At 46.0% G+C, this 1,153,433-nt stretch overlaps 2 protein-coding genes, 1 long non-coding RNA gene, 1 other non-coding gene and 1 pseudogene across 8 annotated transcripts; 3 read left to right on the top strand and 2 right to left on the bottom strand.

Annotated features, from left to right (window-relative positions):
* Positions 1 to 60,289: 60,289 nt before the first annotated feature.
* Positions 60,290 to 60,392, bottom strand: LOC119619549 (U6 spliceosomal RNA). The gene has a single exon (XR_005236013.2). It is a non-coding gene; the product is annotated as a U6 spliceosomal RNA (small nuclear RNA).
* Positions 60,393 to 540,140: 479,748 nt separating this feature from the next.
* Positions 540,141 to 1,055,721, top strand: KAZN (kazrin, periplakin interacting protein). 2 transcript variants are annotated; one of them, XM_007980471.3, is made up of 15 exons: positions 540,141 to 540,571; positions 899,317 to 899,508; positions 971,630 to 971,766; positions 980,297 to 980,467; positions 993,052 to 993,241; positions 996,242 to 996,372; positions 999,664 to 999,714; positions 1,001,513 to 1,001,636; positions 1,030,764 to 1,030,969; positions 1,031,414 to 1,031,532; positions 1,038,733 to 1,038,964; positions 1,040,639 to 1,040,740; positions 1,041,304 to 1,041,470; positions 1,049,699 to 1,049,813; positions 1,052,024 to 1,055,721. In XM_007980471.3, exons 1-15 carry the CDS (start codon positions 540,346 to 540,348, stop codon positions 1,052,186 to 1,052,188), a joined length of 2,328 nt encoding a protein of 775 aa, XP_007978662.3. In that variant the 5' UTR covers positions 540,141 to 540,345; the 3' UTR covers positions 1,052,189 to 1,055,721. The 2 variants fall into 2 exon arrangements, with proteins under 2 accessions (XP_007978662.3, XP_037841305.1); XM_037985377.2 differs by lacking the exons at positions 540,141 to 540,571; positions 1,030,764 to 1,030,969; positions 1,031,414 to 1,031,532; ... (3 more) ...; positions 1,049,699 to 1,049,813; positions 1,052,024 to 1,055,721 and adding an exon at positions 862,394 to 862,812 and having other exon boundaries at positions 1,001,513 to 1,004,028.
* A 25,901-nt stretch (positions 1,055,722 to 1,081,622) lies between these two features.
* Positions 1,081,623 to 1,153,075, top strand: TMEM51 (transmembrane protein 51). 3 transcript variants are annotated; one of them, XM_007980465.3, is made up of 4 exons: positions 1,081,623 to 1,081,841; positions 1,142,514 to 1,142,588; positions 1,146,907 to 1,147,444; positions 1,152,017 to 1,153,075. In XM_007980465.3, the coding sequence occupies exons 3-4, from the start codon at positions 1,147,101 to 1,147,103 to the stop codon at positions 1,152,429 to 1,152,431; spliced, it is 759 nt and encodes a 252-aa protein (XP_007978656.1). In that variant the 5' UTR covers positions 1,081,623 to 1,081,841; positions 1,142,514 to 1,142,588; positions 1,146,907 to 1,147,100; the 3' UTR covers positions 1,152,432 to 1,153,075. The 3 variants fall into 3 exon arrangements, with proteins under 3 accessions (XP_007978656.1, XP_007978655.1, XP_072863924.1); XM_007980464.3 differs by lacking the exon at positions 1,081,623 to 1,081,841 and adding an exon at positions 1,082,696 to 1,082,997; XM_073007823.1 differs by lacking the exon at positions 1,081,623 to 1,081,841 and adding an exon at positions 1,102,694 to 1,102,912.
* On the top strand, positions 1,083,937 to 1,086,381 carry LOC140709295 (uncharacterized). 2 transcript variants are annotated; one of them, XR_012089781.1, is made up of 3 exons: positions 1,083,937 to 1,084,965; positions 1,085,382 to 1,085,475; positions 1,085,619 to 1,086,381. It is a non-coding gene; the product is annotated as an uncharacterized lncRNA (long non-coding RNA). The 2 variants fall into 2 exon arrangements; XR_012089782.1 differs by lacking the exon at positions 1,085,382 to 1,085,475.
* On the bottom strand, positions 1,122,552 to 1,123,767 carry LOC103225557 (mitochondrial fission factor pseudogene; annotated as a pseudogene).
* Positions 1,153,076 to 1,153,433: the final 358 nt, after the last annotated feature.

Genomic DNA, 1,153,433 nt, shown 5'->3' with positions numbered 1-1,153,433 from the left:
GTGATATAGTTTGGCTGTGTCCCCACTCAAATCTCACCTTGAATTATAATAATCCCCAGGTGTCAAGGGCAGGGCCAGGTGGGGATAATTGAATCATGGGATAAGTTTTCCCCATACTGTTCTTGTGGTAGTGAATAAGTCTCACGAGATCTGATGATTTTATAAATGGGAGTTCCGCGGCACAGGCTCTCTTGCCTGCCGTCATGTAAGACGTCACTTTGCTCTTCCTTCGTCTTCTGTCATGATTTTGACACCTCCCCAGTCACGTGGAATTGTGAATCGACTAAACCTCTCTTCATTATGAATTACCCAGTCTCAGGTATGTCTTTATTCGCAGCATGAGAACAGACTAATACAACCAGTGATTGTAAAGGTGGAGTTTATGGAAGAGGGAAGTGATAGGCAAGGATGGACAATCAGATTAAGGCGTATTCAGATTTGGGCTGTATTGACGGAGAATGGGCCATGGTGGTAGCTGGGGTAGAGGGATTGGGGAGGATGGTGAGGGAAGTTCATTGGTGGTTTTTAGCAGGCAAGTGACATTGTCAAAAGGAAAACTAATATTCTTTCACACGTGATTCCATGCTTCTGTGTTAGAGTAAATAAAGTCTAGCTCCCGTTCCTCCAAATCACGAAGGCTGCGTGAGTAATATGTCTGTTAGAGTTTTTTGGATGCCAGCAGGAGAAACCAACTCCGGCTAACTTAACATAATTGAATTTTCTTTTTTTTAAAGACAGAATCTCGCTCTGTTGCCCAGGCTCGAGTGCAATGGTGTGATCTCAGCTCACTGCAACCTCCACCTCCTGGGTTCAAGCAACTCTCAGCCTCAGCCTCCCAAGTAGCTGGGATTACAAGCACCTGTCACTCTGCCTGGCTAATTTTTTGTATTTTTAGTAGAAACGGGGTTTCACCTTCTTAGCCAGGCTGGTCTTGAACTCCCAACCTCATGATCCCTTGGAAAAATATGCAGTAGCTCACAGAGCAGCAGAGTATCTTCAACTACATGCTGCCCTTGTGTTCACACTGCCAGAAGAGAGCTCTGAGGGGCTCCCCTCCAGACGAGGGGAGGCTGGGGGCTCTAGATTGACAGTGACGTCAAGGCTTTTTGCCCCGGGGGAAGACAGTACATTTTGATTGGAAAACTGAAGTACTGTTACCAGAATAGGCACTGTCAACCGGTGTCTACCTTAATTAACCAGCAAACTTTGACCAGTCTGACAGCCAATCCAGGTCACTCTGCTGCAGCCTCTCAGACCTGGATAAGATGGACCCCTGCTTGGAGCCCATGCTGTAGAGGGGCCCATTAAGCTGAACCACCAAAACACAGACTTGGCTTGTTTGTTTGCTTTGTTATTGTAAGGAGGCATTTTGGATGTTTAGCACCCATTTGAGCTGATGGGCATTGTGGACAGGAGGCAAGAAAGCTGAATGGGACTTCCTGGGCCAGAGGGTGTGCGCCTGAGAGCACAAGCAGGGGGCATGGGTGAGGAAACAGTCAGAGGTCCTGCCTGGCAAACATGGACAATGCTGGTGCTTTTGTGTAAGGCTGACTGTGCTTCTCCCTCCCTGCTGCTTGGTGGTGTAGTCTGGGAAGTGGAAATCCTGAGTCAGTGGAGGGGAACCTGCATATCCTGGGGCTTGTCCAGGCCAGTCCCCACCGAAGGTCCAGTTGCCCCCAGGAGTCTTGTCCCGGCAAATCCTTACTACTACTCAGACCACGAGTGGCCAGTAAGCAGAAAACATGGGTCCTTTAGCCTCCTGGTCAAGAGGCTGGGTTCTGGGGAACAGGCTTTGGGGCCCTGGATATGTCTAGATGGTAACTTTTAAATATTTAGATGTGGGTATTTGGGGCTCTGTTTGTACTCTTGTTCTAGGTTGTGCAAATGTTGTGGGGAGACCTCTGACAACACAACACCTTGGGTAGAATTTCATCCAATGTTGCAAAGCTCTCACCAGGGGAATCCATTGGGGCTTGCCCTCAGCATTGATAACATGATAAAGCTCATTCAAGACACCTGAATGGCAAAGGAACAGGAGTTTTAGAGGAAATGGGTTGGGGTGAATTTTGCCGGTATAGTTCCAAAACCTTAGAACAGAAGGCATAAAGCTTTCATGGTAACATACACGTGAAAACAAGACAAGAACAGGAAGCACAAACACTGTGTTAGGGTAAAAGAGGCTAATGCATTTTGAAACAGGCCCTGCCAAAAAGATGGCTCACCTTTGAAAGCTAAAAGCATAATTTGAATGTTTTGTTTTGTTTTCCTATATTTCTAAGCACGCATAAGCTACCCACTCTTACTCTAAAATCTTGGGCCAAATCAGAAATGCATTAAAAAAAGCCCCCAAAGGAAAACTTCAAACAGCACATAAGAGTGGATATCTGATCTTCCAATTACTTCAGCAGGTTCCAATCCCGGCATCTAATCCACACGCTTCTGAACTTGTTCCAATCGATATATAAGGGGCGGGCCTGGCATTTTCCTCTCCGTGTGCATCTTTGTTGTAAATAAGCTAGTGACTGATCTCAAAGCAGAAAGGGAAGGGAGCTTTGGTTTCTTTCTTTTAAGAATTATATTGAATATATATATATTATGTTTATGTATAATATATATTATATAGGATGTATATAATATATATTATATTGTATTAATATAATACAATATATATATTCAATAACTTTTAGGGTACAGGTAGTTTTGGCTACATGGATGAATTGTATGGTGATAAAGTCTGCAATTTTAGTGTATCTGTCACCGGAGTAGTATACATTATATCCAATATGTAGTGTTTTTTTTGGTTTTGTTTTATTTTTAATCCCTTATCTTCCTTCTGGCTTCTGAATCGCCGCCGTCCATTATACCACTCCGTATGCCTTTGCTACCCAGCTAAGGTCCCACCTATAAGTGAGAACATACAGTTTTTGGTTTTCCATTCCTGAGTTACTTCACTTAGAATAACGGCTTCCAGCTACATCCAAGTTGCTGCAAAAGACATTATTTCATTCTCTTTATGGCTGAATAGTATTCTGTGATGTATATTTTCTTTATCTCTTCATCAGTTGATGGGCCCTTAAGTTGGTTCCATATCTTTGCAATTGCGAATTGTGCTGTGGTAGACATACCTGTGCAGGTGTCTTTGGGATATAATAACTTCTTTTCCTTTGGGTGAATGCTAAGCGGTGGGATTGCTGGATCGAATGGTAGATCTACTTTTGGTTCTTTGAGAAATCTCCACACCGTTGGGAAAGGAGAATTCAATCTCCTTGAATCTGAATTCCTGTTGAATCTCGTTCTCACTTCTTGGGGTAGAGGGTTGGTTAGTGCCTTTCACTCCGTGATGACAGGACATCACTTCCCTTTTCTAGGCAGGAGAACAGTCTGTTCATTTTATGGTTAGAACGTGCTTTTAGTCCCTTAACCACCAGAGAAAACCCTCAGTTGTATAAAGGATCAAAGCTGTGGTTCATTTGCCCTGAAGTTGCTGCCCTCTGTTAGTTTCCAGAGCTGGAAGGTGATAGAACTGCCAGGCTCTTTGGTATGGTATCAGTAATCACTAGGTAGGAACTTTATGGCTCTTCCCTGTAACCTCCTTTCTGGTTGATAAGTTACAGGATAGAAGGTTGCATACCAAATTCTGCCATCTATACACAAATGCCTTAGCGCTCAGGCACAGAAACAGTGGAGAACCTGTATCCATTAGCTCAGCAAAATCCCCGCCCTCCGTCCTTATGTGTTCCTGACAAGAACCTTGCCTCAGTTTCCCTCTTGGGCTGGAGAAGCCATAATTTGGCTCAGCTTAAATGTCACTTTCTCTGAAACATCTTCCTTGGCTACCCTATCTCAAGTAGCTCCCTTTCCCCCAAACTCAGTTGCTGTGTGATTGTCATACTGCCCAGTTCTGTTTCCTCTGTATCACAAATCCCTATCTAGTATTACTTATTTACCCACTTTTTTCCCCGACTCCTCTCTCTTCCTCCTGCTACCGCCCCCGCCCCCCGCAAATAATGTAAGATCTATGACCACAGGGACCTTGTCTGTCTTGCCCACGGCTGTCTCCCCATAGCCTAGCACAGTGCCTGGCCCGTGATAGCCTCTGAGTCTATGTTTGTTGAATAAATGAAGGAACCTTTTCATGTTCTTCCCCTTTGCTGGTTTTACTGCTTAGGTATGACGTAGATTGGGAAACTTTCCCCCTCCTTTGGGAAGAGAGATGAGCGATGTTTCAGCTGTACTGCTGGAGAGACTAAAGCTTTGAAGTTATTTCATGATGTTGCCTACAACTGGAGAAATAGAACCATAGATTTCCAACCAGCCCCTACCCCAGATGGTGAAATCCACAAAGCTGGTATTATCTGTGTTTGTGACCCCTCCTAGACTGTGGGGAGGATGGGCATGGGCTTATGTATGTTTGTATTTTCAGTGCCTGGTGCCTCGTGCTACTCTGTAAACATTTGTTAAATGGTATTTGCTGCTTCCACCTTTCTGTCTGTCCCCCTGCCCATACTGTTCCCTGGGTTAGTCCCACTGTGTTTCCAGGACGCTTTTGATTGACAGAATCCAATTTCAGCTTGCTAAGGAATAAAGAAAAGGGGGAAGGGTGAATTAGTTAAAAACTTTGAAAGTTCTGGGGCAACCACAGCTGATCCAGGGCTCCCACGATGTCATTGGGACTTGGTTTGGCCTCATTTCAGTCTCTCTGTGCCAGTTCCTCATTCAGGCAGACTCACCCCATGTGGTGGCTCCCAGCATCGTCCTCACAGTCAACAACCCAAGCAGAAAGAGAGGTTTTTATTCCTTAGTGTTCCAGGAAAATTGTCGGGGATTGGCCTAAATGGTGACACACTCATCAGTTAGCCCTTTTCAGAGCCGGAATGCTCTGACTGGCCAAGCCTGGATGGCATGCCGACTCCTGGATCTAGGGGTGGGTGGACCCCACCTTAACTGCCGGCAAGAGAGTGAGGGAGGGGTGTTGATGTTCCCCCCCTACAATTGAGGTGTAATTTCTAAACCTATTGATGCAGAAACAAACAAAATTACTGCAAAGTTGACTTCTGGTCTACCAACCACCACATTAAACTTAGAGACAAGGGTGTCCCTATCTTGTCCAATCAGTTAATATGTGTGATGATCTTTTGAAAGAAACAACCTCTTCCTGTACAAGAAAGTTTAAATGTTACTGATGTTTGCTAGAGATAGTTTTTTATTTGTTTCTTACCTTGTGGGCTCCAAGCCCCAGTTAGAAAAATACCTGGTAAGCTGTCTTTGAATCACCTGGGGGCACTTTTTAAAATATAGATTCTCAAACTATGCCCCCAAAGAGTTTCTAAAAAGTCTTCAGTGGGGCCAGGGATATGCATTAAAAAAATCTCGTCAGGGGATTCTACTATGAAGCCAGGCCAGAAAACCACTGGCCTAATCCATTGGTGATGCTTACATTGAATTTTGGGGGCTTAGTAGGGTGCAAAGGCAGTATCATGGCTGCCTAGTGGGAGAGAAATTTGCGCCCTTCAAGGACTTTCATTGCCCTTCCAATCCTGTTACAAATGCAGCTGTCTTTTCCACACTACAGAGAACAATACTTGCTCTGAACTTACTCTTCAAGTTTTTGTATGTGACCAGAAATCAGGAAGTGAGAAGTTGTTGAGTGCTGTTTTTTTGTTGTTGTTGTTTTGTTTGAGATGGAGTCTTGCCTGTCACCCAGGCCTGGAGTGCAGTGGCACCATCTCAGCTTACTGCAACCTCTGCCTCCCGAGTTCAAGCAATTCTCCTGCCTCAGCCTCCCGAGTAGCTGAGACTACAGGTGCTGTGCCACCACGCCTGGGTAATTTTTGTATTTTTAGTAGAGATGGGGTATCACCATATTGGCCAGGCTGGTCTTGAACTCCTGACCTCATGATGTACCCGCCTGGGCCTCCCAAAGTGCTGGGATTACAGGCGTGAGCTACCGCGCCCGGCCAGTTGTTGAGTTCTCAAGCAAGGTCTTCATCTCATTGTTCACTAATGGTTTTCATTATTGACTCAGGAGCTAATTTGGGGAAAGAGAGCAGGATGGAACCTGGTAAGTGGGTCTGTAGCTGCATTACACTGTGCATTTTCATCAGTCGAGTGTGAGGAGGGGCTGCTTGTCCCTTGGGCGTGCCACGTAGAGCAGTTACACAATGTGGGTAGCAGGGTTCCACGTGAAAAGTGCTCATTCTGGAATGATACCATTATCAAGTTGGGGAGGAGAGTGAGAGGCCTTGCAAGCTGGATTTCACACACCATGCACTGGGACTCTGAAAGCTTTCACTCAAGCTATGAAAGACCTGTTTACTTCCAAACCCCCGTGTAATTACAAATATCAACTCATCTTTTCTGTACAAATAAACTCAAATGATAGTGATCTGTTATTTGGGGCCATGTCTGTGTTACCGGGAAGATTTAGCTGGCTTTCTGAAATGCCGCAGACCTAATTGCAACCAAGGGAAATGTTGAAAGCCTCATATTTTCAGCTTAGCATACTCATCTTTTTTTAATCTCTTATTTTTATTTCTGAACAATGTTTCTTGGATTTCATGAAGGACAGGGGCTATTTTGGAGGAAGGGAGGGAAACCCTTTCAGGTTTTGCTATCCCTGGATGTTTATTCCTTGTCAACCACAAGACAAGGCCATCCTAGGAGAAAGCTGGGAGCTACGTGGGTGTTGCTGTTTCCTGTTGATCCTTGCAGGTGATTAAGAAGAGAGGGAGGAGGCCAGGCGTGGTGGCTGATGCCTGTAATCCCAGCACTTTGGGAGGCTGAGGCTGACGGATCATGAGGTTGGGAGATTGAGACCATCTTGACCAACACGGTGAAACCCTGTCTCCTCCTAAAATATAAAAAATTAGCCCAGCGTGGTGGCGTGTGCCTGTAGTCACAGGTACTCTGGAGGCTAAGGCGGGAGAATCGCTTGAACCTGAGAGGCGGAGGTTGCGGTGAGCCGAGATCGTACCACTGCTCTCCAGCCTGGCGACAGTGCAAGACTGTCTCGAAAAGAAAAAGAAGTAAATAAATAAATTAATTAAAAATAAGAGGGAGGAGACAAGGTAGGAAAATTAAAGGGAGGTGGAGGGATTAAGGTTTTTAAAATTATTTGCTTATTTTGAAATGTGAGCAAAAACTACGCCTTCTTATTTATTGCAAAAACAGCCTTATATTTGTAAGGAATTTCACAAATCCACTGATACATACAGAAAAGAAAATCATTCCAGTTCACCCTAATCAGAAAGATATCAGAAATTCAGTAGTGGTGAAATAACAGTCTTGACTTGCAAGAATAATTTGAAGGCAGACAAGCAGCGCAGATTTAAATAGGAAAGACGTTTGGGTTTAACGATGAGGATTTACATGATGCTTCTTTCCTGTCCCACTGTAAACAAGTCATTTCTACAGTGCTATGGCCACCATTATTGATGAGAGAAATAATGTCTGACATTAAACATCTTAAAGAATCGGGAACTCACCATATATGCCTGCTTATTCAAAAGGTGACACTTTTGTACACATGTAGCTTTCAAGGTTGTGAGCTACACATATTCTTTTAAAGCATTTGGCTAATAGTACCCAAGTGTTACTGAACTGTGTTTGATTCACCTAAATCATAAAAACAGCCACAGACCGTGCCTTATCTGAATGTTACGGATACTCACATTGAGGTATCGTCATTCCATTGCACAGCAGAGAGTGGAAGGACAGAGAGGTTAAGAAAGCTGCCCAGGGTGTTACATCAAGTAGGTGGTTGAGTTAGGATCCAACACTGAGAACCCCCAACTGCAGCCCTTCGGTAATTCTGTTACGCTGGGCTGATTGTCACAGGCATAAACCCCACCCATGGGTGAAACCTAGGATTCTTTTTACTCCCAGAGCTGGATTGAAGCCCATATGTACAATCATATAGTAAAGGAAGGGGGTCAAGCACAAGACAGCTGTGGGAAAGGGACTCAGGACAGAGTTTAGCTGCAGATGTCACTCTTGCCTGCATTTAAATGGACCCAAACTGGGATTCAGGGTATGTTTGGGGAACTGGTAGCTCTCATCTATGTTTCTGACCCTGTGGACCCCCTGATATCTTTGCTTTAATCACCTTGGACTGGAGTCTGGTGTGGGACTGTTTGGCTGGATGAAGGAACAGAGAGTTCTGGGGACAGGCACAAGAGCATGCCCTCTTGAGCTTTGCCCAATCTCGTAGGTTCCAAGAGTACAAAGGGGTGCTACAGTCAGAAACAAACAGAGCTCTTTCCATGACAGATTTTGTATGGTTCTGCAAACATGCTTTGGGGGCCCAGATGACCAGGTATTGTCCAATGTGTATATGTGTAGAGAGGATACCCTCCCACTTCTGCATGGAACTCAGCATCCTGTCGGCACTGTGAGGGCTGACAGCTCTGGGAAGATGGGGGCAGCATCCTCACTTGGACATGGTGTGTCCTCAGCAGGTTCGGGTGTGTCCCTAGCGGGCATTTCCTGCAGTAGACTCTCCCAAGCGGGCACCTCCCAGCAGACTCTCTGGTGGAAGGGCATAAAGGATGTGGTGCTTAGCACATGTCAGGCAGCCTTTGTCAATTCCCAGAAATACTTGTGGTGAGGGAAGGGTGCTTGGCAAGAACTGGTGGTTCTGCCTGAGTAGGTGGGAACAGCCCACTAAGGAAACCTGAGCTGCAAGAATTCTGCTCCTCCCAACTGCAAGGCGTGGAGACCCTCAGGATCTACCTGAGTTTCTATTTTATCTTATCAGTCATGTTTGTAGTATCAGGTGGCTCTCTGTTTAGGGTAAGTATCAAGAATGCAGAATTTCACGTGGAACCATCTGGACTGAAATACTATCCCAGCAAGTTCTAACTTTGCTAACTTAAGTAATTTGATCTCTTCATGCCTCTGTATCCTCACCTGTGAAATGGGGATGATGGTGACAGATGGTGATGATGGATAAGGATGATGATGATGGTGATGATGATGATATTTACATTATAAAGTTGACTTTTTGCACAGGGCCTAGTGTGGTGAGTGTTCAGTTGATGTGATCTTATTGTACATTAAATGCCATTTAGTGTTTTTAGTTTTGTGTTGTGTTTTTGCTTCTCCAATTTGCTAGGGCTTTTTCATCTACGACTAGGAGGACTTGGTTCTGAGTCAAGAGAGAGCAAGCCCCAGCTGTGGTGCACCTCCATCTATTTCTTCCGGGACCTCGGAAAGATGGTAATGACTCCATGTTGGCTGGGGATTTCACCACTTACCAATGGGGATGGCATGGGTAAGACCTCTCCAACACTCTGTGCCTCCACCTACCTATAAAGAGGGCTAATAATACTGATCTCCTAGGGTTGTAATGAATATCAACTGCGGGAAAAATGTGTGTGAAACATTTTGCAATAATAATTATGAATGCCTTGGTATCCTTTCACTGGTGAGAGATGGCCCAGGAAAACAGAACGAGTGTGCACACCTAAGTCAGACTGACCCAGGTTTGAGTCCTAGCTTTAGTTCTAGCTGCGTGACCCATGACAGGTTGCTTAATCACTCTGGACTTCTGCTTTCCTCTCCTGTAAACTGGAACAATGACACCTCCCTCCTGCGATGTATAAGGGCAAAATGAGATCATGTGCGTTTTGTGTCTGGCACTAGGGACGCCCAGACATACTTTCTCCTCACCTCCTAATTCAGAGGCCTGCTAGCCTTTCTGAATTTACTACCACTGAGAAAAAAATTGTAGATTCTAGAGGCCATTTACCTACTCTGCCGATCCCACTGATGGGAGTCTTTTAAAATCAGGGCTGGTTCTGGGTCTATAAAAGTTACTCTTCTTCAGGTCGTGGTAGAAGGAGCTAAAACATAGTGAATGATGGCGGCGTAAGGCAGTGGAGAGGAATGCACATCCCACCCAAGGCACCTGTGATCAGCTTTGCAATTGAATGCAGCAAGAACTGCATTTGAGAAAGAAAGAGAAGAAAGAGGCTACCAATATTTATATTGCTTTCTGAAATCTGAGAACCCAAGACAGTGAGTACGCAGAGATAGAAACAAGAAAGATTAACCTTGTGTATGTCAGGAGAGCTGAAGAATTCAACAGTGGCCACAGACTCTAGTGTACCAGGAATAAATGCATGCAGGGAGCTACATGGAATTGGGAACAGAAGACATTCAAGTTCTTTCCTATTTTATTTCATTTTATTATTTTATCTATCTTTACAACAATTTTTATTATACTTTAAGTTCTGGGGTACATGTGCAGAATGTGCAGGTGTGTTACACAGGTATACACGTGCCATGGTGGTGGTTTGTTGCACCTATCAACCCGTCGTCTACATTAGGTATTTCTCCTAATGCTATCCCTTCTCTAGCCCCCCACCCCCTGACAGGCCCCCGTGTGTGATGTTCCCCTCCCTGTGTGCATGTGTTCTCATTGTTCAGCTCCCACTTATGAGTGAGAACGTACGGTGTTTGATTAGAAAATCAGAAGCTCTTGTGTTAGTTTGCTGAGAATGATGGTTTCCAGCTCCATCCATGTCCCTGCAAAGGACAGGAACTCATCTGTTTTTATTGGCTGCATAGTATTCCATGGTGTATATGTGCCATGTTTTCTTTTTCTTTCTTTTTTTTTTTTTTTTTGAGACAGAGTCTCGCTTTGTCGCCCAGGCTGGAGTGCAGTGGCGCGATCTCGGCTCACTGCAAGCTCCGCCTCCCGGGTTCACGCCATTCTCCTGCCTCAGCCTCCAAGTAGCTGGGACTATAGGCGCCCGCCACCTCGCCCGGCTAATTTTTTGTATTTTTAGTAGAGACGGGGTTTCACCGTGTTAGCCAGGATGGTCTCAATCTCCCGACCTCGTGATCCACCCGCCTCGGCCTCCCAAAGTGCTGGGATTACAGGCGTGAGCCACCGCGCCCGGCCGCCATGTTTTCTTTATCCAGTCTGTCACTGATGGACATGTGGGTTGGTTCCAAGTCTTTGTTGTTGTGAACAGTGCCATAATAAACATATGTGTGCATGTGTCTTTACAGTGGAATGGTTTAAAATCCTTTGGATATATATACCCAGTAATGGGATTGCTGGGTCAAATGGTATTTCTGGTTTTATCTTTTATCTGTCTGTCTTGGTGAATGTTCTGGAAATAGAACAAAATATTTCTTCTGGTCCAGGCCAGGCCTCAGGCTGCTGCTCTGTCTCAAACTACACACCCCTGACATTTGCAAGGCCCTGGACAATAGTACAAAGGAAGGTTCACACACTATATGTCTAAATATGTGAGAATTGTCAACTCAGCTAACAGACTGCTAAGTGAAATATGTTCCATCCCCCTACCTCACAAATGCACCTGGAAAGCCAGGTTTGAACACAGGAGTCTGAACTCCACAATAGTCTGTGCTCATGGCTACTGGGGAAAGCCGTCTTTGGCCTCCAGTTCCCAGCCCCTTTCTTCAACCTTGACTCTGTGCCACCTCACAAGGAGCCCCTCCCCACCAACATACCTGTGGATATCCTAACCTCCATGCCCAAGATCTGTCTACATCCTCTGCAAACCAGAACCCCTTGACCATCCCGGGCTGAGAGGTGGACACACATCAGCAATGGGACCCTCTCCTGGGGATGGACCTGGGGAAAAGCCTGTCCCAGTCTTAGAAGAAGGTTTGGGGTCGTTTGACAGAAATTCTGGGGCCCTGGGTACTTAGAGGTCTGGACAGCTGTGGGAGGGTGCAGGGATAGTTGGCAGGGGGGCACATCTGGGAGGGAACTAGAGCAGGGCCCTCTACAGAGGGCAACCTAGGACAAGGGACCTTCTAGCCCAGGTCTAAGGGCAGAACTGGCCTCAAGTGTATCTGAGGGCTTTTACGCATTAATGAAGTGTCAAAAAGAATCCTAATTGCATACGTTTTTATTAGCAATGGACTGAGATGGAGGGACTTGGGTTCCAAGCCTGCCTCTGCCCATTACCTACTCTGGGTCTTAGGGACAAATTGCTTCTCTCTGGGCCTCGATTTTATCGTCAGTGAAATAAAGGTGTTGGACCAGGTCATCTGTAATTTGCTTTTCCACCCTCTAAGTGAAATGTGTTTGCTTTCATTCGTGTCGAATCATGTTGAACTTTGATTTTGTGCAGAAGTTGGGAGAGGAAGTAATTTTAGATCTGTGATTTATTTCTCATTTGAGAACAATTTCCCTGTGTTTTTGGTCACTGAAGGGAAAAAGGATGGGGTGAGGGGGCTGTCAGGAATGAAATAGTTGGCTCATATTGCTAATTATTTGTATTAAGTGGTTGTGTAATGGGAAATTTGAATATAAATATTTGGTCTTTTTAGTGTAACGTTTACCCATGAGAATTACAAAAATCCTCAGTGCAATCAGAGTTCATTTAAATGTTAATTTTAATTTTTATTTACCCCTCGGTCTTGGTGCTGAAATATACATAAGTTAAAGCAACTGCAGTGGAGGTTCTTTTTGCCGCCTCTGGCAGAACTCACTCTTGTGCTAATGGTTGTTTCCCGTGATTTATTTCTCCTGTGGATCACCTTTGTTGCAAGAGAGGAGAAAATGAATTTCTTTAGAAGGTGTATTAATCTACCTCAGCACACATCAAGGTGCAAAAAATAAAACAGCAGAAGCACACTCCTTGGGAACAAAGGAGCAGTACAGATAAGGGGTTGGCATGGAACAGAAAGGGGGCAGAAGACATTTTGTTACTTTAAAATAAGCTGATGTAGGCAGACTTTTAAAAAAGTCACCCAAATTTATTTGTTTGTTTGTTTGTTTGTTTTTGAGACGGAGTCTCGCTCTGTCACCCAGGCTGGAGTGCAGCGGCCGGATCTCAGCTCACTGCAAGCTCCGCCTCCCGGGTTCACGCCATTCTCCTGCCTCAGCCTCCAGAGTAGCTGGGGCTACAGGCGCCCGCCACCATGCCCGGCTAGTTTTTTGCATTTTTTTAGTAGAGACGGGGTTTCACCGTGTTAGCCAGGATGGTCTCGATCTCCTGACCTCATGATCTGCCCGTCTCGGCCTCCCAAAGTGCTGGGATTACAGGCGTGAGCCACCGCGCCTGGCCGTAAGACCAAATTTTTGTACTTGTGCATGCTCAGAACAAAAATGCAGTTCCTTGAAAAACGATTGTTTTGCTCCTTCCCGGGGAAAGCCATCCTGTTCTGAAGCCACCTACCCAAGACAGTCTGCACCAGGGAGAGCAGCGACACTTGGGCTGATTAGTTCTTTGCTGTGGGACTGCCCTGTGCACTGTAGGATGTTTAGTAGCATCCTTGGCCTCTGCCCACCAGACGTCAGTGGCACCCTGTTATGAGTTGAACTGTGTCCCTGTGCCCCGAAACTCATATGGGAAAGTTCTAACCCCTAGGACCTCAGAATGTGACTTTATTTAGAACGAGGTCTCTTGCAGATGTAAACAGTTAAGATCAGGTCATTAGGGTGGGATTTATACGAAAGGGAAATGTAGGCTGGACGCGGTGGCTCATGCCTGTGCAGGTGGATCCACCGAGACGTGCGGATCACGAGGTCCAGGAGATTGAGACCATCCTGGCTAACACGGTGAAGCCCCATCTCTACTGAAAATACAAAAAATTAGCCGGGTGTGGTGGCACACACCTGTAGTCCCAGCTACTTGGGAGGCTGAGACAGGAGAATGGCGTGAACCCGGGAGGCGGAGCTTGTAGTGAGCCGAGATCGTGCCACTGCATTCCAGCCTGGGCAACAGAGTGAGACTCCATCTTAAAAAAAAAAAACAAAAAAAAAAAAAAAAAAAGGGAAATGGAGACAGGTCAGCACACTGGAAGAACACCACGTAAAGAGAGATGGAAGTAGATCAGGGTGATATATCTACAAGCCAAGGAGCGCTGAAGGTTGCCAGCAAACGCCAGAAGATTGCCAGAAGCTGGGGGAGAGCAAGGAGCAGATTCTCCATCACAGTTCAGGAGGAACCACCTGTGCCAACACCCTGATCTCAGACTTCCAGCCTCCAGAACTGTGAGACAATAAATTCTGATTGTTTAAGCCACCTAGTTTGTGGTACTTGGTTAGGAGAGCCCTAGCAAACTAGTTCACATTTCTGGTTGTGACTACCCAAAATGCCTCCAGATATGGCCAAATGTCCTCTGCAGGGCAAAGCCACCCCTGCTTGAGAACCACTGTTGTGCATATTACCTACGGCTGCTTTCACCTGACCCCAGTGGAATTCAGTAATTGGGACAGAGTTTGGCCTGCAAAGCCTAAAATATTTATCATCTGACCCTTTCTATAAAAAGTGTGCAGACCCTTGCTCTCAACTCTCCCATGGTGCACTGTGAGCTGGCTGTGGGGCCCTGAGGCACACTAGGTTCTGCAGAATCAACCCATGAATGACTGAGAATGGAACTAAAGATGCGAGGTGAGGATGCCGTTGTGCAGAGGAGGACTGTTGCTTGCCCTGGGTTGCACGGCTGACCAGTGGTGTGATTGATTCATACATATCTAGGACTCTTGACTTTAGGGTCCCTGTTCTCAGCCCTCATTTTACTTCCTGATTGCTCTTCATCTGTCTTGCCTGGACTGGGTCTCTCTTGACCAGTTGCTTCCTTGGGCCACCTTGTGATTGCCAGGAAGGTTCTCAGTTTCCCAGATCTCATCCTCTGTGTTACATGGGGCTTTAGGCTGTCCCCATGTGGACTTTGTTCTTGGCAGTTCTTTGATCCCAGGTGTTCGTTCTGCCATTGGCTTGCCACTGTCACCGTCCATAGAGTGCCAAGGTGCTGTTGGTGGGAATCTTCTCTTCTAAAAATGTCTTCTGCAAAAAATGCCTGTAAAGGGCTGTCCCCACGGTTAAGTTGTGAAAGGGTTTTTTCTAGACGCCTTTGACTTTGGGAAGGCAAAGAAGACACCCTTAAAATGGGTGCTGCTGCAAAAAACTTGTATGTTACTCAAAAGATCTTTCTTCAGCAGCATTTCCTGGCCCTCTCTGGCCCTCAGCCCCCTGATCACGGCAGCAGCAGCAGTCATTTAAAACTGTCCATCATTCAATTGGAGTTGGATTGCTTTTTCAGACCTAGAAGACGGACTTTGTATTGATTCCTTCAGGCTCTGCGGTGATAATGGAAACTTTGAAGAGGAAAAGGAAACCAAAAGATGGTGTAGATCATGGTTTTGGGTTAATTTGTGTTTCCCAAAGGCTATGTTGAAATCCTAAGCCCTGGTACCTGTGAATGTGATCTTATTTAGGAACATAATCTTTGCAGATGAAATCTAAGTTAAAAAGAGGTCACTGGGGCAGGGATATGGCTGGTGTTCTTATAGAGAGAGAAGACACACCAAGACCGACACAGAGGGAGAAGGCCACGTGACAACGGAGGCAGGGACTGGAGTGACGCATCTCCAAGCCAGGGAATGCCAAGAGTTGCCGGCAGCCACTTGCCATGGGGAGAAAGACGTGGAATTGCTATTATCTGGGAGGCCCCGAGAAAGAAGCAACTCTGCTGACATTTTGATTTTGGACTTCTCTTCTCCAAGACTGAGAGACAATAGATTTATGTTGTTTTAAGCCAGTTGGTTGTGGTGATCTGTTATGGCGGCCCTAGAAAAGACACATGATCATTAAAGGGTTCATGTATTTTTATATCTTCTGTATTTTTACTTCTCCACGTGGTTAAGCAATCAAATGGTTTTGGGGTCAGGACACATTGCTGGCACTGGTAAGCTGATGTACACTCTTGCCACTTCCCAACCTCTTTCTTTCCTAGCAGTTATCATTGTTCATAATTATACATGTGCCTGTGTAATTATTTGAGTATCTGCTTGTCCCACCAGATCCAAACTCCATCCATGGCATTCAGCATAGTGATTGGCAGCAACAGGCATTTAATAAGTATTTTGTTGAGAGACCTTGAGCAAATCATCTATCATTTCTGAACTTCAGTTTCCCTATCTTAAAAATAGAAATATTAATGGTGCTGTAAGAGAGGGACCAAATCTGTCTTAGTCCATTTGGGCTGCTATAACTAAATAACATAAACTGGGGGAACTTATAAACAGCATAAGCATATTTCTCACTGCTCTGGAGGCTGGGAAGTCCAGAGTTGGAACACTAGCAGATTGAGTGTCTGGTGAGGGCCAGCTTCCTAGTTCATAGATGGCGCCTTCTCACCATGTCTTCACAGGAAGGAAGGGGCAAGAGTGCAGTGGTGCGATCTTAGCTCACTGCAACCTGTGCCTCCTGGGTTCAAACAATTCTCCTGCTTCAACCTTTCTGGTAGCTGGGATTACAGGCATGTGCCACCACACCTGGCTAATTTTTGTATTTTTAGTAGAGATGGGATTTCTCCATGTTAGACAGGCTGGTCTTGAACTCCTGACCTCAAGGTGATCTGCCTGCCTCGGCCTCCCAAAGTGCTGGGATTACAGGCGTGAGCCACCGCGCCCAACCTCTAGGGTCTCTCTTATAAGGGCACTGGGTTAGTCCATTTTGCCTTGCTGTAAAGGAATACCTCAGACTGGGTAATTTATAAAGAAAAGAGGTTCATTTGGCTCACGATTCTGCGGGCCGTACAGGCATGGCACCAGCATCTGCTTGGTTTCTGGTGAGGGCCTCAGGAAGCGTCAACTCATGGCAGAAGGCAGAGGGGGAACAGGCATGTCACGTGGCAAGAGAGGGAGCAAGAGAGAGCAGGGAGGTGCCAGGTTCTTTAACTGTTTTCACGTTTAGAAAACAGTGCAGCTTGCTGCTGGCACTCATTTAATTTTACGTAAACAACCTCTTTGAGGCTGAGGCAAATCTGACTTTCAATGTGAAAATAAAAGATAAAAACCGTTCTTGCAGTTATTTCTTAACAGAACTCACGTCAGAATCATCTGAATCATCAGAATCATCTATTTTGGAAAAAATCAGACTCATCAAATGAATCTTCGGCCAGCAACTGTTCCAGAGCGATGTTAACATCACATGTAGGAATGCTACGTGTTCTAGGATTTGACATTTTCAGTGGTTGAGAATTACTATATTTTGTAAATGGAAATACCGGTACTGAAACCAGAATGCTAGAAACAGAATGATGTCTTTTGCTTCCAAAGTCGATATACTCACAGCAAAGCAAAAATAATAATAAAAGCGAGCAATTTCGTGGGAAAGTTATCTCTGGGTACATGCTGGGTCCAGCTGCAGGTGCTGCGGGTGAGTGTTCTTGGAGCAAATGGGGAAAGAGTTAAACAATCAGCTTTCCCGTGAAAGAATAGAGCACGTAGAGAGCTCATTCAATACTTGGGCTGGCACCAAGCCATTCATGAGGGATCCGCCCCCATGACCCAAACCCCCAGGACCTCCCATCAGGCCCCACCTCCAACACTTGGGATCACATTTCAACATGAGATTTGCAGGGGAGATATATCCGAAGTGTATTAGACACCCCTCCCGTTGACGGGGACTCCGTCTTCATGATCTCATCACTTCTCAAAGGCCCCACTTTCTGATATCATCACATGGGTGATTAGGTTTCAACATATGACTTTTGGGGGAATGTAAACCTTCAAACCATAGCAAAATCCTTTTCCTTTTACCCTTCTAAGTTCTCAGCAGGGGTCCCTATAATGAAAGACTGATTGACAAGAGGAAAACAAACAAGTTTATTAATATGTGTATCTCATATGTACGTTGGAAATACCCAAGGAATGAGTAACTCAAAGAGGTGGCTTAGAGCTCCTGCTCCTATAACTAATCTTTCACAAAGGACAATACATTAGCAGATAAATGACAGGGCAAAGGAAGGTGGTTTTAGGCTTCTAAGGCTGGGAAAGTGTGGGAAGGGAAATACATGGGGGAAACTAATGGAGTAAGGTTTGTGTGTGGATTCCTCTGGTGCTGTAAGAATCTGGGGTCGTCTCTAGTAAAGGAGAATTTATATCCTGCCCTTAGGCAGAAAAGGGGGTAGGTAGAGAGAGATTTTGCTCCATTTGTTGCTTCTTAGTTGCCTTCAGCTCAAACACAATTCTTATGTCCAAGTGGTATATTTGAGGGTGACATACTGGGCTCCTTCAGTAACTACTTCATTGCTCATTTTGAAGATTAAATGAGATACTGTATGTGCAGCACGATGCATAGCATGTAGTCGATGCTGGCGTGAGCGTTTTCTGCATGACTCTTTTCTGTAAAAGCTTCAGTAGCACCTAGAGCTTTGGGTATTGTGTATCTGCTCGGAATTTAGGCCCAGCACATAGCCAGCTTGTGTAACTTGTTTTGACAACCCCAGGTAACGATTTGTCATTAAGAGCTACAGTTGAAGTTTGACCCCCCCAGGGAAGTTTCCATGGTTTCTAAGACCTCATCACTAAACAGCCCTGAAGATACAGAAAAAACCTTCTTTCAAATTGCTGTTAAGGCCATGCTTGTCACCCTGGGAAAAGCTAATGGACAGAGACATATTGATGTGTTAACAGTTTGAGACCTTTCCCCTAAGAAAACCTTTTAGCTCGCAAGGGTTCATTCACCTTAATTAAAAATTATCCAATGGATACATCTCTTTCCATCACTCTGTGGACGCACATGGTGTTGGTTTTTTCTTTTTTTTTTTTAAGGAATTAAATAAAACCTCATCCTTCTTCAAATAAATCCTTTGTTTGCTTTATTAAGCAGAAAATCCTGCTGGCTATTAGTTGTCAATTAAATTTAGGTGTTAATTAAAATGGCCATGTCCAAGCACTCCTGGAGATTAATCTACCACTTGGGACCCTGTTGTTGAAGATGGCCCTGAACTGCAGTACGTTATCTGTGATGTGACCACTCGGTACCACCATGGGACGCAGGAGAGTTCACTTAAGGATGAGCTTGTTGCATACATTTTAAACAGCTCTTCTTCCCAACTGATGAACCACATACCTAGGATGATTTAAATCACGAGTATGGCCAATGGGTCAGATCTCATTCTCTGCTTGTTTTTGTGTGGCTCGTGAGCTAAGAATGGTTTCACATTTTCAAATGGTTTGCAATAGCCGAAAGAATAATAATTATTTCATGGCACATGAAAATTATGTGAAATCGAAATTTCAGTGCCCATGAATAAAATTTTATTGGTACATACCACAACCACATGTTTACTTATTGTCTGAAGGTCTATGGCCAACCCCTGATTTAAATGATTGCTGTGACGTCAGCGCTCAACTTGAAGACACACAGACACTTGCGTGCACTCTGTCCCTTTTTTTTTGTTTTGTTTTGTTTTTGGAGACATAGTCTCATTCTTTTGTCCAGTCTGGAGTGCAGTGGTCCAATCAAGGCCTACCGCAGCCTTAACCTTCCAGGCTTGATCAATCTTCTGGACTTGATTGATCCTCCTGCCTCAGCCTCCTGAGAAGCTAGGATTACAGGTGTGTGCCATCACCCTCGGCTAATTTTTCTATTTTTTTTTTTTTTGTAGAGACTGGGTTTCACTATGTTGCCCAGGCTGGCCTCAAACTCCTGGCTCAAGTGATCCTCCCGTCTCTGCCTCTCAAAGTGCTGGGATTACAGGCATGAGCCACTATGCCCAGCCCACTCTGTCCCTTCTAGCATCTCTCTGATGGGGCCGCCTGGCCACCAAACATTCCATGGTGTGTTCATCCCTGTGTGGTAAAGCAGCATCATTCAATAATGTGAATGTATTCATCCTCTTCTAGGTGATCACGCTGTGGTTTTGTGAGGACTGCCTTTTATATACTGAGGCTGATTCTTGAGGTGTGCTGGAAATCAGATCCTACCTTTCAAGGATATCTTAAATCCAATCTTTTACTGAATGTCCTCTTCTTAAAGGAGGAGAAAACCACCATTGCCTCCATACTTTGACAAGATAGTCCAGGCAAGGGGGAGCGAGATTGTAAGATGTGGAGAGTTGACACCCTTCCTTGTTATTTTACAAGAAGGGCCAGGCCTGCAGTAGATTTCTGAGCCTGCGTTCTTAAATGACTGCCCCGAGACCCAAGTCAATCCTTGATTGCATCCTGTGGGGAGAGTTAATAATGTGTTCTAGGCATGTGCTCAAGGAAGCCCTGTCCAGGAAGGATAACAAAATTAGAATGAGTGCTGCAGCTCCTGAATCTTTGGACCAACTGCGAGCACCGGGAAGAAGCAGTTAATGTGTGTTTTTGCCAAACCTCAATATGACTGGACCTCACTTTTCCTGAGCATCCTGTTTCTTTTTCTTGTGCTTTCCTAGTTGATCTGAGGTTTCCCTGCCACCTCTCCAGGCATCGAAAGTCCAGGCTGTTCCCAGGGAGCAAAACCTAATCATCCTCACCCATCCATGGCCTCTTGTTGATCTTTAGCCATGTAGCATCTTTGCATCATGGTCTTGATTCTTCTGTACATAGAGCACTTTCTCATAGGCTATCAATTTGGCAAAGCTATGTGCCTATAAATAACGTTGATGAGCATGATATTGATTTGATACATGTTAGTAGAAAATAAATGTGGAAATCAATATGTGTGTTCTGAAATCAGCTACCTAGAGTCAAATTCTACCTCTGTTACTTGCCAGCTGTGTGCCTTTGGGTAAGTTTAGTAACCTCTCTGAAACCTTAGTTGTCTCATCTGAAAAGTGAGATGATGAGCAACATGAATGGTATTGAAGAGAAGTGATTTGTGCAAGTGCCTAGCATGGTGCCTGGCTCAGAATAAGTGGTCTCTACATAAGAGCTGATGCTAATGCATCTTTATTGTGCTTTTAGGTAGCAAAGAGTTTATCAATATGGCTTGGAGTGTGCAGCGGTAGAAAGAGTTAGATCTGGGAATGTTATGGAAGCCGGTATGTGTAAACATGCACATATTGGTCATTAATTTCAAAGACCTTCTCCTGAGCCCAGTGTGATTGGAAATGGCAACTTTATATTAGACTCATATCTCATTACAGCATCACTGGAGGCTGATGTGGGCCCAGATGTTGTTTTCAGCGTTGTTCCTCTGATTACTTTATCCTCATAAAATCGATTGATCCTCCCACACTTTCTTCTATTTAACAAATATTTATGAATCACTTACTGTGTGTTCGTCATTGTCCTAGGACCCGTGAGCAAAACAAACATGGTGTGTTCTGTAGTACAGTTGGAAGCAGACAGACGTTAATCAAATAATCACACACACATTTACATTTTTAAAGACCCATCTGGCTGCAGTGAGGAGGCTGGATAAAAGGCAGTAATGGAAACACAGAGACCCATGAGAAGGCTAACACCGCCCCTCTGGAGGGAGACGGCGATGGCTTGGACAGGGATCGTGTGGTCAGATGGAGAGAAGTGGGCATGTCTAGGGGTGATCAGAAGGTAAAATCAAGAAGACCAGATATTCTAAAAGATGGAATGTGGAAGTTGAGATGGTCAGGAGGGATCCCCTGGTTTCTGGATTGTGGCCTTGGAGGGAGGGAACTCTGACCGAAGTCCAGGTGGTAGGCAGAAGAGCATGAGTGCAGTTTGGACATCCAGGTGGGGTGTCAGTCAGATGTCGGATATACGGGTCTTAGAGAAATTCTCCCTGCTATTTGGCACATGCAACCTGATCCTATACAGTGAAAAAATATATTGCCAGATCCCCTGCCTATGTATGTGCACACACAGGGTTAAATACATCCTTTACATACTGTACACATCATTAAAAATCAATCATTTCCTGCTCTGTTGCAGCCCACGTTAAGGGGATTGGTTATCATTAAGCAAGTTCAAGGGGATGCAGTTGCTCCAATATAGTAGTGTTGGAATCATTAACTTCCAACTCTAACTTTTTTAAAAAAGTAAAACCTAATTGACCATCTTATATCTATACAATAGTCATTAATGTACGTGTGTGTATGTGTGTGTGTGTGTACTTTCATGTATGTATACATGCATGTATGAGTATATGTGTGTAAGTGTGTAAATTGGATCCCTACAAAATTAAAGGGATTTCTTGGACGCTCTGAGGTGGCTTTCATGTCTCTGAGGTGGTTCCTGGGTTCTTTCATTCAAAGATTCCCAGTACTTTCAGTGTGCTGTTCTTCCCCCAGTTACGCTGAATGCCCTGCAGTTTGCTGTCATCTTAGAATAAATCCATTTATCTCTGAAAACCACAGTGGTTTGTATAAGCTATTTTGAACTCACTGTAATTAGCTAACTTAGCTAATTGGATTGTTACTTTTTGGATGTAATTTCTTCGTCAGTTTTATTGGGGCATAATTTACATAAGATAAATTAATCAATTTTCAGTGTACATTTCAATGAGTTTGGACAAATGTATGTAGTCTTGTAACCACTGCCACCAATGTGAAATAGAACATCTCATTACCCTAGGAGCTTGCTTGTCCCCCTTTACAGTGGATCCCTTCTCACCACCCCCTGACCACTAGCAACCCTGCACCTGCTTTCTATCACTATAGTTTTGCTTGCTCTAGAGTTTTATAAAATTGAAATCACTCCACATGGAAACTTTTGTGTCTAGCTCCTTATACTTAGCATATTGCTTTTGACAGTCGTTCATGTTGTTGCCTGTATCTGGAGCTCATTCTTTTTCATGGCTATGTAATATTTCACTTTATGGGTATGCCACAATTCACAGGTGATGGACATTTGGGCTCTTCCTAGTTTTAGGCAATTAATAAAGTTACTATAAACATTCATATACAAGTCTTTATAGGTGGATATGAGCCTTTATTTCTCTTTAATAAATACCTTGGAGTGAAATTATTGGCTTGCTTATATGGTAAATGTAACTTTATAAGGAATCATCAAACTGTTTTCCAGAGTGACTAACATTTTGCATTCTCTCTCAGCAATATATGAGAATTTCAGTTTTTCCACCTCCCCCCCAATACTTTTTAAATATGGCCATGTCAAAAAATGTGAAGTGATATCCCATAGTAGTTTTAATTTGCTATTTTTCTAACGATTATTGTTGTTGAGCATCTTACTGGCCCTCATATTCTTATTTGCCATCCTCTTAAATATGCTTTGGTGAGATGCCTGTTCAAATCCCTTGCTCATATTTGTTGGATATTTTGATTTCATATAATTGAGTTTTAGGAGTTCTTCATATATTTTGGATGCAAATCTCTTATCAAATATATGTCTTGCAGATATTTTATTTTGGTTTGGTTTGGTTTATTTTAAGTTCTGGGGTACATGTGCAGGATGTGCAGGTTTGTTACATAGGTAAATGTGTGCCGTGGTGGTTTGCGGCACCTATGAACCCATCACCCAGGTATTAACCCCGGCATACATTAGCTATTTTTCTTGATGCTCCTCCCCTCCCCCATGTCTCCCCCAACAGGCCCCAGTGTATGTTGTTCCCCTCCCTGTTTCCATGTGGTCTCATTATTCAGCTGCCACTTGTAAGTTAGACCATGTGGTAGGTATTTGGTTCTCCCAGTCTATGGCTTGCCTTTTCATTTTCTTATCAGGATGTCAAATATTAAAAGGTTTTAATTTTGATGAAGTTCAATTTATCAATTGTTTCTTTTATCTTTCATATTTACTCTAAAGAACTTTAAGTTTTTAAGTTCTAAAGACATAAATAATCTTTGCCTATTTAAGAAGACTTTGCTGTACTCAAAGCATTGATATTTTCTCCTCTTTTTTCTAGAAGTTTTATAATTCAGCTTTTACATTTAGGTCTATGATCCATTTTGAGTTAATTTTTGTACATAGTGTGAGGGAAGGGTCTAGATATGGATATCCACTGTTCTAGGATAATTTATTTCAAAGATTACCTTTTCTCCATTGAATTGTGTTGACATCTTTGTTGAAATTTAATTGACCGTGTATGCGTGGGTCAATTTGTAGACACTGCCTTCTGTGTTGTTATGCAAGTACTACACCATCTTGATAACTTCAGCTTTATTATATCTTGAAATCAAATAATTGTAAAGCCTCCGACTTTGTTTTGCTTTTTAAAAATTGTTTTTGCTATTCTAAGTCCTTTGTGTTTCTATTATTCGGTTGTGAATTTCTCAAAAACAGCTTGCTGGGAATTTGACTAGGAAGAATGGATGTCACCATCATCATCATAGGGAATCTTCTAGTCAATGAGCATGTGATACATCTCTCCATTTATTTAGGATGTTTTATGTTTTCTCAGAAATGTTCTTCATGTACAGATCTTACACTTAAAGAATTATAATTTTGATGCTATCATAGATGGCTTTTTCATATTTAATTTCCAATTTTTTTGGGCAATATATAGAAATATAAATTATTGTTGTATAGTGACCTTTTATCTTCTGCCCTTGCTAAACTCACTTATTCGTTATAACTGTTTTGTAGATTCTTTAGAATTTTCTACAAAAATAATCATTTAGTCTACAATAAAAGCCAGTTTTAATTATTTCTTTTTAACTTCTTTGCATATTCATTTCCTTTTCTTGCCTCATTTTACTGGCTAGATCTCTAGTGCAATAGCAAATAAAATGAGGCAGTGAACATCTTCGCCTTGTTCCAGTTCTTATAGGGGAAGTACTCAGCCTTTTCCACTAGGTATAGGGTTAGCTGTAGGGTTTTAGGTGTGTTTGATCAGATTGAGGAAATTCGTTTCTATTCCTATTTTGCTGAGAGTTTTTATCAAGTAGCTGTTAAAATTTTAAAATTATTTTTACATCTATTAAGACAGATGGTTTTTCTGTTTTAATCTGTTAATGTGGTGAATTACACGGATTAATTTTCAAACGTTAAGCCAGTATTACATTTCTATCAATTATTGAGAGAAGGATATTGAGGGCTCTGTAATTAGATATGTCTAGTTCTTCTTTTAGTTATATTGTTTATTGTTTCATGTATTTTGATGTTCTTTTATTAAGTCCATGCACATTTAGCCTTTTTTTTTTTTTTTTTTTTTTTTTTTTGCTCTCTTCATGAGTGGACCCTTTTATCATTATGAAATGTCCCTCTTTATCCCAGGTAATATTCTCTGTTCTAAAATTTACTTTTTCTAAGATTCATACCATCATTCTAATTTTTTTTTGATTAGTGGTTGCATGCCTTGCCATTTGCTAAAAAAAACCCAGACTTTATTTTTTAGAGCAGTTTTAGGTCTACAGGAAAACTGAGAAGAAGGTGCAAAGATTTTCCATATTCTCTCTGCACTCACACATGCATAACCTCCCTTAGTATCAACATCTGCCACTAAAATGGATGCTGTGTCTTTTTATATTCTTTAAAAATTTTTCTATTTAATATTTAGAATGTTTTTTAAAATAGTCAGAATATAGATGGGTCTTGACGTTTTATCCAATCTGACAATCTGTGTCTTTTAGTTAAGGGTTTTTAGACCACTTCTATTTAGTGTAAGTACTGATATGGTTGTATTTAAGTATACTGTTTTCCTATTCATTTCTATACATATCTGATCTTCATTTATTTTATCTTGTTTTCTTAACTTCTTGTGGATTAATTCAGTATTTTTTATGATTCTGTTTTATCTTTACTTTAGCTTATTAGCCATTCATTATCCGTTTAAACAAATAGTTATTCTGGGGTTTACAATATACATCTTTAACTTATCACAGTGTCCCTCAAATAATATGATATTGTCAGAACCTTGCAGCACTATAGTTTCATTTCCTCCCTTCTATGCCTTATGCTACTGTTATTCATTTTACACTATATGTGGTCTAAACTCCACAGTACGTTATAGTTATTTATGCTTTACATAGCCAATTATCTCTTAAAAATATTTACAAAAGTGAGAAAACTGCCTTTCATATTTACTATTTCTGGTGCTCTTTTATTCCTCCTCAGGAATAAGACTAGATCAAACTAGTCTTATTTTCTTTCTGGCTGAAGAGCTTCAGCCCGTATATCAGCATAATGAGAAATAAATTCTGGTAATAAATTATCTCAGCATTTGCTTGGCTGAAAGAGACCCTTTCTCACCATTATTTTAAACATATTTTTATCTCACTATAGAATTTCTTTTGTATTTTAAAGAAATCACTGCATTGTCTTCTAGCTTACATAGTTTGTGATGAGAAGATTGTTGATAATATTATCTTTGGTTCTCTGTAAATAATGCATCTTTTTTTTTTTTTTTTTTTTTTTTTGCCTGTGGCTGTTTTTAAGGTTTTGTCTTTATTTTCATTGGCCTTCTGTAATGTGATTATTTTGTGACAAGTTTTTCTTCATGTGTCTTTTGCATGGGGTTTGTTGAGCTACTTGGATCACAGGTTTGTAATTTGCATTAAAATTAGAAAACTTTTAGCCATTATTTATTTAAATATTATTTGCCTCATTCCCCTCTGGCTTTTCTGGGACTCCAATTGCTTGTATGTTGGGCCACTTGATATTGTCCCTCATCTCACTGATACTCCATCCATTTTTTTCAGTCTCTTTTTTTCTGTATGCTTCATTTTGGAAAGTTTTTATTGCTATATCTTCAAGTTCACTAATTTTTCTCTCCCTCTCTCTTTTTATCTTCAGTGTGTAATCTGTTGTCAATTCCGTCTGGTATTTTTTGCAGCTTGGATATTATACTTTTCATCTCTAGAAGTCTGATTCAGTCTTTTTTATAGCTTCCATTTATCTCCAATGTTTCCCTCTGCCTTTTTGACATAGCGAGTATATTTATAATGACTGTTAAAATGCTCTCGTTTGTTAACTCTAATTTCTGAGTTTGTTTATACTGGAGCAAGTAGGTCTGATATGCCTCTATTGCTGTGACAATACCTGCCTCAGAATTTCTTTCAATACCATGTGTTTCTACACTGACTAGTGGGAAAATGAATTATTCCCAGTGCTGGGTAGGCACAATGAGTGGTTCTGTCTGCTGCTCTCTGGCCATTCTTTCTGGTCTCTGGGATTTCCTCCCACATGAGCACAGATCAATGCTCAGCCAAAGACTAGAGGAACAGCCAGGTGTGGTGGGTCAGGCCTGTAATCCCAGCACTTTGGGAGGCTGAGGTGGACAGATCAAGAGGTCAGGAGTTTGAGACCAGCCTGGGCAACATGGTGAAACCCCGTCTCTACTAAAATATATAAAAATTTGCCAGGCGTGGTGACACATGCCCGTAATCCCAGCTACTCAGGAGGCTGAGGCGGGACAATTGCTTGAACCCGGAAGGCAGAGGTTGCAGTGAGCTGAGATTGAGTCACTGCACTCCAGCCTGGGCGACAGAGCAAGACTGTCAAAAAAACAAACAAAAAAACAAAAAAAAACACAAACAAAAAAAACACTAGAGGAACTCCCTTTGAAAATTTTTAAAACTCTCTACCTTTTCCTTCCTCTTAGTATATTGCCATGCACACCTCAGCCACTCTGGCCTTCTCAAACTCCAATCTCTTTTCTCCACTCAGTGAGACCACCAGGCTCTGTGTGGTTCCCTCTTACTGCATCCTGGTCTGAAAACTCTCCAGGTAGTGAGCTGAAGAAATAGCGGAGCTCCTTTTGTTGCTTCTCTTCTGCTCTTAAGGGTAGCTCTCCTTTGGTGCTTGTTGTCTGATGTCTGGAAACTGTTGGGGGGTGTGTGTGTGTGTGTATGTCTGTGTGTGCATTCAGTTTTTCTAGCCTTAGGTTGGAAGGTAAATTTTGTCTTGATTACTCCATCATGGTCAGAAGTAGAAGTCGTGTCTATTAATCTTATTTGCATATATCTATATAGCTACAGGTAAAAGACATCAATTAATGTATCTTACTATAACATTTAAAAAATGTCAAAACATTTTGTGAATGTCAACATTTTGATAATGTCAAATTCATAGCTATTTCTTTCTCTGTTTTGATGATTCATAACTTTTGGGGGCTTATGGGTTTGTTAAATCTATGGACCCCCCCTCGGAAAAAATGCACCTGGTCATGTATACAAATTAAGAGGTATGAAATAATTCCAAAGTCTCTCCCAGAAACCTTAGAAGGCTAGAATCCAGGTGAAAAATTCCTTCTCTAATTCATGCTAACCTTGCTTGGTACTTTGGTGATCAGAAAATTTAGACTTTTGCTTACCCTATAGGGAGATTGTGAAAGAGCTCACTAACTATGTGAAAATGCTTTAAAAGGGTTATGGACACACACTGTATTTTTTGTGATGATGATTGTTTCTATTGTTATCTTCATTATCCTTTACAATAATGGCTTTTAAGTGGTGCTTTAAATGTAGTGGTTAATTCTTGTAATACTTTATTATTTTCTTTTTTTCTTTTTTTTTTTTTTGAGATGGAGTCTCACTCTGTCTCCCAGGCTGGAGTGCAGTGGTGCCACGTCCGCTCACTGCAAGCTCCGCCTCCCGGGTTCATGCCATTCTCCTGCCTCAGCCTCCTGAGTAACTGGGACTACAGGCGCCCGCCGCCTCGCGTGGCTAATTTTTTGTATTTGTAGTAGAGACGTGGTTTCACCATGTTAACCAGGATGGTCTCGATCTCCTGACCTAGTGAACCGCCTGCCTCGGCCTCCCAAAGTGCTGGGATTATAGGCACAAGTCACTGTGCCCAGCCTATTATTTTCTTAACAATCAGAAATATATAATTGTTATATAACAGTAAGAAATACATATATCTATATACACACATTTTCACATGTGTACCAGTGCATGTATGTGTGTATATACACACATATATATATACATATATATACATACACACCCCTACACACACACACACACAAGCACACACTGGTACACATGCGGCTTATATTGAAAAAGGAATTTCAGACACTATAACCCGGTGTCTGACACTATAACCATCTGTTTGTGCTGAAAATATACTTTTATTTGTCCTTTATTTTCTCCCCTTCTGTTTTTATCTCCTGGTTGAGTAGTTGTCCAACACTACAGTTTTTTGCATTGATTTACAAGTAAGTGTTGTGTAATGTACTTTGTGAAATTCATTTTTCTGTGCTATTAAAATCAATAAAGATACAATTTATGAAATAATTGTATTTAGGAGGTATCTGTCTGAACTAGTTACATTCTGTGGTTCAGTATTGTCTATGCATGTTCTTAGATAGTGGAAGAACTTGCTTGGGTTTCAGCCTTCCCCTGTGGTGCCTTTTCTTTTATTCTCATACTCTGTTATCAAGCCATGAGTCCTGGTTGCATCTGCCCCACCCTGTGCCAGATACATGTCCACCGTGCTCCCACGGTGTGTGCCATCTGCCTCTGACACACCTCTGCATCGTCTCCCTCACCACGTGTCTCTGTGCCCCCACACCAGCCACTGCCCATCAAGAAATTAGTACCTCATCCTCTTCAAGTAACTAAATCTCTCCATCCTTTGCAGTTTGGGGCACATCTGCTTTAGAAAAGCTTCATAGCTCCTTAGACCCATGGCTGGCTCTCTTTCCTTTGGGAGTCTTGGACCACCAACCTCTGTGCTATCTTACTCCATTTCAAATGTCATCATTTACATTTTGTTTGTGGGAGAGTTTGCGAACTCTTTAAGGATAGAGGCTAGGCTGTCTCATCTTGGAGACCTCTCAATAAGGTGCTTTTTAATAGGAGATGCTGAATAGTTACTAAATTAAATTCATTTGAACTAATTCCTTCCCTCTCTGCCTGATAGGACAGATAAGGAGATTTCTCTTATTTCACTTCCTAAGACTTTAGAGTCATGGTCCAAGAAAAGCCCAGAGACAATTGGGATATTCTTGTAGGGGAGTTCAAACTTTCCTTCTGAGTATTTGAGTCCAAGTCTGCTGGAAACAAAACAAACAAACAAACAAACAAACAAAATGACAATAGACAGTTTAACAGAAGAAAAGCCATAACAAACTAATTTGATCATAGTTTTACATGACACAAGAGTCTTCAGATTGAAGACCCAAAAGTAAAGGGAAGGCCACCTGGCTTATGCTTAGGTTCAATGAAGAAGGTTCTGTAGTAAACCAGGTAGAAATGTGGTTGGACAAAAAAAAAAGGTCTGAGCTGATGGTAATAGACTCAGTGGGAAATCTTAGCAAGGCTGTCTGTTCAGATTCATCCTGGCCTCTCTGTGATAGCATTTCTTCTTCCCAGGTATGGAATGAGAATCTAAATTTCTTTATGGCCAGCTGTAACATGGAAAGGTTGGGGGAGGCTGGAGTCATATTTTTAGGTGTTATGGGTGGCTTTGGGGAAAGGGGGTTTTGGTTTCTCTGACTTGCCTTGGGGAAGAGGGATTCTAGCTTTTATGGCTTGCCTTGGAGGAGAATGAGGAGTGAGAGATGGGAGGGCAGGAGAAGGTCAAAGGGATACTTCTGATGCTGCTTCTGAGGCCTTGACTATCATTTTTTTGAGTCCCAATGTCCTCAAACACTGTTGGTGAGAATGGAAAATAGTTCAGCGATTCTGGAGGGCAATTTGGAAAGCTCTATTAGGATTACAAATACTCACCCCAGCAATTCCTCCCTTGGATACCTATCCTAAGGAAATGCCTTCAGGTAAGTCAAAAATTCAAGGACAAGGTTTTCCACTAGCGTATTATTATTTGTTATTATAAAAGCCTAGGAAAAAATGCCTAATTATTGATTAATATGTAAATGTTTAAATTAACTACACAGTATCCATGCAGTAGACAACTGTTCAGCACCTTAAAAGAACTGAGTAGGCCGGGCGTGGTGGCTCACACCTGTAATCCCAGCACTTTGGGAGGCCGAGGTGGGCGGATCACGAGGTCAGGAGATGGAGACCATCCTGGCTAACACAGTGAAACCCTGTCTCTACTAAAAATACAAAAAAAAAAAAAAAAAAAAAAACTTAACCGGACGTGGTGGCAGGCGCCTGTAGTCCCAGCTACTCTGGAGGCTGAGGCAGGAGAATGGCATGAACCCGGGAGGCGGAGCTTGCAGTGAGCAGAGATCGCGCCACTGCACTCCAGCCTGGGCGACGAGGGAGACTCCGTCTCAAAAAAAAAAAAAAAAAAAAAAAAAAAAAAAAGGAGAAGAACTGAGTAGATCTTTGCGTACTAATAGACAAAAATTTCCAAAAAATATATTGCAAATTTAAAAATTTTAGAAGTAATATGACAAGTTAATATCACTTATTTTAAAACCAACCCCACAAAATCTATATATTTCTATGTATCTGTGTTTATGGAATCTTTCTATTTCCTAGTAGTGGAAGTGAATATCACATGGAAGAGAGGTTCTTTCTACACAAGTCAGTGAGCACAGTGACAGTCGGACACAGTCAAAATTTATTTCTAAAATCCCTTAGAAAAGAGGCACTTCAGGGTTGGACATTCCATCTTTACTAGGTCGAATGCAGCTCTGGTTCCTGCTGTGTTGGAGCAGATCAATGTTTCTGCAAGCACCAGATGAAGATGGCAGCTTGCATTTGCGGGCCACAATGTTCAAATAAAAAGAAATGGGTATCTTTAGGATGCTCACCCTATGCAAGGCCCTCTGAAGCTGAGACCAAACAGTGTTTCCCAACAGGGTATTTAAGAATTTAGGGCAGGACAATTTCATGCTGGGCAACACTGTGCAGGATGGATGTTTAGCATCCCTGCCTCTCTGGCCCTGGGTGTGTACCATCACCATTCCCTTCCGTGAACAATGAAGTAGTCTTCCAAATATTTCTAAATGTCCCTAGGGGGCAGCATTTCCCTTGGCTGAGAACCACTGGGAGAGCCACATGTCCCATTTCATTCTCACCCTCATCTAGGCATATGCCATCAAGAGGAATTGCCTGCTCTAGTTATTTAAATAGGTTTTCTCCTTCCTTTATTCTTTCTTTCTGGGCCCATATAGGTGGAATTCGTATAAGTTACATAATCACAGGGTGTTATCCTACTATATCAGTTATCTGTTGCTATATAACAAACCATCTACCACGTAGTGGCATGAAAAAACACCCATTTTATTGTGCTCACAGATTCTGTAGATCAAGAGCTCAGACAGGATGCAGTGGATTTCTCTACTCCACAATGTCTGGGGATCCAGGTTGGAAGACATGAAAGGCTAAGGTTGACTCAAATGGCAGGGGGCTAGAATCATCTGGTGGCTTCTTCACGCACATGTCTGTTCCCTGAACTAGGAAAACTCAAAGGCTGTATTCAGGTAGGACTGTCAACTGAGGCCACATGGCCTCTTCATGTGGCTTGGGATTCCTCACAAGATGGCTGCCTCAGACTTGTTACACTGTTTCTCAGGGTTCCCATGGTGAATGTTCCAGCAAACAAACAGAAGCTTCATGGTCTCTTATGATCTAGCCTTGAAAACCATGTACTTATGCTACTGTACTGTTAAAGCAAGCATAAGACCACCTAGATTCAGAAGCACAAGACATAGACTCCATCTTGTAATGACAGGATAATCAAATAATTTATAGTCATGCTTTAAAACCACCAAACCTCCTATGCACAGGAGAGAGTTCTGAAAGGATGCATAACAATCTATTGAGTCAATGAAATTGCTTCTTATAGGCTAAAAATGGTAGAATAGTGACAATTTCATATGGCTCAGTCTACTAATAATAGTAGTGTTTATATCTGGTAGAGAAGATTGGAATAGGAAGGCAATAATCAAGGGGTAATTTCACTTTATCTGTGTTAAGTATTTTTATAATAATTATATATTCATGTATTATGTAATTTTTTTAAAAGATGAAGTTGGCTTCATCATAGAAACAGTCCCATAAAAGTGGATTAGGAGAGAGGCAGGACATTTCGACCTGCAGTCAGGGGTATAAAGGTAATAATTATTCTGGATTCACAACGAATGTGTCAGAAAATACCACCTCCTTCAGTTGATGCTACAGCTACTCACTGAACACCTCCCGGGGGCTTAAGAGTGAGCCAGATGCCCTGGAGGATACACTGATGTTTAGGAAAAGGTGCCTGCCTTCCAGGGCTCACCACCTACTGACAAAACCCAAACATGTTTAAGTTTCTTGGAGGCGTGATCGACAATGATAGGTTCTATAGTCAGAGCATGAAGGAGAATGGTGACAGCATCACAAGTAATCACAAGAATTGACATTTATTGAGCACTTACTACATGCCAGGCACTGTTGGAATTCTTTGTTTCTCAGAACAACCCCCACAGTATAGGAGAAGGCACTTGAGCTCCAATTTATTGGGGAAGGCTTCAAGAAGGAGGCAGGATTTAAGCAGATACCTATGAGCTGAGATTCTCAGACTCTGGAGACCATTGCCTGGGGAGTTTGTTCAAAACCTGAATGAATCCCCAGGCCTGCTTCAACCCCCCTTAAAACAGTAACAGGGAGCATCTGTATTTTAATGGGGATTCTGTTGTGTATCAGAGTTGAACTACCTCTACCTTAAAGAAATGTTTCTCAGAAGCTCACCCAGGGCTTTCAGAAACATGGAGCCCAGGCCCATCTCATGCAGATTCTGATTCAGTGGTTAAGCTGGAGCCTAGGAATCTGTGTCTTTACTGAGAGTCCAGGTAACACTTTTGATCAGGCAAAATGCTATTGTAGAGGATAGTGAGAGTTTGACCTTTAGAGATGTAGGGGAAGAGAGATCCTGTTGGGGGGGGCAACTTTTGTAAAGGTGGAAGTTGGAAAGTATAGGTTGACTTGAGTCTGTGCTGAGTGCTATAGAGGATAGGTTGGAGAAAGACATAGGAGGAAAGGCAACTAGTTCGGAACTCATTGCCATAGTCCAGGGAACTTAGATAGGAAGCTATTGCCGTCGTCCAGAGAACCTAGATAGAAAACTGTTGCCATAGTCCAGGTGAGAAGTCACACTGGCTTCATGCTCCCTGTAGCCTAAAGTATATGTCACAAAGTGAAAAGGTCATTGGAAAGGCCTGCCTTTTCCCCACTCCCTGCTTGCCTCGAATGTTAGCGTGATGGCTGGAGCTACAGTAGCCACACTGGACCACAGAGTGACCTTTAAAATGGATGGCGAAAATGAGAGACACAGGGAAATTTGATTGCTCTGGTTCAAAGGATTTCTATCTACCTGAAAGGCATTGTATTGGTAGTCAGTAATGAAAGTAGACAACAACCTGCAATTACAGAATAATGTATGTGAGGTGTGTGTGTGTGCGTACCTGTGTGGTGTTGGGAAGGGAACATTCCCCAGTGAATGTCTGGTTTGTTCTTTTATCTTGTGAATCGAACTTGTTATAGAATACTTCACTGCCTCTCATATTCATTTAGTTAGCTAAATGTGGCTCTCAGATATGCTTAACTTGACTAGCTTTTATCTTAATATTCAGATAAATTCAGTTAAACTACTTGAAACCATCAGTAAATTCAGGGAAAGAAGTTGAATCAGTTTTCCAGATGAGCCCAGAGCTCACCTTCCTTGTATCTTCTTGGACATAAAAGTGCTGTCTTTGGGAATATTAGCATGGTCTGGTAGTGTCAGTAGCAACAGCAAAAATAAAAATAAATATGCCAAGCCATTTGGAGAGTTATCTCATTGAATCTTCACCACAACCTTGGAAGGTAGGATTTTTTTTTTTATTATTATCTCCATTTTACAAAAGAGGAAACAGGTTCAAAGGTGTGGAGTCACTCGCCCAAGTCCTCCCAGCCAGCAAAGGGCTGGAGCTCTTCCCCTTGCCTTGTGCTGCCTCAATCATCTGTGAAGCTCTTTCATCACCTTCCTCACCTTCTGACTCAAGTATCTTCTATACTTTAGCATCTTATATTCAGAGAACCAGTGTCCATGGATGTAGACCAATCCTGTAACTAAGAAGGTGGGGATGTGGTTAGCTCGAGGGCATCTGCCACTGAAAACCTCTTCCAAACAAAGCAGGGTTTTTTACCCTATGGTCAAGTAGATGATTCAATGGATTTTATTTTGCCAGTGGTGGATAAGAGTTGAATTAACCTATGCAGCTATATAGTATGTTCTTTTATGCTGGAGCTCTGTTTGCAACAGAAGGCAAACAGCAAGTGACAATTGCAACGTTACGTAAATGACTGCAAGAAAAGGGGTTGCTGTGGGCAACCAGGGTGTTTGAGGAATTGTCTCCATTCTTCTTGTATTTCTGCCTCTGGCTCCCCTTCAAAATGCCCTCCAGCATCCCCCTGCCTAGACTGCATTACCCTTGATCTCTCCTTTTACCAGATTTGCTCCTTCTTTATTGCTGTAGGGTTGGGGCCATTTGGACTTCCCTGAGTAGCTCCACTGGAGACCATGCCTTTAAATTATTACAAACATCTCATGCATTCCAACCCTGTGTGGCTGCCCTGGGACTCCTCAGCTGCTTCATTACCCAAGGCATTCCTTTGATTTACTTCAATTTATAGTTTCTCGTATATGCCTTCTGCTTCCACCCTCCCTGGGGAGCAGATGGGGCCCATGTTGGCACCCACATACATGGAATTCAGAGACCAGGGAGGGGAGAATTTCACATCTGCCCATTAGCCCTTCCTGTTAGGGCTTTTACTATCTTCTCTTAGATCAGGGTTTATGGCTTGGAGCCTGGGCTGAGGCTTGGTGGGGAGAAAGGGGACAGCCTCCTATCTTTGTTCAGCAGCCCTACTTAGTTTGATTGGGGAGCCTCCCCTGGACAACTCTGCCAGGAAAGGTGACATGAACTATATCCCATGTGAAGTTTGACAAGTAGAAGGGAATAAGGAATCGGGGCCCCTTGCTAGATAACTAGAACTTTAATCTCAGGATGGCACTCAATTGTTAGCTTCTGGAAACACCTGTGCAAGGACAGGGTCAGGGAAGAATCAAAGGAAGTCAGAGATCAGTCTTCCCTCCTGTAACCACGTACCCCCATTTTTCTAAGAGATGGCTTAATTATTATTATTTTGCTTTCTCTCTTTTTTTTATCATTCCCCTGGTTCCCTACTTCCTACTTAGCCCTTTAGAAATGCAAATATAGCCTGTACCCTGTTCCTTCACCAGATACTCCCTATAGGGCAAGTTCATCGAACTCTTCGAGAGTTAACAGTCAATTTATAGACCAAAGCATGCCCGCTACAGAACTCTCACCCATCAGGAGGTTGCCTCGAGAGATAACAGCTGATTTCTACAAGATTCCCATCAGGAAGCTGCCTTGAGAGATAAGAAACTCCCTCTCACCTGAGGAGTTTTTGGCCTAGTCCTGCCCACAAAGGTGCCAGCAATCACCAGCTCAACTGCCAAATAGATAAGGCACCAAAGCTAACATGTGGACACCCCACCCTTGCTTGCTTCCTCCCTTGCCTTTTAAAAGTGCCCACTTTCTGCTCTAAAAGTAAAATGGTACCTTTAAAGGTGGATTGCCTATGCTTCTTCCCCTAAGCTAGCTTCGAAATAAATCCCCTTCTTTATGCCTGATCTGGCTCATGTTAATTGGACAGTGCAAGCGATGAGCGACTAACCTGCATTGTGGTTATACTCCCTTCTTACCTTTCTCCTTCCCTCCCTTCCTCTTTCCCTCCTTCGTCCTCCCTTCTCTTTCTCTCTCTCTACTGAATGAATATTATTTGGAGATGGACCTGAAAGGCAATAAAGTACTGGAGAAATGGCCGTGAAAGTTGCATCTACAGCCAACACAGTAAAAGTCATGATTACTATCACTGTTCCAAACCCCTGCCCTCCCACCAGTTGCTAACAACCAGCCCCTCACTAGTCCAGGATATGGCACTGTTCTTTATCGGTTTCCTTAGACCCTGCCTACTCTTAATAAACAGCCCTTTATGGAAAGCTCTTTGAATCCCCCACTTGAGGTGGCTATTTGAGTCCTGCCAGGAACTTGAGGCATACACGGAGTCAATGAATGTGGAACTGGGATTGAAACCCAGCAGCTCGACCTCAGAGACATGCCCCTATGTTAGGAGGTCCCCAGGACCGCCCCCAAGTGCAGTGGTTTCCGGGTGGACTTACAGGACCCAGCACACAGTTGTACTCAGGGCTGTGGTTTATTACAGCAAAAGGATCCAAAGCAAAATCAGCAAAGGGGAAAGGCACATAGCATGAAGTCTGGGGGAAACCAGGCTTGAGCTTTCAAGAGTCCCCTCACTGTGATGTCCTAGAGGGCACACTTAATTCTGTCAGCAGTGAGCTGTGACAACATGTGGGAAGTGCTGTCTACCAGGGAATCTCTTCAGAGACCCGGTGCCCAGGGCTTTGTTGGGGACTGGTCACATAGGCAACCTCTTGCCTGGCAAATACACAAATTCTAGACTTCCAGAAAGAAACAGGTGTTCAGCCTAAATCACATTGTTTGCACAGTAGTTTAGGCACAGTGAGCCAGTCTTATCAGTGTGATATGGTTTAGCTGTGTCCCCACCCAAATCTCATCTTGAATTCCCATGTGTTTGTGGGAGGGTCCTGGTGGGAGGTAATTGAATCATGGGATGGGTCTTGTCCATGCTGTTTTCATGATAGTGAATACGTCTCACAAAATCTAATGGGTTTAAAAATGGGAGTTTCCCTACACAAGCTCTCCCTTTGCCTGCTGTCATCCATGTAAGATATGACTTGCTCCTCCTTGCCTTCCGCCATGATCGTGAGGCTTCCCCAGCCATGTGGAACTGTGAGTTCTCCACTAAACCTCTTTCCTTTGTAAATTACCCAGTCACGGGTGTTTATCAGCAGTGTGAAAATGGACTAATACACAGTGCATGGTGGGAACCCTCCCCATATCTGAGTTCCCAGATGCCCACTAAAAGCCAGCCTTGTAAACAGGCCTTTCAAAGGATTGCAGTCAGGCCTGCCATGTTAACTCTTTTCTGCGCAGCTCATAACCACTGCACCACCATTTATTATGTGTTTATTATGTGCACGGCACCATAATAAGCCAAATTCACCATTTGGAGAATAACACCATTCATCTCTTTGAATGATGGTTTGTAAGATAAGTACTGTTTTTATCTCCTTTTTCAGATAAACAATTTTAGTTAGAATATCTTGTTCGAGGTGATAAAACAGCAAGAAAGTAGTGAAGGAGAGTTTGAATCCAGGTTTATCTCACTCCAAAGTGTTTGGAAGGCTGCTTCGGGACGGGAGTAGGGATTGAAGGGAAAGGGCTCGAGAGAATGTGAATAGTGGTTATTCCTGAGTGAAGACGTCGTGGATCATTTCTAGTTTCTACCTTTGGACATCTGTGTTTTCCCCAGTGGGTATATATTGTTTAATTGGAAAATGTGAAAATTATTTGAAGTATAATTTTTAGTGAGTTTCCTTTAATATTTACATAAACCCAATTATAAGGGCAGATTAATTGTCAGCGTGGAAATCAGCACTGCTAGAGTACTTGAGGTCAGTTTGTTCTCTTAAATGGGTTAAACATCTTCCTTGTGATGTTGTTTACATATTGTGTTTGCTTAGCAAAGCCTTTTTTCCCCCAAATAGTGCAAATGTAAATGATAGCTTGGCCCCAGCTGAATTAGCCCAGACAGTAACACGCTTTGATAACTAATAATCATCTCAAGTCAGAGATCTCTCTTCCAGCAAACCTCAAACCTCTTAGAGAGAATGAACTTCAGGATATTTTTTAAAACAACTTTAAAGAGGATGAAGCTTAATTTTTACCAACCTCGGTGAGTGAGGTCTTGGTATTAGCAAGTGGGATATTATTTCTTGGAACTTAAAAAAAAAAATAAGTTTCTTGACTTATTTAAAAACCCAGCTGAACTCAAAGCAAACTTTCAACTACACAAAATCCAGAGTTCCAGGTAAGACACACTCAGCACACTGGCCTGGGTTTACTTGCCCACGGGGTCTCCAGTGCTGACAGCAATAAGGGAAATTGCGGATCACGGTTAACTTCTCTGTCTGGAGCTTCTGATAGAGAGAGCCTGGGGAAAAATGGGTGATCCTAGTTCCTGCTCTCCAAGCAACTGCCATCGTGTGTTTTGGTTTGTAAACTGCTGCTGGCTTCCTCCATCTAATGGCCATGGTGTTCACTCATGCAGCCTCTCCTGGTAGCATTTCACAGTCCCTTTTTGCAACTCCATTTCCATGTTTGGGGGATTATCGTCTCTCCTTCTGGTGCCTTCAGGGACCCTCTACGGTGAGCTCTGTGCACCCCCGTGTATTAGCTCCTATGGCTGTGGTGCTGCGGCTGCCATAACCATAACCACACACCACGGACTGGGTGGATTAAATAACAGAAGTTTATTTTCTCACAGTTCTGGAGGCCAGACGTCTGAGATCAAGGTGTCAGCAGGGCTGGTTTCTCCTGAGGCCTCTGTCTTCCCTGTAGCATCCCATGGTCTTCCCTTTGTACACGTCTGAGTACTAATCTCCTTTTTTTCTTTCTTTTTCTTTTTTTTTTTTTTTTTGATGGAGTCTTGCTCTGTCACCCAGGCTGGAGTGCAGTGGCATGATCTCAGCTCACTGCAACTTCTGCCTCTTGGGTTCAAACGATTCTCATGCCTCAGCCCCAAGTATATGGGGTTACAGGTGTGCACCACCACACCTGGCTTGTTGTCTTTGCATTTTTAGTAGAGGTGAGGGTCTCACCATGTTGGCCAGGCTGTTCTCGAACTCCTGGCCTCAAATGGTCTGCCTGTCTCGACCTCTCAAAGTGCTGGGATTACAGGTGTGAGCCACTGTGCCTGGCCTGCCCTTCTTGTGAGGACACCAGTCTTGTTGTATTGGAGCCCACCCTAGTGACATCTTATATATCCATCTCTTCTTTAAACACCTGTCTCCAAATACAGTCGCATGTTGAGGCACTGAGGGTTAGGACTTCAGTATATAAATTGGGGTGAATGGGAGAAAGGAGACACAATTCAGCCATAACAGCTGTGGTAATGAATTACAAGTTTAGCAGTTTAAATAACAAAAATGTATTATCTTACGTTTCTGTAGGTCAGAAATCTGATGCCAAGCCTCACCGGGCTGAATCAAAGTGTTGACAGCTCCTTTCCATGGGCGCTGGGTAGAGTCAGTTTTCTTGCCTTTTCCACCCTCTAGTGATACCCATCTTTATCTTCAAAGCCAGCCTGGCCAGTGAGTCCTTCTCACATTGCACCTCTCCAGCCTCCTCCGCAGACACATCTTCCTCGGATTCTCCTGTCTCCCTCTTGCATTTTAAAGGACTCTTGTGGTTTTATTGTGCTCACTTGGATAATCCAGGATAATCTCCCTATTTTAAGGTCAAATGATTAGCAGCCTTAATTCCATCTGCAGCCTGAATTCCCCTTTGCCATGTAAGGTATCGTACGCACAGGTTCCGGGGATTAGTGCGGAGACATCGTTGGGGGCCATTAGTCTGCCTACCACACTCCCCAAACCAAGAGATCAACACAGATAATTTCTCTGTGTTAAACTCTCCAAATGGAGGCAACATCTCTTTACCTGGCACGCAGACAAATAGATAAAAATAGATATTATTAATGTAGATTTTGCGGGGATGCCTGTAGAGGGTGTTGGGGGTTACTGGAGAGAGCGAGGACTCTGCAACATTATGGCACCATGGCAAAGGAAGGTGGGTTTTCCTTGTCTACACCCACACAGGGTATAACCTACCAGAGCTGGGAACGAGGGAGGAAGGCGCTGGAATATAACACAGCTCTTAGCCCCATTACAGAGCTGATGCCAGATGCATCTCTCCTTCCTGTGCCATGTGACCCTGCTCCTTCCCCCCAGGGAGCACCTGGTCTCCTGGTGCTGGAGGGAGTCTGTCCTCAACTCTTGACTCAACATCCCCCATGCAAGCAGTGCAAATAGCTTCTTTCCTTCTAAGAAGAGTGACTCGCCTTAGCTAAGCAGTTATCCACTCTGCCTGTGAAAACCTTGCTAAGGAGTATTTGTCACACAAGTGGATGTGGTGATTTTTTTTTTTTTTTTAAGATTTCCTGCCATCTTGTTTAGATAAGGTGTTGAGAGAGCGCCCTCTTGCTCCTGTGGTAGAGCAGAGCCAGGGAGCTGAAAAACAAAGAAGAGGGTGCATCACATCTTCCAAGGTAGAAAACCTCAGGCTCGCAAATGACACGCCCAAGACTTTGGCTACTTTGTGGCCTGCCTAGAAGTTGAATCCTAGGTGTCCCAGCTGCACATCTAGTGTTCTTTCCATCATGAACTACCTCTGCAACAGGTTAAAAAAGTTTAATATCAACCTCATGGCTATTCTATTTAGCAGTTCCCATGAATTTGTACCCTTACCATTTTTCAGAGCAGGTAACTGATTTCTTTTTCTGTCTTGCAAGCAAGAGCCACATGGTTTGTGTTTGCTGAATGCTTTTGTTTTATTCCTAATGCATTTCTACTATTTATCGACATCAGTTTTTCTTTTGCCTTCATTCCTGAAGCTATTTATTTTGTATTTTTTTCCCAGAAATTGTATGCAATTTTTTTGTCAAATCCGCTTTGGTCCTTTGTGATCTGAGAATCACTAAATACATGAATTAAATATCTCCCTTATCTGTAGAGGGTTGTCTTGTTGGAACTCTTGTAAGCACTGGAACTCTGTGTCTCAAGGGATACACTGTGCTCTGTTTTTTGTTTTTAGCATTGACTGTACGTCAGGTTCTATGCTAAGCAGAAGACACAGATTCACAGATTCTGCTATCTGGGAGGGTCAGCCCAGTAAGGGAGAAGGACATAATTCAAGTAGTCACATGAATAAATGCATAGTTATAGACCAAGAGAAGCACTTCAAAAGAATGATCAGGATCTGTTGAGTGTGTATAACAAAAAGAACCAATCCAACCTGGGAGATGAAGACTGAGGAGGAGCTGGGAAGGCTTCCACTTGGCCAAGGGTTGGAGTATGACTCATGCCAGGCAGAAAGAGCCCATTCAATACAGAAAGAACAGCACGTGCAAAGGCCCTGGGGTGGAAGGGGGTTTGTGGGTCTGCTTTATTCCTTCTGGCTGCTCAGCTCCTGACCCGGACATTACTGAGCCTTGCCTTGTCCTGGGAACCATGTGCCTCTGGGTTCTGCCCACATCTTAGTTGGATCTCATCCCCTAACCTATTAGTTTTAGAAGAATAGCTTCACCATTCTTGGAACCCCTGTCCAAAGTGACCAAATGAAACACACCCAAGAAGACAAACATCTACTTGGTTTTCCCACTCTGGTCTATGATCATCAGCAATTTTCTACATCTTCCAATTAAGACAATTTCATGGAGTTCCATGACCTAGTGCCTCAAAGAATCACCATGAAGATCAAGCAAGTTAAGACCCTTGAGCTGCGTGGAAGAGTCTCAGGTGCCACAGAGCCTTGCCAGCATTTGCTTTTGGTGAAAAGTCTTCTTTGGAAGGTCAGAGATAGCTGCATTTCCCAAAGGGAACTTGTGAGTAATTGACGTCAGGGTTGGGTTTGAGGTGATGGGAAGGATACTTTTAACCTAATAAATGACCTCTTTTCTGCACTCTCTACCCCCTCCTTGCATCTATCTGGTGGCATAAAATCTTTGAAATTGTTTTAGCCACTATGACACAGCAACATAACACTTGCAGAAATAAACAATAACAACAACAACAACAACAACAAATGATTGGAAAACTAGGGGGAGGATATTCTACATTGAATTCTCCATCCTGCCATGAACAAACCCAGAAGGGGTAGCCTCAGGCAGAAAATACCTAAACTCTCAACGTTGAGAAATCCAAGGCGTATCTGAGAGTTCTCCAAAGCCCCCAACAGAACCCAACACAGCTCTGACTTAAGCTTCTTTCTCCTTGCAGAGCAAACAAAGGGATGTTGTCTCCACAATCCCCAGGTGGTCATAGAAAATGAATGTCACAGCTGTGGTGGGAGGCAGGACTCTGCCAAAACTTGTTATATATTTAGAACAAATATCTCCAGGAAAGCTAACCTATGTGGCTGCTTAACGTATTCCCTGTGGAACAACCCACATCCCTCGTCTCAAACCCCCTCCAGCCAGCCATGCCCCTTCCTGCCTTTGAGGGCTGTATCCTTTAGTGGCTCAAAGTCTCTCTCCCTCTCTCCCTGGGCTCTTCCCAAAGGGCTCAGCTCCCAAGTGGCCTCTTCCTCTTCCGCCTCCTCCCCATCCAAACTCCTGTTTTTCAGTGGGGTCAATCCTGAGAGTGAAACGCTGACTTGAAATTGATCTTCCCTGAGATTGGATGAGTGATGATCCCTGTTATTCTTGGAGAGGCATTTTCTTTTGGTTAAGTAGCAGATTAACCCAAACGTGTCTCTATTCAGTGGCATCCCAGAAGATGTGAATGATGTATTTTGAGATAGTGAGTTTCCCCTGAAAGCCCCAAAATAGGAACCCTGGTAACCTCTGCTTTTATGTATGTGCTTGACTGGTCCTGTTAACACTAGCTGGATCAATACATGCAGATTAAATACTTTTTCACCAGGTTTCCAATGATACACTCACCCAACCACTCTTTCCCTCCCTCCCTCCCTCCCCTCCCTCTCTGCCTCCCCTCTTCCCTCCCTCCCTTCCCTCCCTCTCTGCCTCCCCTCTTCCCTCCCCTCTTCCCTCCCCTCTTCCCTCCCTCAGTCACATTCTCAACACCTGTTCAGGGAAGTGTAGATTGCTGGGTTGTCTTGTCATCATTCGGGATTTTCCTCCCCAGGTTCATTCAGGAGCCCAGGTGAGAGGGCTGATGTTTCCTGGATGCAAGAGCCTGTCTCCGGGCAGTGACCCACCACCCCTGTCCTCTTAATTCAGCCCCTAGATCCAGTATGTCATGAGAGCAGTTAGGAGACAGCTCAAGCCAGCAATTGGTGTCACCATTTTTTAGTCTTTCCCATTAGCCCAAGATAGTTTTTGTTTTTGTTTTTGTTTTTGCCTGCTTTGTTTTCTTACATCAAGATCCCTCTTTATTGCAGGAAATCCTAATTAAAGTAATTCCTCTCCCTGTCATCTGCAACTCACATTTATGGGTAGGAAAGTGGCTGAGATGAACACATTTAAGGGACTGGGGGGGGGCCTCAAGGAAGAACTCCATATGTTGTGTGGCTCCATGTCTCAGTGTTGCAGTTCTCAGGCGGGTTTCCAGACAAGGCCACCTCGGTTGAGCTCTTTGGTCTTCAGGAGTGTGAGATGTAGGGATGAGTCTAGTTACGATGCTGCAGTGGGGATCCTATGAGACAGTGTGTGTGGAAGCTCCATTTTAACTGGATCATGGCACATAAACTCATGAGCTTTGTATGCTGGGCTGTGTGCCCCAGGGAAAGCGTGCTTATTGGTGACTTTACCAAGTGGGAAAGGAGATTGTGATGACGGCTCAATTCTGTAGATGCAGCCTTGTCACCTGACTCCAAGAAACCTACCTGGCCTGCCTTGTCACACTCCAGCTTTATGTACTTGAACAGGTAATTCCTCTGTGATGGTGCCTCAGTTTCCTCTTCTACCAAGTGAGGGGATTGTGCAAGATTTCTAAGATCCTCTGCTGAATTTCAGGATCTATCTATCATTGACCAACTTCCAATTTACCCTCCACCTTGCCCCTGTTACCCTGCATTCTAGCCGTACTGCACCACGAGATGCTCCAGAAGCTTGCCGTGGCCTGCAGGTCACTGAGGATGCTTTTATCGTACCCCAAACTCTTCCAGTCTCACCACTCTTTCTACTGGTGACATCTTATTCACCCTCAGGTCTTTGCTTGAAAGCCGTATTTTTCTAGGAAGCCGCCTCCCCACCTCCACCAAGCCAGGGGGTGGTTCATCTCCAGCATGTCTGTGGCTCTCTCACAGCCCTTACTATAGAAGAGTGTAGCTCCCTGTTTAGGGAGGAGTGTGTCTCTGCTGAATCAGAAGCTCCTTGAAGGATGGGGCTGTGTCCTGCTCTAATTGCATCTGAGTTCCTAACACAATGCCTGGCACACAGCAGACAAGCAATCAATATTTTTTTACCTGAACCGTTTTTAAGAGGCTGTGCTGCTGCTCAAAACATGGCATCATGCCAGCACAGATCTCCCTCCCAGGAGGCAGGTGGTGGGCAAACTTGTAGTGCTCGCTGACAAATTGACTCTGTTTCTAAATGATGGTCATTCCACTTTCCAGAATACCCAACTATCTCCCAGGGGGTGGAATTGGCCTCTCTCTGTGCCTTGTCCTCTTACGTATCCCCAAAGCCATCCTTTATCTTTAGAACGAGCTGGGAACCGTGTGGACTTGCCCATTTGTTCCTTTTTTGAAGCATAACGTTAACACTCCCCCAAGCATGCACATCCCATTTTAGATGCATTCTGGCAAGCCGATTTCCTGTTCCCATTCAGTCAATCATCTTCCATCCTTGGCAGGAAGGAGAACACACAGCTATGCCTGTGCCAACCCCAACATATTTCTAATTCCATCATGGCTGGGTCTGTGCTGCCTATGCCATAGGATTTTAAGATGCTTTTAAAAAATCGTGTGTATGAGTGTTTCACAGCCAGGACTCAGAATGCACAGGCTGAGCTAGGACTGCAGTGTGGCTGAGCTCGCATTTGTGAATCAGTCATAGCCCATGACCTTTCCTTAAGGACCAAAGTCCTGTGTCATAGTAGGAAAGACACCGCATGACAGAGAGGTACTGCCTGGGTACCAAACATTGTGGCATGATGACTTAAGAGTGACATGGAGCCAAGGACAGCATCTAGCCCAGAGTGAGGTCATGAGAGTCAGCCACGTGTTTCTAGTCCATTCTTTATATGTTGCAATAGGGAACAAAGAGTATTTGCACAGGGGTGGGCCAGTAGCCCTTAGTATTGGCAATGATCCATTTATCCATTTCAAACTCTTATGATGCTATGAAAACTAACTCTCCTTCTGATGTTCCTTTGACCACAGGCAAGTATAGATCCACTTCTTGAGGACTTTGATGTATGTCTGAGGGCTGTGTGTGTGTGTGCATATGTGTTGAAACCTCCTTTGTCTACTCTGAGTTCCTTAGCTTAGTTTGAAGTTTCAGTAGGTGCCTCCCTAGACTTACAACCTAACTCCTTTCTTGTCATTTATTATCTGCTGAAATCTATAATGTCCTTTCTGCTATGTCAAGAGTGATTTTGACCCTTACCCTTCTTTCTCCACGCTCTGATATTTTTCTTTCATTTCTTTTTGGAACATAAATTTGATTTCCCATTTGCACAGTCCAGCATGAACCTGAGGGTAATTACTCTAATTTGCAGCTGCATCGAGAAGGCAAAGGCTGGAGCAACCATTCCACTCGGCTTAAACTCTCCTCCATCAGGTCCCTCTCCTCAAAATGCCATTCCTTATCAAAATGACTTCAATGTCAAGTAGGAGCTGCACTAAAAATTTATTTAAGTTTCCGTTTACTTTTCTGATAGCTGTAAAAATCTGTTCTAAAAGGATAGCGGCATTTTTTTCCCTACCGTTTTTCTGTAGCCTACGTTAATTTTGCTCTTTTCTTGCCACCCAATTTTGTTCTCTTCAGTCCTGTTCTCAGCTGGATCCTGGTGTTTCACTCCACATATTGAACAAGCAAAGCAATAATACGTTATGATTAATAAGTGGCTTGACAGGCAGGAAAAAAGAAAATCTTATTCACTGCATCAGTGGTGCTATGCAAATGTACTGTATTTGAAAAATGCATTTAGTCAGCAGGGTGGTTTTTGTCCAGATCCTTGGCCCTTTGCTCTCCACTTCAGCTGGATGTTCCGTTTCCTTCATCTGCAAATTTCAGGCTTGCAGGGCATGGGGGCATGGGTTCCGTGGATGCTTACAACCTTGCCAAACCTTGGGAACTCATTTTTGGAGGACAAATCCCTCATTACATAAGATATATTAATACACATCCACATCCCACTTGCAATGCAATTTTGTTTAACTCGCTAAGAATTTAGACTTGAGTTGCATTTGACCCATTGATATAACTAAGTCCTCCTGTGCCACTGACCTTCTCCTGCATCTGTACGGGTGTGACTCATACAACTTACAACAGCGCTGTGATCTAGGCACTCTTATTATCCAGATCATTTTGTAGTGTTTTGACTTCTATTGCATATCTATCTCTTAGGAGGTTTTATTTGCATGACTTGGAATGATAAATTTTTTTTTCAGATCTCAAGAAGTTTTTCTCCTTCGAAAAGCTCACAGGCTCTGGATCTGCGTTCTCTAATGTGGTAGCCACAAACCATCTGTGGCCATAAAACACTTAAAATGTGGCTAGCCCAAGCTGTGCTTTGAGTGTAAAATACACCCTAGATTTCAGGCTTAGTACAGGGAAAAAAAGGAATGTAAAATATCTCATTATTATCTTTTTATATTGACTACATGTTAATACAATAATCACGATATTTTGGCTGGGCTAAATAAAATATATTATTACAATTAATTTTAACTTTTGTTTGTGTGTGTTTTTTACTTGTTATTGAGATTACTAGAAACTTTTAAATTGCATACACAATTCGTATTATATTTCTGCTGGACAGCATTGCTCTAGATAGCACAGGAAAGGATGTGGGGTTAAAATGGCCCTGGATGACTCCTGCCTTCACTGGAAGTACGTCAGTGTCCCAAGGGAGGTTTCATCAATATTCATCCACACAGCAGACATTTATTGAGGGTCTGTGCTATGCCAGACATTAGGCAAAATGCTAGAGATAGGGGCAGAGCAGGATAAATAGAGTTTCCACCCAGGGCCTCTGCATCAGGGCGCCTAGCCACAGCACACACATGGGCTGCAGTCCAGGATATGCCTAGCCACTAAGCTTGAGATTGCATGGGGATCCCTGATGCTGAGGAAGGGGTGGGCAGGAAGGAAAGAGCGCCTCCTAGAGACAGATCTACACTGTAGAAATAAACAGTAAGACTTTGGGGGTTGCACATTGAAAAAGTGAAGAAACTACTCATCTCTATATGCCCTCTGCTTGGCACATGGAAAGCTGGTGATAATTGTACACTGAGTATTAACGTCAGGCCCAGCAGAGTCTAAAGGGACCGGGGCAGCGTTGCTGCCCTTGAAGGAAATGGTTCCTTTTTCTCATTCACACAGAAGGGCTGTCTCTCTCCCAGCTGTGCTTTTTGAGGGTTGCATGTGTACTTTGAAAAAGAGCCTCTTATTGCTCACCAGCCCTGTCTGTACCTTTACAGAGCAGGGGCATCGAAAGTCCTGGATACCTGCATTGTCTCTGGACTCCACACCTAATGCCCTGATGCTTTGCCTAGATTCTTTTTTTTTTTTTTTTTTTTGAAATGGAGTCTCACTCTGTCGCCCAGGCTGGAGTGCAGTGGTGTGATCTTGGCTCACTACAACCTCCACCTACTGGGTTCAAGTGATTTTCCTGCCTCGGCCTCCTGAGTAGCTGGGACTATAGCTGCATACTACCACGCCCAGCTAATTTTTGTATTTTCAGTAGAGACGGGCTTTCACCATATTGGTCAGGCTAGTCTTGAACTCCTGACCTAGAGATCTGCCCGCCTCGGTCTCCCAAAGTGCTGGGATTACAGATGAAAGCCACCATGCTCAGGCCCTTTGCCTAGATTCTAACCTCTGGACTGAATTCCTGAGACCACCAGCCTCCAGGCTCAGAGGGTCTGCTGCAGCTTTGCCATATCTGACCACTGACTTCTGACCCAAGGCTGGGTCTGACCTTACCGACTGGCTGTCCACATCAGGCAAGCCAGCGGAGTTTCTCCTCTGTCCTCTTCCCACTTATTTGCTATCTTCCTGACTCCCTCTGCTAGCAGGTGAGCTCCTGATCTGGTGTGTCCATTCGTGTATCTGCAGTGGTGAGGAGGCTGCTAGCTCAGGCTGGATGCTGTGTGACCATATGGTAGTGAGGACAAGCCCCTCGCCATTACATGGGTGAGGAGCTGCCTGCATACCTCCCATTCCCCTTCGGCCACTGTGTGTTGTCAACAGTCTTGATTCCAAGATGTGATGTCCTGGCTTTAAGGAGAAAGAACTTTGTTGGGAGGGTGGCAGACACTCTCACCCACAGGGACCCTCACTCTCGTACGATCACTTCTCCTTTCAGTGTAGGGGGAACCTGCGACTCTGATAAGATGTCACTCCTGTGATTATGTTACCTTACATGGAAAAAGGGAGATGGATGGAGTGGGCCTGGTGTAATCACATGAGTCCTTTCAAAGCAGGGAGTTGTCTTGGCGGGTAGCAGAAGACGTCAGAGACATTGGAGACACGAGAGAGTGCAGTCTTGGCACTGACGACTAGGCTGGCTGTGCTGCTTGTTCCTGCCATGCCCTTTGCCTTGGTTTTGTCTCCTGACCTTTTCCAAGCTGCCACACTCTTTACTGGATCTCAGCCCCCAGCCCTGTGCCTGGCACATAGAAAGCTCTAGATAACGGTTCACTGAGCGCTGATGTCAAAGTGAGAGTTCAGCAGAGTTCAAAGTGCTGTGTGGGAGAAAGGCAGTCTTGCCTGTCACTAACTGCATCCCTGGCTTTGATGGGCAAAGACTTTGGCCAAGCGTCTAAAGTGACACATCGTTCCCCTGCTCATTAGAGATGAGGAGTTTCTTCACTTTTTCAGTTGCACCCTCCAGTCTTCCTGTTTATTTCTACAGTGTAGATTTGTCTGTAGGAGGTGCTCCTTCCTTCCTGCTCACCCCTTCCTCAGCACTGGGGATCCCCATGCAGTTTCAAGGCTGGGCAAGTCAGGGGACAGCAGTAAAGTCACTCGTTCCTTGGTTCTTTCTCTGGCATAAAAGCCATGCAATCCCTGTCTTTTAGGGACTTGGGGCTGACAGAGAACAGAGCTGTTCAGTGGCAAATACCCTGCCAACCCTGTGATGTGCAGTGACAGGATGACTGGGCGGCAAGAGCCAGTGTCACACCACATTCTCAGCTGAGTTTTCCAAATTCTGCCTTTACACAGGTAATGACATATAAAGCAATTTCCCTGAAAAATGCAGGCACACAATTAGCCCGGGCCCTGAGGTCTGACAGAGAAGAAAGGTGACTGGAGACGTCATTTATTACATCCTTCCCGTGCTTGGTATTTTTCCAAGAACTTCCATGTTTGAGTTGATTATCCTGTTTTACAGAAAAGGAAACTGACACTTAGAGAGGTTGCGTCACTTTCCCTGAATTGCACAGCTGAAAAAATGAAAGAGCTGGACAAGCACCCAAGTGTTCTGGCTGCAGAGTATAAGCTCCTTCCTGACCACAGTGCTGGGGTGTCTGAGCTCTGTCCAAGCTCCATGACCTTGGAAAACCATTGAGCCTTCCTGAACTCAGTTTCTTGTCCTGTTCTATGAGGATTTGCATGCAGACTCAATGACATTATTAATGCCAGGGGCTTTGCATGGTGGAAACTCTTGAACAGCAGGAGAGCAAAGACGCCAGTAGGGCATATAGTGACCAGTGCCTGTGTGTGGCCGTCTGAAATTAAGGGGCGTTTGCCCAGAAACTGCCCCCTTGTTCGGATAGGAAGGGGAAACCTCAGTCGTGGTTTTGGTGGAGGCCACAAACCGGCAGCAGATGTCCAGGGGAGGGCACTCTTCTCTCGCAGCTCAATGAATCCTCCAAGGCCTTGCAGTGCAGCTTTTAAGAGGTGCAGTCAGCCTTTGAGAAACGCTGAGCCCCAGGCAAGCCAAGGTGGTGGCAAAGCTGCATGGGAAGCATCCCTGGACCGATTCGGTGCCTGGTTCTTCAGGGCCACAGCAGCAGACAGCCCCATTATTTTCAGGCTACACAGACAGTGCATGTGGGTGACTGAATGTATCATGTTTCAGCTGCTGTGTGGGGGGCCGGCGTTGGGGATCAGCGCACTTTTGAGGCAAGACTTCGATTTTCCTCAGGGCTCTCTTTTAACCCTGGGGATCCCTGGGGAGGCAGGATGTGGCTCTGGCAATTTCCACAATCAGGAAGGAAGCCACACTCTGCTCTCCAGCCTGGAACTTTCTCAAGCCCCCTATTTCAGGCATCCAGATTGTGTCCTCTCTTTGCCCACCCGACCCTCGATGCCCCCCATATCCTCCATATCTGGGTCGACTGCCCACATATCACTCTGTATTTGAAAAGCCTTTCCTTCTTCCTCCCTTCCTTCTGCATCCCCCCATTCACCATTAACAATGATAACAGTTTGATAGATTACTCTTTTCACATATCAGGTTGGAAAACTGATTAGATGGAAACTTTCAATACCTTGATCTCTAAAAGTGATGACACAGTGTCATTCTAGACACAGTGTCAGTATATTTTCTAATCTAATATTCATTGCAAGCTTGCTGTGTACTAGAAATGCTGAGCCCTGTAACTCCATCCCCACAATGATTCCATAAGGCAAGTGCTGTTACCATTCCCATTTATAAATGACACAACTACAACCACGGAGGGTACATTTTCCCAGAGAGGGTAAATTGGTTCACTTACTTAGTATTTGGAGGTGCTAAGTCTCTGACCCAGGTCTATTGTGTACAAACCCCACGTTCTTAGCCACTGCTCCTGTGCTGGCTCTGTTGATATCTGCCTTAGTCAGCCCAGGCTGCCATAACTCCAAAGTCCCACAGACTGAGTGGGTTAAAGAGCAGACATTGATCTTCCACAGTTCTGGAGGCTGGAAGTCCAAGAGCAAGGTACCTGCAGATTCACTTCCTGGTGAGGGCTCTCTTCCTGACTTGCAGACAGCCACCTTCTCACTGTGTCCTCACATGGTGGAGATACAACAGTGTCTCTCACTTCTTATAAAGCCACCAATCCCATCATGAGAACCCTACCCTCGTGACCTCATCTAACCCTAATTACCTCCTGATATGGTTTGGCTGTGTCCCCACCCAGATCTCATCTTGAATTCCCATGTGTTGTGGGAGGGACCCAGTGGGAGATAATTGAATCATGGGGGTAGGTCTTTCCTATGCTCTTCTCATGATAGTGAATAAGTCTTATGAGATCTAATGGTTTCAAAAAGGGGACTTTCCCTGCACAAGCTTCTTCTCTTTGCTGCTATGTGAGATGTGCCTTTTACCTTCCACCATGATTGTGAGGCCTCCTCAGCCACATGGAAATGTAAGTCCATTAAAACCTCCTTTACTTCCCAGTCATGTCTTTATCAGCAGCATGAAAATGGATTAATATAGTAAATTGGTACCAATGGAGTGGGGTGCCACTGAAAAGATGCCCAAAAATGTGGACATAGCTTTGGAATTGAGTAACAGGCAGAGGTTGGAACAATTTGGAGGGCTCAGAAGAAGACAGGAAAATGTGGAAAATTTGGGACTTCCTAGAGACTTGTTGAATGGCTTTGCCCAAAATGCTGATAGCAATATAGACAATAAAGTCCAGACTGAGGTGGTCTCCGATGGAAATAAGGACCTTGTTGGGAACTGGAGCAAGGGGAACTCTTGTTGTGTTTTAGCAAAGATTCTGGCAGCATTTTGCCCCTGCCCTAGAGATTTGTGGAACTTTGAACTTGAGAGAAATGATTTAGGGTATCTGGCAGAATAAATTTCTAAGCAGCAAAGTATTCAAGATGTGACTTGGGTGTTATTAAAGGCATTCAGTTTTATAAGGGAAGCAGAGCATAAAAGTTTGAAAAACCTGCATCCTGACAATGCAATAGAAAAGGAAGTCCCATTTTCTGAGGAGAAATCCAAGCCGACTGAAGAAATTTGCGTAACAAGGAACCAATTCTTAGTCCCCGAGACAATGGGGAAAATGTCTCCAGGGCATGTCAGAGGTCTTCACAGCAGTCTCTTCCATCACAGGCCCAGAGGCCTAGGAGAAAAAAGTGGTTTTGTGGGACAGGCCCAGGGTCCCCATGCTGTGTACAGCCTAGGGATCTGGCACTTTCCATCCCAGCTGCTCCAGCCATGGCTGAAAGGGGCCAATGTAGAGCTTGGGTCATGGCTTCAGAGGGTGCAAGCCTCAAGCCATGGCAGCTTCCACATGGTGTTGAGCCTGCCAATGCACAGAAGTCAAGAGTTGAGGTTTGGTAACCTCTGCCTAGATGTCAGAGGATGTATGGAAACACCTGGATGTCTAGGCAGAAGTTTGCTGCAGGGGCAGGGTTTTCATGGAGAGCCTCTGCTAGGGCAGTGCAGAAGGGAAATATGGGGCCAGAGTCCCCACATGGAGTCCCTACTGGGACGCTGCCTAGTGGAGCTGTGAGAAGAGGGCCACTGTCCTCCAGACCCCAGAATGATAGATCCACCGCCACCTCTCACCGTGCTCCTGGAAAAGCTGCAGACACTCAGTGCCAGCCTGTGAAAGCAGTCAGCAGGGAGGCTGTACCCTGCAAAACAACACAGGTGAGGTGCCCAAGACCATGAGAATCTACCTCTTTCATCATTGTAACTTGGATATGAGACATGGAGTCAAATGAGATCATTTTGGAATTTTCAGATTTGACTGCCCTGCTGGATTTTGGACTTGCATGGGGCCTGTAGCCCCTTTGTTTTGGCCATTTTCTCCCATTTGTAATGGCTGTATTTACCCAATGCCTGGATTGTATCTAGGAAGTAACTAACTTGCTTTTGATTTTACAGACTCATAGGTGCAAGGGACTTGCTTTGTCTGGGATGAGACTTCGGACTGTGGATTTTTGAGTTAATGCTTGAAATGAGTTAAGACTTTGGGGAACTATTGGGAAGGCATGATTGGTTTTGATATGTGAGGACATGAGATTTGGGAGGGACCAGGGGTGGAATGATACGGTTCGACTGTGTCCCCATCCAAATCTCATCTTGAATTCTCATGTATTGTGGGAAGGATCCGGTGGGAGATAATTGAGTCATGGGGGCAGGTCTTTCCCGTGCTTTTCTTGTGGTAGTGAATCAGTCTCGTGGGAACTGATGGTTTTACAAAGGGGAATTTCCCTGCGCAAGCTTCTTCTCTTATCTGCTGCTATGTGAGACCTGCCTTTCACCTTCCGCCACGATTGTGAGGCCTATCCATCGACATCGCACTGTAAGTTCATTAAAACCTTTTTTTCTTCCTGGTCTCAAGTGTGTCTTTATCAGCAGCGTGAAAATGTACTAATACACCTCCCAAAGGCCCCACCTCCGAATACCATCACACTGGGGGTTGGGTCAGCAGATCTGAAATCAGGGGGTGGGGAGATAAGAGGAAAGATGGGACCCTTCTAAAGACAGGCATGACCCAGGTCTGAATCCCAGATCTACCAGTTAGTGATGGGGTGAGGCTGGCCATGTCACTTAGCCTCTCTAATCTTCTCTGTCCTCCCCGAGCAAGTAAGACTGGTGATGATGGTGTGTGCCTCACACTGTAAGGGGTTCTTGTTGCAGGTAAATCACTGATCATTGCCTGGCTCATGCCGAGGACTGAAATGTTAGCTCATGAACTACCCACATGAGAAGGCCCAGTCTGGTTTCATTGGTCAGGTGGATGGTGCTAATGATTCATCATTGATGAGCACCCTTTGCTATTTACAGAAAGGTTTCCCACATGTGAGCTCAGCTGCAGTTGCATTGCTCACTCTTCTGCTGCTGCTAACCCCAGGGTCCAGGGGACTTGAGACCAGGGCATTGCATGGGGCAGCTGTGTGGTGGGGTCACCATTGGAAAACCCAGCTTTGGAGGACAGCTCACAGGTGACCACATTCTCCTTTGTGGTTTGTCAAAGAATAGTGAAAAGGGAAGATTTAGATTCAATTCCAACTAGTTTCCAGTATTCCTACCTACCAGGTTCTGGATTCTGTGCTAAATGCTTTATTCACTCATAACGTGTTATTTAATCCTTTTAGAGAGAAACAAATCTATCAGTAGGGCCAAGGCTCCAGAGGGTTTTCAAAACAAAATAGATCAAACCCTACCATCAGGCAGGAACATGTTATCCCTTCTTCCCCCATCCCCTTTTCATCATCAGGGATTTGATAGTTATTTTCAAGATAAGATCGTTTGAAGGCCTAGATGCCGGCCTGCATCCATCTCTTTTACTCCTTTCTTTGTCTTGCTCAGTGAGTCTCAAATTTTGGAGTGTATAAAATTTAACATACAGTCCTGAAAAAAACAAAACCTAAGGCCAGGGCACTGTATAGGCAATGGAAACCATGTAATGGGATAATTTTTGCCTTACATGCTGACCACGGATACAAACCCTTTCTTTGAAACAGAACATCATGAGGACGTTCACCTAGGAGATCTCAGAATTGATCTGGTTGAATCTTCCCATTTTACAGATGGGAAGACTGGGTGTCAGAAGAACCAATTGGACCATGGTGGATTCTAACACTCATTAGGGATAGAGCCAGGAATGTTTTAGTGGAACTGGGTTGTCTGCTGACCAAACATCTGAGCTGTAATTTGACTAAAAACTGCCAAGGGTTTTAAAAGAATGCGACAGATTAGTTTCCTGGCTTCTCTCACCAAGTTGTCAGGAAAACAGTTGGTTCCAGATTTGCCAGGATATCCAGAGAGGTTGCCCTGGCTGGGTAGCCTTAGAAAGCCTGTCATTGTCCAAAAAAAAAAAAAAAAAAAAAAACCAAAACAAAACACCCTTTGCTAAAGCCAGTATTCTGAATCTTTTTCAGAGACAAACACTAGGTAAGATGAGTCACCAATGAAAAACAGTCAGCTCTAACCGTTTTTTTTTTTTTTAAATCTTCTTTCCTGCATGCTATCTATGGGTTTTCATGATGAGAAGGCCAGGCAGTCCATGGGTCTGTAGGGGAGCAGGCAGATTTTTTCCTTACTGCAGAGGCAGAGAGCCTTTCCTTCCCATCCTTAGACTTTTATCAGGACTCATAAGCTCAGCCCAGAAGCTCTGGGCAGATAAGAGACTTAAGTCAATTGTGTTAGGGCAATTATTTTTCCTGCTTAGATAGTTCACTGTTGGATGCTAAGGGGCAGCAAGGATTTGCAGCTGCTCAGGTGTGTCTGTGCCATCTTTTTGTCTTCAGGGTTACCACAATTGGAGCAAATGTTAGAACTCCTCTAGTGTCTCCAGTCCATTGCCCTCCGGGATGAATCTTTTTCCATCTTCCACTTGGCTCATCTTAGACCACCATCAACTCAGCCTTCTTTTTATTAGCTAGTAACAGACAAGGGCTAGAGCAATTTACTGATTAGATGGATTAACTCTTTAGCTAGGGAGAGTCCAACCCAGGGTGGGACATGCTGAAAAGTCTGTCTATAAATGTCTCAATAGCTGACACTCAAGGAAAACCTTCCTCTTGGGAAGATATAAAGGACTCTCAGGCCAAATAATACTGCGTACATCTGTCTTATGTCACAAGACTTAGTACTGTACTAAGTTGGTTACTGGTCCCTTGCTAATAACAACAAGGACAATAATAATTGTTAACATTTAGCAGGTCTTTGCCAGGTGCCAGGCACTGTTTTAAGGGCTTTATGTGTATGATCCAATTTAATCTTCACAGCAGCCCTATTTAGCATGAAAAAGTAGGATGCCCATTTCAGATATGAGGAAACTGAGGCACAGATGGGATAAGTACCTTGTTCACACTCCGCTAGACTAGGACATACAGGAGACAGACCATAAGGACATGCTATTTTCCTGTGTATATTGTGTTCATCTGTTCTTGCATTGCTATAAAAAAATACCTGACACTGGGTAATTTACATAGAAAAGAGGTTTAATTGGCTCATGGTTCTGCAGGCTGTACAGGAAGCATGATGCTGGCATCTGCTTGGCTTCTGGGGAGGCCTCAGGAAACTTATAATCATGGCAGAAGGCAAAGAGGAACGGCGTCTCACATGGGCAGAGAAGGAGCAAGAGAGAGGGGGAGGTACTGTGCACTTTTTTAAACAACCAGGTCACGTGAGAACTCATTCACTATCATGAGAACAGCACCAAAGGGATGGTGCTAAACCGTTCATGAGAAACCACCCCCATGATCAAATCACCTCCCACCAGGCCCCACCTCCAACACTGGGGACTACAGTTGAACATAAGATTTGGGTGGGGACACAGATCGAAACCATATCACATATCTAGTTTTATTACAAGGGTTTGGGTTTCATCTTACCTCAAGGTTAGGTTTAGCATCAGTAGATTGTAGATGCCCATCTTCCTTCACTGGGCCCAGATGTACCTGGTCCAAATATAACCGACTTTGAATTCTTAGGGAAGGATACTTCAGTGGATTGTGAAACCTAAAGGAAGTAGGGAGGGAAGATTCTTTGGAGGAGATTGGCAGCGTTCTCAGGACAGTGGACATGTGCTGTCTCTGGCTTCTGGTACCCATGCATCCTTCTGCTGCTAACTGTGTCTGACCTTGCTTTCTCCCGCTCCCTGTCTGTGTGCCCTGGGAGGGACTTCACCTCTGACTTAGGGAGCATTTGATGTAGGTTTTAGCTAATCAGAGAATCATATATTTTTACTAGAGTGATTGAGTCAAGGATAGGCATAGGAGCCAAAGAGAGCAGAGCAAGAGCCCCAGATGGGCAGTCTGGCAAAGGAGCTCTGTGCTCTTCTACTAGTCCACAGCCTATGATGGTGTCTAGTCTGGAGCTGTGGCAGCCATCTTGGCACCATGAGGCAAGAGCTGACTGAGGATATTGCCCAACTCAGAGGAAGCAGAGGCGAGAGAAGGAGAGGGAGAACCCCACAAGTCAAGCTGTGACTACCGTGGATATTTGAGTCTGCTCACCCATGTTGCTTCATCAAGGAATTTTAATTGATATAGCCTGTCATATATGAGTATAGTTTTATTAGCAGGCATCTAGAAGATGGTTAACCAGGGAAAGGTGTGGTATGCAAACCTTCCCTTAGAAACCTCTTCTGTTGGTCAGCTAACTCATCACTATGGGGAATGAAACCCCATATTCTGGTTTACCATATACCAACCTGAATTGCAAGGAGCAATAATTCCACAAGAATTACTTCAGTAGAAGCGGGGGTTCATTTACAGGAGGAAAATCAGGCACAGAGAAATTATGTAAAGGATCCACAGTTATACAGTTAGGAATTGGAAGAAGCCAGATTCAAATGCAGGCAATCTGGATCATGAATCCAAGCTTTTAATCACTATGCCTAATAAACACTTTTAAAAATTAAAAATATTTATTGAGGACCTCCTATGGGTCCATTGTGGAATACATCCACGAATAAGATGCCCAAAGATCCCTCCTTCATGATGTGAGCACTCAAGTGCTTATATATATGTGTGAAAATGTAGAAAATAAAGAATAAAAATAGCAAGTAATGTTAGAAGGTGGTAAGTTCTGTGAAAAAGAACTAACACACAAGCTAAGGGAGATCAGGGTAGAGGGTTCCAGTTTTCAATAGGGAGGTGAGAATCAGCCTCTTTGAGAAGATGACTTGGAAGAGGCAAGGGAGTTCCAGGAATATCTGAGCAAAGAACATTCCAGATGTAGGAAATAGCCGGTGCAAGGCCCAGAGGCAGAAGGTGCCTGGTGTACTCAAGCAGCAGCAGGGAAGTTAGCATGGTTGGAACCGAGTGTGTAGAACACAGTAGAAGATGAGGCTAGAGAAGTAATTCCAGATCTCAGAAAAGACTGGCCCCTGCAGGATTCTGAGCAAAGGAGAGACATGATCTGGCCGTGGCTGTGAAAGAGCCAGCTGTCAGTGGGTGTAGATGGGAAGTGTTGGCACCGGGAGACCCGGGTGAGAGATGAGGAAAGCTGGGTTCCAGCAGTGGAGGGGGTAAGAGGTGGTCAGATTCTGAATATGTTTCAAAGAAGAAATAAAAGAATTTGTAATAATTTTAGATGTGCAGCAGAAAGTGAGGCATCAGAGATAACTGTAAAGTGTTTGAGCAAAACTTGAGTAATTCAATAAAACCCAATTCTTCTTTGAACTTCACTCCTGTGGCCAAGGAATCAATAACCTCTTCTGCCTGGGGCCACTTTTGGTTCTGTTTTATCCAGAAGTGCCTCCTTGAATGAGCACATTGCTTTTTGACAGAGAGTTCCTGTGTGAACCATCCCATTTCATTCCCATCACAATCCTGTGGGATTCTACTCCCGTGTGATAACTAGGGAAACTGAGATTCAATGAGATAGTTGTTCACCTGACCCAGCTCACACAGTGGATGAGCTGATGTTCTCTATTCTGTTACAGTAGAAGAATATTCTGTTGTTATTAAGCCACAGTAGAAGCAATTGCTTCCTGGTTATAAAGTAGCTAATTGCACCTACCAGATCATTTTCATCATCCATGTAGTCTATTGGTTTTAAGCTGTGAGCATTGAAGCAGATTGTTCTTCTGAAGGCTTATCTGTAAATACATTCTTTCCATTTGCTGTAGATTTCTACAACATCACGCTTAAGATCTAACATTTTTGTCCTTGTTTTTGGACAAAAAGGTACCTGTATTATGCTCTACTAGATTAAAACACCTACCTTGGTTTCTGTTATTGTTTGTTTTTTGTTTTGGCTACTGCTCTGTGACATACTTCTGTTACCCTACTTTGTAGGGAGTAACTTGATAAGCAAGACGGTATTTGATAGCAAAGCTGAGGAATGGGTAGTTGGCAGGGATGATTTTAAAATCCAGAAAAGATGTAAAAATTACGTGGGAATGTAAATAATAGATCAAACCAGCTGTTGTCTGGAATTTCCACCAATATCTTGATGTCACTACTTGGGCAGCCAGAGTCTCTTCCTGCTGGGACAAGTCCATGGTTGTGTTTTCATTGCCATTTTCCTGCAGAGGCTGAAGCTCCACTTTTCTGCATTCTACCTGCTTTTCGAGTGCATAAAATGAAACACACAGAGGCATGACCTTTTTTTTTTTTTTTTTTTAAGCTGCATTCATGCTCTGTTGAGGTCAAAGATTTTAACCAAGTCAAGCAGTGTGGATGTTGAGACTTCAGGGAGATGGTTGTCTCTAACAGATGTCAGCCTTGTTGATGAGTATGTACCTTCTGCTGCGTCTTCTGCAGGACCATTCCCTCCCAGCATCTCTGTGACTCCAGTTTTCCTCATTGGAAATGAGTGCTGTGTTGCAGAGAAAAGAATCACTCCGAGCAGGTGTGTAGTCAGATGAATTTTTAAGCAAGAATTCCAAACACAGAGAAGAGGAGAGGCAACAGGAGAGGCAAGGATGGAAAGGTGAAGGAGCTTTCTGCTTCTCCTTATGAAATAAATAGGCATTTCTAATAGAGTAAACCATTTCATGCTTGGATGGGCGCCATCACCCGCAAATGGGACTGTAGCCTCCCTTCAAGTTCTCCTTCTTCCTGGCTATTCTCTTTCTCTCAGATCAATCTTCCCAAATGACTTCTGAGGTGTCCTCCCTTACTAAAAGCTCCCAGTTGGGCCTGTATTATCTATGGGTCAAACACACACACCCCTGGTCTCAGTGGTCAAGGACGGAAAGTGATGGAATCCAACCTAAACCCATCCATGCTGCCACCCTCTCCTGGGGCCTTTTCTTCACCAGCTCCCAAGTGGCCCAGGCTTCTCCCTTCATCTCTCAGTGATGACCAATGTGTGGCTGGCCCCTCAGAGGCTCCTTCCCAATAGGAGCCCTCCCCATTCATTCTGACCCAGGCAAGGTGCTACCTTTCTATGATGACTTTTCCCCCCATTTGCAAGATGCATTTCACATGTAACTCTGTTCCTTTCTTATATCATAAATATCGTACGTAAATATTTTTGTAGTGCACAACCACAATTTCAACATTTGGTGTCACCTGTTTTGCTTTGCCTCACAATTGTTTCCTTGGAGCACGTTCACTAAGGTGAAATGACCTTCCGAAGACTGAGCAAAACATGGGACGCTTCACAAATTGGGGTATCATTCTTACACAGGGGCTGTGCTAATGTTCTGTGTACCATTCTCATTTGAATATGTGCTGCTGAAGCGAGCCCCTATGATGACACCTTTACCATGCCACCCGTCCCTGCCTAGCCGCTGGCTCTCTCTAGCCTCACACAACCTGGCACCTAATCAGACACTGTTTTATCTGGGTTCAGTCTCATCGTCTTAACCACAATCCAGGCTTGTTAAAGTCAGGGATCTTGCATTCAGCTTCATTGTTAATATCACATCGGTTATCACCATCCTCGGCACATAATAGACACTGGTGAAACCCACATTTTGACTTAAACTCACAGAGAAAAAGAAGGGAAGATCTTTTCTTATTTATTGCTTAAGCTCTGTGGAAAACGACATCTTGGTATATTCACCGATGGTCTCTCTGAGTTCCCGAAGTCCCATCAGTCCCCTCAAGGGTGCTGGCAATGTTTGGTGTGGACAGTGCCTCTGAGGCCCGCCCTCTTGCAGGATATTTACTTGTTCATTCATTCATTCTTCCATTCATAAAGTGTGCACAGAGCACCTGCTCTGTTCTTGGCATGGAGATGTGGTTCGGAAAGAGACAAAATCCAGCTTTCACACGGAGCTCGTGGTCAGTCTCCTGTTGGGGGTTAACACTGGGGAGGGGAGAGAGGGAGACACAGCAAACAAGTAAATGAATCAATAAGGGCTTCCCATTGAGATGCAGCTCTGAGGGAAATGAAACACATATTGCAGTAGCGAGTGGATGGGGTAATGGGGTGGCCGTGGTGAGGCCTCAATAACAAGATCAGATTCCACAGGCGTGTGAGACTAGTCTCCCAGGAAGAGGGAACAGCAGGTGCCAAAACTGGAAGGCAGGTCTTCTCCGTCTCAGCGCTATTGACATTTGGGGCTGGAGAATCCTCTCTTGTGGAGGGGCATCCCGTGCTTTGTGGGATGTTTGGCAGCTTCTCTGGCCTCTACCCACTGGTTGTCGGGAGCACCATCCTCCCCCTGCCCCGTCCCGATTGTGACTATCAAAAATGTATTTTCTGACCCATCAAAAATGTGTGGCAGTGGGGTTTGTGGGTCAGTGGTGGCCCCCAGAAAGATGTGTCCATGTCCTAGCCGAACATTCCCAGGGACCTGTGATGGTGACCTTGATTGGAAAAAGGATCTTTGCAGAGGTACTTTAAAAGGGTCTCAAGGTGAAATCACCCTGGATCATCCAGATGGGCTTAAATCCAGTGACACGTGGAGACAGAGAGGGGAAGACAGAGATACAGAAGACAAGGCAATGTGAAGACAGAGGCAGACAGCTGGGGACTCTGCCACAGGGAAAGCCAAAGCCACCAGAAGCTGGGAGGGTCTGTGGTTCCCTGGAACCTTTTGGGGGAGTGGGGCCCGGCTGACACCTTAGTTTTCAACTCCAGCCTTAAGAACTGGAAGATAGTAAATTTCAGTTAAGTCACCCAGTTTGGGGTGACTTCTTACAGCAGCCACAGGAAAGGAATGAAGGGGAAAAAAGCATCCATGGAAGAAACATTACCCTCAGGTGACAAAGATCAGGGCAGGTTCCAGGAACCATTACCCTCAGGCAACAAAGATCAGGGCAGGATTGAGGAACCATGGGAAGGCAGGTATAACTGCAGCCCCGGTCAGTAAGGCCAGTGGAGTGGGTGGTGTGGGGTGCGGGGTGGAGGTTGCAGGCAGGTCTTACCTGGCCTTAGAAGCCCTAATAAGGAATTTAGGGTTTGTTGTAAGTGGGAGGTATATTAAGCACTGAGGGTTTCGGACTAGCCAGTGACATGATCTGGTTTATATCTGTAGCAGATTTTTCTCACTACTTAAGTGGATTGTGTGTGTGGTGGAGCAAAATGAAGCGGGATTCCTTAGGACACAGTTGCAACTGAAACGGGCAGGACTTTCAGCCACATGAGGTACGAAGACCTTTCTCTCATTATGGGGTTCCCTAGGGGAAGCAGCCAAAGATAGACGCTTCCTGCTCTAGAATTCCAACAGGAAAAGGCCTCGCATCTGGTATTCCGTGTATCATAAAGGCAGAAGCCCTCGTCTGCACCCCCTGCCAAGATGCTTAATTTATTTATTACATTTTAAGATGAAGAAATGGAAGTATAAAAGGAAAAAGTGATACCTGAGGCCCACAGACACAGAAGTATTCACTGGCAGAGCGGGAATCTGAACCCAAGCTTCAGATGTTCTTTCCTGATATGCTTCCTTTATTTGTACAGAGTGGTGCATTTTATCAAAGGTCTTATTTGAATTTTACAATGGCCTAATGAGAGACATGGCATAAATAACACTTTTATTTTACAAATGCAAAAGTATAATAAAAAAAATAAAATAAGGACGATCAGAGAGGTGAAGTGATTTCCCCAACGTCACACAGCTTTGAAGGGGTGGGATTGTCAATCAACCTTGGGTCTTCTAATCCCTGATCTGATGTTCCTCCTTGGACTGCTCATGCTGAGTCTTGGAGAATGATGAGGTAACTACCTAAATATTACACGTCTCCCACCATTGGCCAGGTGTGGTGGCTCACGCCTGTAATCCCAGCACTTTGGGAGGCCGAGGTGGGTGGATCATTTGAGGTCAGGAGTTCAAGACAAGCCTGGCCAACATGGTAAAACCCCGTCTCTACTAAAAATACAAAAATTAGCCGGGTATGGTGGTGGGCTCCTGTGATCCCAGCTACTCAGGAGGCTGAGGCAGGAGAATCACTTGAACCCGGGAGATGGAGGTTACAGTGAGCCAAGATCACACCACTGCACCCCAGCCTGGGTGAAAGAGTGAGACTCTGTCTCAAACAAAACAAAACAAAAGTTTCCCACCACCTCTTTGCCTCCAGTGACTTCTTTCCAACTGAAAAGATTTCAATTTATGATTATACGTTGTTCCTTGCCCTTTAGGCAAGTTCAATTTCATTGTCCAGATGCAAAAACTGTTTCACAGTGAAGGCTGCACATAAAAAGAAAAACGAGGAAGCAGTTTAACATAGGGCATGCCAGATCTGAAAACAATTTTAGAGGTAATGTAGGATCTGTGAAACCTATATATGTTTTCCAATAGCTGAGAAAAAGCATACCCCTTTACTGTGTGTGTGTGTGTGTGTTTTTTTTTTGGTCTGAGTGTGTGTTCTGTGCAACATAAAAATAAACGTTCGCAGGGCGCGGTGGCTCACGCCTGTAATCCCAGCACTTTGGGAGGCCGAGGCGGGCGGATCACGAGGTCAGGAGATCGAGACCATCCTGGCTAACATGGTGAAACCCGTCTCTACTAAAAATGCAAAAAATTAGCCAGGCGTGGTGGCGGGTGCCTGTAGTCCCAGCTACTCTGAGGCTGAGGGAGGAGAATGGCGTGAACCCGGGAGGCGGAGCTTGCAGTGAGCCGAGATTGCGTCACCGCACTCCAGCCTCGGCGGCAGAGTGAGACTCTGTCTCAAAAAAATAAATAAATGAATAATAAAAAAATAAAAATAAATAAATAAACAAAGGTTTGTATAACACTGGAGCCATGGTAAAGCCAGGAGGCCAGGAAATCTGACACTAATGGGGACAGGGTATTTCCTACTCAGGAAATTAACAGTGTGCCTTTCTCTATATATGTATGCGCTCAGAAGTGCTCCGGGGTCCTCTGACCTTTCCCCGTCATCCTTGGTAAGAGAGAACATGCTAAATAAATCTAAAATGCTTTCACCTGACTCAGGAGTCTTACTTTGAAAGAATGCATGGGGTTATGAGAGAAAGGCTGTTCTTTGTGTATGTATCCAGTCTGCGAATTTGGTCACTAGAGGTATATGAAGCCCACACTGTGTGCCAGGCTTCAAGTCAGTGCTAGGGACACCTTGGCAGAGAGGAGACTTGGGCTCTTGGCTCGTGGGATTGTTCTGTCCGGAGTGGAGAGAGATTTGAGGAAGTGTGGGAATGTTGTGAGGTCCCCGGGTCCACTCACGATGCTGGGAGGACCCAGTGGTCCTGGCAACACTGAATGCGATTCGAGGGCAAGGGGGAGCCAGAGTCCGAGTTTGCAAGATGGTGCCGAATATCAAATCTGAAGGTCCCAGGAGGCTGAGTGGGATTGGAGTAGAAAAGTCTAAGGTTAGGCAGAGCTCAGTGAAGTGAGCTAGTGGGACAGTGAGCTCAGTGCTCAGTCTGTGAACATCAGGAGGCCAGGAGCTTCCTTTTTGTGTGCTGGGGGGCAAACAGTTTCTCAGGGGATAAGGTGGTACTGCACCATCTTTGTGCTTTGGTACACAGTTGCCACCAAGGGGTGCTGGTACCTGAGGCTGGCATGAAGTCCTCTCGGTGAGCAGCCAAGTGGGGAGATCTGGTCAATGAGTCATGCTGTGTTAGTTTGCTAAGAGGGAGTCATGCTGTGTTAGTTTGCTAGGACCGCCATAGTCATCCTACGGACTAGGTGGCTTAAACCATCAACATTTATTTTCTCCCAGTTCTAGAGGCTGGAAGTCCAAGATCAAGGCACTTGCAGGGGGTGATTGCTACTGTGGTCTCTCCTTGACTTGCAGACAGCAGCCTTCTTGCTGCCTCTTCACATGGCTCTTCCTCTGTGTACCCCTGCGGTCTCTTTGTGTGCCCAAATTTCCTCTTCTCATAAGTACACCAATCATATTGGATTAGGGATCACCCAAACAGCCTCATTTTACCTTAATTTTCTCTTGAAAGCCTCTATCTCCAAGTCTAGTCACATTCTGAGGTACTGGGGGTTAGGACTTGAACATATGAATTTGGGGGGTGAGGAGGGACATATTCCAGCCCATAACAGGTGTCCTCGCTTTTTATTGTCTTTTCGTCTTTGGAGAGCTGAGACTGGAAGCCACCCCAGAATAGATGTAGCACATTAACCATAGCGTCAGGAAATCTCCATTTTCATCTTCAACCCTTCAGCCCATCTGATCATTAACTTGGTTCATAAAGTCCTGGTGCTAGAAGTACAGTTTTTGGAGACATGAATTGCCTAAACAGAAGCCATTCCATCTTTAAGGGAATTTTAACATAAGTCTCGCAGGTAATAAAGCAGATGCATTCGTTCTCTATTTATTCATGGACCCACTTCCCTTGCTCAGCCAAGGCCTCCTAAAAGGCACTGAGTTTTCTCTGTAGCCCACTGCTCGGAACAGAGTCCAGCACATAGAGACACACATGGTACCCTGTCTGTGGAGTTGAATTTGTTGAAGTTGCTTCATGGTTGAATGGGTCTTTGTGCCTAGAGAGGAAGGCATGAAAGGGAATGTTTAGTTGGATGCCAGATAATAGAGAAGCCGGACACACTTTTGGTCTTTGGGCTCCAGCTTTGTGCTCTTCTTTCCCTTTGACACTCGGTCCCTGTGCCCCTATGGAGTGAACACTCTGCCAAGCCTAAAAGTCCAGCCCAAATATGTCAGCTTTTTCTTATCCATCAGCCAAGTTCAGGGATATTCCTTCAAGCATCAGGCCTAATTAAATGGGATGTGAAAGGCCAAACTGCCCTGTGCCTCCCACCCGATTCCTCCCCTGAATCCTCCACTTTCCAGTGGGAGAATTGGCAAGAGGGATGGGCTCCTGGTTGGCTGCCCATCTGTGGGGCCATGCTGCATCTTTGCGGAGCTCAGATGAGTCTAGGGGGAAGGCATCTTATTGGGGCTTACTCAGTGCCACTCGTCCATCTTCTCCATGTTTTTCTCCTGATGGGTGTTACACTTGTCCATTGTCCTTTTTCCCAGCAGCCCACAGGAGAAGAGAGCCATCACATGGAAAAACAGGGCAGGAGATGTAGGGGAGAGAGAAGAGGAAGTGAGCAAGTGAGTGAGAGAGAGAGAGGTTATATGCACGTTCCTATCCATTTATGAGTTTGCTGAAACACTGGCCTTTATGTAAAGGAAAACATTTCACGATTCTGCCGCCTGATGGATGAAACTCGTTTGATCACAAAAGTAAATTAAAAGAAAAGCAGCCCTTGTCACATTTTATGTATGCAGATAATTGAGAGAAGTGAACAAATATAGCCAGCAAACTGCATACGTAATATAATACAAGACAGAACATTTTAAAAAATGAATAAGATTCAGAAACCCTAATCAATTACATTTTACAACAGTCAGTAAGTCTGTCTCTTCTTATCTTTCTGCTGACCATAAGTGAATTAGCGCTTTCTGATTAAAAGCTGCTTTCCTTGGGTCAAAAATGTTAAGAGCTATCACCTCTCTCCTCTTTCTTTTTTTCATGTATGTAGCTCTGAGCATGGTATTGTGGCCTCTCCTTCCAAATGTGTGGGGCAGGCAAGTGGCTGGGGGTGCCTCTATCCAGCCATCAGTGGGGACTTCACTCCCATCTGTAATGTGTTCCCGGTAACCGTGCCAGGCAGCTCCTTCTGTATGCAAGGTGGAACGTCTCTCTTCAAAACGAGTGCCTCTTGGTGTATTTTCACCATTAATAAGCTGATTCTTTATTATTAAAAAAAATTCTGAGACCACTTATTTCCTGCTGCTTTATTCATTTGGTTAATGCATGCTGTTTCTGAAAAAATAAATATTAATGTAGCATATCTTGTGGGAGCAGGTCTTTGGGGGTGGAGGGAGGAGATCTGTGAACCTGTGGATAACATACCTGAACCCTCTGCCATCAAGATAATAATTAGGCTTGCCCTGAGTAAAAGTAGTCATTATTTTAGTAACTAGAAAGCTGTGAATCCTTCTTGCTGCCTCTGGAGTTGACTGATTCGTCCTCAGTGAGAACATCTCTTTTTGGGACCTGATACTAATGCTGTCTGTGCTGATTGTCTCGTCAACCCTCTGATACAGGTAGAGAATGTAGCATTTAGGCAATTCTGAAAAGAAAAGCTTTAAATAAGTATCAGCAATCCAAATTGTCAGAGGGTAGGGAGATGGCAGCAGAAACAATGATTCATCAATGAAATGTGATTGGTTAATACTATGCAAGCAGTGTGTATTAGTCCGTTTTTGCATTGCTATGAAGACATACCTGAGACTAATAAAAAAGGTTTCATTGGCTCCTGGTTTTGCAGGCTGTACAGGTTTCTGTTTCTAGGGAGGCCTCAGGAAGCTTACAATCATGGCAGAAGGTGAAGGGGAAGCAAAGTACATTTTCATGGCTAGCAGGAGAGAGGGAGAGGGAGAGAGAGAGAGAGAGAGAGAGAGAGAGAAGAGGGAAGAGCTATACATCTTCGAACAGCCAGATCTTGTGAGAACTCACTCGCTATCACAGGAAGAGCAAGGAGGAAATCCACTCCCATGATTTAATCACCTCCCACCAGGTCCCTCACTCAACACTGGGGGTTACAATTTAACATGTGATTTGGGTGGGGACACAGAGCCAAACCTATCACAGTGTGATGAGTAAGGCCAAAGTAGGAAACACTGTCACTGGTCACCTCTTTGCCAGAGAGATGTTGAATCCATTTATTCATTTTTATTAGTCAATGAGATACGTTAGAGTTGAAATGGATCTTGAAATTTGTGTAGTTTGCCTCCTAAGCCCCAAAAACAAACTTAGTGTAGAAGGAGAAACCTACTCCAGCACAATAGATAGATGTTTTATTGTGTTCTGCTTGGATCTCTTCAATTATGGGGAGCTCAGTACTTTTCAAGGCAACCTTATTGACTGTGAGGCAGTGCTAATGGTTGGAAACTTGTTTCTTTGTGGTTTTAGTTCAGAATCTTTTGGTTGGAAGTGGTGGGGAAAACATTCCCTCCACTTTCAGTTCATTGAGCTAAAAGAGGAATTTACTGGGTTACATAACTTTCAAGATTCCAGGTAAGGTGGGGTTCAGGTGAGACTTGATTCAGGGCTCAAAGGATATCACCAAACTTCATCTCAGCTCTGTTTCCTTCTAGTTGGCTTCGTCCTCAGGATCTGCTTGGTGGTCTCTGGCAAATTCAGACTCATTTTTTAATGACACCACACCAATAGCTTCTTTCAAATTATTGGGAGTTTTTGTTCTCTCATTGGCCCAAACTGAGAACATATCAATTCCTGATGACTTTGTTTGTGTACCACCTGCCACTTACCCACAGAGCCTGAGATTGAGATTTGAGCACAAGTAGTTAATGTGGAAGGTGAGCGCAGGGGAAGAGGGAAAGTCAATAAAATATATTTAATGAAACTGGCTACTGCTATGAACAAATGAGGCTCAGCCCTACCGGGGTCCCTCAGAAATTGTGTAGAATGCCCCCAGAAGGACAGGATGTGATGGCTCATTGACACCCCATCTCCTGTCTCCACTAGTTGAAGATTATTTTTGGAGGTGTTTGCTCCGTTCCACCTCCCGACTCTGGGCTGAATTCAGATGGGATGTGCTAGGGTCAGGGGCGGGGGGCAGGGGCGGGCTTCTGATAAAGGCCTGAGGCAGAGAAGCAGGGGGTCACAGCAGGTGCTTGAGCAGTGATGCTACCGGGGTCCTAGGAACTGGGTGCCCTGGCTCAGCAGAAACCACAGGTAGGCTGAGGGATACAAAGTGACTGCCACCACCAGCCAGGGCCTGTGGCCTGAGCATGCATTGAGCTGGTTGGCTAACCTCCATCCCAGGCTACTTGCTTGAAGGTGGGTATGGAAGCTGCTCAGACTACATGCAATGAGAGTGGAGAAAATTTCTCCCAAGAACAAAATCAGGGTGCCATTACCAGAAGGAAGAAGAATGCATGCTGGAGAGTAAACTCAACAAGCAGTCACTATACCACTGTTGAGCCAAAACCTGCCTTCTGATAACTTCCACCCATTCGTTGGAATGTTACCTCTAAATGGAATATTGAATTAACAATATGTTTCCCCCATACATGACAGCCCCTCAAATATTAGGAGATAATTAGCCTGTCTCCCTTTGGACTTTTCTCTAATGCAGTATGGGTTAGAGAACCCATGCTTAGATTCTTTAACTATTGGAGGACTTTTCGTGGTGGTCCTAGTCACTGCTGTCTCCAGCATCTCCATTGTTATGGTCCTCTATGGACCACTCTCTCAGCTCATTACAACAGGAAAGATGGGATTAGGTCCATCACACTAAGGATAGATGTGCACAAGGATAACCCTCGGGTTGAGAAATTGGGAGCATCTTGTGATGTGACCCTTGAAGTCTATTTTATTATATTCTGGTGATTTGAAAATGAATGATCTGGCCAGGTGCAGTGGCTCACACCTGTAATCCCAGCACTTTGGGAGGCCGAGGCGGGCGGATCACGAGGTCAAGAGATCGAAACCATCCTGGCTAACATGGTGAGATCCCATCTCTACTAAAAATACAAAAATTAGCTGGGCATGGTGGTGAGCACCTGTAATCCCAGCTACTTGGGAGGCTGAAGCAGGAGAATGGCTTAAACCCGGGAGGCGGAGGTTGCAGTGAGCCAAGATCGTGCCATTGCACTCCAGCCTGGTGACAGGGCGAGATGCCCTCTAAAAAAAAAAAAAAAAGTAAAAGAAGAAAAAAAAAAAAAAGAAAGAAAATGGGGGAATCTATGTGTAACTCTCAGCCAGAAAATACTTTTCTCCTCCATTATCCAGTAATAGCCAATTCCTCTGTGGACAAATGCTGACTTGACTTGCCCAGTGTCTCTTCTTCTGGTAACAGAATCCCGAATGACCTCTCTGGAAGCATTTCTATGCTCAGTGTGGTTGGGATGGACGTGTGGTGAAATGAGTGATCTGTTCTTGACCAAGCAGAGTCCTCACACTCTTCTCCAAGGGTTTTGTTGATGGTGACTTGTGACCTTGTCTTGGCTAATTGTCATAATCCCATCAAGGATGGGTTCATGACCCCAAGGCAGGACCGAGCACAGGATGCCTCCTGAAGCATAGGTTTAGGGATGCTGGAGGCCTTTCCAGCCATGTGGAGCCTGAGGATGAAGCCGCAAGAGAAGCATGAGATGACTAGAAACCAGGAGTGTTGCATCCTTTGGACCTCTAAGTCCTGCCTCGATGGAGCAGTCTAGAGTGGATATTTCATCATAGGGGATGACACAGTTCTGATTTCTGCTTCTGCCACAAAAGGAATCCTCGTTAACACATTCATGACAATAAGACGTTTAATAGATTGTATCAAATAGTGGGAAAATAAGTGGATTCAAGTCAGAAGTTCTAGGATTTAGCTGGATGCTACGTCTCTCCACTGGGAGACAGAGTCTGAGCCAATTTTCTCATTTGTATGCTTAGTTTCTGCTTTGAAGAAGATTAAGTGTGGGCAATAGAAAGTGGTAAGATAAAGTGATGCGATGGACATATGGGTACTGTGGTCCATCTTTATTAAACTACATGGTTAAAAAAAAAATCATCCACTAGGTCAAAATGGTCAGATCAGTAGCTCCAAGAAGACATGGGCTAAAAGGATCCTCCCTAGATGTTGAAACAACTGTGGACTTTCACAGAACATTTAGTATGGGAATGGACAAGGTAGTTTTGAGAGAGATGATCTTGTTTCATCTTGATGACTCTATGAGCCAGGTACTACTACTATTCTCAAATCAAATATGAGAAATTGAAGCTCAAAAAATTAAATGACCTGCCCAAACTCATGCGGTCAGTACAGGCTGACTCCAGGGCAGGTGCTCTTGGCTATTGTCCTAGGCCTTAGTAAAAGATCATTTTGTTGGTAACAGTAGAAACCTGTGTGGGCAAATGCCATACAGCTACTACATAAAGGGGAACAGTCATGAATTTGTTTTCAAAACAAAAGAGATATTAGCAGCATATTCTTTTCTAAATGGTCCACCTCGGGATTTCCAGCTTCCAGGCCTCTGCTTTCATGGTACTCTCGGAACACACTGGCCTTCATCTCCTCCCCATTTTTCTCTGCTTGATTATTATTAATCGCATAAACAACTTGACAGCAATAAAAAGAAAATGGAAAGAGAGAAAAATTACCTATAGTTCTATCCATTCTTTAAAATCTTAGATTAAATGACATATTTTCCAACAAATTGTCCTGGGAGTCTACTGCCTCTCACAAGCATGCATGCATATGCACCTGCACACACACACATGCACGCATGCACACATACACTCACACAGTCACACATTATTACATTGGTGCAAAAGTAATTGCAGTTTTTGTCATTAAAAGTAATGGCAAAAACCGCAATTACTTTTGCAGCAGCCTGAAACCTGCTTAGTAGGATTGCATGTTTCTTTCTTTCACTGGACTGCAGTGGCAGCACCCAGGCCTGCTCATCTCTGCTTCCTTCACAGCACCCTGTGAGGAGGCCTTGCCCACATCACCTGCTCAGTAATTATTTGTTGAATTACAAGCAGACTATAGTAAAATTTTATGTTCCTCTCCAAGGGACAGTTGAGTAACGACATATTAAAAGTCAGCCGAATAGCTGGTATCTGGCTCTCAGTCTTGGCAAGGCTTCGGATAGTTCTTAAAAGTTGACATTCTTCCTGGACTTGCAGTCTGATTGCATGAGGCTCTCCAGGGAATAAAAATTAGCCTGCTGTCTGAAATGTTTATGAAAACAGCTAAATTTAGATGATCAAAGATTTTGGGAATCTGGAGGCCCTTGAGATTGAAGACTGATCTCTTTTACAAGCATCTCAAACAGCAAAGGTTTTTTCTTCAGAAATTCCCCTGCAGAGGCGTTTAAAGTTCTGGTTGGAAGCTGTTTTAATTTCTCTTTAATTGGTGGGATGGAACGAGGTCTCGTTTAAGTAGACCACTTGAGCATTTTCTTTTCCTCTGTTCATTGGCTCCAAGCTGACTTTTGAAGAGAGTGTTGCTTTTGACCACACTGGAATTAATTCTAAAAGAGAAGGCAGGTCTGTCGATCAAGTTTAACATGTGGATGAATTTGCCGTCTTGAATTAAAATGGAAGCTGCTCAAAAGATTCCGAAAGGAACTATCCTCTATAATTTTGCTAAAAATGTGGGAAATATGTTAAAGTCACAGAGATGAGAAACTTGCTCTAAGTCTTGCTTTTCCCATCAGAAAGTCCCCACTTTAAACTTGGTTCATGTAGCAATAATTGGCATTCTTGTTACTGGCTCCCAAGCAGTGATTGGTTATCGTCTTTGCAGGATGGGGGAGAGACAGGAGATTGGGCAAGAGGAGGGTCTTTGTGGAAAACCCATTAAGGCCTGAGAAAGCAAAGCTAAAGGATCACGTTGTGGTGGGGAAGTCAAATGGGTAGCACATCGTCACTTCTGGGTGGCTATTTGGTTTGTACTGAATCTCCCTCGGAGGGAGGCAGGACTGTGGAGTTTTGGGGAGCCCCAGCCTCAATAGGGCACAAAGGGATGTCCTCTGGCTCACTCCATCTCCCCGGGACCTTGGGCAAACTATTTAGCCTCACTGAGCCTCAGATGCCCACCTGTGAGGTAGGAAGGGTGATAGCCCTCACCTCACAGAGTGTCAGGGAACTAACCCAGGTACTGTGTGGAAAGCTTTATAAAGTGCTTAACCCAGAGCCTGGCACTTGAGTATTATTAAATGGTTGCAAAGCAGGTGAAAGAAAATGCAAGTGGGATCCTTTGTTGAAATACAGGAGATCAGTGGCACAATCCTCCTTAGTCACGCAAATAAGACAGAATGCTGCAGAAAGGGATTCCATAAATTCCAAAGAGCTTCCCAACAGTGGTGACATAGGGCCCAGGTGCACAGTACCCTGGAAGGAAGAGTGGGAGATAACTAACCCATGAGGGACGGGAAGGCCAGGGGATGGGAACATGGCCTCTCCCCAGCTGCTTGCTGGCTCCTGGCTTGACTTTAGGAGGTTAGTTTGTTTGTAAACAGAATGCTCCAAATTGCAACTCTTTGCCAATCCTGGGCGCAAGTGGAAGAGCCTCTAATGAGCCAAAGCCTTAATAATGACTGCAGTAAGCCCTGCTGGAGTGCATGGGGACTAGGACCGAGTGAGGAGGAGAGCTCATCAAGCTCTCAGTGGGGCTGGGGGCTTGGGGTTGAAACCAGGAGTCACTAAAGGCCACCCAAAGCCGAGGGAGAGAAAGACTTTGCCAGCCAGGCCCCTGTTTCCTTTAGGGTTGTGAAGTTTCCTTTGAAGCTCAGGAAGGATTTCTCCTCTTTGTCTTCTGAGACAGGAACTAACATGCCCTAGGTTTTCCCAACAAGTGAGGAAGGAAGGGACACTGCTGGGAAGTGAAAGGGAAATGCTTTCATTAAGGAACCATCCCAGCCAAAGCTCCGAGAATGGAGTCCAGCCCAGTCCTTAGGAATAGGCTTGTGTGGGATCATTCACACCAGAGGTGATGGTCAGGCAGGTGCACACCCAAGGCTTCTCTTCTGGTCTTCAAAGCAACACCACTGAAATCTAGAAGTAAGTTTCTGTAAGAGGTAAGGTGCCCCCAGGTGCGTGGGTCAGATGGCCCTATAGCCCTGGGCAGCTGCACTATACTGGCTCTTCCCAATATGGATCATCCATCTACTGACCAGAACCAGAGATTTCAGACTGGCTGGGACTCACAGGGTTGACTCTGTGCCTAGAGGGCTCAACATATGGGCTTTGGAGCCACACTGCTTAGGCTCAAGTTCTGTTGGTACCACCTTTCAGCTGGGTGTCCTTCAGCAAGTTGCTTAACCTCTGTGACTTGGTTTCCTCATCTGCAAAATAAGAATAATAATATTCATTTCAGGGGGATGACTGTGGAGATTGAATCTGTTCAAATGTGTAAACTGCTGACAACAGTATCTTGCAGTGAGTAAGCCTACAGCAAATATGAGGCTTTTATTTATTTATTTATTTTTGAGACAGAGTTTCGCTCTTGTTGCCCAGGCTGGAGTGCAATGGCACAATCTTGGCTCACCACAACCTCCACTTCCCGGGTTCAGGTTATTCTCCTGCCTCACCTTCCCGAGTAACTGGGATTACAGGCATGCGCCACCACACCCAGGCAGCCCGTTCTATCTTTTTTTTTTTTTTTTTGAGACGGAGTCTCGCTCTGTCGCCCAGGCTGGAGTGCAGTGGCACGATCTCTACTCACTGCAAGCTCCGCCTCCTGGGTTCACGCCATTCTCCTGCCTCAGCCTCCCATGTAACTGGGACTACAGGCACCCACCACCGTGCCCAGCTAATTTTTGTATTTTTAGTAGAGACAAGGTTTCACCATGTTAGCCAGGATGGTCTCAATCTCCTCACCTCGTGATCCGCCCTTCTCGGCCTCCCAAAGTGTTGGAATTACAGGCGTGAGCCACCGCGTCTGGCCTCTATCCTTAATTAGGCCTGTCAGTTAAGGAATTCTTCTAGGGGCTTGGGTGTGTATCTGAGCCAGACCACGTAATAGATGAGTAATCCTGTGTAAGGCAGTTACTTTTTAAAGCTTTGATTTCTCATCTGTGAAATGGGGATAATAGTATGGGCTTTGCAAAAATTTTGGAAAGATTAAATGTAGTGTACAATGCTAGCATTAAATAAATGTTACTTTGTGTGTGTGTGTGTATACATATCCTATATGTTAAAATGCCTTCAGTTGCAACTACTAGAAAATCTGCCCACATCTGACAAACTATATAGAAATGTATTCTAGCACTTAACAGGAAGTCCTGAGACAGGGCGAGCTTCAGGGCTGGTTGACTCAAGCTCAGCGATGTCATCAAGGACAGAGGTTCTTTCTATTTCTCTGCCCTGCCATCATCAAGCTGGTAGCCACAGGGCTTAAGCAGATCTAGGAGTCACATCCAGTTGACATCCACTTGATCACATTCAGAAGGAAGGAAGACCCGTTCCTTCTATGGTTCATTCTTAGGAAAGTTCCCTAGAAGTATCCCAGCGGAACTTCTCTAATGTCTCATTGGCCACATGTATCTCCCACGCCTGTACCAGAACCAGTCACCGGAAGAGGAAATGAGATTCCCTCAGACCAATTCCCTCAGCCTCCCCTAGAACTCCCATGAGGTCATCCTGGAAAGGGAAGGTGGACATCTCCGTGTTGTTGGGATTCTGCTAGGAATGCAGAAGTGGGAGAAGATACCAGGCAGACAACGGCGTACATCGCAGAGCCCAGGCTCATTTCTCAATAGCTCCCCTCATCACACCATCTCCATCCATGCCAGGTTTCATCCCCTGTCCAATTTTGGAAGCGTGTGTTCATGCTTTCTTTTCCAGGCATCTTGACTCCCACTCGTGGAATGAATGGGCAAGGCTGTGTGTTTCTAATGCTAACAGATGCTTCTGTGTTCCAAGACAGGCCTGGTGCTTCCAACATTAAGAATGGATCTAGTTTTACACATCACCTGCCTCCAGGGAGATTTAGAATTATACAAATTGTGCCAGGGCTGATGGACTCAAAGAGGCATGGCCAGCACATGTGGATGAAGTTAATGTCTGGGCTGGCCTTCCCAGAAAAGTGGCAGCCTTCTCTCCTTTCATTCTTTCATTCTTCACAGTAGTTGCCCATAGAAAGCACATTCGAGAAAGCTCTAGAAAACATTTTAATCCCTTAATGCATTAATTTCTACCACTTCCCAAATACAACCCACTGAGTTGTCCCATGCTAGTTTGTTCTCTGTCCTGGACAGTGACCACTCCTTTGCTCGTATCCAAATTTACTCTGCCCGTAGTCCATTGCTGCAGGATACTACAGGGAGAAGGCAAGCTGATGCAATACACCAATCTCCTCATTATGGTAATGGCTACTGTGTTATCATTCCGGCAAAACCTATTTAGAATTCAGGTGCTTGTATTTGTTTGGTTTGGTTTACCTGAAATCCATGTCTTAAGCCTCCACTGCCGATGTCCTTCCCATCACATCACATGTACAGCTTACTAATCCTTCCAAGTCTAGTTCAGACACTGCCTCTTCCCTGAACACTTTGCTGGTTGCAAAGCTAGAGGATTTTTTTTTTTTTTCCTCCTGGAGCTCCCAGCCCCATTACTCTATTTCACTTTTGCTCCCTGCAATATGGTTGACCTGATATTTCAGTTATTTATAAACTTGTATTTTCCCTCCTCTGGACAATTAGCTTCTGCAGAGGTGGCTAGTGGCCAGGGCTGATTGATATTAGCCTCCTACCCAGTGCCCAGGAGGGCATCGGCTGCAGGGCCGTAGAGGAGAGAATACTGTTCCAGAAAAAGGAATTCCAGATCCCTATTTGGCATCAGCCATGCTCTGGGCCTCAATTTTCTTTATCCATGAGATGAAAGGATTGGGTCAGATTTTCTCTAAAATTCTTTATGGTCAAATAGGCTTTTGATATAGCATGGAGTAATTGATTTACTCAAGTGTGGGAGGAGGGAAAGGGGATTTGAGGCAAGTGTGTGTGTGTGTGTGTGGGGGGGTGGGGTATGTGTGTGTGTGTGTGTGAAGTAGGAAGGAGGAAAGTGATCAGCTTTCTTATTGACACACCATATAGGCATCCATGAAAGTCTTCAAAAATGAGTCTGGCTCTAGGAACTGTAGAGAGGCAGGTGTCAAACTCAACTCTCTTTCTCCTGAAAGAGGTGACTTACAGTGCAGTGCTTAGAGGGAAGCGCTTTATAATTAAACAGAGCCAGGTTTAAATCCTGGCCCCATCAGTTAGAAAGTGTGATTTTGGACAGGCTGTCTAATCTTTCTAAGCCTCAATTTCCTTATCTGCAAAATTGGGATACTATGAGGATTTGATTCAATAAAACACATGGCTATGAGGATTAAATGAGATAATATATCTAAGGCACCCAGCACAAGGCCTGGCATACAGAAAGTGCTTCGCAGGTGTAATAATAATAATTATTAATGAATATCTCAATAATTATAAGATGAAAACGGTTAAACGTTAAGTCCCCAGAAAACGTGTGCATGATCTCCATTCTCTTCTGATAATACAAAATACATTTAGAGTTCCGGTATAAGAGGGAGGGAGACCTTCCCACCCTGCTTTTTGCTATCCCATATTTTCTTTCCTCTTTTTGACTTTTAAAAGAAAAAGAGCCCAATTCTTTTTAGCTTTTGAACACATTTTAGTTGTTTCCATAGCGAGTTTTAGACCTGCTTTGCCTGTGGTTCTTACACACGTGTAAACCGCCCCACCACACCCACCCGCCACCCCGCTCCCCACACCCGGCCCAGAAGTTTCGGGCTTCTCTGGAAGGTTTATGTATCACTCTTCATTCTAATGACTTTTAAGGACAAGCAGCCTGAGTCTGTACCTGTCCAGGTGATGGGAGATCAGCTGGGAAGATGTCCTCATTCTCTGGGAAGAGAGACGTCCTGTCCAATCCTTGGCAGGTGGCAGAGGAGAGAGGATGCTTACAGACGGATGCCTTCCGCATCTCGCTTGCCAAGAATGAGTGGCATGTGAATAACGCTCCGCTCAGCAGTTCTGGGCAGGTGCCCAGCCCCAGCTAGGATGGTCCCTGTAGCCCTGGAGGAACCATGCCAAGAATCTGCACGCTGCCAAAAACTTTCCTCCCTGGGCGCCATTCTGGCCGCTTAATTCTCCTGGCAAGCTGTTTCTAGATCATTCTTCTAAACTTCCCCCAGAAAACCCCCAGAAAAGGAATGGGAAAACCTGGAAATGGTGGGAAACATTTGGATTTTCTCCATGATGCTGTTGAAGTGATTACCATTTTAAAAAAACTAAAAATAGCTGCTTGGAGAAAATGCCATGCTTGCCCCAGGTGGTCACAGGGGACCTGCCACAGAAGCCACGCCTCTGCTTCCTCCTTCCGGGCCCTGAGAGCACAGAGGTTCCCGACACCCACCTGTTGGCACAGACCCTTTCCAAGGGTCAGCCCCATAGCTTTCTTCAGGAGGTAAAACTCGTCTCTCGCTGATGGAACCAGATGTAATGAAGCACTCATTTACAATAATAAAAAAATTCCTTGGGTCTCTGCAGTGATGCCAGGACTCCAAGGAGAAATGGTGGTTGTAGGACCTATTTGCCATGTAAATCACCCCCTTGGGCCTCAAAGAATTGAGATGAGAGGGGAAACAGCCTGAAAGCCAATTTGGTTTCAATGATTTGAGACCCTGTGGGGTACCTGCCTGGACAATGAGTAGTTTTAGCCTAAGGCAAACTCAGTGAAAATAGGCAGAAAAATCAGCGAGTTTTGGCAGCGTATGCAGCTGAAAGCAATTTTTTTAAGGTCCTGGAGAAAAATTTCTGTGTTTGGAGGTTACATCTGTGCATGGATAATGGTGCGTTTTTGTTTGTTATTACCGCATGTTTCAATGTCTCGGCCATTACTGAAATTATGGGAAATGGCTGGATGCTGTTCAGTTTGAGGTTGTAAGTGAAAATGTTAAGGCTTTGTGCTTGTGGGAATTGATATTTTTTCCCCCTCATTATTTGTTCTCATGTTGCTATAAAGAGTACATTTTTGATGGGAAATCCGTATAAGTTTATTTATCTACTGTAGAAGCAAGGTCGTTTTCTTTGTTCCTGCCTTGCTATCTTCCTCTTTTCCTCCCTCCTTTTCCTTTTTTCTTTTTGGCTTGCCTTAAAACCAGATGGAGGTAGGTTTACAGGCTGAACCTAAGACCCCAGTGTGTCCTTGTCATAAAGCATAATTCGGGAAAATTCTGTCTTCTACTGAGCTATCTAGCTGTGCCCGCTTGAAGTCTTTAAAACCTCCATTTTCAAAACCTCCTGGTGCACGCACAGTTAGAAGCGTTTAAAATTCCAATAAAATACACAGTCCAAAAATGTCTTAGCTTTTAGCTAACCAGGTTGTTCCTAACAGCAAATGTAAATGAATGGAGGGCTGCTTCTTAGCTTTTGGAAATATGTCAATGTTATTGCGCCTACCTGGGCGAGCATTTTCTCTTTAAGAGCCACAGTGCGTTTCACAAGATGTACAACATACACACTTTACGTGCTATGTGGGATGGCCGCTACTCACAGGCAGAGAAGAATGTGCCAGATTTGTACATTTCTCGTATCCCTGCCAAGACTCCTGAGTGAAGGAAGTACTGGAGCCTGAAAGCACGGTAGCCTCCAGCATTGGCTGTTAGCTCTTTAGAAAGCAGAGGAGCTCTCTCAATGACATTTTTCTCCCTTCTTTTTCATGGACATGGTCATGTGAGGCAGGTGGGCCCGCTGCAGCTGGAGGGCCTCTCCTCCTCATTTAAGATGGTACACTCCCTTCTCCACCCCTTGCCCCCTCCACTCCATTTGCTCAGGGAGCTGAATCACAGGAGTTGCCTCGACGATTAAGATTTGAAAAGACGCAGCGCTGGCTGTGTTTTCATGCCCTTGGTGAGATGGACCCCACTGTCTTCCCATGTGTTTACTGGCTTTCTGCTGGACGGCCACCGTGCCCTTATGCCCCTGAAAGGAAGAACCTATCTAATTGAGGCCAGCATGAGCCGAAGTGTGCGGTAATTATCTCGGGGATGGAGCAGCTGGAGGAACATCACCTAATGAGGCCAGCATGGGTTCCAAGACAGCTCTCAGCGTGGCCCTACAGTGGCAGGCAGGACTGCTCCCAGGGCCAGGAAACACTGCTTGGAACGATGATTCCTAACTGTGATGCATTCCGGAGGAAAGCATTGTTGCACAGGGCATAACACCCCATGATTTTGAAATTTTTAACCTAGTTTTTGGTTTTATTTCAGTATACCTAGGCATACTTTTTAAAAGCCAAATCATTCCCTGAGGTTTGACATGGAAAACACCAGCCTGTTACGAAGTCCTCCTCCCCACTATTCCACAGCTTCCCTAGAAAACCCCGTACACTCTGAACTATCATTTCAGGTATGTACCGCCCTATTTCTAATACTCTGGTTTTGTTATTTTCTGGTTTTATATATTAACTTTAGATTTCCTACTGGGAAAGGTAAGGGTTTAGATCTTGTATCCTTCCTGCGCCCCCATACACAGGCACACACTTCTCCCCCACTTACTTCCTCCAGTGTAATTGTGTCAGAATTTTTGAGAAATAACTGTGTTGAATTTCTGTCGATAAGACAGTATACATTTTACTAACAATTGAGTCACAATTATACCTCTTGTCTTGCACAAATTTTGCTCTCCCTGGACTTTGTAATTGCCAATCCTCCTTCCCCCACCACCAAAGTTTGCTTTGCTTTGTTTTTGTTTGTTTTGTTTTGTTTTTCTTTTTTTGAGACAGGTCTTGCTCTGTTGCCCAGGCTGGAGTACAGTGATGTGATCTCGGCTCACTACAGCCTCAACCTCCTAGGCTCAAGCAAGTCTCCCACCTCAGACTCTCAAGTAGCTGGGAGCACAAACCTGTGCCACCATGCCTGGCTATTGTTTAAGTTTTGTGCAGAGATGGAGTCTTACCGTGTTGGCCAGGCTGGTATCAAACTCCTGGGCTCAAGTGATCCTCCTGTCTCAGCCTCCCAAAGTGCTAGGATTATGGGTGTGAGTCACCACGCCTGGCCAACTAGTTTTCTATTAATCTATCAGCAATTCATTCCCAAACTCTCATCTGTAATTATAAATCTGCTCCAGATTTGTTTGAGCACATCAGGGAATCTCTTGTTTTTACTTTCCCTTCTTAAATGCAGAAATCCTTCCTCCTCCTCCTCAACTTGGATAAGCAGTTCTCTATCTCTGCTTCTTAACCACTGTCCTGGGATTTTTCTCCAGTGTCATTCCAGGAATTCCTTCATCTTTTTGTGCTGCATTAGATCCCTTGTTTCCAGGATAGCATGTGTTCGTCTTGTCTTGTTTATTCCCTGACTTTGGCGGACCACATCTTCTAGAACTTTCCTAGGGAATGGTACCTGGGATGTAACTTTTATTTTGAGACTCTGGATATAGGGATATAACAGTTACGTCATTTTTAGTTTCCCTCTTAGTTACTGTCTTAGTTTATTTTATTTTTTAAATTTTTTTGTAGAGTTGGCATCTTGCTATGTTGCCCAGGCTGGTCTTGAACTCCTGGGCTCAGGTGATCCTCCCAAAGTGCTGGGATTACAGGCGTGAGCTACTGCACCCAGACTTGTCTTAGTCCATTTTGTGTTGTTATAACAGAATACCTGAGACCAGGTAGTTTATAAAGCAAAGAGGTTACTTGGCTCATGATTCTGGTTGCTGAAAATTTCAAGATGGAGCGTCTGCATCTGGTGAGGGCCTCACTCTGCTTTAACTCACATCAGAAAGTGGAAGGAGATCCCAGTGCAGAGATCACGTGGCACAAAAGGAAGCAAGTGGGGGAAGTTCCACACTCAGTTTAACAACCAGCGCTCTTGCAGGAGCTAATACAGTGAGCACACACTCACCCCTCAGGAAAGGATCCACTGGCGTGACCCAATAGCTTTCCATCAGACTCCACCTCCAACATTTCCATACTGGGAATCAAATTTCAACATCAGGATTGGAGGGAACAAATACCCAAACAATAGAAATTACCTTCATGCAATATCTTTATTTCATTGTTTAATCAATTTTCAGACCGTAGCTCTTCTAGGATAAGGTTCTTAGTACCTCTACCCTCCTTCCCTTCATCACTTACTAGTCTCCCAACTTCAGTGTTCCCTTCCCTTACAATAGTCTTGACTGGGTACAGTGGCTGGCATCTGTAATCCCATTACTTTGGGAGCCCAAGGTGGGAGAGTCACTTGAGCCCAGGAGCTTGAGACCAGCCTGGGCAACATAATAAGACCCCATCTTTACAAAATAAATTTAAAAATTAGCCAGGCATGGTGGCATGTTCCTGTAGTCCCAGCTCTCCGGAGGCTGAGATGGGAGGATCACTTGAGTCAAGGAGTTCAAAGCTGCAGTGAGCTATGATCATGCTCCTGCACTCCAGCCTGGGTGACAGAAAAAGACCATGTCTCTAAAAAAAAAAGACACACACACACACACACAAACAAGCACCCTATTCTTTGACTTTATTTTTAGTTTTCCCATAAAAAATATTTGCCTATAAACATAATTAACTTTGCTTAGTATGTAGGTTAGCTTTATAAGACAGTATACTTTTTTTTTTTTCTTCTTTTTTTGAGACAGAGTTTTGCTCTGTCGTCCAGGCTGGAGGGCAGTGGTACGATCTTGGCTTATTGCAACCTCTGTCTCCTGGATTCAAGTGACTCTCTTGCCTCATCCCCCCAAGTAGCTGGGATTACAGGCGTGTACTACCACACCTGGCTAATTTTTGTATTTTTAGTAGAGACAGTGTTTCGCCATGTTGGCTAGGCTGGTCTCAATCTCCTGACCTCAGGTGATCTGCCTGCCTCAGCCTCCCAAAGTGCCGGTGAGCCACTGTGCCTGGCCAAGACAGTATATACTTGATTAACAATGGAGCCATGATTATACTTCCTGTCTTGCACATTATGACATGATTTACATGAAAAATGATTTACATTTCCTTTTTTTCATTATCTGAATTTATGTTATTCTAATATTTTTTGTCAAACTGTCATATCACTTGATTCTCCTTTATGTTTGGAGACCTTGTTCTGAGGATCTCTGTCCTCTTGTTCCCTGTGCTCTACCCTGAGTTGAGTGATGTCCCTGGGTTACCTGAACAGTCATGACTTCTATTTAATACTGTCCTTGGTGTAGTCACTGTTTCCTGAATCTCATGCATGGTTTTTTTTTTTTTTTTTTTCTTTTTCCTTTTTTTTTCTAATTTTCCTCCTTATTTACTGGATGATTCCATAAATAACTTTTAAAGAAAGAAGATGTGGGGCTGGGCGCGGTGGCTCATGACTGTAATCCTAGCACTTTGGGAGGCTGAGGCAGGTGGATCGCCCGAGGTCAGAAGTTCGAGACCAGCTTGGCCAACATGGTGAAACCCTGTCTTTACTAAAAATACAAAAAAGTAGCTGGGCATGATGGTGGGCACCTATAATCCCAGCTACTCAGGAGGCTGAGGCAGGAAAATCGCTTGAACCTGGGAGGCGGAAGTTGCAGTGGGGCAAGATCATGCCATTACACTCCAGTCTGGGCAACAAGAATGAAACTCTGTCGAAAGAAAGAAAGGAATAAAGGAAGAAAAGAAGAAAGGAAGGGAGGAAGGGAGGAAGGGAGGGGAAGGAAGGAAGGGGAAGGAAGGAAGGAAGGAAGGTAGATAGATATGGAGGTAAACTTTCTTAATCCTTGAAGGTACAAAAACACCTTTATTTTATCCTCAGACTTGATTGACAATTTGGCTGGGAATGAAATTCTAGGTCAAAACTCATTTGACTGTCTCAAAAAAAAAAAAAAGAAAAAAAAAAAAAGAAAAAGAAAAAGAATACTGGGAGTGACTTGATGACAGTTAAATTTGCTTCTTTTTTGGTAACATTTCATTTTTTTCTTTGGAACATTTTCTGGTATTTTTCTTATCCTCAGTCATCTTCAATTTTAGAAGAGTTTGCCAAAGTGAGGATGTTATAGGAGGTACGGTTGATCCTTGAACAGCACAGGTTGGAACTGCCTGGGTCCATTTCTTCCACTTTTGTCACCCCCAAGGCAGTGAGACCAACCTCTCCCCTTTTTTCTCATTCTCAGCCTACTCAGTGTGAAGACAGCAAGTATAAAGACCTTTATGATGACCCATTTCCACTTAATAGATAGTAAATATATTTTCTTTTCCTTATGACTTTCTTTTCTTCCGCTTACTTTATTGTAAAGGATACAATACACAATATATATAACAAAAAATATGTGTTAATAGGTATGTATGTTACCGTTAAGGCTTCTGGTCAACAGTAAGTTATTAGTAGTTAAGTTTCCATGTATTTGAAACTATTCAGATTTTCGACTGCAAAGGGGTTTTGTGCTGCTAACCCTCGTGTTGTTCAAGGGTCAACTGTATAATGCTGAAGAATGCAGGCCATGGACCCTGCCTGGCTGAGTTTAAACCCTAGCTGTCTCATTTACTAGCTTGGGTTAAGTGTTTTAACCAGTAACAGTGTCTCCATTTTCTCAGCTGTATTAATAAAATTAATAAAACAGTGTTGATAATAGCAGCTACCTCTTAGATTTATTGGGGGGATTACAAAGTCACTATGGTGGTGGGCGCCTGTAGTCCCAGCTACTCGGGAGGCTGAGGCAGGAGAATGGCATGAACCAGGGAGGCAGAGCTTGCAGTGAGCCGAGATCGCACCACTGCACTCCAGCCTGGGCGACAGAGCGAGACTCTGTCTCAAAAAAAAAAAAAAAAGAAAAAGAAAAAGAAAGTCACTACAGGGCTGGGCGCGGTGGCTCACGCCTGTAATCCCAGCACTTTGGGAGGCCGAGGCCGGCGGATCATGAGGTCAAGAGATCAAGACCATCCTGGCCAACCTGATGAAACCGTCTCTGCAAAAAAAAAAAAAAAAAAAATACAAAAATTAGCTGGGCACGGTGGCACACACCTGTAGTCCCAGCTACTCGGGAGGCTGAGGCAGGAGAATCACTTGAACCTGGGAGGCGAAGGTTGCAGTGAGCCAAGATTGCGTCACTGCACTCCAGCCTGGTGACAGGGAAAGACTCCATCTCAAAAAAAACCAAAAGGTCACTACATACAAATCTTTCTAAAGTGGTGCCTGGCACATAAGAGGTTTTCAGTGACCTTTAGCTGTGAGTACTGTTACTGCTATTTATTGTAATAGTCTCTTTAAACTTAAGTGCCAGGTGTGGTAGCTTAGTCCTGTAATCCCAGCACTTTAGGAGGCCGAGGCAGGAGGATCACTTGAGCCCAGGAGTTTGAGATCAGCCTGGCCAATGTGGTGAGACCCTGTTTCTTTCTTTCTTTTTTTTTTTTTGAGACAGAGTCCCGCTCTGTCGCCCAGGCTGGAGTGCAGTGGCACGATCTCGGCTCACTACAAGCTCCGCCTCCCGGGTTTACGCCATTCTCCTGCCTCAGCCTCCCGGGTAGCCGGGACTATAGGCGCCCACCACCGCACCCGGCTGGTTTTTTGTATTTTTTAGTAGAAACGGGGTTTCAGTATGTTAGCCAGGATGGTCTCGATCTCCTGACCTTGTGATCTGCTCGTCTCGGCCTCCCAAAGTGCTGGGATTACAGGCTTGAGCCACCGCGCCCGGCCGAGACCCTGTTTCTACAAAAAAATTTAAAAATTAGCCCGGTGTGGTGGTGGGTACCTGTGGTCCCAGTGGATCACTTGAGCCCAGGAAGTTGAGACCATGGTGAGCCATCATCATGCCACTGCACTCCATCTCAAAACAAAACAAAACAAAACACAAAAACTTGAGGTGCTATGATTTTCATTTCTAATAGAAACTTTTAATTATTCTTTATTTTCATCCCCTGCTTTTCCTCTCCTCCCTGTTCTCTTTCTCTGTGACTTTTGGCATATTTTCTCTTTTGCTTGTTTTTCCTTTCATCGTTTTCTAAACTTTTTGTTTTACTTGATGGATGATACTCTCAAATTTAACATCTAGCCTCAATATTACATTTTTTATTTTGGTAATAGTAGATTCAATTTCTAAGAGTTTTCTCTTATTCTCTGACTGTTCCATTGCTACAGTACCCCTTTCTTGTTTTATGGATAAAATGTAGTCTGGAATCTTTATTTTGTTTATATGTTATTTCCTGTTCCTAAACTCATGGTTTTCCCAAAGCCATATTTTTAAATTTTGTTTTGTTTATGTTTCTTTTGTGTTTGAGACTTTCCCTCAATGTCAGGAAGTCCTTGGTGGTCTGTTTATACTTAAGAATGAGTTGATGCTAAAGCAGATGGGCAATTATGTACATGTGGATGGCAGGCTTTGCTTGATGGTGAACAGGTGGCACCAACCATTATGCTTGACTCCCCCAAAATGCCAAGATTTCTACATTTTTGCTCTAGGATGTCAACATCCACATCAGCTGTCCTTATTTTCTTCAGAGAGTTCATTGTATGTATTTGACAAAGAACACTCCGCTCTTTGTTTGATTGGATTTTGGTTTGGCTTTTATATTTTGGTCTTGTCAGGTAAAGACTAGCTGTAGGGTATTTTGTAGTTGAATTCTGTAGTTAAAGGTGGAGATGGGAGCCAGTGCTTCCACACAATCTTTTTTTCTTTTTTTTTTTTTGAGATGGAGTCTTGCTCTGTCACCCAGGCTAGAGTGCAGTGGTGCGATCTCGGCTCACTGAAACGTCTGCCTCCCAGATTCAAGTGATTCTCCTGCCTCAGCCTCCCGAGTAGGTGGGACTGCAGGTGCCCACCACTACACCCAGCTAATTTTTTGTGTGTGTTTTTTTTTTTTTTTTAGTAGAGATGGGGTTTCACTATATTAGCCAGGATGGTCTCAATCTCCTGACCTCGTGATCCACCTGCCTCGGCCTCCCAAAGTGCTGGGATTACAGGCGTGAGCCACTGCACCCAGCCACAACCTTTCAATTAATCTCCTTCTTTCAGGTGCACACTTCACTCTCTTTCTGGACATAATCTTGCCCAGTCCCAAGTCTTTCCAGAGTTCTGTGAACACGGAGCTCTTGCTTGTGCTCAGTTCCTCCCATCTCTTTTGGGCACCATTGCCTGGGCTTCTTCCCTGCCACACTTCCCTGGGCGTCTTCATTGGTCATCACTACATCATCTGATTTATATCTCATGGAAATTCGCTGGAATCTCTGAGCTGCTGACAGCCTCTTTGTCATGACTGTGGGTTTATGCTCATTTTGTTTCCCTACCATCGTTTTAAAGAGGAGAGCAACAATATGAATAATGATGAGTCCATCCTCTTAATCAAATACCAGGATTTTTTAAAGCCTAATTTAAAGGCTAGATTATAACAGGGAATGGAACTGTATTGTTTTACAAGATGCATATTTTTGTGTGATTTGCATATGAAACAACTCACAGACTCAACAGAGGAAAACCTATCTGTCTAATGATGAAAATATTATATATTCTGAAAACTGCTGGCCTAAAAATTTCTCTGCAGATTCAGAAAACGATGATACCAACAGTCATACTAGTCATAACAGCAACAGCAGGGAATTTTGTATTTTCCCAGACTTTATAGTTTCTCAGAGCACTTTCAGAAGCATCATCTCACTCTGCAGATGCCGTTTCCCAGAAGCATTATCATCCCCATTTTTCAGCTAAAGAAATAGAGGTTCCCGGAGACTAAGGACTTGCCAAAGGTTACACAACAAGCCTGTTGACTTTTTCTTTAGAGCGATGTCCATGTTTGCTGTTGGTTAATGATTTGCATAGAATTCACTACCATGAATGGCTTAGCTTAAATGGGTGCCAAATATCTGGTAACTTTATACAGCCTGAAATCTTTGCTTCTCAGCTTCGTATCTCAGGAGCAATTTAACACCCCTTTATGGTAGAAGGGTTTCCAGAAACAGTAAGAGTTGCCTCTGTGTGAACCAAGTCTACACCCTTTCACTTGGCCTGCAACAAAGAACCACCTGCCCCTAGAACTTCCAGCTTCATTGTGCCATCGAAATCTGTACTTTCAAAGCTGTGTGTTTATGGTTTCCTTTGTGTGATCACCTGACAAACAGTTCTTACATCTTGCACGTGATACGAGAGGTGTATCCATTTGTATCGCATATGTTAATTGAACTGGGCCTGGGAAAAGATGGTATCAACTAGGAGGCATGCATGAGCCCATTATTGTAATCCATGCCTGGAAAGAGACAATTTCACATTCCCATTGCTGATCCTCAAACCACCCAAATGCAACAACAGGCTTTTGACCTCACTTGGCGATAACCAAAATGATATCAAATGTAGACATGCTTACACTCTTTCAAATAATTACTGGTATCAGCCTTATTTTTATTTTTAAATAATTGTAATCTAATTGAATACCTAATGTATGTTTCAATGTGGGAAATTTGGAAAATACACAGAAGAAAAGAAAATAAGTCATCGGTAATAACATCAAGTAGAGATAAACCCTGCTAACATTGTGATACATACACACACATGTGGGTGTGTATTCTCAATTACATATGTGAATGTACCTACATTATAAAACTATGTGAACAGTGTAGTCTCCATTCAGTTTGACTAGTTATTGAGGTCACACTTTTAACACATTCTTAAAATAGTTTCACATGCTATACAGTCTTCATCTACAACATCATTTATAAAGCATCAAAGAGTTTCATAGGGTGTTTACTAGTTCTGTTTCCAGATTGTAGGAAAAAAAAGACAAAGATGGGAATATGAATGATCAATGTATCATAATTTTGATGGTCTCAACTGTACTCTTAAAAAGACACTAAACTGGTAGTTTTGAACCATGCATTTTTTTCAGGACATAATCTATATACTTTAGTGCCCCAGAAAGGCCATTTGTTAGCTGTTTTCCTGTTAAAATTCATTTTCTGAAAGCAAACAATGTATTTCACTGCTTAGAAACAATGAAAATGATCACTTTGATATTTTCATGACTGCCTGTCAGGAATTGGCTATAATTCCTATATTGATGTTGTCATTAAGTTAAGGAATTAGTTGAACTACTATTTATTGAGTCTCTAGTTCTCATGCTAGGCACTCTGGAAACTGATAAACAAGCAGACAACACATGATTCCTCTCATCATGGGATTTCTAGTCTAGTGAACAAATTAACAGTGATATCTATGGACCAGTGTTCCCAAACTCTTAGCACCCAGAGAAAGTGGGCATATTTTTATAGCAGTTTGTGATAAAGAGACAAGGTTATTGGAAGAATGAGGTAAACTTCTGGGCCTTTGGTCATCCCTCATCACACCTGTAACCATTCCTATCACACCAGCTGCTCCAGTAGAGCAGCGGAAGAGCTCCCCAGTACTAAATTTTATTTTGGAGGGCAAGAAGGAATTATGGATGTGGTATGACATTACATGATTACTTGTGGAAAGAAATGAAAGGATGATAAAATAAGAAAGAGAATTTAATTCATTTATTTCCTGTTTTTGTGTAAGTTCTTTAATAAAGTTTTTGCCTTACAGTACTTTTTAAAAATCTTTCAGTTTTAATTTTTGTGGGTACATAGTAGGTGGATATATTTATGGGGTATGTGAGACATTTTGATACAGGCATGCAATGCACAATAACCACATATGGCTAAATGGGGTGTCCATCACCTCAAGCATTTATTCTTTGTGTTACAAATAATTCAGTTATACTCTTTGAGTTATTGTTAAATATACAATTAAATTATATTTGACTATAGTCATCCTGTTGTGTTAGCAAATACTAGGTCTTACTCATTCTTTCTGCCATTTTTTTTTGTACCCATTAAGCATCTGTACCTCCCCCTGACCCTCCAACTACCCTTCTCAGCCTCTGGGAACCATCCTTCTACTCTTTACCCCTATGAGTTCAATTCTTTTGATTTTTAGATATTACAAATAAGTGAGAACATGCAATGTTTGTTTTCTGTGCCTGGCTTACTTCATTTAGCATAATGATTTCCATCCAGTTCCATCCAAGTTCTTGAAAATGACAGGATCTCATTTGTTTTATGGCTAACTAGTACTCCGTTGTGTATAAGTACCGAATTTTCTTTATCCACTCATCTACTGATGGACACTTAAGTTGCTTCCAAATTTTGGCTGTTGTGAAGAGGGCTCCAACAAACACAGGAGTGCAGGTATCTCTTCAGTATAGTGATTTCCTTCCTTTTGGGTATGTGCCTAGGAGTGGGATTGCTGGATTGTATAGTAGCTCTAATTTTAGTTTTTTGAGAAACTTCCAAACCATTCCCCATAGTGGTTGTACTAATTTATATTCCCATCAATAATGTACAAGGGTTCCCTTTTCTTCATATCCTTGTCAGCATTTGTTATTGCCTGACTTTTGGATATAAGCCATTTTAACTGGAGTGAGATGCTATCTCGTTGTAGTTTTGATTTGCATTTGTCTAATGATCAAGAATGTTGAGCATCTTTTCATATACTTGTTTGCCATTGGTATGTTCTTTTTTATTGAGAAATGTCTATTCAGATCTTTTGCCCATTTAAAAATCAGATTATTAGATTTTTTTTTTCCTATAGAGTTGTTTGAACTTCTTATAAAATCTAGTTATTAATCCCTTGTCAGATGGGTAGTTTGCAAATATCATCTCCCATTCTGTGGGTTGTCTTGTCACTTTGTTAATTGTTTCCTTTGCCGTGCAGAAGCTTTTTAATTTGATGTGTTCCCATATGGCCATATTTGCTTTGGCTGCCTATGCTTGTGGGGTATCACTCAAGAAATTTTTGCCCAGATCAATGCTTTGGAGAGTTTCCCCCAATGTTTTATTTTAGCAGTTTCATAGTGTGAGGTTTAGATTTAAGTCTTTAATCCATTTGGATTCCATTTTTGTGTATGTTGAGAGAGAGGGATCTAGTTTCATTCTTTTGCATTTGGATATCCAACTTGCCCAGCACCATTTATGTGTTCTCCTCAGTCTATGTCATTGGACCTTTGTCACAAATGAGTTTGCAGCCGGGCGCAGTGGCTCATGCCTGTAATCCCAGCTACTCGGGAAGGGTGAGGCAGGAGAAGAGCTTGAACCCAGGAGGTGGACGTTGCTATGAGCCAAGATTGCACCATTGCACTCCAGCCTGAGCAACACGAGTGAAACTCTGTCTCAAAAAACAAACAAACAAACAAAAAAAGAGTTTGCTGTACATCTTTGGATTTGTTTCTGGGTTTTCTATTCTGTTCCACTGGTCTGCATGTCTATTTTTATGCTAGGAACATAACCTTTTGGTTACTAATAGGTCTGTAGTATAATTTAAAGTCAGGTAATGTTATTCCTCCAGTTTTGTTCTTTTTGCTTATAATAGTTTTGGCCATTCTGGGTCTTTTGTGGTTACATGTAAATTTTAGGATTGTTTTTTCTACTTATGTGAAGAATGCCATTAGTATATTGATAGGGATTACACTGACCTGTAGATTGCTGTGGGTAGCGTGACATTTTAATATTATTGATTCTTCCAATCTATGAACATGAAATATCTTTCCATTTTTTTTTGTCCTCTTCAACTTCTTTCATCAGTGTTCTATAGTTTTCATTCTAGAGATGTTTCACTTTTTAAGTTAAGTCCTAGGTATTTAATGTTATTTGTTGCTATTATAAATGGGATTTTAAAAAATTTCTTTTTCAGATTGTTCACTCTTGGTATACAGAAATGCTACTGATTTTGTATGTTATTTTGTATCCTGCAACTTTACTGAATTTGTTTATCAGTTCTAATAGTTTTTTTGGTGGAGTCTTTAGTTTTTTCCAAGTATAAGATCACATAATTGACAAACAAAGATAATTTGGCTTCTTCCTTTCCCATTTGAATGCCCTTTATTTCTTTCTTGTCTGATTGTTCTAACTAGAATTTCCAGTACTATGTTGAGTAACAGTGATGAAAGTGGGCATCCTTGTCATGCTTCAGATCTCAGAGGAAAGGCTTTCTGTTTTTCCCCATTAAGTATGATACTAGCCATGAGTCTGTTGTACATGGCTTTAATTATGTTGAGGTACGTTCCTTCTACCCCAGTTTTTTGAGGGTTTTTGTCATGAAGGGATGTTAATTTTATCAAATGCTTTTTCAGCATCCATTGAAATAATCATATGGTTTTTATCCTTCATTCTGTTGATATTACACATCACATTGATTAATTTGCATTTGTTGAACCATCCTGGCATCCCAAAGATATATTCCACTTGGTCATGATGACTGATCTTTTTAATATATTGTTGTACTTGGCTTGCTAGTATTTTGTTGAGGATTTTTGCATCAATATTCATCAGAGATTGGCTTGTAGTCCTTCCTTCCTTTTCCTTCCTTCCTTCCTTCTTTCCTTCCTTCCTTCCTTCCTTCCTTCCTTCCTTCCCTCCTTCCTTCCTTCCCTCCTTCCCTCCTTCCCTCCTTCCCTCCCTCCCTCCCTCCCTCCCTCCCTCCCTCCCTCCCTCCCTCCCTCCCTCCTTCCTTCCTTCCTTCCTTCCTTCCTTCCTTCCTTCCTTCCTTCCTTCCTTCCTTCCTTCCTTCCTTCCTTCCTTCCTCTGATGTGTCTTTGCCTGGTTTTGGAATATCAAGGTAATACTGGCCTCAAATAATGAGTTTGGAAGTATTCCCTCTTCCTCTATTTTTTTTTTGGAATAGTTGGAGTAGGATTGCTATTAATTCTTGAATGTTTGGTAAAATTCAGCAGTGAAGTAATCAGGTCTGGGATTTTCTTTACTGGGAGACTTTTTATTACAGCTTTGATCTCGTTACTTGTTATTGGTCTGCTCAGGTTTTGGATTTCTTCATGGTTCAATCTTGGTAGGTTGTATGTGTTTAGGAATTTGTCCATTTCTTCTAGATTTTCCAATGTATTGGCATATAGTTGCTGAAAGTAGTCATTAATGATCCTTTAGTTTTGTGGTATCAGTTGTAACATCTCCTTTTTTAATCTCTGCATTTGTTTATTTAGGTCTTCTCTCTCTTTTTTCTTAGTCTTGCTAATGATTTGTCAATTTTGCTTATCTTTTCAAAAAACAAACTTTTTGGTTCATTGATCTTTCACATTGTTCTCTTTATTTCAATATTATTGATTTCTGTTCTGATCTTTGTTATTTATTTTCTTTGACTAATTTGGGTTTTGGTTTGCTCTTCCTTTTCCAATTCTTTAAGATGCATGTTAAGTTTATTTATTTGGTGTTTTCCTTTTTTTTTTTTTTTTTTTTTGATACAGGGTCTTGCTCTGTTACCCAGGCTGGTGTGCAGTGGCACCATCTTGGCTCACTACAACCTCTGCCTCCCAGATTCAAGTGATTCTCATGCCTCAGCCTCCCAAGTAGCTGGGATTGCAGATGTATACCACCATGCCCAGTTAATTTTTGTATTTTTAGTAGAGATGGGATTTCACCATGTTGGCCAAGCTGATCTCGAACTCCTGGCCTCATGTGATCTACCCACCGTGGCCTCCTAAAGTGCTGAGATTACAGGCAGGACCCTGAACATTTTTCTTCTTTTTTGCTGTAGGCACTTACAGCTATAAACTTCCCTCTCAGTGCTACTTTCACTGTGTCCCATAGGTTCTGGTATGTTGTGTTTCTATTATCATTTGTTGCAAGAAATTTTTAAATTTTCTTCTTAATTTCTTCATTGACCCATTGGTCATTCAGGACCATATTATTTAATTTCCATGTATTCGTATAGTTTCGAAAACGACTCTTGTTATTGATTTCTAGTTTTATTCCATTGTGGTCAGAGAAGATGCTTGATATTATTTCAATTTTTTGAATGTTTTCAGATTTGATTTGTGACTTAACATATGGTCTGTTCTTGAGAGTGATTCATGTGCCGAGGAAAAGAATGAATATTCTGCAGCCGTTGCATACAATGCTCTGTAAATATCCATTAGGTCCATTTGGCCTATAGGGGAGATTAAGTCTGATGTTTCTTTGTCGATTTTCTGCCTGGAAGATGTTTCTAATGCTGAAAGTGGGGTGCAGAAGTCTCCAACTATTACTGTATTGGAGGCTTTCTCTCTCTTTAGCTCTCATAATATTTGCTTTATATATCTGGGTCCTCCAGTGTTAGGTGCATATATTTAAAATTGTTATACCCTCTTGTTGAATTAACCCCTTTATCATTACATAGTGACCTTCTTTGTCTCTTCTTATAGTTTTTGTCTTGAAATCTATTTTGGATGATATAAATATAGTAACTCCGACTCTTTTTTGGTGTCTATTGCCATGAAATATCTTTTTCCATTCCTTTATTTTCAGCCTATGTGCGTCTTTATAGGTGAAGCATGTGTCTTGAAGGCAACAAATCATTGGGTCTTGTTTTTTATCCATTCAACTACTCTATTTCTTTTGATTGGAGAGTTGGTCCATTTATATTCAATGCTATTATTGACAAGTAAGGATTTACTCCTGCCATTTTAAAATTTGTTTTCTGGTGGTTTTGTGGTCTTTTTTTTCTTGTCTTTTTTAATGAAGGTGATTTTTCTTTGGTGATATGATTTAATTTCTTGCTTTTTATTTTTCATTGTATGTTTATTTTCTTGTATGTTTTTTGCTTTAAGGTTACCATGAGGCTTGCAGGTATTATCTTATAACTCATTATTTTAAGCTGATAACAGCACCATTTGCATAAATAAACAAGCAAAAATAAAACTAATAAGGACTCTATGCCTTAACTTCATCCCCCTGCTTTTTAACTTTTTGTTGTTTTTATTTATATCTTATTGTGCTGTTTATGTCTTGAAAAGTTGTTGTAGTTATTTTTTATTGTTTCAGTATTTAGTCTCTCTAATTAAGATAACAGTAATTTACATATCACAGTTACAGTGTTATAATACTCTGTGTTTTTCTGGGTACTTACTATTAGCAGTGAGTTTGGGACCTTAAGATGAAGCTGACCTACTTTCTGATTGAAGTACTCTCTTTAAATATTTCTTGTAGGACAGGTCTGGTGTTGATTAAATCCTTCAGCTTTTGTTTGTCTGAGAAAGCCTTTATTTCTCCTTCATGTTTGAAGGATATTTTTGCTGGATATACTATTCTAGGATAAAAGTTTTTTTCCTTCAGCACTTTAAATATGTCATGCCACTCTCTCATGGCTTGTAAGGTTTCCGCTGAAAAGTCTGCTGCCAGATGTATTGAAGCCCCATTATATGTTGTTTATTTCTTTTCTCTGGCTAATTTTAGGTGACTTTCTTTATTCTTAACCTACTGGAGATTGATTATTAAATTCCTTGAGGTAGTGTATTAGTCTATTTTCATACTGCTACAAAGATACTACTCGGACTAGGTCATTTATAAACAAAAGAGGTTTAATTGACTCACAATTCTGCATGGCTCGGGAGGCCTCAGGAAGCTTACAATCATGGAGGAAGGTGAAAGGGAAGCAAGGCACATCTTACATGGCAGGAGACAAGAGGGAAGAGAAAGCAAAGGGGAAAGAGCCCTCATAAAACCATCAGATCTCATGAGAACTCACTCACTATCATGAGAACAGCATGGGGAAAACCACCCTCATGATCCAATCACCTCCCACCAGGTCACTCCCTTGACACATGGGGATTACAGTTTGAGATGAAATTTGGATGGGGACACAGAGCCAAACCATATCAGATAGTTTTCTTCAGGTTAAGTCTTGGTATTCTATAACTTTCTTGTACTTGATTGATATCTTTTTCTAGGTTTTGGAAGTTCTCTGTTATCCCTTTAAATAAACTTCCCATGAGGTAGAGAAAGAGATAGGAGTAGTCCTTCCCACACTCTTCCCTCCCCTTTCCAAAGGCAGAAGAGCCTTACTATATGGCTACCACCACCACAGGCCCATGCATAGTACTGCTAGTCTACTGCTAATGTTCCCTTAAGGCTTAAGGACTCTTTAATAAGCTTGTAGTGAATGCTGCCTAGCCTGGGACTCACCTTTCAGGGCAGTGGGCTCCCCTCTGGTCCAGGGCAGGCCCAGAAATGCTGTCCAAAAGCCAAGTTCTGGAACTGGGTCACCAAGAGACTACTTGGTACTCTACCCCTCCTTGGCCAAGCAGGTACCTAAGGTGAAAGACCAAGTCCCCTTAGCTTTTTCCTCTGCTTTTCTCAAGTGGAAGGAGTCTTGCCTTATTGCCATCACAGCTGGGAATGTGTTGTGTCTTACCTGAAACCAGCAAGTCTCAGGGTCTGACCCAAGGCCCTGATGTAGTACTTGGGTATCACTGCTGGCTCTTTAGGGACCAAGGGCTCTTCAGTTAGCAGGTGATGAATCCTTCCGGGACTTCTTCCAGATGAGTCTTTCTTTTCAGAGCGGCAGGTTCCCTTCTGGCCCAGGGTGTGTCTGGAAATGTCATCCAGGAACTAGAGCATGGAAAGGAGGCCTTATGACTCTGACTGGTACCTTATTTGCTGTAGCTGAGCTGGTATCCAAGATGCAATACAAAGTCCTCTTCGCTCTTCCCTTTCCTCTCCTCAAGGAGAGGGAAAGGGTCTGTTTTGGAGCCATGAGCTGTGCAGCCTGGGGTTAAGAAATGGATGATGCCCACACTCTTTTAGCTGCCATGTGACCTTCAGTCTACTGTCTCTGGGCCCAGTTCAGCACTAGGACTTGACTAGGAGTTGCAGTCCTTTTAGCCTAGACTGCCTTTCAGGTTTATTTAAGGCCCCATAGCACTTAAGCCTGTGATAGCGAGGCTTGCAGGAACTCAAGTTCAGACCACTGAGATAGGCAATTCCCTTCTGGCGAGGCTGGTTTTAATGTTCCGTCAGTGGGCAGGCATCAGCTGAGAGTGGCTTTGTTTTATTTTCTGTTATAAAAGGGCAGCACTGACTTCAGTGCCTCATAAATGCTGCAATCTCCCTCTCCCCAGCACACCCAGATGCTTTCCATACCTTGCTGCCATTGCTGCAGGGAGGAGGGTGGGGGCCAGAAGGAGGGGGCTTGGGAGAGGAGTGATGTCAACAATTTAAGACTGTTTTTCCTACCTCTTCAGCACCTCTTTCAGTGATATGAAGTTAAAACCAGTTACTGTGAGGACTCACCTGATTTTTGGCTCTTATGAAGGTGCTTTTTTTGTGTGTGGATAGTTGTTAACTTGGCATCCTCATGATGGGGCGACAATCGGTGGAGTCTTCTATTGCACCATCTTGTTCTGCCCCCTGCCGTGCAGTTCTTGCTGAGCTAGAAGTAAGTGAATTTGGGGGGTTTACTAAAGGCCTCCAGTGTATTTTATCTCTCTGTTCTCATGTAGGATGTATGCCTATATTATCCTTGGTAGGTGGGTGACTGTTCAACTGCTACTATTTTTTGAAGCTATGTTTTATTCTACATGAGGTTTTTAGAAGATTGCATCTGATGACAAGGAAAAGGTTACCTCTTTCCCCAGTCCTATCAGTGGAAATAATTCATTGCTGATAAGAGGACTTATCTTTGTGGTTTGATGGAATCTTAATGGTTGTGTTGTGACTTGTCCTTCAAGCACACAAGTGCCGAAACTATTTCCCTGATGGGTGGAACCATCTCTCTTTACTCTGGAAGAAGACCAAGAAAGCACAGACAGAATGAAATGTATCTTAAACACAAGTTTTTAAGAATACAGTTGCATAGAAGATGAAGTCTTGTCAGGTTACTGGAGCAAAATCAAAACTATAGACTATAACAGAATTCAAATCTTCACCATATTAGCTATCTATTGCTATATAAGAAATTACATCCAAACAGAGCAGCTTAAAACAATAACAGATCCTTATCTCACAACGTCTGTGGGGCAGGAATTGTGGAGTGGCCTACCTAGTTGGTTCTGGCTCCCTGTCTCTCACGAAGATGTAGTCACAGTGTTGCCTGGCTTAACTGGAATCACTGGGAAGGTTGACTGCAACCGAAGGTTCTCCTTCCAAGATGGCACACCCACGTGGCTGGTGAGTCTGTGCTACCATTTAGTAAGATACTTCAATGCCTTAGCATGTGGACCTTTTTACAAAGTTGCTGAAGTCTTCACAACTTCAGTTGACTTCCTTCAGAGTGAGTGAGTGGAGAGAGAGCAAGACGAGAGCCACAGGGTCTTCTATGGCCTATCCTAGATGTCAAATGGACATTTCCACAGTATCCTGTTGGTTACACAGGTCGGCCCTATCTGGTGTAGGAGAGGACCATCCAAAGGTGTGAATACCAGGAGGTGAGAATCACTGGGTTCTATTTTGGAATCTAGCTATAGTTGTCCGTTTCCTTCCCTTTACGATTCAAATATAAAACGTATTCCTTCCATCCCCAAATCCCCCAAAATCTCATTCCATTATCACCAACTCAAAGTCTGGAATCTCATCATGTAAATCAGATCCAGGTGTAATTCCTTAAATACTGTTTTGTGGGTACTATTTCTCTCAATCTAAAGGCCTGTGATCTAAAGAGAGAAGTTACCTCCTTCTCACATGAACAGTGGTGAAACAAGCGTAACTGCTATAGTTACACTTGTTCAAAAATGGAAAAATGCAAGCCACACAGAAATTGCTGGACCATACAAGTTCTAAAACACCTCCGGCATGGGTCAACAGTTCCTTAATTAGGACTCAAGGGTCAAGAATAATTCCTTATGTTTTTTGGATCCACCCTTTGAGCTCTTGGTTACACCCTCTGAGTCGCTGTTCTTTTTATATAAAAGATAGCTCATGTTTGTAGCTGCAACGTTTTCTTAATGTACTTTTTGCTGGTAGAACTCTGGGGATCCGTAGACCACTTTTCTTTCTATCCCTTTGAGTCCAATTGATAGCATATCTGCCAATATAGTTCTCTTAAAAACATAGTGAGTATACTATAAATATTGGAGTGTACTCCATTAGACAAAACCACTTCCCAAATCTCTTTGAGATAATCCTCTTTCTACCCTGAATTTTTGCTGAAACTACTAAGGGACGACCTTAACCTTCTTAGAAACGCCAATTTTACTGTAGTGTTCTTTGAGGCATCACCTTAACTATTTCTAAGGCCACAACAAAAGATTTTATAGCTACACTCTTGGCTTTACCTTTTTTTTTTTTTTTTTTTTTTTTTTTAATTTAAAACAGAGTATCACTCTGTTGCCCAGGCTGGAGTGCAGTGGCGTGATCTTGGCTCACTGCAAGCTCCACCTCCAGGGTTCATGCCATTCTCCTGCCTCAGCCTCCTGAGTAGCTGGGACTACAGGCACCCACCACCATGCCCGGCTAATTTTTTGTATTTTTAGTAGAGACCGAATTTCACCATGTTAGCCAGGATGGTCTCCATCTCCTGACCTTGGGATCTGCCTGCCTCAGCCTCCTGAAGTGCTGGGATTACAGGCGTTAGCCACTGCGCTTGGCCAGCTTTATCTTTATACAGTGTTTTTCCAAGAAAGCTCTGAATCTGCTTTTTGCCTAAGAACCATTTCCTAATTTTAGCCCTGTTTGCCATCTGCAGGGAATAAAATTTCTAAAACCAGTAAGTCTTGGCTTTTTTTTTTTAGTGGTCCTTCCTTTAGCTTATCTCTCTTCCATTTTATTATTAGTAGCAAGAAGAAACTAGGTGGCATCTTCAACATTCTGGCCGCAAATCTTCTTATCTAGATCTGTTAGCAGCAGCAAATCTGTATGGGTCTGCAGCAACTTGATTCTTCCCTCCTCAGAGGAAAGAATTTAGCAGAGGGGCATAAGGCAGAGTGAGAGATCAAGGCAAATTTTAGAGCAGGAATGAAAGTTTATTAAAAAGTTTTCGAGTGGGAGTGAAAGGAACTAAAGTACACTTGGAAGAGGGCCAAGCAGGTGACTTGAAAGACCCAAGGGCCCCATCTGACCTTTGACTTGAGATTTTTATACATCGGCATGGTTCTGAAGTTTGTGTTTCTTCTCTCTCGATTTTTTTCCTGGGGTGAGCTGTCCGCATGCCAGCATTTGGGAGGGGCTGTATACGCAGTGTGTTTACTGACATTGTGCACGTCTCTCCCTTACCAGTCAAGTGTTCCTAGAGGAAGGTCATGTACCAGTTAAACGCCACCATTTTTCCTCTTAGTGCGCATGCTTCAGCCTACTTGCCCAGCTCCTGAGATCTTGTTTGAAAGCTGCTGATCACCAGCTTCAGGTGTCTTCTGTGTATTGGGAGACTGCCTTTCCCTAGTGCCAGCTGTGACCAATTATTATTTTAGTGAGAGGGTTTAACAATCACATCACCATCACCTGATGGTTGCCTGACATTCCTGGTTGGAGGCCCTCTCCTGCCCTGCACCTGTCTGCCTAGCTACCTACTTTAACAGATCATCTAGCTTATTCGATATATTTTCTACTTTCTGCATCACCACAGGCAATAGTATTGTTAAATTCTGCCGTTATATAGCAATAACCTTCTGTCCTCCACTTTACAGTCACATTTTCCTTGGTTTTCCTTATGCCCTCACCAGCAGCCTCCATGAGGGCCAACAGGATTCTGCTGGACATCTTCTGAGGTACTTTAGGATTTTGCTGATACTCTTCTCCAACGTCCTCCAGTTTCTGCTTGGTTGAAAAGCCACCCAAATTTTTAGTGTTTTTGTTGTTGTTGTTGTTGTTGTTATGGCAGAACTCTACTTCCAGGTATGAAAATCTGTATTAGTTATCTATTACTGACTCATAAATTACCCCCAAATGCCTGTGGGTTAAAACAGCAATAACCTTTATTATCTTCTAGTCTCTGTGAGTTGCAAGTTAAGAGTGACCTGGCCAAATCATGCAAGCTTAGGGTTTCTCAGGTGATTACCATCAACTTGTCACGCTGGGCACATCCATCTGAAGGCTAGTCCATGGCTAGAAGATATGCCTTTAGATGGCACATTCACATGGCTGGTGGGTTCATGCTGACTGTTGGCCAAGGTCTCAGTTCTTCATATGGCCTGCTTGAATATCCTGATGACATAGTGGCCAACATACCTCAGAGTGAGTATTTCAAGAGAGAAAACACTATGGCTTTGTGTGTGTGCGTGTGTGTGTGTTTAAATCTAGCCTCAAAAGTGATACTCTATTTCTGCAATGTTAGTTTCCTTTTTTTTTTTTTTTTTTTTTTTTTTTTTTTGAGATGGAGTTTCGCTCTTATTGCCCAGACTGGAGTGCAGTGGCATGATCTCAGCTCACCTCAACCTCCGCCCCCTGGGTTCAAGCGATTCTTCTGCCTCAGCCTCCCAAGTAGCTGGGATTACAGGCATGCACCACCACACCCCGCTCATTTTGTATTTTTTAAGTAGAGACGGGGTTTCTCCATGTTGGTCAGGCTAGTCCTGAACCCCCAACCTCAGGTGATCCACCCACCTTGGCTTTCCAAAGTGCTGGGATCACAGGCATGAGCCACCATGCCCAGCCAAGTTTCCTCTTAAAGGAGGTGGATTCATTGTTGGGAATGATTTCACCTCTAAGCATATTCATTTTCATTCGGGGGAGAAGTATCTCTGGCTAAAATAAAATACTGACATGGAAAGTTGTGGATCCTTTTTTTCAGGGTGTCAGTCTTTCTATGAGACAATTCAATTGAAGCATTATTATATGTCAAATTATGGCAAAAGGATCATTTTTCCTCTTTTAAATTTTCTGTCTTGATGACATCCGTGCAATTTTTAATTTGTCACAGAACAAATAGGACCAGAATTGTTTGTCATGTGTACATAGCTAGTTTTATGTATTTCTGACAGTCCTAAATGTGTGCTGTGGTTTTCAACTTTCCTGCCTCTTTGGGACATTGGGAGGCTTGTATTTCTCAGTGGGCCCTCATCCTTTTGTCATGCTCTCATAGGTCAGATATGGGGCAGCAGGCCAGTCCTTCCCACTGGAAAGCCGGGTTTCCCATTCCCTCCGCTTCTACTCCACCCCCTGCCCTAGCCTGTATCTTCCTGTTAAAAGCAGGAATGGCAAGGATCTTTGTAAAATGCAGTTTCCTTTTCCAGGTTTGGGCTCTTCACCTCGGCATGAACAGCTGTCAGTGAGCCTCGTATCCATGGCTCACCCAGGTCTCTGAGAGTTTCTAATTGTCATTTGCATGCAGATTGTGTCCCTGAGCTCCACAAGGCTGCATCTGGTCTTGCATAATAAAATGTCAAAGCCCATTGACACCAGGTGTTGAAGTTTTGCTGCCTGCAAAGCAAAGGAAGCTGTTCAGAGTGGTTTCTCCTTAGATGCTTTCTGAGAAGAAAAGAACAGTCTGTTGTCATCAGCACCCTCAGACTTGGAGCGGTTCTTCTTGTCCTCCTTCTCACCCCTGAGCAAGAACTGTTCCTTTGGCAGCTACTTGAAATCTTTGGCTCTGACTGCAGTGTTCAATAGCTTCATGTCTTAGGGGCAAACTCTTTGACAGAGGTTCTGCATGTAGATCAGGCAAACAGTTGCTGCTACATAGGGTCCATTCCTATGACTGCCACACAAGGGCTTTGTGGATGGTAACCATTGTCTTGTTTCAGGCTATTGAGTACTTTCCAGTAGATTCTCTCACGGTTATACAAAGAGCTGGCAGCAGTATGGAATATGCATAAGGCCAGAAAGGGGCCACTTAGTATCTCAAAACTAAATTTAAAAAATTAACATTCATGCCCATAATCCGAGCACTTTGGGAGGCCGAGGTGGGCAGATCACCTGAGGTCACAAGTTCGAGACCAGCCTGGCCAACATGGCAAAACCCCGTTTCTACTGAAAATACAAAAATTAGCTGGGTGTGGTGGCGTGTGCCTGTAGTCCCAGCTACCCAGGAGACTGAGGACAGGATAATCGCTGGAACCTGGGGGGACAGAGGCTGCAGTGAGCTGAGATTGTGCCACTGCACTCCAGCCTGAGCAACAGAGCAAGACTCTGTCTCAAAATAAATAAATAAATAAATAAATAACATGAAGTCATGGTGATTTCATGTGGGTAAGGGCCTTAGTTGGGCAATGGGTTTGAATGCCAGTTCTGCCACTGATTGCCTGTGTGACCTTGGACGCCTCATGTGTCCTCAAGTTCCTCATCGGTGAAATGTGGGTGATCAGATCACCATCATCTGACCATTTTTATAAGGACCATTACATTACATAAAATAAGCATAGATCCTGGAACACAGCAGATGTTCTCGAAATAAGAGATGTTATTGCTGCTTTAGTTATAAATTTGGGACGATTGTTAAGTGTTGCTATGAGTAAAAGTTATTGGTATAAGGGTTTTGGCAAATAAATTTGTACTATATATTGTAACAGATTTTGACTTTTTATACATTCTTGGGCATTTTAGTTATACTTAAGTACAATGACATACTAATTGTAAATAGTATCTATTAAAAGCAGGTCCTCTGGTTTTATTCACTTATATTTGATTATTTCTGCTTTTACATACTTGGAAACATAATCACTTTTCAAATTTCATTAATTGAGATTTTTAAAAATTCAGACTATTCATTCTTCTCCAGGTACAATGAGTGAGGTTTTAGCTTCTACAGACTCAGTAAGGAAGTCAAGAATAAGTTGCAAATATCCCCTAACTCTGTGTGAAGAGCTGAAGGGCCACAGTCTGTTCCGAGGTGCGTAAGATAACCAAGATGTGCTAGGGATCAAGGATCAAATGTCAAGCTTTGCCATCAAAAGACTTTCCTTAATGAACAGGAAGGGGAACTGGACCCATCTAACTGGGTTAGATCCCATCTAGGCAGGGATGCAGAGTAGTGCAGAGTTATTTATGGAGTTCTGGGATTATGCCTGTGTATTATCGTCAAGGTCGGGGACAGAGCAGGAATCTTATTTGGAAATGCGCATTTTATCTTAAAATTTAATGTGCATTTTGCGTTCCATTCCATATTTCATTGTGTTTTGCTTTATCCTAGAGAGAATGGCCTCTCCTCAACGTCCTGAGCCTCTGAAGGGTCACTGGAGGAGAGCACAAGCATTTCTATCTGGCTTGGGTTACCAGTGGTCTAATTTAAAAATCAAGGCTAAGCCCTGTGGACTAAATACAAGGATGGAGGCTGGGCGCGGTGGCTCATGTCGGTAATCCCAGCACTCTGGGAGGCCGAGGCAGGTGGATCACCTGAGGTCAGGTGTTCAAGACCAACCTGGCCCACATGGGGAAACCTCGTCTCTACTAAAACTATAAAAATTAGCCAGGCTTAGTGGCAGACACCTATAATCCCAGCTACTAGAGAGGCTGAGGCAGGAGAATTGCTTGAACCCTGGGGGTGGAGGTTGTAGTGAGCCGAGATCTTGCCACTTCACTCCAGCCTGGGTAAAAGAGAGAAACTCTGTCTCAAAAAAAAAAAAAAAAAAAACAAAAAAAAACAAAAAAAAAACCAAAAGACTAGGATGGATTCTGAGAACACCTGGAAAATGGAATTTAGAAAAGTTAGGAAGGGCAGGGAGCAAGGAAGTGAAAGGCTTGGGGTGGAGATAAAGACTGAAATGGTGACATAGGAGGAAAAGTCCAGACAAAACTGGGAGCCAGACGACCCAGCCACCGGGTGCCTCTCAGGTCTGAACTACACTCAGCCGCCAAACGCCATGGCCTCTCAGCTTTTCTGGAAATTAATTGGTTCCAGGAGTCAAGTTAGTCTCTTTCCAATGGCAAGCACGTCCCATCAGGGCCTCAGTTACACGATATAATCTTCTGTCACTGTAAGGTTGACACGTCCTTGGCACCGTTTCCTCTTCCTCGAGCCAAAGCCCATTTCCTTGTTGCAGTCTTTACCGGACGAGACATTCAAATGAAAATTCATGTGTTATGCCCAGGCAAGTCGCTGGCTGCATGATTTTGTCAGAATCTACTACTCACAGGGCGACTTGATTGTAACGCGTTTTCTTGCAGCTTCTTTTGGGTCAAAGTGGAGTTGGCCTTGGTGATGCTGGGAACCTACCAGGAAAGAAAAGTGAAGCTGTTTGGACAGCCCGTGGAATAAGGCATGGTTAGATCCCATCGAGGCAGCAAGGCAGAGTAGTGCAGAGTTCTTTATGGAGTTCTGGGATGCACAGAGGGAGACGCTGGACGTGAAAGTGTTTATTATCTCTGCAAATGGACACTTGTCTGCTCTTCAGTTGCACGATAGTGCTCAGGGCTGTGTTCCATTAGAGGTGGTCCTTTTTGCTGATTTTGAAGGATGTGGCGGGATTGACAAGCAGCCAGCTTCCTCATGGCAGCAGTGGATGGAGATGATGCTGCACGTTACAGGCTATAGGACTGTGTGACTTGAGTATAAAACTGTTAGAATCATAGATTCGTAGATTTAGTGTAGCAATGGATTGTCATATTCTTCAGCCCAGCTAGAAGCTTCCATTCAGTCCAGCAGGGAGAACCAGAGGGCCATAGAGCCCTTCACAGGTATGAGGCTGTGTGGCTGTGCCCAAATTCCTGAAACCATCACGACTCTATTTCCTCAACAGAAGGACAGAGCCTGTAATATCTAAAGCTGGGTGGTGTGACAAGGAAATGCAGTGACGCATGCAAGCCACTCAGCATGGTGCTTGATATTCAGTAAATGCTTAATAAATAGTAGCCGCCATTAGTAGCGGGGGTGTTGATGTTGTTACCGTCACCCCCCTCTGAGCAGGGCATGGAAAATATTAACCTAAGTAAATAGCAGAGTTCATCTGTAGTCTGAAAGTCTCGAGAAATCAAAGGCATTTGTCCTAAGTAGTAAAAAGACATCAGCTGTGGGACTCTTATTAAGTAGCGTTTACTCAATACAGGTAACAGAAACCAAAGGAAGCTGGCTTAAGGAGAAGAAGGGAATTTATCACAAGGGGTCAGGGCAGGAGACAACTGGGTCTCACGGTGGATGGAAACCAAGGACAAGAAAGAAACAGGCTCTGTCTCTGCTACGTATTGCTCTCTGGGTCCTTACCACGTCATTCTCTCTCTTCTCTCTCCTCTTCTCTCCCCTCCCCTCCCCTTCCTTCTCTTCTCTTCTCTTCTCTTGTCGTCTCTCCAGCTGTCTTTCCCACATCCAGACTGCCCACTAAAATGTGGCTGTCCATTCCCGTGGAGTTTCCATGTTATATGTCCAGCTGAGTAGCCTCACTGGGTGCCTCAGCTCCAATTTCCTACCTCTGGACAATTTGGTGGTGCCCAGTCAACTGGAGTGGAGTGAAGAGGGTGCTGTTCTGGGTTGAACACACACAGGGCTGTGAGAACAGCTAGGGGCTGATTCCCAGTGAGCCACCAATGCTACCTAGAGTGTCTATCCCTAAGAACTGTCCCCTGCAGCAGGGTCACCCTAGCAGTCATGTCACAACTAGACCTGCTGGAGGCCCATGGGAATAAGGCAATGGCCATAAGTAATGGTTGGGATAATGATAGCTGGGTATCATCACTGAGTAACTCCGGGCCAGGCTTTACATACTAAGTGCTTCAGTTACATTACTTAGGTTAATACTCATTACTATCAAGTAAATATGGCTTTGTCTCCATGTGACAGAGAGAAAAGTGATACCCAAGAAGATGAAGTCACTTCCCAACAGCTATTAGACACAGCTAATAGCAGATGGAGGCAGGATTCGAACTCAGGAAATCTGACCCCAAAAGCTCATGCATGCCCTTAGCCACATCTCTCAAAGAGGTGCACTCTCTTCCACAGGCTGTGGCAGGCTGGACCTCCCCCAAGCTTCTTTCTGAACACGGGCTTGGCTTTCTAAAATTGGAGCCACGTTAATCCTCCAAGGTGTAGATCTGAACCACATGCCTGCCTCACAACTCACTCTGGCCCTTCCTGGCTTTGCAGTTCATCAGCTCTCAAACCCCACAGGCTCAACCAGAGCCCAATTCAGGCACCACCTGGCTGGGACTTACAGCCATACATGGTGGTTTTCTTCACAATGTAACTCTGGTTCTCTTGCAAATCTATCCGTTTAAAAGGGTGGTACATTGATTTTGAATCTGTGATTCTAAGGGTTTGTTTCATTACCTACTTTTAAACCTGAGTGGTCTTGTAAGTTACGACTTTTTCACTGGGTCAAATTTAAAAAAAAAAAAAGGTGTGGCTCTGCCCTGATCCCACCAGAAGATAAATCCCACTTGTGATCCCACCAGAAGATAAATCCCACTTGTGGGGTCAGCAGTGGTATCCTTACATGCCAGAGACCACTCCAATGTCTGATTCTTGCAAGATGTTTTAGTATCAACTTTTAAAAAATTGTGGTAAAATGCACGTAGCATGAAATTTACCATTTTAACTACTTTAAAGTATATAATCCAGTGGCATTTAGTACCTTCACAGTGTTGTATGACCATCACCACTATCTAGTTCCAGAACCTTTTTACACCACAAAAGGAAACCCTGTACTCATTATGCAGTTAATCCTATGTTCTGCTTCTGTGGATTTGCCTATTCTGTACATTATTATTATTTTTTTTGCGACAGAGTCTCACTCTGTCACCCAGGCTGGAGTACAGTGGCATAGTCTCAGCTCACTGCAACCTCCACCTCCTGGGTTCAAGCGACTCTTCTGCCTCCTGAGTAGCTGGGATTACAGGTGCCTGCCACCATGCCCAGCTGATTTTTCTGTTTTCAGTAAAGATGGGGTTTCACCATGTTGGTGAGGCTAGTCTCAAACTCCTGACCTCGCGATCCACCCATCTCAGCCTCCCAAAGTGCTGGGATTACTGGTGTGAGCCACTGCTCCTGGCCCTCTGTACAGTTCTTAAAAATGGAATTACAATGTGAGGTCTTTTGTGTCTGGTTTTCATTTAGCATAAAGTTCTCTAGGTTCATCCACTTGCTAGCGTGCAGCAGCACTTCGTTCCTATTGTATAGCTGAATAGTATTCCATCGTATGGATATACCACATTTTGTTTGTCCATGTGTCAGTTGATGAGAATTTGGGTTGTTTCTACCTTGGGCTGCTATGAAGAGTGCTTTTGTGAATACTCATGTGCGAGTGTTTGCTAGAACACTTGTTTTCAATTCTTTTGCTTATGTGCCTAAGAGTAAATTCCTGGCTCATAAGGAAATTCTGTGTTCAACTTACTGAGGAATTGCCAAGCTGTTTTCCACAGTGGCTGGACCATTTTACATTCCCACCAGCAACCTATGTGGGTTCCCATTTCTCCACATCCTTGCCTCCAGCATCAACTTTTGATTTATAGGATGAATTTTATTATAATAACGGGGGGAAAAAAATCTGAATTATTTAGGCTTCATTTATTTAATGAGACCATATTAAAGCAAGAACTGGAAACCTGTGAGCGTTTTAATGCAAAATACATAATAGAATTTGAGATACACGAAAGCAAAGATTGTTTAACATGCGGAGATAAATTTGGTCATTAGTTCATATCTATGGGCCATATAAATGACAAGATCATAAAATCCATGGAGCTTCTTGTGGCAAGGCTGTACCCCATGATATGACTCATCTGGTATATTTTTCTATAAAAACGTATAATAGCCCATCTCAGTGACATCTGGACTCGTCTGCATAAAATGAGAGTTTAGGGTCATATTATTATTATTTCATGTGCTATACTTCATCTCATCCATAAGACAGAAGCAAAGTATGGTAAGCTGTTATTTCTATTCTGAAAACATTAAGAAATTGTATGTGTACCTTCTGTTTGTGCTAATGACACAAAATGTCTAAGCGTGTCAGTTTTTTCTCTGCCAACTCATGAATGTGCCATTCTTATCTGTAACCTAAATAAATATTCATTAATGTACAGTGAAATTGGAATGAGCACTTCATATAAATAAGCCTACTACAGAAATGTTTCTTTAAATTTGTAGACCAAAATAACATGAAATAAATGGAACATCATTTCACATTCAAAACAACCAACCAAATAGACTGGTTTTTATGACTCAATTTCCTAAACTCAAGTAGGTAAGAAAGCATATATATGGTTCTTCATTTTTGTCATCCATCATACATTTTAAGAACAGCACTATTTAGTTGCAATGACGATAGGCCAAATGACGAAGAATGCGCATCCCACATGATTCTAGGATGATGGGGCAGAGGGAGGGGACAAAGTGGAGTGGAGTTGGCTTTTTCCTTCATTTCTTCATTGATTTTTTTTTTGTTCTTTTTTTTCCCTTTTGGGCAAATATTTATTTGTTCGAGCACTATTATGTACCAGGTCCTATGCTTACATCTGGGGATACAATGATTCACTGAAAAAATACTATTGGTGACCTCATGGAACTTACAATTTAAAGTGTGTTCCATGAGGGTGATACAGTTATCTGTTCTGCTGTCTATTGCTGTGTAAAAAAACACTCCAAAACTAAACGATGCAAATCAATACCTTATTATGCTCTCAGCTTTGTGGGCCAGGAATTTGGGTATTGCACAGCGAGGAGCTCATCTAGGCTCCATAGTGGCTGTGGCCTCATCTGGGATGACTTGAATCATTGAGATGGCTGGTGCCATGGCAAGGGCCTCGGTGATGGCGGATGGCTGGATTTCTTGGCCCTTCTCTTTATCGCACCTTCTGGGATTGGAATATTCAAGATGACTTTTTCATTCGTGTGTCTGGCACCTGGACTGGACAGTTAGAAAGCTGAGGATGGCTGGGCATCTCCTTCTCCATGCTGCCTGAGAGTGAGGCCTTCCTCCAAGTATGGCAGTCTCAGGTTCCTCAGACTTCTTATATGGCAGCTTCTCCCAGAAGGAGCACTCCAGGAGTCATGGGCAGAAGCTGCAAGGCCTCTCATGACCTAGCCTTAGAAATCCCAGGGCACCACTTCTGCCACTTACTGTGGGACAACTTTGTCACTAAGGCCAGCCAGACTCACGAGGAGGGGATTTTGACCCTATTTCTCAAGAGGAGGAGTAGCAAAATATTTAAGATTATCTTTAATGTACAACAGAGGGAGGCAGACATTCAAGAAATAACCACACCAATAACTATTGCAGTGAAGAAAGAGTACAAGCATCTTTATAGTAATCAGGACTTCCTGATTGCAAATGATAGAAACCTAACTCAGATGGGCTAAAGAAAAGAAGGGCATTTACTGACCTACTTAACTGAGAAGTCCGTGGCTGAATCCTGCGCTACAATGATGTCTTCAAGGACCACTTTCCCTGTCTCTCAGCTCCACTTACCTCCATTTACTCAATTGGTTTTATTCTCAGGCAAGAGTTCCTCGAGTGATGACTACAAAGCCCGCCAGCTGCTCCACGGTTCTACCAGTTTACCAATCCCAATTGAAAAAGAGGCCACACAGCCAAGCGGATTGAATCCCAGGACTATTTGCCAGAACTATTGAGAAAGAGATAGCTAGCCTCTCTTTTACCGTTGGGGTTGGTAAATTGTTATAAATGTGGACCAGCTGGTGGGCTTTGCCGTCCCCCGCCCAACTTGAGGAGCCTATCTCTTTCTCAATAGTTCTCTCAAATAGTCCTGAGAGTAAATCTGTTTGGCTGCATTTGGTTCACATGTCCTGTGCTGAACCAACCACTGTTGCCAAAGAGATGAAATGCTTGGATTGGCCAGGCCTGGACCACCTCTGGGACTTGGGAGTGGAATCAGCCCTAAATAAACCACCCATGGGAAGAATGTTGCTCCAAAATGAGAAGAGAGCTGCTTTTATTAGAAGAAGAGGGAAATAGATGCTAACCAGACAGAAACATAAAATGTCCATTACACAACCTAACACAGGGCGATCAGCCTTGAAGATTTAGTCTGTATATAGAAACAAGCGGGAAAAGGCATTCCTCTTCGATATCATTACTTCCACATATTCGACTTGCATTAATTATGTTTTCAATGAGTTCGAGCCTTGAACAAGTTGTAACTGAGGGTACACATTGATTAGACAAATGGGTGGTATAGGGAGGTCACAGGATTTGGGGGCTGGCGAAAAGGTGGTGTAGCACACACAAGCTTTTTTGGGAAATGTTTTGACAGGCTTGCAAGAAGGAAAGTTCCCCACAGCGGGAGACTGTCCAGAGGTGCAGGAGGTCCACACTCAGAAGGAAAGGAGGACGGAGGGCAAGGCAACCCCAGGGAGATGGGGAGTAGAGAGGGAACTTACGTGTCAACACGATGTTGCTCAGTAGCACCTTGAGAGCCTCCAGGACAGGAAGCATTGAAGGGCAGGTGTTTGGGGTCTTTATGGCTCAGGGCTTAGCCTATCTATGGCTAACAGGTGTTGGGAGCAGCTTTGCAGATTATACAAGGCAGACAGGCTCTAAATGGCTAAACATCTGCTTATTTGAGCTATGTTTAAAGCAATTAGATGTGGAAAAATTTGAGTTTGTTTCTGGTGGGCTTGTGAGCTAGCAGGGGTGAGCCTGCAAAGAAGAAATAAATAACTAAGGGGCTGATATATAGAGGCCATCTTTGGCACATTTATATAATAAGGAGTTAAAAAAAATCTCAATTATAAACAGCACAATTAGTTAATATCAGCACGTTAAAGATTTGAGGTACAAACTGGAATGATAATCTAATAGTTAACATTTTTTTACATGCTTATCATGTGGCAGGTACTGTGACATGTGCTTTATACAGTCTGTCTCTAATTCTCAGAGCAACTCTGTACAGGTGGGAAAACTGAGGGGTAAGTAGGGGTCACATGATGTTTCTTAAAGATTCAGCTTGGGCATGGTCTGGCTCGTGTCTGCTCATGTTTAATTAGCCAAAGCAAGTCATATGGCAAAACCTAACATCAGTGAAGGTAGGAAGAATGTTTCTCCCACGGGAGGGTCACTAGGGAGGACTCTGTAAGCACTGGTTTAGAGAGGGGCAGTGTTTGAACCAGTAATTCAATCTACCACGGATGGATTCTTTTTTTTTCTTTTGAGACGGAGTCTCACTCTGTCACCCAGGCTGGAGTGCAGTGGCGTGATCTCAGCTCACTGCAAGCTTTGCCTGCCGGGTTCACCCCATTCTCCTGCCTCACCCTCCCAAGTAGCTGGGACTACAGGCACCCACCACCACGCCCGGCTAAATTTTTGTATTTTTAGTAGAGATGGGGTTTCACCGTGTTAGCCAGGATGGTCTTGATCTCCTGACCTCGTGATCCACCCGCCTCGGCCTCCCAAAGTGCTGGGATTACAGGCGTGAGCCCATGGATGGATTCTTAAGCAATTACACTACAATGTGATAAGTTTTCTCATGAAATTTCTCTGTTCTTTGAGCAGAGAAGGAGGTGCTTAACTCTTTCAATTTGTCTTTTATGTTTAGAACAAAGCGAAACTTAGGGCACGTTTTGGTGATTAAGCCTCAATTTTCCGGAACAAGGATAGAACGAGTTGTACTGTATGTGAGCAATGTATGTATGCAAAAGAAAAAAACAAGTTGTAATAAATGCGTTTTAAGAACCCCAAATCCACTAGCCTACTTAGAGTGAAAAGCAAGGACAGTAACCCCTCTCTTCCAAGAACTGGCATAAGGAGTTTTGTTACTAGTAATGTCTGTGTATGTATAAGCAAAGGACTTGGGAACCGGGGTACTCTCAAAAAGACTGGGGAAGAAGGCTTGCTAAGAACATCGAGTCTGTGTATTGGGAGTTTGGGGAAGGGAAGGCAGGATGGTGGAGGAAAATAAGGCATAAATTGAGGAAAGATGGGTCGTATACCATGGGTAGGTTATTTCGATGCCCTTGCCAGCTCTTCTCCTCATGGCTCAGCGTGTCCTAACCTTCGTGTTTACAGATAACATACAGGGGATATACACAGAAGTTTAAAATGTATAGTCACAATGCCTAAAAGTCAGGTGGTATTGTTTTTAACTTTGTATAATGGAACTCAATTTAGATCTGGAGCACATATTTCCACTTAGGATAACTCAGTCGCTTCTGGTTTAAAAGTGAGTATCTTCTGAGTAAATATCAAATAAATTCCCCCTACCCTTTCTCTTTCCCTTCTCTTTGGGTTCTCAGAGGGCTTATGTATTATCTTGTCCTAGGATGTATATCTTGTCCATGAATCTCTCTCTGGTCGTTTCTGGACTAGGTTGAGATATCATCAACCCCAGTTGCTCAACAGTAAGCAAGACTGGCAGTGAAGCAATGAGAGTGTAGGGTGGTAGAGCTATCTCAGATTCTCTCTAACTTAAAATGCCACAGGGTCACCATTTCCACTCCAATATCAACTACCACAGCTGCCCAGGGCAGGGTATGAGACGTTAGGGAACTTCTGTTTTCAGATCCCCAAATCTGTCTGCGTGTTTCTAACCATCTCCAGTGGAGAATGAGAATTCAGGCTAAGCAAGAATCAGGCCACATTCTTTCTAGTCCATCCTTCTCTGTTTTAGCCAAGCTCTCCTCTAGCCAAGGAAAGGATTGCGGAGTCTTCCCATGCAACAAGGCATAGCTCTGATGTCATATCTGGTATTCTCCCTACCCTATGACCTATGGTTGCCATTCTATGCTCAGTCCTCCAAGTTTGATTCTCCATGATTCAAAACCCATCTTCTATTTATTTATTATTTGTTTAATATTTTTAGGGATTAATCGAGGATTTACAATATCCATCTTTAACACAGTCTACCTTCGAATAATATTATGCCACTTTATGTATAAGATCTGAACCTTAGGCCAGGCGCAGTGGCTCATGCCTGTAATCCCAGCACTTTGGGAGGCTGAGGCGGGCAGGTCTTGAAGTCAGGAGTTCGAGACCAGCCTGGCCTCGATATGGTGAAACACTGTCTCTACTAAAAATACAAAAATTAGCCAGACGTGGTGGTGCGTGCCTGTAGTCCCAGCTACTGAGGAAGCTGAGGCAGAAGAATCGCTTGGACCCGGGAAGCGGAGGTTACAGTGAGCCGAGATCAAGCCACAGTACCCAGCCTGGGTGACAGAATGAGACTCCATCTCAAAAATAAGTAAATAATAAATAAATAAATAAAGGATAATATGCTTCCGTTGGCACCTGCTTATTCTTTGTGCTATTATTGTCATATATTTTACTCTATGTATGTTATCAACCTCACAGGATATTATTGTTGTTGCGTTAAACCATCAGTTATCATTTAAATGAATTAAAAGATGAGAAAGAAAACATGTTTATGCTACTCACACATTTCTCTTTGCAAGCATTCTTTTTTGATTTTTGTAAATAGAAGTTTCTACCTAATGTCCTTTTCCTTCTGCCTCAAGACATTTCTTTAACATTTCTTTTAGTGCAAATCTGCCAGTGATGAGTTCTCTCAGCTTTTGTTTATCTAAAAAAGTCACCTTCGTTTTTGAAAGATATTGTTGGCTATAGAACTGTACATTGGCAATTTCAGTTGGCAAGTTTTTTTGCTTTCAGTACTTTCGAAATGTCACTTTTTTATCTCCTGGTTTGCATAGATTCCGATTAGAAGCCTGACATTGTTTTTTGGTCTCTAAATGTAACATGGCTTTTTTCTCTGGTTGATTTTAAGATTTTCTCATTTTCATTGTGTGTGTGTGTGTTTAGTAATTTGATTATAATATGCCTTGTTGCAACCTTCTCTGTGTTCATCCTGCTTAGAATTTATTGAGGTTCTTGTAGGTTTATAGTTTTTATCAAATATGGAAAAAATTGTTCATTTTTGATAGTGTTTGACTGTGTCCCCACACAAATATCATCTTGAATTGTAGTTCCCATTATCTCCATGTGTCATAGGAGGGACCCTGTGGGAGGTAATTTAGTTATGAGGGCGGTTACCTCCATGCTGTTCTTATGATAATGAGTGAGTCTCAGGAGATCTGATGGTTTTCTAAGCATCTGGTATTTCCCCTGGTAGCACTCATTCTCTCTCCTGCCACCCTGTGAAGAGGTGCCTTCTGCCATGATTGTAAGTTTCCTGAGGCCTCCCCAGCCATGCGGAACTATGAGTCAATTAAACCTCTTTCCTTTATAAATTACCCAGTCTCTGGTATTTCTTCATGGCAGTGTGAGAACAGACTAATACAGTTTTAGTTCTTCAACTACTGTTTCTGTTTCCCTGTTCTCCCCATCTCTGCCAGCGAGACTCCAATTAGATATACATTAGCTTTATAGCTTTACATTGTCACTAATTTATTTTGGGTAATTTTATTGCTATGATTTCAGGTTCACTGATCTTTTCTTCTGTGTCGTCTAATCTGCTATTAATCTCATCCAATGAGAATTCCATTTCAGATATTGCATTTTTCATCCCTAGAGGTTCCATTTGGTTCTGATTTAAATATTCTACTTTTCTCTTTATTATAGTCATGTTTTATTTTATAACCTTGAACGAGCAAAGTATATTTTTAGTAGCTGTCTGAATAGCCATGTTTGCTAATACTATTACTTCTGTTATTTCTGGGTTTGTTTCTGTATACTGATTTTTCTCCAAGCTATTAGTCACATTTTCTTGCTTTTTTGTATGTCTGGTAATTTTTTATGGAATCATAAGCATTATGAATTTTACATTTTGGGGTACTATATTTTGTTACACTTCTGTAGAAATGCTAATTTTTTGGCAGGTATTTTAGTTACTTGCAGATCAGTTCAACTCTTTCAAGGCTTACTTATAAGCTCTTTTTGGATGGGCCTGGAATAGCCTTTATTCTAGGAATCATTTTGCTTAATTTCTAAACCCTGGCCCTTCTGGAGTCTCTAATGAATGTGTCCTGTATTCCACCCAAATTCTTCCTCTTTGGCTGGTGAGCATGTCAACAATTTATGGACACGTGATCTCTGGAATTATTTGGCCTGCAGCTCCCCTGTAACTGTTCTCTCCTGCAAGTTTTTCTTGCCTGGTCATGTAGAGTTTTATCCTGCCCAGACACAGGATTGATATTCAGCCAACAACTCAAAGGCAACCCCTTTGCAGATCTTTGGAGATCTAGGTGTAGCCCTCCTGCTCTTTTAGAACTTTGTCCTGGAAATCCTAGCTCACTTAGTCTTCCTGATCTCCAGTTCCTTAATTCAGTGACATTGCGGGGCTCTCTTTGATTTTCTCTTTTCTATGCTGGAGTCTGGAAATTCTCTCCTTGCAGAATGCATGGAGATGTTAGGACTCAACTTGCTTTTTCCTATTTTCTCAAAGATCAAAATCCTGTGTTGTTCAATGTCTAAAAGTAGTTGATTCTAACGTAGTGTTTAGTTTTATAGTTATTTACAGCAAGAGGATAATCTGGACCCTCATGGCCAAGCCAGAAGTCTTCAAAGTCCCTCTATTGTATATTGGCTCCTTGATAATTACATTTTTCTCTTCATAATTGTGGCAAATGCAATGACTTTATGGAGAATGCCTAGAATTTACTTATTTGGTATTTGAAAGGATAGATTTACCTGAAAATGATAGAAATTCCATAGGAAGGAAATATTAATTCACAGAGATGTAAGGAATTAATTCAACAATATTTATTAAGCACCTTCTATTTGCTAGGTGCTGTTCTAGTTTTTGGGGATACGACAGTAAGCGAAGAGATTAAAAGAAGCCTCTCTGCTGTGATCAAGTCCATTGTAGAGAAAATAGAGAAAGAGGCAACAAGCATAATAAGTAAAATCTTAAAATCTATAACACGTCAGATGGTAAGTGCTATGGGAATTATAGAGAAATAATGATCCTTTCAGCCCACATGTGGTACTGATTGGAAAACATGGCCACCGTCCCTTCATAAACTTTAATGACAGAGGCCATCTGCTTAGAGGTACAACAGCCAACTATATTACCATAAATGTAAATCTAGTCTAGGGCTGTCCCCTCATGCCCTGTTAATCTTTGCAGTTTATAAACACTTACCACAAAGTCAAATTCATGTATCTATTTGCCACCTTGATTTTTTTTAAAGTTTCCCCAACAGGACTGGACACTCCATGAGGGTAGGTACCATGTCAGCCTTTGCTCACAAGTGTATCCCCAAGCACTCTATATAGGCTTGGCATTTGAATGGTGTTCAATAAGTGTTTGTTAGTTACTGAACACATTTGTTAATGGAATTTATAGACATGTCAGGTTCTAGATCCCTGCCTGGCTTAGACTTTGTATGTACACCCTTACTTTTCCCTTCAAAATTGCTAGTCAGTTTCTCTTTGAAAGTTACCAGTTGTGACTCTACTTTTCCTTCTCTTTCTTTCCACAGCTGTGCAATCATTGCACACCCTCAATGACCAGATTTCCCATTTTATTGTCACCAAGTCGAAGGCACTGGAGGAGGACAAAGACCCTTTTCTACCCACTGAGAAGGAGACTCTGAAGAGTTCCATGATATTGATGAGGCACCTCTTAATGGATGCTCAGGTACAAAGATCAATACAGAAATTCCCTATGGAGCAGGTGGAATCTTTTTTTCTTTTTGGCATAAGCTGTCCAGAAATGTTCAACTACCGTACCTATTGAAACCCGTTTTTCCGATATAACAGATTGGATATGTTGAGTATTGGATTTCTGATTATATCTTATTTGGGATTTAGTATTAAAATAGCTTTTTAAAAAGTCAAAGTAATACAGCTTAAGAAGAGTATATTTGTTGTCTCTGAGAATTTAACAGATCTCCCATTAGCCTTGGAAAAGTGAAAATCCATTTACATATAAACTTGGCAGGCATCAAAGCTGGCAAAGGCTTTGGAGTAGAGCAAATACTTGTCCCAAACAACATTACTGAGTAAGTAATGAATATTTTGGTGCATTTGCCATACCGCGCCCCCCCACCCCCCCAAGTAAGTGCATCAGCACTGGTTTTGCTAGCACTGAATTTATTACAGAAGGTATTTAGCTCATTGTAGGCTATTGTTGAGATGTTATTCAAGGTTTGTTGAGATGTTATTCAAGGTTTCTCCTTGTGTACTATTTTATCGAAATATTTAAAAGTAATCTCTCTACTCCTGGCTTTGTTGGTGGGTCTCTTCAGACATGTTGATAGACAAACAGCAGGTGTTTTAAGAGAATTGATAGTTTTCTATGTTAGGAAAGCCAGACTGAACTAGATCTAATTGTCATTCCTACCTCTTCAGTGTCGGGAAATGTTTCAGGAAACGTTCTGTGGGTTTGATGATTTTCGCGTTCATTTGCCCTGGGGCTTTCTTCCTGAGCTTGTTTTCTGTTCAGCATTGGTGAGGTCAGAATGGTTGGTGGTTTCTTGCATTCTGTTCTGTAGCAGAGATTTTGAACTGTGGTTTCTTTGCTTTTGTTTCTACCCTGGTGGTGGTTTATGTTTTATTTCTAAAATCAATCCTGAAGCCTGGGTCTTGTACCAATAAGGCTTTAACTGGCTGTGCCTTTGTGCGTCTCTCACCTGTCAATGCCTGAAGCCGCCCCATGGGATTTTTTGAGGCCCTCTGTTGAGATGGCCCGAATTATGCAAAGCCTTTCATTCCTATTCACGGTTCTCCTGCTTTCCTTCATTATCAACAGCCCATTCAGCTTCTCCTCTCCCCCAGCCTGTCTGGTGGAAAAAGGACGGATTCTGAAGCTACAACAGCCAATTTTGAAACTCAGAAAAAAGGGAAATTTAGAACAATTTACTGAATAAAAGAGAGCAAATTGTTCTTGAAAGGATTAGCTTTCCTCCAAATGCCTGGTCCCAGTCCTGGAGCCAGCACCTCAGTCAAGGGAACTGCCTAACTGAATCCCAAAAGGCATTGTGTGTAAACTCCAGTTTGCAGAATCTAAGGTATTAAAAAAAGTGCATATTTTTCCTCTCCTTCACATCTGAGCTTACTAGTGCCTAGAACTGGATTTCGAAAATGTTAAATATTCCGGAAATGTTTGCTCCCACCAAATGCCTAATTCATTAGACTTCATCCTTCGTGGTGTTGACAGTGAATTTTCCCTTTTTTATTTAATGAGATTAAAATACCCGCTATCATGTGGTCATCGTGTGGGAATATTTTCCTATCATATTCTCTCCTGATTCCCAAATCAATGACTGCTAGAATGCTGTCCCTTAAATGGCCAGATAAAATGGAGCAGGATATGGTGGATATTCTTCTAAGTCATAAGCTAAAAAGGAAGGTGGGTTACATCTTCTTCCTCTTTCCTGAAGGTGGGTGTCTACCTGGGTCAGGTAGACACATCATGTGGAAACCCCATTGTTTCTTTTGCCTCCTAACATTCCAAGATTCCTTGCTTCTGTCTTTTAAACTAACAAAGAATGAAGTGGGTTGTGATTAGTTTAGTATACCACTCTGATTGGTTTTCTTCCAAAACTGCTAACGTTTTGAAACAGTGTTTTGGGTATGATCCTCCGTTCCTTGCTGAAGTCAATTGGAATCATGTCACCTGATACTCCCAGTCCTCCATTCTAGTCCTATCTCAGATGAGTGTTGCCAACTTATAAAATGCCAAGGGATCCCAACGTTTTGGGGATGGCCAGGGATGATATGTGATTTTGAGTTTTGAAGTAGGCACCTAAAAATTTGTCATTTTTTAAAAAAAGAATTTTTATTGGGCATTTTGGGGGCAAATTCACTTATTTTCCATCCATGCTTTAACTTTTCACTTACTTTCCAGCTGTGCTTCTTCCCTCAATTCCAAAGACAAATGAATGTACTCATTTTCATACACCAAGGTCATCAACAGTGGGAGGCTGGTAGAATGTAGATATAACTTATCTGAACATCCTTTCGTTCAGTCTGCATTTTGTGATATTAATAGACATCTCTTAGGTTTGTGTGTTGCAGGATGTAAGTCTTTCAAGAGTAGTAACCACATCCTTGAACTTGGTTGGTATAATAGCCTTCTCAGTTCCATACCCACAGGGCCCTTAATAGTATTAGATTATGATGAAACACTCTGACATCAGCTTACAAGTTGAATGAAGTCAGGCAAAAAGTGTTCCACAGAACCCAGAGGCTGCTTGAGAGTGACTGCTTAAAAGGCATAATTGATTCAAGTCACATCTGTCTTGGAAGCAATAAATCCTGCTTAGGAGAATGTCAAAGGCAAAAGCATTGCTGGACTATGAAATTCCACCTCTGAGGATTATAAAACAATGTGCACAGAGCAAACACATCTCCCAAGTATAATGGGGAAGCCAGAGATGATTGGCAGGCCTGACAATCCATCCTGGAAAATGGAGTCGCGAAGGGAGCACCTCACATGGGCAGCCCAGAAAGCCCGCAATTATGTATTCGTCCCCTAAATGTTTCGAGCATGGAGGTGTCTGAAGAGGCATAGCACCTCTATTTGCATTCCATTTCCTTTTTAGTTTGCAGGCCCCCAAATTCAATGGAGTTTGCCATTCAGATCGCATTTGAAACCTGATCTTGTGGCTTTTATTCCTGAGAGCGCTGTCTAAACCCAAAATGCCGACTCAGCCTCCTAAGTGATTAGATTCATAACACCGAAGAGGCAATTCTTTCTGGTAAAGATTAATTCTTTTACTCGTACTGTGTGACTCCGCATGCTAAGAGGGGTTGATTATAGCAAATTAAATCTCTCATTGACAGTTCTCTCCCTTTTCCCCCCAAAGACCTAATATCATTATTTATTAAGGGGAGACAAATGCTTGGAAAAATAATAAGATCGGTTTGTTGGCAGGAAGGTCCCCCTCTTGGAGGCTGAGTGCTAAAGGGCAGAGAACTTTCTGTGTACCTAGGGGCTTCCTTCTGCCTGCGAGGAACAAAGGGTGCCTGCGGGACAGTCTGTGCTCTGCTGACCCAGAGCTGCTGCCTGGGTCTGGACAGGAAGTGGGTAGCTTCTTTGCTTAAAACTTGGCCTGTGCTGGGACTAAAAGGAAGAACTGACTTTAAGGGAGGCTGAATCATTGGTATACCCTTCTCAGAGGTCCGTCTCTAGGAATGAAAGTAAACCCTTCAAAATAAAAATAAACCACGCAACTGTCATCTCTAAACAAATCTCGAACAAAGTCAATCGTTCGTTGGAAAAGACAGGAAATTTGCTTTACTCTTCAAACTCCTTTTTTCCTCCTGCCCTTTTTTCCTCTTCCCTTTTCTTTTTGCTTTTCTTTGTCTTCTCCCTTTGCCCTTTTTCTCCCCACCCCACCCAACATCTCTCCTCCTCCCCTCCTATTTTCTCCCTCTCTCAACTCTATTCCCCTCCTCCCTCCCTCGCCTTCCCTTCTTTTGGTTGGCAAAATAGATCTTAGCTGAGATGTAGAATTACGTTCTGCGTTTTTCACTTCCTTCTCTTCCTTCCCTTTCTTGTTCTTTCCTTGTCTGTCTTTCTGTTATTTGTGTTCGGGGAACTGGAAAGCATATTTGCCAAAAGCCTGTATTTCCCCTTGCCAAGCAAGAGCGGAAGCAGCAGCAGGAGGGAAACCTGGCATCCAGGAGGCAGATCGGGAGCCCTGCCAGGATCAGACACTGCATAGGATTTGGGTGGCTTCGTTTTTCTTTTCTCTTTTTAAAAGAACGGTCTAGCAAACTCTTCCAGATGATTATGCTTTCCAATTGGTTTCTGGCAAAACTGGGCCGATTGAACATGATCAGCTATTTTAGCTGATCTGGACACTCCCTGGCCTCAGATGGGGAAGTGCAGTGTGGACCAGAGGAACCCTTGGCTCAGGTTCCTGGCAGATAGGGAGGGTTAGCGCCCCAAAGTCAACATCACCTTGCATTGGGAAGGACGCTTTGGGAACCAAGCAGTTCACACCTATTACAGAAGTACATTTTAATTTGATTCTCCTGTTACTAACACTTTCCATCCCTCCAGATTCTTTCTGAAGTTGATACCGTGATCAGGGTAGGCCTCTGTGGTTCTCACTGGTGCAGTTATCTGGAGCTTTCTAGCTGCAGCTGGCTTCAGGGTTATGCCCACGAATGTGACCTTGTTAGCCCTAGAGAATGGCTTGCCCTCACTTTGTACAAACTGAGACGTCAGAAGAATCCTGGGCTTAAGAAGGTCACAGATGCTGGCTGCGGCTATGAATGGTACCGCACATGTGGGCTTTCCTTATCCTCTGGGATGTAACACCATGATGGAGAAAGAATGAGATCTCTCTCCCTAGGTTCTCTTCCTTAGCAAGCAGGGAAGAAACTGACAGAACCAGGGAAAACAGGCAAAGCTTTCTTCCTAAGAAAATTACCCCGGGATGTCTTGAAGTCTACTCATCCCATCAGCTTCCACCTTGTAGAAGTCATTGGAGAAAGAACCACTTAAATGGATGCTGAAGAATTTAGTTCCCTTCACTAAAAAGCTACAATGATAAACTGATTATTCAAAGGAGTCTTAGCACATCCCCTCAAATAATCCACGTGCTCCATTACGCATCCTTTCCCTGTGAGTTTGCAAAAGCAATGCTTAGTTTCCATTCTTAGTTGCAGAACCATCAAATCAGCAAGTCCAAAGCTTGTAGTTTTTTACATAACTCTCATAAGCCCTCTTTCCATTCTGCTACAATAGTTTTGATCATTAAAAGGTGTGTGTGTGTGTGTGTGTGTGTGTGTGTGTGTGTGTGTGTGTTTTAGATAAATCAACTTTAAGCCACAGGCATTGCCAGGCTTAGATGCAGTCCCATCAGTTACAGAGCTTCCGTACTCACCGTTCCTGTTTAGAAGAAATGAAGGATAAGACATAAAATTGTAATACTGTTTTTCTGTTAAGCTTGTGTCTAGGGTTTTTTTAAGTTGACAGACAAAGTTAGACCCTCCTGAGACCTCTGTCACCTTTGTAAAATCCGTAAAGCAAAGTGTTCAGAGAGTGCAAAGTTGCTTTCAGTGTTTGGTGCACCAAGACACAGGTAGAGTTGGAAATGAGACTCCGAAAAAAGATGGGTTTCCATTCATTGTATTCTGAAGGAAAGGGGCACCTCTTACTTGGGTGAGTGATGCTTGAATAGAATAGTGTCCATCAAATTGGTACAACTTCCATGGATCTGTATAGTGCCAGAGGACAATTCGGGAATTTATTGGCGCAAAACTTCAATTACTTTTGTACCAACTGAATACTTTGTACATCATAGAGCTTTTATGTTACATTTTTTGATACTGAGTCATTAATTTAATAACATTTAAAATGATAATAAAATCACATTTATGTTGGTCTAATAAGTGATGGTTCCTATTACAGCGAGCAGGATATGAAATAGTAACAAAATCATGGAAGGAAGGTTGGGGTGAGGATTCAGTTAGGATTCTTTGATTGTCAGCAACAGAGACCAGCTCTGATAAACATTAACAGGGAAACACTTAATAGAAACACATGGGGTAGCTCATAGGAAAAGATAAAGAATTACATCTCAGAAAAGATAGGAGAGAGGGTAGCTATAGATATTTAGGTGTCAAAAACTTAAAAGCAGTTGTTTCAGGGTGCTGTGGTTGGGACAACTTGGCTCTAACCATTTTCTTTCTCTGTGTCACTTTGATCAAGATTCAAATTCTTGGAAGAGTCTGAATGATCTGTCGTAAGTCACTGGGCCCTTCTCTCTTTGACTGTGGGCAGGTAGGCTTGTTGATGGATGGTCTCGCCATGACTGTGAGCAGTGCAGACTGGTATTATTACCACAAGAAGGAGGAGTAGATGCTGGCAGACACGGCTGCAGATGGAGGCAATAATTAATTTACTCTGCCTGCTGCGTGCGTGGACTTCATGCTTGGGTCTCAGTACACAGCTTGGCACTGCTCTAAGTTCTAGGGACAGAGAGGGACAGAACTTTACCCCTACCTCCACTCCCCCACCAGAGGGGTTCAGGATTAGATGGATAAATGGACGTTGAAGTGCTCCATGATAAATACTGACGACAGCGTACGTGGGGGCTGCGGAATCTCGGAGAAGGACCTAGCTGATATTTGCAGATCACTTTACTGTTTACTAAGTACTTTTGCCAGCATTTTCTCATCTTCTCAGCCACGAGAGGGACAGGAGATTGGGTATGATTATCTCTATTTTGAAAACTAGGTATTAAGCTTTAATAAAACAGCCTTTTTTACATGGTTCCATCCAGCCCATCGCAAAGAAAGAGTAATTGATTTCCTACTTGTAGATGGTGACTTGGAGTATTTGCTTCCTGAGGGTTATTAAATAGATAGAAAGGGGGTATATAATTTTGAGAAAGAAGAACATTAAAACCTGGCTTCAGATACAGAATACCTCATATAACTAAAAACATTTTGACAATTTTAATATGTCAATACATTCTTAAAGCTACACACTACCCTCTCAGACTCCTAGAAAGGTTCAGGTTCCAAGAATGTGGTTTACAAAAGTATTTAAACAGAATATGAAAGATATTACAGCCCCCCTACCTCAAATATCTCATTTTCTTCATGATGTCTATTGTGATGCTGGCAAATACTTGGCTTCCAAAATAATGCCCAATCCCACCATCACCCTTTAGATGAGTGGCTCCCAGATGAGAAGGAAGCAGAGGAATTTTGCTTCCCTCCCACACCAGGTGACATTTGGCAATGTCTGGAGATATTTTCAGTTGTCGTGACTGGCAGGGGGTGAGTGTGCTCCTAGCATCCAGTGGGTAGAGGCCAAGAATGTTGCTAAACTTTCTACGGTGCACAGGAGAGCTGCTCACAGCAAAGAATTATACAACTTCAAATGTTAGTAGTGTCGAGATTGAGAAACCCTACTTTAGGTCCAAGGCTAACTTTTCAATTATTTATAGAACTCTTTTGATTTTGGAGTTCTTTTATTTGAAGCCCTACAATTGATCATAATTGATTTTCCAGACACACATTCATTATCCATTCACTTACTTTCTCTTTTTTCCAGTGAGCATCTGTTATATGCCAGGGATGTTGCCAGCCTGTGGGGGAAACACCAGTGAAAATGAAAGGAGTAATCCTTACCCTCAAGGATCTTGGATTTCATTGGGGGCAACTGACTATAAACATGGGAGTAAACAGATAATATTGAATTTTAATATTTGTCTTAAAGAAACACTGTACCAGGACTCCATTTAGATAACAGTTCAAAGACATTCTCTTTGAACGTGACATAAACTTAGATCAGGGGATGGAGAGAGAGGAGTGTGAGAGAGAGAGTGTGTGTGTGTGTGTGTGTGTGTAAGGGAGAGGGAGAAAGAGAAGTCTTGTCTCATGCTTTATTGCATATATTTATATTGTGTGTGTTAAGCATTACCCCATGAAGTAATTGGAAATAGCTCCCCTGAGATGTTGCAAAAGATCTATGCAAATTATTTTTTCAGAAATTTACATTTAATTTAGGGAATATAAAAATTCCAGCTGGTCCCTTGGGAACAGAGGATCCTTTAATCCTTTGCCTATTGGTGTCCACAGAGGAACCAGGATCTCAGGCTTTTCTAGCTTGATGCTGGGGACATAGAGACACACACAAAAGAAGGCTAGGATAAGAGTTGTTTGAACCTCATGAGACATAGGAGTGGGATAGATGAAGGGAAAACGAGGAAAGTGTAGAGTTGTTCTGAACAAGAAAATGAGGAAGTGATGGCTGCAGTAACTTACCAGAAGAGCAGCCTCATAGAACCTAGCCAAGAGTCAATTTTCAATTATGTACCCATAGATTATCCATGGGCAAAGCATTTCTTCCCTGGTGGCGTGCACTCAGGAAATGTAAACCAATGTTAGTCTGAATGAGACAAAATTAGAAAAGTAATTTCATTGCCAATATTTTTTTTCCACCACAGTGGAATTCAATATCAGACTTTTTCCTTATCCGTTATTTGGTATCTTTTTAAGGTTGTAGCTCCCATCCATTAGTCAGATAATAGAGAGCCAAATGTATGCCTTATAATTATAATCTTTAACAAACTTACACTTAGAACAGGAATCCTTATATACATTCGTATTAAACTCAAACAGTCTCACAAGAGTAGCCAGGTAAATTGAGGCACAGTGTTGCTAAGTGTCATCATTTAAATCTGACGTTGAACCTGGGAGTACAGCCAGTAAGACTCCTTGGTGCCAACTCAAGCCAATAACCCATGTTCCTGCATTCCTTGTCTCTGAATAAATCACACTTAAAAGTAGTTTAATAATGAGATGGTGACCTGGCTATTTTAAGTACTCACTTGTTCCTATGGGAGTTGAACCAAAGTCATTTGCTTTGGCCAGCTTAGTAGCCCAGACACTTGCTTTCAGAATGGATGTTCTTGTATTGGATTACTGAGTCTAATTCCTGTTTTATTTTTCTCCTCCAAAAGTACAAAACAAAGAGGAGCTCATGATATAATTGATACTGAGAATAATGGCTTAGATTTGTATCCATGACTGCTGCCTTAAAAAACCATCCCAAAACAGTGGCTTTAAGCAACAGCTACTTATATACTTCCTGTGAGTCTATGGATTGCCTGGGTAATTCTGCTAATATGGACAGGCTTGGCTCATCTTGACTGGTGGCCCTCGTACATTGTGCACTGGTGCCTGGCTGATCTTAGATGTCCTCAACTGCAATCACTCACCTCTCTCACCCTCCTTAGCAGGCTAACTCCAGAATAGTGGTGATAGGGGTTCATAAAAAAGAAAAAGTAGACAAAGAAATCACTTTTCCAGCCTCTGTTTGTATCAAGTTTGCTGCTGTCCCATTGACCAAAGCAAGTCACATCACCGAGCCCAGAGTGAGTGTGAGAAGATATCAAAAAGAGCTATAGAATATGGGCCATTAATACAATCAGTCTATCACACAAACCAATCAGCACAAGATTTCTTAGGATAACTCTTGGCAATTTTTTATCCATTGGAAATGGGAGTTTAAACTGCCCTAAAGCAAGTTTTATGGACCTTCTGTTTTGGAAAGACGGCTCTAGTTGGTTTATTTAGAGGGCATGAACTGTGTTCTTATGCCCTTATATGTGCACAGAGGACAGACTGAATAGCTGGAGGACATAATTTAGGAGGCTTCTACATCAAGCTTGGGCAGGATGACTTCAAATGGGCTGGTGATGAACTGTGAGAAGTGTAGTCTTGTGACACAGCTAGAAACATGATGAACCATTAAAAGTACATCAGTTCAACCGGTCATTACAACAGGTGCATGGTTAATTTGTTCAACAAATACTTCCTGAGCTTATACCAACACCCTGGAAGTCACAGTGGTACACATTGCTGAGTGATGTAAAAAATAAAGGTAGGGAAAGATTATTGAGTACTTACTAGATGCCAGACACTCTGCTAAGGATTTTACCTCCATTATCTCGTTTAATACCCCCAGTGACTTTGTGAGGCACATGGGATTTTCCCTGTTTTACAGGTGAGGAAACTGAGGCCCAAAGAGGAAACTTATTTAAAGTCACCTGGCTAGTGAATACCTGTGCTAGTTTGATTGCAAAAATGACTGTCATTCTTTCTTTCTTTGCAATGTGACTTTGCAGTCTTTCTCAATAAAAGGCATTTACTTGCCCTTTGAATCTGAACTGTCCTATATTTCAAATTCTTTGGCTAAAACAATGCAGTAAAAAGGGTGGGTCAGTTTAGAGGCTAGACACCAAGATACCTTGCGTATTTCTGCTCTTTCTTGAAACTCTGTCTACCATGAGAACAACCCTGAGCTAGCTGCCTGGAGGGTGAGAGGTCACGTGGAGCCCAGGTGAGTCATCCTGCTGAGTCCCTCCTAGACCAGCCAGCTCCCAGCAAACCTACTGAAGTGACAATGTATGAGAAAGCCCAGCAGATTTCAGCTGGGCTCATCCCAGAACAGCATAACCACTAATCTGCACACTTATAAGAAATAATAAAGTTCCAAGGTGTTTTGTTACGTAGCAAGAACTAGCTGACACAATTGCATATCCAATATTTAAATCAGATCTGACTTAACAAGCCCTATAACTGAAAGGGGAGCTGGAAAGTGGTCTAGTCATGTTTTCAGGAGAAAGAGGAAAATAGATTTGATGAGGTTTTAGCCAGTCTCTGCAACATGTGCCCCCTGGTTTTACACCATTCATCCAGCTTGAGAACCACAGTAATGGTGATGGATTTAATACATTTAAGCAAAAGGGTGTGTTTAATGCATTTAAGCAAAGTTATGTTATGGTTGTATTTGGCTATTTGAAAGATTATTCTGGAGGAAGAGTGAAAAATGGATTGGCTGAGGTGAGACTGAGAACAGGAGGCAGTTTGTTTTGGCCATGGACTATAATGTGAGGCAGTAAGATTAAAGAGGAAAAAATATAGTCAGGGAATGTTTAGCAAGTAGCAATTTCATTAATTGAAATTTGGACGTGAAAGTGAGAGATGGGTCTAGGATGAACCTCAGATTATGGTTTAGGTAACACTTCATAAAGGAAACAGAAGGATCAGCAGGCTTGAATGGGGAAGTCATAAGCTTGATTTGGAGATTGAAAATCTAGGGACCCATGGTACATCTAGGTGTGGTTGTCTAAGAGACAGCCCTTTATCTGTCTTCAGCCTCAGAGAGAGTTCTGGGCTCAAGGAATACGTCTGGGAGTCATCAGTGTCTCTCCTGATCACTGGAGTTATGCTTTATCCGTCATAGTTTTTAACAGCAGACGTCAGCATACCCTCTAACTAATTTAACTAGAAAGGACTTTTTAAGAGAGATTTGGGTAGCCTACAGAATCTCTAAGAGGTCTTGAAACTGGATTTAGAGACTACATAACCAGAAATAACAGTAGCCAGGAGAAACCATCCATAAGACTGTTGGTGAAACTGCACCACAGCCGCCTCACACAGCCAGGCAATGGGTGGCATCTGTGACACCAAGGACAGAATGCTAGGACTCCCTCCAGAGCTCTCCTAGAGAACCAAGTACTTCTGCCTCCAGTTTGCTAAAGGAGCCAATCTCCTCTCCCGCCATGGCTGTCTCATTGGCCACCTGCACCTTACTCCTAGGTGCAGAACCTAGGCCACCTTGGGAAAGGTAACTGAAGGGAATTTTTAGCTTTCCATTTTCTGTAGTTCAGGGAGGCGGGCTAGAGAGTGTTGGAATGTGCATGGCCTGAGTCAATTCATGGTACCCCAAACACAGACATAGAGGAAACTACACAGGGAAATTAATACAGTGGGGAACAAAGGGAAAAAGAAACACTCTGTGGGGTAGGCAAGAAAATCCCCTTTTCACTTAAACTAGATTGAGTTGGGCTTCTGTCACTTGCAACCTGAGGAAGTTTGAATGATAGGGTACCCAAACCTTATAGGAAATGTCATCCTTTGTTTACAATACTGTCACATTGATATTCCATACTTGGTTAGCCACAGGACAGGGTGGGAGCTGTCCCCGAGCAGAGGTGTCTGGTCACTTGAAATTAAGCTCCAGGGACCCACTCATTTCTACACTTGTGCAGTCAAGCACAGAGCTTGAATTCAAAGACCTGTATAAAGCCACAATCATTTAAAACCATAACCTACTAAGAAGAAACTTGAATATATACGTGGAGGTGGCATAAAGAGTTTTATTCCTGGTCTAGAAGAACAAACTTGTTCTGGAAGCACAAGCTGTACGCTGGTATTCATAAGTGACATGTACCACAGTTGAGTGTATGTAATGACTTTTAAATATATTTTCAAATCAAATTGAATCGGTGTTTTCAGAACCTTTGAAATACCCCTACAAAACACAGTTATGCAGAACACAATTTGGAAATGGATGCCCTACACTGCATTTCCCAGCTGCATCAAAAAGAAATAATTCCTTTGTTATGAGTTGAATGGCATCTTCAAGAGTAGCTATGTTGAAGTCCTAACTCCTAGAACCTAAGAATGTGTCATTAGTTGGACATTGGGTCTTTACAGAGGTAATCATGTTAAGGCCATTAGAGTAGGTGCTAATCCATTATGACTGATGTGATATGGTTAGGCTTTGTGTCCCCACCCAAATCCCCATAATCTCCATGTGTCAAAAGAGAGACTAGATGAAGGTGATTGCATCATGGGGGCAGTCCCTCCATGCTGTTTTCATGATAGTGAGTGAGTTCTCAGAAGATCTGATGGTTTTATAAGGAGTTTGTCCCCCTGTACTTCTCCTTCCTGCTGCCTTGTGAAGAAGGTGCCTTGCTTCCCCTTTGCCTTCCACCATGATTGTAAGTTTCCTGAGGCTCCCCAGTCATGCCGAACTGTAAGTCAATTAACCTCTTTCTTTTATAAATTACCCAAGCTTGGGCAGTTCTTTATAGCAGTATGAAAACAGACTAATACACTGGTGTCTTTATAAAAAGGGGAAATTTGGAGACAGAGACAATTATGGACAGAGATGAGACAATGTGAAGACACGTCTTGGAAATATGAAGATGAGGGATTGGAGTGATGCATCTGTAAGCCAAGACATGCATGGGGCTACCAGAAGCTGGGAGAATGGCCTGGAACAGAGGCTCCCTTACAGCCTTTAAAAGGAACCTACCCTGCTACCTTCTTGATTTTGAACATCCAGCCTCCAGAACTGTAAGACTGTAAACTGCTGTTGTATCAGCCACCCAGTCTGTGGTACTTCCTTGTGTCAGCCACAGGAATCTAATACACCTCTCCTGATAAGATGATCACAAACTAGGAAAGACTAAGGTGTTCTTATACCAGGTATAATGCCATTCAATAGTAGTATATTTCTTTTTTTCTTTGTTTAATGGAATAAAAATGGTTGCACTTTGAGGCCAACCTGTGTGTTTCCTTAATCTCCACAGAGTAACAGCCTTGAATGCTGTACCTAGAGGTTTGTGTTTTATCAAAGATAAGCCAAGGGTCCTCTAAGAGCCCAGGCTTGGCATAGCAGGTGGCTGTGTTTTAACAGCATTTGTTGTAGGTGGTATCACTGTTGTTTATGCTGCCTATGCCAACATCACACATAATTTGTTGATTCCCTATTACTGGCTTCCCTGGGTGATGGGAAGTTGTCACCTGGCTTATGGCTTTCTTTTCATTATCATTACTGCCTCCACTCTGTCATCCTTCCAACTCTGAATCAAAGGGAAACATGTCTTCTCTCATCTGGGAAGTATTCCAGATGCATATTATTAGAATGGAGGAGCCCTTGACATTTCAGATGATCATTAGGGCTTCTTAATCAGTTTCAACCAAACCTTAATACTTCAGGGGACACATGGGGGCAAACAAGCAAGTGGAATGGAGATTGAGCAAGGCTTACCAGCAGCTGTAGCTTGTGGACAGAGTCACGCTGCTACCCCAGGGGACAAGTTCAGTCTCTCCCGGAATCCAGAATTTGGCTCAATGTGGCAAACCTGGTTGTCATCTTCTGTACACCATCTTCTGCCTTTGGAAGGATTGTGGAGTGTATTAAATTCATCTCCCAGGACTTTTCCAGTTCCCCGGACTGTTACCTCCTCTTTTGCATGAGGCTTCTGTCTCCCTGGTCCATTTTCCTTGATGTTCTCCCATCAGTCAGACTTGCCCTTTCCACATCATTGTCTGTGTCCCCAGACCCATCCTCTCCCACCAGTCCTTGCGGGAGGCAGTCTGTAAAGTATCTATTTGCATTTGGAAGGAGGAAAGGCTCTAGGAAAGTGCAGTGTTTTTCTTGAAGGCCTCACTGAGTGCCAGACAGGGCAGCTGCCCTTTCTTTTTAGTTCTGTGGAGCAGCATGAGAGTATTTTGGGATAGGAGGGCATGGGCCCTTGAGGGAATGTAGCCAATTGAAATCAGAGCAGCTGAAGGGAGGGGAGGGGGACACGGGCCACCACTTTCTAGAGGAGTGAATCTGGAGTAGTTTGTGTAATTTGGCAGTCTGGCAAGGATAGAGATTTGAGATTGAGGAGCCTCAACCTGTTACGTGACTGCCTACTTAGTCTACCTGTGGGACAGCCCTGTTTATCTTGTGCCAACGCCTCTCCAGATTTGGTTGGAATATTCAAGTGTAGTTCTTATTTTCAAGAGGGCACAATTGGCCGGGCGCAGTGGCTCACGCCTGTAATCCCAGCACTTTGGGAGGCCGAGGCGGGCGGATCACGAGGTCAGGAGATCGAGACCATCCTGGCGAACACGGTGAAACCCCGTCTCTACTAAAAATACAAAAAAATTAGCCAGGCGCGGTGGCGGGCGCCTGTAGTCCCAGCTTCTAGGGAGGCTGAGGCAGGAGAATGGTGTGAACCCGGGAGGCGGCGGAGCTTACAGTGAGCGGAGATTGCGCCACTGCACTCCAGCCTGGGTGACAGAGCGAGACTCCATTTCCCAAAAAAAAAAAAAAAAAAAAAAAAAAAAAAAAAAGGGCACAATTAAGCTGCTTGCATACTTGGCTGAAAAATGCTTTTTCAGCCAACAGTCAACCCTTCGAGGAAAGACCAATACATTCTCATAGAAATTTTCTAGAGATACAACAGCTTATTATGGAAGAAAATAGATATTTTTTTATTTTATAAGCACATCTGAAATTTTCCCTTCATTAATGGAATGTTTCTGATTCACTGATAAGGCTGTTCCTTCTTCAGCAATGTGGACAGGTTTACTCTTCCAGAACCCAGGAATTGGCAGTATTTTGTCACTTGTCCCTCCACTCTCCCTTCTTTGTCTTCTGGGACCTCCCATACCTCCTCTTCGTTCTGCATTGCTGATAGCTTTTTCTCTATGTCCAGGTATTTATTAGGATTCAGTCCCAGAAGCCCAGAGAAAAGATGGTAGAGGGGCATGTGAGCTTGTCCAGAGTGGGCCACCTAACAAACACAGAAAATCATCCATCAGGGATTCCAATTACAAAAACGACTCTCTCTCACACACACGCAAAATCACTAAACATTTGGAAACTACTGACAAAATGAGGCAGAAATGACAAAATTACAGACTCAATAAACTGGAAAACTTACATCTGAGAAAATAGTTAGCAGATAAATTGGAACAGGATTTTTAAATAAGTATAATTAATATCCTCAGAGAAATAAGAAAATGTTGCATCTGAAAAATCAGAACACAGGCCCTTCACTCATTCATGTGTTAATTCCGCCCCTACTGATTGAGTTCCTGCTGTATGCTAGGCACAGTTAAAGCACTAGGAAATCGAAAGTAAGTGAGGCAAAGTCCCAGTCTTCCCAGAGCTTAAAGCCTAGGTGGGAGAGATAAAAATATAACTAGTGAAACAAATAAATTTACATGTCAGGTGATGTATTGTAGAAGGAAATAAGGTAGGGTCAGAGGTTTAAGAGGTGTAGGAATTGGGGTAGGGACGTCCAGTATATGTAAGGTGGTCCAAAAAGGCCTTAAAAAACTAAGAGAGTGGATAAACCAAGTGGATGTCAAGGGAGAGACCATTTCAGAGACAAGGAACAGCAGGTGTCAAGGCCCTGAGTCAGGAGGATGTCTCAACTCTTCGAGGAACAACCAGGAGACAACAGTGGTTGGAGGAGGGTGGGCAAGGGTGAGAGTTCCAGAGAATAAATCAGAATAGAGGACAGGGCAAGGTAAGCCATTTATGGCCTTGAAGGGGTCTGACTTTTATGCTGAACAAGAGGGGAAGCCTATGGGGGATTTCAAACAAAGGAATGATATAACTTGATTAAGCATTCCAAAAGAGTAACCTGGACTATAGGGCTGAAGGAATGGAAACTAGGTGACCTATTAGGAGACAGTAACCCGGATATGAAATAACGTTACTTGGACCATTACCTCTCCAAGGTAGTGAGAAGTGGACAACTTCTGGAATTCCTTTTAGGTGATGCCAAGAGATTTTGTTGATATATAGGATGGAAGGTGAGAGAGAAAGAGAGGAGTCAAGGGCAACTCTGAGCATTTTGGCTTGAGCATCTGGAAGACTCGAGAAGGCTGGAGGGAAAGGAAGGAGAGTGAGAAGATCAAGGGGAGGTGATTGAAGGCAGAATCCAGAGTTTGGGTTGGGACATATGTTTAAGATGCTGGGGGACCTCCAAAAGAGATATTTAGTGAGAAGCCTGGGGTTCAGGGAAAGAATCAGACTGGAAATACAAAGTTATTTGATGGGGCAAGTTCATTTAGGGAGTTCATGTAAATGAGGAGAGGAGAAATCCCAGGACTGAGGCCTGGGAAAGAGTAGTTTCCAAAGGCTGGAAAGGCGAGAAGGAACCAGCACAAAGACTGAGGCGGAGCAGCCGGTGAAGGTGAAGGAGGCTTCAAAGAGAGTGCTGCCACCATAGCAAGCTGAAGAAAGCATATTAAAAAGCTGAAAATGATGCTGTGTGAGCAATTCTCCTGATAGATGGGCCAGAATGAGGATGTCCACTGATCACTGGAGGCAGCAAGGTGGAGGACATTGGTGCCTGTGATAAGGGAAAACTAGGTGGATTCTGGGGGCATGAGCCCAGCTGGAATGAGTTCAGGAAAGAATGGGGAGGGGTGTAGAGATGACTTCTTAGTGGAGTTTCACCAAGGGGCAGATCATGGGTCCATCCGGTAGTTAGAGAAGAATATAGAGTTAAGAGAAATAGGGATTTTTTGGTTTTTAAACAGAGCATATCCTGTGTTGTTGAGAACGAGGGAAAGATTGTCGATGCAGGGCAGTGGGACAGTACCTGCCATAATGCTCTTGCACAGGTTATCAAGGTGGAAGGAATTTGAGAAAGAACCAATTAGAGATCTTGTAAATAAAAAAAGCTAAATGTTAAAAAAAAACCCAAAAAACCAGGCCGGGCATGTGGTGCATGCCCGTAATCTCAGCACTTTGGGAGGCCTAGGCACGTGGACCACCTGAGGTCAGGAGTTCTAGACCAGCCTGGCCAACGTGGCAAAACCCTGTCTCTACCAAAAATACAAAAACTAGCCAGGTGTGGTGGCGCGTGCCTGTAATCCCAGCTACTTGGGAGGCTGAGAGAGGAGAATTGTTTAAACCCAGGAGGCAGAGGTTGCAGTGAGCCAAGATCACACCACTGTACTTCAGCCTGTGTGACAGAGCAAGACTCCATCTCAAAAATAAAAAAAAAAGAAAAGAAAGAAAGAAAGGAAGAAAAACCACCATTTTAAGTAGACTAGAAGAATAAACAAATAAGAAGAGTGAGCAGGAAGGTCAGGCTGAGAGATTCCCCCAGAAAAAGCATACAGGAATAAACATGAGCATTTTGAAAAACAAGTTGATATGTGGAGTTGAGGAGCCAGGAGAACCAGGAGAAAAATAGGGAGAATGAAGGGGTAACATTTGCGGTCGTAATGGCTGGAGTCTTTGTAGAGCTGAACACAGACACATGTCCTCAGATTGAACAGGACCACCAGGTTGCACCCGGGGTTGAAAAATCATAGCAACAGCCACAGTAGTAGTAGTTGTTGTTGTAGTCATAGTAAAAACTTACACATTGAAATATCATAGTGGCATTTTGAGTTATCAAGTATAAAGACAAAAATGGAAAAGCTGCCAGAGACAGGCTGGTTTGAGTTAGCTTACAAAGGGTCTCTGAGACCAAGGAAAGAATTTTATTCCAAGAGCAATAGAAGCCATTGGAGGATCCTCAGAAGGGAGAAGGATGGTGATAAAAATCTGACTTTTTACAGATGTTTTTGGGTACTGAGGGAGAGTAAACAATGGCAAAAAGACTTGAAGGGGCCGGGCACAGTGGCTCACACCTATGATCCCAGCACTTTGGGAGGCTGAGGCAGGAGAAGCACTTGAAGCCAGGAGTTCAAGACCAGCCTGGCCAACATGGCAAAACCGCATCTCTACTACACATACAAAAATTAGCCAGGCATCGTGGCGCATGCCTGTAATCTCAGCCACTCAGGAGGCCAAAGCACAAGAATCACTTGAACTGGGGAGGCAGAGATTGTAGTGAGCCGAGATTGTGCCACTGCACTCCAGCCTGGGTGACAGACTAAGACTCTATCTCCAAAAATAATAATAATAATAATAAATTGATGGTTGAGGCAATTGCAAAAGCAGGGACAGCAGGTAAGAAGCTATCAGATTAGTACCATCAAGAGGTGAATGTTTATAACTATTAATATGAAAGTATTTATTGAGAGCTTAAGTGTCCAGCACTAGTAGAAACACTGTACATATGTTTATTCCATATTCATTACGACCCTCGAAGGTAGGGTTGTCTATAATCTCCATCTGACAGATGAGAAAAGGGATGCCCAGAGAAGCTAAGTAAGTTACTGGAGGTCACCCAGTAAGTAGGTGACAGAGCTAAGCTTTGAACCTGGGTCTTCTGGCTTCAGAGCCCAGGCTTTAATCAATACACGTTAGGGCTCTGCACTAGAGTATTAATGATAAAGAATGGAGGAGTGGATGGGTTTGAGAGACAGTTTGGAGGTAGATTTGACAGGTCGATGATATGGGAATAAGAATAAGAAATACATCAAAAATGATTCGTGTATTTTGACTTGGGCAATTTGTGGTACTCCTTACTGACATTTCAAGTTGTGGTACTCCTTACTGACATTTCAAGTCCCTGCTTAAATACAGTGTTCCCTGTTGCATTTAAAATAAATCCACACTCTCCTCCACGACTTCTAAGCCCCTATGCTAATAGCCTGCTAAAAGAGTGACCAACCACCCAGTTTGCTCAGGACTGCTACTCTCCCACCCTCACCGCTCTTTTCTGGCCAGCCACATGGACCTTCGTTCAGGCAGGTGGGACTCTGATCTCCCTCCTGCCTTTGAACAAGTTTCCGTGAGTAGACGGCTCTCTGTCCTCACTGTGCACAGATGGCTTCCATCATTCCTCAGGTCTCAGTTTAAATGTCACCTCTCCCAGGGCCCTTCCTAACCACACTGTTTCATGTAGCCTCCACCACCAATTTTCTATCTTACTCACTCTCCATCCCCGAAACTGATCACAGGCTCAAGGACTATGTGGAATTAGTGGATGACTCCTCTGCTGGGTTGCACCATCCTTGAGTGCAGGGCCCAGGTCTGTCTTGTTCACTTGCCTGAAGCAGGCACTTGCCATGCAGTTGTTGAAAGAAGGGCTCTGGGGATGAAGTAAGAAAAATTGACAATAATTGCAGCAAGAGACATTTTACCAGCATATCAGGAAAAGACTTCCTCACTGGAAGTTGCTAGAAAAGGTTACCAAGAGACCTTGCAGCAAAGACATATTCAGAAATTAAGGCTTCTGATGATATCCTTAGCATTTTTTCCCTCTGCTTCTGCACCTCTGGCTTGCTCTGATCACAGTTAAGGAGTTAGCTGAGACCCACAGGGATCTTGGGCTTGGTGATAGGACAGATTATAAATTCTGCAAACTGTTTTCTACCTGACATCTTCCTTCTGCTTGGCCTTGCTATTAGAAAGAGAGCTACTGAAATTTAAGGAAACCACAGTTTTGACGCTATCAAATGACTGCTTCATTTCATTTGTATCACAGATAAAAGTGGTTAATGTTTGTCTGCTGTTTAACTTTTCTTTGATGCATGCATATCCTATGTAGTCTTGTTTTTGTTCTGTTTTAAACATTATCTCTTGCGCACAACAGTGAAAAATTGGAAACCAAATAAAAATCCAATAATACTTGACTGGGTAAATGAATTTGAGCTCATCCCTAGGGTAAAATACACTAGAACCATTAAACACAATTAGGTAGATCTATGATTATTGACATGAAAACATGTCCATAATAAATTGGTAAATTTTAAAAAAACTTAGAAGAAAGTACATAGAAATATTAACAGAAATGATCTCTGAACAGTGAGATAATAGTTTTTATTTTGTCCTTTCTTTTTTTTGTTTTTGAATTTCTATAGTGAGTATGTGTTATTTTCACAACTAGTAGGGGAATACACTTCCCCGTATGGAAAAAAAATTTTAAAAACAAGTTTAGAAGAAATACATATCTTACTTGCTAACACTTATTATTCTATGGAACTACCCCTAGTCTCCTAAAAGGGCAGCAAATTTGGATTGAGTCTGGTTTGTCTCTGCATATGCATATGTTATTTGTAATATGTTGGTAACATATAAGCAAACGCAGAAAACCTGCTGTTAAAATGTGTAATACGGCACATGCTTTGTGATGCAAGTGTGTCTATATACATTTTGTATGCATATATCTTCTCCTGTATTCAGTATATTGTTTTTACTGAATTTATTTTTCTAAGTGAAATACTTAATGCACAGCCTATTGAGATAACTGATTCGTATTCTAATCCTCTCCGCCACACCTGTGCTGGAAGTGAACACCCACCAAGGGTCTTGGTTGCTTTTTTTTTTTTTTTAAACTTAATGAGACTTTTAAGAAAGCTAAAGCACCCAGCTGGCTGGCTCCACAGAGACTATAGAGCTCCTGACAGCCTCATTAGTATTTGTTACTCAAACACAAACTTTCCTCGAGAGTTCCCAACGCACCTGTGCTGCTTTCCTTTGATTGGCGCATGGCCTCTCTTGGCCCAATTTATCTTAGGGAGTGGCGTGCCTGTTGGCTTAGATAATGAATGATGAGCAAGGATGGCCTTCAGAGATCTGGTTTTGCATCTCCACTGATAATGGTTCTTAGCTCTCACTGCCTGTGACAGACATTTCTTTTGAACCATTTTTCATGTTTATTCTTTTTTTCTTTAGCTAAACCTCTGGTCTTTCCCTCTTTCCCTTTCTTCTTTTCCTTTACCTCTCTCCAACTCCATCTCAAAGTTTCTCTCTCTCACAAGAAAGCAGATGAGGTATTTATCAGTTGATAGTAGTTGCAAATCTGCAGTGAGTTGTTAATGCACCCAGCACTCTAATTCCAGGGCGTTGGACAGTCCCTGTGTCTCCAGTGACATACCTGATTGGCACTGGGTCCTGGCTGCCCCAGAGCAGCTGGTAGAGCCTGGCAGCTGCTCCCCAGGTCAAACTCCCTACCCCTACTTTCATTCCCACCTCAGCCAACCTGTCCTGCTCCTGAAATTGTGTATGGACTCTGTAGACAAAGCCCCAGCATCAGTGCATCTCATCATTAATTCCTTTGGACTCCAACTCACTCAATCTAAGAAAGCCAAGTGAGATCCCCTGCCTTGGTACATTGTTCGTTTCTATTTTCTTTTTCTTTTCTTGAGGCGAAGTTTCGCTCTTGTTTCCCAGGCTGGAGTGCAATGGCACGATCTCGGCTCACTGCAACCTCTGCCTCCCAGATTCAAGTGATTCTCCTGCCTCCGCCTCCCGAGTAGCTGGGATTACGGGCATGCGCCACCACGCCTGGCTAATTTTGTATTTTTAGTAGAGACGGGGTTTCTCCATGTTGGTCAGGTCGGTCTCAAACTCCCGACCTCAGGTGATCCACCTGCCTTGGCCTCCCAGAGTGCTGGGATTACAGGTGTGAGCCACCGTGCCCAGCCTCATTTCTTATTTTCTTTACTTATTTTATTTTCACAAACATGGAGTGCTTCTTAAATGCCAGATTCTGTGTAATCACTTTAATTTATCAAATCCTCTTAACCCAGTGAGGTAAGTATCAACATCATTCCCATGTTTCAGTTGGAAACTAGAGCAAGAGGGGGGTCAGGATTCAACCCAAGACAGTCACACCTGGTGAGTCCTGGAGGCAGGATTAGAGCCAAGACTGATTCAGGAGCTCCTGCATTCAAGCTGCACTCTATGTCCCTGGCTCCTCCTTGGCTGGGGCAGAACTGCAGGAGACACGCACGCTTTCTGCGACAGTTCAGGATGCTTAGGAACAGCCATTAGTTTTCGTCAGTTCCTCTTCTGAAGTTTTTAGGGAAGGCATTCTAAATGTGTGAGTAGCTGAGACAGCATTACCAACCTGGTCTTGCCTGGTGTGGGAATCACAGGTAAACAGGCTTGTTCAGACGGGAGCTTCTCCTGTATTGCGGGAGGGCTCTGGGATACCCCAGGTGCTGGGGACCAGTGCAGGGACGAGAGCAGGCGTGGTGTGGGGAGAACAAGTTCTGGATCCAGTGGAACTACTCACTTGCTAGGTGTGTTTCTGAAATGTCCCTTAACTTCTGTGGAGAGTGTTTGGGTCTACACAATGGGAACATTATTATTTTAGCTAGTGGCCTCAGGAGTGTCAGAAAAGAGGCAGCTAGTATTCCAAAGGGCATATGTTACAGGTAAGTCACTATGCTAGGTATTTTCACATTTCCCCTGTTGAAGCAATAACTTTGGGAAGATATAAATCATGATCAGGGAGGCCGAGGCAGGCAGATCACCTGAGATCAGGAGTTCCAGACCAGCCCGGCCAACATGCCAAAATCCTGTCTGTACTAAACATATAAAAAATTAGTTGGGGCCGGGCGCGGTGGCTCACGCCTGTAATCCCAGCACTTTGGGAGGCCGAGGCGGGCGGATCACAAGGTCAGGAGATCGAGACCATGGTGAAACCCCGTCTCTACTAAAAAATATAAAAAAATTAGCCGGGCGCAGTGGCGGGCGCCTGTAGTCCCAGCTACTGGGGAGGCTGAGGCAGGAGAATGGCGTGAACCCGGGAGGCGGAGCTTGCAGTGAGCCGAGATTGCGCCACTGCACTCCAGCCTGGGCGACAGAGCGAGACTCCGTCTCAAAAAAAAAAAAAACAAAAACAAAAATTAGTTGGGCATGGTGGTGGGCACCTGTAATCCCAGTTACTCAAGAGGCTGAGGCATGAGAATTGCTTGAACCCAGGAGGTGGAGCTTACAGTGAGCTGAGATCGTGCCACTGCACTTCAGGCTGGGCGACAAGAGCAAAACTCCATCTCAAAAAAAAAAAAATCATGATCATAGATAGGAACGTGTTTTATAAAATTAGGTTCTTTGCAAATATAAGGAATTATGATAAAAACGTTGCATTATACTAAATAATAAAATAAATAGTAAGAAGCCTATCATGACGTATTTTAAGTGGTTATGCACCATATCCCCAAAATGAGATAGACAGTGAAAAATGGATTCTATATAATGCATCAAATAGATTTTGGAAGAGTGGAGTGCAAGAGGGAATATTCAGTGTCTGCATACAGTAGGGGATCAATAAATTCTTCATTAGAAGTGGATAATAGAGAATGGCTTCAGGGCACAGTCATGAAACTAAGGTAGGCTATAGGCTCTTTTCCTCTCCCGTGAGTGTGTACTTAGGACTGAAGCCTACACTACATTACCCAACAGTTGCTGGTCTTCACTGCTTAATCCTTTTTTTAAAAATATGTGTATTAATTACTCACTTCTGGAATGTGTAATATGCTTCAGTCTTGGTTCTAGATATCAGAATATGTTTGAAAGTTTAAGAAATGATGGTATTTCAGTCCGAGGAAAGAGATAGGGATTTCAGGCTGAAACAGAGATGCACATCCCTCAATTTGACAAAGTAATCATTGACTTGAGAGTCCAGGGTCTTCTGAAAAGGTGGCATTCACTAAAAACAAAATGTTATCCCATAACCCAATAAACGTAGGTACAACTCAATATGCACTAAAGTAATTTTAGAAACCATCATTTCATTTCAGCAGTAAAGGCAGCTCGAAGTGGTATGAATTCCCCATTAAGATGATGTGGTGGGGAGAGTGAAAGAATCTTACGGTACAATCCATTTATTTTAGTGTCCCAAATGTTCATAGCAACAGGAGCAAACGTGGTTGCAGCTGCCATTGTGGTCGGCCTCTTGTCACTGTGGGAAATGAATGGGCTCTCCTTAGCCACCAACCTGCGCTGCCTCCACAACAGAGGATTCATCAGTTTTCTCCAGAGAGTGGAATAGAAATCACATTTGGGTGTGTTGCAAATTAAACTTTTAATAGAAAACCAAACAAAGAAGCTTTGCCCATTTGTTTTATGGGTTATTGCTTTTGAAGAAGGAAGAGAGATTGGAAGTAGGATAGTGCAGTAAGACTGGTTGAACCATTCTTTGAAAATCTTCCTTTTGGAATATTTGCATGCTTTCTGAAACTTGAGGTTTCGTTTCCATTTCACTCCGGTTTTCTCATTATTTTCCAAATAATCACCAGAAATGACTTCTTCATGATTATTCTTTCTCCTCACAAACACACAGAATGTTTCTGAGCCATACCTTGTATAGGACATGCCGGGATTCATTTGTGAATTCTAACCTCTGAAAAAGAAATCATGGAGCAGAGAAAAGGTAGTGCAGACAACCTTTTCTTCAAAGGAGAATGGTCCAGTTATATGGGGCTTAAACTGCTAATGTCTTTACTTTAAAAGAGTAAATAAAACTGACATTAAGTTACGACAGATTAAAAATCAGGCAAAATAATTTGATCTTTATTTCTTGTTCCACAAGGAGAAACAGAAATTTGTTTTACATTTTATTTAATCTTGCCTTTTCTCTGGCTATCCTATTTCTGAAAATGAAAAAAAATATTTAGTCACATGGCCTTAGAATTATTAAAAGGTGACAAATGTAAAGAATGGTACAACTTCTGGGATGAAAAAAAAACCTCTTATTTATATCTATGGAATTCCATAATTACGGAATTAACAAGGCATGGACTAATTTCTGCCCAGGCATGTAGAGTCGCAAAGTTATGGCATATTTCAGCTGGCATAATTCATGTGATAGTTGACACCTAATTAGAAAAGATAATATTGGAACTCAGTTCTGTTAACCTCTTAAGACTTGCAAAGAATGGAGAAGAGGGAAGTGTATACTAGGGAATGCTAACCACTGTCACAGATAACTGAAATCTCAGCAACTTAACTAATACAATCTGATTTCTTGCCAGTATGAAGTTCTAAGAAGGTGTTCCCGATTTCCTGGAAGTCCAAGACATCGCATGGCCTTCCATGCAGTTGGTCACTCAGGGACTCAGGCTTCTTCTATCTCCGATTCTTCATTCAGCAGGCAGATGGGGAAGAGGCTGAAAGTTGTAGGTGGTAGGTTAATAAGGGCCATGACTGAGCAGCCATCACTTACACCTACATGTAATTGGCTGGTACTTTAAGTCTCATGACTGTAATAAGTGCAAAGAAGTCTAGAGAATGTAATTCATTTGTGTTCTCAGGAGAGTGAGGAAATGGGTTTGGTAGTCAGGTCACCTAGTCTCTGGCACAGGGAATAAAGTCCCTGAGTATCAGGAATGAGAAAGTAGAGTTTGAAGGAAGATTCAGGAGTTGGGTCAACCTCCAGGGGAAGAGGAACTTGTCAAGAGGAGATAAAAATGTTCCTTATTGTCAGGAACAGCAGTTCCCATTGTTCCATGCCCTAGCCAGCATCGTAAGTGTTAGAAATTTCCTATTTAATTTATTGTAAAGATTTTTTAATAGAATTGATACACTGTGACAGTGAAAACAGGATTTTCTCTTTAGCCAGCATTGTGAAAACACATTATCCTATCAGTGAACACATACATCTGATTAAAATGTCACCAATGGCTCATGCCTGTAATCCCAGCACTTTGGGAGGCCGACGTGGGTGGATCACAAGGTCAGGAGATCGAGACCATCCTAGCCAATATGGTGAAACCCCGTCTCTACTAAAAATACAAAAAAAAAAAAAATTAGCTGGGCATGGTGGCACATACCTGTAATCCTAGCTACTTGGGAGGGTGAGGCAGGAGAATGGATTGAACCCAGGAGGGTGGAGGTTGCAGTGAGCCAAGATTGCACCACTGCACTCCAGCCAGGTGACAGAGCAAGACTACGTCTCAAAAAAAAAAAAAAAAAAAAAAGACACCCAGAGATAGGTAAACATTACTGCATGGGCAAGATATATTCCTACCTGAAAGTAATGAGTTATCAAGGGAGTGGTTACAGAATCAAATTTCCCATTTTCATTTTTAATTTTTCAGTAATGTAACTATGTAAGAGAAAATTTAGAAAATACAGTGGATTAATATTTTTTTCAATCTGTGTTCCAGTCCACAAAGTCAGCTGACTTTTTGTTTTTTTCTTTCCTGATTTTTAAAAAAAGAAATATAGAGGCATGCAGAAAAGAAACAGAATAGTTGTACTTATATTTCACCCGCAGTTGTGAATTTTGGTCAATAATAATTGGAAAAGTTATCATGCTTCCTGCTCAGTATTCATTGCAATGGCCTTGTCACACCAGTAGAAGAAAGAAAATCTTAGGTAAAATTGTCCTGTTCTCAAAGTGGACTGTTTGGTGATTTGTTGTAGCCTTCTTCCCTCTGAATGTAATGGTAACAGTTTTAGAGTTTATAGTAATTAGACATCATCATCCTCTTAATCTTAGCAAGAGGAAGTATAGTTAAAACAAGTTTTTTTAAAAAATAAAATAAAATATTTTAGTTTTTATAACATTTTAAACAAAATTAAAATTGTCCTTTTATGTATACCCAGCACCATCCCTTTTTAACCTAGCATAACTTCATGAGCATTTTCTTTTTTTTTTTTTTTTCTGAATTCCCTATTCTGAGAGGCACTCATGAGCGTTTTCCCATGTCGTTGAGCATTCTTCAAATTGAGTCGTTGATAGCTGATATGTCATCATGTGGCCATGCCTGCATTGAGTCAGCCATTCCCCTGTAACCGAGTACTCAGGTTGCTTCCAGGTTTTTCTTTGCTCTAAATAACTCTGTGATAAATGTCAGAGTAAATGATTCTTTGCATTTCTACATCCTTTCTTTCTTTCTTTTCTTTTCTTCTTCTTCTTCTTCTTCTTCTTCTTCTTCTTTTTTTTTTTTTTTTTTTAAGGTGGAGTTTCGCTCTTGTTGCCCAGGCTGGAGTGCAATGGCACAGTCTTGGCTCACTGCAACTTCTGCCTCCCGGGTTCAAGTGATTCTCCTGCCTCAGCCTCCCAAGTAGCTGGGATTACAGGCACAGGCCACCATCCCCAGCTAATTTTTGTATTTTTGGTTGAGATGGGGTTTCGCCATGTTGGCCAGGCTGGTTTCGAACTCCTGACCTCAGGTGATCCGCCCTCTTCGGCTTCCCAAAGTGCTGGGATTACAGGTGTGAGCCACTGCACCCTGCCCATTTCTACATCCTTTTTTACTGTAAATCGCTCGTGGCGATGTTAGGAGGTTAAAGGAAATGAGTATTTCTCAAGGGTTTTGTTTCTTATTGTCAGCTTCCTGACCTTTAGTATGTTGAACCCTTTTGCTGTAGTGATTCTGATTGTCCCCTCCCAACCCGAGCATCATGTTTTCAAAGCTTTGCTGTGATGATCGAAATATCAAAAATTGAAATGAAGGCAAAATTTAACCCTACACTTGCACAATATGATCTCACTCACTCATCTATTTTGTCTTTATTTCACGTTTTGATGTTTTGTACCTTGTGAACTATTTTTGTATTAATCAAACAATATATTGTTTTAAAATGTTATCTTGATTACTGAGTTTTTTGGCACCCCTTTAAATTTGGGGGCTGGGTGAGTGCCTCTTTCGCTTCATCCGTATCCTGGCCATTTTAGAATCCTGGTGAGTTGGAACATTCTGGAATTCCCAGTGACATTCTAATATCTGAGGAAAAAAAAATCTTAGGACTTAGATTACTAAGCTTATGAAAGATCAAAGACGATCAAGAGCTAGAGGGCCACACGAGACCTGCTGTGGGGTGGTTCACAAATGACTGAAAATGGACAGGCCAAGGAGGGCCCATGCTGGCTGATGGCAGATAATGGAGGTATCAGAACTTGCTTTGAAGCTTTTGCAACAGGACCTTCTATTCTCCTGATGCACATGCTTCACAAAGATTCCCCCTGAAACTGCCATTCCCCTCTCATTTGTTAAAAATATCGTTTACTGGAGCTGTGCACCCTATTACTTTTGGCTTTGATCTTTTTGAGTCTAATCACAGACTAAGAGTGTCCATGCTGTTTGGGCTGATTTAACACCAAAGCAAAGCAGGATTATCTCCTGTATTCATAATGATACTTCTCCATCCCCTAAGGTGGAAGAGACAAAGGCTAATGGTTCACAGAAGGATGGTAACCAGACATAATGTACAGTTATCTGTGTTTAGAAATCAAGTTCTCATTTTAATTCTAGAAGTATTTCTCGTGTAAACATATACACAGTTGTCAATAGTAAAAGTTATATAAAAATAGCTCTTTAAAATTATCAAGGTAGTTTGCATAATCCTAAATATTAACTCCCATTAGTTGACTCATTCATTCACTCATTGACTCATTCATTTATTTACTGAGCATTTATTATGTGACAGTTATGGTGGGTAGCCTCTGAGTAGACAGAGTGAAAAAAAACAGCCGGTAGTCTCTACTCTCATAGAGTTCACAGTCGGGTAGGAGAGATAGATAATAAAATAAAATCTTGTAATTACAAACAGTAATGAGTATAAGAAAAGAGCAAAGTGCCCTGAATGTCTTCTTAATGTCCTGCACTTTGCCAAGTTGAGCTTTCATTGTCTTTTCATCCTGAGAATAATGCTGCAACATGGATATAATTTCCTGCATTTAACAGATGGTAAAATAAAGGGTAGTCTCAACCGGCAACATGCTGAGGGTCTCCTAGAGATAGGTGGAAGTAGAGGTGGGTTTATAACTTGAGGGGTTGAGTCACGGCCTATGGTCTTACCTCTCCACGAGCTGCTTCTTCAATCATTTGCTAACCAGACTCCACTCTCATGCCCCACAACCCCCTTGAGATTCTAAGAGGTTCATAGACGTTCCTGCATTCTTACTTTAAGGTAAGAACCATGATGAGGATTGAACATAGGAGCCTCGCAGGACATCACAGTGTCTGTTTTGGAGAACATGTTGCTATGTAACTGAATGCTCGTACATTCTCTCTGCTTCCCTATGCTCCCACCACTACCCCACTCTAGAACTTGGGGCAGGTCAAGCGAAGGAAGATTAGGATCTCAGCTGCTGTACCAAGTAGCCATGGTTACCCAGATCCCTACTTCGTGCTGACCCATCACAGCAGAGGAAAAAAGAGAACCTGTCAGGAATACCTCAAGATTTTTCTGTTAGTACATCAGCTCCATTCCATTGAGAAACCAGAACCAGAAACCACACTGATGTCGTCCACAAGTTAGGTGACTTACCCGCTACTCCTCAGTGTGGCGTGGGACGTACTGGCCCAAGAGGCCTGGAGGTCCCTCCATGTGGAAATATAAGAACCAGGGGAGGAGGTGTGTTTTCTAGCATACCCCATCTCCATTTCAGTCAGTAAAACCCTATGCCTTCTGGGCAGTTGTAACCTTTGGAAAAATCTGCCTGTCCTTCACAAATACTTTTTCAATTTATGTGCATTTTTTTTTATAGAGATAAGGATTATAATATTAATAAATTAAGGCATAAAAATCAGTTTAAATAATTAAGTGAGTACTGTAGATAACTGTAGTGCAAATGTGACCCTAATAAATTTACTACTAACAATTTATTATCTACAAACCTGGACCCAACTTCCAGTTTTGTAGACAGGCAACTATCAGATAACCGTTCATGTATTTATAACTGGTAATTGTAATTGTTTGTATAGCAGTTCAATACTGGTTATTAATATGCACCTGGCTACATATACCCATGCAAAGGTGGCCTACATCACTGTGTCCCCAATGATGACAATCTGGACATCAGCATACAGCCAGGCCTCTTATTGGTACCCACTGAGAGTTGCCCTTCCAGATGAGCTGCTACTGTTTGTGGGGCCTGGAATTGTGAATGACTGATCCTTAGGTTTTATGTTTTCCTCTGATGTGGCTTCATCCTGTCCCTGCCCAGATTCATTCCTTCAGCAGGCATTCACATGCCTGTTTGGGGCCAGTGGTGGTGCTGGTTTCTATAGCATGACGAGAGAGGAAGACACTTGATATGGTTTGGCTGTGTCCCCACCCAAATCTCATCTTGAATTGTACTCCTATAATCCCCACATATCATGGGAGGGACATGGTGGGAGGTATTTGAATCATAGGGGTGGGTTTTTCCCATGCTGTTCTCGTGATGGTGAAGAAGTCTCATGAGATCTGATGGTTTTATAAAGGCCAGTTCCCCTGCACATGCTCTCTTGCCTGCCTCCATGTAAGATGTGCCTTTGCTCCTCCTTCGCCTTCCACCATGATTGTGAGGCCCTCCCCAGCCATGTGGAACTGTGAGTCCATTAAACCACTTTTTCTTTATAAATTACCCAGTCTCTGCTATGTCTTTATTAGCAGTGTGAGAATGGACTAGTACAACACTTATATAGTCATCCTGCCGTTGGATGCCGGCTACAGTGGAGGTGAAGCAAATTGTGGACAATGGGGTCTAAACCTTCTCCCTAATCAATATATTAATTAGACATGCATATGGGCAGGCAAATTCTCAGACTTTTTGGTTAGAACTAACCTCATTGCACTCTTAAAAATTACTAAGGACCACTAAGAGTCTTGGTCTATGTGGGTTAAATCTATCAATATTTACCAAAGGGCAATTAAAACTGAAGCATTTTTGAAATGTTTATTTATTTTAAAACAATAATAATAAACCCATTGTATGTTAACATAAATAGCATACTTATAAAAATTATTATATCATACTAAACAAAATATTGAGAAGAATATCATTATGTTGTATTTCTGCAAATTTCTTTAATGTGAGGCTTCATAGGAGATAGGTAGAATCTTAAATCTGCTCCTACAATTAATCTGTGGCAATATCACACTGTTCATATGTCATGTAGCCTCTGGAAAACTCCACTGTACATTCATTGGAGAATAAGAGCAAAAAGACAAATAATCGCTTAGAATTATAGATTATTATAATTATTATAAAAATAGTCTTTATCGCCTAGGTGGAAGATTTGGGAGACACACAGGAGTTCCCATGTAACACTTTGAGAACCCCTGTTTTATGGTGTTCTGTTCTAAGTGTGCACTCACTGAAGGCACTCATACACCCAAATTGCAGAGAAGTCTTTGGATTTGAATCACAGTGTTCAACTATTTGTCTGCAATTCAAACCTATCTTTATTTATTTATTATTATTATTTTGAGATGTAGTCTTGCTCTGTTGCCCAGGCTGTAGTGCAGTGGCGCCATCTCGGCTCACTGCAAGTTCCACCTCCTGGGTTCACGCCATTCTCCTGCCTCAGCCTCCTGAGTAGCTGGGACTACAGGTGTCCACCACCATGCCTGGTTAATTTTGTTTCTCTATTTTTAGTAGAGACGGGGTTTCACCGTGTTAGCCAGGATGCTCTTGATCTCCTGACCTTGTGATCCACCCACCTCGGCCTCCCAAAGTCCTGGGATTACAGGCGTGAGCCACTGCGCCCAGCCTATCTTTTTTTAATTTGTAATTTTTATTTCAAGAATAGGGAAGATAAGACTGGGAAATACATTGATGGCAGAGAACTAGGGTTGGTGATCCTCAGGAGATGTCTTGTATTGGCTTGAGAGAGCTGATTATTGAATGTTCCAGGATTTGGCCAACTGTTAAACTATTAATAGCTTAAAATTGGCCATGATGGGAGTATTTACACCATGGAAATAAGCAAATGCTTCAAATCAGGACTTCTCCCTTACCAGATTTTCCAAATTTATCTGCTTACTGCTTGTTACAGTTCTTAACCCCAAGCTTTTTTTTCCCTTGGTTTTGTTTTGTTTTTATTGTTTTAAACTGAGTGCATTTACATAGGCAGGCAAGCTCCTTGGTGCCATAGCCCCTTCACCCAGTTAATTTTGTCCTTACCCTCAGCCTGGTTCCCACATGTATACAGACACCTCTGCCACAAGCCCAGCCCTCTTAGGAATTTGTGTTTATCTCTGTGGTTCTGGTTTTCTCTTGTGTGTGAGGGCTGGAACACCTCTTATAAATGGTCCATGACTTTCACTCCTTCCATTGATAAGGTTTGCTGTGAATGTTTTGGTGAAATCTTTCAAGAACCATGGCCATCCCCCTTCTTTTAAAGCCAAAGCAGCACCAGTGCCTGGCATGGGTTATGCAGATGGTTGGCATCATCCCCTGCTAGGATTTACTATTATTTGGAAATTAATGATGGCATCATCTTTTCAGGAGTGGGGAGGGGAGCTGTGATTGACGAACCTCTCTTTGACCATCTGTTCCTTTGCTTCAAGGCACTGCTTTTCATAGCCTTAGAATTTGAGAGAAATGATGTTAAGTGATCACAAATGTTCTTTAAAGTTTTACTTTAAAGGAAAACAAAAGAAAGCTTTTCAAAAAGACGACTAGCTCTTTTTCTGGGGGTCAGTTTACCACAGATTATAAGCCAGAAAAAAAGAAAGGTAAAATGAGATTTTTGCTTGGATTTGTTTTTAATTAAGACCTAAATCATGATTCTCTTAGAATGGAATAGAAAGTGACACTAGCTCTGAGACCTACTTGATCAATTTTGCAATATCCCAGCTGCCAGCAGGGAAATGAGAGGAGGTAGGTATAGCCAGAAGAATTCCTTTATATCCAGTTGACAGTCACCAGCACCAGTGCAAGTCAGGACATCTTACTATTTCTAACCTCCCACCTCCAGAAACAAAGCTGATTATATTTGTCTGTTCCTTCCAGTAGGAAATTTTATGAATTTTGTCCTCAAAAGCTTTCTGAAAATCCACCTCTCCTCCTAACCAATTCGAAGGCCTAAATGCCTTGATTTTGAGCAATGCAAATACATGAAAATACAGTTTTATCCATGAAGTTAAAGAGGATACCAATGATTCACTTTACACTAGGATTCTTACAGGATTTCTTCAAGTAATAAATCCCTATAATGAATTCAAAATGACATCTGTTGTTCAGTAATTAAATGTACACTCCACTTTTCAGGATCATGTTTATTTTACCAAGCAGGATACATACCTGTATTTAGCATCCTCTACTTGGGAAATTTTCTTATGTGTAAATTTTCTGTATTTATTTAAAGGCTATTTTAGCAGATTATTTCTTAAGTAGATATGGAAAATCATTTATGTTTTTCAGCACTTGTATCCTTTTTCTTTTGAGAACATCAGGTACGTGGAGTTGATTTCATCACGTCCCTTGGTTGCTGGCTCACTGTTCTCACTGGGTCATGCAGGCTCCCTCTCGTGCTACTAAGACCCCCTTCTCCTCCCATCCCCTCCTGCCTAAATAGGAAACTAGAACCAAGAAATATGATGGGGTATGCCATGGGGTTAAGAATTGCAGTTTTACGTAGGATGGCCTACTTCCAACACAGGCCTGAAGGAGATGAAGTAGGAATTCATGGAGATGTATAAGATGTATGGGAGAGGAGTATCCAGGACAGAGGAGAGCGAGTGCAAAGGTCTTAAGGCTAGAATGCACCTGCCACACTTGCAGAGTGGCACAGAGGCCAATGTGGTTGAAACAGAGCCAGTGAGGGAGAGAAGTAGAGGTGAGTTGGTTAGAAAGGTCAGAAAGGTCACTTATAGGCTCTGATAAGGACTTTGGCTTTTACTCTCAAGAAACCAATAGAGGGTTTGAAGCCAAAGAATTACATGATTTGACTTATTTTTAAAAGGAACATTCTGACTATGTTGTGGGGAGACTAGTGTATGTGAGAACAAGGAAGATTAGAAGCAGGGGGTCTAGTGACGAGGCTACCTGTGGTGGCCCAGAGGACAGCTGGTGGTGGCTCAGATTAGCACAGTAGCAGTAGAAGCGTCAGGAGCCTGGGCGTATTTTTAAGAACCAACAGGATTTACTGATGCATCATATGTGGGACACAAAAGTGTGAAGAGCAAATGGGACGATGGAGGTGGCCACTTACCGAGAGTGAAGACGGTGGTCTGACCAGATTTGGCGTGGGCTTAAGGAATTGGGATTTAGAAATGCCAAGTTTGAGATGCCTATTAGACATGCAAGAAGAGACATCGGAATAGGAAAATGGATATGCAAGTCTGGATTTCAATTTGGGGAATCATCTATGTATAATTGATTTTTTAAATCATGAGATTGGATGAGATCATCAAAGATGTGAATATAAGTAGAAGAAGAAATGATCCAAGGACCTGGTCTTACCTCACCTCACTCTGGCTTTCTTTATTTAGAGCGTATATCATTATCTGACATGATCACATACATGAATTTGCTTATCAGTTTGATGTCTTTCTTTCCAAACTCAAGGCAAGATCATGCCAGTGGGGGCTGTGTTTGTTTTATACACTGCTTTACCTAGCACCACAACTATGTCTGAAATATGGTGTAGTCAATAAATATTTTTTTAAATTAATGAATTTAAAAATCTTCAGATAACCCCCAAACTCAGCTTAATTGACAATCTCAACCTTCTTACTCTACAGCTTCCAATAAATGCTTATGGGACTTGAAAAATAAGTAGCAAAATACATGATTTTTAATTTAGTTTCCTAATCATTTCCCAGAAGGACATGAAAATAGTAGAATTGTCTAAACACAGTAAAAAGGGAGAAAGCGGAAGAGTTGCTAAAGACATATTTTCAAGAACCAACAAGATTTACTGATGGATTGTATATGAGATATAAATGAGCATATAAAACAAAGAATAGAGGTGGCCATTTATCAACAGAAGGAAGACTGTGGTACAAGATGATTTGGATAGTGGAGCTGGGGAGTTGACTTAATTTAGTCCAAGGGCACAATTGCAAGTACATTGTGCCCAAGGCCGTGTGCTGAGCATAAGGAATGGAGAGTAGAAGAAGACATAGCCCCTATCCTCAAGAACTTATGATTGGGAAGGAATGATAGAAAACACAGGTAAGGTGATAAATTGTGCTGAAGTTGGAAAAGCTCAGTAAATCAAATGAAAATTTAAAAATAGCTTTAGACTAGGCAACATTTAGGTATGCAGAAAGATGTGCCTGCATTTCTTTCATAAAGCTTTTTGGCAATCTCATGTTTCTAACTTAAGTGTTCTTGGAGTAATGTGTACATTAAGCATTTATCAAAAAAGTCATTTCTCATGTGAGGAGCTATGAAATTGACAAAGTTTGGATTTGAAGTGACAAAGCCCTTCAGGAAATTATTCTAATAATTTTCTGTGTTTGACACCAATTCATTAGATAAGTGTGATGTAGAAGGAATGAGAGCTGTGTGATTGTCATTGCAGGTTATTCATTTTTTAGGCTGTGTCAGGAGAGTCCCCAGAGTAGAGTTTATAGGATTTATTTAACCAAAATGATTCTATCATTGATCACCAAATTCCTTCCTGATGAACAGACTTAGAAGGAATGTGGGAAGGGCCTTCTCCTCTAGGCCTTAGTCCTACCAGTGCTTACATACTCCCATTTATCCTAACAACTGGGTATTCTAATGTCTACTGATATTCTGAGGCCAAAGCTTGGTAGTATTAGAGGAAATTTTGATATTTAAGTTGCAGTTGAATAGCCTTAACTTTCTGCACAAGGATTGCTTCTTTTCGGTGAAAGTTTCCTTCTTGAAATGAAGAAAACTGCTATAGGTCTGGCTCTTTGGCTCTCTAAAGGTACTATTGTCTTTGTTTTACAGCTGAAGAAACTGAAGCCTACAGAAAAGCTTATTGAAGGCCATGCAAATAATAATTGGTGAGGGTGGATTTGAACCCAGATCTGATAGGCTCTAATCTGTGTATACCACGTTGTTCTGGCTCTTTAAGGCTTGTGCTATAGAATCCCAGAACTAGGGATGAACTGAGAGGTCAGGCAGGCTAAGCTTCTCATTAAAGAAATGTTCATCCAACTTCTACAGGAATAATGTCTTTAATTATATTTCTTTTTTCCCAACTAAAACATACTATATTTCAATTTTTGTTACTATATCAATAACATACAAAAATATAAATATCTTGGAATATTGTGGCAGTGGCGGGAGAACTTTTAAATATCCTCAGTTTTTTAAAAAAATAGAGCAAAGAGATAGCAAAACCAAAACACATGAATGTCATTAACAAGTTAAATTGACAAAAATATGATTTTTGGGAGACAAACCATTAATAGCAACAAGGGCCCACATGATATCAGCCATAATGTAGCAGGAGGACGCTAAGGGGAGAAACAAAGCAGTTGACATGCCTGAGGATCACCAAATGTCCAACGCGTACTCTATGGAAAGTAGCCGAAACTGGGAGAGGCTTTGTGTACTCCACTAGTAGGTGAATCAAAAGAGTTAACAGTAAGATCTAAAGGAGTGGAATGGTCTGGGTTTCTTAAACACTTGAAACTTCCTTCCAGGGTAGTCACTCACTGAGATCAAACTGTTGAGAGCAGGACCCAAACTGAGCAGTATAAAGACAAGGGAAAGAGAAGGTAAAGATAAAAGTGGAAGAAGTGCCTAGAGGTAAGAGACCCCAGAGAACAAGCTGCTGTATGTTTTGAAAACTACATGAAAACAAAAGGAGAAGGTGCTCTAAAGCCTGAAGTTAGAAAAGTTAGTAAAACTATACTGAACTATATCCCGATTAAAAGTTTAAAAGAGGCTGGGCGTGTTGGCTCAAGCCTGTAATCCCAGCGCTTTGAGGGGCTAAGGTGGCTGGATCACCTGTCAGGTTCGAGAACAGCCTGGCCAACATGGCAAAACCCCATCTCTACTAAAAATACAAAAAGTTAGCTGGGAGTGGTGGTGGGAGCCTGTAATCCCAACTACTCAGGAGGCTGAGGCTGGAGAATTGCTTGAACCCAGGAGGCAGAGGCTTCGGTGAGCTGAGATCGCACCATTGCACTACAGCCTAGGTGACAAGAGTGGAACTCTGTCTCAAAACATAAAAAAAGTTTAAAAGAGCGAATTTTACATAGAAATGAGCAACAGGAAAAGATCACAGTTGATACGGTTTGAGTATTTGTCACTTCCAAAACTTGTGTTGAAACTTAATTGCCATTATAACAGTATTAAGTAGTAGGACCTTTAAGAAATGATTTAATGGGGACTATGCTGTTATAAAAAGGAAAGTTCAGCCTCCTTTCCCTCTCTGTTTACTCTTCTGCCATGTCAAGATGCAGCAAGAAGGCTCTTGCCAGATGCTGACACCTTGATATTGGACTTCCCAGCCTTCAGAACTATGAGCCAATAAATTTTTCTTCATTATAAATTATCCAGTCTGTGGTATTCTGTAACAGCAACACAAAATTTACTAAGACATAGGTATAAACTTATTATTTTAAAAAGAATAAAGAGTAATATAACTTCACAAAAAATTTTGAAGTGCTACTAATACAGGCCCATCCTCCTTCAAATAAAAACTACAACCCACTATCTCTAACAAGCTAAAAAAAAAAAAACAAACAAAAAAAAAAACCTAAGAAAATGTCACATGGGCCGGGCACGGTGACTCACGCTTGTAATCCCAGCACTTTGGGAGGCCAAGACGGGCGGATCACGAGGTCAGGAGATCAAGACCATCCTGGCTAACACGGTGAAACCCCATCTCTACTAAAATACAAAAAAAAAATTAGCCGGGTGTGGTGGTGGGTGCCTGTAGTCCCAGCTACTCAGGAGGCTGATGCAGGAGAATGGCGTGAACCTGGGAGGTGGAGCTTGCAGTGAGCTGAGATCACGCCACTGCACTCCAGCCTGGGTGACAGAGTGAGACTCCGTCTCAAGAAAAATAAAAAATAAAAAATAGAAAATGTCACGTGATGTGAAAAAATACATTAAGTCCATTTTAGGAAGATTTATAAATGAAGTTGTATCACTCAGAAAGGATAAAAATGGAAATTTTTTTAAGGATTTGAGAGAAAATGACAAATGTAGAAGGTGGTCAAAGAAGAGCCAACATACATATAATAAGGGCTCCAAAGAAACTCAAAATGAGGGAACAAAAAAATACCCAAAACTATAATTTCAAGTGTTTTCCAAAACAATTTTTTAAATTACATATTGAAAGTGCACACCACATAACTAAGGAAACTGACCCAAAATAACCAACACTGAGAGAAAGTTAATAAAACTATTAGACTTTGAAGACAAACAAAAATTTAGGCATCCAGACAAAAAGATCAAATCACTTATAATAGACAATATCAGACTTTCAGTAGACTTTCCTACAACATTGCTTTATCCTGTAAGGAAGTGGAATAATATATTTAAGATAATTAAGGAAAGATGTGTGAGCTAAAAATTTTATAACCAACTAAATTGACATTCACATGAAAGGCTCAGGCAAACTCAATGACTTGGAGAATATTTTTCCCATGAGCTTTTTCTGAGGAATTTACTGAGAGTAAATTCCGATAAGTCAAAATAACTAGAGAGTTATTAACGTAGAGCCTGATACTAAGTGCTATATATATATTTACAGTAGAAGAATAGCTAATGCTAACTGAGTCTGTTTCATATATAATGAAATAAATCACATGGGCAATTATGTGATTTTTCTAATTCTTGAATCCCCTGTGTTCTCTAGAATCAATATTCTGGCATGGAAGAAAGTAAATATATATGCCAGGTAGAAAAGGTTAAGTAAAAGTCCTGTGGTACTGAGTTTAAATTGGAAGTATCGTATACATTGTGAGTTCATACTCATGTGTACTGAAAAGGCTTAGAAAGAGAATGCAACCCAATAGCAATGACATCTCTAGGACCCAGATTATGATCTTGAAATACTATTTCCCACTAAAAGAAAACATTTATTCTTGGGAATTTAGAGGATTCTAGGTCTGGGCAGAATTTGTATAAAATGAGCCTAGGAGATTGAGTCATACACATACATTATTAGCAAGGAAGCTAGAAAAGTATTAGGATTATGTCAAAAGGACAAAGGAACTAATGATGTTCCCACTGGACAGAGATCAGTTTATGTTCAGTAAAGATAATATTTTTGGTGAACTGAAGCTCAGTAAGTATGTTTAAATTTATGTATAAGGATAGAAAATAATTTGTCATTTTTGAAAATAATAAAGAATCACTTGTTTTTAAAACTGGTAAATAATGAGGGCAAAAAATCATCTATTATGTCTTTTCTATATGAGTTTCATCCCTGATAACCAAGTAGTAGATGAGTAAATTTTCTCTTTATAGAAATATTTCAACTAATAACTAAGGGAAAAATGATTAAATTAAAATATTACTATTTTACAACTCAGATAAATTAATAGATCTAGGCAGTGTACATCATTTGCTGCTATCATAAGTAAAGACACAACCGTACATCACATGGCTGTGATAGAAGAATACAGTACTATTAATATCTCTATAGTTGTCTTGCCAAAAATGAAACCCCATGATCAATCCAGTAGATCCACAGAGATGTAATCAGCAAAATCCAGATAGTAAGAAACTCTATAGGACAAACTTGTTTTCTTCAACAAATAAATTACATGAAAAACACATGTGGAGAGACAGAAGGGGAACCTGTAGACTAATAGAGACATATAAAAGTAACAGGGAAAATGAAATATAGGGATGTATAATCAGGTGATAAAGCTGTAAAGGAAAGCTCAGAAGCAATTACCATAAAAGTGAGGACAGAGATTACTTTTGAGGGTGTAGGGAAGAGAATTGTGGTTAGAATGATTGTGTAGAGGGCTTATGAGGTGTCTGGCAGATTTCTTTGTCTTGATTTGGGTCATGGTTACAAAGTGTTGACCTTATAATAGTTTATTAAACTAAGCATTTATTTAATGCAGTTTTCTGTATCTGTAATATTTTACAACTAATAAGCTTTTAAAATATATATATAATGGGCCTTTTTATTCATTTCTCCAGTAGGTTTCATACAATATAAGAGCCACACCACATTAGACAGGCAGACCTGTAAACAAGTAGGTGTTCGTTCATTCGTTCTACAAATATTTCATGAACAACCAACTCTTTTGGGTAGGCATTGGAGAAGCGCTGCACCTAAAATAAGGCAATTATATTATGAAGCAAAATATGATAGGTGCGATATGGACAAAGTATTATGATAGTATAGAGAAATAGAAATTTATTTATGATTGGGAGATTAGCAAAAACTTACCAGGGCAATAACATTTCAGTTGAATCTTCTAAGATGTGTAATATGTGCTCTTACTTTAAAAATCATCAATTCACATTAAAGGAATATTTAGAACCCACTGCCTCAATAACTACTCACCCTTAATCCATATGTTGTAGTTTGCATCACCCAACACGACTGAAACCCACTGTCTGAAGGCCATTGATCATCTCTTAGCGACATTTCTTCAGTCCTCTTCCCCATAAACTCTGCCCAAGTCATCAATGTTGAGTATTGCCTTCTAGAAATTATTTTCTTCCTTTTCTTCTGAACCACCAGGGTGTCCTGACCTCTCTCCTGCCTTCCAACTGTCCCTTTGGTGTCTTTTGGCTGCTTTGATCACCTCTTTGGCCGTGCCTTCTGTGCTCTCTCTCTATGTTCTCCTGTCTTGGCATTACCTGAAGTCATATGCAATTAACATGGAAATATCTATGACACTCTTGCCCGGTAGGAGCTCCAGACATGTATTTCTGACTCTCTGCTCATCATTTCTTTCTGTATGTCCATCTGTCACCACAAAATTGATACGCCCAAAATTGGACCCATTTTCTTCTTCCAACCAAATCCTTCTGGTGACTTTGCCAACCCAATTAATAGCTTCTCTGCTTCCTGGTCCTGACTTAGAATCTTTGAGTCATCCCCAAGTACCCTGTGGATATGTTTGTTGTCTTAAACTAGGACAGCTTTTATTTCTCTGTGTCAAGAGGACTTACAGGCTCTTTGGAACTTTTCCTGTGTGCAAGGCTTTGAATGGACTTCATCCAAACCCAGTGATAAGGTTCCCTGTGGTAGCTTAATTGGCAGGGTCTTCCCTCATTCCCTGGTGGATCACACCATATCTGCATCTGATTTGGTGATAGCACACTCAGAGCTCCAGACCAGTACCAGGCACTTTATACCGTTAGCTTAGGTTATAAATATTAGAATTAATGCAGCCATCAACACTATCTTACTAGCTTAACATAAACAAAGTGCAAATGCTTCTTCTATGGAGGGGGGAGCTCTCAAACATAGATAGTCCCACATTTATCCTCCAGGGCTTTTATTCCCAACCATACTTATACTTGTCAGGTTATTTTTTTCTGCTGAAGAAATGACCTTAATTTACATTGATTTTTAAGAAAAAAGATTTATTACAGACACAGCATCTGCTGTTTGTGCCTAGAGGTAAAGGTTTAGGTTGAAGCAGCTTCCTCCATTTATCCATCTGCTCGTTCATCCCACAAGCATTACTGAAAGCTGACTTTGGTGTGGGATGCTGGCTAATCAGATAGTTTGTGTGGTTCCTGCACCCAAGGGATTCACTGTCTAGGTCATAGTTATACCAACCCTGTCGTCTTGCTTAGTGTTTATTTGCCCTGAGGATGTAATCACTCATTCATTCACTAATTCACTTCCTTTTAATCTCTTCCTCTTTCATATCTTTAGTTACCATCCCTTTGTGGATGATTTTCAATATGTTTTAGACTCAATGCTTGACCTTCACAACTATATTTGAAAGGTAAGTATTGAATTCTAAATATAAGTATTGTGCTAGAGGTTTAGAATACACTAAGAAACCAACAGCATGGTCCCTGCCCCTGGAGTCTTCTGTTAACACTATACAGGTTTCCATACTATCTTCACCCTCTAGGAATTTATGTCTTAAAATCACGATGTTTGCAATCATGATCCATGTAGATTGTTTTGTCTTTTTCTTTCTGCATAGATAAATTGCCTCCGAGAAGGGAAATAGTAAGTTGTATTAAAACTCCTTAAAAAGAGGAGCTTGAGGTATGATTTCCATAGGAAAATCACTGCAGAGCTTGCCAGCTAGAATTATTTTCTGGCTTATTATAATCCTGTTACGAGTCAGCATCATTGCACCAATTTTGTAAACAATACAGCTACACCAACAAGGCTATAATCAACCACCACTGAATGTCATATCATTTCTCTACCTTTAAAGATCTGCAGGAAAAGGGGATGGGGTGGAAAGAAGACAAGAATTTTTTAAATGATATGGATAATCAAGAATGCCTTTTAAAAAAATACCTCTTAAATATATGCCCATGTCCCCTTAAATCTGTGACGGTGAAACATCTCATTTTAGTTGATGTATGACAAGGAAGCAATCACCGTTAATCAGAATGACACATTTCCATTTACTTGATGAAAGGGAAGGTAGATGAAGGTCATGAATAAGGAAACAAAGCAGCTTGTGATTCTTGATGTTTGGGGTTTCTTTTGAAATTTGTTTCCTTAGGAAGTTTATAAGCCGGTTGCTTTCTTCTCTTGGCATCATTCATCCAAATTGCCAGAAGTCCTTGTCAGTGAAGATGGAAATATTTCATCTTCTCTTCTGAGTAGAGAAATAGGTTAATTTGCTCTGGGTTCTTTGACAAATTTGGGTTTTAAAGGTGTAAAATCTCAGAAGTTCTGGCTCCAGATAGCTCTTTAAAGGTTACCAATTCCATTCTCTGGGTGATAAGATTATTTGTGGGAGATTAACCATCCAGCTGGTCACGGCCATGCCCATGGGGAACTCGGGGGGAAATGGGCCAGAGGCTTAGTGATTTTATTAGAAGCAGAAATCGAGAGACTCTTTCCAGTCTCCCCTCTCTGTAGTATAAGACACTTAACCATTTAAATGCTGGCAATAACTAAGTGCTGGTTAAAGCTTCACTTTTCTTGGATATCACCTTTTATAAAGGAGTCTATGTTCCTGCTTTTGTTCTGTGGTTGGAGCAGAGGAGTGGCTGTAATTTACGGTGCAAGCCTAGCTTTGGGACCATTAGATCTGGATTTATGCCTAAACATTTTTAGAAACTTCCAGAAGTCACTATGAGGACCCATTGGGCTGTGGAATACTATCAGTGAGCTGTTATAGTCTCCATACCAAAAATTAAAATATAATTTGTGAAATACAGAGGAAAATTTGACATTTGGGGATTCAGCACAGATCTCTCAAGAAGGATGAATGTAAGGCTATTTATTCAAAAATCTAAGGATGACATTCTTTCACTGCCAGAGTTGGTCTTTGAATCTACAATGGTCATGATGTGCCAGTATTTTGAATCTGCAAATATCATGATGAATAGGTATCTCAGGATAATTTTAAAACTTAGTATTTACCATGCTGAAAGCCTTCTGTAACTATCCTTGTTGTTATTATTGTCATCATCCTCAAGATCTTCATCATCATTGTTTTAACTAGAGAAGTTAAAATAAATAATTATTAAGCTGTAGTAGGAGACTATAAAGCTATAAAGAGAACTCTAAAGAGTACTCTAGGGCTGAGGGAGCTTACCCAAGGAGAGGCACACATGGAAGGTGGGTTCCTCTTCAAGAGTTGGGTTCAGACTTTTTTGGAGCCAGTGTGGTTGCAGCTGCTGGATGGTGCAGGACCTCTCTGGATTGCCCAGGGAAGAGGTGGTCCACAGGCACAGGACAAAGCAAGAAACACCCTTTGGGGCACAGAACACCTGTTATCTTGCAGAAACAAAGATGGCAGCCTGAAATGGTTACTAGCATCAAGTTCTTTCGAAAATGCTTATTTTCCTAAACTTTGCAAAAACCCAACTATAGCAGGCTTCTTCCTGGCACAGGCTGTGATCCCAGTGCCAATGCCTAAGGAACTTATGTGCTGTCTATTTTGGGTCTGTGTAAAGCCAAGCTTTACAAACCCTGTCATCAGCAAGCCACTTAAGAGAGACCCCACTTGGTACCATTTTATACTGACTCACCCATAATGTGCATTTCCTGCCCATGCTCCTTTTGGTGTGATAGAATTCCATAATCTATCATTATAATTTTCTTTGTGTGTCTTCTTCTTCCTTATATTCTTTGGTCAGTCTTTTTAAAGTTCTCCCAGATTTCTAGTCTTTTTGCAAATATTAGGCTAAATTTGACAAGAAATCCTGCATAAATTACTGTTAAACTTCTCTAAACTAAATTTTCAGATAATACAAGACTCTCAACGATGAAACTGATCCAAAAGGAAAAACTCTGGATTAATTAAGAGTGTTTACACATGAGGGAAACCTCATCTATCTGGCTGATTTGTCCACCCTGGGTCCAGTCTGCTATGGTCAGAGGGGGCTGTGTCATGTTTGTTACAGACAAAGCAGTTGGGAATCCACATTGATGGGCAAAGGAGGTGATCATCAAGGGCTAGGAAGATACCCCCTAAAGTATCTTCAACAAACACGAAGGAAGAGCCATGCACCATTTAGAGTTCACGATGGTCAGGGCACAGGGCACTAACTTCCTAAAATAAGATCTACAGTCTTTTTAATTTTTAGCAAGGTGGACCTTGCAACACTTGCAACAACATACTTTCATGGAGAGAAACTTTAAATGCTCCAGGGGTGAACAACTGCCAAAAAGGAATGTCTCATACCCAACTGTCATTGATTTTTATGTGAAAGTCAAAAGTTATCTTGGTGTAATGCCCAGGATGCGTATGACAAGCTCAGATTTCATAAAGGCCAAAGGAGCACGGTCTAGTCAAGGGCAAATGAAAGCCTAGAACCAGTGGGGAGAAGGACCAGCCAACACAAAGCATAAGGAGTACAACATGTCATGTGCAACCAAAAAGAAATATTATTTGGGTTTTAAAGGTTGTACCAAAGCTGACAATGAAGAGTAGAACATACTAAGGTAAACTAAAAGAAATGTTACTTGGTTTTTAATGATTATACCAAGAAGAAGAAGACAAAAAAGGAACAGGACACCACCTCTTGGATCTGGGTGATGCCAGCAGATGCCAGAGAAAACACAGTTTTGCTTAATCTCTTTGGGCTTCCATTTTCTCTTTTAAGGAAAAAGAAGAGCTCATACAAGTTAATACTAAACTGGATGACCTAGTCAAGCCTCCTTAGTTTGAAAGAAGCTACCAGCTAAGAAATGACATAGTGGGGGATGGCTGTAGGGATGCCTCAAGAATCTCAGACAGCCAAGATGATCAGAAAGATGTTAATAAAATAATTGTCCTCTCCAGGTCTCAGGGAAAAAATGCCTAGCTCGGTGGTTTTGGCATGTTGGACTCAGCTCTTCCTTTTCATAATAAATATTTTACAACATCCCTTTGCTCCCTTAAAATAAACTTTATAGATAATATAAGCTACTTAAACACTTAATTTCAAAGTAAAATGAATATATTACCCAAACTGAAATATAAAGGAGGCTTACAGAGAAAGTAATTTATCTAAAACAGAAAGTAAGCTGTAGTTTAATAAATGTTCAAAGACAAGGATGCCCACTCTCACTACTCTATTCAACATAGTACTGGAAGTCCTAGCCAGAGCACTCAGGCAAAAGAAAAAAATAAAATACATCCAAATAGAAAGAGGAAAAGTCAAACTATCTCTGTTTGCAGACAATATAATTTTATACCTAGAAAATCCCAGTCTTTGCCAAAAAGCTCCTAGATCTGATAAATGACCTCAGCAAAGTTTCAGGATACAAAATCAATGTACAAAAATGAGCCACATTTCTGTATACCACCAACATCCAAGCTGAGAGTCAAATCAGGACCATAATCCCATTCATAAAATAGCTAGGAATTCAGCTAACCAGGGAGGCGAAAGATCCCTACAGTGAGAATTACAAAACACAGCTAAAGGAAATCAGAGATGACACAAACAAATGGAAAAACATTCCATGCTCATGAATAGATAGAATCAATATCATTAAAATGGCCATACTGCTCAAAGCAATTTACAGATTCAATGCTATCCTTTTCAAACTACCAATGACATTCTTCACAAAATTAGAAAAAAAAATTCTAAAATTCATTTGAAACAAAAAATGAGCCTGAATAGCCAAAGCAAGCCTAAGCAAAAAGAACAAAGCTGAAGGCATCATACTACCTTACTTCAAACTATATTACAAGGGTATAGTAACTAAAACAGTATGTCCTGGTGCAAAAAAACAGACACATAGGCCAATGGAACAGAAGTAAAGCTACATTCCTACAAGCATCTAATCTTTGATAAAGCCAACAATAACAAGCAATAGGGAAAGGAATGCCTATTCAATAAGTGGTGCTGGAATAATTGGCTAGCCATATGCAGAGAAGATTGAAACTGGACCCTGCATTTCACCATATACAAAATTTAACTCAAGATGGATTAAGGATTTAAGCGTGAAACCTAAAACTATAAAAACCCTAGAAGACAACCTAGGAAATACCATTCTAGACATAGGCCTTGGTGAAGACTTCATGATGAAGACTCTAAAGAGCTTCTGCACAGCAAAAACAAAACAAAACAAAAAAAACAAAAACCACCCTATCAACAGAGTAAACAAACAACCTATAGAATGGGAGAAAATATTTGCAAACTATGCATCTGACAAAGGTCTAATATCCAGAATCTGTAAGGAACTTAAGCAAATTAACAAGCAAAACCAAACAATCTCATTAAAAAATGGGCAAAGGACATGAACAGACACTTCTCAAAGGAAGACATACCTGTGGCCAACAAGCATATGAAAAAATTCTCAATATCACTAATCATTAGAGAAATGCAAATCAAAACCACAATGAGATACCACCTCACACCAGTCAAAATGGCTATTACTAAAAAGTGAAAAACAAAACAAAATCCAAAAAACAGATTCTGGTAAGGCTGCAGAGAAATGGGAAATAGTTCAGCCACTGTGGAAAGCAGTTTGGAAGTTTCTCGGAGCACTTAAAATAGAACTACCATTCAACCCAACAACCCTATTACTGGGTATATAGCCAAAGGAATGTAAGTCATTCTACCGTAAAGGCACATGCATGTGAATGTTCATCGCAGCACTATTCACAATAGCAAAGATATGGAATCAACCTGGATGCCCATGAACAGTGGATTGGATAAAGAGAACATGGTACATACACACCATGCGATACTACATAGCCATAAAAATGAGATTATGTCTTTTGCAATTACATGGATGGAACTGGAGCCATTATCATAAGTAAATTAATGCAGGAACAGAAAACCAAATACCACATGTTCTCACTTATAAGTGAGTGCTAAACATCGTGTACACATGGACACAAAAAAGGGAATAATAGATACTGGGGCCTACTTGAGGGTGGACAGTGGGAGGAGTGTGAGGATTGAAAACCTACTTGTTGGGTACTATGCTGATAACCTGGGTGACAGAATTATCTGTAAACCAAACCCCCACAACACACAATTTGCCCATGTAACAAAACTGCACATTTACCCCTTGAACCTAAAAGTTGGAAAGAAAAATAAATAAATAAATGTTCAGACAGAAGAAGAAACAATGAAGTAGCCACAAATTTATTTGCACCTATATGGAGAATCTTTGTGAATATGACAACTTCAAATATAGATTGATAAAGTCAGATTGTACAGGCAATCTGATTTTTCAAAGTGGTGGGTCTTTGAGTTATCTCTTTCTGTGTCACAAACTAGACCTCAGCGGCCTCAAACTATCATTTTATGATGCTTTTGGATCCTATGGGTCAGGAATTCAGAAAGAGCACAGTGAGAATAGTTCTTCTCTTCCCTGTGATGTCTGGGCCCTCTTTGGGGATGGGTCCAATGCCAGGACCTGGAAGAATTAAAGCTGAAGGAATCACTTCCGGGATGGCTCTGCTTCACTCACTCACCTGGCTCCTTGGCTGGAGGGTTGCAGACAGGACTCCCTGTAGGTGGTTCTTCAGCCTGGTGATCTCAGGGTGCCTAGATTTCTTACAAGACAGGCAGAGTTCTAAGGACAAGTATCCCAGCAGAAGCTGCAACATCTTTCATGACTTAGTCTCAAAAGTCACCAGCATCATTCTGACATACCCCTAGTCAAGGCAGTCACATCGGGCTGGAGGCAGAAAAGATGTGAGTATATAGAGCCCACTTCTTGATGAGAGGAGTGTCAGAGAATTTATAGTCATGTTTGAAATCCCCATAGTGACTGGCTTTCAGCAAATTTCAAACAAAACAGTGGACTTTCTATGAATTACACAGTAGCTACCTTCCTGGAAAATTCAGTATGTATTAAAACCTTGTAAACAGTATATTATGTATGTATGTAGAATGGAAGCTTAGGCTTTATACACATTGTTCAGCAGCATCTTTGGAAGCTGTGTGAGACTCAGGATGCTGCTTTGTTGTATACCTACACTCCTGAACACTGCAGGATGCTTAGAAACCTTGGTCCATGCCCACTAAATGCCAGTGCTGCCCATCCTGGTTATTTATCTCTTGTCTGTAGACTGACTTCCTCTGATTACTTGGTGCATTGCTTATAGATCAAAATGGCACCCTCAGTCCTCACTCAACACACTCTTCAGCTCACCTCTCCCTCTCAACTGAGTTCTGACAATGATGGTGATGACAATGGTGATGCTGATATTGGTAATAATGACTATAATGATGATGGCAGCGACAGTAGCAGTGACCATTACCATTTTGCCAGGGACTCCATTATGTTATGCACCATCTTTCTCCATGCTGACAACAACCCTATGGCAAATATTATTGTCCTTGCTTTTCAGATGAGGAAACTGAGGCTTAGAAAGCTTAAATAATCTATATAGGATGACAAAATTAGAAACTGGGGAACCAAGAAGTTTGATTTTTCTCCTAGACCTCTGGATAGCTTCGAATGACATTGTGACCTCACTTAATTATCTTTGGCTGAGGGGATAGAAACAGTGTTCTGTAGATCACTGGGAGCCGTTCGCTCAGAGAACGGCCATGGGCAGGTAGGCACAATGAAAAGCATCTCTGGCACAGTGGAGAGGAGGAAATTGACATTCAAAATAGATGTGAAAATGGTAAAAGGGCATGAACCTGCTCTCCCAGACCTCCCAGACTCGGAGAAGATGACTGAATCTTCTGCATCTCATCTTCTTTGGGAAGCGTGGAGAATAAAGGCAAAGACAGTTCTAATGTTGAACAAAAGGAAGAAGGTGGAGCCTATAAACACGAGCTGAATGTAAAATTCTAGATCATGTATTAAGAAGGATGTCAGTGCTGGCCTACTCATTGTTGGCCAGCCAAGGAGGTATCTGCATTGTCATCTCCACGCCATTAGGTGGCCCGGGTATCCCAGCCTTGACCTCCCTCTTGGCTTGTCTTCTCTGGTCTGCATTCCCAGAACCATACTCAGTATGTTATCCGCATGGCTCACAGAACCACACGGTGGCATGCTAATAGGAGAGCTTTGAAGATCTGTGATTCAAAACTGAAGAAAGTCCAAAGCCTTAGAAGTGTTTTATGCTCCTGTGTATCTACTAATGAGGTGCCTTCATTTAGCAAGAAAATAGATTATAGGCTCTATTTTAATGATCTTTAAAAATGGGGAAAATAAAATTGCGCCATGAGCTGCAAAAAAGACAAGGAAGAAAAATAGCTTGTGGTTCCTTAATTCGATTGCAGCCAACTGGGTTTCTCTCTCCTTAGCTTCCTTAAAAAAACAAAACAAATTTATAATATAAATGCTGTTTTGGCACATAATATATTCTGCTTTAACATTGCCTATCTGTATTACAAAAGTGTGTTTATAAAAGCCTTTGAGTGCTTCTTGAAATAAAATAACATTTTTAGAATAAAAAGTGTTATTGAGGTGTTATTCTTTAAATTTTAAAAAAGTCTGAATATGAATATTTTATGTCTATGTAACATATTTTATATAAAGATATGATCATATTGGTGAGGAGAAATGCAAAAGATGAACAGATGTAAAGAAAATTCATATTCCTGTTTCCTTTCAGACCATTAATTCTATGGCAAACAACGTTTCTAATGTTTTATCTTTTCCTTGAATAGTGTTTTCACAGCAAATATGAAAATCTTATTCATATAAGGGCCCTCTAAGGGTGTCCTTAATCTAACATCAGTCGTCATTTGGACCCTTTCAGGGCTCAAGCCCCGGAGAGGAATCCGCACTTGAGGGACACCAGCTTTAGTTTCTTAGACTTCTTGCCATGAGAAACCTGCTGTCATTATTCAAGAAATATCTACAGGAAGATGTTCTCAAAAATTGAGTCTCTCTCCCAGTAGCATTAGATTCTCCTGGATGCAGAAAGAGCCCTGTGGCTCATTTGGTCCAGCAACCTGCCTCCAGCAGAGCCTTATGCAAACCACCCTCTGCAGTGAATATGTTCCCTACGTTATTTCAGGCTCTATTCTTCCTCCAGACCCACGTTCTCTGACAGAACCTTCCACAGTGATGCAAATAGTCTACAGCTGTGCTGTCCCATATAGCAGCCACTAACGTCATGTGGGTATTGAGCACTAGAAATGTGGCTTATGTGACCAAGGAGCTGACTTTTTAATTTTAATCAATTTAAATGTAAATAGCGTCATGTGACTAGTGGCTACCTTATTGCCTGAGCAGTTCTAGAGCCTCCAGGGATTTTGTGCAAAACAAACACAACAAGACAAAGGTGAGCATAATCCGAGTTTGGTCTGAGTTACATAAAATTTCCAAGGTGACTTGGGAAGTTGTTTCTTAAAAAAAACTAATAACACTTGAAATAAACCCTTGCCACGTATTGGGCACCATCTGAGAGCCAGGTAAATTGTACAATAAGTGCTTGAACAGTATTATTTTATTATTTCGTTGAACTCGTAAGATCCTTATGAGGTAAGCATTGTCTCCCTCACTCCTTTTTTATTTGGAGATGGGAAAAACTGTGATTTAGAAAGATTAAGGGTCACAGCTTGTTCTTGGCAGAGGGAGGCCTTGAACTTGGGTCTGAGTCCAATCCCTATGTGTAGTGCTTTACATTTTTCCTCTATAGCTTGTTGGAATTTATCCTACCTTCTAACTAGAGATTTAGAAGACCTTAATAATGGGATAGAACAGGTTTCTTAGTGTAAAGTTCTATTTCCGCATGTGACTCCCCTGTAAGTTTATAAGCTGCCATGGAAGGTGACTGTGTGACATAGAACTTGTGTCTGAATTGTCTATTCTCCCCCTTGGTGGCCATATTTTTTTCAGTAAGAAGGTTATAAACGATGATTTATGACCTCTTGAGGTGCTAGAAAACATTGCATTTGCATTTATATGTAGTCATGAGACAGTTCAGTTTAGTGTTAAGATCATAAATGATGGTCTCAAAGAAGCCTAAGGTCTCCCGTGGGCGCCGTGCATCTTCAGACAGGTTACTTCATCCTGGAAACCTCTGCTTTGTCATCCTTAAAATGGGGTAATAATAGGTCCCACTTTGTAAGTTCCTCACTGCGAATCAATGAATGAGTGTATTTGAAGTATTAGCTTGGTGCCTACTATACAGTAAGTGCTCAATAAAAACTAGATGCTATTGGTTCTATTATTATTCTATAGCCACTTCAGTTCATACCTGTAAGGTTTATTATTAGTTTCTTATTTGATTCTTATTAGTAGGGAAAAGAGATGTTGATCCTAGGAAACACATGGATCAAAGCCAATGAGATGACTGTTGTCAAATGACTTTCTCTCACTCCTGAGGTATAAATGCAATCAAATGAGCCCCTGAATTGCTGGTTCGTACATAACAGAAAAAAAAAAAAACCCAAGAATATGCTATCTTCCCCTCCCTTTGTAATTGATAAAGTGTGGCCAGAAGGAGGAAGCTCTATCTCATTTTTTTCTAGCATGTCCCAGATTCTTGGCTATTCAATACTCACTTTGGGGTCACAACAGCCCATGCTGCCATCATAGATAATATAGAAAAGGAGGTCAAATGAGGTGTTAGAGCCAATGATAGAATAAAAAATCCTGGATCTGAGTCCTAGCTTTGTGGTGACTTACTCTGTGGCCTCATACAAATCACTGAAGCCCTCAGCTGATGCATCTGTGAGATGAAGAATTTAAACTCCAGGAATTCTCCAACACTACCTGGCAATAACTGGTTATCAGTATGCAGCGTACCAATTAGTACTCAGAAACTACTTTATCAACAGCCACTTATTACACCTGAATGAGTTAGGGTCATGCTAGCTACTATAATAGATAATTCTTCAAATCTCAGTGGCTTAGTACAGCAAACATTTATTTCTCGCTCATGTAAAGTCTAAACAGGTGCTCCTGATCAGCAGATAGCTTTCCTCCATGCAGTGACTCAGGGATTCAGGCTCTTTTCCCCTTGAGATCATACAGTCTTCAGTACTGGTTCCAAGGTTGTCAGCTTAAGGGAAGGGTCTGGGGAATGGCTTGGGAGGGGTTTATACGGGCCAGATCTGGGAGTGGCACACATCACTTCCATTCTCATTCCACTGGTGGAACTCAGACTCACAAGCACACCCAACTGCAAAGGGGCTGGGTAATGTAGTCTGGTTGGGTGTTCAGAGGGAAGAGGAAATGGGTGTAGTGACATCTAGTCCCTTTGCCCAGCCTCTCAGCAGTATTACATGATTGCTGCTATCACACCAGGTGACTTCTATTATAGTCAAAAGCAAAGAAACAAAGTTTTAGGTAGTTTGGTGACTCTGTGTGTGTGCATGTATGTGTCTATTGCAGAGGTGGGGGACGGTGCAGGCAGTGGGGATATAACACTTCTGTTAACATTTTTGAAATATTGAAAAAAGTTGGTAAATTATCCTCTCATTCCTTAGGTTTTAGCCTCTTGCCAAAGCATGTAGTAGTTCCAGTTTCCTATTGCCTAGTACCTGATACCAAGGACAGGAAGACCCTACTCCATTTTCTACTTGATCTTGGGGACCTGGAGAGGAAGTCTTGAGCTCCCTCTAGGGGAGCCAACAAGGGGCCAACAAGGTCCCCTTTGTCTTTATATTCTGACTTTGCCTTCTCTTTGAGTTTGCTTCTTCATAGCCCCTTATCCCAGCTGGCACAGGGCTGAGATACAATGGTTGCCTCTCCAGTGCATGAACTAAAGCATTTCTCTCTGGCTTAGTAGAATGTTACGTGTTGTTCCAATTCTCTTGTGTATGTCTGCTAGATTATCTTCATTGTCACTTGACTTTTTCCCTCTTATAATTAGTTTTTATTAATCTTCCTTCACAGTACATCTAATTTTCATAAAACAACAGACATTTTAAAATAAAGCAAAAATGAGTATACAAACTTCTCAAGATACCTCTCAAGATGTCAATTGCAAAGAAAAACATCAGCTAATCAGATGATATCACATGCAAATGTGACCACCTTTTCTAGGGTAGAGAACTTTTAGAAAGGTAATTTAAAAGGATAAAAGAATGAAACTCCTATCATATTTAAAATATTTTATTTTTCTATAATTTTAACAACATTGTAAGCATCACCAAATAGTGAAATGAGATCCAGATTTGGGGTCACACTTGAGTTCTGCAAGGCTACGCCTCTGCCTCTGAGTATCCTTATGTGTAAAATAACAGTAGAAGCACTTAGTTGCTAAATTATTTTCTTTCTTTCTTCATTTTTTTTTTTTTTTTTTGAGACAAGGTCCCACTCTGTCACTCAGGCTGGAGTGCAGTGGCATGATCACAGCTCACTGCAGCCTCAACCTCCTGGGTTCAAGTGATCCTCCCACCTCAGCCTCCCAAGTAGCTGGGGCTATAGGCATGTGCCACCACACCCAGCTAATTGTTTTTGTTTTTGTAGAAACAGAGTCTTGCTATGTTCCCCAGGCTGGTCTTAAACTCCAAGGTTCAAGCAATCCTACTGCTGTGGCCTCCCAAAGTGCTGGGATTGCAGGTATGAGCCACTGCACCCAGCTTAGTTGCTAAATTCTATATTGATTGCATGGAAGACTGAATGAAGTAAATTATAAAGCATATAGCAAAAGTGGCAAGCACCTGGTAGGTGCCTGATACAGATTAGCTCCCTCAGGTAAGAATTATCCCCTGGAATATGAAAGCCAAAATCAGCTGACTCTCTGCCTTCAAAGGTTCTGCAATCTCCATAGAGCACCTAGGAAGCAGGAACCTCAGTTCTGTCAAACAGCTTTCTTAATAATGCAAATGCAGGGACACTGATGCAACATACATACTTTTTAAAGTACTGGTCAGAAAGCCTCCACAGCATGTCTTTTGTATGCAGAGCCCTTCCCTACTGCTTCTGCCAAAAGAGGACATAAATTAAAGACATAGTATCTGACCCTAAGGATCTTGAAAATCAAAGCCACCATGAGATACCATCTCACGCCAGTTAGAATGGCAATTATTAAAAAGTCAGGGAACAACAGATGCTGGAGAGGATGTGGAGAAATAGAAATGCTTTTATATTGTTGGTTTGAGTGTAAGTTAAAAAGTCAAGAAACAACAGATGCTGGAGAGGATGTGGAGAAATAGGATCACTTTTACGCTGTTGGTAGGAGTGTAAATTAGTTCAACCATTGGGGAAGACAGTGTGGCGATTCCTTAAGGATCTAGAACCAGAAATACCATTTGATCCAGCAATCTCATTATTGGGATTTCAGTATATACCCATAGTAGAATAGCTTTCTACTGTAAAGACACATGCACACATATGTTTATTGTGCAACTGTTCACAATAGCAAAGACATGGAACCAACCCAAATGCCCATCAATGATAGACTGGATAAAGAAAATGTGGCACATATACACCATGGAATACTATGCAGCCATAAAAAAGAATGAGTTCGTGTCCTTTGCAGGGACATGGATGAAGCTGGAAACCATCATTCTGAGCAAACTATCGCAAGAACAGAAAACCAAACACCGTATGTTCTCACTTATAAGTGGGAGTTGAACAATGAGAATACGTGGACACAGGGAGGGGAATATCACACACCGGGGCCTGTCAGGGGATGAGGGGCTAGGGGAGGGATAGCATTAGGAGAAATACCTAATGTGGATGACAGGTTTATGGGTGCAGCAAACCACCATGGCACATGTTTACCTATGTAACAAACCTGCACGCTCTGCACATGTATCCTAGAACTTAAAGTATAATAATAATAAAAGCACACATAGGTGAAGAGTGAGAACATTCCAAACTAATTTTCCAATTGAACATGAAGATCTGTGCAAGGTGTGGGGATGGTAGAGATGATGGTAGATGTGGGTGGAGCATGGGTAGCAGAGTCAATGACAAGTTGGGATAGACCTTCCTGGACGAAATTTGTGCCAAATCTGGAAGGTGGTGAATGTGAGTGAGTTAAAACCAAAGGACAGCTTTTCGAAAAATTGCCTGTGCAACCTTTTGGCAAAGCAGGTTGGATATGTAGCAAGAACCTTTAAGATATGCATACTCAGGTTCTAGAATTCCACTGCTGCAGTTCCATCTGGTGGAAGGAATCTTCAAAATGGAAAAAGCTTCACTGCTGGTGGGATTATAAAATGATGCAGCCACTTTGGAAAAATAGTTCGGTAGCTCCTGCAAGTGTTAAATAGCTAGTGACTGTATGACCCAGGAATTCCACACACAAATACATGCCCCCAAAGAATTGCAGTGTATATCCATGTGAAAACTTACGCACAGATGCTCAGAGCAGCATTATGCATGATAGTCCAAAACCGGAAACACAAATGACATCAGCTGATGAATACACACGCAAAATATAACCACACAATGAAATATTATTCATCCATAAACAAAATGTGATATAACCACAGAATGAAATATCCAAAAACAAAATGTAATGTAACCACATAATAAAATATTATTCATCCATAAACAAAATGTGATATAACCACACAATGAAATATTATTCATCCATGAAAAAGGATAAACTACTATAACATGGATGAAGCTTGACAACATTACACAAAGTAAAAGAAGCAAGTCATAGAAAGGCACGTATTGTATGATTTCATTTATGTGAATGGCCCAGGATAGATAAATTCATAGTCAGAAAGCAGATTAGTGGTTGTCAGCGGAGGGGAATGTAGGGAGTGACCACTATTATGTAAAGGGTTTCTTTTGGAGAAAACAAACAAACAAAAAACTTCTAAAATGGGATAGTGCTGATGGCTGCACAATTCTGTGAATATACTAAAAATGTCTGATTTGTCACTTTAAAACGGTGAATTTTATGGTACATGAATTATATCTCAATAAAGCAGTTGTAAAAAATAGAAAAAAGTTTTATGCATAAAGACATTTAGTGACATTTTTTCTAAGGCTGAAAAATGGGAAACAATCTAGATGTCAGTCACAGTAAAGTCAGAAAATGCTATGGCCACTGGATGGCCTCTTAGGCGTCCATTTAAATAACTGTTGATACGAGTAACAAGAGTCCCTTCTGGCTTTATTGCTGGAAACAGCACCCTTCTTAGCAATCCAGTCGCTTTTTGAGCAACTCTCCATGGTCTTGTACAGACACAGGAGCAGCTTTTGGGTTGTGTTTGTTTTGTTTTGTTTTGTTTTGTTTCGTTTCATCCAGGTTTCTTACCCCTGCCCCACATTGCCCTGAGTGCTCTTCAATGAGCAAAGCTCTGACATCATCACTCCTCCATTCTTGGGAGATAAGATCCCTTACACATCATCCTAAAAACACACACAGAACCTTCCCTTTAATTTCTAGAATGCAAGAAAGATAAAAATCCTACTTTTAATGATACTTTCTTAAGATTTAGGGAAAATGGGAAGAAAGTCCTTTACAAATGATAATTTGCCTCTCCCACCTTGGGCCAGTCCACCTTAAGCGGTTTTAGGCTCCAGTTCCTGCCTGACTTCCCTTTTGCCTTCATCTGGTTTTATCTGGCAGAGGAAGGTGTGAAGGTCCATTCAGGGTTGGGATTAAAGGCTCAGCTGACGCGCAGATCCTGAGATAGAAAGGAGGGTTTCTCCCCTCTTGCTAGTCCATTATCTACTGCCCAGGTCTTCCTCTTGTGCAGTAGTGTGTCCAGAATTGGTGGGTTCTTGGTCTCACTGACTTCAAGAATGAAGCCGCGGACCCTCACGGTGAATGTTGCAGTTCTTAAAGGTGGTGTATCTGGAGTTTGTTCCTTCAGACATTCAGATGTGTCTGGAGCTTCTTCCTTCTGGTGGGTTCATGGTCTTGCTGTCAGGGGTGAAGCTGCAGACCTTCATGGTGAGTGTTTCAGCTCTTAAAGACAGCACGTCTGTAGTTGTTCATTCTTTCTGGTGGGTTCGTGGTCTTGCTGACTTCAGGATTGAAGCTGCAGACCTTCACGGTGAGTGTTACCGCCCATAAAAACCACAGACCCAAAGAGTGAGCAACAGCAAAATTTACAGTAAAGAGTTAAAAGAATAAACCTCCCATGTTGTGGAAGGGGACCTGAATGGTTTGACACTGGCTGCCTCAGGCAGCCTGCTTTTATTCTCTTATCTGGCCCCACCCACATCCTGCGGATTGGTCCATTTTACAGAGAGCTGATTGGTCCATTTTACAGAGAGCTGATTGGTACATGTTGACAGAGTGCTGATTGGTGTATTTACAAACCCTGAGCTAGACACAGAGTGCTGATTGGTGCGTTTACAATCCCTTAGCTAGACATAAAAGTTCCAAGTCTCCACCAAACTCAGGAGCTCAGCTGGGGTCACCCGGTGTATCCCGCACAGCAGCTGCAGGCCAAGCTGCCCGCCAGTCCTGAGCCACGCCTGTACTCCTCAGCCCTTTGGTGGTCCATGGGACCGGGTGCCATGGAGCAAGGGGCGGAGCCGTTGGGGAGGCTCCGGCCGCGCCAGAGCCCACCATGGGGTGGGGGGGCTCGAACGTGGCGGGCTGCAGGTCCCGAGCCCTGCCCCACAGGGAGGCAGCTGAGGCTGGGTGAGAACTGGAGCCCAGTGCCTGTCTGACGGCACTTTCTGCAGCTGCTGGCCTGGGTGCTGAGCCCCTCACTGCCCTGGGCCGGGCTGCTCTGTGTGCCTCACCTGCCAAGCGGGAGCCCGCACCCGCGCCCCCCGGAACTTGCCCTGACCCCCCAGCGCATATGCGCAGCCACAGTTCCTACCTGAGCCTCTCCCTCCACAACTACCGGCAAGCAGAGGGAGGCAGCTCTGGCCTCAGCCAGCCCAGAGAGGGGCTCCCACAGTGCCGTGGCGGTCTGAAGGGCTCCTCAAGCGCTGCCAGAGTGGACGCCGAGGCCGGGGAGGCACTAAGAGTGAGGGCTGCTGGCACGTAGTCACCTTTTAGTAGGATTGACTTCTTCAAGATAACTCAGGATAGGAAAATCCATTCTTTTCCTTTCATGGGACCACAGAGGCCTGGCCAAGGCTGCCCTCAGGATGCTCCTCAAATGCAGGCTACTTCATTGCACTGAACAGGAACAGACCAGAACAAAGCTGTGTTCTGCTTCATCCAGCCCGTTTCAGGTACTTTCCCTCAAGGATGACTTGAAGCTAATTTCATCCAAGATCATATTGCATAAAACGTATTGGCCAGCTTGAGCCCGGGAGTTTGAGACCGGCCTGGGCAACATGGCAAAACCTGGTCTTAATTTAAAAAAAAAAAAAAAAAAAAAAAAAAAAAGAAAGCTGGCTGTAGTCCCAGCTGCACAGGAAGCTGAGGTGGCCAGATTGATTGAGCCCAGGAAGTCAAGGCTTCCATGAGCCATGATCACACCACTGTACTCCAGCCTGGGTGACGGAGTGAGACCCTGTTCCCCAAAATAAAGTTTTAATACAAAGAAGTGTTATTGAAATAACATGAAAGAAACAAAGTCCACAATCACATATAAACAATGAAAATAAACTAACCTACAGGGGTATATGCTTGCATTCTATATACCACGAGATTATCAGAAATTGCCTCTTTTTGTTTTGCAACATTGTCCTCACTAGTTAGGTACTAAGTGTGACCTTTTTAACGTTCATTTTTAAGGGAAGAAGAGTGGTGAGTGTGAACACCTTTCAGCATCTCACTCTCTGATCTTCAGGGGTTGCTCTTATTGTTAATGTGAAAACTGCACTCAGTAGATAAGAAACAGACAAAGAGGATATTCCTGAATCTCAGGAGTGTTCTGAACTGAAGGGCCAGCGTGTTTCCCCATTAACATGATTGTTAATAGCTGAGGAGTGAGCAGGGCCCAGGGAGCCCCTGAGTACCAATTGCTTAGGAAACTAATTGCAAAGAGGTCTGACCTTGGCTTTCAATCATCGCCTCGTCCGATGAAATCATTTCATGCATTCACTGGTCTCTGGCCTATTTCATTTCCAAACTCATTTGGAGAGTTTCAGTGTGCAGATACTTTTCTCTGAGTGTCTTTAACTTAGTCACACCCTCTCCCTGGCAATGAGAGAGAATACTCTGTTATAATGCAGTATAAATCACCTGTGAATGCACTAGAGAAAATCATTACAGAATAGGTTGGTGTAATCAATGTAATGAAATAATTCGAGCTGATTATTGATGCAGCAAACGTTTATTAAAGACCTACTGAGTGCAAGGCCGTAGGGGTATAAAGATGAATGTTACATCCTGGGCTTCCCGGTAGCTCCTAATGGGTTGAACCAGAGCCCTGACAGGTCACTGACTGTATCACAACAGTAAAAACAGGAACGACGAGGTCAAAGGAGCCCACATGGAAATTCAGCTGTGCCACATGCAGGCTGTGTGTCCCTGGCTATGCGAATAGATTCTTCCCCAGAGAGTTCTTCTTCCAATGTATAAAATCAGATACTAAGCTCATTAACTTTCAGTCTTTCTTCTTTTCTAATATGCAAAGTTAAGGCTATACCTTTATCTCTAGCAGCCTCCAATTTTTTTCAATGACATTTTTAACAGCTTTATTGAGATAAAATTCACATACCATACAATTCAGCCATTTGAAGTATACAATTCATGGTGGTGAGTATATTCACAGAGTTACGCAACCATCACCACAGTCAATGTAGTACCTGCCTTGTAAGGCCATTCTTGAGGATTAAATGAGATAATCTAGGTAAGCAGTAGACCTAGTGCCAGACACTTAGTGCATGTTTCTCTGCTGGTTTTTGTTCTTGCTGCTGTGGTTGGTGCTGGGGCTGGCATCATGGAAGGCTGGAAGGAGTAGGTGATGGGGCCAAACGAGAGAAGGAAAAGAAGCACGCGAGACCCACTGCCTGGGTATCCTTTCCAGATGGGAGTGACAGACTGTCATTATTAGCTGATAGTGGATTCTTTTCCAGCCCTCATGTCAAGCCAAGTGAATTCCATTAACAGGAGTCATTTGGGACTGGCTTGAGTGGGTTAAATTCAGAACTGATTATCATCAGGCCTGGTGGTCACACACCAACACGTTAACAAACAAACAAGCAACAACACGCTTCTCCGATGACAATAGCTATGCTAAATTTAGCTCCTCTTGGCCATCAGGACTGGAGCCCATGAGAGGCCAGACATCTCTCTGGATGCTTCTTATTTGCTAAAGCACTACAGCTGGCCCTCAGAGGGTACTGGGCCAAGCCCAGTGAGCTGCTCCAGAGGGGTGTTGCAATCCTGATGGGGAAAGGATGGAGGATCTGGACTTTTCCAATTTCAGCAGAGCCACGGCATCACACAGAGCATTGATGTGTGTTTGTGTCACCAGCACAAACACCACCATTTCATTTGTTACCCTGGGTGAAGGAACGATGCATTCTCAGGTCTGACTGTTTTAAATGGCAAACACGTTCCTGAAGCTGTCAATTCTATATACACCCAGAGAACTGTGGCTTCATTTGTACTGGGATTGTGATGACTTTCATGTTGCATGAAAACTTTGGCTATAATGTCACAGATTCTCTGGGAATTTCAAATTAAAAATTTCCTGTTTCTTTCTGGCACAAAATGGCTGAACTGCGTGTTCTCCAGGCGAAAAGAAAGATTATGTAAGTCAAAAACCTCCCTTCATTTTCAGTAAGTCATGCTTTTGTTTTAATATAGCATTGATCATATGCTTTAACGGACAAGGGCACACAGAGGAGATACTTTGCCTCCAGTCTTCTGCAAAATCAAGTATTTTAAATCATTCTTGTTTTTCTGTTATCACCCCAAAAGTTATTTTCAGAGGCTTTTTTATGTGGCATCATTTTCTCTGCATTGTTGCTGTCAGCTCTCTGAGTTTGGGGGCCTGAAATCTAGAGAGGAAACTAAAGAGTTTGAGCTGACTTTTGTTTTGCTTGGCAGTAAATTATACACATAAGTTGGGTTTTCGGGTTTTTTTGTTTTTGTTTTTTGTTTTTTGTTTTTGAGATGGAGTTTCATTCTTGTTGCCCAGGCTGGAGTACAATGGCAGAATCTCGGCTCACTGCAACCTCCACCTCCCAGGTTCAAGCAATTCTCCTGCCTCAGCCTCCCAAGTAGCTGGGATTACAGGCATGCGCCACCACGCCTGGCTAACTTTGTATTTTTAGTAGAGACGTGGTTTCTGCATGTTGGTCACTCTGGTCTTGAACTCCCGACCTCAGGTGATCCATGTGTCTCAGCCTCCCAAAGTGCTGGGATTACAGGCGTGAGTCACCGCGCCTGGCAAGTTGGGGTTCTTTAGATCATTCATTTTTAGATCAACTGAGTGTGATTTTGCCTCCTTGGAGACATTTTTGGTTGTCACAACCAACTAACAATGGGTGGGAAGAGATGGTGCTGCTGGCATTTAATGGGTAGAGGCCAGGGATGTTGCTAAGTGTGATACAATGCCCAGGACAGCAGCTCTCCTCTGCCTCAACAAAGATGTACCCAACCCCAAATATTTGTAGTGCTGAACTTTAGATTGAGTTGTGTATCAGACTACAGGATACTTATGGAGATTTGGGGCAAAGCCCTTGACTGTCTATTTGCTATCCTTTGTCTCAGAGCCTTAGCTTGATGAAATTTAGTCTTGTAGACAGGCTGTATGGTTCAATGATCAGAGCATAGACTTTGAGTCCAAGAGGCCTGGACCTGGGCTCAAAGATACTAGTGACAAAACTCACAGAACTCAGTCATTTGCTTGTACACAAACTGTATCAGCAGCTAAAAGGAAACAAGGCCTGAGAAGATAGAAGGAACATGTGGTGAGGTCAGCTCCCTGGTACTTGGGACCTCCTGTGCCCATGCGACACCTCTGTGTGTTTAGACAGGGAGCCCATGCTGTCCATAAGCTCCAGGCAGGTGCAGCCCCCATGGGGAACACACCCCCATGTGGATTTTGGTGCCACTTTCTGCTTCCACCAGGAGATCACACCAGGGTGCCTTGCTCAGTTCCTCTTTCTGCTCCTCATGGGTTGTGCCCAGGAAGGGGGATGATGACAACTGCCAGGCCCAAATGTCCCCAAATTAAGGGGTAACTGGGCTTCAGCAGCATCTACCCCATCCCCCAAGATCCCCGCTGCTCCTTCTAGGACCTGCTTAGCAGCATCCGCAAGCTCAGTCACCAAGTAAGGCTGTCACTCTGCTACTTGAAAAACCACTGTCTCTTGGGCCTTTTGTCCAAATCTGGGATCTCAGAATTCTTTCTCGGCCATAGCTGTGCCGGGTCTCTAACCTATACCTATGTCACAGGCTGTGAAATCTTCTATATTGGAGCCAGCTTTGTAGGATTTCAGAATGTTCCACTTCTGTTGGCTCAGGGGCTTTGCAGGGGCATGGGAGGCAGTTAGAGACGTATCACCAATTCCACTTCCTGAGTTGAAATCCCCACCCCACCAAACTGGGGTTGTGAGCTTCAGCAAGATTGTGTTCTATTTTAGTTTGTTTTTAAACTTCTTCAAGCCTTCATTGTCTCATCTGTAAAGTGAGGATCACAATGGGATCCCACTTCTAAGGTGGGTATGAAGTTAAATGCAGTCCTGACTGCCATGTGCTTAGCTCAAGTCCCAGCTAAATGGAGGCTACAAAGGACATTGGATCAAACCACACTTTTTTTGCTGATGGTCCCAACAACTTTGGGGGGGGCAGCCTCATTGTCTCCCTCATTGAGCAGTTACAGAACACTACACCTGAGAACACTATACCTACTACACACATCAAGGAAGTGGAAGAACCTGAACTAGAACCCAGGACTCTGGATCTTCCCAGGCTCTGGCCTCCACTGAAGGTGTGAAAGCCAATAGCGATTAGGTGGCCGCCCCATTCTTTGACATCAAGGGCACTGGAAGGTCTGACTGTCCTCCTCTTCCTTCACCAGGCAAACAAGTCTCCTCTCTGTCTCTCCTATTGGCCCTGAAAAGCTCTTATTGTCTCTTTTGGATTAAGGCACTGGAGACAAATCTTAAATGCACATTTCATTTGGAAGCCAGAAACAGATATATAATAACAATAGTTGTTAATGAAAGGACTTCGCATTCATTTCTTCACTGTTTCTGGCACACCTACTGTGAACCATCCACGGTGCTGTTCCCTACCCATGTTTTGGGTTACTGACTCCTTCCTGTCCTTGGTGGGTGATGGGCGTTGCCGCTCTTCCCATTTCACAGATGAGGAAAGAGAGGCTCAAAGAGGTACTTGATCAAGACCATAGTCAGGAGGAGATACGCTGTATTGAAGAGAACTCAACTGGCCTCTGAAAGAAATTTTGAACTCCTGGCATGTGTCAGAAAATAAAAGAAGTTGATTTTTATAATATCTGTCTCTAAAAAAAAAGAAATCCAACGTTTTGAGGGCAGAGTATGATGTTTGCTTTCTATTATCCTTTTCCTCATACCCCACCCCTGAAGTGTGCCAAACCTCCTTACTTGCAGAAGACAATTTTGGATTCTTACAAAAAGCAGCTGCACAGAAGCCATGGGGAGTTTTGCACAAAGCATTTGCCTAGTTGTACCCTGTTCTGTTTTCTGACCGGTTGCTCTGTGAAGTATCATCTTAAAGATGCTCTCCAGAAAGTGTGGCCTGAGCCTACGTCTTCCCTTGGCTGAAAGACTCAGATTCTCTCTGAAGATATGTTATACTCCTATACTTAACATTTATTTTAAATAGTGGAGAAAGAAAGAAATCTGAAGACTGTAAACTGTCTAAATATGAGGAGAATTACACAGATAAGCAGATAATACATCGGTTCCTAAATGCCGGTTGTGAAAGATTATAATGAACAGAAAGCATTTAATCCACCACGTGAAGCAAGAAGGTGACCCCAGAGAGGTTGTCTGAGGCTTCCTTGGGGGGAAGCCCCGCCAGTGTTAAAAATGATATCTATGAGAATGACAGACCTTCCAGCAAATGTGCTCACCACTTCTTAAGGTGAAAGAGAAAGAAAAAAACTCTGAAAAAAAAATTACATATGTATTTGAACAACAAATATATATGGAATATCCACTCTGTACCAGCTAGGACTCAGGCAGTACACAAAATAGACAAAGTCCCTGCCCTTGTGGTACTTATATTTGGGTGGGGGGATAAGGGAAAGAAAGACTAGAGAATAGAGCATACTATTGCAGGAGATGACTTTGCTAAGAAGGAAGATGAGCCATCAGCCCACAGGCTTGTGTCTAATGCAACCATGTGACAAAGGAGGCACAAAACTAGCTTGAACTTTGACCTGTTGCTAGTCCACATTTTTCCCAGCCTCCACTATCTTAGAAGCTCTGTTTCCTGGAATCAGTGTCCTTTGACAATTCACCATGATTACAAACTCTTCTGTATCAGAGCTGCCCAGTATAGAATCCAGGCCCTTGTCCTTGATCTCTCAAAACAAATACAACAAGAACCAACCACGGAAATAAATAAGTGAAACAAAACGTTTAAGAGCAGGTCATACAAGGATACATTTGTATGTATCAGTCTTCTCTGATGATCTCAAATGACAATGAAGATTAAGTGACAGCAGCACATGACCAAGAACCCCAAATGGGACATCAGACAGTTAAAAGCCCTTCAATCACATCTCCCATGGGCCACCCGCCACATCACTCAAGAAAGGTCCCTCCTTGCCCCTCCACCTTGCTACCATACGCACACATACTGTCTTTCTCTGTTTTCAGTTTTGTTCGCCATTATTCCTTTTCTTGGGCTCTCTCCAGAAACCCAGCATCTTTCTCTTTTCTTTGACAGCAAATTCGACCTCTCTCCTGTCAGAGCCACCTGCACATACCTGAAGAATCAGGCTCTCTGATGACTAGCAGGTTTCTAATCAGGCCCTACCCTTTTCTGCAGGTAGAAAGTAAATTTTCCTTTATCTTTTCTCCACCAGTCTCGGAGGTGGAGGAGGAGGGGAGAAGAGCAGAGTGATCTATTGTAACATCGACATATAAATAATGCCACTTCATCTAGAACATAAATGTGGCGATGGTCAGTTTTGGTTTAACGTAGCTCTTCAAAATAGCTCCTCTCTTCATTCACATGAGTGTCTGGGTGAAGGTGGGTGAGCAGGAAGCAGTCAAGGCTACGTTAAGAATTTGCATTTGGCTAACAATACTGCACTGTGTATTTGTTAAGATGACCGATCTTGTGTTAAATGCTCTTACCACAATAAAAACATCCAAACAAATAAATAATAAAAGAATTTGCCTGCTCTATGAAACAGTTTGCAAGCTGTTGCTAGGGGCAACCTTATTTACCTCTGAGTAAATTTAAGATGGGGTCTACACTTGAACCAGAGGGGAAAGGAGTTCCTTATCTCACTCTGGGAAGAATGGGGAAAATATGTAATTAGGCATGTTTCAGACTAGATGGGATGCAGAGCCCTAATGTCCGCCCGCGTCTTACAGAGGGCCAACATAGTTTACCCGTCATCACAAACCACAGAGCTACCCTGGGGGAGGCCGAGGAAAACCAGGATTTCCTGTTCCTGGACTCAGTCCAAGAGAGACGTGCAGAGTTGAGCGTCCCAATTTTGCACACTCAATCCATCTTCAGAGATAAAGTAATAGAAACAACAATTAAACAGAGAAAAATTATCATTAAACATCACCAGCCATGTGGCTTCTGTTAAAATAAATAAATAAATAAAAAAGGCAACCTCTTGAGATATATCCTGCTTTCAGTTCCTTGAAAACTTTTGGATACACTCTGCCTCGGGACACCCGTGTTTCCTGTTCCCTCCACCTGGATCATTTTTGCTCCGAGTCCTTGAGTGCAAGGCTGCTCCTTCTCATTAAGATATTACTCAAACTCCACCTTTCAGAGAAGCCACCTCTGGCTACTCTCTCTACAGAAGCAGCAACCTGGCTGCCTGGCCTCATAGGAACTCTCGAACCCATTATTATGTTCACTTAATTTATTACACATTTCCCTGTTTGGAATCATCTTCTTCATTGGTTCATTTGTTCAGTAATTGATTCATTTGATTGATGTTTTCCAAGCTTTACAGTAGGTTCTAGGGAAGCAGCAGGGAGCAAAACCCACAAAACCCTCTGGCCTCACGGAGCTGAGGTTCTAATGGGACGTGATAGACGATGAACAGAGTAAGTGCATCCTACGGACTACATAGAGGGTGAGGGTGGTAAGTGCTTGGGGGAAATGAAAGCTGGGGGAGGTAGGGAGTGCTGGTGTGGAGTGGTTAAGGAAGGTGGTTTTGGGGATCTTGGGGGAGGAAGAGCATTCCAGGCAAAGAGAACAGCAGGTGCAAAGGCCCTGAGGCAGGGGCATGTGGGGTGGGCAGGTGAGAATTGATGGTGAACGGGAAAGGTAGAGTAGTTGGTTAGGGTGAGCAGGTGGGTAGGGGGTGTTGACAGAGAAAGCGTGTGCAGATTGTGTAGGGTCTTGTTAATTAGTGCAGACTGATGATTTTATTCTGAGCAAGTTGAGGCAATTGTAGTATTTTGAGCAGAAGAGAGGCATGATCCAGCCTGCATTTTAGTTTTTCTGGGATTTTGTCTTGTTTTTTGTTTTTTGGAGACAGAGTCTCACGCTGTCACCCAGGCTGGAGTGCAGTGGCGAGATCTCGGCTCGCTGCTGCCTCCACCTCCCAGCTTTAAGTAATTCTCCTGCCTCAGCCTCCCGAGTAGCTGGGAGTACCAGTGCCCACCACCACGCTTGGCTGATTTTTGTATTTTTTTTTTTTTTTTTAGTAGAGTTGGGGTTTCACCGTGTGGCCAGGCTGGTCTCGAACTCCAGACCTCAAGTCATCCTCCTGCCTCAGCCTCAGAAGAATGTGTAGGAGGCTCTGACTTTTCCCCAGGCAGGAGAGGGCGCAGGCAGGCATCAGGCTGGTAGTGTGTGCAACCACACACATGCATACTTATGCAAAAGAGTGAATTTATGTCCATGTATCCTGCTTGATTACTGCTCTCCTGACTTGACAGTATGTCAGCTGCATCTTTCCATATCAATAAATGGGGAACTATATCATAATTTTAGTGTGCTCATATTATTCGCTTGCATGGATGTACCGTAATTTAGCTGGTCCTGAATTAAACACTTTGGCAGTTTCACATTTTTCACCATGATAAAAGATCCTGCAGTGAACATTTTTGAACATATATCCCTGAGCACTTGCTTGTCCGAGTACATCTTTGAGACAGATTTCTAGAAATAGAATCGTTAGGTCACAGTCTATAAGGGGCTGAAGGATTTTGATGCATAATGCCAAATTGCCTGGAAGAAAATGTGTACCAAGCACATCCCCACCAGCTGTGTTCCTGTTTCCTTATCTCATTTTAAGTATCATCACTGTTTTTATTCATTGCTAAGTTGATAGATTAAAAAATATGGTATTTCTTCCATTTGACCCATCAATCTCATTGCTGGGTAGATACCCAAAGGAATGTAGATCATTTGATTATAAAGATACATTCATGCGTATGTTCATGGCAACACTATTCACAATAGCAAAGACATGGAATCAACCCAGATGGCCATCAATGATAGACTGAATTTAAAAAATGTCGTACATATGCACCATGGAGTATTATACAGCCGTAAAAAAGGAACAGGATCATATTCTTTGCAGGGATATGGATGAAGATGGAAGCCATTATCCTAAGCAAAGTAATGCAAGAACCAAACACCACATGTTCTTTCTTATAAGTGAGAGCTGAACAGTGAGAACATATGGACACAAGGAGGGGAACAACATACACTGGGGCCTGTTGGGGGAGACATGGGGGAGGGGAGGAGCATCAGGAAAAATAGCTAATGCATGCTGGGCTTAATACCTGGGTGATGGTTTGATGGGTGCAGCTGACCACCATGGCACACGTTTACCTATGTGGCAAACCTGCACATCCTGTACCCCAGAGCTTAATAAAATATATATTATATTATAAAATATGTATAATATATAATAACATAAAATATATATTATATATAAAATATATATTTTTATATATTATATATAATATATATTTTTTGTTATTTATTGCCATTTCATAGCTTTACCCATATTTTATTTGGGCTATTAGCCTTTTATTAGTATTTAAGAGCACTTAATATATTAAAAACATATTACCATAAATGTCGCAAAATTTCAAGGATTTTTTTTCATATAATCTTTTTATTTTTTGGGAAGCTATGAAATATTATATGCATATAAAATATGTAACGCTTATGAAAGGTACAAAAAATAAAAATAAACACCGTGTACTCCTGACCCAGCTCAAAACATGGAACATTTCCAACACCCCAATTGCATTCTCTTTCCCCCCCAGCCAAACCAATCACTTGATGGTAATGATTCCCTTACTGTTCTTTATAGTTTTGCCTAACCTGTAAATCTTCATAAACAGCCTAGTTTTAGTTGTGCAATGTTTCGAGCTTTATGAAAATGAAGTCACACTTTATGTATTTGTCCGTGATCTGCTTTTTCTTTTTTCTTTCAAACAATGTTATGTGTGTGAGCTTCCTCCAGATTGAAGCCTAGCTGTGGGTCACCATCTCTCCCAGTGCAGCTTTGTAAAAATGTCTCTAGAAGTGTGATTTCTGAGTCCTCAGAAATGCATATCTTAAAATAACCCAGCTCATGCCAAATTATTTTCCAAAGTGGTTTTTACCAGTTTATAGTTTGTTCGGTACTATATGAAGCTTCCAATTTTGTTCACATCCTTGCCAAGGCATGTTACTGTCTGACTTTTAATTACTTTCCTAATCTAGTGTGTATGAACACTGGATTATATGGGAGTAGATAAGGAACATTTCTTATTATAAAAAAAGGCAAGGTCTTAGAAGAACTGATTCGATTTTTAAAAATATGGATTTTTAAAATATTTGTTTTACTCTTCCTAGAATACTAGGAAGGCAAACTAACACTTTTCTTTCATTAGGCTGGAAGTGAATAGAACTTCAGTTAAAAATCAAGGTAATTTTAAGGTCAGAAAAACAAGCTATCTGGGGGACAATTTGCTGGAAGAGATGGTTACATTATTAAAAAACGGAATTGTCTCCTCTTTGGGCTTGTGGATAAGATCAGTGTTAGAATGCACTATCAAAAAAGTAAAAAGGATCCCTGAACTAATTTCTTCTGAATCAACATTTAAAAACAACGTTCAGCTCCCACTTATGGGTAAGAACTTGCGGTGTTTGGTTTTCTGTTCCTGCATTAGTTTGCTGAGGATGATGCCTTCCAGCTTCATCCTTTGGTGCAGAAAGGAAATGGGTAGATCAATAGGTAGAGAAATGTGTTTTCTCACATTTTAGGGAGTGCTTGGTGATCGATACGCATCAAGTGAGACCATTCGAAGCGTGTACATAGTCTAGATTGAGTTTAGATTCCTTATATGTAGATGTCTTTGATAATGTCATTTTACTTCACATTTATGACAGGTGCATGAAAGTGAGAGACGTTCTAAGCACTGCAGAATAACTGCTCATCCTTTCCTTTTGGCTTTTTGTGTGTGTGTGGCGATAATCTTCATGCACACTGGCAGGCCAAACATCTGGCTCATGTGTGTGGGAAGCCAGTTGTGCTTGTACTACACATTTCAGCTGAGAAGTACTGAGCCTGCTGACAAAATGCGTAACCTAATTAGGCGTGAACTCTAACGCAATTGGTGCTTGTTTCTGCAGATGTAAAATGCCACCCTCAATCTATTGTGTTTTCTCCCCAGGTCTAAAAGCATCACAAATTGGTAGGTTTGGAAAGCCAGGGATTTCACAGGCAAGAGTTGATTGCACAGATGCTCCCGGGTTCATTAACACCGAACACAAGCCTTTCTGAGAGCCACTGTGAGCTTTGTGTTTGAAACAATATGGTGGTGTATTCAGAATAACATGGGAATTCCAGACAGGAGACGTGGATTCTAAACCCCTGTGAATGAGTTCTGTGACTTTAAAGACTGCCCTTACTGTCTAGGCTGGCGTTTTCTCACTTGCAGAGTTGAGGGAGTTGGACATTTTCACTGAACATATATTTGTTAGCATTTCCTGTGTACCAGGAGCCAAAGTAAAAATTATAAAGCATGGTCTCTGTTCCTTAGGATGTCCACAGTTTGGAGAGAGGGGTGACAAAGAAGAATCGGGCAGCTCCAATATGGCGAGACAAGCAGAGGGTGTGAATGCCACAGAGCAAAGCTGCTCCTAGCCCAGTTCAGAAGCCAGGGAATGCTTCTCAGGGAGGTAGAACTGCTACAGGGCCATGGAGGATGAAGAGGGACTAGTTAGGAAGACTGGGAAGGGGAGAAAGTCGTGTGACCTAAGTATGTGCAGAGGCACAGCAGTGTGAGAACACAGTGCTAAATGCGTCATATCTGAGTTCCTGTGGTACTTTTAAAACATGGCCCCAAATTCTTCGACACTCTTCCATGGACAGGTGGGAGTCCACGTTCCCTCCCTCGAATCAAGGCACTCTTGTAAAGAGGGTAAAAGTGATGCTATGTGAGACTAGGTCATGAAAGGTCTGGCAGCTTCTGTGTTGTTCATGGGGACATTCACACTTAGAGGCCAAGCAGCCATGTAAGAAATCCAGCTATCCCTAGTCCGCCATACTGGGAGGAGGCCCAAGCCAGCCACATGGAGAGGCCATGGGTAGGTGCTCTGTTTGGAAATCTCAGCTGAGCCCTCAGCCTTTGTATTGATCTTGCTCAGGCACCAGATATATGAGTAAAGAGACTCTCCATTATTTCAATGGCAAATGATTTACATCCTGCCTACTAAAGCCTCTGACATAATGAAGTAGAGACAAACCATCCCCACTCTGCTGTTTCTAAATTCACAACCCACAAGATCCATGAGCACCATGCAGCGGTGGTTGTTTTACACCATTAAACTTTGAGGCGGTTTGCTACGCAGCAATGAAGGATGGGAATGGGTCTGTTTCAGCTCTAAAAGTTGATTATTCTGTAAAACTCCAAATCCAATTCCTGTTCTTCAAAAAGAAAGCTCCGATTATGTGAACTTTTGAATTAAAGAAAAACAGTTGCAGAAAGATCAAGACAGAGACTGAGTTATTCAGAGAAATTATAGTCAACAAACCCAAACTGGTTGAAACTGCAAAATGAACTTATTGACCCACAAAATCAGGAAGTTCCAGGTGTGAATCTAGTACTGCAGGATCCAGGCATTCAAGAGATGATTAGAATCCAGTTCTCTCCAATTCTGCATTCTGCTTTGCCCCGTGCTGTCTTCATTGTCAGGCAGGCACTCCCCAAGGGGAAGCGAGATGACCAAACCAGCACCCACTGAGCCCCAGAAGAAAGGGAATCTCTTTATGATCATTTCAGCACATGTCCCAGGCCTGTCTGCTGTTCCCTCACTTCCATAGGTATGAATTCCATACCTATGGCTGTGGCCATGGGAAAAGAGGTCCCTGATTGGCAGGTGGGGCCACATTTCTACCTGTTGAGCCAGAAGATGGTGTCTATGAATCCTGAATATTGAAAGAAATGAGGTTCTCACTCTTGTATTATCAGAAACAGAAATGAATACTCAGTGGAAAAAAACAGATACCCCGTAGGCAAAAACTACTTCTTCTGCCCACAGCTGTCCGTTTGCCATAACCTGATACTACTCGGGCTTCATAGAGCTATCCCTTTTACAGGTTTAATTAACCCCAAAGCAGCAAAAAAGCAGTTATGCCTCCATTACAGGTTCATGAAAGATATTTTCTAGACTTACAGAGTTTGGAGATTCCTAATATTTAGCCATCCCTTGTAGTATTCTTTTTTGCTGTTAATAAATATTTCTGAATTTTACTTATCAGTTCCTTTATACACACATTTATTTGGTAATAAAAATTGAAATAGCAAGCCCAAATTACCTTCAAAATAAGTCAATTGTTAAAAAGCAGGAAGTATTTAGTTTGCATGGATCTTATGCTAATCATTATGTTTTACTCAAACAATACAACGTAAAGCCCCCAAGCCCTATAAATACACTCATTTTCCACATGTTCTTTTGCTTCAGAGTCTTAAAATTGAATCTTGCCATCAGCTTTGGGATTCTAAGACACGTATATATGAGATCCGGGATTTTTTTCTTGGGGTCAGTCAATAAAATGGAGCAAAAAGAGTGCCAGAATCAGCAAGACATTCAAAACATACTTTTTACGTGATGGATAAAAGATGGAAAAGAAACAGAGATCTAAGGAAGGAAAAAGACAACTAACATCACAGAAACAATATTATGAGAGTTAAAAAAAAAAAGAAGTTGATGGTGAGATTCAACATTAAGACTTTGAAGCAAAAGAACATGTGGAAAATGAATATATTTATAGAGCGTGGGGGCTTTACGTTGTATCATTTGAGTAAAACATAATGATTAGTACAAGATCCAGGAAACTAAATATTTCCTGCTTTTTAACAATTAACTTATTTTGAAGGTAATTTGGGCATGCTATTTCAACTTTTATTACTGAATAAACATGTGTATAAGGAACTAATCAGTAAAATTCAGAAATATTTATTAACAGCAAAAAAGAAGAAAGTAATGGATGGTTAAATATTAGGAACCTCCAAACTCTGTAAGTCTAGGAAATACTTTTCATGAACCTGTTCTAAAAGCATAACCAAAACAACAACAACATAAAACGTGTTTCCCCTTCCAGAATGCCCCCTAGTGAACCCAAAATTACTAGCAGGAAAGAAAGGGCCTCACCCTGGAATTAAATCTATGTAATCTATGCTTGTGTGATTCCTCAACCTAATTCTGGGGTCTCCCTCATTCCAGGGTTCTCAGGATTCCATCCACGGAATGGGGAACATTGACATTGCCAGTGACATTGAAGAATCATCTGTTAACCCATTGTGAGCACCATCCCTTCTCTTACATGAGGAAGAGGCTCTTGTTCTCTTTAAAGACGATAAGGTTGATTGAGATAAAAGTCACTCGGTCTTAGAAAGCTCTCAACCATTCCCCTCCCCGTCATGGCCTTGTCCTTACACCACCTCCAGGAAGGCAGTGTCTCTCCCTTTCTTGTTGGGTTGTCTCTTTGTTGTGTTGTTGGAGCCACCATCATTTGGGGAGAGAAGAGGAATAGGGTCAAAAGTTGCTGTCATCTTGCCCAGACTCCTTATTAAGACATTCTGGGAGGGAGGAAAGAGAGACTTCTGTGCCTTTCTGGAAGTTTCCTTCAGCTGCCATCTGGGATGACTCAGAAGATCAAGTTGTCTCTGGGGTAGGTCCAGAAAAATCCAGCCACAGCGAAAAGTTCTCCCCAGACTTTTTTTTTTTTTTGACACAGGGTCTCACTATGTCACCAGACTAAGTGCACTGGCGTGATCATGGCTCACTGCAGCCTTGATATCTTGGGCTCAAGCAATCCTCCTCCCTCAGCTTCCTGAGCAGCTGGGACTACAGATGCATGAAACCATGCCCAGCTAAGTTTTGTATTTTTTGTAGAGATGGAGTCTCACTATGTTGCCCAGGCTGGTCTTGAACTCCTGAGCTCAAGTGATCCACCCGTCTTGACTTCCCAAAGTGCTGGGATTACAGGTGTGAGCCACCGTGCCCGACCTTCCTTGGATCTTGTGGGGAGCTTGTGAAGGTGAATTTCTAGATTCTCTAAATGTTAGACAGTGGCCAGGAAAGGGAGACACTGCAGTGTTGCCAGAGGAGCCCAGATTCAACAGATGCTCAGCAGTGAGAGGAAATAAATTAGCCCTTTCTTGTTTATGTCATGTCTTTGTCCCTGTGCCTCCATTGTAGAATGCTTTCATCTATAAATGTGTTTTTCAAACTAGAAATTACAGAGGTCCAGATGTTCCTAAGGAGTCTTCTCCATTTGGTTTCTTTTTTGGTCATAAAGATGGACGTTTTATATTCAGGTCTGTTTCCTTGCTAGTCATACGCTGATGGATAAACCTGGAGTTCACACTATCCAGAATGACTTGTCTTTGAGAGCATCTTATTATCGTGGCTTTAATTAAGGACCAGCATTTGTGTGGTGGTGAATTTTCTCCAGATCTTATTCCTGGAGATACCTTTAACGGTACCACTGCCCTGTGAATTGCACTGGCTTCCTGTCTGCCTCTCAATCTTGCCAGGGCCTTTCCTACCCCAGGGCCTTTCCTCGTGTTGTTCCCTCTGCCTGGAACATTCCTGTCCAGCAACTCAGGCGACTCATGCTCTTCCTTCAAATATCAGTTCAGGGGCTGCCGACTGGGGTTGCTCTGTTGGCACAAATTCCCTACTCCATCCTATTCCATATAGCTCTTAGGAGGATTCAAATGCTTAAACAAATCTTTAGACATACACTTGATGGATATTAGCTGTAGTAATGTTTGTTATATTATTAGTTAGGATAAGTGATATTAGTTCCATCAACAAATAAATCCCCACATCTCAAGGGCCTAACACAGTAAGTTTATTCTGCACTTGTCTAAAAATCCATTGTTGGTCAACGCAGGGGCTGTGCTCCATGCAGACATCAGGGCTCCAGGCCCCTTCCACTGTGTGGTTCCATCATCTTCTAGGGCCTCAGGGTGTACCATCGAATTGTTTGCATCAACTGGCAGTTGAGAGAAAAGAGGGTAGAAAATTCTGCAAGAGGCCAGCCTGGAAGTAGTGGGGGTCCTGTCTTTCCTTTGGAAAAAGTTTAGCAGTTTGTTGTAAAAATAAATATACACTTACTATGTTATCAGTCAGTCCCACTCTTGGCTACCTACTCCAGTAAAAAAAAGAAAAAAAAATGGCCCCAGCCGATTACCAGGGGTAGGATTGTGTAGTCCAGCTGTATGTCCAGGAAGAAGAAGAGGACCATGGTTATTGGTGAAGCACTAAGCTTTTCTGCCATATTATTACAATTATAACGGTTATTCCCAAGTCCCTTACTGCATGGTAACAACCCACCTAAAAAGAACCCTGCCCTTGCAGATTCCCTTCTTGCTCATCACGCTTATCGGCCTGAGGTCATATTTCTTCAGAATTTTGAATCATAAGCACAGTTAAGTGTTCATCACATAAGGTAATAGCTCTTTCTTCTTAAGTCATTTTATCTGAGGTAATGGCTAGTAATGGGTTAATATATAATTGACCATAGGACTATTTGCATTTTTAAGACTCATGGAGGAAAGAGAAACTGAGTTAGAGGGAGGAGATAGTCAGGCTTTTGGCAGGTGGCAGCCTTGACCTTTCAGGTAAAATCCAACAAGAGACGTTGGTGGCAATGCATTCGTTCTTCTTTCCAGGTGTAGTGGTAACTTCTGGGTAGGGAAGGCTGCCTCTTTGCCTCTATGAACTGGGACTTTCTACTGCCCACACTGTAGCCTCTTTTATTCTCCCCTCTGCAGACTGCTAAGAGAGAGCTCTTTGGCATACAAATAGGCCTCGGACTTCCTTATCAGGGTGCTTTCTTTCATTTCACGGAGCCCTCCCCAGCCAGATATTCATGTCGCAGATGTATGAGCTCCTGCAGTCATTATCAGTCACTGAATGCTTAACAGATATTTAATGAATGGCTTTTATGAGCAAGGGAGACATCACATTCTGTAATGGTGGTTGTGTGTGGGGGGGTGCATGGATTTTTGGTTTCGTTTATTTCATTTTTGGAGTTTATGAAATGTCTTAACTGTTAAGTCACAGAAAAGGTTTCCCACATAAAAAACATAAAAATCTGTTCTATCTGATCTGCTTTTATGCATTTTTCTAAGCCCCTGGTTTTCTAATTAGGGGGAAAGAAGAGGAAGTTTTATTCCCATACCCATTATAGCATGTGACCATGTTTCAATTATATTTTTCTTTTGGCTGGATAAGGGTAATGAATAGATCTTTATCAAATAATTTGATAGACATTGTTATATCCAGCAACTTTTGCTAATACGATGCACTTGCAATCTCATCTGTGTTTGAAGTTTGCACTGACATCTGCAGAAACTCAGAGAGAAGCTCTCCAGGGATCATCTCTGGTATTTATGACCTGCATCTCTACGTTGTTTTGCAGAAGTGAAAGCTGCGTGTGACCATTCCTTTTGTTGGCAACTCAAGCCAACAGCCCCTAATGGCTGATTGGATGAAGGAGTAATAACAGCCTCAATACAGTGGGGTGAGGTCCTGAAATCAAAGACTGATGTAAAAGTGGCAAATGGTCAAAATACGGCCCCTTAAATTGTCCATGCAGTAAATTATGATTTCCCCCAGAATTGGAGCAGCTCATTCTTTACGGCTGAGCACCAGATAAAATAGTAGGGGACTTGTGTGCTGGGTCTTTCTTGCATAAATACCCAAGACTGGGTAATTTATTTAAAAAAAAAAAAAAAAAAAAAAGGTTTAATTGGCTTACGTTTCTTCAGGCTGCACAAGTATGACACCAACATCCACTCAGCATCTGAGGAAGCCTCAGGAAGCTTATAAGCATGGGCAGAAGTTGAAAGGAGAAGCCAGACTGGGCGCAGTGGCTCACGCCTATAATCCCAGCACTTTGGGAGGCTGAGGCGGGCAGATCGGGAGCTCAGGAGTTCGAGACCAGCCTGAACAACATGGTGAAACCCTGTCTCTACTAAAAATACAAAAATTAGCCAGGTGTGGTGACGTGTGCCTGTAGTCCCACCTACTCGGGAGGCTGAGGCAGGAGAATTGCTTGAACCGGGAGTCGGAGGTTGCAGTGAGCTGAGATTGCGTCACCGCACTCCAGCCTAGGCAATAGAGCAAGACTCTGTCTCAAAAGAAGAAGGAGAAAGGAGAGGAGGAGAAGCCAGTGTCTCACATGGTGAGAGAGGGCGGGGGGGTGGCGGGGTGCCACACTTTTAAACAACCAGATCTCATGAAAACTCACGATGGCGAGGACAGCACCAAGCCACAAGGGATCTACCCCTATCACCCAAACACCTCCACTAGGCCCTACCTCCTACACTAGGGATTATAATTCAACATGAGATTTGGCAGGGACATATACTCAAACTAATCAAATGTGTTTCATGATCCTTTTTAAAATATATATTTAATCAAATGTAATCATTTGTGTAATCAAATGTAGTCAGCCCAGCAAGATGGAGGCTCACAGAAACGGAGTTTCATAAAGGAATGGCATCTTCAGTTCTGTCATCCAGTACTGGGTCTGTGCACATTGAGTGGAATTATAGGAAGAATTACTTGCACCAAGCAGAATGTTCTATCCATCTACTGGTCTATGTCATGGTTTTATACAGCTGAAATCAGCCAAAATAAAAGTTGCATGGTGTGACTTCCACAGTGGTCATGGGTGGAGCACTTACAACGTGTCTGACACTGGGCTAACCCCTTTACAAGTGTGACATCGTTTTATCTTCTAAAGAACCCAGTGAGTGAGGTAGTATCATTGTGTCCATTTTATAGATGAGTATTTTAAATCACTGTGAGATTAAATAATGTGCTCAGGTAAGTGGTGAGCAAAATAACAATTTGAACCAAGGGCTGGCTGCCTCCAAAGTGTGCACTGCTGTGTTATGCTGCCTGGTGAGTCATCCCTGGTAACCCACTCTAGGCAAGAAAATTGTTAGAACTGAGCTAAACCCAGAAAGGAAGTTTGATTTCCCTTTTCTTTTGTAAATTGGAGTCTCCTGGTCGCAGATTCTCTCCCTCCTAAGTGTCTGCTTTCAACAGGTCCTAAATAAAATGAGTGTTACTCTTCAGATTTAGTTCCCAGAGCTTCTTTTTTCCTAATATCAAAACCTATTACTTAGTTCTCTTCCTCATCCTTTTATGCTGTTAACTCAGGAGAGATGAGCTCTCCAAAGCTATATTTCCCGGTGTGTTGGAGTTGCTGAGATTCTTGCAAATGGTATTGCAGCTCACCCCGGTGCTTTCTTCTGTCCTCAAAGATAAGCCAAGTGGCTTTGGCCACACAATATTTAATATGCACACTGTTATCAGAAATTAGACACCCCGTCTTACCCACCCCCACAACTTCTACATTTTGAAGTAATGGTCTTACTGAAATTCAAAGGAGAGAAGGAGAGAGGGAAAGGAAGGAAAGAAGGAAGGGAGAAAGTGAGGCAGAGAAGAAAGGAGTGGGAAGGAGAAAGGGAAGGAAGAGAGGGAGGGGGACAGAAAGAGAGAGAGAGAGGAAAGGAGGGAGGGAGGCAGGAGAGTACCCTGTTGCCCACCTGTCCCCTGGTGTCTTTATTTAGAACATCCTAGAACAAAATGGCAGAGGAAATTGCATTGGCTTTCCAGTTGGAGCCCATCCCTTCTTGGCTGTGTGATTGAGGCAACTCATTTAGGTTCCCCGAGTCTCAGCGCTGTCCTATGTAAGTGGCAAAAATAACAGCATTTCACCCTAAAGAATTGTCAGCAGGATTAAATGGGATAACATATTTAATCGATATGGCATAGGATAGGTACCCCCTAAATTTACTTTACCCGTGAAAGGCTTTAGGTCTTTTCTACTCCTACCTATTGTGAATTTCTCATTCAGCTGCAAGATCTCTAAAGGCATGGATGATGACTTCTATTTCTTTAGGAAGCGTTCTTCTCCCACTCCTGCCCCAAATGGCACACTCGCAGTCCTTGCTTCATTCCCATGATACGACAAAATCAGCATGTTTGACTGACTGATCCTCTGTTCGGAGGCTGTAACAATGTTTAATTACCCTTTTGATCAGAAAGTTCATCCTTATCTCTTAGGTCTCTTCTGCTATAATTTATCCTTATTTTTGCCTGTTCAGTTCTGGATGTAGTATATGTCCTTATTTTTAAAGGCATCATTGAAAAGAAGGGGGAAGGATAAGAAAGGGGGAAAACAACAATTTGATAGAAGCTTGGGCATTTATATGAAGTGCGAGAGACTGAAAGGACGAAGAGAGAGAGGAGAGCCTGAGACCTTTCATCACAGTAGGTCATGATGAACCCTCCACCATCCCAAAACTGTATTTTGAGAAACATTTCAAGATTCTTACCTTTTTTTTTTTTTTGAGACAAGAGTCTCACTCTGTTGCCCAGGCTGGAGTGCAGTGGCGCAATCTCAGCTCACTGCAAGCTCCACCTCCCGGGTTCACGCCGTTCTCCTGCCTCAGCCTCCTGAGTAGCTGGGAGTACAAGCGCCCGCCACCACCCTCGGCTAATTTTTTGTATTTTTTTGTATTTTCAGTAGAGATGGGGTTTCACCATGTTAGCCAGGATGGTCTCGATCTCCTGACCTTGTGATCCACCCGTCTCGGTCTCCCAAAGTGTTGGGATTACAGGCGTGAGCCACTGCACCTAAAAAAACACAGAGTTCAACTATAATTCTGGAAGAAAAGCTTCTTTTGCTATTTGTTTAATCTAGAGTCTATACCCAGGAGAGCCAAATGCATTGGCAAGTTAAGCTGCTTTGCTTCAGAATATTAAATTCATTTCTCAAATGTTTGACTTCGTGTCAGTGGTGAGTTTGTCATCAGACCAGGCTGTGTTTAAGTCCCAGCTCTGCCTGCTACTTGTCTGTCAAGCCTCTGTGCAAGTTGCTTTTGTTCTTAGAATCTCACCTGGAATGCAGGTGACAACAACCTCACAGGAATATGTAGAGATTACATGATTTAATAGAAGTAAGAGAAGCTCACTTTGCTGTCTCCATGGTAAATGGTCAACACACGTTGACTGCATTGGCATCTCAATTTCGCAAAGTCCAAGCAAAAGCAAAATGCAGAGTAGCTCCAAATCTGGAGGGATGGAAAGAGGAGAGGTAATCATGGGGGTGGGTGTCAGGTAGAGAGACCCAAAGGTCTCTCGGGTTATTGACATGTCCAATGAGCTGCAGGACAGATAAACAAAGGCACACTTTCCACTCAGAGTTGAAGTCACAAAGGCCAATGGTGTCTGCTTGGAGAGGAGTGAAAGGTGGCTCACGTGGCTAGGCAGCATGCATGCCGGGCCCTCCAGGCTCCACACGTGGTGTCGGATCCAGAGAGTATCCTGGGAGCACGTGTGCAGCTCTGCCGGGACAGTTTGTCCCAGATGTGCACAGCTGTGAGCCTCTGAGGGCTGAGAGCCAGGGCTTTCTGTGGGAGGTATATTGTGCTCCTCTCCCTTCCCCACTGGAGCTGACAGAGGCTTGCACAGGCTCCTGCTGTGCCGAGCTGGGACAGCGGCCACGGCACAGAGACAGGCACATGATGTCCCCAGGCGCTCCAAACAGCACCAAGACCTCCTTTTTAACAGTCCAACCCTCTGAGGCACGCCTTTGCCTTTCAGTCTTAGGAACGTTTCAGCCCCACTCCCCAAGTGGCCTGGCAAGACCTCCGTCCATCACATTGGCCTGGCTGTGGTTCAGGAATCATCTGGAAGAGGCACATTCATTGTGTTAGCCTGAGGTTCATCTCCATTTCCAGAGGAGATGCTAATAACCCCAGACACGAGACAAATTGCTTCCTTTGATGCCTCCTCCTGTCTGGTTAGGAAATGGCCGAGGTGGGAATCTTTGATGCAGGGTTAGACGCACAGCAGCTGCAGGGCCTTCAGAAGGTTTTGGAAAAACTAGAAGGTCCTCTCAATGACTTCATCCCACTTTACTTTGCGACAGTGACTTTGGGTGACCTTGAGCCTTTTGACTGGGTCCGGGAAATACCACAGCTGCAGAGATGTTGATCACTCTCGCCTTGAACACATAAATGGGCTGTTACCAAAGTGCAAGGTTTTATTCAAGCACAACACAAGCGGATTTTTCTTTTGAAAATGGAATGGGATTGTGGACTCTTTTGTTTCCATTTATTTTCTGAGTTGGCTGTTATCACCATTTTGGATTTCTGCACTCCTGAGGTCGATCTTCCTTGTGTCTTAACAAAAATTTCATGACATCTTCCCCTTTCATTGTTTCCTCTATTTATTTATTCACTCAACGAATGTTTACTGAGGTCCTGTGATATGCCAGGCACTTTTCTAGATACCAGGGAGACAGCAGTGAGCAAAACAGACAGTTATCCCTGCCCTCGTGGAGCTGATACTCTAGTGTAGGAGGCACACGATAAACAAAAGAAACAAGTGAAACCTGCGGAATGTCCGATGGCGTAAGTGCTTGGAGAACAGGAAGACTTACAAAGGAGGGAGGATGGTCTGGATATTTGAGCAGAGGTTGGAAGGGGTGAAGTAACCACCCAGAGAGCACTGCAGATGGAGAGAACAGCAGGTACAAAGGCCCTGGGACAGAGCGTTTAGATGACCCGCATGGCTGGAGCAGGGTGAGCTCATGGGGACAATAGGAGAGAAGTCAGAGAGGGGGATGTAGAATTAGGTCCAAGGTCACAGCTGGATAGAGACATCATTAACTATGATCCATTCGAAAGACGGCCTGAGCCTGGAGATAGCTCCATTCTTTTTGAGCAATGCCACTAAGTTGTGAGTAAAGGACACGGGCCCGGCTGGCAGGCACCAGATTGCTCGGCTGTGCACATTCCCACATCAACTTCTGTAGCAGTTCCTATTTGCCAGGCACTGTTTCTGCACTATGTATATAGTCACTAATTTGACCCTCACCACACACTTGTCAGATGGGTGCTGTTACTGACCCGTTTTCCAGATGAGGCTCAAAGCAGTTAAGTCACTGTCACAGGTTTCATAGCAGGTAAAGTGAGGAGTTAGAATTGAAATGAGGCAGATGGCCTCCAGGGTGCATGCTGTCACTCGTGGAGCCACATCTACCTCTCTTGCTAACACAACAATGATACCTGTAGTAATACACACTCTTTCCATGTGAACACACATAGCATTCTCTTACATGTAGTATGGGCTCTGATTTTAATATATGTTTTAGGAAGACAGAAGTTAAGACAGTAACTATTTGCAAGAAGTTGTGGAACCATTCAAAGGATCAGTTCTAAAGCTGTTTTAAAAAGTAGGGTGGGGAATTGGACTTCTTGGGTTCAAATCCTGGCTCAGCCCCTTACTATTGTGAGACCTTGGACAAGGAATCTTGCCAGTCTGAGACTCAGTCCCTGCAGCTGTAAAACAGAGATAGACAAGTAGGTATTTCATGAAGATGTGTTAAGGATAAATGAAATCATGTATCTCAAAGTCCTGGCACAGAGGAATAAATCAGGAAATTTCAGCTCTGATCATCACCGTCAACTTACCGTTATTGTTGTTGTAATCTAAAGTTTCCAGGACTCGGGTTAAGATGCACTGGGTCCTTAGGATGGAGCTGGGTGGTCCCCGGGGGCCAGATCAGATTTCTGATCATGAGTCTGTTTGCCTAGCCATTGATTTTCTGTGTGACCTTTCATCACGTTGCTACTTTACCTGCCTTTGTGCTCATTCTCCACCGACAAGGCACTTAACCCTTCCAGAAGGATGTGAGGAGGCGGAATAATCGTTTGTAAAATCATGCTGACATTTTGGGGTGGAAGGTGCTGAGGAACTGTGAGGCAGAGTGTTACCCTTCCAATCACCCTCCCAGTTCGATTGGTACTCGTCTCGGAAAGGTCACTGTTTTGGCTTAAGAGTTTCCCGTGACACTCCAGCTGCAGCTTAAATGAATTGTTCCTGAAATCTGTCTTGTGATACTCGTCACCTCGGTCTTCCTCCTTGCTTCTGGAATTCAGTGGGGAAATTGCAAGGGCTCCATCTCAACTCCTGCCGTTAAACTGAAGGAGGTCATCCGAGACCCACTTTACCTAAATGCCGTGGTCCCCAAATGGTGGTGGACAGATGACCACTGGCATACGCCATGCTCTTAGGGGACACAGAGAAGAGCCTGGAGATTTTAATAGTCATGTATATATTTAATCTATATTGGAGAAATATAACTAGCATATCAAACCAATGATGCAAATTTTTAGAATTAAATTTGTATGTGAAAAATAAAAGTGAGTTGCTTTTAAAAAATATTAAGAAGTCTGGGTGTGGTGACACCCCTGCAATCCCAGCACCTTGGGAAGCTGAGACAGGAGGATCGCTTGAGCCCAGGAGTTTGAGACCAGCCCTAGCAATATGACAAGACTCTGTATCTATTAAAAATAAAAATGTAAAAATTTAAAAAGAATATTAAGCAAACCATGTAAATGGTACATAGCTAGAACAGAAACCCCTCCTTGTGGCTCTTAGATGACTAAAATTGGCAAAAAGCACATGCTGTAGATAACCCATGTGGGCACTTTTAAAAGCCGTAATTGCCAAAGCTGTAATTGCCAATAGCTTTGGCAATTACCACTTTTAAAAGTTTATACCTTTCTACATGTTGTTGGACATGTTAGCCACTTCACTTCTACTCACTTTGCTGACTAAATTCTATGCTAGAGCCTTGTTTTAGCACTCACATTCCACACTGTGGAATTCAGTAGCTTAAGATGGGTCACCTGCCTTGAACACTGTCTGATGTCTTTTAATACTGGAAGGACCCCCATGATAAAACCACTTTAAATCTCTGTTCAAAAACCTTGTTAAGCCCTCTGTTCAAATTTATTGTTTCCAACAGTTCTGTAGTAAGAAATACAGGCTTTTCTGAGAGCCATTTCTCCAGCTATCTCCTGTAAGGCAGTCTGTACAAGTTGTAAATCATTCGGTCGTTGTTACAAGAAGCCATAATGAAATCGTCGGCAACACCAGGCTTGTAGCTAGAACTGAGAATAGCTGTTGAGAGAGGAGTGTTTCATTCCCCTTTAAAATCAGAGTGGAAATTTACTGCCTTCTCCACAACCTCTGTATAACACTCTGTAACTAATAAAATTTCTACTGCGTGATCCATGAGTTTTATTTCTAAGTCAAATCATGTGGCGTGCATGCGTGTATATCCATTTTCCACTCTGAGCTGATTCAAACACTGTTGATGACTATTTATGACTTTTATTATTTTACTCTGAGATTTTAGGGGGATCCCAAACCGAGTGTCTCTATGCAGTTTACCACGTTTTTTGAAGATGCCTAGAGCTCATCTTTACTTCCCAGGGTTTCTTTAAGCCATGTTGAAAGCCATAGACCATAAACCATAGACCCCTAGGTCTATTGTATGTTGAGCAGAGAAGATAAACTGATGTAATACAAATGTCAGCTAATTACAAAAATCAGTTCTTGCAACAACTCGAAAGAGGATCTGGGTTTAAATGAGATAAACAAGCAGGGTTGTGTGTTCCTCATTTTTAGATGGCAAGCTGAAATGTCACAGGGTGTGCTCTCAGCTGTCAGCCTCTAATCTAATTAGACAGGATAATTGGGGAGGCTGAGCTTGCTGACGGTTGACAAACATATTAGTCTAATTTCATTCACTCTAATATGACTCTGGCAACCCTGAGCTTCTCTTGTCACCACGTCAGCCAGGAAGGATTCTGAATGCAAAGACAAAACTCTGGTTTGGTTTCAGCGATGGTTTCTGGGTATAGAGATTGTTTCTAAAGGGAAAGTGTGGGCGGTGGGGCAGGGTGGGGCTGGCATGCAATCCAAACTGTAAAAGCAAACTAACAGAAAGGATGGTTTGGGATTTGTATGAAGTAGAAATGTAAACTAACTGCTAAATAGTTATCAAAGAATATCCCTTTTGTCACGTTTAAGGACACGCAGTGAACAGAGCTCAAGTTGACAGCATGTTGCCTCTTAGAGACCTATTGGCACAAATTGCTAAGAATGATTTATCACAATCTTTGAAGTTATTCATCTGCTAGGCTGATTGTCAGCAAAGATGCCCTACATTGGCTTTCTGGCCATCTGACTGGTGGGTCGTCAGCTCCTGGGCTATCTTGGCTACTACATATTTTTAATAGCTCCCCTGTTGCATTAATTTTTATTTTTAGTTTGCTGCCATAAACTACCACAAATTTAGTAGCTTAAAACAGCACCCACGTATTATCTTACAGTTCTGTAGGTCTGAAATCAGGGTACAGTGTGATTCAGCTGGGTCCTCTCATGGAGTCTCATGTAAACACAACCAAAGTGGCAGCAGGACTGTGTTTCTTTTCTGCAGGTTCTAGACTTGAGTCTGCTTCCGAGCTCATTCAGATTGTTGGTCAAATTCAGTTCCTTGCAGTTGTAGGACTGATGTCTCCATTTCTTTGGTGACTGTCAGCCAGGAGTGGGTGTTTGCTAGAGGCCACTCACATTCCTTCTCATGCTTGCCACATACTTCTCTTCCAGTCGCATCAGCTGCTATGATTTTAATGTGTTCCCTGAAACTTAATCCTCAATGCAACAGTGTTGGAAAGTGGGAACTTTAAGAGGTAATGAGTTCATGAAGGTTCTGCTCTCACAAATAGATTAATGCTGTTGTTCCAGGAGTGGGTTAGTTATCAACAGAATGTGTTCTTGATAAAACGATGAGTTCTACCCGCTTCCTCACCCTCTCTTGCTCTTCTATCATCTGCCATAGTATGATACAGCAAGAAGGTCCTTACCAGATGCTGGTACCTTGTTACTGGACTTCTCAGCCTCTAGTACTGTGAGAAGTAATTTTGTTTTCTTTATAAATTACCCATCTGTAGTATTCTGTTACAATAACACAAAACAGACTAAGACAGTGGATCAAGTACCTTTTGTGCTTCAAATCAATTTTCTCTTTTACCACATCTCTCTGACTCTAGACAAAGTTATCTGCTTATAATGGTTCATGTAATTAGATTGGGACAGTATAGGTAATCCAGGAAAATCTCTATATTTTGAGGTCTGTAACCTTAGCTACATCTGCAAAGTCTCTTATTCATGAGGGGTTAGGGTGTGGACATCTCTGGGGAAGGAAGGGATAAATTCAGTGACTTCCAGGTGATTTATAGATACGTGAAAGTATTTTATCTTCATATAGTTTAAACATTCTCCCCTAAGTCTTATTTATATCAATAATTTTAGTTTAACAAGTGTTTTATTTTCCATAAATAGCACAAAGTTGAATTTTGGCCCAGACACAGTATCCCAACTACCATTCATTACTCCAAATTAGTAGGTTTCTAAATAATGACATTCCACAAAGTAAAGGAGAGGGTCTAACAGTATTGTGCCTGAAGAGATCTCTCAGTCCTCCTTGTAACCTCTCAGTCCTGTGGGCTCAGAGATGCTTATACTTCAGAGCTCTGGGCATTAGTTTAACTACTCAAATATGATAGTTTAGTTCTATGGAAAAGGCACCAAGATTGTTATACCACCTATACATTATCACAACTGCAATAAGTATGGAGAGGGACCCCACAAACCTAAGGGTAAGGAAGCACTTCAAGGATGCTGGCTGCATGGTGAAATACGCAGCAATGATAAAAATGGGAAAAGCACTGGCCTTGAGCAGGGACTTCAGGGAACAGTCAAGTGACCGTAAGTGTTATCCGGCATGGTTAGCAGAATGCTTCCTTACAGCGATGTTTAACCCCAGCAGATTGGAGAGGCAACTGTTTCACCCTAGTCCCTGCCAAGGAATCAGAAATCAAACCCTCAATGTGGAAATTTTATTTCACATGTCCCCATAGCATCCTGGGGACTCAGGAAAGAACAGATGCAAAAAATGATTAAGTAATTCATCAAAGATGACATCATGGCCAAAACAGTTCAGAACTCAGGACTCCTATTTGCAGATAGTGGAGGGTGCTCTCTAGGGAGAGTTACCAGCAGGTGGTGATTTGCCCTTTTCCTTAATTTCCATTTCTGTCTCTCAGTGAACTAATTGGAGAGTAACCTTACAAGATTCTGCAAAAAGAACAACTGCCAAGTGTTTCAGATTGGAATTTACCTAGATTGTCTTCTCCCTGGGGTGTTGTTTCTTTTAAACTGGAGATAAATTTGAATCATGCCCCCTATCTGATGTGAACAGCTTCGTTTCTCTCATTGCCTGATGACTGGCGCTATGGATGGGTGGGTGAATGAATGGATGAATGGATGGATGGATAGGTGGGTGGGTAGAGAAACAGATGGCTGGAAAGATGGATATAATAAATAGTTGTAACTCGATGTGTCTTTACCTATGTCTGGATGACATGTTCAACTTAACCGTGGAGCCAGAACGTAATTACATCAGCATTACTGTCATTGCTATTGCACTGTAAAGACACAGGTTAAAAAACAGCACTTTTGCTTTAAGAAGAAATATAACCAAATTCAGTTGGCTCTCTGTATCTCTCTATATCTCACATCCTCCGATTAGCCACCTGCAGATCAACAATATGCTGAAGTCCTCATTAAACATTGATGATGTATATGGAAACTAATTTTACCATAGGCGAATTGATAAAAACCAGGGTTAAATTACTATGGCATATCTGTACTCACAAGAACATCACCAAACTTCTAAATGAAGACCCTGAAATGCTTTTAATATCAAATTGAAATAAATGTGAGTTCTATACACATTTAAGAAAGATTAAGAAAAACATGCAAGATAATAATTTACCCACTTATTCCAATTCAGGGTCAGTGGTAGTCATAGCCAACTCAGCAGGCATGAGGTGGGGACCAGTGCTGAATGGGACACCATTCCATCGCAAGGGACACTTGCATCTATCCACACACACACTGGGATGTAACATGCCAATTCACCTAACATGCACATCTTTGGGATGTGGGAGGAAACCGGAGGATGTGAAGAAAACCCAGGTGGACTTTGGGAGAATATGCAGATTTCACACAGACAGTGGTCCTGGTGGGAATCAAATTTTTTTTTTTCTCATCAACATCATAACTAAACAACATTGAATGAAACAACATTGAGGATCTGCTATATTTGAAAATAAAAATAAAAATACAACAATAAAAATAATACAAATTTTAAAAATACAGTATAACAACTGTTTACATAGAATTTACATTATATTTGGTGTTGTAAATAATCTAAAGATGATTGATTGAAAGGAGGGGTGTCCAATCTTTTGGCTTCCTTGGGCCACCCTGGAAGAAGAATTGTCTTGGGCTACACATAAAATACACTAACAATAGCTGATAAACTAAAAAGAATCACAAAATGTCTATGTTTTAAGAAGGTTTACAAATTTGTGTTGGGCCACATTCAAAGTCATCCTGGGCCACATGCAGCCCATGGGCCGAGAATTGGACAAGCTTGACTTAAAGTATACGGGAGGATGTTCCTTGGTTATATAGAAATTCTACACCATTTGTTTTATAAAAGAATTGAGCATCCTTGGATTTTAGTATCCAAGGGAGGGCCAGGAACCAATCCCCCATGGATACAAAGGGAAAACTATAATATAACATATATGTAACCACGACTAAAAGAACAGAGAAATCTATACCCAGAAAAGCTGTAATGTATCTAGGCACTCACGCCTGTAATCCCAGCACTTTGAGAGGCTGAGGTGGGCGGATCACTTGATGTCAGGACCAGCCTGGCCAACATGGAGAAACCCTGTCTCCACTAAAAATACAAAAATTAACCAGGCATAGTGGTGCACACCTGTAATCCCAACTACTTGGGAGGCTGAGGCAGGAGAATCACTTGAACCCAGGAGACAGAGGTTGCAGTGAGCTGAGGTCATGCCACTGCGCTCCGGCCTGGGTGACAGAGCAAGATTCTGTCTCAAAAAGAAAAAGAAGAGAAAAGAAAAGCCGTTATGTACATATTGCCTTAATTGTTCCAGGCAGATAAACCATTTTTGTGTTCCTTGAACAGCTTATTTCTTCCCTTGGAGCCAGAATCCAAAAAGGGCTACACTGTTAGATGTTGTTCATCAGAATACTGCCAGGGGATAATTAATAGTCATTATTTCGCTCCACCTTCTTTGCCACCACACGCAAACATGCATGCATACCCTCAGCATGATGAATAATGTGCCGTCTCGTATTCATGACATTTTGCTTTGTGTCTATTTTGGATGTCAAGTAGCCACTGACTGGGCTCTGGTGAAAGAGTAAAAAGAGGATGACTTTTAATATGGAAAGGTGATTTTTTTTCTTTTTTTCTTTTCTTTCTTTCTTTCTTTTTTTTTTTTTAATGTGAGATGGAGTCCTGCTCTGTCACCCAGGCTGGAGTGCAGTGGTGCGATCTCAGCTCCGCCTCCCGGGTTCAAGCAATTCACTTGCCTCAGTCTCCCCAGCAGCTAAGACTACAGGGGCACGCCACCATGCCCAGCTAATTTTTGTATTTTAACAGAGACAGGGTTTCACCATATTGGCCAGGCTCATCTTGAACTCCTGACCTCATGATCTGCCCACCTCGGCCTCCCAAAGTGCTGGGATTACAGGCGTTGAGCCACTGTGCCCAGCCTGGAAAGGAGATTTTTAACATTCCTGGTTAGGAACTCGAATGCATTTTCCTGCCCTGGGTATTTCTCCTCACCATTTTCTTTCCAGTGGTGGATTATTCTTTCAAAACTGCTCCTTCAAAGGACCTCTGCCCATCTGACTCATGCCCTGCTGATTCAGAGATGCTAGTGGGCCCATGAGAAGCTGGGCAAGAGTGAGGGATGCACTTCAGGGTCCTTGCTCAGAAGCAGTGATGGCATGTGGGCCAGTGCCACACTGTAGTCACTATTCATGCCAATGACGCGTCTGGCCCTTTGCAAAAGTATTGCAATTATTACTTCTTATCATTCCAACAACCTTTTCAAGTAGAAGTTACCATCCCCACTTTTCAGATTAGAAACCCAAGTCCAAGATTACTAGTAAGTGGGGAACCAACTCCAATGCCATGTGTTTGCTGAAACCTTCTGATACCCCAGGTGGAGTTGCTTGCTCGTGTCTTGGTGGTATCTCCATACTTTGTGCACCTTTCCATGAGAGCACTGCAGTGGTTGATTGACATCTGAAAACCATGCTTAAGTTGTCCTTTTTGTCTGTGTACAAGGGATGCAGTGCTTTGCACGTATTAGTCATGCAGTAAATTTTTACTGAACAAATATGGTTCAAAAAGACCATAAGCCTATATTTGAAGGGTTTCTCCACCATTGAAGACATAAGAAGAAAAATTCCTGCCAAGCAAAAACACATCTAAGTCACTACCCTTTTGCTCCCAGACATCCAACATGTATTTTTCTCATCAGCTTTCTTAGAGATAATATTTCTGTTTTCTTTTATGTTTATATATGTATTTTCTTACCCATAAATACCCCTCAAAGATGGTGAGAAGTTAAAAAATATTCTGGATTAATTTTGTGCCATGATCAAAATAATTTTTTTTTTTTTTTTGAGTTGGAGTTTCGCTCTTGTTGCCCAAGCTGGAGTGCAATGGTGCGATCTTGGCTCACTGCAACCTCCGCCTCCTGGATTCAAGCAATTCTTCTGCCGCAACCTCCCAAGCAACTGGGATTACAGGCGCCTGCCACCATGCCCAGCTAATTTTTGTATTTTAAATAGAAACAGAGTTTCACCATTTTGGTCAGGCTGGTCTCGAACTCCTGATCTCAGGTGATCCACCTGCCTCGGTCTCCCAAAGTGTTGGGATTACAGGCGTGAGCCACCATGCCCAGCCGATCAAAATAAAATTTAAAATGGCACTTTGGCATGTCTAGTGGCCTGCCATTTACTCCCATCTGGAACATTCAGCTCAAATTCCTCTGTCCTGAGCCAAGGGACAGAGAATGATGTGCCCTAATTCTCAGTGTGTCTGCATTGCAAGCCATCCTCCTTCCTTCCTCCACTCAATAACTACTTATCGTGCATCTGTGTTGCTAGGTTTCAGGGTATGATGGTAGGCAAAAAAGATTTAGAGGCTGGGCGTGGTGGCTCACGCCTGTAATCCCAGCACTTTGGGCGGCCGAGGTGGGTGGATCACTTGAGGTCAGAAGTTCGAGACCAGCCTGGCCAACGTGGCGAAACCCCATCTCTATTAAAATACAAAAATTAGCCAGGCATGATGACAGGCACCTGTAATTCCAGCTATTTGGGAGGCTGAGGCAGGAGACTCGCTTGAAGCCAGGAGGCGGAGGTTGCAGTGAGTCAAGATTGCGCCCATGCACTCTAGCCTGGGCAATAAGAGTGAGACTCCATCTCAAAAATAAAACATAAATGGGTTCAGAATCTGCCCTCACAGAGTTTACCATCTAGTAGAAGTGTGACTGCATATATAATTTATGGATCTCTGGGCAGAATGAAAATATAGGGCCTGTTGTTATTAAGACTCTCAAGAGGGTGGCCATAGAGTATTACACCAAGCAGGGGGCCCTGTGCAACTGCACAGGCCACAGTCCATGAAGCCAGCCCTGGGTGGGGGAGACAGACATTGACATGGACACAAATCTATAATCATAGTCACGATTAGGATGGGTGCTAGAAGGGATTACATATAAGCTCTTGGATCCCATACTATGCCAACATTGAGTCTTGTCCAGAGTAGATGCTTAAAAAATGTTTAATTAATTGACAGCTTCAAATGTCCCAACATTACAGAAAGGATTTCCATGGAAAAAGCATGGTGAATTATTAAACTAATAATAACTAAACTATATTGACTGCACAATCAGTGCCAGACGCTGCATTAGGCCCTTCTTATGCTTACGTCATTGAATCACCACATGGTCCCGTGTGTTATTATGATATTATTCCTACTTTTCAGGTGAAGGAACAGGTTTTAAGAGATTGGGGAACTTGCCCAAGGCTCACTTACCTAATAAAGGGTGAAAGCTGGAAGCCAACCATTATCTAAGCCTGACACCTAAGCCTATGCTTTTAAGTACAATGCTGCATGTCTCCTCAAGGCCAGAAGCCAATATTTAACCTCTCTCCATCATGCCAGCCATGCCCCACTTCTTGAGAAGTTCTCAAGTTTATTTTGATTCTGGTTAAATTGAATTGGCCAACATTTATTGAGCCCAGCCTCTGGCTCAATACCTCTGTGTGAGGTACTGCAAGCCTTTCATGTACCTGCAATCGAGCTAAGCCAATGCAGCTAGTTCCACTGCATAGTAAACACCTTGAGCTTAGTGGCTAGGTCTGATTCATTACAGAAGGTTGCGAGGCTTAAGGAAGTTAATATATGTGAAGATATTTGCATAGTGCCTGGTACATAGTGCTCTGGAAGAGCTAACTGTGGTACTGACATGGTTTTCATGATATTCCAAGGCCCACTGCAGTGCCTAGCACATCGGGACTACTCATATTCTCAGATGAATAGATTGAAGTTAACAAGATAAGAGAAAGCCTCAGAATATATAGCATCCAGTTTGAAAACAAGAAGATTTTTGTATAGAATGAGAAGGAAACAGCACAGGTTGAGAGGAAGGGGTTAACCAAGCAAGGCAGGATAGAGGAGAAGGAGAAAATATTCCATTTTGCTCTCACCTCTGTTTTCAATGATGACGCATTACCTGTAGGTGATTATTTCCCCCTCCAGTTGGCTTTCAACTTGACGTTTAATAGGATGATGATATATATGTATATATGCGACCATGAAACCAGAATTTGACCTGCTAGGTTAATAAACACTAGCAGTTATTGTAACTCACAAATTACAGGTCCCAATTTTCACAGCCGGGTTGCAGGCATTAATTAAAACTGGTGTTGCAAATCACAGCATTTTGGAATGCCTGCAATGTTTAAATTATCAATGGTGTTGCCACCTTAATTTAAAAAAGCAACTTCCATCATTTTTCAAAGAAGAGTACAGTAAGCCAGGATAAGCCTGTCTCTCACGCTTGCGGTCATTAATGTGCTAGGAGCAAATGAAAGTTTTTAATGTCTTTCAATATGTTTGAGTACAAATTACCAGATTTGCTACCAGAGCTAACTCTGCCCATTATAAAATACAGAATAATTAAGGAGATGTTAATGTGAGTAAGGCTTTTATTTGGCTGGGTTCTTTCTCTCTCTGTCTCTTAAGGGGAATTTTCAACAGGGATGATATTACCCCCAAGAGGGTTAAAATTGCTTCTTGGGAGAGGGGATTTAGATATTACAATTTCATGGTTCTCCAAAGGGCCACGTATATAAACAGATACACAGTGTATCTGTGGTATTAAAATTTCATGGGATGGATGGTGAATAGGAAATAAATGCTGAAAGGACTCCTTTGGGGGTGATAATGATAAAAAAAAGTTTGAGAAACTGTCCTAATAGGATGGACACTTGACTTTGAACCATTTACCCATTTTGTAATCAAGAATATATCTTAATATTTTTCAAAGAAAATAGGAAACTGGACTTGATAAGGCAAAGAACAGAAATAAAAGGCGTTCACCAACTGGTGAACTAGTAACATCCTCCCAGGGAACTGGGAGAAGATTAGGCTGGGAAAAAAGAATAAACAGCAACAAAAGCCTAGAATTGGAAGACTGTGGTGAAAACATGTGGGCTGGGTGGGAGAAAGAAAGTTACAAATTCAGGGAAAATACAGAGGAAAACTCAGGGCAGTGTTGTGGAAATTGTGGAAAATTCTGTGTGGTTACAATATGGAAACTGAAGGAAATGTAACTTCAAGGTGGGCAATAGAGAGTAGATGTTAATGAAACAAAGGGAAGATTGTGGGGCAGGATCACCTGAGGTGAGGCTGCTGTGGGGCATTTCTACATGTATACTTTAGGAAGAGTAAAACAGGTGATGAAAAAACAGTCAGCTCTGAAATCTCTTTAGTTTATCCAGTGTTCTTAATATCTCTGTCTGAGTCTATTTTGTGTTGGCATAACAATACCTGAGACCAGGTAGTTCCTAAAGAAAAAAAAGTTTACTTAGTTCACAGTTCTACAGGCTGGGATGTTCAGGATGCATGACGCCTGCACCTGCTCGGCTTCTGACAAGGGCCACTTGAAACATGGTAGAGAAGATCAGAGAGGAAGGAAACACTCATGGAGAGGCAAAACTGAGGGGCTTCCTGGCTTTATAACAACCCACTCTCCTGGAAACAAATTCAGTCTCCCCAGAGTGAGAACTCACTTACTCCTGCCAGAAGACACCAAGCCTTTCATGAGAGACCCAGCCCCATGACCCAAACACCTCCCCTAGACTCCACCTCCTAATACTACCACATCGGGGGTCAAATTTCAACATGAGTTTTGGTGGAGACAAACCATATCCAAACCATAGCAACCTCTGTTTGGACCAGCGTGAAGCATGTGCTCATCCCTGATCAATGACTTTGGTCAGACGTGTGGAATCTCCAGCCTTGGATCCACAGCAGTGGGGCCAGCGCCACTAAAACCCTCGGTGAGGAAATGGAGGAAAGGGCATCTCTAAGGAAAAGTAGGATGTGTTATCATCAAAGGAGCAGATAGTGGATATGGGGAGGTAGAACAACTGATGTTGACTCTGATGTCCCACAGAGCTGCATGCCCATCTTAGACACCTTGGGCAAAATATTTCACATCTCTGAGCTTTAGTTTCACCCATTACATGCATTAAATATGAATGATAACAGAATCTACTGCACTGGACTATTGTGAGGATTGAATGGCATAAAGAAAGTGGCACCCTGGCACATAGTCAGGACTCAGTAAAGGTGGCTCCTCTTCCTTACTGAGAAGGTCTATCCTACCCTAGAAACATAGCTTATGTTAATTAATATGAGTCCACAGTAAGCGATTGAATGATGAGAATCAGTGATGAAATTCATAATTCATTAATCATGTGCTTTCAATAAGCTTATTAACTCACTCATTCTCTACAGGGTTATTTTTCCTCCCTCCTCTGAATAATCCTCTTTTTTTTGGACCTCATAAGGCACTAATATACTTCCATCTTCCCTTCAATGCTTTTTTTATTTTCTCTGAGTGATTTCTTTTACCCCTCCCATCCTCACTTGAATCATGCCTGGTAATGACACAGTTTGCCCAGAAATGGGGGGCAGCCTTTGAGAAGCAAAGCACCCTCATAGTGCACGGAGAAAGGGTTTGCTTCTGTGTTCGTTTGCTCAGGCTGCCATAGCAAAGTACCACCAGATGGGAAGTTTCAACAACAGAAATTTATTTTCTCACAGCCTGGAGGCTGGAAGTCCGGCAGGGCTGGCTACTCCTGAGGCTCTCTCCTTACTTTGCAAATGGCATCTCCTCCCTGTGTCCTCATAGGGTCTTCCCTCTCTGTATGTCTGTGTCCTATCTTCCTCTTATAAGGACACCAGTCATATTGGATTAGGGTCCACCCTCATGACTCATTTTACCTTAATTACCTCTTTCAAGACTATCTCCAAATATAGTTGTATCTGAGGTTCCTGGAGGGTAGAGCTTCAGCATATACATTTTGGTGGCAGATAAAGGGAGGAACCTTCAGCTCATATCAGTCGCTTATAAGCTGTGAGCCTGTGAAGAAGGCTCTTAGCTACTCAGTTGTGAGTAACTGAAATCTATTCAAGCTAGCACAAGTAAGAAGAGTTTACTAAAGAGTTGCAAGGTATAATCTGAGGCAGAAACAGAAACCTAGCCGTCCAACCAGAAATCAAAATCTCTATTTCTATTTCTCAGGACTGGAAATATAGCTGTCATCTCTGCCTTATTGTATATTCTATTTCCTCTCTCTCTCTCTCACACTGTGTCTCTCATCTTTTTATCTACTTACACATGGTCCAACAAATCCCTTGTCAATATGATCTTTCATCTCTAAATAGTTTTTGTCTCTAAATCTTAATTCTAATTCTCAAGACAGAAAATTTGATTGGTTGTTGGCCATCCCTGATTGGTTGATCTTGAATCAAGTGCCTATTGCTGGTCTAATTAGCTATGTCCAAGCCATAGGAGAGTAGGGCTGTGTATTACAGAAGAGGTTTCCCAGGCAAGTCCATTCAGCCCATACTAAGGCAGAGGAATTCCCGTGCAAGGGGCTATAGCATGAAGACACATCCCAAAATATGTCTACAACATAGAATAAGCCTCGGCGTGCTCATTTGTAAAGTAGAAATAATGATTCACACTTCACCGAGTCATTGTAAAGAATCAATGAGATAATGTGTTGCAGAATTATTTGGTGACACGAAGCACCTAAAGTGTTTATAGAGTGGAACAAGAGCTTACTAATTACATTGCTCTGTCCCTGCATCAGTTAGCTTTTGACACAAAGTGCTGTGTAACAAATTACCCCCAAATTCGCACTCATTTGTTCTCATGAATCAAGATTGTCTGATGCTGGCTGATCTAGGCTGGGTTCAGGCAAGGACCTGTGGACTAGCCAGGATATATCCTCCTCCTGGTGGTGGCAGAAGTTCAAGAAATGCAAACAGAAGCAGCCAGGCCTCTCACTGTCTAGGAAACTGTGTTTAGTGTTTTCTCTTTAAATGTTATATCCTTTGAGGACTGGGCTACATGAGTCACAATTTTATAAATGTTATTGTGTAGCAAATCAATCAAACTTTCATGGGCAAATCTAAAATATATTCAGGATTCATGTTTTGCATTGATGTTAGTGCATGACTTTCACATGGGCTCCTTGATCCAAAAAGCAAGGCACATAAAACTCAACATTCTAGGTTGGGCACGGTGGCTCATGCCTGTATTCCCAGCACTTTGGGAGGCCGAGGTGGGCGAATCACGAGGTCAGGAGTTCAAGACCAACCTGGCCAACATAGTGAAACCCGTCTCTACTAAAAATACAAAAAATTAGCTGGGTGTGGTGGCGGGCCCCTGTAATCCCAGCTACTTGGGAGGCTGAGGCAGGAGAATCACTTGAACCCGGGAGGCAGAGGTTGCAGTGAGCTGAGACCGCACCACTGCACTCCAGCCTGGGTGACAGTGCAAGACTCTGTCTCAAAAAATCAGGCAATCAATCAATCAATCAATCTCAACATTGTTGTGAATTCAATCAAATTCAGAGAGATTCCAAAAGAAGTTAGAGCTGTGAGATGTGGAAGAGATCACTAATAGTTCTCTTTCATTTCACAAGTAGAGAAGATGGAAGCTTAGAGAGAAGAAATGACTTGCCTAAGGCCTCAGAACAGGTTCCGAATACATTTATTGTTGGGTTGTATGAAATGCAGATCAGACTAAATCTGGAAATGCTGACACTGCTAGGGAATTGCAGATTAACTTTAATATATGTAAGAGACACCGGTGTGTTGGCTTATTTGTCGTGGTGGTGGTGTTGGATCAGGCCTAACTTGATTTAGCCTAAAGATGTCGTTTATTGCTATTGCTTCCTGGACCCTATCTGGAAATCTAGAAATGAAATGGAAAGGTATGAGTTGTCAAGCAGAAGAGAAATACAGAGAAGATGCAGTTGAAATTGCCGAGTTGAGAAGATGGTTCACTACCTAATTTTCAGCTTTTTCTCTGGTCTTCTGGCCCTAAAATTCCTTATGAAATAAGTCTTAATGATATATGCATATGAACCTCTAATTTTTAAATTGCTTATTTGTGCTTCTCTATTATTGGAATTTGATTCTTAACCATAACAAAATTACTGGCAGAGGAATCAGAGGTTGATAAAATGTTAGAAAATATACAGTTAAAAAGATTATACAGTTTATATTCAAAGCTTAGCCCAGAATTAATGCCAAGAAAAATGCTAATAAATATACAGAAAGGCAAAAGCAATTTCCAGTGTTCCCCGCCTCAAAAAGTAGCCACAAAAGAGCCTTCTTAAACCACACAGAAGATGCCAGACCATCTTTCCTATTCTGAGTCATCTCAATAGCTACGCCCTTTCCTTCATCTCCTCTTGGTCAAGACCTTTCTAATGGCCAAGACTGTCTTTCTCAAAACGAGATCTTTCTCAAATTCTGAAAGCTGGGGGCAGTATTTTTTTTTTTTTTTTTTTTTTTTTTTTTGAGACGGAGTCTCGCTCTGTCGCCCAGGCTGGAGTGCAGTGGCGCAATCTCAGCTCACTGCAAGCTCCGCCTCCCGGGTTCACGCCATTCTCCTGCCTCAGCCTCCCGAGTAGCTGGGACTACAGGCGCCCGCCACTGCGCCCGGCTAATTTTTTGTATTTTTAGTAGAGACGGGGTTTCACCATGGTCTCGATCTCCTGACCTTGTGATCCGCCCGCCTCGGCCGGGCAGTATTTTTTTAAATTATTCTCTCGGGCCTTGATGAAAAGGATTTTCTAAGAAAAAGCGCTTGGGTGAAAGTAACAGATTCAAAATATGCAAATTAACAAAAACTCATTCTGTAGTCATAGAAGAAGCCAAATTCCTACTGCTATCAAATGAAGTTCTCCCATCTGGGAGGGCTGGAGGTTTGTTTCTCCTATTTATGTGTTTCTTTCCAGGGTACCCGTGCTAGGACACACAAAGGCTGCAGCACCCACTACGGTTCCTGTGTCTTTGTTGTCTGCCTTTGAACACTGAGAAAGGACATGGATTGTGAGCTACAAATGTTGCCTTGGGGTTAATATTTTTGTACATGAAAAATGTGATGAAATGGATGTTTGCACATCTCTCCTTATTACAAGACTTTTAAGTAGAAGCACTTTGTTGTACGAAATGGGATAAGTAGCTCCCTTGCTGACATCACCACTGCCTTAATGTTTAGTATCTTTAGTCTACTGGCTTCTCTTGCTGAGTATAATTCACCAAACACACTACCCTCCCTCCTGATTCCACCCCACCCACCCCATGGGTACACATTTTTGAAAAGGAATTGCACACTTGGCATGCAAAGTCAAGCTGGCCCGTGATCTCATGAGTTCTGTTGTTCCCCATGATACGGCAAAACGGTGGTCCTGATTCTGACTTTATACCTAAGCATCATCCAGGGAGCTTAATAAACTGCAGATGCCAAGGCCCACCTGTACAAAGTCTAATAGAACAGGCTGGCTTGAGGCTTGGGAATTTGACTTATGAAACACCGTGCACAGTTTTGGCACAGGTGATCTGTGGATGAGGCTCTGAAACACTGGTTTGGTGACTGAAAGTTGACCCTTAGCCATCCACCCTGGGTTTGACTTCTAACACCATCATATGTTAACTGTGACGTGGAGAGCAAGTTACTCCTCACTTTGTTCTTCAATTTCCTCAAATCTACAAAACGGGGTGGCAACATACACATCACAGCATGGGATGAGTGTGTGGATGGTATCTAGAGGGAGTTCAATAAATACTACTACTTTTTTTTTTCTTTTTTGGGGTCTGTCTTTAATATTTCTTCAGCCTGACCCAGTTGTCCATAAGTCATTTCTTATTCAGGGACATGATTCAGCAGAGAAAAGTTAGCATGAAATGCAAGGGTTGTATGGCACCATTTTTGGTTTGGTTGTGTTAAATTTTAAAATTATGAAACAGATTATATTTATGAAAACGTGACTCTATGCCTACATACATTTTGGAGAATGATTTTTAAAAGACCACCTGAGCCAAACAGCCATGTTCCCACCACCCAGTTTAATAAATAGGACATTACCAATATCTTGAAGTCTTTTCTGTGATCTCTTCTAACCACATCTCCCTTTCCCCACCAGGGAAGCAACTATCCAGTATTCAGTATTTATTATTCCTATGCAGTGCTTCATAGCAACGGTCCTCTCAATATGGTCTCTGGATCACCAACATCAGTATCACCTGGAAATTTATTAGAAATAGATTCTTTGGCCCCATTCCCAGACCTATTGAGTTAGAAACTCTGAGGGAGAAGAGACCCAGGAATCTGGGTTATAAAAAACCCTCCAGGTAATTTTGATGCACGGTGAAAACTGCAGCCCTGTGGTAAATACCGTGTGTGTGTGTGTGTGTGTGTGTCTGTCTGTCTGTCTAAACAATACATTATTTAGTTTTAACTGATTTCAACCTTGATATCAATGAAATAATTCTTTGTGTATTCTTTTGTTACTTGATATTTTTCTCTCTACATTATGTTTGTGCGATTCATCCATATTCATATGTGTATTCATAAGGCCATTCATTTTACAGCTATTTACTATCTGTTGCTGAATATACCACAATTTATTTATACATTTTAGAGCCAATAGACATTTGGGTTTTTTCTAATGTTTTGCTATTTTGAGCAATGCTACCATGAACATTCTTGAATATTTAACTGATGCACCTGTGCAAGAGAGTGTCTCTAGAAAAGTGCTTTCCAGCCTTTTTTACGACACAGTAAACATGGAAAATGATATTTGTAAACAGGGGTAAGTAAGCAAGCTTCTCAGAGCATAGAGTGGATTCACAGGCTTAGTTCTCTGAACTCCTATTCAACCATGGTCCTATGTAAAAGGGTTGGGAATCTTTTTAAACATTTCCAGACTGCTTTATGGCTGAGTTTCTCAAGGCAAATGAGATTTTGCCAATTAGATGCACAAACACAAGATGGGGACCCATGAGGGCAAGGCTGCCCTCCCAGCTGCTCCTGTCATTGCTGCTAACAAGCTCTCGGCAGCAGCCTTTTGGGACCCACGTTCATGGAGCATAGTGTTCGCTATAAGGGTGTGCGTGTGTGTGTGTGTGTGTATCAAGTTAAGGAAATTCCCTTCTCTTCCCAGTTTGCTAAAGTTTACTTCATCATCATCATCATCATCATCATCATCATCATCATCAGTAGCTGAATTTTATAGGTTGTTTTTTCAACTCCTGTTGAGAAGATCTGATGTTTTTCTCTCCTTTATTAAGATGGTGAATTATACTGTGTTCGTTTTCTGGGACTGCCTTAATGAAGTCCCAAAAACTAGGGAGCAGAGGGGGTTTATATGACAAAAACGTGTTGCCTCACAGTTCTAGAGGCTGGAAGTCTGAAATCAAGGTGTCGGCAGGGTTGGTTTCTCCGAGGGGTATGAAGAAGACTCTGTTCCAGGCCTCTCTCCTGCTTCCTGGCAGCTTCAGGCTTTCCTCGACTTGTAGATGGTCATCTTCTCCCTGCATCTTCACATCATCTTTCCTCTGTGTGTGTCTGTCTCTGTGTTTAAATCCCCTCTTTCTATAAAAACACCAGTCATACTGGTTCACAGCCCACCTTAATGACCTCATCTTCATCTGATCACCTGCAAAGACCTTATTTCTAAATAAGCTCACAGTCACAGGTACTAGGGGTCACAACTTCAACATCTTTTGAAGAGACACAAGCCACCCCATAACATACATTAATAATTTTCTAATGTTGAACCAATCTTGTATTCCTTTGTCATGTTGAATTTTTTAAATACGTTGTTGAATGTAGTTTTCTAATACTTTATTTAAATTTGACTTAGGACTTCTGCCTATGCATTAATCAATAAGATTGGCCTGTAATTTTCCTTATACAAGTGTCCTTTGTCTGACTTGGATATCAAATTTGTCATAGCTTCATAAAATAAGTTTTAGAAAATAAAACTTCCTCTTTTTATTTTTTACAATCTTTTTCTTGGGAAAATTTCAAACACGCAAAGGTATAGAAAATAATATAAATAACTCCCCTGTGCCCATTATGTACCTCAAAAATTAACAATGTATGGCCAATTGTATTTTGTCTATTACAGACCCCACCCTGAATTATTTAAAGCAACCCCATACATCGTATCATTTCATCCACAAATATATCTGTATGTATCTCTAAAAGCTACGATCTCTTTTTAAAACACAGCCACAATGCCATTTGCAACACCTAAATTATTTTTAAACCTATGCGAAGTTAGAAACAACAGTAACAGCCGGGCGTGGTGGCTCATGCCTGTAATCCCAGCACCTTGGGAGGCCGAGGTGGGTGGATCATGAGGTCAAGAGATTGAGACCATCCTGGTCAACATGGTGAAACTGCGTCTCTACTAAAAATACAAATATTAGCTGGGCGTGGTGGCAGGCGCCTGTAATCCCAGCTACTTGGGAGGCTGAGGCGGAGAATTGCTTGAACCCGGCAGGCGGAGGTTGCAGTGAGCCAAGATCGTTGCACTCCGGCGTGGTGACAGAGCGAGACTCCCTCTCAAAAAGAAAAAAAGAAAAAGAAAAGAAAGAACAGTAACATGGACTTCTATGTGCCCATTTCTCAGTTTTGATATTTATTCACTCGTGGTCAATCTTCTTCCATGTCCCCTCACAACCACGGCTCCCTCCAAATTATTTTGGAGCAATTCCCGGGTATTATATCATTCTAATTTAAAATGTTTCAATATATAGACATTCACCCACTGCATTAGGGGTAGAGATTTGATGGCATATTTTTAAGCTAATGTTCTTTCACAGGAAAACAGAAACTCACCAGAAAAGATGTTCCCTTCCCTCTCCACCCTCATGTTTATTTACATTCTTAGGCAGTTGCCCCCAAACCTGACTGGTCTCATCAGGGTCATGTAGAGAAGTGGCAGGTGCCTATAATCCCAGCTACTTGGGAGGCTGAGGCAGGAGAATCACCTGAACCTGGGAGGCGGAGGTTGCAGTGAGTCGAGATCGCACCACTGCACTCCAGTCTGGGCAACAAGAGTGAAACTCCATCTAAAAAACAAAACAAAACAAAACAGAGGTGCCAGGAAATTCTCAGAGATTCATGTCTAAATGATAAGGTTTCTTTAACAGCATATAGTATCTTTATCACACCTAAAAATTAACACTGATTCCTTGTTTTTTCTTTTTCTTTCTTTTTTTTTTTTTTTTTTTTTTTTGAGATGGGGTCTCGCTCTGTCACCCAGGCTGGAGTGCAGTGGTGCGATCTCTGCTCATTGCAACCTCTGCCTCCCAGACTCAAACAATTCTCCAGCCTCAGCCTCTTGAGTAGCTGGATTACAGGCACCCACCACCATGCCCAGCTAATTTTTGTATTTTTAATAGAGACGGGGTTTCACCACCTTGGCCAGGCTGGTCTTGAACACCTGACCTCAGGTAATCCACCTGCCTCGGACTCCCAAAGTGCTGGGATTACAGGTGTGAGCCACCACACCCGGTCTCGGTTCCTTCATCTGATTAAATATCTAGTCACTGCTTAAGTTTCCCATATTGTATCATCATTTTTTAATCTGTTGATTGATTTGAATCAGGATGCAAACCAAGTTCACACATTGCATTCAGTTGATCTCTTTCCTAAGACTTTTTACCTCTATGGCTTTTGAATTTATTGTGTATTTGCCGTTTATTTATTGGAGAAACTGAATCATTTATGGTATAAATGTCCCACATTCTGGATTTTTTTTTAGTCTGTGCATATTGTCAGTTGACATTTTCTTCCCTCCCCTGTATTTTCTGTAAATTGGTGATAGTTAGACCCAGAAGCTTCATCAAATTCAGCTTCAATTTTTTTTTTTGGCAAGACAATTTCCAACATGCTACTGCTACTGCATACTGCGTCAATCAGGAGGTAGATAACGTCTGTTTTGCAAAACTATGAACCATCTCACAGACTTTTTTAAGTGACCATCTAATCTGTATTTATCATAGACATAAGGCGTTTCAAATGATGTAATTTTTGGCATATTATAAAGGTCACATAAAATTGTCATATTACTTATTTAAATGTATCTAAATACTAAAGACTTTTTATTGCCTGGCAGAGGAGCAGACAGACTGGGAAAGGAAGAGGGAGCAACTAAGTTAAGCATGCCCAATCCTTTATCTCAAATTCACCAATCAGATAAGACACTGAATTAAGGGTGGAGGGAGGCTGGGGCATTAAACTAATATTTCCTTCATAGGAAAATGTGAAATCACAGGCAAAGAGCTTTTTGCCTCTCCACCCTCATGTGCACATCCTAGGTAGTTGCTCCCAATTTAATTGGTCTCATCAGAGTCACACAAAGGCATTTTTAAACAATAGACATGCCTGGAGATTCTCACTTGGAGATAGATGAAAGGGACTTGAAATCTGTTAAGCAGACATCTCTTGTTAGTGCAGTACTATCAGGGATCTGGAGTGTTCTAGAAAACTCACAGTCATACAAGTGGTACCTTGGTCCAAAGCCATAGCCCTGAGTATGAACAAATCATTTTCTTTATCAGAAAACAAAGATAAGGATACCCATCTCCTAGACTTGTTTGAGGAGTAAATGAGATGGCACATTCATTCACTCATTAAATATTTATGAAATGTTTGCTGTGTGCAAGGCAAGGTCCTGGACATTGGGACAGGCAGAAAAAGCAACAGAGATGGTTGATTTCACTGAGAAAGATGAGCCTCAAAGCAGCAGTGACAAGAACATAAGGTGAGGGTCACAGAAGAACGGCCCAGGGGCTGCTCTGGAAAGTACAGGGGCCCCCTAGTCATCCTTACACCCCCTCACTGCAGGCCAAAAAAACCCACCAGTTTAGAAGGTGAGTCACTGTTACGGGTTGGGAATTGTGTCCCCCCAAATATCCAGATGTCAAAGTCCTAACCTCCAGTGTCTCAGAATGTGGCCCTATTTGGACCTAGAGTCATCGGCATATGGACTTAGTTAAGATGAGGTTGCAGCCGGGCGCAGTGGCTCACATCTGTAATCTCAGCACTTTGGGAGGCTGAGGTGGGTGGATAACGAGGTCAGGAGATTGAGACCATCCAGGCTAACATGGTGAAACCCCAGCTCTACTAAAAATACAAAAAATTAGCCAGATGTGATGGCACACCCCTGTAGTCCCAGCTACTCGGAGGCTGTGGTAGGAGAATCAGGAGAATCCTTGAACCCGGGAGGCGGAGGTTGCAGTGAGCCGAGATCGCGCCACTGCACTCCAGCCTGGATGACAAGCGATGGAGCGAGACTCCATCTAAAAATAATAATAATAATTAAAAAAATAAAAAAAAAAGATGAGGTTGCACTGGAGTTGGGTGGGCCCAATCCGATATGACTGGTGTCCTTAAGGGGAACTGTGGACTCAGACAGGCACACAAGGATGACACCATGTGAAGGTGAAGGCACAGATCAGGGTGATGCATCTCCAAGCCAAGCCAACAAGCACCAAAGATTGCCAGGCAACCACCAGAAGCAAGGGGACAGGCACAGGACATGTTCTCTTATAGCCTCAGGAAGGAAACAACTTGTGTGATACTTTGATCTTGGACTTGTAGCCTCCAGAACTGTGGGACAATACATTTCTCTTGTTTCAGCCACCCAGCCTGCGATACCTTATTACAGCAGCCCAGACACAGACATTGCCATACACAGACATTCATTTGGTGAAATGACAATCCACATTTATAAGCACCTACATATATGCCGGGCATTTTTGTAGGTACAGTACAGCTTCATCCCGCTTCTGCCTCATAATGACTCTAGAGGGCAGGAACTGTTATGATTCCTATTTTACAGAGGGTGAAACTGAGGCACAGAGGTTAAGCAGCCTGTCCAAGTTAACACAGGCAGTACATAGCCAGGATTCAAACCCAGCAAGTCTATAGTCTGTTGAGCCCAAACTCTGAACCTGCAGGATCCCACTTTAGCTTGGAACACTGAATGTTTGTTTAAGGGGACTTGGAACCAATTTCACTGGATATTTCTGAAAGGATTTCTAAATGTTCTTAAGTGGCACTATGCCGTGTCAAGAGGCCTCCCGTCTTGCTTGGTTTCCTCTGATCTAGTTGGTCAAAACAAAAACCCAACAGCCATTCCAGTGGGGTTTCCCTGGAAGAGCTGTGTTTGCCGTCACATTGGTAAATCCCCCAGCCCTGTTCATTCTTCACCACATTGGAGGGGCAAAGGCCGTTGAGGTGCACGTATATATTTGTTATCAGCAGCAATTTCAGTAATTACTTCTGCACACATAAAGCAAGTCAGCTGGAAGGCAAACTGCAGCCATCTGACTTTAAAGAAACTCAGTTTTGCTGAGCAAAACAAGAATCCCAGGACTGCTCCTGCAAGGTCAAGGGTGCTAGAGATAGATACACCTGCATTATCACTCCAGCTCCCACTCCAAGCTCACTGTTTTTATCTCTGAATCCTGCCTCATGGTGTCCTGAAGTAATGCCCATGAAGCAACTTGCCTAGAAACAGAACATTCTAGAAGGCTGATATGCACCCTCCTTTCTCCCACCTTATCTTCCTGGCATTTCCTCTATGCTGGTGATATTAGTGTATTCTAGAGTCCTATGTTTTTTCAATTCAAGCAACATTTCGTCAAGTACCTTCTGGAAGAAAAGTACAGAACGTGGCACAGGGAATAAAATGAACAACAGAGAACCTGCTTCCTACTGTCACGTTGCTTCCCGGAGCCCCAAAAGGTTCCCATGGGAGCCACAGGAGACTGGTCCAGTGAGCAGAGTTTCCACGAGGGTGACTTACTGTTCTAATTTGCCTGGGACTGAGGGGGGTCCTGGGACTTGTGGGTAAAGACCTGGGAAAACCAGGAAGAGCTGATGACCCTAGTTCCAATATCCCAGCCCCCCAGCTCCCCATACCTACAATTTAAGGAATCAGTGGATCAGCTTAATTCTGTTTTTATCTCTTACATATAGTATAGTGAATTTCCAAGGGAGATTTTGTCTGAAAAAAAATTTTTGTTACCTGAAAAATAAAAAATAAAAACATTTGACACCTTTACCTTCTTACTGTATACTACAGGCTGTTTCTTTTACAGATGTTTTCCCCATACCATGCACCAGATATGACTCAATCACTGGACAGGACAGGCACAGAATTTCTGTAGTCCACGAAATGGAGTCATCCATGCTTGCTTGGAACAGCTTACAATAATCCACAGTTGAAAATTACCACTGTCATTACAACTCCAACCTGAAAAACCTGTCTTAGGCCAGGAAGTCCCCCTCCTCTTACTTAGGTACAAGGACAAATCATTAATCCTTATTCCTGAGAACACAGAAGCCATTGTCTATCTTCTAGACCCTTTGTGCCCAAGTGTATTCAAGCATCTTGCTCTGCAAGGGTGTTAACACGTATCTCTCTCATTCTGGAGATTCGGGGCCAATGATTCTCATTACAGAATGCTCTAATTCCTTCCAAGACATTGATGCCCCCCTTAGCCAACACAAAGAAGCCCTTGGGCTCTGAATAGTCTTGCCTGCTTGGAGACCGACCCTCTTACCAACGAAACAGGAGCTCAGCATGGTGTACCTCCAGCTCCTGGGACGTGTTTCACTGCCGAAGTCAGACCAGCTTGCAACCACCCCCCAATCTCCCTGCCAGGTTTCTTTTCTGCCTGTTCCAGGAGCTCAGTATGCCTTCACAGTTGGTGAGGTTGCCTTGACACTGGCAACCACCTAGGGATGCCGAGTGCCCTTTAGGGAAGAATTCAGCCAGGAAGATAATAGATGCTAATGTCAGAAGGGGAGCCCTGGAGGGAAAGAAACGAGAGAGGATCACCTTGCAAAGAGTGGAGTGCTGTTGCTGTAATTTCCCCGTGGAATTTCGATCTGCCCTTGTCGAGAATGAGGTCAGACAAATGAGTTTATTTATTCTCCAGGGTGACTAACAGAATGGAAGCATTCGCAGAGCAAAGAAGGAGTCGGGAGTAAACCACAATTAGCAATATTACTAGAACCTGGCACTTCCAAGTCAGATTGTTTCCTTCCTTCCTTTTTTTTTTTTTTTTCCCACTTTTGCAGACTATTAATTGGGCTGCAGCTTTTTCAGACAAAACAGTTCCCTAAAGTCTGACTCTTTCCTTCTGGATTTGCAGACTCTATCAAGGCATTTTGTCAAGTCCCCAGATTTTAAATTATTTTTTGAGGCTGAACTCTCACTTGTCACAGCAGAAACAAACGTGTTCTTAATTCTAAGAGGAAAACTCCCGTTTTTTAGAGTTACTCCAAAAGAGGACATTGATAGAAGAGGCTACTGACACGAAGAGGAAATAACTCTACCCAATTAAAAAATGGGGGAAGACAGACGTCTCTTACAAAAAATATTAAAAGAGCCAATAAATGTATGAAAAGATGCTCAACATCATTAACTATCAGGGAAATGAAAATCAAAACCACAGTGAGGTATCGCTTCACACTCACTAGGATGGTTATGATTTAAAAATTAGGTAATAGCAAGTGTTGACGATGTGGAAAAATGGGAACATTTATGTGTTGCTGGTGGGAATGCAAAATGGTGCGACCCCTTTGGGAACACTCTGCCAGTCCCTCGAAAGGTTAAACATAAAGTTACCATATAGCCCAGAAATTCTACTCCTAGGTGTGTACCCAAGAGTATTGAAGACGTATATCCACATGAAAACCTGCATTTAAATGTTTATAGCAGCATTTTTCATAATAGCCAGCAAGTGGAAACAATCCAAAGTCCATCAACTGACAAGCAGATAAATAAAATGTCAACTTTCAATATAATGAAATAGTGTTTGACCATAAAAAGGAATGAGTACTGATACACCCCTACAGCATGGATGAGCCTCGAAAACATCATGCTAAGTGAAATAAGCCAGACACAAAAGACCACACATTATATGATTCCACTTATACAAAATGTCCGGAATCAGAAACCCATAGATAGAGAAAATAGATCAGTAACTGCCTAGGGTGGGGATGGGAGATTGGGGTGGGGGGGAGCAAGGAAAATGAAGGGGGAATGGGGAGTGATTTTTAATGCACAAGGGGTTTCTTTTGGAGTGATAAGAATGTTCTAACATAATGGATTGTGGCTGCGCAATCTGTAAATATACTAAGAATATTGAATTGTATACTTTAAGCAGGTGAATTGTATGAGATTTGAATTATATCTCAATAAAGTTGTTATTACAGAGGAAAATGAAACACAAGGAAGTGATGCATGAGCTGGTTGCTGAGGACTAAGTGGCAGTCAGCAAGGGAGAGGAAAAGAACTTCCCAGGCAGCCGTAACAGCCTGTGCAAAGTCCCTGTGGCAGGAGAGAGTGTGGTGAGCCCAGGGTTCCAAAAGGCAACTTGTGGGGCTGAAACCTAGAAAGGAATGGAGATCTAGGAGTGAGAGGATGATGGACAGCAAGTAGGGGAAAGATTCTGTTGGACTTTACAGGCTGGAAAAGGAGGGTTGTCTTTATTATCAGAGTAAGGGAAACTGTTTGCAGGAAACAACTGTCAGATTTACTTTATGAAAAATTGGGCTTCGCTGCAGCATGGAGAATGGATCAGACAGAAGGTAGAGTGGGAAGGAAAGGACCACTGGGAAATCATAGAGCAGCCCAGGTGACAGTAACAAATGCCATTAGGAGTTTAGGATCATCACAGGTACCTTGAGAAGTAAGTACGTCAGCAATTGTCATCTTCATTTGCTGCATTGAGAAACTAAGTGGCTTCATGTGAGGCTATTGGGCAAGTTAGTACCAGAGATGGGTCTCTCTGTTTTACTCTTACAAATCTTCCCTACACCCCAAAACGATGGGTCTTTTCTCTGGGCTCTTGGCAAGTGCCAAATTAGCATTTGTTTTGCCCCCTACTCTCCAGAGAACATGGATGTACTTGTCTTCCCCTGGGTTGCTGAAAGTAAAAAATGCAACCACACTAAATACTCAAGCATGTGGTCTGGAGACACAGGTCTCCATCTGAATCCACCACTGATTCCCTGTGACCTGAGGTCTAATCTCTGTCTGTCTCAAGTGCCCAGTCGGTAAAGTGTTGCATAGAGTAGTCCCAAGTTTAGAGGATTGTTGGGAGAATTTACTAAAACAATCTCACAAAGAGCTTAGAACAGAGCCTGGTGTATATTAACTGCTCAATAAGTATTGGCATTATCCTTTTCAGAATTATTATTACTTTGAACAAAGAGTAAACAGAGAACAGTAGACATTCTCCTCACATCCCAGTCTCTTGGAGGCTTTGGCATTCTATTGGTTCCTTTCTGAGCAAAACTCTCTTCCTAACATCTCCTTGCACAGTGGCCCAAGATCTGGCCCTGTGAACTGGCCAAGACTGAGGCTCAGGAGCCTGGTGCTCTAGGGTGAGATAGCATGTGGATCCAATGTCCCTGACCCAGCACATGCAGTGTTTATCTTCTTTGCAACAGTTGTGTATTTCCTGTGGAATTCAAAGGCTGTCTCTCAATGCCTACTCGCCACTTTATCCACACCCAAACATGGGATGAGCCTGGCTCCTTGGATGTGACCTGTTCAGTTGCACAGGGCCCTGTGCTTGGAAAGCCCTTGCACTTCGTTCACTGCTCTGTTCTCACCATTTGGAATTCTTAATAGTTCTTGAGCCAAATTGCCTGCATTTTCCTTTTGCACTGGGCACTGCAGATTATATAGCAAATCCTGCAATGTGGCCCCTTCTACTACAGCAAGTAAAGGGCATGGTGGTGTGGGAGATCATCCAAGAGCTGACTTAGAGTCAGCAATGAGAGCCTGGCACTGACTGTGGCCGTGGGCATGTCTGTAGGCTTCTAAGCAATCATGGGTGATGGATGGTTAAGATTAAAGAAGCCATATCAAGAATGCACAGGGGCTCAGGAACTACACGCTTGTTCCCTCTCTTATGCTGTTCAATGCTCTAGTTTCTCTTCAGCTAAGAACAAGGACCATGTCTGTATTTGTTTGCTAGGACTGCCATTAAAAGTACCACACACTGTGTGGCTTGAACAACAGAAGTGTGTCATCTCACAGTTCTGGAGGCTGGAAGTCCAAGATCGAGGCATTGGTAGGGTTGGTTTCTTCTGAAGGCTCTCTTTTTAGCTTGTAGATAGCTACCTTCTCCCCGTGTCTACACACTTATTCTGTGTGTTTTTGCATTCTTATCTTCTCGTCTTCCAAGGGCACCAATCCTATCAGATCAGGACCCACCCTAGTGACCTCATGTGAAATTAATTATCTTTTTAAAGACCTTATCTCCAAATACAGTTACATTCTGAGTTCCCCAGGGTCAGGACTTCAAGTGGCACTAAGGACAAGCCAGGCAAGAGGTCAGGCTCTGCAATCCCAGTTCTGAATTTTCACATCTGTAAACTGGAGATACTTTCTAGGACTACTGTAAGGATTAGACAATCCGTGTACAGCATTTAGCACAGTCACACTCAATAAATATTAGCCCTTATTACACACTCTCTACAACTCTCACCTCATACTGTTAATCCTATTAATTCAGTCTTAGAATTATGTGTAAATAATTCCTTTGCAGCTATGCATCTTCCAGAAAAAAGCTCTAAGCCCACTTTGTAGACATACTCAGGTGCCCTAGATTAACATCCCCAGATAGCCCAAATTCTTGATGTAACACAAGATTCACCTGACTTTCTTGGAGGGGCGCTTAGAACTGTAACACTCATCACTTGAATTTTCTGTATGCTAGTCTTAATTTTTAGTCTTCAAATTTGTAGGCCTGTGGCTATTTTCATAATCTTGGCTGCACACATTTATGTAAACTGTGCTAATGAAATTTAACTACTTTATAGTGTGTGTGGGGAGAGGAACTTACTCCTCCTAAGAAGCCATATATGAATTGAGGGAAAATTTGATTTGATGAGAGCAATTGGAATTACAATTGAGTTTTGTATACACTCATGTTTTCATTAGTGCTTGTAAAACCAGCTAATGACTTAGAAAGTGAGTGAGATTTCATGCTCTCCAGGTGAGCCTATGATAATAGGAGCCACGGGTTAGGGAAATCCACTGACCTCCAGAAATTTTAGAGACATTTAGTTCTATTACCTTGACACCATTTTACATTTTATGACAGATACTGTAGCCTGGTTCACACAACCTCCATTGCCTTTTCTGATTCCCTTCCCACTTGTCTTTCTCTACACTCATCTATTTTCTCATTCTCCCTTGTACCTAGAGGTAGTCACGTGACACTGTTCTGACCAATGAGGCCACAGCAGAAACCTGGGCATGATACACCTAGGAACATTTTCATTTCCAGATAAAAAGAAACCGAAGATTCTGGCACCACAAGTCCCCGTCACTTCACCCTTACCTGTTACCCTTGATATTGTGTCTGGGACTGCAGCAGTATTGGGGACATAAGCCAACAGGATAATGTGCTAAAGATGACAGAGTGGGAAGACTGAAGAGATTGGGTCCTTGAGCAGCTGAGCCAACAGCAGCAAATGTTTAGCTCTGAACTCCTTGTCATTTGAGAAATACAGACTCCAATCTATTTCAGCCACCACTGGTGAGTTTTCTGAAACTTGCAGTTACAGGCATTCCTGGGGGACATACAGTTCTGTGGACATCCTCAAGGCGTAAGGAGTACTTTTGAGGAAAGTTTTTAAAATGGAGCCCAGGGAAACCCCTGAACTAACGTTTGGTGGCTTCAAGGGGAATGGCTGGGGCAGCCTCACAGAAATAGGCAAACTTTCATGGTGAGAAAGCAACAGAAAAAAGCTGGGGCTGGGGTTGGAGATGGGGCCAAGTTGGAGTCCAGGAGGATGCTAAAAATGACACCTTTTCTCTATGGGGGTCTCAGCTGTGCTAAAGCAAAGAATGGAATTAATCATCTCTGACTCTGTACAGTATGTGCTCACTTAACATTGCTTGGAAACAATGACTTTAAGTGAAATGATTTATAATAAAACCAATTTTGTTTCTCTTATCAAGATTATATCAAAACCACATTGAATGAAACTATGTTGCTCTAGGATCCTGATATGGTTTGGCTATGTCCCCACCCAAATCTAATCTTGAATGGGAGTTCTCATAATCTTCATGTGTTCGTGAGAAGGACCTGGTGGGAGGTAATTAAATCATGGGGGCGGATAACCACATGCCACTCTTCTCGTGACAGTGAGTGAGTTCTCATAAGATCTAATGGGTTTTGTTTTGTTTTGTTTTATTATTTTTTAATTATATTTAAGTTCTAGGATACATGTGTACAACGTGCAGGCTTGTTACATAGGTATACATATGCTATACTGGTCCACTGCACCCATCAACCCATCATTTACATTAGGTATTTCTCCCTATGGTATCCCTCCACCTGCCCCCTACGCCATGACAGGCCCTGGTGTGTGATATTCCCCACCCCGTGTCCAAGTGTTCTCATTGTTCAATTCTCACCTGTGAGTGAGAACGTGCGGTGTTTGATTTTCTGTCCTTGTGATAGTTTGCTCAGAATGACGGTTTCCAGCTTCATCCATGTCCCTGCAAAGGACATGAACTCATAATGTTTTATGGCTGCATAGTATTCCATGGTGTATATGTGCCACATTTTCTTAATCCAGTCTGTCATTGATGGACATTTGGGTTGGTTCCAAGTCTTTGCTATTGTGATTAGTGCCGCAGTAAACATACATCTGCGTGTGTCTTTATACTCTCATGATTTATAATCCTTTGAGTGTATACCCAGTAATGGGATTCCTGGGTCAAATGGTATTTCTAGCTCTAGATCCTTGAGGAATGGCCACACTGTCTTCCACAATGGTTGAACTAGTTTACACTCCCACCAACAGTGTAAAAGCGTTCCTATTTCTCCACATCTTCTCCAGCACCTGTTGTTTCCTGACTTTTTAATGATCGCCATTCTAACTGGTGTGAGATGATATCTCATTGTGGTTTTGATTTGCATTTCTCTGATGACCAGTGATGATGAGCATTTTTTCATGTTTCTGTTGGCTGCATAAATGTCTTCTTTTGAGAAGTGTCTGTTCATATCCTTTGCCCACTTTTTGATGTTGTTTTTTTCTTGTAAATTTGTTTAAGTTCTTTGTAGATTCTGGATATTAGCCCTGTGTCAGATGGGTAGAATACAAAAATTTTCTCCCATTCTGTATGTTGCCTGTTCACTCTGATGGTAGTTTCTTTTACTGTGCAGAAGCTCTTTCGCTTAATTAGATTCCATTTGTCTATTTTGGCTCTTGTTGCCGTTGCTTTTGGTGTTTGAGTCATGAAGTCCTTGCCCATGCCTATGTCCTGAATGGTATTGCCTAGGTTTTCTTCTAAGGATTTTATGGTTTTAGGTCTATCATTTAAGTCTTTAATCCATCTTGAATTAATTTTTGTATAAGGTACAAGGAAGGGATCCAGTTTCAGCTTTCTATGTATGACTAGCCAGTTTTCCCAGCACCATTTATTAAACAGGGAATCATTTCCCCATTTCTTGTTTCTGTCAGGTTTGTCAAAGATCAGATAGTTGTAGATGTGTGGTATTATTTCTGAGGCCTCTGTTCTGTTCCATTGGTCTATATATCTGTTTTGGTACCAGTATCATGCTGTTTTGGTTACTGTAGCCTTGTAGTATATTTTGAAGTCAGGTAGCGTGATGCCTCCAGCTTTGTTTTTTCTTTTTGCTTAGGATTGACTTGGCAATGTGGGCTCTTTTTTGGTTCCATATGAACTTTAAAGTAGTTTTTTCCAATTCTGTGAAGAAAGTCATTGGTAACTTGATGAGGATGGCGTTGAATCTATAAATTACCTTGGGCAGTAGGGCCATTTTCACAATATTGATTCTTCCTATCCATGAGGATGGAATGCTCTTCCATTTGTTCATGTCCTCTTTTATTTCATTGAGCAGTGGTTTGTAGTTCTCCTTGAAGAGGTCCTTCATATCCCTTGTAAGTTGGATTCCTAGATATTTTATTATCTCTGTACCAATTGTGAATGGGAATTCACTCATGATTTGGCTCTCTGTTTGTCTATTATTGGTGTATAGGAATGCTTGTGATTTTTGCACATTGATTTTATATCCTGAGACTTTGCTGCAGTTGCTTATCAGCTTAAGGAGATTTTGGGCTGAGACGATGGGGTTTTCTAAATATACAATCATGTCATCTGCAAACAGGGACAATTTGACTTCCTTTTTTCCTAATTGAATACCCCTTATTTCTCTCTCTTGCCTCATTGCCCTGGCCAGAACTTCCAACACTATGTTGAATAGGAGTGGTGAGAGAGGGCATCCCTGTCTTGTGCCAGTTTTCAAAGGGAATGCTTCCAGTTTTTGCCCATTTAGAATGATATTGACTGTGGGTTTGTCATAAACAGCTTTTCTTATTTTGAGATACGTTCCATCAATACCTAGTTTATTGAGAGTTTTTAGCATGAAGGGCTGTTGAATTTCGTCGAAGGCCTTTTCTGCATCTATTGAGATAATCCTGTGGTTTTTGTCAATGGTTCTGTTTATGTGATGAATTATGTTTATTGATTTGCATATGTTTTACCAGCCTTGCAGCCCAAGGATGAAGCTGACTTGATCATGGTGGATAAGGTTTTTGATGTGCTGCTGGATTCGGTTTGCCAGTATTTTATTGAGGATTTTCGCATAGATGTTCATCAGGGATATTGGTCTAAAATTCTCTTTTTTTCATTGTGTCTCTGCCAGGCTTTGGTATCAGGATGATGCTGGCTTCATAAAATGAGTTAGGGAGGATACCCTCTTTTTCCGTTGTTTGGAATAGTTTCAGAAGGAATGGTACCAGCTCCTCTTTGTACCTCTGGAAGAATTGGGCTGTCAATCTGTCTGGTACTGGACTTGGTTGATAGGCTATTATTGCCTCAATTTCAGAGCCTGTTTTCAGTCTATCCAGAGATTAAATTTCTTCCTGGTTTAGTCTTCGGAGGCTGTATGTGTCCAGGAATTTATCTATTTCTTCTAGATGTTCTAGTTTATTTGCATAGAGGTGTTTATAGTATTCTCTGATGGTAGTTTATATTTCTGTGGGATCCGTGGTGATATCCCCTTTATCATTTTTTATTGCATCTATTTGATTCTTCTCTGTTTTCTTCTTTATTAGTCTTGCTAGCGGTCTATCAATTTTGTTGATCTTTTCAAAAAACAAGACTGGATTCATTGATATTTGAAGGTTTTTTCGTGTCTCTATCTCCTTCAGTTCTGCTCTGATCTTAGTTATTTATTGCCTTCTGCTAGCTTTTGAATTTGTTTGCTCTTGCATCTCTAGTTCTTTTTATTGTGGTGTTGGGGTGTTGATTTTAGATCTTTCCTGCTTTCTCTTGTGCGCATTTAGTGCCATAAATTTTCCTCTACACACTGCTTTAAATGTGTCCCAGAGATTCTGGTATGTTGTGTCTTTGTTCTCACTGGTTTCAAAAAACATCTTTATTTCTGCCTTAATTTTATTATTTACCCAGTAGTCATTCAGGAACAGGTTGTTCAGTTTCCATGTAGTTGTGCAGTTTCGAGTGAGTTTCTTAATCCTGAGTTCTAATTTGATTGCACTAGGGTCTGAGAGACAGTTCGTTGTGATTTTTGTTCTTTTACATTTGCTGAGGAATGCTTTACTTCCAACTATGTGGTCAATTTTCGAATAAGTGTGACCTGGTGCTGAGAAGAATGTGTATTCTGTTGATTTGGGGTGGAAGGTTCTGTAGATGTCTATTAGGTCTGCTTAGTGCAGAGCTGCATTCAAGTCCTGAATATCCTTGTTAATCTTCTGTCTCATTGATCTGTCTAATATTGACAATGGGGTGTTAAAGTCTCCCATTATTATTGTGTGGGAGTCTAAGTCTCTTTGTAGGTCTCTAAGGACTTGCTTTATGAATCTGGGTGCTCCTGGATTGGGTGCATATATATTTAGGATAGTTAACTCTTCTTGTTGAATCGATCCCTTTACCATTATGTAATGGCCTTCTTTGTCTGTCTTCATCTTTATTGGTTTAAAGTCTGTTTTATCACAGACTAGGATTGCAACCCCTGCTTTTTTTTCGCTTTCCATTTGTTTGGTAGATCTTCCTCCATCCCTTTATTTTGAGCCTATCTGTATCTCTGCACGTGAGATGTGTCTCCTGAATACAGCACACTGATGGGTCTTAACTCTTTATCGAATTTGCCAGTCTGTGTCTTTTAACAGGGGCATTTATCCCATTTACATCTAAGGTTAATATTGTTATGCGTGGATTTGATCCTGTCACTATGATGTTAGCTGGTTATTTTGCCCATTAGTTGATGCAGTTTCTTCCTAGTATCGATGGTCTTTACAGTTTGGCATGTTTTTGCAGTGGCTGGTACTGGTTGTTCCTTTCCATGTTTAGTGCTTCCTTCAGGAGCTCTTGTAAGGCAGGCCTGGTGGCAACAAAATCTCTCAGCATTTGCTTGTCTGTAAAGGATTTTATTTCTTCTTCAATTATGAAGCTTAGTTTGGCTGGATATGAAATTCTGGGTTGAAAATTCTTTTCTTTAAGAATGTTGAATATTGGCCCCCACTGTCTTCTGACTTGTAGAGTTTCTGCTGAGAGATCTGCTGTTAGTCTGATGGGCTTCCCTTTGTGGGTAACCTGACCTTTCTCTCTGGCTGCCCTTAACATTTTGTCCTTCATTTCAACCTTGGTGAATCTGACAATTATGTGTCTTGGCGTTGTTCTTCTTGAGGAGTATCTTCGTGGTGTTCTCTGTATTTCCTGAATTTGAATGTTGGCCTGCCTTGCTAGGTTGGGGAAGTTCTCCTGGATAACACCCTGCAGAGTGTTTTCCAACTTGGTTCCATTCTTCCCATCACTTTCAGGTACACCAATCAAACGTAGCTTTGGTCTTTTCACATAGTCCCATATTTCTTGGAGGCTTGTTGGTTTCTTTTTACTCTTTTTTCTCTAAACTTCTCTTCTCACTTTATTTCATTAATTTGGTCCTCAATCACTGATATCCTTTCTTCCACTTGATCGAATCAGCTATTAAAGCTTGTTCATGTGTCACGTAGTTCTTGTGCCATGGTTTTCAGCTCAATCAGGTCATTTAAGGTCTTCTCTATGCTGTTTATTCTAGTTAGCCATTCATCTAATCTTTTATCAAGGTTTTTAGCTTCCTTGTGATGTGTTTGAACAACCTCCTTTAGCTCAGAGAAGTTTGTTATTATCGATCTTCTGAAGCCTACTTCTGTCAGCTCGTCAAATTCATTCTCCGTCCAGCTTTGTTCCGATGCTGGCAAGGAACTGCGATTCTTTGGAGGAGAAGAGGTGCTCTGGTTTTTAGAATTTTCAGCTTTTCTGCTCTGGTTTCTCCCCATCTTTGTAGTTTTATCTATCTTTGGTCTTTGATGTTGATGACCTACAGATGGGGTTTTGGTGTGGATGTCCTTTTTGTTGATGTTGATGCTATTCCTTTCTGTTTGTTAGTTTTCCTTCTAACAGTCAGGTCCCTCAGCTGCAGGTCTGTTGGAGTTTGTTGGAAGTCCACTCCAGACCTTGTTTGCCTGGGTATCACCAGCAGAGGCTGCAGAGCAGCAAATATTCCAGAACAGCAAATATTCCAGAACAACAAATACTGCTGTCTGATCCTTTCTCTGGAAGCTACTTCCCAGAGGGGCACCCGCCTGTATGAGGTGTCAGTCGGCCCCTACTGGGAAGTATCTCCCTGTTAGGCTACATGGAGGTCAGGGACCCACTTGAGGAGGCAGACTGTCCGTTTTCAAAGCTCAAACACCATGCTGGGAGAACCACTGCTCTCTTCAGAGCTGTCAGACAGGCACGTTTAAGTCTGCAGAAGTTTCTGCTGCCTTTTGTTTATCTATGCCGTGCCCCCAGAGGTGGAATCTACAGAGGCAATAGGCCTTGCTGAGCTGCAGTGGGCTTCTCCCAGTTTGAGCTTCCCTGGTCTCTTTGTTTACCTACTCACACCTCAGCAATGGCAGATGCCCCTTCCCCAGCCAGGCTGCCGCCTCACAGTTCTATCTCAGACTGCTGCGCTAGCAGTGAGCATGGCTCTGTGGGCATGGGACCTGCAGAGCCAGGCGCGGGATATAATCTCCTACTGTGCTGTTTGCTAAGACTGTTGGAAAAGTGCAGTATTTGGGTGGGAGTGTCCCAGTTTTCCAGGTACAGTCTGTCATGGCTTCCCTTGGCTAGGAAAGGGAAATCCCCTGACCCCTTGCACTTCCCAGATGAGGCAATGCCCCACCCTGTTTCAGCTCACCCTCCATAGGCTGCACCCACTGCCCAACCAGTCCCAATGAGATGAACCAGGTACCTCAGTTGGAAATGCAGAAATCACCCATCTTCTGCTTCGATCATGCTGGGAGCTGCAGACCCAAGCTGTTCCTATTCGGCCATCTTGGAACAAATTGATCGATCTAATGGTTTTATAAGGGGCTTTTCTCCCTTTGCTTGGCAGTTCTCTCTCCTGCTGCCATTTGGAGAAGGATGTGTTGCTTTCCCTTCCACCATGATTGTAAGTTTCCTGTGGCCTCCTCGGCCATGCAAAACTGTGAGTCAATTAAACCTCTTTTCTTTATAAATTACCCAGTCTCGGCTATTTCTTCATAGCAGCTTGAGAACAGACTAATACAGAGCCCCTGTACTTTTTTTGCTTGAAGTCACAGTTTCCGAGAACCTAGGGGCAACATTAAGTGATGACTTACAGTATATTGTGTGTATGTATGTTGTATGTGTATATAGTTTTGTCTGCTGACTTTGCTCTGTGCTGTCATGTCACAGAAGCAATAAAAATAAGCAATACATGTGATTCACCCTGCAGTTCACACATCTTTTGTCTTCTGATCAGCTCAGTTGTTTTGTGTTCTAGCAGTATTCAGGGCAGAGAACACAGAGAGGGAACAATGAGATTCTGTGTGGTCCCCTGGAAAGGGGCTTCTGGAATGACTGCCCAAATAGCAGAGGCCTCCTCTGCTTGGGGACCCTTCCAAGGCTTTGGTTCAGTAATCATGTAGCTGAGAGGAGGGAGGAGGAGCTGTGAGATAAAGGGGAAGGAGGAGTCCTTGGGTTGGTAGATGGAGCTGGCAGGAATTGATACATGTCCAGGGAGTGAAGGCAGGTGCAGTGCTGATGTGCCACCTCACTGCAGGCATCTGACTTGCCTGAAGCTGCCCCCATGGCCGGCTCTACCTCACCTCCATTGCAGAGGTGCAGCGACAAGGCCCAGCTGGCAGGCTCTGGGTGATAAATGGGCTCTTGCCTCCCCACCTTTCCTTTTTCCTCTGCGTGTCTGTGCATGGGAGGGGGGGCACATCATTTCTCATGTCAGCCCCAGGCTCACACATCTGATGGATGAGCTGGAGAGTGGCCTCCTTCTCAGTGTACCTGTTTCCTCCAACCCCCTGAAGCTGACACTGCAGCCTTAGCTTTTGCTCTTGTAAATGTGAAGATTCTTGGTAGAACTGCAGGCAGCTTAGCAAGGCCAGAGGAATACCACAGGTGTGTGCAGTTCGATACCGTTAGGCAGACTTCACAGATCCTGGTCACCACTGAGCATGCTCGTGAAGTGGGTGTGGAGAGGTGAAGGCTGAACTAATACGCATGAGGACCAAGTGTGAGCCAGGCCCTGTGCAAACTGGTTGTCTTCCTTAAGCCTCATGAAAATGTGGCAGCCTCATTTCCATTTTGCAAACAAGGAAAGAGTCCCAGACGATGTCATTTATCGGAGATCATACAGCTACTGAGTGGAATAGCTAAAATTTGATCCCAAATTTCTCCAGCCCCAAAGGGAACCAATACTTAGATTTTAAATAGTCATGAAATTCCCCTTCAAATCTGAGATTCTATGTTCTAAAGCCACCATGAATGATGCGAATTACTAAACCTGTTAATGACATGTCCACATCTGGCATTTTCCCTCAGCACCAACATCTACATCTTTAGTTTCTGCGCTTTCTTCTTCTTCTTCTTCCTCTGCTTCTTATTCATCATCTCTCCCTCCTTCTTCTTTAAGAAAATTCGAATTCTAATCAATCAAGTTTGAATCCCTTTCTGGCATTGCTGGTTGGGGTGTTGCCATGTCTGAACAGGACCACGACCCATTTGGAAGATACGGACGTTGTTCGTTTCCTTCTTTGTGAGGTCACGCTGAACCCCTGGTCTTGGTCCATTCTTTATACCAGTCTCTCCTGTCCCTCTTTAAATTTTCACGAGCATGTTAGATGTGTCCAGAAAATACCATATGTGCACAGAAAAAAAAAAAAGGTCCGAAATTAAACCATTGACTAGCCTTGTTGGGGTCTCCAAGCTCAAGGTTAATATCTTCTCTCAACCCCTGCAGTGGCTGGTGTCAGCATACTCTCTTTCTGAATACAGCATACAGCATCTAACTCCTGCATGTACAGCCTCAGTTTCCCCAAGGTGATTAGCCTTCGGGAAGGCTCTGAGGGGTTGAAGATAGCAAGTCCATTGTCCACCTCTGCTTTCCCAAGCAGAGACTCTCTTCCAACAGACCCATAAAATCACAATAGAAGTTAACCCCATGCATACTCACTCTGCCTGATAGGGTTCTCAGTGCATTACATGAATTAACTTTTCTCCTCTTCACCATAAACTGATAAGGGAGTTTCTTATCAGTTTTATCCCCATTTACAGATGAGATAACCAAAGCTCAGAGAGAAGAACGAACTTGGCCACGGTCACACAGGTAGTAGGTGGCAGAGCCTGAAGAACCTGTGCATTCTGAGCCCAGAGCCAACTTTCCTAACCATCAAGCAAATTTGCCTCATGCCTTGTGTGTTACTGGTGCATCTCCAAAACAGAAGCAACCACTCCAGCAATTCCCTATGCACTGCAAGGCTATGCAGTTGACCTGCTTTTCCCTGCTCACCACACAGAGGTCCTTGGGTTTAGGGTTCTCTGTCCAAGGAGTGGAGACCCACTTACAGACCTACTGCAGTCGCAAAAACACTAATCGCTTCTGCCACAGTTGGTATGTGCCATGTGCCAGGCATAGTGCTAGGCCCTGCAGATAAAGCTCATGGCATCCTTGCAAACTACTATTCTCCCATTTTACAGGTGAGGCCACTGAGGATCAGAGAGGTTTTGTAACAACCCACATCAAACAGCTGGTAAGGAAAGACCTGAAATTCATACCAGTCTGCTAAGACATGGAGGGTTCTTCTTTCCAGAAGTATAAAACCCGGGTCTGGGCAGTTTCCCTGGCAGGGTTTTTGCCAGGGAAACTGCCCAGGCCCGGGTTTTATACTTCTGGAAAATCAGGCCAAGTAGATATTAATACCACCAATATAAAATGCCTAAAACCCCATGAATTCTATGTATTTCACTCATGAGTGCTTTATGAAGCAACTATCTATGAGCATAACTTTTCTTGACCAGCTCTAGAGTACCTAGGTCATAGAGAGCCCTCAGGAATCATAACTCCTTGGCCAAGCTCATTCAGATCTATTTTTTTTTTTAAGCAACTATGGACACAGAGGTCCCCAGTGAGTATGGCCGTGTTTGATGTGATGGAATGAGAGGAAGCTCTGGAGCCAGACCCGTGCTTATCTATAGGCTCAATTACCTTCTTGCTCTGTGTCCTTAGGCAAATAGTTTAACCTCTCTCAGTCCGTTGCTTCATCTATCAAATAAGGATAATGATATTTAACTCACAGCGTGGTTGAGAAGGTAGAGAACCATTTATCAGATGGCTTTCCTTTGCTCTTAAGCCAGTTCCCCCAACCCTTACTGTAACCACAAAGTCATGGCTGTCAGGTTCTTCTGACATTTCTGTCTCATCTCCAGCCATATTTGCCTCTGGGCTCAAGCCACATGGCCTTCAGTAACTCTTATTCAATGACTTAAATGTCCAGTTGTCTTTCCTTCTCAAAGATCTGTGCATCTTCTGCCTCTCCTTCCCGTGAGCTGCCAGAAACATGGACCCTCCCAGCTTCTCCCTGTCATGCACACGTATACATGAGACACAGACACAAAGAAAGACAAGGACACACACACCCAAAGAGACCCAGGACAAAAAAGCCACTCATGCAGAAAGTGGGAGACTCAGAGATACACACCAAAGAGTCCCACCGAGACATATACACACATAGACATGCAGAGAGACCCAGGGAAAGACACACACATATAGACACACAAACCCATGCACAAGCACACGTGGGCAGATACACCAATACCTAGTTAATTCCCCAACAGTTTTGAGATCTCAGCTCACTTTCTCAGGGACTCCTTCCTGACGTCAGATTTCTTGGCTATACGATTGCAGAGAACCCTATTTCTTTTCTTCATGATGCTTATTTTGGTTTGCAGTTATACACTCCTTAACTAGATCACGGGGTACTATCTGCCTCTTCTGGAGTTTGACAGATACTCCGTGGATAGGGAACACGTTGGCATCACCTAGCACTGTGGATTGCCCAGTTTGGAATCCTGACCTCACTACTTTCTGTCTGTGTGACCCTGGGGCAAGTTTACCCCTCTGTGCCTCAGTTTTCCATATGTAAAATGTAAAATCATAGTACCTACCTCATAGGGTTGCTGTAAGGATTAAATGACTTTATATAGGGACAGCACTGAAAGTAGTGCCAAGCTTAGAGGAAGTATCATGTGAGTGTAAGCTATCATTATTGAATGAATAAATGAATGAATGAATGAATGTCTAGCATAAAAAAGACACAATAAATGGTAGCTGCTCCTACTGTTGTTATTACCATCACTGCATGTGGGTCAACTTTTCAGGCAAATGCTGCAGTGGTAGGTTAGGGCCTTTGCTTACTGTTACAGATGTGACAATGTAGTTATTTCAGCTCCTTGGTAGAAAGGCATCCTCCCCAGTGGGTAAGAGATTAGGCTTCCGCATCAGCCTGTCTGGGCCTAAACCCCACGTCTACACTTTCTAGCCTTGTGGCAAGTGATTTAATCTCTGCTAGCCTCAGTGCATTTCTCATGGGCTTGTTACTAACCACACTGTGACCAGCTCAGTTCCTGCCTGGTGCCTAGCTCAAGGTCCACGTTCAGGAAGCGTGAGCCCCTGTTATTGTTCATGACCATGGGTTGTGGCCCTTATTCTGACCACACATTTGAAAACTACACTACTTTTGACATAATGTAGGGCTGAGTTTTTGTCTTTCCCTTCCCTCCCCTCCCCTCCCCTCCCCTCCCCTCCCCTCCCTTCCCTTCCCTTCCCTTTCCTTCCTTCTTTCTTTTTTTTTTTTTTTTTGACAAAGTCTTGCTCTGTCACCCAGGCTAGAGTGCAGTAGCACAATCTCAGCTCACTGCAACCTCTGCCTCCTGGGTTTAAGCAATTATCCTGCCTCAGCCTCCCAAGTAGCTGGAACTGCTGGCACATGCCATCATGCCCAGCTAATTGTTTTGTATTTTTAGTAGAGACGGGATTTCACCATGTTGGCCAGGATGGTCTCAAACTCCTGATCCACCCGCCTTGGCTCCCAAAGTCCTGGGATTACATACAGGTGTGTTGCATTTCATTCTTAAAAAATGAATCATGTTATCGTTATGCACAAAGAACAGCACAGTTCTCTGTATATATTTGTGTGCGTGTGTGTGTGCGTGACATGTCATGATGCTTTGGGATTATCCAGAGGCCAAGGCCCTCTGGCTGAGTCATGTATCAATTAGCAATGCATTCAGCTGCAAGGAACAGAAAACCTGGGCTTACACAGAGGAGCTTATCTTCTCCCCCACAAGAAGCCAGAGGTGGGCAGTTGCCAGCTGTGGTCAGTGGCACATCCATGTCAGGGCCAGTGTCCCTGAAGTTCTCTGAATCTTCCCCTGGATCATTGCTTTGCTTAAAAGATAAGGGCTGTGTTTTGATGCCAGATACCATGTTTATGGCAAGCCAGAAAAACAGCAAAAGGGAGGCATGAATGGGTCCATCCTCTCTTATCAGAAAAGCAAAAACCGATTTTCGTTAGTCTCACTGGCCAGAACTGTATCACTTGGTCACTCTCTGGCTCTAAGCAAGACTTGGGACACTCACCTTTTTATTTTGCAGCCTCTGCGGTAGAGACAGGCAAAGGAGAAGAAGGTTGAGAGTGATTTGGGAGAGCCAGATGCAGGGCTTCTAGGCTCAGATCAGCTCCCTCTCCCACACCTGCCCCGTGCAAGATCCTTTACATTTTCCCTTTTGAGATCTCTGCTGACGGGTGCTGTTCTCTCCACCATGCACCCTAGGGGATGCGGTTGTCAGTATGTCACTGCCCCATCCCCAACGTTAGCTACAACCCCATCTCCTCTTTCTCACTCTTACTCAGTAGAAAGCAAGCATTAGAGGAATAGCCTTGAATTTGCTCAAAGTTACATTAAATTTGGGCAAATTATAATGTAAACCTTGAACAAACTTAAGACCTTATGATGAGTAAAAAATTATTTGTGATGCCTCCCTGGGTTGGGATATCAAGAGTAGGAGTTGCTGCCCTGTATGGCAGATTCAAATGGCCAACACATGGTGGGAACCAATAGAAAATTGGTTAAATGGAAGCCGGGCACAGTATCACGCCTGTAATCCCAGCAGTTTGGGAGGCCGAGGCGGGCAGATTGTTGAGCTCAGGAGTTAGAGACCAGCCTGGGTAACATGGCAAAACCCTATCTCTGCAAAAAATACAAAAATTAGCCTGGTGTGATGGCACATGCCTGTAGTCCCAACTACTTGGGGGGGTCTGAGGCCAGAGGATTGCTTGAACCCAGGAGGTCGAGGCTGCAGTGAGCCGCGTTCACACTACTGCACTCCAGACTAGGTGGCAGAGTCAGACGCAGTCTCTTAAAAAAGTAAATTGGTTAAACTGGCTCTGTCCTAAAGGGGGCCATTTTAAATGGGCTTCCCTCTAAATCGTCCAAAAATCAGCCCAAATATTTACAGCCCATGTCACTCATGAAATCACCCCTGTGTTCCTCCTCGTCTTCTTTCATGATGAAACTCAAGCTGGCTTGTGTATAAAAACTCATTAGACTGTTGGAGAAAGATGATATTCGTTTGACTTATGTTTAACACAATGCAGTTCTTTTCCTTTATGAATTTAGATTTGTAAACCATTTCTCCTACCTCCCCCCATGCATGCATATGATTTTAATGTTCTTTTGATATATATCTCTGCATGTTCTCCATTTCTCTTAGTTTTCATTTAATTACTTCATGTATTATTTTTAGTTTGCAGACTAAAAGTTTGGAAAGAAATGAAAGTACACCTGGCACACGAAGCCAGTGTTATTAGTTTGCTGTTGTTTTTCTGTATGTAACTCGAAATCTTTGGAAATGGGGAGAGAGTCAATTTCCCCCTTACTTTATTAAACTTGAATGGCAGTTCTCAGCCACAGCAGGAAGTGCCATGCATAGAATTGGTTACTAATAGAGTATACAAATGATTTATTCTTTTCCTTTTAATAAACTGGAGTGAATTCAACATTTTCCCTGGCACCTACATTTTCCCTCCACTCTCACTGGCACTCCAGCTTGCTTTACCTAGAGGAAATGCAGGGACGGTGGTCTGGCCTGTGATCAGACATTGAGCATACGTAAACATGTCTTGCCTGTGCCATTAGGAGGTAGCATGGCTATTGTTAATGCAACCAGAATAGTTCAGTGGTTACAGAGTATCTACCCATTCAACAGCTGTTCAATGAGCTACTACTGTGTGCCAAGCCCTATCCTCAGTTCTGGGATACAGCAGGGAAAATGCAAACATGATTCCTACTGTCATGGAATTTACAACCTGGTGGGGGAAACAGATAAGAAATGAAACAAATAAAGAAAATCATTAGGCCAGTGCGGTGGCTCATGCCTGTAATCCTAGCACTTTGGAAGGCCAAGGTATGTGGATCACCAGAGTTCAGGAGTTCAAGACCAATCCGGCCAACATGGTGAAACCTTGTCTCTCCTAAACATACAAAAATTAGCCAGGCGTGTTGGCACACACCTGTAATTGCAGCTACTTGGGAGGCTGAGGCAGGAGAATCCTTTGAACCCAGAAGGCAGAGGTTGCAGTGGGTTGAGATCATGCCACTGCACTCCAGACTGGGCGACAGAGCAAGCAAGACTCTGTCTCAAAAAAAAAAAAAAAAGAAAAAGAAAGAAAAGAAAAGAAAAAAGAATTAGGCTATGATAAAGCACTGCATTTAATCAGTCATTGCTGGAATAATGCTGTATACGAACCACTCTAAAAGCCCAGGCACTTTTGTAACAGCAGGTGTTTATTTCTCACCCATGGTTCTGCTGGGCTCCACTGGGCTATGGATCACACTCACTCTGTACCTCCCATCCTCCTTAGCCGGCGGCACCTGGGTAATGTTCTTCTCAAGGCGAATAGCAGGAGTTCAAAAAGGCAAACCCAGTCGTCTGAACGCATTTAAAGCTTCTGCGCACGTCACATTTACTAAAGTTCATTAGCCAAAGCAAGTCGCATGGCCAAGCCCAAAGTCAGCAGAACAGGGAGTGTACAGGGAGAGGAGAGAAAATCCTCACCCAACAGAAATCACATCTATCACGAGCATTAAGTCAATTACAGTGGTGGGTGGGGAGGCTTTGTTATGTAACATGGTTAGTTAGGAAAGGCCTTTTGTCAGGGTGGGAGGGGGGCATATTGGAGCTGACAAGAAACCAGTCCTGAGAAGAGGGAATGGCGTACTTGGAAGAGAGTCTCGAAAATGCAAAGGTGCTGTGGCAGGAAAGTGTTTGGGGTCATCCTGGAAATGTAGCAGGTATGTTTGGACTGTGGTGAGGAAGGAGGAGAGCAGGATATGGGAGAGGTCGGGAAGCACCCTAGGACAGCATCCTGCAGGGACTCAGAGCCTCCTTAGCAGTTGGGGCTTTATTCCAAGTTTAATGGGCAGCCATGGAAGAATTTATTTAAGACGGAGTCTCACATAATTACGACTCACTGCAGCCTTGACCTCCTGGGCTCAAGTGAGCCTCCCACCTCAGCCTCCCAAGGAACTGGGACCACAGGTGCTCACTACCATGCCCTGCTAATATTTGAATTTTCTGTAGAGATGGGGTCTCCCTATGTTGCCCAGCCAGGTTGGTCTCAAACTCTTGGGTTCAAGGGATCCTCATGCCTCAGCCTCCCAAAGTACTGAGATTACAGGCGTGAGCCACTGTGCCCTGCCAGATTTTAGGCAGTAGAGCAACACGATCTGAAACATAGTTTCAAAAGGCCCCTCTAGCTACACAGAGGAAAATCAATTAGACGTGTGCAAAAATGGAAACAGACAGGTTAGGAAGCACACTGCACATGGGAGACAATGGCCTGACTGAGATGATGACCGTGTTAACCGAGAAAGGCAGACGGGTTAGGTTTATATGCAGGTGGTTCAGTCAGCAGATCCGGCAACACTTTTTCCGAGGAACCAAAAAGAATTTCTCCCCTACAAATTTGTTTGGCGTATCATCAAACTCTGAGTGCATCCCTAGGGCATATCCCACCTGTGAACACCACCTGTCCTGTGAACCAAGGGGAGGGGTAGGGTAGAGTTGTTGTGGAACTTGGGTGTGGAGGTGTGTATCCTGCTAGAGACCTAGCCTGAATTCTGCAAGCTTGTGGCTCTCAGAGCCTTGGGAAAGAAACTACATTTATACCTATGTCAGACTCAGCCTTGGCAAGGGTTGGTGAAATCCACATGTTGGGACAATGAAGCCTGAACCAAGAAATTCCACAGAAATGTCTTATATGGAAAACTCAGCCTCATGGCCCAGTGAGCCCAGGGAGTTACACATCCAGACCATAGGGAATTCAGAAAGCTGAGCTTAGCATTCCACCTAGGAGGTTGACAGCAGCCAAAAAAGACACGTCTTGGAATTCACATACCCAGTTGCGTTTGCTCTATCTGCTGACAACGGCATCTGCGAGTCAGACACGGTAGAGGAGCGTTTGATCCTGACTGTTCTCTGGCCCAAAGGCCCTGTACAAGTGTGACTCTCCCTTCTTCAAACCTGTGGATTCCCTCCTCTAACTCCCCAGTCCCATGAGCTTGGGAAAAGCATCTACAGGTTTTCATGATGGGATTGACTTTGGATGCTCTCAAAGGCAAGCCATCGGGGTAGCGTAGACACACCCCTTCCGAGTGTACCCCAGCCTGCCCCTGCAGGGATCTGTCTCATCCTGTGATTCATGTCAGGCACTGGCACCCGCCTTCCTCTTTGACAAGGCGGCTCTGCCTGTCGGGAAATTTGGCTTCGTGCTTCACAGGCCTGTCAGCAGATGAGGGAAGACATATGCCAGCAGCAGGAAGCATGCATTAAACACAGAAAACTCTTCTGATCACGACTGCCCCGGCCTGTTCTATATAGGAGACATTTGGCAGGCATTCATGGGAGGCAGGTCCTAGATGTGGAGGATTTGCAAGTGCAAGATACTCCTTTTTTTCCCTACTCGCCCATTCTCATCTTCCGGGTCTTGGGCTCAAAAGTCACCTCCTCCAAGAGGTCTTCCTTGACTACTCTGCCAAAGTCAGGACCCTAGGATTGCTTCCTTCCTATCACATCATCTCATTTTCCCTTTGTAGCATCTGTAATCATTTCAGTTATTTTTATACTTCTTTAATATCTACCTCTCCCAACTGGACTCTAAGCTCTGTGAGGACTGAGGTTTTCCTCTTCACTATTTCCACCTACCTAGTGCAAGATCTGGCACTTAGACACGTGGTGGGTGCCTGGATAAATGAATGGAAAATATGGAAGATGCATAGGGAAAAACAAGGACCACTTTTTATTGATAATATCTTTCTCTATTTCAGAACTGACAGCTTCCTCTGAAACCTTTCCAACTAAATGCTATGGTTGTAATGAATGACAAGTTTGGGAGCTGCAGTCCCTTGAGTCATAGCAAAGAGTTGGAGAGAACAGACAGGTCTATAATGAAGTTGTCACTTTTTCTCAAATCAACGTAGAACAGAATGTGGAAGCAGGTATAGCCTCCCCCATCATGCACCAAAGGACTTGAAGAAGTGAACCTAGGTGAACAGGCAAGTAGGTGTCTCAAGTGGGGGTTTCTGAACATTGCCTCAGAAGACAATAAACATGGAATCTCAAAGAGGAGTCAAGATGTACATCAATAACACTGAAACAGACATATATCCCGCCCAGAGGTTGAGTGGACAAAATTGTTAGCATTCAGGAAACTCTGAGAATGAAGGTTAGATTCCAGGTCTAACAAGAATGTCTTAGCTGATCATTTTTGTGGGATACCATGAAATTACATGCCACATGGTGTGTACAAGTGTCCATGTACAATTATCTAGAAAGAGGGATTGGAGGTTTTATCATATTTTCAAAAGAGTCTGTGATCTCCAAAAAAGGTGAAAGACAGCTACTCATAGGTGCTTTTATGGGGAAGGTCATATAGGTCATAAATCTCTAGAAACCAAAGGTGAAATTGTATCTTACTTCTTGGTCACCACGAGCCACCTCTCCGGAGCCTTGCCTTGTTTTGTTTAAGGTTGAGCAACATAAGTTGTAAGGAGGATGGTTTGATGGTTCAGTGTTAGCCTGGAACTGGTTGGGGTTACCTGGATGGAGGCTGTAGCGAGGGGAGAACAAGATTGAATGTAACATTAGCTCACTGCATTTTTGTTATGTCTTTGCCTGTGTGTCCTGGCTTTTCACATCCCATCTTGCTTTAGCTCTTGAAGGTACATTTTACTCCAAGTTATAGACTCAACCTTCTTAGGACCCTATCCCTGCTTGGTGTTTTTAATGATTAAACAAAGAAGCCAAGAGGAAGTAGACGTCAGTGTTTCATAAAGTGTGGTCCATGGACTAGCTGTGTCACAGTCATCTGGCTCGCTTGTTAGAAATGCAGATCTCTGATCCATGAAATCAGAGTCTACAAAGGTGTATCATGGGAATCCACACATTTTTTTTTTGAGACAGAGTCTCACTCTGTCACCCAGGATGGAGTGCAGTGGCGCGATCTCGGCTCACTGCAACCTTCACCTCCCAGGTTCAAGTGATTCTCCTGCCTCACACTCCTGAGTAGCTGGGACTACAGGCACCTGCTACCACACCTGGCTAATTTTTTTTTTTTTTTTTTTTTTTTTTTTTTGTATTTTTAGAAGAGACGGGGTTTCACTATGTTAGCCAGGACAGTCTCAATATCCTGACCTTCAATATCCTGACCTTGTGATCTGCCCGCCTTGGCCTCCCAAAGTGCTGGGATTACAGACATGAGCCACCGCACCCAGCCAGGAATCTATATTTTTAAGAGGCTGTCTAGGTCATCATTCTGATACATGACAAAGTGTGAACCTTGACCCTCATTCAAGCTCTTAAATGTCCTACAAGTTGGTCCCAGAATGAACAAGGCCCATCTTTGCTTATGTCCTTCTCCCTTCCCATTTATGCCTATCCAAACTCTATCCATCCTTCAAGATTACCTTATCTTTCATGGCATTTAAGAAGTCTTTTTTAGGTGTCTCCAGCTTTCATTTGCTTTCTTTTTTATGAATCCAGCATCCATAAGGCTTGCATTATTCTCTTTTCCATTTATGTGACTCTGGTCTCTTCAATTCAAACATAAGCAATAAACTCGAAGCCTCATTCTCTCCAGTGCATCATTTATCTCAAGAGACAAGGAGAATGTTCAATAAACAGCCTTCCTCCAGAGTATACCTGACTCTGAAAATGTTAGCGAGCTTGTGTTAGACTCTGCTAAAGAGCTCTTACCTTACCAACTTCAAGTATTGATGGTGGTGCTGTCTTGCCATTTGGAAATCACAGCTTCCTCCTGATATTTCTGTTTTCTCAAGGCTTCCTTTCCTCTGGGCATTTGCTTTTGGAGTGGTAGAAAATGGGACCAGAAGAATTTAAATGACATTCTTCAGTTCAGAATTCATGCAAAGAGCTGTCTGGCTGCAGTAGTTTGCAAGTGCTCAAAGAGTTTCACCTACCGATGTTCAACTTTCATCCAACATCTCCAAAGGACACTTCTTTTTGAGGTTCAGAAACTTAAAGGGAAGGGTTTTAAACTCAGCATATTTCTGAGGACCTGGTCAGGACCTTGAGAAAAGGACTTTCCCCAGCTTAGACTAAAATATGCACAGGATGGCTGTGCATCTCTGTGCTGTTCAGCCTCTATTTCCATCCCACGAGGTCTGGCTGTCTTCAATAAGCTTCAGTGAGCATCTGGAATTTTGGAAGCTTGCTGAAATCACATTCCATTCTGAGAAAGTTTGGTCCATTTCTTGGCCTTATGTCAAACATTGCTATTTTTCTTTCAGAAGTCATCCATAAAGACATGGACAATTAATTTATTTCAATGAATTTCCAGTGATCCAGCAGGCTTCTGAAACTGGTGAGCTTTAAATGCATTCCCAGGGGTACATCTGAGTTTCATATAACTACTCGAAATCTCTTTTCTAATACATGTGGCATTACCACACCACAGTCATAAGGCATGACATAATTTACTTTTGCATTTTCCCTTCATGAACAGTTCACCGAGCCCCTGGAACTCATAACAGAGATGTCAACTGTGGAAGTTGATGAAGCCCTAGGACCGTGTCGTCTTTCATCAGAGCATTCTTTTAGAAGCCTTAAGAAGCATGATTGCTCTGCAGCCAAAGTTGCTGCTGCTGCTGCTTTTTTTTTTTTTTTTTTTTTAATAAGAAGATAGATCTATGGGCCTTTGAGGAAAGGATTCTCATTTTAAAAAATTAATAATACTCACAACTTGTCTCCTCTGCTTTTCTACATACTCACACATCCCTAAATTTTAGAAAGGATGTGTCTGTTGCATTTTCATTCCTCTGCATCAGCTATGGTTTTGTAACCTGGGTTGAATTGAGTATTCCCAGCTAGAAAATAGTCAGCTGAGGAAAAGACTGCACTAATCTCTCCCACCTTGTCCAACTCAGTTAAACCCATGTCGAAAGCAGAATCTGCTTTCACCGTTTGAGGAATAAAATACAAGTCATGATATCAACATTACAGAAGCAGATTATATCTTGGAATTTAAGGACATTTTAGAGGGCCTGACAACTTCCTAAAATTGAATCCAAACATTTGAACGTCCACACACTTGCATTTTTAGGGAGTGAAGATCCGTGGTTCTCACCAGATTTGCAAAGAGGTCTGTGACCCCAGAAAAGATTGGAAAAAAACAAGCAAATACGATCCTGCAGTCAAGATCAACATGCCCATTTGCTGAACCAAAATACAGGACGCATCAGCTGTTGAGACAATATTAATTCTGAAGACAGGGAAAGGAAAGATCTGAACTCAAGATTACCCCAGTTAATCTAGGGCATATGGCTATCTGAATTCCGGGGAATGACGTAAAGGAAGAAGTCTGCTTTCCTTTTTTTTTTTTCAAGTTCATGAAACTTTCACTGATCATTTGAATGGGAGGGTATCTGCTAAGAACCAGGATTATAAAGATGAACAGACCTCAGCTCTGTTTTTAACAGGCTCAAAATCTATGGTAAGAGGCAAGGCATTTAATCTCCTTTGCTACAATCGTGGCTCACATATCTTTGCTCTGCTCTAAGAAAAATGCAACAAAAGCATCTTGGGTTTGGCAGGTAGGGGCTCTGATGTTAACAGGATGGGGTAGAGAAGCTCTTGATGCTTCTGGAAACCCCATGAGAGTTTAGAAAATAGGAACCTTGTCCTTCTCTCTGGAAAGCACACTCATCTTGCCTGTCTGATCACTGAGCCTCCTCCCCAATCCAGAGAGGAAACAATTTTTGTTTCAAGACATTAAATTGCTTGGCTGGCTGTTGTGGCCTGGGTGAGATGAAGGCAGACATCATTAATGGAATGTGTTGCCGCATTTTTTGGTGGATTGTTTTGAAAAGTATTTCACTGGAGAACATTAGCACAGCTTGGGCAAAAGTGCTTTGTGAAAAAATTGAATCCCCGTATTTCTCTATCTCTTTCTGCAATTGCTCCCCAAATGTGCTCTTTGAAAGGGTATTTGGTGAAGGCCAATGTATTGGGGCTGACTCTGAAGGTCCATGAACCACACATGAGCTCAAATGCAATTGACCGTTGCTTTGTGATCCTCACCACTCAGGGCCAATTTGACAGACTCACGGCCTCTCCAACAGGCCACTTAGAAACGATGGAGAGGGATGATTCAGTAGAAAGGACATGAACTCAGGGTGGAGTGGGCTTTCTCTCCCTTTGCTCCTTCCTGATTCTAACCTATTTGGGCCTGGACAGTCATAAGACTTTGCTATGAAAAACTACCCAGTCCTTGCTGTGAAAGTCAGCAGTCCTGGGCTACTTCTTGAAAGGAAATACCTTCTGCTCTGCCATGATGTGAACCAGGCCCCAACCCCTGACCACAGGTGACGGGACATAGCCCAGGGTGTTCAGAATAATGAGCAGCCAATTGCAGACCATGAGGTGATAGGTGAGCTGGTGGGATTAGCTCTGCCCAGACAGGGCCTACACGTTGCCAAATTTAGCTCCAAACCAGCAGCATCTCAAAGTTCCTAGGCTCTACCCATGGAGACGCCTTCACAATCAAAGTTCATTCTTTAAAAGACAAGATAAGATTTGTTCTTCAGGCATTTGGCCCCTATCAGAGGCTTAGGTGTGAAAAATAACAAAATTTGATCTTTGTGTCCCCAATCTTTCCATTTTATTTGATGTCATGAGTGACATCCAATTCTACCAGTGGTTCCCATTCATTTGTTCTCTGGGATCTGCTAATCTCATTTACATTCAGTCAACCCCTAAAGCACCCAGCAGAAAGCAGAGTACACAGAGGGGGATTTGATAAAGTGATGTTGACCCTACGTGGTCCCACAAGTTCATATGCCACCGCCTCCTCGTGAAGTCCTGCCCGATCACCTGTTGAAATGAATCACTTCTTTCCCACACCTGACACCCTCTGCCCCGTCTAAGATAACAGTCCACACTGCCTTGGGCATGACTTACTCACCCATGTGCTTCTCCACCATTTTTCACACCCTCCCAGTGGCATCCTAGACACTCAATGAGTGACATGAACTTTTTGGCTAATTAGAAAGTCTTTTCAGCCCTGATATTTTGGGTTGCTTCTCCCTTTCATGATAATCACGCAGCTATGGTGGACACTTCTATGATCCAGACACTGTCTACGTTAGGTCATGTCTACACCTATGCTACAACTCTGTGGAGGGAGATACTATCATTATCCTCCTTTACAGATGTGAAAACTGAAATTCAAAGAGGTTAAGGGACTTCCTCCAAGACCATTACCTATGCTAGTAGCAGAACTTGAACTCTAGCCTATGTAACCCTAAAGACAGTGCTGTTGATTAGTGTGGGACACTTCTGTTTATGGATGCCCAAGATGGAGCCTCCATCTGAGCAGTCCTTCTCACCCTTGAGTTGGAAAACAAGCCCTCATATACAAAGAGGCAGTAACGTGTAGTGGCTCACAACCAGAGGATACTGAAAGTAGGGAGTGAATGTTTGATGAGAAACAGAGTGGATACAGAGTTCCACTCCCTACAACTTATTTATTAACTACAAATGAAGAAATAGTTACTTTGCATCGAAGAAAACTGCCAAATACAATCTTAACCAAATGATCAAAGCCAACATCATCAATATTGGGACAACAGAACATCTCATGTCGCCTACTGTGATGAGCTGAGGACACAACATCATTCTGGTCTTCCTGCCAAAAATGTGTAACTTGAACATAATCATGAGAAAACATTAAGAACATGCCACAGAAAACTGGCCTGTGTTCTTTAAAAATTATCAAGTTCAGGAAATACAAAGAAAGACAAAGGAATTGCTCCAGATTAAAAGAGACTAAAGGCTCCGGATTAAATACAATTAAGTGCAATGCGTGCTTTCAGGTTGCATCCTGAACCGGGGGGAAAGATAGCTATATAGAACATTATTAGGACAATTGATGAAATTTGAATATGGACTGTGAGTTAGATAGTATTGTTATGAAAATGTTAAATTTTCTGATTTTTGATAACTTCTATTGAGATTATATAGGATAATATATTAGGAAATGCATACTGCAATATTTAGGGTTATGTGGGCACAATGTCTCCAACTTAATTGGGTCAGGAAAACAAAATATGCATATCTATGTAAAATAAAATATAGAAAGAATAATAGAGCAAAGTAAAAATAGGTGGATTTGGGCAAAAGTTATATACAAGTTTCAGGAACAATTCTTGTATTTTTTTCTGGAATTTCAAAGTGATATCCAAATTAAAAATGGCAAAATGTTACAGAGTAGCAGTTGCAAGTGTAGGTACTGAAATTGTACTGCCTGGTATAAATCGTGGATCTGCCAAGTTCTGGCTGTGTGACCTTGGGCAACTTACCTAACCTGCCTGCGCCTCTGTTTCCTTGCCTGCAAAATGGAGATAATAGAGTACGTACCTCTTAGGATTTTCTGAGACTTCAATGAACTAATATACGTAGACTGGAACCTGGTGCCTCATAAGCATTCGCTAAGTGTTAGTTAAGATTGTCAGTATGTGTGAAGGTCAGTGGTTACCAGTTTCTTTGATATTTTCCTGTTCGCCTGTTGTGTATCGTTTCCTGGTCTGTCAGATTATCTCCAAGGTGCAGCTCTAAAGACAAGCAAATTCTTATTAGATTTGGAAGCCAGTTCATCAAATACACGCAGTCCTTGAAGGGCACAAATGTGTTTAACAAGAATTAATGAAAAATTGGCAGCCTGATATTTTTGGCCCAGTCAAAATGTGTGGAGTCTCACTGCTAATTAAGCCTCCTCATTTTTCCTAGAGCGATGCCACCTGTAGGTTTGCCTGATTTGGGCATTTATTTTTCCAAATGGCAGCTGCCTGAAAGTTTCAGGAATCTCAGAACAATAACTGGAATTTAGGCTAAAAGAAGAAATGGGATATTCCAAAATTGCAACAGGATAAGCAGCCCTTTGGGGAAAAAAAAAAAATAGATGGTTAGATTTTTGTGAGATGCCGCCCATTGATCTAAAACTTCAATTTTAAGTCAGAGAATTATCAATTAATAAAAATTGATTTATATTTACTAGGTATAAGGCACCACACAGGACGCTGTTGGGGACTTGTAGGTAAATGAGATATGGATATTTTTTGAGTTACTACAGCAGAGGACCTCAGTGTCCAGCGTGAAGTGACCAGAGACAGAGTGGGATGGGAGGAGGTCACAGCAGTGGCCAGGACCAAATTACAGGGGCCTTGGAGGCCACAGGGAGGAATTTGGATTTGGTTCTAATGCTACAGGAATCCACTGAAGGTTGTGAACCATCGGGATGGCATTAACTGATGATTTTTTTAAAAATTGAGACCAGGTCTCACTCTGTGGCCTGGGTAGAGTACAATGGTACAATCACAGCTCACTGTGGCCCCCACTTCCCAGGCTCAGGTAATCCTCCCACCTCAGTCTCCTAAGTAGCAGAGACCACAGGCATGTACCACCAGGCAGGTAACTTAAAAAAAAAAAAAAATTGTGTAGAGACGAAGTTTTTCTATGTTCCCCAGGCAGGTCTTAAACTCCTGGGCTCAAGGGATCCTCCCACCGTGGCCTCCCAAAGTGCTGGATTACAGGCACGAGTCACTGCACCTGGCCTGATTTATATTAAAAACAAAACAAAACAAAACAAAAAAACACGAAACAAAACAAAAAAAAACTGCAGGGACATGAGTCAAGTTCAAAACAGGGAGACCAGAGAGAAAGCAGCTGTTGCTCTTCAGGCAAGAGCTGGTGTTACTAGACAAGGGAGGAAGCAGCAGAAAGAGATAATATTTTGGAGGTATAGCCATCAGGACTTGCCAGTGCAATTGGATGGGGTTGGAGCAAGGGGCAGCAAGGGAAAGGCAGGAACCAGGGATGACTCCTAGTTTTGAAAGAAAGGTTGGCTTTGAACACGTGGCAGTGGGAAGAAGGATATTACAGGCAATGTGTGAGCAGAAACATGAGGTGAGAAAATGGAGCCCATGTCCAGGGAAGTAGGAGTCACTGGAATCTTTCTGGAGAATGAGGTGCAAAAAAGGAAGGTGTGGAAGATATGGTTGGAGCCAGAATGGAAAGTGCCAGACCAAAGAAAATGGATTTCTTTCCGCAGGCAGTATGGAGCCACCACAGGATTCTAAACAGATTAGAAAACTCCCAGCAGGCCCCGGATGGTTAAAACGAGTCCACCACCTTCCTAATGACCCATTCTTGTACTCAACGACTTAAAGAGTATTTTGCATCTAGCATAAATCTCTCTATTGGTTCCGTGGAAAACACACACGCCCACACATTGCCTACCTCACTGATTTTTAAAACGGTCTCAATTCCCTTTGAAGGCTGCTGGTGGGCCGACGTATTTACCAGACTATTGGCAATTTCACACATTCAAATTGCAATCTCCAACTTCTGCAAATAAAAGATCTTTATGTTCCCCAGTTGTGAAGTTTACTCGCAATTTCTATGCAGAGCGTTTCGTCTGTGCTTGCATTCTGAGGCTCTGCGAACACATCTGCTCACTGCCACATTTGGGAATTCCCAGGAAAAAAAAGGTTTTGTTGTGAAAGGCCTGGCAGCCCCATCTCTTTTCAAAGGATGCATCACAAATGCTGTGTTGGAGTGAAATTGTCACAACAGAGACACCCAACCTTGGCAGTGAAGCCAACTATTTTGAGAAGTCCAGCACCAAAGGAAGCCCACAGTAATGCGCTATGCTGGTTTGGACATGAGGGACAGTGTTTTAGACGTTTGATTGGAGATCCATCACAGTTGTTGTCCTATCGATGAGATGACCTGTTTGGAGCTTCTGTGAATCATTCTGTCACTTAGTAAATATTTGAGGTGAATATGAAAACCTTTGATAATCGTGGAGAGTAATTCAAGATGAGATGCTGCTGTTATCCTTGATTGAGTTGCCAGTCCAGCCTTCTCTGCTGGACCACAAGAAGAAGAGAAAAGGAATATAATGGGGGTTTAAGAGCAAGCAAGTTTTTGCATTCAGATAGATGTGGATCTGAGTCTAGCCTCTACCACTTATTAGCTATGAGATATTGAACCTGACCTCTTTATGTCTTAGTTTCCTTACCTGCACAATGGCATAATAAAAATTACTTTGTGGAGTCATTGGGATCCTTCAATAAGAGGATGATATAAAGCTTTATCTTACAATGAGTTCCCAATAAGATGCTTAGAAATCCCCTTATTTTATAACCATGATGAAGGGAATTTCCTCCATTAAGACAATGGACCTTATGGGGCTGTAGAGATTTAGAGAAGATGGATGTATTGGTGGGGTGGAATAATCAGGAAGGCATCGTGGAGACCAGAATCAAGCTACAGGAAGTGCTTCAACAGGGCTTTGCAGTTCTCTCCTGTAGAGTTTGACACAATGTATTCTAACTGAGATATAACTGACTCTGAAAGACAGAGGCCTTCCTGATTCTTTCTGGTAGTGGTTCTGTTAATAGTACTTAGCATAGTGGATTAATAAATATTGGATGGATGGGTGGGTGGGTGGGTGGATTGTTGGATGGATAGATGGATGGAAGGATGAATGGATAAATGGATGAGTGGATGGATGAATAGAAAGTTACAGGGAATAACATCCTAGTGAAGAGAAAAAGTAGTACAAATGTATGGAGGTGGGGACCAGATGAGACATGACCATGGGGCTAATAAACTTATGATGCTTGCAGCAGGGGATGTATGCTAGGGAACTTCAGGAAAGTAAATGCCAAATTATGAAAATTAAGTCAAGGCCCTCCGTAGGCTGGGAAGATAATTCTTACCGGGTATGGAAGTCAATTGGATGTCTTCAGCTGGAGAATGTCAGGTGAAAAAAGACATGTTTGAAAAGTTGGTCTGACAACAGTGTGAAAAAAGAACTTGGGAATAGAAATAAGAGGGAAAGCCATTTAGAGTATGCTATAAGGAAGCAGAGAATACAGGAAAAGTAAATGACTTTGAAGCCAGCAGACAGGTTTAAATCCTCACTCAGCTGTGAGACATTAGACAAGTTACTAAATATCTCAGAGTCTTCATTTTCTCAAAACACCTGATGTATAGTCCTGTTTCCTTCTCTTTGCAGATTACTTTGGGAATATCTTTTAAATAACAATAATAACAGTTAAAGCTGTGCATTTACCTTCCAGCAGGCCCTGCATTAGGGCTTTGCACACATTGCTTGCTTTCCCAACTTAATAGACACAACCATTCTAGGAAATAGCTAATATTATTAGCCGTTTTTAATAAAAATGAAGAAAGTGACATTTTAGGCAGTTTGATGACTTCAGCAATCTCTCTCACCTGGTAGGAGAAGCAGAATTTAAACCCAAGTCAGCCTGATGCCTGAGCCTGCATTCATTATTTTTCTAATAAATGTTTTTATTGAAGTATAATATATATAAACACCCTTGTATAATCCCCTTCTCTTTGAGTTTGGACTGGGCATAGTAACTTGCTTCTAATGAGCAGAATATGACAAGTGATGAGATATCACTTGAATGATTGGGTTACAGAAGATGGTGACTTCCATCTTGGTGGCACTCTGTTGCCTTCTTGACTTACATGCTTTGGTGAAGCAAGCTGCCACACTGCAGAGGCCCACATGACAAGGAAATGAGAGTGACCTCTGGTCTACAGTCAGCAAGCAACTAAGATCCTCAGTCCTTAAAGTAGGTCCTTCCCCAGTTGAGCCTTGAGATGAGACCACTGTCCTGGTCAACTCCTTACTTGAGGGACTCTGGAACAGAGGACCCAGGTAAGCTATGCCTGGATTCCTGACCAACAGAAACTGTGAGATTATAAATGTTGTTTCAAGCTACTACATTTTGGGGCAGTTTGTTATGCAGCATTAGATAACCAATACCAACATGCATAGAGAAACATAGACAAATCAAAATTATACAAATTGATAAATTTTCAATAATCAAGCACACCACTGTAACCACTGATTGATCAAAGTAATTAAGAGGTAAAACATTACCAGCACCCCAGAAGCTTTGCTCTATACTTCATAGTCCCCACACCTCTCCACCAGCCCCCGACCAAAAGGTTATCTCTTGACATCTAACATCATAGGTTAGTTTTGCCTGATCTTGAACTCTGTAAGTGGAATCAAGTGTACTCTTTTGTCTCTGACTTCTCATTGGAGTCTGCCTTCTTTATCACTCCTTAAACATCTTCATCAATGGAATGAGTCAACTTCATTGTTAAGCTTGTCTTGCTATTATGTTCATCTATGCCATAAAACTAATTCTGTGTACTTACATGTTTAACTTTTCCTGTCTACGAAGGGGTGGTGTTTATGCCTTTTATAAGCCACTTAAAGTAATTAAACTACTTTAAAGTGATCCTTTAATAATGTCCTTTGCTGCCCTAAATTCGCTAGAATATCTTGGATAAGTCACTTCACTTTTCTGGGTCAAAGTTTCTTGTGAATAAAATTAGGTGGTTTGACCTACTTTTGAGTTCCATCTGTGGGATCTTAAACTTGTGAAAGAAAGTTATCATCTAGATCATCACCACCCCATATTATCTTCCCTTTACTCTGTCATGTTGACAAATCTAAGTAATTTTTCAAAATCTAATTTAATTTTAACACTTCCCAAAGACATATAAAATCGGCCACATGGGATAGTGGGATATTATTAAATGAAATAAATAATAAATAGGATGTGAATTCCAAAAGGGTTGGGAATCATAGGTCTGGAAAAAAAAATGATGGCTTAGCTTTTTCAAGTGGAAAATGAGGCTAATAAAGATAAATTACAATGATAATTGCCTAGTTCTAATCAGTGGCAAATTACGGGTAAGTGGGTAGCTGGGACGTTAGTCCCAGAAAAAGTCATTTGCTCTGTGATATTAGATACAGATATGAAAATGTAACCTTGAATAAAAACACTTTAGCTCCCATGGGGTATTTCTTTCCACATTCTTTACCTGTAAATACCTTCTGTCGGTTATGTGGAGTTTGCACAACTCTGTATGCCTGTACCTATGCCAAAAAGAGATTGCACTACTTGTAGAAGAAGGGAATGAGCTCTCGGGTGTCCACTTTGACCTGACCTTGCAACACATACTGTGGTCATCTTGCAGTTAGGTTTGTCAGAAATTTTTATGATAACTTTCTACTTGAAGCTGTTCAAATTGAAAAGCATAAAATGTCCACTCCTTCCACATTACCCAGAGTCATCACTCTGATAGACTTGATCTGGCCCTGTTTATCTTCATTGACTTCATTGTCTACCATCTTTGCCTCCATCCCCTATGTCCTGGTTACATGAGATTCCTGTTGGCTTTTAAGTTTGAACAAAACCGTTTCATGCCTCTAGGCCTCTTGGCACAGGATGGGCCTTTTCTCAAACCTCCATTCGAGAGGCTTCTTTCCACCTTATCCAGTTCTCCTCAATCACCGCATCCTCATTCTTGTAATGACATGACATCGTTCTTTCATTCTTTCGTTTTGTTTAAAAGTAAATTTTTATTAAGATATAATTTAGCTACTGTGAAATTCACTCTTTTAAAGTATACGGGGGTCAGTGGTTTCTAGTATATTCACATGGTTGTGCAATCACCATCATTGTTTAATTCCAGAATATTTTCATTATCCCCCCAAAAATGTCAGAACCCATTAGCAGCCACTCCCCATTCTTCCTTCTCCCATGTCCCTGGAAACCACTTGCCTACTTTGTGTATCGATAAATTTGTCAGTTATAGGTGTTTTATATAAGTGGAATCATGTGGCATGTGGCCTTTTCATCTGGCTTTTTCACACAGCATAGTATTTTCAAGGTTCGTCAATGCTGTATCAGAAGTCCATTCCTTTATATAGCTGAATAAGTGCCATTCTATGGATATACCACATTTTGTTTATCCATTCATCAGTTGATGGACAACTGTTTTTTTTCCCCCTTTTTTGGCTATTATGAATAATGCCACTATACACATTCATATTCAAGTTTTGTATGACATTCACTTCTTTCATTTTATTCACTTGTTTTTTATCTGTCTCTGAAACCACAGAAGAAATGTTCCTTAAGGCAAGTTCCTTGTTTGTCTCATCCACCCCTGTTTTTCCCAAAGCCCTAGCACGGTGTCTGGCAAACAAACATTTGATAAATGAATACATACAGAACTAAACAGTGAAGCAGATAGTGTTATGAAATATATTTCTAAAATCAACTTTACTCCTTCAATAAATAATAATCACATATAATACATCTAATACTTAACACAACAAAACATATGTATTTTAATTATACAACTTGATGACTTTTGGCTAATATATATGCCTGTATAACCATCACTAGAATCAAGACATAAAACATTAATATCACCTTAAAATATTTCCTCATGCCCTTCCCAGTTTATAGCCAGCCTAGCCCAGGCAAACGTTGACCTGCTTTCTAACACTATAGACTAAATTTGTCTTTGTTAGAATTTCACATAAATGGGATGATGTAGTATGTCCTCTTTTGTGTTTGGAGTCTTTCTCTTAGCATATTTTTAAAGATGTATCCCTAGTGTTGCCTATATCAACAGTGTGTTCCTTTTATACTATTGAATAGTATTCCCTTCAAAGTGTATACCATAAGTTGTTTAGTGTTCACCTGGTCATGAATATTAGGGTTGTTTCCAATTTATGACTTCTATGAATAAGGTTGCTGTAAACATTCATGTACAAGTCTTTGTGTGGACATTTTTTTAATATATATTTTGGGCGTATATAGTGCAAGTGGAATTGCTATGTCTAATGGCAAATGTCATTTAACTTTATGCAAGCTGGCCAACTTCTGCCCGGGTAGTTTTACCATTTCATATTCCCACCAGCAACGTATTAACTTTCCAGTAGCTCTGCATCTGCACCAAACTTTACCAGTCTTTAAACTTTAGTCATCTGTGTGGATATGTATTGGCATCCCTTTGTGGTTTTCATTTGAAATTTCTGATGGCTTAATGATATTGTACATCTTTTCATGTACTTCCTGCACAGGTGAAATGTCTGTTTCTTCTCTGGTGAAGTATCTGTCCAAGTCTTTTGCCCATTCTGTTTTAAGTTGTAATAGTTCTTTATGTTACTTTTCTTGTGTTCACTTTGTTTATTTGTGTTTTTCAAGGAATTTGTCTATTTCAATTATATTGTTAAATTTATTGGTAAGAAGTGGTACGTAATATGTCCCTAATATCCTTTTAACGTCTGCAGGGTCTCTAGTGATGTCCCAAATTTCGTTTCTAATATTGGTAATTTGTGTCTTCTCCCTTTGTTACTTGACCAATCTAGCTAATGGTTTATTAACTTTATTGATTTTTTAAAGTTTGATTTAATTGATTTTTCTCTGTTGCTTGTTCATTCTCTGTTTTACTGATGTCTGCTGTTATCTTTACTTTCCTTCTATGCATTTTAGGTTTAATTTGCTGTTATTTATTTAGATTCTTAAGGAAATATTTAGATCATTGATTTTAATCTGTCCATTTTTCTTTTTATAGCATTTTTTATAGCATTCAAAGCCATAAATCCCTAAATTTTATATGTTGTTATGTTTTTCATTTTTATTTAGTTCAAAATATTTCTGTAATTTCACACATGATTTGGTTTTTTGCCCATGGATTATTTAGAAGTATATTGCTTAATTTCTAGTTATCTGAGAATTTTCCAGATATTTTTCTATCATTGGTTTCTAATATAATTCCATGGTGATAAGAAAATATAGTCTGTATGATTTTAAATTTTTTCCATGTATTGAAAGCCTTGTTTGGGGGGCCCAGAATATGATTATCTTGGTGAATATTACACACGGACTTGAGATGAAAGTTTGCTCCATTACTGGGTTTGTTGAAGTAGTCTATAAACGTCACTTAGGTCAGACTGGTGAAGAGTATTGTTCATATATCCTATATATTTACTGATTTTCTGTCCACTTCTATTGATTATTGAGAGAAGAGTACTGCAGTTTCTCACTACTTGTGGATACGTGGCATTCTGCTTTCAGTTCTGTCATTTTTTGTTTCATGAAGATTGATTTTGAAGCTCTGTTATTTAGGGTTGTTATGGCTTCTTGATGAATTGACCCTTATATCATTGTACAACATTCATCTTTATCCCTGTTAATATTCCTTTTTCAAAAGCCTATTTTGTTGATGTCAATATAGCTACTACAGCTTTCTTATGATTTATTGCTTACGTGGTATAATTTACCTGCCTTTGACTTTCAATCTATTTGTGTTTTCATGTCTAAAGTAGGTTTCTTGTACATAATACATAATTGGATCTTGCTTTCTAAAAAAAAATTAGCTTAACAGTCTCTGCCATTTAAATGTAATGTTTGGATCACTTACATTTGATGTATTTATTATATGTGTGTGCTTAAGTCTATCATTTTGCTATGTATTTTCTGTTTGCTCCATCTGTTTTTCTTTTTCCTTTTTTTCTCCCTTCTTTAGACTATTTGAGTATTTCTGAGGGTTCTGTCTTTTTCTCCATCTTCATTATTGATCTATTAGCTATACAGTGAGTCCTCTTTTAATGTCATCAATGAATTCTTGGAAACTGCAATTTTAAGTGAAACAATACACAGCAGGTCCTTGAATAACATTGTTTTATTATAACATTGGTGAGAAAAAACAATTGGTTTTGCTATACATCATTTCACTTAAAGTCACAGTTTCTAAGAACCTATCCATGACATAAAGTGAGGATTTATTGCACTTTATTTTTTAGGGGGCTGTGGTTTGCATTATTTATCTCTAGATTATCACAGCCTAACTTTAAATTATGCCTTATCATTCCATGTACCAATATTAGAACCTTATAACAAAATTCTTTTTTCCCCTTTTCCATCTTTTGTGCTACTGTTATCATAGATTTTATTTCTGCATATGTTATCGACCTCCTGATACCTTTTTATTGTTTTCATTTTAAACAGATATTTATCTTTTAAAGAAACTTAAAATGAGAAACAATTTATTTTATACCCACTTATTTCCAGTGTTCTTTATTCATGGATACAGATTCTTACAATGAAGAATTTCCTTTCACATCTCTCGTAAAGCAAGCCTTTGGGTGACAAATTCTCTCAAGTTTTGTATGTCTAGAAAAGTATTTTGCCTTCATTTTTGAAATACATTTTTGCTGGCTCTAGAATGCTATGTTAACTGTTTTTCTTTCTGCTCTTTAAGAATATTACTTCATTTTCTTCTGTGTTGCATAGCTTTGGATGAGGAGATGCTTGTCATTTTTATCTTTGTTCCTTTGAATTTAATGTGTGAGGTTTTTCTCTTCTGCTTTTAAGATTTTTCCCTTTGATACTGGTTTTCCGTAATTTGATTAGTGTGCCTTGGTATGGCTTTTTTTGTGTTTTTGCAGCTTGGGATTCTTTGAGTTTCTTAGACTGTGATGTATAATATCACCAAATTTGGATACTTTTTGGCTCTATTTCTTTAAATATTTTTTTCTCTTCCCTTTTTCCAAACTTCCACAACATGTACATGAGGTCACTTGATATTGTTGTGCAATTCAATGAGATTCTGCCCATGTTTTCTTCTGTGCAGCATTTGGATAGTTTCTGTGGGCATGTCTTCAAGTTCTCTTTTTACTTTTCAGTATTTAATTTGATGGATTTAGTCCCATCCAGTTAAGTTTTAGTTTCAGGTATTATACTTGGCATGTCTAGAGACTTCATTGGTTCTTTTTATATCTCTAATAATCTTTTATCATTATGTTCAGATTTTTCCTTTAAATATTTGGAAAGAGTTAAAAACACCTTTTAAAATCTTTGCTAATTGCTTTATCTCTGTGTTGTCTGGGCCTGTTTCTATTGATCTTTTTTTTTTTTTTTTTTTTTTTTTTTTTTTTCCTGGTTATGGGCTCTGTTTTCCTACTTCTTGGCCTGTCCGGTAATTTTTATTGAATGTTGGAAACTGTTAATTTTACATTTGGGGTTTAGATTTTGTTTTCCTTTAGAGAGTGTTTGGCTCTGTTCTGGGGGGTGGCAGTTAATTACTTGCAAGCCACGTTCTATTAAGGTGGTTCCAGAGGAGCCTTTACCCCACTAAAATTTTGCTAGGTGTGGCCTTTCTAGGGTTTCTATTGAATGAGTTGAGTGATTACTGAATCACCAGGGATAACTCTGGCTGAATTCAAACAATTCCCAAGCCTATGTGAGCTCTGCGAACCTTTCAGCTCACTGCCCACAGGTAGATCTTTGCCTGCCTCATGGAGATTCACCCTACACGTAGATGTCTTTGTGTTCAGAAAAGACCCAAGTGTGGGGGGGATCTATGCTGATTCTGGGGCTCTTTTTCTGCAGAGGCCTGTCCTCTCCCGAACTCAGCCCGCAGATTCTGTGAACTCATATACTGTCCTTTCAACTCAGCAAATTCCCCAAACTCCACTTGGGATCTTCCTCCCTTCTCAACAGCCTGCAGTAAGCTCCGGGCAGAACGTCAGGACAGTCATAAGGTTTGCCTTGTTTGTTTCCCTTCTCTCAGGGATCACAGAGCTGATCTGTCTGTTGCTCAATGTCTGAAGACTGTTGTTTTATATATTTGGTCCAATTTTCTGGTTATTGAAGGCAGGAGGATAAACCCACTCCCTGTTTTTCTATTATGATTTGAAGCAGAAAGTCTTTATAGATAAACACATGTTTCAACAGAGTCAAATCTGATTATTTTATCCCTAACGCTGACTCATTTGTAATTTATTTCAACTGTAACTTATGTGTAGATTGGGTCAGAATAGTTTTTGTTATTATTGTTGTTGTTATTATTAAGGTCATAAAAGAATAGCCATGCTCAATGATCGGATGTTTAATATTTATCAGTTGTGGTGGTAAGCTTTTTACAACTATTCTTGTATTATCTCTATTGTAAAGTTGAGAAAACTGAGGCTATAGGATAGTAAGGACCAAGTCAGGATTTAAATTTAAGTACTATTCTTTTGTAACCCACACCCGTGTGTCTTAAACATCCCAAATCTTTGGTAAAATGAGGAGGCAGGGAGGCATAATATGTGATTACTGCAGACAGAAGTTCTTCACCAGTGTTTTCCAAATTGGGACAGGATGAAAGAGATATAGGTTCCTCAAAATGTCTGAGTTCTCATTCCTGAGGGATTATATTTATAATCTATGTATGTATAATCTATATTTTATTTCTCAAAGGATTCTTATACACAAACAGATTTGAGACTCACAACTCTTACTGAACTGGGGATTTAATATCTTTTCTCCTGTTAGGCTTATCTCTAACTGCTTCCAAATGATCACAGGAATTGTATTTCTCTACCCTACACACCTGCAACCCCCCACTGCTCCATAATTCCAGTCTCCACCCTGTGAATCCTGAGACCTCCGGCATCCTCCATCCTACCAAATCAAAAAATAAAGGGGGACTTCAGCCATAAAATCTGTATCACAATAAACCACAAAAGCAGCCATGACTCAATATTTCCTGGCAGTTGCTTATAGCTGTCCTCTGTATTTGCATTTAAATACAGTGACTTTTTCTTAGAAAAACTGCAACAGTTGGCAGACTTTCCTTTAGCCCCTGGTACAACCTGCCTGGAATCCTGAAGATTTCAGCTACAGTCATTCTGATATCAAAACATCATGTTTTAAACTTTGGGTTGTGTCACTCAGCTCCATTGGCCTCCATGTCCATGGGATTCAAATTCATGAGTTAGACATCTACAGTCTCTTCCAACTCTAACATTTTATTATTCAAGATATTAGTTTTTTAGTTAATAAGAAAGTTGTCTGTTTTTGTTTTTATTATTTTTGCTTTAAGGTATTTTTGAGAGAGTTCATTTTAAAAATCATATTCTCTGGAATTAACACTAAAAGTCAAAAATGTATGGTAGCATTTCCTGGCAGCCCCAAGTTGCCAAAAATGTACTATGAAGCACCCTTTCCACTTCTTAAATGCTCACCCAGGCTCTTTGAAGTGTATATCATGGCTTACAAAATTTGGTTTGTCAAGGTGAAGAAGATTTATTGATCGAGGTGTAGGCAAACAGTCAAAGGAAATGCTGAGTATTTGTCTTTTTAAAAACTCTATCTCAAAGTCAAAACCAACCAGAACATTTCGTATTGAGAATGGCCGAGCAAGAGGAAAAGAGATTGTTATCTGTGCTAAGAGGTCGCTTTGCCCAGTCTCCTCTATATCCAAATGGGAGTCTTTGGGTTATAAAATATTGATAATTGTTGAATAGCTCTTACTTACAGTATAGCATTGAGGGTATTTAATTGCAGAGGGGCATGTAGCATTTTTAAGCCTAAGTCTGAATTTAATTACCAAGGAAGTGAAAGACAGTAATAGAATTTGCTGTTTATAATTGTATCCCTGGCTCACTAAGGCAGCCCTAGCCAGCTGTGCAGTCAGTTATTTGCATTTGTTTGATCAGAAAATGATCATTGTGTACTATAAAAGCATCATTCATTTCCTATTACCATTGATCCCCAGAGAGTTTCACTCAGAACCTGCCAGGAATTTCAAATGGCAGGTGGTGGGGCTATATTTTTCTATGATTAATCATATAGTCCGAATTCAGTGATTACAACTTATCAAAGAGAACACATTTCCTACTCGTAAATGCGTAGTGCCAGAATTCAAAACTCAGAAGTTACAGAAGACTTAGAAAGAGAGTGGATACCAAATTCCAAAAGAAGGGATCTTACCTGTGGGCTTCCCTAGGGAAATGAACTCTCACTGGGCTCTCTTTTGCCTGTATTAGAACACAACCCATCAAGAGCCGGTTTGCTTCAAGAGTATACATTTCACATTCTATTCACTCCAAGGGCTTTATAGCTAAATATGATTTGAAGACTCAGGACTTAATTTTTGAAACTCAACTTATCTACTGCTTGCTTAATCCTAACAAACTTGGTAGAGGCTGTCTGAAAAACTTGGTCTAAAAACCAAGTATAGGACATGGTGACATGTGCCTGTACTCCCAACTACTCAGGAGACTGAGGCAGGAGGATAGCTTGAGCCTAGGAGTTTGTGTCCAGCCTGAGCAATGTGGCAAGACCCTATCTGTAATAAATAAATAAATAAATACAATAAATACAATAAAACCAAGTATGGAACAATGACATGGCATTCTGTAATCAGTTTCATTTGCCCACAGAAAATGGTATGGTGTCCTGAGAAAAGTCCTATTCATACTTGAATACTAAAGTCATACTTGAATACTAAGTTTCCATTCCTATAACTTTAGCCTCTTTGCCTCTCTTTGCTCCTTTGACAGCCTCTAAACTATCTCTTGGAGTCAGTTTCATCCTCTCCTAATCCATTCTACAGGAAATCTCTTGATTGCAAGTTTTATAGAAATGTGACATGTTCCCAGTCTCCTACCTAATGAAAAGGCTTCCAGTAACAGAATGGACTAGGTTATGCTGTGGACATAAATGGTCCCCAAATCTAGTGACTTATTAAAACAAATATTTATTTCTTATTCCCCCACTCCATCAGTTTTCAGCCATGGCAGGGAGAGAGGAGTTGATGCCTTTTTAACTTCTTACTCAGGAACCAAGACAAGCCATCACTATCTTGTGTGGCAGCCGATGAGTGTGGTGGGGGAGGAAACATAGCAAATAGCAAAATCCCACATGTATTAGTTTGTTTTCACATACTTTAAAGAACTGCCTGAGACTGCGTAATTTATAAGGGAAAGAGGCTTAATTGACTCACAGTTCAGCATGGCTAGGGAGGCCGCAGGGAACTTACAATCATGGCGGAAGGCAAAGAGGAAGAAAGGCACCTTCTTCACAAGGCAGCAGGAAGGAGAAGTGCTGAGTGAAGGGGGAAGAGCCCCTTCTATCCCCTTATATAATAAAACCATTAGATCTCATGAGAACTTACTGTTACAAGAACAGCATGAGGAAAATGGCCTCCATAATTCAGGTAGCTCCACCTGGTCTCTCCCTTGATACACAGGGATTATGGGGATTACAATTCAAGATGAGATTTGGGTGGGAATGCAAAACCTAACCGTATTGCCACACTAGCTCTTAGTGGCTTTGGCTAAGAAGTACTTCTGCTTGCATTTTGCATGACCAAATCAAGCCACGTGGCCATGCCTGGTAGATGAGCAGGGTGGTGCAATCTGATCATGGGGCCAGGAGGAGAGACCTGAAAACATTGGTGAACAGTATGAATAACTACATAGGCTAACGTTCTGGTCACCAAATCATTTACCTTCTTTCTTATATAAAATACCCTCTCCCCTTAGGAAAGTTTCATTTAAGGCATGACACTAAGCTCAAAGTCCAAGATCTCTGGGTGACATGGGGTAGCCTCTATGTCAGATCTGGATCTGGAACTAGAACATTCCATCCCATTCTTTGTGCCAAGAGCCACGTCCACTGTTCATTTCAAGATAAAACCTTCCTATTTGCTCTGTTTCTCTGCTTTCTCACTGCCTCCCTTTATTCTCAACTTAATCTGCTGCATCTTGAACCAATCAAGTGTCAGTGGGAGAATCACATTCTTATTTTCTTTTCCCTGAGATACTTGGCCCAATTGATAGGATTTGCTGGACCACATCTTGGCAGCATCTTTATTAGAGATTCCTTAATCCATTCAGAGGTTTTTTAGCAAAGGAGGTAATGGCTGTACCTTTCATTTGATCTTTGCCCCAGATTGAGTTTTAATTGACTGTTATTGCTCTACGACTTTATGGACTCTTACTTAGTGTTTGGAGTTGAGAAGCAGTTGCTTCTTCTAACCTTTCAAGTACTTGGATTCATGAGGCCCTCTATTTCTTTCCTTTTCTATTTGCAAACTGGCCAACTCTTTTCTGAGTTTATCTCACACTTATAATGCCCTGCCAAATACAGCCCACAGCAACCTGTGCACCCTAATTGCATTCTGTTTTCCAACCTGTTCGTCTAAATATATATGTTCATTAGGAATGTGATGTGCCTCCCACTGTAACCACAGGTGACAATTTGCCAAATGTTTACTAGTCTGTAACATGGATCACTATCTCCCTAGTCCCTGACTACAGTTTCCTCTCTGGTCACTGCTGTTTGTTGAATTAGTGCCACATACTGTGGGCTTGGGTTATGGCAGCACCTAAATGTGGTCTCAGTTTCGGTATTAGTGATTAGCTACGTGTGCTGCAGTAATAAGTGTCCCTAAAATCTCAGTGTCATAAAACTGCAAATACTTATTTCCTGCTTGCACCACATGTTCGTTTCTGGTCAGCAGAAATCTCTGCCCCACAAAGCCCTTACTCAGGGAACCTTGCTCATGAAGCCCCCATCATCTGAAATGGCTCCAGTATTCATGCAAGGGAAGACAAGGTGGTAAATGTTACCTTGGCGCTCAGAGCCTTCTTTCTAGAGAGGGCCATGTGTCACTTCCAATCACATTTATTCCATCAAAATAAGACATAATGGCCTTATCTGGCTTCAAGGGTGTAGGGAGTGCTATTCTACCAAGTTTCTGCAAAGGGGGATGGTACTTGAAACATTTACCTCAACCCACACTACTGTTATTACTCCCTAATCTTCTCTTATGGGCTTCATGTTTTAAAATATTTTTACTAGCAAAAGCACATTTATTATGTAATAATTTGTCCACTGAAAATATTCTAAGACTTACAGCTACAAATATAGATGTTCTTTAAATAATAACTTGGTATCAAATATCAAAACTATCTAGGTAACCTTATGGAAAAATTAACGTACAATGTCCATTAGGCTGTAGAAAGTTATGAAAATAGCACAAGAACCCCCATAATTACTTTTGTGACCCTAAAAATACAGATGCCGTAGGAAAGCAGTCATTATTCGGTCTTTATCAAGTAACTTCTATGCACAGAATTTTCTCAGAAGAGGGAGATTACCTGAAAGGGGAGGAACGAGGACTTGCAAAGTCATCTTAATGTGCTTTATAATTTTGGTGGCCCAATTTATGACCCCCACTACCTCCACTACCTCACATGGACATACTCTTCTGTGTGTTGGCTCTCTCTCTCTCTCTCTCTCTCTCTCTCTCTCTCTCTCCCCCCCCCCCCAGATATTCTTGCATGGAGATTAAAAACAACAGCCACCATCACTCTGAGCATTAAAGCCAGATGGACTCCACTGAAGCAGAATAGAGTTACAGTCATCTAAATTATTTTGTTTGATGCTAACTTGAAAATGCTGCCACCTGACTATAGTGTGTCTGCTTCCCTACATTTCCAAATTAGCTTTATTCCATGTTTAGACTATTTCTGAGAAAATACCAAAGATCAGTCACTCAAATAGTGTTCATCTGACATGACCTCTGAGCATCATTGGACACAGCTGATCCGTAAGACACCATAAAGCATAACAACATGTGCATGATAGAAATTACAGAAAAATAGGAGATAGAGAAGAAAGAGGTAAAAGGATATTCCAAAAAATGGTCAAAACTTTCCATATTTGGTAAAATATACAAGTCTACATATTTAAGAAACTCAAGGAACTTCTTAATATCAATACCACAAGAGGATTTCAATATAAGATCTAAGTAGGTAGAAGAAAGAAATCAGCAAACTTGAAGTGGGTCTACCATTTGAGAATCCAAGAGAAATGAGAATAAGGAAAAATGAGCAAAGCCTAAAAAATATCATAAGACACCATCAAGCATACCAACTTTTGAAACACTTTCACCACGTGGCTTGAGACAACTCTCTGTCTTAAGTCTCCTCCAACCACCCCATCTACTACTTCTCCATCTCCTTTGCCGATTTCTCTGAATCCCCCTCTCCTTTTAGTGGTGGGATCCCTGGGATTCCAGTCCAGGGGACTCTTGTCAATCTACACCCACTCCACAGGTGAATGCCCCTGTCTATCCTGGCTTGAGAAATCATCTCCACCTTAAGAACTCCTGCAGAAGTCTCAAACCCAGACTTCTGCTGTGAACTCCAGATTCCATCAAACTGCTGAATTGACATCTCCCCTTGAGTGTCTCATGGTCATCTCAAACTTAACAAAGTCAAAACCGAAATTCTTGTTTCATCTCTCCTATCTGTCCCCTGCCCCTGTCCCACTGCCGAGTTCCCACCACCAACACATCTAAGGAAAAGAGAACTCTACCCTTCTCGTAACTCAGGTTATACACTAAAAAGCCATCCTTGTTGCGTCTGTTCCTTTCCTATGCCACATGTAACCCATCTGGAAATTGTATTAGCTCTTTCCTCTTCAAAATATTAATATATCCAGAATCCAAACTCCTCACCACCTTTGCCTCCACAACCTGATCAAGCCACTATCTCTCACTTGGGTGATTGCACTGGGTTCCTAACACATCTTCTGTCCCCATCCTTGCCCCTGACACTCCATTCTAACAATATGGTAGCCAGGATGACCCTTTGAAAGTGAACTTGGATCAAGTCATGCCTCTGCCCAAAACCTCCAATGGTTCCCCATCCCACTCAGAATAAAATTCCAAATCCCTCCCCTGGCTCACGCAACTCTCAATGCTCATGCTCCCCTGGTACCTCTCTCACCTCTCTCTCCTCTTTCCGCTGCCTGCCTCCTTCCCTGTGCTTGGGCCACACTGGACCCCTGAATATCCCTCAATCACTCTACCACCTCAGGACTTTGCACTGACCATTCCAATTTCTTCGCAGCTCCTTTTTTCGCTTCTTTTAGGCTTCTGTTCAGCTGTAAGCTTGTGACCTTCTCCACGTGATTTTTTCTGATGATCCCACGTACAATAGTAATCACCTCTTCCCCCCGTTCCCTGCCCACCCCCAGCCCTGTCCTGCTTTATTGCCTCTGGTGCACTCATAGTACATAGTTATTGTTGATTTGTTTGTCATGGATCTCCTCCTATCCAACATCAGTTCTATGAGCACAAGCTCTTTGCCTGTTTGGTTCAATATCCCCAGTTCTTAGAATGGTGCTTGGAACAGTTAGCACTTGGTAAACACTTATGCAATTACTGGAGAAATGTGTTGGCTCAAGTTAACAGGTGTGCCTCAAGGAATTACTTGTTTAAAAAGATAAAATATTAATGTTTCCAAAGGATGATTTTCTTTTTATAAGTTAGAGTAACCTTAAGGTTATGTATAATACAATGTCACTCACTGACTTTTATTTCAATATGTTCTCTCTAATAGTAGAGAAAGGTAGAATTATAGTCAGCAGTTGGAAACCCCTGACCACACACCTCCTGAGCCCCAGTCACCCCAGACCCTGCTTATTAGTTCCCCCACACGCTGTCCCTTCCCATCTTTTCTGAAGCCCTTACCTGGAATGCCCAACCCACCTTATTTGCTATGGTGAATTCCCTCTCATCCGCCTAGCTGGCCTCAGTCTCTCCCTTGTCTGTTCTCCCTTGAAGCTAAGCTCTGTCTCTACCCTACTATTAGACTAATAATGTGTGAGCTTGCCTTTCTCAATGCCTAGAGTCTAATTCGTTAAGAGCTGCATTTTATTCATGCTTTATTCTCCAAAGCCCCTTGAACACAAGTGCCCATCAATAAAGATTTGGTGAATTAAAAACCTGGAAAGTTGCAGTAGACTGGCTCATCTTTGCTACTGCTGACCCTTTGCTGAGACCACTGTTTACTTAAAGAGAATGGGCTATCGTCATCTCCACGGTGTTCTTTGTACAAACACTAATCACACATTCTCCACACTAAATTCACAGGTGGCTGAGGGACAGGATCCCTTTCACAGACCATGGAAAAATAATTGTGCCTACATGAGACTGCTTAAAGAAGGGGGACATTAAATAAGATAGTCTTGCTAAGCTATTTGGAAGTGAATCTTTCAGAATAAAATTACGTTAGCATCAGAGATTCTAACACCTAAGCCTATGGATCACTTGTTTTTTTCTTATGAATACTGTTGTATGTTTAATGAACAAAAATGTCTGTGGCTCATGTAATGGAAATAACATTTGATACTTTTTACCCACTACAGACCAGGCGGAAAAATATTAACCTATTTACTCCCCAATGGAGTAAATTTAAGCCTCCAGCAAAGTCCATACTGCCCCTAGTCTCTTCCAATTCTTTTCTGTCCTTATCAGAATGTTCCTTCTCATACCAATCTCAGTTTCTTTAGCTACAATAGATAAAAGTGATATGTATGTGTGAATTTAAGAAGAGATATATTGCCATATTTACTATGCTTGTCCGTTTTCCTCTGCATATCTTCGCTGTTCTCAATTCCCCTCCCCTTCCAAAACCTCCCTGACTTTGTGAAGTCTCTTGCATATGTATGTTGTACCCATGCATTCTTGACTTGAGAAACTCTATTAAGAGGCCGGGTGCGGTGGCTGATGCCTGTAATCCCAGCACTTTGGGAGCCCGAGGCAGGCAGATCACGAGGTCGGGAAATCGAGACCATCCTGGCTAACATGGTGAAACCCCGTCTCTACTAAAAATACAAAAAATTAGCCGGATGTGGTGGTAGGCACCTGTAGTCCCAGCTACTCGGGAGACTGAGACAGGAGAATGGTGTGAACCTGGGAGGTGGAGCTTGCAGTGAGCCGAGATTGCGTCACTGCACTCCAGCCTGGGCAACAGAGCAAGACTCTGTCTCAAAAAAAAAAAGAAAAGAAAAGAAAAAGGAAAGAAGAAAAAGAAACTCTAAGAATACTTGAGACATCCCTAACTGGAAAAAAAAAAAAAAAAAAAAACCTCCAGATTCTATGTACACATGGGTGGATCAAAGGATTGTGCCTTTATCAAGATATTCCTATATGACTGTACCTCCTTAGACAGTACATTGTGCAAAATCTGTTGGGAGGGTGACATGTCTAAGAGAAACATTAGCAAAATAATGACTCAGAGGAAAATAAGTGTTCAGGATGTAAAAGGATGTAGAACTCATATTCAGTACTTTTATGGATGCAAGTAAAAGATACAACTCAAATTACCTTAACCAAAAGAAAAATTTTAATGATTCAGGTGAACAAACCATTTAAGTGTATCACCAGTTTCAGGTGGAGTTAGATCCAGGTGCTGGAACAGTGTTGTCAGAAATCTCTCTCTCCCATTCTCTCTGCTCTGCTGTCTCCTTTGTTGGCATCGATTTTAGGGATGTTCTTCCCACAAGACAATGAAACGGCTCCAGCAGAAGGAGATCATCCAGGAAAATGTTCTGTTGGCTTGGGGGATGTTTGCCTCACTGTGACCAGAGAAAGGGGCTGAGGTCGGCACCACCTACACCACATAAACAGAGAGTGTGGGAGGAGGTAGTCCCCAAAAGGAAATTCAGAGTGCTTTAAGCAGAAGAGGGAATGAATGTTATCAGACAACAATGAGAAATATCCACTATACAGCTTCGTAGGAAGAAACATTGAATACATTGGAGAAGACTTGGCAGGGACATGATGGGCAGATCTAAAATGTGGGTGTGCAATTGGATGATCTGGGAAGAGCACAGCAGAACTGGGATCAGTGGGTGGTCTGCCACCAGGTCTGCCCACTCCAAAGAACCTGTTGGTTCCTCTACACCTTGTCAAGCTACACAACTAGACAGCAAAAGCAATAACCAGACAGACCTCAGGTTGAAGCCCAACCCTGCCTCTCAGTCACTCAGCCCACTTATTTAACTTTCTTGGATGTCAGCTTCTCCACAAGTCAAAGGATCATTGGAAGGAAAAAGATAAGCCTGTGCCAGGGTTACAGCCAGCTCAGTACAAGGCACTGGGATTCATTGCTCAATAAGTGTTGGTCCCCCCACCTCTTCCCTTCCCTTCTCACATGTTTTACAATTTTGTTTTGGGATCATCTTCTAGGGTGGAAAGATCTAATTTCATAAAACGTGCAATAAAGAATTCCTAACACTTTCTAAAGCTTTCGAATCATATGCATTAATGAGGATAGGGTATTGCCAATTCAGAACACCTGGAAGCTGCTCAGAGCACACTCAGCTCCTGACAGCTGTGTGGGTTCTTCCTGAATCTGTTAGAACAGTGCTTCTGCAGTATGGAAGCAAAGGAAACTCCACAGTAAGTAGAAAGAATCATGTTGGGTGGTCACTGGGAGGCAAAGGGAACACAACTGCAGAACTGGACATTTCATTGGGGTTTTTTGCCTGTTCTTATTAAACACATACAAAATTAATCCATCTTACTGTGGAAGAGGAGTATCTGCAGTCAAATATAACCGTCAAATAAGCTACTGCCCATTTCTTCCAATGCTCTTATCTCTTTCCTTTCTTCACATTAGGATTCCCCAACCTACTATTGGCTGATCAGAAAAGTGAGGCTCCCACAATCCTAGCTGTGCCAGTGAGGAGAAGAAGCATTTTACTGAAATTGCTCCTCCCAGCCAGACCACACTCTCTCCCATTGGAAATTTCACTGCAGGTTTCAGAAAAAAAAAATGAAGATCATTTATTTGACCTGTACTGATATGCAATAACACCAGTTCACTTAAAAAACCAGATTTGCCATCAGGGACTGTGTCTCTGTGCTTTGCAACAACATAAATACATGTATGTGGTCATCACGGTCTTTCAGAAGATCCCAGGCAACTGGAAAAAAAATTCTATGTATGAATGCATGGGGGGTTGGTTATATAGATTATGCTACACACACACATAGGAACACTATGGAACCATTACAAAGAATAAAACAAAACTATATGTGCAAATCTGGAAAGACTCCCGGGATATATCACTACCTGACAAGTTCAACCTACAAAATAGTAATAGTTTATTTAGGGTATATATAGTTTCATAAAGTGCATGCACATATACGGATACACTGGTGTGTGTACACAAAGGAATAGTAGAATCCCCCAATGTTAGCTGGGTCCATGGCTTCCTTGAATAAAGACTACAATTCCCAGACTCCCTTGCAGCTAAGATTTGCCCAATGGTGTGGAGCATAAGAGATATGTGCAACTTCTGGGCCTTGTTTTTAAATGGAATAGGAATGTTCTGGTCACCCCTTTTACCTCTGCTGTGGAAGTGGTGGTGGGCTCTGGCCTAGCATGCAAAGAAAAGAGACTGTACTAGGAAACAGTGAGACAGAAGGGGCTTGAATCTCCAAGTGAGAGGCATCCATTACTGCATGGATAGCCCACCCTTAGGCTGTGATATGGGAGATAAATCAGTTCCTGCCTTATATATGCACCTGTATTGTGGAAATCTCTTGGTTAGAGCAGTGGGCTCTATCCTCATATATGAGCAGGATAGTCCCCAAACAATTGACAGTAGTTTCTGAGATATTGACAGTGGTTTCTGAGGTACAGCATTAGAAGTGAGAAGACAGGGATTCTTACTAATTTTACTTTTATACCTTAATGCTGCTATTTGTAAATGTTGCAATAATATGTTTTACTTGTTAATTTTCTTGGACCTCAGGTGTCAAAATTGGGTTACTTAGAAGCTGTGGCTTGTAATACACATGTATCATTGGTCTATAAAGGGGCCTCTTTTATTTAGTTAATTCATTTTTGTTCTCTTCTTAAAAAGATACTAAGCACCATCTATCTGCCCCAACAACAAAAACTAGAACCTTCATCTAACCATATGCTGCTACCCACCCCACCCCATCTCCTGCTTCCCCCTACTTGGAATAAATAACCATTCTCCCAAATTCCATCATTTCCTTGCTTTTCTTCTTGTATATATTTTATTGCATCTGTATGCATGCTTTAAATGCCTATTTTTAATGTTAGCTGGCTTTATATTTATAAAAAGAATATCATGCTATATATAAAAGTTTGACAATTTTTACACTTAATATTGTATTTCTAAGATACATCCATGTGTTTTGCAAGTTGCTCTAGTTCTGGAGTTGACAGAGTTTCTGTAAAGGGCCAGAAAGGAGAAATTTTAGGCTCTGCAGGCCACGTATAGTCTCTGTCACATGTTCTTCTTTTTTTATTTTATAACCTTTAAAAGAATGTAAAAGCCATTGTTAGCCTGCAGACCCCACAGAAATAGGGCCAGGCAGTTTGCCGACCTTGGCTCTGGTTCATCAGTTTTGATTGTTGTATAATGTTAGCTAGACCATGCTTTATTAATCCATTCTTCCATTAGCGATGCTTGGTCCATTTTCAGACTTTTGCTGTTGGGCAGAGTGTACTCTCAGTATCTTCTGGTATACGTGAGCCAAAGTATTTTTGGGAAGTTTTCGAGGAGGTGTGGAATTGATGAGTCATGGGAGATGGAATGTCCATCTTTGGGGATGATGCTGAAGGCTGAGGGCAGTATTTCAGAGACAGCAGTGCCAAGCGCACGATGGCCTCAGAGGCGCTGATGTTTGACATTTGCTGCGTCTGAAGACTTCTCATCAAGGTCTGTGATGGAGTTGTTTTATTTTTTGTGCCCTCGTGCCCCAGCCTGGACATAATTCCTTCCCAGTTATGTTCAGTACTAGCACCTTAATTGCACCTCCTATGGAACAGTCAGTGTGAATATGAGCTCCTGCACTAGACTTGGACTCCAGTGTCTGGGCTCTGCCAGTTTCTGGCTGTTTGGCCTTGGGCAAGTCACTTAACAGCTTTGACTTTGAATTTTTACACCTGACGGAGCTGTGAGAATTCCTGTGCCTTTGTTCATTATACGGCTGCAAAAAAAACAAAACCAGGAAGTCACTATTAAGTGCTCAGAAAAGCTGAAATTAAAAGGAAGGGTTTCTTTTCTTTTTTTTGTTTTTTTCAAGTTCTGGGGTACATATGCAGAATGTGCAGGTTTGTTACATAGGTAAATGTGTGCCATGGTGGTTTGCTGCAGCTATCAACCCATCACCTAGGTATTAAGCCCAGCATGCATTAGCTATTTTTCCTTATGCTCTCCCTACCCCCACCCAACTCCCTGACAGGCTGCAGTGTGTGATGTTCCCCTCCCTGTGTCCACGTGTTCTCATTGTTCAGCTCCCACTTATAAGTGAGAACATACGGTGTTTGGTTTTCTGTTCCTGCATTAGTTTGCTGAGGATGATGGTTTCCAGCTTCATCCATGTCCCTGCAAGGGACTTGATCTCATCCCTTTTTATAGCTGCAGAGTATTCCGTGGTGTATATGTACCACATTTTCTCTATCCAGACTATCATTGATGGGCATTTGGGTTGATTCCACGTCTTTGCTATTGTGAATAGTGCCGCAATGAACATACATATACATGTATCTTTGTAATAGTATGATTTATATTCAAAAGGAAGTTTAAATAAGAACTGGAGAAATGACAGCTGCTCCAGCATGATGGACAGGGCCCTGGTGCCAGACTCTGTGCCACTCTACTTCTCTTTCATCATCAAGCAACTATTGAGCACCTACTATTTGCCACACTATTCTAGGTGCTTGGAATGTGGCAGGGAATTAAACAGAGATCCCTGCCCTGAAGGGGCTGACATTCTAGTGTGGAGACAGAAACCAAAATCAATGAACATAATAAATGAGGAAAATAAAAGATTCGTGGTAATGAGTGCTTGGACAGAGAAGGAGCGAGGACATGGATTAGGGATACTGAGAGGGGCTGCAGTAGGGGTGGAGTGTGTTGCTCGTTAAGTAAGATGGGTGGAGAGGGCTTCGGTAAGGTGGTGGGATTTGAACAGAGATTCGATGAGGTGAGAGAATGAGGTGTGGGTGTCTGGGGGAGGTGTTCCAGCAAAGAGAAAAGTGGTCAAAGGCCATAGAAATGTGGCTGCCCCTGGACACCTCCTGGAGCCCCGTGCGTAAAGGAGACGGAAGGACTGAGGCCATCACGCAGGTCACAAAGGAGACGTGGTCATCATAAGGACTTTGGCTTTCCCCCTGCAGGAAATGGGAAGTCAGCAGCCAGGTCATAAAGGAGGCCTGGCCATCACAAACACTTTCACTTTCACCCTGCAGGAAATGGGAAGTTGGCCAGTCCAGGCAAGGTGGCTCATGCCTGGAATCGTAGCACTTTGGGAGGCCAAGATGGGCAAATCACCTGAGGTCAGGAGTTCTAGACCAGCCTGACCAACATGGTGAAACCCTGTCTCTACTAAAAATACAAAATTAGCCAGGCGTGGTGGCGGATGCCTGTAATCCCAGCTACTTGGGAGGCTGAGGCAGGAGAATCACTTGAACCCACGAAGCAGAGGTTGCAGCAAGCCGAGATTGCACCATTGCACTCCAGCTTGAGCAACAGAGCGAGACTTTGTCTCAAAAAAGAAAAAAGGAAATGGGAAGGCAGTGGTTGTCAGGCCATAAAGGAGGCATGGCCATCACAGGGACTTTGGCTCTCACCCTGCAGGAAATGGGAGGTCAGTGGCCAAGTCATAAAAGAGGCATGGCCATCCTAAGGACTTTCACTTTCATGCTGCAGGAAGTGGGAAATCAGTGGCCAGTTCATGGAAGAGGTGTGGCCATCATAAGGACTTTGGCTTTCACCTTGCAGGAAAAGGGAAGTCAGGCAGGATTAGGAGCAGAGGAGCCATGTGATGAGGTTGCAACCAGCTGAAGGCTGAGCTGGGGCTGGGGAATCTGCTTTCAAGTTCACTCAGGTGACCGTTGGCAGAAAGTGCAGGTTCTTTGTCACATGGACCCTTTTGTGGGTTTACACATGACATGGCAGCTGACTTCCCCCAGAGAGAGACAGAGGCAGAGAGACAGAGCCAGAAAGACAGACAGACACAGGACAAACTCAGAGGGAGACAGAGACACAGACAGAGAGAGAGAGAGAGAGACAAAAATCCACAAATTCAGAGAAAGAGAGAGAGAGAAATAGAGAGGAAGACACAGAAAGAGACAAACATAGACACAGAGACAGAGAGTGAGAGAGTAACACGGATAGATATAGGCAGACACTGATATGGTTTAGATGTTTGTCCATCGGAGTCTCATGTTGAAATGTGATCCCCAGTGTTGGAGGGGGGGGGGCCTGCTAAGAAGTGTTTGGGCCATGGGAGTGGATCCCTCATGAATGACTCAGTGCGCCCCCAACCCACCCCCATGGTGATGAGTGAGTTCTTGCTCTGTGAGTTCACAGAATAACTGGTTGTTTAAAGGAGGCTGGCACATCCTCCTCTCTCTCTCTCTCTCTCTCTTTTTTTTTTGGAGATGGAGTCTCGCTCTGTCATCCAGGCTGGAGTGTAGTGGTGCAATCTCGGCCCACTGCAATCTCCACCTCCTGAGTTGAAGCAATTCTCCTGCCTCAGCCTCCTGAGTAGCTGGGACTACAGGCACATGCCACCACTCCCAGCTAATTTTTGTATTTTTAGTAGAGACGAGGTTTCACCATGTTGGTCAAGCTGGTCTCAAACTCCTGACCTCAGGTGATCTGTCCACCTCAGCCTCCCAAAGTGCTAGGATTATAGGCATGAGCCACTGCACCTGGTCCCTCCTCTCTCTTGACCTTTCTCTGGCTATGTGATGCACCTGCTCCTCCTTCACCTCCTGCCTTGATTTTAAGTTTCCTGAGGTCCTCACAGAAGCCAAGCAGAAGCTGGTGCCTTGCTTGTGTGGCCTGCAAAACTGTGAGCCAAATAAACCTCTTTTCTTTATAAATTACCCAGCCTCAGGTATTTCTTATAGTAAAGCAAAACAGACTAATACAGGCGTGCGCGAGCACACACACACACACACACACAGAGAGAGAGAGAGAGAGAGAGAGAGAGAGAGAGACAAAGAAGCAGAAATGCAGAGACAGAGCTGGAAGGACAGAAAGTCAGAGAAACAGACGGCCAGGGAAGCTCTCACTTCTGCTTTATTCTATTGGTCGATGGCACAATGGAAAGAATACCAGAGCTGGGGACCACTGGAAACAATCTAGGACAAAGAAGACAAACCAGAGAAATCGGTCAGAAGGCTCTTGCAGTAGTTCAGGTGAGAGACGCCAGGTTGTCTCTCACCATGGAAGTAGCAGCAGAGGAGAGAGAAGTTCTGGGTGTATTTTGGGTGGGTGCTTACCAACAGGATGTCTTGACTCATTAGATCTGAAGTATGTGAATAGGTAATGGGGTAACAATTGCTCCAAGGCTTTTGACCTGAACGACCAAAGAATGGAGACTACTAATCTGTCTCTCTGGATTTTCCTATTCTAGATAGTTCATATAAATGAAATTATAGAATATGTGGCTTTTATGTCTGACTTCTCCCACTTGGTGTATTTTCAAGGTCCTTTCATGTTGCAGCATGTATTAGTACTTCATTCCTGTTTATGGCTGAATAATATTCCATAGTATAAATATATCACTTAGTGTTTCTCCATTCTTTAGTTGATTAACTTTGGGGATGTTTCCAGTTTGGGGCTACGATGAAGGATGATGCTATGAACATGCGTACAAATGTGTACACGCATATACAAATTTGACAGTTTTCAATTCTTTTGAGTATATACCTGGGAGTCGAATGGCTGTGTCATATGCTAATTCTATCGTCAACTTTTTGAGGAATCACCAAACTTCTTTTCACAGCAGCTGCACCATTTTACATTCCTACCAGCAATATACAAAGGTTCCAGTTTCTCTCCCTCCTCATCAACACTTGTTATTGTCTTTTTTATTTTGGCCATTCTCATGATTGTAAACTAGTGTCTCATTATGGTTTTAATTTGCATATCTCTCATGACTAATGATGTTGAATATCTTTTATGTGCTTTTTGCCCATTTGTGTATCTTTTTTGGAGAAATGTCTCTCCAAGTCCTTTGCCCTTACATAAATTCTCTTCTTTGTCTCTTTGTTGAATTGTAAGTTTTTTATATAACTCAGTACTACATTCTTACCAGATATATGAAATTCAAATATTTTCTTTCATTCTGTAAGTTACTTTTTCTCTATCTTGATAGTGTCCTTTGGTGTACAAAGTTTTTAATTTTTATGAAGTCCAATTTATTTAATTTTTGTTGCTTATCTGGACAGACTACAAATACTTATCCATGTAGAAATGCAATAGCTTTGGCTGGGCGCGGTGGCTCAAGCCTGTAATCCCAGCACTTTGGGAGGCCGAGGTGGGCGGATCACGAGCTCAGGAGATCAAGACCATTCTGGCTAACATGGTGAAACCCCATCTCTACTAAAAAGACAAAAAAATTAACTGGGTGTGGTGGCAGTCACCTGTAGTCCCAGCTACTCGGGAGGCTGAGGCAGGAGAATGGCATGAACCTGAGAGGCGGAGCTTGCAGTGAGCTGAGATCGCGCCACTGCACTCCAGCCTGGGCAACAGAGCAAGACTCTATCTCAAAAAAAAAAAAAAAAAAGAAATGCAATAGCTTTATCAGAAGGAGGTGAGAATAGATTCCAAGTGGGAAAAATAACAAACATCCACTGCAATTAGCAACTTCACTGGTTGTTGGACAATTTAAATGAGATGACACATGCCAAGCACTTAGCACAGAGTAAATGCCCGATAATTGTTAGCTCTTATTATTTGAAGCTAGCACAAGTGTTTGAGATGTAATTTTGAAAAGAATAAATATGGTGCAGGCAGGTGCCACAGTTCTTTCTCTTGATCTCTGTCCAGAGTAACCCTAGATCATCTGTGGAGGGAAGGATGAAATAAAAATGGTATTGAAAGCATCCGTACTGGAAAAGAATGTGAATGATTTTAAATGTTCCTCCTTTCCTTGATGTGGCAATAGTTTACAAGTTTAGTCTTTAGGGAGGGAAATATGTTAAGGACCCTGAATTTACAAATACTATTTTCCCTCAATAGGTCTTGTACATTGTGAAGACTTGAAGCAGAGTTTTAGATGCATGTAAACAGAATCTGAAATCCATAAAATTGTTCTCCCTTTCCTCCATTGTTCCTGTTTTAATCCTGGAGCAAGTAGCTATTGGTTCATTTTTAAGAGAAGCCTCCTTGGCCAGGTGCGGTGGCTCACGCCTGTAATCTCAGCACTGGGAGGCCGATGAGGCCGACCTGGGTGGATCACCTGAGGTCAGAAGTTAGAGAACAGCCTGGCCAACATGGTGAAACACCGTCTCTACTAAAAATACAAAAAGTAGCTGGGTCTGGGGGCACATCTGTAATTCCAGCTACTTGGGAGCCTGAGTCAGGATAATCGCTTGAACCCAGGAGGCGGAGGTTACTGTGAGCCAAGATTGTGTCACTGCACTCCAGCCTGGGTCACAGAGCAACACTCTGTCTCAAAAAAAATAAAAAAAATGGAGGCGCCTCTATTTGAGAATTTGATCCTAATACCATCTGCTGCTGTCACTCTTGATTTTCTCCCCAGTGTTCATTGGCTTACCTTCTTTCCTCGTAGAAGGTGATTTTTATCCACATTTCCTTGAGTAACCAAATCTTTCTGGTGAGCATAGACCCCTTCCTGCCCTCCAGAGAGAGAATCTCAATTTGCCTAAGCCAGTCAAAGAGGCCTGTCTCTCTTCTGACCCAGTGATGGTTTTAGGAATGACATTGACCCTCTTCTAGTTAAGAACATGTGAACAGGCTGGGTGCAGTTGCTCATGCCTGTAATCCCAACACTTTGGGAAGCCAAGGTGGGTGGATCACTTGAGGTCAGGAGTTCAAGACTAGCCTGGCCAACATGGCGAAAACCCATCTCTGCTTTAAAAAAAAAAAAAAATCAGCCAAGCATGGCAGTGTGCACCGGTAGTCCCAGCTACTCGGGACACTGAGGCGGGAGAATCGCTGGAACGTGGGAGGCAGAGGTTGCAGTTAGCTGAGATCACACCACTACACTCCAGCCTGGGCAATAGAACGAGACTCCATCTTAAAAAAAAAAAAAAGAGAGAAGGAGCGAAACAGAGAAAACAACGTGAACAAAAGCCTGCTATGCATCTTCTGGGAAAAGTGTCCTCAGAAGTAAAAAAGAGGCGATGGAAGGAAATGCTCCTTTTCTTGCTGTATATCATCATGTCTCTGGGCAAAGCCTGAAACCGCTGGAGCCAGCTTGGTGATCCCAAGAGGAGTCCATTGTGTTCAATCTGGCAGTGTAGGAAGCACCTGGGTCTTCTCTTGGTGTTGTTGAGCAAATTAGCCAATCAGGGATTTATCCCGTGTTCAGACTTCTTAGTCCATGAGCGAGATGAAAAATGTCCTTTCTGTCTAGCACACTTTTAATTGAGTTTTGTGTTGCTTGTAGCTGAAAGCACCCTGAAGGATGCATTATTTCAGAAGGGACCCACATAGGAGAGCCGTGGTAGAAGGGGGCACCCACCTAATTAGGCACATTGCTGAACCAATCCTTGGGACTAATGTGATGAATATGTCACAGTTTGACTGCCCAGAGACTCTGAAGAAAAAAAAATCAAAACTCTCATGATTTTCTTGGGGGTTCATAGACAAACAAGATCAGATGTATAAAAGAGAGGGGCTGGATTCTTTATAAAATAAGAAAAGGAAATAACACAGAAAGAAAAATCATAAAAACAGACATTCAAAGCTCCCAAATGCTATCACCCCTCAGGACACACTCCTGTTCTCATTCTTTGAATGGGGAAGAGAAAAAAGCAGCCAAAAAATAAATTAATCTCTAATAAATACGAATTAAATCTCTCCTATGTATTAGGCATAGGAGAGGAGAGAAAATCAAATGGGTGGAACAGAGCATTAGTCAGAGTTCTCCAGAGAAACAGAACCAGTAGGATGTGTATATGCACCAAAAGAGATTTATTACTGTAAGGAATTGGCTCATTTGATGACAGGGGCTGACAGGTCCCAAGATCCGCAGTCAGCAAGCTAGACATGCAGGAGAGCCGATGTTTCTGTTTGAACCCAAAGACAGGAAAAAAACTGCTGTTCGAGCTCAAAGGCAGGAGGAATTTCCTCTTTTACGGGTGGGGGGAAGTCAGCCTTTTGTTTTATTGAGGCCTTCAACTGACTGAATGAGTCCCATCCACCTTAAGGAGGGCAATCTGCTTTATCCAGTTTAGCAATTTTTTTTTTTTTTTTTTTTTTTTGAGACAAGTGTCTCGCTCTCTCCCCCCAGGCTGGAGTGCGGCTGCGAGATCTCGGCTCACTGCAAGCTCCGCCTCCCGAGTTCACACCATTCTCCTGCCTCAGCCTCCCGAGTAGCTGGGACTACAGGCGCCCACCACCACGCCTGGCTAATTTTTAATTTTTTGTATTTTTAGTAGAGACGGGGTTTCACCGTGTTAGCCAGGATGGTCTCGATCTCCTGACCTCGTGATCCGCCCATCTCAGCCTCCCAAAGTGCTGGGATTACAGGCGTGAGCCACTGTGCCTGGCCTACTTTAGCAATTTTAATGTTAATTTTATCCAGTACACCCTTGCAGCAGTACCTAGAATAATGTTTGACCAGATATCTGGGCACCCCGTGAGCTAGTCCAGTTGACACATAAAATTAACTATCACAAGTAGCAACAGCTTTTCTCTGAAAATACAGCCTTTCCCCCTTCCCATGAGTTATCCTTGAGCCCTTAACTTCTTATATAAAAAAACACCACCCAATTTGCTACCTATCTTCTCATCCTGCTACTTCAAGCAGCTCTCCCACCATGCTTCACCTTAAAGTTCCCCAGCTGTGGTTTTCTGTGGAATTTAGCATTATAGTGAACGTATTTACATATCTGGGTGTTTCATATTCTTTGTTATGGAATATGTAGCTTATAAAATCACAGACTCAGGAAACAGAGTGAAGGGTCTTCCGTCAGCACGCTGGGTTAAGATACTGAGTTCTGAGCATCCGCACTGTGCGAGGGTTGTTTCTTGCATCATTACATTGCTGGCTTATTGGAAGCTATTTATTATTTATCTTTGGGTCTCCTGTGCCCTATTTCTGTGCTTTGCACGGAGCAGACATTCAGGAAATATTTGTTGATTTGGATATTAAGCGATGTGTTTCTTTGGAGAAGATCACTTTATATAACCAAGTTTTACTGCTCTCCAGATCTCTGAAAATATTTCAGAAGGTTATCTGTTTTTCTTAAGTCACTGGATGTCAGCCTGGTAAAGGCAAGAGTTTGAGGGCACAGACTTGGAAATCACAACAATTTGGGTGTAACCCCTGGTTTTGACAGTGACTGAGGCAACTCAGCCATGTTTCTTAACCTCTTTAAGCCTGAGATTATTTTTCTTCTGTAAGGAAAAATGTGTGTTTCAGTGCCAAGCTATGCATGGCCACAGAGACACCTCTGCAGGTTATCTGACTCTAATCTTATGTAAGTTGTAGATAACTGATAACAAGGCACAATGCTTGCTGTCTGTAGGCATACAAATTCTGTTCTGTTCTATGGAAGTCCCGTGGAAGGAGCCAGTTTGGCCTTCATTTGCCATTTATTCCAGCATCCCTAAGCTGTAAGTGTGTCTGTTTTTTGACTTCTCCTTTGACCCAGTTATAGCAATTACTTGGTTCCTTCATTATGAGTAAAATGAAAATGTTTATCAGATGTTCATCTTATATCTCCATAAGGGTCAGATTTTCTCTTTTTTTTTTTTTCCTTTTTTTTGAGATGGAGTCTCGCTCTGTCACCCAGACTGGAGTGCAGTGGCATGATCTTGGCTCACTGCAACCTGCGCCTCCCGGGTTCAAGCAGTTCTCCTCTCTCAGCCTCCCGAGTACCTAGGATGGTGCCCACCACCATGCCCAGCTAATTTCTGTATTTTTAGTAGAGACGGGGTTTCACCATGTTGGCCAGGCTGGTCTCGAACTCCTGACCTCAGGTGATCCACCCGCCTCGGCCTCCCAAAGTGTTTGGATTACAGGCGTGAGCCACCTTGCCCAGCTGATTTTCCTCATTTTTAAAAAAGATTACCCTTTACAGCACTCATCTGTAAAATGGGGAAGCAGTGATGATGATCTCAAGTGTGAAAGATCAGATGTGATAGGCACCTGCAGTTGACCCGCCTTGCTCCATTCTCTAAAATGCAGGCAGTGTGATCCTGTCGAATCCTAAGTCAGATCCTGCAGCTCCTGGGCTCAGGGTGCTGCAGTGGCTCCCAGCGCACGCAGTCCTGACGCACCCCCGGGAATCTCACAGCACCACTGTCCTTGTGTCCCACTTGCCCTTCCTTCACTTGTCTCTGGCCGCACAGGCCTCTTGGCTGCTCTGCAAACACACAGGGTTGCTCCTGCCTCAGAACTTGGAACAGACTGCTCTCTCCACCTGGGTTCCTATTCCCTCAGTCATCCACATGGCTGACCGCTCACTTCCTTCAGCTCTTTACTCAGATGCCACCTCTGCAGGGGGCCCTCCTGGCACCCATATAGGGTTCCAATCCACCCACTTCTCAACCAGCACCTCCTCTCCCCGTGTCCTGCCTCAGTCTCCTTAATACTCACTACTTCCTGAAAATCTGCTTTTGTTGTTTTCTTTAAGCCTATTCTGAAAATTATTTTTAATTTAACTTTTATTTTGTGTTCAGGGGTACATGTGCGTATTTGTTACATAGGTAAACTTGTAATATGGGGGTTTGTTTTACAGATTATTTTGTCACTTAGTACCCATTAGTTATTTCTCCTGATCCTCCTCCTCCTCCCACCCTCTCCCACCCTTCAATTGGCCCCAGTGTATGTTGTTCCCAACGCATGTGTCTGTGCGTTCTCATCATTTAGCTCCCACTTATAAATGAGAACATGTGGTATTTGGTTTTCTATTCCTGTGTTAGTTTGCTAAGGATAATGGCTTCTAGCTCCATCCATGTCCCTGAAAAGGACATGATCTCGTTCTTTTTTGTGGCCACAAAGTAGTCATTCCATAGTGTATATATACCACATTTTTTTAATCTAGTCTACCATTGACGGGCATTTAGGTTGATTCCGTGTCTGTGCTATTGTGACTAGCGCTGCGATTAACATACATGTACATGTGCCTTTATTATAGAACAATTTCTGTTCCTTTGGGTATATACCCAGCAATGGGATTGCTGGGTTGAATGGTGTATCTATTTTTAGGTCTTTGAGGAATTGCCACACTGTCTTGACAATATGTATTGTACTAATTTATGGCAGATATTCTTGCTTTCTCACTAGCATATAAGCTCTTTGAGGGCAGGGATTTTACTCTTGTGTTCTCTGCCGTATCCTCAGTGCCTAGAACAATGTCTTGCACAGAGTAGGACTTCAATAAATGAATGCTATGAGACTATTTGCATTGAGTGCTGAACCCAATGCTTGGCACATAGAGAGGGCCCAAAAAATGCCACCTGCAATAGAAAGAATAGAAAAGAAAGGGAAGAAGGTGAGGAGAAAGAGGTTGGGAGAGGATATGGATCCCTTAACAGATCATGAGACAAGAGGCAAGTCAGCACATTCAGAAATACCTTGTGGGGGCCATCAAAGGGAACATTCTGAGGGAGCTGCACTTGTCCTTATCAGATGAGGTTTTTTTATTAGCTTGTGTCCATTAAATTCTTGTATGTAGTGCCAGGAGCGGTGACTCATACCTGTAATTCCAGCATTTTGGGAGGCCAAGGTGGGTGAATCACCTGAGGTCAGGAGTTCGAGACCAACCTGGCCAACATGGTGAAACCCCATCTCTACTAAAAATTCAAAAATTAGCCTGGCATGGTGGCAGGTGCCTGTAATCCCAGCTACTCAGGAGGCTGAGGCAGGAGAATTGCTTGAACCTGGGAGGCGGAGGTTGCAGTGCAGTGAGCCAAGATTGTGCCACTGCACTCCAGCCTGGGAGATAAGAGCAAAACTCCGTCTCAAAACAAACAAACAACAACAAAAACTTTTGTATGTAGCTGTCACATTTCACATCTCACCTAGTGCTGTTTTCTGATGGAAGTCAAAACCGTCAGTTTGGGAGAGCATTGATAGTTGAGGGTGGGATGGGGAGAACATGAAGGAGAAAAAGATCAGAAAGATGATTTGAGTCCACTTCACATGTTTTCCTGCCACACTTGAGCAATTTAGGAAAATTGGCACAAATAAATGGGGATTACTTTCCACTGAAATGCTTGATTGCAGAAGTGAAAGATAATTTTTCCTTGGTCGAGAGCTATGCAGGGGAAGGTCAGCCAACACAGATGTAGGTGATGGAGCTCCATGACGATCATCCAGTTGTGCAAACTCCAGGGTTTCCTGCCTCCCTGTGGTACCATGTGTGATGCTTTTAAAACCTCAGGCCATTAACCAACTGCCCTCGAAGAGGATCATCATCTCAGCCCTGACAACTCTACTTTTGAAAACCATGTTTGATTTTTATTGATTCAGATTGGAACCTGAAATCAATACGAAACTGAATTTTGTGCCTAAAATGGTTTGCAAACAAATCAAATTTTTTAAATCTCCTTTTCAATTAATTCCTCTGCTAATTAGTTTTAGATTTAATTGATTTTGAGGCCCATTTTGAGGCACTTAACATGAGCAGGCAGCCTCTCTCCTTTCATCTCCTTCAGCAAACTCATCCAATTAAAAACACATTACAATGTTTTCATGTAAAGAATTGGGTCCCCATTTTGTTTTTTAAAAGTCCCAAACCTTAACCACTGTAGCGACATTGTACTAGAACTAGTTTCTAAGTTTGTATCAACTTGGCAGTTCTTTCTCTTGCTAGGTGATAGATCCAGAACTGGAGACGCATCTTTCCGGCTTCATCTATCAAAACCTTCATTCTCCCCTTGATGCCAATGTGCCGTGCTCCAAGATCTTGTCCTGCCTATTATGGGCATTCCAACCTCCAGAGGAGTATTGATTCACTTATTCACTCATGTATTCTATTTTTTTTTTTTTGAGACAGAGTCTCGCTCTGTCTCCCAGGCTGGAGTGCAGTGGCGCGATCTCCGCTCACTGCAAGCTCCGTTGCCTCCCAGGTTCACGCCATTCTCCTGCCTCAGCCTCCCGAGAAGCTGGGACTACAGGCACCCGCCAACACGCCCGGCTAATTTTTTTGTATTTTTAGTAGAGACGGGGTTTCACTGTATTCACCAGGATGGTCTCAATCTCCTGACCTCATGATCTGCCCGCCTCGGCCTCCCAAAGTGCTGGGATTACAGGCGTGAGACACCACGCCCAGCCTCTATTTTTTTTTTTAACAAATATTTACTGAAGGACACTAGGCTGGCACGTTCTAAAACAGTCACCATCAGCCACAGATGGCTGCTGAACCCTAGAAATGAGACTGGTTCACACGGAGATGCACTGGAATTATAAAATACACATCTGATTTTAAAGACATAGTGTGAAAAAAAAAAGAAATGTATCTCAATGATTCTAAGTTGACATAATTTTATTTTTATTATATTGTGCTTAATAAAATATGCTAATTCCATCTGTTTCTTTTTTCCTTTTTGATGTGGCTACTGGAAATTTTTAAATGATATTTTGATCAAACAGTGCTGGTTTAGGTGTTGGGGACACAGCAGAAGGCAAAACAAATAAAAACAACTATTTTTATGCAACTTCTGTTCTAATGGAGAGAATATAGACCTCGAAAAAAGGATTAAAGTATATAGCATGTCAGATTGTGATAAATGCTGTGGAAAAACAATAAACCAGGAAGGGAGGCCAGAGACTAGGAGGGGAGAGACATCCCATTAAATAGGGAGGTCAGGAAGAACTTATCAAAATTAGACACTTTTGGGAGAAGAGAGGACAATTCAGGGAAGGACAAATTGCTAACAGGGTCTGTACCAGTCAGGACTCTTAAGCCGACAAAACTCCTGCTAGGTTAAGGCAAAAAGATTTTCTTTTTCACTCACGTAAACGAGAGTTCATGGGTGGACATAGCTTCGGGGACTCCACACAAACACACCATTGCCGTCCCCCTCTTCTTTCTTTTTTTTCCTTGAGATGGAGACTTGTTCTGTCACCCATGCTAGAGTGCAGTGGCGTGATCTCAGCTCACTGCAACCTCCGCCTCCAGGGTTCAAGGGATTCTCCTGCCTCAGCCTCCCGAGTAGCTGGGATTACAGGTACCCGCTATCACACCCGGCTAATTTTCATATTTTTAGTAGAGATGGGGTTTCACCTTGTTGGCCAGGCTAGTTTCAAACTTCTGACCCCAGGTGATCTGCCTGCCTCAGCCTCCCAAAGTGCTGGGATTACTGGCATGAGCCACCATGCTAGGCCCATCCCTTCTTTTCTAAATCCTTGTTATCTTCAGAGGAGTAAACCAGTGGTTATCAAACTTTAGCAGCGTCAGCATCACCTGGATGCTGGCTTATTCACACCTGGATGGGCGGAGCCTGCCCCCAGAGTTTCAGATTCAGAAGGTCAGAGAGACCTAAACATCTGCATTTCTGTTTGCTGGAAATGTCATTTAAAAATTTCCAGTAGCCACATCAAAAAGGATAAAAGAAACAGGTGGAATTAATTTCAATAGCATATTTTATTTAGCATAGTATGACAAAAATAGAATCATATCAACGCATAATGATTGAGATATATTACATTCCTTTTCTTTTACACTGTGTCTTTAAAATCGGATGTGTATTTTATAATCCAGCTCATCTCAGTGTGGACCAGCCCCATTTCAAGGGCTCAGAAGTCATCTGTGGCTGACGATGACCGTCTTGGAACGTGCCAGCCTGGACAATGCTTAGATTATGGTGCCCTTCAGTAAATATTGGTTTTTTGAAAAATAAAGAATACACGAGTGAATAAGTGGATCAATACTCACCAGGTGATGCCGAGGTTGCCTGTCCAGGGACCACCCTTTGAACACGGCGTGCCGGATAACACCTACATTTTTAAAATGAACACATGGAGGGATAAGCATACTATTTGAAAACACGGGGGATAACACGAGTGAAAAGAGCAAAAAGAAGTTGTCTCAGGGAAGTTAGGGTCAGGCGTGAGAGGAGGGGGCAGGAGACCATGCTGTTTGTTATAAGCCTTATCGTACTAATATTTGTGTATCATTTCGATAAAAAGTAAAAGGTGGATTTGCAGAAAGTACATGAATGAAAAATGTAGCACCGCTCATTGGCCACTAGAAGGTTCCTGCTGTGCATTTCTGAGGAGTGGCCACACATCAGCCATTCATCCTCCAAGCCAACTCTGGGCCCACAGTGACCCTAACTCGGCTGAATTCCTGGTACTTCCTGTGTGGTTTGTTACTGTAGATGAAAATGCACAAGACTCCTCCCACCACTGACCTCAGTCTCTGCCCCAGGAAGAAGAAAAGTTTTGGCTCGAAATGCTCTTCAAGGAAACAAGGGGGTCACCAGGTTACAGCGTGCAGCTTTCAGGGGATGACTGAAAGGATGATGCCTCATAGCCGGGGACGGAAGTGAATCCCTCTTCCTGACCTGTGCCCTCCTTTGCACCGGTGTTATTTCTCAGCCCTCCTGGGGTGACAGTGTGACTGTCCCCTGGGAAGGCTTGGCAGGATAAGAGTAGGAGCACCAAGAAGGAGGTAGATAGAGGGTGGTTTGCAGTCGATACTCAGTGGTTTGGGCCAGCTTCTCTCTTCCTTGGGTTGAATTTTCTATACTTCCCCTCTCTAACAGCAAGATATGGCTTCCAGGGCTCAGATCAGAGCAGGGTACTTGGCTATTAGGATGATTCCCTTTGCCCAGGATTGAGGTGGTGCCCAGGACACAGGAAGTTCAGAAAGCCCCAGGCAAACAGAATAAGTTGCTCACCCTATTAGATATAATCGTCCATATGCACTAAGATTTACCTGTGAGGTGTCTATGGTGGCTTTATATAATACCAAACAATTAGAAAACAGTTAAATTAACAAATACTTATTGGGCATTAACAAATACTTATATGGCATAGACATACTCTGTGCCAGGGACCATCCTACGTGCTTAGGATAGAGCTGCGAACAACACAGACAACAATATGTCTAATTATACTAAATAAAGCATGGTATAGCCATATCACAGAATATGATGCAACCTACAAAAAACTGCTATGGGGAAGGAAATATTACATTACATCAAGGATGACCATGAGATAAAGTTCAGGGAAATAGATGTAGAAGACATCTTTTGTTTTTGCCTGCCTAGCTTTTATTCACCCTTCCACGGGTGACACCTTTGCTTTGGGGAATTTCCCCGCTCCTGTCCCAGCAATTTGGGAAGCGCTATTACTCAGGGTGGGCGTGTATGTGTAAGGGCCACCACACAGATTGCTCTGGCTGGGGACTGCACAATCTTAGACTACTATGAGCGTGCTCCCAAGGCTTATGCAGCACATAACACGGACAACTGTACGAGCGGTCCAGGCACATGACCCAGCTACTCCAGTCAGACCTCTCTCCGCATTTCAGATCTTGAGTGAAATGCTGCCTTACCAGAAAATGGTGGGAACTGAGTCTTCCCAAGGGAGACACCCTAAAGAGTCTGACCCACTGCCTAGATTCCAAGATGCACCCTGGTCCCCAGCCTCCCCAAGGCTGGATTGTTTAAATTGATATTTGAATCTTGACACCATCTTGGTATTCTGCCAATAGCTTGCTTCTGTTAGATTAGGCAGAATGGCTTTCTATTACTCACAACCACAGAACCCTGGCTGCTTCTGCAGTTGTCAAAAGAGTGTGTATACAATGATTCCACTTGTATAAGTTATGTGTGTGAATATATATTATACATTATATGTATTATATGTTGTATATTATAATGATACCTATACTATGTAAGGGGTGTGTGTGTGAGTGTATGACTCCTACAAAATGAGTAGTCCTCTGGATAGTCGAACTACAGATTATTTTTCTGTTCTCTTTGATTATCTGTGTCTCCTAAAGTTTCTACAGTGGGCATACACTACTACTATTTTTTTTCTTTTTTCTTTTTTTTTTCTTTTTTTGAGTCAGCGTCTCACTGTGTCACCCCAGGTTGGAGTGCAGTGGCATGATCTTGGCTCATTGCAACCTCTGTCTTCCAGGCTCAAGTGATCCTCCCACCTCAGCCTCCTGAGAGCTGGGACTACAGGTGTGTGCCACCACACTGGCTAATTTTCTTTTTTTTTTTGAGACAGAGTCTCGCTCTGTCGCCCAGGCTGGAATGCAGTGGCATGATCTTGGCTCACTGCAACCTCCGCCTCCCAAATTCAAGTGATGCTCCTGCCTTAGCCTCCCACGTAGCTGGGATTACAGGCACACAGCACCTTGCCCAGCTAATTTTTGTATTTTTAGTAGAGATGGGGTTTCACCTTGTTGGCCAGGCTGGTCTCAAACTCCTGAGTTCAAACAATCCACTCGCCCCAGCCTTCCCAAATGCTGGAATTACAGGTGTGAGCCACTGCAGCTAGCCCATATACTACTTGTTAACAAGAAAAGGAAAATTAGAAACTAAAACATGCACATAGCTCACACCTAGTTAAGACCATAGAGATTTCGAGCCAAAGCCCTATTTATAGATAACATTTGCATTTACCTGGAGGATTTTCCGTGTGGCGGATTATCCAAATGGCTGTTCACAGTTGCCTGGGGATTTGCACGTTGGAATGCTGACCACCTCCCTGAATCTGAGGTAAGATAGACGATAATCTTAGCTTTATACAACTCTGAAATCTATCACTTCAGTTAGAAAAGAAAGCGAAGAGGGGAATAATTCATATTTTTTCTTTTTCCAAATTGGGAAACTGAAAAGGAGGCAGTGAAATGGTGTGTGTACAAAGATTTCATTTCTGAACAACACCCAAAGCCATGAGAATCAGGATGGATGGTCTTGTACAATTTTCTCAAAATACTTAGAGCTTTTGGCCTAGAGAAAACAGTGGCTACAGAGTGATTCAGTGAAGGGCTTTAAGTTTATCAAAGGTTCTACCTGATGTGTTCAAATGCACCACATAATCTGTGAAGGACTAACAAGAGGAGGTAGGCTTACAGTCCAGCACAAGAGATCAGGGTTGGTTATGGGGAATGGCTTTTATTCTGTTGAACAGATATTTACTGAGTGTGTTTTGTGTGTTGAGCTTTTTGCTATGCTGTAATGAATTCAAAACAAAACAAAAAGCATGGTTCTACCCCTTGAGGCAACTCTTATTGTTCTTGGGGAGACAAGATAAAAGAACCTGTGAAGTAAAGACAAATCCAACCATATACAGGATCAAAGGCCAAGGTATGTGGTACAAGTGATAAGGATACTGGAAAGGAGTCAGGAGTGGTCCAGGAAGGATGCATGGCTGGGAGCCTGAGCCCTAGCCTGAGCCCTGCCTTGGAGGATGAGGACTCAGATAAATGCAGAAAAGTCTTCAAAGAGAAATTAGGGCAGGGGATTTCAAGCCAAAACCCAGCTTCAGCCCAGAGCCAGGCCACGGGTGGGTTTTTTTTGAACTTGTAGAACCACCAAAATTTAAAAATTGATAAGTCATACATATTATTCCACATGCCACATTTTATTTCTTGAAAAATAAAATATCCAGCAAGACTAGTACAGGGCAAGATGGAGAAGCAGCTGCCCTGTCTCAATAGAGCAGGTGCTCCACTGAGGCCACAGTCCCCACCATTCCCAAGGTCTCTCCAAATGAGGCTGAAAGATCCGTTGCCATTTACATCTTGCACTGAGCCCACTTTGTTTGTTAAGTTACCCCCTAGGCCTCTATAGACATTTGAGTATGAGACCCCTGAATGAAAGAAACAGCCCTACAGTGAAAATGAGCAAGGTACGTTTGGGGTTAGAGAGGAGATAGGCCTAAGATTATAATGTAGCTGATCAGGGGATGTGAGGTAGGGACAGCCTGGCCTGGCAGGCTAAAGAGTATGGATCCAGGAGAGTAGACAGAGAGGAGCCGTTATGCTTTGTTAAATAGTGACAAGAGGCTGGGTGTGGTGGCTCACGTCTGTAATCCCAGCACTTTGGGAGGCAGAGGCGGGCAGATCACGAGGTCAGGAGATCTAGATCATCCTGGCTAACACGGTGAAACCCTGTCTCTACTAAAAATACAAAAAATTGGCCGGACGTGGTGGTGGGTGCCTGTAGTCCCTGCTGCTTGGGAGGCTGAGGCAGGAGAATGGCGTGAACCCAGAAGGCAGACCTTGCAGTGAGCTGAGATCGCGCCACTGCACTCCAGCCTGGGCAACAGAGCGAGACTCTTGTCTCAAAAAAAAAAAAAAAAAAAAAAATTTCAACCCATCGGGAAGCTGGCCCAGCAATCCACACATATTCTAGCAAATTTCCCCAGAGTTCCAATCCTCAGCCAGTTTTGACAGTCACCTGTTTCAAGGTTCGCGAGTTCTCATGCACGTTTGATGTCCCCTGAGTGGCAGGCATCTGTTGCACGTTGAAACGTGCCTCTCAGGCAGGGGTGTGTGTGGTCAGTTGGCAGGGGCAGCTTTGGATGGTCTGGTGTGATTTTGTAGATACATGAGACTCGCTTGTAAAAGAGAAGAGCACAAGCCAACCAGGACCTGGCCCCAGTCCCTCCCCGCAGAGCGGGCTCCAGGTTCTGAATCCTCCCTCTGAGCAGCCTTTTCTCTTCCCGGCAGGTATGTTTCTGTTCTCATCGAATCTCTGGCTTGTAAAGCTCAACATGTTCATCATTTCACCAGCAGCCCGAAGGCACTAGAAAGAAGGGAAACTGCTTTTCTCACTTCAGAAACTTAGGATATTTTAATTCTAAAATAATAATCAGGCCAGGCACGGTGGCTCACACCTGTAATCCCAGCACTTTGGGAGGCCGAGGTGGGTGGATCATGAGGTCAGGAGATTGAGGCCATCCTGGCCAACATGGTGAAACCCCATCTCTACTAAAACAAAATATAAAAATTAGCTGGGCATGACAGCACCTGCCTGCTCCTCTGGAGGCTTAGGCAGGAGAATTGCTTGAACCCGGGAGGAAGAGGTTGCGGTGAGCTGAGATCGCGCCACTGCACTCTAGCCTGGCGACAGAGCTAGACTTCATCTCAAAAATAAACAAACAAACAAAAAATCAGAACCAAAGACTTGGTCATTATAAACAAAGGCAGGGCCATGATCTGTGCCAGGAAATAAGCCGAGGGATGCTGCAGGCTAATCCCTCCAAACAAAGAACAGCCCTTTGAAGACCTTTCTTTGTAGGCTCAAGGGAAGTACTCTCACTTCTGAGCTCTACCCCACAGCAGATGTTCAGACCAGCAGCTAGACCCCATATCCAGTATACTTGTTGATCTGTGTACATCTTGTAAGGATTTTTATGCCTTTTAAAGTTTTTGTAATTAGTTGGTTAGTGGCTCATTTAGTTTAAGGTTGCTTCTGATCTCTTAGAGAATCATATATACCCAGGAATTCTTCCAAGGTGAAAAAAGAAAATCAAACAAAAGTAAACATGTAAATTATTTTTAAATGGAACAAAAATTTTGAATGCTAAATTTAACAATTAGTGAAATTGGGGTAATGTAGCATTTTACAGACACTTATGTGTTTATTTCTCTGTTGCAGTTATCTCTTATATGTTGAAGCTGCATCATATTTTCAGGTATCAAATCTCTATGTAATGTTATATATTATACACGTATAAACATTGTGTTATTCTTGTAACAGCCTTGATCGTGAAAAAGATTTTTTCACGTCTATCTATATACATGGTTATGTACAATTAGGCACAGAATCAGATCAGCAGCATTTTTTTTTTTTCACTGTGGGAAGAGAGAGTCATCAACATTTCTAAGAGTAAATATTAAAGTCCTGAACTTCTCTTGGCTCCAGAGAACTGACAGAGCATTAAAAGGGCCCTTAGGTAGAGGAAATAATACAATATGGTCTTCCCTGAGTCCAGCCGAGGAAAGCCGCCTGGTTCTGAATTCATTTTCTACAGTAAAATTGATTACTTTGCCTCATACTCTGAACCCTATAAAAAGCACCAAGGTAGTCCTGATTCTTCTACTACTAATAAACCCATAGTTGGGTATGCTTTATGCTTTAATGCTTATAAGGCACTTTTCACATATTATGACCAGAAATAATTTGCTCATATATTCTTTCATCCAGTAATTCCTTCAACAACCTATTATTACATTCTTAGTCATGTGAGAGGAAAAAAGGCGAGCACAAGAGATGTAATTGCAGGCCTCGTGAAGCTTGCAAATACCTTTTAATCAAATAGACAAATAAATGAAAAATTGCATCCAAACAAGGACATTACAAGATAAGAAAATTACATACCAACATATTAAAAAGGATAATACATCATGACTGGCTGGAGTTTATCCCAGGAATGCAAGGTTTATTTAACAAATGAAAATCATTTAATGAAATTTATGATATTAACAGATTAAAAGAAAAATAGAATATGATCACTATACTAGATGAAGAAAAGGTATTTGCCAAAAAATTAGACCCATTCATGATTTTTAAAATCCACGTAACTAGGGATAGGAGGAGATTTCCTCAATCTGTTAAAGAGCATCTACAATAATCATGACTCCTTATTGTTGAAATATTGAGCACTCCTCTTCTTAAGTTGGGACAAGTCAAGGGATATTTGCTTACATCATTAGCCAAAGTCCTAGCCAGTGCAAAAAGGCAGGAAAGTAAAACAGAATCATAAAGACTAGGAAGGAAGAAATAAAGCTGTCACTACAGATGACATAATTTTCTATGTAGAAAACTCTAAGGGATCTACCAAAAACTCTACTAGATCTAGTAAGCGAATATACCAATGTCACATGCTATAAAGTTAACATATGAAACATAATTTAATACTATTAGCAAGAAACAATTGGAAAGCAAACTAACAAATATCATTTAAAATAGCATTCAAAACTACAAAATATTTGGGGATAAGTTTTTTAAAGATGTCAATATCTTTCAACTGAAAATTATAAATATTGATGATAGAAATGAAAAAACTAAGTATAGAGATATGCCATGTTTTGCATTGGAAGACTCAGTATTATTATGATACTAATTCTCCCTAAGTTGATCTCTAAATTCCACCTATCCTAATCAAAATCCTAGCTGGCTCTTTTCCAGGGAATAAATAAGCTGATTCTAAAATGTACTTGGAAATGCAAATGGCATAGAATTTCTAAAATGATAGTTAATAAAACAAAGTTAGAGGACTTTCTCTGACTTAAAAACTAACTATAAAGTTATGGTAATCACAACAATGTGGCATTGTAGAAAGACTAAAAAGTCCAGAAATAGATGGACACATATATGGTTGACAAGACTGCCATGGCAATTCAATGGGGAATTGAAAGTCTTTTTAATAAATAATGCTAGAACAACTGGATATCCACACTGGGTGGAAAAACAAACCTTCATCCCTACCTCATATCATATACAAAAATGCATTTGAAATGGATTTATAGACCAAACATAAAAGCTAAAAACTTTCAGCTTTTATGTTTGTCTTTTAGAAGAAACTACAGGGAAATATATTCACAACCTAAGGTTAGGCAAAGGTTCCTTAGAGGGGACACAGAAGGATGAAAAAAAGAAAGAAATGGACAAATTGAACTTAAAACATTTTGCTCATCAAAAGACACCATTAAGAAAATGAAAAGACAAGCCAGGAGCTGAGAGAAAATTTTTACAATGCCTACATCCCACAAAGAATTTGTATTCAGAATATGTAAAAAATGCTTATAATTCAGTAATATAAAGAAAACAACCCAATATAAATGAGCAAAATACTTGAATAGTTAGTAGACAGTTCATTAAAGATGTGTAAATGATCAAGAAGAACATAATAAAGTGCTCAACATCATTAGTCATCAGGAAAATTCCAAATTAAAACCAAAATTAGTTACCACTGCACATCTACTAGAATAGCTAAATTAGACAGAAAAAGAAAAAAAAAAAAAAGAAAAAAACCTGACAGTGCCAAATGTTGGCAAGGACCTGGATCAACTGTAACACCCATATGTTGTTGGTGGGAGTATAAAATGGTCCCATCAGTTTTGAAAACTAGCATTTTCTTAAAATGTTATATATACAGCTATTCTATGACCCAGCAATTCCTACGTATTTGCCAAAAGAAATGAAAATGTATGTCTGAAAAAATTCTACAAGAATATTCATACTAACTTTATTCATAATAGTCCGAAATTTTTAACAACATAGATCTTCAATAATAGAATGGATAAACAAACTGGCATGTTGATACAATGGGATATTACTGAGCAATCAAAAAAAAAGAAATAAACTGTTGATACCTGTAACAAGGATGAGTCTCAAAAACATGCTGATGAAAGAAGCCAGACACCAAAGAGCACAAACTATATTATTCCACACTATATGAAATTCCAGAACCAACACAATTAATTACAGTATTAAAAATCAAGAAAATGGTTGCTTTGGGTCAAGGAGGTCTTGACTAGGTGGGAACAAGAAGGAACTTTCTGGGGTGATATGTATATAACATTTATCAAAATTGATCTTTTGTCAAAATAGCTCAAACTATGTGCTTAAGATCTGTGCATTTTACTATATGCAATTATACCTGAATAACATAGTAATCACACAAATAAATACAAAATTGTAACAGTGATTACTGCTTTTTGTTGTTGTTGTTGAACAATCTACATTTTTATTTTATTTATTTTTATTATACTTTAAGTTCTGGGATACATGTGCAGAACATGCAGGTTTGTTACATAAGTATACATGTGCCATGGTGGTTTGCTGCAACCATCAACCCGTCATTGATCTACATTAGGTATTTCTCCTAATGCTGTCCATCCGCTAATCCCCCAACCCCCAACAGGCCCTGGTAGGTGATGTTTCCCTCCTAGAGTCCATGTGCTCTCATTGTTCACCTCCCACTTATGAGTGAGAATGTGCGGTGTTTGGTTTTCTGTTCTTGTGTTAGTTTGCTGAGAATGATGGTTTCCAACCTCATCCATATCCCTGCAAATGACATGAACTTATCCTTTTTTAGAGTTGCATAGTATTCTGTGGTGCATATGTGCCACATTTTCTTTATCCAGTCTATCATTGATGGGCATTTGGGTTGGCCACAAGTCTTTGCTATTGTGAATAGTGCAGTAATAAACATTTGTATACATGTGTCTTTATAGTAGAATAATTTATAATCCTTTGGGTATATCCAGTAATGGGATGGCTGGGTCAAATGGTACTTCTGGTTCTAGATCCTTAAGAAATCCTACACTGTCTTGAACTAATTTACATTCCCACCAATAGTGTAAAAGTGTTCCTATTTCTCCACATCTTCTCCGGCATCTGTTGTTTCTTGACTTTTTAATGATTGCCATTCTAGCTGGCGTGAGATGGTATCTCATTGTGGTTTTGGTTTGCATTTCTCTAATGACCAGTGATGAGCTTTTTTTCATGTGTTTGTTGGCCTCATAAATGTCTTCTTTTAAGAACTGTCTGTTCATATCCTTTGCCATTTTTTGATGGGGTTGTTTTTCTCTTGTAAATTTGTTTAAGTTCCTTGTAGATTCTGGATATTAGCCCTTTGTCAGATTGATAGGTTGTAAAAATTTTCTTCCATTCTGTAGGCTGCCTGTTAACTCTGATGATAGTTTCTTTTGCTGTGCAGAAGCCGTTTAGTTTAATTAGATCCCATTTGTCAATTTTAGCTTTTCTTGCCATTGCTTTTGGTGTTTTAGTCATGAAGTTTTTGCCCATACCTAGGTCCTGAATGGGATTGCCTAGGTTTTCTTCTAGGGTTTTTATGGTTTTAGGTCTTACATTTAAGTCTTTAATCCACCTTGAGTTACTTTTTGTATAAGGTGTAAGGAAGGAGTCCAGTTCAGTTTTCTGCATATGGCTAGCCAGTTTTCCCAACAACATTTATTAAATAGGGAATCCTTTCCCTATTGCTTGTTTTTGTCAGGTTTGTCAAAGATCAGATGGTTGTAGATGTGTGGCATTATTTCTGAGGCCTCTGTTCTGTTCCACTGGTCTGTAGAACTGTTTTGGTACCAGTACCATGCTGTTTTGGTTACTGTAGCCTTGTATTATAGTTTGAAGTCAGGTAGCGTGATACCTCCAGCTTTGTTCTTTTGACTTAGGATTGTCTTGGCTCTATGGGCTCTTTTTTGGTTCCATATGAAATTTAGAGTCGTTTTTGTCTAATTCTGTGGAGAAAGTCAGTGGTAGCTTGATGGGGACAGCATTGAATCTATAAATTAATGGGAGTATGACCGTTTTCACGATATTGATTCTTCCTATGCATGAGCATGGAATGTTTTTGCATTTGTTTGTGTACTCTCTTATTTCCTTGAGCAGTGGTTTGTAGTTCTCCTTGAAGAGCTCCTTCACATCCCTTGCAAGTTGGATTCCTAGGTATTTTATTCTCTTTGTAGCAACTGTGAATAGGAGTTCACTCACAATTTGGCTCTCTGTTTGTCTATTATTGGTGTATAAAAATGTTTGTGATTTTTGCATATTGATTTTGTATCCTGAGACTTTGCTGAAGTTGCTTATTAGCTTAAGGAGGTTTTAGGCTGAGAGGATGGGGTTTTCTAAATATACAATCATGTCATCTGCAAACAGAGACAAGTTGACTTCCTCTCTTCCTATTGGAATACCCTTTATTTCTTTCTCTTGCCTGATTGCCCTGGCCAGAACTTCCAATACTATGTTGAATAAAAGTGGTGAGAGAGGGCATCTTTGTCTTATGCCAGTTTTCAAAGAGAATGCTTCCAGCTTTTGCCCATTCAGTATGATATTGACTGTGGGTTTGTCATAAATAGCTCTTATTATTTTGAGATATGTTCCATCAGTACCTAGTTTATTGAGAGTTTTTAGCATGAAGGGGTGTTGAATTTTACTGAAGGCATTTTCTGCATCTATTGAGATAATAATGTAGTTTTTGTCTTTGGTTCTGTTTATGTGATGGATTATGTTTATTTATTTGTGTATGTTGAACCAGGCTTGCATCCCAGGGATAAAGCCAGCTTGATTGTGGTGGATAAGTTTTTGATGTGCTGCTGGGTTCGGTTTGCCAGTATTTTATTGAGGATTTTCACATCGATGTTCACCAGGGATATTAGCCTGAAACTTTCTTTTTTTGTTGTGTCTCTGCCAGGTTTCAATATTGGGATGATGCTGGCCTCATTAAGTGAGTTAGGGAGAAGTCCCTCTTTTTCTATTGTTTGGAATAGTTTTAGAAGGAATGGTACCAACTCCTCTTTGTACCTCTGATAGAATTCAGCTGTGAATCCATCTGGTCCCGGGCTTTTTTTGGTTGGTAGGCTATTACTGCTTCAATTTCAGAACTTGTTATTGGTCTATTCAGGGATTCAGCTTCTTCCTGGTTTAGTCTTGGGAGGGTATATGTGTCCAGGAATTTATCCATTTCTTCTAGATTTTCTAGTTTATTTCCACAGAGGTGTTTATAGCATTCTCTGACAGTAGTTTGTATTTCTGTGGGATCAGTGATGAAATCCCCTTTTTCATTTCTAATTGTGTCTATTTGATTCTTGTCTCTTTTCTTCTTTATTAGTCTGGATAGAGGTCTATCTATTTTGTTAATGTTTTCAAAAAGCCAGCTCTGGGATTCATTGAGTTTTTAAATGGCTTTTTGTGTCTGTATCTCCTTCAATTCTGCTCTGATTTTAGTTATTTCTTCTATTTTGCTAGCTTTTGAATTTGTTTGCTCTTGCTTCTCTAGTCCTCTTAATTGTGATGTTAGGGTGTCGATTTTAGATCTTTCCTGCTTTCTCCTGTGGGCATTTAGTGCTATAAATTTCCCTCTAAACACTGCTTTAGCTGTGTTCCAGAGATTCTCGTACCTTGTGTGTTTGTTCTCATTGGTTTCAAAGAACTTATTTATTTCTGCCTTAATTTCATTATTTACCCAGTACTCATTCCGGAGCAGCTTGTTCAGTTTCCAAGCAGTTGTGAAGTTTTGAGTGAATTTCTTAATCCTGAGTTCTAATTTGATTGCATTGTGGTCTGAGACTGTTTGTTATGATTTCTGTTCTTTTGCATTTACTGAGGAGTGTTTTACTTCCAATTATGTGGTCAATTTTAGAATAAGTGCTATGCGGTGCTGAGAAGAATGTAGATTCTGTTGATTTGGGGTGGAGGGTTCTGTAGATGTGTATTAGGTCTGCTTGGTCCAGAGCTGAGTTCAAGTCCTGGATATCTTTGTTAATTTTCTGTCTCATTGATCTAATATTGACAGTGGGGTGTATTATTGTGTGGGAGTCTAAGTCTCTTTGTAGGTCTCTAAGGACTTGCTTTATGAATCTGGGTACTCCTGTATTGGGTGCATATATATTTAGGATAGTTAGCTCTTGTTGAATTGATCTCTTTACCATTATCTAATGTCCTTCTTTGTCTTTTTTGATCTTCGTTGGCTTAAAGTCTGTTTTATCAGAGACTAGGATTGCAACCCTGCTTTTTTCCTTTTTCTTTTTTTTTCTTCTTTCCATTTGCTTGGTAAATATTCCTCCATCCCTTTATTTTGAGCTTATGTGTGTCTTTGCAAGTGAGATGGGTCTCCTGAAAACAGCACACTGATGAGTCTTGACTCTTTATCTAGTTTGCCAGTCTGTGTCTTTTAATTGAGGCATTTAACCCATTTACATTTAAAGTTAATATTGTTATGTGTGAATTTGATTCTGTCATTATGACGCTAGTTGGTTATTTTACCCATTAGTTGATGCAGTTTCTTCCTAGCATCTATGGTCTTTACAATTTGGCATGTGTTTGCACTGGCTGGTACTGGTTTTTCCTTTCCATATTTAGTGCTTCCTTCAGGAGCTCTTGTAAGGCAGGCCCCTGGTGGTGACAAAATCTCTCAGCATTTGCTTGTCTGTAAAGGATTTTACTTCTCCTTCACTTATGAAGCTCAGTTTGGCTGGATATGAAACTCTGGGTTGAAATTTCTTTTCTTTAAGAATGTTGAATATTGGCCCTCACTGTCTTCTGGCTTATAGGGTCTCTGTGGAGAGATCCACTGTTAGTCTGATGGGCTTCCCTTTGTGGGTAATCAACCTTTCTCTCTGGCTGTGCTTAACATTTTGTCCTTCATTTCAGCCTTGGTGAATCTGATGATTATATGTCTTGTGGTTGCTCTTCTTGAGGAGTATCTTTGTGGTGTTCTTTGTATTTCCTGAATTTGAGTGTTGGCCTGTCTTGCTAGGTTGGGGAAGTTCTCCTGGATAATGTCCTGAAGAATGGAGTTTTCCAACTTGGTTCCATTCTCCCCGTCACTTTCAGGTACACCAATCAAACATAGGTTTGGTCTTTTCACAGAGTCCCGTATTTCTTGGGGGCTTTGTTCATTCCTTTTCATTCTTTTTTCTCTAATCTTGTCTTCAAACTTTATTTCATTAAGTTGATTTTCAATCTCTGATATCCTTTCTTCCACTTGATCAATTCAGCTACTGATACTTATGTATGATTCACGAGGTACTTGTGCTGTGTTTTTCAGCTTCATCAGGTCATTTATGTTCTTCTCTAAACTAGTTATTGTAGTTAGCAATTCCTGTAACCTTTTTTCAAGGTTTTTGGCTTCCTTGCATTGGGTTAAAACATACTTCTTTAGCTTGGAGGAGTTTGTTATTATACACATTCTAAAGCCTACTTCTGTCAATTCATCAAACTCATTCTCCATCCAGTTTTGTTCCCTTGCTGGCAAGGAGTTGTGATCCTTTAGAGGAGAAGAGGTGTTCTGGTTTTTGGAATTTTCAGCCTTTTTGCGCTAGTTTTTTTTCATCTTCGTGGATTTATCTACCTTTGGTCTTTGATGCTGCTGACCTTCAGATGGGGTTTTTGTGTGGATGTCCTTTTTCTTTGATGTTGATGCTATCCCTTTCTGTTTGTTAGTTTTCCTTCTAACAGGCCCCTCTGCTTCAGGTCTGCTGGAGTTTGCTGGAGATTCACTCCAGACCCTGTTTTCCTGGGTATCACCAGTCAGGCTGTAGAACAGCAAAGATTGCTGCCTGTTCCTTCCTCTGGAAGCTTCATCCCAGAGGGGCACCTGCAAGATGCCAGCTGGAACTCTCCTGTATGAGGTATCTGTCAATCCCTGCTGGGAGGTATTTCCCAGTCAGGAGGCAGGGTCAGGGACCAACTTGAGGAGGCAGTCTGTCCCTTAGCAGGGCTCAAGCACTGTGCTAGGAGATCTGCTGCTCTCTTCAGAGCCAGCAGGTGGGAATGTTTAAGTCTGCTGAAGCTGCACCCACAGCTGCCCATTCCCCCAGGTGCTCTGTCCCAGGGAGATGGGAGTTTTATCTGTAAGCCCCTGACTTGGGCTGCTGCCTTCCTTTCAGAGATGCCATGCCCAGAGAGGAGGAATCTGGAGAAGCAGTCTGGCTACAGCAGCTGGGGTCTCATCTGAAGGCCTGATTGGGAAAGGACTCACTTCTAAGTTCACATAGTTGTTAGCAACATTCAGTTTCTTGCATGTTCTTGGACAAAGGGCCTCAATTGCTGGCTGTTGACTAGAGGCTGTCCTCAGTTTTTGTAATATGGCCTTCTTCATAAGCAACTCACAGTGTGGCAACTTGCTTTTTTAAAGCCAAAAGAGAGAGAGACTCTTAGCCTGACAAACATTGCAATCTTATGTGACACAATCATGGAAGTAACATTTCTACACCTTCACTATATTTTCTTAGAAGCAAGCCACAGGTCCTGCCTATGCTCAAGGGGAGGGGATCACACATGAGGGTGAATGCCAGGAGGTAGGAATCACAGGGCTGCTTAAGAGACTGTCTCACTGCCAGTGCAGCTAGAAGGCTAAGATACTGTGGCCCTACTACACACAGGCATTGCTCCAGGCTCTTTATAAAGACTGTGTAGCTTAATTCCCCCATCAACACTTTAAGATCAGAATTATTATCCCCATTTCTTAGGTGAGGAAACCGAGCTTCTAAGAGGCTAAATCATATTCGCCAAAGTTTCCACAGCAAGAAAATAGCAAATCTAAGATTCAAACTGAGACCTGTTTGACTCCCAGAAGTATATTCTTTCTCTTTTACCACCCTGCCAGTATATGTATTTGTCTCTATTTCATCCTTTGGAGTGATTTTACATATAGAAAAACTGAGGCAGGAAGGGGGCTCAGCCTCTATGAGGTCCCCCAATGGCATGATGGCAGAGGCAGCACAGAACTTTGGGTCCTCTCTTCTAGCCCATGCTGTATCTCACCTCGCTTCTCCTCCTATGAAGAAGCAACTGCCTTAAATATAGACCTTCAAGAACTGGCTCTCTGGCTCTAGAAGCCTCCAGAGCTTCACTCCTGGGAGCCGTGGTTGCATTTTTTAAAGGAAATCCAATTCAGTGCCCATAAAAGTCCTCATTATCTTGCTAAGGTTGGCAGTTGGGGACTCTGAAATAGCTGAAATCTCTATAAACTACTCCTGGCAGGCATCCACCTTAGCCTGGTAGACAGAGAGAAAAATCATCTGCAAAATGTCAAGATGATGTTTAAACATCTCCGTCTCCCACCTCACAGTCGGAAGGATGTTCTAAGGGCCTAGTATGTGCAGCCGGGCCAGACAGAGTGTAGCTAGGCTCACACCCACCCACCCTCTGGCCGTGACTCATTTTCCCTCTAATCAAGGAAACACAACCCCAAACAATGTGCTGCTCAGACTTCATAGTTTGTCATTTGTTACGTGGCAGGAACACAGAAGTAATGAACAGAATTTTGGTTTTCTGTTCCTGGATTTCTGAAACAGGTTTTCTCCGCACTGTCTTAGTGAACAATAATACATCAAAAGTTACCTTCCATTCATGTTTCCAACTCTGTCTCTCTGGAGGGGTCAGGAAACTTTAACCTATGGGCCAAATCCAGCCAGCAGCTGGGTTTTTTATGATCTTAAAGCAAAAGATGGCTTTAACATTTTTAAAGGGTTGTAAAAAGAAAAACAAAGAGCAAGCGGCAGTGACCATATGTGTCCTGCAACGCTAAAAATAGTTCCTGGTCCTTTACAGAAGAAGTTTGCTACCCCCTGCTCTAGATATTAGTAGTGTCCTACAAAAAAGGGTTTCTACTGTCAGATAATTTGGGGAACCACTGGATTAAACACAATAAACAGGGTTGTGTATTTTGTGCGCGTGTGCGTATGTATTTTTTGGTAAGTGCATGCCTTATCAGAGCCTTTACTCACAACATTTTTTTTTTTTTTTTTTTTAATTTGGAAGAGAGAGATGTAGTAGGCAATGTTTCTTGCTCTTTTTTTTTTTTTTTTTTTTTTGCCTCAGTACTGTTTTTGTGTGGGATGTGGTTTAGGAACTGCATTGTGTTAAGGCCCTTTTCATTAGAGATGTGTTGTTGAGAGGATTGTGGAGGTCATGCCCCCAGCACTAACTGGTTGCACGTGTACCCTTTGGGTCCTTCGGCTGCTGATGCATCAGAGCTGGAAAACGTGCAGTTAAGAGTAAGTGCTCAGGAGCCAGAGTCACTGGGTTAAAACTCCCTCTTAATGTCGATGGTGGAACAAAGGGGAACACACTTTACTAATCCATGCCTCCGTTTCTTCCACTGCAAAATGAGGGTAATTTTAGCAGTTGCCTCCTAGAGCCACTGCAACAATCGAATGAGATAATGTTTGTGAAGCACGCAGCACGAGCACTGGCACACGCACTACATTTCTGAACAAATGTTCACTATTGTTATTATTCGTCTCTAAAATGGGAATGATACTGGCCTAATAGAGTTATTTAGCATAACAGTATATGGGAAAGGGATCCATAAAAAGGAATAGCAAATCCATGTATGGGAAAGGGGTCCATAAAAAGGAAACAGCAAATTTTCCTAGAAAAAACATGATTATCATCATTCTAAGAAAAAGAAAGTTTTATCTGCCTAAGGGATATATATTTATTTCCTGGGGCTGCTGTAACAACGTACCACAAACTAGTTGGCTTAAAACAACAGAAATTCATTATCTCTCAGTTCTGGAGGCCAGAAGTTGAAAGTCAAGTTGTTATCAGGGACCTGCTTCATCTGAAGCTTCTAGGGAAGAATTATTCCTTCCCTGTTTCAGGTCCTGGTGTTCCTTAGCTTCTAGGGAAGAATTATTCCTTCCCTGTTTCAGCTCCTGGTGTTCCTTGGCTTGTGGCCACATCACGTCAATCTCTGCCTCCGTCTTGCATGGCATTCTCCCTGTGTGTCTGTCTTCACTTCATCCTTCCTCTGTTTCTTTGTTTTGTTTTGTTTTGTTTGTTTTAGAGACAGGTTCTCACTATGTTGCCCAGGATGGCCTTGAACTCCTGGCCTTAAGTGATCCTCCCACCTTGGCTTCCCAAAATGCTGGAATTGCAGGTATGAGCCACCATGCCTGGCTCCCTCCCCTCTCTCTTCTTCTTCTTCTTCTTCTTCTTCTTCTTTTTTTTTCAGACGGAGTCTCGCTTTGTTGCCCAGGCTGGAGTGCAGTGACGCGATCTTGGCTCACTGCAAGCTCTGCCTGCTAGGTTCATGCCATTCTCCCACCTCAGCCTCCCAAGTAGCTGGGACTACAGGCGCCCGCCACTATGCCCGGCTAATTTTTTGTATTTTTAGTAGAGATGGGGTTTCACCATGTTAGCCAGGATGGTCTCGATCTCTTGACCTCTTAATCTGCCCACCTCAGCCTCCCAAAGTGCTGGGATTACAGGCGTCAGCCACCGTACCCGGCCCCCCACCTGCTTATAAGGTCACCAGCTGTGTTGGATTAATGACCCACCCTACTCCAGCATGACCTCATCTTAACTAATTACATCTGCAATGATTCTATTTCCAAATAATGTCATACACTGAGACCTTGGGGGTTAAAACATCAACATTATCTTTTTGGGTAATACAATTCAACTCATAACCACAAGGTTTTGCAACCTTGGCACTACTGAAATTTGCGGTAGGGTAATTCCTTGTGGTTGGGGCTGTCCTGTGCATAGCAGAATGTTTGGCAGCATCCCTGGCCTCTACTCACTGGATGCCAGGAGCACCCTTCCCCAGTCATAACAATCACAAACGTCTTCAGACATTACCAAATACCCCTTGAGGAGCCAAACTGCCTCAGTTAAGAACCACTGGGTTAAAAACTAATACTTTCTAGACTAACTCAAAACAAAAAGACTTCCTCCAGTGGGACTGCAGAAGTGGCTAATATAGCAGTTAGGTCATAAAGGGTAGATAGATATTCCTCTTGTGGCATACTGCTAATAATAACGACTAAAAATTTTGCCTTGCCTAGCATCTTTTTGCTGAGAAACATTTCCCTACCTGGAGGCCACAGTTATTGTTAGTTCATACGCGCATCATAGCCTAAAATGTAAATTGCTTGGGAATATAGCAAATTTGGTGACATAATAATAAAAAGGAAAATCGATTTCTCCAGAAATACACATCTGTTCATTAAAGCTGTCTGCTAGTCCATTGCAGCTGTTCCCATTTAAAAACTAAAGATCTAAACATAATCCTTTACAGTGGAAAGTTAGTAGAGAAGATATTCATAAAAGTCTGTGGAAATGGTTTGGCAGTTAAGTGTGGTTTATTTTTGTCTATGGCTCTTATGGAACCCTCTGAACGTACAAATGAAAACTAAAGTTGTAGCTACATCTTCATTGAAGCTGTTGGCTATCCAGGGTGACCAGTTCAAATCTTGCTGGGACAGGGCAAGGGGTGACAAGTTTCCCGGGCAATTAAATGGTCAGTCTTTCTTTGAATGTAGGAAACTTGGAAGATTTTCAAGAAAAGTATCCTAGCTGTGAAGCAGGATATCTTTCCTAAGCCCTTCATAGGCGGGAACTGGAGTAAGGGCACTGGAGCTAGCCAGCTGCTTCGGCGCCAGCAGGGGCAAACTCCATTCACTCAAACCTGCTGCACTTAACCCCTCGTGGGAGGGAGCACACAAGTGTGAGTGAGTGCAGGAGCCAGGGGCAAGCACTTTTATTTGCCAGCAAGAACAAATTCCACACCAGTCCCACAGCAGCATTTAGTGAGGTGCCTACGGCCCCTGAAGCCCCAGAGGGCATGTGTTACAGTGCTCTTTAAGGTCTGCCATCCACAGACAGCTTAAGTGTTAACAGCTCAGTGGACCCTCTGCCTTTTCACATGAGGTGGCTGCTTTCCGCAGATGGTCAGTGTGACAGCCTTTTGCATCTGCACCCCTGGTACCCAAGCTCTTGTTTGGCATCCAGGAAAAATCAGGTCTCACAAACGAAGGGCGGTGAATGCAGAGGATCTTACTGCCAACGAAAATGACTCGCTGGGTGTAATGGTGGCTCACGCCTGTAATCCCAGCACTTTGGGAGGCTGAGGCAGGCAGATCATGAGGTCAGGAGTTCAAGACCAGCCTTGCCAACATGGTGAAACCCTGTCTCTACTAAAATACAAAAATTAGCCAGGCATGATGGCACACGCCTGCAATCCCAGCTACTTGGGAGGCTGAGGCAGGAGAATTGCTTGAACCCAGGAGGCAGAGGTTGCAGTGAACCAAGATTGTGCCACCGCACTGCAGCCTAGGTGACAGAGCAAGACTCTGTCTCCAAAAAAGTAAAAAAAAATAAGATAAATAAAAATTTAAAAAGGCTCTCAGCGGGAAGGGGAGCTGGAAAGGAGATGGAACGAGAAGGTATTCTTCTCCTGAAGTCCGGCTGTCTGCAGCCAGACTCTTCTCTGAGGTCGCACTGTCAAGCTGTCCCTCTGAAGGCAAGCTGCTTCTCTCCAATGTCCAACTGTAGCCTCCAATGTCCAGCTGTAGCCTCCAATGTCCAGCTGTAGCCTCCAATGTCCAGCTGCTTCTCCTCCTCTCTCTGATGGAGACCAGGGTTTTTATGGGTACAGAAGCGGGGGTGGGCTGGGCCATGGATGGTTTTGGAAAAGGCAACATTTGAGCAGGAAAACAGGGATGTAAGGTCTCACTTTGGACCATGGTCCCAGGCTTGAGGATGGAGCCCTCACTTCCAGCCTACTCGTCACCCTTGTTATCTCTCTCTCTCTGGGCAACAGAACTGCACAGCCTGGGCTGAATCAGTAACCATGTCAACATCACCCCACCCCTGCTTTTCTTGGCTGCCATGCACCCCAATCAAAAGCTGAGCCCTAGACCAGCTTAGTGCAAACACACTGTTGTCCAGCGGTGTTGTGTGATTTGATGGCAGGTGGCAAGCAGGGGAGTCCCAGGGAGACTCCTGCCCCCTAAACATGCACACTCACCTGTGCTTCCATTTTCAATGTAGCCCCTAAGTGCTGCCTTCTCTCAGATCCTTGGAGACTTTTCAGTTTGATTGTATCTGAACCTTGACCCCTTTATATCTTTCAGAATGAACCAGGCTATGTAAAAGTATAAGAAGCCTGAAAAGAGAAAGTAGGATAGCGAGAGCTTGAAATCTAAGTTCCGGTCTTGGTTTCACCCCCAAGCTAGGGTCTCCTCACTTGTGAACATGGGGTTTGCCATCCAGGTCTACTGTGAAGATCTGCCTGATGGATTTTCTCTCTGTCTGTACATGCAGATACAACCCATAACATTATCTAGGGGCATTCTATGTGTAAACCGTTTGTTGACTGCTATGAGGGTATACACTGCAAGGAAAGAAAACAGGAGCAAGGATAAACCTGGCTTCTCAACCACCATGTGGCATCTCTGTGTGGCTCTGTAAAGCAGTGTTGTCTTTGGAAGGCAGCAGTGACCTCGGTATTTACCGATAGGATGCATCCCTGAGAGCTGGATTTTAGCTTTGTGCATCACTCAGTGAAAGCAGCTGTTTACCTAGAAGTGCACATTCACTTCGTGTTTGTTGCCAGAGTGTTTATGAATGATCCATCCACTAGGCGCTCCCATGATGGGCTCATCAACAAAGCTTCTAGGTCTCTGACCGTTTTGCCAACAAGACAATCAGCTTTCACAATTTATACATAACTGAAGCCTGCTAACAACCCATGGGAGCTGGAGAAACAGCTTTCAGGATAGCTCACATGCAGAATGTGGGGATCTGGGTAATTTACGTAGATGGGTGTCACCTGTGATGCCTCCTCCCTCCTAAGCCTCTGGCTCAATCCTGCCTCAGGCTGTTGGCTCCTTGGCGTTCTTGGCCTGGACTAGGACCATGCACCCAAACCGAAGAAAGAGAAGGCTTCGCTTCAACTTTCAACAATCAATTTTTATCGTGTCTAAAGCAACTCATTAAATTTACAGCTCCTTTACTTGTTAAAGAATCCATCATAAAAGAGGATTAAGGGATGGCTAGGTAGAAAGGTACTGGCTTTTTCTTTTTTTCTCCAAGTACATTAACAGTGCCTGTGTTAGGTAGTTCGTTCCAAGTATATTAATAGCACCTGTGTCAGGCAGCAACATTTCTGGTCCTGATCTTATCCGGGTCACCTTTCTTTGGTCCACATTTCAAACAGTGGCTAATAGGGAGCGCTGGGCTTCCTGGGAGTTGAATAAATAGTATTGACTTTCATTAGCTCACTAGCAACTGCTAGAGGTGGAAGATGTCTTACGCCAAGATGTATTTCTGCAGCGTAGCCTCAGGAAGGAATCAGATGAAGACACATTTCTAAATGCAAAATAAGAGATCCTCAATCTGAACATTTCCTCTGAGGAGAAATGTTCTCTATTTTGTGTGTGTGTGATAGCAAAGCTGCCAGTGCTGTCTGGGTGGCAGAAATGTCAAAAACGTATTGTTCCGCTCTTTAATTTCCTCGCTGAACGCCAGGTCATTAACTTTAACACTATCCAAGTGCTTGCATGACCGTATTTACCTTAAAGGATGTGCATGAGCCTATTGTTTAAAACACAGCCTCCACAATGGGAGAAATCTGTGGAGCTGAAGCTAGTCCGCTTCAAAGAAGGAACCTTGAAATGTGCTAGCCAAGATTCGTGAAGTGGCTTCTCCATCTGGAGAATGGTAAAAGGGAAGGGGACATTTAGAAGGAACAAGGAAAAAATGAGGAGAGAGCAGACTGGACGGAATCTTGTCTGCTGCAAGCCCATGATGGGTTCCAAATGATGAATTGCCCTTAAAGGGCAGCCTTGTTTAACAAAGACGCAACACATCTCTTGAGGAAGGTATTTAGCAAAGAGGAAAGCTGAGCAAGGGCCCAAAGGGGATAAACCTGCCCACAACCCTGGTGCCAGTTATGCAAAGTAAGCCCGACATCTCCATGCACCTGTGGGGGAATCTGGGCCTGCTTTCAGGTATGCATTCCACTAAAAACGTGTACATCTCAAAGAAGCAAGCCATTGTTATGGTAATTTGTGTTTTCATGATGGTGCTTAGTCGAAGTCACTAGCAATGTAATAGCTAAATAAATTAATCCAAAAAAAAAACTGGCTCCATCACCACGTGCTGGGATTACAAGCAAAGTATAAATCCTTGTGCTGTGGGTGCATTCTACCTCCCCACATGTGCATGAGAGGCCTTTTGGCCCCTCTCCAGCCCACACTATCAGCCGTGAATCTTTGCACTAGACAAGAAGAGGGTTAGACAAACACAACCAACTCAAATGCTGGATGGAAAAAGGGTCGGTGGTTTCCATAGAGCGTGGGTGTTTTTCTACCCCCAGGAACTAGAGAAGACCAGGGTTCAAGGGACAGCAGGGTTGGGAGGTGGGCAGGCAGATGGGCCACCCTGGCTAGTGAAGGAGAGGAAGGAGAGGGGAGGATTGGTCCTGGGCGGAGTGGAGGGTGGGCAAGGACCTTCCTTCAGGAGGCCCAGACACTGCACAGAACACATGAAGGCTGCCAAGCTGTTGTTCAGTGAGTGTGGCCACTCCCAAAGAGCAAGCTCCTCAGCCCCTGAGGATCATTCAGGGATCTGGGCTGCTGAGGCTCAGTTCTCCTTTCCCTCCCTTTCCCCCGCCTTTCCCCAAGGCCCCTCTGCCATGGAAGACAAAGAGGGTAGTTTGGGGAGGGGACAGCTATCTTGTGCAGGGCATGCTAGGAAAGCCTTGTGACTGGGGGGCACAGACAGGATTCATTTTCCCTCTGAGTGGTAAACCTGTTGCCTCCTTTACACGTGTGTCCACCTACCTATTGGGCTGAAAAGCCTGGGACTGCCAGGGATCTATGAAGTTTCTCTGGAGAGTCACGAAGTTAACTTGTATCTTCTCTTTTTTATTTAAGTTTGAGACAGGGTCTCGCTTTGTCACCCAGACTAGAGTTGAGATCATGGCTCACTGCAGCCTCGACCTCCCGGGCTTAGGTGATCCTCCTACTTCAGCCTTCTGAGTAGCTGGGACTACAGGCATGTGCTACCATGCCTGGCTAATATTTGTATTTTTAGTAGAGATGGGTTTTTGTCATGTTGTCCATGCTGATTTCAAACTCCTGGGCTCAAGCAAGCCACCCACCTCGGCCTCCCAAAGTACCGAGATTATGGGTGTGAACCACCTAGCCCAGCCCCCAACTTGTATCTTCTATAAGACGTAATGGACACTCTTGGACCAGGGGTAGGTGATGAGCTCAACACTCATAACGAAGCTTGAGCCTGTAGCATTGTTGTTCTCCAACGTTAGCGTGCCTCAGAAACACTTGGAGGGCTTACTAAAACACAGTTAGCTGGGCCCCATCTCAGAGCTCCAGGTTCAGTTAGTTGGTCTGGGGTAGGGCCAGGCAAGCTACATCTGGGACAAGCCCCGGGGGATGCTGATGCTGCTGGTCAGAGGACCACACTTGGAGAGCTATTGCTTTTCCTGCCTCTTCTTAGGGGCAAATGCAAACTTTTCATCTCTTGAGTTCTTCACTGTGGTATTGAGACATTAACTACATGCTTAATCCCCTCTTGCAAAAGGACTTCACACAACACAGAGCATACTTTTAGGGACCAAGGCTAAACCCACCCCCTGCAGTTGAGATAGTCTGAAAATAATATGCGAATGGGAATTTTGCCTGGGGAACATTTGGTAGGAGACCAGCAAGGGCTAAACTGGAAAAGGGTGGTCCCAGGGACCCCCAAAAGCATCTCAGTCCCTGGGAGAGGCTGAGTGTCTAAAGAGTTTCTTGGTACCCTCTTTGCGGATGCTGATTTGGAAAAAAAAAAAGTTCCATAAAGCACATGACAAGGGAGTGAGAACGGGCATCTCTGGTTCTGTTCACCTCATCAGCATCAATAAATATTTATTGACATCCTGAAATGTCAGGGATGCCAGAAAGCAGAACCAAACATTCTAGAGACACGGATCTTGCCCTCCAAAGAAACCACAATCTAAAGAGAAAACCAAGAAACAGGAGAATTATCTTTGAGAGGCAAGGCAGGGATGTACTCCTCATGAAAGATGTAGTTAGCTTTTCACAATGGCAGTGAGCCTGAAATGTGCACATAAATTAATGCTTTTGTAAACCGAGTTAGATTTTAAATGCATGAGAGGAGCCAAGTGTTTAAAGGAAACTGGCAGAGAATCTTTCTGCAAAAAGAAGAATCACTTAGTCATGTGAATAATCGTCATCTCATTTATGGGTCTTATTAGCTTCGATTTTTCATTTTGGTAGATCTGAACAGACTGAAAACAAGTTCATAACAAGTGAAAGGAATTTTTCTGTATCCTTACTTTGGGAAAAGTAAATGACAAGTTTGTATCAAAGATTATTAACTGTTTACAGTGTATTTAAGTGGGTCTATTCAGCCAGTCCCTAAGACTGCATATAGCTGTGGTGTGGTTGAATAATAATGGATAGGTCATCAGCCTGAGGTCATTTTAAAAACTTAAATATTTCTATAATTGCCAAAGCATGCTGACTTGTGTTAAGTATATATTTCTTGGACTTTGAGTCATTGGAAGTTGGTAATTGAAACATGGTAAATACGATGTCTCTCAGATGGGATTTCTCAACCTTGGTGCTAGTGACAGGCATTTGGGGCCAGATAATTCTCTGATGTGAGGGGGTGACCTGTATGTTGTAGGATGTCCAGCAGCATCCCTGGCTTCTATTCACTGGATGCTAGTAACACCAACCCAGGTGCAACCATTGAAAATGTCCCCGCACATCAGCACATGCCCCATGCGGGGGAGGGCAGCAAAATGGCCTCATCAAAGACTGTTGCTCTAAAATAATGTGAACATTAACAGTCAGCATCCCCTGTTCTCACACGATTCTGTATTGAGTTTTCTCAAAGCAAAGCTCACTTCCTCATGAGTGCAGTCGCACCCCGTGATTCATTGTTGATTGCGTTACAAGTGGCAAGGAAACTATGTATTCATTTATTCACTCCCAAGACATGTGTTCAGTGCCTGCTCTGTGCCCATCAGTGGTGGTGAGCAAAATGAGCAAGGTTCTTGCCCTCAAGGAGATTGTAGTCTAGTGGGAATGTCAGGTGGTCAACAAACTAACAAATTAATAATTATAAGATAAAAAAATCACATGACAGAAACAGGGGGTAGAGACAGAAACTAACACAAAAACAGCCTGTGTAGACAGAGTAATCTGAGAAGGGCTCCCTGAGGAGGTGACATTTCAGCTGCAGCCTGTAGGATGAGTAGGAGGTTGCCATGCAACTAGCTGGAGGGACTGCAGTTCATGAAAAGAAGGCTGGAGGTAGATAGTACTGAACAAGGACTGTAAGAGGCAGCTTTCTGACAACTGGATATAGTCTCATTGCTCTGATATTAGTTAGGGTTCTCCTGAAAAACTGATCCAATAGGATATATATATGTATGTATGCACACATATAATTTATTATAAGGAATTGGCAAAGGAGGTCATGGAGATGGAGAGATCCCACAATCTGCTATCTGTAACCTAGAGACCCAGGAAAGCTGTTGGTATGAATTCCATTCTAAGTCCAAAGGCCTGAAACCAGGAGTGTTGATGGCGTAAATCCCAGTCCAAGAGCAAGAGAAGACTGATGTCCCAACTCAACAGTCAGGCAGAGAGACAGAATTCGACCTTCTTCGCCTTTTTGTCATATTGAGACCTTTTGGGAAGGCCAAACTGCTTAAGTGAGTCCAATCAGGTTAAGTGTTCAACTTGATTCAAATGCTAATCTCTTCCAGAAACACGCTCACAGCCCAACCCGGAAATAATGTTTACCCAGATGTCCAGGCACCCCATGGCCCAGGCAAGTTGACACATACAATTAACAAAGTTAGCCGAAGCAAAATTTGTCTTCTTTCTCTAGGGAAAGGGATGCATTCCACAGAGTCCTGGAATCCTGGGAGACAGGCCTGGAGTGGTGTGTTCCTTCTCTGACCCCAAGGCAATGTGTAAGATGAAAAGATGGCTTCAGACTTCATAGAGAATTAAGGCTTATTTTAAAGATGAAAGTTGTGCCTCTTCACTAAGTAAGAGGTAATTTGCTAGGGAGTTGGTTGTCCGTGTTGTTACTTAAATGGATATTACATAAAGTGGAAAACAAAATCCCTCTCATTTGTGCAAAAGGTAGTACTTTTGCCAGGTAGTATAAACTAATATAAGGCAATTTGATCATGCGCACATATTTAGTTCTTTGTGGTAGTTACTGATATCCACCAGTAGTTGGAGGGGGTTGAGAATGAGCTACTCTCCTGCAACTTTGCTACCAAGTTATAATAAAAGCACATCTCAGACCAAACCCTGTGCCATATGCAGACACTTATTAGTAAGCAGACACTAGGCTATAAAACTTGGTGTTTAAGATCAACAAAATCCCAGCTGCCTGTCCTTGTAGGTGTCCTGACCACACCTCACATGGACCACTCACCCCAGGCAGTTATGACAGCACTCAAGAGGCAGGAGAGAGCTAATCTAGCAATGATCATTGGACAACCCAAATCCTCCAAACTATCTGCTGAATGAAGGACTGTTTGGGGGCTCAAGTCTCAAGTACCATCCCTGTGGGAGAAGGGGACAGTGTCTGCAAGCTATTCAGATCCCCTTCAGGCAAGGATGAGGAGCTTTGGGAAAATATCTAAGCCAAACCTCTCATCTTGAATACCACTAACTCACCAGTGAGAACTCACTTATTATATCTATTATGCTAAATAATGAGCCCTTTGTTTTTCACCAATGAAACCCATTTGGAACTTTCTTTGAGCTCATTAGCAAAGTCTCTAGTGATGATCAAAGTTCAGTGGTAAAGAAAGATGAAGACGCCCTTCTGGGAACAGCCTCAGGAGTGTGGCCTTTCTGATTAAATGCTGGAGTCCACTCTCAGAGTGTAGGTTCCTGGTCAGGACCACGGACTGCCCCTCGAGTGTAGCTTAAGCCAACTGACATATACATATCATCACGCTCTCTGTACTGCAGGATTTTAAAGTAAATTGCATGCATCAAAACAGGCAGATGTAGACTGAATCTGTCCTGGAAATGAGTACGAGAAAAGGAGGTCCGTAAATTTAACAATCTGATTAACCAAGAGCGATCATACAAGTCATATTGAGCTTGTCCATTTTCAAAGAATTAAAGTCCAATTAACTATACTTTACCCAAACTCTAGAGCATCTCAGCCTTTTGGGGGCAGAGGCCAACATAGACTTTCAGCTTGGCTTGGGAATCTGCAGCAGCTGCAGCTCCAGGTTAACAGCTTCCAGCCTTTTCCAAAAAGATGACTCCTAATTTAATGACCTCTATTGAAGGTCAGTTGTATTTTAGTGTCTATTAACTGAGAAAATAATAATGAAAAAAGTGTTATGAATTCAGCACGCTTTCAATATGTCTTTCATTAGTCACAATAGCATCATACACACTTTAGAAAGAGTGCAGGAGGTTAGATTCAAAAAATAAGGGAACATCACAGAAAACCAAACCACCAGGAAGGCCCCAGGTATGCTGGACACCTAGGCACTGTCTCTTCATAAGTCAGTCCAACACAGACAGCCTTCTCCCAGCACTAGAGCAGATGGCTTGCTTCTCACCCAAGCTCGAGATAAAATAGGTGGCTTGTATTTAGAGCCATACTGTGTGAATACTGTGTATCTTCAACACTGGGATCACATGCTTCCCACAGGCAAGATGCTCATACTAAGAGGCCCTGAAAACCAAGCCCACTAAGATTAAACCAATCTGCATTTCTCACCTCATGCTCAGAATAACATGTAAGGTCACTGCATGAAATGACATGTGGAGGTCGGGCATGGTGGCTCACGCCTGTAATCCCAGCACTTTGGGAGGCCGAGGCGGGCAGATGATGAGGTCAGGAGATTGAGACCATCCTGGCTAACACGGTGAAACCCTGTCTCTACTAAAAAAAAATACAAAAAATTAGCTGGGCATGATGGTGGGTGCCTGTAGTCCCAGCTACACGGGAGGCTGAGGCAGGAGAATGGCGTGAACCCGGGGGGCGGAGCTTGCAGTGAGCGGAGATACACCAATGTACTCCAGCCTAGGTGACAGTGCAAGACTCCGTCTCAAAAAAAAAAAAAAAAAAAGAGAAAGAAATGACATGTGGAGAGGAGTACTGATATATATATGATAAACTCAACACAAAGACAGTCATTAGCATATGTATGGAGCCAAGGCCCCCTTTGCAAACACTCCAGGGGACCCTGGCCAAGCATGACTTTGGGTTATTAGTTAACACACAGATAAGTCTGATGCAAGCAATAGAAAAGAGGAGTGTTCATGGACCCACCACCTGAACACAGTGAGGGAGAATACCAAGTGATTTTCCATTTCCTGTGGGAATTTTACCATCTCAATCATCATCAGAAGTATGCATTTAGCACCCAAATGTGCATGACCCTGTACATGCATCATGCCCAGAAAGAATACAGTACTTTCATCAGTGATATGGCTTGAATATGTCCCCCAAAGTTTGTGTGTTGGAAGCTAATCCCCAAAGCAACAGAGCTGAAAGATGGGACCATCAGGAGGTAACGAGGTTATAAGGGGTCTTCCCTCATAAATGGATTAATGGCCTATCTTGGGAGTAGGTTAGTTATTGTGGGAGTGGGTTCCTGATAAAAAGGATGAGTTCAGCCTTTCCTTCTCAATCTCACTCTCTCTTGCCCTTCCACCATGAAATGACATAGCACAAAGGCCTTCACCAGATGCCAGCACCGTGCTCTTGAACTTCCCAGGCTCCAGAACCATGAGCCAAATAAATTTCGATCTATTATAAATTACTCAGTTTGTGCTATTATCTTGTAACAATAAAAAATGGACTAAAATGATGAGAAACAAATTCTAAAGCAATATATATCAGCATCACTCAGAGTTATGTCCTAACTACTTAACCTTGGGCAAATCATATGACCTCTGTGTGCTGTGTGTTATGGTTAAATGAGATAACCTAGATGAAACATATAGAAAGTGTTCAATAAAAGGAGACAAGCAGATTAGTCATTATAGTCTGGGTGTAAAATAATTGCATCAAGGCAGCAACAACAAACTAAAAATTATTCTGTAAAATGAAATTGTTTTTGCTATCTACGTTTTTGTTTGAGAAGCAAAAACTTCTATAATGTATTAGTTGCTGGTGCTGAGTACCAAGTAAGATTTGTTTAATATCAAGATCTTTCCTATCAGCCAGACATTTGTATTTTTCATGATGGAGAGGAAATGTCTTCCTACATAATAACTAAAGAAAGGTAGCTACTCAGCCATTCTCCCATTCTTGTTATTTCCAAGTGAAAGCTAGTGGGAAACAAAGCATTTTGTTGAAGTGCTTAAATGGAAGCCATTCTAAGTTGGCTAGCTGCTCAGTATAATATAGACATTGTAAAATAACACAAGGGCAGGAATCAACCTACCCTTAAGGTCTTTTTGACTGGTAATTGGCTTCCTATCCATCAGTCGACCATTCCTTAAACTTCTGTCTATTCCAGAGATGACAAATGTGAAGGTGCCATGTAGAAATTGGAGGAGGCAGGTCCAAGGGGCCACCACATCAGTGGAAAGACTGTGCATTATGAGAGCAATCAGTCTCACTCGCCTTTAGCTCAAAGCAAATGTTCTCCATGGCAACAATGATAGTCAGAAAATGTAAGAAATAGCAGTTCCACCAAGCAGAGAAACAGTCTCTACCCTTTTCAATTCTCAACAATCTCAACTCCTCATACTCTGTCTTTCACAATGGGCCAGGTCGCTGGCAGTAGTTAGAGCTGCTGGTGCAGCTGACATAACACTGTCTACTGGTGAGTCATTGCAAGCTTTACTGGGCAGCGGAACTAAGGTTTTCAAAATTTAATGTCTGTTTAGGGCGTGCAACTGACTTTTCTAGTATGGAAAGCCTGCTGCTAACTCCATGGCTACAGTTGACGTCCCAGGAACATAGCGATGACCTACCTGCCTGGTTCAAGTCAGCATTTCTCAGCTTCAGCACTGTTCATTCTGCCAGCTCATTCTTTGTGGTGAGAGGCTGTCTACAGGTTTTAGCAGCATCCCTGATCTCTACCCACTTGATACCAGTAGTATCTTCCCTTCCCAAATGGAAAAACCAAGAATGTCTCCAGACATTATCAACTGTCCCTTGGGGTACAAAATTACCCCCAACTGACAACCACTGGCTTAAATGAAGATCCTAATAGGGCAACCATTTCTGGAGCCAGAATTTTTTAATTTTTTTTTTCATGTATTTGTTTATTAATTTAACAAATGTTTCGTAAGACCTTACTCTGTGCTAGGTACTCTTCTAACCATTGGGTATTCATCAGGGAACTAGGTACCTGCTTTAGTGGAACTATGTTACGTATGACACAACATGTAAGCAAGCACATAAGAAGACAGTTATGGAATTTCTTTCAGCAAGAACTGATAGATTTTTGTAAAATATACTTATCAGTAATGGGAATAAAATCCAATTATTATTAATTCTTACTATCAAAGTTAATTTGAAGCTAGCTACGATAAAAGATTTATCCTTTAAAAGAAATGTAAATGGGAGGAGGGGCAGAGCAAGCTGGCTGAATAGAAGGCTCCACCAATCATCCCCCCAATTTAACAACTATCTGCACGAAGAAACAACCTTCATAAGAACCCAAAATCACGGTACCTGGTTTTAACTTTATATAGCTGAAAGAAGCATTGAAGATCATAGGAAAGAGTCTTAAACTGCTGACATTACCCCCTTTCCCATCTCCTGGTAGTGATCGCATGGCATGAAGAGAGAATCCGAGTCCTTAGGAGAGGGTGAGTGCAGCAATTATGAGATTGCATTGAACTCAGGGCTGCCCTGTCACAGCAGAATGCAAAACCGAGCTGAACTCAGCAGATGCCTGCCCACAGAGGGAGTATTTAAACCAGCCCTAGCCAGAGGGGGATGTCCCATTCAGGCAGTAGGAACTTGAGTTCTGGCAAGCCTTTCCATTGCAGGCTAAAGTGCTCTGAAACTCTAAATAAACTTGAAAGGCAGTCTAGGCCACAAGGATTGAAACTCCGAGGTAAGTCCTAGTGCTGAACTGGTCTCAGAACCAATGGACTTGAGGATCATGTGACATACTAAGACATCAGTTAGGACAGCTAAGGGAGTGCATGCACCAGCCCTCCCCCAAACCCAGGCTACACCTTGCAGCTTCAAAAGAGACTCCTTCCTTCTGCTTGAGGAGAGAAGATGGAAGAGTAAAGAAGACATTGACCTGCATCTAGAATGCCAGCTCAGCCACGATACAGCACCAGTTAGAGTCATGAGGCCCCAGTTCCAGGCCCTAGCTCCCAGACAACATTTCTAGACACATGCTGGGCCAGAAACAGACCAGCTGGCCTGAAAGGAAGGATGCAGTCCTCGCAGGACCCATCACCTGCTAACTAAAGAATCCTTGGATCCTGAACAACCAGCAGCAATAACCAAGTAATACACATGGTCCTTAAGTGAGACTCTGAGGCTTGCTGGCTTCGGGTGAGACTCAGCACATTCTCAGCTATTATGGCTACAGGGAGAGACTCCTTCAGATTGAGAAAAGTAAAGGGAAAACAGGACTTTGTTTTTTCACTTTAGGTACCTGCTCAGCCACAGACAGGTAAAGCACCAAGCAGGCTTTTGGGATCCCTGATTCCAGGTCTTGGCTCTTAGACAACATCTATGCACCTTGCCCAGGGCAGAGGGGAGACCACTGTCCTGAAGGGTGAGTCCTAGGCCTGCCAACATTTACCATAAGCTGACTGAAGAGCCCTTGGGCCTTAAGGGAATATTAATGGTGGCCTGACAATACTCCCCATAGGCCTGTCGGGGTGGTAGCCACAGGATGAGGCTCCTTTGCCTGTGGAAAAAGAATGGGAAGGGCTGTGTCTCATGGTTTGAGTGTCAGCTCAGCCACAGTACAATAGAACACCAGGTAGATTTCTAAGATTTTTACTCTAGTCCCTGAGTCCTGGACAGCATCTCTAGACTGACCCAGGGCCTGGGGGAACTTGCCACCCTGACTGGCTTCACCACCTTCTGGATTGTGGAGCCCCAGGGCCTTGAGAAAACATAGGCAGTAGCCAAGCAGTGGTTATAGTGGGCCTTAGGCAAGACCCAGTGCTCTGCTGGCTTCAGGTCTAACCCAGCACAGTCCCAGTGGTGGTGGGCACAGAGGTGTTTATATCACCTCACCCCCAGCTCTAGACAGCTCAGAACAGAGAGACTCCATTTGTTTGAGAGAACATAATGGAAAAGAACAAGAGTCTCTGCCTGGTAATCCAGAGAATTCCTGTGAATCTTATCCAAGACCACCAAGGCCGTACCTCTGTGAGGCTGCAAGAACCACGTCATTGTTGGGCTTGGGGTGCCCCCTAATGCAGATAGGACTTACAACACTCAAGTCATTTTGAAAACCTGGAAAGCCTTTCCGAGAAGGATAGGTACAAACAAGCCCAGATAGAAAAGACTACAATAAATACCTAACTCTTCAATACCCAGACACAAACAAACATTCATAAGCATCAAGACCATCCAAGAAAAGATGACCTCAACAAATGAACTAAATAAGACACCAGGGACCCATTTGAAGAAACAGAGGTAAGTGACCTTTCAGAGAATTCAAAAGTGCTGTGTTGAGGAAACTTAAAGAAATTCAAGATAACACAAAGAAGAAAATCAGAATTCTATCAAATAAATTTAACAAAGAGGTTGAAATAATTCAAAAGAACCAAGCAGAAATTCTAGAGTTGAAAAATGCAATTAACATACTAAAAAATACATCAGAGTTTGTTAATAGCAGAACTGATCAAGCAGCAGAAATAATTAATGAACACAGGCCATTTGAAAACAAGGAAAGAAAAAGAATAAAAAAGAATGAAGCACACCTATGAGATCTAGAAAAGTAGCCCCAAAAGGACAAATCTAAAACTTTTTAACCTTAAAGAGGAGATAAAGAAAGAGACAGGAATAGAAAGTTTAGTAAAAGGAATAATAACAGAAAACATCCCAAACCTAGAGAAAGATACCAATATCCAAATACAAGAAGGTTATAGAATAACAAGCAGATTTAACCCAAAGAAGACTACCTCAAGGCATTTAATAATCAAACTCTCAAACATCAAGGATAAACAAAGGATACTAAAAGCAGCGAGAGAAAGCAGCGAGAGAAAAGAAACAAATGACATACATCTGGCAACATAGTCCTTCCCACTCTTCCCTCCACTTTTGAGGCAGAGGAGCCTCATCCCATGGCCATCATCCCACAGAGCTATGGAGAGTATTGCCAGGCCACCATTGGAGCACCCAGATATATATATGTGTGTATATATAGACAAAAACTATAAGAAGAGACAAAGAAGCTCACTATATAATGATAAAGGGATCGATTCAGCAAAAAGGTATAACAATTTTAAATATACGTGTACCCAGCACTGGAGAGTTCAGATATATAAAGCAAATATGATTAGAGCTAAAGAGAGAGATACAACCTACAAGGACTGAACCATGAGCCATTCTAAACTCATCCTGTGATGCCAGTATTACCCTGCTACCAAAACCAGACAAAGACACGTCAAAAAAAGAAAAAGTATAGGCCAATATCACTGATGAATATTTACACAAAAACATTCAACAAAACACTAGCAAATTGACTTCAACAACACATTAAAAAGATTGTTCATTACGACAAAGTGGGATTTATCCCCAGGATGCAAGGATAGTTTAACACATGCAAATCAATTGATCTGATGCATCGTATCAGTGGACTAAAGGACAAAAACCATATGATCATTTCAATTGATACTGAAAAAGTAACTGATAAAATTCAACACCCGTTCATGATAAAAACCCTCAAAAAACTAGGTATAGAAGGAACATAACTCAACATAATAAAGCCATACATAAAAGACCAATAGCTAGTATCATACTGAATGGGAAAAAAACTGAAAGCCTTTTCTCTAAGATCAGGAACACAACAAGGATGCCCACTTTTATCACTGTTATTCAAAATAGTACTGGAAGTTATAGTTAGAGCAACCAGAAGACAAGAGAATGCAATAAAGAGCATCCAAATTGGAAAGGAAGAAGTCAAATTATCCTTGTTTGCAGATGATACAATCTTATATTTGGAAAGAAGACTCACCAAAAAGCTATTAGAACTGATCAACACATTTAGTAAAGTTGCAGGATACCAAATCGAGATACAAAAATCAGTAGCACTTAAATATCCCAACTGTGAATAATCTGAAAAAGAAATCAAGAAAGTAATCCCATTTACAATAGCTACAGATAAAATAAAACACCTAGGAATTAACTAAAGAAGGGAAAGATCTCTACAATGAAAACTATAAAACGTTGATCAAGAAATTGAAGAAGACATGAAAAAATAAAAGATATTCCATTTTCAAGGATTGGAGCAATCAATATTGCTTAAATGTCCATACTACCCAATGCAATCTACAGATTTAATGCAATCCCTTTCAAAATAACAATACCAAAATACCATTCTTCACAGAAATAGAAGAAACAATTCTAAAATGTATATGGAACCACAAAAGACCCTGAATAGCCAAGGCTATCCTAAGCAAAAGGAACAAAACTGGAGGAATCACATTACTTGCCTTTAAAATATACTACAGAGTTATAGTAACCAAAACAGTATAGTACTGGCATAAAAATAGACACACAGATCAGTGGAAGAGAGAACCCAGAGACAAATAGATACATCTACAGTGATCTCATTTTTGACAAACATGCCAAGAGCATACACTGGAAAAAACGTCTCTTCAATAAATGATTCAGGGAAAATTGGATATCTACATGCAGAAGAATGAAACTAGACCCCTGTCTCTAAACATACACAAAAATCAAATCAAGAAGGATGACAGACTTAAATCTAAGACCTAAAACTATGAAACTACCAAAAGAAAACATTGGGGAAACTCTCCAGGACATTGGACTGGGCAAAGATTTCTTGAGTAATACCCCACAAGCACAGGCAACCAAAGCAAAAAGGGACAGATAGGATCACATCAAATTAAAAGGCTTCTGCACAGCAAAGGAAACAATCAACAAAGTGAATAGAAAACCCACAGAATGAGATAAAGTATTTCAAACTACCCATTTCACAAGGGATTAATAACCAGATTATATAAGGCACTCAAACAACTCTACAGGGGAAAAAAACTCTAATAATTTGATTAAAAATGGGCAAAAGATCTGAACAGATATTTCTCAAAAGAAGACATACAAATGACAAGCAGGTATATGAAAAGGTGCTCAACATTATTGATCATCAGAGAAATGCAAATCAAAACTACAATGAGATATCATCTCACCTCTGCTAAAATGGCTTTTCTCCAAAAGTCAGGCAATAGCAAATGCTGACGAGGATGTTGAGAAAAAGGAACCCTCGTACATTGTAGATGGGAATATAAATTAGTACAAGCACAATGGAAAAGAGTTTGAAGGTTTCTCAAAAAACTAAAAATAGTGCTACTATATGATCCAGCAATCCCACTCCTAGGTGTGTACCCAAAAGAAAGGAAATCAGTATATCAAAGTGGTATCTGCACTCTGGTGTTTGTTGCAGATCTATTCACAATAGTCAAGGTTTGGAGGCAACCTATGTTCATCAACAGATGAACGGATAAAGAAAACGTGTTACATATACACAATGGAGTACTATTCAGCCATAAAAAGAACAAGATCCTGTCATTTGCAACAACATGGATGGAACTGGAGGGCATTATGTTAAGTGAAATAATCCAGGCACAGAAAGTCATACTTCACATGTTCTCACTTACTTATGGGAGCTAAAAATTAAAACAATTGAACTCATGGAGATAGAGAGTAGAAGGATGGTTCCCAGAGCCTGGGAAGGGTAGTCGAGGAGAGAGGTGGAGGAGTAGGGAGTGGGGATGGTTAATGGGTACAAAAAGAATAGCTAGAAAGAGTGATTAAGATCTAGCACAACAGGGTAAAAAAATAATTTCATTGCACATTTAAAAATAACTAAAAGAGTAACATTGAATTGTTTTTAACACAAAGGATAAACGTTTGAAGTGATGGGCACCCCATTTACCCTGCTGTGATTATTATGCATTGCATGCCTGTATCAGAATAGCTCATGGACACCATAAATATACACACCTACTATGTCTGCACAAAAATTAAAAATTAAAATTAAAAAAAAGTAAATGGATGAAAGCCAAATAAGTACATGGACATATTTTAGAATGTAAGAAATAAATAAATTTCACTGGCTTTTTCCCGTTTGCAGAAACAAAATCAGCTATATGTAAATAAAAACAAATTAAATTGTAGCAAATTTTGATTGAGATGAATCATGTATTGAGCCTCTACTAGGTGCTAAACAATGATCTAGCTTTGGAGATGAAGCAGTGAGTAAAACACACAAAAAACAGGCTCTTGTATATCTGGAGTTTATAGTCTAGTGGAAAAGACAGAAAATAAGATAAATAAGAAAAATGTATAGTATAATTTATAGTGTAAACTTCCAAGAAAATGTAAGTACCTCCTTGGAAGGGGCGAAATCGTGAGAGGTGGATGAGAGTTAAAATGTTGCATAGGGAAGCCAGGGAGGCCTCACCAGGGGGTGCCACTGGAATAAAAAGCTGAAGGAGGAGGTGAGGGAGAAAGCTGTGCAAATGTTTGGGGGATAAGCATTCCATGGATGGGGGGAATAGCATTTACAAATGCCCTGAGGGAGGATCATGTTTTGTATTGCTGGACTCAGTAAACACCAGAGTCGTTGGAGGTAAATTCAGAGAGGTGGTGTCTTAGTCCACCTGTGCTGCTTGAGACTGGGTAATTTTTAATAAACAAATTTATTGGTTCACAGTTCTAGAGGCTGGGAAGTCCAAGCTTAAGGCCCTGAAATCTGGCAAGGGCCTTCTTGCTGCATCATCCCAGGAAGGAAGGTAGAAGGGTAAAGAGGCAAAAAAAAGCCAAACTTTCTCTTTCGTAACAGCATTAATCCTACCCCTGAGGGCAGAGCCTATCACCTCCCAGAGTTTCCACCTCCTGACACCATCACATTGCCAAGCAAATTTCAACATAAGTTTTGAAGGAGACAAACATTTAAATCATAGCAGTTGGCAAAGGGCCAGGCCATTGTGAAGATATTGGCTTTGACTCAGAGTGAGATGAAAACCCTTGAAGATTCTCAGCAGATGGGCAGGAACTGGCTTGGGTGTTAACAGAGCCACTCTGGCTGATGTGATGAACATCAACTGGGGCAGGAGACATAAGCCAGAGAACAGTTAGGAGGCAATTATAATACCCACGAATGAGGCCCCAGTGCCTTGGACTCCAGGGGAGCCTGAAGTAGTGAGGAGCAGCTGTGCCACACTCCCTAGGCTGTCTTTCCTCATTCTGCTGCTCCTTGGGTACGTGTGAGGGATCCTTTTCAGGCTCTGACTCCAAATGTTGAAGTATCCAGATTCAGTCCTTGGTCTCTTCTCTTTGCTAAAGACACTTACTCCTTGGTGATCTTGTCCCATCTTTGTATCTTCAGCTAGACTTTCCAGGGTCACATACACAGCTGCCTGCTTAACCTCACCACTTGGATATCTTAGCCTTAACTCACTCAAGGTCACTTATTCCTGGGAACCCACCGCCACCTGCTCCCGCATCTCAGCCAGTGCACACTTTACTCTTCTGGTTACTTGCTCCTTCTCTCATGACCACCTCTGACCTGTCAGTACCTCCTATTGGCACCACCTTAAAAATACAACCAGAAAATCCATTAGAAACGAAACATTCCCAGAAATCCCATCCCTGTTAGTTCACAGTGAACATTGGTACAAACGCCCCCTAAATAAACTTTCTATAGATAATCGTTGACACAAATGGGCTCAGGAGACACATACAGGAGCCTTGACTTCTCAGTAAGATTCGTGCCTTTGGTTATTCTCTTTGTGCTGGGGGCAGGGTATTCCATTCCTGAGTAGTTATTTTTTCCCTTTTTTAAAAAAAATGTTCTTGCTTCTAGAGGTGAGAACCTGAGTGATTGTATTTCTTTTTCACTCCTCACAATGTCAACCCCGGACACACACTGGTAGATACAGGATGACCATACTTGCACTCATAATTCTCTGCCTCACTTCTCCAAATCCCTGATTGAACTAAATCATGACTGGATAGCTGTGAACTCTGGCATCCAGGAGGATGACTTGTCCTTGGGAGCTGCCACTGATTCCAGCAGGAACAACAGGTTCCTTTACCTTTAAGGGAGATATGAAGAGTATAGCCAAGATGTGAAAGCCAAAGGTGATCACCATTAAACGCAGTTTAAGCCTCTTTATCTCCTGAGCCAGTGGCTTCAGAGAGAAGCTTCCAGAGAAGACAACAAAATTATGAAGAGGAAAATCCTTATGTCTTTGTCAAAAAGTTTTAGAAAGAGAAGGTAAGCTTATATGGGGTAGACATGTACATATATATTATAGCATATCTAGTAATGACTGTCAGCCTTCTCCAGCCTGCATGATGACTCTGTAATAGGGAGCGACTGAGTGGTGCCTTCCCTTGATTGTTAGAAGTGGTGCCGTCATCTCTGCTGTAGCTGGATTTGGTTCCTACTTGGCTGGTCAGTCTTCAGATGTTCAAAGCAGGACGATTTCACACCAGACCCTATGGAGGGTGCCGGATATACAGCATTCAAGAAGGTTGGCAGGGTCTCTGCCCTTATCTGGCCCATGATTTCTGAGCTATGGCACCATTATTTGGGGCCACATCATTCTTTGTTGTGGGGATGTCCTGTGCATTGTCGGAGGTTTTGCAGCATCCCTGACCTCTACCCACTAGATGCCAGTAGCACACCTCGGTCGTGACAATAGAAAAAATGTCTGTGGACATTGCCAAATGTCCCCTGGGCGGAGGCGGGTGTGGGGGTGGGGGTGGGGAGCAAAATTGCACTGGTTAAGAATTGCTGGTTTAGTCCAGTGGAATCAGAGTCTTCTTTTTGTAATTCTCATGGTGATTCTAATGGAGACCAGAACAGGCATCACTGCTCCCATCCACTGAATAAGTGTATACATTTTCTAGTTGGGGTCTTCTGGTGGGGGTGGAGGGTATTGTTTGCCTTTGGCTTTCTTTCTGCTCTAGGGATTTCTTTCCATGGTGCAGTGGTCGATGAATGTGAGGTCAAGCGCAAGGAAAAGAGAGCATTCTGCAGCCCCTCCTTCCGGACTGTTCTCTGCTGGCTCATTTGCGCAAACTTGAATATTGTTTGTTTTTAAGGTTCCACCATCTCTCTGAGTTCTTTTCTTGCAGGCATTCATCCTTGCCAAATCCAGCGGTCAAAGTTCACATTCATGGCACAGGACTTGTCAGAGCTCCAAACAGGCACTTTCTCAAAGTTTTTTGCCTAAGGAACCATCTCGTGTATCGCCTCTTATTGATCTATTTCACAGGTTTGAGAACCCTAAAGTCACTTCTGCAAAGAACAAAGTAAATGCCCACCAAATAATAGATGCTATATTATTATTGTCATCATAATTATCAGTATGTAGCAAGAATAAAAGCATATAAATAAAAATACTTGGGTCATGAACTCTTAGAGACATCATTCCATTTTAGAGAAGTCGTTTGGTACTGAGGATCCTCCGTGTGCCTTTGGGGCCAGGGAAATCAACTGTATTCCTTCAAATATCAAAGGATATACAGGCTTTGTAGAATAATAGTTCATAGTAGCCTCACAAAGAGTTTGTTATAGTTGCTTATTCCAGGGGATACATTTTCAGGGTGACAAGTGGCACCGGCACCCTCCCCAGTCTCTGACGATTAATATTTGTGCTTGGATGTTTTCTTAGAAGTACCCCAGGATTCTATTTCTAGCCTTGAGGACCTAAATGAGAGAGAATTGCTATTTCTAAAAGTCATGGAGGGAGGCTGAAGTGGGAAGATCACTTGATCCCAGGATGCAGAGGTTGCAGTAAGCCAAGATCACACCACTGCACTCCACACTCCAGCCTGAGTGACAGAGCCAGACCCAATCTCCAAAAAAAAAAAAAAGTCATGAAAACTTTTACCTGCAAACTCCCCAGCTGGGAGAAATGATTTTTTTAAGGTCATTGGAAAGCCCTTTAAACTCATTTTAATGGTATCAGGAGAATTAGAGCTTTGCTGTTAAGGATTTGATGATCAAAGGCAAGCAGCCTTGACTGGCATTTATCTTTTGCTGTGCAGCTGCTTCAAGCTTTTTGATGTCTTCTTGTCACCAAATGGGCAGGATGGAAAAAAGCACATTTCTTATGGTGAGGACCTCCCCACACACATGCCAGCAGTACAAGGGTGGGCTTGGTTAGTGCATTAATGCAATGATGCTGATTTTCCTATTTGCTTTAGTGTTCAAAAGATGCAAGAGCTCATAGGGCCGTTAAAATGGCACGTGATCTTTTGTCAAGGGGAATGGCAATGGCCTGGGACCCTGGGACTCTCTTGCCATCACTGCCATTTCAGTAGACAAATTGATTTCCAATATTCTCCTGGCCAGACTATTTCAAGATTCTCAATAAATAAATAATGAAGGAATCTGGGATGGGGGTAGAAAGAGTCACCTACCCAGTGATTGGAGGAAACAATTGAAAAGCTTGTTTAAATATAAATCAACATTATATACTAATAAGTGCTGATATTTGGTTGATACTTTTATCATTTTTATAATCTACAGCCTTATACACATTACCACATAGGATTGTCATAACGCTCCTGGAAAAACATAGATAGGATCGAAGGTCGTTTATATTAACCCCATTTAAACCCAGAGGTTAAGTAGCTTCTTTACAATCTTAACACTCTTCACCACTAAATGATATTGTCATTGTTTCCCTCCACTAAAGAAGAGAGCTAGCTCCCACTGTTTCTCAGTCCTTACTATTTGCTGGGCTGGTATTAGTGCTTTACATATATTATCTTGTCGAATGCAATAAGAACTCTGCCAGGTGGGTAGTAAGTGTTCCTGTCTTATAGATATGGGAACAGTAGTGGATAAGTTAGACTGATATGCCCAAGGTCACCCAGCTAGTGAGTAACAGACAGGGATATGACCCAGCTCTGCAGACTCAGGAGTTTCTGTTCAGTCCAGTCTACTTTGCACTGCTGTGATGGCTAAGTCCTAGACAGTGATGTCTTTGAAGGCAAAGACTGCCTAACTCCCTCTGCTTCCTCAGTACCTAGCACAGGCCGGGGTACAGAATAGGTCCTATTGGGGCTGAAGGATGGAAGAAGGGAGAGAGGGAGAGAATAAGGGAGAAAAGAAGGAAGGAGAGGAGAGAGAATGAGATGGAGGCCCAAAGAGAAGAAAAAAGAGGGAGTAAAAGAAAAGGAAGAGAAGAGGAAGGGAAGGCAGGTGGTCTGCTTTAGCTATTTCTACTTACCACCTCAGATGAAGCAAGAAAGAAGTCTGTGTTGATGTTGTCACCATTTATTGTTATTTTACTAATGTACTACCTATAACATTGTGTTCTCCACCTCCACCACTTTTTTTTAAGTGCTTGGAATAGTCAGGTCCTGGTAGGAAGAGATGGATTTAGGGTCTGCTTAAAAAGGCATAGGTGCATTCTGGCCTTGGCTGGGGCTCTTACCACCTCCAGGGCAGAAGGTAGACGTGGAGCAGTGACTCCTGGGATCACGGAGGGTGCTGTGGTTGTGGATGGTGGGAGCTGCAGCCCCAGTGGAGGAACATAGCTACTGACTAGCTGTTGCAAAAGGCAGCCAGGGGACTAATTTACTTACCCAAACACTTCCTCTCTGATTTTGAATCCCCTGTTGGTGCCCTTCAGTGGTCAAACCCAACAGCAAGCTGGAAGACAAGGGTATCCTTGATCCAGAAACAGTCTCCCAGGGATAGATGCCCCATGGACTCAGAGGGGCAACAAGACTCTGGCTCTGAGTTAGAAGACAGACACTGGGGAAGATATTTAATGTGAACAGCAGGGGGCACCAAACAGGAGTGGCACTGGCCAATCAGAGCAGTGCCAGCCATAATAACCCCACAGTTCTTGTACCTTTGTAAGACTTAGGGCCGGGCAGGGTGGCTCACGCCTGTGATCCCAGCACTTTCGGAGGCCGAGGGGGGTAGATCGCGAGGTCAGGCATTTGAGACCAGCCTGACCAACATGGTGAAACCCCCGTCTCTACTAAAAATACAAAAATTAGCCAGGTGTGGTGGTGCGCCCCTCTAACCCCAGCTACTCGGGAGACTGAGGCAGGAGAACTGCTTGAATCCAGGAGGCAAAGGTTGCAGTGAGCCGAGATCACACCACTGCACTCCAGCCTGGGCAACAGCGCAAGATTCTGTCTCAAAACAAAAAAAAGCAAAACAAAAAAAAACTTAAGTCTTACACTGGTCTGCACTGAATGTGGGGCCTTAGAAAAGATATCCACAAACAAAAGATATCTATATGTCTCCAGCGGGATCGGCAAGAATGTACACACAGTTTCTCTAGTTCAGCCACACCAGCCATGGCTCAGTTAGGGCAAACCCAAGTCCCTGCCAGCCAAAGACTATGACCAATGGCTTAGACATACAGGTTCCAAAAAATGATGGGGAAATGCCCTTTACCAAAGACCAATATCTAACTTCTTTTCTAACTTGTGAAAATTCTGGAGCATTGGCAATGCCCACCCGTCCGACTCACTCCCCTAACACGTGAGAATTTTCCAAACTATTTTGACAGATGAAATTGCAGATAATTAGCTTGGCTCTGCCAACTTGAAATTACTGGGGATGATTTCTGTGGCTGTGTACTTGAGTTTCTGGAAGATAATCTAAAATTGAGAAGCAGGCCAGTGTTATCCTCATCTTACCCCTCCATCACGTCGTTACAAGTGTGGAAGAAAACTCTGGGCTGGTCATAAACATCTATGATAAATGCAGGGGAATAAGCCACTCAATTTAAGCCACGCAGCCTGAATCTCTTTTTAGCTGTGAGATTGAAAAAGTCCTGTCACCTAAATGCCTCTTCTCTAACGTCAGCCTTCTTTTTAGACAGATTCCATTTTCTCTGCTCTATGAGTTCTTTTTTTTTCACTTAGAACAAGATTGGCATCTGAAAAATAAAGTAAGATCTATAGAAAGTTTATGTCTCCATCTCTATTCCTACCTACTTCTCCTTCAGTGATTTCCATGACATTGGATTTTGAAGGTTTAGTTCTCCCATTTTCCTAGAAGCTACAGTCAATGTATCTTTGTAAGACTCAAGTAGATGGATTGCAGTAATGGCCCCACTTCCCCCCTCTCTGGAGCTAGTCTTTAGCATGTGACTTTAGAGTTCCTCCCGTAGAGGTGATATATATTTTCTCTCCCTCTGTGTCTTATTCATCTCAGGCTGCCAGAACAAAATACTACAAACTGAGTGGCTTAAACAATGGAGTTTCTCACAGTTCTGGAGACTGGAAGTCCAAGATCAGGGCACCAATATGGTCAAATTCTGAAGTTCCTCTTCCTGCCTTGTAGGCGGCCTCCTCTTCATTGTGTTCTCATATGGTAGAGAGAGAGAGAATTTTGTCTCTTCTTTTTCATGTAAGGACACAATTAGCATCATGGGAGTTTCACCCCCAATTACCCCCATTTCACTCCCTTTTCACCCCACTTCCAAACATGACATTGAGTGTTAGGGATTCAATATGTACGTTTTGAAGGACACAAACAGTTCAGAACATCATGCAACTCGCTCTGACCAATAGAATAAGGCCGAAGCACTGGGCACGGTGGCTCTCGCCTGTAATCCCAGCACTTTAGGAGGCTGAGGTGGGCGAATCACCTGAGGTCAGGAGTTTGAGACCAGCCTGGCCAACATGGTGAAACCCCATCTCTACTAAAAAATACAAAAAAAATTAGCTGGGCTTCGTGGCGGGTACCTCTAATCCCAGCTACTTGGGAGGCTGAGGCAAAAGAATCACTTGAATCTGGGAGGCGGAGGTTGCGATGAACCAAGATTGCACCATTGCACTCCAGCCTGGGCAACAAGAATGAAGCTCCATCTCTATTTATTTAAATGAATGAATGAATGAATGAATGAATGAATGAATGAATAAATAAATAAATAAATAAGGCAGAAGCAAGGATGTGCCAGTTCTGAGATAAGGCTTCAAGAGTCCTTGCCTGATTGCTCCTATGTTGCAGGAAAGGAGGAGGATAAGAGACATACAGAGCCAAACTGCCCCAGTTAAGGTGGCCTAGCCCTTTCCAGAACAAAGTTCCTCGTTGACCCATAGATGCACCCATGAGTCTAGTCAAGATCAATCAAGCCCAGTCTATATCTGCTCGCTCCCTAGCCTACTAAAATGCATGAGTTATAGTAATATATAAAACTAATATAGTCATGAGTTAAGTGATTCTGGTTTTATGCTGCTGAGTTTTGAGGTAGTTGGTTTTGCAACAATAGCTAACTGATAAAGTATGGCTACTGAATAGTCATTATTATTTATACTCTTCCTACAAAGGAAGTTAGATGTAGTGATTAAAAGTCTGGAGTAGATCAGGTCTTCTTGAATTTGAATCCTGTCTCGGCCACTCGCTATTTGTGATTTTGGGCAAGGCACCTCAATTTCCTTATCTGTACAAATGAATATAACAACAGTATCATATAGGGAAATTGTCAGGATGAAATAGGTTAATGCATATAATGCACCTGAAACAGTTCCTGGTACAGAGCAAGGACTGTAGAAGTGTTTGCTGTTATCCCTTTTAAAGGGCTTGAGACTTGTCGAGAGCAGGCTGCAGGTGAGGTTCGTTGATCCCCGGGTAGCATCAGCTCCACTGCTCAATAACAGGTTCTGAGCTCGGGTCTTCAGCACGAGATGAGCTCACTTTCCCCAGGAGAGAAAATGTAATCAAGACTGCTTTAGAATTCTCTGAGATGACTCTTTTATATCTTCTCTGAGAAATAAGTATTAGCGTGTTAAAGGCATTATGCTTTTCCCCCACATGGAACTGATGGGGGAGAAAACAGCTCTCAACAACCCAGAAGGTTCCAGACCACGTGGTCAAGCACTCTGAAGGGTGCAGACCCTTTTGTGCTACCTCCTTTTCCTCCCCACATCCAGGCACTCGGTGTTCTCATGCTGTGACTTTTGGATTACTCGGGGGTTTTGTCTTTCTGGAAGTGCTGGGGCTGCCACAACTGTCACTGATCCCCTGAATCTCCCCATCCCCCCTCCACTCAGGGCACTTGCTATCCCTGGACAAAGAGGTTTTGGAGGGGGGGATTTTCTTTGTTTTGAGACAGAGTCTTGCTCTGTCACCCAGGCCAGAGTGCAGTGGCACAATCATGGCTCACTGCAGCCTCCATCTCCTGAGCTCAAGCGATCCTCCCACCTCAGCCTCCGGCCATGCCTGGCTAGTTTTGTTTCTGTTTTTGTTTTTGTATTTTTTAGTGGAGACAAGGTCTCACTATGTTGCGCAGGTTGGTCTCAAACTCCTGAGGTCAAGTGATCCTCCCGCCTCAGCCTTCCAGAGTGCTAGGATTACAAGCATGGGTCACCGCACTCAACCCAAGGATGTTTTGATAACAGCTAATTTGTTAATAAATTACTGCTCCTAAATAACCTATTTGCTGCTTACCAACTACATGTCTTAGGTAGTGTTCTATCAAGAAAAAGTGAGTTTAGTGATGGAAAGTCTAAATACCTTGATGGTCATTGGTAAAGGTAATTTAAAGGCAAAAAAGACATCTAGGACTCTCTCAGTAACAGGCAAGCAGCCAGCCACCATCAGGCCCAATCCCAAGCTTTGAGATGGACTCACGAGTCACCCGGGGGGGGGTGTCCTCGGTTCAGTCACGTAACCATCTCAGAACTCTCTGTCCTGGGTCATAGCTGGAGACATCCATGTTGCTAAGGGGTGGTGACCTTTGTCCCCCTCTTTTTTACACCTTGGAATCTTCCCCTATGCTGTTCTGCTCTGAGATCAAAACCCCTACCTGTGCTCCGAAGCTGTTGTACTCCACGCCATCTCTCAGGAAGGCTTCCCTGAGGCTCTACTCATCAATTACCTCTTCCTCCTCTTCCCTCCCCATACCCTTTTGCTAGTGACTCTCTCCTGTTTCCAACTGGACCATGAGCTCCTTGAAGATGGCATTTACACCCTGTTCATCTCATCATTTCCCACATGACTTAGCAGAGTGACTTTTGTGTATCAAGCTCTCAGTAAATAATTGGTGAATTAAAATAAAAAAAGAAGGAATGATTTCAGTCATTTCCTACAGTCAGGGATTAATGCCCACACTCCTACCCAAGTATGTAACAATCCCCAAGCCTGGTGATCTTGAAGCTCTGGTGACTACTGTAAATACTGAACCACTTCTGCTATCCTCCAGGGATGCCCGGGACAGGGACAGAATGTGTAGGGAGCTCCATTTGTTCACATGTCTTTCTTTGATGCCAGCTCAGGCAGTATTTGTCCTGAGAGAATCACAAAGGAAGACATCTCAACATCTCTAAGAGCAACGTGAGAACAACCTGGCCAGGAGAAGTGCCATCGTCATGAATTTAAAGCTTTATGGCACTTCTTGCATTTTTCAGCTCTCATAAATCATAAAATTGTAGGGCTAGACAGACACTTGGAAATCATCCTGTCCAGTCTGCCCATGAAAATATGCATTCCTTGGGAGGTGCTTTCTCTCACAGCTCATTCATTCTGCAGATGTGTGGTTCAAGGTCACAGAACTGGTAGCAGATCTAGGATCAGAACCCAGTACTCTAGCCCCTACCCAGCATCCACTCAGCAGCCCACGCTGAACTGACCTGGCAAGGAAAGAATGGGTTACTGTCTCCAGGCTATGCCATGGACTGCAACAGGTGCTGTAATTACTTGTCTTTAGAGTAATAAGCCTGTATAATAAGTATGTAATGCGGACGCTTTATTCAGCCCATTAACCCTCAATAAACATTGTTGCCTAGCTGTACTCTCCCAGGCCCGGCCCCTGCTGCATTGCCCATCACTTGGGAGCTTAAGTAACAGCACTTCTTGTGGAAGAACAAGGCCCTGCCAGATGTGACTAGATCACAGGAATTAGAATTGAACACTGGTTAAAAATAAAAGTAGTTTTTTCATGACATTCCTATCTGCCATGTGTGTGTCTGTGTGAGAGTGTGTGTGTGTGTGCAAGCGTGTGTTTGAAATGTGATTAACAACAGCAATGATGTTATATAAATATTCATAGGACAAATGTGTGCTGGACATCTACTAAGAGAAAGGCCTTGTGCTAGGAATTTTTTTCCAAAAACAAAGAAGCATAAATACTGCAAGCATGGTGTGAACACAATGGTCTGAGGCTGCCAAGGAGAGAACACATGGGTTTTCAAAGGGGATAAGGAGGGGGCAGAAGAGGAATCAAATAAGCCTTCAAGGAAGTGATGACATTTGAGTGATTTTTTAATTCCCAGACACCTGAGAATTTATAAAATCAGAAATGGTGAGAATATTCCAAGTGGAAAAGATAGCTTGAACCCAGAAGATGTTAAGGTCAAGTTTTAGCAAAGCTTGAAAAATAGCAGATAATAACTGTTCTTATACATATAATTTAGGAGAAGCACAAAAGAGAGAAGACTAGTTTTAGGAAACTGCTGATAGAAGGATTATATCATTCCAGGTAAATCTCATGTGATGAACACAGATGGAACAATTCTAAATAAGAACAAACTAATCCAACAGGATATTAAAATAACTACATTGTCTCTAATGAGCCTTACCTAAGGAATGCAAGGATAGTATGAAGTTTTAAAATCTATCAGTATAGGTCTAGCGCAGTGGCCCATGCCTGTAATCTCAGCACTTTGGGAAGCCAAGGCAGGTGGATCACTTGAGCCCAGGAGTTCAAGACCAGCCTGGGCAATGTGGTGAAACCCCATCTCTACCAAAAATACAAAAATTAGTCAGTCTCACCATGTGGTCTCAAAATAAATAAATAAACAAAAAAATGAAAATTTTAAAATAAATCTATCAATATAATTCATTTATTATAGGAAAAATAATATGATTAGTTCAGTAGGTACAGAATCAATAATTAGTAAGCTTCCACACTTAAATTTAAAAAATAAAACCAACAACCTCTTATCAAACTAGAAATGGGGAAAAAAAATGCTGCTGGAACCTAAAAACAAACGTCATATTGAGAGTGAAATAGGAAAGTCTTTCCGGTGAAGTTCAAAAAGAGGTAAGAATGCCCGCTATCACATCTGTTATCCAATATTACATTTGAATTTTTTTGTTAATATAATACAAGAAACAGAAATAGGCATAAGAATCAAAAAGGCAATCAACAATTTTAGTATTTTCAAAAGTCATGACAGTCTATGTAAAAAAACAAAACAAAACAAAAAACAAAACAAAAAAAACAAGGAGAACAACATATAAATTTTTAGAACTAAAAAAAAAGCATTCAAAAAGTCCAATGACTTTTAGTTCTAAAAATTTTAAACACAAAATTCACATTCTAAATACAAAACCAACATTTTTAAAAATGTATAAGTATCTATAGGCCAAAAAAAAAAAAAAAAAATCTTAGACGTTATAGGAAAAAAGCCTGTTCCCAGTAGCAACAAATTTATGAAAGAATATTAATAATTGCTAACACTCATTGAGTTCTTCCCAGTGTTCCAAGCATTCTACCTTGTTTCATTCTCATGGCAAGTTTATGATCTAAGCTATCGAAAAATAAACAAAAGCCTTGCAAGAACTTTACGGACAAAATTATCAAGTGTTATTAAAGGGCATAAAGGACTCAAGCAAATGGAAATATATATCATATGGTTTATTGGGAAAACAACATCTAAATGTCATAAATGTAAAATATCCCCAAATTAATTTATAAATTTTAATATGTTATAATCAAAGTCCTGACAAAATATTTTTAAATGAAACTAGACAAACTGACTCTGAAAATCACACAGAAGAGTAAACTTTGAAGAGTTGCTGAATAAGTTGGGGAAAAGAACAAAAGAGAAGAACTTAACTCTATCAGTTACCAACACAAATCCTATCATCATGAAAACTATGATATTGGTGCAGAAATAGGTTAATAGATCAATGAAGGAGAATAAAAATCTCACAGACCCAAATGGATATAGAAACCTTTTTTTTTTTTTTGAGCCAGACTCTCACTCTGTTTCCCAGGATGGAGTGCAGTGGCACAATCTTGGCTCGTTGCAACCTCTGCCTTCTGGGTTGAAGTGATTCTCGTGCCTCAGACTCCCAAGTAACTGAAATTACAGGTGCATGCCACCACACTTGGCTAATTTTTGTATTTCTAGTAGAGACGAAGTTTTGCCATGTTGGCCAGGCTGGTCTTGAACTCCTGGCCTCAAGTGATCCAACCACCTTGGCCTCCCAAAGTGCTGGGATTACAGGCATGAACCACCACACCCAGCCTGCATGTAGAAACTTAATCCATGATACAGGTGACGTTGCAAATAAATAGAAAAAATATAAACCATCAAATACCTTTACAAATGGTGATGGGAGAATTAGCTTTGTATATAAGAAAAAAATGAAACTACATCCTTACCTCACACCATACTCAAAAATAAAACAGATGGATCAAAACCTCAAAACCTAGATGCAAAAAGAAAACTGTAAATCTATTAGAAGAAAATGTCTTTGAAGCTTCAGGCTCAGGCACGAGTTCTTAGTAAAGATCCCTCTACTCCCCACAACAACAAAAAAAAAATCAGCAAATGAAACATTAATATTTGGTTCATTTCAATTTTATCAGCCTTTTGTGAACAAAATTGAAAGACAAACCACAGACTCGAAGTAGATATTTGCAACATATAACTGAATTAGTATCTAGAATATATAAAGAATTTTCAACATCGATAAGAAAAGGACAAAGAACCAACATCAAAAGAACCACACAAACAAAATCAAAATAGAGAAATGACAGAAAAGAAATATGAAATGGCCAGTCTAGTACACATGGGAGGAGAGCCTCAATCTCACTCACAGTCTGGAACTGCAACTAGTAATAATGAGATACCATTTCAATGCATCTGGGGAGGAAAGTTTACAGTCTGACAATATCAAGTGTTGGTGAAAGGTGCATATGCTGCTGCTGGAAAAGTACTGAAGCAGCAGCATTTGCCTGGGGTAATACCCGACATTCATTGCCTCATACCAAGGAAATCAAGGACGTAGACACACCAGAGTGAGGTTAAGAGTGGAAGTTTAATAGGCAAAAGAAAAAGAAGAGCTCTCTGCACAGAGAGAGGTCCCAGAGAAAATGGGTTGCCCCTTCTGCAGTGAAATGCAGAAGGTTTTATAGATGAACTTGAGGGGGTAGTGTCTGATTGACATAGGGCACAAAAGATTGATAGGACCAGGTATGCCACTTGCATAGCATGCAAAGAACTGGTTATGACTAGGTGTGCCATTTGCATAGCACGGGAAGAGGCTGGTCGCCCCACCCTAATCCTTTATTACGCACATGGATTATCTACCTAGTTGGCGCTGTATTGCCTGCTTTTTTTTACTGTACCTGTGGTGACAGAGAAAAGGGAAGATGGAGCCTCCATGTTGAACGTGCCTGAACCTCAGGTAGCCCTTTCCTGTTGGCATGGCTGCCAGCATTCACTCATGTGAGCTTCCAGCTTGCTTATCTATGTCTGCAGCTCGATTTTTCAGGCTGCTCTTTGTTAGAAAAGAAACTATTTGAGGGCTGTTTTTTGTTAAGAGGGAAATTCCACAGAGGACTCTGTTGCCCTTACTATCTGCCTAAATAATTTCTTTCTGTCTCCCGTATCAGTATGCTGGAACAACAAGCTACCTGGCAGTGTCTAGTTCAACAACAACAACAAAAAATGCATGCACTAGAATCCAGCAATTCCATTTCCTGAAACAAGTTCTCCCTCATGTGCCTAAGGAGACATGCATGAAGATGTTCATTGCAGCACTGTTTACTCTGGGAAAGAAAATAAAAACTTAGAAATAATTAAAATGTCTGTAAATAGGAGAAAAGATCAGTGGGCCCTATTCATAAGATGCATCACTTAACCCAGTTAAGAGGGTGAAATACTGAAAATTCTCAAAAATATAATAGTGACTGTTAAGAACAACAGAAACTAATTGTAGAATGAATGAAATGTATATATGCAAACACAAACATGTATTGTCATTGACATATAGATATTGCAAAAGAATAAGAAAGGTCCACTTAAAGGACACTCAGTAAATTCCTTAAGAAGGAATACTCTCTGACACCTGGCATTCTGTCACATCATCATAAAGACGAGTGTGGAGGAAGAGCTAATGTTCACCGTCCCTGCTGGGAGAGCCCCTCCTGGAATTCTACGAAGCCTTTGTGCATTCTTTGTGTTTTCTACATTGCATTAAGGCAGCTAAGAAACATCTTGCCTTTGTGTGTGGTGGGGGTGGGAGGATAGCAGTGTGTGTGAATAAACCCACCTCCTGAATACATATACAAAATGCTTTCAACTCAGAACTTTGCATACCACTGCTCAGAGCAGACCAAGGCTATGTGTTGTCATAACAACAAACTCAACAATTTGAAATGCAGATTCTTTCTCTTTTGCTCTGATGGAAACTGGTGAGGAATGCAAGATACTTTGTATTGGGTATGAGCCTGTTTGAGTTCAAATGCGATATTAGACTTGGTTGTATGCCCAGTGGGGAAGAAAATGTATGATTTATAAAGCACTGAAACCAAGAAATCATATAGATTTTCAGGAAAGCCTGTCCATTCAGATTATAAAGTTTTGACACTTAAGATCCACTTTTAGTCTTGGCAGTCCTATGGGAGTAGTTTTGTGTTGTGTTGGAGAGGAAGCGGGAGAGGCAATGGGATAAACACTCTGGTTCTAGAGTCCAAAAGACCTGCTTCAGCGCTTCCTAGCTGTGTGTCATTTGGGCAAGTTACTTACCATATTAATCAGCATCCTCCAGAAAAACAGACCTAATAAAATGTGTGTGTGTGTGTGTGTGTGTGTGTGTGTGTGTGTCTACAGAGACAGAGAGAGAGATTTATTATAAGGAATTGGCACTCACAAGATTATGGAGGCTTACAAGTTCCAAGGATCTTCAGGGTGATTTGACAAGCTGGAGGCCCCAGAAAGCCCATGGTGTAATTCCAGTTCAAACACCAGCCAGTTCAAGACCCAGGAAGAGCTGATGTTTCAGTGTGAAAGCAGTCAGGCAGGAGGCATTTTATCTTATTTGGGGGAGGGTCAACCTTTTTGTTCTATCCAGGCCTCCAAGGAATTGGATGAGGCCTGCCCACATTAGGGAGGGCAGTCTGCTATCCTCAGCCTACTGATTTAAATCTCAGATGGTTAATGGGTGCACAAAATGAGAAGAGATGAAGGAAACCTACTATTTGATAGCACACAATAGGGTGACTATAGTCAATAACAACTTCATTGTACATTTTGAAATAACGTAAAGAATGTAATTGGATTGTTTGTAACTCAAAGGATAAATGCTTGATGGGATGGATACCCCATTCTCCACAGTGTACTTTTTCCACATTGCATGCCTGTCTCAAAACATCTCAGGTACCCCATAAATATATACACCTACAATGTACTCACAAATTTGTTTTTAATAATTAAAAAAATAAAAATTACATTTAGGAGACTGTCAATCAATAAGTGGATAAAGAAACTGTGATATATAGGAATACTACTCAGCCATAAAAAGGAATGAGTTAATGGCAGTCGCAGCAACCTGGATGGGATTGGAATGGAAAACCAAACATCCAAAAACCAAATGTTCTCACTCATAAGTGGAAGCTAAGCTATGAGGATGCAAAGGCATAAGAATGACACAGTGGACTTTGGGGACTCGAGGAAAAAGGATGGGAGGGGGTGAGGGATAAAAGACTACAAATTGGGTTCAGTGTGTACTGCTTGGATGATGGGTGCACCGAAATCTCACAAATCACCACTAAAGACCATACTCATGTAACCAAATACCACCTGGTCCCCCAAAACCTATGGAAATTTAAAAATTAAAATAAATAATTAAATAAGTGTTAATCTCATCCTAAAACACTTTCTCAGAAACAGCCAGAATAATATTTGACCAAATATCTGGATGCCCTGTGACCCAGTCAATTGACACATACAATTAACCATCACACTCATGCTCTCTGCATCTTGGTTTTCTCAATTATAAAAGACAGCTAATAATAGTAGATAGCTCATAGGCCTGAAGTGAGGAATAAATAAGCTGTTGCACATAAAGTGCAAACAGAAGAGCTAAGACTTAGCAGGCACTCGATAGCTGTGTACCAAATGAATTTCTAGTTTTGCAAGTCATCTATGATGAAAATAGATCGCTTAGTTCGCTTGTTTTTATGCTTTATAAAAATGATAGCTTCAGAGACTTGCTTTGTTCACTCAGCATTATACTAGCAACATTTGTATTCAGATGCTACTGAGAATATTCATTCCGTCGATGGACATTTGGGTCATTCCTCGTTTTTCCATTTTCAACAATGCTCCTGTGAACTCTCTTGTCCATGGCAGTGAGGGCTCGCCTCTGGGATTTTCTCTAGGACCTGGGAAGGGAATTGCTGGGTCGTAGGATAGACAAGTATTTAATTTAACAAGATCAAGCTAAATTATGTCCCGAAGTGCTCAGTTTGTTGAATGAGAAAATAGTGATCAGATATTGTTCTGCTGGTCATTAAAAGAAGTCCTTATAAAGACTATCCAACAGGCAAAATAATCTTGTGTTGTTAAATTGGGGGAACAAAGGGGATATAAAGTTCAGTGTGATTGTAGCTCCATAGAAAAGAAGGGGGAGGCAAAGCAATATAATATAGAGTTGCAAGAGAAGGTGTGAACAGGGTATAAAATCAGACGGATCTGAGGTAAGCCTCCACCTGTCCTCAACCTGCCTGTGAGACCTTGAGCCAGTTTCCTGACCTCTCCACACTCGTGTGATGTCATTTTAAAATGAGAATAATCACACCTAGCTTAGAGTGTTGTGTGAACCGTCATCATGCATATAGTAAGTTCTCAACAAATGATGGACAAAAACACAAAAACCACGTGGTTAAAAAAAAAAAAAAGATGCACTTGAATGATTCCTGAGGCTTATGGTAGGTCTTAAGTTATGAGTGGTTCAGTTTTTCTACTTTTAGAGCTCCTGGAAAGTGCTTATGTTGCTTTCAAAATGGGAAAATTAATTTGTTTTTTAGACATTTCGTTATTTGCTACTTTATGCAGGTTCCTTACGCTACTTTTATTTACTCACACACCTCTCAGTTCAATTTATTGCACCTGTGGGGAGCTGGGCGCAGTGACTGACTTCAGTTAAAACAGGCAGCAGGTACCCGATTCATCAGTGGGCTGCCCCTCAGGTCAGGTTTTGCACAAGGTGAGAATGATCCCCAGTTAAGACCCATTAAGGTGAGAAATCTCTTGGTTTGGTCATAATTAAATGTCCTCTCGGTCGGGCGCGGTGGCTCACGTCTGTAATCCCAGCGCTTTGGGAGGCTGAGGCAGGCGGAACACGATGTCAGGAGATCAAGACCATCCTGGCGAACACGGTGAAACCTCATCTCTACTGAAAATTAAAAAAAAAATTAGCCGGGCGTGGTGGCAGGCGCCTGTAGTCCCAGCTTCTAGGGAGGCTGAGGCAGGAGAATGGCGTGAACCCAGGAGGCGGCGGAGCTTGCAGTGAGCGGAGATCGCGCCACTGCACTCCAGCCTGGGAGACAGAGCGAGACTCCGTCTCAAAAAAGAAAAGTCCTCTCTGCAAATGCTTACATTTTCCCATTTTTGCTGAGGTCCGGATTTTCTGAATATTCGAGTTTATGCATGAGACGGAGGAAAGAATTTAGGCCCATGAGCCAAGGGGAATGTATCTTTCAGGTTTTTAGAACATTACAGCCTTATTGCAAGTCTGTTGTGGGCATAGAGGGAGTCTCTCGAGCATCTGCAGCTTTGGTGCGTTCCTTCATTCTTCTAGAAAATACTGTCTAGCACTGTAGATCCCATAAATCTAGATGCAGGAAAGCCAGATGTATTAGTCAGCTCGGGCTACTATAACTAAAGCCACAGGCTGGATGGTTTAAACAACAGACGTTTATTTTTCTCACTGTTCTTAAGGATGGAAGTCTGAGATCAGGGAGCCAGCCTGGTCAGGTTCTGGTGAGAGCCATCTCCCAGGTTCCATCACCTCACTGTGTCCTCATACAATAGAGAAAGAGAACAAGTCCTCTGGCTCACATTATAAGGATACTAATCCTGTCAGATCAAGGCCTCACCTGTATGAACTTAATTACTTCCTTAGAGGCCAAATATGATCACGTTGGGAGTTGGAGCATCAACATATGAATTTGGGGGGAGAAAGGACACAATTCAGGCCGTAGCACCAGAGAAGATCCCTGCGTCATCCATTCTAGAGGGTGTGACAAACCATGAACAAGTACACAAATAAATAATCTAGGAAAATATGGATCATGATCAATTCTATGAAGGAAATGAAGAGGATGGGATAGAGAATAATGGAGGGAGGATTGTTTTATGGAGATGGGGTCAGGAAGGATCTTGCAGAGGATATTTGAGACCAGAGGATGGACAAGAGCCAACCATGGGGAAACATTCCAGGCAGAGGAAGTTTTTTCAGTGCAGAGCCTTTATTCAAGAAAGACCATGGTGTGTTCTGAGAACTTTTGGAAAGACCAGCATGGCTACTGCGTGGTGATTCGGAAGGCAACCCTCTTGTACAGTTACAAATGTTTGACCAATACAGTAGGCATTGTTTTAAATGCATAGATGAGCTCTCCAGAAAAAAAGTTATTCTAGGAACCAGAAACAAAAGAGGAAGTGAAAAGCCATCTTAACAACACAGGGATTCGAATGTTTAATGTCTGGAAAGGTACAGAGATTGATGTCTTAGACTCAAGAGCAATGAATGTATCCACATGAAGCCAGGACTCTGGGAGGGCTAATATTAAACATGCCATGAAAGGGTAGATGGAGGAAAACTGCCTACCTGCCCAGGAAGACAACAAGAGTGCTTGAGTTCCTTGATGTAGATTATGTTAAAACAAAATAATTCTCTGAAAATTCATATCAAGAACTTGATCTCACATAAGCTCAAATTTATACTACCCACACTACCCCAGAAGCCCCAACTTGAAAAGGAACTCAAACACTGGTACCAAACAGTGATATCCATGGGGAATCTATAAGAAGCCAACGCAAAACAGCCTGAGAGACATACACCCTCAACCCAGGTCACACAAAATTCCCGCAGATAAAGCCCTGCTGAAAATGAGCTTTCAATCTCAAATTACAAATGTACAAAGAAAAACTTCACCATGTGCAAGAGTCATAAATTACAGCAAACCGAGGGACTAGACACTCCCTTCAAAAACTCCGAATAAAAGAACTATCCGAAAGACAATATTTTCAGAAAAATCATAATCATAAGCTAGACCATTGAAAAACAGAATATAACAGATACTCTAAGGGGAAAAGTAGGACAGATTTTTAAAATAATAATCAAATTTCTAGATTAAAAGTCATAATTAAATCAAAATTGATGGCTTGAATAGCAGATTAATCAGATATGAAAAAACAATCAGCTGGAAGATAGATATGAGGAAATTACTCAGAATGTACTGCACGGAGTTAAAAGGCAAAAGGCATAAGAGATCAGTTCAATAGAACAGAATATTAATTGGAAAAGACCTATTTATTTATTTATTTTGAGACAGGGTCTTGCTCTGTCACCAAGGCTGGAGTGCAGTGGCGTGATCTCAGCTCACTGCAACCTCTGACTACCGGGTTCAAACAATCCTCGTGCTTCAGCCTCTAGAGTAGCTGGGACTACAGGCGCATGCCACGATGTCCGGCTAATTTTTGTATTTTTAGTAGAGACAGAGTTTCACCATATTGGCTAGGCTGGTCTTGAACTGATAGACTCAAGTGATCCACCCATCTCAGCCTCCCAAAGTGCTGGGACTATAGGTGTGAGCCACCATTCCCGGCCCAACTTACTTTTAATAGGAGTTCCAGAACTACAGAATAGAGAGGATTGGGAAGAGTTGTTATGGCTGAGAATTTTCAGAATTTAGATGATGGACATGCATAGTAGGTTGAATCATGGCCACCCAAAGACAGCAAGTTCTAATCCCTAGGACAGTTAAATGTTGCCTGATAGGGAAAAGGACCTTCGCAGGTGTGAAAAAGTTAACGACCTTGAGAAGGAATTCATATCCTGGGTTACCCAGGCAGGACCTGAATAGAATCAGAAGTGTCCTTATGAGAGGGAAGCACGGGAGATTTCACACAGACACATACAGAGGAAAAGGGCGACGTGAAGGAGAACCCTGGAGAGATTTGAAGATGCTGGCCTTGGAGATGAGAGTGGTGTGGCCAATAACCAAAATATGTCAGTGGTCGCCAGAACCCGAAAGAGGCCAGGCATGGATTCTCCTCCAGAGGGAACATGGCTCTGCCAACACCTTGATATTGACCCCAGGACACTGATTCTGGACTTCTGGCCTCCAGAATTGGAAGAGAATAAATTTCTGTTGTTTAAGCCGCCAAGTTTGTGGTGATTTGTTTCAGCATCCCTAGGAAACAAACGTGACATATATGGATAGATTGAGAATGAACATCAAGTTACAGGAAGGATAAATAAAAATAGATCTACAACTAGGCACACTCCAGTGAAATGGGAGAATGCCAAATACAGAAAAACAACCTTGAAAGCAACCAGAAAAAGAACAGGGGGTAATGGCCAGAATGACAGTACGTTTTTTAAAACTTTAATGTAGCCCAGAAGACAATGGATAATATCTTTAAATTGCCTACAGAAACAAATTATCATTCAAGAGTGAGGGTAGAATGAAGTCATTTTCAGGCAGGCAAGGCTGAATGTCTTTTTAAGACGGAGCCTCTCTCTGTCACCCAGGCTGGAGTGCAGTGGTGCGATCACAGCTCAGTGTAACCTCTGTCTCCCGAGTTCAAGCAGTTCCCCTGCCTCATCCTCCCAAGTAGCTAGGATTACAGGCATGCGCCACCTCACCCGGCTAATTTTTGTATTTTTTAGTAGAGATAGGGATTCACCATGTTGGCCAGGCTGGTCTCGAACTCCTGACCTCAAATGATCTGCCTGCCTGCCTTGGCCTCCCAAAGTGCTGGGATTATAGGTGTGAGCCACCGCGCTTGGCTGGCAAGGCTGAATTTACCATTAATAGAAGCTTACTGAAAGAGCTGCTTCTAAAAGGTATATGCACTTCAGAAAGAAGGACATAAAACCCAGAAAGACAGTGAGGTACAGGAAGAAATATTAAGTAATGAAATGAAAAAAAAAAGTGTAATTCAACAGAAAATCAAGCATCAAATGTGATTTGGGACTATAAAAAAGGTGAAATGTAAATACCAGACAGTAATAACATGTAACATAAGAGAGAAGTCTATGAGTTAAAAAGTTCTGGTCTTTGTATTGTTCAGAAGGAGAGGTACTGATTCATTTTAAATTGTATAAAGTAAAATAGACACAATTAGAGAAATTTGAAATGACAGACTGTCACTCTGGTCATTGTCCCCTGTACTTTTTCTGGTTGCTTTCAAGGCCATTTTTCTGTATTTGGCATTCTCCTGTTTCACTGGAGTATGCCTAGTTGTAGATTTATTTTTATTTATCCTTCCTGTAACTTGATGTTCATTCTCAGGGGGTCATAGGAAAGAAGAGGAAAGAGGACGAAGAAAACATGTGACAAACAGCAAGTGCAAATTAAGATTTGGCAAAATAAACCTCAAAGCATCAGGGCATAAATCTAAGTATATCAAGTATCATAAAAATGTAAACAAATGAATCCCACTGTTTAAAAGACAGAAGCTTTAATGAGTAAACAATATCTATATGCTCTATGCTTTTATAAGAACAACCAAAATAAAAGTACTCAAATATGGAAGAATTAGAAAAGAAAAACCCCAAACTTTCACTACTTACAAAGTTATCTGCATAGAAAACTCAAAGAAATGATATACAAACTGATAAAACTGAGAACTCAGCAGTTTTGTTGAGAACAAGCTCAAGCATACAAAAATCACTTGCATACATTAACTAAAAAAATTAGCACATATAGTTTTAAAAAGATACTATATGCACTAGCAATAAAAACTTAAAGGTATCTAGGAATAAACTTTGATGGAGAAATGTATGAAACTTTATTAAAATACATAAAAGAAGCGGAAAAAATCTAGAGAAAGGAGGGGCTGGGTGATAGCTCCTGTTCATTAGTGAAAAGAATCAATATTATAAAATGAAAATCCTCCCAAACCAATCTATAAAGTTAATATAATTCTTATGAATAGAATTATAATAATAGAATTTTTCATGGAAGTTATATATGCAAAAGCAAAGACACAAAATAATTTTTAAAAAGAACAATATGGGGAGCGAATTTTCTGCCTGGGTATGGAGATAACAAAAATGTAGTCAGGTCGGGCGCGGTGGCTCACGCCTGTAATCCCAGCACTTTGGGAGGCCGAGGTGGGCGGATCACGGGGTCAGGAGATCGAGACCATCCTAGCTAATACAGTGAAACCCCGTCTCTACTAAAAATACAAAAAATTAGCTGGGCGTGGTGGTGGGCGCCTGTAGTCCCAGCTACTCAGGAGGCTGAGGCAGGAGAATGGTGTGAACCCGGGAGGTGGAGCTTGCAGTGAGCTGAGATCGGACCACTGCACTCCAGCCTGGGTGACAGAGCGAGACTCCGTCTAAAAAAAAAAAAAATGTGTAGTCATTAAGACAGTGTGATATGGACTCAGAAATAAACAAATAAATCAATGGACTGAAATAGGATGCTCAGATTTATTCCCATATATAGTATATAAATATACAAAATATATAAATATATAAATATAAAATATATAAATATATAAAATATATATAAACATATATAAATACATACAATGTTATTTGTATTTATATATTATATATAGCATTAAATCAGAGCATTCTATTTCAGTTCACTGATCTATTTGTTTATATATATTACCCATATGTTAACTTAATGATAGAGGTGACATCATAAATTACTGAGAAAAAAGATGGGCTGACAATAAGTAGTACTGGGATTGCCATTTTTCCATATGAAAAATAATTAAATTAGATCTTTCCCTCAATACAGAAAGAGAGAAACCTTTACAACGCATTTAAGAGAAAATATAGGAGACTGTCTTTATGACCTCTTAGTAGAGAATTACTTTTGGAAATACAAATGATAAAGAAAATACGGTAATCTGATGACATTAAAATGAAAATCATCTAGAAAACGAAAGCTGCTGCAAACAAAGTAAAATGCAAATCACAGAATGAGAGTAGATACATTTTAAAAACTAGCATCTGGAATATACAAAAGATATATCCACAATTCAGTGAGAACATGACTCAATAAAATGGAAGGTAAAGGGTATACATTGAAAATTCACAAAAGACAAAATATGAATGGCTTCCAAGCATATAAAAAATGTTTGACCTCATTAGTAATTAGGGAAATGCAAAGTAAAACAAGGAAATCTTTTCATTCCGATCATGCCTGGCAGGGACCTTCTCCCCAGATGCCTCAGGCAGGAAGTCAAGGTGGAGAAATGTCCAAGGCCCGTAACATGCTTTGCACTAGATTGGCAAAAATTAAAAATAAGAACATCAAGAGTTGGTGAGGATGTAGAGACACAAGGAATTCTTACACCCTGTCCATGGAAGAGTGTGGTTTAATTTACAGAGGAATTTGGCAATATTTAGTAACGCTAGAGATGTTCATGTTCTAGTTTTCAGCATTTCCATTTCTAAGAATATATGCAAAAAAGACTCCCACGAGTTCCCAAAGTAACTGGTAAAGCCAAAGAGTATTTATTGCAGCACTATTTGTCATAGGAAAAAAAAAAAAAAAAAAAAAAAAAACCTTTTGTGGTGGTGGGGGAGAGGAAAAAGCCTAGAATCCAGTAACCAAAAAATAAATGAGTAACTTGTAGTGTACTCACATAATGTCGTACTATGCAACAGTTAAAATGATTGAACCAGGACCACATGCATCAACATGGATGAAACTGTAGAAACATAATGCTTAGCAAAAAATAAAAGTTTCAGAATGATTTATTCAGCATGATGCCAATTTAGTAAGTTTGAAAAAATGTAAAACAGTCTTATATGCACATACTGTGTGTGTGTGTGTGTGTGTGTGTGTATGTGTTATACATATGTAGCAAAAATAGAAAACCATACATAGGGATAATAAACATCAATCCCTCTGGGAGGGTTGGAGGAGAATAAGATCAGGAAGGAACACAGAGGCCAGGAGCAGTGGCTCACTCCTATAATCCCAGCATTTTAGGAGGCTGAGGAGGGTGGATCACCTGAGGTCAGGAGTTTGAGGACCAGCCTGACCAATATGGTGAAACCCCGTGTCTACTAAAAAATACAGGCCAGGCGCGGTGGCTCAAGCCTGTAATCTCAGCACTTTGGGAGGCCGAGACAGGCGGATCACAAGGTCAGGAGATCGAGACCATCCTGGCTAACACGGTGAAACCCCGTCTCTACTAAAAAAGACAAAAAAACTAGCCGGGCGAGGTGGCGGGCGCCTGTAGTCCCAGCTACTCGGGAGGCTGAGGCAAGAGAATGGCGTAAACCTGGGAGGCGGAGCTTGCAGTGAGCTGAGATCCGGCCACTGCACTCCAGCCTGGGAGACAGAGTGAGACTCCGTCTCAAAAAAAAAAAAAAAAAAAAAAATACAAAAATTAGCCAGGTATGGTGGTGCATGCCTGTCCCCAACTACTCGGAAGGCTGAGACAAGAGAATTGCTTGAACCCAGGAGGCGGAAGTTGCAGTGAGCCAAGATTTCACCACTGCACTCCAGCCTGGGCGACACAGCGAGACTGTGTCTCAAAATACATACATACATACATACATAGAAGGAACACAGGAAGAGCTTCAATTATATCTACAAAACTTTAATGCTATTAAGCAAGTAAGTAAAGCAATTAGACATGTTGAAGTGTAGCAAGGTCAATGATGGATCTAGTGTTAGCTACATTATTCTCATTATTTTCCTTGTCTGCCTGAAAGATATCATTATAAAATATTTTTTTTAATTAGTAAAAGTAGAAAAACTAATCCAGAGGCTATTGTATTAATCCAGACAATATGTAGATTAGGGTCACTAGGATTAGGGAAGAGGTTGAAGATGGAGAAGTGGACAGAACCATTACATATTTTGGAGGTAAAATTGAGGGTCTTGGGTAAATTTGCTGTCTCAGATATAGCAGGTATGATAAATGGGGCCACTATCCTGTCCCTGTTCTGTGGACCTTTTTGGGTGCTCCAGCTGATTTCCGATGAACGGTATCTCATGGCTGGGCTGAGGGTTCTTCCCCAGCCCTGGACCCCCACCCGCTGAATGCTGTGCTGCCCCCAGGTGGTAGAACAGATGTGCTAAGGATTGCAGCCAACTACTAGTGGCCTTGAAGAATTAGCCTGTGAATACCCCAGCTCCCTCGCCTCTGAACTGGGATCATTCTGAGGCTTGTGCTGCTTTGTGCAGTTTCCTATGGGATTCAGCATCCCATGGCAGCAGGTGTAGTAGTAGTAGGTCCTTTTGCCTTCCCTTCCCTTCCCTGACTCCCTTCCCCATTTCCCTGCCAGTATTAGCCCCACTTCCCCCAAAGAACCACTTGTGCTTGTGTCGTTCTCTTGGATCAGCTTCTGGAAAAATGTACACTAAAGAAGCAGGTGTGCTTCCCAAGCATGCCCACCCAGCACCTCCATGATGTCACTTTCAGTCTGGCAAAGGGAGGAAGGAAAAGACAAACTCCAGGGGCTGCGGTCCAGTGAATGGGGAGGTTCCACATGCAGGAGACGGAAAATGCAACTGAGGGGCGGAGGCAAAAATGGGCTGCTGAAGAGTTTGCAGAGAAAAGACGCTGCCCTCCTGCATCATGAACTTAAGTGAAATTCCAGGGAGCAATGGGCAGCTGCAATATTTTGGCTCTGGAGCTGTACTAGCATTTGTAGCAGTGCCTCATTCGGGGATTCCCTTGACAGAATTAGGAGCTAAGCACCCCCTGATTATCTGTCACCCTATGTCTAACTCCAGGGGAGCGTCATTTACATGCATTCACATTCCAGGCATGTTGACAGAGCAGGACTTGGCACTGATGGATTCTCTTTGGATATAAAATATTATGGAATGTCACTAGAGAGTGACTTCTTGATACAGAACCAAGTAACAGTAGAGTTTCTGCAAAGTGAGGTTTCAGCAGTAAATTAGAAAACATTTGCCTCGATAGTAATATAAAAAATGAATTGCTGGCTGGATGCAGTGGCTCGCGCCTGTAATTCCAGCACTTTGAGAGGCCAAGGCAGGTGGATCACCTGAGGCCAGGTGTTCAAGACAAGCCTGGTCAACATGGTAAAACCCCATCTCTACTAAAACTACAAAAATTAGCCTGGCGTGGTAGTGGGCATCTGTAAGCCCAGCTACTCAGGAGGCTGAGGCAGGAGAATTGCTTGAACCCAGGAGACGGAGGTTGCCGTGAGCCAAGATCGTGCCACTGCACTCCAGCCTGGGTGACAGAGTGAGACTCTGTCTCAAAAAAAAAAGAAAAAAAAAGAATTGCTTAAAATTTTAATTTTATTATATGTAAGCAAAAAGAAAAAAAAGAACAAAAACAAAACCCAGCTGGATGATGTGGTGGTGGCTCATGCTTGTAATTCCAGCACTTTGGGAGGCCAAGGCAGGAAGATCATTTGAGATCAGGAGTTTAAGACCAACCTGGGAAACATAACGAAACCCCATTCTGCATATTTTTTATATATATACACATATGTATATGTATATATATGTATACATATGTATATGTGTATGTGTATATACATGTATACACACACACACACACACACACGCACACAAGTTAGCCAGTTGTAGTGGCATGTGCCTGAGGTCCCAGCTACTCAGGAGACTGAGGTGGGAGAATAGCTTGAACCTGGGAGGGAGAGGTTGCAGTGACCCAAGATTGCACCACTGCACTCCAGCCTGGGCAACAGAGCCAGACTCTGTCTCAAAATTAAAAAAAAAAAAAAAGGAAAAACAATAGTCCTAGGTACTTTCTGCATGTGTTATTCCATTGACGAAATGACACTTCACCATTAAGCAGGGCAATTTTTAAAACGCTAAATCCATTGCACCTGGCTACTGAGTTAACCCAATTGTTATCAACAGCAAAAGCGTTCCAGTGAGGTTCTTGGCATTTCTCTGGCAGCTGATTTGGAAGGAAAGATGCTTAATTTGACTTCACCTTCACAGAAAGGTGAATTAAGAAGCCTGTAAGGAAATCACCTTCGGCTGCTCAGTCTACAATGTATTTGTCCGGTGCCGTGGAGTCGATGAAACACATCAGCTAAAATGACCGTCACTGACGTGATACTGGGATATTGGCCCCTCCTGGCTGGCTGGAGTCAAACCAGAGAAACAAGTGGCTACTGTAGGCACAGGCTATGCAAGGAGACCCACGGAAAGAACAGCCTTGGTCTTTAGGGCCATCAGAAAAAGACTGTCATCTGAAATTAAACCACAAGAAACCTATATCAGGCCAGGTGTGGTGGCTCATGCCTGTAATCCGCACTTTGGGAGGCTGAAGCTGGCAGATCCCAAGGTCAGGAGATCGAGACTATCCTGGCTAACTCAGTGAAACCCCGTCCCTACTAAAAATACAAAAAATTAGCCGGGCATGGTGGTGGGCACCTGTAGTTCCTGCTACTCGGGAGGCTGAGGCAGGAGAATGGTGTGAACCAGGGAGGTGGAGCTTGTAGTGAGCAGAGATTGCACCACTGCACTCCAGAAAAAAGAGAAACCTACATCGAAAGATTTGCCATCTCTAGACATATCCCTCCCAGGAGATGGTCCATACAGAATTACCAGTGGAACCAGGGCATATCCTGTGGGTCTAATGGAGGCAAGAATTTCTAAGAATAAGAACCATAGAAAGATCTTACTAAAGGTAGTGTTGATGAGACATTAGGAGCTCAAATTCAGGAAGATCTGAGTTCAGATTTTTAACTCCACAAATTCATAACTATATGACCCTGGCAAGTTATTTAACCTCTTTGAGTGTCGATTTCCTCCTCAGTAAAGTCTAAAGCCATGCCGGCTTGCTGTGATGAGTAAAGGAGATAATATGCATAGAGTACTTTGCACTGTGCCTGGCACATAGGAAGCACCTAGGAAATGGTGGTCACTAGTTTTATTATTACTGTCAGCATATAACCAATGGAAATAACATTCTACCTCTATGTTGTAAGTTTTCAAGTGGAAAGTAATTTTGTTCTTGGTGCAAGGAAGAGAATATTAAAAATGAAGAACTGGTCAGAATTTATCAGCATCAAGCAAGGAAAATGACTTTGCCTCTAGATAGCGAGGCTTGATTTTTAGACAATTAATCTGAGTTTTCCAGCCAAAGGGAGGGCATTTCTCAGGAGATCCAATGCCTGTCTTCTAATTTTATACTCCCAAAGCAAGTTTCTGTCTATGATCTGATCTCCCAAGTAGGGCAGGCCAAAGGACTCTCCCTAGCTCTGAAGTCAGACCTTTCTCCTACTGCAAGTCATGAAATGTGCCTCCAGAGAATCCCTCAGAGTCTTGTGAGTTTAGTTATCATGTGTCAGTCACCAGTACAGTTCTGTGTGTGCAAATGAAATTCAGGCTTCTACATTTGCAGAAATGATGGCTGGATGGGGGCTTGTGGGGACCACCTCCACACCCAGAAACTGTCCCCCTGTGAAGTCTTGTCTGTAAACTTCTAGCCTGCCATTCAGATACAGCTGTCAATAATGAGCGTTCAATAAGCACGTGGAAAAATACAAGGATGCTATATAGTTTTATTCCCATATAAGCTGTATTGAGCATTTTCAATAGGAAAAAGTTTATCTCTTGGTAGCACCCCATCTTTGTAAAGGAATTTCCTTTGTAAAGGAAATTCGATGTAATAAATATACCTTACTTAGTCTTTGCAGTGACCCTATGAGGACAGTGTTCCCGTTGTCGTTTTAAAAGTAAGTAAACTGAGGCCCAGAGAAGTTCAATGACTTTCCCAAAGTCATAAAGCACGAATGTGAGAAAGGCCAGGTCTGAACCCTATTCTGTCTGAAGTCCGTGTTCTTTCCACCCTGCCCGGCCATCCCCCATGTGTCTCATTGCCTGGGAAGCCACCATCCCTCCCAGCCCATCCCCTTGTCACGGGACATGAGGACCCAAAGCCTGTGCTCTGTCCAAGCCACTCCATGAAGCACTCGCCTCTTCCCTGGACTTACCAGAGAGTTAGGCCAGTTCCCTCTGTGTGGGGATTGGTCTTAAACAATATGCCTTAGGTCATAGCTAGAGCTACTACATCAATTAAAAGGATGTAAATAGTGTGTAATCAACTGATACCAATGCTAAATAATTGTTTGCCCTCATTATTCAGGGAAGAGCTCCCAGTGAGTTTTAAAATATTTCTTGAAGTGATCGGCAGAATGGTTCTTGAATAGTAGGGGACTCCTAGCACCCCATTCAGAATTTGGTTATTGACTCGTATTATCCTTTATTCTTCTTTTGCAACGGGTTTTGTTGGGGGTGCTACGCTCTATCCTCCAACAGTAGCTTTGAAGTCTCCATCCAAGAGGAAAGCCACATTGGAGAAAACACATCCCTGGATCCCTGATTAGGGCTTGGAATGTACGTTCCCATAAAGACCCTACTAAGCACAGTTGATGGTTTTCTTAACGTTACCATATTAGGGCAGTGGCAAACTGTGATTCTGAGACATCGTGGGTTCAATAAAGCATGTTTCCCAAACCAAAGTCTTAGAAACATAAGCAGAGTCTATCAACAAGTTTAGAAAATTCTGGGTTAAATACTGTTGAACGAGTGTCTTTATTCAAAACTTCATAGAACCTGATTTTGAGAGTGGGCATGTGACTGCCCAAAAGGAATCTCCCAAACTCTTTTTACCACAAAATTTATCTCAGAGTTGGCCAAACTCACCTTTCAAAACCCTGACATAGGCCTGAGCCCCCTCCCCTCCCCCGGCCTCTTTCACTTACTGCCCTGGGTCCCGAGTAAACTCTTCCCCTTGTCTGAATAACCAGCCACACTGACTGCCCAATGAGCTGGTAAATACAACAAAATAACACATATATCCAGCAGTGCATGGGCTAATCCTCCACCGCCGATGTCAATATTTTGCAAAGTGAATTTTGTCTACCCCACTGACTGAGATTTGGAAAGTCTATCTCGGATATTCCTGATGCACATTGGTGAAGGTTCTGAGAAATTTCAGCAGCAAAGGCTCCTGGTCGGCCAATGTGAGCCAAGAAGAAAATAGGCAAATCGCTATTTTACCTTTGTTATTTTAAACTTAAATGGAATTCTGTGTTTTGGCTTTGGTTGGTGAGTTTCCTATTTTGGGTTCTGATGAGATGTGATCTGAGTGTGCTTCAGAGAACATCCGTGGGCTTCCGTGTTTACTCAGCTCTCTGCCCTAAAACACTTGCTCAGCAGCGTGACAGCACAGATTAAATCCTTGTAACAAACCCAGTGGGGAAGAGCTTCCCCTTTTCCTTCAAAAGCACAGGCAAACTACGTAAAGTATGAGGCTGCCCCAGAACAAAACGCTACGCAGTGCATAAGACACTTCCAGGGTCAACCTGCACCACCCAGCCCTTCCAGATTCCCAGTCTTAAGTGATGTTCACTAAGCAGTCATCTGTATTTTATTTCTCTTATTATCTCTGCCCTTGCAGTTACTATGGAAGGAAACAAAAAGAAAAGTCTTATTGTGTGGCTGGATTTGGTGCAGCTGCCCCCTGAAGGGCTGAAAACAGATAATGCTTTATATGCAAATTCAGTTATATGGTATCTAGGTAACATCCTTGCATCCAGAAGGTATTAAATATAGAAAGCCTCATCCCTGGTAAACCTTCTATTTTGTGGTCCAGGAGGCAGGTGGGTTTCTAAGAGATGGCAGCTTATCTTTCTGGGGGCAACGTGAACATTCTTAGACCATTGTCTGGGTCTCAGGTTCTAATCCTCAAGGCTTTCCTTATGGTTCTAGTAGAAGAATAATTGCCCTATGGAAGCTCATTTGATTATATTCTTCAGCTCTATTTGACTTCTAGCAAGGAAACTCAGATTGAGGCTTCTTTGCCTAAGGGCTGACTTATAGCAGCCCTTTGTCTGTCCACAGCAGTAGTTTATTAACTTTTAAGAACAATGAAAACTTTTGCTCAAATTATCACTTTTATAAACAGATAAAGAGGAAGCTAGTCTCACAGTAACTTGTTGGAAGATCCAAAGGCTCTGCCTACTTAGCACCTGCCCCTCACAATGCACTTCTTTAGAACCCTGGTGTTCCTTGAAACAGAGTTTGAGAAACATTGTCTTGAGGACGAGGCTCTGGACTGAGAGACAGGAAGCCTGGGTTTCGTCCTAGCTTGACCACAGACCCCAGGCTGAAACTGGTCAGATTTAAAAGCCTGCAGTCCCTTTATTTCCTTCTTTGTAAAATGGAGGAAAACAGCATGTACTCTATTTTTCCAGGGGTCATCACGAGGTACCAGATATACTAAAATAGCAGCATGGTGATTTTATGCTTTTTATTGTGTTTTGACATCTGTTAATGTATTTTCTTGTAAAAAAATATCCCTGAAATGGCGTAGGGCAAATACTAGTAAGTATGAAACTCTTTGGAGAAGATTCCAATGCTAGGCAGAAACTCAGCTTTTGAAGACCTCAGCTCCCCACACACAGTGCCTGCAATAGCAGTGATAATAACACCAGGTCTAGTGTATGCCATTTATTGAGCACTTACTATGGATCAAGCACTACTGGATCCAAATCCTGTTCCCAACACGTAGTCACTCTGTAACCATACCTAGTGGATTGATCGCTTTAGAATCTAATTCCTCCCTAACTTTCAGTCCTTGTGGCTCAGATGGAACTTCCCTTAAAGATCTCGCTCCCAGGTAGACCAGTGGCCCGGGCCTGGACATCAAAGCTCTCTCCTGGGACTTTTCTTTTTTTTTTTTTTTTTTTTGAGACGGAGTCTCACTCTGTCGCCTGCGCTGGAGTGCAGTGGCCGGATCTCAGCTCACTGCAAGCTCCGCCTCCCGGGTTTACGCCATTCTCCTGCCTCAGCCTCCCGAGTAGCTGGGACTACAGGCACCCGCCACCTCACCCGGCTAGTTTTTTGTATTTTTTAGTAGAGACGGGGTTTCACTATGTTAGCCAGGATGGTCTCGATCTCCTGACCTCGTGATCTGCCCGTCTCGGCCTCCCAAAGTGCTGGGATTACAGGCTTGAGCCACCGCCCCCGGCCTCTCCTGGGATTTTTGCTGGAACTTTTGGGGATGATGCAAATTCTCCTCTGAGAAGGCAGTCACTAAAGACAATGGAATTCTAGGACTGTCCACATCAGCTTTGCCTATAAAGGAAAAGACTCTGACTGAGAATTAAGCTGAACAGAGGGAATAAAGAACCCAAATACAGATGGGAGAGGCAGAGAGCTGGGCACGTAACTTGAGCCCCTGGTACACGTATGCCTTAAGCCAATCCTGGACACTTCTCTGACCCAATACAGCAAATTCCGCTTGCTTGCGCTAGTTCCAGTTGAGTTTCTAACACAATCCACAGAGTCCCAACTAACATAGTGAACTTGGGCAAGTAGCTTAGCCTCTCTAAGCCTCAGCTTTTTTCTCTAGAAAATGAGAATGAGGATACACACCTCACAGGTTGTCATGAAGATTAAAGGAGAACATGACACAAAGACCACATTCAACAAATCGTAGTCTCATGATCATTACACTTCACATAAGTTGCTTCATTTAATCCTCTCCATGGCTGAGCTCAGATGAAAATTATCTTCATTTCACAGATGAGACAAACTGTGGCAGGGAGAAATTAGGCCCTTCATCTAAAGTCCACAGCAAGTAACAGGGCCAGGGTATACGCCCAGATCTGATGCCATAGTTCAGGCACTTTTCACCAATGTACACAGCTCCCTAGCAAGCGAGTGCCCTCTCCTGCAAGACTAAGCTCACCCACACATGCACAGAGCCACCATGTACAGCTGCACAGGTTGTCCACTGCACAGCCATTCACATGGACAATGACATAAATGGCACCCCCTAGGGTTGTATAGTGCACAACTTGCCCCACACACCATCGTCCTAAAAGCTACAAATGCCCATAAAAAGGACCTTGTAAGGACAGATACTAGGAAGTGATTCTAGATGTTTACACTGCGAAGAACCCATTTTCTCATCTAACCACGCTTTAACACCTTCTGCCAATTATTCCTGTCTCCTACATCTTTAGCCAAAGCGTCAAGCCATTCCTATAAAAAGCTCCTAAGCTGCAATACCAGAGAAAAGAAGGGCCAGATAGATTCCCAGGTCCTCACTGCTTGCTGAGCCACTGCCAACCTGGTCTCTGGGCTGGCAAATATACTTTGGTTTAACATAAGCTAGTCTAATATCATAGATAAATCATCTTATATTCCTTGGCTTTCTCCAGCAGGGAAGAAAGTTATGCAAAGGCACATAATGAAAAACCATAAGTCACTTTAACAAAACAGAGCTCAAAGATACCTGGCCCGATGAGTTTCTGGGGCTCCCTGAAGTTGCATTGTTCAGTGGGATGCAGAGAAGAGGTTGGTGGGGGAGTGATTCCTGGCCTCAGTGTCTTCATCAGAGGCCAACCTGAACCCAGCTGGGCAGGGGCTGGCCAAGGCAGGCCCGTGTTCTCATATTGCATTTGCAATGCCTGACTTAGGGTCAGGTCATGGGAGACAGAGCCTGCCTCTACATCTTACCAAGCCTCAGGAAGCTCCTGCCATAGCCGGGGGCATCTGGAACACTGGTTGGTCTTCCCATCTCCTGAGTAAAGGCTCCAGCTGCAGCGTCCTCTTGCCACCCCAGAAGCCAGCTTACCAAGAAGAAAGTTCATTGTGAGTTCAAAGAGTCACCATGAAATCTCATCCTGTAGAGTCCCAGGAAAACCACTCCATGCCCTCGCATGTCCCATCAATAGTGCAGTAAGATAAGATTATGACATCTAGTCAGCCCTGGCAACTGGGTACACATGGGCTATTGAATCAGACAAACTTGAACTTGAATCCCAGTCTCACCCCCACTAATTCATTCATCCGTGGACACATTCCACCAAGTGTCCATGAATGTATGAATGCTGCTCTGAGACTGCGGTCAGCTGGGGTCTCAGTGTTCTGCCCTGAGCCGATTGCTCCACCTGCATTATCCCACTTGGTGCCCCCAGTGGCCGTGGTGAGGGAGGCATTATTTGTCCCATTTTATAGGTAAGGAGACTGAGACTCAGAAGTTGCAGGATTTATCCCTGGTCACCTGGCTAGTGGAGGTGGAAATGAGATTCAAGTTCAAGTTTATCTGATTCAAGAGCCCAGGCACACTCAACAAACTCATCACCATCTCCCCTGCCCATCCCCCAACTTTGTAGAACATTCTTTTATCTGGATTTGGCAGGAGGACTGCAATTGCACTGTAAATTTGACAGTCTCTGTTCCGGACACAGTGATGACCCGGCTTACTCAGAATAAAGGCCTCACAGGGTTGCCTGGGCCCCCCGGCCTCCTCTCCTTTCCTTTCACCCCGCCTGAATCGGCTCAGCCTCATTGGCCTTTCAGCTCTTCCTCAGACACACCAAGCACCTTCCCATTTCATGGCTTTTGCATCTTCTGTTATCTCTTTCTTGAATGTTCTCCCCCTCGACATGCACCTGGCTCCCATGCTGACCTCCTTCAGAGCTTAGCTCAAATGTTACCTCCTCAGAAAGGCCTGCCCTGACCACTCCCCCTACATTCGCTCTGAGACCCTTACCCTCCTTGCGTTCCTGCCTCACATGTATCACCACAGGACTTACCTATATGTTTATTGTCTTCTCGGCTCAGCCCCGCTAGACTGTACACTTCATGAGGGCAGGGACTTTCTCTGGTTAATTCACAGCCATATGCCCAGACTCTAGAACTCTGCCTGGTACATGGAAGTGCTCATCCAGTGTCCATGAATGAAAGAATGCTGCTCTGAGACCCCAGCTGGCCCAACTGTGGTTGCCCTACTCCATGTAACATCGGTGATACTTTGGTACCCAAAAGCCACCTTGTGGCCACACTGAGGTGATGTCTTCTGATACCCAGCCTGAGACTGAGTCCTCTGTGCTTAAGCCTGCAGGGCCCAAGAGGTCAGGTGGGAGACAAGGAAACTAGAAAGTCAAATATCTAACCCCTCCCACTCCATCCAGTGCCTTCCAAACTAAGAAGGTCGGAGCTAGGTCAGGAACAGGGAGTCAGCCCCTTGCCTTTTAGAATACCTGGACTGCTTCTGATCACACCAACCCTGACTTCAGGGACTGCTGCTCTGAGCCCTCCTGTCCCTTTGTTTCCTTTAACTTTTCCCTTTCACATCCTTGCATTCTTCTGTCACTCACCCAGCAATTGTGAACAAGGTACCTGCTGTGCACCAGGCACAGAGCTAGGTACCGGAGATGCATGGTGAGCAAACAGACTTGTTGCTTCCTGTTACGGAGAAGACTGGCATTAACCCAACATCTCACAAGACCTGTAAAATCGTTAACTTTCCAGAGGACTGAGAAGGGAAGCCCCAAGGCAGAACTGACCCAGTTTTCTAATCCAGGGATCAGGAAATGCTTTCCTAAGGAAGGGACATTCAGCGTAGGACCTCAAATGTGTGTCGGTGTCCTCGAGGCTGGGGTTCATGGTGTCGGTACACCCTTCACCTCTGGCTCCCCCATTTATTGTTATATGACCACGAGCAAGTGACTTAAGCTCTCTTGGCCTCAGTTTTCTCATCTGTAAACTGGGGATAATAATATTCCTTGCCTTCTTATAACAGTGTTTAAATGAGTTAATGTACATGAAACTTTCAGAACATTGCCTAATATGGAGTAGGCATTATTGTAATTGTTTTTTGTAGAAGTTATCCTACCTCACCTATAATTTAAACACACACACACAGTATACATGTAGACATGTATACTAAATTAAAGGTACATATGTGTACACATATGTGTACACATGTGTATATATATATGGTGTATATGTGCACATGTGTTTGTATAAATACAAAGTATAATCCATATAGAATACATGGTCACTATGAAGTGAGATTTAGAATTTAAGGAGAATGTGGTTGGGTGTGAGTTTGCTGCCCACCAAGCAAGTCCATGCTCACCACAAAGCAAAATTATACAAGTTCTTTAGTCCCTTGATTGTACTTAGTTTCTAGGTTCTCATTAATATAAATTATTACTGAAATTTATAATGGACTACCTGTAAATGAACTCCAGACTATGTTCTTCTTAATGCTTTCCATGGCAATGACTATAGCTGAAGAGTTCCAGTATGGATTTCTTTCAAGCTCACGGTTGGCAACAGCTCTACTCAATGGTTCTATCAATGTTTGGCCAGGTTCCTTGAGCTGGAATCCATCAAATCTGAATGAGGGCCCTGGCAAGGTTATAGTCACATTCTATGTAAGTCTCACATTCTGATTTATGTCAAGTTCCTCAATGCTGTACATGGTAGCTCATCTTAATTAAAGACTGTCAGGAAGAATAAACTCATTTGGTGAGACAAAGTTAGCACATTCTCTGCTCTTAATTTCTGCACATTCCACGACTCTTTCAGGTGCTAGCTCAGGAGTTTGGGTTACTAAATGAACTCAGAGAGGCCCATGCTTTCAATAAAGGGAGTACATATGGTGATCTGGATGATTATAGGCATTCTGTAGGACATACCCTCCACATTCAAATGTACTTTTTCTCAGCAGAAACCTCAACTCTTTCTAGACAGTCTCTGCAATTTCTTGACATTTAAAAAGGTAAAGGAGGTACATAAAAAATAGATGTATTCAATCAGCTCAAACAAGAATTTGATACAAACAATTCATTATACTGAGCTCAAACTGAACCCTACAAAGATCTTTTCTAAATTCTAAAAAGCCTTTGAATTATAAGTATTAGTCCATTCTCATGCTGCTTTGAAGAAATACCCAAGACTGAGAAATTTATAAAGAAAAGAGGTTTAATTGGCTTACAGTCCACATGGCTTGGAAAGCCTCAGGAAATTTACAATCATGGTGGAAGTTGCCTCTTCACAGAGCGGCAGGAGAGAGAATGAGAACCGAGTGAAGAGGGAAGCCCCTTATAAAACCATCAGATTTTGTGAGAACTCACTCACTATCACAAGAACAGTATGGGGGAAACGACCCCCATGATTCAATTATCTCCACCTGGTCCCTCCCATGACACATGGGGATTATTGGAAATACAATTCAAGATGAGATTTGGGTGGGGACACAGCCAAACCATATCATTTTATATAAATATATGTAGGTTTTCAAAATATATGTATATAACATATATAATGTATAGGCTTTTCAGAATACATATATATATTTGGGTCTAGTGAATTGGGCCAGGATAGGTTCAGAAAATATCTAAATATCTAGGTCCTTATTATTCTTTGGAATTCAAAAGGCAGTTTTTCTCTCCTATCATAATTTAAGGAGGGACAGTGTCATATAGTTTTATGATCTTTCAGCCAAGCTCTAGAAAATCAGGCTTTAAGTTATAAACACACTAGAGAGAATGGTCACCTCCTAAGAAAAGCAGGGTGAAATCCCATCAGCATCTCTAAGGAATGAGGCCCCACAGGCCCTCCTGGGTCTCCAAACTTTTGTCACACAAAGGGATGCGGGCCCTATTGGCAAAAATATTCACACACTGTGGTTAAGTTCTCCCCTTTTCTCTTGTTCTGGCCAGGCAGAAAATGATCAGTCTTTGGAATCAGTTGAACCTGGGTTCGGAATCCTGCTTGGCATTGAACTGGCTGTTGGACACTCAGCAAAACTCTTCTCTGAAAGTTTGGCCTACTTGTCAGTTTCAAAAGAGTTAGGACCTCTTTCCAAAGGGCCGGGAAGTGGCTTAGATGGGATACACTGTGGCAGGCACAGTCTCTGAGAAGCAGAAGGCATTCACAAAAAGGGAGCATCTTTCCTTTTCCAAAATCAATGAACATAATGGTAATGGCAGTGCAACCATGGAAACAAATGGAAACAGCTGTTATTTGCATTTGAGGAATTACTGGGTACCCGTCTTTGGGCTTTATGTCATGTAATACCCCAGTGACCTTTAGGGGAGATATCATCATTGTCATCGTCATCATCATCATCATTGTTATCGTCATCATCATCATCATCGTCATCTTCATCATCGTCATTCCTATTGAAAAATGAGAGCACTGAGGCTTGGGGAGGTGAACTGACTTCCTAGGTTCTTACAGTGAACAACAACAGGGCTGGGTGGGGCACAAATCCATTTCACTCAAAGGAAAAGCCAAATTCTTTATGATGTTCCCCATGACTCTGTCCCTGCATCTCCTGACCTCTTCCCCCATCCCTCTCCCGATCACTCACTCCAGCCACACTGACTTGGCTGTTCCTCAAACATACCAGGAAGCCTCCGACCCCAGGGCCTTTGCAGAGGCCATTCCTTCTGCCTGGAACACTTTCCCCCAAATGACCACATGGCTTACTTCAAGAATGTGCTCAAATGTCATCTTTTCAAGGAATCTTATCATGACTTTCCTGTTTAACATTCTAACACCATCCACCTCCACCACCTCTGTCCTGCAACCCAAAAAAAAAAAAAAACCCTTTACCTCTGCCTACTTTTTTTCCTTTGTCCATATCAGTTTTTAACTTACAGTAGAATTCACATATGTTTGTTGTGTGTCTGTTGAACCCTGCTAGATGAGAAGTTCCTCCAGATTCACGAATGTACCCCCAACACCTAGAACAGGATTTGACATAAAATACACACTTAATAAAGATTTATTGAAAGAATGAATTAACCAAGGGTCTGACTCTCAGGGTCTTAACCACACCACCCTGCCACTGGGTCCTATTGATACTGACATCTTTTATGCACGATGTGATTGTTTATCCACACAGAAGTCCACACAACAAGTAGCTCTTTGGGATCTCTCCGTGTCCAGCATCACAATAATTAATAAGAGGTGGACGGGATAACCACTGTTTTCTGGGGCTTATAGCTGGGTTGGGACAACACACAAGCCAGACAGAGGATAATCACATATTCCCTTGACGGTGGTGTAGGACAGAACCTAGGTCCTGCAGGACTCACACCAGGGTGCTGACACAAGCAACCCAGTTGAGAAGTGACTTCATGGAGAGGACAGGTACTGAGCTATGGCTTGAAGGCATTGCAACTGGTGGAAAGGAGGACAAAACCCATTCCTGACTGAGGAGTGCTCAGCAAAGCTCCAAAGGCTGGAATGAGCCAGAGGCTGGAAAGCTCATCCTCCCACCCTCACATCTCAGCTCTGTCACCACAAGCTTCTTAGGGAAGACTCCTGGAACCCATGACTTCAGACAAGCTCCACTGTTACAGACCCAGAAAATTATGTCCCTTTTCTCTGGGGAAGTTATCATGGTTTGTAATTGTAAGAGTACAATAAATGCTTATGGAGTCATTGAATGAATACATTAATGAACGGGTGACCAAATGAATGTGCATATTGAAAAACAAAGTATATAATGAGAGACCAGCACTTTATCTTTTCAAGGAATCTTATTGTGACTTTCCTGTTTAACATTCTAACACCGTCCACCTCCACCACCTCTGCCCTGCAACCAAAAAAAAAAAAAAAAAAAAAAAAAAAACCGTTTGGCAATAATATTATGAGATGGGTAAATAGAAGCCATGGGCCACCTAGCATCCACCTGACATTGGCCATAGTGCTCGACAAGTTCTCATTTAATCATCAGAGTGACCATTAGAGATGGGCATTTGGGGATCCATTTCACAATTGATAAAATTAGTTAATTTATCCAAGCCCAAATAGCCAATAAATGTGGAGTCAACATTTTCACTCAAGTTTTTGGCTGTTCCAAGCCCCTACTTGGAGGATAAAAGGGCCTTAAGTAGAAAAGACCGGGACAGATAATGGGGACCTGTGATGGTTAATGTTAGACGTCCACTTGCTTGGATTGAAGGATGCCTAGATAGCTGGCAAAGTATTGTTTCTGGGTGTGTCTCTGAGGGTGTTTTCAGAGGAGACTGACATTTGAGTCGGTGGACTGGGAGAGGAAGACCCACCCTCAGTGTGGGTGGGCACCATCCATTGGCTGCCAGCATTACTAGAACAAAGCAGGCAGAAGAAGATGCTAGCTGGGTCTTCTGGCTTTCTTCTTCTTCCTGCCTTGAATGCTTGCTTCTGCTCCTGCTGCCCTTGGACATCAGACTCCAGGGTCTTCGGCCTTTGGACTCTGGGACTTGCACCAGTGGCCTCTAGGGGCTCTCGGGCCTTTGCAACAGACTGAAGGCTGCGCTGTTGTCTTCCCTGGTTTTGAAGCTTTTGGACTCGGAATGAGACACTACCAGCTTGTCTCTTCCCCAGCTTGCAGACGGCTTATTGTAGGACTTTGTCTTGTAATCATGTGAACCAATTCTCCCTAATAAGCTTTCTTTCATATGTACCTGTGTCCTGTTGATTCTGTCCCTCTGGAGAACCCTGACTAATATAAGAACCAAACATGGTGTGAAGAGTAAGGATCTCCCAGAATCATGCTGAAATCAAAGACTATGTGACTTTCACAATTCTCATCCTCATCTCTGATCTTTTCCCCACAAGCCTGGCAGCAGGGAGTGATGGAGAAGCAGCTACACACCCTTTAGCTTCCCCAAGGAACAACTTTTTCTAGAAACTATTGAAAATGTGGTAGAACTGCCAGAAGTACATGAAATCGACTATGTAGATTGTGGACCATAAGTCACAGTTCAATTCTGCAACAGTGAAAAATTGTAATTTTTTTCACCAGAATGGAAAAGAAAAGCTATGAGCTCTAGAATATAACTCAACAAGAAATGTCAATTTAATCACACCAGTCTTCCAGACAGGATTCAGTCCACCCAGTCTCACGAGCTTGTCTGCTCCAAGCAACACTGGTGTGGTTTCCCTTTGGCAGACAGATATATGGGGTTCCCACCGATGTTTTGTACTGTCCTTTAGTTCTTGACGAATCATTGCGATTGGCTGTGGCTTCTTTCTTTTCTATAATTTTTTAAAATTTTACTTTAAGTTCCACGATACATGTGCAGAATGTGCAGGTTTGTTACACAGGTATACATGTGCCATGGTGGTTTGCTGTACCTATCAACCTGTCATCTAGGTTTTAAGCCCTGCATGCATTAGGTATTTGTCCTAATGCTCTCCCTCCCCTTTCCCCACCCCCAACCCCTAACAGGCCCCTGTGTTCCTCTCTCTGTGTCCGTATGTTCTCATTGTTCAGCTCCCACTTACGAGTGAGAACATGCGGTGTTTGGTTTTCTGTTCCTGTGTTAGTTTGCTGAGAATGATGGCTTCCAGCTTCATCCATGTCCCTGAAAAGGATCTTATTCTTTTTTATGGCTGCATGGTATTCCATGGTGTATATGTGTGGTTGTGGCTCTGTGTGTGTGTGTATGTATATGGATAGTTGTACATAACTGTGTAGGTGGTTGTGCACACACACACACAAAGTATTCAATCTCTCTGGATCTCATAACAACTCCTCCCAAAGCTCTACTTATTTATTTTTAATGCTGATATTCATGGAGGTATCATGAAATAAAATACACATGTTATAGTGTGCAGTCCCATGAGATATGAACATGCAGACACCTGTGACGCCACTCCTGCCAGTCAAGATCCAGAGCTTTTCCCTCTTCCCAGAAAGTTCCTCATGCCCTTTCCAGCCAGCACCCGCCCCGCACAGAGACAATGGCTCTCCTGGCTTCTACCACCATAGATTAGTTTTGCCTGTTCTAGAAATGCATTTAAAATTAATTGAATAGTGTGCAGTCTTTGGTGCCCAGTTTCTTTCATTCAACATAATATTTTTGAGATTCATCCACATTTTTGTGGTTTGCTCTTACAGACTATTTGTGTTCCCCCAAAATTCATGTGTTGAAGCCCTATGTGATGGTATTAGGAGATGGGGTTTTGGAAGGGAATTAGGGTTAGAGGAAGTCACAGGGGAGGGGCTGTTGTAATGGAATTAGTGCCCTTCTAAGAAGAGACAGCAGGCCGGGCGCAGTGGCTCACGCCTGTAATCCCAGCACTTTGGGAGGCCGAGGCAAGTGGATCACCAGAGATCAGGAGCAGCCTAGTCAACATGGCAAAACCCCATCTCTACTAAAAAATACAAAAACTTAGCCGGGCATGGTGGTGCATGCCTGTAATCCCAGCTACTCAGGAGGCTGAGGCAGGAGAATTGCTTGAACCCAGGAGGTGGAGGTTGCAATGATCCAAGATGGCGCCACTGCACTCCAGCCTGGGCAACTGAGTAAGACTCTGTCTGGGAAAAAAAAAAAAAAAAAAAAAAGAGACAGTGAAGCGTTCTGTCTCTTCCCCTGGATATGCACATGCACCAGGGAAAGGCCACATGAGGACACAACGCGAAGGAGGCTGTGTGCAAACCAGGAAGGGGGATCTCACCAGAACCTGGCCGTGCTGACACCCTGATCTTGCATGTTTAACCTCCAGAACTGTTGGAACATAAATTGATGTTGTTTAAGCCACTGGTGCATGACATTTTGTTGCGGCAGCCCAAATAGATACATCCGTTGGCTCTTTTTTATTTTCATTCCATTGCATTGCCGGACCCCACTAGGATCCATTTATTTATTCTCCTGTTCACCGGCATTTGGATTATTTCCAGTTTGGGGCTATCATGGAAAAAATCCTGTTATGAGCAATCTTGCACTCTTGGTTATTCTTTCTCTGCCCTCTCACTTCTCTCCCATGCTGCCACCTCCCTTACCGGTTTAGAATTCAAGTTTGGGTTCTAATGACCAGCAGCATCCAGCAGAGTTGTGTGGAGCCATGTTTCGTGTCTCTTTGGTAGTTTAATGATGGGAATTCTCATGAAGGACAAAACTAAAACGAGGAAGGGGAAATTTACCTCGGCATTCAGGGGTAGAACTTTTCCCATGATGCATCATTTCTAGTGAATTACATACCCTTCTGCAAGGCCAGTTCTTATGCTGTGGAGTCAGTTAGACACTGCAGCAGGCCCTGGGTGCATCACGGTGGATGATGGAGCTGGCTGAGAACACTGGGCCCTGGGGAGCAGGAAGCAGGACCCTTTTGGGAAACCTTAGTATGGAAAAGAGTTTTTAGGCTACAACTCCAGAAGAGAACTGGCCTCAGTACACAGAGCAGGGTGCAGCTCAGGTATGACAGGAGCATGTGCTGGGACCCCAGCCCAGGACCCTGCCTCTAACGCGCCTCCTCTCCACGGGGCACTGTCTGCTTTTCTCACTCCTATAGCAGCCACTCGCTCTCAGTGGCCTCCAGCCACTGTTTCCTTCGGAGGAAGTTAGTAAAAGGCACATCCTGCCATTGTTAAACCTCTTTATCCACTGTGCTGCTGACACACGTTGTCTGAGGCTCTGTGCAAAGAGGTCTCAGCCTATCCTGAGACGCAGGTGTGTACGAGGCTGTCAGCCCTAGGAAGGCAGCAATCCCACCATCCTGACACCACACCTCAATGGGACAGAACCTCAGCCAGGGTCTCCTTGACTAAACCCAATTCCATTCTCCTGCCAGCACAGGCCCCTTGAGTCCTAGCCCTCTGCCCTCTCTGCCCCTCCAGCGTTGGTGGCACTCGTGGTCTTCAGCGCTCTGATCCACTGTTCTCCCTGCTTTCCTTGTGTCTGCCCAGCTCAGTTGAACTCCTCCATTCTAGGCCATTTCAGCTCTACCCTGACTTCCCAGCTGACAGGTGCACAGTGGCCATCCTTCGGCATTTCCACTCTGGCACTCGCTAATGATGGAACTGAATACCCAAGAGCTCTCCTTCAGCCACACATAGGACAACTAGAGGTGACCAGGAGTTGCCACCCTCAGGAGACACCCTCAGCCAATGGCAAATGCGAGGAGGAGAATAAACACCCCAGCTCCTTTGACACTAAGGGGCAGCTCAGAGGCATGACCCGTGCCACCTGTCCAGTTTTCCTAGCTGCCTGCAGGGATGTCCTGATCCTTGATGGACGCTGTATGAGCTGCCTCCCAACCCTTTTCCCTGCCTTCGCCCCCACCACTGCCTCCTGGGACCCAATTACACCCAGACCCTGGTCTCCAGGGCTGCTTCTGGGAGCGTGCAGCTGACGGCAGCAGTTAAGAGCCCTGCTTAAAACTTTGACCTTCAGCAAGCTCTTTAAACCGCGGCTACCTCATCTTAGAATGGGGATGGTGACAGGGCCTAACCATATGGGTGACTCTATATAGGACGTCACTGTGTGCTGCCACTAAGTCACTGTGCTTAACACAAATTGTGTCAGTGAATCTGAGTCAAATACTGTCACAATGTCCATTTTACAGATGAAGAAAAGCAGATCGAGACCATCCTGACCAACATGGTGAAACCCCGTCTCTACTAAAAATACAAAAATTAGCCAGACATGGTGGCAGGCGCCTAAAGCCCCAGCTACTCAGGAGGCTGAGGCAGGAGAACCACTGGAACCCACGAGGCGGATGTTGCAGTGAGTCGAGATTGTGCCACTGCACTCCAGCTTGGGTGACAAGAGCAAAAACTCCGTCTCAAAAAAAAAAAAAAACCAGAAAAGAAAAAAGAAAATGAAATGCACACACACAAGATTAGATGACCTGCCTACAGTCACTCAGGCAGGAAGTGGTTGAGTCAGAATTAAGTTAATGAGGATAATGATAATGACCATGGCAGTGCTGGTGGTGGTGGTGGAGAAGGAAGTGGCAGCTAGCAATTATTGAGGGATTTGTGCCAGGCACTGATGTGTATTTTCTTGTTTAAACCTTAAAATAATCCCAGCACTTTGAGAGGCCAAGGCAGGCAGATCTCTTGAGGTCAGGAGTTCAAGACCAGCCTGGACAACATGGTGAAAGCCCATCTCTACTAAAACTACAAAAATTTGCCAGATGTGGTGGCAGGCACCTGTAATCCCAGCTATTCGAGAAGCTGAGACAGGAGAATCACTTGAACTCAGGAGGCAGAGGTTGCAGTGAGCTGAGATTACACCACTGCACTCCAGCCTGGGCAACAAAGCGATTCTCTGTCTCAAAAAAAAAAAAAAAAAAAAAAAAAAAAAAAAATCTTAAAACAATCCTGAGAGGTAGTTATTAGTATTATTCCCATTTTACAGAGAGGAGAATCAAGGCCTTGAGATGTTAAGTTTCTTGGCTAAGGTCCAACAGCTGGTCAGTGGAGCAAAGAGGATTTCACTCAGGTCTGTCCGATTCCAACGCCTTCTTCTCAAGATACTTTGCATGCACCTCTCCAACACACTCAGCTGATCTTAGTTCATTTTATTATCACTTTTTAAAAGTCCTGTTTCCCTGCCTGACACTTCAGCTTCTTTCACCAACTACCCTGGATCTGGACCTTTTGTCCTCCAGAGGAAATAGATAAAAACTGTTTCATTCTCCTCTTGTGAAGCTGGTGCTAAAAACATTGAGGTTCCCTTGATGTGTCCCAGTTAGATCCTGCATGGAAATTCAGTGAGTCAGAGCCATGTGTTTCTTCTAGATAAAACCATGTCAGTTTGTGATCTGAGAACCACTCCCCCCACTTCTCAAAGGAACCCTGACTCCCACTCATCCCCACATCCCACAGTTGGGGGCTCCAGCTCACTGCCATTCTCCTTAACTCCTAAGACTGGGGCATATTTACAGCAATGAGGAGCATTTTCAGAACGCAGTCGATGAAACGCACATGTTGAAGGGCTCAGCTTCCCTTTCAAGTCCTCACTGAGGCTAGTGCGTAATTTTCAACAATCATGAAAAAATGATGCTTTATGCTGGACAAAAAGAATTAGATGGTGAGACCTGCGTCTTTGTTCTCGCTCTTCCTCACCTCACCCCGGCAGTCAGAAACAACGCACTGTAAAAATGCTTGTCCAATTTTTCCAACAGGATCAATTTGCTGTACTTTTATTAAAAGAAAAAAAGGTAGGAGCCTTGTCAAACATCCTTCCTCTCCTCCCCCTTCCCCTGCCTCCACCTCTCAGAATCCGTGCCCGTGCCAGGAGCTGCAGTCACTGCAGCCTGTGGGTCGGACATGAGAATCCAGGAGGCTCTGCCTGCTGAGAGCCATGTGCAGGTGGTGCATTGCTGGACCAGGTTTCAAAGACCTGCACGGTACCTCCCCCTGTATGTTTCTACCCTGGCTATTTAAAAGAAGTCAGAAAGGGCAGCGTTTGAAGTGACAGCAACAAAGAAAATGAGAAAGAAAAAGGAGGAGGAGGAGAAGCTGCCATCATCCCATCCAGAGACGGGATGACATGTTCCCATTTTTTCATGTCCTTTAAAAGGTGGTGGCAGGATTTTTGCACTTCTGAAAGCAACAAACCAGCTCTCATCCCAGTTTTGCCTCCCTTTTGGGTTTCCCTTTTCACTCCCCCTACCACCAGTTAAACTACAAGAAAGGTCAAAAAGTTATTTCCCTAAAGCCAAAAAAAAAAAAAAAAAAAAAATCTGAGCAACACAGCGTGCCCTGCTTCTCTGTTTCTGTTCATCCCTTTGCAGATGCTCTGGATGATCTCTGAGCACAGTCCTGTGGGTATAGGCTTACATTGAATTACTCAACACAGATATTTACCAAGTGCCCGCCAGGTGCCTGGTGCTGTTCCCAATGCTGGGGATACGTCAATGAGCAAAACAAACTAAACAAACATCCCCGCCCTCAGGAGGCTGACTTTCTGGTGTGGGGAGAAGGGGAATCAGCAATAAGCAAGATGTATGACATGTCAGATGGGGACAAATATTAGTGGAAAAGAGAGGGCAGAACAAGGGGACAGGGAATGGGAAGATTCATGTGGAGGCAAAAGAGTAAGCCATCAGGTATCTGGGGGAAGAACATTCTAGACATCTAGACACAGGGAGCAGCTGGTGCAAAGGCCCTGGGGAAGGAGTGTGCCTGGGAAATGGCAAGGAGGCCAGAATGTGTAAACACAAAGTGCACAGGGTATGAGCAGCAATGAGTAGGAGACCAGATGGGACAAGTGAGAGTTTTGTGGGGACCTGTCATGGAGGGCTTGGCAGCCACTGGAAGGCTTTTGGCTTCTATTCTGAGTGGAATTTTCTCTTAACTTTGTGAAATGAATGAGAAATTACCATAGGAGTCAGGGAGGGGCTCATGACGTGATAAGTCTTCCAAGGTTCCTCGTGGCTGATAGGCTAAAGTAGAAGCTTCCAGTTTCCTCCAGTTCCTTAGTACTATGAAGCCTTCCACCTCTTCTAACAGGTCTTCTTCTATTTTCACTCCCTTAACAAATTCACCCAGTCTCGGGTCTTTATTGCATCTCCGTTCTAACAACTGCCCATTGTAAATACCTAGTCCAGACTCGTCTCCTAAACTCCAGGCTCTTACAGCCAACTGTCTACTCAGTGCTCTACTGGGATATCCAATAAATATCACACACAAAAAATATCAAAAACTAAACTCGTCATTTTTCTCCACACCCAAAACCTGCCCTGCTCACAGCCTCTTCTTCTCAGAAGATGCTGACCACAGCTTTCTAGCTGCATCAGCCTGGCCATCATCCTTCCTCCTTCTCTTTTGTATTTTTCCATGCTGCCTATGTGATCCATCACCAAGTTCTGTTGGCTCTACATTCGAAATATCAACACACTGAGCACTTCTCACCACCTCCTCTGCTGCCATGATCTGAGCCACCATTAGTGATTGCTGCTTTGAAAACTACAGCTGCCTCCTAACAGAGTTAGGAGTTTTTACCCACTTAGACCCCTTCCTCAATATAGTAGCCAGAATGTCTCTTCTCTGCTCAAACTCTCCATAGCACCCCATTCCACTGGGAGTAAAAACTAAAGTCTCTAAATTTGCTGTTCACTTAGAACTTTATGCACTGATAGGAACGTTCTAGATGTACACTGTCCAGTATGGTAGCCATTGGCCACACATGGCTACTGAGCACTTAAAATGTAACTCATGTGACTAAGGAACTACATTTGAAATTTTATTTTATGTTAATTTAAAGGAAAATAGTCACATGAGGCAGTGGCCACCATATTGGACAGTGCAGGCCTACAATGCCCAACATGAGTAGCTCCCTTCGTAATGCTTTGACCTTTTCTTTTCTCCCCTACCTCTTATACTTACCCCACATCACCCACGCTGACGTCTCACTGTTTGTTCCTCCAAAGCACAGGCTCTAGACTCTGCTGTCTGCTTCTTCGGCCCAGAGGGTTCTCCTTCAGCATGGTTAACATCTCACCTCCTTCAGTGCTTGCCTTTTCAGTTCATCCCAACCACGTCCCATCCCCATCTACTGCCAAACCCACTGTTCTGGCTCTACTTTTTTCTTTCTCACTGCACCTCTCCCCCTCTAAGAGGTTACATAATCTACTTACTCATTAGGTCTATTGTTCTATTATGTCTGTTCGCTAGAACACCAGCTCCACCAAGGTGAAGATCTTTATCTGTCTAGTTCACTGCATGTCCCCAGCCCTTTAAAGAATTCAGCTGCAAAGAAGGTACTCTGTAAAAAATGTGCATTAATGACCACGACTTTGACAAATGCTAACCTTGGCAGGAGGGTGATATTCTAGGTGACGGAGACTCCCCGCAACCCCTCTCCATAAATTACCTGGGGGAGGACTCCAGTCCTCCGTGGGTTGATAGGAGATGCAGAGCTTTGTACTGACAGCTGGAGAGACTTTGGCAGATATAAATTCTCTCCTGTAGACATGAAGGATCGGGTGTGTTCTGTTCTCTACCACATTGGATTGTCAATTCCCATTCATGTGTCCGTCTTCTGCATTTAGTGACTAGCTCCTCGACAGGAACCCCATCCTACTGAAGCAAGAACCTCTAATGCCTCATTCAGTATATGACACTTTGTGGTTGCTCAAAAAGATGTCTGAGGAATGACTGATTAAGTCATGCTTAGAACTGGCTACATACTTTGCAGGGGGCCTAGTGCAGGGCTCCTTGTTCAAACATTATTAGGAATTTCAAGGCAGCCATAGCAGAGCATTAAACCAACATGGTGCTCTTTTGTTCTGGCAGAGGGGATGCCGTGCATAGGTCTCTCGTCCATGAAGCCCGTCCTGGTCACCTGTGACGTTCTGTGAATTCCCAAGGCACACTACACGTGTTAAGTCAGGTGTCCAGGTCTATGACTTAGAAATATAAAAGGCATCATGTTCAAAGCAGATGAGTGACGCAGACAGGCTCTGAGGGCTGGCAGCCACCTTCCTCTCTCCTGCTGTTGTCTCAGTGAACCACCATCACCCCCAGTCCCCAGATGACTAGCACTGATCATATGCAGGACAGAGTATACAATCCATTGGGTTGTCATGGCCTGTTTGCTTCTCTGAGCCCCTGATGGACTGAGAGCTCCTAGAGGACAAGGACCAGGCCTCTGAAGCCCCAGGGCCTTGAGCAGCCCCTGGACCATCTTCAGCTCTTAATGATTGTTTAAATGACTGGGAGATACATTAATTAAGCTCGGAAAGCAACACTGGCTTCTTATGGCTTGTGATAGGCTTTTTCAAGTCTATCTTCTGAATTAACTTCCATGAGAGTACTTATATATATATATATATATGTATTCTTATATATATATTAGTATTAGTATATATAATACATATATATGTATATAAATATATTTTAAACCCTAAAACTAAAGTTATGTTGAACTTCCATTAGCGTCATCTGGAACTGGACTTCCCAGTATGTTGTTCTGGCAGCAGCAGCAGCACCTGGGAACTTTTGAGAAACTCAGATTCTCATGCCCTACCCCGGACCTGCTGAATCAGAAACCCTGGGCGTGGGGCCAGCGAGCTTTGACAAGTCCTCCAGGTGATTCTGAGGCCCCTCAAGTCTGAGATTATTTGTATCCTAAGGAACAGAGTTTGGAAAGCAGTGATTTATGCCACATCCAGATATGTTTGGATTTTAATACAAATTAATTGTTTGCAGCTGCAACCCTCAGATGTCTCAGAGGATTAAAATTTTTGGTGCAATTTTACATAGTGAGTCAAAATCCCATAAAGCTGGCTCATGATGGGGGCATTTATTCAACTCAGCAAGAGGGACATTTGGGTGAGAATGAGAAAGAATGGTGTATGCTCACATTAAATGTAATTGTTTTTAACAAAAAAGAAATTGTTGAGGTAAAGCAAAAAGGAGAGTTGGGAGGATAGATGTGTATGGTAAAGGCAACACTGGACCTGTAGCCAGAAGATCTAAGTTAAGTAACCTTGAGCGAGTCAAGTAACCTTTCAAGTCTTAATTTCTTCACCTAAGAAATTGAGAGACTTCCCAGGGCTGCCATGTAGGGTTGAGCAGGTTGTGCACTATACAAGGCAACCCAGCTGAGGAGCAAGTGGGGGCTGAAGTCCAGCCGAGCTAGGCTTTGTCCCCCTGCAGGGGAAGGGGCATCTTTCTAATCCACTTAGAAATGCCTTACAAACTAGATGAGGTTCTGATAATACTCCTGCCCACCTCACAGAGCTGTTGTGAGGATCAAAAAAGATGATGACTGAGAAAACCTCATTTGAAAATTACAAGGTGTTATACAAAGAGAAGATTGGACATGATTTTGATGGCTGCTTTGGCAATAAACTGACTTTTTTGACCATTTCACTCAGTCAGGCTTACCAAATGCCTGATATGCTAATTGGATACAAATCACTTCCCATCTACAAGGCTTGTACTTTAAAACTTGGGGCTCAGAGAAATCAGCAAGACTTTTTAGCTGCAGGAAGAGGGACTGTCATAGAAGCTCAGTATACCCTTGAAGGTTTTGCTGCTGTATGAGATCGCCACAGAGGACCTGCTGAAGCCCCTAACCGTCTATTGCTGTTGCAGCTACACCTTCTCAACCAGCAGGCTTGGGTGCCCAGAAGCAGCTCCTTGGGGACTCAGCTGGTTGCTGCTGGGTTAACCTGGTGCGATGCACTCCACAGGAAAAGGGTCAGAAGCACCAGAGACCACAGACACTTGCAGGTGAGCCAAGCCTGGAATTCCGTTTATTTTGTACTTAAGAGGAAAGAAGACTTGTTCTGACATTTGTATTTGGGGGCCGAAACGTTCTTGTTAGGACACTACAAAAATCCCTGTTGGCCTGATTTCGTAAGTGTCAGTACCCCAAACTGAGCACCGAAAGCACTTTCCATAAAAGCAAAAGTGGTCTTGTTCATTGCCACCTTGTGGCAGTTTAACCCTACAGCACCAGCCAAGGTGAGCTGGCCCCTGCTCCTGGACACGTGGGTCATTTATAGAATTACCCTTCTCAGGAATGCCATGTCTGTTTTCTTTCTTTCTTTGGGGAACCCATGCACCATTAGCTTGTCTCATTGAGCTGTTTGGGTGAGCTTGGCCAATCAGTCAAGTCTCTCTCTTGGTCCTCACTTCTCTTTTCTACCCCAACCCACCCTCCTTGAATTACATAACCTTTAAGAATCTGGCAACCCTGAAATGTTTTGGCTCTTCCGAACATGATCTGGGCTTCCCAAGTAATATATTAAAAGAAAGGTTTTATTTTGTATTGTTTCGTTTTGCAAATCAAAACTACATCTCAAGTCTCTCCTGAATGGGCCCCAGTGCTCTGCAGGAACAGCTCCCCGAGGGATTTCTGCACCATGAGATAAGGTGGCTGGCTGCCAGAGGGGCCACTGGATCTTCAAAGGCTGCCTAATTAAGTTCCAGCCAGCAGTCTACCTCTGTGGCCCAGGGGCTCCTGGGAGATAAGGCACAAGACACATCCAGAGATGGAGGATGGAGCTTTGCTCCAGTAATGAAATAAATCAAGAGTAGCCCACCTCGTTTGCAAATGGAAATCATTCTAACAGGAGGCCTGCAGTCATCTGAGAGAGTAAGGGAGAGTCTCCATTGAACTGGAGGCCCCTGGCCTTCCTGCCCACTCTCCAGGGCTCTGATGGGGTGCAATTATGGTATTAACTGGGATGGGAAGATAAGGCAAGATGTCATTAATGGAGGAGAGCGTGTTTTCTTAATTCCAGAAGCTAATCCCCAGTGACTCATTCCTCTTGAGCCTCCCACAGGGATGTGGAGACATTAAAGGTGCATTGTTTATTCATGTGACCTATGTATTTTGCTGCTTCCCTTAGAATTCTGATTACATTCTGTGGTCTTCCTGCTGCCAAAATGGTGTGTTTCTCTGGCTAATTTTATAGCAGGATTGTTCTCCTTTATTTGCACTTTGAATGTAAGAGTTCCCGGGGCTTCCACTATCCGTCAAGTTTCAATTTTTTTTGTAAATCTTAAGCAGAGTCACCACCTGAGAGATCCCAAGATTTACTCAACTTAGAAGACAGGTAAATTGAAAGCTATAAAACAAGAAATCTGGCCACCTCAATTCCTGTACTAACTGCAGAGTATATATTTTTTTCTTATTGAACCTACCTGGATTATAATAGTAGAGTTTTCTTTAATAGACTTCGAAGTATGGGTTCACACACAGAGTAACTCTCGAACTTTGAATTGCAAAGGCTTTCACTGCAAACCTTCATAAGATGTGCATACACCCCTTAAGGAAAATGATATCAAAATCCACTGTAGCAATGATCCTTACCTGATGGTTTCTTTGGCGTCACCTGCCCTCCAACTCACTCATCTCCAAAATAAACTAAATTCATGATTTTTTTTTTTTTTTTTTTTTTGAGCTGGAGTCTCACTCTTGTCACCCAGGCTGGAGTGCAGTGGCACGATCTCAGCTCACTGCAACCTCCACCTCCCGGGTTCAAGCGATTCTCCTGCCTCAGCCTCCCAAGTAGCTGGGATTACAGGCATGCACCACCACATCAGGCTAATTTTGTATTTTTTTTTTTTTTTTTTTTTAGTAGAGACAGGGTTTCTCCATGTTGGTCAGACTGGTCTCGAACTCCCAACCTCAGGTGATCCGCTCACCTCAGCCTCCCAAAGTGCTGGGATTACAGGTGTGAGCCACTGTGCCTGGCCCATGATTTTTAATTAAAGTAAAATCCATCTTGATAATTTTCCAACCCTCTGAGATTATCATCAGGGAGGAGAAGTAGAGAATTTTCTCTGCTAAAATCTTCAAATGTTGTAAAACAGCAGAGCTCTCAGTTAAAATGTACCATGTGTCTACTTGTGTTGCGACCAATTTATTTAAGAGTCTGTGCTTAAGTTTTAATTCTAAGCTTCAGCATTCCGCCGCTTTGCCTCCTCCTACCATCTCCATGTGAGCCTGAGGAATGAGATCCGATTTCTACTCTGCCCTGTGACCTCAATGTCTGTGTTTAAGGTTTTCTGGAGTGACACTTGCTCTCCCCTTAAATCCCTCTCCAAGTTCAGAGCCAAACAAAAAGTAGCCACAGCAATCAATTGATCCAGCAGTTGATAACAGCATCCACTTTGCTACTGATAAGAAGAGTTGGGCCGGACGTGGTGGCTCACACCTGTAATGCCAGTACTTTGGGAGGCTGAGGCAGGTAGATCACCTGAGCTCAGGAGTTCGAAACCGTACTGGGCAACATGGCAGAACCTCGTCTGTACTAAAATACAAAAAATTAGCTGGGCATGGTGGCATGTGCCTGTAGTCCCAGCTACTCAGGAGGCTGAGGCACAAGAATCCATCGAGCCCAGGAGGCGAAGGTTGCAGTGAGCCGAGATCATGCCACTGCACTCCAGCTTGGGCTACAGAGCGAGATTCCGTCTCAAAAAACAAAACAAAACAAAACAAAACAACTGGAGAGCTGGGAGACTTTACCAAGAGGAGCAGCAAAATGTGCTTCCTAATTCTGGGCTCCAGAATTCAACCTACCCACTGAAGGCAGAATTGGTGAGGTAGGCATCCCCATCACCAGTGGAAGTGGCTTCAGCAGCTGCAGAGGGAGAGAGAGCATCCCGGAGGCACTCAAGTCCATAAAAGGGATCCTGGGAAGAGGGGGCTGAGCCACGGGCACTGGGTTTCCTTCTTTTGGGAGAGTAGGAAGGACAGGTGGGAAGAGGTGCCAAGAAATTAGGGGTTCACCTCCCCAGTCCCCACAAAAGACAAAATTCACCAGCTCGTGTCTCTCTTAAGCTGCTGAATTTAAGGAAGCTCATGGTGAACCAAGTCTATGGGCAACTCTGTGGGGAGAAATTCAGCCCCATTAGGGCAGCCCAAACAGCCGTGTCAGCACTCCCTCGGTGCCAACTACCGTGCCTTGGGGTCCCCTGGGTAATGCTGGTGGGCAGTCCACATTTGCTCCCAGAAGTTTCAATAATGAAAGCAGCATATTAATTAAATTAACTTCAAGGCTGTGCTGTGCCCTAGGATGAAAATCCACTTTCTATGCACTTTCCCATCTCAAATGACGCCCACCAAGCAGGTGTCCAATGTAGGGCATCAGAAGTCGTGCAATGGAATCAAATGATTGCACAAAAACAACTGGAGGTGCCGAAAATGTGAATATAACCTTTCTCCCATTACATAATTTCTGAAAAGAAATTAAGTCTAAAGGCTGCATCTATGTCTCTTGTATAAGTTAAAGTTTAAAGGAATTAAAGTCTTAGCTCTTCAAATTCAAAATTCATCTTCCCCAATTGCCTTTTTTTTTTTTTTTTTTTTTTTTTTTGAGACGGAGTTTTGCTCTTGTTGCCCAGGCTGGAGTGCAATGGCACGATCTCAGCTCACTGCAACCTCCACCTCCCAGGTCCAAGTGATTCTCCAGCTTCAGCTTCCCCAGTAGCTGGGATTACAGGCGTGTGCCACCACACCTGGCTAATTTTGTATTTTTAGTAGAGACGGGGTTTCTCCATGTTGGTCAGGCTGGTCTCAAACTCCTAACCTCAGATGATCCTCCTGCCTTGGCCTCCCAAAGTGCTTGGATTACAGGCGTGAGCCACTGTGTCCAGTCCCTGATTCTTTATTCTGCTTTGTTGGTGCTCGGTTCTGTTCACCCCGATGCCTGGGTAGAATCGGGGTTCTTCAGTGGATGCAGCTTGAGTATTTACTCCTGGAATGCACAAGATTTCTTCAGGACCTCGAAATTTAAGTTTGTTCTACACCAAAGATCTCACATGTCCCACCATTAAATAAGAGTCCAAAACATTTATAGATATAATCACTGCACTAGCCTCATAACTACCCTGAAAACATTAGGCTTTTAGTTACAAATGGTTTCATGCTATGGGTTGAATTTGTTTCCCCAAAAATTCACATATTGAAGCCCTAAAATCTGGTACTCGGAATGTGAATTGATTTGAAGAGAGAGAGGTCTTTAATCAAGTTAAAATGAAGTCATTAGGGTGGGCTCTAATCCAACACAACTGGTGTGCTATTTTATTTTATTTTATTTTATTTTATTTTATTTTTGAGACAGAGTCTTGCTCTGCCACCCAGGCTGGAGTGCAGTGGCGCAATTTTGGCTCACTACAACCTCCGCCTCCCGGGTTCAAGCAATTCTCTTGCCTCAGACTCCCAAGTAGCTGGGATTACAGGCATGGGCCACCATGCCCAGCTAATTTGTGTGTTTTTAGTAGAGGCGGGGTTTCACCATGTTGGCCAGGCTGGTCTCGAACTCCTGACCTCAGGTGATCCGCCCACCTCAGCTTCCCAAAGTGCTGAGTGGCATGAGCCACTGCACCCAGCCAACCGGTGTGCTTTTAAAAGGAGAAAATGTGGAGGCAGACATATACGCTCAGGGAGACCAGCACGCAAACACGCAGGCCGAGAACGAGGTAATCCATCTATGAGCTAAGGAACGTCAAAGATTGCCAGGAAACCACCAGAAACCGGGAGAGAGGCTGGAATTCATTCTTCCTTATGGCTATGAGAAGGAGCCAGCCCTGCCCACACCTTGATCCTGGGTTTCTGGCTTCCAGGACCGTGAGACAATAAACTTCTGTTGTTGAAGCCCCCACTACCCCGACCGTGGTACTTTCTTATGGAACACCAACATGGTGGTCCAGGAAGCCTGGTTGGTGATTAGGAAAGTGAAGGCAGTCAGTAAAGGTGCTGTATTGACTGGAATTGTACTGAGCACAACTGAGGATCCATCCCCCTGGGGAACTCTGGGACACAGTGTAGAACACACATCTTGGAGTGATCCCAGCCAAGATGAGAGGGAGCCGGGGTATTTACCCTCCATCTCCCATTTGTCTCTAGCACAGGCTCCCAGGGTTCCCGCCAGCAGGGAGAAAACCCTCAGGCTGAGTATTGCATGTGTTTGAAGTATGAAGTGGTTGAGGCTGGGCACAGTGGCTCAAGCCTGTAACCTTGCACTTTGGGAGGTCAAGGTGGGAGGATCACTTGAGGCCTTGAGGAGTTCAAGACTGAGCAACATGGCAAGACCCCATGTCTACAAAAAAAATAAAATAAAATTAAGTTAGCCGAGTGTGGTAGTGCACACCTGTAGACCCAGCTACTCGGGAAACTGAGGCTGGAGGATCACTTGAGCCCAGGAGGTCCAGGCTTCAACGAGCTATCATCATGCCACTGCACTCTAGCCTGGGCCACAGAGCAAGACCCTATTTCAAAAAACAACAAAAAAGAAGTTGTTTACATCACTGCAATGCTGCGTGCTAATTTGAGCAGAGGAGTGACAGCATTGGCCACACATAAAAAATTTAAAAATAATTAAATCCCAGCCTAGACACCTTATTCCAAGTCCAGTGATGTTCCCAGGGCCCAGTACATAGCAATGCAAACAGACCTTTCTGTTGCCAAAGACCATAGCAGGGATCTAGTGGTATCTAAGAAAAGGAGGGTGAAAGGAAAATATCTTGGTTTTAGCCTCCCTAGGATGCTAGTGGGTCAATAACTTTAGTCTCAATCTATGTGGACTCTTAATTCAATTGGGAAAAGTCTCCTCTTCCGTGGTTAATTCCAGTATGAGCTAACTATGGAGGCTAGGGTTGGCACCGGTGGCGGTCTCAGTCACCTGTCTCACTTGGGGTACCATTCTTCCCCATCCAACATATTCAAAATCTCTTCATTTCTTTTTCCCCTTGAACCCTAGATGAGAGGGCTCCAGTTCTTCATTCACAGGTAGCTCGGTCTAGTGCAAACCCTCCACAGTGGCAAGTCCAAGTCCTTTGCCACCATCATAATCGCTGGCGCGGCAGCCTGTCCTGTGGGACTGTTTGGGCTTGACCCTGCCTCCTAGGAAGGATCCCCGTTCCCCACCCCATATTGATTTGAGCTGGAAAATTGTGCTCCATGGATTCCTGAATGGAAGCACCTTTAAAAAAAAAATTCAATTTTTATTTTATATGGAAGGGGTACCTGTACAGGTTTGTTACATGGGGATGTTACAGGATGCTAAGGTTTGGGGTACAAATCCCGTCACCCAGTTAGTGAGCAGAGTATCTGATCGGTAGTTTTTCAACCCATACCCCCATACCTCTGATCCTCTTTACCCCCAAGTGGTTTACAGTGTGCATTGCTCCCATATTTATGTCCATGTGTGCTCTATATTTAGCTAAAGCCAGAGCCTGTGGTGTCCTCGTGGGAACCCATAATTCTTCTAGTTGTCCTTTGAAACACTGCGCTTCCACCACATTTTAAAAATTTATTTATTTATTTATTGAGACGGAGTCTCGCTCTGTCACCCAGGCTGGAGTGCAGTGGCGCCATCTCGGCTCACTGCAAGCTCCGCCTCCCAGGTTCACACCATTCTCCTGCCTCAGACTCCCTAATAGCTGGGACTACAGGTGCCTGCCACCACACCTGGCTAATTTTTTGTGTTTTTAGTAGAGACGAGGTTTCACCATGTTAGCCAGGATGGTCTCGATCTTCTGACCTTGTGATCCGCCCACCTTGGCCTCCCAAAGTGCTGGGATTACAGGTGTGAGCCACCGTACCCAGCCCTCCACCACATTTTAACAACCTAGACGTTTAGAATTACCTGGGCAATGTACACCCTCTGCTTCATTTTCCCCCGTTTTTCCTCACTTTTAATTTTTATCTGCTATATTTACTGACTATGGTTAGTCATCCTAAAGCTGAGATACTGGCTGAGAATTCATCTCATCTCCTCAGCCATGGGGGTGGGGGTCTCTGATTCTGGGAGGGGGTGCTGTCCTAAGTCCTTTAGATGCACTGACTACTTCAAATTTCACAACAACATCAAAGGGTGGATTAGATCAGCATTTTGCAGCTAAAAAAAGAAAAAAAGAAAAAACAGGAGCAGCAGCAGCTAAAAGAAGTTAAATAATGTGCCCAAGATCTTCCAGCTAAAAAGTACATGAAAAGAAGTTAAAACCTGTTTCTGTCACCACCACATTGTAACCTAAAACCTGGAACAGAGGCAGGACCAGGAGCTGCAGGATAGCAGGAGAGAGTAGAGGACCTGTGGTTTGAGCTCTGCACAGTAAGTAAACAGGATACCTACTTAGAAGCTTGTCCAAAGGACAAACTGGTTAGATTGTTCTCAACAAGCCCTGGTAGCATTGGCTGAATAACAGCCATGTGCTGAGACCTGCTGTAAGCACTTTGGACATCTCCCCTTTCAATCTTCATACATACAACCCTGCATCTTACAGAGGAGGGAACCGAGACTGAGAAGACTAAGTCACTAGCTCAAGGTCACACCATTGGTAACTGGCAGAGCAGGGATGTGAACTCTGATCTTTCTGGTCCAAAGCCTGGGTGTAAGGTGCCAGACAGTGCCATCGCCACAGCTATAGAATGAGAAAGTGGCAGAGGCAGAGAGGGAGAGTGGAAAGGAGCAATCCAGCAGGACGTGTTCAGATACTTCCTGTGTCTGTGCTAACCAACAGATAAACTGGAACGTATCCTCCATCACCAAGATGAATCTGCAGAGGATACATGGCCATCTGACTGTATTGCTGGACTCTTTCCTCCCTTTTGAAAACACAAAGAGGAGCCAAGGAAAGGGCTCTGGATGCCACTTGCTTAGCAAATGTATACATGCACATTCTGCACTAGAGTCACTGCTTGCGGTTTCCCAAAAACTCTTGACTGGACACCAGCCCCAGAGAGGAAGTAACAGATTACTGGCACAGGAATGGCCCTGTACAGAATAGCAGGCAACAGAAGCAAAGTGGTCCAACATGGAGTTGGATGATGGCAGGCATGAGGGACCCCAGGCAACCCAAACAAGACACCTGACTCCCTCACCTCACCTGCCCTGCACAGGCAAGCACACTTTTTGCTTCTCAACCCCCATGACATTCACACATGACTGATGGGCAAGGTCATGCTTCTGCCTCCTGTCGTGGAGTTTGAGAACTGGAGGAAGCTAGAATGGATCTTACCCAGTCTCCTCATTATACAGACGGAGAAGCTGAGACCCAAAAGAGAGACTTGCAGGGAGGTTTTCGTGGTAGAATCTGATCTACATTGAAGACCTCTTAGCTCCTGTGTGACCTCTTAGCTCCCGGCCTGACACACGGTCCACGAAAATGTTGATGACTATGTGGGTTGTAAGTAATAGAAATCCAATTCAAATGAGCTTTAACCAAAAGGGACTGATTAGCTCCCATAGCTAGAAAGTTCAAGGAGGTGATGGCTCCAGTAATATCTGATTTCAAGATCCCAGACTATGCCATGAGGACTTAGTCTCTCCTCCTTCTTTTCTCGGATGTCTTCTGGTTTGGCTTCATTATCAAGTAAGCTGCCCCATGAGTTGCTGAAATGGCTGCTGGCCGTCGTGGACTCATCTCCTTGCATCTGGCCTTATCCATCTCTACCACTTTGCTTTAGTTATTTGCATCTTTTCCTAGAGACTTGGAATTTTTACAGATCCAGAATATTTTGCCATCACCCTCAGAAACTTGGATGATACTCTTGCACTGGCCTCAAGCTTAAAGGTTCTTAATTTGGGTGGGGATTGCGGTCCATGCCTCCCTGAGCAGCAGGAATAGGAATATTGTCCTAAATGAAACTCCATGCAAAATAGCGTGTGCTTATACATATGGAATTTTTTGGGAGGAGAGAGTAGTATAAAGCTTTTCACACCTTGAAACACATGTTCCCCAAGAGGGAAAGAACTGGTAAAACCAAAATTCACTATGGAGATTGTTTTGAGAATTTCATTTAGGATGAGGGCTGACTTTGAATTTTATGGTCTTCAATCAGTACTACCTAGAAACAGTGAATGTTTTCAAGATCAGGGATCATCCAGTATGCTGCTTTCTGAACAATGGGCTGATACCCAGCGATGATTCCTCCCTGACTTCATCTCGGTTATTTCAAATGCATTTGGAGAAATTTGTGAGTTTAATGAGCCCCTTCTGACTCTAAGCTTGAGCAAAATGGGGGGATACATTCCCAGATTCAAGTAAAATCATGGTAAAAGGAATTTTACCCAGTTTTTAACTCTTAATAGCATCTCTCGGGAGGGGTTTATGGTTTTGTTCCTGTCTCCAACTTGGTGCTCCAATTTGCTCACCCTGGGCAAATGCATTCATGCAAATCTTAGCCACAGCATGCTCTGGGAGCTTCAGGAGATGCTGGGGAGAGTGCTGTGCCCCTGCCTGCAGTCTCTCTCTGCCTGTCATCCAACCACACCTGTCCTCTCTTTTCTTGGCCGGTCTTCATCCCTCTTGCTTCACATTTAATTTCTGTTTTCTGAGCTTCCAACTGATTTGAGGAATAGGATGCTGTTTCATGAGAAGCTAGCACAGGGTATCTGATATAAACAGCTGCTGTGGCTGGTCGCAGTGACTCACGCTTGTAATCCCAGCACTTTGGGAGGCCGAGACAGGTGGATCACCTGAGGTCAAGAGTTCGAGACCAGCCTGGCCAACGTGGTGAAACCCCGTCTCTACTAAAAATACAAAAAATTAACCAGGCGTGGTGGTGGGCACCTGTAATCCCAGCTACTCAGGAGGCTGAGACAGGAGAACTGCATGAAACCAGGAGGCAGAGGTTGCAGTGAGCTAAGATTGTGCCATTGCACTCCAGCCTGGGACACAGAATGAGACTCCACCTCAAAACAAATAAACAACAAAACAGAGCTGCTGCATGGTAGTGCCCTTGTGATATTATGATGATGGTGGGGCGTGGGAAAAATGATGTTAACAACCACTTTGCCAAGTTACGCAAACCCCGGGCATCAAGTGTGGGGAAGAAGGGGTAGGCTGTTGGAAATTGCAAAGGAAAAACTGAGACGGGGGTGCTTGTCTGCTGATATAGTTTGGGTGTCATCCCTTCTAAATCTCATGTTGAATTGTAATCCCCAGTGTTGGAGGTGGGGCCTGGTAGGAGGTGACTGGATGGTCGTCGTGGGTTTCTGATGAATGGTTTAGTGCCATCCTCTTGGTGCTGTCCTCCTGATAGTGAGTGAGCTCTCGCAAGATCTGGCTGTGTAAAAGTGTGTGGCATCTCCCCCGCTCTCTTTCTTGCTCCCTCTCACACCATGTGACATGCCTGCCCCAACTTTACCCTCTGCCATGAATAAAAGCTCCCTGAAGCCTCCCCGGAAGCTGAGCAGATGCTGGCACCATGCTTCCTATACAGCATGCAGAACCATGAGCCAATCAAACCTCTCTTCTCAACAGATTACCCAGTCTCAGGCCTTTCTTTATAGTAATGCAAGAATGGCCTAACACAGTTGCTAAGTACCCCACAAGGACTGTCCAGAACACAAACCCAGCCGCCTAGGCTCTGAAACAGTGTCATCTACCCCTGATTCATACATACTGGGTGGGAATTATATTGGTACCTCAAAAAGGCAATCAGTAAGAATGTATACTTAGATTGCTTCTCTGCGCCCAGCTCAGGGCTTAGTTTCTATGGGAGCACATGGTTACAGACAACAGAAACAACTGACACTGAGTTTGTGGAAGGACTCAGGCCCACAGAATTGATGGGAAGCCAGATGTATTAGTCTGGGTTCTCCAGAGAAGCAGAATCCACCTAGGTTCTCCAGAACAGAACAAAAACAGACCAGCAGTTTCAGGAGAGAAAGAAAGAGAGAGAGATTATAAGGATTTTTTTATACTTGCTTGTAATTGTGATGGCTGAGAAGTCACAGATTTGCAGTCAGCAAGCTGAAGACCTAAGAGAGTGGCAGTCTAGCTCCAGTTCAAGTCCAAAGACCTGAGAACCAGAAGAGCTGATGATCGTGTAAGTTCTAGTCCAAATCCAAACCCAAGGGCAGGAAAAGACTGATGTTCCACCTCGAAGACAGTCAGGTAGAGAGAGTTCTCCCTTATTAACCTTTGTGATCTATTCAGGCCCTTGGCAGATTGGACGTTGTTTTTGGATGAGATTTACTTTGTTTTTTGTTTTATTTTGTTTTGAGATGGAGTCTCGCTCTATTGCCCAGGCTGGAGTGCAGTGGCAACATCTTGGCTCACCGCAGCCCATGCCTCCCAGGTTCCAGCCATTCTCCTGCCTCAGCCTCCCAGGTAGCTGAGATTACAGACACGCACCACCACGCCCGGCTAATTTTTGTATTTTTAGTAGAGACAGGGTTTCACCATGTTGGCCAGGCTAATTTTGAACTCGTGACCTCAGGTGATCTGCCTGCCTCGGCCTCCCAAAGTGCCAGGATTACAGACGTGAGCCAACATGCCTGACCAACTCTGAATGGGTAGACTAAGTAAAGCTGGTGGCCACTGACCTGGCTAGGCAACCTTGAAAAGTACTCTCTGACCTTCCATTTTCTCTTCTTTTTGAAATCCTTACCTAGGGCCTCTGGTGAGCACAGGCATCTCATGACACATCTAGTCACTTCAGAGTGAGTTCCATTTTTAAAACATAAGTTTGGTTTTGCTTTTATCCAAGAGAATGCATTTATCAAAGCCTGGTCAATCTGGGCTGCAAGGACAGGGGTCAATCTGGGCTGCAAGGACAGGCAAAAGGCGCTCAGTCACAATATACCTTGAGGGTTTGGATTTATGACTCTTCATCAAGACCCTCCAAGTATAGAAAGTGGCCATTTGGCTGAAGCAGGACCTTGAGTGGCAGGCACTGTGGAACTGGCATACAGGGAAGAGTTAGATGGAAAGTGCCTAAACCTAGAAGACAGCCAGTGCAACAGACTTACCCCTGGATTCTTCTCTATCCACGTGTGAAGACACTCTGGTTAAGTTGCCCTGGACCACATTTTATGAGAGAATTGATACGCTATTGTGAGGACCAAGCATCGAGAGATTCCCAGGAGTCTTGGGGAATAGCGGCCTTTCTTGAGCTCTATTGCTGGGGTCGTAGACTCAAACGCATACAGAAGCCGGACAAGCCATAGTATTGAGTAAAGCAAGCCAGGAATCAATGTGTTCCAATCCACACTCTTCTTGAAATAGGCATCTCTCTCTCTCTCTCTCTCTCTCCTTTTTTTTTTTTTTTTTTTTTTTTTTTTTTTTTTTTTTTTGAGACGGGGTCTCTCTCTGTCGCCCAGGCTGGAGTGCAGTGGCGCAACCTCGGCTCACTACAAGCTCCGCCTCCTGGGTTCACGCCATTCTCCTGCCTCAGCCTCCCGAGTAGCTGGGAGTACAGGCGCCCATCACCATGCCCAGCTAATTTTTTTGTATTTTTTGTGGAGACGGGGTTTCACCGTGTTAGCCAGGATGGTCTCGATCTCCTGACCTCGTGATCTGCCCACCTCAGCCTCCCAAAGTGCTGGGATTACAGGTGTGAGCCACCGCACCCAGCCGAAATAGGCCACTCTTTTCCTCTGTTTTTTATTCTCTAATTTTTTATAGCAACATGAGGAAAGGGAAATGTTTCTCTATTATAAAAGATTTTTTTAAAAGTGTTCCTTAGCTGTAATACAAAGGTAATAATCGAGAGTACAAATTTTCAATTATTGCTTAATTAAAAACAATAACTTCAACAAACACAGAGTGAATGCCAAATTTAGTCTAAAAAAGTACTAGTCTAAGACATCTGGGCTACTATGGATATAACGCCTGCTCCACCATGTGCACACCACATTCAATAGTCTGTCTGCCCAGGTGGATCACTTGAGGTCAGGAGTTCGAGACCAGCCTGGCCAGTATGGTGAAACCCCGTCTCTACTAAAAATACAAAAATGAGCCAGGTGTGGTGGCATGCCCCCTGTAATCCCAGCTACTAGGGAGGCTGAGGCAGGAGAATCGCTTGAACCCAGGAGGCAGAGGTTGCAGTGAGCCGAGATTGCACCACTGCACTCCAGCCTGGGCAACAGAGCAAGACTCTGTCTCAAAAGAAAAAAAAAAATAGTCAATCTACCATAAGCCCAATCCAAGAATATAAATGGGGTAGGGAAGAAACCACATAGAACTTCCACTATAGCATCTTCTATTACCATATTCAACAAAGACATAAAAGGCCTTGCAAAAAAGAACTTTTACAGCATGTATTTTTAGGACAATATTATAGTGAGGTTCTGGTATATTTCACAGGCAATGAGCCTTTTCTTTCAACTGAACAATAGGGTGGTATAAGCCAATATTGGAAATCCTCCATGGAGCTTTACAGAATTGAGAAATTTTGGATTAATTTTCTCTCTGTGCAGCAAGGAGCTAGGAGAAAGAGATATCACTTCTCCAAGGCATGGAAAGACAGGGGTTTGATTGTTATTTTGTTTTGTTTGGGAGGTGTTTTTCTCCAATGAGTTGTTAGAATCTAGAGAACATAAAAGAAAAAATAAGGATCTGATTTATACTTACACAAATTATACACCATTTAGTATTTATTAACAACCATATATCCATTCAGTTGTCAAATTCTAACTATGTGCTGAGAGTATCATCTTTATTTGTTTCTGATTTACAAGTTTTCTCTCCTCAATTAGAGTTCAATAAGCAACTTGAGGGCAGAGATATCATGTCTCACTATCTTCAGAATTCCCCAGCTCTTCTGGAACTTTCCATCCTGCATTATAATCACATGTGTAATAGCTTTCCCTTGAAGAGAGAATGCATTTGTTCATCTCTGTGTCCCATCCCATGGGCATTGCCTTTACCATAGTTAGTGAGAGCCCAGGAAATGTTATTTGGCTGAATACATAAATGAATTCTACTGACCTTGGGGCATATACGTTATTGAGGATAGCAATGGCACCCATGAAAATGTTCACTAACAAATAATCGATTCCACTTTTACTGTTTTTTGATATTAAAAAAAAAAAAAGGAGAGGAGTGTTGTCTTCTCTGGACTGTGAAAGGTGTTGGCCATGCTTGGTCAGGGAAGAAAATAAGAGAGGTGTGTATTAGTTATCCATTGCTTCATAACGCATTGCCTCCAAAATCTTGGCAGCTTAAAACAACAAGCATGTATCTAATATTATCTCAGAGTTTCTGAGGGTTGGGAATCTGGGAGTGGCTCAGTGGGATGCCTCAGGCTCAGCATCTCTCATGAGGTTGCAGTCAAGCTTGCAGGCACCTGAAGGCTCGACCAGGACCAGGAGCAGGAAGCCTCCATTCCTCGCCTTGTGGGCTTCTCCATGGAACTGCTCATGACTTAGCAATGAGCTTCCCCAGAGAAAGAGAGATTCAAGAAAAAGGGAGAGAGGGTCCAGGATGGAAACCAACATCTTTTATGCTCAGAAATGACATCACAATGTGGGAGGGAACTGCATAAGGAGTGAAGCTGATTCATACTTACACAAATTCCACACCATTTAGTATTTATTAACAACCGTGTATCCTTTCACTTGTCATAAAAATATCAAATTCTAACCATGTGCTGAGAGTATCTTCTTTATTTGTTTCTGATTTACAAGTTTTCTCTCCTCAATTTGAGTCCAATAAGCAACTTGAGGACAGAGATATCATGTCTCACTGTCTTCAGAATTCCCTGGCTCTTCTGGAACTTTCCATCCTGCATTACAGAATACAAGGAGGCGGGGATCACTGCGGGCCATCTAGGAGGCTGCATTTGTTAAATTGGGATACACAGTGTCCAGTGTTGTTTGCAAAGAGGCTTTGGGACCCCTACCTTAGAAAATATAAAATTATCTTTTCTATCAGAATTAGGACCTTTGACGTATTTGCATGAGTATGGACAGTGATCTGAAAGAAAAAATAATTCTGTAAGTTGACCTGGCATGTGCTGTTCCAGAAGAGGCATTGAGGTCACAGCCTCTGCCTCCAACCCCACAGGACCACCCCAAAGCTCTTTAACTACCTGTCCCTTCAGAAATAATCTTGCCACTCAAACATGAGGAGTTACTCTAGCCAGAGGAATACTGCGGGATCCAACTCCTCAAGGAAAGGACTGTGCCCATTTATGTCCCTCTGGCTCAGAGGGGGTTTGACTGTAAATGCAAAATGGTCATTTTCTGTGAACTTTCTGAAGACAGATTTTGCTGAGAAAGAAATGTCCATTAGAGATAGCACTCAATGAATTATTGTGGAGTGAACAAGAGGCCACAAGTCAGATGCTATCTCAACAGACCAAAATTCCAGATGTTAGTTTGGTCCTGAATATTGGTGCTGGCTTAAGAAGATAGATTTAAAAATGAATATCACCGAGATTTCAGGACAAGCTGTGAGTTTAAAAAGCCTTATTAAAAATGCATAAGTATATGTTTATATAAATATGCACCTTCGTATTTGTGTATTAGTTATCCATTACTGTGTAACACATTGCCTCCCAAACCCTAGCAGCTTAAAACAACAAGCAAGTATTATCTGACATTTTCTGAGCATCAGTGCACGTTCTTCTACTTCCCTTGTGGACCTAATCAGATTTCGTGATGATTACATGTTTATTAAAGTCTTTCCTGATAGCCTAGAGATTCCCTGAAGACAGAAATGGGTCTGTCTTGTTTATGGAGGTCTCTCCAGTATTTGGTATGGAATGGTACTCTTAGTAGATATTCGAAAAATATTTGTTGAGTTTTTTTTTATGTTGAACCTTTTATTTGTAGATGTTTATACCTGTTCTTACAGGATATGTATTGTTTGGCATGTATAGATGTTCAATTCATGTAGATGGTGTTGTATTATAGATCTCACACTGTTTCTTATTTTTTAATTCAGCACTGTGTTGCAAGATCCATCCACATTGCTATGCAGCCTCCATATGTTACTTCTAATGTCTGCAAAGTATTACATGGTATGCAAGCACTGCATTTCACTTCAGCAGATTGTCTCCCACCTTCTTCACAAACAAAGCACTAATGAGCGTTCTTACATGCATGCTTTTACAGGGGCATGTTAAAATTTTTCTTAAGGTTATATGCCCACAGGTAAAATTACTAGGTCAAAAAAAATGTGCAGCTGGGTGTGGTGGCTCACGCCTGTAATCCCAGCACTTTGGGAGGCCAAGGCGGGCAGATCACTTGAGGTCAGGAGTTCGAGACCAGCCTGGCCAACATGGCGAAACCCTGTCTCAACTAAAAATACAAAAATTAGCTAGGCCTCGTGGTGTGTGCCTGGAGTCCCAGCTACTTGGGAGGCTAGGACAGGAAAATCGCTCGAACCCGGGAGGTGGAGGTTCCAGTGAGCCGAGAATGCCCCACTGCACTGCAGCCTGGGTGACAGAGCGAGACTCTGTCTCAAAAAAAAAAAAGAAGCATATATTTAATTTGACTAAATACAGCTGAATTGCTGTCCAAGGCTTCCACCAAGTAGTTCCCATATTTCCACTTTACCACCAAACTTGGCACTATCCAAGGCCCAAATTTTGCTAATGTCGTAGATGTAGTGATAATTCATGGCGGTTTATTTTGCCTTACCAATAAATTTAAGTATCTCTTCATATGCATGTTAACCCTATGGAGTTTCTCTTCTCTAAAATACCTGTTCACTCCTTTCCCAATTTCTCTACCAGGGTTGCCCATTTTCTTCTTGATGAGTAGAAATTGTTTGTACATCTATATTCTAGATGTATAATTTGAGATATTTGCAGTTTTGCTCAATACAAATTTCTTCTTTCTGTCATTTGGTAACTTTATTCATAATATCCTTTTTTGAATAGAAATAATTCATGCACGTGGCCTTTTCTGTTTTGTTTTATTGTTTCATTGTTCTTGTACCTTACAGCTTTTATTATTTATTATAATACAATTTTACATTTTTCAAGTAAGTTTATCAAGTTCCTAGAAAAAAAATCAAACTGAAATTTTTATTGGTTTTCAATGAATTTATAGATTACTTCAAGGAGGATTGTTATCATTGTAAAAATTAGTTCGGCCCAGCTAAGCATGGTACAGATCATATTGCATGTTCTTTAATTATGGAGTTTTTAAATTTTCTTCATGGAAGTGTAGTATATTCTTTTTTTTGTTTTTTTGAGACGGAGTTTCGCTGTGTCGCCCAGGCTGCAGTGCAGTGGCGCAATCTCAGCTCACTGCAAGCTCTGCCTCCCGTGTTCACACCATTCTCCTGCCTCAGCCTCCAGAGTAGCTGGGACTACAGGCGCCCACCACCATGCCTGGCTAATTTTTTTGTGTGTGTTTTTAGTAGAGACAGGGTTTCACCGCATTAGCCAGGATGGTCTCAATCTCCTGACCTCGTGATCCCCCTGCCTCGGCCTTCCAAAGTGTTAGAATTACACGCGTGAGCCACTGCGCCCAGCTGAAGCGTAGTATATTCTTAACAACAAATTCTCAATTATGCTATGGTTTTTGTTGATATTGTGAATGGCATCTTATTTTTTATAAAACTATTTGATTATTGATGCTATAAAATATTCTAATAGTTGAGAGTTTATCATATTTCTAGCAACCTTGCTAAACTCTTTTTTCATTGAGAGCTTACCATATTTCTAACAACTATGCTAAACTCTTCATTAGTTCTAATAGTTTGTTGATGATCATGGTCTTTCTAGGTACAAAGTAATCTCTTCTGAAAGTAATGGCAGTTTTATTTTTTCCCTTTCAATTCTTCCATCTCTTCTTTCTTTCTTTTCCTTATAATATTGGCCAGTGCTATGAAAAACAGCAATGGTAATGGTGGTTATTCTTGTCTTGTTCTTGTCTTAGATACAGAATAAATTCCAGCAGCAGGATGGTCTGAGTAGCCCCTTTTCTCTGGAGGCTCTTGGGGAGAGTCTGCTGCTATAAAGGTGCTGGGAGCTCCACTTATGGCTCATAATCTTTCTAAAAACTTCTGTTCATACATGTTAATTTATATTTACTGGTGGCGTTCAAGGGTTCTCATTTTGTCAAGAACATTTGGAAGTGGTAGACACTTCATTTAAATATATTATTCACAGGGTCAGAGACTCCATGCCCATGATGGGATATTTTAGCACAATGGGTGCCACCACGATTATGAAGAATTTAGGCAAATTGATACTTTTTTCCATATTCAATAAATATTTTTTGAATGAATGAATGAAGAAATAATCCTAGAAACACATCTAAGTTAAAATTGGACTCAGTCTTTGGAGGGTCTTAAGTTAGCCAACTCTGAAAAAATCCAAACTTGAAGAAGAGGGAAGCTATGGCAACCCTTGTTTCCTTTTTGTTTGTCAAACTGGGTGGCCCCATTACTTGCTTCCTGCCTGGCAGCTTCAGTGATTGGACTCCCCCAGGCTTTGGCCCATTTCCTCAGCTTAAATCCAGAGAGAAATAGACACCACTGAACACGCAGGCTTCCTCTTCTCACTAGGGGATTATCTTCATATACTTTGCCATTTCCCCTACCCTGTTATGGCAGACCTCCTGCTGGCCTAGGAGTTAAGATTCAAGGGGGATGTGGTGTGTGTGTGTGTGTGTGTGTGTGTGTGTGTACGTGCCCATGCACATTTGTACAAGCCCATGTGTGTATGAATGTGCAGTTTCCAGCATCTTTTGCTTTTCCATAGTGAGCCAAGGCTCTTTGTGTGATTAATGTGAGGCAGAAATTGTGGTCAAAGGGGGAAAAAAAGGCAGCAGGCCTCTGCACTCTTCCCCCACTCAGATTAACGTGGGGTAGAGAGGATTTAAATCAAGGATGGTGCATCGTTTTCATCCATTATCCCAATTGCAATCAATTGGTATTGGCTGCCTGGACTGCTGCATCAGGAAGGATTCTGAGGCTGGGTTCCAGCCTACCAGGAAAGCATGCCACAACCAATTAACCATGTCTCCCCTGGGCACAGAAAGGGCGAGCAGCAACTCACAAGCCAAATGCAAGCCATAGCAGGAGATGCTGGTCCAGTATGCCTACAGCAATGGAAGAATTGGAATGTTCTAACCTCCAAGGGCAAACAAGGGCCCTTGTCTATTGCCATAGAAACATACACCTAAATAGCATCTGTATAGAGAATCATTGGGTGATATTTGCACAATGGAAAGGAAGAAAGGAAAGAAAGGAAAGATTTTGGCTGCTGTCACCCATGTTTTAATTTCTGTGGGATTTTTTTTCTCTTTCTTTCTTCCTTTCTTGCATTCATGTGATCCCATGGAAACGAAAGCCATCTGAGTAATACATACTTAACAAGCAGAGTAAGCTTTAGGCAGGTGATACCGTCAGAGCAGAAATGGCAAATCCGTTTTCCCTCACCCACCAGCTCCAATCAATTAGTAGAAGCTTCTCTCCAGCTTCTGGATTTCTGATCCTGGAAGGTGTTCGGATGCCCAAGCCTGGGCCTGGTTGGCTGGCACTGTATGCATTGGTGTGGCATTACCATTCTGACAGGTAGCAAAGGGCACCTCTAACCCACAAGACACCATCTGGCCAAGAACCCTGGGACACATAGTTCCCCTTTGGCTTTCTAACCAACTCCGATGCTGGATGTCTGGGCTTGGGAAGCCCCCACGAAGCTGCCCCCCAGACACTGGGCATTGTCTGAGGTTTCTCTCATTCACATGGACAAGTGTGCTTAGCCCATCTGGCAGGCCCTACACACAGCCTGGCAGCATCCAGGAGCTTGAGCAAGGTGGTGAGGATCCAGGCTTGGGGCTGTTCACTCCCCGGGGATGTTGGCTTCTCTCTCTGGCTCTACTCAGCCTTCCAGGGCCACCAGCACTAGACTCATCTTAGACCCCAAACAAGTTTCCCCAGGCATGCCTGTGAGCCTGTGCCCTGATCACTCAGTACTTACTGCAGGCCTCGGATGTCCCTCTCCTCCTCTATGACAATCTTTCCCATAATGTACTTAAAGTCACTGGCTGGGACATCCCATCATCCCCACACATCAACCAGAAGTCTCACGGGTGACTGAAGAAGATGACAAGTCCCTTCTTCATCAGGGTCCTTTGGTCAGAAAATCAGAAATAGAGGCTCTTTGGGAAAATAGAGATACTTCACTTTCCCACGGCATTTTACAGTTCACCAAGAACATTCTGGCAAGTCTGATCTAATCACAAATTTGATCTCATTAAAGCACAAAATATCTTCAAGATAAGGAGTTGATACCCATTTTTCCTTCTCAGAGCTGAGTCTCAGAAATGTGAAAGAACTTTCCTGAGCCCATGCAGCATGCCAAGGACAGAGGCCAGGCTCAAACCTAGAGTATCTGGACCCTGTGCCATGGCCTGCCTGCCATAACCAGGCTGGCTGGTTGAACTTTTTATCTGTTGCTATGGTGGCTATAAGTTCTGGGGCCTTGTGAAACTTGTCACTGCTTTTTAACCCCACAGTAACCCCACTTCCTCACTGGGACCTGGAATCCAGCAACAGAGTCTGCCCTTGAGTTCCTCATTACCCTTTCCTGGATGTCATCTCTTTCACAGGGTTCAAAATTTCTGGGAGGGTGATATGGTTTGGCTGTGTCCCCACCCAAATCTCATCTTGAATTGCAGCTCCCATAATTCCCTCATGTTGTGGGAGGGACCCAGTGGGAGATGATTGAATCATGGGGGCAGTTCCCCCATACTGTTCTGTGGTGGTAAGTCTCACGAGATCTGGTGGTTTTATAAGGGGAAACCCCTTTCTCTTGGCTCTCATTCTCTCTTGTCTGCCACCATGTAAGACATGCCTTTCACCCTCTGCCGTGATTGTGAAGCCTCCCCAGCCACATGGAACTGTGAGTCCATTAAACCTTTTTTTCTTTATAAATTACCAGTCTTGGGTATGTCTTTATCAGTAGTGTGAAAACAGACTGATACAGAGGGATAAGACATTAAGATAATTATAATTTAAGTGGAATTAGTTTATTTGCTCCGTCTTCTGAACTGAGGGGAGAAGACATGACTAAAGCCAGCACAGCTGAGAGGGATGGTGACTGGCTGGTGGCATGGGTACACAAATGAACCCCACCTATATCTTCACCTTGCCCTAGAAGTCACCATCCAGGTATATCCAGAGTTGTGTATGCCCTGCATGTAGCCAGGAAGGGGTTAAAATAAATTAAGAAAACAGAAACTGAAAACATTCCTGGGAGGGACCTGCTTGACACTGAGGCCATCAGCCTAAGATACTCTCCTAAAAGTCTCCTCTTGGGAAAGCAAGAATATGAATTCTTTCCTGGGTGATATGGTTTGGATGTGTCCCCACCCAAATTTCATCTTGAATTATAGCTCCCATAATTTCCAAGAATATGGGGATATTTCCTATTTCCAATTTCCTAGAACATTGTTCTAAGATTGTGGGAGAACAATAACATTCAAAGCTAAAAGTCTCCTCTTGGGAAAGCAAGAAACCCCATTGGGATTTCCTCTTGGGAAAGCAAGTGGAGACTTTTAGCTTTGAATGTTATTGTTCTCCCACAGTTTCGCAAAATGCTAAATAGCTGTGCTCTTTCACTCTTTGTAGGAGAGAGGAGTAAACTGCATTGGTTTCTCTTGTTTTTTCACCAAAATTCCTGGCCACTAGGACAAGGGACTAAGAGTAGAGACTGTTTGTGATTTAGACAGGGAGCCCCTAGATTTCCACCATACAAACCTGGGTCCTGGGAGCTTTTCTGTTCAGGAAGCAGATTTTCTTCCCCCATCTGTTTGCCAACTGCTATTCCACTTGTATATTTCAAAAGTAATAAAGGCCAACATTTTAATTAACCCCACTGATAGAACCTCATTCTGTCAGACTTTAGGATCAAGGTTATGATCCTAAAGTCCTTTTGTTTGTGGGGCTTAGCCTGGGAGAGTTTTTGGCTTTGACCAGTGTACTAGTGTGTTCTCATGCTGCTAATAAAGACATACCTGAGACTGGGAAATTTATAAAGGAAAGAGGTTTAATGGACTCACAATTTCACATGGCTGGAGAGGCCTCACAATCATGGTGGAAGGTAAGGAGGAGTAAAGTCACATCTTACATGGATGGTGGAAGGCAAAGAGAGTTTGTGCAGGGGAATTCCTCTTTATAAAACCATCAGATCTTGTGAGACTTAGTCACTATCATGAGAACAGCACGGGAAAGACCTGCCCCCATGATTCAGTTACCTCCCTCAGGGTCCCTCACATGACACATGGGAATTGTGGGAGCTATAATTCAAGATGAGATTTGCGTAGGGACACAGCCAAACCATATCTCCCGGGAAAGAATTCAAGGGTGAGGTGGTGGTGGTAGACAGCAATCTTTTATTAAACAGTACTGCTCCTTGTGGAGCAGGGCTAACTCATAGGCATTGGGCCCAGGATTGGCAATTTACGAGCTCTTGGCAACTGTATTTATATTCACTTAAACCCACTTTTAATTGCATGCAAATTAGGGGGTGGGTTAATGCAAATTGAGGAATGGGTTATTTAGAACTTTCTAGGAAAGGAGCTTTAACTTCTGGATCATTGCTATGGAAAAAGGTGGTAGCTTCAGGGTTGTTGCCATGGCATTTGTAAACTCATGGTGCTGGTGGGAGCATCTTATGCTAATAAGCAATGAGAGCAGCTAGGGATTGCTTTTTTGCCATCTGCTGATTTCTTCACTTTGTCTTGTCTGGACCAGATCCTGTATTGGTCAGCAGGGTTGTGAACAGAAAACAAGTCCTGCGGGTCTCCTATCTCACTTTAATCCCAACCTCTTCACTCTCCTCCACGTCAAGTTTCCGCAACCAGTTCAGCTTTACCTTATTGGAATCACTCTATTAAGATTAGTGTATTTCTATAAGGTGCTTCTAAAACAGTTGCTGACGTAGAGTAAGCACTCAATAAATGTTAGTGATGATTTTTAGCAATATAGTCCTTAGAACTGGCAGCCTGTGTGTTCTTTTAATTATACTCTCTCGAGATTTTGATATATACTATGACAATTTCCAAATGATGTTCTGTAATCAATTACTATGGCTTCTAAATTTACAAATGAGATGAGATCCAGGCACCATCCTTAGCCCAAGAGTCTTTCAGGCATCAGTTTATATGCTTTCCCTTACCATAAAAATGTGGGGTACACATCAGTGTTACTAGCAAGCAGAAATAAAACAGAAAAAAAGTCCTTCTACTCTCAGTGAAGCCCTGGTGTGGAGTCAGAGATACCTCCCCTGCTCCATGCCATGGTGACCTAAGCATTCGCAGGAATCACAGGCTGCAGTTCTGCTAATTCTGGAAAGTTGCATTCTGAGAGCTTGGGGGGACCCTTAGGCCGTGTCATTTTCACTTCAGTTAAACCTGAAGAGCACTAGGAAGACCATCTGTCTGGGAATTCTGTCTTGACCAAGTGGTGTGGGGCAGTGACGAAAGTCCTGAGCCGGGAGGCAAAGACCTGTCCTCCGGGATCTTTCAGAACATTAAGTCACGGTGGAACCTCGAGCAACGCACGTTCCCTCCCTGGACTACTGTTTTGTCATCTATAATGGAGGGAGTTGAGCCAGATCAGAGATCAGAAACTAGTAGCTGGGGAGAAAGTACAGACTGCAGGTGTGTGTTATTTGGCTTGCAAAGTAGTGTTACAATTTTTATTAATTAGTCCTCAACAGTTAAAAATTCAGGTTTTTGCATGAAATCTGACTGCTTTTAAAAAGTCTGGCAACACTCGGATTGCATTTCCTTAGAAAAATAACTGGCCTGTCTCTCCAGACATGACATACACTCTTTGATTTGCACAAGTTCTCCCCTTCCCTCCAGATCAGTCATTCACTTACATTGCCTGCTTAGATAGCACTTATTGGCATTTGAGTTGGAGACTCCTAGTCTAAATGATTTTTTTTTTTTTTAAGTGGAGTCTTACTCTATCACCCAGGCTGGAGTGCAGTGGTGCGACCTTGGCTCACTGCAACCTCCGCCTCCTGGGCTCAAGCGATTCTCCTGTCTCAGTCTCCTGAGTAGCTGGGACTACAGGTGCATGCTCTCATGCCTGGCTAATTTTTTTGTATTTTTAGTAGAGACAGGGTTTCACCATATTGGTCAGGCTGGTCTCAAACTCCTGACCTCAAGTGATCCACCCGCCTCCGCCTCCCAAAGTGCTGGGATTACAGGCATGAGCCACCGCACTCAGCCTAGTCTGAATTATTTCTAGTGGTCCCTTCTGCTTGGGCCACAGAAATGGGGTCACCTTGTTATATAGCATGTTGCTGCATAATAAGCTGTGCACCCAGTACACAGTGGCTTCAAACAACCCGTGTTTATTATATTATGTCTCATGATTTTGTGGGTCAGGAATCCAACAAGGCTTAGATGAACATTTTTTCTGTCTCATATCATGTCTGCAGAGGTCATTTGCTGCTATTCAACTGGCAGATGAGCTGGCATGGAGGGTCCAAGATAGCTTCACTCAGCCGGGTGCGGTGGCTCATGCCTGTAATCCCAGCACTTTGGGAGGTTGAGGTGGGCAAATCACGAGGTCAGGAGATGGAGACCATTCTGGCTAACACGGTGAAACCCCGTCTCTACTAAAAATACAAAAAATTAGCCTGGCATGTTGGCGGGCGCCTGTAGTCCCAGCTACTTGGGAGGCTGAGGCAGGAGAATGGTGTGAACATAGGAGGTGGAGCTTGCGGTGAGCCAAGATCATGTCACTGCACTCCAGCCTGGGTGACAGAGTGAGACTCTGTCCCCTGCACCCCTCCCCTGCTGCAAAAAAAAAAGACAGCTTCACTCACAAGTCTGTTGCTTGACAGGGATGACTAGAAGTCTGGGTTCTGCTGTACGTATCACTTGGAGTACTGCATAGCTTCCCCAGCACAGAACCAAGGTAGTAGTACTCAAATGGTAGCTCAGGGCTCCCAGAGCAAGCATTCCAGGGGACCCAGGCACAAACTACAAGGCCTCTTGAGACCTAGCCTCAGAAATTCCAGAACATTACTTTGGCCACATTCCGTTGGCCAAGGAAGTCACTGAGGGCAGTCTTATCATGGGGAGGGAACTTGGACTCAATAGGCAGAACAGAAAAGAATTTGTGCCAACTTTACCAGGTCAGTTATTCAAATTCTGCTCTCCTGAATTAAAGGATACTGATTAGGCCAAATAAAAACTGTCTTATAATAATCCATTATATAGTTATGTACCACATAATGACATTTTGGTCAACAACAGACCACATCACGATAGTGGTCCCCTATAATTATAATACTATATTTTTTTCTGCGCCCTTTCTACATTTAGGTATGTTTAGATATATACAAATACTCATCATTATGTTACAACTGACTGCATTTAGTACAGTAACATGCTATAAGGATTTGAAGCTTAGGCACACACAAGCGGCTATACTATGCAGTTCAGGTAAATAGGAAGCTATATCATGTAGGTTTGTGTAAGCACACTCTATGGTGTCTCCTAATAACATATTTTCAGAACATATCCCTGTCAGTCAGCAACACATGACTACACAAAAATTATGTCCCTGGCCCCCAAAGCAGAAAGACAGGTTTGTAGAAGAGAGAGCTCACTCTGCACTGTGCCTACTGCTCATTTCAGTGACTCCCCATGACATGCAATATCACACAGGACACTCTGAGTTACAAGGAAGTGAACTTCAAGTTTTATAAGAAAAAAACTTCAAGTTTTGAAGTTCAAGAATTGAACTTCAAGTTTTATAAGAAAAAAAAAAGAGAAGACATGGGTGGAGCCATTATCCTCAGCAAACTAATGCAGGAACAGAAAACCAAACACTGTATGTTCTCACTTATAAGTGGGAGCTGAACAATGAGAACACATGGACACAGGGGGAGGAACACCACACTGGGGCCTGTCAGGGAGTGGGTGGGGGGAGGGGGACATTAGGAAAAAGAGCTAATGCATGCTGGGCTTAATACCTAGGTGATGAGTCGACAGCTGCAGCAAACCACCATCGCATATGTTTACCTTTGTAACAAACCTGCACATCCTGCACATGTACCCCCGAACTTAAAAATAATTAAAAAAAAAAAAAAAAGAAGAAAGAAAGAAAAGAAGAAACGGCTGGGCGTGGTGGCTCACGCCTATAATCCCAGCACTTTGGGAGACCAAGGTGGGTGGATCACAAGGCCGGGAGATCGAGACCATCCTGGCTAACACACTGAAACCCCATCTCTACTAAAAATACAAAAAATTAGCCAGGCGTGGTGGCTTATGCCTGTAGTCCCAGCTACTCGGGAGGCTGAGGCAGGAGAATGGCGTGAACCCAGGAGGCAGAGGTTGCAGTGAGCCGAGATCACGCCACTGCACTCAAGCCTGGGCGACGGTGCGAGACTCCGTCTCAAAAATAAGTAAATAAATAAATAGAAGAAACTTGATTCACAGCAACAAAGGTAACTACATTAGTAAACATAAAAGACAGTATAAATATATTTTTGTAATTCCTTCTTCGGATTTTAAAAGTAACTACATAAAGCAATTATGATAAAACTGTGCCAATGCCTTGTAATGAATAAAATGTGACTTGTATGACATTAACAGCACAAAAGAGGAGGGAGGATATTGTGCTTTATTTGAAGCAAAGTTTCTGTATACTGTTAAAATTAATTTAGCATTAATTTGAATTAGATTGTTTTAAGTTAAGATGCTAATTGCAATCCCCAGGGCAACCACTAAGAAAATAACTTAAAATATGTCATAAAAAAACAACAAGGAAAATAAAATGGTAAGCAGAAAATATCTATTTAACACAAAAGAAGTTAGTAATGGAGAAATGGTAGAATAAAAAAGACTTAAGATATACAGAAAACAAATAGCAAAATGGCACATGTCAATCCTGTCCTATCAGTCATTATATTCCATGTAAATGGGTTAAACACTCAAAGCAAACGGTAGAAAGATTAGCAAAGTGACTTTTTAAAATAACCCAATTATATACATTCTACAAGTGACAAACTTTATAATCTAAGACATAAATCGGTTGAAAGTATTAATAAAAAGATGGAAAATGCTTGATTCATGTATCCAAAAAGCAAAAAAAAAAAAAAAAAAAAAAAAGGAGACTTTACATCGGCCTCAGTTGAATCCAGGAGTTCAAATGATGCTGTCGGGACTCAGCCTTACTCACCTAAGGTTTCTTCTCTGTTAATTCCACTCTCAGGTGATTCAGCCTCTCATGATGGCTCTCAGAAGCTCCAGGCTTAGCGACTCCAACAGAACATAAGCTTCTTTTTCTCTACAGTACCAGCAAACTTCCTGGTTTGAGTTTCATTGGCCTGCTTGGGTTAAATGTCCACAACTGAGCTAGTTTCCAGGCCCAAGCATAAATCACGTGCTTTTCTCTGGAGGACAATTTGGCTTAGCTTCTCCTGACCAATATGGCGTGAGAGGAAGTGAGGGGTGTTCCTACAATGAAGGCCAAGAGGCTATCACAGAAGACAGAAGAGTGGATACTTAGCTGGCCAGTAAACCACAAGCACTCATTACACATGCTTTTTGGGTTGGAGGCACATGGAAAAAAGCCAAGCTAAAAAATCTATGAGGTGTTCAAACATATGTCTTTATGTTCATGTTTTAATTGTCCAAAAAAATTTCCACACTAACTTTAAAAATCTTTTTTAGCTCTTTTGATACATGAAACATGCTTGCATTGAGTTCTTAGAGACTGCGAAAAGGGAAAATGGAACCTCACATCAAGAAGCACTTGCTCTGCATCAGGCCCGTTTATATACCCAGTCTTAAGCCATGAAACCCCAGGAACAAGATGGGGCTCTCAGACTTTTGAAGATGAGGAGACTGAGGAACAGGAAGTGCCCGCTTTGCAGGGGGTAGTATGGATTCAGCACAGTCCCAGAGCATAGGGTCCTTTTCCCTGCACTGCACTACCTGCGTCATATTGCACATCATGCTATAGCTATGAGTCTTCCTACATGTCCACATTCAAGTAAGAACCGGGAAGAAGCCACAGACATGCCTAGGTGGGATTTGGCTTCCCAGCAAACCTGGGTTTGAACCTTAGAATCAAAGCTAAATTAGGGGTATTGGAGATTGAGTGCAGGCAAGACACAAAGTTAGAATTTCTTGGTTTTCACTTTACTGGAAAGTTATTTCACATCAGTGTCTGGTTGGTGGTGGTTTGTGTGAGTTGTACATTTATATTTTGCCCGCCCAGGCATCTCTGCGGGTGGGCATCATCAACCGTTTGCAAGATGATCTCCCCTTGATGATGGGTCATGATTCTCACTTTTATTTGCCTCTTGGTTCCAATTCGGGTCACACCAAATTTTTCAGTCTTTGGCTTCATCTTGGCATCAGGGATGGATCACGATGAATACTGGGATTGTTACAGTTGACTGTCTCTTTCCATCCTCATTCACTGGCAGAGGCTGACAACCAATGTTGAAATCAGATGTTCCCTTCAGCCAGGTTTCTCTTTGAAAATGCTTCTCTCATTTTTGGTGGATTAAGGGCAACAGTTTCCTTAATGTCTACTACTGGACACAACCACTCAGAATCTCAGCCATAAAGAGGTGGGGTGCTGCAACCAGATTATGGGGGAATGTGTGTCAGGCAGGTAAAAAGAAAATCTGCTATATTCCCAATGAACGTATAAAGTGTTCCAATAGATCTTTTCTATGACATTATTTAGCCAGCAGTGTGAAGACAGCAATAGTCTAAATGTAAAATATAGCACTTTTATTTATCAGGAATGAAAAACCAGTCCCCACACACGGCTAGTGAAAACTAAAAATTAGGAACTTGGCTTTGTAGGGAGACATGAAACCACTTTCACCCCGTTCCATTCCAGCCCAGTTTTTAAAAATGAAATGGAAGGTTATTTTGCTAGCAGAAAACTGTTATTGTTGCTGAATTTGCTAAGAAAATTGGGCAATTTATCAGTGAAGATGGCAACAGCAAATATACAGAGTTGCCAGAGGCATTATTTTGCCATCCTAGGTAGCATTAACAAGTTAAAAAAAATTCTAGGTTCCAGGATGGCAATAATGAATTTTGGTCTCATGAGCAGGAAGATAGATGGCAGGTATATTTTCCCCTGAACATGTCCTGATGGACACCAGGCTTTTCTGGAAAAGAGGCCATGATGTCAGATTCTTATTAGCATTAATGATGGGTTGTTCAACAAAATCTCTGCACCTGGCACTACAAATGTCCCTGGAAGATTTGGGACTAACCTCAGACATAAGTGACTATTTGCTCTTGCCAGGTTAGCTCTTTTCTATCGGTATTCCGTGTTGGTTTTTGGCTTTGAATAATGTCTTATTTTATAAAGCACCAAGAAATAGTATCATGGTTGGGAGCCAAATGGATGGTGTTGCATTGATACGGTGAACACTATTAGGAGGGAATAAGTGAGTCTGGGTGTTGATAATGTTGAGCAGCAAAGCTGTTGTTATTGACCATTTTATAGGAACAGGTTCTTTTTAAGGCTGCATGCCTACATATTTCAAACAATGCGCTTGAGAAATGTCCAAAGACATACAACAAACAGAACGAGAATAAATGCTGAGTTGAGACAGATAGCCCAGCTTGAAAGTTCTGTTATGAAAAACAGGAAATACAGATACAGGCCGGATATTATGTCAGCTAGACTGATAAAACATGAAGCAGCCTCCTTAGGAGAGATGTTTTCACGGTCCCCTCGGTAAACACTTAGCACTTGGGGATAGCAACAAATTATTGGGGAAGGTAGTAAAAGGTGTGGCCTTGGAATTAGACCAGGGCACAAGAAAGAAGACAAGAGGAAGGAAAACCAACCACTGTACATACACCAAAGCAGAGAGAAAGGTTATGCCAAATCCACCATTTGACAGTCTGATCATGTCCATTACAGTGGGCAGTTTTCTTGGGACAAAATGTTGCACTAAGTGAAGAGATTTTTATCTTAGAAGAGCCACATTAGCCAACAATTTGGACCCCATACAGAGAGAAGGAGAGAGAGAGAGAGGATATATTTTTCTTCTTGGAAAGCCTACATAAGGGAGCAGCTTTCCCTGTTGACCAGAGTTTACTTTGTTTGCAGGCAAAGGAAGGTAGAGGTGGATATGAAGAGTGTGGGCAAAGCCAGTTTCAGTTCCTTTGTGTGCTCCTCCATGGACTGCACCATCTTCTGCTCTGTAGCCAGTCTCAAGGATGGCTCCTGAGGACCCCTGCTCCCTTGACTCTTGGCTTTGGGTAGTTCCCTTCCGCATTGAATAGAGTATGACTTTTGAGACTAGGTTTAAAGCTGTGGCTTCCGTCTGGCTCTCTTGGATTGTTTGCTGTGGGGGAAGCCAGCTGCCTGTTGTGAGGACACTCAGGCAGCTTTTTGGGGAGGTCCCATAGTGAGGTGTTGAGGCCTCCTGCCAATGTCCACATGAGTGGGCTGCCTTGGAAGTAGGTCTTTCACACCCAGTCTAGCCTTTTGGTGGCTGCAACTCCAACCAATATCATGACTGCAACCTCATGAGAGACCCGGAGCCAGAACTACCCCACTAAGACATTCCCAAATTCCTGACCCACGGAAACTGAGAAATCATAAATGTTATTGTTCTCAGCCACTATATTTTAGGGTAGTTTGTTATACAGCAGTAGCTATTGAATACAACTGGCTATCATTCTTGATTTGGGATTGCCTCTATAATTATAATTTTAAAGTATTTCAGACTTTTGTATTAACATATATTCAGGCATTAAAGGGGGTAAAATTACATGTCCTAGCACGCTATTCTATACAATAAAAGTCTGAAGCTACGGCACACACAGGGACATTGGATCGACTTGGCTTTTGCTCTGATTGAGCCATTGGCTTTTGCTTCCTTTGAGCCCATGAAAGAGCCACTGGGGAACTTTGAGTAGAGGAGTGACAATACTGAACTGATGTTCCAGAAGACAGTCTGTGTACCCAGACCACCATGTACCCAAGTACATGCTAGTGAATAAAAATGACCTGCCCCTGCCCTCAAGGTGTTTTCAGGCTCATTTATACTCAGCCACACTGGGAAAGCTATCAGTCTTCCCTCCCACTTAGTCTGTACCTTGGGGTTAACCCTTACATAGGAAGAGAGAGCTAGGAGGAGAGTCAGAGCATTCTGTTTGCCCACATATGTTCAGAAAGGCATGAACAATTTGTTCTTTGGCTCTGAAACTGCTTAACTTAGGTCTAAAGACCCATTTGAATTGTTGCCATGTTACAGAGTCTCAGAAGTTCTAGGACTATGTATTAGTCTCTTACCCGCTGCTATCACAAAATACGTTTGAGTGGGTAATTTACAACAATGGAAATGTATTACTTATTGTCCTGGAGGCTAGGAAGTCTAAGACCAAGGCACCAAAAGATTTAGTGTCTGGTGAGGGCTCACATTCTGCTTCATAGATGGCACTTTCTTGCTGCTTACTTACATGGCAGAAGGGTGAACAAGATTCCTTGGGTTTCTTTTATAAGAACACTAATCCCATTCATGAGGGCTCTGCCCTCATTACTTAATCACTTCCTGAAAGGCCCCATCTCTACTACCAACACACTGTAGATTAGGTTTCAGCATATAAATTTCGGCCATACAGAAACCTTCAGACCATAGCCAAGTGTAGCAGTCAGTTATGCTATGGTAACAAACAACCCCAAAAGTTCAGTGCTTCAAATGACAAAGATTTTACTCTTGCTCATGTTCCATGTCCAATGCAATGGGGAGGAGTCTCTGTTCACTGCAATCATTCTGGGGCCCAGACTGATGGAGGTTCTGCCATCTTATGACAACACCGTATCAACATGAGGCTGGAATTAAGTGGTTTGCCCTGTTTTTGCCCAAGGAATTGAACAGGGCATTTCTTTTTACCTTTTGTTGGCCAAAACAAGTCACATGGCCACCCCATCTTCCAGGGGGGTAAGGAAGTGTTATTCTACACATACCTGAAAGTAGAAGAAAACAGAATATTAATGAGCATCAGTAATGCCTACAACAAAGAAGCTTCTTTTTTTTTTTCTTTCACAATTTGCTGGAAAAAAAATAAGGAGAGAGAAAGACAGGAATCACAGTTTGATTCCCTGAGATCTTTGTCTCTGTGAGATAGGAATACAGTGAGGTGAATCCTAAACTGGCTTTCCTTATTCTCAGTGAATTAGTGTTTTTGTTTTTGTTTTCTTACCAAGGACCTATATATGTTCAAGGTGCTGTGCTGGGTGCTATAGAAGAGATACAAAGTCGATTAGATATGGTCCCTCCCTTAAGGGAAGCACATGGCCTCTCAGTTTTAACATAGTTATGAGAGTAAATTGCCTGTAATAATTATTTAATATGTTCCAGAGATAAATACACTTTTCAGTTTCCTAATGTCTTTTTTCTCCAAGTAGATGGTAATGGAATGATCATTCCATTAATTACCAGTTCAAATTTCTTCTCCGAATTTTTCTCCGTGATCAGAAAATGGAAACATGGTCCAGAATGCTGAGCTATGCCACACCTTGATTATGTTTGAGGTGTTATCTTTAAAAAGGGCTGCAAGATAAAATACAGGATACTCAGTTAAATTAGAATTTCAGATTAACAACAAATAACAAATGCTTAGGGAATACTTATACTAAATGTTTATTTCTTGTTTATCTGAAATTCTAATTTAAATGGGTAGCTTATATTGTTATTTGCTAAACCTGGCAACTTTATCCTGAAAACTCTTGACCGGGCCTGGTGGCTCATGCCTGTAATCCCAATACTTTGGGAGGCCGAGGCAGATGGATCATGAGGTCAGGAGTTCGAGACCAGCCTGACCAATATGGTGAAACCCCATCTCTACTAAAAATACAAAAATTAGCTGGGCATGGTGGCACGCGCCTATAGTCCCAGCTACTTGGGAAGCTGAGGCAGGAGAAGCACTTGAACCGGGGAGGCAGAGGTTGCAGTGAGCCGAGATTGCAGTGAGCCAAGATCGCACCACAAGATCGCGCCACTGCACTCCAGCCTGGGAACAAAGCGAGACTCCGTCTCAAAAAACAAAAACAAAAACAAAAAACAACTCTTCCTCATCATGGAATCCTCAACCACTTCTAATCTCATTCTGTTCCACCTCCCTCGCCATCTCCACATGTCTATGCCACACCAGCCCTACTAGCCTCGTTTCTACTCCTTTAAGAAGCATCGCATGCATCTACCTCAGGGCCTTTGCCCATGTTGTTTCCTCTGTATGGAACCCTCTGGTTATCTGGGAAGCTGACTCCTCCTCTTTATTCTCCTCAGCTCAAATGATCTGAAGTCGCACCCTCTTGCCCTGTTTCCATCATTCCTGGTCACATTGCTGCATTTATTTATAGAAGTTGCTACTCTAAAATTATCCTAGTTTTATTGTGTGCATCTCTTTCTTCACTATAATGTAAGCTAGTGAGAGCAGGGACTATGTCTCTCTTGTCCTTTGCCAGATCCCAGCACTGATGAGAGAACCTCCTGGAAGGTGGTGGGTGAGAAATAGACATTTATGAGTTGAGTTATGCTTTAGTTTGCTCAAGGCTCCTATGTTTTAGTACATGCAAATACCTACACATAAGGGAGATAAGAGTTAAGGGAAAGATTAGACAACCAAATGATATAATTTATGATGGGGTAAATGTACTTTAAAAAAAAAAAAGTAGAACAATGTACTGAAGACCAACTACTTTCACTGGGTTCTGCTTTCACTGAGGTTGTTAGAAAAAGCACTTCTGATTAGGTGATGTAAGCTGAGTTCTACATAATGAGAAAGAAGGAGCCATCCAAGGAGAGACTATTCAGGGTATAGTAGCAGTTGAAACACTTCTAAAATAAGAACATGCTTGGCTTATTTGAGGAATAAACAAACAGTTGACCAGCTTAGCTGGAATAGCATGAGCCAGAGAGCAACCTGTGGGAGAGGTGGTTGGAAGGACAGCCAGAGAAGTCTTAAAACTCTTGTTGGAGTTTTACTTTAAATACAGTGACAATATATTTAAGAGCTTGAATTTGGGAAAATAATATGTCCCTTGGTAGCTGTGATGAAAATGGACTCCAGAATAGAAAGCATGGAAATAGGAATACCAGATAGGAGGCCATTTCAGTCACCCAGCCAAGAGTGGATGGTGGATTTGTCTAGGTTTTTGCATTGACAATGAAGAGAGAAGGGGGCAAGTTAAGATATAATAGTGAGGCATCACCAACAAAAATTGATTAATTAATTAATGGAAAGAAAGGAAGAATGCATTGGTGGATGTGAGGGTGGATAAATAGATTCATCAGTGGATAGTGGGTGGATATTGGATGGATGGATAGATGGATGGATGGGTGGATGAATGGTAGATGGGTATTGAATGGATGGATGGATAGATGAATTGGATATTGGATGGATGGATGGATGGATGGATGGATGGATAGATGAATGGTAGATGGATATTGGATGCAGACATGATAGATGAGTGGATGGCTGGCTGGTAGATAGATATTGAATGGATGGATGGATGGATGGATGGATGGATGGATAGAGGAATGGTAGATGGATATTAGATGCATAGATGATGGATGAATGGATGGATGGATGGTAGATAGATATTGAATGGATGGATGGATGGATGGATGGATAGTGGATAGAGAGACAAAGGATAGATAGTAAGTGATGTGTGGGTGAGGAAGTAAAAAATGCTTATTAAATTCTCAGACTCCAGACAAATCTCCTTTTGAACCTTGTAGCTGATACCCTTATTAACAGAGAAATCTTGAAGAAAGAGTTAATTAAGAAGCCTCACTTTCTTCATCTGAAAAGAAGACTTTAATACATACATTTTGAAAATAATGTGAAGAATAAAAGGGATAATACCTACTGATCCATTATACCAGTGCCCAGGACACAGTAGTCATTGTTATTCACTTCCCATATCTTGTGTATCGATTTGTAACTTTCAAGTAGTCTTTTCATCACTCTCTCCGTCAGCTAGTTTATATTGCTCAGACTCGGAGACTGAACTAAAACCTGGCAAAACAATAACATTTATACCCAATGTTTAGATTTTTTAATGAAAGGGAGAAATGATGGAGTGTGGGAAGTGTTATAAACTATTCAGTATTTCAATTTTTTAATTCACAATCCTGAATTCCCTTTGATGGTTTTTTAATATAGGGAGGGCTCTTGTGAGTATGTGTGAATAATTAAACTTTTTTGAATTTGAACATAAGTTGGAAGAAGCTCATTTCACTGTCAATGATGTGAGGCAAAGGAAAGCCCAACGGGCATCTTTTCTACGCTAAATAATTTTGTGGGATTTTTTTTTTTTAATACCTATATTCTCCAATAGTCTGAGAAAGAAAGCCTTTGGAAGGTTAACTTGTCATGCTGTTCTTCTGTGTTATCTTGATAAATCCTGATTGAAGGAGAAAGAAGAGAAGGAGGATTGAGACAATAATGAGGTTATCATTGTTTGAGCATTTACTACACAGACTCTCCCGCCTTTGGTCCCTCAGCAGCCCAACAGGCAGGTAATAGTACTCTGCCCATTGTGCAGATGGGTCAACTGAGGTTTTCACAGGCTATGTGGCATGTACAGCACAGGTGCACATTCAGACTGGTTTGATTTCAATGCTGGGACTCTCTACTATTTCCCCAGGCTGCTCCTTGATTGGTTGCTTGGCATCAAGCCATTTCTCAGCATTATTTACTGTGTTTATTCATTCTCCTCCCTCCTCGTTGGCTGACAGCTATTGATTTCTGTACATGATTCTGCCCTTGGCCTCAAATAGTTTTGCAATTTCTTCCCCAGTTTTCAAGTGAACTTTATCATCCCTTTGCTTAGTGAAGCTCGTCTTTGTTCTTTGGGCAATAATGGATGATTCCGTAAATGGCATGTCACAGAAGAGATGTGAGGGCAACCTTTATTAGATTAAATATGTTTTCCCCACCCAGTGCTCTGCAGATCGTGGGATTTCTATCAGAAGACAGACAACAGGGACTGAACTGTATGCAGCCAAGAGCTTCCCAAAATTGTGTTGGTAATTACTTTTCTTGATATAGTAATAATTACTGATAATGATTTCCTATAAATTGTAAGAGTTAATATATCAATGCAGTCCAGATATTATATATTCAGTTTGCTTAAAATCTCCTTAAGATTGTCACTGGATTCTTGGATGCTGTCATCCCCCGCATAGAGGGAAGACTGATGGGAATTTGTGACTATGATGATTCAACTGGCAGTAGGATTCCAAATTCTTTGCTGCACCCACAGGATCTGATTCCTGTCTACTTCCTTTCTTCCATTCTCTCCCTTGTCCACTTCTGTCTAGCCGTGGTGATATCTTTTTGTTCTCCAACTATATCAAGCTTGTTCCTGCCACAAAGCCTTTGCACCTTGTGTTCCCTCTGCCTAGAGTGTTCTTCCTGAATACCTGTGCCTGGCTGAAGACTTTTTATCATTCATGTCTCAATGTAAACGTCACCGACCTGGAAAGGCCTAACTAAAATATCTCACCCACTGATATGGTTTGGCTGTGTCCCCACCCAAATCTCATCTTGAACTGTAACTCCCCACAATTCCCACATGTCATGGAAGGAACTGGTGGGAGGCCATTAAATTATGGGGTTGGGTCTTTCCTGCACTGTTCTAGTGATAGTGAATGAATCTCACAAGATCTGATGGTTTTTAAAATGGGGGTTTCCCTGCACAAGCTTTCTCTTTGCCTGCTGCCATCCACGTAAGATGTGACTTGCTCCTCCTTGCCTTCTGCCATGATTGTGAAGCCTCCCCAGCCATGGGGACTGTAAATCTTTAAACCTCTTTTTCTTCCCAGCCTCGGGTATGTCTTTATCAGCAGCATGAAAACAGACTAATATACCCTCCCAGGTAATTCATTCTCCCTCTGTCTCTCTCTCTTTCTCTCTAGTCTCTTAAATGTGCTTTTCATCAGGGCAAATTATTTGTTTTGTTTCTGCTCTGCCTTGCATTGTATACAAGCCTTGTGCATCTCTTCTGATCCCCTCGGTGCTGCCAGTCACTTGGTTCACATAGGCTGCAGCACAAGCTCCTGGGCCCACCTGAGCCATCTAGTTCTTCCTTTTGCCGCAGACGAATAGTCACAGACCCAGAGTGCCTACCAATTCCAAAGGTGAAAGAATCACCCTGGGGTGAAAGGCATGGGACCTGGCTTCCTGAGCCAACCCCACAGTGGCAGTGAACCTGGAGGATGGGACATCCAGAGGAGCTGACTCTCCACAGGAGCAACTATGCCCACTAGAAAGAGGAGACAAATAGGACCATGGAGTTGGCAGATAAATTACCTCTTCCTTCTTGCTCCCAGGGACTGCTTTGAGGCATGGTTTCTTCTCACATACCATCCAGAAAAGCCCTCTATGCCAGGCAATACCTCTGCTGCATGGCCAGCCTTGTGTCTCCACAGCTCATTGCTAGGTGAAAATCATCACAGCAGCACGTTGTGTAGAGTGTCACTCACCTCACTCCCGCCCTCATTCTCACTGCCTTGAGCTCACGCTTCCCAAATGAAACATAAGCATGTTAACCTTTGCCTCAAGCTGCTTTCTAGAGAATTCAGGTCAAGAAAATCCCTAGGACTGAGAATATTTCCCAGCACAGACAAAGTACTTCAATATTGGGGGATGAATGGGAGAATAGATAAAAGGATAGATGGGTGGATGATGGATGGATAGATGGATGGAAGAATGGAGGGATGGGTGAAAGAATGTGAGGGAGAGAGGAAGGGAGGGAGGAGGGAGGAAGAGAGGGAAGGGAAAGGGAGGGGAGGAAGGAGTGGAGGGGGGAGGGGAAGGAGGGAGGGAGGGAGGAACGAAGGAAGGAAGGGGAAGGGAAGGGGAGGGGAGGGGAAGGGGAAGAGGAAGGGAGGGAGGGAAGGAGGGGGGAAGGGAGGGAGGGAGGGGGGAGGGAGGGGGGAAGGGAGGGAGGAAGGGAGGGAAGGAGGGAGGGAGGAAGGAAGAGTGGATGGGTGGATAGATGGATGGATAGAAGGATGGATGGATGGATGGATGACAAGTGAATAGATAGATGGAAGGATGAATATGTATGGGTGGATGTAAAGAAGGATAAATGCAAGGTTGAGCAGATGGGTGGATGGCAGTTTCAGACACTTGAGAGTCAATTGGACAACAGAAAAATCACAAAGGTCACTATTTTGTTTCCTTCCATAGGATAACCTATTCCTACAAATGCCTCAAACTCAACATGTCCAAAACTAAGTGACCATCATTTTTTTTTTTTTTTTTTTTTTGTGACGGAGTCTCGCTCTGTCGCCCAGGCTGGAGTGCAGTGGCCGGATCTCTGCTCACTGCAAGCTCCGCCTCCCGGGTTCACGCCATTCTCCTGCCTCAGCCTCCCGAGTAGCTGGGACTACAGGCACCCGCCACCTCGCCCGGCTAGTTTTTTGTATTTTTTAATAGAGACGGGGTTTCACCTTGTTAGCCAGGATGGTCTCCATCTCCTGACCTCGTGATCCGCCCGTCTCGGCCTCCCAAAGTGCTGGGATTACAGGCTTGAGCCACTGCGCCCGGCCGACCATCATTTTTCTTAATATTTTGCTTCTTCTTTACTCTTCCTTCACAAGCCATAAAATTTTCCTCACCCATCCTCAATGAATATGCCAACATATTTCTCTTATTTTATGTCCCATGTGTCTCTAGGCTTCATCCCTACCTCATGTTCCATGGCTACTGCCTTCGTAATGTCTCACACAGACCCGTGCCCCAGCCACCCACTGGCCTCCCTTGTCTCTTGTCCACCGTAAGCAACACTTGGGCTCTGCTATGGTCAGAGTGTGTCCTGGTTTGGATTTCTCTGAAAGCAGACTCTGAGGCAAAGACTTGGATACAGGTGGTTTGTTGGGAGAAGATCCAAGAAAACAAGGGTAGAGAAGCAGGCAAGTAAATCAGGGAAGAAGGAGAAAACAGTCAAGATACAGGTATATTATCAAGGTTGCTGCTATGGGCAACTGGGACTTAAGACTCCTGGGAGCTTCTGGGAAGCATGCAGAATGCCTCCAGCAACAGTCCATCTGAAGGATTAGAAACTGAAGTGTTTATCCACCAACTTCTATCCTCTTTAGTTCAGAGTTGCCCCTGGTGGCATTAACAGCTCCACATATCCAGCCTGTGTGTGTGGGCAGGCCAAGTGGGCCCCTGTGGCAATGGAAAAGGCCCTGGGATGGAAAGGGATGCACAGTCCAAAGATGAGCCTGAATTTCTGTGAAACCGTCCCCTGCAGCTGCAGCTTAAATCAGACGTGGGCTGAGAGTGTGACACAGACCCCTAGAGACACCTGCTCCAGAATGATCGCTAAAATGCATATACAGCTATGGTTCACAATGGCCAAAACTCCCTGATGGCTCTCCTGAGCCTAGGGGGAAATGTCCAACTTTCTTACTAGCACTCATAAGAATCAATGGCCTGCCCGAGCCTCTGTTGCAACCTCACTTGTGGCTGCTCACTGCTAGTGGTTTGCTCTCCACGTCATTCATTTTTTTTACTTCCACAACTTTGCCTGTGCTGTTCCCTCTGCCTGGAATTCCCTTCCCATTTGCATTCCTTGCATTAGACTAATTGGTCCTTTGAAATTTTTTCCTGACAATCCTAGGCAGAGTTAGACATGCTGCCCATATTTCTATCATCACCCCTACTGTACTTTCTGCAATTCCTCTCCCCCACCACCTTACACTATGAACTCACTGAAGACAGTGGCATGGTCCCCTTCCTCTGGATTTTCCAAATGCCCACAGAAGACCTGGGAGATACGAGGTGCTGCTGAATGGATGGCTGGTTGCATCTCTTACTAGGTCCCAGTCTGAAAAGAGTGGAGCATCTGTTCAAGATTGTTGAAGGACACAAAAACCAAGTGTCCAAAAAGAAAGTGACAGCCCTGGCAATAAACTCAATCCAACAAACATTTGTTGAGCAGCTAAAGAGCTGAGTCATTGCTTTAGACACAGATAAGAGGATGAGATAAAAATCCTGACATGACTTGGGGCATCCATGTGACCAGTGCTGGGGAATCCCACAAGGACGGAGACCAGAGAATCAACATAAGACTATCAAAGCAGCCAGCCTTCCCATGTCACAGATGTCAGCCTCTCCTCCTCTGTGCCCACAGGCAGGCATCTGCCGTGGAGAAAGGGTAGCAAACATTCACCTGTACTCTTGTAATCTGCAAAGGGAACCCTCTGTAAGTCAGGTGGACTCTGCACATACGCAGGTAGCTACAGCCAACGACGATAAACATTTACTGAACCCGGGGCAAGTTCCTTCCACTCTGCTCAAAGATGCTTTCTCTGGCCTCAATTTGCTTATATTCTAGCAGGAGTGACAGGCCCCTAAACACACAATAGCAGTCTGGTGTCATGATGACAATAAGATGTACTATACAGAGTTTGCATAGATGTGTAAGGGACAACGAGAGTTCTAGAAGGCCTTTACATTGAGAAAATATTCTAGCATATATATATTATATATAATTTATATATTTATATAAGTTTATGTATATTTATAAACAATACATAATATAAATACATATTATGTATTAAATATATAATATATATTATATTTATATATAACATGTAAACTACATATTATATATCAAATATATAATATTATGTATATATAAACAAATAAAATTACATACACTATATATATATTTATATATGTAAAAAATGTATATAATATGTAATTTATGTATATATATTTATAAATTACACCAAGAAACCAAGGAAGAGATTCTCACCCTCCCCCAGCTGCTTGCATCTCCAACTTACCCAACCTGAAAGAAAATATATTATATACTTTATATATAATATATTATATAATATTTTGTGTATTATTTATTACATATATATTTATATTACACGCACACGACGGAAAGGCAATGATGACTATACACTTGATCAGTTGCCTTCATGTGTGTATTTTCTGTCTTTCATTCCCTAAGCATAGCTTTGCTCTGCTTTTTCTAACCCAGTTCAGTAGGTGTATAATGAATAGATCAATCTCAAATGGTCAGGAGAGGGCTGCAGGACCCACCATCTACGTTCAAATTCTACCTCTGCGTCTTTTGTATTGTGTCATCTTGGACAATTTTCTTGCCCACTCAGTTTCCATATCTGCAAAGTAGGATTGTTAACAGTACCTGCTGCGTAGGGTATTGTGAAGGTAAAATAAGTTAGTGTATGAAAAAGCTTTTAAAGCACTGGCACATAATAAGCCCGCAGTAAGGTTGGCCATTATTAATAATGGTCTTGTTGTTGTTTAAGATTATTGTAAAGTAGCTCAGAGTTAGGGCCAATTTTCTAGAAAAAAATATCTATGAAATATGAATGCTTTGTCTAATTAAGGAAGAGCACAAGTTCCAGGTTCTGTCTACTGAACCTCGGAGGTCAGCAGTAGCCCTCATTCATGGTTCCTAAAAGACCTGTTTTTGATCTTTGGCTCTCAGATGGCAAGAATAGGGATGAGGAAAGTAATCTTGCCTGGGGCCTCACAGAGCAGGGCACTTCATTTTTTAAAGTGAATAATTTATTAAGTACTTATTGTGGTTCTTGATTGTTGCGGCAAAAAAAAAATCTCAACTTGGAAAACTGGGAAATGTATACACAGGGCAACTAGAAACTGTGAGAGAGAGATTATGGAGAGCTGGAAGAGGCATGCTTAAAAGTGTAAGAAGAGAGGGATGCTAGAGATGCCTGTGAAGGAGACCTTGGCCCTGCCTTCCTGGGGAATGTTCTGGAACTCTCAGCCCCAGATAGAGCAGCAGAGTGTGCAAGTCAGTCAAGAACCATGCTGGCCCAGTGGTACAAGAGCAAATGGCATGCCTGCATGGAGTGTCTAGGCCGAAGGGCCCAAGACAGCCCCATGTCTTTGCACAGCTCAGAGTAGCTTAGGGACATTGTAATGCTTCCCAAAGGCTGCATCCACGTGGACCAGAGAGCCAAGGCAATGTCAGACAACTTGAGGAGGATGCAGCAGTGAACTGCATGGATAGATGGCCAAAGACCAGACAGGAAGAAGGCCACCTCCAGGACAGGTGCCATCTACAAAGGAACAGATGCTCATTCCCTCCCACTAGCTGCTCCCCCAACCTACCCAACCTGAAAGAAAAGCAGAGACCTTCAGACCAAGAGAAATTTCTACCATGACTGGGGAGCCAGGGCCCAAAGAGCAAGTAGGTTCAGGTCTAGAAATGAAAAGTTATTTCTTGCAGACAGCCAGAGTTTGAATAAAATCACAAAGTCCCATGTGAAGGCAGTCACTAGAGCTTACCGCTAAGAGTGTAGGTGATCTGGAGTCTGGCTGACTTGGGTCTCTGTTCTGCCTCTGGGAAGCCATCTCTGACCAGTTACTTACCTTCTCTCAGACTTTATTTGCTCATCTGTAAAATAGCGATAATATTAATATCTCCTAATAGGTTGTATGTGTTCAATAAAACATTACAAGTAAACCCCTTGAGGGCTTATTTCATGCTAAGCATTCAATTAATGCAGAATAATGGCATCATTAGAAGGGGAAGGAGTTGGGGAGGGGTTTTGGGGCAAGGGTGGATGAGGGGTCTTTATGGAGTTCCCTGTGGTAGAGATTCAGGAGAACACTCTCTGACAACCAGCATATGGCAGGAACTTCCCCAGCCTGCTGAGGGTGCAGGAGTGTGGGCTTTACCTGTGTACTAAGCACGTGGTCCCCATGTGATCCAAGTCAACGGGAACTAGTATAATTTTATGGTCAAGGGTATGGATTCTGTCATCCGACTGCCTGGACTTTTATTACTTACTAGATGGGCAAGTGTCCTCAGGTAAATTACATAACCTCTTTATTGATACCTTAGTTTTGTAATCTGCACGATGGGAACAATCATTCCTGTTTCACAGAGTCGTTCCGAGACTTAAATGAATGAAAACAGGCAAAGAGCTTTTCTAAGCTTTCCTTCCTGGCATGCGGACACACACTGTAAATATTAGCCATTATTATTCTGATTTTGCTCCCATCCAAGTGTACACTTCAGCTGCTAGAATCCCTCAGGATCTCAAATCTGATTTATTTTCCAACAATAAAACCCATCCAAACTCCAGGGCCATTTTCCAGCCAGGGAGAGTCACATCAAAATAAGAATGCTAAAGCTACCAACATTCAAATGAAGATAGAGAATGGGGCCCTCCTCCTCCATGCAACCCTGGAATATCTCTCACTTGCACTTCAGAGGGGAGCAAAAACAACAGCAAGAGGGCCCATGACCCAAAGTTAGGGACTCACAGCATCAGGGAAATCTCACTGACGTAAGACATCAGTCAGTCCAAGAAGGAACAAAAGGGCAACTTGTTTGCAGAAGATATTCCATGCTGCTTATATATTTTGGTTATAAACCTCTGTTAATGGAAAAACCAAACTCTGCAAAATATTTTAAAGAGGTTTATTCTGAGCCAATATGAGTGACCATGCCAAGGGAACAGAGTCTTAAGAGGTTTTGGGAAAGGGGGTCCACAGCAGTTTTATATTACAGTTTGGTTTTATACATTTTGGGTATGTATAGGTTTACATCGGTTTTATACATTTATACATTTGCAAATATTTTCTCCCATTCAATAGGTTGTCTCTTCACTCTGTTGATTGTTGCCTTTGCTGTGCAGAGACTTTTTAGTTTAATCCTATTTGTCTATTTTCACTTTTGTTGCCCCTGCTTTTGGGGTCATATATCAAAAAATCATTGCTCTGACCAATGTCATGGAGCTATTGCCCGATGTTTTCTTCTAGTAGTTTTGTAGTTTCAGGTCTTACATAAAGTCTTTAATCCATTAAAATTTTTTTTTTTTTGTATATGGTGTGAGATAATGGTCTAATTTGATTCTCATGCATGTGGATATCCAGTTTTTCCAATACCATTTATTAAAAAGATCGTCCTCTCCCCATTATACCTTCTTGGCATCTTTATTGAAAATTGATTGACCATAGATGCATGGATTTATTTCTGAGCTTTCTATTCTGTTCTAATGGTCTACGTGTCTGTTTTTATGCCAGTACCATGATGTTTTAATTACTCTAGCTTTGTAATATATTTTGAAATCAGGTAGTATGTGACTCCAGTTTGGCTCTCTTTGCTCAATACTGCTTTTAGTTAGCTAGGAGAAATAAGTTCAAGAGATCTATTGCACAATGGTGTGGCTATAGTCAATAACAATGTATTATACTCCAAGAAAGCAGATTTGAAGTGGTTATACCACCAAAAAAAGATATGTGAGGTAATGTATATGTTAATTATTTCAATTTAATATATTCATGTTTCAAAATATCAGGTTGTATACCATGAAAATGTACAGTTTTTATTTATCAATTTTCAGAGAAGATATTCTGTGCTCATGTTGCTTGCTTGAACCAAATATAAGAAAAAAGTAACTTAAATCTTGTATCAGTTACCTGTTGTCCCAATAGTGCTGCATAACAAACAACCTCAAAGCCTCAGTGGTGACAGTAAACATTTGTTTTTGTTCAGGGGTCTGCAGGTTGACTGCCTGGTTCTGCTTATCCAAAGTTGGGCTCTGCAGGGTGCATTCACATGGCTGTGGTCAGCTGCAGGGACGTCAGGCAGCTGTGCAATCTTGGCTGGTCTCTCACATGTCTGGGGCCTCACGTGGGATAACTGGGTTGATTCAGCTTTGCTCTGTGGGTCTCATTCTCCAGCAGGTTAACCCAGACATGTTTCACAGCAAAAGCCAAAAAGTGAGTGGAAATGCCAAAATGCTTTGTCAAACTTCTGTTTGTCTCATGCCTGCTATCATAGCCTCGGCCAACGTAAATCACATGCTGAGCCCAAAACCAAGAGATGGGACAACATTCTCCCTCACACCACCATATACTATGAAGAGGTCATGCAAACTTACACTGCAAAGGGTTTAGCTTCAGGGGAAAATGAAGAATTGTGGTCATTTGTCAATCAATCTATCACATATCCAAAAGAACTTGCTAATCTTTATTTCAGGGAAAGAAAAGGGAAAATTATAAGAGAGATCAAGTCTACTGAAAGGAAGGCCAGAATCACCCATAAGACGAGCAACCCTGAGAATACCAAACAGCATTTCCCTTTCACAGACCTTGTTGCATTCAAAGAAACACCAAATTCTCACGTTCTACTCTTTCCAAAGAACATCTTAAAATCTCATCCAACATTTCTAGTGCCACCTACTTTGAATTAATCCAGATATGTCTTTATGAGGTAGGAGGTGGGAGGGCTTAGACCTGGACCAGACTGAGGACTAGCTAACTAGCTACAACAGGACCAGGAGCAAAAGCAGCTTTCAATCAGACCCACCTACCAGTGTGCCTTGTCAATTTACTGTTGCCATGGCAACACCCAGGACTTGCCACCTCTTTCCATGGCATTCAGTGATCCAAAAGTTACTACCCCCTCCCTGCATAAACTGCCCCTTAATCTGCATGCAATTAAAAGTGGATATGAACCTGCACGGTGGCTCACACCTGTAATCCCAGCAATTTGGGAGGCCGAGGCAGGCAGATCAAGAGGTCAGGAGTAAAAGACCAGCCTGACCAACATGGTGAAACTCTAAGTCTCTACTAGTAGAAACTTTTAGTCTCTACTAAAAATACAAAAATTAGCCAGGCGTGGTGGCACGTGCCTATAGTCCCAGCTACTTGGGAGGCTGAGGCGGGAGAATTGCTTGAACCCCAGAGGCAGAGGTTGCAGTGAGCCAAGATCACACCACTGCACTCCAGCCTGGGTGACAGAGCGAGACTCTGTCTCAAAAAAACAAAAAGGGGGATATGAATATGACTGCAGAACTGCCCTGAGGAGCTACTCTCTGCTCGCAGGGTAGTCTTACTCTGCAGGAGCTATCATGGAGCTGTAACACCACCAGACCTATAGGACTGCCTATTCAATAAAGCTGTTCTCTTCTACCTCTGGCTTTCCGTTGAATTCTTTCCTGGGCAAAGCCAAGAACCCTAAGCTAACGTGGCTAAGCTCCACTTTGGGGATTGCCTGCCCTGCATCATTTAGAGTTCACTTTTCCAGCCATCCTGCCCCAAGGCCTTGGTATTTCAGGAAATATATATCTACATGGAAAAAATGAAAAATGAGTTTAAAGACATTAAGATTTGTACCCATTTTACATAGGTTTGACTTGGATGAAAGTTTGAAAGCTCTCCCTTTACTGTTCCTTTCCACCAACTCTCAGTTAAGACCAATGGGTAATTCACAAATGAAATTATTTTTAACATAATATATGTTGTGGGATGCTTAAGTCCTCACCAACTGTGGCTTGTGGTTGAAATCCTGGTGCCTATGCTAGATTCCAGGAAAATAAACTGAAGATGAAAATTGAAACTTCATAATGAAAATTTAGCATCATAGTTCATTACTCTACCATTATATGTTACTCATACAGGAGCTATCTTGGAAATATTCTTCCTTTTCCTCTGTCTTGTTTTATAAGAGGAGCTGGTCCACTTTAATAGCCTGTACATTTAAGATCCATAAAAGATAATGCGTAGTGAAGATGGTTGAGTCAGATAGACTCGGCAGATAGACATTTTGATAATCAATTTTTAACTAGGTAATAAGAGTTGACAGCATGCCACTAACACCTTCAGGGTTGGGAGGAGAATTCTGTTCCTTGTCCTCCGTGGTGAATTTCACAAAAACAGCCTGGCTGGATTCCAAAGTACTGACCACTGGGAAGTACCAGGCATAATATTACACTTGCCAGGCCATCGGTTTGACCTCGAGCCTAAATTCCTTGGTAGCTCCCTATAAATTACAGGTTCTGTCACTTTATCTGAAGCAATTATTCACATTCAGTGTGGTTTTGCTCGTGGCCAAGTTAAACAGAGGCATTCATCAGCTGTGTGTATTCAGAGGACCAACTGTTTTTTGGTAGGGCTGAAATAGTCTAGATGAGATTCCATAAATCAGTGCTAACAGCTACATGATGAGTTCTCTCCTGGCACTTTAGGACACTGGACTAAATCAACAGGGTTACACTTTTCCTTTCCACTTAGTTGAAAGCCCTTGATCCAACACCAGCATGAGTGCTCAGGCCCCCTCCCTACCTCCTGTTTTGTTTGCCCTGGTTTTTTAGGACGCCGTAGGGAAGGAAAAGGCCAACATCACAGTAAAGTTTTCCATATAACTAACTAAAAGACTCTCATTCCTTAAGTAATGGACAATATATAAGCATACTTTATTAATTTTCTTTGCTAATATTACAAAGTTAACTTGTGTTCACTATAGCCAGTGAGACAGTTCAAAGATACACGAGAAAATCTCCCTCCACTCAACTCCTTTCTCATCCCCAGCCTCACACCCCAAAGTCACAGTGTCACAGCCTGGAGTCCAGACATCCACATATTACCCCAGCTTCATATCCACATACAAAGGGAAAAACAGGAGAGATGAAGAAATTAGCTAAGTAGGGGCTGGAGCCAACGATTTTATTTTGTTCCAAAGTTAAACAAAAAACTCAGAGGGTTTTAAAAGTGAAGGAAAGGCAAGTGTTAAGTTCTCTCTGTGTGACAGCTGAATCAAAGCAGGAATATCTTTCAGAGGCTACAGTGGTTGTCCAGGAGAGAGGGGATGGTGGCTGGAACTGAGGTGGTGGCAGTGCTGGTGGACAGCAGTAGATATTTTTGAGGGGTGAGCCTGGACAACATTTGAGGATGGATCAGATGCCATGGGGCAGAAGGTCATTTGTGACTTACAGATCTGGGTCGCTAGTGAGAAAGGATCCAGAAGGAATGGGAGGCTTGGAGCAGAGCAGTGATTCAGCTGGGATGTGCTGAGGGTGAATACATCCAAGGAAAGAGCTCACGTGGGCCACTGTCTCAGAGGAGAGGTCTGTAGACTGGAGGGTTTTGACTAAGGGGCTTCGAGGGTATCCCCAGTGCCTAACACAATATCCTAGCATATTGGATGCCCAGCAAGTATTCATTAAACCTGAGTCTTCACAGAAGAAACCTGTCTCCCTTTTGAGCTCTCCAGAGGCCCAGACTTAAGACTCTTCAGTATCATGTAGAGGCTAATCATTTGGCACACCTTCAATACAATATTCTTTAAATAGCTGTCTCTTAGTCACGTGCTTGGAGGAGAGGCTCAAAGCTGCCTGAGATGTTGGGAGAGAGAGGAAGAAAGACAGGAGGATGCTGAAAAACAGAGTGGTGATCTCTTATCCTCGCTAAGGTCTGAACAATTCAGCTCTGGCCCAATTTGCATGCTCCACTCTGTAGGAAAAATAAGAGTAAAGGCTCTAAAGGTGAAATTGCCTGGACTGAAATCCTGGTTCTACCATGTGCTGGGTGCAAACACAGGCACATTATGTAACTGCTGGGCCTCCACTTCCCCATCTGGAACATGGAGCTTGTAATAGTGGCAACCTCATAGGCTCAGTCTGAGGATTAAGTGGAAGCACACAATTAAAGCATTTAGCAGAGCCCCTGGCCCTCTGTAAGCGTCTTCAGTCACAGGCTGCTTTTTTCATTCACCACCCCTTCCCCCAGCCACACAAAATGCTCTCCCTGAAAGGAATTCCAGAAAAGAAAACTTCCTCCATGGTACTGTAGTTCCTGCAATATCTGAGAAGTGCAAGAAAGTTTATTCCCCAGGGATCCTTCCCGTTAGCCCTCTCCATCTGCCTCTGGCTTCCCATCACCCCTTGGCCCCGTGCGCCTTGTTTTATGGCTTTCCAAGTTGGAATCCATTTTCTTTCACTTGATGATTCTGTTTGGGGGACAGGATTCATTTCTTGTCCATCTTTGCATTGTTTCACTGCCCTCAGTGCTGTGCCTTATTCACAGTAAGGGTGCAGTAAACATTTATGACAATTGATTTAATTATATTTTCCCTTTATTGGGCCTTGAGAGAGAGACAGAGATCATTAGAGTTAACTTCTGTCCCACACCTTAGGAGCCAAATTCTTTGGCAATTGTTGTTTTTGTCTTTTTAAAAATAATCTTGGAGTTTCTTATTATTGAGGTCATTTCTACACATTGCAGAAAAATTGGAAATGTGAAAAAAAGAAGAATATAACAAAAATAATAACTCACCATAATTTGACTAGAGATAATCCCGGGTAACATTTTGAGACTCTATATATCTATTATACACATCTATATATGTTCTGTGTGTATGTATCTACATAAATGGAGATCAACTGTATCTATATAAATTGGGATAAAATTATATATTTATAAACTGTATCTACATAAAGTGTATCCATATAAATTGGGATCTACATAAATTGGGATCAATTTATTGCAATTCAGTGTAAATTGAATACACTGTTTGGGTCGGGTGCAGCAGCTCATGCCTGCAATCCTAACACTTTGGTAGGCCAAGGCAGGCAGATCACTTGAGGTCAGGAGTTCGAGACCAGCCTGGCCAAAATGGTGAAACCCCGTCTATACTAAAAATACAAAAATTAGCCAGCCATGGTGGCATATGCCTGTAATCCCAGCTACTCGGGAGGCTGGGGCAGGAGAATCACTTGAACCCGGGAGGCAGAGGTTGCAGTGAGCCTAGATGGCACCACTGCACTCCAGCCTGGGTGACAGAGTAAGACTCTGTCTTAAAAATAATAATAATAATAATAATAACAACAATAATAATGAATACACTGTTGTGAAATCACTTTTCAATCAACATTATTTAAGGAGAATTTTTTCCTTAATTTAAATATTATTCAAAATAGATTTCAATGTTCATTTCTCCCATGAATAAATATTCTTGTGTATAAATCTTTGCCTACATATCTGAATGTTTCCCTAGAACCGACTTGCTGAAAATGGAATTTCTTTGTCAAAGGGTGTGAACCCATTTTAAGTCCTCGTTACCCATTGTCAAATGCTTTTGAGCCACCAACAGCCTGAAGAGGAAGGCACGTCCGTCCTCATCCTCTCAGCATTCAGCGTCTTTTCATGCCGGACAGTTTGGCATAAATGGCAGTGACTTGCCTCATTAATTTGTTTGATTACTAGTCAAGTTGGCCTCTGTGATTTGTCTGCTCTTATCTTCCACCCTTTTGTTCTACTGATGGGTGAAGGTCTTTCTTTTTGATCTTTGAGACCCTTTTATTTCAGGAAAAAATTTACCCTTTATCTGCATTAGTTACAACTTTGTTTTCTTTGAAGTTTGCCTTTTGAGTGTCTTTACTTTTTGAGCGTCACAGTTTAATTTTTGTACAACCCACTTCATCACATTTCCTATGATGATCTTAATTATGTGTATATTTAGAAAGTCTTTGTATAGCCTGAGATTAATGGACAACTTATCTGTATTTGGTTGTTTTTTAATGGTTATATTTTTGCTACTAATTCTATTTCTATGTGAACTTTAGTATGAAACGTTAGAATGATAAAAAAAATTTTGAATGTAGAAAAATACAAAGAGGAAAATAAAATTCACCTGCCATCCTGCTCCCATATAATCAGTTTCAGCATTTTTGAAACATTGTTCTAATCTTCTTAGTTTTTTCCCATCTGTTCATTTTTCCAAATAAATTTTAGAATCATTTGGTCACATTTCAAAAGAAAAATAAATCCAGACTATTGACTGAGAAAATATTAAGTTTATAAACTAATTGGAGAATTGTGATTGTCACAAACTTTAGATTCCTTCTACAGAAATGTTTATACATTTGTTCACATCTTGCTTTGTATCTCAAAAAGATTTTTCCAATTTTCATCATGTCGATCCTACTCATTCCTTGTCGTGTTTATTCTTAGGTGTCTTGGGTTTGCTGTTGCAATTAAGAAAGTGGTTTTCTTTCTCTTTTCATCTTCTAACTGGTTAATGCTGTTGCTTTTTCTCTGTTTGATAGTTAATCCACCTACTTTATTAAACCTCATGAACTCTAAGAGAGTTACAGGTTACTCTTTTTTTATTATTGTTATACTTTAAGTTCAGGGATACATGTGCAGAATGTGCAGGTTTGTTACATAGATATAGACATGCCATGGTGGTTTGCTGCACCCATCAATCCGTCATCTACATTAGATATTTCTTCTAATGCTATCCCTTCCCTAGCCCCCTACCCACCCACAGGCCCCGACATGTCATGTTCCCTCCCTGTATCCATGTTACTCTTTTGATATTACCAGGGACACCTGGATTTCTACTGATTTTAATGAAAATACCTTCCGTATTCCCCATTAAATATGATGGTAGTTGCTGGTTTTAGCTCGGTATTATTTATCATGCTGATTAAGTGGACTTGCATTCCTAGCTTTCAAAGAGGTTTTCTTTCCTTTTTAATTAGGAGTGGGTGTTGCATGTTATCTAATACATTGTCAGTGCATGGCTATTTATAAGTTCTGTGTGATTATACCATTTATCTGTATAAATGTCCCCTTTGTTCTATTTAATAATGCTTTTCCCCCTTCTGAATTCCACTTTGAATTTGAATTCTACTTTGTCTGAAATAGATCCTGCCACCCCTGCTTTTAAAAAGAAAAAAAAATCTTTTTGCTTGTATTATTTAACTTTTTTGCCTATCCCTCCATTTTTAATCTTTTCATACCATTGATTTTCAGTGTCTTGTGCAGTAAGACATTCAACAATTACCAGCCCCATGCTTACTTTATGCCAGACACTGGATTAAACAAAAATGGAAAAAGAGGGTAGAACATGCTGGAAGGGGTACATTCAAACCCAGCCTGAACTGGCCACTGCTGTGAGCAGGTTTAGGGGCAACAGTAGATCCTAGAAGGGCCTGACCCAGCTGGGGGACCCGGCCAGGCTGTCCAGAGGTGATAAGAGGATTGTCACTCAGACTTGCCCAAGAAGAGTCAATCAGCTGAGTCTTGGAGAGAATGGGAGTTTGGGTGCATCTGGACCCAGATGGTTTCAGGGCCCCCTGGAATTTGGGGACCCCACACTTGGTCACCACCATGAATTGAGGAGCCTTGCTTCTCTCCACACCGTCTTTTCCCTGCCTCCTCATGGCTTCTGCTTCACTCATGCACTCATTCTGTCAGTGAATGATTCTTCAGCACCTGCCCTGCATAGGATGCCATTGTAGGTGCTGGGAAATCAATGGGAAGAAGATGGAAAACGAGACTTCCCTTATGAAGCTTCTGTTCTACAGAGGCGGGCAGACAGGGCCAGAAAAAGCACAAGGCCATTTCCAGTGGTGGAAGCACCAGGACTGCTGCCCTTTCTGATGACTTCTCTTTACACTTAGGAGAAAATTCAAGGCCCCATAGTCCCTAGGCCCTATATAACCACACACGCACACACCACAAACCACACACATACCACACCATACACATCACGTACACACCACACACTACACACACCCCACACACACCACACGCTATACACATCACACACACACCACACTCTATACACACACATCACACACACACCACACACTACACACTACACACATCACACACACCACACACCACATACACATCACATACACACCACACACTACACAAACCCCACACACACCACACACTACACACATCACACATACACCACACTCTATACACACACATCATACACACACCACAAACCACACACCACACCACACACATCACATACACACCACACACTACACACACCCCACACACACCACACACTACACACATCACACACACACCACACTATACACACACATCACACACACTACACACTACACACATCACACATACACCACACACTACACATATCACACACACACCACACACTACAGACACACACCACATGCTGCACACACCATGCACATACCACAAACCACACACATACCACACACTACGCACACCACACACACATCACACACTACACACACATCATGCATACACAGCACACACATCACACACACACCACACTCTATACACACACATCACACACACACCACCCACTACACATATCACACACACACCACACACTACAGACACACACCACATGCTACACACACCATGCACATATCACAAACCACACACATACCACACACTACACACACTACACACACATCATGCATACACATCACACACATCACACATACACATACCACATACACACCACACACACACCACACAACACAGGTACACAGCACACATATCACACATACACATACCACATACACACCACACACCATACATACACAGCATACATGCTACACATATACACATGACACACCACACACATGCCACATACCACACATACGCAGCACAGGCACACTACACATACCACATACACACTATACACCACACACATACCACACCACACATATACAGCACACATACACATACCACACATACTACACACACCACATACAAATCACATACCACATACACACCACATATATAACACACAGACACCATACATACATGCACCACACACCACACATACACTACACACACCACACATCCATGCATCACATATATGCTACACACACCACACATGCCACACATACGCAGCATACACAGCACACATACACACAGCACACATATACCACACACACCATGCACACCACACACCACACACATACACCGCACACACCGCACACACCACACACATACACCACACACACACTACATACCACACGACCACACATACACCACGAACACCACACACACCACACACATACACCACACACATACACTACACACACCATACACACATCACACACAACATACGCACCACACATACAATATACCCACCACACACACCACACATATACCACACATACCACGTAACACACTACACAAACCATATACACACCATACACTACACATATACACAGAAACATTACACACACACCATACACCACACACCACACACACACACCATATACATGCTACAAGCCGCAAATATATCACACACACCACATACATACCACACAGGGATCACACACCACACACGCCACAAATATACTAGACACACACACCACATACACCACACACACCATACATGTGCACACATATCACACATACGCACTCACATCACACATATACCTCCCACATATCACACACATACACACACCATACCTACGTATGAGCACACACAGCACACACGCATGCACACCGCTACCTCTGCCATCCCCACTGCTGGCTTGCTGCAGCCTCCTGACCTGGACATTCCTTAATCAGGTCCTGGCCCTCTTCCTCCTCAGCCCCTTTGCCCTGGCTGTTCCCTCTGCCTGGACATTCTTCCCTGGACGTCCGCACAGCTTTGTCCCCCACCTCTCTCAGGCCTGTTGGAATGTCACTTCATCCACACAGCCTTCCTGGACCACCTCTTTAGGAAGACATGCCCCTCCCTCCCACCTGATCCCTCAGCCCTTTGCCTTGCTTTGTTCTGCCTCAGGGCTCTTAGGACTGCCTGCTGTACACTGATCTGTGCCTTTGCCTGTTGTCTTCTCAATCAGACTTTCTCTGAAATCCTCAGCATGGAAACCAGGCACAGCGCAAAGTAGACACTCAATGAGTATTTGTTGAAAGAAAGGAAGATGAAAGCAACACCTGGTGTGGGTGGTGATAGTTCTACAGAATGACTTAGACAGGGAGGGTCCCAGAGAGAAGAAGAAGAGAGAAAGAGCTGAGCTGCTCAGGTCCCGTTCATTCACATCGGACTCACCACTCTGTAGCTCATTCCACCTCCTTGGGGAGGAAGGTGAGGTGGGGAAAGAAGAGTGGGGAGAAGCCCTCTCTCCCACAATGTATGTTGTTTCATCTTGTTTCAGACTCATGCTTGTATGATTTTTGTGTTTATCCTTGTAATTTGAGTTTTGCCAGAATGTGTCTGGAAATGGTGCCCCTTTCATTAATTTTGCCTGAAACATGATATTTCTATCTGCTCCCTAAGTCTTCTCCAATTCCATGAAGATGTCTTATTTCTTATATTCTTATATCTGATTTCGTTATAGATTTTCTTGTTCTGCATTCTGGGAGAGCTTCTCAAATTCATAGTCAGGTCATTGATCAGGAATCAGTCATTGATCTGCAATGATGATTCTGTTCTTTTTGGCCTCAAGGCTGAATTTTAATTATGCAACTGCAACATTAGTTTCCTTTCAATACTTCTTTGTCTCCTCAGTCCCATCTCCAGGTCAGGATTGTGTCTCAAGACAATTCTTTTTCAACCTCAACCCCTTCTCTCCTAGGACATTCTATTCTTTTTCCTCCTCGGGCCATGTCTTCTGGCTTTGTCTTCTAAACTTTTCTTCTGGTTCCTAGAGTAAATCATTTTCAGAAGCATGTATTTCCTCTGAATATTGTGGATGTTTCATTCATTAATTCAACAATGCAATTTATTGACTGCCCACCCAGGGCTAAGCACTGAATTAGTCACAGGAGCATCCCAGGGCCAGCAAGTTCCTGTCCCCACAGATGATAGAATCGAATGGGGAAACTAAGCAATTATACAGGCAATTTTAATTAAGTGTGACAAGTGCCATAAATACAATATGTGCAGGTTACAGCACAGTGTATAGTATGAGCACACAACCGTGGCTGGGCAGAGAGGGAGAAGGTAGGCAGAGGTTGCTACCTGCTCTTATTCTGAGCTGTTGCTTTTTCTTAATACTCATGTTATTGAATTTGGGTCCCTCCACCCCCAACTTTGGTCCCTGTCAATGAGCCATAAATGATACAGGCTTCTTGTGTGATGATAGTTGGGATGTCAGTTCCCCATGTATTTCCTCTCACTGTCTATTTGGGTGCCATGCCATTCCCCTTTCAGGTCAATAGGCAGGTGACAGGTTGATGTACACAGCATCTGGTCCAATCTCTAGTGTGGCAAGGCAGGTCCTCTCGTGCCTAGCTGCCAACATTAGGTATAATAGTCTATCCCCACTGCCTTACTTCTGACTTTCTGAACCAATCCGTATTGTCCATACAAAACCAAAATCTCCAGCAGGCATTGTTTTTTGGACCCTTCAGGAGTAAATATGTCCAGAGAGGACAATTTCTTCCAAAATGTGACCCCTTGCCGTACAAATTGGAATGCATTTGGTTCAGTGCGTATGGGAAACTACGGAAGGCATGTTGCGTTTCCAATGCTCTCTGGACACTGGGAGAGACAGCCTGGGTGATGTAGGGAGGTGGGGAATTCTGGGAACTTCCCCCACAGCTGACCGACTAGAATGTGGAGCCCGGAGAGCACCAATGAATCTGACTCTAAGGAAGGAAAAACAAAAATTCATTTATCAAAGGGAAGAAGAAGAAATGAAACTCAGGCTAGTGGAGAAGGAGAATACAGCAAGGTTTCAAGGAGTTCAGATAAATATTTAAACTTGGAAGGAATTACGAGTCTCCCAGAACGGCATGCATCATTAATTCCCAGGCAGTCAGGTTAACAATGAGCTGCGAGAGATGGCCTCTTGAATTATTCTTTTAATGGAGTTCCCAGGTTAAAGTAGATTTCATTTAAGGTCAATCAATAGACAATTTTACCCAGGCCTGGTGATTAAAAGAAAACCATAAAGAAGTCCTGTGACAGTAATCATTTTGGCTCAATCAGACCTTCCCTTAAACCTGCAAAGTCCTAGATGAAGGCCACAGCATGGGTTAGGGCAGGGGCTCCTGGTTCTATTTTCCATCAAGTCCCTCATCCTGAGTGAGTTTTAACTACCCTCGCCCCTTTAGCCAGATGGCTCACTCCACACCCCCAGGCAAAGAGAAGAAATTCATGCTTCTTTCCTTTCGGGTAGATGAAGCACATTGGAATAATTCAAATTAACAGTGTAGATCTAGCTTATTTCTTGAATTCCCAGTGATCGGTCACAGTGAATTAGCATGAGTCAGAATTTTAGTTTGACAGAAGTGATTATATTAGGCTCCCTGTGAGTCTCTGGGTCTCTCCAACTCTCCTTCTTTATTAGAAGTAGCCTCAGGAAATCAGGAGGAAATGAGATGCCCATGAACGTGTATCTCAGTGATCCACCATTGACTTGGTTAGGAAATTAGGGGTAGAGGAGGGTTCCTAGAAAATGAAATTGCCTTCAGGTCTTGCCAATTGCTTCAAGGGCTTGCAAAATGCATCAAGGATTTATAACATTGGAAGGAAAGGGGGCTTTCCTTTCTCCATCATTTATCTTCAGGGAGTCAGTGGAACCAACGTTCTTTCTTTGAACGGTGGGTCCTTAAGAGGGAAATATTGAATCTTTCTTTCCTTTTTCTTTCTTTTCTTAATAGTCCAGGACTTTTCCTAAAAGTGTGTTTTACCTGATCCAGCATTTTGAGTTTATTAGACAGGATTTTTCCAAGGCTTGCTATTTATTTTCATAGTCTCACTTTTCACCAATTCAAGAGAATGAAGAAGAAAGATCCTTGTTGCCATGTGGTTATTTTGAATAAATTAGGCTTTACAGGGGCTGCTGGTTTCCAGTTCACACACACAGTCGAACTCTGCTGTAGTTTCCATATTTATAAAAAACCCCTGCTGTGAAGCTAACAAGGAAAAAGCCTCTGAATCTCTTCTTTCTGCTTATCGAGAATCAAAATAGAAACAAGGAATGTTTGAAATAATACAGAAATGGCACTGAGGAATGTGAACATTCTAGGGGGGAAGGGAATAAATTAGGTGTTGTTGAGGGTTGCTTGTGCATGTGAATATGAAGATTGATATTCATAGACTCATTAACCACGACGTTAGGGGGCTAGAGATTTGATTTAATCCTTGATTTTTTATTTTCATAAAGGTCAGAGAAAAAAGGTGTTTCCTTTGGAGACAAGAATAGCTTCTTGAAAGACTTTAGTTATTATTGCTCTTGAAAAGGTTCGTGATCACTTTTGAATACATTATTATAATGATAGATGAGGAACAGTGACAAAGAAAATAGAAGCTTAATTTTTGATTCCCTTGAAATTTTCAGCTCTAAAGAAGCTTGGCAGCGACTCTAAGAATACTACTGGGCTCTCTCAGTCACACTGAAGCATCTTTTCTGAGTTGAGACATAGGTGAAAATGTGTGCGTGCCTACATGCAAAGCGTGATATTCACATGCACTTTCTTAAACATGTAGCATCAGCATTTGAAAGGCTTATCAAAAAAAAAAAAAAGCTGGAATTCAAATCCAGAAACTAGGAAGCAGCTGCAGAAATACCTAGGCGTGACTCTAGAGATACTGGCTCCCTTTCCATGCATTGATCTCAGAACTTGACAATGGAGAAATACATCTTTATCATTCTTTTTGCCTAAAGTATTATATATACTTGAATGCAACATTGTGTTTTATTTTCCAACTCTGCCAAGATTCAATCTACTGGTATTGAATATCCACCAAAAGAATGCTAGACTATTACAAAGCATGCACAAAAGAGGTACAGACAACCCATAAGCCTTATTCTATCTCCAACTCTGACAGCAATAAAACACCGACTTCACCCTTTTCACTCTGAGATTCTGACTAATAAGTAGAGACAGAGGAGAAAGTGAAATTGAATCTTAATTATAAGAGATATAAGAGAATGACTGTATTCATTGCAGTTGTAGAGTTTGGTCTTTTCTATGCTTTACTTAATTCTGTTACTAAAAAAAAAAAAACAAACAAACAAACAAAAAAAACCTTTTTTGTTTAAATTCAGCTGCAAGAGCCTAAAGAGGTTGGAATAGTGGCACACTGTAATAAATCATTTTAAAAGGGACAACATTTCACAAAAGTAAATTGGAGTCATTTCCCTACCTTAGAACTTGAGTCTCCATTACTTCCAGGAGGTTTTCAACTTCAGGATGAATAGAGTCACCAGAAGAATAATTTATTTCAGTGTAAAGTTGGCCATATGAATGAGTATGGAATTTGAAAGACAGTAAAATAATAGGACACTTAATACTGCTTGTCAAAGACTGCTTACCCCATTCAGCCTGTGAAGATATATTACTTGGAGAACCAAGTTGTCAAGAGAATTGAGGATCTGGAAGACTTACAGGGTTAGGGCTTGGCTTCCAATACAGCCACCCGATCAACATATTGACTATTGCTTGGCCCTTTGGGAACTATTGGGCAGCTGATCCAATTTGAGATGGAAAAAAAAAGAAGAAGAAGAATCTACAATGTAGAAGAAAAGGCAGAGTGACAAAAACCCATCATTAGAAAGAAGTCATGTTAATTCCTTGCCCATGGTCTCGTAACATATTTTAATGACTTCCTGTACCTTCTGGTTAAAACTCAAGCTTTGCAGCCTGGCAACAATTTCCATCCGGTTTCCCTTGCCTGTACTTTTACAAGCTGCTTCTCCTTCACCTCATTCGTATTCAATGTCTGGGACTCAGTTCAAGGCTCTTACTTTGGAAACGTTCCCTGACTTTCCTTGCTGATCCCCTCTCCAGTTTTCTTCTTTCACATTATCATAGCACCTTAAGTTTACACGGCAAAAAATCCATGGCTCATCAATGTTCTTTTATGCCCCTACTCCATCATAAGCTCCTAACTCAAAGGACTGGTTCCTCCATCTCCTATTGGTTGCACTGTGCCGGGTCGTGTCCACTCACCACTGCAGACCCTTTCTCCAGCCTTCTCCTGCCTGCTCTGTGCCCCAGGCTGAAGCCACAGGCAGGGAGTGCTCTCTAGCTTCTAGTTGGGAAGATGCCAATGAAAACTGGAGCGTAGGCCAGGCACCATGGCTCATCATGCCTATAATCCCAGCACTTTGGGAGGCTGCGGCAGGTGGATCACTTGGGGTCAGGAGTTCGAGACCAGCCTGGCCAACGTGGTGAAACCCCATCTCTACTAAAATTACAAAAATTAGCTGGGTGTGGTGGTGGGTGCCTGTAATCCCAGCTACTTGGCGGGCTGAGGCAGGAGAATCGCTTGAGCCCTGGAGGTAGAGGTTGCAGTGAACTGAGATCAGGCCACAGAACAAGATTCTGTCTCAAAATAAAAAAATAAAATAAAATAAAAGGAAAAAAAAAATGGAGAGTGGAGGGTAGGAAGAGATAGGAGTCTGGGTACTAATTCTCCTGAGTCCCTCCCTCCATCCATGGGTTGGCCAAGGCAGCAAGCCCCTGTCTAAGTAGCCTTTTTGCTATAGTGACAGTTCCCCAGGTTCTAGAACCCCTTCTTCCCCTTCCTTTTCAGGCCTGGGGACCTGGGGACAGTGACAGCTTCCCACTCTTGCCTGTCCTAGGTGCTTTGTCATCCTTTGTTGATTTTCTTAACGCTGCAGCAGCACGGTAAACAGTTCCCTCGTTAAACCCTCCGCAATTAACCTTATTGACGATACCATTGCTTTTCTGCCAAGATCCTAACCAATGCATTGCCAACAGAGTCCCCAGCAAATCTAGGAATCTGTAAATATTTGGTGAATGTATTTTATAAAACTAAGATCATGCCAAAGTGGACATCGGGTGACTGGAGTTCTGATGCCAACTCTAGCTCAGGCAAGTCGTATGAGTTCAGGCAATGCTACAAGCCCCCACCTCTCAACTTTTCCCAAATATGAAACGGAAGCTTAGATGCAGAGCCCCCTTCTACACTCCCCATCACTGTTAAGTGCACCTCTCTTGCACATCTCACTTTTGGGGTGGATGCTCACTTCTCTCCCCCACCCAAGTCTTAGGTAGGAAGAAGGCTGCCTTGAGGCTCTGCCATGGGATCGATTCCTCCTAAGCTAGAAGATATTGATCCTGTGACAATTGCTGTCCTGCCTTTCTTTCTGGGAGGAGCTGGCTGTAGGTGCCCGGATTGTGCAAAAGGGAGGTATTTCTGAATAACAATGGTGCATTGTCTCATTATCGACTGTTCTGCAGTCTAACTGGGTTAGATCGGGTGCACATTTCAGACCCCTCCCAAGCAAACCAAATCCTTTAAAGAGAGAGAGGCAGGTGTAGACAGAACAGAGTTATTTTATTTCATAAGAAGATACTGAGCTCCTGATCAGTTACATTTTTATTTCTTTTTGAATGCTAAAAATGACTCATGGCCACAGTCCTGAATGACCCTAGCTTGGCCCTAGTGACTTGGGCCTCAGTTATGCTCCAAGCCTTGTCCTTGCCAGCCTGTCCTGAAACCCTCACTGAGCTTAGCAGGGTGTTCATGTCTCCTGGGAATGTTCTGCACCTGGCTGAGCTCTGCATCTGGCCAACTTCTCCAGTAGGCCCAGTAGCAGAGGCCAACCACGCTGTTCAAGGCACATGATGTTTCATTAATCAAAAATGTTTTAATTTCTTTTAAACTTAGAAAAACGTGAATAAAATAAGTGAATTCATATAATAATGAATTAAGTTGCATTATGTCTTTATGTCAATGTGTTTGTAAAATATAGTTTTTAATATTTTCTATGAAGGAGAAGACCACAAAGGCAAAAGCACCCAAGGCCCCCAAGTCATGATGCTACCCTGCCCTGCAGAATGCCAGCAATGAAGTATTCCTTGGGCAAATAAAATCTGGGAACTCAAGGGCCACGCCTCCCCTAGGAGAGTCATTTCCTACGCCAGCACGTCAAAGGGCCAGAGCTGTGCTGCAGTGGGAAAATCTGTTTCACTTCCTTTAAGCCAACTATTCCCAAACGTACTTGCACACAGAACACTTGCAGAAACCCGACCTAAACTTTACTTATAGTTTTATTTCTCTTTTCAACCTATATATCTTCTCAAAACTTAAGTAGTACAACCTTATATTTATTTTTTAAATGTCCCTTGGGAAATTTATAGTTATAAATGCCTATTTTTTAAAAGAAGCAAGATCTCAAATTAATAACCTAGACTTCCACTTCAAGGAATTAGAAAATCAAGAGCAAACTAAACTCCAAGCAAGCAGAAGGAAGGAAATAATAAAAACTGGAACTGAAATACATGAAAGATAGAATAGAAAGACAACAGAGAAAATCAAAGAAACCAAAGGTTGGTTCTTTCAAAAGATCAGCAAAATTGATAAACTTTTACCATCATAGAGAAAAATGAAGACTCAAATGACTTAAACCAGGAATGAAAGAGTAGACACTACTACCCACCTTACAAAATAAGACAGATTATGAATAAAACAGACTATGAGGAAATATGCACATTGTATGTCAACAAATGATATAGCCTCGATGAAATGGGAACGTTCCTGGAAGACACAAACTACAGAAACAGAGTCAAGAAGAAATTGAAAAATCTAAATAGACTTATAACAAGTAAAGAGATGAAATTCTAATTTTAAAAAATTCCCACAAAGAAAAGCCCAGGCCCAAATGGATTCACTGGTAAATTCTACTAAAAGTTTAAAGAAGAATAAATACCAATTCTTCACAGACTTTTTCATAACCTAAAAAGAGCATCTGAAAAAAAAAAAGCCCACAGTTAACATGATACTTAATGGTGAAAGAATGAATGTTTTCCCTCCAAGATTAGAAATAAGACAAATATATTCATTCTCACTACTCCCATTTAACATTGTACTAGAGGTTCTAGCCAGTGCAATTAAGCAAGAGGAAAAAAAAAAATATCCAGGTTAGAAAAGTAGATCTATTTGCAGATGCCATGACCTAGTATATAGGAAATCCTAAGGAATGACTCACACACGTACTCAAAACCACCAGAATTAACAAATAAGTTATATAAAGTTGTAAGATACAAGATCGATCTTGTATCTTACGAGATCGATCTTGTATCTTACGTCAAGATATAAGATGTAAGATACAAAATCAATTCTATTTCTATACATTAGCAATGAACTATCCAGAAATAAAATTTTAAAAACAATTCCCTTTAGATGGGAATCAAAAAGAATAAAATACTTTGGTATAAAGTCAACAACAGAAGTGCAAGAAGTCTACACTAAGAACTACAAAACATACTGGTAGAAATTAAGGAAGACTGAAATAGATGACAGTAGTCTCCCATGATCATGAATTGAAAGAGTTAATATTGATAAATGGTAATACTCCCCGAAGTGACCTACAGATTCAACACAATCCCTAACAAAATCCCAGCTGTAATCAGTCTAAGCAATGGAAGATTATTCAGCCACAAAAAGGAAGGGCTGATCCGTGCTACAACATGGGTACACCTTGAAAACATTCTGCGAAGTGAAAGAATCCAGTCATATTGTATGATTTCACTTACATGAAATATGCAGAATAGCCAAATCAATAGAAACGGCAGATCAGTTGTTCCTGGGACCAAAGGAGGGGAGAATGAAGAGAGACTAGTAATGACTACAGATTTTGAGGGTTGGGTAGTGAAGTTTTGAAATTAGTTCGTGGTGATGGTTGTACTACTCTTTGAACATACTAAAAGCCACTGAAGTGTAGACTTTAAAAAGGGTTAATTTTATGATATGTGAATTATATCTTAATAAAGCTGTTGTTTTTTTTTTTTTAATGTCCCCTGAGAGTCACTGCCAGGAATGCCCCTCGTGGGTCTGTTCCAGTATTTAATGAAATCTGTGCTTGTCCTCTCCAACCCCTTCGGGACAGTCCTCTGCTAACTCTGCATCTTTCCAGACTGAAGAGTCTCGATATCTTCATTCATTTACTCACTGATGCATTCATTCACCACATATCAACTGAACTGTGCTTTGTGCTAGACCCAAAGGCACAATAGTTTTGAAGAAGGCAGACCTGATCCTTGTCCTCAGATGAACTTACAGTCCAGCATACATGCACTTAGAATTAAATTCTGATTTCTGGGTTTTTTTAGGTCATCTCTTGCAGGGTAAGGGCAGGAATAGGGGGTAGAGAAACCACGAGCTCTCTTCTTTAGAGCCCTCTGTTCAGGTCTCCAGTAAACCCTACTCCTAGGGGCCTACCAAAATGTTACCTTCTAGCAAACGGTCAGTTTAAAAGGTTTACCTTTTATGCTTCCTCTATTTTAAGTTGAGGACTAAACTAAACTAAACCTGCAACGTCTGCTGGGCTCCTGGAATGTCCTGAGCACTGTGTGATGACCACAGCATCCCTGCAAGGTGGGTCAGAGCAACAGAAAGAGTAAAATACAGATACTGACAGACACTTACTACGTGCCTGGTACCACGCAGGGCTTTTACAAGCATCATCTCATTCCATCCTCCCACTAACTTTATGATCTCTGTTTTATGAACACCCTTCAGAGAGAGTTGCCCAATGACACAGTTAATGAGTTGACAGCCAGAGCTTTCACTTCAGCTTCACCTGGCTCTAAAACCCATGATCATTCTTCTCTCCTGTACTTCTTCTTGGATCTGCCTTCAGAATACCTAAATGCCTTTCAGACCCAAATGAATGAACCTCTAATGCAGGCTCAGGGGTCCTGGGGCAGGTAGGTGGAATATGGGCGGTTCACATTTCTGGCTCCCGCACCCACCAGCTAAGTGCTTTTGCCTCCATTTCCTCCTCTAGGAAATGGGTCAATAGCAATGCCAATCTCAGAGAGGTATTATTAAGAAACAATGAACTGATATGTGTAGAGTGCTTAGAGCATATCCTGGCTGTACTAGATGATCAATAAATATTCGTTGTGATTCCACATCAAAACACACAGACTTAACAGCAGGTGCAATGAATCCTCCACCTGATTGACTTACCAGATGCTGGCCACCATGCTGGACATTCACCATCTCCCATGTCCAACCCTTCTAACCCCTATGCAAGCAGAGAATAGTTATTATTCCCATTTTACAGATGAGAAATCCAAGGCTAAAATCGCAAAGGCTAAGATGCAAGCCAGATTTGATGAACCTATGCTAATACCCTCCTCCTCTTAGGGCCAGGGGCTCACTGCATTCCTCAGGACTTGGAATCACATCCTTCTCCAGAAAACTTCCCACCCTGTGGTCTGATCACATCATGGTATCTAAACAACCGTGGACATAGCGGTGAACTGTAACCTGGGCCAGCACAAGGGTGAGGCAAGAGAGGCACGTAGGGCACAACATTTAAGGAAGCCCTCACTCTCAAGGTTGCACAGGGCCAGGGCTGACCTCCGAGTTTTCACATCTCCTTAAATGTCGTGCCCTAGTCGCTTTGATTGATTCACACTAATCCAGACCCTGAATGTATCTCCAATCAAGAAGTCCCCAGAGCTTGTCATAATGAGGACAAAGTATCACGGTTTGTGTTTGTAGTTGACAATTACCTTGTCTCTGAACAACAAGATGGAAACAGACTCGGGGGTAGTATGGAAGGAAGACTCTGTGGAGTCTGGTATAATTTGGAGGCTGGCACTGGCCACATTTACCATCAGTTTAAAGCTGGGAGAGAGAGAAGTTGGAAGAAAGCCGATGGCCTTGAGTTAAAATGCAACAGGATGTTAGAAAAGATAGGAGAATTCATGGAAACAAGTGAAAACCAGCCTAATGAGGATTAATGAAATGCCAAGCATTTTCTCTTGTGGAGAAAGAAGCCACTGAGTAAGCACTTCCAACAAGCGAGTTCTCTTTGGCAAACTGAATTGCAGAAAGGAAGCCAGGAGAAGATGCAACATGGAGTGGAAGCAGCTGATACGATGGGATCTGCTACTCAAGGGGGAGATGAAAGCTATCTGGGAGGAAGAATTATTTGTAGGAAGAGAAGCTAATCAGGGGCAATGGACTTCATCAGGGAACATGCATCAGCAATGCCCATCTTCCAGTCAAAGCTTTGGATAAACATAATCCTCTGTAATTGTCTAAATTCCAGAGTTCTTTGCAAACGTTAATGAAGAATTTCCTGCCCCACCCTCTGAGGTAAAGCGCTGTAGGATAAATTTATTCTCCCTAACGGCCAAACTCGTGTTCAGGTGGAGGCCAACAGATTAAAGGTTTTAAGTGCTTGTATTAACTGAATTATTTTGGTTGCAAGTGATAGAACATGACTTGAACTAGCATAAACAGAATGGAGACCTGATTAGGTTACAGGGTGTCCCTGGAAACCCAAGGGTAGTGAAGAGCTGAGCCTTAAGAAGCAAATACCACCAAACACTGTAGCTCGGGAGGGAACTAGGGATGCCTCCTACTTCCTTGTCCCTTTTCTGCTTCTGTGTAAAAGGGTTTTTCTGCTTCTCTGCCTACCTCTTAGGAAATGGCCACCTCGAATAACTCCCCACTTGAAGCCTCTCCTGTTTCCGAGAACAGCCATGCTGATAGGCATCTCTTGGTCCCATTCTAAACTCCCAGAGAAAAGGCTCATGGGCCAGCCTAGGCCAGTGGCCATCCATGAACCAATCAACTGTGGCCAGGAGAGTGGGTCTGAACATGGTTCCTCCCCTTCTAAGCAAGTGGATGGAACAAGGAAAGGGCAGGTTCTAGAAGACAAGTCCTAGGCAGACAAGCCAGTAGATGTCTACTATGCTTCTTCCTTCTGTGACATGTGATATCATCCACAATTGTGTGGCAATAATTGACTAAAGCTACGAAAACCTGAGATCGAATGCTCGAAAGTTCACTAGGGTTGAAGACATCATGCTAAGTGAAGTAAAACAGACACAAAAGGACAAATACTCCATGATTCCACTTATCTGAGATCCTTAGAGTAATCAAATTCATAGAGACAGAAAGTGGAAAAGTGGTGACCAGAAGGTGTTTGAACCAAAGTGCTTCATGCCACTAAACTGTGCACTTAAAAGTGGCTAAGATAGAAATGTTATGTGTATTTTACAACAATAAAAAAATACAAAAAAAAGTGACCTAGATGGTGAGGAGGACAGGTCAGAAAGGTGATACCACTTGGGCCCATAATGATATCTTTTTGTGCATCTGTGCCTAGCAGTGGGTTATTCTCTTTGCTTAAGAGGACATGTTTTTTCTTCTTGGAAAACTCTTAGTCAGTCTTCAAGGCCCAACTGATATTTCTTAAACCAGGCTTCACTCTCCCATGGAGACTTAATCACATCCTTCCTATATTTCTGCAGCAGTATATATGTCATATGATGCTATCGCTCTGCATCACATGCCATGATCATCGTTTATACCTTTGTCTCTTCCACTGGCCTGTGAATTCCAGAGCAGAACCATGAGAACAGTATCATATGGTGATTCAGACAGCAGACCGCAGAGCCCCAAATTGCAGTTTTGCTGCGCACTCACCTATAACCTTGAGCAAATTGCTTTCTGTGCTTCAGTCTCTTCAACTGCCAAAGTAGGGATCATCATTATACTTACCTGGGTGAGTGTTGTGAGGATTCAATGAGGGGGCCCGCATAAAGCATGGTATGGATTGCTGACACATCGTAAGTGCCCAATAAATTTTAGCTCTCATTGTTATCACTCACTGTCAAACACGGCACCAGGGACAGTGCTTTAGAACGGATGAACAAAATAAGGAAAGAAATAAAACTCTGGGTATGTATATATAAATTGTCAGCTATGACAAAAACAAATGGAGCCAAGATTAAATAGGAAAAGATATGGTGGCTGCCTATTAGACCTGACAGTGGTCTCAGCTTTGCAAAGGAGGCTGTCTGTATTATTTCCAAATGCCATTCAGGAAAGATTAGGCTGAGCCCTAGTGAGAACACTGGGAAGGTTAAGCAGCCATCCCATTGTGGTGCATCTGCATAAATTAGGCACCCAGATCATCCCTTCCAAACATAGATTTTCATTTCCCTTCTTCCACAATCTGCAGAGAACAGATTGGCACTTAAATATGTACATTGCCTTTCTATTTCCCCAGAGAAAGAGATCGATAAAGCCCCTGTTGATTTGCAGAGCATGGGTTTCATTGTGGGCCAGGTCCTCATTTTCAGTACTGAATCTCTTGCTTTCTGGACCACACTACTGCATAAGATCCCTTTCCAAACCCCTTTTATTTTTATTTTGAACCATTCTGACTTTGAGGCCCATAATGATGCTAAAGAAAATTCTCATTTCAGTAGAATGGGGGCTTTGTTCCCTATCACGATCGTCCATCTTGGTAAAATGACTTACAACAGCTGCTCAGAGAAGTAAAACCTGATAGAAACAGAGTCTGCATAGATATAAACATAAACATTAGTTTCTATGGAAACAAAAGTTGCCCAGCGATGGCTAGAAGGCCTAAAGAGCCTGTATTCCAGGAATCAAGTGCTAAATATATAGTCAATGCATCCGCCAGGGATCACACCAGTAATGCAGAATTCTTTTTGAGAGTGGAACAGAGTGCATATAAGATTTTGGCTAAAATAGACACCACCTACCAGAATCAATATGAAGGAGAGCTGTCTTTTCTTCCCCAAATTGAAACCATATTTCTTTTCTTAATTGAAAGCCTTGGGGCAATGAATCGAACACTGATGGAATTCAGTCGACAATTACATCCATGGGCACCTCATTCCGATCTCCCACTGAAACTCTGAAGGTCTAATAAAAATCTGACATTAAAAAAATACAAAAAAATGAGCCGGACATGGTGGCGGATGCCTGTAGTCCCAGCTACTCTAGAGGCTGAAGCAGGACAATGGCGTGAACCCAGGAGGCGGAGCTTGTAGTGAGCCGAGATCACACCACTGCTCTCCAGCCTGGGTGACAGAGCGAGACTTCGTTTCAAAAAAAAAAAAAAAAATAGTGACGTTGCAGTACTTGGAGCAAAATCTTCCCAAAATGCTCTCAAATGAACCCAATTCTTATGACGCCCCAGTACCCTGCATCCACATAACCACCTGCTTTCCCATCCTTCTGCCATCCTTGAGGAGTCCCTGAAGCAGTCGTTATTCCTGGGGCTGAAGGACTCTGGCTTAAATGACATTGGAAGTACTACCCCCAAGAGAGCTGAGATATGTTCTTGCAAAGCCATCAGGTTGGACTAGAAGAGATAGTCCTGGGCTCCACGCCGGACTTGTTGAAACTCAGGTGTCCCTGAGACAGCCAACAAGAGACAGCTCATCTGTTCCCGTTACTACTACTGTGCAACAAATTACCCCCAAGACTTCATGACTTGGAAGGATCTTCTTATTAGGCTCGCAGATTCTACGGGTCAGGAATTTGGGTGAGATGTAGTAGGAAGAACAGCTTTCCTCTTCTTCAGGATGTCTGGGGCTTCAGTGGGAAGATGCAGTTTCTGGGGGTGACTGGGGGATGGAATCTGGAAGTGCCACATGTCTGGGAGTGAGGATATGAGAAGGTGGTAGCACTCTATGACATCTGACCTGCCTGAAGGCAAGCCCAACCCCAGCTGAATGATTCCTTCATGCCCAGAGAGCTGGAATGACTTCAGGTCACTCCCTTCCACATTTCCACCAAATATTGAGAATAATTAATAAATAAGTAATAAGAAGCATAACAGGGCTCACTACATACCAACCACAGTTCTAAGCACTTACCATGGACTATCTCTTTGACTGCTCACCACAAAGATATGAGTTACTGTTATTCTCACTTTACAGATGCAGGAATCAAGGTTCAAAGAGGCAAAACCACTTGTCCAAGTTAGTTCTTAGAGCTGAGATTTGAACCCAAGTCTGTGTCCCTCAACATCTGTGCTTTATTTTTCCCATCCGCTGCCACCACAGTGCACTCAGGGGCAGCTCTACCAAGTATGGACAAGCCAGACAATGCACCTGGGTGAGAGGTAAAATCAACACACTTAGGTGATAGATTGGATGATGGTGACAGAAGATGATAAATCAAGGTGCCTTCTATGTTATTACCTTAAATGACCCTGGTAGGTGGAGGTTTAAAAAAAAAAAAAAAGAAACATTGGAAAAGGTTCAAATTTTGCACCAGAAAAGACAGAGTCCTGGAGTTTGTTTTGGACATGTTGAACTTCAGGTGCCCCTGAGACAGCCAATGAGAGCCAGCCCATCTGTTTCAGTTTCTATTGCTGTGTAACAAATGACCCCCAAATTTGGCAGCTGAACAGACCTTTCTGTTAAGCTCATGAGTGTTGTGGGTCAGGAAATCACACAAGGCATAGTGGAAACAACTCGTCTCTGCTTCGTGATGTCTGGGGCATCAGCTGGGAAGATGCAGCATCTGGGAGTGAATCACAGCTGGGTGATCTGATGCCTGGGGATTGGAGACTTCTGGAAGTGCCACATGTATGATGTCTAACACTGGCTGTTGACTGGGACCTCAGGTAGGGCTGTCAGCTGAAGACCTATGTGTGTTCCAGGTAGCTTGAGCTTCCTCACAGCATGGTGGCCTCAAGGTAATGAGATTTACATGACAGTCAAGGTTCCCAAAACAAAATTGAGTAAAGTCTTTTGTGACCCAGCCTCTGGGAAATCACTCAATGACAGTGGCACTTCCACCATATTTTGTTAGTTACAGGTAAGTTACTAAAGGCATGCCTGATTCAAGAGGAAGAGATATAGTCTCCCACTCTCAGTGAAAAGGTGAGAATTTTAACATTGCCACACCAAAGTTAAAAATATAATAATAAACTACAGATGTATTTTAAGACCTTCATTAAACAATTTCAAATTTTAAAAGAAAATTCCCTGCTAGACGGATAATAGTTTATGGCTGCATCATAGCAGCAAACTAGTGGAATCACCAGGTTTCAATAGAAGCACTCTCCACTAGTCAGCAAGCCCACATAGTATCAAGACTTGCCATAAGTGGAGGGCTTAGAGGACCCAAGCGTCCAGGCACGCATCATCCAGCATTTATGTAGAGCACTTAAAGCCCAGTATAAGAGTAATTATGTGTGCTCTTTGGACCTCGCCCGTTATCCCTTCATAGTTTCAGAAAATCTCGGCCATAATAGTCACCATGGTAACAGCAACATCTGTAGCAGATCCAGCCTGGAGGGTATTTAAGGAGCAGAACCTGATCAGACAGGAAGGGGTCCCATCCTGGGTGCAAGCAGGAGACTAGGAAGGGCCTTTCCGGGATCATTGCTTACCTGTTTTGTCCTGTAAGAAAGCAGAGACCACAGCACTGTGCAAACAGAGCTAAGGGCCTATTGGAACCAGTGGAAATTTAGTGCAAGGATGACATGGTTAACAGGGCAGTGAGAAAGGAGAGGCATATAGTGTTAGCACGGAGGTACTAGGATGTGTGAACGGTTTCAACAGTCTCTGAAGCACGGGGTACCACCAAGGTATTCTAGAGAGCACTTGGCCATGGGCAAATTCAACTACTGTTTATTAAAGGCTGACTGTGCTCCAGGCCCTGTAATGGTGGTTTAAATGTATCATTGCATTTAGTTTTATACTATATGCCTACAAATGTGGTGCAAATGTGGTATGACTATCCCTGTTATATAGATAATGAATTCAGGCTCAAAGAGGAAGTGACTTAGCTAAAGTCAAAGCTGGGATTCACACCCACATCTTTCTGCCACTCAAGCGCATGGTCTTTCTGCACATGGTCTTTCTACCAACCAGTGTGGCACGTCCATGATGGTTGGAGATGTGACCCCACTCACCAAATGGGTGAAACTGCCGTGGCCTTTACACATGTGAAACCTCCTTTGAAAATATTCTATGTGAAATGACATCAGAGAGGTAGACGAGGAGGCTTTGTAGGGCCGTGGAAAAAGATTAAATTTCCTTCTAAAAGCAAAGAGACACACCTAAGTCCATTCTCTCATTCACAAATGATTCCCTGAGCTTGCATCATGCACCAGGCCTGTGTCTGACACTGGAGATACAGCAGCAAACAAGACAGACAAAGCTGTGTCCCGCTTTTCCTGGAAGAGGCAAAAATCAAGCAAAGAGATGAAAAATAAATACACACTCATCTTATGAAGAAAACAAAACAGAGTGATGCGGTATAGAGGTACGAAGGCGGGAAAAGGGCCCTTTTTGGATAGAGAGATCAGGAAAGGCCTTTCTGAGGAGGAGATATTTGAACAGAGACTTGAAGAAGGAGAGGGAACAAGTCATGCAAAAGCTGAAATAACATTCCAGAAGGATTCATTAGTACAAAGGCTCAGAAGTCAGAAAGGGCTTAGTAGATTGAAGGCCTGCGTTGCTGGGGCAAGTTAGAGGGACAGGAGTGTGAGATGGAGTTAGAAAAGTAGGCGGTGCCAGACATAGAGCTCCTGTGCATAGGGTTGCCAAATAAAATACAGGACGTGGCTGGGCACAGTGGCTTACGCCTATAATCCCAGCACTTTGGGAGGCCGAGGTGGGTGGATCACCTGAAGTTGGGAGTTTGAGACCAGCCTGACCAACAGGGAGAAACCCTGTCTCTACTAAAAATACAAAATTAGCTAGGCAGGGTGGCATATGCCTGTAATCCCTGCTTCTCAGGAGGCTGAGGCAGGAGAATTGCTTGAACCCAGGAGGCGGAGGTTGCAGTGAGCTGAGATCGTGCCATTGCACTCCAGCCTGGGCAATGAGAGCAAAACTCTATCTCAAAAAACAGAAAAACAAACAAACAAAAAACACAAAAACACAGATGTTCAGTGTAACAAATAGGTCAGCAACAAAAATCTCTTTTGGTATAAGTATATCCCAAATATGCATGGGATATACTTATACTAAAAAAAAGATATTCATGGTTTATCTAAAATACAAACTTAACTATGTATCCTGTACTTTTACTTGCTAAATCTGGCAACACTATTTAGTGAGCCCTTTCAGGAAATGATTCTGAGAACACTGGAAAGTCATTGAAGGGGCTTAAGCAGGGAGTGACATGAACTGATTTACATTTTTTAAAGATTATCCTGGCTGCTGTGTGGAAGAATGGATTGTGGTGAAGAAAGAGAAGAAGCAGGAGAGAGTCATTGTTGATCAGACAAAGGATGATGATGGCTTGGCTTAGGGGGTGGCCGTGAGCTCAGAGAGTAGACTGATTCAGGATACACGTTGGAGGCAGACTCAACAGAGCTTCTAATGGATTGGGAGGTATGGAGGGAGAGAAATCAGCAAATCAAGGATGATTCTGAGCAATTCAAGAGCAGACTCTCATCTGCTTGTTATGCCTAGGGAAGCTTCTTAGATGTCAAAGTTGACTTAACTAGACCAAGAGGTCTCTTCAGTGCTCAAGATACATGATTAATCTTGGTGACCATTGGTGATCCCCCTCAATTCTGTAACCTTCACCAATACTGTACAAGTTGACCACTTACATTGTTAATCAACACCATGGACTTTAGAATTATCTGCGGGGGGTGGGGTGGGGGTCCCAGTTTCTATGTTGCACGTGATGGTCATTCATTCCCACTCTGTTGGAAACCAGAAATAGCAGACATCTGGGACTCTAGATTTTTCCATTCGTCAAGCCAGTTTTGAAAGATGAGGTTGCTTTAAACCTGAGCTACAACAAACTTTACCCAGGAGAGACACAACAGTTCATTAAGTTCTTGTGGGCTTAACTAAGAGAGACACATATTGGAGCCAAGAAGAACTTATTAGCTAAACACAGCCTTCCATTGCCAGCCTCAATCACTTCAGGGAGTAGAAACTAGTAAAAGAGAGTTTGAGGAAAGAATTTAGGGAACAAATTCTGAGTATGGCAGAACTAAACAAAGAAGCCCTGTGTTCCACTGATCTGTGTATAGCTTTCAAGACACTATCCCTACTGTATGCTTTCACAAAAGCAGAAGAAATAATCACAACACATTTATCATTCACCGGGCAGAATTATTCTGGCAAGAAATCTATGCCCTGGAATACATTATACTAACCGACAACATATTCTGAAAAATGTAGATTTTCAAAGCCAGTAGGTGCTTATGCAACCATGTCAGGCTAAGGGACTGAGTGATTATGTCATTATATGTGTATCAAATATTTTGGATAAATATTAAATGATCCACAAAGTCAGATCTTGTTAACACAGGGAATGGAAACCAGCAGCTTCGACAATCACGTACTAAAAAGCCAGACTGGGAAGAAGAATTCAGAATGTTCTGGGTGGAAAGCTGCATTCGACATAAATAAATGCATTCGTTTAAACATTAGAATTCTAAAGACTGAAACAAAGCTGCTTATCCACTATGCATAACTCGCACGGCTGGAGGGGGCCATGGAAGAATTTTTCAGGGGGTGGAAAGGGAGGTCAGGATGGAATTCTTCTGGAGAAAATGTGGAGGGCACGCTGCTTTTTTCCCTACTGGCACAAATGCGTGTTGACATCCAGCTTTCTTCTCAGATGCTACGAGATTCATGGAGTATCTTTCTCCCTAGGAATCCACATAGACCACAGCACTTAGGATGACTTGTGTGATCACGGGTCAGGAGAAAGGAGTTTGTCTAGGACATCTCCTGTGGCTGCATATTAATTTGGAGGGACAATGTGAATTTGTGTCTAATTGGTAGTATAGGGCAGGGTTCTCAACCTTAGCACTATTGATATTTGGGGCTGGATCATTCTTTGTTGTGGAGGGCTGTCCGTGTCATTGTAGGATACTCAGCAGCATCCCTGGCCTCTACCCATGGGATGCCAGGAGCACTCACCACCCACTGTGACAAACAAAAATGTCTACAAATGTTGCCAAATGTCCCTTGGGTGGCACAGAGACCCCTCCAGTTGAAAACCGCTGAATTAGGCTGCGTAGGTAGATTCAGGACACTGGCCTATTAGCAAATCTACTGACTCAAGAAAAGCAAACGAAGCACCAACCAGCTCCAATTCCCTAATTTCACAGGCAGGAAAATAAAGCCCTAAAAAAGCTAAGGCCCCTCCCCAAAGTCACACAGTTCGCTGGGGCCACTAGAACACAGCCTACCGGCTACTCTTCCAACACCCACTGGCACATTCTATGCCCAGATTCCACCCTGCTGGGTTTATGAGCAAAATTAAGGTGGAGATAAAGTCAAAGAGCAGATTATCTCATTCCTATTCACGGCAGTATTTGCAGAGAGGTACAAGTTTATTGGGATCTGACAACCGAGATGGTCCTCTTCTGATGACACCTTCCTTGGATGATCAGGCTGGCTTTTCTCCTGCTGAGAGAAGTGGCGTCTTCTCTCTCTCTCTCGGGTCTGAAAAGCAGGCAAGTTTGGAATGCATTCCCTTACCATGTTGTTTTCCTAATCAGCCCAAGTAACAAAAAGGATTCCAAAATATCACATATGATTGAGATTGCTCATAAAAGATCTCGTTCTAGTTTGGTTTCCTCAGCTCATTATCCACAGCCTTGCGAAAGCCGGCCTGCTTGGGGATGTCTCCAGGCACACTCCCTTTGGCCTTTTTCCTTAGAAACATGTCCAATTTCTTCTGCCTTTAGGAAAAGGATATTAGGGCAAACCGGTTTCTCCTTTAGGTGTGGTATAACTTATTGTCTTAAGCCTCTGTGTTAGCCGGTCCCTCTCCTCCAGGCTTTGGGAGGTTTCTCCAACTCCCACAGTCAGAAGCAGTATCAGAGAGAAATTGCTCAAGTTACTGATAAATCCCCATTCTTTTGTTGATAGACTTCTGTTTAAACCTGGGCCCAGGCTCACTGGGTGGCTGGGAATAGCAGCCATGTTCCTAATCCTCAATCACAAAACCCAACAAGCTTGTGTTATGTGTACGAGTGTTTTTGACTAATGAATTGCCAAGCTAAAGAATGGGGAGTCTCTAGGTCTAGTTTTTTCCCTCTTTCTAAGGTACAGCAGAGAGCCAAAGAGAATCAGATTCATGAAATAGAAGAATTGCTAACCTATTTCTTGAGCTCTGGTTAACAAAAGAGAAAACATGCTCTCAATGCCAGATATTTTATATAGACTAGATGTTGAAAACATATCATAGTAAGCATTTTAAAATAGGGACCTTATTTCAACTTTACATCCTAAAATGATGCTGTTGTGGAGGGTAATTACATAATAAATTTGTTAGGGGAATATACAGCAATAAAAATGGTGGTAATGGTTTGTCATTTAACAACTGAATTGTAAATGAGTTTTTCCGCATTCATGTAGCAGGTTGCTACAATTAGAAGATCATTCTTAGGGGTGTCTTTTAATTTCTTAAAAAAAAAATGTTTCTGAGGTTCAATATTGTTAATTTTCTCATTTAAAGATACTATATATTTAACCATTTGAAATCAGGAAACATTTGGGTTTTTGAGGAGTCAGAACCAGCTGAGCCAAAAAAATATGTTTTAGGCCAGGCGCGGTGGCTTGGCTCATGCCTGTAATCCCAGCACTTTGGAAGGCCAAGGCGGGCGGATCACGAGGTCAGGAGATTGAGACCATCCTGGCTAACACGGTGAAACCCCGTCTCTACTAAGAAAAAAAAATACAAAAAAAATTAGCCAGGCGTGGTGGTGGGCGCCTGTGGTCCCAGCTACTCAGGAGGCTGAGGCAGGAGAATGGTGTGAACCTGGGAGGTGGAGGTTGCAGTGAGCCGAGATTGTGCCACGGCACTCCAGCCTGGGTGACAAAAAAAATATATATATATATATATATACACACACACATATTTTTTACAATTTTTTAATTGCAAAAGTATAGCAAAGATCTGTGCCTGTATTAGTCATTCCACCCAGGGAATCAGGTAGCATAATGGTTAAAAATACAGGGTCAACCACCCACTAGTTGTATGATCTTGACAAATGACCTCATCTTCCTGAGCCCCCTTCCTGAACCTCATTTATAAGACGGAACTAATAAACGAATGCACCTGATAGAGTTGTTGTTCCATGCAGGTCACTGTTTTGTGCTGACGGATGAAGTCAGATGACATATGCAAAAGACCTAGCAAAGTCCATGGCTCATAGTGTGAGCTAAAAAAATGGTCGCTAGGGCTTTTGCTGATGTCATCATTCACATATAGTATCCCATTCCTCTATGATCATCTTACTCTTTTTATCCTTTTTGTTTCACACTGTGCTCCATTTCCAAACCTTTGTCCCCATGTGCCCAGTTCTTCTAGAATGGACAAAAATAAGAAGACAGATTTTTCCCTAAATCCACCTGACACTAGGTCATAATTCTGTCTCTTAGGAAAACGAACATTTAATGACCTTGTGCCATCAACTCTCTCTTACATGATCTTGCTTAATCCTTAAAGCCCCCGACACACCCAGATTATCCTATTTTCAAATGAGAGGACCATGAATTTAAGCAACTTGTCCAGTGTCCCTCAGCTAAAAAATGGTGTAACTGGGATTTCAATCCAATTGCTGTAGGAAACAATCATTGAATGCCTGATACTTGCGAGGCAGTGTGAATGCGGCAGGAGGGATGGGAGCAGAGCATGCTCATGATGTGGAAGCTGCTGTCAGTTCCACCATATGTAGGAACCACAGTGCCCATACACAAAGCACTTGGGAAATCCAGAAGCAGCAGAATCCCCAGTACGGGGGCTGGCTTCTGCCTCCCCTCCATCCTTCTCCTGTTCTACCATCCCAGCCTCACTCACTGAGCTCCAGGCCACTAACCTCCTTTCTGGTCCTCAGCAACACCCAGTTTAGGGGCTGCCTTGGGGGCTTTCCCTGGAGCCCTTGTCCCCATGAGACCTTCATAGCTGTTTTTTCTCAAGTCTTAGCCGCTGCTACCTCACCAAGTCTTTGTTGACTGCTCGACCAAAGGGCTCCCCCTTCCACCAGCTGTTTTATAACCTGTCATTCTGCTTGGTTTTCATCCTGGCTCAAATGGTTCTTACTCCTCCTGGAAATGCTTCTGTTCCTGCATTGGGTCCCTTGCTTATTTTCCATTTCTCCCAACTAAAAAGAAATCCTAGACCCAGCATGGTCTCACATAAGCTCCATGAGACCACAAAATCCTGTGTGCCTTCTTTACTCATGTATCACTAGGGCCTAAACAGGAGATTTTTTTTTTAAACAGAAAAATAGTAAATTAATAAGATAGTACTCCAGCTGCCTGACCAACCAAGTTCTAGTAATGTATTCTGGTCTGAATTCTCAGGTGTTTCGCTTGAGCAGCAAGTTGAACGTAGCTTAACTGAAAAACAGTAGGTTTTAGCCTTTCTGTCTGTTTCTTTGATGGTGCTGAAGGTTAGAGCAGGTGACAGAGCAAGATAACCAACTCTGATGTCATTCCCCACTCTCTCTCACGATCTCTCTGCCCTCCTTTTCTCTGTGTTGGCTTTACTTCTAACAGGCTCTCCCTTGTGGTGGTAAGATGATCACCAGCATCAGTACCATCTCTTTTCACTGGCAGATCAGAGTGGTTTAGGGAACTGACCCAAGCCCTTGGATGTAGAGAGAGGAACAAGACCTAGGCCTGGTCAACCAGCATTTCTATGCCCTTGACCACAATGATTGGCTCAGAGATGAGCATGTGACCCACGCCAGGCTAATGAGACTCAAGTCTATGAGTTTATGCAAAGTGTTAGGAAGCAGAGTTCTCTTTTTCTATGGGAAAAAACAGACTTTCAGCAAATATTTACTGAGTCAAGGGTCAATAAATGAGTAACTGATGTTGGAGTCATTTTGTTGTATCAAGGTATTTGTCTTGTATGTTTGAAGCTCCGACTCTGTTTCCAACTGTAAGCTTCATGAGGGCAGGCACCATGCCATCTCCCTTCCTATTTCCAAAGGGGGAAAAATGAATCAGTCCTTACCTTTTGGTTCCTGTCCTTTCCCCATCCACAGCTCCATTTCTCTAACAAGAACCAGCCTTCTTCTTTTCTATCACCTTCAATTTCTGTACAGAGACTTTCTTAAGTGTTAGGAAGCAGAGTTCTCTTTTTCTGTGGGAAACAACAGACTTTCAACAAATATTTACTGAGTCAGGGGTCAATGAATGAGTGACTGATGTTGGAGTCATTTTGTTATATCAAGGTATTTGTGTTGTATGTTTGAAGCTCCGACTCTGTTTCCAACTGTAAGCTCCTTGAGGGCAGGCACCATGCCATCTGCCTTCCTAGTTCCAAAGCGGGAAAAATGAATCAGTCCTTACCTTTTGGTTCCTGTCCTTTCCCCATCCACAGCTCCATTTCTCTAACAAGAACCAGCCTTCTTCTTCTTTTCTATCACCTTCAGTTTCTGTACATATACTTTCTTGGTAAGAAAAGGCAGTCAACAAAATGTGTGTTTTAAATCATCTGTGTTCTCCTAGAAGTAAAGAATCTCATTGTAGTGGTGGTTGTTTTGCCTGCCAAGCACCCATTTACTATTTTTCTGATATAAAACACTGCTCTTACTTTAGGGAGCAATGTCTTCTCATTGATAGGTCACAGTGGTTTAGGTGAACTGACCCAACCCCTTGGAGGCAAAGAGACAGAGAGAGGCATAAGACCTACACCTGGCCAACCAGTGTTTTCCATTACCTTGGCCACAAGGATTGGCTCAGAGATGACTATGTGACCCATGCCAGACTATGAGACTCAAGTCTATGAGTTTATGCAAAGTGTTAGGAAACAGAGTTCTCTTTTTCTGTGGGAATGGTGAAGCTCGTAGAATGTAAGCAAGTTGCTGCTGATGCTGGTGATCATCTTACCACCAAGAGGGAGAGCCTGTTAGAAAGTAAAGCCAACACAGAGAAAAGGAGGGCAGAAGAATCACAAGAGAGAGCAAGGAATGACATCAGAGCCCCTTGATCCAGCCACACCTGAAGCTAAATCTACCCCTGGACTGTCCAGTTCGTGAGCCAATACAAATTCCTTTTTCTAACTTACTCAGTTTGAGTCATTTGCAACCAAAAGGCTAATGCAGGAATCAAAGTGACAATAAGAAGCCAGGAATGCATGCCTTAGTGCCATTTGTGACTCACAGTATGAGCTTAAGCTCTTCCAGTGCTGCACAGACAACAAGTTGGGCTGCAATCATGAGAAACACCTTAGAGCAAAAGCTGGGAATATTTGGTAGAAAAGAACATTTGTTTATCTTCCAGCTCATACACAGTGGATGTGCAATCCTAATCTCTTTTTAAAGGGCAGTTCTTTGGAACAGGATGCTGCTTAAATACCAGGTCCACACAGCTGCCAAGGGGAACATCATCCAGTTATTATTTTTCAACAGCGGTGAAGTGGATGGATGGCTCCACATTTTCTCATTGCCATAAAACAAAGCAGAAGAATGTAGGCCGTTTTAGCTGTAAGTGTGTGCTCAGCCCCTGGGAACAATGAGAAGGAAAAAGAGGACAGGAAATGAAGTTAACATTGCCAAGCACCTACGGTGTGTTTCAGAAAGAGTGATGGGTGTTTTACACCCTTTGGTTCCCTATATTTGGGATTGGAGTTCTGGGTTCAAACCCAAGATCTGCCACTGACTGGCTGCAGGATCTCGAACAAGCCACTTAGCTGCTCTGTCCTTTCACATCAAATGGGGTAGTCAGTCTCTATCATTATCAGAGAACCATGCTCGGTAACTGGAGTCTGTTTGAAGGCATTTTTTATGGTTTTTGTTTGTTTGTTTGTTTTGGCAGAGTCTCGCTCTGCCACCCAGGCTGAAGTGCAGTGGCACAATCTTGGCTCACTGCAACCTCCATCTCCCAGGTTCAAGCGATTCTTCTGCCTCAGCCTCCTGAGTAGCTGGGACTACAGGCGCCCGCCACCACGCCCAGCTAATTTTTGTATTTTTAGTAGAGACAGGATTTCGCCATGTTGGCCAGGCTGGTCTCAAACTTCTGACCTTAGGTTATCTGCCTGCCTCAGCCTCCCAAAGTGCTGGGATTATAGGCATGAGCCACCGTGCCCAGCCTGTTTGAAATCATTTTTAAAGAAAAAGTAAGAAAGCATTAGGAATGTCAGCTGATTACAGTCCCAGTGATGAATTTGCCAAGGAAGAGATGATCTGCTCTCGTCGCTTCATCTACAATATTTGGGCCGATGAACGCAGCCTTCCCATTGCTGTTGAGCTGTGTGACAGTGCTGGTAGGAGCTCCTGCCCTGGCATCAAACAGCCAGGCTTCCCGCCCAGGCTCCAGCACTACCACACTGTGTGTCCTCTATCAAGCCTCCATTTTCTCATTAGTAAGATGGTGAAAATACAAGGCTATCAGAAGAATCAACAGAGATACTATATTTTGAGAGCTATGTTCAGTGCCAAGCACATAGTAGGTGCTCAATAATTGCTAGTAGTTAATATTTTGAGAGCCAAATCTGATGCTTTCATTGGAATGTGCTAGATCTGAAAATGCTGGGAGCAGGGATTGAAGGAAAGTTTCATCTGCACGGGGACCCAACTTTGGCGATCCTGTCGCTCTAGGGACCCTGAATAATGAGGCAAGTATTTTGCCTTCTTTGAGTCACCACTTCCGTAGCCATAGATGAGGGGTGGGAAGGGAGTAAGGGATGCAGAGTTTAGAAATAATCTGAGTCTCTGAGTCTCCGAGTCCCATTCAGCATGGACTGCCTATGATGCTAAAATAATTGGAATTTTTTAAAAAAAAATTTAAATAATAAAAACAAAAACTTTCTGGAATCAAAGAAACAGCCCCTGACTACACAGCTTGACATGGACCCTACAGGGAAGGAGAGGAGCGCTCAAGGCACAGAACTGAGTCGTAGTTTTGTAGTTTGCAAAGACAGCAGCCCTCTGCTTTGCTTTAGATGGCCTCCGAGGCCAGTTCTTCAGGCAGAATGCAGGAAGCAGGAAGAAGTTGCAGAAGAGAAGAGGCAAAGAAACAAAGAAAGGAGTTGTCTGAGAAAAGCAGCCAAGTGCAGCATAAATGTCAGGGACAGTGAGGGTGCTGAGTGGCAGATCCTACCCTCATGGGTATCCTCCATCAGTTCAGGCTCTTCCCCTCTCCCAGTTTTCTCTACGCCCAGCAGCATACATTGCCTTTGGAGAGAGCTGACATGGGAGAAAGAAAGTCTGCTTTTAAGTTTCTAGAGCCTAAGCTAGGGCACAAGACAGATATGAAAGCATAAGTGGTGAATATCCTCCCATCTGGAAGGAAGAAAAGAGAGTAAAAGGGAAAACAGGGAAAATGTGGATGCCAGTGGGCCCTGAACCCTGCATTACCCCAAAAGAGTTTGGGGGATACCAGCCCACAGATGATCTGAGAGATGCAGGAGGATCCCCAGAGTCCCATGTGTCTAGCATGACCCAGCAGCGGGAGAAATGTCTAAGCTAGAAGTGGATAGGCCTGGGATGGCCTCACAGGGTTCCCTGTGCCAAGCATGAGGTCAGAACAGAGAGTGTCCTCAGGCACCCAGAGGGCCCCATGATGGTGTGGGAGCCGTGGATGCTTCCCATGAGCCCAACCATCTGTCACAGATGTGTCTCCTGCCATTGCACAGATCGTGCCATAGGTGGTGGCAAGAAGACGCCTTATAATTGGGGCCAAGGACCACGTAGCAGTCACATGTGCAGCCCTGTAGACAAAAGTCAAGATGGAGAGAGAGAGCTTCAGGGAATGAGGCCAGTATGCCTCATGGACGACACAAGGCCCAGTGGCGTCCAGTCCTGGCACTTGTTCATAATCACAGACATTTCATTTGTACAACCCTGTGATCCACTGGGTGTGGCCAAGCTGTAAACAAAGAAACTGAAATGACCACACATGGCCACACGACTTCTCTCCACCAGTGGCAACAGCCCAATGGAGGAGACAGACCTCCCAAGAAGGGTGGGCATGGGATGCCATGATAGAGTAGCAAGCAGGAACAGGGGTTGGGGTCACCATGTGAATGAGAGAGAAACGGGCTCTGAAGCTGCGGGAGCCTGGGGGACAATTGTGCATGCCCAGGCACCTAGAAAGCAGGAAGAGGGAAGATAGCAGATGAAAACACACACACTACTCCAATGCCCATCTCCATAAAAAGCAGTGGCTCGTGGGACAACCAAGAGAGCCCAAGCAAAAGCATAACTAGGTGATGGGGGCAGAGGCTCTGAGGAGCCCAGGCAAGACCTCAGCACAGCTTTGCTAAGGTTCACCTCTGGAAGCAGCCACCTCTGGGAATTTCCCTGGTATCTGTTTGGGCAGACTGAAACTGAACTGAACCATTAATAGCATGTGACCAGTCCTCCCCAACTCCCCCCGGAACCTTAATTCTTTTGCATTAACCAAAGATGGTTTTGTTTTAACATCTGCTTCACCGGACTCAACTAAAAAATGAAAGAGCTGAACCAAAGGAGCCGAATAATCCCAGCACCTGCAGCCAACTGTTCATTCATCCAGCTCCGTTCCCTGGGCAGGGCAGGTTCCCCTAAGGCATTGTTCTATTGGGAAGAAGGCCCATGAGAGGCCAGAGCGGGGAGAGGCGTGCAGTGGCACGATCCAGAGGGAAAGGGAAGAGAAAATAAACTCCCGAGTACTCCCCACTCTTGGAAGAGCCAATAGACAAAATCCAGATGAGCTTCTGAGTTATGGATACCCTATGTGCCACAGGGTCATAGAGGCAGATGCGGAGGGAGGGGTGCAGCCCATGGGAGGAGAAATGCAAATAAAGATCAGGCTTGGGGTCAGGGGTCTGATGATGTCCCCAAAACACCAGTCAGCAGTGACTCTGACATTTAAAGAGGCGCCTCGACCACTTGAGCCAAATCCCTTTTCACTCAGTGTGCCCAATATGATATTTAAACAGAAATGTCGCCCTCACTGCATTTATGCCCCTCCAACCCTTCGGAAGTGAGTCTACCGTCCACATGACTCCTGTGGGTCCGCTTTCTGGAGCCAAAGAGAAAACTTCCGACAAAAACACAAAAAGGTAAATTTGGGCTTTATGAACTCAGGATTAAATCAGGCCAGGCCCTTCTGTGGAATGTGAACCCTGTAATGCTGAGAAATTGAAAAAGCCCTTCCTTTCTGAAGCACTGGACTGGCTTTAATTGAACCTTTTGCATGAAATCATGAACCATGGTCGATGCCATGAAACAACTCAAGGAAGAAACCAGCAAAGCAACTGGCTTTGAACTGAGACCTGAGAATTGAGAACCTTCTACAGTCTGTAAGAGACCAGCCTGAGCCCTTGGGTTGCCCTCATCCTGTTTTAGAATCGTCTCTTTTCTTTGAAAACTGGGGAAAGGGAGGAAGTGTGGTTGCTGGGGATTAAGCTTGAGTCAACCTTGAGTTGGGGGTCAAGTTATCACATCGTGGTTTGGGTTATCTCAGAACTGATTATTTTTGGCAAATGTACATTAAAAAATCACATTTTTTAAGTGAATAAGTGTGCACCATAGGAAGAAATTCATTTTCGGAGACCTCAGCACATTTCAGTGAGTATTGCAGCTAAATTTGAAAGAATGTGAACTTTTGCGATTACTAATATAGATGCAAATTTGTGTTAGGGAATGTACATTGAGCTCTGTTATTCCTAATCTTTTACACAGGCTCTCTCCAGCAAGAGTTTCGTAGACACATTGGAAAAAGGAAAGGAACTCACACCCCTGCTTGCATAGAAGTCCCTTGCCTTTTGCCAATGAGTTTTTCTGCTCCCACATCAACTTAATTAAGTAAGATACAATTTTCTGCTTCTCTCTCCTGGCGTAGTCACGGCTGTATCATGTCTTTGTTCTCCCCAGTGAGATAACTGTAACTGACCTAACTTAAAGAGAAATAAGTTCTGCCTCCCATCTTCAGAGGAAGAAACCCTCTGAGACCTACATCTGATTTGCCTTGTTGCCTACAAAAATTTGCTCTTTATGGCGACAGCCAAGCTTGCTTGGGAGATTTGAGCAGATACAGCTTCTTGGTGCAGCTACCTCTGCTCTCCTAATTTGATCCTGATCCTAACAATTACAGTTATCAAGGAGCCAGCTCTTCAAAAAGGTTTCCTGCAAATCATGTCATCACCTGTGACATGTACAATTTGGTCTCTTGGATTATGCAATGATTCTGGGTGTTACTTTAAAGCCTGACTTTAATAAAAGCCCAAGAAAGGAACAAATGCAAATGGGTATTGATGTGGACTGGCCATCTTCTGGCACTAGCAGAAGAATACAGACAGTACCTACAGCAACACAATAGATAATGCATCTGTAATTACCGGGATACTTAATATGCGTTGTATAACTCATCAGAGAAAATACAGATTTTGTGTGTGTGTTTCAGATGTAGAAGGAATGAATGAATCACAGGTCATAAACTCAGGTGTGGGACAAGTATCAGATCTTTGTATTTTCTTCCAAGCAGCTTAATTTCAATTGTGACTACTCCATGCCAACAGATAGGCAAGAAATTCCACCTCATTGATTCTCTGGGTGCCCCTGTTCCCACCCAGAGGGTCTTTCTCTAGCACCAAGGTGCTGGGAGGGCTCCCCGTCCGCCTGTCATTCCCACAACTCCCCAGCATGTAGAAGCTGTGAGTCACTAGGCCACACTGGTTGCCATGGAGACACTCATCGTCCTAGTCTACTGGTGCTTCCAGGTTGAGGCTGCAGCTTCCACACCAGGCATGGAGGCTTCAGGATCTTGGTGAGGCTGGGAGGCACCTCACCCTTCCCCACTGGCATCCTCACCAACCCCCTGGGCCTGGCCAGGGAGCAGGGTGCTGCCTCCCCCAGCTCTCAGAATACTTTTTGGCCTCCAGTCCAAGGCAATAAACTTTTCTTCAAAGGCTCCCTCGCTCTTCATGTCCCTCCCAGAGGTGCTCCCTCTCCACCAAACCCATCCACCTCTGTGATTGTAAGCTTTGGCAAACCAAGGCCAGAAAGGGAGCTGTCCAGCATGCAGCTCCAACTCTCCACCCTGCCTGGAGCCTCCCAGCTCAGAGTTTGTGGCCTACCAGAGACATGGAAAGGGTGGAAATAAAGAGAAGCAATACCCAAGTAGATACAAATGTGTCCCAGCCCTGCAAATGTCACAAAGTCATGCATAATTACAGCAAGGGACACTTCCCCAGCTCTTTTCCTGCTCCATCACCAGCAGCCCTCACGTGAATCCCGGCACTTCCTTCACTTTCCCTCCTAGTTCCATTCCCAAGCCAATATTTCATTGTACATTCCAGCTGCCTTCTGAGTCCCTTACTTTCTCTTCAGTGTTCCCACACAGGTGGCAACAGGAAGAAGCGTGTCTGGTTGATCCAATGGTACATGAAGCTAAAGGCCACGAGCCTCCCAAGTGGTCCTGGGACTACACAGAATGTGCTGGTGGCCACAGGAAGGCTCAGAGATCATGATGTTGAGGAAGGGGCTTGAGGAAGCTTCCAGACATGGCACAGACACATGAGATGGAATAAAAATGCCACATATGTCAGTCAAATTGAATAGCTAAGGGAGAGCAAGGTGTTGTTTTGAAAGCATATATCCATGTGGCTTAAAAGGCATGTCACTCATTTTGTTTTGTTTTGTTTTTATGAGACAGAGTCTTGTTCTGTCACCTGGACTGGAGTACAGTGGTGTGAACTCAGCTCACTACAACCTCGCCTCCCAGATTCAAGTGATTCTCCTGCCTCAGCCTGCCCAGTAGCTGGGATTACAGGCATGCACCACTACACCTGGGTAACTTTTGTATTTTTAGTAGAGACGGGGTTTCACCATGCTGGCCAGGCTGGTCTCGAACTCCTGACTCAAGTGATCCACCCGCCTCAGCCTCCCAAAGTGCTGGGATTATAGGCTTGAGCCACTGCACCCAGCCAAGGTGTGTCACTTGTGTGCATTTATGTGACATCCTGGAAGCATGGAGGCAGGGTCAGGGGTCTGGAGCCAATGACCCACATTCTAGACCCAGCTTTTCCAAAAGGAGCCGGTGCCCTTGAGAAAGCCCACTCCTCAGTCTGATCCTAAGTTTGCTCATCTCTAAAAAGAAAAGATTAGACCAATTTATCACCAGGCTCTCTTTGACTCTGAGGGTCTTTGATGGTAATTAAACAATACTTTTAAACGCTATTTTATGGTGATTAGGGTACTTGCTCATTATCTAATGGCCAGCCTGGATGAATTTAACCCCCCAGGTGTGTCAGTCTGCCATGACTGTGCTTTCCCTGTTCAACTCCATAAAACCCAGCAAACTTCGTGTATATTAAAGTTTAATAGCAGCTCAAGAGTGAGAAGTCAAAAGAAATGGGAGCAGTACCTAAGGGGTGTTTTATTCATGTTGATTCTCATATGTATGATAAATAGTTCCTGTGCCTGATTTTGTGACCAGAACAGGTTCTTTAAAACACCAGCAAAGGAAACCCATAAGGAAAATAGAAATCATCTACCATAAAGAGCGAGCTAAAATATTCATATATTTCTTTGGAGACCCAGCAGGGTCTGGAGAGAGCCAGACATTTGCACCTTGGCTAGACGTATTTAGCACCAGTGATCTACTCCAAACCCCATGTGGGACAGGGTGCCAGTAAGACAGCATGGGTTTTGGATAGCAGCTCACCCCGGAAGGACACTCAGGTTCAGAGCAGATGACACATGGACATATGTATCAGCATTGTCCTATGTATATGTATGAATGTGTGTTTGAATATGTGCATGCATGCATGTATGTGTGTGTAACAGAATAGAGTGTAAATGTACATATTGTACAAATGCGCAAATGTAAGCAAGCTATTCTTAGCTTGCCAGCCTTACAGAATTAGCTTGCCAATTATGCAAACTGTACTCTAATAGGTAGTTTGTGCATTAATTTCTTTTTTATCACATAGAACATAAATTACAAACTTTTTTTCTGTAAAGGGCCAGTTACTAAGTATGTGAGGCTTTTGAACCATGAGGTGTCTGTTGCAACTACTCAGCTGGCCATTGCAGAGTAAAAGCAGACTTAGACAACACATAAACAAATAAGCATGCTTGTGTTCCAATAAAACTTTGTTTATGCACACTGAAATTTGAATTTCATATAACATTTGCATATCAAAAATATTATGATTCTTTTGATTTTTTTTCAACAATTTAAAAATGCAAACACTATTCTTAGCTTGCCAGCCATACATAAACAGGTGACGGGCTGGATTTGGCCAAAGGCCACAGTTTGCCAATATTTAATTTAGAATGCATTTCCCATAGGAAAAAAATGATTGTAAATATTGTTTGGGTTACCAGATCCATCCACAAAAGTCAATTCATTCTAGAAAGAATCAAAATATGGCATATATAGCATGAATATTTATGCTAGCTACTGTTAGTGCTCTTGATAATCATGAATTTCTTTAATACTCAGTACAATCCTATGGGGAAACAGCTTTAGAGAGTTTGAGCGACTTTCCTATCTCAGCTAAGAAGCTGCATACCTGGGATTTGAACCAAGGTCTTGGGATCTCAGAGCTGCGTTATTCACAGCAAAAGCACACCACTTGCTCATAAATTAGGGGGATGATGCCTGGTACCTAGGGAATCCTCAGTGGAACTCCGCTACCAGCATTGTTGTCATTATGACTAAGTGTACCACTTCAACTCTACTAAATCAATATTTATGATACCGTTTCCTCAACCTGAGCCTCAAGCTGGGATGCCTCCACATTTTTCCCTTCCCTGGTTTTGAAGCCCTCCTCATTGTCATTTAGCAAGAGAGAAAGGGAATTCTCCTGAGTAGATACGATTGAATCTTTAATTGTACACATTTTTACCTCTACATAAGAGCAGACACACCAATCATTTCCCATTTGCTCCAAGGGAACAAAAGGTGAAAGAGGACTCCCTTTGCAGCAGAGTCTGGGGCAGCCATATTTGGGCCCCTTTGTTGCACATTCATGTTTCAGAGCCAGTCACCATCAGAGGATCAAGGTGACGTGCATAGACCTGGGTTACGGCCATGTGCCAAGTCCCCTGGAGGTTTGAAATAAAGCATTTCCCCATCCATCTGCATCATCAGTCATATTTTAGTCGCCATGTAAGCTACAAAGTTTGCTGAGAACAAAGAACCCTCTGGGTCATCTATAGCTGAAATTGACAAATTGAAATAGACAAAGATGTAAGTGAATATTTTTGTTCCTTCTTCCATTCTTATCTCCTTGCTCTTGACTCCAGCCTTTTTCCGGTTTCATAGTGGTCCATATTTTTAAACATATCCCTTGCACTGTCTCTCTGGATATCAAAAACCTCATTTCCCTGGAACCGTTTTCAGACATCAAGAAACCACTTCATAGTAAGGTACAGATACCTCATTAAACATGAGGTGTTCTCCCTCGCTGCTCAATGACCCCCTTTTGTATCCATCTTGAAAGAGATCACCTGTCACCCAGAAGCGATTCTCTCTTGGTGTAATTTGTGGCAACAGGACAGGCCACCAGAGGAGATGTTATAGTGCGGAGTTCTTGCTAACATCTTTCTGACAATGTCATCTGATTTGCCTGTGCCTAAGTTCAATCCTCCTCCTGTATGTATTTAATTAAATTATAAACTAAAATGCCTGTGGACCAGTACGTATTATTGCATAAGAAATCATCCCCGAATTCAGTGGATTAAAACGATGTATTATTATGTCTCATGGTTGGACTTGTTCAAGCTCATCTGGGTGGTCCTCACTTGGGGTCATTCATGGAGTTGTAGTCAGATGGTTGCTGGGCCTGGAGTCATCTAAAGACTTCTGGTCTTACTCTGTTTGTGTTGCTATACAAGAATACCTGAGGCTGAGTAATTTGTAAAGAATAGAGGCTTAGCTGGGTGTGGTGGCTTACACCTGTATTACCAACACTTTGGGAGGCTCAGGTGGGTCACGGGATCACGAGGTCAGGAGTTCGAGACCAGCCTGGCCAACATGGTGAAACCCCATCTCTACTAAAAATACAAAAATTAGCCAGGTGTGGTGGCGAGCACCTGTAATACCAGCTACTGGGGAGGCTGAGGCAGGAGAACCACTTGAACCCAGGAGGCAGAGGTTGCAGTGAGCTGAGACCATGCCAATGCACTCCAGCCTGGGCGACAGAGCGAGACTCTGTCTCAAAAAAAAAAAAAAAAAAAGATAGAAGTTTGTCTGGTTCATGGTTCTACAGACTGAACAAGAAACAAGAAGCATAGTGCAGGCATCTGCTTCTGGTGAGGGGCTCCGGCTGCTTCCACTCATGGCAGAAGGCGAAGAGAAGCCAGCATGTGCAGAGATGGCAAGAGAGGAAGTAAGGGAGAAGGGAGGGAGGTGCCAGGCTCTTTTTAACAGCCAGCTCTAGTGGGAACTAATAGAGTGAGAACACTCATTACCGCAAGGACAGCACCAAGCTATTCATGAAGAATCTGCCCCCATGACCCAAAAACCTATCAGGCTCCACCTCCAACAGTGGGAATAATTTCAGCATGAGATTTGGAGAGGACACATATCCCAACTCTAGCACTTCATTCACATGTCTGGTGCCTGGGCTGGGATAGATGGAATAGTAGTGTCTAGTCTAGAATCGTTTCTATCTATCTATCTATCTATCTATCTATCTATCTATCTATCTATCTTCTATCTATCTATCATCTATCTTCTATCTATCTTCTATCCATCTATCTATTTATCTATCTTCTATCTATCTATCTATCTACTATCTATCTTCTATCTATCTTCCATCTATCTATCTATCTATCTTCTATCTATCTATCTATCTTCTATCTATCTATCATCTATCTATCTTCTATCTATCTATGTCTATCTATCTTCTATCTATCTATTATCTATCTTCTATCTATCTATCTTCTATCTACTATCTATCTATCTATCATCTATCTTCTATTTATCTTCTATCTATCTATTATCTATCTATCTATCTATCTATCTAGCTATCTATCTATCTATCTACCTACCTACCTACCTACCTACCTACCTATCTATCTTCCTCCCCACTCTATGAAACCTCTCCATGTGGTTAGCACAGGCTTCCTCACAGCAGAGCAACTTTAGAATAGTCAGACTTGTTACACAGCAGTTTAAGACTCCAAGAGCAAATTTTCCAAAAGACATGAAGTGGAAGCTGCCAGCCTCTTAGGTCATGGGCCTGGAAACTGGTACAACATATTTTGATTCCACCATATTCTATTGTTCAAGCAATCATAGAACCCACTCAGATTCAAGAGGAAGGGACATAGGCCTCCTCTTCATGGGAAGAGTGTCAAAAGAAAGTCAGCCATCTTTAATCTACCATAGGCTGGATGAGAGCTCCAGAGTCATCTACCCCTTTATAAGTGATATTAATCTATGTTCTAGCACCTGGCAAAGTCCAACTTGTACCCAAGACTCCTCTGGTAACAGAGGCCTTGCTGTTGATCTGGATGTCCCATTCCAACTTGGGATATCTCAGGCTCTTAGAAAATTATTTTCAAGGCCAGGCATGGTGGCTCACACCTGTAATCCCACCACTTTGGGAGGCTGAGGCAGGTGTATCAATAGAGGTCAGGAGTTTGAGAACAGCCTGGCCAACATGGTGAAACTCCATCTCTACTAAAAATATAAAATTTAGCTGGGTGTGGTGGCACACACAGGTAGTCCCAGCTACTCAAGAGACTGAGGCAGGAGAATCGCTTGAATGTGAGAGGTGGAGGTTGCAGTAAACCGAGATCATGCCACTGTACTCCAGCCTGAGTGACAGAGCCAGACTCCATCTCAAAAAAAAATGAAAAAGAAAAAAAGAAAATTACTTTCACACTTACTGAGAATCTGCCACACGCTGACCTCTAGTTCTAGTTCTTGGAACTATAAAGAACACTCCTCCTACCTTTCCACATGATGACCTTTCGTATTTTTAAAGACAGTCCTTGACCAGTACAGTGGCTCACGCCTGTAACCCCAGCACTTTGGGAGGCTGAGATGGGAGGATTGCTTAAGCCCAGGAGTTCAAGACCAGCCTGGGCAACCTGGCAAAACCTCGTCTCTATGAAGAACACAAAAATTAGGCGTCGTGGCACATGCCTGTACTCCCAGCACTTGGGAGGCTGAAGTGGGAGGATCACCTGAGCCCAGGAGGTTGAGGTTGCAGTGAGCCACGATGGTGCCACTGCACTCTAGCTTGAGTGACAGAGCAAGACTCTATCTCAAAAGAAAAAAAAAAAAAAAAGACAGCTCTCCTCACTCTCCTGACTCTTCTTTCCTCCAAGCTGCTCATCCCCAATTTCTTCATCCATCTCAGGCAACCTTGTCTCTGCTCTGAGCAAACTTCACTTTCTTCATGTCCCTCTTGCAGCCTCATTCCATGTGCAAAACAGAAAACCAATCAGCCAGAGGGAAACAGACCTCTTCACACCCCCCATTCCAGTTATCTTTATTCTAATGATTACTGCAGTTATAACAAAATCATTGTCTCTCGGCCGGGTGCGGTGGCTCACGTCTATAATCCCAGCACTTTGGGAGGCTGAGGCGGGCGGATCACGAGGTCAGGAGTTCGAGACCATCCTGGCTGGCTAACACGGTGAAATCCCGTCTCTACTAAAACTACAAAAAAAATTAGCTGGGTGCGGTGGCAAGTGCCTGTAGTCCCAGATACTCAGGAGGCTGAGGCAGGAGAATGGCGTGAACCCGGGAGGCCGAGCTTGCAGTGAGCCGAGGTCGCGCCACCGCACTCTAGCCTGGGCGACAGAGCAAGACTCCATCTCAAAAAAAAAAAATAGTAATAATAAAAATAAAAATACAAAAATTAGCCGGGCATGGTGGCAGGTGCCTGTAATCCCATATACTCGGGAGGTTGAGGCAGGAGAATTGCTTGAACCTGGGAGGCAGAGGTTGCAGTGAGCTGAGATCGCGCCATTGCACTCCAGCCTGGGTGACAAGAGCGAGACTTCATCTAAAATAATAATAATAATAATTGTCTTTCTCATGCTTTCTTGTACATTACCATCCCCCTATCTAATGGAAGCATCTTGTGTCTCTGAGGTGTGATTAGGATTGGGGTTGGGATTCATCCAAAGAGAACGAAAGAGCCACTGTGCAGCTTCTGTAGTCCAGTTTCAGATGTTTAGGCCCACAGTAAATAATGATCTTGGAGTGTGGACTTTGTGTGAGAGAAGAGTGTCTTGTAGATTCCAGAACACCAAGCGTGTTGGATGCAGAGCATGAGGTTTACTCGAAGCCAGTGTGAAGAGGACAGAGAAAATGATGGAGGAGACATTCTCAGCAGACAGGAGGAGAAAGCCGGCCCCAGTAGAGGAGAAGGAAAGAGAAAGGAGAACCAGTGGACAGTGGACACACTCCCTGGGATTAGAAACAGCCAGATGAGGGTGGAGAAACGCCAGGCCTCACTGCTCATCCTTGCTGCTCAGGCACAGACCAGGGCATTGCAAGCCCTGTTGGAGACACCGCATGTTCTGTGTGGCACAGCTTGGGCAAAAGGTTAAAAATGATCACGGAAAATACCCAAGTGAGTGGACCAGGGGCTGCTTATGGAGCGACATGCTCTTATGACAGAAACACGTGGGCGGCCCAAGATAACTTACAGAACACAGCATAGGAAAGATGGGCTCTCATAACCAAATCCTGTGGCAGGGATCACAGACTTCAACAGCAGGTGATAGCACAGCATCCAAAGCACCGGGACGGCACCAGCTGCTCTCTGGAGCACCTAATACTGGAATTGCGGGGGCCAGGGGAAACCAGTGATCCTGAATGGAAACCAGCACAAATGCAGAGGACAGCAGGGAGACCACCTTCCCCTAGTGCCAGGAGGGCAGGTGGGCTTCCTTCTACCAAGACACGTTCCAGGAAGAGAAAATGGGAGCAGGAAATACAGTGAAAAATTTAACACCCGAAGCAGACTGAGCTCACCCCAAAGAGCCTGCTCTAATCCAGGAGAGTCTGAGCCACCTCTAACCAGGAGGGGGTAGGTTTTATCCATCTGTGCCATCAGTGGACTGCAGCCTTCCTAAGCTAGAAAAGGCCATTTGAAGAAAGCTACATTTTCTTTACACATCTTGATATGGTTTGGATGTGTGTCCCCTCCAAATCTTATTTTGAAATGTGATCCCCGATGTTGGAGGTGGGGCCTGGTAGGAGGTGTTTTGGTCACGGGGGCAGATTCCTCATGAATGGCTTGGCGCCCTCCCCATGGTAATGAGTGAGTTCTCACTCTGAGTTCGCCTGCGTTCCGGTTGTTTAAAAAGCCTGGCACCTCTTCCTCTCTCTCTTTCTCTCTCTCTCTCTCTCTCTCTCTCTCTCTCTCTCTCTCTCTCTCTCTCTCTCTCTCTCTCTCGCTCCCTCTCTCATGGTGCAATGTGCCTGCTCCCCCTTCACCTTTTGCCATGAGTGGAAGATTCCTGAGGCCTCCCCAGAAGCAGATGTCAGCACCATGCTTTCTGTACGGTCTGCAGAAATGTGAGCCAATTAAACCTTTTTTCCTTATAAATTACCCAGTCTCTGGCCAGGCATGGTGGCTCATGCCTATAATCCCAGCACGTTGGGAGGCCGAGGCAGGAGGATCACTTGAGCCCAGGAGTTTGAGACTTGGGCAACATGGCGAAACCCCATCTCCACAAAAAATTAGCCAGGCACAGTGGCGTGCACGTGTAGCCCCAGCTACTCAAGAGGCTGAGGTGGGAGGATTACCTGAGTCTGGGATTCTAGGCAGCAGCAAGCTGTGATCGCACCACTGCACTCAAGCCTCGGCGACAGAGTGAGATCCTGTCTCAATCAATGAGCCAATCAATCAATCAGTAACCCAGCCTCAGATATTTCTTTATAGCAACACAAAAATGGACTGACATGCATCTCAATTGCAGAGTGTAAACATCCCATCCTCTACAGGGCCCAAGACTCAACTGTGCAACTTGTCACTTATGGAAACTTCTGTGAGCAGATCCAAGCAAAACTACCTTGAGCTGAGCTTCTTCTCCCAGTCCACCAAAGATCGAAACAGTCATAGAATGTCCTCTCGCGTATACTGGAGATCGCATGAGATGACCCAAGTAAGCCAACAGGGAGCCGAAAATGTGTGTTCTCACTTCTGTGCAGATTGATCACTGTGTTCTCAAACCCCACCGTCATTACTCTCACTAGACAATGGCACAAGAACTCAGCAGAACCCATCAGGATCACATTGTAGGGATCAGCATTTTAACCAGGTCTTGGCTTTGGGAAGGCTCTCAGGCGGAGGGTGTAGAATGTGGGGAAGGACTAGAGGGGCCTGGGGGTTGCGGGGTTGGGATACAGTGGAAGGATGTGGTTGACAGCCTGGGTTTGGTCTCAAATTGCTAAATGTAAAACGTTGGTTAATTTACTTTATCTTCCCCAGCCTCTCAGTTTTTCTTATCTGTACAATATTTCATCATCATTATTGCCGTTCAAACCACCTGACATGTTCGACTGAACAGCAAGGGAAGCTTTGAAACAGAAACTAATATTAGCGACAAAGATTTCTATGGAGTCTTCCTATTTGCAAAATGTTTTCACGTATATTTTTTTCTTAAAGCATTTTAGGCAGTGATTTTTCAAACTCTGCTCACTGAGTCCCCAAAGATCCCTGGAGCCTCCCCTTGGGGGAGGGGACCGAGGTAGGGAAGGTGCTGGGATGTGCTGGACTCCCATCTCTCATTTCGATTTTAATCCGAGTGGTGGTGTGACTTTCATTGGTTTCACGTGCCTTTTTTCATAGAACAGATTCCCTGGCTTAAAACAAAAAAGAAGTTGGAAACTCACTGATTCCAAGAAAGTGGTGCAAAAAGGAAGGTGGTGACGGCTGCGGGCTTGACAGCCTCCCCTCTTGCTCAGAACGGCTCACCCATCCTGCTCTTTCTTTCCCCTCTGCTAGTTGACTCCCTGAATCACAGCTCAGCGACCAGAAACAATGTCCCGTCCACCCCCTCCAAAGCCCAAGAGTCCAGGGTTCTCACCCTAGTTCACCAAAACCCCAGACCCACCCTCACTCCTGGTGCTTAAGTCCTGGCATGACTCAGGCACTGGAGAGATGATAAAATTCACAGTCCGAGGACATTCCGGAGACTTGCTGCCTTACTTCCAAAGGGCAATGATTGTCGTTATGCTGAAATGAACTGCTTTCCTGGTCGAAAAACATGTATTTTTAAAAAGCTTAATTTCACTCCTTTGTCCAAAATGAGAATCAAGTTATAACTGTGGCGCAGTACCTTGAGAGCTTTCCCTGTTTTTATACTTCGTAGAATCCTTAATAATACAAAAATTGCCCAGAGCATTTCACACTGACTTATGAAGTCATTAACATTTCTGGGATAAACACAGTACCCCAGGAAAAGTTATTAGACATAGGGGGAAAATGAGACACATTGAAAAGGCCCCATGTCTAGCAACTATAGACAGAAAAATTCACCTGTTTCTGGTTAAAGGCAGGAGAAATGCTCTCCAAATCCCACATGGAGACGGAGCAGCCTTTTCTCAGCCAACCAACTTGGCATATTGGATATTGGTACATTTTGAAGAATCAGCACCTTCCTATCCCAAGGCCAGCAATCTTTCCAAATTCACGGCTCTGCATCCCCCTCAAGGTTCCCGGTATTTATGATTGTATCGACAACAGGATGGCTGTACCCCGACACCACAGTCTATCAGACCCATAATAAATTTTATCTGGCTGCACTGTTTGCTTTTAACTTAGCAGAGGGATCCATCCTATTTGCTCCTTGCTTGCCCCCCACCCACCCCACATCTCCGGTGTCCACCTGTCGTTCACAATTTTGCTCAGGTGTCATGTGCTTCACGGAGACTTCCAAACAGTCTACAATCCATAATTTCTCTCCTTTTGATAAATGACTCTGGTATATTTTACCAGACGTTTTTGTTTGGGGGACTGAAGCAGACAGCACCTTGATTATTCTCTAATTCTTTCACCTGTCTGCTCACATACAAGAATCAGGGTTCTAGAAGGAATCTGAGGGATTGTTGTCCAAACTTGCAAAGAAGCATCGTTGCCTCTCTGACTGCATCCCCAGCTAATAAAGATAAGCACTCATAAAGTTTATAAATGATCTCGAAAGTTCTATTTCTTTTTTTTATTATTATTATACTTTAAGTTCTAGGGTACATGTGCACAACGTGCAGGTTTGTTACATATGTATACATGTGCCATATTGTGTGCTGCACCCATTAACTCATCATTTACATTAGGTTTATCTCCTAATGCTATCCCTCCCTGCTCCCCCCTCCCCACAATAGGACCCGGTGTGTGATGTTCCCCTTCCTGTGTCCAAGTGATCTCATTGTTCAATTCCCACCTATGAATGAGAACATGTGGTGTTTGGTTTTTTGTCTTTGTGATAGTTTGCTGAGAACGATGGTTTCCAACTGCATCCGTGTCCCTACAAAGGACACAAACTCATCTTTTTTTTGTGGCTGCATAGTATTCCATGGTGTATATGTGCCACATTTTCTTAATCCAGTCTGTCACTGATGGACATTTGGGTTGATTCCAAGTCTTTGCTATTGTGAATAGTGCTGCAATAAATATACGTGTGCATGTGTCTTTATAGCAGCATGATTTATAATCCTTTGGGTATATACCCAGTAATGGGATGGCTGGGTCAAATAGTATTTCTAGTTCTAGATCCTTGAGGAATCGCCACACTGTTTTCCACAATAGCTGAAGTAGTTTACAGTCCCACCAACAGTGTAAAAGTGTTCCTATTTCTCCACATCCTCTCCAGCGCCTGTTGTTTCCTGACTTTTTAATGACTGCCATTCTAACTGGTGTGAGACGGTATCTCATTGTGGTTTTGATTTGCATTTCTCTGATGGCGAGTGATCATGAGCATTTTTTCATGTGTCTGTTGGCTGTATAAATGTCTAGAAGAAAACCTAGGTAATACCATTCAGGACATAGGCATGGGCAAGGACTTCATGTCTAAAACACCAAAAGCAATGGCAACAAAAGCCAAAATTGACAAATGGGATCTAATTAAACTAATGAGCTTCTGCACAGCAAAAGAAACTACCATCAGAGTGAACAAGCAACCTACAGAATGGGAGAAAACTTTTGTAATCTACTCATCTGACAAAGGGCGAATATCCAGAACCTACAAAGAATTCAATCAAATTTACAAGAAAAAAAAAAAAAAAAAACCCATGAAAAAGTGGGCAAAGGATATGAACAGACACTTCTCAAAAGAAGACATTTATACAGCCAAGTTCTGTTTCTTTATGAGTTTTCCTTAGCCTAAACTGTACTGGGGTTGAGTCCTGCTCAGTACCCAATGAAACCCTTTCCAGAAAGATGAGATCAAGGATGGAGGTGCATCCAGGCAAGAATAACCCCACTCTCCCATCCTGAATCTGCAGCAGACATTACGGATTCACACAATGCTCTTTTCTTCTGAAGCTAGACTCAGCTTTGGAAACCTTCTCATTAAAGTTCTCCAACAGGCCATTTCCAATTGCTGTTGACACATGAATAAAAACATACATTCCATGTCCAGGGCAGTCTGTGGAAAGCAATTCAACTCCAAGTGCATGTGATTCTTGAAACATCCATTAAAGCTGTAGCACTGGCTGGGAGCAATGGTTCATGCCTGTAATCCCAACACTTTGGGAGGCCAAGGCAGGCAGATCACCTGAGGTCAGGAGTTCAAGACCAGTCTGGCCAGCATGGCAGAACCCCATCTCTACTAAAAATACAAAAAATAGCCGGGCATGATGGCAGGTACCTGTAATTCCAGCTACTGGGGAGGCTGAGGCATGGGAATCACTTGAACCAGGGAGTTGGAGGTTGCAGTGAACCAAGATCACACCACTGAACTCCAGCCTGGCCACAGAGTGAGACTCTGTCTCAAAAAAATAAAAAACAAAAATAAAAATAAATTAAAAAAAAAAAAAGAAATACAGGGGACTGCAGCTTGCATGCCACGGAGAACTGATGGATGCTCTTCCCTGTTCCACATGTCTGAGATGCTTCAGCCTGGACTTTAGCCCTCCCTAATTTGTCTATCACAATGTCAACAGTGATCATCTGTGGCCATACAGAACTCAAACATCAACTGAAAACAAGGAGAGCCAGTTTTCCCACTGTGGGACCAAATCAGGAACCCAGATCACCAAGGCAACTTGTTGAAAATAGAATAGCCTATAAATATGTGCTCAATGGAATGACCAAAAGCTCTCTGGGGCAGCCAAAGCAATCTCTTAATTAACTTGAACTAGGACTCCCTAATTACTGGAGCAGGCTATAGAAGGCATCAGCTGTACAGGGCCTCTCCAGTTGGCTTGGGTAACATGCAGGCTAGAGCATGGTCAACCCAATCCGGGCATGAGTCACAAATAATTTGTTATTAGTAATGACCAAGGGTTCAATACTGAGTAACGACTTCTCGTCTTCCTGGTTTAAATCATTTGGAATGGATTTGAGGTTATCCATACCAAATGTCCTCTGACTCTCATTTCCTTACATTTTTAAGAGTGGGGAAAGAAGGAGTCTGCCTGTGCAAGACAGCTGCTCATGTGAACGTCCCTTACCACGTGTGTCTGGGGAGAATGGATGAGGTCCTGGAGGCTCTGGTACTATTTTGATTTTTCAGATCTGTGATCCACTCTTTGAGAAGAGACTAATAGTTGTCAGATGTGTATGCCGTACAGTGAGTCTCCACTGGAGTCACAGATGGTGACTTTTGACATTGGAATAGGCAGGTTGAGGAGTGTTAAAGCTCAGGGCTGAGACAGCTCAGAAATGAAGAAGAAGGAAGAAAATCAATTGGTCCTCCACAAAAAAGTTGAAGTCAGCCAGGCATGGTGGTTCATGCCTGTAATCCCAGCACTTTGGGAAGCTAAGGCGGATGTACCATCTGAGGTCAGGAGTTCAAGACCAGCCTGGTCAACATGGTGAAACACCATCTCTACTAAAAATACAAAAATTACCCAGACATGGTGGTGCATGCCTGTAGTCCCAGCTACTTAGGAGGCTGAGGCAAGAGAATCGCTTGAACCCAGGAGGCGGAGGTTGCAGTGAGCCGAGATCACGCCATTGCACTCCAGCCTGGGTGACACGAGCGAAACTCAGTCTCAAACAACAACAACAACAAAAAAAAGTTGAAGTCAGCCACTCTGGTTTCTTTCTCCCTCTTTGGTTCTCTCTTTCTTCCAGTCTCTGGCATCTCCTGGTACAATAGATGTTCACTAGACTGTGAGCTCTGAGACAGTGTAGATGGCACCTGACTTGTTCTGTGTCATAGCCCAGCACTAGCATGGTGTCTTGTATCTAGAAGGTACTCAGTAAATATTTGCTGAATGAACATTTTTCTCATGCTGATGGATAAATGTCTACAAACCTCCAGTTTACACTCCAAATAACAGTCCACAGAGCCTGAATTTTGAGAAAGTTCCCAAATCAAGACGTTTCCAATTCTCTGCAACCATCAGGGAGCCATACTCCTTCAGGACCCTGCTGAACCCATGCAGGCCACTACTATCCAGCAAAATGTTGAGCAGTGATGGAAATGTTCTGTATCTGCTCTGTCCAATACAGTAGCCACTACCTTCATGTCACTCTTGAGCACGTGAAACATGGCAGTGTGATTGGGGAAATGAATGCTGAATTTTATTTCATTTTAATTTTTACAACTTTAAATCTAAATGCGTTGCCATCACAGCTACTGGGTATGATCTTGAACAGCACAGACTTAGTCTGATGGGCACTAACCAGCTGCTTCCTAACCATTGGGGAATCTGGCTTCCAATTTGATCCCTGCCACTCATTCCCAGTAGCCCGAGTGTGGTCATTTGAATTTGCAAGCCTCAGTTCCTACAGTTCCTGAAATGAGGGTGATTGTATTGCCTGTTCCCCCTACCTCGCCAGGTTGGTGGGAAGATCCTATAAGATGCTGAAAATGCTTTGCAAAGTTGGAAGAGCTGTTTGGATCTCAGTTATCAGTTTCCCTATCTTTCCCAGTTCTCATGTTCACATTTTCACCCTTGTCTCTTCATAGCACAAGGCTTAACTTCAAGGAGCAATAGAGGGAAGAGGAGTATCTAGCCCCCTGGTAACCTGATGGAGGCCATGCCCTTATGTTCAAGCCTTTTTTGCTTGGAAGTAATGAAAACTCATGCAAACAAGCACAAATAATAAATGGGGGTTATTATGCAGAAAGAGACATCTGGGGAATCCAAGGGCAGGCATCTTTGGGTGGGGACATAGGTAGATTTAAAGTCCAGTTGGATCACATTGAACCCTCTGCTATGTGACTTACTCATTGATGACTGGCCAAGGACCTGAGGCATCTGAACTTAGATCTTGCTTTATACCCACTGCATCAAAGATACGTATCTGAGAACAATATATGGAGCCAGAAATTACAATTTTCCATCCAGACACAACTGTCTGATTAGTATATTAGACAAATTACTTTTCTGTGTGCCTTGCTTCAGTTTGTTTTTCTGAAAATGTGTATGATAAAACATCTCACTAGAGGGAGTGTGTGATGGAAGAAGAATATATTAGGAGGTCATCTATTTTAGCGCTATAACAACATACCCAAGAGTGAGTAATTTATAAAGAATAGAAATGTATTTTCTCACAGTTGTGGAGGCTGGGAAGTCCAAGATCAAGACGCCAGCAGGTTTGGTGGCCTAGTGAGAGCTGCATTCTCTGCGGGGAGAAACACTGTTCTTACATGGCAAAAGGTGAGAAGGACAGCTGCTTTCATAAAAGCCTTAGTCCTAACCATAAGGGAGGAGCCCTCTTGGCTTAACCACCTCTTAAAGGCCCCTCCTCTTAATGCTGTCATCTTGGCAACACCTAAATTTTGGAGAAGACACATTGAAAACATAGCAGAGGCCCTGATGCTCCAAGCAGCTGAAATGATTTTGTAAGGCTACAAGAAAGAAAAGTTCTCATTTTTTTCAAAGATATTCATCAGTAAACTGACCACTTTTAAAATTAGTCCTCCTTCTTAACAGCAGAATGATAGCCCAAATATTTACCATCCAGTATAACACAACATCCACCACCATTCACAGGGACTCCTTCTGCATGGAACAGGGTCCCGGGTGCCCCTTGCTGGCCAGGAATTTACCTTTCAGTTGCTCCATTGGGGAGGTAAGTGGATGGGGAGGAGGCCCTCTGGGCACAGTTATTCACTAAAACTTAGAGCGTTATTTTACTATTTTAACAAGGGAAGGACTATACCAGTGCAAATGAATTGAAGAGCAACCTGGCTTAAAGCTAGCATTAAGTCCCATTCCTCTATTTCCCCTAAAATGAAACGTTTTTACTGTCAACCTCTTGCTAAGGGGAATTTCAAATATTGCAACTGATATATGAGTTCATAAAGTCAATGAAAGTGATGTAAAATAATTATGTAAGTCACACTTCAGGCAAGATACTGACAAAGGATATGGCAGAATTTGACCAGTCGTTATTGACAAAGATGATGATAAGAAATATGCTTCAAATGAGAATGACTGCAAAATGTAATGTTGTATCCTCGATTGGATCCTGTAGTAATAAAAGGACATTTTTGGAAGAACTGATGAAATCTAAATAAAGTCAGTAGACTTGAGTTGCTAGTAATGTACCAATGTGGACTTCTTAGTTTTGACAAATGTCCCATGGTTCTGTGAGATACTAACATTGGGGGAGACTGGGTGAAGGGTCTGTGGAACTCTGCATACTCTCTCTGCAACTTTTCTGTAACTCTAAAATTGTTCTAAAGAGAATGATTGAATATCAAAGAATTAAGAGAGGTCTTTAGAGTGGTTCATAAGACCCTTAGATATTTTTGTAAAACATGGCTTCCTTTATGATATTGCAGTGTATATCCAATGTGAAATAAAGAATGAGTATATTCTAGTTTGATGGAAAAAAAAAATGCCAGACTTTTTTAGGCCCTGACTTGATTCATTTTCTATTAATTCCAAGAATTAGTGCCTATTTGCCATCAGAACCTAAATTTCGTTAAATGTAAGATAACAAATTAACTTTCATAATTTTTAGCTTCATTTTTCAAGGCAAAGTCACCATCCTAATTAAGTGAATGCACTTAAAGTCATCTTTTCCTGATCTCAATGACATGTGAATAACTGGCTATGCAGACTTCCGCCATCCCCATCCCATTGTGTATGAACTCGCTCCCCATCCCCAGCTTTCCAAGTAGAATTATCTGTATTACTAGTGGAGAGAGGGATGTGAAAAGTCCAAAGGAGACGAAATTGCTTTACATAATAAAGGAACTGACAGACCCTGGAAGTGCTGCTAAGTGAAATATGATGTCACTTCACTTTATCATCCCCAGGAGACTTTCAGGGAAATCAACGTTTCGCATCAGTGCTTTGGAGGAGGAGTTGGTTTTGCTTTGAGTTTTTATGAGACCATACGGTGACACTGGCCTTCAAGCCAAATGCCAGCATGTTCAGTTAAATGTTGAATACCCCTGCAGTTAGTAAATCCTGAGCCCCTTCCTCTCTTAGATGAGCCTGAAAGGAAGATGGGGCAGGCATTACCACCCTGTTTTGTGAAGGTGAAACTGAAGCCCCACGGGGTTAAGCAGGCTGCCTCCCTTGTTTATGGACTGTAAACAGAAATGCCTTGGTAGCCAGGGAGAGAGCTCTCAGGCTGAGTGATGCAACCATGGTGAACAAGAAAAGATATGCTTCATCCAAAGGGGGTTGTCACACAGAAAGTGTGTCCAGTGCAGCCCACTCTTCTGATTTTTCAAAAGAGGCCAGGACTCTGGATTTTTAGATCAGACTGCCCCACGACTCTTTGTTGTGTTTTGTTTTTAACATAAAACAGAGTTACCAAGGAAGCCAAGTCTGTGGTCTGTATACTTCCATGGGACGCCACTTTCCAATGTCTGGATGGGGAAAATATGAAAACTTGGGTTAATCATACACAGGTTCCTGCCACTTTGGAAAACAAATTTACTTTGACCTAATATGAGTAATCTCTACTTTGTCCTCTACATGTTAGTAAATTCTCGGTCACCGTGTATTTATATATCCATAAATGCATGCATATCTCTAGAGAGAGAGATTCTAACTCCCAGCTGGGTTTTTCAGTCCTCTCCCTTCTTCATCATTCTTTAAAGCCGCATAAATAATTAGATGAACAAGGATGGGAGCTCTAGGTAGGGATCAAATGCAAATTCTTAACAAGACCTTGCACAGTTTCTAAGGAGTAGGCAACAGACCCAGGCACAAATATTTACCCCTCTACTCAAGTGTATAAGCTAATTATCTTTTTCAAAGAAAGTATTCAAGTGTAGCTCTCCCAAGATCCAGCTACTTCCAAGAGTTCTTGAGTTTTCTGTCAACCGATCTCAAGGAAATGTTAACCATATATCCTACGCTTCAACTTCCCCCAAGGATGTAGGAAGTAGCTGCAAACTAGCCATTTTTTTGGGCTAGCAATGGCAAAGAAAAAATAGATACCCAATGTAATTTATGGGACAGACCAATGAAAAGGAAACAGTTCTCTGATGATGATTTGTGGATATACAATAAGTTCTTTCCTGGGGCATATGAATATGTGTTCTTCCCATTTTTATTAAGAAAAACACTGAGGTCAAGGCAAGTTCAGTCCCAAACAGTGAAGGTGAATATTGAGCTTGCATTTTCCAGTGAGGCAGTGTGGAAAGGCACCTGGGGCCAGGACATTAACCCAGAATTCACTGATAAGCCAGGTATCCTTGAGTAAATTACTCAACCCTTCGTGCTTCCTCTAAAACTGGCCAAGAGTTAGGAGAATAAATGAGATTTGGTCTGGGGAGGGCATTCAGCATTTCAGAAGACCTGGTGCCCAACTGGGGCAAAGCTTTGTTGCTATCTGAGGCTAAAGTCTCACCAGTCTTACAAGTGTTTCTGTCTGTTTCCAGCCCCTGAGTTATGGGTTCTAATCTCTCTTCATCCTCAATTTTCAACCCCACAAGAAAAAGACATTTGTTTTCCTTTCCTTGGGCTGAATGGTTAGATAACTCCTTGGTCTCATCGTTAAAGGCGGCCTTCTATGTCACATTGAGATGTTTCATCTGATGATTGGGAGCAACCAATGGAAACTTCCACTTACTCGCCTTGACAGCCCACAAATCAGACTTCAGGGCAGAGGCCTGTTAAGGCAGTTGCCAGCCTCTCTCATACAGCATAGAGCATTTCCTCCAAAATGCACAGTTTGACAAATGGGCCTGGCTTACGTGACCTTATGCTAGAAACCAATGACTCCACAGTCTGTGTCTCAGGGATATCCTCTGAACCCACAGGCTCATTTGCTCACACAAGACCTGTGAATTCGTTGGTGCTCACAAATATGAAGTCCATCAAAAAGAGCTAGGGTATAACAACTACAAATATTTATACATATACTTTAGATTTTAAGGACCCAGAAAATCAAACATAGATGAAGCTATTTTTCTGTTTGTTTTAAATTTCAAATTGTCTTTTAGCTACAGGAAGTACACGGGCAGATTTGTTACATGGGAATATTGTGTGATGCTGAGGTTTGGAGTGCAGATCCCATCACCCTGGCAGTGAGCATAGTATCAGATAGGTAGCTTTTGCACCCACCCTCCCTACCCTCTAGTAGTCCACAGTATCTGTTGTTCTCATAGTTATGTCCATGTGTGCTCAGTGTGAAGCTATTTGTCTTTACCTCCTGCTAAACTGCAGTGTCGACTCACCCTGGGCAAGTGGGGGAACAGCAAAGTGACATGTTGCTTAAGGTCACAGTCATCACACTGCACAATTCTAATGGGAGCTGCTCACATTGTCTGGAGTGGTGCTTTGCTCAGCCTGCCCAGCCAGAAGTGGCAGCCGTGCTCTTGGGTGTGGAAAAGATGGAAGGAATGGGAAAGGAAAATAGTATGGGGTTGGAGGGGTACCTACTTGCAGGGTGTTTTCACATGTTATTGGCTGGCCAATAGCAGGATGAGAAGCACAGGCTCCTAACTAACTGGGTCACTGTGGACACATCTTTATTTTTCTAAGCCTGAGTCACTCACCTTTAATTGGGCTATATGACCTGTGTCATAATGTACTTTAAAAATGCTTTATCACAAACAATGTGACTCAATGTGTACAGAAGTTAACAGTAATCTACATCCTAGGGGCAGTGGCATGAAAATAAGTGTTCAAGATACGTGGTTGGCTGGAAATATTGAAGGGACCTACCACCCTTGCATTAAGAAGTTGCATGAATTTGGCCTGCCCTCTAACACAGTCCCTTGCAGAACAATGCCCCAAGCTTCACTGGTCTTCTAGCTCTGCTCTGGGAGATGCTTGCCTCCAAATCTGTGAACCGTGAAGTTGGCTGGTCCTGGAGTGTGCCAGTCATGCCAGGGACACATTGGAGAGCTGGAAGACAGAGTGCAGCAATGCCTGTCTATCCCATGCATTGAGCGACCCATCAGTAATTATATCAGCTCATTAAAAGGTGACCTTCTTCAGATGGAGGGGTCCCTTTAAAGTTTAATAGCACCCCTTTTCCGTTTTTCTACAGAAGTTGCTTCATACTTGCTGCAGTGATTCAGCAGGAAGCAAATCACAAGATTATGAGTCTTGTGCAGTAGTTATTTCCATCCTAATGTGAGAACCATCCATTTTTGCAGCGTCAGGTCATTGGAGACCACCGTATTATGAGTGTTTCACACATTAGAAATTGGCAAACAGCAAGTTACATACATTAGTGCTGCTCCCATAAGAAAATAAATCAAATAAGGAATAAGATTATTAGATGACCAATTAAATGAAAGGACTACCCAGGCATTGTTAGTAAGACAATTAATTGTAGGTTTCTACTCATCTTCATACACTTTGTTGCCTATTAAGACAATGAATGGATTCTCTAAGATTGGGTCTAAAAACATGTTTAATCAAATAGCAAAGAATCATTATTTTTATGACTTTGTGAAATGCATATTTTTTCCAACCAATTTTGAATCAGGCTTTTCAAAGTTTAGGGGAAGGAAGTACAAAACCTTTCACAGAGCCCTAATTGAAATCAGAAATTTAAAGAAAAATCTCATTACAAAAAGAATCATCTGGGAAAACTAACACCCAAATCTTTCTTTGATTTGGAAAATGCCTTGAATGGAGATTTCTGAGTTTGGGGATTTGTTTTTTTCTAGATTTTCTCAAGGGATCTCAAATTCTAAGAACTAACACGTAGACAAACCACAAATTACCACTTTGAGATTTGGGGGTTTTTTTTCTTTTCTTTTTCTTTCTTTCTTTTTTTGGTCTTTTAAAGAATCTTCTCAAAAATGTGAAAAAGTGGGCTCCTTTAATCCCAAGTGACTAAGAATATGGGAAGGGAGGACGAGAATGTATAAAAACTATAAAAATATGCAAAGGAGAAACATAGACTTCTTATGAAATTCAAAAGTACGAATGTCTCCCTTCGTGCCTGGGAACTTAAAAGAGACTCCTTTAGGATCAGTTAAAGGAGGCCCTATTTTAAACAACTTTTCTTTGTGCCAGAGGTGGTATGGGCTAAAAACACAACTACTTCTGAAAGGGTTTAGATAAATCCCTGGGAATATATTTATGCCACATTATTACGGAAAACTAAGGATACTCAGAAGACATCCCTTGGCTTCTTTATTGAAAAGAAAAAAAAAAAAGATTGGGTCTCACTATGTTGCCCAGGCTGTTCTCAAACTCCTGGGCTCGAGTGATCCTCCTGCCTCTGCCTCCCAAACAGCTGGGATTATAGGTGTGAGCCACCTTGCCTGGCCCTCTTGGCTTCTGATGCCCAAACCAGCCTTCCTGGACCACCAGGCCACTCAAAGTGCCCAGCCCTGTGCTCTGTGAGTCTCCCTCCCACCACACACAGCACATTCGTCTACTCATCCATCTCTCACACTCAGGTGTATGCAAGAGTGGTGTCACCTAAGCCTATCAAAGGACCTTACAATAAATTTGGGACCAAACATTGATACCAGACATTTTTCCCCACAGTGCTCTAAGATCTTCCTTATAATCTTGTTATTTATCTTCAAAGCTTCCCCTAGAAAGAAGCTCAAGATGTTCCTCCTGGGGCAGAGCAGCTCCCCCACCACTCTTGTATCTGGATCGTGTCAATTTCCACGGTGCTACTGACTTGATTAGCTTGATGCCTTTGTCACAGAGGTGGCCAGGAGGTGGCCAAAGGTTGGTTTTAAAGAATGTCCTTTCTTCTCCCCCATGTGCAACACCCACCACTTTACCAAACAGTCTATAGAGTGTTGTGGTTTTCATTGCAAGCTCTGGAGACAGATTGTCTGAGTTGGAATCCTAGCTCCACCACATGCCCGCTCCATGACCTTGGGACAGTTATTTAATGTCTCTGTACCCACAATACTTCATCAGTAAAAGGAGGATAATTATAGTGTCCTTTCTGTAAGATTGTCATAAGGTCATCCAAATGAGATGACCCGTATGGAATGTTTAGTGTATTACCTGACCTCTAGTAAGAGATTAATAAGCATGTATCTGTCCATATAGGCTAGGATATGCTGCAGTAACAAAAGAGTCAAGATATCAGTGGCTTAAAAAAACAAAGTTGTATTGTTCATCCATGCTACATGCTCATCCAGGTAGACAGGGGTCTCTGTTCATCAAAGTCACTCAGAAAACTCAGATAAAGGAGCATCCACCTATAAATCAAGTCAGAGGTGGGGAAAGAGAAAGTGGTGTGTCACACTGGCTTTTAAATATCCCACCCTAAGTTATACATGTTACTTTACCTCATATTTCACTGACCAAAGCCAGTTGCCAGATAGCCCCACTTAGCCCCACTGAGGCAGGGAAGTATGATCCTGCCATGTCCCTAACCATGATCCTTCCATGTCCCAAGTTAGGAGAACCAGAAATATTTGGTGAATAAGATTACTGACCACCGCAAGAGCTAGTTAATATCATGATGGTACATCTTCTGCAATGTACCTTCAGGGTTTCACAAGCATAAATGTAAAATGCCAACCATGTGAAATGGGTGGGTTCCTGTGATTGAAATCAACTATCACTTCTCTACCCTACCCCGGCACAGACTGCAGCAAAGCATATTTTCTCTGCCTACCACAATTACTCTTTCCAAATACGATATTCTCTTATAATACACACTGTCAATAGCCAATCATTTTTGAGCAAGCTTAATGCAACATTTCAGTCTGGTTGTATGACAGATGGAGAGAAAAGCTTCCAGGGAGAAAATGGAAACAAATTTCTCTCTTTTTCTTCCAAAGCTTAAGAAACAACGATATAGTACTTCAGAAAAATAACCCCCAGTCCTCTGTCCCGTCAACTAGTTTAATGTGAGGGCCTTTTTTCCCCATCCTTTATGGGGGTGAGAGGTGCTAGAAGAAGAGAAGAGCCTTTCCCCAGTTCTCAATGGTTTCCTAAATGTTTCTCAGTGATTTACGTAGCAAATAACTAAAACACACAAGGAAGCTGGCGACTTCTCATTTGATCCTTCCTGCAGAGAAAACGAAAAGGAAAGGCTGCTTGGAAGACTTCAGAGGCCACTAAACTGCTTTCTATTGATTTTATACGAAGACACTTTATCACTCTTGTTGCTTTAAAAAGAAATGCAATCTGTGTCAGAGTCTAAATAGACTTTCCTAGGAAAATCAGACCCCATACTCCTACATGAACAGATGTGAAGGATGTTTATCAGCTGTGGCAAATCAACTTTGGGGCATTTTTTTTTTAAAGAAGCATTTTTCTTGCTGTAACATCCCAGTCCTTGAAAACATTGTAACTGGAGTCTTACTGCCTGAGATTAAACTTTCCTGGATCTGGAGTTCACCTTAAAAAGCATCTTATCCAGTCCCCTTCCTGTGCACCTGGGAAAACAGGAGATGTCAGGAACTCACATGTATTTACTGAGTGAGCTGGGGACAGGATCCAAGCTTAAATCAACTCTATGGCTCCCAGTCAGAGAATTACAGAATCTCAGAATTGGCATAAATTTTAAACCCCAGGTGTCTTTTCCTGCGTCAGCCTCTTCCCCTGTGAACCAAAATGTCAATAGTTCTCTCCCAATGTTACCAAAGGGAAGAATAGAATGATTTTTTTTTCCTTAACCTTTTCAATGCAAGCTACCTTTGGCCTATTTCCTGCCTATATTTGGAATACCATTTCTCCCATTTTAAGAAATTCAATAAATAGAAATGCTAACCTATAAAACTAGTAAATTACAGAGATTTTTTACTCCATAAAACAGTTCTATATAAGGTAAGGCCTGAGTTCTAGTCTTGACTTTGTCATTAACGAACTGTGTGTTCATGAAAAACTGAATTCATCATTCCTGGTCTGAGTTTGTCCACCTGTTCAATGGAGGGGTTGGAACAGATCGTCTTCAAAACTCCTTTAAACTGGAAATCATTTGTAAATTGACGACACGAGTCAAAACAAGTTTCCCTGATGTATTTTTTAGTGTTAAGGTTTTTAAAATTTATTTTAAAATAACTCATATTTACAAAGCATGCACAAAGAATACCACAGGGACAATCCATGCAACCACTACCAAAGTTACGATCTAAAACAGTGGTGTCCAATCTTTTGGATTCCCTGGGCCACACCGGAAGAAGAAGAATTGTCTTGGGCCACACATAAAATACACTAACGATAGGTGATGAGCTAAAAAGAAATTGCAAATTGCAAAAAAATAAAATCTCATAATGTTTTAAGAAAGTTTATAAATTTGTATTGGGCCACATTCAAAGCCACTCTGGGCTGCATGTGGCCCACAGTCCACCAATCGTACAAGCTTTTTTCAGTGCTTTTCATCTTCATGATTTTCTTTTTTTTCTTTTTTTTTGAGGCAGAGTCTTGCTCTGTCCCCCAGACTGGAGTGCAGTGGTGTGATCTCGGCTCACTGCAACCACTGCCTCCTGGGTTCATGCGATTCTCCTGCCTCAGCCTCCCAAGTAGCTGGGACTACAGGCACCCACCACCATGCCTGGCTAATTTTTGTATTTTTAGTAGAGATGGGATTTCGCCATGTTGCCTAGGCAGATCTTGAACTCCTGACATCAGGTGATCCGCCCACTTCTGCCTCCAAAAGTGCTGGGATTACAGGCATGAGCCACCACGCCCAGCCTCCATGCATTTCTTTATCATTTCACCATATATGTTTATGTCTCTAAACAATACATAATTGTATTTTACATATCTTGAATACATAAGTGGAATAATACTGTATGTTTCCTTCTGTGAGTTGTTTCTAAGCTCAATATTCTATTCCAGAACCCATCCTTTTGAGCACATTGGCTGCAGTTGATTCATTCTCACTATTATAGATTATTTCATTGGATGAATACACCAAGTTTGCTTATATTCTCTTGCTGAGAATATTCTCTTTTCACCATTAAAACAGCCCTGCTGTGAACATTCTTTCGTTGTCTGCAGTACACATGTGAGGGATCTCCAGGGCATTACACAGGCATGGAATTGCTGGGTGTTAAGATATTAGCTCCTTTAATCTCTATGCTATTGATGTTTTCCATCCATGAACATGATCAATCTCCCCGCTGAAGTCTAATTTTATGTCTTTGAATAATTTTATAATTTTATCCATAACCGGCTTGCATATATTTTACTTAATTTATTCCTAGATACTTCAGTGTTTCTGTTGCTATCCTAAACAGTTGCCTGTCTATAGGAAGGCAGTAAATTTTTATATACTGATCTTATAAAAGAGCGTACATGCTGATTTCACTTATTAATTCTAATAATTTTTCGGTAGAGTCTTCGAAGTTTTCTGTGTAGATAATCATATTATCATGTCGTTTTAGTTTCTGTCTTTCTTGCACCTTGGGTCTGACAACACCAGCTGCCTAGGCATTGTCGATGCCCCTCCTTTCTCCTTCATAGAATCCAGAATTCGATCCTCTGTACTGTGCCCAGCTAAAAATACTGAACCCACGATCTCCCTGCAGCTGGGAGAGGACAGATGCATAGGAAACAGTTTTGGCCAATGGAATCTAGGTTTAAGTCTTTGGAAAGGAAGTCCCTTCCCCAATAAAAGACCAAACTTTGTGAGAAGAAAACTTCTGGGGCTCCTCTTATCCATACCTGTGGCCCAGACACAGGATGGTATTGGCCAGAGATTACTTTGTGTTCATATCTCCTCCTGAGGTTTCCAGGACCAACATGGGTCATGGACCCAAACTTACGAACAGATACCCTGTGGTTAGGAGTTCTCCGGGCAACCTTTTTTTTTTTTTTTTTTTTTTTTTTTAAATTCAGGACAAGGAACTTGCTACTTTCCTTGGACAATAGGTAATCCACCTCCACCCCGCCCCCGCCGCGCCCCGCCCCCCACCCCCCGCCATGATTTGCAGCTCTTCCAGAATCCCGGCTTTGGGCAGTGGCCTCCGTTCCCACCAGTGACAGGCACAAAGCCTGTACCCTGTCTCCACTAAAAACCACGCCTCTTGGATACTATAATTGCCAACTTCCTCAACAGCCATGGCCTTCGCCCCCGTTCACCACTCTGGTTTTCTGTTTCTTTATTTTTGGTCCCTGGAGATTTCCCTTACTTTTTTGCAAGTTCAGTGAAGCATCTGAGAGGATGTTTGGTATCTATTGTCCAACATTTCTAGATGTTTTGTAGAGGTAAGGTTTTCAGATTCAAAATGGGGGTCCCTTCTGCTATTAATTTAGTTTATTGCTCCGTTGACAACATTCCCAGGTAGGCACACCTGTGGTGGAGCACATCCATTGCCTAGAGGGAGCCCCTCTCATTCAGCACATGTTTGCTCAGACTTATCTGTGCCAGGCACTGCCGAGGATCTGGGGATACAGAGGTGAAAAAGGAAAACCAGTTCTCTACACTCATGAAATTTACATTTAATGGGAAGACACACAATACACAAGAAAACAAACAAGAAGATTTCAGAGAGGTGGAAAAGCTAGGAAGCAAATGAAACACAGGAATGCCAAAGAGAACGGAATGGGGAAAAAAAATTAGCCAAAGGTAATCAAGAGATTTGACCTGACAGCTGCAGGTCCAGAAGGCAGCCGGGCAGAGATCTGGGTGAAAATGTTCCAGGTGAGAGATCAGCACGTGCAGGCTGGAAGAATATTGGCATGCTTCTGCAAGGTCAGTGTGGCTAGAGTGGAGGGAATGAGTGACTCTGTTGCTTAAATTTTCTATTATTTTGTTTCTTCCCAGGGTGCCAGAGCCAACAGTGGGTACAATGTACTCTTCCTGCTCGAAGGAGTGTCTACTTTAGGATAGGGAAATTTTGGATTTTTTTAAAAAGAATAAGTTAATTAGCAGCAGACAAAACCTAAACAACTAAACATCCTGAGTTCCCTGCCCCCCTCTCTCTCTCTCTCTCTCTCTCTCTCTCTCTCCCCCCTTCCCCCTCCCCCTACTCCTGCTTATCCAGGCACAATGCTCAGGATCAGACTGAAATTCTTCAGCCAGGCAGACCCCCAAACCAAAGGGACAATCCTCCCTTCCCATACCCAATCCCTTGGACTGTGAACCACTCTGTCCCCAGCTCTCTCCCCAGACAACTCTTCTCCCTGGCAGTCTCTCCTCAATCCTTACAAAGCATTCTCCCCTCCCCTATCCCAACTACTTTGTTCACACTTCTCTTGTTCACACTTCTCTGCTCCCCAGAAATATTACTTTATCCAGCAAATGGGCTGGTTAGAAATTGAAATGCAAATAGATACACATGAATCTCAATAGTCATTATGTTACATATACTACGAATATGCAAACGTGAGGCCCCATAGATCGCAACCCCTCAGCTCTACTGACCCTTGGCAGTCAACTTCGGACCCAATGCCCCATCGGTATTCACTAAACTCACCTTTGCACTGACACACATGGATAGATTTCACCTGTGCTGCTAATTAGGGTGGGAGGCCACTGATCACAGGGAAAATTGTTGGTCTTTTCCTCTTCCTTGCTATGAGGAGCAGTTACTGATGGAGGGCTCCCCTTGTATGATAAAACTTTGCACAGCTCTCTAGAATGGGAAGAACCATATTAAACCTCTGTAGAGAATTTGGGACATCTCTATGCAGCTAGGCTCGGCACATATCTAATCTTCTGTAAAGATGCTAAGCTCCGTGCAATTTGTGTGCACGCCGGACCTGGTACAAAGGCACTCAATAAATATCTGTTGGCTGTTTGGTTACAAATAACAAAGCACCACTATACCAACTGTGTAGTCACGTTATCTGCTCCACTGTTCGTTCCTTTCCAGGTCAAGGCCTCCAATATGTTAACAGCAGCCTGGCTTGAGATATCGGAGAGTTAGCGGGTGGAGGGAGTGAGGTGAAGGAATACACAGGTTTGAGAGACCTAAGCCTCCCAGTCTGGTCCTCGTGCTCAAACCCCAGCAGAAACAGCAAAGCCCTTCACTAGCGATGTTGAACCACAGACTGGGTAATTACCAAAGGAAGGCAGTACAGGTATAATCCACAGGGGAATTAGGAAAAGAATTAATGGCTACCTGGAATCCTTCTCACCCCTCCTTGGCCCCATGGGATGAAAAAGCAGCCTGATGTCATGTACTCTTCTCTACTCATTACCGTCAGAGATCATTAAAGTCTCTCTCTCTCCTTTTTATAGCGTTCTTTTTCTTCCTTTCTTTCTTTATGCTATCAGTATGTCTGAGTGCCCTTCACCAAGATTTCTAGGACTTGGTTCAAAGCTGAGAATCTTAATTATTCCTTTGGTGCCCCTAAAATATAATTTACCCCTTTAGCCTAGAAATAGTTTAAAGTATAGATGGCTGAATGCTTTCAGCCCAAGAAGCAGAGCAGGGTTTCTGAAAACGGGCAGAATCTCTCCCTTTGCCACCATCCTCCTGCCCCCTATTAATGTATCCTAGGAAGAGATCCTGAGCGGTTCCTTTCTGTGACAGAAAGATCCGGCTAGCAGAACCCCCCTGCAGCTTACCAGGCTCCACAGAGAGCGGCCCAGGCAGGAGGGCTGGGAGCCGCCTGCAGGGAGGAGGGCAGCTGCCTCCCAGACTCAGATCCCCGCCCTCCGCACCACTGCTCCCCTTCCGGCAACCGGCAGCTCTGATTCCAACTGTAGAGTGTGCCAACCTGAAGCTGCAACTTGGGGGTTGCCAGGGAAACCGCTCCCTGTATTTTCTGGTGGAAACTCGGAATTGGTGTGTAGCAGCTGGGTCTGGGGGAGCTTGTGCTATGTTCAAAGGAGAAGGGGTTCTCTCCTCCCATCACAAAAGCTGGAGGAGACCCCCATGAATGCCTCCATGCAAGCCTGGGCATGAGCATTCCAAGGGGGTGAGCAGCTGGACTCAGGCAACAGCTGGGTGAAGGAGCACAATAGTAATCATAAAATACAGGTAAGAAGAATTTCCCTTTATAGACTGTTTACCATGAGTCAGGCAGTGGCTTAAGCATTTTAAAATATATTATCTAATTTAGTGCTCACTAGGGGTCTTAATTCACATGGTTCTGGGGCCAGTTCAGGAATAGAAAGGAGCGACTCCAGCTTGTGTGAGACAATAAGGCTGGTGGGGACAGCAGCGGACTATGACGGGCTACAGTGGACTGGGGCACCTGCAGACCACCAAACCGGGAAGCTAAGGCTCAGCACAACTAGCTGTGCCCATCAGAACCACAGACCTCATTATAGAGATGGGGAAACTGAGGCTCAGAGGCATGCCTGTGGTTTTCCAAGACAAACTGAAAATACAGGTCAGGCACGTTGGCTCACGCCTGTAATCCTAACACTTTGGGAAGCCGAGGCAGGCAGATCACTGGAGGCCAGGAATTCGAGACCAGCCTGGCCAACATAGCAAAACCCTGTCTCTACTAAAAACACAAAAAAATTACCTGACCATGGTGGATTACACTTGTAATCCCAGCTACTCTGGAGATGCTTGAACTGGGAGGTGGAGGCTGCAGTGAGCCAAGATCGCACCACTGCACTTCAGCCTGGGAGACAGGGAGACTCTGTCTCAAAAAAAAAAAAAAAAAAAAAAAAAAAAAAAAAAAAAAAAAAACAGAGATTTTGATATGCACTCTCCTGATTCTTAAATCTTGGTAACTAATTCAAAACCATGTTCAGCCCCGTGCAAGTGAAACTCAACCTGTCAGTGCACCCAGGCTAGTCCTTGGTCACCAGTGTATCACCTTGGTCTTAGAACTCTATGAAGGAGAGGGCGCAAATTCCATTTTTCAGATGGGAAAACTTAGTCTCAATGCATAGACATGGCTGGACCAGGGCCATGCAGCTAGTAATGGTGCCTCCTTGCTGCTCAGTGGGCGAGCTTATCTGGGCTGTCAATTATCTGAAACCCCCTTGTTGGACTTGGGGCTCCCAAATGCCACAGCTTGGCACCATTGCCCATCTGGAACGACGGGGCTTAAATCCAAACACTACCTCCCAACCACTGGGTGGTTGTCAGGCACCAGGGCAGCAACTGGCACGCCTGGCCAAACATCAGACTCTCCTGGTGGAGTGTTTTGAAATGACCAATCCTGGTCACTGCTGGAAGATTTAATCAGTTCAGCGTAGGTTCCGGGCATTAGTATGTTTTAAAAAGTATCCCCCTGTGATTCTAACATGTAACCAAGGGTGACACCACTCAGCCAGCCCCTTGCGTAAGTGCTGAACCCAAGCTTCTGGGAATAAGAGAATGTAGAAGAGTAATTAGGAACAAGGCTATTGGAGCCAGACAGGCCTCAGCTGAGTCCCAGCACTGGCCCTCCCTAGCTGAGGAACTTGGGGAAATCGGTTCACCCCTTTGAGTCTCAGTGACCTCATTTCTATAACTCATGCCATGGGTTCTCAGGGGGAATAAACATGGTGCTGTGGGGAGATATAAAGTGGTAACTGGCATACAGGAAGCACCCAGTAAAAGTCAGTCTTCAGCTAGTGCCATCCCCACCTACAGCCACACAAATATAGCAGCAAAACGCAGTGAACCTGGGCAGAACTGGGGACTTAAACTGAACCCCTGTATCACCCAGGCATCCCCACCTAAAGTCAGTTCACAGCTCAGTCCCAGAAGGTCTTGGATTCACACCCAGATGCATTTAGCTGCCCCCGATGGATGGAACCATCATCTCCCAGGAAATGTGTCAAAATTTCACTTCTCATTTCCCTCTCCTTTAAGCCAAATCAGGAAGAATCTGGCAGTATAAGCTGACCCTACACACGTGTCCCCTTTGAAAGTTTCACATACGTTTCCCCTTTGAAAGTTTCACATACGTGTCCCTTTTGAAAGTTTCACGTACGTGCCTCCTTTGAAAGTTTCAACAGCCAACATCCCTCCTCAACATCATTTCCAAACTCTTTGTAACAGATATGATCTGAAAGAGACAGAGGCAGTTCAGAGGAAAGCATCTTAGAGATACTAATCTGGTACTTAACATCTCTAGAAAGATCTGTATTGCAGTCCAAATTTCATGAGCAGGTAACCCTGTAAAATTAAGATCAAAACTGTCGTATCTTCTCCAAATTGAGTTATCTGGGAGAAATCCTCTCCTATTTTCCTAGACCCTCTAAGTCTTCCCTATCATAACAGATCGTTATTACCAATCAATTCATACACCGATGTCAAGTCACAAACCGTCCCAGTACTACACAAACCAAAACATTGCTTCTTCAAAACACATTTAACGGGAAAGACCAGTGCCTCCACAACCAGTCCTGTTCCAGTCAGAGTTCCTCAGCTCCTTTTAGAGCTATTATTCTGAAGAACAAGTTAATGGTTACGGTGACAGCCACGGAGGGATTGTCATCAAACACCTCTCCAAGAGTTCTGGGCTTGGGTCTCCTATCTGCTGTCATAATTGACCAATGTGGCTTCACTATGTCTTTACCCCAAAGATGGAAGTCCCCCTTCCAAATAGCAATTGAGTGGGGACACAGAGCTTGCACGGCAAATCTGCACTCCACGAAGTTTCATTTAAAGGAAACCTGTAGTTGCTTTATCCGCACGTGCATCCTTGATGCCTACGGATTTTAGGAAGTGACTCAAGGCACACAGTCTTTCAGCAACACCAGTGTAGAACAATAGGCAAAAGGGGGCATTTAGCAATTACAGTAATAGTGATTTGCCACTGGAACATTTGCCCAGTAAAAGGCGTAAATACGAGATCTCCGAGCTTTCTACAATTGTAGTTTCTCAGCATTTGGTTGAATTTGATGGGAAATGCTTCCACTCTTAAAGGTGCTGTAGGAAATAGCTTTACTTTGGAAATTACATTGAATCTACATTTCAAGATGTTTTTAAAATGGGAATATTTTTGACATCCCTGGAGATCAAAACGCTGTGTGAGAAAGCTGTAGTTGTAAATCTTCATTGGAAGAAAAAAAAAAAAAAAGATCCCCAGGCATTTTAGAGTCATTGGCTTTATTTTACAAAGCTAGCTAGTGATGAAAGGGCAGATAACGGAGCTGTAAGATACAGGATTCTGTTGATTTCTGCTTGCTAGTCATTCCTGAATCCGCTGTGCCTTCCCCAAGATCAGACACAGATGAGGTGCCTATCATTATTTGCTGACTGACTAGTCAACTGACCCCAGTGTGTGTACAAAGGTGTTTGATGTGGGCAATAGGCTTGCCTCTTACTTCTTATGATGTATTATATCTACAGAGACTGGACAAGTTGCCTTGAAATCAAGATTTAGGTGGCCTCTGAACAGCACATGTGCAAAAACAATTACATCAGAGAGCAATGGTGTGCTTGGTTTCCCAACTCCCCATTTGGTGATACGTTGTTTACCTGAAACCACAGTAGGAGTACACGACGGAAACTGGCAAATCCTAAAAGCTAGGGGGCTCTTTTTGGGGGGAAGAGCAGTTTTGTTTTTTTGTTGTTGTTGTTTTTGTTGTTGTTTTGAGACGGAGTCTAGCTCTGTCGCCCAGGCTGGAGTGCAGTGGCGCGATCTCTGCTCACTGCAAGCTCCGCCTCCTGGGTTCACACCATTCTCCTGCCTCAGCCTCCCAAGCAGCTAGGACTACAGGTGCCCGCCACTGCGCCTGGCTAATATTTTGTAATTTTAGTAGAGACGGGGTTTCACCGTGTTATCCAGGATGATCTCGATCTCCTGACCTCGTGATCCACCTGCCTCGGCCTCCCAAAGTGCTGGGATTACAGGCGTGAGCCATGGCGCCCGGCCGGGGAAGAGCAGTTCTTAAGCACAGCACACCATTAATTCATAAGTACATGAAAATTAAATTTTTAGAGAGGGTCTTATGGAGGTATGGAGCTAGAAATGTGTATCCTCAAGTCAAGTCAACTGAGAGTGAATTTTCCAGCTCCTTCTTTTCACACTTCCCATAAAAAAAAAATAGACAACATTTTTTTCTCCAGGATATTTTTTTTCAGTTCGTATTCTGTTTTATCCAAATTGATAGTTGTTCATTGTCAAACAAGAAACCATTCATGCAAGAATTCCCATCTATATCTTCCTCTGATCATTACCATAACCTTAAGGGAACCCCTCTGCTCTCTTCATGATCTGAGATTCTCCATCCCTAAGAAGAGGTAGTGAGATTAGATGAGCTTCAATGGCCCATTTGGCTCTGACATTCTATCCCCGATTTTACTAACAGAAAGCTCTTAGTGCTCAACTTTAAATATTCCTGAGGACCGTTGCATGGCTGATCTGGCTTGCTTTAAAGAACAGTTTGTCGCCAAATTCAGAAAGCAATAAATGACAGACCACTTGGAAGCTGAAAGAATTAATTTTGTGCTCAAGAGTAGCAGGTAGGCATGGGAGTCTCCTAGGGATGCCTCAGTCTACAAATACTCCACACAGCAAAATAAAGCTATACAAGAAATAGCACAGGGATGAAAAAAATGGAAACTTCCCTAGTACCAACAAAAGCAGAAATACCGTGGGGCAAATAGTAAACTCAAAATTTTAGCAGACTGCAGGAAAAATATGATATAAAAAATTAATGTGAAGCTTACATTATCCCCAACACCTGGGAACAGCATTCATTTAGAAATGGAAAATATGGGAGACATTTGCATTGACCAATGGCCAAGCCTTTGTGCATTCATTAAATCAAAGTTATTTTTAAAAGACTGCTTTGTGTATTCCAACTCTCTAAATGGGTACCAGTTAGAGGAAAAACCTTTGAAGTACCTGGACTAAAAATCAAAATATCCAATGTCCATAGGTGCCAGATACATGATATAAATGAGAGAATAGCACAGGTGTCAGAGAAGTTGGCGTAGGCACATTTTTCCACATTAAATATATATATTTGTAATAAATAAATAAATAATTGATATTTATAAATATATAAAAAGTATGAAAGAGAGTCGTTAGCTTCCTGAAGAAATTTGGCCTGTGTTAGGGTTCTCCAGAGAAACAAAACCAATAAGGGGTGTGTGTGTGTGTGTGAGTGTGTGTGTGTATGTGAGAGAGAGAGAGACAGAGAGATTTGTTGTAAGAAATTGGCTCACATGACTAAGGAGGCTGGCAACTCCCAAGATCCAAAAGGTGAGTTGGCAAGCTGGAAACCCGGGAGAGCCCACAGTGTAGCTCTAGAATGAAGACCATCAAGGTGAAGACCCAGGAAGAGCCAATGTTTCAGTTCCAGTCCAGAGGCAGGAGAACAACTTAATGTCCCAGCTCAAAGGCCATCAGGCAGGAAGAACTCTCTTTCCCTCAGAAAAGGGTCAGTAGTTTTGTTCTACTGAGGTCTTCAAATGGTTGGATGAACCCCACACACATTATCTGCTTTACCGAAAGTCCACCAATGTAAGTGTTAATCTCATCCAACAAACATCCTCACAGAAACACTATCAGAGCCAGAATAATCTTTGACCAAATATCTGGGCACCCTGTGGCTCAGTCAATTTGACACTTAAAATTAACTGACACGGGTCCCCTGCCATTTTTTCAACAATTGTAGTCCTTTTGGTCTGTATTTTGTTTTCCTACTTTTTGTAAAGACAAGGATACAAGGAAATATTTTTCTACCATAAGCTGAAGAGGACAAGCATGGTGACCATCATGTGACAGTTGGCTTTGGTGAGGGCCTTGGGGATGAAGGTTGCTTTCCAATTAGAGGAAAAAGTCCATAGTCAGTGCCAACTGACCATGGCCATGAGAAGACAGGGCCCAGCATTATCTGTGGGCAGATCTTTCAAGTTTTCAAAGCATCCTGAGGGCCAAATAAAAAAAATTCAGGCCAGGTGCAATGGTTCACACCTATAATCCCAGCACAATGGGAGGCTGAGGCGGGCGGATCACCCAAGGTCCGAAGTTTGAGACCAGCCTGGCCAACATGGTAAAACCCCATCTCTACTAAAAATACAAAAATCAGCCGGGCATGGTGGTGGGCACCTGTAATCCCAGCTACTCAGGAGGCTGAGGCAGTAGAATCACTTGAACCCAGGAGGCAGAGTTTGCAACGAGCCAAGATCATGCCACTGCACTCCAGCCTGGGCAACAGAGTGAAACTCTGTCTCAAAAAAACAAAACAAAAAAAACAACAACAACAAAAAGTCAAAGGGTGCACTAGCCCTCTCCACCACAAAAAATCATCTATTTTCAGCTTCTGCCCTAGACAGTTAGTTTCATGACAGCAGAAAGTTGATGCTGCATGTCTGATTAATGTTTGTATTCCCAGTTCCTGCTACAGAGCCTGGAATTCAACAGCTGGTGACTGGTTGACTCCAAAATAGAAAACCAGCCAGTGCACTAATAATAGGATTGACCTTCATAAACCCGCTCTGTTTAGAAGACCCCAAACACCTTTGCAGATTTAACCTGAGCTGATGTGAAAGCCACCAAACTCTGATGTCCAAGGGGAAGGCGGTCTCCCCAGATCACAGTGCCGCTCTTGTGATAGCATACCAATATTAGAAAGAAAGAATCCCTTCTTCTTTTCAAGTTCTACAGCCATAGATTAACAGAAAACAATGCCAGCCTCCCCTAACTAAATTCTGCAGAGAAGGCGCAGCTCCTCTCTTTGAAGGCTAAGAACTTGTCCCCAGTTGTTTTCAGTAATGATCCCACAATAGGACAAATGCTATTTGATCATCTTGTTACACTAGTCACCAAAATGAAACACCACCAGCAAAATCGAGAAGGTAGATGGACCAGCTGGGCACAGCTGCAAGTACCAATATTGTGTGTGTGTCAGGAGCATGCAACCTCCCAAGAAGCAAGTAAACAACATCTTTTTTGTTTTTACTGCTTGTCACTCATTTACCTCCAAGAAGCTTAGCAAGGATTAACGTTTGTTGGGAGATCCTTGGATGAGCCAACCATTGTGATAAATACAAATTGGTAATATTGATAGATTTTTAAATGCTTTCTCAGCTGGGCACATCCAATTTCTTGTTCTTTTTGCACATAGAGTCATGTTCTGTTTCTTGCTCAGATATTTGGCTGGGAGGGGGAGTCTCAGAGCCTCCATCTTCAGTATAAAAGAGGATCAGGTATATAGAGTAGCATGTGGGCTTGTGAGTGTTTGCATATGGGAAGGAACTGTCTTCTGCCTCATGCTGGGATGTAAGCTTCTTGACGAGCTTTGATCCACAGTTCTCTGTATTCCATCATCTAGCCTAGAGTATCTAGGTCCAGAGTAAGATGTTCTGGTTAAGCATCGTTTTATTGCACAGAACAGAAATCCTCTCAAATGAGCTCAAGATAAAAGTGGGGCTTATAAAAGGCATCCACAGTCTCATGGGGCATGGAGAATCAGGAGTCCCTCTCTTCTTTCTTCGTTTCACCCGTTTCATCTTTCCTCCTCTCCTCTCACCTTCTCTCTGCCTCCTCTGCCCTTTGATCTTGCCCATGGCCCCAAATGGTTGCTCTAGCTCCAATGAAATTAAATGTGACCCAAGGATAAGTGATCTTTTAGCTCAAGCACCTGCTATAAACTGGAGCTTCCTTTTGTATCTCTTGGCTCAAAAGGGATCTAATTGTCCCAAATGAGTCCCTTGGGTTTTATATTCCAATCAGCTGAACTGAGCCTTAGGGGAGGGTAGCAGGACACTGGATGTGTAGAGTTGGCTCTTCTTATGCTGGAAGAAGACAAAGGAAACATAGCTATTATAAAGGTGTTTGACAGCAAATGCATGTTGAATGAATAATTCACCAACTAGAGGGCCTTTTCCCCTAACAAACAGAGGAAAAGAAATGCCTAGTTGGAGATGAGTTAATGCCATGCCATCCTCAGAGTGGCAGGTCTCACAGTCTGTGCTTTAGGATGGCCACGTTCTGGCACCTCTGGGAAAACTGCCTTCAAGCCACTGATGCTGTGATCTGGAGCAAGGGGCCCATAACTCCTCTGTGCCACCGTTGCTCCATCTTTAAAATGAGACCAGAATTATCTGCCTTTCAACGTGGTTGTGAGAATGGAAACAGGCCAGTAGACGAAGAAGAAGATGCTGCAAATTCCCAAGACCGGATTGCATTCTCGAGGCTAGAGCTTCCAATTCATTTACATTGAGGGCTCAGAAAGCACATTTGTAGAGTTCAGCCCTTCCCTATTTAGAGGTAAGGATCCCCCACTGTCTCCACCCCACTCCCAACCCCGAAATAATACCTTTCAGCTGAAGGAGTCAAAAGACCTGAAACCAAGTTCCAAATCTGCATGCAACTCCTTGTGGGACCTTGATGAAGTCACTCGCCCTGTCCAGGCCTCTGTTTCCTTACAAACAATGTGAGAATTGGAGAAGAGCAAGTGACACTCACTAGTCCAAGACCCAGGTCTGCTTCAGGGCTACATTTTAATTGCTATGCAACAAAATTAGAAAAATAAGTCGATATGGTGAGTTTTTCCTAATGCCTGACTTATTCAGTTCAAAGCTCTGTACTTTATTCTGAGGTTATGCCCTCCCTTTTTTGTGACGAGTGGCCTTTCTTTAGTGAAGGTAAAGGGCATCCTTTGTTTTAACATTCCTACTGTCGTTTCTTAAAATAAGAAGGTGGTCATCCCATATCTGCCCTCCCTGCTTATTTATTTTTCATTAGTCTATAAAATCCCAAAGCATGACAATTAGTAGAGAAGGTGACCTCAGTCGTCTTTTTAAGCTCTGATGGGATCAGATTGTAAGGGAGTCATGAGGATGCCCAGACCCGGAGCCAGATGGCCTGGGTTCAAATTCTGATGGTAATAGCTACCTGTGAGGCGGGTGGATCACTTGAGGTCAGGAGTTTGAGACCAGCCTGGCCAACATGATGAAATCTCATCTCTACTAAAATACAAAAATTAGCCAGGCATGGTGGTATGTGCCTGTAATCCCAGCTACTCAGAAGGCTGAGGCAGAGAATCGCTTGAACCCAGGAAGCAGAGGTTGCAGTGAGCCGAGATCGCGCCACTGCATACCAGCCTGGGTGACAGACCGAGACTCCATCTCAAAATAATAATAATAATAGTAATAATACCTACCTGACAAGTTGTTGTGAGGATTTAGCATGTTCAAGGATATACAGTGCTTTTGACAGTGCCTGGCACGAGGAGAGTGCCCATTAAATAACAGTGGTGGTGGTGATGGTGATGATGATGATGATGTGAAGAAGGAGAAGATGGGGAAGAGGAAGAAGGAGCAAAAACAGAGAAGGGGAACGGAAGGCAAAGGCAGGGGAGAAAGGAGGTTCCATATTGGGTTTGGCTTTCTGGTTGTTATCTCAGGTAATGGATAAGTAGAAGTAACAGCCAGGCCTTACATCCGAAATGGCAGGAACAGGAAGGTGGATGGTACCCAAGGCAGTTCTGGCTAATGGCATACTATGTTGCCCCATCAGGAAGAGAAGAGTGTGGCTGTCCATGCCAGGGTCCCACCATTAACACAAGCCCTCCTTGCCTGAGCTCCTCTCTGCATCAACTCCTGAGTGCTCACTCTGGAGGGATCACCTTCTTGGTTCCATCGGCACCATCAGCCTTTCTGGGAGAAACTCTCAAACTGTATTTCCCATACACTGTGGCCAGCCTATGGATTGGCTGCCCCTGGGTCAGGTGCCCTTCACTGACCCAAACAGCTCACGGCTGAATCAGCTCACGGCTGAATCACTGAGCTATTTTAAAACTCCCAAAGAAATGGGAATATTCTGAGTGGGGAACCACTCTGGGGTTTCCCAATAACTTCTAACTAATGGCACAGCTGATAAGAGATGGAAGGGACAGAAAAGACATTAATTAAGGAGAGCTGGGAAGGACATGACAGACCCGAGACTGGCAAAAAATAAAGAAAATGATGATGGAAAGGCTTGTTTCCCAACACTGGCTTGATTGGCTGCTTTGGGTCCAGTTCTCACCCCTGGGCCAATCAGCTTTTGGGGAGGGGTGGACCATGTGACCAGAAATGCAGATCAGTGGCTGCCGGTGGGAAACTTTCACATCCTGGAAGTTGGAGTTACAGTCAATACTGGGAGAAGACAACTGTAGTCCCCCCATGTCGAAAGTTTTGCTGGGTTTGGTGGCTCACGCCTGTAATCTCAGCACTTTTTGAGAGACCAAGGTGAGTGGATCATCTGAGGTCAGGAGTTCAAGACCAGCCTGGCCAGCATGATGAAACCCCATCTCTACTAAAAAATACAAAAATTAGCCAGGCGTGGCGGTGGGCACCTGTAATCCCAGCTACTTGGGAGGCTGAGGCAGGAGAATCGCTTGAACCCAGGAAGCAGAGGTTGCAGTGAGCCGAGATGGCGCCACTGCACTCCAGCCTTCATGAAAGAGCAAAACTCCTTTAAAAAAAAAAAAGAAAGAAAAAAGAAAAATGTTTCCAAAAGCCCCGGAAATTCCTCCTAGTTGAAGAAAAGTGACTCCCCAGAGAGACGGCCTTTGAAAAACCCAGGAAACCTGGGAGACCCGTTTGCCTCCCACTGGGGATGGACCCATCAAAGGCACAGAATTACTTACCAAGCAAGTGGAAGTGGCAATCTCTTAAACTTTTATTAGGTGAGCCTCCACTCCTTCGAGGACACGTGACTGCCATTCTGTTTGTTGGTCAAATAAATTGAAATCTTCCAGCTAATTTGGAGCTATTCATGCTACTAACTTCTAATTTGGAAAAGGGTGAATTAGTTGTGAGCAATTGCCTGGGAGTCAAAGCATCTGAGACCGAATTCCAACAGCAAGGGAAGTGGAGGGAAACCAATCTGAAATATTTGGGATACGGAAAAAAGTATACTTGCTTTCGTATTCTGGGTGATTGATACTAGTTCTGAAGTTGTAGACATTTTGTAGCTTGACTCACCTGGATAAATTTGACTGTATAGACCTTAGCAAACTTCAAGATAGTCTCTGAAAGACCTGCAGTCTCTTCAAGGTAGTAATACTTCTTGAGACCTATTGCAGTGGATTGTCATTAATATCCTAAGCTGGTTCTGAAATCCTTTGATTCCCTGGCTGACTTTTCTTCTGTGAGGTTTTCAGTCTCTGAAATAGCAGCAAGTGTTCAGCAAAATGTGATTCTCTCCAGTCTTGTGGGTGGTGGAACCATGAGATGGTGAAACATGGGTAGTTTCAACCTATTTCTGCAGATGTTGGGTGGTTTCAGGCTATTTCTGCAGATGTTCACTGAGCACCTACTAAGTGCAAGGAGTGTCCTGTGTTTATTTTCCAATCACTTACACTAGATGTTTATTAATGAAAGAACTTTAATTCTTCCCACACATCCATATGGCAGTGCCTTCCAGAGATTCCCATGGAAAGCAGGAGAAGGCTGTTTTAATGATGGGCAAGCCAAATACTCGATTGCATAGCACTCTGGAGTGCGTTTAGTTAAGACAACTCATCTCTGAGGGGATTTGTGGAAGACAGCGTTGTGGATCATTTAAGAGGCCTTACAAGTGGCACTTTGACATGTTTGTTAAGTGTCAGACAGAGGAGAACCAGGATGAGTTGTCAAATCAGAAGGGCAAAAGCATCCCCACAGCTGACAGAAGAGTCAGAGGAGGCTGCTCCCTGCACAGATGTGAAGTCTGCTGCTGTGGACAATTTCTGCTCCAAGCACCAAGGCCTCCAGCCATAGGGTTCTCCCAATCCAATGAGAATTACCTGCAGTTAGAATTGGATCAGCCTTTCTACCAAGTGCATTCAATCACCAGTAGCTCCTGGAGCTCTCCTTTGACAACCCGCAAAGGTCATCTGGGGAGCTTGTTAAAAATGAAGATTCCCCAGCCTTACTCCCAGAGACTCTGATTCAGTGGCTCCATGGTGTGACCCAGTAAGATGTATAAGCCCATAACCCAAGGGACTCCGCTCAGACCTTTCCCAGACCACATTTTCAGAATAATGGTTCACAAGATGCTTCTATCGTGGTCTGTCTTCTAAACTCCTGGCTTGAATAGTTAGCATTTGTACCAAGCTATCCCAAACCTATCGTGGCGAATTCATCACCTTCCTGGGTTTATCTCAGTGGATGATGCCTCCGCTACTCCCATACCTACGTCAGAAGCTTAGCCATCACTCCCAGTCATTCATCCCCATCAAGTCCTTGCTTTTCCTCACTCTCAACTCTCATCAGCTCCATCCCCTGAGGAGCAGTCAGATCTCACCATTCCTCCCCATCCTCTCAGCCCTGCCACAGTTCAACTGCATCACTTCTCACCCATTGACTGCAAGAGCTTCCCAAATGGTCTCCTTGTCTTTAGTTTTGCTTGTGTATTTCCATACGGCTACCAACATGAGGCCTGTGGTGCCTGATTGCACTCAGAGTATGGTTCAAACTCCTTTTTTTTTTCTGAGACAGAGTCTCACTCAGTCACCCAGGCTGGAGTGCAGTGGCACGATCTCAGCTCACTGCAACCACTGTCTCCCAGGTTCGAGCGATTCTCCCATCTTAGCCTCCCGAGTAGCTGGGATTACAGGCACCTGCCATCATGCCTGGCTAATTTTTGTAGTTTAGTAGAGACAGGATTTCACCATGTTGGCCAGGCTGGTCTTGAACTCCTTAACATGGCCTCTGAGGGCCTTAGTACTTAAGTCCTACCTTCCTATCTATTCTCAGGCCCCAGTGCACCTCTTCCTAGTTGTGATGTTCTGAACTTAATATTTCACTCTACAATGTTCCCTTTGTATGAATGCCCTTCCACGGTTTGTCCACCTGGCCAACTCCTACTAACTTCCTTTCTAGAATAAGAAATAGGAAAAAATAAACCTGTGATTGTGAATCCAGGTAGCACACAGCCTAACATAGTGCCTGGAGACAGACCTAGGTTCAAACTTCAGCCTCACCACTCAGTAAGTGGGCGGCACTGGGTAGGTTGTTTAATCTCCCTATGTCTCTGCATCTTCATCTTGAATATGGGATAATAATAGAAGCTACCTTGTGGGCTTGCTGTATGAATTAAATCGGTGAATATATGTTAAATGCCATAACAAGGCCAGGCGCAGTGGCTCATGCCTGTCATCCTAGCACTTTGGGAGGCCAAGGTGGGTGGATCACGAGGTCAAGAGTTCAAGACCAGCCTGGCCAAGATGGTGAAACCTGTCTCTACAAAAATACAAAAAAAGTTAGCCGGGAGTGGTGGCAGGCACCTGTAATTCCAGCTACTCAGGAGGCTGAGGCAGGAGAATTGCTTGAATCCAGGCAGCAGAGGTTGCGGTAAGCCAAGATCATGCTGCTGCACTCTAGCCTGGGCGATAGAGTGAGACTCCATCTCAAAAAAATAAAAATAAAATAAAATAAAAATAAAAATAAAGTAAATGCCATAACAGTGCCTGGCACAGAGTAAGTGCTACAAGTGATTATTTTTGTTGTTGTTACATACAATATCTATGGGAGCCATAACCAAGACAGACACTATCGACAGTATTTTCTACAGGAAGAGAATTTGGATACTGAGGGTTCAGGCTGAGAAGAAGAAATGAAAAAAATATGAAGCTTTGCATACATCAAAAGTGTACAAAAAATAAAGAACATTGGCCTACCCACCTCCTAGCTTGATAAATAGGACATTACTCGTACAGTTGGAGACCCCTAAGTATCTTCCCTAATTGTAGCATCCTTTCCTCTCCCTCCCTGCCCTTCCTTAGAAGTCAGGCTTCATGTGCAAGCATACTTTGAAAATATTGCAGGTTCAGTTCCAGACCACAGCAATAATGTGAATATCATAATAAAGTGAGTCACACAAAATGTTTGTTTCCCAGTGTGTATGAAAGTTACATGTACATAATGCCATAGTCTGTTCACTGTGCAATAGCATATGTCTAAAAAGCAATATACCTACCTTAATTAAAAATATTTTATTGCTAAAAAAATGCTAATGATCACCTGAGTCTTTAGCAAGCTGTAATCCTTTTGTTGTTGGAGCGCTTTGCCTCGATGCTGATGGTGGCTGCTGGAGGTTAGCACGGCTGTGGCAATTTCTTAAAATAAGACAACAGTGAAGCTTGACACATTGATTAACCCTTCCTTTCATTAAAGATTTCCCTGTAGCATGCAATGCTGTTTGCATTTTGCCAAAAGTAAAATCTCTCAAAATTGGAGTCAATCCCTTCAAACCCTGCTGCTACTTTATCAACTAAGTTTATGTAATATTCAAAATTCTTCATTGTCGTTTCAGCAACGTTCACAGCATCTTCACTAGGAGTAGTTTTCATCTCTAGAAGCCACTTTCTTTGCTCTTCCATAAGAAGCAACTCCTGATCCCTTCAAATTTGATCATGAGATTCCAGTAATTCAGTCACATCTTTGACTCCACTTCTAATTATAGCTCTCTTGCTATTTTGATCACATCTGCAGTTACTTCTTCCACTGACATCTTAAATTCTTCAAAGTCATTCATGAGGGTTGGAATCAACTTCTTCCAAACTCCTATTAATGTTGATATTTTGACCTTCTCCCATGAATTATGAATGTTCTCAATGACATCTAGCATAGGGATTCCTTTCCAGAAGGTTTTCCATTTACTTTACTCAGGCCCATCAGAGGAATCTATGGCCCGAGTATCTATCTATCTATCTATCTATCTATCTATCTATCTATCTATCTATCTATCTATGACTATCTATGGCATCTATAGCCTATGAAATGTGTTCCTTAATACATAATAATAATGAGACTTGAAAGTCAAAATTACTCTTTGACCTGCAAGTGCAGAAAGGATGCTGTGTTAGCAGGTATGAAAATAACATTAATCTCCTTGTATGTCTCCATCAAAGCTCTTGAATGGCTAGGTGCCTTATCAATGACCAGTAATATTTTGAGAGGAGTCTTTTTTTCTGAGCAGTAGGTCTCAACAATGCACTTAAAATATTCGGTAAACCATGCTTTATACAGATATGCTGTCATTCCGGCTTTGTTGTTCCATTTATAGAACACAGATAGAGTAGATTTAGCCTAATTCTTAAGGGCCTTAGGATATTTGGAATGGAAATGCGCATTAACTTCAAAATAAAGTCACCAGTTGCATTAGACCCTAAAAAGAGAGTCAGTCTGTCCTTTGAAGCTTTAAAGCCAGGCATTAATTTCTCTTATCTAGTTGCAAAAATCCTAGATGACATCTTTTTCCAATATAAAGCTATTTCATCTACACTGAAAATCTGTTGTTTGGTGTAGCCACCTTCATTAACGATCTCAGGCTGGATCTTCTGGATAACTTGCTGCAGCTTCTCCATCAGCACTTGCTGCTTCACCTTGAACTTTTATGTTACACAAATGCCTTTTTTTCCTTAAATCTTATGAACAAACTTCTGCTAGCTCCCAACTTTTCTTCTGCAGCCTCCTCCCATCCTAGCCTTCATGGAATTGAAAAGACCTAGGGTCTTGCTCTGGATTTTAGGCTTTGGCTTCAATGAATGCTATGGATGGTTTGATCTTCTATCCAGACCACTCAAACTTTCTCCATATCAGCAATAAGGCTGTTTTTCTTCCTTATCATTCATGTGTCCACTGGAGTTGGCACTTTTAGTTTCCTTCAAGAACTTTTCTTTTGCATTCACAACTTGGCTAAGTATTTGGTGCAAGAGGCCTAGTTTTTGGCCCATCTTGGCTTTCAATGTGTCCTCCTCACTAAGCTTAATCATTTCTAGTTTTTGATTTAAAGTGAGAGATGTTAAACTCTCCTTTTCAGTTGAACCCTTAGAGGTCATTGTAGGGTTATTAGATGCCATAGTTTCAATATTGTTTTGGTTCAGGGAATAGGGAGGGCCTAGGAGAGGGAAAGAAATGGGGAACAGCCAATTGGTGGAGCAGTCAGAACACACACATTTCTCAAGTAGGTTTACCATCTTATACTGGTGTGGTTCATGGCACCCCAAAGCAATTATAATAGTGATATCAAAGATCACTGGTCATCATAACAGATATAATGATAATGAAAAAGTTTGAAGTATTGCAAAAGTCACCACAATGTGACACAGAGACACAAAGAGAGCACATGTTGTTGGAAAAATGGCACCAATAGACTTACTCAGCACAAGGTTGCCACAAACCTTGAACTTGTAAAACTACCTAATACCTGCAAGGTACAATAAAGCAAAATGCAATAAAGTGAAGTAAGTCCACATTGCTCTTTTAACTGCTTAAATATTTTTAATGTTTACAAACCTCTCCTTTAAACCTAAAAATGATGTTTAGTACTGTAAGTATCACATGCTAATATTAAAAAAACATATACTTAGGCATGTTATTTTGTTTCTGCTTTTGTTTTGAGTCAACTATCTCAGTCTATTAAAACTCATTCCCTCTGGGTAGACTTCCTAGATGTCACCTCATCTCATTCAGCAGCTGAAAGACCCCTCCTCTGATCTTTCACAGTTCTTTTACTCCCCCATTTTACTTAATATCCTGTGGTAGGCAGAATCCTAAAACCACCCCTAAGATTCTCACCACCTGGTGTACACAGCTATATAATCCCCCCTCGCTTCAGTATGACAGAGACTTATGAATAAGGTAGGATTTCACATATGTGATTAGGTTACATTCTGTAGCAAAGGTGTAGGGATTTTGCAGATGTGAAGTCCCTAATCAGTTGACTTTGAGTTAATTAAAAGGGTGATTACTGTGGGTGGGCCTGACCTAATCAGGTGAACCCTTTCAAAGAGGATCCGCTCATTCCCTGAAGGAAGAGAATCAATGCAAAAGAGATCCTCCTCTTGGCCTTGAGGAAGCACAGAGCTATGATGTGAACTGCCTATCGTGAGGGCCACATTGAAGGGAGTGACAAGTGACCTTTAGGGGCTGAGGACAAAGAATCAAATTCTGCCAACAATTACATCAGCTTGAAGAGGACCCCAGCTTCAGAGGAGAACATAGCTGTATTAGTCCGTTTTCATGCTGCTGATAAAGACATACCTAAAACTGGGTAATTTATAAAGAAAGAGTTTCAGTGGACTCACACTTCCACATGGCGGGAGAGGATTCACAATCACGGTGGAAGGTGAAAGGCATGTATTATATGGCGACAGGCAAGAGAGAACATGTGCAGGGGAACTCCCCTTTATAAGCCATCAGACCTCGTGAGACTTATTCACTATTATGAGAACAGCACAGGAAAAATCTGCTCCCATGATTCAATTACTGCCCACCAGGTCCCTCCCATGACGTATGGGGATTCTTACAATTCAAGGTGAGATTTGGGTGAGGACACAGAGCCAAATCATATCAACAGCCAAATCAGCCTCATGGTACCCTGAGCAGAAAATCCAGCCGAGCTGTACCCAGACTTCTACCCACAGAAAGCAGGAGATAATAAATTGGTGGTGTTTTAAGCCACTAAGTCTGGGATACTCATTTCCTGGCAATAGAAACTACAACGGATCTGATGTGTCTTCCCCACCAGACTCCAATCCATTCAGCCACAAACACTGATTGTGGATCGACTATGTGCCTTGCATTTCCATTAGCCCTGGGGAGACTAAGTTGGTTACACCACACAGTAACCCCAGCACTCCATTCGGCTGACACAGTCACTCAATGAATGTTTGCTGAATGAAGGAGCTGAAAATATCCCACAAAAGATTCACGAGTATTTGCTCATGTCCCAGATGAACTTCTGACAGCTTCCATGTTTTTCCTAAGGGTATCCCATTTATAGTTGTGTGGGGTTTTTTTTTTCTTCTAATTCTTGTGTAACAATAATAGTTGTTCCATATGGGAAAAGATGTATTTAGAAAATATGTTGGATATTATACAACAGACTCAGAAGTCCTGCTATACAAAAACGTCTTCATGCAAGTTTCCAAACTTACCTAACCACAAAACCACCTCCTCTCCTTTTTGAACCAAAATACTCAATAATATTTATCATTACCCAGTTTGGGAAATTTTCTGTTTAAAATCACAAGTCATTAACACCTGGGAACCTCTTATCAGCCAGGAGGGCATCCTTAGCTCTGGCAACTGCAGCCAGAGGGGTGGGACCAGTTAGGAGCTGAATCCTTAAATCAGTTTCTGATTAAATCCAGTATGCCCAGCCAGGCATGGTGGCTCATGCCTGTAATCCCAGCGCTTTGGGAGGCCGAGGTGTGCGGGTCACAGGGTTAGGAGATCCAGACCATCCTGGCCAACATGGTGAAACCCCGTCTCTACTAAAAATACAAAAAAGTTAGCTGGGTGCGGTGGTGGGTGCCTGTAATCCCAGATCATTGGGAGGCTGAGACAGGAGAATCACTTGAACCCAGGAGGTGGAGGTTGTAGTGAGCCGAGATCGCACCATGGCCCTCCAGCCTGGTTGACAAGAGAGAGACTCTGTCTCAAAAAATAATAATAATAAAAAATTTTTTTAAAAAATCCAGGATGCCCATCTCACACTTCTCTCTCCTCAGTCAGGCTCATAACCCCAAGTTTTGTTAACTGGGTTCCTTCATTCCTCAGCTTTTGTGTTGCTTTTTAACAGCTTTATTAGGGTATGATTTATATACCATAAAATGTTCCCATGTTAAGTGTACAATTTCATTATAGCTACAGAATTGTGTATCCTCACTAATTTCAGAACATTGCCATCTCCCCCAAAACAAACCTGGTACCTATTTACCCTCCTCCTCCTCCCAGTTCCTATCCCTAGCCTCAGATCACCACTGATCTACTTTCTGTGACTAGTTCTACTTATTCTGGATGTTTCATACAAGTGGAGTTATACAGTTGGTGTTCTTTTATGGCTGACATTTCAGTAAGCATGTTTTTGGGGTTCACTTCTGTTGTGGCATTCATCAGTACTTGTTTTATTGCGAAACAGTAGTCCGTGGTATAGCTAGATCACATTTTATTTAACCATTCATCAGTTGATGAACATTTGGAATGTTTCCATGTTTGAACTATTATGAATAATGCTGCAGTGAATATTCATCGACGAGTGTTTGTGTCGACGTATGTTTTCATTCTCTGGGTAAATAACTCATAGAATTGCTGAGTCATATGGTAATTTTATGCTTAACATCTTGAGAAATTACCAGACTGTTTTTGCAAAGTGGCTGTAGCATCTTATATTCGCACCAGCAATACAGGAAAGTTCTAGTTTCTCCACTATACCTCTGTTTCAATCGACTGTCCTGGTCTTCATATCTCTTACTTACTCCTGACCTCTGAATCCTTACCTACCTATCTGAATTTCTTATCTGCAGCTTCTCCCTGTCCTCTAGAAACTTAAATTTTTAACTTCTTGACAATTTTTTATATAGGAACTACTTTTCCATGCCCTGACCTTAACGGAATGACCTCCCTAACCTTGGTTCCTCTGCCGCCCATGCCCTATGACAAAAACGCTTCACTATATTTGGAATTTTTTATTTGTTTTTTTATAACAAGACCAAATATAACCTTGCAGAAACGTACATAGAATTCAAAACTAAGAACTGTGAGCACAATCAATTTTTCAGAATGCTTCTGCTTTTTTTTTTTTTTTTTTTTTTCCAAACTACTATTGAGGAATAAAATTAGGTCTAGGGTTAAATGGCTTTCGTATAATGCTTCCTTCGTGCAATAATTACACCAAAGAGAAAGAAACGAGTTATTATTGCCCATAATTGCTCACCTTTTTCATATATTGAATCTCTGTCCTCTGCTCACTGAATTCACTCTGCAAAAATTGCTAAGTACTCTTACACTTCTGTTTTTGCTTTGGCTTAATTCAGTAAAATGGGCTCTTTAGGGGGTTAATCTCGCTTGGCAAAGCTTTTTGAGCGCCCCATGTGGGATCAATGGCTCCCTGCGCCTATGCTGTGTGAACCTTGCAAGTGTTCTGGCAAATTGGTCACAGGCTAAGGAAACCAGCCTGAGAGCAGGGAGCGCCCCCACCCCGTCCCCCTGTAAAGGCAGCCATCGTTTTTGCATTTATCTGTGCTACTTGAATCAGGAACAGTATGCGCCAGGAGACTCCGGGCCAGGGTGAATGGTGGTACCTCCCCTCCACCAAGATTCCATGGAGATTTACCCTTCATCAAATGATCCATCCCTCTAACTGGGCTGGCAACTGGAGCTAAGTAGTGAGGATGGCAGGGAAGGAGAGGCAGGGCTTGCATTGCGTTGGCACCAGAGTGGGCTGACAGTAACGGCAATGTAACTACTCCATCTGGAATTAAACCAGGAGCATCCACCTGCTCTAGTGCAGAGAAACTGGAAGGGTGTGGATCTGATCTAATGTAGACCTCTGGGGAAGCCCCGCTAGGGTAGCAGGACCCAGCCAGTGCTATGGGAAGGCTGCCCCCTGCAGCTTCGGGGGAGGTACTTCTTGCATCATTCCCACTGCCTCTCTGGGATCAGCCCTCAGGAGCCAGGCCAAGACATTTTCATCATTTAATGAGTAGGTGGGAAACTTTAGAATAACTCAGTAGGTAACACTTTACATTTAAGCACGGCTCTACAGGTTATTTCAGTGGTGGCCAAGGGAACATTTGGGGCCTTCATATTTCTTGATGCAGATTAATGATACAGAGTCCACTGGTGTGGCATTGTACAAAGGCTGTGTGTTTACATGGCCAGCATCAGACTAAGGGGCCTCAGGAGGTGCTGGCGTGGGTTCAGAACCCAAGGGAAGAAGAGAATGAGCTGGGCAATCCCCAGTCCTTGAGCCTTCCTGGGTGAAAATAGCCCCAGGCTTCAAAAGGTTTTCTTTGTAATCCAGTCCCCCTGGAGGAGACCCTCTACAATGCCTGCCTGTCCCCAGATCTCTGATCTGTATGACTCTGGGCTCAGAGCTCCGGCCTGGGAAGCAGGAGTATAAAGGCTTCCAGTACAGTTTGCCGGCTGGCTTCTTGTGCACTTGGCCTGGCTTCTTGTGCACTTGGCTGAGCAGCTCTGTTGCACTGAGCGTATTCCTGAGGCTTTGACCAGGCCTAGCATGTAGGGGCCTTTAATAAGGGGTGTATGAACCTCATTTGTGACTTCCTTGGCCCCGCTGAGCGGCCCCCCACTCCCCCTGAAGAGAAACAGGAAGAACCAGAAATGTGGAGGATGTCCAGACTCATAGAAAAGACCCCCTTCTTGGACTCATTGTTTAGTTGGGTAAACCTAAACACCCTAACAGATTAAACATTTACGTAAGTATTAAGTACTTACTGTATACCTAGCGCTCTTCTGAGCATTGCTGAGTCAAGACAATAAAGAAATAAAGCTTTCCCTGCTACCCTAAAAGCTAATGTTGTATCTGTGGAAACTCTTCAGGAGCAATGATGTAACAGACCAGAAAAAATGTAACCGATCACTCATGCTCCTCAGCTCTGACCGATGGGGGAGAGGTTCGAAGTCCTATTTCATGCATGAGAAACGATACACTTCTGATTCATTAAGTTCCTCTCTCCTAGGGGTCAGTAAACCCATTTCTTCTAAACTACACTCTTCCTTTAAGCCTCATGTGTATTTAGGAAAATTTAGCCAAACAATTCCAAATAATGCATAGCACACTCATCAAAAAGAAATTAAGCAGCTTTGCTAAAAGCAACTACATTTTCAGGGATCTACTTGTGGCTCTCCCATACACCTGTTTTCTACAAAGTGGAAGCATTAGAAATACACTAAAGCCTGGTCGGGCATGGTGGCTCACACCTGTAATCACAGCACTTTGAAAGGCCGAGGCAGGTGGATCACAAGTTCAGGAGTTCGAGACCAGCCTGGCCAGCACGGTGAAACCCCCGTCTCTACTAAAAATACAAAAAATTAGCCAGGGATGGTAGTGTGTGCCTGTAATCCCAGCTACTAGGGAAGCTGAGGCAGGAGAATCACTTAAACCCAGGAGGCGGAGGTTTCAGTGAGCCGAGATCATCCCACTGCACTCCAGCCTGGGCGATACAGTGAGACTCTGTCTCAAAAAAATAAAAAATAATAAAATAATAAAAAAAAAAGAACTACACTAAAACCCCAAAAAAATGAGTCCAGGTCAGAACTTTAAAACAAACAAAGCTAAAATATGTTATAAATCAGGCAAATAGCATTCTCAGGCTTTTTTTACTCAAGCTGTCCAGTGTACTTTACCCCTAAGATTGTCACTTTTGAAGATGGAAGAAGAAGGAGAAATTCAGGCATCTGGCACTAGTACCTGAAACAAGAAACATCTTAATAAAGAAAAAAAAACTTAATTAAGATAAATATGTTACCCATACCAGAGGTGGCTAGGAGCTCAGATTCTATTTTCTCAGTCCAGCCATTGCTATTGATCTAGTCAATTTTCCCCTGAAAATATAGGCTCTTGTTCCAAGCAGCAGTGATTTCATGACATAATGTTTCCAATGAATAATTTTAGGTGTGCATCTCAAAAACTCTGAAGAGACTCTAGAAACTCTACAAGGACTTTTCCTGCTTGGAAAAATAAAATAGAAATGAAGGCTGAACAGGATGGAAGAAAGTGACTGTCATCCCCCCACTCCCCACCTTGGTTTCCTCATGTATAGCACGGGGAAGCTGAACTTCAAGACGTCTCCCTGTAGTTCATCAACAGCCTTGAAGTAAAGTCCTCTTTCTTTCTTATAAATCCAGACAAGTAATCTCTGTCGGAAGGGAGCTCTGCCTACTGATATGGTTTGGCTGTGTCCCCACCCAAATCTCATCTTGAATTGTCGCTCCCATAATTCCCACGTGTTGTGGGAGGGACCCAGTAGGAGATAATTGAATCATGGAGGCGATTTCCACCATGCTGGTCTATGGTAGTGAATAAGTCTCACAAGATCTGATGGTTTTATGAGGGGAAACCCCGTTCCCTTGGCTCTTATTCTCTCTTGTCTGCCACCATGTAGCCACCATGTAAGGCATGCCTTTCATCTTCTGCCATGATTGTGAGGCCTCCCCAGCCCATGGAACTGTGTGTCCATTAGACCTCTTTTTCTTTATAAATTGCCTAGTCTCAGGTATGTCTTTATCAGCAGCAGACTAATACACCTACATTCATTCAACCATCATTTGTTGAGCAACTGCTGTTGGCCAAACTGAATGCTTAGGCACTGAGCATGCAAAGGTAAGAGAGGTCTCGTCCTACCCTTGTGAGCTTTCAGCCCAGTGGAGGAAACTGACAGTGGCAGGATCATAGAGGAAGTGTGGTGGTGGAATGGCGTCAGGGATGCTCAGAGAGCACAGAGCAGTGGCTGTCTCTCTTCAGCCAAGACTTCAGAAAGGAACTTGCTCTCCAGGGCATTGAGGAGGAGAAACAAGAGGAAGATGCAGCCAGGTGAGGGGCTTAAGCAGCAGGTAGAAAGGTACAGGTGTGGGAGCTCAAGGCACATTTGAGGGTTCTGGTAGGTAGTGGCTGGTTCAGATGGACCCTTTATTTCACACGAAGGAATTTAGGCTTAATCTAAAGATATTAAGGATCCATTGAAGGGGTTTAGAAAAGACCTGATTAAAATAATAGGTCATGGAGGTCACTCTGGCAGAAGAGTGGGATTTCAGTTGGTTAGGGGAAGGAGAAAAGAGTAGGGTAGTAGTGTATTAGTCTGTTCTCATGCTGCTGAGAAAGACATACCTGAGACTGGGAAATTTATAAAGAAAAAGAGGTTTAATGGACTCAGTTCCACGTGACTGGGGAGGCCTCACAATCATGGCAGAAGGCAAAAGGCACGTCTTACATGGTGGCAGACAAGAGAAAATGAGAGCCAAGAGAAAGGGGTTTCCCCTTATAAAACCATCAGATCTCATGAGACTTATTCACTACCATGAGAACAGTATAGGGGAAACCATCCCCATGATTCAATTATCTCCCACCAGATCCCTCCCAAAACATGTGGAAATTAAGGGAGCTACAATTCAAGATGAGATTTGGGTGGGGACACAGCCAAACCATATCAGGGAGGTAGTCAGGGAACCAGTGAGGAGGCTTCTGCACTCATCCAAATGACAATTAACCAGCACTTGAACTAGGTCAATGGCCATGATTAAATGGAGGCGGGGACACAATTAAAAGAGTCAGGAGGTAGAATCTTCAAGGGCTAGTAACACATCATTGAGGAACCTGGTCGTTCATCTATCCTATGGATATTTTTCAAGCCACTGCACAATGCCACTAAATCATTGTCTATGACCTGTCTTTCCACTAGCCTGAAAGCTTCTGGGGTGAGGGGGACAATGTCTATACTTTTATTGTCCACCATTATATCTCTAGGCTTTAGTATAGGGCCTGGCACATAAGAATAAAAATGCATCCTCTTAGGTGAACATTTTATGGGTGTTGTGAGTCATTTCTCTTTTCAGATATTAAGCTTGTCAAACCTTGACAATTCCAATTCTTACCCAAGGCATCCAGGTTAGAAGTGGTAGGAAAAAGGGCCCATAACTTGGAGTTGGGAGATGAACATGAGTCCTTGTTCTTCTCCTGTGATCTGTGTCAGCTGAATAAGTCACTTAACCTCTCAAGCCTTAGTTGTCACGTTTGTAAAATGAAGACGATATTAGTATTGGACCTCATGGATTATAGTAAGGACTAAAAGAGGTTAGGCAATATTAGTATTGGACCTCACGGATTATAGTAAGGACTAAAAGAGGTTATCGGTGGCAAGAAGTTAGCAGTGTCTGACACAAAGTAAACACTCAGTAAACTAGAAGGATAGAAGGAAGGATGGATGGATGGATGCATGGATGGATGGACAGATAAATAGATGGGTAGATGGATGAATGAAACGATGGATGGATGGATGGATGGATGGATGGATGGATGGATGGATGGACAGATAAATAGATGGGTAGATGGATGAATGGAACAATGGATGGATGGATGGATGGATGGATGGATGGATGGATGGATGGATATATTAATGATGGATGGATGCACTGATAGATGGATTCATGGACAAATGAAAGGAACATGCTGAAAAGGATATGAAGTCATGCTCCTTTTCAGACCAACTTTATTCCCATTTTGGGGGCTACTACGTAATAAATTGATTAGTGCTAAAAATTAAAAAGCCATCTGGTCTTGATTTCTGTGAAAGTCTTATGGCCTGCTGCCATTGAATGCTGAAGATTTAAAGTTCCTATTTTAGGTTCTGTCTAGACACCTCTCTAAATAGGAACTTTATGTTAATCTGCAGGTGCTGCTTCTGAACAGGTTATTTCTAAATAGTAACTGGTACATTACCAAAAAAGAAGGAAAAAAATCCAAGAACAAATAAAACTTATTGAAACCAAGGTGTCCAATGGGAAAAGTCCTAGTCAATTTGTCTACTCCTCCCATACCACCTGGTTCCTGCCTATATCCTACCCAATTACTGGTGAATCAGATATTCACAGTGGGCATAATTAATTAAATGCATTTTGACTAATTAATTTAAGAACTGGTAAATAGAGCCTCCCTTTGGTAGTTTGAAGACGCAGCTACTGGTGCTGCTGATTAAAATGTGAGACGAATCTGGTTAGAAACCAGCATGTAATGGATGAGAACACTTTTGTAACATTTCTTTTAAGGTTTGTCAAACTGTATCCTACTGATATTGCTAACCCCCTTTAATCAGTAAGAATAAAATTCATCTGAGAGCATAAAATACGTCTGACAATGGCATACATCAAATCCCAAACTGAACATTCAAAATAAATTGTATCGAGATTTTGTCACAATCATTGATTTCTGCTTTTCAAGCTGGTTTCTGGGGCAGCCACATAAAAGTTAAATACAAGCTATCTATGGGCTCATTGGATTGCGGTAATTCATTAAGCCAACAGTGACTTTAATAAATCTGAGCATAAAGATTGCTTCCACAGACACCCTCAGCTTGGAAATGTGCCACTAATCAAAGAGGGTGGCAAAACTAATCTCTTTGGCACAGAGGGGAGGTGAGAAGTAGCTTTGGAGGGCTGTTGGGGCTGGCTTCCAAGGGTAGTATTGTGCTTCAGCAGCAAGATCAGGCTGCTGGGGAGATGGGAGCCCTTCTGGAACCAGCCCTTCAGCTGCTAGTGGTCAGCACATGGTCATTACAGGCCACTGGTTCTTTGAACACAACTGGTTATAGTCTTAAATGTGAGCCCACTCATTGAGTGATCTTGGGCTCCACTGATTGACTTCCATTGCGTTCCCTTCCCAACCGTGTAGTGATCATTGTATTCTTGACCGTTGACAAAGCATTTTCACATCCAGCAACCCCTTGAATCTCATGACAACCCTAGGAGAGGCAAGGCCAAGATATTATCATGCCCATTTCACAGATGAGAAAATAGAAGTTTAGAAAGCAACATGATTTGCCTGAAGTTCCATGGCTGGCAGAGCTGGGACCCACGACCTAACTGTCAAAAGTCCAAGCCCTGTGTTTAAATTTCCCCTCTATGATCTACTAGCTCTGTGTCCTTGGGAAGGTGTTTAACCTTCCCAAACCCCAGTTTTCTTACCTGTACAGTGAGGATAATAAGAGTATCTACCTCCTACTTGTCAGGAGATTCAACGAGCTCCTTCAGATTGGACGCATAATGAGCACATAATCCAAGTTTGCTATTATTCATATAGAATATCGGGCTGTATCCAAAATTTCCATTAATTACTTTCCAGGCCCTACCCAAGAAAAACAAGTTGGATAAGGCCTGGGAAGTAATTAAGGGAGATTTTAAGTTCCATTTCATACCAGTAAAGGAAATTCTCTCCCTTGCCTTAGACTAGCCTTTACCAACTGTGAAGCACCCTTCTTGCTGGCATATGTTAAAAGCAGCCTATGATATTTCAGTCCCTTTCAGCTGTGACTCATTATTGTAAATAGCGGTGAAATGAGGAGAGGAGAAAAGAATTTAAATACACTAACTGACAGAATTTTTAGGGAAAGTGATACACAAGAAGATAAAAAGCAATCAGAAAAATTTACATAAACCCTTGTGATCTCAAAGGTCATCTGGTTGAGAGTCTACTAATGGAAATATGTCCTTTTAGATTCTGGGTGATTATGTAATTGAAAAGGAAAGAATGTAAATGAATCAAGTCCTGGGAGCAGGGTAGATTTATGTCAGCTGAAATTTAAAAATGCGTGTTTCTTTGGGAGGAAATTGGTCCATTCGTATACAAGTTGAAGTGTAGGATGGAGCAGTAAATTTGGTCACTTAGAACTTGATTGAGCACTTGAAAATATGCTGATATTAATATGCCTTATAATTTTTTTAAATCAGCTTCTGGTTACAGTCCTTATTCTATTTAGGAAAGAGGATGGTTTCATAGCCATTAATTTACTTGAACTTTACAACAACCTTTGGAGATAGGCAGGTGAGTATTACCGCTACCAGTATATGAGAATATAATATATACTACTTGAAGCCAGGAACCAAACTTTTTGTCCTTTTTTTTTTTTCCTATCCCCAGCACCTGCCTAATAAAAATGTAAGTTGAATAGTGTAGCAGAACCCCCTAAATGCTCTGCTCGAGACGTCAGTTTTTTCTTAGAAGGCAGCACGGAAGAGAAGCGTAGAGCTCCAGCTGTACCATCAGTCCTCCTGGAGTTCAAATCCTGCCTCTGCCACTTAGGGATTTACCTAAGTGACCCTTGGAACTTATTTCTTGAAATCTCAGCTTGTAACAGTGTTTATAATACCTACCTCATGGAGTTGTTGTAATAATTAGATTTCTATAAGATAAAATGAGAGGAGAAATGCAAGGTACTTAGTACAATTTCTGGCACCTATTAATGCCTCCAAATTGTGGTTTTCAGTATCTCCTGAGTATACTTAGAAATGCTAGATTAGGCCGCGTGTGGTGGCTCACGCCTATAATCCCAGCACTTTGGGAGGCCAAGGCGGGCGGATCACGAAGTCAGGAGATCGAGACCATCCTGGCTAACACGGTGAAACCCCATCTCTACTAAAAATACAAAAAATTAGCCGGGCGTGGTGACGGGCGCCTGTAGTCCCAGCTACTCAGGAGACTGAGGCAGGAGAATGGCATGAACCTGGGAGGTGGAGCTTGCAGTGAGCCGAGATTGCACCACTCAATGCACTGCAGCCTGGGCAACAGGGCAAGACTCCGTCTCAAAAAATAATAATAATAAATAAATAAAAATAAGAAATGCTAGAGTAAGCATACTATTTGACCACTGCTGAAAAAAACAATTTCAGCATGCCTTAATCATCTGATTCAGAACGAACAGGAACACACTGAGTGGCTGGTGTATTGCCGGGTGAGAAGCAGCATCCAGGGGGACTCACGTGGCAGCCAGGCAGAATTCTTAGCACTCCTGTGAAAAGGCTCTTCTCTAATTTAATGCAGTGTACTGGTATTAATAAGCGGCAGAGAACCCAGTGTGAGGCTGCCCGCTGCATTTCACACTGGGTTCATTCACTTTATTATTTTCTAGGACATCATATAGACCTTTTGCCAGGTGGGAAGGGGGTTGGGGAAATCTGCTCATTTAATTTCTGAGTAAGGGATAATTAGTACCCATTGTGACTCACAGCTACAGGAACCCAACATCTTTTTCTTGGTGTATTATTTAGGATATTTGCAGATTCACTGACCATCACTGAGACTTCCAGGGTAATTAAATTGTGTTGCAGTCAGCTTAGATTTCACCATTGCTGGAGAATGTATCTTTAAAGTATATTGGGGCCAGGCAAGGTGGCTCGTGCCTGTAATCCCAGCACTTTGGGAGGCCGAGGCAAGCGGATCATCTGAGGTTGGGAGTTTGAGACCAGCCTGACCAACATGAAGAAACCCCGTCTCTACCAAAAATACAAAATTAGCCATGCGTGCTGTCACATGCCTGTAATCCCAGCTACTTGAGAGGCTGAGGCAGGAGAATCACTTGAATCCAGAAAGCGGAGGTTGCGGTGAGCTGAGATCTTGCCATTGCACTCCAGCCTGGTCAACAAGAGCAAAACTCTGTCTCAAAAAAATAAATAAATAAAGTATATTAATAGCATAGCCATGTGTAATGAGGAATGTGGCTGATGTCAGTGGATATGGAGGGGCTCCGGGTAAGGGTTCCATAGCTGTGAGTTGGACAAGTTGTGTGGTGGGCGAGGATTAGGAGAAAAGGGACTAACATTTAATGGACACCTACTCTCCTCTGGGTTTTAAGCAGGTTTTATGCTGCTTTATTTATGTCTGCTATCCCACTTAATCCTCCCAACCACCCTGTGAAACCCCTTCTTGCAGTCACCTTTGACCTCTGCATTCCAGATTCTTGGTCAATCATCAATGTCATCAACCAATGTCGTCAGTCGTCAATGTCGTTGCTTACTCAGCCTATTAGAAAGTTTTAACAGGGCCTCCTTCAAACACTTTCTCTCCATGGCTTTCGGGACACCACTTCTCTCACTGCTCCTTCTCGGTCCTTTTTGCTTGTGTCTCCTTATGACCCTGACCTCTAAATATTGGGAGACTCAGTCCCTGGGCCTTTCCCTTCTCCTTCAACATGGATTTGTTAGATTTCATCCACTCTCGGGCCTCTGAATAACAGCTACATGCTGACACCTTCCAAATTCATATTTCCAGCTCAAATCCCTCCCTGAACTCCAAGCTTGTGTATCCAGCTGCCTGCTTGATATTGCCATTTGGATGTCTAACACACATCTCAAAATCAGCATACACTCTATCCCCAAACCTGCTCCTCCCGCTGCCTTCCCCATTCCGGAAATGAATGTTTCATTCTTCCACTTGCTTAAATACAAGCATTCAGGTCATCCTTGTCTCCTCTTTTTCTCACAGGTGCTGCATTTAGCCTGTCAGCAAAACCTGTGGCTTCACCTTCAATGTTGATCTAGAATCCATTCACCTTTCCACACTTTACCTCTCGACTCCATTACCACCTTTTAAACCACCATGGTACCTTGCTAGATATGGCAACAGCTGCCTAAATGGTTTCCTGCCTTCACTTTTGTCCCTGGACAGCCTTTGCTACACAGCATGCCAAAGCATAAATCATGGTGTTCCTCTACTCAGCACTGGTCAGTGTCCCCCATTTCACTCAGAATAAGAGCCAAAGTCCCTACAAGACTTTACAGTCCCCAAGGGGCCCTGATTGGGTCCTACTTCTCTCTGGCCTCATCTCCTGCTCACCCCTCCCCTCACTCCACTCCATGCCTGCCCCACTGTTTCTCAGACAAGCCGGGGACTGTCATATATCTGAGCCTTTGCCCTCCCTAGAAATCTCCGTGTTTCAGGTCTCTACTCAATGTCACCTTACTGGATAAGTCAGGTTCCCCAACCATCTCATATAAAATAGAAGCCAAATGTCACTCCCAGTTCGCCTTCTCCCCCTTTTTCCTTTAGTTCCTGTTCCCCTCTCTTTCTCCTACCCACACATTATACACTTACACTCATATGTAGGTGTATCTACCTCTTACCACCCAGACTAGAATGTAAGCTCCAAAAGGGCAGGGACTTTACCTAATTTTTTTTTTCACTGCTGTGTTTACAACCCCTAGAATAGCATCTGACATGTATTAGGTGTTCAGTACCTATATGTCAGTACAGATCACAACATCCCTATTTTACAAGCAGAAAAACCCTAAAGTTTAGAGAGGTGAGTAACTTTCCCAGAATTCCATGGAATCTGATGACTTTCTAGATCAAGTGAAAGGAACCCTAGCCATGTCTGCCTGACTCCAAGTCCTGTGTTCTCACCACCTCCACCAGAAAATGCTAAGGATTTGCCATCTGAAAGTGGGCATCAAGAAGAGTTTCTTCGGTGGCTCACGCCTGTAATCCCAGCACTTTGGGAGGCCGGGGCGGGTGGATTACGAGGTCAGGAGATCGAGACCATCCTGGCTAACACGGTAAAACCCCATCTCTACTAAAAATACAAAAAATTAGCCGGGCGTGGTGGCGGGCGCCTGTAGTCCCAGCTACTCGGGAGGCTGACGCAGGAGAATGGCATGAACCCGGGAGGCAGAGCTTGCAGTGAGCCGAGATCGCACCACTGCACTCCAGCCTGGGTGACAGAGCAAGACTCCGTCTCAAAAAAAAAAAAAAAGAAGAGTTTCTTGGTGTGGAGCAAAATCAATTTTGGGCAGGTCACTTCCCAATTTTAGCTTATCTCTTACTCTACACAATGAGAGGGCTGACCTGGGAGACTTTTAGAGACTGACTCTTCAGCTCGAAAACCTGGGAATTTTTCATTCCATCTCACACAAACCCTGATGGCACTTCGGGTCAGTGGATCCATGTTGCAAAGGCAGTTCTCAGACAACAGGATGAGACTGTCCTTTACAAACACTTGTTCCCAAATCTGGGACCTGTGGATGGGCACTAGAGAAATGGAACCTTCAGGTGGGGCTCAGCCCCTTCAGCAATTCGTCTCAGCAGGAAGGGGTGGGAAGCACCTCTAACCTAGACTTGAAAAAGAGATTTGAGACCCTTGTATTTTGAACTGGTCTCCAAAGATTTTTAATCTTAAGAATTTTCTTGATGAGAGAAATAAAATATAATTTTTATTTTTAATGGATCCTTATTATGTGAAGTTAAAAGAATCAATGAATGACATATCTGCATTCAAAAACATGTTCTTAAAGGGGCACAGAATCAAGTTCTTCCTGGCATGAATGTTGATTTGTCTGTCTCAACCACTAGACCATGAGCACTGTTAGGGCAGAGACTGGGTCTCCTCCATCCCTGCAGCCCCATCACATAATATCCTGCCCAGCAGAAAGCGGAGAGGTGAACATTTACAAGCATTTGTTCCATGCCTGGTGAGCTTGTCAATCTTTTACCCTTGTCAACTCACTTAATCTTCACAACAACCCTGTGTGACAGAAACTACACTATTATTGCCATTCCGCAGATGAGAAAACTGAGGCAAAGAGAAGGCAAGTTCCTTACCCAACATCACAGACCTGGTGGAGGTCAACCAGGGATTGGGCCCCAAGCATTCCAGCTCTAGAGGCAAGTCAGCACTCCAAGCTAGTACACTATCCTGCCTCTTGGAGGTGTATCCGTAGCAGAGGGTGGTGGACAAATGAGTGAATAAATACAAGAGTGATCACAGTGATTACAACTAGCACATATAAATGCTCCTTGTGTGCCAGCCACCAGAACACCTGCAATCCCGTTTCCTGCATGCAGGAAATGCTCTAGGAGATGCATGTGTAGGAGTGAGGAAGTCAGGACTGGGTGGACAGAGAAGCTGGCAGGTGCCTTGAGGGAGCTCCAGAGCTGGCCCTTCAGAGGGGTCCCAAATGGAGGCAAAGGAGCTGGAATTTTGTATCCAAGTCACTGGCCCAAGGCTGGTCCCTGGGTGGGAGCATAAGCTTAGGTGGGGTAGGCCCCTGCTCCTGCAGCAGAGGGTGATGGCTGGTGAGGGGGCAGCTGTGGGACTTTAGTGGCTGATATTCCTGGTCTTGGCAGGTGGGTACATGGCCCAGAAGAGGACAGCTAGAGGAATGCTACAGTATCCACCCTACAGGCTAGGGATTTGGCATGATGATCGCATTTATTCCTCATCACCATCCTGAAACAAGCTAGACATTTGTTTTCCCCCACAGCAAACTGGAACTTCAGGAAGTTGTGCAGCTCACCTAAAGCTGCCATCTAGGAAGTCGAGGCCGGATGGAAGCCCAGTGTGTCTGATTAAGAGTCCAAATCAGTGGCCTAGATCATCATCTCCAAGTCCCTGCCCAGCCTGCAGGCCAGGGCTCATTATCTTGTTGTTGGGGCAGGGATGTGGTGGGTGTGGACATGCATTGCCTGGTCTGCCCATGGTTCCTTCTCCTTCTGCTACGTCACTCCCCCCACCCTGGGCATGCACTCCTCCCCACTCCTTGCACCTCTGGTGCGGCTACCAACCCAGTTCCCTGGGGCCTTGGGGCTGGGCGTATACACAAGGCCTAGTCGATCAAAGGAACGTGTGCCCTACTCTTGGTGACTGACCCAGGGATAGGCCCAGTTGTCCAAGAATGGGAGAGAGAAGCTGCCTTTTTCCTCTGAGGCAGCTAAGGTAGAATGAGGTGAGCCCAGAGTTGCCTATGGCCATGTTGTTCAAGCCTCCTCTGCATGGAGAAAGGCCAGTGGCACAGGATAGGATGAGAAACGAGGCCAGGCCACAGAGAGAAGCAAGAAGGAGAGGGACTTAGTGGCATTGCTTGAGCTGCTGGAGTTCCTGAAGTCAGCTCTGCCTCTAGACTTCCCACTCGTGAGAGCCACAAATTCCCCTTGGTATCTAAGCCAGTGCACACCAAGTTCCTCTCACTTGCAAGCAGTGCGATGGGCCAAAGTGTGCCTGTTTGAAATTCATAGATTAAAATCCTGCCTCCAGTACCTCAGCGTGCAATTGCACTTGGAGATACAGTCTTTTATTTTTAGACTGTTTTCGCTCTTGTTGCCCAGGCTGGAGTGCAATAGCACAATCTTGGCTCACCGCAACCTCCACCTCCCGGGTTCGAGCGATTCTCCTGCCTCAACCTCCCAAGTAGCTGGGATTACAGGCATGCGCCACCATGCCTGGCTAATTTTGTATTTTAAGTAGAGACGGGGTTTCTCCACATTGGTCAGGCTAGTCTCAAACTCCTAACCTCAGGTAATCCACCCGCCTCGGCCTCCCAAAATGCTGGGATTACAGGCGTGAGCCACCATGCCCAGCCTGGAGATACGGTCTTTAAAGAGATGATGAAGGGAAAATGAGGTCATGAGGGTGAGCCCTAATCCAACACGACTGGTGTCCTTACAAGAAGAGATGAGGACACAGACATGCACAGAGGAATGTGCATGGGAGGATACAGGGAGAAGGTGACTGTCTACAAGCCAAGGAGAGAGGCCTCAGAAGAAACCAACCCTGCCAACCCCTTGACTTTGGACTTCCAGCCTCCAGAACTCTGAGGAAATACATTTCTGTTGGTTAAGCCCACTAGTCTGTAGTTCTCGGTTATGAATGCCTAGCAAAGTGCTACAGGCAGGATGATACCCTTGAGGGAAGGTGCTAGTTTCAATCATGTGTTAGTCAGCTTTTGCTGTGCAACGAACAGCCTCAGAATCTCAGTGACTTGCAACCATATTCATTTTTCTCGTTTGTGGATCTGCCTAATGGCAGGGCATAGCTAGGGTGTGGCTGGGGTTTACCCCAGGCCAGGTTCAGGTGTGCTCCATATGTCTGCATTTCAGGGCTGAACATTAAGGCAGTTACCTGGGGCATGCTCTTCTCACGCAGGATCCCAGAGCAGAGGAGGCCAAGCCAAATGGTACAAACACATTCAAGGACCCTCCTTGCTGCAAGCCCACTAGCATTCCAGGGGCCAAAGCAAGTCATATGCCCAAGCCTAACATCAGGGGGTCAGGGAAAGGTGCTCTACCTACTTCAAGTAACGAGGCAAAAGGTAAGATGGATGGGTAATACTATGAGTGGGAAGGAGTGAGGAATGACAAACAAAAATCCAATCTACCAGCAATAGTCAAGGGGAATGAGGAGAGGGTGCTGAAAAATTCCTGAAGCAGCAGAACGTCCCAGCCCACCACACCAATATCAGCTAAAGTCTCACATCGCCCACATCCCTGAGGGAAGATGGGCTTCTGCTGATTGTCTGTTAGAATTACAGCAGAGTCAGCTGAACCCCAACACCTTTCCAGAACTGCACATGCCATCGCGAGGCAGCAGCTCCGTGTGCAAAGAAACCGGATCCTTCCTGGGAGATCAAAATCAATTTTAAACAGACACAGCTGTTCCCTAGTGGGGGTGTCGGAAGGGAGAGGGGGAGATGCTGTAGGAAATGTTTCATTTCTTTTTGTTTTAAGTTGTGGGGATAACCAAAGTAGACTTGTAAAGTTTGATTATTAATTTCTGGAAGACTCGGTTGCCAAGTTTGCTATCAGTTTCAAGGAAAGGAAGTGTAAGATCAAAGGGATGTTTCCTAGTGGAGGTTTTCACCTCATATTAAGTTTAGAAGCTTTTTACAACAGAATGATCAGAAGTAGAGCTAGTTTGTTTTTGTGATGTGCGCCTCAGATGGATCAATCAAATGCCACAGTTTAATATGGTTCAACAAATGTTTACTGAACACCCACCATAGTCCTGGGCTCACTTAAACAAACATAAACAAATCATAGTAAGAATTGCCACTCCATGGCCGGGCGCGGTGGCTCAAGCCTGTAATCCCAGCACTTTGGGAGGCCGAGACGGGCAGATCACGAGGTCAGGAGATCGAGACCATCCTGGCTAACACAGTGAAACCCCGTCTCTACTGAAAAATACAAGAAACTAGCCAGGTGAGGTGGCGGGCGCCTGTAGTCCCAGCTACTCAGGAGGCTGAGGCAGAAGAATGGCGTGAACCCAGGAGGTGGAGCTTGCAGTGAGCTGAGATCGCGCCACTGCACTCCAGCCTGGGCGACCGAGCGAGACTCTGTCTCAAAAAAAAAAAAAAAAAAAAAAAAAAATAGAATTGCCACTCCATGTGCAGGTCATCTGGCCAAGTTAAATGGTCTCTCTCAGTCTCAGTGTCTTCATCTGTAAAACAATAAAACAAGCCTGTTCGACTAAGCATGAACTTTTTTGTCTTTCTGGTTTTTTTTTTTTTTTTTTTTTTTTTTTTTTAGAGATAGAGTCTTATTCTGTTGCCCAGGCACTGGAGTGCAGTGGCACAATCATAGCTCACTGCAGCCTCGAACTCCTGGGCTCAGAATAACTCCTCGAACTCCCGCCTTGGCCTCCCGAGTACCTAGGACTGCAGGGATGTGCTACCACACCCAGCTTTGTTTTTTTTACTTTTTGTTCAGATAGGGTCTCGCTTTGTTGCCCAGGCTGATCTCAAATTCTTGGGCTCAAGTGATCCTCGCACCTTGGACTCTCAAAGTGCTGGGATTGTAGGCATCAATCAAATGCCAGTTTAATACGGTTCAACATGTAAGTTTAAAGCAAGCATGAACTTTGAAGTTCCTTCCAGATATAGAATTCTGAGGTCCACAAATTGGGTGGTATTTTTTCCTCACTTGCTGACAATTAAAATTAGAGATGTGCATAAAGAAAATGAAACCCACACTGCTGAAGCTATGAGAACCATAGAATGCTCAAGATTTTTCCCAATGGTAAAGCTGAGAATCCCTGAAGCAGAAGATTAATAATTACATGCATATTCATTGTTCCCTGTATTCGTTCTTGCAGTCACTACAAAGAAATACCCGGGCCTGGGTAATTAATGAAAGAGGGGATGGGCGCGGTGGCTCACGCCTGTAATCCCAGCACTTTGGGAGGCCAAAGAGGGTGGATCACCTGAGATCAGGAGTTCGAGACCTGCCTGACCAACGTGGTGAAACCCCGTCTCTACTAAAAATATAAAAATCATCCGGGTGTGGTGGTGGGCACCTGTAATCCCAGCTACTTGGGAGGCTGAGGCAGGAGAATTGCTGTAACCTGGGAGGTGGAGGTTGCAGTGAGCAGAGATTGCGCCACTGCACTCCAGCCTGGGTGACAGAGCCAGACTCTGTCTCAACAAAAAAAAAAAAAAGAAAGAAAGAAAGAAAGAAAAGAGATTTACCTGGCTTACACTTTTGCAGGCTGTACAGGAAGTGTGGTGCTAGCTTCTGATGAGGCCTCAGGAAGCTTATAATTATGGTGGAAGGCAAAGTGGGAGCAGGCATGTCATATGGCAAGAGCAGGAGTGAGGAAGGGGAGCAGGTGAGGAAGAGAGAGAGGGAGGAGGTGCCATACTCCCTGAAACAACCAGACCTCTTGTGAACTGAGTGAGAACTCATCACTAAGGGGTTGGTGCAAAGTCGGTCATAAGACATCGGCCTCCATGATCCAATCACCTCCCACCAGGCCCACCTCCCACATTGAGGATTTCATTTCGGCATGAGATTTGGAGTGGACAAACAACCACACTCTATCATTCCCCTTCTACCCTCCTCCCCAGAAAAAAAGATTACTGTTGCAACGTCATCCTCAGTTCAAGTGTGTATATGAATCCCGTCTTCCTCACATTTTTCAACTCAATAGCACTCACGTTGCGTTTGAGTGGAAGGAGGCCATACAGAAAAGTAGTAAAAGGGGGGCCACTGGCATCCCGGTGGCCTGTGCCTGAGTCTCTGCCCTGCCGCTCTTGAGCTGTATGACCTTGGGGGAGTAAATTAACCTTTCCGAGCCTCAGTTCTCCTCTCTGTAAAATGGGGATGATCATGGTAGCTTCTTCCTCGTAGGGTTGCCATTAGGTACTCAGCACTGGGTCTGGTGTAAGAACCCACTAGAATCATTGCCACTTCTCATTCTCATAGCACCCCTTCCAAAAGCACTTTCAAGCAAATCTGGATTTTGAATCTACGAGCTCATTTAGCCTCTTCTTGGATCGTTGAGACAAATTCAAGAAAGAAAAGATGTATATGGCTGCTGAAATTTAATGTAAAATAGCTTCATTCAGTGTTCTTCATGTAAAGGCATACACAGATTTGTGAAGGTTCATGTTATTTTGAATTAAAACACTAGCAACAAAATGATCTTGAAAACAGAACCTAGATACCCTCTGAGCAAGGAAGGTGGAAATCCCACTGGTCAGTGATACACATGATCATTTCCTGCTTAGCTTCCGCAGGGGACTAACGCACTCGAGTGCTGGAGCTCCATTCTCTGAGTCTGTGCCCCCCAGCAGGGCTCAGTTTGCCCGGGAGACGGGGGCAAATATTTTTCTAATTTGCACAAAGGTGCCCATGAGCTAGCCAGTCCGTCTTTTGAGAGACATTGAAGAGCACGCGTTAGTTTGATGCCTCCTAATGAATGACAGGACAAGAACCTGGATCTGTCTTTCTTTTCTTCCCCGAAGCTGCCTAGAAGGTATCAGGCTCCCAGTGTTATAACCTGGCTTTCTGCAGGACTCCCTCGGGGTTCCTCACTGGCAGGGGAAGAATGAAGCTCAGTTTCTTTTCTTCTAGACAGTCTCATCTCTTGAATACATGACAATTGTTTCAGAGCCTGGACAGGTATGTGCTTGCACTTGCGGTCCCAGTGTTTTGAGGAGCTAGGCGTGGAGCCAGTACTGGAGGAGGGTTTGGGGCCGTGGGCATGGATGCAGAACACCAGAGCAGGCAAGGGAAGAGCAAACGTGAGCCCCTCCCTTTGGTACTTGTTTTAACCTCCCAACTTGCCCTCTTCCAAACCAAATCTACTTGTTTGTTTCTCAAAAGGAAAGACATTGGCAGCTGGCTGTTCCTGGGTGAAGCTGTCAGAGTACTTGCCATCTTGCTACCAAGATGGCTGAGGATGTGACCAAAAACGAAACAGTTGACACTGCCATGAGCAGCACAGCTCCCTCTTGAACTACAGAGACACCTAATAATGTGGCCTTGGAGTTCCAAATATGATATCATAAATTGTTTTTCACCTCCCCAGCATAAAACAAGGCAGGTATAAAAAATAAAGGGGCAGCCAATTAAGATAAATATGACAGCTTTGCACCTTGCTGGCTATAAACACACCATCCTAACAAGTCGGCCATTGAACAAAGTATCTCCCTTCTGATTTTGCTTACAACTGGACAGTGAGTACTGAATATTAGGGCAGATGGCTGCAGGTACAGCCCTTTATGACACACTGACTTAGACAGTGTATACCATTTGGCAAATACAGATTTTTTCCAGGGTACTTTGATGCTGGAATAATTTAGTATTGGCTTAAGGAACAAGATCTATGTCCCCTTCCTACTACTGCTGCTTCCAATTCCTGAAGAAAGATGGTGCACCTTGCCAGATCTGAGATCCCTTTGCAATAAATCATCGAGGGATGTTACAGTCTTAATTCCTCTGGTCTTGTGGTACCTAATATAATGTTTCCTCTGTGGCCTTGAATGGGGGCTCGCACTGTTCTTTGTGATATATTTGGGGGAGAAAGTCCTTTTCCTAAAAGAAGAGGACTTATTCGGTGAGTAAAGCATCCTGGGAGTAGAAAGAAATGAACTCAAGGAAGCAGAAGTCCATGACAATCTGGGAAAAGAGTGCGGGCCTGAGGAGAAATGAGTGGAAAACTCTCCTCCGGAAGGTATTTTTAGTCAAATAAATAAATGTGAAAGAGCAAAATAGAGTGATAAAGGCGTCCTGAGAATCCCCGTCTTGTGAAAGTCCGCTCCTCACCAAATCGAATGCACCTGTGTTTAAAAATAGCCCCCTACCCTCCAAGAAAGCATCAAAAACAACTTTTATAGAATAGAGATCACAGGCATAATAACACTACGAGTGAGCGAAAAAGTAAATTACCCATTTAGGGTAGGTCTGTTAAGTATTTCAAACCACTGGGGTACCATTTTATAAGCCAAAAGAACTCATTTACCAAATGGGTCCCCAGGGCCTGGAATAACAAATGCACCGGCCACAGAGGAGTAGCTCCCTCCTCTGCTTCTGCCTCAGATCTGAGCCTGTTGCAGACAGTGAAGGGGATTGGGTTGGAAGGGACACACAAGGTCTCTCACTGGCTCAGGAGAGCAGGGATGACTTCATGTATTAGAGGGGGAAACGAGAAAGAAAGAAAAGGTGGAAACCTTAGAATTGGGCATGCCTAGGTGTGAATCTGGTTATTCTACCTCTTAGCTAGGTGCGTGTGAGCAAACCCTCTAAGCCTGAGTGTTTTCCTCGTGATGACCTCAGTGTTGGGAAGATTCAGCCTGAGTTAGTAGAAATAAATGACTGAGCAAACTGGCAGACCACGGTGGATGCCCAAAGAATGAGAGCTGCCATCACAACTATCACAGTCACGGTCTTCATCGCCATCACCATCATCTCCATCACCGATAACATCTACTAAGTTCTTTCTAGGCACCAGGCACTCTGCCAGATGGTTTCCGATGCCTCATCTCTCTTAATTCCTCAACAAGTCTATGAAATCAGCAGCAATATTATCCCCATTTTCCCAATAAGGAACTTGAGACTCAGAGACAGTAAGCAACTCATCGAGTGTCTCAGAGCTAGTAAGTGGCAGGGCTGGACTTAAACCCATGCCTAACTAAGTCTAGATCCTATGCATTGGAGCTTCCCCTCCCCCCACACCAAAGGAGGGATGAGGTCATTGATGACGTCAGCCAACATCCTCCTGCCAGTAGGCTGTAGAGAGGGTACTTTCGCTAAAATGGGAAATTGGAGCAGATTCAAGAGTGTAGGAGTGGCTAGAACACTTGACCCTAACCTCTTTAGCTTTGTTGGGGGAACCTCCCAGAAACTGTTCTGGGTTGCTGGAAAATAAAATAATGCCCACGCCATGGACACAGCCACCACATGAGAGGGCAAGAGGCCAGTCGGGCAAGACGTCCAGGGGTTGAACCAGGTCTTTGGAGGTGTAGTGATGTTTCTCTGAGGGTGGAAATATTTGTCTCTGGGTTTTATACTTTGCTTGGCTGTGGCTATTGTTCACTGTCACTCACAGAGGCTGTGACACAGCCGAGAACCCAGGCCAGCACACAGATTCTCTTGTAAGCCTCCCACGAGGGAAAGAAGAAACACATTAAAGAAAAAAAAAAAAAAACCACAAGAAAGATTCAAGGAGGGCAAAAAATGCACTTGTACTTCTACCAAGGAATAGAGACTTTAAGTATATATGCTTATGTGTTTAAGTCTGTGGTTAGAATGTCTATTAATATTTATCGATTTCATACCTAGGAGCTTCTGAATTAGAAGTGATTATTAAAGGACTGTTTGCAAATGAAAAATCCGCAGAAGGAACTGAGTTGGTTAAATACATACACAGAAGGGATACGCCTGACCGACTTTCCCAGCTTTAGATGAGAGATTGCTTGGGAAGACAGGAAGAGCTTGTCATTCTTTACACTAATAACTCTGCTGTGTGTCCACACTGATATGTACTGGGGTGTGTGTGTGCGTGCACGTGCCCGTGTGTTTCATCAACACTGAACATATACATTTCCATCTTATAGCTGCTGGCTGTCTCCTTAAGCCCCACACTCCTCTCCCCTGTTTTTTCCTCCTGGTATCTTTTCTTCTCCATCCTTTCATTTCATAGCTGTCATTATGAGGGTGATGAATAGGAGGAGGATAGCTGTTGGGGTTCCGCTGCCTGCCCACTTCTCTACAGCTCTGTTGCCTTCTCCTGGTCCTCTCACTCACATCCCTGAGCCCTGGCCACTCCTGTCTGGAGATCTGTTGCCCTTTTCCCCAGAGCACATGTTAAAACCCACTCAGACAAAGTAAACCATGTAAATGGACAAGAAATTCATCTCCTCGATTGGCCAGGATTCCCATGTGACAATTGGAATAAACAGAGACTCCGTCTGTGGAGAGGGAGGGTAACTCCCCAAGGACTCTCTCTTGGAGGGGGATGAGGTGGGGACACAGGACAGATACCATCCAGAAAGCAGAGAGCAGGGAGCCCTCACAGCCACTCCTGAGGCTCAAAAGGCTCCTGGCATATACGTATTTCACATGTGCTCAGTGCTTTCTGGGCATCTGGGTGTCTGGAGCGGTGGGTCTCCAACTTCATGATGCATCAGATTCTTCTGGGCAGCTTGTTATAAATGCAGATACCGAGACACCGGGCACCACCCCAGGGACTCTGGTTGGTCAGGAATGGGGCCTGGACTTCTGCATTTTCACAAGCAGCTTCTGAGGATTCTACATCACGTGGTCTTCATCTTCGCTTCAAGAAACACTGGAGTCCAGAGGCTTGTGGCTAGAGCCTAGGAAGGGACACCATTTGCAGGAAGTGGCCTTCAATGTTGGCTGCAGGGAGCAGGACCCCATTCGCGCATGTCTGTCTGGCTCCTGCAAGCAGCCACTTGGCGACCCGAAGAAGCATGAGGGTTTCTCAGGGCACTGACTCCAGGGTCAACAAGTTCATCACTCACTGGCTTCCCTTTCAGCCTTCCCCCTTTCCACCTTGTCCCACGTATGGATTCCTGGAATCCACGATTCATCACTCAGCCTTACTGGGAGGAATGCATGGATGCTGCCTCTGGTCTCTGAGCCAAAGAGAAACGATGCTCCTGATTGGATAGGAGAGAAAACTGGGTTTTATGTGGGAGTATCTGAGTCCTGGCCCCCAGCTTATCCACTCAACAAGTATGTGTTGAACACTGGAGGATAAGAGGTGTAAGGAAGTGCGGGCAGTTTTGTGATGCTTGGACAGATCTCTTAACTTCAGTGTCTTCATCTGCCATATGCAGATTCCAGTACCCTCTCTACCCAATGGAGTTGCTGCAAGAATAAAATAAGAGAGCTGTGAAAATGCTTTGCAAAATTAAGATGTGACTAGAATTCCTGGAGAAGACTGAATATGGGAAGGGTTTTAATGAGAGTAGCAAGAATATTTGTGGATATGAATTTGTAGGGGACAAGGAAGATGAATTTGTTCAATCAACTGCAAACTCTTTGGAGAAGCATCTATTGAGCCCAGACAGGGGAAGCAGAAAGCAGAATGGGATACAAACCCTACCTTCCTGAGTCTCACAGTCTGGGTCGTTGGGTGCATACGGTGGAGGGATGGAGTAGTTTTAGCCGGGGCATTTTACTGCATGCAATAGAAATAATCAAATGAGCTCAAGAAAGGGGCATTTATTCTTGAGAATTCCATGGAATCCAAGACAAAGAAGAATAAGCAGGATTGTTTTGGAAACCCCAGGAGTTTAAACACCCCAGGGAGCCAAACTCTTGGTAACTTCTCTCTCAAATCCTTCAGTCTGTATTTCAAATTTGCAAATAAATAAACAGAACAATAACCAATGGTGATATATGTTATGAAATAAGTAAATGTTGAATGTTAAATCTGAGGGATGAATCAGATACAGAGATCCAGGGGGAGAATGTTCTGGGGAGAACGTTCCAGGGAGAAGCAAGGAAAAAGACAAAAACCCTGAGGTTGGAAACAATTAAGTGGCAAGAGAATGGTGAGCAAGGGGTGTGGTACAAGAAGTCAGTGGCCAGGTTATGCAAGGCTGTGGGTCCGCCCTTCAACTGTAATTTAGGAAGTGCCGCGTGACACACATCAGTGGAAAGATGGGCCATTTTCTAAAGTCCCTGGTTAAATTCTTCCCAGCTCCTTCACTGACAAAGCTGCATGGTTCATTCCTAAATATGGGGTCTCTGTTTCTCTGTCTGTAAATAAGAAGGGCACTAGAGTAGACAATCCCCATTGCTTTCTAGGACCAAATAGGGTCATTCAATCATAGAGTAGGGCAACCAGATATACTGGGTTTCCTGGGACAGTTCCTATGTATGCCACTTGTTTTAGCTTAATTCAGTTACTCACTGCGACCTCTTTTGCTCTCAGCAGCATCCCAGTCTCGACGTTACATTATGAGGTCACTCTATTTCTGGGAAAAGGGAGGTGCATATGGCTGTGCTGTCAGCAATGGGTTAGGCCCTAAGCCTTGATTCTTGATTCTTGATTCTTGATAGGAATTTCCTTTCTCTGAGCTAGAGGGAAGTTGGTTTTGCGAACTTTTCAAAACACCCAGGCAAGCTTTGATGGGCAGCAAACAAACACACGCGGCACAGTTGGCTCATTCTGCTCAGAAAGATCGGACAATGTAGGTAGAGGCTGGTGACCACATATGGGCGGAGGTTTGGGTGGGGTTGGGCTGGTTGGGAGTGATAGCAGCAGTGACAGTGGAAAAACGACAGCAAGTCCCTATGAAGTAGACCCATTTTCTTTCTTGGTTCTTAACATCAGCCTACTGGGGTGTGAGATTGGGACTATTTTGGGAACATGCAAAAGGGGGAACCCTAAAACAGAACCCACAGTCCTGCCAAATTCTCATAGTTGTGGATCCCATGGAAATTCATGTGGAAAAAGAAAAAAGTTGTGGAAAAAGAAAAAAGAAAGGTAGATCTTTTTGGTTTAAATCAAGTATACCTGCAGAGGCTAATTGATTGCAGACTTTCTATCTATCTAAGATCTAGTCCTTTGGTGTGTGGGTGAACATAAAGACACACAACTGGAAAAAGCCCCTTTTTCTCATGTTAGGAAAAAAAAACTCTCAAAAAAATAAAATTCTTAAACTCCTAGGAGGCACCCCAGGAGCTTCTAAAGCAAGCTTCTTGAAACCTCAAAAAGAGAGGGATGAGAAGGGGCTCAAGGAATGAGTCTTTTCTTTTCTCCTTGTTAGCTTTGTTTTGTTTTGTTTTGATTTGAAGATCCCAGTGTGCGGGGATAATCTCACCGAAGAGCAAAATGAGTAACACTGGGTCAGTTTGTTTACTACACAAACACACTCACACGCATTCATTTATAGAACACTTACTATGGGCTAGGGTGGCAAGGATGCAAAGATGAAAAGCCAGATTACCCTCCTTCCCCCACCCACAAGTTCCCAGTGAAGTGGGAGAGAGACATGTAAACAGATAAATTACTGTTTCTTCTGCTGAGTGCTATTCCAAAGGTGAGAGCTCGTGCGTGCGCGCGCGCACACACACACACACACACACACACAGACACACGGCCCTCTAAATAGAGCTACTCTTAACTGTTTGCTCAGAAGCCCTAGTTCCAGAACATTCCCATCCCCTCTTTGTGTATTTGCATATATGACTTTTCGATTGAGGTAAACTTTACATAACATGAAATTAAGCACTTAAAGTGAAGAATTCAATGGCACTTAGTACATTCACCGTGTTGTGCTACCACCACCTCTGTCTAGTTCTGAAACATTTTCATCAGTCAGCACAAAGTAACACCTGGCACCTATTAAGCAGTTACTCCCCACTCTTCCCTCCCTGCAGCCCCTGACAAACACCAATCTGCTTCCTGTTTCTATGGATTTATCTATTCTGGATATTTCATATAAATTGAATTGTATAATATGTGACCTTCTATGTCAGCCTTCTTTCACCAAGCATAATGTTTTGGAGCTTCATCCACGTAGTAGTAGCATGTTTCAGTACTTTTCATGGCTGAATAATATTCCATTGTTTACTGCAATTTGTTCATCCAATCATCTGTTGATGGACATTTGGGTCGTTTCTACCTACTGGCTGGTAATGAACAGTGCTGCTATGAACATCCATGTACAAATTTTTTTGGATATTTGTTTTGGACATATTCTTTTGGACATATACCTAGGAGTGGATTTGTGGGTCATGTGGTAATCCTATGTTTAACTTTTCAAGGAACTGCTAATATATTTTCCACAATGACTGCACCACGGCATCCCCCTTTTGAAGACCCACAAAGTTCTGTAGTTTCGATGCTCTCCCCATAACGGAAAGACTGCAAATAACGGAATCCTGGTTTGCAGATACACTAAGCAGTTCTAAGTATCTGGTTGGGCCAGTTGGTAAGAACTTGTGTTAATGAGGTTAAGGTCAGGGTTCGATCCCCACACTGACCCATTAGCTGAGCAGCGTGGACAGAGTGAAGAATTGTGTCTTCCTGCCGCATGCTTCACCATCGAATCCTGCCCTCTTGCAAAAGCTTGTTGCAAAAGTGGTCACAGGGGAATGGACCAAGACTGTTTTTATGGTTCCACATTAAAGCGGGGAGAAATCTATCATCCAAGGCCTCCTGAAGGCACAGCAGGAGGAATTTGCAATCAGATGATTACTTTCTTCCAGTCCTGGTGTCACCTGGTTTCTGCGGGCCTCTTAAGTAAATTGCTTAACCCTGTGCAGAGCCTCAGTTTCCTTATCCCTAAAATGGGAATAATAATCCTCCCTCACAACACCTAAGAATGTATAGAAAAGCACTCTGCACGCAGTTTTTGTTTGGTTCTTTTTTTTTTTTTTTTCGAGACAGAGTTTTGCTCTTGTTGCCCAGGTTGGAGTGCAATGGTACAATCTTGGCTCTCCACAACCTCCACCTCCCAGGTTCAAGCGATTCTCCTGCCTCAGCCTTCCCAGTAGATGGGATTACAGGCATGCACCACCATGCCTGGCTAATTTTGTATTTTTAGTAGAGACAGGGTTTCTCCATGTTGGTCAGGCTGGTCTCGAACTCCTGACCTCAGGTGATCCGCTTGCCTTGGCCTCCCAATTGCTGGGAGCCACCGCACCCGGCCTTTGCTTGGTTCTTATGGGTTTGCTTGGTTCTTATGGGTTTCCTGTAAGAACGTGAAGGGTGGGCAGCCTCATTCTTCCTTGCAGCACCCCACTGGCTTCTGCAATCTGTTCTTTGCTGCTCTCCGGAGGTTGACGGAACTGGAATGGTGGCGCCCTGTTGACCAGAGGGTTGCTGGCTGTTTTAAATTGTCCTATTTGCATGGAATGAAGCTTGCTATGGTAACAAGGTCTGGTGGCTGGAATCCAGGGCCCCAGTGAAAAATGCAAAGCCTGTGGTCTGGGAGAGAAAGAGGAGTTGGAAAGGGTATATCAACGTCAGGTTACCTCAGTTCTTCTGTGAAGAGGGGATGGGTAAACTGAGGCAGCAGGGCTCCACTCTTTGGTCCCAGTAGAAGCAAGGGAAGAAGCCCCATCAACGCCTTCCTTCTTATCTCTCAACCTCATCTCTGTCCCCGCTAATATTCAGCTAAGAAGCTTAGGAGCTGGTTAAGGCTGCTCCTGCACCTGGGTGCACACACAGGGCTAGGGCTGTGGGGAGGCGGGAGCACGAGCGGCCCACGCCGAGGAAGGTTGGCGCTCCCTCCGGGGGTGGGCAGCGCAGGTCTGGCCGGCGAGTGGGGGTTGGAGAGTGAGAGGCACGCGGGGCACCAGCTCAGCTCCTCTCTGGGGATTTCGTACTCGCAGTTTAAGGAACCAGCGGAGCACCAACTCCACTCCTGAGCTGGCGCAAGCGTCCCCCTCCCCTGGAGATCCACCCCTGCTCCCCTCTGAGGCCCCCTTTCCAAGTACCCTCTCTTCTGAGTACCCAGCGCCTCCCCAACCCTAGCACTGCGCGGGGCACCAGTTCTTCAGGGCGGGGGCTGCCCCACCGCTCCAGGGAGGGGACAGAGGGCCGGCCTCGGTCCAGGCGACCCCTGCCCCTCGCCAGGGGCGCCACCTTGGCCCCCTCCCGGCAGCCGCCCGCCGCCCCCGCCCCCCAGGGGGGTGTGTCTCCTAAGCAGGGGGGCGCGGGAGGCCAAGGGTGCCCCCAGCCGCCGACCCAGACCCCCTCCCGAGCGGGCGGCGAATGGTAGGCTCCATTGAAAGAGTGCCTGGCGGCGCGCGGTGTCCTTCTCGGAGCAGCTCTCGGCGCCCGCCCGCCGGGGTCTCGGCGATCGCTGCTCCTCCTCCTCCTTCTCCTCCTCCTTTTTCTCCTCCTCCTTCTCCCCCCGCCGCCTCGCCACCGCCGCGGCTCGGGCTGAAGGCGCCGCTGTCATTCCTGCGCCGGAGGAGCCGGCGCTGCCGGTGCCTGGGGGTCGGGGCGCGGGCGAGCCGGGCCGCGGGGGACCCAACAGGTAGAGCCGGGGGTGCCCGGCCGCGCGCCCCCCGCGCATCATGCAGCTCTTTGTCACCTCTCTCGCCCCCAGGCCAAAATCCTGAGCATGATGGAAGACAATAAGCAGCTCGCGCTCCGCATCGATGGGGCGGTCCAGTCGGCCAGCCAGGAGGTGACCAACCTGCGAGCCGAACTCACGGCCACCAACCGGAGACTGGCGGAACTGAGCGGCGGCGGCGGCCCCGGCCAGGGCCCGGGAGCCGCGGCCAGCGCCTCGGCGGCGGGGGACTCGGCGGCGACGAACATGGAGAACCCCCAGCTCGGAGCGCAAGGTAGGATCGTCCCGGCGCCCAGGGCGGAGGAAGGCGAGCGGCGCACGCCCGGCCTCGGAGGTGGCCGGGGACCCGGGGTCCCCCACGCCCGGGGCGAAATCGCTTTGCATTCTAGCTTGTAACCCTTTCCGCCCGGTGGTGGCCACCGCTGCTCCCCGGCTGGGAGTTGCAGGCTGCTGTCATTCACGAAAACCCGGGCGCAGTGTGCACGGGGTCACACGGTCACACCGGCCCCGGCCAGCCTGAGCGAGGCGCAGCCTGCAGGTCCCTTCCGGCGTCAGAAAGTGCCCTTTCCATGGGCACCAGCCCCCAGCTCCGTGGCAAACTTTTCATGCCGGGGCCTTTCCCCAACCCCCGCAGGGGTGAATTGCACGGTTCCCCCCACTTCCTTAGGCGCCTTCCTTTGCAATGACTCTTTCCCAAAGAGAACTCCGGCTCTGCCGCCCGTGGTTGGGATAGAGGATTGGACTGCTGTGCACTTTTCTCCGCGGATGCCAAATCCCTTGGCTCAGTCGCATCTGGACTGTATTTTCCTCTCATTTGAGGTCTCGCAGGCATTGGAATCTATGAATGCAACAGTAGATGCTCAGCTCAGCAGGGAGTTTGAATTTCCGAAAATATAAACACCGAGAGCACTTTCCAGGGGGATATTGTAGACCTCAAAGGTTGAGCGGTAGAGAAATGAAGGCTTAGGGTGGTGGGCTGCAGGGAGCCCCTGTTTGAAGGGACTCTGCAGTTTAGAGAAGAGGAAGAAAAAGACAGTTGGTTTGTGTTCACATTGACAGAGATTAAGCTCTGAACCCCCCTGCAAGACGTAAAGGCGGATGAGGCATCCCTGAAATGTACTGTTTGGTTTCTGTGACTTGGAAAGTAAAAGGGTAAGCAGGCTTCGGGGGATTTTTTTTTTTCTTTTTCCCTAATTGCCCTTTGAGAAACAGTATCACTGGTTATTAATATCATTTGAATTGCAAATTAAACTGCTGAAATCCAGAACAGGACAGAAAAAAAATCTCCAGTCCATGAGGGCCACTTGTCTAAATATGTCACTTGAAGTACAGGGTACCAATTGCTCAGTGGCTCAAAATGATTTTCTGGTTCTGTTGTCATTTCAAGAGCTTCTCTTGAGTGTTGAGAGAGTCTGTTTTCCTAAGAATCTGGTTCTCTCCATCAGTCTCTGTTTCCACCTTGTCTTCCTGGGAAGGTGTGCTTTCTTTGATGTGTGATGTGAAGCCTGCCCGTGTGCAGTTTTATGTCGAATTCCAAGTCGGATCTTAACTTGGTACTCCCGGAGCCTGTCGGAAGTCTTAGGAATTGGGGGGAGTACTTTGGTAAGGAAGTAGCCATGACGTAATGGTGAGAAGGTGTTGTGGTCCTAGTGCTTGCTGCAAGCTTGACATGTGGTTATTCTTGTCATCCCTTGAGATGTCATTGTGTGTGAAAGAACATTCTCCACTGGAACCTGTGCAAAAAAAAAGAAAAAAGAAAAAAAGAAGAAAGAAAGAAAGGCAGACTGCAAGGTAATGCTTCACTTTTTGTAGGCAGAGGCTCTGCTAACATTAAAGAAATAGCTAAGAACTGGCATTTTGCTAAGAATCAAAAGCTGTATAGTAAAGGACACTGAACAATGCTCATTTATTTCCCACCGTCTGCCCCCTTCTCAGCGAAGGAAAAGTTAAGTGGCTTTTTATCTGAGTCCTTGGTCTGGTTGTAGACTGGGCAGGCTAAGGCAGTCATCGCAGTGATGATATACACATGCTCAACTTGGAAACTGACATACCTGTGGATGGTTAAATTATTGTAGTGGAACAACAGGGGGCTATTTCCTTGTTCTTTTTTCCTACACAAATGCACAGGGCTGTGGAAATGAAAATGGCTTTTGGATTTCTTGAATATCCTTGAAAACACATAAAACCAGCAGCTCCCATATGCTCTCAGTACCGTGCCTGCCCATGTCAGTGACTGTCTGTGGGTGGTAGGATGAAGGGTGGTCTTGATTTCTCCTCTTTGTACATTGGTATGTCTCAAAATCTTTACTAGGGGCACTTTGTGATTTTTATAATCAGAAAATAAAATGTTAAAAGGTTTCAACTCTACTTGATTGTTGGCCGCATAACCGTCTAAATTGATGTGCATTTAAACAGATGTGATGGTTGAAAAGAAAATAACCCCCCCCATATAAGTTCAGTGAGGTATCATTTACTTGTCTGTAGCAACAGTACATGATGCATTATTTAGCCTCTGTAAGTTTTGGGGATTTTTTTTTTTTTTTTTTTTTTTTTTTTGATGGAGGCGGGAGTTGTTTTGGTTTTTTTTTTTTTTTTTTTTTTTTTTCATAGCCTGTGGCAGCATCCTGCTAGCACAGAAATCCCCCCTGCAGAGGTGGTCTGGTAGTTTATTTTGCCATTGCTTTCATTATCCTAAAAAGAAGCCTTGAGTTCTCACACAAGTTAATTTTAAAGTGTAATTGATTGGATTCCACTTGCTTCTTCTTAATACACCTCCAGGGAGGCTCCCAGAGGCTCAACTCCTCCGGGTTTCTGACTGTTCTTCCAAATTAGTCTGTGTTTTCATTTTGTCTGTGTTGGTGCAATTCAATGGGCTCAGACCCTAAGAGTATGTAAGTGCTATTGAGTTATCAATTTTCAAATCAAGGTTTTGAGTAAAAGGAGTATCTTTGCATTTCAAAATGCAACGGTGTAAGTCATCTTTTAACGAAAGGGCATTATGCACATATTAAATGCATGCTAATATACTTTTAATAATATTAGTAGAAATGGTTTTGGGAGTCACCTTTTGCTTCCTCTGCCAAGAGATTGTTAGATTCATTTTCACATGTTTTTGGTTTTGTTGTTTTAATTCTTTTTTTAAATGAATGAAGCAAGCTCATCAATCCATCATTGGCCGTTTTGTTCCAGGGATGACAACTGGCAGTAGGTACGTTGGTATCCCCTTTTGATGAAGAAAGCTTGGATTTTCCTAGCGGGTTAATGCAGTGTGTCATTTAAACAAAATATTAACTTGGTTGGTAGCCCCTGTGAGCTGGCATGGTTGCTATGTAACAGAATCTAGAAAGTGAACTGCTGAAAATCTGGGCTTTCGGCACTTCGGAGGATATTCTTTCGGAATCTGTGTTAAAAGAACTCCTGGCAGCCAGCCCATCTTGTCTCTCCCTCCTGCAACTGAGTTGGATAATCCCTAATGAGAATGCTGGCATACAGTGCAGAGGGCGTTCGTGCAGGATGGCACATTTCAGAGCTCCAGAGGCTGCCTTTTGGGTTGGTGGGGTCACGACAGCCTTTGACAGGTGGACAGAAGGAGGCTTGGAAAGAACAGAGCCAAGCATTTGTTCCAATTCGTCTTGTTGTTGGTAGCCAGAGAAGGGATTTGTTTAAAGTAACATTTCTAAGCTGTTTTCCTCAGCATAACATCTCTGGGAAAATGTGTTTAAAATGCTTGCTGTTCTTTGAGGGGAAAATGTAGCAGTTTGTTTCTCTGAAAATGTTTTATCTGATGAATGACTAATATTAGATTCAATTGGTTGCTTTGCTATGCATAGAATAAAACAATTAAGTGCTACCATACCCAATTCAAATAGGTATTAACTGTATATAACAAAATACTTAATGTCCAGTAGGGTGTATGCCTACTGTCATTAGTTTTCTTTTTTAAAGAAATAATTGTATTTGTATTCCTATGCAAATGAATGTGCTGATAGCACCTTTCTTTGGTGTTGAGGACTCCCTGCCTACTGCATTTGTTAGAATGGGATGGAGGAAAGGGTCGGTTTTCCGTACCTTTGTACATTTCCATAAATACATGCAAGTTTTTATTTTTCTCTCCAGGCATTAAAATAGGCTGTTACTTAAGGTCTGACAGCTCTGATCTACCATTACTACAACACTGGAAACTTTCGTGAAGTATAAATTACCTTTGGAGTGAATTGAATGTGTGAGTAGTCTGCGGAGACGCTAGACACTGTCGCTTTGCAAAATAAGTTCTGTCTTCTGGCATCCCCTTCTCAATTCATTCTGCCTCTGCTCTTGTTTTCCTAAGCAGACTTTTATCTTTTTTGAGAAAGAGAATTTTCAAATGGCAGAGAGGATGGAACAAAATGTTGGGGAATCTCGGACCTTCTGTTAGCTTGCCCCTAAGTTACAGAGCTCATCAAGTAGCCTGTGCCTTGATTTTCCAGCCACATCAAGGGGCTGAAATAAGTGTGTCTTTTCCTAACCTGGTAGGCTGTCATGGGATGGGGATTCAGACTTCTCCCTGAAAATTATCATGCGTGGTCACAAAGAGATTACTTACAGATCAGTACAGTGTGGTTGAAATTACTTATTGATTGGGGATTATTTACTATCTTTCCATTGTCTTTGGGAAATGCCTTCAAAGGACCTCTTCAGTCAAGTCTCTGGTTCTGGTTAATTTCATGCTTCCAGCGTGCGCTTCATTATTTTTAGTGGTTTTCCAACACCTCTTTGATGTACCCCAGAAGTCTGAGCTGACCTGACTTGTCTAACGGGAGCCTGGTCACATATCTTCCCAGGGTAAGGCGTGAGAGGCCGTCTCCGTCCCTTCACCCTGTTACTCCTCAAGAAGACTGTTGGCACTTTTTAGGAATCCTCTAGGGTTATAATGTGTGACTTCCTGGCTGCCAGTGAGTTTGTAGCAGATGGGCTTGGCAGGTGGCAAGAGCTCATTGGAACTTTGCCTGCTCACTGTGCACATCATATGGGGCCCAGAAGGTCAAGCTTGGGATTTGGCCGCGTTCACTGCATGTTTTCTTTATGTATTATATATCTATATATTCATTCCTGGGCTATGTAGATAAGGACAGTGAAATCAACATGAACTCCTCTGTTCTTTCCATACCTTAATGGTTTGACTGAAATTGGTCCCTGACTTCTTACCCCCCGCCATATATCAGGCAAGAGCAGAACTCGTTCTGCCTGCTGAGCCCAGAGAATGGGTTTTTAAGTGATGTTGCATGTGGAAATAGGTCTCAGTGTTTGGGCTGCATATTAGGGTGAGTAGCACACAATATGGCAGGAGTGTCACCGCCAGCAGTCATTGCCCTGCCTTGGTGCCCTGAATTGCAGGCATAGGGGGTTCAGGCAGAATCATTTAGGAAAGGATATCTTCCCCGAAGCCAACAGGGTGGCCATCCACAGGGGCAGATCATACCTGATGATTCATAGCAGCTAAGAGTTCTGCTGACCCCTGTCACCACCCTCTAGTTCCCCTGCTACCACCCCCCAGTTCCCCTGCCAGTCCCATCTCAGTTGTGGAGAAGCTGGAAGATCAGGGAAAGGAATGCCTTCTTCCGCCCCGTTTGGTTGCACGACACCAGAACATTCTTGCTTGTTTGATGCAACCTTGATCTAAGTGGTAGAGGCGAGGTTGTGCTCTGTGGGCCTTCCTGCTACCCCCTTGGAGTCCTAGGCTGCTGGAAACGTGAAAGAAGCTGAACGTAGTTTTAATGAGTTTGGCAAGAACAACTGTTTGAGCAGGTGGCTGCTGTGTGGTACGAGATCATTGGTGCTAAATTTATTCTGCTGCCTTTGTGGACTGGGTCCTGCCAGACCCTTGGGTCAGGCTTCCAAAAGGTCCCTGCCCTTTTACTCTCTGATGAGTTGAGACCTCAGCACAGGAGCTCAGATGGAGCTTGGAACAGGCAGTCCTGCAAGCAAAGAGCCCCAGGGCCTCTGCCTACTTCTCTGGTCAGGCTGGAGAGGGGAGAGAAGTTGGGGAGAGGAAGTGTCCTGCCCAGCTCCCTTCTCCTCTGTCCTCTTCCACCACCGCAAGCGCTGTGGTACCTTTGTGGGGATGTAAAGACCCTCTGTTCCCAATATTGCCTCTGTTCTACAGATTGTGTGAAGTAATGAGTCATTAAGGACAGAGCACCCTTTTAAAGAAGCTGATATTCTCCACTCATCTTTGCATACCTCATTATTATTATTCTCAGAACTTATGTTTTGGGTACGCCACAAGACGCTGGGGATTCTGGGACCGTCTTGAAGCATGTAGTATTTTTCCCATTGGTCAAGGTGAATAGTTTAATGTAGCAGTAAATGAGAACTGGTTTCATTACTTTGGTCAAACTTTTTAATAAATAATAATATGCACTTACCATATATCAACTACCCTGGCAAGTGCTTAACATACATTATTGAATCCTGAGGCCAGCGAGGTGACAACTGCAGCTGGCCCCCACCCAGCACAGTCAAAAATCTGTGTATAACTTTTGACTCCCGCAATACTTAACTCCTAGTAGCCTACTATTGACTGGAAGCCTTATGATAACATAAACATAGCATAATATAAACAGTTAACAGATAACATAAGCAGTTGACTTACACATATTTTTATGCCCTATGTATTATGTATTTTATAATTAAGTAGAGAAATCAGGTAAGCTAGAGAAAATAAAATATTAAGAAAATCAAAAGGAAGAGAAAATATATTTGCTATTCATTAAACAGAAGTGGATCATCATAAAGGTCTTCATCCTCATCATCTTCATGTTGAGGAGAAGGAGGAAGAGGAAGGGTTGGTCTTGCTGTCTCAGGGGTGCCAGAGGTGGAAGAAAATTCACATATAAGTGGACCTGCACAATTTAGACCTATGTGGTTCAAGGTCAACTATATAATGCCTGTTTTTCAAAAGAGGAGACTGAGTCTCAGAGAAACCAAATCACTTGTTTGCAGTGAGATGGTGATGACTACAATGGTGATGATAATAGCAGACTTTGGCATAGCGTATACTCTGAGCCGGCTACTCTTCTAAGTGATTTTCTGGATTAATACATTTCATTAATGCATTCAGTCTTCATAATGACTTATTGGGCAGGTACCATTCTTGTACCTATTTTCCATAGGAGAAAACTGAGGCACAGAGATGACACATTTACTTGCCAAATGGTGTATAGTCAGGAAGTGACCAAGCTCTGGCTCTCAAGTCTATGCTCTTATTCATTCCACTTTGACATCCAGGGTCACTCAACTGCCACATGACTGAGCCAGGAATGCAAACCCACTAGGTCTCTCTGCTGTTTAAACCTGTGTATGCTTCTCTGCCCTGTCTCTCGAGTCAGAAGCATCTTTTGGCTTGTTCCATTAGGAAGGTTCAGGGAGCTGTAGCCTTGTCTCTACTCCTGATTAATGTTTCCCTAGACTGGTGGTAGTTCCTGGGTCCTTACGGTAAAGTCTTACGCTTGAGAGTTAGGGGATCACTCAGCCTCTCAGCCATCAAGTGACAAAGAGGGGACTGGATTCTGTTTGCAAGATGGGCAGCCCAGGGGCCACTTATCACTAATGAAAAAGACTATTTTGATCCTGGACTCGGAGCCTCCAATTTCTTGGACTTTGTGTGTTTCATCTCTCTTAGGAAGGATGAGTCCAGGCAAACCAGAATCTTGTGACAGCCTTGTTCCCCATCCATCCCATGTCCTTTCTTTTGCCTGAGTTCTCTCTCTGTGGCCGCAGTAGCCTCCAGCACCCTGAGACCATGCCCAACAAAGGACTTATTAACCTCAAACAGATACCTTCATGCTAGGGTTTCTTAGCCTCAGTACTATTGACATGTGGAGCAGATAATTCTGTGTTCTCAGGGGGCCGTCCTGTATGTTGTAGGATATTTAGCAGCATTCCTGGCCTCTACCCACTAGATGACAGTAGAACCCTTCACACCCCAGTTGTGACAACCAAAAATGTCTCTAGAAGTTGCCAAATGTCCCCTTCAGGTCACAATTATCCCTGGTTGCGAACTGCTTTTTATGCAGTGGTGTTAGGGGAGACGTCAGTTGTTAGTCTTGGAATGACAGCTCTGTGAGGTCAGGGACTTTTGTCTATATTTTATTGTATCCTCAGCACCTAGAACAGTGCTTTATACATAATATAATAGCTCAGTAAATACTTGCTGAATGAGTAGATGGATGGATTGATGAATACTAAATTACGAGGTGTGTGGATCTGGTCTACTTTATACAGGGTATCATGAGGATCACTGATTTAATGATTAGATGAATTTAACTGAGTGCTTACATACCATATATTAAGCACTGTTTCAAATTCTTTATCTGTAATACCTCAGCTAATCCTTTAAACCACCTTATGAGATAAGTACAGTGTTTATCATTTCACAGATGAGAAAGTTGAGGCACAGAAAGGTCACGTGACCTGCCCAGGGTCACCGAGCTAGCAAGTGGCAGAGCCAGGATACAAACACAAGTCAGTGTGATTCCAGAGACTGCCTGGCGTCTCCACCAGGACAACTCTGGAGCTTGGCGTCCTTTTTCCCATTACTGCCCAAGAAACCATTATTGTTCTAATGTTGGCATTGTGGCAGTTATAATTAGGATTTGCATGTCAGACACGAACTCATTCATCATCAATCCTCAGAGTTCTGCTGGACAAAATATGCTCTGTCACTGCTGGAGAATCCGTAGCCAGCAAGGACTCCTGTCTGGCCAGAGGTAAGAGGACTGCTTAGTGCTGAGCCATGTTCAGATGTGAGAATCTCTTCTCTCTGCCTCACTGCTGGGCTGTGACCAAAGAGAATCGCAGAGAGGACTTGACCTTCCTACCTTTATGGGAAAGGGAACAGTGGACCCCAGAGCTTCTTAGTGGAATTTGGACTCATTTTTAGCAAAAGGGCTGTTCCAGGATCAGAACTGGGGAGACAGAGAGACTTTTGAGATCACCCAAGGGGCCAGTAAAAGCAATAGCCAGTGTTCATTGAGGCTTCCCCAGACACTGTGATGAGCTCAACAAACATTTTCTCAATTTACCTTCGTATTACAGAGAGTTAGATATTGTTATCCCCTCCATTCCACAATGAAGACATTGAAGCTTAGAAGAGTTAAGTTGCTTTTCCAAGTTCTGGAAAGTAGTCCACTAGTGAACAGAAAAACAGGGGATTAGAACACAGGTTCACACGTTTGGCTGACCCTGGAATCTGCTCGCTTCATTAAGATGAGAATATCCAGATGTCACTGTCAGGTAGCCCAAAGACATGCCAATAGCATGGTTTTGCTTTTTTGCTTGACGCCTTCCCTTCCCCTTTTTTCTTCCTTTCTTCTTCTTCCCTTCTCTCTGTCTCCATCTATTGTGAGAGATCGGGCACATAGGCCCAGAGACCACAGATTTAATAAGATGGGGACTGAGTTATCTTGGACTCATAGCCTCATAGGTACAACTGACATGGAAACATAATTTTCTAGTAAAGGTCTCGATGGGTGTAATGGAAAAATAGACAGTGAAGTGACAAATACAGGAGCCTTCACAGATGTGCATGACAATAGTAATATGTAATAAAAGCATGCTGGAAAATACATTAATTTCACCACTAGAGGTTAAAACTGGCTGTGATAGATTATTAAAAAGTACAACTGTTTGGATAGATTGGTATCAGACACTGCAGAGAACAGCTAGTACCTGGAACCTTCTCCCCCAGAGAAAGAGTACATCTTAAGGAGAAGGAAGATGTGGATGTTACTGGGTTTAGGTCTTGAATAATAGCTTTTCTGTCCTCTTTTCAAAGAGAATTAAAAAAAGATGTGAATTTCAGGACAGAAATACCGGCATCTTTTAAAGTAAGCTCACCCCTTGTATCATCTCCCCAGCCAGGTCTCAGGCTTCTGGTCAGCTGCAACAAATGAATTCATTCATTTTCCTTGATTAACTTGAACATGGTGTATTTAAACCATTGAACATGACGTATTTGCTTTAATTTGGCAAATGCAACTTGGAATACAGTGGGATTAATGTCATCTCTTTTTTTTAATCCCCACTCCTGCCGTTTGAAATTGGCAAGAATATGCTCACCATTTCTTGATGGTGGCAAGGTAGGGGAGTTAGAAATTTGGTACTGGCCCTGGAGAGTGCAGTTGTGGGACCATAGAGCATGATAAATGATACCTGGGGAAACATGACCTGGAATTATATGTGTATTGATTATCTTAATTAACGTGCTCATCAACTGGATTGCTTTTCCTATTCCTGTAAGGTTTACTATATAAAGCAAGAAAAAACGGTACTATTCAGTGCATCTTCCGTATTTGGGTGTTAACAGAAAGACAAGGCTTGGCTGCCATTTTGTGGGGATGGTCAGCCTGTTCTCGGGCAAACATACTCACAGTGCCCTGTTTGCAACTTGACATAGTACCAGGCAGCCCTGCTGGAGAAGAGAGGCATGTTCAAGTTTTAATGGAAGTCCTGTAGAGAAGGATCATGATCTCTTGGTCAGCTTCCACAGGTTGGGTCATTTTCATCAGCAACTACAAAAACAAAACAAAACAAAAACAACCTTGTTTATACTCATCTGGTCAAGACTGAGGTTGATTCTACCATGAGTCAACTCAAAACCCACCCTCTAACTCTTTCAGTGTTATCACATTTATTATAAAACAAGAGCTTGGTGGAACATCAGTTTACAGAGCTGATGCTCAGCACTGTTTTTACAGGATTCTCCTGCATTTATTCACTTTTCCTCTTTTCTTGGCAATCAAGAGGGCTCCTTGGAAGCACTGTAGTCTCTCTACCTAGCCATCTCTTTGCAGTGTCCAAAGAGTTTCACAGGCATCATCCCAATGGACCCTACCAACTGGTCCATGTGATTGAATTGAGGTAGACACAGCAATCTATTTCTCAACTCAGGAGACTGAGGCACAGCAATTTAAGTTGATTTGTCTAAGATTGTTGAGCTGGTTTTTGAACCAACTTGCCCTCTCTTTCCCCACGCTAAGATTAGGCCCAGCTGCACAGTGTGGGAGGAGAACTGCCCCATAGCTCATGGCTGGGTAAGGTCTGACCTTGGCTGGGCCACTCCCTCCTGGGCATGGGCCACTGTGTCTTGTAAGGCCTGGATGGAGACACCATCACTTCAAGACTGTGCCCTCATACTCTGAGCCTCCTGTCCAATGAGTGGCCCATGATGAAAGGGGAATCCATTTTTACAAATGAATCCAATTTTTTTACACTAGATTCTTTCCTCTTTTCAGTGAGGTTTTACAATAGTTTGACTTCTCTTTCAATGACCTGTTTTTTTTTGTTTTTTTTTTTTTGGGACAGAGTCTCGCTCTGTCACCCAGGCTGGAGTGCAGTGGTGCAACCTTCGTTCACTGCAAGCTCTGCCTTCCGGGTTCATGCCATTCTCCTGCCTCAGCCTCCCGAGTAGCTGGGACTACAGGCACCCGCCACCATGCCTGGCTAATTTTTTTGTATTTTTAGTAGAGATGGGGTTTCACTGTGTTAGCCAGGATGGTCTCCATCTCCTGACCTCGTGATCCATCCGCCTCGGCCTCCCAAAGTGCTGGGATTACAGGCGTGAGCCACCACGCCTGGCCCCAATGACCTGTCTTCTTAATGCCTGAGCTTAGAGTTTCTCCTCTTCTAGTTTTCCTAACAAGCAATTAGGGATCTGTAAACAAGGTCAGGGATTACACCAGGAGAATGTCCTGTTTATTTCAGTGGCCTAGATCTGACAATGGCTCCCCTGTGGAGAATTTGTTGTTGTTGCTTTTTTTTTTTTTTTTTTTTTTTGCACTCTATACCATCATAATTTAGAATATTTTACTCTGGAAAATACACCTGTGTGGAGACTGGTAGATGTGTGTATTCTTTGGGTGCCGGGGGCAGGATTTAGCAAACACAATAAATCTGCCTAATTTCTCTCTCTTTTTCACTATCCCTTTAGGGAGATCCCATTAGACTTTTAGAAGCTCTTTTATTAGGGTCTTTGGGTTAATATGCAACCAAAATGTGTTGGTTTGAATTCTCCAGCTAACCTGTTGGTTGTTTAGATGCATGTGGTCACTTTCGCTGTGGCTGTAACTGCCTGGACAGCAAGTGGTCCAGCTTCATGCCCAGATCCTGGCCTCAGGTGAATGGAATTTTATCCACAGATCACAAGCCAAGAGTATGGCAGAAAACTCAGGGAGATTGGAATGGGGCATTTTTTTCTGTGCATCTTAAAGGAATGGAAGGGGAGGTATCAATCCAGTGGTCTCTGCAGCGTAGCAGGTGACCAGCTGAGGTCCACTGACTCCTAAGTGGCAAGTCCAGTGGCTGGGACTCTGATCTCTGTTTCAATTCCATTGCAACAAGGAACATTCTTCTGGGCTTTCCCAACTTCTGACAGCAAAATAGAAATAATAGACATTGGAACTTCATTTGAAGATCTATTTATAATGGATTCTAGAAAAGTAGAAAGTATTTTTGAGGATCAAAATGTGTTGGGGCTTTTGAGTTTTAGATTTATATTAGAATTAAATGCATAAGAGTATGCACCCTCCCGAGGTGGGAGGATTGCTTGAGCCCAAGAGTTCAAGATCAGCCTGGCCAATATAGTGAGACACTATCTCTACAGAAATCTTAAAAATTAGCTGACCTTGTTGGCGCACACTCGTGGTCCCAGCTACTTGGGAGGCTGAGGTAGGAGGATCAACTTGGGACCAGGAGTTTGAGGGTGCAGTGAGCTATGATTGCACCACTGCACTCCAGCTTTGGTGGTAGAGCAAAACCCTGTCTAAAAATAATAATAATAATAATAATAATAATAATTAAGATTTTCCCAAACTAATGGATATTATAGTTATTAATATAGGCATAGACGAAAGTGCTTCTTGTTTTGAAGTTCATTTTAGTGCTTCCCCTTTGTGACTTCAATAGTGGAGCTAGTGTGGAAGTTGGCAAACTTCTTCTAAAAACAGCCAAATAATAAATAGTTTAGGTTTTGAGCACCATAAAGTATCTGTTGTAATTCTTCAAATCTGCTGTTATAATGCAAAAGCAGCCATAGACAACAGGTAAATAAATGGGCATGGTTGTATTCCAATAAAACTTTATTTATAAAAACAGGTAGCCCTGGGGTGATCATTTGCCAGCCCTTGGACATGTATTAATAGTTCTTGCTTATTTGTCTCTGACCCAGCTCGACGTACAGGAGGAGCTTAATAAATGGTGATGAATGAGTGTGCTAGTGAATTAAAGATGAGCAATAAAACTACTAGATTATAGCGTTAAAGGAGCAAAAACGAGAAGTGAATGACTAGGGGTGTGGTGGTTAATGGACAGGAGAAAGAGACATTTGCTGCCGCTCAGTGGTTTGAGATGGAGTCACTGGTGTTCAGCCTTTATCACTGACTTCCCAAGACCCGGGCTCTAACCCCTGAGCTATGGAGCCCTTGCCTTCATCACTGACTTCAAAAGAACTGAGAAGGGACAAAGAGTCATCGGTCATGGTGAGATGCACGGTGGGACACTTGACATCTGAGCCTCAGTTTCCTTGTTATGAAATGAGGAGGTCACTTCTATCTTCCAGATAATGCAGCAAATAAATATGGGTTTAAGGGAAGGAGTGAGGCCTGATTCAGATCCTGGTGATATGATGTAGGTGCTGTGGGACGTTCCAGCTCTCAGCTTCCTCATCTGGAACATGAGGCTGATAACACCTCTGGGATAGAGTGACTGGGCTGGTTTCATGCAGGGGTCCTTGACCTCAGCACTGTTGACATTCTAGGCCAGATAATTCTTTGTTGTGGGGGTTGGGGGCTGTCCTGTGCATTTGAGGACATTTAGCAACATCTATGCCAGTAGCAACCCCATTATGTGACAACCAATATCATCAGATATTGCCAAATGTCCTTTTGGGGATGAAAGCATTCCCTGCTTGGGATCTGCTGGTTTAAGGGACTAACATACTGCGCCTGGCATGAAGTTTAGCAGATTTTGGGATTCCTTAGATAGAACTCTTGGTTATTAATAGTGCATTGTATTATTGAACTATGGATTCTCTCCTCTTTGACTTATTAACAAAACCACTTTATTTCCTTAGCTGATTTCTGTCTCCCAAAGGCAAGACTGGGTATTTTGTTCCAAAACCCAAGTCCTTCTCCTGAACCTTCTATGTCACTTAGAAACTGAACTTCCTATGATGTCCTGTTGCGTGTGTCCTAGCTTTTTAATGTATAGGTACCCTAGACTTGCATTCGAGGTTATGGTCAGTATCAAGTGATTCATACAAGAGATCATCCAGATGTCTTCACCATGAACCAAAGGGAAGGGTACAGACTGAGAGGCTCAACTCACAGAGACTGGCAGGCTGAGGCCGGGAATTGTACTCTGAGGAAACAGATAGTGTGCCGCAAACTCCCACTAACAGAATGGTCATTTCCCTAGTGAGCAGGCACACACTGTTAACATTAGCCAGGGGCCAGTTTTCAATGGTTTAAACTTTAATTAAGATGGCTATTCCATACCACAGGTTAACATCTGGATTTCGTGTTTCTGCCATCCATATTCTCACTGAATAGTGATTCCTAGTGTTTTTAATGAAGAGAGAAAGAAAATTCTGGCTCCTACATTTTAGCAGTCATATTTTTGCTCTCTGTTTGAGAAGATACCTAAATGCAAAAGATTACAATGAATTCAGTCGCTTTGTCAAATGGATGCTGCTTCTGTATTGCATATATTTGAAAACTAATGGTATACACATGCAAGAAAAATAATTCATTGTGCCCACAGGCAGCAGGTTGGAGATGTGTGGATTTTGGACTTCTTGTCACCTTCTCTGGCCACCCAGAGTCTCTACGGCCCACAGGTTGGGCCTGGATCAATGTGGTGCTCCACAATGTCAGGTGCAATGAGGTGCTTGACAAGTGCCTTGGAAAACTATGGCCTCTGCCCTGGGACTTTGAGTCTTCTGCTGATTTTAAGGGATTCCTCTGTTCTTCAAACCCAACTCTGCCTCCCTGTGACACAGCTGATTAACCTGTAATTTGGGCCCCTGGCTTTCAGAAAACTCTGTAAAATTTCTGCAGAGTGACTTCCTGGTATGAATACCAGAAAGCACCAGTTATGGTCAGAATAACAGAACTGGCCCCACGCTAGATTTCCGGCAATACGATGCAATTGGCCAACTGCCATCACTAACTAGTGTCACCCTGCCTCATCTCCAGCAATATCCTAAAACCCCTCAAGCATGTGATCCGTCATATCATTTTCTCATTTATGCCAACGATGGATAATGGCCTAATGTCTCCAGCAGCATTCAGATTTATTAGAGAAGATGGCATTTACAAAGCCATTTCACTGTTCCTCTGCAAACACCCTAAGCTGTCTTACAATAAACCATTTTCTTTATAATAAGCCTTCCTTTTAACAGTGGTTTATTCCCTGCAATCAAAATCACCTGGAAGAGCCCAGAAAATGGTTTTCATTTCTCTTCCTTCGTGTTTGGTTAATCTTTGGCTGGAGGGCTCTGCAGGACCTGGGAGTGAACATTAGAGAGAGGCAGAGGCCAAACTTTGCTAAAGATGAGAGCTCTGCAGCAGGACATGGTCAGTACAAGGCTGGATCCAGCCTGGGTGACCATCTGCTGGGCCTGCTGGCAAAGCACCTCCCACGTTGGGTTTAGATGTTCAGGAGAAAAATACATGCGCAAAACCCAATGTCATCTGATTGGGAGGATTCTTTTGTTCATTGTGTTTCGCTTTCAAGATTGACCGCCAAAGAAAATGACAAGTTTAGCAGCCACAGTATGTTGTCATTTGAATACAACCCAGAGAAACACTGAGAGACAGTAATTACTAGGAGAAGGGCCTCACTGGTTTTTGCGTGAACGATTTGTTTGAACAAACGAAGATGCTGATGCAGGGAAGTTCAGGATCTATAGCGCGGGACAGAAATCTCTGGAGTCCACTGCCAAGTGTGAATCCTGTCTCTTAACACCTCCTAGCTGGGTGAAGTGGGCAAGTTGCTTTACTAAAATAGGCCTTGGTTTCCTCATAGGGATAATGCTGGTCCTGACCTCCCAGGGCTGTTGTAGGATTCAGGTAGAATGTGTGTGTGATGCACAGAGCACATTACTTGGCACTTGCCAATTCCCTGTAAATGTCGTTAACAAATGTTCATAAGTCGCCAGTATCCCTACAGGCACTGAGGAAGGAAATTGAGTTTATTCTTTGGTTTCTTTGTTCAGCTAACATTCATAAAGCACTCTATGATTGACAGAGCACCGTGAGGAGCTCCCAAGATACCCGGACAAGTAAGGTGCCCACCACCTGCTGGAAGCCAAAGGAGGGAAGAACAGCAGAGGAGAGCCCCATTGTGGGATCCAGAGACCTGGGTTCTGGCCTTGACCGTACAACTAAGAGGCTAAAGAAGAGCAGAGTGGGCCAGGCACAGAGGCTCAACACCTGTAATCCTAGTACTTTGGGAGGGTGAGGCGGGCAGATTATTTGAAGCCAGGCGTTCAAGACCAGCCTAGCCAACATGGCAATATCCTGTCTCTACTAAAAATACAAAAACTACCCGGTGTGGTGGTGCACACCTGTAATTCCAGCTACTCAGGAGGCTGAAGCACAAGAATTGCTTGAAAACGGGAGGCAGAGGCTGCAGTGAGCTGAGATCATGCCACTGCACTCCAGCCTCCATGTCAGAGTGAGACTCCATCTCGAAAAGAAAGAAAAAAGAGGAGCAGAGGGGACTTCTCACTTCCACGAGGGCTTGGTGCCAACTGTATGGCCAAGGTGTAGTGTGTGGCATCCCCGCCAGCCTCTGCAACTTGTGAGAGGCATCCCGGGAAGTGACTTAGGAACTGAGACACTGGTTCAGTCAAAATGAGGGCATTTGGCCTGTGGTAAGACTTCTCTGAAGTCCCTCCCATTTCTGAATTTCTACAACTTCTGACCATTCATAATATCACCCAGTCCATCAGTTCCACCTTAAAGCATTTCTTCAAGGACAGGCAGTTCATCTTGGAGAGTGTGGTCTCACCTGGCTTAAGAGAGATGACGTCAGCCTGCCAGCTCTGCCAGAGACAGGTGCAGGAGAGACACGTGAAAGCTGGGGTGGAGAGAAGAAGATGGCACCAGAAGGAAGTGCCCATGTGGGTTGTGGAATGACATAATGCCTGTACAATCCAGGAAGGGACACTGAAGACAGCCTCATCTAGTCTTTCCTTTGCAATTGGAGAAACTGAGGCTGGAGAGCGCAAGTGAGCCTGCTGAGGCTATATAGCCCTTTATAGCAGAACCTGGGCTAGAGCAAGACCTCTGGCCTCTTGGTCCAATTCGTGTTATCCTGACTCCCAAGCTTCCTCATGCGGTGTCCCAGCTACTACACAGATCTGTGCTGTAAATTCCAGCAGAACCTTTGTGTGCCATAAACTCATCCTTTCTGTGCCCTCAAATAACTTAAATTCTGAAACAGACAAGCTGGAAACAGAGGAGACCTGTGGTATGGAGTTTATGGCTTGGTCTGACTTTCTAGGGAGCATAGAAGAGGGTGATTTAGGAAAAAAAACAAAAAGCACAAGCCAGATGCCCAAATTAAAACACTAAATTTTCTTGGAGTTTATGTGCTCCAAGCAATGTAAATAAAGGTGAGGGCTGGGCCCCTCTGCGCATAAATCAGCCTCAGGGAAGGCTCACTCCCCTGTTGTGTTTAGGTATTTCAGCCCATCACCTCCACCTCTTGGCATTTCTGAGATACAAGGGGGAGGGTTCCATTTGTCATCCTGATTGTCCTCCCTAGGGTTTCTTGGAGCCGCGATCTCAGGGTTGCCTTTTGCATGAAATATGAAGCTGAGAGATAGAACCAGGACATTTCAATGCAGGCAGGATACACTTGGGAAGGCTGGGTTTCTGCCCTCATGGCCTCATTTGCATTCACTGTGCTCCTGACCATTTGTAATATAGTGGTGGGTGTCCATCAAATCGCTATTAACTCCAGCCAGCTCCTAAGGGGCTGTCTATGCTGTCCCTTACAAGTCCAGGGGATGACATGGCCCATACCTTTGGTCATTCGGTGAGTGTCATGAGCCACTTCCATCGTTGTTTCTATTTAGTCTCTCAAGGATCCTGCAAGACAGCAACCTTGGTTGTATGACTCCAATCCTTTCACTGGATTCAGACACCTGGGTTAAACCCACAGCCCCACCACTTCCCAGCATGCCTTTTTGCTGGGTCCTGTAACAGATGCTTTGCTATCTATGTTATGCGGCTGTTCTATGATACAGGCATATTTCAGAGATATTGCAGGTTCCGTTCCAGGCCACCACAATAAAGCAAATATCGAAATAAAGTGAGTCACACAAATTTTTTGGTTCTCCAGAGCATATGAAAGTTATGTTTATACTACATGTAGCCTATTAAGTGTACAAGAGCATTCTGTCTCAAAAGTCTACATACCTTAATTTAAAAATGCTTTATTGCTAAAAAATGCTGATACAGAGACATGAAGTCAGCACATGCTGTTGGGAAAATGGCATTGATAGACTTGCTGCATGAGGGGTTACCACAAACCTTTGATTTGTAAAAAAATAAATAAATAAAAAATAAAACTTCGTATCTACGAAGTGCAGTAAAACAAGGTTTGCCTGTAGCTCATACCTTATGGGGTTTTTATAAAGATAAAGTGAGTAAATATACGTGAATCCCAGTCATAAGTGCATGGTACATACATGCTAAGGATTCAATAAATATCAGCTATGAATATGGAACTGTGTATTAAAGCTGTCCAGAGTGTCCCATGGAAGACCTGTAGTGCTAAAGAGTGACATTTCTTGGGAGTGACAAAACAACCGTTTAAGGAGGAGCTAGTTAAAATTGGAATCTCGGTTTTTCAAGTAAAAATCCCAAAGTGTATGAAGCCTTAATGTCCTCATTTATTTTGTGGTTTGATCTATGGGCTTTCCCATTTGGCAGTGGCAGAAGGGACTCCCCGAGTGCCCACTGCTATCTGCGCTCACCTTAAATATGCCCAACCAGAGTCTTATCTCCGACAGCTCATGCATCATCCTCCCTGGGAGAGGGAGCCCCACTGACTCACTGACAGACCCTTAGTTAATTTCTGGATTCTTTTTTTTCTCAGTTATTTATAGCTCGGCTGCTGATATTTCAAGCTCTCATTGTTAAGCAAGGAAAGGCCTTGGGTGCTGCAAGATGACAGCTGAGTCCAGCACTTGCTTCATTCTTCATCTGGTTTGTAAGATGTGTCCCATGTCCATGGAAACATGCTGGGACATGGCCTCGGCCCCGGCATATTCTAGTGATGAGAGTGAGGATTTGACATAAAAAGGCCAAAGTTGTAGACTGTCTTCTGCCTTGAGCTGGTGACATGACTTTGGACTAATCACTTTGCCATTCAGGTCTCCATTTTCCCGTCAGGAAGATGAGAAGATGGAATAAAGGGATCATAATTTTATTCTGCAAGTATTTCTTGGGCACCTGCCCCATGGCTGGCCCCATGCTGGGCTCATGGAGTTCATGAAGCTCCTGGGGCAGGAAGAGGACAATGGTAATGATGAAGATAATAAGTGACACTAACATGATGGAGTAACTAGAAGGGACAAGGCACCGTTCTAAAAGCTATATATGTATTTTCGTGTTTAATCCTCACATCATTTTATTATTAGTCCAATTTTGACAGGTCAGGCAACTGAGGCACAAAGTGATTAAATCATGTGTCTATGACCACACCGTGGGTAGAGTTGACATTTGAACTCTGGCCCACGGACCTTAAAGCCTGTTTTTTCAACCAGCACGTGTCACTCTCAATGACAATACACTGTGACAAGTACAATGATAGTAGTATGTGCAAGGTATATAAAAGTGTTGACAAGGGACACTTTGCCCAGGCTGAAGGAAAGGTGAGGGGTTCCCTGACAGTCTCCAAAGGAGCCTTCACTTGAGCAGAAGTCTAGAAAGGCAAGTAGGTCTTCTTCGGGTCAAGAAGGTGTAGGTGGGTCTTTGGGTAGAGCTTTCTGCAGGATATAGACACGGCAAGGAGAAAGCATGGCTTGTTGGGTTTGGCCAGTGTTTGGGTTTGGCTCAAGATCTGGGTGTGATGGGAGAAGTAATGGGACATTGAGATGAGAGTGAGTGAGATTGAGAATGCAGGGGTAGAAGACAGATTTAGAAGGTTCTGATAAACTAAGAAAAGGAATCCAGTTTTATCCCATGCACAATGAAAAAGGAATTTAATCATTCTTGTGTGTGTGTGTGTGTGTGTGTGTTTTTAAGACAAAATTTTACTCCGTTGCCTGGGCTCAAGTGCAGTGATGCAATCATAGCTTACTGCAGCCTCAAACTTCTGGGCTCAAACAGTCCTCCCACCTCAGCCTCCTAAGTAGCTAGATCTACAGGTGGGTGTCACCATACCTGGCTAATTTTTTAATTTTTTTGTAAACACCAGGTCTTGCTATGGTGTCCAGGTTGGTCTCTGAACTCCTGGCCTCAAGCAATCCTCCCACCTCATCCCCCCAAAGCACTGGGATTGCAGATGTGTGCCACTGTGCCAGGCATTGAATCATTCTTTTGTTATTGTAGTGAAATACATATAACGGAAAATTTGCCATTTAAATCATTTTAAAATGTGCAATTCACATTAAAAATACTTTCACAATGTTTTGCAACCATTGCCACTATCTAGTTCCAGAACCTTTTAACCACCCCACACAGAAACCCTGTACCCATTAAGCAGTCACTCCCCATTCTCCCTGCCTCCACCTCTTGGCAACCACAAATCTGCTTTCTGTGTCTATGGATTTGTTCATACCAGACATTTTATGTAAATAGAATCATGCAACATGTGACCTTTTGTGACTGTCTTCTTTCACTTGGCATGATGATGTTAAGACTCATCCATGTTGTAGCATGTATCAGCACTTCATTCCTCTTTATGACTGCATACTATTCCAGTGTGTGGCTATACCACATGATATCCATTCATTTATTGATGGACACGTGAGTTGTTTCTGCCTTTTTGGCTGTTGAATAGTGGCATCGAATCACTTTAAGTTCAGTTTTAGCCTCATCTCATCTCCCCAGGTCAATGCATTGTAGCCTTGCCCCTGCTGGGTTAACAGTTACCCATCTGTACAATAGTAAGTGCATTTACCCATCTGCACAGTTACCCATCTGTACGATGGTAAGATCTGTGTATATATGCGTATTTTATATGTGTATGTATAGTCTCTACAAAAGTATACCATCTGCTTCTCCCTAAATTGTAAGCACAAGAGAAAAATTAGATAATTTTGAAATTGTTTGAGACAATTCTATTTAAAACTAATGGGCAGCTTTCCTCAAGTGTTAAATGCAGCTGATAAGAGCACCCATTTCTGAAAGTTGCTGAAAGTATTCAATGCATTCATTCACACAAGACTCAGCAGTGCCTAGCAGATCAGAAACACCCAGTGAAACTGGTTGTGATCATTCCTATCATTATCACTGGTTATTATTGATGCAATCTCCACTTTGGCACATCTTCTCTGGGTGGCAAGAAGCTGGAATAGGTTTCTAAGATTCCAGGGCTCGGCCAGGTCTTTAGGGAGCCCTGTTGGATAGATTTGGGGCACATGTTGTCCAGAGGAGATTTGTGACAGGGTAACCTTGGAAACTTTCATCTTCTTTCGCTTCTTCTTTCTGAAAATACCAAGAAGGTTGTAGGGTGGCAGTAGCCAGCCGGAATACCACAGTGGGCAAGAGGCCTTCTCAAATAACAGTCATGAGCTCAAGTCCCACCCCTGCCACTACTATAATAGCTGTGAGTGACCTTGAGTGAAGTGCCTCATCTCATTCAGCCCAGTTTTAGCATCTTTAAAATGGAAATAATAGAAGCATCTGCATTTTAGGGTTGTTGTGAGGATCCTCAGAGGTGATGCCATGGAAATCTCCCAACGGAGTCTCTTGCACAAGCTAAGTTTCTTTGAAAGTGTCCCCATTGTCATCATCAGTGTGCCCGTTTATTGGGATAGACGGTCTTCATCATCTCTGCTTGTCCTGGAAACTGGAGCTGTCACATCAGCCTCCCCATGTAGGAACTTGCTGGCTGGCCACAGAGCAGATGGGAAGGTCCAAGCAGGGGACATTTTCCTGGAGCTTCTACCTCCCAGGGGAGCTGCCAAGTGAAAAGACAGTTGCTGGAGATGGAGGCCAAATCCTTCACGTGCTGGTCCACCGGGACTGGAGCGGGGCCACCCAAGGCATTTGTTACCTGCTAATGGGGCTAATCAATGGCTGGAGGGTGGAAAGAGGGGGGCTTACTGCTCAGCATCCAGAGTCATGGCAGGCTTTTCAAGACAACTGTGCCACAAGTGTATTATTTTCTCACAAATGGATATGGCATTTTACAAGTAGGTCTTTGTCACTTCTTAATGCAGAAAGTACGTGTGTTTAATCCACGTGCTTGTTTAAGAAGAGCTCTGACTCTACTCATTCTACTGTGCCTTCTAACCAGCCTCTGTTCTGCTAGACTCTGGGTTATAAGGAACCATAGGCACAGGTCTCCTCAGAGCCCCCAGGTTACCTCTTAGGACCACACTAACTCCCCAAGGTCACTTTGCTTTGGGGAACCAGACAAAAGACAAGAAAATAGCAAGCATGGGTGATATGGTTTGGCTGTGTCCCCACTGAAATCTCACCTTGAATTGTAATAATCCCCATGTGTCAAGGGCAGGGCCAGGTGGAGATAATTGAATAGTGGGGCTAGTTTCCCTGTGGTAGTGAATAAGTCTCACAAGATCTGATGGTTTTATAAAGGGAAGTTCCCCTGCACAAGCTCTCTTGCCTGCCGCCATGTAAGATGTGACTTTGCCCCTCCTTGCCTTCCGCCATGACTGTGAGGACTCCCCAACCATGTGGAACTGTGGGTCCATTAAACCTCTTTCCTTTAAAAATTACTCAGTCTCAGGTATGTCTTTATTAGCAACCTGAGAACAGACTAATACAATGGGAAAGTTGCAAACCCTAAGAAACCTTACAAAGCCTGTACTTACTGCTTGAACAGGGCAAAAAGAGCCCTGGGACCAGGCTGTTCTAACTTGAACATTGGAGACAGTCAGCTACTGAGGCAGCATCTCCTCTTCCCAACACTAGTTGAAGAGGCCATTTTAGAAGAAAATTACACAGATTCATTTCCTCCTTTACCTTGTGAGCTGCTTGAAATCAGATATGCTCTGACTTCTTTTAAGACACAGTGAACATTTAATAAAGTTTAAATGTTGACTGATCAAAAGTCCCTGAAATCAGCCCATGGAGACTCCATTCTGGAAGAGGAGAGTACATTGATCAATTCTAATTGGAAAGTATGGGTTTGCTTAATATTAGGCCTTCATGGGAGTCTGGAAAAAAATACAGCAGACAGTGATAAATAATATTATGTTTAGTGAAATAAAGTATCTTTGAGATTTCTTGTGTTTTTTGAAGATATTAATTAAAATGTGTCTAAACTCTGTTTCACCTTTAAGCCTCATCTGAAATGAAATTCAGATTATGGGTTTATCCCTTCATTCTGATTCTTCTTATTAGGGAGGTGTCAAAAACTTTGTCTTTGGAATCTAATAAGTCTGGTTCAGATCTTAACTCTGATGCTTAAATACCTGTATGACCTTAGAAAATTTGCTCAACTTCTTTGGGTATCAGTGTTCTTACTTTTTTTTTTTTTTAGTTTAAAAGTCAAAATAATAACAGATGGCAAGGTTGTGGAGAAAAGAGAATGCTTATACACTGCTGGTGGGAATGTAAATTAGTTCAGCTATATGAAAAGTGGTTTGACAATTTCTCACAGAAAATTGTAAAACAGAATGACCACCTGACCCAGCAATCCCATTATTGGGTATATACCCAAAGGAATATAAATCATGCTACCATAAAGACACATGCATGCATATGATCATTGAAGCACTATTCACAATAGCAAAGATATGGAATCCACTTAAATGCCTGTCAATGGTGGACTGGATAAGGAAAATGTAGTACGTAAGACACACCATGGAATACTATGCAGGCCTAAAAAAGAACAAGATCCTATCCTTTGCAGCCACATAGATGGAACTGGAGGCCATTATCCTCAGTGAACTAATGCAGGAACAGAAAACCAAATGCCACATGTCCTCACTTATAAGTGGGAGCTAAACATTTACTGCACTTGGGCACAAAGAAGGGAACGACAGACACTGGGGCCTACCTGAGGATGGGAGGATGGGAGGGAGAGGAGCAGAAAGGATAATTATCGGGTATTGAACTTAATACTTGAGTGATGAAATAATCTATACATTAAATGCTCGCGACACACAATGTACCTAGATAACAAGTCTGCATATGTACCCCTGAATCTAAAATAAACGTTTAAACCTAATAATTTAAAAACATCTCTCTTCTTTTCTAACATAGGTGTTTAGTGCTATAAAATTTCCTGAAGTATTGCTTTGGCTGCATCCCACAGATTTTAATATCTTGTATGTTCATTTTCATTCAATTCAAAATACTGTCATTACTCTTTTGATATCCTATTTGACCCATAGTTTATTTAGAACTCTTGTTATTTATTGTCTAGATATTTTGTGCTTTTTCACAGATAATTCTTTCTGTTATTGATCTCTGATTTTATTTCCTTGTGGTCAAAGCGTATATTTTGTGTAACTTAAGTCCTTTAATAATTTTTGAGACTTGTTTTATATCGTAGAATGTGATATTTCTTGGTAAATGGTTCCATGCACCCTTGAAAAGAATGTGTATTCTGTTATTTTGAACAGTGTGTGCTAAAAATATTAATCAGGTCAAGTAGATCTATACTGTTATTCCAGTCTACCATGACCTTACTGATTTTAGCCCTACTTGTCCTATCAATTATTTAGAGAATATTAAAACCAGACTGGGCACGGTGGCTCACGCCTGTAGTCCCAGCACTTTGGGAGGCTGAGGTAGGCGGATCACAAAGTCAGGAGATCGAGACCATCCTGGCTAATATGGTGAAACCCCGTCTCTACTAAAAATAAAAAAAAATTAGCCAGGTGTGGTGGCATGTGCCTGTAGTCCCAGCTACTTGGGAGGCTGAGGCAGAAGAATCACTTGAATCTGGGAGGTGGAGGTTGCAGTGAGCCAAGATCACGCCACTGCACTCCAGCCTGGGTGACAGAGAGAGACTCCATCTCAAAAAAAAAAAAAACAACCACTAACTATCGTGGATTTGTCTATTTCTCCCTGCAGTTCTCAGCTTTCATTTACTGTATTCTGAAGTTCTGTTATTATTTGCATAAATATTTAGGTGTGTTATATTCACTTGACAAGTTGACTACTTTATCATGATAAAAAAAAAGAGAAAAGCTTAGAGGATTCAACAAAATCTCCACCGACTGTGCATGGCCCACAGTGTGCCTTAAACTCAGTGAAGAGAGTTCATTCATTTGTTCAACAAACATTTACTGAGTCCTTTCAGTGTGCCAAGTCATGGCTGAACACGACCTGGTCACTATCTGCAAAGAGTTTATACTCAAATGTTGGAACTTACAGTTTTGTGGTAATTAACACTGTCGAGTGCAGCCTTTCACAAGAATATTATAATTTGAGTTGGATTAGTGACTCAAGAGCAAAAGACCTTCTCGCTCTCCTTCTACCTGCCCTGCCTGATCTCACTAGACATTACCAAAAACTTCACCTGAACAAACAGGGACAACATTTAGTTTTTGATGAGGTGATGTCTGGTTTTTAAAATTAAGTATCCCAGATAAATCGCCAGTCTGTGCCAGAAACCAAAATACAGACATGGCCATCATTTCTAAGAGAACTATGTGAGCTCAACCTGCGTCCCCTGGAGGATCCCCCCCCCCCCAACCCCGCATAGTCATCATGGAAGACATTAGCAGTGGTACTGAGGGTGATGAGCGATGTTCTATTAGGCATTCTTCTCTCTTTCCTTGAGCGTGTTTTCTGCATGTGTGGAATTTCTTTTAAGCTTCAGTACACAGTTCAGAGGGTAATACCATTAATTAAACCAACAAGGTAATGTAATGAAAGGTAGGAGCCTCCACAGTATACTAGATTTATCCCTGATTAACAGGGTGGCCCCCCTCACACTGCAACGCCTCGCTCTCTACTATCCGAGGATAATGCCTTGATTGTAATTAAAACTGGGGAAGAAAATTCACTCTTCTCTGCAAGTGGAAAATGAACAGTTTAAAAGCAGAGGACCAAACGAATCACTTAGAGAAGTCAAAGAGATATCCCCAAAAAGCCCCAAAGAGGCTTGACTTATAATTAGCAGCTAAAAGATTTCTGGTGATATTTCATCAATCTCTGTTTAAGGGGGGGATAAAAAACTTTAAGATTATTTTGACAAGATAGAGTTTTGACTGAGGTTGGGGGAAGCTAAAAGCGTTACTTTAAAATGTAATTATGTGAAACTTCAATTATCATCCTGCCTTTCAAAAGTCTCTCGATTCGGCAGGCAATTAGCAGACATGAAAGAGGGCGGGAGGTTTGTGCGTTGGACGATGTGATTTCTTCCCAGGGACAGATGCACTCGGTATAATTTGCTGTTTGCAATTTCCCCGGAAACGAGAGGTTGTGGGAAGTGGTAGTCATTTGGGCTGGCAAAGAAACCTAGTCCTTTTCAGCAAATATCTTTTCTCCCTGGCCACACCCATATTCATACCTAGATGTCTACTTGTTTCTCGCTTTTCAGGGGACCTACGGGATTCTGAGGGATATTTGATATGTCACGCAGATTTATATCTAGAAGCTCTTCTCCCTGAGCATGGACTTGAGCTGAAAGAGCTGGCACAGCTCATGAGAAATTCCGTCCTTCGTTCTCATACCTGGTGGGGCTGCGGAATTCTGGCTCCAGCCGACTGCACTGAGCCCTGCTGAGAGTTTGCAAGTGTCATTAGAGGCCTTTTATTCTGTCCTCTTCCTCTCCTGCTGCCTGTACACATTATACGGAATTAATGACTTCTGGCTGTCAATCAATGACACTGTTATTGAAATTCATGAGTTTAGATTCTGACATATGCACTAAGTGCTAAGCATGGATGAAAATGTAAAGGTTCAGCCATTAGCCGGTAAAGCTAGTCTTCCTCCTAACAACGTGCTTTTGTAGAACACTTCCCTTTGCACTCCAGCAGAAACAGCACTGTGTGCACAGATTCTTACAACAGCCCATTCTGTTGTTTAGCGTACCCATTTGGCAGATGAGAAAGTGGAGGTCCAGATGGGTCCAGGTCAAGTGCCTTGCCCAGGGTTACCAGCCTGGCCAAGGGTCTTAGTATCTCTCATGAGCCCCTACAGCAGCATCTTCCAGCCTCTCGTCTACTTTCTCCAAGCCACAGCCCCAGTGAACCTTCTGGAATGCAAGTTTCTCTGTGTGATTCTGCTTCTGAATACCTGCTAGGTGGTTCTCTATGATTCCAGATCCAGCCTCAACTCCTTACCGTGGCTCCTGAGGCACCTCTGTTTCTGACACTGCCTCTTTCCCTTGTCCTATTTCTTGCCATTGCCCCCATACAGCCTGCTCCCCAGCCACACCAAAATCCTCGAAGACTTTTCCAGACTTCTCAAGGTTGTTCATGCTGCTTGCAGCCCTGTTCCCTGCTTTTCATGCAAAAAAAAAATTCTACTGATCCTTAAGTGCCACTGCTGGGAAGCCTTCCAGACTCTGCCAGGGACTGGGCTCCTACAATGTGCCCCCTTAGCACTCTGAAGTCACTTACCATGACACTTGGTAAATATTTATTACTTGGTAAATATTTAATGAGCACCTACTATGTTCCAGGCACTGTTGGAGGCCCTGGGATAAAGCAGTGAACAGACAGACTAGTAGGGGAAAGAGACAGTAACCAAATAAAACCATAGTGCACTGGGGATGCTAAGGGAAATGAGAGAGTGGCTGGGGGACTGACTTGTTTTGATGGAGGTGTCAGGGAAGCCTTCTCAGAGAGAGCGGGAAGGGTGTGAAGGAGCCAGCCATGGGATGTCGGGGACCAAGCAGCTCAGCATCCAAGCAGAAGAAAGAGCATGTGCAGAGGCCCATGAGGCTGCAGCCTGCTTAGTGTGCTTGAGGGATGCAAGGAGGCCCCTGCAGCTGGGGCCCAGCAAGTTGCCCAGGCGGTCAGTAAGAGATGAGATCAGAGGGGTGGCTGGGCCAGAGTGTGCAGAGGGAGTGAGTCCTTGCAGCTGGCGAGCTGGGAGGCCCGAGGAGGTTTGTCTGCACAGGCCTGATACGATCTCACTCAGGACTTAAAAGGCTCGCTCCTCACTCCCCTTGTATCACTGTTGATTTAATCTGCTTTCTTCCTGCTGTGCCGTAAGCTCTGTGAAGGCAGGGGCTGCGTCTGGTTTGATCACCATTATATTCCTAGGGCTTAGCACAGTGCCTGCCTTCTGAGAGTACCTAATAAATATATGTTCAATGACTCCCAGCCGAGCTAGTTTCCCGTTAGAATCCACAGCAGCTGACGGAGAGTCAGGGTATTCATGTTCTGGGTAGCATACCCCCCAACCGCCAAACAACCCACTAAGTTTAGAGAAGCTCCACACCTAGGCCTGATAAACATTGTGCAAGGGGCACCCAGGTGTGCTGAGGAGGCTGTTCTTGTGTGGGGGTGAGGGGTAACAGGCTTAGTCTCTGCCCATCAGGCCTCCACTTGGCATTTGGGTTACGTGTGAATCACGGATGTGTCCGACAACTGACAACAGTGTGGGCAAGATGGATATGGAACTCTCTCTCCCTCATCTATCTGACCTCACCTTCTCCTTCCCAAGAAGCAGGCAGCACCCATCCACTTGCAAACAAAATCAGCGTGTTCTCTGAGTTATTTTCTCCCCTTGCAATGGGACATCTCAGTCTCCATTGCTACAGACTGGGTACAGATTACACCTGGTCTGGTCCTGGGGCAGCGGATCCGGGTGCAGTTCTGTCTAGCAGGCATGCCTGTGGATCCTGTGAGTTTGTTTGAAAGGACGACCTTTTGTCGGCGGAGTAATTTCAGTTTTAGTTGGCACCCTAGACAAAGCAGTCTTTCAACACACCAGCAGCATATAAGCAGCCAGGACTTTTTCAATGAGATTGCAGGAAATTTGCCAAGTCGTTTGGGGCCTGTAAATTAGGCCTTGTTTAAAAATTTAGATAAAGCCCAATGTGAGAGAGAAATGCTTTCATAACATTAAACGTGAATTACACTGAAAACCCCTTTCAAGTTAAATGGAACTGTTCTCTGGAAGCACAGAGACATGAAATGCTTCAAATGTCAAAAGAGTTTTCATTTATTGTCCCAAGTAAAAGCGAAGGCATTTTATGTGGTTTAATAGTTCAGATGCACATGTAAATGGAATTCATCTGGAGAATGCCGGGCCAGATACGGAATCTATTTTCACAAACCTGACTGATTTCATTTCATCTTCGCAGAAAATTTACAAGGGGTGGGTCCTACCATCCCTGTTTCAGAGATGAGGAATCCAGAAAGCTGGACGGAGACATTCATGTCAGCTGCAATCTTGCTACCGACACCTCTTGCCTCCATCATTAACCCTTAACAAAACCGGAAGCACTGTCACATCTTTTCACATTCATTTTCTTTTTTTTTTTTTTTTTTTTTGAGATGGAATCTTTGCTCTGTCGTCCCAGGCTGGAGTGCAGTGGCACCATCTCCGCTCACTGCAACCTCTGCCTTCCGGGTTCAAGCAATTCGCCTGCCTCAGCCTCCTGAGTGGCTGGGACTACAGGTGCGTGCCACCATGCTCGGCTAATTTTTATGTTTTTAGTGCAGACGGGGTTTCATCATGTTGGCCAGGCTGGTCTTGAACTCCTGACCTCAGGCAATCAGCCCATCTTAGCTTCCCAAAGTGCTGGGATTACAGGTGTGAGCCACCGTGCCCGGCCTCGTGTTAATTCTTAAAGAGACCAATTCTCATATGGTGAATCGGGGAGGATGCAGTGTTTTATGGATAACCACTGGTCCCCAAGAAAGGTATTGGGGTTGGCATGTGTTTGTTTGTTAGTGCCTGACATTGTAAGAAACATGTTTTTCTTTCTCCAAGAGCCTTTTGTGAACATCAGTTTGCCGTATTCATTGCTGTATTCCAGCGGCAGCTCCCGACTCTGTAGGCTGTTTCCTTTGCTCTTTTACTAAGTGACTTAGGAGGTGGTTCGTCGCAAGGAACAGAAACCCACGTTGAACTGGTTGAAATGGTCAGGGATGCTCATGATGGAAAACCTCGCAGGCTGTGAGCCCCCCAGCAGGGCCCATGCAGCAGCTCGGCTGAGGTGGACACGCCCTTTCTCTTCTTTGCTCCCTCTGGTTTCCTCCGTTCGTAGCAGTCTTTCTCTTCCGGTCCAAAGATGGCTGCCATGGCTTCAGGGTACCTTGCTTCCTTGTTCACATCCGCTAGGTAGGAGCTCACTGTCTAATCTTTGGGAAAAACATACCGGACTTAGTTCTGAAGGGATCAGTTGGGTCGCATGCCCACCTCTGGCCCAGGCACTGAGGCAGGGTGTGGTGGGAGTGGAGTCCGGGAGACACGCGGACCGGGGTGTCATGCTGGGTTCCACTGTTAACTTAAGACCTAAGGAAGCCACACACCCTGGAGCTGGGGCTGGAGAAAACCCAGCAGCATGCTGGTGGATGTTGAACATGTGGCTCTCTGAGAAGCAAATAAAGCCCCACCTACCCCCCACCCCGACCCCAAAATGCAACATTTGCCAATACCCATGGTGTAAGTAAAATATTTCTGCTAGGGTTGATTTTCAGCTACGAACGCAGTGTCACTGAACATGGAACTGGGAACAGAAACATCATTGGCTTTCAGGCCAGTCCCCCACTGTAACACTGTTCCTAGAGTCTGTGGGCGCTATAAAGGGAATAATGGCTCTTCAAACAAAAATCAGAGAAGGGGAAATGCATAAATGCAGGCACGCTAAAATGAGCATCCCTAGGGATGCCCCAGCTCGGTCCTGATGCCGTATTCACCCTGGTTCTTCACGGTCCAGCTTTAAGCCAACTGCTAGTAGGTGTTTTCTGTCTCTTCTGTGAAACTGTGGATGGTGGAGAGAATTTAACTCTTCAACTATTGTTCAAGCTGGGGCCGTTAGGCAAATTCCTTAACCGTTGTCTGTATACTCAAGTATAAAAATGGCCAGGTGAGGTGGCTCATGCCTATAATCCCAGGAATTTGGGAGGCCGAAGCAGGAGGATCACTTGAGCCCAGGCATTCAAGAGCAGCCTGGGCAATACAGTGAGATCTCATCTCTATGTTAATTTATTTTAAAATAATATTTTTAAAAAAGATTATAGTAATGACCTCTCCACCAAAGAGCCATCGTGGGGGTTAAATGAGATGCTTACTGGGGCATGCTTTATCAGCCATAAAATGCTATGTGTATATAAATGTAAGGCATGTGCATTTATTCCTCTCTAATGATTCCCCTACCCCAAGTGGACCACAATTCAACAATAGTCCTAGCAGAGAAGTCATGAACTCTGAAATCAGACAAGCCTGGGTTCCAACTTCAGGTCTGCTGCTTTTGAGCTGTGTGACTGTGGGGAAGACACTTAACCTCTCTGAAGCTTTGTGTTCCCATCAATAAAATGGGGGTAATAATGCCTTATTTTGAAGGTTTGTTGCAAAGATTGATATAGGATAAAGTTAGTAAGGGCACAATAAAAGTAAAAATCAATATGTTTAAAACATAATTGCATAACTAGTATATGTTGATTGCCGCTTCATCCAAGTGTATTGATCTTCTAGCAGTAGCCCCCAGTTTTGCTTTGGGGATCCATTTTTTCCTGACTCTTACGCTGAGAGGTTCATGGAACATCCCCTACCCTGCTGCCTCATCCTATATTCACAGTTACTAGTTCAGAGATAGGTGCATCAGCATCCAATCAGAGTGAATCCAAGAGCTGCTATGGAAAGCTACTAGGAAGTGACCCCCTCTGCACTGGGACCTAAGAGATTAAAAGGGTGGAGCTGCCATACCCATCTTAGTACCACAAGGTAGGGAGTGCCAAGTATGAGCCAAGAAATGGTGAAGGCTAGAATAATTTTAGCCTGGATCAAGCCCTCATCCCTGGACATTTCAGTTACATACACCCATACAGTCTTTTTCTGAAGCTACGTTGGGCTGGGAATTACCATCAATCACAACCAAAAATCCTATCTAATACATGACACGTGGAGAAACTGAGCCTCGGAGAGGTGGCACAGGTGGAAAGAGGTAGCACTGCTGGTGAGAGGTGGTGTAGAGACGCAGGCCAGGCCCTCCAGCCCCTGATCTTGCTACCTCTCACCCCAGGGCTCTGCTGCTGCCTTGGGAGGATCACGCTCAGGCATCCAGCTGGTGGCCCCGCCGCAGTACGGCAGAGACGTGTGACTCCAGATTGTGCACATTGCAACTTCTCGCACCACCCTGTGTGCTGGCGAGAGGGCAGGAGCACATGGGCCTGCATCCTTGGGCTGCTGGGATTTTTCCCAGGGAATGAAGTGGCAAATATCCCCAGGCAGCCGCTCCCTTTGTGTTGGCGAGGAAGCTCGAGGGTGAAATGTACCTTTGGGGGTTGTGTATCTGAAGTTCTGTGTTGTTTTTATACCAGAACAAAGGAAAAGCAGTGAGAGAAATCTGGGGTCAGCTCTCTTAATATCACACCACAAATTCTGGCAAGCAGCCCCCCAGTTTTGAATAAATGTTATTTTGATTGGATTTAGAAGTTGGGAGAAGACAAAATGACACATTTTCACACTTCCCTGTCAAACCAAAGTATGACTGCCAAACTGCTAAGTTTTTAAAAAGCAGGAAAGGGAACAGTTTGTGTGAAACACCTTCATTGCAACTCCAGGTTTCTGGGGAGGCTTTGCTGTAATTCTCATCTCCCCCTTATCGTGCACAGGTGTACCTCACTTACTGGAGCTAAGGCTTTCTGGGGTGGGGACGGGGTTGGAGCCTCAGGGGAATGCTTACAATAATTTTATCAGTCAAAACATGTTTTGAATGCGTTGAAGGTCCTTGTTTTTATTTTAAAGCAAACTTTGTATGAAGCATAGCATCCCTTTCATGGTTGGTTTTTAAGGGAATTCAATGGGAATCCTTTGTATAGAGAAGAATCCTTCTATCAGGGAAAGAATTACCCTGCTGTCAACATGTCAACATCAGAAAACGCTTCTATGGTAAAAATTAGATCAGTGACATATGAATAATGAAGAATTGTCTGTGTTGAGAAGAATAAGTGCACTGAAGATTTATGGCAGAAGTTCTAAACTTTTCCGAGAACATTAAACAAGTGCCCAGAAGGAGAATCCTTTCTTTTGGGCTGTCTTTTTTTTTTTTTTTTTTTTTTTTTTTTTTTTAATTCACTCATCGGAATTCTACTCATTTTCCTGCCCACCCGAAGGCTATAGGTAATCATCTCCTTGCTTCCAAATGAACTTGCACTGTTCTCAGCTAGGACTAACAAAGGAAACCGAGACCACAAGTGTAAACCTGACAGAAATCCGCTTGTTTGATTTCATCCCGCAGGTACCCTCTGCAGTCCTAACCTTGGCCACCTCTGTTGATGCTCTTCTTCCACACTGAGCCAGGTGTGGACCGTGGCGTGACCTGAATACATTTGTCACCAGTACAGGATTGGAAGAGTCACTATAGACACTCTCCTGTTTGGGAGGAAGGACAAAATGCACTTTATTTATTTATTTATTTATTTGAGACAGAGTAGCACTCTGTCACCCAGGCTGGAGTGTAGTGGCGCGATCTCGGCTCACTGCAACTTCTGCCTCCCAGATTCAAGCGATTCCCCTGCCTCAGCCTCCTGACTAGCTGGTATTACAGGCACTCGCCATCAAGCCTGGCTAATTTTTGTATTTTAAGTAGAGACGGGGTTTCATTGTGTTGGCCAGGGTGGTCTCGAACTCCTGACCTCAGCTGATCCACCTGCCTCGGCTTCCCAAAGTGCTGGGATTACAAGTGTGAGCCACTGCGCCCGGCCAAAATGCACTTAATATTGTCAGATCTTCTGGGTATTAGACACTGGTAGGCTCAAGTCCCCAAAACTTTGTATGGCAGATGGGATTATGTTAAGGATCTTGAGATGTGGACCCAGTGTAATCGCAAGAGTTCGTGTAAGAGGAAGGCAAGAGGGTCCGAATCAGAGAAGGCCATGTGACAACAGAAGCAGAGGTTAGAGAGATGCCACTGCTGGAAGGAGCCTTGAGCCAAGAACTGTGGGTGCTTCTAGAAGCTGGAAAAGGCAAGGAACTAGATTCTCCCCTAGAGCTTCTAGGAGGAACACAGCTCTGTCTCCATCTTGATTTTAGCCCCCAAGACCCACTTTCCAGCTTCTGACCTCCAGCACTGTCAGATAATACACGTGTGTTCCTCGAAGCCATTTGTTGGTGATTTGTTGCAGCAGCCATAGGAAACTTACACAGCCATTCACTCTGCAGAGCATTAGAATGACACACAGTCCTGACTCTCAGACTCACAGAGCAATATTCATTCTCTCTTTGAGGATTCAGAAGATACTGAGGCTCCTACAGTGCCTTGGGGACATGATTATGAAAATAAGTACCCATTATATTGGTTAAGAGAGAGCTTGGCTCGACACCTGATAGAAACAGTCAGCATTTGTGTGAGATGAAAAATACCACAATTGCTTACAGTAGAACCTGACAAAATGGGGTTGTTTTGGTGCCCTAGTGCGTACCTGTGTTGATCTTTGAGGGTCTTAATAGCAGGGCCCAACAACTGCAGAGAGCTGGAGATCATGTTCAATATAAATATAGGGTTTGCAGAGAGGGACCCATTCTTTTCCCTCTCTTTGCGTGCCTAGTTCCTATTACCGTCACAAGGAGTTATGTGTGTGTATCTATAAGGCAGTGGATGCCATTTATTGTAATTCAACCAGTGCACAAAATCCACATTTACACCACACCGGCACTTGAACTGCTCCTTTCCCGTGAACCCTGTCGCCACGAGTATGTATCAAATCCCTCCCAACTTCCTTTTTTACCAAGCCTGGCTGATAAAAGCTGAAAGATCACTAAGGAATTTTCTCTTTTGTCTTAAAAAAATTTTCATTTCATAACTGTACACAGAGAATCTGTCTTTGAAAATGGATTATACGTTAGCAGGAGGTTGTGTAAATATCCAGTTATTTACACATACCTAGCTGCATCTGGAAGCCTGCAGCACTGCAAATAAGGCCTGTCATTGCTTCTAATTTCTGATCATTCAAGAGAATAACAATCCAGTAGCACGGAGTAGCTCAGCTCTTGTCAGCTATGGGGAGCTCTCGCCCACATTCTGTGGGTCTGGACAGCTCAGCTCCTTCCCTCACCCATTCAGTGACATCCTGTTTATGTGGCTCCCGGACAGGCTGGCTTTGTTACTTGAGTTGCCTTTCTGAGATCTCATGGTAGGCTTTGGAGAGGCTCCTGAGGTCAGAAGGTGCTGACCAGCAGAGAAGTTTCCCAGGGCAGAAATGCACAGAATACACAGTCCATTTTTCTTCTGCAATCAGTGAACACCTCTTCCTCAGCAGGATTCCACTCAGGGGTGGGTGGGTTTGAACATTTGCTTTATTATATGCATGTAAAACATGTCTCGGAGGTAAATGGCTCAGGAATTGGGCCGTAAGTGTGACTGTGTAAGGTAGAGCTCGGCTTTGCCTTCTAACAGCTGAATGCACCTGCACAAGTTCCAAAACCACAAATGTCATTTTCCCCATCTGTAAAATGATGAGGGGGAAGGGAATGGTACCCACCCCACAGGTGTTGCAGGAAGGGCATGAGGGGGTTAGGTTGAATGCCAAGTTGTTTGTACTGGTGCAGACTAAGTATTCAGTGAACGAGCTTTTCATTGTTGTTCGTTTTAATTGGATGAGGTGGTGGAATGGGTTAGGGAGGGGCACAGTTGTGAAATGCGGACATCCACACTGCTGTGCCCTAGCATTGGGCTTTGTTGGGCTAGTCCTTCACCTGCTCTAAGTGTCCTATTTGGAGTAGGGAACTGTCCTGTGCACTGACATAGGTGCTTATGAGCATCCCTGGTCTCCACCCACTGGATATCACTGGCACCTCCCCCTGGATGTGACACCCAGAAATGTCTCCAGACATTGCCACATGGACAATGCACAGGATAGTCCCCTCATACCCTGTGAGGGGTGCAGGGAGGTCCCTGTCCAGTGCCTGGGTCAGTGTTGGCTGCCTCGCCAGCTCTAAGTCTAGACTGGCTTCTGCTGTTCTACCTCTGTACTAACGTGATGACGATGACTGCTACTGCTACTGCTGCTATCACCAATGATGATGTCTCTTAGGCCACCCCGAGCAATTCTTTCCCTCTGCCACGTTCTCTCAGGGCATCATTGGAGATGCAGCTTAAGAGGGCTGTGTGCTTCAGGTACAGCGATCTGTGTGTTATAGCTGGTCTGAAATAACTAGACCAGAGGTTCTCAACTGGGGCCATTTGGCCACATCTGGTGCTACTGATATCCAGTGGGTGGAGGCCAGGGAGGCCCGTACACACCTAAGACAGTGCACATGCCAGCCCCCTACCCAGCTTGCCAGTGGTGCCAAGGTTCCAAAACCCCGAATTCCATGCTATCTCATGACACATCGGTTCTAACCACATTGACTGGTTTTACCCCATTGGCGGTTTCTGTTTACACCCAGGTCTGTGGGCATATGGAAAATCACGGTTGTTGAGTAAAGGATGGAGTAAAAATATACTCTACTCCCCTCCTTCACACTTCAACACCAACCTCAATGAAACAATTCCAACTGAAAGCGGGGAGGACTGGGAAAAGAATTGAAGAGAGGGTGTCAGTGGAGCCTGGACCTGGGCACCAGAACAACTGGGTTTGGTTCTACCCGTTCATGCTTATGAGATGGGGTGATTTGGGGCAAGGCACTCCGGTCTCTGGGCTTCAGTTTCCTCATCTGTCGAGTGAGGGGGTGGGGCTAGATGTCAATTACCATTCTGCTCTGAATTTCCTAACTGTAACTTTGAAATCGAACTCAGTGGTCTGCCTCTCTGGATGCTGGTGGAGAATTACTTGGAGTCTCTGACCTCTAGGTGGAGAGAGTGTTGTCTGACCCCCAGCCCAGAGGAAGGTGAGATAGACAGACGTGCTTGCACCTTTTGGATGGAGGGCTCTTTGTGTTCATTGGGCATTTCTGTCTCTCCTGTGTCCCTTAAAACTGTGTTAATTATGACGATAACAGCAGCGACTGACACAGAACACTCACTGGGCCCCAGCACTGCTCTGGACACGTCTCACCTGTGTGGCATCATTGGATTCACCCCTCAGTCTCTTGAGATAGGGACCATCTTTTCCTCCGCCTGACAGACAGGGAAACTGAGGCAGCCTGATGCATGAGGCCACAAAATAAGTGAGAGACGCTCACTTCTCCAGGTTGCAAGGAGGCGAGTCCCTTCTCCAGTAGATCCCAGCCCGGCTTTACGGCTAATCATGAACAAGGGGAATCTAAACAGTGTTGTAATTTGATTTTGGGATGAAGCTAATGTGTGAGATACCATCCTCCTTAGGAGGGGAGAAATAAGACCAAAGGGAATCTAAAGAGGAAATAGCCAAAGTGATCTTACCCTCCTGCTCCAAATGCAAGCTGACGTGTTGGAGGGGAAATTCGACCCGAAGTTCAGACATTTCACAGCCAAAGGAAACCTTGAGAGCTATAATTTCCAAGGAGACCTCTGGAGGGCTGGACGTGGTTACCCAGGAATCTGAGCTGACATTTTATGCAGGCTGCCCAGAGAGCCCAGGCCCCCTTTTCTGACTTTCTCATTCCTGTGGTCGGCCGTTGCATATTCTTTCTTTGTGTGTAATGATCTCCCTCCATATCTTGGGTGTGTAATGGGAGGTGCACAGTGAAAATGGAGCCAGAAAAACACATGCAGCAGCTCATCAGAAAGTGTAAGGGGTGATGTAAATGGGAATGATGGGCAGAGTCATGCCATTGACATCATGGTATTCAAAGGAATACGATAATATTTGTGTTCACTTTACTGAGAGCCTCCTAGATGCCAGGCACTGAGCTGAGTTCTTTGCTTACATTAACTTATTTCAGTGTCACAGCAATCCCGGGGGTGGGAGTGGGGACAGGTAGGATTATCATCCCCATTCCACAGATGAGGAAAATTGAGACTCGAAAAGGTCACATGACTTGCCAAGGGCACACAGTGGAGAAGGGTGGAGACGAAGGTGGCTTGACTGCAGATCCTGTCCGTTTGATCGCCACCCTCCTCAGATAATCTCTTCTCAAGGCTAGCACTCTGTAGAATCCTCTGGTTCCAGCTACCAAAGATTCTGGTTTAATTACTCCTGGATGAAGTGGGAGTGTGTGTGTGGCGGGGGTGGGGGGTGTTATTTTTAAAGTTCCTTTGGTGATTGTATGGGGAGTGAGGGTTAAGAACCACTGTTACACGTAAATATATGGTAAATATATGTGTGTGTGCTCTTGTGGGGACCTAAAAAAGGAAAAATTATTTATAGATGTGTGTATATATATGTGTGTGTGTGCGTATTTTATCATTTTATCAGTTTCTAAGGGCTACCGTGACAAAGTACTACAAACTGGCAGGCTTCAAACGACACAGATTTGTTCTCTCACAGTCCAGGAGGCCAGAAATCCAAAATCAAGGTGCCTGCAGGGTTGGCTCCTTCTGGGAGGTCTGAGGGAGATACTATCCCATGCCTCTCTCCTTGTCTCTGGCAACTGCCAGCCCTCTTTGGCGTCCTTGGCTCATGCTGTCATCACTGTGGTCTCTCTCTGTCTTTACCTGGCACTCTCCCCTGCGTGTCTTCGTCTCCATGTGTCCTCTCCTCTTCTCATAGGGACACTGGTCATTAGACCAGGACCCACCCTCATCCAGGATGGCCTCGTCTCAACGAATCACCTCTGCAAAGACCCTGTTTTCAAATACAGCCACATTCTGAGGTTCCCTGTAGACATGAATTTCGGGGGGACACTATTCATCCCACAATGTGTGTGCATGCATGCACGCAAAAAATAATTGGGGTGGCCGGGAGTGGTGGCTCTTGGCTGTAATCCCAGCACTTTGAGAGGCCAAGGAGGACGGATAACCTGAGGTCAGAAGTTTGAGACCAGTCTGGCCAACATGGTGAAACCCCATCTCTACTAAAAATACAAAAATTAGCCAGGTGTGGTGGTGCACGCCTGTAATCCCAGCTACTTGGGAGGCTGAGGCAGGAGAATGGCTTGAACCGGGGCGGCGGAGGTTGCAGTGAGCTGAGATTGCACCACAGCGCTCCAGCCTGGGTGACAGAGCAAGATTCCGTCTCAAAAACAAAGAAACAAACAAACAAACAAACACACCCAAAATGGTTGTCCTGTTGAGAACTCTAAGGGGAAGACCCTGCCCACAGTGGAAAATGACCGTGTACATTTCTGCAGGAAACAGGGAGATGAGCCTCTCTGAAGAATGGGATTGAATGTGCCCCTGGAATGGGTCTTGCGTCCTTCCACTTCTCCATCTTCTCTGCCACTCTCCCAATCTAGGCGGCCATCAGTTGTCTCCTGGACAGACAGCAGCACCTCCCCTCTGGTCTCCTTGCCTCTTGCCTTCCACACTCTGCAGTCCCCCATCCCACCCAGTTCCACCCAGCTCATCCTCAGCCAGCAGCCCACCTTCTAAATGAGCAACCTGTGCTTGTTACTTCTCAGCTCAACACCCTTCAGTGGCTTCCTGTTGTCCTCCAACCCTTCCTCAGTTTACCTCTCTGGCATCATCTAGTGCTACCTTCCACCATGCACAATGGGCTGCAGCCATCCTGAAGTTGCTTCAGTCCCTGAAACACATCTCTTATGCCTTTTCTTCCATGCAGCCTTGGTGTGGCTCCACCTGCTAGGAAGGCTGGACAGACAGCACCCCAAATCTGTGGACCCCAAAGGCTGATGCATTTGGTCAGGGCCCTGGCCCCAAGAGAGTCCAGCAGACAGAAGCCGGAGTGAGAAGAGGAGACCTCCGCTTTGGGCCTTTCCTTTAAACCTTGAACAGGGCAAGGAAACCTGTAAATATCCCCATTGAGAGTCCCCAGCACTCTCCAAGCTGGAAACGATTGACCAACTGTAACAATGTGATGCAGAATACAAACCAGCTTAATGGGTTTCTGGGACATTAAAAATTAATGTTGAACATCAACACTTTTAGTGGTCAAATGTCCCCTGTGGTGCTAAATGTCTGGAAATTGTCCCCATAGGGCACATTGGGGACCATGACCATAGACCTGTTTGAGGCAGTATAAATGCCCTATGGAGTAGACGCCATTTGTAGGGTGAGCTGGGCTTAGAAGGTTCACGGGAGAGGCCGAGTGGCTTCCTCCCCTTCTCAGTCCTCTGACCTTTGTTCTCACAAGGCATTGTAAACTTCAGCAGTTTTTTTTTTTTTTTTTTTTTTTTTTTTACAATCTCTACTGTTTCTCCTCTACTAATTCTATAGGCAACACCTAGAATAGACTTGTAGGTGGACTGCAGTCAACCAGTCCTCGTGGCTGCTGGATGCTCAGACCCATCTCTTTTGATTTTTTTAGCCATCCAGGACATGGAGGGGAGGTGCACACCCCCTGTGGCCACCAGCTGCTGCCTGCAGGGCTCCTCGTCTCCATCGAGCAGCCGTGAACCTCACTGACTCCCAGGATTTGTAATCCCTACTTTCCCGTAGCTATGAGGTCAGAGAAGGTGGTGTGCAGCCACAGCTGAGGACTTCTCCCTGAGGCATGATGGTGGCTCAGCAACGCTAGGTGGACGTGGAAAGGCAGGACCATGGGCACAGCTTGGAATCTAGAAATCCACAAAAGGTTATTTGAGAAATGCTCTGGGTTTGTTGGGCCTGAAATAGCAATACTTTTAAAAACCCAATCTGCTGTTCAACTAAGTTGAAAAATACCCCTTTATATTTTAGATAATAAAGCTCAAAATTATTCACTATATTAAATACTGCTTAATAAAATCATGGCTTAATGAGCTGCCTAATTTGTGTTTGCCAGGTTTCAACCGTATGGGACCTGCTGGAATATGCTCTGTTACTATTGATTCCAATGGAGGAATAAGCCTCTATTCTGTTGCCATGGAGGAGGCAAGAAGTGGAATTTTCATCGCTCTGTATAGGACCTCTAACCGGCTCCTGTCTTTTCCTGATTGTACAGGGTCCAGGGCAGCCTGTGGTCCCAGGGCAGTGGATATTCAGGTCCCTAATTGTAGCCATTAGCAGGGGACAGGCATTGGAGAGATTGGCTATACTTGGTTTCTATCCTGTTTCCAGTGTCACCTCCCTCGGTGCTTAGTGACTTCCTGTCTTAGTTCTTTCCAGATGTACCCCTCCAGTACTCTGCAGGGTCCTTAGCCGTAACCCAGAGAGCTACAACTTGGTAGGGATCCCACTCTTCCCTTGCAAAGCACGATCCAAACCGGAAGGTGCAACCTGTGCTCTGACTATTCCTCCGTGGCAGTCAGCCTGCCCCTGGGACTTTGCACATGCCATTTGCTCTGCCTGGATAACTCTTTGCCTTCACTCTCCATCCCCTTACCTCTGACCTCTGTAGCAGATTAACTCCTTCTTCTTGCTTCAGGTCTCATATTCAATGCCTGTCTGTTTGGAAAGGCTTACTGACCTCCCACGTCCCTGATCAGAGTCTCTTGTGATTCCACCAGCACATCCCTGTCCACCTCTTGGCTCTGCTTTTCTTTGAGCTGGCTGTATTCTTGGGCAGGCCCTTTCTTTAGTGGCAAAATGACTGTCGGTAACCATGAACTCATATCCCCTGATGAACCACAGGGCCTCATTGCTAGCAGTCCCAGCAGGAGTCCTGGGTCATTCATTTGCAGAACATTGAAGCAATTCCACTGTGAATCTGATTGGTCAGGCTAGGTCATGGAGCTAAGAAGTAGAGTCAGCCTCTCCCAAACCATATGATTTTATCCCAGCGATATAGGGAGGTGGGAATACCAGGATCAGGAGGAATATTTTGATTGTTGTTATCAAAATAAGGAGGTAGACTGGCCAGGCAAAAGCCTCAGATGATCAGTTTAGCTCTCATGGTCTACATGACGCCTAGGTGAGTTTCATGAGATATGCCTGCGTCCATTTGGTCTAGATTTGGCCCAGGGTGATGGAAAATAAAAAATAACAGTAGTCTAAGTAGAATGGAAGTTTCTTATTCTTCCCCTAAAAGCCAGTAGCAGGCTGTGCAGGACTGGCATCAGGCTTGGCTCCACAAGCTCTCAAGCACACGGTGACTCCCATCTCCCCACTGGACCGTGCCTGTGGTGTGGCCTGCATCTCTGTGCCTCAAGATGGTGCTCCAGTTGTCACCACCCTGCCCCAAAAATCAAGTTGGAAGAGGCTAGAAGGAGCCAGGGAAAGTCTACCAACCGAAATTTCAGGAGGGTTTCTGGAACACAACACCCTGTTCAGTCTATTGACCAGAAAACTTGGTCACATACCACCCTTCATTACAAGAAAGGCGAGGTGTGGCCATGAGCCTTTTGAAAGTTCTGTTACACTTGGACATGACGCCAAAAGCACATCCCATGACCAACAACATTTATTAAATTGGACTTTATCAAAATTAAAAACTTCTTCTCTGCAAGAGACACTGGTAAGAGAATGAAGCAACAAGCTACAAACTGGGGAGAAGTATTTGCAAGTCACATACATGACGTAGGATATGTATCCAGAATACATAAAGGATTCTCAAACTCAAACATCAAGAACACAAGTCCATTTTAAAAATTGGCAAAAGGCATGAACTCAAGAGGATGCAGAAGAGGATATATGGATGGCAAAGAAGCTCGTGAAAAGATGCCCAACATCATTAGCTATGAGGGAAATGCAAATTAAAACCACAGTGAGGCTGGGCGTTGTGGCTGACACCTGCAATCCCAGCACTTTGGGAGGTGGAGGTGGGCGGATCACGAGGTCAGGAGATCAAGACCATCTGGGCCAACATGGTGAAACCCTGTCTCTACTAAAAATACAAAAAAATTAGCCAGGTGTGGTGGTGAGTGCCTGTAGTCCCAGCTACTCGGGAGGCTGAGGCAGGAGAATCACTTGAACCCGGGAGGCGGAGGTTGCAGTGAGCTGAGATCACGCCACTGCATTCCAGCCTGGGTAATAGAGTGAGACTCCGTCTCAAAAAAAAAAAAAAAAAAAAAGAAAGAAAGAAAGAAAAAGAAAAAAGAAAAAAAAAAAACACAGTGAGATACCAACACCCATCAAGTTAGCACTGCACGGGCTCACTCGTGTGGAAGCTTTAAAAAGCTGATCTCATAGAAGTAAAAAGTGGAACAGAGGATACTGGAAGCTGGGAGGGGTTGGGGAAAGGGATAGATGGGGAGAGATTTGTTAAAGGATACAGGTAAATAGGAGGAATAAGTTCTAGTGTTCTATGCCACTGTAGGATGACTATAGTTTACAATCATGATACAGTTTCACATAGCTAGAAGGAAGATATTGAATGTTCCCAAGACAAATGATAAATATTTGAGATGATGGATATGCTAATTACTCTGATCTGATACATTATATCTATAAAAATATCACTATATCCCCTGAAAAAGAACTATTATTGTCAGTTTAAAAACAAAAATATAAGGGTTTTTAAAAAATGGCCTAAATGAAAAAGACAGACAATACCAAGTGCTGACGAGGATACAGAGCTACTGGATCTTTTATAGGAACATAAAGTGGTGCGGCCACTCTGAAAAAGATTTGGCACTGTCTTATAAAGTGAAATATCTATCAACCATGTGACTGAGCAGCTGCATTCCTGGGTACATAAACCCCTGTGTTCACACAACAACCTGTGTGTTGTGTATGTTTTAGCAGCTCTGTGCATAATAACCCCAAACTAGAAACTTTCTTCAGCAAATGAACAGATAAAATGTGGTATGTCCAGACAATGAACTATTACTCAACAATAAAAAGGAATGGATTTTTTTTTAACTTTTATTTTAGGTTCGGCGGTACATGTTAAAGTTTGGTATATAGGTAAACTTGTGTCACAGTGAAGGGGGGTTGCCTTACAGGTTATTTCATCCCCTTGGTATTAAGCCCAATACCCAATAGTTATCTGTTCTGCTCCTCACCCTCCTCCCACCCTCCACCTTCAAGTAGACCCCATTGTCTGTTTTTCCCTTCTTTGTGTCCACACGTTCTCATAATTTAGCCCTGACTTATAAGTGAGAACATGTGGTATTCAGGCCTCCAGCTCTATCTATGTTCCTGCAAAAGACATGATCTCATTTTTTGATGGCTACATACTATTCCATGGTGTATATGTACCACATTTTCTTTATCCAGTCTGTCAATTATGGGCATTTAGTTTGATTCCATGTCTTTGCTATTGTGAGTAGTTCTGCGATGAACATTTGTGTGCATGTGTCTTTATGGTAGAATGATTTATATTCCTCTGGGCATATACCCAGTAATAGGATTGGTGGGTTGAACGGTAGTTCTACTTTTAGCTCTCTGAGGAATTGACATACCACTTTCCACAATGGTTGAACTAATTTACACTCCCAACAACAATGTATGTGTGTTCCCTTTCTCTGCAACCTCACCAGCGTCTGTTATTTTTTTACTCTTTAATAAATAGCCATTCTGACCAGTATGAGATGGCATCTCACTGTGATTTTGATTTGCATTTCTCTAATGCTCAGTGATATTGAGCTTATTTTTCATATGCTTCTTGGCCACATGTATATCTTCTTTTGAAAAGTATCTATTCATGTCCTTTGCCCACTTTTTTTTTTGTTTGTTTGAGATGGAGTTTTGCTGTTTGTTGCCCTGGCTGGAGTGCAGTGGCCCAATCTTGGCTCACTGCAACCTCCGCCTCCTGGGTTCAAGCAATTCTCCCATCTCAGCCTCCCAAGTAGCTGGGATTACAGGTGCCTGCTACCACACCCAGCTAATTTTTGTATTTTTATTAGAGATGGGGTTTCACCGTGTTGGCCAGGCTGGTCTTGAGCTCCTGACCTCAGGTGATCCACCTGCCTCAGCCTCCCAAAGTGCTGGGATTACAGGCATGAGCCACCATGCCCTGCCTGCCCACTTTTTAATAAAGTTGCCTGTTTTTCTGTTGTAAATTTGTTTAAGTTCCTTATAGATGCTGGACATTAGACTTTTATCAGATGCATAGTTTGCAAATACTTTCTCCCATTCTGTAGGTTGTCTGTTTATTCTGTTAATAGTTTCTTTTTCTGTGCAGAAGCTCTTTAATTAAATCCCGTTTGTCAATTTTTGCTTTTGTTGTGATTGCTTTTGGTGTCTTTGTCATGAAATCGTTGCCTCTTCTTTTGTCTAGAATGGTATTGCCTAAGTTGTCTTCCAGGATTTTTATAGTTTTGGATTTTACATTTAAGTCTTTAATCTGTTCTCAGTTAATGTGTGTATATGGTATAAGGAGGGGGTCCAATTTCAGTCTTCTGCATATGACTAGCCAGTTATCCCAGCACCATTTATTAAATCGGGAGTCTTTTCCCCATTGCTTCTGTTAGCTTTGTCAAAGATAGGGTGGTCTTGGGTGTGCAGCCTTATTTCTGGGCTCTGTATTCTGTTTCATTGGAATGTGTGCCTGCTTTTGTACCAGTACCATGCTGTTTTGGTTACTATAGCCTTGTAGTATAGTTTGAAGTCAGGTAACATGATGCCTCCAGCTTTGTTATTTTCACTTAAAATTGCCTTGGCTATTCAGGTTCTTTTTGATTCCATATGAATTCTAAAATAGTTTTTTCTAGTTCTATGAAGAATGTTGTGGTAGTTTGATAGGAATAGCGTTGAATCTGTAAACTGCTTTGGGCAGTATGGACATTTTGATGATATTGATTCTTCCTATCCATGAACATGGAATGGTTTTCCATTAGTTGTGTCTTCTCTGATTTCTTTGAGCAGCGTTTTTGTAATTCTCATTCTAGAGATCTTTCACCTCCCTGACCTTCCTGATTTGGCTCTTGGGTTGGCTGTTGTTGGTGTATATGAATGCTGGTAATTTTTGTACATTGATTTTGTATCCTGAAACTGCTGAAGTTGTTTATCAACTGAAGGAACTTTTGGGCCCAGACTATGGGGTTTTCTAGATACAGAATCGTGTCTTCTGCCAACAGGGGTAGTTTGACTTCCTCTCTTCCTATTTGGATGCCCTTTATTTCTTTCTCTTGTCTGATTGCTTTGGCTAGGACTTCCAATACTATGCTGAATAGGGCTGGTGACAGAGGGCATCCTTGTCTTGTGCCAGTTTTCAAGAGGAATGCTTCCAGCTTTGGCCCATTCAGTATGATGTTGGTGGTGGGTTTGTCAAAGTTGGCTCTTATTATTTTGAGGTATGTTCAAAAGGAATTGATCATTGATACATGAAACACTGTGGGTGAATCTCAAAAGCATTATGCTGAGAGAAAGAAACAGTCCCAAAAGGTCACATAGTCTGTGGTTCCATGTATATGGCATTCTTAATAAGACAAAACTCCAGTTGATAAGAAAAGATCACTAGAGGGTAGGGATTGGGGCGGGTGGGTTCTGGCTATAAAGGGACAGTCCAGGGAGTGCTTCGGGTGATAGACCCAGGCCATATCCTGACTGAGTACAGGTTACGTTAATCTATACATGTGTTAAATTCATGGATTTATACATCTCGAAAAACATCAGCTTTACCATAAAAAGCTCTGTTACTAGGCTGGGTATTGTGGCTCATGCCTGTAATCCCAATACTTTGGGAGGCTGAGGCAGGAGGATCACTTGAACCTAGGAGGTCAAAGCTGCAGTGAGCCATAGTTGTGCCACTGCCCTCCAGCCTGGGCAATAGAGCAAGCCTGTCTCAAAAACAGAACAAAACAAAAAAATGATTGCTGTGGCAGAAAAGAGGCATGGTGATAGTGAGGGAGGATGGGGGTAACTGGATAATCATCTGTACCTCATTTACCAAGGTATCCCCTTTGTTGGGCCATGGCAGGATTTCTCAAACCCTGGTGCTGCTCACATTTGGGGCTGGGTGACTCTCTGTTGTGGGCTGTCCTGTGCCTTGTAGGGGGCTTATAGCATCCCTGGCCTCTACCCACCAGATGTCAGCAGTGTCCCCCAGCCTGCAGTTATGACAAACAAAAATGTCTCCAGACATGGCCCCATGTCCACAGGAGCAAGGCATCACTGGTTGAGAATCACTGGCTAGTCTGAGTATGTTTCAATTACTTACAACTAAATAACTTTCCATTGGTTGTTTCCTTTCTTAGAGAACCCCTTGCTTTCTGTCTGTCTCCCTTGCCTCTTTGTGACAACTGCCAAAGAATTTGCAAGGTGTAAGCTGAGATGCCTGAGGACAGGATCCTCCAGGGCACATGAGCCTCTGAAAAGGAGCTTCTGCTCCACCACATGGATGGGGGAAGACCCTCATCTTCTTCATATCCTCTCTCCACGCCCATGTTACCCCATACTCATGACTTGGCAGAGGAAGACCAAGTCCATGCAGTTACTGGTTCCAACAATCGGCTGACATTTTACTTACATCTTAAGCCCTAGGTATTTCCCTTGGCTCATTTTAGAGCTCAGAAAAGCCATTCCACTGTTTAAATATGGAAGAGTAACATATTTTAATAATCACACCCCGGGGCATAGTTTTTCCCGTTGCATGAAAAAATAATGGTCAAAACAGCCCGCAGCCAATTGCAGAATTATGTAAAAGTAATGAAAAGAAATCAGAACCCACACGCCTTCCATCACGCTAGACCACCTTTGCTGTCTTGCTAAATTTTCTGCTTCACACACTTTCTAGCCCAGGATAAAGATTGTGGAGTAGTTCACATCTTTATTTCTAAAGAGCTTTGCCTATTCCAAAGGTGTCTTAGGAGGCTGAGTTAGAGAAGTACCAGTCAATTGTCTTTAACCTAAGGACCAGCAGTGGAGTTTCCTGGATCATCTTAACATCAGGGAAAGATGACAGGTTACTTTAGGACAGAGGGTTGCAGACTCTGGTAAGTAAATGATGGAACAGGCTACAGTTAGCTAGGTAGAGAGCTCATGCCCAGTCTGGAGACTGAAGTGCCTTCTTTCATCTACATAATTGTTACCATGTGGGAATCGGGGCCTGGTATTGGCACATTTTATGTTTTCAGTGGAACTTTTAACCAGAATCTTTATTTGACCCCTTCTACTTTGTAAATGCTGCAATAAATTCAGACTGAAAAGAACAAATCTGTAATTGAGGTATATTCTGGGGTTCATCAATTTGTGACTTCTCCGGCCCCTCAACCCCCTGAAGGTCAACTCTGCAGGAATTAGATAGTTGGACCTAGAGAGGGAACCCTTTCTTACCAGTTCCTGTCTCTTCCTGATCTGCCAAGGTCCCTCCCAACTGACCTTTCTGTTTCCTCTGTTGCCCAACGAAGGTCAGAATCATTCCCTTCTCTCCACTGTTGAACGAAATTAAGAAGGAACTTTTCCATAGGAACTTTTTCAGTTTTACTCTTATCACAGAAGCAAAGAAAATATGCTTAAGCCAAAAAGCCCAAGTAAAGAAAGCAGGGTAGGAAGTTGTCTGGACAGAATGATCACATTTATTGTGTAAAGATCATAACCAAGAAATTGCACACAAAAATACAACAAGAAGGGAACATAGCAAAATATTGACAGTGGTTAGCTCTGGGCATGGGAATAGCGACTGTTTATCCCCATCAACTTTCTTGTATGTTTCATGCTGGGAATGTGCTGTTATTAATTTATAATGGAACACATTTTTTTAAAGGAAATCTTACTTGGAAACTAAATGAGAAACATTTGAAAACAGAATGTTCAATAGTGACATTTAAAGAGCATCAATTCTTTGGTCGATAATCACAAGTTTTGTGTTTTTTTTTTTTTAAACTTATGCAGTGGTAGGACATCTGATTTTAGCTGATCTAAAGGAAAAAACAGACTTGTCCCCTCCTCTCCATCCCTTAGATGAGATTGTTGGCAGGGAAACTAGAGCTGCAGAGAGGCTGGGCTTGATATTTCTCCTTGGAGTTGTAATAAGGAGGGATTGGAACTTGGACATTTTACTTAGGAGCAACGTCCAAGTTGACCGTTAGACACAAGGATGGAACCATTGCTTCAAGGGGTTATTCCTTCCGTGAGTATGTAAAGGAGTTAGAGATTGGGAGTCCCTGCTGTAAAAGTGGAAATATAATAGTGCTCGCTAATGCAGTTTGTGTGCTTTGGGTCATGTCCCATTGGGAACCAGCCCCTCCGCTGGGTGAGCTGCAAATGGCTATGGTCACTGGAGTCTTTGGAGCATGAGACGTTCTGCCCTAGGTTAGACAACTCCATTTACGTCTTCACATTAAATATAGGCAGTTTGGTGCACTGGTTCTTTTAAGCTGGCGGCAAAGGAATTTGAATGAACTCATCAGCTCTGTCCACATTTGGATTTTCCAGGATGATTTCCCAAACCACTTGGAACAATGAAGTGTGCCCTGACTTGTTTGCCACTGGATCTCAGCATAGAAGACCAGAGATTGGTTGGTTACCCTGGTGCAGGCACCGCATTGATGCCCTGGTGGTGGCCAGGCCCTGAGTTTTTTAGCTGAGTAAAGATTTGTTCTCTTCCCGAGGATTGATGGATAAGGAGCTCTGATTCATATCCTTCCAGAAAGCCAAATCCTCATACCATTGATAGAGAACTTGCTTTATGCCAGGACCATTTGTTAACTTATTTTAGGGTTGAGGGAGGCACTATTGTTGTTTGCATTTTACTGATGAGGAACTAAAGCACAGAGAGGTTAAGTGACTTGCGGATGGTCACACAGCAGGTAACTGGTAGAGCTGGGGTTTTAACCCAGGCGGTGTTCTCCAGAGTCCTTGGTCTTGGGAAAATGGCTAATGGTTCACATTACACCTCGAAGCCTGATTGATCCATTGTCATAGGCCAAGTTCACATTTTACTCATTACAGTGACCAAGGATGTGTATAAAAACACATGCAGCCGAAAGAAGGTCTGAGGGTTTGCCTGCCGGTACATTTACAGACACACGGCTTTAATCATTATCTACTTTGAAACAGACCAAATGTCAAGGCGACCAACAAAGCCTGTGAATTAGGAATGCCTCTCAGTAGGTGGTTTATAGCTCAGAGTTAGGGAAAAAAAGTAGCATGAACTGTGATGAGCTGAGATGGAGAGAAAAGCCAGAAACCTCACTCCAACATCATCTTATTTTAATAATTATCATGATCCCATTAATACAAGAATATTTGGTACCTAATTATTTTTTATTTGTGCTTTGTAATGCAGTGTGCATTGGTGGAATGACATTAAAGGGAAGAAAGTAAAGGTTAGGGAGACACCATTTATAGAAAACCCAGGTACAGGGCTTGACACCTAAATTCTACCTCATTTAATCTCCTTAACTCTCCCATGACAGTGGGTGCTGGTATCATTCCCCTTCTTTCCCCCGCCCCGCCTTTTTTTTTTAACTGATAAGGCAACTGAAGCCCAGAGAAGTTTAGTAATTTTCCCATAGTCACACAGCAAGTAATTGACAGAAGTTACTGTATTTATGGGTGTGTGTATGTGGAAAGAAGTAGGTCAGCAGGTTTTGCGGGCCATGCTCAGTCATATAAAATTATGCCAAATACATATTAAAAATTTATAAGAAACATTAAACCAAATACACATTAAAGACTTATGGCTGGGTGCCATGACTCACACCTGTAATCCCAGCACTTTGGGAGCCCAGGGTGGAAGGATGACTTGAGACCAGCCTGGATAATATAGCAAGACCTCATCTCTACTAAAAATTAAAAAATTAACCAGGCATGGTGCCATGCACCTGTTGTCCCAGCTACTCAGGAGGCTGAGGCAGGAGGATGGCTTGAACCCAGGAGTTGAACCTGCAGTGAGCCGTGTTCGTGCCACTGCACTCCACACTCCAGCCTGGGGGATGGAGCGGAACCCTGCCTCAAAAACAAACAGATAAACACAAAAGACATAATGGGACCAAGAGTCAACAGAAGGGTTTTCTGATATTGTATATGAGAATATAGCTCTACTTTCAGTATCTTTTGACTAAGAAAAATCCAACTAACATGGAGGCTATGATAATTCAATGTTGCTTTACATAAATTTGCATTTTATTAGTCAGCGAGTTCCTGATGCATTGAAAACCATGCACATGTTTCCATTGAAGGTATCTCATTAACCTACCTACAGGTAGTACTTGGTGCTTTTCTGGGTTTTTGGACCATGTAATTAACACCAAGGGCCTGATGGCGTACATGGCTCCCCAGGTTGGAAGCAAGTGGTTTAGGAAATCAAAGAGAAAACAAATTGAATACTGACTTGCCCAAATGCTACCCATGCATATAGAGCAAGAGAGTGTGGTAGAGGGAGAGGAGAACCTACCTCCTCAGTGACTTTCCTAAAACTCCATGAACCTCAAGAATTCGGAGAAAGTCACTCAAGCTCATTCAACACATGTTCAACCCAAGAGCATCATTAAGATAAAATCGTTTGTTCTCTAAATGACCAAATTAGGCATTGCAATTAGAGCACAAATACTTCCTGGTAATTCCTCATCTCATTTTCAACTTGCCATGCTTGGCTCTGTGAGCCTTTGAGAGAAAGAAGCCATTGTTGAAAATGGAATGTGATTTTCACTAGCTCCAGTGTTAAGGAGAAACATTTAGACTTACTTTGATGACAGGAAGTCATATAGCCTTCTCCATTCTGGGGATGGAGGGGTAAGTGGGGGATCTCTATACCGGTGAGTTTCTTGTCAGTTTGCCTGTAATGACTGGGGAGGTTTTCTTTAAGTTTGACATCTGTCTTCCCTGGTATTTAGCAGGGATCAGAGGAATAGTGGATAATATGTGAGAGGTCAGCCTGTCTCCTCCTAACTTTTTCTACCAGGCAGGGGAGGTTATTTGTGAATCATTAGAGGACAGGGTTTAGCCCCACACTGGACACTGGAATGAAGAATGTTTCTACAAGCAGGAATCACCTGGTACAAAACCATTGACTCAGTCTTCAGGGTTTTAGTCATGGAAGCATCGTTGAAAAGAACAGTGTTTGATTTGATTTATTTTCCAAAATTTTGACTGGGGCTTTTTTTTTCCCAGGAGAATAATTACAGGGCCTACAATGAACCGTGTGAGCTCTAGTATTAGAAGAAAAGAAAGCGTAATTTAGCTCATGAGGTTTTATGGTTGGTTAATGTGTCTTAGTCTGCTCTGATTAAATGGCCAATGTGGCTAAATCTGGAAGCCCCCTACTCACCTTTTAACTTCTTCACATAATAGACGGGTAGTTTGAATAACACCAATGATCCCACATGATCCTTTTGGGATGGAAATAGTCCTTGTAAGGAGAAAATCATTGAGCAGTTTGTAGTTTTTCAAATTTTACCTTCTTTTGCCTTAAATTAATTCCTACAGAACAGGACATTTTGGTACTGAAATGAGGTCTGTGCAGGGCAGATCACCAGGCCACATGTGAGGACCCGCTTCAGGAATGAAAAATCAAAACCAAAACAAGCTAAGCAGCAGAAGACAAATTCTGTTCAGGACACCGCATCTTTATGTTTGCAAGGACTTGGCCCAGGCATGTAATTTTGATCCTGTTATAAATCTATGACAAGTACTCTTCACTTTAAACAACTGGAGGCATCCCTGAAAAGTTGTGTGATATTTTAACCCAATTTGCTTTCATTTAAAATTGCCATTTCAGAGTCATCATATTATCTTCACTCTTCGTTATTTTTCAATTGACTGCAGCTTAGATTTTTTTCTACCTTCTTCCTCCTCCTGTTTCTCTGTCTCAGCATCATATATTTATGTGTTGGTTCATTCAACCACCCACCCATCCATCTGCCTAGCCGTCCACCCACCCATCCACCCATCCACCTATCCGCCTATCTACCTATCTGCCTATCCATCCACCCACCCACTCATCCATCCACCTATCCATCCACCCTGCCACCCACCCACCCACCCATCCACCTGTCCATCCACCCACCTACCCATCTACCTATCCATCCATCCACCCATCCATCCACCTATCCATCCATCCACCCACCCACCCATCTACCTATCTATTCTCCCACCCATCCACCTATTCACCCATCTACCTATCCATCCACCCACACACTCATCCACCTATCTACCCATCCACCCATCCACCCACGCACCCACTCATCCACCCATCCACCCACTCATCCACCCATACACCCACCCAGCCATCTGTCCACCCACTCATCCACCCATCCATCCACCCACCCATCCATCTACCCATCCATGCACCCATTTGTTCACCCACCCATCCGTCTATCCACCCATCCATTCATCCACCCATCCACGCATCCAGAAAACATTTCATGCCTATGTGCCAGGCCATACACACCAGTTTAATGATTTTCAAGTTGGGGAGATTTTGCTACCCTGTCCCCAGGGCAACTGGGGACATTTTTGGTTGTCACAGCTGGGGAGAGAGGGGGTGCCACTGGCATCTGGCAGGTGGAGTTCAAGGATGCTGCTACTCATACTGCAGGGCTCAAGAAAGCTGGCCTAAATGTGATATGTCAAGGTGGAGAAATTCCACTGACTCCGAGGTAAATAACTGAGTTCCTGACCATATGAAACTTACAGTCTTGCAGGGGAAGTGGACAGATAAACAGGGAAATGGTGCTGCAGGGGAAGTGGACAGATAAACAGGGAAATGGTGCTGATGCTGCTGGTGAGGTCATAGGTGTTTGTGGTCATTTCTCCTTTGGAGGGTGGTTCAGAAACATGTCCATTCATGGATCTATGAAAGAAATTCTTCTCTAGAGAGGTCCAGTAGGAATTAGAAAGTGAGGGAAAAAGGCTGGATGAACAAAGGGCCACAGGTGTAGGTTTGGGACACATTGTGGGGGCCGAAATTTGGAACATTGAATGAGGCAGAGGTAATAAGCGCAGATACCTGCAGGTGCCAGGGATGGTGGCAAGGGTAGCAACAAGTGGCAGCTGATCCAGCTCACTGGGGCGTGTTGGGGTCCATGGAGACAGTGGGGTCCCTGAAGGAGGCAGTGGCCACCCAGCCCCAGTCAGCTGGCTCCATGTGAGAATGTAGACCCGGGGAGGCCAGACCCGTCTCATTTTTCCATAAAAGCTGGAAGCCCGGACTTTGTAGGAAATCTCCTGAGATTTAAATGTTTATAACTCATCTCAGATTTGTTTAAAAGGATGAAAAAAAAAAAACACTGTTCAAACCAAACAAAACACACCCGTGGGCCACATCCCTCGGGGTTTTGACCTCCGTTCTCGGGATAAAATGATTCAAGGCTTGTAATGCCAGCATGGTGCCTGGGAGACAGTAGGCGTTCAATAAATATTGGTTAAGAGTGAGTAAAGGTTCAGTCAAAATCTGGCAATAAACCATGAAGAGCACCTAAGGGTTCTCTAAAATGAATACTTTACCTACATCAGGCTTTCCCAACCACAGCGCTATTGGCACTGGGGCCAGACACTTCTCTGTTGGTGGGGCTGCCCTGTGAACTGTGGCATGTTTAGCAGCATCCCTGGTCTCCACCTACCAGATGCCAGGAGCGTTCCCTTTCCTCTCCCCACAATTATAACAACCAAAAATATCTCCAGGCCAGGCATGACAGCTCACGCCTGTAATCCCAGCACTTTGGGAGGCCAAGGTGGGCATATCGCTTGAGTTCAGGAGTTCGAGACCAGCCTGGCCAACATGGTGAAACCCCCGTCTCTACTAAAAATACAAAAAATTCGCCAGGCGTGGTGGCAGGTGCCTGTTATCCCAGCTACTCAGGAGGCTGAGGCAGAAGAATTGCTTGAATCCAGGAGGTAGAGGTTGCAGTGAGCCAAGATGGTACCATTGCACTCCAGCCTGGGCAAAAAGAGCAAGACTTCATCTCAAAAAAAAAAAAAAAAAAAAAAAAAAAAAAAGAAAGAAAAATCTCCAGACATTGCCAGCAATGTACTTGAACAGCAAGTTGCAAGTGAACTCAATGCCATGACGACTTTGCTGTAGTCTGTTGGTGGATAGTCAGCCACAGGTAGAGAACCAGAAAGAGGTCCCTAAATCCCCCCGTTGCCTCTCATGCTCTACTTTATCGCTCCCGGGGAGGAACCAAGAGGAGGAGAGGAGTTTCACGCAAATAGCCCCCCATTTAAGAATCACTCACCTAAATTTACCTGTCTCCTTCCCACCCCAGCCCCCACATTTCCAGGTCACATAGTGAGCCTCCTCTGCAGCGGAGAGCAGGGATGTTCACCCCAGGATGGGCATCCAGGCTCCTCCTCCCTGGACAGAGGTCACTTTGTGGCTCTGCTGCTTTTGAGGCCTTTGGGATTTAGTCTTCCGGGCCCAGTTGCTTCTTTGGTTAATGTTTACAGGAGCACTGTGCAAGACTGGACATGCTGGCAGCTTCTCACATCTCCAGCCCACTTATTGGAAAAGGGCTGGAGGAATAGTCCCCTCCTCTCCAGGGATGCCAGCCTGGCCCCTGTGTCCACAGGTACAAGGAGGACGCTGTCTCACCCAGGTCTTGGATGGAATCAGAAATTAAAGCAACAGGGGGATTCTGGAGCAGCTATTCATTTTGTTGAACGAGAGTAGCTGGGGGGCCCACTGACCCAGACAAGTGGTTCTCAAACTTGAGTGAGCCCGAGAACCTCCTGGAGGGACTGTTAAGCTTTGGGACAGGGAGTTGGACCCAGCCCCGGAGTTACTGACTCAGAAGGTCTGGGCCAGGGGTCTGAGAGTTGATGTGTTCCTAGGTGCTGCTGCTGCCGACCCAGGGGCTGCACTTTGTGAACCCTCATCTGGCCTCTAGTGAAGACTCCAACCCCCTTCCTCTATCCAGTTTCTCCCCAAGGCAGAGAAAGGAGGATGGGAGGCGAGGGGTTTAGGAACCCATCTCCTCTGCCCTTTCTCGGTTCTCTACCAGTCCACTCACAGACCATGGCAAGTCCTAGTGGCATTGGGTTAAATTGTAACTTGCTCTGCAAGTACAAGCCTGGTTCGATAAAGTAAATTTATATCTCTACCAGCTTCTTCTTTTTGTAATTATTTTTCTTGTCCCTTTGATAATGTAGCACATTCAGATGGGTCTCCTGGTCATTAGAGTGAATTAGTGAAATCCCTCTTTATGGGTTTTTGTTTGTTGGAGCTTAACAGAGGTGGTTTAAATCACCAGCCATCAGAATTGCCTTCTCCAGCAAGTGCTTGGATAATGCTTCATTATAAGCAGGCTTAGCTGCTGTGACAGATATAGATTAGAACAATTTGCTTCTCTGCTGATGGGGAAACTGTGACATGACATTTTGGTGGCTCTGGTACAGAGCTGTTTTCCAGAAAGGAAAAGCCTCTTGTACTTCTGCATCTACCAAATAATTGAGCTTTGTATGCTTACATGCTGCTGCGGGTCTAGGGGTGGGAAGTGTGCCGAACCCCTATTGACTCCAGTGGGGATGGCACCAGGTTCAAGCGGCCAAAGAAGAGACCCAGAGCCAGCAGATGAGACACAGGGTTTTACTGGGGGTTTACATACCGTGGAGAGAGTCCAGCAGTGGTGTGCTGGGCAGAGGAGCTGCAACAAGTTTCTAAAGGCATGCGGCTTATACAGCATTTTCACTTAGCACCCTCCCCCTAACAACCTCTGCCTGGCAACCTTCACTCAACCCACACTTCAACCGTCCATCCCCTGTACAGCCTGTGTTCCATGGGACAGGATGGGGGCTCAGATGTTCCTCAGAGACAAGGAGTGAATCTCTGGGATGACCACTCCCAGATTCCCTAGCTCAGGACACACTTTCAGGTGCATCTGCCATACAAGGTCACTCTTGCGGTGTACTTAAGATATTGCTGTCAGATGCATTTGCCATCAGGGCAGGAGCTGCTTTTTCAGAGTCGGGTGACCCACTTATCCTAATTTGCTTGGGACTTTTCTGGTTTCAGCAGTGACAGTTTCTGCTCTCAGAAGCCTTAGATCCATATAACCCAGACAGTGGGGTCAGCCTAGCTCAGAGGAGGGTGCTGGCTGGAAACTCCAGGCAGGCAGAGTTCAGAAGTCTCAAGATACCAGCAATTGCCACCCAGTTTTGAGTACTTACATGCCAGATGCTTAATCCTCATGTCTCACATCGTATTAGTCCATTCTTGCATTGCTATCAAGAACTACCTGAGACTGGGTCATTTATAAAGAACAGAGGTTTAATTGACTCACAGTTCTACAGGCCCTAAAGAAAGCATGGCTAGGGAAGCCTCAGGAAACTTACAATCATGTCAGAAGGCAAAGGGGAAGCAGGCACAGTCTTACATGGCCAGAGTAGGAGGAAGACAGCCAAGGGGAAGGTGCTACACACTTTTAAACCACCAGATCTCGTGAGAACTCACTCACTATCACGAGAACGGCAAGGGGGAAATTCATCCCCATGATCCAAGCACCTCCCCACCAGGCCTCTCTTCCAACACTGGGAATTACAATTCAAGAGGAGATTTGGGCAGAGTCACAATTCAAACCATATCACATACCATCCTTCAAACAATGCAAAGTCGTGCTATTATCACCGTTTTACAGGTCAGGAAACTGAAGCTGGTGGAGATTCCTCTAGCCGGCAGAATGATTCTGACCACTAAAGGGCACAGCCAGGTCACCAACCTAGGTATGTCTTCTTCAAAGCCCATAGTTCTAGGCAGCAATCTCGGCTCACTGCAACCTCTGCCTCCTGGGTTCAAGTGATTCTTCTGCCTCAGCCTCCCGAGTGGCTGGGATTAGAGGCGTGCGCCACCACACCTAGCTAATTTTGTACTTTCAGTAGAGACAGGGTTTCTCCATGTTGGTCAGGCTGGTCTCGAACTCCCGACCTCAGGAGATCTGCCTGCCTTGGCCTCCCAAAATGCAGGGATTACCGGCGTGAGCCACCATGCCTGGCTGGAAGAGGCTTCTTAAAATGCAGATTGCTGGACCTAGAGCTTCTGCTACAATGTATCAGGGCTAAGCTTCAAGAATTTGCATTTCTCACAAGTTTCCAGGTGATGCTGATGCTAGTGGCCCGGGGACCACACTTTGGGGGCACCTAAATACTACCCTACTCGGGCTGTGGGAGTTGCCACCTTGGCCGCACTGAAGACCTGAAGTTTAGGAGGCATCTCCCTATCATGAGCATTCCTAAAGGGTGGGATTTGTGCAGTGCTGTCATGAAGACTGGGGGATCTCGGGCTGTGTCTTGGGCTCAGGACCGGACATGAGTTAAGCTCCTTGAGACAGGGACAAAGTCCCTCGGGATCCCAGGTGAACCTTCCCATCCCCCCAGAGCACAGCCTGAAACCCAGTAGGCTCTCAGCAGAAATTATGGAATGAATGAGATTCTCCCTGCCTCCTGCTCCTAATGTTCGTTCATTTGTTTGTTTTTAGTTAGTCTCCTGCTCCTAGTTTTTTTTTTTTGGTTAGCCCAAGACAAAGCTGGATTCTTGCTCAGGTGATACTCATGCCACGTGAAGTGATCCATCTGGAGACCAAGGCATGGAGTCCATAGGCACATGGCAGTGCAGGCACCTCGCGCTGGTGTCCCAGACCCTGGAACTGTCAGCGTCCTTAGGCAAAGCAATTGCACCTGGAGTCTTGTCCTGACCTGTGTGCAGTAGGGCTGGGGAACCCCTGGGGGGAGCTGGAAGGGGGAATTTCCAAAGCAGTTGTCAGGAGTGGAATCACAGCATTTATAAAACCCCAACAGAACTGGAGCGGGACCTGCCACATCTTAGCTCTGTGACCTTGGGTGAGTTTTTTCAAATTATCTGTGCCTAGTGAAGATCATGACTAGGAGGGACCTGGGATGATACAGAAATTGTGTTTGGGACATAGTAAGCACTGAATAAATGTGAGCTGATATTTTTATTTATCACTATTATTATTCACTGTTTCACCACCTCTGAGCCTCAGTTCTTCTATCTGTGAATGGGAGTAAAATTCCTTCTCTGTGGGAAGAGACGGTTACGTGAACCAATGTGTGCAAAGTGTTGTGTACAGAGCCTGGGTCCTAGAACGTCCTCGATAAATGTCATCTGGCCTCAGTACTTACAACCTTTCTAGGTCAAAGTCTTTTAAGAATCTGATAAAAACTGTGGACTTGGAAAAAACATGTATATATGAGACATTTTCCACTTTGGGACAGGGAGTTTGGCTCTCTAAGTCATCTCTTGAATCAGATTTAGAATCTCTGCAGTGGACAGCAACTCACTTAGGCTAGTGTCCACTGGTGAGTTCTCTGCATCCCCACATTCCCTCGCCCCACCCCAGCCTCCCTGCGTATGAAGCCCCCAGTATCTTCACTACCAGGTTTCTCCACTGCATGCTGCTTTAGGGCACTCCCGGCAGGATACAATTTATTGTAATTCACACAGAAATGTTTAAGAAACTGGCAAGAGCTTCCACTTTGACCTGCTCTCACGTTATTTATGTTTTAAAAGAGGCTGCCAGGGCTGGGTGCAATGGCTCACGCCTGTAAACTCAGCACTTTGAGAGGCCGAGGTGGTTGGATCACATGAGGCCACAGTTCAAGACCATTCTGGCCAACATGGTGAAACCCCATCTCTACTAAAAATACAAAAATTAGCTGGGTGTGGTGGTGCACATCTGTGATCCCAGCTACTTGGGAGGCTGAGGCACAAGAATTGCTTGAACCCGGTTGTAGTGAGCCGGGATTGCGCCACTGCCCTCCAGCCTGTGTGACAGAGCGAGACTCTTGTCTCAAAATAAAATAAAATAAAATGTAAATAAATAAATAAATAAAGAGGCTGCCAGGAAAGGACAGAATCTAGCCAAAGGAATGTATTACAAATGGTGGAATTGGAATTAGAAAGTTCTATCGATCAGTCAGGTGAGGAGATGGCCTTTTAACCTTGATGAAATCTAGGACACTGTGGGGTTTTATGGGAGAGTAACATGGGGAGAACTACTGGGAAGATAAGGGAAGAAAAACCATCAGTTACCTAGCCTTTCTGCTCACCTTTAAGTCCAAAGAGTTCCTTTTCCTTTGCTATCTCCGTAGGTAGCACTTTATGTTGCGTTTTTTATAATCAGAGGAAACCAGTGGCACCATAAACTTCTAGAAAGTCAACCACCACCTGGGTTCTGTCTGGGAAAGTAAAATTTTATGTTTTCCATAAATACAAGATGAAGACAGCATTCAAAGCCTATCCCTGAATTGGATAGATCATTTTAAAGTGAGTTTGCTGCGTTTAGAAACCATGATCCCCATTGGCTCTACAACAAGGCAATTTTCATATCAGGCAGGTCCTGGCATCTGGGGAGACTGGCTGTTTTCTTTGTTGCCAGGGAAATCATTTCAAAATGGAAAATCCCCTGAATCCCAGCCCCCAACAATCCTCAAAACAATACACATTCTTTAAAAACAAAAAGCTGAACAACAAAACAATAGATAACACAAACCCCGAGACATTACTGTACACTAGAAAGGTTTTTTTTTTTCCCCCCCAACTGAAGGGATGAAAGGGCATCATAATTTTGTTTTCAAATGTGTTTAAGAACCTGTTATTAAAACGGAATTAAACCCAAGTCCCAGGGCAGTCGCTCTGCGACTACCGGGAGATAATCTTGATAATGCGATTAGGGCCTGCTTGTATGGGGCTGGGAGGCGAAGGGAAGGCGAGATGCCCAAGCGGGAGCTCTACTAAGTCACCTGCAACTGCCCGTGCCCGAACACAGATGCCTCGATCTCCGCATGACTGGACAATGGACCTCTGCTCTTGGGGGCTACCAGGAGGAGCTTGAAACAATAAGACGAACAATAACATTTATTGACAGCTCCCTACAAGCTGTGCTAAAGTCTCACATGTATTTTCTCCTTTCCGTTCTGCAAGGCAGATACTGTCATAGACACACCCACCCACACACACACCCATTTTCAGACAAGTGCAGAAATCATCAATGCTGATGCTGTCTTGATGGACAATTTTGAAATTTCCTTCATCACAGATCTTTTGTACCCATCAGAGTTCTTAAAATATTGCTTGAAAATATTCTTTCTCTCTCCAAGTTTCTGTCTCTCTCTCTCTCTCTCTTTTTTTTTTTCTTCCCTGAAGCCACACACCTGATTAGCAGCAGAGCTGGGATTCAAACCCAGGTCTGCCGATGGCTGAACCTTGCCTTTCACTGCTATGATCAATCTACAGGATTGTGTGGTTGGACACTTAACTGCAAACGACTCAGATTTCTTGGAAAACTTTTATGTACAGCAATCCCCACTCCCACTCGCCAGCGAAATAACCAGGCAGCTGTGATTCCTGCTGAAATCATGGCCAAGGAGGAACAGAATGTGGCTGTGCAAATAAGATCCTCCTCGTTTCTGTTACATTTTGCCCTTTGCTTTTTTATCCATCCGGAAAACAGTGCCCGCTCTGCACCTCTACCTAATGCGCCCGCACCAGCAGGCTGTGACCGCCGCGTCCTCCACAGCACCATCCTTTCACCAGAAACATCTGAAGTCGCAGAATAACGTCACTGATTAAGAGGCCAGAGGAAAGAAGGAAATAAGTGTTTGCTGAGCTTTGACTCTGTGCCGAGCCCTGTATTAGGCCTTTTACTTAATAGATCTCATTTAAATTGCACAAAAATTCTACGAGGGAAATGGTGCTGTTCTCCCCATTTGTAGACAGGAGAACTGAGGCTTGAGAAGCTGAGCAATTATTGGGTCAACAGGAAAGGGTGATACTACTCGCTGGAGGTCAGAGGCAGTGAATAAAGGCTATGAGGACAGACCTACTCTCTGATGATTCCGTCTGAGTGGTCTCTAGCCCTTCCGGCCCAGTTGAGCCATCTCTGTTTTCTCATGGATGGTCTCCTGAGGCCCCTTGGACCTGTGACCAATTGAACATTACGCTGGGTTAAGAGCAGAGCTTGGCAAACTTTCTCCGTACTGGGCCAGAGAATAACTATTTTAGGCTTTGTACAACATATGGTCTCTGTTGCACTATTCAACTCTGCCGTTGTAACCGGAAAGCAGCTGTAGACAGTATGTAAATGAATGGATCTGGCTGTGTTCCAATAAAACTTTATTTACAAGAACAGGTGGTGGGCTGTAGTTTGCTGATCCTGGTTAAGAGCATAGTTGCTGTCCAGGCTCAGTGACTCATGCCTATAATCCCAGCACTTTGGGAGGCCAAGACGGGTGGATCTCTTGAGGTCAGGGGTTTGAGACCGGCCTGGCCAATATGGCGAAACCCCATCTTTACTGAAAGTACAAAAATTAGCTGGGTGTGGTGGCACATGCCTGTAATCCTAGTTGCTTGGGTGGCCGAGGCATGAGGATCACTTGAATCTGGGAGGTGGAGGTTGCAGTGAGCCGAGATCACGCCACTGCACTCCAGCCTGGGCAACAGAGCGAGACTCTGTTTCAAATATAAAAGTTACTGAAGTCAGATAGGCCTGGGGTAGAATCATGGTGTCATCCTCTGTTAGCTGTGTGGTTTTGAGAAATGCTTTTTAGATTCTGAGAAATGTTCCTTATACCATGAGCCTCGGTCTTTTCATCCATAAAGTGGGTCTGTAGTCACACCTATGTCATCTGAGGTGTCTGTGTGCCCTCAGTCAGGAAGGAGGCAAGAGGAGGCTCCCAGGGGAGCAGTCAACACCATCAGCTTCATTATTCCTCTCCCCCAGGGGGCAGGCTTTAGCCAGCGGCCAGCAGGACTGGACAGCAGCTGTTTCCTTTGAGCGATTGCGCTGTTACTAGGTGTCAGTGTGGGCACAGGTCCAAGGGAGGCTGCTGGGACTATCCGCAGTGGGTTGCTGACACCATAGGCCAGTGGTTTGCTTGTTGCTAAGCCCCAAGGAGTGGGCAGAGACACCTCATGAAGCTTCTCACTTCCAGTCTGAGTGTGTTTGGGTCGGTTCCATCCCTTGTCTTCAGGACTAAACAGGAGGCCGATGTTAAGCCATGGGAGGATGAAGTTTAGCTAACACACCAGGTCCCAGGCACCATTCCTAGCAGCTCCTCCCTCAAAACCATGAGTATTTTGGTTCTTAAAAGCTAAGTACATTTCTGTTTTATATGATATGATTATCTTTACCTCTCTGACCAATGCTGGTCTTTCTTGATATCTTTCTTTTAGTGGGGTGTGTGTGAGTGTGTGTATATGTATATGAGTATGTTTGCCTGTGTGTGTGTCTGTGTGCATGTATATATGTATGTGTGTATATGTATGAGTGTGTCTTGAGGAAGGAGAGGTAGGTAATTCACGAGAAACACCTCTCTCTCCTAAACTTCTCGTTTTTCTAAGAAAGATACTATTTACTGATCACCTGCCATGTGCTAAGTACTAACCTGAGTGCCTTTCACCCATTATTGCCAGTACTTACATATATATGTAAATAAATTTTATATATATATATATATATATATATATGCCGGGCGCAGTGGCTTACACTTGTAATCCCAGCACGTTGGGAGGGCCTTGGCGGGCGGATCATGAGGTCAGGAGATCGAGACCATCCTGGCTAACATGGTGAAACCTCGTCTCTGCTAAAAATACAAAAAATTAGCCAGGCATGGTGGTGAGCACCTGTAGTCCCAACTACTCAGGAGGCTGAGGCAGGAGAATGACGTGAACCCAGGAGGCGGAGCTTGCAGTGAGCCGAGAGTGCGCCACTGCACTCCAGCCTGAGCGACAGAGCGAGACTCCATCTCAAAAGAAAAAAAAAAGGCCGGGTGCGGTGGCTCACGCCTGTAATCCCAGCACTTTGGGAGGCCGAGGCGGGCGGATCACAAGGTCAGGAGATCGAGATCATGGTGAAACCCCGTCTCTACTAAAAATAGAAAAAATTAGCCGGGCGCAGTGGCGGGCGCCTGTAGTCCCAGCTACTGGGGAGGCTGAGGTAGGAGAATGGCGTGAACCCGGGAGGCGGAGCTTGCAGTGAGCCGAGATTGCGCCACTGCACTCCAGCCTGGGCGACAGAGCGAGACTCCGTCTCAAAAAAAAAAAAAAAAAAAAAAAAAAAAAAAAAGTGTGTGTGTATATATATAGAAATATGTATAATATATATTTATATTATATATTATATATAAATATATATCATATATTATTTATATAAATAAATAATATATATAAATAAATATATATATAAATAAATATATATATAAAATATATATAAATATATAATATATATGTAATAAAATATATAAATATATATATATATATTTTAGAGAGAGGGAAGTCTCGCTGTGTTGCCCAGAGTGGAGTTCAGTGATGCAATCATAGCTCACTGCAGCCTTGACCTCCTGGGCTCAAGTGATCTTCCTACCTCAGCCTCCTGAGTAGCTGGAACAACAGGCGTGCATCACCATGCCTGGCCAGTTTTTAAATTCTTTTTTTCCATAAAGACAGAATCTCACCATGTTGCCCAGGCTGGTCTCAAACTCGTGGGCTCAAGCAGTCCTCCTGCCTTTGCCTCCCAAAGTGCTGGGATTACAGGCACACCCAGCAATATGTGTGTATCTTTTAAGTAGTACATGGGAGGCATCCTTACTCCTATTTACACATGATGAAACTGAAGACAGGAAGGGAACTTGGTTCTCCGGGGCCACACAGGCAAGAGAGGGAAAGTCAGGAGCCAAGCCCAGACCTACCTAACACAGAAGCACTTTTCTCCTTTCTTGATTGCCAGCTATCCCCTCTCTCTTTAACCCATTCTCTGCAGAGTCAGCGGTCAGAGGTGTCTTTCTAGTGCATATTTTGGAGCAGAGTTTGATATTCCCTGTCAAGTTAAAAGGACACCAACATATTTCATATCCTCATGTTAAAAGCCAATGAGTTACACCCATTACGATGGCTGCTATAAAAAAACAAAAAACAAAAACAAAAACAAAACAAAACAAACAGAAAAATCACAAGTGCCAGTAAGGAAAAACTGGACTCTTTGTGCACCATTGGTGGGAAAGGAAAACGATGAAGTCATTACCAATGACAGGATGATGAGTCCTCAAAAATTTTGAAAATAAAATTACCCTATGGTCCAGCAATTCTGCTTCTAGTTATGTACCCAAAAGAATGGAAAGGAGGGTCTTGAAAACCCAAAGAATGGAAAGGAAGGTCTTGAAAAGATATTTGTACACCAACGTTCATACTAGCGTTATTTTCAAAAGCCAAAAAAATGTTGGAAACAACCCAAGTGTCCATCGACAAATGAGTGGAAAAGCAAAATGTGTTCTATCCATACAGTGGACTATTACTCAGCCCTAAAAAGGAAGAAAATGTTGACACATTGCTACCACATGGGTCAACCTTAGGGATAGTGTGCTAAGTGAAATAAGCATCCCAAAAAGACAAATATTATATGATTCCACCTATATGAGGTAGTTAGAGTAGTCAGATTTATAAAAACAGAAAACAGAGCTGACCGGCCGGGCGTGGTGGCTCATGCCTGTAATCCCAGCACTGTGGGAGGCCAAGGTGGGCAGATCACCTGAGGTCGGGAGTTCAAGATCAGCCTGCCCAACATGGCAAAACCCAGTCTCTACTAAAACTACAAAAACTAGCTGGGCATGGTGGTGGGCACCTGTAGTCCCAGGTACTTGGGAGGCTGAGGCATGAGAATTGCTTAAACCTGGGGGGCAGAGGTTGCAGTGAGCCGAGATCACACCACTGCACTCCAGCCTGGGCGACAGAGTGAGACTCTGCCTCAAAAGGAAGTAGAATGGCAGTTGCCAGGGGTGACCATGTTGATATTGATTTGACCAAACTTTTGCTTCAGTGAAAAAAACAATTAAGTGATTCCTACCTGATTATGCATCAGAATCTTCTAGTAAGCTTGTTAAAAATTGGTCACTGTGACAAGTACAAGATCCCAACCCTACTCCAGATTTCCACTGGTGGTGGGGCCCAGGGATCCTTTTCTTTTTTTTTTCTTTTTTTCTTGTTTTTGAGATGGAGTCTCGCTCTGTCACCCAGGCCAGGCTGGAGGGCAGTGGTGCGATCTCGGCTCACTGCAAGCTCCACCTCCCTGGTTCATGCTATTCTCCTGCCTCAGCCTCCCAAGTAGCTGAGACTATAGGCACCCGCCACCACACCCGGCTAATTTTTTTTTTTGTATTTTTAGTAGAGACAGGGTTTCACCATATTAGCCAGGATGGTCTCAATCTCCTGACCTTGTAATCTGCTCGCCTTGGCCTCCCAAAGTACTGGGATTACAGGCACCTGGCCGGATCCATATTTTGATTTGGCTCCTCTGCTGGTTCTAATCTAATGCAACCGACCCAGTGTTTGAGCACCAACAACACAAATGATCCTTCTGCCCAGGCATGGGACTGGTTCTGTATCTTTACATTTGAGGCCGCCCATGTATACTTCTTTCTTCCGCTGCCCCAGCAAAGATGGTCCTTTCCACTTAGATACCTGTGACCAACCTCATCCTGTGTCACACCACCAGCATCCAGCCAGCTCCTGCGGACAACAGGGTTTTCAAACAAACAGGAGATCCGTGGGCACTGAGCACACCTCTCTGTCCTCTTCTAGCAATCTTTAAATATGTCCAGTGACTGCCTTTTTTTTTTTTTTTAATCACTGCTGTTGCATTGAAAATGTGTTATCACTGTTTGCTGTGCAACCTTTTCATCCCATTGACTAGTTTGGCATCAAAGGAATGACATTTATCGACTCTGCTGATAGAGTGATTGATGAGTAAGTCATGCAATGGTTTCAGTCCCCCTCAAAATCAATTATTTAGGGGCTGTACATTTGTATTTGCTGTCAAGAAGTCTGACATCACCAGAGTCAACCTTCAGGTGCGTGTTAGGGGGTGGGGTGGAGGTGGGGAGGCAGAATGGTGGCGTAGGTGAGGGCACAGGTTCTGTAGGCCAACTCCAGGCCTGGAATCAGGGCCAGAACCTCTCAGCGTATACATTTCCCTGATATGAAAAGTGGAGGTGATAACCATCCTTACCTCCTAACGATTCAGCTAGAGAAAGCCCAGACAGCGTTAGGCACTGGACTTGGCCCATTGTCAAGCCTGAATCCTCACCATTACCGTCACAGCTCTCCACAGCCTAGCTGTGCTGTTAAAGCACACAGCTGCCTAGTTCGGGTAAAAGTCAGCCCCTCCCTACTAAAGACTGAAGTTCAACACTAGTGTCCAAGGGTGTCATTTTCCTTTGGCAGTTTGGGGGCTACAAGAAGGAAAAGCTTTGCTCAAAAAAAAAAAAAAAAAAAAGAAGTAACATACAGAAAGGTCAGGAGATGGGTAATAATCAATGTCTTTGGAGGTAAGTTGAGCTGTCTCAGCCATCTCATCCTTGGAATTAAAAAAAAAAAAAAAAGCTTTACAGAGAAGCATTTATTTTTTGTTAACAGCACAGCAATATCTATAATGACGGAGAGGGTCTGCTGAAAGAATAGAGCTTCCTACCCCAACTTCTGGCCCCCTTTCCCTGCTGTCTCAGAGAGGATCTGTGTATATACCAGAGAAGGTCTCATGTGTAGTTGTGATAGAAGTGATTGATTATGGGACAAAGCATTATGGTTTGTTTGGGTGAGACAGTATCAGCAGGATTTGTAGAGGGTTTTGTGTTCTTCTCCTTGCCCCCTTTCCCTGTACTGTGTAATGTCCGTGTTTACATGAATAGGACTTGCATTTGCTTTTCTATAATAAAGAAGTTATTAATTGGATTAAAAAGAAGGGAAAGGTTTTCAAGGAGGGAAACCAAGAGATTCGGAATTTGGGGAGTTGCATGTAATTAAGATACTCATTTCCTGCGGCTGCCAGAACAAATTCCTACAAACTGAATCACTTAAGGCAACAGAACGTTACTGTGTCTGTTGAGAAAGCTGGAAGTACAAGATCCAGGTGTCCACAAGGATACACGCCCTCTGAAGGCTGTAGGGGAGGATCCTTCCTTGCGTCTTTCAGCTTCTGGTGGCTCCAGATGCTCCTTGGCTTGTAGCTGCGTCACTCCAGTCCCTTTCTCCTTTTCACGGGGCCTTCTCCATGTCTCTCAGTCCTCTCCTCTTCTTTTTTTATGTTTTGAGACAGAGTCTCACTCTGTCGCCAAGCTGTAGTGCAGTGGCATGATCTTGGCTCACTGCAACCTCAGCCTCCTGGGTTCAAGCAACTCTCCTGCCGCAGCCTCCCAAGTAGCTGGGACTACAGACATGCGCCACCACACCCAGCTAATTTTTGTAGTTTTAATAGAGACAGGGTTTCACCGTGTTGGCCAGGATGGTCTCGATCTCTTGACCTCGTGATCTACCCACTTCGGCCCCCCAGCCTCTCCTCTTCTTATAAGAGAACCAACCGTTGAATTTAAGACCCACGCTAAATCCAGGAAGACGTCATCTCAAGATTCTTAACTAATCCCATCTGCAAAGACGCTTTTCCAAATAAGGTTTCCATTCTGAGATTCCAGATGGATGTGAATTTTGTCTGGACACCATTGGACACACTCTGGCTGTTTACTGCATCTGCCAGCTGGGATACTCGCAGGACAGATGAGGAAAGCGAAGCGTAAGGAGTCCTGGCTGTCCATGGAAATAGAACAGAGTCCATCAGCACCCTCAGAGCTTGTGGTTTTCAGCTCTCCTTGAAGGCCAGGACCTCCAGAAGGGTTCACATCACCTTGATGAGGGGACTAGGAGGTGAATATGCATTGGGTTTCCTTTCAGCCAAGCATCAGTTTGCCTCCAACCTCTTGAGCACCCAGAAGTTGAGAAAAATTGTTGGTTGTAGCAAGAACACTAGAGGACTGTGCCGTTCTCGGAACCACGTTCATCTGATTATGCATTTGAGGGTATGAATTAATCCACAACACAGGAACACTGAATAAGTTGTGCTTTGCCAGTCAGGCTGACTGTGTTTTATCTGAACCAAACATCTGACTTTAACCCCAGGCAGATTTCTCTTCAGGTTGTAATTATTCTGGAACAAACAGAGAAGATGGGAAGGGGCATCCCAGTGGGAACAATGATACCTCCTGTATGGAAAGATTCCCACTGGAAATTTTCAAAACACAGTGTCCTGAAGTTGACCCGGATAACTGCTGGCTGCAATCCAGCTTACCCTTTTTTATGTAGATGAGTTCTCCAAACAAAACAAAACAAAACAAGAATGAAAATAATTTCATTTTCAGATTAGATGCCATTCTATATAACTCTGAGTGATCAAATTGCTCCTTGAAACCAAACCAGAACAAAACCCAGATTCTCTGCACTTAACACCTTAAATCCATCTTCTTCATCTTCCTTTTGAAAATCAAAATCCTTTAAGCTCCAGGTGCAGGAATAAACACTGATGTGACCGATGCTCAGACAGGAAGATTACCAGGGGAAAAAAAACACCAATTCTGACGTTGCTTTCAAATGCTATGATTGTATGGCCCCAAAGAGACTCTTCTATACGTCTAAATAAATTCTTCCACCATTAACAAGAAGGAAAATGAGAGGGAAATGAAAGTCTTCAAGAAACCTGGGAACTTCATCTGTAATTTCCTTTCTTGCAAATAGAAGGCCCTCGAATAAAAACTTTGCATGCAGACTCTGGCCTGGTCTGTGGGAACCTATTCTGCTTCAGAAGTTTATTGAACTGAATATCCCTGGGTGAGTCCATCAGCGGTTCATGGCTGTTCTTTGTCCCAGCTTTCCAGTCCTATGTGAAGTGGCAGGAAAAGGAATTTGGGCCCATATCTCAGATGAGGAAACTGAGGTCTAAAGGCACAAAGCGACCTCAGAAGGTCTCCTCACCCAAGTGCTGAGTTCTTTCTCCAGAGTAGCCAGTGGGCTTGAAAAAGGGTCGATTTTACCCCTCTCCCGGAGCCCACCTGGGGAAAGAGCCGAATCCCTTCTTCCTGTTTCTCCTCCTCCTTCCCCACCTGTCCCTACCCACTTCCTCTCTCTTCTCTGTAAAGCAGGAGGTGTTGCCTCCTCCCCTCCCTGCTAGGATGTTGATGCTGCTTTAAAAATCTGTCAGCAGCTGCTCCCTAGGCCTCCGTAAGGTGATAGTTTGTCGCAGGAATTCAGACTGTAAACGTCATCTCCCCTTCTGCGACATGCGTCTGAGAGCTCCTATTTTTGAAAAAATAAAATAATAGATTAGGTGCATGCTAATGGCATGAAGCCGGCTGCAGCTCACGCAGCTTGACATCAATTTGTAACTGCAATCTGTTATATATTGAAAAGGAGTTTGTGTTTGGAATTCTCTTCTCCCAGAGCAGTACATAGAATAGACACCATGCAGAGACCCTGGAGACCCTTTCAGACAGAGAACATTTATCATGGCCTTGGACAAAGGGGGATTTTCAAAGGTTTATGCTATTCGTAAACATCTTTTAACCCATTGTTATCAAGGTGTTTCTTCTATTGCTTGGAAATGATGGGAAACTGAAGAGACAGGGTGGAACCTTTATTCAAGGCTAGGAGTTGGCCTGGGGTGCAACCACCATCCACCTCCACCCCAACTTGGGAAGGCCTTGCTCTCTTCTGTGGGAGGATGGATTTTGTTAGCATCTCCAGTCTGCTGAAAAGAGGCCGTCTGGGCTCTGGAGCTCTCCTGTGAGCTGGCTGAGCGCTCTGGGGTGCTATTGGGAGCCAGTAGGTAAAGGTCAGGGGAGGCTGCCAAACACCCCACAATGAACAAGACAGTCTCCCCACAACAGGGAACTATCTGACCCCAACTGTCCACAGTGCCAAGGTTGAAAAACCCGGCTCTAATTCAACCCTTTTGATTTTCAAATAATAGAACCAAGAGCTGGGTACAGTGACTCACACCTCTAATCCCAGCACTTTGTGAGGCTGAGTGGGGAGGATTGTTTGAGGCCAGGAGTTTGAGAACAGCCTGGGCAACATAACAAGACCCCGTCTCTATACAAAAATGTTTAAAAATTAGCCAGGTACAGTGATGTGCGCCTGAACTCCCAACTACTCAGGAGTTCTCCAGCTACTTCCCTTCTCCCTTCTCTTCCCTTCCCCTTCCCTTCCCTTTCCCCTTCCCTTCTCCTCTCTTTCTCCCTTCCCTTCTCCCTTCCGTTTCCTTCTCCCTTGCCTCTCTTCCCTTCTCCCTTGCCTCCCTTCCCTTCTCCCTTCCCTTCCCTTTTCTCCTCTTTTCCTTTCCGTTTTTGCTTCCTTTCCCTTTTCCCTTCCCTCCCCTCCCCTTCCCTTCTTCCATCCCTTCTTCCTTCCCTTTTTCCTTTCTTTCCTACTTTTAGGCAAAAACTTAGACTCTCTAGTATACTGTAAGTTTCTCTCCCCACAAGATATTTCATCTTTACCAGCCCCAGAGGTGCAAGCCCAGCTCCTGAAGGCATTTATGTTTGTGTCCTCCTAGTCAAAGGCAGGGGTATTCAAGCTTGAGCGAGCCTCAGAGGCACCTGGAAGTCTTGTTAAAAACAGATTGCTGGGTCCCACCCTAGGGCTTCTGCTTAATTCCGCTTCAGTAGGTCTGAGGTGGGCCCCGCTGATTTACGTTCCTAACAGGTACCCAGGTGATGCTGCTGCACTTTGAGAACCGCTGGTCTACAGCGATGATTCTCAAATGATAGTATGCATCAGAGTTACCTGGAAAGCAGGTGAAAACCCCGGATACCATGACCATGACCTCATCCCCTCTGATTCTGATTTAGTAGATCTAGGGAGGGGTCTGGTCATCCCTACTTTTAACAGGCCCTCCAAATGATCCCGATTCATACTAAGAGTTTGAGAATCATTGCTCTTAAGAGTCAAGTAAGTGGCGTAGGCTAGTACATGTGGATTTGAATCTCTTGTTAAAATACAGATACTGATTCAGTAGGTCTGGGCTCAAGGCCTGAGATTCTGCCTTTCTGGTAAGTTCTCAGGTGATACCTGTGCAGCTGGTCCAGGCGCCACACTTTGAATAGCAGGGGGTAGTCCAGTGTTTCTCGATGAGGGGTGGCTTACCTTCTGAGGAACATTTGACAATGTCTGGAAACATTTTTAGTTATCACGGCTGGAGGGTGGGGAAAATTCTACTGGCATCGGTGGGTAGAGGCCGTAGATGATGTCAAACATCCCGCAGTGCACAGAAAAACAAAGGATTCCATCCCAAAATTGGAATAGTGCTGAGGGTGAGAGGTCCTGTGGTAGACAAAGGCCTTGAGAAGTTGCCTAATCTCAGATGATGAGCCAGGGTGGTCAGTGAAGGCTTCCTGGAGGAGGGGGTACTTAAATGAGGGCTGTTGTCCAATATTTGGTATCTAGGGTCTCCCTTCTCCACAGCACATGTTGCTATCTAATATATATTTAACTTACATGTCTTACTTATAGCATTTTCCCTGCTAGAATGCAAACTTCAGAAGGGTTAGAACATCTGGTTGGTTCATTTAGGTATCTGCAGTACCAAGAACAGTGCCTGGCACATAGTAGGTGCTCAGCAAATAGTAAATGAATGAGTGAATGGCAGAGTCTTTGGAGAAACAGAAAGGAGGCTGGTGCTGGGTCACATACTAGGGGAGATGGCAAAATTATTTGTGTCATCATTCTTTTACTCATCCATTCATAAAATATATAAAGACCTGCTTTGCACCAGCTCCCTAGGCACAAACCCTTGATCTGTTCTTGGTCAAGGCTATGAAATAGGCCCACCACTTATTTATTGCCTTTCAGACATTAGAGAAGGGCAGTAGAATTTCCCCCCATGGGCAAAGGGCCCTTCCTTTTTTTTTTTTTTTTTTGAAAGGACTGTTTGAAACATCCTAATTTTATGATGCCAGGAAAGGAATCTCTGTATATCACAGAGAAAAGCAAAAATGAAAATAAATGTTTATATCTCTTTTCCATTCACTACTTTTCTTTTTTAACCTCATTTCCATCCAGAAAGTTCTTGCCCCGTATTTTTTGAAAATCGGAACATCAGACCCTTAATTTGTGTGTCTGCATTTGCCAGAGTGAGCCGAGGATTGTGGATTCAGAGGGGCTCTTTTTAGAACATTCCATTTTCCCATTAGCGCAAGCCTCTGAGGCACCTTTGTGCTGTGCTCTTCAGAAAAGAGAATATTACAAAAACACGTTCTAATTATTGTTGGCCTTTCATTACTTTAGAGCTTCTGCACAGCCTAGAAATGAACATCCTTGCCTCAGAATTTTGTCCTTATTTTTTTTTTTCTTTTGGGAGACATGTCATCCCTGCAGGGCTATTTATGAAGTCCAAGCTGGCGGAATTTGTCTAATGTGTGTGATGTAGAAGAGGCCAACACCATAATGAAAGGAGCACCTCTGAGCTCATTTGCATTCCCCTGGCTGGTTGGGAAAGAAAAGCCCACCCCGTGCTACACTTCACTGTGGTTCATTTCCTCCAAATTGAGTGGTAGGTTAAAAAGAGAAGAAAAGAGAAAGTCAAGTCTTTTCTGCAGTGTCCCCTGCCCAGCATTCACAGCTGGGTTTTAATGTGGACTGGTCATTGTTGCATCCAGAGAAGGAAGAGTCTTTGAAAATGATGTGGCCTGGGCCCTCCCTTTCGACAGGTCAATCCCATAACAGTCTGGCTCTTTCTTGAAGAGCTCCCAAGGCCGAGGATCATTGAAAGCTCAGTCGTTTTAGATCCCGCCCAAAGAATCAGCTCTCTCCTCTCTGGCTGTGTCCAGCGTATCACCTGTCTGTAACCAGGCACTTAGGTGTGGATGAAAGAATTGCTCTCTGGCAAGTTTCAGCAGACACAAAATTTATCAAAGGCTGTCTGGGGGCTCACAGAATCCAGAAGGTCAGAGAACCAGGTTCAGGGCAACTACACAGCAGGAACAATGCCCAGACCCCATTGCAGTATTGCTTTACAGAGACACTGCCATTGCTGGGCACAGACACCAAAAAGTGTAGCCCTGACGCCATGCACCAAGTGCCACCTCTAAGCTGCTGTCACTGCTATCTCTGGGCACAGGATAGGGCTGCCATAGCCTTCTCCAAGATCTATCTGATGCCCTCTTCTCCCAGCCACAAGCTTCTACCTCAGAGTCTGACTTAGGCACAGCCTGATCGTTGGATCCCAGCCCACCTGCAAAGGAGGCTGAGTCCTTGACTGAAGGTGGATACTGCAAGGAACTGACCAGGGCTGGCCCTGGATGGACACATAACCATGCTTACAACCCACAGTAAAGCTTCTTGGACACCCAGGTGATGGTTTCAAAGTGGCCCATTGCACTGAGCCTTTGTTTTCTTCTTGGAAGCAACAGTCGTGGGCTTGTGATAATTTGATTGTTTTGAGATGGGAACAAATGATGGCCTGATGAAGGGCATGCATAATGTGAAGGCAGTTTGAAGAATGCCTGAAATTCAGAACGTCAGGGAGGAAGCATCCTTCGAGGTCATCAGGGCCAGCCCCTGTATTTCATGGGAGGAGCAGCTGGAGAAGGCAGACGTGTTGTCGAATCCATCAGCTGCTGTTGGATCCATTGTGCTGCCTCAAGGGTGCAGGCTGCGGAAACAGGGACGTGGAGATGCCTGAGTGACTTTGACAGAAACTTACCAGGAATTGACATAGTTCAACATATTCATCAAACAAAATCTTTCCAGAATTCTTGGTGCTGGTCAACCCCTTCCCCTTCCCTCTGTGTGCTTTCTCTTCCCAGGTGAAGGAGTCTTAACACCTTTACTGTTCAGAATCTCAAAGAAGGTCCTGTGGGTCATCAAGTCCAGGGATTCTCAAAGTCCTCAGTCCGCTTTTATCAGATTCATCACTAGACTTTGGTTAGAAGTAAAGTTCCTGAATCACTCTGCAGTGATGCCCAGGGATGTGAGTTTTTACAAAAGCTTCTCAGGTTATTTGTGTGCACGTTGAAATTCAAGAACCCATAGATCTAATCCAACCTCCTCATCTTATGCATGAGGAAATGCAGACTCAGAAGAGAAGTACAGAAACTTGCTCAAAGGTGAACAGATGGCCACTAGCAGAGCTAAGCCTAGAATTTTCTTATTCATATTTCTAGTCCTTTATTTCTGACTCTGATCTTCTGGCTTCTCCAGCAGATCTTTTTTTGGTATCTAAATTAGGAGGCATTGAAAGTGAACAGCAGAACTGAAAGTGAGCCCTGTTTTATGCCAAGAAGATCTTTCCTGCAAAGTTGTGAGATGCATCCTCTCTTAAATACAGCTGTGGTCACCAAAAGAACCATGAACCAGCTGTGTGATGGATTTGATCAGGTTAGTGGACTCGTTGCTGAAAGCAAAGGTCACCGTGGGCTCCTGGAAGGATGGGGCACTTTCTACATGCCACACGAGTGCTCAGTGGCTTACACGCCTCTCCTATGACACTCTCCACCTTCTTCAGGGATACATGCTGCCTTCCCCAGGTAGATTTTATTCATGCAACCCTAGACCTTGCCACTCACCAGGACGAGTTAGGCACTTCTAAGCTTAAGCAGAGGACTAAGGCCAAATGTCTTGACCACTGGTTCTTGGCCCACTCTGGGATGTTGCTATTGATGTTTCTTTGACAGTGTGACTGGGCCCTGTAGCTGAAAGTAGACAGAGATTCAGTTTAAAAGGAAAATCAACTGGAAATCATTTTATCTCTGGATGTACCCAATGCAATTTTATCTTCTTTTCTTTTTTTTTTTTGGGGACAGGGTCATTCTGTTGTCTAGGCTGGAGTGCAGTGGTGCAATCATAGCTCACTGCAGCTGCGAACTCCTGGGTTAAAGCCATCTTCCCACCTCAGCCTCCTGAGTAGCTGGGAATACAGACACGCGCCACCACACCCAGCTAATTTTTTTTGTTTTAATTTTTGTAGGGACAAGATCTTGCTATGTTACCCAGGTTGGTCAGGACAATTTTATCTTCAAGGCTCCCACATTCCCTCACTCCGAGGTGCCCTGTGCTGGCATTGAGGTCAGTCTCGTGATGTTAGTTTTTTGGATGTGACTACACTGTTTGGTGTGGCACATTGGGACAGCTGGTGTGTTCCTCCTACCTCCTACCTGGCTTCCTGGAGCAAGAGCCACAGGCTGCCACCAGGTCCCACTGCCTTCACACCAAGAGGGCAGCAGGATTGGGTTGACCTGACATTGAATTTGAAGTAGGATTGGGTTGAACTGACTCTGTTGAACTTGAAGTCAAGTTCTCAGAGTGCGTCTGGAATGCTCACCATCAGGAGAGGGCCCACAGGGCAACCCTCAGACATCTGGTAGGAAATGAGCTCCAGGGCACTTGGGGGTGTTCTCTTTGGAAATATTTCCCTCTTATTTTTGCTGTTCTTTTTTTCAATGTTTGTCCTTCCACTTGGAAGATGCTCCTGGGTCTTTCGTGCCTGTATCCTCAGTGCCTGAACCAGTGTGTGGCATCCAGTCAAGGAGGGCAGGCTGATATCCCCCACTTGCCTCTCCCCACCCCAATCTACCATCTCATTTCTTTATTATGTCCTGTTTTCTCTTTTTTTGGCATGGCTATTACCCATCTCCATCATTAGAACTTACATTTCAGAACTGGACTCGGTCTTCTTCTAGTACTTCCATGCGTGATACCCTGTAGATGCATAATAAATATTCTGAGGAGTGGATGTTAAGTAAAAGTACGTGCTCAATAATTGTTTGTTCATTGCTTGAGAAATGGGGACTTTGGGGGAATAGCCAAGGTTGTTCTCAGAGAACCTCTGGCCCTGCGTTTGATAGAATAGAGAGTCCCCTCTTGCCTTGTGGATTATTTTCTTTTGCTCTGAGTGGCAGTGACTTTCCCCGCTCTATACCCCAAGTATGGTTGGCCCCCTCCAGGTCTAAGCACAGGACATCTGAGAAAGGGGCCAAAATGTAGGGGAGGTGAAGGAGACGCTGACTGGATGTGTTGGGAATGAAGGGGGAGAATGACCAGCACCTGCAACTTGAGAATCCTCAGGAAAAGCCCCAGGGGTGAGATTTGGTTGTTCCTGGGTTTTTTTTGTTTGAATGAGCTATTTTCCCTCCTCGGATGCTGGTATCGATCCACTTTGAATCAGCTGTTGACTCCCTGCTGGGATTACCAAGCAAGATGACCTTTAATTACACTCCTTCCCCTGCCTGCAAGGCCAAGTTGAAATGATCTATAATATTCTGTTGGATTCCCTTTATATGCAAAATGTCAGGTCCTTCTTGTCTCACCCAGAGACACTGAGCTTGAGGTTAGGAAGATCGACTTTGATCCCTAGCCTGAGTCTAGCCAGCTAAGCAGTCTTACCTAGGGAGGTTACTTCACCTCCCTGAGCCTCAGTTCCCATCTCTATGATGGAAAAGATGATGCTTGCTCTGTCCTCCTCCAGGGAAGGTTGTAAGGACTGAATAAAATAATGAATGGGAGCTAAAAAGTGGAGACAACCCAAATGCTCATGAGTTGATGAATAGGTAAGCAAAATGTGGCATATCCATACAACGGAGTATTATCCAGCAGTGAAAAGGAATGAAGCAGCGATTCATGCCATAGCATGGATGAACCTTGAAAACATTATGCTCAAGGGAAAAAGCCAGACACAAAAGGTCATGTATGGTATGATCCTGTTTATATGAAATGTCCAGAATAGGCAAATCCATAGAGATGGAAAGCAGATTGGTGGGTGCCAAGAGCTAAGGGAAGGGGGAGAATGGGGAGTGACTGCTAATAGGGATAGTGTTTCTTTTAGGGCTGATGAAAATGTTCTGGAATTACGCAGTGATGATGGTTGCAGAACTTTGTGAGTAAACTAAAAACCACTGAATTGTACACTTTAAAAGGGTGAATTTTAGGGTATAAGTATTATATCCACAATAATAAAATTAACACACATATGGGAAAGGACTGAGTAAGGTATAGAATGCATAGCGTTGGAGTGTTGCCATCATCAACAGCATCCTGTTCATATCCCAGTGTTTATTTAGTGCCAACTGTGTGCCCAGCAGTACGACAAAAGCAGTGCATGCCTTTCTTGGTGTCATCTTTATTTTGTAAAGAAAACTGAGGATTAGAGAAGTGAAGGCCCATGATCAAGGTTACAGGTTACAGGGCTATTAAGAGACCACCTGGACCCCAAAAACCTAGACCCTTCCCATTATCTTATGCTGCTACCTCACTTCAAGGGCTTCTGAGGGATAATGATACAACTTATTTTTTGGAGGCCTAGCCATTGTTTAACTTAAAATGGTTCTTAGGATTTAGCTGGTGATACTCAAGACTCCCATTGGAAAGGCAGAAATATCTCCCTGGTCAATGTAAGTGAACCTTCCGAGCTGTAGAAATTGACTGGCTCGTGAATGACTCACCCGTGAGACTAGCCAGTGGTGTCTTTGGCCTGTGGGGTAAGAGTGGAATCCAAGAATTCTGAGAGCTGATGACAGACTCTAAGACACCCCAGGGCCTCATTTTCAGACCTTGGCGATGACAGGCACCTACCCAGAAGTTTAGGAAGACCATCCCAGCGTTCCTCTGGGAAGGGTTGAAAATCAGCTTTCAATCACATCATGCAAAGAGGAGGACACTTCCAGGCCTCGGGAATTATTTATTGATGGGGTTCCCTTGAGCCTGCTCCCATCTGTGAAGAGAGACCGAGGATGTGGCCTGCCAAGTCCAAAATAGTCAGGGTCTGCACCAGTATATCAAAGAGCTGCTGAGTGGAGACAGAAAACTCTGTAACTGTCAATGGGGTGTGCAGAGGACAGCAGCTCCTCAAGGGAGGTCCCAGAGCCTTCCAGGTGTCCATGCAGCTGGTGTGTGTGCTTTACAGAGAAAACACAGATAGCTTGTGCAGAAATGGGCTGTTTGGGGGCCCTGAGCTGCTCCTCATGCCCTGCGAGGTCTGTCCGCAGAACTGGGAATGATTGTCTAATGTGGCAGAAGGGACTCTGAGAGGCAAGGGGCTCTGGCACTTCTGATGGTTAGATTAAGTGTCGACTGGATTGGATTGAAGATGCAAAGTATTGTTTCTGGGTGTTGCCAGAAGAGATTAACATTTGAGTCAGTGGACTGGGAGAGGAAGACCTGCCCTCAGGAAGACCCACCCACAAGGTGGGTGGGCACTATCCAATCAACTGCCAGTGCGACTAGAAAAAGCAGGCAGAAGAAGGTGGAAGAACCTGACTTGCTGAGTCTTCCGGTCTTCGTCTTCCTCCCGTACTGGAGGCTTCCTACCCTCGAACATCAGACTGCAAGTTCTTCGGCTTTTGGACTCTTGGACTCAACACCAGTGGTTTGCGAGGGCTCTCAGGCCTTTGGGCCACAGACTGCAGGCTGCACTGTTGGCTTCCTTACTTTTGAGGTTTTGGGACTTGGACCGAGCCACTGCTGGCTTCCTTGCTCAACTTGCAGATGGCCTATCATGGAACTTTACCCTGTGATGGTGTGAGTCAATTCTCCTTAATAAAGTCCCTTTTATATATACATATGTCCTATTAGCTCCATCCCTCTAGAGAACCCTGACTAATATAGCACCTTAGCTCCAGCTCCCTTGGGCTGTGTGATGCGGGGCAAGTCCCTTCCCCTCTCAGGCTCAGGTTTCATTATTTACTAAAGGTGGTGCTAAACTGCAAAACCAGTGAGTCCACCTTTATTCATCAAACCTTTGCTATGGCCCTACTCTTTGCCTGGCTCTCAGCAAGGGAATGGGGATATAATAGTGAACCGAAAAAGGGCATCAGCCTCACCCTTTTGGAGCTTACAGGTTAGTGAGGGAACCAGAGATTAATTACATAACCCCTAAAACGTATAATTACAGATTGTGGTAAATGCTGTGAAAAAGCAGCAAAGGTTTCTCTTAATGCACAGACCTTACCTTTTGCAAGCCTACTACGTGTCAGACACTCGTCCTGCTTGTATAAAATGTATCTGGAATTTTCTCTTTATTCGGGTATGGTAAAGTCCACAGATCAAGAGACAATTGCCGTTGAAAATATAGTTTGTTACTTACAGTTCTCAAGAGAAGGGGGCGGGCCAGGCCATGTAGGGCCACATGGGGAAGTACCAGGGTCGGTTAGCAGGCTGAAGGAGGCAAGGGGAAAGCTTGGGCCAGAGCTTTTGTTGGGTCTTTTCTGTGGAAGGAATAGGCAAGGCAGAGTAAGTACACCAAGTAAGTTTAGGATTGGATTCTTTGAATAACTTTGGTGAGCTCTGGAGTGCAGGAGTGGTCTCTGTTTGTCAAATGCCTGGCCCTGGGGTGATATAGGGTAGGGGGAATATTGGTTTGGTATGTGACAGTTTGATAAAGGCAGTGGTAGGGGCTGTGGGTTCGGATTGGTTGATTTGCATAGCAAAGGTGTGTTCACAGGCAGGTCGTTTGCTGTCTCTAGGAACTAACATTCCCTCCCCAGGTCTGAAAGGCACCAAGATGTCTAAGCATTGTAAACTCCAGAAAATAAAAAACCTGACCAATCAGGTGCCTTACATGTTTGTATTGACGGTATAAATCCTCACATTGGCCCTGTGATGTAGGTACTAATGACAGCAGCATCCCCATTGTTCAGATAGGGAAACTGAGGCTTAGAGAGGTAAGGAACATGCCCAAGGTCACTTGGTTAGTCGGATAGGCATCAGGTTTTGAACCCAGACAGTCATGCTCCACCACTGGGGTGCCTAAGGATCTCATTCCTGTCTCAGTCTTGTCTTGTTGAGCACAAATGAGGAGTGATTTGTGGCTAAGGCTCAAGGAGGCACCACTGGTGTCAAGGCTGAAGGATGCAGTGAGGAAGGAGAGGCTTTGAGACCAACAGGACAGGAGGGAGAAGGTGGCTGGGGCCCAGCTGACCATACAACTCGCTTGTCGAATGTTTAAAGCCGGCAGATGCTGAGCCCTCACTCCAGACGTACTAAACCAGACTCTCTCTGGGAGGTGATATTTTTAATTACATTCCCTGAGTGACTTTTTAAAAAATTATCTTTTTAAAAAAAAATTATGGTATGATTCACATACAGTGAAATGCACAGATCTTGGCCGGGCGCGGTGGCTCACACCTATAATCCCAGCACTTTGGGAGGCCGAGGGGGGCGGATCTCGAGGTCAGGAGATCGAGACCATCCTGGCGAACACGGTGAAACCCTGTCTCTACTAAAAATACAAGATAATTAGCCAGGCGTGGTGGCGGGCGCCTGTAGTCCCAGCTACTAGGGAGGCTGAGGCAGGAGAATGGCATGAACCCGGGAGGTGGAGCTTGCGGTGAGCCGAGATCACGCCACTGCACTCCAGCCTGGGCAACAGAGTGAGACTCTGTCTCAAAAAAAAAAAAAAAAAATTATATATATATATATATAATGTACAGATCTTAAATGTGCAGTTTGATGAGTTTTGACAAGTGCATACACTGATGCAATTCACACCCCTACCAAGATACGGAATCTTTCCATCATCCTGGAAAACGCCTTTCTGCTCCTTCCCAGTCCGTTCCTACATAGCCCTCCCTCTACTCCTGCAGCCATGGCTCTGAGTTCTATCAGTATAGATTGGTTTTGCCCGATCTAGAACTGCATCTACATGGGTCCTAGAGTTATGTTGGGCTGCTTTCACTCAGCAAAATTTTTTAAAACTATTTTACTTTAAGTTCTGGGATACGTGTGCAGAATGTGCAGGTTTGTTACACAGGTATACGTGTGCCATGGTGGTTTGCTGCACCTATCAACCCGTTATCTAGGTTTGAAGCCCCACATGCATTAGGTATTTGTCCTAATGCTGTCCCTCCCCTTGCCTCCCACCCCACAACAGGCCCTAGTGTGTAATGTTCCCCTCCTTGTGCCCATGTGTTCTCATTGTTCAACTCCCATTTATGAGTGAGAACATGTGGTATTTGCTTTTCTGGTCCTGTGTTAGTTCAAGATTCATCTAAGTTGTTGTGTGTTTCAGTAGCTCATTCGTTTTGTAGCTGAGGAATATTACACGGTATGGTGTGTGTTAGGCTGTTGTTGCACTGCTATAAGGAAATACCTGAGACTTGGTAATTTGTAAAGAAAAGAGCCTTCATTGTATCCTGGTTCTGCAGGCTCTACAAGAAGCATGGTGCTGGCGTGCTTGGCTCCTGGGGAGGCCTCAGGTAGCTTACAGTCATGGCGGAAGATGAAGAGGGAACAGGCACGTTACAGGGCGAAAGCAAGAGCAAGAGAGAGAATTAGCAGGAGGTGGCACACACTTTTAAGCCACTAGATTTCCTGTGAACTCAAGAGTAGGAGCTCCCTCATCATCAAGGGGGCAGCCCAAGTCATTTGTGAGGGATCCGCCCTCATGATCCAAACACCTCCCACCAGGCCCCACTTCCAAGGAGATTACATTGTAACAAGAGGTTTAGGTGGGGACAAATATCCAAACTATATCGTATGGCTATACCACAGTTTGTCTATTCCTTCTCCTATTGATGGACACTTGGATTGTTTCCAGTTTGGGCTACTTGGAGTAAAGCTACTGTGGACATTTCTGTCCAAGTCTTTTTGTGGACATACGTTTTCATTTCTCCGGGGTAAATATCTAGGACTAGAATGGCGAGGTTGCCCGTGGGTGACTCATTGCAGCCAGCCCAACACTAACATTTCAGAGACTCTGGACAGACCAACTCATGACTGTAATTCTTTTGAGCTCCAAAATTCCATTTTCAGCTTGAAAGTGGCATTTGCAGCTGCTACACTTTTTTAATGGTGGTAAAATAGACATAACATAAAATTTGCCATTTTAACCGTTCTTAAATGTATAGTTCAGTGGCATTAAGTTACATTCACGTCGTTGTGCAACCGTCACCACTATCCGTCTCCAGAACGTTTTTCATCTTCTCCAAGAGAAACTGTCCCCGCTCAACACTAACTCTCTATGGATTCGACTACTCTGGGTAACTCATATAAGGGGAATCATACAGTATTGTTCTTTTGTGACTGTCTGGCTTCACTTTTCATACCTTCAAGGTCAAGACGTGGGTCAGAATTTTCTTTTAAAAAACAAACAAACAAACAGGGTCTTGCTGTGTTGCTCAAGGTGGAGTGCAATGGCATAATCGTGACACACTGCAGCCTCGACCTCCTGGGCTCAAGCAATCCTCCAGCCTCAGCCTCCTGAGTAGCTGGGACCACAGGCACATACCACCATGCCTGGCTAGTTTTTTCAAATCTATTGTAGAGACAGGATCTCCCTGTTGCCCAGACTGGTCTCAAACTCCTGGGCTCCAGTGATGCTCCCGCCTCAGCCTCCCAAAGTGCTAGGATTACAGGCATGAGGCACCATGCCTGGCCAGAATTCCCTTATTTTTTAAGGCAGAATAATATTCCATTGTATATAGAGACCACATTGTATTGTTATATTTTTAATGGAGATAAAATGTATTCTAAAAGAAAACAGTTTTTAAAGGAACATGCAGTTACCTAGCCCTAAACTCTATATATTCTTCCCTTTCTCACATATTTAGCTGTTAATGCTCATGACCCTCTAGATCCAGGAGGTCTTTAAATGCAAACAAGTCAACACAAGGTAGATGCTACCATCTTTTTATTATAAGAGATGGACACATACAGGATCAGCAGCTGCCACTGGCAGCTCTTCTCTCCTATTTGAACTGGTTTCCCAGGAAGTCTGTTAAAAATCCTCTCTCCATTTATTTTTTGAGGGCTGTTCATACCAGAGTCCGAAAAGTAGATCTCTTTGTTTATATTTCCCTTGGCTGTTTTAAAGCCTTATTTGTCATATCTGACATAGTGCGAGTTCCCTATCAGATGTGAGAGGAGGTGCCTGCTGAAAGCGTGATGGGATGGGAAATGTGAGCTGAAAGCCGTTTAGACTCTGACCCTCAGTGCCTTCCCGGGAACTGGAAGCTGCCAAGCATCTCCCTGGTAGGAACGACCCTGATAAAAACAGGCGGAGTTAATTGCCTGGGTGCTGAGTCGCTCCAGAAGTGAAAGGAAACAATAAAGGTCGTAATTAAAACTCAGTTGCTCAAATTTGAGAGTCACAGCCTGTCTCAAAGAAGACACGTAGGTCAAACACACGAATTATATTAATGGGACGAGACTGCAGAGATGAAGTGCAAAGATATTCCACCCATTCTACTCCCGGGGGTCCTACTGAGCCTTTCAACCTCAACTCAAGATGCTGCTAGGCATTCTTGGACCCTCCGATGACCGCTCTCTCCTTCCAGCCTCCGCTGCTTCCCCTACGTTTTCTCCACTCCAGTCCCTGTGACATGGTGTTGACACACTGAACACAGTCAGTGAATAAATGATAAATGGATGCAGATTGCATGTCACTTATTCACGACCCACTTATTAACCTCATTAGAGTATCAGCTCCATTAAAGCAGGGACTGTCTTGTCTTCTCCCCAGCTCCCAGCCCCGCTATCTGGTACCAAGTAGATCCTCAGGAAAGGTTCCCAAACTTAGAAGCATAGCGCACATCCGGTAGTATCCTCATTAGTGCTGTGCAGTTCGTGCTTCCTGTCTGCCCTGTATCCTCAGCATTGCTGAGACAGCCATTATTTCTTCTTAGTTATTATTCTTTGGATCTCTGGCATCTAGCCCCTACCTAGCACATAGTAGGAGTTCAGTGCAATTCATACTGATTATTGAATGATATTTCAGCAGCAGTTCCGTTTTTTCTTATGCACTGGAGTATTTGTATTTCTTCTGAAATACAACAAGAGTTGAACTCCAGTGCCTTGTCTATCCCACTTTATTCTAGAATAGAATTAGGGAGGCTGTCTTGGGCTTGGGCTGTCTATGCAGAGTTTTATTAGTCAGGTACTAAGGTAAGCCCTGGCCCCTTATCAAGCTCCTATATCTTCTTGTCTCTTATCTTCACAAGACTTGATGTGCTTGTTTTTTTGTTGAGCCTTTTCATGGACATGGTAGACTCCAGGAATACCAATCTTAGGGTGGGGGCTTTGCAGGTTTACCTCGTGGAATCAGCGTTGGGGTTGTGGGCAGAGGAGACTTGATTGGTGTTAGGGTTGCACAGACCAAGTTTGATCCCAGCTCATCAGTTCTTCGACCTCAGGAGCAAGCTATTCCACCCTGAATGCCATTTTTCCCATCTGCAAAATGGGGATAAATCCTGCCCACTACTACATGATGCAAGGGTTGGTTGGTGTATTCATTTCCTGTGGCTGCTGTGGCACATCACCACAAGCCAAGTGGTTTGAAACAACACAGATTTATTATTTTATGGTTCTGGAGGCCAGGAGTGTGGACTGAGTCTTATGGGGCTAAAGGCAAGGTGTTGGCAGAGCTGTTTCCTTCTAGAGGCTCCAGGGAAGATGTTTCTTCACTCTTTCTAGCTTCTAGAGGCTACCTGTTTTCCTTGGCTTGTGGCCCCTTCCTCTTCAAAGCCAACAGTGTAGCATCTTCTCTCTCTGACTCTGTTTGCCTCTGTTTCTGTTGCCACATGGCCTTCTTCCCAGTCTGACTTCTCCTGTACCCCTCTTATCGGGACCCTTGCAATGACATCAGGCCCACCTGGATAACCCTGGATCATTTCCCCACCTAAAGATCCTGAATCCCATTTTCAGAGTCCCTTTTAAATACTATGCAAGGTAACATATTTGTAGTTTCTGGGGATTTAGGATGGGGACATCTTTGGGGGCCATTATACAGGCTACCACAGATAGGATTATGTACATGGTGACGTTCATGTAACTGAAGTGCCATATTTTCCATATTTGCCATATTTTCCTCAGAGTAAAACTCATATCTGAGGCTCTCTTAGTTTGGATTCCACCAGAAGCAAACTCTGAGACAAGGATTCAAGAACAAATAGTTTATCTGAGAGTTACCAGAACACCAGTGGGGCCTCAGGAAAGTGAGATATGAAAGGGAAGGCAGCCACTCAAGGGTGAGTTTCCAAGCCAGCTTCCACTGGGAGAATGGAGCTTAATCCTGCTGGGAAACTCTGTGAGCTGGTATAGAGCATGCTTCAGAGCTATACAAACTTAGGGGTGAGGGAGTTGGGGTATTTATACACCAATTCCCATCAGTGATTGTTATGGGAACTTTCCATTATTCTGTGCCACTGGTCTGATGTACAGGTGGCAGGCTGAGCTCCAGCAGGAAGGGAAGGCCTCAAATGAAGAAATGCAGGCAGTAGTGGTAGCTAGTAGTCAGGCCAATGTGCACCCATGTGCTGAGGGCCAGGAGACATGGGCAGAGGATTGGCAGTGTCTTCTACAGAGTCCTAGGGCCTCCGAATGCTCTTGGCAGCAGTCGGCTCAGCACCTACCTGAGCATCTCTGTTCTTGCAGTCAAATCGTTTGCCCGCTCAGAGTCACTTGTGGTTAGTTTGAAGCCTGTGTATGCCAGTTGTACTGTTATTTAATGAAACGAAGGTGAAAACTTGTTAGGAGTCCATTGCTTTGGGAGAAATGCTGTTTAATTAGATACGATCAAGACAACTATAAAAGATGGTGGCAGGGGAGGAGGAACCACAAAACTCTAAAAAGAGTAGTTGTTTCTCACTCATTTTAGAGAATCCCCAGCTGGAACTCATAGATGATAAATTATAGATGTGGCTTATGCGTGTGTGTGCACATGTGTTTTCAATTCCCATGACCCCATGGGATGGGCATTGCTCCTACGTTACTGATCACTGGTGAAGAAACTGAGGCCCAAAGAGATTGAGTAAACTCCCCCAGGTCCTGCAGTGAGTAGATGGCAGACCTTGAATTTGAATATCTCCCTCTTTTTGCCCTATACAACCTCCATCAGCCTCAGTCTGCCACTCTTTTGTTGGTTTGTTTTGTTTCTTTGAGACACAGTCTAACTCTATTGCCAGGCTGGAGTGCAGTGGCGCGGTCTCAGCTCACTGCAACCTCCACCTCCCAGGTTCAAGTGATTCTCCTGCCTCAGCCTCCTGAGTAGCTGGGATTACAGGCACACACCACACCCAGCTAATTTTTGTATTTTTGGTAGAGACAGGGTTTCATCATGTTGGCCAGGATGGTCTCGATCTCTTGACCTCATGATCCACCTTCCTCGGCCTCCCAAAGTACTGGGATTACAGATGTGAGCCACCGCGCCCAACCCAGTCTGCCACTCTTGAAGATTGCACTGGAATTTCTAGAGCTGACACCATCCCACATTGCTGGGAGGGATTCAGGGCAGATATATGTGGTCTCTTCGCCTCTCCAACTTGAGAGAATTCCTTCATGGAAAAAGAGAAATTATGTCTTTATTCTACTTTTCTTAACTTCTTTTTACAATGAACATCATTGCTTCTTAATAGACTGTGGGAACACCTGAAAATCATAGCAAAATCAACCTGACCCTTCACCTTCTGGCAAAAGCGACCTAGCGGAAACTGTGGGCACCCTCCCTTAGCTTTGCCCAGTATTGGGTGTGGTGGGAAGCCCGGAGGAGAAGGACCTGGCACTGGCCCTGGCTTCTCAGAGGCCTCCGTACCTCTGGGACTATGACAGCCACAGGAATCAAACATCCACACAGAATGTTTATGGTGGTGCTGCAGGGCCCAAAGCTTCCATTTCAGTCCTAAGTCCCTGAGCCTAGGCTTCCTTCTGGAATTCTGTTGTTCGGAAAGAGGGAAAAGCCTTCACTGATACAGAGCTTATTAACGAAGCTATTAACACCCCGGGCCGACTGGGTTTCTTCTTCTATTTTCATCGTGCTCCCTGCAGAGGCGGCTGGGAAACAAACCTTTCTCTAGGAGGACTAGATCCGTAACAGCTGCCTGGAGACCTGTCAGGACACTAATGTGGGGGTGGCTGGTGTGCTGCACTTGCTCCCCTCTGAATGAAAAATTGACCAACTTATACTATGGTTACCAGCATTCACGGTAGCCTCCCTTATTTTCACTGAGGTAGCTGGTTGGCTGGCATGATAATTCCATTTCAAAATGGCAGCCTCCATAGGGCTGGATTGAGGAGGTCATGGAACATATTTATCAACCACATATTAAGCACCTGCTATGGCTGGCCCTGGCCTAGGCACTGTGGGCACAGAACTAAGATGCAACCCTTTGCTGGAACAGACAGATGAGTCAACAAGCATTGGTCAGTGCAATGAGAGAGGTGAACTCAGAGAACTGGAGGAGCCCAGAGCAGGGACAGCCTCTGCAGCTCCGAGGGTGGGGTTGAGGTGTAGTGCAAAAGGATATGCATAGGTGTTCACAAGTGAACTGAGATGGGGAAGATGAGGCTGGAGGAGGCAAGTGGAGAGGGTGAAAAGGGTGTGTGCTCTGGGCCGCCTGGGCCCCAGCAGAGAGACCAGAGGTGCCTTAGAAGAACTTTCCAGGCCAGCGTGTGGGACACAAGGTGGGAAGATAAGTCTGTAAACAAATGCCAGTCAGTGGGTCTTGCCAAGGAACTGGGATGTGACCCTGGAAGTCGTCACTAGCTGTACCTGCATTTTACAGCGTGAAATGTAGCTGCAAGAGGGAAGCAGGGGACTTGGATGATTTATCGGTGCAATAATGAATCATATCTTAAGAGTTTTCAACGCGCTTTCATGGGGCTCACGTTGATAGTCAAATTCTGTTCTTCAGTTTTAATTATGCAAACCCAGGTGGCAAGAGTTATTCTTTTCATTTTCAACATGGAGACCAAAGTCCGTGCACTGGCCCCACACCAGAAACTTGTGCTGCGGCTCAGTGGTGCCCACGGCACGGGGTGGTCAGGGGCTTGGTGTCCTGCAACATGGACTACAAGACGTCACAAGTTCCCAGCATGCACTTCTGATATAGGAACATAGTTTGGCTCAACCCCCACCCATGCTCTAGACATCTCTACTCCTGGAATTTTCTGCTGCCACCATGTCACTCCCTTCTGCTTTTACTGTCTTCATACCCAGCCTCAGGGCACACTAGAGTTTGGTTACAGGCAGGCTGCCATTTCCCAAGTTGCGTTCTAGCTAGCCAGCCATGGAAGGGAAGATCCTGAGACTGGGTCTCGTTCCAGAGCTGTGTGACTGTGGGCACTTTCCCTCACTGGGCCTGTTTCTCATTGATTAAAAGACAGTGTTGAGCTAGATGGACTCTTAAGTTCTTCCAGAGGCTGCATCGATTGTACTTACCACCGTATTCCCTGTGCCAGGCAGCAGGTGCTAGGTCTGAAACTGTAAAATGAATGCATGTGTACCCATCACGTGACCAGCAGCATCTGCCCTGGGGCAGACATCAGGGAGAATAAAATGAGACCTCTGCCCTCAAGCATCTTGCGTTAGAAATCTATACGGAAGTGAGTAATTAGAATATGGTATGGGCAAGTATAAAACACAATCAAGTAAAAAGGACAAAAGCAGCAGCAAGGGAGGCTCTGTTCTGTGGATTCTTTCTGTTTCTTCTCAATGGAGGAGTCTTAGCAAAAGAAGAACGCTCAACACGATCGCCCACAGTTCTCACTGCACACATACTAGATAGAACCTTGCCCAGGACACTGAATGGTCAGGTGTCTGCTGTCCTTTAATTCACGGCTATGTTTTATTGTTATTCTGTATGCAGAGAAAAATGGAAATAATGCACATAGTCCCTTTCATAGCTGAGATGACAAATTTGGACAAGATCATATGTAGTTTTTCTTTTTCAAAAATGGCAGTAAGAGTTGATTGGTGAAGCTGGGCACAGTGGCTCACACTTGTAATCCTAGCACTTTGGGAAGCCGAGATAGACAGATTGCCTGAGCTCAGCAGTTCGACACCAGCCTGGACAACATGGCAAAATCCCATCTCTACTAAAAATACAAAAAATTAGTCAGACGTGGTGGTGCACGCCTGTAATCCCAGCTACGTGGGAGGCTGAGACATGAGAATCGCTTGAACCCGGGAGGCAGAGGTTGCAGTGAGCCGAGATTGTGCCACTGCACTCCAGCCTGGGCGACAGTTGATTGGTAAAACCACACTGGGTCTGGTGTGTAATATCTCATGAAACTTACAGAGAGCTACTCGCGGCCTGCCTATGTCTGGCAGTGACTCCCACCCAAGTGATGACCAGCAAAGGGCGTGAGGGTCTTTCTCCCCATCCACTCCTGATTGTAGCAGAGGCCTCTTCTGTACACTGGACAAAGCTGCCGGAGGATGTTGATGGGGGTAGAAATACCCTCTAGCCCAGCAAATCTTTACCATTGGAACGTCTGTGTTTATGGCAGCTGGGGAGTTTTATTAGATGATTGCAAGATGAAGTGTAAGCGGACTGGTCTGTTTGGATTACTCCTGGGCAGGACTCCGTTGACGCTGATGGAAGAATCAGGAGTGAGTTTGCCAGTGAAAAGCCAGAGTGACCAAGAGGAAAAAAGAAACAGGTGCAGTACCCTGCTAGCCGCCAGGAGCGTCATGGAAACCCCTCCTCTCCAGATGGCAAGGGGCTGCTCAGCTAGAGAAGCCCAGCCCTCAGGGGCTGCTCAGACCCCGGCACGGATGTGTTCATCTTGTCCCAGGGCAGAGGGCATGGTGAGACCCTCAGATGGCGGGAGACCCATGGAGACCATCAGGGACCAAACAGATGTTCCATGCAAAGCTAGGCACCTGTGTCACTGAGCAAAAGGACATCATTTCCCAGGGTTATTCTCAATTAACAGAGTGAAAGGGGCATCTGAGTGCCTCCAGGATTTCCATCTTCTCTGTGGGAATCAGTCACGGGATAGCGGAGGCTGCCCCTTCAAAGCTGGCTGGGGTTCCTAAGCCCTGCTCTACAGCTGCAGAAATCTCCCTTTATGGCCAAAGCAACCTGCTGCATCAACACCGTCACCTCCTACAATCAGGTAAATGGCTGCCCTCCATGAACAAATGAAGATGGGCTGCACATTTCATCCAGCAGAGTCGCCACACTCCGCAGTGGCAGTGCTCATCATGAATCATGCGTCTACGGTCCTGCTGGCTTTTTTCCTTGTCTTTTATTTCTCAAGTGTTGGTAATATACAAGGCCCTATAAAAACAGATACTTGGTGCAATCCCACATAACGATGAACCTGAGATGGCCCATCTGATGTTTTCACGTGGGAGCCCCAGATTTAAGGAGACCACTCAGCTGAAGTAGATGTCAGGGAGAGGGGATTCACCACATTTACGTATTCTCGCTGCAGACCGAGCTGGGAATTCTCTGAGGCCAGTCTGAAATGACACATAATGACACTCCTCCTCCTTGTCACCAAAATAATCGATGGTTCACGTGACTGACTTGGGGTGACAGCAGATGGAATGGTGTTTTTTTTTTTTTTCATGCTCTTTCCCCCATTTCCAGTTCTATTAAGTCAAAGATCACATTCTGGTTTGGGGCAGAGCCATTCACCAAGAAGGAATGCTGCTTCTAAAACAAATCCAAAGCCCTTAGCAGGACAAGATGCTTTTATTCAGGCCGCTATTGTATGCCAGCCATAAAACCTCCTTAATAACTGTGCCTTAGACAGACCTCTAATATCCATAATTCATGCAAGAAGACTGACTCCGGAGACCTCACTGTGGTTTATCTTATTTTTGTGTAATTACACTCCCCACTCCTCCTCACCCAGGGTGCGTGCTGTGATTCACACAGATGTTGGGATGCCTGGTTTTATTGTTCCTCACTCCTGATCCATTCTTATTCTTCCCAATTTTGCGGATTCATTTGCTGGATAAGGCCACTTAAAAAACAAATGCATATTTTCATAGCTAATGTTGAATTTACATTTTTATCTCAGGTGTATAGAGATAATGATGTGGCAATTAAAGGCAAATGTATAATTTTTCAGTCGTGACTAGGGATTACTCTGCTGACTAAATAAGCGCTGACTTAGATATTTAACTGAATGTTAAATTTTTTAAAGCTTTGGGGAATTTTGACTGTTGATGGATGGCTCGGTACTTTTAAGTTTCAGACGGGGAAAAAAAAATCTCCTGACTTTGCATCTTATATTTAGGTGTCCTGGTATTATGTGGCCAATTTGTTAACTATACTTGCAATGTACTGAAAGTGAACCAAGTAAAATACAAGCAGTATGTACACTATGATTCCACACATGTACACGCATGCACATAAATTCTACAAATATATTTATACACGTATATATACATATGTTCATTTTTCCAGACATCTTTCAATGCATGCATGAAAACATAAATAACAGTATTAACAGAGATGAACTCTAGGTTGTTGTCTTCATCTTTTTTTTTGTTTGTTTTTGAGACAGAGTCTCACTCTGTTGCCTACCCTGGAGTGCAGTGGCGCAATCTCGGTTCACTAAAAATTCCACCTCCTGGGTTCAAGTGATTCTCCTGCCTCAGCCTCCCGCGTAGCTGAGATTACAGGTGCACATCACCACGCCCGGCTACTTTTTGTATTTTTAGTAGATACAGGGTTTTGCTGTGTTGGCCAGGCTGGTCTCGAACTCCCGACCTCAAGTGATCTACCCGCCTCAGCCTCCCAGAGTGCTGTGAGTAATTACAGGCATAATCCAAGCAACCTCGCCTGGCCTGTCTTCATCTTTAAACATCATTGTTTCTTACCTTCAGGGAGAGCTCACCTGCTCTCCATCCAGCAAGCACCTGATCCAGGCCACCTGAGCAGGTAGCAGAGCTCATCATGGCTTATCTATCTGCCAATTTCTTTCTTTTCTTTCTTCCTTCTTCTTTTTTTTTTTTTTTTTTTACTATGAATTCATTTATTTTATGTATTAAATTAGACAACAAATAGATATGCAGCTGGATAAAAACAATCACATTCTTATACCACTTGAACACCCAGTAGTGGTAAAAATAAATAAATAAATAAAATAACGAATTATAAAATGGGCCCCAGGATTTAAGGCAAACATCACCCTGTACAAGAAAAGTTTCAGGCTTCTAGCTTCGCCGAATCTAGTACTAAATGTGCTTTTTTATATTCCTTAGCGTCTTCCAAGTCTTTCTCACTTTCTAACATCTGTTGAAGAGCCAAATATGCAGCTTCCAACCTGCGCTGGCAATCTGGGATCATCATCTGGGATTCTCATAGGATCTCTGCCTGCTTTTTAATGGCATAATTTTCACCATCTTCAGCTCTCATTTTTTCGATCTTTTCTTTTTGTTATTTTGCTTCTTTTCCATACATCAGTTTTTCTTTGACCGACCTGCAAGCCTCTGATAGCTCCCTCTTACCAAGCAATTCAACTGTTTCTTGTAATATCATGACTTTTCCCTTGCTTCTTTGGAGCACTTCCAGCATCACTGGTGGCACTTTGTATGGGTCCAGTGGTGTTATTTAAGATTCACATTTGCCTGTAATCCCAGCACTTTGGGAGGCCGAGGCGGGCGGATCACCTGAGGTTGGGAGTTCGAGACCAGCCTTACCAACATGGAGAAACCCCACCTCTACTAAAAATACAAAAAATTAGCTGGGCATGGTGGCGCATGCCTGTAATCTCAGCTACTCAGGAGGCTGAGGCAGGAGAATCGCTTGAACCCGGGAGGCAGAGGTTGCAGTGAACCAAGATTGCGCCATTGCACTCCAACTGGGGCAATAAGAGGGAAACTCGGTCTCCAAAAAAAAAAAAAAAAGATTTACATTCAAGGTTTACAAGATTGGACACTTCACCATGCTAGTCTTGATCTTTGCTGGCCTCACGCAAGGGTTGGCTGTGGTCCCTTGACCACTACAAGAAGGAAGGGCAGAGTCTGGGTACGGTGGCTCACACCTGTAATCCGAACACTTTGGGAGGCCAAGGTGGGTGGATCACTTGAGGCCAGGAGTTGGGAGACCAGCGTGGCCAATGTGGAGAAACCCTGTTTCTACTGAAAGTACAAAAATTAGCCAGGCATAGTGGCACATGCCTGTAAACCCAGCTACTTGGGAGGCTGAGGCTTGAGAATCACTTAATCAGGGAGGTGGAGATTGCAGTAAGCTGAGATTGCACCACTGCACCTCAGCCCGGGTAACAGAGCCAGACTGTTTCAAAACAAAGAAATCGAAGGATGGGCAGAGACACCAGTTTCTTATTCAGGTCTTCATAGCAATTTAACCAGTTCTGGTCTTCCCAGGGGTCGTTTTTAAAGGGAATGGAAATAGGTCTCTGCTTTGACCCTAAGTAACTACCCTTGACTTTGAATTTGGTGTCCAAAAGCTCCATGTGGATTTGTTAAGTAGGGCTGATTATGTCTCGCCTTCTTCAGGGGCAGTGGTCCTCAAGGTCATTTTGGCTTTCGGACAACTTGGATAGGACAAAAGGGCTGTCCGCCTCTTTATCACCTCCTTCACATTTGCCGTTCTTAATGCAACCCCTTCTGAATGCGGGAGGCAGTTGTTTTTCCCAGCAACAGGATGCTAAGGGAGGGGTAGCGAAATTAATTGTATCTTCCCACCAGGAAGGAAGGAACCACACTGCTCTCATTCTGAATGTCAGCATTGCACAGGGCATCCGCGTCTCTGGGTCCAGCCTGCGTGTTGACAACCATCACCTGGAAGAGGAGGATCCTAAGCTGACAGAGGGGAATTCTTAAATCAGCTCCTGCTGGACTCGTCTTACATTGTTTTACCCTGAATCTGGAAAGCAAAGCAGAGTCATGGGGTGGGATTGCCTGAACGGGGGTCTAACCACTGCTGGTATAGAAGCTTAGATCTTGCCCATCACCTTACCCTTGACCTTCCCTCTTCTTCCATAAACCGTCTGTGGGATGAGTGTGTGTTGTGCATGATTCAGCTTACACCAGACTTGTCACCTGGCATGCAACAGAGTCCGTAACTGTTGCTTTAGTTTCAGAGGCACCCGTTTTTCTTGGTGGTTTGGAGGCGAGTCTAGAAGTACGTTCCAGGGAAGGGACCAGATATTTATTTCTAGATTCAGCATGTTGAGTTTTGCTTGCTCTCCAGGTGCTCAGCTCAGTCCCCACTAAAAAAGGCTGAACTGGAGAATTGTGATAATGTAGAGGGGTCCCGAGAGCGTGCCCCACACTGGGACCGTGATGGTCTGTTGCTGGAGGTTTAAAATGTAGCATGCAGGCTAAGCATGATTTTAACTCAAGGCAGTGGCGTGGTTTTAGCACCAAGCTAGAAGGAGATGGGTTATTAATCCTTTTGACATTCCCTTTGAATAGCATCGTATTTCAATCCTGTTAAGCTGTGGGGCCATTGTTTATCGGACTCCCTCCAAAAGCAGGACCTCTGCTGTGCTGAAGCTGCAAAACGTTGCCTGGCTCTGTGACTTTCGGTCGACAGTCGGCTTTAGCCTTCTCAGCTGACCCCTCCACCTCATCGGCTCTGAGATAGACTCAGGCAGCTCCCGGCTGCCTCAACTCACCCACCTGTCACTGGCTAAGGGAAGGGTCAGTGGGCCTGGTGCCCTTTAGTTGGAATGTCAAGAAAAGGAAGAAGAAAAACTGCATCTAGAAAATACTTTTTTAAGATGGAGGGTAAGGTAGTCAGGCATGCGGAAGAATCCAGAATTCTAAATGTGACTATCTCCATGCCTTCAGCTTTCTGTGTTAATCTCCCCAACTGAAACGTTCATTCATTCCTTTATTCATTTCATTAAACATTTAATGAGCACTTCCCAAGTATACTATGCAAGGTCCTACAGATGCAAGGATGAACACAAAAGATGAATCTTGTGCTCTTGTCAAATGACCATCTAGGGGGAAGGGGCACTGGCCAGAGGAAAGTTGCTGTCGGAGTACAGGATCTGGAAATATATCACCTGGGCTTTGAAGCCTGACTCTGCTACTTATAGGCTGGGGGATGTAGGGAAAAGTCATTTCACCTCCATAAGTCTCAGTTTTCTCCTCTGTAAAATGTGGCTAATAATGAAAGGACTCAATGCGTCACTGCAAATGACACACTTAAGAGGCATTCAGTAATTGTTGGGTTTGTTATTAACTAATTTCTGTGTAATCTCCATTATACAAGGGCAAGCACGGGGTGTTAGGGGAACATATTACAGGGGAAATTTGCCTTATATCTGAAGTCATGGAAGGCATCTCCGATGATGGCATATTTAAGCTGGGAATTGGAGGTCATTTCCTACTCTCTTGTCCCTAAGCATTGACTGCTTACTTCAAAGTCTGCCAAGATGAAGCTTAATTGGATCTCTGTCTTCTCTCAGCTTAGACAGGAAGGCTTTCAGGCAAGGAGTGTACCTTGAATATCTTTCTAGAACTTTCTACTGCAAAGATGCTATCATATTGCTTTGCCCTTCATTGAACAACCAAATAAGTGAGCAATCGATTGAGACCCCCACACAGACACTGGAAGATTTGAAGATTTGAGTCTGCTACAACATGGCCCTGGGGATAGCTCTAGCTGGCCTTATAGATCTATAAGGTTCTCCTTATTGCACTGCCTTAAAATTGTCCCAGGAGTTAGCAGTTGGTTGAACCCAGCACTCTTGGACTGTCAGCAAGAACGCTTGTCCACAGGCTGCCCTCTGCCCAGAGGTGAAAGAAATTATAGGAGAAGTATAGAAGGCAGGGAACAAGGGTCTCGGGTGACTTTGGAATGCCACCTCTTTCCCCAAACTACATTCCATCTTCTTCTTCTTTTTTTTTGAGATGGAGTCTTGCTCTGTCACCCAGGCTGGAGTGCAGTGGCGCAATCTTGGCTCACTGCAACCTCTGCCTCCCGGGTTCAAGCAATTATCTTGCCTCCGCCTCTCTAGTAGCTGGGATTACAGGTGTGCACCACCATGCCCAGCTGATTTTTGTATTTTTAGTAGAGATGGGGTTTCACCATGTTGGCCAGGCTGGTCTTGAACTCCTGACCTCATGATCCCCCCTCCCTGGCCTCCCAAAGTGCTGGGATTACAAGCGTGAACCACCGCGCCCGGCCTCTCCACCCGGTCTTCTGTACCACTCTCCCTCACTGGCCATAGCTTTTAGGGGTGCTGTACCTCCCACTCCAGCCAGCATATATATGTCTTGATTTATACAGAAGGTGTGATCCTGAAAATCTGTTTATAAATCTTACTTGTTTTGGTGAATACAGTAAAAAGCCTTCCAGGAGATGTGTTGATACATAACATGTTATACATAATTCAGTTTTCCTTTAGCTACTAAATTAATTTTGCATGCAGAGTATTTTTAAATTGCTATCCATGCTGTGCTTGCTCCTGCCATGTGACCCTGAGATCCCCCAGAAGAGCATCCACTCATCTCCTTCCCCCTAGTGTCAGTATCTCAGCCGCTTATTCATCCTGAAAATATTGGTGAGCAACGCTGTGTGCCAAGTCTTGTGCTAGTGAACTCTGGGAACATATGAACCAAGCAGTATTTACCTCCAGGGAGCTCATAGTCACAAACAGGGAGTTATTACACTGTGTGCTAACAGACTGGTATAGGCAATTAGTGGGAACACCAGCCTGAGGGCATCCAGGGAAGGATGCAGACATTCTGGGCAGAGGGGACAGTTTAACCCCAGTGAGGAGGTGGGAAACTGTATCAAGTAGTTAATGCTGCTGAGCGTAAAGGGTTAAACAGGGAGTGAGCTGGTGGAGCCAGGTCATGGAGGATCTTTGCCCATGGAGATGGGCAGAAAGAAACTAGGAAAGGAGTCGGGCAGGTGAGGGGTTTGGCAACTTTGTATATTTCCTGCCTATTGCATCCTCTTGGGAACGATTCTGCCGTTTACAGCAGGAACATCCCCGTAGGCCAGTGGTTCTCCAACCTGAGCATGCTTCAGAGTCATCTGGAGGGTTTGGTAAAACCCAGATGGCTGGGTCCCACTCCCAGAGTTTCTGATTCAGCAGGTCTGGGGTGGGACTGAGAGCTGGCATCTCTAACAAGCTCCCAGCAAGGCTGATCCTGTTGCTCCAAGGACCATACCTTGAGAACCACTGGTCGGGCATTGATGAGGTCAACCAGGAAAAGCGGTGTCTCCTAGAACTGGCAGGAGAGAAAGGACAAGGCTAAGAAACAGTGAATAGGAGTCAAGTAAATGCAGCTGCCAACAGGCGGGGGTCCTTGAGTTCACATTCTTGGTCCCAGGTGACATTTCCTGGGAGTCAACAACCCTTCTCATATGAAAAAGAAAAGGGCCAGACACAGTGGCTCACAGCTTTAACCCCAGCGCTTTGGGAGGCTGAAAATGGGAGGATTACTTGAGCCCAGGAGTTTTAGACCAACCTGGGCAACAAAGCAAGATCTTACTGTACAAACAAACCAAAAAAAAACAAAAGAAAGAAAGAAAAGAAATAATTGACCAAGCAGGGTGGTGCACGCCTTGTGGTCCCAGCTACTCCAGAGGCTGAGGCAGGAGGATTGTTTAAGCCCCAGGGGTCAAGGCTACAGTGAGCTGTGATCACACCACTGCACTCCAGCCTGGGCAACAGAGCAAGACCCTGTCTCAAAAAAAAAAAAAAAAGAAAAGGAGGGAAGGGTCAAAGCACATATTGGCCACAGCTATGTTGAGGAAACGATCACCTCCTTTCCATAAGCATGCACAACTCTGTTTATTTTTAATCATCTCCGTTCTTTGGAGAGTAAATGCCTTACACTGAAGGCTTTATTGTGGAATCCCATTTCTCATTGATTTACATTCTCATCTCTCATGGCTCTGTGATCAACGGGGCTGCGTCGTGAGTGGGCAGCAGCTCGCCTTGGCCCCATCCCTCTCCCTAATTCCTTCCTCCCACCCCGTTAATTTAATGAGCCATAAACACTTCAGTCCACTGAAAGATTATTCGTTTAAAGGGGCCCAGAGACAAAACTCCGTTTTGATAAAGGGAAGACCTGCTCTTAAGCTTTGAAATTCACGGTTTCCTATGTTAATAGACTGTAGTCTCAGGGGCCTAGCCCCACTGCCCTGTGACTGTGGCCTCTGGCCTGGTCCCCTGGCTGTCACATGCCTTTTATTCCATCTCGAGCTCCTCACACATCTCATTCTAATAGGACTTTTGCCAAAGGACCCAGCAGAGAGGATGCTTCCCAGAGCATAGAGCCCTTGGAAGAAGGAGAAATGGGGATCATTGAGGTAGAGTTGCCAGAAACACTGAGTCTCCCTTCTCGGGAGTGTAAGGCAAGATTGGTCATGCCTTGGCCAGGTTCCTGAGGTTTGCCTATGTCCTTAGTTCTCCAGTATTCTACCCAAAGACTGTTCAGAGTCTCCCGTGCTGTGGCTCTTCATTCCTAGGGAATGAGTGTGAATTTCCATCTGCAAAATTAGTGACTTTTTTTGGTCCACATTTTAAAGGTTCTCCTCTGGCACATGCAGCTTTGATTTCGGCTTCAGGCCCCCATTTAGCCAGGGTGGTGGAAGTGAGCCTCCACCAGCCAGTTCAGGTGGGGGTGGGGAGGGGAATAAAGTGCCCAGGGGTGGAGACCCAGGTGGGGCGGGATGGGGGCATCTGCTGCTTTTGCCATCTGTGCACCCAGACGTCTGCTGAGGCCTCCACCATCCCATCTGGCCCTCGGCCGTGAGCCACGCAGATTCTGCTGATTTGCCGTTGGGGTCGGGTGGCTTGCTGCTTTGCTTCGAGGCTCTCCCGTGCATATGGAAATAATTCCACTGCCCCACCCGTGTGGGCCTTCAGCAAACTCATCTCCCAAGGCCCAGCTCAGAAGCCATCTTGCCACAGAGCCGCCCAGTGTCTCCCCTTTGGAACTATTCTTTTGTAGCTAGGAGACCCTCGTTGGTGAAAGCACTTAGCATGAGCTGTCTCCTGGCAGAATCCTTTGTGTACGTCTACCTCTGCTGCTAAAACACCGCCTCCTCAGTGCCAGCACCAGCCTGTTTCATATCCCTGCTCCCAGAACCCTGAATGGGATGAAAGCATGGGTGGGAAAAGTTTGCTGAATTAAAATGCAAAGAATGTCCAAATACCTGGAGTTGGCAAACCCCAAGTCTGGCAGGAAATCACAAACAGGCTCCACAGGTCTAACCACTAGTTCTCCCTGGAAAAAAAGGAAGTGGACATTTGGACTGACCAGGGACAAGGACATAAGGGCTTCGCAGGCGAAATGGCAGGAGTTGCAGAAGGGAAGCCTTGTCCACCTCTGCTCTTCCAGCGTCTGGCTGTAGCACACAGGAAAGCCCCAGTAAAGGACTCCTGGATACCCTTCAACCAGAACGGAAGTGAAACGCATACCCCCAGGGAAGTCCTGGACTGAAGGTCCAGGATCATGAGATCCTCCAAGGACAATGAGGAGACAACAGTTTAGCTGGCTCCTGGGAGAGCTGTCCTCGTCGATAAACTGAAAAGTCAGGGATGACTTTGTGGATCTCAGGTGGGACCCGGGGAGGAGCTGGAATGCTCTTGGACTCCGTGCCTGGAGGGTTCTATTTTCCCATGGAGATAGGTTTGTCCCTTCCCATTTAACTAGAGGCTCAAAACAAAGAACTTTGTAATACTCTGTGTTCATTTCAACAAATATGCATTGAGCGTTATGTCTGGCCTTAGCGCTGGGAATACTATGGTGAGTGGAAGTTGGCTGGTGGCTGCTCTCTCAGAGGCTACAGTGGGACAGGGACATACCATCCAAAGACTTAGCATCAAAGAAATAGCAGAGTTATAAGCTGTAGAAGTTACAACAACAAGAAAAACAGGCACTGCAAGAGAAAGAGAACGACGAAGAGCATGAAGCTTGTTTACATTGGGTAGTAGAAAGGCTTCTTTGAAGAAATGCCATTTGAGCTGAACCATACGTGACAAGAAGGAGCCAGCCAGTGGTGTGCTAGTAAATGTTTGACAGCCATCTCTTCAAACAAAAAGAATCAGGTCTGATTTCCGTAGTTTGCCAATGTCCATGGTGTAAATATGCTCACCGTGGCTAGTTTCAAACTATCACTGTGATGTCATGCTGATATCAGGGGAAGAGATGTACACAGTCAGCTCTCATGAGCTGGCATAACGAGTTGGCCCGGCACTCACTAGAGTGGGCCAGACAAAGCTCTAGAGAGTGAGCAGTCCAGGCAGGGGAAATTGCAAGTGCAGAGGCCATGAGGCAGGAATAAGTATGGTGCGTTCAAGGAACAGAGAGGAGAACAGGACAGCCTCCATCACAAGCAAGGGGCAGAAAGGGTTATGCTGAAAGAAGGCCAGATCACATAGGGCCTTATGGGCCATAGGAAGGACTTATGGTCAAGAAAGTCTTTGGAAACCCTAAATGGCATCGCCTGTGTACTAGGATGGCACTGCCAGCAATATCATGGGAAGGAAGAGGACTTGCCCACGTCATTCTTGAAAACATGCTCTAGGCGATCACGAGGTCAGGAGTTCGAGACGAGCCTGATCAACATGGTGAAACCCTGTCTCTGCTAAAAATACAAAAATTAGTTGGGCCCGGTGGTGCGCACCTGTAATCCCAGCTACTCAGGAGGCTGAGGCAGGAGAATCACTTGAACCCGGGAGGTGGAGGTTGCAGTGAGCCAAGATCACGCCACTGCACTCCAGCCTGGGTGACAGAACAAGACTCTGTCTTGAAAAAAAAAAAAAAAAAAGTCAGAGACTGTGCTCACTGCCCCTGTTTATTTGTTATTCTCCCAGTCTCTGATGGAGTGAGTCATCGGTTTACTACTTAAGAAAATCAACTGTTTCCACAGGGAGAAAACAAATATTGTAGTGACAGATGTGTCCACACACCCACCTTCTGCTTGGAAATGTCAGTGGCATGGAAGTTGAGCATGTCTGCCTCTCTCGTGTCTAAAAAGGCAATGGTGTGGCTTGCCAGAGGCGTCCAGGACACAGAAAAGGGTCTGGCCAGGGTGACTTCCTTGCACCTTTGCAGTCTCTATTTTAACAGTCCTGGTCACAGAGCCAGAAAGGATCCAGTGAGAAAGAAGTGAGAGCAATAACCACCTCTTAGCATGGAATAAGCCCCTCTAGGAATTGGAGAAAATGGATCCAGATACATTCTTGGAGGGTTCTTGTCTCCTGGCTCTGCTCTCAACAGGAAACCAACACAATTCAAGGGAGCAATGTGAGTGGGTGTCAAAGGGAAGCCTTGCTAAATGAAGAAGCCAGAGAAGATTTCAATTAAGCCTGCTTAGTTACATATTGGACATTTCAAAAGATGTGGCCCCCACCATGCTCCCTAGTGATGAGTGTATAATTTAAAGCATATGACATTAATACAATTTTTTTTTTCTGAGACAGGAAGTCGCTCTGTCACCCAGGCCGCAGTGCAATGGCATGCTCACAGCTCACTGCACTTAAGCCCAACCTCCTGGGCTTAAGTGATCCTCCCACCTCAGTCTCCTGAGTAACTGCAGGCATGTGCCACCACGCCTGGCTAATTTTTAAAATTGTTATTATTTTTAGTAGAGATGAGTTCTCACTATGTTGTCCAGACTGGTCATGAACTCCTGAACTCAAGCTATCCTCCTGCCTTGACCTCCCAAAGTGTCGGGACTTCAGGCATGAACCACTGTGCCCAGCCTAGTATAATTTTTAAAAACAAGAGCAGTACCCTGCACACACTCTCCACCAGGAGTCTACAATCAAACAAGAGAGGCACAGAGCTGGGCACCATGGCTCATGCCTATCATCACAGCACTTTGGGAGGCCAAGACAGGTGGATCACTTGATCCTAGGAGTTTGAGACCAGCCTGGGCAACATGGTAAAATCCCATCTCTACCAATAAAAAATTTAAAAAATTAGCCAGGTACAGTGATGAGCACCTGTAGTCCCAGTTATTTGGGAGGCTGAGGTGGGAGGATTGCTTGAGCCCAGGAGGTCGAGGCTGTAGTGAGCTGTGATTGCACCACTGCACTCGAGCTGGGGTGACAGAGTGAGACCCTGTCTCAAAACAAACAAGGCCACAGTAAGAAGGTGGCACCTGCCCTCCCCTGACCATCTCACACTGGCTCCATTTCCTTGCGCACTTCCCCTCCACCTCACCTACATGTATCTGTGCACACCCCACCTAGCCTCTGGTCTCAGTATCTCTGCCTCCCTGATTGTCAGCATACCCTGTGTGTGTCCCCTCTTATTACTGGAGCGGAGAACCCTTTCCCTACTTGTTGACATGCTAAAGCATGTCTTCGCCTCTGGTCCTTTCTCATATGAGTATATGGGTCTGCTTTCCGGTTATTCATCACCAGTGCTTGCAGTACACGCCAGAGGACGAGAGGCAATGAGCAGGGCAGAGGGGCTATGTTCTTTGTTTACATCTCATTTCTCTTTGGGTCTTAAATTTGCTGTTTTGAAAAGGCCCCAAGGCCTTGGCAGCTCGGAAGGTTGAAGAAGCAAACCTCTGTGCAAGAGTTCTGAACTTAAAAAACTTGGATGGGCTCTAGGGTTTCTGGAAAATGCTGATATTGTTTGCAAAACTCTGTGTGTGTGTGTGTGTGTGTGTGTGTGTGTGTGTGTGTGTGTGTGTGTGTGTGTGGATTTTTTTGTGAAGAGGGTTTGTGGCTTTCACCACATCCTCAAAGAGGTTTTATAGCTTTAGCAATTCCCAAAAAGGTTATTAACCAAGTGACAAGAGGTATAGGTGGATCCCCTCCACCACCAAACAAGACGAAAACACAAAACGTTTGCTCAGGATCTCAGGGCTTCACTTACTCTCCATGAAACCCCACTCACAATCCCCGTTTTGTTTTTTCTCAAGGCAGGAATTGGGAACGTGGTGTGTATCATGGGTGTTACACAATACACAGAGTATCGTGTATCAATAGAGAAGAGTTGGTGATATACCCAACTCTTAACTCACAGTCTTCAGTCTTCTGTCTGGTATTATTTTTGAGAGTCACCTGGCAGCAAACCATTTTAATTGAAATGTAAAATGGCCCTTTCGCCACGCTCTGTGAAAGTATTTAATGTGTGCGTTTGGTCTGTGCCCACCTTTCAGTATCACTGTCATTTCTTACTGTTTTTTCTTTCTTCCCCTGAAAAGTAGAAAAACAGGAATTAATACCTGAGATCTATCCTAACCCACTATCCCCGTCCATTAAAGAAATTTTTGGGGTAACTTTTGGCTTACAGTGTTCTAGAAACTGGCTGTGCTAAGCACATAGGATTTTGTAATAGTAATCTGACAAGTAAAGACTGTTGTTTATTCTCATGTTACAGATAAGGAAACTGAGGCTTTGAGAGGGTAAAATTTTTCCTAAGGTCAGGTGGTATGTAAATAGTAGGGCAAGGATTTGAAATCAGGTATATGTTGGGTCTTTGAGAGTAGTCCCTGAAAACTACGGGTTCCTTACACTGCACACATCATGGAGGAGATTGGACAAGAGTAGGTTGACCAGGCTGGGCATGGGGGCTCACACCTGTAATCCCAGCTGATATGGTTTGGCTGTGTCCCCACCCAAATCTCATCTTGAATTGTAGTTCCCATAATCCCCACGTGTCATGTGAGGGGCCAGGTGGAGATAATTGAATCATGGGGGTGGTTTCCGCCATCCTGTTCTGGTAATACTGAGTTAGTTCTCAAAAGAGCTGATGGTTTTATAAGGGGCTTCCCCTTTCACTGGGCACTCCTTCTTCTTCTCCCTGCTGCCGTGTGAAGAAGGACATGTTTGCTTCCCCTTCTGCCTTGATTGTAAGTTTCCTGAGGCCTCCCCAGCCATGCTGAACTGTGAGTCAATTAAACCTTTTTCTTCTGTAAATTACCCAGTCTCAGGTATGTCTTTATTAGCAGCATGAGAATGGACTAATACACCAGTGCTTTGGGAGGCATAGGCAAGAGGATCACTTGGGGCCAGGAGTTGGAGACCACCCTGGACCACATAGTGAGACTCTGTCTCTACAAAAGCAAAATAAAAATTAGTCAGGCATGGTGGCACACACCTGTAGTCCCAGCTACTCAGGAGGCCAAGGCAGAGGAATTGTTGAGCCCAGGAGGTCAAAGCTGCAGTGAGTTATGATCATGCCACTGCACTCCAGCCTGGGGCAACAGAGTGAGACTTTGTCTCTAAAAAAATGAAAAGTAAGAAAGAATAGATTGACCAGTCCTCCACAGAAAAGGAAGCAAAAAGGACAAGAGAATGGAGCTTACATGTGAGAGCCAACTGGGCTTTTCTCATACCAAGTCCAGGATTAGACAGACTCACACACCCAGTGTCAGGTCTTGGAGGAGCAAGAAGGCAGCCCACCCTAAAAGAGAACAGGGAGAAGAAAGTAGCAGGGTATGAATCTTTTGTTCCAAACGTATCCTTCAGGTAAGTCCCTCTACCTCCCCTGGGATGGAGTGGAAAAAGTAAGGAGAGACACCTAGAAGACTGTACTAATGGATGGTCCTCCGTATGGAAGGAAATATCAAGAATAGGGAAGAAATGTCTCCCATTCAAGGGGATTTTGTTACCCAACCATAAGGATCCTGTTATGCAGGGGCTCTGCAGTACACGGTCCTCATGGACAAACTTCTAACCTTCCATCATACCATGAGGTCAAATATAACATCTCTGGAAGGGACAAAATGAGCGAGGCCAATTTGGAATGCCATTGGTATCACCAAAACCCAGCATTATCACAGGATCCACTGTGTGCATTGGAAAAATTAAGTTATTTTTCTGTATAACCAAAATGTATGCCCAGGGGGCACAGAGGAGTGACTTGACCCACACCTTGTAGGAAGCTGTTGTGGACCTTGGCTTTCAGGGATGACCTGTCAGGCCACTCTGAGTGAGAGACCTAAGGCTTCATATTCTCTAGGATAGGCTGTGTGGACATGACATCATGGGCTTCAGGGATGAAGTCTCCACATCCTGCATCTGGAAGTCTTTTCCATTTACTCCTCCCAAATCCTGTCTCTACCCTTGTATTCTACTCCCTGCCACAGGAAGGAACCTGTACAAATGGCATTAGGGTTCAGCCGGTGCAGAGATAGTGCAGGAGGGCAGGAGGAAGAGGAGAGTGAGGTCAAGGTATCCATTGCCCTGACTCCCTCCCTGTGTTGTGGTCTGGGGACTGCTGGCTGTGTGTCTCCACCAAAGCTTTCTGCAAGGCAGCCTTCTCTGTATAACCCTTTCCTTGGTTCTCCTTCTAGGTGCATAGGTGGACAGTGTTTATAGACCCAATCAGTGCACTATCCCACATGTTTCTATATTAGTCATTTGCCATAACAAAATACCACAGACCAGGTGGTAAACCACAGAAATTCATTTTCTCCCAGTTCTGGAAGTTGAAGGTCCAAGATCAAGGTGCCAGCAGGGTTGGTTTCTCTGTATGCCTCTCTCTTTGGCTGGCGGGTGGTCTCCCTCTTGCTGCCTCTTCCCGTGGTATGCAAATGTGCACATTCATCCCAGGTGTCTCTTCCTCTACTTATTAGGACACCAGTCAAATTGGATTATAGCCCCACCCTCACAGCCTCATTTTTAACTTAATTACCTCTTAAAGACCTTATGTCTAAGAGAGAACTCTTATACACTGTTGGTGTGAATGTAAACTAGTACAGCCACCATGGAGAACAGTATGGAAGTTCCTCCAAAAACTACAACTAGAGCTACCATATGATCCAGCAATCCCATTACTGGGCATTGATCCGAAGGGAAGGAAATCAGTATATCAGAGAGACACCTGCACTCCCATGTTTATTGCAGTACTATTCCCAATAGCCAAGATATGGAATCAACCTAGGTGTTCAATAGCAGATGAATGAACAAGGAAAAGGTAGTGTATATACATAATGGAATACTATTCAGCCATGAAAAGAATGAAATTCTGCCTTTAGAGGCTACATGGGTGGAACTGGAGGACATTATGTTAAGTGAAACAAGCCAGGAGCTGAGAGTTAAACACTACATGTTCCCATTCATGTGTGGAAGCTAAACAAGTTTATCTAAAAGAGTGGAACAGAGGATGCTAGAGGCAGAGAAGGGCAGTGGGGAAGAAGGCATGGGGAGATACTTGTTAAAGGCTACAAAGTTATAGCTAGATAGAAAAGGAGTATCTTCTAGGGTTCTATACCAGGGTTCTCCAATTCCCGGGGCCACAGACTGGTACCAGTCTATGGCCTGTTAAGAACCCTGGCCACACAGCAGGAGGTGAGTGGCAGGTGGGTGAGCGAATGAAACTTCATCTGTATTTACAGTCACTTCCCATGGCTCGCATTACCGCCTGAGCTCTGCCTCCTGGAGCTCAGGATCAGCAGCAGCATTAGATTCTCATAGGATTGTGAACCCTCTTGTGAACTGTGCATGCAAAGGATCTAGGTTGTGAGCTCCTTATGAGAATTGAGAATCTAATGCCTGATGATCTGTCACTGATTCCCATCACCCTCAGATGGGACCATCTAGTTGCAAGAAAACAAGCTCAGGGCTCCCATTGATTCTACATTATGGTGACGTATAATTATTTCATTATATATTACAATGTAATAATAATAGAAATAAAGTGCACAATAAATATGATGTACTGAATCATCCCCAAACCATACCCCCACCCCCCAATCTGGGGAAAAATTGTCTTCCATGAAACCAGTCCCTGGTGCCAAAAACATTGGAGACCACTGTTCTGTACCACTGTAGGATGACTATAGTTTACAGTAATATATTATACAGTTTCAAATAGCTACAAGGAAGACATTGAATGTTCCCAACACAAAAAAAAAAAATAGAGATTTGAGATGATGGATATGCTAATTACTCTGATCTGATCACTATACATTATATGTATCAAAACATCACTATGTACCCCTTAAATATGCACCATTATTGTGTGTCGACTTTTAAAATGAAATTAAATTATTTTTTAAAAGACCCTACTTCCAAATATGGTTACATTTGGAGGTACTGAGGGTTGGGACTTCAACATATGAATCTGGGGGGGGAAGGAGACACACTCAGCACATAACGGTCTCTCCACACCTTTTAGTAAGCACTTTATCCTCATTTGAATGTGCCATCTGTTTCCTGCAGCCTGATTGACAAAGGAAACCCTCTGAGCTGTTTCTCTTGTAGAGATGTATACTAAATTGCCTACTTTCACCCACCCCCTGCCGCCCCACCAGGAACTGGAGGATGGTGTGTAATTTGGGCTGAATCGTCTGTAGAGTCATCACATCCCTATTTAGATGAAACCTTCACTCTCAGCCTCTCTTTGTTACCATGCTCTTGTCTCCCGGAAACTTCAGAGGCCACAGATGGCTTGGTGTGTTCTACAGTCTAGCTCTCCTCACCTAATGGTTTTCAACCTGTGCATGTTGGCATTTGAGAACCTTTTCCTGGGTGTCACCATGTCAGGATCAGTGTGTAAAATGGATTTTCAGTACAACTGAGGGTGCAAACTATGATGGTGAGGTCTACTGGGCAGCATTGTGTCAGCACAGGGCATGGCTCACCAAAGGTGGGAGGGGACATGCTGGCTTCTCTGAACCGGGTGAGGATGCTGTGTTTGGAGGTAATAAATGCATAAGAGGATAAAGGCAGTAACAGCTCCACTCCAACCATGGCACCTAGTGAAGGGCCAGAGAGTAGTCTTTCTGTCACAATAACCACAGATGCAGTATAACCTCTTCTCAAGCATGGGAAACCACTGTCCCGTCCTGAGAGCTGTACCAAGCTGGGAGTTCCTCTCCCGGCCATCAACATTCTTGTCTTAAGAAGTCTCTTTCCAGAATTCTCTAGAGCCATTTGCTGGTGGTGTGGCTCTTCCTTTAAAATCTTTATTTCCTTTCATTTCCAAACCTACTCTCCAGCTCACCCCGTAGTGCTACAGAGGAGCCTGGGGATTTCTTTAGCATTTTGAAGTCCTTGGCTGCCATTTTGGTTGCTTGAAGATTTTGCTCCAAGACCCACTGCTCTGCATATTTGTTTGTTTGTCGTGTCAGTCATCAGGAAACCTAGACCATATGTTTCTGACTCATTTACACCCAAGTCATCAAACAACACTTGGAGTAGTTGTTTTAAGTCCATAAAGGTTTTACATCCTTAGGTTTCATTTCTCAGCACTCTTCCTTAATTAAATATAATTTATCCAACACTTACGAATGCTACATGACAAGCACTGCACTGGCTCTGGAAGTACAGAGAAGAATAAAACACAGATCCTTCCTTCACGGAGTTTGCAACATGAATCACCCTGGCAAGCATTAATGAAATTAAACCAGAATGGTAAAGTGTTCATTTTGAAATCCCAGGTCTGTGAGTTTGAGCAGTTTCTAGATGTAGCCAGGGTGACACTGGCCTGTTCCTCACTGGCTCGGCTTTTGGATTTTCCTCTTCCCAGAGGTGGATACTTTAGTGATACATCGATAAAGTCTCGATTCACTCCATTTGAAGCCTTTTTTTTTTTTTTTTATCCTGAGGGACCTGGCTGTGCCTTTCCATGGAGGAGAAAATCCATTGCTCCCCTGGAGAGCCGAAGTTTGCATGGATGCCAGAGGTGTGGTTGGAATTAGGACTTTTTACTATGAAGTTCCAGTAAGGAGAACTCAGAGGTAAATTAACAGGAACAAGTGATATTCTGCACTGCTGATTCTATTTCACAATCTCAGAGGATAGTCCTCGCCAAGGAGCCGATTTAAATCCCACCCTCTTTGGCACCTGTTAATTTCACCAAAGCACAAAAAACTTTCTTCTAGATATGGGGGCAATATTAGGATTTTGTTTTCCTAAGTGATTCCCATGGATTTTTCTTTTCTTCCTAACTGTGCCAAGTATTAAGAATTGTATGAGGTTGACATCAGAGAGTTTTCACACAGTCTTTGGACAGAGCCACACAAAGGTACTTTTTAAGCCCCAGTCAGTAGCATACGGAGGCCCACAGCTCTGCTCACACATGGGGCATGAACAGCCCCGGCTTCAGATCCCTGAGTAGTGCACTGCAATCAAGAGCAGCTAATTCTCACCCTTTGGCATCTCTTTTTGCCCGAATATTCAGCTGGTGGCAGCCAGCAAGGATTGTTTATTAAAGATTTTTATTTTGGTCCTGCAGTGTTGGGTTGTCTTCAGACTATCACCTGATTTGGGTTTGTTTATCATTTTGTTTGCCCTCACCAGGTCCTTGAGTTTAGAGCTACTTTTTGAGCTTTAAAATAAGCAAGTCCATGGGTGGTCTCAATGACCAGGACTGTGTTTTATTTCCTCCTTTCCTCAGAGTCCCTGGCTTGGCTCCTAGGAGGTGCATGGTACCTGTTGGATGACGATGGTGATGACAAAGACAATGAGGGCAGATACCATGTTTTTCATGCTTAGTACCCACCAGGCATGGTGCTAGGTGATGAGCTCACCAGGCACGGTGCTAGGTGACGCACCTGCATCTGGTTACTGCATCTTCACCACCATCCTAATGGCACAGATGAATCGGAGGCACGAAGCCTGTGTTATTTCCCCAGAGGCACACACCAGTGAACAGAGAGCTGAGATCTAAACCCCCGTGAGTCTCACTCCGGAGCCCAAGCTCTTGGCTTGAATTCTGGAATGAAAAACCAAATTAATAAAGTGCAGAATGTTTGTCTTTCCAATTCTGCATCTTCCCTATCCAAAGGCATTTCAAAGGAAGAATTCAACAAAACGTCTTTTGTGAGTTAGTGAAGCCGCCACAAATGTTGAACTCCTGAGTCTGGGTCAAGAAAAACTTAAGACTGAAAATTCCAACGAGACAACTCTGAAGAGATGGTTCTCAGCCTGCCAGTGGCCCAGAAGAACCTTCCGGAAAGACTAAAGTGCCCTCTAAGAAGGACCAAGTGCTTCTGCAGGAAGTAAAAGCTGCGCCAAGCAGACAGGCCACCCAGGAAAGCCGTTTGGTTAGCTCAGCAGAGAAAACCAGGGTTGGTCTTCCCTTCAGCAAGTTGATCATCTCCACACCGACTCTCCTGTGAGAGGCCACTGCTGCAGGACACAGTATGAAGAGTGGGCAGTGTTGAGGGACAGGATGAACTTAGACGGGAAGTTCTTGTCCTTCTCGTCTAAGGGGAGACAGATGACACCTGAGGTCAGCAGGAAAGTGAGCTCACCTGTGTGAGTGTCACCAGGTGCCTTTTCTTATTAACATTTCCTACGAACTGAGATCAGGTTTTCTGCTCTGCAATTCACAGATGAGGAAATCAAGGCCTAGAGAAGTTAAGATACTTACCCAAAGCAAACAGAGAATAAGAGGCGGAATGAGAGCTTCATTCAAGGGAAGTTTCTGATCTTCACAGCATCCCTGCTGTGTCTGAGATCGCGTGTCATACACTGTCACATAATTCCCCTCCACCGATGTATGCCACACCCCAGGCTTCAAAGAGAACGTGCTGGACATTGCCTCTGCCCTGATAGAATTCATATTCAAGAGGAGAAACAGATAATAAACAATGAACGTTGCAGGATGAATGCCTGATTTACAACCACAGTAAGCGCCAAACAGAAAGGCTGGTCTCTGAGAGCGTCTTCAGAATTTACCCATTTCCCCCAACTCCATTGCTACTTCCCTGCTTCCAGCCACCATCAACCCTCTCCTGGATTCTCAAAACTGCCCCTGTGCTGGTCTTCCTGCTTCTCTGGCCAGCCAGAGGGTCTTTTAAACTGTAAATCAGATGACATCACTGTACTGCTCAAAACCTCCCAGAGGCTCCCTCTCAGAGAAAAGGCTGATGTCCTACCATTGCACATGGGGCCCTAAAGGCCCTCCAGCTACTCACCAGCCTCACCTCTTCCTCCTCATCCTGCCTCTCACCACTGCGTTAGAGCTTAGCCATACCAGCTCCTGAATACTATTGCTGCACACTCCACCCTGGGTCCCACCTCAGGGCCTTTGCACTGGCTGTTCCATCTGCCAGGGTTCTCTCCCCGCCAGTACCAGCATGGACTGATCCTCACTTCCTACAGGGTTCTGAAGGGGAGTGTCCTTTTTCCATTGCTTCAGCCTCCCTGTCTCCCTTTCCATGCTTCATTTGTCCCTCAGCAATGATGAGCATTTGACCTTATGTGTATTTGTTGATGCCTGTCTTGAATGAAAGTTCTGGGACAGCGAGGTCTTGCTCTGTTATATGTTTTGCTCTATGCCCAGGACTGGGAACAGTGCCTGGCATATAGTAGACCCTTAATAAATAATTATTGAGGGGGGCTGGGTACAGTAGGTCACATCTGTAATCCCAGCACTTAGGGAGGCCAAGGCGAGAGGATCACTTGAGGCCAGGAGTTCAAGACCATCCTGGGCAACATGGCAAGACACTGCCATCTCTACAAAACATTAAAACACAAAAATAGCTGAGCATGGTGCTGTGTGCCTATAGACCCAGCTACTTGGGAGACTGATGCAGGAGGCTCACTTGAGCCCAAGAGTTGGAGGCTGCAGTGAGCCCTGATGGTACCACTGCACTCCAGCCTGGGGGACAAAGCAAGACCTTGTCTCTATTTTCAAAAAGAAGTTTTATTGAGGGAATGAGCCAGGAATGGTGGCATGCACCTGTAGTCCCAGCTACTTGGGAGGCTGAGACAGGAGGATTGCTTGAGTCCAGGAGTTCGAGATCAACCTGGGCAATATAGAAAGACTATTTCCAAAAAATATATATATATATTGAGGGAATAGGTATGTAATGGAGGGCCACATTTAGTTTGGGGATGGCCACATTTGGTTTGGGGATGAGAGTTGATTTCTTTGGGAGAAGAGAGGCATGACATGCAGGTTCTAGTGTGGTTCCCCATTCCCTTCCCTTGGTGTTCACATCCTTGTGTAGTCCCTTCCCCTTGGGTGGGGTGGGACCTGTGATGTCACTTCCGAGATTAGCTTACGAAGGACAGTGATGGCTGTCTTGCTAGTGCACTCTCTCCCCATCTCTCATTTGCTCCTGTTGATGAAGCAGCCTGCCACGTTGTGAGCCACTAAGAGGCCCACACAGTAAGGAACTGGGGCGGCCAACAGTCTGCAAGGAAGTGAGTCCTGCCAGCGCTCAGGTTAGTGAACCTGGAAGCAGATCCTCTTCTGCATGGAGCTGTGCTGTGATGGCAGCCACAGCTGACACCTTGCAGCCTGTGAGAGACCCCAGGACAAAAGACTCAGAGAGCCCAAAAGTCTGTGACCAGATGCTGGTGTACAGAAACTGTGAGACACTCAGTATTGCCTCAAGCCGTTAAGACCGGGACGTCTTGTTACACAGCAGTAGATAACTAATACAGGAGAGGTTCAGGCCCTGGGGAGCTGCATTCTGAGTACAGAAGGAACATGGTGCAGGCAGTTAAAAAGGCAAAGAAGCCAGAAACCTAGAGCTTTGCGAGCAAGGGGAAGAAGCGTAGGGGATGAGGGGAGAAAGGGTGCAGGGGCCAGGTGCTGGATTTGGGGTTTAACCTAAAATCGAACAGAAGCCACCAAAGGGTTGAAGCAGGTAGCAGGGAGGCAGTATCTAACTTGCATGTTGCATTTAAAAGATCACCCTGGATACCATACAGAGAAGAGAGTAGAAGGCCAGAAGGAGTGAGGAGACAGGAGGCTGTGAGGGTCATCTGTGCCTGAGATGTTGATGGCCTGGTCCGGGGCACTGGCAGTGGTAGCCATGGAGAGGGAGATAGAGGGAAGCTGACTCGCAGGTTCCAACAGTCCTTGTCTGTGTTTTGGCTCAAAACACTGAGATGCTGCGTGGGTTCAGGTTGATGCCAGCAATGCTGAAATGACACCATTCTCATCATAGAAGTTTTCGATGCTTTCTGAAAAGCAGGCGTGCTAACCCTATCTGACTAGAGAGAAAACCAGGCCCTGGGAAATGGCGCATTTTGCAATCATTTGAGACCCCTCTGACCCACCAGAAGTCCGTGCTCTGGAAGCTGCACACTTCATTTCGTGAAAGGTCACTCCAGGCTCTCCCCGGCCCCAGTCCCTGACAGCTGCTAAATCATCTATTATTACCCGAAAAACCAAAGCTGAGCCTCCACGGGGAAAGAAACGATGAAAGTCAAAAGTTGGGGGCAGAAACTGCTCAGACCTGGGCAGGCTGGAACGTTCCCCTAGCGCAAGCCATGGCTTAAAACCAACCACAGCAGCTATAGAATTAATACTTTCTTCTCACCCCCCACCTTTTTCCTGTGCTTTCTCACACACCACAATAAACAGCATCTGTGTTTTCCCAGCCCCAGTGGTGCAAAGTATGCTACAAGATGACGCATTCCCTGTAGATGCTCGTGTATCAGTTGTTTTTTAATGCAGCGCTGCTGTGTAACAAACAACCACAAGCCCTCAGTGTCATAGACAGTAAGCACACAATGCTCCTATGTCTGGGTGGTCAGGGGGTCACTCTAGTCTGGACCGAGCCTGCTCAATACCTGTGGGTCATCTGGCTACCTGCTGGGGTGACTGGGGCCACCAGGCTCTGCTCTGTGTGTCTCTCATCCTTCATTACGCTAACACAGGCTTGTTCTCATGGTGATACTGAGGTGCAAGAGAGGACAAGCTTAACTGCACAAGTGCTTTTCAAGCGTCTGCTTGTTCCGTGTGTGCTAACATCTCATTGGCCAAAGCAAGTCACGTGGCCACGTCCAGGCGTGAAGAACTGGGGGCCTTTTGCAATGCTCCTGGTAGGCACATGCCACTGATGATCTCACATCTTTAATAGCACCATCATTTCAGTGCTGATCACTGTCATTTATGGAGCTGGCACTGTGCCTGGTTATTTTACTTTAACTCAGTGGCTCCCAATGGGGGATGGTTTTGTCCCCCAGGAGACATCTGGAGATATTTTTGGTTATCATAACTGAATGGGGAAGATGCTTCTGGCATAGGGTGGGTAGAGGCCAGGGACGCTGCTAAACACTGCAGTACAAAGGACAGCCCTCACAGCAAAGACTTGTCTGGCCCCAAATGTCAGTATTGCCAAGGCTAGCCGAGTACAGTGGCTCATGCCTGTAATCCCAGTATTTTGGGAGGCCGAGGCGGGGGGTCACAGAGGTCAGGAGTCAGAGACTAGCCTACACAACAAAATGAGACCTCATCTCTACAAAAAAAATAATTAGGTGTGGTGGTGTACAGCTGTAGTCCCAGCTGTTTGAGGGGCTGAGGCAGGAGGATCGCCTGAGCTCAGGAGATGGAGATTGCGGTGAACCATGATCACACCACTGCACTCCAGCCTGGGCAACAGAGGGAAATCCTGTCTCAAGGAAAAAAGAAAGAAAGAAAAATAATATTGCCAAGGTTGAGAACATATGCATTAATTTGATCAATCCTGACACCCACACCCACCCTAGGAAGTAAGTTTCATTAGATCCATTTTTGCTAATTTTTTCCTTTCTTAACCACGTAACCAGGTCTTGCTCTCTGGGCTGACTGATGGAGACTGCCTGTGGTTTGGGTACAGGTCCCTGCAGTCTGGTTACCATCGTACTGGTTCCATTTTGTTCCTGCCGCCTGGTCCACCTCCCAGGTAGTGGCTGACACTGCCCTCTGCCTGGATCCTTGATGGACAGATCCCTTCTCAAGAGGCATCTGATGATACCCTCTTCGAAGCAGGTGAAGAGTATCAGAGTATCCTTGTTCTCAATTAGCTGGATAATTGGCTCTGCACGGAATTTCTCACTGGCTGTGTTGGAGAGGCATTATTAAAGAAACTCAAAGTAAAGGAAAAAAAATCCCTAAGCAGCCGGTATGTTTGCATGGCCTTCTGGCCTACCCCAGAACCTCTAGGCACGTGTGCAGCATCATTAAGGCGGAAGTACGTGTGGGGGTCCCGGGTTGGGAATGGTGTGGAGAGAGCAGACACCTGCTCTGCTCATGCGTGCTCTTCCCTACTTCAGGCAATCACTGTCTCTTGTGGGCTGCTCCTGAAGGCTGTGATGGTCCTTAAGGCAGGTGCTGGACATGAGAACAGCTGCTGATCCCGGGCACGGGCACCATACCCGCTCTGTGCTCTTCCTGTTAGGAAGAGAGAGATGTGGATAGGTCTTGGTTTTCACACTTTGGGGATGAAAAGAGTATTTTTCTTTTTCTTTTTTGTTCTTTTTCTTTTTCTTTCTTTCTTTTTTTTTTTTTTTTTTTTTTTTTTGAGACAGATTCTTGCTCTGTCATTCAGGCTGGAGTGCAGTGGCACAATCACGGCTCACCACAGCCTTGACTCCCCAGGCTCAAGTGATCCTCCTGCCTCAGCCTCCCAAGTAGCTGGGACTATAGGCGCACACCACCATGCCCAACTAGTTTTTCTTTCTTTTAGTAGAGATGAGGTTTCACTATGTTACCCAGGCTGGTCTCAAACTCCTTAGCTCAAGCAATCCTCCTGCCTCGGCCTCCCAGAGTGCTGGGACCACAGGCACGTGCCACCACACCCAGCTAACTTGTTGATTTTTTATAAGAGACAGGGTCCCACTCTGTTGACCAAAGTGGTCTCGAACTCCTGGACTCAAGGGATCCTCCCGCCTTGGCTGAGATGCTGCTCCCTGGCTAGTGTGTGCTCTGCCACTTTGCAGGGCCCGAACAGTGCAGCGCCAGAACAGCGGCTGGAAAAGGCCAAGGGCTTAGGGCAGGTTGCTCTTGAACTTCCCCATGTGCTTGTCTCAAGGGGCCCCGTCCCAGCCTGATGGGAGGGGCTGGGTCCTTGCCTGTAGTACTTTACCTTCACGAGGGAGGTTGGCCAAGTTTACAAAATGAGGTGACACTTGGCACCAAAGAATGGCACAGCCTGGCAGCGAAGCTGTTTCCTCCATTCACAGCAGAGTTGTTGGAAGCCGGCAGCGCACACATCGCCCTCAGAAGGGACTCCTCCAAAACCTCGGCGCTCCGAAAACAGAGGCTGCGTGTGTGGCTTGATGTTCAGGGGCTGGCAAATGAGCCAGTAATGGATGTTTCCCATCCTGAGGGCACATTTTTCTCCGAGGACCATATCACCTCTTAGGGCCTAATACAGGTTGATATTTTTCCTTTACCCTGAAAGTCTCTGCAGCAAATGTGCAGTCAGAACCATTTTTCTGATTGAACTAAAAGTATCGCAGCTTCATTTTCTTTTCCCTTTGGGTTAAGTCAGTATTTAAAAGGCCTCTCTGAAGAGTGAAACTATCTCTAATTTAGAAGGCTCCAAGTCTCCATCACAGAGACGCAGGCCACGGTGGTTGACAAGGCTCTGGACTCTTGTTTCTAAACATTTAAGCCGTCTCTACACTTAAAATGGACGCTGGAGTGTTTCTAAGGATGGGGATGAAAGCGGCGCAACCGAAGGTCTTTAATCAACTGTGGTCAGCAAATAAAAGGAAGTGACAGTTCCCTTGAAATGTTGAAAGGCTTGGATTTCTTCATCAGAAGTGTTTTAAGAGCAAACTCTCAGGTTCACTCAAGTGGGGCACTGCCTTCCACATGCCAATATCCACTAAAGTGCAGAGAAAAATGTGTATATATGTACCTGTGTATGTGTGTACACATGTGTGCATGTGTGTGTCGGTGTGTGTGCATTGGAAGGGCTTCTCAGCTTCCCACCCAGGATTCTCTGTTTGCAAAGTGTGTACAGGTCATGATTATGGCACATTGAAATTAATGGAAGCAGATTTCTCTAGACATTTATCATTCAGGCAATGCAGCATTCTCTCCAAAATCCCCGTTGCCGAAGTACAAATTTTTCAAGTCATCTTCAACTCTTTCCTCTCCCTCACTTGAGGGCATGCAATCAGTCGAGCAGATTTTCTTCCCGTTTCCAATCTTTTTTCACATCTCTCTGTTCCCTTCCATTCCCACTGCTGCCCAGAAATCAGGCCCTCATAATCCTTCCCTTGGACCGTTGGAATAACCTCCCTGTCGGCAGTCTTGTCCCCTAATCCATCCTGGATTCAGCTGCTAGATGAATTCTCCGATAGCAACTCTCTGAGCAGGTCGCTCTTGTCATCAAAGCCCACTGCTCAGGCCTCAGGCAGAGCGCCCGAAAGGCTGGCCTTTCAGCCATGTGCCTGAGCCGTCCCTTCCTGTGTTCCCTGCCGTCCCCAGTTAACCCGCGTCCTCCCCTCTAGGGCCCTGCTCTGCAAACTGTGCCCTGTGAATCCCGTTCATTCCCAAACATGGCTCTAGCCACCACAATTACTGACCTACTTGGTTCTGTTAAATCCATTTACCAAAGTTTCTATGTCAGTGTTTGTCAAAGAAGAGGGTGCCACTGAGTGGGGAATGTTCTCCTGGCAGTTCCTTTGGAGCATCTTAGGCTTTCTGGCCTCTGTGACTTGACTCACAGCAGTCCTGCCCTCTGGAATGCCTTCTCCTCCAGCCCCGCCCTTCAAGGCCCAGCTGAGAGGCTCCCTTGCCCTTGGAGGGAGAGGTAACTTCTTTGGACACCTGGCCAGATGCGAGCACTCTCTCCCCTAGGCATCTCTGATTTATCTGCGTCATCCTTAGATGTGCATGTTTGCAGCCTACGGCATCGTCTCATAACCTCCCACTCCACCCCCCGCCTACTCATTGGATGTGGACTCTGTAGGTACAAGGACTCGTGTATTCTTCTCATGTGTCCATTCAACAACCATGTACCCTGGCATGAGCTTTCCCATACCAGCTGCCGGGAATGTGTTGATGAACGAGAAGGATACATCTCTACCCTCATGGGTTCTGTATTCTAGCTGGAAAGAGCGTCTGGAGGCCAAAAGTCCAAAATCAAGGTATTAGGAGGGCCATGCTTCCTCCAAGACCTCTAGAAGAGGCTCCTTCCTTCCTTTTCCCAGCTTCTGGTGGCCCAAGAATTCCTTGGCTGTGGCAGCATCTGACCTCTTCCCCGTCTTCTGTGGTCCTCTCCCTGTGTGTCTCTGTGTCCTTCTGTGGCCCTCTCCCTGTGTGTCTCTGTGCCCTTCCCTATCTCGTAGGAGAACACTCCCATTGGATTTCGGGCCCACTGTAATCCGACATGATCTCATCTTGACCTTTGCCTTAATTACGTCTGCAAGGACCCTTATTCCAAATAAGGTTCTAAGGTTCAGCATGGACATGAATTTGGGGCTGCCATGGAAGTAGAAACTGAGGCCCAAGAGGGCCATAGAGCTGACATCCCTGTGGGGCTGACATCGAAGGGGAAACTGAGGCCCAAGAGGGCAGGTTGTCCTGGACCTCACAGCTCAGCTTGGCCAAACAAAGGTCAGGCCTTGACCCCATGTGGATTCCCTTCCAATGCACACCAACTCCTACCCCTGCTGCACCAGAAATCCAAGTTTGATGGCCACCATCTTGCCTCCTGTTCGCAGCCTGCTCTCTTTGGTTCAGAATACAAAGAGAATGGAATCTGATCAGAGGCCATCGAAGCAGAGGCTTCCTCCATTGAGCCTGGCCTGCATCACCTGTGGTGACTGGGGTAGCACCACCAAAGACCAACAGCATTGGCTGCTGGTCACCCACGGCAGGGCAAGCACAAAGAAGCAAGTTACCCCCAGGGGGTCTGATTCCCGTCCAGTCGCATTTTCGATGTGCTTCGTGCTCTCTCTTCCAGCTGTTTGTGCTGCCACTTCGAATGGTTGATTCTGTTTCTCTGTAAAGAAAATGTCGCTCATTTCCGTTAAGTGCCCATCTCCCCGGTTTATGTTGCCACCACATTTGTCCTTCCGCTTGATGTGAATTCAAACCGTGGTAGACAGCGTGCCCTCGGGACTCCACTCAGCATTGTGTACTACCCCTTCATCACCTGCTTTTCAGAGAGTACAGACCAAATGTCCCCCAACCTGGCACGCGGATGTCCTTGTGGGGACTTTTCCATTTTGGAGGGTTTCTGCATATCACAATATCCTTTTTGTAATAAAAGGAAGAGAATTGCTGACAATTTTCACAAATTTAGGCTCTTGCAAGAATAATTTTCTCTGAATTATGTGTGATTCTCCTTTTTATGTGTCCCTAACATTTAGTTTGCTTTCGGTGCAGCCGCTAAGCTGCCTGTTAAATATTTGTCTCTCCTGCCACTTGGTCTTCAAGCTGTAGCACACGCGGGCAGTGCCAAGGACCTTACATGGCGAATGTCACTGGCCTTCCAGATATACCAGAAGCGGTGAAGGAGGAGACAGAACTGGGGTTTAACTTAACTCCTAAACTGCTGAATCCGCATCCTTTCCTTTCTGCTTTTATCTTAGGGCCACGTGGAGGGCTGGATCCTTAGGGGACATCATTAAAGCAAGAACCACCCCACTCTGCCCCAGTTGTGCCTATTAGGATGGGTTGGTTGACATGACATAGGGGGTTTGAGGTCAACATTTTTCAACTTCACAGTCTGAGTTGAGGGGTAGGATTGTCTGAGTCTCTAAGAGTGCAGTCTTGGTTTCCAAGAACGGCAGGAACCTGGAATGGCCCTCATCACATCTACCCAGAGTCGCCATAGGACCAACCCACACTCAGCTTTGCACACGTACTCTCTGCTTGCTGGTCCTTCCACGGACTCAGCTTCTGCAAGGCAGGGATGATGCCCAGCATACAAGGTAGTAGGCAATGAATAAATCTTGGTCAAATTAATAAAATAGCAACCAATTTTGATTATGATTATTCAGTTATAAGTTCATGACCGTAGTCAACAAATTTGTGTTGAGTGCACAGCACGTGTCAGGCACCTATATTTGATGTCGGGGACATGGCAGGAAGTAGAGCAGGCAAAAGCCCTTGCCCTCATGGGGTTTAGATTCTAGACAAAGAATTTAGGCCATGGAATGCAAAAGTGGACTGCGTCCAGTGGTCTGTTAGAAGGCGACCAGTGCTATGGAGAAACAGCAGGGAAAGAAGATGACAGGGAGTGTAATTTTAAGGACAGTGGTTAGGGTGGGACTCTTTGAGAGGTGATATTTGAGCAAAAATGAGAAAGAAACCAGGCACGGTGGCTCACACTTGTAATCCCAGCACTTTGGGAGGCCAAGGTGGGCAGATCACCTGAGGTCAGGAGTTTGAGACTAACCTGGCTAACATGGTGAAAACCTTGTCTGTATTAAAAATACAAAAATTAGCTAGGTGTGGTGGCACATGCCTGTAATCCCAGCTACTTGGGAGACTGAGGCAGGAGAATCACTTGAACCCGGGAGGTGGAGGTTGCGGTGAGCCGAGATCACGCCCCTGTACTCCAGCCTGGGCAACAGAGTGAGACTCCGTTTAAAAATAAAAGAGAGAGAGAGAGAAAAGGGAAAGAAACATGTAGGTGCTGGGAAGGGCATTCTAGGCAGAGGGAATGACCAGTGCAAAAGCCCTGCAGCATGTTTGGAAAACAACAGGGGAACTAGAAGAACTGGAGTGGAGTGGACAAGAGGGAGAGGGAGGGATAGGAGGGCAGCAAGCGAACGAGCCACCATCTCCATCCTGTGTAGATGACACAGCTAATGCTCAGGGGATTTAAGAGACACGTCTTAAGCCAGCCAGCAAGTGAATGGGAGAGCAGAGCCCAGGCCTGGGATTCCGGAGCTCGTGCCACTTCTCAACATGACAAGAGGATCCACTGGGAGATGGCACTTCTTGTGAATGCTACCCTTAGCGTCTACTTGGTGCAGCTTTAACTTGGAGAAAAGAAAGATCCCATTCCCCTTCCTTGCTTCTGAGAACAGTCATGGGGCAAGACTGGACAGCCCCCTTATTTCAGTCTGAGCTATCCTCAGGGTTCCCAGCAAGATCCCAAATACCTCCAAGTCCCTAATGTGTCTTTCTTGGTTGTCAAATGCCACGTGAGTCTGATTCCTTTCTGTGTTTTTTTCTCTCTTGCCCCAAAAGGTTCTCGTCTCGTTCTGAAACCTGCCTCATGGAGGCCAGGAATAAATTTAATTTAGAGCACCTACCTGTGCAGTCAGTAAATTACTTCTGCTAGCTCGCTCTGACAAACCATCTTCTGTCGCCGACCTTTCCTGCCTCATGTTCTTGCAATATTTTTCTTTGCTTAACTTTCTGTGCAATCTCCTTTTCCATTTCCTGTCTTTGCTCCTCTTATCATTCTTACAGACTGCCCTTCACTCACATCGGCAGCCTTTCCTGTTTTCACTTGCTGCTTCCTCGTCACTTTCTCTTTTTTGAGACGGAGTCTCACTCTGTTGCCCAGGCTGGAGTGCAGTGGCACGATCTTGGCTTTCTGAAACCTCTGCCTACCAGGTTCAAGTGATCCTCTCACCTCAGCCTCCTGAGTACCTGGGACTACTACTGCACCTAGCCTTCCTTGCCACTTTCGAAGGCATTTTCTTTCTGCTGCCTCCCCTGTGAGTGAGGGTGGAGAACCTCCAGCCTGTTTGCCATCAGCTGACCTGATGACCAGTTCTGGCTTGGCCTCTGCCCTTGTTTGTACCCTTTATACAGAGTCAGGCACTTCTTCTTGCAAAGAGCACTATTTATTTAGGGTGCTCTGGGCCACAGGAGGCCTGGGCAGTGGTATTGATGCTGCCTCGAACAGAGAACCATGAAGCCCTGTTGATATGGCTTGGCAGTGTCCCCACCTAAATCTCGTCTTGCATTGTAGTTCCCATAATCCCCACATGTCCTGGGAGGGACCCAGTGGGAGGTAATTGAATCATGGGCATGGTTATCTCCATGCTGTTCTCGTGCTTGTGAGTGAGTTCTCACGAGATCTGGTGGTTTTATCAGAGGCTTTTCCCCACCTTCAGTCTGCACTTCTTGCTGCCGCCATGTGAAGAAGGACATGTTTGCTTCCCCTTCCGCCATGATTATAAGTTTCCTGAGGCTGCCCCAGCCATGCTGGACTGTGAGTCAATTAAATCTCTTTCCTTTATACATTACTGAGTCTCAGGTATGTCTTTTATTAGTAGTGTGAGAACAGACTAATAGACCTGTGCAACTGTGAAATTGGTCAGACAAGAACCTTGAAGGCAACCTTGTTCACGTTCGAGGTCTGGTTGTGTTGAGTATTTACCTCAAGGATGACATTTCAGTGCTAACAGCAGGGGTACAAGTCAGTACCGTCCATTTGAAAGGTTTCTTGGTGATGTCTGTTCAGATTTCCAACACATTTCTGGGTTTTCAAAACTAAGCAGGTTTTGCAGAGATTTCTATATAAAACAACCTAGTGCAGCATTGTTTATTGTAGGTCAAATTGAAATCTTAATTGTCAATCAACCCCTCAGCACTTTGAACTGGATAAATAAGTAGAAATACATATACTCTGGGGTACTCTGAGGTTTTTAAAAACGGTGAGGAATAGGCCAGGTACGGTGGCTCACACCTGTAAACCCAGCACTTTGGGAGGCTGAGGCAAGTGGATAACTTGAGGTCAGAAGATCGAGACCAGCCTGGCCAACATGGTGAAACCCCATCTCTACTAAAAATATAAAAATTAGCCAGGCACGATGGTACATGCCTGTAATTCCAGCTCCTTGGGAGGCTGAGGTAGAATTGCTTGAACCCAGGAGGCAGAGGTTGCAGTGAGCTGAGATTGCACTCCTGCACTCCAGCCTGAGTGTCAGAGTGAGACTCTGTCTCAAAAAAATAAAATAAAAAATAAAAAATGGTGAGGATTGGTGCACATGGACTTGGAGAGATGACCAGGAAACAGTTACATGTAAGCAAATTTCCATGTGTGTTTTAATATATGATGATCCATTTTGTAGAATAAAATTATATATATCCAGTACAGGGCAAATGTGATATTGTTATTAAAAGAAATTAGGTGCTTCACAGATCTTAAACATTGCAGCATTCTCAGGTCATTAAGTTATTCTAATATTCTATCTAATTAACATAAAAAATTCAATTTAAAACCCAGAAGAAGAACATCATTCAGGGTCAAGGTTGGTTTGTTGGATGAGAAGAAATATACATTTGTTGTAACCTTGTTTGGTTTTCAACAAACATGAAAAAGTGTTCCTTTCGAAACATTGCACTCTGGATTGGTGACATTCTTTTCCCAATGAGCATGCCGTGGTAAAATAAAATTTACTTTATTTTGTCTGTTACTTGGAATGTCTCTGTCTCTTATACTTTTGATTGTGGAGAATTTCAAACATGCAGGGAAGTCAGCAGCCCAGCAGAGTGAATGCCCTCGTGCTCTGTGGTCATCAGTCCCAATAACCATCAACCCTTGGTCACTCTTGCCCTATCCACACCCGGATTCCCTTCCCCAGCCCCTGTTCCTACGTGAGTTTGAAGCAAATTCCAGGCATCATTTAAACACCTCCATTTAGCTGGGTGCAGTGGCTCATGCCTGTAATCCCAATCCTTTGGGAGCCTGAGGTAGGAGGATCATTTGAAGAGTTTGAGACCAGCCTGGGCAACCTACAAATTTTTATTAAAAAAAACTTAGCAGGACATGGTGGTGTGCACTTGTGTTTCCACCTGCTTGGGAGGCTGAGGCAATAGGATCACTTGAGCCTGGGAAGTTGAGGTTGCACTTAGCTGTGATCATATCACTGCTCTCTGGCCTGAGTGACAGAGCGAGATCCTGTCTCAAAATAAATAAGTACATAAAAATAAACTCTCCATTTCTTCCTCCTGACCCCTCTGCTATGCCGTAGTCAAGGAGTGCATCTTCTAATGTTGAGCTATTGCAAAGAGATCCTAATCCTGACTCCCAGACCTTCTACCTGCTGTCTGCCCCCACACTGTCCCCAGAAGGGTCTTCTTACAGCCTAGCCTGAGCCCTACCTTAACTGAAGCCATCAGAGCCCCACAACTGTGACAGTGGACCAAGCAGGCAGAGCAGGGGTGCCAAGATATCAAAGTCCTCAGGTCCCGGGGCAGCAATGAGTAGTACTTGGAGTGGCCTGAGCTTGTTGACCATGGCCTGTGGCCTCATCGAGACTCATGAGTTTAACACAAGGGAGCAGTACAAAGATGATCACATGTGTCTTCATGACCATGACGGGGAAAGAGGAAGAAGTACTGGAACATTGGAACTCTACTGCCTGGGACAAAAGGCCCTTCACAGTTGGCCCTCCATTTGCCTGGCTCAGCATCCGTTTCCTCCCTCTCTTTCCTGCATCCGTCTCCTTTTCCCACTCAAGTGCCCCTGTGGGTAAACGTCATTGGGGTGGAAGTGGGGATGCAGTGACTCAAAACTGTGTCGGAGTGTGGCTCATGATCCCAAAAGCTAGTTTTCCTGTGATATGGCTTTGACTGATCCAGTGGGTTTATTCAGCCAGTCTTTCAATAGATATTTTACTGGGCACCTCCTATTTCCCAGACACTGTTGTGGGCACTGGGAACCCAGAGGTGATGGAAAGAGACAAAACCCCTGCCCTCATGAAGTTTCTGTCCACACATGAGCATGGACAGAGGCCTGCAGTTCACCAAATATGGCAGAATTGGGGACCAGCTCTGTACTTTCAGCTTTGTAATTTTCTGTATTTATTGATTTATTTAAGAGGAGTGCATTTCATTTTTACAACAACAACAACATGATTTTTCTTAAAAGCCACAAACAAAGCACACAGGGCAAGATGCTAACAGTGATTAATTCCGGGTGGCGGGCAGATGCACAATTATTTTCTTATTTGTTCTTTCATGCACTTTTTTAAATCCCTCAACCAATTTTTGAATTAAAGGGAATAAAAACAGGAGAGGGAATAAAAAGTGAATTCTTTGAAACGGTAGTGAATCAGCCACAAAATCAGGAATGATGGAAAGATTTTTTCTTCTTATTCTCTGCATGGTAACCACAATATCAATGCCTCACTCCAGGGCACAGATGCGTCTGCGGGAGAGCTGGGATTAGAGTCCCTTGCTCTGTGGGGCTTTCTCTAAACCACCTTTTTGTGGCCTTAATTCCATGAATACAAACAATAATTACCAACCTAAGTAGATTACTCAGCATAGCTTAGATACCTCTTAGTCCCCGAATGAGTCACATTATTGACTGCTCACAATTAATCTAAAAAATTAAACCAATTGCTCTTCTGGTTCCTTCTCCATTTTGTGCCTGGATGACACTTCCACCAATTTATTGCCTGAGCTGTTATTTCTCCTTGGTGTTCCCATTTTTCTCCAGAACTGAAATGTTCCATTAAAACTAATTTGTTTCCAACCCGGGTGTTTTGGAGTTTGCTCCCCATCCCTTCCGCGGGTTGCCCCATCGGCTTCGATGGGCTGCGGTGGAATTGAGCCTTCTATTTATAATTCTTCCACGGTCTGTCTGGTTTTTCAATTACTTCACAAACTCCCTTCTGCCCTTCCTCACTTTGGTTCATCAATTTTCACTTCCCCTGTCAAGTTGGAAAGAAGTCAGTGCTACTGCCTGCACCTCCCAGCGTCCCAAGTATTAGTTAGTGGGAAGAAAATGACCAGGAAACTTGAGGAGACAGAAAAAGGTACTCAGAAGTATTTATTGACTCCTATTAGTACAAGGCACATAAGAGATGGTTGTGAAAAATCAGTGTAAATGGGAATTCGACCTTCATTCCTCTTGTAATTTACCAGAGGAAAGAAGATCACCATACACTGAATTTGAACTCTCAATCTGGGGCCATTGGGGCTGATTTGTTACACAGCTATAACTAACTGATACATATTCCTTCTCCCTCGCTGGGTGCCTCCTGTGTGCCAGGTGATCTCATTTCATATGTTATCACCAGTCTGGAACATTCTTCTCCCTCCTCACTCACCTTCATCTATTGCATCAATGCAGACATCACGTCATCAGGGGAGCCTACCTGGACCCTCTCCTTAGGCTCCCGGTGGCATTCTGTACCTCTCCTTTGTGACATTTACCACCGTTGTCATCTGACATTTATTTGTGTAATTCTTTATTCATTATTCCACTGACTAACCGTAAGTTTCATAAGGGTGGGGCTGTCTTTTTTTTTTCTTTCTCCTTTTATATCTCCTGTCCCTCTCATGGTTCCCAGCACATAGCAGACACTCGAATACCCATTCAGGAATAAATGTAAGCCTTCTAACAGCCATATTATCAGTGTTCCCCTCTTACAGATGAGGAAACAGAGGCTAAGAGTTCAGGAGGGGGTTGCCCACGTTCACTGCCCAGTGAAGTTGAGTCAAGACTCAAACTCAAAACCCCAGAGTCCCAATTTTTCCTAGTTGCTTTTCCCAGTACAGTCAACCTGAGCCTCCCTTAGCTCAGCTCTTAAAGTGCTGTCAAAGCCACCTGGGGATCTTGTGAAATGCAGATCCTGGTTCAGCAGGTCTGGAGTGGCTGAGCCTCTGCAGGTCTAGCAGGCTTCCTGTGATACTGATGTTGTCAGTCCCTGGACCACCCTTTGAGTAGCAGAAGGGAGGCCCTGCTAATTAGGGGAGGGAAGCGGACGGGTTCAAAGCCACTGAATAGCGTCATGGGATGCATCTAGGTTGCGCTAAACACTGTTATCTCTTGGCTTCAGTTCTGCTCCCAAACTGCGAATGTCTGTGTTGGTGACAGTTTACACATTCGAGCCAGTCAGAGGTTGGGGAGGAGTCCTGATGCCAGCCTCACCTCATCGGGCACTGGCTCTGTGAATGAGGCTTCAGATGCTTTGGTTCTGCAGGAAAGGCCTCCAACAGGGGTTCCAAAAGGGCCTGTGGCAAGTCCTTGGGTGGAGGTATCCAGGCTCTTGCCGAGGAAGCAGCTCCCAGCTGGGCACAGACAGCTGGTGCTTGGAAGAAGCAGATGTACACCCCGCAAAACAACCAGGAGAATCAGAGCACACAGGAGACCTGTACAAGCTGATAGAGGCTCTGGTCACCAGGGGCGACTAATTGTCCCTGTTCCCCGCCAGGAGGAAGTGTCCCCTGGGAGACGCGTTCCCAGCATCTCAGCAGGTGTGGAGCAGCTTCCAGGTGCGTGCTCTCCCCCAGGGATCCAGATGGGTCCTCCATGCTTCCCTCAGTCTTGATTTTCTTTCCAGAGCCTGTGCAAAGTCATCCTTCTTCAAATGTTTGTGGGCTGGGCTGGGTTGTATGAAGACCTTTAGAAGCTGCAGGCTCTGCAAAGATTATGGTGTCCTCTACATAGAAAAACAACAAAAGCAATGAACACTTAGGTAGCACTGAATTGCAGTTCCTAGAGGTCAGACACTGGCTTAACTTTCTACCTGTACTTGTAGTTCTTAAAGTGGGCTTCCCAGACCAGCAACTTCTGCATTCCCAGGGGAACTTGCGAAACATGCAGATTCTCAGGCCCTGCCCCAGACCTGCTGAATCAGAAACTCTGGGAATCTGCATTGTAACATGCCCCTCAGGTGCCTCTCATGTACACTCAGCTTTGAGAACCTGTATTAACTCATTTAATCTTGAAGACAGCCCTGTTAGGTACAAAGAGATAAAGCTGCCTGTCCAAGGCCGTCCCTCTGTGGTGATGCCAGCACTCAGACACGGGCACCTGGCTCCAGAGGCTGTGCCTTGAGCTACTGCTTGCACATTGACAAGTGCTCAGTGGAAACTGTAACACCTGAATGAGGATGTCAAAGAAATTACATGTTTTCCTCTGATGTCTCTTTTGAGGTTTTTAAATATATACATGGAGAGAGAAAGACTATTGGATTTTCTCCCCAAAAGTGTTTTTCTCTCTTTATCATGCTCAGTACACCTGTTGGATAACCCAGCACTGGGCAGGGAGATGCGGATGCAGAGGAAAACACAACAGGCTTTGGACGTGAACCCAGGGCTTCCCGAGTCAGGGTGCTTGCCAGTGTCCCCGGTCCCTCCTGACTGAGCGGTCCCCAACCTTCTTGGCACCAGGGATGGGTTTCATGGAAGACAATTTTTCCATGGACAGGGGCCAAGTGGGACATGGTTTCGGGGTGATTCAAGTCCATTACATTTATTGTGCACTTTTTTTTTTTTTTTTTTTTTTGAGACAGAGTTTTGCTCTTGTTGCCCAGGCTGGAGTGCAATGGCATGATCTCGGCTCACTGCAACCTCTGCTTCCCGGGTTCAAGCGATTCTTCTGCCTCTGCCTCCCGAGTAGCTGGGATTACAGGCATGCACCACTACGCCTGGCTAATTTTGTATTTTTAGTAGAGATGGGGTTTCTCCATGTTGGTCAGTCTGGTCTCGAACTCCTGACCTGAGGTGATCCGCCCACCATGGCCTCCCTAAGTGCTGGGATTACAGCCATAAGCCACCGCCCCCAGCTGTGTATTTTATTTCTATCATTGCATTGTAATATGTAATGAAATAATGGTACAACTCACCATTATGTAGGATTAGCGGGAACCCTGAGCTCATTTCCTGCAACTAGACAGTCTCATCAAGTGGTGATGGGAGACAGCAGCAGATCATCAGGCACTGGATTCTCATAAGGAATAAGCAATTTAGATCCCTCGCATGCGCAGTTCACAATAGGGTTTGCGCTCCCGTGAGAATCTAGGGCCGGCCGGGCGCGATGCCTCACACCTGTAATTCCAGCACTTTGGGAGGCCAAGGTGGGCGGATCATTTGAGGTCAGGAGTTCGAGACCAGCCTGGCGAACATGGTGAAACCTAGTCTCTACTAAAAATACAAAAATTAGCCGGCATGGTTGTGTGCACCTGTAATCCCAGCTACTCGGGAGGCTGAGGCAGGAGAGTTGCTTGAACTTGGGAGGTGGAGGTTGCAGTGAGCCGAGATTGTGCCACTGCACTCCAGCCTGGGCAACAAGAGTGAAACACCGTCAGAAAAAAAAAAGAAAGAATCTAATGCCACTGCTGATCTGACAGGAGGCAGAGTTTTGGTGGTAACATGAGTGATGGGGAGTGGCTGCAAATACAGATGAAACTTCGCTTGCTCACTCACCTACCACTCACCTCCTGCTGCCCGGTTCCTAACAGGCCACGGGTTGCAGAACCCTGAATTAGTTAACTGGATGAATGAATGATGAACTAAATCTGTAATAGCCCCAGAGATGCTGACTCAGGTCACCTAGATTGGTGCCCAGGGACCTGAATTTTAGCAGCTTGTCCTCAGAGGATTCAAATGCAGCTGGTTCCTGTAACTGTCAGATTACAAGACACCTGGCTTCCTGTATTGGAGGCTTTTTCCTGGCAGGAGCATTGCTTTTGCAGAGGCCTAGGATACACCCATGAGGACAGCAGCCTAGCCTTACACTTAAGGGCACCCGATCCTGCCTCTGGCATCTCACAAACTTTATTCCCCGGAACAAATTTGTGAAGCCTCCCAGACTGCAGTGTCCTCATCTGTAAAATGGGGGCAGTAGTAATCCCTGTCTCGTAAAGTTCTTGATGAGGATTAGATGAGCGAGCATGTGAGTTTGGCCTCCATTTAAGCACTCCATAAAGTTTCCTTTTAGGATAACAACAGGCCGTTTTAGAACCTTCCAGAGGTTACTTATTCAGATATATTTAGGTGACGATTGGGAAGCTGCCGTTTCTTGAGAGCCTCCTGGGTGACAGATGGAGAGTGGTCCTGGCGTGACCCTTGACCCTGTCCTTGAGGCTTTCCTGCCCATCTCCTGCCTTGAGTGTGCTCCGCAGCACGTGGATCAGGATAGGAAAGGGGCTGTGTCACTGGATGCCTTCGGCCCTGCCCACGTCTAGGGCCTGCGAAGACAATGAGGGACAGCAAAGAAATGGGGAAAAGGCCAGGCTGTCTTCGGCTTCACAGTGACCCAAAGAGACTTAGTGGCCCTTGCTATCTGGTTGTGTTCCTTGGATTTATCCAAGACGTGCACCACGGAGTGGTCAGCTCTGCAGAGTCCCTTGCTGTCCTCTCAGCCAGCATAGCCGGGCTTTCTTCCCTCCCACACTAATTGGTTCCACTCGATGCTTTTATAGGCGACCCTAATGGGTTTTGTGAGATGTCGTATTAAATGTGTGGTCCGTAGAGTAATGCTCTTCGCTGTCAGGGAATGCAAGGGAAGAAGAGGGAATTCCAGAATGGGAAGGCATGTGAACGTAGACCTTCAGGTTGGTCACAAACAGTCAATGTCTCGTGATTCCACTGGGGAAGTCATCACTCTTAAAATCAGGCCAAGCTGAGGGTTTTCTGTCCTCAAGTATTTTCCTTTGTAGCAGTCACTGGCTCAAAGTGGAGAATGAGACAAAAAAGAGCTTGCTGCACACCAGAGAGCTCACTGACCAAATAACACTAAGGCCCTACAGCAGGGGGTACAAACTACCCATAGCCCGTTTCTGTGTGGCCGATGATAGTGGGTTTTTTTTGGTTTTTTGTTTTGTTTTGTTTTTTTAAATGGTTGGGAAAAATCAAAAGAAGCATGTCTACCTGTTTCATCATGTGATAATTATAGGAAATTCAAATGTGGGTGACGATAAAGCTTTATTGGAACACAGACACGCCCATTCGTTCCTGTATTGTTATCGCTGCTTTTGTGCTGTGATGACAGAGGCTGCATGTGGCCTGCAAAGCCCCCAATTTTTATCATACGGCCCTTTACAGAAAGAGTTTGCTGGCCCTTCTCATAAAGAATCTTTCTTTTTATTTATTTATTTATTTTTTTTTTGAGATGGAGTTTCGTTCTGTCACCCAGGCTGGAGTGCAGTGGCATGATCTCGGCTCACTGCAACTTCCCCCTCCCAGGTTCAAGCAATTCTTCCGCCTCAGCCTCCTAAATAGCTGGGATCACAGGCGTGCACCACCACGCCTGGCTAATTTTTGTGTTTTAGTAGAGACGGGGTTTCACCATGTTGGTCAGGCTGGTCTCAAACTCCTGACCTTGTAATCCGCCCGCCTCGGCCTCCCAAAGTGTTGGGATTACAGGCATGAGCCACGTGCCCAGACTAAAGTATCTTTTTTATCATGATAGTTTGCGCTTACTCATTGATGGGCTGCATTCTTACCACATGTCCTTGACATGTTTTAATTCCTTAAATTCTTATAGTAACCCTAGTACATGTACTCCTGTTACTGCCATTTTACTGATAGGGAAACACAGGCAGAGTCTCATGTAATCTGCCTTCTGTCACCCATCCAGAAAAGGGCAGAACTAGGATGCAAGCACAGGGAGTCTGAAGCCAGGTACCTCGCCATGCTACCTCTCATTATGAGGTTCTGCAATACTTTATCCTTGGAGCAAGCACGGTGAGGTTCCTACATTTTCCCATGCAAGTGCCCCAATCTGTCCCTGAGAATTAAGGCCCAGAGAGAATGATGCTTTCTCAGACTCTGGGGAAACATTCCTTCCTGATTTGCCAGTAAGTGGTGGAGCTGAGACCAAGACCCAGGTGGCTGTCACCTCATCTTCATTCTCCTCACCCTCCAAGATGGCGACCCTCCCTCTTGTGCAGGGGACTCTCAGATGCTCACTCTTGGGCAGAGCAGGGAACCCAGATAGATGCTCAGGCCTCATGGATTCCAAGGCCCCAGCAAGTGACATCCCTATTAGCCAGGCAGAAGGTCCTGGCTATTGTTCTGTTTGCTTTCCTTTGTGATGTATTGTTACATAGGAAATTCATTTCTTAACAATTTCACTTACAGCCCTTAAAACAAAATGGGGCTCTGGAGAACTGCATCATTAGCGTTGATAAACACTTTACAATACGATCATGAGCAAATGGAAATGTCTAATGAAAAGAAAAGAAGCACTGCCGAGTAATTAAAGAGGCTGCTGGGTTTTTATTATTATTTTTAGCAATTATGATAAAAGCCCTAATCGTGCAGCACCCATTTTCCCATCCGTTTTGAACTCGATTATTTAAGGAAAAAACATCGTCATCCTCAGTGTCAGCCCCAGGCCAACAGTCAAGATGCCCAAGCCAGCTTGGCTGGGCAGTGGGCTAGGGGTACCCCGTCCCAAGGCCCTGTAACCTATTCCTGGTCCTAGAAGCCTTACTCCAGGGCCTGCCCTTGGAACTTTCTTAGTTTCCCCTCCTCTCTTTTTCTTCCATCCTCCCTTTCCCTTCCCAGGGAACGTTTTGCTTCTGGGTCAGCACTGAGCTATCTCCATCTACCTTTTATCCCTTGTCATTAAGGCCATTCATTTGCAAAAGAGCTGCCAGAAGCTACCATAATCTTTGCAGGGCACAAACAGTAGATGTGGCTCAGAGACCAGAGAAGTTGAAAAGTTGGGAAGAGGACACGCAGCTAGTGAGTAGCAGAGCCTGGACTAGAACCTAGGTCCTTGGACTGTGCTGGGAGGATGCAGGTGATGCTGTCTGCTGCACAGTGCCTGAGTGAGTCTCGGGTCTGTTCGGCACCTTAAATAAGTGCCTTAATGTTGCTGAGTATTCATGTCCTGGTCTGTAAAAGGAGGATGATGACGGTAGTAACCAAATTGTGGGGGGAGGGGGGCGGGGCGGTTGGGAGCATTCAGTGAGCTCACATGCATTAGTTACACAAAGCACATGGTCAGTGCTCATGAAGTGACAGACTTGGTAGCCACAGTTCCCAAATGGCGCAGCTGAGCCACCCTGGGCTGCCGCTGTGAAGTCAGCTGTAGGAAGTCAGCTGTGCCGCAGCCTGAAGTTTCAAAGAAAACACAGCGACACCTGTCGGACCCTGAGTGAACTACTGGCTCAAGGTAGTCATAGTTTCAACGTTCCATTCCGCTACATCCCCTTTGATGACCGCATTTCTTTGTGGAACTGGGTATTGGCAGGTGCTATGATTAAAAAGGAAATACTACCACGACCAGTGCAGAATAGGAAATGAGGGTGTTGGAGTCCAGTCCGAGTTCAAGGTTGGAGGATGGGTGCGGTTCCATTTGGCACACACGTTCCATTTGTAAGTACTTGTGATTATTTAAGAACAAAATGAAGGCCGGGTGCAATGGCTCATGCCTGTAATCCCAGCACTTTGGGAGGCCGAGGCAGGTGTATTGCTTGAGCTCAGGAGTTGAAGACCAGCCGGGCCAATATGGTGAAACCCCCTCTTTATAAAAAATGTATAAATTAGCTGGGTACGGTGGCACGTGCCTGTAGTCCCAGCTACTGGGGAGACTGAGGTCAGAGGATCCCTTGAGCCCAGCGGGCAGAGGTTGCAGCGAGCCAAGATTGCACCACTATACTCCAGCCTGGGTGACAGAGCAAGACCCTATCTCAAAACAAAAAGGAACAAAATGAAACTCATTTTTTTTCTTTCAACATATATATATTATTTTTTTCAACTGGCTATCACATTGTTAGAACATAAATATGTAGTAAGTTGTTTGACCCTAACTATTTAATAAACGAAGTGGTTAGGGATTTGTTTTGGCCCTGGGGTGCCATGAGAAAAATTACTGAGACTCTCAGAGTGCCGTAAACTGAGAAAAGATCAGGACACCTGCCCTATGGCACACTCAGTGACTCACAGTGTTCGTTTTAAACTCCTTTAACCGATAGGTGTTTTCTGAATGAACAGGGAAATGGAAGCACGTCTCCCCTCCTTCCCCTATGTTCATGGAGCAAGCAGAAGAGTTTGCTGCATGAAATCTGGGAAGAAATTCAAAAATGTAGCTCCAAACAGCTCCCTGGGTGGTTCAGACATGAGAAACCACTTTCTGAGAAGACAAGTGGGCTGAGTGTTTCTCGGGGATCTGTGGCTGCAAAGCCCATCAGCTCTGATTTCAGACTTTCTGACAGAGGGACTTTCCGCCCACTGCCCCAGGCGTGGTAATTAAGCAGTCTGAGTGACTGCAGAATTCTCGTATGTTCCTGGCAGCCTGTGCTTGGAGTTACCATGAAAGCAAGACGGGACAAGTCCCAGAGAAACTTAGCTGGTGAAGAGGAAATGGTATTTATTTCAAATATACAACCCAGAGTTTGAAGTTGATGAAATGGGGACACAGAAGTTCTTTCCCATTGCCCCATCCCCCGTGCAATATTGATTTTCAAATTTTCTTGCAGCCGCCGCCACTGCAACACTTCAGCAATAGCTGAATTAATGACCGTGACTGTGCAGCCTCGTGCCGTAGGGTGGGACCTGGAGCCTTCAGAGTCGGGTAGAGATGCTCCTTGGGAGGTGTCCAGATGACCTGTCTTTAGGGGTGTGGGGGAGTTCTGGAAGTTTCCATACAAGGAACACTTCAAGTGTTGGAGGCCCCCGGTTCTCCCAGGGCCCCTTTGATGTTCAGGGTGGGGACCTGGGAGACATAGCAGCTTCCTGGATATGTCTGAGTCATCAGAGTTCTGCTTAGTAACCTTAACCTTAGTGCCTTAACCTTGCTAAGGCACGGGTTTCTCACATCTGAACCACCTGCTGTTTGGAGGCTACATTTTTGAAGAGAAGACTCCTCTTTTATTCTCTTGGGTTTGGCCCCTGATCAGCCTCTCCAGATAGGACCTCCCTTCTTGTCCACTCTGCAGCCCACACCCCAGCCAGTCCAGACTGCTGCCAGTTCCTGGCACACGTAGGGCTGCACACAGCTCCTGCCCTGCCTCCGGTTCTTCCCTTTGCCCAGGATGCCCTTCATCTGGACATCTACGCCTAACAAGTTCAACTCGAGGGTTCCTTCCTGCCGGGTGAGCAGTGGGGATCACAGTCCAAGGAACTTTGGTCTCGAAGTATCTGAGTTCCAGCGCTTACTAAGCCCTCGAGCCTGCCCCAGCTACTTTCTCCTCACCCATGGAATGAGGATAAAGTAGCAGCTAATCAGTGTTTCTCAAACTGTACGGTGTGCCTGAAGCACTCCGAGATCTGGATAGAATGCAGATTAGGAGTCGGTAGGTCTGGGGTGGGGCCAGAGAGTCTGCGCTTTTCTTTTTTGTTTTTTGAGACAGAGTTTTGCTCTTGCTGCCCAGGCTGGAGTGCAATGGCATGATCTTGGCTCACTGCAACCTCCGCTTCCCAGGTTCAAGTGATTCTCCTGCCTCAGCCTCCTGAGTAGCTGGGACTACAGGCATGCACCACCACGAACGGCTAATTTTTTATATATTATTATTATTTTTAGTAGAGATGGGGTTTCTCCATGTTGGTCAGGCTGGTCTCGAACTCCCGACCTCAGGTGATCCACCCACCTTGGCCTCCCAAAGTACTGGGATTACAGGCCTGAGCCACCGTGCCCAGCTGAGTCTGCGTTTTTCTAACACAGTCCCCTGTGATGTGAATGCTGCTGGTCCAGAGTCCACACTTTGACTAGCAAAGGCTGATCTCATCGTGTTATATGTGACATGGCATGTCTATGACGTGTAAAGTACACAGGACTTGCCTGGTTCATATGGGCCCACTGTGATAGCTTTTCTTGTGTGTAATGTGAGGCTTCCAGGGCACACCAGTCTCCTTCATGGAACAGACCAGACTGCGTGTCCCAAGCGTCTCACTGTCTGAGGTTTGAGGAGCACTTCTAGTTCCACCTCCTTTTGCCATGCTTCCCCATAGTCCCGTTGGGCTTTCCAATCTTAGTGTAGGTTGTAAAGTTCCTGGGGCAAGAAACGTTCAGGAGGCAGTAGGTGTGCCTTGTGCGAGGATGTGCGTCTTGGTTTTGGGGAGCCCAAGATGGTAAATGGTCATGCTGTTGTTTTCGGAGATGCGTTTATTCTTGAAGGGAACACAAAAGAGGTATAGGATTTCCTTCTTCTTCCAGCCAGCCCTGCCCTGGTTTCCAGCCACCTTGGGTGTTTAGGCTGGACCCTGAAACGACCCCTGTCCACAAGGCCTGGGTGTCAAAGCCTCGCTGGTAGCCAGGCTCAGAGAGAACGTGCTAAATCCCACACACCTAACGGCCATTTTCACATGGCAGCCCCCCGGCCACAGATTGAGATCCATATGCCTAGACGTCAGCGAGGCCGCAGTGAGAAGCAGCAGGAGGCACTCTAGCTACTTATCAGTTTCCATTACTGCCCTCGCCTGTTCCAGATTTCCAAAGCAGCATGCCAGGTAATAGCCATTCTCGCACCACGAAGGACAAGTGTCCACGATAGTCCGAGAAGTGCCATCCCTGGCCCTGGGTTTGGTAAGTTGTAAAAAGAACTTGCTCCTAAATAGGCACTTAACCCACAGAGTCTTTGTGATTTGTAAGTTTCAGGCTTGAGCTGGAGGTTGGTAACCATGTCCACCTGCGGCCCTAGAAGAATAAAAGCTTCGTGGGGAATGTGGAGCCCCCACAGGTAGATGAGTTACTTCCAACAAATAAGCGTTGTGGGACATCCGGCGGAAATGCACCCTAGAGATGAGACAGACCCTCAGTCCACCTGCAGCCAGCCATCGTTAGTTTTATTACCTCCTGTGGATGAGGCCAGGTGAAAAACAGAAATTCCCCACAGCCTCAAGAGATAAGAAATCAAGTGTGTTTCCTGTACATCTACATTCTGAAACTTCCATGTGGCTAAAAATGGGAGGAGGGGTACTTATTAAAAATATAGGTTCCTCAGGTGGGACTCAAGGGTGTGTGTGTGTGTGTGTGTATGTGTATATATATATATTTTTTTGAGACGGAGTTTCGCTCTTGTTGCCTAGTCAAGAGTGCAATGGCGCAATCTTGGCTCACTGCAACCTCTGCCTCCCAGGTTCCAGCAATTCTCCTCCCTCAACCTCCCAAATAGCTAGGATTACAGGTGTGCACCACCATGCCTGGCTAATTTCATATATATATATATATATATATATATATATATATATATATATATATTTTTTAGTAGAGACAAGGTTTCATCATGTTGGTTAGGCAGATCTCGAATTCCTCACCTCTGGTGATCCACCTGCCTCGGCCTCCCGAAGTGCTCGGATTACAGGTGTGAGTCACCATGCTTGGCCAAGGGTGTACATTTTTAACAAGGTCCCCAGATGGTTTTGGTGGAGTTGGTCCCCTGACCACACTCTAAGAAACACTGGCTAAGACATTTCTATAAAAATAAAGGAGAAGTCATTGTTCAGCCCAGGATGGGCAAGGGAGAAGGAATAGTATATTCACTCAAATAGTCTGAAATGCATTATCCAGAATAGACTCTGGCTGCAGAATTTGAAGAGACATCGCCATAGCTCCCACTTCATTCATTCATTCAACAAGTTTTTCTTGAGCACCAGCTGTGTGCCAGGTGCTGTTCTAAGGGCTGAGGATATAGAGAACAAAATAGACCAAAATCCTTGACCTGAAAGAGCCAACTTTCTTATGAAAGAGATCAGTGATCAAGATTAATAAGGACATAAGTGTATTCCCCACCTTGAAGAGTAGGCAGGAAGGTGGCAAGAGGGAATATTGCAGGGAGGGAGGCTGCTGGGAGCAAATGTGACAACTTTAAGTTGGGAGGTCAGGGCCAGCCTCACTGAGGAGGTAACATTTGAGCAGAGATGTGAAGGAGGTGAACGAGAGCTGTGTGGATCTCTGGTGAAGGCACGTACAGAGACCTGGAAGCCTCAGGGTGCTCCAACATGCAAGGAGGTGGGTGGTGCAGGAGTGATCAGATGGGACCTGTGGTCAGAGGAGACCTGAGAACAAGCCTGAGTGTAGAATTTGCTGCTCAGCGGGTGGTTTTCAAAGGGGTGGATCCATTCAGGGATCATCCACAGTATGCACAGAGAAGTAAAAGAGATCCAGCTTCCAGGAAAAGAGTAGAAAAGCGATATACAGGGAGAAGCAGGGACAAAAACCACAAGGCTCTAAGGGGAGAGGGGTTGGGAGAACAGTGATGCAGTCGCTTTGTGTATCTGTTATCAACTGCTGTGGAACCACTTACTGCACACTGGGCAGCTTACGAGGACAGACACGTATTACCTCGCAGCTTCTGGAGTTCAGAAATCTGGCCGTGGCTGAACTGGGCTCTCTGCTCAGGGACTCATGGGGCAGAAATCAGGTGTTGGCTGAGCTGCATTTCTTCTGGAATTCCAGGTCCTCTTTCAAGCTTATGCGGTTATTGATGGAAATCTGTTCTTTGCAGCTGTAAGACTGAGGCCACTGTTCTCTTGATGGCTGTTTGCCAGGGGCCACTCTCAGTTCCTGGAGGCTGCTTGCAGTTTCTTGACACACGGGCCTGTCCATCAGCTCTCGGGCTGCCAATCTCTTAGGCAGAGCCCAGGCCCTTTTAAGGGCCTACCTGATTAGGTCAGGCCCACCTGGATACTTTTTTTGAAATAAAGAACTCAAAATCAACAGTGCTAATGTAAGCATAGAAGTGAAATCCCATCACATTCACAGTTTCAGCATGCACTCAACGTGGGTACACCAGGAGAGAAAATCTTGGGGTTTTAGAATTCTACCTACTGCCCTTCAGTCCAGCACAATTTCTGGTTTCTGGGACTCAAGTGGCAGGGGGCTACCCTTTCTCCCTTGGGCCCCACACCATGCACCCAGCTCCGTGTGATAAATTACCATTCTGGCTTCCACTGGCTCTAGTAGATCTACCTCAGCTAGAGAATCCTAAGACTGATGGGATGGGAGTCCCAAAGGCACCACCTCAATTTCAGTATGACTGGCCTGTGGTGTGCAGCAGCCTTCTCTCCCCAGGAGCGGAGACAGGGAAGCAATCATGCTGAAATGCTTTCGAAGCTGCCATTGTGCACGGTGGCCCAGATGATACAGCAGTGCCCTGAACCCTGGCTGCCGCTCCAGCACACTCAGTCTTAATGTATTGACATTGGCAGCCCTTGTATATCTTGTCATGCCAATAAGGTAATTGAAATGGAATTGTCTCCAAGCATCCAATTAATCAACAAATAAATCATAAACCTGTAGCTGTTCATTCAGGGAGGCAAAGATGCTTCTCCTGGCTTCTGACCACTGGAGTTGATTGAGCTTAGACTTTATGCACCTCTAATGAGCTTTAGGAGAAGAGAGGTAAGTCCAGGCAGGTAAGGTTTAGAGAGTTACTGAGGCCCCAGGAACTGCGTACAAGGTCCTTTATGTATGAAAGCTCATTCTCCATCAAAGAGGTTTATGTACTGGATGTTATTCATTAAAAAAATCTGTGTGAAGTGAGGATGATGATTCACATTTTACAGGAGAGGAAACTGAACCTCAGAGAGGTTAAGCAACTCGCTGAAGGTCACACAGCAAGTAGAGGGCAGAGTCTGAGTTGAAAACTCGACCCACCTGGTCAAGTGCAATGGCTCATGCCTGTAATCCCAGCAAGGTAGGAGGCCAAGGCAGGAGGATTGCTTGAGACCACGGATTCAAGACCAGCCTGGGCAACCTAGCAAAACCTCATCTCTAGTAAAAATAAAAATAAAAATTAGTCGGGCATGGTGGTACACACCTGAGTTCCCAGGAGTCCTCAGGAGGCTGAGGTGGGCGGGTCACTTGAGCCCAAGAGTTGGAGGCTTCAGTGAGCTGTGACTGCACCACTGCACTCCAGCATGGGCAACGGAGTGAGACGTTGTCTCAAAACAAAACAAACAAAACACTAAGCCCATCTAGCGTTAAAAGCCATGTTCTTTTTAATTGATGCTGTGCCAGATACGCAGATTTCAGTCACTAATGGTTTCCATTGTCAAGCCAAATTTTAAATCCAGGACTGTGCGAAGTGAGAAGCTATTGGAGTGGATGGCCTCTGGCTTCTACCCCATACCCCAGCTTTATTAGGTGCTGGCATCGGAAGTACAAGCAAGAGACGGGCAGTGTTCTCTGGTGGATTTCCATTCCTGTGGGGGAAAATCCTCCTGTTCCTGTGATAACTTCACACCTCCTAAAAGCCCTTTGATGCCCAAAACTCCTTCATAAGCCCAAATGTTGCCTCCCCTTGGCTGGGTGGGGAAATTCTAAGGAACCATTCTCAGGCTAGGCTGATGAAGGGAGGGATATCGTTTTCTCACTTGAGGAGGCTTCAAAGATGAGATGTCGAGAAGTCACATGATGAGAAGTCCTCACACCGCTTACCTCCCCTTCCTTTGCTATTGTTTGAAGTTCAAACTGAGGAACTAACTGGGATAAAGGGTCAAACCAGCCCAGCCAGAGGAATGAGGGATTCAAAAAAGCGCAGAGTTTCCAGTTTCCTCACTTAGAATCACAAAATGTTGATCTGTCTGCCCACGTGCAAACAGATGCCGCGCCTGGGAGGAATTCATCTGCACCCTTCAGGAGGGTTTGCATCTGCTCTGGGGTTTCTACAAGCAGACAGGAGAATTATTTTCGTGATTCAGAGCAATTCTGCAGTGGGAAGTGTCACCCTGAATCCTTTTGGCTCTGGTTTATTGGGGCATTTGCTGTGCAGTTGAGAACGGGGAAAGAAGGAGTCCTTTCCTTTCCTTTCTGGGAGGCACCTGGATACCTCTGCAGTCAGCAAGGGACCATCTGCCTCGCAAAGCGGGGTTTTTGTGGATCAGACCCAAGCCGGCTGTGCTGGGGCTGTGGCAAATACCCTGCAGCCCCCAGGAGGCAAATTGGCCCCTCCACAGGCAGCTGTGGCTTAGACATCCCTGCAGCTCAGGGAACCAACCATAGTATGACACGTAAGAGCTCCAGAGACACCGTGCAGTGTGGGGAGCTGCAATCCCAGGTGCTCAGGCTGTGTTTCTGGGCAGGAAGCCTCTAAACCGATGCACGGAAAACTTGGTGGAGGGAGTGGAATTTGACATCCAGTCAAATGTCATCCTGACATCCAGTCCCATGCACAAACCATGATGCTTTTTCCTCTCGCTCCTTTGGTCCTTGTCTCCTCTTCACTATTACATGCACCCACTTCTGTTCTCTGGATTATTACAGCTGCCAACTGCTGCCTTGCTAAAAGTCTCACCCACCCCAATTCCATCCTATCCTCTGCCCCTGCAAAAAAAAAAAAGAATTACATTGTATGGTTCTCCTTCTTTAAATCCCTCTATAGTTCCTGTCTCCTTGGCTTCGTTTGAGCCCCACAGACCTCTCCCGCTCTGGCCGCCAGCACTCCCATCTCAGGCTTCTACTACTGTGATTCTGAGCTGCACCTCGGGCCGTTCCTGGAATCAAGAGGGTCTCTTGATTTCTTGTTCTTTGTTCATTCTCCTTCCTTTGCCTGGAATTCCTTTAGCCCTCCTTCTTGCCAGCCCTCAAACAGGGAATATTCCACCTTTACTAGACTTTTGGGGTTCCAGTTACTAACTGTAGGACTAACAGGGGATTTGGAAATTCAGTTTTGTCATTTCCTGGAGGAGTGACAGACACTTTCCCTCCATGGTGCCTGTGAGGGTGGCAGGTCCTGCCCTCTGTTCACAGACCTGGAGGGGAGTGGGAAGGAGCTCTGTGCCTGGACATGCTTCTCTGAGTGTGCGGCCTCCAGGCGGCTGGGGCAGGATCAAGCCCTCACTCTCTCCCTTGTGCCACCATGGAGGTCCTGTGTGCTGACCAAGTACCTGTCCCAAGTTGCTAGAGCAGGTCGTGTATTTGCTCTGCATCCAAGGCCTGAATATGATTGGTACTTAATTTTAAAATGCATGCAGGAATAAATGGACTTGTCTTTCTCCCCTGTGATATAATCCAGAAGAGGAACTCTATCTTGACCATCTTTGCCTCCCCAGCACCCAGCACCATGCCTGAAGCACACAGTTGCTCAATGTCAGGCATGAGGATGCTGGAGGAGGGGGCAGCTGGTGGCACAGATGGTTATGGTGGCCTCAGCTCAGGCAAATCCCATGGGCATGTGGAGACCCAGAGACCTACAGTTTTTCTCTTGGGTTTGTTGGCTTTTAGAGTTCTAGCAGTTCCAGCCTCTTCTCTTGGGCCTCCTGGAAGGGAACGTCTAGCAGAATCTCGCGTCGGGTCCTGAAATTTGACAGCACCACTATTTACATATTGAAAAGGGCAGGATAGAGTGTTACAGTTTTACTGTTATTGAACCAGTATCTTTTTATTTTCTCTTACATGAGGCTGAGCTACTTGCTGAACTGAAAAGGAGGAGGGAGAAGGGGCCCTTCCCTCCAGGGTTTCAAGACCTGCTGGGCTTCATAGCCAAGAGGTTCTCACTCCCCACTCAAGTATCAGCTTTCCAGAATGGCCCCTTGAAGACAAAAACTCTTTCAAGGCATATTAAACAATAGCAAACTCTGATAAAATTCCAATCCGGTGGCATGTTTTATGAGAAACTGATGAGGGGCCCTGAAATGCATCTAAACCTTGATGTTTGAGCCAGAATCCAAATATTGCCTTTCTGTTAACCGATTCAATGTTGCTTCTCTCTTGTGGTTGTTTTTTGGGTTATTTTTTGTTTTGTTTAGGATTTTCTGTGTAGGAAGGCACATTCACCTTGTTGATACTATGAAATGGCTATGCAGAAAAATGGAACCATCCCCAAGCAAAGATTCCTCCCCCTTTGGAATCGTCCCAATGCAGACAGCACTTCGCTCCAACTTTGGATGAACAGAACAAACAAAAGGAGGAACTATGAGTGGGGTCCCCTCCAACTGCTATAATGTCAGTTCCAGGAAAGCAATGAGCTTGTCCGTCCTGTTCACTGCCTGTTCCCAGCATCTAGAAGAGGTCCTGGCTCATAGTAGGCACTGAATAAATATTTGTGAAGAAGCTGCTAGATTGCAAGCTTTGTGATGGCAGGGACTCTGCCTAGGTCTGTTTTATTCATGAATGTGTCCCTCCCACTTAACAGCACAGCAGGTACAAAATAGAAGCGCATTCATTCATTGAGCAACTACCATATGCCAGAGATGACTCAGGCACTGAATAAATACTTGTTGGATTAACTAAGTGCATTCTTGTGTGTGTGCTTGAGTGAATGAAGGAATGAGCGAATGAAAAAAAAACCAATGAGTCAGTTCAACCGCCAGCAATAACCAATCTCATCTCTCTGTGCTGCAGTCTTGGGACAATAAGCCTGGAGGTTTCTCTCCCTCCCTGTGCCTTTTCTCGCTTGCTGTGATCTCCCTGCCTGCCGAAACTCCCATGAAGTGTCAACTCCAATGATATTTCTTTGAATCACCCCATCTGGCGAGATGCAAACTCTCTTCCTTTTGAATTGCTTTGTCACTTTCTGTCTTAGCTGTTGAGCACAGTTCAAAAGCCATTTGCTGAGCCTGTCCTGTGGGCAGCCACGGTGGCAGGAGCCAGGGATGTAGAAGTGACCCTGGAGTCACCAGGGTTCAGTGTGAGTCTTGCCTGCCTGGATTATACAAGCACCCACGGCTCGGAGACAGAGGCTTCCTCCTCTCTGTAACTGCACTTGGCACCTGGTACTGAGTCTGGTCAGACAGATGCCTCTGCACTCACACGGTGAATAGACCCATGAGATGTGCCACCTTTGAGATCTTTGCTTCAGTGGATTCAAAATATGGGAGGAGGAGCTGAGCTGCACTATGTGTGGGCCAGAGTGGTGCATCTTAGGCATGAAGAGGCCAGGAGTAGGGAGAGGTCCATGGGGGTCAGGATCAGAGAGATCTGTATTACCTTCCATCGTAGGTACAGGTGCGGTGGCTCACACCTATAATCACAGCAGTTTGGGAGGTTGAGGTGGGAGGATCACTTGAAGTCAGGAGTTTGAGACCAACCTGGCCAACATGGTGAAACCATCTCAACTAAAAATACAAAAGTTAGCCGGGCATGGTGACACGTGCCTGTAATCCCAGCTTCTCAGAAGGCTGAGGCAGGAGTATCACTTGAACCTGGGAGACGGAGGTTGCAGTGAGCTGAGATCGCGCCACTGCACTCCAGCCTAGGGGACTGAGTGAGACTCTATCTCAAAAAAAAAGTACATACAATACAGATATTAATTAATTAGTCACTGCAACAGTGAGACTGAGGACTTCTTTGATAGAAGCCCCAATGCTTTCTAAATTGGCTTAAGAAAAAGAAGGAAAATGAACCCGTCCTTGGTTCCCAGACCTGATGAGTCATATAGGTCATCGCTGGCATTGGGGAGACCCAGCAGTGGCCAGAATCTGTCCCTTTCCTCGGGTCTCAGATCTATTGTCCCCCAAGTTGCTTTGGTTCCCAGCAGGTTGTCTGGTGGGGTCCTCCTCACCCTCCACTCCTCCCTGCTGTCTTGAACCATTTTATTTAGCATTGGCATTGACAGTGAGGGAGCCGCTTTCCTGACAGCTCCAACAAGAGTCCTGGGGTTGATCTCAGGTCGCTTATGGCCAAGAGATTGGAAAATGCTGATTATCCCAGCAGAGACAGGGGTCCATCCGTGGAACAGAGGGGATCAATCTTACCTCAACTGCAGACACCGAGAATGAGGTTTCCTGAAGCACAATCAAGACTCTGGTACCAGAAAAAGAGGAAAATGGAAGCTGGAAGGACAGAAACCACTCTTGGCTACTGTATGGGTTATCAAGAGAAATTAGGAACCACTCCAATGATAGAACATTGCTTGTTGACGGGAGATGGCCAAAGCTGGCTATATTATGGCCATTACCAGTGCCCTGAATGGTTCCTTATGTCTGGGCAGCTTAACCTGGCCATTTGCACACATTAATAATAACAGAGCAGCTTAATAATGGGTACTGAGATGCTTTATGTGTCTTCCATGCACTGGCTGAGTATCTTACTCAGTATTATCTTACTTAGTTTTGACCGCAACCCTGTAAGGTAGGAACTATTGGCCCCATTTTACAGAGAAGGGAATCAAGGCCCAGTGAGGTTAAGGTGGTCTGTCCAGAATCACATGGCTAATCCGTGATGGTGCTAGTTTTTGTTTGTTTGTTTGTTTTGATTATTTAAGTGTAACAGGCCAGGTGTGATGGCTCACACCTGTAATCCCAGCAATTTGGGAGGCCGAGGTGAGACAATCACTTGAGGCTAAGAGTTTGAAACCAGTGTGAGCAACATAGCAAGACCCTGACTCTACACAAAATAAAAATAAAATAAAAAATTAGCCAGATATGGTGGTATGTGCCTGTAGTCCCAGCTACTCAGGAGGCTGAGGCAGGAAGATCACTTGAGCCCAGGAGTTCGAGGCTACAGTCAGCTATGATTACGATGCTATATTCCAGCCTGGGTAACCCAGTCTCTTTAAAAATAAAAATGATTTTTTAAAAAAGTATAACATACATCCAACAAAGTCCATAGTTCATAAGTAAATAGCTAGAAGGATTTTCATAGGGACCAAACTCAAGCAAGCAGCACTGATGACATCAAGCAAAGGAAGAATATCACCAAGACCCGGAGGCACCTGTGACCCCCTCCAAGTCACTACCTGTCCCCAAGTTCATCACTGCCCTGACTTCTTGCACCAGTGATCCTGCAGCTGACCCAGAGCCGCCTGAGCCTGGAGCTACCCATGGGCAATGGTAACCTCCTACAGATGGACCATGAAGTTCAAGTGGCGGGAGATTATACAGATGGAAGGAAGTCTTGCTAAGACCATCGAATCGCCTTATAACCTGACCAAAAGGTTTGGCCAAAAATCCAGACAGATCCTGATCTGGGCAGTGCCCTGCAGGCCAGCACCCAGCACCATCCCAGTGCCCTGGACCTGGGAGTATACAGTGCCAAGACCGATCTGCAGCCTGGCAATGTGAATGGGCCTTTTATCATTAAAAGAAAAAAAAATAGGAAAATCAGATTCTTTCTTTAACAAAAGGGCTTCTCCACAACTGTTTTTAAATGGTACACAGCTCAAAATAGATAGGAATGATAGTACAAGAAGGTAAATAAAGAATCCCCCGGCACAATCGTGGGCCTTTTTTCTCTGCTGGTTGCAAAGCCAAGAGTAATTAGCACCGTGAGAATGGGGGGAAGTGATTGCTGCTCCTACAACACTCTAATTAACAGTTACTAATAGTCATAATAAAACTGAAAGGAGGCTTTTTAAATCTCGCCATTGAGTGAGTGCTTGGGATGGCAGAGTGCTCAGCATTGGGGACCCACTGCTTCTCGGGGCTATATCCTTGGCACGGGTTCATTTCTGTAATGTTGTCAGGCTGGATGGGGGAAACCAGTGGTTAAATATGGTGGAAGAGTGGGGAAGAAATCTTAATCATCACTGGAATTATTACCGCTAATAAGATCCACAACTCATCCATCCAGAGCTTTGTTTAGACAAATGCAGTCTTAGACACTATTTCCTCTAACCCTCAGGATAAATATTTGGCTGATGTTACTATCGTCTTGATTTGGCACTGCTATATTTTCTGTTGGGGACAGTTTTCATTTATCATGACTGGGCTTTCAAAAGACTGTTCTGGGCCAACCGTTCTGCTGGGCACTTGGCATCCCAAGGGGAAGATGGGGGGGTCTCTTGCTCTCGTGGAATTTATGGCCCACCAGAAATAAAATATAACAGAAGTTGGCTGTGAAAGAAACATCACATTTGTTGTGCAATAGGATTTATCATGAACATTAACTGGTTTGGTTTTAAAATGCCATTTGTGTCCACCTTAAACTAAGTTATCCAAGTTCAAAATCACCCATAGATTTGTGATGGGCACGTGTTCTGTGAATGCAGGTACTTTATGACCTGTTAGTGACACTCCAGCTTTACGGCCACTAAGGATAGATGGTGTTCTCTTGATTCCCCTACCAAGTTCATCATCTTTCCTCAAAAATGCAGGTGGAGTTTCTGGAGTAGGGAAGACCACAGAGCCACATATTTACTTATTTAACATGTTACTGAGTGGCCTTTTCTCCGCCACTCAATAACGAGGGCAAGTATTTTGGGAGGATTAAAAGTGCGGAGGACTCAGTCTCTGCTGCTGGTTTCTTTAGGGAGATGTCACTGGCAGACAGATAACTGCAAACACCGAGAAACAGACAACATGGCTAGCACCAAGTCTTATAGGAGTTCAGGGCAAACTTAGTCTTTCCTGCAGGACAGATGATCTGGGAAGGCTTCCCAGAGGAGGTGGCACTGGAAGTATCCAGAGGCCATTGACAAGCAGAGGGGAGGCATTCAAGGGAGAAGCTGGGGGTAGGGAGCTGGGGTGAGAGCGGAAGGGTGGAGAGGGAGATGGTGAGGAAAGCAGCTCTTACAGGTCCTTGAGAGTCAAAATATGGGGTGTGGGTTTTAGTCAATGGAAAGTGGGGTGCCATGAGGGATTTCTCTGTACCAGAACAAGGTCAAAGTTGTCCTCTAGAGATGTCACTGCTATAAATGATTTCCTTTTCAGTTATTTTATACATTGGTGGCAAAATATATATAACATACAATTTACCCTTTTAATCATTTTTAAGTGTATAATCCAGTAGCTTTCAGTACAGTGTTGTACAACCATTACCACTACCTACTTCTCATCTTCCAACATGAAAACTGTATCCATTAAACAGTAACTCCCTATCCCCTCTTCCCCCAGCCTCTGGTAGCTTCTATTCTACCTTCTGGCTCTACGAGCTTGCCTATTCTAAGTACCCCGTATAAGCAGAATCGTATAGTATCTTGTATCTGACTTCTTTCATGTAACATATTGTCCTCAAGATTCATCCATGTGGTAGCATGTTCAGAGTTACCCTTCTTTCCAAGACTGAATAATATTGCATTGTGGTGTGTGTGTGTGTGTGTGTGTGTGTGTGTGTGTGTGTGTAGATAGAGAGATATATACATAGATAGATAGATATCATATTTTTATTTTTATTTTATTTATTTATTTTTTTTGAGACAGGGTTTCTCTCCCATTGCCCAGGCTGGAGTGCAGTGACATGCTGTCAGCTCACTACAACTTCCACCTCACAGGCTCAAATGATCCTCCTGCCTCAGCCTCCCGAATAGCTGGGACTACAGACATGCACCACCACGCCCGCCTAATTTTTCTATTTTCAATAGAGACGAGGTTTTGCCATGTTGGCCAGCAGACTGGTCTTGAACTCCTGACCCCAAGTGATCCACCCACCTGGGCCTGCCAAAGTGCAGGGATTACAAGTGTGAGCCCCTGCACCTGGCCCATATCACATTTTAAAATCCATTCATCCATCAGTAAACATTTGGGTAGTTTCTACATTTTGGCTATTGTGAATAATACTGTTATGAACATTGAGTACAAATATCACTTTGAGTCCCTGTTTTCAATTATTTTGGTTATATACTCAGGAGTAGAATGGCTGGATCACATGATAATTCTGTATTTAACTTCTTGAGAAATTATCACAGTGTTTTCCACAGTGGCTGCACCATTTCACATTCTCGCCAGCAATGCATAAGTGTTCTGATGTCTCTACATCCCTGCCAACACCGATCGCCACCCTAATGGACATGGAGTGGTATTTGGCTTATATTTGCTCCAGCAACAACATTTCTGTTTTGAGAATTGTCCCCTAGGTTTCCAGCTTAATCATTTCCCTGATTTCCAAACATTTCAACTTTTAGTCTTTTCTCCTTGTGAATAAAGTGGTGTTGAGATGACCAAGGGATCACCTTTGAGGACCTAAGCTTTCTGGACATCAAGCTCTGGCTTGGAAAACTGGCCCATCCTTAGCTATCTGTTTCCTGTGAATTGGATGGCAGCTTATCAAATTCTACCAGAATTCTAACAGAAAAGCAGATTTCTGCAGATTCTACTAGATTTTCTCCCAGAGAAAACATCTTTTAATAAAAATGAATCTTCATGAACTTTCAAGGACACAATCAACAAAAATCCCACTTCCCTCATCTTTCCTGGCTGTCTTTAGTTCACAGGAATGCAAGGAACTTAACTCATTCATTGCTGTTTCCTCTGGGGATATAGAGTGGACATCATCAGATGGCTGGGAGTCCATGACCTGAGTTCAGCCACTTACTAGTTTTGTGATTTGGGGCAAGTTGACCTTCTTTTGCTGGGAGGAAGGGAGTTGTACACTTCTTTTTTCTATTATCTCTTTGTGCCTCAATCATCTCATCTGTGAAATGGGGATAATGATTGAACCTCCTTGTAGAGTTGTTGAGAAGGTTCAATGAGGCAATGCGTGTATGTCACTTCTAACAGTTGCTGGCAAACAGTAAATGTCTCAAAGCTTTTCACCTACATGGGTTTTGTTGAGGTTGGTGTCTCTCGGTCTCAATCTCTTGTAAGAAATGGAGCTAATAATAGTTGATGTTACAAAAGCCCCATGCTGTAGACTAAATGAGGCAAGGCATGTGAAGCCCTTGGTGCAAACCTGGGACATAGTAATTGTTCAATAAGTATCAGTCATGTTGTCACTACCAAGAGTGCTGATGCCAACTTCCAGTGTCCCTGGATGGGAAAGTATTGATCTGACCCTTTACCTCAAAGGATTGTGATTATATCCCAACTCAGTTAAGTGAGCCACAAATTCAAGAAGAAAGTTTTGTAAACATCAGAATAGTATCCTAAACTCTGTAGGAAACAGACCACAAAGTAATCACAAGGTACATGTTCTAGTCTCTGCTGACTCTAATTTGCTGTTTAGCCACAGGCGAGTCACTCTAATCTCTGGGCCCCTGTTTCCTGCTATTAAAGGCCCTATCAAGGGTGGTAAACAAGCTTGGCCCACATGCCATTGCTTCCCACAGCAGACATTACTAATCGATCTCAGAACGCCTATCTACTGAGACCTGTCTCAGCCTCAGAATCCTTCTCAACACAGGGCTATGGGCAGCAACTAGCAATCAACTGCAATTGACTAGGGAGTTGAAACCAATTTGATGTTCTATATGGAAATCTCAATTCTGTTACAAGCCCTTCTCCCATACTACCATAAACACAGGCAGATAGGCTGAGATTTCTTTTAAAAATTCTGCATCCATTATAGCCACCGAATGTTTTTACTAGGCCAGGTGCTGAGGATACCCTCAGTGGAGCAAAAAGCACTCTTAAGCCACTCTTAAACCTCCTCCAGGAGAGGGCTTCAGCTCCACACAAGGAGGCAAATGAGAATCAAGGAATTAGTTGCATGGGGAAGCAACAGACACATCAAAAGAGAACCATGATGCAGCCTGCTCCTCAGGCTCTGCCTGCAGTTACAGGAGGAGGGCAAGCTGCAGGGCAGAGGGGTATCCCGGTAGGTTGATTTTTCTGCACAGAGGCCCTTCTGTCGTAGTGCTCAGGGCCTGTGCGTCCTCACACAGGTGCCAGGCCTCCCATTCAGATTGGAAGCTAATAGACTTTCCCTGTCCTCTCCATTTCCTGCCTGTCCTGGGAGCCATTCTCCTTGGCCCATCCTAAGGGGTCTTGGGAGTCATGTCACCTCTCTGGGCCTCAGTTTCCTCATTTGTCAAGCAGTGAGAATAATAATGCCTCCTTCTTCATGCCTACCTTCCTCATGGCCATTTTAAGGACCCAAATGAGGTCACAGCTCTGTATCTTTTTTGTGGTTGGTGGTTACACAAATCTATACATGGGGTAAAATGACATAGAATGAAGACATACCCACCACCAAAAAAAAAGGTGAGGCGTGCATGCAAGAAACAGTGACATCTGAGATACTCCACCCATGTCACTTTCTTGGTTTTGTTACTGTGGTAATGTAAGATGCTGCCATTAGGAGAAGGTGGGTAACGGGCACAGGGCACCTCTCTAAGCTATTTTTGCAACTTCATGTGAACATATTATTATTTCATAATGAAAGTTTAAAAAAAAAATGAGAGCCTTGAAAATGCAATGGACAATTTTGAGACAGTACTTATGGGATGTGGCCACAAACATGGACTCCTCTGCCTTGTTCCTAAGAATTCAGGAGGTCGTTCAAGGAGAGCAGCCACGGCTCCTGAATTTCCACAGCACTGTAGGCTGAATATGTCACCCCCATCCTGCAAGCCAGTGTTTCACCTGACTTAACAACGGAAACAAAGTTTTACGTGCTACCTATTCCAGGTACAAACACTGAGACTTCAGTCAGAGCAAGACAATATGCCTAGGAGTGCTCATAACTTGCCATCTTTTTTCTTTGCAAATTCATAATCTGGGATGCTCATTAGCTTTCTGTTTCAGAAACAATTTCTTCTTTGATTTTTGTACATGACAAGTTTCTTTTCTTAAAAAAAAAAAAAAAAAAAAAAAAAAAAAAAAACCTTTAAAACCCATTTGTCTTCCATTTTCTCTACATAGCCTGAGGACCTGGAAGAACTGATTAATTCCTAGACTTGTTAATTACTCTTGCATGGAAGCCAACCTCTAAACTGTAATCTCCTGAAGATGGCTTACATTTGAGCCCTGTGCTGCTTGTCAGGTGGTGGGCAGGAGTATCTGTACTTTAGAAAACACATGATTTCAGGGATCAGTTTGGGAGGGTTCTCCCATCATGAGGCTATCGCTAGAAATACGCAACAGATTCTGCTGGGTGAGTGTCAATGACCAGATCCAGTGTAACCCCTGATGTTCCATATCTGCTCCCAGCTGAAAGTGAGCAAGGGCTTGCAGTGGGAGATGGAGAATGGTTCCTTTGTTATGTGGCGACGTCATTTATAACATGACCTAGACTCTGGGCCTCCTTCCTTTGGAGAGGAGATGTGAGGCTTTGAGTATTTTCTTGTTTGTTTTGATTTTTTTAAAAAAGCTTTATTGCCTAGGGGAAATTGTGAATCATACATGCTCGTTTTATGTTCACCCTAAATTCCACCACCTAAAGATGATCACCATTAGCATTTTGGTGAGCATTCGGGGGAATTACATGCGGATGTTACGTATACATGTGTACTTAATATGTACATGTGAATTGAATGTGTACTTGCATGCTGTTCTGTAACCTACTTTTTCATTCACGTTGTTATCTTCCTTGTCATTGAATTCTACCCTTCTTATTTCATCACTGTCTAACTCGTAGCTAACACATCTGTAGCACTTACTCAGCGCTAGGCATTATCCACAGAACTTCTGGTAGCTTACCTCGTTAAAGCCTCATAACACTCTGACAAGATACGCACGATGACTGTCCCTGTTTTATTGCAGAGAATACTAAGACACAGTAAGACCTTGGGTAGGACCTTGGTAGGAGACTTGCCCAAGGTCACACTTCCAGGCCTTGGACTTGAATCAGGCATTCTGGCACTAAAGTCTTTGCTCTTCACTGCTGGGCTACACTGTTGCTCAACCCAGAGTCCAGGCATTGCTGAACTCATCTGGCTATGGAATGGCACATGCTTGTCACAGGAGCACCCATTTCTCCTTGATATTTCCAAAACAGACATCACTAGTGATCACAGCACCTTTTCCCAACAGTCCTAGACTGGCATAAGATCCTTCCTGATAGATACACCGTCACAGGCAGCCACTGCTGAACCTTTAGGATGGTGTCTCAGTCTGTTTTGTCTTGCTATAAAGGGATATCTAACGCTAGGTAATTTATAAAGAAAAAAGGTTTATTTGGCTCACCCTTCTGCATAATGTACAAGAAGCATGGTGCCAGCACTTGCTTCTGGTGAGGGCCTTGGGCTGCTTCCACTCATGGCGGAAGGTGAAAGGGAGTTGATGTGTGCAAAGATCACATGGTGAGAGAGGAAGCAAGAGAGAGAGGGGAGGTGTCAGGCTCGTTTTAACAACCGGCTTTTGAGGGAACTAACAGACTGAGAATTAATCTGTTCATGAAGAATCTGCCCCCATGACCCAAACATCTTCCATTAGGCCCACCTCTAACATTGGGGATCCAATTTTAACGTGAGGTTCAGAAGGGACAAGTATCCAAACTATAGCAGACGGGTCTGTGAGATGATGCCCATATGCCTTCCCTGATCCATCTAATGCCGTTCTCGCCTCCTGCGCATAATGAAACAGGCCCCAAGAGGGAACTGACTTGTTTAAGCGAAGGGCAGAGCTGTCTTCATCCATTTGTGCTGCAAAACAACATACCTGAGACTGGGCAATTTAGAAATAATGGAAATTTATCTCTCATAGCTCTGGAGGTTGGGAAGTCCAAGATCAAGACACCAGCAGATTCAACATCTGGTGAGGCTGCTCTCTACTTCCAAGATAGCGCCTTCTTGCTATGTCCTCACATGGTGGAGGGACAAAAAGAGCCTAGTTAGTTCCCTGAAGCCCTTTCATAAGGGTACTAATCCCATTCATGAGGCATTCATGAGGGCAGACCCCTCATGACTGAATCACTTCCTAAAGGCCTACTCTTAATGCTATCACACTGGCAATTAAGTTTCAACGTAGGAATTTGATGGGGTGGGGGGGACACATTTAGACCATAGCAAGAGCCAAAACCAACTCTTAGTTTTATTAATCTCAAGGCTCATTCTCTTTCCACCTCCACACCACACTGTCTGTTCAAATCTAACAAAACACCAGCTACCATTGGAGACACACTCTGATCAGTTTCAGTGCAGCCCAACTGTGCATTTGGACGACTCAGAGGTAACCAGAGAGCTTGGCATTGACCACAAAGGATCATTTTATCTCAATGCGCTTTGTGGAAGATGTTGCCAAATACCGAAGAGTGTGTTAGTGATATCAATGCTTTTAATTTATACAGTGGTCACAGCTCAGAGGTCAGCAAATCATGGTTGAGGTCAATTGCCGACTGTTTACTGAGAGGATCCATCACTGGAGGGCACTGAGGGAGCTCCAGGAAGCATGCCTTCATGCAATGAGCATGTATTGAGTGCCTCCTGTTTATTTTTTTAGTTTACTATTTTTTAATTTATTTTTTATTTCAATAGGTTTTCAGGAAGCAGACAGTATTTGGTTATATAAATAAGTTCTTTAGTGAGCACCTCCTGTTTATGAGGAGAAACTAGGTTTACAAATGAGACAGTGACAAATACCACAAGGTGACACTGGTGGGGTTTTATCTGGGGAGGATGCTTCTTTCCATTCCCAGTTTGGTTTCAGCTGAGAATTTAAAACATGAGAGAGGCTGGGCGCATTGGGCTCACCCGTATAATCCCAACGCTTTGGGAGGCTGAGGTTTGCATATTGCTTGAGCCCATGAGTTTGAGACCAGCATGGACAACATAGTGAGACCCCACCCCTATTTATTTTTTAATTAAAATTTTAAAAAATAATAATAAAATAAAATAAATCACAGGAGAAAAATGGAGATCACAATCATTATCAATTGAACTGAATGGAAACAAACTTAGTTTGGGGCGAATTCTTCACCCCAGGGGCAGGTAGAGCTGAAGGACTGCAGGCCCCCAGCCCTCCATCCATAGAGGCTACATCTTTCCCAACACTCACCTCTAGGGAGGGAACACACTAGAATGCATATGCCTAATGGGCGAGCAGGCCTGTTTCCTTCTCCTGTAGCTCTGGAGGCTGGGAAGTCCAAGATCAAGACTCCAGCAGATTCAATGTCTGGTGAGGCTGCTCTCTGCTTCCAAGATAGCGCCTTCTTGCTATGTCCTCCTCTTCCTTTTCCTGAACAGGAGTGAGTGAAGGGGAAGAGGTGGCCCAAAATGTGGGTGACCAGAGCTTCCTCTATGGGACACTTGGCTAGGACTTGGAGGTTCTTTCCGTAACCAGCCTGTGACTAATCGACATAGGCTGTGTACATTTCAGAGAGGGAGATCCATGTGGGCTCCAGCCACGGGGAGGAGTTCTTGGCAGAGGCCCCTGATCTGAGTGCTAAGAGTTGGGTGGGTTGGGGTGGACAGCTGCAGGGCCCACCCCGGGCTTTCTGCCCAGGGTGCTGTGGGAGAAAGACAATGATTTATGTGGGATATAGTGGGGAGGCTAGTGGAGGGATTGTGTTGCACATAATTGGATATAAAACACAGCCTTTAAACTTTGTGCATTGAATAGATCTACAGAATTCAAATCCATGGACCGGGTGAGGTAGCTCACACCTGTAATCTCAGCACTTTGGGAGGCTGAGGTGGGTGGATCACCTGAGGTCAGAAGTTCAGGACCAGCCTGGTCAACATGGAGAAACCCTGTCTCTACTAAAAATACAAAAATTAGCTGGGCGTGGTGGTGGGTGCCTGTAATCCCAGCTACTGGGGAGGCTGAGGCAAGAGGATCATTTGCACTTGAGAGGGAGACATTGCAGTGAGCCAAGATTGCACCGTTGCACTCCAGCCTGGGAGAAAGAGGGAGACTTGGTCTAAAAAAAAAAAAAAAAGTCAAATTCATGAATCCAGATTTTTTTATAGTCACATTGGCGGATGAGGTTTGTGGCTGAAATTCATGCTTCCTAACGTGGGAAGATGTGTTCTCATGCAAGGAGAGGGAGGGAAAAATGTGCTGAGGGGGAAGGGACTGGGCTTTGGAGCCTGCTGCATGCTCACTGGAAACCCAGCTCCACCACTTGCCAGTTGTGTGACCTTATTCAGGTGACTTAACCTTGCTGAATCTCTGCCTGTCCCCCATTTATAAAATGAGAACAAAGACATGGATTTTCCAGGTTGAAAAAATTGAGTTAAACAAGGTTTGCAAGGCTGGGTCCAGTGGTTCAAATCTGTAATCCCAGCACTGTGGGAGGCCAAGACTGGAGGATTGCTTGAGCCCAGGAGTTTGAGACCACCCTGGGCAACATGGTGAAACCCCATCGCTACTAAAAATACAAAAAAATTAGCCAGGTGTGGCAGCGTGTGTCTGTAGTTCCAGCTACTCAGGAGGTTGAGGTGGGAAAATTGCTTGAGCTCAGGAGGCAGAGGTTGCAGCAAGCCAAGACTGTGCAGTTGCACTCCGGCCTGGGCAACGGAGTAAGACCCTGTCTCGAAAACAAACGAACGAAAAACAGGGCTTGCAAGGTACTATTGCCATGCTTGTCCCTAAATTCCCTTTTACCTCCCTCCCTGCTCCTTGCTGCCCCTGACCCCACTCCACCCCAGAGAATTTTTGTATCAGGTACAATCCTAACTCTGGTGGGGAAATGTCTATGAAAGCTTTACTGTAAAAAATACATAAATCTTAAAAGTCAACCTATATGTCATGTGGTTGTAGATTTTTTTTTAAAGGAAGGAGGCGAACAGCGCTCCTAGGAAGTTATGATCTCCAGAAGTAACTAACATTCATTACAAGGGAGATCTCAGAGCTGATTCCCACAAGTGGTAAAGAAAATGAGATGCAGGCTCTGGATTTGCATAATCGCTGACTGTTTCCTGGTCATTTGCCACTTTGCAGGGGCTCAGTGTGGAGAGCAGCCCCTTCCTGAACTGGACACCCTCTGTGCCCAGGGCTCCACGGGGTCCCTCTTGGAATGGTGCTTTAATGATCACTCAAATGGCATTTAGCCTCCAATTAAGAGTGGGAAGAAAAGCCCTGGCCAAGTGGAGTGAACGTTCCGGGGAATCACCCAGTTAGGAGAAACCTGGAGAATTAGCAGGCACACAAAGCCACCTCTTGACTGGAAGCAGATGCCTTGAAGGCTCCCAGACGCCCCACAGGCTGCAAAGGAAGTTGGCCACAGAGCCAGAGCTGACCTGTGTCTAGAATCGTACCAAGGACTCTCCACAAACTTGAGAGGCCCTATCCACTGCAGGGGAGGAGAGGAGGCGTGGAGGAGAATCAGCCTCTGCAGATGCGGTACTTCCTGCCTTCTGCTAGTTGCCATGGCTTTGTTCCTTATCACAAGCCCATCACAAGCCCGGACAAAGCTCATGGTGTGGCTCAGTGATAGAAACCAGCTGGCCCAGGTATTTCTGACACCAAAGCCATGGTCTTCAGCATCTGAGCGGACATCCTGCTCTCAGCAGAGCCCACTGGCTCATCAGTTAAGCCTGTGTATTCATCCTCCATCTTTGACTTGCATTGATTTCCTTCCGTCTAATGGATTCCTTACTCTGAGACAAGCAAGCCCCGGCAAGAGGTCTGGAAAGCCCACTCTAGTCTTCTGTCAGCCCCCCTGCAAAAATGGCGTTTGTCTGGTACCAGGAGTCCCTGCAAATGTGATTGTCACTCCAGCACATCTGTGGGGATGAGCAGGTGGTGGAAGTGGCCGTTACTGGTGCCACTGACAAAGTGTCAGATCAGGAAATTGCCCCATAAGTGCCTTCCTTATCAATTTATTTCTCATTGAAATATCCTGCAGTAAAATTCAGTAGTGGGTACACTGTGGAAATAGAGCCTGTTTCATTGGGTGTAGCACTGTTTGTAAGGCAGCCTCAGACACCACTAGAGTCTGAAATGAAATCAGAGCAGCCTAACTTCATCTCTTCAACTTCCCCAGGTCCGGGCATTGTGAATATAAAGAAGGGAACTTGTAGGTTTCGAATGTCTTCTTACTAAGGAGTTTGTTGAAAGAAGAACAATTAATCTCTTTATCATAACTGGCTTGGCCACATTTCAATGCTGGAAAGAGAAGGAAAAAAAAAAAAAAGCAACAGAACAAAACCTTTTGTATTTCTGCCAGCAGAAGGTAAGGGAGAAACTTGTCATTTTGTGGACATTTTTGATTAAGTGTCCCTTTACCTTTTAATTTGTGCATTCAAGTTTCAGATCTTCTGCGGCAAGAGGGAGAAATTGTCACACATTGTCACACCTCATTTGTCTGCCACAGGGTTGTGAAACTTCAGCATCCGAGCTCAGAAGTTTGGAGAGAAAGGATTTCAAGGCCAGTGATTCTGCTCTGGATGACTTACAACTTAAACATCACCTAGCCTTGTTCTTCTGCTCCCAAGTGTCCACAGGAAATTAATAGTTACAATATATGGTATTTTTTCAGTGTTCACAAAGCGTACTCTAGCACTATGTGGTACAAAGAATTATGCATCAACTCAGCCCATAGTTCTCAACTCCTGCCTGTTCCTGCTTTCTCTTTAGTGTCTCATTTCTGAGCAATGGCTGAAGAAAGACAGCTGGCTACTGAAACCGGAAGGAAAGATTGGAATGTACTGGAAAGAACAAAGGAATTACAATCTAAGGACTGGGTTGGTTCAAGTCGTAGCTCTTCCACATACTACCTCTGTGACCTTGGGCAATTTAGTCAACCCTTCTGAGCTTTAGTTTCCTTATCAGTAAAATGGCAACAGTAGCAACTACCTCCTAGAGTTTTATGGGGAAAAACAGATACACTTTATGGAGAGTGTGTAATGAAGTGTTATGCAAACATTAGACACTGGTTGTACTTTTGTGATATGGAGGAGAGTCCAGGAATCAAAACTATTGCTTTTTAGGAAAACTGTTTGGCTAAAATCAATAGTTTGTTGTAGTAGTCCCCTGGCACTGTGAGGTCATGTGGTGGGAAATCAAAGTCTCTCCTACGGGCTCAAGGATCTCTTCCGATGCCTTCTTGTGGAAGCACCTTCTACATCTTGTGTATGGGTTAATAATTCATTTTCCTGGTTGTCCAGCCTATCCCAACCTATCCCAAGCATGGAGGCACAAGCATTGTGAGAGCAGAGATGTCAAAAAGCACATTTAACACCCCAAGTTCACCCAAGCTTCTGCCCGCATCACATCAGCTAGTATCCCATTGGTCAAGGCAAGTCACAAAGCTAAAGTCAAGAGAGGGCATTGTGGTGGCTCATGCCTGTAATCCCAGCACTTTGGGGGGCCAAGGTGGGAGGATTGCTTAAGCCCAGGGTTAAAGACCTGCCTGGGCAACATAGTGAAACCCTCATCTCTTAAAAAAAAAATTTTTTTTTAAGAAAACAATTGTTCTAATTGCTTATATAACCTGTCTAATTGTTTATATAATCTGTCGCCACTATTTGCTTTCTGTTTAAGAAGACTGAAGGAAGAGACGGGAGGGAGGAAGGAGGGAGGGACGAACACGTTTTGGTTAACAGTTACCCCATTGCATTGACTGGGATATGTGACAGGCTGAATCCCAAGTCCACGAACCCTGAAGTGGCATTTTGCATCCATGCTGTTGCCATAGCCACAACACAGGTAGATGGAGTGGACTTCACTGCCTCTTAACTTTGTTTGTTTCTTTCTTTGTTTTGTTTTGTTTTCATTCTCTCTCTTTCCTTCCCTCCTTCCTTCCTTCCTTCCTTCCTCCCTTCTTCCCTTCCTCCCTTCCTCCTTTCCTCCCTTCCCCCATTTCTCCCTTCCTCCCTTCCTTCCTTCCTCCCTTCCTCTCTACCTCCCTTCCTCCCTCCCTCCCTCCCTCCCTCCCTCCCTCCCTTCCTTTCTTCCTCCCTTCCTCTCTACCTCCCTCCCTCCCTCCCTCCCTTCCTTCCTTCCTTCCTCCCTCCATTCCTCTCCCCCTTCCTCCCTCCCTCCCTCTCTTCTTTCCTCCCTCCCTCCCTCTCTTCCTTCCTTCCTTCCTTCCTCCCTCCCTCCCTCCCTCCCTCCCTCCCTTCCTTCCTTCCTTCCTTCCTTCCCTCCTTCCTTCCTTCCTTCCTTCCTTCTTTCCCTGACAGGCTCTTGCTTTGTCACCCAGGCTGGAGTGTAATGGTGCCATTATACCTCACTGCAGCATCGACCTCCTGGGCTCAAGCGATCCTCCCACCTCAGCCTCCTGAGTAGCTGAAACTACAGGCACACAGCACCACACCCAACTTTTATTTATTTATTTATTTATTTATTTATTTATTTATTTATTTAGAGAGTTGGGGTCTTGCCATGTTGCCCAGGCTGCTGTCACCCTCCTGAGCCCAAGCAGTCCTTCTACCTCAGCCTCTGTAGTAGCTGGGATTACAGGCATGTAGCACCAGGACCGGCTAATTTTTAAATTTTTTTTTTAAGAGATGAGGGTTTCACTCTGTTGCCCAGGCAGGTTTTTAACTCCTGGGCGTAAGCAATCCTCCCACCTTGGTCCTCCAAAGTGCTGGGATTACAGGCATGAGCCACCACAATGCCCTCTCTTGACTTTAGCCTTGTGACTTGCCTTGGCCAGTGGGATATTAGCTGATGTGACGCGGGTAGAAGCTTAGATGAGCTTGGGGTGTTGAATGTGCTTTTTGACATCTCTGCTCTCACAGTGCTTGTGCCTCCATTCTTGGGATAGTTTGGGAAGCAGTCAGAGATTAGAGCCTCTGGGGAGACGGAGATGCTGAGGGCCTGCGTTGCCGTTCAGATGATGAAAAGGTCCAGCTTCACATGGGCTACTCTTCTGGGTCGGAAAATCTTTCTTGAGCTGGGTCATTTGAATCCAGAAAAAAAAAATAAAACAAAAGAGAAAGCATGAAAGTAAGAGAGAGCTGGAGAAAGAGGAGAGAGAGAGGAAGAGAGAGAGAGGCAGACTTTATTCCACCAGTTCACCTGGACCAGGAATTAGTCCTAAACTAACCTAGGCTACCCTGGACAACGAAGGGGATTTTAAGAAGGGAGGGAGAATTCTCTTGGAGATTGACTTTGGCCTAGTTGAATCCTGTTAGATTTTAAGTACAAAGCCATGGGGGAGGGGCACACACAGGGCAGCCACAGCAGGAGCTCGAGTTCCTATCTCAGCCTGGCTATGCCAAGGCCTGACATTTCTTGTTTTGATAATTGATGTGGCCAAGTTGAAGCTTGTCACCGTAAGAGCATCGCACCATGGCTTTGGTAGTGCCGTGGCTATGTGAAGAGTGAGAAAAATCAATTTCCACTGTCCACGGAGGGTTGTTTGATTTATTACTGTTGGAAGAAGAAATTCTTTATCTCCCACCCCCTGTTGGAGAGGACTGTTTTACAGTCTGCTGTTAGAGAGGCTCTATAAAAGCAGCTATATTTGTGCAAATTTTGGTATTTTGATAACCTTCCTTGACTATTCAGAGGACGTTGAACACTACCAATTTTTATAACCCTCATTTGTTTTTGATTAAGCAATTATAGGCACTAAAAGACAATCTGCAAGAGAGTGTGGCCAGCATACCTGCAGGATTATTTCATGCCGTAGGAAGCATCAGAGGGCTTTAATATTTCATGACCACTGGAAGGAGGCAGGAGGGGTTTGCTGGGAAAGAGCAGAGGATGCGATCTGGAGTCAGACTGGGATTGGGATCCCAACTGCCATTGGAGAGCAGGTCAGTGTCCATGAGCCTCAGTTTCCTTATCTGAACAATGGGTATGTGTAGCAGACAATACCGTCCAGCTCCTCTTAGATCCCTTCAAGGCTTTTCTGGTGCACCACCCTTGCCTGCCTCGGTGTGCTTCTGCTTTTAACACCCTGCATTGTGGCTCCTCCTCCAAGACTCTCTCTTGGCCTCTGGGCCTCCTAGAACTTAAGTACCTGGGAATTAATGTCCTCTCAGGGCAGCCCTCCTCCTGTGACTGACCCTCTGTGAGTATGAAAAGCAGAGCTCCCTTGTCTCACCTCAGGATGCACCCCGAGGTGTAACTTACATTCCAGGTGGGTATAACTTATACTCCAAGTTGGTTCAGGCTGAGGTTCCCCCAGGCACAACTTTGCCTGAAACCAACCAATGCTCACTTGGCTTCCCTTCCTTCCCCGACCTTCTTCTCACCCCCATTACTGGAAGACTTCCTTAAAACATCACTTGGGCCCAAATCCTCATCTCAGGCTCTGCTTCTGAGAAACCCTCCCAAGATAGTAGACTGGTGGGTGCTCCTTGTCAATGTCTTACAAATTGTTTCATTTTATTCAGCACTTCAATGTGCCAGGCATAGAATTAAATGGTTGAAATGCATTATCTCTTTTAAGATTGTGATGATAAAATAAGGTCTAAGGTGGTACTTTGCACAATGACTAACACATACCAGCAACTCGGCACTCACTGGCCCAGATTGAACATGCTTGGGCTGCAATGTGGTGACAGGCCTCGGGACAATCCAGCAGCCTCCTCTCTCTCCTTGGTGCCCTCCTGCCCCTTCCAAATTTTTCTTCACACAGCAGGCAGAGTAGTCTTTTAAAACATATCAATCAAATGTGTAAGACCCTCTAGTGGCTACTTGATTGCACATAGATATAAAATTCAGGCCAGGTGTGGTAGCTTATGCCTGTAATCCCAGCATTTTGGGAGGCCAAAGTGGGAGGATTGCTTGAGCCCAGGAGTTTGAGCCCAGCTTGAACAACATAGCAAGACCTTCTCTCTACAAATAAAATAAAACCCAAACTTCCTACCAATGGGGCTTAGCAAACTTTTTCTATAAAGGGCCAGATAGTAAATACATTACAGTTTGTGGACCTGACAGTCTTTATAGCAGCTGAAGCCTCTGCCCTTCTAGTGCTGAGGCAGCCATAGACAATATGAAAACAAATGGACATGGCTGTTTTCCAATAAAACTTTATTCATAAAGACAGACAGTGGGCCAGATTTGCCTCCCTCACCAGCCACCAGCCTCATCCTGACCCACCCTTCTCCCTAGTCATTTGCTCCTGCCACACTGGCTGGAGAATACCAGCACATTCCTGCATCAGGCTAGGTCTATGCCTACTGTTCCCTCTATCTGGGTCCAGGAGTCTCTTCCTGGAGGCCCCTGCCTTGCTGGCTCCTGCTCATCACTCAAGTGTCAGTTCAAATGCCAAATCCCACGTCTTCAAAGAGACATTCAAGAGCCTGCAGATCTGCTATGTCCCCTCCCCCAAGTCCCTCTGTTCTCTATCACCTCAGTCATTAATTTATTTCCCTAGTCACCTGTTTGGGTTCTGCCCACCCTTTTGGAAAACAAGTTTCAACACTGATTCAGCATTCATCAGCAGCATCCTCAGCCCGTAGCACAGGACCCAGCACCTAGTAGGTACACAATGAATGTTTGTTGATTAAATGGTCTCTGGGGATCCCCCCGCCCCACTGCCCCCAACCGCTCTTTTCTGTAAGAAGAGTTTTTGAACGATGGAAAGCATTAGAATTTCAAGTGATTATCTCGGTTGTAAAGCAAACCTACAAAACCCTAAATAATCTTCCTTTCTTCTCCTTCCCTGTCAATTATGCAGTTAAACGGAACATCTCACAGGGGGATTTGCCTGAGCAAACCCTCACTTTTCTTTTCTCAGTTCCAAGCCTAAGACTGCAGACCTCCATTTTCAAGGCTAAAAACACCAAGAGGAAGGTGCTGTCTGAACGTGGCACTGAGATTACCCAGTTAATTAAAGAGGGATTTAGTAGTTACTTAACATCTGGGTGGCAGAGTTTTTGTTTTTGTTTTTGTTTTTTTTCTACTCAGCTTCAAAAAGGAAGCAGAAATCGTAATACGCCAACTCTGGCTGCAACAGATGCATCCTCCGTGTGACATGACCCTGCAGCAAGGCAAACCTATTCTTCCCTGGGTTCCTTGGCTCCAAGGCATCTGATGTTTTTCATAAGGACACCTGTGACCTGCTTGGCAAAGCAGGCTCTGTGTCCTCAGGAGGACAGTGGTTCCAGAAGTGCTTTGGTAACCACTCCTTTTATTATGTCATACTTGAGGGCAGTGATTCTTGAACAGCTGACATTGCCAGAGGGCCAAGGGACTTTGAGAGGTGGTCAGAGACATGGCTGCCATTCGATGGGGAAGGGCCTTGAATGCTATGCCAAGGGATGTGAGCCACATCCTGGCCAGGGAGTGTCGAGAGTTTGACCCCAGGGATGATGTTTGGCAGTAGCCATGAGGGAGGAAGGTGGTAGCCAGAAGCCCAAGTTGGAGCTTGTTCTAGGGCTTCAGGTAGCAGGTGGTGGGACCTTCCTGGCATGGTGGCATTAAGAAAGAAGAAGAGAAGCTAAGTTCAGGTGGGTTCACCCCACAGGGGCCATGGGCCAGATGAGGCAGGCCTTGGCCTCGGCACTGGGAACTTGCAAACTTTGTTCAGTGCTGATGGCAACAATAATAATGATAATACCTACTTCTATGGGTTATTGAGATAGGTGCCTTTATTTAACTTATTTGTAACAAGTCTTTAGTGAACTTTTAAACACTCATCCGGTGACATTTCTGTAATGCTTCATTTAAATAAAGACATTCATAACTTGGCAGTCTGTGAACTTTCAATGGACTTTCTCCCCATCCTGGTGTGACACTGAATCTTGATCTTAGGATGGCTGTTGAGTAGCTCTAATAAGCAAAGTCATAGGTATTGTGTGGCCAATACAGTAGTCATGCCAGTAGGCCAACGGCAGGCAAGAGCTGCCATTAGGAATGGGAGGGGGACCGTTCTGCATGCTGAAGGCAGGACTCATGTGAATGGCCACAGTCGTACCCTACAGCAACTAGTTAAGGAGCTGTTTCCATCTCAGGCAAGCCCAGAGACCAGATGCTTGCAAGGAATTCCTCTTTCACTGTGTGTATGGTTTTGGATGCAAGCATTCCACTTTGGCTGGGTTAGAATGTCCTCCAGGATCCCACTCACCTGTGTTCTTGACCAGCCAGGGCCCCTGCGGGTAAAGTGAGCATCTAAATCAATGCCCCCTACTAACATTTGTGCCCGGCTACACCGTAGGAGAGAATAGAATTAGAGCCTTGCATTGCCGCCCCCGCCTCCCCTCGGAGTTTCACACAAAGGCATTGTTCTTCTGGGGCCTGATTTCAATTGCAGCGAGCACGGAATGATGCTTTAATCCTCCATAATTACTCAAGGCAGGAATCAGGCTAATGAACAAGTATAAATGGACAACTGGCCTTTTCCTTTGGAGTGGGAACGGATATCCTCCAATTATGATCCTTTGCCTAAGGGGGAAATGGGATGTAGATATTGACACTTGTTTTATTTTATTTTATTTTTTATTTGAGATGGAGTCTTGCTCTGTTGCCCAGGCTGTAGTGCAATGGCACAATCTTGGCTGTCTGCAACTTCCGCCTCCCGGGTTCAAGCGATTCTCCTGCCTCAGCCTCCCAAGTAACTGGGATTACAGTCGTGTGCCACCACACCCGGCTAATTTTTGTATCTTAGTAGAAACAGGGTTTCAACATGTTGGCCAGGATGGTCTCCAACTCCTGACCTCAAGTGATCCACCCCCCTCGGCCTCCCAAAGTGCTGAGATTACAGGCGAGAGCCACCACACCCCGCCTGACGCTTGTTTTAAATTAATGTACTTGTGTACCTTCTTGCGGGTCAAATACATCAAAAGAAGTCACCAAGTGATGGTTTTCATTTACAATTTGGTAGGTGGGCCTCCTGGGAAAGACCTTCGGGAGAGTAGAATCCACATTCCTGGGCCACTGAGGTCTGGGACCTTGGGCCTTTGCATGGGCTGTGCATTCTGCTTCGGGCAACCTCCCTTCAGAAGCCCCCATAGCTGAATCCTTCCTTCTTCAGGTCTTGGCCCAACTGTCCCCTTCCCAATAAGCCTTCTCCTGATCACCCTATTTAAAATTACAAACCACTCCCATCCCCAACCCTATACACTCTCCACAACATGGGTATTCCTTCCCTGTTCCTTGTTCCTTTTTTTACCAACCTTCTAACATAATATATGATTTACTGATTTATTCATCATATTCTTTGTTATCTGCCACTGCCCTGCCCCCCAAAGAACATAAGCTTTTTAACAAGTCTTTTCTAACAGGTAGATATGGTTGCCTGTTTTGTTGACCCATGTATCTTAAATCCCTGGAGCTCATAACAGGCACTCAGTAAACCTTAGTAGAACAAATGGCTGAAGAAATGAAGAGTTAGAGGGAGGGAACTGAATCAGTGCAGGACAGGAGGGCTGTAAGAAAGGTGTCACCATCCTTGAGGACAGTCACCTTCAGAGACCAGATCTGGACTTGCTCTGGCACCAGGCTGGGTAGAGAAATAGGCAGAGGCCAGAGGGAAGGATTCTAGTTTCATGAGTGCCTATCCTGTGCCAGTAAAACCCTGGGTGCTTTCTCTGGGTTATGGTCTTCAGTCCCCACAACAATGCTGCATACTGGATGTTATGGTTCTTATTTTATAGGTAAGGAAATGAGATTCAGAGAAGTCACATATTGCCTAGGGCTATTGTGAGTAGCAGAACCAGGCTTGAAACCCTTTTCTAAATTGGCTCATCGGTTCTTTAAATACAAGTTTGACCTCCTCCTCCAGGCTCCAAGACTAGTGCTTCTCTCTCCACGATGCCGGGCTCATTGGCCAGAGCACTGTTGGTATTTGGGGCTGGATCATTCATGGTTGTGGGGGCTGTCCTAAGCATAGTAGGGTGCTCAACAGCATGCCTGGCCTTTACCCACTAGGTGCCAGTATCATCCTCCCCATAATATGACAACCAAAAATGTCTTCAGACATTGCCAAGTACCTCCTTGGAGACAAGGTCACCCTCAGTTGCAAACCACTGCTGTAGATGAAATAGAAGCCATTCTCGTTGGCCCTCAGAGCCTTCGGAGAAGTAAGAAAGAGTTGTTGTTAGGGCCATCGGCTGGTCCAGCAGCCAGGGCCTCTTGGGTTGCCTCACTCTGGGGAAGGTATAGCCCAGTCTGGGATATGGTCCTTGTCTTCCAGATCTAGAACTTACTGGCCGTCAGAGGTGACGTTTCACTTGAACTGTGTTAGTGTGGATGATCTGAGAAGCAGCTAAGGTGGAATTTGGTGTGCAGAAGATGTATTGGGAGAAATGCCTGCAAAGGACATAGGAGAGACAGGGAGAGCCTTCAGCTCGGATGTGGGGCTGGTGCCTGAGAATGGAGAAGGGGAAGGAAGGAGTGTTGGTAGAAAGAGCCCCAGATCTCAGCGCAGCTCAGAGAACGCCTCAGCCAGGGTGATGGGGAGTCCTCAAGCCACAGTCACCTGTTAGAGGAATGGACTGCACTCATCATTTTTGACAGGAACAACCCAGGAGAACTGTGGTCTTGGTGGAACACAGGAGTGGTCACAGAAAGGAGGCAACTGAGCTGGCGGTCCATTGTGCTCAGGCAGCAGGCGATCTGGGTGACCCGCTGATGACACTCACACCAGAAGCCCGTCTGTGCTGAAGCAAATCAGCGCCAGCACTGCCAGCCACTGGCATCTGTCAAAGGGTGTGTCTGTGTTGTCTCAGTCAGGTGCCCACAAAAGCCAACCTTGAGATGAGGATTCAAGGGCACATGCATGTTTTGAGGAGGTGACGCCCATGAAACTCCAGTAGGTGAATAGGATAGTGAGACAGGAGAGGAAAACAGACAGTAAGGGGACATATGAGAGCGAGCTGCCACCGTGGACAACTGGAGCCAGTCCTGTGGGAGCTCCAGAAACTACAGGACATGGGTATATCTGGAGGTTTTCCAGTTGAGGGGCAAGGGAGCTGGGGTCTTCACTGGCCAACTCCGTAGTCACAGCTCCCGGGCTGCCTGAGTGGACATGGATGCTGGCAGCTGGAAGCCAGCTCCCAATTGCACCATAATGTTAAGACCATTTGGCATCCCACATGCCCTGAACACTGACTGAGCTGCCCCAGAGGCTGGGAAAAGACCTCAGGCAGAGCCACCAGTGTTTGCAGAGAACAGAGTTCAGTGCCTGGAAGCCAGGGAAGAGATGCCGGCTGGCACACTGCAGGAAGAGAAAAGAAAGAAAAATACGGTAATCCTAGTATATTACAGAGCATATAATAAAAACATATTGCCTGGTGTCCTGGATCACCGAGAGGGGCCTTGGGGAGCTGGCTTGGTTCCACATGTTAACCGAGCATCTGGTATGCACTGGGTAGTGTATGGGAAGACAAAGATGCTGAGGGCCAGTCCTCCCCCTGTTGGAGCTCACAGTCCAGTGGCATCGGCACGTGCAAACATTTATCCCACGATGGGAGGCAGTGTAGTGCGCTGTTGCCACTAACCACTCTGAACTTCAGTCTCTTCATCATAAACTAGAGATAACCTCTGGTTCCTCTTAGAATCACTGGGAGGACTCTGTGAGATGGTATCCTCGAGTGTCTCTCCCATGCGTTCACATACAGTAAACATTCAGTGCACTTTAGCTATCGTTCAAGCTTTTGGAGCTACAACGGAGAAATATATGTGGTCTAGGGGAACATAAGGGCTGGAGGGACCACATCAATGGCGGGGAGTGGGACGAGATGGATGTCAGAGAAGGCTTCTCTGAAGATCTCTGCCCTGGTGCTGAATCTTAGCTGAGAAGGAATTATAGATCCTGGTCAGCAGCGAATGGGTGCACTTTCTGTTTTCCTTTGGATTTTACAGACCGTGGTGATTGAGGTTGGTTAAGGGTTAAACATCCTGTAAGCATTTCTACTGGGCTAGTTACTGTGGGGAAGGTTAGGATTAAGGAGGACTTCAGAGTGATTTGCCTAACAATAGCAACCTTCTTATCGCCTCACAGTTGAAAATTCCCACCATTTATTGGAGCCTGTGCTGTTTTTCACCTGAGCTGAAGGCTGAGAGTGGGAGGGACTCCCTTGCAAATCCACAGCTGCAGACCAACGGGCCATGGCAGCTTTATCTGTAAGGCCAATACCAAGAGAACTAGAGAAGCTGAAAAGAGATAACTTTGAATCCCATGGGGCAAGAATGCACCAAGCCTTTTTTTCCCAGGGGATTTTATTTAGCTGATGGGCAAAGTCTGAAAACTGGGTGCTTTCCCCATTGGAGGAACTCAATAGAAGTATTTTGACTCAGTGCAAAGCCAAAATACTATCCCTAGGTCAAAGAGCTGGACTTGGAAGCCTATTCCTTCTGGGAAGCCAGCTTGGAAGAGTGTCTTCGAGCAGTCAGACACCGTAGGAAAGACCTCTATAGATGAATCTGATGTGGGTGAGTGTCCTATCCACAGACCTTTCTTAGTTTGGTCCCTGTGGCAGCCATGGGAGGGCTCAGTGGAGACCGGATGACAGGAGCAGGCACCACTTGGCTGACATTGAAAAAACCTTAACAATTGATGTCTGAGGGTGACCACCTGAAAAGAGGACCTTGAGCTGCCAGAATGTGGATTACAGGGCTACAGAGGGGAAAATAAATGTCATTTTCATTCCAGAGAATATTACTGAGGTGCCTGCAAAGTTCAATTTTCCTTTCCAAGCCCTTTATTCAACCTAAGGGCCAGGTTCAGGCACAAAAGGAACAGCTACGTGTTTTAGCTTTGATTTGGTCTTAATGCATGTGTATGTCACCGTCGAGATTTACATATTTCTTAATGACCAGAGAGCAACAATTAGAAACTCCAAGATCGGCTCTCGCTATGGTATGAATTTCTTCATCTGAGCTTTTTTTTTTTTTTTTTTGAGACAGAGTCTTGCTGTGTCACCCAGGCTGTAGTGCAGTGGCAGGATCCTGGCTCACTGTAAGCTCCGCCTCCCGAGTTCACGCCATTGTCCTGCCTCAGCCTCCCAAGTAGCTGGGACTACAGGTGCCCACCACCACGCCCGGGTAATTTTACATATATCTATATATATATAATTATATATATAGATATATATAAATTATATATATATATATATAGTCATATAGAGTCCTGGGAAAGAGGACTCTATATGACTATTTTGAGACTATAGTTATTTGTTATAAATGAATTTGTGAAAATACTAATAAGACTGGTGTTCGTGGAACACTTCTTGTGAGCTAGGCATCTCATGTGCCAAGATCAATATAATTTTGTAACAACTCTGTGACGTTGCCTGGGAAGGTAGAATTACTTCATTTGATGCGTGTGGAAACAGAGGCTTGAAGAGTTTAAGTATCAAGACCTTGTGGTTAAATCAATGCTGCCTTAGGACGCGTTGCCTAAGACTGAATCCCTGCAGTCAAATGCAAGACAAACAAGATTTAAACAGACATAAGATTTCAAGTGGTCTCCACTTCCATTCTCCAAGGTCTCCCAGCCCTCCCTATTTTTCTTGTGAACCCCCTGGAGTGAGGGCACAGTTTGAGCATTTGCTATTAGATCCTCAAGAATAACAGCAGTTTCTTATGGACCTGTCAATAATCCTAGAGCTCACAGAATACCAACTCCAATGCCCATGGAAACCTGGCAGGTAATATAGGCCAGTGAAGCTGATTATGAGTAATGACTCAAAGAGAGAGAGCTTGCCTCATCCAAAGTAAGCAGTTTCCACCAGTTCCAGTCAGTTGCAGTCCTGTATGGCCAAATGGTTTGCTTTTCAAGGGGAGCTGGAGATTTGCACCATGTGAAATGTCCCAATTTTTCAATCATCGGAAATTCATTCAAAATTTTAAAAAGTACCATTGCATTGGGTTGCATTTGACCAGTGTGCAGCTACCTCTTCCCGAGAGCCTTGCAGAATTCTTCACAGCTAGTTGACTTTCCATAAAAGCTTTTGAGTTAATGAGTGAATTAATTACTAGGCAAAGAGCCCATTTGAAGGCTCAGCCCTTTAGACCTCCCTTTGCTGCCCATTCACAGAGATTGGAGCCAAGCCCATCATCGCCAGCAGCAGGAAGCAGAGCACCTTTGAGTCTGACCTTGTCATCAGTCCTTCACTCTGATAAGCTTGGCGTGCTAGCTGCCATGGACTTTTGCTTGGTCTAGGATCATCAATGTCACCTCCATCTGAATTGTAGAACCACGTTATTGGCTTGAGGAGGTTTGGAAAGTCCCCTGAGGGTAGGGAACTATACCTTGGTCAGATTTTTACCTTTTTTTGTTTTTGAGACGGAGTCTTGTTCTTGTTGCCCAGGCTGGAGTGCAATGGCGCGATCTCAGTTCACTGCAACCTCTGCCTCTTGGGTTCAAATGTTTCTCGTGCCTCAGCCTCCTCAGTATCTGGGATTACAGACGCCCACCACCACGCCTGGCTAATTTTGTATTTTTAGTGGAGACAGGGTTTCACCATGTTGGCCAGACTAGTTTCAAACTCCTGACCTCAGGTGATCCACCTGCCTCAGCCTTCCAAAGTCCTGGGATTACAGGTGTGAGCCACCGTGCCCGGCCTGCCCTTCCAGGTCTTACCAACAGAGGGCTCTTAGTGTCTAAGTGAGTGCGGGAAACTAACACTGGTCCTTCATTCGTTCTTTTACTCAGCAAACATGGATTGACCACCCTCTGTGCGCTGCCAATGGGATTCCAGTGATAAATTACAGACCTGTTTATTGCTTACAATATGATGGGATAGGTAGATGTTGAAGAAGTAACTGAGAATGCTGGGTTGGGGACTGGGCTACAGGATCCTAGGTGTAGGAGTGTAAGTCAGCTTAGAGATCAGGGACGGCTCCTCTGAGCAAATGATGTGTAAACTGAACCCTGGAGGTTGAGCAGGGAAAAAACCAAGTGAACAGTGGGAGCAGGATGTGCAAAGGTCCTGATGTAGAGTGAACCAGGACCTCACAGAATAGTCCAGGGTGGCTGAAGCCAAGAAATCATGGGAAAGAGTGGGTGGGTCAAGCTAGAGAGATGGTCGGGGTCCAGATCACTCTGCAGCTGGCCGTGGTGAAAGTTTGGACTTCAGCCTAAGGAGAAGAGAAAGCCACAGAAGGTTTTAAGTAGGCATGGTGCCTGATGATTTGCATCCTGAAAGTTCTCTCTAGCTTCAGTGTGGAGAACCAATAGGACGGTCAAGAGTCGATGGGGAATCTCGTTTTGAAGCTAATGTATGTATCCAGGCAAGAAGGAGGATGGTAGCTTGGACCAGGATGCTGTGATGGAGATGGGATAATGCCAGGGATATATGAAATACTCGAAAGGTAGAATCAGCATAGCTGGGTTGTTGCTTGACTATAAGGGATGAGGGCAAGGGGGACGGCTGTTTTGAGAAACTGTAAGGAGGTGATACTATTTGCTAAGATAAGGAATGTGGGTGGTTCTGTGGCTGCACAATTCTTTGAGCCATCAGTTAGACTATGTGTGAATATCTTCCCCAGGACCATACACCACAGCAACCCTGGGAGGAAGAGTGGGAGTGGGATTAGGGGCTGGAGAAACAAATTTAGTTTGGAGTTTAACAAAGAAACTAGCAAAATATCTCCAAAGTCCCAGTTGTCATTCTTCATAGCTATCATACAAAAAGTGGTCAAAGTTAGGAAATTGAATTTTCAAAGACGTTAGGGCTTAAAAAGAACCAGGCCTCTGATGTTAAGAGAGAAACATGCATTTTCAATTGTTCAGAGATGACTAAATGGAAACAGTTCTCTTCACCTCCCCCAAACAGAAGCAGGAATTAACTTTGAGGCTGGAAAATGTCAATTTACTGAGAAAGGAGAGTAAAGGGCCCAGGGAGACATCGAGGCCACATGCCCCAGTTCCTCATCCTACAGGTGTTCCCATGTCCAGATGAGCTCACAATGACTGGATCTGCCCAAATTCGGGACACCTATCCATGTGATCTTACCCTTCCCGCCATCCCCAATGTGGGAAGAGGGTGTGGGGTGAGCAGGAATGATTCGCTATGATCATTGCCATATGAACAATATGCTATTACAGAAAAGGAGGGCCCTGAGGAAGAAAGAATTTTTTTTAATGCCTAATAAAGTGGTAGAAGTACTGCCCCGAACTCCTGTAAAAGAATGTTCCAAGGCAAGATGAGACCAAGGATATAAAATTGTTCTGGTTTTGAAAACAAAGATGCCAAGACAGCAGACAGCATCTTTGGGCTGCAGGAGACTTAAGGAGGTAGAGAAAGAAGCAACTGCTAATCTTTCTAAGATGACAAAAATTTTGATCCAGTGGAGGATGGAAAACCATGATCAGGTCCTAATGGGTCTAAATCAGACTTTCTCTGAGTCTTTGAATATTTCCCTTCTTATCTTGCACTTGGCATTTTTCTCAGTGAGGGTGTCCCTTTTGGTTGGGGAACAAGAGTCTAGGATAGGCCTGGGCACGGTGGCTCATGCCTGTAATCCTGGCACTTTGGGAGGCCGAGGCGGGCAGATCACCTGAGGTCATGAGTTTGAGACCAGCCTGGCCAACATGGTGAAACTCCATCTCTACTAAAAATACAAAAATCAGGCGTGGTGGCAGGTGCCTCTAATCCCAGCTACTCGGGTGGCTGAGGCGGGAGAATTGCTCGATCCCGGGGGGCAGAGGTTGCAGTGAGCTGAGACCATGCCATTGCACTCCAGCCTGGGGATAGAGCGAGACTGTCTCAAAAATAAATAAATAAATAAATAATAAAAATAAATGCCTAATAAAAGGGTAAAAATACTGCCCCGAACTCCTGTAAAAGAATGTTCCAAGGAGAGATGAGATCAAGGATATGAAATTGTTCTAATTTTGAAGACAAAGATTCCAAGACAGCAGGCAGCATCTCTGGGCTGCAGGAGACTTAAGGAGGTAGAGAAAGAAGAAATTGGTGCTCTCTCTAAGATGACAAAAATATTTAATCTGGTGGAGGATGGAAGACCTTGATCGGGTCCTAATGGGTCTATATCAGGCTTTCTCTGAATCTTCGAATATTTCCCTTCTCATCTTGCATTTGCCATTTTTCACAATGAGGGTGTCCCTTTTGGTTGGGGAACAACAGTCTAGGATGGGCCTGGGTGTGGTGGCTCATGCCTGTAAACCTGGCACTTTGGGAGGCAGAGGCAGGAGGATTGCTTGAGCCCAGGAGTTTGAGACCAGCCTGGGCAACATAGTAGGACCCCTGTCTCTATAAGAAATTTAACAATTAGCCAAGAGTGGTGGCATGCACCTGTGGTCCCAGCTCCTCAGGAGGCTGAGGTGGGAGGATCCCTTGAGTCCAAGAATTTGAGGCTGCAGTGAATTATGACTGCACCATGGCACTCCAGCCTGGGTGACAGAGTGAGATCCTGCACCACTACCCCTGCCCCAATCACCTAATACGTTTAAAAAGATTGAAAAGGAAAAAACAAGGCCCCTCTTGGATACTAAGTGAAGGAGTGAGCTTGTGAAGAATGTTTGTTGACTGAGCAATGACAGAGGATCACAGCACCCTTGACCTGCCAGGTCACCTGATCTTCTCACAGAGATACAGGTGGCCCCCGACTCAGACAATATTTGAAGCCTTGAAAAGCCTTTGCTGCATGTCCACGAATATCTAGAGTGGGCTTGAGACCCCATTCCTTAGGGTCTGCTATTTCTAACCATGGATTGATCTTAAGAGCACCAAGGCCTAGCTCTGAAGGTCACATTCCTCAACACAGACCTTTCTCTACCAAGAAAGAGAAAGCTGTGAATTTTCCCCCAGAATTTTCCACTGGGGCACACCACATTGGCCTTCTGTGCGCTTGGGTTTCCCATGCCTGAGGTGTGAGGGGCCCAGGCAGCTTCTGCGCAGTTGAGTCATCTCCCTGCCATGGTTCCCCATCAGCCAGGAGGATGCTATGAATGTCCACAGGTGGCCTCTTCATAGGGGTCTCAGGAAATGGGCATTTGAGGGTCAGGTGGGTGGCCCTGGTCCCCAACAAAGGTAGCATCTGGTGGAGAGACAAGGTTGACCTCTCCTGCGGGTGGAAGAAGCTTGGAGACTAGAGCTACCTGCTCCTCCTTTTGGAGCCTTTAATAATAATCCTTGGCTGGGTGCGGTGGCTCACGCCTGTAATCCCAACACTTTGGGAGACTGAGGTGGGTGGATCACGAGGTCAGGAAGTCGAGACCATCCTGGCTAACACCGTGAAACCCTGACTCTACTAAAACTACAAAAAATTAGCCAGGCGTGGTGGTGGGGCGCCTGTAGTCCCAGCTACTCGGGAGGCTGAGGCAGGAGAATGGCGTGAACCCAGGAGGCGGAGCTTGCAGTGAGCCGAGATCGCGCCACTGCACTCTGGCCTGGGTGACAGAGCGAGACTGTCTCAAAAAAAAAAAAAAAAAAAAAAAAAACAATTATCCTCAGGACAAAGATGGCCCCCACACTTCTGGAAGAGACCTGATACTGAGATCCCGCTAGTCACGGAGCGAGCTACAGTGGGACTGTGGCACACAGTGGTGGCCTGGCGTGTGAGAAGACCACCCCCCCAATATACCTCCCACCTCACCTGCCCACGATGCCATTGCTTTAAATGGCTTTCAACAAAGCCCTCCACTCCATGGGGTCTCCCTTCTTGTAGCATTTTCAACTCTGCATCAAGTCAACTCTGCATCAAGTCAACTCTGCATTAAGGTGTGAAACATAAACACCCCCGAGGGAGGAAGGCCCTTCCAGAGTGGTCACTGGGAGGCAAAAGGGCGTGGCCTCCCCAAATCTCAGCTTCCTCATCTGAGATGGTGGGAAAGATGATGTTGCCTTTCCAGAGCCATAGGGAGTTGGAAATGAGGTCAGGTACCCGCCATCCGGTTCTCCTTCTTCCTCTCCTAAAATGCTGCAGCCACCATAGCCGGTGCCTCTGTGCAGCCAGTTTCCTGTTGGCGTCACTTAGCCTGGCAGTGCTGCTAATGAGGCCTCTGTGGCCTGGGCTTCCGGGGCTGCCATGTCGAATAAACTCAGCCTTCCTGGGAGCTGCGGCAGGTCCCAGCCCAGGCCAGGCCCGCTATCCTCCCCTCCAAAGAAAACACCATCTTTCCAGGACTGATGGTGCCGAGGGAAGCTTGAAGGAAACAGGCAGGGAAGACCTGTCAACGCTAATTAGAAAAAAGTGGTTCTCACCGCCAAAGCCCTCCAGCCCATGGCTGCTGCCAACCAGGGCACCCTTGTGGGCCGTTCACCTGAGCTACCGCCATTTTCAACTCTGCATTAAGTCATCCAAGGATCCAGGAGCCCCAGCGCTAGCAAAAGACCCCACGTGTTTTCTTTTCCAGCACTGACAGCTCTTACCTCTTCCCTAAGCCTCGACTTTTCTTTCTCTTCTCTTTCACGCCTGTGTCCCCAAGAGGCAGTCTGGGGGTGAAACTGGTGTTAGAGTCTGACAGAAAGTACAACTCCAGCTCTGTGGTCCCAGGTTTGTGGACTTGGCAGGTCGCCTCTTTGGGCCTCACTTCTTTTCTCTGTAAAATGGGATCATAATGCTAACCCCGCAGGTTCGTTAGGGGGATTCGAAAACCCCTTTCCTAGTGCCCTGAACGTACAGAGACTCAGCAAACAAATGGTTCTCTGCTTATCTCCTCCCTGTCCCCTTCTCACACCCACACTCACCCTCAGAATGCTTACTTTTTCTGTTTCTTGGTTCTTGAACAGATTTTTTGTTTTTGTTTTTGTTTTTTTGTTTTTTGAGATGGAGTCTCGCTCTTTTGCCCAGGCTGGAGTGCAGTGGCATGATCTCAGCTCACTGCAAACTCCACCTCGCAGGTTCATGCCATTCTCCTGCCTCAGACTCCCGAGTGGCTTGGACTACAGGTGCCCGCCACCACGCCTACCTAATTTTTTGTATTTTTAGTAGAGACAGCATTTCACCTTGTTAGCCAGGATGGTCTCGATCTCCTGACCTCATGATCTGCCTGCTTCAGCCTCCGAAAGTGCTGGGATTACAGGCGTGAGCCACTGTGCCCAGCCCTGAAGTAGGCATTTCTTTATTCCTTTAATCTGATGAAGAAATTGAGGCTCTGAGAGATGCCTCATGATATATAGCTAATGAGAGTACTAATAAGAGGTCTAGCTGGCCCCAGTGCCCTTGGGTATAAACACCATGAAATACAACTTCCCCCTCCGAGGGCTTCCTCATGCTTCCAGAATCAACGCCAAGCCCAATTCTATGCCCCATGTGACACCCCCAGGGCCCAGCCCTCCTCACCTCTCCAACCTCACCCAGCATCTGCTTCCATCTCTCCTTCTTAGGACCTCCTTTCTGTCCCCTGAACTAGCCAAGCATGTTCAAGTACTTTGCAATTATTGCTCTTCCTTCTTGGAACTCTCTTCCTTCAGACGTCCTCGTCACTGCCTCCTCGTTGTCACAGAGTTTCGAGCATCCCAGGGGGACTTTTCCTGCTCCTTGCCCAAAGCAGCCCCTTCTAGGCGCTACCATGACCTGGTGCTCTTTTGTCTTCATCAAAACACTTTTCCAGGGCTCAGTGTGGTGGCTTACACCTGTAATTACAGCACTTTGGGAGGGCGAGGTGGGAGGATTACTTGAGGTCAGGAGTTCAAGACCAGCCTGGCCAATGTGGTGAAACTCTCTTTGCTAAAAATAGAAAAATTAGCCAGGCATGGTGGCGGGTGCCTGTAATCCCAGCTACTCAGGAGGTTGAGGCAGGAGAATCACTTGAACCCAGAAGGCAGAGGCTGCAGTGAGCCAAGATCACAGCACTGCACTCCAGCGCGGACAACAGAGAGAGACTCCATCTCAAAAACAAAACAAAACAAAAATCACTTTTTCAGAGCTGAAATGATCGTATCTGTTCATTTATCTAGTACATGTTTATTCCTTTCTCTTCCTGCTCCCACCCAATGGAACGTGAGCTCCTTGAGGCCCAGAAGGCCACCTGTGTTGTACTCTGGTGAGTCAGCAGTGCTGATAAAGACTGAGCATGCACCTAACCTTCCTCTTGGTTCTGCAGCAGAACTTCCAAGTTTGGTCAGAAACCTTTGGTTAAGACCCTTGTAAATGACAATGTGATTTCACCCAGCTACAAACTGCTTATGTAACTTCTGGGCCATCTTGAGCCCAGAGGAACCTGTGAGGACAAAGTCTCTTAAGGATGCTCCCGAAGGCAGCTGAATGCTGTCAGCTGAAGAATCACAATTTAGAAGGCAGAGCTTTTTTTCTTACCAAGGGTTACAGCCTGCAGGATGGCCATCTCCCAGCCTGGGAAGCCTTGCATTTCAAAGAAGAAGGGGCAAGACGGGAATTTAGGCTGAACAGTTCAGCTAAGTATATGACTTTAACAGGTTATAGGACAAATTATGACTATTCCCAAAGGCAGGGCACGCACATGCCTAGTAAGCAAGCATGCATGTTACATATGTCCGGTGTTCACTTTCGGATGGAGACTTACATTTATTTATGTATTTATTCATTTATTAAGTGAGAGCAAACTTATTAAGAAAGTAAAGGAATAAATGGCTACTCCATAGGCAGAGCAGTGGCTTGAGCTGCTTGACCAAGGATACTTATTGTTACTTTTTGATTATATGCTAAATAAGGGATAGATTATTTGTGAGTTTTCCAGGAAAGGGGTGAGCAATTCCCAGAACTGAGGGTTCTTCCCCTTTTTAGACCATATAGGGTAACTTCCCAACATTGCCATGGCATTTGTAAACTGTCACAGTGCTGGTGGGAGTGTCTTTTAGCATGCTAATTCATTATAATTAGCGTATAATAAGCCATGAGGACGAGCAGAGGTCAGTCTCGTCGCCATCTTGGTTTTGGTGGGTTTTGGCCGGCTTCTTTACTACACACTGTTTTATCAGCAAGGTCTTTGTGGCCTGTATCTTGTGCCAACCTCCTGTCTCATCCTGTGACTAAGAGTGCCTTAACCTCCTGGGAACGTAGCCCAGTAGGTCTCAGCCTTATTTTACCCAGTCTCTATTCAAGATGGAGTCTCTGAGACTTAACATTTAAATGCATTAAAATTAGGCTGTCTCCGTCAAAAGTGACACAGAGGACACAAAAGCATCCTGCATGCAGCCTCCATAAACCAGCCAGAAACATTTATAGTTGGTGGTCTCTTATCAGGAAGGAATGCTGGTCAGTTGTTGTGTCAAAACCACGAAAGGAAGGGGAGCCTGGCCACTCTTCCAAAAAGCCTGCTTTCTGTTTAACCCTTAGGAAAAAAAAAAAAAAAAAGGCCTCTAATGGTAGTTAGAGAGGAAGGGGACATCATGAGGCCTGCCTCCCATCCCGTCAGGGCAGGGAACTCTGCTTGTTATGTTTCTCTGGGTTCCCTTGGCCAAGAGGAGATCCGTTCAGTCCATAGGGGAGCTTAGGATTTTATTTTTGTTTTTCAGTACTAATGCGACCCCCACTTTTGCTCACAATTCCTCATCCCCACAAGATCCTCAGAAAACCCCCAAGGTGCACACACATGACAGGTACTGGTTATCCAATGTTTCAGTTCTCTTTTGCCACGTAATAACCCCTAGTTTTTTTATACCATCCATGGGACTCTGCTTGATAACAACCCCAAAATTTAGTGGCTTAAAAAAACAATCATTTTTATTTGCTGAGAATTCTGTAAGTCCAGAATTCTGGTAAAGCTGGGCTGGGTTTTTCTGATCACGTGGAGCTGGCAGGCACTCTCATGAGATTGCATTTGGACAGCAGCTGGGCTGAGATGTCCAAGGCAGCTTCACTGGTGGGTCTGGCACCTGGGTGGGAACACTGGGAGCCTGAGGCCTCTCTCTTTCTCTCTGCACCTGGCTCTGGTCATGTGACTAGCTTGGACTCCTTTTTCGCGAATCCAAAGAGTGAGCGTTTCCATGACACAGGTGAAGCCGCAGACCTTTTAAGACTCAACCTGAAATTTACCCAGTGTCACTTTCTCTGTGTTCCACGAGACAGGGCCCACCCAAATCCAAGGTCAGGAAATCCCTCCACCTCTCCACAGGCCACATGGCAAAAGACCACGTGCCATGTCAAATGGGAAACATCGTTGCAGTCATCTTTGGACAAACAGCCCACCAGATCCAGTTCCCAGATTAGTTTGGCAAACTAGACTTCTGGACTCTTGCGAACCACAGAATTTATGATTCCGACACATCCTGCCACTAGCAGGCAGTGTGGGCTCCCCGGCTTCTCTTTGGGGCTTTTCTGAAGCCTGCAGGCTCCCAGCCCTTGGCATTGGAGGGTAGAGCCAGAAGCTTCCTGGGGCACCCCCATATCTTCCCCAGCCTTTGCACGTGCAGGCCTCTTGCATGACAAACAGCTTGCCCCTTGCTGCTCATGAATATATTTACTTCTTCTGAATTTAAGAACCATAATGGATTGACATGGGCCCCTGACCTCGCAGAAATACTAAACAAATGAGATGTAGGTCTGTAGGGCAATTGCTTTCTTCTTTATTTCCTGGGCTGATTACTATTGATTATCTGCTGTGCACTTTGTTAATTTCCTGTTGACAGGCTCTCTTCTATGAACAGTTCCTGGGAAAGGTTTGGCTTTGTTATTTTTTCCTGGGATTAGGGTTCAGTGTATTCTAAACAACCCCATTATTCAGCAGAGAATTTGTTCAACTTTCTTTTCTTGACAGCCGATCTACCAGTGACCTCTCCCAAGTGAAGTGACATGCAAACAAGACACAAAAAGTTGACTCCCCTTTAAGAAATATTGCAAGGCTAGTGATGGGTATACATTCTCTCCTGCGTTACTGATTCTAATTGCAGTGTACCTGGGGTTAATGATGATTTTGCAATAACAGGTAACATTTCACTTGTGTCAGGCTCACTGCTAAGTGCTTGACAAGCTTTATCTCATTAATTCCTCCCAACAAGCCCAAGAGGTATGCCTTGATATGATTCCCAGGTATTGTCTGAGTCCCAAGGGAGAGCTTTAAAATATGGAAAGGTTTTAGGGCATCAGAACCAATTTTGAGCTAAACACGTTTCTTCTTTAGGGCTTTTGAATTTGCTGTTGCCTCTACCTCAAAGCCTTCACCCAATCTTTGCTCTGTGTGTGGCCCCTCTGGCTTGTCCTTTGGGGGTCTTGGCTGAAATGTTACATCTTCAGAGAGGCCCTCCCTGTCTCTTCCCAGCCTCCCTTCTCTTCTGCTTTATCTCATTCCTAGCGCATCTCTCCAGCAGGCATTTGGAGGTTGAGTGTCTCCTCCACTCAGGAATGTGTGGGGGAGCTAGTTTGTGGGTTCATTTACTATTGCATTAGCCCAAAAACAATCTGTTGAATGAATGGATGAGCCATGTCCTCCCACTCACTGCCTGGATGGCCTTGGCAAGTTGCATAACGTGTCAGAGCCTCCAGTTTCTCCTCTGTCAAATGGAGATAGTAATTAGAACCTGCCCCATAGGGTTGGTGTGAAAATTAAGCAAGATGCTATAAATAAACTTCTTAGTTCTTTCTTGAGACCTAGGCATTTCACAGTTAAGACCAAGTACTATTCTAGAGGCTATGGATGAAGAAGAATGAAATAAAAAGTACCAAATTCTTAGCATGGCACCTGGCACACTGCGGACACTAACAGGTGATGATTGTGTATGATTTTCCTTCTGATATTGTAGGGACAATGAGTAATGATCACCAGCCTGCAGTGGATTGAGTCCTGAGCTCCACTATCGACTGAGGTATAAACTGATAAAAGTTAAAAGTTCAAAATGTTTTTTATCTCGACTTAGAAATGGAGGAGAGAAGCAGCAGAGGATTTGGTGTTTGGAAATAGCAAAATCCCTCCTGCACTCACAGCTGGAGTTATGGGAGCCTAGAGGGTGCTGAGTGGAGGCGGGGGGCGGACACTGAAGGCACCAAGAGTAAATAACATTAAAAGGCATGAACCTTGGCCGGGCACGGTGGCTCAGGCCTGTAATCCCAGCACTTTGGGAGGCCAAGGTGGACAGATCACGAGGTCAGGAGATCAAGACCATCCTGGCTAACACGGTGAAACCCTGTCTCTACTAAAAATACAAAAAATTAGCCGGGCGTGGTAGTGGGCACCTGTAGTCCCAGCTACTCTGGAGGCTGAGGCAGGAGAATGGCGAGAACTCGGGAGGCAGAGCCGGCAGTGAGCAGAGATGTCGCCACTGCACTCCAGCCTCCTCGGCGACAAAACAAGACTCTGTCTCAAAAAAAAAAAAAAAGGCATAAACCTCACTTTCAAGTGCTAAGAAATCATACCCCCATTTAAAAATGTCCTTTCGGGTGCCAGATTTTAAAATGAATTACTGTGTTTTCTAAGCCCAGGGTCAACTTCAGAAGGGGATATTTACAACTATAAACATGTGTGCTCGAGCAGCATTTACAAATGCAAATTCAACAGCTGGAATTTGGCCTCATTTATAAGAGCAAACGAAGATGTTGAAAACTGAGGGGTCCAGATAGGAAGGGACCTTCTCAGTTCTTAAATTCAAGGTTGCAATGTTACTGACTTAGAAGCCAGTCAGCACCTCCTGTAATAGTTTGTACCTTTAAAACCCATCAAGAGGTCGGGCGCAGTGGCTCACGCCTGTAATCCCAGCACTTTGGGAGGCCTAGATGGCAGCCCAGGAGTTCAAGACCAGCCTGGGCAACATAGGGAGACCCCTGTCTGTACAAAAAAAAAAATTAAAAATTAGCTGAGCATGGTGGCGTGTGCCTGTGGTTCCAGCTACTCAGGAGGCTGAGGTGGGATTATCATCTGAGCCTGGGGAGGTCAAGGCTTCCGTGAGCTGTGATGGTGCCCCTGCACTTCAGCCTGGACAACAGAGTGAGACCCTGTCTCAAAAACAAAACAAACAAAAATATCAAAGAGTGAATGACAAACTCTTTGAGCCTCAGTTTCCTCATCTGTGGAATATGAATAATAACAGCCCCCACCTCACAGTGTGTTAATTAATTAGATAATTCATGAGAAAATAATGCATGAAAAACACTTAGTACAATCTCTGGTACAAAAGTATGCTCAACAAAGGGAAGCTATTGTTATTTTTAAATTAATGTGAATTCAGCCCCTAATCATAAAAAACCATCAATAATTGGTGGTTCATATACGGACTGAACTCCACGATCCATGTTCTGTTTATTTGAATTATGACTCCACCACTTCGAGTTCTGTATCTTTCGACAAGTTCTATCACCTCCCTAAGCCTCAGTGTCCTCATCTGTAAAATGGGCATAAGAATGAGACCTGCCTCTCAGATCTTTTGTAAAGGTTTACAATAGTATCTGACACATATAAAGAATGCCCTATATGTGTTTGCTATTATTAGCATCAAAATTATGACTAGTAGGAACTAGCAGTTATTTCTAATGCCAAAGATGGGACTTCCACCCTCTTTAGGCAAAAGTATTGATCGCTAGGTGAGCAGCTGCTAATGGATGATTCTTAGCTCCTCATTGAAATGCACCTCCCGGCTGGGTGCGGTGGTTCATGCCTGTAATCCCAGCACTTTGAGAGGCAGAGGCGGGCGAATCACCTGAGGTCAGGAGTTCGAGACTAGCCTGGTCAAGATGGTGAAACACTGGCTCTACTAAAAATACAAAAATTAGCCCGGTATGGTAGCATGCACCTATAATCCCAGCTACTTGGAAGGCTGAGGCAAGAGAATCGCTTGAACCCAGGAGGCAGAGGTTGCAGTGAACCAAGATCGCACCATTGCACTCCAGCCTGGGGAACGGAGCAAGACTCCACCTCAAAAAGAAAAAAAGAAAGAAAAAGAAAAAGAAAAAGAAATGCACCTCCTATACAAACTTGGACCATGCTTAAAGTGTGTTCCTTCATTTTAGTAATTGAAGAGGCTTATAAAAGCAGTAATAAATATACCTCAGTTTCTATGGGAGCAATTATCTAATTAGGTTTTCCCTTTAATCAAAGGAGTCCAAATTTGGGAACTCTTCGTATGTTTCCTGATTAAGGCCTTTTGTGGTTTTCCTGAGTTGCTGGAGGAATCCCGGGGCAAAGGCATCCCCCCAACCTTGCTACAAATGTTTTTATTACAGATTATAGCAGCAGGCCTGCCGGCATCTGTAGAGGGCTAATTTTTCCTGAGAACCCTGCTGACCTTTGTTTCCTGATAACCCTCTTCTCTGTGGTAACCCCAGCAGATAGAGGCAACACCAGGGACGCAGGTCTCATTTCCCTCAAGAGTAGCTTCTCGAGAGACTCCGGAGAGATGCACACTGGAGCTAGCATGAAAAAGAGAAAACTGCTGCCTTTAGGGAGTGCCCAGCCCTGAAGTGCTCAGTGTAGCCTCAGCTTAGATTGGCTGTAACGTGTCAGAATGTGATGAGGCTGATATTTGGAGTTTGCTACCCAACATGGTCCCTGCAAAATGCCATTTCCAGTGCCTAATACCTGTCTGGGGAGAGATCAGAACATTTAGTTTTAATCTTAAAGGTCATGCAGGAATTCATCCTAATAATGGAGCCCAAAGCCAGGCAGGGAGGCCAGAAAATCTCACCAGCAGGGGCTCCTTTTGCAGACTGAACCACTGCAAGAGGAAGAGCCCACGTGCGGAGAACTGATAAAAACCAACTGTCCTTCACAGTGACCCCGAGAAGCCAAGTTCTGCTCCAAGACTTCTATTCTGCAAAACCAGGACACTAGGCATGGGTGCTTGCATTCAGGCATTTATCGAACAAAAATTTATCTGTGTGCCACGTCCTGGGCTAGACCCTGGAGATAAGAAGTGAAAAGATATGCTCTCTGTCCTCAGGTGAGAACAGCCAAGCCAAGAAAGTGCTAAGAAATGATCCCACTGCTGTCGATCTTAGCCATCTGGGTATGGAGGGAAGAGCACTGTGCCTGCCTGAAGAAGTCACGGAAGGCTTCACTCAGGAGGTGGCCCTGAGCGGGGTCCTGGCTGAGGAGTAGGTGTTATCTGGCAGGCAGGCACAGCGAAGAGGCTCCTGGCAGACAGAAGGGCATGGGCGCACAAGAGACCTGGCCTGGCAGGGGTTGTGATGGGAGTAATGGGGGTGGAGGACTTGAGGTTGAGTCTGGAGCCAGAGAAACTGTGACGAATAGAGGTTGTGAGGACCAAACTGGAGAGGTGAGGAGAGACTGTGCCAAAAGTTGGGGTCCTCATCTGTGGGCAGCAGTGACCCCTAAGAAGGGTTGTACCAGTCAGAGTTCAACCAGAGAAACAGACCCACTAGGAGATACATATTAAGAGATTTGTTGGAAGGAACTGGCTTAGGTGATGGTGGGGTTGGTGAGGCAGGTCTGGAATGCACAGGGCAGGCTGGAATTCTTGGTCAGGCAGGGGTCAAGCTACTGCCTCGGGTGGAGTTTCTTCTTTATCAAGGAAGCCTCAGCTCTGCTCCTACATCCTTTCAACTGATTGAACCAGGCCCACCCTGATTATCTAGGACAGACTCCTTTTCCTAAAGTCAACCAATTTTCCTAAAGTCAACCAATTACGGGCTTTAATCATATTTACAAAATACCTTCCTGGCAACGCCTAGATGAGTGTTTGATAACTGGAGACTGTAACCTAGCCAAGTTGACACTGAAAATTGACCATCAGAGAGGGAGTCTGGAGAGGTATGGGCTCTCTGCAGGCCCTCCTCCTCTCTCCCTGCATTAAGGTGTGGCACCATAAGCAGGATCCAAGGTCACTCAAGGGCCAGGTACGGCAGCTCACGCCTGTAATCCCAGCACTTCGGGAGGCTGAGGTGGGCAGATCACTTGAGGTCAGGAGTTTGAGACCAGCCTGGTCAACATGGTGAAACCCCATCTCTACAAAAAATACAAAAATTAGCCAAGCGTGGTGGCGCATGCCTCTAGTCCTAGGTACTTGGGAGGCCGAGGTGGTAGGATCACTTGAGCCCAGGAGGTCAAGGCTGCAGTGAGCCAAGACCATGCCACTGCACTCCAGCCTAGGCAACAGAGCAAGACTTTGTCTCAAAAAAAAAAAAAAAAAGTCAAGTGACTATTCCAGACCAGAGGAAACTTCAAATTAACAATGGGTGATTCTGGGACAGGCGGAAATACATGTGGGCACTGGGCTGGAGTGATATCACCATGTCTGAGAATAGCCTCTTCTCAGCAGCCCCGAATTGGAAATATGCAGTTCCAGAAGTCAAATACATCTTGATTTTGATCTCGGCTAGACTGCTTACATTTTTTTTTTTTTTAAGCTGCAAAATGAGATAATGCCTCAGGGGCACTTTGAGAGATTAAGATGCAAGCACAGGGGTTCATAACGTCAAGCTTCTAGAAGGTGTTTCAGGAGTGGCGTGGACCCTGAGATTCATTTGGTTGCAAGTAACAGGGACCAATGTCAGCCAAGTTAAGTAGAAAAGGGTGTTTGTTGGAGGAATATAAGCGTGTCTCATGGATTCCAAAAAAAAGTTGACAGTCAAGCCTTGGGAAAACTGGGAAGCAAGGCAACCCTGTGGACCACCATGGAAGAACTTTCTCAACCTTCCCTTGGGAACTTCGTCATTGATTGGCTTGTTGTCTCTCAGTTCAGGCTTTTGAGAGAAAGAATCTTATTGGATGGCTTGGGTCACATGTTCACTTGGGGTCCAATCAGCTATGGCCTAAGAGTGGTGTCATGGAGAACAAATATGGCACCAAATCTTACCCTGTGCACAGAATGGATACCTCAGGGGTGGCCCGTTCCTCTGGCATTGCAGAAAGTTGCCACACCTCCTCTGTGGGAGCTTCATGTTACTCCCTCTCCTAAGTTACCTTCCTTCTCTGACCCTCACCAACACCTTCTCATCTTTTCCCCACCTGCCCATTGCAGACTTTACAGTTACCTATCATTATAGCCGAGGACAAGTGATTTACCCCCATCTAAGCCTCAGTCTCCTCATCTCTAAGATGGAGATGAGAATAATACCTTTCTTAGAGAATTGTTGTGAAGATTAAATAATGTGCATCCAGCTCTTTGATCATTGTTGTTACTGCTTTCATTGTTGTTATTTCATTGTGACTCAAGAAGTAGGGCCAGTGTATCTCCCTGCAGAGCAGGGCTTCCTCCGGAAAACAATAACAGCACGTGGCACGTGAGGAGGTGGAAGGCATAGGCTTCCAAACCAACTGCCTCTGCGTTGAAACCTCAGCCCTGCCACTTAGTGTCTGTGAGACGAGTTAATCAACATCTCTGAACTTGTTTCCTCCCTTGTAGAATGGGAATGTTAATAATGATCTTGCAGAACCGTTGTTAGAATCCAATGATATCCTTATGGGAGTGTGCTTAGCAAAATGCCTGGCGTCTACAGTAGGTGTTCAGTAAAAGGGAATTCTTATCATTGTAATCATATTTCTTCTTATTAAAGCACTTATTTAGTCAGATAAACTCTTTTTTTTTTTTTTTTTGAGACGGAGTCTCACTCTGTCGCCCAGGCTGAAGTGCAGTGGCCGGATCTCAGCTCACTGCAAGCTCCGCCTCCCGGGTTCACGCCATTCTCCTGCCTCAGCCTCCCGAGTAGCTGGGACTACAGGCGCCCGCCACCACGCCTGGCTAGTTTTTTGTATTTTTTTAGTAGAGACGGGGTTTCTGTGGCTCAAGCCTGTAATCCCAGCACTTTGGGAGGCCGAGTCGGGCGGATCACGAGGTCAGGAGATCGAGACCATCCTGGCTAACCAGATAAACTCTTACACAGCGTGACTCCCCAACTCCATCTAAAAACAGTCTAAATCTGAAGTTACGTTCTTGTCATTTGTATCTTGGGCACTGCAGTACTGGCTACTAATTAACAATTATAGCTCAGGCGCCTGCTCTCCCTGGTAACTCTCTAGTTAATATTTTCCAAGCCAGGCAATGCTGTCATTGGCTTCAAGGTCAACTGCAGTTTGGGGAGCAGCAGCGTGATTTTTGCATATGGCGTTGGAGCCATCCGCTCTTCCCCGGGAGTGGAGGCAATTTGGAGCCCACACTTCCTCAATCATATGTCCTTTGTGAGCACATAGAGCTGAAACCTCACACTGGGCCTAACCGGGCGTGGTGATTTGGCACCTTGAATGGATTGCGAGAAAATCAAGCTCAAATAAGGAGCTACTGTAAGCGCATTTCATTTTCATCTGCCATTTACCTAGAAAGGCCACGGCTCTGCATCTAAATATCCTGATGGCTGTCTTTAAAATGCACTCACTTGCTCTCTTTCCCGACTCACTAAATCAGGATAAAGAAAAAAAAATACCTTTGTATACAACAATGCCTGAACAATTTGCACACCCTGTAATTCTCACATAACCCCAGCACTGTCCCCTCAGCTCCTGCAAGACTTTTAATAGAAGGATATGGTGCTGACATCTCATATTGTAACAATATTGTTACTATGCAGAAATATGCCAGGGCGAATCTTCTAGTAAACAGTGAAGGGCCATTAGAAGAAGTGTGGTGAAATGACCCATTTCTGAGCCAACGAACAGCATACATTTAGGGATAAGATTCAACATTCTGAATCATGTTCTTCTGCTTATTAGTTTCCAACTCTTGACACCAAACATCTTTAGACTTAGACTGAATTAGGCACACTTTGCTGATGCCTTTCAACATGGGATTTCTTGGTTTTCTTCCTGGAGGACAAGAATGGGCCAGTGGTTAACTTGGAGCTTTGATTCTCTGGGTTCGAGTCTGATTTTGGTCACTTACTACCTATGGGACCTTGGCTGTATTAATTATGGCCAATATATGCGTTCACATATATATTGCATTTCACATGTGTTGAAGAGTGTTTGAAGTACGTGTATTAGCTCTTTTAATCCTTAGATGTACAACCCTATGAAATAGGCATTTTTCTTGTTATTCCCATGTTACAGTAGAAAACCAAGGCATAGTGAGGTTGAATAACTTGCTCAAAGTGAAAATCTGATCAGTGACCAAGCTAGCATTTGAACCAGGGGTCTTCACTCTGGAATCCCTGCTCTCAGCTAGTGTACTTGGGTTAATCTCTTTAAGCATCGTCTTTGCTGTCCATAAAATGACCATGGTACTACTACCTGCTTCTGGGATTCTGGTAAGGATTAAATGTTTGAATAAATGCATGTCAAGTGCATAATGAATTACCTGGAATATTGGTATGAACTCAATGTTGGCCATTACAATTAATGTTGGCAGTTACTTTGGTGAGCCTCTGCCTTGTATAACTCCAGGGGTGTCGTTCACAGAGAACACAGTGTGTCTGGTGCTCCAGGGGGCCTTTCACTGTGAGTCCTAGATGACTGGCGCCCCCTGCAGTTGTGCACAACAGCCCTGTGGACCTGCGTCACTCTGGAAGGAGGGGACAGCTGTCAAGGAATCCGCAATAGCCCAGTGAAGTGATGGTGAGAACTGAAGGGGGATAGAGGCCGTGGGGAGAATACCCAGGGAACCAATTCAGTAATAGCTTTATTATCAATGATTCACCATTTTTGAAAGATCAGTCAGACTTAGGACCATGTCAGAGGCCCCAGAAGAAAACCAAACCAATCAGCAGTGAGAGCCAGGCCTCTGTACGGGAATGACTGCATAGTTTTGGGGACCCAGCACAAAAGGAAAACATGGGACCCCTTGTTCAAAAATTATGAATTTCAAGATAGCAACAGCAGAGCATTAAACCACACACAGGGCACTTCTAAGCAGGGGCTCTGTGCGCCTGCTGGGGTTGCATGCCAGAAGAAGCCCTGTCATCACTGCTACCATCCTACCCCCAGCCCCAAACGCATCAGCCGGGAATAGGCAAGTACCGGCTCTCGGGCCTCCAACCTGCAGGCTTATTCACTCATCAGATTTCTCCCTCCAGGAGCATGGCCGAAAGACAAATCTGTGGCAGATGGAAAAAGATGGTTGGGACTCCAATAGGAGTAAGGCAGGGAAAATAAATCTTTAGCACAAATGAATTGTGATTAACCACAAATACTAAGAGGTGCTTCGGGGAAGCCGGGATGGATAAATTGGATTCATGGGAAGGCAGCTTGCAGAACTTTCAAGAATAGTCTCTGTCCAAGAAGATCGATGGAGCACAAAGGCTTATAAGGTTTTCTCTCCCCTACATCAGGCTGTTAGAGTGATGAGCCATGAGCTATAGGCACCTGTCTGCATGAATAACAGATGCATTGAGATCCAGCAGATCCTAAAGCAACAGGCACCAAAGGGCCTCCGTCAAAGCTTACCACCCAGAGGCCTGACCGTGGTGATTCTGCTGCTACCAACACTCACCCTCCAAGCTGGAGACGGCTTTTCTTCTGCAGTTGCGTCACCTTTAAGATACTTGTACACATGGGAGGTCACCTAAGAAGGGAAGTGGTGTGATCTGAGACATGTGGACAGCCACCTCTGATGTCTGGGACACCCTGAGACACCACCATCAGAATCCCATGGGTTAAGATCTCCAGAACATCAATTTACACAGGCAGTTATCTTACCTGGGAAGGTTACCTTTAACTTCCCGTAATGCCTTCATGAGAACAAGTGAGTAGACGATCTGGCTCTTTTCTAGCACAGTCCCGAAGGGAAGAGACACTGGACAGGTTGGTTTTGATATGTTGATGAGGGTCTTAATATGTCGGGAGCATTCGTTCATTCCCTCATTTGATATTCACTGAGCACCTCCCAGGAGGGGGCCTACTCAGGCTGAGGGCCTTGGGGACAGGAGGACACGAGGAATCTGGTGGACGGGATTGTAGGGAGGGCTTCCCAAGGCCAACCTTGTCTGCCTTACTATTTAAAACCAGAGCCATCCCAGAGTCAGGGAAGAACACATATGATTAAGTCACTGTCCAATAAGGTCTGTTTCCACAGACCAAATCCACCCATTCCGGTCAGCTGATGTGCAAGACCCTCCCCACCTTTCCAGACCTGCTTCCCTCTGCTTCACCACATGCCCCCTATCCAGGCAAATGGAAACACCTGTGTATGTTCCAGTGGCTGAACCTTTGCTCCTCCTGTGCCTCTCACCTGAACCACCCTTGGGAAGCATTTCCACCTATCGGGACACCCACCTATTGGGACCCTTCCAGGTTCATCTCTGATTCTACATTGTCCATATCTTGGCATTCCTTGAATTTCTTTTTTTTTTTTTTTTTTTTTTTTTTTTTTTTTTTTTTTGAGACAGAGTTTCACTCTTGTTGCCCAGGGTGGAGTGCAATGGCCCAATCTTGACTCACCGCAACCTCTGCCTCCCAGGTTCAAGCAATTCTCCTGCCTCAGCCTCCCAAGTAGCTGGGATTACAAACATGTGCCACCATGTCTGGCTCCTTTTTTTTTTTTTTTTTTTTTTAGTAGAGACAGGGTTTCCCCATGTTGGTCAGGCTAGTCTCGAACTCCCAACCTTAGGTGATTCACTCGCCTTGGCCTCCCAAAGTGCTGGGATTACAGGCATAAGCCACCGCACCCGGCAGCATTCCTTGAATTTCTTGACCCCAAATGGGATATACATGGAATAAAGGGACTTTTTCTACTTTTCTTATTTTGCAATATAATAATTTACTTACTGTAAAATGTAATAATTCACGTACCATAAGATATAATAATCCACATACCATAAAATTCACCATTTTAAGTGTACAATTCAGTGATTTTTAGTATATTCACAGAGTTGTGCCACCATCACCACTATCTAATTACAGAATGTTTACAGCACCCTAAAAAGCGAAGGGGCTTTTTGTTAGCTTTAAGTATGTGGCAGTTCTTTTGTTGGGAAGTCATTCAAGCAGTTTTCACAATGTTGTCCAATCCAAGTCCCGCCAGCCAGGGATTTGGCCTTTCCCACCAGGTGTCCTAGAATTGGCGGAATCTGGTGGCTTCTTTTTTGGTTTCGTTGCTGAGGCAGAGTGCAGTGGCGCAATCTTGGTTCACTGCAAACTCTTCCTCCCAGGCTCAAGCGATCCTCTCACCTCAGCCTCCCCAGTAGCTGGAATTACTATGCCAAGTAACTTTTGCATTTTTAATAGAGATGGGGTTTCACCATGCTGCCCAGGCTGATCTCGAACTCCTGAGCTCAAGCAATCCTCCAGCCTTGGCCTCCAAAAGTACTGGGATTATAGGTGTGAGCCACCACACCGGCCCCCGCTGTCTTCCAAGGGAGGGCAAGCTGGATTCCATCTGCCCTCATCTCTCTGTCTCCACGTCTCATCCCACCCTACCTCCACTTCCTTGCTTGCTTACATTGTGCTTAACAGACAACCCTGCCCTCGAACCAGCCTTGAGATGCCTCCAAATCATCGACTCCTGTTCCTCTTTGAACTCTCCCTTCACCCTTAATCTGCTGGGACAGCCTTTCTCCTGGTGCACTTTATTAAGATTTCATCACCCGGGAGGCAGAGTTCGCAGCCAGGGTGTCTTCCCGCCAGCTTGGGGCCCAGATAAGTGGCTTTGGAGGAGGGCTAAGTCACCGAAGCTTGCACATTGGAAACCTCTCCTCTTGCCCCTTCTTCTGTCCTGAAATGTCACTGGAGTTTCAGCCTGACACAACTCTTTCCAAACTCACCCATTGGCTTGCTTTTGCCATCATTCCAAACACCCGCTCAGCTCTGCCGGGCCAAGGAAGCAACATGCTGCGCTTGTTAGATTCTGCGTGACTTACAAACCCCAGTCTCTGGTCCTGGTGGAGGAATGTGCCCCTGGTCCCTGGACGTGCCTCTGGCCTCCCTGTCACCTCCCTCCACTTGCCCACAAAGTACCCAATGGCACTGCAGAGCAGATGCCCAAGAGTCCACTGAGGACGGCGAGAGTGAGCTTAGTCCCCAGGGAAATGTAGAAGCCGGAGATGGTGATGGAGCTGGGTGAGCGTTCAGAACATCCTGTTGCAGAGAGCAGCTCCCGGCCTCCCTGGCACGCTTGCCTGAGGTGCTAGGGCAGCAGGCACGAGCCACCAGCCTTTGATCCCTGCGCACACACAGCTTTGCTTTCAGCAGTGCGTTTGATCCCACGGCAGCGGCTGCGGGATGACTGTTGTTTCTGTGTGATCTGCCAGCAGTGGGGGTGGGACTTGGCTTTCTGGAGGAGCAGCCGCATTAGCTGGGGTGACCTCGGTCAGTGCTGTGGGACTTCAGTTGGCACGACTGTGACTGTGCTTTCCAAATGCTTTTCATGTTCCCCCTGCTTCTCATCTTCCATACCCTTCCTTACCCCCACCCACCCCAAGCACAGGGCTCCCTGCTGATGTCAGATGGAAGACTTGAATCAGAGTTGCCACCTGGTGGAAAAGTAGACCATCCAAAGGTGGCCATTGGTTTATTCATTCTGTTGGTGGTTATTTCCTGATCATCTACTGTTTACCAGATACTGTGCTGGGTGTTACGGAGACAAAACATACAAGCTAGCATCCCTGCCCCCAGGACTCTCACAGTCACTTGTGTGCAGGGAGGCAGATAAGAATATCAGCTTGAGAGCTGGAAAGTGCAAACAATTCAGCTGTCCAACAACAGATGTATGGCTAAACAAGGTGTGGCCAATCCATGCAGTGGAATATTTTTCAGCCATAAAAGAATGAAGTACTTGCCAAACATGGTGGCTCATGCTTGTAATCCCAGTGAGAGTACAAGGTTGGAAGAAGTCTACGGCCATCTCCCAGGTGCAGTAGAAGCCCAGAGGGTCCCTTACCTCAACCTGGAGGTTGGGTGGCTTCCAAAAGGAGAGGAATCTTGACTAGCATCATGAGGAACCAATGGGTGCAGGAAATGGGAGAGGGTGTGCCAAGCAGAGGGAACAGCACAAGGCATAGAGGCAAAGGCGCAGAGGAGGAAAGTGTCATGCATTTAAGATCCAGGACATGGCTGGGCATGGTAGCTCACACCTGTAATCCCAGCACTTTGGGAGGCCAAGGCGAGTGGATCACGAGGTCAGGAGATCAAGACCATCCTGGCTACCATGGTAAAACCCTGTCTCTACTAAAAATGCAAAAATTAGCTGGGCGTGGTGGCGAGTGCCTGTAGTCCCAGCTACTCAGGAGACTGAGGCAGGAGAATGGCTTGAACCCGGGAGGTGGAGGTTGCAGTGAGCCAGGATTGTGCCATTGCACTCCAGCCTGGCAACAGAGTGAGACTCTGTCTCAAAAAACAAACAAACAAAAAAAGGTACAGGACAGAGTTGGCAGGACTGCGTTTGGGAAAGCAGCCGGGGGAGATGAGGGTCAGGCCAGGCAGCTGTGTGTGTGGCATGTGAAGGCAGTGGAGGCCATTGATGGCTTTCAGCAGGACAGGAATAGATCCCCCAACTTCAGTGGCATAGAGGAGGCAAGGATGGAGGCAGAGACCAGTTAGGAGGCGACTGCAGTGGCCTGGGCAGGAAATGATGGCAGAGTAAATCAGCGCCAGGCGATGACATCTCTGCGGGTACCCTGGCTTTGCTGGACCAAGGAAAGAGAGGATTGAAACAGGAGCCCCAAAGACCCACTGCGTTTTCCCAGGCTCCTTTGAGGAGATATTTTTCCGCATTCAGAGAATGTCCTTGTGCTTCGTGGCTGACTTCTGCAACCCCTACTCCATGCAGTTTAGAAGTTAAGGGGCTGAGAATCTAGAGGCAGACTAGCTGGGTTCAAACCCCAACTCTACTAGCTATTAGCTATATGGCCCCAAACCAATGAACTCACCTCTCTCTGAATCTGTTTTACCTAGCTGTAAAATGGGAATGGGCATAACGAGAATACCTGGTTATAAGGTTATTGTGATGATTAAGTGAGTGCATCTGTGCCTAGAATGGTGCATGGCACACAGTATGCGCTCGGTAAATGTTTGCTTTCGTTCTTCCTGCTCAGAGCTTTCCTTACACTCTGTGGCTTGAGACAGATCAGAACAGGGCCCTGTTCATATTTGAAGCCAGTGAGACCTGAGATATAAATCACACTTGTGTACCTTCCAGGTGGCTCCTCCTCTGGCAAACAAGCCCACCCACCCCAGGCCGTGCCCTCGCCTGTCAGGACCCCCACGAAGCTGCACAACCTGCAGCCTCCACCTGAGGAAATTAAAAACCAAATTGGTTTTTTTTTTTCAGTGTAATCAAAAGTATCACCACAGGGCCTGACCTTTTGTTCACGAGCAGTTACATAAGCAGCATTTGCTAAAATCTTACCTTGATCCTCAGCTCTCCTCTCCAGGGCCCCTTAGGATGCAGCCTGGTTTGGAGGTGGCATCCTGGGTCCACTCTCCACCGGTTCTTCTAGGTACCCTCTTGTAAGCGTTGCTGTCAAGAGTCAGCAAGTGGGCACTCATTTCATGGAAAGTCCATTGGGGATTGCTGACTCTCATCTAAACCTGACAGAGTTAGGACCCAAAGGAGATGTGGAAATCCCTAAAAATCCCTATGGCATCCAGAATGAAACCTCAGCAACCATCCCTGGTAGAGTGTCTACTACCAGAACCATTGACCATCATCCACAAACTGTCAATAGGCAACAGATCTCTGGTCTTGGAGCACTGCCATTCCAAGGCTGAGGGCCTTTATCTTCCTGAACCTCAGTTACCTCCCCTGCTACATGGGTATAGCCAGTGGTGTGCTGCTAAGTGTTGAACAACCAATTCTCACTGCGGGGCCAGGGTGGGAGGCAGCGGGAAGGCTGATATGTGGTGTTTGCCAATTTTCTTGATGTAAATACTTAAGCTACTTACTTGATGTCCCCGATGACAGAGTCAGGGAGAGTCGGCTCTCAGGAGCCAGTGAAGCTGGGTCCTGCACACCACTGGGTATCAGTAAGTGCTTCATGGGCTGTATGGGTGTGATGGTTAATACTGAGTATCGACTTGATTTGATTGAAGGATGCAAAGTATTGTTTCTGGGTGTGTCCGCGAGGCTGTTGCCAAAGGAGATGAACATTTGAGTCAATGGACTGGGCGAGGCAGACCCACCCTCAATCTGGGTGAGCGCCATCTAATCAGCTGCCAGCACGGCTAGAATGAAGCAGGCAGAGGAACATGGAAGGACTAGACTGGCTGAGTCTTCCAGCCTCCATCTTTCTGCCGTGCCGGATGCTTCCTGCCCTCAAAGATCCGACTCCAAGTTCTTCAGCTTTTGGACTCTTGGACTTACACCAGTGGTTTGCCAGAGGCTCTTGGGCCTTTGGCCAGAGACTGGAGGCTGCCCTGTTGGCTTCCTCCTTTGGAGGCTCTGAGACTCAGACTGGCTTTCTTGCTCCTCCCTCTTCAGCTTGCTGATGGCCTGTTGTGGGGACTTTGCCTTGTGATCATGTAAGTTAGTTCTCCTAATAAGCTCCCCTTCATATATTCATCATTCCTATTAGTTCTGTCCTTAGGACCCTGACTAATACAATGGGTGAAATGAGAAGCAGTCCGTGAAAGCTTGTGTTACCCTGTAAGGGGTGTGTTACCCTGTAAGGGGTGTGCTCTCCACGGAGAGCACAACACGGGGTCATAGGGAGGTCTGGAAATGAGCATAAGCCTAGCTGTAATCTCTTCTGTGTCAGGCGCATAGTAGGTACCTGTAGGTATGGATGGTAGCATGGTACTTGTAGGTAGGTACTATGTACTGTGGAGATGGATTTAAGAGGCTTTTTATTTTTGATGAATTCACAGATTTGCTCACCTCCTTGCAGTCATTTCTTTTCAAATTCAGACTTCATGGCATCCTCCAAATGCATGCTCTTTCCCAACCATCAGAACCTGCAAACGTAACCTAAATCTGCCCAACCTCGCTCCCTCCTACTTCCCTGTGGGATCTGGCTCTCACTTCCTCCCCACCCTCATCTGTCCCTGCGTGAGCTGGTGCTCATTCCACACCAGCCCCTCTGACCTCCTTCCACGCCAGCCCCTCTGACCTCCTTCCACACCAGCCCCTCTGACCTCCTTCCACACCAGCCCCTCTGGCCTCATTCCACGCCAGCCCCTCTGACCTCCTTCCACGCCAGCCACTCTGACCTCCTTGCTCTTCTTGTGGTGTGGCACACATTGCCTCCCTCAGGGCCTTTGCACATGCTGTTCCCTTGGCTGGGATGCTGTTCCCCTCATTCCCCCATCACTCAGGTCTCTGCACAGAGGTCACCTTTCAGAAAGCCTTGTCTAACACAGGAAGCCCTCACCAGCACCCATTCTTCCTCCCTGGGGCCTGCTGTGTGTTTCATTCTGCCTTGTATATCGTACGTTTGCTTGTATGTTTCTTTATGGCCTGTCCTCCCCACCGCCTCCACTAGGTGAACTCCTCATAGGAGGAATCTATCCCCTGCCTGAAGTAGGCCCTACCTCACCTCTCTTCTTTCTTGCACTTGGCCTCTCCAGTCGGACATGCTAGGTAAGCCACTTTCTGGCCTCCATTCTGGTCCTGGTTCTTCTCTCCCTCAGAGATGTGTAATTCCACGGATAAGCCTCTGGGTCTCACTCCTGCAAATAAGCACCACAAACCTCAATCCAGGGCTGGGCACGGTCGTCTCAGGCACCCTCTCCCCATTCATGTCTGTACTTTCCCAGCCAAAGCTCAGGCCTCCTCCGCTCTCCAAACTCAAGACTCGTGTTTTAGTGAAGTCTTAGTGAGGCCAAGTGTCCTGTCCCCATCCTGCACTCAGACCAGCCTGTGACAACCACATCTCCATCTGCCCGCCTTCACATGAGCTCCATGGCTACACAGACCTTGTCCTGCCCAGCTCTGATTCCCAGTCTCTAGAACAGAGCCTGGCACATAGTAGGTGTGCGCTACAGATTGATGATTCTTCAGATAGCCTAGAATCGCTGGAGAGCTCCGGGATGCGTTTCTGTTACAAAAAGAGCACAGACATGCATGGTTCGGCTCAGCGCTGTGCATCGCCGTATTTTGGAAGATCATTGTCTCTTCATTTGTAAGCACTGGCACCATGGAAGACTCTCCACTGGGGGTTTCCTCAAAGTACTGCCTTTGGCATAAGATGATACTCCTCACCCCTGTCACCTGAAGGAGTGGGAAAGGAAGGGGTGAGTTTAAGAAAGACACAAACTTGACTGAAAGAAGACAGAGTCTCAAATAGATAGCACAACCTGCCCCTTTCACAACAGCATGACTGTGACAAAGAGAAGGACGACCTGAGTCCACTCAGTGGTGAGGGCAGCTCCCAGGTACCCCATGCAAGGAAAATGGTGAAGGCGGCATGATGGACTTGGAAGTAGTGGGTTAAGCTATGTTGATGTATCATTTGGTGGCCAGTTAGGTAACACACATGGAGACAGAAAGGGCAGAAAGGTGGTGCTGGTTTGGTTTTTTGTTTTTGTTTTGTTTTGTTTTGTTTTGCTTTTTTCAGATGGAGTTTTGCTCTCGTTGCCCAGGCTGGAGTGCAGTGGCGCAATCTCGGCTCACTCCAGCCTCCACCTCCCAGGTTCAAGCGATTCTTCTGTCTCAGCCTCCCAAGTAGCTGGGATTAACAGGCATGCGCCAGCACCCCTGGCTAATTTTTGTATTTTTAGTAGAGATAGGGTTTCACCATGTTGGCCAGGCTGGTCTCGAACTCCTGACCTCAGGTGATCCTCCCACCTCAGCCTCCCAAAGTGCTGGGATTACAGGCGTGAGCCACCACGCCTGGCCTATGGTACTGTTTTCAATTTAACTGTGTTTTGTCCAAGAAGCGCTCACAGGTTACTCAAGCAGTGAGAATCTGGAAGCCATTCCAGGAGATGAGAGTCTATGAAGAGGGATCGATGTGAGGGGATTAGAAAGTGTGTTGGAACCAAGAATGTTAGAAGGCTGAGTGAAGAATTAAAGGGTTAAAAGGCGGAGTGCAGAGTTTACAATACATTGAATCAAGAAAAGTGAGGGCAATCTCATTCATTTTTATCACTGATCTCACTAAGGTTTTTTATTCTATTCCGCAAATAGAGGTTCTATAGCTTCAAGACAAAGAGTGTCAGCCCTGGAATCAGGAAGATCCGGGTTTGAATTTTAGCTCCACCTTGGACTAGTCACGGAGCCCCGGGCAATTTACCTCTCCAAGCCTCAGTGTCCTCATGTGCAAAATGGTCACCACAGCCTGTCTCCTTCATTGATTAGCCGTGAGGACTCAATAAAATGGTCCTTGTGGAGTGCTTTAGTGCAACTCCTAACTCAACACTTAAAAGATGCCAGCTCTCATTTATTCATCAAAAACAAGTATGGTGCCCACGATGTGCCAAGGAACCCTTCTTGGTGCTTGACAGGCACTGATTCAGTTGCCCTTTGTACACTGAGAAGAAGGGACTCCTATTTCCCCCACTTTACAGATGAGGAAACTGAGGCACAGAGAGGTTAAGAAAACTGTCTGAGTCACGCAGCTTGGGAGTGCCAGAGGCAAGATTCAAGCTCACACATGACACCTCTGGGCTCCCTATTGTGCCGCTTACACAGTTTTGGGTCACCTGCTCCACGCTAAGCCTGGTACTGGAGCATCAACGCAAACGGGAAAGGAGTAAAACCATGGTGCTGTCTTTACGTTGCTTACCCTCTTAGTGGAGGGCTCACTCTCTCCTGGAGCCCATACTTACAAAGTAGAAAATAATTAAGTAGGGCAACATCCAAGCAACTTGAAAATGGCAGTCAGTAAACATCTCTTCTCCATGAAGAAATCAATAGCCCTCAGAGGTGAACTTTGCTTTCTCTTTTCTTTTCTTTTCTTTTTTTCTTTTTCTTTCTTTTTTTTTTTTTTGAGACAGGGCCTGGCTGTTTCACCCAGGCTGGAGTGCAGAGGCGTGATCTTGTCTCACTGCAGCCTCTGCCTCCCGGGCTCAAGCCATCCTCCCACCTCAGCCTCCCAGGTTGCTGGGACTGCAGGCATGTGCCACCACGCCCGGCCAATTGTTTGTTTGGTTGGTTGGTTGGTTTTTTCATAGAAATGGGGTTTTGCCATGTTGCCCAGGCTGGTCTCAAACTCCTGAGCTCGAGCGATCTGCCTGCCTCAGCCTCCCAAAGTACTGGGATTACAGGTATGAGCCACTGTGCCTGGCCTACTTTCTTTTTGAGGGTGAGATGAGCAGAGGCCCAGTAAGAAATGTGTTCGTTATTTGAAACTGCTGACATTTTTGGCATTGTTTGTTACCGCAGTATAACCTGACCTATCCTACCCTGTTTAATGCACCCTCTTAATGCTACTTTACATCTCATTTGTACAGGATGTGTTCAGAATGGATGCACAATGAATACTTGTTGAGTTGAGGTGAACTCCATCAACTGAATTGCTTGAGGGCTGCAGAAGCTGAAATGGGTATTTTCATCTCTTTGCCCAGAAAGGCTTCATTTGGGACACCTGTGGGAATGACTGTTCCACTTTCATGTTAGCCAATTTTTAAAGCTTTCATTAGCTATGATAAATTATTCAAAAAGGAGGAATACTTGAAACCTCTTTAGAATGTTGACGTGGACCGACAGTAAATGAATGGAAAAGTACCTCCAGGTCCGAGGCTAACTTCCATTTAATTTTTTAGAGGACCCAGTCGAGTTGTTAAAATGATCAGAAATGGGCCTGGCCAGAGCCAGCTCTTCAAAGAGGGGATGTTATTGCCTCCTAGACCATTAACTTAATCAGATCTGGTCGATGTCAAGAAAACAAAATTCCTCGTGTGATGGTGGGCTCAGGATATAATTAACAAGCGGATTTTACTTTTACCCAGAAACCCCTTAAGAACTTTTTTTTTTGAAAAGTAGGCTTCAATGAAATAAAAAATTTAATGTACAATTTAGTTTCATTTCTGAAATCTTACACGGTGTTTTACAGGAAGCCTTGGAGACCCCAATCAGAATTCCTCTCCTTGAGTTCATTTTTATATCTTCATGTTTTTCTAATGAAACGGTATTAGATAATAGATGTCCCCGAAGGCCATATCAAAGTTATAAGTATCTGACATGTTTCTCCCTCTGAATTTTGGAGATGTTGTCAGACTATCTGCATATCTAGGGAAGTACGAGTGTCGTGGGGACTCAAGACTTGGATGTATTGGGAATGGAATAGCAGGTCCATGACGAGCTGGAGACAGCAGAGATTTGGCGGCAGTGTGGGGGGCAGAATCCTAACCCAAAAGTACCCCAAGGCTGACCTAGTATGACAGATCTCCAGGTCTTTGTGATCCCAAAACCAAGAACCACACATGACTCAGCAACTGCATTCCTAGGTATACATCCACGAGAACTGAAAACGCGTGTCCACACAAACACTTATACATGAGCGTTCACAGAAGCATTATTCATGAGGCCAGAAGCTGCAAATAACCCAAATATCCAACAATAGACGAATGAATAAACAAGATATGGTCAATCCATGCAATCGAATATTTTTAAGCCGTAAGAGAATGAAGTACTTGCCAGACACGGTGGCTCATGCCTGTAATCCCAGTACTTTGGGAGGCCGAGGCAGAAGGATCACTTGAGCCCAGGAGTTCGAGACTAGCCTAGGCAACATAGTGAGACCTCATCTCTACTACAAAAAAATTTAAAAATTAGCTTGGCCTGGTGGTACATGCCTGGGGTCCCAGCTACTCAGGAGGCTAAGGTGGGAGGATCCCTTGAGCCTGGGAGATGGAGGCTGCGCTGAGCCGTGATCGCAACAACACACTCCAGCCTGGACAACAGAGTGAGACCCTGTCTCAAAAAAGAGAATGAAGCACATGCTACAACATGCGTGTCCCTTGAAAATGTGATGCTATGTGAAGCCAGTCACAAAAGACTACACGTTGTATGATTCCATTCATAGGAAATGTCCAGGTTAGGGAAATCTATGGAGACAGAAAGTAGCTTCATGGTTGCCAGGGGCTGTGGGAGGGGAAGTGAGGAGTGACTGCTCAAGGGTAGGGGTTTCTTTGGGGGCTGATAAAAATGTTCTGGAATTAGATCGTGGTGATAGTTGCACAATCTTGTGAATATGCTAAAAACACTGAATTGTACACTTTAAAAGGGTGAATTTTATGATCGATGAACTTTATCTCAAAAAAAAAAAAAAAAGAAGTATGTGGGAGAAAAAGAGTCACGGGGTGCCGAGGGCGGTGATAAAAGGAGCCGTTCGAATCTTCTTGGCAAGCAGAGGCAGGCGGTGAGTGAGGGGCTCTCCGTCAGCCACCCTCTCAAGCCAGTCGGAGCCGTCTCAGGGCGTTTCAGCATCATCGTGGCTTTCTCTCTCCGTCACCGCTCAGCAGGCTTCTTGGGGAAATGGATCTCTCTCCTGAGTCCAAGGAGGCAAAACCAGGAGAAAGTCCATGCGGTTTTGACTGGCTGACCGGTGCTCCCTGTCAGTTTCGTGAGGAGGGGTGGCACACACAGGTGGAGTCAGGTGTGAGGGGACAGGCAGGTGACCACACATTCCTGTTTATCATGCCCTGGGCTTCCTCAGGAGGGCCGTGACGGCCTGGCCTGCTGCGACACAGACTGCTGATGAATTTATGGACTTGGGGCTTCCTGGGGCTGCAAGGTCTCCCCTAAACTTTTCCTCTGTGCTGAAGAGAGCTGTCCTGGGAGCCCTTCCTCTGTCACTCCTTACTTTTTAGAATGATCTCGTCCAGGAGGCTTTCCTCGACGCTCTCCATGTGGTAGTTTTCAAAATTGGGACAATGGCCGGGCATGGTGGCTCACATCTGTAATCCCAGCACTTTGGGAGGCCAAGGCTGGTGGATCACATGAGGCCAGGAGTTCGAGACCAGCATGGCCAACACGACGAAACCGCCTCTACTCAAAATACAAAAATTAGCCAGGTGTGGTGGTTCAGGCCTGTAGTCCCAGCTACAGGCTGAAGCAAGAGAACTGCTTGAACCTGGGAAATGGAGGTTGCAGTGAGCTGAGATCATGCCACTGTACTCTAGCCTGGGTGACAGAGCAAAACTCTGTCTCAAAAAAAAAAAAGGGACAATTTTGCCACCCAGGGGACACTGGGCAACACCTGGAGATGTGTCTGGTTGGAACAACCTGTATGGGGGTGTTAATAGTGAGATCTGGTCAGTGGAGACCTGGGATGCTGCTCATTGGCCTACTATGCACAGAATAGCCCCCGTAACAAAGAAGTATCTGGTCCCAGAGGGCAGCCATCTCGGGGCTGGGAAACCTGCCGCCGTGCTTCCACGATCAGGGGTTGCTTCCCAGCACCGCCGTTCACAGACGCCGTTCCAACACCATGAGTTTACACTGGAGACTTCTTCATAGACATGGTCCGTGTTTGGCCAGCTGGCCTCTTTTAAAGTTAAATGTGACGGTTAATAGGACAAGGAGCCTGGCGCATTGTGAGAACTCAGTGATGGAGCCTGTTATTCTTATCACTGCTGTCTTTCGAGGGCACTCAATGGAACGAGAAGTGAACGAGGAGTGAGCAGCACTGGCTTAAGTGCCGGCCCTGTCCCCAACCCACAGAGGGACTGAGGAAAGCCCCCTACCGCTCTTTCCATGTTTGTGATGTTTCCTTCATCACAAACATGGAAATATTGCTTTTGACCCATCCTCCTCCCAGTGTGTTCATGAAGACAGAGTTACATTATGTATGCAAATGTGATTTAAAAGAAAAGCGAGATATATATATGATTGTGCCTAATACTACGTCGTGGCTACCATTTACTGAGGGCTCCTTATAAGACAAATGCTGTGCTAAAGCCTCCCTTCATCTGTGCAGTGTCCTACTGAGGAAAGTATTGGTGTCCCCATTTTACAGAGGAGGAAACTGAGGCTTCGAGAATTGAGGCAAGTCGTCCTCAGGTACCCAGGTGGGGATTAGCAGAGGGGGAGTCAGCCCCAGTGGTAGCCGACCTGTTTCTTCACTGCTGCCTCCACGATTGGTGAGTGATCAGTGCCTCGGCGCTATAGACACAGTACCGTAAGGGAAAGAATAATACCACCCAAGCATAAAATAGCAAGAACTAACTTCTGTACCTTTTGCATAATGGATTAACCAGAAGTAGTTTCGCAAAGAGAACTAAAGCCAAACCCCCCGAAATCAGACGAGCTACCCGAAAACAGCTAAGAGAGCGCACCCGTCTATGTAGCAAAATAGTGGGAAGATTTACAGGTAGAGGTGACAAGCCTACCGAGCCTGATGATAGCTGGTTATCCAAGATAGAATCTTAGTTCAACCTTGAGCTTACCTACAGAACCACTTAATCCTTTTGTAAACTCAATTGTTAGTCCAAAGAGGGACAGCTCTTTAGACACTAGGAAAAAACCTTACATAGAGAGTAAAAACCATAACTACCATAGTTGGCCCAAAAGCAGCCATCAATTAAGAAAGCGTTCAAGCTCAACATCAACCATCCGAAAAATACCAAACATATAACTGAACTCCTCATCTCACATTGGATTAATCTATCACTTCATAGAAGCAATAATGTTAGTATAAGTAACATGAATACTTTCTCCGCCGCATAAGCCTAAGTCAGACCGAAAACCTCACCGACACTTAACAGTCCAGTATTAACAAACACAAACAAGCTAATACTATTTTCACTGTTAATCCAACACAGGCATGCCTCAAGGAAGGTTATAAAAAGTAAAAGGAACTCGGCAACCAGACACGACTGTCCCTCCTGTCCCTGGTGCACGAGTTGACCCTGATGAAAGTCCAGGCATCGAGGTCCCTGGAACAGGACCAGGGAGTGAGGTGCTGAAGCTGCCATCCCCCTTCTGACCCCGATGGCAGGAATGCCTGGCTGAGTGGGAGAGGGCCCCACGCCGATGTTCCCTTCCACCTGGAGCAAGTGCTCAACCCCGCCCCGCGTGCCTGTGGCTCTGGCTGTCCTCCATAAATGATGCCCCAGTTCCGTCTCTCCATCAGAAATTAGGCAGAGCCACGGGTGGGCCCCATAAATCCCTCTTCCTCTGGGGATTCACTCCAGTGCTTTACAAAAGCGCCTCCCGAGCGCTGCCCTCACGGCCTGGAGAGGGGGTGCCAAGGCCTCCCTTCACCCTCCCCTTCTCCACTTAGCACTTGGCACTCCACATTGGCACTCTGGAGTCACTGGATGCGGTCAGCAGGCAGGAGCCTTGGTGGCCTTCCTTCCAATCCATGCCTTCCTGTTCCATGTGCCAGGACATAAGGAGCCCCAAGGCAGATCCTGTCCTGCAGTGAACATGGAGCATTTTATCTGAGCCCGCTCATGCCCCAGAACCCAACAAGATAAACACTGTCCCCAGTCCTCACCCAGTCTCTGTTCTTTCCCTTCTTCTCAGCCTCTTGCCTGATGTTGTGTCCCATTCCAATGCCTGCCAGCTCCCGGCCTAGCAAGCTTTGCCCCCAGGTCTAGCTCCAGGGCTCACAAATGGTTCTGTTGGACCCCTCGTGTCATCTTTAGACATGGTCGGTGCTGTCCCCCTCCACCCTTGGCTTCTGTCAATTCTGTTGGGCAGGGATCTTTATTGCAAGGAAGAGAGGCCAGCCCTGGAAACAAACGTAAGCAAAGTGGGGAATTAATTCAGAGGATCTGGCAGAGCTCCCCAGTCCAAAGGAAAGCTGATGAACAAGGCTTGGAAGGCTCAGGTCTTGGGCAGCCAGGATGCCAGGCAGCAGGGACCTGTGGATGGGCTGGCCGGGGCTCTGCCGCCAGGATGAATAACCTCTGGGCTTGTAAGACTTTGTGTCTCCCCACTCAAAACTCCCATGCCAGGAACAGAGGGTCTGTTGGGCTAACTCAGGCCCAGTGGAGTCAGTCAGCCTAAACCACGTGAGTTGAGAGTGCAGGGGAGATCTCCCACGAAACCCGGGTGCTACTACCAGAATAGGGAGATGGAGGCAAAATAATAGATGTCAGCATATCACCCCTGTTTACCAAGCCCTGACCCCCGACGTACCCAATCCTCAGCTTTGCAATGGAAAAAGAGGCTTCCCCACGTCCAGTCTTTTTAGGAGAGACACATCAGGCTCTTTGGTTCAACTTTTGCAAATGCACAGATACAGGTAAGGAGTCAACACCACAGAGACTCTGGCAGGAAGCACAAGTTCTGAGTGGCAGATCAAGACATGAGCTGTGGTCACAGCCAGGCTAGGAATGGTGCCTCAGCTCCACAGCTCCCTCTGGGGACCCATGGAGGAACTCCCCAGAGGGACAGCTAGACATGACTGGCATCACATGGGTGGGGGTCTTGGTGACCAGCTTGGCATGTCAGCCCATGGCCTGCCATGTTCATTTTGTTGACATGTAATTATTTTAATTATTTCCTTTTCATGTTCGACGTGGGGTAAGCTACTTGCTCAAACTCCCTGGACCTCAGAGTCTGTAACATGGGGAGAAAACCATACCTATTGTGCAAAGTGATTGTAAAGGTTGAAGAGTATACTAGTTGGGGTATAGGGGAAGGTGCTGGAACAGAAGTCCTGGAAGGCAGTAAACAAGCTACAAGGGTGTTTTTCTCTTCTGTGAGAGTCCAAAGGAGGTGGTTCAGGGTAGCTCTGCCCCATGAGGTTGTCGAGACACCCATATTCCTTCTGCTTTGTTGCTGTGCCTCACTCTGGGGTGTTGCTTCAGGGCCGAAGCTGAATCTCCATTCCCTTTGCAACCCACAGCAGGGAAGAGGGGAGGTAGAGGCAGATTCTTTAAATGACGTGATCTGTAAATTTACCCAGCTCTGCCACTCATTTTCCATTGGCCAGAACATGGCACACTTAGCTACAAAGGAAGCTGGAAAAATTGAATATCTGGGCTACTAGGCCTGGTGTGGTGTCTCACACCTATATTCCCAGCACTTTGGGAGGCCAAGGCAGACAGATAACCTGAGGTCAGGAGTTCGAGACCAGCCTGATCAACATGGTAAAACCCTGTCTCTACTAAAAATACAAAAATTAGCCCAGCATGGTGACTCATGCCTGTAATCCCAGCTACTTGAGAGGCTGAGGCAGGAGGAGAATCACTTGAACCTGGGAGATGGATGTTGCAGTGAGCAGAGATCACACCACTACACTCCAGCCTGGGAGACAGAGCAACACCCCATCTCAAAACAGTAATAATAATAATAATAATAAATTAAAATCTGGCTAGATGGGTGGGAGCTGGATCTGGGGGGAAAGGAGGTGGAGGGAATATTCCATAACTGCACTTGAAGGGGGTGTAGATGCTGGGAGGCGATTGAAGTGTTTGTCACTTGCCAGAAAATGCAATTAAAGAACAACTAGCCTTAATGTGTAGTAAGGGCTCAGTGGATGGTAGAGGTTGCTTTTAGAATTCTTTCTCTTAGGGGCCGGGCATGGTGGCTCACACCTTGCCCAGCACTTTGGGAGGCTGAAGCGGGCAGATCATGAAGTCAAGAGATCGAGACCATTCTGGCCAACATGGTGAAACCCCGTCTCTACTAAAAGTACAAAAATTAGCTGGACGTGGTGACACTCGCCTGTAGTCCCAGCTACTCAGGAGGCTGAGGCAGGAGAATTGCTTGAACCCAGGAGGCAGAGGTTGCAGTGAGCCAAGATTGCGCCACTACACTCCAGCCTGGTGACAGAGCAAGACTCCGTCTTAAAAAAAAAAAAAAAAAAAAAAAAGAATTCTTAGGAGGAACAGGCAAAGCATCTCTTGTTTCAGTGATCCTGGAGGCCAGACTATAACATAAATGTGAGGGCATGGCCTTTAATGACTTTTCTGCCAGGGCCCTGGGACCACTGGAGGAACTCCCCAGGGTTCCTCTGACCTTTAGGGAAAAGCTTGAAGCTCCTCAAGGGTGTGGCCAATCTCCCCCAGGTACTCAGACACCTCTGTTCCCTTTGTCTCAGCATCTGATGCCAGCTCTTTATGGTTCCATCACCCCAGAGGGGCACCTAGGCATGATTGGCACTGCCTGGGAGGGGTCTTGGCGACCAGCTTGGCATGTCAGTTCATGGCCTGCCATGTTCATTTTTTTGACATTCAGTTATATTTCTTATTTTATCATCTGTCAGACCAGCTTCCTGACAAGACACTGAATTATGCTTGAAGCCAGTCATCCCCTGCAGACACCTTCTCATTTGGACTTTCTCAGCCGGATGGCTCTCAGAGAACACCAATGAGGGGTTGATTGGCAGGAGAGACCCTGGGAGTCCAAGCGTATATGCAGACAGGCACTATATTCCATTTTTTTCACTGTTGTCTGCTCCCATTCAGAAACACACCAGGCTTCTTGACTGTGCTATTATTAAGGAATTTGGATACATTTAATTAGTCATTGATCTGTGCAGAATCTAACACACTCCCAACCTAACCACTACCATCGCTGTCTAATCTTGAGCTACTGTCAGGGAGTAGCTTGAGAGGGGCTTATTGGCACCCTCCGCTCCAAGGTTTGGAGCCACTGGGCTAGGATGTGACAGAACCGAGTTTGAATCCAGATAGTCTGGGGAGCATTTGTAACCACAGCCACTCTACAGGGGCATGTGGAATATATAAACTCATCAACCATCTCACTCTTGTTCTCACATGCCCACCTATCTTGAAGAGGCCAGAAAGCTGGAGCTTTGTGTCAGGACTCCCTTGCAGCTAGGGATCTGCATGGATCCATGTTTGGCCAACAGAGATTGAGATGGTTGGCAGGAGGTAGAGGCCACTTCTGCTGGCCAGCATGTTGCTGAGGCACTTGGTTTCTCTGTGGCCACTTCAGCAGCATCCCTATGCCATATGGGGTTTGAGAAGTGGGCCCAGCACATCTATTTTGCTGGTGCAGATCCGAGCAGGCACAACATGGTTTCAGGACAACAAGCAGCAGGGTGCAGCTTCTGGACTGTGGCAGAGGACAATTGGTTCTGGGGCTGCCTGGGTCTGATTTCTGGAAGAGGCAGCAGCCACCTCAGGGGCCCAGTTCAGCAGTGTGGCTTTGCAAGTCATTCTGGAAAGGTCTGGTATTTTCAGCTCTTCCTACAATTCCATAAGCCACTTAATATCCTGTAATATAAGGATATACTTGCTTGAAGTAGCCAGAATAGAGTCTGTTCTCTGAACCGACTCTGGTCAACATGATGCTAGGCCAAAATATTTTTATTATTGATAAAACTAATCTTGGGGGCCATGCATGGTGGCTCACACCTGTAATCCCAGCACTTTGGGAGGCCAAAGCAAGAGGATCGCTTGAGCCCAGGAATTTGAGAACAGCTTGGGCAACATGAGACTCTGTCTCTACAAGTCCAAAAAGAATTGGCCAGGCATGGTGGTGTACACCTGTGGTCCCAGCTACTCAGAAGGCTGAGACGGTAGGATCACCTTATCCCAGGTGGTTGAGGCTGCAGTGAGCCATCATCATGCCACTGCACTCCAGCCTGGGTGATAGAGTGAGACCCTGTCTCAATTTTTAAAATATCTGAATATTCGGGAAGATAGTGTATAACCATGGGCAAATCGGCCCCCAAATTAGACCTATTTCCCCACCCAGACACAGGTAACCCTGGCCTGGAGCAGCCTCCACTCCCCCAGGGACAGAACCTGCCCCTCAACTACAAAAGTCTGTGGAGGAACAGAGCAGATCATAAGCCCTCTGTGGGCAGCTCACTCCCAAGACAAGGGAGCAAGGAAGGACTGGCTCCATGTGCCCAGTTCTTTAGCCTGTACCTGCCAGGCAAATAAACCAGTCCCACCTAGGGTGGCAGTGAATGAGGAGATGATGCATAGAATTGGCTCCAAGTGCCAGTTTCCAACACTGAGAGTCTGTGAGTCTGTGAATAAAGATTGTGAGCATGAAATTGCTGTGTGAAAGCAAAGGTGGTGTATGTTCTAGACCGTGTGACTCTGGGTGCAATAAACAGAGTAAAAGTTTCCTTTGTGCAACTCTCAGGGCCAGGAGACATTGTTCCAGATTAAAGAGGTTTACTCTGTCACCCCAGGCTGGAGTGCAGTGGTGTGATCTCACCTCACTGCAACTTCCGCCTCCTGGGTTCAAGTGATTCTCCTACCTCAGCCCCCTGAGTAGCTGGGATTACAGGCACATGCCGCCACGGTCGGCTAATTTTTTTTTTTTTTTTTTAGTAGAGACGGGATCTCACCATGTTGGCCAGGCTGGTCTCAAACTCCTGACCACAAGTGACCACCCACCTCGGCCTCCCAAAGTGCTGGGATCACAGGCGTGAGCCAGTGCACCCGGCCAAGGTTTCTAAATAATGGATGCTTTGCCTCTTTCAGAGATGACATCTCTCAAAGTCCTAGACTCTGGGGGATGTCCATCTGAGATGTATTATTGCAAAAAGAAATTATATTTTTTGAAATATTTTGGGCCACAGATAACAGAATACCCAACAGAGTCTTAAACAATAAATAAATCTCATTTCTTACAGAACAAAAAGTCTTAAATTCTCAGAGTTGGTTTAGGGCTCGGCAGTGTCATCGAGGGCTGACATTCATTCTGTATTTCCTCCCCTGAATCCTAGCACATTGGAGAAGCCTTCTCTCACGGTCATAAAACAGCTGCCACAGCTCCAGGCATCACATCATAAACCGATTTCCAAAGCAGGAAGGAAGGAGTGGTGGTAAAACAACAACAACAACAAAAAGATTTTCTAGTCATGTGACTCTCTGCTTTATTACAGAGGAGAATCTTTCTCAGAAATTCCTGAGCTAACCCACCCTTACATTTCACTGACCTGAACAGGGCCCCATATCTATTCCTAGATAAACCACTGGCAAGGAGGAATGGGATGATGAGGGCCAAGTTTGGCCAGTCTTGGGGCTGAGCACTTTACCTCCCAAACACAATCAGAGCCTGGCGGCACAGAGTAAGCAGAGTGGGTGTTGGGCTGGGAGGCGGTCATCAGTGCTGTGTGATGCAGAGGTGTCTGGAGAGGCTGGTGAGGTGAGGGGCAGGCAACCATTTGTCAGGAGCCAAATGCCTAGACAGCTGTGCTTTCTGAATTCTTCCTTCCCTCTGTGACTTTGCTCTTCCTCCCTCACCGTCAGGCTGCCAGGTGTCACTTCCTGCTCACACCTATGTGCTGGTTGGTACCAACATCGCTTCCTGCTTTTGATTTTTTCCTTTAACTGGACGTGAATGTAGAAACTTGCAAGGGGGCGGGGGAGTGCACTGATTGGACTCTGACGGTGTGTTATTGAATTCCAAGTGCCCTATTCGGAAAGTATTTCTGAATACAGTTTTTCCCAGAGCTGGCTAGAGCCAGATTCCTATTTGGTTTGATTTTTTAAAAATCTCTGGTAGGTGGAATAAGCTTTATTGGAGTAACCCTGGCCTTGGAGGGCTAGGGTGTGAAGTCAGCATGTACAGTGCTTGCCGTGTGGATAGTAGGCATTGCTGCATGCCTGTAGACCCCGGAGGTGGCAGTGGCTGGGAGGCGTGCAGTCTGATGTCACCCCATCACAGGACACAATGCTGGTGGGTCTATAAGCCAGGTCCCTTCCACCAGGGGCATTTCCACCACCATCAACTCTGCCAAGGATCATGAAAAACATATCATGGGGTAACGGGCTAGATCAGGATTTCTCAGCTTCAGAACTGTTGACATTTGGGGCTGGATACTCTTTGTTTGCGGGGAGCTGTCTTGTGCATTGTAGGTGCATTATAGAGGTTTAGCAGGATTCCTGGCCTCTACCCTACTAGACCCCACTAGCCACCACCACCTTCCCCGGTAATAATAATGTCCCTAGACATTAATTATCAATGATAATCATTAATCATTACTGATCAATATTTGTGATTATTACTTAGCCCCATTTGAGAACTTTTGGGTTGAAGAATCATAGATTGGGGGAGCTGAGGTACCTTAGAGGGCAGGACCTTCCCTGAACACCTTTCCTAAGGCAGCACCTCACCCCCGTCACTTCATCTCCCTCCAACCCCGTACCTTGCTTTCTTTTCTTCAGAGCTCTTATCGCCCACTGGATTTCTCTTATTTTGTTTATTTGATTGTCTATTGGCTCACTTTCTGCTCGGGGCCTGGACCAGATCTGCCTTCCTCATTGTGGCATCCTCAGCCTCCAGCCATTGTCTGGCACAGCGTGTGGTTTAGCAAATGTCAGCAGAATGAATGAATCTCGAAGTTTCACCAGAGGTTCCCAAAACGAGTACTTTCATGAGTGCCTACTCTGCTCTAGACGCTCTGATGGACGCAGCCCCCCTCTCAACCCCACATTAGCTCATTTAGTCTTGCAAATAAGGAAACTGAGGCACAGAAAAGTCCAGTACCAAACCGCTAACAAATGATAGAGGCAGGATGTGAACTCAGGCCTACCAGATTCCAAGGTGTGGCTTGTTGGGGACACAAGGCTGCTTTCCCAAGGACATGTGGGTGGCCTAGAGGAGCTGCCTCCAGACCTCTGACTTGGGGCATCCTGCAAGAAAGCCGAGTCATGAGAAAACCAGCCTCCCAGGGTGGGGACAGGCCAGGTCCAGCTGTAGCCTGCCAGCCCAAATGGGCCAGGAAGTCAGTGCTCTGGGCCTGGCACTGCCTGGAGCACCATGGCCAGCTTGTCCTTGTGAGGGCATAGGACATCCAAGGCCCTAGAGAACTTCCGTGTTTTCAGATTTGGAGATTTATGGACCAACTGCTCTTTAGTGGCCTCCAAAATGTTTCTTTGTCTTTGCAAAAGGAAACCGCAATCCAAATCTTTCAACCATTTCCCCCCTCAAAGCAACATGAGAAATGTGGTCCACGGGAATTCCTCGCCCTCCCCCAACCCCCAGCACAATTGTCAGAAAACTCTGAGATGAAACAGGATTTTTGTGGTGTTTTTTTTCTTCCCCACCCCATCCTCTCACAGTAATTAGCACGTCAGCTTTCTCTTGTGGTATTTATGTGTTTATATAACACAGTTCATTGTTCCCAAATGTTAGTCAACTCCAACTATAAATCAAGCCCCAAATCTTGAATCTCATTCAAACTCACAAGTTGATTCTACACAAATAAATCATAAGAGGGTGGGAATGTTATAAAACTAGGGAAACTATTCAGACAAACGCTGTAAATACAGCTCTTGCAACTACTTAGTGAGTACATTAAGACAATTAGGTGCCTTGTGCAACATCGAGTAGTAGATTAGTATTTTAAATGAAGCCATTTGAAAATTTGTTTGACAAAGAATCATTAATATTTTTAGTGCTTTACAGTTTGCAAAGATTTTTTGCACATTGTTTCATTTACTGTCTTACAACCTTCTTTTTATGTAGGGAAGCAAGCTATTTTACTAAATTCTATCAATTCTAAGGCACGCGTTGTTCCCATTTTTTGTCTCTGAAACAAGAATGCATCTTCATATTAAAGACATGGTAGTTTAATTGGCAGCTTTGTTTTCTTAGTGATACATAAAATAATAGTGTGTGTTATAAATGATGGTGTCCTGGATTTAATGAAATGCACATTATGAGGATCCCTGTTCCACAGGGGAGATGACAAACCCTGAGATGTTACAGACTTGGCCCAAGGTCATGCAGTGAGTAAATGGAAGAATGAAAACTTGAACCTAAGAAGGGCAAGGTCTTCAAAGGGCTTCTAAGTACCCTAAGGATGAACCTGAGCTGCCCTATACAGATGGTGATGCCAGTAACTGAAGAATTTTTGTTTTTCTGGAAAGAGGACGTAAGTTTGGAGCCAGAGCAAAACTGCTTAAGATGTTAGAAGGGACACTGAAAGTTGTCACATCTTCCTTCCCCACCTTTCCCTTGAAATGTTCAGCACCTCCTTAGAATATTGAGGTAGCATTGCTTTGAAGGGTGTCCCAGGATTAGTCCTTCTGACAGGCCAGCACTCTGTGACTACCTTGAGCAAATTTGATGACACCCTGCCTCCAGATGGACTCAGTCCCACACTGTGACACAGGGCTCACAGAGAGGACCTCAGACTACATTTCAACCTCTTCACTCCTTAGCTGGTCTCCTTGTACGGTGCACATCTTGAGCAACTGTACACCGCATCCGTATGCACAGGGCACCCACGTGTCTCCAACTTGTCTTCAGTGGAGGGGCGGTGGAACAAGCATGCCTGACACAGAGAAGGAAGATGTGGACAAATTCAGGATTATCTTTTTATCCTGGATCACATTCATTATTTAAGCCTGGTGGGAATTTTTTGTTGTGTTTTGAAACGGGATCTTGCTCTGTCATCCAGGCTGGAATGCAGTGGTGTGATCATGGCTTACTGCAGCCTCAAACTCTTAGGCCCAAGCAATCTTCCTGCTTCAGCCTCCTGCATGGTTAGGACTGCAGTCACATGCCACCATGCCCAGCTGATTTTTTAAATTTTTTGTAGAGATGAGGTCTTGCTGTGTTGCCAGACTGGTCTCAAATCCTGGTCTCAAGGGATCTCCTGCCTCAGCCTCCCGATGCATTGAGATTGGAGGCATGAGGCACCATGCCCAGACTTAAGCTTGATTTGTCTTCTGATGAAGTTTTACCCTGTGAAAACTTTGACCAAGCTTGGCTGTCAGAAAAGAAGTAGAATCCTTGAAGAAACTCATAGCCTTAAGAAATTCTGTCTTAATTTTAATGGTCTTTCTGGGCCTGTTTCTGAAGACACGTCCTATTAGCTAACCCAGTCAACCATTTGCATTAGCTTACTGGTTTGAAGTACTACTTGGTCAGGTGGAAAGAGCTTGTATTTGGAGCTTATTCAGAGTTGGGTTCAGATTTGGACCTCTGTTTCTTTCCAGCTGCTCCCTCTGAAAAAGTGCTAAATGTCTCGAAACCTCAGTCTCTTCATCAATCCACCATTCATAGGTATGGTGGATTAAAGATGACCACATGTTCTTTGCTACTCTTTTCTACTTGAGAGGTAGAATCTAATCCACCTTCTCTTGAATCTGGATTAATGACTTGATTGAGTAATACAATGCAACAGAAGTGCATTTGGGGGCCTCTGAAGCTAGGTCACATACGAAGCCTTGTGGTTTCCACCTGAACTTCTTGGAACTCAGCTGCCATGATGTGAGGTAACCCAAGCCACCCCGTGGAGAGGTCTCCATGGAGAGGAACCAAGGTTTGAGACTGACAGCCTTAGCTGAGCTTCCAGCTGAAGCCAGCATCAACTCGCCAGCCATGTGAGTGAGTCATCCTGGAAGTGGATCTTCTGGCTCCCATTTGAGCCCCCTCGGTTAGTGCCATGTGGAGCAGAGTCAAACTGTCCTCACCCACCACTGCCTGAATGGCAGAGTTGTGAGCAAAATAAATGACAGTTGTTATTTTACAAGTAATAGAAGAGACAGCCCTCCACCCTGGGTCTATTCACACTCTTTTATGACCATGGGAAGTTGTCAGCATCAAATTCAAGGAAATTTCCTTTAGTGGCCATTTTGGAATGTATTTCCATACATTCTAGAATGGCTTATCATGCAGCCGTGGATACATGGAATGCTGGAGATGAAAATAATACCTCATTCAGGGGTCATGTTGAGAATTAAACAAGACAGAGGATGTAAAGCATTTGGGTTGCTGTCCAGTGCACAGTGGGCACCCAGTGATCCATATAAGTAGGCAGCAGGTGATCTGCTAAGCACTAATTTTTCTCTCCTGCTGGGATGAGCTTACTCATCCCCCAGGGTGATACCCAGGCCAGGGTATCACCATAACTTGGAGGGTATTAGACCTCACCTTGCATCTGTCAATGGGTGATGCCGGCATCGTCAGCCATTGTGGAGCACATTTGATTTCAGGTGAAAATCATTAGACCCTCTACCCTGATGTCCACTGAAGGAAGTGTCCTTGGATTTGAAGCCGACAACTTCCCTTGGTCACAACTGAGTATGAATATGACACATGGTCAAAGACTCGATCTTCTTTTTTATTATTATTACTTTTTTGAGATGGACTCTCACTCTGTCGTCCAGGCTGGAGTGCAGTGGCACCATATCAGCTCACTGCAACCTCCGCCTCCCAGGTTCAAATGATTCTCCTGCCTCAGCCTCCCAACTAGCTCCCACACCACCACACGCAGCTAATTTTTGTATTTTTAGTAGAGACGGGGTTTCACCATGTTGCCCAGGCTGGTCTCGAACTCCTGAGCTCATGACCCGCACCTCAGCCTCCCAAAGTGCTGTGATTACAGGCATGAGCCACTGCACCTGGCCAAAGGCTGCATCTTCTATTGGTCCCTGCTGCCAGTCTCTGCCTGGTGCTCTGACCACAGACAAACAGGAGACCGGCCTTGCAGTCAAGAATGAGAATCCTTTGAAAACCCAGCAAGGGCTCCTACCCGACCCTGTTCCAGACCAGGCACCACGTACCCATGGAGCACACCGAGGCTTCCTTGAGCTGCTGGTGCTTGTTACTCCTGAAATGACCCCAAGCAGGACTCCAGCCCAGTAAGGAGTGATGGAAGGCATTAGGGGCATTTGCGACTGTGGGAAGTTGTCAGCATCAAATTCAAGGAAAGTTCCCTTAGTGGCCATTTTGGAATGTATTTCTATATGGTCTAGAATGGTTTGGCATGCAGCCGTGGATACATGGAATGCTGGAGATGAAAATAATACCTCATTCGGGGTCATGTTGAGAATCAAACAAGACAGAGGATGTAAAGCATTTGGGTTGCTGTCCAGTGCACAGTGGGCACCCAGTGGAAGGCATTGAGCGGACTTCCACTCACAGCAGGACCTGATCGGGGCTCTAATCAGGGCCTGGGCTTTCAGCTTCCTCTCTCACGCTTTTACCAAGGGGCCAGGGACTGACAAGGGTGTGACCTGCTTAGATATTTCCCTGTGCAGCAACAAGATCACAAAATCAGGGTCTATGCAGGTCACTGGGAAAGGGATCACAGGATACAGGGAAATGCTGCAATCGTGGGTAATGGAGCTCCCATCCTTCTCTGTGAGGTCAATGGAAGGGAAGTCAGGAAATGTGCCCCTTCTGGGTGCTAGGTGCTCCCTGAAGCATTCATCCGGTGTCATTGGCAGTCATCTGACCCCTCCAAGAGTGCTGTGTAGGTTAAAGAGACACTAGACTTAAGCACTTGGCCCAGCTTCCAGTGCAGTGTCACCTGTGAACAATATTCTTGATAATAACGTTAATGATAATCTTCTAACAACCCTCTGAAATCCGTCCCGTTCTGTCTATTGTGGCAGAAAACTGGAAGCCCAGCAAGTTCAGTGTTGATTATGACAGATCTGGGCAGGATATCATTGCATGTGGGGAGGAAGCTACAGAATCATTGTCTGAATGTCAGAGAAATTAGAGCCATTTTAGAAATGGTGCTGGAATTCAATCAAATGAGTCTGGAAACAAACCAGTCTCCCTTTCCCAGGTGCCCACAAACCTGGGAACTTACAGAGGGCTTCCAAGCAGATGGCAGAGCCCATGCTGTGCCACCCAGGGCCACTGCGTTGCCTTGCAGAAGCTGAGGAGCTCTGCCCAGCTCCACATCCACATCAGGCAGTGATAAGGCAACAAACAGCCAGTCATTTTTGGCATCATCTTTCTGGGTTCTGGGCAGATAAAGGAGATCCCATCACTTCTCCATCACTTCTCCATCTCCAAGGTAGCAACTTCCAGCCTCAAGGCAAGTGAACCCCGAGCACACACAACCTGGAGCACCTGCCCTTCTGGGAAGTGCCCGTGGTGACATTTCTCATTCCAAGCCAGGCACCTTCGCAAGGCTGACATTGTAGAAGGCCCGAAGCCTCTTGGAATGCCAGCTTCTGTTGGGGTTTGAGGAGAGGACAAGAGGAGGGTAGGATGGCTTACGTGATCTGTGTTCTGCTTTCCTTCACCTCTACTTTCAGAACCTACTATGTGTCAGGCACATAGTAGCAATCTACTAGATATCCACTGCAATGTAACAAATCACTACAAACTTGGTGGCCTCCAGCAATATACATTTATTATTTCTCAGTTTATGTCCAGGAGTCCAGGAATGCTTCGGTGGCTCCTCTGCTCAGAGTCTCACAAGGCTGCAATCCTTGTGAGACTGGCTAGGCTGTGTTCTCATCTGGAGGCTCTACTGGGGAACAATCTACTTCTGTGCTTCCTCAGGTTATGGTCGGAATTCATTTCCTTGTGGCAATAGGAGCAGGGGCTCTGCCATTTTGTTGATTGTCACCTAGAGGCCACCCTCAGCTTCTAGAGGCTTCCCATGGTTCTTTGCCCTCAGGGCTTCCTCAACATGGCTGTGGACTTCATGGCACCAGCAAGGAGAATCTCGCTAGGGTATACAAGCAAGAGGGAGTCATAGATGATAGAAAGGTAAATAGATAGACAGATATATTAACAGATACAGATATAGATACAAACATATCTAGATATATGTACATATAGAGATAGATGATAGACATAAATAGATAGTGATAACTTGATAGACCCATACATATCTAGATAGATAAATATAGACAGATGATAGAATGAATCAATACATACATATATTTATCTAAATAGAGATGGATGGATAGATGGATGGATGGATGGATGGATAGATGGATGGATGGATGGATAGATAAATAGATAGATAGATAGATAGATAGATAGATAGATAGATAGATAGATAGATAGACAGACAGATGGTCCTAGCCACACTCAAAGGTAGAAGATTCTATAGGGTGTAACACCAGGGGGCAGAGATCAAGAGAATTCTGCCTATGGCCAGTAACTTGAGAGTTTAGTAGTATCATCTCTATTTTCTAGAAGGGAAACTGAGGTTTAGAGAGATAACTCACCCAAGCTCCAACAGTGGCAATTGGCCAATCTGGAGTTCAGACCACGCCCTCCTGCCTCTCAATGGGTACTGCTTTGATGTCATTGTGACGGTCCTTCCTTCAGTGCTCTGAGTAATGCTAATTACCTACACACTGATGTGGACTGTTGAGGCAAAACATCCAGTACTTTCTCTAGGAAACATTCCTTGTGCTCATAATGTACTGTGCAGCATATATCTTGGCAACCCCCCACCAAATATGAGCTCCAAGAAGGCAAGGGCTACATCCATCTTGTTCATGGCCACACCTAAGACCCCAGACAGGTTCCTGGCCCATAGTGTGTACTCTGTAAATAGTCACTCAGTCATTCAATAAATGCTTGTTGAGCTGGACTACATACTGCAGATGAAAGATAATCCAGACACAGCTCTGCCTTCCCACTCCCCTCCCTACTAGCATAGCAGAAACATAAAATAAACCACAAGATAGCGTAATATGGCGCCAACATTACTATGGCCACCTTCTCAGGGTTATTCATTCTTATGTCACCAGAGCCTAAAACAATAGCTGGCACATAGCAGGTGCTCAATAATGTTTGCAGATCATTTGTATGCCTTGCTCTCTTCTCTCTGCATATGGTAGAAAATTTAGAAGTCATATGAGGTTAACTGGTCAGGAGAATCTAGAGAAAATTAAAAGTACATATAATGGCCTCCCAGCCTGGCTTCCGAAGTCTCTGACCCATCCTACAATCCTGGCATCTCCCTTTTTGAGCAGAGTTTTGCATTTCTAAATAGAAAAAAAAAAAAAGTCTGTAATTATTAAAATTGTGTATATAGAAGAATTTAGCCTTTCATCTGAGGTATCCTAATGACACTTCAACAACTACTAGGGAAGATAATAGGGTTTAGAGCAATTACACAGCCCGTCAAATACCAAAGATGAGTGATTCAGATTCATGCTCAGAGCTGGAACAATTCTCAGCAGTTTTGCTCATGCACAGCTGTTTCATTTAAAGTATTTTGGCAGAAAATTGCAAAGTGGGCCATGCTGGCCATCCCTGCTTTGGAAACTTAACTCCTTGCATACCTAACATCATCCTTCTCCTCCCCCTCTTATTCCCCTGCCCCACAGCCTCACCTTAATTGCAGCTTGGCAAACTGTTTGAGCGACATGTTTGCAAGTTAAAAATTGACCCTGGAGTTGAAAATGCTGGGCACTTTGTTGCCCCTTAGTCCACTGGTAGACTTTCTGTCTTGTTCTATCATTCACCACTAGGTAACCAGTCCCATGTGTATTGTGAGTATATATCCATCAAGGTCCTGGCTGAAAACAGATGGCCCACTCAAACTGGGTGATCTGAGAAGAGTTCAATGGGAGACCTGTTGACAAGTGTTCAGTGTGAATTTAAGGAAACCCACTGGAATAGTGCATTACCCAGGGGGATGCCACAGCAGGGAGGTGATACCACCTCTAGTTCTTCAGGGACAAGGGTCACGAAGCAGTTAACAGAATTTGGAGAGTGTGCCTGCATGGAAGTGGGGACAGCCCAGCAGGAGCTGCAGCTTTGAGTCTGACGCATGAGGCCAACCCCAGCAACAGCATGGGTTGTTGGAAATGCAAAGGCAGGCTGCACCCTCCAGGCTCCTGCTGGTGTCTCCCATTGACCAAACCCAAATGGAGGTCAAAGGTCATTGTGGGGAAGGAGCAGACCTGGGATGCATTCCTTGCAGATCAGCCTCCCAGAACTTTGAGAAGGGTTGAGGGAGGATGTTGAGAGTCAAACTGAAGAGGCCAGGCATGGTGGCTCATGCTTGTAACCCCAGCACTTTGGGAGGCTGAGACAGATGGATCACTTGAGGTCAGGAGTTCAAGACCAGCCTAGCCAACATGGTGAAAGACCGTCTCTACTAACAATACAAAAATTAGCTGGGCATAGTGGCAGGCACCTGTAATCCCAGCTACCCGGGAGGCTGAGGCAGGACAATCGCTTGAATCTGGGAGGCAGAGGCTGCAGTGAGCCGAGATCATGCCGTTGTACTCCATCCACCCTGGGCAACAAGAGCAAAACTCTGTCTCGAAAAAAAAAAAAAAGAAGATACTCAGTACCAAGAAGGTCCCAGAAAGTCGACATGTTTTCTGCCCTCAAGAAATGAACCTCTGGCTTAAGACAAAAACCTTGCAAGCAACTAGTGATGGGCTAACTTGGTGCCAGTATAGAAGGACTTGTTCAATTTACCTTAAATCATTGAGAGTCCCTTGTCAGGTGGCCTGACAGGATCCCAGAAAAAGCCAAATCCTCGAGCTTCAAGAAGAGCTGGAGCTAACTCTCCTGATAGTTAATTTACGTGTCAGCTTGGCTGGGCTGTGGGACCCAGTTGTTCCATCAAACATGACTTCAGATGTTGCTGGGAAGGTATTTTGTTGATGGAATTAATGTCCCAAATCAGCGGCTTTAAGTCAAGGTGAGGACCCCTGTTCTTATGGGTGGGCCTCCTCCAACCAGTGGGCAGCCTTACCAATAAAAACTGGTTTTCCCAAAAATGGAAGAAATCCTTTCTCAAGACTAACGTGGAAATCCTACCTGAGTTTCCAGCCTGCCAAAGTGCCCTACAGATCTCACACCCAAGACTGCAGCTCCAAATCCTGCCTGCATTTCCAGCCTGCCCTACACACTTTAGACTTGCCAGTCCCCACCATCATGTGAGCCAATTCCTTTGAGGAAAAAAAAAAAAATCTTTTTTTTTTTTTTTTTTTTGGAGGAGGAGTCTCACTCTGTTGCCCAGGCTGGAGTGCAGTGGTACCGTATCGGCTCATTGCAACCTCCATCTCCGTCTTCTGGGTTCAAGCAATTCTCCTGCCTCAGCCTCCCGCGTAGCTGGGATTACAGGTGCCCACCACAACACGTGGCTAATTTTTAAATATTTTTAGTAGAGGCAGGGTTTCATCATGTTGGCCAGGCTGGACTCGAACTCCTGACTTCAGTTGATCCGCCTGCCTCAGCCTCCCAAAGTGCTAGGATGTAAGCATGAGCCACCATGCCTGGCCCCCCAAAAAATCTATTTTATATATATAGTCCACTGTCACGTCTGTCTAATCCAGTGGTTCTCTAACTTTAATGTGCTCAGGAATCACTTGGAGAATTTGTGAATTTATGAAAACAGTTTCCTGGGGCCCCTTCCCAGATCTGCAGATTCAGTAGGAGTGGCAGGGCCCATCAACTCACTTTCTGTGACATTCACACAGAGGGACTGGTGCTGCTGATCCAAGATCACCGTTAGAGCAATGCTGGATCATCTGTTCAGCCTACTCTCCCTAACTGTTTCCCCTCAGAGGCTTCAGGGCTTTTGAGGGTTACTTAGCCAAGTCATTGCCTCTGCTCCTGGAACCATCTGCCAATTTCAAATGCCACATCATCTGGGTATCACGAGAGCCCATCTCCGTCTGCCAGCCTGGAAGCAGCCATGGCACATGGGCTGTGTCCCACTGCCCCCCATTGGTGCCACCGTTGGGTTTGTTCTCACAGCTGCGAACCCACATGCTAGGCTACAGCTGCCTGAACGAAGCTGGAGCATGCAGAACAAACTGCACGGAATGTCACATGGGGTTTTCCACTCTCGCCCACAGTGAGTTGGCAATGCCTGGCCACGTGTGCTCTGTGGTCTTTGAACTTGATCTTGGAGGATAGAACTTCAAAAGGAAGATGAAGGCCCCAGCAAGGGAGGTATTTCTGTCTTGAGCAAAAGGTAAAGGTAGAAGGTGCAGGTTAGGTACTGGGAATAGTCACGGTTGGTTTGAATGGAGTAGAAGATTCCAGAGGAGGAGCAGTGGGGCACAGTGGGGAGTGAAGGGGGCCCTGGAAGTCTGATGCAAGGAAGCGATATGCCAAAGATGGCCAGGAGAGAAGAACCGAGGGACAGGGTGAGCAGAAGATGAATAAGGGCTCCGACGACATGATGGCACCGGGGATGGCGAGGGCTGGATGCAGCAGGACCGTGGTCTATTCCATGATGGATTGTTGGGAGAAACAGGAGTATGTGAGGAATGAAAAGGAGGCAACATTCTGATTCTGAGCCTGGATGCCTGAAAAATAGAAGTCCCAGAGATCAAAATAGTAGAGGCTGGAAGAAAAATTGATGGGGGAAGAAGTGAGCTTGAAAGGATCCTTAGAAGTCACCATTATGGGCTTAGTTGCATCCTCTTAAAATTCATATAATGAAGCCTTAACCCTCCCAGGCCTCAGAATGTGACTGAATGTGGAGGAAGTGTCTTTCAAGAGGTAATTACCGCCTGTAATCCCAGCACTTTGGAAAGCCAAGGCAGACGGATCACTTGACGTCAGGAGTTTGAGACCAGCCTAGCCAACATGGTGAAACCCTGTCTCTACTAAAAATACAAAACAAATTAGCCAGGTGTGGTGGCAGGCACCTGTAGTCTCAGCTACTTGGGAGGCTGAGGCAGGAGAATCGCTTGAACCCAGGAGGTGGAGGTTGCAGTGAGCGAAGATAGCTCCACTGCACTCCAGCCTGGGTGAGTGAGACTCCGCCTCCAAAAGAAAAAAAGAAAAAGAGGCAATTACAGTAAAATGAGGTAACCAGGGTGGGCCCTAATCCAATACAACTGGTGTCCTTATAAGAGGAGGGAATTTGGACACAGATACACCCAGAGGGATGACCAGAGGAGGTTGCAGGGAGAAGACAGCCGTCTACAAGCCACAGAGAGAGGCATCAGGAGAAACGACCCCTGCTAACACCTTGATCTCAGACTTCCAGCTCCAGTATTGTGAGAAAGTAAATTTCTATTGTTGAAGCCCCCCAGTCAACCCTGGAAAGCTGGTACTACTGTCACCCGCTGAGTCTCCCTGTTTAACAGATGGGAATATTGAGGCTCATGGAGGCAAGCGACTCACTCCAAGGAGCAGAGAGTCCCGTCTGCCCTCAGTAGAGCTCCTGGCTCCAGACACGTGATGGTTTTCTTACCAGACCATACTGCCTCTTGCATTGTGAAATATTGACCGTCTCCCTGTCTGTAGATTTGTTTGTTCAAACAACGTGCTGCTACTAAAGCAAGCCTCTGTTTGTTTGGTTTTTTTTTTTTTTTTTTTTAATGATTTTTCTCTTGGAGTTTCCTGGTTCCCCACCTCCACAACAGCCACCCATCTTGCCTCTTTACATTTCTGGTCCTGATGGCCAAGACCAGGAAAACAAAGCTTTCGTCCCAGCCAGGTGACTTGGGGGATTGGGGCGGGGGCATGTCACCTGTGGCCCTGGGAGGTGAGATGCCAGGGGAACATTCAGGCAGAGAATTTTAGGAAGTACCTGGAAGAACAGGGCAGGGAAAGAGGCTGGACTAGAGATACTAATTCAGGTCATGTGTGAATGGAAGCATTGCGAGGATATGAAATCAGGGAGACAAAAGCAGGCGAGAGAAAGTAGAGCGAAGACGACCTTGTCTTCACCAAGGTTCTTTGGGCCTTTGGGTTTCAAGCAAGAGAATCTACCTCAGGGTTGCTTACATGGTGAAGGAGGATTTCTTGGGAAGGTACTGGAATTTCACAGAATGCAAAGAGAAGCTGGGTGTTCGGGCCTGGGGAGGGAATCGGAGTCTGGGGAGCCGCCCCTTCCTCAGCCCCTCCCTCCTGGGCTGTTTAGTCTTCTGTCCTTGTGCAGTAATTCAAATGCCTGTGCACAAAACAGAAAACTCTGACTCACCTTGCCCACACAACGAGAAAAGTATGTTTTCCCACATCACAGCGGGTCCTGACGTAGGTTGGCCCCAGTGGTCTCATCCGGAGGCTCCGCCGCGTTCCAGCATCTGGTCTTTCCCATCTTTCCTCCCCACTCACCTCCATCGCTGGCTCTGTGGCAAGTGCTCCCTTCCTGGCATCACGGTGGCCCTCACATGAAGACGGGGCCACGTCTAATCCTGGAGGGGCCTGCTTTTCCCAGGCGTCTCTTTCTTGGGAGCCCTCCAGAAGCTCCTCCAGCCCTTGCCCGTGCCGCATGGGCCACAGCTGAGTCAGGTGCCCAGTCGATCACTGGCGAGGTAAAGGGGATCGCCACCGTCCCATGGGGAAGGGGGTCTTCCCAAAGAAACTAGAGGTTCTCTTCAAAAGCAGGAAGGGGTGCCTGGGAGTGTTTGCTGGGGAGACAACTCGGCTTCCCTCTGCAACCAGCCCCGTTCTCCTCCCTCGGTAGAGAAGCCTTCTGGGCACGTGGCACCACACCTCGGAAGGCTGCGTCGCCTCGGCCACACAAGGGCAGGCTCGGAATCCCGATTCCTAATTCCTCGGAGACAGAATCCGCGATGAACAGCTTCAGTCGGGAGAACACTGGGCATGAACCGAGACGTCCCGGTGAAGTCATGCAGGACAAACACGTAGTTTAGAGGCATTCCTGGGAGGGAAGGGGGCCGTTTTCAGAGGAAGGAAGTTATTGCAAAGCCCCGAAGATACCCCGGTGGTGTCTCCCACACAGCTTTGGAGAATATGGAGATTGAAGAGACCGGATACAGAGGTTGGCAACCAAGGCTGGTATCCCCACCCCCACTCCCAAGTAGGAAGTATTTGGAAATATGGGGGGTCACTTTGGTTGTCACCAGCCTGGGGGCAGCTATTGGTATTCAGAAGGTAGTGGCCAGGATGTTGAATGTTCTGAAATGCAGGGGACAATCCTAAACAATGAAGAATTGTCCCACCAAAATGCCAGCTGTGCCACGTGAGGAGACGAAAAGAAAGAAGGAATGTTTAAGAAAGCTTGGGAGTGGGAGGGACAGATTGTGTAGTGTGTGGAAGCCCAGAAGGGCAGGTCCACTCAGATTGGAGGGTGGGAGTGAGGCCTAGTTCTTGGTGTTCCAGGAAACCTAGGAAGACAAGACCTAAGCGTGGGCAAAATGAGGCCAGGGAATGTGTGGGTCAGGTGCAGTGGCTGACACCTGTGATCCCAGCACTTTAGGAGGTCAAAGTAGACGGATCACCTGAGGTCAGGAGATCGAGACCAGCGTGGCCAACATGGTGAAACCCCGTCTCTATTAAAAACACAAAAATTAGCCAGGCATGCTGGCGTGTGCCTGTAATCCCAGCTACTTGGGAGGCTGAGGCAGGAAAATCTCTTGAACCCAGGAGGTGGAGGTTGCAGTGAGCTGAGATTGCGCCACTGCACTCCAGCCTGGACAACAGAGCGAGACTCCATCTCAGGGAAAAAAAAAAAAAAAAAGGTTAAAAAGCCCAGGGAGGAAGTGGAAGCAGACCTTCAGACTCACTTCAGGCAGGGGTGCAGTGTGAGGGGAGGCCTGGTTAGATCCTGACACTGCTCTTCCTAGGAAGATGAGAGGAGCCCAGAGAGCACGCGAAAGAAAGAGAGCTAGAAAGGGATAGGCAGAGGAAGAATGAACCAGCAGGGCAGGGGACCCTTGGGTTAGAAGTTCCATGAACTTGCTCTGTCAATAAAAGTCAATGAAAGTGCATGGACTACTGCTCCTGGGAGGTACATTTAAGAAATGATAACCGATTATGAGTGTGTTAGCCTGAAGTTAAAGGAGTGGAGAATTCAGTAGACCTACCCAGCACTCAACAGCTGTTGCGTGGGCAGCACTGCAAGGCAGGGAGGAAATGACACAGGTTTCAGAGTCCAGGGAGCCACGCTTGCATCTTGACTGTCCTTACTGCTCAGAGATTTGTTCTGAGGGTTAAGTAAAAAAGAGATATCTAATACAATCCCCAGAACATGGGCGCCGTTCCGGAAATGGTGGCGGAATGCTATTTATGTTACTGTGATCGTCATCGTCATCATCATCATCATCTTCATCATAGTCACCCCCTTGAACCTGAGTGTGCCTCTGCTTCTATCTGGGGTAGTTCTCTACGGTGTTTGCGGCCTTCCTCTATCTGGTTCTCTGTGTTGACTTCATGACACTTGGTGGCAGTGAATTCCTTAGCTTGGCTCTATGAACCATGAGATGTTTTGGTTTGAAGTGTCCCTTCTAGGCTCTACATTTAGTGGCCTCTTGGGTGAAGACCCTTCTGCAGGGGCACTGAGGTAGGTGCTGGCGGTTTGGCTTGTTGCACGGCCCCCTGTCTGCTGGGAGCCCCAAATGCTGTTCCACGCTGAGGTGTGCTCAGAGTGCATCCTCCTTGCTGAAGCCAGGGGTTCACCCACAGCCTTCTCTGAACCTTCCCCGCTGCCCCAGGCCTAAACAGGAAATTTCAGAGTCTAGCAAAAGCTAGCAAGGACTGCCTTTTGAGTCATGCTCATTCAAAGGCCTGGACTGTCCCTGTGAGGCCACAAAGGCGCAGAGAGAACAGAACAGCTTTGGGGATGGGTTTTATGATGCTTGGAGATCCTATCCCTCCTTTCTTGACTCCACTTCTGTGGTTCCACCTGGAAGCTGTCTCTGCAGGCCACAGCTTTTCTCCTCATCTGTCCTAGAAAATGCCATCTCCATCACCGCTTCCTTTTGCCGTTTTATCTTTCTTGCTCTTTTTCAGCCATCCCACACTTTTTCTAGACGTTATTTAAACAGGCATGCATTCGTGCTTGCCACGGGCCTGAAAAAACCATAACGATGTTGTAGGTAAGAGTTGTCTGTGCCTCCGGGCATGAGGGCTTTTCGTATATAATTCACATCATCCTCACGAAACTCCAATGAGCCAGCTACTTTTATCATTAGTCCCATTTTCCAGGCAAGCAAACTGAGGCACAGAGAGTCTAAGTCACTTGCCCAAGGACACATATCTAGTAAGGGACCATGTTGGGATTGGAACCCAGGCCTTCCACCTCTAAAGCTTAATCCCCAAGCTGTGTTCATCCCCTTGTCACGTGATCAAGCCCCACCTGTGTGTTCTTCATACCTTACCTTGTGTGTCATTGACTCCCCAGGACTGGACTTTCTGTCCACGTGTCCACTGCAAGGCCTCTGAGACCACAGCCCTCACTCTCACTTGTTGTGAGTGGTTTAATTCTGTCTCTCTGGTCCACACGCTCCAGGAGGGCACATTGATATCTCCAGCTCTTAACCCAAGGCCCAGCACATAGCAGGTGCCCATTGAACACGCTCTGAATTGATGGACAGCTGGCTGGATGGTAACAAGACTCAGAGATTCAATTGCTTCTCAAAGGCCACATAGCAAAGAAGGGGCTGGACCCGGATTCAGACCCAAGTTTTGGAAAAGCAGGTCCATGCTGGCCGCTGAGTCCCCTACCCATCGAGAGTCACATGGAAATGTTTTGCTGGCGGAAGCCTGTGCACCCCCATCTGAGGGACGGAGCACAGAAAGACTCCTTTTGTTGTTCCTCCCGGCTTGCAAAAGCAAGAATAAGGGGAAAGAAAGGAAAATTTCCCGGCATATGACCAGGAGGGCGTGCTAATTGTCTGCGGATGTTCATAACAGGCAAGAATCTGTCTCATTGTCAGGCGCTCATATGGATTTATTTTAGTGGATTTTTGTGTTGTAGAGTTTCTGTTAAACACAGGGTGAGTCATCGCCTGCTTCTACAATTGCACTCAAGCCTGAGCCACTCTCCTCAGCACTCTGAGACCTCCTGAGAGCCAGGTTACAGTTTCTGGAAGATTCTACAGAGCTGCCTTGCTGCTCCTGGGGGCAGCTGATGGCCCATTCCCCGTGGGTGTCCCCTCCCTCCTCTGTGCCTTCTCAGCCTCAGCCCTGCGCTCGCTGCTTCCCTCCCGTGACAGTGGTTCTGTCGTTTTCACACGCATGTCCCCACTGAGACTAAGTTCCTCTAGGGTAGCAGCTGGATTGTTTTCATCTCAGTTTTTACAGAACCTGGTATCCCCACGTGTCCAACATGCACCTGCTGAAGCATGAACCTGGATTTTGTCTGTTTCCCATTGGTGAGCCTGGCTGGGAATCTGGGCTTCAAAGAATTCGGGTCTCCTTTGCTCTTGTCATCCACTCAGATTTTCATGGATGACAAGTCGGTGCAGTGAAAAGAATGAAGACTTGGGGTCAGACCAAATGGGGTTCAGATCCTGGCTCGGCGGCTGCGTGATGCGGGGTTAGCCAAGCTCTCCGAGTCTCACTGTCTGTGTGTGTGCTCTGGGAACCAATCCCCACCTATTGGAGCTGCCGTGAGGGCGGAATGAAATGATGTGCGGGAGGCTGCGCACATCGGGCATTCTGTGGGTGTTGGATGCCTTTCCCCTTTCCCCTCACCTGGGAAGAGATGGATGGGCCCAGTCCTGAGGCATCCATTGGCTAAGGTAACCTTCCCTGAGGCAGGGACCCAACCCAGTAGTGACTGACTTGAAAAAAATTCAAGGCTGACTCTGAGCATTCTGGGGGCAGGGATTTCATTTTTTGTGTTTTGGTTTTTTAAAACTTCCACAGGTGTTTGGGGACCAGGTGGTATTTGGTTACATGAGTCAGTTCTTTAGTGGTGATTTGTGAGATTTTGGTGCACCCATCACCCTGTGTACACAGAGCAGTGTACACTGACCCCAATGTGTAGCCTTTTATCCCTCTCCCACTTCCCACCCTTTCCCCTGAGTCCCCGAAGTCCACTGTATCATTCGTAGGCCTCTGCGTCCTCATAGCTTAGCCTCCACTTATGAGTGAGAACATACGACGTTTGCTTTTCCATTAGGGACGGGAATTTTATTTGCCTCCTCCCACACTAGGCTGACAGACAGTGAAATTGCTTAGGCCTGGGCTGGGTTCAAGAGGAGGGTTGTTGGGAAAGAGGGAGTGGGTCCCAGAGAGGAGCCCTCAAAGCAGGCCCCAGAGGCTGGTGAGGAGCCGCCACTGGCCCTTTGGAGAATGTTCACAAGGGTCTTGCTGCCAGCAAGCTTCAATTTTTTGACAAAGCAACTGTCTTACCTTCAAAGTTTGGGAACCAGTAATGAATGGATACGTCTATGGGACTGAGAAACTCTCCACTCAAGGATCCCCTGGCCAAGGTGGAACAGGAGCCCCTAACTTGGGATTTCACATGTTGTCATAGGAAACCCTAGAAATAGACTGGGGTTTCTTTTATTCCTTCTCCGTTTGCATAAAAGTTGGCTGTGCCCCTTCCTGTGTTCTTGGGAAGATGATTAAAGTTAAATAATATTGCTGGAAACAGAGGTCCAATGCTTAAGCCAGAGATGACAAATACTAGCACATGGGACATAACTCAGCCCTCCCCTGCCTGTGGCAGACGTACACAATCAATCACCGAATTCTCTGCCATCCCTTGACATACACAATCAATCAACAAACGCTCTGTGCTATCCCTGGCAACATAGTCACAGTTCAGGGAACTTTCTGAATTGTGATCATTGTGATCATTTATATTAATAAACATCTTCTCTTTTAAAAAGGAGAAAACAACATAAAATATCTCAGCTAAAACATGTATCACTGCACCGTGTAAATATTCAGGACCCTGGAGATTGTGTCTCAATTGTTTTGTTATCAGCCTATTTTATTTGAGTATAAACAATAAATATGTTACAAATTATTAATGGAAAACCATGTTTAAAAATTACAGCTATTATCGACCAATTGGATGAAATAATTGCTGCAATCACTGGATAATTAGATCCTTCCTGGCCTGAGAGGAGGGTGCATGAGCTCTGGGATTGATTCTCTGCTCAACAGAGTCCCAGAACCAAGAAGAGAGATTCCTGAATCCTGGGGCAGCCACATTGGCAATTGTAAGTTGGAATAGCAGTCCATAGTGCCCCCAGAAAGGAAGAAACTGCATCCATTATAAATGCTTTTAGCTGAAGATTACAGAAACCTTGACTAAAAGTTGCTTAAACTATGTTTTTTGCCCCACTAAATAAAAAATGCAGTGGTTGGTAGCACTGGACAGGTAGAGCAGCCCAAAAGCATCATCAGGAACCCAGCCTCTTTCCATCTCTCCAAGTTGGCATCCAGAGGTTGGTGGTTTGTTACTTCATGGTTACAAGATGGCTGCAGATGCTCCAAGCACCACACTCCCATTTAAGGCTGGAAGAAGGCAGGAGAGACAACAAGAGCAACATTTGTACTGCTTTAATCAGGAGAGCCTCCAAGAGACTTCTACTTATGTCTCATTGGCCAGAGCAGGGTCACATGGCCATTCTCGCTGCAAAAGAGGCTGAGAAAGTGAGGAACAGGATATCCTGGATGGCTTAAGCCATTAGTTCGTGATCCTTCACCTGAGGCTGAGGATATTGTTTCTCTGAACAAGCAGGGGCTCTGTTAGCTGGAAAGGAGAGCCTGGAAATTGAGTAGACAACTAATAGTATCATGACTGACTCACGAGAAGACCATGCCCCAAGTCCCTTTGAGCTATGATAGGTATGAATAACAGAGCTATGGATGACATTGTTGTTCCTTGTTCATTGATTCACTCAACACGTATTTGATCAGCATCTAGTGAATATAAGAAATTGTGCTAGGATAAGAAGAGAGGTGCAGAATTATTTGGGAACATGTAACAGAGATGGAGGACAACACAGGAACTTTCTAGGGAAAGTGACAGCTAAGCCAGGAGAAGGAATGGGTAACAGCTGGTTGTGGTGGCACATGCCTGTAATCCCAGGTACTCGGGAGGCTGAAGCAGGAGGATATCTTGAGCTCAGGAGTTCAAGGCTGCAGTGAGCTATGATTGTGCCACTGTACTCCAGCCTGGGTGACAGAGCAAGACTCTGTCTCTGAAAAAAAGAAAAGAATAACAATTTGCCAGCTTGTCCCTTATCCCATGTGCGTGTTTACTGGGACAGGGAGGTGGATTTGTGAGAGGGGCAGACCGGAGGGGAGCTGAGTGTTACAGGCAGACAGAATGATGTGCGTGAAGGTCTTGACTAGCAAAGAAGCATGACAAATTTTCATGATCAGAGGAGGCTAGTGTGGCCAGAGCATAGAAGGTAAGCCTGGAAAGACAAGCAGACACTGGATACTGAAGGACCATATGAGCCAACCTGAGTTTAGACTTTGTCCAAAGGTCATGTCTGCCCCAGCCCTATTCAGGGGCAGTCCCAGGCCCTAGACTTTGCTAGTGGGAGGCAGGCAAAAGCAGCACTAGCCAGTAGCCCCCACTAGCAAGTGGTCAGCACATGGGCCTTCTTTGTGGCTATAGTAATCACAGTTAGGAGTGGGGAAAAAAAATGGTTTAATATTAACAGGTGTTAGGGGAGTAGTTATAGCTACATGTTATTAAAAAGGCCAAAGGTAGTTGGCTTCAGGCACAGCTGGATCCAGAGGCTCAAGTCGTGTCATCATGAATCTGTCTCTCTTTTTCTAGACTCTTTCTTTGTTTTTGTTGGCTTCACTCACAGACAGGCTCTCCCTGAGCCATAGCAAGTGGCCATGAGAAGTTCCAGACTTATGTTCTATAAACCTTGGGCCAGAGAGAAGAATGACAGTCCTAGCAAAGGTCCTAAGAGAACTCTCTTTGACCCAACTTGGGTGACGTGCTCATTCCTGAATGGATCACAGGGAACAAGGGATGCTGTGCTTTAATTGTCAGGCCTGAGTCAGGTGCCCAGCCCTCAGGAGCCTGCAGAGTGAGCCAAGAGAGAAGGGGCGTATTAGTCCATTCTCACACTGTTGTAAAGAACTACCTGAGACTGGGTAATGTATGGAGAAAAGAGGTTTCATTGACCTACAGTTCTGCAGGCTGTACAAGAAGCATGGCTGGGAGGCCTCAGGAAACTTACAATCATGAGAAAGGCGAAGGGGAAGCCAGTCTTCCCATGGCAGAGCAGGAGAGAGAGAAAGTGAGTGAAGGGGGAGTGCTACACACTTTTAAACGACCAGATTTCGTGAGAACTCTATCTCAAGGCAGCACTAGGGGGATGGTGCCAAACCACCAGAAACCACCTCCATTATCTAATCACCTTCCACCAGGTCCCTCCCCCAACACTGGGGATTGCAATTCAACATGAGATTTGGGTGGGGACACAGAGCCAAACCATATCAAGGGGGAAATTTGGATGCTGTCATGCTTGGGTGGGACTGAGCACCAGGCAGCTCCTGCAGCCCCATTGTTACCTCACCCGTCAATGTCAAGATGTGCCTGTTCCCCCGGCTCCAGCCCTCTACCTCTTCGTGCTGTGCCTCCCATCTGATGACCCAGGTGCTCTCTCCCACTTTTAGTAGAGACAGGGTTTCACCGTGTTGGCCACGCTGGTCTCGAACTCCTGACCTCAGATGATCTACCTGCCTTGGCTTAAAGTGCTGGGATTACAGGCGTGAGCCACCACACCTACCCAATTCTCTTGTTTTTGCTCGTGCCCATTCCCTTGTTTTTGCTCATGGCCATTTGGCTTCAGGTACAGCTGGATCCAGAGGCTTATCCCTGATAGATCACAGAGAAAACCCTTGGTTTTCTTCCACCCAGGATGGAACTGCTTCTGACTGTTCTGGAGAATTCCTGGCAATTCCAGTTCCTCTGCTGCTGCTGTGATTACTTGGGAGCTGCTGCTCCCAAGAAAATGGGACTCCTCCCTTCCTTTACTCTCCCCCTCCCCGACCTGGCAGAGCCCAGCCAACGGCATTGGTCAGTTCTGCCTTTAATAAAGAAAAATGTCGAGGTTTCCCTCTGTCGCATAAAATGAAGACGTGGGTGCCGTGTGTTGCTTTCCATTCAGCAGTTTCTCAGCGGCCTGGCCAGCACACCACCATGAAGGCATTGATTTATTCCATCTAAGACACAGCACTGCTTGTTAGCGCTCTCAATCTGACAAGAAATATTGAGCCTTCCGCTAAGGTTTTACAAAAATATGAATACGTCCCTGTCTGGACTCTGAGCTAACACAGCATTTTACCCACTGAATGGGAAACCGAAACAGGGAAATGGTGAGCGACTGTGCTGAGGCTCGGGTGGGCCCTGCTTGTCCTTCATTGCCTCCTCCAGCTTATCTTGCCTGGACACCTCCTCTGAAATCCTCACTATGTTATTCAGGTCTCTTTGGGTTGCAAGTGACAGAAACCCAACTCAAATGAGCATGAACAAAAACAAAGAAATTGACCGGGTGTGGTGGCTCACACCTGTAATCCCAGCACTTTGGGAGGGCGAGGGAGGTGGATCACCTGAGGTCAGGAGTTCGAGACTAGCCTGGCCAACATGGTGACACTCCATCTCTACTAAAAGTACAAAAATTAATCAGGCATGGTGGCAAGTACCTGTAATCCCAGCTACTTGAAAGACTGAGGCAGAAGAATCATTTGAACCCAGGAGGCAGAGGCTGCAGTGAGTGGAGATCGTACCATTGCACTCCAGCCTGGGCAACAAGAGTGAAACTCCATCTCAAACACACACGCACACACACACACACACAAAAGAGCTAAGCTACAGGTGTGGCTGGATCTGCCACATCCCACACCCCCAACCTCTATCTCTGGGATCTGCTGCTTTGTGGTGGTGGAGGCTTCATTCTTAAGCAGGGCCTCTCCCATATTAGCCCTGGAATTTGCAAAACACATCCTTACTGCTCAGCAACTTCGACAGAGAGAGGATGACTCTTTCCCAAACTTTTCAGTAGATATCCTGGGAGTAATGGTCGCTATCTTTGATTGGATCAGTTTTGATCATGGATCTAGGGTCTAGACTAAGGGTGGCCAAAATCTTTTGGCTTCCCTGGGCCACATTGGAAGAAGAATTGTCTTGGGCCACACATAAGATACGCTAACACTAACGACAGCTGATGAGCTAAAAAAAGAAAGAAAGAAAATCACAATGTCCTAAGAAAGTTTACAAATTTGTATCGGGCTGCATTCAAAGCCATCCTGGACTGTGCACAGCCCACGTGCCCAGGGTTGGACAAGTATGGTCTAGACCAACTTGATTCTGCCACTTGATTCTGCCTGGCCCACAACCTAAGAATGCTATTCACACATTTAAATGGTTGGAAAAAAACAAAGGAAGAGCAATCTATCATGACCTGTGAAAGTTACATGAAATTCGCATTTCAGTGTCCATAAAGACTTATTGGCTTGGCCGGGTGCAGTGGCTCACGCCTGTAATCCCAGCACTTTGGGAGGCCGAGGCAGGCGGATCACAAGGTCAGGAGATTGAGACCATCCTGGCTAACACGGTGAAACCCCATCTCTACTAAAAATACAAAAAATTAGCTGGGCGTGGTGGCAGTCGCCTGTAGTCCCAGCTACTCAGGAGGCTGAGGCAGAAGAATGGCGTGAAGCCGGGAGGCGGAGCTTGCAGTGAGCCGAGATCTTGCCACTACACTCCAGCCTGGGGGACAGAGTGAGACTCCGTCTCAAAAAAAAAAAAGATTTATTGGAGCCCAAGGATGCTCGTTTCTTCAGGGCTTGTCGAAGGCTGCTTTTGTGCTACAGTGGCAGAGTTGAACAGTCAAGGTGGACTATATGGCTTCACAGCTGAAAATATATTTATTCTTTTAAACATTTATTTTAAAAATTGATAATGAATAATTTACTTAATCATAAATGATAAAATTAATATTTTACTTATCTTTATAGAAGAAGCTTGCCAACCCCTGGTCTAGACAGTGTAGCCAGTGAGATGCCTCAGTCGAGTGCCTGCCCTTGGAGTGGGTTGAGGCAGAGGGAGTCAACCACCCACCCAGTTGGACCGTGGCATGACAGTGGCAGTGGGTTTCTAGCAGACGGGGTATCCATGCTGGACAGAAAGAACAATGAATGTCCATGCCCCCCACTTTCTTGGGCTGGGATCTCCTAGAAACAGACCGTGAAACAAGTATATGAGTATTTGAACTTTATGCAGGAGGGTGTCCCAGGGAGCACAGGTGTGTGTGTGTGGACAGGAGAATGGGAGTGAGACAGGAAAGGAAAGGGGAGGGGAAGGAAGGAAGTCAATATACGGTACGTTGTTGAGCAGTTACCACAATGGTTCAATCCTGCTGGTGTCTCAGTGTGGAGCACACCCCTCAGATATCCTGCCGAGGGGCAGGGAAGCTAGGGTATCCGTCCTCTACCTCCCGCAGGCCCTCATCATAAGCGTATGGGTTCTCTCTTTTCTGGGTGATTGTGAGGCAGCTTCCTTTTCCATCTCCCATGCAGTGAGCATTTCATAAAGTCTTGTTGATGCATGGGCGCCTGGGAGAAAGCGTGAGTGGTGATCAGGAGCCTGAAGATGGGAGCTCTCTTATTCCTCATCCCGGAACCCTTGTTAATAGACCCCGGAGCCAGGGGTTGCCACTCCAAGGCTCTGATGACATCTATGCTTCACCAGCAGTTGGTGGCCGCCTTGTTCAGTTCATACAACCTGGAATTCGGGTTTGCCAGAACTTTGGTGTCTAAGAGCTGAGAATGTCATCAACTACTGTTCTTTTTTTTTTTTTTTTTTTTTTTTTTTTGAGACGGAGTCTCACTCTGTCGCCCAGGCTGGAGTGCAGTGGCCGGATCTCAGCTCACTGCAAGCTCCGCCTCCCGGGTTTACGCCATTCTCCTGCCTCAGCCTCCCAAGCAGCTGGGACCACAGGCGTCCGCCACCTCGCCTGGCTAGTTTTTTGTATTTTTTTTAGTAGAGACGGGGTTTCACCATGTTAGCCAGGATGGTCTCGATCTCCTGACCTCGTGATCCCCCCGTCTCGGCCTCCCAAAGTGCTGGGATTACAGGCTTGAGCCACCGCGCCCGGCCAACCACTGTTCTTTTGTTACCACACAAAAGGACTCTGCTGTCCTCCCAAGTCATTCATACACACACACACACACACACACACATATATATATATATATTTTTTTTTTTTTTGAGATGGAGTCTTGCTCTGTCACCCAGGCTGGAGTGCAGTGGTGTGACCTCAGCTTGCTGCAACCTCTGCCTCCTGGGTTCAAGCAATTCTGCTACCTCAGCCTCCTGAGTAGCTGGGGTTGCAGTCACCTGCCACCACACCTGGCTAATTTTTTTTATTTTTAGTAGAGATGGGGTTTCACCATGTTGGCCAGGCTGGTCTTGAACTCCTGACCTCAGGTGATCCACCCACCTCGGCCTCCCAAAGTGCTGGGATTATAGGCGTGAGCCAGCATGCCTGGCCCCAAGTCATTTCCTTTTTTTTTTTTTTTTTTTTTTTTTTTTGAGATGGAGTCTCGCTCTGTCGCCCAGGCTGGAGTGGCGAGATCTCGGCTCACTGCAAGCTCCGCCTCCTGGGTTCACGCCATTCTCCTACCTCAGCCTCCCGAGTAGCTGGGTCTACAGGTGCCCGCCACCACGCCCAGCAAATTTTTTGTATATTTAGTAGAGACAGGGCTTCACTGTGTTAGCCAGGATGGTCTCGATCTCCTGACCTTGTGATCCACCCGCCTCGGCCTCCCAAAGTGCTGGGATTACAGGCATGAGCCACCGCGCCTAGCCGAAACATCATCCTTTTTAAATTAGCATTATTTGCTCAACAAATTTGTATGGAGTAACTTACACCACTCACTGGAAATGTAAGAGTGGAAAGAGAAAAGAAAAACAGTCAAAAATTCCTACCCTGATGAAGCTTGGAGCCTAGGGGAATTATTAGTATTAGTATTATATAATGATGATGAAATAGTGGCTATGGTTATAACACTGAGTCGGGATTCAGTAGATTTAAAAGTGCTGGTTTGGGGCACTCTCCCATTTTAAATGATTTTCTGCTGCAGAAGACTTCTTTTGCTAGACCACCCTATAAAAATAAGACTGGGTTCCCTAACAGTTTTATGTGTTTCTGTGTTCAGTTAAAGCAGGCTTATTTTGGCAAGCAGGCTTTGAAGCCGTTTGTCATAAGCAGATTGAGTGCATGGCATTAATTCATTAGAAATGCCCATCCCACCAATGGAATCAGAGTTTCTTGATCACTCCCCAAGTGGTATTGTAATTCCTATCAAGTGTGATCATGGACTTATCTACCTGTCTTTGTATCTGCTTTACCCTGTGGTCACCAAAGACATATGTTGACTTAAGGGGCAGTGAGGAGGGATGATGGCATCTGTGGCAAGCTCTAAATTGAAGAAAAATTAAAATTCGCTGTAAAGTTTCAGGGTTACCACAGAGCAAATTCAAAAAGAGGGACAGAATGAAGGATGGACTGCAGCTCCAGAGAATGTTTCTTGTACCTCACAGGCAGAGCCAGAGGAAACCTGGGGAGAAGGGGGTGGGGGCTGCAATCTGAGTGTCTCTCCTGGTGCCTAATTGGAGCACAGAGTCAACAATCAGGCGCATTATGTTACTCAGTCTGCACAGTAGCCCCAATAAAGTTATGGATAGCCTCATTGTCGGGAGGAAACTGAAGCACAGAAATTAAATAACTGGCCCCAGATTGCACTGTAATAAGAAGAGGCAGAACTGGGATTTGAACCCAGACCTATATGTTAATAGTGTGTGCCAAGAGCCACCTGTCACTGGAAGGGAAATGGGAGCTGTGCTTCAGAGGCCCCTTTTGTCCCTGTAACACCATCTCCTGCCTCCACCACCCCTAGTCCTTGGAGTCTTTCCCTGGCTCGCATGCAGCCTCAGGAAACACCTCCCAGCCCCGCCCCCTGCCAGTTCCCAGGAGTCCCCTTCCTCCTTGACATTGGGGTTTGAGGGGTACCAATGTGTAACACTCCAGTTTTCCCTGCTGAGTCATAACCCAGTGAGATTGAAAACAAGAGTCAGCAGATGCAGGCCAAAACGTTACCTCTATTGCTGGTAACACTGGGGTTGGAGATAGAAGAATGGGGATCTAATTAGGCAAACAGAGACCCACCTGGGCCAGTTGGACGACAGCAGGCCCATGGGCCCCTCCGCCCCGCTAGCCGGAGAGCTGGCCTATAGGTTTTACAGAAAGCACGCTTCCTGCAGGCAGCTGGCTCCTGAGAGAAGAGGGGGCAGAAGATGAAGCCTGCATGCCCACCTCCCCTCTGGTGCTCCCTAAAGACTCCAGGTCCCCTTGGCAGGACAGAGACAGGGTGGAGAGAAGCCAGGAGGGACATAAGCCAGAGGACAGGAGGTTTCTGGTCCAGGTCCCCAAGCCCCAAGCCCCAGATTTTAAGCCTGAACTCAAAGCCGCACCTCTGTGTCCCTCACCTAACAGACTGAGGAGTGGGTGGGACGAGCTCCAGCCTCCTCGCTCACTGCCCCAAGCAGCTGCCCCTTTGGCTTCTGAGGGTTTTGTTGTGAGTGGCAAGCAGGAGGCACCAGATATCCCACCACTAAAGAGTGACAGAGGTTCCAGGTTCTGACCCTCCAACTCATCATCCCAACTCTGAAACTTCATTCAACTTGAAGGTTTTCAGCCCCACTTTGGTCTCTTCCTCACTTGAGCATCCCTGAGACCTGAGAAGTCAGGTCAGGTGAAACCTCAGGCTCCCCAACTCCCACCTCCTGCTCCCTGGCCACCTCCACGCAAGCCAAGTCCTGCACGACGTGGGGAGGGAAATGGAGAGGGAGGTGTCTCAGCATGGATTCCCCCACGCATTGCCTCTCTTTAAAACTTTTCGTTATATTCTATTTAATATATTTTAAAGACCTCTGTCAATGATTTTGAAAGTTTTAAAATCTTTTTAAATGGCACTCTTAGACTCTTCCGCCCCCAGGTAACCGCCTTCCTGAATTTTGTCCTTCTTAAAGCTACTTTCATCTAGTTACACAGCAGTTCTGTCCTGAGTGTTGTCTTTCTCATTTCTTTGCTTGTTTTTTTTTGAGTTTTGCTGCATGTTTATAAATCTCCAAATATTTAATTTTTTAAAAAATGTTTACAAAGATCTCATATGTAGGCTCTTGCTTCTTGCTTTCTTCATTTATCATTATGGTGCTAAAATACATCGTTGTTGTTGCTGTTGTTGTTGTTGTTGTTGTTGTGGAGACAGAGTTTCGCTGTCATAGCCCAGGCTGGAGTGCAATGGCATGGTGTCGGCTCACTGCAACCTCTACCTCCCAGGTTCAAGCGATTCTCCTGCCTTAGCCTCCCCGAGTAGCTGGGATTACAGGCATGTGCCACCACGCCCGGCTAATTTCATATTTTTAGGAGAGACAGGGTTTCTCTATGTTGGTGAGGCTGGTCTCAAACTCCCGACCTCAGGTGATCTGCCTGCCTCGACCTCCCAAAGTGCTGGGGTTACAGGCATGAGTCACTGCGCCTGGACTATCCCTGTTGTTTTATGTCAGTGTAGTTCATTCATTCCCATGGCTGTATAATATTCTTTTTTTTTTGAGACAGGGTCTTGCTCTGTCACCCAGGCTGGAGTGCAGTAGCGCAATCATAGCTTACTGCAGCCTCAACCTCCTGGGCTCAAGAGAGCCTCCCACCTCAGCTTCCTGATTAGCTGGCAGATAGGCACGTGCCAACACACCTGGATAATTATTATTTTTTTTTTTTTAGAGACAAGCCTGTTGCCCCAGCTGGTCTTGAACTCCTGGATTCAAGCAATCTCTCTACCTCGGCCTCTCAAAAGTGCTGGCATTACAGGCGTGAGCCATGGCACCTGGCTCATATTCTTTTGTGTGACTATAAGATAGTTTATTTAACCATTCTACCTCTGATGGACCATGGAGCTATATTTGGGGTGGTGGAGGATAATTATAAACAATGCTGCTGTCTTAGTCCCTTTGTGCTAAATGGACTGAGACCGGATGATTTATAAAGAACAGGAACTTATTTCTGACAGTTCCTGGGACCTGGGAAGGCTGGGAAGTCCAAGATCAAGGCTCTGGAAGGTTCTCTTGTCTGGTCCGAGCTGCTGCCTTCTTCCAAGATGGAGCCTTGGTGCTGTACCCTCCGGAGGGGACCAATGCTGCTCCCTCACATGGAGGAAGGGATGGAAGGGCAAAAGAGCTGTGGCTGTGTGAAGCCTCTTTTCTAAAGCCCTTAATCCCATTCACAAGGGAGGAGCCCTCATGACCTAATCACTTCCTGAAGGCCCTACCTCTGTGTACTATCACATTGATAAGTTTCAACATACGAAATTTAAGCAGCACAGTCCGATCGTAGCAGCACCTCTGAATCTGCTTATGACTTCTGGAATTGCTCTTGGATTTATGGCTGGGAGTGAAATTGCTGGATTGTGGGACATGAGATGAACTGGAAAGTCCAAACCTCAGCTGGGAAGAAAGAGCCCCCAACTTGGTCGGTTACCCAGAATCTTCCCTCTTGCTAACTCTCCTTGTGTTCAACTTCACAAAACCATGCTCAATTAGGTTCCAAGGTGTGCCTCGGCGCACCTCTTGATCCCATTCTTCGGTTGTAAGGTTAGCTTCCTGGTTCTTTTTGTTCGCAGTGAGGGGAGGGGAGACAGAGTCTCACTTTGTCGCCCAGGCTAAAGTGCAATGGTGGGATCTCAGCTTACTGCAAACCTCTGCCTCCCAGGTTCAAGTGATTCTCGTGTCTCAGCCTCCTGAGTACCTGGAATTACAGGTGCTCGCCACCACACCCAGCTAATTTTTGTATTTTTAGTAGAGACGGGGTTTCCCTCTGTTGGCCAGGCCGGTCTTGAACTCTTGACCTCAAATGATCTGCCCACTTCGGCCTACCTGAATGCTGGAATTACAGGTGTGAGTCACCATACCTGGCCCTGATTCTTAAACCTACTCCAGGTTTGCACTCTATCTACAGACTTTCAGGCTGCAGAGGTGCTTCCTAAACCTGCCCTGCCTGTCCTGCCACCTCGGGGCACTAACACTTAGTGTTTCCTTGGTATTATCCCTCAGATGCATGGAAGAAAAGTTCCCATGAGAAGGCTGTGTAGGATAGTGGTTAAGACTGCAGTCCCTGGAGTGTTCTGCCTGGGTTCAAATCCTAGCCCCATTCCTTTGCTAGGTGAGAGGCTCTAGACAAGTGCCCCTACCTTCCCTGGCCTCAATTTCCATGAGCTGGGAGTGGGGAAGTTCATTGAGTCAGTGTGAGGATTAAGTTAGGGTAATATAAGTCAAGCACCTAGAACAGTACCTGTCAAAAACATTCAATAAATGCTAGACATCATTTTAAAGTAGCAAAATAAATGAAGTGCACCCAGAAAAATTTGACCAAAGCAAGCCCTAAATAAACATGAGCTAGTGGTATAATATGATTGTTATTGTTACCAGGAAAACTCCTATTCATCCTTCAAGACCCAACCAAGATATCCTTCCCCATCTCTCTATTCTGACGGCATTTGGCGCAGAGCTCATAATCCCATCTATCAGGTTGTGTTTTAATCTCCCTGTTTGTATATTTGTTGCTGTTGTTGTTGCTCTTTCTTTCCTCAGCTAGATTGTATCTTTCAGAATAGGAACTATTTTTCTCTGACTAATCCTCACCCTGATGTCCTTGATGGCCAGCACAGCGCAGGTACTCCATTGATGAAATGAAAGACACTGGGGCTTGTATGTCTTAGAGGCACATCAAGGCTCTGGAGGTGCCTCTAAGTTTGCAGAGCAGGCAATAAAGGGAAACCAGCCTGACTGAGTTTCTTCGTTTTCTCTGGGTTGCAATAATTCTGGGGGAGGAAGAGCCAAATGGTCTCTGTCCTGCCTTCTGTCCTCTCTAGTACCTGGCCTGTCCCTCTCAGAGCTCCAACCAGATGCCAAGATATCTGCCAACCAGATGCAACCCGCCCCACCCCGCTATTTTTTCTGATCCTCCCTACCACCTGGCACTGCAGAAAACTGACTTCCTTCACATTGTGTTGTTCTCATTGGCCGCTTCAGACCACGAATCCCTTTTCATTCTTAATTGAGTCCAGGAGAGGTCTTGCACAGTGATTGCCAATTCAAGTACGCTCCTCTGCAGAGGTCAATTATTGCTTTTATTTAAATAGCCATTGAAATGATTAGATTGCTGGGCGCTGGAAAGTCTGGGGTGGGGGATCTAATCACACATAAAATGGCTGGCAAATCATCTCATTTCAGCCTTTTCTCCCTAATCACGAGCTACTCCTCCCTTTTTGAGCATTTGGGTACCCCTGTCCACCTCTCCAGAATCCATGTCTGTGGGAATACAGGTGCAGGAAAGGAGAGACATTTAGCAAGCACATTAAATTTCTCTCAAACATGAACCCAAGGGTGAAGGCTCTCCTGATGCTCAGAAGAGATTATGCTGCACACTGCCTGCTGAAATCACTCTAGCCTTCGTGGCAGGTGATAGAGGTGCTTTGGGCGTGATCTTCTGAACTGTACTAAGTAAGGGCTGCCATTTGACCATAAGCTGCCCTCAGAAGTCCAACACTCATCCGAGCAGGAAGAGCCACACCCACTTGGTCATTTAACCTGGATGCTGCCTCTTGCAAACTCATCTCTTGTCCATGATGCACCTCAATAGTTCTTGGTGGAGACAGACCCTTCAAATCTATGCAGGGGGTCATATATGTAAGTGTTCATACTGTAAAGAGAAGGGTAATGTATTCGTATATATTGAATACATGCCTACCATGTGCCAGATACTATTAGGAATGTGAAGTGAATATAGCAATGCCAGGATGCCAGATACCAATGGCCATAATCACCTTCATATACATAGATGATGATGATGAAAGAGAGAGATAAATAGAAAAGTGATAGGTAGATAGAGAGATAATTTAATTCTGGTAGTGTTAAGGGCTATACAGAAAAATAAAAAGGTTAATGTGGAGAGAGCCATGGGGGTGGGGAATATCAAAAGTCAGTATTCAATAAAATCAGGGAAGGACTCTCAGGGAGGACGTTCAAGCTGCCCCCTGAATGATGAGAAAGAACTAAGCATGCTAACATCTGGGGAAGAACATTCTAAGCATGAAGAATAGGTGTAAAGGCTTCAGGTGCAATAAATTTGACACATTTGTGGGACCATATGGACTTTTGCAGGCAATTCTGTTAGAAATGGAGCCATAAGCATGCTCTGTGCCAAGACACAACCCTCAATATGGAGAGGACACTCCCTGTCCAAAGATTTACATTTCCTGGCTATAGGGGCAGGGACTTTTTTAAATCCCTGGAGCATTAAACAGTAGATGGCTGTGCACTGGCAGTAGGGTACTGGGTGCTAGGGCTGGACACACCCCTCCCTTGCCAGCTGTGTACCCAGTGACCTCACATTGGCTTAACATCAGCAGCAGTGGGAGGATCACAACACAGAAACCAGCAAATGCTGCAAAGCAGGACTTTGTATTTTCCTTTATTTTCTTTTTTTCCTTGAGAGCCATTTTTTGTACCACTGACATCAAGACCTCCCTGGGAATGAATGAATGCACCAAGCAATGAGTTGGACCTGCCCGATTGTCTGTCTCATTTCATCTTTTCTATTCATGTCTCTTCATCCTGTTCTAGCCACTCCAGCCTCCTGACCAATCCTCATCCAGGCCAGCTGTGCTCCTGCCTTCAGGCTTTTGTGCTTGCTATTCCTTTTCCCCACACACATTGCAGACCTAACTCTCTAACCTCCTTCAGGGCTTTGCTGGGATGTGCCCTTCTCACTGAGTCCTTCCCGAATTGCACCTTCCCACCACAGCACTTCTTGTCCCCTCCCTGTTCTCTTTCTCACTTATGCTATCTTTTGCTGATTTGTCTTTGTTATTCTCTACCTCAGCCCAACCCCCACTAGAATGTAATCATCCAAGAGGAAATGGGGATTTTCATGTTTTGTTCACTCTTTTATACCCAGCACTTTAAACCATGTCTGGCACATAATAGGTGGTCATTCATTTTTTGTTGAATGCATGAATGAATGGCCTGGTCTGTTTTCTGTTTTCCCTCTAGTGGATCCATATCTGTGGTGTTGTCTCTTATTTCTAGAACAGGGATAGAAATGCAGTATCAAGCAGGCCTTCCTACCCAGGAGAAAACCAAGGTAGCACAATGAGAAGACTGAGGGTCTTGACTGGAGCCAGTGTCAGTCCATGGCGCTGCAGGGAGGCCCTGGGCAGGGGCACTCTCTCCTGTTGTGTTAGCTATCAGTCCTTTTAAGCCCTCATTGTCCTACATCATCAAGTGAAATATTCCCACCAGAGTGTTAATATTTAAAAGTCATTATTGTGCTAAATGGAATTGACATCTGTTTACATTACATCACCATTACCCATTTCCATGTACAATGTTTGCCTTCATACTATACAGTATCATTTTAGGGCATGTTACAAGGAAGGATCAAAGGAGCAGTACCATTTGCAAGGGGATTTTTTTCTTTGTGCTTGTTCTTATTTTTTTAATTTTTACTTTTATTAAAGTAATACATGCACATAATTTCAAAATCAAAGAGTAGTAAAAGACTTATAATGGAAAATGATGTTCCCATGGCCACCCCTCCCCTCCCTCGATTCCAGCTCCCTGGAGTCAACCATTTCCCACAGTTTTAGCTGGGGTTTTTGTTGCTCCTTGTCTCCATAATGTGAAGTAATTGATATATCACTATTTCTTGGCTTACCCAAGAAATATCTCTTACAGACATTATCTCTTGATGTTCTGTGATGGTGGATGAAACTTGAGCTCTCTTTGGCCCCAATCCTCCCAATACAGTTGCATCACATTTCCTAGTTTCATTGGCTGGTCAGTGCTGGTATTTATTAAACCGACATTCACTGTAGAGCCAGGGAGTACACTAAGATTGTCCCAGAGCTGCTGTCCTGTTCAAATCAATTCCTACTGTGTGCTTAGGCATCATACTAGACTCAAGGCAGTGGGTGGGGTCAAAGGGAGGGAGAATCCAGAAAAGAAACAAATAAAAGATTGAGAAAAAGAATAATAAGGGACCCATTTGGATGGGTGGTAGGAGAAGACCTCTCTGAGGAGATAACATTTAAGCTGAACCCTAAAGGATGGCAGGGAAGGAGTCTGCCATGGGAAGAAGCCACGAGTAGTAGTTTTCTAGACAGAGAGAAGGGCACAGGGGGCCCCTAATCTGAGAGCCTAGGATCTCATGGTTGCTGTGGCATGAGGCTCATTAGAGGAGATGGCCTTTCTGCAATGCCCTGATTCTGAGATGTTGGCAGACAATGCTGGGGTGGAAGAGCCTTTGGGGCACAGAAACTTGCACAGGCAAATACTCAGAGGTGGGAAAGATTTCAGCAAATTTGCCTTCCTATCACTGGATTTAAATGTTTCCATTTTATACTCTTAAGATACTTAAAATGGAATATTTGCCCCACCCTCATCCTATTACCCTGACAGCTGTTTATTCTCCCCATTTCCTTCTAGTCTTCGTCTCTTCACAGACACTCTCATGGTTGTCTTTTCTGCTGATCTTGTGTTTGTCCAACCCACAGTTGGCTTCCAGGTGTTGCGGGGTCTCTAGCACAAATCTCAGCCTCAGTGTCTTCCTCACCAAAGCGACTCATCCAACTGGACAGACACACTGAATCTTGCAACATTGCCAGTGCTTGGAATGATTTCCTCCTGCAGAGGAGAGCGTGGTTTTAATAAGTTTAAAAAAATATATTTGGAGTTTTGCGCCTCTCCCTCATCCTCAGCCTTCCATATGTAGAGAACAGAAAACTTCCAGAGGGACCCAACTTCCTTTTCCAAATGTACACTTTGAGCTCTCATTAGCCACCTTTTGACATGTAGTCCAGATTGAGCCTGCTTCTACCCGCAGCACCCCGCTCCAGCCCCAGAGCCTGTCTTGGGTGTGTAGATGAGCCCAGCCTTAGGAAAGCTCCTGCCCCAGCCTGTACCCTCACTTGTATTTTCCACCTTTTAAGTAGATTGCCTCGCCTCTCTAAGCCTCAGTCTCCTCACCATAAAATGGAAATAATAACTAGACCTCTAAAGGTTGATATGGAGGTAAAATTAGGTGCTACAACTTAAGGGCTTGGAATTGAGCAGGTGCCTGGCAATTATTACTTCCTCACATTCCTTACCCTCCTCATTATGAACAGCAACTTTCAGAGACACCCTTCATATTTTTGCAGCTCCACTTTACAAAAAACATCCTTACTGGGCTGTCAGCCTGGCTGAACATACACTAGAAGTATGTCTTGCAGGAATCCCTTTAGGCACCAAGCCAAGATTTAAATGAGATTGTTCTCAATGAAGAAAGTGTGAGCCTTTGTAGGATATATTTTTATCCCATCTGAATGGGAATCAGCTCAGATGGTAGAGCCCCTTTCCAATAAGGAGGAAATGAAGCTACTTGCAGTCTCTTCTTGGCTTCCACCAGGTTGGTAGGGCAGCCTGAGAAGGTGGCAGCTTCACAGTCAGGAAACTTAGTGGGTTATCCAGCATCCCACCATAGTGCCTGGTTGGTTTGTGGGTTGGGTGGGTGGGTGGATGGATGGGTATATGCTTGGATGGGTGAGTAGGTGGTGAGTGGGTGGATGGGTAGATGGATGAGTTGGTGGTTTGGTGGGTGGGGAGATGGAGGGATGGATGTATAAATGAGTGGTTAATGGATGGATGGATGGGTAGATGGATGGATAGATGAATGAATAAATGAGTGGTGGATAGATGGATGGGTGAGTGGTTGGATGAATGGATGAATGGACAGACGGATAGATAAATGAATGAATAGGTGGGTGGATGGATAGACAGATGGCTGGATGGAATAGCTGGATAGATGGGTGAGTGGGTGGATGAGTGGATGATGAATGGATGGATGGTGAGTGGATGGGTGAGTGGGTGAGTGGATGGATGGATGGATGGATGAATGGATGGGTGAGTGAGTGGATGGTTGGGTGGATAGATGGATGAGTGAGTGGGGGTGGATGGATAGATGGATGAATGGGGTAGGTGGGTGGATGGATGGATGGATGGATGGGTAGGTGAATAGATGGATGAGTGGATGGATGGATGGATGGATGGATGGATGGATGGATGGATGAATGGGGTAGGTGGGTGGATGGATGGATGGATGGATGGATGGATGGATGGATGGATGGATAGGTGAATAGATGGATGAGTGGATGGATGGATGGATGGATGGATGAATGGATGGATGGATGGATGGATAGATGGTTGGTTGGATGGATGGATGGATAGATAGATGGGTGGATAGATCGGTGGGTGGATGGATGGATGAGTAAATAGGTGAATGGATGAGTGGTGGATGGATAGATGAGTAAGTGGGGGATGGATGGATAAGTGGATGGATGAATGGGTAAGTAGGTGGATAGATGGACAGATGGATGGATAGATGGGTGGGTGGATGGATGGATGGATGGAGTGAACAGTTCCTCCAGTTTTGCATGCCCTTGATGAGCTGGATTGTAGTTTCCCAGATTGCCCCTTATGATACCCTGTGTTCCTTATGGTGGTAATAGGTGCTCTTCAAGAGGTATGTGTTGGTCTAGGTCCTCTATGGAGGAAACGCTAAAATGGAATTAAACATTTAAGGACTTTATTAGGGAAAATATCTGTGAGGGAAAATGGGGAGGGAGCTGGAGAAGGCTGGAGAGTGGTCAGACCTCGAGGCACGTCAGCCCCAACGAGATGGAGAGTGGAAGAAGGTTGGGTGAAAGCATCCTAGACTGCGTGCAGCCTAAAGAAGGTTTGACAAAGCCATCCAGGAGTCCTCAAACCAAGTTAGTCATCGGAAAAGTCCCATGTCTCCCAGGAGTGGGCTGACTTCTGATTTATGTCATGCTCCATCGCTTGCTGGGAAAAGCCCAGGGGAAGCATGGACTCTGTGCCAAGACAGCAGCTGGACCTTTGATCAGTGGCACTCCCTATACTTGGAAGTCACCAGGTACTATGGCCAATACAGGGAAGGAAAGTTCTATAGAGGCATGTTTTGGAGCTGCTGCATTCTGTAGTTTTTTGGAGACTCAGGATGCATGTTGGTTTAGCAAAATTGCTAAGAAACCCTGCAATAAAGAAGCCTGTTGAATCTAGCATTTCCCAAATTTATTTGACTACGGAGCTTTTTGTCTTAGCATGATTCCAAGGAATAGAGTTTGAGATCAAGTGATTTAGGTACAACCCAAGGGTTCCCAGGCCACAAGAAAGAACAAAAAAGAAAGGGAACCATAAGAGAGAGGGGGCAGGGGGAATAGCTCCACACAGAGGCAGAACCAGTACAAATCATGTCACTGGTTGTTTTCAACAGACCATGAGATATTAAAAAAATAAAACACCGAGATATGGAATCTAGGTATTATTGGCCAAGGCTGACACAAGAACACGTTTATTTCAGTTGACTTAATAATCAGGCCTGCCGTGTACACGGTGCACTACAGTTTACGAAGCTCTTTTCTATTTGTCATCTTCCTTGAATATCACCATGACCTTGAGAGTCAGGGGGGAGTTATCATCCTCATTTTGCAGCTGACAATAACACTTACCACAGTGATAATCTAATAACGGTTGAATTTCCTGAGTGCCTTCTACCTGCCAGGCAGTAACTTAAGCATTTCTACCTTTATTAACGTTATTCTTCCTATATAGGAAGGTAACTGTGGTTCAGAGAGGTTAAGGGACTGATTTGAGGCCACACAGCCAGCATGCAGCAGACCCACATGTGAACCCGGGTCTGGCTGACACCACAGCCCCTGGCAGGCAGCGAGGGGCAGCAGGACCACGCAGCCCCCTCTAAATGAGTTTTTACAGCCTGCTCTAAGTCACAGCGAGAAGTAGGCTCAGGGAATGTAAAGTGGGTAGTGATTTTTTTCTCCCTTTTTCTTTTACTGCTTTTGTTTATTGAAGGACAAATCATTGCTGTTTTCGTTTGTGTTTCTAGCACAATAAAAATAAAAGATATGCCGGCAATCTGTTTAAAAGCTTATACAATTCCAGAATTTGAGCCGTCGGATTTATGCCACACACTGATCTCATAGACATCATGGTGCCAGCTGCCTGGGCCCGCCAAGGGCTTCTGAAGTTGTCGTTATCAATCAAAGTAGGGTGGCCACAAGCTCAGGGGTGACAGTGGCCAACCTCCACTGGCTGCAACCGAGGCATGTGAGGAACAGACACTGGCTATGTTTCCCTTGCTCTGCCCAGAGCCTCAAGGCAGCCATCTTCATTTTATTGTTGAAATTGATGTAGGCTTGTAGCAGAAAAGCGGTTGCAGGCCTGGGGGGTGCCTGCAGTTTAGACTCCCACCTCCATACTCCAGTCCTTGCCTTGGGTCCGCAGTGAGCTATGTACATCTGCGTCTGTGTAGTGCTCAGGTAAGGAGAGAGTTTAGGAGCACACTGCTTCTGTATGTCTTTACCTATCAGCCTGCCCCACCCAAATCTGTTCCGTGATGCCAGGGACATTAAGTGTTCCATTCGGTGCAGCATTCCCAGTGCCTAGAACAGTACCTGGGGCAGGGGCACAGTGTCTCACGCCTGTAATCCCACCACTTTGGGAAGCTGAGGTGGGAGCATCAGTTGAGGCCAGGAGTTGGAGATCAGCCTGGGCAAAATTTTGAGACCTCGTCTCTACAAAATGTTTTTAAAAAATTAGCCAGGCATGATGCACACCTGTAGTCCTAACTTCTTGGGAGGCTGAGGTGAGAGGATCGCTTGAGCCCAGGAGTTCGAGGCTGCAGTGAACTATGATCACGCCACTTTACTCCCACCTGGGCGACAGAGCGAGACTCCGTCTCAAAAAAACAAAACAAAACAAAACAAACCTGGAACATAGAAGGTACTCAATAAATATTAGTTCAATGAATGAATGAATGTCACATATGCATAAAAAACATCCAAATTTGAGGACCAGGCAAGGGAGCAGCTCCCCACCTTGGCTTCTTCCTCTGCGGCTTCTTCCTTCCCACACGTCTCTGAGCCTCTCCTCTGCCTTCTAAGCTCTCCTCTCTCTTTTCCTTCCTCTGTTTTGCTGCCTTTCTCTGACCTTCTCCTTCTCCCCAAGATGATGTCACCAAGTTTAGAACGTGGAATGACCCAGGGAGGGAAAGCTGCCAGAGTAAGGAGACTCAGTTCTAGCTCTGCCTCTGATTTGGTCTCAGCCTGAGTTCTACCTCTCTGAGCCTCAGTTTCCTCATCTGTAAAATGGGTGCAGTGTGCCCACCACCGTGCCTACTGCAGAGGTGTTTCAAGGACGGGGTGGACACAAGCTGGCAAGTGGAGAGTATGTCAGGAAAATTGAAGCCAATTATCATTGCTAACCAGAGACAACTCCTTGTCGAGGAAAGCAAGAGCTCCCTCGGTAAGAGCTAGTGTGTGGGGTGCAAGAAGCCTTTGTTTTGGAGTTCAGCGGGAGGCACCCAAGTGAGGAGCATGAACATCCACTCTTAAAGTCTGAAGCTACAGATGTCAACTGTCAGCAAGACCGACAGTTCCATTAGGCAGCTGCCCGCTCTCCCCGTGAGTGATTAAAACGTCGCCATCCATCCCCCGCGCTATACATCATCTCGCCAGGCTGGCACTTCATCAAGGGCCGTGAGGCGGGGGCATTTGCATCCTCTTCCTCAGGCTGCACCAAGGCGGAGTTGGTGGAGACATCTGTGCAGCGTGTCCTGGGAGCGCCTTGGAAACAAAAGCTGGGGAAGGCTCGAAGGGAAGAGAGAGGCCCTAGTGCATGGAGAGGGGCTGGCTGGAGGGGCCGGATGCTGTGGCTCCAGGAAGCAGGGACCAGGGCAGGAGCAGTCACTGGGAATTGAGGTTGGGGGCCCCAGGATCATCCAGCCCCTGCCCTCATTTTACAGACCAGCGAACTGAGGCTAAGGTGACTGAGCTCCCCTTGTTCGGCCACTCCCAGGGGAAAGTGGGGTGTGTGGAGTAATATCTGCCTCGCGCGAGGATCAGCGTCCATTCCGCTCAGGTTGCCAGGGTGTTGCACCGTGCCTGGTGCACACTGGGTGTCGTGAAGTGCTGACTGATTCCAAGAAGTGGTAACCAGAGTCACAGGGTCACTGCCACGCTGAGGTTGCAGCTGAACATTGCTGCCCTCATTTGAGTATTTCTGACCACCATCTGTTATTAATTCTCATCATCGTCCTCCTCATCAACAGTAATAGCAATAATATTTGCAGCTAACATTTTTGAATGTTTACTACATCCCGGGCCCTGCACTGAGCACATTAACACAAAGGTTTCGACTCCCTTGTCACGTGTGTGTTCCCAGAAACCCCCCCATTCTATAAAGTCACGCACCCAGAATAGCAGGGCTTATGGGAAGAGGGTTGGGGAAGATCATTCCAAAACTTTGGGAGTTTTGTAACCAGAGAACATTCAAAAACAATAAAACTCCCTAGAAGAATACTGGCGCAGCTGAATTGGTACCTCGCCTTCCTGTCGGCGTTTCTATGCTCCCGGAAAGGACACGTTTAAGAGCTTGCGCTTTCTCTTTCAAGATGTTGATCCCGGAGGGCATTCGCTTCTGATAGAGACCCATTTTCATCAAAATTAAAAATCTAATCCAGACTGTTGCCTTTATCATTCATCCATTGTTTCCATAGCAGCAGAAGCATTTTGAGTTTTTCCATCTTACTCACGGCTCCCCCAGATAGCTTAGCAGCAGTTCTGGGAGCCACTAAATCAAGTACTGCTTGCAATAAAGAAGCACTTCGGTAGATTTTCCACCCTTTTTTTTTTTTTTTTTTTTTTTTTTTTGAGACAGAGTCTCGCTCTGTCACCCAGGCTGGAGTGCAGTGGCGTGGTCTCAGCTCACTTGAAACCTCCGCCTCCCGAGTTCAAGCAATTCTCCTCCCTCAGCTGGGACTACAGGCGCACACAACCATGCCTAGTTAATTTTTGTATTTTTAGTGGAGATGGGGTTTCACCATGTTGGCCAGGATGGTCTCGATCTCTTGATCTCGTGATCCACCTGCCTCGGCCTCCCAAAGTGCTGGGATTACAGGCATGAGCGGAGCCACCGCGTCTGGCCTACTTATGCTTTTTCTAATTTTGAGAAAGCATGCTTCTGATTACTTCAAAATGTGAATGTGCTGGGGAAGATGACTCACAAACCAACATAAACTTGGCGTTCTACTGACCCCAGTCCCTTATTGACCAACCACATGTGAGGTTGGTCATCTGTGACGTGTTTAAGGCAAATAGACTGTGTCCTGTTAAATCCTCACACCAATCCAAGGAGGCTCATACAGCTAACATCATCGCCATTTTACAGATGAGAAAACCAAGGCTTAGAAAGGTTAAGCAACTTGCCCATGGTTACTCAGATAATAAGTACAGCAAGAGTTTGAACCCAACCAGCCATCCTCACCACCTTCCACCTCACTGTCGTGGCCAGCACACATGTGTTTGCATTCGCTGTTGCAAACCTGAGGATGGGGCCACGTCTTTTTGGCAGCTCCAGCACCCAGCATGATGCATGGCACAGACCAGGCAAGCAGAACGTGTTGGAATGAGTGGCTGTCTTCCAGGAGAGGTTTCACCCAGAAAGTCCCACAAAGATGATAAGGGAGAGGCTGCCACCTACAGCTCCAGGTGTTTGCGTTTGAGAGTTTGGCTTTCCTGGGCCTCAGAGTAGAAAGTGGGATCCAGGTGGCCCTGAGAGACAGGCTGAGGCCCAGTAGGTGTGGACACGGCAGGCTTTCCATGCTTCAGCCCAGCTGATCTTGAATGGGGAGTCCAGCAGCCTGAGAATGAGGAGGAACCAGAGCCAAGTCCTTCCCGGGAGACAGCAGCTCTGTGATGTTCCCTTGTCAAAAGACCCAGCCCTCTCCCCACCTGCAGGCCCTGCCCCCTCCCTGCTTCTTCCCACTGTCTGGGCTTGGTCAGCGTTTTCAGCCTCTGCCCATGCCAGGACTAGCAGTGCTGGGCAGACTTCCAAAGGGCCAGATGGTCTCGCAGGGTGCCCTTGCCCAGGGCTCATGCCACTGGCAGAAGATGACAAGAGCAAGCCTTGGAGAACTGACTTTGAAATGGGGCAAGAGGCTCTGGGGTATGGATTGCAACTTCTATAATCAGAAATATCACTTTTTCTGCCCGTGTAATAAGATTACGAGTTATTTTTATTGCTTGTCCCTGTGTGCCAGGCTACTCAAAGTGTGGTCCCTGTACCAGCAGCATGGGCCTCCCTAAGAGCTTGTTGGAAATGCACATTCTCAGACCTGTGGAATCCAAATCTGTGCTTTAACCAGATCCTCAGGTGATTCCTGTGCTCTTTGAAGTTTGAGCAGCATTTGTTTGCCAGGTGAGGAACCTGAGGTTCTGAAAGGAGAAATGAACCATCTAGAACCACAGATCTAGGGAATGGGTGGAGCTGGGATATGACTTCATCTGGCTTGTTCCAAAGTGCAGGCGCGTTCCTCATTCCTTTCACAAACTCTTCTGGAGGACCTGGGTATCATGCCTAGGTCCTGAGGATTCCGGGTGAAGCAGACTAGGTCCCTCTCCCAGGGACCTGCGGTTGTAGGGGTGGTTAGTGGAGCAATGACTACACAGTGTGACAACTGCTCTGATGAGAAGGTGCCCAGGGCAGAGGCACACAGAAGAGGGGCTGCAGTGGCCAGGAAGGGCATCCAATGGGAGGGGACAGAGGAGACCTGAAGAGCAAGCACGAACCTGCCCAGTGTTACCTCGTGGATGTCAGGCGTTGTTCTAAGTGGTGCACACCCTCTGACTCATGGAATCCTCACCACACTGCATGAGACAGGAATACTCTTCAGCCCCATTTCTCAGATGGGGCATTTGAGGCACAGCTTACATGCCAAAGCTGCAGAGTGGATGCAGGTGGTGGGAGTGGGATTTGAACCCCTCAGTCTTACTCCCACACTATCCGGCCTCTCTGTGGGAGAAAAACATTCCACACAGATGAAATAGCCTGAACAAAGTGCAGCAGTACCCTTAATCTGGTGCATGATCCACTGCAACTTAGTGACAGCCCCGGGCTCCAGCTGTGTGTCTCTTGGCCCCTCTCCCAGCCTGTCCCACCACTGACCCAGAATCAGGCTGCTCAAGGAAGCCTGGGGGCCTGGCCTGTGGTCACTTGGCCCATATTGGTGCTAGTACAGAATTTCTCCATCCACTTCAAGAGCTCCCATGGGGGCTGAGACACCACAGCTGATGGGGACCAGTGGCCTGTGGACCACCCTTGGGCAAGAAATAAAGATCAGAGGAAGAGAAAAGTCAGCGTGAAGTGAGAGGACAGAGATGTGCTTCTGGGACGGGTTGGCTTGGATTTGAATCCCAGAGAAGCTGCAGAGTCTCAGGCAGGGACAATGTACATGGCCTCATGTAGAATTGCATGTGGAAGACCCTTTATCAGCCCACCTGGAGGGCCATCAGAGGACCAGTGGTCTCAGTTCCATGACAACCCTAGACTTGCCCACCAGTTAGATCATCTGGCCCTTTGTGAGTGAGGCTTCTCATCTTACAGGTGTAGAAACTGAGGCACAAAGAAGAAAAGGGACTTACCCAACACATGCTTGTTGAGCTTTCATGTTGACTAGTGAGTCCTTCCAGCTACCGTAGTGCCTAAGACAGACTCTCAGTGCCTCATATTTTATGGAACACTCTTACACATAAGGCTTTCCTTTGCAGTATTTCAATCACCTCTTGTGTTAGTTCATTTTGTGTTGCTATAACAGAATATCTGAGACTGGGTAGTTTATACAGAAAAGAGGTTTATTTAGCTCACGGTTTTGCAGGCTGAGAATTTCAAGAACATGACCCTCGCTTCTGGTGAGGACTTCTTGCAGTGTCACATGGTGGGGAAGGTCAAAGGGGATGCAGACACACGTGAAGAGACAAAACCTGAGGAGTGTCCTGGCTTTATAACAACCCACTGTTGCAGGAGCTAATCCATTTCCATGAGAACTAATCCAGTCTCACCAGAGTGAGACCTCGCTCACTCCCATGAGCATGGCAGGTACCAGACCATTCAATGAGGAATCCACCTCCATGACCCAAACACCTCCCACTAGGCTGTACCTCCCTATGCCACCACACTGGGGATCAAATTTCAACATGAGTTTGGATGGGGACAAACCACGTCCAAACCATAGCACCTCCCCTAGTTCCTAAAGGGAAGTATCTCTTTCATAAAATGTGAGGCCCAATTCAGGATGGCAGAGGCATTAGTTCCCATCCACTCTGATGTTTCTGAGCTTGTTAGGGTCCGGCCAATATTCTCAAGAAATAGGCTTTCAGAAACAGTAACACTAAATGGTTTTATGGGCTGGAGCTCACCTGGCTGTGGAGGAGGGTTGGAAGGACACACAGGTGCAATTATTCCAGAAACACAAGCAGACCTGGAGTGCAGGGGAGGTGGGTGGAAGGAGGGACTGTTGCTTTTAATTTAGCTCCGAGACGACGGGAGTCTAGGAAGCATGGCTGGAGAATTTACCAGGGCTGCTACCAGCCCATTTCCAACCTGCTAAACTGAATATGACTTTAAGACTACAATGCACTCCCCTCTATAGTTCCTGGCCTTAATATCTGTCTCCCTGAGACACTGAAGTTATTTTATCTATCACATTTTGTTCTGGGTGGAATGATCCTTACCCAGTCCTGCTGATAAGGAGTTTCTAAGTGAATTTGCACCTTGCATGAAAGTTAAATTGTTGCCTTTTGCCATTTTTTTGTTAACACCACACCCCCAGCTCTGCCCAACACCACCCCACCAACACACATCTGACTTAAAAGTCTTCAAAGTCTATGTGCCTCATTCTCTGACTCATTTGCCACCCAGATGGATGAAGCATAAGTGACCAAACGTAGTCTTGCAATGAGATGGGTTGGGTCACTGATGTGATCATTTGGCGTCTGGTCAGCCAGGCCAGTGCCCATGAGTTGGGTGAAATGTTATAGGGTCCTCCTTGCTCATGGCATTAGGAACACAAACCTGTGGCTGTTCTGCCCAGGAAAGGGAACTAGCTCATATTGAACAGCTCCTATGTGCTAAGCACTTTGAATAATCCAGCGAAAATCCCATTGTACAAATGGAAATACTGAAGCCAGACAGAGCTTGCTCGAGTGCACATGGGGAATAGCAGGGTTGGAATTTGAAACCACCTCTAAAGTCTTGCGACTGCACTAAGCCATCAGCCTATGTAATTGGAATAGAAGTTTCCAGGGGAAAGAGAGGAGGAAGCCTGCTCCCCCCTTTAAACAGAGGGAGCGGCTGCTTACAGAGCTACTGTCAAAGCAGTTCGGTGGAGGGATTGATTTTTCAATAAGCCACCAAAATGATGGTACATTTACTACGTATGTTACTGACAAGGAGCACGTTAGTAATTGGAATGTGACATTGGGTTATGGCAGGTGAGTAATAATGTGATTTACATCCTTGGGGGTTTGCGTTTAAGTTACGTAGTAGTTATTGCAAAGGCCTGTGCTAGAAAATCAGACTCTGAGGGTGGCCAGGGAGGCTGCAGCTCTTGGGAGGATAATGGATGTAGAAATTGGGGAGGGGATGAAAAGAGGGGAAGGGAAGACCAGAAATAACTTTCCCCGCAAGCATTGTTAAATGAATGTGAAGAATACACATTCCCTGCTTATATGGGTCCCTTTACATTCATGCCTAAGTGTGAGCTTGAACTGTACTAACCCTAGGGTTTCTTTAAAGACAGGTGAAGATCCAATGCTAAGGAATTTTGAAGAAGGAAGCAGTATTTCCGTAGGTGGCATAGCCAAAGACATTACAAAGGGCTGGGAATTAGTGTACACATACGCGCATCTGCTCTAAACACTTTTTTCCCTTTCGATTGTTCCCCAGGACAGTCATATAAATGGCCATTAATATGAACACTATGTTCATGAGTATAAAACATTCCATATTTTATTTCTATTTTGGTAGCTCAACAATTCAATAAGTGTGATGCAGCCACACAGTCTTTGGGTTTTTACATTTTGGGGAATAAATGGGCAATGACCTTCTGCAAAGGAGGAACTTGTACTTTTCATGTGTTTCCTAAATCTTGGATTATTCTCATAAGGACAATGGCCATGGTACCCATTCTTCCAGGATAAAGATGAGCATATGTTTGTTGCTGGGCTGTTGCAAAGATTTTGCAATTCAATCGGAACTCGGACTTTTTTCCTCTGTTGTCATCATTTGATGCTTCTCCTTGGGAGGTGCGTGAACTGGGGTTGCCTTAATGAAGCAGAGAAAACCAAAAGATGCTTTGGAAACTATCTTCAACCACATACAGGGGTTTCTGCAGAGGATACCAGTTTGCACTCTGAACAGGAGAACATGGGCGTAAGTGCACCAGGAGAGGTTGGGGTTGGATGTCAGGGGAGAGAAAGAAGCCAACCATGCGGGAAGGTGGAGAGCACAGGTTCTGGAATCCTTTGGACTAGGCATCAAGTTACTAGCTGTGTGACCTCGCACAAGGCTTTTGCTTCTCTGAAACACAGTTTTCTCCTTTGCAAAATGGAGGTAACAATACTTCTTTCAGAGAGTGTGAGGAGGCTAGAACAAATAAATGTATGTCAAGCACTCAGTGCTGGCCAGGCGTGGTGGCTCCCACCTGTAATTCCAGCACTTTGGGAGGCTCAGGTGGGAGGATCGCTCGAGCTCAGGAGTTCGAGACCAGCCTAAGCTTGAGACCAGCCTAAGCAACATAGTGAAACCCCATCTCTACTAAAAATACAAAAATTAGCCAGGCATGGTGCACACACTTGCGGTCCCAGCTACTCCTGAGGCTGAGGTGGCAGGATTGCTTGAGTCCAGGAAGTTGGGGGTGCAGTGAGCCGAGATCGTGCCACTACACTCCAGTGTGGGCGACAGAGTGAGACACCCTCTCAAATAAGTAAATAAATAAATAAAAGCTGGAGCTAAGGGTGATTTGAAAGGAGCCTCCGTGGATACTCTGAGGGCCAACCCATTTTGCAATGTTGAGGACGCCCGCTGGCTCGTTAGAATTTCTGTGACTTTCTCCCAATGAAATGTTTTGTCACTTTATTTCCCCTTAGGCTATTTTACTCATCATTTGGGTAAAACCACCCCAGCTGTTTTAATTCAGAGTCTAGCCTGCCCTCCTTTAAGCATGGCTGATGGCAAGGGTGGCCCCTTTTTATTTTGCTTTTTGTAACAGGTTTCTTGAGATATAGTTAACATACCATACAACTCACTCATTTAAAGAGTACAATTCACACTCAATTCAATTTTAGAGCATTTTCATCACCCCCCCAAAAATACTCTGTACCTATGAGCAGTCATTTCTTACCCTCCCCCCACTTCCCAGCCACAGGCACTCACTCATCTACCTTCCATATCTATAGATTTGCCTATTCTGTGAATTTCACGTAAGTGGAGCCATACAATATTGGGCTTTTGTGTCGGGCTTCTTTCATAATTTAGCATAATGGTTTATCCATGTTGCAGCGTGTATCACTACTTCATTCCTTTTTTATGATGGAATAATATTGCATGACATGGATATGCCACATTTCTTTTTTCCTTTATTTTTTGAGACAGAGTCTCACTTTGTGCCCAGGCTGGAGTGCAGTGGCGCCATCTTGGCTCACTGCAACCTCCACCTCCCAGGTTCAAGCAAATCTCCTGCCTCAGCCTCCCGAGTAGCTGGGATCACAGGCACCCGCCACCATGCCCGGCTAATTTTTGTATTTTTAGTAGAGACAGGGTTTCACCATGTGGGCCTGGCTGGTCTCAAACTCCTGACCTCAGGTGATCCACCCACCTCGGCCTCCCAAAGTGTTGGGATTACAGCGTGAGCCACCGCGCCCAGCCAATATGCCACATTTCGTTTACACACTCATTAGCTGACGGATATTTGGGTCGTTTCCACCTCTTGGCTGTTGTGAATAATGCAGCTGGGAACATTCATGTACAAGCATTCAATTCAATTCTGCTTCTCCCTTAAGAATAGATCCCTGTGAAAACAACTAAGTATTGACATTGCTAGAATTGAAGACAACATACTTAAAAGGATACAAATTTAGAGGCAGGTTGAAAAATACCCAAATTCCTCCTCTATTTGCATTCTTATTCCACTGGCTTGCATTGAGGGCCGAATAGCCCCTGTGACTCACCAGTGAATATACTGGAGAGATATCATCATAGATGTTGTCCTTGGTCTCTCATCATGTACATCTCGTGAAGATCCATGAGATAAAATTTCTCATCTTCAATGTATTAAGAACCGCAATTCCAAGTCACTGCTCAGTGCACGTTCTGTAGCAAGCACATTTCAGGTCCCTAGTCTATTTTGTCCTCCAACGAGCCTGCCATGCGCAGGAAGTATTGTGACCTCCATTTCACAGATGAGAAATCAGAGGTAGGTGACTGGCCCACGGTAACACAGCGGGAAGTGGCAGAGCTGGGATTTAAACCTAATTCTTTTTTATCCTGAGGTCCAGGCTCTTAACCACTGTCTACATGACTGTGTGCATTTTTGAAAATCCGGCTCAAATCCTTTCTGAAAAGCGGAGGGGCGGTATAGATCTCCTTAATCTTTAACTGCTTTCATTCACTGCTTAATTTAACCCTGATCTGATCCCAAATCTGATTATCGCTCATCTACTCTGAATCTAATTAGAATGTCCTTCTGGTATTTTAAGGCCATCAGGACCGCCTGATATCAAAAGCCCTTATCTGTCAATGTCTTTTCTCTATCACAGCCGTGATCAGTTGCTTGAGCTAATAAGGAGGGCAGGATCACTTGTCCTTCTAGGCTTTTCTGCCTGTCTAAAGCATTCCGACTACTTCTCCTCCTGTTCCCACTATTTCCCCTTAGCGCTCTGATTATCAGCCTTCATATCTCAGTAAGGGAAGGGATTAGGATGCCGCAGTGGGACCATTCTCCCACGAAGCCACGCCTGGATGTTTCTCCCCAGTCATCTTTCTCCTGGCACAGAATTTCTCCTAGACAGGGCTGCTGCTGCTCGAGGTTACATGAAGAACATCATGGCACTCCCACCAGTCACCTTGGACAAGAGCAGGAAGGACCCCTGCTCCCCAGGCCGAGAGACCCTCTGTTCCTTCTCTAGGTACCATGCAAGAGTAACAGGAATAGGCCTTTTTATTTCCTTCTTTCCTTCCTTCCTTCCTTCCTTCCTTCCTTCCTTCCTTCCTTCCTTCCTTCCTTCCTTCCTTCCTTCCTTCTTCCTTCCTTCCCTCCCTCCTTCCCTCCCTCCTTTCTCTCTCTCTCTTTCTCTTTCTCTTTCTCTCTTTCAACAGGCTCTCACTCTGTTGCCCAGGCTAGAGTGCAGTGGCGTGATATCAGCTCACTGCAACCTCCACCTCCCGGGTTCAAGCAATTCTTCCACCTCACCCTCCTGAGTAGCTGGGATTACAGGCATGCACCACCACACCCAGCTAACTTTTATATTTTTAGCAGAGACAGGGTTTCACCATGTTGGCCAGCCTGGTCTCAAACTCCTGGCCTCAAGTTATCCATCCACCTTAGCCTCCAAAAGTGCTGGAATTATTACAGGCATGAGCCACCGTGCCCAGCCAGGATATGCCTTTTTAAAATATCTTCTCTTCTTTCTGGCATTGTGGTCAGAGAGGGAGACCTACAGACTTTCTTCTGGAATTTATTGTGATTTTCTTTGTGATCCAGTCTGTAGCCAACTTTTGTAAATATTCCAGGGATATTTGAAAGAAAATCAGTATTTTCTGCTTGGATACAAGCATTTTAGACACAGCACATACACACTACACACATATACCTACATATATGTTTGTATTCAACACACGTATATGCTGAGTGGAGTTTAATTGTGTTTTCAGAATACATCTAAGCAAAGCAAAGTTTATCTGCTGAACATATAAAGTTTTTTTCTCAACAGACCTAAAATAAATTATTAGAGGAAGCTGAACGTAGTTAATGAAGAATCTGCTGCATATTTGGCACTGGGGTTGGTCGTGAAAACAATTACTTCTTATCAGATTCAAGTGGCTAAGTGTTTCGCCTTAACTTGGTTCTCTTGTCTCTTGTCCCTGGTGCCTGTGAAAGAAGGGAAAGAGAGAAACCAAAGATAGAATTTACGCCCCTAGAATAGTATTAGGTGGTGCCAAAGTAATTGCAATTTTTGCCATTGAAAGTAATAGCAAAGCCGGGTGTGGTGGCTCATGCCTGTAATCTCAGCACTTTGATAGGCCGAGGTGGGCAGATCACCTGAGGTCAGGAATTTGAGACCAGCCTGGCCAACATAGTGAAACCCTGTGTCTACTAAAAATACAAAAATTAGCTGGGTGCGGTGACTCACGCCTGTAGTCCCAGCTACTTGGGAGACTGAGGCGGGGGGATCACTTGAACCCAGAAGGCAGAGGTTGCAGTGAGCCAAGACTGCACCACTGCACTACAGCTTGGGTGACAGAGTGACAACCTGTCTCAAAAACAAGAAAGCGATAGCAAAACTGCAAATACTTTTGTACCAACCTAACAGAAATAGCAAAAGCAGGAGGAACAATGGGATGTCATCATTGAGACATAAGGAATGCACTAAAGGATCCTGTTTCCCCACTAATGTTTGTTACTTCATTCATTGAGTACTGAAGTAGACCTTTGCTGTGTTCTATCCACCCACCATCCATTACTCCGACTTCCTTCCAGGGAATTACCCCTCCCCACCCTTAATTCATTTTGTTCAGCTGAGATTCGCTCCAGAGGTGGACATGGGGTCCGGGGTCCTGAGCATTACAGTCCCCAGGCCACAGTGATTGATGCAAGGTAGGCATTTGACCGAGGCAGAGCTAGAGACACAATGAGACTTTGACTGAGACCCCTGCCCAAGAGATGCATGCATACCCATTGCACTTGAACGAGGGAGAATATGAGGCTGGAGCTGCTGGCAGCCACTTTGCCACCAGGAAGAGAGAGCCCATCTGAGCAGGGAACCAACACAGAGGGAGGGGAGCCAAGTAATGCTGGAAGGGAGAAACGGGATTGTGGCATAATTTCAGATCCTTAGCCAAGCTCTGTCTGCATGTAGAAGCTGCCCTTGGACTTTCCAGTTAGGTGAGCCCATAATTTTATTTAAACCAATTTGGGTTGTGTTGTCAGTCATTTGTAATGGAAAATCCTGACTGCCTACAGCACCTGTGGTGTGTGATGGACACCTGAAGGATAAAGGTATAAATATGAACAAGAAACAGTCCCTCCTCTCAAGGATCGAATAACAGTGTGAGATTCGCACAGATCTCAAATCATAATTAAAACACCACTTGACAACGGCCACGACAAATCTGTGAACCAAGTGCCAGCAGACCCAGAGAGGAAATGAGCAACCAGCCTTTCGGTTGCCTGTCTACAGAAGGTCTTCTGCAAGGAGGGGTTTCGGAGTGCCCTGCATGGGGGCGTTGAGTCTGAGAAGAGGAACCTGGCTTTCTCGGGGCGCTACAAAGCCGAAACCGACAAGGATTTCCCATCCCAGTGCACGTCCAATCAATGGAGCTCCTGTTCCAATCACACCTGGTAGGGACTTAATTGCTTTGGATTGATTTTTGCCAGTGGTGACTTTCAAACCCCCAGCCTGGGGATGAAGAGAGATTAGTCACATCAGGGGAGGCTCCCTACTGATAACAGCAAAAATCAGCAGGGAGTGAAGACGATTTAAACTAGTCTTTCAAATCAGCCTCCCAGACTGTACCTAGGATGCGAGCAGCCATTTTAACAAATGGTGACCTGGGAGCTTCAGATCAGTATAAACCCAGCACGGATAGTCATAGGAGCTGTCGTTTGCTATGTGTTCATAATACATTGACACTAAGTTCTTCATATACATTCCAGGATGTGCTCAGCTTTGCAAATGAGGACACAGGGCCTATTTCACCAGTTATTTATCACTGGCGCAATGCATGGGCCTTGTCAGCTATTGATGACTAGTGCCATTGCCCCTGCATATGGTGCCTCATTTCATCTTCATAACAACACGGAGACAAGTGCAATGTTGTACCCATTGTACAGATGAGGCAAGAGAAGTTACCTGCAAAGCTGAGAAAAGGCAGAGCTGAGATCTGGTCTTAGGGCCATTCTGTTGCTCCTGTGGTTCCATTTATGGATTATTTCACAGGATGAGACACTTTTGTGGCTGAGTTTTTGTATCCGTTTCTCTTTCTTTCCACTGTCAGGTGGTGAGCTTGCTCTGGGGACTGGGTGTGGCCTAAAACCCTGTTATGAAACACCTGGAGGGCTGCGTGCACTGCCGTTCTCACGTTTGCCATCAATGTGGGATCTATGAGCAGCCAAAGGCATCCCCTGGGAATGTACAGAGGGTGTACATTCCTCTGTACATTCCTCTGTACGTGGGCGCTCCTGAGTGGTCCAGGAGTCCAAAGAGGGAGAGATTCATCCTTCGCTGTGGCAAGCAGACCCCATCGGGGCAGCAGACACTCTGTCCCTCCGGGGGACGCCAGGTCTCTGCTGTGTTGGGGGATGAATGTGATTGAACAAACCTCTAACCTCACCTGGAATGTTTCAAAGACAGCTTTGAGCAGAAGTGGAGAGAGGGCCCAGCCAACGGGGTCCCTCCTCGTTTTCCACTCAGGATGCAAAGCTTGGATTTTCTGTTTACTTTTCAAAGACTTTTATTGAACACTAGATTTGGGGGATCAGAGAGGAACTGGATTCGATTCCTAACCTTAGGGGCTGTACCTGTCAAAGAGAGAGAAAGACGTGTAAAGAATCAAAATACCATCCAGATCTCGTGATGGCTCTTGGTGTGTATGTGTAGAGTGCTCTGAGGACATGGGAGAGGGAAGAATGAACTCAGCTGAGGAGTTCATTTCAGGGGAAATTTAAGGTGCACAGGGGATCAGCTTGAACTGGTCCTTGAAGGATGAGTGAGTCGGAGTAGGGGCACGGAGGCATTTTGGGCAGATGGGACCGAGCAGGCCAAGGCACAGAGATTCAGAGTGCACACGGTATGTTGGGGAGGGATCAGTAGTCCCGCAGAACGACATCATGAGTTGGGGGGGACGTGCACCTTAAAGGCAACAGACTCATGCATTCATTTCCTCACTCATGATTCTTTCCCTTCATCCAGCTAGGAGGTAATTATTCAGAGGCTGTTATGAGCCAGGTACGGGTCAAAACAGAAAAATCGGCTCGACTCAGTGAGAGCCCAATCTTTCCGTTTCAGGAAGCTTAGTAGATGGGGGATTCTACCCGCACCAACGAGGTCCAGGCTTAAAGGAAGTGCTGCGTCACCTGAAATCTGTCTTTACAAGGTGAATGTTAAACTTCAAATGTGGTTACTACTGAAAAGTGAGAAAAGCTGGAACTACAATGTCAAGGGACAGTTTCAACAATGGTTCACATAGGGGTCTGGCGCGGTGGCTCTCGCCTGTAATCCCAGCACTTTGGGAAGCCAAGGCGGGTGGATCACATGGTCAGGAGTTCCAGACCAGCCTGGCCAATATGGTGAAACCCTGTCTCTACTAAAACTACAAAAATGAGCTGGGCGTGGGGTGGGCGCCTGTCGTCCCAGCTACTCGGGAGGCTGAGGCAGGAGAATCGCTTGAACCCGGGAGTAAGCAGAGATTGTGCCACCGTACTCCAGCCTGGGCGATACCGCGAGACTCGGTCTCAAAAACAGAACAAAGCAAAAAAATGGTTCCCATGGGCTTTGCTAAGTGGGTATAAAGGTGGGAGGGACACAGCCCTAAACCTTGAAGTTGAAATGGTGGCAGAAGCCTGGCAGCTGGTGAACGTGGCTTTTTTGCACCACCCCCATCCTCCCATCCCCCCATCCCCCAACAGTATCTGGCAACATCTTTTTTTTTTTTTTTTTTTTTTTGAGACAGAGTCATACTCTGTCTCCCAGGCTGGAGTGCACTGGGATCTCGGCTCACTGCAAGCTCCGCCTCCCGGGTTTACGCCATTCTCCTGCCTCAGCCTCCCGGGTAGCTGGGACTACAGGTGCCCACCACCATACCTGGCTAATTTTTTGTATTTTTAGTAGAGACGGGGTTTCACCGTGTTAGCCAGGATGGTCTTGATCTCCTGACCTCGTGATCCGCCTGCCTCGGCCTCCCAAAGTGCTGGGATTACAGGCTTGAGCCACCATGCCCAGCCAGTGTCTGGCAACATCTGACAGGCTACCTGCTGTTGCATTCGGAGGACGGGCTCCGGATTCAGATTGCTGGGGGCCTGTGCCAGCAGCACCACTTTCTGGCTATCACTTCCCCTCTCAGACCTTGGTCTTCTCATGTATGAAATGGGATAATAATAGCACCCAACCCACAAGATGGTTGTGATGTTGTGAGATGCAAACGAACTACTGCATGAAAAAGCCTCAGACCAGCAGCCTCTGCCAGGTGAAACTGCCATTAACGTTACCCAGCACCATGCTAGACCCACCAAAACATCGTTTGTTGGATTAAATAGCAAACCCCAGGTACCATCTCCTCAATGAGATCTTTCCCCATCCAAAATGGATTGGCATGTGTGAGAGGAAGCTAGCTACTCAACACTGGATGCAAAGATTCAGGCAAGAGTGGAATGGGGACCTTCCACCTCTGCCCCTTGCCCAAGGTCAGGGACACCGTTCTCACCACTAAACAAGCTTCACATCTGGAGGCGCCAAGAGGAACAGACTTTTCCAGAGAAATGTAGCTGTGGCTCCTCCCCAGTATGAAAATAGATCGCCCTGGGACTGGAGTAGTTAATGAAGATGATAATTAGAATTGCTTATTAGGACCTGTCTTCTAAAGTTCATTTGTGCTTTTAATAGAATCTACAACACATCTGCTTAGCAGAGATGACAGATCTTCCTGATTTGATGTATTTTAAGACAAGATCTTTGCGCCCTGGCATCTCCTGATCTCCCTCCTCCCCCATGTCGGCCATCTGCTGCTGCAGTGACCTTCCCCCATGGCAGGAGCCTGGAGGTCGTGACCAGAAAACACCCTTCTTTTTGCCAGAGGACCCCCTCCACCAAAAGCCAGAGAGATGTCTCGTCTTTCTCTGAGGAAGAACAATCCCTTCTACCGCCACCCTCCCCGTTGCTCTCCAGCCATTCTGCCTGTCCTGGGTTGGATTGTCTGTGCCCCCATCCCAAATTCATGCCTACCTGGAACGACAGAACTCTGTGGTTATAACTAGTCAAGTTAAGATGACTGGATTAGGGTGAGCCCTGATCCAAGGTCTGATGTCCTTGTAAGAAGGCCGTGTGGATACACGGGGAAGAGACCATGGGACCACAGAGGCTGAGATTGGAGTGAGGCAGCCACAAGCCAAGGAGTGCCAAGAAACCACCAGAAGCTGGGAGGAGGCAGGAAAGATTCTCCCCTGAAGGCTTCAGAGGGATCATGGCCCTGCCAACACCTCAATCCCAGACATCTAGCCCCTAGAACTACAAGAAGATACATTTCTGTTGTTCTGAGCCATCTGCTTTGTGGCACTTTGTTATAGCAGTTATAGCAGCCCCTGGGAAAGTGGTTTTTTTTTTTTTTTTTTTTTTTAGACAGAGTCTCGCTCTGTCTCCCAGGCTGGAGTGCAGTGGCACCATCTCGGCTCACTGCAAGCTCCATCTCCCAAGTTCACACCATTCTTCTGCTTCTCAGCCTCCCGAGTAGCTGGGACTACAGGCGCCCGCCACCACGCCCGGCTAATTTTTTGTATTTTTAGTAGAGACAGGGTTTCACCGTGTTAGCCAGGATGGTCTTGATCTCCTGACTTTGTGATCCGCCCACCTCGGCCTCCCAAAGTGCTGGGATTACAGGCATGAGCCACCGCGCTCGGCCAGCCCTGGGAAAGTTTTTTTCAGTTTCTCAAACTTCCCCAGCTCTCTCCCAACTCCATGCCCTTGCACCTGCTGGTCTCTCTGCCTGGAACTCTCTTTCAGCTTCCCCATCCCCCCTCAACTCTTCTCCTGTCCCATCCCCACATCACCTGTCCAGCCCCTACTTAAGAGCGCTTTGCACATAGATGACTATGCAATGAATTACCTCACTACAAGCAGGTGACCTGTACAGAAAGCAAGCATACTGATCTCCCTGGGGTTTGGCAAGAGCCCCTGCCTCAGTCTCATAAGCTCCTGGTCAACGTCTATGCCCATCTTGTCATCCTTCTGTCCCTGGAGCCTGGCATGAAGTTAACATACGAGAATTTGTTGAAGGGTCTGGCACAGTGGCTCACACCTGTAATCCCAGCACTTTGGGAGGCCAAGGCAGGAGGACTGCTTGAATCCAGGAGTTCAAGACCAGCTAGGCAACATCTTTTGCCCCCATCTCTGCTAAAAATAAAAAATTAGCTGGGCATGGTGGCGTGTGCCTGTAATCCCAGCTGCTCAGAAAGCTGAGGTAGGAGGATCCCATTAGCCCAGGAGGTTGAGGCCACAGTGAGCTGTGATTGTGCCACTGCACTCTGGCCTGGGCGACAGACTGTGTTTTTTAAGACTGTGTCTTAAAAAAAAAAATGTTGAAGGATAATACCATTGATCCTACAATTGCGAGACCCAAATGAATCCAAATGTCCTTCCAGCCTTTCCAAGACCTTGGGCCTCACTCCATGAGCATCCGGGCACCTAATCTGAGGCCCCAGGCATGGAATTTGTGCTGGCCTGAGCTGTGAGGAGACTCTGGTCTATAGACACCTCTTGAGATCAGTGGAGATACAGAATACTGGAGAATGCTATTATTGTCATAGCATAAATTTGGAGTGGAGAAGACAGAAAAGAAGCAGGATGCTGAGTGAGGCTGGCCACGCTGCTGCCTCCCTGGTGGACGCTGACCTTGCAATGCCCTTCTCTTGAATCCCAAGTTCAGGCTCGTTTTTTCCAGGCCTCCTCTACTACAATGCTTGGCCAAGGCCCAGCCAGGGCCCTCCCAGTGCAGGGGAGCAGCCAGGTTCAGGGCCCTGTGATCAATGGAGCGTGGAGGCCTCTCAGAGCCCTTTGCTCCCCTCTCCCTCCTCTTTTGCCTTGAAGGTCTGTTGTTTTGTGGGATCTGCGAGAGTGGGGAGATTTATCTTGCACCGAGGCTGTGAGTGGGCTGAGAGGGAAGCAGAGGACAAAAGCTGCACTAGACTTAGACCAGGGACCGAAATAGAAAGCCCCATTGGATTCCCACAGGACCTGACTCTGGCCGTGGCACTGATGATAGAGTTACCTTTGGGTCCAGAGATTGTGCGTCCTCCGGCTGGGCTCCAGGTGAGACAGGCTTTTTGACTTCTCTGTGCCTGTTTCCAGCTCTGTGAAGTAGGAAAACTACTAGCTTCCATCTCGCAAGGACGCTGAGAGGATGAAATGACAGAGCACATAGTTGTCCCTAGACAGATGTCAGGTGCTGCTGTTTGTGCTGTTAATGACAACAGCAGTCATCGTATCAGGTGCTTTTGCTAGGACTGTGACTTCTGTCTCCACTTTACTCGGGGTCTTTGAAGACACCTCCCCACCCTGGGCATGGAGGCATTGGGGTGAAGGGCAGCAGGCAGGACAGCTGGCCTGGCCCCTTGTCTGGGGCCTGTCCCTGGCTGTGTCCTCAGCTTTCCTGGACTGAGCCAGTGATGTATATAAGGCTGTGGACTGCACTTGGACAGGTGGAGAGGAGACAGACATGACCTGGCTGCAGAGATGACAGCAGTGGGCAGGCAGAGCCTCATATAAGCACAGCATTGCATAGGCATGGCATCACATATGCAGGCATTGCATATGCAAGCATTGGATACACAGACATCGCAAATGTGGGCATCGCATATGCACAGCATCGCAAACGTGGGCATTGCATACGCAGGCATCGCATACGCAGGCATCGCATACGTGGGCATCGCATGCGCACACCATGGCATTTGCACAGCATCACATACGCGGGCATCACATACGCGGGCATTGCATATGCACAGCATGGCATTCGCGCAGCATCGCATACGCAGGCATCGCATACACAGACATCACATATGCAGGCATCGCATACCCATGGCATCACATATGCACAGCCAGGGCTGCATCTGAGGCCACTGGAGGGGAACTGTTCTTAGACCCAATGGCTGGCTTTACTACTCATTGTTACTGCAGCTATTGGTCAGTTAGAGGGTACCAGGCTGTGGGCTTTCTAACATGTTCCTGGGATGGGAGCCGTTTTATAGATAGGGAAACTGAGGCTCAGAGTTGGAGCAACTCATCTAGGGCCACACGTAACAAGACCTGGGATTTGAACCCAGGATTGCTGACTCCAAAAGCTGAAATCTTAACCACTTGCCCGTGGGCACTTCTTGAAGTGAATGTCTAACCATTGCCACTTTTCCACTGGGTGGACCGGAGTCTTGTAGACCCAGAGCATCTGGGCAGACTTTGAGTTTTGCAGGGGGGAATCTAGTAGGCTCCTCTGCAGCTGTCTTCATCTCTGCATGTCCTTCCAGAAATGAGGCCAAGAGGAGCCAGGCATGGTGGCGTGTGCCTGTAGTCCCAGCTACTAGGGAGGCTGGGGTGGGGGGAATCTCTTGAACCCAGGAACTCAAGGCTGCAGTGAGCTATGATCATGCCACTGCCCTCCAGCCTGGAAAACAGAATGAGACCCCAACTCTAAAAAACTTAATAACTAAATAAAAGTAATAATAAATAATCAGAAATGAGGCCAAGGTAAGAGAACTGAATCGGGGTTGGGAGGGCATCTGGTCTACTTAGTGATTCTTCCCTTGTTGCTCTGTCTCCCCAACTCCATCTTGGGGGCCCCAGTGGTATTGTTGGTACCCACAAAATGCTAGTCAGGAAGCCAGATTCCCCTTCTCTAGTTCCTGCTAGCACCTTGGGATGTGTCCTAGCAAGAACCGCAGACTTGCCAAAGCCATGACAGCTGGATCCTATTCTAGCCGCAGGTTGGGATCGAAGTTTAGCATTCCAGCTTCCACCATCATCCCCTTCCTGCCTGTCTTGACCCTTCCAATTTTCTCCTTTAAATCTCCACTTCCCTTTTGCACAGTCCCAAGCTCTTCCAGGTTCTGAGGATTTTTTCTCACTTCTCAGGGTGAGCTCGCGACCTTTCATTGCCCTCCCTGTGTGAGCACAATTCAGGGGTCAGACTCTGGACTCTTCATGGAGCCTCAGCGCAGGGGCTGCGAGTGTATATTCTGCACAGCGAGGCTCTAATTACAGGCTGCATGCTGGAGACTAGTCATTTTGTGAGTCATTAGGATGTGTGGCTGGGGCTTTATAATATCTTTTGATGAGTTCTGTAATTTTTATATCTTCACCTAGGCTAGCATTTTCAGTGAAGCAGAACAGGACAGTAGAGCTGGCAGATGTCACAGCCCCTGGGCTCGCTCTTTCTGGATCGGAATTGAAAGGGTCTTCTCCTCTGCATTCCGAGGAGAGAAATATTGATTCTGGTTGGGTTCGAGGGGTTGAAAGCTGGCATGTGTCTCGTCTCTTGCTAATCAATATTCCAAAGCGGTGGTTGTGGGTAATGTTTGAGTACTTGCTTCTGTTCTCCTTCGTGTTGGCAAATTACAGGCTTTCAGGTGAGACTCCCTTCGTTTCACAGTGGCTGCGAGGAGTAGGCTTAATTAGCGCACAGACCTGCTGGAAAAATCCGGTGTTATTAAGAGCCTTGTTCCATGTGGCGGCTGCTGGGTTGTACCGGTCTCCTGCCCTCAGCCCCTTCCTTCCAGCAGCCGCCCAACACCCACCCCAGCATTACTTTGCCATTAATCCCAAGGTATCCAGGGAAGAATGACAGAGAGGTAAGAAAAATCACATGGAATGCCCAGATATTTCCCCAATGAGATGAAGGACTCAGGGTCTCATCTCTGTGGAAAATCCCAGTATGTGTGTAGGAGCACTGGGCCTGGCCTTGACCCTTTGACTTTGACCTTCAGACGACTGCTGGGGAGATTCCTTGAACACGGAGTCTAAGGGCTGGATCCTGGAAAAATTCAGGCCCTTCTACTCAAAAGCAAAAGACCACAGGCTTTGGAGTTAAGACAGGGTGAAGGGTGAGTCCCAGCTCTTCTCCTCACTTGCTGTGTCACTTTGAACAAATGGCTTAACTTCTCTGACCCTCAGTTTCCTCATCTGTTTTTTGTTTGTTGTTTGTTTGTATTGAGACGGAGTTTTGCTCTGTTGCCCAGGCTGGAGTGCAGTGGCACAATCTTGGCTCACTGCAACCTCCACCTCCCAGGTACAAGTGATTCTCTCGCCTCAGCCTCCAAGTAGCTGGGATTACAGGCATGCAGCACCACACTGGCTAATTTTTGTATTTTTAGTAGAGATGGTACTTCTCCATAATGGCCAGGCTAGTCTCAAATTTCTGACCTCAGGTGATCTGCCCACTTTGGCTTCCCAAAGTGCTAGGATTACAGGTGTGAGTCACCGGGCCCGGCCTTCCTCATCTGCTAAATGGGACTCATAATGGTGACTCCCTCATGAGTTGCTGTGATGCTTCATGAGATGAGGAGCTTCACATCTGGCACAATTAATGGCCCATGGTCAGCTCTTGATCGAGGGCATTTGCTGTGAAGGTTGTGTGGCACTGTGTGTCACTGTGGCCACACTGTTTTCATTATTACATATACGAACCTTACTCCACAACCAGTGTACAGGAAATCTCACCAGGCCCAACCCTACCAGAATGATAAGAAATTAAGACTCATCGTATGAATGGCCCCCTCCACACCTGTCTGGGGGTCACACAATAACCCAGAATTTTTATCTGATATCTGGAGAATGAGGAAGGGGCCTAGAGGCTTCCATCCTCGATGGTCTCAGCTCACCTGTTCTTTGTCCAGGCCCACCTGATCTCCAAGAGGTGGATAGCGCTCTTGCCTGAGCCTGGGTGTGTCTTCGGTGAAGTCAGAAGCTCCAGTGTTCAGGGTCCAGACCCTCCACCACCACACAACACCTACGTGCAGCCATTTCCCTCTTTAGTCCTGCACCTCCTCACAATGCTGGAAGAGTCTAGACACAGGTGTCCTCCAGACCTCTCCTTCCTGGGCTTGGGGAATTGCCCAATCAGCTCTCTTCTAGAACGTTCCACAACCTCTTCCCCAATTCCTTCTATGCACCTCCTGTTTGAGGAACAAGAGTCAAGAGGGAGGTTTGCTTCCTGGTAAAGCGCTGCTTTCCTTTTGCACACAAATCGCCCTGCAGCAAGGGAGCTGGAGGATGGGCTTTCTCTTGGAATAGGAATGGGAAACTGGAGAAAAATATACAAGTCGCTCTGGTCTGGGGTTTTACAAACACAAATTATTATCTCCATAGGGCATGCCACACCATTCTTATCAGTGCATCTGCAACAGGGGAGGAGTAAGGAAGATGCTTTCTGGCCATCTGACCTCCAACTCCCACAGCCAGAACTAAAAATATCACCTGCAGTGAGCCTGAGACATCTACATGAGCAGCAGTGTGTGTGTGTGTGTGTGTGCGCGTGCACGCACACGTACATCTATGTGTCTTGATGCTGTGTGGTGTTAATTCTTTGACCACATCCATTCACGAAGGTCTGAAGGGGTAGTATCCTGATCGACCAGATCTGAGTCACAGGCTCACTGGCTGACCCTTGGAATCAGAGTGGGGTTAGCCTCACGTGAGTCTCATGGACTGAGAGTAGGGGAGAGAAAGGCGACCTGGGAAAATGGGGCTGTTGTTACCAGAAAAAGGGGACATGAATACTGCACAGACAAGGCAAGAGGCTATTGCTGGCAGATAAACATCTAAATTCCTGCACTCCTGTATCAGAAGCTGAATTAGGGTGCAAGTGTTTGGGCATCAGTCCCTTAAATTACCCTTCTTTGGAAGGAATAATGGACTTGGAGTCAGAAGGCTAGATTTCAAGACTAGCCTCTGCTTCATACTGACTGGGGGACTTCTCTGGGTTTGTTTTCTTGTCTACAAAGTGGGATATAATAAACTACTACTTTAGGGTGGTTATGGAGCAGTGCTGTCTAATAGAACTTCCTATAACTTTCTATTTAATATAGTAGCCACTAGCCACATGTGGGTATTAAGCAATTAACATATTGTGTTACTAAAGAACTGAATTTTTTATTTTGTTTAATTTCCAATGAATTCAAATTCAAACAGCCACATGTGGCTGACAGCAACCATATTGTGCAGTGCAGTTATGGATTATTCAATGGGATCATTACAGTCTGCTTTGTAAACTGTAAAGTGCTATAAGGGAATACTCATTGCATCCCTTAATTGAAAGCTCCATTGATGAAGCCAGGTACTGTGTGGATAAGTCTTGCTCATCTTCATAATTATTGTAACCACTGATCTAAGTGGGGCCTGAGATCCTTAAAATGGTCTTATTTCTGGACATTACGCTTCACATTTGAAGGATTGATATAATGGATCTCTCATGAACCTATACAGACTCCCAATAAGAAATTATCACATAGATGGATGGTTCAATGAATGGATGGACAAATGGACAGATGAATGGATAGATGGATGGATGGATGGACATACAGATGGATGGGTGGAAAGACAAATGGATGGATGTATGGGTGGATACATAGATGAATAGATGGGTGGGTGGATGGGTGAATGGATAGATGGATCAATGGATGGATGGGTGGATGGATGGATGGATGGACGGACGGACGGACGGACGGACGGACGGACGGATGGATGGAAAGATGAGTAGAAGAACGTACAGATGGATACATGGATGGATGGATGGATGGATGGATGGATGGATGGATGGATGAATGGATGGATGGATGGATGGTCAGATAGATGAATGGATGCATGGATGGATTCATCCATTCATTCCTTCTGTCACCTGCTATGCACTAGACATTATTCAAGTAGTTGGGGATAGAATAATATGACAGACAAAGCTCCTGCTTTCAGAAAGACTGTATTCTAAAGGGGAGAGTCAGATGTTCAACAAGAAAACAATAGCGTAAATAATTTCTAGTAACAGTAAGCACTATGAAGGAAAATAAAGTGGTGAAGAGGGATGCAGAATAATGGGGGCAGCTGTTTCACATAGGGTGGTCTCTTTGGTAAAGCAGCATTTGAGAGAGCCTTGAGGGAAGGGAAGAAGTGAGCCATGCAGAGATCTGAGGGAAGAGCAGAGAGAACAGAAGAAGGCTAGCATGGCGAAACTAGAGTGTGGGAGGAGAGGAAATGTAAAAGGAGATGAGGTCAGAGGGAGCCAGGGGCCTTTCAGGCTTTTGGAAGACTGTTTTCCTCTCAGTGAAATGAGAAGCCAACAGTGGGCTTTGAGAAGAAGAAGGATTGGATCTGATATATATTTATGTTGTGTTGAAAATAGACTCTAGGGAGGAACGGCAGGTGCTGGAGACAAATAGGGAAGCTATTGCAATAATCTAGGCATGAGTTTGTGGTGGCTGGGACCAGCGAGAGAGCAGTGCAAAGTAGGGCAAAGTGGCGAGCTTCAGCATCTAGTTCAAATGCAGAGCCAGCAGAACTGACTGGTAGGTTGGATGTGGTGGGTAGGAGAAAAAGGAGAAGTCCGCGATGATTCCAGAGATGCACCCTGGAATGAAAGCACTTGTCATTTCTTGAAATAGAGAAGACAGGGGCAGGAGTGAGTTTAGAGGGGGTGGGCCAGGAGGAAATCAGGAGCTCAGTTTGGAGCATGCTAGGTTGGAGATGTCTATTAATCATCTGAGAGTTGATTGTCCAAATTTCAAGGGAGAGGTCATGGCTGGTCATATCCATTTGGGAATCAGCATACAGATGGTATTTAAAGCCATGATACCAGACAAGTGAGTGCAGATTGAGAATCCAAGGATTGAGCTCTGGAGGCCTCCCACATTTGGAGGTCAGAAGGGAGAAGAGGAACCAACAAAGGCTACTGAAAAGGAACGGCTGGTGAGGTAGGAAGAAACCAGTAGAGAAGTGACATGTGTCCAGGAAGAGAGTGATCAACTATTAGATGCTGCTGAAAGATTAAGTAAGCGGGGCTGGAAAGTTGACCATTGGATTTAATAATGTCATTGGTGACCTTGAGTTGTTTCAGAGGAATGGTGGCATCAATCACTAGCTGGCTGGCTGACTGGATGGATGGATGGATGGATGGATGGATGGATGGATGGATGGACAGATGGACGGCTGGACGGAAGGCTAACTTAACTACTGCAGCTAGCTTAACTACTGCAGTTAACTGCACCATCTCATCACCTGTGACAGCAATTAAGCAAATGTTGCCTGACACTCCATGTGCCAGAACCAAAAGCTGTCAAAACCAATCTCCCTCTCCATTCACCCAACTTTTTGGATCCAGCCCAGAAATCCTGGTGTGACCTATGCTTGCTATAAGATGAGAATCTTGACATCTTCTGGTTTGATTATCCTTCTTTGGATTACCCATAATGCTCTTGGTCGAATGTTTCCCCTTTTAAGGTTTAAGAAGGGAAAGGAAAGGAAGAAAATGAGAGGAAAAAAAACTAGCTCTGGGATCCTAGACTTACTTGGTTTCGTATTTCCATTTGCCAAACTGACGCTTTGCCAAATCTCCCTTCCTTTCTGGAAGAGCAGATTTGCGCAGCCACCTACCTCTGCAAGTGGGGATCCCTGGAGATTCCTCCATGTTAAAGCCAAGTGAGGAAAGGTCTCAGATATATCTGTAAATTTGTGGTTGAGTACAGTGGCTCACACCTCTAATCCCAGCACTTTGGGAGGCCGAGGCAAGCAGATGACCTGAGGTCGGGAGTTCGAGACCAGCCTGACCAACATGGAGAAAACTCGTCTGTACTAAAAATACAAAAGTATCCGGGCATGATGTTGCATGCCTGTAACCCCGGCTACTCAGGAGGCTGAGGCAGGAGAATCGCTTGAACCCAGGAGGTGGACATTGCAGTGAGCCGAGATCATGCTATTCCACTCCAGCCTGGGCAACAAGAGTGAAATTCTGTCTCAAAAAAAATAAATAAAATAAAATAAAATTTGTAAGACATTTTATGTAAAGTCTTATTTATCTTTTTATGGGTTTATTTGGTTGTTGTTATCATTTATTGGGTGAGCATGGAAGCTGAACTCTTGTCTTGCCTGCCTTGCATTGTCCTTAAAAAAAAAAAAAAACTGTTTTCAATGAAGCCATCTCTTCCTTCTCCTAATAGTGAGAATCACTGGATTCTTACGAAGCATGAGGCACAGACCAGGCTTCCTATACAGGATGTGCTGGAGTCTGCTCCAGGCTCCTGAGAGCCAATAGTTAAATTTTCAGGAATGTTATAAGCCTCATATTGGTGGCTTAAAATTGATGATGAGAGTACATACACCATGGAAACTGGCAGTGACTACAGATCAGGGCTACTTCGCCCACCCCTCCAGAGTTAATTGTTAAACACTTGCCAGCACACCACTGCCTGTTGCCTTCACTATCAAGAAAGAGGTCTTCTGAGATCAATCTGAAGTGTGACCTCGGGAATTTCCTGCTTTCCCGGAAAGGGAGATGTCAGCCCAGGCATGACTGCCACATCAACAGAGATGCTCCGGAGGATATGTTACCCTGCAAACTTTCACAGTTGACACCCCCTGCTTCAAGCTCTGTGTGATGACAGTGGAGAGAGAGTGAGCTGCTCCCCTGAATGAAGAGATTAAAAGCAGTGTAATCTTTGACTGAGGCGAGGAGGAAGAAGAAAGCCCAGACAAGCCAAGAGGGACTGTGATCTTAACAGATGTTAGGATCTTACCTCATTAGGGCACCTCAGAGGCTCGCCGTGGAGGTGAGAAACAATAGATGGGGTGATGGCTTTATGGAATTGTCAGTGTTATCTGTTCCCTGTCCTCCATCTGATCTGCACAATCACTGCCTGTGTTGTCACCTGTCCAATTTCCGATCTTGTGGTAACTGCGTTTATTACATGCACAAATGCAGCCAGCAGCCAGAATGACATTAGTGATAGTAGCTGCCGTGGGCTCATCATTATGCAAGCCAGGAAGGGAGCTTTAGGCAGGTGATTAAACATGCCTTTGGCAACAGAGCAAAGAACAGATGCTTGGGAGGACACACCTTGAATATGCAGGTAAGAACCTGGGTTTGGGACCATCACTCCTGTGCAGATCTTTGCAGGGGAAGCAGACACAGCATTGTGTAGTAGTTAAGTGGAGGGAGTGGGGTCCGGAGCTGGACTGCCTGGATTCAAGTCTCACTCTGCACCTTCCTAGCTCTGTGACCTTGAGTATGCTTGCCTCCCTCTCTGTTTACATTAGTCTGCCCATCTCTAAAATAGGGTAATGATGCTAATGATAATACCCAAAATTGGTGTGCTTTTGAGGATTCATGAGTAATCTATGTAAAACACTTAACGTGATGCCTGTCACATAGAGCTAATAAATGTTAGCTGCTATTATTCTCCCTCCAGACCTTTTTGTAGATAGGCATGTCTAGATTTGGGGAAGTCTTGTCTTACCACTTAGAATACTGCAAAGTCATCTACTTTGACATGAACTAAAGAAAGTAAGAAAGCCTTTGGGCAAGTTGAAACCAACTTGTATTAGTCAGACATTTTTGAGTTTCAGGTGAGAAAAACTCAACCCAAACTGTCTTAAGCCAAATATATACATACATGTAGAGATGCAAAAGCTACTCATTCCGGTGATTCAAAATACCAGGGTTGATCTTCCAGTCGTGGCTGGTTCGAGGGACCTGAAAATGCCAGGTGGATCCTTCAGGCATGACTGACTCCAGGAGCTCAAGCAGTGTTTCCCACACTCTCTCAGACTCTCTTGGACTTTCTTCCCACCACTAATCTCGCGGCTCTGTCTCCCATTACTCCCTTTGTATATTGGCCCCGTTTTCTCCTACTGAAGACACCATCCTCCATGTGGCTGGGGAAGATGACCTCAAACATCATCCTTATTGCTAAGGATCTCCAAGAGAAAACATATTTTCTAGAAGTTCCAGAAAAAGTCTGATTGGTTCACCTTTGGTTACATGCACATTTCTGATCCAATCGCAGTGGCCATGGGGATAGGGTGCATGATAGACATGTGTCATGGGCCAATCCCTGAGCTGAAAGATAGGCATATGGGGTCAGCTCTGCCCAACCCAACCCAGGAGATGAGGAAGGGGAGGTCCTCCAAAGGTGGAGTGTGAGATAGACACACAACACAGAGTCACCACAAGTCCTTGGTCACAGCAAAGGCTGCGAAAGTCTGTGACAGCTTGGGTTCAATTCCTGGCTCCTCCCTTCTTAGTTTGGTCACCTAGGACAAGGTTCTTTCTCCTCTCTGTGCTTCAGTCTTCTCATCCATAACATGTGTGTAGTAATAGTGCCTACTATGTGAGCCTGTTGGGGGCAAAATTAGTGAATATGTGCAATCTGCTTAGAACAGTACAGTGCTTAATAGTTAGGGAATAAGTGATCAATAAAGGCTGCTGTTATCTGATATTCACAGTTATCATGAATATCTTACAAATACTTTCATTAATTCCACAAATAAATATCATGTCTTTTATATGCCGGGCTGGCTCCCAGTGTCTTGATGGACCCTACGGCACATTGGGAGAGACAGACATTCAACAAATGATGACTCAGTAATTGTGGACTGGATTTCTTGTACAAAGTGGCAAAGTCGAAAGACAAGAAGGCTTGCATTTAAAGTCAGACCAATAACCTGCAGACATGGTTAAAATTCCAGCTCTCGGACATACTGGCTGTGTGACAGAGGACAAATCACTTCCTCTCTCTCAGTCTTAACTTTCTATCCTCTAAAATTGAATGATAATTGTGGGTGGATTCTGACTCTAGCTGCTTAATGCCTGAAGGCCACTTATCACCCCACAACCTATCACTGACACACAGGACTAGAATAGGGCTTCTCAACTTCAACCTTGTTGGCATTTGGGGTTAAACATTAATAATTCTTTTAGGATTGTAGGATGCATTGTAGGATGTTGAGCAACATCCTTGTCCTCTACACACTAGATAATTCCAGTGTGACAACCAAAAATGTCTCCAGACATTGCCATATGTCCCAACTTGGGACCAAAATCCCCCCCTACCCACCCACCCACCCCCACTTGAGGACCACCAAAGGAATTCCTCTGATTAACTGTTTGTGCTGGACATACCCTCTTCTGGGCCTCAGTTTCCCCATCTGTCAAATGAATGGCTTGGCCCAGAAGATGGATAGCTATTGACCTCCTCAAAGCAGAGTTTTCCCCAACTCTAGATTTTGTGGTGAAAACCAACCGAGTTCTACCAACAGGCTTGGGACAAGGAGGAGAAAGGACGTTCGGCCCTCAGCGGAGGGAGGCAGAGCCCTGCAGATGTCCATCGCAGGTCCATCTTTTGCAGCCTCTTGTTTGGCTCTGGGCCCTCTCCCTTGTCAGTTTCCTGTTGGCCACCATGTTGTCCCAGTTGCTCTGGGAACACGTTTCCTTCCCACATCTCACTGGGAATAGGAGAGTCCATTGAATATTCATGAACTTATAAATGAATTCGTGGTTGATATCGATCTAGTCGTTGGGGCCTGAGCTGGCCTCATCTTCCCCAAGTGGCCTCTTAGTCCTGGCTTCATGTTTCTAAGGGACCTTGTCCTGGTTTTCTTGAAAGGTAATCTTCTTGTGGCTCAACTTTGCTAAGAAAATGAAAAGCTTTTTCCTCTCCCTTTAAATCCCTGCATATATCTGCCAAGAGCAGGAGGAGTCCCTGCCAGAGCCTTAAGATTGCATTGGGCATTTGAGCTCTGGAGTCAAGAAGGTCTGTGTTCAAATACCAGCTGCATCGGTCCCTGACTGCTGACCTTGGGCTGGTCACCTGGTTCCCAGAGCATCGGTTCCTCATCTGTGTAACAACTAATGGAGTAAATTAGAGTAATGGGAATTCACCATCTCGTGAGGTAGTTTTTAGCATTAAAAGAATTAATGTAAGTAAAGCACACAGCATATTCCTAACAAACACTCAATATGTAATAGATATTCTAGTTTTGTTATTAATGATTACACATATTATGATTGAGAAGTCAAATGTGATTAACATAGCCCATGCTTTGTAAACTGCTCAGTGCTACACACAGGAGTAAATAGTTCTAAGATGTTATCAACATTATTAACATCACTTTGCCAGCCAGCCAAAGCAAAACAGCCCTGTGTGATCTGTCAATACCACAATCCAGCAGCATCAGATGCTGTTTGGCTCTGATTTCAGGATCAGAAATGGCCTACGAATAGACGCGTTGGCTCAGATTGATTTAAATTCACTTCACTCTGAAAAATCTACACCACAGATTTGGGCTGAAGGAATTACCCCTAGTGGAGACCAACTGGGCTCCAGAATGAAGGCTTCAAATACAATTTGAATTGTGTGACTATGCGAGAATGTAGACCGTCCCCCACAGCATGGACATGCCTAAGACACAGTTGAGTTCAATCTTGTCATCATAGTGACCACAATCAAATGGTCCCCAGATGTGAGCCACCATGTTAAGTACATTTTGTGCATTATCTCAGTAATCCTCACAACAACTTCAAAAGGGGGCTACTCTTTGTTATGAACAAGGAAAAGAAGGCTCAGAAAGATTCAATGCAAGTCAAGAATCTCAAGGCAAATAGCATTGGAGCTGAACTTCTGAGCTTCTCAGACACATGCTCACTGTAGACCATATCATCGGCACAGCAGATGAAGGTCTGATTTGGCTTTAGGATGAGGTTATGTTGTATGCTTGGAGGATGCAGGAACTGGAGGGAGGAGAGTCATGTGTGAAAATGGAGGTGCCTCATCAAATTCTGAGCTGATGATAATGACAACTATACCAACAACCATGCCAGATTCTGCACTAAATGCTTTAGGTACATTATCCTGCACAGTGCCTGCAGTAACCCTCTGAGACAGTCTGTGGATACCCAGTTTGTAGATGATAAAGCTGCAGTCTGCAGGACCCCAGGGGATTGCCCAAGGAAATGTTTGTAGTAATTAGTGGAGCTAGGATTTGCACCTAGGCAGTCTGATTCCAGAGTTGCTCTAGGTACCACGGTGGCTTAATAAACTACCCCAAACTGAGTATAAAACACTAATTTGAACATGCTCATAGGTTTTGTGGGTCAGGGAGTTAGACAAGGCTGGGATAGCTTGTTTCTGTTCCATGATGTTCAGGGCCTCACTGGGGAAGAATCAAATGGTTAGAGGTGACTCAAATAGCTGGGCACTGGACCCAGAGGCTCCTGCTGGGCTGAAGGGTCCTCTTCCAAGATGGTGACTTCACTCGTCTAAATAAGTGGGCTATGGATCCAAAGGCTGGGCTCAACTGGTACTGCCAACTGGAGTGCCTGCTTGTGGCTTCTCCCTGTGACCTGGACTTCTTGGAGCATAGATTGTGCATTCCAGGAGAGAGCTTTCCAAGGGAGCCAACCAGAAACTGTAGACCTTTTATGACCTAACCTTGGAAATCACGTGGCATCACATCTGCTGTCCTTTACTGGTCAGAGCAGACACATGCCTGTCCCAATGGAATATGATTTATACCGGCTACTAGACTCGTGCTAAGGATTGAGCAGCAGCAAGATAAATCTTTGCCCGTGAATAGCCTCCAGTTAGCATGGGGAAAACAATGAGGTAAGAAAAAGAATGACAGTCCAGCATGCCTTGTGCTCCTGAGGCCTCTGCAAAGTGCTGTGGGCACAGGACCCATTCTTGGAGCATGTAATAACTGAGCTCACAGCCAAATTGCTTTCCCAATAGCCAGCAATGCTGTGTTCTTGGAGTTACTCATGGCCAGTGCTCCACAGATTGTGCTCAGTCGGGTTAGGCTGAACCCCCCCGCCCCCGAGAGTAAACTCTCGCAAGATAAGCAGGGTGTTTCCAGTTGGACCAGAAAATCCAGCAGGGTGACGGGTCAGATAATGTCCCAGCAAACCACTTCCCAACCCTTGTCAAAACTGGTAGGTGCAGAAACAGGCAGTAACAAATGCCACTGGCGTGTGAAATGCCAGCCTGGTGGGTGAGGAAGAGAAGTAGAAATCATTTGAGGCTATTAAGGCACAAGAAGGACTAGAGGGCAGGAAATAAACTTTCTGCCACCCGTGCCATTGGAACTGTCTGCCATCTTGCCGAATCTTCCATTTGTTTGTGTATTTCTTCATCCACAAGTGTTTGTAGAATACTGATTATGTGCTAGGCACTGTCCTCAACCCTGGGGATACAGTGGTGAGCCAAGCAGAGCTAGGAACTTACAGTCTTATGTCTGAGATTATTTCAAGGCACTGCATGGTGGGTTTATGTACAGGCTCTGACACCAAATCACCTGGAATCAAGTTCCTGCTCAACCACTTCCCAGTCAGAAGACCTCACATGAGTCATTTTGAATCTGATTTGCTTCCTCTGAACTTGTTTCTGCATCCTTCTACTGAGGATAAGATTACTGTTTTCTGTGTATGGTTGTCTAAATGAGATTTGGATTCGTAAATGTAGGTGCTGCTGGCTATGGTGGTGGCAGCTTTCTCTTCTCTTCTGAACTCACTGTAAGCTCCTCCAGGGAAAGGCCTGTTCTCTGCTCCTCCTGTGTGTCTCTCAGGTCCACTCTGAGCTGCCACTGAAGCTGGTACTCTATAAATACCTGTTGAGTCTTTAGGGCTGAAACTTCAACGTTACTGCCGCTCTGGGTCATTTAAAATAGTCCTGGCTAAAGCATATCTAGCAAAACTTCAGATTCTTCTAGGGGGGAAAAAGGTTTGTTTGGAATCTCTAAAGTGTAGCTTGGTGTGTGCTGAGCTCATGCTCTAACAATCCTGAATTTGCATGAAAACTCCTCTTCCATGCATTAGCTTCTCACCTGGGGCAAGTTGTTTAATCTCTCTTGGCCTTGGTTTCCTTGTCTGTAGTAGGGGGACTGGTCCATTTGGGGGCTGTGAAATGATGTGTGGAAATCACCCTGCTCAGGGTTAGGCACACAGTTGGTTTTGATAAAGGAGGGCTTCTGTTATAGACCTGATATTTCCCATCAGTCCAGATCTTCAGATGCTAGAGTGAAAGAATCAGTGCTATGGAAGTGCTAGCTCTGAGGAACCAAGGTAAGGATAAAGCATCACTTACAGCTCTTCCCTTCTCCCTGCACAAGGAGGGCTAGACTGAATGCTTGCAAAAATAAAAGCAATTATAGCACATTCTTTAAAGTTCATTGGCATTTATGGAGCATCTAGAAACTTCCAGATGCTGTTCTAAGACCTTTCCATGGATTATTTCATTTAAGTCTCATAATAACCCCTGTAAAATAGGGACTGACATCATCCTCCTTACACGGATGAGGACACCAAGGTTTGGAAAGGTGAAGAGATTTGTCAAAGGCCATTAGAGGAATAAATAGGGAGCTAGAAGTCAAATTCAGACATCTTTCTCCAGAGCTGCTCCTTAACCACTCATGGGTAACTCAAAAAGCAGTTCTTGGCCGGGCGCGGTGACTCACACCTGTAATCCCAGCACTTTGGGAGGCTGAGAGGCAGGTGGATCACCTGAGATCAGGAGTTCAAGACCAGCCTGACCAACATGGAGAAACCCTGTCTCTACTAAAAATACAAAATTAGCTGGGCGTGGTGTCACATGCCTATAATCCCAGCTACTCAGGAGGCTGAAGCAGGAGAATCGCTTGAACCAGGGGGGCAGAGGTTGTGGTGAGCCAATATGGTACCACCGCATTCCAGCGTGGGTGATGAGTGAAACTCCATCTCAAAAAAAAAAAGTACAGGCCTTCTTAGGACTGGATAGAAGTGGTGGCCTCTGCCCCCAGGAAAGAGCCTGCAACATTCTCCAAAGCTGTGCCCTTTTTCAAAAGTGAGACCCTGGGTCACAGCCAAAGGGAGCATTATCTTCACATGCTCCTCCCATCCTCCATCATCCCTCACTTCCGTCTACCCAATCAAATCAAGCAGAACTTAGAATAATGTACATGCACACAATATAGGATCTAATTTCAAGAGATTCAAGGGCTCTCCATCCCTGTCAAAGCCAGCCCATCCCCGTCACATGGACACAGACAAGACCTTCCAGGCAAGAATCAGGAAATGATTTCCCAGTAGAGACAGTTAGGGGGCCTGCCTTAACCTGAACTATAATCTGAAATTTGTATCCCACTTATTTGAATGTTACCTACTTGGAAATCTCTTGTTTTCTTTAAATCATCAAACATCCCCCTGACCTTATGGTTTGGGATTAGGAAGCTCTATTGTATCCTTTAGGTATCCCAGCCTCAGTCTATTTTACAGAAGAGAGAGGCAGGCAAGAAAGAATAGGGTACAGGAATGGGGTTCTTATATCTGTATGTCTCTTCTTAGATGCCCACAAAATCCCAGTAAGGGAGACAACATTTTCCCCATTTCACAGATGAAGAAACCGAGGCTGAAAGGAACTACATCATTCATCTAGGGTCTCACAGCCTATAAATAAGAAGTTTGGGCCAGGCGCAGGGGCTCACACCTGTAATCCCAGCACTTTGGGAGGCCGAGGTGGGTGGGTCACCAGGTCAGGTGATTGAGACCATCCTGGCAAACATGGTGAAGCCCCATCTTTACTAAAAACACAAAAATTAGCTGGGTGTGGTGGCAGGTGCCTGTAGTCCCAGCTACTTGGGAGGCTGACGCAGGAGAATCGCTTGAACCTGGGAGGCAGAGGTTGCAGTGAGCCCAGGTCATGCCACTGCACTCTAGCTTGGCGACGGAGTGAGACTCCATCTCAAGAAAAAAGAAGTTCAAAGGACATCGACACCAAAAGCATCACATTCTACCATGCCACTGAATTAAAGAATAAAATCAGCATTTAAGACTATGCGTATAACAGAAGCATAGGCTGTGTGGCTTTGGTGTGAATATATGGACTCTTAAGTTCTCCAAATTAAGGACGTTCATTGTTAGAGTCTTAGAAGTCCAGGGCTGGGTGCATTTTCGAAGGTCGCTTGGAGAAGAGCTTCTCAAACGTAATGTGCATGGAAATCACATGAGGAGCTTGTTAATTTTAATGCAAGTAAATTCTGATTCAGTAGCTCTGGCGTGTGGGACCTGGGATTCTGCCTTGCTAGCAAGTCCCAGCTAAGACCCACGCTGCCGGTCTGGGGATCACACTGTGAGTAGCCAGAGGTTGACCCATCCTCTCGCCTTGCCCAACACAGTTTTTCATAACTGAGCAGGAAGTGTTGTTATCTCAGAGCCATCAAAGAAGAAATACATTTCTCAGTAGGAGCGATGGTGGAGGAAGAGGCCTGCCAAAGGTGGGGGGCAGAGGACCGTAGACCCTAGCAGAGATCAAGCATTATGTAACACGCAACGTAAAGCTATGCTTGCCGAGGGAGTCCACCAGGGAAAGGAGGACACTGTTGTCCACGGGAAAATGCCTGGGAGGAAGCCATTATCTGTCAGTATCAAGTGGTTAGAGAAGTCTTCTCTGAAACACATTTTAACAAGAAATCAAGAATCAACAAAAATAACATTACCTCCAAGTTATCCTTCATTAACCTGAAAATGGGGATATAATCACCACTTTCTTGCTTGTATTAACCAGGAGTCCAGCCTGGGGAAGGGTGGCTCACCCCCATCCTTCTTTCATGGCCCAGCTCTCCCCAGCCCCTCCTGCTTCCTTCCCTACTCCCCAAATCTCCGAGCTCCTTCTGCCTGCAGACCTTTGCAGCTGCCAAGCCTGCCAAGAACGTCCTTCCCCCTCCTCTCCACCTACTGAACTCCTCCTATCATTTGGGGTTCCCCTAAGTGTCCCCACTTCCCCAGGAAAATATCTCTGATTCCTCCAACATATGTCAGGTCTGCCTGTAGACTCTGTCACTGCACCCTTTATTTTTTTGTTTGTGTGTTTTTGTAGAAATGGAGTCTCACAATGTTGCCCAGGCTGGTCTTGAACTCCTATGCTCAAGCGATCCTCCCACCTCAGCCTCCCAAAGTGCTGTTATTACAGGTGTGAGCCACCATGCCTGGCCTTATTTTCTTTCATAGACTCGATTAAGCAGTAACCGTGTGTTTATGTACTTTGTGATTTGCTCCATGCCTGTTGTAGGTTTCATGTCTCTTTCCTTCACTGCTCAGCATTTTGTCCTAGTAGGTGCCCAACAATCCTCTTGCAAAGCCCAGCCTCCCGCAGCCATTCTTTGTAACACTCATCACTACCTGAAATAAATCCACCGATACAGATAAATATATGACTACAGGGTTCTCAACTTCAGATCCATGATGTGTGTGGTCAGGTCATTTTCTTTGTCATAGGGACTGTCCTGTGCCCTGTAGGATATTTAGCAACATTCCTTGTCTCTATCTACTAGATGCCAGTAGCACCCCCTCCCCACACACAGCCTGTGCAAATGTGGCAAGCCATAAAGTCTCCAGATATTCCCAAATGCCTTCTGGGGTACAAAATTGCTCCCAGTTAAGAATCACTGAAAAAAATACACCTATATAGGCCAGACACAGTGGCTCATGCCTGTAATCCCAGCGCTTTGGGAGGCTGAGGTAGGAAGATCACTTGAGGCCAGGAGTTCAGGACCAGCCTGGGCAACACAGAGATACCACATCACTACAAAAAGATTAAAAAATTAGCTGGGCATGGTGACATGCACCCATAGTCCTAGCTACTCAGAAGGCCAATGCGGGAGGATCACTTGAGCCCAGGAGTTCAAGGTTACAGTGAGCTATGATTGTGCCACTACACTCCGGCCTGGGTGAAAGCATGAGCCCTTGTCTCTATACACACACACACACACACACACACACACACACACACACACAGAGAGAGAGAGAGAGAGAGAGAGAGAGAGAAAGACAGAGACATGTAAACAGGCATATGGCTGGGCGCGGTGGCTCATGCTTGTAATCCCAGCACTTTGGGAGGCCGAGGTGGGCAGATCACTTGAGGTTGGCAGTTCGAGACCACCCTGACCAACATGAAGAAACCCTGTCTCTACTAAAAATACAAAATTAGCCAGCAGTGGTGGCACATGCCTGTAATCCCAGCTACTCAGGAGGCTGAGGCAGGAGAATCACTTGAACCCAGAAGGCGGAGGTTGCGGTGAGCTGAGATCGTGCCATTGCACTCCAGCCTGGGCAACAAGAGCAAAACTCCGTCTCAAAAAAAAATAAATAAACATGCATATATCTTTACATGTATACCTGTATATGTATACTTATATACATGTGTATATGCGTCTGTGTGAGTGTTTATTTGGTCATGAAGAGCTCCATAGGACAGGCACTTTCTTTTGTTTGTTGCTGTGTTTCCAACACTTCAGAAACATGCCTGGTTCCTAGTAGGTTCTCATAAATACTTGTGAAATGAATAAATAAGTGATCCATCCCCCACCTACCCCCACGAGTGTGGTTGTGAGGATTAAATGGGATTATTTACTTATTCATTTATTTGTTGCACTTAGCATCGGGCTTGGTATTGGCAGACGATCAATAACGCTAATGCCCCTTTCCTCCTCTCTTTTCCCATTTCCTCCCTGCTTCCCCTTAACTGCCGAAGACCTGTTTTATTATTTTACCCCCTGTGAACCTCATGTTTCAAAAGATTTTTTTCCTCAACTGATTAAATAATGATTTCTTCTTTGCTCCCTGTGCAACGAAGCAAAGACATGGCTAGCTGTGCAGTCGCATCGCTGTGGAGAACTTGAGGCACCTTTCAGCATGAGTGCCACATTCCCAGATGTGGTATGGGCTGCCGCTGAGATCCCAGAAATGCTTATGATGTTATTGACAACCCTTTAGGCCTCTGATTGGTATCAGCGAGCTGGGGGTACCACTGAGCTGGTGGAATTCCAGCCCCACACCAACTTGACATTTCTAGTTTGTCTGCCTACGCAGGGTTATCAGGAGTAAAATAATGATTTCAATTAAACACTTTTTTAGTGTCTAGGAGAAAACATACAACCCTCCCTGCAATTTTCCACCCCCAAGACAAACACAAGGAAGCCCCAGTTTGGGAACCATCAACCCATCGTGGTAGTTTTTTTGCTGTCGTGCTCCTGGGGAACTGGAGAAGGGATTTTTCAGGGCGCAGCTACTTGATCACTTTTTTCCTTGCTGTCGGTAATGAGCTTTCGGGCCTAATTAGAATGAAATGTGTTGTTTCCTTTCCTTCTTTCTCTGTCTCCGTAATGATCTTTATCATTAGGATGGATTAATTTCTCATGCCCCCCCTCCTCTCGTTATGTTTCATTGTGGTGTGTTTGCTGTGTGGATGGGGATCGTTAAGGAACCTCACTAGCACTGGGAGTAAATAAAAGAAAGAAAAGGAAAAGTGACAAGGAATGAAAATGGCACCAAATGAGCCTCTTCCTGACAGCCTCTCTCAGTGATAATGGAGAGCAGGGAAGCACCATGCAGCACCATTTGTCCTTCCTCATTGCCATTGCTTTAATGAGAAAAGGAAATCAAGCAATTGGGACATTCCTGTCATCCTCTAGCCCTTGCAGCTCTATTGTGAAGTCCACAGTGAACGTGCCTCGCCGGAGCAGTGCTTTCAAAGGCTCTCAGGCACAGAGGCCGCTGCCCTGCCCAGCCTCCTTCCTCTCTCATCAGTCTCCCGGTATAAGGACATTCTCCCCTCATCTGCTTTTTCTTCCAGTATGTCAGCTGGCCCAAGGCTGGGGTGTCCCCACTCCCTCCTGGGTCCTCTTGTGCACTGGAGTCACTTCAAAGGCCTTCAGGAAGGAGAGAGGAAGCGAGGGACCCACGAGGTCAGGTAGGAGGTACCAATCAGCTGTCTACATGCATTTATCTTCAAAGCTCTTACCAGCTGCTAACGAATGAATCCCTCTCAATACACACACTGGAAGGGGGCCACTTTGACCAGATTTTACCCCTCAAATATGGCTTTTTGCGTTACTAATTAATTCAGTCTTCCAGGAAAATGACCACCCGCTCTGATCCCCATGCTGGAAATCCCTGTTGTGGTAGAGAGAGAGCAATGTATCAGTTAGGATAGGATCACTTATGCCACTGTAACAAATGACCCCAACATCTCAATAGCTTTCAACAGCAAGGATTTATTTCTCACTCATACTACATCATCCAGTGCAGCTCAATGGTGGCTCTGCTCGGTGTCACCTCCCCACCAAAGACCCAGGCTGATCAGAAGCCCATATCTAGGATGTTGCTGGAGAAAAGAGAAAATAAGTCAAATCGCACCCAAGCTCTATACAGAAGTGTCCAATCTTTTGGCTTCCCTAGGCCACATTGGAAGAATTGTCTTGGGCCACACATAAAATACACTAATAATGATAGCTAATGAGTTTTTAAAAATCGTAAAAACATCTCATGGTGTTTTAAGAAAGTTTATGAATTTGTGTCGGGCTGTATTCAGAGCCGTTCCAGGCCACATGCAGCCTGCGGGCCATGGGTTAGACAAGCTTGCAAAAGCTTCTGCTCAAAGGTGACACATACTAGTTCTGTTCTCATTTCATTGACCAGAAAATGTCACAAGGCCACATCTGCCATTGATGGGAGAAAAGTATTATCGTCCCCCAGGAAGGAGGAGCAAATATCTCTGAGAAATAGTAGTCCACCACAACGGGCTTAGAGTTTATAATTACTAACAAATAAGAGAACAAAAAGACCTAGAAATTATAAATATATACTAATATAGTCACCTAATGGAAAATATAAAGCAGTAACATGGATGCACTACAGCCATATACAGTATGGGTGCATCTTGGAAATGTAATATTGAGTGAAATTCCTTGCACCCAAATCCTTGTCTCAGGCTCTGCTTTGCAGGGGGAGCACAAACTGAGACAGCTTCTGTGTCTGGTGCTTGTCCAGAGTGTACTTAGCACTCGTTGTCTCCTAGGACAGAATTCCCCCTTGGGGTATAGCTCTAATTCTGGAAAAGTCTGCCCCTGCCTACCCTTCCTTCCTTAATTCCTGTCCAGCTTTCTCTTGGCAAATTACAGCCCACAGGTCAAATCCAGCCCACCAACCAAGAATGTGTGTTCACTTTTAAATGGTTGAAAAAAATCAGAAGGATGTTTCACGATGTGAAATTTATACAAAATTCAAACTGCAGTGTCCATAAATAAAATTTTATTGGATCACAGCCGTGCCCATGTGTTTATGAGCAGTCGGGACAGAGACCATTTAAAATATTTACTACCTGGCCCTTTGCAGAAAAAAGTCTGTCTTACATGACAAAATGTGGCAACTAGCAGACCGTCTTGGGTAGTAGCATCAGTGAAAAGAAGTACCTCGTACGCTAGAGCCAAACGTCAGCCTCTTGAAGACTTACAATGGGCTTTTTATGTCGTCGACCAGCAGAAAACAGGAAGAGTTAGGTAGAAGCCTAGACCCGGGTCAGAAGGCAGTTGGAGATGATTCGGGAAGCTTGCCACAGGAACCCTGAGGAGGCTTCCCAGAACTTGCTGAACATGCCTTTCCCTTCCCTGCTCTGTGAGTTTGGGTTTGAGGGGAGCAAGTCAAGCCTGGTCAGCTGGAATGCTCTGGCTGGTCAGGGCAATTGAAATTTCTCTTTAATGGAACATGGAACAAAAAACTCCTTCTGGATTGCCCCGGGGAGAGGTTTTTCAGCTGTGTGCAAAGCCCATTTTCCTGATGGGAAATCTCTCCATTGCCCGAGAATGGCAGGCAGACCCAGAATCTCCTGGGCACCAGTCCCCACCAGTGAGACACTGTCCCGCTGCAAAAAAGTATAGGACAAAGAAACTGAATCTGTCAAACCTGTGACATCCCCTAAAAGCTGAACATTTTTAAAATTCCTGATAGCGAATTAAAACCTTTTTTTTTCTTTCTGCCTACCTTTTACAAAGATACAGAGAAGGTTATTTTGAAAGGCAGCCTGTAGATGAGGATTCTGAATGAGGGGTGTGACTTGGAGTCCTCTTGTGGGCTTTCTCAGTATACACACTTTCAGGCCCCACAGCGGGTCCGCTGATGAATCTCGGAATGGGACTCAAGGATCTGTATTTCTTTTTATCTAGAGCTGGGGTCTTGCTATGTTGCCCAGGCTGGTCTCAAACGCCTAGGCTCAAGTGATCCTCCCACCTTGGCCTCCCAAAGTGCTGGGATTACAGGCATGAGCCACTGCGCCCGGCCAGAAATCTGTATTTTTTTTTTTTTTTTTTTTGAGACAGAGTCTCACTCTGTCACCCAAGCTGGAGTGCAGTGGCCAGATCTCAGCTCACTGCAAGCTCCGCCTACCGGGTTCACGCCATTCTCCTGCCTCAGCCTCTGGAGTAGCTGGGACTACAGGCGCCCGCCACCACGCCCAGCTAACTTTTTTGTATTTTTAATAGAGACGGGGTTTCACAGTGCTAGCCAGGATGGTCTCGATCTCCTGACCTTGTGATCCACCCATCTCGGTCTCCCAAAGTGCTGGGATGACAGGCGTGAGCCACTGCGCCCAGCAGGAATCTGTATTTTTTAAAATTTATTATTTCCATAGGTTTTTGGAGAATGGGTGGTGTCTGGTTACATGAGTATGTTCTTTAGTGGTGATTTGTGAGATTTCGGTGCACCCATCACCTTAGCAGTATACACTGAACCCAATTTGTAGTCTTTTATCCCTCACCCCCTTCCCACCCTTTACCCTGAGTCCCCATAGTCCGTTGTATCATTCTTACGCCTTTGCGTCCTCATAGCTTAGCTCCCATTTATGAGTGAGAACATACAGTGTTTGGTTTTCCATTCCTGAGTTACTTCACTTAGAATAATAGTCTCCAATCCCATCCAGGTTGCTGCGAATGCCATTAACTCATTCCTTTTTATGGCTGAGTAGTAAGGAATCTGTATTTTAACAAGCTTCCCAGCACTTCCCATGTGTGTACTGGGCTAAAGACCACTGCTTTAACACTGTATTTATTTACGTGGGAAAATGTCCATGGAATACTGTTGAACTGTTTTTTCTAAAAGCAAGATAGCCTGTGTCATGCTGATTTCTGGAAAATTCTGTGTCATTATGTTTCTTTAGGAGAGAAAAAAAAAGCCAAAAAAGTATTAACGGGGGTAGTGGGATTTTATAGGTGATTTATACTTTTTTTCCAACTCTTTTGATTTTTATGCAATGAGTAGTTATTTCTTTTAAAACGAAAAAGAAATCTCTGAAATTGTTTCCATGGTTGGGGGTGGGATGGGGTGGTAAGATGTGTCCATGAGCCTCCATTAGTCGGCTCTGATTATGTGAGGCTTCTTTGTGTCAGGGACTCTTACATCTGGCCCTGCCCGTTGGTGTCAGGAAAGTTCGACGTACCCGCCTCCCCACCTCCTGCCTCTGGCCTCTGGTGTGGTGCAGACCCCAGAAGTAAATGCCCCCTCAAGGCAGCAGGCAGAGCCCACAGCGGGTGGTGACCCTGCCATCACCTGTGCTCCCCCATTCCTGGCCCAAATGGAGTCTCAGGGTCTTTAGGGAGCCTAGCCCAGCACTTGCCACAAACACTAAATTCTCTCTGAACTCCAGGAAGAAAACACTCCTGACAGAAGACAGTTCAGTCCCTGCCCCAGGGCTTGCCTCCGGCCATCTCTGATGACCCAGGTCCCAAGATGCCCTCCTGTGCCTTCATTATGGGAAGAGAGGCATCTGTCTTTTAGAGGCATATCTCTCTCTCTCTCTGTCTCTCTGTCTCTCTCTGTCTCTCTCTCTTTCCTCTCTCCCTTTCCCCCCCTACCCCCTGCTGTCTCTCTTTCTCTCTGTATCCTACGATCCGTGGATCATCTGAAGACCTGTAATCTCAGGCTTGTTTCCCCCTAGACATCCCCATGGAACCTCTCCCTCCCCTGACAGCCCACGGGAGCCCACCACACAGGTTTTTCTGCAAGGTCTGCAAAGGACAGAGTGGAAAGGAAAGTGCTAGAAGGTTGCAGGGACACTCCAGAAGGTATCTCCAGAGCAGACTTTCGAATGACCTCTGTCTGCATCACCGCCCACCACCCCTGCCCATGGCTCAGGGTTCATAGGGGTGTGTATTCATGTGCTCAGACTTGGGCAGGTGAGCCCAGGACACTGGTGCCCCGGGGTTGTGGGGGCCCCCTGCAGGCTCTGGTGGCCTGGGCCCAGGCAAACCAGCCGGCTCATCTTGTATCTCCAGTACCTACACACACACACAAAAGCTTCCAGAAGAAAGGAAAAAAGGAATGGACAGAGGAAGGACCAGTCTCCTAAGATTATTCCTCATTCATGCAGTCCTCCACAAATAGTTACAAGCACCTACTACGTAGCAGGCACAATTCTAGGTACTAGGAGATAGTGAACAGAATTAGACCGATTAGACTGGTCGCTACTGTCATAAGGCTGATGGTCTACAGGAGGAAGCCAAATCATCATTTTTAAAAGGAAAATAGAGGCCAGTATGGTGGCTCATGCCTGTAATCCCAGCACTTTGGGAGGCCAAGGCGGGCGCATCACGAGGTCAGGAGTTCGACACCAACCTGACCAACATGGTAAAACCCTGTCTGTACTAAAAATGCAAAAATTAGCTGGGCGTGGTGGCTCACACCTGTAATCCCAGCCAGTTGGGAGGCTGAGGCAGGAGGATTGCTGGAGCCCAGGAGGCAGAGGGTGCAGTGAGCCGAGATTGCGCCATTGCACTCCAGCCTGGGCAACAGAGCGAGACTTTGTTTCAAAGAAAAAGAAAATAGAAATGACCCCTATGAGAAGAGCTCCACAGGAGAGTAAACGGCCCTTTGACCTGCTCAGAGAAGTAGGTCACGGGGGCTTCTGCGGGAAGCAAAGCCCTTGCTGATGCTGAAGGATGAGTGAGAGGAAGAGCACTCATTAAGACGCCATCTTTCCTTCCCCCACACCCCAACATTAACTGATGGCCCCCTCGCCTCTACTGCTGCTGCTCTCCCTACAGGATGGGGAAGGAGAGAACTGGAAAATCTCCTTCTGACCATATTGTGTCTGGGGCTTTGTATTACCGTTGGCCTCAGACCCTGAGGCCAGAAAGCCACAAAGGGTCAGAGGTCAAAGTGGGCAGAAGTGATCTGGGCCCGCTTCAGCCTGTGTTTAAGGTACAGGAATCGTTTGAAAAGTTCCTTTCACAAGGGAGTAACATAAAAGTCTCATCCCAGCTCAGGAGCAGACAGACTTGCTTACTGAGACGTCTCAAAACTTGTGCAAATGACAAGTTCATTTTTAGCCGTAAAGAAGACACATCTGAAATACTGATGTGGCAGCCACAGCCCGGCTCCAGACCCAGCTACAAAGGGAGGTGCTAAATAGTTGATGAAGAGTATAATTAATCAGCACTTAGGGAGCTCTGGCTGCCGATTTCAAGCTAACTGTCCCCCAAATGCATTTCTCTGACCCGCCAGAGCCCAGGGTGCTGCCACTCAAAGCATCACAGTGTGTGAATCTAATTGCAAACCTCCTGCCTGCCATCACACCCATCTCCCCTGCCCAGCTCACCACCATCTCCTCTCCCCAGCTCACCCCCATCTCCCCTGCTCCAGCCTACAGCTTCTGCCACAGCCTCGCCTGCCTGACCCGACAGAGGGCTCCTACTGCATCCTCCATCTGTGCTTTGCCATTTGCTGTTTCTTCTCCTCCTTCAGCACCTGGCTCACCACTCCCGCTTTATAACTCACCCCTAACCAGCTGTGCAATGCCAGAAAAATTTCTGAATCACTTTGTGCCTCAGTTTCCCCATTTATAGAAATGAGGAAATGGTAACAGTCCTCACTGTGTTAGGGTCCCTGGGAAGACTGAATGTGTTAGGGACATCAAGGGTGTCGAGTGCCTCATGGCACATGAGATTTGCCCTGTAGGTGTCAACTGTCGACGTGGCACATCTTTCCAGCTCATCTCAAGCATCACCTCCTCCTGGAGCCTTCCTGGACTCGCAGTCTGAGTTAGGGCCACTTAATTGCTGATTCGCGGTCCTTGCTAGACTCTAAGCTTCTTGAACCTGAGAATGGCATCATTCATCTCTGCATTCCCAGTGCCTGGAATCGGGTATACAGTAGGTGCTGAGTAAGTGAATGGCTGAATGAATGAATGAATGAATCTTGCAGATTTCTCCAGGGTCTGAGATTCCGTGCTAGCACACCGGGGATGAGGAAATCAATTCAAAAATCTTCTGCATCTTTAATTTGGGCTGAAGAGTGCAGCTCTCTCCTCCTTGCTCCGGGGAGGTAGGTTTGCCTGTCCAGCCAGCCTCATGACTCAGCTGCCCCAGAGGCTGCTCTCTGCCCCAGGGCACACTTAGCCATTTGGCATAGAAGGCACAGAGTCTAGGGCCATGAATATTATGACGCAGCCTGCTCTGCCCAGCACCACTCGAGGCTGAGTTTCGGAAAGCGAGCCTCACGGTGACTGAGTAGGGAAAGCCTATAACTGGCTCCTACCTGACTCATGGCCATTCCCATCATTTATGCCTTTTCCCCCCACATGGGACCATGGGCAGCCCCAGAATCTCAGCTGCAGCCATGGGGCCTGTCTTTGGTTTTTCCCAGCCCTGGTCCCCCTGGCTCTCCCCTGCCATGCCTTGCATGCTGGGCACACACTGCAGGATCTGGGCAACTCTGCCAGCCAGGAAACGCGGACCGCCCTTGATTAGCATAAGCACCGTGCTTTCCTTGGCTGAGTCTGGAGCTGTCGCAGCCTAATTAGCAAAGCCGCCAGCCCTCTCATTAACAGCGGCCCAATCCCACCTACGTCTCAGCAGCCCAAGCCTCCACAGCCCATCCCTCAGCAGCCTTCCCCTGGGATCACGTCAGGGCTCTGGGAGTGAGGGGGACAGCCAAGAAGAGCCAGGCCATGACCTTGTCATCAGCCGATGCGTAACCCAGCAAGGAATTCATCTTCCAGGAGGGTGCAGCTTGGGCTAGGGGCCTCTGAAAGTTCATTGCAGGCTTTGTGTCCCCAGTCTTTTCAGCCCTTTCATCATAGAGTGACCCTGTGCTAAGTTCTGCCAAAGATAATCATGCAGGCCATGATCCCTGGCAGCAGAAAGCTCATCCTCTCCCTGGTTCAAGCCACCTTGTTCTCTTCCCTGGACTCCTCACTGGTCTCCCCAAGGTGTGTAGTTAGGTCAGTTCAGAGCACCCAAGGACAGAGAATAGAAGCAAACAAAGTGAGGAAGACGGGAGGCTGCTTTCGTTTAGTCAGGAGGGCTTCTCAGAGGAGGTGGCATTTTAGCTGAGACTTGGATGACAGGAAAAAATTGGCCAGGCAACAATCTGAAGTAAAGATATTCCAGGACAAAGGACAGTAAGTACAAATGAAAAAGATGCCTTTTTTTTTTTTTTTTTTTTTGGAGACAGAGTCTCGCCTCCCAGGTTCAAGTGATTCTCCTGCCTCAGCCTCCTGAGTAGCTGGGACTACAGACATGCACCACCACGCCCAGCTAATTTTTGTATTTTTAGTAGAGACAGGGCTTCACCATGTTGGCCAGGATGGTCTTGATCTCTTGACTTCATGATCCGCCCACCTTGGCCCCCCAAAGTACTGGGATTACAGGCATGAGCCACCGCACCCAGCCAAAAAAGATGACTTTTTAAAAGACGATGAAGGAGGCCAGGTGCAGTGGCTTGATTTGTAATATCAGTCCAGGTTTCACACTTTTCAAGCTTTGCTCTTTCAGCCTTCAGGAGATGTGTGTGTGCTAGCCAGACAAATGTGAATTTTTGGTTAAACTGGCTGGAATTGGTTTCTGATGCTTGCAACCAACAACTCTAACTGGCACCCTGTCCTTACGACTCATCAGTAGAGAATGGATCTCTGCTGGTGGGGAGCAAGCTTGGGCTGTATCAGGCAAATCCAGGACAGCCTCAAAACTCCCGGCCGTGGACAGAAAGCCCATCTTTTCTAGGGCCAAGAGAGGAACTTTGCGAGACACTCCTGAGCGAGAATATTCCACTCCCTGCTGCCCCACCCCATGACAGTCCCTTGTGATCTGTTGTGATCTGGGTTCTAGAGAGGGAAGAGCAAGAATGAAACATTCTTGGAAGCTATAAAATCATGTGGAAAAAGAAAAGTTTGGGGTGCAAAGAAACCTGGGTTTAGATTCTGACTCTCACTTTCTAGCACTCACTTAAACTCTCTGGGCCTCAGTTTCTTCATCTGTAAAATGGGGAGAGTAGCAATTTAAATGTTTTCATCTAGAAGTACTAAACACCCAAGCCCAGCTGGCATAAAAAAACAAAGGCGTTTATTAGGTCAAGAAACTGTACTTGCAGATGTAGGTTGACTTAATCACGGCTCTATCTCCTTTCTTGGTGATTCTCTTGGCTCTGCCCTGTTCTGGGTATCAGCTTCATCCTCAGGCTGAAGTTCTGAACATTATATTTGTTCACAGTGATATTAAAGAAAGGGAACGAGTTGCATAAGCCAGAGACTCAGGAAGAACTTCTCCAGCAGCTCAGAGCAAACCACTCCACCTATTGGTGCAAATTGGGTCACATGCCCATGCCCCAGCCAATTGCTGTCACCAAGGGAATGACACATGCTGATTGGCCTAGGTCTGAACTCCTGAACCAATCACTGACAAGGATTATGGGATTATCATGATTGGCTTAAACCAGCAGTTCTCAGACTTTTGTTCCCAGAACCCCTTTACTCTTGTAAAAATTAGAGAGGACCCCAGTAAGCTTTTGTTTATGTAAATTATATTTATCAATACTTAACATTTTAGAAATTAAAATGCAAAAGATTAAATATTTATTCATCTTTAAAACAACAGTAGTAAGCCCATTATACATGTTGCTATAAATAACATATTTTATGAATAATAATGATACTTTTCAAAGCAAAAAAAAAAAAAATAGTGAAAAAAGTGGCGTGCTTTTACACTTTTGCAAATCCCTTGAAAGTCTGGCTTCACAGAAGATGGCAAGATTCTCAGGCATGCTTCTGCACTCTGGCCGTTGTGATATGTTATCTTGGTTTGTAGCATATGAAGAAAATCCAGCCTTCTGCAGTTGTGTGGTGGGAAGAAGCTGGGACTCACAGACCTCCCGAAAGGCTCTCAGGGCCCCAGCAGTCCTCAGACCTCACTCAGAACCGCTTGCTGAGACTAACCAGGGCTCACTCAGGAGCTGTCCGGGCTCAGACTCTGAACTCCATGGCAGCTACCGTTCAGAAAGGGACGCACAGATACAGAGGAAACACCCATGGTATCCAGTACAAGGATGATAATTGCTTCCACTTCACAGGGTTTTTGAGAGAACTACGTGAAATGCTGGATATAAGCATCTGACACTGGGCTCAATAAATGGTACCCAGGGGTGACAAAGGACCACAGGTGAGCGCTGTTATAAGCGAGAATCCATTATCCAGATGAACCGACCTCTCAGCTCCTTTCTCCAAGGTTCCTTCCACCCACACACATCCCATTATGCCATTCTTGCTACATCATTTCACTGAATGTTCATCTCTGGAAGCAAAGACATACCATAATAAGTGCCACAGAAAGGAGAGCAGGGGCATTGTTCAACAGAGGGGAAGATGAAACAGAGCTGTCAAACTCTGGAACATTAAGATCGTTCTGCTCCTCAGAAGAGCAGAAATGTGGTCCTTTCTCAGGAGCCGCTGTGTGGCAAGAGCAAGACACAGTCCAGGCTCCAGAAGGTCAGATCAAAGCATCTGGTGTCCACGTCTGGTCAGCAGATAGGAGTTGGGGTCAGGAAGCTGAAAACTGGATGACATCAGGAAATCAGGGCAGGACAAGAGAAAGCAAAGGGGGCCTTGGAAGGAGCAAGAGATTTCAGGCCAAAATCAGCACCTGCAGCTTACAGGGAACATCTGGAGCCCTCACTTGTCCACATACATACACACAGACACACACACAGAGTAGGGGAAGAGGTGCAGGGCTGGGCAGACGGTGTTATTAGTAAGTGGTATGATAGACTGGCTGTGCTGTGGCACGGCTTACAGAACAGTCCCAATTTCAAGACTCTAAGAGGGCAGCGACTTATTGCCCCAGCACCTAGCTCGGTGCATGGCTCCTAGCACACTCTACAGCTACTGGTTGATTGAATGGCCCTCTAGCCTTGTCCCTATAAACCATCAAAATGTCCCTGAAGTGCCAATATGCCCGCATCCTCATTACCTCTTCCAGATTGCCCCTTGCTCCCAGGAGTGGCACAAAAAGCCTATGAATGACAATGTATTTGGATTTGGGGCTCAGCTGTGCTCCGGAGAGCAGGAGATGCAGGTTCTAGTCCCATCTCTGCACGAGATCACTATGTCATTCAGGACTTGACACGTTCCCTCTTGGAGACTCAAGTCTATCACCTGTGAGTCAAAAGAAGGGGCCCCTGAGCAGGTGTGTTGAATGCAGAGCTCAGGGACCCAACGACCCTGTACCAAGGTCAGGAAGATGGAATGTTCCACTAAGTCAAGTTCATAGGCGTGACCAGAAAGGCAGGTTGCCAACTGAGAATCAGGGCACCTGGAGACTGTGGGGCATGGCCACACCTGGTGATGTGTCCCCTCTGGGCCCTCATGACCCTTTTGTAGACTGTCCTCACCTCTCTTCAGCCTCTGACCTGATATAGGGTGAAAGCTTTTTCCAGGGTTTTTAGACAGCTGCTGCCAGGACCCGAGACATGTGAACTTGGGTCTGAACTGTGAGCAATGATTTCGAAGGCATTTCGGTCCCAGGTTCAAACTCCTTTTTCCAAATGCGAAATTTAGGAGGCAAAGAGAAAGGGAAGGAATGGTTACCGAGCACCTTGAAATGCCAAGCCTCTGTTAGACATTTTATCTGCATACCTGACTTCCTATCAGTATGGCAGACATCAGTGTCCCAAGAAAGTTGAAAGAGAAGTACAGTATTCTAGCCAAGATCATGAGGTCAGGATTTAAATCTTTCCTCTCCTGTCCATTCCCCTCCCCAGGTCCCACCTCCCTAGCTCCCTCCTCCCTCTGTCCACCACTCCTCTCTCCTTCCCTCCCTATGGGTTCCTGTAAGGCACCCAAGATGCTACAGCCACCTCCGCTCCCTCGGGGGATGTGAGCAACCGTCTTAAGAAGCACTGTCCCCGTTTCACTCTCCCTTTGTAACTGCGTTTTTGCTCTGGGCATTCAGAGTGACAGGTACCTATTTCCCTCTCCCCTCTGCCAATGAAAGCTTGCACATAATCCTGCTTCCTGCCCACCCCCTCCATCCTCTCAAGTAATGTCTGTCTTCCCACATTCTTCCTCCCCTGCTCCAGCCCTGTGGCTGCTTTCAAAGCAGGTCCTTGGGACTCAGGCCAAGTTAATCAGGAGGGCCTGGGATGGCCCAGGAGGCGGAACCTGGTGACCTGTGTGTCCCAGGGCTCAATGCTGTCCGCTCACCCTGATGGCTGTGACATGGGGTTTGTGAAGACGTGGTGGCTGCTGAGAGAAGGGAACAGCCTCAGAGACCCCAGGGCCAGTGTTCTGATTCGCACTCAGAACTGTTTCTTAGGGAGCCATCAGCACCTGCCTGGAGCCCTGCTTTCGAGCTGCCCCGGGAGATGTCTTGTGTTTTTCAGATGCTTGCCCAGAGAGCGGTGAGAGCTCTGGCTGTGCAGTCAGCTCTGCCAATTTGCAGAGTTGAAGCCAGTCTGTGCCTCCATTTCACCATCTGTAAAATGGGCATTAGAGTGGTAATGACCCCATAGGGTCTTCAGAAGGATTGTATGCCTGTAAAGAGCTATGGTCTCACCCACAGAAAGGACCTAGCAAGTGGGTGCAGCTACTGCTGTGGTCACCAGGAGGAGAGGGATGATGGCGTGGTTGGTCCAGGGAAGAAATCTCCTTACCCAGATCCCTGTGATTCCAGGGTTGGATACAATGCCCACTTGGGTATGTTGCATAAACTGTCTGCCCGCACACTTATTTATCCAACAAATAAATGAGCACTTACTCTGTGCCAGGCACTGTCCCAAGGGCCAGCATACAGCGGTAACAGGACAGAGATGGCCCCTGTCTTCAGGGAGCTTACTGTCTGGTAGGGAGAGACAGTCCGTGAGCATTTAACAAATGACCTCAGGGAAGCATCAGTGCTATGACAAAAAGAAAACATGGGAACCAGTTGGGGACAACTGGGGGAAGGCATTGCTTCAGAGAAGATGCTGGGGAACGTCCCCTGGAGAACTGGCACCTGACGTAGACCTGAATGGTGAGAAGGACCTGGGCATCTATCAGATGGGGAAAGAGCTCTCCAGGTAAAAGGTGCAGCACGTGACAAGTCCCCAAGGTGGGACGCAGCTCAGCTTAGTTACTGGATAACAAGAAGCCCAGTGGAGGTGAGTGAGTGAAATCGAAAGTGAGAAAGGATGGAGTCAGGGTGGTGGGAGGCAGGGGACAGATGATGCTGTTTATGCCACGTCCAGGAGTTCAGAGTTTATCCACCGAGCAATGGGAAGCCAGTGCAGGGCCCCAGGCAGGGGAGTCACATGGTGTAACTGCTGATAAGTCTGGCTGTTGGGTGGAGAATGGGCAGGGAGTCAGATGAGGGTGGAGAGGCCAGCAGGAGGCTGCTGTGATCGTCCAGGAAAGAGATGATGGTGGTTCAGACCAGGGTGGCAGCAGTTGAGGGTGGTGAGAAGCCGTGGAATTCCAGGTACCTTTTGGAGGTGAAACCAACAGGATTTGCTAGTGGGTGGGTTCAACCAGGTCACATCCCCAAAACAGCCATTGTGAGAGAAGCTTCCTGACAGCCTGGCGTCCAAGGTCAGGGTTCAAAGGGATGTTACATCTGTGCCCCCACAGCTGCCTCTCTTTGAGTTGGCAAGGGTTCTGCCTCTGTCTATCTCCCAGAAAGCCAAGAGTCAGATGATGATATATTTGGGGAAATACACACGAAGCTGTCAGGAGGTGGTCCTGAAGCCACCTCTCTTTTGAGTGCTGCAAGTCCAGCAGTGGCAGGCTCTTTCCGCTAATAAAACTGATAAAGGCAACTTACGCAGATGTGTATGCAGACACAGAGATGGCCAATCCACTGGGCACGTTAAAGAAACAGGCACCCAGCGAGGTGGGAGGCCCCCTGGAATCCCGTGCTAACACAGTTCCGTGCATGCACTTGAAAATGCTGCATATGAAAGGGTGCTGGGAGCAGACGAGGACTTAAGACATGCTTTGATGGACATAAATTTATAGGCTAGAAAATCTGAAGTTCTGAGAACTGCAATTTTTTTTTTTTAATCTTCCATGTTGTTTCCAAGGGGAGGCTAATATTCAGCTAGAGTCAGAAAAAAATGCAGCTCCTTTTACCGGCTTTACAGACGTTTTGGAAAGTAGCATCATTACTTCCATGTGAATACAGCAAAAGTTCTGGTACCAAACTCAGTGAGAGGAGTGGGAGCTGCCAGGGCTGCCCACCTAGAATGAAGCATGTGGACAGGTGGACAGGTAGGCCCCCTGAGCTGTGAATGTCCTGCTTTTGAGAGGGAGTTTTGCTCTTGTCACCCAGGCTGGAGTGCAGTGGCGCAATCTTGGCTCACTGCAACCTCCACCTCCCAGGTTCAAGCAATTCTTGTGCCTCAGCCTCCTGAAGTAGCTGGAATTACAGGCACCTGCCACCATGCCCCGCTACTTTTTGTATTCTTAGTCGAGGCGGGGTTTCACCATGTTGGCCAGGCTGGCCTCAAACTCCTGACCTCAAGTGATCCACCCACCTTGGCCTCCCAAAGTGCTGGGATTACAGGCGTGAGCCACTGTGTCCGGCCTCCTCTTTTTTCTGTGATGGTCTCTCTGATCACCCAATTAGAAAGCCAAGTATAGGGAAGGCAAGAAAAAAATTGTGGATAGCATCCCCATGCTCGTTAACCCAAACACAGGACCCAAATTACTTTTCAAGGAAAGAGGTTGCAAAATGGCATGTTTTGAGCAGTGGCCCTGGGGCCGGTCAAGCATCAGCCACAGGTGCCAATTTCACTTTTGTCGTAGCCCTTCATGTGGGCACACTGGGGCCCGGGCAGCAGAGTGGGCCATCTGTGTCACTTCCCTCTGCCCTGGGGTACTCTTCCTCTACCAGGAGGGGACACACTTTGCCGTTGGGCACTCAGAGGATCCAGGGAGAGGGCTGGACCCCACCTCCTTAGTACATTTGCCAGATGGGCAGAGGGGGCTGAGAATGTGAGGCCACGGTCTGCTTTGTTGTTTCTTTGTGGTTAAAGATAGGGATGATGTGACAATCTATTTCCTGTGATCAAAGACAAGCTCAGCACACTCTCCACCATCCCTGGGTACAGGCTTTGCAAAGAGTGGCCTTGCTTTAAAATCAATTTTAACACATGATAATAGAGACCACAATTTAATTTTTAAAATCATGATCCCAGTAATCTAACCTTAGTAGATTCCATGTATTGAATATTGACTCTGGCAGATGGCGTTCTAAGCGCTTTTACGTGTGTTGACTCACTTAACCCTATGAGGGAGCAGCACGATTGTTCCATTTTACAGAGGAGACAAATAAAGCCCCCGGATGAGAAGCAGCCTGTGGAAGGCCAGACAGCGAGAGCAACATTCTATCTTAATCTCCCCTTGCTTCCAGTGCCTGGCACCAGCAGGCAGCCAATTAATGTGTAGACCAGGAGAGGTTCACTGGTCAACGGGTTGGTTAGTTGCGTGATTAGCTAATGGGTTTAGAGGCCCAGTCTCGAGTTAGCGGACTCACGTTCCAATCTCAGCTCAGCCACTTCTAGTTGTGTGGCCTATTATGGAAATTCCTTGCTTCCCACGTGCTTCAATGTTCCTTACTCATGCAATGGGTTTAAGAATTGCCTCCCTTTGTAGGGTTTGGGTTGTGAATTAGAGGAGACCAACGCCTATAGAAATCTGGCACATGGCAGATGCCTAATAAACAGTTGTTGCAATGCTGAGTTCTAGCTGTGAGTACAGCTTTGCTACCCAGTTCCAAACAAGAGACACCCGAGCTGCCACATGGACGTCAGCTTGTAAAATGCGGGACATCCCCCTGCATGTGCCACTGCAGACGTCTGCATGCACTCCAGGCAGCAGCACAGACAGCCCTGTGTGCCACATGTTGGATTCCCGACCAGAGAAGCCAGTGCTCAAGTCTCACCACCAGGTACAAACTGAGTCATTTCCCACCCATCTGGAATAACCGCATCTTCCTCCATGTGCCACTGGCCCCAAAGCCTGCTGTTCTGTGGAGCAGGAAATGCACTTCAGTTCTTTTTGTTTCTGTTTTTTTTTTTTTGTTTGTTTGTTTGTTTTTGAGATACAGTCTTGCTATGTCACTGGCTGGGGTGCAGTGGTGCGATCTCTGCTCACTGCAAGCTCCGCCTCCCGGGTTCACGCCATTCTCCTGCCTCAGCCTCCTGAGTAGCTGGGACTACAGGTGCCCGCCACCACATCCAGCTAATTTTTTGTATTTTTAGTAGAGATGGAGTTTCACCGTGTTAGCCAGGATGATCTCGATCTCCTGACCTCGTGATCTGCCTCCCAAATCTCGGCCTCCCAAAGTGTTGGGATTACAGGCGTGAGCCACTGCGCCCAGCCTTGTTTTTTTTTTTTTTTTTTTTTTTTTGAGACAGAGTCTCACTCCTTCTCCCAGGCTGGAGTACAGTGGCGTGATCTTGACTCCCTGCAACCTCTGCCTCCTGGGTTCAAGCAATTCTCCCGCCTCAGTCTCCTGAGTAGCTGGGACTACAGGCACATGGCACATGCTCGGCTAATGTTTTGTATTTTTAGTAGAAATGGGGTTTCACCGTAATGGCCACACTGGTCTCAAACTCCTGGCCTCAAGTGATCTGCCCGCCTCTGCTGCCAAAGTGCTGGAATAACAGGCGTGACCCACTGTGCCCGGACAGGAAATGCCCTTGGGGTGGAGAAACTCCTGCTGACTTGTCTTGTTGCCACCTGCAAATGGGATGCAGTCACAAAGGCCTACACTGGCCAAAGGTCCCCCAGGCCTGCATGTGGCACATCCTCCCAAGGTCTAGGAGACCAAACAGTAATGAGGATGAACCAAATACTTCATGCAAATAGTTCAGTAAAAATAATACAGCACAGGACGGACGCGGTGTAATCACAGCACTTTGGGAGGCTGAGAAGGGCGGATCACAAGGTCAGGAGATCGAGACTATCCTGGCCAACATGGTGAAACCCCGTCTCTACTAACAATACAAAAATTAGCTGGGTGTGTTGGCGCACAACTGTAATCCCAGCTACTCGGGAAACTAAGGCAGGAGAATCACTTGAACCCGGGAGGCGGAGGTTGCAGTGAGCCGAGATCGCGCCACTGCACTCCAACCTGGCCACAGATCGAGATTCCATCTCAAAAAGTATATAATAATAGTAATAATAATAATAATAATACAGCACATGGATCCAGCTTGTGAACTCCCCACCGGAGCTTGGATGTGAAGAGCGGACAATTTCACGGTTCATGTGATTGCCCTCAAAGTATGCTAGGTGTTTTCATTCTCGCCCTCTCTTACCTGAACAGGGTGACCTTCTAAAAATCACGTACAGCTGCTTAAATGAATGTTAAAACTCATTCTTATTCCTTGACTTGGTGGCGGGGGTGGGACAGGAGCTTGCTGGGTCTTGAGGGGAAGTTGGCCTGGGAATCGAGTGAGGTGTGGCTGTGACTTGGGGACGCAGCCTCATGCGAAACGGAAGTCCAGAGTTCACTGTAGAGTTTGTTATTTTACTTTCTGTCCCATAAAAAGAAAATGTGTAAACGGGGCACGTCGATATTTTTTCAATATCATAAAACATGTAAAGGGAATTTTTTAGAAAGGTACAAATGATGTGTTGAAATAAGCAAGTTAGTTTCAGGATTAAAAAAAAAAATTGTTTCACCATCTTATGCATGATCCCATATTTTTCTAGAGATCAAGCTGGCCATCCTAGATACTTATCATTGAGGGGAGGCAGGAAAAAAAAAAAACACCCCCAGGCTACACAGAAGATGTGGGTCAAATCATTCAATTTGTCAGGCCCTATGATGAATTCTGCTGGGTCCATACCCCCTCCCCACCTTGTTCCCTAGGGCTGAGATTTACAAATGCTGAGATGAGAACAAAGAAGCTTTTGCCCTGGAGGAGTCTTTTGTCCCTGGGGGAAGAATGACCCCCAGGACGTGTCCTCTGACCTTGCTACTCAGAGCATGGTGGCACATATTCAAGAGTGGACCGAGACCAGCAGCATCAGCAACTCCTGGGAGTTTACTAGAAGTGCAGAATCAGGCCAGGTGCAGTGGCTCATGCCTGTATTCCCAGCACTTTGGGAGGCGGAGGCTGGTGGATCACTTGAGGTCAGGAGTTCGAGACCAGCCTATGCAATACGGTGAAACCCTGTCTCTACCAAAAAATACAAAAACAATTAGCTGGGCGTGGTGGTGCACACTTGTAGTCCCAGCTACTCAGGAGGCTGCGGTGGGAAGATGGCTTGAACCCAGGAGATGGAGGTTGCAGTGAGCTGAGATCGTGCCACTGCACTCCAACCTGGGCAACAGAGTGAGACCCTGTCTCAAAAAAAAGAAAAAAAGTGCAGAATCTCAGACCCCACCCCAGACCTCAGGCATCAGAATCTGCATTTTAACAAGATCTCCAGAAGATGAATGTGTTCAGCAGAGCTTGAGACGCCTTATGAGATGATGCCCGAAGACCCTTGGATGCCTAAGAGGGCCCATTGAGTTTGCAAAAAGCTCAGGGTACAAAGACAAGGGCATGATGACTCTGCCTGGGCATGTCCTGAGCTGCTTCCGGAAAGAAGTGTCCTCTGAGCTGGGTTAGAAGGAAAAGAAAGAAGGGTTTCATGGAGATGGAAAGGAGAATATTCCCGGCAAGGGGGTGGACAGAGTAAGGAAAATCATGGAGCTGTTGAAGAGCATGATGGGTGATGGCAATTGGGGTCTCGGGAAAGGCAAGTGGGAGGTGGATCTCTGCTCAGCTGTCTCTCACCCCAGTGGAAGGGCACCCCTCCTCCATCCCTTCTCTTCCCAGAGCCCATGTGCCCACGAGGGAAAATCCCTGGCTCCCTGTTTCATTAGTGCCATGAGTTGGACTTTGCTATGCCAACCCAGACTGGGGCTTCATGAGATATGTCATAGCTTCTGAGCACTGACTCTATGCCAGCATCATGCTGGGCACTTCACCTACTTTCCTTTGTTTATTCTTGAGGACAACCCTAGAGCTGGTTCTAGAGAGGCTGAAGAGCGGTGCCATCAAAAACATGTAGGGTCGGCAGCATGGTGGCTCACACCTGTAACGCCAGCACTTTGGGAGGCTGAGGCAGGAGGATCGCTTGCAGCCAGGAGTTCAAGACCAGCCTGGCCAACATAACAAGACCCTTATCTGTACAAAAAGTAAAAATAAGAAAAATTGGCTGGGCACAGTGGCTCACACCTGTAATCCCAGCACTTTGGCAGGCTGAGGCAGGTGGATCATTTGAGATCAGGAGTTCAAGATGAGCTTGGCCAACATGGTGAAACCTCATCTCTACTAAAAATACAGAAATTAACTGGGCAGTAGTGGCACGAGCCTGTAATCCCAGCTCCTCCGGAGGCTGAGGCAGGAGAATCGCTTGAGCCTGGAAGGCAGAGGTTGTGGTGAGCCGAGATCACACCACTGCACTCCAGTCTGAGTGGCAGAGTGAAACCCTGTTTCAAAAACAAAAAGAAAGAAAGAAAAAGAAAAATTACCTGGGTGTAGAGGCATGTGACTATAGTCCTAGCTACTCAGGAGGCTGAGGTGGGAGGATTGCTTGAGGCTGGGAGGTTGAGGCTGCAGTGAACCCTATTCATGCCACTCCTCTCCAGTCTGGGTGACAGAGGCCAGACCCTGGCTCAAAAAGAGCATGTGGGTCCGGGCATGGTGGCTCACGCCTGTAACCCCAGTGCTTTGAGAGGTCGAGGTGGGTAGGTCACCTGAGATCAGGAGTTCAAGACCACCCTGGTCAACATGGTGAAACCCCGTCTCTACTAAATATACAAAAATTAGTCGGGCGTGGTGGCAGGCATAATCCCAGCTACTTGGGAGGCTGAGGCAAGAGAATCGCTTGAGCCCAGGAGGCAGAGGTTGCAGTGAGCCGAGACCACACCACTGCACTCCAGCCTGGGCAACAAGAGCGAGACTCCGTCTCAAAAAAAAAAAAAAAAAAAAAAGGCATGTGGACTGGAGCCAGACCACCTGTTCCAGATACCGTCACCATCTCAACAGCAGTGTCCTCGGGAACGTTAAAAGGGATTTTCCTACCCATATCCTGAAGTTTCCTCTTCCATAAAAAGGACATAAAACAGTAATAGTATATACTTTCATAGAGTTGCAGTGATGATTAAATAGATCCCATAGAGTTTGGCGGCACATGGTAAGCGCTATACGTGAGTGTTGTTATTATTCTTATTGATCCCCATTGAACAGATGGGGAAAGTGAGGCTCTGAGTATTTAAGTGCCTTCTTCAAGCTCACACAGTTAATTATACTCTACTGTCTTGGCAGTGATTCCCCATGGCCTCTGCCCTCTTTCTCCCACTTAGCCTTTCTTAGAGACCCCTTAAAGTGTGCTGTAATCTCCGCCTCCGACATCAGGCCCCTCTGCCTCCCACTAATTTCCTCTCACCTAACTCATAACATCTCGTCTTGGCTGTGTGCCTGAGTCTGTGACTGCCTCCAGAGTTAGGCCATTTCCTCTGCCCATAGTGCCCACCTGCCCATCTCTGCTGAAGACTGCATCTTTCTTGTTTGTTTGTTTTTGTTTTTTGTTTTTTGTTTTTTGTTTTTTGCCGCCCAGGCTGGGGGTGCAGTGGCACGATCTAAGCTCCACCTCCCAGGTTCACGCCATTCTCCTGCCTCAGCCTCTGAAGTAGCTGGGACTACAGGCGCCTGCCACCACTCCCAGCTAATTTTTTTTTTTTTTTTTTTTTAAAGTAGAGGTGGGGTTTCACCATGTTAGCCAGGATAGTCTCAATCTCCTGACCTCGTGATCCGCCCGCCTCCGCCTCCCAAAGTGCTGGGATTACAGGCATGAGCCACCGCACCTAGCCTAGATTGCATCTTTCAAAGCCAGGGCCAAATAACACTCTTGCCCTAGAGACCCTGCAGTGCACCCCAGAGTGCCCCCCTCTTCAACTGGCCACCTCCAGAGCACCCGGAGAGCCAGGGCCATGTTGTGGACAGCATGACTTTCTCCCATCCTTCTAGCCACAGTGCTTTGTATGCAGTTGGTTCTATGAAAGCATGATGGCCAGGCTTGGTGCTTACACCTGTTTAACCAGCACTTTGGGAAGCCGAGGCAGGCGGATCACCTGAGCTCAGGAGTTTAGGAGTTCGAGATCAGCCTGGGCAACACAGCGAAACCCCATCTCTACTAAAAGTACAAGTTAGCTGGGCACGGTGGCATGTGCTTGTAGTCCCAGCTACTCCGGCGGCTGAGACGAGAGAATCGCTTGAGTCTGGGAGGCGGAGGTTGCAGTGAGCCAAGACACCATTGCACTTACCGCTTGGGCAACAGAGTAAGACCTTGTCTCAAATAAATAAATAAATAATGAATGAATGAATGAATGAATGCCTGGCCCTGCCCTAATTACAACCAATTAGATGCTGACTCTCCAGAAGTCTGTGGCCTGTGGATCTCCTGACTGGCTGCTCTTCTCCCTCCTAACATTCATTCCTGCCCTTTAGCCATGAGTGGCTGTCATGAGGTCTGTTTTCCCAGGAGTGCGAGTGAGCGCTCCATATCCATCACAATGACAGAAAAGGACTTGATGTGCACGGCTGGACCTTCCCCCCCCCCCCCCCATGTGGGTGCCCTACCAGCCCCTCCCTCTCAGGATCCAGTTCCTGGCCTGAGGCTCTTGGTGTCTCTTGATTCAGCCCAGGGTTTCTCACCCTCAACACTGCTGACACTCGGCACCAGATAATTCTTTGCTGTAGGAGGTCATTCTAGGCACCCACTAGATGCCGGGAGCCCTCCTCACCTCCCCAGTGTGACCAACGAAATGTCTCCAGATAAGCCAAATGTTTCCCAGGCGTGGGGGGCAAAACTGCCCCCTGGTTGCAAACCACTGCTATCTGGAGTGTTGCCCAGGATAACCAGGAAGAGAGGAACTATGGCTGCAGCACAAAGATACTGCAGAGGAGGGCTCAAAATCCCCAAACCTATATACAAGAGGTCCCAGAAACAGTGAAGATGGCCGGCATGCTGAGCAAGAGGGGGCCTACCTAGCTCCTGCCAGTCATGGCCAGGAAGTAACTGTGGTCCAGCTTTTGGCAGATTCCAAGGCTTTCAAGAAAAGTCAGAAATCCTATCTTTTAAGTGAAATCTTCTGATTCTTAAATGTTGGCCACTAATGTGAATTGTTTAAAAAGACACTGTGGGAAAAACAAAATGTGTCTGTGAGCCAAATGTGGGCTGCTGGTTGCTAGTTCTGCAACCTTTCCTACAGACCAAGCTTCCATCCCGGAGGCCTGGGCAGGTCACACCACTCCTGAGCCTGCACGGTGCAGCGGTTTGAATCTTAGGCACCGTGAACAAGCTCCATGCCAGGCCTCTGAACCAGACAGGCCCTGCCCACGTTGGCCACTTCAAGTCCCTTCTGAGGTCCAATGCCAAGAAGTGAAAGATTCTAAATTCCGAGGGAGAGAGAATATAGGAAGCACCCCAGGATAGAGGTCAGGAAGCCTGAACCCTTGCCCAGCTCTGTACTGATTTGCTGTGGGCCTAAGAAACATGTTCCCTCTGCAGGCTTCAGTTTCTCCCTCTGTTGAATGTTTGTAGGATGATGAAAGAGAAGCGAGATTGAATTCCTGCTCTCTATGTCCCTGGGACTTGAACGAGCACTTCCTGTTGGCAGTGCAGAGCCCCAGCTAGCTTGCCCAGTGCCCAGGGGGCATCCTTGTCCTTAGACTGACCTGGGCGGGGAAACACTGGCTCCACCTCCCATCTCTGGCATCCTGCATTTCTGAGTCGGGAGTTTGGGTGGTCCTTGATGGACTCTTCCTCTGTGCAATGAGGTCATTAGGTGCCGGAAGCTGCTTCAGGCACGGAACCCACACCCTGTCACTAGGAGGGCCCACAGCCTTGGCCCCTGCTGGCACTGATGGTGCAGCTCTGGAACGGTTCCCTAGCTAGGAGGTGCCCAAGGCCACAGGATGGCTCAGTGGGCAAGCCTGTACCTGGCTGGTCTGGAATCCCTAGGACAGTTTTCCAGTGGGCTCTGCAGCTGGGAGGAGCCTTGCTGGAGCTGATAGGAGTAGAGGGGGTCTGGAAGATTGTTCTGTCCAAGACCCTAATTTATACATGGGAAAACTGAAGCCATGAAAGGGAAAAGCTTTGGCCAGGCACGGTGGCTCACACCTGTAATCCAGCACTTTGGGAGGCTGAGGCAGGAGAATCACTTGAACCCAGGAGGCGGAGATTGCAGTGATCACACCACTGCACCCCAGCCTGGGTAACAGAGCGAGACTCTGTCTCAAAAAAAAAAAAAGTCTTCCCAGGGCCACCCAGTCAACAGGTCAACAGAACAAGCACCCACATCTCATGGCTCCCTGTCTAGTTTTCCTTCTAATCTGCCACATTGGGGTCTCCCAGGAGTGGGCAGTGGTGAGATGTAACAGACAGAAAGATGGACTGACCCAGGACATTGCCTTTCACTAATTGTGCCTGGAGCAGCCAGGCAGGTCATGTACCTGGGTGAGGTAGCCAGAGGTAAGACGGTAGGGAGCGGAGGGAACCTACCACAGTGGGGGATGAGAGGATACGCTGTCACCATGCGGGATGGAATGGGGGTTTGATAATACCTCCTTCCCACCTCAGCCTCCCGAGTAGCTGAAATTACAGGTGCACGCCACCATGCCCAGCTAATTTTCATATTTTTTGTAGAGACACAGGGTTTCACCATGTTGCCCAGGCTGGTCTCCAACTCCTGGGCTCAAGCAATCCTCCTGCCTTGGCCTCCCAAAGTGCTGGGATTGTAGATGTGAACCACCATGCCCAGCCTAATTTTTTCAAAAAGGCCAGGTGGAAACTACAAATCTGAAGCTTTTGGTGTAAGTTATCCTCATATTAAAATGTTGACATCCAGTTAAAAAAAATTTTTTTTTACTAGAGTACTAAAAAAAGAAACCACATTCACAAGCCAGATGCGGCTCCAAGGGCCACCAGAATGCAAGTCCTGCTTCCCTCTTTTACCCTCGGTTTACTCCGTTTTAAAATGGGTATAAGAACAATGCCCTTCTCTCACAGGGCAAGTGGGGGATGAAACGAGCCAATGCCAGTCATACTGACTGGCCCACAGTAAATGGTAGCTATTGTTCTTTACTAAGACCCGAGACACTTGGCAAGATGGGGAGGGGCTGGAGTGATGGAAGGAGCTTGTTAAGGTTGGCACAGGCAACTGGGAGGCCTTGAGCGAGACTTGAGAATATTTAGGAGTGTGTGCTTGCGGTGTGCCTGGCACTGTGGGCAGAGAGCAAGTTTAAACCCCTACCCATGCCTTGTGTTTCAGGGGGAGTTGGGATTAGGCCCACCCAGCGGTTCTTGGGGTTGTACTTGACTCCAGGATTCCCTGAGTACCCCTCCAGTGGGCCCCTGATCTGGGAGAGACATTCCACTCCCAAAGGTCAAGTCTTTAAAACCAAAAAGGAGGCAGCGCCTCTCATATTTATCCAAACACATTTTTGCTTGTTTGTTTAATGAGAAACTTCAGGGGGAAGATACCAGTCCTTCCTACGTGTCTGTTCAACAAATCTGCCTCCCGAAACCCGCTCCAAAGATATTTAAATAACAATCTTGGGAAAAGAAGAATTTAGAACCAATTCTAATGAGTCCCATTGGGACTAGGGGCCATTCCAGATTTCCGCCCTGAGAACCCAGAGACCAGGGCCTAAGGTGACTCTCTGATGTCCAGAGTACAGAACTCTGCCTTACTATCTGGGCTTGGCCCATGCTGGGGTCACGGAGGGCAAGGTAAGGCCCGTTCCCAACCTTGCTGGGTGTCCTTGTAGCCCCCAAAGTCCCTCATCTGCCTGTGTAGTGGTGATGGGGGCCCTGTGTGCTCTGCTTTGAGTTGGAGAAGCCAGGAGTTGCTCTGGCTGACGTGCCTGAGTTCTGGTGGGCGGGTAGACAGGCAGGCAAAAGCCGTAATTATGGGGAAAGCAGCCGCAGGCTTGTGCGGACAGGCCTCCTGGAGCCCAGGCGAGTGGCCTCCTGACAAGGGAGGGCCTCTGCATTTGGACTCTGGGTGCAGAAAACCGTCAGGATGGAGGAGGGGACGTTATGTAATCCCGACACCACCGCCACTGAAAATGCGACCTTGCCACGCTCCACTGCCTCCTCCCCACTCAGAGGGCATGAAGACCTAGCAGCCCTTCTGGGCAGGGCAGTGGCCCTCAGCTGTCACAGCAACAGGGTCACCTGGAGGACTGTGAAAACAGACCGTTAGCCCTCGCCTCCTGGGTTTCTAATTCAGGAGGTCTGGGGTAGGGCCAAGAATTTGCATTTCTCTTCCATGCTCGGGAGAGATGCTGCTGCAGCTGATCAGGGGCCACACTTTGAGAACCGCTGCTCCAGGGCTTACCTGAGTTAGTCCCCCTGGCCTTGATTTGCGATAAGCCCCCTGGGCAAGTGCCTGCCTCTCTGGGCTTTACTTTTCTCACCCACCAACAGAGAAAAGCCAGCTTTGTCTTTGAACATCTAAACCCCCTCGGTGTTGGGATGCCTAATTACTATTTGCAGGTAGCACAGAGATCGTCCCATGAAAGGCCCAGGCACAACTACACAAGGGTTCTTACTCTATTGTTCCAACATCCTTGCAGCCACTGTGGGAGATGAGTTTCTCTAGGAGAGATGGGCACTTTAAGCCTTAAAGGGATAGGCCAGGCCAGCATCCTTGGACCTCATCGCTGACCCAGCAAGAATCTGGAAGCGGTTCCCTAGCCTGCTGTTTGGGATCATTTTGTTGCCTTCGAGAATGGGTGGCAGGGGCTCCATCACAGTCCCATTGATAATGGCATAATGGTTAAGAGAACAGGTTCTGGAGCCAGACCTTTCTAAGTTTGAATCCTAGCTCCACCTTATACTAGCTGTGTGACCTGGAGCAACCTGCTTAACCTCTCTGAACCTTGGATCCCTCATTGATAAAATGAGGATAGGAATAGCACTTACATAGTAATTGTACTTATATAGTACTTCTGGGGATGAAAATGAGCTAATATGTGTAAAAAGCTCTGTCTGCATTAATAGATGAGCTAATATGTGTAAAATGCTCTATCTACTATTAATAGCTCTTAACAATAATGATTAGGTATCTGTGCATTGATTGATTAAATGATAGCTTTTAAGTAAGGAGTCTCTAGCAGAGTGCCTGGCATAGAGGTGGCAATGCTCAGTAAACAGTAACTGTTATTCTTTTCTTGGGCCCCTCGCTGGCCCCTGGCCCTCCGTGTCTCTCAAATCACACAAAGGAAATGGAGATACAGGGTCTGAAAATTGTGGTGAACATAGTATCATGATTCCCAGAGCCAAGGGTCCCAGTTGCGGAAGAAATTCCACTAGTAGCCACCGGGGGCAGCAGAGGACACATCCTGCCCAGCAGCGCTGCTGAGGGTTCCCTGAGTCCCCCTTCTTTATGAAGAATGAGGAGGTGATTTTCCCCACTGCCTACAGGCGTGCATTCTCCATAACCCCTGATGTGGAAGGCAGTTCCGCAGAGAACACCCCACAATTCTGAGAGTTAGACTCCCAACACTGCCTTTTCCAGCCACATCACCTTGGATAAGTCCTTTTGTCTCCCTAAACCTCTGTTTTCTCATCTGGAACCTGGGGATAGGGTGGCTTGGCGGGTTGAATGAGCTGGAAAGCACAGTCCCTGGACTGATGTCAGTGCTCAGTAAACGACACCTATTGCCAACTCAGCATCATGGCTATGAGTATGGACCCTGCAGCCAGACTACATGGGCTCTAGTCCTGCTTCCGTCACTTACTGGCTATGTGACTCTGGATAAGTGACTTGACCTCTCTGTGTCCATTTCCTTATCTGTAAAGTGGGGATGATAATAATAGTACACTTACCTCTCTGGGTTGTGGGGAGGATTAAATTAATATGTAAAATTCTTAGAACACTGCCTGGCACATAGTAAGTGCTATGTAAATGTTTGTCATTGTTATTATTTGTAGCATTTTCACTGTTGTTCTTTTTTTTTTTTTTTCAGCGTCTCGCTTTGTCATCCAGGCTGAAATGCAGTGGCATGATCTGGGCACACTGCAGCCTCACCTCCACCTCCCAGGTTCAAGTGATTCTCCTGCCTCAGCCTCCTGAGTAGCTGGGATTACAGGTGTGCGCCACCACACCCAACTCGTTTTTGTATTTTTAGTAGAGACCAGGTTTCACCATGTTGGCCAGGCTGATCTTGAACTCCTGACCTCAGGTGATCTGCCCGCCTTGGCCTCCCAAACTGCTGGGATTACAGGCGTGAGCCACCGCACCCAGTCTATTCTTTTTATTCTGAATAAGCTACAACATTTTAACTTTCTGCAGCAACTTTCCTACTTGAAGTGAACTCTTCAAAAAGGGGCTTAAAAAAGGCGAGATGTGGCCCCCAGCTAAGGCAGGACTGTATTCTTTTGTTACAATTAAGAATCTAACTTGGGGCCCATTGTAGTGGCTCATACCTGTAATTCTAGTGCTTTGGGAGGCTAAAGTAGGAGGACCACTTGAGGCCAGGAGTTTGAGGCAGCCTGGGCAACAGAGTGAGACCCTATCTCTACAAAAAAAAAAAAATTAAAAATTAGCTGGGCATGGTGGTGGCATACCTGTGGTCCTAGGTACTCGGGAGACTGAGGCGGAAGGATTGCTTGAGCCCAGGAGTTTGAGGCTGCATTGAGCCATCATCGTACTGCTGCATTCTATGCTGGGTGACAGAGCAAGACCTTGTCTCAAAAAGATAATAATAATTAATTTGGGACTCTTGACAGTCCAACAGGCAGGGCATGAAGGCGGCCCCACCTGACACCTGGAACTCTGTGAAATTGCTTTAATGGCCTATTCTGCCCAAGGACTGGGCTTAGCTCTGCCTCTAGGAGAAGGCCTTTGCAAGGCCCTAGAGGAGATCAGGATCTCTGCCAGGTCATTTGGGGACCTGGGAAAGCCATCAAAGGGTATCAGTGAGCCCATGACAGGCCCACAGAAGTCTCCAGCCTCACCAGAACAGATGGCAGGATGGACCCCGAGTAAAATTCTCATCCCCGCCAAGGGCAAAGGTCTAAGTAGGTTTGGGGGAAAATCCGGCTGTAATCCTTCCTGATGCACCTGGGTCCTAGAGTCCTGCTGGGATGGCGGAGGGAAGAAGAGGAGATCAGCACCATCCCTGCTGGTGGCCTCGGCAACAAAGGCGGCCCAGGGGCTGCCAAAGGGCTTCCAAGTCACTTTGGAGCCCCAGGAGTGGACTGAGATGGCAGTCTCCATAGAGATAGCAGGGAGCGTGTCCCACTCAGAAGCCATGGGCGTGTCACTCCAGCCTCCTCTGGGAGTGTTTCACTAGCCCAATTTTTGAGGATTTACCCTATGCCCAGGCCCCGTGCAGAGCTTTATACGTGTGCCTCATCTCCTGAAGGCCCTTGCCACACCCCAACGAGTAGTGACCACAATCATTTTCATTTTATGGATAGAGAACCTGAGGATTCCAGGGATGAAATCATCTGTCACAATCACACGCTAGTGATTTGAGTCCTGTCCTCTCTGCTTCTAGAGACTGTGTCCCCAACCCCCTGGGTGGGCAGCTTCCAAGATGACCCCAGTGATCCTGCCTCCTGGTAGCCACCTCAGTTTGTCTTCTCTCCTAGATCGTGGGTGAGATCTAAATGTCTCCCTTCCTTCCTTCCTTTCTTTCTTTCTTTCTTTTTTTTTTTTTTTTTTTTTTGAGACGGATTCTCGCTGCCTCGCCCAGGCTGGAGTGCGGTGGTGCAATCTCAGCTCACCGCATCCTCCGCCTCCAGGGTTCAAGCAATTCTATTGCCTCAGCCTCCTGAGTAGCTGGCATTACAGGCATGCACCACCACGCCCAGCTAATTTTTGTATTTTTAGTAGAGACAGGGTTTCACCATGTTGGCCAGGATGGTCTCAATCTCTTGACCTTGTGATCTGCCCGCCTTGGCCTCCCAAAGTGCTGGGATTAAAGGCGTGAGCCACCGTGCCTGGCCAAGATCTAGATGCACTTCTAATGAACAGAATAGGGAGAAGAGGATGGGCTGTCCTGTCTGAGATTACACTGCAAAGAGACTGTGGCTCCCATCTTTTCTTGCACACCTTCTCTTGCTCTTTCTTGGAGGCCTCTGTGGGAAACAAGCTGCCATTCTGTGAGGAGATCTCACAGCCAATGAGGAACTGAGGTTCTCAGTTCAATATCCTGGGAGGAATGGGGCCAGCGTGGTGGCTCACCCCTATAACACCAGCACTTTGGGAGGCTGAGACAGGTGGATCACCTGAGGTTAGGAGTTCAAGACCAGCCAGACCAAGATGGTGAAACCCCGTCTGTACTAAAAATACAAAAATTAGCTGGGTGTGGTGGCGTGCACCTGTAGTCCCAGCTACTCTGGAGGCTGAGACAGGAGAATTGCTTGAATTCGGGCAGCAGAGGTTGCAGTGAGCGGAGATTGCGCCACTGCACTCCAGCCTGGACGACAGAGCAATACTCCATCTCAAAAAAAAAAAAAAAAAAAAAAAATCCTGGGAGGAACTGCGTCTTGCCACTAGCCTTGTAGGTGAGTTTGGTTTGGAAGCAGATTCCGCCTAGGTTAAGCCTTGAGTTGGCAGCAGCTCCCCCTGACACCTTGATTGCAGCCTGTAAGAGACCCTGAACCAGAAGACCCAGCTAAGCCACACCTGGATTCCTGACCCATAGAAACTATGAGATAATAAATCCCTATTGTTGAAAACCACTGAGTTTGGAGGTGATTTGTTATGCAGCAATAGGTATATACTTCCCATCACTACCAGCGACACACACGCAGAACATACCCACACGACCACCATGAGAAAGGATAAAAAAGAACGTGTCGACCGTAGTGGGCAGAGCTAGAAAAACCCTCCTCACACCTGCTAAGCCAGCCCATTGAACCTCCAGAACACTTCGACGCAGAAACCGAAGGCACTTTTTTGTTGTTTGTTTTTGAGACGGTCTCGCTCTGTTGACCAGGCTGGAGTGCAGGGGTGTGATCTCCGCTCACTGCAACCTCCGCCTCTCTGCAACCTCAGCCTCCCAGGTTCAAATGATTCCCCTGCCTCAGTCTCCTGAGTAGCTGGGATGACAGGCGCGTTCCACCACACCTGGCTCACTTTTGTATTTTTAGGAGAGACAGGGTTTCACCATGTTGGCCAGGCTGGTCTCAAACACCTGACCTCAGGCGATCCACCCGCCTCAGCTTCCCAAAGTGCTGGGATTACAGGCGTGAGCCACCACGCCCAGCCCAAGGCACTTTTTCATGGTCACACACAGCAAGGGGCCCTGACATTGTGGCTGAGGTCTTCACACCCCCTGGAAAGTTTCGCCAGGAGTTACAAAACTATGGGGTGTTACAAAACTCTGCATCTTCCTGGGAATCAAGAGTTACTGCTTTGTCTTAGCTAGAGGTATTTGGAGATAGTAACAAGTTGGCTGGAAGATCTCAGTAAAACATCTTCTACAAATAGAAACGTAACATTTGGGTCAATGATGGATCGATCGCATATCTGATGGTGGTCCCATAAGATTATACTGTATTTTTACTGTACTTTTTCTGTTGAGATATGTTTAGATGTATAAAAACTTGCCATCGTGTTACAATTATCTACAATATTCAGTACAGTAACATGCTGTGCAGGAGCAATAGGTTATACTACGTAGCCTAGGTGTGTAGTAGCTATCCTGTGTAGGTTTGGGTAAGTACTGTCTAGGATGTTTGTACAAGGACAAAATTGCCTACCAATGCATTTCCCAGAACGACATTCTGCCTTTATCCCTGTCATTAAGTGATGCATGGCTATTTTAAAATCATAGCCAAATGGGGGGGGGGGGGATGGGAAAGATTTCAGTGGGCTCAAATATTCAACTTTAAGCAGACAGCAAACATAATAGAATCTCTTAATATCATGTTTCTGGGTTTTGTTCCTTAAGCCAAATTTATCTTGTACTCTTCTCCAGTGAGCTAAAGGATGTTGCCCTGGGAATGAAGGGACACTGCAAATGGGACCTGAACTGACACCTATGTCTGCAGCCTCTTTTCTGTTTTTTTTTTTTTGGGGTGGCGCCCGATCCAGCCTGAGGTCAGGGTCATGGGGACCCTGTCTGGCCTCAGAGCCCAGAACCAGAGCAGCCGCCCCACACCCTGTCTGGACTGCCCCTTTCCCCTCTGAAGTCATACTGTGCCTCTGCTCTTTAAAAGGAGTTGCCGGGAGGACTGGATGAGGACAGCTCCTGCTGTCTTTCCTGACCCCCAAATCCTCCCTTCCTGCTGCCCCACAGAGGCTGGACACAGTGTGCCCTGGAGCAGGACAGAGTAAGCCAAGTTGTATCCAGCCTCAATTCCCAGCATCCCCCAGGGGGCCTGGGAAGGTCTCCTGGGAGTAGAACTGGCTACTTAATTGGTAGGTCCCAGTGTTCAAAAATAAGAATTTCAAGGCAACGACAGAGCATTCACCCAAGCTCCAGGCCCTTCTGAGCACGGGGCCCGGTGTGACCACACAGGTCACATGCCCAGAAGCTGGCTCTGCATAGGGGTCTCCTCTAAATCCCCCTGGAGTTGTCATTTGTGTAGGACCTGCCCAAGCCACTCAGGGCAGAAAATGGGTTGGTTAGTCCTTGGCTCCAGGGTCTCCTGGTACAGAACTGAGCGGAAACATCTCCTGGGCCCAGGGCATCCTCATAAATGTACCTCAAGGTATGTTTAATATACCTCCCCACCCAAGACAGATGGGTTTCTGATAGACTCCCGACTGCCACTGCGGCCACAGACTTGCCAGCTAGCAGAGTTGAGAGCAGGGAGAGTGAGGGGCTACAGCTGAGTAAGGGAGGCATGGGCAGCCTGGGATCCTCCAGAAAACTGGGGAAGGTGGATCCCACTGCCATCTGCAGGTCTGGGTCTGAGCGTGCAACACACACACACACACACATTCACACAGAGCCACGACCAAACTGCACTGAGTAAAAGTTGCAGAGGGAATTCCCCAGGGCTGTGGCCTTGAGAAGCAGCTTGGATAATGGCCGGGCGCGGTGGCTCAAGCCTGTAATCCCAGCACTTTGGGAGGCCGAGACGGGCGGATCACGAGGTCAAGAGATCGAGACCATCCTGGCTAACACGGTGAAACCCCGTCTCTACTAAAAAATACAAAAATCTAGCCGGGCGTCGTGGCGGCGCCTGTAGTCCCAGCTACTCGGGAGGCTGAGGCAGGAGAATGGCGTGAACCCAGGAGGCGGAGCTTGCAGTGAGCTGAGATCCGGCCACTGCACTCCAGCCTGCACGACAGAGCGAGACTCCGTCTCAAAAAAAAAAAAAAAAAAGAAAGAAAAGTAACTAGGACATACGTGCACTTTGGAAGGTTGCAGAGGGGACAAGTGATGGTAGCAGTGAAATGGGCCCTGGTGGCCAATGGGCTACATAAAGACTTTTTGATACATTTACTTTCTTCTTCTTCCTCCATCTCCTCTTTCTTCCTTTCCTTCTTCTTAAGTTTCAAAGAGTTGCTAATATTTCAAATTTAGATTTCACATAAAAATCCATATTCCTAGTAGCTCTAAACAAACAAAAAAAGGAGAACATCTGATAACACTAAGCCTACATTCCTGCCTGACAACAACCGACAGCCTCCTCTACAGGGGCTGGTGGCCTCATTTGCCACAGTCCCCACCATCTTAATGTCTCTCTGACACCAAATCCAAGTGACAGGAACTACATACTCACACTTGTGCTGGGTTTTGTTTGTTGGGTGGTGGTTGTTGTTGTTTGTTTGTTTGTTCTTTAAGACAGGGTCTCACTCTGTCGCCTAGCCTAGAGGCACAATCTCGGCTATCTGCAGCCTTCCCCTCCCAGGTTCAAGTGATTCTCCTGCCTCAGCCTCCCAAGTAGCTGGGATTACAGGCGTGCACCACCACTCCCGGCTAATTTTTGTATTTTTAGTAGAGACGGGGTTTCACCATATTGGCCAGGCTGGTCTTGAACTCTTGACCTCAAGTCATCCACCCTCCTCGGCCTCCCAAAGTGCTGGAATTCCAGGCGTGAGCCACTGCGCCCAGCCAAGTGCTATTTTTCTCTTGTCATGGAGTTAAGAGGAAAGCACATGTCTCTATCAAAAGTATAGTTCATGTGCTTCAAGAAATATGTGAAAGACGATGTTTCTTTGCGGAAGTGAAAAGTCTTCCTAAGTGTTTAATATGCCAAGAGTGTTTAAGTCAAAATAATACAACGTAAATGCCCGTATTTTTTGAAATACACCACACAGCCCATGCTCAACCCAGCTCACTCATTTATGTTCCCAGGCAGGTCCCTAAAGGTAACTTAGACAGTCCTGGACCAGATTCTCCAGGATGCAGGGGCTGGCAAGGACATTCCTGGCTTCTCTGCTCTCGGGGGCTCAGAGCGATCATTCTTTTGTTCTGCTCTGTCTGTTATCTCAGTAAAGGAGAGGAATTAGGGGATTCCCAGCATCTCTGGTCACTTGGTGTGGTGTCAGTTTCTTTCCTCCTGGAAAAGTGGTGTACTTTTCTTCCACAGCTGGGAGCACCTAGCACTTTGCATGCCACTCTGCCCTCCACTGGGCAATCAAAAGTGCACTTTTGGAGGCTGAGGCGGGCAGATCACGAGGTCAGGAGTTCGAGATCAGCCTGACCAACATGGTGAAACCCTATCTCTACTAAAAATACAAAAATTAGCCGGGCATGGTGGCGGGCATCTGTAATCCCAGCTACTCGGGAGGCTGAGGCAGGAGAATCACTTGAACCCAGGAGGTGGAAGTTGCAGTGAGCCAAGATCCCACCACTGCACTCCAGCCTGGGTAACAGAGCAAGACTCTGTCTCCAAAAAACAAACAAACAAACAAAAACAAAAACAAAAAAACAGTGCCAGCTAGAGAGGGCAGGGGTTCTAAGGCAGCCTCCACAGCTGGGCCAGTTTCGGTAATTGGGAAGGTGAGGATTCAGGGGCAGGGAGAAGCTGGGAAGGCCATGATAGCTGGTGGCCAGGCCACTGTGGTTGCTGAGAGCCAGGGCTTCTAACCCATGGGCAGAAAACTGCTCCTAAAAGGTTCTGTAGACTTAGGGGAAAGTAACTTCGTTCTCATAGCTTGTTGGAGAGCCATAGGCCAGTGACTTAGAAATTCGCACATCTCAGGCCTGGCCCCGTGGGAGCCTCAGGTTACAGAGCCAGGCCTGGGCAGGGTAGAGATGCCAGCATGCTGCCTACAAGGGGTGGCTGGGGGCTCCATGAGTATGTGACTGACTGCTCACCTGGCTGTGTAGCCTCGGCTCCCGTGTGTCTACAACAGGGGGAAACTGGACCTGCCTCCTGGGGCTGTAAGGAGATAATTAGTCTTTCTGAAGAGCATCGTAATCCCCAGATCAAAGGGGGCTCAGAGCTGCACTCACTTCACAGGAGCACTGCCAGCCTGAACACCCACTCCAGCTGGTGGGTTCTGTTGTGCAGACCCTCCAAGATGCCACTTCCTACAGGGTTTGCCTGGCCTTGTCACCGTTCCCCCACCCACTTCCAGGGTCCAGGCTCTGGCCTCCCCTGCCAATGGCTGCCGTAGTTGGAGAGTTCATAGGCAGCACTGATAATGGACAGCGGGGAATTACTAATGCCTAACTCATAGATGGGGAAACTGAGGCTGGGGAAGTGAGGTGAAGTCACAGGGCCTCCCACCAGATCTCAGCCCCCTCGCGATCTCCTCCACCAGACGCACTCAGCATTCCCCTCACTTAGAGGATGGCCAGTCACACGCAAAGATAAGCGAAGGAAAGGTCCCGGGGCTGCTCCCCTCCCCGTCCACTCTTTCTGACCTCTCCGGGTCGGCTGTGAGGACCTGGGCTCCGGCAAGGCTGTCACAGGGTGTCAGGAGAGGAGAGAGACACAGCAAAGTGGGGTGCCAGGAAGAGGCCAGAGGCTTTCAAAGACAGGGGCTCGAGTCCCCCCGGTGACATCGGTCATCGTTCTGACCCTCCGTGTCCCCGGGAATGACCGCGTCGGGGATGCACCGAGTGGCGGGGGCCAGGCGCACAATGGGGCGACGTGGCGGCGCTGCCGGGGCACTGGGGCCAGTCTGGGCGCCGCGGAGGGGCGGGGGAGGGGGCGGGGCGGGGGCGGGGCGAGCCTCAGCAGTCGCCAGCCCGGAAGGAGCGGGAGGAGGAGCCGCGGGACTGGGAGTCGTACCCACGTGAGAGGCTCCGCGGCCGAATTCCTCGCGTGCGGCAACCGCGGACCGCCCGGCGTCCGGCCGGACGGAGAGCCCGGGTCCGGCGTGCGCAGGCGGCCGGGCGGGAGGCGGGGGCGGCGCTTGGCTGAGCCCCGATGCGGCGGCGACCCCAGGGACTGTGAGCCCGGCGCGCGCCGTCGGAGCCCCTCGCGCCGCCGCGGGCAGCGCCCCCCGGGCACCCGGCATGCGGGCGGCCGACTCGGGCTCGTGGGAGCGCGTCCGCCAGCTCGCGGCGCAGGGCGAGCCGGCGCCTTCCTGCGGGGCGGGGGCCGGGCCCGCGCGGCCCCCGGGACTCGCAGCCTGCGAGCAGTGCGTGGACGCGGCGGGGCCCGGCGATCGGCCCCGCGCCGGGACTCCCCGGGTCCAAGCGGATGGCGACTGCAGCCAGCCGGGTAGGTGCGCGCGGGGCGGGGCGGGCGGCGCGGACACAGGCCCGGGAGCCGCCGGGGCCGGGCGCGCGAGGGCGCTCGGAGCCGGGATCGGGAAGCCGCTGGTGGCTAAGTTCTCGCAGCGCGCGGAGCCCCGAGCCCCGGGCGGGTGCAGCGGCAGGCGCGCGGGACGCGGAGTGAGTTCCTCGGCGTGGGGACCGGGGCTCGGGGCTGCACCGGGGGACCAGGGCCGCGCTTGCCGGAACCCGGCGATCCCGCGGCGCCTGGAGACCCAGCTCCGGGCTGGACCCCGCGTCTGCTGGGGGAAGCGTGGGAAAGGGGCCAGCCCTGCACGAAGTTGGTTCGGCCCCCTGGGACCGCACCTGTGAGCCATCTGGCGGCCCCCGCGGAGTGCCGAGGGGAACCCCCTTCACCGCCGCCCCTCCGAGGTGAAATTGATGCCTCGCATTTGCTAGGAGCGGAGAGGTTGCGGCGTTTCTCATACACTTTAACTCCGAGTAATGCAGAAAAAGAAATTGCAGAGGTGGAGACACAAATGCAGTGATCTAATTGCATATCGTTGGCTAATCCGCCCCAAGTGGAGAACAGCGTTTTACTGTTAAAGTGTTCCCAGTGGGTGTGCCCGTTCCATCCCACTCAGGCCTGTGCTGTCTCCCTTCCCCCTCCCCCTTCCCCCCAGGTTAGGGCATGGGGATGGGAGACAGGAACCCCTGCCTCCTCTTGACTGGAGTAGGAAGAAACCGTAGAAGACGAAGGGCTTTTCTGAGAAGGGGCTGCCATCATCAGGTCCAAGTTCTGAATACTTTTTCCGGGAAACACGGGTAGGGGAGGCACAACATAATTATTCCTTATTCATCGAACACCTATTGTGTTATAGTAATTCACATGCAACATATCCTTAAAATCTTATCACAACCCTGGGAGTGAGGCTGTGTTATCTACATGCAGATAAGAACAGAAAAGACCGGAGGTTAAGCGACTTGCCCAAGTTCCCGGAGTCCTAAATCATGCTGTTGGAATTCTCAGTTTTGTCCGTGGAAATCCAAAGTCTTAGCACCGTAGTACCTCTCCCAGGCAGCAAACTCTCTAGCTGGGGAGCACACGGGCTTATTTCCCTAATAATCATCTCTTTCCTGTAAGAAAAAAGCCAAATGCAAGGCCCCCTATTCCTGTTTTTGCCTATGGTAGCCTCCCCAGGAGATGGAATGCCGCCTCTGGGTGTCAGGGCAGAGTCTTCTGTCCTGTGTTGGAGTTTGCCTTTTCCCACCTTCTCCTCAGTTACACACAGCAGAGTCCAAGACGGGTTGATGTAAAAAAAACAGCATCGATGCGAAGAGGAAGCAGATGGGAGAGTTTGGCCAAGTTGCTTCATCTTTTTGAGACTCAATTTACCCTTCTGTACACTGGAAATAATAGTACCAACGAAAGATTTGTCATTCCAAAGATGGTGTGTGTAAAACACCTTCCCTCATTCACCATAAATGCTTAATGCATGTTAGTCCTCAGCTCCTTCTGACATTACGTGCTTGCTAGATGACCTGTCAGTGCTCCCACTGACTCAGTTTCCCATCAGATGGTGGCGCTCTCTGCTCCGTCTCCACCTTCATGAACTAAGTCAAGATGACTTTTGTCTTGTCTGTAAAATACTTAAGTGATCTGAGGCTGAGTGTTGTGTCAGTGGAAGTTGTTTTCATGTAAACATGTACAGGAGATGGCTAGGTGGAGATAGGGCTGTTTACTTTGTGTCTATGTAGACTCCATTTGTGTGTTCATAATAATATGCTAGGTCTAGGGGTGGTTGTTATTCCTGCAGCCCTTATGGTATGTCCATTTTAAAAGACAGCACATTGGAAATCTCTTTTCCCAGTTTACAGATGACATCACTGCCATGAAACAAGATCAGACCAGCAGCTAAACCAGAAAGTTTGGAGTTTTCTCTACCCTACTACCCTTCACCCTTTCTGGTCTCTGGTTCTTAAAGACCATATCGAGTTTCTGAGAACTTCCATGATGGCCAGGCATTGAGGACAGCCTGCCATGGAAATGGTTTCTGAAACCATTGGCTGTTACAAGGGACTTTCCTCTAGGAGGGCAATGGGAACTCTGGCTCAAAGCTGCAAGCTGAACTTGTTGCTGAAATAAACATTTCAGCCAGGCTGTGAGGTGGCTGTTCCTGGAATCTCAGCACTTGGTCCCAAGTCGAATGTGGTGCTCAGTTTAAGGAGCTGAAAGAGGTGCCCTGTTGGATGAGAGAGTCTGTTGGCACTTTCAGAGATATGGGGAAGGGAAAAGATAGAGGGGATGCTGGCTTGCTGGGATGGAGGCTCAAACACCTTGAATTGCTCAGGGAGAATGTCCTGAGATCAGCAGGTGATGGCCCCGTGATGGTGACAGCTCTGGCCTCCAGGGTGCATGACCCAGGGACTGGAGCAGGAGGTGCAGACGTTGGATGTTTACACAATCCGCACCTGCTTCTGCCTCGATCGTATTTTACTCTGAGATATTCCACAACTCAGTGTCCCTGTTGGCACCAAGGGAATAACTCCGTCTGAGGGGCAGATCATTCCAGAGCCCCCTCAGAGTGAGCCAGGTGCTCCCTGGAGGTTCTTAAGCTGGGAACAGGAATCCGCTTCTTCGATCTTTCATTGTCCATTCATTCGGTCACATTTTTTGAGCATCTGCTCCGGGCCAGGCACTGTTGTAGCTGCCAGGGATATGGCAGCAAAGGAGATGACTGCAGCCCTGGTTTCCATGGAGCTTACATTCTGTGGGAGGAGATTTCCAGTAGGCAAATAGGCACAGGATATGTCCAGAGATGGTGTAAGTGCTATGCAGAAAAATAAAGCCGGGGAGGGGTTAGAGTGATGGGAGCGGACGCTGCTTAGCTTTTAGGTAGGGTGGACAGAGGAGCATGTTCCAGGGTGAAGTGAGGTGTGTAGGTGCTGAGTTTCTAAGGCAAGAGGGTGTTGCTGATCAGCTAAAGGAACTAAGCCATTTTTTTAAAGGTGATGAGAAATTAGTATCTTTGTAGACGAAGCACCCTACACGTCTGTAACTGAAGCATCTGCACTCTAACCCTATTGCTCCATTTGGCATTTCTCTTAACCCGGAGCTCAGAAAGCCACGTGGCCTTATCCTGCCTCTTCATGTCCTCTACTTTTTAAAAATTCTGTATTATTTTATTATGATGATCGTTTGGGTTCTTATCACTTCTTGCCCCTCCTCTTTACATGAAACCCGCGGTTGAGGGGACTGGGGCGCTTGTGTGTCTTTGTCTTTGTGTACTGGCTCCCAGCACTGTACCCTCCCGGAGACTAGTTGTGTCGTGAACTAAACAGGATGCCTTGTCTTCATGAGGCCTCCCAGCAACCCAGTGGGGAAGTGCAGTTGCTAATCCCATCCGTAGATGGGGAAACCAGTCCTTAGAACAGTTCAGTAACTGCCCAAGGCCACGCAGCCAGTGGGTGTCCCAACCAGGAATTTATCCCAGACTGTAGACCTCAGCAGTACGGAAGGACTTCATATTGCTCTTAAGAAAGTAGACCCACATTGTTTCTGGTCTCTTTTTCCTTTAAATTTTTATCCTTAAAAAAAAAAAAGTTTGTCCTCTCCTTGACATTCCTTGTTTTAAGCAACTCAAGCATTTGCTTATCTTACTGCTGTTAGCAATTTCAGTGGGAGGTCAGCTCTCCGTGAGCCGTTCTGAAAAGGACTTCTGCTGGGACTGGATGAGATGCAATCTCCACTGCTTGGAATTAAGAATGCTTTTAGGAAGCTGCCCACTAGAACCCATTGGTGGGTTTCGTGTGAGCATACTTCTGCTCGAAGGGCGAGGGCAGGATGGAGGCAATGGAGGGCTTGGTTCTTCTGGACAATCGGGGCGAAAGCCACTGCTGAGATCCACTTCCCTGAGGAGTCTCAACCTGCGGCCTGGCACCCTCCGCCCTCCACCCTGTGTTGTGGTCCAGTGAGATGGACAGAACTTTATCCTTCCGCCGAGGCTGGTGGCACACCATGGTGGGTACAGGGCACCAGTTTTGGAGTCCAACACACACTGATTTGAATTTGTCAGCTCTGCTCCTTGCTAGCTGTATGCCCCTAAGCAAGTTATTTAATGTCCCGAGCCTCAGTTGACCCTTCTGTAAAACGGAAATCGTATTACCCACCTCAGAGTTGTTGGAAATTGGACAGGAATCTGTGTGATGAACATCCTTCCCCCCATGGAGCCTGATGCTGGGTCCGTGCCATAAGGAAGGAGCGGGAATTCCTGTTCCTCCAGATGTCAAAGGACTTGATGTATATGTGTTTAAAATATATATAATACTTTTTTTTTTTATTTTTGAAGCTTGAAATACTGGGATTTACTCAAACAGGTGACTCCAAAGGGTGGCTAGCTGCTTATTTGGCCTTCTGAGTCATCACGAAATCTCCATAATGGGCACGAAACATCGTTTATGTTCTTTGTAATATTCCAGTTGAGTGAACTGGACAATTTGCCAGGACCCTCCAGCCATTCTGGAGGAAGAAGAGTTTGTTCATTTTTTAATCATCTCAGGAGGAAAATAGCACCCCTGGCTCTGGAGTTAGCCTCCCTCATCCGTAACACGGCAAGCTGACAAAAATGGAACGTCAGCACATTTGCGCGTAGACAGATTTTAGTCCCAGCAGATAAGCACACCCAACATGTCATTAAAGCTGGCCAAAGCCATCGCCCTGGGGATCCCGTGTTTGTTGTGAGTCACTAAGGGCTGTAAACACTCCAGAGAGACAGGCATGGTTATAGTGTGCGGGCGTGGCCTTGTTTTAATGGGTTTACTCTCCGTGAGTGCCTCGTACGTTGCGGGTGTCAGATGAGTGCCTTTCAAGGGAGAGGGAAGGTCAGGCTTGCCTCCTGTCCACAAGGACAACCTCTGTCTCCCGTGGGGCGGCCTCTGTGAAGGTGGGGACTCCAGGCTTTCTCTCATCTGCTTTTGGATGCCTTCAGGAGAGGTCAGTTAGGGGATATCAATTGTGGCAATTCCCTGGGGCCCTCATCAAATGGCATTAGCCCATCATGTGCTGCAGTGGCACCCAATTTGGAGGAAATTCAGAGCCAGAAGAGTGTAACAGGTACGCGAGTGCTGCCTGCTGTCCCAGGCCTGAACTGGGTGACGCTAAGTCTGGCCTAAGGAGTGGGGAGCTGGTGGGCTCCGAGTGGGGCCTGTCCTCGGTCTACGTGCTGGACACTGGGGACTGTTTTGGGAAACGCCCTCCACCTGGCACCTGGTGGCTAATCCGCAGGTGCCAGTGGCCTCGTCTTCTGTTGCTTCTTGGATTTGGAGGCTGGCTCAGGCTCCCAACTAGTTCGGGCTGTAACTTCATCACAGGCATTGACTGTGTTCACTACCTTTTAATTGTACAGAAGTTTCAGAAAAGCTCTCCTAGGGAATTGGAGAAGAGTAAAAACAACAGCTGCTATTTCCTGGATGCCTCATTCCCTCCCCTCACAGCGCAGCCTCAGCAGCATGTTCCTAACTTTGAAGTTCTGTGTGCCCAGGCAGGGAAGAATGTGGATTTTCATTCAGTTGGGTCCCATTAGTGTGGAAGGGCCGAGCAAGAACCAAGCACCTTGTTCCGTGTATTCCTGTTGATCCCCCCATTCCTGTCAGCCAGCTGCCGTTCTCCCCATCTTACAGGTGAGACCAGTGAGGTCTGGAGAGGTTATACTGGTTGTGGAGAGTAGCTGTTCCAGGCTGCCATGCTGCCCTCGCAGGACCCTTTCTCCTGCGGTTTCCTTGTCAGCTGACAATTCCCCAGGCTACCAAGCCACAGAGCAGAGGCTGAGCTGCTGAGAGTCATGGGATTTTTCTCCCTGGCACCTTCGGCTCACTGGGTTCCAATCAGCCAGAGCCAGTTGGGAGGGGGGCCTCTGGGGCCCAGAGTGGTCCTCGGTCTCTGTCAACAGGAAACTCTGCCCCTACCTCTTCACCCTAGCCAAAAGCCAGAGGCAAGCTGGCTCCTGACAGGAGGTCCCCCTGCCACAACCGTTTGGAAACCTAGTACACAGAGCCCTGAGAGGGAAACCTCTGCAGGGATGGGGTCAACCCGCTCCCTCTACTAGGTGAGGAAACTGAGGCCCAAGGCTGGGAAGGAACCATACTCCAGGATGTCACACAGGGAGGCTTCCAGGGTCAGATATGAAACCTTAGAAAAGACATGAGCTTGGTGCCTCACACCTGTAATCCCAGCACTTTGGGAGACCGAAGCAGGCGGAGCACTTGAAGTCAGGAGTTCAAGACTAGCCTGGGCAATGTGGTGAAACCCCATCTCTACTAAAAAATAAATACAAAAATGAGCCGGGCATGGTGGCACATGCCTGTAGTCCCAGCTACTCGGAATGCTGATACAGGAAAATTAATTGAATCTAGGAGAAGAGGCAGAGGTTATAGTGAGCTGAGATCACACCACTGCACTCTAGCCTGGGCAACAGAGCAAGACTCTGTCTTAAAAATAAAAGAAAAGAAAGAAAAGTCATGGGAACGTCTTGGTAGCACTGGAAGTTTTCACCCTTTGCCATCTTCCCAACCTTATCCAACCCATTCAAGGCGGGTCTCAGACTTCGGGGATTGCAGTGGTCTGGGGTGCTTGCTAAGGTATAGATTCTCAGGCTCCCCTCCCCTGCCAGGAATCCAGATTTGTATCAAGTACCCTGCGTAATTTTGGCATTCCACAGATCAGACATTGAGAACCTCTGCCCTTTGCTTTCCTGGGATTGGGTTAATTTTAGAGTCAGAAACCCAGGAGGGCACATACTCTGGGTTACGCTGTGTTGCCCAGGCTGCGGCACAGGGACGATTCATGATCAGAGCACACGAGCACCTTTTCACTCCCACCGGTGGCCCGAAGTACACAGTCAGGTAGATGGCCATCTAAGTTAAATCTTGCTTTTTTTCCTTTTTGTGCCAACCCCTGTCCGAGCACATGTGTTCCCAGAATCTACTAGAAAGAGGCACATGCCTTTCTCAGTCTTGTGAACTCACAAGACTGCCCTGCAGTGAGACAGCACATGGAGGCTTTGGTGGCGGCTGTTCAGACACCCTCCTCCCGGCTCCAGGCTGCCCACCAGCACTCCGTGTTTCCCATTCATCCCGAATTCCTGGCTGCTTGAGCCCCGCAGAGGAGCCAAGGCGCTGGGCAGGGTGCTGAGGAGACAAAGGACACCAAACCCTTATTATCCTGTGATTCACCTCTGGGCCACATGTGGGGCCTGTTCGTCCATGCTCCCCAGCATGGCCCCCCACCCTCCCCACCCCATCCCCCGCCCCGGGTCCCTTTCAAACATCCGGCTGGGTCTTGTCATTGCTTCCTCTGGCATCTCTACCTGTGTCAGCCAGACAGTGGAGAGCCAGTGGGGGAGTTTCTATTTACTCTCTACCCTTTGGGGAGGGAAGCCAAGGGGCCTGGGAGGTTGCGAGGACACTCTGCGCGCGGCCCTCCCTGGCATGGTAGTCTCTGGGCTTAAATGCAGCTAGTACGACTGAAGAACTGAGATTTAAATTTTACTTAATTGTAAAAGGCCACATGTGGCTAGAGCTGGCCCTGAGTCAGGGCACGAGGCTAATGAGTGTTTCCAAGGCCCGTGTCAGCTTGGGAAGCCTGAGATATGTGTTTTTCCACTGACAAGATGTGTGTTTTCCACCCACAAGGAGCTGAGCCCTGACATCAGTGGGCTCGAATGCAGAGTCCCACCCCAGAAACTGACTCCAGGGCGGAGTTCAACCCCGCACTTTTTTTTTAATTGCATTTTTTGTATTATGGTAAAATGGATGTAACATAAAATTGACCGTTTTAACCATTTGTTAGATATTCAGTTTAGTGGCATTAAGCACATTCACAGTGTTAGAGGACCGTCACCACAATCCATTTCCAAAACTTTTTCATCACTCCAAACAGAAACCATGCCCATTAAACCCTAACTCTCCATCCCTCTCCCCCAGCCCCGCCAACCACCATTCCAGTTTCTGTCTGTGTATGTTGGCCTATTCCAGGTACCTCATCTAAGTAGGATCACACAGTAGTTGCAGGGTTCTGCACTATTTATTTATTTATTTACTTATTTATGAGACAGAGTTTTGCCCTTGTTGCCCAAGCTGTAGTCCAATGGCAAAATCTCAGCTCATTGCAACCTCTGTCTCCTGGGTTCAAGTGATTCTCCTGCCTCAGCCTCCCGAGTAGCTGAGATTACACGCACGTGCCACCGCACCTGGGTAATTTTTGGCATTTTTAGTAGAGACAGGGTTTCACCATGTTAGCCAGGCTGGTCTCGAACTCCTGACCTCAGGTGATCTGCCTGCCTCGGCCTCCCAAGGTGCTGGGATTACAGGTGTGAGGCACCGTGCCCGGCCAGGTTCTGCAGTTTTAATATACAGTCCATCCCTGCCCATACTGATGGTCCTGGAGCCACATCTGGAAGTACCCTGTCTTGAGTACTTTATCCCCAACGTGTCTCATACTTCCCTTAACCCTTTAAACAGGGCTACCTCTCAGGTGCACTGGGAAGGTTTGGGGAAGACATAAATCCAGGTATCTTTTCCCGATAATTAAAACCAGCACCTTGTTACATCTCTGGCATTGTGATGTACATTTCGATTCTTATTTTAGAGACAGGGTCTCACTGTGTTGCCCAGGCTGGTGTGCAGAGGCTGTTCACAGGCATTGTCATTGCACACTATAGCCTTGAACTCCTGGTTTCAAGCCATCCTCCTGCCTCAGCCTCCCAAGTAGCTAGGATTACAGGCACGTGTCACCACACCCAGCAGCATCACTTTTGTCTGTTTGTGTGGGATGTAGCTTTTTAGAAAGGGAAATGATTGGGGTTTTTGTCAGTTTTGTTTTCTTTCTTTTTTTTTTTTCCTTTGAGATGGAGTCTCGCTCTGTCATCAGGCTGGAATGCAGTGGTGCGTCTCAGCTCACTGCAACCTCCGCCTCCCAGGTTCAAGCAGTTCTCTGCCTCAGCCTCCCGAATAGCTGGGATGACAGGCGCTCGCCACCACACCTGGCTAATTTTTGTATTTTTAGTAGAGATGGGGTTTCACCATCTTGGCCAGACTGGTCTTGAACTCCTGACCTTGTGATCCACCTGCCTTGGCCTCCCAAAGTGCTGGGATTACAGGCGTGAACCACCGCGCCCGGCCCTCCTTTTTCATAGCATATTTATGACTGCTAAGCCCCAGGACCACTCCTTGCCCTGGGGTATTGAACAGAAGGGCACCTGTTGCTTAGACGCTATGGTGTAGGGAGACAACCTTTCCTTCAGTGTGAGAGAGATTTTCTGTTCAGCGACAGGATGGGCTGCCCTGGGAGGCAGTGGGTTCCCCAGCACTGGAGGCATCAGGCAGGGACTCGGTGTGCCCCGTCAGGGTACCGGAGAGTGGTCATTTGGGGGCTCAGCATCCATCTAAATACTCAATTTCCCATCCTGGCCTCCAGCCGCCCCCTCCATCTCTCCTTTCAGAGAAGGGTGGGGAGGTTGGGCCATCCAGGTCTGGGGCCCTGCAGCCACCTTCACAACATGAGTGTTCCCTGCTGTCCGACAGCTTCAAACATCTGACCCAGGCTGAGGGTCACCGCTGATCTGGGGTAACCCTTGTTCCAGCACCGGAGGCCTCTGCAGCATTCCCTTAAACCTTCCCAGCCAGGGAGAAGTTCCTGGGCTTGCGTTTCCACAGTGCCAGCCCTCAGCCTTCCTGTGCTCCTTCTAGACCTTCCTGGGTGCACCAGCAGCTGACCAAGGGGCAAACCTGCATCCCTGGTGTTCACTCTCAGGGACAGAGGCTACTCCTTGGGTTCTGGAGCAGTCACGGATGCCTCCCCTGCCAGCCTGGGCTGCCTTCTCCCTCCCACCAGGATACAGTGGTTCTTTTTTGAGACGGAGTTTCGCTCTTGTTGACAAGGCTGGAGTGCAGTGGTGCGATCTTGGCTCTCTACAACTTCCACTTCCCAGGTTCAAGAAATTCTCCTGCCTCAGCCTCCCAAGTAGCTGGGATTATAGGCATGCGCCACCACGCCCGGCTAATTTTGTATTTTTAGTAGAGATGGGTCTCCAACTCCCGACCTCAGGTGATCCGCCCGCCTCGGCCTCCCAAAGTGCCGGGATTACAGACGTGAGCCACCACGCCCGGCCCAGTACAGTGGTTCTTTAGGTGTGAGGTAGAAATGTCTACCCTGGGTGGTGTCTTTCTTCTCTTTGGCACCCTCAAATGACCTGTGAGGAGCTCCGTTTTTTAGATGGGGAAATGAAGCTGACACTGTGATCCCTCTAGGCCACTGCTGTCCGATAGAACTTTCTGCAACGCTGGAAGTGGTCTGTGTCTGCATTGCCCAGGATGGTAGCCCCTGGGCTTAACTGTAGCTAGTAGGACTGAATAACTGAGATATACATTTTACTTAATTGTAAAAGGCCACGTGTGGCTAGCGGCTCCCAAGTTAGAGCTGGGCCTGAGTCAGGGTATAAGGCTAATGAATGTTTCCGAGGCCCATCGTAACTTGGGAAGCCTGAGATGTGTGTTTTTATACCGTGCCCCCTTAGGGCTGCCGTGCGTCTCTGCATAGTCCCTGCACCACCATCCTCAGAGTCACTCAGGAGCTTATTGTTTTCCAGTGTTGTCTCCTGGTTGCCATACTTGACCTGGACAATCAAAAATACCTGAGGACGGGCACAGTGGCTCACGCCTGTATTCCCAGCACTTTGGGAGGCTGAGGCAGGCAGATCACTTGAGGTCAGGAGTTCGAGACCAGCCTGACCAACATGGTGAAACCCCATCTCTACTAAAAATACAAAAATTAGCCAGGCATGGTGGCGTGCACCTGTCATCCCAGCTACTCTGGAGCCTAAGGTGGGAGGATTGCTTGAACCTGGGAGATCAAGGCTGTGGTGAGCCGAGATGGCGCCACAGAACTCCAGCCTGGGCAACAGAGAGATACCCTATTTCACACACACACACAAAAAAAGAATGTGCCCAAGAATCTGCATTTTAAACAGACCCCACCCCTAATCCCAGATGATGCCAGCTCACTCTGCATTTTGAGGACTGAGGCTCCAGCACCTGCCGTCTTTACCTCTGTGGGTCTTCCTAGCATCAGGAGCCCTGCTGTGACCTTTGTGCCTTTGCCGTCATCCTCCAGCCCCAGCCCCCAGAACCGCTTAAGCTGGGCCGTTGATTCTCAAGGTGTGCCTCCAGGACCAGCAACATCAGCAGCGCCTGAGAACATATTAGAAATGCAAATTCTCAGCCAGGCGTGGTGGGTCACGCCTGTAATCCCAACACTTTGGGATGCCAAGGCAGGTGGATCATGAGGTCAGGAGATGGAGACCATCCTGGCTAACGTGGTGAAACCCCGTCTCTACTAAAAATACAAAAAATTAGCCGGACGTGGCAGCGGGCGCCTGTAGTCCCAGTTACCCGGGAGACTGAGGCAGAAGAATGGCGTGAACCCAGGAGGCGGAGCTTGCAGTGAGCTGAGATCGTGCCACTGCACTCCAGCCTGGGCGACAGAGCAAAAAAAAAAAAAAGAAAGAAAGAAAGAAAGAAAGAAAAGAAAAGAAAAAAAAGAAAAGCAAATTCTCCGTCCACTCCAGACCTACAGAGTCAGAAACTGGGGGTGGGCCCAGTCTGGATCTTAACAAGCCCTGCAAGGCGATGCTGATGTACCTATAGTCTGAAAGCAGCCACTGGGCAAGGCAGCTCTAGAAGGCTTTTTCCACTTCTATTTTCCCTCCTTGCCTCCCTCTCCCCTCTCCCTTCCCCTTCTCCCTGTACTCTGGCCTGTTCCCTGCCCAGCTACCAAGGGCTGGTTGGCCCTTCTATGCCTAGGGGCTACTGGATGTGTCACTAGATGGTCTGTCTGCCTTTCACAAGGGTCTTCAGAGATCCTGGCCTTACCCAGGGGACCCCCTAATGGTGATGTTGGTGGGACAAGTGGAGCAGCAGCCTACAGCACCCCCGCCCCCGTCTTCTCTCCCATATCCCAGATGGTGGCCGCCTGCTCCCCCAGTGCCAGAATTTTAGAAGAACAGAAGGCCAGATGGGCCCATTTCCCTGGAGCCCCCAAGCCCCCCTGCCCTTGGGGATGCCTGGACGACGTCCGCCCATCCCACAGCTGTGCTCGCAGACAGCGCTTTTCCATGTCACGTCTCCCCAGTGTATGGAAAGGCAGGGGAGGTGACGGGCAGAACATCAGCCCTGACTTTGCAGCTTACCTGCTGTGGGACCTTGTACGGTTCACTCACCCTCTGGACCTGTGTCCCTGTTTGGTGAAGTGAATCACAGTGTCAGCCCGGCCTAACTCACAGATCTGTGGTTGCTTTATGAGAGCCCATGGATTTGGAAGCGCTTCACTCACTCTGAGGCACCTTAGAGATGCCGTTGGTACCATCAGGTGCAGTTGGTACCATCGGTTGGTAGCTATAGGATGCTGGTGAAGACAGACCTGTACCTGGGGCGACCAAATTGTCCTGTTTTTCTCAGGACTTTCTTGGTTCTAGCACTGAACATCCCACACCATGGGATAGGCCTCGGTCTCAGGCAAACCAGGCTGGTTGATCACAGGTGCCCTGCTCCACTGTGCCAGCCACACTTGGCTGCTTTTGCCATATAGAAAGGGATCCCTGCACCTTCCCAGAGGCTAAGGCCTCACCTACCTGCCCTGCCCGCTTTTAGATTCCTTGATCACTTTGATCCTTCCTCATCACATAAGTACTTACCAGGCCCCAACTGCGCGCCTGGCACTGACAGCTGAGCAGGATGAACCCTGCTGTCATGGCACTTATATTCTGGAAGAGGGTTTTTTCTGCCTAAAACTCCTAACTGAAACCAGAAAGATACCCTCTCTTGCGCTCTCCCCAGATGCGACAAGTCCCCTTGTTCATCCACGTGGCAGGCATCCAGCACCTGCTCTGTTCTCGGTTTTGTGTGAGGCTCCACAAATGTGACCATCCCCCTTCTGTCTCCAGTGGAGGAGCTCAGGGCCTCTCTGTCCCATGAACCACCCTGGCTCATTCCTACCCTTTGCCTTGCTGGTTCTTGCCTCTGTTATCTTCCCACCCTGAACTAAGTCCACATCCCGCCCCATCCTGGGCCCCCAACCTTTCTGTGAGCCTTTCTCGCTCATTGCAGCCCCTCTGGGTATAATTCTTACAGTGCCATCTGCAAGTGTCACCCAGAGGACAGTGTGGCAGAGAGTCATGCTGCAGAAGGTGAAGCTGGCTCCTCAGCAAGCTTGTGCCTGTGCCCCTTGCTAGGTGTTATGGGACCAGAGGAGAGGCTTCATCATAAACCCTGCTGGTTAATTACTTGCAGGTTTCCTTAGAGCACCTACTTTGGGTCAAATCCTTTTCTAGTTCCCTGCGGAGGAGCTCAGTTTTCTCTTTTATGAGTTGTTTGTACTTTCCTGTCTTTCCCTTCCCCCTCTGTCTTGAAGGACTAGTGAATCAGTTGTCACCTCTTAGGTCCTGGCCATAAATAATCACGTCCCCTCCGCCTCTCTCCCTACCATCCTTCTTTGATCACACAATTCCCAGGTCAGCTTGTAGGAGGACCCCTGGATCTATCAGCCTCCTGAGTATGGGGCCTGGGTGGGGTTGACTGAACACCCTCTCCTTCCCACCCCAGTGTGCCTGCTCCCTTAAGGGGCTGCATAAGCGCTTGCTGTCATGTCCCCTTCGCCACTTTCCTGGCACATCCCTGATAGAGCTGAGCACACTGAGGTCAGCAGCTGGTGCTTTGGGTGCTCCAGACGGCATCTGGCTCCTCTCAACCTTCCCAGTGGGAGTCTGATTTTCCAGCCTGTGCCTGGAGCGTGGCCATCTCCCTGGAAAGCGCTGATTGCTCCCCTTTGGAGGTGACTTGAATCCATACCCAGCAGGCAGGCGATGCTACCTTCTCACAGCAGAGCAGGCGTGTGCGGCCCAGGAAGGTCGGAATTTAGCAAAAGGGCACCTTTGCCTTACTCTGTGCTTGGTGGTGTTTAGGGCATTTTAGCCTTGTGTAGGACAGGCTCCCCTCACTGAGCTAGGACAGGTACGCAGACACAGAGCTCTGAGTGTGAGGACGTTGGGGCCATAGAGCCCAGCTGCCTGGGTGCAAATTGTTCCAACAGTGGGGACCCTGAGCAAGTTCCTTAACCCCTCTGAGCCTCAATATCTTCATCTGTAAATTGGGGTGCTAGCTCTATTTAGTAGGGGTTTTATGGAGATTAAGATCATTTGTATTAGTTCAAAATGGGCCAGATGCGATGGCTCATGCCTATAATCCCAACACTTTGGGAAGCCAAGGCAGGTGGATCACCTGAGGTCAGGAGTTCGAGACCAGCCTGGCCAACATGGCGAACCCCCATCTCTACTAAAAATACAAAACTTAGCCAGGTGTGGTGGCAGGCACCTGTAATCCTAGCTACTCAGGAGGCTGAGGCAGGAGAATCACTGGAACCTGGAAGACAGAGGTTGCATTGAGCCGAGATCGCACCATTGCACTCCAGCCTGGGCAACAAGAGCGAAACTCAATCTCAAAAAAAAAAAAAAAAAGAAAAGAAAAGTGGGGGTGCTGGAGTGATATAAGACTCACCAGAGAGATGGCCAAGTCAGACAAGTCCACAAGTCCAGAGTCCAATACTCAATAGGATGTCAAGCACTGGGGCAGGATTTGGACTTCCCTGGGGAGAAATTTTTGGAGTTAGCATCTGCCTGGGCTTTGCTCTCCCACTCAGAAGGGGGCATCTGGTGACATTTGGTCAGAATCTCGTGCATTATGAGAAGACCACACTGGAGATTCTTGGGCAAGCTGCTTAATCTCTTTGAGCCTCAGTTTCCACTTCTTGTAAAATGAGAATGATGGCACCCCTCCTACAGTAGGAACTTGCCAAGTAGAGCTGCTGCTTTATCAATAAACCATCTTAAATACTGTGTGCAAGACAATGGATGGCAGAGAATGATGTTTATTTATTTATTCATTTTTTCTTTGTTTTTGTTTTTGTTTTTTGAGATGGAGTCTCACTCCATTGCCCAGGCTAGAGAGCAATGGTGTGACCTTGGCTCACTGCAACCACCACCTCCTGGGTTCGGGCAATTCTCCTGCCTCAGCCTCCTGAGTAGCTGGGATTACAGGTGTCCACCACCACACCAGGCTAATTTTTATACTTTTAGTAGAGACAGGGTTTCACCATGGGGCCAGGCTGGTCTCAAACACCTGACCTCAGGTGATCTGCCAGCCTCAGCCTCTCAAAGTGCTGGGATTACAGGCGTGAGCCACCGTGCTCATCTTAGACACACGGTCTTGCTCTTGTCACCCAGGCTGGAGTGCCGTGGCAGGATCATTGCTCGCTTCAGCCTCAAACTCCTGGGCTCAGATCATCCTCCCACCTCAGCCTCCTGAGTAGCTAGGACTACAGGCACACACCACCATGCCTGGCTAATTTTTAAAAAATTTTGTTTGTAGAGACAGGGTCTCACTGTGTTGCCCAGGCTGGTCTCGAATTTCTGGTCTCAAGTGATCCTCCCACCTCAGCCTACCAAAGCCCTGGGATTACAGGTGTGAGCCTCTCACCTGGCCGGTGATGTTTAGTAAGCATGTGGTCTGCATCGGCAGTGGGAGGTGCCTCTGCATTGGGAGGTGCCTCTGCATAGGGTGGAGTGCGTGTACTTGGGGGTGTGCATTCTCGGGCACTCTCCTCTGCCTGTTGGGATATTGAGAGTCGTGACAGTGACTGAGCTTTGAGCTTTGTTGTCCATGACACAGGCTCAGGGTCCAGGCACTGTGCTGAGCAGTGATAACAGGAGGTCCCTGCCAGGCTGGACAGAGACCCTGAGCTCCTCCACTGGCGGTAGAAGGGAGACTATCACATGAACCCAAGTCACAGGAGGCCTGGGTTGACCTAGGGAAGTCCTAGGGCTCAGCCTCAGGAGTGCCAGGTTCCAAAGGTAGTGGCGGAGCCTTCACCCAGCCGGATCATCCCTCAGGGAGGGGTCTGCCTCCCTCTGTACCCTGGAAGCGTTTAAATGCCTGGGAGGCAGGCATTGATCGGTCCCTGCCTGACCAGTGGTTTGGCAGACCATGGATCAGGTGACCATCTTGGTTCAGTCAGCTGCCTCTGTAAGAGTGGGCGGGGTACTCAGTATAGAGAGCTGCATCCTTCCAGGGCCTGTGGGAAAGTAGCTGTGGTGGGGGGAATTTAGGGCAAGGAAGACAGATTGACTCATAAAGTCCAGTGCAGTTGTTCCTCTTGAGTTTGAATACCTTCGGGGATTGGCAACTCACTTCCTCTCCAGGCAGCCCCTCCAATTTTTGATTCATTTTAAGCATTCACTCACTTTTATATTGAGCCAAAAATTGATTTCACAGTAGCATCCACCCTACATTTGAGGATCTTACATGCCTGCACCCTACATTTGAGGATCTTATACACTGAGTCTGTTTTCTTGACATGATAACCACTCTGTTGTAAGAAGACAGCCACCGTGGCACAAGGGCCAGCTTCGTTTCTCCAGGCATTTTTCCTCCTAGCCAGGGCAGAGTAGATGGGTTGGGTGGTTGCGAGCACAGGGCGATTTGCCTTGATCCTCCTAGCTTAGCCAACCTTAGATCTCTCGTCCCCCACTAGGAGTCCTTTGTGAGGGTGGAGGAAGAGCCGCTGGAGCCTGTACCTTCTCTTGCACGTCCTAAGGAAGAATGTTCCCCAGGCTGAGCTGTGTGTTCCTGGCTCTCTTGATGTTTGTTTCAGAGGACATGGCAGAAGCTCAAAGACATCAGACAGCCCCTCTGGAAGCAGGCAGGGAGAGGGCCAGGTGGAAATGACTGCGGAGCGCTATCAGGGTGGATGGAGCTAGCCCAGTAGCCTGGGCCAGGCCAGGCAGGCGGAAATGGCCAGACAGATGTCATTCTCCTTTTCTTTTTCTTTTTTTTCCTTAGAGATGCAGTCTTGCCCTGTCGCCCAGGCTGGAGTGCAGTGATGCAGTCTTGGCTCACTGTAACCTCTGCCTCCCGGGTTCAGGTGATTCAGCTGCCTCAGCTTCCCAAGTAGCTGGGACTACAGGCGAGCGCCACCACACCCAGCTGAATTTTTGTATCTTTTAGTAGAGATGGGGTTTCACTGTATGTTGGCCAGGCTGGTCTCAAACTCCTGACCTCAGGTGATCTCCCTGCCTCGGCCTCCCAAAGTCTGGGATTACAGGCATGAGCCACCACACCCGGCTTTATTCCCCTTTTCTGTAGCCCGCCCTGCATCCCACCCCCATGCCATCAGGTCAGAAGAAACCCAAAGGCATGCAGTGGCAAGTTTACATATTCCTTTTGGGGTCCATGAGTAGCGTCCACGGTGAAATAAACAGTACTCACCTCTTGGCAAGAGGGTCCTGAGAACATGGGCACTCAGCCAAGAGATTACAAAAAGGAGGAGGGCTAAGGTGGAACAATACATTAACTGTCGACCATTGGAAAAAGGAGATTGAATTTCTCTGCCTGGGAATTTTTAACCTGAATCAGCAGCCTACCTTCTAGGCCAGGGCAGCCTGAGTTGGTAGGTGGGATGGGGGTGTGGGGTGGGGAGGTTCTGATTTTTTTTACCCCGCTTCCCCAAAATTAGCTTTCTGCAGGTATTCCTGCAGAGAAGATGCTAATTTAGAAGACGTATAGCTTTCTCCAGAGATTGGGAGCAGGGAAGATTTCCTGGGCACTGGAGTTATCCTGAGTTAATTTTCATGAATGCTGAAAGCTGACAACGCTTTGGTTCTGCCCATGCTCTTTGCTGAAATCCATGTTCTCTGCTCACCGAAGAAGGAACAGAGAGCTGCTGTCCTCTTGTCTGGCTTCCTGGGTTTGGGTTTCGTTGTCCCGGGCATCAGGACTAGAGAATAACTAGAACCCTGCATTGGTGTTTTGTTGGATTTCTGGGATATCTGCAGCTATGGGCTGTCTACCACTGGAGGTGGGGTGACCTCATGGCTCGGTTGGTGGTCAGCCTGCAATTCCAGAGAGACGTGGCAAAGAGCCCACAATACAGGGCTTGTTCATGTCCCAAGTCGTGTTACAATGCAAACACCTGCTCCTGATTAGGACTTTTATTTCTTCAATTGGTTTATTTTCTGCTGCTTCACCCAAGCGTGGAGGCAGTGTTGAAGCATCACAAGCCATGGTGTTTATGTGGCTTGTTTTGTTTTACACTTCCCACCCCTGCCAGTCCTGTACGCCCAGGGTACACATATTTGTCCCTTCTCCTCCTCAAGCAACCACGAGTGATCATGGTATTATTGCAGATGTGTCACAAAAGAGGTCCCCAGACGTTCCAGGGATATACATGGTTTGAGGTTTGTGGAGTGGGAAGAGGAAAAAGGAAAGATCTAGTAGAAGCTCAGCTCAAGAGAGTAGGGCAGGAGAAGGCCAACTTAGAGAATAAAACACGTAGATGAAAGAAACGCTTCCGACCTGCTCCAAACGTTAACACTCAGTGTTTCTGCACACCCTTCTGTTCTTTATTCAAGCTGCGCACTTTGATTCTGCAGCAGCCGAACCTAGAACCCGCTCTTCTCTAGTCAATATCATTTTCTCCTGGGAGATGAGGGGTAGAGGGTGGCTTCAAGGAAAAACATGTTTCGGTATGAAAGCGCCTCTGGCCAGGAAAGTGTGGTCCTAAGCGGGTGTTCGGCTTGGTGAAAGGATGCTTTTGCCCCTGGGCTTGTGCCTTGGGCTGGCTTTAGCTCAACAGGCACTTCTTGGGCTTAGAGCACAGGTCAGGGCTGCACCAGCTGTTGCAGCTTATATAATACCTGGCTCCTGCCAGGAGGGTGCTCCAGGAAGACCCGGAAGGATGCTTCTCTGTACAAGAGATTTCCTTGTCTGGGTTAGCAGGGCCTCTAAGAAAGGCAGGCCTGGAGCTGGTCACCACTGGTGAAAATTCGGCATCGCCCTTCTGTCTTCCTGCTTGTTGTGTTCTTGTGTTCTGTTGAACTGGATGTGAGCTGCGTGTGTGTGTGTGTGTGTGTGTGTGTGTGTGTGTGTGTGTGTGTGTTGTGGGGGAGGAGAGCCTTGGGTTTTTTTTTTTTTTTTTTTTTTTTGATTTACATTTTTCGAATAGTTTTCTCCTCTGCTCTCCCTAGAGGCGGCATGCAGAGTGGAAACAGCGTTTGACCTTTGTGAATTGTGAGCGGAGCTAGCCAGACAGACGGGGAAACATTTGGTGGGAAGTCAGAGGCCACTCAGAGCAAGAATTAAAGTTCCATTTCTACCTTTTTCAGTCCAGAAACCAGAGAAAGCCAGAGGGGACAGCGGCAGAATAGTGCCCAAGTCTCCAGACTAGGATTGCACGATCACTTCCTCAGCAGTCACCCCCCAGCTCCTGGAGAGCCTACTCCGGGGACCTCTCAGCAAAGAATGTTCTACCTGAGGATGTACATCAGAGATTCCAGAAGTCTCTGGGGACCCAGGACAGTGCTTCCGGGCAAGGGCTGGTCTCACAACGAGAAGGCAGTGTGGCTCTTGAGGGAGGAGCAAGAGGGAAAATAATAACCAAAATGTATATAGTACTTGCTGTGTGCTCAGCACCGTTCTTTTATGTATAGACCCTCGATTAATCCTTACAACAATCTCGTAAGAGAGCTACCCTTACTCCCATTTTACAGATGAGAGAACTGAGGCGCGGAGAGGTGAGGTGACCTGCTCAAGATCACTTGGTTAGTAAGTGGCTGGGATGCCTTGCTTGGAGATGTGTTTCTAGCTGCTTAGAGGGCACCGCCTCTCAGGCGAGGTGCTCAGTGAGTGTTAAAACCAAAAGTTGGGCCGGGCACGGTGGCTCACGCCTATAATCCCAGCACTTTGGGAGGCCAAGGAGGGTGGATCACCTGAGGTCAGGAGTTTGAGACCAGCCTGACCAACATGGTGAAACCCAGTCTCTACTAAAAATACAAACAAATTAGCCAGATGTGGTGGTGCACACCTGTAGTCCCAGCTACTTGGGAGAGTGAGGCAGGAGAATCACTTGAACCTGGGAGGTGGAGGTTGCAGTGAGCCGAGATCTCACTACTGCACTCCAGCCTGGGCGACAGAGTGAGACTCTCTCAAAAAACACAAAAACGAAAAAACACACACTGGATATGCAGCTTCTACGTCAGGGTCAAGCTTTCCTGTGGGGGAAGAAATTCTGTCTTCAGACATAAAGGTGACTCAGGGACTTGAGTTTGTCTGCCTCTTCCCGCTCCCAGCTCCCCCTCCTTAAAAAACCCTCACATTTTTCTGTGCCTTAATTATACATTTGGTTCACAGACTAAACTGCTGAAACTCTCTAAGTGAAGTAAGCGTGTTTTTCCAATCAGCTGTGTTCATTTCTGGTCCTGAAGGTTGTGGCCTGATGCCGGGGAGACAGCTGTAGGGGTGCCCTTGGTCTCCTACTTGGTTTCAGAAGCCATGCCTGCCGAGGCCCCTGGAAATGGGATGGACCATTCTGGAATTGCAGGTCTCTCTCGCCTTCAAATAGGCAGGGACCCGAGGGGGACAGGAATGGACCGCCCCAGAGAGGCAGTCTGCAGTGTGGACTGCCTGGTGTCTGTGAATGGGAGATGGGCCAGGGGCAGGAGTTAAGTGGGGAACTGAGCTTGGGCCCCCCATACCCCAGTGTGACCTGGCTGAGTCATGGTGCTGTTCCTGGGGCCTTGGGGTTGGCTGGCCTTTATTTAGGACAATAAAACCCACCATTGTAATCTTCCCGGGCAGTTGGGCTGATAACAGAGAAGTGAGTACTTGGAAGGAGGGAAAAGCGCTTTATTCAGCACTTTTTCAATATCAGCAATATCAGCCCGCAGCAAGGCCTTCTGTGGATGGAGGCACTATCCTGTTCCGGGCAGGGCAGGAGGTCTCTTGCCCGCCTGCCAGCTGATCTGCGTCCTGGGCTTCCTTCCGAGTTACAGTCATTGGATTTTGGGGTTGCAGTGGCCCTGCCACACGTTCAGAACAGCATCCTGGGACGAAGTACCGCAGGGGACAGCACGAGGCTGCACAGGGGCTCGTGGCCCACAGCTCCCTAGCTTTTTGCTCTTGGTCAGGCTCCTTATCCCTTTTGCCTTAGTTTCCCCATCTGTCAGGTAGGCTGAAACTACCCCTGAGGTCTCTGGGATGTTGGAGGGGATGTGTGCCCAGCACCAGGAGCGCTCCTGCAGGCCTCGCAGCTGCAGGTGGTGGAAGTCCAGTGCTGGAGGCTGAGTTGGGTCTCCTGTGAGCCAGTCCCCCATGGCCGGGTCCTGGTCTTTCTCAGCCCAAGGTAATTTTTCAATTAACTCAATTGGCTGGAAACCGGGGCGCCCTGGAGTGTGGGAAAACATCCCGGGCCGGAAGGGCCCTCCCCTCTGCCCCCACTCATTTGGGGCTTGGCTTCCAGAGGGAGGATCCAATTTCACATCAGGACACCAGGATGTGATCCCCGTGCCCCTCTGAAAAATCCCAGATGGCGCCTTCTGGAAGCCCTAGCAGCCTCTGCACTGGCGGCCAGTCTGTCCTCTCCCTGCCCCCCTCCCCCACCCCGGCTGGCTCCCCCGCCGGTGGGGAGAGCCTTGAACGCTGCTCGTTAGTGACTTTATTGCTAAACAATTTAGCAAGGCAGCCCTGCCAGTTTTCATAAGTGAAACATTGAAAGTATGCAAAGCATATTTTATTTCTTCCTGGAGCAGCTGCTCAGTCAGGCTGGCGAGTAATCGGGAGTGAGTTATATGGATTTGCGAGCTGCCCTGCAGTACTTTCAAGCCCCGCAGCCTCGAGAGCCTCCCACCAAGGGGCAAGTGTCCACTCTGGCCCGGAAGACTTGGGCAGCCTGAGCCCGAGACATGCTCTCCTTTCCTGCCACCTGCATGGAGTCAGGCATGCTCTGCGAGGGCATCAGCAGCTGTCTGCCAGTGTTGACGGAGGGCCCATGGGTGCCAGGCCCCTTCCTGGGGCTTTTTATCTGTCCTCAGGCATTGGCACAGCAGCCCTGGGAGATGGATACTATTGTCATCTTCATTCTCCACACAAGGGCAGGGAAGTGACCTGCACGGTCAATCAGCTACCCAAGGACATTGCCAGAATTTGAACCAGGCCATCCAGTTCCAGAACCACTGCTCTTCACTGTCACTGTGGCTACTTTATAGGTGAGGAAGTGGAGGGACGTAGAGGTGATGTGATTGCCGGAAACGCCCACTAGGTGTGTCCCTTCAGAAGCTGCACGGGAGACAGTGAGTCCCCCAGGTTTGCCATTTGCTCAGACTCCAGACGCCACTCTGGACTTGGTTTAAATACTCCTTTTTTTTTTTTTTTTTTTTTTTTTTTTTTTTTTTTTTTTTTGAGGCAGAGTCTCACTCTGTTGCCCAGGCTGGAGTGCAGTGGCACAATCTCAGCTCACTGCAACCTCCGCCTCCCGGGTTCATGCCATTCTCCTGCCTCTGCCTCCCGAGTCACTGGGACTACAGGCGCCCGCCACCACGCCCAGCTAATTTTTTGTATTTTTAGTAGTGACGGGTTTCACCGTGTTAGCCAGGATGGTCTCGATCTGGTGTAAATTCTTTAGAAAGCACGTGTCTGTTCACTATGGAGATCTGAAGATGTGGGAACTGAAGGCTCACCACCCTTGTGTGATGGCGACGTCTAGGAGAGCCTTCAGCGGAGCCCCCGTTCACCTACGTCTCCTCTCAGTGTAATTATTTACATCTGCAGGGGCCGCCAGCATGCTTTCCTCATTTTGCTGCATTTAACCCCTGAGTTGAAATCTGACACTGGCTTAGCATGTTCATGCCCAAGCGTGTTTCCAGTTTGGTGTCCAGCTCATGGTGTAGCCAGTGGGCGCGCGGTTGAGGTTGTGGATTCCAGACACTTTCCTCTAGGCTTTGGTTTGGTTATCTATGACATGGGAGTAGAAATGTCTGTTCTTTCCCCTAGTCTTCTCAGAAAGTTAGCTGTCCCACCCGGAGCTAGACACGGGAGAACCTGCTCTGTGACGTATGGGGCAGGCAGCTGCCATCTTTCTGTGGGTTCTGGGAATGGGTGGAGAAGGAAACTGAGACGCAGGGTTTTGTGCTGCTGAGTCACACTCAGGGTGGGAAAGAAAGCCGGGCTGGGTTCTGCCTGCCGTTGTAAGGCCGTGCTCAGGTTGCTTCGTCCCGATCTGCAGTGAGATTTGGGTTCCCTGTGTGGATGGTGTCATGAGGTGGTGGGTGTAACTAATGCGTGGCCTTCCTTATTTTTCCTCTTGGGGTGTTGGTAATTTTTTTTTTTCCTCGAGGGTGGGGAAGAGGGAGGATGGATGAGGATGGATGGAAAAAAGCTCTGCACAGTGAGGATGTGGAGGGAAGCAGGCAGTGCTACCCGGGGCTTGCTGTCCCTCCCCTGGGTACCTCCCTTCAGGAGCCTGGCCTTGGGGAGGGGAGGAGATTGTTGCAAGAGCCAAGACTGGGCGACCTGGCCATTTTTTTTCATCTGAAGCTCAAAGACCCAGAGTTCCAAGAAAGGTGCAGTTTCAACTCTGTGCCCACCTGTGAGACTATTTGTCCTGGCATTTAGTTTGCGAAGCAGGCACAGCATGGGGCTTAGGGCTGGGAGCCTATCCAGTGGTTAGGAACATGAGCTTTGGAATTAGACCAGCTGGGGTTGGGATCCAGCTGTGCCACCTGGACCAGATCCGTGACCTTGAACAAACCAGCCCCCCCGTTCAAGCCTCCATTACTGCCTCTGCAAAACGGAGAGAATGCTAGCACTTCTCCCGTGGGGTTGGTGAGAGACTCTGATGAGCTAAGGCTCAGTGCCAGGCACATAGTGAACACCCAAATGGGAGCTGGCACCCTCAGGTGAACCCCAGTGGCTGTGGGTTGGTGCAAAGACCCCTCCAGATGGGGGAAAAGGAGAAAGACTGATATGGGCAGGAAAAGCCTGGAAATGGCTTTGAGGCAGAACTTGGAAGGTTTGTGCCATGCAGTGTTTCAATCCAGAAGGACTGGTCACTGGGATCAAAGAGAAGCTAGAATTGAAGTCTAAACAGTGGTAAGTGCTCACTGCTTGGAAGAACTAAGTTCCCTTGTCCATTTTTGCTCATCTAGTTTCTGAAGAAAGAATAAGGTAGCCTTCAAGTTTGTAGGGACACTAGGTGCCCAGAAAACTGTCTCTGACAAAAGCAGTGTATCAGGATTCTTTTTCAAGTACAAGGGATTAAAAAGTGCAACTCAAACTGGCTTAAATGAAAAAGGGAATAATTGGCTTATGTAACTGAAAAGTTCAGGGATAGGTTCTGGCTGCAGGTGTGGTGTGATCCAGGACTCAGGTATTCGGGTATTATCTGAATCCTGTCCTCGTCTCATTGACTTCTCCCCTCCCAGTGTCAAGGCAGCTGCCAGCAACTCCAGGCTCCATCCTCACAGCCTGAGCCCATTGGTAAAGAGAGAGTCTGGATCCTGGTCCAGAGATTTACCTCTGATCGGACTGACTTGGGTCACGTGCCTTCTCCTGAGCCAGTCACAGTGGTCAGGCGGATTCAGTGATCTCATTAGCCAGACTGGGTCGTATTTTCATCCCTGAACCACAGGTGTTGACAGTGGAGGTGCCATGCTGAAAAGAAGAGTCATAAAATGTCAGCCAGAGAGAAACGTCTGCTGCCCAGTCCAGGAGGGGATAATAGAGGAATTTGGAAAGAAAAGGCTGGATGAGGTGGCCTCTCAGAGGAAGCGGTAGCATGGAGGCTCAGCTCGATGGCTGTGCTAGGCGTCTTCCTTGTACCAACAGGATGGCCCAGGAAGCCCTGTCCCAAGTCGGCCCACCTGACTTGTGATGAACTGGCTACAACTTGCAGCTTCTAATCCTCAGTGGAAAATGTGCTCATTAGGCCGGGCACGGTGGCTCATGCCTGCAATCCCACCACTTTGGGAGGCCGAGGCGAGCAGATCACTTGAGGCCATGAGTTTGAGACCAGCCTGGCCAACATAGCGAAATGCCGTCTCTACAAAAAATACAAACATTAGCAGGGCGTTGTAGCGCATGCCTGTAATCCCAGCTACTTGGGAGGCTGAGTCAGGAGAATTGCTTGAACCCAGGAGGTGGAGGTTGCAGTGAGCCAAGATCATGCCACTGCACTCCAGCCTGGGCAACAGAGTGAGAGTCTGACTCAAAATAATAATAAGTAACTTGTCTGTGGTTTTACATTAAGCAACTGAATTGTGATTAAAGGGGAAAAAATTCCTTTATTAAAACAACAGTTAATAAATACTAACTTAAAAAACAAAAAAAAGAAAATGTACTCATTGAGGGCTGGGGGAGGCAGCTGGCCAGGCCGTGCCAGAAGCCAGCACTTCCCCATCCCTCCTGCCCAAGCAAATTCCCAAGTAGGTAGGAGCAGACTCTTCACAGTCACCAAGGAGGCCTGGCCATGGGCTTTGGGATTGAGTCGTCCTTGCTGCCACCACCAGTCGGGGACCCAGCCACCCTGGTGGCAGGCAGGTGCCAGCCTCTCCCACCCCAACCCAGATGGTGTTTTTGGAGATTTACATTCCTCCGGTGCCAGGAGCACCTGCCACGTGATTTTTGCAGCCTGTGCCATGAAGGTGTTAACCCAGACTTCCGGCAGACCCCAGGGGGCTGCATCCTGCAGCGCCAATCCTCGGGTTAAGTGGGGCTGGAGGTCTGTGATTCCTTGACTTCCCCAGGACCTCTCTGCTTTGGAGCCTGTTGACTATCACCCTTCCAGCCTGTGTTTGGTGAGGGGTGGGTGAAGGCAGGCAGGAGAGGACCGGGTTTCTGGGGTGTGGAGCTGGGTGGGCCCAGCCCCCCATGGGAACTCTGAGTAGCAAGATGGTAGAAGAGGATTCGCGTGGCACTCGGGGCCCCCAGGAGGGTCTGGCTAAAGGTGTGTTTACGGGCCAGCGGCTTCACCGGAAGAGCCTCTGCAGGGAAGACGGTTTCAACACCAGCTAACGGAAAAAACAATTACTGTGCAATATGAGAAAAGGACAAAGGCTGTATTACCTGAGTTCCTGCACCCTCCACACCCACCTGTAGTAAGAGTTACCAAGCGGCTCTCCGGGCGGGGGAGCGCCTTGGAAGAAACCCTGTGGAGGAGTAGGTGGGTGTTATTTGAGAGTCTTCTCCTATTTGGGGATGGCTGTACTGCTTCCCATCACCCCCTGCTGAGTGTCAGGATCATATGACACAGGCCCGGAGGACATGGAAATCTCCACCAAGCTGTGGCAGGGCGGCCACAGAGCCCAGCAGACCTGGGCTTGATCCTGTGACCTGCCAGTGTCTGTAAGCCTCAGGCGGGGACCACCACAGCCCTGCATGGCTCCCACTCTTACCTGCCTGCCACCAGGGACTGGGGACTGAGGAAGGGATGGGAGGGTCCGTCTGGCAAATGGGGACAGAGGTGGTTCAAGAAGATGGTGCCGCTTCCAGCTCCCCATGCAGGGACCAGGCAGGAGAGGGGAGGCCAGGCTGGGCCTGAGAGGGTCAGCCCCATAGAAGGAGTGATGCCAAGGCTAGGCTCACCTCGCCCTGGTGACCAACAGAAGCGTGTTCCTGAGGCTGGCATTTTCCAGCCTACAGCCGCCAGACTTCTCACTCCACAGGCAAACCATTAAGCTTAGGACGCCGCGAGCTGAGTTTCCTTATGGCAGCGCTGGTCATATACAGAGCTTGGAGGAGGCTCTGGAGGAGTCTGTAACAGAGAGCCGGCGTGGCTCCTGCAGCGGGCCTGGGCTGGGCTAATCCAGGACTCCCAACCCCACTCAGACACTGGGTCAGCTGAGCAAAGAGGCTGAGGTTCTGTGACCTCAGGCCTCCCCGTCCAGGGAAAGGATGAAAATGGGGGTAACTCTTCAGGGAAGGTTTCAGGGCTATCTGCCCAGCTGCAGGCCCAGACAAGAAAGGTGCACAGGGCTTTTGTCTGCCTGCAGGGTGTCTTGAGTCTGGCAGCCGTACCCACAGGAGAAGGGGAATAGATCAGTGGTTACAAGCAACAGCAAACTCTATGTTTAACTGCATATTCTCTCTGTGACTCAGTTTCTTTTGTAAAATGGGGATGTCCCCTAGGGTCCTTAAGGGGACTGAGAATTCATGCACATGAAGATTTCCATCAATCTCAACACATGTGAAGGGCTCAGAAAGCGTGACTGTGATCACCTGGGCAAAGGCGACAAGCCCATTCAAGCTCAGAGCAAAGATGCATTTCTTCCCTGCCGCGTGCTACGCCCGCAGGTCTGCAGAACAGAGGAGGTCCCTAGTCCCCTGGCGAAGACCCCCGCCCGCTCTGCCCTGGGCGGTGAGCTCTGCGGGCCTCCTCATCTCTGATTCTTCCTTTCAGGACTCCCCTCCTCTGCTGGGTACCTGCGTTGTTGGATGCATTAATACATTCGTCCCGTCACTGCTTAGCCTTGGGGGCCTGGGAGTCCCTGTCTCTTAAGATGACTTTGCCCGTGAGAGTCATTGTGTCTCTTTTTTTTTTTTTAATTTTTATTTATTTACTTATTCATTCATTCATTCATTCATCCATTCATTTATTTATTTATTTTAGACAAAGTCTCTGTCACCCAGGCTGGATTGCAATGGCACAATCTCGGCTCACTGCAACTGCCACTTCCCAGGTTCAAGCAATTTTCCTGCCTCAGCCTTCCAAGTAGCTGGGATTACAGGTGGCTGCCACCACGCCCGGCTAATTTTTTGTATTTTTGGTATAAACGGGGTTTGGCTATGTTGACCAGGCTGGCCTCGAACTCATGACCTCAGGTGATCCATCCCCCTCGGCTTCCCAAAGTGCCAAGATTAAGTTATGAGTCACCATGCCCATTCATGTCTCTGTCTTAAAACTAACCCTTCAAGGACAATATGATTCCTTATTTTTAGGACAGGCATCATCCCAGTGTACTAAAATCACATCTGGACCTGATTTGGCCCCAACTCAATAATAGCAAGAGTGGTGGCCAAGGGGGCACTCACAACCTGCTAGGTGCTGCTGGACCAGTGCACGGCAGGGCGGCACAGAGCCCAGCAGACCTGGGCTTGATCCCGTGGCCTGCCAATGGCTGTGGGCCTCAGGCGGGGACCACCGCAGCCCTGCATGGGGTCATGAGATGGGGGCTGTCATCCAGCACGTGGCATCCACCTACTCGGGTGGCAGCAGCCATGGTCTCTGCAAGGCTTCATGGAGACAGTAGCAGGTCAATACAGAGCACTTGTCACTTGGAAGTGACCTCCATTTGGCTGTGGTGGGTGTGGGACCATTCTCTAGGCATCCGATTTCTTTCCCACTGTGTGTGTGTGTGTGTGTGTGTGTGTGTGTGGGGCTCAAGCAAACACCCTGGTGTTTCCTGGACACACAGACCCCTCGCTGTTCACAAAGCCACCAAGATGGATGGGGTTTAGACCAGGATACCGCTTTCACGGGGGCCTGCTGGAGAATAGGGGGTTGGTTGGTTGTGTATCTGGATTTATTTTGTGGGGAGGGCTACAAAAATGAGTTTTTAATGGAAAATCTGAAATATGCTACTGCTATATTTAGATTTTTTTTCTTGGGGTATAATTCACATACAGTAAAATGCTCAGCTCTTAAGTGTACAGTTTGTGTTCAGTGAGTTTGCATGGCCGTTGATCATCATCCACCCTTGATGGTCAGCTGGGGACGGTCCCTCCAAGCCTGGACTCCACTCAGAGCCCCTCAAGCTCTCTGCTTCCCTCGTTCTCTAGACTTGATGACTCAGCCTTCAGCACATTCATCTCTGCTGTTTCATCCCCCCTTTCTGGGCTGGGAAAACCCGAAGGTCAGGTTTCTGCAGTTAGTGAGGCCAAGGTCTTCTTCCGGAACATCAAGGAGGTTTACCCTTTTCCGACACAATCGTGATGAGCTACATTTGACCCTCATGTAGAACCTTCCGGAGAGTTTCCACTGAGATGATCGCTTTGTTTAATGTTTACCACAGGCCTGAGAGACTGGCCTTGGCTCCATTTTCAGATAAGAGATCAGAGGTTGCTTGTCCACAGGTCAAATAGCTGGGAAGTGGGGGAGCCAAGACTGAGCCCCAGCGAGCTGACCCCAAACCTGTGTGCCCGCCTCAGCACTGCACTGCATGCCTCCCAAGAACACGGCATGGAGCACGGTGTTGGGTGTCAGGTGTGGGCAGAACAGTCCCTGCCCTCGTGGAATGGACAGGCTGGCTCCATGGCCATACCCTTCTCCAGGGGCTGTGCGGGGAGTGTCCCTAGTGGAGGGCCAGGACCGCCATGCACTGAGTGGCTGACTCACTCATACCCTGCTGAGGGGCATGCCTGCCTTCACTGGCATCTGCCAAGCCTGGTTGCCGCCTAGGCCCTGCTGGCTCAGGAAGCCCTTGTGTCACCCACAGACCTTGCTCCTCGCCTTTTGGAAGGTGATAGTGTGGCAGTTGAGGCTGGAAGTGCTGGAACCAGACCATCTGTGTCCAAACCCTGGCTCTGCTCTTCACCGTGTGTGATCTTGGCCAAGCCATTTAACTCCTCTGTGCCTCAACTTCCCCATCTAAAAACTGTGGATGATGATAATAGGATCTGCTTCATAGAGTTACTGTGAGAATTAAACTAGTTAAGCAGGTAAAATACAGCAAAGCTTAGGGCATATAGTATGTGCTCAAGAAGTATTAAGAAAGATGCAATTGTTGTTATAATAAATAATACTCATTATTATTGTTACTTAGACCTTTGGCTTGGGGAGACTGGGTTTACAAACCCACAATTCACCCAGAGTCTTAGCGGTCCGAGAGGTTGCCTTCTGTTTTAGGTGGCTGCTGTAGCTCTAGCCATTAAGTCCACTTTCCAGAAGTGGAGAAGGTGGAGAAAGGTGGAGAAAGAGGTAAAGTCCTATTTTTGTAAGGGCCGGTCCTCTTAAGGGACTTTTTCTGCACCTCACTGGCCAGAAGTGTGTCACATGGATAACCCTAGCTGAAAGGGAAGCTGGAAAACAGCATTTTTAAAAAGGGGGACTCATTGCTTTTGCAAACTAAAGGAGATGGGCTGCAGAAGGGCAAGGGTCTGCCCCAGCTCCCTTTGCCACCTGGTGTGGACCTTTCCTCTGAGTGGGTACCCCACACCCCCCTTTCCCTTGGGGAGGAGGCCCCGGGGACCTGCGGCATGGCCTGCCTGCTGGTATCCTTGTCCCCCTCAAGAGTAGCACCATTGGTAACAGTTGGTTCCCTGGGGCAGGAGGGCCACCGTTTCCCAGACAATGTTTACTTCCTGCTACTATGGCCACGAGAACTCTGCTAAGTCTATGGGTTTTGGGCCCCTCTACTCAGAGGCCTGAGGGCACTGCGGTTCCCCAGCGTCAGCAGAAAGGTACCCAATCAATCTTTGGGGGTTTTTGTCGTTGGTCAAAGGCCAGGAAAGTTTTCTCCAGAAAGGATGACTCCTTCCTCAGTAGCTGTCTTGCCTTTGGCAAATGGCTTTCTCTTGTGATTGGGCCACCAGCCTGAGCTGTTCCAGATGCTTAACAAATACCATCTTCATCTCACACCCTCTAGCCCAGCGCCAATAGGAGAGCTCCGTGCAGTCATGGCAGCAGTCTGGATCTGCACTGTCTCTTACCTTAGCTCCTAGCCACGTGGGTGCACTTGAAATGTGGCTAGAGAAACTGAGTTTTTCATTTTAATTAATTTGTACGTAAGATAGTCACCTGTGGCCAGGCATGGTGGCTCACACCTGTCATCCCAGCACTTTGGGAGGATGAGGCAGGCGGATCACGAGGTCAGGAGCTTGAGATCATCCTGGCTAACATGGTGAAACCCCGTCTCTACTAAAAATGCAAAACATTAGCCGGGCGAGGTGGCGGGCGCCTGTAGTCCCAGCTACTCGGGAGGCTGAGGCAGGAGAATGGCGTGAACCCGGGAGGCGGAGCTTGCAACAAGCTGCGATCGCACCACTGCACTCCAGCCTGTGAGAGACAGTGACTGGCCCAAGGTCACACAGCAACGTAATAGTTCCTCTGAGGAAGAAACGCAAGTCTTCCAACGGCAGCTTCTTTATAGTTTCTTCAGAAATGTGGTTGGTCCCGTCTGCAGAGGGGAAGATGAGTTGTGGACACAGTGCTCAGTGTGCCAGGCACATGTAAGCACTTTACACATGTCTTATTTATTTCCATCTCCCCTGTTTTACAGGTGAGGCCACTGAGGCCCAGGGAGGAGAAGTGCCTCCTGATGGCCCCAGAACTGGTAAATTGAGAGGCTGTGTTCTTGGCGCTTAGGCTGAGATTGCAGTCCCAGGGCCGTCTCCACTCCTGGAAGAGTCTGGGGGATGCGAGACCTGGGCCTCCACACCCAGCTGGGGCAGGTGCAGTTAGCAAGCTCCGATAAGCCTCTCTCTCCGTGGAGTTGTTTTTCCAGCCTGGTCTCCTAAGACTTGGCTCCTGCAGGTGCCACACCTGGTGACCCGCCCTCGAGGCTCCCATCAGCTTATTCACAGCCTGACTGGAGGGGTGGGGCTTAGGCATCAGATACACCTGTTAAGAAGCGCGCAGGAAAAAAATCTGCCTTTGCCACTGTTAGCCAAAGAGAAGGGCACATGGCACCCAGCTCCATCTCACTCTCTGCTCTCATCTGAGTGCAGGGTGCAGAGAAGACCCTGGCAGATGCCCTTCCTGTGCCTGCCCCGCCTCCCTCCTGTGCAGTGCTCAGGCAAAGCCCGCTCCCCTGGTTGTCCCATTTCATGGTGTCAAAATCCCCATGAGATGGGAGTAGCACTGCTGCAATAAAACACAAGACGCCCAGTTAAATTTAAATTTCAGATACGTGATGAATCAATTTTTAATATAGGTATGTTCCATGCAGTAGTTGGGACATACACTGAAAGTGATTTGTTGTTTATCTGAAATTCAAATCGAACTGTGCATCTAAGGGTGTTTGTTTGGCATTACTTTGTTTTGTTTTGCTTACTCTGGCAACCCTAAGTGGGTGGCATCTGTGCAGCATACATGACAACTGAGGCCCAGAGAAGTGACATGAGGCTTGTGCAAAGTCAAGACGAGGCCCTGGCCAGGCCTAGGTTTGAAGCCAAATGTCTTGGAATCCTTTGCCTTCTTCCTGGACGACAGTAAACAATCTTGGTGGCTTCCTTGGGTGGTTGGAGGAGACCCAGAAGTCACTGGAAAAAAAAAAAAAAAAAAAAAAAAGACACAGCACAGTGGCTCACACCTGTAATCCCAGCACTTTGGGAGGCTGAAGCAGGTGGATCACCTGAGGTCAGGAGTTCGAGACCAGCCTGGCCAACATGGTGAAACCCTGTCTCTACTAAAAATACAAAAAATTACCCGGGCATGGTGGCAGGCCTATAGCCTGTAATCCCAGTTACTCGGGAGGCTGAGGCAGGAGAATCGCTTGAACCTGGGAGGCAGAGGTTGTAGTGAGCCAAGATCGCGCCACTGCACTCCAGCCTGGGCAACAGGAGTGAAACTCCATCTCAATAAAACAAAAAATTAAGCAAAAGCAAACCTGCCTCTTCTACCCGTGTGACAACGGACATACTGTTAGCAGTCACTCACAACTTATTGTGAAATAGACTCTTAGTGACAGTCGAGTAGGGAACAGGGGCCCTGGCAGGATGGAAGATTACAGAGTATTGATCAAGAGGAGAAAATTCCAGCCTTGGCGACTGCTAGAGATAGTGAGCTGAGGCAGGAGCGCTGAGGGGTGGTTGGGGCTGAGCCTTTTATAATCTGACCTCTCCAGCCTTCCTCCCGTTCTTCCTCACCTGGCACCCATTTCCTGGTCACTCAGGACCCTCCAGCTTTGCAGCTGCCTCTGCTCACACCACTTCCTCCTTCCCCAGTCGCATCCTCTAGGGTCCCTCTGGAATGCCACCAACTTCTCAAGGGTGTCTGAGTGTTCCGAGTACATGTGGCCCTTTCCGTCTTCTGTTTCTTTGTATGTGCGTCTTATTTGCTGGAGGCTTCTTGAGGCCGGGAGTCTTCCCTTCTCTTTCCTGGCCTGGAGTGTAGGTGGGCCCCAAATGTTTACCCAGAAAGAGGGCAGGGGTGTGGCCCCAAAAGCAAACCTCCTACTTAGGAGTTTTGCTAAGAGACTTGGACAGTTCCTGGGCTGCCTCCGTGGCACATGAGGTTGGGGCTCCTTTGATGGTGGGATCCAGGAGCACTAACCTGAGATTGGGGCCTGTCTGGGGCTTTCACCCCAGTGCCCCCATGCCCAGAGCCATGCGTGGTATGGGCAGGGACCTCTCCATGTTAGGTGGATGGAGGCGTTCGACAGACGTCTCCGAGTGCCCCTGATGTGTCGCACAGACACTGTTTCCAGCACTCGAGACCCGATAGTGAAGGAGACAGGGCAGGATATGCGATCGGGCCCTGCTCTCGGATCCTGTGTCCACCGAGCACGCAGCTGGGAGTGAGTGAGCCTCCATGTCGCTGCGGGGTTTTGTCCGGGTTGCCTGCTGTGCTCTTGACACTGGACAGGAGCGGAGCCGTTTTAGGTCTCTTGGGGCTGTGACAGTGAGGCTGAGACAGAGTGACGGGAAGGAAACTGTGAAGAGGGGAGAGGAGCTCCCAGGCAGGTCACAGCTCTGCGGAGGCCCCGAGGTGCAGCGAGTCTAGCGCCTTCCAGAACTGAGAGAAGCCGGCAGCCTGAAGGAGGCCTCAGACGGGGCCGAAGAGGCAGCTAATATGCCGAGCGGGGCGGGGAGGCTGTTGGAGCCAAGTGACATGTGCCTTGCACCTCAGAGGCGCCCTCGGGCTTCTGTGGGGAGGAAGGACTCAGGTTAGGAGGAGCTGGGAGGGCAAGGAGGTACCCTGGGAGGCCTCCTCTCCTTAGAGGGGTGGCGGGGCCCATCGTGGCCTCGCCCATCGTGGCCTCAGGAAGTGACGTGAGATGGACGAGGGAATAGGGGCTGCAGTTGCCACCACCTTTTCCCAAGGCGGCTGGTGGGAGAGAGATGCTCCATCCTCAGGGCTCAGCCCTGCTCCCCCTCTGTCTGCCCCCTCCCCTGGACCTGGCTCTGCCCACTCAACCTCGAGGCCAGTGGATCCCTAGGGAGTCCGGAGGGTTGTAGTGCCTTAGAGATTGCCAGCAGGCACTGATGGCGAGGGTAGGGCATCTAGGAAAGGGCAGTGCATTACCATTATTGCACCCTCTCTGTACATGGCATTCACGGAGCACTTCTAGCATATGTACATGGGGTACTTCCTGTGTACATGGAGCACTTCTTATGTACATGGAACACTTCCTGTGTACATGGAGCACTTCCTGTGTATATGGAGCATTTCCTTTATGAGGAGGGGCACTTCTGATGCCTCCGAGGAGCCTCACAGCCAATGAGGGTTAGACCTGTTTAACAGATGCAGTGTCTGAGGCTCAGCAGGGAGGGTCTTGCTCATCAGCCACCACATGCCTGGCTGGAGACCTGGTGACTCCAAAGCTGTGACCCCAGCCATGTCCCTTCCATGACCCTCGTGGGAGAGGACTGTGCACTGGACCTCCAGGGAGTACACATCCCCTTTTAGCAGCAGGGACGCTCCTGGCTCTACCTGCACATGTCCGGTCCAGCCAGGGCTGCCCTTGGCCCCTCCCCTGGTCCCTCTGTGATGTGGAATGGAGGGAAGGGGAAGGCAGTGTGGGGAGGGGAGGAGTCCGTGCAGAGGGTGGGATGGCCGGGTGGCCAGCGCAAGGCTGGTGAGTGCGGCACCTTCATCTGTCCATTCTCGAGGGTGGCCAGGTGCCAGGTGCTGTTCTAGGCACGAGGATGCGGCCATGGACAACACAGACTCAAGTTCCCGCCCTCCTGGGTCTTACAGCCAGCCTGTGGATAAACAGATCCACAGGGCATGACAGGCGCTGATGGCTACTGCGGAGAAAGAGCGAGGAGGAAGGAGGCCGGGGCGCAGGGTGGCGGGGCGCAGGGTGGCGGGGCGCAGGGTGGCGGGGCACAGGGCGGCGAGGCGCAGGGTGGCAGGGCAGAGTGTGCTGAGCTTCCACCATAGCGGTGATGGACACGGACAGCCCTGCGCCCTCACCCGCCCCTGGAGCCCACATTGAGTTTGGGAAGGAGACAGATAAATAGAGCATCACACAGGGTGGTGAGAGAAGGCCCTTCCACGCAGGCGATGTGGAGTGGACGTTTGTGTCACAATGAGGAGGCAGCCACAGAAAGAACCAGGAAAGGGCGTTCAGGTGGAGGGCACTGCAGAGACAAAGGCGCTATGCTGGAAAGAGCGTGGCATATTGTAGAGAGGGGGACGTGTGTGGCTGTAGGTGGGAAGAAAGAAAGGATGTAGGCAGAGGCCTGTCCCCAGCCAGGGCTGCTGTGTCCCCTCCCCAGGTCCCTCTGTGATGTAAAATGAGGGAAGGAAGGGGAAGGCAGTGTGCGGAGGATGGGGGTGGCCCAGTGGCCAGCACGAGGCTGGTGAGTGTGGCACCTTCATCTGTTCATTCTCAAGGGGACCTGCTTAATGAATATTTCAGCGTGTCCTTCCACCGTCTCCTAAGTGAGGTTTGCTCCTTCTCTTAATGCGCTCTCCTAAGAGTTATGCAGAGGTATATGTAGCCTGGCGCCTGTGCACAGCCTGATTGCCTCTAGCACCCCTTAGCAGTTCTGTTTTCACCGTTGCTCAGGTGAGCTGACCTGGGTGTGGGTGTGTGTATCTGCCCACAGGACTGAGAAGCTGACAACACCTGGGTTGACATGGCTCACTCTGAGAGGATGACATACCTTCTGGGTCCCTTCCAGCACCCAGGGCCTGAGTGTTTTCCTTGGCCTCATTCCTGGGGCCTCACTGTACGTAGGGTTGGATTTAAGTGCTGCAGAAACCTCTATCCACGGTGTCACCTTGTCACTGCTCATTAGACCCTATTTTCCTGCAGGAGAGTCAGGTGCAAATGCGTAAGTTCTGTTTGTACACAGTGCTGAGCTCCTCAAGGTTATGTGTTTTGCAAAATGTGTTGAATATGCCTTTCTATGGCTGTTTCCCAAGCATGAGACTGGGAGTCTGGGCTGTGGAGTCAGCCAGGCCTTGGTTCAAATCCCAGCTCTGCTACGCACTAACTTTATGACCACCTGGAGTTACTTAATCTCTCTGGGCCTCGAAGTCCTAATTTGTAAAATGGGATTATGGTGGTCCCTAGTATCTGAAGGTTTTGGTGGCTTAAATGAGATAATGCAGATGAAACTCAACTCAGCGTACTGTTGGCTCGTGGTTATGATGCTAACTCCTAAGACCGTCGGCCACTGGAGTGGACATTCTGAGTGCAGGACAGCGGCAGTGGATTCCTCGGGAGTCGTGGTGGCGGGTGGGGGGTCTCACTAGGTGTGCTCTGCAGACTGTGGGTGGGGCCTAAAATTGGCGCTGGGGCTCTTTGGAATAAGGCAGTGGTTTCAAGGGATTCTCCTCCCTTCACATATGTAGGAAAGGCCCTGAATGCAGAGCAAACAGAAAAACCAAAGCAACCTCAAACCATCCCCAGAAAACGCGAGTGAGGCAGCCGACGTTCCTGTCCTCTAACCCTGTGCCCTTCTCCCCTAGTGCTCCTGCGGGAAGAAGTGTCGCGGCTCCAGGAGGAAGTTCACCTTCTCCGGCAGATGAAGGAGATGTTGGCAAAGGACCTGGAGGAGTCGCAGGGCGGCAAGTCCTCCGAGGTCCTCTCGGCCACCGAGCTCAGGGTCCAACTGGCCCAGAAGGAGCAGGAGCTAGCCAGAGCCAAAGAAGCCTTGCAGGGTGAGTGATGAGTGAGCGGTGGTTCCTTTGCTGGGGGCTCAGGCCCCAGGGATCTGGGGTCCTCCCCATGCAGCGAAGTGACGCACGCAGATGGACACAGGGGTCTCCCAGCACCCACCTCCAGCCATGGCTGCTCTGTCCCTTCTTTAAGTGGAATTCTGCATCTTGTGGGGTGGGTGCAGATGCCATTCCTTCCTCCAGTGTGACCATCACACATTGCCCATATGGCTGGATGTGAGGTGCCTCCCTCTGGGGTGTGATTAGTGGGTGGGCATCTTGGCTGGACCAGGACGCTAGCCCAGCAGCTGAGTCTCTCTTACCCGGCACCCTTGGGGTCCTTCAGTGCCTCCACTCAGAGCACAGTGCGGCTACACTAGTCTCTCTGCTGGAGGACATGTCTGTGTCCCATGCGTCCCTCTTGCTCACCATGATGGGCTCTCCTGGGCCCAGAGGAAGGAGTTGGAAGATGACATGGTGTAGTGTCCAGGGGGTCTCTTGAAGACAAGGACCACAGACCCGTAACTACCATGTGGCTGGTGTGTCTTCAGCCAGAAATTAATTTAGGAGATGAGGAAACTGGTGTCCACATGCTCAGCCTGGTTTCCCTGGAGGGACCCACATCCCTCTCTCCCGGGAGGCACCTGCCCACATTCTGTGGGGCTGGAAGAAGGGTCTCAGCAGGTTATTTGAGAAAGGTTGGAAGCCATCATGTAACCTGTCAATGGACTCCACAGTGCTTGGAGAACTCAGGCATGAAACATCTGGGGAAAACATAGCCTTAGGGGTCTAGACTGATTCTTTTAAGCCCCCCTCAGTGTCTTTGCTTCTTCTAGAAAAGACAATAAAGCTTTGCAACCTGCTTTCCACTTATCATTCACTAGAACAATGAATCCTCTTTAAAAATGTTGTTTCTGAAGCTAAAGCAGGTTTATTAATTAGGTTAATACTATGCTGCTGTAACAAAGAGACCCCAAAACACAGAGGCTTAAAGAATCTGTTTTTTCCTTAACCACCCCCCAGTGAGCATTTGAGTCTGGTTGGGTGTATGTTTTCCCCTCGGTCCATGAGAGACCCCAGGGAAAGAGCCAGAATCGAGGGCCAGAGATTTCGCCTTTGTGAGAGCTTGGTCATGTGACCATTCCTAGATGCAGAGGGTTCTGGGAAATGTAGTTTCTAGCTGCATGGCCTTGCCCCAGCTAGGACTCTAACAGGGTAAAAGGGAGAATGGATTTTGCTGGACAGTTAATTGGCTCAGTCAGAGCCAGTTCGCTGACAAAAGGTATGATGTGGGCAGCAGGCCAAGAAGGCTATCTGTCCAGTGCCCAGCTGACCATCCCCCGGAAAGCCTGGGAAGTCCTCAGTTGAGGGTGAGCTTGTATCCAGAGTGTCACAGCACTCTTGACAAACATTCTTTTCAGCAGTACGTGTTGCTCTCCGAGGCAGGTAGATGACCCTCTTCTTCTGGGGTCTTGTTTCTGGTGGGGCCATGGCGGCAGCGTTTTGGGTGGTCTTTTGAAGCTGCAGTGGACTCTGGGGAACACTGTGGCCCAGCTGAGATGGCATGCCTGGGAAGTCATTTTGCCAAGCAGGCACACGTTGCCTCTATGCAGCCACCCGGCAATCTAGGCAGATCTGTGTGAGCCATCCTCCGTGCCCAGTTTCCCGGGATCCTGTAATATCCATTCTCCTTCATCAGGATGGAGACCCACGTCTCGGGAATCTCCCCCAAGCAAGTGCTGCTGGGCCCAGGCTGTGCAAGCTGTTGTTGTTTGGTCTTGTGAAGCTTTCTCATGTAGTGGAGAGTACAGGGTGGCTCAAAAAGCAGCCAGATGCTGCTCAGTCACCTTTCCCACTCTGTGTCCCAGGGACAGAGACACTGACCTCCATGTCTTTGACCAGGGACAGGATTTTCACCCCTATGTGCTCTTCTGGACCTGCGAGGAGGAGAAAAACCTCCCTTAGCGGTTCCTGGGCCTAGAGGGATGGGCCGGGGGTTAAGCAAAGGCTCACTTACACCACCATCCCCAGCTACTGGGATGTACAACCTAGCTTTCCAAACCTCAGTTTCCTGATCTGAGTGATGGGACATTAACAGTGGCTTTGCAGAAGGCTGTGAGAATGAAAGGAGGTAATGCCTGGAAAGGTGATAGTTCCCGCCGTTATAATAATGTACATCCTTCTCTCTTTAGCCCACAAGGCACGGAGCTGTACAGGCAATCTTTCCTAACTCTGTGCTGTAAGATTTCTTATCCGCCACCAAAGATCTTTGGCCTTGCCCAGGGATGCAGAGATCTACCCCTTTGTAGGAATATTAATATAAGCAACAAGGACTTGTCAGTATTCATGAAAAGGAAGCTTTATTGAGCACCTACTGGGTGCCAACACCGTTCTAGGCACATGACTTACCATTCACCTCAATCCTGCCAGGAGCTGGAAACCCCATTTCTCAGGTGGAGACGCCTGAATGAGGTTCAGGGAAAGTAAATAACTTGACCAAAGTGACAGAGCTAATTAGCAGCAGCAGCAGAGACTTCTTCCCGCTGCGCAGACACGCCTCATCTTCCCTCTGGGTGTGGTTACGGGGAAGGAAGCAGGCCCGGATGCGAGAGACAGAAGCCATTCTTACTTCAGTGGTGGTGACAGCAGACTCAAGTCAGATCTGGGCTTGAATCCCACCTCTACCACTTATTAGCTATGTGAGCTTGAATGCATTCCTTTGTTTTTACTTTTTTATTTTACTGTAAGTTCTGAGATAAATGTGCAGAACGTGCAGGTTTGTTGCATAAGTATACATGTGCCATGGTGGTTTGCTGTACCTATCAACTCGTCATCTAGGTTTTAAGCCCTGCATGCGTTAGGTATTTGTCCTAAGGCTCTCCCTCCCCTTGCACCCACCACCCAACAGGCTCCAGTGTGTGATGTTCCCCTCCCTGTGTCCATGTGTTCTCGTTGTTCAACTCCCACTTACGAGTGAGAACATGCGGTGTTTGGTTTTCTGTTCCTGTGATAGTTTGCTGAGAATGATGGTTTCTAGCTTTATCCATGTCCCTGCAAAAGACGTGAACTCATTCTTTTTTTTATGGTTGCATAGTATTCCGTGATGTATATGTACCACATTTTCTTTATCCAGTCTGTCATTGATGGACATTTGGGCTGGTTCCAAGTCTTTGCTATTGTAAGTAGTGCTGCAATAAACATATGTGTGCCTGTGTCTTTATAGTAGAATGATTTATAATCCTTTGGGTATATACCCAGTAATGGGATTCCTGGGTCAAGTGGTATTTCTGGTTCTAGAGCTTGGATGCATTCTTTAACCTCCCTGCCCCATTATTCCTTTGCTGAGAGTAATAGTAACAATGCCTGTGTTTCCTATAATTGGGACTGATAAACAGTAGCTACTTCATAGGGTTGTTGTGAAGATTGAGGTAGAAAGTGCTTGGCCTGGTGTGTAGTACCATTGGTGCCAATATTGAGATCTGCTTGGAAATGTTGTTTGTCTGATTCTCATGAGGGGTGGTCCAGACCTGAGACCCCCCCCGAGCCCATCCAAGCTCAAGGTAGCAGCATTCCTGAAAGGCAGTGAGATGGGCACCTTCAGCTGCCACGAGCATCCTGCCTGGAATTCTACAAAGTCATAAATAAGATGCTTCACCAGGCACAGCACATGGTGAGTAAATTGCAGACAGATGTGGGCAGAAGGAGTCCAGGGTATGGAAAGGGATTTATATGCCTATAATGAGGAGAGGGGGAATAAATGCGCAAGCCGAGCAAGCAGCAGATGTTGGGTGACACTTGTTAACATCCAGTGTCCCTAACGTGGGAAAAAGCAAAGCCCCCAAAGACTTACCCCCTGGCAGATTCCCTCTCCAACTAACTCCCCCGCCGTCTTGTGTTTGAATGAGACCCGAAATTTCTAGCATGTGAGAGGAATAGGAACTCAAGCAGGCACCCAAAACATCAGTCTGTGGTTACAACACAAAAGCAATGAAAAGAATCGTGTTTGGGAAAAATGGGGGCTTAGAAGATTCCTTTGTTTCTTTGGAAATGAGTGTGGGAAAGTTTGGTTTTGAATTTTGGTCTCCTCATGAGTTTAAAGGCAGAAACCTGAATGATTGTTTAAGAGAGAGAGATATATGTATATAATTATTATTATTATTATTTTTGGAGACAGGATCTCACTCTGTCATCCAGACTTGGAGTGCACTGGAGCAATCTCAGCTCACTGCAACCTCTGCCTCCCAGGCTCAAATGAGCCTCCAGAGTAGCTGGAACTACAGGCACATACTACCATGCCTGGCTAATTTTTGTATTTTTTTATAGAGACGGAGTCCTTACCATGTTGCTCAGTCTGGTCTTAAACTCCTGGGCTCAAGTGATCTGCCCGGGTCGGCTTTCCAAAGTGTTGAGATTACAGGCATGAGCCACCAAGCCCACCTCATCAATGATATCATCTTATGTATAAACTGCATGAACCCTGCCTGGCCCATGTGGTAAGGGGGTAGCCTGGGGGACCCCTTTGGGGTGTCTGTTGATTTCCTCAGGCCTCCTCAATTTCATGATTTCCCCGCGAATCAAGGCAGCACAGAAACAATGATAGTGAAAATTTGCTTCATTCCTTTTTAAATCTCTTAACAGCATGTCAAGTGTTTTGAGCGTGTTCGCACAACAATAAATACTCTTTGAAAACATAATTTTTAATGACTACATAATGTTCTAGCAAATGGAGATACCATAATTTATTTAGCCGTTTCCCTATTATTAGACATTTAAGTTGTTTCTACTTTTTTTTTCTCTCTGTCTTTTTGTTTGTGTTTTTGCCGTTATAGAACACTGTCATAAAGATCCATGTGCGTAAATCTGTTTATTTTCGGAAGACGCATTTCTTAAGCTTTTTGGTCTGAGGACCACTTTACACCTTTACAGAACTGAAGACCCCCAAAGAGCTTTTGTTCATTTTTAATGAACAAAATTAATGTTTTCAAACAGTATTAATGTTTTCAAAATTGAAACTAGAAAAAGGATGTAAATCTTCAGTAATTTATTTTAAAATCATCATAATAAATTCATTATATGTTAATATAAGTACAGTATCTTTTTCTTTTCTTTTCTTTTCTTTTCTTTTCTTTTTTTTTTTTAGATAGTCTCACTCTGTCACCCAGGCTGGAGTGCAGGGGCATGATCTTGGCTCACTGCAACATCCGCCTTCTGGGTTCAAGTGATTCTCGTGCCTCAGCCTCCCAAGTAGCTGGGACTACAGGCACCTGCCACCACGCCCGGCTAATTTTTGTATTTTTAGCAGAGACAGGATTTCACCGTGTTTCCCAGGTTGGTCTAAAACTCTTGATCTTAAGCAATCTGTCCGCCTCAGCCTCCCAAAGTGCTGGGATTACAGGCGTGAGATACCTTGCCCCACCAATACAGTTATCTTTTAATGAGAAGTAGCTATACTTTCCCAAACATATTTGAATGAGAAGAGCAGCACTGTTTTTTAAACATTTTTGTGAAACTCAGTGGTGTCTGGCTTCATAACAGAGTTGCTGAATTCTCATCTCTGCTCCGTCTGTCTAGTGGGATTGTTGTTTTGGTTGAAAATCTGGCGTACACAGTTTTGTATTAATAGTTGGAAAAGAAAGGATCATATTAATTGCCTTGTTAGATAATTGTGAGTGTTCTTTGATACCATGCTAAAACTCAGTGGTAGTTTCTTGAAGGTTCGTTGCAGTGCGTATCTGAAACCTAATCCTTTGTACTCTGCTACCTTAAAATCCTCTGGTCTAATTTGCGCTTTGAAATGGGTATTGTACCCATTTTTTTTTTTCTTTTGAGACGGAGTCTTGCTCTGTCTCACCCAGGCTGGAGTGCAGTGGCGCAATCTCGGCTCACTGCAACCTCCATCTCCTGGGTTCAAACAATTCTCCTGTCTCAGCCCCCCGAGTAGCTGGGGCTACAGGCGTGTGCCACCACACCCAGCTAATTTCGTATTTTTAGTAGAGACTGGGTTTCACCATGTTGGCCAGGCTGGTCTCGAACCCCTGACCTCAGATGATCGCCCGACTCAGCCTCCCAAAGTGCTGGGATTGCAGGCATGAGCCACTGCACCCGGCTCCCGCATATGTATTACTGGGGGAAAATGACTTGAACAAAGGCTGGAAGACTAGTCTATACATGGAGGTGGGAAGGGACACCTGATGTTGAGGCTTTGCTCCAGGCAGATGGTGGGCGATGGCCATGGTGAACTCGACGGTCACACCAGAAGCTCAGGGACCTTGGAGCTTTTCAGCAGGAGTCACTATGTGAAGTGTGGTATTTTAGGATGTCCCCATTTTCATTTCCCTGCCTCTCCCTCTCTTTGCAGCCTGGTCACTGTCTTTCTGGCGCATGGTGGTGTGGTTACATCTGTGTGACTCCTGGATGTGCTGATGATATCACCTCCCTTCTGTCCCCTCAAGGTCTCTGCATTTGTATTTTATTCTCCCCCAGCCTCCAGGTGGTCACTCTTCCGCCTGGTCCAGGTTCAGGCTCCGCATCCTCTAGGCAGCTTTCTGGACCAGCTTCCCTGCCCAATGGGCTCAGGGCCTGTCGTTGGCAGAATAATGATGTCCCCCTCTCCCAAAGATGTTTCCAACCTAATTCCTGGGACTTGTGAATGAGTTAGGTCACACAGCAAAGGGGAACGAAGGTTGCCAATCAGATGTCCCTGGGATGAGTCTCTGGTGGGCCCAGTGGATCACAAGGGCCCTTGAAAGTAGACGGGGAGGCAGAAGAGAGAGTCAGAGGAGATGTGACCCAAGGAGCAGAGGCCAGAGGGATTCAATGTGGTACCTTGACACATTGTTGCTGGCTTTTAAGAGGTAGGAAGGGGCTGCAAGCCAAGGAGTGCAGGAGACCTCTAGAAGCTGGGAAAGGCAAGGAAACAGACTTTCCCTAGAGCCTCCAGAAGAAAGGCAGCCCTGCCAACACCAGGGTTTTAGCCCAGTGACACCCATTTTAGACCTGTGACCTCCAGAACTACTATAAGAAAATTCATTTGTATTAATTAATTTGTGTTATGTTAGGCTAGCAGTCCCCAACCTCTTGGGCACCAGGGATGGGTTTCATGGAAGACAGTTTTTCCACAGACCAGGTTCCCGGAGTTGGGGGATGGTTTGGGGATGATTCCAGTGCGTCACATGCATTACATTTCTTGTGCACTTTATTTCTATTATTATTACATTGTAATATATAATGAAATAATTATGCAATTCACCCTAATGTAGAATCAGTGGGAGCCCTGAGCTTGTTTTCCTGCAACTAGGTGGTCCCATCTAGGGGTGACGGGAGACAGTGACAGATCATCAGGCATTAGATTCTCATAAGGAGCCTGCAACCTAGATCCCTTACATGCAGAGTTCACAAGACGGTTCACGGTCCTATGAGAATCTGATGCCATCGCTGCTGATCAGACAGGAGGTGGAGCTCAGGCAGTAATGTGAGCGATGGGGAGCAGCTGTAAATACAGATGAAACTTCACTCACTCGCTTCTCACCTCCTGCTGTGCAGCCTGCTTCCTAAGAGGCCAGGGACCAGTACCAGTCCATGGCATGGGGCTTGGGGACCCTGTGTGAAGCCACTGCATTGTATCACTTTGTTACAACAAGAGTAGGAAACGAACCAGGCCCTCTCTTTCCCTGGACTTGGCAGCCCTAAACGCTGCCCTGTCTCAGGGCTTAGGACATGTGAGAGTCATCTGTTTCCTTTAGAGACCCCTGCAGGGCACACAGCAGCCAGCACAGGGCGGGTGGAGTTGGCTGACACTGACTGAGTGTGGAGGAGAAGAAAGGATACGGAGTTTCCTCTCCTTTCTGGAAGGACTAAGGTCTGTGGGAGCCTTTTCCCTGCCGCAGAGTGAGTCACCTGCCTTACACTGAGCTCCTGGAAGAAATACAACTTTATTATTTAATTTGCTCATTCACCAAATGTTCCCTGCAAACTTCCCTACACCCGAGCCTATGCCAATGCCTGTGGTTCAGAGCATTCCAGGACCTGCTCAAGAGTCTAGAGACATGCCTGAAACCTACGACACACTCAGTGTATGTTACTTCAATCCTATTTTTCCAAGTGGCCAACCAGGCCCATAGATGAGAGTCTATCCCATAGGCATTCCTGCTTCAAGGAGTTCTAGGCTGCAGAGACTGTCTTAAGCCCAGCAGGGTCGGTGGGGCTGAGGGACTAAAGTTCCCAGCAGGTGCACCCATGCCCTGGCTGCCTTTGCAGATGTCACCAGGCCTGCAGACAGTGGGGTAGTAGGTGGCCTGAGAGGCTGTTGAATAGAACGATGTGTCATCCGTGCTGGGGCGGCCATGCCCACTTGCTTTCTTAGACACACATCCTTGTCATCACAGCACTGTGTGGGTTTGAAAAGCTACTTGATGTTTCCTGTGTCCCTTCCCACATCCGCACTCCATTCTTAGTCTCATTCCTTCCATCAAAGACGTGTTCATCTTCTGTGCAGTTTATCACCCGGCATTGAATGTGTATGTTCCTCTTCAGTGATTCATATGCTTGAAGCTACTGCTGTTTCTTTAGCCTGGTGGCTTTCGGGGCTGCTGCATGGGGCCCACCCTGAGCCAGCTCCTCGGTCCCACAGCCCTGATCTAGAAGACTCTTGACTGGTAAATCTCAGAACTCAGTGGAAGCTTCCAAAAAGTTTAACTCTACAGACAGAATGTCTTCCTAACATACTGCTGGCTGCTTTTAAATATTGTTAAGAGATCCCCCTTAAAGGCTACTCAGACTCCACATTTTGATCCAGTTGGTAATAATTGATGGTCAGTTGGAAGAAGTGCCCAGGCTCTGTTGTTCTGTTATAGCTGTCACTGGACTTGCTTTCAGCACCCTAACCCTGGCTGATTCAAAGGGCAGCTGGATTCCTTTAAAAAAAACCCATGCCCTAATGCACAAGTACTTTTTATTTTATTTTATTTTTTGTGGGGGGACAGAGTCTCACTCTGTCACCTAGGCTGGAGTACAGTGACATGATCTTGGCTCACTGCAACCTCTACCTCCTGGGTTCAAGCGATTCTCCTGCCTCAGCCTCCTGAGTAGCTGGGATTACAGGTGCCCGCCACCATGCCCAGCTGATTTTTGCATTTTTAGTAGAGACAGGGTTTCACCATGTTGGCCAGGCTGGTCTTGAACTTCTGACTTCAAGTGATCCACCGGCCTTGGCCTCCCAAAGTGCTGGGATTATAGGCATGAGCCACCACGCCCAGCCCACAAGTACTTTTTAAAAATAATTAATAATCATCATCATTTAATTTGAGAGTAGTTTGAGGTTTACAGAAAAGTTGCAAAGATAGAACAGAGCATTGCTGTATACCCAGTTTCCCCATTAAGATCCTTGCACAAGTGCCTTAAAGCCATCGCTTGTCATGCTTGCTGATATCTCATTGGCCAAAGCAAGCCACCTGACCAAGCCCTGTATCACGTGGTCAGGGCTCTGCAAGGCCGGGCTCCTCGGCAGCCCCGTGACTCACAGTCCAACACAGAGATCCTTTTAAATAGAATCATTTCCAGAACCCGCCCTGGAGTCTGGGGTTCTGGTGACTGACAATCTACATATTGCAACAAACTTTGTCCCCTTTGCTTTTTATGCAGTAGGCTTTTTTTGCACCCGAGGAACTGATGTCCTGGTCCTCATCAGGGGTTTTTAGCACTAAGTCCATGACCCTCTGGGAGTTGGGCAGGCAGCCAGGACAGCGCCTTCCCACAGGCGTCCCTGTCCCCCACACAGCCTCCTTAACATGTGCCCTTTCCGGCGTCTGCTTCAACACTTGGATCAGCTTCTTAGTAGATTCCGTGATGTCTTAAGGTTCTAATTATGGACATCTCCCATTTATCCTGAGAACAACGGAAAGGCTGGTCTGTTTGCAAATGCACAGACACCCTCTAGCACTCACCCACGCCCATCTGATGCTTGTTTTGGAAACATTTACCAGAGCTCAACTCTTCCGTGTTCTGGGGAGGGGAGGTTAAGCCCGTTTTATAGTTGGGAAGACTGAGGTGTGAACACATACTGCATCGCTTTCAGTGATAATCATTTCGGCTAGCATGTATTTAGCACTCGGAATTTGCCAGGCACTTTCTTTATTCGTTTGCCTGTGTGAGTCATCAATCCTCCCAACAGCTCTTGTTCGATGGGTAGTGTTTGTTACCCTCAGTTTCCCCATCTATAAAATGGGGATGAGAGAGGTTAAGAAATTCTTCCGGCAGGATGTAGTGACTCACGCCCTAAACTTTGAGAGGCCAGGGCGGGCGGATCACAAGGTCAGGAGTTTGAGACCACCCTGACCAATGTGGTAAAACCCTGTCTCTACTAAAAATACAAAAATTAGCCAAGTGTGGTGGCACGTGCCTGTAATCCCAGCTACTCAGGAGGCTGAGGCAGGAGAATTGCTTGAATCCGGGAGGCAGAGGTTGTGGTGGGCCAAGATTGCGCCACGGCGCTCCAGCCTAGGTGACAAAGCGAGACTCTGTCTTAAAAAGAAAAGAAGAAAAGAAAAGAAATTCTTCTACGGCCTTCTAGCTAGTAGGTTTTGGAGCCAAAGCTTGATCCCTAGTGAGTCTGTTTTCCAAACCGATATTCTTCATAGATATTTAGCAGGTACTTCTTTGATTCTGAGGTTCTCAGGGGTGATCACAGCAGAAAAGAGGAAAAGGGGGGAAATAGGGAAGAGAGGAGAAAGAGGAGAGGATCTGGAAGTAGGTGTCTTTCAGAGGCCCCTTCCCTGGAGACACCAGGAGTTGTTGTTTTTTTTTTTTTTTTTTTTTTTAGACGGAGTCTCACTCTGTTGCCCAGGCTGGAGTGCAGTGGCTCGATCTTGGCTCACTGCAAGCTCCACCTCCCAGGTTCACGCCATTCGGTACCAGGAGTTGTAGTGCATTTTCAGCCTTTGCTCTGGAAATGGTCCCAGGGAAGAAAGGCTGCAAGTTTGCTGTCTTGGCCACACCAGACAGAAGTTTTTCTTCCTGCCTCCTCCCGGTCTCATCCTCCTTCCCCCTGCAGTGCATTGAGCACGCTCCAGACCCCGGAAATGCCAGTGGTCTCGGCTGGGGCAGAGGCTGCACGCTTTGATCCTCAGCTTTTAATTACTCCACCCCTCCCCTGCCCCTTCCCAGGAAAGGTCAGAGATGGATTCCGCGGAATGAGGACAGGACTCAGTGTTCGTCAAGCCACGCTCTCCAAATGCCTTTCAGAAGACCTTGCCCAAAACTCCATTAAGTTTTGCTTGGAGCATGGCCTCCATCACTGTGCAGGTCTTCGTGCCTGCCTGGCCATGACAGAGTCAGGACACGACCTTGAAAATGTGGCAAGAAAATGAAAGCCACGCTGGCCTCCATCCCAGGAGAAGAACTTTGGTGTGAGCAGGGGAGGGTCATCTTCAGAGGTGGCCTCAGAGGCAGTGCAGGGCACTCTTGCTCTGCAGTGTCTGAGCTTGGCTCAGTTGAGCACAGGTCCAAGGTGGCTGTGGACACAGGGTCAAGTCTGACACAGGCCTTGACCCTGATCCACCTCACCCCTGCTTGACTCCCAGGGGAATGTGCTCCTGACCTCAGACAGGGAACTTTTTTTTTTTTTTTTTTGAGATGGAGTCTCACTCTTGTCGCCCAGGCTGGAGTGCAGTGGCACAATCTCAGCTCACTGCAACCTCTGCCTCCCAAGTTCCCGCGATTCTCCCGCCACAGCCTCCCGAGTAGCTGGGATTACAGGCACCTGCCACCACGCCTGGCTAATTTTTGTATTTTTAGTAGAGACGGGATTTTACCATGTTGGCCAGACTGGTCTCGAACTCCTGACCTCAAGTGATTCGTCCCCTGTGGCCTCCCAAAGTGCTGGGATTACAGATGGGAGCCACTGGGCCCAGCCATGAGCTCTTTTTGTAGAGCAGCCCCTGCTCATGGTCAGTCAGCAAAGGAGGTAGCAGGGCTTTGGGGTACTGAATCCAACACAGGAGAGGGGGCGTGTGGGGAACAGGGACTGCGGTTTCACTCAGATTTAGCAAAACATATCAAGCACCTCCCAGAGCCGGCCCTATCCTGAGCGTGCCATAAGCGTTCTCTTCACATTATCCCCAGAACAGCCCATGACATAGATGGGGTCACCCTGCCTTTACAGTTGGGGAAACTGAGGCTCCAAGATCATACAGCATGCGAGTCTCAGCATTTGGATTTGAAGCTCTGTGTCTGACACAGATCCTTCACTGCTGCACCAGTGCTAGTTTTCCATACGTAGACATCGTTTTAATGTCACTAAAATATTACTAGAATCCCACTCATTCATTCAACAAATACTTGCTGAAGTCCTATTGTTTGCCAGGCTTTGTTCTGGGCACTTGGGGTATATCTGTGGGCAGAATTGACAAAGATCTTTTCTTGTGGAGATTACATTCTAGAAGGGTGCACCAGTCACTACTGCTGCATAACAAGCTGCCTGTAAACCTTAGTGGCATAAAGCAACCACCATTTTTCTTACATTTCATGATCTTGTGAATCAAGGATTTTGCAGGGCTCAGCTAGGCGATTCTTAGGTTCTCTATGGTGTCAGTGGGGGCCCTTCCATGCTATTCCTCTGGACGACCCAAGATGGCTTCACTCACCTATCTGGTACCATGGCAGGATGGCTGAGCTCAGCTGGGTCCGGCAACCACGTGCCCATTTGCAGCCCCTTCAGCATAGTAGTCAGACTTTCTACATGGAAGCTCAGGGCTCCCACAGAAAGGGCTCCAGGAAACCAAGTGCGAGCTGCCAGGCTTCTTATGACCTAGTCTCAGGAGTCACTTAGCATCACTTCCGCCACTTTCCGTTGGTGACAGGCCAGCCAGACCCCACACTATAAAAGGCATGTGGCATGGGAGATACATTTGTGTTCAACTTTACAAAAATACCATCTGCCAGGGAGGGAAGGGAGAAAGCAAACAAACAATATAGCAAAAAGTAAATCGTATGCTGTTTTAGGGGATTGTAGGTACCATGGGGAAATGAAGATTTTAAAATAGGGTAAGATCAGACCCAGCTGCTCCACTCACTCCTGAGTGTTTACTCACCTAGGAAATACACATCCATATGAAGACTTATACATACATGGTTTTAGCAGCTTATTTGTAATAGCCAAAAACTGGAATCGACCCAAAGGCTCATCAACAGATAAAAAAATAAACAAACTGGTAATATTGTGCAATGGACTCCTACTCAGTAACAAAGCATATGCATATGTTATATGTATCCACAAACTGGATACATATAACAACATAGAGAGATCTCAATTCTGCTGAGTGACAGAGTCCAGGGGAAAAATGTATATACGATATGATTCCATTTAAGGAGGCTAGAAAATGCATGCTAATCTACAGGGACAGAAAGCTCCTGTAGGAACGTGGGCTTATTGCAGAGGGTAGGCAGAAACTGGGTGATGGATCTTTTCACTGTCTGGATTGTGGTGATGGTTTTGCGGGTGTGTACGTATGTCAGAGCATGTCACGTGGCACACGGTAAATATGTACGGTTCATTGTATTTTATTTAAAAGCAATAAAGCTGCTTTTAGAAGGGGATAAGGTGGATTTGGAATCCTGCGGATAGAGCATTGTAGGGTGAGGAGCATTTCAGAACCCCGTAAGCCACATCACTGGGGTGGCCTCTGGCTTTGCCTTCTTTCCCCGTGTGCTGGCCTTAGCAGGTCACAGAAGGGACCCGCCCCAGATGGGCAGAGTCCTCAGAGTCAGGCGGACCGTGCCAGCCAGCTCCTCGGTGAGGGAAAGAGCGGAGAGTCTGCAAAGTCCCAGCGTCCAGGGCTCCTGGGCTCGCATTCCAGGAACAGGCAGAGACCAGTGAGGTCCAAAGCTGGATGTGCTGTGACTTGAGCTCCCGCCCAACTTTTTAAATAGGTCTGACCACCTGGGCCAGCCAGAGGCTGAGACATAAGCTGCTGGTAGCCAGGAAGGCTGGACAGGCCTTCATGCCCAGAGCCTGATGTGGGGGCAGGACGAGAGGCATTTTTCTTGGCACCCAGCTAAAAATTCAGACCAGCTTAGAGAGGAATGTTCTAATTCAGCTTAGAGCCTGGTGCTATGGCTGAGAAGAGACCAAGGTTAAAATTCAATATCTCCATGAATATAATATTTTTACAAATAATCTTTAGATTTAAAGTATATATAATTAATAGAGTTTTTATATATTTACAGAATATTTTTATAGTCCAGGCGTGCATGGAATATAAATCCCACAAATTTCCTCCCAGCAGCCCTGGGAGTTGTTTTTCCCGTTTTGCACATGAAAAGATTGAGGCCCGGAGACCTGACCTACTGGGAGGTGGAAATTAAAGCAAAGAAAGTGGCGGGGCGCGGTGGCTCACGCCTGTAATCCCAGCACTTTGGGAGGCCGAGATGGGCGGATCATGAGGTCGGGAGATCAAGACCATCCTGGCTAACACAGTGAAACCCCATCTCTACTAAAAATGCAAAAAAATTAGCTGGGCGCAGTGGCGGGCGCCTGTAGTCCCAGCTACTGGGGAGGCCGAGGCAGGAGAAAGGTGTGAACCTGGGAGGCAGAGCTTGCAGTGAGCCGAGATCGCGCCACGGCACTCCAGCCTGGGCGACTGAGTGAGACTCCGTCTCAAAAACAAGAAAAAAGCAAAGAAAGTACACTCAGCTCTCAGACCTGCATGGTGAGCCTGCACACTGCACAGCCCCACAGGGAGCCTGTTGCTGTTGGTTTTGGACGTGACTAACAGTTTATTTTATTTTGTATTTATTTATTTATTTGAGACAAGCTCATTCCTATCACCCAGGCTGGAGTGCAGTAGCACAATCTCGGTTCACTGCAGCCTCGACTTCCTGGACTCAGGTGATTCTCCCACCTCAGCCTCCTGAGCAGCTGGGACTACAGGTGTGCGCCACCATGCCTAGCTAATTTTTTATATTTTTGTTAGCGACGGCATCTCGCCATGTTGCCCAAGCTGGTCTCGAACTCCTGGACTCAAGCGATCCGCCTGCCTCGGCCTTTCAAAGTGCTGGCATTGAAGGCATGAGCCACCACACTTTGCAGCAGGTTTTTTTGTGTGTGCTGAAAGAACAGCGTGTCATCAGGCCGGGCCTGCTGTGGAGGCCAGCCACTCTTGCCCCGGCCACAAGAAGGACCGCAGGAGTTAGGCCTGAGTGCTCACCTGGCAGCAATGACCTTGGCAGCCCCTGAATTCTGGAGGAATTGCTCACTCACAGGCTCTGGACCGTGACGACCCAGAACATGGTTCAGACTCAGGCCCTTCTGGCAGAGCACATTGCCCGAGGGAAGAAAGTGGTCTTAGCATGAACCCATGGGTTCCAGCAGAAACGTGTGAGCCGGAGGAGCCCACGCTGCCCAGCCCCAGAGGAGGCCAGGAGGTGCTTCTTGGCTGGTTTGGCTTCTTAGCTGCCCTGTAACAAGGCCCAACCAGATGGACATTGGCCGTCCTGGGACATGGACTCTCCTCCCTCCCCGTGGGTGCCCAGCACTGGGCTGAAGAACACACAGCAGGGTGCTCAAAACCTGGGCTCTAGACTGGGTACAGTGGCTCACGCCTGTAATCCCAGCACTTTGGCATGGTGAGCGGATCACGAGGTCAGGAGTTGGAGACCAGTCTGGCCAACATGGTGAAACCCTGTCTCTACTAAAAATACAAAAAATTAACCAGGTGTGTTGGTGTGCGCTTGTAATCCCAGCTACTCGGGAAGCTGAGGCAGGAGAATCACGTGAACCCGGAAGGCAGAGGCTGCAGTGAGCCAAGATCACACCATTGCACTCCAGCCATCTCAAATTGAAAAGAAAAGAAAAGAAAAGAAAAGAAAAGAAAAGAAAGGGCTCTGATGAAGGTGTAGGACTGAAGAGGCCATGGAGTCCTCAGGACGGTGATTCCCCTGGGAGGGACAGTGATTTTCCCACTTTGGACTGGAGGTCCCAGGGATCAGGGCCTGACTATGTCTGTCCCTGTCCTTCAGCCACGGAATTCCTCCTGTCCCCGCAGCTGGGGAGTAAGCAAGGCTGGGGAAAGAGGGGCATAGCGGGGACAAGATGCTGGTCAGGCCCTCAGGGTGGCACTGGGTCGGTGCTCAGGGAGTGGGTGAGGAGCTGAGGGAGTACTCGAACCCTCAGGTACGCACCCTTGGTTCTGTCCCGGGTTCCGGAAGGTCCATGTGCCCCGACCCTGCCCTTCTGGTCGTGTGGCCTGTCAGCCCTGTCCTGAGCACGGACCTGTGTCTCCCCATTGTGTGGCCACCAGAGCCACCTGTGGAATGTACCTCTGCGGTGAGTGTCACGCTCTGCTGCCTCTGAGTCAGCTGGAGAATGTGTGTGCCTGCCGAGGTCGGCAATGGGTGGCATCAGTGGAGACAGAGCGGGGGCACACCCCTTTTTTCTTCCTCGTAGTTCAGGTGACTGCAGATTGCCGGAGACTCACTTCCTTCAGGTGCAGAATGGGCTGGGACGGCCCTGGGTGGTGCCCAGGGGACAGGTCCACCAGGTGACTCTGGTCAGGTCTGCCCACCAAACCAAGCAGTTTTCTGGTGGGAGCTCCTAGCCTCTCGCCGGCTGGCCTGGGCAGGGCTGACTGTTGGCTCCTGTCTCTTCAGCCTTGCACCTGCTGTGGGGAGCACGTCTTTATTTATTTATTTATTTATTTATTTATTTATTTATTTATTTATTTTTAGACGGAGTTTCACTCTTGTTGCCTAGGCTGGAACGCAATGGGGCGATCTCGGCTCACTGCAACCTCCACCTCAGCCTCCTGAGCAGCTGGGATTACAGGCGCCTGCCACCACGCCCAGCTAATTTTTGTATTTTTAGTACAGACGGGGTTCACCATGTTGGCCAGGCTGGTCTCGAACTCCTAATCTCAGGTGATCCACCCGCCTCGGCCTCCTAAGGTGCTGGAATTACAGGTGTGAGCCACCGCGCCCAACCTGAGGTTTTTGTCTCTGCTATGTTATGTTCTCCGTGGAGGCCAGGCAGAGACCTTCCCCCAGCAGAGATTTCCCTGTGTGAACTAAGCAGTTGGGAAAAACACAGGGAAGGGAAGGGGTCTTCTGTGGTTCTGGGTTCAGCCCGAGTTCTCCGGAAAGAAATGAAACATGGAAGGCAGCCGTTCTTGATAACACCTGCCATGCACCGTCAACCAGAAGAGCAAACAGTAGCCTCTGTAGCCCTTCCCCACCATCCTGCAAGATCTTTTTATTCTCCCTAAGCTCAGCTAGGTCACTTGACTTACCCATGCGTATGTGGTCAGCAGGTGGTGAAGTCACCACTCGCTCTGGGGCCCCAAGTCTGGTCTCTTCTGTGCCCCCCTCCAAGTCTCCCTTGAAGAAAGGACAGGCCAGGTGTGGTGGCGCACACCTGTAATCCCAGCATTTTGGGAGGCCAAGGCAAGCGGATCACGAGGTCAGGAGTTCAAGACCAGCCTGACCAACATAGTGAAACCCTATCTCTACTAAAAATGCAAAAATCAGCTGGGTGTGGTGGTGGGCGCCTGTAATCCCACCTACTCAGGAGGCTGAGGCAGAAGAATTGCTTGAACCCAGGAGGCAGAGGTTGCAGTGAGGCAAGATTGCACCACTGCCTTCCAGCCTGGGAGACAGAGGGAGACTTTGTCTCAGGAAAAAAAAAAAAAAGTAAGGACAAATAGGAAGTGAGCCCAGCAGTGTTGGGCCCTGCAATCAATTGATCGTGTGGTATTCCTGAGGCCTTGCTGTGTCCTGGAGCTATGGATCCCTCTCCCCGCAGTGCATCTGGTTTTTTTCTGGAATTCAAGCAGGTGGCTCAGAGGCCACCACATGCAAAGCCCATCCTTGGGGGCAAAGGCCTCCAAGGATGGGGAGGCCCCTGTGGGTTTGGGTGGGTAAGCTCAGGGGAAGGGGCCCTGAAGACTTGCGGGGAGACAGTAATGATGTGCTAGATATTGGAATTAATGTTCCTGAGTTCACATCCTGCCCCCACTTGATCTTGGGCAAGTTGCTGAACTTCTCTGTCCCCATTGGAACTACAGGATTATAATAGTACCTACCACTTCGTTGTGAAGATTAAATGAGCTGATTCGTAGAAAGAGGTTAGAACAGTAAGTACCTATTTATTTTTTATTTTTAAAATGTATTTATTTTTGAGACAGAGTCTTGCTCTGTTGCCCAGTCTGGAGTATAGTGGCACAGTCTCGGCTCACTGCAACCTCCGCCTCCTGGATTTAAGCAGTCCTCCTGTTTCAACCTCCTGAGTAGCTGGGACTACAGTTGCATGCCACCACACCCAGCTAATTTTTGTATTTTTAGTAGAGACGGAGTTTCACCATATTGGTCCGGCTAGTCCCAAACTCCTGACCTCAGGTGATCCACCTGCCTCCACCTCCCAAAGTGCTGGGATTACAGGCATGAGCCACTGTGCGTGGCCGTAAGTACCTATTTACTAAAGACCAGCTGTTATTATTTTACTGTAAGTCTTTTACTAAGCTTAGAGTGGCCATATCATTTGTTGTTTAAACTGGGAGAGTTTTGCAAGAGAAGAGGGGCTCTATTAAACGTTGTGTTGGGATAGTGGGAGTCAACAGGACTTCCCGAGACTGACAGGATCTATAGCCTTGCGCAGTGCTCAGAATCTGAGTAGGCAGACAGGTGTATCAGGCAGGCATCCCAGGTCGGTAGATGGCATAGGCAAAAGCGTGCAGGCTGGACGTTTGTGCTATGCACAGGTGACCATGAGGCAGCCTTGGGGCCACGTGCCCCCCGGATAGGAACAGGAACATCTGTCCATCTGCATTGCGACTCCTTGACCCAGAAACACATCCTCAACTCTGCTCCAGGCTCATCTGCGTACTCCAGGACCGTCTGCCTATTCAGCATCGTGATTTGCGAGGACGCAACAGGCCCCATTCCATTTTTTATGGACCTGAAAAAGACATGATCTTTACCACGACAGAGAGGCACGGGGTGTCTCGGAAACCGTTCCGATGCCATGATAGACGGCAGGAAGCCGAAGTAGAGAAGGAAGTGGTTAAATCATGGAGCACATCCTCAGTTGACACCAGAGGAACGGCGCTTTCAGATGACAGCTCCAGGAGGAAAAATGAGGGAGGCAGGAGGGGTAGGTGGGGTGGCTGAAGGAGACTGGTGGCTCCTAGACTGTGTGTCTTCTGTGAGAGCCCCTGCAAGAGCACGTGAGCCCCTGACAAGGTGGCGTATCTAGGCAACCGCCACTACTCATCCCCATGGCCACTGGGTCTTCCAGTGGAGCACCGTGCTCCTGGGGGTCAGGGCTCCCCAGAGGGACAGGACAGCCTTCTCTGCAGAATAGCGGGGCCTGCAAGATGCCGGGAAGACCTGCTTGCTCCAAGAAGGGAGGGGAGAGTCGCTGGGAACTGGAGGCCCAGCCTTCCCGGGAAAGTGGTGTGCCACAGCATAGCTGGGAGCTGGGGCCTGGCTCCCAACCCGAATGCTTAGTGGGGTCTCTCGCTTTTTGCTGTCTCTATTCCTAAAACGGATTTTTAAATTTCAAGTGGAAGCTTGACTCAGTAGCACAGGTCTGTACATAAAAGACCTTAGCCCATGAAGCATAGACCAGTCGTGTGTGTTTTGTAAATGCATATTTTTAGGTGTTAACAGAACTCCCACTAGCTTATATGGAGTTTTTGTGCAAATTGGAAAAAGGCACCCACTCTGTGTAGACAGATAAGGAAAAGGTGCTCTTCTGTCATTGAACACAGTCCTATGCACCCCCATAGCCTGGTGATCAGGCAGTGGTATCTGCATGCAACCACATCTCTGGGGGTTATAGCCCTGTGGCAGGTTTGCTTCGGGAGCAGAGAGATACCTCCTCCTCCAGGTTGCTGGAGCCCTGCACTAAGCTGCACAATATGACAAACACAATACCAGCTGCATTTCAGCTTCCACCTAACTCACCTATCAGGCACTTTTGGGCAGTGCGCAAGCTGTGCGACTGTCCATGGCAGCCCTGGGTATAAGTCATGGCCATCCTTGCTGGTTGTGGTTGGCATAAGGAGCAATACCCTCTTGATTTCATCTTAAAAGAATTAAAGGAAGAAAAAGGGGCCACAGTGACTTTTCAACACACCCTGAGTTTGTTCAAACTAGAGACATGACCATGCCCTAGGTATAGCATCGAGGGCACCTTTCTCACTTGGAGAAAGTGAGAGGTGAAGCACCTGTTAGGAGGTACTTACCCTGGCCTGTCTGGATGGGGCTGTCCCCTGCATGGAGTTAACGTTTGCCTGGAGAGCCTGTGTGCCAGGCTGTCTGCATACATGGTCACATTTGATCCTCACAGCAGACAGGTGAGATGGGTCCTGTTATCATCCTGACTTTACACTTGAGGTCGCTGAGGCTCAGGGCTGGAAGGAACTTGCAGCAGACACACAGCTGGCAAGTGGAGGAGCCAGGGTCATCACTCCAGCCATTCCAGCCTGCGATCCACGTGCCTGACCACTGTGCCTTAAAGACCAAACCCTGTCTGTTGACACTGAAATTTCTCTGAGCCTTTAAAATGTGGCCTTTGGGTGGATGTGGGCAGGTTTGGGCATGGCACAGGGGATGGGACAGGGGTTCCCCACATGTTCCCCCTGAACTGGGGCCGCTGTTCTCAGCACCTGAGATTTTTTTTTTTTTTTTTTTTTTTTGAGATGGAGTGACGTGCTGTCACCCAGGCTGGAATGCAGTGGTGCAATCTCAGCTCACTGCAACCTCCACCTCCTTGGTTCAGGCAATTCTGCCTCAGCCTCGCGAGCAGCTGGGACTACAGGCATGCGCCACCATGCCCAGCTAATTTTGTGTTTAGTAGAGATGGGGTTTCACCATATTGGCCATTCTGGTCTCGAACTCCTAACCTTGTGATCCACCCGCCTCGGCTTCACAAAGTGCTGGGATTACAGGCGTGAGCCACTGCGCCCGGCCAGCACCTGAGATGTTAAAAGGGATCCAGGCTCCCGAATCAGCCAGGAACAGGTGACCGGTATTGTCAGGGAAGACCAGAGGCCTAGTGCTAGATCTTCCCACTGCCTGAATTTCCAGACATCTTCCTGTGGCCCAAGAGCCTGCCATGCAAAGCACAGGTGCTGACCAAGGAGACAGAGGTCCCTGTTAGTAAAGGGAGCCCACACAGGCACCCTCTGGCCAGAACCTTTCCACCTCTTCCTTGGAGCAATGTTGAGGGTTGTGGGAGCTGCTGGCCCCACAGCAGAGGCCCTGCAGCTTGTCCTTGATCATGACAGCAAAAGGCTGAAAAATTGCTTTTGCCTGCTGAAGGCAGCAGGGAGCCTTTTTATTCCAGAAATGAGAAGGGCATGCCTCTGAGGTTTCTCCAGAGACCCCAAAGCACCCCTTCACCCATCTGCTGTGCCAGAGTTTCATCTGAGTATTGTCTGCCTGCATTGTTCATGCCAGGGTTCATGGGCGGGGTGAGGCTGTACACCCCCTACTTCCACCCCAGCAGGGATACTCAGCTTAGCACCTTCAGGATGGGCCCTGGGCTTGACGCTAGAGCCAGAGTCTTGGTCCTAGGATTGGAAGTGGGCGCAGTAGATTAAGGCCGTCATTGAAAATGCAAGTTAAAACAACCCTGAGATATCGTTGCTCGCCTATCAGGTTGGCAAAACCCCTGATAGGGTACACCAGCTCGTTCAGAAGTACACCAGCTCGTTCAGCGAGCAAGCCTGCAGGGGAATAGCACCCTCATCTGTGGTCGGTGGAAATGCAAAGTGACATGACCCCTGTGAGAGGAAATCGAGTTCCATGCAGCAAAATCACATATGCATTTTCCCTTTGACTCATCACTGCTACTTATAGGGATATACCTTGAGGATAAAACTGCACAAATATGAAACAAGTCACTGCATAGTCTTTGTAGTTCTGCAGAGGAGGCTGCCCTGTCCCTCTGGGGAGCCCTGACCCCCAGGAGCACGGTGCTCCACTGGAAGACCCAGTGGCCATGGGGATGTGTAGTGGCGGTTGCCTAGATACGCCACCTTGTCAGGGGGTCACATGCTCTTGCAGGGGCTCTCACAGAAGACACACAGTCTCTCTAAAGCCTAAGAGAGGCCAGGCATGGTGGCTCACGCCTGTAATCCCAGCACGTTGGGAGGCCAAGGCAGGTGGATCACCTAAGGTCAGGAGTTTGAGACCAGCCTGGCCAACATGGCAAAGCCCCATCTCTACTAAAAATACAAAAATAAGCTGGGCGTGGTGGCACGCTCCTGTAATCCCAACTACTCGGGAGGCTGAGGCAGGAGAATTGCTTGAACCCAGGAGATGGAGGTTGCAGTGAGCAGAGATCGCACCATTGCATTCCAGCCTGGGCAACAAGAACAAAACTCCATCTCAAAAATAAATAAATTAATAAAGCCTAAAAGAATGGGAAGCAAATTTTGAAGTTTATATACATTTGTAGGCAGTGTTTTGGAGTAGTAATTATGAAATTATTTTGTGATTACAGAGTAGAGCAAATATGGCTGGGTGTGGTGACTCATACCTGTAATCCCAGCACTTTGGGAGGCCAAGGCAGGAGGATCATAAGGTCAGGAGTTCAAGACTAGCCTGGCCAATATGGTGAAACCCCATCTCTACTGAAAATACAAAAATTAACTGGGCGTGGTGGGGCTTGCCTGTAGTCCCAGCTACTCGGGAGGCTGAAGCAGAAGAATCTCTTGGACCCCAGGAGGCAGAGGTTGCAGTGAGCCAAAATCATGCCACTGCACTCCAGCCTGGGCGACAGAGCAAGACTCTGTCTCCAAAAAAAAGAAAAAGGTCGGGTGGGAGAGGAAGAGAAAAGATGAAGAGAAAAGATGAATGCTGATTAATAAACGTAGAGGGACTAGGCGTGGTGGCTCATGCCTATAATCCCAGAACTTTGGTGGGAGGCCAAGGTGGGAGGATCACTTGAGCCGAGGAGTTTGAGACCAAATTGGGTTGAGACCCTGTCTCTATAAAACATTTTTTAAAATTAGCTGGGCATGGTGGCATGCACCTGTGGTCCCAGACTCTGGGGGTTGAGGCAAAAGGATGGCTTAAGCCCAGAAAGGAGGTCAAGGCTGCAGTGAGCTGAGATCGTGCCACTGCACTTCAGCCTGGGTGACACAGTGAGACCCTGCCTCAGAAATAAATAAATAAACACACATAGAGGGAATGAAAGAATGAGAAAGGCGTTACCAGTAATGGACAGATGGACTTTATGGGCCTCCTGATGTGATGCTTTGAGAATGCATTACCTGTGGGCTCATTGGATTGAGGCAGGGCGGCTGACCTGGACTCTTCAAAAACTTCCATGTCATGAAAGACCCACAGAAGTGCTGAGCGCGGTGGCCCACACTTGTAATCTCAGCACTTTGGGAGGCTGAGGCAGGTGGATCATGAGGTCAAGAGTTTGAGACCAGCCTGTCCAACATGGTGAAACCCCTGTCTCTACTAAGAATACAAAAATTAGCCAGGCATGATGGTGCGTGCCTGTAATCCCAGCTACTCAGGAGACTGAGGCAGGAAAATCACTTGGACCCGGGAGGCGGAGGCTGCAGTGAGCCGAGATCACGCCATTGTACTCCAGCCTGGGCAACAGAGCAAGACTCTGTCTCAGAAAAAGAAAGGAGGGGAGGGGATGGGAGGGGAGGGGAGGGGATGGGAGGGGAGGGGAGGGGAGGAGAGGAGGGGGGAGAGGAGGGAGGGGAGAGGAGGAAAAGACCCACAGAAGGCAAGAAGGCAAAGGGAACCTTCTAGATTAAAGGGCAATCAGGAGCCAGGATAGTTGATTGCAACATGTGATGTCATTTGGGATCCTGGATTGGAGGGGTGAAAAAGCCATGAAAACCGTTAAGGAGATGTTTGGAGAAGCTTGCATATGGACCGTGCGTTCAATGATATTGTTACATCAGTGGGTAGTACAGTAATAAAACACATCACTAGCAGCTTTGAGAACCTGCAGTTCTCAGGGCGGTCCTCGGCCTGAGTGCTTGTCTTCCAGGCTCTGGCAGTTTAACAGCCTCGCTTTCGCAAAAACACCATTTCACCGATATGCGCCCTGCACTGGCCAAGCTCTGGGAACAGATGTTAATCCTCATTTGCAGAGAGGAAGCTTGTGTTCAGTGATATTACTTCTCTTTATGAATATTTTAATATTAAGGCAGCAAATCCCAGAAAGTGCTGACCTGCTGCTTTTCTTGGTTGGTGCATTCCAAGCAGTTCCATGGTCCTGCTTGGTGCCAGCCTGAGCTAGGGCTGTGAAAGGAGGGTGTGGACCACTGAGTATGGCTGGTGTGGGTCTCTAGCATGGCACCCACAACCCTCCTTGATGAGGCTCAAAAGAACCAAAAGGGGATAACCTGCCACCTTTTTTTTTTTTTTTTTTTTTTTTTTTTTTTTTTTGAGACGGAGTCTTGCTCTGTCACCCAGGCTGGAGTGCAGTGGCCGGATCTCAGCTCACTGCAAGCTCCGCCTCCTGGGTTTACGCCATTCTCCTGCCTCAGCCTCCCGAGTAGTTGGGACTACAGGCGCCCGCCACCTCGCCCGGCTAGTTTTTTGTATTTTTTAGTAGAGACGGGGTTTCACCGTGTTAGCCAGGATGGTCTCGATCTCCTGACCTCGTGATCCGCCCGTCTCGGCCTCCCAAAGTGCTGGGATTACAGGCTTGAGCCACCGCGCCCGGCCAACCTGCCACCTTAATTTGAGGTCTCTTCAAGAAAGTGAGGCTCAACTCCAAATCTAAGTAAAAGGGTCAGTTGTTTGTGGGGGCAGAGGGACTCTGATGGAGCCCTGGCTGGCCACCTTCCCTGAGGTTGGCATGGGGGGCATTGGACACCAATCACTGTGCCTGCCCTCACCCAGATAATCAGTAGGTTCCCAATAAGCAGTGAATGGGCACTGCTGTTTTTCTCTATCCCATTTAATCAAACTCACAGTAGCAGGCACTCTGCCAGGTATCAGGAACACAGATGGTCATTTCAGAAATATCAATTGACCCCTGATGCATGCCGGGCCAGGGCTGGGTACTGAGAGTATAGAGTCCTGGTGGGCGGAGCAAACTGGGCAGCCTCCTCGAGCCCAGGCAGCGTAGAGGAGAAGCAAGGAATAAATAGGTGAATAGACAGTAGAAAGATGAGATGGTAGTACATGCTATGAAGGATTCAAATGAGGAAGCACAGAAGAGAGTTCAGGGCTCCTTTGCACACGATTGCCAAAGAAGTTCTCTCCGGGCCGGGCGCAGCGGCTCACACCTGTAATCCCAGCACTGTGGGAGGCCAAGGTGGGCAGATCACGAGGTCAGGAGTTCGAGACCAGCCTGGCCAACATGGTGAAACCCCATCTCTACTAAAGCTACTAAAAATTAGCCGAGCGTGGTGGCACGCACCTGTAATCCCAGCTACTTAGGAGGCTGAGGCAGGAGAATCACTTGAACCTGAGAGGTGGAGGTTGCAGTGAACCGAGATTATGCCACTGCACTCCAGCCTAGGTGACAGGGCAAGGCTCCATCTCAAAAAGAAAAAAAAGAAAAAGAAGAAGAAGAAGAAGTTCTCTCTGGAACAGGAGCCTTTTATCCAATACTGATGGGAAGGAGGCACCTGGAACTCGGGGGAGGAAGCTTCCAGGCAGGGAGAAGCTTCCAGGCAGGGAGAAGCTTCCAGGCTGAGGACAGGAATGAGCTTTGCGTGTGTTGGGGACCCGGAAGCCATTGTAGCGGAGAGTGAAGGATGGAGAGGGAGCGGGAGATGAGGGGCTCTGCAGTCCTGGGTAAGGAGTTTGGATTTTTCGATCCACATGGAAGGACGCAGGGAAGCCACTTGGTCGGATTTTATTTTGAAGCAGTCCTCTAGCTGCTGCATTGAGAATAGATAGCGGGTGTAGGGATGCAGGGCCCAGGCTGTTCTAGCAAGACCTGATAGACGCTCATCATGCGGAAGCCACAGGACATGCTGGCAGGTTCGATGGATACAGAAGAGAGGAGAAAATAGGAGGAGTTGGGCTTGAGCCCCTGGTGCAAGTGGGGCCAGCTCCAGCCTGAGGGTACTAGGGAGCCACTGTGGGCTTTAGACAGGGAGTGATGGGATCAAACTGGGGCTTTGGAAGCTGGCCTGGGGTGCAGAGTGGAAGCAGGGAAACCAGCAGTGAGCAGGAAGTCCTGAGCCAAGAAAGGAGGAATATAAAGACAAAAGTGAGGCTCTCCCTTGAAAGGAGGAAGGGGCTGCAGGCAGGACCTGCTTCCTCCTCACATTTGGTCTCAGGCCCCTACCCCAGCCCTGTCTGTGCCATCAGCCTCATCTCTTCCTCCTGCCCGGGCTTCCTCGGTCACAGAATGCTCCCCTCCCTTGCAGACAGCTGGCCACATTCTCAGGCAGACACAGAGTCCCCAGGGGCATCTCTGTTTTCTCTCCCCACCCTGCTGGCTCAGCCTGAGCAGGACTAGGACTCACTTGAGGAATGAGGGCCGCCTGGCAGCTCCACCCGGCCCAGCCCTGCTGGATGGAATCGTGATAAAGAACAGGGCGGCTGTGCTGAGGGTAATGACGTGCTTCCCTCAGAATTGCTTTCCTCAGCTCTGATTTTCCTGATGCCAGAAAAGCCAGTAACCCCGGGGTACATCCAATAGTCAGGACACAGTGCTGACTGGACTTGAAAAGTCAGTCCAACCACCTGTGCTTCTGATTATCCCTATTCTTATTAATATCTGTTTGGATTGGGGCTCTCACTCCGCTGATGCCCCCCCCACCCCGGTTTACAAGGATGGTCCTTGACCTGGGTGGCAGTCAGATGGTCAGATGTGCAGCTCAGCTTCAGGGGCCACTGGATTGTGTCAGGTCATGGAGAGGAGAGGGGCACCCAGCAAAAACTGGCTGCAGGCCATGACCCTTGGGGGCTTCTCAGCCCTGGCAGCTCTGGGCACACTTACCACTGCATGTGGACTCCTGGGGGAGGTCCTCCCACGTGACCTGGTCTGGCAGCTGCAGTTTATCCCTCGTTGTGCCACACTTTGCACCACCGCCTTTAACAGGTATCTACTGAAGCTCCATCTAGGTGCTGGTGCCATCGTGGTTCTGTTTCGACATCGGGGACAGCAGGCTTTTCCTGGAGCCTCATGTACCTGCCTTCGCAGACCAACTCGGAGGAGCAGTTTAGCATTTCTCAGTGACTTGGGGTCACCCTGGGAACAGTCATCTTTGTACTTTAGAAAATGGCAGCCAGGCATGGTGGCTCATGCCTGTCATCTGAGCACTTTGGGAGGCCAAGATGGGTGGATCACTTGAGGTCAAGAGTTCGAGACCAGCCTGGCCAAACTTTGTGAAATCCCGTCTCTACTAAAAATACAAAAAATTAGCCGAGCGTGGTGGCACACGCCTGAAATCCCAGCTACTTGGGAGGCTGAGGCAGGAGAATCGCTTGAACCCGGGAGCTGGAGGTTACAGTGAGCCAAGATTGTGCCACTGCACTCCAGCCTGGGTGACAGAGCAAGACTCCGTTTCAAAAAAAAATGAAAATGGACTGACACTTGTCTGCATCATCATTGGACCTTCTGTCGGCATTGATGGAGGCAGTACACTGAAGGGATTGAGACTGTGGGCTCTGAGTTCAAATCCTGGCTCTGGTGCACAGCATCTGCAGGACCTTGGGTGAGCTACTCAGCCTCTCTGTGACTCAGTTGGTTCATCTTCAGTATGGGGGTACTAGTAGAACCTGCCTGGGATTGACTAAGATCGTACGTGTGAAGTGCTCGGCATGGTGGACTCCTGGGAAGAGCTGCGTGGGTGCTGACCATCCACCTCCTCCTTTGCTACCTGGTCTGTAGGTGCTTGCCTCTGTGGGCTGGAAATCCACAGGCTGAGCTTCATCAGAATCGAGCATTGCGTGTTAGATGAAAGCAAATGGTGCTGGCTGCAGAAGGCGCTTTGCGTTAGAGCAGAGGAGTAAGCATCGATGTTTAACCAGAACCTGATGTGGGCTAGGGTGGCTCACTCTGTCTTGTCTGATACAGACACTCCATGACAGGTGTTATCACACGGCCACACAAACGAAAAACCTGAGGCCGAGAGACATTCAGTAACCTACTCAAAGCCACACAGCTGCTAATCCAGAGGCAAGCCTGTCTCATTCCAAAGTCCAAGGTTGTCCCCCTAGGGCAAGGATTAGCCAACTATGGCTGGCCTTTGAACCAAATCTGGCTCACCACCGTGTTCTTTTAGTTATGTTTTGTTTTTTTGTGAGATAGGGCTTCTCTGTCACCAAGGCTGGAGTGCAGTGGAGGGATCTCTGCTCACTGCAACCTCCACCTCCAGGCTCAAGTGATTCTCCCACCTCAGCCTCCCGAGTAGCTAGAACTACAAGCATGTACCACCATGCCCAGCTAATGTTTTGTATTTTGTATAGAGATGAGGTTTTCCCATGCTGCCCAGGCTAGTCTTTAACTCCTGGGCTCAAGCAATCCACCCGCCTTGGCCTCCCAAAGTGTTGGGATGACGGGTGTGAGCCACTGCACCCAGCCTACCACCTGTTTTTATAAAGTTTTATTGGAACACAGCCATGCACATTTGTTTTACATATTTTCTGAGGCTGCTTTTGAGCAACAGCTGAGTCGTTGCAGCAGAGACCATGTGCCTCACCCCACGTGAGTCTCCTTGATCTTGGACTCCCGTCCTCCAGAGCTGCACGCTGCCCAGCGCACAGGACTTTGTTACAGTGACCCTGGCAGAACAATATCCTCTGCTGTTAGCCTCTTCCATGTCCTTCCTAGGAGCCAGAGGAATGTGGGTTCAGGAAGTCTCACTCTAGATGCCTGGGATGGCCTCACCCCCAGAACCTTCTAGCTGCTTCTTTTGGATGATCTTCAGGTCCCATGGCCTTTTATTTGGGGGCCATGTGCATGGCCACACATACCGGGGTGCACCTGAGCCCAAGGCTGGAGAGGCCAGGCTGGCCCCAGGGCGACTGGAGCACAGGGACTGATGCTCTGGTGAGCCAGCACTGGGGTCAGCCTGCAGCAGATTCCCCCCTGGGGCCAGCCCCAGACCACCAGAGCCTGGTCCCACGTGTCTTAGTCTTATCTCCTCCAAGATCCACTGATGCTCTAAACCCCTAACTTCTGGAGAGAGACAGAACGTGACAGGTTCTAGCCCTTCGACTGAGGAGTATCTACGAACCAAACACAGCAGCTTCCTTTTGACTGGATATCCCTCGGTGCTTTCTCTGATGGACTGTGGGGTGGGGTTGTCACCATCACTGTGGCCTCCAGAATGCACCTCTCTTTGCCTGATGCCTGTGGCTTTTAACTTCATTCCATTGCTCCTGGGTCACTGATGGCTCTGCCTAGCGTGACAGTGAGTGCCGTGCACATGGGCAAGCACCATGAGTGGCTTGTCCACTACCAGGGCCCCAGCAAAAGGCCCAGCACATACGAGGTTCTTTTCTCCAGAATCACACACGTCCCTACCAGTGAGTGTGTGAGGAGCATTTGCAGCATATGACCTCCTGGGGGAGAAGCCGGGGAGGAGTCTTGAAGGAAGGGCACAGGAGTACTCCAGGAATTCGGTTCTCCTGCAATGGAGGGTGGACACACCTATGATGCCCAGGGAGCATCCAGGGTCAGGTCCCTCACCCCATGTGAGCCCTGTGCCAGCCTGGGCCGAGGGTGAGGAGGAAAGATGCAGAGACAAATAGGGGCCAGTTCCGGCTGTTACCTGATGAGGAACTGAGGTCCAGATTGAAAGAGCAGCCTTCAGAGATGCAAAGCCCAGCGGTCCCTCCTCCAGGGCTATTGGCCACTGCTGTGGGCTCATCTCTTTGGACTGAAAAACAATTGGTCGTAGGAACAGCCCCTTGGCACCTCAAGAGTAGAATGCCCAGATGCCTGTCTGGGAGCTTTTATTTATTTATTTATTTATTTATTTATTTATTTATTTATTTTGTTTTATTTTGTGTTGTTGAGAAGTCTAGCCCTATCGCCCAGGCTGGAGTGCGGCAGCACGATCTCGGCTCACTGCAACCTCCACGTCCTGGGTTCAAGCGATTCTCCTGCCTCAGCCTCCCAAGTAGCTGGGATTACGGACGCCCCACCAACACGCCCAGCTAATTTTTGTATTTTTAGTAGAGATGGGGTTTCATCATGTTGGCCAGGCTGGTCTTGAACTCCTGGCCTCAAGCGATCCACTCACTTCAGCCTCCCAAAGTGCTGGGATTACAGGAATGAGCCACTGCATCCGGCCAAAATGGTTAAGATGGTAAATTTTATGATAGGTGTATTTCACCACAATTTTTTTTTTTTTTTAAATAAAGACAGGATTTCGCCATGTTGGCCAGGCTGGTCTCGAACTCCTAGCCTCAAGCAATTTCCCCGCCTCGACCTCCCAAAGTGCTAGGATTACAGATGTGAGCCATCACGCACAGCCTGGGAGCCTTTGTATACCCAGCAAAGGTTGCATAAGCAATTAAAAAACAAAAATCAGGCCAGGCACGGTGGTTCACGCCTGTAATCCCAGAACTCTGGGAGGCCGAGGTGGGTGGATCACCTGAGGTCAGGAGTTCGAGACCAGCCTGACCAACATGGTGAAACCCCCGTCTCTACTAAAAATACAAAAAATTAGCTGGGTGTGGTGGCAGGAGGCTGTAATCCCAGCTACTCAGGAGGCTGAGGCAGGAGAATCACTTGAACCTAGGAGACGGAGGTTGCAGTGAGCCAAGATTGCACCATTGTACTCCAGCCTGGGCAACCAGAGCAAAACTCTGTCTCAAAAAAATAAAAAATAAAAATAAATTAATAAAATCAATTCAGGTGGCGTCTGCCCCTAGCGAAAAGAATTCTACCAAGAGTCTGGAGACCTGGTCCCAGCCCTAACAAGCAGTGTCCTTGGCCTGCACTCCCCCCACTCCCCCCGCCACCCCTGCTGCTGCCTCGACTCTCTGGGAGGTGCGTGATCGTGCTGACCTGGGGGCTTCACCCTGAGGGAGGAGGAAAGGTATTGGGCACTTCTGAGCCCAGGACTTCGCCCATCCTGGGTGCTCTTGATGTGTTTGTTGAGTCTGATGAGAGACAGGTCACAAGCCCACATGTAAGTAATTACCTCCCAAGGTCAGAGGCAGAGGAGAGAACTTTGAGCCGTAATGACCCAGATGTGTGTGGCATGGGAGCTGGGCTTGAAGGATGAGGAGGATTTATTTGGGTGGGTGGGGAACAGGGCAGGCACTCCATGCAGGCTGGTGGAAGGGAGATTATGGGGACTTCTGGGTGTGTCTGTGGTTTAATGTGTCCTCCCAGGTGCAAGGTAGAGCTCTTAAGGCATGGTCGCCTTTCCCGCTGGGGCACACAGTAGGCATCTCATAGTCCTCTGCTTTGATCCCTGGGCCCCCAGGCCATGGAAGCAGGTCCCCTCTGCAAACCATCCTCAGAAGGGGAGCCCCTGGCAGCAGGGCCTCTGAATTGGGTCAGGCCATGGGGAGAATGGAGGAGGCACCAAGGAAAGATTGGCTACAGGCCACAGCCCTTGGGGGCTTCTCAACCCTGGCATCTCTGGGCACACTTGTACCACTGCGTGCACCACCTCCCTCGGCCTGGACTCTTGGGGGAGGTTCCCACACATGACCTTTGCTGAGAGCTGCAGTTTGCCCCTCGTTGCGCCATACTTTGTACCACTGCCTTCAACAGGTATCTGCTGAGGCCCCGTTGTAGGTGCCAGTGCCATCGTGGTTCTGTTTTGCCATCTGAGACAGGAGGGTTTCCTGGAGCTGCGTGTACCCATCTTCCCCTCCAGGCTCAGAGGAGCACAGTTTAGCATTTCTCTGTGACTCCAGATCACCCCAGGAACAGTCACCTTGTACTTTGGACAATATGGCTGCAGAGTCTTTTTAGTTTTGCTTGTTTCTCTTTTCCTTCCTCTTGGACTGTGGACCGTCACTCATCTGTTTTCCTTGGGCCTCCTCTCAGCATCTTAGAGGCAGTGCCACATGGGGAGTGCAGAATATGCTCTCTGGCTTCGAATCCTGACTTTGGTGTGTAGCATTTTCAGGTCCTTTTGCCAGGGACTCAGCCCCTCTGAGACTCAGTGTATTCATCGGCAAAGTGGGGATAATCAAACCTGCCTGATAAGGAGAACATGAGGATTGACTGATGCCACTTCAGCCAGTTCCCCTGGAGAGAAGTAGCCCCCAGCACTGAAGTGACACCCTCACTCTCTTCTTGCCCACTCTGCCATGCCTCAGAGCCAGCATGGAGTAGGCCATGGGCCACCAAGGCCACCACTGCTATAGTGCTTAGCAGCAGGGCAGTTCTTGACTGGCAGGAGGAGGCTGAGTCATGAGGGACATGGTCCTTGTGCATTTCATGCTGGGAAGGTGGCCGGCCCCTCGGGAAGGGCAGCTGCCCTGGAATAAGAGGGGAGCTGGAAGAGACAGAGTGTGTGTCTTTAAAACGAGGCCTGAGCTCTGGGCAGTGCCTTCAGGTACATACCTGCTGTGATGCCAGTGCTGGGCCCTGGCCATCCTGTTCCACCTGTGAACTCACATGACTTTTCATGGAGTTCCCTGCCAAGCCTGGCCTGGCATCTGCTGCTCCACATCCCGGTTCTCTTAGACCAGGTGCTCCAGGGACAATCTTCCTGGGTTGTGCTTCTCCCCTTCCCTTTGCTGTCATAAAGAGACTGATAACAGGCTGGGCATGGTGGATCACCTGAGGTCAGGAGTTCGAGACCAGCCTGGTCAACACGGTGAAACCCCATCTCTACCAAAAATACAAAAATTAACCAGGGGTGGTGGTGGACACCTATAATCCCAGCTACTAGGGAGGCTGAGGCAGGAGAATTGCTTGAACCCTGGAGGCAGAGGTTGCAGTGAGCCCAGATTGCGCCACTGTACTCTAGCCTGGGCGACAGAGTGAGACTCCACCTCAAAAAAAAAAAAAAAGAGACTGGTAACAGCTTGCGGATTCCAGCATCTGCAGGGGCTCACTGGGAGCTTTTGTGTGTCTCTGCTCCTCAACTTACTCTTCTCTGGACTCTTCCAAAATACCCCTTTCAGGAAGCCCTCTCCTGCCCAGCCCAGGTGCCTTTGGGTACCTCGCCTAATTGATGTCTACCTTCATTTATTCTAGGCTGTAAAACTGGTGACCCACAGAGAGGTTTTCTTGAGTCTGCATGGGGCTTTAAACATTTTCAGATTTGTTACCACCATTTAAACGTTGGAAACTTTCACAGTGTGGATTTCCAGCTTGTCCTGGAAAATAAGCCGGTCCGGCCACCTGGGTCAACAGTCAGCTAGACCCGAGGGCGGCTGCCCTGTAAGACACCTGGTGCCGTCCTCAGCCCGCGGCCCTCCATAGCACCCCAGCCCCTTCTGCCTCTGGAGAGGCTCCGTAGCCTGCACAGCAGACCCGAGCGTGCATGTCAGTTTCCAGGCTCTTTTCTCTCACCGCAGAACTCACTGGGCCTTCTGGGTCTTGGCTCCTCATGCCCCGCCCACTCCATCCCCAGTGGCTGGCATCTTGAACAGGGGTCACTGGGTCGGCCTTTCTCTTTCTTGTTCCCATGTGTCTCCGTCCACCCAGACCGGCAAGCAGAATGACTCACACCTTCCTTTCTGTTCCCTCAGTCCCTTCTCCATGGGTCCTGACACTGGATTTTAACATACTGGGTGTGTGGCTGTCTCGGCACATCATGGGGGCCTCAGAGGCAGGGACTGTGACTTAGTCATCACCGTATCATCAGACCCGGCACACAGGGCCCGGCCTAGAGTGGGTGCCCCGGGGATGCAGGGGGCATGGACGCCATGCTGAGAAAGCTGCCACATTCCCCCACCTTGTTTTCCAAGGAGGTCCCCTGACCACACCTGCCTGCAGTGGGGAGAAGGCTTATGGCAATGCATTTCTGCCGCCAGCACCCTCCCATGGGTGTGGAGATCTGACAAGATCAGGATCTGGGTCTGTGAGAGGCCTGTGTCCCCTACATTCTCTATGCATGACCGAGGGCCATTCTTCCCTCACTGCCGGCCTCTCCCAGTCCCCAGGAGAAAGGGCTGATCCTCTCAAAGACAGGCCACTTGCAGGAAGACATACCACGGAGCCTCCTGGTCTGCACGTGGGGCACCGGGAGGGAGGGCTGTTTGCCTGCGCCCCGTGACCTGGCACCCACCTCCCTGCCTGAACTCACCGCCCCAGGAAGCTTAGTCACACAGCCTTTTCTGTTCCTCAAACGCTCTGAGGCCATGTGTTCCCCCAGGTGCCTTGTGCTTTGCAGATCCCTGGGCCTGGAGGGGTTTTTTTCCCAGCATTCCCTGATGCCTGGAGCTCCTGGCTCCTCCTCAACCTTCCCAGCCTTGGCTGAAATGTCACCTGCTCAAAGAGGTCCTTCCTGAATTTTCCCTCCCAATATCTGCCCTGCATCCCCACCCCTCCAGCAAGTCTCAGTTTTATCGTGCATTTCACAGACTCTCTTTTCTTCCTTTTTTTTTTTTTTTTTTTTTGAGACAGAGTTTCGCTCTTGTTGCCCAGGCTGGAGTACAATGGCGTGATCTCAGCTCACCAAAACCTCCACCTCCTGGGTTCAAGCGATTCTCCTGCCTCAGCCTCCCGAGTAGCTGGGATTACAGACGTGCATCACCACTCCCAGCTAATTTTGTATTTTTAGTAGAGTCAGGGTTTCTCCATGTTGGTCAGGCTGGTCTTGAACTCCCGACCTCAGGTGATCCACCTGCCTCGGCCTCCCAAAGTGCTGGGATTACAGGTGTGAGCCACCATGCCCAGCCTTTCTGATTTCTTTACTTAAGTTCCTGTTTATTGGCTGTCGGCTCTGGGAGAACACGGAGAACACTGTGTCTGATGTATCCCCAGCAGCCTCACACACCCAGAACAATGTGGATTCTCAGTAAATCCATGCGGAAAGCATGTGTGGGGAAGTGGACAACCCCCTGAGGGTGGAGGAGCAGGGACTGGGCTGGGAGTTGGCAGCAGGGTTCAGAGCCTCACGGCTGATCAGGACCTGGGCACCTGGGGTCCAGTGGGGCCTCGCAGTACAACAGCATCAGGCAGGCGTGATCAGATCCCAGCTCCACCACTTAGTTGCTGTGTGGCTTTGAGCAAGTTGCTTAACCTCTCTCAGTTCCATCTTCCATCTGTGAAATGGATGTCGAACTTTCCAACTCATGTATGTGAGGAACTTGGGACAGAGGACCCGGACAGGCTAAGCACTCAGCGAGTCACTGTCCTTATTGAGCCTGGTTTTAAGCGTGTTTGGTTTTGTCATGAGGCAGGCAGGAAGTCGAAATTGTGGGTCTGTGCCCAGTAGGAGGGCAGGCCTCGGACACTCTCCAGTGGATGGAAACTACCCCAGAAGCTTCTCAGCCGGCACGGGCCGGGTGGGTGGGGGTGCTCCCCTGCTGTTACTTCACTGATTCCCTGATGGTTTCCGTGGTTTTGTGGCTAAAAGATGCTCCAAAGATTAGCCTGTGTGAAGGTTTGGGAATTAGCTGCAAAATGGGAGCCTAGGCCTTCTCTGATTCTTCTGTCTGCATCAACTCAAATATAGGTAAGGATGTTGCTGTCGAAGACAGCCAGAGAAAGCCCACCTGAGACAGAGAGGAGAGGCTGTGTGTGTATGTTGGGGGGACTTTCGGGGATTGGACCTTATGGGGTTCCTCTGGGTGTAGCACTGTTGCAGCCCAAACACTCTACCTGAATTAACTCATTTACCCTCATAGCACCCTAGGATGGAGGTGCTTTTATTGACTCCACTTCATTTATTTTTTTATCTTTTTATTTTTTGAGATGGAGTCTCACTCTGCTGCCCAGGCTTGGAGTGCAGTGGTGCGATCTCAGCTCACGACAACCTCTGCCTTCCATGTTCAAGCGATTCTCCTGCCTCAGCCTCCCAAGTAGCTGGGATTACAGGGGTGCTTCACCACACCCGGCTCATTTTTGTATTTCAGGGTTTTACCATGTTGTTCATGCTGGTCTCGAACTCCTGACCTCAGGGTGGCCCACCCGCCTCGACCTCCCACGTGCTGGGATTGCAGGCATGGGCCACCGCACCCAGCCCAACTCCACTTTAGACTGGGAAGACTGAGGCATGGGGAGGTGAAGATTCCCCCAGCTGGGTAGAGCCTGGATTCAGACACAGGCTGTCAGGCTCAAGGACGTGCACTGCCAGCCACCTTGCAGTCTGACTGGGAACAACAGTCACCAGGTATTTGTCATTAATTTAAACATGAATTTAAATTTAAACATTATCCAGGTGTGGTAGTGTCCACCTGTGATCCCAGCTACGTAGGAGGCCGAGGCAGGAGAATCGCTTGAGCCCAGGAGTTCGAGACTGCAGTGAGCCGTGGTGCTGCTGCTGTGCTCCAGCCTGGGTGACAGATGGAGACCTTGTCTCTATATTCGTGTGTTGAGCCTGGCTGCAGTTTGGCTGGTGAAATTGAAAGGACACTGGTCTTGGAGTCAGGTGGATTGGTTGGAATCCCAGGTCTTACTGCTATGTGACTTTAGCCCAGTGATTTCACCTCCCTGAGCCTTCACTTTCCCATGGGATGATGGCCATGCTAATGCTTCCTTTGCAGCGTTTTCTGGAGGATAAAACCAGGATAGCATGGGAGGCCCCGCCTCCAAGGTGCTCACAAGGCTCCTTCATTCCTTTTCTCCCTTGCTTCCTCCTACCCAGTGTCTTCAGCCCCAGGCACTGGTCCCCACCCAGACCTTGACCTGGCCTTGAGTTCCTTGAGGACTTCGGAAATGGCTTTGGCTGCTACCTTGGAGGGAATTGCCCTGATCCACTTGCAGATCAGAATCTCCAGGCACCCCTTGCCAGGCCTTTCATGTTGTTGCTTTATTTCACAAGAACCCTGGTGTTTGTTTAGCAACAGCGTGGAATTTTTAGAACTTAAAAGTAATTCTGCTCTTCGAGGAATGTGCCTATGGATATAACCACAACTCAGGCCAGGCCTGGACCCAGAGGCAGTGGGCACTCTGCCCCGGGCCTCCCCACCTCCACATCTTTGATCCATTTGAATGCAGGACACCCTCAGTCTGCCCTGTCCGGCTTGACTTCTTCCCGCCTGCTGGTCTTGACCCCAGGCCAGGGGCTGGTAGGATGGGCGCAACAGTGTCAGCCTGTGGTTGGCTAAATAATGCCCCACCTCCCCCCGCTTCAAGATGTCCACGTTATAATCCCTGGAACCTGTGGGTATATTGTATGGCAAAAGGGACTTTGCAGGTGTGACGGAGGATCTTGAGATGGGAGGATGATCTGGATTGTCTGGGTGGGCCTGGGTAATCGCGGGGTACTTCCAGAGGGAGGCTGCCAGGTCAGAGAGAGGGAAGGAGATGTGCGTGGGCCCCGGGTAATCGCGGGATACTTACAGAGGGAGGCCGCCAGGTCAGAGAGAGGGAAGGAGATGTGCGGCTGGAAAAAGGTCCAAGTCAGGGAGATCTGAAGGTGCCCTGTTGCTGACTTGGAGGCTGGAGGACAGGGCCACCCGCCATGGGATGCAGGCAGCTTCTAACGGCTGGAAAAGGCAAGGAAACAAATTCTCCCCTACAGCCTCCGGTGGGAGCCTGGCCCTGCCAACACCCTGATTTTGACCCAGTGAAACCTAATTTGGACTTCTGATCCTTAAAACTATAAAATAATACATCAGTGTTGTTTTAAGCCGCAAAGTTTGTGGTAATTTGTTACAGCAGCAATAGGATTCTAATGCACAACCCAGTGCCTCCATCCCTCCTTGGAGCACCTCATTCAAGGTAGGGGTGCGGAGGCACCTCGGGGGGTACAGAGGGTATCGTGAGAGAGCCACTCCAACCTGTGGCCAAACCCTGCCTGGCCACTGTACCCCTCTGAACCTCCAGTAATCTCTCACACCCATAATCCTAGCACTTTGGGAGGCCAAGGCGGGCGGATCACTTGAGGTCAGGAGTTCGAGACCAGCCTACCCAAATCAGTGAAACCCCGTCTCTACTGAAAACACAAAAATTAGCCTGGTGTGGTGGCGCATGCTTGTAGTCCCAGCTACTCAGGAGGCTGAGAGACAGGAGAATCAATTGAACTCGGGAGGCGGAGGTTGCAGTGAGCCAAGATGGCGCCACTGCACTCCAGCCTGGGCGATACAGAGGGACTCCGTCTCAAAAAATAAAGTTCAGTTCATTCCTCCTAGAACTGTTGGGAAGAATTTTTGAGGATGGAAAGGACCTAGCCCAGCCCCTGGCATGGAATAAGCACAAAAATACTCGGCCGTGTATATTATTTGCTTCTCTGCCGAAAAAGGCTGGGAAAGAGGGATGTGCCTGACTCAGTGCTTGTATGTTTGGATCAACATTAGGAAACCTGAATTCAAATTCCAGCTTTGGCCAGGTGCAGTGGCTCACGCCTGTAATTCCAACACTTTGGGAGGCCAAGGCAGGAGGATCACTTGAGCCCAAAAGTTCAAGACCAGCCTGGGCAACATAGCAAGACCCTATCTCTAAAGACATTTAAACATTATCCAGGTGTCGTAGTGTCTACCTGTGATCCCAGCTACTTAGGGGGCCGAGGCAGGAGTTGAGTCCAGGAGTTCAAGACTGCAGTGAGCCATGGTGGCGCCACTGCACTCAAGCCTGGGTGACAGATGGAGACCTTGTCTCTAAAACATAAATAAAAATCCCAGCTTCCCCAAACCCAGCAAAGGTGGTGGTGCAGTTGCAGGTAAAGTTCTGCAACATGGCCGGGCGCAGTGGCTCACGCCTGTAATCCCAGCACTTTGGGAGGCTGAGGTGGGCCGATCACTTGAAGTCAGGAATTTAAGACCAGCCTGGCCAACATGGCAAAACCCCGTCTCCACTAAAAATACAAAAAAAAAAAAAAAATTAGCTGGGCCTGGTGACTCACACCTGTAATCCCAGCTACTTGGGAGGCTGAGTCACGAGAATCTCTTGAACCCAGGAGATGGAGGTTGCAGTGAGCCCAGATTGCACCACTACACTTCAACCTGGGCGACAGAGCGAGAATCTGTCTCAAAAAAAAAAATTTTTGCAATGTTGCTGGTGCCTCCAGGCCTTGGTTTCCTCATCCTTATAAGGGAAGAGCAGCAGCCCCTACTCCCTGGACTGTCAGCAGTGCACACAGGGCACTTTCCACAGAGCCTGGCACACAGGGCACTGCTCCATGAATGAAGCCACCCTTGTTTGGTCAGCTGGGCCAACTTCTCTCCACCCTGAGCTTGAACACGTGCCTTCTTCAACTGCTGGAGTGCTCCCCGCCTGTGGGGTCAACCTCACCAAGAGGCCGTGTGTTCCCACAATGTTAATCATTGTTCAGAAGGTTCGTGAGCATCACTCTGTGTTCCACGTGTGGGTGACTTAGAGTGGGAAGTGGATTCTTCTGGCAGTGTCCCACTTGGCCCCACAGAAGCAAAATCTTATTTATTTGACAGTCACAGGGGCTGTTCTTTCTCCCAGCTGAGGCTGGCCCTAGCCAAAATTCACTGATATTCCTTGTGGAGGACACAGAATGTCGAAGGGGAATCAGACCAGGAGCAATTGGTTGAGTTTACAGAGAGAAATCCGGGGATACAGGCTGTTGACACTGTTGACTCCTTGACTGGGCCAAGAGTCAGTGGGTCTGCAGCCCCAGAGGTGAGGACACATAGCTGCGTTGCACCCTGAGTTTTTCGTGCCATACAGAGGACAACATTGGGGTTAGCAGCACCAACTTGGAATCAGACTGCCCGAGTTCTAAACCTAGCTTGGCCAGTGACTCTCTGAATGACCTTGGGTAAGTCACTTAGTTTCCCGGAACCTAAGTTTCCTCATTCAGAAAAACCAGCGTCATCGCCATCATCGTCATCGTCCTCATGCCAAGTACTGTCCTGAGTCTTCTAGATGAATATTAAATCTTTTAATCCTCACCAAAAAAACACACACATGGCCAGGCGCGGTGGCTCACACCCATAATCCTAGCACTTTGGGAGGCCAAGGCGGGCGGATCACTTGAGGTCAGGAGTTCGAGACCAGCCTACCCAAATCAGTGAAACCCCGTCTCTACTGAAAACACAAAAATTAGCCTGGTGTGGTGGCACATGCTTGTAGTCCCAGCTACTCAGGAGGCTGAGAGACAGGAGAATCAATTGAACTCGGGAGGCGGAGGTTGCAGTGAGCCAAGATGGCGCCACTGCACTCCAACCTGGGCGACACAGAGAGACTCCATCTCAAAAAATAAAATAAAATAAGAATGAACACACACACACACACACACACACACACACACACACAATTGAAGGTGTTTTTTTATCTTCAGGCGACAGAAGGGCACAGAGAGGTAAAGGAAGGCACTCAAGGCCCCACATCTGGGAAGGGGCAGAGCTGGGATTTGGACTTGGGTTACGTGGCAATCGTTAGCCTCACAACCTTATACCTTGGGGACAATGTTGTGGATGTGAGCACCCTGTGTAGAGCTTTCCAGGTGGGATAATACGTGTAAAATGCAAAACACAGTGCGTGGATCCGGTAGGCAGTGGGTTCCGCTTAGCTGTTTTCATCTCTGTTGCTCCAATTGGCAGCGGCTCTGGTAACTTGTGTTCGAGACTGTAGGTCAAAATCCACTCATCCCTTTGGGGACCATGAATAGATTCATTATCTTGATTGTGGTGATGGTGTCGGGGTGTCTACATATGTCAAAGCTTGGCTCATTATGCATTTCAAATTACAGGCAGGTTATCCCATGCCAATGATATCTCAGTAAAGCTGTTTTTAAAAATAAAGCAGAGGTCAACCAACAGAACAATAAAAATTCTATTTTGCCCACTGGGTTTGGCCAAGTGAGGGCCCCTTCCCATGGAATAGCACCCCTGTGATTGTTTTTCAGGCAGTGTTCCTTATGTTCACGTTCTAGCATGAAAGGGAGCTTGGAAAAAGGGGTGGGGGACGGGCATTGCCTTCAGGTCATCAGCTCACCCATTCCTTGTCTCTTGTCTCTTAGCTCAGGATCACCATGAAACCTCTTACCCCCGTTCCCTGCAGTTGGAGACTCTTCCCCAGGTGTGCTGTAAAATGCACCTGCCTGCTGTATCACTCCCTTAGGTAGAGACCTGGGTTCAGCCTCTGCCCCCAGGTGTCACTCACAGTGTCCCCTGCCCACATACACATACCTGTTCAGCTCCAGGGGCTGCAGGTTGCGTAGGTCCTGGCCTCTGCTGAGGGAAGCATAAAACCAGTCCTGCTTTGCTCCTTCCTTCTCCTGGCTTTAAAGGACATTTCCTCTGAGTGTCTCCTGTTCTAGGCACTGTGGAAGGTGCTGGGCGTACCTAGGTCAAAGACAAAGCGAGGTGAACATACCTGGAGCCTCGTGCACAATCAGGATGAAGAGGATAATATCAGACCGGCCAACCTCACGGTGCTGTCTGGATGAGAACGTCCTATATTTCATAAACTCTAAAATGTGCACTTTTTGCATTTTAGCACGTCTGAAACCAGTGCCTTCCCCATCACAGTTGGCAGTCTTCTTCCTTCCTTGGTGGCCACTAAATTATTGGTCCATCTTATACCAGCCAGCTTCCTAGGTCCGAGGGCACCCGCTGTGCAGAAGACGCTGGTACTGTGCAGATATCATTGCAGAGTGAAAGAATCTGGAGAAAGAATATTCCAGAGTCCGTGGGCGTGGCTCTCAGCGTTGCTGCTTTCTAGCTGTTACCATCTTGGACAAGTGACCTTATCTCTCAGAACCTGAGTTGCCTGTGAACTGGAGACAATACAGTTGACTTCTTCAGGGTGTTTTGAGAATCCAATTAGATGATGTGTGTAAATCCCCTGGCACAGGACCAGGCATGTAGCCAGAGTTTGGTCATTTTGTTTGCCATCTTCAAGGAAATGAGATGGTGTCTCATTGAAGTCAGCCTCTGGGGAAACCAAGTCTGGGGTCAGAGGTGCTTCTGGCCTTGCCCTTTTTTATGGGCTCTTGCTCCACCCCTAGCATTAGACAGGGGGGTTCAAATCCCTCTTTAAGCACTCATTGACCATGTGAGCAAGTCACTTATTAATAGATATCCTGCCTCAGTTTCCTCATCTGTAAAATGGGCATAATAATAGTACCCGCCACCTGACATGATTGTGAGGATTAATTGAATCTTGACACTTAAAGCACACTCATTGCTGGGCATAAACCAGGCACTTGAGAATTGACTTTTTATGATTGCCATTATTAAAGGTGATTATTCTTTTGAGCTGGTGATACAGAGGTAAATATTCCCAGGTTGCTATTTTGAGGCCTCACAGCCTCATATCCACCGGGGAGGATAATACACAAATCAAGCCCAGCCTGGGAATGAGGGGGTGCCATGGCCGACCTTCATCCCAAAACACGGGAGAGTCTCGGGAGCAGAGACCTGCCACATATTTTACAGGAGCACTTTGATTGCTTAAAATCATCCCGGTTTTATTTGGAAAAAACATGTTTTTAATCCATTCCACAGATTCTGCCTTTGCAGGTTGCTGGGCATGGACCCAGCCCCTAGGAGTCCAGTCTGACTCATTACAGACTGCGTGCCAGTGTTTGCAGGGCAGTTACTGGGCAGGTGCCATCTGTCGGTGCTGTGTGCACCCTGCTGCTCACCTCTCCGACACTGACCCCGCCAACTCTGTCCCATTTTCCCCGAGCTCCAGGTTAGCCAGAATTGTGCCCACCCCTTCCTGGTTTTGTTTGTTTGTTTGTTTGTTTTTCTGAGTTTAAATTTTAACCTAAAGGGGGCCAGGTGCGGTGGCTCATGCCTATAATCCCAGCACTTTGAGATGCTGAGGCAGGTGGATCGCTTGAGGTCAGGAATGCAAGACCAGCCTGGCCAACATGGCAAAACCCCATCTCTACTAAAAATATTTTAAAAATAGCTAGACATGGTGGCACACGCTTGTAATCTGAGCAATTTGGGAGGCTGAGGCAGGAGGATCGCTTGAACCTGGGAGGCGGAGGTTGCAGGGAGGCGATCGCGCCACTGCCCTCCAGCCTACATGGCAGAGCAAGACAACGCCGTCTCAAAAAAAATTTTTTTTTAACCTGAAGAACATTAGTGTTGGCACCTCAGCAGCAAGGAAACCAGTGCCTGCTGTATTGTCTCCTCTGTGATGGGACAGACAGCTCAGCGGGCCCCGGTGGCACATACAGCTTTGTTTCCTCTGTGCCTTACCATGACCCTGGACCCTGGCCAGATGTCCAGGCAGATCAGAACTCAGTTGGGTCTGAGCCTTGAGCCCTGGGACTGTGAGCTGTGTCAGAGACAGTTCCCACCACCATGAGACTTGGGGTTCTGGGGTGCCCAGGGGCACCAGCAAACATAAAAATCAAAGGCCAAGCCCTTTAGCGTTTACAAAACACTTATGCATCCAGTATCTTGTTTAAGCAAAGGAGGATTCTCATGGCCAAGAGTAAGACTGGAGGTAGGTGACCCAGGCCTCTGGGACAGGGGAGGTTTGAGCTAAATCTTTGCTAGGCTTAGGGAAGAGAGGAGCCCTCTCCCACCTGCAGAGGTTTGGTGGTGACCTAGCAGGTACCTTGCATGCAGCAACAGCTGACGAAGTTCTAACTGGGTTGAACTGGATGGTAGCAAGAAAAGCCCAGGCCGGGCAGGTCCCTCCCGACAGCGAGCCAGGAAAGGGCAGGATCTTTCTCCTATCTTTTCCCTCATCATATTTTATCCCATCCACAGGGCTGAGGCCCAGGTGTCAGAGTGGAAAAAGGTGATCAATCACTCATGCATACATGTTTACTGAGTACCTACTATGTTCCAGGCACTGTCCTAGGTGACAGGGATACGGCAGTTGACAAAAACAGGTAATAAACCAGAGAAATAAGTAAAATGTATGATGTGGTAGTTGGTGCTAACTGCTGAGGAGAAAAGTAAAGCCAGGAAGAAGGGTGGGATGCACCAGCGGTTGCCATTTTAGAAACTTCCAGGGAAGGAATGATGATACTCCTAAAACCAATCACAGCCGTATTTACTCAGTAACCTTGAGGGGCTAAGCCCCTGCTAGGAACCGGACAGACACTCGTGTAACCTTTGGTAACAACTCTGAGAGTTAGCAGGTTGGGAGGCTGGGCAGGCCTCAGGAACCAGAGCATTGGATGAAGGGCTGCAGTGTTATGGATATGACTATCTCCATTTATCGCCAGCGAGCTACAGAGGCAGGATCTGAACCCCGAACGGGCACTCCAAATCTGGCAGTGTTTTTTATGAACTAGGAATGTAATGTTGCAACTACCTGGTGAGGTGCAGGCATTGCGGTCCCCCGTTTGGCACACTGCACTTGGCTGGAAGGTGGGGAGGGTGTGATTTGAGCCCAGGGCTCTCTCAGGCCTCTCTGTGTCCCAGGCTGGCTATGTCTGGACCCAGGAAGCAGGAGGAGGTCCCAGGTGGAAGGCTCGGGCAGAGCTCTGGTGGGACGCAAGGTGGGCTCGGCCAGGCAACCTGTTGGGTAGTGGGAGCCCTGCCCTTCCTTCGCTTCCTGGTTCCTGCTCTGCAGGGCAGGTAGGTAGCTCGCCTGCCTGCCTCCACAACAGATGTTTAGCAGGCCCTGCAAAGTGGTATCTCCACAGTGGAGGAGACTGGGAACGGTGCACTCCTTATTTTCCAGCACAGGCCTGCTTGCTAAGAAACTTAAATGCCGCCACCCATTTAACTGCTGGGCTTTGATTTGCATAAGGAGTTTTTTCCTGATATAGTTATCAGTTCATAGCATCTCCCATGTGCCTGGAGCCTCCATCAGCACAGGAAGGAAGCCATGCCATCACCCAGCCTTGGCACAGAGGCGGTCCCTGCAAGTGGGACTGGTCAGCTGCGGAGTCTCTTGCCAAGTTCTGGAGCAGAGAAATCACCTCCTTCTTCCTTCCCTTTTAAATAAAAGAACTGTTTTGGCCTTGAAGCCTGCTGAGGCTCCTGGAGGCCTGTTTGTCTTGAACTCGTGGACTGCGGAAGTGAGTAGCTGCTTCCCCTGGAAGCTCGGCCTGAAGCTTATCGCCGTGAGCCCAGTGCTTGGGCCACACCTCACGCATCCAGACAGCACCACCTCGGAGTCCAGGCCTCGGCTGTAAGTCTGAAGCCCAGGCTGCCAGAGTAGAGTTTTCCCAAGTGGACGAGTGGCCAGAAGTGGCGGATGTTACAATGGGTCCTGCTGGACTCTGCAGGTCTCAGGCAAGCCTGAGAGTAGGTGGCCTTGCCGCTCACTGGCAGGCTGACCCAGGCTAGTCGTTTAACCCCTCTGAGCCTTACTTTCTTATTCATCAGGTGGGAACACTGGTACTCATTAAGTTGTGTGGGGTGAGTGAGACAGCTGTGAGGAGGACTGATAATGCCCTGCCGGGTTTGCAGAGCACTTCACTGTTTGCAGAGCTCGTCACAGAGGTCATTTCATGTGACCCTTTAGACCCCCCTGGAACAGGCAGGTTCAAAGGCCGGAGGTTATGTGACCTGCACAGGTGCCACAGGGCCTCTAGCCCTGGTATCTGGCTCTAAGTCTAAGGCTCTTTCTAGCTTGTCCCATCTGCCTTCCACGTTCAAGGTCTGTGTAAGGCACTGTTACTATCCTGAGAGTCAGCCCAGGTTTCTCAATGGTCCCTGTGGGCCCAGGAGCCCTGGGCAGGGGCAGCAAAGTCACAACAGGAGCGGCAAGGCTGAGGTCCCATTCCCCTGCCAGCCACAGTCCTCGAGGCCTCTCGAGCTGCGTCCTCCTCCCTGAGTGCTGTTTGTTTGGGCTGTAAGTAGCTCAGTTCCTGTTATTCCCCCCTGGACGATCAGGCAGGAAATTCTTCACTTTGGTTTCCTTAAGAGGGCAAATACTTTTCTCTCTTGCAGAAGTAAAAAAGCCTGTGTGCTGAGTTGGCAGTTTGGCACATGAGCCTGCCCGCTGGGGTAAGCCAGCAGCCCCCTTCCCTCCAGCCTCAGCTAGCCCTACCCAGGGGCCCAAGGGCACCAGGAAATTCAGGCAGCCTACTGCCCGGGCACTGACTCCCCAGGTGGCATCCTGGGCATGGCCAGCAAAGGCAGGAAGATTTTTTTAAAGCGCACCCAGGGCTGGAGCCTAGGATAACGTGCCTTAAAGAGACTGTGCCTGTTCACAGAAGCACCAGTCACATTCCCCTCCCGCACCCAGAATCCCGATGGAAGAGAAGGAGGGCGGCGTGTGACAGTGTGCGTGTTGAGAACTCAGGTATGCACCATCCCAGTTCCCAGAGCATCCTGAGCACCAGGAAGGCCAGGATGGTTGCCTGGGAACAGGCAGACCCAGAGTCACAAGGCCAAGCACCTTTGCACACATGGCACCCCTTGCTCAGGCTGGGGAAACTTGTGCTTCCACAGCTGCAATGAACCGAGTCCTCTTGCTAAGCCCACAACAGTTGAGAGAGGGGTTGGGAGAGGCTGCTTTGGGCACCCATGCAGACGGGACAGTTGTCAGCTCCATAGCAAAGGAAGAGAGCGAGGACAAGGCTACAGAACTTGGCCAACACTCAAACTCCACCATTTGGACCACTGGGCAGAGGCACAAAATGTCTTCTGCTAGCCTTGGTGACATTTTTTATTATGGAACACTTTTGTTATATACAAAAGTGAGTAGAATAATGAAATGAATCCCAGTTACCTATTACCTGACCCCAAACATTCATCAACCCATGGCCAATTCTGTCTCAACCTCCACACCTTCCTCCCCATACTATGTTGAAGCAAATCCAAGATACATCATGTCATCTACAGATATTTTAATATGTATCTATAAAAGATAAGGACTCTTTTTAAGAAACATAACCTCCAAACTATCATCTCACATGAAAAAATGATCAGATACTGTTATTATTCAAATTTCCTATTGACTCATACATTTTGTACTTTGTTGGAATCAGGATCCAAATGTCTACACGGTATGATTAGTTTTAATGTCTTTTTAAGTCTTTTTGAATCTAGAAGCTCTTCTTCCTTTCTTTTCTATTATCCATGCTAATTATTTGTTGAAGGAAACATGTTGTCTGTCTGGTAGGTTTTCCAGGGTCTGGAGTTTGCTAATTGCATCCCCATGGTGTCCTTAACATGTTCCTCTGTCCTTTGAATTTTCTGTAAATTGATAGTTCATCTAAAGGCTTGGATCAGATTCACACTCATTTCTTTACTGATTTTTTTTGCAAGACTCCTTCAAAGGAGATGTTGGGTCCTCCTCTCCAGAGGCACATGCCATCTAGTTGTCTTGCTTTTGTGATATTGTCTGCCCAGGACCTGCGACACCTGAATCCAGACATGCAGCAGAAGTAGCAGAGTGGCAGTGTTCTCTTCTCTTACTCCTTTTTCATGTAGTAGCTAGAGCCCTTCCATAAACAGACTCCCCATCATCTACTGTTTGCTTACCCACTGGTAGAGTTCAAAAAGGAAAGCTGGGTAATTAACTTTCCTCCCTTTATTTACCAGTCAGAACAATGAGTTAGCACCTCCACTTTTATCACTACATTTTAAAAGCTTCCATCATCAGGAAATGGTTCAAGCAATACATTTGTTGAGTTTCATGCTTAAATAGGCTCAACTCTTTAGAAAACTCAGATAACCCAAATGATGTATTCACCAAGATAGCCAAGGGTGTTAAGCAAATGTGGATATTAATGTGTTAATAAACAGAGTACACCCACTGGCTCAGTCTTTGGAGGCAGATCGGAGTTTGATTCCCACTTTGCTGATGAGAAGACTGAGCCCCAGAAGCTGGAACCTACCCTGCTAATGTAGCCGGTTAGAGTCTAAGAGTCCAGGTGCTGTACCCAAAAGCAAGGGCAGAGGTAAAGTGATCATATGCTTACATTATCTCTAGATCCCAGGGCCCCTGGCTGAATTGGATAAGCTGTCCCCTCTTTTGCTTTCGAAATGCTCGGGGGTCTGGCAAGATCCCAGCTCTGAAGGTGCAGGATGCCAGCCACCAGAACATGCAGCCTTGAGATGTGGGTGTTTGCACTTTTGCCCATTTCTCAGAAATTTGGGAGAGGCCCTCTTCCCGGAGGCCTTTCCAGGGATCCGGTCAGCTCATGCTCTCTCTCTGACTCCCCCTCCCTCAACCCCAAATACTCATATTTTCATGGCCTGTATTACCTACTTATTGCATTGATTACTGCTAAAGGCTTTAGGTGTTTTTGTTTCTGTGCTAGCAGGGTGCCAAGTCACCATGCTTAAAGCCAGTAATAAAGTTTGCCTGGATGAATGAGAGAATGAACAAAAACGTAGACCTTACTCTCACCCATTTGTATTTAGACCCTTCTTTCTGACCTTGCCATAAATCCCTTGACAGCAGGGATTCTTGTGTCCTCGTGTAGCCAACACGGCACTCAGGGTTGGAGGCGGGGCATCACTTAGCATCTTTAGGACCAAAAAGAGGAAGGAGGAGTGGGAAGGTGGGTGGTGGACATGGCCAGTCCAGAGCCTGCAAGCGCCCTCCTCTGAGTGAATGAGTTCGCTCCTCCCCGCACCCTCAGGGCTGCCGAAACTTGGAAGAGCCTTTCTGTACAGCCCCCCAGCCTCAGACTGCATCTGTTCTTAGCTACTGCTAGTAATAATGGCAGCTAACACCATGGGCAGTGTTGCAGGTCCCTTGCATGTGGAGTAGCCTGTGAAGTAGGAGCTGCTACCATTCCTCATTTTGCAAATGAGGAAACAGAGGCCCAGAGAAGTTAAGACATTCTCCCAAAGTCACCCAGCTAGTGAGTAGGGGAGCCAGGACTTGAACCTAGGTGGCCAGGTACAGAAAGCTATTCTTCCCACCTGCTCCAGTTTCCTGCTGGTAGAGAAAGAGGCCTCCTAGAAGAAACTTCTGCTGCCTCCCGTGGGGACCTCTGGGACCAATCCACACATTGCAGACCTCAGTGTTAGAAAAGTTGTCCTAAAAGACCCAGTTAAGCCCAGATCGCCCATTGTGAGCAAGGTTGGGGGGTTTGCCCCACCGCTGGGTTGATAGAACGCCCCACACCTGGAGGCAGGAAAAGCCTCCCTGGCTTTTTGCCCTAAGGCTAGACGACCCCAGTTTCTTCCAGGCCCTCAATGCAGGGCACAGCGTAGGAATCAAGGAGATAAGAAGACACACACAGAACGTAGATCCTTTTGAAAACCTCTGCACGGAAAATAATGGGAACACGGCCAGGCGTGGTTGCTCATGCCTGTAATCCCAGCACTTTAGGAGGCCAAAGCAGGCGGATCACTTCAGGCCAGGAGTTTGAGACCAACCTGGGCAACATGGCGAAACCCTGTCTCTACTAAAAATGCAAAAATTAGCTGGGCATGGTGGTGCATGCCTGTAGTCCCAGCTACTCAGGAGGCAGAGATGTGAGACTCACTTGAACTGGGGAGGCAGAGGTTGCAACGAGTTTAGATCACGCCTCTTAACTACAGCCTGGGCAACAGAAAGAGGCTCTGTCTCAAAAAAAAGAAAAGGAAAGAATGGGAAGAGTCAAGCTCACTCCATCTCAACCCCAGGCACCAGACGTGGTCCTAGCGTGTACCCAGAGGCTCAGCCAGCTTCCCGGCTGGGAACAGTTCTTCCCGACCTTCAGTTTAGCTAAGCTCAGGCAGTGCTGAATTGAGTGTGGCTCCCCAGACACGCCAGGTTTCCGCAGGTGTCCGTGGATTTGCAATAGGGCCTCCCTCCCGTAGACTCCTGCCTTCTGGCCTCTGCACCTGTACACGCCTCCACTGTGGTCACTTTCAGTGCTTCCGCAAATATTTATTGAGCACCTTCTGTATGCCAGACCCTCATTTCAGCGCTGTGGGAATAGCAGGAAACAAAATAGCAGGAAGCAAACTCCTCACCCCTGTTTCATTTACATTCGAGTGGGGGAAGGGGAAGCTAGATAGTAAACAGGTAATGCAAAACAGATGATATCAGATGAAAAAAGAGCATTAGAAAAAAATTAAGTATGGAAGGAAAATAGTGCTGGAGGATCTGGCAACATGACAGTTTTAGAGATGGGGGAACAGGGCCGGATGCGGTGGCTCACGCCTGTAATCCCAGCACTTTGGGAGGCTGATCACTTGAGGTTAGGGCTCGATCACTTGAGGTTAGGAGTTCAAGACCAGCCTGGCCAACATGGTGAAACCCTGTCTCTACTAAAAAAAATGTAAGAGTTAGCTGGGCCTGGTGGCAGGTGCCTGTAGCTCCAGCTACTCAGAGACTGAGGCGGGAGAATCACTTGAGCCTGGGAGGCAGAGGTTGCAGTGAGGTGAGATCACGCCACTGCACTCCAACCTGGGCGACAGAGTGAGACTCCATCTCAAAAAAAAAAGAAAAGGGGAGGGGAGATGGGAGAACAGTACAGCTGCTCCGAGAACCTGATCAGGTGAATGAGGACCTGAAGGAGGCAGCAGAGTGAGCCACGTGCATGGGACTGGGGTGAGGTGGGGCAGGGGCATTTCAGGCAGAGTGGGTAGGAAGTGCACAGGTGCTATGACCTGCTAAAGAAATCATTGCTCTGCAGTTCAGAAATTCATTTACAGAGGAAGGATGGTTAAGTGAACCATGGCCGAGAGCCTCACGGAACTGGAGCTCATCCCAGAGGAAGGTTTTGTCTTAGGCTGGGCAGAAACTAAGAACCGAGTTTGCTCTCTGGTCCAAGAAAAGGGCTGAAATTCTGCCCTTGGTCCTTCTGAATGAGTCTCGAATCCTTCAGGCCACCCCTGCCCAAGTGCCCCCAAAGCCATCCACACCTGCAGGATTCTGGGAGGCAGGGAGGGTTTGTCTAAGAATCAGAAATCTGGGATTTGGACCTCTGATTCATTTGTGAGGAACTGACTGTTACTTTCTGAGCCTCAGTTTCTGCATCTATGAAGTGAGCCCGTAGGTTCCCACCCTGCCCACCTTGCGGAAAGATTGCGAAATGTTTTCTCAAACACAGTGCTCCACAGCAGGGCCTGGGCATGGTTATCATTGCTGCTGCTGTTGGTTTTTTGTATCATTCTATCGCCTTCTTCAGTGCCAGACCCTCTCCAGACCTAGTAGTCCCCGGATTAACCCTTGAAGCGCTGTTGGATGAGCCTCTCGTGGCACGGCATTTCCAGCACGTTGGAAGAGAGCCCTAGAACCCTGCTCCGGGCTTCTTGTGTGGGAGAGCATCTGCTGGCACCCATGGAGCTCTGCCATCTGTCACTGTCCAGAAAGCCTTCCTCCCGGGAAGAATCTTGGCACATACCTCTTGCTTAGAGCGAAGGAAGGGCAGTTAGCTGAAAGCTGCAGGCGATTCTACAGGGATGGTCAGGCAGTCAGCTTGTGGGGCTGAGGCCATCTGCTATTCTGCAGGGATGGTCAGGCAGTCAGCTTGTGGGGCTGAGGCCATCTGCTATTCTACAGGGATGGTCAGGCACTCGGCTTGTGGGGCTGACTTCCCTGCCCTCACCCTGCCTGGCACTGGCCCAGCTGTTTTCTCGGGTCATAAGAAATAAGCCTCTGGAGGTTGGCACTTCTCTACTGTGGGACCTTGGCTGCATGACTTCACCTCTCTGTGCCTCAATTGTCCCCTCTATAAAATGGGAATCATAGTAGTTAATAATTATAGCACCTCCTTCAGAGGATTCATAATATATAAAGTTTTAGAACACTTCTGACACTCAGTATGAACTAAAGACTGCTTTTTTCAAGTTTATAAGAACTTGAAAAACTGATGGATTTATTTATTTATTTATTTATTTATTTATTTATTTATTTATTTATGAATGATGGAGTCTCACTCCGTTGCCAGGCTGGAGTGCAGTGGCGCGATCTCAGATCACTGCAACCTCCGCCTCCTGGGTTCAAGCAGTTCTCCTGCCTCAGCCTCCTGGGTAGCTGGGATGACAGGCGCCTGCCACCACGCCTGGCTAATTTTTGTATTTTTAGTAGAGATGGAGTTTCACTCCCTCCTCGGCCTTCCAAAATGTTGGGATTATAGGTGTGAGCCACCGGTCCTGGCATAAAAACTGATGTTTTTAAACTTTGTTGAAAACCAAAGCTCACTGCCGGTTGCCTGATGCTCTGTGTGACCGGAGCTGTCTCTCGGGTGAAGAGTGGGCCTGAAGTGGCCTCTGTGGCAGCTGGCACGGTTGAGCTACAGGGATTTGGGGCTTCCCTCCCTCCTCCAGGGGGACCTGCTAAGGACAAACGTCAGCATGGGCAGGTCTAGGGCCTGAGTCAGGCTGGTCACCCCTTTCTGGGTCTGCTCCACAGGTCCTTCTATATTTTAGGGGTTTCCTGGTGACCACCATCCCTTCTGGTGAGCACAGTCCCCCCCTTCAGCCTCCGTTGGACCCATTGCCTCGTCTTTGCTGCTGCTGTCCCACTCTAAGCCACTGTCCTGCTTCCTGAGCAGCAGCAAAACCCTGACCGGCCTCCCTGCATCCACCTGTCCCCAAGTCCCCAATCCAATCTCCGCAAGGCAGCCACAGTGATCGGAGGGCAGGGCGCCCCCACTTAACCCCGTCACTGCTATGCGGGGTTGAACGGTGGTCCCTGGGTAGGTACCTCTACCCAGAACCTGTGCACATGGCCTCATTTACAAACAGTCTTGGCTGATGGTGTTAAGGTGAGGATCTCAAGATGAGATCATCCTGGGACACGTGCCCTTGGAAGAGAAGAGAAGAGAGGAGCACTGAGGGGAGAAGGTGATGAGAAGACAGGGACTGAGGTTAGGGTGACATATCTACATGCTAATGGACACCAGGGACTGCGGTGAAACTGGAAGCTGGAGGAGACTTTGAAGGGGATGTGGCTCCACCACACCTTGATTTTGAGCTTCTGGCCTCTGGAACTACCAGAGAAGACTTTTTTTTTCCTTCTTTCTTTCTTTTTTTTCTGAGATGGAGTTTCACTCTTGTTGCCCAGACTGGAGTGCAATGACACAATCTCAGCTCACTGAAACCTCCGCCTCCCAGTTTCAAATGATTCTCCTGTCTCAGCCTCCGGAGAAGCTGGGATTACAGGCGCATGCCACCACGCCTGGCTCAATTTTGTATTTTTAGTACAGACTGAGTTTCACCATGTTGGCTAGACTGATCTCAACCTCCCGACCTCAGGTGATCCACCCACCTCAGCCTCCCAAAGAGCTGGGATTACAAGCATGAGCCACCGCACCCAGCCTTGAGAATGCATTTGTTTTAAGCCCTCAGATTATGTCAGTGTGTTATGGTAGCCACGGGAAACTGACACAACTGGCTTCCCACTTCCTTGCTGGGAAACTCAGGCTCCTCTGCACAAGGCCCCTCCCTGGCCTTCACTTCTAGAAAATACCGAGCTCTTCGCTGTCTCAGGGCCTTCGTGCTTGCCCTTCCCTCTGCCGGAACGTTCTTCCTCTCTTGACACGTATGGCAGCTTCTCCATCCTTCAGGCCTCACAGAGGTCTTTGCAGACCACGCCACCTGCGGCCCAGGATTCCCTGTTTGTTTGCTTCTCAGCGCTGACCTCAGTGTGTATTTAAATAATTACATTTAAATAATAATTAAACATGTGTCATGTGCTTCTCTGTCTTCCTTGCTCTGACACAGTATCCATGGAAATAAAGATCTCATCTGTCTGGCCAGGCATGGTGGCTCATGCCTTTAATTCCAGCACTTTGGGAAGCCGAGGTGGGCAGACGACTTGAGGTCAGGAGTTCGAGACCAGCCTGGCCAATATGGTGAAGCCCCATCTCTATAAAAAAAATTAGCCGGGTGTGGTGGCTCACACTGTAATCCCAGCTAATTGGGAGGCCGAGGCACGAAAATCGCTTGCCTGGGGGGCAGAGGTTACAGTGAGCCGAGATTGCACTTCTGCACTCCAGCTTGCGCGAGAGAGCGAGACTCAGTCTCAAAAAAAAAAAAAACCTTATCTGTCTTATTTACCCAGACTCCCCAGCTGCAGCTCAGTGCCTGAGCAAGTTTTTGTTGAATAAACATAAACCCTTCTATTAATAAGGCTGTGGCTAAGTCCTATTTATCTTGTTCTTGACCTAGGAGATGACAGGTTGCCTGGCAGATACTTTTGCAGATACTGTGGTCTTAGTTTTGTATGACCAAATTTAAAGCCTTAGAATTCTGGCCGGGCACAGTGGTTCATGCCTGTAATCCCAGCACTTTGGGAGGTCGAGGACAGATCACCTGAAGTCAGGAGTTCGAGACCAGCCTGGCTAACATGGTGAAATCCCGTCTCTACTAAAAATACGAAAAGTAGCCGGGCATGGTGGCGGGCACCTGTAATCCCAGCTACACAGGAGGCTGAGGCAGGAAAATCACTTGAACCTGGGAGGCGGAGGTTGCAGTCAGCTGAGATTGCGCCATTGCACTCCAGCCTGGGCAACAAGAGCAAAACTCCATCTCAAAAAAAAAAAAAAAAAAAAGCCTTAGAATTCTGAGGGATACCCCCATGTCACCCCTATAAACCATTCTCATAAGCCTGCCTCTGGAATGTGATCATTAGAGCCAAAACTGGCTACTCCTAGGAGTGGTGAGTTCTCCATTCATGGAGGTGTGCAAATTTTCACATACACTAACTTATTGATATTTCCCATTTCCAAGAACCCTATGGGGTCTTTAGAGTTCTCCCCTCTGACCTCCCTGTCCTCCCCAGCCTGTAGACTCCCTTTTCTCCCCCTCCACTTTTCTGGGCCACCCTTTCAGCCTGTTTTCAATAAGACAAATCAAAGTCTATCTGAGAAGTCTAAAGGGTATATGTCTGCTCACATGTATAATTTTACTATGAGATAGTTTATCAGTCCTGAATGTCTATTTAGTGACAAGCTTGGCTAATCTCTCATCTAATTATACTCATTAACATTTAAATGTATAATCATTAATATATCTGGGAATGGTGGTCTAAATATTTTATAGATGTCTTAATTACAGTAGATTTCCAGTCTTGCCATAAAACCCGCGCACCCCACCAATTAAAGGGATGGCGTCAGGTGGCTCCAGGGCCCTGGCTGGGGGTTGGTGGTAGACAGGGTCTCTCACTTTCTGATTACACCATAGAAGCAGCCACTGTCAGCGGGAGAAGACAAGAAAATTGTTCTCTGTGATTTTTTTGTTGTTGTTGCTGCCACGCCTCTGTCTGCAGCCGTCATGGGGTCCTGTGGAAGAGGGGAAAATCAAAGACAGGATCACAAAAATTGAAAATAATAATTATTGCTGCAGAGGCTTTAGGGAGTTGATTTTAAAAAAAAAAACAAACAAAAAAACAAAAAACGCTCGGCCAGGCGCGGTGGCTCACGCCTGTAATCCCAGCACTTTGGGAGGCCGAGGCGGGCGGATCACAAGGTCAGGAGATGGAGACCATCCTGGCTAACACGGTGAAACCCCGTCTCTGCTAAAAATACAAAAAATTGGCCGGGCGCGGTGGCTCAAGCCTGTAATCCCAGCACTTTGGGAGGCCGAGACGGGCGGATCACGAGGTCAGGAGATCGAGACCATCCTGGCTAACACAGTGAAACCCCGTCTCTACTAAAAAATACAAAAGACTAGCCGGGCGAGGTGGCGGGCGCCTGTAGTCCTGGCTACTCGGGAGGCTGAGGCAGGAGAATGGCGTAAATCCGGGAGGCGGAGCTTGCAGTGAGCTGAGATCTGGCCACTGCACTCCAGCCTGGGCCACAGAGTGAGACTCCGCCTCAAAAAAAAAAAAAAAAAAAAAAAAAATACAAAAAATTAGCCGGGCGCGGTGGCGGGCGCCTGTAGTCCCAGCTACTCGGGAGGCTGAGGCAGGAGAATGGCGTGAACCCGGGAGGCGGAGCTTGCAGTGAGCCGAGATCGCACCACTGCACTCCAGCCTGGGAGATGAGCAAGACTCCATCTCAAAAAAAAAAAAAAAAAAAACACTCCTTTCTTCCTCTACTAAATTAGGAAGCAGTTGTGGGGGTCTCTCAGAAGTCAGACAAGCAATGCTCACAGTGTTTTGTGACTGAAAAGGGAGTCTGAGATCGTGGCTGGGATCCTGGGCCACGGTGTCTGGTTGAGATTGAATGCCAGCAGTAGACAGACTTACCCACCTGGACTGGCGCAGGCAGCCGCAGCCCCCCAGCAGCTGCCCTCCCCTCCCATTAACAGCTGTCTTCACACCTTTGAAATCTCTGTGGATTCTAAAGCTCGTCTTCAGATATCGTTTCCACCTATGAGGTTGCTGGGTTGTTATTGTGCCCATTTCACAGAGTTAAACACTGAGGCTCTGAGAAGTTGCTGGGTGTCCTCAAGGCACATGGCGGGTGGGAGGTTGAGCAGGACCTGAATCCTTAGTGACCTGCTGTGAGTCCCAGCTGGACTGAGACTCATCTTATCCCAGCAGCCGTACTGGGTCCGTGAGGGGACCTGGCATGTGCCTCCACACCTTCCAGGGACAACTGGAGCCTGTGGCCTCCAGGGCGATGAAAGGCCTTGCAGGGTGGGACCACCAGGCTCCACTGCTGCCCACTGCACTGCCATTCCATGCCCAGGTCCAGCGTCTGCCCCAGCCTTGCTGCACCAGGGACTGCCTACCTACATATGATTAAGAACAGGGGGCTCAAAACCAGACCCACCCAGCCTGAACCTGGCTCTGCCTCTTACTAGCTGGGTCAGTGTAATCTACCCTTCCTCAGTTTCTTCATTTGGTTTTTTGTTTATTCATTTGTTTGTTTTTTTGAGACAGAGTCTTGATCTGTCGCCCAGGCTGGAGTGCAGTGGTGCAGTCTCGGCTCACTGCAACCTGTGCACCCCAGGTTCAAGCAATTCTTGTGCCTCAGCCTCCGTAGTATCTGGGATTACAAGCGCCCACCACCACGTCTGGCTAATTTTTGTATTTTTAGTAGAGACAGGGTTTCGCCATGTTGGCCAGGCTGGTCTCGAGCTCCTGACCTCAAATGATCCACCTGCCTCGACCTCCCAAAGTGCTGGGATTACAAGTGTGAGCCACCAAGCCCGGCCAGTTTCTTCACTTGTAAACTGGGGAGAATGATGGCATTACCTCTCAAGATTGCTTTGAGGAAAATTTGAATGAAAACGTACAAGGTGTAGAATAATACCCACCCCACAGGAATCACTTAATAAACGCTAACTGCAGCTGTTACTTTCTTGATTAGTATCATTGGTTCTCATCGCCGTTGTCATTCCCCAGCACTAATGTGCTGGGGAAGCCCCCGCCTTTCATGATGCCAAGCACTGCCTGGCACCTCCACGAACGTCCTCCCCCTTAACTAACCACAGTCACACACGGACAGTGTTGTCATGGCCCATGCAGGACTGAGCTGGACTTGAACCCAGGACCAACCCCACAGCCCATCTTCTTTCCCCAGCCCCAGGGGCCCTGGGGACTCAGAGTAGGGACAGTGCCCACCTTGCCCACACCTGGAGCTGCCCTGCCTCACTGCTACCCCAGGCGGGTGTCTACTGACGTCACGGGGACCCACAGCCCTCCAGGTGATACAAGCTGGGTTACCGCATTCCCCGCACACTAGGCACTGTTCCGAGGGCATTGCATTTCTAAAACCAGTGCTATGAGGTGGATGCTGTTTCTAGAAGCTTTTAATTAAAGGATCACATAGTACTCATATAATACATGAATCTCAAGTTTATATCTTGGAGAATTTTTACAAACTGAACATACTGTGTGACCAGCACCCAGATCAAGAATAGGACCTCATTCGCTTCCCAGAAGCCCTCCTGTGCGCCCTTCTTGCCACTATCCCCCTCCAAAGGTAGCCTCTCGCTGACTTCTAGCCACGGAGATTAATTCTGCCCCTCTTGCATCGTCTCTTCTTAGCACTGTTTACAGTATATACTCATCTGTGTCTGGACCGAAGCGCGACAGTATATACTCATCTGTGTCAGTATATACTCATCTGTGTCTGGACCGAAGCGCGACAGTATATACTCATCTGTGTCAGTATATACTCATCTGTGTCAGTATATACTCATCTGTGTCTGGACCGAAGCGCGACATTCGGTCCGTGTGGCTCTTCTGCGTCATGTGTGGCCATCGTTCATTCATTCTCACCGGGTTGAGCCATCCACCGAGTGAAGGGATCACAGTGGGTGCAGCCTTTCTCCTGATCGAGGGTGCCTGGGGAGTTTCTAGTTTGGAGCTTTTACAAATAGTGCCACTGTGAACTTTTTCGTGCAGGTGAATGTACAGATGCAGGCCTTTCAGACAGATACCCAGGTAGGACAGATGGCAGAAACGCTGGCATGATGTGACTTGCCCCAGCTCCCCCCACATCACTCTAGGGAGTGGCAGAGCTGGATTTGAACCCAGATTGTCTGGCTCCAGGTTCTCACTCGTGAGCTCTGCTCTCTGCGGCCCCTCTCCTCTCTTGTAAACTTTTCTGGGCAGAGGCTGCTGCCTGCATCAGCCTTTAACAGCCCTGCTGTGTCTCTGTTGCACGGCGGGGGTGAGACCAGTCCCCATATCACTAGGCACCCAGGACAGCTTCCTGATGGACAGTCTTGAGTAGAGCACCAAAGCCCAGAGAGGGTGCCTGAGTTCCCAAAGCCACACAGCATGCTGGTTTGCACCCCAGTGTCCTGCCTCCCTGTCCACTGGCCATTCCCTGCCCCATGCTGCCTCTTCCTCCTTTCTCAGGACCGAGCCCAGGCCATTATCTTGCCTGCAAACGACCTCACACACCCACACAATCCTTTAAAAATAGCCCTCGTTGTGTGAGGCATGGGGCCTGAGGCTGATGTTGCATTTCCAGAAATCTCCATTTCCCCCTCCCGCTCCAACCTAGGGAATGTCCGTGTTCCGGGCCCATTCCCTGCCACTATTTTTAGCGGTGATTAGGAGGAAGGAGGACATTTCCTGGACTCCCCCTCAGAGGCTGGAAAACAAACGCCATCCCGTCCCAGTCCCGACCCCTCCCATTTCCCTCCTGCTGGTATACCTTGGCCTCCTGTCTCCCTCGGGGAGGAGCAGGCAGTGGGGGCCTGCTTCCCGGAGCCCTCCGCCCTCCTGGCTTCCAGGTGACCTCTGAGCAATTCCAGGGGCAGGCCTAAGCCGGGGTGGTGGCAGGGACAGTGTGCTCCATGTGCAGTTAGCACCCTGAAGCCTGCAGAGGGCCCCCGTGGCTCCCTGCAGTCCCTCTTATGACAGACACTCTGTCTGCAGGTTTTGGTCCCCTCCCCGGGACTAGCCTAGCCCTTTCCAGCCCTTGCCCATTGGAAGCCCTGGCTCCTGGCATCTGTATGAGTTCGTTTTCATGCTGCTGATAAAGACATACCTGAGACTAGGACATTTACAAAGAAAAAGAGGCTGGGGAGGCCTCATAATCATGGCGGAAGGCAAAAGGCACGTCTTACATGGTGGCAGCAAGAGAGAGAATGAGAGCCAAAGGAAAACCATCAATCTCTTGAGACTTATTCACTACTATGAGAACAGTATGGGGGAAATTGCCCCCAGGATTCAATTATCTCCTGCCATGTCCCTCCCACAACACGTGGGAATTATGGGAGCTACAATTCAAGATGAGATTTGGGTAGGGACACAGCCAGACCATATCAGCATCTATGCCTGAGGCAGAGGCTCTCCAGGTGGCCAGGATGGGCCGTGCACCCCCTGCCTCCCATCACCTCCCTGCCCCAGCTCCAAACAGAGTCTATCCAGTGGTCTTGCAGCTCCGCTCAGAACCCCACCCCTCCCCACCCCCCTACCCCAGGGTGCTGCTTCCTTCTCAAGAGTCTGCCCAGTCTAGCCTGAGACTCTCTGGCTGTTAGGCAGTCCCTCTGCGTGGTTAACTGGAGCTTTGTGGTTGGGGAGCTTTTGCTCTCATTCAATACGCATTATTCAGTACTATTATCCCCATTTGGCACGTGAGGCAAAGGGCCCTTACCCAAGGTCACAGCAAGCGAATGGTAGGGCCAGGCTGAGAGTCCGGGCCTCTGTCTGCAGAGTAGCCGTAGATGGGCCCAAATCCCTCCTGCTCCCTCTTCCGCGGACACTCACGCAGGTCAGCAGTCAGCACCCAGCCGAGCCCACAGACATGGCTGGGCCTGTGAACAGTTGCCAATGTGGAAACACTGGGAGACTAAGTTTAAGGCATGGAAAGTAGCCGTCATCTGGAGTTGGGAATTTTCTTGAAAATGTGGGAGGCCTGGCATGACTGGGCCCCATTCGGTCAGTCGCAGAACAGCTGCCCCATCTAGGTGGGGTGGGTGTTCTAGGTCCCCACTCATGTACCTGTCTGACTCATGATCCCTGGTGGGCTCTGTACACAGCTGCGGGTTCTACCTGGATGGTCCTGGGTCCCTCAGCTGGAAAACCAGGGAAGGGGCAGATTAGGGTATTTGGAAATGGTGAGCACTGAGCCTCTGACAGCCTGCTTAAGCCCCTGGGTTACCTGTTAGCCCTTTCCTTTACCTGCCAGAGGCTGTGCTGAGCTGAATGACGGCTTCTGGAAATAGCCAAGGCCAAGGCCCTGCCTGCAGGTGGCCTCTAGGCTAGTGTTGGGGGTGGGTAGGTCCTGAGCTGGCAGTCGGGTTTCCAGGCTGCTGGTGCGGATTCCTGCAGGGCCAGGTAGTGGATGGGCAGGGCCATGATCACACTTGACATGAGCTGTGGGCTTAGAAATCCAGGAACAAGCTGCATTGAATTCTCAGCAGGTTATAGGGTAGGAGAGGCTTCAGGGGAAAGGAAGAGGCACTTGCTTCAGTGACCATTTCCCACAATAAGCACAGAATACACAGTGTTAAGTTGGTGGTCAGTTCAAAGGAGAACAAAGAACAGAGAAGGGTGTCCAGGGAAGAGGCTGCTGAGAAAGGCATGTTTGAATAAAGAGGAGGTGGGAGGAAGTGAGACACGTGGGTAGGAGGGGGAAGGAAGGAGGGCCTTTCAGGCAGAGGAAACAGCTCATGCAGAGGTCCTGAGGAAGGAGGTCAGTGCATGGACAGCCAGGAGGCCAGGGCACCTGCTCCGGAATGTGAGCTGGGGGAGGATGGGTACAGGACCTGGCGACAGATCTTGGGGGGGCCCGTGTAGACCATAGGAAGGACTTTGTGCTCCCCCTCGAGGGGGACAGGAGTTGTGGGAGAGAAGCAGAGAAGTGACATGGTCTGAGCTGCCTTTTTAAGAGGACCACTCCATGGCAGGGTTGATGTCCACTGAAGGGTTAGAAAACCAGTTAGGAGGCTACTGTGTGACCCAGATATGGGGGTGGGGGTGGTGACACAGCCCAGGTGGGTGAGCAGGGTGGTGACTGAGGAGTGGTAAAAAGGGGCCAGGTCCTGGTACCATGTTGAAGGTAGAGCTGGCGTGGTCAGCTGATTAATTGGAGGTGGAGTATGAGAAAAGTGTGTGGGGAGGTGGTTAAGGAAGATTCCAGAGTTTGAGGCCAAAGCAACAGGAAGGCTAAGGCCACTGTGTACTGAGTTTGAGAGGACTGAGAAGAGCAGGCTCTTGGGGACTGGTCAGGGACTGTCTTGGACGTGTTAGGTTTGAGTTGCTTTTAGAGGTTCAAGCAGAGGTGTGGATGCTCTAGGCTCTGGGTCTGGAGTTCAGGGATGAGGTCCAGGCGGGTGTCTGTGGTTGGACTGAAGCCATCAGTGCCCAGAGGTCAGAAGGGAACAGAGTCCAAAACAGAGCAGGCAGAAATGAGAGGAAACCAGGAACACGGGCCCTGGAGGCCAAGCGAAGACTTGCCATCGCCTGCGTCACCTGCTGAAGGCAGAGCTCATCGGATGGAGAATGTGGGTTCACACTCAGAGGTTGTTGGTGACCGGCATGGAAAAGCCAGAGCTGGTCCCAGAGAGGATGGTGGAAGGGAAATGGAGATGGTGATGTGGTCAATCCTTTTGAACATTTTTGTTCCAAAACGAAGAAGGGAAATGGAATGAGAGCTGGAGAGGGACATGGGATCAAATGAAGGTTTTCTGTGAAAGATGTGAGAGAGAATCGCATGTTCCAATGATGCTGAGAAAAATTCAATAGAGGGCGCATGCCAAGTGCAAAGAACTCAGATAGTCCGAGGAGCCTCTTGTGCCAAAGGGAGGCCTCGGTTTCCAGTTGAAGGGAAGGCACAGCAGCAGCCAGGCTAATAGCGGGAGAGCCTGCTAGGAGAAGTGACCCTCGCGCTCCTGGACCTGGGGTCTCACCTCTGTGGGAAGCACAATGCCTGGGATCTTTCCCCAGCCCTGGGTGCCTTAAAATTTGAGCACTCTGAATTAGCAGAAACTTTGGTCCACTTGAGTCTTCTCATTCTTGGCTGGGATGTGGACACAGTTCACCAAAGCCAAGGCAGCTAGTAAGAACTTCAGCCATGCCGTGGCCAGCTCCAAAATCACCAGGACTGATGCTCAGGGTTCTGTCAGGAGGCACAGGGTAGTTAGCATGGCCTGTCCCTCCCAGGGAGGGCAAGAGGAGACAGGCAAAGAAAAACAAGATGTCCTCTGCCCTCATGGCACAGGATCCTACTGTCCCTGGGGCTGTCCACCTCATTCAGTCATTCATTTGAAAGTCACTATTTCCTGAGCACTTACTATGTGCCAGGCACTGCTGTAGTTGTGGAGGATACAGCAGTGAACGGGATGGACGAGGTCCCTGCCCTCCAGGAACTTATATCACAGGTTGGGAGTGGACATGAAAATAAAGTAAAAATAAGTAAAATAAGTAAAAAATAAGTAAAAATAAGTAAAAAATAAAGTAAAAATAAGTAAAATAACATAAAAATAAGTAAATTCATTAATCCTTCACTTACCTTTGGCCCAGTTGAGGGAAATAAAATCTGCTCTTTCACCCTTAACCTTGCTGTTTGGAGTTCATTTGCCACTATCTCACTGGTGTGAATAGACTCATTTTCTACCAGTTGAGAAAATTGGTTCTCAACTCTTTTGGTTAAGTAGAGTTGCCCTTGGCTCCATGGAGTATGCTGATAATTGGCACAGCACTGACCAGGGTAGTTCTCAAGCATGCCAGCCCCGATCAGGCACTATTGGCATCTGCCTCCCTGTCAGGGGCAGAGCTAGCAAATCTGCCCTGTTTCCCTCCCATGCCATGGCAGACATCCCTAATCAACCCAGCTTCCTAGGGAGCCTAGTTGATTTGTCATGTCTGCCCTGGCGTGTTACTGGAAAACAAGAAGCTATTCCAGATACTTGCCTTGCCCCAGGCAGGAGGTTGGAAAAGTCATGCTGACTAACTTTCCAGAGCGCACTTGGAGAGAGGTTCTATGGGGCATCTGGAAGGATCATGAGCCTGAGCGTCAAAGTTCTGGGGTCAAGTTCCAGGTCAGCCACTTGTTGGCTGTGCGAGCCGGTCAACCCACTTCGCCTCATGGTGAGAAGATAAAGGAAATTAACGTCGTGAGGAGCAGACTGGGTGCCTGTATCCCAGCACTTTGGAAGGCCAAGGCCAGCGGATCACTTGAGGTCAGGAATTCCAGACCTGAGCACCACCTGATGTGACAAGAACCCGATTAGCCTTTATAAAGTAGGTTAAACTTTAACCTTTTCCGAATTCACCTTACTCATCTTTGAAACAGGAAAAGACCAAATAAACCGGTGGCCACCCATCCCAGGACCATAAATCAGTGGCCCTGAACTTGCTGCCCTCGACTGGCCCTTTCCTTCTCCCTGACCTGGGTCTCTTCCCCCTTGGCTCTTTACTTGGAAACCTGCCTATTGCTCAAGTCAGCCTGTATTTTCTGGGACCTCCTAGAGCCTGAGCTCAGGCTTGGGAGCCATGGGAAGCCGGAAGACAGGAAGAGAGGCTAACACTTACTGAGCACCTGCTGTATGCAGCCGAGGTCTGCCCTGGGTCCTGTCACATGGAGCCTTGCCAGGTAGAGACGATCATGCACAGCTTAACAGCTGGGGATAGGGAAGCTCAGAAAAGTTGCGTGTGGGGTCTCAGGCCCCCAGCTACTAAGGAGCAAGTGACAAAGGTGAGGTCTCTTGGGATTTCAGAAGCTAAATGGAAGCTCACAGAATCCAGCACCTTCATTATGCTGAGGGAAAACAGGCTTTGAGGGAGGGAAAAAAGCAGCACCAGAACCTGGGGCCCTGCCCCCGACTCTGAAACTGTGTCTTTCTGAGGTTCTCGTCCTCCAAAATGCTCAAGGTCAGCACCTCAGAGTCATTCAAGACCAGACAGCTTGTCCCTATGGGGCAGAAATGATTATACAGTCATCGGTCCTCTGGATCTATGGGTTCCACATCCATGAATTCAACCAACCACAGATCGAAAATAATTTGGGAAAAAAAAAATGGATCTTTGTGCCTGTACTGAATATGCGCAAGACATTTTTCTTGTCATTCTTTCTAAACAACACAGTGTAACAACTACTTACATAGCATCTACATCGTATAAAGTGTTATAGGTAATTTAGAGATGATTTACAGTACACGGGAGGATGTGTGTACGTAATTTGCAAATACTATGTTTTATTGGAGACTTGAGCATCTGTGGATTTTGGTATTTGGGGGAGCTCCTGGAACCAATGCCACACAATATTAAGGGTTGACTGTCAGCTGCCGTCTACAGATGAGGAAACTGAGGCTTAATCAAACTTAGGCAGATTCCCAAGCCAGTGCTTTTTTTTTTTTTTTTTTTTGAGATGGAGTCTCGCTCTCTCACCCAGGCTGGAGTGCAGTGGAGCGATCTTGGCTCACTGCAAGCTCCGCCTCCCAGGTTCATGCCATTCTCCAGTCTCAGCCTCATGAGTAGCTGGGACTACAGGCGCCCGCCACCACGCCCAGCTAATTTTTTGTATTTTTAGTAGAGACGGGGTTTCACCATGGTAGCTAGGATAGTCTCGATCTCCTGACCTCGTGATCCGCCCGCCTCGGCCTCCCAAAGTGCTGAGATTACATGCGTGAGCCACCGCGCCCAGCCCCAAGCCAGTGCTTCTAACTCAGCTGCCTTGACCTAAGAGTCAGGAGACCTCAGCTGACTGTGCATTGGGCATTCTTGCTCCTTCTCTGGGCCTCAGTTTCACCATCTGAGAAGGGAAGCTGAGCTGGAAGAACTCCAAGAGCCTTACATTCTGATGGGTGTTTATTAGAGGTTCAAGTCCCACAGATTGGTTTGCCAGGCTTTCTGGCCCTAACTTGCCCACCCCTCATTTCACAGAATGTAGTTCCTGAAGGTTCCACGAGTCAGGAACATTGCATGGAAAAGAAAGGGGGGCCCCTGCTGGCAGCAGCTGGGATCGTCTGACGTGGACCTATTCCTCCCTCCTCATCTCTGAGCCCACGTTTGTCCAGGGTACACCCAGGTTGGAAATTTTTACAAGGGCTCCTGACCTTGGGACATCCAGGATTGGGCCCACAGTGGTGGTTTGTTTAGTTTGAGATGGAGTCGCTCCTCCATGTCCACATCTGGGTTAGGGGCTGTGGCATCCAAAGGCAGAGAAGGAAGAAAGGTCTGTGGTGGGAGCTTGAGGACAAACTGAATGTCACCTCATTGTGTACATGACAGAGCCCAGAGGCTCCTTTGTGTTGTTTTTAGTTGTTCTCCACTGGGCATTCATTCCTAAAGACTCGGCTTTCGTGTTTTCTCGGTCTTTCGTCTGGCAGGGCCCAGCCCAGAGACGTACCACCATCGTGGGGCCACAGCTGGGCCCCTGGTTACACCCTAGTCTCAGGCATGCATGTGGCCACCTCTGAGTTGGAAAAATAGGTCCCTCCCCACACACCCTCCCTCCCACCCTCAGCGTCCCCACATTCCCAGGAGCGGGCTCGTCTCATTCCATGATCCTGCAGGGCCTGCTGGGCATGACATCACCAGTCACCATGGCAGTGGTTCCAGTGGCTTGGCTGCTGGAATAGGACCCGCGTGGGTGAAGCCAGATGACTAGGAAGTCACGCAGAGCGCTGGAGAGCTAGGGGCTGAGTCAGGAGGCCAGTCCCAGAGAAACACAGCTGTGCCTTGCAGGCTGGCAGCTCATCTTGTGTTAGGAGCATTTGGGGAACATCAGAACGGGTTTTGAAAGAGAGAAAAAAGCAGAGCTATGAGGAAGAAAGGAAGAGTTCCAGCCAGGTGCGGTGGCTCACGCCTGTAATCCCAGCACTTTGGGAGGCCAAAGCAGGCAGATCACGAGGTCAGGAGATCGAGACCATCCTGGCTAACACGGTGAAACCCCCGTCTCTACTAAAACTACAAAAAAATTAGCCGGGTATGGTCCCAGCTACTGGGGAGGCTGAGGCAGGAGAATGGCATGAACCTGAGAGGCGGAGCTTGCAGTGAGCCAAGTTCGCACCACTGCACTCCAGCCTGGGAGACAAGGCGAGACTCCATCTCAAAAAAACAAACAAACAGGAAGAGTTCCATTGCATCATTTTCATAGCTGTGTGTAGATTTTAAATTATTTCTTGGGGGTCCTCTCCACCGGCCTCATTGTTTGTGTAGAGTTGCAGCACCTGCCATGTGCAAACTGGATGTCGCCTCCTTGTGTACACGACACAACTTGTGGCACCTTTGTGTTATTTTTAGTTGTTCTTTACCTGACATTCATTCCTAAGGATTCAGTTTTTGTGTTGTCTTGGTCTTTAGCCTGGCAGAGTCCAGCCCAGAGTTGGGCAGAGCAAGGAGCGCCCGTGGAAAGGAACCATGAAGTGAAGCCTCATGGGAGAGGGTGGCAGCACGTCTCACGGCCTGCCCTGGTGTGTCTGTTAGGAATGTGCTGGGCTGCATGTAACAATAAACCGCAAAACATTGGGGTTTGTTATCCTCCTGCTGTAAGGCATCCTGGCTGGGTGGTACCATCAGGGACCCTGGTCCCTTCTGTTTTTTTTTCTCCTCCCCATTCTTAGCTCATGTCTTCCATCCTTGTGCTCAAAAAAGGGCTTATAAAGAAAACTATATTTCCCAGTGGGTATCTGTGTGCATCTTAACGGCCAGAAGTGTGGCACGTCCCGCTGGCAGCTGCAGAGGAGCTTTCGAAATTGAACGTTTGAGGTGGACACATTCCCCGCCAAACAGAATTGGAGCATCATGGTGAGGTGGAGGGTGGATGGTGCCAGTGCCAGCTGTAGGTGTGAGTTCGTCTCCTCTGTGAGAGCGTCAGCCTCCCACAAGGCAGGAACCATGTCTGACTCACCCCTGTCTTCACAGCAGCAAGTCTGGCATATAGTAGGTGCTTAATGAAACAGTTTGGGGAGAGCTGCGGGTCCCCTCTTAGGCAGAAGTGAATAATCTAAAGGCACAGGCCCAGCTCTTGCTCTCAGAGAGCCCCAGGTTAGATGCAGGAGGCATAGCCCCTGCCCCACCATGGAGGCGGCCCACATGTTGCACACACAGAGCCAGGCACACGTACACACACCCCCTGGACTGCCGGATAAATGATAACACGGATGGAGCAGCAGGGAGGCCCAGAGAGGCTGCCAGAGGCTGCACTTCACCCTCTCAAAGGCCATTTGTGAGAGGAAAGGCCTGGGAATGCCACGTGGGGGGCCTGGGGGGTCCCCTCCCAAGGTCTCCAACTGCCAAGAGCAGAGTCTGGAGTTTGGTTCTCATGGAGATGAGGATAATGTAGGAGGCAGTGCAGAGCCTAGGGGGCTGGGGGGCATTCATTTCCAACCAGAAGGCAGAGGCATGATTTCCCTGCCAACCAGAGGGCGGTGGTGTAAATCCCCCAGGGAGCCCATGCGACCTGCTCAGTAGCAGCCTCTTTCCACTGGGGCAGGAGGGCCCAGTGAGGCTCCCAGGAAGCCACAGTGATAGCATGGCTGGGGTCGGCGCCCCTGCCCTCCAGGAGCCACTCCCCAAGCTTGGCAGTGCTCCCCCGCTACTCTCCAGCCCGCCAGCATGAAACAGCCGGAAACTGAGTCAGGCACCCGTTCAACCCCAGCTGTGCCATTAACCGGCCGTGTGGTCTTTGTTTCCCCCTCTGTGAGATGGGATGATAAAAATACTCACCCATGCACCTGCCTCTCCTAGGAGGGCGGCCAGGATCCCGTGCGCATGTGCAAATGGAAATTTCCCATTCATCAGCGACAGCGGGGCCCGGCTCTTCCTTAAGGAGCCTTCTGACCGCGTTGCATCTTTATTTTGATTTTGATTTTTATGTCTTACTTTATTTTTTGAGACAGAGTCTCACTCTGTCTCCCAGGTGGGAGTACAGTGGTGCAATCTCGGCTCACTGCAACCTCCACCTCCAGAGTTCAAGCAATTCTTATGCCTCAGCCTCTGGAGCAGCTGAGACTACAGCCTCACGCCACCATGCCCGGCTAATTTTTGTATTTTTAGTAGAGGCAGGGTTTCACATGTTGGCCAGGCTGGTCTCGAACTCCTGATCTCGAGTGTTCTGCTCACCTCTCAAAGTGCTGGGATTACAGGCCTGAGCCACTGCGCCCGGTCATACATCTGTAGATGTTGGGTTTTCTTAATGTGAGATTCACCAGCAATGTGGTCACACCACGTTAGAGGGCAGGGCACAAAACTAGCCTAGCTGTGCCAGGGCCTCCCACCCACTGCCTGAGGCCTGCAGGGCCCACCCCCTGCCTGGCAGTAGTAAAACAGAAGAGTCCTCTCTCCATGGACTCCACCGTCCTGGCCCTTTAAGGTTCCGGACCAGCAGGCCTGGAATTCCGGCCCTGGTGACCTAAGCCGCTGCTCAGCCAAGCCAGCTGGGAGAGGACAGACCCAGCTACAGGAGCCTGGAAGCTCAAAGCTGGAATTGAAAGAGCTGCCTGAGACCTGGGGTCCCCACTGCGTGGACCTCCTCCCCATGACTCTGCTCATGGTGACATGGCCCAGCTGACCCGCCTCCCACCTGGGGAGCTTATGTTGGACACTGGGCCAGGAGCTCAGAGTCCTCAGTCCTTAGGCCATACCTGGTGTCCCCAGGTCTCTCATGTACACAGGCTGTTTGCAGGATTGGACATTCAGGACAAGATGGGATGGCACAGTCAGGATGGCACAGTCATTGCCATCCTGTATTCTGCCCTCAGCTAGCCTTGGGGCTGGGGACCCTCCAGGTTTTGGGAGCTTCACTGTGGAGGCGGCAGAACATAGGGTCGAATGTCGACTTTGGGGTCAGACATGGCTGTGTGATTTTAAACAAATAACGTAACCACTCTGGCCTTGTCAGGCTGGAAGTTTCCAGAGCCAAAGAGTTGCTTTGCCTCCCCAACCCCCACCACCACCTCCACGATTCCAGACACAAAGAGCCTGTGGAGAGGGGTTAGCCTCAGAAACTCCTCCTTGGTATTCTCTCCAGGAGAAGGACGGAGTGCTAGGGGTCTGGGCAAAGGCCGTGGAGCCCACCCTTATAGTCAGAGGCTGCCCTGAGTCTGTTCTATGCACCAAGGAGCCAGCGCTGTAGGGAAAGAGAGTCTGGAGGGGCGGATGTCATGCTGCTTGCAGGCGGCTACTCAGGGTGTGTTTTGTTTTGTTGGTTTGCTTTGGTTTGGTTTTAGAGACTGGATCTTGCTCTTGTCGCCCAGGCTGGGGTGCAGTGGCATGAACATGACTCACTGCAGCCTTGACCTCCTGTGCTCAAGCAATCCTCCCACCTCAGCCTCCCAGCCTCCCAAGTAGCTGGGACCACAGGCATGCACCACCACAATCAGCTGATTTTTTTAATTATTACTTTTTGTAAAGATGAGGTCTCACCATGTTGCCCAGGCTAGTCTCGAACTCCTGGGCTCGAGTGATCCTCCTGACGGATCCCAAGGTGCTGAGATTGTGAGCAGGAGCCAAGGCACCCAGCCTTATTTTGTTTTGCTTTTTTAATAGCTTTATCGACCTGTAATTCACATACCATACAACTGATCCATTTTAAGTGTCCAATTCAGTGGTTTTTATTGTTCACAGTTTTGTATCCACCCCAACAACCAATGTGAGAACATTTTTACCACCTCAAAAAAAAATCCCATACTCTTAGCTACCACCCCTCCATCCCCGATCTACCCCCACACCTGGCCTGAGGCAGTGAGGCAAGATCTCACCGCTGCACTCCAGCTTACCTTCTTTCTGTCTCTATAGATTTCCCCATTGTGGACATTTCATATAAACTGAATCACAAATATATGGCGTTTAGTGACTGGCCTTTTTCACTTAGCATGTATTCAAGGTTCATCCATGTTGTTGCAAATATCAGTACAGTTGGCGTCTTTAGCTATAGGTTTCACATCTATGGATTCAATGAACCATGGATCAGAAATACTCAGGGAGCAGGCACTGTGGCTCATGCCTGTACTCTTGGGAAGCTGAGGCAGGCAGATGACTTGAGGTCAGGAGTTCGAGACCAGCCTGGCCAACATGATAAAACCCATCTCTACCAAAATTACAGAAATTTGCCTGGCGTGGTGGTGGGCACCTGTAATCCCAGCTATTCGGGAGGCTGAGGCAGGAGAATCACTTGAACCCAGGAGGCGGAAATTGCAGTGAGCCGAGATCGCAGCACTGTATCCCAGCCTGGGTGACAGAGCAAGACTCCGTCTAAAAAAAAAAAAGGAAAAGAAAAAAAAAACTCAGGAAAAGAAAATGAATGGTTGTATCTATACTGAACATGTACAGATTTCTTTCTTGTCATTATTTCCAAAACAATACAGTGTAACAACTATTCATATGGCATTTATATTTTACTAGGTATTGTAAGTGATCTAGAGATAATTTAAAGTATATGAGGGGATTGTGTAGGTTGTGTGCAAATACTATGCCATTTTATATAAAGGACTTGAGCATCTGTGGATTTTGGTGTCCACAGAGAGTCCAGGAACCAATCCCCTTGGATACTGAGCAATGGCCCTCCTTGTTTTTATTTATTATTAAGTAATATTCCATTGTGTGGATATATCTCATTTTGCTTATTTATTTATCCATTGGTGGACTTTCGAGTTATTTTCACCTTTTTGGCTCTGATGAATAATGCTATAAACATTTGCATTTAAGTTTTCATGTAGACATATGTTTTCATAGCTCTTGGATGTACGCCTAGAAGTAGAATCGCAGGGTCGTATGGTAAGTTGATGTTTAATCTTTGGAGGAGCTATCAGACTTTTCCAAAAGCAGCTGCACCATTTCACATTCCCGCCAGCAGTGCCTGAGGATTCCAGTTTCTCCACATCCTGTCAACCCTTGCTATTGTCTGTTTTCTATTTTTAGCTATTCTAGTGAGTGTGAAGTGGTATTTCATTGTGGTTTTGATTTGCATTTTCCTGATGACAATTGATATTGAGAGTTTTTTCATGTGCCTATTGGCCATTTCTTGGAGAAGTGTCTGTTCAGATCCTTTGCGCATTTCGTTTGTTTGTTTGTTTATGACAGAGTCTTGCTCTGTCATCCAGGCTGGAGTGCAGTGGTGCAATCTCAGCTCACTGCAACCTCTACCTCCTAGGTTCAAGCAGTTCTCCTGCCTCAGCCTCCCAAATAACTGGGATTACAGGCACACACCACCACATCTGGCTAATTTTTGGTATTTTTAGTAGAGAGGGGGTTTCACCATGTTGGCCAGGCTGGTCTTGAGCTCCTTATCTCAAGTTATCTACCCGCCTCGGCCTTCCAAAGTGCTGGGATTACAGGCATGAGCCACCGCACCTGACCTGCCCATTTTTTAAATGGTTTCCTGGTCTTTTTATTATTGAGTTGCAAGATAGACTTGTATATTTCAGATAGAAGCCCCTTATCAGATACAGGATTTGCAAATATTTTCTCCCCTTCTATGGGTTGTCCTTTACTATGATATCCTTTGAGACACAAACGTTTTTAATTTGGATGAAGTCCGATTTATCTGTATTTGCTTTTGTTGCTCTACACTTTTGGTACATGTCTTGATGTGTGTTTTTAACGTAATACTTCTCCCCACGGAAGAAATGAGGCAGGAGGGGCTGTTGGGCTGGATTGAGTGGTTCCGGTGGGCTTAGGGTGGCCCTGGGGTTCCTTTTGACAGGGAACTGAGGCCCTGTCCGCTTCCTGAACCATGGGCCTCTGGAGCCCACCAGGACTCAGTTCTTTGTTATTGAACACTCAGCCAGCTCAGGGCTAGGAAAGCAGTTTCAACAAGGACTTGCTCCCTGGTCAGATCGACACAGCTGAGATATGAGAATCGGGGCTCTCGACACAGGTGAGCCTGGCTTGGAATCCTGGGAATGTCACCAAGAGGCAGGGGCACATGGGAGGGACACTTCGTCTTTCTGAGCCCTGTTTTCTCACCTGTTACAAAGGTGACAGTGGTGATGCCACTTCTCAGCACTCAGGCATCTGGAGGGGACAGCTGGGGTCTTGGGAACTAACTCTCTCCTTTATCCCCAGCCATGAAAGCTGACCGGAAGCGCTTAAAGGGCGAGAAGACAGACCTGGTGAGCCAGATGCAGCAGCTGTATGCCACACTGGAGAGCCGCGAGGAGCAGCTCCGAGACTTCATCCGCAACTATGAGCAGCACCGCAAGGTCAGCCGCCGCCCTGCCCTGTCCTGCCCTGCCCTCCCCTCCCCTCCCAACACACCAGCTCCCACCCCCACTGCTGGCTGGCCACCTTCACAGGGTCTGCCTCTTGAATCCCCAAACACAGATAGGGAGGCCTTTGATGTGTCCAGCTAGGCCTAGGCACCGAGATAAAACCGGCACAGCCCCCGGAGGGGGCTCTCTATGTCTCCTGGGCAAACAGGACAGCATGAACTCAGGAGTCTGGAGGGTTCAGATCCTGGCTCCTCGTGTGTGTGCCCTTGTGCATCTCCCTTGACCTCTCAGAGCCTCAGTTTCATCTCTGCAGAATGGTGATTGTGGTGGACCTTTCAAAGCTACAGTAAGGATTCGATGAGATGATGAATGCTGAGCACTCAACCTGGTGCCTGGCACGTAGGAAGCATCATCAATAAGACGCATAGCTAACATTTACTAACACCGTAAAAAAAGTGTGAAGAGAGAGCTGGGGAGCCCCAGTGAGATAGCAGGAAGTTCTGCCTTTAGGGAGGGAGTCTTGGAAGGCTTCACGGAGGAAGTGACATATGCACCGGGCTCTGTGGGGTGAATAGGAGTTTATGGGTCAGATAACTGAGGAATTTGTTTCACCATGTATCTCTCTGGTATCTGTGGTATGACATGTCAAAGAGGACAGCAAAACTTTAAAAAGGGTCAGTCCCCTGGCCAGGCACGGTGGCTCATGCCTGTAATCCCAGCACTTTGGGAGACCCAGGTGGGTGGAATGCTTGAGGACAAGAATTCGAGACCAGCCTGGCCAAAAGCCCATCTCTACTAAAAAATACAAAAATTAACTGGACATTGTGGTGCATGCCTATAGTCCTAGCTACTCAGGAGGCTGAGGCACGGAATCACTGGAACCCAGGAGGTGGAGGTTGCAGTGAGCCGAGGTCGCGCCACTGTACTCCAGCCTCGAGCTGAATGCACCTCCGGCCTCTGTTTTCTGCCCTGCGTAGGCACCTTGGTCACAGCCCTTGTCACAGGGTGTTCAGCTTGAGGCTCCTTTTCTGAACAGTGGGAAGCAGCAGGCCAGGTGAATGAGTCCCTTCCCAGATGCTGCCTCTGAGCGGAGTTAAGAGACCAGAGTGTTCCAGACTGGATTGGAATCTAGATGCTTGGCCCCCACCACCCAGTTTGGTCTTCACCAGTGATTGCACACTGTCACCTCCCGGGCACGCACATCACTTCCTTTCTATGATGAAAGGAGCCCCAAGAGTTCTCTGGGCCGAGCCACGACAGCCCCTGACAGGGATCTGGGACTTCTAGCTGCCCTCAGTGCCCAACTTGAGAGCGGGACCGGGCTCCCCCTACCCTGCCCTGCCCTCCCCTGCCCTGCCCGCCCAGCTCCCCCTGCCCTGCCTGCTCAGCCCAGCCTTCCCCTGCCCTGCCTACCCAGCTCCCCCTGCCCTGCCTGCTCGGCCTGGCTCCCCTTCATGTTAGATGAACTGAGCCTCCCCATGCCTGCCACAGGCAAACGGTTTGGCAGGAAAGGGATGACCCAGAAGCGAGGCAGAGGGAGGCAGGGGAGCCCGCAGAGGCTGCTTTCTGAGACTCTGGCATGGGAAGCAACTCATGGGCCTGGGGTCTGCTCCTTAGGGCGAGGCTCTCTCAGCAGCATTGCCTTTGGCCACCAGCAGAGAGTCAGAGGCCAGGGGCTCAGAGTGACCTCCATGCAGAGGGAGGGGTAGGGGACCCCACTCTCCTCTCTGATGATGCAGGTACACGTGTATGCTCACAGGCGCGTGCTGTGGGAGTTACCGTGTGTACTTCAAGGGCTTGCAGGCAGAGTTCTCAGAGCCTCGTGTGTGTCCATTCATTTAACACCCACACGGACACTGGGGGGCATATGGTTATCCTCCCATTTCACAGATGAGCCGACAGACACAGAGAGGGGAAATAACTCATCCACAGTCATGTAGCCGGTGATGGCAGGGCAGGGGCTTACAGGGCCTAGGTGCAGAGCCTGCGTGCCTTCCCCCTGCGCTGTGCCCCTCTTCCCCCAACCCCATTGCCCCCTGGCACTCAGCACAGCATCTTCTGTTCGCCTCTGCTCCCTGCCTCCCCTTCTGTGTCCACCTCTCTCATTTCTCCATCCTCAGCCCAAGGAGCTTGGTCTTTTTTCAGTGGGCAAGGCAGGGAGAGCCTCTGCCTGACCAGCCCCATGCCCAGGAGCATGGAAACCTAGTTACCTCTTGTTTATTGGGAATGGGATGCAGTGGGGCCAGAGAACCAGCCCACAGCCTTCAGTGATGTGCTGGCCCCAGGGCAGGAGACAGGCTCCAAGCTGACCCTTGTACTTGTCCCCCCAGCCACCAGCTTCCTCCTCCTGGGACCAGGGTTGCACAGGGATTAAGAGCAGACAGCTAGGTTAGAATCTCACCTCTGCACTTGCTAGGGGGTGGCTCGGGCAAACAGATGACTCTCCCTGGTCTCAGCCTTCACATCTGCAAAGCAGGATAAAGATTGCAACTACTCACAGCCCAGTGCTGTCAGCGCTAAGGTTCCCAGGGCATGGAAAGCAAGGGGAAGTAGGGGCATATGCCTACTACTGTTATTGTCATTATCATTATTATCATTATTGCCTTCGTGGATTCGGAGTCAGCCATTTGATCATGAAATTTCCACAGTGGATTTCGAAGCCCCTCTGCTGTCCCCTCACCTGCCACTCCCTGGTGTTGGTCTCATTGGCAAACCCAGAGGAGGAAATGAAGGCCCCAGGTGGGCAGGAGTGGAGCTGTGGCTGGTCCCACACAGACCCCAGTCGTAGGCCTGCTTTCTGGGAAAAGGTTGGAGAGGCAAGACCTGTGCAGAAAGGAACCCAGACAAGACCTTCTGGGAGGGACAGAGGGTCTCAGAGGACCCAGGAATCAGGAGCTGGAAGAAGGAGCTCCCTGAGAACGCATGCCCTGAAGAAGGACATATCAGGATTTAGAAAAGCAGCCAGTTACGGTGGCTCACGCCTGTAATCCCAGCACTCTGAGAGGCCAAGGTGGGAGGATCACTTGAGCCCAGGAGCTCCAGACGAGCCTGGACAACAGAGTGAGACCTCCATCTCTACAAAACAATTTTAAAAATTAGCCGGGCAGGGTGGCACACGCCTGTAGTCCCAGCTACTTGGGAGGCTGAAGCAGGAGGATTGCTTGAGCCAGGGAGGTTGAGGTGGCAGGGAGCCAAGATTGTGCCACTGCACCCTAGCCTGGGCAACAGAATGAGACCCTATCTCAAAAAAAGAAAAGAAAGAAAGAAAAAAAAGCAAGAGGGTGCTGAGCAGAGTCCAAGAGGATCCAAAAGATGGCACTGTTACCAGGTAATCGTCCTGGCAAGGATTGTGGTGATGGCTGCCTTCAGAGGCCACCTCAGCAGGAGCTGGCATGAACATAGTATTACCTATAGCAAATGTTTATTGTGCACCTACTGTATACAGTCATGAACATGGTATTACCAATACCAAACGTTTGTTATGCACCTACTGTATACTGGCATGAACATGGTATTACCAATAGCAGATGTTTATTGTGCATCTACCGTATACAGGCATGAACATGGTATTACCAATAGCAGACGTCTATTGTGCACCTACTGTATACAGGCATGAATGTGATATTACCAATATCCGATGTTTATTGTGCACCTACTGTATACAGGCATCAACATGGTATTACCAATAGCAGATGTTTATTGTGCAGCTACTGTTTAAGGCATGAACATGATATTACCAATAGCAGATGTTTATTGTGCACCTGCTGTATGCAGGCATGAACATGACAAGTAACAGACATCTCATGTGCACCTACTGTATACAAACATGAATGTGCTATTACCAACAGATGTTTATTGTGCACCTACTGTATACAGACATGAATGTGTATTACCAGTAGCAGATGTTTATTATGCACCTACTGTGCACACACACTGCCCTCATCTCTTCACATTTGCTACTTTAATAGCAATCCTTTGAGGAGTGATTGTCCCTATTCCCCCCATTTAATAGGTGAAAACTAAGACTGAGGTAAAGTCTCAGGCCCAGGGCCACATCATTATGGAAAGGGTAGAGGCAGGGTGCAAACCCAGGAGGTCTAGTCCCAGAGTCCCGGCCCCAGAGCTCATAGGACTGGGCCTTGCCTGGGCCAACCTCCTCACACCACTCAGTACGTGTTCAGAGGAACAAAGGAATGATTCCCACTGTTTGCCATTTTCAACAACCCAAGGCTGACCACAGAGAGGAGGTCACAGCTGTCCCCATGAGCTGTGGGTAGAGCGCTGGCTATTTCATGACCAGCCTAGCATTTCATACCAGTGCTTCTCTGTGTCTTTTAATGATATGTCAAATTTGTTTTTTAAAATTGTTTGGGCAAAAATGGTACATTTTCATGGGGTACATAGTGATGTTTGGATCCATGGGATGTATAGTTATCAGATCAGGGTAATTAATATATCCATCTCGAAGTGTTACATCCAGCTCAGATTTGGCAATAAAATTCCCATGGAGAGCACCGTGTCATGTTTTAAGTCGTAGGTGACTAGGGGCATCCCCCAAGTCTGACTGGCAGCTGGGGTGGGGTTGACGCTACTGAATAGAAGCCCCGTGGCTGTGGCTGCCAGGCTCCCTGTGGCCACAGCTGAGCAGCCAGTGCCACTTTTATTGATCGACTTCATCATGCCCTTCAGGTTCATTTAGAAAAATGAAACTTCGAAAACACTCATTTATTAACAATTAATACTTTAATACTAAGATGTTAATATTAGAAGTAGAGAGAGTCGCTCCTGTAGGTCCGGCAGATCGGTGGAATGGCAACATTTAAACAATATTTTAGTCATTGTTGGGTCCAGCCCCATTTTACAGGTGGGAAGGCTGAGGTCCACAAGGGTCAAGTGACTGACCCAAGGACATATGTTTAGAGCCAGTTTAGCAAAACTGAAACCACAAGTCCTGGTTTTATTTCACCTCTTCCAAGATCTTGCAGCTGGCTATCAAAAATGATTTGCATTTTGTGTGCAAAATAAATGTCCTCCTGGAACAGGATGACTGGAACCCTCAGGTTCCCTGGCCCACTCGGCTGTGCCCACTCAGTCTGCCGTGGCCTACCCAATTTCTCCAGGAGACCCCTGCAGGACTCCACGGGAACAGGCAACAGGAAGGACCCCAGGCCCTGAGCTCCTGGGGGTAGGGGAACGGCACAGGAGAAACAAGGCTGCTGACAAAGGAGGGGTCTTGGTCTGTCCAGAATGTGGCCGATGACCGGGCATGGCGGCTCACGCCTGTAATCCTAGCACTTAGAGAGGCTGAGTCAGACAGATCACCTGAGGTCAGGAGTCCAGCACCAGCCTGGCCAACATGACGAAAGCCTGCCTCTACTAAAAATACAAAAATTATTCAGATGTGATGGTGTGCACCTGTAGTCCCAGCTACTCAGGAGGCTGAGGCAGGAGAATTGCCTGGAGCCCAGATGCAGAGGTTGCAGTGAGCCGAGATCGCACCACTACACTCCAGCTTGGGGGACAGAGCGAGACTCCATCTCAAAAAAATTTGAGAAAAGGAAACAAAAACAAACAAGAAACAGAATGTGGCAAAATTGCAACATCTCCGAAAGCTGCGCCAAATGCACTTTCCCTGTCACATGACTGCAGATGGAAGGGCGACTGGAGGACTCTCCATAAACCCAGCTGAGGAAGTTCACGCAGCAGGCCAGGCAGCCAGGCTGAGGGCTAGACACAGGGTGATTCCGTGTGTAGAGGCCACATTAAAACAGGCCATTTTCATCCCACTACTGTCACCTCCCCAGCCAGCCTTTTTTTTTTTTTTGAAACGGAGTTTCGCTCTGTTGCCCAGGCTAGAGTGCGGTGGCATGATCTCCGCTCACTGCAACCTCCACTTCCTGAGTTCAAGCGATTCTTGTGCCTTGGTCTCTGGAGTAGCTGGGATTACAGGTGTGCGCCACCACACCTGGCTAATTTTTGTACTTTTTTAGTAGAGAAGAGGTTTCACCATGTTGGCCAGGCTGGTCTCAAGCTCCTGACCTCAAGTGATCCACCTTCCTCAGACTCCCAAAGTGCTGGGATTACAGACGTGAGCCACTGCGCCCAGCCCCCAGCCAGACCTATAAGCCCCTGAAGCCCCCTCCTCTCCCCTCCCTATTCCACTCCTTTTTTTTTTTTTTTTTTTTTTTGAGACGGAGTTTTGCTCTTGTTGCCCAGGCTGGAGTGCAATGGTGCAATCTCGGCTCACCGCAACCTCTGCCTCCCGGGTTCAAGCAATTCTTCTGCCTCAGCCTTCCAAGTAGCTGGAATTACAGGCATGTGCCACCACTCCCCACTAATTTTGTATTTGTAGCAGAGACGAGGGTTCTCCATGTTGGTCAGGCTGGTCTCGAACTCCCGACCTCAGGTGATCTGCCTGCCTCGGCCACACTCCCCTCTTATGTCCATGTGATCCCCGAGTGCTGGCAGCTCCACAGAACCTCAGCTCCCAGGCCTGTCATCCAAGGCCTCATGAGGTTTGGCCAAATCCCACCCTTGTCAATTCCCGCCACCTCCAACCCGCTTCCAGTTCCAGACTTCTCAGGGGTCTCCTTTCAGTTCCTTTCCTGCCTCAGCTACCAGCAGGGATTGAGGCCTCTACCACACTGTCTATGGGCTGGCGGAGTTGTTTTACCTCTCTGGGCCTCAATTTGCTCATCTGTGAAATAGGGATAATCGTAGTCCCTGACTGAGGGGTGGTTGTGAGGTTTAAATAATGCACCTAAAACCCTTAGCACGGTACAGAACATTCCATGACAGTTGCTGCTGAGCCCAGCTTTCCTGCTGCCGTGGAATGTGACCCCAAGGAGGTGGGAGTCCAAAACTTGAAAGCACCTACAAGGCCTTCCCACCCGGCCTAGAGCCCTTGGTCTGTTCATGAGTAGTAGTGTGAATCAGTGACTGCAATGAGACAAAAATGATCCTGAGGGTCCTAGTGGGGCTTCCTCCTAATTCAGGGACATTTTATAAGCAGCCTCTTGTATACCAGCGGGTTCTCAGGGACAACCCTTACCCCGGTGGTCAGTTCTACACTGTAGCAGAAGTTTTCACTATAAGCTCCAGGAGTGCAGGGATTTTTGTCTGGTTTGTACCAGACAAATATCCACAAATATCGCTTGAATAACAGACCAGTATCAGCTTCAAATAAAGAAAACAGGTTAGAGAGGGCCTGGGGCTTCTTTCTTACATGGGTGGCCAGGGAAGGCTTCTCGGAGGAGGAGACAATTGAGCAGCGATCTGAGTGAAGCGAGCAGGTGCCTGCTGGGAGCCCAGTCCCATGCAGAACGCTCCAGGTGGATTCCCTCATGCAGACCCACACAAACGCTCCAAAGCATATGTGGTGTTATCCCCTGGTTACAGATGGGGAAACTGAGGCAGGGATGACTCACAACAGTCATTGCAAAGCCAGGATTTGGCCCAGGTTCTCTCTCTGTCTCCAGAACCAAGGCCATAGCTACAGCTCTGTGACAGCCACAGAGAAAAGGCCAAGTTCTCCCTCGGCCTCCCCCTCTTTCACCATCTGGAAGTGAGGCCTTCAGAGACACGTTTGTGAGACAAGGCAGGGTAGTGGCCTCCCTCCACGGTCCCAGGCCACACGGAGACCTTGGATTTGCTTTCAGTTTGGTGAATGGGAAGATGGTGGCTGGGTAGATGGGTAGGGCTCCCCGCTGGGACTGTCCTTCTCAAAAGGACGTCTGTTGTTCTGAAACTTTGCTGTGGCCAACAGAGGTCACAGCCCCGATTCAGCTGTCTGGTCCTTCCCTGCTGGCTCTGCTCTGGGGACTGGCACAGCCGGGGCCTGGCCCTTCCCTGGACAATCACAGAAAACAGCTTATGCAGGAGGGCCAGCCTGGGGAGGGGCTCGGGCAAGCGGCTGAGGACTGTGCTGCATCCAGGACACAGCAGCTATTTCTCTCAGAGGCTGTGACCCTGTGGGGTGGTGGCCGGACCTTGTGGCAGTCCAGACAATTGGGGTCGCTGGTGCCTCCTTACTGTTGATCTTGTTTCCCTGTGATGAACACAATTTACCAAACAGAACAAAGCCCCAGAACAACTATTGCACCCTAACTTCTGTCAGACTGTGTTCAGTATCTCCCACATGTGCAGTCATTTGGCCTTTAGAATTCTTTGAAACAAGTAGGATTGACTCCTGCCCCATTTTACATACGGGGGACCCAGACTTGATGAGGTAGAATGACTTACCCAAAGCAGTCATTTGCCCACTTATTCATTCATGCAGCGCAAAAAGGATTTACTCAGCATCTACTGGGTTTGTCTCTGTTCCAATCTTCCAGCTAGTTTGTGGCAGGGCTGGAGTTCGTGCCCACGGCTTTCCCACCACAGAGCCAGAGCTCCTGGACACAGGTCATGGGGCCTCCCCACTTCTTTTTCCATCTAGGGGTTAGGCCCCCTCTAGGCGTCCCTGGGCCAGGAAGAGCCTGGCTGTCACACCCACGGTGCTCTCTCCCTGTCCCTCCCGCAGGAGAGCGAGGACGCGGTCAAAGCGCTGGCCAAGGAGAAGGACCTGCTGGAGCGTGAGAAGTGGGAGCTGCGGCGCCAAGCCAAGGAGGCCACAGACCACGCCACGGCACTGCGCTCCCAGCTGGACCTCAAGGACAACCGGATGAAGGAACTGGAGGCCGAGCTGGCCATGGTGAGAACCCTCCCCACCCAGGTGGGCCTGGCATCTGCTAGCAGTGCCATGCTGGGAGCCAGGACGTCTGGCATCGACTCACTTCGGAGACCTAGGGTGGGGTGGGTGGGGCAGAGCAGAACACAAGCAGAGGGGCAGGGTCCGCGGCGGGAGGGGGCTTTCTGCAATGCATTGTAAGTGTCCCTCCAAGACCATGACCCCAGAGCCTGGGCCAAGCTTTTATCCACCTGCCTCGGGCCTAGGGAATGTGGAGATGGTGGGAAAACAGTCACTTTTCCACACACCCCAACCTACTGTTAGGAAAAAAAAAGGCCAGGTGCGATGGCTTATGCCTGTAATCCCAGCAGTTCAGGAGGCCGAGGCAGGCGGATTGTTTTTGAGCGCAGCAGCTTGAGACCAGCCTGGGCAACATGGCAAAACTCCTTCTCTACCAAAAAATTCAGAAAAATTAGCCAGGCATGGTACATGCCTGTAGTCCCAACTACTCCAGTGGCTGAGGCAAAAGGATTGCCTGAGCCCAGGAGGTGGAGGCTGCAGTGAGCCACTGCTCCCAGCCTGGATGACAGTGAGACCCTGTCTCCAAAAAAAAATTTTAAAAAAAAAAAGGAAAGGAAAAAAAAATTTGTTTAAAATATACATATTTGCTTAGGAAAATATTTGGGGGGAAATACATGGAAATACTAACATTCATTCTCTCAGAGTGGTAGCGACTTTTATTTGTTTGTTTATTGGCCTCTTCTCAAATGTCTGTGCAGCAAAAATGTCTTACTTGGGTCATTAAGGAAACAAATAATTTTTTCCTAACCCAAACCAAACCCTCAAAATACTTCCAGACGCTTTGTGTTCCCAGGAGATGCGTAGCCTTTGTGTGTGGGGACAGAGGGTCCGGGTCGGGAGAGAGCGCCCTGGAGGTCTGTTCTGCCTGCTCCTGTGTGACCTTGGGCTGCTCACTCAACTGTTCTGGGCTTCAGTGCCTTTTACTTGTTACTGCGCTGGGAGTGGGGTCTTTTTTTTTTTTTGAGACAGAATCTTGCTCTGTCACCCAGACTAGAGTGCAGTGGCATGATCTCAGTTCATTGTAAACTCCGTCTCCCGAGTTCAAGCGATTCTCCTGCCTCAGCCTCCCAAGTAGCTGGGATTACAGGCACCCGCCACTGCTCCTGCCTAATTTTTGTATTTTTTGGTGGAGATGGGGTTTCACCATCTTGGCCAGACGGGTCTCAAACTCCTGACCTCATGATCCACCTGCCTCAGCCTCCCAAAGTGCTGAGATTACGGGTGTGAGCCACCATACCCGGACTGGGGTCTTAATCCCACCCTACCTTCCCCATAGGGTGGCTGGGCAGTTGCAGGGAGCTTGTGGCTAGAGAGGCCTCCAGAAGCCACCAGGGGCTCAGTGTGACAGAGGCCGAGAGGAGAATGTGGGAGGAGCTCCTGAAGAGTAGGGGCAGGGGGAGGACATAGCTCTTAGAAGAGTTGTTGTCCTGCAGAGAGCTGATGCCAGCTAACAGTGTGGTTACAGCCATGTGATCTGGGTTCGAATCCAGCCCCAGGTGCTTCCCAACTGTGTGACTGAGCAGGAGCCTTCACCTCTCTGGACTCCATATGCATCAACTCAAAACAGAGATAATGGCATATAGAGTTGACTCTTAAACAACACAGGGCTTAGGGGTGCTGATCCCCTGTGCAGCTAAATCCATGTATAACTTCTGACTCCCCTAGACCATAACTGCTCATAGCCCACTGTTGACCAGAAGCCTTACTGAGAACAGTCAGTGAGCACATCTTTTGTGTGTTAACTGTCTCGTTTTCTGTATTTGTATTAGTTCATTCCTGCACTGCTATAAAGAAATAGTTGAGACTGGGTAATTTATAAAGGAAAGAGGTTTAATTGACTCACAGTTCTGAACGGTTGTGGATGCCTCAGAAACTCATAATCATGGCAGAAGGCAAAGGAGAAGCAGGTACCTTTACAAGATGGCAGGAGGGGGAATGAGCACGGGAGGAACTACCACACGTTTGTGAGCCGTCAGATCTCGTTAGAATTCTATCACTATCACGAGAACGGCATGGGGGAAACCATTCCCATGATCCACTTACCTCCACCTGGTCCCTCCTTTGACACGTGGGGATACAATTAGAGATGAGATTTGGCTGGGGACCCAGAGCCAACCATATCAGTATTCTCTGAATAAAGTAAGCTAGAGCAAAGACAATGTTATTAAGAGAATCAGGCCAGACGTATAATCCCAGCACAGGCCAGATGTATAATCCCAGCACTTTGGGAGGCCGAGGAGGGTGGATCACTTCAGGTCAGGAGTTTGAGACCAACCTGGCTAACATGGTGAAACCCCATCTCTACTAAAAATACAAAAATTAGCCAGGTGTGGCAGTGGGTGCCTGTAATCCCATTTACTCGGGAGGCTGAGACAGGAGAATCGTTTGAACCTGAGAGGCGAAGGTTGCAGTGAGCCAAGGTCGAGTCGCTGCACTCCAGCCTGGGCAACAGAGCAAGACTCCATCTCAAAAAAAAAAAAAAGAGAATCATAAGGAAGAGAAAATATATTTGCTATTCATTAAGTGGAAGAAGAGGATCATCATCAAGGTCTTCATCCTTGTTGTCTTCATGCTGAGTGGCTGAGGAGGAGGAGGAGAGGAAGGATTAGCTTTGCTGTCTCAGGGGTGATGGAGGTGGAAGAAAATCTGCCGATAATTGGACCCGTGCACCCATGCAGTTCAAACCCACGTTGTTCAGGAGTTGACTGTGCTTTGTAGGGCTCTTGTGAGGATTTCCAAGAAATAAAGCAGGAGAAGCACTTGGCACTGGGCCCGGATCCCTGGACGTGGTAACCACAGCAGGATGGTTTACTAAGGACCAGGCCCCCAGGGCAGGCCGGGGCAGGATCCCTGGGCCTCTCCTAGGTCTCCTTGTCCAATGCTGACCCCTAGTGGTGAGAACTACTGGGCAGGAAGAAGCTGCGGCGGCAGGGACTTCTGGGGTCCGGGGGTTCCCACCAACGGAGTTGATAATACTGGAGGCCCTGCTGCTACGTGCAGCCCAGACAGAAATCTTTGAACTTGTAGACCAGGAAAAGGCCCCTGTTCTCCCAGGTCTTCCTCATGACTTGTGGACAGACAGATGTGTCTTCCTTCCTTGGAATCCTGGCCTTAGGCATCCAAGGACGCCCTGGGTCTTTCCGGCCTAGGATCCAGCTCACCCTGGCTTCCACTCCCACTGTTTCCATTCTGGCCAAGAAAACTCAACTTCTGGCCGCCTTCTGGCAGGCATCAGATGCATCCGCCCGTGTGAATGTTGGCAACTCAGGTTGATTGGTTTATGTTCATGTTAACAGCACAGGCAGTGTCTATCCAGGGCTTGGAGGCAGAGGGAGGGGGCTTCACGGGGAGCTGTGACGGCCCCAGTCTTGTTGGTGTGTCCACCTGATTGCAGCTTCCCTCTATTGCCCGCCATCCCTAGAGTTTCACAGCCAGGCCATGTTGCCTGCAGGCCCAGCTCCCCCAGTGCACGGCTGACCCTTCCTCGGGGGATGCCTTAAGTCCTGTGTTGCAAGCAACAGGAAGCAGCTCTGCTCTGCCAGTGGAAGCATAGAGGGTGGGTTGGAAGGAAGTCAGGGTCCACAGGTGCAGTGGGGAGGTGGAGGGCGCGGCTTAGCAGTGGCAGAAGCCACGGCAGCTGCAGACCAGGTGTGGTGGCTCACACCTGTAATGTTTTGGCTTTGGGAGGCCAAAGCGGGCAGATCACTTGAGGTCAGGAGTTCAAGACCAGCCTGGCCAACATGGTGAAACGCTGACTCAACTGAAAATACAAAAATTAGCTGGACATGGTGGTGGGCACCTGTAATCCCAGCTACTCGGGAGGCTGAGGCAGGACAATCGCTTGAACCCAGAAGGCAGAGGTTGCAGTGAGCCGAGATTGCACCACTGCACTCCAGCCTGGGCGAGAGAGCAAAACCCCATCTCAAAAAAAAAAAGCAGCGCCCCAGCTGCAGAGGTGGGGAGCCAGGCCCGGGGGAATGGTGCGCTCAGCAGCCCCTGCAGCTGGGGGGATGAACATGTCTCTTTTCTCTTCCGATGAAATCTTACCTCAGTGAGGTCCATGCAGCGTGCCCAGTGCCCCATCTTGGGCCATTTACTTGCCCTTTACCCAGGGGTCCTGGCTGTAGCCCCTGGTGCTGGGCAGTTCCCTCTGTGGCAAAGCTCACACCTGCCGGTGACCCGGAGGCCACTGGGAAAGCAGGTATTGGGGAAAGAGCCCAGACTGGTGCCAAGTGAGGGGTGAGTGGCCCGTCAGGATCCAGGCATCGTCCCTCCCCCTGTGTCCTGAGGAGCCAACTCCAGGCCGCCCCACACACCCTCTTCACTGCTTCACTTGGGGAAAAACCAGAAAGACATTTGCTTCTGCAGACGTTTCCCAAGAAGCAAAGCCCTCTGCTGGCATTTAGCAATGAACGTGGGCACCCTGAGGCCCGCCCAGCCATCCACCCTTGCTGGGAGCATTTCCTGTTAAATCCTGATCGAACCAGGCATTACCACCCACACGGCAACTTCTCTGTAACCACATTGGCCCCATGGGACCACGCACATCTGTGTGTGTGCGTGTGCGTGTGTGTATGTCTCAAATATTGTTTATTGACATAGAATGTCAAGGCCCGAGCCCACCTGAGCCTACCGTTGTCCCTGCAGGAGCCTCCCCTCCATGGCCAGAGCCTGCATTGATCCTTGGTCGTTGGGCATGGGTGGTTGGCCATGCCGTTCAGTGTTTTCAGCATGTTGACAACATTGGGCAACCGCCACTTCTGTCTAATTCCAGAACAATTTCATCTCCCCAGAAAGTATCCCATCTTCAATGAGGTCTGTATTCTTATGGTTTTGGAGCTGGAGATCGGGCAGTCCTGAACTCCATGGCCTGACGGCTTTGCTGGGGAGACTTTTGACGGGAGTACAGCCAGGGCCTGAGGAGGCAGCTCCCTTACTAGCCTTCCCTCAGTCCACAGGCCTTCCCCACCAGCCTCCTTAGTCACATGTGGGGCTGGGAGACAGGGCTGCCTGCTCCTGAGACCATGGGCTTGCCCCCCACACTGGCCCTGTCCCCAGGAGCCCAGCTTACACTGACCTCGCTGCCCACGAGGGGCACTGCAGCGTGGGAAATGCTCTTCAGTTGACGGTGCTTTCTGTAAATAAGAGCACCAGATATGTCTGGGGCCATATAACTGGTGGGGCTGCCCTGTGCTCTGCAGCTTCCCTGGCCTCCACCCACCGGATGTCAGCAGCACCCCCCACCCCAGCTCCCAGTGTCACAGCAGTAGACTCTAGACATGGCCGCATGTCCCCCAGAGTGCAGAATCACCCCAGACTGGAAGCATCCCTCCATCAAGTAGGACATTTTGTGAGAATCAGATATTCCTATCTGTCTGGGCCTGGGCTATTTGAGTCTAACAGAGTCCCAGTTTGGGTCCTGTTACTTTCTGTCTGTGTGACCCTTGACAAGGGACTTAACCTTTCTGAGCCTTAGTTCCCTGCTGTATAAAATCAGAACTATACGCCAGGTGCAGTGGCACACGCCTATAAACCCAGCACTTTGGGGAGGCTGAGGCATGTGGATCACCTGAGGTCAGGAGTTCAAGACCAGCTTGGCCAACATGGTGAAAACCGTCTCTGCTAACATTACAAAAATCAGCCAGGCATGATGGCAGGCATCTGTAATCCCAGCTACTCGGGAGGCTGAGGAAGGAGAATCATTTGAACCCAAGTGGTGGAGGTTGCAGTGAGCTGAGATCAGACCATTGCACTCCAACCTGGATGACAGAGACTCCATCTCAGTAGAGTAGAGTAGAGTAGAGTAGAGTAGAGTAGAGTAGAGTAGAGTAGAGTAGCCTGGATGGCAGAGTGAGACTCCATCTCAGTAGAATGAAATAGAATAGAATAGAATAGCCTGGATGACAGAGTGAGACTCCATCTCAATAGAATGTAATGGAATGGAATGGAATGGAATAGAATAGAATAGAATAGAATAGAATAGAATAGAATAGAATAGAATAGAATAGCCTGGGTGGCAGAGTGAGACTCCATCTCAGTAGAGTAGAGTAGAGTAGAGTAGAGTAGAGTAGAGTAGAGTAGAGTAGAACCGAACCTTCCCCCTAGTGACAGTGAGGCAGGGGGTGAATCGGAAGGCAGCCGCAGAACTCGGTCAGCATTCACAGCTCTGTGCTGACGTTGCTCTAGAGCCACCCTGTCCTTAGACCCCACTGGGGAGGAAGAGACGTGGATTCTCATGCCTGTTCCACTCATCAGTATTTGACCTCGCACATGTCACCTTTAACCTTTTCCTGCCTCAGTTTCCTCATTTGTAAAAAAGACAGCCACCACAGGCCCAGAGGAGAGGCAGGAACTGTGAGGGATGAGCAGGCAGAGAAGCAGATGGTGTTGGCCAAGCCTCAGATTCCTTTTTAATGGCCACACTCTGAGTCCATGCCCCTTGTGCCCATTCTCAGCTGCAGCGAAAGCAGTCTGCCCCAAATGTGCCACCTCCAGCCCCCTGGCCACCGCCTTTTTGGACCATTTGGACCAGCCCTTGCCAAGCCAGTTCCCAGGCAAGATCTGACCCCAGAGTGGTGGGGGGCCTGCCACCCTGCATGAGGGCAGGATTGCCCACACCCGAGCCCACCTGAGCCAAGCCTGTCGCTGCCCCCACAGGAGCCTCCCCTCCACAGCCAGAGCCTGCATTGGTCCTTGGTCTTTGGTCCTTGGTCACTGGTCCTTGGTCACTGGTCCTTGGTGTTATGGCCCATATTTGCCTCATCAGCTCACACCGGTGCCTCCCTGCTGGACCTGCTCCCACCCGTACCCCTGAGATCTGTGAAAGAGGATCCCAGCCGGCTTCCCCCCAAGGAGAACTTAGCTGTGCCATAGAGTGTGTATATGAAGCACGGGAAGAAGGTGTCCTTGTGCCCCCTCAGTGTGCATTTGGCACAATGTGCCATCCGCACAGGAGCACCAAGCTTCCGGTGTCTGCTCAGAGGCTCCTGCGTCGGGATCCTCCCAGTCTTTACCCCAGAGAAACATTCCCTAGACAAGCACACATCTGCTGAAGGACCCGGTAGAGGATTCGGTTTCTGGGCACGACGTGCCTGCAGGGCCAGGCTTGCTGTCTTATATGGGAGATGGGATGGGTGCATCGTGGCCTCCGGATCAGCAGATCCTCAGGCCCTCCTGGTCAACAGGAACTGCCATTGGCCCCAGCCAAAAGGTGGGCGAGGGCAGGGCCCTGTGCTCCCATCTCCCCTTCCTTGCCTCATGGGTCTCACCGCCCAGGCTCAGGGAGTCCACAGGTAATCCTAACTGAGCACATGGCTGCTCTGAGACAGTGGGCCAACCCAGATCCTTGACCCTGGTGTGAGTTACTCCTCACATCATCGCATCATCCCTGCTTGTGAAATAGAGACTCTTTAATAACAATCACTAATATTTATTGGGTATTTTTACCCTGGACCAAGCACTCTCCCTAGCAGCCATGTGAGGGAGGAACTGTCGTTCTCCCTGTTGGACAGATGGAGGCACGAACGCACGGAGAGATGTGAAGCCTGCCTTGGGATCCCACAGCTCAGAGTGGCAGAGCCAGAATCAAATCCAGACAGAGCCCAAACTCCAGAGAACTGTGGCACGGCCTGGCCACCTCGTCGCACAACTCCAGGGGGCGCTGCTTACATAAACATGGTCGCTCTTGGTTTCACCGTCTTATATGGTGGGACCCTGAAGTTCAGAATGGTGGAGTAGTTTGCTCAAGGTCACACAGCAAGTTAAGTAGGAGAAATGGAGTTTCAACCCAGTTCTGTCTGACTTTTGTGACATGGACACATTTGTGTCAAGTTAACCATTCCCAGGAGCTTGATGTTGCGGGTTCCCAGTGCTTGGAAGAGGGTGGAGGCTCAGAGAGGAGAAGAGTCAGAGCCCAAGGGGAGTTCCCAGCATTAAATTGCATTTACTGGAAGAGATTAGTCAGAGAAATGTGTCAATTGGCACGGGAGAGGATCTAATGTGTGTGTGTGTACGTGTGTATGTGTGTGTGTTAGTCTCTTCTCAGGCTGCTGATAAAGACGTACCCGAGGGCCGGGTGCGGTGGTTCACACCTGTAATCCCAGGACTTTGGGAGGTCAAGGAGGGCGGATCATGAGGTCAGGAGATCGAGACCATCCTGGCTAATACAGTGAAACCCTGTCTCTACTAAAAATACAAAAAATTAGCTGGGCGTGGTGGTGGGCGCCTGTAGTCCCAGCTACTCGGGAGGCTGAGGCAGGAGAATGGTATGAACCAGGGAGGCGGAGCTTGCAGTGAGCTAAGATCGCGCCACTGCACTCCGGCCTGGGCGACAGAGCAAGACTCCGCCTCAAAAAAAAAAAAAAAGACATGCCTGAGACTGGATAATTTATAAAGAAAGGGAGGCTTAATGGACTCACAGTTCCACATGGCTGGGGAGGCCTCACAATCATGGTGGAAGGTGAAGGAGGAGCAAAGGCACATCTCACATGGCAGCAGGCAAGAGAGCTTGAGCAGGGGAACTGCCCTTTATAAAACCATAAGATCTCAGGAGACTCATTCACTATCATGAGAACAGCACTGGAAAAACCCACGCCCATGATTCAATTACCTCCCACCAGGTCCCTCCCATGACACATGGGGATTATGGGAGCTACAATTCAAGATGAGATTTGAGTGGGGACACAGCCAAATTATATTGGTGCATACACATGTGTATGTGTGTGTATGTGTGTATTTTGTGTGTATGTGTGTGCATGTGTGCATGTGTGTATATGTGTGTATGTGCATGTGTATGGGTACATGGGTGTGCAAGCAGGTGCATGTATTTCACATGAAACTTCACATGTGTCATCTGCTCTTCCTCTCCATTATAGCTCTGCCTTGGAATTTTACAATCCTGAATGGGCAGAGTGGACAGTTTGAGAGATCCCTGTGCTTTAGAACTCACAGGTACAGCCACCCCATTCTGAAGGACCAACCGTAGGGGACCTCCCAGTTGTCAGGTAGCAAAGATGTCAAGCTGCCTACTGAGATGGAAGATGCCACTCCCAGGCCCAGACAGAGATGAGGCCCTGCCTGGGAGGGAAGCGGATGGGTTCAGAGAGCCACCCCGCCTAGGCCTCTGCCTCATTCCCTCCCATGCTCCCTCCAAGGGCTGCTTGTTTCAGGGGCTGGCTTGTGCAATCCTGTGCTTCCTATGCATGCAGCTGGGAGTGTTTGCAGGACGGGAGAGCTGAGGGTTCGTTGCCGTATGACAGCAGACCAGCCTGGGTGCTCACTTCTCCCGAGTCGCACTTTCTGGGCAGCCAGATGGACTGGTCAGGAGGAAGCAAGGGAGTGGGGCATCCCCCTAAGACTGCGAGTGTAGCAGTGTGGAGGGCCAGGAGGCTGTGTGCACGCACACCTGGAGGGAAGGCAGGTGCAGCCACTGACTCACCTGGGCTGGGTGTGGTGGTTCAGGAAGTGTGGGTCTCCATGATCCTGGGCCTGCTGATAAAGACATACCCGAGGGCCGGGTGCGGTGGTTCACACCTGTAATCCCAGGACTTTGGGAGGTCAAGGAGGGTGGATCATGAGGTCAGGAGATCGAGACCATCCTGGCTAATACAGTGAAATCCTGTCTCTACTAAAAATACAAAAAATTAGCCAGGCGTGGTGGCGGGCACCTGTAGTCCCAGCTACTCGAGAGGCTGAGGCAGGAGAATGTACAGAGGCTCGAGACACACCCAGCTTCACTCCTTCCTTAAACAGAAAAGTGACCCCATTGTTCTTGCAGTAGGACCACAGAGCTGTTCCCTGGGCCATCAACACAACAAAGGCTCTGTGAAGCAGGGATCTGCTTCCATTTAACCTGCAGGTTCTTCCGGCATGTGTCCTGGATGTGCCCAGCCCCAGCCCAGGTGCTGGGGACTCTGGTGAGCAGACAGGACTGGCCCACGTCATTTGTGCTGGTTGTTTTCTTGCCCCGCAGGAACGTGGGCTTAGGGGAAACCACACTCGGCTGCCAGTCAGGCGCCAGGCTTTGGTACCCAGGTTGCATGTTGTACCCACTGGAGAAGTCCCTGAATCTCTCTGAGTTTTGGTTTCTTACCTGTTGAGCACAGATAATCCCTAACTCCCTGCCTGCAACCCAGCACTGCACAGATAATCCCTAACTCCCTACCCGCAACCCAGCACTGCACAGATAATCCCTAACTCCCTGCCCGCAACCCAGCACTGTTGCATGGAGCGCATGAGGGTGGCAGAGCACAGGGGGTTTTCTCGGCCAGAGCAGGGGCAAGCCAGGTTTGGGGGGCAAGGCTGGCACCCTCAGCTTAGCCTCTGCGGCATGGATTTCTATTCCCTGGGAGCTGGCAGTGGGACGGAAGTGATTTCACAGACTTCTAGTGTGTCCGAGCTGGAAGGAGCCCTGAGGATCACTTGGTCCAGGCTTTTCACTATACAGATGGGGAAACTGAGGCTCAGAGGAGGGAGTGACTTGTCTAAAATAACACAGCTGGTCGATGTGATGAGAGTGCATCAGGCATTAGGCCGAGGACTGCCCATTTCTTGGTGGGACCCTGTCTCAAGAACCTCTGCTCTGCCAGGAAGAACTCCAGGCCTGGGGCAAGGTTGGAAAGGTTGTGGAGAGATGAAATGGATTTTTTTTTTTTTAAATCTGTGTTCAGATGAGAGGCAAAGCCAGCACTCATAGTGGCTCTGCCATCTATAGCTACCCCCGAAACATCAGTGTTCACCCAAAACCTCAGTGCGGGGGACCCCTGGGCATCTCCCTGTCTCCTCTGCCCTGTCATGAGCCTGTGGAGCCAATCAGAGGTAGAAAATGACTGTGATGAAAAGAAGGTGCATTAACACTTTGGGAGGCCGAGGCGGGTGGATCACTTGAGGTCAAGAGTTTGAGACCAGCCTGGCCAACATGGTGCAACCCTGTCTCTACCAAAAATACAAAAAATTAGCCAGGCATGGTGGCAGGCACCTGTAATCCCAGCTACTCAGGAGACTGAGGCAGGAGAATTGCTTGCGCCTGGGAGGCAGAGGTGGCAATAAACCGAGATCGTGCCACTACACTCCAGCCTGGGCAATAGAGCGAGATTCCATCTCAAAAAAAAAAAAAAAAAGAAGAAGAAAAAAAAAGAATATGCATTAACACATTTCTAATACTGCGCTTTTTCTCCCCAAAAGAATTTGAGATCACTTTTAATAAAACCCCACATATTCTAGGGGGAGATAACACAGCTGAAAGAGGTCTCGGACACTGGGCAGAGAAAGGAAGACCTGTGTGACCAGTCAAGGTGGCCTCCCGGCCCCAGCTCAGCCCCACACTTGTCCCTGGGCTCCCTCCTGTCTTACATGTTCTTGGCGTGGGCTCCTGAGAGCTGGGCTTAGGATCTGCCCTCTCCTCAGCCTGCATTCAAGCAGGAGCTGGTCATGTAGGCTGATCATGCACCTGCCCATCTCCTTGCTGGTTCTGCAGAAGGTGCACATGGCTCTTCTCTGGCAAAACCTTGTGAAAGGGAGATGAAGCAGCCTTCAACCTTGCAAGGAGTTAAACTAATGGGAGCCAAAACACCTTTTTCTTACAGTCAGACTTGAATCCTGGCTAGTCCTTGGAGAATCCAAAAGAATGGGTGATAAGAGTGTTCCTGGGGCCGGGCGCGGTGGCTCACGCCTATAATCCCAGCACTTTGGTAGGCCGAGGCAGGTGGATCACTTGAGGTCAGCAGTTCGAGACCAGCCTGGCCAACATGGTGAAACCCTGTCTCTACTAAAAATACAAAAGTTAGCCAGGTGTAATAGCACATACCTGTAATCCCAGCTACATGTGAGGTTGAGGCAGGAGAACTGCTTGAACCCCAGAGGCAGAGGTTGCAGTGAGGTGAGCCACTGCACTCCAGCCTGGGCAACAGAGTGAAACTCCATCTCAAAACAAAAAAGAGGAGTGTTCTTGGACCCCCTCTATTTCTGGTCTCACTTTGCTGTTGGTGGGTTACCCCCAGGTGAGCTCTCGGGTGAGTTAAGTTGACACAAATGTGACAAAAGTCAGACCGAACTGGGCTCAAACTCCACTTCTTCTACTTGTTGTGTGACTTTGAGCCAATTACTCCACCATTCTGAACTTTAGGATCCCACTATAGAAGATGGGGAGACCAAGAGGGACCATGTTTATGTAAGCAGCGCCCCCTAGAGTTGTCTGATGAGGTGGCCAGGCCCTGGCACAGTTCTTTGGAGCTTGGGCTCTGTCTGGATTTGATCCTGGCTCTGCCACTTCTGCGCTGTGGGATCCCAAGGCAGGCTCCACACCTCTCCGTGCCTTTGCGCCTCCAGCTGTCTCACGGGGAGAATGACAGTTCCTCCCTCACACGGTCGCAGGGCCGGTGCTTGACTTACAATTGGCGCTCGATGCAGAGCTAGCAATACCGGGTGCAGAAGTTCAGGGCTTTCTCCCATGGCGGCGGGCGGTGCCGAGCATCTGGCCAAGAGGTCCCCTTGATTGTGACTTCTTCTTCCTGTCTTCCTGCTCTCTCCAGGCCAAACAGTCCTTAGCTACGCTGACCAAGGATGTCCCCAAGCGGCATTCCCTCGCCATGCCGGGCGAGACGGTGCTCAATGGCAACCAGGAGTGGGTGGTGCAGGCGGACCTCCCGCTGACCGCAGCCATCCGGCAGAGTCAACAGACTCTCTACCACTCACACCCCCCTCACCCGGCGGACCGGCAAGGTGAGTTCTGCCCTGGCCCGGCCCCACCACGATTTCGAGGGGCTTCACAGGAGGCCATCCGACCCAGTGGGAGAGGCAGCTTCTTTGTTCACACTACAGCAGCTTAGGGGGTGTGGGGCAGAGACCTTGGACTCGTGTAACTGAAAAATCTAAGAGATGGACAGCAGGTGTAGCTGGATCCAGAGGTTCAAACACTATTTGGGTCCCTCTGACCATGTCTCTCCATCTCTTAGCTCTGCCCACCTCCTTTTGACCTCATCTTTAGACTGTCTCTTTCTGCAAGAAAGTAAAATAGTCCCCTGCAGTTCCAGATGTTTAAGACCCTCACAGCTCAAGACTTAAGGAAGAAAAACTATCTCTTCCTGCTGTGTCCATAGCAAATCCTACAGAAAGACTCTGATTGGCCACGTCAGAGTCACATGGGCATCCTTTGGCAGGAGAGGCAGCAGAACTGCTTGATTGACAGCTCTGGCCAATCACAGGGCATCCAGGAGGGGCTGATGTCAATGTCACAGGTGTTTGTTCCAGGCACTCGGCAGGAAAGTCTGGCCTCTGGGCAGCATCTGTACCCACTGCCCATGGAACAGGCTCCAAACTCCTCGCTGTCCTGTTGCACGTCTGCAGGCCACCTTGCTCTGTTCTCTGTCCCTTCTGCAAGTAGGTGCCCTTACGTGATAGATGCAAGTTGTGATAGATGCAAGTTTGGTCATCCTCATCTACCTCTGCAGGGCCTCTCCTCAATGGAGCTGGCTCTGGTCTGGGAAAGCCTGGACAGGCTGACGGATCTGCCCTCTGGGCCCTTCCTCCTCCACAGTATCTGCCGCACATACAACCATCTCCATGCATTTTATCAGACACCGCCTCCTCCAGGAAGCCTTCCGTGCTCTCTCCCCTGTGTCCTCTATGCTCCTGTAAAGTTGGGTGCTCACCTGCATCAGAGCACCTCTTACCCTACCTCGGGTTTGCTGTTGATGCATTTGTCACATGACTCCTCCCATCTGTCCAGTGCCTGGCACTGTGGTAGGCACATCATACATGCAACTACTCTCTGGGATTGATAGCACTGGCATCCACCCCCGTGTTACACATAACAAACCTGGCTCAGAGGGGCCAGGCAGGATGCTCAAGGTCACACAGCCTGTAGGGTAAACTCACCCAGATTGGAACTGACTCCAAAGCCAGGGCTCCTTCAGCCACCAATCTTCTGTGTTAGAGCATACGGCCATTGGTGGCAAAGACTGTCTTTTGCAGGAATGCTACCCTACCTGCTGGCATACCGCCTGCACATAGTAGGTGCTTAGCCGGTCTTGTCAAACAAAAGATGCTTTCTCCATCCAGTGCCAATGCCTGCAGACAGGAGAGCAACCTGCTGGGGACTTGGAAGGGCTTCTGAGCTGTGGCTTCTGGTCTGGACCTTTCATTCAGCCACTATTTATTGAGTACCTACTATGTGCTAGGCACCATGAGCTCTGGGATTCAACAGGATAAGACACCCAGGGCGCCTGCCCTCACAGAACAGATGTTGTCAGTGTACAGATATGACATGTAAATATACTATTAAATAACAAGCAGGCCAGGTGCGGTGGCTCACGCCTGTAATCCCAGCACTTTGGGAGGCCAAGGTGGGCAAATCACGAGGTCAGGAGTTCGAGACCAGCCTGGCCAACATAGTGAAACCCTGTCTTTACTAAAAATACAAAAATTAGCCAGATTTGGTGGCACACGCCCGTAGTCCCAGCTACTCAGGAGGCTGAGGCAGGAGAATTGCTTGAACCCAGGAGGCAGAGGTTGTGGTGAGCAAAGATCGTGCCACTGCACTCCAGCCTGGGCAACAGAGCAGGACTCTTGTCTCAAAAATAAATAAGTAAATAACAAGCAGAACAATGACAGATTGTAATTAGCACAAGGAGAGAAATCAACAGAAAACAGGCACTTTTTCTTGGGATGGAGAGATGGAGTCTTGCTGTGTTGCCCAGGCTGGTTTCGAAGTCCTGGGCTCACGCAGTCCTCCCTCTTCGGCCTCCCAAAGTACTGAGATTACAGGCGTGAGCCACCATGCCCAGCCAAAAACAGGCACTTTGATGAGAAACAACAAGGCAAAGTAGGGAGAGCTGATTACTGGGGAAGGCCTCTCGGGACAGACTGAGACCTGGAGGATGACGGTGCCCCTGATGGGCAACAGGAATGGCAGAGACCAAGGCAGGGGGATATGACCTGTCTCAGGCAGTCAGAAGGCTGATGTGACTCGAGCTGAGGCTGCTGGGGTAGGCAGGGCCGTGGCACATCAGGCCATCTTGGAGGCCAGGAGGAAGAGAGATGAAATGCTGGTGGCTCATGCTCTGGTGTGTAGAGTGGAGTCGACGCAACCCACCAGGAGGCCGCGTGGTCTTCCAGGCAAGAGTCAGTGGTGGCAATGCGGTGGGAGAGAAGCAGGCAGATTTGGGGCAATGTTTTTGGAGCTGCTGCTACTGATTGGATGTGGGATATGGGGGAAAGAGAGAAAGTGGTGGTGGCCTTTAGGTTTCTCGTTTGGGAAACCAATTGGGGGCAGTGGTTAGGATTGTACCAGGTCTAGGAATGTCCAGGTGGTGGGAGCATATGAGCAGAGTCACAGAGTACTCAAGTATTAATGCATCACGGTGCTCCTTAGAAATGCATTTATAAACATCAAGCACTTTCCTATATTGGACTTGGAAACGAGGAGACTTGAACTTGGAATGAGAAGAAGACTTGAAAACTTCCACGTCTTCTCCTCGTTCATGCTGGTGGATGAGGGTTCATTGGATCCAAAGGCTATGGGAGGTTTTTCCCAGCAGCAGGTCTATGGGAATGTGTGGAGCTGTGGAGTAGGGGGTTGGAGAACCAGGCAAGTCTCTTCCCTTTTCTACACCTCAGTGTTCCCATCTGCAGAACGGGGATGTTGGGTGGCATAACCGCCAAGGCAGTACGGGCGAGGACATTCTCTCCATCCCTCACTCACCAGCTGTCCCTGCTTTCCAGCGGTCAGGGTGAGCCCCTGCCACTCCCGGCAGCCCTCTGTCATCTCCGATGCATCTGCCGCCGAAGGCGACCGGTCGTCCACACCTAGCGACATCAACTCCCCTCGACACCGGACGCACTCCCTCTGCAACGTAAGGCCAGCAGCAGCGGGGCCTGGGCCCCTGGGCCCTGCCCAGAAACCACAGGGGTGGGGGTGGCGGGGTGAAGCCATACTCGCTGTTTCCTCTCGTCCACCCAGGGAGCACTCTGGCGAATGCATTTCCTGTTCTGTTCTTTCCTTTTGCAAGAAGCGATGGATGTGGGGAGAAAAAGGAATGAGGCCCGTTTGCTCCTTGTGTCCGGGAGGGTGAGGAGAATCCAGAGGAAGTGGGCCTGGGTCGGCCGCAGGCGCAGCCTGGAACTCTGCCCCAGTGGGCCCTGTCTGGGACTGTGGGCTTCTCCTCCCACGCATTACCTTCCAGAGCTCAGGGCCTCCCCAGCACGGCCTCATTTCCCTTTAGAGCCAGCTCTCCATCCTGATCCAGGAGTCTTGGCATGAATCGCCTCTGGAGAGGCGTGTGAATATGGTCTAAGTTTGTTTCCTTTGCTTATTTCATCAAACACTTGTGATTGCATGCTGGGCACCAGCTCCCAGAAGGCAGAGCCCCTAGCTACCTAGCTCTTGATGACTAGTGGGGCAGACAGATGGGCTGTGCAACAGTGAGGGAGTAAATGAAGATGGGTCGAGCTTCTGAGGACAGTCGGAAGCCATGTCGAGGCTCTAGCATGAAATATTGGGGTCCGGGTGTGGAGACCACCTTGAATTTGTGTTCTGTCACACAGTTGGTAATGCAGAGGCTCTCCTCTGCATATCCTAAAGACAGAGACATCACAGGGTTAGATCCTCAAATGCGCAAGATGGCTTTTCCCAAAACACAGTTAATGCCACTTTATTAACCAGCGAAATAGATAATAAAAAAGAAATGAGGTGAACACTTTGGACAAAACCATTAGTTGCCAATGACATGATTCTCTACCTGGAAAACTCAAGAGAGTTTACTTGAAAAGCTATTAGAACGAATAATAAGCATGTACATAACAGTGCTGCTTGGAAATCAATGTGTAAAGATCAATCACTTTCCTATAGATGAGTCATAATGATGGAACCATTTTTTTCAATCCACAGTAACAATGAAAAGTGCTTATAAAAATAGCTGAGACTAAAATTCAGAGAAGCTACTTCAGTCTGCTGAGGTGGGCGGCAGGGATTGCTGACCTGGGGACCTTCGACGGCCTCCTCAGAGTGGGAAGAAGGTCATTTGCAGCCTGGAGCCCTGCTCAGGCTGGGATTCTCTTTTTTATTGTTTTATTTTATTTATTTTTGTGTGTGTGTGATGGAATTTCACTCTTGTCACCCAGGCTGGAGTTCAGTGACGCAGTCTCAGCTCACTGCAGCCTCTACCTGCCAGGTTCAAACAATTATCCTACCTCAGCCTCCTGAGCAGCCGACATTACAGGTGTATGCCACCACACCTGGCTAATTTTTGTATTTTTAGTAGAGATGAGATTTCACCATGTTGGCCAGGCTTGTCTTGAACACCTGACCTCAGGCGATCTTGAACACCTGATCTCAGCCTCCCTAAGTGCTGGGATTATAAGCATGAGCCGCTGCACCCAGCGGGAGTCTCTGTTTTATACTGGTGCTTTAAGGAAGCAGTATGTTCTTCTCTTGTCCCCAGGAGAGAATCCTACTGACAAAGGCTATCTTGACTAACAGAACCAAGGCAAGGAAGCTGGGCCACTAGAGGGGTCTCTGACATCCATTCCCTGATTCTGAAGGACCACTGTGGAATTACATCTAGAACCAGCAGTGTCCCTGCACCGTTCTCATCCCAATTGAGAATACCTTCCTCCCATGGCCATATTTTGCCTTCTCATGGTGGGCCCATGGGGACTCTGGCAGCAGAAATGCTGCTGGAAAAATCTCATTCTGCAGAAGGAGTTCTCCAAAGGCCTCTTGAATTGCACTTGACCCAGCCCTGGCCTTTTGCCCACCATAGCCTTGGCACATGCCTGCTGCCAGGAAATGGGTGCTTTGATTTGTCTGCATACAGGCGTTTCAGTGAGCAGGCCCCATTCTCTTTACCCATAGATTTGGCAAAGATGTTCCTATCCGGATTGGAACTATTTTAGCTGCCTTCAGAATGGGTTCTGTTTGCAAACCTTGAGACTGAAGACTAAACTACCATTCATTAAATTCCCTCACTTCTTCAACCCCTTTTATCCCCCCATCTCAACAGGTGTGCACAAAGGTAAGCCAGGAAGAGCCCGAAAATAGCTACAGGTAACCCTTTGCCTTGGGCATCTGACCTCCACCAGCAAGAATAGTGCAGCCTGGACTAATGACTGCCTCATCCTCTCACCCTCTGGCCACTAATTTAGAGCAGAAGTAGGGACTCAGCATAGAGAGGTTGGAGAAGGTTGATGGACCTTGGCATTGTGCTTGCAATTCCAGAAATAACCACCAGGAGTCAGAAATAACCACCAGGCGTCTCCCTAGTAATGACTGTTTTGATCCAAAGGATCTGTGGGCTCCAGGCAGGACAGACTGATTCTGGGATGTAGTGAAGGCTTTTGTACCCCCGCAGGCTATTAAGGCTTCCCTCTGCACCCACCTAGGGCAGGGCTGGCAACACAATGGAAATATCCTACCTGCCCATCCTAGGGACCTGTCTGAGGCCCCCTAAGAAAAAGGGAAGGAGCTCAGACCTCTTCTGGGGCAGCCCAAAGCTCAGGACCAAGTGTGCATTACCCTGGAGCTCCTGCCTGGAAGGAGCGTTGTGCCAGGAGGAATCTGACAGTCCCCACTTCGAGTTGTAGCTCTGCATCTAATTAGCTCCATGGTAGTGGACTCTCTGCTGCCTCTGTTGATATCTGTGAATAGGGCTAACGAGTCCTGCCTGCCTCTGCACAAACAGAGATTCACTGTGTTGGTTGTAGGGGAAGACAGAAGCTACATGGTCTCCTAAGTTTGTTTCTGTCCCAAAATTCTTTATTTTGTGCTTTTTCTATAAAACTACATTTCTTTATGAAAAGCACCAAGTCTAACCAAGCTCTAGCTCTAAGTCAGTGGACTGATGGGGACAGGAACTTAGACGCCCTGGAGTAGCTGATTTGTTGGTCAGAAGATGTTGGGGGTTGAGAGGCCAGACCAGGCAGGAGAGGAGGACCCCAGGGCCTCTGGGGAAATTCTAGGCCCCAGCAATAAGCCATCTGGGGGTATCTGCTTCAGGAGATGGGGGGTGGGCTCCCGACTTCAGAGGCAGGGTGGTCCCTGAGGGATGGCATCCTTCCACGGAAGGCCCCACACTGCACGGGCCGCCTCTGCTCTCCTGTGTCACATGTCTCTGCCGTTTCATCTTCCTCTTCTCCTCTGGCTACAGGGCGACAGTCCCGGCCCAGTTCAGAAGAACCTGCACAACCCTATTGTACAGGTAGGTGTGCCCTCCCGGGCCACTTGGGCCCTCCCTCCACCCCACCTTGGCTATGACTTCACTCTCTGTTCCCCTGAGCCCACATCCATGCTGCACACCCAAGGTGGAGAGGATTTATGCCACTTCCAGAGTCTCAGGTGGGCTGGGGCCTGAGCCAGGCTCAGCACCTGGGCCCACCTGGCCCTGTGCCCTGCGGGGCTGTGGAGCTGCTGAGTGCACACATGTCCTCTGTCCTGATGCCCTAGCCATGGCTTACCCTGGCAGCCAGCTCTATAAAATTCCCATCATTATTGAAAAGCTCATAGCCCAGGCCGTGGGCTCTTTGTGCTGCTAGAAACTTGATTCATTCTTAACGTTTTTGATATTCTGTCATCAGAGTGAGGAGGGGGCTGCAGGGAGGACAAACAACGTGAATTTGAGGGTCTGCAGGGGTCTCCGAAGTCTTCTTTCTAGTCCTGGGGTCCCCACCTGTGGGTCTGCACAGCACCCATCTGCATCGGAGACCACCAGGGAAGTGGTTCAAATGCAGATTCCTGGGCCATTTGCCCTAGAGATTCTGATCCACCAGGTACAGGGTGGGGCCTGGAATTCAGGAAATCCCTAAGTATTTGGGGAACCATGAGTCTAGTCTAAGCCCTGCCCTAGTTATGCATAATGCCACCATATGTCTTTGTGTGAAGCACTTGGTGGCTTGCAAAACTCTCTTGCAGATACCACCCAGATGCCTGTAGTGTCCCTAACAGGAGGGCAGAGTAGACCTTACCACCACCACCACCACCACCATCTAATATTCTTTCCCCACGTCACAGACAAGAAAACGTCTCAGAGCAGCTGGGGTGCTTTCTCAGGACAAGTGCTGAGCCCTTGTCCTCGGCTGACACAGGCTCCAGACTCCTCCACATTTTCCGGACTCTCCCAGGCCCCCTTGCCCATGTCACTGTGTGCTTAGTGCCCTGACACGGCAGACAGGGCCTGTGGCCGCCTTTCCTCCCTATGGCCTCGCATCGTGGACGTGACCACGGTCAGTGGCCGAGTGCATGGACATCCTCCTACGAGCCCTCAAGAAGCACCTGAAAGTTGTGGGCAAATTGAATTTAAACAATATAATTTAAACAATATTATTATAGTACAAATGACCGCAGCTGCTCACATACACTGAATGCCTATGGTACACCAGACACCGTCCTTGGAGTCTTTTTCTTTTTTCTTTTTTTTGAGACGGAGTCTCACTCTGTCGCCCAGGCTGCAGTGCAGTGGCACGATCCTGGCTCACCACAGCCTCCGTCTCCTGGGTTCAAGTGATTCTCCTGCCTCAGCCTCTGGAGTAGCTGGGATTACAGGTGCCTATCACCACGCCCGGCTAATTTTGTATTTTTAGTAGAGACGGGGTTTCACCATGTTAGCCAGGCTGGTCTCGAACTCCCGACCCCAGGTGATCCACCCGCCTCGGCCTCCCAAAGTGCTGGAATTACAAGTGTGAGCCACCGTGCCTGGCCTGTTCTCAGGGTCTTTATCATCTCTTTAGCAACATCCTCGTGGCAATCTTGGAAGGGTCTTACTGTTGTCCCTGAGAGGCTCTGTGACTGACCCATGTTTGCTCAGTGAATGAGGGGCTGACCTTGGCATTCCAGCCCTGGAGGTGGCTTCTCAGCCATCCTAGCCCGTCCCTGACCCCACTGGCTTAAAGCTCAGAAAGGCCTTCCCCTCCCCGCATCTCATCCACTGCAGTCTGCACCCCAGCTAAGCTCGCCTTTCTCCTTCTCCCCCACCCTCTGCCACGTGGCTCCTGACTCCTCAGTCACTAGAGGATCTTGAAGACCAAAAACGGAAAAAGAAGAAAGAGAAGATGGGATTCGGCTCCATCTCCCGCGTCTTCGCCAGAGGGAAGCAGCGGAAGTCCCTCGACCCCGGCCTCTTTGATGGTACCGCCCCTGATTATTACATAGAGGAGGACGCGGACTGGTGATACGCGCTCCCCTGCGCCTGCTGCCCGCAGGCGTGTCTGTGCGTGTGGGTGTGCGTGCAAGCGAGCGTGGGTGCGCATGTGGCCGTGCGTGGGGTGCGTGTGCACGTGTGCGCTGGCACACACGGGTGCTGGGTGTGGCCAAGCGCCTCTAACAAGCGAAAACACGAGTGTGAACCTCTCTCCCCTGCGTCGCCACCTCTGTAATTGATGTACATACCGCAAACCGTGTGTGAACCTGTCAACTCTCTGTCGTCTTTGGAGCGATACCGTTGTGTTGTTAATCTGGTTTATTTTCTTCAATGTTCGATTTTTCTTTTTTTTTTTCTTTTTGTTTGGTTCGTCGGTTTGTTTTTGTTTTTGTTTTTTCCCCCTTTCTCCTCCCCTCCTCCTTTTTATGAAACTTGAAAACTTGAAGGACTGCTGTGTATTTGTAAATAACAAAACTGTTGTGCACTCCGTGCTTGTAAATGTCCGAACCGCTACTCCTGGAGCCCGTCTGGCAGAGGATGTGGTCTGTTTTTGATGTCCCCCCTCCCGCCCCGCTGGTGTGAACGTGTGGGACCAGACCCTGTCCTGGGGGTGCGTCCAAGTCACTTTAACCACAAAACGCCATCGTCGTCAGGGTAAGGTCCGCTCTCCACAGAGACTCGGGAGCCCGGCCAAGGGGCCTTGTCTTGGCTGGGTTTGTCAGAGGTCAAACGGGCTCTTTTTAACGGCCTACCAGTTTTTAAATTGCGTTGCCGTTTCTTTCTTTATGAAAAAAAAAAAAAGAAAATTGTTTCGTTTAATTTATTTGCACAAATGCTGAAAACTTATTCTATCTAAATTATTACATAAATATTGGAATGTCTATTTTTCCATGGGGTGGGCGGGAGGTGGGTGTCTCTGTTGACTTGTCTGTTCTGTTATCATGCTGCTACCCAACTGTGCAAAGTAGTTTAGGGTGGCCAGAACCCAGGGACCATTGGATTTCAAAGCTTGCTTTTTCTGTTCTCTCTTCTCTCTCCCTGTCTCTCTGTCTCCCCCATTCTCCTGCCCATGCATGAAAGTGTCCTCCACCTTCTTCCCACCCAGAGCTCCCTCCGGGCCTTTCTATCTATATTTATTTACCTGAAATACAGAACGCGACCTCAGTGAGCAGTGTGCTGACAGTCATGATCCTCTTCTTTGGGTCTGTGTTTTGAGAGAGGTTGAGTTCAGGGCGAGACAGCCTGCCGCACATCCAAGGGTACGACCAGTGAGACCCTGGCCTGAGTCTGTTCCCCGAGGGGCCTCCAGCAGCATCTGTTCCTCCCTGCCGCTGTGTCTTTCTTGTCCTGGGTTTACGATGCAGGTGAGCCAGGCAGGTGTCATTAGGGGAGGCACCCACTTCAAGAGGAGGGCCACAGGGGGGACACAGAGTCCAGCACCTGAGCCCTCCGCTCTCCCCATTCTCGTTGGTTCCATCGTCCACACTTAGAACCTCCCAGGATCCCTTGGACTCTATGCCCCAACTTGTCACGGCAGCCTGAGCCTACCCACCCCAGGAGAGGAGGGCTGGCAGGAACGTCTGCCTATTCCGGGGGTGGCGTTTGCCCCAAAGAGGCTTCACCAGCAAAGGAACTGTGTGCATTTTAATACTGGGGGACGGAGGACGTGTGAGCTGCTCAGCTAGGTCTGCCCAAGGCCTAAGACTCAATTTCCTTTTTCTTTTGCTTCTGCCCATCCTTAACAACTAACAGCTCAACCCACCCCTCTAGACAACAGTAGTTGTGCTTTCTGCTAATGGTAACATTTTCAGCTCTTAAAAAGAAGCAAGGAGATTTTCAAATGCTAGAGTGTCTCTATCAGAAGGGATGGGACATCGTGTCCAAAGCCTCAAGAACAAACCACACTTTCCTTCTGACCTGGTCCAAAGGTCAGCAAAGAGCAAGCAGGCAGAGGCCCTCATAAGGACTCTTCTGTCCTCCTTTGGCCAAACTGTTTAACCGAGCCTAGGGGTGAGGGGGAGCGACCCGAGCTGACATCTTTCTCCATGGAGAGAGATTTTAGAAAATACTTTTCTCGCCCATGAATTCCATTTTTGGTTGATTTTTATTGTTTTCCCTTTACTTACAAGAAAATAAGATTGCAACCACTCCTGGTAATGATTTAGTAGTTCCTTTTCATTTCAGTTTTTGTAAATTAGGAGATAATTCTAAGAGTTACTAAAGGATGATTTATTTAAGAGAACTACGTCAAATAGCGAATGAGTTATGGGTAACATTAGATGAAAATAACCTTTCCCGTGGGAAAGGCTTCTCGAAGGCATGGATGCAAATATAAAATATTAAAAAAAAAATCTAAATAAAGCTTATTTTAAAATATTATCGAACTCTATGTTATTTGATTGCTTCTATTTGGCTCCGGGTGGGAGGCTGTGCCCCTCTGGGAGGCACAGGCTGGCACGACCTGCTCCTTGGACTTCCAGGGCTGGGTTCTGGGAGGGGGGATGGGAGGGGCCGAGGAAAGCTGGCTGGATTCGGGGCCCTTGGGGGGCCGAGCCGGGGTCGCCTCCCAGAAGCATCTCGCCTCTGCTGCCCTGACTGTAATTCGGAGGGCTGCCCTGTGGTCCAAATGCACCACCCCCCACCTGGCACCCTGCATTGTGGAGCTTAGTGGCCCCAGTCAGCTTTCATCTGCTTCCTTCTCCCCCTGAGCTCCTTCCAGAGGCCCCAGAGGAGCCTGTGCATTGGGGCGTGTTACTTCCCGCAGACCTCAGTGGGCCTCTGCACGTCCCATGATCCCACCCTCCCTGGAGGACCGAGAGGAACTTCAGGGAGACAGAGAGGGAGCCACAGGCTTCCTTGATTGAAGCCAGAGTGAGCCAGGCTTTTCCTAGCCCCAAGAGAACCCCCCAGATACAAAACTCAGGCCTCCCCCAGCGAGACTCCACTGTATGTCCCAAGAAGAGGATACCCAGGTTACCCCAAAGCCTGACATAATCAGTACCCTCAACCTCTATCTCCCCACTGAAAAAAAAGTTCTCCCCAGCAATAAGACCGATGGAGGACTGGCTTTTAAGTCCCCTCCCACCTCTGCAGGAAGAAAGCATAAAGCGATGTAATACAGAGAGCGTGCTGAGGTTAAAATGAGCCGCCAGTGAGTGAGGATGTAAGTGGATGTGGTAGGATTGGGAAGGCCGGGAAAGCCCTGGGTGACAAGGAGCTTAGGGCCATCTACCCCAGCAGTTCTCAGCCTGACCACACCTTAGGGGAAAAAAATACTCATGCCAGGCCATATTCCTGGAATCGAAGTGTATTTAAATCTCCTCGGGTGATTCTAAAGGGTTGCCAGGATTAGAATCGCTGAGCTGATCTGAGGAGGGCAAGTGTGGCCACACGCATGCCCCTACTCCCCTCTCCCTGGCCCCATGCAGACATCACAAATCAATTGAAGAGCCCATCCTGCCTATCCCAAAGTGGCCTCTGATTTCTCACTTTACATAGCCTCAGATAGCCACGGCCAGTCAATCGCAGTTGGCATACAAGAATAAAGCCTTTTTGCCCTCTCAAAATGAACCCCATCTCTCATGCTGGACACATGGCAAAAACTTTGGCCCAGAGAGGAATGACTTGGCCAGCGTCCTAGCTATTGTGCCTCATCCTGGGACCTTCTTAAGAGCCAGGCTACACCTTATTTGGGTCTTCGTAGCTCCACTCAAAAGCCACTGTACCTCCTTCGTTAAAAGAATCTTCTCCAGGGAGGCTGAGGCAGGAGAATGGTGTGAACCCGGGAGTTGGAGCTTGCAGTGAGCTGAGTTTGCACCACTGCACTCCAACCTGGGTGACAGAGTGAGACTCCATCTCAAAAAAAAATAATAAAAAATAAAAAAAGAATCTTCTCCAGGACCTTGCTCCAACTTCAAATGGTACCTATTAGTCAGAAATTGGAGTACGGCTGCCCAGGGCATCCAGGGCCAGCATACCAGCTGCACAGGTTGTGCACTGCATTACTGCAGAAGGTGCCATTCTCCAGGCTACCACGTGAATAGTGTCCTGGTTTTTCTGTACACAACCTGCATGACTGTACTCAGTGGCCCGCCTGTGTGCTCCTCCTACCCACGTTGGCAGGCTAAAACAGCTGTAACCAATAATAACAATAATAATAATAGTATCTAACATTGGTTAGGCATTTACCACAGGCCAGGGTCCATGCTGTGCAATTTACACATATTAACTCAGTTAACCCTCCCAACAGCCTGTCACTGATGAGAAAACAGAGGTTGAGTAACTCATCTGAGGTCATGGAGCCAGGAGACAATAGAACTGGGCCTCAAACTATGGAGTTTTGGCTACAGAGTTTGTGCCCTGAACCACTCCACTATCTGAGCAGTGAGGGGCTACCAACCAAGCAGCTGGGCCTTCTCCCTGGTTTCAAGGCCCCACGCCCACCAGTAGCCTCTGACACAGCCTTGCACTGCCTCACTTTCGTGACTGTGTCTATTCGCCTCAGCCTTTTGCCCGCAGGCCCAGAAAGCTCACCCTTAGAGAGGAATCAGTGGGGGAATCAGAGCAGAAACCGGCTGCTGTCCAGCGCCAGCTCTCCCTTCTTCTTCCTGGCCAAGTCAGGAACAGAATCACCTCCACTGGCCCTGCAGTCAAACCCCCGGCTCCACCAGAGCTGCAGATCCTGAGGGGTAGTGCAGCTCCCCACGCCCAGGGAGCTCTGTGGCACCCTTCCCCGCCACAGTCCAGGAGCCACCCTGCACCTGTGACGCATGTCATACCTGTCACTCCACCTGGGCTCCCGGGGAATCCAGGCACAGCGAGCCTGAACCGTGGGGGACATCAGTCATTTGACAAAATGATTTTTAAAATACCTCTGGGCCAAAAATTAGCCAAGTGTGGTGGCACATGCCTATAGTCCCAGCTACTCCGGAGGCTGAGGCTAGAGCATCCCTTGAGCTCGGGATGTCAAGGCTGCAATGAGCCAAGATCGAGCCACTGCACTCCAGCCTGGGTGACAGAGTGAGACCCTGTCTGTTATATATGAATATCTCTGGGCTTTTTCCTCCAAAACTTGCATTTTCACAAAGTGGACTTCCTAGACTTCCCAGATGGCTTCTAGGCTCTTTCCAGTTGGACCCCCACTGGGCAGGGCAAAATATGCTCCAGTCCCTGGCCCCATTTTCCAGTGGTTACAGAACCTGGTGGTAACGAAGAATGAATAGGGAACACGTATCAGCTTATTCTTTATAAAAGTATATTCATAATTCTGCATTACAAAATAATGCCCAAAAACTTACAAATATCTTAGCAGTTTGTATGTTAGAAGTTATTTAAATATCGGCCAAGCGCGGTGGCTCAAGCTTGTAATCCCAGCACTTTGGGAGGCCGAGACGGGCAGATCGCAAGGTCAGGAGATCGAGACCATCCTGGCTAACACGGTGAAACCCCGTCTCTACTAAAAATACAAAAAAAGAAAAAAAAAAACCACTAGCCAGGCGAGGTGGCGGGCGCCTGTAGTCCCAGCTACTCGGGAGGCTGAGGCAGGAGAATGGTGTAAACCCGGGAGGCAGAGCTTGCAGTGAGCTGCGATCTGGCCACTGCACTCCAGCCTGGGAGAGACAGAGAGACTTCGTCTCAAAAAAAAAAAAAAAGAAGTTATTTAAATATCAAGGTCATGGTATTTCACTAAAGAAGTGTCCCCCTGTAGGCAAATTGAGGGTATAAGTCTGGGATGGCAAATGGGATATGGATATTCCTTTTTTTTGTTTTTTTTTTGAGACAGTCTCACTCTGTCGCCCATGCTGGAGTGCAGTGGCACAATCTTGGCTCACTGCAACCTTTGTATCCTGGGTTCAAGCGATCCTCCCACCTCAGGCTCTCTAGTAGCTGGGACTACAAGCATGCATCACCACACCCGGCTACTTTTTGTATTTTTAGTAGAGATGGGGTTTTGCCACGTTGGCCAGGCTGATTTCGAACTCCGGACCTCAGGTGATCCACCCACCTCAGCCTCCCAAAGTGCTGGAATTACAGGCGTGAGCCACTGCACCCAGCCTAGGTATGGATATTTCATACCTGAACCACAGTTGCATGATGTCTCAAAGCCCCGTGGCTGGAAAATATGCAAATATGCAGCACGGTACTCTCTAGGGCAACAAACTGAATCCATGAGAAAATGATCCCAAGGGGATTGATGCAGGCATAGCAGCAAGGGAAAATCTTGGCCTATTCATCCTGAAAATGGCAGGGCCTCTGATGACCTAGCACGTGCCTTGGAGGGCTCTGTGACGGACGTTGCCAGGCTGTGTACAGAAACCATGCTTCTGAATCACAGTGCCCAGAAAACACTGGCTGGTAGCTTGTTTGCATTTCTGAGTTTTAGGTTTTGAAAAGTCCTAATTGCTTTCTTAATGGTTATCAGTAAGTCGCTGTTAATTGCACCAATACAAGAGAATCTGTAAAATTGCGTGCCATGCTTCCAGAATCCTCAACGGAAGATTTGCCTTTGGGAAGTCATTTGTGCCCCCATCCAGAGGACCCTTGCAGCCCAACAGTGGCTTCCAGGCCATACCTGGATAAGCACTCCCAGTTCTGGCCCCACATCTGATTCTAAGCAAGTTGTTTAACCTGTGAGCCTCAGTGTACTCATCTACAAAATGGGTGTAATTACCCTCCCCACCTCATAGGTTCAGAAATAAGAACTGAATGTGTTTTTGGAGACTGAAAAGGGCTGGCCTGATGATTACTATTCTCTGTAATTTGTAACTTGAGGATTTAAGTTTAATGGGAGATAGGAAAAAAAAGTGTGAAAAGCAGCTTAACACATCTTGAGCCTGACAGTAACTCAAATCAAAACTTGTCCCTGGGGTAAAATCAGGGCATCAGGCTGTGTGTGTGAAGTTCCTCCAGCTGCCAGGGTCTGTGAGCTCCAGCCCTCAGAGTGCAAATGCAGTTCCAGCACTGCTACAAAAGAGAATCTGGGCTGCTCTGTCTCAGAACAGGGAGGGTTTGAGTTATTTGCCCCTAGAATCCACCAGCTCTGACAGCATTCTGTCTTTCTGTGGTCTGAATAGAGACACTTAAGACGCTACTGTCAGAACCCAGGGCCAGCCTGGTCTGGAAGTCAGGGCTGCCTCACTTATGCAGTATTTGATTTGTGCCAAGCACTGTTCTAAGCTCTTTCCAGATACTCGCTCATATAATCCTTCTTGCAACTCCCCAAAATACATGTCATCCCTAGCATACAGATGAACAAACCAAGGCACAGAGAGGTGAAGTTCTTGCCTGGAGTCACACACCTAGGGAACTGGGATTCACCTCTAGCAGTCTGGTTCCAGAGTCCATGTTCTCAGTAACTTTGTTGTGGAGTCTCAGGTCACCCACTGGCCCAAGTCCCCTCTCAGGATCCACTGAGCAAGAGAAAGCTTCAGAGAACATCAGAATGAAAGCTTCATTGGTAGGATGAGGCCAAGCCCTGAGTAGGCCAGCTTTTTAGGGTTCAGCCCCTTAATCCAGAAGAGGAAGAGACTGACAAAATACAGGGTTTGCAAACTGTGTTCCATGGAACCCCAAAGGGGTTCCTCAGCAGTCCCTCAAGGGGTTGCCATAGCTCAGGAAAGAATCAGCAGGCAGGGCTCTAGCCCATCCTCAGTCAGTGACTCTGCACTTACCTGTTACACACCGGACTTCAGTGTACGAGTCCATGGGAAAGGTTCCGTGGTAAAGTGAGTGAGAAGGAAAGAGGAAGAAAGGAGGTTTGAGAACCACAAGGAAATCAGTGGTTGTCAAACCTGACCTAGCCTTGGGTTTTAAAGATATCGTTTCCAGGCCCCATCCTGTAGCTACCGAACCAGAAGGTCTGAGGCCGAGGCCCTATGAGCTGTGTGCGTATTGAACAAGCTCCCTGGTGTGGGCAGTAGCAGGAGGTAACATAGGGCAGAGACTGAGGGTGGCAGCGTGGTGCCCGTGTGTTGGAGTGCAGACTCGCCGGGGCCATCACAAGGTAGGTTGAGGTCACCTTCCCGGGGCAACCCCAGGGTCCCCCCAGTAAGGGAGGAACCTTACCCAAGCCAGCTGCCCCAGGCAACCTGCTGCTTGGGGCCTTGCTAGGCCCTGCTGAGCAGAGGGGACAGGCATTCTGGAGTATCTGATGCCACAGGCCAGCCTCAGAAGGCTGCAGCAGCACCCACACTGCAGGCACAGAGAGGTTCCCCGAGTCTCCGAGAGATGCACAGCCAGGAAGTGGCAGAAGCAGGAGTCAAACCTGAGTGAGATCTGAGTTCTGAGCCTGAGTCCATCCAACTCCTCCCGATCTGTGGCCGACTGAGACTTCTGCCAAGCGTCAGGTGAACCTGCTGGCCTCAGTCTGGGGCCAGTGATGTCCCATGGACACCAGAACCATGAGCCCTAAATTGTAGGCAAGTTGACCCAAGCTGCTGCACTCTGGGAAGTGGTCAGATGTGGAGCTGGTACAGAGGGGCCTGCAGGCCTCTGCCCACCCCTGCTCTTGGGCTCCTGAGGAGGCCCGGTCTTTTCACCCAGAAGCCCCACCACCCCCTGGACCCCTGAGCTGGCTCTGGACTCCCAGTGTTCAGCTTGGTCAAGGACTCGCTGTGTGACCACAGGCAAGCTGGACTCCCTCTCTGGGCCTTAGGCTGTCTCTAAAACAGACCAGGACAGTGGTTTTCCACCTGTGGCCTGTGAAATCCGAGAAGTCCCTGGATGTGCCGCAGAAGGCGGTTGGCAATGGGGAGGCTGCAGCCACCGTGTTGGAGGGTCCCTCCCCGCCATCCGCCTCCCTGCCCTTTAGACCTGAACTCCAGTGTATTCGGCTTGTCGAAATAAGTGTGAATGACGGTTCTGTAGCATCTCTGCAGCTGAGAGGCAGTATGTGAGAAAAGCAGGGGGCACATCCTCTCCAAGCTCCTCCAGGGGTCTCTGGGCTGTGATCAGGAAGGGAGGGGGGCACCAGCTTGGTAGAGGAGTCACTCCCTATGGGTGTCCGCCAGCTTCCCTGCTCACTCCTCCTCCCTATCAGTGAGGGGCAGTATGAGCCCCTCCTTAACCCTGGTAGAACAGGAAATAGGAAAATGGGGCCCCTGACCCCATTTATGGAAGTCTGTAAGACAAGGCCAGGGCCATGAATGTCTCCGCCATGAACCACAGCACCCCTGCATTGAGCAACGCCTCCCCAGGTCACGGCGATTTACAGTTCCCAGGGAGATGGGGGTCAGGGTTAAGAGATTACATCCTGGGCAGACTCCCTGGGTTTCAACCTCAGTCCTGACGCTTGTTACCTGGTAACCTTAGGCAAGGGACTTCACCTGCTGTGCCTTGGTTTCTTCATGGGGACAATAGGGGTAAAAAGATACTAGGTCAGAGTGTGGCTGCAGGGATGAAACAGGCCAATATGTATACAAGGCTTCGCACAGGGCGCAATAAACCTTAGCCACCATGATGATGACAGTGACGATGACGATGGCAATGGTGATCTCATTTCAGCCTCTCGCCGGCCCTGTGGGTTGGGCAGGACAGGGCCCTTTGTACAGATGAGAAGACTGAGGCCCAGGTAAGTTCAGCAATTTGCCCAAGCTGCGGGGGCCAGCCCAGAATAGGACCAGAGGAAGCAAGAGTGTGGGAGCTGAGAGGGGTGTCAGTGGTCTCTTGTCCACTCCCCTCATATTGCAGATGGGAGGGGGCTTGTCCACGGCCCAGCGGGGCATCAGTGTCTGAACTGGTTCTGGAACCTAGGGTTCCTGACTCCCTGGCCATTGCTTTGAGCTGCCTCCGACCGTAATACTCAACTAGCGGAAAAAAAAATCCCTGGGTCAGTAAGTTTTGGAAACGCTGCATCCCATCTCCACCCCTTATAGATCATTCACTCATTAAGGCTCTGACGAGTTCTGCAAGGAAGAAAAATATTTTGCCTTTGCCCGTCTAGTGTTTCCCAAACTTACGTGACCACAGATCCACGCCTTTTACTCTCTTTCAGTGGATCACCGACTGGGAGCTATTGGGACAGACGACTTCTTCAGGCCCTTTAGCTCCACTATTCTGTGCTTCGAGGGTGCTGTCCGTGGTTCTGTGGCGATCTCTAAGCGCGCCACCGTTGTTTTGCCATGAGAAGTCTCGGTGGCTCATATGACATCCCTGTGTGCCTCGAGAAGGGAGGTGACAGGCACAAGGCCAGGTGTGGTCGCAGCCCCTCTAGCTCAGCATCCCCTTTGCTCAGAAAGGACCAGAAGCAGTGCACAGCACCCACACCAGGCAGAAGAGCCCCACACATTGGCTGGGAAATGCCAGTCCCAGGGTGTTCATTATTTTGCTGCTGTCCTAGGTCCTAGATATAGACAGAGGGGCTGAGTCTGTTGGCACAGGGACCCAGGGGATGGGCATGTCCATGCTGCCAGGGTGTCTGGCGCTACCTGCCCTCCAGAGTGCCTTATCACCCTTTGGTGGCTCTGAGCTGCTTAGTTGCTTTCCCTGGGACAGGCCAGAGATGTCAGAGTCACATCCAAATTGGTTCCGTGCTATACTAGGCCAGCTTCCTTCCTTATTAGGAGGCTGATGTCTGTGGGGGTCGTGTGGAGCCTGTGGCCAGGGGTTGGGGACCAGGAGGGAAGGAAGCAGCCTCTGACAGCTGTCACTGTGGGCACTAGAGCTGTGGTGGCAAGGAGGAGACTCGAGACAAGCCAGGAGGACCTTGAGGGACTGTCCCCAGATGGAGGGTTAGAGAGAACAGGCCTGGGTCACTGATGGCAACTTGAATGTGTGAGCCAATTCCAAATTCCTTGCATCTCTTCACGTGTGTACAAGAAACAAACTCATCTTAGTGACAGCCTGAGCCCAGCAGAAATGATCAGCTTCCTACAGGGAGGGGCTTAAGGAAAGGCCTGGGCTCCGGAGCTAGATCCTCAGGCTCCATCCCAGCATCGGCACATATCAGCTGTGCGATACCAAATCCCTTTGAGCCTCAGTTTCCCTTTCTTTGAAATGGAGATAAAACATATTGGCTGTTGCAAAGATAAAATAGTAAACGGAGAGACGCATCCAAGACATCCCAGCTGCTTCTTTCAGGGCTGCGGGGGCTCACGTGACAGAAAATCTCCGCTACAGAGCTGGAACCCAGGCCCTGAGTCCGGGCCGTGCCCTCTGCACACAACTGATTGGTTTTTCTTAGCTCCACTTTTCTCATCTGTAAAATGGGTCCCTGGGAATCTTGAGTCCCCCCTCTCTGGGGAGGATGCAGTGAGCTCATGCTTACTAGTTGTAAAGCACCAGGCAAGCGTTAGCCATCATGACTGCATGACCTCGTGGAGCAAGCGGAATTACTGTCACCACCTGCTGTTTTAGATCAGCACCCACTGCAAACACATACTGGGGTGACAATGACAAGGACCCACCTTGTGGGCTCTCTCAGATCCCAGCACTGGGCTGGACACTTACTCGCCTCATTTCAACCATGCCGCAAACTCAGAGGCCTGTGGGGACCCTGCAGATAGGCAGGTCAGTGACGTGGCCATGTGGGGCCAGCACATGCCGCAGCAAAAGGAAGCAGCTCTGCTCACTCCAGCGAGGCTGCTCGGAGCAATGCCAGCCCAGTGTTTGCAGAGCTCCGGATCTTCTAGAGAAGCCAAAAATCTCACATAATACACCCCAATTCTTTCATATTGACAACTAATTTTTTTTAAATTTAGGGTCCATTGGGGGAAAATTTCCACGGCCCTAATTTGTCTCAGGGCCAACAGCTCTGTCACCTCCAGTCTAGATGCTCTCTCTGTGGGCACCTCGTGCTCTGACCGTCCCTGGTCTTCCCCTGTTTGTGGAGTCCCTGGGTCTGCCTGGTTTCAGGCGCCCATCTCAATTCACCACCAGCCTCCTTCACTGGAGGGCCCTCCTGTCCTCTGCTCCCTGATGGCCAGGCAGCAGGGGTCCATGCTTGTTTCTCAACCCAGAGAAGAGTTCCCAGGGCTTACAGTGTTTGGGGAGTGGCAGCGGAGAAGGGAAAAGGGGTCTTCACTCAGCACTGCCCTTGGAGGCCTTGAGTCACTGCAGGAATCCTGAGCCCCAACCCTGCTCCCCAAGGGCTACACAGGACCGGGTCAGCTGCTTGCAGCCACGTGACTCAGTTGTTTTTTATGGTCGCTACCGGAGTATCTGGGACTCAGAGATGAGGGTTGGGGGTTTCACCTTCAGGTGAAGATTTTGATGGGCCTGACAATAGGGTGACTCCATATTATCCCAGAAATCCCGGGAAGCTGTGCAGTTATCAGCATGAAAAGCAGCTGCAAGCCTGCCCAGGGATGCCAACAGGAACTCAGAATGAGGAATGGGGACAAAGACTGGCTTCATGGGGGCAGGGGAGGTAGCAGGGGGCATGAGGAAAGCTAATATGACTTGCTGACATTTACTAAGTGCCTACTGTGCCAGGCACATGGTAGGCACTTGATGTACACTCATTAAGTCATTCAGCAAACACTGACTGAATGCTTCCTATATGCCAGGCTTAGAGCTTAGGGCTGAGGATGCAGATGTAGATGATGAGATAAATTATCCTAACATCATCCTCACCAAAGTCACGTGAGAACTTTGGTGAGGAAACTGAGGCTCTGAGAGGTAACATACGTAGCCCAAGGAGACAAATTAAGTGATGTGCTGGACACGGTGGTTCATGCCTGTAATCCCAGCACTTTAGGAGACTAAGGTGGGCAGATCACTTGAGGTCGGGAGATCGAGACTAGCCTGGCCAATCCCATTTCTACTAAAAATACAAAAATTAGCTGGGCATGGTGGTGCATGCCTATAATCACAGCTACTCGGGAGGCTGAGGCAGGAGAATCACTTGAACCTAGGGCGGATATTGCAGTGAGCCAAGATCGTGCCACTGTACTCCAGCCTGGGCAACAGAGTGAGACTCCATCTCGAAAAAAATGAAAAATAAGGTGATGGAACGAGGTCAAGAATTGGGGTCCAACAGACTGTTGCACGACACCACTTTTCAGGCAGATATGATTGAAGCTGATTAAACTGTGAGCTGTTAGAATAAAGCTTTGTTCTCTAATTTCCAGAATTCGAGGGCCGGAGAGAGGCAGACAAGGCAGGGAGCAGGGATCACGATTAAAGGTCATCTACAAAGGGAGAGAAGATTCAATCACAAAATGGGAAGAAACCTCCTAGGATCCTTTGCCCCATGCTGTGGCTCTGGCTGAACATATTAACAGATTCTAGAAGGGCATCGGCCTGCAGTGCACACGCTGTTCCTCTCAGCTGCCGCTACGGGACCGCCAGTTAGAACATTTCATGAGGCATGATTGGAAAAGCCAAAACTGGTACCAGTGTTCCCCTTGCCATTCTCCTATAGGTGTCTAAGTTGTAAGAATCCTCCCACCACGGGCCTCACCAAAGCTGTCTTCGTTTTGAAGGAAATTAAATCAATGCTGCTCATCAACGTGTTAACAGCTGCTCCTAAACTGGCCTTTGTGCAAAACACAGTGAAAGCCGCTCACCACGGGCTTAGGAAATTCTCAGGAGGCAGTTGCAAAGCCTTTAGAGGGAGGTCTGAGGTGGGACAGTTTGCATGAATCACATAAGATAATCCCGTAGAAGACAGCACCTCCCATCACCTCACCCTGGGCTAGAGGCTTGGCATCCGGCTCAGTGGTGAGTTCCTGTCCCGGTGTGCAAATGGGCAAGGATTCACCAGGCAGGGTCTCCCAGCCATCACAATGCCCAGTGTCCATAGGGCCTGCGGAAGAGGCTTGACTGAGCCAGAAAGAACCTAGGCTGTCTGGAGGCCTAAGGAGGAACTGCTTGCTGGGGAAGGGGCTCGTTCGAGCAAAAGAGGCAAAATTGGTGAAAATCTTCTAGGGAGTTAATTGATCCTTTTAATTAATTATTCAAGTAATAACTAGTCGTTAAATTGTGGACACAAGATGAAGGATGTTTTGTCACAGTTCAATCCTGTTGGTTTGTTTTTTTTTTTTTTAGGGAAACTTAACATAATTTCAGATATTTTCCTAAACACTGTGAAAGTGGGGTTGGGGCACAGGTGATATCCTCAAACCCACAGCCATCCATTGCCCCCAGCTTTGCCTCCAAGGGCTGTACAGATGCACACGTGCCCGGCCTCTGCATGGGTGCGTGAAGAAGGATCGTCTTCTTACCCTGGCCCCCCGGTGTCAAGATCCGCCCCCTTACTTCTCATGGGATCCACCTTTCAGGGCTGCCCACTGGCAGAGAAGCCCGCCAGGAAAACATGTCAGAAAAGAGGAGTCAGTGTGGGGATTGCCCAAGGAGGCCAGCAGCTGGGGATAGACGGGCTTCGGCTGCAGTTGTAACTGAGACGATCAGAAAGACTTCCCAAATGTGGGTGCTGCTGCTGCGGTAGAACAGGTTAGCAAGGAAGAAAGAGGAAAGCTTTTGATACATAGATACATAGGTAGCAGCATAAAGTCGTTGTCATTGGATAACTGTGTTTGTCTTCCCTGGATCTCTTAGCAGCTTCCTCCTAAGTGCATAAAATTAGAAAATACTTGTCAAGTATCTGCCTAGGAATTGAGTGCAGAGCAGTGGGGATCCTGGCCAACTCCAGGATCTCAATTCCCTGACCCTTTGGAAAATTTTCAGAGTGTGGGAGGAGGGACTGAAGGAGGAGGATGTCCTCTGAGGTTGGATGAAGGGTGGCTGGTCGTGGGACAAAGCATAGGTCTAGGCCTTTGCAAGACGGTGGCACCAAAAATGAGGGGGCGCCCATGTGATTTTTTAAAAGCATAAAGCAGTTATTATTGGTAAAAGCAGAGCTCTGCTGGAATTCTCTATTCATTTTATGAGGTCGTAAATAGGGACACGTTGGGGTGGGAAGTACCACCAGTATTTTAGCCCAGGGCCTCCCAAGGGCCAGCCTGGCCCTGGGGTCAGGGGTGGTGCGGGTTGGTGGCAGGGCCCGTGCCACCTCGCTGCCCACCCAGGGTCCTGCCATCAGCCCCCAGCAGCTACAGTGGTGACTGACTGATGGGCTCTCCGCCTAATGCTCTTCACACCCACGCTGTCGCTGGTCCTGTGGGCTCCCACAGAGGCCTTTCACCCATTTCATATGTATTTCATGGGGCTTGTGACTGAGGGGTCAGCAAAGCGTTTACATCCAACAGGGCAGCCATGATTGGGCCATAAAGAGTTGCTTTTTCACATTATCATGCAGTGTTTAAAAAATGAGAATTCAGCTTTTGGAGCTACAGGTGCTGATGGGGGCTCCCCTGCCACTTCCCAAGGGCAGGGAGTTTGGACAGTAGTTGGCTACCTGAACAGAGCTGGGCTGAGCTGAGAACAGAGGCCCCAGGGTGGAAGGAGGCAGGGCTCTCTCTGTGCCTTAGGGCAGGCTGGGGACACCGGGAGCAGCCACACTCCATGCTCCCCAGCAGCTTGTGGATGGAGGCCGGGGCGCTGCTATGTGTCCTATGATGCATGGGACAGCCCCATAACAAAGAAATCTGGCCCCAAATGCCAAGACTACCAAAGTTCAGAGGCCTTGCCGTAGGCAGAGGGACAAGAGAATGGTAGCATCTACTGCATAAGAGGGACCACAGGTGACCCTGCTATGGCTGGAAGAGGTGTGGACGAGGTGGGGTTGGCAGAAGATGAGACCACAGAGGGAGGTCTGTTCCCTTCCTCCTTCCGTTCCTCCCTTCCTGCCTGCCTTCTTTTACTCAATACTTAGAGGGCTCATTCAATTGCAGGCAGTGCTGGGCCAGGGCTGGCTCACACAGGCCCACAGGTGGATCTCTTCCCAACTCCACGTCCAGTGACAGCCTGCAGTCGCTGAAATTGGCCACAATAGGAGTATTTACACCACGGAAATTGGGAAGCAAATGCTAAAACCAGTGTACCTCTTGAAAAGATAAGAGCTGGTTGTTAAACGTGGTTGGGCCCTTGCTGGGTGCTAGAGATGTCTAGGGAGCAAAAGCAGCCCCAGCGCCTGCTCATGTGCTGTTTACAGTCTGGTGGGAGACACAGACATTCATTGAATAATTACACAACTATTTGTTTCAGCTGTGAGAAGTGTCATGCAGGAAAGGTTCTGGGAATTAATGAAAGAGAGAGAGAGTGTGTGTGTGTTGGGGGTTGTAGATTACACACACTAGGTGACCAGAGAAGGAGTCCCTGAAATAATCAGCATTGAGACAGAGCCCTGAGCCTGTGTAAGTTTTGCCAGGCAGAGAGGAAAGCAACAGGCCGCTGTTCAGGCCGAGGGAACAGCAGGTGCAGGGATTAGAGAGGTGGAATTAGAGGCATCGGGGAAATGCAGGAAGCCCAGGGTGCCAAGGGCAGGGGTGAGAAGCTGAGGATGAGGCTGGCAAGGTCGGCCTGTGAGTTACCGCAAGGACCTTGGACTTTACAAGGGAGCCACTGAAGGATGGTGAGCAGAAGAGGTCCCTGGGAAGATACCATTTTAATAAAAAACTTCCTCTGGGCTTGAAGAGGATGGAATGAAAGAGAAAGAGGGAGGTAGGGTGTTGACATACAGCTGAAGTGCTCCGGATAGGAGATGGTGGAGCCAACTGAGACACAGGACAGGTGATGGAGACTCAGGAGTGATGGAATTCAGCAGGGGACTTTTCAACCTTAGCCTACCCTCACCGAGCTCACTGCCTCAACTCTGCCTCAGTGGCAGCCGAGGTCCAAGTGCTCAGCCCCCCATCTGAGGTCTGAGACCCTAGGGGGCAGCAACAGGCCCAGCCAGGCGCAGGGACACATCCAGCCACCTCACGTGACCTCCAGGGAAGCCTGGTTCCCTGAGCCACCTCCAACTCAGACACACAGGACACTTTTACAGCTAAAGCTTTTCCATCAGGCTCCAGGGAGCTCTGTGTCCGGGCACATGTTAGACCCCAGGGATGCAGACGCCAGGGAGGTGCCAATGTGCTTGATGCTGCAGACACCGAAAGAGCCTCAGAAGCCCAGGGCACGGGTCACTCAGCCACAGGATGGGTATAGACTCAAAATTTTAAATAGGAAAAGAAGAAAAAAATTACTTAAAATGCTAGAGCTCTAAGTCTTCCCCATAGCTGCTGCCGAGGGTGTCTGCCAATGGCACTCTGAGGTCAGGGGCATGGGGGACCAGGATGGAGAATGCCACCTCCCTGGGGTTGGGAGACCAGGAGTGAGGGCTGCCCTCTCACTCCCCACGCAGGGTGGGCATAGGAGAATTTATGAGGCCTTTACCTCTAAGCCTCTGTGTTATTTTTATTGTTTTGTTTTGTTTTGAGACAGAGTCTTGCTCTGAGTGCACTGGCACGATCTTGGCTCACTGCAACCTCCACCTCCCAGGTTCAAGTGATTCTCGTGCCTCAGCCTCCCAAGTAGCTGGGATTGCAGGTGCACGCCACCATGCCTGGCTAATTTTTGTATCTTTAGGAGAGACAGGGTTTCATGTTGGCCAGGCTGGTCTTGAACTCCTGACCTCAAGTGATCCACCTCTGCGTTTTTAACCAGCTCCCTGGTAGCTGATGTCCCTGGTCTAAAGACCACTCTAGGAGCAAGTAGACTGGGCTCCTTCCTCTAAGTGCCAGCCCTACCGCAAGGCTGAAGGATGGACCACATGACCTTGAGGGCACCTTCTAGCCCTAGAATTCTGAATCCCACCAAGTGAGAGGCCCAGGTGGCGCCATTCATGATGCCATTTGAGCAGCAAGTGCCAGGGTGCTCTAAACTCTTCGGAGGTAGGCACCTTTCCTCGCTCTGAATGGATCCTAGACAGGCATGTGGACTCAAGCCTGTTCAGCCCCTTTTAGTTGCAAATGTCAACCTCAGGCTACGTGGAGGAGGGACTGTTTCAGGGCAAAAATGATAGAAAGTAGTACACAGCAAAAGCTTCTCAAAGCTTCTACCAGACACTGGTGAATGATACACTGGGCCTGTCTGGCCATCAACTCTGGCTCCAGGCTGCCTGTGTCACTCCAGCCCAGGGCTCGCCCCCACCAAAGTCTACCATCCTTCCATCCCGCCTTTCCATGCCACCTGTGCTATCAGAGGCCCCGGAAGCTTAGTAAGCATTAGGCATGAGTGTCCCTGGTCGTAGAATGAATATTCAGACACCGTAGGGTTTGGTAGAGCAGCCTAAAGGATGGACAGACTCACAGAGCCTCAAGTTCAGTGGCAACACCCATGTCCACATCGGCCTGTCTTTCCCCATCACAGGCCTTTGGATCCCATCAAGTCTGTCTCGGTGCTTGGCCTGTCTCTCTGTCTCTCTGTGTGTCTGTCTCTCACTCTGAGTCATGGCTGGCTTCAAGTTCCCCAGCCTGGCAGGCAGGGCCAGGAGCTGTTTCCCAGGCTTCGAGAGTAGCTTCCCACACCCGACACATCATCCTGCCTCTTGCCAGTTTGAGCAGTCCTTGCCAATGTTCTCCTGTAACCAAGCATAGGCATCCAAGAACAGGCAAGAGGACTGTTCACATAGGTTCTTCTACCCTGGGAGGTGGGGAATTCGGGGTTGAGGCCGAGCTCCCACACTAGCCTGCTGGAAATATCAGTGGACCCCTCTGAGCCTTCACTTCCATCTGAAATGTGCCCTTTGCCCCTTTATTCCTAGGGGAAGGCAAGAGACACTGAGGCTTCCCAAAGGAATATCCAAGTGAATAATGGTCTCCTCTTCACTGGATGTCAAAACAAGTAGAACAGGGAAGGGCTGAGCTGGGAGGAAAGGGAAAGGAAATGGTACTCCCCATAACCTGGACTTTTACCATCACTGATGACATTGGACGTCTCCATATACTACACCCTGGTAATACAAATGTGGAAAGACTTGGCTGATGACCTAGGCAATCACTTTGTGGCAGGGCAGATGGACAGGCCATGCACAGCAGTGCCAGCAGGAAGCAGTGTGCTGGGTGGACAGTGCACACAGCCAGAGGGACAGCCACTCAGGGCAGCTTGGGGGAAGACATATTTGGAAGGGCCTCCCTCTACAAAAGCAATAAATCTGGAATGAAACATCCTTTTTAATGCATTCCTGGTCTCACAGAAAATAAGGGAAATCCCCAAGACATCTACAGACAAAAACCGAAAGCTGTAAGCTAACACCAGAACAGCAGCAGTGAGTGATCACTAAAGGCAAAAGCTGAGGTTGTCCTAGAGGCAAATGCTGCTATCAGGACTGTTATCAGGGGGTTAAATTTTGGGATATGGCAAAGTGGAAGAACAGAGCCGGAGACTCTGTCATTCAACCAGAGTCTCTCAAAGAGGCGTGAAGTGGCCCCTGGACCCAGGTCTCATCCCCACTCCTCTTCTCTTCCCCACCCCAGTAGAAGTTAATGTAAATCCTCTCTGGAGAAAAGCATCTGCTATTTAGACCCTAAAGACTCCCGTGAATTAAGATCAAATATGTGTTCACCAGGAGTGAAAGTCAGCAAAAACAAACAGCAAATGTAGACTCTCTAAGGTCTTTTCAGATACAGTAATTATCAATACCAAATACCAAATACTAAATACTATGCATAAAATACTTAAGGAACTGTTAGATGAAATCACAGACACGAGTAAACAACAGGAAACTGTCTGACAAGACCAGGAAAACTTGAAAGAGAGAATAAATAAAACGTTTTAGAAATGAAAAAAAATATAGCTGATAACATTAAAAATAAATAAAAGGGCGGGTTAAACAGCAGACTAAATAGGTGAAGAGACAATTTTAAAAATGGAAAAACAAAAATCTAAGGGAATTACCAAGAATGCAATGCACAGAGATGAGATGAAAACTAAAGGAGAAATTACTGTATTGAATACAGTAGCCACTAGCTCACATGTTGTTCTTAGATTTATATTTGAATTAATTAAAATTAAATATAACTAAAACTCAGGTCTTCAATTGCACCAGCCACATTTTACCTCTGCCTTTTTTTTTTTTTTTTTTTTTTTTTTGGAGATGGAGTTTCTCTCTGTCACCCAGGCTAGTGTGCAATGGCATGATCTCAGCTCACTGCAACCTCCACCACCCAGGTACAAGTGATTCTCCTGCCTCAGCCTCCTGAGTAGCTGGGATTACAGGCACCTGCCACCACGCCCAGCTAATTTTTGTATTTTTAGTAGTGATGTGTTTTTGCCATATTGCCCAGGCTGGTCTCAAACTCCTAGGCTCAAGCAAGCCTCCCACCTCAGTCTCCCAAAGTGCTGGGATTATAGGCATGAGCCACCACGCACCACCCATTAGCCACATTTATTAGCTCATAACCACTTGTGGCTAATGGCTATCCTCTTGGTCAGTAAAGGTTATAGCAGATTTTCATCAACACAGAAAGCTCTGTTGGACAGCACTAGGTCACAAGATAGGAAAAAATAGAATTAGAAAGTCTAACTTATGTCTAACTGGAATGCCAGAAGAAGAGAACAAAGAGAATGGAAAAGAGGTAATACTGTACGAGATAACGATTCAGAATATTCAAAAAGAGGCGTCCAGAGATCCAGGAAGCACAACTATATCATTCAGAATAAATTTTAAATATCCACATCTAGCCACATTGTAATGAAACTTCAGAACATCAAGGACAAAGAGAAAAAAAAAAAAATATATATATATATATATATATATATATATTTTGAGATGGAGTCTCGCTCTGTCACCCAGGCTGGAGTGCAGTGGCCGGATCTCAGCTCACTGCAAGTTCCTCCTCCCGGGTTCACGCCATTCTCCTGCCTCAGCCTCCCGAGTAGCTGGGACTACAGGCGCCCGCCACCTCGCCCGGCTAGTTTTTTGTACTTTTTAGTAGAGACGGGGTTTCACTGTGTTAGCCGGGATGGTCTCGATCTCCTGACCTCGTGATCCACCCGTCTCAGCCTCCCAAAGTGCTGGGATTACAGGCTTCAGCCACCGCGCCCGGCCAAAAAATATTTTTTGAGACAGAGTTTCGCTCTTGTTGCCCAGGCTGGAGTGCAGTGGTGCAATCTCAGCTCACTGCAGCCTCTGCCTCCTGGGTTCAAGCAATTCTCCTGCCTCGGCCTCCCAAGTAGCAAGGATTACAGGCGCCACCCCCACCCCCGCCCCAACCACGCCTGGCTAATTTTTGTATTTTTCATAGAGACGGGGTTTCACCATGTTGGACAGGCTGGTCTCGAACTCCTGAAATCAGGTGATCCACCCGCCTCGGCCTCCCAAAGTGCTGGGATTACACACATGAGCTACCACACCCGGCTGACAAAGAGAAAATTTTAAAAGTAGCTAACAAAAGAACAATTAGGCTTGCAGTGGAATTCTCTTTAGCAGAAATAAAGATCCACGATTATGAAACAATGTCTTCAAAGCGCTAAAACAAAAGGCAAACTCTCAACCTAAAACTATGTACTCAGCAAAACCCTCTGAAGTACAAGGGTAAAATAGACTTTCTTCAGACAGACAAAAGTTGTAACAGCTAACTACCAAAACACTTTTAATTGAAAAATCTTTTAAATCATGTTCTTCAGGAATAAGAAACGTTATTCCAGAAGGAAGGTCTGAGGTACAAGAAGACATGATGAACAAAGAAATTGGTAAACATGGAAGTCAATTATTTTAAGCAAACGTGATCAGTATAAAATAGTCAGCATGACAATGTCTAAATTATGGGGTTTTAAAAGAGGACAGAATTAAAATCCTGGATGTGGTAGCATAGAAGTCAGGAGGAGTGATCAGAATTAATATATTTTAAATCATTCTTACTATTTAGGATGGCATTAGGATATTGAACAACCCTAGGTTTTATTAAGATAAATAGGTATAGTGACTTTTCAAGGGTAATCATTAAGGCCGTGGTTCTAGAACTTGAGAATGCCTCAGAATTATCTGGTGGGTTTTGAAGCAGACCACTGGGCTCCACCCCCAGAGTTTCTGTTCCAGGAGATCTGAGGTACAGTTCTAGAATTTTCATTTCTACCGAATTCCCAGATGTTGCTGATGCTACTAGTCCAGGGACCACACTTTGAGAACTACAACTACTACACTAAAATCAGAAACATAAAAAGCTTAACTTCCAAACCAACAGAGGGAGGGGGGGAATGGAATGACAAAACAAACCAAAGAAAAAATAATCTTCCATCCGGACCAGCTCTGTCCAATGGAAACTAATGCAAGCCACATGTGTAACTTTATACCTTCTATTAGCCACATTCGAAGTAAAAAGAAACAGGTGACATGACTTTTAATAATACATTTTATCTAAACTGGTATACCCAAAATATGATCAATATGTTATCAATTTTAAAATGATTATGAGATAGTTTACATTTTTTTTTTTTTTTTTTGTACTGTCTTCAAATTCTAGTATGTGTTTTGTACTTAAGGCGCTTTTTTTTTTTTTTTTTTTTTTTTTTTTTTTTTTTTTTTGACAGGGTCTTATTCTTTTGCCCAGGCTGAAGTGCAGTGGCGCAATCTCAGCTCACTGCAACCTCCACCTCCTGGGTTCCAGCAATTCTCCTGCCTCAGCCTTCTGAGTAGCTGGGACTACAGTCATGTGCCACCACGCCTGGCTAATTTTTTTTGTATTTTTAGTAGAGACAGGGCTTCACCATGTTGGCCAGGGTGGTCTTGAACTCCTGACCTCAAGTGATCCACCCACCTTGGTGTCCCAAATTGCTGGGATTACAGCCATGAGCCACCACACCCAGCCCTTAAGGCACTTCTCAATGTGAGCTAGCCACATTACATGTTCAGTAAGCACATGTGGCTTGTAGCTGCCGTACTGGACAGAGCAGTCTGGACAGTAAGTGACATGAGCCCGCAGAGGACAGAGGCCTCCACTCAGTCACCGAGTATCCACTGTACGTCAGACACAAGGCTGAACACTGCACACATCATTTCCTTTCATCCTCACACCATCCTGTGAGATTAAGCGTTCTTATCATCCCCATTTTATAGAGGGGAAAACCGAGGTTGAGAAAATGTGAAACACTTCCATAAGATCATTTGGTTGGTAAGCCACAGAGCTGGGATTCAAACCGAGGGCTCCCATATTGCCGTGCCAACCTCTGAACCTCTAGGCCAGGGGCTTCTCTATGTGATTTTTTTGCACTGGGCCGGATAGTAATGATTTTAGGCTTTGTGGGCCTATCTCAACGTCTCAACTCTGCCATTGTAGCATGAAAGCAGCTTTAAACAATAAATAAACAAATGGGCATGGCTGTGATCCAATAAAACCTTTATTTAGAAAAACAGGAGGGAGGGCTGCATTCGGCCCAGGGGCAGTAGTCTGCTGACCTCGATGCTGGGCCAACAGAATCGCCTCTGTAATGTCTCATTTAGGGGAGACCTCAGTGGTCACACTCAGTAGTACTAACATTCTGTGGGGTGGGTGTGCGCGTGCGTGCATATGTGTTGGGGTGGGTGGAAGGATACAGAGCCTCTCATTCCAAAGTCCACAGTCTGTCTAGTTTCTAGAAGGATCCAGAGTGACTGCCTTTAAGTGGTAGCTTCTCAGACTCCACTAGGGACTCAGCCAGCACCCCCGACTCGGCAGACCCTCTGCTGAGCAGCCTGGCCATCAACATGAGTTATTCCCGCTCTCAAGACTGAGAAGGAGGGAAATAAAAGCCAGGATTGATGGAATCCGGACATAAAATCTGGCTCCATAATGCCTGCATTTTGGAAACTGCCTTTAATTAATGGTTTATGACCCCAAGGCCCCCCTAGACTCCTCCTAAGCCCTTCTGTCACGTCGTCTCCTTGGCGCTCAGTCCTCAGGGGTGGGGGAAAAGGAGGCGGTGGTGAATAGGGGTGGTGAATAGCTGTCTTGCAGAAACCAAAATATGTGGTTTGCGCACATGAACCCAGCTTGGCCTCTGGCATTCCTAGGGCCTGGACTCCATAAATAATGCGAGCTGTAAAGCCAGCTCCCCTCACTGCCCTGAGGCCTGCTCACTACAGAAAATAACCCACACACACTCACAAAGACACACACGCACATGCACACACGCGCTCACACTTGCACCCCAGACGTTTGCCTTTTCTGTTTGTCCACGTATCTCATCCCCTCTCTGACCCTCGGCTCCCTCTCTCCCTCTCCTCCTTTCAGTTTGCCTTTGCATCTTTGTTGCATTTAGGCACCCTCTCTCTCCCCAAACCCTGTTCTTTGAATCTTCCCCTCTTCTGGGGGACTCAGGAGCAGGTGCCAACTTCTGCTCCCATCTCCTTTCTCTCCTTCCCAGGCCCCTTTAGCTGCCTTTCTTGGGAGATGTAGTCAAGGGCTGCAGACACCACCCACCCACCCACCTGGGCACAGAACAGACAGATCCACCCTCACCTCACTGAGAGCCCCACCCCTCCCATGTTGACCAGGTAGGAGTCCAGCAGGGACAGTGAATTTCTGCCCTGCCAGACTGGACAACCAGGAGAACTTCTTCCCTCTGAAGGCACCGAAGCTGTAGCCAGGAATGTAGTGGGAAGGAGGCGGCTGCAGTTGAACTCTAGGTGTGGCCAAACAGTGTCCAGGCCCCAGGAGGGAGGCCCCTTATTGCCAACAATAGCCAGCCTTGACTAAGTGCCTACTGTCAGCCTGAAAAAAAGAGACATCAGAAAAATTATCTCCTATATGATGAATGTATTTGGGAGTAAGCAAAATGGATTAGACTCTGGAAGCATAGCCGTGGCAAGCTATAGGTGCATCTGGAGAGGGGACAGCAAAGGGAAGCTTTTATTGGCAGAAAAAAAAAAAAAGAGAGAGAGAGAAGTTCACATAAGCTGCTTGGAAACAGACTTCATTGGCTCTGGAGGCTCAAAGCTAGAGTTGGCGTCAATTCATTGGTGGAGACGTCGTTACTGGGCAGTGTTCTTTGGAGAACATCTTATCTGAATTGCTGCAGTTCCAAAGAAGGAATTTCTTGGGGGCTATTTTAGAAAGTCCTTGAGACAATCCTTATCTCAGACATGCAAGCTTGAGTTCCCCTCCTTCATGCTTTCCCGGCTCTAATTCTTCTGGTTCTGACAAAAGTGATTTCATCCTGGTATCTGCAACTTTCACACTCCCATAGCTTCGCATTCAGAGTTTCTAACATTCATTTCAAGCTACGAGGCAGATATTCTCATTATTTCCATTTTATATATGGAGAGACGGAGGCTTCAAGAAATCTGCCTGAAGCTGAGGTCTGTTGAACTCCAAAGCCTGGTCCAAATGGACGACATGGGCCGTGTCTTGGAACTTTGGGTAACCAGATTTGGCCACACGTCACCTCTCCTCTTCCCAGCAGCACATAACAGAGGTGAGACTCAGCAAGTGGAATAAGATGGAGTGAAGCCAGCCATGCTGGAGGCCTCCTGGGGGCTCTCAGCTCTCTCCCATCCAGGAAGGATGCCCTGTTTCAGCGCCTGTTCCAATCCCTATAGAACTTGGAGTCCTGTGCATGATCTGAAAGACTTCCCTGCAAGCCACACCGGTCCTTGGGAGCCGGGCACCAGCACCGGGCGCCAGCCTGCACCCCTGACCTGACAGCCCTGTCACTGGCAGGAACCTGGGGCCCTGGTGGGGTTGCAGAGGCAGCTGCTGCCATTTCCGCATTCCTGGGCACCATGGCAACAGGAGGTCACTCAAACGGGCAACCCGCACAGAGCTCTCTGCAACCTCTGCCATTTCCTTGGGAAAAACAAAGGGCTTGGGGCCACTGAGAAGGGAAACATGATAATGTTGGCAGTGACCTCTCAACCTGTACTTGTCCCAGCACGGACAGCCCTGTCACACTCCCCCCTGCTGAGTCCTCACAGCAGCCCACAGAGGAGGCAGGCAGCAGAGAACAGTACCGCGTCAGCTTTACACAGGGGGAAACTGAGGCACAAGGAGTTTGGGAGATAGGTTTTGGTGGAGATGGGAATGATGGATGAGTGTGTGGTCACCAAGTGGATGCAACCCTTTTCAAAGAGTCCCTCAGGGAGTTTAAAATGGAGAGAGGGAAGGCGTTTTGGGGAGGGAGTTTGTAACTTGAAAAAGTGTGATTTCTAGGCTATCTTTTTTCTCCTCATCAAACATAATACAGTCTATGCAGAAAACTTGGGAGACAGAAAAGTATGCACACAGTCACAAATCCTCTCACACACTCACACATGCACATTCACACACACACTCGCACAATGACCTATCACTGCTTTCCAGAGACAGACTTTTCATGTTGATCCATCTAGTACTTTATATATTTTTATATACTAGATTTTATCCATCTAGTGTATTGTGTACACATACATGTATATATAATAATTATACACTTTACATCTACATATAATTTTTAAACCACAGTCAGAGTTACACTGTGCCTGCTGTGTTTTTGTTGTTGTTGTTGTTGTTGTTTTTTGCAATGGAGTCTTGCTCTGTCACCCAGACTGGAGTGTAGTGGCACGATTTTGTCTCACTGCAACCTCTGCCTCCCAGGTTCAAGCAATTCTCCTGCCTCAGCCTCCCAAGTTGCTCAGACTACAGGCGTGTGCCACCACACCCGGATAATTTTTTGTAGTTTTAGTAGAGATGGGGTTTCACCGTGTTAGCCAGGATGGTCTCGATCTCTTGACCTTGCAATCCACCTGCCTCCCAAAGTGCTGGGATTACAGGAGTGAGCCACTGTGCCCGGCTGTGTTTTCCTTTTTCATTTGGCAATAGGTAGTGGACATTTTACCCACAAAATTATTCTCCCGTGACAGGAGTTTTTATTCATTGCGCATATTCCAACATATGAATGCAGCGTCATTCCTTCAAACAAACTCTCATCAATAACCATTCATATTGCTTCCTAGTTTTTAATTTTTCCAAAGTTTTTATTATAAAACTATACATGTTTACTAGGGAACTTTGAAAATACAGAGACATACAACAAGAAGAAAATAACTATATTCTCCCCAGCACACAAAGGCAGTAACTATGAACATTTGTGTTTACCTATCGTTTTAATTTTGTGTCCTGTCTATTTGGATGGATAAGCATTTTTTTTACATCCTTGTAATGATTTATAATATTCAATTTCAGCAGGGTCATTTCTAATCAGAGGTTTTTTTTGTTCATTTTTGTAATTTTTTTTTTTTTTTTTTTTTTTTTTGAGACAGGGTTTCACTCTTGTTGCCCAGGCTAGAGTGCAATGGCACGATCTCGGCTCACCGCAACCTCTGCCTCCCGGGTTCAAGCGATTCTCCTGCCTCAGCCTCCCAAATAGCTGGGATTACAGGCACGTGCCACCACCCAGGCTAATTTTGTATTTTTAGTAGAGATGGGGTTTCTCCATGTTGGTCAGGCTGGTCTCGAACTCCCAACCTCAGGTGATCCACCCTCCTCAACCTCCCAAAGTGCTGGGATTACAGGCATGAGAGCCCCTGTACCCGGTCAATCAGAGGTATATTTAAATACTTGTCATTTCTCAAGGTATTGAGTTGGTCTGTTTGGATGTGTGTTTTTTGTTGTTGTTGTTGTTGTTGTTTTGTTGTTTTGTTTTGGGATGGGGTCTCAGTCTGTCACCCAGGCTGGAGTGCAGTGGTATGATCTTGGCTCACTGTAACCTCTGCCTTCCTGGCTGAAAAGATCCTCCTGCCTCAGCCTCCTGAGCAGCTGGGACCCCAGGCACACGCCACCACGCCCGGCTAATTTTTTTGTATTTTTGGTAGAGATGGGGTTTCACCATGTTGCCCAGGCTGATCTCAAACTCCTGAAACTCAAGCATTCTGCCCACCTCGTCCTCCCAAAGTGCTGGGATTACAGGCGTGAGCTACCGCGCCTGGCTTGTTTAGGTTTTTATTGAACCCTGTTTTAGAGAGATTCTTTTCCCCTCTCAGTTGAGTCTCTGTAACCTGAACTTTGCATATTTACCAGGCATTGATGCAACCAACCACATATAGAAGAGTGGGGTTAGAAAATGTTGGTGGATGAACTTTTTTTTTTTTGGTCTGTGAGGGCCATTCCAGAAACAGCTTTCAGTGTATGAAGGAATGGAGCTGGGTTCCATTTATCCTACAAAAATAAATCACCCAGTTGCCCAAAGACGACGGCCGCTGTGTTGTTTACAATAGTGAAAAATTGGAAACAACCTCCATGTCCATCAGTAGGAGGCAGGTGACATAAATTATGGAGCCTCCTTCTGATGAATCCTGCACCGTCCAAAGGTACTGCGGGTCTCTATGGAGATGGAACGATCTCTTCCACAGCGAAAGTGAACAGGCGTATCACAAATGCACACACCTCAAATGCACGCACCCCGGAAGCAAGCGGGTCTGTGTGTGTTTGTAAGTATGGCTTTTCTGTATCCCAAAGAGTATTTAACAGCTGCTGTCTCTAGGTGGTGTCGATCGAGAAAAAGGATGAGACAGGTCTCAGTCATTTTAGGACGTGTATTTGTCAAAGTTAAGGACGCGCACCCGGGAGACAGGTCTATGCCTTTCTCCCAAGATGATTTTGTGGGCTCCAAATTGAAAGGGGAAAGGATAGTGAGAAGTACACAGTTTCATGTGGGGGAAATAATCATTCGTGCCTTTGTCTGGCCCAGTGAATCTGCATTTTTACATAAGGTAACATAGACAGATGCGGAAAATGCAGGGAATTGGCGTTTTTACATAAGATAAAGATAAATGGGACAGGGGAATAATCAGATACGCATTTGTGCCAGGTGAGCAGAGGGGTGAATGTTGTGTAAAGATAAGCTATCCATTTATATTGCCATGGTGAATTTTAACAGAAATACTTCAGGGTAAATATCTCGATGCTCACTAGGAATTTCCTTGTGGGCAAAATCTGAGGGAGGTGTGCAGCTGTTCATCTTGTAGCCATCTTATTTAGGAACCAAAACGGGGAGGCAGGTTTGTGTGACCCAGTTCCCAGCTTGACTTTTCCTTGTGGCTTGATGAGTTTGGGGTCCCAAGATCTGTTTTCCTTTCACAGTCACATGGGGTGATCGTCATTTTCTGTTTTATTTTTTTTCTGGGATAAGCTTTTCTGCTTTTCTTTTCATAGATTACTCTTGTAATGGGGACAAGGGCAGAAAAACAAAAACACTAAAAGCCACTTTGATTTTGAAGAGAAGAAATGCATGGCGGGAGGACGTCCCCACCATCCTCTGCCTCCCGGGGGTGCGGCCTGCCCAGCCCCTGTCCCCCGGCAACCTCGTCCCCCAACATGGCCTGCACTTGTGTGTTGCAGACTCGGACAGCCAGTGCAGCCCCACGCGGCAGAGCCTCAGCCTGTCGGAAGGCGAGGAGCAGATGGACCGGCTGCAGCAGGTGGAGCTGGTGAGGACCACCCCTATGTCCCACTGGAAGGCGGGCACCGTCCAGGCCTGGCTGGAGGTGGTGATGGCCATGCCTATGTACGTCAAGGCCTGCGCGGAGAACGTGAAGAGCGGGAAGGTAGGCAACTCCGGGCCCCCTGTGAGACGCCCCCCACGCCCTCTGTGAACTTTATGCACCCGGAAGTTGGCCTGCCCCCCACTCCTACCCTGGAGTCAGGGGAAGGTGCAGTCTAGGAGCTAGCCAACACAGTCAGTCTCCGAAGTCCCTCCTCAATCATTGTGCCTTCCTGGCAAGGCAGAGAGCCTTTCTGAGCCTCAGCTGCCTCATCCTGAAAAAGGACCCAAGCTTCCTTTACCTGCCAAAGGGAAAGGGCTCTTTCTGCCTAAACAGGGATTCCACCCCGCATCAGAGTTGCAGAGGTTTCCATGTGCGCTGGCCCCACTGTATGAAAGGTGGGCAGGAGATGGCGAAGGAACCCCATGCCAACAGACCCCCTCTAGGGCAGGAACCCTGCTGGCAGCTGTCCCAGCCCCCATATGACACTCCCTCCCCGGGGGGCAGGTGCTGCTGAGCCTGAGTGACGAGGATCTGCAGCTGGGCCTGGGTGTATGCAGCTCTCTGCACCGGCGCAAGCTGCGCCTGGCCATCGAGGACTACCGTGACGCCGAGGCAGGCCGCAGGTGAGCCCACCACGAGGGGCCCCAAGGGAGGAGAGAGAAAAGTCATCCTGAGGCCTTTGGTCACACAAAGGTTGGGTGAGCGGGGCACTATGGGCTGGGCCGGTGGTGGGGAACATCAGGGTGTGACTAAGATGGTCTAGGGATGCCCCGATGAGGGGGCTTGGGCACACCCCAGCCCTGCTCTAGACCAGCCCCCTCCGTAGAGAGACAGACGCATGGGGAAGATGAGAGGCCCCAAAGGTCCTAGTACACCCGCAACCAATGCGGGAGCCTCACAAGCCCCCCAGCACTCCTCTGCCTCCCAGGACCAGCCCAAGCGGCTCTGCACACCGGGCCGCAATGGTGTCTGCTCCTGGCTCTTACCATCCAGGGTGAGGAAAGACGGTGCAAGGCAGAGCCGAGGCAGGCAGAGATCAACTAGACATGAGCGGGCTTAGTGAAATCTCTCCCACAGAGGAGCGGGCTGGGCGGAGGGGGCTTCTCTTAGCAAGCATACCTGGGAGTGGCCACAGGGCCTTCCCATCAGGTGTACCCCTGCAGGCCACCAACCCCCACCTCTCATACCCACTCCTGCTCTGCGTCCCGCCTGCCTGCCTCTCTCCCGACACTCTGTGAGCAAAATTTGTAGAGCAGGGGCAGCTACAGGGTAAAGGGAAGGAACCCCCACCCCCACACCGCCCCACCCCGTTCTGAGAATGTGGAGAGGGGAGGAACTTGCTTTGTAAATCTGACACTTCTGTTTTGCATAATTACGTCCTTCACTGGTTTCTCCATCATTTTTGTGTAGTTAATTAATCAAACCTGGTGGTGTGTGCTATAATTTGCAGAAGCAGCTTAGGGGATTTTTTTTTAGAAACAGGGTTTGGAGTGGAAAATCGGCTGGTTTGAAAGCAGGAAAACCAAATCCGTATGTGTGCAGGAGAGGGGCCCTTGGCATGACTCTAGGGTCGCAGGAAGTACTGAGGTGAGACTGCATCAGAAAGTTAGGGAGCAACTCAGAGCAAGACGGTGCCAGGCTTCATTGGCACCATCAGGACGCTGGCTCGTCTGAGACAGGGCTGGGCTGAGGGATGAGGAGGGGGGCCATGAGGGCAACCCCTGCTGGGCTGTGCCTCCTGAGGGTCCCAAAAGCACCTTACACTCAGCGCCCACCTCCTAACCAGTTCCATGCCGAATCCCCTAAAGCCATCCCCGAATCCCCTCATCATCTTTGGTCACCCAAGTTGGAAATCCCTTCTGCCCCCTTGCCCCACAACCAGCAGCATCCATAAACACTGCCTGTGTTCATTGAACAGGGTGGGGATGACTGCTTCACCTCTCGAAAGCTTGAGGAGTCTGGGCTACTGCCTGGGTTCCCCCTAAATGGGGCTGTCTTAGTCTGCTTGGGCTGCCACAACAAAATGCCACCACCTGGGTTGCTTAGACAACAACTTACGTCTCACAGTTGTGGATGCTGGAAGTCCAAGATCGGGATGCCAGCGTGGTTGGGACCTGGGGAGGGCTCTCTTCCTGGCTTGCAGAAGGCAACCTTCTTGCTGTGTCCTCACATGGGGAAGAAGGAAGGGGGATGGGGAGAGAGTGATGCCTCTGATCTCTTCCTGTAAGGACGATAATCCCATCAAGAAGAGTACCCCTATGACCTCATCTAATCACCTCCCAAAGGCCCCAGACCCAAATACCATTACATTGAAGGTTAGGATTTCAGCATATGAATTGGGGAGGGGGAGGGCAGAGGGAAACATTTAATCCCTAACAGTGGCACCCTGTTAACCTCCAGGAACCAGGACTCTGTGGTCCCAGGGATCATGGAGCCCAGCCGTTAGACACCCGTAGGGCTTCCTGGAGGAGGCAGAGGCCTTATTTCAAGTTTTCTATTCCCAGTGGGAATCTGGCCTGTCTCCAGTTTGCCACATGACCTTGCCCTCTCTGGGACTGTTTTCCCACCTGAGAATGAACAGAGTTAAATTAGGACAGTGGTTTTTAAACTTTTGAGGATCATGGCCACTTTAAGAATCTAATAAGAGCTTTTGACACTTTCTCTAGAAGAAATACACAAAACTTCACAACTTTTCACTGCATTGGGTTGGTGGGTGGGACTCTGGCCCACCCACTTTCAGGGGTCCGTGGACTTGGGGGTAAGAACTCTAAATGAGTTCATCTTTGAGACCATTTTCAGGCATGACACCTTGTGTGACCATGGGCATGATGTTTTCCTCTCTGGGACTGGTCACCTTATCTACAAAATATCAATGACAAAACCCACCAACCCCCTGCCAACCCATCATCCCCTTATGGATACCATGTTTTTTACCCTCACAACATCAATGCAGGATAGACATGCTTACTCCCATTTTAAAGACGGAGAAGGCCGGGTACGATGGCTCACGCCTGTAATCCCAACACTTTGGGAGGCTGAGGCAGGTGGATCATCTGACATCAGGAGCTCGAGACCAGCCTAACCAACATGGTGAAACCCCGTCTCTACTAAAAATACAAAAATTAGCAGGCATGGTCGTGGGCGCCTGTATTCCCAGCTACTCAGGAGGCTGAGGCAGGAGAGTTGCTTGAACCCAGGAGGCAGAGGTTGCAGTGAGCCGGGACTGCATCATTGCACTCCAGCCTGGGTGACAAGAGCGAAACTCCGTCTCAAAAATAAAGTTGGCGAAAATTAGATGTAGAGAAATCATGAGCATAAAGTCACACTACAAAAAACCTGACTTCAAAGTCAGTTGTCTTTCCAGTATCCCGTGCTGCCTTTGTGTTAAAAACAAGAACAGTGACAGCTTTTATTACTACTGTTTATGGAACACTAGGTGTGTCCCAGACCCTGTGTTAAGGGCTTCACATTCTCCTCTCTTTTAGTCCCTACAACTCCATGAGGCAAGCACGATTCTCCCCACTTTACAGAGGAGAAAACGGAGACCCAGAGGTTTAAGGTCCCAGAGCTAAAAAGTAATAGAACCAGAACAGCCTCCTGTTTTCCGTGCTGTGCTGTGACCCAGACAATATCTAAATTTTGTGCCTGTTTTCAGATTTCAGAGTCTAATCTGGCTCCAGTCCAGGGACAGGGCAGTGACAAATTTTATAAAATGTCTGAATTCCTTTTAAAATCTTGCTGTTTTATTCAACTTGGGCTCTTACAATAAATAGCTCAAACCAACAGCTGGGAACATATCACCAAGCTGAGGCCCCATGGGGACACCGTTAATGAAAAGAGAACATTTCTGAAGGGCAGGAGCACATTAATTGTGGGCACGCAGATGGAGATTGCTGATTATGGATGGGCCTCTCTTGAGTAGGTTAAGTGGGGTGTCCCCTCCCCAGCTCTCCACCGCAACTCTTGTTGCACCGTTGATTTGCTGACCAAACTCTTGCCTCAGAAAGGAGAGGAGGCCATTCTAGTCTCCATCAAACCTGGCCCAGTGGCATCTGACTCAGAGGGCTGTGGGCTCCAACTCCTGCCCGAGAGAAGGGTCCTTCTGTACAAGGCTGAGGCTGGCCCTTGAGGGACTGGGAGGGGGACAGCCCCAGGACCTTTTCATCCTAGAAGGGAGGTAGTCTTGGACCAGAAGGTTCCAGTTCAGGAGCTCCAGCTGGGCGGCCTCCAGGTGGACTGGGGCAGATGACCTGCTCACCCAGCCCTGCTCTGTCATCCACACATTCAACTATGAGACAAACACTGGTGAGTGTGAACTCTGAGCCTGAAGGGACCCTGGACATTCACAGATAAGCCAACCCCGAGTCCTGCCCGCCAGGAGCTGACCATCCAGTGAGGCAGCTGGCCAGATGTGTAACCATTAACTACAATGTGACTGGTCCAGGGATGGGGACTCCCAGGGGCTTTCAGCACAGAGAAGGGCTCCTGACCCAGCATGACGTCTTGGGAGGCTTCCAGGAGCCCAGACGTGTCTGCAGAGTCCATAGGAGTTCACCGGGGAAATAGGGTGGGGTAGAGAACAGGCCCAGAGACAAGGGGAGTCCGGCAGACCCAAGTGGTTCTGGGAGGCTGATGGGCAGAGGGAAGGAGAGTGAAACCAAGCTGCAAGCCCATCCTCCGCTTAGCCATTCTTCCAGCAAGCATTCAATCAGTGTCTAGTGTGCGCGTAGCACTGTGCTGTTGGGCAATGAACACAGTTTCTGTCCTGACAGAGCTTATCTGCTAAGGTGGGAAAGACAGAAAATAAACTAGTGGCCAAACCAGTTAATTGCTAAGATTCAATGTGTGATTAGAGCTTTGAAGGAAAGCACTAGGGACAGTGAGCAGACTTGGGGGCAACCTAAGACAGCAAATTCAGAGAAAAGGGAGATTGGACGCCCAAGGGATGAGGAGGGGTGAGCCCTGGGCAGGGCTGGAAGGAGCCGGACCAGGGAGGGGAATGCGGGGTGAAGAGCTCAGTGCCTCCAGGAAATGGCCCCCAGGAGCCCAAGCCCCATGTGCATTGGGGGAGGGGAAGTCAGCCAGGGCTGTTTGCGGGTGACCCTTGTGGGCCACTCAAAGGACTTGCGATTTTATTCCTGCAAAGAGAAGCCACAGAGTGTTAAGCAGGGCACTGCAGGATCAGGCTGACATTTTTAAAGGACCCCCTGGCGGTCCTGGTGGGGTGTGGAATAGAAGGAAAGCAAAGGCGGGAAATGGGGGATGGCCGGGGACAGTGGCAGAAACCCACACCAGAGATGGCTGAAGCCTACAGCTGGAAAATGAGAGAAGGGGACGGAGGATGCACTGACCAGAGTGACCGATAGACAAGGACGGGCTATCAGTTTGGGAGCTGGGTGACAGAGAAGGGCCTCTGGGTGACGGTGACACTGACAGTGAAGGGGAACAACTGTGCCATTAAGTATGACATGTCTGTGACAGCCAGGCAGCGTTAAGAGGGCAGCTAGAGGCTAAGAGAGGAAAGAGGAGCTCAGAAAAGATCCCAGAGCTTAGATGCTCAGAAGAGAGTGGAGAATTTGGGAGTCCTCCCTCAAGGGTGCCTTCCAGAGCCTTAGAGATGGGTAATACAGAGACAGGAGTGCCTGGAGAAAGAGGGGAGGGGGTTAGGAGGGAAGAGGAGCCCACTGTATGGCAGCATGCACTCCAGCAGGGTGATCACAGGAGGCTCAATGCATATCCAGGCATGAAGGCCGGAAGGACAGAGAGGACCCACCCAAGACCCTCAGCAGGAGGGTGGCATGACCAGCTGTCTCTGGCTGCTGCCCCAGGAGCAGGATGGAGTGGCTTTGCAAGCCCACCACTGTCCCTTTCACATACACCACTGTCCCTTCGTGGCCCCCTGCACCTCCCACTTAGACCAACGCTCTCCCACTTGTCAGACCTGGGGCATTTTGCAAAGTCCCTTGCAGGTGGGATGTGGTGACCCTCCTTCCTTCTGCAAGGCTGCCACTGTGTGGCGAGCAGCGGAATGACAGCCAGGCACAGCCACACTTTCACCCGCTTGAAAATTCAAGCACTTGTGCTCCTGCTGTATACGTGGTACAGTGGTCTTCCTTCCTTCCTTCCTTCCTTCCTTCCTTCCTTCCTTCCTTCCTTCCTTCCTTCCTTCCTTCCTCCCTCCCTCCCTCCCTCCCTCTCTCCCTTCCTTCCTTCCTCCCTCCCTCCCTCCCTCCCTCTCTCCCTTCCTTCCTTCCTTCCTTTCTTTTCCTTCCTTCCTTCCTTTCTTTTCCTTTCTTCCTTCCTTCCTTTCTTTTCCTTCCTTCCTTCCTTCCTCCCTCCCTCCCTCCCTCCCTCTCTCCCTTCCTTCCTTTTCCTTCCTTCCTTCCTTTTCTTTTCCTTCCTTCCTTTCTTCCTTCCTTCCTTCCTTCCTCCCTCCCTCCCTCCCTCCCTCCCTCCCTCCCTCCCTCCTTTCTTTCTTTCTTTCTTTCTTTCTTTCTTTCTTTCTTTCTTTCTTTCTTTCTTTCTTTCTTTCTTTCTTTCTCTCTCTCTCTCTCTTTCTCTTTCTTTCCTTCTCTCTCTCTCTCTTTCTTTCTTTCTTTCTTTCTTTCTTTCTTTCTTTCTTTCTTTCTTTCTTTCTTTCTTTCTTTCAGAGAGTCTCACTCTGTGGCCCAGGCTGGAGTGCAGTGGTGGGATCTCAGCTCACTGCAACCTCCACCTCCCAGGTTCATGCCATTCTCCTGCCTCAGCCTCCTGAGTAGCTGGGACGACAGGCGGCCGCTACCATGCCTGGCTAATTTTTTGTATTTTTTTAGTAGAGACGGGGTTTCACCGTGTTAGCCAGGATGGTCTCGATCTCCTGACCTCGTGATCTGCCCACATCGGCCTCCCAAAGTGCTGGCATTACAGGCATGAGCCACTGCGCCTGGCCGGTACAGGGGTCATTTCTATTTGGGGCACAAGGAAATCTGAGACCTGGCAGTGCAGTGGTAAGAGAGAGGGTTTGTAATCAGTCAAACGTGGACTTTAATTCTGACTCCAAGATGGGCCACTGTGTGGCTCTAGGTAAAGTCGGAACATCCCATCTGTAGAGCGAGGACGGCAGCTTTGCCTTCTTCACGCATGATTAGGACCTGCCTGGCCCACCTGAGTGGACATCCAACATCCCCGAAACAGGAAAACAGACCACAGAGCACTGGGGAGGGATGCGCCGATCAGGTGGGCCAAGCCCAGGCTTTGTGGGTCTTGAGGATGCTGTGGAGGCCCCCAGGGAAATGAGGGGGGCTTAGGTGGAGGAGCGGGGTCCCCAGAGGTGCTGCCTCCCGCCACACATGGCCCTTCTGCTCCCCGCCCCTGCGCCTTCTCACCCTCGCTGCGTCTGTGTGTGGGATTCTCTCCTCCTGTTTCCTTCGGTTTGTTTCTCTGTTGATCCCCTTCTGTTCTTGAGTCTCGGTCTCTCTCTCTCTCTCTACCCTCTTCTTCTTGGTTCTTCTCTATCTCCCTCTGCTCCTTTCTCTCAATGTCTCTCTCTCTTCTTCTCTGTCTCTTTCTCTCTTTATTCTCTCTTTCTGTGTCTCTTTCTCTCTCTCCGTCTCCCTCCTCCATCCACCTCTCTCCCCATCTCTGCTCTTTCTGTCTCTTTTTTTTATCCTTTTTCCCTCTTGATCTCTCGGCTCCATCCCTGTCCATGTCTGTCTCTGTGGATCTCTTGGTACTCCCCCCACCCCATTGCTTTTCCTCTCTCTGCATCTCCACCCATCTCTGCCAGTCCCTTTGTTTCTGCTGCCTTTCCCCACCCATCCACTCTGGCTGTGTCTCCTCCTCAGCCTGTCCAAAGCTGCCGAGCTGGACCATCACTGGGTGGCCAAGGCCTGGCTGAATGACATCGGCCTGTCCCAGTACTCCCAGGCCTTCCAGAACCACCTGGTTGATGGGCGGATGCTGAATTCCCTGATGAAGCGAGACCTGGAGAAGCACCTGAACGTGTCCAAGAAGTTCCACCAGGTCAGCATCCTTCTGGGGATCGAGCTGCTGTACCAAGTGAACTTCAGCAGGGAGGTGAGGACCGGGGCGCGGGGCGGGGGTGCCTTCCACTGCCCGCCCCTCTCCCCTTGGCATCTACTGTCTGTTCATCTGTCCACCCACCACCCATCTATGCATCTGTCCACCCACCACCCATCTATCCATCTGTTCACCCATCCACCCATCATCCAGCCATCCAGGGTCTATTGATCATCTGTCCATCCATCTACCTATCCATCCATCATCCAGCCATCCAGGGTCTATTGATCATCTGTCCATCCATCTACCTATCCATCCATCATCCAGCCAGCCAGCCAGCCATCTTCTCTTCCTCCTTCTTTCCAACAACCCCCTATTGGGTGCGGGCCAGGCACTGTGCTCAGTGCAGGGGAAATGGGAGCCCTCATCCTTGGAGAGCTAACAGCTTACCAGAGAGAACCACAAGGAAGCTGGTGGTGCCAATATTGTGGGAGATTGTCCCCATGAGGGAAGCCCAGGGCTTTATGAATACCCAGGAAAAATACACATACTATGTATACCCACAAAAATTAAAATAAAAAAATTTTTAAGTGTTTGCTTTTTAAAAAAAGAAAGAGGAAAGAAAAAAGAAAACCCAGAGAAGCAGCCTCCAGTAGGCTCAGGGACGGCTCCCCAGAGATAGCAATGACTAAATCGAGAGCCAAAGGAGGAACCCCAGGGATCAGTAGAAGACATGAGGGGAAAAGCAGCTCAGCAGAGGGAACAGCGTGGTGAAGGCCCGAAGGACTGATCCGTGGCAGCAGACTTGCTGAGAGTCCCGTTGGGTGAGGTGCTGGCTTTCAGGTGGGAGGTGGTGCGGGTTGCTGCAGAGGTCACCAGGGGCCTGAGCTGCTGGGTACCGTGGGGCTCGTAGTCCAGGCAGCTGACTTTTCTTAGAGTGATGTCAGAGCCCAACAATACAAGGGCAGAAGAGGGACAGAAGAGGGGACCCTCCGGCCCTTTGTCCCCCTTCTCAAACACCAACTGAAAAGCATTTGCTGTGTACCTACTGTGTACACTGGGGTCAGTCCCTGTGGGACCCAGGGAAGCCTGTGATATGGCGGCAGCGTGGTGAGAGAGGACTTAGAATCAGCCAAACATGGGTTTTCATTCAGACCCCAAGACGTGCCACTGTGTGGCTCTGGGCAAAGTCAGAGTTTCCTGTTTTTGGAGCGAGGACAGCAGCAGTGCCTTCCCCATGCCACACTGAGGACAGGGAGTGACAAGGACACGGGCCCTGGCCTCGGTCCCCAGTCTGCCAAGGAGGCATACGTGGGACATCATAGCAGTTACATGTAAAAAGAAGTGCAGGGGCCGGGCCTGGTGGCTCACACCTGTGATCCCAGCACTTTGGGAAGCCAGGGTGGGTAGATCATAAACAAGGTCAGGAGTTCGAGATCAGCCTGGCCAACTTGGTGAAACCCCATCTCTACTAAAAATACAAAAAGAAAGTAGCCTGGCATGGTGGTTGGTGCCTGTAATCCTAGCTACTCGGGAGGCTAAGGCAGGAGAATTGCTTGAACTTGGGAGGCGGGGGTTGCAGTGAGCAGAGATCGCACCACTGCACTTCAACCTGGGTGACAGAGCAAGACTCTGTCTTGGGGGAAAAAACAGGTGCGGGGAGCCCCCATTCGACACATGGCCTCTGCGTGAACCCTTGTCCCTCCAAGTGATCCACTGTCTCCCCACAAGGCCCTCCAGGAGCGCCGGGCCCGCTGCGAGACGCAGAACATTGACCCCGTGGTGTGGACCAACCAGCGGGTGCTCAAGTGGGTTCGAGACATCGACCTGAAGGTGAGGGTGATGGCGGAGGTCAAGATGGCTCTCAAGTACATGCAAATCCCGTGCAAATATATGTGTAAATCTATATGCAAATCTGCACACAAATCAATACACAGATCTCATACAAATCAATGGGCAAATCCCACACAAATTAATTTCCCCTTTGTGTGGGCTGGAGCATCTTAACCCAGGCCCAGCAAGAATTACCTGCCTCCTGTCACTCAGGAGGAGGGAACTGCTGACCTCCCAAATAGAAGCCCCATGTCATGATGTTTTTCTCACACGGGGTAGGGAGGCTGTGCCAGCCCCACTCTCCTAAGCAACTGTGGGGTTGAGATTCATTTAACAAATATTGATGACTTCCTGCTAGGGTCAGGGGCCATCTCAGTAACAGGAGGTCCCTGCCCTTGTGGTTCTAAAAAACTGGGGAGGGGTTCATCTTCACCAGCAAATTAACTGGTTCCCAGGGGGTCAAGCCCTTGCTGTTGGGGACAGAGCCCCACTTGGAACTACAGCCCCCTCAGGTCAGCAGCATGGCCACTGCAGGCTAACAAGCCCCCTGCCTTTGCCCACAGGAGTACGCAGACAACCTGACCAACAGCGGCGTCCATGGGGCTGTGCTGGTGCTGGAGCCGACATTCAATGCTGAGGCCATGGCCACTGCCCTGGGTATCCCCAGTGGGAAACACATCCTCCGGAGACACCTGGCAGAGGAGATGAGCGCCGTCTTCCACCCAGCCAAGTGAGCACGGGCGGGGCTCTGGCTGCTGGCTACAGTACAGCTCAGGGCTTTGGAGGCAGATGGTCCAGCTCTCCATCCTGGCCCATCACTTACGGCCTCTCATTTGTTCTTTGCACCATGGTGGTCTCCTTTTACAGATCAGGAAACCAAGGCTCAGAGAAGCAAAGTGCTTTTGCCCAAAGGTCATAGACTAGAACGAGGTAGAGGAGCAGTCAGATGTTGAATTAAGTGTATATTAAATCCAAACACATCCAGGTGTTTAGAGAAGAGACAGCAAGCAGTGCACATGTAAGGAAAGGCCACATGTAGGTGGAGTGTAGCTAGGAGGACTTGCACTGGCCTAATAGGTTGAGTTGGTTGGTCCAGGTGGGGCAACTGTGGGGACAAAGGTTTGGAGTTAGGAATGAGCATATTAATGATGCTTATGGACCAGGTGAGCAGACCACATCAGCCCACCTGTCCTAGTATCCTCATCTGAAAAGTGACCAGAGAATGAACACCTGGACTTAAACCAGTCCCCATCCCAGTGGATTCTCTTCTTAAAATGATGCACTTAGGATTAGATGATCATTTATTGAACACTTGCTGTATGAACTATCTAATTTCATCCTTCTGGCAACGTCAAGAGATCAGTAGCACTATCCCTCCTTTACAGATGGAGAAACTTCTTCAAAGGTACCAAACTATGTGCTCAAGATACACAGCTAGTAAGTGGCAAATCCTAGATTTGACCTTTGTTCTATCAATATGGTGTATTATATTGATTGAATTTCTTATGTCAAACCAACCTTGCATTCCTCAGATAAATTTCACTTGGCCACGGTGTATAATCCTTTTCATATATTGCTGGATTAACTTTGTTAGTATTTTGTTGAAAAAAATTGCATCTATCTTTACAAGGGATATTGGTCTATGGTTTTCCCTCTGTGTGACGTTTTTGTCTGATTTTGTTATTAGGGTAATAAAGGCCTCATAGCATGAATTGGGAAGTATTCTCTCCTCTTCTAGTTTTTGGAAAAGCTTGGAAGGTTTGGTGTTCGTTATTCTTTAGACATTTGGTAGAATTCACCAGTGAAGGCCATCTGGTCTTAGGCTTTTCTTTCTGGGAAGCTTTTTGACTTCTAATTCAATCTCTTCACTTGTTAGAGGTCTATTCAGATTTTCTATTTCTTCTTGAGGCAGTTTCAGTAGCTTATATCTTTCTAGGATTTTGTCCATTTCATCTAGGTTAGCTTATTTGGTGGCATGTAGTTGATCATATACTTTTTATCTTATAATGCCTCTTATATGTAAAGTTGGTAGTCATATTCTCTCATTCACTCACTCCTGGTTTTAGTGATCTGAGTTGGAATTTTGTTCTTTTTTTTTTTTTTTTTAATCAGCCTATCTAAAGGTTTGTTGATTTTGTTGACAGAGCCCAGATTTGACCGTGGGACTCTCTAACTCAGGCCTGAGTGCTAAACCCCCAAACCACATGGAGCCTTAGGGAGCAGCTGGGCCACTCCCCATGTTATGCAGGTGGGGAAACTGAGGCTTAAGGAAAAATTGTGCATGTATGGCAGGGTCCAGGTGTCCTGGGCTGCTCTTCCCTACTGGCAGGCTGATACCCAAGCTGTTCTCAAAGTGAGGCCCACAGACCCCTGCAGCAGAATCACTGAAGCTATTGTAAAATGCAGATTCCCTGGTCCTGCCTCAGACTTGCAGGACCAGTATCTGCTGACAGAACACAGGGATCTACATTTTTAGCATTTTGGGGTGGTTCTTACGGAGACAATGTTTGATAAGAATTCTATTTTAGGCCAGGCATGGTGGCTCATGCCTGCAATCTCAGCACTTTGGAAGGCCGAGGAAGGAGGATGACTTGAGCCCAGGAGTTCAAGATCAGCCTGGGCAACATAGCGAGACCTTGTCTCTACTAAAAATTTAAAACATTACCTGGAGGTTGTGGAATGCACCATATAATCCCAGCTACTCAGGAGGCTGAGGCTGGGGATTACTTGAGCCCAGGAGTGTGAGGCAGCAGTGAGCTATGATTATGCCACTGCACTCCAGCCTGGGTAACAGAGCGAGGGTCCATCTCTACAAAACAGAAAAACAAAACCCTCTTCCAGGAGCCATGAATCAAAAGACACAGGGAAAAGCCTTTTCTCCTCAGAATTATCCCCTTTCCCTGACCTCCCTTCTGGAGCCACATGATCTGTAACAAATTTTTTCTAAGCCCTGGAGAGATGACTGTAGCTAAATATTAGCAGGCATTCGTGTATCTGATTAAACCTTTGACCACCCACGAGGTGACAGGTGTGTTGAGGACTGTCAAAGACTAGTCAGGGAGCACCAAAGAAGGGCCTGGTGGGGACAAATAGGGTGGGTTCTTATTTTGTGGTAGGGCAGGGACTCCTTCAAGAATGAGATGAAAGCAATGAACCTCCCAATGATAAGATAAGAGGGAAATGACTCTGTCCAGGCTCCACATTCACCAAGAGCTTATGGCTCCCAATATGACATCATCTCTAGCCCTCCTCCCACAACTTTGACAATGCACATGACCCAAAGGCGCCAAGGAGAAGTCTCTGCCATGGTCTCATGGTATCTGCTTTGACACACACTGACTTCCTGCATCACCCGATAAATCTTGGTCCAGTGCCAACAATGCACCAATCATAGGACTGTGCACTAAGGACCTGGAGAATAAAACCAGTGAGCAGGAAGGATGCAGTGAGGAGCAGAGGTTTCCCAAAGGCAACTGCCAGGGGAGCGGAGGAGTCAAAACAAAAATTTTGATGAAAATGCATGATCAGTCCCCGAATGTGCCTTGAAGGCAATATGTCCTGTCACTAAAACAAGAGTCAGGGACAGGACACACAGAGGAGCAGGACTGGAACCATAGCAGGACTGGAACCCAGGTCTCTACTCCAAGTCAAAAGCTCTTTCTGGAACTGATCTCTCTCCCCTGGGATCTAGGCTGGAATAGTGCCCCTTTTGCCATAAAAGCCACCCTCTACAGTCATTGAACACCTACTGTGCGCAGGCACTTGAGTGATCCATGTCCTGCTCTCACAAAGCTATAGAGATGGGTGAAGACCTCATAGGTGGATGGTGTGGAGTTCCAGCCCAGGGCCTGCTTCCACTCCAGGTTTTCTCTCTTTCCCTTTTTTAATAGATCTCTGAGGGTCTCTACTCATCAAAGAAAGGCTTTGGCTCCCATCCAGGCAAGAAACTGGTTTCATAGACATCTAAGTGAAGACATAAATCCATCCAGAATGCCTTGTGGCACTCTAGCCCCAGGCAACCCAAGTTCAAACCCCAGCAGCGCTAATCTTGGCTGTGTGACCTTGGGCAAGTTACTTAACCTCTCTGAACTGTACTCTCCTCATTTGCAAAATGAATATGGTAATCAGTATCTGCCTCCCAAAGAGTTGATGGCAAGATGAGGTAACACAATGCATAAAGCAATTGGCAAAGGAACCGGTACACCGTAAGACACCCAATAATATAAATATTAGTGATTTATTCCAAACCCACCCTTAGCCCCACCACTGCTGCCTCCCATTCCTCCTCTGCAGGGCAATGGCTGCAATGTGGGTTCAAGTCCCAGCATCACTGCTTTCTTGCTGTGTTGAACATGAGCTAGTGGTTTTAGGTTTTACCTCTCTGAGCCTCAGTTTCTTCCTCTGTAATATGGGAATATGACTCATACCAACCTTGTAGCTTTGTTCCAAAGGTTCAGGGAGGCAAACTGTGTGCAGCCTGCTTGATACATAGAGGCCCAGCAGGAACTGAGCGCTTCTGCCCCTGCCTTCATCTGGAGACAGAAGAATCTCTATGCAGTCAACAATTTCCTCTGGAGTAGCTGCCTGGGAGTCCCCTTCTGTCAGTTTGCTCCAGCGTTCTCATTAGCTTTTCAATGGAGAAGAACAATTCCATTACAAACTCAAACAGACTTGACCCTCAAACACAAAGAATAAGAGAACCCTGTCACCTTTTTTACCTCCTCGGCCGACAGGCTTCCCAAGACACAGGCGATGGAAAACATTTATTCTCCGGTCACTCAGCAGGCCGCCCGAATGGGGGTGGAAGGACACATTGAGCTTATATGAGATGCTGCTCCACCCCACCCTCAAACCATCTCTGACCCATCACTGGACCAGCTCAGTGCCCAGAGGCGTGGGCCTATGTGCCATGGGGCCCAGCGGGGCCTTTGAGGCTGCGTTCTGGCTCCTCCACCATCATCGGTGTGACTTTAGGCGAAAACCTTACCCTCTCTGAGCCACGGTTTTTTCAGCTTGCAATGGGGATGATCACCCCCTTCTTCCCAGGGCTCTGCAGAGGGTTTGCTGAGCCACCGTGGCAAGGAGCTGACAGTGTGCCCAGCACACAGTGTGGCCCTCGAGTACTCTTTCCTTTCCATTCATTTTCTCCAGCACAGCGTCTTGTGCCTCTCCAGCCTTGTAAATCCTTGGTTAATGGGTTGAGACTCAATGCTCAACCTGGCTCAGCTGGCAGAGGCTGACTCCCACCCCCCAACCTTCCTTCCTGCACCCCGATGCCAATTTAGTGCCCGGGGTGCCCTGCATTGACTCAGGAGATTCCAGTGAGATGCGCCATTCTCCACAACGTTCCCTCATCAAAAGTTCTCCTTCCAATGTACCATTTCCTCGAGGTCTAAGTGACTAGAAATACTTAATAGGTTCGGTTCAAAGCTTCCAAAGACCTTGGCCCTGTGCTTGGCTTATCCCTGGAGCTTTTATGTTTTCATGGGATTTAATCCAAAGGCCTAGATGGGGGGAGGATATTTTGGCACAGTGGAGGCCAAGGTCACGCTGTGCTTCTCTGTCTACAGAAAGACAACCACTTTCTCTGCATAGGGTAGCTAGTTTAGACCAGGGCTGACCAGGCACAGTGGCTCACACTTGTAATCCCAGCAATTTGGGAGGTCAAGGCCAGTAGATCACGTGAGCCCAGGAGCTGGACAACATGGCAAAACCCTGTCTCTACCAAAAATACAAAAATTAGCTGGGTGTGGTGACATGCACCTGTAGTCCCAACTGCTTGGGAGGCTGAGGTGGGAGGATCTCCTGAGACCAGTAAGCCAAGATTGCACCACTGCACTCCAGCCTGGACAACACAGCGAGACCCTCGCTCAGAGAAGAAAAAAGACGAGGGCTGCTTACTGGACTTTATTGTACAGATAAGGAAACTGAGGCCCAGTAAGGTGTTCTACTTGCACCAAAACATATGGAGGGAACGGCTGAGCAGGAACTCCGATCAGGTTTGTGTCCCCAAAGCCTTGGTTGGCCACAGTAAGATGTAATTGTAGCAATTACTCTTGCTATTGTTACACAGAGCTTAATATTTGTGTGTGTGTATATATATGGGGGTGTGTGTGTGTGTGTGTGTAGATATGTGTGTATTTGTATGTTTGTGTATTTATATGTGTGTATTGTTTGTGTGTATATGTGTGTATGTGTATGTTTGTGTATGTGTGTTTGTGTGTATATGTGTGTATTATCTGTGTGTATGTGTGTTTGTGTATATGTGTGTGTTTGTACTTCTCTGTGTGTGTATACGTGTGTTTGTGTATGTGTGTGTATATGTGTGTTGTAGGTGTATGTCTGTATGTGTATGTGATGTTTGTGTATGTGTGCATTTGTGTGTGTGTGTATATATGTGTGTATGTGCATGTGTGTGTGCTTGTGTGTATGTGTGTCTGTATGTTTGTGTATGGGTGTGTGTATGTATTTGTGTGTTTGTGTGTGTATGTGTATGTTTGTGTGTATGTATGTTTGTGTATGTGTGTATATGTGTGTTGTGTATGTGTGTATGTGTAGATGGTGTTTGTGTATGTTTGTGTGTGATTTTGTGTGTGTATATATGTGTATGCATGTGTGTATGCTTGTGTATGTGTGTATATGTATGTGTGTATTTGTGTGTGTGTATTTGTGTATGTGTCTGTGTATTTGTGTATGTGTGTGCGCATATGTGTGTTGTGTATGTGTGCATGTTTAGGTGGTATTTGTGTATGTTTGTGTGTGTTTGTGTATGTGTGTATATATGTATATGTGTATGTGTGCTTGTGTGTATATATGTGTGTGCATGTGTATATGTATGTGTGTATTTGTGTGTGTATGTGTTTGTGTGTATTTGTGTGTGTGCATATTGTGTGTATGTTTGTGTGTATGTGTGTGTATTTGTGTGTGCATGTGTCTATTTGTGTATGTGTGTGCATATATGTGTTTGTATTTGTGTATGTATTTGTGTGTTTGTATTTGTATGTGTTTATGTGTATATTTGTGTATGTGTGCGCATGTGTTTGTGTATATATGTGTGTTTGTGTGTATGTGTGTGTATTTGTATGTGTGTTTGTGTGTATTTATGTGTATGTGTTTTTGTGTGTGCATATGTGTTGTGTGTGTGTGTATTTGTGTGTATCCCCTCATTTAGTCCTCACAGTGACCTGAGGAGGAAGTTCTGTTATTAACCCCACTCTGCTCAGCACACAGCCCAGGCTATGCTAAGGCATCGAGCCAGGCTGCTGACATGGAGCCCACATGTGCGACCACTGTCCTACCCTAAATCCCAAGGTGGGAAGGCCGTGGTCTAGACCTTGATCCCAGAGGCCCAAGTTCAATTTCCATCCCTGCCACTGGGTGTCTTGTGTATCTTCAGACAAGACATACCCCCTCTTTGGTCTTCTGTCTCTTCTTCAGTGAAAATAAGAGATGGGACCCCTGAGGCTCTCCCAGGCTCATTTGACTGCTCGTGTTCCATGAGCTGGGGCTCCAGCACCCCTCTGTACCAGAGAGCAAACAGCCAGCTGCCTGAGTTTACATTTTGTGGCTTCTGCAATTACAGCTGCTTCCCCACCGGACCTGGGGAATCTCGTCTCCAGGTGGAGGAGAGGGGCCATTCACGAAGACCTCATTTCCTGACCCACCACTGAGCAAGGGCCTCACTGTTATGTGGAAGCCTGTGGAACCCGTGGGTTTGAGAACGTAGCTCATTTGCCATTCAATCAGTGCTGTCTCCTACACACCACTCCCCTCCCTTGAACTTTCTCAGCAAAATTTGCCCCAGAAGACGAAGAACTTCTCTGAAGCAGCTTAAAGGATGCTAGAAGGTTCTTTTTTTTTTTGAAACAGGGTCTTGTGCTGGAGTGCAGTGGCACGATCTCAGCTCACTGCAACCTCCACCTCCCAGGTTCAAATGATTCTCCTGAGGTTCAACCTTAGCCTCTGAGTAACTGGGATTACAGGTGTGCACCACCATGCCCAGCTAATTTTTTTTTGTATTTTTAGTAGAGATGGGGTTTTGCCATGTTGACCAGGCTGGTCTCAAACTCCCGGCCTCAAGTGATCCACACGCCTTGGCCTCCCACAGTGCTGGGATTACAGGCGTGAGCCACCATGCCCGGCCTAGAAGTTTCATTTCTTTTAATGAGTCTACCTCCGTGGTGACTTCTGGCTCCAGGCCAGGCCTCTCGTCCCAACTCTGTTTATCCACAGCATTGATATGCAAACTTTTTCTGTAAAAGGCCAGATAGTGAATATGTTAGGATCTGAGAGCCATATGATCTCTGTCAAAAGTCTACAACTCTGTCCTTATAGCAAGACAGCAGCCATAGACAACACGTAAGCAAATGGGCACAGCTGAGTTCCAATAAAACTTTATTTATACAATCAGTCCGCCAGCTGGATTTGACCTGCAGGCAGGCTGTAGTTGGCCAAATCCTATTCTAACAGAAGCTTCAATGCTTTTGCACAAAGAAGGGAGTCATGGGGGCAACTTCAGGCAGAAAGTCAGGTGGGCGACACAGATTGCAAATTCTGAGCAGGGGAGACTCCTCATGCTTCTCCCAGCGCAGCTAATTAGCTATCATGCTGAGATACTCATCTCAAGTCTGCTGCAGTAGGGTTCGCAGTACACCGAAGAGTTAAGAGCAAGACTTTGGAGTATCGGAGACCTGTTTCTGTCGCTTGCAGCTGTGTCGTCTTGGGCAAATTGCTTGCTGTCTCTGGCCTCCTTTCCCTCGTCTATAATGCTGGGCTGGCAGTCCCAAGCCCCAGGCATGTTGTGAGAATCACACTTCTTAAGTGCTGAGCACAAGGATGGCATGTGAGAGGTAATCAGTCGGTCTTGGCAGCTGTGGTCATTGTCACCAATGGACGTGTGTATGTCTCTGGGGAAGTGACTGAGCCTCCCCTGCTGACTCAAAATGGGCCTCTCCCCAGCTCCACAGGCATCCGGGAGGCTGAGCGTTTTGGAACGCCCCCTGGGAGGGCCTCCAGCGTCACGCGGGCAGGAAAGGAGGAGAACAGCAGCGGCCTCAAGTACAAAGCTGGCCGGGTAAGTCACTCGACGGGTTTGCCTGTGGGTCCTGCGCGCCCGGGAAAGGTCTTTTTTCCTCCTCCCAGCTGCAGGTCTTTTTTCCTCCTCCCAGGAGCTCTGTGGCTCCTGTGTTGGCCTGTGAAGGTGGAGTGCCAGGCCGGGTCACAGGGGCATCCAGGACGTACCTTCAAGGAACCTTCACGATGCTTTGGGTACAGTGCACAAAGCCCCCGCAGGGCTTCGAGTAGCGCCTGGATCTCAAAGTGCAGGTCTCACCCGCCTGCATCAGAGTCACCTGGGACTATTACTGAACATGCAGATTCTGGGACCCACCTTGGTCTCCCGGAAAAGGAGATCTCTGGGGTGGGGTGGATCCTGCATTCAGCCAGGCTGCCCAGAGGGTTCCAGCGCAGCCCCAAACTCTGAGCCCCAATCACTGATTTCGATTTGGGACTTCAGTGACCTGACCAATAGCAAAGATGAACCTCTGGTGACTCCAACCAAACAGTATGAAAACACATGCAATTCAGGTCCGATTGCACAGACTCCAACTGACACAGATTCCTCAGTGGAAATGCACAGACACAGATGGCAGAACTGGGTAATCCAAAACGTCTTCCATTTGAAGAATGCATGATCCCCCTTCATTCATAAACATGAATACATTGCCACTTTACCCTTAAGAAGCTCCATTCTAGAACATGCATTCTAGTAATTGGGACTAATATTGCCCCCAAAGGAGCGAAAATTTGTTTTGGTGGAGGTGGGGGGTGGAAGTGGTGGCAAAAATTCTTATTCTTTCTATGTAAAAGCACAAATGTACGTATGGTACACAAGCAGAGGCGTAGTATGTCTGTGGCATTAAAATTTCACAGCAGGGGTGCAATTAGGAAAAAACTGTCTAAAAAGTCTCCTTAGGGAGCAATAATAATAAAAAAAGAAGATCGGGAAACACTGGTCTGGAAAGAAACACAGTCAAATAAAGATTACAAAGCACTAATGTGACTACTTTAACACAGAGATGTGTGCAATAAGAGAGAAGTATTTTTGAAGGCCTACTGTGTGTGATAATAACAGTTGAGAGAGGTATTTTGAAGGCCTACTGTGTGTGATAATAACAGTTGAGAGAGGTATTTTGAAGGCCTACTGTGTGTGATAATAATAGTTAAGAGAGGTATTTTGAAGGCCTACTGTGTGTGATAATAACAGTTAAGAGAGAGGTATTTTGAAGGCCTACTGTGTGTGATAATAATAGTTAAGAGAGGTATTTTGAAGGCCTACTGTGTGTGATAATAACAGTTAAGAGAGAGGTATTTTGAAGGCCTACTGTGTGTGATAATAATAGTTACTAGTCATCAAGTATTTACTCAGTGCAAGCACTTGCTATGTGCTTTGCAGATGGGACTTGACTTTTTTTTTTTTTTTTTTTTGAGACAGGGTCTCACTCTATCTTTCAGGCTGGAGTGCAGTGGCACGATCTCAGCTCACTGCAACCTTTGCTTCCTAGGTTCAAGTGATTCTCATGCCTCAACCTCCTGAGTAGCAGAGACTACAGGAGCTCGCTACCACGGCCAGCTAATTTTTGTATTTTTGGGAGAGGCTGGGTTTCACCATGTTGGCCAGACTGGTGGGACTTTACTTTTTACAACAAACCTGGGAGTTAGAAACCACTATTCCCATTTTGTAGCTGAGAAAATGGGCTCAGAGAGGGGAAGTGACTTGTCCAAGGTCACACAGCTGGGAACTGGCAGAGCAGGGATCTGAACCTGGGTCTACGAGTCTCCAAAACGCACATTCTTTCTGCCACACCAGGCTGTCTAGAATATTCCTCCTTGACTTGGGAGTGCAGTCAGACCTCACGAGCCTGCTCAGACATTCTCACAGGTAGTCTCCAGGACATACTTCCTCAACTCTCCACCCACCAAGGAGGAAAGAAGGAGACTTTTGTGAATCAGGAATAATCAGACCGATGATATTTGTCCTCACCCTTGGTAACCAGCTGAATCCTTCCGGGGGCGGGGGGACACAAAGCTCTCCCCTAATGGTCATTCACAGACTCCCCTCAGCCTCCCTGAGCAGGGAGTATTATTACTAATAGGGGGAGCACACACAGGTTAAGTGAGTTACTCAATCACACAGCAATTAGAATTGGAGACCTTTCCCAGAGCTTCATTCTTAATTCCTGTTTCTCTTCTTCCTGTCCTTTGATCATATTCTTGTCTTCTCAGCTGCCCCTGGGGAAGATAGGAAGGGGCTTCAGCAGCAAAGATCCCGATTTCCATGATGACTATGGCTCTCTTCAAAACGAAGACTGTGGAGACGATGACGCCCAGAGCAGGCTGGAACAGTGCCATCTGGAAGGCTACAACAGCCTGGAAGTCACCAACGTGTAAGGAACTGGTGGCTCCACCAGACCCTACGTGAGAGACCCAGGAAGGAAGAGAAGCCAGATGGCCCCAGGTGCCGTTCCCACTGTACATAGCAGCCGCAGGCTGAGGATGTCCCCTGCTCCTGGGCAATATCCCAACAGACTGTGTGGTTTCAGCTCCACAGCTCCCAGGAGAGAGAAGACACCAGCCCACCTGTCTTGGGTGGGCCACGGACTTTCCTGCTCAACTGGAGATTGACCCAGAGGACCTGTCACAGTGTCCAGCCCTGCCTCCATCCAGGATACACAGGCTTCACCTCAGAGTGACCATCACTGGAGCAGCCAAGCAGTCCCTGGAGCCTTAAATTGAGCTGCCAAGGTGGGAAGAGGTCCACAGTTTCCCAAAACACCCTTCTGGGGGACAGGGAGGCCCCAGCCTCACACACCAGCACCCAGTGCATTGGCAGAGCCAGTGCAGGAAGTGCTGCCTCTTGCTAAGACATCGGACAGGGCGGGGGTTGGGGGACTCTCGGCTGCAGCATCCTTACCCTCCCTGACTGAGAACTTGGGTCCTGACTTCTCTCGCTGAATCTCTCTTGGGAGAATGCAAAATAGGGGCTGGTCATTCCTTCCACCTGAAAAGCTCTGTGACACATGGAGGTGGACGTATGGAAGAGCTGTTCGCTGATCCACCCAGGAGTGGCTACGCTGAGTGGGGGGCTGGTGAATGATCTGTGCAGGGGTGGGGCTTAGCAGCCACATTTCTAGGAGATGCAGATATCCTATCACCAGAATGAAAGCTATTGGGACAACAGGATCAGGGATGACCGATGGCCCCATATGGTGAATCTCTGGCCTGTGGCTTGGCTTTGTTGAACCCAATGACAATGGTATGGAATGTGGCGATGAGTTTGGGGTCTAGGGCAGGGAAATGCTTGACATTGTTAACCCAACAAACCTTTGTTGTGATGTCCCTGTCACCTGAAACATAGGTGACATAGCTCACCAATGTCCTAACCGAGACACAAACTCCACAGAGCAAAATCATTCAGTGTTGGTGGGGAGAACCCCAGCCCTTTTCTTGACCTGCCACTGTTATGCTGTGTGGCTTCTTCCCAGTGGCCTCACCTCTCTGTGCCTCAATGTCTTCATCTATGATACTTCTGGTTCCCTCCCAGGGACATCGTGAGGATTAACACTTGCTAATATCTGTAACACACTTTGTAACCTCTCAGGAGACAATGGGAAGTTATGGGGTAGCTAATTTCCCATTTACAACACAGAAATGACATAGAGCTAGTTCTCTCCAACTGTTTTGGTTGGAGCAGTGTGCAAAAGGAAGAAAAGAAATGTTTAATGTTCAGACCTGCCAAGAGGCCCCCAACAGGGCTCAAGAAACATATAAATCCCATGAGCACAGTCTTGAAAACCAGTTTGACCCAAGTCTTTGGGCTTCAGTTCATTGACCGGATGACAGCCACGTGATGATTAGGGAAGGACGGCTGCATTGCTATTCTGCTTACACATCGGGTTATCAAAGCGAGTCTCTTGTTGGAACCATGATGCTTGATCTCCTTTGAGGCTGTTTGCACTGGGGCTTGAGTTTTCAAGATTCACAACAGGTGTCAGCCTCTGAGAACCCTCAAAGCATGTGTTCTTCAACCTGGCAAATTGTTTCCTCTCATGGGGGAAGCCGAGCTCTGATGAACTTGAGAATTACACCTCTCTCATGCCGAAGACCATGGTGTTCCCCCAACCACATAAGCATAGCCTTTCTTGCTATCTGAGACCAAATGTCTAGCTGGTAGACAGGTGGATATTCGGCCTCCTAAGGACACACTTCTGATCCTGGGCCCCAGGTGGCGAATCTCTGGCATGTGGCTTGGCTTTGTTGAGACTCCAAATTCCATTATCTTCATGACATTCAGCCTCATCCATAGGATCCTGAAGCTGCAATCCACAGCTCAGAAAGGAGAGGTGAGACCTCCCTCCAACCTGGTGCCACAGGTCACCCCCAAGCCACATCTAGCCTGGACGAGCTGGGACCCCAGAATCTGCCTTTTGGGAGGCAGCAATGGCAGCGCGCCCAGGCAGGCACTTATTCCTGCAGAGTGAGCCAGAATGGTAGCAGGGCACTTGAACGCAGAGCTGATGATGTGAAGCCAACGTTCACCCAAGTTGTCAGAAATGGCCACTTACATGGTTTGATCTTGCTGGGGACAAGTGGACAACTGGGGGTCACTGGCAGAGATGGAATTACCTGAAACATTCACAGCAGGAGGCCAGCAGACCCGGGGCAACACGGGCAACCGCCAATGTCTCTTTTGATTTAGATTATGCCATCATATCCCTCTTTCACCCATGAGGCTCCCCATCCCTGACAGCCAGGTGAGCATTTGGAGCTGGTTTCTCAACATGAGGATGGGTTGGTTGTTAAATTAACAGCCTCCACAGTGTCAGATTGGGTGAGCTTTGTCTGCTGGAAAAACCCAAAATGTCAACTCTGCTTCAAGGGTGGACAAGAACAGAAGGCGGAGACCTGGCAGAGAGACTCGAGTTCATTGTCACAGGCTACAGAGGGGCCAGCTCCAGGACAGTGGCCCGCTACATCCTGTCCGAGCAGCCTGAGTGTGGTCTTGGTCCCTGCAGGGCGATGTGGCATCTGGACCTGGGGACGAAGTGGATGTGCTTCTTGGAAAGCTGCTGCAGCCTGCACCTGTGGGTGCAGAAGGCACCTGCCTGGTAGACCCTCAGCTTTCTCACCCCCAGAAGCCTCTGCGAGGCCCCTTTGTCCTTGGCTGAGCGGGACCTTTCTTTGAGAAATCTGTCTGTCTGTCAGCATCGCTGTTTTGGGACCTCAGGCTGCAGAGGAGGGGAGAAGCCACACAATAATCTGGACCCAGTAAAGTGGAGAGAAGGGCGTCTCTACACAGCCCGGCCAGGGAGGAGGGTCCCAGAACAGGGATCCAAAAGCTTGACGTCACTGAACAGGGCTGGGTCCTGGCAGAACAGGAAGATTTGGCCAGAGGTGACCTCAGCATTCCCTCCAGGGGCACCCAGGCCTCTCTGACCTGGGGGGAAGAAGGCCCATGCTCAGGCCCACCTCCCCCTTCCCATCAGAGCCCATGCGTCCTGGGCACCACCACTTCCACTCTGCATTCCGAGGCTCCGGAGGGCTCTTCCTGCTGTGAATGGAAAGAAGAAACCCTGTGGGCAATGGCAGCCTCTGGGTCTGGCATTCTTGCCGATGGCTGGCCAGTGAGGAGAATCTCCCGAGCCCTGACACATGCAGGCCTTTTGTGGCTGCAGGGGAAATGGGATGGCTCTGAACAAAGACGCGGTTCCTAGGGCCGTGGCCCCAGATCACTTCCCCGAGAGTGAATTTTAACACTGTAACAATAAATCCTACTGCACAGCACTTTATGGCGCAGGGGGCTTTTTTCTGTTTTTTCATTTAGTGTTGCCAGCAGCCTCTTTGTGAGATTATGAACCCATTTCATAGATGGAGAAGCTGAGATCGGAAAGGTGGAGGGGCTTGCCCAGCTTTGTAAAGCTAAGACATCCTGGGGCAGGGACCCGAACCCAGTCCATCTCCCTCCAAATTCCAGGCTCATCCTCACAATTATACACTCTCCCAACCCTTGCCCCCCTGCAATGTTAGTGAACTCCCCTCCCCCCACCTCCCAGCATAGGATTTACCTTAGCAGGTAGCATCACTCAAAGTGCAATTCAGGTGCACTTGGAGTGTCTAGAAAAGTCCCTGTGGGGACATTGCCTTCTGCCCTGGGAACTTGCAGTAGGAGGGGACACCTGACAAGTCCCCTCCCCTTGTGTCATTTGTGTCACTCTGTCACTCCTCCTGGGGGCACTTACATCTTCAGATTGCTGGGCTGGATCTCTAGCGGTGGGACCCCAGGCGCCCTGGCAGGTGCTCCTCGGACTGCCCCAAGCCCTTGGATCGGCTGGTGGGGAGGTATTTGGGGAGTGCAGGTGCAGTGTGGGAATTCTGGAGTCCCACCTGAGATCAGCATTTCCAACAAGCTTCCAGGTGCTGCTGCCGGTCCAGCGATCTCACGTCAAGTTCCAAGGTCATGGCACACAGATGGGCCTTCCTAGCACAGCCCTAACCACACAAAGTGGGGGCTGGTCTGTGGGCTCCACTCAGGTATCCGAACAGCCCTGATGGAGCCCCACCTCCCCAAACCAGGCTGTGTGCTTCTCATGGAGCAGGAACCCAGTCGGACGCCCTGCCCATTGCTCATGTTGGCAGGGGCTGAGCACTCTGGAAGTGTGTATTAAATGGAGAGGACACGAGAAGTTAGAAGACGCTAAAAGACAGACTGGGGACGGCCAGTTTCTCTAGGCTGACCACAGATACTGCATTAGTCAATCCTCCCGGGAACCAGGGCCGGTCCTTGGTGCTGGAGATCCAGTGAGAGAACTTACACAGGTCATGAAGGGAGATAAGAAACACACCAGTGGCCAGGGTGATTGATTTCAGATACTGACAAGTGTGATCGGGACTTCAAGTAGAGGGCAGGGGATCCTTGAGGATTTTTGAACCGAGATCTAAATTCTGAGGAACCAGCCTTGCAAAGATCTGGGGGAAGACCATCCCAGGCAGGCAGTCCCTGAGCTAGATGCTGGGGACATAATGGTGAAAAAATTCTGCCCAACCACAACCCTCTTGGTGGGGAAGACAGACATGAATTAAATAATCCATCAAGTGTCTCTGCCAAGTGTCATTGTGGTCTAAATCTCTCTCTTTTTTTTTTTTATTTGAGATGAAGTCTTGCTCTGTCACCCAGGCTGGAGTGCAGTGGCAGGATCATAGGTCGCTGCAGCCTCAATCTCCTGGGCTCAAGCAATCCTCCCACCTCAGCCTTCTGAGTAGCTGGGACTACAGGCATGTCACCACACCTGATTAATTTTTTTTTTCTTTTTCTTTTTTTTTTGGTAGAGGTTTCACTATGTTGCCAGGCTGATCTTGAACTCCTGAGCTCAAGTGATCCCCCTCAACATCGGCCTCCCAGAGTGCTGGGATTACAGGTGTGAGCCACCACAGCCAGACAACCATAGTAAGTCTTGACAGCAGAGGTAAGCTGGTAGTCAGAGGGCTTTTCATATCTTTTCACATGGGGATTTAACATAGAAAAGAGAAGGTGAGGCCTGGGTGGACGGGAGTTCAGCAGGTGGAGAGGATTCTAGACAGCATGGGCAGTGTGTGCAAAGGTCCTGTGGTAGGAGGGGCAGAGCCCCACGGCTACAAAGAACTCCCTGAGGCTGGAGTGCTGGGGGTGAGGGGCTCATCTCCTGAGGGTAAAGAAGGGGCGCCAGGCAGCAGATCCTCTGCTGGGCCTCTGCCCCCTCCCAGGACCCTCGACCTGGCTCCCGTGCATCTGTGTCATCCCGGATGTAATGAGTACTTCCTAAGTGCTATGCCTGGACATGAGGCCCCGCCTTCTGCAAACGGTTCGCTCTTTCCCTTTGCTCTGGCTCATGGCTAAATCAGATTTATCAGGCTACAGCCCGATGTAATGGACCCATGAGGTGGCACTAGGGTAGCCAGGGCACAGCTGATTGGCCGCCAACTAAGGTGTCAGGTAGAATCTATCCAAGATGCCGGTTTTCAGCCACGCTGGTTGCAAGATGTGCTGCTGATTCCCAGCGGTAGGGAATGAATCCGGAGAGTAGCTTCATCAAGCCGGTGGGAAATGTCTAGCTCCCCTCGATTCACTTGAACCCGGCAGGGCTTCTTTCTGTGGTTGATCTCCAGCACTCCGGGCAGCCCTGGCATTGAGGGGAGTCAAGAAAGGAAGACCCAGCCCCCAGGGAAGGGTAGAGCTTCATGGGAGGTGGAGGTGAGGGGCTGGGTCTCCCTGAGTCTCTCTAAGCCTCACGGTGCCCCCCAGGAGGAGAGAGCTGAGTCCTCATAATTGGCAGCTAAGATTCTGTGCATATGTTTGTTCCAACCACTTATTGTATGCTGAAGCTTTGCACAAGTATCTCTTTTAATCCTGAAACCATCCCGATGGGTTCATGCTATTACTGTTATACTGATGAGAGTCGGTGAGTGAAGGAACTCTCCCAAGTGTTCACTGCTAATAGAGCCAGAACTTGAACTCTGGCTGCATTAACCCCAGTCTGCCAGGCCCTGTCCCCTCCAGCTGCCTCTCAGATGGGCACTTACATCCCCAGAAGGGCTCCTCAGCAGAGCACAGATGGATCAGTTCATCTCCGTGTTTGACTAATCGCCCTTGAGGAGTCTTATGCAGCCCCACCCCTCTCCCCGCAACCTCTCTCTGGACCACAAGGGATCCCGCTGCATTCCAGAGGCTACCATCTGGGTCTCCTCTGAGACATTCCACATTCTCACTTTTGCATGACGGTAATTTGTGGGAAGTCTGTAGGGACTGTGACTGCTCCTGAACCACATTTCCCAGTGTCCAGCACACTCTCGTTGTCTGTTAAGCAAATAAACAGAGAAACATATACAAATTCAAAGAGCAACAGCTGCCCATGCAAGATGCTACCCTCCTGTGCCAGCCAATATGGGAGCCACGGGCCACATGTAGTTACTCAAATTATGAATTAAAATTAAATTAGAATTTAAAACTCTGTTCGTCAGTCACACTAGCCACATTTCAGGTGCTCTGTAGCTACAGGTGGCTACTGGGTGGCTGCTGTCCCAGACAGCACAGATACACAACATCCTCATTGTCACAGAAAGTTCCACGGAACTGTGCTGCCTCGTAGCATCCAGAGGGGATTGAGTTTACTATACAAGCCCTGCCCTCAAGAAACTTCCCATCTGGCTAAGGAGGAAAAAAAATTAAGGCTCCAGGAAAACATAGATAGATACACAAAATACTGAAGGGTTGGTAGAATTTCTATATGAGCCAGTGATATAGTTCCAGTATTTGTCCCCACCCAAATCTCATGTGGAATTGTAATCCCCAATGTTGGAGGTGAGGTCTGGTGGGAAGTGATTGGGTCATGGAGGCCGATTTCTAACGAGTGGTTTAGCACTATCCTCTTGGTGCTAGCCTTGTGGCAGTGAGTGAGTTCTCGCGAGATCTGGTTGTTGTAAATGGTGGCACCTTCTCCCTGCTTTCTCTCTCTTGCTCCTGCTTTTACCATGTGATGTGCCTGTTTTCCTTTTGCCTTCCAGCATGATTGGAAGCTCCTTGAGGCCTCCCTAGAAGGGGATGCCAGCACTATGCTTCCTGTACAGCCGGCAGAACCATGAGCCAATTAGACTTCTTTTCTTATAAATTACCCAGTGTCAGGGATTTCTTTATAGCAATGCAAGAATGGCCTAACACAGCCAGTGGCCAGTGACTGAAACCCCACTCAAAGAATGGTTTGAAAATAAACGGGAATGAAGCGGCATATGTAAAGAACAGTCAAGGTCAACAGCTGGCTTTGGACACAGGGCGTCTGATGATGCCTTCAAGACGCTCAGCCTTCTTCACCTCTTGGGTTTGCTCTCCTCTATACCAGTTAATTCTTGGACAGATTGTCCCCATTTGTTGGCAAAATGGCCACAAGACAAACACTGTCTCAGCCAGCAACCCCGGAACAAGAGAGAACCTCTCGCCAGGTGGTTCTAGCAAAGTCTCAGGGCGGAATCCCACTGGCTTGGATAGGATTGCGAGCTGACCAAGGGTGGAGTCAGCCCACTCAGGCCTCATGGGCTGAGGACACAATGCATGCACTGATTTTCCAGCTCTTAAGAGGTGATAGAACAGTAACCCAAGAGTGCCCTGTGGCTCTTAGGACTTGCGAAGCCAGTGGATCCTCTAAAGTGGCCTGGCGGAGGCCTCCTCTTTCCCAATACAGGGTTCCTCTCCCCTGCAGGTGGGGCTGGGCAGGCAGACTCCAGGGGAGAGGAGCCCCCTGATATTCAGACAGGGGAAAAAACTTAAGACCAAGCACCCAGCAGCTCACATAAGTGCCAGAAACAGAACTGAGAATTCAGGAACATCCAACCTTGAACGGAGGACTAATAAGCAACAATACTGATTGGACCATCACACTGTCCTTTACGCCACTATTTCTCAGTGAGCACTACTGACATTCTGGGCCATTTTTGTTTTGTTTTGTTTCGTTTTAATTTTTGTAGAGACAGGATCTCGCTTTGTTGCCCAGGTTGGTCTCAAACTCCTGCGCTCAGGCAATCCTCCCACCTTGGCCTCCCAAAGTGCTGGGATTACAGGCATGAGTCACCGCATCAAGCCCAGATCATTCTTATAGGATGTTTAGCAGTATCCCTGGCCTCTACTCACTAGATGCCAGTAACAACATCTGTCTACCCAGTCAGGACAACTCAAAATGTCTCCAGACATTGCCAAATGTCCCCGGGGGAACTAAATCATCCCTGATTGAGAATCATAGCTGTGTGTGGTTTTGCCCATTTAATCTCCACAACAATCTCAGATAAGTGTTGTTTTCCTCATTGGACAGATGGGAAACCGAGGCATGGAGTGTTCCATAGATTTTCCAGTGTCCCACCCTGGTGAGTGGCAGGTAGGACCTCAGCCTCAGCGGACTGGCTCTCTGCGGAGTCTGGGCTCAAACCCACTGGGCTATGACAGCCCTGGCCCTAAAGCTGGTTGGTCACACCCAGCTGTTTACAGTAAGATTTCCTGAAGCCAGATGTCCCCAGGGTGGAAAAGGTGTCCTCATTATTAAGCACTGCACGGTTGGAAGCTGGATCCACCCCCTCTGCCAGGAAGAATATTGCTCTGTAAATTACAGGTTTAAAGGGTAAAGACAGCCCCTTCGGCCCGTGAGCTCCTGACTTACAACAAGGTAATAATTTAGGGACTTAGAAAGGTCTGGTTCGGTGAGTACTTATAGTAGCTAATCTTGCACCACACCTGCATCATCATCAACTTTTTTTTTTTTTAATTTTATTTATTTATTTTTTTGAGACAGAGTCTTGTTCTGGTGCCCAGGCTAGAGTGTAGTGGTGCAATCTCAGCTCACTGCAACCTCCGCCTCCCAGGTTCAAGCAATTCTCCTGTCTCGGCCTCCCAAGTAACTGTGACTACAAACAGCACACCGGCTAGTTTTTGTATTTTTAGTAGAGACAGGGTTTCACCATGTTGGTCAGGCTGGTCTTGAACTCCTGACCTGAGGTGATCTACCTGCCTCAGCCTCTCAAAGTGCTGGGATTACAGGCCATCATTTAAAAATAAATAAATAAATAGACAATAGGAAACAACCAGGACATTCTGGAAACTTGCCCACATCCAAACTGGGCAAGTGATTTGGGCCCTGCCGCTAATACAGCACATTAGTGGCGGTGCCTGGCAGCAGCTGGGTGTGCCAGCCTTCCTCCCCTTCTAACCAAGGTTGGAGCGGGAAGACCTGGTGGGGCTGTCACCCAGACTCTGCCACATACACCAGGCTGTGTGACGTGCGGCCAACTCCTTACCCTGTCTGAGCCTTGGTGGAGTTGGAGCAGATGTTCTCTGAGGTCTTTTCCTGGCTCTGAAGCGGGAGGTTGGGTGAGGAATGGAGGTCTGGGCTGGGTGGACAAACCAGGAGGGACCCCTGTTCCTCCACGTCCCACCTCAAGTCCTAGAGAAGGAAGAAAAAAATGGACACCCTCCCATCACCATGACGCCACATGGCCGTCGCCAGCCACCACCACTCCACACCCTCACAGGGACCCGCCTGCCTGCGCCTCCGCCGCGGCACGGGACCTCCCCATGGGAGGCCGCCTCACGCCTGGTGGTTTGGATTTCATGGGAAATTCCTGGGTGGGAACGAATCAGGATGGACAGGAGAAATGCTGAGACCACGGCCTCCCAATTGGCTGGCCTCAGGGAACTGCTCCGCCCCGACTCGGTGAAGACCTTGGAGGTGGGGGTGCCGCTGATCTCGGTACCCTTAGGATCCTGCTGCCCCCACCTCACCCCCAACCCCGCCTTCAGGGAGGTCGCAGGATCCTGGCTGGAATCCAGCGCTGCAGCCCTGCCCATGATGAAAGGCCCAGGAGTAGAGTCCAAATCTGAGAGGCGAAAATCAGAATCCTTCCTGACAGGGCTCCGAATTGCAGGTGGAGGTGAGCTGCCGCTTTCCTTCGGATCTTAAGCTGTACGATGGGTCCTAGAGCTGCAGGCTGCCGCATCCCACCCGCAAGGAAATGCCTGAGAGAATGGGGCCCACCCAGAGACGGATACCTAGATCGGGGAGGGGGGCAAGGACAACTGATCTATTCTCAGATCCAATCGTCTCCAAGGCCACATCCACCCCTGCTTTCTGTGGTTTGGTTGTAACACGCTAACCACTGCCAACCTGCCGTTCCCATTTCTGTGTCTTAGTTTGCTAGGGCTGCCATAATCAAATGTCACAGGCCACGGCACTTGCACAACAGACATGGACTCGCCTATGGTCCTGGAGGCTGGAAATCCAACCTCAGGGTGCCAGCAGGGTTAGCTTCTTCTGAAGCCCCTCTCCTTGGCTTGCGAACGGCCATCTTCTCCCTGTGGTCCATCTATGGTTGACTCTCCACGTATGTGTGTGTCCAAATGGTCTCTTCTTATAGGTCAGTAGTCATGTTGGATTAGGGCCCACCCATCCAACTCATTTGAACTTAATTACCTCTTTAAAGATCCGATCTCCAAATACGCCCTTAGGTACTCCACATCTGAATTTTGAGGGCATGCAATTCAGCCCGTAAGAGTCTCACACACTACTCCCATCACCAGCTAAAGACAACTAGAATTGGATTCCACATGCTTGACTGGAGAAGATTCCCAGGTAGGTGACCCACCGTCCACTTGACTGGAGAAGATTCCCAGGTAGGTGACCCACCGTCCACTTGACTGGAGAAGATCCCCAGGTAAGTGACCCACTGTCCACTTGACTGGAGAAGATCCCCAGGTAAGTGATCCACCGTCCACTTGACTGGAGATGATTCCCAGGTACGGGATCCACCATCCACTGGCCTTGACACTGAGGTGACTCCCAAGCTTTCTCCCAGCTTCTACACCACAGACATGCTCACACACCTCTCGCCTGCATTTTAAGGACTGTATCTGTGTTACACAGAACAACTTGGAAGCACGAAAGAATCCTAAATTCATCTGTTTTTTTTTTTTAATTGACCCAGTCTTGCTTCTAGAGATAAGTAACCAATTGCCTCCATTTTTCCAGGAAAAAGACAAGGAGTTACTATTTTTCTTTATTCTTTTCTCTTCTTTTCTCCATTTCTCCCTGTTCTCCACTTCCTACTTAGCTCTTTAGAAATGCAATTATAGCCTTTTACCTCCTCTTCACCACACACTGCCTACAGGGCAAGTTCACCTAACCATGTGCTTAGAATCTCCAGAGCAAAACTCTCACCCACCAGGAGGTTGCCTCAATAGATAACAGTTGATTGACGATCCAAAGTATGCCCATGAAGATGCCAACTCGAGTCCCAGTAAATAAGGCACCAAGGTAGCATGTGGACCACCCCCACTCCCCCACTCACTTCCACCCCTGTGTGGGCCCCTTTTAAAAGCACTCCTCTTCTGCTCCAAAGGCAAGGCGGAACCCTTAAGGCAGGAAGCCCGTACTTCTTTCCCTATGCTGGCTTTGGAATAAAAAGTCACTTTCTTTACACCATACCTAGCTCTTGTTAATTAGACTCTGCAAGTGGCGAGCAACTGAATCTGCATTTTGGTTACAATGCCGTCCCTTTGAGCCTGTGACAGTTGCAGAGTCAGAAACCAGGCTGCTTTTGTGGGCAAGTTTTGGCTCTGTGTCTCCTCACTGCCATGCCACCATCTGGATGCCCCAGGACCATCGCCCCTCTTTTGGTTTCCTCACAGGGTTTCCACATGGCTCTTTTCTGGCCAGGCTCCTCTCCAGGACCACTCCAGTTCTAGCTCAGGATAGAGATCAACCCAGAGCCGAGAGGATGGAGCCGACACCACCCTGACAGCACAGAGCCCTGGTACACTTGCTGCAAGATGCTCTTCTAGGAGCCTTGCAGAGATAGATGGGCATGCAACTGGTGTCCGCAAACACCTGGAGCAAGTCTTATCAAAGTTGCTTCCATCGTTTATTCACTCAACAAACACTTGCTGGGTGTGTGCCTTATGCCAGCACTATGTGAAATAGATCTACTGACAAAACAGTCTCTGGCCTGAAATAATGCACAAATGCATAGATATCATGTCAGCAGGTGCTGTGAAGAAAAGAAACACAAACAAAGCAAGAGTGAAAGAGTCCAGGAGACGCATGTTAGGTGTGCAGGTTCATTTGGTTTTGTGGTCATTTACCCCAACAAACTCCAGCATCGAGGTCACCAGAAGCTTCAGACTGGCTTGCTAAAAATGTAACTTTGCAGACACCCTCTTGGTGACACAAGAGTGAGGGCCCTGGGGTGGAGTCCTCACTCACGGGAAAGCCAGTCCATGTTACTGACATCAATCTCCAAACCCAAGCAGAAAGTTCCTCTGAGGCTGGGCTCCTCAAGACCACCCTGACTATTCCAACCACATCCACAACCAGCTCTACTATTATTGGCATAATAGCTGCCTAGTTTAAATCGGGCCCAGACCTGACATCACTGCCTATGTCTGTGTAACCACAGGCCTAAGACGCTGGCTCTTTTTTCTAATGCATAGATGTGGGTACAGACCCGTGTGCCTCTATGTGCCAAGTATGCACATAAATATACAAATAAATATTCCTGCAAATGCTCATCTGCATGTTCCCCAAATCAGGTCACATGCCATGAGGGACATAAGTGCCACAGTTGGGAACCACTGCTTTATGGCACCCAACAGATGTCTCATGCAGCATTGGCCTGCAGGCTCCTGCGGCTGTGAGCTCACTGTACTGAGTCTGCCTGTGCCCTTCTTAGTTCCAATTGCTCACGGGGACTTCCTATCACTCTACCTCCTGGTCCCTCTTCCATGTTGGTTCTCTGTTATTTGTTTTGTTTTGGGGAGACAGAGTCTCGCTCTGTCACCCAGGTTGGAGTGCAGTGGCACGATCTTGGCTCACTGCAACCTCCGCCTCCTGGGTTCAAGTGATTCTCATGCCTCGGCCTCCTGAATATCTGGGATTACAGGAGCCTGCCACCATGCCCAGCTAATTTTTGTATTTTTAGTAGAGACAGGGTTTCGCCATGTTGGCCAGGCTGGTCTCGAACTCCTGACCTCAGAAGATCTCGGTCTCCTAAAGTGTTGGAATTACAGGCGTGAGTCACCGCGCCTGGCCTGTTATGTTTTTTAAGCAGTGTAAATGCCTCCCTCCCAAAACATCTCCTTCCCCCAACCCCATTACAGACCCTCAAGCCTTACTCCATGCCCCTTGTCGTTCTTCCATGGTCTCCCCTTCCATCTCCTCCTTCTCTGGACAATCCTCTCATAAAGACATCACTGAAATAAGGACACAGTGCTCCCAAATAGACCCAAGCCGTAGAATTGCAATACAGGGCCCATTTCCCAAGGGCCAGGCCCTGTGCCCTTTACTTGAGATCTAACTGAGTCCTTGCTGTAATCCTGGCAGACAGGTACTCTTATCTTTACTTTACAGAGGCAGGAAAAAGTTAAGACACTGGCCCCAGGTCACATAACTAGTAATATCAAAAGTAGGATTTGAACCCAGATGTTTTTAACTGCTATCCTCCCTTAACCTGGACTTTATGTTTCTAGAAATATGACCGACTATTGTATCAGCTTTTAAAATAATCTACATCCCACAGTTGCCTCATTTATCTTGCAGACAGCTGAATTGGTGGTGTTCAAGTCAAGCTGCTTACAAGAGTCACTGCAGTACTCTTGTTAAAAATTCCGATTTCTAGGTCCTACTCCAAAGTCAATAATTTAGGGTTTTGACATAGGGCCTAGGGAATCTACATGCTAAAGCTAAAATGCTTATTTCCAGGCCTCGGGATTTCTGATTCACTAGGTGTAGGGTGAGTCTGGAGCCTATGTAGTTTTTAAACTTCCTCTGGTGATTCTGTGGCATGACCAGGGGCTTGGGACCACCGCCCTGGGATGGACGGCTCCACTACAGGCAGCGCCTGGGCCACTATAGCTTGCAGTCCCAGAACTCGCCACTAGATGGCAGGACAATACGCCCCTCACCAGCCCAGCCCAGCTCAGCCCAAGAAAGACCAAGCAGCCTAGGCCACCCAGAGATCCAGGCCCAGCAGACAAAGTTTCAGGTGGGCAGGGCCCCCCACCATTCCTGCCAGCTCTCTGCAATCCCAAAGGGTGGTTTTTGGTGGGGAAATGGCTTTTGTTTTTTTCCTCCACAGGACGCCAGAAACATCAGTGGAGTTGGCAAAATTTGAAAGCTGGCCTCAGGACAAATAAAACCTGTTAACCCACCCAGATTCCCTTCCAGCCAGGAGGCCCGGATCCTGAGCCCAGAACGCTGTGAGGATGATAGACCACCCAGCAGGAGACAAGCTGAGGAATGGCCTGATGCCAGGCACGAGGTCTTCCTCTGTGTGTGCAGCTCCAACATGAAACGGCAGCTTTTTCCCTTCTGAGGCCTGGCAGGCAGGTGGTCTCCTGGAGTAAAACCGCAGGACCACAGGACCACGTGGGCAGCCCCAAGGAGTCAGACACACACGTGGGAACCTCGAAGCACGACCCTGAACATCGCTTTGTCCAGCTGCCTGCCTCCTCTTCATGTTCCTACAGGATTAATGAGCCTTCCTCCTGGCGTCTGGGCATGTGGGAAGCGCCTCCTCCTCTGGGTGCCGGGACCCCCCCCAGGGACAATCAGGCAGCCAGGTGTGGCCTGTGGAAAAGGGGAGGCCCTTGGGTCACATGAAAACAGATTCAAGGAAGGACTCTGTGGTCAGTAGAATGATGGATACCCAAAGAGGCCCATGCCCTGGTCCCTAGAACCCGTGACTGTGATACCTTACATGGCAGAGGGAGCTAAGGTTGCTGGTGAGATGATTGTTCATCAGTTGACCTAATAATAGGAAGAATATATGGATTAGATTATCTAGTGGGCCCAATGTAGCCACAGGGATCCTTAATACTGGGTGAAGGAGGAGAAGGAAGTGGGTCAGAGGTAAATGTGGCAACTGAAAAGGTCAGAATGCCACGTGAGAAAGACTCAGCTTCCATTCCTGGTTGTGAAGATGGAGGAAGGCGCCACAGGCCAAGGAGTGCTGGCAGCCTCTCAGTGCTGGAAAGGACAAGGAAACAGATTCTCCCTAGGGCCTCCTGAAAGGGACGCGGCCCTGCTGACACCTTGATTTTAGCCCAGTGAGTCCCATGTCATATTTCTGGTCACAGAACTGTGCAAGAATAAGCCACCAAATTTGTGGCAATCTCCTACAGCAGCCACAGAAAACTCACGCACTGGGCAAGGTGGCTCATCAAGGTGGGTAACATTTGATCCTTGGGGACGAGGCTGGGTGAGGTAGAGTAACGTGTGGGACTCACACTGCTGGTGTTAAAAGATAAATGGTGGCACGTAAAAAAGTTAAAGAGTTTATGGCCGGGCACGGTGGCTCACGCCTATAATCCCAGTACTTTGGGAGGCTGAGATGGGCAGATCACGAGGTTAGAAGATCAAGACCATCCTGGCTAACACAGTGAAACCTTGTATCTACTAAAAATACAAAAAATTAGCCAGGTGTGGTGGCGGGGGCCTGTAGTCCCAGCTACTCAGGAGGCTGAGGCAGGAGAATGGTGTGAACCCAGGAGATGGAGCTTGCAGTGAGCCAAGATCACACCACTGCACTCCAGCCTGGGTGACAGAGTGAGACTCCATCTCAAAAAAAAGAAAAAAAAAAAAGTAAAGAGTTTATTCCTGATCCTTGTAAACGGAACAGCTCTATAATCACTGCTAAAAGAAGAAACCCTCAAAGCAGAGGTTGTCAAACGATGCTCCATGGAACCCCAAAGGGCAATGAGGAACCCCCAAGCAAGCTCTCTCTAGGGGAAAGAGAGCCATGGCTCAGCCCTGACCAGGAGGGACTTCTCAGCAGGCCAGGGAAGCTCGCCTGTCATCAGCCCCTGCCCCTCCCTACCAGCCCAACCAAAAGAGATCAGGTTTCACCCAGGGTCCTGCCCTCAGGGCTGGTGCCACCACTTCTGCAGGTCACCTGCATGACCTGGGCCTAGATGATGACCCAATCTCAGTTGCTTTGTCTGGAAAAGGGGCACAGGAGTAGCTGTCCTCTTGTCTCCCTGGGCTGCTGGGGGATTGGATGAGATCCATGTAAAAACCCCTTTAAATACCACTCACTGGCCGGGCGCGGTGGCTCGCGCCCGTAATCCCAGCACTTTGGGAGGCCGAGACGGGCAGATCACGAGGTCAGGAGATCGAGACCATCCTGGCTAACACAGTGAAACCCCGTCTCTACTAAAAAAAATACAAATACTAGCTGGGCGAGGTGGCGGGCGCCTGCAGTCCCAGCTACTCGGGAGGCTGAGGCAGGAGAATGGCGTAAACCCAGGAGGTGGAGCTTGCAGTGAGCTGAGATCTGGCCACTGCACTCCAGCCTGGGCGACAGAGTGAGACTCTATCTCAAAAAAAAAAAAAAAAGAAAAGAAAGAAAGAAAAACATTCTGGCTGGGGACTGTGGCTCACGCCTGTAATCCCAGCACTTTGGGAGGCCGAGGCGGGCGGATCACTTGAGGTCAGGAGTTAGAGACCAGCCTGGCCAATATGGTGGAATCTTGTCTCTACTAAAAATATAAAAATTAGCTGGGTGTGGTGGTACATGCCTGTAATCCCAGCTACTTGGGAGGCTGAGGCAGGAGAATTGCTTGAATCCAGGAGGCGAAGGTTGCAGTGAGCCAAGATTGTACCACTGTACTCCAGCCTGGGTGACAGAAAGACTCCATCTCAAAAAAAAAACCCAAAAAACAAACGAAAGAAACAAAACAAACAAACAAACAAAAAACCCATTCTCCTTTCTGGTCAAATAAAGGCTCAGTAGGTCAATAGCACCATCCAAATCAGTCTCAGGTGTAAGGGTCCAACAATATCACCCATAAGAGAACCCGGAAACATCAGAGTGTGTCTATCTGTGCCTGGGGCTGCACTGACTCAGCCACTGTTCCCAGCCTCGCAGGCTGCACAGGGCCTGGAATACCAGCCTCCAAGCAAAGCCCCCTGGCGCACAGAGGGCTGGCCAGACAGATGGCTTATCAGGTGTTCCTGCCTACCAGGGGTGACAAAGGAATGCCTTCCTGCTGGAGTACAAAGAGACAGCAGCTGTCAGGGGACCCCCTGACTAACAAGCTCATCTGTTGCTATCGGGGCCCTCTGATGTGGGACGGCCCACGCGCCGGCTGGGCCAGGCTCTGCAGGTTGCTGAGCAGCAGAAAATCCAGGGTGGCCTTCAAGACTCTGAATTCTAATTGGATTTTCCAAGAAATGGCTTTGTCCAGGTTGCAGGCAGGACGCTGATTTACGAACTGACGGCTGCCAGCCTCTCCCCCGACCCTATAACTAGATTTGCCAGGGCTGTGACTCAGCCTCTGGTCTTGTCCTTCCATTTTGATCCCTGCCCTTCTCCAGGGAGCTGATCTATCTGCTCTGGCTGCCTGGACTCTCCTGCTGGGGTTGAGGGAGGGGTGTCAAGGGTCAGGATATTTCACAGTGTCAGTAACTGGAACCCTGTCCAGCCCAGTCAGCTGGGGATGGGTGAGCCACCCTCAGAGGTGGGCTTTAGGAAAAGCTCAACCAGTAGCCTTTCACTGTCACCCAGGTAAAGATTCCCACTGGTCCCTGCCCTGTGGAGATGCGTGGGGACCTGGGAGTGTGGGAAGCAAGAAGCAGGGCTGTGAAATAAAGCCACACCTTTGTGGGAAGCGAGTGGTGAAGAGGATGGGCTCCGGGTTCAAGTACCAGCTCTGCCCCTTCACTAGCTGTCACCTTCGGGCCAACACCTAATCTCCCTGAGCCCCATTTCCTCTTTGACGTGGGAATGGGAGAGAATGCATGTAACCGCTTAATGCAGTGTCCGGTGTGGGAAGAAATATGATGGGGGGATATATTTGAATTAACCAATGCATTTTTCATTCCCAATTTTGTCTATTGCCCCAACATCCTAAAATTCAGGCAGCTGTTAGCTTACTGCCTCCAGGAAGTGGGTGAAGAGCAGGAAAAGGGAATCAGTGTGTCCTGGTTTTTGATTTTCAACAGTCTAGAAGAGGAGGAGAAACAGAAAGGACTGGTGTAGGTAGACGATGGAACAGATGTGGCATCGCGGGGAAGGGGAAACAGACTCCGGACCGGCAAGGCTTCAGCCTCTTGAGATCAAATAAAACTTTCCGTATCAGGAGGATGAGGTCTGAAAGCAAGCAAGGCAAACCAAGAACGAGGTCCTGGGCCATGTCCCATGGTGACCCGTTCCTGTGTGGAGCCCGGGGTGGGCATAGGAGGCAGCAAGACCCTAGACGGAAGGGTCATCCCTCAGCAGGTGGGTCTGAGATAGCACTGGAAAGTTTCTCTGCACCCCAGCAAGGAGCAGGAGGAGAAAAATCATCCCCAGAGACCCCAAAATGGGACAGAAGTGAGGAAGAGTGAGGGTTGCCACCTCGAGCTTCCATGTTGCCAGGCAGGTTTTGTAAAACAGTGAATCCAGCCAAGTGAAGGGGTCAGAAATGGTGGGGACTGTGATGAACCCACAAGGGGGTGTGCCCAGGTTCAAGGGGCAACTGCTACACAGTGAGGTCCAGTCGATTGCTGCCCCAGGGAATGTGTGAAAAGAGGACTAGCCCAGATATCTACACTCGTATGTGAAAATGCCCCATTTCAAATATTGGCAAGTAGTGATTTAAAATACTCTATGGGCCAAACAAAACATCTGAGGACTGCGTTTGAATTGCAGGACACCAGGTAGTGGCTCGTCTTCCTGCCAGGTTTCCATCGGGCATAGCATGGTGTTGGGTTTGGGGTGAAGGACAGCTTGGCAGAGGCTTGCACAGACTGAAGGCCAGCAGCCAGCCTGGGAACAGGGACCAGGTGTCCCCCGCGGGGGGGGGTGGGGGACTTTGGCACTGCATAAGGCCCTCGGAACTTAGATGCCATTCCAGCCAAAGGGGGAGGGGAACATTTCTACCACCTGGCAGAATGGAGGCTTATGAGATAAATTAGACTGAGTCATGGAAAACTAGTTCCATTTCCTGGCAGCTTGATTTGTGGTCTGAGTCTCGAACGTCCTCTGGTAATTGGGGGAATTTAACTTTTTTGACATTGCGCATGCTTCTGATAATTTTTTGCCCATCTCCCTATGTAGGATTTATTATGTGGGTTAAAAGTCTTTATTTTAAAGTAATTACAGATGCAAAGGAAATTGAAAACGTTATATAGGGAGATCTTCTGTGCCCTTCACCCAGCCTCCCCCAGTGGTAACATCTTGTATAGCTGTAGTGCAATATCACAGCCAGGAAACTGACATTGGTGTAATCCACAGAGCTTATTCTATAACATTGGTTTCATGCTTCACCTATATTCATGTGTGTGTGATGCTATGCAGTTTTATCATTTGTGTAGGTTTGTGTAACCAGAACCACAATCAAAACACAGAACTGGGCCGGTTGTGGTGGCTCACACCTGCAATCCCAGCACTTTGGGAGACCAAGGCGGGAGGATCACTTGAGTTCAGGAGTTCGAGGCCAGCCTGGCCAACATGGCAAAACCCTGTCTCTACTGAAAATACAAAAATTAGCCAGGCATGGTGGCAGGCACCTGTAATCCCAGCTACTCGGGAGGCTGAGGCATGAGAATTGCTTGAATCCAGGAGGCAGAGGTTGCAGTGAGCCAAGATCACACCACTGCACTCCAGCCTGGGGGACAGAGAAAGACCCTGGTTCGCCACTCAAAAAAAAAAAAAAAAAAAACCTAATGAGAGAATATGGAGAATATGGAGAAAAGGGAACCCTCACACACTGTTGTTGGGAATGTAAGTTAGTATAGCCACTATGGAGAACAGTCTGTAGGTTTTTAAAAAAACTAAAATTAGAACTACCACATGATCCAGCAATTCCACTCCTAGGTATATACACAAAAGAAAGGAAATCAGTAGATTAAAGAGATATCTGCACTCCCTTGTTTATCGAAGCACTATTCACAATAGCCAAGATTTAGAATCAACCTAAGTGTCCATCAACAGATGAATGGATAAAGAAAATGTGGTACATATACACAGTGGAATACTACTCAGTCATGAAAGAGGATGAGATCCTGGCCTTTTCCAAAAACATGGATGGAACTGGAAGTCATTATGTTAAGTGAAATATGTGAGGCACAGAAAGACAAACGTCACCTATTCTCACTCATTTGTGGGAGCTAAAAATTAAAACAATCGAACTCATAGAGACAGAGAGTAGAATGATGGTTACCAGAGACTGGGCTGGGTAATGGGGAGTGAAGGGGAAGTGGGGTGAGTAATGGATACAAAAAATAGTTAGAATGATTATGATGAATGAATAAGATTTAGTATTTGATAGCACAACAGGGTGACTACAGTCAACAGTAATTTTTTTTTTTTTTTGAGATGGAGTCTTGCTCAGTTGCCCAGGCTGGAGTGCAGTGGCGTGATCTCGGCTGACTACAAGCTCTGCTTCCTGGGTTCATGCCATTCTCCTGCCTCACCCTCCCAAGTAGCTGGGACTACAGGTGCCCGCCACCACTCCTGGTTAACTTTTTCAGTCAACAATAATTTATAGTACATTTAAAAATAATAGAAGATTAGAATTAGAATGTTCATAACACAAAGAAATGATACACGCTTGAGGTGATGGAGACCGCATTTACCATGTGATTATTACACAATGTATGCATGTATCAACATATCTCACACACCCCATAAATATATACACCTATTATATAACCATAAAATTAAAAATAAGACATTTTTAAAAAATACAGAACTGTTCCATCAACATGAGCTTCCTCAGGTGACCACATTGTGGCCACCTTCATCCCCAACTCCTGGCAATGTTCTTCATCTATTTAATTTATTTCAAGAATATTACATAAATGGAATCATACAGTATGTAACCTTTTGAGATTGGTATTTTTTTACTTAGCATAATTCCCTTCAAATCTGTCCAGGTTGTTGTGTATATCAATGATTTGGGGGTTTTGTTTTGTTTTGGTTTTTGAGACAGAGTCTTGCTCTGTTGCCCAGGCTGGAGTGCAGTGGCACGATCTTGGCTTACTGCAAGCTCCGCCTCCCAGGCTCGAGTGATTCTCAAGCCTCAGCCTCTTAAGAAGCTGGGATTACAGGTGTGCCCCACTACACCCAGTTACTATTATTATTTTGTATTTTTAGTAGAGATGGGGTTTTGCCATGTTGGCCAGGCTGGTCTCGAACTCCTGACCTCAAGTCATCCACCCTCCTCCACCTCCCAAAACGTTGGCATTACAGGCATGAGCCACCCTGCCCGGCTGATTTGGGGTTTTTTTTGCTGTGTAGTATTCTGTGGTATAGATACACCACAGTTTAGCCATTTACCATTGAAAGACATTTGGTTTGTTCCTAGTTTTTGACTATTATGAATCTTCATGATTTATAAAATTAATTTAGAAAGTGTCAGCTAGCGGCTGTTGTTTTCTGAGTTTGGATGGGGTGCAGTATTTCCTGTGACCCTTCAGTCATGGAAGTTCTTACAGACTTCTTCATTTGAACCCTACAGAAGCCCTGGGGGTGGCGGAGGTGGAGCAGAGAGAGTTATTCAGTCAACCCATCTGTATTGAGTACTTCTTACGTGCCCTGCGCTATTCTAGGTATTGGGGGTACTGCAGTGAACCAAATGAAAATCCCTCTCCTCATTTATTATTCCCCAATACACGTACAGGGAAACTGAAGCTCAGAAATGCTATGATTTGCTCAAAATCACACAAGAAGGAAGTGATGGAACTGGAGGTTGAACCCAGGTCTTCTGACCTCGAGGCCACCGATTTTCTGACCAAATTTTGTTGTCTATCCTGGACATCAATTCCAGAGCAAACAGCATATGCCGGAGATTCTGTGTTCAACGTTTTAAGCAACAGTTCTTTTGTTTGGTTGTTTGGTTTTTATTTTTTAGACAGAGTCTCACTCTGTCACCCAGGCTGGAGTGCAGTGGTGCCACCTAGCTCACTGCAGCCTTGACCTCCCAACTTCAAGTCATCCTCTCACCTCAGTTCCCCAAGTAGCTGGGACTACAAGCACCTGCTACCACACCCAGCTAATTTTTGTATTTTTAGTAGAGACCGGGTTTCACCATGCCCACGCTAGTCTTGAACCCCTGGCCTCAAGTGATCCACCCGCCTCAGCCTCCCAAAGTGCTGGGATTACAGGCGTGAGCCATCGCACTCAGCTAAGCGGCCATTACTAACTGGGGCTGATTCCTCTGCCACCAGGGGAAACAGTTGGCAATGTCTGGGGACAGTGTGGTTGTCATAGCTGGGGAAAGGGGTGCTACTGGCATCTGGAGAGTAGAGCCAGGGAAGCTGTTTGGCATCCTGCAATGCACCAGACAGTCTCCCACGACAAAGAATTGCCCAGCCTGAATGTCAATAGTGCCCAAACTGCAAAACTCTAATCTAAAGATCTCAAAGAGTCACAACAAAGACGACTGCTACCCAGACAACATTGCACAATACTGAACTTACACCCAAGTACACACAATGACAGGTAGGGTAAGAGCAGGTACACTGTTGGTTGAGGGCTTATGGTTGTTGTGAAGTGGGTACAAAGAACCATCCACTCTGCTATGTCAATACCGGGAGGCTTTTCTGCAGGGGAGGGGATTGGGACAGTTTGGATGGTAGGAAGGAGAGACTGGTGGGCTGCTCACAAGAAGATGCAGAAAGGGCAGGAGGAATATTGTGACCTCCGCTCTATGACTCTGCCTCATCTGTTTCTCCTAAAGAACTCTGGTAACCTCCTGCCTTTGTGTAGAAATGAGCAAGAAAGCAGAACAGGACATGCAAAGCCCTTTGAGGAACAGCAGGGAAACCAGAAGGATCTTCAGTCACATCCTGAATGTGCAAGAAACACAACTTCCACTCTCGAAACTAGACTGAATTTCTATCTCAGGTCCCCATCCTGCTGGTGGCAAGACACCTAGCCGCAATTAACCAGGGCCACCCTACCTCTTGCCCTGGGTTGTAGCTAAATTTGTTGTTGGGGTAGAGGAGGCTCAGAAAGTGCCAAGGCCTGGGCAGGGGGCAGCGTCTGGTGTCCCCTGACACCTGCTGTCTTGGCCTCACTTCTGTCTTCCTGGTGGCAGATGCAGCTGCCTAGGCCTCCTGGAAGTCTCCGTGCCTGGCTTCTTTCTCCTCCTCTCAGCTTCTTCCTCCCTCCTCTGGGGCACATGGGAGATGTTGGCAGAGCTTGGTAAACTTCTGCAAGGCTGCGTCACCCCTCTGCCAATTACTCCCTCCCCCACCGCATCTGTGCCTTGGTAGGGGAGGAGCAGGCACTCTGCTGAGCTTGCCCACAAGCCACACTTATGAAGCTAGTGTGGGACTGCTGCTTGGCCACTACTCACCTCCCTAGCCCCACTTCATCGTGACTCATCCACTCTCCTTAGATTGTCTGCCCAGACCCCTGGCCCAGGGCCCTTGACCTCATCTCGGTCATGGGGAAATGACTCTTGCATCTTGCTCAGTCTTCCAGATGTCTCGTTAATGACACAAATTTTTATTCCTAGAAGCCTCTGGGACTTCTACTTTTGAAACTCAAAGCCCAGGCTCTTGTAATGCCAAAGAATTGGTTTTTGAAACTCAAAAGCATCTCTGCTTTTCTGCTGGATGAGGCTTCCCCTAAAGAAGAGCCACTGTCTGGAAAGAACAAAAGGGAAGGAAAAAGACTTACATCAAGTGAAATATTATCCCGCTACAGCAGCATGGTGGAGTACGTGGGCAACCAGGACCATGGCAGGCATGGAAGATACTGTCATTGCTTCTCCCTTTGGGCCCTTTTGTCCCCAGGTTTGTGACCCATTCTCCAAACCTGGATCAAAGAGTCCCATCTGAAGGGTGTCACAAGCACCAGTGAGAGCTAGGGTAGAGAAGTTGCAAGAACACAGCCTCCAGGCAGCCTGGGTCCATGCCCAGACCCCAGCTTTGCCAGCTCAGTGTTCATCGTCAAGTCACTTAACCTCTCTGTGTTTCAGTTTTCCCATCTGTGAAAAGGGGAAATATATACCTTCCTCATGTGGTGATAAGCCTGATCAAATGCAGCAGGCCTTGGACAGTGTGTAGCAGAGTGCCTGGCCCTGGTCAGCACTGTATGACGGTTGGCTGCTATTATTGTTGTCATTGGCTTATCCAAGGTGTGAGTGGATTTCCTTGGAATCCCATCACACAGGGCCTTTGGGCAGTTAGTTAATTAGCAGAGGGCCAGGGCACCCATGCCTGGTCTCTGGCATTACTCCTCGGCTGCCTATCAAAGCTTCACAGGGACTCTCTTAGTGTCCTTTTATTGCAAGAAACAAAAACTCATCAGGAAAGGAAATTCCTGGGAAAAAGTGAACTGGAGGGCCAGCAGTAATCCAGGTTGCTTCTTTCTCCTCTCCCTCTGCAGTTGGCTTTCCTGCTTCAGTGTGTGCCAGTCCAACGTGGCAGGTTCCCTGGCAGGCTCGAGGTTACCTGCTGCAGGGACCTGCTGGGGGCTTCTGACAGTCACTGGCATCCTTCCTGTTGTCAAAGCCTCCATTTGGTCCAGGTGTCTTCACCAACCCCCAGGTGACTCCAGGTGAGTCCTGAGAGTCTACGCCCATTTTGAGGGTCCTTGCCTATGACAGGCATATGACCCAGTTCCGGCAAAGGAGGTATCGAGGAAGTTTACTGGGAGCTTCTGGGAAAGATTTCGTCACGGATGAAAAGGAGACCCACGGGAAGATGAGAGAGCATGGAGCCTGGGGGATGATGAGTAAGGAGGCTGAGCTCATGAGAAGAGCCCACCCCCTTTGGAAGTCCAGCATGTCCTTGCAGAGAAGGCTGGACTGCATGAAGGGACAACGGAGACCCACTGAATTGCTGACTTTACAATATATAGAATGGATTAAAGGGGGAGGGTGTGGGAGCAGGACACCAGTTAGGAAGCAGCCAGATGAACTGCAATCATGCTGAGGCTTAGAGGGAAGTTTCTACAAGCTGCAGCACAAGAGGAGATGGGGTGATAGGGAGGTAGAATTGCTGGCCGGCTGTTCCCAGGGGTCTCAAGAACTTGTACCCCAATGCTATGATATCCTCAGAAGCTCCATTCTTGGCTGTCTACACACGTCCAGTTACACTGGTAACTCATTTCCAGAATCAACGTTTTTCAGGAAATGGGACAAAACTGTTTTATTTAAACTAATGGTCCAACTATCCAATTTTGCTTTGCGCTACGTGAGCACAATTTGTCTGCCACACAGACCTGATTCAACCTTCAGCGGGGCTGGGCCAGTATGTCACCAGTGAAACCTACAGGCAAGACACATCCCTTCCCAGTGACTCATGTGCACCGTTTCAGGAAAGGCCAGGTTGAAAGTGCACATATGTGATTTACTGCTGACTTTCACAAGAGTCATACAGCAGAGATGTTGCTCAGCTCCTCACAGGTTTAGAAACGAGCCCACATTAAGAGTAAGTTGGGGCCGGGCACAGTGGCTCACGCCTGTGATCCTAGCACTGTGGGAGGCCGAGGCAGGTGGATCACTCAAGCCCAGGATTTTGAGACCAGCCTGGGTAACTTAGCAAGACCCCCATCTCTACAAAAAAATTTAAAAATCAGCCGGGTGTGATGGCGCATGCTTTTAGTCCCAGCTGCTCAGGAGTCTGAGATGGAAGAATCACTTGAGTCCAGGAAGTGGAGGCTGCAGTAAGCTGAGATTATGCCATTGCACCCCAGCCTGGGTGACAGAGAAAGATCCTGTCTCAAAAAAAGTAAGTGTGATGAGAGAGTGACCTGCTCAGAACCAAGCAAGGGAAAAGAGTAACAGATGGCAGAGAACAGAGCAAGCAAGGGAGGACATAGGGACAGATAATAGGAGGATATGCCCCTGGTGGACAATACAGGTGGTTCCCAGCCAACTTTATTATTAACACATCCTCACTGAAAAATAAAATTACCTCCCCAACACACACACACACCCCCCTCAGTTTCTAAGGGTAACCTGTTTAGTTTGATTCCTCCCATAGTCTTTCTGTACTTAATCAAATATATATATATATACACACACACATATATATGTGTATATATGTGTGTATATATACATTTTAAAAGATGTAGACATATATGTGTGTGTGTGTATGTGTGTGTGTGTATATATATATGTCTACATCTTTTTAAAAAGTCATTTGTGAGCTGGGCATGGTGGCTCATGCCTGTAATCCCAGCACTTTAGGAGGCTGAGGTGGGTGGATCACTTGAGGTCAGGAGTTCAAGATCAGCCTGGCCAACATGGTGAAACCCCATCTCTACTAAAAATACAAAAAATTAGCAGGGCATGGTGGCATACGCCTGTAATCCCAGCTACTCGGGAGGCTGAGGCAGGAAAATCACTTGAACCCAGGAGTCGGGGGTTACAGTGAACTGAAATAGCCCCACTGCACTCCAGCCTAGGTGACAGAGTGAGACTCCATCTCAATAAATAAATAAATAAATAAATAAATAAATAAATAAATAAACAAACAAACAAATAAATAAATAAATATAAATAGTTGTTTGTGTAGTATCATCATATTTAATGTCTTTCTCAGTGAATGATACATCTTGGACATTCTTTCACATCAGATAGCTCTACCTCATTCTTTCTGGTGATTTCATAGTATGCCAGCATGAGTCTATGCCACAATTTACTTAGCATAGCTCCTAGTGCTGGGCATTGAGGTTGGTGACCATTTTTCACCATTAATTAATCAGCAATGAAATTAATCAGCAATGAAATTAATCAGCAATGAAAACCCTTGGACATATATTCCTGAGCACATGTGTGAGTTATTCTGCATGATTATCTATTTCTATAAACTGATTTTCCAGCCTCACTTTCATTGATGTGCCTGGAAAGTCAGTAGCATGACAGACTTGGGTCTTGGTCACTGACCAGGGACAGTCGAATATTTTTAAACACTGTCATTATTTACCCATTCAACCAGAAAGAATAAAAATGTAATGCCACGGGAATTCTCAGAACAGCATCCTCTCCTCTTTGAATTCAGGCTTTCAGAACTAGACAGGCTAATGCTCCCAACAACTCATGTTCAGGCCACACTGGGCACTTTGTCACATACTAGTTCACCTGATCCCCGAGTTAGCCCTGGAAAATGGGTATTATTAGCATAGAAATGCTAATAATTTTTTTTGATACATGAGGAAACTGAGGCTCAGAGAGGACAAGATATCTGACCAAGGTCACACAGCTCATAAATGGCAGAGGATTCAGAAACCAAAGACGAAGGTGATGGAATCCTGCCTTCTTTCTAAATCCGTGACATAGGCTATATCATGGTGCCTCTTCAGAGGTTTACTATGGACAGTTAGCTAAAAAAGCAAGTGAAGTGAATATCTGCCTAGGTGACTGAGTTTGCAGGATGTATTAGTTTCCTCCTGCTGCTGTGACAAATTGTCCCAAACTTCATGGCTTAGAACAACACAATTAACTATCTTCTTACAGTTCTGGAGGTCAGATGTCCAAAACAGATCTGCAAATGCCTTCCACCTCCAAATCATAAGGCAGACCCAAACTTGCCTTTTTGTGGACGCCAAGAGCTCCTTCTGGATGCTCTGGCTGAGACTACATTCCTTTCCTTTTCTAGCTCCTAGAGGCTGCCCGTATTCCTTGGCTACTGACCCTTGTCCAGCAACTGTAGCATTCTGATCTCTACTTCCATCATCAGGTCTCCCTCTCTAACTGTGACCCACCAGGAAAATAAAGGATAACCTCCCTGTCCCAACATCCTTAAAGTAATCCCATCTGCAAAGTCCCTTTTGCCACGTAACCAGTTCTGGGGATCAGGTTGTGAACATCTTTGGGAAGCTATTATTCTGCCTGTCACCTAAGGGGGTTCCTAGCAGAGAGATTTAGAGCGAGGGCCCTGCAAAGACCCCAGATTCAAATACTTTATCATTTGCTAGCAGATCCAATACCTAACTTCTCTGAGTCTTAACAGCCTCACCTGAAAAACTAGAATAATAGAATCTTCCTTCTGGGGCCGTTTTGAGTATCAAGTAACACAATGTATGGCATGCACGTGAAACACAGTGTTCAATAAAAGGTAGGGAAGTTTCAGAGGAACTAACATGTAGAGGGAGAGGGCTGTGGAGGGGAGGAGGATAAGGAGAAACATGATTTCTTTGGTAGCTTCTTCAGTTTTGCCTGGGCCTCAGCTTTGGCTGAGGATTTCGTCAGCCACTCCCCAGATCAGCCAGGGTGAGCCTGCTTAAATGGAACACTCTGAAGATGATATCCTGTGATACACAAGACCTGCCCAGTTGGGTCTGCAGTAGAGTGGGGCGGGTCTGGGATGATCCTGGCATGGAAAAGTACAGCAGCTCTTTGCCTTCAGATTAGGAGCTGGGACAGCAGTTCTGACATTATCACCCTCCTGCCCCCACCCCAGGCCTCTCCAAAGTCCGTCTTGCAGAGTCAAATGAAAACCAGATTCCTGGTCTTATCTGAGAGCTACGTGACTGTTTTCTGTCACTTCTTTGGAGCCTGGGAAGGTCCCCACATGCATTGTCTAAACTTTGGGATGAACACACACAGCTCTTAAATGGGAGCGTATTATTATAAGTACCTGCCTACACAAAGGGTTCTCCCCATTCGCTAAAATCATGGGTTATTATTTGGGGCTTTCATTCATCCAACAAATATTTATTCAGCATTTGCAGGTGGCCAGGCAAGGTGAAACTTCTCCCAGGGTGGAGAGTATGTGCAAACAGTAGGAATTATGCTATGGGAGGGAGAGCAGAAGCGCTGGAGTGGACCAACTTGGGTCTAGATCCTGATACTTCCCAGCCGTGTTTTCACTGGGCAAAATGACCTCACCTCCTTAAGCCTCAGCTTTCTCTTCCATAAAGTGGGCATGACCAATAACCGCCTCCCAGGTTATGAGGACTAAATGAGATGGTTCAGGGGATGTCGGTGGTAACCCCGTGCGTGGTTCATAGTAAGTAGGTGAGGAATAGCAGTTGCTGTTACAGACTTGGAGACTGTTTCCCCAATTGTCTTCCCACCCCCAAATCATAAGGCAGACCCAAACTTGCCTTTTTGTGGACGCCAAGGTTCTGTTGAGCTGTTAGGGTGCAAGTTAAGAAGCCAGAATAGCGGGGTGGGGGGAGAAATGCCCACATGTTTCCACTCTGCAGGTATACACACGTGGACACCATATGTACCCATGAATTCCGCCTTTGGAAGTGAACTTGATTGCAGCCTATTTTCGTCTGGAGGCGGTGGATTCCCGGTAGGAGGCGCCTTCAGTCCTCGGCTCATCCTGTGACGCCCGCCAGCTGCCTATCTGCTTCTCAGTGTTTGAACTCCAAAGGGCTGGACGCTCACCCAAGAAGGGGACCCCGGCCTGACCTCTCTCGGAATTCAAAAAAATCTAAGGTTGAGCGAGGGACTGGGAGTTGGCTCTTTCCTCTGTGTTTAGAATCCACGTTTTTTGGCAGTCTGGCTGAAACCAGCCCACCCTAGTTTGGGCGCCAGAGCAATGCGGTTCCGAGGGCAAATCTCCAAGGCGCGGAGGCAGAACCGCGGGTAAGAGGCGTCCGCGCCGACTTTGGGTTTGCCCTCCCCGGAGCCAGGACTCGGCGGCACCTCTGGGCCTCCATGGATCCGAACAGAGGCTGGCTGCCCGTCTGCCACTCGCGGGCTGGGAGAACGCCAGCCGGTGCCTTGCCGGGAAAGTTCTCGGCAAAGCTGTGGATGAGCCCTCAGCAGGGGAAGCTCCCGGTGGAGCGCGCCCCCATCCAGTGCCCGCGCGCAAGAACCCGGAATGGGCCCCACCTGGACCGGGACTCAGGCATGCGATCCCGAGAGCTCCCTGGGGACCAGGCATCGGGTGGGGACCCTGGACTAGGGGTGAGCTGACTCGGTTTTTAAAAACTCGCTTCCACCTTCCCTACTTCTGCTCGTCACTCACCTCGCTGGGCACCAGCCCAGGGCAGAAGTGGGAGAAGGAGGCGGTGGCCTCCCCGGGAAGGAGGAGAAGTGAGTGTCTCGCCAGGTAAAGGCTGGGCGGCTGGCGGAGCTCTGCCTGGCGTCTGCGCCTGGTGTGGGACGGAAGCGGGTCTCCCAGCTCTACTTAAACCCCTAAAACCTGGGACTTCTGGCTTGAGACATTCCCCGACCACCACCCGTCACACACACGCGCGCGCACACACACGCATGCACACCGATTATCTGGGCCCTAGGGAGGATGGGGGAGCAGGGCTCTATTTTCTCCTTATCCAACTCGGCTGACAAGGGTGGGGAAGAACTTAGGCCCAGCCCCCGGCCCGCACTCAGCGTACTCCAGCGGCTGACGCTGGGGAGTGGGTGCCCGCCCCGCTCAGCTGCGATCCCTCGCCTCGGGCCCGGGGGTGGCGCCGAGGGCCGGGAGGGAGGGTCGGCCGGTGGGCGGTGCTTCTTGGGGCGAGAGGCTGCTCCCGGCCGGCGCCGCCCTCCTCCTCCCGCGGTCCCTCCCTCCCTCACGCCGGCGCTCCCAGGCCGCGCTTCCTGCGTCCCCATCGCGGTCCCCGAGAGGGCAGTTCGCCCTCTCCGCCACCGCGTTCCCTCGGCTGAGAATCCTCCGAATCCCAGCCCCGCGATCGCGGCGCCCCCCGAGGAGGCCGCCTGGGAGGGGCGCGGGGGTCGCGAAGCCCCCAGCCCCGGGCCGCCCAGCCGAGACGGAGCCGGACCCGCCGCCTCCCGGGTGAGTCTGAGCCGCCGCGCCTTGCGCCCGCCGCTTCCCGCGGAGCGCTGTGGGTTTCCCTCAGGGTCGGGTAAGGGGGCCGAGGCCCGTCTGGGTCGCCTGTCCGTCCGTCCGTCCGCCGAGTGCTTCCCGTCTGGGGTCGACCACCTGCACCCCGCACCCTCTGCGACCGCGCCCCGCCGGTGCGGGACACTCCCGCCTCCCGGGCACCGCGCCCGGCCAGCTGGCCTCGGCTGGTGAAGGCGGCTGGCCTTGGGGGCCCCCTGTTGGCGGGGACAGGTGCTCTCCGCCCGGCGGGCTTCGAACCCTTGGCCTCGTCAGAAGCGCTTTCAGCGCGTGGTTAGGAGCAGAACTTCCTAGTAGGTCCCAGGAAACCACCTTGGCGCTTTGCTCGCGCATCCCTTACTCTATGGAAGTCGGGTCCTTTTAGGGATTTAGATTCGTGTATGTGTGTGTGTGTGTGTGTGTGTGTGTCGCTCTACATCAAACACGGGGGTAAAGAATCTGGCGTGAACAAAGTGGATTTAAAGTCCTTCCCTGAGCGCATCGATCGGTTTCTTCATCTGTGAAATGGACATGATAACGTCCCAGGGTGCGGCGGGGCATTCATGCCCAGCACCCAGCAAGCACTCCGCGGTAAGTTCGGTTACGCATAAATCAGATCTCAAATCAGCGCACAAACGGGAGGCGCTTGGCCCGGCGCGCCAGGTCTGCATTACAGGATAATGGTCTCTTTCCCAACCAGGGGTGGGGGCGAGAGACCTGACCCCTCCCCCACGGTTTCCCCAGGGAGCAGCCGTGGGGTGCCCTGAGCAGCGTTCCGAGGTGCCTGTGACGGTGCGTGGTACTGCAGGTCCTTCCCAACAGAGCAGGTCTGGCTGCTGGCAACTCGGGCGCTGCCAGAGTGGGGTGGGCGGGGACGAGGTGGGCGGGGCCGGGACCCGAACCGGCGGAGGTAGGTCAGCGGGTGGAAGGATTGCCCCTCTAGGGCCGGCCGGCTTCTGGCTTTCCTTTTGAATGGGTTACCTGGAGAACAGCTTGTCTAGGGAACTGTTGGCCCTGGAACCGTGAACAGCTTTCACACCCCGGAAACCTGTCGCAGGAGGGTCCTGACCTATTGGGACAGAGCCCCTGTCCCTCCAAATATCTCACTTCACCAATTGAGAGGTACCCCCAGACTGGGAGAAAAGGCCAAAGGAAGAGAAAGAGAGGAGGCTGGTGGTGAATCTGCTCCTCATGGCTTCGGAGCTGACAGCTCCCTGTTCAGGTATCTGGGGTCTGCCCCACTGATCCAGAGCCCAGGAGCCTCAGGGAGCCCCTAGCCTAGGGAGGGAGTCAGGGATACTCATGACAAGTGTTGCAGAATTGGCGATACAGTCAGGCCACACCACTTGCTGGCTGTGTGACCTGATTTCTCTGAGCCTCAGTTTCTTCATCTGTAAAATGTGATGATGACCTCCAAAGGCAAGGTGGGGTATTTGTGCCTAGCACATTTAGTACTCTATAGTAAGTTATGTCACAGGGCTTAGGCGAGAACATAAGAAAGGAAGTAACTCAGGAGGTCCTGCTAAGAAAAGAGTATTGGAGTATTCATCAGGGAACTGGAGTCCCCCCAGGGGACAAGGGAGGAAGGGTGTCTGGGCAGATGGAAACGCACAGGCAAAGGCACAGAGACAGAAGAGTGTCTGGGGTGTGCTGGGCTGGGGAAGGTGCTCAGGCAGTGGAGGGTGCGGAAATGTAAAGGGAATGGAGGGTCTGGAGTGAGCTGGACTGGACAGGTGGGGCTTTTCTTGGAATCGTTCAACATATGTTGGCTGAGCACCTTCTGTGGGCCAGGCACTGTTCTAGGTGCTCAACAAAGATGAACGACATGGAGAAAGATGTCCCTTTCATTCAAGTTCTCTAAGCAGGGAATTCATCTGATCCCATCCATACATTAAGAAGATAATCCTGGCTGCCTGGAAGTAGGTGAGGATCCTAGAGAAGACTCCTAGGAGCGAGAGGCTGGCCTGTGGGTTGGTGGGGGTGGTGGGAATGCATGGGGGAGCTGGATGGGAGGCCAATACAGGAAGCAGAGAGTAACATGTGGCCTTCACTCATGACTGCTGGTCAAGGGTAAGACTCTGGGGTTCTACATGAGGCCCAGACTGCCAGCCTGGTCTTCTGCCAGAGAGAAGTAGTGAGTGAGTGTCTGGGATATTGGCAGGACCCAAGCCCCTCCAGCTGCGACTTTCTGGTTCTCTGGCTCCAGATGTCACGAGGCCTGGGAGTTTCTCTGTCTGCGTGAGGGATCGGAAAGCTGGAGGCAGAGGCCAGCTGGAGCTTCTGAGGCTCCCGTTTTAATAGGATGTGTTTGTGGTCAGTGTTCCTCCCTCCCTCTGCAGGGCTGGCTGTAAACCCCTCAGACCTCTTGGGCTGGAAGAGGCCAGAGTGTGAGGAGCTTTAGTGTGGATTCTCTTCCTCCAGCCCCAAATTAAGGTGGGAGTCATAGGAACGAAAAGCATTGTCTCCCTCGGTGCCGGGAAAGTTGCAGAAGTGTAGATGCCTTCTGACTTGGGATGTGGTATGGGGGCTGCTTCTGGCCGCTGACTTTTGCTTTCGCTTTTGTTTCTGCTCTGAAGCTTGGAGGAATCCTCCTTGCCGTGAAAGCTGTGAGAATCCTCCATGCTTTAAGTCTCCCTTTGCTTGGAGGGAAGAGGAAGATCCCAGAATGTCTCAGGTGCGGAGGACCTTCAGGTCATCAGAGACATCATTCTCATTTGACAAACAAAACTCAGAGAGGGAATGGAACTTACCCAAGGACACACAGCAGTTCAGCAGCAGAACTGGGACTGGAACCCAGCCCTCCTGACTCCCTTCTAGGGTCCTTTGTGTTCATTAGGAGGCCTGGCCACATTTAGGACCAAGACTCTTTTGGGCCCCAGATTTCTCAGCCTCTCAGTCTTTCAAGTGGCTCCGTGGAGTTGAGCTCCTCCCCAGGCTGGACAGGTGGCCCAGCCTACCCTGCCAATGTTTTATTCTCCCTTCGCCTGGATTGAGCCCTCGCTGCCATGGCCACCCCTCCTGGGAGCTCTTGCTCCTGAGAAAGAAACAGGCCATTTGTTTGGAAGAAACAAGCCACCTACCTGTTTGGTTTCCCAGTACCAGGCCACACAGCCCTGTCCCTCCCAGACAGCCCCAAGATGCTGACCAGAGATAGCCCTCTGAGGGTCTCTCCTGAGCTCCCCTGACCCTCGACTCCTCCTCCCCTCAGCTCCCGTCTCAAGACTGCTGGTTTGCCCTTGCCTTCTATCTGTGATGTTCACTTGGGCGGAGCAACCTAAAGTCTCCACATTCTCTCTTGCCCTGGATTTATCAGACTTAGCAGCCCTTAAACCTGAATGCTGGAAGCTTTAGATCTTAGAATATCAGGGCCAGAGGGATCTTAGCCATCAGAAAATCCACTCTGCTTATTTGACAACTGGGGAGACCAAGACCCAGGGAAGAGGAGACTCACCTGAGATCACAGCTGGGACCCGAATCCGAGGTTCCGGAGTTTGTCTTGAATGATTTTGAGGATGATTCTTGAAAAACAAAACAGAGCACCCTCCCCCTCCAAGATCCCCTTTCTCTCTGCACTCCACACTACCAGGTGTTTTTGTGGTGTCCGTGGCGACATGGCCAGGAGGAGTGAGGGCTGAGGGTCCTGAAAGATGAGGCGTGCACATTGAGGAGTGTATCTGCGCATTTCCAGGTCCTGTCTGTTCAAACTGGCATTAACACCATGGCAGGAGCTAGTGAGTGCATTTATCTGGCACTCCCTTAGCCAGACTTGATAATGTGCCTTTGGATGGCAGGCTTTTAAAGTTGTTTTCGTCCCCAGATTACAAAAGAAGTACGTGTTCCTTGTAAAAACGAGAAGATGACATTGTGAAGGCTGGCGACCATCGTTAATATTGTGGCGTTTTATTCAGGTTTTTGTTTGCTGAGCTGTTTCATGTCCTGGTTTGTTGTTGTTTTGTTTTTGAAAAAATAGAGACAAGGTCTCTGTGTGTTGCCCAGGCTAGTCTCGAACTCCTGGGCTCAAGTGATCCTCCCACCTCAGCCTCCCAAAGTGCTGGGATTCCAGGCAAGAGCCACTATGCCCAGCCCGTATCTTGGTTTTTCAATTCGTCGTTACAGTGCCTGTTATCTTCATGTGATAATATGAGTGACTTCACACAGGGTCTAACCTGTGGGTCTCACGTGTTTCCACCCCTTGATGGCTAGCAGGAATTCCCTTGGCCTAAACCCTGTGACGCTGTGCAAAGTGCAAAGACATTTCTGATTCGCCACTGTGGGAGTCCAGAGGGCCAGTTTTCTGCATCACTGTGGGGTTTGGGAAGCAATTCTCTCTGAACTCTTAGAAATGGAAGCCATGGGCTATCCGGGCATGATGGGTGTGACCCAAATTCACACAGAGGGAGGAAGACAGCTTTGTTTCTTCTGACTTTTACGTATTTATTTATTTTTGCTGTGTTTGTTTTAACCCAACCAAGTGCTGCCACCCCACCATCACTGCCCGTTGCCCCAAATCTCCCTGGGATTAGGCATGGGGTTAGGCAAGTGCAGGTATCTACAAAAATCAGTATTTGGCATACTCATCTCCAAACCCTGGCTCTTGCAGAGTAGGTGTTTCAATGGCAAAGATGTGCAGAGAATTTGTTTCCTAGTGGGGTGATTCAGGTAGGACACCCCACCCTGGGGACAGGATGGGGTGCGGTCTCTGTCACTGTCTACCAGGATCACAGCTTTGTTAATGCCATAAATCATCAGTACTGGAAGTACTAGTGTCTTGGAGATTTTCTAAGCTCATGTTTACAGACTGTGGACAGCCACTTCTTAGTGGATTTTGGCATCGTTAAGTGGTTTTCCGCTGGCTTTTCAAAAGTGAAGTAGGAGACAGTGGACTAGAAAATAGAATACATTTCCTGTGGCGAGAAATATTCACTAGTCAAACTTTCAGTTACCTGTTTGTGGATGTGCACTGAGTCACTAGGTAAAAATGTATCTCCTACCGCACGGTAAGAACCTTGGGCAATGTAGCTCCGGTTCACTGGTTATTATACTGTGATCCTGGGAAACCTTGGGTGGGTCCTAGAAGCCACTCAGGGGTTTGCAGGGACAGAGCTGAGTGGTAGAGGTGGGGCCAACAGGAAGGAAGCTCGGCTTATGCTAAGGATACAAAACATCCACTTTTAAAACTCTGTGACTTTAAAAATAAAACAGAAAGTTGGAAACCATTGTTCATCTAGCCTCCTCAATTCTTAAAAGAAGAAACGGAGGCCACAAAACAGAGAGGCTGGGGCCTTTGCTGCGGGAGTAGGTGGCACTCAGGCCTCACATTGAGGAGAATCTGCAAATGTGGGCCCTTGACCCCTCCACAAATGAGTGACTCAAAACACACGTTCACAATGCAGGCTGTGACCCCTATAGGCCCCACTGTTGTGTGCACCAGGAATTCACGTTTATCCCAAAGCCTGTCACTCTCACGCCAACAGCCCAGTTTATATTGCTGAGATGCACAAAGCATTCATTTTTTCAATGCCACATTTCAAACAAAGAAGTGTTAATAACCCTGTTCTGGCATTTCTTTTTTTGTTTTGTTTTGTTTTGTTTTTTGAGACAGAGTCTTGCTCTGTCGCCAGGCTGAAATGCAGTGGTACAATCTTGGCTCACAGCAACCTCCACCTCCCGGGTTTAAGCGGTTCTCCTACCTCAGCCTCCCGAGTAGCTGGGATTACAGGCACATGCCACCATACCCAGCTAATTTTTTTTGTTTTGTTTTGTTTTGTTTTTTGAGACGGAATCTCGTTCTGTCACCCAGGCTGGAGTGCAGTGGCGCGGTCTCAGCTCACTGAAAGCTCCACCTCCCGGGTTCATGCCATTCTCTTGCCTCAGCCTCCTGAGTAGCTGGGACTACAGGCACCGGCCATCACGCCCGGCTAATTTTTTGTATTTTTAGTAGAGACAGGGTTTCACTGTGTTAGCCAGGATGGTCTCGATCTCCTGACCTCGTGATCCACCCGCCTCGGCCTCCCAAAGTGCTGGGATTACAGGCGTGAGCCACTGTGCCCGGCCTAATTTTTGTATTTTTAGTAGAGACTGGATTTCACCATGTTGGCCAGGATGGTCTCGATCTCTTGACCTTGTGATCTGCCCGCCTCAGCCTCCCAAAGTGCTGGAATTACAGGCATGAACCACCACACCTAGCCTTCTTCTTTTTTTAATGTCCCCAGAGCTTTACCACTGGAAGCTTCCCAGGCCCATCCCCTGACCCGAGAGGCCTTTGAGATGATAAATCCAGGATCACCAAATCCTGGCAGAACCTGGCAGAATGAGAACTCACCACATGGGGCAAGTTCTTGTTTTTAAGATCGTGGACTCACATACTGTGCAGTTTTCCATGTCTCCAGGAGGTTTTGCTATTTCCTCTACTCAACAGGTAAAATTAGGTGGCTCTAAATCTTGGGGAATTTTATGTCTTTTCTGTATTTTTCTCCTCACGTCTGGTCTAGGGAGGGGTGCAGAGAAGCGGGTGGGATTTACTTGCCTTATCTTATCCTATGTTTTCCTGGTTAGACCTGTGCTGGTTAGGGTGTGGGGCATGGTTTGTTGATATTTGGTGCAGGAAAATGACTTTGTTTTTGTTTTATTTTATTTATTTATTTATCTATTTATTTATTTTGAGACAGAGTCTCACTGTGTTGCCCAGGCTGGAGTGCAGTGGTGCAATCTTGGCTCATTGCAACCTCTGCCTCCTGGATTCAAGCGATTCTCCTGCCTCAGCCTCCAGAGTAACTGGGACTACAGGCACATGCCACCATGCCTGGCCAATTTTTGTATTTTTAGTCCAGATAGGGTTTCACCATATTGGCCAAGCTGGTCTTGAACTCCTGACCTCAAGTGATCCCCCTGCCTTGGCTTCTCAAAGTGCTAGGATTACAGGCGTGAGCCACCACACCCAGCCAGAACATGATTTTAAAAAACAAAACAAACACGCAAACTTTCTTAAGTTACATAGGATACCTCACCTACAGCTTCATTAAAACCGCCTGCACTTTGGAGAGAAGCCGTTAGGTACTGGAACTGCCTGTGGGTAATTATTGTTTCCAAACAGTAATTCTCTTCTTTTGGGGAAAATTGCCTGTAGCTAAACACAGGCGCCATCACTTTAAACAAATCTTCTGATACATATGGTGTGCCAGGCACTGAGCCCAGGAACAAGGGAGAGTCAGGCCCTGCCCCCCGCCCCGATGGAGCTGATCCCCCGCCGGGGACAGCAGGGATTGTACCTTAACAACATGTGAATAAAGATGACGAAGCACAGCCCACAAAGGAGGAGGCTTAACCCAAACTTGGAGAGTCAGGAAGGATTTTCAGAAACAGTGCAGTCTGAGCTGAAATGGGGAGCGGGGAGGGGTGATGCAGCCGCCGCCAAAGGTCTTCCTGAGGAGGCAACTGCGTGTGCAAAGGCCCCGAGGTGTGAGACAGCTTCATTCACACAGGCCAATACTGAGTGTAGAAACGCTACCCTCAGGGCAGATGCTGATGGCACAGGTGGAAACAGTATTTTATATAGTTTCTTCCTAAAAGTCATTTTGGGGGCTGGGCATGGTGGCTCATGCCTGTAATCCCAGCACTTTGGGAGGCTGAGGAGGGCGTATCACTTGAGGTTAGGAGTTCATGACTAGCCTGGCCAACATGGCTGAAACCCCGTCTCTACTACAAATACAAAAATTAGCCAGGTGTTGCGGCGCGCGCCTGTAGTCCTAGCTACTCGGGAGGCTGAGGCACAAAAATCGCTTGAACCTGGGAGGCAGAGGTTGCAGTGAGCCGAGATGGCACCACTGCACTTCAGCCTGGGCAACAGAGTGAGACTCCCTCTCAAAAAAAATAAATAAATAAAATAAAAAAGGTCATTTTGGCTCTGGCAGTTTCTCAAAATATTAAAATCAAATCACTGTGGGATCCAGCAGTTTCACTTCTGGGTGCATACTTGTCTTAGTCCATTTGTATTGCTGTAAAGAAATACCTGAGATTGGGTAATTTATAAAGAAAAGAGGTTTATTGGCCGGGTGCGGTGGCTCACACCTGTAATCCCAGCACTTTGGGAAACCGAGGCGGGCAAATCACGAGGTCAAGAGATTGAGACCATCCTGGACAACGTGGTAAAACCCAGTCTTTACTAAAAATACAAAAATTAGCCGGGCGTGGTGGTGGGCACCTGTAGTCACAGCTACTCAGGAGGCTGGGGCAGGAGAATCACTTGAACCTGGGAGGCTGAGGTTGCAGTGAGCTGAGATGGAGCCACTGCACTCTAGCCTGGCGACAGCAAGACTCCATCTCAAAAAAAGAGAGAAAGAGGTTTATCTAGCTCACGGATATACAAGGCTGTACAAGAAGCATGACATCAGCATCTGCTTCTAGTGAGGGCCTCAGGAAGCTTCCGCCTCAGGCGGAAGGAGAGCAGGCGTCATGTGGTGAGAGAGAAGAGGAGAGAGGGAGTGGGGAGCAGACTCTTTAACAACCAGATCTTTGGGTACCAAGCCATTCAACAGGGATCCACCCCTATCAACCAAACATCCACTAGGCCCTACCTCCAACATTGGGGATCAAATTTCTCTTCTTTTTTTGAGACACAGTCTTACTCTGTCACCCAGGCTGGAGTGCAGTGGCACAATCTTGGCTCATTGCAACCTCTGCCTCCTGGGTTCAAGCGATTCTCCTGCCTCAGCCTCCCGAGTAGCTGGGATTACAGACATGTGCCACCTTGTCCAGCTAATTTTTGTATTTTTAGTAGAGATAGGGTTTCACCATGTTGGCCAGGCTGGTCTTGAACTCCTGGCCTCGAGTGATCCACCAGCCTTGGCCTCCCAAAGTGCCGGGATTACAGGCGTGGGCACTGTATCCAGCTTGGGGATCAAATTTCAACGTGAGATTTGGAGAGGACCAATGTCGAAACTATATCAATACTCAAAAGAATTGAAAACAGGTTTTTGAAGAGATATTTGTACATCCATGTTTATATGAGCATTACTCATAGTAGCTAAACTAGGAAAACAAACGAAGTATCCATCAAAGGATGAATAAACAAAATGTGGTCTAGCCATACAATGGAATATGATTCAGCCTCCATGTGGAAGGAAATTCTGACATCGTGCTGTAACATGGACGAACCTTGAGGACATCATGCCAAGTGAAATAAGCCAGTCACAAAGAGGCAGATACTATATGATTCTACTGGTATGAGGAACCTAGAGCAGTCGACATCATAGAGATGGAAAGTAGAATGTCAGTTGCCAGGGGCAGGGGGAAGGGCAATGGGGAGTTAGGGTTTAATGGGTAAGGAGTTTCAGTTGTGTAAAATGAAAGCGGTCTGTGAATGCATGATGGTGATGGTTACACAGCAGTATGAATGTACTTAATGCCGCTGAACTGTTCATGGAAAAATGGTTAAGATAGTCAACTTTATGTTATGTGCATTTTATCACAATAAAAAGTTGGTGGTGGGGAGTCATTTTGGAAACAAGACTCAGATAGTCATTCGGCCATATCATTCATTGCGTTCTCTCTACAGACCAGGTGTCCTTCCAGGCTTTGGGGGAAAACGGTGCTAAGACAGGCTCAGTTCCTGCCTTCTTGGAGCTTACACCTTATTAGGCAGCAGGGAAGAGTCAGTCAAGTAGGAAACCAACAAGTAAAATCACAAATCAATAACATGTTCAAATGCACTGATCTGAAATCTTTGCCACTTCCCTACTGCTGGCAGGATCAAGCCAAGGCTAAGCTCTTTACTTTCAGTAATGCCCGGACTTCTTAGAGTCGGCCTCAGTTAATCTTTCCAGACCTATTACTGCTGCCTTACCCCAAGTTCAACTGCATCAGTCACAAGGAACCACTTTCCACCCCCACCTACCTCGTACCCCTGCTCAAAGCCAGGAACTTTGGTGGCTTTTTTCCTTTCTGTTCCTTCTGCTTTTCTTTCTAGACTGCCCAGAAGTTTCAATTCCAGAAGTTTATCCTAAGAAAACAATTAATGAGTACAAGGAGTTAGTTTCAACACTGTTATTTTTTGTAATAATAGCAACAAAATTAGAAACCCCTTTTGTTTGTTTTTAATCTGTCCAGTGACAGTCCTAGCCAAGACTCTTTAAATATATTTTTGTTTAATTTTGGAATAATTTTAGATTTATAGGAAAGTTGCAAAGGTAATATGGGGCATTTTTGTCTACCCTTCACACCCAACTTCCCCTAATGTTGGCCTTTTTTTTTTTTTTTTTTTGGTGAGACAGAGTCTCACTCTGTTACCCAGGCTGGAGTATAGTGGCATGATCTCCGCTCACTGCAACCTCCACCTCCCGGATTCAAGGGATTCTCCTGCCTCAGCCTCCCGAGTAGCTGGGATTGCAGGCATGCGCCACCATGCCTGGCTAAATGTTATATTTTTAGTGAAGACGGGGGGTTTCACCATGTTGGCCAGGCTGGTCTCGAACTCCTGACTTCAGGTGATCCGCCCACCTTGGCCTCCCAGAGAGCTGGGATTACGGGTGTGAGCCACCATGCCCAAATGTAATGTTGACATCTTATATAACCGTATTATGCTTATCAAAGCTAAGAAATTGACATCACAACTAAACTACAGACTTTATTTAGATTTCACCAATTTTCCCACTGCATTTTTATTATCCAGGATCCAATTCAAGATGCCACATTGCATTTGGTCATCTTGTCTCCTTAGTAACTTCCGAACTGTGACACTTTCTCAGTCTTTTCTTAAATTTCCTGACCTTGAGAACTTTGAAGAGTACTGGTTAGTGTTTTGTAGAACTTCCCTGAATTTGGGTTTGCCTGATGTCTTCTCGTGACTGTACTAGGCCTCTGGGTTTTGGGAAAGAATCCTACAAAGGTGAAGTGTGCTTCTCATTGAATCATGTTAGAATGGAAATAATATCCGTGTAACTTCTTATTGATGACATCAGCCTTGGTCTCTTGGTTAAGGTGGTGTCTGCCGTGTTTCTCCACTGTAAACTTACTACAGCCCCTTTTTGGAAGGGTATTCTTTAACAGGAGAGTGAAAGGCAACATTATAACAGAGATTATTGAAAATGATTTTTAGATTAGGCTCCTAAAATTTAAAAACTTTGATATATCAAATGATAAACTGGGGACAATATTTGCAACACAGAACAGACAAGGGATTGTGTTCTGAATACATGCAGGAGCTTTGCTTTTTTTGCTCTTTTTTTTTTTTTTTTTTTTTTTTGAGACAGAGTCTTGCTCTGTCGCCAGGCCAAAGTGCAGTGGCACGATCTCAGCTCACTGCAACCTCCACCTCCCAGGTTCAAGTGATTCTCCTGCCTCAGCCTCCCAAGTAGCTGGAACTACGGGTGTACACCACCACACCCAGCTAATTTTTGTATTTGTAGTAGAGACGAGGTTTCACCATGTTGGCCAGGGTGGTCTCCACCTCTTGACCTCATGATCCGCCCTCCCGAAGTGCTGAGATTACAGGCATGAGCCACCACACCCAGCCTGCTTTTCTAGTTAGTAAGGAAAAGCTGAATGCCCTAGTTGAGAAATGGGCTAAAGAAGAAATGCTGAGGTTGGGCACAGTGGCTGATACCTGCAATCCCAACGTTTTGGGAGGCTGAGGCAAGAAGATCGCTTGAGCCCAGGAGTTTGAGATCAGCCTGGGCAACGTGGCGAGACCTCATCTCTATAAAAAATGAACAAAATTGGTCGGGCACGGTGGCTCACGCCTGTAGCACGTTGAGAGGCCGAGGCGGGCAGATCATGAGGTCAGAAGATCGAGACCATCCTGGCTAACATGGTGAAACTCCATCTCTACTAAAAATACAAAAAAATTAGCCGGGCGTGGTGGTGGGCACCTGTAGTCCCAGCTACTTGGGAGGCTGAGGCAGGAGAATGGCGTGAACCTAGGAGGCGGAGCTTGCAGTGAGCCAAGACCACGCCACTGCACTCCAGCCTGGGTGACAGAGTGAGACTCTGCCTCAAAAAAGAAAAAAAAAATGAACAAAATTAGTTGGGCATGGTGGCATGCACCTGTAGTCTCAGCTGCTTGGGAGGCTGAGGTGGGAGGATTACATGAGCCCCGGAGGTAGAGGCTACCCTGAGCCGTGACTATGCCACTGCACTCCAGCCTGGGTGACCCTGTCTCAAAAAAAGAAGGAATGCTGGTGGCCAGTTAGAACATGGGGAAAAAAAAGAATCAGTGTTCAACCTCATTGTATTAAAGGAAATGCCGATTAGAACAATGCCATCTTTCACATAGGAAATCTAGAATGTTTTAAAAGTTTTAAAATTTTAATTTAAATCATGCTAACTGGGAGGTAGTGCTTTCAGGAGCTCAGCATAGAAGTATAAACTGGAGAACAGTCTGAAAATTCAGGCCCAAACCTTTAAAACACTTAGCTTTAAAACACTTTCGATTCCAAGATTTTAACCTTGTTATTAAAATCTTCAATACCAAGATTTTATCCTGAGGTAACGATTTATGGTTGGATAAGGAGTTAATTCCAACACTATTTTTTAATAATAGCAATAAAACTAGAAATCAAATATATTTGCAGCAACAGGGAATTGGTGACATAAATTGCAGCTCTTTCATATACTGAAGTGGTCCTCAACCGCTAAAAATTCCAGTGTTGATGAATACTGGTGATATGAAAGATTGTTCATTATATATCAAATTTTTAAAAAGGTTATACTGGGAGGCAGAGGTTGCGATGAGCTGAGATTGCACCACTGCACTCCAGCTTGAGTGACAGAGTGAGATTTTGTCTCAAAAAAATGTTAGGGTTATAAAACTATTGCAACAATATCCCATTTTTGTTAAAAAAACAAAAAAAGTATTTTGTTTACATAGCACACAAGAAAGCATGGAGACCATCATAGATATTTATCAGCAGTTATGGATGGGGGTGGCCATGGGGGGTTTCGATAGTCTTTCTGCTAGTCTATATTTAACTTATTTTTATTTCATAAACAAGCATTGTTTTCATAACAAGAGAAAACTGTTGTTGATAACACCCTCTCCTCCCATTTGGAACTTTAGTGACCTGTGCTGAAGACCCATAGGCTTGTTATGCATCCCACAGGGATTACTGCCCGGCAAGGTGCTTTGGGAACTGTAGAGAGCTTTGAAGACATCAGCTGCCGCTCCTGGTGGCTGGTTTACCCTTCAGACTTTGAGCATCTGAACCTCCCTTCTTAGACTTAGGAAGCTGAGATAGGAGCATGGTGGAAGCCACAGCAGCCATAGCCAACTAAGAAAATACTCACCCCAAGGCTGGGCGCGGTGGCTCACGCTGTAATCCCAGCACTTTGGGAGGCCGAGGCGAGTGGATCACTTGAGGTCAGGAGTTTGAGACCAGCCTGGCCAACATGATGAAACCCCATCTCTACTAAAAATACAAAATTAGCTGGGCGTGGTGGCAGGTGCCTGTAATCCCAGATACTTGGGAGGCTGAGGCAGGAGAACCCCCTTGAACCCAGGAGGCAGAGGTTGCAGTGAGCCAAGATCACAGCACTACACTCTAGTCTGGATGACAGAGTGAGACTCTATCTCAAAAAAGAAAGAAAGGAAAGAAAATACTCGCCCAGCATTGTATTTTATATACAGGTATGTAATTTTCAATTTGAACATAGTTCGATGAGTTTTGACAAACACAGGCAGTCATGTAACCATCACCACAATCAAGATGTAGAAAAGTTCCATCACCCCCCAAGATTCTCTCCTGCTGATTCTTTGTAGTCTCTCTTATCTCCACCCCCCAGCAGCCACTGATCTGTTTTCTGTCCTTATAGTTTTGCCGTTTCTAGGATATCACATAAATGGAATCATACCGTATGGTGCCTCTGGAGTCTGGCTGCTTCTGCTCAGTAGAATACATTTGAGATTTCCCCACACTGCATTTATTCCGTGGTATAAATGTGCAGGACCACAGTTTACTTATCCCTTCACCTGTTAAAAGGATATTTGGATTGTGTCTACTTTTTGGTGATTATGATTAAACATTCAGAGGTTTTTAGTATCAGTGTGTGTTTTCATTTCTCTTGGGCAAATACCTAGGAGTGGAATTGTTGGGTTTGTATGTGAGTGTATCTTTATATGAAATGACCAAACTTAGAAGGTTTGGGCCAGTTCCTCCGGCCAGCACCAGGGCTATGCAGGGACCTGATGAAACATTGATAATATCCTCCCCTCCCATTTGGAATTTCAGTGACCTATGTCAAAGACCCAGTAGAAACCACTTGTCTTTTCTGGAGTGACGCTTTCACTTTGCCTGCTGATGTGGGTTTCACCCTGCTAGGGAGGAGGTTGACCGCCTCCCCGTTGATGACTCTCCCTTTCCCATATCACAGGCATGGAAATGACCATGAGTAGTGATAGTTCTTAATTTAAATAACTTTTTCATTAACTCTTTTTCTTTCATTAGGAAACTAATATATGCACATGATATACAAAATCAAACGGTGTAAAAGGATGTCCAAAGAAAAAATATCCATCTCCCTCTCATTCCAGGCTCCCAGTCCCTTCTACAAGAGGTAGCCACCATCTGCGATTTCTTGTATATACTTCTAGAAATTGTCTTTGCATATAATGATGCTTTTATATGCTGCTTTTAGATGTTTGCCTGGTCATCAAAGCAATAAAGTATTATAGTGGTCAGGATCATGATGAAATTGTTGGGTAATTTCAAACTTGTAATAACTTCTATGAGGGTCCTCAATCACCTTTAAGGACCCGCTGAAATGGTCTGTCAAGCATTCTCTGTCAAGTATTCTATCTCTGCATTTATCTGTGGCAGGTCAGTAGCTTTCATCAGATTCTCAAAGGGATCTGTGCACCAAAAGAAAGAAGAGGGGTAGGGAAGAAAAGAAGGAAGGAAGGACTATAGAGGCAATCTTTTACAGACAAATGGTAGATAAATGTAGAATGAGCTTGGATACATCTGCAATTAGCTGTAACTCAGAATGTATAAGTTCCCATTTTATGTATTATTGCCCCTTGGTTTTATAATTGGAAGCCAGTAGAACCATTGATTTAACAGCATAGGCTAAGTTTTGTCTTGGGGTAAGAGGAACTGTGCCTGGCTGAGCCAAGAGGGACAAAGGCCATGGAGTTCTGCAACCTTTCCTGTGTGTTCACACTGACTCACTGTGTCTAAGGAAGTCTGTTGGTAGCTTTACAACACATGCACTCTCTCTCCCAGGGCGAGCCAGTGACTGGGAACTTCTCACAGAAAGGAGTAGACAAAATTGCTTCCCACAAGAGGGCTTCAGGCTGAAAAAATATTCAAGAAGAGTTTAGGGAAATTCCTGGGAGGCAGAGCCATATCTGGCTCATGATAAAAGTTACAGATGTTTGGGGATTATCCTTGTTAAGTCAACATCAGCAGTTGGAGTGGGGAGCAACCAAGCTTTCCCATGACTCTTAAGTCATTTGATGCTCAAAACAGTTCTATGTTGGGGAAACCGAGGCAGGAGTATGCTAGCTACGGTGCAAACTACCCCACATCTCAAGGACTAAAGGCACTCCAGTTACATTTTCATGTATTGGGTGGGAAGGTGGGGTTTTGGCTCCACACAGTCATTCAGAGACCCAGGCTTCTATCTTCAGCACTTCCTCTCCAAGGGTTTAGTGAGCTAATAACAGGGCCCACAGCTAGAAAGTGATGGAGTCAGGATTTGAACCCAGTCAGTCTCATTCCAGATTCTGTATTCTGAACTATTATGCTATGGTGAGAAGCAAAAGTACTGGCATCTAACTAGATCTACCTGGCATGTAACTTCAGAACTGGAAAGTGGGAGATAACTTGGGATCCTCAGGAACATTTGTTCCTTGTTGCCAAGGAATCAAGCTCTTCTTTTTAAGGAGTGAGATGGGTAAATCTGAGAGACTTTTTTTTTTACTTTGTCTTCAGGTGAGAATTTTCAGGTTCCACACATAAAAATGGGAGCCTTTCCCCCACCAAAAGTGTGCCCCTGAAATAAATGTGCATGAGACTATGTTGCCTGGTGCTTGGGTCTTTCCATTAGCGAATATCAACCCCCAAAAGCTGATCGCCCTTCCACCATGATACTGCTCATTGCAGGGAGGAAGTTTGAGACATCTCAGCAACCTCATTAAAACATTTTTTCCCAGTTGAAATGTCTTCTTGTAGAAACAACCCAAATGTCCCATAGAAAAGCCTGGAAAATCTGCTATGGTTTCTACAAGGTTACACAAGGGGAACACCACATGGCCATTCAAAATGACAATGACGCAGAAGGCTCTGAAAGATGTAGAAAGATGGGTCTAATTTGCTAATGTAAAAAGGCAGATTACGAAGCTGTCCATTTTTTGTTTCAAAAAAATACACAAAGAATAAAAATTTAACTATTTAATATAATGTTTCCAGTGATTATTCCTAATGGATTACAAGTAATTTTTATTTCCTCTCTCCCTATCTTCTCTTTTCTAACCTGTACTTTCTGAGTTTCCAACAGAGAAACATGTTTGACTTTGTATTAAAGTAACAGCTTTAAGTTCAAATGGTTCTAATGATCTGGGTGACCTTGAGCCACGGCTCACTTTCTCGAAATGGGGAGAATGGTCGTAGGATCTTGTGAAGATTAAACTATAAAAGTACTTAAAACAGTACATGCTCAATACATTTTTAGGTGTTACTGTCATAATTATTTTTGAAAATCTTTCCATTCTAATAAGTTCATTCCAAATCTAAGCCAGGCACACCTGACAGTCGTGAGGCTTTATCTCAATGCCTGGGAGTATGGACACGTGAGCAAGCCAGCTTCCTCCTTTCCCTCCTCTCCCCTGGCCCTCTGCTGCAGGGCAAGGTAAAGCTAGGTGACTGGGATACTGCTCTTTTTTTGTTTTAATCTTTCTTTTTTTTTTTTTGAAATGGAGTCTCGGCTCACTGCAACCTCCGCCTTCCAGTTTCAAGTGATTCTCCTGCCTCAGCCTCCTGAGTAGCTGGAATTACAGATGTGTGCCACCACACCCAGCTAATTTTTGTATTTTGGCCTCCCAAAGTGCTGGGATTATAGGCGTGAGCCATCGGGCCCAGCCCAGGATACTGCTTTTAAGTGTGATCAGGGCAGCTTTGGCTGATGTCTCATTTCTGTCTTCTACACAAAGAAATAACTCATGGTTCTGGGCATAATGGCATTTTCGTTCAAAGCATGGATTCTGAAGTTAGACTCCCTGGGTTCCACATCCATTAAATGGGGAGAATAATAATGCCACCCTCCCAGGATCGGGGTGAGGATGAAATGACACTGCACGTGAAGCCTTAGCACAGCATCTCAATAAATGCTAACTCTCAGAGATACAATGGCAAGCCCCAGAAATCCACAAAGCATAACATCAACCATGTTGTAATGAACAATTTAGTGGTATCTTGTACACTCACAGAGTTGTGCAACTGCCACCTCTATCTAGTTCCAAAACACTGTCATCGCCCCAAAAAGCATCGTACCCATTAAGCATTCCGTCCCCATCTCCACCCTCCCCCGCCAACCCCTCCTGCTGGCAATCACCTATCTCCTTTCTCTCTTTCTGGACATTGCATGTAAATGGAATCACATAATATGTGACCTTTTGTGTATGGCTTCTGAGCTTTTTTGTTTGTTTGTAAACTATTTTAACCTTTTTAAAATTTGAGACAAGTTCTTGCTCTGTCACCCGGGCTGGAGTATAGTGGCATGGTCTCAGCTCACTGCAACGTCTGCCTCCTGGGCTCAAGTGATCCTCCCACCTCGGCCTCCCAAGTAGCTGGGACCACAGGCGCGTGTCACCACATCGGCTAATTTTTGTATGTTTTGGTAGAGACAGGGTTTTGCCGTGTTGCCCAGAGTGGTATCAAACTCCCAGGCTCAAGTGATCTGCCCACCTCAGGCTCCCAAAGTGCTGGGATGATAGGCGTGAGTCATCACCACACCTGGCCTATTTTAACCATTTTTAAGCGTACAATTCAGGGACATTAAGCACATTTACAGTGCTGTGTGACCATCGCCACTGTCTTTTTCCAGAACTACTGCATCATCCCAAACAGAAATGGAGGCAGGTTTTTTTTTTTTTGAGATGGAGTCTCGCTCTGTCGCCCAGGCTAGAGTGCAGTGATGGGATCTCGTCTCACTGCAAGCTCCGCCTCCCGGGTTCACGCCATTCTCCTGCCACACCCTCCCGAGTAGCTGGGACTACAGGCGCCTGCCACCACACCTGGTTAATTTTTTGTATTTTTAGTAGAGACGGGGTTTCACCATGTTAGCCAGGATGGTCTCGATCTCCTGACCTCGTGATCCGCCCGCCTCGGCCTCCCTAGAGGCAGGTTTTCTAAATGCCTGCATGAGTGGTTCTGCATCTTCAGCTTGTGTTAGGATCCTCTGGGGTGGGGGGCTTATTAAAACACAGATTGCTGGGCCCTCCCTTCCCCCCATCCCCCGCCACATCCCCCACCCCCAGTTGCTGATTGAGTAGGTCTGAGTGAGGCCCCAGGATTTGCATTTCTAACCAGCTCCTGGGTGACGCTGATGCTGTTGATTTGGGGCCACACCTGGAAGACCGCTGTTTTAGATCAAAAGGTTTGCAGGACAGAGTGGATGGTGGCATCCTTCAGGGTCAGTGAGAGAAGCCAAACTTCTATGACCTATGGGATAAGGGGTTTATTATAGGAATTAGATCTTATCAGGGGTATCACCACCTGGATCTTAGGTCAGGGGCATTACCACCTGGCCCTGGGTATATGGGCAAGCTGGTGGAGAAGTCTATACAGCCAGCCCATTGTCTGGTCCATCCCCAGCCAAGTGCCCAGGGGTGGGCCTGGGCTGCTGTTGGTTAACAGGACCAGCAGTCAGGAGAAAGAGCTGGATGCAGAATGGAGGACAGGCTCAAATGTGCTGGCACCCACTGTGCTGTCTCTCACAGCATCCAGTCATGATGACCTCTAAAGTGTAATGGCCGCCGCTTCACTTCCATCTCCCAGCTTTCCACAGATTCCTCTTTTGACCAATTAAAACCTAGAACCAGTCAGAGAAGGGGATTCTGGGAAAAGTAGTTCCAGCCTAACCAAGCTGGCACAACAGGAACTACCACAGCTGATGAATCAGTCCTTGCCATGGAACCTCCTCCTTGAGCCCACAGTTGGTTTCTGGGGCTCTGCTGGGGGGTTCCCTGACTCTCTTGACAGGACCTTCTAGCAGACACAGATGTGGTCCATCCCAGCAACGCCTTGCTCAGATCATCAGCTGAGAACTTAATAAAAACAGATTCCCAGGGCCCAGCCCAGGCCTGCCAAGTCACACTTCAGCAGTGGGACTCAGGAATCAGATTTTAAAATAAGCTCTCTAGCTGATTAAGATATCTAGCCAGGTTTGGAACTTATGATGTATGGAAAAGAAAGTGAACTCTGGCCAGGCACAGTGGCTTACACCTGTAATCCCAGCACTTTGAGAGGCTGAGGCAGGTGGATTCCTTGAGCCCAGGAGTGCAAGACCAGCCTGGGCAACATGGCAAAACTCCATTTCTGCAAAAAACAAAAAACTACCAAAATTAGTGGAGCATGGTGACACGTGCCTGTAGTCCCAGCTACTTGGAAGGCTGAGGTGGTAGGGTCACTTGACCTTGGGAGGTCAAGGTTGCAGTGAGTCAAGATTGTGCCACCACACTCCAGTGTGGGCAACAGAGTGAGTGAAACCCTGTCTCAAAAAAAAAGGAAGGAGGAGGGAGGGAGGAAAGAAAAAAGAAAGGAAAGGAAGGAAGGAAGGAAAAAGAGAGAGAGAAAGAAAGAAGAAAGAAGAAAGAAAAAAAAGAGAGAGAAGAAGGAGAGAGAGAGAGACAGAGACAGAAGAAGGGAAAGAAAAAGAGAAAGTAAGTGAACTCTGGGGCTCGACAGCCATGGGTTAGAATTCTGGTTCCACCACTTGCCAGCTCTGTGATCTTGAGCAAGTGACTTAACCCTTTATGATCCTATATTGTCTACAAGAGTGGCTCCTTTTCTATCATTTCACTTTCCACTGTTTCAGTTACCCATAGCCAACTACAATCTGAACATATTAAATGGAAAATTCCGGAAAGATATGATTCATAAGTTTTAAATTGCATGCCATTCTGAGGAGCGTGATGAAATCTCACACTGTCCTCCTTCAGACGTGAATCGTCTCTTTGTCCAGCAGATTGGTGCTGTAGACACTACCTGCTCATTGGTCACTTAGGAGCGGTCTGGGTTATCAGATCAGAAAACGTCCTGTGTGTAAGGTCAGGTGCTGTCTGTTTCAGGCATCCACTGGGGGTCTTGGAACGTATCCCCCGAGGATATGTACTCAGCTATTAAGTGGGCCAATGCCTACCTTTTTCGTGGAGGGTTGTGGGAACCGAATGCGGCCATGTGTAACAAACTCCTGGCAGGTGAAATATTACTGTGCTTAATCCAGTTAATAGTTGTACCTAGACATGCCCAGGGAGTAGGTCAGATGGGCCCAGCATCTCCTCTTTCTACTTAGGAATCTGGGGTTTAACCTGATCATATTCTTTTTTTTTTTTTTTTGTAACACAGTTTCACTCTTGTTGCCCATGCTGGAGTGCAGTGGCGCAATCTCAGATCACTACAACCTCTGCCTCCCAGGTTGGAGCGATTCTCCTGCCTCAGCCTTCCCAGCAGCTGGGATTACAAGCGCACACCACCACACCCGGGTAATTTTTTGTATTTTTAGTAGAGACGGGGTTTCACCATGTTGGCCAGGCTGGTCTCGAACTCCTGACCTCAAGTGACCCACCCACCTCGGCCTCCCAAAGTGCTGGGATTACAGGCGTAAGCCACTGCACCTGGCCAACCTGATAGTATTCTTAACACAGCTTGTTTTCCTGCCGTCATGAAAACTAGACTTGCTTTAAAGTCTTTAGAGTCTCAGTTCATATTCCAGACATTGTTTTATATAAATACCATCTGTTTATTTTTTCTTTAAGCAAATTTCACAAACTCCACCTAAAAAAAAAAAAAATCATCTGTCAAAGAAGAGCCTTTCAACTTCCAGTTCTGTTTATGTAAAAACACCCTTTCTTCAACCTGGAATCTTGGACATTTTGCCACATGCTGAATATTTCTATGACTTTCTTTTTGTGTCTGTCACCTTGATGAGAGTTGTCACCTTAACTAGGTAAGATGGTTGTGGTCTGCTGAGTAGAACAAGCTACTTTTTCAAGCAACTAGTTGAAAAGTTTCATAACACCTGGTCTTCAATGGGTCAAGGCAGTGCTCTGGGGCCAGGCCATCTGAAAAAGGGAGTGGTAACTTTGAAGTGTGGCTTATAAAGAAGCTGTTATTTCCACAGCAAGGGAAAGCGGCAGTAAAGAAAACAGGGTTTTGCAGTTCCGCTGGAAGGAGGGTGGGGAAGGTCAGAAATCAGGGCGGGACCTTCGAGAGCAGCTGTCAGCACTGGGCAAAGGCTGAGACAGGTGAGCACTGGGGATCTCTGAATGACATGCAGGGTTCTGTGCCTTAGACACACTTTTGTAGCCTTCATTGATAGAATCCCATCATTTTCCTTTTTCTTTTTCAGATGGATTTCACTCTCTTGTCCCGGCTGGAGTACAGTGGCTTGATCTTGGCTCACTACAGCCTCCACCTCCTGGACTCAAGCAATCCTCCCACCTCAGCCTCCTGAGTAGCTGGGACTGTGGGCACGCTGCCACCATGCACGGCTATTCTTTAGTTTTTGTAGAAACTGGGTCTTGCTCTGTTGCCCAGGCTGGTCTCAAATTCCTGGGCTCAAGTGATCCTCCAGCCTTAGCCTTCCAAAGTGCTGGGGATTACTGATATGAGCCACTACACCCAATCCCATTATTTTCCTATATTGGTCTCTGAAATGTTTCAACTTGAAAACCTAGGCAAATTTCATTCATTATTTGAGATTTTCCTATGTCAGTAAAGGGCTCAGGTTGCCATACAAATACCATACTCTGGGTGGCTTACACAATAGAAATGTATTTTCTTGAAGTTCTGGGGGTGCAGTTTAAGACCTTCTGGGGGGTGCAGTTTAAGACCCGGCAGTGTTCAATTTCTGGCGAGGGTTCTCTTCCTGGCTTGCAGATGGCCGCCTCCTCACTGTGCCCTCACATGGCCTTTCCTTGATGCACGTGTGCAGAGAGAGCTCTCTGGAATCTCTTTTATGAGGGCCCTAATCCCATCAGACCACCTTCATGACCTCGTCTAACCTTAATTACCAACCCAAAGCCCTATCTCCTAATATGTTGGGAGTTAGAGCTTCAACATATGAATGTTGGATGGGCACAAATACTCAGTCTGTAACAGCACCCTACCATCCTTTTGGTTGCTGACACTAAAATCCTCTGTCCCCTTCAACTCTCCTGCTTGAATCAAACTCATCACAAGTTCTTCTCCATTTGTCAACACTGACTTTAAATTAGGGCCATAGGCCCAGCGCGGTGGCTCACGCCTGTAATCCTAGCGCTTTGGGAGACCAAGGCGGGTGGATCATCTGAGGTCAGGAGTTCAAGACCAGTCTGGCCAACATGGCAAAACCCCATCTCTACTAAAAATACAAAAATTAGCTGGATGTGGTGGTGAGTACCTGTAATCCCAGTTATTTAGGAGGCTGAGGCAGGAGAATCGCTTGAACCTGGGAGGCAGAGGTTGCAGTGAGCCGAGACCACACCACTGCACTCCAGTCTGGGCAATAAGAGTGAAACTCCATCTCAATAAACAGACAAACAAGGGCTGTAACCTCCTAAGTGGTTTTCTGTTCCTCTTCTATCTTGCCCATCCTCCAAGGTGATTTCTGCCTCAGGGCCTTTGCACTGGCTACCTCTGTGTATTAGTTTGTTCTTACGCGGCTAATAAAAACATACCCAAGGCCGGGTAATTTATAAAGGAAAGAGGTTTAATTGACTCACAGTTCCACATGGCTGGGGAGGCCTCACTATCATGGCAGCAGGTGAATGAGGAGCAAAGTCATGTCTTACATGGTAGCAGGCAAGAGACAGAGCATGTGCAGGGGAACTCCCATTTATAAAACCATCTGATTTCATGAGACTTATTCACTACCACAAGAACAGTATGGGGGAAGCTGCCCCCATGATTCATTTTTCTCCACCTGGCCCTGCCCTTGACACATGGGAATCATTACAATGCAAGGTGAGATTTGGGTGGGCGGACAGCCAAACCATATCACTCTGCCTGGGACTTCCCCACCTCCCCAGTCTGCTGCCACCTTGTCAGTCTCAGTGAAAATGTTGTCCTCTCTGAAAGCCCTTTCTTGATCACTCTGTCAAAAGAACCATCCTCCCCCTTTACGCTTACATTCTTATGTTTTCTCTTCCGGACATCTCGTGACAGGTTATCGCTTTACTTGTTTGTCTCTTTCAGGAAAAGAGAAGCTTTGTGAGAACAGGCCTTTGGCTTCTTTACTTCTGTGTTCGTAGTGCCCGACAACCCAGTGGTTGCTCAGTCAATGTTTATTGACATGAATGAATGAAGTCAACAGAGATTTGTTGAGGCTTCCTGTGAACACTCCTATGCCCAGTGTTAGAGGAGTCCCAGATAAATATAAAAATCCCCAGAGGCCGCAGTGAGAACACAGGTGTTCAGCCTGGCATGTTAAACTTTAGTTAGAGAGAGAAAGCAGGAATGAAACCAGCACCTTCAAGATGACTCTAAATGGCCAGTAGCAATTGGCTGATACAAACGACATGCATGAACAGAACTCGAGAGCCACTCCCCGCTGGCTGTGGTGGGAGGCTTCTGGGAGAAAGGGGAATAGAACGAGATGTCGAAGGAGAGGAGGCCTTCAGGATGGGGTGGGGGAGGAGAGAAAGGCAAGACACGGAGAGTGGAGGGCTGCAGAAGGTGGGAGATAGACCCAGGACCGTTTCCCTCCTTGGACATGTTCAGGACATTACCCTGGTCTTCCCCTGAGAGAGAACATGTTTTTCTCCACCCTGGATCATTGGTGCCTGGTGCAGGGCCCTGCACAAAATGGGTGTTCAAGGAATTAAAGAATTCAGGTTGGATGAGATAGTTCATACCCTCCCTGGGGAGCTGGGACTTTATCCTGTGCGCTGTGAGGGACACTAAAGTTCTGATAGACACAGTGGCTGGAGGGTTGGCATGGCCAGGCCTGGAAGCTGGGGAAGGCTTAGAGGAGTCAGTTACCACCATCAGCCAGGCCTGAGAAGTGAGAAGGAGATGGATGAGGCAGGAAGAATCACTGAAAAGGACTTTGGGAAAAAGAAGCAACAAATTTGGGAGCCAACTGAACATGGATATGGGCGGGAGTTGCAAATGGCTAAAAGGAGCCAGCAGGGGATATTAAGGAGAAAGTCTGGTCAGATGGGAGGCAGCAGGGAGTGGTGGGGATTGTGGCAAAGTGGGGTGCCAGGCCCCTTCCCTAAGACAGACCATGACTCAGCACCATGTGAGAATTTAGGCCAGAGATGCCAGATTTTTAAGTTTTGCATGCGAGATCACCCATGTTCCCAATATTGGCAATTACTCCATATTACATAAAATAAATAACAAACACTTCACAGGCCAAAGAAGACACTTCCATGGGCCAGATGTAGTCCTGGAGCTGCCAGTTTGAAACCAGAGAGTGTGTGTATGTTAGAGGGGTGGAGTCGGGGAAGGGAGAGAATTCCCAAGGTCACTGAGATTTCAATGCCACCTGGAAAATGATACGCCTTTTCACTGGAATGGGGAAGTCGGAAGGAACCAGGGGCCAGAGAGGATGGGCAGGGAGTGGAAGATGCTGTGGCAATGGGGATGGTCATTTGACAGAAGAGGACACAGACTGAGAATAGCTCATCCCGAGCAAGCAGCTGGATCCCAAAGGCAGTTGGTCACAGACTGGAGGGAGGGTCTGTCTCTGTGGTTAGTTGGTGATGGGCGTGCAGTGTGTCGCTGGGATGTTCTCTATGCTTCTCTTAAGCATTTGATTGTTTTAGATTTGGGGGATTTTTAAATTTGACTGATTGATTGATTGATTAAGATTGCATGATTTGCACCCTTGTATGAAGCGCCTGTAAGAACACTGGTGTTAAGCCTTAGAGAATGGGTTGCAGAATATTTTCCCAGGTTATCAGTGGTCACCAACCCCATCCCCATCCCTAAAGAGGAAGCGAGATAAGCCCAGCGCTGTAGCATAACAACCGCACATAGCATGCCTAACATCATGTAGTCTTCTAACCCATACACGCTGATGAGTCCTGGCAACTCCATTAGGGAGACACCACTTATCAAACCCTTTTCATGGCCCAAGTGAAATAGCACACTCAAGTTCACCCAACCAGGAAGGAAGTAACACAGCTGGGAATCGAATCTAGAACCAGAATCTTTGACCCTAGCTCAATAATGCCTGCCTTGCACAGGCATTTAGCCCTTTGCTGAGTTGACCCACCAGGCCACATGAGGTCCTTGTGGCTGGAGACCTGTGTGGCCAGGCTGGAGCCTTGCTGGGTGAGCAGGGGTGGAGGAGGGATTCCTGGGGCAGAGCCAGGAGACAGCCTTGGTGGAGGAGTAAAGCGGTCCCTTCGGTTCCCCATGGTGACTCTTCCAAGCCTTAACTCCCTTCCTGGTCCTCCCACCCCACCTGTCTCTGTATCCTTGAGCTTGGCCGATTCCTCAGACTCCTCTTGGGTCCGCATCCCAGGATGAGGGCTCTGAGGCTTTAGTGAGCATCAGGATCACTTGGCTAATTAAAAGCAGATCCTGGGCCTTACCCTGCTTTCTGATTCTGTAAGTCCTTCATTTGGCCCAAGAATCTGCATGTTTAGCAAACCACAAGGTAGTGCTTCAGAGGTCTTCAGATAATGACCGGGTCTCAAAGTGCTACTCCCTTTGCTTCCTGATCCCCATCTGCTGCTCACCTACCATCTCGTTTTATATACCTCATATCCTCCAGTATCATGAGTTAGTACTGGCAGTGTGCCCATTTTACAGATGAGGACATTGAGGCTCAGAAAGTTGAAGCAACTTGCCTAAAACCATCCTGATAGACCTGGAATTTTATCTCCACTGACTCTAACCACCTTGCTCTACTGCCTCTGCTAAATTAGCATTGGTGCCCTGGAGGTCCCTTAGCGGAGAGTTTACAGGAAGGACCGAGAATGGTGCGATTTAGCAGCGTGTTCAATCTGTAGACTATAGGGGAAGGGGGCATGAAACCTGGTTGATGCCTTGGCAGCCGGAACTTTCCTTGTGTTATCTCCATGGGCTTTTAGCCCTCGTGTGAACAGCTGACATCATTAGTCAGAACAAACCACCCAGAATCGGTTCAATTTTCAGAAGCTAAATGGGAATCAAAATGTGGAATGACCCAGGGACTGCTCGGTAGGAAAACTGAGTCCTCTGTGACTCAGAGTGGATCTTGTAACCTCCAGGGGCTTGGCATCTGGATATGGGGCTTGAAAGAGAACAGACTGGGGAATCGCACCCCAACTGGGCAGCTGTGGCACCTGAACAGGTGATTAAAATAACAGTTCTACCTGTGACCCAGCAATGGCACTTCTGGGTATTTATAGAGAGAAAGGCAAACATCTGCCTTTTTCACACGGACTGGCACACAGAGGTTCACAGCAGCATTATGCCTGACATTATGCATTTCCTGTAGTGGAGGAAACATGCCAGCTGTCCATCAGCAGGCCGACAGCTAAACAAACTGATACAGCCACACAGCTGACGGCTACTCAGCAAGTTAAAGGAAGGAAAGGAACCAGGATACAGGCCATACCATGGATGAGCAAAGGAAGGCAAACAGAAGAGCACTTTCTGGGTGATTCCACTGCTAAAAAATTCTGACCGGTGCCATAGCTCATGCCTGTAATCCCATCACTTTGGGAGGCCGAGGTGGGAGGATCAGTTGAGCCCAGGAATTCAAGCCCAGCCTGGGCAACGTGGCAAAACCCTCTCTCTACAAAAAATATAAAAATGAGTGGGCATGGTGGTGCACGCCTGTAACCTCAGCTACCTGGGAGGCTGAAACGGGAAGGATGACTTGAGCCCAGGAGTTGAAGCTGCAGTGAGCCAAGATCACGCCATTGTACTCCAGCCTGGGTGACAGAGCACGACCCTGTCTCAAAAAGCAACACAAACAAACGCAAAACCTTCTAATACAAGCAAAACTAACTGCTGGTAAAATAAGGCAGAAAGGTAGACTGAAAGAAGGCATGCACATATGAGGGAACTTTCTGGAGTCCTGGAAATGTCTTCTATCTGGGCAGTGGTTACATGAATATATGTGGTTCTCAAAAGTGCATCTAAGTGTACACTAAGATCTGTGCATTTAACTATATATAAACTGCATCTTAAGTAAACAAATAAGTAAAGGGCAGATACCTCTGCCCCAGCCCTGGCAACCGAGTCAGCAGACCTAGGGTGTGGTCCACGCGCGTCTCCATGATCAGCAAGTGCTGAGTGTTGATGCCCAGCCTGCGGTGGGCACCACCAGACACTAATTGCTAAAGTCTTTTCTGGCTTTAGCAGGATGGTTGAGTCTTTGCAGTTGTGGAGCATTTACCATTAGTCTGTTTTTAAGCATAAACCTAATTGGGGTCAAAGTCTGGTCCCAGGGCTGTCTCCTGATCATCAGCACGACCAGCTCTAAGCTATGGACAAAGCACCCTCAGTCACCAGGCAGATCCTGGCCATGTGCTGGGCATCACAGGGCCCTCCGTGCTGGGAACAGAGACCAGTACTCACTTGCAGGGCTGCAGACATACATAAGGCATTGGGCGTTGGGCAGAACCAGACAGGCACTCTGTGATCACGTTCTGTCTCCCTGGAAGCCCTCCAGATAATGATTTTGGCTGTGTGTTGAGGAGCTATTGTGTTATAGACACTATGCTGGTTGTTTTGGGTGTGTGTTTAATTATATGAGCGGATGCATTCTTAGGGGCTAGAGCTCAGAGCCCCTCACTTCTCCATGATTGCCTGTGTTTCTCTGTATAAGTGACCTAACCTCTCTGAGGCTCAGCTCCTCATCTGTAAAGTGAAGACAGTGGCCGTACTTCTTCCCTCACAGAGCCTTTAGCATGGGGAGCATTTAGTAAATGTTAGCTATTATTATCTAATTTAATCCTTATAATAACCCTATAGGCAAGGTGCTATTTTTTTTTTTTTTTTTTTTTTTTTTTTTTTTTTTTTTGAGACGGAGTCTCGCTCTGTCATCCAGGCTGGAGTGCAGTGGCCGGATCTCAGCTCACTGCAAGCTCCGCCTCCCGGGTTCACGCCATTCTCCTGCCTCAGCCTCCCGAGTAGCTGGGACTACAGGCGCCGGCCACCTCGCCCGGCTAGTTTTTTTTGTATTTTTTTTTTAGTAGAGATAGGGTTTCACCGTGTTAGCCAGGATGGTCTCGATCTCCTGACCTCGTGATCCGCCCGTCTCGGCCTCCCAAAGTACTGGGATTACAGGCTTGAGCCACCGCGCCCAGCCGGCAAGGTGCTATTTTTAACTGCAGAGCAAAAACCAAGGCTCAGAAAGGTCAAGTCCCTTGCCCAAGGTCATACAGCTAGAAAATGGAGGAGCTGGGATTGAAACTCGGGTCTGCTTAACTCCCGACTCTGTTCACTGCACCATGCTGTCATCAGCTTTGTGGAATGGGGATCAATACAGAAGACCCCCACAGACTGGAGGGAGAAGCCATTGCTGGCTGAGTGAGAGCCTGTCCTTCCGGAAGACTGTGTGCACTGGTTCCAAGAGTGATTTCGCATCCCTCTTCTACCAGCTGTGGGACCTTACACAAGTTCCTTAGTGCCTCAAGCCTCAGTTTCTTCATCTTTAAAATGGGAGTGCTAATACCAGCCTTAACAGGCTACAGTGAGGATAGAATGAATCAATAGGTGTAAGGTGTATAGAACGGCACCCAGTATACCTTTTGTACTTGTCAGCTGATATTTGCTGTCATCTGCGAGGTCACACACCTCTCTAGGTTTGTGACTGAGCTCGGTGGGGCTCCAGGTTGCAGTAGGATGGGAAGTTGTCCTTCATGCCTTTGAGGAAGTGACAGGATAGCCTCCAGGTGGCACGTGGCAACAGGTGTAGCAAAAAGCCTTTTTGAACCATGTCCAAGGACTCGTAAGCTCTAAAATTAAACCGTCTTTTGGATTCTCTCATTTTAACAACTCAAAGCCTCGTTCCCAGGCTTCTGTTCCTAACCGTCTGGCTCTACTCCCTTGCAAGAGATTCGGGCTGATGGTTACTGTCATGTCTAAGTAAAAGATGAGCTTCCCACCCCACTGCCCTGGCTCTCGGGTCATGGCAGCAGGTACTCGACCAGACGGGGCTGAAGGTGAACAAACAACCTTTTCGTTTGTTTATTTTGTATGCTTGCTTTAGTGTTTTGCCTGTGTTGTGGGAACCACAGCATGGGTTTCTCAAGCTGCTCTGTTTTCTTTGCATTGAAAACGAAAATAAAAGGTGAACCATCAAACCGTGACGTCTGGCTGCCTGCGTGAAACTCCACGAGGGCTGGCTTATAAATTTAAAATGTGTGACTGGCCGGGCGCGGTGGCTCACGCCTGTAATCCCAGCACTTTGGAAGGCTGAAGTGGGTGGATTATCTGAGGCCAGGAGTTCGAGACCAGCCTGACTAACATGGCAAAAACCCTGTCTCTACTAAAAATACAAAAATTAGCTGGGCATGGTGGCGGGCGCCTGTAATCCCAGCTACTTGGGAGGCTGAGGCAGGAGAATTGCTTGAACCCAGGAGGCAGAGGTTGCAGTGAGCTGAGATTGCACCGTTGCACTCCAACCTGGGCAACAAAAGCAAAACTCCGTCTCAAATAAATAAATAAATAACTGCACCAGGCTGAAAGCAGAATGGCAGTACATAATAGAGTATCCCTTCTGGAGTCAAAGCCCCACTTTCTTCTTGGCTGCATGACCTTGAGAATGTGTCACTGTTCCTCTGTGAGCCTCAGTCTCCTCATCTGTAAAATGGACATAGTCATGGCGCCTGCCCAATGGGACTGTTGTAAGATCAAGCAGACAAGCTCTTAGCACAGCCTTAGCAATCCTCAGCTTCTGTGGTCATCAGGATACCAGGACCACTCTGAGTTGAATTGTTCAAGCTCTGGGTCTCTCGACAACTGGCTGTGTGACCTTGAGCAAATTACTTCACCTCTCTGAGCTTCAGGTTCCTCATTTGCAAAACTGAGGTCCCATGTTCTATCTAAACGGGTTGTCCTGTATATTAAATTCTGGAAATAACTACCTAAGGCAACTTGGAGCAAGAAATAGGACAGGCAAGAAGGGCCATAGAAGGAAGGTACTGGATCCCCAAAGCTGAAAGATGATTTACCTAGTGGCTGTGAGGAGGGAAAGTCAGCCTGACAGAGGACACAGAAATATCCACTGCTTCTTTTTTTGGGGGGGTGGGGGGCACAGAGTCTCGCTCTGTCACCCAGGCTGGAGTGCAGTGGCGTGATCTCGTCTCACTGCAACCTCCACCTCCTAGGCTTAACTGATTCTCCTACTTCAGCCTCCATAGTAGCTGGGATTACAGGCACCCGCCACCACACCCAGCTAATTTTTGTATTTTTAGTAGAGATGGAGTTTCTTCACCATGTTGGCCAGGCTGGTCTCAAACTCCTGACCTCAAGTGATCCTCCCACCTCAGCCTTCCAAAGTGCTAGGATAACAGATGTGAACCACCACGCCCAGCCAATGGCTTCTAAACTTGAGTAGCCCCAGCATCTTCCCCGTTGGGCTTGTTTTTACATCTGCTGATAGAATCAACACTCTTTGGGAACATATGGATCTATGGACTTTGCTTAAACATATTCAGAATCCAAGATGTAATTTACCAAAAAAGCACACGAGGGATAAATATCCCTCAACAGCAGAATTCTTTATTTTACAGAAGCATTCACTAGGAAATTCCTTTCAATGTTATGCGTCCCTCATGTACGTAATATGCTACTTGATTTACAAATAAGGCAGGATCGTGCAGAGGTAAAGGGTACAGTTATGGGAGCAAGATCACTCCCCACCCAGCCTCAGGTACCCCGATTCTGCCAATTACCAGCTGCAAAACTTTATATCCCTTTGCCTCCATTTCCTCATGTGTAAAAGGGAGATTCTCGTACATAGTATCTATTTCACCTACAGGTTGCATGAAGAATAAACAAGATAAATATAGATTGCATGAAGATAATTCTTGTAAAGAAAACTTACTACCACACAGTAAAAGCACAATATACATGGGTAGTATTCCTTCCAATACTATTTTCTGAATGGCTTCTATGTGTTTGGTGCCATCTGCCCTGTGTCTGCCTTCGTAGAGCCTAAACCGGGGATGTGGGCTATGGACATAGAAACAGGCAACAAATAACATAAACAAGATGATTACATGTTGTGATCATAGCTATGCCCAAAACCAGCAAGATGCTAAGCCAGAGAACTGCGTGGGCAACTACTTGCAAATGTCCAGTTTGGAAAGCCTCACTGTAGAGGTCACATCTAAGTGACAGATGAGAAGGAGCCAGTGAGGGCAATGGGGCCGCAGCCACTCATTTCAAACATGGAGGTACACGTGCCTCCTGTAGGATCCAATCTAGCAGGTCCGGGGTGGCCCTGAGTGTCTGCTTTGCTTTGCTTGCTTGCTTTTTCGTTTCTTTTCTTTTCTTTTCTCTTTTCTTTTCTTTTCTTTTCTTTTCTTTTCTTTTCTCTTTTCTTTTCTTTTTTCTTTTCTTTCATTCTCTTCTCTTCTCTTTTCTTCTTCTCTTCTCTTCTCTTTCTTTTTTACAGAGTCTCACTTTGTCATCAGGCTGGAGTGCAGTGGCATGATCTCAGTTCACTGCAACCTCCGCCTCCCAGGTTCAAGTGATTCTCCTGCCTCAGCCTCCCAAGTAGCTGGGACTACAGGCGTGTGCCACCACGCCTGGCTAATTTTTGTATTTCTAATAGAGACAGGGTTTCACCATGTTGACCAGAATGGTCTTGATCTCTTGACCTCGTGATCTGCCCGCCTCAGCGTTCCAAAGTGCTGGGATTATAGGCGTGAGCCATCGTGCCTGGCCTTGCCTTTCTAACCAGCTCCCAGGGCTGCCAGCGCTGCAGGATCACACTGTGAGTGGCCAAGGACTAGCAGAGGACAGAGGACAGAGGCTGGATCCAGGTCCACATGGCAGAGTACCTTGAAGGCAAGGGGGGAGTTTGGATTTTATTCTCAGGATAGTAGGAAGCCAGACAGAGGAGTGACATGACTGAAGGATGCTTCTAGAAACTCATTTTGGCTGCTGTGTAAAGACTTGTTGGGGCCAGGGCAGCTGCGGAGAGACCAGGTTGGAAACTGATATCGTTGTCCAGGTGACAGTGGCTTAGACAAAGGTGGTAGTGATGGCAGAAGCAGGAAGTAGGTGGATTCGAGACCTCTGGACAGGTAAAATCAACCGCACTTGCTGAGGTGTTAAATAAAGCCATCCGTCATAAGATAAGATATGTGCTTATCTTAATTTTTTAAAACTCAATAGTATAGAGTAGTAGCTCTCAAGCAGGGGTGATCTTGCCCTCCCATGGGACATGTGGCAATGTCTGGAGACATTTTTGGATGCCCCAGCTGGGAAGACGCTACTGGTATCTAGTAGGTAGAGACCAGAGATGCTGTTACACTACCTACATTGCACAGCACAGCACCCCCAGCAAAGAATTACCTGCCAGCATGTCAGTGGAGCCAAGGTAAAGAAACCTTGGGTAGAAGTACATGAAGGCAGCAGGGCGCTGTGGCTCACGCCTGTAATCCCAGCACTTTGGGAGGCCAAGGCGGGCAGATCACGAGGTCAGGAGATCGAGACCATCCTGGCGAACACAGTGAAACCCCGTCTCTACTAAAAATACAAAAAAATTAGCCGGGCTTGGTGGCGGGCGCCTGTAGTCCCAGTTGCTCGGGAGGCTGAGGCAGGAGAATGGCGTGAGCCCGGGAGGCGGAGGTTGCAGTGAGCCGAGATCACGCCACCGCACTCCAGCCTGGGTGACAGAGCGAGACTCCGTCTCAAAAAAAAAAAAAAGAAGTACGTGAAGGCAGAAATGTCCTGCCTGCCCCACCCCCATCTGACCCCCACAGCCCAAAGATAACTACTATTCCCAGTGTGCGTGATGGTCCAGACTTTGTTCTGTGCATATACGCAGATTTCCTGTAAGCCTCCTCACCACTGAAGTAATGCTTGGGCAATGCTCAAAACTTAGGACCCCTGAGCCCGCCATAGGAAAAGACATCTGTTCATTTTGTCAAATCCATTCTATTCCTACCCCATGCGGAAGGTTACTGCCACATTGCCCAAAACTGTATTCATTCTATCAGCTGTGATATTTTTCTTTTCTCCAAAGAACCCTCCAAAACTTGCTATCCTTGTGACCTAGGCAGCCTTCTCTAACTGGGACTAACTCATGAAACCTGAGAATATCAGTGCAGGAAGAAATGTTGGGATAATATAGTCCTACCCAAGTTCTTACTGTACAGGTGGGAAAACTGAGGCCCAAGACTTCTTGGAAGCGGGGAAATCCCCTTATAATAAGTAGTCTCTTCTTCATTTACTGGGATATTAATTTCAGATTTTCAGTGTAATGCACAGTTATGGCTTATGTTTCTGATTTTTTTTTCTTGGTCATGTCTATGTGTGAGGTTGGTTACAATGGCTGACAAAAGGAACATTCTTAACCTTGTACTTCCTAAGTGCTGTGACAGGTGGTCTCCAAAAGATGGGAGGAAATTTGCCAGTCTGCGAACTTGAACTCTGTAGTCTGGGAAGACCGGTTGAATCTCTTTTCACTGGCTGAACTGAGCGTCATCTTCACGTACCCATCCGTGGGTACCGCAGCTGCGCAGAAGTCAGCTTTGAGTTCAAGCTTACACGTGGAATGCTGCAGCCTGTGGCCATCCTCCCGTTATCCATGCTGTCGTCCCTTTAAAGGCCCCCAGAGATCTCCAAGTGGAAAGAACCATGTCTACCCCATTAGAACCCCAAGCCAGGACTCTGCAGGTCAGGGAGACCGACTCCATGGCAGCAATGAGGGCCCCAATAGCTGGAATCCAGTCCCGCCGTCCAGTGCCCTGAGCCCAAGGGAGGGACACTGCCCCTTCCTCCCACTCAGCCAGTAGAGAGAGGCGGGAGTCTCTTGAGAGGCTTAGGAAGGCACCCTGGGAAGCCTCCCTCCTTATTTTCCCAGACCCCCCAGGTTGGGGGTAAAGGGCGTGAGGGAGTCTGGTCTTTGATTCTTTGGCACTGGGGAGTCATTGACTGTTCTTAAACAGGGAGTAATCAAATAGAAAATGGCTATTCCAGGAGGATCAAAATGGCAGAGTGTGCTGGGTGCATTGGATGGACAGGAAAGACGGGGAAGGAAGCCTGGTAGGTACAGTGAGGAATAAGAGTCTACCCCAGAATAGCAGCAGCGAAAACAGAAAAGGGGGAAGAGATGGGCATTTGTGACTAATGGATGTTTGTGACTTGACTCTGATTGAGGGAGAGCCAAGGCTCATAGATGACCTCGGTTTTGACCCCAGATGAGGAAAATGGTGACTCTGCCGATGCGGGAAATGGGCAAAGTTTACTTAGCCTCTCCCAGCCTCACTTAAGACATCTGTAGAATGGGGTTGTGTATTGAGTGGTGAGGAGGATTAAATGAGATTGTGCATGGAAATTAACCCAGGCCTGAGGGGAGTGGCAGGCATGAGGACCATGAAGAGCCTTACGAGCAGGGCTGTATCCTGGGGGGCCACAGGGAGCCATGGAGGGATCTTGCCTGAGGGTGGGATGGTCACATTTGCCTTTTGGAAGGACCTCTCTGAGAGCAGTGGAGAGACGGCAGGCCGGGGGCAGGGAGACCACCGGGGAGGCCTTTGCAGTCCGTATCCAGGTGAGGTGTGGGGTTGGTCCGGACCAAGCAGAAAGTGGGGGACCGTCCTGAAGCAGGCCAGCTTCCTTGTGTGCCTCCTCCCCTTTGTGCTTGGGGAAAGCACTGGGAGGAATGTGAGGTGGCTAGCATGTGTCCCGGCAACCCCACTGTGCGGGGGCTGTGTGTGACTGATGGACCATCTCTACACAAACCCTGCACTGGGCCAACCCTGCACTGGGCCAGCCCCTCCAGCAGCTGCAGGACAACAGAGGCTGAGCTGTTTGACCAGAGAGGCCACAGCTATCCAGTGGGAGTGTGCGGCCCCAGTCAGAGTCACCCTCCTTCCAACACAGCACCCCTATCCCCCAACCCTCGATCCACCCCTCCCCGAGTCGGATCCCCATCCCCCCATGCCTCCTCAGGGACTGGATCTTAATTCACCCTGTTCCCACCACCCTGCCCTCATCTCTTCCTCCCCTGCGCTTCCGCGGGTCCCCTGCACTTCTGCTGGCTTTTCCCTCATCTGTGCTGTCCATGCCTCTCTGTTCCTTCCTGCCCTTGGCCCCTAGCATGTGGTCTCACTGCGGCTTCTTCTCTCTTTGCCCATCTCGGGCATGCAGGAGGCTGAGGGCAGAGGCTGGTGATGTCTGTAGGTCCTAGCACCATGCGCGGCCCATGGGAAGGAGATGGAGCCCCAGGGGCTGTCTGCCTGCTTGTCAATCCATCTCTGCTTCCTTCCTTTTCTCCTGTATCTGTCTGCTGGACGTGTCATAACCTTGACCATAACGTTTTCAAGGGCAGGCCTAGTTCTTCCACCCTCTATTTCCTGCTGACAGCCCAGAGGCATTCCCACCACGGTGATTTATGACCCTCTCTGTGGGGTGGCATCTTCTAGGGCAATGGCCTAGGACATGTTTTCCAACTTGCAGCCCTGGGACTCTGTCCTTCTTCCCTCACTGCTGAGGCCACAGCCCTCTCTCGGTGAGTGATCTTAGCAGCCATCCTCAACACACCCCGGCCAAGGAAAGAGCTCTGATAAAACCCTTAGACCCTGACTATCAGCCCCCATGCCCGAGTCCCCATTTTGCAGGTGTGAGCGACCTGACTGTACAAGCTGAGAGGATGCATGGGCACAGGTGGCATTAGCTGCTCACGCTATTGGCACCAAGCTGACCTCAGAAAAGGGGTGTGTGTGTGTGTGTGTGTGTGTGTGTGTTACTGTTTTAGTCACTTATTTCATTTAAAAATTGTTGTTAGGTGTAAGAGTGTTTTTGGTTCATACAACAGAAACGTTGCCAGGTCCAGCTGGATTTCTGGGTCCAGTGGTACCCTCTGGAGTTTCTCTCAATCTCCACCTCGGCTCGCGTTAGCTCCCTGCTGGTCCCCTCCTCAGGCAGCCTTTCCCCTTGCGATGACAAGATGGCCACCAGCAGCTCCAGGCTGCATCCCGTCCTTCCTGCAAACCCAGAGGGACAAGGAAGTCTCAGTGTTTCCCCCAAAGTAAAGAACTGAGCCTCACTGGTTCTGCCTGGGCCATAGCCCCACCCCCCCAAACACAGAAGAACTGATTGGCTAGGCCTGACCACGCCCAGCCTTAGAACCTGCAAGGAAGAGGCGCTGCCTGGTAGGCAAGCACATGGCATGGCTACCACATCACCTGAGTGCTCAGCAAGGTAACCCTGGGCAGCCCAGCTCACCCAGCCCAGCATGGCCATACTGCAGGGCCCCCAAAAGCCCTTGTTGGGAATCACTTGTGCAACAGGCTTGGATAGCTTTGCACTCCAGAAAGACAATAGCATTCTACTTGAAGGGTGCCTGCAGTGACTTCTTTTCTGATAACAAGAATCATTCCTCAGTGTACCTGTTTGGGGCATTCCTATTTGGTGTTAGGCTTTTGTAAACAGAGGGCATACCTATGGGGGACCTGGCACTGGGTCATTTCCCCGAGATGCCATTGCCATGTCCCCCAGGACCTGGGTGACTTCTACATCACTGCCTGTGACCTCAACTCTCTTCCTTCCTCTTACAGCGGGGACGAGATCACAGTCAGGGAGCGTTGGGATGATTCCATTTACAAAGATGATGTTTGTTGAATGGATGTCTGGAGAGAGCCAGAGGTCAGCAGCTTTGCTCTGCCCCTCCAGAGCCCACCCTCACTGCAGTGCCATCCAACCATCTGTGCCCAGCTCATAGGGGGCACTCAGGAAACAGCGGCTGATATTTGGTCATTATATATATTTTTGGAGACAGAATCTCGCTCCCTATGTTACCCAGGCTGGAGTACAGTGGCGTGATCTAGGCTCACTGCAACCTCCACCTCCCAGGTCAAGTGATTCTCCCACCTCAGCCTCCCAAGTAACTGGGATTACACGCACCCTTCACCACACCCGGCTAATTTTTCTATTTCTTTCTTTCTTTTTTTTTTTTTTTAGTAGAGACAGGGTTTCACCATGTTGGCCAGGCTAGTCTTGAACTCCTGACCTCAGGTGATCCCTCTGCCTTGGCCTCCCAAAGTGCTGGTATTACAGGCATGAGCTACCATGCCCAGCCATTGTCATTACTATTGTTATTGTGCTGGTTGTTCAGCCTGGAAGTTTCTCCAGGCTCAGGAAGCAGTCTTGACCCTTGCTGGCCTTCACCCCTCTGGTTGCCTCCATTCCATGCCTAAACATGTGGAGTTAGAATTCCTTAGCTCATCATTTGGATCTAAACACCCCAGAGGGTAGAGATGATGCTGGTGTAGCTTCTGGCCTGAGGGAACATTCACCGATGTACCAGAGGCTGGGACACCCACCATGGGGCTTTCAGGAGGATGATCTGGGTTTGAATCTGCACAGTGCTGGTTATGAGCCTGTGATCTCCGCTCCCTTCCCTCCTCTTACAGCAGGGACGAGACAGCAGCCAGGGAGTGCTGGGATGATTCCATTTACAAAGATGATGTGCAAAATGTCCAGCTCAGTGGCTGGTACCGGGGCAGGGCTCCAGGCCTGTGGGTTGAGATTCATCTGTGGAGCCCAGAGAGGGCAGAGACTTCCTGGACATAAGGCTTCAGGCAGCCCCACGAGCCCTGGATTGCAGGCGCTGACCCAAGTGGCAGAGAGGCCTTTCCAGCACTCAGCCTTGAGCCCTGTCTTCCAAGGCAGGTTACTTAAGACAGTGGCATTTGTCTTTGCTACTGACGGCCTGGGACAACCCCTCGTCCCCTTCCCTCGCTCCGTCATTAGCAAACCTCTGCTTCTGACCTTAGATAAAGGAGTGCTTTGTTCATGGAACTGGTGTGTAGATGAAAAACTCCTTCTTTTAGAGCAGGGCTTGGGGGCAGGTGAGAGACAGGATTTTAGAGGGGTTGAGAGGATGGACTCCGGACTCACTATCTGTCTCACAGCCGAGCTCTGCTACTTATTAACATGAGGCTTTGGGCAGGTTAAGGAACCTCTCTGGGCCCGAGTGTCTGTGACTCTAGCATGGGATTGGCAGTGGTGGCTGCTTCGTGATGACCTGAGGTCATCCAGGCCCAGAGGAAGCATTTGATGCATGTTAGCTGTTCTGAGCACGATGTGAAGATGCATGCTTTTAAAAACGAAGGCCCTCTGATCAAATGTGTACCCCTCCCAATTGGGAACCTGACACACATTGTCTAGATCCACTTAAAGCTGCAGGAGCCCTGCTGCCAGATACCGGGGCAGGGACTCTTACCCTGGGAGACAGTCCAGGAAAAACCAGTGAATTCCCTTTAAATTATACAGGATTGTGCCTGTGGCCCTTGTGGTAGGTTAAATAATGCCCCCCACCCCACCCCCAAAAGATCTACATCCTAATCTTAGAATCTGTGACTATTTACATTATATGGTAAAAGGTGTGATTAAGTTAAGGCTCTTGAGACAGGAACATGATCCCGGGTTATCCAAGTGATCATGATGTAGTGCCAAGAGTCTTTTGTTGTTGTTGTTGGTTTTTTGTTTGTTTGTTTGTTTTTCTGAGACAGAGTCTCACTCTGTCACCAAGCTGGAGTGCAGTCGTGCTATCTCAGCTCACTGCGACCTCTACCTCATGGGTTCAAGCAATTCTCCTGCCTCAGCCTCCCCAGCAGATGAGATTACAGACACATGCCACCACGCCTGGCTAATTTTTTGTATTTTTAGTAGAAATAGGGTTTCACCGTGTTAGCCAGGATGGTCGTGATCTCCTGACCTGGTGATCTACCAGCCTCGGTCTCCCAAAGTGCTGGGATTACAGGCGTGAGCCACCGCACCCGGCCCTGCAAGAGTTCTTATAAGGACGAGGCAGGCAGGCCAGAGTCAGAGAAGGAGGTGTGGTGACCAAAGGAGAAGCGTGGAAGAAGGTTCCAGCAGCCAACAAGGGCAGGTGGCCTCTAGAAGCTGGAAGAGGCAAGAAAATGAATTTTTTCCCTGAAGCCTCCAGAAGGAACACAGTCCCGGTCACCTTTATTGTAGACCTCTGACCTCCAGAACGACAAAAGAATACCTTTGTGTTGCTTGAAGCCACTAAGTTGGTGGCAGTTTGCTACATCAGAAGTGGCTGGGGAAGCAACATGAAATTAACACAGCCCTTCTTAGGGAGGTGGGTAGCCATTTATCAGGTTTTCACCCACGTAGAGTCAGCTGAAGAACAGTCACTGGTCCGAGTCACCCCACCTGGCCCCTGGAGGCCCCTGCTGGGAAGAGCAGCCACCACTGCCATTCCCATGCTAGAGGCACAGACACTCACACCCAGAGAGGTTCCTTCATCTGCCCAAAGCCTCATGTTAATGAGTAGCAGAGCATGGCTGTGAGATGACTGCCAATTTCCCTTCCTCCTCCTTGGCCTAGATCACTCATCCTAAATGCAAATACGTTTTCAGTAGTCATTGCTTCTCTGGGGAGGAATTTTTTTTTTTTTTGAAGTTTGCAAATCTTTTATATTTCCAGCTGTTGAGACAGTATTTTTGAGAGCTGATGTTACTCTAGCGGCAAAACCAGAGCCAGCTGTTAAGCAGCCAGAAAGTTACAGTAATTGAATAACATGACCATTTCTCTTTTAGCACGTTTTTCGTTTTTCTCTTCTAGAAGTTGTAGGCATCTATTTAGTTTGATTATCTGTCGTCTTAGTGAAGCTGCATCTACAACAGTCAGGTCATCCGATGTCCCTTCAGTTGTTGCGTCTGTATTTGAAATGCCATACCTGATGTCGTCGTGATGAGGATTAGAAGTGGCGGGAGCAGACCCGCCACACAACACGGGGAGAGAATCATTTCTGACCAGCTGTCCATTTTGATGAACAGCATTTTCACTCATAGACCATGCTCTCTTTAGTCCGCCGACTGCACAGGTTTCTTCATTTTCAGGGGTTGTAGGAGATCTTTCTAAATCCAGAAAATCTAGTGGTCCTTCACTTAGCGTGAGTACATAGGTGGTGTTTTTAGCGCCAGGGGTTTAAAGGGAGTTGATTGAATAAGGTCAAGATCTGCTGGTCTTGAAAGTGGAATATCTTCATTATTTCTTGCAGCACCAACCCTCTCTAGAACCTGCATGATCACACTAGCATCTGGAACACAGCATTTAGCAGTGCTACTCTTTTTTCTTCCTTCCTTCCTTCCTTTCTTCCTTCCTTCCTTCCTTCCTGGACAGAATATTGCTCTGTCGCCCAGGCTGGAGTACAGTGGCATGATCTACTGGCTCACTGCAACCTCCGCCTCCCGGGTTCAAGCAATTATCTGCCTCAGCCTCCCAAGTAGCTGGAATTACAGGCGCCCACCACCACACCCGGCTAATTTTTGTATTTTTAGTAGAGACGGGGTTTCCCCATCTTGGCCAGGCTAGTCTTGAACTCCTGACCTTGTGATCGACCCACCTTGGCCTCCCAAAGTGCTGGGATTACAGGCTTGAGCCACCGTGCCTGGCCAGTGGTGCTACTTTTAACTTTTCTGGGACCCTCATTCGCTGACCAATACCTTCGGTCTCTTCTATTTCGTATTGAATTCGACTGATTTCTGCCATCTCAGCAGCAGTGGGAGAAGGAAATGCTGCCCCACTCACAAATGTGTACCACCTACTGCTTGCTGTTTGGCACGATTTGCTTCTGCGCTTCATACTAAATCCTTTGACTTGTTTCAGTGTGCATGTGCTGGATTGAGAGCCACTTTTGTTCCCCTGGGCCCACAGGAGGGTCCCAGTGAGGGCTGCTGCTCACCGGCTCCTGAGGGCATTCGGGAGGGTGCTCTCAGAGGTCGTTGGCCGAGCACGGAGGCACCAAGGCACAGCACTGGCATAGCAGCCCGCAGAGGGCCCCTCTGGGGAGGAATCTGAGAAGCCCACAGAACAGCCTGCCCTGTCACTTTGGGGGTTTCTAAATTAGAGCCATTCCAGGTGGCCCATGGAAGTACCTCCCCTAGTCCCCAATTGCACCTGCTGCCAACCCTAGGCCTCCCTCTCCAGGCTGCCACTGCCTGTCTTTGTGGGGAAACTGGCTGCGGTTCCTGCAGTGGGATGGATATGGGCCCTTCTGTCTTGGGATAAACCTCTCAGCAGCTGCTTGAGATCACAGGCTGGCACCTAACTTGGAGTTATCATTCACACACCCAGAATGGCAACAGCCCTGTGGCACTGTTCTCTGGCCTCCCCAGGCTTCCCACAGCAAATGATAACATCAGCTTATTGTGTGCCTGTCCCCTGTGCTGGACCTGGACTCTCAGAAGTGGCTGGGGAAGTAGACAGCATTTTCTTTTTATTTTATTTTTTTCTTTTTCTTTCTTTTTTTGAGAGAGTCTCACTCTGTTGCCCAAGCTGGAGTGCAGTGCCATGATCTCCACTTATACTGCAATCTCCATCTCCTGGGTTCAAGTGATTCTCCTGCCTCAGCCTCCTGAGTAACTGGGATTACAGGTGTGCACCACCACACCTGGCTAACTTTTCTTTTTTGGGGTTTTTTTTTTGTTTTTTTAGTAGAGTTTTTTTTTTTTTTTTTTTTTTTTTTCCCAGTGGAGATAGGGTTTCACCATGTTGTCCAGGCTGGTCTCGAACTCCTAACCTCAAGGGATCATCTCGACCTCCCAAAGTGCTGGGATTACAGGCGTGAGCCACTGCGCCTGGCCACCATTTTCTTTTTAACTGATGAGGAGATGAAGTGCATTGCCAAGGGGTGTACAAAATTAAATCTATATCACACAGACTCCAAAATCCATATATATTCCACTCTACTGCTAAGCCAACTACTGATTTCACTCAACAAATTCCACTATACCACGGTGCTGCGCTACTCCTTCATTCAACCAACATCTGTTAAGCTCTTCTGGCCTGTGCCAGGCTTGTTCTTGGACTAGAGAGAGCAGTGAACGAAAACGACAAAAATTCACACCCTTGAAAGCTTACCTCCTGCAGCCACACTTTCCAACAGAAATAGAATTCAAGGCCCATATATAATTTTAAATTTCCTGGTAACCACACCTTTTTTAAAAAGGACGAAGAAACAGGCAAAATGAATTTTAATAATATATTTAGCTTGACATGTTCAAAATATGTTATTTCAACATGTAATTAATATAAAAATGTTAGTGAGGTGTTCTTCCTGTCCTCCTAAGCCTCAGAAACTTGATGAAAGCTAGTTCCTTCTGGCCACCTGACAGCAAGCGGGGTGTGATTGTCACCAGGCCACCTGGTGGAGCTCAGTCCCCCATTCTGTCCACCAGTCCGTGCCTGCCACGTGCCCCTTGGGACTGCACTGGCCACAGCAGTGGACTCCGTGGCTCCCTGTTGCTGTGGAATTGGGGAACCAGCATTTCTCTGTGGGCCTCAGCTCAGAGGGCTAGGTTAATGCAACCCTCAGTTTGTACCTTGTCTTTGTTAGTGGGCTCTACAGAGCCGCTTCCTATCTTTTTGTTGTTATTCTTTTATTCCTCTTTTCTCCCCTCTCCCATTCCATCCAGGGCACCCATCCTAACATGACAACAGCCTCTTGTTGGCTGTGGTCTTGTACATTGTGTCTTTCTCATTTCCCTGGATGATACTGGGTTCTGTCCCATTCTGATTGGCTATCCCCTACCTCACTTTTTTCAGCCAGCAATTTTATTTTCCCGACCATAAATTCAAGAGCTCACCTGCAGCAACACCATCCAATGGAAAGAATTCAAGACCCATATATGATTTTACTTTTTCTTTTCCTTTTCTTTTCTTTTTTTCTTTTTTCTTTTCTTTTCTTTTTTTTTTTTTTTTGAGACAGGGTCTCGCTGTGTATCACCCAGGCTGGAGTGCAGTCGTGCAATCTCGTCTCACTGCAACCTCCACTGCCCCGGCTCAAGCAATCCTCCCTCTTCAGCCTCCCAAGTAGCTGGGACTACAGGCACTCACCACCATGCCCAGTTAGTTTTTTGTGTGTGTATTTTTTGTAGAGATGGGGTTTCGTCATGTTGCCCAGGCTGGTCTCAAATTCCTGAGCTCAAGCAATCTGCTGACCTCAGCCTCCCATAGTGCTGGGATTACAAGTGTGAGCCACCGCACCAGCCTGCCCCATATGTAATTTTAAATTTCCTGGTAACCACATCTTTTTATAAAATGACAAAGAAACAGGAAAATTAATTTTAATAATATACTCTACTTGATATATCCAAAATATGTCATCTCGACATGTAATTAATATAAAAATGTTAGTGAGATTTTTTTTTTTTGTCCTGATAAGCTTTGGCAATCTGGTGTGTGTTTTACACTTTAATAGCACATCCCAATGCAGACTGACCACATCTAGAGTCCCATAGAGTTCATTGGGACTCTCTTGTCCCCAAAGTTTGTTCCCATGAGTCCCCCACCCTCGTTCATCTTCTCTAGGCTACTTCAAAGGAACCGGTTTTGCCCTCATTCTCCAGGATGTTCTAGCTTCTTCTCTGAGTCCCTTGATGAGTCTCTTGACTCATTGATTCTTCCTTGAGTTCTGAGATTACTACCTGCTGGGGCTTGCCACATCACATGTCACTTTGTCCTCACATCACCCCTGTTCTGAGACTCAGGGAAGAGCTGGCCCAGGGTCGCACACCTAGTGGGTACTGAGCCTGATTCCAGACTCCAGCAGCCTGAGCACAGAGCCCAGCTTCTAACGGCATCTGCTGCCCAACTGACTGCCCTCGGCCTTGACCCAGCAAGATTCCCAGGAGACGTGGCTTGTGGGAAAGAAGCCCAAGCAGTCCTGGCTGAGCTACTTTTTCTGAGACGTGTTGAGAGTATCAATTATGTGTGGGTCCTCAGAGACCTGCAACTCAGTGGCTTACTCAAGGCAAAAAGTTCCCTCCCCCTCACTTAAAAGATGGAGGCAGTCCTCGGCCCTGAGTTTTCATTCCTGTGACTTTGCTGTGTGTGCATCTCACTCACTGCATGGTGTGCAGCTAGCTCATCCACCCATCCATCCCCCACTCAGAGACACCCAGACTGCCTCCAGCCATCTGCAGTGGACAGCCTCACCCGCGGCCCCTGCGTGGGATATGAACTCAGGTGGAGACCTGCCGTGCTGTGCCAAAGTGAGCTTGGACTACTTTGCAACAGGGCCAGAGTGAGCTTGGACCATTTTGCAACGACCAGTTGTGCACATCTCCTCCCTACTCTGAGTTCAGTGACATTGTGTCAGTAGCTCAATAATGCTGTGATGGGAGTATTTACACCACAGCAATGGGCAATGGCAGTCACTACAAATCTGGGCTGCGTGTGTATGCATCTGTGTGTGTGTACGTGCATGCACATGCACACATGTGAAAGATAAAGGGGGAGGGAGAGCGAGCCAGTTTACCAGCATACCACTGTGATGGGGTAGGTGGGGACTTTGTTTTCTAGAGACATGGTCTCTGTTACCCAGGCTGGAGCACAGTGGTGTGGTGATAACTCACTGCAGCCTCAAACTCCTGAGTCCAAGTGATTCTCCCACCTCAGCTTCCTGAATAGCTGGGACTACAAATGTGTGCCACCATCACACAGAGCAAGAGACAGGGTCTTTCTATGTTGCTCCAGACTGGTCTCAAACTCCCAACCTCAAGCAGTCCTCCCACTTCAGCCTCTCAAAGCACTGGCATTACAGGCATGAACCACTGTACCTACCCTTTAATTTTATTGAATTAAGTGCTTCCAGACTGGTACCAGAATGGCCATCCAATTTTACATGTCATTTCAAAAAAATTGTTTTACCAATTTCCAATTTAAAGAGATTTGTGAACAAGTATGTGCATTAAAAAACAATGACAACATAATTTCAAGTCACTTAGTAATTCAGCTAGTTGGCCCTGAGATGTAGTGCGGAATTCTAAACATAAGTGTTGACTAGAATTCAGTTTCTAGTTTTGGCATTCTAAGACTCTTTCAAATGCAGGGGACAGAAAACTCAATGTAATGCGTGAGCTCTTATCACTGAGCACTCCAGGGGTGGTTCTTCAGACACATCATGAGGACTCACTCCCTATCATTTGGTTCTGCTTTTTGCTGTGTTTATTCATTCCCAGGCAGGCTTTCTCTGCCCGCCACTCTGAGCTGCATGTGCAATGGAGGAGTGTCTCTTTCTCAGCAATTCCAGGGAAAGTTGAAATTTGAAACTCACTGGCCCAGCGTGGGTTATGTGTCCATCTTGAAATTATCGCTGTGCCCCAGAGTGTGGGAACGCCGTGATTGGCCAGGCCTGGGCATGTGCCTGCAACCTTGAGCCAGAATCAAGGTCAACCGTATGGACTGAGAATGGGGAGGGCCCTAAAGAAGGAAAACCAGGCACTGTTCCCAGCAGGATGGGAGTGGCTGCTGGGCAGGTAAAACAACAGCATCCTCTCAACTTCTCTAGGGTGCTTGAGACTGACCGGTGCCCCTCCGTGTTGGACACCTCCTCCTGTGACCTTCGGACCCTGTGTTTTCAGGGCTTCCTGGCTTCTCTGACTGAAGAGGCCTTCTCTGCATCTTTACCCAGGCCATCTTCTTACCCTGCTTCTGGCTGAGGTTCTCTCCAAAAGCCCCGTACTGAATCACTCACCTCATTCCTGCCAAGCGTGCGTTGTGACCAGTGCTCCGATTATGGGCACAGGCTCTGTGTACTCTCTCGTCAGGATGGCATCATTATTGCCATTTTACAGATGAGGAAACCGAGGCTCTCAGGGGTGGAAGGAGCAGCTAGCGAAGCAGATGCACACCAAGGTCCTTGCCTTCAGCTGCCATAGCCCTCCACTTCCCTGATCTAGGCGTGTCTCTGTCACCAGGGCCCTCCAGCTCTGAAACGATGTCCCTTTCCTTGTGGTATCTGCATCCAGCCAGCTGCCACCTTTCCTCCCACAACTATGGGCCTCTCAGCCTGTGTGGGCAGGCTTAGCTTTGGCTATACATGACAAAAAAAAAAAAAAAAAAGAAAAATCAGATTCAATAAGATAGACCTTATTTTTCTCTTATGTAAACAGAGTCCAGAGGTCAGCAGTCCAAGGCTGAAAAGGCAGCACCGTGATCCTCAGGGACCTAGGCTCCTTCTATCTTGTTGCTCTGCCATTCTCTACCTCACACCCCAGTATGGCTGCTTGAGCTCCAACCATCACATCTGCAATAGAACCAATAGGAAGCGGGAAGCAGGGGGAGACATGCCTCTTCATTTAAGAATCCTTCCCTTCCTGAATGTGCCCCACCCGCTATACACACCCTGCTTATATCCCATTGGCCAGAACTTAGTCACATGCAACAGCTAGTGAACTGCCTAACAGGCTGGGTACTGCTATCTTTATTCTAGGAAGTCATGGACAGCCAAGCATCAGCTTACTATGGAGGAAGGGGAACATGGATATTGGGAACCACAAATAGGCAAAATTAGTATTACCATTATTTTTTGAAACAGAGTCTCACTGTGTTGCCCAGGCTAGAGTGCAGTAGCGTGATCTCAGCTCACTATAACCTCTGCCTCCCGGGTTCAAGCGATTCTTGGTGCCTCAGCCTCCTGAGTAGCTGGGACTACAGATGCCCGCCACCACGCCTGGCTAATTTTTGTATTTTTAGTAGAGACGGGGTTTCACCATGTTGCCCCGGCTGGTCTTGAACTCCTGACCTCAAGTGATCTGCCTACCTCGGCCTCCCAAAGTGCTGGGATCGCAGGCATGAGCCACCCCACCTGGTCAATCGGCAAAACTAAACCACCCTGCTGACCAAATGGAAACGTCAGACCAGTGAATCAGCACGCTGTCTTTTCTTTCTCTCCCTCCAGCACAGGGAGAAGGAGGAAAGAGCAGCAAGCTCACTGTGCCTGCAGGTGAGCTGTACTGGACAGGTGACATCTCACCTCGGCCAGGTCTCTCTGGTGCATTCCTCAGAAGGTCAGCCCCATTTCCGGCCCTTAGCTGGGACCTGCTTGGTGTTTACAGATTGATGTGGCAGAGGGGAAAAACACCCAAGATGTGTCCAATGAGCCCTGTGAAATCGTTTTCCAGCATGTAAGTTTCACCAGGGCTTCTCTCTAGACAATGAGACCACTTCTGAATGGCATGCTGGCTGTGAAGAAAGTCCATTGTGTCTTTGTTTAGTTCAAGGAGACTTTTTCTTTTTTCTTTTTTTTTTTTTGAGACAAAGTTTCATTCTTGTCCTCCAGGCTGGAGTGCAGTGGCATAATCTCTGCTCACTTTAACCTCCACCTCCTGGGTTCAAGCGATTCTCCTGCCTCAGCCTCCTGAGTAGCTGGGATTACAGGTGCCCGCCACCACGCCCGACTAATTTTTTATATTTTAAGTAGAGACGGGGTTTCACCATGTTAGCCAGGCTGGTCTCTAACTCCTGACTTTCAGGTGATCCACCCGCCTCGCCCTTCCAAAGTGCTGGGATTACAGGCGTGAGCTACCGCACCCAGCCAGTTCACAGAGATTTTAAAACCCAGGAGAGCAGATGGTTGTGAGGGTGGGCTAGCCACGGGTCGGGGGAATCATAGTGCCAGCTTTTCCCTGCAGCATCATGTCTTGGCAGCACCAAACACAGATGAGGAAACTGAGGCTCTGAGGAGTGGAAGCAGCAGCTAGTGAAGCAGATGCATGCCAGGGTCCTTGCCTTCAGCTGCCGTAGTCCCCTATCTCCCCAGTCGCCATGTTTCTCTGTCACCAGGGCCCTCCAGCTCTGAAATGATGTACCTTTCCCTGTGGTATCTGCACACAGCCAGCCAAACACTCCGCTGGATAGCCCTCCACGTGGATAACACACTCAGCCCTCAACCCTATGAGACCAGTAGTATATCCTAGCTGCCGCTGGGCAGAGGTGGGGTTTAGCTCCCTCCTGTGTGCTGATGAGCCCTGACTTCTCTGTGAAGTGGGGACCATAGCACTTCCTTCCTGGGGCTGCTGGGAGATGACGTGTGAAACACATTAGCAATACCATGGAGGTTGTGAGCGCTTGGTCCAGGGTAGATATTTTTTATTACCCAGTGGGAAAGAGGGGCTAAGCGAAGCAAACGTGGGCTGGATTGCATCCCCTCCAAATTCCTATGATGAAGCCCCCTGTCCCCAGTACTTAGAATGCGATTGCATTTGGAGATAAGGCCTTTACATAGGGGATTAAGGTGAAGTAAAGTCATATGAGTGGGTCCTAATCCAGTATCACTCGTGTCCTTGTAAGAAGAGGATCACTTGAGCCCAGGATTTCAAGACGAGCCTGGGCCATACTGGGAGGCTCTATCTTTACCAAAAAAAAAAAATTATATATATAATATATATTATATATTATATATTTTAAATATATAATATATATTATATATTTAATATATAATATATATTATATATTTAATATATAATATATTTTAAATATATATTTTATATATATATTATATATTAGCCAGGCTTGGTGGCATGCACCTATAGTCCCCAGCTACTCAGGAGGCTAAGGCAGGAGGATTGCTTGAGCCTGGATATCGAGACTGCAGTGAACCATGATCATGCCACTGTACTCCAGCCTGGGCAACAGAGTGAGACTCTGTCTCAAAAAAAAAAAAAAAGAGATTAAGACAGACACACACAAAGGGACAACCACATGAGGACACAGGGCACAGGTGGCTGTCTACAGGCCACAGAGAGAGGCCTCAGAAGGGACCAACCCTGCTCAGAAGGAACCAACTTGATCTTGGACTTGCAGCCTATAGATTTCTCTTGTTTTAGCCACCCTGTCTGTGGTGCTGGTAATATCAGCCCTAGCAAACTCATGCAAACTCTTAATTTCTCCTCCTGTCCCTTCCCTGCAAGCTGCCCCCTTTTAACCTTAATTCCAGTTTTATGATTAAACATCTCAGCGTCAATTATTTACAACACATCCAGATGAGTATCAGAATTGCAGGGGACTGAATGACTCACACTGGCGAAGCTGGTTCTTAAGAAGGGAAAACGACACTAAGAAAAACAGGGAATTGTATCTCCTGACCACAGAGACTGAAATTGACCTAGGGAGTTTCTGGCAGCCGCAGCCCGGGGAGGGTCTCCTCATGGGAGTGGGAGGCCTGGGAGGCGCTGGGCAGTGGGGTGTACCACAGGCGCCTCACACCTGTATATGGCACCTGCCAGCACACAGGCTGTTTACTTACCCAATAGTTGGTTTGATCAGGCACAATTCCTTCATCCTGATAAAACGAATCGCTCGGAGTGAGTCGTGTCTAGTTTTGAGTCTTTGCTGCAGCATTCACCGTGTGACTTTGAGCAAGTTTCTTAACTTCCCTAACTACAGGCTCCTCTTCTGCGAAATGGGGCTTATTCTAGAAACCTTTTCATCAGCTTGGGAAGTTTAAGCATGATAATAAATAACTGAGAAATTAGACTATGATTATATTAAGTAAATAATATTCGTAATAGATTGTTAAGAAAAGTAAATACAGGCCGGGTGCGGTGGCTCAAGCCTGTAATCCCAGCACTTTGGGAGGCCAAGATGGGCAAATCACAAGGTCAGGAGATCGAGACCATCCTGGCTAACACAGTGAAACCTCGTCTCTACTAAAAAATACAAAAAACTAGCCGGGGGAGGTGGTGGGCACCTGTAGTCCCAGCTACTCGGGAGGCTGAAGCAGGAGAATGGTGTAAACCCGTGAGGCAGAGCTTGCAGTGAGCTGAGATCCGGCCACTGCACTCCAGCCTGGGCATCAGAGCGAGACTCCGTCTCACAAAAAAAAAAAGAAAAAAGAAAAGTAAGTATATAATAAATATTAAAATTTTATAAATAAAAATAAAACAGAATACATAAAATTAATAAAGTAAATATATAATGAATATTAAAATTCTATAAATAAAATAAAAATAAAATAGAATATATAAAATTAATAGTAGTAATAAGTAATAAATAATAATAAAGACACGTAAGGCACCCAGCACTGGCACTTTATAGGAGCGTAGGAGAATGTTCACTGTAGTTGCCACAATTCCAAAATGTAACAGGTGGAAAAAGAATCAAGTGTGACAAGTGACTTCCTAAAAATCAGAGGCAGGAAGGAAACCCAGGACTCGAGAAAGCAGCTCTGGCTAACATGCTTCAAGTAGGAAAGTCAGGTATAAAGTGGAGACGAGGGAACGGGGAATGGCGAGGGGAGGGGGACGAGCTGGGCTCAATACCAAAAGCGCTCTTGGCAGCAGGTTTGGGAACCTCTTCTATAGTGATAGCGTTGCTGCGGCTAAAAAAGAAAATGTCCAGATATGGGCAGGACAAACTTTCTCAAACGGTGTCCTAATCTCCAGAATCACAGCTGGTCTAAGAAAAGTCTGGGAACACGGAGGGCTTGCTTCCGTAGGACTCAGGGCCTGCAGAGGGCTGGCTGGCTGCTCCACGTACCTCGAGTTTTGGCTTAAAAGCCCTCATATAATGAGTACTTAAAATAAACGTCAGTCTTGTCCTGTCGTCAGCACTTTGTAAGTGCAGTGTTGAGCCCCCAGGAAGTGGGGTGCCTGCTGACTCAAGCATAAGAATACCTTTATCAGGAATTTTTGTCCCAGCAATGTTAGAACAAGTGTAAACTTGGCTCGTTAGCAGAATCCTGGGTTAAAATGTAAACTTGGTAGAGGAGCACCGCCATGCCGAGCCTCCCTCCCACCTGGCCACACGAGGAAAGGGCGCCTAATTCACCAAGCGATTGGTTTTATCAGGATTGAGAAACGGTGCCTAATCAAATCAACTATCGGGTAGGTAAACAGTCTGTGCCGGCAGGCGCCATACACAGGTGTGAACGGGAACGCCGCCTGCAGAAGTTTCCTGGGTCTGCCATAACAAAGTACCCCAAACTTCATGGCTGAAAACAACGCACATTTATTGTCTTGCAATAAATGTGTTCTAGAGGCCAGAAGTCCAACCTCAGTTTCATGGGCTAACATCACAACGTGGGCAGGGCCGGTCCCTCCAGCGGCTCCAGGACAGCATGTGTCTCCTTGCCTTTTCCAGCTCCTGGAGGCACCTGCATCTCCTGGAGGCACCTGCATCCCTGGACTCGTGACTCTCTCCTCACATCCTCCTGTTTCCATGATTCCATCTCCTGCTTCCTCCTTTGGCCTTTCCACTTCCCTCCTATAAGGGTACTACTCATTAAATTGGGCCCACCTGGATGATCCAACGTACTCTCCCCATCTCAAGATTCTTAATCATGCCCCAAAAGGCACTTTTTCCATATAGGCTAAAAGTTACAAATTTTGATTAGGGCCTGGATATCTTTGAAGACCATGATTCAGCCTCCCATATGCCTGTTCCCAAATTCCAAGAAACACAGGGTGGTGAGCAGCAAAGAACCCCGAGCAGGACCCCGCTTCTTCTCTGCCCCTCACTTGAATGGCCTTGAGTTAGTCTCGGACCCCTTCCGGGTCTCTGTAAAGATGAATGGACGCCCATCTGCCTCCACGGGCCTGTAAAAGATTTCTGGCACAATTAGAGCAGCTACTGTCTGCAGGGCATTGGGTCAAGGCCCTCAGTGTATTCACTCATGGATTCTTCAGCTTTGTGGTCCCTGGAAGCTGCTGGGCAGGCTCCTGACTTACAGCCTTGGCTCTGTGGTTCCTTCCTCTGCCTGGAATGTTCTTCCCCAGGTGTTCATGTGATTCCTCCCTCACATCCTTCAAATCTCTGCTCAGATATCATTTTCTTGGTGACTGTGTACCTGGCCACCGTTTTGGATTTTTTTTTTTTTTTTTTTTTTCTGAGATGGAGTCTTCCTCTGTCACCCAGGCTGGAGTGCAGTGGCGTGATCTTGGCTCACTTGCAACCTCCACCTCCCTGGTTCAAGCGATTCTCCTGCCTCAGCCTCCTGAGTAGCTGGGATTATAGGCATGCACCACCACACCCGGCTCATTTTTGTATTTTTTTTTTTTTTTTTTTTTTAGTAGAGACAGGGTTTCACCGTGTTGGTCAGGCTGGTCTGGAACTCCTGACCTCATGATCCACCCACCTCGGCTTCCCAAGGTGCTGGGATTACAGGCATGAGCCACCACGCCCAGCCTGTTTTTAAAATCACTACCCACAGCTCTGTTATTTTCTTCTAGCTTCTATTACCTTCTACCATACCACAGGCTCTAATGTGAGCTCTATGGGGACAAGGCCTTCTGTCTGTTTTGATTGTTTCTATATCCTCAGCGCTTAGATCGGGCCTTGGTCCATAGTAGGTGTTCAGTCAATACTGTGTTGGGTAAATGAATAAACACCCGTAGTCAAAACTCTGAGGTCGTCACTTATAAACCCAGGGAGGTAGATCCCAGTAAAATTCACTTTGTACAGATGACAGAGCTGAGACTGAGAGCCCTAAGAATTGTCTTATCTAGGCAATTACTAAGTTACAGAACTGAGATACAAACCCGGTCTGATCTGGAGCCCAGGCTCCCGGTCCTACGGCCTGACAGATGGAGTGTATACTCACCAGCACCCTCTGCAGTCCCTGGTTTGATAAATTCTCATCTCTGCCCTTCTCTACTTTTTTGCTGCAAAACGCCTCTGGGGAAGACAAACCAAATGAATCCAGTCAGTGTCCAGAACTACCTGTCACACAAGGACAAATGCTGAGTCCAGATGGCACCGAGGTTCACACGAGCCTGGCTGGCTGCCAGGAACACTGACCACAGGCAGCAACGTGGGACAGGCTCCAGCTTCTCTTCCAGGCCCCCAGTCCTCCCACTCTTCAGATTCCAGGGCTAAGCCTCCAAAGTTGTCCGCCTAGGCTGGGTGTGGTGACTCACGCCTGTAATCCCAGCACTTTGGGAGGCCGAGGCGGATGGATCACCTGAGGTCGGGAGTTCAAGACCAGCCTGGCCAACATGGTGAAACCCCGTCTCTACTAAAAATACAAAAATTAGCCGGGTGTGGTGGCGCACGTCTGTAATCCCAGCTACTTGGGAGGCTAAGGCAGGAGAATCACTTGAACCCGGAAGGCAGACGCTGCAGCAAGCCAAGATCACGCCATTGCACTCCAGCCTGGATGAGAGAGTGAGACCTCATTGATGGGAACTCTGCCCTGCCTTGGTGGGAAGGCTGGCTTTTCTGCTGCTCTGTGTGTGAGGACGGCCTAAACAAGGGGGCTTTGTGGACAGGGCTGCCACTTACTAAGCTGAGACTTTGGGCAAGTTTCTTCACCCCTGTGCTTCAGCGTATTCCTTGATAAAATGGACAGAGGTGGGGATAACAGTACCTCCCTTACATGATTGTTGAGTGGGAAAATGAGCTGAATTGTGTAAAGGGCCTGGTGTGTCAGTGCCCTAACTATGTGCTGGGGGTTGGGGGACTAGAGTACTGGGGGTCTGGCTGGTGGGCAGAGCCTGTGCTTAGCCTTGTTTGCCAGGGTCAGGGGGCTGCTGATGTTATCCCCAGAGACACCCATGGCCGGAGCCTGGAGAAGGTTCGAGGTGTCAGGCTCACACTGGGCTGATGGGGACAGGAGATCTGGATCCCTCAGTGCTATCCTGGCAGAGGAAGACTCTGAAATGTGAGATGTCACATTTCCCAAGAAATACTGAATTCACGTGACTGGGTCCCCCGTGCCAGCCTTCTAAATAAGGCTGGACATGAGCCACCTGCTTAGAAGAAAGACACTATGTCAAGCTCCTCAAGGAAAGACGTGTGGTTCGTGAACTCGCTGCTTCTGCTTCTGGTCCCTGGAGTCTTCAGGATGAACTTGTCTTCCTTCATTTCTCCAGCACTTACATGGATGAGCAAGGACCCTGGTGATGTCAGGTTTTCTACTATTCACCAGTGTCTCGTGTTTGGAGTCGGGGAGGGAAGCTGCCTCTTTTCTCTGCAAGCCGTGACATATTCTAGAAGATGCCCACGTTCCCATCGCTGTGGGATTACTGAGGCTGAGCCCTCACCCTGGAATACCCCGTTCTCTGACCCCCGAATTCCACCCACAGGAGGCCACAGAGGCCTCAAAGCCCTGCAGAGCTGCGTGTGTATCTTCCTTCTCCCTGCCCTCCTCAAATTGAATCCGTCACTCTTTTTGGAAGCTCTTCAGACACGCTCCATTTTGGCAGTGCTACTTGGTGTTTAAAAGCATGGGTTTTAGAATCAGGTGTACGCTACCCCTGCCTTGTACTCACTGTGTGACCTTAGATAAATTACTTTCCCTCTCGGAACCTGTGTCCTTATCTATAAAATAGAACCAATAACTATTAAATGATGATGCACGTAAAGAGCTCCACAGAGGGCCTGGCACAGAATGGGCGTTCAACACGCATTGACTCTTTGACGCTGACTTTGACCTTCTGTTAGGAAGAATCGCCTCTCTTCCTGCTGGATTATAAAAGTCCGTCTCACACACCTCTGTATCCCCCAAAGCCCCTGGCATACAGTAGGGGACCGCGAATTGTTTAAATCAAAATCTTCAACAAGTCATTTTAAAAGAAATGTTCAGGTCCAGTGGCTCACGCCTGGTAATCCCAGCACTTTGGGAGGCTGAGGCAGGCAGATCCCTTGAGCTCAGGAAATCGAGAACAGCCTGGGCAACAGAGCGAGACCCTTTCTCTACAAAAGACACAAAAATTAGCTGGACATGGTGGTGTGTGCCTGTAGTTCCAGCTCCTTGGGGGCCAAGGTGGGAGGATTGCTTAAGCCTGGGAGGTCAAGGGTGCAGTGAGCCATGATCATGCCACTGTAGCCTGGATGACAGAGTGAGACCCTGTCAAAAAAAGAAAAAGAGAGAGAGAAGAAAGGGAAGAGGAGGGGAGGGGAGGGGAGGGAACATGTACCTGTCATCGCCTCACACTTTTGTCCTGAAACACCTCTGGGAAGGAAGGAAGGAAGGAAGGAAGGAAGGAAGGAAGGAAGGAAGGAAGGAAGGAAGGAAGGAAGGAAGGAAGGGCGGGAAACATTTACCTGTCACCCCCTCACACTTTTGTCCTGAAACACCTCTGGGAACCTGGGTGCCTTGCCCAGAAAGCGGCCCCCAGGGACTCAGCTTCGTGGGAACCCGCACAGTGCAGGCACAGCTGGACTTCACAGTCAGCTGGATTTGATTATGAGTCAGTGCCACTTACCGGCTGTGTGGCCCAGGGCAAATTACTTACCCTGTCCAAGACTCTGAGATGGTGGGGCGGGATCATTCCTTGATGGGTGGCCGTGAGGATCGGGTGAGTTTAGGAATGCACCTGATTCATGCTGAGTATCAGCTGCTGCTGACTTCATGATAGCTACTGCGGGGACTGCTATTCTTGTTACCATTATGCTTCTTACCCTGCCTTGTGTATCACTTAACATCCTTTCTTCTTTTTCCCATCAGCTCTCTCCAGCTGGGCAGCCGTCCTCCCTGCTCCCCTGCCTTTATGCCTCATTTGCACATTGCTTTTTGTCTTTCCTGAGTGCACAGTCTAAAAGATCCCTGGTGCTCTGTTGAAACAGGAACCTGACACCCTTTGACCTTGGTCCGTGGGGAGGTGGCCTGAAACTCCCTCCCAGGCAGGACAGAAGCAGGGGCTCAGCGCCTTTCTTCCTACCCCCACTGCCTGGGACTGGAAATGGTGACAAAAGTGATTGTGGGCTGAAACTTGGCCGGGAGAGCCCCTCTGAATCCCTCCTTTGTGATGTGAATGTAGCACAGCCCGGTGGAACCGGGGATCCCTTTTCCAATTATGCAGCTTGGCAGGAAGAGGTCGGTGCAGGGAGAATGCTCAAGGAGCTCCTTTGTCGCAGGGGTTGGTTGCACTGCCAGCCGCCTCCGACTGGCAAGCCCTCCTCCCACTAAAGCCAACTGGGCGGGGCGCTTCTGCAACTGCACCTTCCGGGGCCGCAGCACAGAGCTCAGTGGCCCGCGTGAGGGTCTAGATCCCATTCCCGGTTTCTAAACTGTGTCCTGGAGAGTTTTTCTGCAATTCAGTGAGAAGAGGCAGCGGAAGGCCCAGCCATCAATGCTTGGGCCCTTTACCCCGTTTCGGCCTGGGCAGCACTGCCTTCCATTGTCCCATCTTATTTCAGCCGTTGTCTTCATGTTCAAGTTCATGGAGACTCAATCCAGATGTGCCTGGCTGTGATGGCCCCACTCAGGTCTCAGCCACTCTGATGTCTGGAGCTGGGTCTACCTCCCCGGCCCCCACTCCTCCACACCCAGCGCACGGCCCCTCCCTGCCAGCTCTGGTTGGCCAAGTTGCACAGGACTGGAAAGAGCCTCCGCCCAGCGTGGAGCGGTAAGGCTAAATTCTTCCATGTTCCCCTGCTGACTTCCACCTGCAAAGGCCAAGCAACCGCTGAAACCTCCGGCCCCACCCAGGAATACTGACACAGTCACTTTCTCAGGTCACAGTGGAAATCACATTTATTCTGCATATTTTTCTCATGTTGCCAGCAAATTATCTGCATACGGATACAGGATTTGGGTATCCAGATCTTCCCACAAGTTAGCTTTTATTAATCCTCTCCCCTTCAGACTTGGACTGGGATTTTCCCCTCATTGATATGAGACATTGGTTAAACTTTTAAACTTGCCGGATATTCATTTGTTTGTTCTATAAATATCTACCAAGTACCTGTTAAGTTCCTGGCATGCGGTACTGGGGACTGGAGCAGGCAATGAACAAGACAGACAAGAAGTGTGTTTCAGGGAGTTCATACTCCAGTAGGGGAGACAGGGAACCAACAAGAAAGCAAAAATGAGATTATTACTGACTGCAGTGCATTATCATCACCCATGGGAAGGAAAGGCAAGGAACCAAGCTATACTTGAGTCCCCTGAGGGAGGGGGCATTTGTGTGAGGGAGGGGGCATTTCCACTGAGTGGTCAGAGAGGTGCTCACTGAGGAGGTGGCATTTGAGCTGAGAGACAGAGGTCTCTACTAAAAAGTAGCCAGATAGCCAGGCATGGTGGCTTATGCCTGCAATCCCGGCACTTTGATAAGGCCGAAGCAGGAGGATCGCTTGAGGCCAGGAGTTCAAGACCAGCCTGGGAAACACAGCAAGACCCCATCTCTACAAAAAGATTAAAAATGAAAACATTAGCTGGGTGTGATGGTGTGCACCTGTAATCCCAGGTACTTGGGAGGCTGAGGCGGGAGGATCACTTGAGCCCAGGAGTTCAAGGCTGCAGTGAGCTATGGGTGACAAAGAAAGACCCTGTCTCCAAAAATAATTTTTTAAAAAATTTTAAATACAGAAATAAATAAATAAGTAGCCAGATAAGAGAGACAGGCGGAAGGGTGTTTTCAAGCAGCAGGTATAGCAAGTGCCAAGGCTCTGTGGTAGGAAGTAGTTGGTGCCACTGAGGAGCAGAAAGGAAACCACTGAGGGTTGGTGAGCAAGAGATATGAGCTGGGACAGCAAGACAGGAGCCTCATCCAGGCTGGTGGGGCTTGAGGGTCATGGCCGAGGAGTTTGGATTTTATGCTAAGAGTAATACATACACATCGATGGGCTTTTGGACGTTCTTGTTACAAACTATTTCAGACATTCAAAAGAGTATATATAAGATATATGCGAATTGTAAGGAATAGTATAATAAAACGCTCATGTCCCCTTTACTGTTCCCCTCTCCAGTACCATTCTTCACTCTTCATTTCTCCAGGAGGTAGTGTGTGTGTGTGTTTGTCTGTTTGTTTGTTTGTTTGAGACAGGGTTTCATTCTGTCACCCAGGCTATAGTGCAGTGGCGTGCTCAAGGCTCACTGCAGCCTTGACCTCCTAGGTTCAAGCAGATCCTCCCACCTCAGACTCCCAAGTAGCTGGGACTACAGGTATGAGCCACATACTGGGCTAATTATTATTATTATTATTATTATTATTATTTGTAGAGACAGGGTCTCACTCTAGTGCCCAGGCTAGTCTCGAACTCCTGAACTCAAGTGATCCTCCCACCTTGGCCTCCCAAAGTGCTGGCATTACAGGTGTGAGCTACTGTGCCTAGCCACAAGGTAGCCTGAATTTGTCCTGAATTTTAGTTTATAGTTTTTGCATTTCTTCCTAATACTATAAAAATAGAGCATATATCGTTTGATTTTGCCTGGTTTAGAACTTCATTTAAGTGGACTTCTGCAGTGTGTATTCTTCTGCAATTTGCTTTTCTGTCCAACATTATGTTTGTCAGGATCATCCTCACTGGTGCACGCAGCTGCAGTTTACTCACCTTCACTGCTGCGTACGTAATAGTCCCCGGAGTGACACTGTTGTGGTTTATCCTTTCTCCTGGGACCAATTTCTAACGTTGAACCAAACCCTGCATTCTTGAGATCAACCCAACTTGATTATGATGTGTTATCTTTTTTAAAAATATGGTTGGGCTGGGTGCTCATGCCCATAATCCCAGCACTTTGGGAGGCCGAGGCAAGTGGATCTCCTGAGGTCAGGAGTTCGAGACCAGCGTGGCCAACATGGTGAAACCCCATCTCTACTAAAAATACAAAAATTAGCCAGGCGTGGGGGTGTGTGCCTGTAGTCCCAGCTACTCGGGAGGCTAAGGCAGAAGAATTGCATGAACCCAGGAGGCGGAGGTTGCAGTGAGCTGAGACCGCACCACTGCACTCCAGCCTGGGCAAAAGAGTGAGACTGAAAGAAAGGAAGAAAGGAAAAGAAAGAAACGAGAAAAGGAAGGAAGGAAGGAAGGGAGGAAGGGAGGGAGGGGGGGAGGGAGGGAAAAGAGAGAGAAAGAGAAAGAAGAAAGAAGGAAGGAAGGAAGGGAGGGAGGGAGGGAGGGAGGGAGGGAGGGAGGGAAAAGAGAGAGAAAGAGAAAGAAGAAAGAAAGAAGGAAGGAAGGAAGGAAGGAAGGAAGGAAGGAAGGAAGGAAAAGAAAGAAAGAAAGAGAGAAAGAAAGAAAGAAAAGAGAAAGGAAAGACAGGAGGAAAGGAAGGATTCCATTTGCTGATTTTTGTTTAGGCTGGTGGGTCAGACTTGCCTGTCATTTTCCTCTCCTGCCTTGTTCTTTTCTAGCTTTGGTGTCAAGGTGTATACATTCCTTATAAGATGACCTGAGAGTGTTTCCTCTGCTACTCTCTGGAGCACATGTCTGAGATGGGTAATACTATGAAAGAGTTTGACAAATGTTAGCTACCATGTTGTCATCCTTCTGCAACTCATATTTTTTGTACAGAATTCTGGCTTCTTTTGGTACCGCTTGTCTTGCATAGATACCTACCCTAACCCCTTTTTCCCCTAAAAAAAAAAAGAAAACACATGCCTCCCCAACATGTAACTCCAATTGCAATGCTCATAGCTTACTTAGAAAGCTGCATCTCTGTGGTTTTTATAGGTGGATCTTTAACTCAAGACTCTAGCATGAAGAGTTGCCTTCAGGCCTGCCCTGAGTCTCCTCAAGTAACAACAGGTAGGTACGTCTCTAACTGGTTAATAATTTTTCTTTTAAAACTCAGATATAGAATCATTCATGTCTCCCTTGGGGCTTCCTCAGACATGAGCAGTGATGGGGCCAACCCCAGGGTCTAGAGGTTGAGTTTGGCCAAGCCAGGACCCCAGACTGCCCACCAAGCCTACTGTGTTTTAGGGACATACTGGAAGCTGTGTGGTCCAAATCCTCTAAGCATAAAATTAGCTTCTTTCCATATTTTTGAAAAGAAAAGAACACCATGCTAAATATAGCTTGGGCGCTGTCCAGGGTCAACAAGTCAGGAACAGGACAAACAGCTGACCAGCTGCCCCGCTGGAAGCTGGGTTTCTACAGACCCTATAGACCCATCAAGGTCATGGTCCCCAAAGAGAGGGCTGAACTTGAAGAACAAGTTTATGCTACCGTTGCACACGTAACCCTGCCATGAACTCAAAAAGCCAAAACTATTTTATGAAAGCAACACATAGATATTTCTGTTTTCTAACTCTTATTCTCCCAGTAACAAAAAGAAAACGAAAATCATGGTTAATCCCATCACACAGAGAAAATAACTATAAACATCATCATCTATAATTCGAGTGTTATGAAACTTAGTATGATACATTCAATAGTGTTTCTCAACCTTTTCTCCCACCTTGCCCTCCCTGAGAAGTCTTTTTAGACATTCTTTTTGGAATACTTGAAAATTTAATGCCAAGGATGCCCTGTGTATCTATTTATATTCTGTGGCCCTGCGGAGGGCCACAAACCATTGTAATATCCAAGATTTTTTTCATCCTGTCCCCAAGAAACAATTTTTGCCCCTTGTGGGTAATCTTACCCCACTGAGAATACAAACTTTAAATAACATTAAATAACAATTTTTTTGTCTGTTTAAGAACGTACTGTTGTGCTGGTCACATACTGTTCTCGGTGCTTTATGTATATTGTTTATTTATCATAACTCCCCTATGAGGTAGGTACTAGAGAGTTTTTATCTCCCTCTTACAGTTGTGGAAACTGAAGCACAGAGAGGTTAAGTAACTTGCCTGGGGTCACACAGCCGGGAAGGAATAGAGTGAGGATCTGAACCCAGGAAACCTGGGCCCCAAGCTCACTCTTAACCACTCAGCTATGCTACCCTGCAGCAATACAATCAGATTGTGAACATTCAAAAGAGAGAAAGAGAGAGTAAAGGATACACTTTCCAAGTTTCCTTCGTCCCCAGAAGCAATCATTGGTACAAGTCTGAAAGGTGGCCCCCCACCCGGGATTTTTACATACGTGTGTATATATAAAAATACATTGTCTCTTTCATTTCAATGTAAGTACAATCATCTAGGCTTTTCCCCATATATTCATCTGTGTATAGATAATTTTTTAAAAATTAGAATCACACTGAACATATTGTTGTTTTAACCTTGTTGTTTGATTTAAAAATATATTGGCTGCTTTGAGACCATAATTTCATAAGTGCATGAACCATAATTTATTACCCTGATGTGGATTATTGGCTATTGAAGTAATTTCTAGCTTCTCGTCACCATAAAGCTGTGATGACTATCTCTGTACATGATTTTTAGAAATTGGAATTACAGAGCCAAAGGGTATATTATTGAAACTTTTGTTCTATAAATGCCAAAACTTGCCATCTAAAAAAATGCCTTGAAATTGCCATCCCAACACCTTTCCCCACACTGAGTATTATCACCTGTTTTTAATCATTGAAGTTTATCAGACAAAAAGAATGTATTAATCCTGACATGTTTATCTCTGCCCATGACTCACATCTGGAGCTTGTCTTTCTCTTGTGCAGCATAAGGCAAAGCTGGAATGGAGAATGGATGAGAGCAGGCAGGGAGGGGGTTAAAGCAGCTCAAATCACTAGTCTGCCAGACACACTCCCAGCATCCCAGGTACAAGGCCTGCCTGTCAGGCACTTAGCAGGGGTTCAGAACGTGGTATTTTCATCACTCCTGCTTCCAGCACAAGCCCCCGGCTGTGCACTTCTCCATCCACCGAGTCTGACCTTGTCTCAGATCCATTTGGCAGAACCGGTACCTTCTTAAGGCTGCCAGAGCCCCCATCCTTCCTTTTGCCGGCCATGAGTGATACTGTAAGAAATAAATATCCTTGTGTACGATCCCATCCGCTCCTACCGCAGCTGTCTGCAGTGGGATCCCTATTCATTGCCCTGCACCCTACACACATGCCCATACCAACCTGTTCCTATGCCATACATATGCATGCATAGGTACATAGGTGCTCACATGCATGCACATGTGCTTATGTGTGCATAAACATGCGTGCACATGTGTGTTCATGCACCAGTGTACCTTGGTGCTTCTTAACTCCTTCAAGAACAGAGCCAGTGCACTCACACACATGCACACACACAGTGCTCTGCACTCAGGATTCAGGCCCAATTATGCCAGCGGGACTCCTCTCCCACATAGGTTTTCTGTATGTCCCACCGCCCTGAGCCAGGACACACTGCTGTCTAATCCCACAGTTCCCGTACTTCCTTCCCACTTTATTGGTATTCCCTATAGATCATTTTCCTGCTGGCCTAGAAGCTCTACTAATCCTTAACTTGCTCACTGCTGTTTCTCCATTGCCTGACATGCTGCTTAGCAGGGAGCTAGAGGCACAAGAAATATTTATTGAGTGAAAAAGAGAAGGAACAGACTTCAAGCTGATAAAGGATGTTGTTTCAAATATTTTTAGAGTATCTTTTAACAAAGTGGCCAATTTCAGATAAACTCATGGTTTCACAAGAAAATATCTTTGCAGCATCAGATTTCAAGCAGCCTGGTCAGCCATCCTTTTGGAGAGACTGGAAAGAATGCAGAATTGAAAACAAGACCTTGCCCAGCTAAACATCTTGTAAATTTTACTGTTTTGCAAAGGTTCCTGTCACAGGAATAATGTATGGGGAAGCGCGGGGCATTGCTTGCTCCTCCTCCTTAGTCCTTGAAAATGTTCTCACCTAAAGCCTTAAGTGACTGCTTCTCTGGCTTACTCTCAACCAACGAATACTGTGGAATCTCAGGACCGCTGGCTGCTACCCTTTAGCGCAGGGTCTCTGAGCTGCTTCGTGGAAAGAAGGTCTATTTTGTCCAGCTGGGCACAGGAGCTAAAAGGAAGAATGTGCAGGCCTCTGTCACCTTTAACAAAGGGAGAACTCGATGTGGCTTCAGAGAAGCTTGTCTTGCTCCGTGGCTTCATGTGGCCTCTATTCATTTCATCCAACATTGACTCTGCAAACATTTTTTTATTTTTTGAGACGGACTCTTGCTCTGTCGCCCAGGCTGGAGTGCAGTGGCACAATCTCGGCTCACTGCAACCTCCACCTCCCAGGTTCAAGCAATTCTCCTGCCTCAGCCTCCCAAGCAGCTGGGATTACTGGCACGTGCCACAGCACCTAGCTAATTTTTTTTTTTTTTTTTTTTTTGTATTTTTAGTAGAGACGGGGTTTTACCATGTTGGTCAGGATGGTCTTGATCTCTTGACCTCGTGATCCGTCCGCCTTGGCCTCCCCAAGTGCTGGGATTACAGGAGTGAACTCTGCAAACATTTTTTGGGTCCCTGCTGTGTGCCAGGCTTAGAGATGATGATGATGTGGTCATGGGAAGAGACTCACCACAGTGGTTGCTGGAGGCTTTGGGGAGCACATGAAAGGGTCATCTGAGCTGCGGGTGACCAGAGAAATGTGGAAGTTCTGGAGGGTGGTTGGGGGCCGGTAGTGCAAAGAAAGGCAGGCTGAGACATGAAGTAGGAGAGGAAGGAGCCAGGCTAAAGCCACCATGAGCAGCATCATTCTAAGAAGCTGGATTTTCTCCTGCAGGAAATAGGGAGCCATTGAGGGTGGTGAACAGATGACAGTAGGCTGTTTGGCCTGGTCATACCATTAGCTGAGGCCCTGTCCCCCAGGTGAGTCTGTTACAACCATCGATTGTAGCCCATTCATCCCATCGCTCACTCTCCTAGCAGCCTCCAGCAAGAGCTGAGATTTTACTGCACTTCATTAAATTCCACACAATGTTTTAATGACCTGAGCTCCAACCTTTCTGGCCTCCTGCAGGGAAAGGTCTGGCTTTTCCTTTTCAGGGAGTAGCGGGGGCGGCCTCCCTTCTTGCAGCCTGGCACGAGGAGCCTGAGCACGTAAGACATCTGGAATGCATCAAAGGCGAAGCCCAGCCAGAGCCGGCGTGCTCGGTGCTGCTGCTTAACTCCTTCAAGAGCAGAGCCGCCACGTTCACAAAGTGTCTGGAATCGGAACTGATGGTCCTCTCTGCTCTTTCTGCTTTCCTTCCAGGCCCTTCCGCCACAGCCATCCACACGGGAGGTCTCGCGATTGCTTGGAACCATCCCGCAGGAGTTCAGCTGATATTTTTCTAGTGTGGGGCGAGAGATTTTGTGGAGTCCATTTAAGGGGTTTTTGTTGTGACTACCGCTTTTTATATATTTATTTTCTTTCTTGGAACTGGGCCTCGCCCTCTTCCCACTGACATGATGGCCCAGTCCAAGGCCAACGGCTCGCACTATGCACTGACCGCCATCGGCCTGGGGATGCTGGTCCTTGGGGTGATCATGGCCATGTGGAACCTGGTACCTGGCTTCAGCGCGGCTGAAAAGCCAACAGCTCAGGGCAGCAACAAGACCGAGGTGGGTGGCGGCATCCTCAAGAGCAAGACCTTCTCCGTGGCCTACGTGCTGGTCGGGGCCGGGGTGATGCTGCTGCTGCTTTCCATCTGCCTGAGTATCAGGGACAAGAGGAAGCAGCAGCAGGGCGAGGATCTGGCCCACGTCCAGCACCCGACAGGCGCTGGGCCTCATGCCCAGGAGGAAGACAGGTGAGGCCCGACTGTCCCCTTCCCTTCCCGGATCTGGGATGGGCACACACGCATGCACGCACATGCTCACACTTTTCCGTAGTGAAAAGACTGTCATCTACAAGGCTTTATTGTCCCATGTTCCCCCATGAAGGCTCTGTCAAAACAGTTTATCATTTTACAAATAACTTTAGACTTTTCTACCAGAGCTTCCCAAACAGCATGGCACAAATGGATTACAGGTAAACCAAGATTTTTTAAAAAATTTATTACAATATTTTTACATAATGGAATACTATTCAGCCATAAAAAGGAACAAACTACTGTCTTTTGGGCCAGGTGCAGTGGCTCACTCCTGTAATCCCAGAACTTTGGGAGGCCAAGGCGGGTGAATCACTTGAGGTCAGGAGTTTGAGACCAGCCTGGCCAACATGGTGAAACCCCGTCTCTACTAAGAATACAACAATTAGCTGGGCGTGGTGGCACATGCCTGTAGTCCTAGCTACTTGGGACGCTGAGGCATGAGAATCGCTTGAACCCGGGGGAGTGGAGGTTGCCGTGAGCTGAGATAGCGCCAATGCACTCCAGCCTGGGCGACAAAGTGGAGACTCGGTCTCAAAAAAAAAAAAAAAGAAAAAAAAAATGTCTTTTGCAGCAACTTGGATAGAGCTGGAGGCCATTACTCTTAAGCAAACCAACATTTTGACCTGCCCAGGGTCACTGAAGAAGGCTTGGGGTGGCCAGCACATTTTCTTGTCCCTTCACCCCAGCATGCTGTGTGTATGCTTTAATTTGAAATGGCTGGGAAGCAATTTTCCATTTGAGCAAAAATGCCACCAACAAATTTAAAAGATAAGTGATACCTTGGGGAACATATGACAATAGTTGATATCCCTATTATAAAAAGAGCTCTCACAAATGAATATGTAAGATGAATATGCCAATGGGAAACAGACAAAGGTTACAAATATTCCATAGATGTTCAACCAATAGATGTTCAACTTCATTAGCCATGCAATGCAAGCAAAAGGATGTCTTTTCTTTTTTTATTTTTATTTTTTGCCTGTCATATTGATCAAGATAGACAGCCCCTACTGTTGGAGAGTTGTAGGGAAGATGGATTGCTGATGAAATGTTGACTGACAGAAACTTTCTCAAGAGTTTCATCATAAGGGGCAGTACTGAAGATGTGCATATTGATTCTATTTATAAGAGTTTACCCCTGGGAGACAGTCCCACAAGTGCAAAAGGGTTTGTACCAGTATATTTATCAGATCATTGTTTAGGATAACAAAAACTTAGAAACAACCTAAAAAACCACCTACCGAGTTAAATGATGATGTACCTATTCAGTGGAGTTGTATGCAGCCACTGTTGATCTATATTTGTTAATGTGGGACCATATTCACAACAGTGAGAACAGGAGGATGTAATACAGCATCTTTGGTCAGGTTCTGGTCCCATCAAATGTTGTGGCTGTGGGACTGGAGAGGGATAGGAAGGGTATACACCAGAATGTTACAGTGGTTTGCCTCTAGGTAGAAGGATTCGGGATGTTTTTCTTTTCTTCATTAGATGTTTCTGTGTTGTTTGAATTTTCTACAAGCATTTCTTATCTTTATAGTGGGAAGGGAATTGTTCTTAATTTAATATGGATTAAAGGAAACCCTTGTACCTTAATGGTGGGAATGGAAATCAGTGCAACCACTATGGAGAAGTTTAGAGGTTCTTCAAAAAACTCAAAATAGAGCTACCAAATGATTCAGCAATGCCACTTGTGGGTGTACACCAGAAGAAAAAAGAAAATCTCATTATATTGAAGTGATTTCTGCCCTCCAATGTTACCAGTTACCACCCCTTTCCATGGGAATGACCTGGAAGTTACCGTCCCTTTCCTAGAATGTTCTAAATAACTTGCCCTTCAATTTGCATTAACCCACTTCTTACTTTTGCAGGTAATTGAAAGCGGGTGTAAATGGGTATAAATACAATTCCCAAATTAAACTCATTTTCCGATAAGATAATACATGCTGTATTGGCCAGAGTTCTCCAGGAGACACAGAACCAGGGGGATATCTATATATATATATATATTTTTTTTTTTTTTTTTTTTTTTTTTTTTTGAGACGGAGTCTCGCTCTGTCGCCCAGGCTGGAGTGCAGTGGCCGGATCTCAGCTCACTGCAAGCTCCGCCTCCTGGGTTCACGCCATTCTCCTGCCTCAGCCTCCCGAGTAGCTGGGACTACAGGCGCCCGCCACCTCACCCGGCTAGTTTTTTTGTATTTTTTAGTAGAGACGGGGTTTCACCGTGTTAGCCAGGATGGTCTCGATCTCCTGACCTCGTGATCCACCCGTCTCGGCCTCCCAAAGTGCTGGAATTACAGGCTTGAGCCACCGCGCCCGGCCGATATCTGTATATATTTTTAATGGAAATTTATTATGAGGAATTGGTTCCCGGGATTATGGAAGCCAAAAAGTCCCACACTGTGCCATCTGTAAGCTGCAGACCCAGGAAAGCAATGGGTATAATTCATTCTGAGTTTGAAGGTCTGACTGAGAACGAGGGGAGGTGAGGGTATAAATCCTAGGCTGAGAGCAGGAGAAGATGAAATGAAATGTCCCCGCTCAAGCAGCGAGGTAGGGAGAAATGAGTCAAATTCCTGCTTGCTCTGACTTTTGGTCTATCTAGGACCTCCGTGGGTTGGATGGTGCCACCACACTGCGGAGGGGAATCTGCCTTACAGAGCCCACTGAGCTGAATGCTAATATCTTCCAGAAACACCCTCACTCTCACAATGTTTAATCCGGGCAACCATGGCCAGTCAAGTTGACACCTAAAATTAACCATCACACGTGCTTATTCTAGAAAACTTGAGAAATATAGAAAAGAACAAAGCAGGAATATCAATCACTCATCATTCCCCACCCTAGCTGTGAGCACATTTGAGTTCATTCCCAAAGGAGGGTGGGAGGAAAACCAAGGCAGACTTTGAGGTTTCTGATGTTGGCCATGATCACGCCACAAGTTCAAGTATAGGGTCCTGAAAAGTGGCTGGTGGCGTTAATTCTGACAAATGTGTAGAAAATATCCTGACTTTTTGGTTTTCTCTTTCAACAGTCAAATGAGAATAAGGCTGAGAGGACCTGATCTTTTTGAGTCTCGGGATAAACTTGGAAGACAAAATGACAGAATAATTTGAGACACACATAAATGTTATATTTCAGCTATTCTTTCTCTACCTGGGAACAACCATTTTGCTGAAAGTTGGTTGCAGCTTTGTACATTTTTGTGTTGCCTTTGGCCAAAGGACCCAGCTGAGCACTGGAATAGCTCACCCAGCATGTCGCTAAGTGGGAAAGGCTTAAATAAGGCAAAGGAGGTTTAACGCCCAGATAAAACATGGTGGAGTAGTTGAGAGTATAGTGTTCACTTCCTACCCTCCCATTTCCTAAAGGTCTGACCAAGTCACTTAATCTTGATGTATCTCAGTCCATCTATAAATTGGGTAAAGTAATAGTGAGATAGAAAACAGGCAGGACTTGTTTTCTGGTCATAACCCTGCTGACCAAAACAGGATGTGGTCCAGATGAGATAAGGTTAAAAAAAAAAAAACTAGCCAAAGCCAGCAAACAGCAATAAGGGTGATCCCTGGCTGCTCTCATTGCTCATCAGCATGGGACACTCTCACCGGTGCCATGACAGTATACAATTGCCATGACAATGACCCGGCAGTCACCATCCCTTTCCATGGTAACGACCCAGAAGTGACCTTTCCTAGGAAGTTCTAAATAGCTTGCTCCTCAATTTGCATTAACCCACCCCTTAATTTGCATGTGACTAAAAGTGGGTATACATACAATTTCCAAGAGCCCCTATGTGGCCGACTCTGGGTGTACTGCCTATGAGTTAGCCCTGCTCCACAAGGAGTAGTGCCCTTCAATAAAGAATTGTGGTCTGCCGGGCGCGGTGGCTCGCACCTGTAATCCCAGCACTTTGGGGGGCCGAGGCAGGTGGATCACGAGGTCAGGAGATAGAGACCATTCTGGCTAACACGGTGAAACCCCATCTCTACTAAAAATACAAAAAATTAGCCAGGCGTGGTGGCGGGTGCCTGTAGTCCCAGCTACTTGGGAGGCTGAGGCAGGAGAATGGTGTGAACCTGGGAGGCGGAGCTTGCAGTGAACTGAGATCGTGCCACTGCACTCTAGTCTGGGCGACAGAGCAAGACTCTGTCTCAAAAAAAAAAAAAACAACCAAAAAGGATGTGGTCTAACATCACTGGCTCACCCTTGAATTCCTTCCTGGATAAAGCTAAGATCCCTCCAAGCTAAGCCCCAGTTTGGGGACTCACCTGTCCTGCATGAATAGCACTTAACTCATAGTGTTGTTAGGAGTCTGAAATTGCTTCATATTTGTTAAAGCACTTAGAAGAGAGCCCAGCTCATAGTAAACACTTGCAGTGTTCGCTTTTATTGCCTCTAAGACCCATTTGTTATTTACAAGGCTGCTGTGTGTGGACTCTTTGGAGCCCATCTCTTTGGGATTTTGAATGACTTTTGTGCAGGCTAACACTCCCCCTGTCTGTCTTGCAGTCAGGAGGAAGAGGAGGAGGAGGAGGCTGCCTCAAGGTACTATGTCCCCAGCTACGAGGAAGTGATGAACACAAACTACTCAGAAGCAAGGGGAGAGGAGCGGAACCCAAGGCTGAGCATCTCTCTCCCGTCCTATGAGTCACTGACGGGGCTTGACGAGACCACCCCCACATCCACCAGGGCAGATGTGGAGGCCAGCCCTGGGAACCCCCCTGACAGGCAGAACTCTAAGTTGGCCAAACGACTGAAACCGCTGAAAGTTCGAAGGATTAAATCTGAAAAGCTTCACCTCAAAGACTTTAGGATCAACCTCCCGGACAAAAACATCCCTCCTCCCTCGATAGAGCCTTTGACTCCTCCACCGCAGTATGATGAAGTCCAGGAGAAGGCCCCCGACACCCGGCCGCCCGATTGAATGGCCCCACTTGAGCCACGCTCCCTCCTGTCTCTCACACCTTTCGCCCCCAAGACTCTCACAAAGCCACGTGAGCCACGGTTGAGAAGCGGAGGGGCCAGCTGTGCACGGAGCCATTTGGATGGTGGGGGGATTCTCTGTATCAGGAGTGACTTTGTTGCCCCACACAGCCTCCTGCTGCAGGTGCTTTGGAAGGAGATGCTGCCTTGGAGCTGGTGAATCTGTGGACCACATTCAAGCGTGTGGCACAGGCATCTCCCCATCCTCTTCGCTCCGAATCACAGGCGGCACATTCTCCTTTCCAGCTAGGAAAGGGTTCCTCGTGGCTGGTTTAGATTGTGGTTGTTTGTTTTGCTTCTAATAGGACTGTTTTGTTTCAAAAAGGAAACAAGTTTTGTGTTTGCTGTCTACGCTGGAGTCCTGAACTGTGGGTAGGAAATAGGACCTGGCTTTGTAGAAAGGACACAGGGCTATTTTGTGAACTAAGCGGTGAAGCTCAGGTGGCTGCTCTCGCAGAGCCCCTGATGCTGTCGTTCTTTGAGGGCTTAAGGCCTGATGAACTTAGGCATGTGATGCATAATAGTCTTAATTGGTATACTTAACTAGTCTCTTCTGTGTAACAGCAAAAAAAAAAAAAAGGAAAACTGTAGGAAATGTTCTGTTCTTTTTGAAATGCCATGCAATGGAGCTTTTTATAATAAAATATTTTATATGTGGTACATTTGGGTGCTGAGTTACTTTAGCAGCTCTTCCAATGCTGACTTTCTTAGGGAAAAATGGCAATAATAATAGCTAATATGTACTGAATACTTATGCCCAGTGTTGTGCTAAGCATTTCACACATCACCCCATTTCGTCCTGGACCCAAGTCTTGTAATAATGCCATTCTGCAGGTCAGTTCACAGAGGCTTTAGGTTAATGTAAGTGCCCTGTGTCACACTGCTAGTAAGCGGCAGAGCTGGGGTTTGAGCCCAGGTTGCCTGGCTCCAAGGCCTGAGTTAC

The sequence above is a fragment of the Chlorocebus sabaeus genome, chromosome 20 (assembly GCF_047675955.1).
Source record: "Chlorocebus sabaeus isolate Y175 chromosome 20, mChlSab1.0.hap1, whole genome shotgun sequence".
NCBI lineage: Eukaryota > Metazoa > Chordata > Mammalia > Primates > Cercopithecidae > Chlorocebus > Chlorocebus sabaeus.
The sequence above is the reverse complement of the archived record's forward strand: the minus strand, read 5'-3'. Positions and strand labels throughout refer to the sequence as shown.

Coding starts and splice junctions, on each gene's coding strand:
- KAZN (XM_007980471.3), top strand. CDS start 540,346: ATGATGGAAGACAATAAGCAGCTCGCGCTCCGCATCGATGGGGCGGTC. Junction 899,509..971,629: donor AGCCAAAGAAGCCTTGCAGG/GTGAGTGATGAG, acceptor CTTTATCCCCAG/CCATGAAAGCTGACCGGAAG. Junction 1,038,965..1,040,638: donor AAGTGAACTTCAGCAGGGAG/GTGAGGACCGGG, acceptor TCTCCCCACAAG/GCCCTCCAGGAGCGCCGGGC.
- TMEM51 (XM_007980465.3), top strand. CDS start 1,147,101: ATGATGGCCCAGTCCAAGGCCAACGGCTCGCACTATGCACTGACCGCC. Junction 1,147,445..1,152,016: donor CATGCCCAGGAGGAAGACAG/GTGAGGCCCGAC, acceptor TCTGTCTTGCAG/TCAGGAGGAAGAGGAGGAGG.